We start from the raw sequence: 909,228 nt of genomic DNA, 5'->3' as shown, positions 1-909,228 counted from the left end.
GGGTAATATTTAAAACTAAGCAATTTAAATCTTTAATAATTAAAAAACCCTATACTTCCCTTTATAAAATACTAACTTACTCTAAAGAACCCTTTATCATAACACAAAGTCTTATTTAATAACTCTAATATTCTATCTAAGCAAAAAGGCCTACTAAAATAGAGTAAAGTCAAAATCTTAATAACACTAATAATACTTAAATAACAATAGTAGCTATATTAATAATAAGACACTACACTAAACCTTTTCTTACTAATATCTAATATAACAGGATAGCAAAACATAGTAAACCCTATTTCCCTAGATTCCCCTAATATCGCACGTTTAATATAGTAATTTTTAGAACTAAGAGTATACGACCCTACTTTATTATTATTAAACATATTAAGCCCTATCGTCTCTACCCTAAGTACTCTTATTAAACGCATAGTTATATATCTAAAACCTTATTATACTATAAATATATTCTTTACTTCTTAAGGTTTAATCTTTACTAATTATAACCGTAATATATTAATAAAAAAATACTTAAACTTAGTTAAAGCCTAGGTAAATAAACTAAGAATTAAAAATCTAATTAAAGTAAACTAATAGAGAATCCTAATCTTTAAGACGGGACTTTAATATAATATAAAAAATTAGTTTAGTACGTAAAATAAAAATAATAAATAAAAATAGTTAAAAATTAAAGAGGCATTTAAAAAACGCTTTAAAGAGCCCGATAGTATAGTAAAAAATACTAAGGTAGTTCGGGACGGACTATTATTTACTTAAAAAAACGGAGAAATAATCTTTACTTTTTTATAATAGGTAATTAAGATTTAAAAAAGATTATTAAAAGTATATTAATAAGGGTTTAACTAACGTATATATTTTTAAATCCCTAATAAAAAAAAGGATATCGTTTTTTAATAAAGAGTCTCTAATAAACTTATTTATAAAAAGCTAATAAACGACTATAAAGTACCCCGATATACTTTTACGGAAATAAAGACTATTATCGAGCTCTATATAGACCCTAATAAGCGTTTATTAAATATAGATAAGGACTTAGATATTAACGAGGAAGTAAGCTTAATAATAAAAATAGTAAAAATACTTAGAGAGAGAGATAAGTAATATTATAAGCTAATATAAGAGATTATATATACCCTTAGTATATAAATAATATAATAATAAATAAGTTTATTACGATAGTAAATACTACTTATAAGATAATAAAATAAACCCGAGCGTAATACTAATATACTAAAATATTTTAATTATTATAAATAGGGATATATAGAGCCGGACTACCTAGAACCTCGTAACCCTATAACTTAGAAAAAGAATAAGGCTAATTAAGAAAAAAATAAGGTTAAGCACTTATAAAAGAGGTAAAAAGAACTAAAAAATAAGCCGGAGATTACTAACTTTATAATACTCCTAATACTAATAACGTATAAAATAGAAAAAACTAACTAATAAACTATAAGTAACTTTATTATAAATATTTTCGTAAACTTATTAGCTAGTACTATCCCGTTAGGATATTAATAGCTAAGTAAAGCGGGTACGCTTTTAAACTATAATATAACTACGGCCTAGAGAAAAAACGATATTAGTCTTAGATATAACGTAGTTTTATAAAAGCTAGAGGATAATAAAGAAGAAGTATATATAATAAAAAGAACCTAGGAAAATAACGTAAATAAAAATAATAACACTCGCCCTTCTAAAAAAGTACGTTAAGCTTTAGGACGAGAGGACGAGGAGATATTTTAATAATATACAAAGGAAGTAATATACTACACAGAAATAAACTAGAATAATAAAAAAGGATAGTCCTCTAAAAAAAATCTTAATAGGGACCGTTAAAATAAGGACCCTAAGAAAAAGTAAAAATAGACCTTAAACTATAATAATAATTAGCATTATATTAAAACGAATAAAAAAAAATAAAAACTAAGAACCCTTTTCCTAATTAGAGCTATGACAAAATACGACGTTCCGAACTTTAATCTTAAATAAATATTTAAAAATATAATAATTAATATATTAGTTCTATAACTTTTATAAATAAGTCTTATAATAAAAATAAAGGCTACTTTTTTAATATAAGTCGACCCTTTTAAAATAAAAGAAAAAAAGAGGAATAATATTAAGTAAGTCTAAGGAACTAACTATTACCTATATTAAATAAGCCTAATCTTAGACTTAATATATAATATAAATAATAAATACCTAAGGAGCAATAGTAAAGTCTTTTTTAAAAACATAGCTTTTAGCTTAGAGGACGGCATATTTTTAAGTCTTAGTTTTATTAATAAAATTATTAAGTATTATAAAGTCTTAAGCATCTTATTAAACTTAGGCTCTATAATCGACGTAATTAATATAATATTCGTAATAAAGTATTATCTCCCGTAAGTTAAAATACAAAAGCTAATAATAATTCGCATAGTTAATAACTAAGTAATATTAATTAACGAGTATTATATTATAAGACTCGTTATAAGTAATATCCTAATATATATATAAGTTATTATTATCGGACGCTCTAATAAGTAAGACCTACTTTTTAAAAAGTAATAGTACTACTGCGTTTTAATAATAATTAATTATAAGGCCGAGAAGATAACTCTCTGAAATAAAAAGGGCCTAGAAATTACGATCTTTATTAAACTATCCCTAAACTTAATAAAGTTTTAGAAATACTATAAATATCACTACCCGGGCTAGGGGAGTAGCTAAGAGGACGATATATCTAATACTGGTAATAATAATAATATTATAAAAGACTTAAAAAAGCTCCTAGCGGAGGCGTATACTAAGGTTTAATAATTACGTTATTATAATACGAGAAATGCCTAAGCCCCTAGAATAACTAACAAAAAGGGGGTAACTATTACTATCGTACCGGAGCGGAGTCTAATAGTACAAAGCGTTAGCAAAAACATAAAATATTACTATTATCCCACATTTTATCTAAATATTTAAGTAAAAAGATAGGATGCCTATTAAATAATAACAATATAGCTATCGGATCGAAATAATCTATAATAAAATACACTTACGTACTTATATTAAAATATTAATATTATATATTATATATTATAGAGGGACGCGTAGTACGTATCATAATAAAAAATATAGAGGGATAAAAAAAAGATAGTTCCCCTAGAACTTTATATTATTATAAAAACATAGAGTATTATTAAAAAAAGGAGATTAGAGAAAAGTCTATTATAAAAGAAAACCTATATATATACTTAAAATAGGAAAAGGTAAATATAATATAAAGTTAATTAGAGCGATAATAATAAGTAATAGTAACTAGTACTAATAGTAAATATAACTCCTTAATAGTCGTATTAGAGCGAAAATATAATACTAAAAAAAAGGAAGATATTAAGGAGGAAAGTAATATAGGACCCGATATAAAGGATAAATATAGTAATAATACTAATATAACGTAGTATTCCCTATAAAAAGATACGGACCCTAAAACGATTATAAGAATATTATTATTAATAACGAGTAAAGATAGTAAAAGTAATCGTACTAAAGTAAATAAAGCTCTAGTTAAGAAATAAATATTTATAAGCCCTAAGATTTATATAAAAAAACCGATTTTCTAAGGGTACCCCTTAAAATCCCGATTTTTTAATACTTTTCGCGCGCTATTTTAAGCCCCATAATATAAAATAGACTTATAGTTTAAAATATCTAATATTACGATTAGGGTAATAATAAATACTAAAGAAAAGAAGAACTTAGTAAAGCGACTATATTTTATTTATAAATATTATTTTATTAAAATATTAATAAAGATTAAAAAGATAATACTAATAGAATACGCTATTAATCTCTTCCTAAAGGCACGGGCAAAAATACGTAAATAACTTAAGTATAACCGTATTAAAAAATAATTCGTAATAATAGCATTTCTAAGTATAAAAGAAGCGGGTATTATTTAAAAGCTTAATAATAAATTAAAATAAATTATAAATACCCTTTTTAATAAAAAGATAACTAAGCTAGGAGTTCTAAGGATTATTTACAATTTCAGGCCTATTAACGAGGCATTAGTTAAATCTACGTATCCCTATTATAATATAAAAATCGATATAGACTCTATCTTTTATAAGTAACTAAGAGTTTACTTATAAACGGACGTATCTAACGGATTTTAGAGCATACCGGTCCGTAAAAAAGATTAGTATAAAACTTTAATCATTAATCCTAATAATATATAAAAATATAAGGGAATACCGTAAGGATTAAAAGGCGCGCCTTTAACTTATACACGCTTTAGAAACTTAGTTTTTAAATATTATAATATTAACAGATATTATTTCCCTTTTATTATAAAATTCTTATTATACTTATTAATATTAATATTTATTTTTATAAACGATTATAACTTTATAAGCGAGACTTTTAAAAAACATTTTTATTTCTTATATTATTATTACTTCCTATACATAATATAAGTACTAATCCCTTTAAATAGGAATAAGATATACTTATTTAATAATTACGTAATATTTATAGGGTTCGAGATTTATACTAATAAGATTAGACCCTTAGGAAGATATTATAATAAATTTATAATATAAAAAAAATAGTTTAATAATACGCCCCTTCGGACGTAAAAAGAGGTACGAGGCTTATTATACCTAATACCGTTTATATATAAATATATCCTAAAGTAAGTAAATTTAGAAACTATTATTAAGAGGGCATTTTTTAAAAATATCCCTAAAACTATAAGTACGAAAAGGAGGAGTATATAAAGAAAATAAGTTAAATAAAAAATACCTTTATAAGGACCAGAATAAATAAAAATATTAAATAAAATATATAATATAATTTAAAATAACGCAACTTACAGAATAAGCTCTAAAGCTTAGTTTTATATTATAATAAATATAAGCAATTATACTATAAAAATAGTCCTACTATAACTCCTAAATAATACCGAAATTAAGACTAAGATTACTAACTCTAACTTTAATAAAACTATAATTATTATATAAATAAGCTTTAGATTATTAAATTAAGAGAGGCATTACTTAGTCCTAAAAAAAAAAACTTTAATAATTATGCAGGTATTAATAAAATACTAATAGCTTACCGGAGCTAGCCTATACCTAATACTTATTTATACTAATTACTATTTAATTAAGTAAAATATATAAAATTAAAGAGAGATTTATAAAAAGCTTATAAAATAAATTAAGGTACTCTTAAAATACGATATAAAATATATATATTAACCGAATATTATAAAAATTATTAAAATAATAAATAGACTAAGTAGGTTATATAATAAACTTTAAAACCCTCTAATAACTATTAAAAAAAGGCTAGCTTTCGAAACCAAAGTACGAAACCGTATAATTATAAAAACAGTATAATATCATAACTAAAAAACCCCTAAGTTAAGGGAATTTTAAAAAGCTAAAAATAAAAATACAGAGAATAATAAACCCTCGTTAAAAACCTTACGCTATAAATAAAATATAATATAAACAATCCTTATAAGCTCTAAAAATATACGCACCGCGCTTATAAAAAAATAAATCCTAAAAATACGTATAAAGCTCTATAATAAATAAAAATTAAAAAAATAATATAAAAATATAATTAAACTCCTCCTAATAAGACCACTAATAATTAAGTATTTATTAAAGAATAAGAAACAACTCGTAAAAATAAAAATAATAAAATACTAAATCTACGATTACTAATTATAAAAGGACAAGATAAACGCAAGCCTAGCTTAATATATTAATAAAGATTAAATAATAAAAAGTTTATATAATACATATAATAAATAAAAACATTTTAGTATAACAATTATAACTTATTACCTAAGGAGAAGGACATACTAGCCCAAAAGAACGTAAAACGTAAATCTCTATATTAAGTTATATAAAATATATTAAGTATACAGACCCCGATTATGAATATTACTACTAAGGAAGATCTCTATCTTAGAACCCTAGAATATAATTACTATAAACTTTATAAAAAAAATTACCCTAATAACCGTTAACAGTTCAAAATACGTACTAATAAATATTAACTACTTTATAAAATTTAGAATATTCATATTATATAAAAAAGTATTAACTAAAACAATATACTAAACGTAATCCGGAATTATTTCCTCAATTTTAAACTAGCTAAAAATAATATACTACAATAATAAATCTTATTTTAAAAACGCGCTATTTACTACTATAATAAATCATTATAATACTAAGTTAATTCACGGACCTATTTCTTACCCACGCTCTACTAAATAAATAGAGCGGATAGTCCGTTTAATAAAACTATAATTAATAAAATAAGCATAATCCTAACTAAAAGAAATAAGAGCATAATAATACTATAAAATACTAAATATCGCAAGAGTTATTAATACGCAATATATCTAATCTATATCTATTATACTATTATAAACCTAACTCAAAAAAAATACTTTATAAAATATTACTAAAAATAATAACAAGTAAAAAGCCTTATTAAAAGTAGTCAATAGAGTATCAGAACTAGTTATTATTCTAAATAAAGAAGATATTAATATAAACCCCGTTATAATAAGCTAGATTATTACTACGAATATAAATTATTAAAAAAAGTAGTATTTTAATATAATAAAAGAGTTAATACGTATTATTAATAAAGTAAACTTAGAAACGATCCTAATTAGAACCTTTAAAATTAATAACCTTATATAAAAAAAATAAAATAAGAATAGTAAGTTTAACTTTAAGTTTAATATATTATAAATAAGCCTATACTAAATTATAAATATTATATTTAATATATCTTATTAAATCGTAAATATTTCTAAACCTCGCGAGAGAATATACTAAAAAGTCTACGTCTTAAACTTTAAAATATATACTATATACCTATATTAACTCTAAGTTATAAAACTAATCGAGAACTCGCTTACTATCCATAACCTCTTTAATAAAAACAGAGTACTACTAAAAAATATATTACCTACGCTAATAAAGGAATTAAAGTACTAAATAATAATAAAACCGCCTAACTAATAGCTATAACAAAATATTACTAAGGAAAAGGGTACTAAAAAAGGCATCTATATTAGTCAAGAGCGGCGACCTAAGTCAGGTTATTATAAAATTAATTAGGCTAAGAAGCTAGCACCCACACCCACACACACAGTACAGTATTATTATATAATCAATAAAAGGACTTAGTACCGTACCAGGGGCACAGTTTAGACTTAGAGGAATCAAGCATCAATTACCACCACTTTCAGGCATGCCTGGCACGGCCTGGGAATCCGGGTCCCTTCGGGAGCTCGTGGGGTCGGAGCTATTTCGGGGCCCGGGAAGATATGCTTCATTTGGGAAGAAAATACGCTTCCCATCTTCTTTTCTTACTGGTGTTTCTTTCTAATGATCAAGCACACAGTTGATACAACATCTGAATAGAAGGAAAGCATCAGAAGAGTCGGAGCCATGTAGCAGTATGATCATGAACAGGAATGTTGTATAAGGCGGGAGACATTGTACCTAGTGATTTCTACCCGGCAATGCCTCGGCACCGGTTCCGCTGGGATGTAAGCCAGCCAAGGTCCATTTGGAGAAACGGAAGTACTGCCGAGCATCAAGGGAGAGAATGCCTATCGCATTTGCCTGATAGACCAGGGTAAAAAATCCGATTTTGACAGCTTCGTGACCCTCCTTCCTTGAGATAAGGCAAGGGCATCAAAGGCACCCACCATCAGCGTCCGTACTTATTCAAGGGCGCATCGGCTAACTCTTCTCGACGAAGCTGACGAGGGATCTTTTCACGGACTGGGAATCTGGGTGGGCCACCTGGAAGAGCGGGACTGATCGGAACAGCGGGGAAAAGTTGTTCCCCTGTCATCGCAACCTCAATGGCCTTGGAAGCTGACGGGACGGGACCCCCGCGACCGAGGGGCCGAGCTAAGCCCAATCTGGGACTAAGTAAACAAAACAGATTTGACAACCCAAGTGGCCAGGCCCGACCGTCCCTCTGTGCAGACTGCAGCTCGCATGTACACGGCCACACCACTTCGCGACGACACTTATCCAATGCATAGAATTTGACATATTTCTATTGCTGGTTTCACACGAAGGCCATTGAGCCTAGTTTTTCGTCGTCGTTTCTTCTTTCTTTCGTAGAAAAGTCTATGCGACAAACATAGCGCGCGGCCTTTTTTTTTTTGGTCCTTTTTGCCATTCCCGTATTTCTCAAAATGGCGACGCCACGGCCTAGAGGCGGTAGCGACGAGCTGCTTTCGTCGCCAGACCCGCTCAACGACACCGTCTCCTCCGCCCTCTACCCTTCATCACGTCGCGTAACTCGAAGTCAGAGATCACAACGTCTATTCTCCCTCGGCGGCAGTAGCACTTCGCCTAGAAAGCAAATGTTTGAGCTCGAGGTTGGCGACGACCGTCAGCCGAAACGGCTGCTAGTGACCGTTGAAGCCGAGGGCGATTACGAGAATGTCGGTGTCGGGAATGTTGGGCGCAGATTGTTCAACGCAGACACACCCACCCTTAGCCGCGGCGCATACACAACAACAGTTCCTCTGGCCGGTGATAGGAAGAACACGGCCGTCAAGACACCCGCGCGGAGAGGTCGACCTCCCAAATCCGCCGGAACGCCTAAGACCGGTACGGCGACGAAGAGGAGGGCCACAGCTTCTCCACGAAAGACACCAAGACAAGCCCGCAGAGTCAAGACCATTACCGATTCAGATGGCTTAGAAACCGATATCACCATTCAAGGCACACCGAGATCAACAACTCGTCCCAGACGGGCCACCAGTCGTCCACCGCGCGAAGTTTCCCAAGACCCGGCGCCCTCTACGATACCCCCCAGCACAACCCGGCGTCGCGGCCGCCCAAAGCGCGTTGAGTTTTCCGATCAACCTGTGGAAACGGTCGAGGACGATATCGACCTTGATGGCGTGGCGCCTTCTGACGACGGTCTCGCAGCGAGCATGGAAGACATGATTGTAGACGATCCTACCCCAAGGCGAGAGCTCCCCACGAACCCGATGCCGGAATCCGAACCAGATATCTGGATGCAAACAATGTCAGACCAAGCAACACCGCGCGCATCAACACAAGACAACCCAATCGCCCTCAGTCCGACACCAGCTTATATGCAAGATAAGAGCCCGACACCATCTGAACAGCTTCATTCAGAGTCTGAGAACGAACCCGCATACAACGAATACGATTTCGCACCGGGTGCGCCTAGCGACATTTCATCACTCATTGGCGACAACGATGGCAATGACGAACTCCGCGACCAGGATACTGTTGCTCAAGGCGAAGATTTTAGTATGATTTTCGCCAACTCTATTCCCTCCATGAGGGGCCACATGAGCATGCATGACCTTCGCTCAGAAGATGTCGGTGAAGAGACTGGCTTGATCGTCAACCAGACCCTCGAGACTTTAAGGCGAAGCGGTGCCCTGCATGTTGACGATGATGAGGATGAGATCGAAAGTATCCCCGCCAAGCAATCCTCGCCAGTACAAAATCCTCCAGCTCAAGAGGAGGAGGTTCAGTTGCAGAAGGAGAATGAAGCGCATGTGGACCCAATCGTGGCCACAGAGGCTGAAGAAATCGAATCCCCAGTCGCCCTTCCGTCGTTGCCTCGTCCCGATCTCCCACCTCCGTCTCTCGCATTCAAGGAGACGTCACCGAGCAGAGGGTATCAGTCGCCAGGCGGAGCTAGAAGCAGTCCTCGACGCAAGTCTATCCCGCTTAGCAGACAGCTTATGGAGTCCAAGGTCAAGCAGATGGATGCGGAGAACTCGAGGCTGGAGGAATCGAGAATGGACACCTCGCAGATTGACAACTCGTTTTCCAGCGTACCCTCAAGAGTTTTGGCTGCAGCGACACCCGGTGCTAAGAGCACCCGGCGGAGCTCGATGGTGAATGAGGAGATGTCTGTCATGTACGAAGACGACTTCTCTGAGATTCCGGAAGCCTACTTGGAAGCTGCTACGCCTGGGAGGCCGAAGCTGCCTGGAATCAATGACCTTGAGACGCAGCACGAAATCGAGCAAGAGATTGGGCGAGAGGTCGACGTCTCTCAGACACGCGAGGAGACCTTGATGGAAGAAGTACACGATGAGACCGTTATGAACGAGGCACAGGAAGAAACCGTCATGAATGAAGCACACGAAGAAACAATTATGAACGAGGCACCAGAAGAAGATCAGGGGGAAGAGGACGCCGAGGCTGAAGAGGCAGAAGAGGCAGAGGAAGAGGCTCGTAAGAGTTCACCCAAGTCCGCAGCCCCATCTATTGCGAGTGTTTCTTACACTCGATCAGACTCAGCCAGAATGCCGACACCAGACGATACGCCCTCTCCCGCCGAAGTTCCTGTCCCTCAGTCAGACGCCAAGACCATCGAAGCGGCCCTAAGTTCGCCGACAGCTGCGTATTCTCAGTTGCCCGAAGAAGCAAGCTCTGATCTTCCGGTCCCGGACCTGACGGTTGGTCTTCCTGCGGCCTCTAATGAGTATATCACGCCCGTTGCCCCTGTCTCGTCCCCAATTCCATCGCCCGATGTCAACCTCTTGGCGCCTCGCGCAGCATCACCAGACAACGGAATTCGCCCTACGCTATCTCCTATTGTGAGGGCTGGACGAGCTCTGCAGAGCGTCACGTCTGATGCTTCATCGCCTCCCCGCCAGAACTCTCTCGGTAGCCCTTTCAGGCCTACAACAAGCAGCAGTCAGCCTCAGTCTGCCGCGAAATCGACTCGCAGCTGGACTCAGCCATTGTCCAACTTGATCCAGGCCGGAGCTCAATTCTTTGGTTCCCCAACCCGCGCCGCAGCACAACCTCAGCCTCAACCCCTAGCGCCGCAATTAACAGGAGAGCCGTTTGATGACCCATTCGGCCCCGAGAACGACCACACTGGCCAGCCCAGCTTTATGGAGGCCTTGAGTAAGAGTATGCGGACGTCTCCCGCCAGAGAAGAACCCGAGGTCTCGTTCTCAATGTCGGGATCGCTTCAAGTCGCTCCAGGCGATGAAGCCGATGAGATGAGCTGGATGCAAGAGGCTCCTGCCCCACGCGAGCAGCCCTTCGCCCAGTCGCGCTCCTTCCATTCTAGTACGAACACAGCTTCTAGGTCAATGCACAGTCGGCGACAGAGTTTTGAGATTAGTCTCGTTAGTCCAGATCGTGCCGAGGACACTGAAGTCGAGGAAGAGCAACCCGGAGCAGAAGATGAGGAGGAGGATGATGATATTTGGGCCGTAGAAGCATCGCGTCCGGCTTCGAATGGAGGCCGTCAACAGTCTTTTGCGAAGCGATCAGCACCGTCTATCCCTCCCAGGCGCACAGCTCTTCCTAGTCCCTGGCAGAAACCCGCCGAGCCTACCCCCAAGCAGACGCTGTTCACGCCGGTGGTGTCACGAAACCGCAAGTCAGACTTTGCAGACGGCGAAGTCGAGGACTTCTCGATGCTTTCTCAACAACAGAGCCGTCAGAAGCAGATCCCTCAAAAGGCGTTTGAGGTTGCTCAGAGGTCGTCCGCCAAGAAGGATCTGGCTGCCTTCTTCTCTTCTCCCAATCTCCTACCTGGAGCAGAGGGCGTCAAGGACGTCTTGGACAAGAAGCGACTGAATCTCCAAGGTGCTGCTCAGCGCCCTGAGCGGGTTGATGCCGGCCTCGAGACAAACTCCATGTTCCCATCTGTCCCGCAGAAGGCTTTTGCCCCTTCCGCCAGCGGGCGTTCGGATTTGTTCTCGCCCGCCAAGCCTTCGGCGACCAAGTCTATCGCTGACACGTACGACTACTCGGATCCCGTATCGGCTATCAAGCCGTCAGTACTCGGGAAGTCGGTCATGGATACCCGTCGCGAGCTGTTCGCGTCAACGAACCTCCGCAGTAGCACCAGACACCGGTCCGAGATCCCAGACTCTCAGCCCAACATGTCCGACGAGGTATCGTTCCCCTCTGTACCGCAGAAGAAGAACTTTACGCCCAACGTGGGGGCCCAAAAGAACGCCCAGAACAACCTCTTCAGCAAGGCCCCCTCGGCGGCGCCGGTGCCATCGTTGACACCGGTGCGGATGCAGCTCACGCGCGCCGACATCCAGAAGTGGCAGGAGAGTAGTGCCTCCGCCATTGCAGAAAGCTCGCCCACTGCAGCCGAGTCCAAGTCGGTGTCAGAGTCCGAGTCGGAGCAGCGCGCCCGCGTCCTCCGGCCGTTGCCCGACAGGAACATGTCGCCAACAAAGTCGTGCCTGCGATCCCCGCTGAAGCCCCGCACGCCGGGCCGCGTCGTCGAGTTCACGAGCAGCGTCCTCTCGCCCCTCGCGCAAGCCCAGGTCCGCGCGGAGCGGCGGTTGTCTGCTAGTTCTAGCGGTAGCGCCGCTGCTGCGCAGCAACAGCAGCAGCAGCGCATCGCTGCCATTATGGAGGAGGAAGACAAGGAGAATGGTGATGTTGCTGGTGCTGAAGCCACCGTTGTTGAGGAAGACGAGGAGATGAACGGGGACATGGATGTCTCCATGACCGACGCACCACAATTAATGAACGATGTCCAAAAATCAGCACTCGTCGAAGAGCAAGAACCCCAGCGTCTGTCGCAGACAATGTGGTCGCGCGACCACTGGCTGCTCCTAGACGACATCATCCAGCTGCGCCGCGAGGGCCCCTTTGACTTTGAGTTCCCCGACGACTTCACCAGCAAGTCGGCCTGGCTACTCGGCCGGTCCGTCAACTCGCACGGCGCCAGCTTGAAGCTGGAGCAGTGGCACCTCGACGTCGTGGACGCGTTCCAGGCCGAGGTGGGCGTGTGGAGCGAGGAGGCGCTCGCCAAGAGGGTGTTTTCGCTCATTGTTGGGGAGGAGCTTAGGAGGCAGGGGAAGGCTCCCAAGGCTCCTTCGGTTCGGTTTTCGTAAATGGTGTGCATGCATATTCATGACTGTGATTGGGGAAGTGCGCGTGTGCATATTGGGCGTTTTCAATTTGGGAAAGTGTCCTGCTTAGTGTTGCAGGGCATATGATTTTCACGACAGTCTCATGCTTAATGAGTGTGTATACAAGCTCTCACCACGTTTATAAGGGGGAGGTTTGGGAGGCTGGGCGTCACAGGGCATCGTTATGTTTGATTTTTGTTTCTTGTCTTCATTGGTCACTCGGGCACCTCGCCCGCAAAACTGTTAGGATACCACTTCATCAGAATGAATTTCTGTCTCATGCACCGCCGGCATTCGTGTCTATGGTAATAGTACAGTCCCAAATCCATTCCGCTTTGCCAACCCTGGACGCCAGCCTTTGTCATCTACTCGAGCATGGAGGCCTGGTTGGTGTAGAGAACATCCACCACGCTGCTCAGCTTCTCAACCGTAGCCAGGGCGTGGTCGTATGCGCTGTCGCGCTCAGTCTCGTCGAAGATGATGAGGCATCCCGCGCCCTGGTCCAACACACCGATGATGACCTTGTCCAGGATCATCTGAGAGAGCTTGCGCTCCACCTGTTGCGTGTCGAGGCCGACCATCTTTGCGATGTGGCTGATCTCGACACGGGAGAACGGCTCGATGACCTTGATAAGGTTTTGTTCCAACATGGCGTCGTACAGACGTCGCAGGTGGTTGCGGATGAAGGCGTCGCTGCCGAGCTGCTCACGGTAAGACTGAAGGGCCTGCTCGTACTCCTCCAAGGACCGGTTTGAGTGCGCACGGGCAACGGCCTTCATAGCTTCGAGGTTCTTGCTGGCGTACTTCTGTGCCTGCTTGGACGTCATCAGGTTGTTGACGTCGTCGGCCAAGTTCAACATGATCTTGCACAGAAGCATGTACTGGAGGGCGGCAGTGGCCTTGACTGACTCGTCCTGGGTGTGGTAGCCATCGAGGGCCTCGATGAAGTAGGAGAAGGCGGTGTTGAAGTCTTTGTCTTCGGCGTGGAGCATACCGCTCTGCATGTCGAGGTGGGCTTGAAGAAGAGGCGGGGTGTAGACGGAGGCGGCGCTCGTGCGGGCGCTGGTGAGGGCGGCGCGGGCTTTGGGGATGTTGCCGAGGGCGTGGTAGACACGCGACTCGAGGAGCTGGACTTCGACGAGGACAAGCTTGTCGTCCAGGCGCTTGAGCTCGCGGAGGAGACCGTTGATGAGTGTGAGTGCGTCGTAGTAGGATTGCTTCTGCATAAGGAGAGCGACCAGGCGGGTCTCGAGGTTCTGGCGCAGGAAGCTGCGGCGCTCTGAAGTTGCCCATTCTATACATGACTTGGTAACTGCGATCTGGATATCGGTACTGCCCTCAATCTTCTCGAAGAGGTCAAGCAGGGAGCGGACTGGAGGGGTCCTAGTTAGTCACGCCGTTCTTTCACAGCTGGAAAAACATCAAATTGAATCCATACCGAGCTTTGCTGTCTTTGCCTTGGCGAATGAAGACAGGGTTGTCCGGCTTTTTGTGATCAGGTCGACGAGCTCCTGCGTCTTCCTAAGCGGGTTGTTAGCAAACATGGGGCCCCCACGATGTCATCACCGGACCAAGGAGGGGCTCACTTCTCATCCCGATACAACTCTCCCAAACCAAGCAACGCCGTCTCGTACTCCTTTACCGCAGCATCGGAGGTTGCGGAGGAAGGGGGCTGAGAGATGATTTCCTTGTAGAGCTGCTCTGCCTTTCTGGGATCTGTCTTGGCCACCTTCTGTGCCTCCTGCACTCTCGCCGATTCGCCCTGAGCCATCCTGACTGATTGATTTGACGTCGAATCGGATATGGTGGGTTCGAATTGGATTGCTGAATTGAGCTCGTGTGTCGTCGGTGTTGTTGAGTGGTGGTTTGCAGAAAGATCGCCGGATTCGTGGTGGGTTGCAGGTAGCTTGGTGCAGTGTCAAGAGCTCCAGCCGCCGCCTTCAGACAGGTCCAGGTTGCCATGACCGACGCAAGCAAGCCCGGCCGGCCAGCACCTTCGGTGGGCTGAAGGGCAGGGGCCACACGGACCGAGATTGATCCGCCACCTTATCTGATTGGCAATTATCCTCCGATAAGTCCCCACCCCCACTTAAATTTTTGGGAGAGAAGTTCTGTGAGACTTTCAGAGCCATCGAGGATTCTATGGTCAAGCAAGACATAGCATCGCGCCCGCCAACATGAAGATCAAGGCCATTTCTCGGAGCGTGGAGGCCTACCAGCCTCCAGGCGCAAACGCGCAAAAGCTTCCTCGGTAATTATAGGCCAGTGGCATCCGCAGACCTTGGCTAATCGCAATGCAGCAACCTCGATCCCGCCCAGCACCCTATGGAGCGCGCCAGAGAGTAAGTAGGCTTCGCCACATGCTGCGATCCAAGCTGACGAAGGAATACAGGTACACCAAAGCCCTGAACGCTGTCAAGCTCGAGCGCATGCATGCCGCACCTTTCATCGGACAGATGGGCAGCGGCCATGTCGAAGGAGTACGTCCAAAACGAGAAGCAGAACGCCTATTGTCCCCGATTTCTAACCACTGAACCAGGTTTACTCGATGGCCAAAGATCCGAACTCTCTCAAGCACATGGCATCGGCCAGTGCCGACGGTGTGATCAAAGCTTTCGACCTGACGAGCCGAGCCGAGATTTGGCAGACGAAGAGCGCCCATTCCAACATCGTACGGAGTCTCTGCTGGACGAAGGACGGAAAGCTTCTGAGTGCTGCGGCGGACAAGACCATCAAACTCTGGGATCCCTACAACACGCCTGGCGATTCTCCGCCGATTTCCTCATGGCTGGGTACGAATGGTTTCCTCAGCTTGTCCCACCACCGAACGCGAAACGCCTTTGCAGCCTCGTCTTCCTCCAGTGAGATCGCTATTTACGACCTCGAGCGACAAAGTGCGGCGCCCGAGGTGCTGCGCTGGCCGAACGCGACCGACTCCATCAACTGTGTTTCCTTCAACCAGGTCGAGCAATCCGTTCTAGGAAGTACAGGCGACGACAGGAGTATCGTCCTCTGGGACGTCCGTACTGCGATGCCCTTGACCAAGACGACGATGACGTTTACCTGCAACTCTCTCGCCTGGAACCCGATGGAAGCCTTCAACTTTGTCGTTGGTAGCGAAGACCATAACTGCTACGTAAGTCACCTGAAAATTGCACTGCCCCTGAACATGCGATTAACAAGCAGCAGATGTTCGACATGCGCAAGATGGACAGAGCGCTCAACGTCTTCAAGGGCCACGTCGCCGCCGTCATGAGCGTCGAGTTCAGCCCGACAGGTGAAGAATTGGTTTCCGGATCCTACGACCGAACAGTGCGCATCTGGAACCGGGACCAAGGACACTCTCGCGACATGTACCACACCAAGCGCATGCAAAGGGTGTTCAGCACCATGTTCTCCCCCGATTCGAAGTATGTTCTCAGTGGTTCCGATGACGGCAACGTCCGTGTCTGGAGAAGCAACGCCACGGACAGATCAGGCATCCGATCCGCCAAGCAGAGACAGGCGCTCGAGTACAACGAGGCCTTGGTTGAGCGATACAGCCACATGCCGGAGGTCAGACGTATCAAGAAGCACCGTCACCTGCCCAAGGTTATCAAGAAGGCGGGCGAGATCAAGAACATTGAGCTCTCGTCGATCAAGAGGCGTGAGGAGAACGAGCGCAGGCACACCAAGAAGCAGTTCGAGAGGCGGAAGGGCGAGAGAGAAAAGCAGATCTTGGCCCGGGAGAAGTAGGCGCATTCTGGGCTTGCCACTGTTGGCGTTATTCCTTTGCATTGTTCGGCGTTGGGGCGGCTTGTTATGTCCATGTAAAAAGGAAAAGGGGGAATAGTCGTGTGAAAAGTGCAACTTAGATAGGGTTATACCACGGATCAATTCGTTTGGTCAAAAGAATGTAGCAATGATCATGAAATAGAATCATGAAGTAGGCTTATTAATTCCGTTCATTTGATCATGATTAGGTACGTGCTGAAGCATGCAAACTTGCGTCCCTGGCCTCCCCTCCGCGCCCTCTCGGGTGACCGACATGTCCGCCGGGCTCGTATAAGCTTAAGACAGCTTGACGGCGGCGCTGACGGGAGCGGGGTCTCGGCTCGTCTGGCCGTGGAAGATGGGCGGCTGCCAGGGGCTCCGGGGCGTTTTAGTGGTCGTCCCACCAGGGGTTTCCAGGGGAAGCTGCCACCAGGGAGAGGCCCCTAGGGCGCTTGGCCACCGTTTCAACGCCTCAGGTCCATCCACATGTGACGAGTTCCCGCCAGAGCGTCAAGCTCCCTTGGTTGCCCAATTGAGGTTTGGCTGTGCGCTTCTTCGTCTCATCTTTGTGCGTTTTTTCCACTTCCAACGCTGGACGACACATCTTCGCTTTTTTCCGAATCTCTTCTGTTCATACTCTCATCCTAATTTTTCGAATTTGTACGGAGTGCTACCCATATACAATCTCTCTTAATAATCGAACTCTCGAAACGACATAGAGCTCCTACACTGCTCGACCCCTCGCACCACCACCACGACCGTTACCACCAGCCATCCTCCCCCAGCGTCCGCGATGGAATACCCACGCCCACCCCAAAGCGACTCGTGGTTCGCGCCGCTCTCCCTCGACCTCCTCGTCAAGGTCTTCAAAATCACCTTCTTTCACCCCTTCGTCTCGTGGATCATCCCCCTCTGCTTCCGCGCCCAAGCCCTCCGCTGGGATGCCCCGCCCATGCTCGTGTCCATCGCCTGGGCATGCTTCATCACCGTCTGCTGGATCGCGCAAGCGGTCAACCTGCGCATCGCCTACGGCCTGCCACGCGAGGTTGACCTCACCGAGGAGGTAATCGTCATCACGGGTGGCGCCAGCGGCTTGGGTCTCCTCATTGCCGAGGTGTACGGCATGCGCGGCGCGACCGTGGCGGTGTTGGACGTAAATGACATGGAGAACGGCGAAGCGCGGGGCGTGACCTTCTACAAGTGCGATGTGACGGATAAGGCACAAGTTGCGAGGGTTGCGGCGCAGATCGAAAGAGATGTAAGTTTACCAACCACGTCTTACAAGGCCGGAATGCGCCATCACAAAGACAGAAAGACTAACCATACTCCAGCTCGGCACCCCAACCGTCCTTATCAACAACGCCGCCATCGTTAAGGGCAAGTCCCTCCTCGACCTCGAGTTCGAAGAGATTGAAAAGTCCATCACCACGAACCTGACCGCACACTTCTACACCCTAAAGACCTTCCTCCCGCCCATGATCCGCGGCGGCAACGGCGGCACCATCGTCACAATGTCCTCGGTCCTCGGCCACCTCGGCGCCGCCTCCCTGACAGACTACGCCGCCGCAAAGGCCGGCGTCACGGCCCTGCACAAGTCACTGACCGCCGAGCTCGCCGCCTCCCACCCGGAGATCCGCACCATCCTCGTCGAGCCGGGCCAGCTGTCGACCCCCCTCTTCTACGGCGTACAGACCCCACACGCCTTTGTCGCGCCCGTGGTTGAGCCCGTCGACGTCTGCAAGGAGGTCATTGCCGCCATCGACGCCGGCAAGAGCGCGCACGTCGCGATGCCGCTGTACGCGAGGTGGATTCACTGGTACAACGTACTCCCCGTCGCCGTCCAGCAGATTGCGAGAAAGGTTGCGCGTGTGGATACTTCCATGCAGACGTTTATCGGCAGGCAAGAGCGGGGGATGAGCGAGAAGAACGGGAGTCTGATCTAGATCGTGTGTTTATTGATTTTTATGTTTTCCTGCACAAATATCCATGGAAATTCCTGCGGTGCCGGCACCGTGTGGTTTTCTCTTCAATGCCAACAAGAGGCGGGACATATAAACACGTTTAAAGTCTCAGGACAATTATGAATAAAACAATACTATAATTTCAAAAGAGCATATCTTGAATTTGATCAACCTTGAGTCACTCAAGTGCTTGCCTCCTTGTCTCCCGAGCCGGACAGGTCCTGGGCAGGCGATACCCTGTTCAGCCCGTCGAGTTTCTTATACGTCAGAGCATCGAGGTCGACTCCGTCGAGGGCACGCGCCTACCTCTTCCGATTAGCTTTTCTACCGCAGGGACCAGTGTAAGAGGGAAGGAGGGAGGCGGAATAGGACAAAGAGGGGAAATCTCGTACACTGATGCCATAATAGTCCTCCTTCAGAAAGTCAATCCCCAAACTCGATCCGCAGGCACCACAAAACATCTGGTCCTTGGTCTTGGTGTTGAACCGGTAATTCGTGCACTTTTCGCGCGAGCCGTTGTGCCATGTGACGTCCTTCTTATTTGGGTCTTGTTTTTTTGAAAGTTACAGAGTGTCAGTCATAGCCTTATGCGTTCATGTATTATGACCCCAAAGATACCTCCATGATTGGGTATGAGGCGTCGTAGGGAGGGTGTTTGAGGTAATGATATCCTGGACTCTAATCTTGAGATGGAGTGTGTGTGAGAGTGAAGGATAACTCACAGATGAGGAGGTATCCGCTACGCCGGCAGATGGAGCAGTTGCAGTTGAGGACCTTGTACCCGTCCTCCAGCGGCGGCGAGAGCGTGAGAGAGAACTTGATGGCACCGCAGTGGCAGCTTGCGTCGTATGTCTTTGACGGCTTGGGGGCTTCTTCTGACGACATTGTTTTTTATTCCCGAGATGGCTCTGACTGTTATGATTTCGGTTTTTGGGGCCGATGAGTATGAATGAGATTTGGAATGAGTTTAGGATCTTTGGTTAGATTTGGCCTTTGCTATTGTGTTAGACGTGGTGCGACATTGAGTGTGAGTGAAGAGTGAGGTGTGAGTGGTGGTGGTGGTGGTGATGGTGATATGACGCTGCTTACTTAACCAGCTCACAAGTGGTTCAGGACTCGCTTACCTGACTTGAGTATGTCGACAGTGGGCTCTGAAGAGGGAACTTCAGAAAGTGGCTTACAGGGGCAAGATTGGGAGGTTCCTAGAGATAGAATGAAACTACCCTAAAGGCTCAATGAAGGAGGGAGGTCTATATAGACGTGAAATTACTAACAAACTCGAGCCATAAGACACGGAGAGGAGGGGTCGTAGAAGGATCCGTTAATAACAAGTGTAAGAGCTATCTGAGCCCAGCTTATCAAAAACACAGCCACATATTTCCCCTCACTCTTTTCATTTCCCATTCCGTTTGAGTGTAAGCATTACGCTCTCGTAGCGTTAGACCCAGCCTGTAAGATCACAGACCTGGCTGAGGGAAGGTGGCCACTTGACACGGAGCGAACTGGGGCCGCACCCCGTGAACTTCACCACGTACAGGCAGTATCTAATTGCACCAAACTTCAGCTCTTCTGTACGTCGAGTTGTGAACGTGAATTGGTATGGATAGGTGGACGGGTACAGAAATAGACAGGCGCGACGGGATCCATCGTCCGGCATCGTTCGACCTGCCGCATCGGGCCATGTCACCGCGACGTGCGCCCTGCGAATGGGGGATCCAAAAGATGCGGGCAAGGGTCCCGACACAAAGGTACGGACGCCACCACATGGGACCTGGGCTGAGATGCCGATTTGCGGGGTCTTGGCACAATGCGGTCACCATAAAGTCTGAAATATCATTGACGTGCTTTTAATTAGCGAGAAGAATGGTGAGGATTAGTGAGGTTTTTTTGCAAGTATGTTTGTATCACAGAGAAGAGCAGCACAAAGCACCTTGTAGGGGGACGCATAACTTGAGAGTACTGAGGTTATTCAATTTTTGTTGTATTAAGTTGTTGATTGGGGGGTGTGATTAATCGTAAAAGGCTACGGTAAGGTTTGCGTAAGGCAAAAAAGATTTTGTGGTATCAGATGAACGATGCTCGTCATAAACATCTTTAAACAAGAGATGAAAAACCCCGGCTCGAAATTTTCCCCGCCTCCATGGTATCATCAAATTTCAAAGACCACATGAAACAAGACAGATTCGTGTCTTTATATATACGAGGATAAAAGTGCGTGGTAGAATCGCAATATGCTGGGGTAGATTCGGATGGTAAGTGTCTGAGATGACTTTTCACACAGCATTTTCAGCCTTGTCGCCGCTCGTCCTAGCTCTGCTCGCTTCCATCGCGGCAATGGACGGCGGCTTCTCGTTGTCCTGGTGGTGGCTGGTGTGTCCATTGCTCAGCGGCGCAGGCGCCAGATCCTCCTCATCAGGCTCATCGGCGGGCGCGGCGAAAGTCGGGGCGTACGCAGACTTGGCGCGGATCTTGTGGCCCCAAATGTAGAAGATGACGGGGATTGGCACGAGGGCGATGGCGACGCAGCCCAGCAAGGTCGAGGCCCACTGGATGCCCATGCCGTTGAACATGTAGCTCGCGAACAGCGGGAAGCCGGCGCCGCAGAGGGAGCGGAGGAAGGTGTTGCCGGCGATGGCGGAGGCGGCAAACATGAGGTAGGCGTCGACGAGGTAGTTGAGGGCCTGGAGGAAGATGGACATGAGGCCGAAGCCGGTGAAGAGGCCGCTGAGGGTGGGCACGATCCAGTGGACGTCGGCGCGGTAGCCGGACCAGCCGAACCAGAAGATGCCGATGGCGAAGAAGACGCCGCCGGCGATGACGCTGGGGAGACGCCACTCGGGGATGGGCACGCCGTTGTTGGCCTTGAGCTTGCGGAGGTACCACGGCTGCTGGAGGAGAACGGTGACGCCGGCGATGAGCTGGCCAGTGATCATGCCGAAGAAGGTGAGACCTGACTGGCCCGCGCCGAAGCCGTGAACGCCGCGGAAGACGAAGGGGTAGGCGGTGAGGAAGAGGTAGAGCAGGCCGTAGATGAAGGCCATGTAGACGGACAAGGCGGTGACGATGGGCTCGCCAAAGAGGAGGCGCATGGGGCGGGAAAAGTTCTTGTTGACGAGCTCCTTAAAGTCGATTTCGATTTCCTCCTGCTTGGCGTGGATGCCCCAGTTGCGGGTGCGGCGGCGCAGCTCCGAGGCCTTGCTGACGAGGATGACGGGCGGGTATGTCTCCTCGAGGAAGAAGAGGTCGAGGAAGAAGGCGAGGAAGCCCATGAAGGAGGGGATGTACTCGGTCCAGCGCCAGCCGAGGTGCGACTCGACGATGAAGCCGCCGATAAAGGGCGCCAGGAGTGGGCCGGTGAAGACGGCCATGGAGAAGACGGTGATGGCGGTGCCGCGGGTGCGGTTGTCAAACATGTCGGAGAAGACAGCGGCGACGACGGCCAGGGGGCACGCGCCGAAAAAGCCGGCGAAGAAGCGGCATATCAAGATGGTCTGGAGGTCCTTGGCGACGGCGCAGCTGATTGTGAAGATGGAGAAGCCAAACATGGAGAGGACGAGGGGTAGTCGGCGGCCCCTCAGCTCGGAAAGGGGCGCCCAGAGTGTTGGGCCGAAGGCGAAGCCAAGGACGTAAAAGGAGACGCCGAGGGTGCCGACAGTCGCGGAGACGTTGTATTCTGTCGCGATGACTTGCGTCGCTGCTGAAAAGATACTCGAGGTGAAAGCCGACGTCATCGTGGTGTAGCCAAGCATTGCGGCTGTAAGCAACCTGCGAGCCAAGACATGTCAGTCACCAGCGCCCCCTAGCCATATTTCACCGAAACTCGGCAATTGGCATTGGCGGACTTACTTCTTCTTAATCGGCCAGTTCTGCGCGTGCAGAGGATCTTCAGGGCCATCAAATTCCACAACGTAGTCCTCCTGCTCCGGCAAAGGTGGCGGGTACGGCTTGCCTGCGCCCATGGCCGGCAGAGGCCTCCTCGACTCCCTGCTCTTGATGCTGCGGCCGACGGTGTTGGAGTGCTGGCTGCGGGCAGTGGCAATGCGGCTCAGGGCCGTCGGGTGACGCTCGAGGTCATTTTGGGTCGAGACGCGGCTGATGCCGGTGCCGGTGCGATACGCGGCGGTGCGGTCGCCCGTGTGCGAGGCCGTGGATGAGGAGGTTGAGGAAGAGGAGGCGGAGAGGACCCGTTCGATCTCGTGGCTTTCGCGGCCGTGGTAGCGGTTTGGAGAGGCGGCGCGCTCGGCGTCCGCGATTTCGCGGTCGACTTCGTCCATTGCCATTGTTGGACGAGGTCGCTATGTGCGGGCTGGGTGTTGATTTGGATGTTGTTTTGAGATGCTGATGCTGGCTGTAGATGGTTCAACAAAGTGAAGAACGGATCAGGGTGTCTCGCGACAGATTGGGCAGTATGTATATAACGCCAATGGCTAGAGACTTTTCTTGGGCGTGGAGAATGGGAGCAAAGAGCTCATGCAATGGTGCGTTGTGCTGACAGGTAGCTTGGAGCTATTGTGAAGGCGGCGCGCCGAGCTAGCTACGTCAATCTAGTGTAATGTGGAATAAAGGGTCGGTGATATGATGTAGGGCCGTCTCCCGATGCAATGTAAGCGCCAGTCAGATTCGGGGGAGCTCTAGATCGGAGACAATTGCAGGAAGTGCTCGTGGATGTATTCGCAGGAGGGGTATGACTGGAGATGCTAGATACGCGATCAGACAAGTTGGGTGGTCCCTTCGTCTTATGAACAATGAATTTGTATGGGCGTTGTCTGAAGATCCAGAGATATATGAGAGGGATGGGGGGAAGGCGAAAGATCGGTTCAGATGAAGAAGCAGTGTATTAGTGAGGAAGTTGGTTCGAGGTTGAGAGAGAGTGGGTTAGGAAGCGGACTATAGATGCGCAAAGGCCGAGGGCGAAGTACTATGTATGGAGATAGTCACATAGGAAGACGGAGCAAAACGAGGATGGAGAAGAAAAAAAAATCAGATTTGTCAAGTCAGGTATGAATGACTCTGTTCTCAGCTGATGGATGGGAGCCGGTACATCTCCCGGGTGACCAAGCCAAGGGGGAAAGAATGTCGGGTGCGAGTACTTGAATACCACAATACCTGGGTCGGTACGGTAAGGTAGCAAATGGGGTCGGCAAAGTCCCACTTGGGGAGGCCTAAAGAAAGAGGGATCCATGGAAAATCCACGGGCGCAACATGCCTGGTGAGATTTCCTTCTTTGCTGTGCAAGTTTTGCTTGCGCGCCCATTGCCCATACAAAAACTTCGGCTAGGAGTTCGGCATCACAAAAAGAAAAGCGCGAACGACACGAGCCCGAGTGGGAAAAAGGGTGTGGCCCAGGCACACACGCCGCACACTGCAGAAAGGAGGAAAGACAACCTGGAATGTGGGCCCGGACGGGGCCGGAGGCGGTAGCCGGCACTGCAACCTGGAAATTCTCGACTTCTTGGTGGTGATGGAACCCAGCCGAGGGATGGGCAAGGTGGGGTTCCCATCTTGGCCTTTTTGGTTTGTCAGTGTCGCAGCTTTTTTTCTTCTCTCCTTCTATGCAGCCGTTCGTACCTTACCCTTCCCTGACCCGATCCTGCACGATCGATAGGGCCCAGGGAGGCAGTGTTGTTACAAATTCGACATGTTGCACGATCTTTCTTACAAATGCGGTTCGTTCTTAGTCACTTACCAAAGTTTAATGTACCTATAGACAGACGCATACATGCAAGCAGCAAAACAGAGAATGAGAGGAGACCATGGATTAGACTTCCGTCATCCAATAAGGCTACCAACTTCAATCCATCCGGGAAGGAACACTCAATCGAACTTTTCGCAGAGTTTCTGCACACCCACAGTCCTCCCGATGGCTCGAGCAGAGCACTACCGACCTTACTCCGTAGAGTACACAGCAAATCAGAGTTTGCCATGATCTTCCTGAACCGCGCCCTAAACCATCAAGCCAATTAACTAGAGTTTTTGCTAACCGGTCGGATCCGACGAAAAAAATCATGGGACATACGCAGTAGGAGAAAGGTTAACACCGGGTATGATGTCACTGGGGCTGGACAGTCTGGACTTAAGCCCATCCGAAGGCGCGGTGCCTCCGAGAGAGAGAAGAAATGGCGACGGTTGTATCCGTACGGTAAGAAAGAAAAATTGTCTATCACGGTAATGATTGGCTCCGCCTAAGGTAGTGTCAATTCGTTACCAATTGTCAAGAGTTCAGATTCCCGTCACCCATTGACATATTCTCTCGCTATTCTCCCCCCCTTCGGCCCCGCGCCTTCTCGGAACCATCCTACGCACTGCTTTAGTCATCAGCCTTAAACGTCACCTTGCGTCTGCCACTTTTTCCCTGCAGCACTGACTAGACAAAACGTGCACAAACGCCACGGCATCCCCGGCCGTGTGCATCCAACTGTTCGGCGTCTGTCCGTGTCTAGAACGCCGTATGGCTACCTTCATCGACGTTGTCGACGTCGCGCGTGGGATACTTGGAAATTCCACGAGAAAACGCTGCAAGACGGTCACAGGATAAAAATCATAGAATGAGGAGCAACCACACATGTGAAATAATCACAATAAAAAGAAAACCCTAGCCAACAACAAAAAGGAAGGGGAATAACGGATTTACGGGGAGATTACATGTCCCCTTCAGGCTTCAGGATGATGATCGTGGGTCCTGACTCCCTACATCCACCCGATCTATCTCATTTTCAACACAAGCTGACAAGTTCATCCACAATTTTCCACGGGCCGCGGTCTTCGGCCGTTATTGTAGACCCTCTCGCCGAATGCCCAACCCAGAGCGACAGCCCAATGCCGCTTCTTGCCGCCTCCTAAGTTTCCGCCCTCCAAAGCTCCTTCAGTGACAGTCCAGGGCAGGGAGAAATAAGAGGGTAAAAAATATCCCGAACGAGCTGGTTTCTCCACTCACACTTGGCAGTCGACGCAACGATCAAAGCGTTCCAGAAAGGTCTAGAATGCTTCATCGCCCCTCCCTTTCTATCCGTACCTACTTTACTGTAGGTAATCTACGGAGTACATCTGAATTCTCCTTCTAGCCATACCGATCTAATTAGTATCCGTACAGCAAAGATCATTGTAGTGTAATTGGCTGTTTTGATTCGCTATTGTCATCTAAGATATGTAAAATACCAGGGGACATCCCACCCCTCTAGGTAGAAAAAATCAAGGATCCCCATATGCACAATTGCACACCATGGGCACCATGCAGCATGCCAGGGGGTCGCCGGCAATTCGAGGCTATCGTCGGACGCCCCATCCGTTCTCTAGCAGATTCGTCGCCTCCTCGAGACTCAACCCCGACGTCTCGGGGTAGATGCGCCAGATGAGCCCGTACCCAACTAGACACACGAGCGCGTAGAGCACAAATGTCCACGACGGGCTCAGAGCGTCCATGAGTGGGAGGAACGTCAGGCCGACGACGAAATTGGCGCCCCAGTTGGTCGCCGTCGAGACGCCGCTGCCGATCGACCGTACCGCGAGCGGGAACAGCTCGCTCTGCATCCAGGGGACGTTGCCAAGACCCAGCGCGTACGCCGCGACGTAGCCCATGATGCTGACGAGGATCAGCACCGCCGCGCCCCTGTCCGTGCCCGCTCCCTCGCCGGTACCGCCCTCCGAGGCTGCCGCCGTTTCGGGCCGCAGGTCGACAAAGGAGAAGCCGTATGCCGAGAGCATCAGGCCCGCAATCATAAACGGCAGGGAGTAGAGCAGAATCTTGCGTCGGCCGATGCGGTCGATGAGGCACAGCGCCGCGACCGTGAAGATGAAGTTTGTGACGGCGACGCTCATGGCGGTGAGGGTGGGCGTGCCGAACCCCACCATCTTGAAAATGGTCGCCGAGAAATACATGAGCGAGTTGAAACCGCACAGTTGCTGAAGGCCCTGGAGCAGGCAGGTGATGACCAGCGCGCGCTTGTTTCTCCCGACGGAGAACAGCTCCTGCCAGCCTCCCCACCACTCCATGCGCGGCGAACCCTCACGCCTCATGACCTCCCTCTCCTCCCTGATCTCAATCTCAATCTCCTTGATGACCGCCTCGGCGTTCCTCATGCCGCCGACCGTGTTTCCCAGCACCCTCTCGACGACCTTCTTGGCTTTGAGCGACTGGCCCACCATGACGAGCCAGCGCGGGGACTCGGGCATGAGGGCGAGGATCGAGCACTGCAGCGCCGCGGGGAGCGCCCCGAGACCGACCATCCAGCGCCACCCCGTCGACTGGTCACCGTACTCGGCGAACGCCCAGCCGATGATGTAGGCGACTACCTGACCCAGCGTGATGAAAAGGACGTTCATCGTCACGAGCCGGCCGCGGTGGCTAGCGGGCGCCAGCTCGGCGATGTACAGGGGCACGACGAAGCTGGCGGCGCCGACAGCCAGGCCGACGATGGATCGCCCAATGACCATGGAGGTGACGGTGCCGGCCCAGGCCTGCATCAGGGCGCCGAGGATGAAGAGGATGTCGGCGACGAAGATGACGCGCTTGCGGCCCAGCGCGTCGGCGACGATGGAGGAAAAAGGGGAGACGAGGAGGGCGAAGAGGGCGGTGCTGGAAGTGATGATGGACTTGTCGAATGTCGTTAGGACTCGGTTCGATAGGGAGGTGTCAATCTTGACGAGCGTTGCTGATATTACGCCCGTATCATCTGCGCAAAGGGGTTTAGCATTTGCCTATTCTTCTTGTCTCATGAACGGTAGAATTGGGGGGGGGGGGGGCGCCGAGACTCACATCCAAAGAGCAATCCACTGATGCCGGCAGCAAATGTGAGAAGCCATACGAAAAGACTCGGGCCCGATTGGCGTGCATGCTTCATGGACGCTGGTAGCACGTCGGCCTCCTCTTCCGCGTCCCGGTAGTCAAGCTCGTCGTCTCGGTCCTGTCGGCCGGCCATCAGCGGAGCATCGATTGAGTCGGGCATTTTGGCGGTAGATCCACGCCAAAAAGGTTAGTGTTTGGGGGTGTGCGTATGTGTCCTGTCTGTCGGGTCTTTATTTTGTCATTAAACCTGTCGCAAAGTGTCGAAGAGAATGCAAAGGAGAATCTGAAAATGCCTTTCAAGAGGCCATGCTGCGGAGTGCGTCTCGGCACCGTCGGTCGAAGGCGAATGGAGGATGGGAGGCGTAAAAGGGTAGGTGATGGCGATGCTCCGAGATTCCCTAACAGCGGGATGCCAGCCACGTTACGTGTTTAGAGTTGAGATGTCGTAGCCTCAAGTCCTCCCTGGGTCCGGAAGCTTGGGGCTTTGCGGGGCACTTTGTCACTCGGGCCCCATGCACCCGCCAACTGTTTCGGGGATACTTTGGTGGTGTATGTGATGCGGGCACCGAGACAAAGTATCATCTTATCTCACGGGCCAGGCGGGGAGGGCCGCATCTATCGCCCGAACCAGTCAGCTTCAACACTCCGCGAATCCGAAACTCGGCAGCTGTTCACCGCCCTCCACCGCGAAGCACTGATCATTTGCGCAGCGGAATGAGGAGCCGCTCAGACGTCGTCATCTTTGGGACAACCGAGTGAGTCTCTTGGAGTGCTGTGGCTTTGTGTGGGGGTTGTTATAGACACCAGGTTCTGTAAAGGGGAAATTGCGACAATTTCAATTCAGAAAATGAAGCTGGTGTAGGACGGCGGAGCTGGGACTGCGAAAGGGACCTTGGACAGGACTCATGACCAGATCAGGGCCCATAACTCTAGATTTTGGATTAAACACAGAATTGCAAAGTTTCAACGTTGGTTTGTCGCCGTGCCCTTTGCTCGGCAGACACATCCGCAACCTGGGACGAGTCGAGATGTAGGCAAGTAAGGCCTATAGGAAACGTGCTTTACGTACCTTTGATGTACTCAGATGGCGCAAAATTAAGTGGAGGTCACCTTTGGCTCTTCGATGGGTAGGTAGATGGATAGGTATCTCAATCCTTTATGCGCCGCTTCAAATGTTCAGGTGTTCGCTTCAAGGAAGCCGAGCAAACCTCCGTAACTCCGTCGCAATGTCAACCTTAGTACGGAGTATGCTGCTTTGCAATCATTAATCATTGAGGTGTGATCCGAAGTTTCAACTTCAGATCAACACGGTTCTCCGGACTTCCTCTGCACGCTTGGCCATTTTGGGTGACCGAAGAGTCGCTGTTGCTGTTGCTGGATAAGTACCCACCGCAGCCAATAGATAGTGAGCTCGAGTACACGAGGATGTTGTACATTGAGTCCTTGATCGTGAGACCTTGGCTTCGGAAGTAGCTTTGAGTTTCACAGATCTCGACAACCGTCTTTAGTCCATGATAGAGTATTTCTCACTCAATCCCATAATATAAACATCTAATCGATTGTGTAGCGCGATAAGGCACGTCATGTCGCGTGGGTTTTGCGACCTTTGTGGGATGGACCGCATGGCTTGCCGGTGACACACTCACCATCACCAGCGCCCGTTTCTTTCGTTTTCCAAGACTTGCGGCGGGCCAATAGAGGTGTGATCAAGAGAGTCGACTTTTTTTGGTGGCTTTCGTTGGAGCCACGCCAAGCGAGCGACCAAGTCTTTGCTTGGCTAGAGGTAGCATGGCGCACCTCTGAGTTGCTCGTACATGAATGAAGCATCTCGTCGAAATGTCAAGAAGATATGCTCTCTTCTTATTAGATCCTAGTCCCTTTGGAATCTGTATTGAGTTTGCGAGGCATGGCTGTATCGACACTGAGCCCCGGTAAAACTTTTAGGCCCGGCCTAGCCCTTGGCCTTGAGAGCAACAGACTCCGAGGCCGATTGCTGGACTGCTACTGCAAGAAATGGGCACCTTGCAGCATGCGAGGTAATAAGGAAGCTTGGGTCGACCATAGGCAGTCACCGCAGGGTACATTAACCTCTCGGGCTACATGTACGGATACTCGTTGCAATTCATTAGTTTGTCAGATGTCAGATGAGGATGGTGCAGGGAGAGACGTTTGCGGGCCTAGCTCTGCGGGCGCGAAAGAGTCTCGCCCGGATCCTTGAGTGGACACAATCTATTCGTAGGAACGCCGGTAACCTATTTTTAAGGTACACAGAGAGTGCTTTTGTGCGTCCCGCCAAAGCAACGGTTTGCTGGGCAATGAAAGGTGAACACGAGCAAGAGTTCGTGTACTGATTCAATCATCGTGAAGAGAGAAATGACAGCTTATGAAGCAAGCGTTGACATACGGCAAATGTCAAGTAATCCGGGGGATCGCCACTAGGGTGAGCGTCGACGAGCATGTGGAAGAGCATACATGTAGTCTCCAGTCGCCAGTGAAAGGGTCGTAGTAAGTGAAGTGAGTGTGGGAGGGCAATGAGTGCGTCGATCTTGGTATTCCAGGCTGTTGTCCAATTCTGTTTCCTGAGTTAAACATCTCTTATATCGAGTGAGAGGAGAAGTTGAGATGGCTCAAAAGCGGGCCCAGGGCCACTCCGAGAGCCTGGGACAGATCTGGCGATCGTGATTACCAATAACTGTTAAGCGCCAACTCGGCTCAGTCCCATCCATGTCAGGCCGCTGTCGCGATATGAGTGAGTGCTCTTGTCTTCTGGAGGAGATATCCAGCAATTCCGGCTTCCTTTACATAAGGTCCAAGGTGCCCTAAGCCAGTATGGCTCGCTGGAGGTAAGCGAAGTACCGGTACTTTCGTCCCCCTCCCGCTCAGTTGAGGAACGCACGCGGAGCAAGTCCGACCCCACCACTGCATTCCAGCTCGCACCTTCCATTGTGACCTTGCAGCAAGAGCAGCAGCAGCAGCAGCAGCTTCCGTCTGGACCTCCCCCCGCCGCTCCCACCCTTCCTTCCATTCCTCTTCCCGTCTCGCGAGCCGACCTCCACTCTCTCCACTGACACCGGCCGGCGGACGTCAAGAGCCTGGCACTCCGACTCTCATCCTGGCAATTCACTTCTGCATCACAATCCTTCGCTACCGACCGCAACTTGGACACCAGTCATGTCATCTCTCCCGCTTCAACATCCAATCAAGCAAGCCTAGAGACACTCGATGGTTATCAAACGAACATGGTACCGCCGGGTGAATCGTGATGAGCAGAGGCCGGGGGCATGCTCATGCTCATGCTGATACTCCAATAGAGAATCTGCACTTCGCCTGCCTTGTTGCCCGCAACATCTCTCCTGGTGCAGCAGAATATCCGTACACTACCTTGCGGATATACGGGCACTTTCTCGATAACAACACCACAGAACGACTCCTGCCCCGGAATCTGCTGTGATCAGACATGGCATGGCACGATGCAGGGTTTAGCCAAGACAGCGAGTATCCAAGCGCCTGGTGCTCTCGAGCTTCTACGACCAAAATGCCCAAAAAAGCATACCCAAAACGGCACACTACGACCCTCCCGTGCCTCCCTCGACACTAACCATTGATCTCTGTGTCCCAACCCGTCCATTACTATTCGACAGTCCCCGATCGATGGAACCTCCTGTTGGTGCCGGGGAGCCTAATTGAACCGGGGGCTCGCGCAGGAGAGTGTGTGGGTTGAAGGAATCAGTTGGGAAATCCTGGCTCGCGGCCTGCTTCTTGCCTGGCAATGAGCCAGCCTGCCGGTGTCCACCGGTTGTACCGCCGCCCTCCCGGCGGCCAGACTTTGAAAACGCCCGCTCGTCTGCGCAGTGCAGTGCTCCTATTTGTCTGTTGGCTCCCCGAAGCCTGTTCACGGAGTCTGCGAGCATATTTCCCCTCCAAGACAGGTCAGGTCAGGTCACGTACGGAGCATACCGTACGCCCTATCGAATTTCTGCCATCCTCGCTTCTTGTCGCGCAACGATGTATGATACTGCCCATCTTTCAAGGCGGACGCAGCGACCGCATCCAAGCCACGAACACGTCTGAAGCTCAACGTTGGAAAAAGATATGCTCCCGGAGTGGGGGTCTTTCTCGTCGACCCCTACCAACTGCAGTACGTCCTTGGGGATACCCCACCTTCGCCCACGCTGTACGCTGCGAGCCATGACGTTGGCCAGTAACCCCTGATAGAGGGGTCCCCCTCAGGGTCTTGAGTACGAGCCTACGATATGCGAGCCTGCGAGGTGCGAGGTGCGAGAGTCAGGGAGCGAGCTGGCTGCGCGATGACCTGATGCGACGAGCATCGTTGATGTCGCGTGCATTCTACATTCAGTCGACGCCAACGCACGCCAAGAATGCCTTCATTGTTCACCCGCACGGCATGGGGGATCGGCCACGATGCGCTGTGGACGAAGCAGTGTAACAGCAAGAAAAGGCAAGCCCCCGTCTAGCAAGTGCTGACTTGCAATGTACGATGCCATGCACCCCGGGTGCGTGCGGCATCCCGCCAGCGAACTTGAAAAGCGTGCCTGTCAGGCTGCCAGAGCGAATTTGGCGCTTTTTGCCGAGTAGACGACGGGCCAAGGTTAACTAACTAATACAGAAGAGATGGCTACCGGTACTGATCCGTACCATATGGGACAACCATCACTCTCGGACTCGAAGGCTTTCTTATCTCGCCGCCAGACCGGCCAATGAGCTTACCACGTCATGCGAGCCACAAGCTCAGAGTTCCCCATCACGAGAGTGCCGGCAAAGTAAACGCAACTTTAGGAGAGTCAGGGCCAGGGGAGATATCTCACCGGGCACCTCGACGGGCACCTCGAATGTACCATCACCGTCTACACAGTACAATGGCCACGGCAGCGGCAGGCTTATGAGTAGGGGACAGGGTTCGGGTGCTTCGTACAAGTACAGGTACAGGTACAGGTACAAGCCGTCCCGCAAACCTCGTTCCCCCCTTCTCCAACTGGAAGACGCAGACGGGGCGAGGGCACGCGAGAATGAGACTGATGGCTCATGCAACCGCGCTTGCGCCCGCAAGCCGTACGCCGGGGCCTTCTTCGCCTTCTCTTACTAGTGTGTTGCCAACCTTGCCCCCGCTATGCCGCCCGCTGCGTCCCCAAAGGCAAAAGCCAAAAACGCCCCATCCTGGGTGTGTGGACTTGCTGATACTGGGCAATTGTAGACGAGTGTTGGGGCCCCATTTGCCCATTGAGAACGGGGACCAAAGTACCTCTGCTTACGTCTTTGCGAGACGCGGTACAAGGGCTGCCGCGAAAGCCAAAGGTAAGGGTAAGCTGCCTTCTCTCTTTAACTGAGGGTGCCCAAACATGGAAGCAGATGTGGACGGACGGACTCGACATGGAACTGACCACCAACCCGACACTTCCTCTGACCCCATGAAAATAATTCCGTTCCCGTCCAGTACCAATCTGATCTGCTTCGTCTCAAACATAAACCTCACACACTCCCAATAATATCTTTTTGCTGGACCTATTTTTGCAGCTCGCAGCTCTCAGCTCCCAGCTTTCAGCTCCCACATCCCGACCTCCGGCTGCTTCTCCCCCCCCAAGAAACGGGCTCTGAGGCACGCGGTAATGCAGCCTGTATCGCCAGCGTCCTAGACGGCAGGCACGTCACCGCATTTCAGGGGGCCAGCAACTGCGCGAAGCAACCCAGGACACGCCAAAAAACCCTCCAAGTGGAACATCGAGCCCGTGAGCCAGCTATACGCGGCTGACCCGACGTCTCCGCAAGGCTGAACAGTCCTCACGAGACCAACCTCTGGATTTTTGGACAACGGGCACCATGGGTCAGTGGTGGGATGCATCAAAGATTGACGCTACTGTCACGAGACAGTTCGTCTGTCAGTACCTCTTACCAGAGGAGATTGAGCGCCTAAGCCAGCCACTAGCTTTTGGTGATGGTTTGACGGATGAGACGTATTGGGACTGGATCAACAACAAGGCCAAGCGCATCTTCTTGATTCTCGTCGACCTCAAGATCCCAGATCAGATCTTCGGCATCGTCGACGACTCATGGGACGACCATGACCTGCCCATATCTTCCGAGCATGTCGAGCGGCTTAGGTTGACGGCTCAAAGGGACGACAAGATTGAGCGCAAGTTTTTTTCTCGCCAGTTCACCTATCTGCTGAAGCCCTTCCAACGAGGCGACCACGTCGTCTTTAACGAGTACGAAATTGTTCCTCTCGAGATCATCGAGCGCAGACCGGCGGGGAATACCTCAGTAGACAAGGTCGTCCTCCCCAACTGTCCCGGTACAGTCTTTTACCGACGCCGCATCCCACTCGGGAACGGGTTCGGCCAGCTCTCCAAAGGCGAGTTCGTCGAGATCATCAATAGCATCAGGGGGATCCAGAATGACCACTTGGTATCGTATTACGCTTCATACACGCAGATCGGAGCGGCATACGTCCTCTTCACACCTGCTACCGACTCCAACCTGAAGTCTTTCTTTGGCAATACGCCATCCACCTTTAAGAATCTGTCAAAGAAGGAGCGGAGACGGACGATTATGAACTGGATCCTTTGTCTCGCTGACACCCTCGCCTACCTTCATAGTAGAAGGCTATGCCACGGGAACATCAAACCTTCATCTATACTCTTCACCAGTCAGCTCCACATCTTTTACTCGGATTTCACGAGACTAAACGCCGAGGTTTTAGCCGGTTACACGGACAAGAATTCGTTCGACCGGGAGTCATACGACTACGCAGCCCCGGAACAATGGTTTCGCCCGACAGGCGGTCCGACGAGTCCTTTGGGTCGTATGGCGACGATGGCTGTATCGACGTCTCCGGAGACGCACACCAACTTCTCCATCCCAAGGAGTGACAACCCGGGTAGCCCAAATGCGATGCTGAACACACCCAACCCACATCTGAACCCGCAAGCCGCCGACATCTTCTCGCTTGGCTGTGTTATTTTGGACTTGATGAGCTTCCTCGTCAAAAAGACAACAAAAAGTTTTGCCGCACACCGTGCTGCCAAGCACAAGACCCCCGGTCGTGGTGGTGCCGTATTGGATTCGTCATTTCACAAGAACCTCGGACAGGTCGAGTCCTGGATGTCGACACTAGCAAAGGAGGCGTCAAAGAAGGTCTCCGAATCCGATGGAGGCCTCGTGTTCCGAGGCATCGTACCCTTAATGCACATTGTTGCCCGTATGCTGTCGGCGAATCCGATGGATCGACCCTCAGCTGCCGAGGTGCAAACACAAGTGTACCAGTTGTTGACCAAATACTGCGACATTAAGGAGCCTCACTGTGTTCATCAATACGGCGGCTGGGACTTTGGCATGTCGCACTTGCGCATACAGCCCATCAGCCCCAATGCCGAACTCATGCCGCAGCCTATCCGACAGAACTCAATACCGCAACTGCCGCGACGTGGCAGTGAGAGCATTGGAAGCATCAGTCCGAGAGGGTTGTCCCATTCGAGAACGAACAGCAGCGGCGGTATGTCGAATAACAGCGGGATGAGTAGTGCGGCAAGCAGCGATCAAGACCGAGACCTCGGGCCCGGGTTCACTGCTATTCGGAACATCCGGGTACCGCCGGTACGATCGCCCGGCCCGTGGGACTCGAGCCCCGGTGTCCAAGGCGGACGTAGCGACCAAGCTCCGGTGTATTGAGACACGGCGCCTCGACGCGAAGCCCGAATGTGTGGGCGAGGTACAACAGCTCATGAGCGATATTCAAACTTTTTTTCCCCATTGTGTTGGCGCGGTCCCGATATCGATACCACACACCATACCGCCTGGGGTTTTGCATCAGAATCTCAATATGAGATAAAGAAGTGCGGGGAATGCGCGCTCGAATGGTCATGACACGAGATGTTTTGATGGTGATTTTTTTTAACTCTCGTCTTTGTTGCTCAGCGATACCTCTGCCGCAATTGCCCATTGCAAATGGTTCTGCATACAAAGCAAGCCCAACCCTAGTGGAAAAAAAGAGAAGCCGAAATAGGAATGAAGATTCGATATTGAAATCATATACCCGTACATCTTTGTAATTGTCGAATGGTCCAATTGTTTTTTTCGACTGTGCGGGTTCCGAGCCGAGCCATGAACAGCGAGAGCCAAGGTGCTATAGGGAGGGCGGGGGCAAAAGATGGAGAAAAGAATGAATAGCGCGGGGATGGGAAACGACCGCGAGCGAGGGAGGGGACGAAGTGGTCCCTTTTTGTACGTAAGGAGCTTGCTAGCAATAGCTTTGCCCATCTATAGGGTAAATTCCGCTGATTGAATGGGCGAGAAATGGCATTATTCGTGCCACTGGTTACGTGATGGCCGTGAATTCGTCGAATGGGCAGTTTACATGACAAACGGAATTCCAAAGAGGCTTTTTTCCAGCAGGGGGGTCTCACGGGCTGTGAGGAGGAGCGCGAGGAGTAAGGTAGGTAAGCGCGCAGGCGTGGTAAGGTACTAGGTTTTGGAGTGAGGCTTTCTCCCACCTTATTCCTTTTGGGGGTGTTGGGGGCGATGGCGGCGGCGGCGTGCCGCACGAGCTGCTGCTGCAACACTACAAAGTACGGTACTGGCTTTAACAGCAAATTGCAATGAGGTGGCTCATGTAGGTAGCAGTCTGGCACGCTTGTTGATTCGTCTGTGGACCACCTGAAGGACGAGAAATCTACGCAATGGATTGATGGGAATTTCCAAGCTGCTCTGTCTAAGGTATTCCGGGTACTACGAGGTGCACTGCTGCTACTGCTCCTGCTCCTGCTGCTGACGCAGCTCATCCCTGCGAGGCGGATGAACCCCGCGTTTTGAAAGAGGGAAACTCAAAAGACAAACACACGCGGGGGACATTGAGCGAATGCTTTTTGACGGTTGAAATGACACGACGACCGGTTCTTTATGGGACGGCGAGGTGCCTAGTTATTCGTACAGATTAGGATTCGATTGTATTCGGGTGGAATACCACATGGTTTTCTCCTGAACCTGGTATTGAGGTTTGGTGTTGTTCATGAGCTTGGGAATGATGCTCGTGTGCTGCTCGCCGAGTTTGGGGTTCACAGGTCGACCTACGGATATCTTGTGCGTGACTCGGTTTGTATGAACATGTTTACGTTTGTGCCTCCTTCTTTCTGTCGTTTACTTCGAAGCTTGTCTGGTCGTGTTTATTTTGTATTAACCTCCATAGAAAGGTCGTTTCCGAGTTTTTGATACAAGTTGAAGCCTGATGTCATTGACAAGTTCTCCGGGATGAACTAGGCCGAGAGATCTTGACCACTCGCGCTGCTTGCGAGATTCGGGTAGACCTTGGGGATACATTTACTTCTCGGTAGAGACTGGCTAGGGAACTCAATGGTCCCGATTTACATAGCTGCGGTGAGCTGCTGAGAGAGATGACTCACGGGGAAGGGGGAAGCGCGCTTAATGCAAACATTTCTTGACGGCAATGGTGTCATGTACCTACCTGCATTGAGTCTATCTGAACTGATTTTTTCTGCCCTGTTTTCTGTTCAACGAAGAGTAGCGTCCCGTATGATGACCATCTCTCACGGTTGGCTGAAGGGATTCGATGTCATGAGAGAAGTTTGGAAATGCTAGGTAAGTCCGTTTTGGCCTCGAGTGCCCCTAGATTTAGGAGGATCTCCATGTTCTTACATATACTTTAGGTAGCAGCGCTAAATTGCGACAAGTTCAGCACAACTGTCTGGAGAAGAAGGGCAACGCGTTTGCCTCAAGTCCGGCTCTATCATGGTCGTGCACATGCGGGTGGTGATTCTGATGTTCTAGGTGCTCGGAAGTCGATCTGTTCTCCCGGACCAATCACTCTAGTGGTTAATTATGGTGGCTGAGAGATGTAGAATGAACTTATTCATGCTCCAGTCGTTCAAGGTTGACACACAGTGGCTTGTATATAACTTAGAAGGTCGTCCATCTATCGCATGAGAATAACGCCAGGTTCCTTGAATATGGAGTTTCTATATTACCGAAGAGTCTTTACAGGTCTTTACATACAACAAATTCCTGTTGTTAGTCCAGTCTCTTGTGGACTTGTACTTCTCGGGTATCTAGTTACACTTGTGAGATACGCGTTCTATAACCTTTCCAGGAGGACCAAATACAATCCCGCCTGCCAGATCAAACGACTATTCGTTACAATCGTAAGAGGGGATTCTTGGAACGGACGGCATGGGAAGAGAATGCTGCTAGAGACCCAACCCAATCAGCCTATCCAAAGACGACATGTCTGTATTCGACCCCGAACTCCGTCTTCGACACAACCGGCAAGATCGAAACATGGTGACTACTTGAACCAACCTGTTTCACGCCAGCGTGGGGCTCGTCATCTTCCGATATCAAAATTCACAAAGATCTCATCATGCGGCTGTTATATCTGTTGATGTATCAAGAAGTGAACCGTCTGTTGCTCCTCACGACAGCGTAAGTAATACACCCATGAGAGGGTTTCAGTTCCCGATCATGAGCTCAGCTTGCTATATGAAGCCGTGAGAAGATTTTCTCTTCAAATTCCGGTCTCTCACGCGGCGAAGCATTCAGCAGTTATAGCAAGTGAACCCTTCTTGGCTTGGTTCTGCCCAACGTTCATTCCGGACGTACGATGGCGGGTCTTTGACGACGTCAACATCCTCGACAGACCCCTTTGAGTGGTTCTCTGGCAAGCATTGCTTGTTGATGAGCGAAAAGTAAACATTCGCCCCGATAGACAGTATGATGATCTACAAGAGAAAATCGGTGAAGGTTGCTCCGTGGAGGACATACTCTTAGCCCCGTCTAGCTACCTCATCATCTAGATCATGCTATAAACTTCTTTGGACATTCCGGCCCACTGCCGTTGATGGATACTCATGCGAACAACGTAAGGGCCCTCGAGAAAGTGGTAACAGCTTACTTTACCATCTTCTTCAATGTCAAAATAGCGGAGTTGCACGAAAGGTAGAGAGAATGAGCGGTTAGCTCAAAGAGTCTTCTCCGAAACTAGCCCGTTTGAGGTGAGACTTGTCCAAATCTGACCTGCTGGGGCAGGCGGTTGCTCTGGTCTCCTCAGTTCACAATTCATTGCTACCCAATGAGTCTTTTAGTGGTACAGGAGGAGCATGCCTACGACTCCTGGCTTGTTCAGAGAGCTCTACTGTTCTCCTTGGTCAATCGTTGCCGCGGAGTCTCATAGAGAGGATCAAAATAATGAAGACACCGCAAGGCTGCTGAAGGAATCCCTCCATCGTGAGGTTCTTGAGGCGGCGGATGTCCAGGAATCTTCAACTTTCCATAAAGAATCCATGAGGGAACGCTTGTAGGTCGAGTTGACGGAGCAGCGCATATTTCGGACAGCGTCGAAGCGAGAAAAGGTGACGGAACACCCAATAAGCAGGTTCATTGCCTTCTAGAATTGAGGCAGAAGGGGATATGTCATCGTTGATATCTATGTAAGAACACCTAGGACAGTCATCGACAGATTCCATCGCAAAAGCAGACCGTTCAATGCCGACCGTTCAAGGTTCATAGTCACACGAGCTGATCAGTAGCCTCCCTCTGCAACTGGGCTCATCTCAATGTCTGTCACATCTGTACTCGATGTACGATCTGAAAAGAGGAAGCGCCAGGTAAAGTTCACACCGCGCCATGACTGAGAACTTCGACGGACCTACACCATACAGTACGGGCGGTTGATGCACAATCGCCAAGTCTGCGATGAATCTGTACCCGCCCTCCCTGCGGACTAGAAGAAACCAAAGATCGGTACACTTTAGACATCTGCCCTTACCTTGTTCAATGTCTCTAGAACTGTTCTAAAGTGCCCTTCGAGGTCCAATATATGAAAATAAGAGACCTTACGGCAAGGGCCGACAGCGGCAGAGAAGGGATAACGACCAGTGCTTTTCCGTCAACTACGAACCAGAACCACGTTGCACAGGCGTCACATCTTCTCCCTGGCGACCTACTCAAGACGAACGAAGAAAAAAAAGTTCAAGGCCACAGCCGGGAACCACCCCAAATAACTCTGCTGCGACCACTTGGTGGCTTTGCGGGAAGCAGACGTCAACCCCCGTTTCGCGTTGCCGCTGAACCAGGGGAGGGGCAGTTCGATGCTCGACTACCTAGGTGGGTAGGCAGACTCGCAAGTTGCAACCTCAGAGTTGCAGCTGGGATTCGTCGCTTGTTGGTGGGCATGGCATGGCATGCGGGGACCGGAGGTGGAGGTGGGTTGAGGATCTACTCCGTACCTCTCTGGAACATGCCGAATGCGCAGGCTTCCATGTTGCATTTGGGCGAGCGACACGGCGAGAGAGACATACCCTAGGTTTTTGCTTCGCATAGTGTGCTTGATGGCTGCATTTGGCTTCACCTTGGAAGGTGGCCGGGGATAGGCGTGGCCGGGGAAAGGCGTGGCCGCCACGTCTTCGGGTCAACGCGCCGAAGCCGTCTCAAAATTGAACTCGTCGGTGTAGAACTGGCCGACTACGGTAGCTTAGCTCCCCGCACCATTGGCTTCTCTTGTCGTCTTTCTGGACGAGGTGCGAGGAGAAAAGCCAAGCGATTCGAGTGCCGAGCGATGGGATGGGATTCTGAGAGGCTAACCTAGCCTTATTCTGGAAGTGAGGTGTTACTGCCCTTATCTTCACCCAAACCGGGAGAGCAGATCGCCCATCGTTTTTTTGATGGGCGCGCGGCGTTTGCTTGGCAACTGGTTTGCGCGTTAGACCCTTACTATTCCCCGCTGGCCTCGTTGTCTGCCCATTAGATGCTGATGGCTCTCAAGTGTCGAGCAGCAACACCCCGCCTTCGTCAATCTGTACGGAAACTCCGTATGGGTACTTGAGCTGCCAATAACTTTCACGGATACCGCGGAGGCAGGCGGGGGAAACTCAGGTCGAGCTTGTTGATGGAGCGACGAGGGGTTTTCCTTTCATGTTTCAGCCCATGCAGGGTGCCGGCCAGAAGGGAGCTTTTGTGCTGCTTGCAAATAAATGTTCTGACAACTTGCCAAACGAGATGGAAAGGCCATGGTGAGATTATCGACAGTGGTATCAAATGCATGTCTCACTGAGACGGTCAGTTGCTGGAGCCTCGTCGCCATGGCAGATTCCTGCATCGACAAAACCATTTTATCGCCGCGATACAAACAAGAAAGCTCCTATGGGCTTCGCATTGCTTTATTTCGTCGTGCTGTCATTGCTCCTGTTGGATGAGCAACACGCGGCGGGGTGCGCCGCAAGTGAATGCAAACGTTTACACTTGATGCAGCTGACAGCCCATTGCATCAACTCTCTGCGGCATGCCACCTTCTTCAATGCTACGACGCACCACTTGCGACGGGCAATGGCAGAGAAGATGCGGCCAAGAGGCTCCTCGGAGGGATCCAACGACGGATTCGCCCAGGATGTCAAGGTGCCGTAATGCAACGAAGCTGACACCTGGGTCCACAGGTGACATCAATTCGCTCTCTGTTTGCTGCGGACTCTCTCCCTGACTCCCTGCTCTTCAGATCAGTGGGCTCGCGGTCAAGGTGTTCCTCGAACGAAACGGAAGCCCGAGTTTTCACATCTTTTTTTGCAGTGGCCGTTGCAACCCTCGCCGGATAAGGTCCACAGGCAGTGAACGGGACCGGGGGTTAAGCTTACCCTGGTTCGTGTCAACGATTGCCTGACTGCAGGGCCAAGAGGGATTTTCAATGAGACGCTGCGATCAGAGTGTTGCGTCATACTCATTATCCGGAAGCCATTATTACTAGGCCGCCTTTTCCTGCCGTGTAGCCGCCCTCGACTTTGGGGGCTGTTGAATACACCGCGAACAGGAAATGAAGACAGGAAAAAGGCCAATTTCCAGCCGCACCCTGTTGGATGACCATCGCTAATCTGGAGAGGTATCCCCGCAAGGTGGTCTAGGCGAGCCGGCGAAGAAGCAGAGGACATTAAGCAAGTAAATCGCGTCGAGGCTAGCCGTGGTGAGCTTTGGGGGGGGGGGGGGAGGACGGAGTTTTCGCCGTTGCGTCGAAAGCTTGATGGGCAAGGACCAGCTTAATCCCTGACACAAGTCGTCGCAATTGGGAAGAGGCATCCAACTTGAAGATGGCAGAGGCGAGGCCAGGCATTGTGGCGAGTTGAATGCCTCGCTGTCGCCGTCCTCGTTCGTCGTTGGCTGCGTTCTGCCGGAGCACTAAATCCCTGGCTGACAGCCTAGTATTAGCAGCCACCCATCAGCCAGAATAGCTCGGTCCGTTTCCCGGGTGCCCGACTCGTGTTCGAGTGGACGTGTGGCTACGCGAGGCTAGTGAGAGGCGACGAAAAGTGGCGGGCTATTTTATCAGATTGAGACAGCAAAGAAGCTGGTCTGGTTGGGCAGGCGTCAAAGACGGCGTGGCTTCGGGTGGATGGCGCCATGTTGTTTGTAGCCGTGGGGGCAAAAGAAAGAAACGACGGCCAAGTTTGCTTTTGTGTCTTCATTGTCTGTAGTCTGGAGATTGAAACAAGGGCAGAGAGTCTAGGAGTAGTACCCGCAACTCCGTGCCGACCTTGTGAGGTTATTTCCCTGATCAATTGAGTGAGGGGATATGCTTGTGTATCTGTAATTGTTGTGGACTCTGGAGGCGGAGAGCGGGAGGGATCGAAGGATTCCGATGAGAATCATCAGCCCTGGAGGAGAGATGTCATAGCTGTCAACCAAGACCAAGAAAAGACGCGTCGGCGTCTTGTAAACTCAGCCTGCTTACTGGGTGACTCCTCCTCTGGTGTTGCGTCTTGCATCACCCACCCGCGTTGCCCCCAATGAGGCCGACCAACGCCGCCGGTCTCTCTGCAGCAGGCAGTCCATGTCGAGTCGGTTGTGTGTCGAGTGAGAAAGGCCAGGGTGTTGAGGCCAGTCAGAGTCAAGACTTTTGTGACTCTGGAGCCTCTGGACCACTCTTGGGCCGGGCGACAATCAAGATAGGCCGTCTTCACCCCTGGCCCGCCGCCAATGGCACAACATGGCGCACCTCCATTGATCCAGACCCATGCAGTCGGCCTTGTTGCTTCAAGCTTGAACTCCTGGTTCGTTTTTTTTTCCCTCGTTGCGCACCTAACGCACCCCTGCCGCCGTCGTTTCCCACCCTAGACCGGGCTCCGTGGCTCCTTGCTAGCACCAGAGCGAGCTCCAAGCTTCTCGTCCTAGGCAGTTTTCTCATCCGTTTGGTACTCCACGTGTGTGGAGAGGTGGGATGGGATTCCAAAAAGAGCAAGAGAGGAACGTTGTTACTTGTAAGAACGCCAGCAGGGGTAAAGAAAAAAGAGGGAAAAAACTGCAGTCTGCAGGGCCTTGTTGTTCGGAGTGTCTCCCGTGTTGAGCTGCAGTAGCAAAGCTGGAACAATAAAATCGATAGCTTCCCTCCCCATCCCCCAAGCAAGGCGTTCCCGTCATCCTGAGGTGAGGCTGTTGCTTATCCACGATATTCGACGCCAGGCAAAGTCTCTTTCCTTCCACCTCGTCTGACGGCCTTCAACACGGTTGCTGCCCTGTTTAAATCTTTCTGTCATTTTCGCCAAGAACGGACGTTGTTTGCGGAGTGAGAGTGTCGCCTTGTACGACGTTGTAATCGCGAGAGAAGGAATTGGTTGCGGTTGGTGCAGGACGAGTACTCGACCAGATCGAAGGAAGGAACACGACAACTTGTGAAGACCTGCAAAAAAGAGGCAACCACGGCCAACAGTCATTACTTTCTCCGCCTGGCAAAAACACCTGCTCAGTTCAGCATCCGCCCTACTGAGGTGTCCCTCGCCAGTAGTTCGAAATCTTTCGTCGACACGAGCTACAGCCAACAACTCTCGATCCTCAACATCATCAACAGACTCTTGGTCGTATTTCTTTCTTCTTCTTGGCTTTCTTGGGAACCGCAGCACTAAGGCATCAGCATTCTCACCATTCGTCGCATCCTCACCCATTGCTGTATTTGCTAGTTGAAGCTTATCAGAAGGATTTTCTTGCGATTACTCCTTCATCATGCGAGTCTCCAAGCTCGTCTCGGCATTATTGCTTGGCACTGCCGCAGCCCTTGCACCAATCGAGATTGTAGGCAGTAAATTCTTCGACGAGAGCGGCAAGCAATGGTTCATGAAAGGTACGCCAATCTTCCACTGCATTTCTGACTAGAATCCTTGGGACTGACGCAATCACAGGCATCGCATACCAACTGACACCAGGTTAGCCCAGTCTGTCTGAATGCACACTTACAAAATCCGCTGTCTAACACAAAAGCTCGTCCAGATGACCCACTGGTTGATACTGATCAATGCACCCGCGACGCCAACCTCATGAAGACGCTGGGTACCAACGCAATCCGCGTTTACCACGTCGATTCCAGTGCAAATCATGACGGGTGCATGTCTGCCTTTGACAAGGCCGGCATATACACCCTCATCGACTTGGACACCTTTGACTCGTACATTCTTCCTGTTGGTGCCCCCCTGTTCTGTCCTATCTCCAGCTCGCGTGCTTTGGCTTACAAGAGGTACAGAATACTCCCTACTGGAACGAGACGCAGTTCAACGCATACGCCAAAGTAATGGACAACTTTGCGAAATACGACAACGTTCTCGGCTTCTTCATTGGCAATGAGATCATTGCACTTCCCACTCAGTCCCAGGTCGCCCCTTTCATGAAGGCTGCCGCACGAGACATGAAGGCCTATCGCGACAAGAAGGGTTATCGCAAGATTCCCGTCGGCTACTCCGCGGCAGACATCGCTGAGTTGCGGCCCATGCTCCAGGACTACCTGACCTGTGGCGGAAAGCCAGAGGACAACATTGACTTTTTTGGACTCAACTCGTACGAGTGGTGCGACCCAAACACGTACGAGACCTCGGGATACACAAACCTGCAAGCCATGGCCGAGAAGTTTCCTGTGCCCATCTTCTTCACGGAAACGGGATGCATCACAGGTCAGGGCCCGCGTACATGGGACGACCAGAACGCCATCTTCAGCCAGCCCATGGTTAATGACTGGAGTGGAGCCATGGTTTACGAATGGATTTACGAGGAGAACCGATATGGCATTGTGTCATACGGACCCGAAGTATCTAAGACCATCACCGCTGACGACGTGTACGATGGCTTTACCCGCAAGGGCACTCCAACCCCCAGAGCCCCGGAGTTCCAGAATCTGCAAGCCAAATGGGCCACCATCACTCCTTCAGGAGTCGCGAAATCCAACTACAATCCGACAAGCGTCTCTACCCGCGATTGTCCTAAAGCCACGGGGGGTTGGTTGGTGGACGGGAACGTCCGTCTGCCTACTCTCGGAGAGACGTTTAAGGGCAGCTTTTCTTCGAGCCCGACAGGATCAGTGACTTCGGGCTCAAGCACCAGCGCTTCCGCAGCGCCCACGCAATCCGCTGAGTCCTCGGCACCCGAGAGACCTTCGGGATCTGGCACCAAGCAAATCGCCGGTATGGCTGTTGGATTGGTTGGTGTCATGATCTTCTTCACTGTGTGGATGTAATTGGTCACGAAATTTTTCTTCTTCTGTACATTTTGTGCATTCACTATTACGACGGATTGGATTATGGATTATACCCCTTTTGCGAATACACGGAAGCTTCGTATTGAAGCAGGGCATTTTTCAAGGCGTTGATGGCAAGAGGACGAGCGTACGGAGACTCGTTTCTAGACTTGCAAAGGGTTTGGTCAACTTAGCTCCATATTTGCTGAGTAAAAAGGGTGGTCTTCCAGGAGGGGGAGTGGTCACCAAGGGTTCCTCGAAAGTCGTTTCCTTGGAGAAGATGACGATGGAGATGAATTAATTAATAATACGCTGTCAGAGAACAACATGGAGAGGCCTTCCTAGGAGACCTTGAGTTACGATGATGGCAAGAGCCTCTCCGAATACAATAGACACCAATTTTCGATGTAAACGCCCGTTTCCTTCCACACATGTTGACGTTCTGGTGTCGGCGGACTCACATCCATTGCAACTGCCTTGACGAGTTGCTGCTGTACCATCTGCTGCGGGAAATCAATTCGCAATCTGTCGCCCCTGCGACTACCATAAAGCTTTCGTTCTCAGAGGAAGGAGAGTCTGGTGGTCTCAAAATTCAGACTGAGGAAGCATCTCTGAAACTGACCTCTGTCATGGAAATATTCGCATCTTCCACTCGGCATTGCACAATCATCTGGGCCGTTTAAGCTAACGAAGTATGCCATATCTCAATCATCAACATCCTTCAACGAAAAACATTCCCCAAGAAATCAACGGACTCCAACTTTCAACCAGCAGCATCGGTATCGGCACCATGCCCTGCTTCTTCTTTCAGTATGGCAACCCTCCACCCGAGACTACTCACAGGCACGCTCCCAGAGAGATGACGCATCACGAACCCGACCATCATCATAAAGCGGCCAAATCACACGGCCGTGCCGTCCACTTACCGAGATGGTTCACTTTCAGGAATTTCGTCTATCTCGTGATCGCAATCTGGACGATCATTGGCACTGTCTTCATAGCGGACTACATACGAACCCAGACAGGGCACCAAGCACTCTTTGATCATTCTGTACAAGGTGCTTCGCCAGATCCTACGGTTGATGGTGATTACCGACCAAAGGTATGGGTTCCATTGTCATTATTAGTTATAATAGTAGAGAGGACTTGTGCTAATGTTTGTCTTGCGTCCAAGTACACACATCGAGCCACAATATCTGGAAGGCCTTTCATGAGAAGCTCGATGGCCATGGATGCACGTACTAGCATGGCTGGATCCGATCACGCGACTCTGCAAAACATGTTGCTTGCTATTGCCGGCACAAGTCTCGTCCTTCTGGAATTACTCTATGAGTCTGTCTGGATTGGACATCAAGATGTACGTCAGATCTAGAAAGGGGAAAATACAGCATCGCTGACGTCGGGCGATTCACGATCGATGAGACCATCTCCCCCACGCGACAAATCGGCCCAGTTCTGCTTCGCTGGGAGGACGAACTCCTTAGACAAAATAGTATACCTTAGAGCACCGCGAGGAGCACTACCCCCCGGGAGCGACGCGGAGGGAACGGTGGCTGGATACTAGAGGTCCTTGATGACGCGGGATGACCTGAATAACTCGGTTCTTTTTGTTAGGCTTACTGAGCAACTTCTCGGAAGCTCGCTCTTCCATCATGGCATTGAAGTATTTCATGCTGCCGAGCACGGCTTTCAAGCGCTTGCGTGAAAATACACAGCACAATAGCGTGGCTTCATGGAATAGACTTACAGCAACGACAATGCTGCTTCATTTCTTCTTCCGTTCCAGGCAGCCGCGTGGCGTACTCGGTGATAGCTTCTCACTTCACGTGTTTGAGAAGCTGATGCTATAGGGGTTGGGATAGGCTGCAGAGGCTCGATAGGAGGGGTTATAGACGGGGGAGCTACTTACCCAATTTGGATATGCCAGGTTTGAGCGTCCGTCGATGTTTGAACATCACGGCAGGACAACAAACAGGAGAGACCAGGGGGACAAAGCGTGGCTGAGATCCTGGATCTCTGGAGCCAGTCGCAATCTTCGATCTGGGAAAGAGGGCAGGTAGGATCGATGATGGTTTGGTGATTTCCTGGTTCGCATTTCCGTTTGGTGGGTGGCCTCACGTCAGACGGGCTGTCACATTCACTTATATCTTGTGGCACGGACTCCATTTTGTAGATCGAGGAGGGGTTTCGTTATGGACGGGCACGACGAGCAGTCTTATCAGATTATACTGGTGGTATAGTCGAAGGCGTGTGTACACGTGTACGTGTCGGTAGGTCTGAATCTCTGTTGTTCTGCGATGATACAAGATGGGAGGTGTCATCTTGGGCTTAGTGCTTGGTGTTAAGAGAAGTTGACAGGTTGGTTGGTGGGTGTAGACTTGGGAGAGAGAGGGAGCCTGTCAAACTATTTTCATGCTGACTTGTCCTAGACCAGACTGTGACCGATCGTTGCCCATGGCTTGATCGAAATACACGAATGCATAGGCTGGGTGGTTTTGACTGCGCAGTTGCTCATCTCAGTTGAGCAGGGTGTGATGAAAGTGAGGTCCGAAGGAAAGATTTTGAGCACTCACACCAAAGACGGCGGCAGTTACGGACGAGGCTCTTTTTTTTTTTTTTTTTTGTTCTTTTCTTTTGGACCAGACTCTGATCACGGGCTTGATTAGTCTGTAGCTGTGTTGAGGTATAGATACTTTCTGCTATTGAGACTTGGACGTAACGTTATTAGCGATATGTGAGGTTCGGTATCGTATTACAGGCTGAGTATGGGATGGCCGGGACGTTTCACGTTTGGGAACACTGGGGATCGTTGTCGGTCGTTCGGTCGGTGGAAGCCTTGGTCGGGACCAGAGGTTTCTGCCAAAACCTGACAAGAGATGGAAAGCAAGTAAAATCCGTGTGTGTGTACCTTACTTGACATGTTGCTGGAACGGGAGAGTTTGGAAGATGAGGCGACCCGGTCTTTCGTCCTGTTTTGGGACACCATTTCGGCAGACCGGGGGAATCAAGAGGTCAACGACGAACAAGAAAGGCACATAGTTTTTGGACTGACTTGCTGACTTGTCCTTGACTGAAGCTTGTGCGCCCCCTTCATCCCCTCGTCGGGACGGTGTGACGTGATGAGATTGTGGCTGTGGGTTTTGGAGAGAGGAAAAGATTAGACAAAAGTTTTTTGCAAACTCTTGCCTAAAAAGGCAATTGGATGTAAGAGTTATCGAGTTTCTCTGACTACCAAAGGTACCCATACGAAGCACAGCTAGACAGCCGTGGATCCGAGGGTTATGGGAAGTTGCTCAATGTCCGAGCACAAGGGAAAACGGATCGACGACTCTTTTCTAAATTCTTCTTTCCTTTTTTATCTCATGATTTTCCTTACCACCCCTCCCCCCTCCGTACCCGCTTGGACATAGGCAGGCCACGCATGTTGGGCGATCTGATCACCGGCTCTGCGACTGCAACCCACGTAACTTACTCATGTACGAAGTATCTACTTTACCTATCTGTCTTCCTTTGCTGGTGGTCAAAGAGAATATGAGAAGGGAAAAATAACAAAAACATACAACACCAGGGATTCGCTGATCGTCACCGACTCAACTACTAGTCTGGCCCTCATCGGCTTGTCTATGGGAGAGCGGACGGGATCCCGAATTTTCCGATGGGTATGGTCGTATGTGCTTGCTGGTGGAAGGGAATTTCACTATGTTGGGTGAGAGTGGGCACGACTTCTTGGTGGTGATGGCAGTTTGATTGCATGGTGCTCACGCTATATCCCAAGCTCGCGGTCAACTCTATGTAGCATTTATAGAAGAGCAAGCAAAGATCTGAATACCGCGAGAGCCTCAAACTTCCCTCATTTTGTGGCGGCAATGATAAAGTCCTCTTTACCCCGATTCCATCGGGCCTAGATTCAAAGTACAGCCACCGCCGGAAGTCTGGCATAATCTCCGACGCCGTTGTCAGTAAACCTTCAGAGAGGTCGGGAATTGGTGCTCATCATCTCACCTAGTGCATTCATGCTAAGGCAAGTATGTAAATGGGTAATTGGCACCTCTTTTCCGCCTCTCACATAATTCGCAAGAGCTTCGTTAATTACACTCGACATGCATACTTTACAATCCTCCTCGCAGCTTTCCTTCATCCCTAAGCTGGGATGGATAGGCATGTATATCCTCTTCGCCCATATACGTCATCCCCAACTGCAGCTGTTAATTCTCATCAGGTCTGGGTTCCATGGGCCTTAATATGGCCTCCAACTTGCAAAAGTATCTATCCAAGAAGCAAGAGCCAAATCTTCGCTTTTACAATCGTACCGAGTCTCGTGGGGCACCTCTGAAGGAACTTGGTGGAACGCCATCAAACATCATCGATTTAGTGTCTGACTCGGACATTGTGTTCATGTCTTTGGCGGACGATTCAGCAGTGGCATCCGTGCTTGACACGATTCTCGAGGTTGATCATCTTGAAAGCAAGATCATAGTGGATACCTCGACGATTCAACCTTCCTCTTCGGCGACGGCTAAATCTAGACTGCAAGAGAGAGGAGCAGACTATATCGCCTCTCCTGTTGTCGGTGCCAGTCCCCTTGCTGCTAGTGCACAGCTGTTGTGGATAATGGCTGGCAAGGAGACTTCCATTAATGTTGTGAGACCTTATGTTACCGGTGTCATGGGGAAGAGTATCATTCCCACGGGCGAAGACGTTCGTCAAGCGAGCTATTTGAAGGCTGCAGCGTAAGAAAACCCAGACATGAACATCTACCTTGAAAGAATAAAAATCCTGATGGGAACTGAATATCTAGGAACTCTCTGTCGATAGGTATGGTTGAGGTGGTCGGTGTAGCTCATACTCTGGTTGAGAAAGCTGGATTGGGGGTCGAAACCGCGGAAGCGTTGATCAAGGAGCAGATTGGCCCGGTCGGATTGATGGTATCCAATCGACTGACCTCTGGGGCTTACATGCCTCCTCGAGGCGAGCGACCGTGGTCACCGGCTATCAATGGACTGGCAGCCGGAAGACAAGCCTTGAAGAGCGGTCCTCAGCCGAGATTGCTGTCACTCGTCTTGCAGCAGTTAGAGGAAGCCGTAGAGTACGCCGAAGGAATTGATCGAGAAATCGATGCGTCTGCAATCTATGGGGTTATCAGAAAGGATGCGGGACTCTCTTTCGAGACGGAGCAGGTCAAAAAGAGGGACGGTGATATGTAAGCGATACCTATCGTATATATATCGTCGGAGGAGGGTATAATGTCACCTCAGTCTCCGTAGTATGGTGGTGGCCTGATAGAACAGAACCTTTTTTTCTAACTCTAAAGCATTTTGCGCATGTCAGTCGGTCGATCAATCCTACGGAATCCATCTACCATGCGTTGGACTCGCAAGGTGCGTAGCCTCCAAAAAATCCTTTTGCGCAGTAATCATAGCATAAATCTGCAGAAACCAGGCAAGCCGTCTGCCGAGCATACTTACAATACTGTAGACAGTAATATGCCGTGCTCGTCCAGCTGTTGTGATAACAGCATCAGCCGCAACACTAATCGACCTGGGATCGGCCAGCAAAAGACCCGCGGCTCATCCAATGATTGACCAGACAGGCCCAGGCTTCTTCTCGGCAAGTGCCCGGCTCTGCCATGGAGACGACGGAGTCTTGGACCGGAGCTCTCACCTGTGAGGCTCTGAACAGGCATCTGACTCTCGTCTCACGCCCCCGGGGAGTGGGGTGAAGGGGAGACGGGACAGGATGAACTTTCTGAAACATAGCTTGATGCCACGCCGTGGAGCCAATCGGCGTATGGTTTTTGCCCTTGCCTGCGTCCGTTATTTTGTTCCCGACTCCAAACTAACTCCATCTCTCCGTCTCCCGCCCACGGCTCCTTCGTGCTAGTGAATCAACCTCATCACCTTTCCCGCACGTTCCCTTGAAACAAGGCCAGCAGCCCCCTTCATGTCATGTGGGCTCCGGCTCTTTTTGACAAGGGACCGCGACGCTCTGGCCTCACTTTCTCGACGGCACTATCGTATCCTCGTCGGGTTGTGCCGGCCCCAGCCCTCTTAGTATGAATACACAGGTAACAGGTCAACCCTCACCGGTAGTAAGAGTTAGTTTGACCAAGGTCAACCAACGTCAGCCAAAAAGCAGATGGGCAGATGCAGGTGCCAAGTTGGATACAACACACCCCACGACAATCCGTGGAACCGCTGTCATGGGTCTCTGACCAGGGACATCCCAAGCTGACGCAGTAAACGCAGGACATGCCACTGCAAGTGACAGTGCGGGAGGGAGGGCTGCCAATACCGTCGTTCCTTTCTATGCCTATTCAGATTGGTTCGTTTCGTTGCTCGAACTGAGCTTACACGAGGGGACGAATCGAACGCTCCAGCATAGCAACAAGTTTACCTCAGATCGAGTCAGAGTACGCTGGCTGACCGTTCATTTTGCAACTCTTGTTTTTACACTCCTCCGCTGATTTGGTTGTTGTATCATTCGTTCCCTCCAAGTGGGAATCGTACCCTATATTTGTCTATATCACGTCTCACTGGTGCCCGTTTCCCGGCATGCGAACCTCCCGGGGCTGGGCTTGGATCGCGCTCGCGACCTCCTGCCCTCTTTCTTCACCGTCCCGTCTCTTCCCCATGTCAAGTCTTGCGGACACATGACCCCCTTCCCGAGTCCCTAGAGCCCCGATACGCGAGGAGGATCATGAGGGAGAAGCGAAAGCAAGCAGGACAGAGGCATGCCCCGCCCTTGCCGGCATCCGCCGGACCTGATGCCTGTCTCCCCCGTCAGCTTCTCTCAGTTCCTGCAGCTCGTGTTACGACTGCCAGCCGTACTCGTAGCGTACAAGCCGCGAACAAGACATCATAAGCCGTGATGCGGGAACATGACCGCGAGGAAACCCAAGCCTGTCCACCTGTAGCACTTCCCGGCTGGGGAGCATGCCAGGCCGCAGACAAGTTCAACCCGGGCACCCCCTCCCCCCCCCTCCATTACTTGCGCAAGATATCTACACCGCGTGGTTCTGTTGCATCGGTGGGTCGGTATTTAGACCCCTCTGCCACACATACACACAGGCACGCTGTTTCTCTATATTCCATGTCATTATCTGGGGGGGCCGGGCCAAGTTCTCTTCCCGTGTCGGATGAAGCTGAGGCAGAGCGCGGCTGGGCTGCGGATGCGGCATGCAGGAACAGGCGGTCTGCCTCTCCTTCGTCCCGCTGCAGGCCTTGCGCACGGCACGCACCAAACGCAACATCTCGAAGCTAGTGTTTTGTTCTGTTGGATCCCCTGGTTTCCTCGTTTCCCTTCGTATTATACATAGGTGTGGCCAGCCCACCCGCCCTTCCGTAGCACACACTCACCCACACACCCCCATATCGGATCCTCAAGAGGTCTGAGTGTCAGACTGGACAGAGACTCTATTTCGTAGCTCCAAGTTTTCTTTCTTTCTCGAGTCTTGGGCCTGTGGCTCATCCACCTCGTATTTCTCACGTCTACATGTTCCATTCACACGCACGAGTTGTAAGACCGTGAGCAACACAGTCAAGCGGCGTAAAAGAGTGGAAAGACATGTCGCTCAGATTCTATCAGACTCCCGGTCCGGAGCGGCCATGGCGCCCGCCGGTGATGGACGAGGACTGCCGGCGCTACCGCCGCCGAGCAAAGCGGACCGACAAGTGGATTCCGCCCCAACTTGCCTTTGAAGAAGTGATCAGGAATAACACGGAATCGGTGAGTGATATCTCTCTACCAGCGCATGTGTATTCCAAGGGGACGACTGGAATTCAAGAATGACTCTGACTAACGGTCGGATGTCTTCAGCCGTGCTCACTAAACGACTTTGTGGACTATCTCGTCTACGTCGAGCAGGACGCGGAACCGCTGCAATTCTTCCTATGGTACTGCGGCTACGTCCACTCGTGGACGACTCTGGCGCCCGAGCGGCGTGCTCTTGCGCCGCGATGGGATCAGGACCGCGGCAGGAAGCTCACTGCCAAGGAGAGGAGGGCCAAAAACTCGAGTAAAGTGAGCAACATTCTCGAGATGCTCGACGAGGACAGCAGCTACGCCCAGGCAAAAGCGGGAGGGAACCATACGCGGAACACATCTTCGGCAACAAACTTCTCTCACCCTAGAGCAACTGGTCTCAGAGACGGTGAAAAGGAAGAGGTGGAAGAGGGGACAGTTCCGCAAGGTAAGACCACCAAGTCGAATGCTTCATGACATGCTAGTCCCATCAGCTATCACCGAATCTCGTTCTCACCACTTATACAAACCCAAACCCAACCTCAAACTCGCTAACATCTCTCCCTGCAGCACCAGCATCATCACAACCCTTCCGCGCAGACATCGACGCCATAACAAAACACTACATCCACGCCGACGCCCCGCGCCGCCTGAACCTTACAAAAGACGACCGCACCGCCGTCCTCAAAGCAACATCCTCGACAACGCACCCCTCGGCCCTCCTCCCGGCCTTTGAAAAAGCAGAGGCCCTCCTGCGCGGCAAACTCCACCCGGACTTCATCCGCCACAGCATGGCCAACGCGAACCGCGCCGCAACGCACCTCCTCCGCCTCCTCGGACTCGTGCTGCTCACCCTAGGCCTCGGCCTCGACGCCACGCTCATCCTGTCCTCATTTTCGCGGTACTACCGCCTCCTCTCCACACCTCTACTCTTCTTCGGCCTCGCGGTCCTCGTCGCGGCCCTCGACGGCGTCTCGCTACCCCTCCACCTCGCGCGCAGACGCCACGTTCGGCCGTGGGAGGTCCCGGACCTGGAAGCCGGCCGGGGCAACGGTGCAGGCATGTACAAGAACAAGAAGGAAAGGGTCCCCCACCGCCGCGCCGCGACGAGCGAGAGCGTCGCGGGCGCCGTCGACCCCCTCCGCAAACCCGCGCTCTCGACGCTCGGCGCGGAGAATTATCTGTCCTTCAAGGGCGAAGAGTGGGTTGCCGCGTACGAGCGCCGGTGGCTTTGGCGGCGCGTGTTCGAGCGCAGCCGGGCGAGCCGGAACAAGCATCTCCGGATCCTGCAGGACGGCGTCGTTGCGGGGGCGGTGTTGTGGGCTTCGTTGGCGACGATTGGGGTTGGTGTTGGGTCGGTTTTTATACCCTCGTATCATTTGTTTTGAGTTAGGTTTAATGGATGGATTCATTGGCGGGAGGCATTTACGTTGAGAGGTACACTTACACTTATACCATGGATTCCATGACAGTCTTTTCTGGAGTTTTTGTGTGGAAGCACAACGGGTGGGTGCCCGGCGATTCAAGCATTAGATATGCGGATCTGCGACATCGTATAATACAATATCAAGATTTTAATGACTGGAACTTTATGACCTACACTGTCATGCATAACCGCTAATTCGTCCCACATGTGTACTCAAAGTAGAATAGGCAGGAGCGCAAGCGTTGAGATATGTATTATGCTCCAAAACCCCTGCCCGGCCGACCCTTTTTATCTACACTGTAATCATAGAATGACGACGACCGTAGTAAACAAAGAGGGGGGGGGGGGTCGTCAGCAGGAAGAAAAACCCAAAAACAGGTCAAAAAGACAAAAGCTCAGGTGCCTAGTCCGAGACTCGAACTAGACCACCTTACGAAACCCTCCATCTGCACTGGGGTGTACAGACTTCTCGAGATTTCATACCAAGTTCGTTACTAACGGACCAGGGCGTTATACCGCTCGACCATGGGGATCGATTGGGCTTGGTTGACGAAAGAGCGACCTCGAGTGAATATAGAGGCAAGGCAAGCGCTGAATCACCGGTGCCTTGGTCGGGTGGTCCGTTGTATATTCCACCTTGCGTATTCCACCACCAGTTTCTAAATCCCATGTCTAGGAGTACCAATCCAAGAAGGACCTCGCGGGTCCAAAGGAAGGTATGGAGAGAGTGGTCGAATGCTTCAAAAGGTATCGGTATCTTTTTCCCTTCTTCTAAAACATGGCTCAAATAGGGGTACTTTTTTTTTCATGCTTTCTACATCTACCCTGCTTACGACTTGCCTGCCGCTTGTTGCTGCTGGTCGTAATAAAGCTCCTCTGCCGTTGTTATGCATTGCATATTCGCGCCGAGCTTGTTCATCGTCTCCAACCACTCGTCGTATCTAGGCGTCGGGTCAGTCTACAGCTTCCTGGGGTAATGGATCTGACAATCACTTACTCGTCAGAGTCGAATACGATACCGCCACCTAAGAACATCACAAGTCAGTATACGAAATATCTCACCACCCAAAAAAAAACTTCAAGAAAACACTGGATAGGGGGTCGGGATAGGGGGGGGGGGCAGCAACTCACCAGCTTGCAAATACGCCACACCATCCTTGACGAGCATCGTCCGCAACGCAATGCACGTATCCATAGCACCCTCCACCTCCTCGCCCTTCTCATCAACGCCCCCGTACCCGAAATACCCAACCGCGCCCGCATAAATCCCCCTCTTCTCCTTCTCGAGCTCGGCAATCAGCTCCATGGCGCGCACCTTGGGGGCACCCGACACCGTGCCCGCGGGGAAAATGCTCCGAAAGGCGTCGAAGCGCGTCTGTCCGGCCCGCAGCACGCCCGAGACCTGCGAGACGAGGTGCTGGACGTGGCTGAACTTTTCGACGACCATGAGGTGGTCCACGCGCACCGTGTAGGGATCGCCGACGCGGTTGACGTCGTTGCGCGCCAGGTCGACGAGCATGACGTGCTCGGCGCGGTCTTTGAGGGAGCTGCGCAGCTCGTCGGCGAGGCGCTGGTCTTCCTCGGGCGTCTTGCCGCGTTTCACGGTGCCGGCGATGGGGTGGGTGATGACGCGCCCGGCCTCGGATTTGACGAGGAGTTCGGGGGAGGCGCCGACGATTTGGAAGTCTTTGCAGTTTACGTAGAACAGGTAGGGGGAGGGGTTCACCGTCCGGAGGTGGCGGTAGATGTTGAAGGGGTGGAGGGTGGTCGGGCGGGCGAAGCGCTGCGAGGGGACGGCCTGGATGATGTCGCCCTTTACGATGTGCTTCTTGAGCTCCGTGACGTGGGACTCGTAGCCCTGCTGGCCGACGTTGGAGGTGTACTCCTGGCCGAGCTTGATGGGCTGCTGTTCGGGGATGGGGATGTCGGGGCTGTTGAGGACGGCGACGAGCTCGTCAATGGTCTGCGTCGCCTTTTGGTACTCGGCCTCGAGCTGGGCCGCGTCCTCGGGGACGTGGAGGTAGGTGATGACCTTGAGGACGCCGTAGAAGCGGTCAAACGCGACAATGGTATCAAAGAGCATGAACAGGGACTCGGGGATCTGCAGGACGTCCTTCATGGGCCGCGCCGTCTTGGGCTCAAAGTAGCGCACGCAGTCGTAGCCCACGTAGCCGACGGCGCCGCCGGCCATGGGCGGGAGCTGCAAGCCCGGAACGTGGGCGACTACGTGCTGTGCCAGCTCGGCCTCGAGGGCCGGCAGGGGGTCGCACTCAGGGCCATGGCCGGGACCCGTGGCGAGGACTTTGCGGGGGCCGGCGCCGACGAAACTGTAGCGGCCGACTTGTTCTGTGGCGGCGCTCTCGAAGAGGAAGGAGAAGTCCGAGTCCTTGTGGTGGGCCGAGACCTTGAGGTAGGCGGCGGACGGGGTGATGAGGTCGGAGGAGATTTGGCGGTAGACGGGGACGAGCGTGGGCTTCTTTGCGGCGTTGGTCGTGGCCGGGGAGGTGAGGATGGACCTGACCGTCTCGAGGGACGGTACGACTGCGCGCTGTGAGGCGGTATTGTTAGCTTTTGTGTGTCTTTTGACTTCTTGTAGCAGGCCGGCGGGAGGTCAATTGAAGAACTGGCAAGACTTACCGGTCCCGACATTCTGATCCGGTCCGTTGGCGAAGCTGGGAATATGTCGGTGAGTCGCTGCGTGGAGAGCAAGTTGGTGTGTTTGGTTTGTTGATCTGAGTCACCAGCATCCAAAAGGTTGGACTTGTATTGAATTATTTAGCCTCCGATACGTGGAGGGGTCACACATAGTCCAGGCAGGGTGGTAGGGTCCGATAACGCGGAATTTGGCTGCCGTTGCGCTTCGATAAGGTGAGAGACAAGGCGTTGCCATTAGTGGCACCTCCGCTGCGTGTGCGTCAAGGATCAGTGACACAACGGGACCCCACCGCCAGCCCATTGCTCCGCCAATCTGGTCTAGATCGATGACCTGAATGAGTAAGAGAGTCAAGACAGCTCACGTATCCCCGGTAAGGTATGGTAAATGAGTTCGGTCAGAAAGAAGACACGCCTTTCCAGGCGAGAATTCAGCTATAATTGATGATACCTTATTGCTGTACAAACATGAGCTGCGTTTTTGCTACATATAAATCAGTCACCATTCATCAAACCATTAGAGGACCAAGCTGACCGGCTGCCCCATTTCTTCCCGTCCCGCCTTACATTTCCTCGCGTTTTCTCTGATGGTACCTGGCCGGAAGAGAAGTTTTCAGCTCTCGACAGACAGCGCCTTGACGCCCACGAGCTTCGCCTCCTTGCCCTTCCCGTCCGTCGTGACGAGCCAGTACTCCGTCCGGACACCGCCCTTTGGCACCTTGTAAACTCTAACGTCGTTGCCCTTGCCCGCCTTGCGGACCGCCTCAATGACGTCCTTGTAATCGCCGTTCGAGTCCCAGTCCACGGGGTCCAGGAGCTCCACGTCCGCGTTCTCGGCGTCGGGGTGATCGATAAGTTGCGCGAATTCGACTACACATGTCATATATTAGTCACTTTGTCTTGCAAACATCGCAGGCATATTTCCCCTCCCCTGGCGTGAAAAGGGCAGGAGGCAGGAGGCAGCAGGCACGGCACAACTCACCTTCGTCCGGCAAACCTTTGCCAGCCTCATCCCACTGCAGCGCGACGCCGACAAACGGCTCATCCGCGTCCGAGATGTACACTTTATCCTGCTTCAACACGTCCTGAATGGCCTTGGGTACCTCGACGCCCTTGTCTTGCGCCTTGAACTCCTTGCTCTTGCTGGTCGTGGTGGCATGTCCCTCGTTGGGGTCCTGGTTCGCCTTGTCCAGGAACGCCGCGTAGTCTGCGTCGGACATTTTCAAGTGTGTATACGTCGAGAACGTGCTGGTGGTTATCTGACGAGGCGAGAGAACCTTGCTCGTGCTGCAGCTGCCTGGCGCAGTACTCAGCCGTCGTAGTACGAATGGGTTGCGCGGGATGGAGATTAACGTCGATGAGGAGAGGGTTCGTTGGCAGAGATTTCGATAGAGCGTTCGCGGGGTAGTGGTCTTCATTCGCTTCTTATGGGTTGCGGACGAGCTGAATAGCGTACTGAGGGGTGTCAAGGTCGCGAACTTGGTTCGCGGGAAGCTGCACGCCATGGTTGGGTACAGATAGAATGACGCAACGAGGGGCCGGCTAGCTACGCCTCACGTCGCTCCCGCTGGTCAGACCTTGCCGCCCCACCATCTCGGTATTGGCTGGCTGTCGATACTAAGCGCCCACATTTTTGAACGAATTTTGTACTCCGCACTGCAGCTGTTGCTACAGCTTCTACTTATCAATTGTCTTCCAAGTTGAGTACAATTGCAATCACATTTCACAAGCCACACGAGGGATTACAAGTGGGTTGGTCATCTAGGTATCATTGGTTTGACTTTTGAATTCTCGGCACTCATTTTAACCTCAAAGGTGTCCCAAACCATCCGAAAAGTAACGTGAACCCTCTACACCGATGCCATGACCATGATACAAAGAAATTTGATGAGAAGAAGGAATTTACTGAGCAGCAAGGTCCTTCTTGAGGGTACCCTGGTACTGCTTCTTCTCCGCCGGCGTCTGGAAGGCACCGTGTCCGAACTCGGACGAGGTATCGATCCACTTGAGGTCGATCTTCTCGAGGGCCTTTCTCGAGGTGTGGGTGAACATGGACTTGCGGAGAGTCATGACACGCTTCTTGGTACCGGGAATGGAGCCCTTGACCATGACGAAGTCGTTGTTGATCTCACCGTAGCGGACGAAGCCACCGAGGCTGTGAAAAATGTCAGTAAAATTGCTATGAAATCAACACGTTAGAGCAGAAACGTACGGAGTGATGGTCTTCTTGGTGACATCGATCTCAGTGGAGGCGCTGTTGTCGGAACCGGCCTTGCCAATGCGGTAGACCTTGTGGTTGACGGAAGTACGGTGGTGGTATCCGTTCTGACCGGCACGGGCGACAGTCCACTGGACGTGGGAAGGATGCCAGGCACCGATACAGGCGACCTTACGCAGACCCTTGTGAGTCTTGCGGGGAAGCTTCTTGGTACCCCAACGGGCGGTGACACCCTCGAATCCGTGACCCTTGGTGACGGCGATGACATCGATCATCTCGTCCTGCTCGAAGATGGAGCCAACCTCGACGGGCTTCTCGAACAGACCGTAGCCGAAGTCGACCTTGTCGGCGACGGAGCCACCGTTGATCTGGATCTCCATGAGGTGGGCCTTCTTCTGCTTGATGGGGGTCTTGCGGGGCTGGGTGTGGGCGAGGACGCGGACGACGGTGCAGTACTTCTTGATGCGCTCGATCTCGCGGGTGATGGAGGCGCCAGAGTTCTCGGAGTGCTGCTTGGCGTACTTGGTGAAGGCCTTCTTCTTGGACTTGTACCAGTTCTTGTAGAAGCGGCGGCGGATCTCGTCGCTCAAGTGCTCGGCCCAGACAGTGGTGAGCGAGCGCAGGCCGCGGGGGGTCTCGATGTAGCCCACAAGACCAACAACGATCAACTATAGAGTTGTTAGCCATAGGCACAGAGCCAAGCGGGCTGCGTTGGTAGTACAGGTGGGGTATCAATGATGGAGACGGCCTCGACGACCTCCTTCTTGTTGGCCTTGGCGCCGGGACGGTCGAGGTCGCGAACGATCGTGGTCATACCGGCCTTGTAGCCCATGGTGGCCGTCAGGTGGACAGGCTTCTTGGCATCATCCTTGGGGAAGCTGTGCGAAGGATTGCAATTGTCAGCCTCTGTCTTCACTTGGCCCAAGTCTCGAAGAAAATATTGCGAAAAGTGGTGAATAAAACTTACGACTTGACCTTTCCGCGGTGACGGGCAGCACGCTTGCGCGGCAGGTAGGCCAAAGACTGAGTAACGTTAGCCGAAGTTATAGTAATTGTCGAAATAGGTGTAACTGACGCCGTGTCTGGGTGCCTCGTACTTGCGGTGCGACATCTTGATGATTGACCTGGAGGTTAGTTGTCGGGTTCAATCGAGAGGAGTGACGATTGGGAAATTTCTCAAAGTCGGGATAGCTGAGGCTGCAAAAATGTCGTGTGGGCGGATTTCCTCCTGCCGGGACGCACCACCCTAATCACGTGAGCGCAATAGCGACGAAAAAAAATCACTTGCCGTACTTTTCTCTCTTGCCTGGTCCAAGCGTCTTTTCCGAGGTCCACAATCAGCCTGAATCTTCCATCAGTGGAGGTGTAGAGAGAAGGCACGTACCTGAGGACTGGATTGCATCCCAGCAAGGAGCACGCCAAACACTTGAAGTCTCCGCCATTTGCACGATGCAGAACTTTTCTGAGAGCACACGTTCATTCGCCCCTTTAAGGGGTCGATTGGTCTGGACAAGTGAAGCCAAATATGGTTTAATATTGTTTAGTCATTCAAGCAGTCTAGATTCACCACTACTTTTTTTCTTCATAAGCTACCGTAGTGCCTCAGGTAGACACACCAGCATCCCGTTGAAAGGGGATTCTGGAGATAGAACGAGGAACAGGAAGGAAATGGTATACACGATAAGAGAACACAGGATCCCTCAAGACAAATAAAACAAAGCAAACCACGTCAAAGCCGTTGATCCATTAAGTCGACTCAACCTTGGGAGTTGGCCCCATCAGGCCGTTGATGCTTGCGCTCGTAGGCGTCTTAGTCTCTCCCGACGCCGGAGCCGGACCCGACCCGTTGGTAGTGGCGGCGGCGCCCTTTTTCTCATCCTCACCGCTATCGTCGTAGTCCTCATCAACGTCCATCTTTCTCGCTGCACGTTCGGGCTCGCTGGGCTGCGGAGGCCGGGGAGCAGGGGTGTGCTCAAGAGGCGGGCGCTCTTCAGCGGGGTACTCCTTGACGCCGGGAGCGGGCCCGGAAGCAGGCCCGGGTCCGTTCTGCGGTCCGTCATGGAGGATGTTCTGCATCGGCGCAGCAGCAGACTGCATCGGCGGGAGATGGTTGTTGGGCATAGGGTGGTTGGGTTGGTGGTGCGCGGCCTCTGACGGATGGTACCCGTCGTTGGCATGGCGCTGCTCCTCGCCCCTCCGAATGTCCTCTGCCCTTCTCTGATCATCCGCTCTCCGCTGGTCTTCGGCACGGCGTTGGTCCTCAAAACGGCGTGCCTCTGACGAGTTGCGGCGGTACTGGTCCCGGGGTCCCGGAGGAGTCGATGGGCGGCGAGGGCGAACGTCGTCGAGCCTGGCTCGGTTCTCGTCGTTGGCCGGTCGCTTGTGAGAGGACTCCTCCTCCCACTCACGCATGCGCTTGGGGCCCACAGAAGGAGGACGGTCATGCTCATTGCGCTGCGATGCAGGGTCTCCGGTGATCGAGCCCGGAGGAGGTGGAGGCGGGGCATTAGCCTCCATGGGTCCGGGGGTGGGGCCGTCAGGGTGATGGCTGTACGGCGGTGGCGGAGGAGGTTGGTGTTGGGGGTACGCCGACTTGGGGGAGGGCATGCGGTTGTCATGCATGGGCCTCTCGCCAGGCCGGGGACTGTTGGTGCCGCGGAAGTGAGGCGGCTGGCTAGGAGGGCCATTGGGGCCGACGTTCATAGGAGGCATCTGAGCAGAAGACGGCTGAGTGTAGTTGGGGTTGATGGTGCGCGGCGCAGACGTGGGAGGACCCTGAGGCTGCTGTTGCTGCTGAGGCGGCTGCGGCGGTCCTGCGTAGTGAGATGGCGGGCTAGCCATCCGACGAAGCGGCTCGGGATACGGCGGGCGACCACCGTGTTGTTGCTGCTGCTGCTGTTGTTGTTGCTGCTGCTGTTGCTGCTCTTGTCTCGGGCTAGGCTGTCGCGGCATGGGGGGAGCTGGGCCACGGAACTCGCCACGCTGCTCATACGGGTTGGGTGGCTGAGGAGGAGGGTTGATGTCCGCAAGCCGACCCCAGCCGTTGCTTCCAGGACCGCCGGGTCCCGGAGGCGGAGGAGGCTGCTGTCCTTGCTGCTGCGACTGAGGAGCAGAGCTTCCCCACTGGGGAGCCGGAGGGCCGACCTGGTAAGCCTGGGGATGGACATCGGCAGGCTGGGGAGCGCTGGGAGGCTGTCCTCCGTTGGCGCCACCGTTTCTCAGCAACTGCAGACGAGCCTTGATGTGAGGGTTCTGAGGGTCAAGCTCTGCAGCGCGCTGGTAGGCGTCAAGCGCATCGCTGATCTGGTTGTTGCAAGATTCGTACTAAGTCGGTTAGTAACGTTGCCTTTTTTTCTTTTTTCCCAAGCTGTTCGATCTTGATAGGTTTTGCACTTACCAATGTGCCCAAGTCATACCAGACCTCGGAAATGAAGGGGTTGAGCCGGATGGCACGAGAGTACGCGTCGAGGGCATCGCGATATTGGTTGATCTGGTAGTACAGTACTCCGATAGAGCACCAGAAAGTCGGATTCCTTCCATCGCGGTAGACGGCCTGTTGGTAGGCTTCATATGCCTTGGGATACTTTTGTTGAGACATGTAGCACCGACCAAGAAGGTACCAGCTTTGCGCGTCGCCTTGGTCGGCGGCAACGGACTTCTCCAAGAACTCGATAGCTCGCTCTTGGCTCTGGAAGCTGCTGCTCTGCTGATGATGAAGCCAGCCCAGCTGTTGCAGAACCTTTGCGTGACTAGGATCGCGTTCCAGAACTCTCTGGTACGCAGCCTTGGCACTGTCGTACTGATGCGGGCGTTAGTTGCGGTATTTGTCAATTGCCGACGAGGAGATACTTACATCCTTCTGCTGCTCGTGAACGTGGCCAATTTGGAACCAGATGTCCTCCTCGGTGAGAGGAGGGGGTGGGGAGTTGACGATGTACTTGAAGCACTCTAGACTCTGGCCGTACTTCTGCTGTTGCTTGTATATTATTCCGAGACGGAAGTAAATTTCGTTGGCCTTTTCGAAGTCGGGCTGCATTTGCATAACCTGAGAAAAGGCCTCTTCGGCATGCTCAAGAGAGCCGTATCTGTCGTAAAGGATACCAATGCCATACCATAGCTTGGGCTCCTGTGCTGTATTAGTATTTGGAGAACCCAGAGAGCCGGAGGCAGCGCTACTAACCCTGGGGCTCCTCAAGTTGACCAAGGCGGACTGATATGCGGCGTAGGCTTGCTGCAAGTCGTCCATCATAAGGTAGCAGTGACCTGTGAGCAGTTAGCGCGAGTCGCGTTGTTTGAGCATAGGGCGGGGACTTGTTACGCACCCAGGCTGCCCCATGCCTCGCCGTTGGTGTTGTCGATTTTGAGTATTGCTTGCAGGTAGTCAACTGCCTTGTGAAACTCTTCGCGCGTTCGCAGGATCAAACTGATGGCATTCATGGCCGCGACCGACTGCGGGTTTGCTTGGAGGGCGCGATCGTAGGCCTTCATTGCCTCCTCGAGGTTACCGAGAAGCTCAGCAAAACTGCCTGCATCAATTGTTAGAACGAGCTGCGCGTATCTACGATGGCGATGCACTTACCAATCTGCATCCAGACAGCTTCGTTCATGAGGAGGATTTGTCGCGAAGGTGCATAGTTCTGCCCTTGCTGCATGCCCGGCGGCGGAGGGGGTCCAGGGGGGCCGCCATGCTGCTGCCCCTGCATGGCCATGGTTGGCGAAGGGTGATGGTTCGCCATTGTGTTGGGAGTCGAGGCGTACTAGGTGTGCGCGTGCTCCTGTGAATGCGTCGATGGATTGTCTTGACGATCGCGCAAAGAGGCGCTAGATTCTACCAGCAACGACGTCGCAATTATAAAAGGTAGTTTTACTTGGAGAAAGATTTTAGACTAAAAGCGCGAGGCCATACAGTCTTTGGTCTTGTCTGTGGTGGTTGAGGAACAGCTCGCGGCTTCCAAGGGCGCGGGCTCAGTTGTTGCGACGAATCGAACGGATTGAGGTTCGACGTGCAACCGGTCAACGGGAGGCTGGGCGAGAAAGTCTGGAGCGGCGACACGGCAAAAAGCTACAGAAAAGCCAAACAAGAAGAGGATGATGATGAGGGTGATGGGGCAAGGGCGCAGAAAGCGCTCAAGACAAGACAATGATGATGTTTTGTGAGTAAAGAAGGGATGCGAGACCCGACAGCGATGGATCGAAGCGCCCCCGTTGTAGCTCAGGGCGAAGTTGGGGAATTGGAAAAGAAGGTGAGAGGGAAGTTGGGAGGCTGCGAGAATAGGTTCCATCACTCTCGCAAACTCACCTAACCCTCGGAAAGTACGTACTCTTTTACCCTTCCGTTCCTTTTCTTTTACTTTGGCGACGGCACGGGGTGCGGCAGAGCTGATCCATAGCGAGCGAAACGAGACGATGGGGACCAGGGGTGTGGATGGGTGTCTCATTAGGGTGCATGCTGCTGCCGGGGTGAAAGACGGGGCACGGATGGAGAACAAGCCAGCCCATCTCATCTGAAAAAGCAACTTGGCTAGCGTCCCTTTAGCTGGAGCCGATACTCACGGTGCCACACCCACGCTTCTTCCATCTTTCTCACGCTTCACCACCCGTGGGCGCTCACGCTCACGCCCATCCGCCCAGCCCATCCATCCGTCCATCCATTCATCCATGCCCATGTTCTTCCCCCCCCCCCCCCGTCGTCCATAACCATGGCCACGTCCACGCCGTCTGCCAGGCCCAGGTACGGAGTGCGAATACAAAGTACTTCGTACCATACATACAGATTTCATGGAGGCGGGCGGCGGGCACTCCCACTGAACGCAATGTCGCCCCTCGTCCCTCCCTCCCTTCCCCTCCTCTACTGTGTATTCGTACGGATACTTCCCAAGTTGCCATGGGTCATGGCTACCTTACACTGAAGGCATCCATCATCCATCCACCCATCCATCCATCGGCCTCTTGGTTGCTTGCTTGCTTGGTGCTTGGCTCCTGCAGCTCCGAAATGGGGAGCAGAGAGGTGGATAACGTACCTTGGCGTATGGAGACGTCGACCTCACGGCGGAAATCTGTGGTAAAGATGTGGGTGCGGATGATTCCTTTGCGAGTCTAGCGAAACACATCTTGCAGACAGACCCGACCCCCTCCCCCCTTTTTTTTTTCTTTCTTCTCATTGCTACTGCAAAGTACGAGTCGGCAGCTCGACGCCCTTTGCTTCGTTTGTCATCAGATGCACCAAGACGTGAGATGGCCCCAAAACCCAGAGCCTGAGCCATGTGCCATGTGCCATAACAAAAGTAGTCCACCTCCAAGCTACCTGGCATTTCCGAGGTTAATGGCCCAGGACACCGATGAGCCGCCCCTAGAAGGTATCGCGTGGTCGACTGTTGTTTAGACTCTCTCTCAAACTTGGCGGTGCGGCGGCTTTCAGTGGGACCCTCACCCAACTCACGCGTCAAATCAACGAGAGGGCCAGACATGATGCCAAGGCATCGCCAAACCTTGCTCCCCAATGGTGTTGCAAGCTCATTGATAATCCGACAAAATCTGAGGCAAGCTTCCAACAAACCTGACAAGAAGGCCTCAAAACCGACTGTGACCGTCTGCCATCATATAAACGCACTCAGATGTGAGTGTCGCATACTGCTGCGTAACGTGATGCAGCCTTGGACCACGCTTCGCGAGGGTTGATGCTCTGTTACACTATCACGTTTCTGCGTTGTGTGCCAGAAAAGAGACACGGTGCGATTGGGGCATCTCAAAAACAGAGGAAGCGGACGGAACAAGTGCGCGGGTATCCTCCGTTTGGCGCTCATCTTTAGAGTCAGCTACCTACCTTATTGTAGCTGCCCCCTCTGGCATGTCCAAACGAGGATCTACGGACAAGGAATGTCAGCGACCGTCCAGTTGGACATGCCATTCGCAGCCAGTTTGAAACAAGAGACAGCCATGTCGCATCGCATCGCGGCGCCATCCTCTCTGATCTCTCCCAGTCACTGTGGCGGAAGAACACCGAGGGTATGGGTCTTGACGGGTTTGCCTGAGGCAAATGTTCAAGCCAGCTGCCAGCGCGCGACATGGCACATAGCCATGGGTAATCAATCAGACAGCTCTCTAGTCGTCCCGTTCGGACCATTTTGAATCGTGACTAACAAGCTTCTGACCGTACTGCGCAATAAAGGTTGGCAAAGACTGATTTCGACGGGTACGCTGAAGATCAACCGAAACGACTGTCAGAGAAGGGAGCAAATTATCAGAAACAAAACAATAAAAGAAAGAGAGCGACGCACCGAAATAATAAAGATAATGGAATAATCCCCCCCCCAGCAGAAAAGGGAGAAACGCTGCGGTTGAAGGCCGCCGCCGCTAAACTGCATTACGGCACGTCCCACGTGTCTGGAGTTCCAGGAGGTCACCTCATCGTTCACCTCAGGTCAGGCCCAGGGAGGTTAATATTCACCGAAGGGTACGGATAGGTAGCCCTTCCCAGCCCTTCTCCGGGGAAGCGCCCCCTGAGAAGACGGGAGGTACCATCCATCCACCCATCCATCAAACTCCGAGTCTGAGTCCGGCTCTGTGGTGCCACTGGTGTGTCTGGCCGCCCGGGCTGGCTGGCTGAGTGAGCTGGGCTGGGCTAGGCTGCGCCCAGGGCAGGTGAGTGCATGGCTGGCGACCCCCTCCCTCCTCTCCAAGCTCCAAGATCCTGATCGGGGGAGTGGATCGCACCGTCGAAGAAATGCCAGAAGCCAAAACCAACACAAGAAAAGACGAACTTTGAGTTTGGTTCATGTCATCGCTGCTACCGCTGCATCCATCCACTCAGGACGCCGATGTGACTTCATCCGTGCCGCAACTGCTCGCTAGTCAGTTGTAAATTACCTTACCTTTCCCGAGAGTTTCCCACTGCACCCTTCTCTTGCGCGGGCTGGTGTTCCTGTCGCTGGCGTTCTGGCTGGCATGCTGTCTTCTCCCGTCACACTTCAGGCACCACACTTGCATTCCTTATTCCTCGGCACCTTCCCCCGGTTGAGATCTTCGGTTTCAGCGCCTGATGATCGTGATGGGATGGGCATGGTGGTTCGTCGGCTTCTTCGAAACCACCGTACCGAATGGACCTGTGGGCGAGCTATTTGGTGTGTTGTCTTTGTTTTCGTGTCGCACCAGACTTCGCAATCGTTGAACAAGCTCATACCCGCAATCTGCAGAGATCATGGCGGATCGGTGGTTGAGTCCAGCAGGAAAAGCTTCTCGATACGAAGCTATCGTCAGTTGGCGCCGCAGTGGCTGGGCCCCCTCACTTCTTCAGTTGGACCGGTTTGAGCAGGTGGTGCACGCACGCTGTTTTTCTCTCCTCCAGTGCGGTCCACACTACGTTAGCCAGCGGACAGAAATGACGGACTACTCGTAGACGTATCCGTAGGTAGTCGTACGCTATTGTGTACGCAGTAGTGTAGTGCTCTCGTGCGCGTGTGGACCAAGCCGCAGATACAGGATACACACATGACGCGGGTGCACCTGTGGGCTCTGCTTGGGACCTGCAAATAGCTCGATGGGATCCGGTCGCCGCCGCCGCCATCGTCGCCAGGCTGGAGGGGGATCATGGCTAGATTAGGCAGAGTGGGGAGGGAAGGCCGGAGGCTTACCTGAGGTGTCCTCGGAGAGGAGAGGAGAGGAGGGGGGTTCCGTCAGGGGTCAAGGTGTGAGAGTCGAATTGCGACAGCAACCAAGTGAAGGGGGGCGTCTGCGTCTGTCTCTATGCCCGTAACAGGGGGGTGTGGATGGGGTTGCCTGCCGTTCCCCCAACCCTTGGCTTGGACCAGGCAGAGAGAGAGAGAGAGAGATTGTGTGCGTAGCCAGGCTGTACCGCAATATGTACGTGCAAGGTAGGCGGAGGAAGGATGCAGCCATCTCTCGCATATGCAGGCCGTTTGGAGCAGTGCGAGGGTACCCGACTGACAGCGGCGTCAAGCGCAAGGGATGGGGAAGATAGACACTGTAATGTGTGGGCGTACACGCTGTGCCGATGTGCGTGTGCGTGTGTGCGTCGGATGTGTGTGTGTGTGTGTGTGTGTGTGTGTGTGTGTGTGTGTGTGTGTGTGTGTGTGTGTGTGTGTGTGTGTGTGTGTGTGTGTGTGTGTGTGTGTGTGTATGTGCGCGCGTGCGGGAGTGTGTGGTGTGGAAGAGATGGTGACGGTATCACGGTGGGAGAGGTACCGAGGCGACGTGAGAATTGAACTGGGAGAAGGGCGGTGGTCTGGTGCTGAGGTGGGCGAGAGAAAAAGGTAGGTGCTCTCTACGAAGACCTAGTTCGCGAGGTTTAGGAACCTTGCGGCTAATAAGGCTGGGAAGGATATAGCAAGGTACTCCGTACGATGGAAATGCGTGATTATGAGGATGGATAAGCTCTGGATAAGGTGCCGGGGGGCGGGCTGCCAAAGTCCGTCCCGTGCAATTATATTGGTGCTTGTGGTTAAGAAGTCACGCATACAATGAGTCGTGGCAAGATAAAAGTCGGGGAGAGAGAGTGGGCACAGGTCTCGAGGTGTTTTGTTCATCGCAATCTATCTGCCTCGATAGATTGGCTCACCGGAAGGTACCTCACCTTACACAGGCGAAGGCCACAGATGGAGAAACAGCGAGGAAGAGTCGTGAGGTAAGGTAGGTGCTCTGCGGCGGCAGGAGATACAGTACGTATTGAGGCTACGTGCATATCTGGTGCCTCCCGCCCAACCTGTCGAACCTGACGTACCGCCGGGGAGACTGATCTGACTCCTTGGCGTTAGCCACGGTGTGCTACAGGTACGTACTGGCAAAGTCTGTGGGCCGCAGAGCCTTTTTCGGGGTCGAGTGGCACGGCACACGGCCGCTGGGCCCATCCATGTTTCTTCTGTCCTCCATTCTTCTCTCACTCTTCCCAATTCGTACAAGCCTCACACCCCCGGTAGCCCGGGTATTTTCTGCTTTTCCCTTACTATGTACGAATGTACTCCCGTAGATGATCTCTGCTCTGTGCTCGTCCCTCTGGACCCGTATGGATACCGTCCGCCCGTCTCGAACCCTTCGGCCCCCCTTTTTTCCCTCTCTCGCTGGGCTGGAAATGAACAAGCACGCACAAGAAACGGTTGAGTGGTACGTATCTTCTTGCGCACGTCAGCCAGCAAGTTAGGTTCCCTCTCCTTTTACTCCGTACTGCCACTGCTCAAGCGGATAATAAGATCGAGCAAATTCTCCAGCCTACCCTGCCCTGGCCGCTGGCGCTGACGAGCTTGCATATTCAACCTTTGCCCTAACTTCTAAGGTTACGCGCTGCGTCGCTCGGGAACCCCCAGCCCAGTGCCTTGTCTCCTTTCTATTTTCCCTTCTAGACGCGGTCACGCAGTCACGCAGTCCAAATACAACCGGCGCGGCACACGGCCCAAACATACAACGTTCAAGGAATGGCTTGGCTGGTGCCGCACTCCGACGACGATGGTCCTCCTCCCTGAGGCTCCCCCCATCCTGTACGTAAGTCGCAACGCTTCTCAGGACCCATCATGCGGTGAAGGTAAACGGCGGAGACTGGGTCTGGGTCTGCACTAAGTCTGGGACTCGGTCGTGTCGGCAACCACTTCACGTGAGCTTGTCTCCAAAATGACGAGCCTATACCCGACAGTCAGGGCCCCGCAAACCGTCCCATCTCTCGCTATGGTCAGACTGGTTTGGTCTTCCCGGTCACGACACACTGCGAAAATCTGTACACAGATACGTGTCTGACGCGATGGCCAGACCTCGTCTCCATCGCCCTGTTCAAGACTCATATTGTTGACTCGTCTTGTTACCATCCTAGCAGCTTTTCTGTATGGAATATGGTGTGGCTAGGGTGACCGCAGATCGAATCGCTGGGCGCAAAGCGCGGGCATCTCAAACACCCGCATCCCGCGTCCTACTACAGCATCAATCCACGACACGACACCAATACCACGATATCACGATGCCACGATGTTCGTGCATTGGCAACATAGTCATAGTCCACAGGTCCAAAGAAATGCGAGAGTCATCGCCAATGCAGGGCAATTTGCCAAATGCACTCGACGCCGCCTCAGCAGCAGCAGCACTGCGGGAGGCTCAATTGAGTGCCTCTGCTCATACCTACTTTTACTTGCCGATGACTTTCAGCGGGGGGTGCCACCCACGGCTACGCGGGCACACATTCCTGTGAGGGTTGTGGAACATGGGAATCAATTAAAAGCTGAGACAAATGATGCAGCCCAGCCCAAGCCAGCCGGCGGCCCAGACAGACTTCTCCGAACGGGATGCCACACCTCCAAAGCAAGGTTGCAAACCCACCACACGAGCCACAGGCATCCAGGTCTGCACGCGCCACGGGGAAGCCGACTCAGCCAATGCCAAGTCCTAGCCTCCAGTGGTGAAGAGTTTCCACCAGGCCTCAGAAGCCAAGCCGTAGGCCGAGCCAAGCTATTTGTGGTCGAACGGCGCGTTTATTCGATTTGCCCTTGTCGGGGACAGGACATGTCGACGTCTCTAACCAGTGCTAGGCTTACTTTTGCGGCCTCATTCCACGAATAAACTCGGGTTGAACTCGTCGTCGCTCTGGATCACTCGGGCGGCTGCGGCTCAGCTCACCTCCACACTGAGTCTACCAGCCTCGAACCCACCAGCCTATCGCCGAATCATCGGCCCAGAACCCCAAACACCACAAATGCCAAAAAGCACCTGCTGAATAAGGCTCGCTAAAAGTGGGGACCTCAAATCCTCTCCTCGTCATCCCCCCCCTCGGCGCCCCAAATGCGTGAGGGAAACCCCAGCATCGTCACATTTTTCGCCGTGATTGGTCCGGTCAGCTAACGCTACATCGGCAGAAACCTTTTTTCTAATTTTCCTTCTTTGCTGCCCCTTGGCCTCAACCCCTCGAGGCAAACAAAGCAAGCACCACGGCAAGCCTTCCCCACCCTCGCCTACCTAAGGCATGCGCTAAAATACGTACCCTTAGATCGGCGCATGCCGTTGTCGTCAACTACTAGCCGTTCCAGACTATTGCCCCGGGATTACAGGCGCCCAGTGTCTAGGCGGTTTTGACGCGTCCGAATTCCCTTTTCCTAACATCACCGAGTCCATCATAGAAGTGTCGTATACCGAAATGTTATGGAAGTCATTGGGCAGCGCTGTTGGGCATTTTGACATTGCATCAGATTCTCGAACCAGATGCCTGAGCTGGCCCTGCCAAGACGAATTTGCTCCATCGTCGTTCTCGCAGATGGCAATCTTCGGGCTCGTTTATTCCGTCCAGTCACCGCCAAGAAAGCGGTAGTGACTCGCGGAGAACCAACCCCTAGGCCTACGTAAGATAGAGCCTTTGGGTGCTGCTGATGGTGGTGATGAAGCCTCTGTGCATACCATCCACCTTTGCCATGCATTGATCAAACGCACGCACACATCGGTTCGCTTTCCATTACAGAGAAGAGACGTAAGACGTTGGGATTGCAGGAACCATAAGAGAAGGGAGCAAGGAAGAGACCGGACGATCAAGGATTCCTTGACCAGGACCCCGATTCCCCGTCTCTCCCGCGGTTGTGTCATGCACAGGCGACCTGCCTCGAGGTTCATGTGTCATGTCTAGAGGTCTCTCAACCTTTTGCTCCTTGTCTCTGTTCTCGCTGCTCACCGGACGTCGCGGCTCGACATCCATCCATGTCCGTCACGCCCGACAGAAGGTCCCCGTCAATCTTAAGTTCTCAATCCCCGATGCATTAACCGTCTGGTATACAATGCATTACGATGCCACACTACGAGGACAAGCAGACTTTTTCAGGCTCGCTCGCCATGCTGCCCTCTTGCTACGGTTAGGTACCCAAACGACAAGCTCGCAAAGTCAGGCGCCCCATCCATCAACTGTAGATAGAAGCTTCGAAAAAGACAAGATGAGACGCGTCCTGAGAAAAGTGCGAGAACGGTTTGGATTTATTGGGTTGAAGTTCAGAAAAAGGGACGATGGATTTGCCTTGCTTGTTTTAGGCCTCCTCCTCCTTCTCCCTCATTTCTGAAACATGACACTCGCTATCTTACTTACTCGGAGATCTTATCGATGATGCGTTTTTCTTCTTCTTCATTCTCTTCTCCTCTATACGGAGTACTTCCGCTCACCTTTTCCTCCCATCTCGGACTCGTCTCGTTTTGACCTCGGACCGGGAAATCCGTGCGCGCGTTCGATCCAAACACTTTCAAACGACTAGAACGCCCAAGAACAACCCAACACGAAAGGTATAAGGCTCCGCTAATGCTATTTTTCTCCCGACGGACTTGTGAAGTCCCTTATGGTTGCATGAGTATCAATGGCGTCCTTGGGAGGGAGACATGTATCTATTTTGATCTAGGCATGGTTTTCCTTACGGATACAGAACAGCTTGCCACTTATCATTTGACGTGCATGGTGTGCAGGTAGGTACCGGAGATCGACGGTTCTCACATTCCTCGGTTCTTGTGTCCCGCAACTCTAAATCACTACTGGTACTATAGAAAGTCCGCAGGAACGCGCGGTGTTGGACGGAAGAGATAGTGGCGGAATGTGGTTTCATTAAAGGAAATCCCGACAGTTCCTCACGGGAAATCCAAGACCGCGTTCTTTCCTCGGGGGTTTCCTTCATTCCACTACGGGCTGTACAGGTAGGCATTCGACAGCGCGCTTTTGAGCAAGGGGGCTCTCGGCCTTTTGCCTTTGCGTTGCTTGATCTCCACATTATACCACAGCCCATGGTATGCCCCCGTGGAGGGAGGCTCAAAGCACAAGCGCCGGCTCGATTCACCACGGGATGTGTGGAGTCGTTGTCGGACTACCTATATTCCGTAAGGCACTCGGAGAAAACTCCACCGAAGAAAGATGGAAAGATGGTCTCTCTTGATCAACAGCAAGTTATGTATCTCGAAGGAGATAAGTCAAGGCTTTGAATGTCAAAGAAAAAGACAGCTCGCCTGTCGCGCCCGTAATAATATCCCATGTTCGGGTATCGCACGCCCGCAGAGACCTCTTCCCGCCCCCAAACACCCACCTCACCTGATCCCCCCCCCCCAAAATGCCCGCTGACGACTCGAGATGAGGAGAGACGGAAAGGTTTCAGGGCGCGGTGGTATAAAGGCAAAATATTTATTTTTTTGACAAGACCGATTATCCGAAAAGTAGTTTGTATGTTTTCTTGAGCTAGATCGAGATTTTTGTCGTAAGGTGCACAACTCCCCGAGTGGTAGCTTTGGTGCTAGTTTGGCGGAGATGTCACTATGGAAAGCAATATATTGTTCATGGTCATTCATCATCGATGCTGAAGCTCTCGACAACATGCTGATCACCCTCTACACGTGGGTGGGTATACATCACGGCGACATGCGAGGAGGAAAAAGATCGGACAGCCCGAGATCATCAGACCTCAGAACCAAGGGACACACACAACCTCCTCCTCACTCCTAAGCGTCCTGGCCGCCAACATGTCAAGCAAGCAGGAACCGGAACGTGGTTCAGAATTTTCCGTAGTCTTATACAAGCCTCGCACAATATTCACGCGCACAAAGTTTCCCCTTTGCTGTATTGCTTTTCCTTGAACACCTTGTAAATTACCACAGGTACGGATGCTTTACCTTGGTTTGTACGGAGTAAAGGCCGTTTCTTAGTACCTTGGCATGGGGTGGGCCCGTGGGTGGTGGATGGCGGGTTCCGTCCGCGCCCCGGCACGAATGGCCCCCGTACGCTCACGGACCGGTGATCGCGCGTGTCAGTCGCAAAGACGCCAAAGAAAAAAAAAGAAAAAAAAAAAGGAAAGGGATGGGGGACTGAAGTGAACACTCGGTGAGAGAAACCACTACCGAATACCGGTCCGAGGACCAAGAGAACGAATGAGATTTCAAAAGAAGACGGCAAATCGAGGAGTCCCGTCAAGGAAACATTCCAAAAGAGAAAAGCACCCCGGAGTTGGGACTAATACAAGGTACGCAAACGAACACTGTCCGAGGGTGCATACGGAACGGGGACGGCCACCATGACTCCAACTACTTTTAGGTCCGAGGGTAAATACCTACCCATCTCACACGAGGTCCCCGTCCTTTCACTCCATACCTTACCTTGCTCTAAACGCCCTCTCTTCGGTCCTTCGGCGCCGAAGAATCGGATCCTAGTGGATGACGCCCCTTCCCACCATTGGAGATCTTGTTTCGGGTGGTATCTGCTGGTGGAGCACGTCGTTGGCCATCATGACGCAGCACGTGGGAAAATCATCTTCGTGAAGTGCGCGCGGACATGCATCTGATTTTAAGCACTCTGATGACAGAACGAAAAGCGAAGGCTTTGTAAGTCTATAACATACATCATTCCGAATTTACGCCCATTGGGGTGGAGTAGGTTAGAAGCTCTAGACCACTACATAGGCCCAGGCCGTCGCTGTCATAATCCTGGATCGCCGCTCATACCGCTTTACACACGCACACGCGCGCACTCAAGGTATCCGTCTTTAGACGCCGATGCCAAACAAAAGGAAGAAAATACCCGAATTAGAAAAAAGTTTCCCCCAGGATCAACACATAAGAGTACACAGTTGGCCGCAGCCATGAAACGGCGCCGTCGCCGTTTAGTCCAATCGTCCAAAATCGGCTCAAGACCTGGCCAGAAAGAAAGGAAAGTAAACCGATTTTCTAGTCGAAGCGAAGTGTGTGTGCCTCTCCCCCTTCTCTCCCTCTCACGATGCGGATTTATCGCTCGACTCCTGCTCGGGGTGGTAGTTGGTCTCCCCCAGCATCGCAGTAGGCTGCGTAGTCATAGCCGTCTGCGTGTTGGGCTGCGGCTGCGTCTGTACCGTCGGACCCGTGGGCTGCTGCGCCGGAGGTTGTGACGAAGATCGTGCCGGTGTGCCCGCGGTGGCGGCGTGGAGCCTCTGATCCAACGTCTTCAGTGCCAGCGCTCGTCTCCGCTCCGCCTCGGCTCTCGCACCACCAGGTGCGCCTCTCTGTATGAAGTTGTTGCCTCGTCCGGACGGGACGTTGTCCGGGGAGAAGGGGCTGCATATCCGCATCGCCACCAGCACCTCAAAGATCTGGTTTGAAAGGGTGGCAACGAAGGGCTTCACCGGCGCCGGGAAGAACTCGGCAAATGCAAACGTCTCGCTGGCGTCTCCGCGGAGGGAAGTCGGCTGAGAAGAGTCGAGGTCGGGGAAGACGGTCTTGTAGAAGCGGAGGTATGTCCAGCTCGTTAGCAGGCCGCTCAGAGCAAGGGAGAAAGAGGCCGCCGTCAAAAGCGGCGTCAGAGACAGAATAAAGACGATGCCGAGATATAATAGAGGGAATCGCGGAACTCGAAGGGAGAGGATGCCGCGGAACAGAGTAACGGTGTGCGCCGGGACGAGCTGGCTAAATGCGACGAGGAAAGAGATCTGCATCGGGATCGTGCCGCCAATAACGGTCAGTCTGTCAAGAGCTTCGTTAGTATTGCTAGCCGCAGACACATAAGGCGAAGATTCACTTACGTCCAACGCTCGTTCCTTGTCAGGGTGAAGAAGATGATCATGAGCGCAAAGGTCAGGACATTGGGAATCAGCGCCGTGACGGCGACAAACTTGGCCAGCTCCGCTGAAGACCAAGCTCTCTCGAGGTATCTACCGCCTTGGTAAATGGTGACGCCGGCAATTCCGAGAGTGAAGATGTTGTTCTCGACCAATGTTGAGGTCAAAAACGTCCACGGATAAATAAGGGAGAGCTGAGGGATGAGCGTCAGGTACGGTATCACGATCTCGGATGTCGCGCTCCATTGACGATAGCGGATCGCCGCGCTCAGAAACGACTGCACGACGAGGACAGCCAGCAGGACCCGGGTGACCGGCGGGATGTTGATTCGGGGCGGCATCTTGGACAGCTTCCGTTCGAGGAGGAGGTCGTCAACAGCTCATCCAGGTTGGGATCGTGAGTTGGGCAAGCTCGCTTTTTTTGCCCTTCAGATATCTGGTTCCTGGAGCCTCACACAAGGGGACACTTGGACGTGACTGGTAAGGCGTCCCGGGGTCGTTTCAGTGGGTCCCTTGAACGGATTAATAGTCATACCGACATTAGAGGTGAGCTAGTCCCGACAGGGGGAAGAGCTGGAAGCTTGGCGCACGGTCCTTGCAGACGGGACTGATTGGATCCCGTGGTCCATTTTGGCGGGTTCCCAGCAAAATTGACACGGGCAGCTTCTCTCCCCGGTTGCGGTACGTACCTGAGAACCACGTTCCCTCGAGACTCCCTCTCGTGCCTCAAGTTCTCTCAACGATGTGTCTCTGACTGCCAATATCAACGTCTGGGATTGTCCTACAGCAGTAGGAATCCTGCGATAAATTTCGACTTGCGGCGGATCAACAGATGGAGTACAACACATAAGAGGCAAGGTGCGGCGCACAAGCAGCAGCACAAACAGGGCCCCGAGTTTTTTCATCTGCAAGGCGATGAACGGGCTGAGAGGGGGGCGTGGGAGTGTTCCACTGGTGGGTACGACGAGTCCTCGATGCGGTCGAAACGGGGAGATCTCGTGGTTCCATCCCTGCAGGGCTTCCAAGGGCACTTGGTTCGGTTGAACGCCAGCTCAGCCCGGCCGTGCCAGTCAGAAGCCGTTGTCCGCCCTCTCCCACAGGTGCCACCGTCCCGTCCAGCCTCTCGGCAGGAAAAAGCCTTGTTGTTGTTTATTGTCTTCGGTACAGCCATGACCAAAGGCCATTTCAACGATTCCCTTGGGGGAATGCTGTGACGGATGAGATTGCCTTTTCCCAGCGCAAGCTGTGGCTCACGTTGGTGAGAGCGCCACAGTGCCCAGGCGGCCAAGACTGACTCGAGAAGAGGCCCCTGGACGCCTTCGGACGGTACCGCAAACCTCGGACGGGCTGCCCTAGGACCACCAAGAAAAGGTGCCAGATCGCTCGTTTACTTGACTAGGCCGACCTCGTCCGCTAGGGGAGAGACGCCGTTGCGTTCGCAGTGGCATTACTGAATGTCAGAGAAGGATACAACTGTCAATCTGAAGTACTGGTCGCCACCCAACTCGCAACGAGACGATCGCTTGTCATCGTTACAACGAATGCCAGCTTTCCCGATACCCAGTCCGCAGTTAGCGGCTCAAGCCCGACAAGCCCCTTCCCTCGTCATCTCGATACCTGTTACCCCAGACGCTGCGGCGGTATTGCGCTGCGACACATGTCGCCATTGAAGCAGGAAATCCGAACACCCAGCAAATGGCAACGGGTAATAAACAGCACAAGCACCAGTACGGATACACTACGAATGGGCATCGTTTGAGTCTGTGCCAGGGTGCTAGGGTGATCTCTGTGAGAGCGTGCTGCCATTCCCAGGGGTGTTTCCGAACAACAAAACGTCGGCCAACGTTGACGGGATGGGGTTTGTCCACAAAACGAGGTCCCATTCGGCTTGGCCTGATGTGCCGGTGTGACTGGCCAGCAGTGAGTGCTCACAGACAGGCGGTGGCAGGGGGGCCTGAAGAAGTCCCCGGAGCTATTAAAGATCGAAGGCCATGCAGCCATCACATCCTTGTCCACACCCACCCATGGCGCCTCGCAACCAGCGGTTCCCGCCAGGAAGGCCCCTTGATGGGCAATGCCACGTACACACAAGAGATGACCTTTCCGGGCAGACAGACGAGAGCTTGGTAGAGGGGAGAGAACGCAGGATGCGAGGAGTACCGAGAAAGGCAACGAACGCTTGAATCGACGACGACAGTGGCATTTCGTCGTCAAACATACGTCGTTGACACAACAAAGCGCGGCCACAATCCTCAAGACAAGAGAGGCTTGTTCCGGCTGTCTCGTCCGACTCCGACCACGAGCGTTCCCCCCAGCTGGTGTAATGATTAGTATCCCCCACTCGGCACCGTACCTTGCCTTGCTCATTCAAGGTTTGGCGGTACGTACATGACGGGTAAGAATTGGAAACAGACGACAAACCGCTGCCCATCTGCGCGGGCTGCAGCCCCAAGAGGCGCGGCCCTCTCTCGGCATTAGCCTCCAGGGCGGTGGCCGTATGGGGCAAAAAGAGAGAAAGAAAGCCATGTACGTATCGATTTGTGCATACAAGCTAAGCCGTGCCGCAATCAAGACAGACGACGGTTGGGCGGAGACGTCAGAACACACACAAGCACCAGTGGTCCCAGTGCACCAGACAAGCATAGTCTGGCGCTGCTGGGAACTCGTCCCGTTGCTCGTCTCATCTTCCCTCCTTAGCCTGGCACGCCTGGCAAGTCTGTTTCTGCGGCGTGCTTCCGCGCGTGTCTGGCCCTGCTTTAGTTGTGCACCTTGGGTCGTGGAACAATGCTGGGGGCCAGAGACAGCCACCAGGTTCACAAGACTGGGAATGTTTCTGGGCCTCCCGCCTGCGTGTCTCTTCTGATCTCCGACCGGTGAGGTGGAGATGGGTATCCGTAGCGGGATCAAGTCACTCGAAAGGGGGGAGGAGGGATGGGAGATGCCGGAGCACGGAGGCAGGTCACTGGTCACTGGCAGTGGTGATACAAAAACTGCATTCGATTGGCGCAGATGCGCTAGAAGCGAACGTGCGGCGGCGCCCGCAATGGGCAGATATGACGGACGGCAGAGTCAAGGAGTTTGCACGAGCAGATCAGCTGGGTTGAAGACATTGGAGGTTTTCGGGTTTTCCCATTGCATCCAAGAAACTGGGGAGCCGCCTTACGTAAGGTGGGACTTGATGATGGGCTCGACATGTACAAAAGCTCTAGCCAATCCGTGCATCGCTCTCCCGTGTCTGTCTGTACTTTTCAATGTATCTTTCGACTCTACAGATTCATCCTGCGTACGGATACGCACGAGGTACTCCGTACCTGTGTCATGGTCGGTACGGAGTACGGAGCACCTTGAAAGTTCAACGTCTCCAGCCCTCTGTCCGTCACGGTCCAGCTGCCCGTATCCCTACGTCTGTCAGTCAGGAAGAGCCCGGCATCCACTGTGCCTTGCTTGTTCTGGACCCCTGAAACCATCGAGGTTTTTTTCTTCTTCTTCTTTTCTTCTGGTGCGGCCACGATGAACGCTCGTCGATATGCACGCCGGTACCTAGGCATCGATCCGTGTGCACCTTGGAGAGAATTCGCTTGCCCCGTAGTCAGCTAGACGACTAGAGATCGACACACACTGAGCAAGAGATTGAGCGCAATCGCGCACTTTTGATACCCAGTCGTGCCGGTGCTATTTTGGATGGGAGTGTGCCAGGTAGGAGGATCCATCCCCGGTGCTCACATTGCACAACAGCATGGAGAAGCCTAGCGAGAAGCGAGCGACGCATTATGTATGTACTCCCGTTACTCCGTACTCCGTAGTTGTACCTCTCGAGATCGAGAAAAAAAAAAAGCACGCACAGCCGGCTGGGCCCCCAGGCCTGGAAGGCAAGGCACGAGACAGGGAAATAGGGCAAAAAATAAGATAGAGAGGTAAATGTACTTTTACGTATGCGCGAGTATGAGACGGTACTTGGGACAAAGCGCAAGGGGCGGCATTGTGACTTGGGGGTGTCAGGACCACCTTCAAAGTGCCCCGAAATGTGGCTCTCCCGGGAACCCTGTCTTGAGTAGCAGCCCCAAACACCAAACCCCAAGTTCGATGGACCACAACAACAAATTGATGGACGGGGGACCACGGGATTAGCAGAGAATTATCGTTTTCTCGAAGGCTGCCCGCCCCTTCTGCCTCCCCCTCCCCAGACACAATTCTCTCTGGGACCTCCCCTGATCTCAGTGGTGGAAGAAGGTACCCTTCGAGTCGTCGTTTCCTTCTGCCCGGCACTGCAGCAAGTTTTTCGTTCTTCAATTCTAGTCGAGAGAACCGCGCTCCGAAACATGGGAACACATACCTAGTGAACAACGGGGTAAGTCAAAGAGACTGCCTGCCGTCTCGTCATTGTCGTGGTCGTCGTACCTAGCGGCTGGCCCAGATTTCTCAATGGGATCGCTGACTGGCTAGTGATTTCGAGGAACGGTCCAAGAGGTACGCTGAAGGTTAAGTACCTTGGATCATGCACTTTGGGGCCTTGGAGCCGGCTCCACACCCGCCCGACAAGTACGGTACGTACCTTTCGTGGGTAGGGACGCAGTAAGGTATGTATGCTTGTTCCTCCAGCTTCCCGTCCCAGTTGATGGCAAGCCCAGACGTGTGAAAAGTCTCCAAAGATTTCGTGTGTCTTGGTTGATGCTGGCATTTGCGTTCATCAGTCTTTCCATTGCCTGGGACTTGCAAAGCCTCGACCAGGGTCCGGGGCCTCAGGCTGGTCCCTTTCCCTTCTTCCTTTCCTTCTCCCCTACCACCCCCATCTGGCGAGTTCCCTGCTGCTCCTGATCCGACTGCGAGAGGTGTGTGTGCGTATGTGTGTGCAAATGTGTGTGTGTGTGCGTGCGCCGCCTGCAACTGCATCGTCGTGCCGCTGCACCGATGGGGACGGAGGCATACATCGGGTCGTTGGTGGTCGCGGTAGTGTCGAGGGCAACCGTACGGCACCTTGAGCAGAGAAAAGAAAGCTGCTGGTGATCGACGGGACGGCGGTAGGCAGGTAAGTTTATGGGGTGAGTGCATCAGCTAGTGAGTTATGGTATGGATTTGGTAGTGTAGGTATCCGTACTCTACCGTGGTGTATGGTACGTTTGGGTAGTAGTAGCCAGTATGCCACTGCCAGTTCCACGCGCATTTCGGCTTCCATCCGTCAAATGATGCTGCGCAGGTGGCAGCTAAAGACGGGACAGTGAGTGCAAGCAATGCGGAGGCAACGCCGCGAAGCCGCGACGCAGAGAGCGAGGAAAAGCGTATCGTGCTCATCCCGTCATGCCCCAGTCCCAAGTCCCAGATCAAAGATGTACTCCGTACCTTAGTCGCAGTCGCAAAGTGCCAGGCCAGTCAGGTCGCTCCCCTTCTCTCTCTCCTTCTCTTGAATCTTGTCCAGGTGTCTCTCCTCTTCCTCGTCCTCGATCCATTCCATCCATCCTCCTCTTTGCTGCAGTGCTGGCACCCCCGGTCAGTCATAGGCAGTCCCCTACCTTAGTCGCTAGTCCAGTCAGTGCCCGCCATTGAATCCAACTGGGCTGCTGGCGCTAGCGCCACGCCTCACGCCTGGTCTCGCCTAAACAAGGTACGTAGGCTACGTACCGCCAGATTCAGATTCGCCCATCCTTCCATTTCATCCACTCTTGCGGGCTTCCTCAATCTTCAATCTTTCCTCATCTTGAATCGACGACTGCAAAAAATCGCTTCCCCCTCGACCGACGACGCCAGCAAAACGCGCCCACGAAGGCTCTCATCGAGTCCCCCATCGAAATCTCTTAAAGAACCCCCTTTCAATTACGCCGCCCACAGCGGCGCCGAGCGGCATGGTCACCAAGGAGTACCTCGACTCGGACAGAGTCAACTTTCTCGTCTGGAGGTGAGTTCACCCTTTTTGCGTCTCACCCACTCCCGCCCGCCGCACCTCCACGCACAATCGCACCTCACTCATCTCACGCCCTCTGCCTTTGCCCTCTCATGAATCGCTTCTCGACGGATGGCCTCGCGCCCTCATGCTATCGCTGACCTGCTGACTTTGACTCTCCTCTCTCAGGTATCTCTTGGAAGGCAGTACGTGACAACCAACCGTCTGGGTACAGCCAGCGACAGCTGGTGGTGGGCCACGGGCTTCTTTTCTGACGATTGCAGACTACCGAGAGACCGCAGCCAAATTCCAGAAAGAATGGCACATTCAGCAACCTCATCGCCATTTTGACTTCGCAAATCACGTCAAGAGCCACGCTTTGGTGTCCGTCATCAACAAAGGCCTCTGCTACCATGCCCTCGAGAGAGAGCATGCGAAGAAATTGGTAAGGCATTGTGCTCCACTCGGCTGTCCTTCCCCCCTTCCCTTCCGCGTCATAAGCAACCGGTGCACCCCGAGTCGGCGGCGAGACGGACGGGTGGGTGTGTGGAAAATGTGCGAACGCTGGCAAACTAACGTTTTCTCTGCGCGTGCAGGTGCCTTCAGATGCTGCGGCTGCGGCCGAAGCACTGCAGCTGGGGTTGTTTGGGCCATTGATCGCTCAACCGCCTCAAAAAATTGAGGAGGATGAGGACGCAGATGGCGAGGTGGACGACACAGAGATGGAGGTCGAAAACACTCGGAAACGCCAATTTGACAGCCGGCCACAACAGCAGCACATGGTGAATGGCGGCTCACCCAGCAAGCGGCCCAGGCTGAGCAATGGGTATGAGAGCACGAACGGGGCGGATGCGGCCACGGACCCCATGGAGCTAGACAGCCATGGCGACAACAACCATGCCTATCCGTCGCCTCTCGAAGGCGAGCAAGCTCCGACGCCCACCCCGAGAACAGATGGCCCCGAGCAGGGCACGCAAGTCGACAAAGTTGAGGAATTGGCCACGGAGACGACATTTCTACGATTAATGCCCGATGACGGCAACTCCAGCGCCGGTGCCACCAACAACGCTGGCGACGGCGGCGCCCCGACGACTTTGACTACCACTGCTGCAAGCGCAGGCGGCCCTGGAGCTTCGCCCTCGCCAGCCAACGGTGAAAACGCACCCATTCTGTTGCGCTGCGAGTGGAACCCAAAGGACCCATCAATCTTGGCGGCTGCTGGAACCGATGCGCTAGCCCGAATTTGGACCATCTCACGTTCAAGCACAATGACGCCCACTCCAGCTCCCGAACCCGACGGTCACGTGCATGGTGTACATCGCCCGTTTCATAGTCTCATCGACGACGAGACTCCCAAGACAGCCACAGTAGGTCAACTTGCTTGGAATAGTAGGGGAACGGCCATTGCCATCGCCATCGAACATGGCGACAGGGCATCGGTTCACATCTGGGCAAAGGACGGTTCTCATGTCGACAAGTTCGACGTCTCAGACCCTCCCGTGATCAAGCTCCGTTGGAGCCCGAGCGATGCAGCCCTTCTCGCCATTGCGCCCGATAACAGCAACGCAAATGGACCCGGCGGCGCTCTGGTCACTGTCTATCACTCCCTGACGTCCAACACACTGTCCTATTTCCTGCCGAATCACGACTTGCTCAGCTGGCCACTGGATGCTGCGTGGACCAGCGAAACAGAGTTCCTCCTTACCGGCGGAGATGTCATGCTGTCACTAAAGTGCACGGAGACGGCCATCGTGCCGAACAAGAAATTGGAGAGCCGAGAGGACGACACATTTACTCAGGTTGTCTACGACCGGCGATCAAAACTTTCCGCTACCGCGAGCGACAAGGGCATCCTGGATGTAAGTGTCCCGAAACGCCTGTGCCATGAAAGTTCAGCTGACTCAACCTTGTAGCTTTGGGACGAAGATGGTCACCGCCGGTCAATAACGGCCCACTCTGGGGCGATCACGGCGGTACAGTGGCAGCCTCTCCCGGATGATGCCGTCGTGCCGGAAGACGAACGATTGGTCGCATCTGGAGGCGACGATTGCGCCATTATCATCTCCAACGCCAAGGACCCTGAGCCTGGAAAACCAAAGTCTATTCTGACCATGGAATCGCCCATTGTATCGATTGCATTCACACCAGATGGCGCTTTCATCGCCGGAGCCACGGCCGGTCGCATTCTGATCTGGAAGGTTGGCGAGCAGCACACGATGCCAAGGGCGAGCTGGAGCAGATCGCCACATCCCGGATGGCTCAGTCCCAAGGCGAGCTCGGAGCCGGAGGACGAGGATGAGCACTGTCTGTGCTGGGATGCCGACGGACAACGGCTCGCCTATGGAGCTAACAGCAGAGTAAGTCATATCTCAAAACCTCATGGTGCGACCTGATTCTAATCATGCGCAGCTGGCTGTGATCAACTTCCGTCGGTAGACGAAACAGAGATTCGTGCCCTCTGGCACACGCTTAAAGTCGTTCAAAGCATTCCAATGGAGTGTTAGACGTTATAGAGACTCGGTAGTCCAACATCAAACCACCGAGACCTTCCGAGAAAGGGGAAACCATGTTCACCCTCCGAGAGTCTCAACCAAACGATTCTGTGTCGTACATTTACCACTTTCGAATTTTTGCAGTTATCCGGCGTCGCGGCGGTGTTGTTTATCGATGATTTCAGACAGGTCCCCAACAAACGGGGTTGGGGCGGGGAACCGGCTGCCTTCTTGCATACGCATACCTTCCATCTCACATTACAACTGAAGTTTCTGGAAAGGACGACTGGCGTCTGCGTTGGTTTAGATGTCACCGTGGTAGATGATTCGGTCTCTTTCCCCCCTCTGGTTGACTGATTGTTCTCCAACGTACTCGTGTCCCGCCAGCGGAGGAGGGGTACTTACTTTGACACTTGAGGGCTCAGCACGTTGTACACTATGCCTGTATATACCAAACGATATGGAAAAAGGAAACTATGACACTTGACTTCACGCTGGTTTGATTTGTGTGTAATTTTTTGACGATGTCGTGAAGGACTACAGAATACCATTGTGGTTCTAGACCTATCGCGAGGTGATGAAGAGCGACAGCCTATGGTGGGAAGGCTCTATGTCAGAAATTCTACATCACCGTCATTATAGCTTCCAATGCAAAATGTAAGGTATGTGATTTGGCTTCAAAGTTACCTACCTTAGATCACCGACGGCTTGGTTAGACGTGACAAAAATGGCAGCCCGGGCCCCCGCATCGGATCCGGACGGACGACGGAGAGGGGGAGGGAGGGGACAGTGTAAAGGGAACGGGAAACCCCAGCCACACTTTTGCCAGCGCCTCTCCTTCAATGTCGTGCCCCGCACGTGTGATTTCCAACGACGACGTCCCCTCCATTTTTCATCCGTGCGCCGCGTCCGTTTCCCTTCCTCTGATTGCCAAAGAAGGTGCGGAGTCTCAATCCCATTGTCTTCCCGCCCTCGACGACGATTCGAAGAACGCATTGTTTCTTTTTTCGACTTCTTCCCGTGGCGGACTCGACGATCGCGACTGACTGAGGGGGGCGTGCTTTTTTGTCTCACTGAGATCCGACGTGGTTTTTTAGCTCGCGATATCTCGACACTGCTGGACGGATTTATCTTTTTTTTGACGATCGGGTTAACGAGCGAGGCGACTGCGTGTTGAGTGAGGTGAACGAAACGGCGCCAGGCAGGATCAACCTCGCACACACCCGCCGTGCCTAATCGACCTAGCAGCTGAGAGCTCTCACCAACCGACCTTTGCGACCTCTCATCTCTCACTCATCCACATGCAACACGCTAAACCACAACCCGTCAACCACTCTCACAACATACACATCACACACAAGGAAAAAATGTCAGCACCATACTACACCCCCCAACGCCCCTACTTTTCCCCCTCAAACCACCCCTCCGCATCCTCCTCCACCTCCACAACACGCGCCGGCGGCAGCGGCGCATCGGGGGCAACAGGAGCACCCTCCTTCACACCCGCCATGCGCGACCGCCAAGCGCGCGGGAAAGACCCCTACTCGCCGCACGACAGCCCCTCGGACTCGGATCTCGAGTTTGAAGGCGGGGCCGGGGGTTCGCCTTCGAGGGGCGGCGGCGGGGTGGGTAGGTTGGGACACCTCGGTCCCGGGGCGGGACATCACGGCGGCGGTGGCGGTGGGATGTTAGCCGGGGGAGGAGGGGGAGGTGTGGGCGATGGTGATTCGCATGAGGTCAGGAGAAGGAAGCTTTGGGCTGTCGCTGTGCTTGAGGATCCGGAGAAGTTGGCCATGTATGCGTGTAGTCGCGGAGACGTAAGTACCTTTCCCCTTTTCTCCCCCCCCCTTTTTTTTTTCTTTCGATCCGTCTTTCTCATTCCATGTACATCGCGCACCAAACTGACGTCCTTTGCAGAGCATACCCGGCACCCGCCTCCACTTCACCCGCATGCTCTGCGGTTTTGACGAGGAGCCGATGCACCGGCAGCAGTCGGACCACCGCAAGGCGTCGGCGTCGTCGTCTTCGGCGCGGCGGGATCCGAGGCGGCGGAGCGCTGGAGGGGACCGGATGGGTCGTCATTGACATCGGGCCACGGGCTGCATGGCACTTTCCTTTTTACCCTCTGACGGCCTCTGACGTATGACACGACACTCTTGACGCGGTTTGCGGGATTACGGGGTTGGGACCTTGGTTTTGAGATTTGGGGAATGGGGTCTTCTTGAGAGGATTGGTATCTTTACGGGGAAGCAGCTTGCTCCGCCTTGACGTTTAACTCGTGGACGGTCTTGACGCGACCAAACGTGGGGGGACGGGGGAGGAGGGGAACATCCCTCGGCTGTAGTGGACGAGGTTGGCCTCAAATCGAGGCACATGAGGAAGAAGAGAAATAGCACGGCGTAAATGGAGTTACGGAGTCATCATCACGTCCAGCATCCTGAAATACACACTCTCTCTAGTCAGACAAACTGCCAATGGGTCCACATCACGACTGAATACCAGCCAAAAGTTCTCAGTACGTGAAACGTCAATGTGAAAAAGGGATCGTATGTCGGTCTCCCGCTGGTATCCGCACCGGATCAGCCAGCTGACCTTATAGAAGCTATGTAATTCTCTCTCTCTCCCCTCTGCCGTTCTCTAGGTAAGCTAAGGTCAGGCCAGGTTTATCCCTACAAGTAGGTATACAACCCCAGACCTCTCTCTGGTCATCATAATTACACGAAATGGCAATCCCGTCTAGAAGAACAGGTTTGCCGTGGTTCCAATGTGCAATCGTCGAAGCTCCCCCCAAGATGGAATTTGAATCCAAAAGGGGGGCAGTAATAATAGTAAATGAAAACAAGAAAAAAGCACCGCCAACGCCGGGTAATGCAATGGTCTAGAGTAATATCCAACTCGTCCCGTCCTGTATATTCCCTCCTTGAGCTGTCCCAGGTCACACCGCATCTTTAGGCGTACCTGGCGCTTTGAGTCCTGTTCATCTCCCAACCTCCGTTCTGGTAGGGGTCACCGCCATGATAAGGCGGAGGCGCGCCGGGCCGCGTAGCAGCCGGCGGCGGCGGAGGGATGTTAGGGTTACTCCACGCGCCCCCGTAGCTGTTCCACCCGCCATTGTGCGCCATCGCCGGCACGGGCACGGGTTTGAGGCGCTTAGCTCTTTGCCGGCTCCTGCTCCGCCGGCACGCGCCGCAGATGCAGCTAAACAACACAATGAGGACCAGGAGGCCGACGACGATGACGACGGGGATGAAGATGCCCTTGTTGTTTTGGATCCAGTCCATGATCTCGGTGCCGGCGTTGGCGCCCTGGCAGACGCCGTTGGAGCACTTGCCGCCGCCCGTGCACGACGTGCCGTCGAGGAAGTTTTGGTTCATCGTCACGCAGGCGCCGTTGCCGATGCTGGGGACGTTGCAGGAGATCATGCAGTCTGAGCTGCCGCTGTTGCAGGAGGTTACCGATGTGGAATTGGTTCGCGATCCCCAGGCGGTCTTGCACTGCTGATCACGAGAGGTGCACTGTCCAGAGGCGCAGGTGAGGCCCTCGCCAGAGTTACCGCAAGAATCACCGTCAGCCTTGTGCTCGTCGCTGGGACACGTTGATGATGAGCCGCTGCAGGTCTCCTGGGGGTCGCAAGAACCGGTGCTCGTTCTGCACACGGTACCGTTGGAAGCGAACTGGCACTGGCCGTTGCAACAGTCCTCGTTGGCGGGGTCGCAGACTGATCCGGTGGTGAACTTGCACGTCGTGGGGTTGCAGCACCTGTTGCTGCCACAGCCAGAGGTTCCACCGCAGTCGCAGTCCTCGCCAGACTCAACAATGCCGTTACCACATTGGCTTCCGGTGATGGTGTTGACATTTCGGTTGTTCGTCAAGCAAGACGACTTGACCTGGTTACGGAGAAGACCGGAGCAAATGTTACCGATACTGCAAGGAGAGAATGCTCTGATACCGGTGCCGGTCGACGGGTTCATAATGTAAGAACCACCCGCATTACAGGTGCTGGAGCTCAGGGGGCAGCACCGCTGCATGTCGGAATCGCCATTGCTGCAAGTGTCGGAAGTGCAGTCGTGTACGGCACCAAAGGTGTGGCCGACCTCGTGAGCGATAACCTGCCACTCACTTGGCGTTTGAATCACTACGTTGGCTGACGCGACCGTCTCATTGTTACTGCCGCTGCCTGATGTCTGGGCCCCATCGGTGCAGGCCTGTCCCAACCACGCCAGACCAACAGCGGAATCGGTGCCGCAGGTACTCAGGAGCGTCCAGAAGGCGTTGTCATCGTTGGACTTACCACGCCACGCCGAGAAGAGATTGAGACGATCGGTAATGGTGACGCTGTTACTGCATGCGACGTTCCACGGGGCGGTCGAGCTGGCCTGTCCAGGGCAGTTGGCGTCGCTGATTGTGAGATTCTGAATTCCGAGCGAGATGTTGAATGTGCTCTCATACACCTCGGAGGCGGCGTTGATCACGTCGATGATGTTTTGTCTAACAGCCTGCGTCGAGTTGAAAGCAGCGGTGTAAGTGCAATCCGTGGCGACGCCAAGGAGGGCGATCTTGCGCGTCGTCGGGCATCCGTTGGTTTGTCCGATGGTGGAGACGAGGTTGACACCTGCGCCGTTGTTACCGGTGCTGCCGTCAATCTGCCTGCCGAAGATGTTGCGTCCGAAGAGAGAGTTTGATGGCACGGACTGCAGAGGTTCGGTATCCCGCGCGTCAAAGATCTTGTAGTCAGTGTTGAAGTCCAAGCTGTCCGAGTTGCATGAAGACCGGCCGAAAATTTCCCGCTTCTTCTTTAGATCCTCACGGTCGGTCCAGTATTCGATAATATCCGAGTCCCTCCAGACCACCATGTACTCGTCGGGATTCCGACCCTTGCCCGGAGCGTCGGGGTCCTCGCGGTGCTTGCGCGCATGGTAGTTGGTTCCGGTCTGGATTCGGTGGTGGTCGTCGTCGATGCGGAAAGCGCCCTCGAAAATGGGTTCCGCGCCGTCTCGGTGTACCGTGATTCGAGCCCATCCAGCATGCCTCCAGTCGTTGGGGCTTCCCTCGTGGCGTACGAATGCCTTTCCCCTGAATACCCGGTGCTCTAACCTGTCGACAGTTTCTGTGGTGTGGATCTTGCCGTCGTGGCCCATGTAATTCACTTGGAGATTGTTGTGGAGAATGTCATCGTTCGGTTCCAGCGCAAGGCGTATTTCCTGTTGCTTGTCGTGTAGAGAAAAAGTGAGATCGAAGTGCGAAAGGGCGTGGCAGTGTTGTGAAGGGGAGTGGAAAACGGCATCTTCGAGGATGGTGACATAACTCAGCGGGTTGCGCTGTGTCGAGTGTGCTGTTCGCCGTCGTCAGTACGCCTCGCAGTACACCATCACTTTCCAAATACATACTATAAACACTCTGGGGAAGAGCCGCGAGGCCGGCAAAGGCGGCAGCTATGGTCCTGAAGGAAACCATGGTTTGTGGTGGTGTCCCCGCAAACGGGGTGAGGCTCAGAGAGGCCTCTCAGTTGTGGTGTTGCGTAAGCCTCTCGAATAGGGGAGATTGAGAGAGAGGAAGAGGGCCGGTTTGCGATCGTCTTAAACCACTGTTGTGCCCACGTCGCACCGCGTTGTCCCGGGTGGTTTCCAAAAAAGAGCAAATACACACACGAAGACGATGGGATGACGAACGAAAAAGGTAACCAGACGGACAGCAAAGTAATAAAACAAGAATGAACGAATGGAGAGTGGTGGACGGGGAAAAGAAGGTGGAAAGTCCGGGTGCTGGCGGCCGTTCGACGGGTGACGGAAGAGGAGAGAGCGCCAGTGCTCAGGAACTTGCGGATGTGGGATTCCTCGGGGGGCGTGTGGCACACTGCAGAGTGAGAGTGAGGGTGAGAGTCCACTGCAAAGTGCCAAAGAGTGTGCGAGTGTGAGATGAACGGTGGATTGCGCAACACGATCTCTTGGTACGGGGGCGTGGACCAACTGTATTGGAGCTCGGGAGGTGCTGTGGATTCCACAGGCGGGCTGGGCGACGTCTTGGTAACTCTTGGCCTAGTGCTACTCGGCGACGCGGCAGTGGCAACGCCAATGTCCAAGTATCCTCGTGGGGGCTGGGACAATGCACGCTGTGCAAAGTACCCGTAGCGTCCGTAGCGTCCCTGGCAACCAACCCGGTTTTTGTGTCTGTCTGTATGTACGGAGTACCCGTACAGTGGTTTCTCTCGGTTTGTTGTGTTGAGTACGATGCAAGAGAGAGAGAATGGAAATAAACGACAGTCCCAAAAGGGGTGGTTGGGTCGGGTGAGTGAGAATCAAGGTTGCGGGATGGGCTCTATTGTGGCTCTGCACACTCTTTTCTCTCCCCTCTAGACTCCTGACTGGCTGGTGGTGTACCTTTCTCCAGGACCGGGGGAGGAGGAGAAGAAGAAGTCTACTGCGTAGGTACTGTACGTAGTACGCAGTGGAAGGATGTCAGGATGGAGAATGGTTCGGATTTTGTGTCCCTGTTTCACTGTTAGTTGCTGACAACCTTTTGGCAACGGAAGCCGCAAATGCCAATTAATTCTGCGACCCGGTCGATCCCCCATCGACCCCGAGCCCATGGACGCCAACACGGGCGCTACGCTGGACGCTGCGCTTGCTTCGCTCGCTCTCGTGATCCATCCCAGGCACTTGGGCTAGCTTGTCACTGACACCAACACCCCGGATAGGAATTAAACGAGAGGAAAATGGGCCACGAAAGAAAAAAAAGAAGAAAGGCCGAAGAACCCGCCGCCCGTAGCCTGATTCCGGTCCAGCCAGAAAAAAACCACTGACGCAGAAGCCGGCATCGGGGCTTCTGTATACTTCGTAATGTCTGCGCTATAGTTCATCTCATGGCGCTGACCGACATATGCACGCAATGATTCAGGCTCATGCAAATATAGGAAGACTGCAAGAAAGGGGAAAAAAAAAAAAGCTTCGTTCCAACATACCTCTTCGATGCCGACACCAAGTGGGATGCGGGTGCGTGCGTTGCGTTGCGTTCGTAGGCTGTAGCGAGAGGGGAATCCCGGCGTCAAAAGCCAAGATGCTCCTTTCCCGGGGATCTGACACTGTCCTCGTCTGAGCTGAGGCACGAGGAGACCTAGGAGGGCCGTTGGAGTCCAAGTCCCGCGAATACCTGCTCCAACTCCCGTGAATGTAGAGGGGGCCGATGGCCTAGCAAGGCAATGGAGCCGATGAATGGAGAGGGGAAGGACTGGACGTGATGGGATGAGATGGCAGCCCTGGGAAAGACGTATCGGGCTGAGCAATTGGCAGCGTGTCAGCGGTTTCTCTGAGGATTCTCCTGCACATGCACATTCAATGAGTGGTGGTGTGTTGGGTTTCCCTTCCCTCGACAGAGGGGGGTCCCTACTTTACACAGAGCTGTGTAATCGTGGGCTATTCTTAGCCGTGCTGTTATAGACAGAATACGTACCTTTTTCCGACGTTGGTGGTGGTTTTTCCCTTCCAGATTCCCCAAAGGCCCAAACCCTTGGCTCCAAGTTGCGACCTTTTTCCCGTTGTGTGTTTCAGAGCCCAATGGAATGGCACGCTGGGCCAGGTAGACTGCAAAATAGGGCGCTTTCTCGGCCAATGGCAACTGCCTCACCCTTGGGAAAGGGTTTCGTCGAGAAATGATGCCGGCAATAGCAACCCGAGTGAGGGGGGTTCTTCAAGCCTTTATTCAAGTTTGACGTTTTGACGGGGAGCTTAGGAGAAATGTCGAGATCTCTATTGTGTATAGCCTCAAGGACAAAACGCACAATCTGGTCTGATCCGTCCAGTGGTGCATGCATCCACAATGGTTTAAGTATTTTTCTTCTATTCTCCCCGAAATCTTGGAATGTTCTCCGATTCTTTGACGGAATGGAATCTGTGGATCATTCAATTGCGCCGAGATACCACTATCATGCTCATCACTTTTTCTTGGCTTCCTTCTCTGCCACTCTTTACCCAACGGTAAACGCTTTCCCATCTGGCGAGATGGGCCATTTCCTTCAACCTCCCCCCCGCCCGCGCGCGTCGGATGGGACGGTCTTGGTGCTTGGGTTGTGTCCTACTTGCTTGTTGTTCTGCTACTACCAGTCCGGTGTTCCCATTCACCACCGAAAAAACGAGTAAGCTTATTGAAGCTTACGTCTCCCTTCCCCCCTCTCTATACACTGGGTCCCTGACTTTCGGGAGGCTGAGCAGGGCTTGGCTTAGAGTTCTCTGACGGAGCCAACTCTGTCTCTGGGCCCGGGGACTGCGTGGTTCGGGACCGCTAAACCTAATTGGTCTCTCTTTTTCCTGATGTCACTCATCCTTCACTTGGAAGTTTCATTTTGCTGCTTCTTCTTCACAAAGTATCAGCAAGAGAACGCTTCTAATACACCTAGGCACGCACCCGAGACAGCTTGGTTCGGTACGAGTTACCAGGCAGCTCCAATTTCCAGGGTCTCAAGCGAAGTAGTATTGGAAGTTACACATTCAGAAGAAACCCCAGAGTTGATTAAACCTCCCGCGTACAGGGACGGCATGGGAATGGATGACAGAGTTCAGAATCTCAATACTCCCCCTCCCCGCTATCGACCGAACCAATCATCCATCCTCATTTTACACCTTGGCTTTTCACCAGGGAAAAACATCAGACGGCCTAGATTTCTAGAGCAACCATTGGCATCAACACCGCCTTTCCCTAATGTCCATCTCTCTACACAGCCCGCGCTGGTCAGTCAGTCAGTCAGTCAGTCAGTCGAAAAGGTCGGAGTTAAGACTCTGATCCTCCGCCGATACCGTGCAGTACCGCCGCACTCACGCAGCGTGAAGAAAAAAACAAGCACATCCAACTACTTACACTAGCACAACTTACATCTCGGCCCCCCCCCCCCTCATGAGGATTGCGCGTCAGACCCCATCATGTGGTGGCTTTGCTTTCTGCATGCACAAGAAAAAAAAGCCAAACGAAACAAAACAAGTTCTTCTCTCGACCAACCATTTCGTTTCTGAACCCTCTTGCTTGCTGAATAATCGATAGCCATTACCAAAAGTCGGTGGAGATGGATAGTGCCCTTTCACAAGTATCCCAACTGGATCTCTCACCTTACCTTACCTTATCCAAGGAGGCCTCCTCCATGTTATGTTCCCTGTCTTCCGAGAGAATCCAACCTTTTTTTTCCCCACACGCATCAGGGTATCAAATTACCTCCGAGCAGTTCACGGCACCTGAGGCCGCCGCATCTTTGGACGCCAAGTCCACGGGGGGGGACGTCTCGCCTGCTAGGACGGACTCCTCAGGAGTCTAGCCTTGATTTCTTGGCCCGAACAGGTCGATCGTGGCTCTTGGGTTTCCGTCTCCGTCTGATCGTCATCTGATACTTTCTTGGACAGTATGTAGAAGCCAGAACGATGGGGAGTGACGGAAGCTGCCTTCTTCCGGAGTACTCCATCATGATCCATGACCACTACTCCGTGCCACATGAATTGTAATTACAGGTACGCTGCCATGTAGGAAAGAGTTGATGTTGGAGCCAGGGTATATCGTGATTTCTTGACTACTGCTATAGTTTCACTTACACAGTTACTCACGTGATCATTGTCCAGTTGGACAACCTTCGTCTCAGAGAGGGCCCCGAGGGATTCCGTTCGGTGTAAGCGTACACCTAACACTGCTTTCTACTTACATTACTCCATTACTCCCACAGCCACGTGTCTTGCCAAACCTAAGCACCTAGCGGCAGAAGACTAATCGAAAACACAAAATTGACGGTACGGCAGAGTCCCCATTCTCTACTCGGATATAAGAGATACCTTTGATGACATGCCAAGTCCAACCAGTACCGCGTAGGCCCTCAGCCAAGAGGCTACGGATTGGGGAAGGATGGACACAGCAAGGCGCTGTTCGGTCCTGAGAACAATGATGACGACGACATCGGGGTTGCCTCCAATTCGTCTTCCAAGCCATCCGCACATGCACCCACCGACTTCTACCTACACACACCCTTCGTGAATGGGAGAAACGAGCTGGCGACGCACGAGAGTGAGGCTATGCTTCCAAGGCACGTTACGGGGAGGCGCCGGTACCTGTCCCACCAGATTCTCCCGTAGAGACCGAGCCTTTCCTCTCCGCCTACTCCCGCCTCCTTGTTCACCAAAGGAAACCAACAGGCAGACACCATTTTCCGTCTGCAATTGTATCTCGGCCCGGTTCTGCACAGAACGGTGAATGCAGAAACACACTTCGCTTCCCAGCCCCCATCACACAAGAACCCAACCTACAGATGTCGCATGCATAGCAAAACCCGCAAAAACGACATCGTTCCGTCCTGCGAGGCCGCGAGGCCCGCGAATGGTGCCGTTCTAGCGTCACGCATCTCCCGCTGGCCGTGCTCTCTCTCTCTCTCTCTCCCCCCCCCCCCCATCTTGTCTCCGGCCTCGAAACCCACCACCAACTAGCGCGCCCGGACTTTTTCTCCCTCCGGGGGCGGGCGGAGCGCCGAGTCTACTTGTAGAGAGGGGCATCCGAGTGTCAGCAAGCTGCAGATACACACGGACGGACGGACCCGTCTCTGTTCCTTTCTTTTTACTCCCGGGTTCTCAGTGACCGCAGACTGACTCTCCACGGTCTCCATCAACGATCGGGCCGCTGTCGTGACCAATGTTTCTCGGTGTTCAAGAGAGCAGCTGAGTCTCGGTGGCAAAAGGGTAGCTTCGTCAACTACAAATACTGTATCAGCAGGCACACCCTTCCTTGACTTTGATCATACCCTTCAAGCTGACCCGTTGATCGGTGGGAACCATGTATCAAGTTTCAGAATGGGTTTGCCCACTCGTCATCAAGATATCAAGCTAAGTCCGATATCATGCCGGGCCTGTGAGGCATGTGGCGTGGCACGCGATGAATAGGCAGTGTATGTTTCCATGTTTTTTTCCTCTTTGGCATTTGGACTCGAAAATATTTCAAAATATGGTTCGCTATATGGCAAAAAACAAGAAGCAATAACCCTAGAAAAGCTATTCATGGGGGTTTCCAGGCGGGACGGTACATCAAACCGATCGGTTCGTACCTATATCCATCCTCCTCTGTTCATATGGTATCACTCACGTCTCTCCTGTCTCTCCCTCACTCTCCTACCATCGTCGTTCTGCATTTACTTCTTTCTCTTTTCCTCGTGGACAATGTTGATAATCTTTTCAACAATGGAAGGATCCGAAAGCTATTCTTTGCATTAGCACACTTGTATGCATAAAGAGGTGTTTTCAAACTTACAGTCGTAACATCACCAAGCTGATCCTCCTCACCAGCCAAGATCTTGCGGAGAATTCTGCGCATAATCTTGCCGGAGCGGGTCTTGGGCAGATCGGGCACGATGTGAACGGCCTTTGGTGCGGCAAAGGGTCCGATGCTCTTGCGCACCTGCATGATGAACTCCTTGCGCAGCGCGTCCGAGGCCTCGTTGCCGTCCTTGAGGGCGACGAAGGCGTTGACGGCCTGGCCGGTGAGCTCGTCCGCGACGCCGACGACGGCGGCCTCGGCGATGGAGTGGTGCTCGATGAGCGCGGCCTCGATCTCAGCGGTCGACAGGCGGTGGCCAGAGACGTTGACGACGTCGTCGACGCGGCCGCGGATCCAGTAGAAGCCCTCGTGGTCACGGCCGGCACCGTCACCGGTGAACTAGAGTCATTGTCAGCCAGTGTACAACATTGTCAAATAGCAGGCGAGACTCACGTAGTAGCCTGGGTAAACATTCAGGTACGTGTCCATGTAGCGCTTGTGAGCGCCCCAGACGGTGCGGGCCATACTGGGCCATGCCTGCTTGAAGGCCAACACACCCTCGACATCGTTGCCGTGAATCTCTTCGCCGGAAACGGGGTCGATGATGGAGGGCTCGATGCCGAAGAAGGGCAACGAAGCACTACCGGGCTTGGTCGGCGTGACACCGGCCAGGGGAGTGATGACGTTGGAGCCCGTCTCGGTCTGCCAGTACGTCTGCAGTTGTGTTAGTCCTGTTATATCCTCGCGTCAATGCCAGCTTCACTTACGTCTACAATGTGGGCCTCCTCCTTGCCGACAACCTCAAAGTACCACTTCCAGACCTCGGCGGCGATGGGCTCACCGACGGAGCCGAGCACTCTGAGGTGCTTCATGTCGCCCTTGACATGCTGGTCACCGGCCCGCTTGAGTAACCGCAGAGCGGTAGGGGCGACGTAGAACTGGGTGACTTGGTGGTTCGCGATGATATCCCAATATCTCGAGAAGTTGGGGTAGGCGGGTGTGCCCTCGAAGACGACGGTGCTCACACCGAGCAGCAGAGGGGCGTATACGACGTAGGTGTGTCCGGTAATCCAACCGACATCACCACCGCAGAAGTAACGGTCGCCATCGTGGATGTCAAAGACGTACTTGCCCGTGGCGGCGGCACCGACGAGGTAGCCACCAGTAGTGTGCATAACACCCTTGGGCTTACCGGTGGAACCGGAGGTGTAGAGAAGGAAAAGGGGGTCCTCGGAGTTGACCCGCTCAGGGGGGAAGTAAGAAGGCCACTTCTCAACCTCTTCGTGCCACCACCAGTCACGGCCCTTTGTCATGGGCACATCGGCGCCGGTGCGCTTGTAGACGAGGACGTGGGACACATCGGGGCACTGCTTCAAGGCATCGTCGACAATCTTCTTCGTGCCGATCAACTTGCCGCCACGCTTACCCTCATCAGTGGTGATGACGACCTTTGAGTTGCCGTCAATGACACGATCACGGAGAGAGTCGGCGGAGAAACCGGCAAAGACGACGGAGTGGACGGCGCCGATACGGACGCAAGCGAGGAGAGCAATGATGGCCTCAGGAATCATGGGCAGGTAGATGGCAACGGTGTCTCCCTTGCGCACGCCCATCTGCTTCAGAACCCAGGCGGTGCGTGAGACCTCGCGGAGCAGCTCGCCATAGGTGACATTGCGGCCTTCGCCAGGCTCGTCGGCCTCGTAGATGATGGCAACGCGGTTGGGGTCCTTGAAGGCGTGACGGTCGACACAGTTGTAGCAGGCGTTGAGCTGGCCCTCAACAAACCAAGCGCTATCACCACCGGCCAGGGAACCGGAGTAGACGGTCTGGAAATCGCTGAACCAAGACAGGAGCTCGCGGGCTTTGGTGCCCCAGAAGGCCTTTGGGTCGGTGATGGATTCCTTGTACAACTTTTGGTAGTCCTCGAGACCTGCAGCAGGGGAGAGGAAGGGGGAGCTCCGGTCAGCCAATGAAGAGGGGAGGAATTGGGGTAAAGAGGGGAAGATGGCTTACTGCTCAAGTGGGGCTTGCTGGGGTGCTCTGCGGGAAGGAGACAGAATTGTTAGCCCAAAATGTCCAATCAGTAGCTCCGAATTGCGCTGCCCCTCCTTCTTTCTCCCATGGAAAGTACAAAGTACTTGATGGGGATCCATAGGGTTGACCACAGTAACCACAACCCCCTGCAGCCACTATGGGCAATCTCCAGTGCCCCTCACGCGACTTTCGGACGGCAACAGGCCATGGAACTGGGTCTGACTCTTGGGTGTCTGGGTCTGGAATCTGGCTTCTGCAAATCGGCGGCGCACTTACTGTCAAGCATCTTTTGGGGGGGATCTGTTGGGATTCAAAATTAGCCATGGTGATTCTCCCAACAGACATGCAAATGAAACCATTTGGTCGAAGCCAGAGCAGTCAGGCTTTGCGTTGCGCTCGCCCAGAGAACCGTGTAAATGCGGTTGAAGGGGTGAGGACGCAGACGCAGACGTTCGGTGCTGTTTGGCGCGAGGGACCAAAAGTAGACCAGAAATGGAGCTAGGAAATTGGGGTTCTGTTCGGGCTTACGGAAGGTATCAACGAGGTGGGCCTCGGCGACCACGGGGGCCTTTTGTGGCTCTGCGGCATCGGTCATTGTGGCGGCGGGGTGGTTTATGTGTGTGTGCTGCGTGCGTGCGTTTGTGTGTATTGTGTGCTGTTTATGAAGCGATGCGGGGTACTTTGTGCAGGCTTGTAGAGGTTCTGTCGAGCTTCGAGAGATCCGCTGGCGCTGCTAAGCTGTGAGAATCGTGCGACAGTCGTCCGTCTTTGCCGTCCTCGTCGTAAGAGAAGCAGTCCTGCTCGTGCAGTAATGATGGGAGGTCGCGCGCAAGCTGGGGTCGGAACTGGCGCAACTCTCCACAAGTCAAGCGTCGAGTCGCGTGTTGTCCTAGATAGGCGTTGCTGCAAAGCGGGTAGCGGCAGCAGAGAAAACAAGTCGACGTCCCAATGGGTGGTTCCCTTGAATCCTGTCCTCGTTGTGTTTGCTTTATGCGTATGTAATTGAGAGGGGAGATGTCCTAGAAATGTAGGAGTAATCGGAGATGGGTTGTGGAAGTGAAGAGAAGAGGAGGAGTAGGAGGAATTGGGAAAGACGAAGAGGATGTGAGTCGTAATTAAGAAGACCAGCTCTCCAGGTGACCGAGCCGCGAATTGGACGGGGGATAGGATTGCTTTTAATGGACGAATGGGGAGTTGGGACTTGTACTGGGAACGTCTGGTAAACGTGGACTCCCACTCCGGGCACGTCGACCGACAACTTGAGCCGGAGGCGCTGTTCGGGACCTGGGACGGTGCACCGCGTCAAGCTTGAGAGCTAAAAGGAAGCTTCCTTGTAACGACACTAGCCACTCACTCACTCACTCACTCCTCAGTACCGTACTCCGTACCTTGCCTTACCTTACACATACATACCCGTACATACATAGCTTCAGTCGCCAGTCACTACTCAAGTCTCACAGTACTTAAGTCACACTCATACAGCATCTCCGTTAGCCCAAGGTCCCAAATTTGGGCATTGTGCGGCGTGTCAGTGAATACAGCCAGGTCTCCATCTACAAGGAGCCCCATCCACGGTACGGAGCACATTCACGGATCATGGCACACTGCAGCGCAGGCCGATGATGTTATGGAGAAAAGGGACAAGCCATGCGGAAAGGGAAACTCCTTCAGCCCATCCCTTGCCCTCCATTGGTCATCATTTGCCATGGCACCCCGCAATCCCGTCCGCTTCCTGTAGCCTGTAGGCGGGCTGTGGCTGGTCCATCTCCGTACTCTGTACCGCTGTACCGTTACCGCTTGGCCGGGGGTTGAGCTGCGTCTTGCCTTTCCTTTGCCCCGAACCACCTGCGAACCCTCCCCTTCCCTGCAACCCCTCGCGTCCAACCCAGCTCCCAACACCGCGCAGACCTGCATCGTCCAGTCAAAGACGAGACGAATGTACCTTTTGACCCTTCTCCCCAGAGCCCAAGGACGCCAAGCTACCCGTCTCCAAACTCGCCAAAGGAGCCCGCCAGCCCGCCTGCCGTCCGCGCCTGGATGCTCCTGGGCCCGTCGGTTGGTCTTGGTCTGGGGGAGGGGAAGGGTTTCTGCGCTAATGAGAGACAAAAAAGACACAATTGGACCTCGCAACTGTGCCTTGCAAGTACTTTACCAAGTATCCGTAGCTCATCTGAATGCGACGAACTCTGTCCGCCTACCGATTAGATTCTCCCGTCGACCGGCCGAGCAAATTGAGCGCCCAATGACCCTGGTCCTGCTCGTGATCCATGGTAGCCTGTTATTGGGATGACGGTGACGACGTCCAAGAGCCTTCTCATAGTCTTGCGCTCATGTATACAAGTGACGATCCATTCGTTTTCACACCATCAGCGCTAGGGAGCCTGTCTTAAAACGGGGGCATCGCGTGTCAATCAGTGTCGGTACTGAAGTTGTCTCCTGCTCGTGCTCGTAAATAGCCTGTATGGATACCCTGACCGCCTAAAGTCGGCCCTATGATATATATCCATCGATTTACCACTGACCATGTCACTTCATCGAAGCAGGAGATATTGTGAGCCACCGTCTTGGTGGAGCTTTCTTCTTGCACCGCGGCTGTGAGTGTCGACATCTCTCATGGTCTTCTGTCTCGCTTTGTAGCCTGTCTTTTCGTGTCCTGGCCTGAACCCGCCGAGAATGCGCCAGTGGGATAAGTGGCGCCCATCACCCGACTTCTTCGTCCATCATCACCTTGGTTGCTTGAGTGGCCGAACCAGACCGAGGACAACCGGAAGCTCCAAGAATTTGTCAATGCGACAGACTGGTCTCCCGACGCTTTGCTGTCAAATCATTTTGGCGTCAAGCGAACGAGGCACCAAAGCTTGCCCCTCATCTGCCCAGCGTTCCCCGCACTCTTCTTCCCCAGCGGCGTCGAGTTTGCGCCTCATAGGTCTCCTACCTCCTAGGCTGACCGCATTGCGCCGCTATTCAGGAAGCCATGCGGCTGTCGCCCAGCCAAGTGTACGCCAGCCGAGGACGATGGATGCTGATCACGGCGCGCGACCCTTGAGTGCCGTGGTGTTCCGGCCTCCGTGATTGGCCACGACCCCAACGATGACATATTGATGATTGTGTTCTTTGGCTTGGCTCCCGCGACTTCTTGACGACCTTGCAACGACCACATCAATCCAGGTCCTCTCAAAGGCAGTGATGTTGTGCTTCAAACAAATGTATGCCGCTTGTATCGGAGCATCCAACGGGAGGTAACTTCAACAAAGTCGAGAATCGAACGGTCCCAGGGCTCCGCAGGCCCCGCTGTTCCTCGTAGGCATTTCGGGGTCTGGCATTGGGTCGGGATTCAACAAAGTCTCGCAGATTCCGGGGTCGTAATCCACCACACCTGCAGTCGCAATTTGTAACTGTCTTCTTTCTCCTTGCAGATTGTGGGTAATCTCTCAGGCTGCGCACTCGCGCTTGTTGCCGATTGTCCTTCGGAGGAGAGAAAATGCTCCCGAACCCACTGTGATGACTGTCGATGACTACAGTCCTATCATGCGGCATCTCCGACGTCGGCTGCGGTCCACAGAATAACCTACGGAGGCTGCCAAAGTACTCCGTACGTAGTACATTGGTACGAATAGTAGCATCCACTTGGGTGATCTGTTCTCCATGATACTAGAGTTGCATCGGAGCTATCATGGCCGCCGTCGAGGCCGCCGCCAGTTGGGGGAACCAAGTAACCTCCATCTGAAGTTGCAGGCAGCATGAGGAGGTTGGTTGTCGTATTGCTGCAGCATGGCATGGGCCTGTAGGCAAATGGAGGGGCACATCTGTACTAGCACCCTGCAGGCAGAAGAAAACCATTGATAGAAATTGCTGGTGTAGCGAGTGGTGGTGTGCGTGTGTGGTTGGAGGGGTTAAACGGAAGTCCCGCTCGTGCTTGCGCAGGTTCAAGAGAGGAAAAGAGACGCCCATGGATTCCTTGTAGTTGGATGCCATCCTCTGATGTAACACACAACAGGCAGGTGCTGTGTGCTGCCTGTCTTACCTAAGGCACCTGCATCATGTTTTTGTGTACCTGACGCCTGGCGCTGTCTTCTGGAAAAGTGGCTTGCCTCATATCAAGAGCCCTTTCCTCCAAAGAGGATACAAAAATACTGGTTCCTGTCGACTCTGTGAACATGATCGAATTGAAGAGATTCACGTTCCAGCTAGCAAATTTTGTCCAGCACCAAACGTGGCATGATGGCCTTCTGCAGTTAAACACCTCGCCTCCGCGTTTTCCCCCTCAGAACCCTTTCACCCAACCCTGGACTCCCCAGACAGCTCACTGACTTCCCGCATTTTACCCCGTGGGCACCCGGATATCCCATGTCCACCAGTCGAAGTACCTCAGTGAAGTATCGATACACTGGGGCAAGTGCGCGCCCGTGCTTGTGATGCGCTGTTTTAGTCGTGCTGCGTGCTGCCATTCCAGAAGGCCGGGTCCCTTGCCCGTCCTCACATTGACCCCCCCTGCTCCGTTGTTCTTACGCAGTACAGTACTATGCAGCATGTGTGAGACTGATTCCGACCTAACCTTTCCTTGCTCATCCGGGTCAGTCCACCTCCCGCCGTCTCATAGGATGGACGAATGGAAGTAGTCTTGGCATACCCGACACCCGCGGGGGAAGGCTTGGGCAAAACGCCGTCCCGCCGTCGTTGCCGCCGCATCTGTAATTTGTGGCCCGGGAAGGAGGGCTGGAGGGGTCTTCCTTCTTTACGGGAAACCCGGGCGAAGGATCCTTTCACATCTAAACGATTTGTGTGGAGAAGCACAAGGTACTGGTTACCTGTCCGTGTCAAAGAGCGAAGAAAAAATGCTGTTGCTTCAACCTTTGGTCGGGGTTTATTCTGGAAATCGGAGATACTCTCAAACGGGCCATTTAGGATAAATCACCGCGTCCTCCGAGCCTCGTGCGGCAGAATATGGATCTCTGGCATCTCCATATAAGCATGTGGGAATTTCGCCCTTTCTGTTGGGGAACTCCTGATGACAGATTGTTGAGTGCAAGCAAAAAAAGAAGAGGAGCCGTCCTAGCCGCTTGCGTGGTGACCTATCAGATTTACGCAATAGGTTCACTTGCATCTTGCGTGAGGCAGCATCGTCGCCTAAGCACCCAAGATACAGAAACTGACATTCTATCCTCGGTACCCTGGTCGGTCATCCTGACTGGAAGTATGGGCCCTGCCGTGAGGCTTTGCCGATCGATCATAAGTTACCACATGCATGCACTGCGGCTCCGAATGCTCTTGGAGACATTGGACGCTCGACTTACACTCATAAACATCCAATCGGACTGATGGCGAAACACATGAGAGACCCAGCTGGTTGGGAACCGCGAAGTGGACTTGTTTGCATTTTGGCACTGGCCTGGCGTGCCCGATAGTAGTAGAAGAAGTATGTGCCCCCGACATATGCCGCCTTGAACCCCTAAACGCCTCCTTTTGTATTATCCATTTTGCTCACAGCTCCATGCTCATCAAGTACATCTCCATGATCCTCATGAACTTGGCCACAAACGCTTCCAGGTGGAAGATGACCTTTGTGCCCATCCTGATCCGGTGCTCGTAGAATGCCGACCACCTGATCACCTCCGCCTTCAGGGCATCGTCGATCAACGCAATGAGCTTGAAGGTGAGCGTCTTGAGAATCGTGGTTGGCGGGATGCAGTGCGTGAGAAGGTCGTATAGCTTTGCTCGCACTTGGAGAATCCGTGCCGGCGTGTGCTCATCGACAATCTCCCTCGCTATTTGGCTGATGAGTGCCTCCCAGTCTGGCGGCGGGATTGGTGTGCTATCCGTGACTTTCTCACTGTTGGCTTGTTAGTTTCTGATCCTGCAAATGCCGTGCAAAGGTGTCCTACTTTTGTGCGTGGACAGCCTCGTACATGAGCAGAGCTCGTCGCAGATTCCTGCCACTCTCCTGCGCTATCCTCATATGCAGGCCCTTCACCATGGGCCAGTTTTCCTTCTTCGCTGACACTGCCAAAACCTCACAGATTTGTTCGTGGGTTGGTGCAGCTACTCGGACTAGCAATGTTCTCGATCGGATGGGGGCGATGATGTTTGCCGTCGAATTCGCTAGGAGGATCAATCGTAGGTTAGGAGAGTACTTCTCCATCGTGCGACGCAGCGCAGCCTGCGCATCTCTGGTAAGGTGGTCGGCCTCGTTGATGACCACGACCTTGAATCTTTGCTTTGCCGACTGATCGACCTGTTGTGTCTGTGCCACCTCCTTCAGCAGATCCTGAACGACAACTCTGTCGTAGTTTCCGACGTCTGACGGGGTGATCTCGAGGTGGTAGTTTGACGCGACAATGTTGAATTCGAGCTTGCGGTTACTCGACGTCTGGAAAACACGCGCATCGATCTTGATCTTCTCTACACCGGGTCCGTACAGCTCCTTCAGTGTGGCAACAATGCGTGTCTTCTTTCCAGCGCCGGACGGACCGTATACCAATAAATGGGGGAAATCTCCGCTCTGAGCCTGTAAAATGTGTGAGCAGCTGCCTAGGAGAGAGCAGATTTGTAGCTTCCTACCAGAGAGCCAAGACGGTCTGAAAGCTCCTGATGGTATGTCAGAGCATCTAGTGACCTTGGTCTATGTTTATCGACAATGAGCGCCATTTTGGTTGCTGTGATGTGGAAAACGCCGTGTTGAAGACCTGAAGTTGGCTGGCGGAGCGGGCTGCAGAGCGTGGGACTTTCTGGTGATGCGCTCTGAAAGAAGACGCGTTCGCGTTAAGTGGGAAATATCGAGGCGTGGCTGGTGGCATAGGCCCGTGCCCTCAAGCCACACATGACAGCTTTGAGGCATGCACCATTACTTGGCGCATAGTAACGACCCTCGAATTCATCCGACTCTATAAAGACCTATGCGTGCAAAAAACATGTTTCAATAATAATCCCAAGGTAGACTAATGATGGGTGTGAAAGGTATTTCCTTTATTTGTACAGTCGCAATGACATCTCCCCATCTGGTAAGGTCATCTATAGTACAGCCACTCCATGAACTTGAGATTGCGCTGAGCCTATCTCAAAGTTAAGAGCAGTAAATGTTACAATCATTTTCATCCAAAACTTTAGGGCGCTGCAGACGGCGTAGTGGTAGACGCCGCGCTGGTGGGCTTGCTCGTTGCCTCAGCCAGCAAGTCTTCAGGCGCAATCGCCTTTCTTGGTCTCTTCAGATCCTCCAACGTAACACCGTTCTCAAGTTTCGTAATACCAACAACAGGAGCCGCTCCCTTGTGTACAAACTCCCATTGACCTAGCATTAAATCAGTCTTGGCTGTGCTTCACGCGATTGGGAATGTACTCACCGGGCAACTTGTTACCCGCCAGACGGAAGGCATCCTTCGCAACAGCCTCGTGAAGCATTCCTCTGATCTCAAAAACGATCTGATTGACAGCAACACGCGCCGCCCAATGATCGAAAGAACCCTTTCCCTTACCCATACGCATCTAGTCCGGGAATCAGCACTTGACTATCGCCCATAATTCCTCAACATCAGCCTTACCTCGTTACCAGACACATATACACCAACGTTGCAGCACACTCTCTTGTACAGTCGGTACTTTTGACCACGTAATCTCATCTTAATCGTATCTTCAGCGTTCTTGAGCTGCTTGGCGCTGATTCTTCGGTGGTGATCCTTCATTCGGAGACCGTAGTCGCCCCAGATGACAGTCGTGCCCTTGGTCGATCCTCCCGTAGCCACGCGAGGACGTCCTTTCATCATCTTCTTCGTTCGGTCGATCGAGGGTTCGAGCCATGTGCCCTGCGCTGCAGGTGTCGTGGAAAACGGGCGGGCATCGCGGAGGATCTGGGATGCGACCAGCGGCTTCGTCAATTGAGGTCGGATCGCGGCCCTAAGAGGACTGACTGTCGGCGTCGTAGATATTCTGAGGCCTTGGAAGGCGCTGAGAAGCGCCGTAGGAGCGGTGGGCCTCATGTTTGCGACTTGCCGATGAACGTCGTTGATGATGCGATCTCCAAAAAAATGTCCCTAGCTTCACGAGAGCTTAGGTGTGGCTTGGATGGCCTGAGATGTTGGGCGATAATTTTGCTGAGGCTTTGCCTGGAGCTGCTGCGCCACAGCACTCTAAAGTGAACTGACCGGGGTCACGGACCTCGCGTCACTTTCGCGTAGCAACTGGAAATCCATTACGTGCACGCTTCCCGACTTGACGCCAGGCACGGCGACCTCGATTGGTCTTTTCGTCTGTCAACCTCCAACTTCCCTCCAGGCAACAGTAGGCCAACTTTCGATATAAACTTTTCGCTGCTTTCAACAATCACTCAACGGAAGACAGGTGACTGTACAAAACGCAATGCCTGATATCAGGTCATTCTTTGGGCCGAAGGGAGGCGGGCCCCCGAAGCCCTTGCCAAAAAAGGTCGAGGAGCCCCCAAAGGCCCGAAGGGGCAGGAAAGTCATCGAGGACAGCGACGATGATGCCGACCCTACTCCTGCGCCGTTAGTCGATTCCAAAACCCTGTAGTTGAAGACCAAGCTAACTCGTCCTAGAAAACCGGCAGCGAAAGCTGCTGTCAGGAAGAAGGCTAAGTACGCGAACTATATTGCCCTCTTCGTCGACTGCTTCTAATTCTGTAGCAGAGACGAGGCTGCTAAGGGAACCGAGACCACAGCCAGCGATTACTTTGCATCATCCAAATCTTCCAAGGCGGCTAAGCCTGCACCCGCCGCAAAGCCAGACCAAGCAACTAAAGTGAAGACCGAAGTCGAGATCAGGACCAGCCCACGCAACAAGAAGACTACTGCGAAACCTGTAGAAGTAACGCCCAAGAAGCGCGCCGCCAGGACATACACCAAGATCGAGTCCGACGACGATGCCGATGCTTACAAAGACGAAGACGATGAGGATGACGATGACATCTTTGCTGCTGATGTGAAGGGTCGCAACAAGCGAAAGACCGACGACTATGCGGAGGACGAGAGCGACGAGGATATTCAACCAAAACCGAAGCGTGTAGCCTCGCGAAGTGCCGCCAATGGCACCCCAAGCAAGAGCACAAGGGCAGCAGCTGGCACAAAGAGGCGCAAGACTCCTGACGAGGACGAGGAGGAAGAGGAGGAAGAGCAGCCGCCAAAAAAGAAGGCGCCCGCTAAGCCACGCGCTCCCAGGGCTAAAAAGGCAGACGAACCTGAAGATTCGGCTTATCAGTCGATCCTCGACAACATCCCCACTGTCCGCCCTCCGACACCTCCACCCCAGGACCCAAATGCCCCAAAGTTTGACTGGAGGAAGAATGCCGGTGGTGGAGGAAACAGCGCGGCTGTGCCTGCTAATGCAGGTGCCGCGGAACTGCCCGATGGCGAGGATGAATGTCTCTCTGGATTGACATTCGTCTTCACCGGTGTCCTTCAAACCATCGGCCGTGAGGAAGGTCAGGCGTTGGTCAAGAAGTACGGTGGCAAAATTACTGGAGCACCAAGTAGCAAGACCAGCTATGTCGTCCTGGGAGACGATGCAGGACCCAGTAAGCTGAAGAAGATCAGGGACATGAACATCAAAACCATCAACGAGGAGGGCCTGTTCGAACTCATCAGGAAATTGCCTGCCTATGGCGGCTCCGGCAAGGGTGCGGAGAAGGCGCGCGAGAAGAAGAAGAAAGACGAGGAGGCTATCAAGATCCAGGCAATGGAGATGGAGCGAGAAGAGAAGGCCCGGAAGGCTGCAGCAGAGAAGGCAGCCAAGCAAGCAGCCGCCGCTCGGGGGACTACAGTTGCCCCTGCCCCGACAGCAGCTCCAGTGCAGCTTTGGACATCAAAGTATGCGCCGACGGCACTCAATCATATCTGCGGCAACAAGGCGCAGGTCGAGAAGATCCAGGCTTGGTTGAGGAATTGGCAAAAGGCACGCAAGTACGACTTTCAACGGCGCGGCGCAGACGGTATGGGTGGCACGCGAGCTATCATAATCTCTGGTCCGCCCGGCATCGGCAAGACCACTGCAGCACACTTGGCTGCCAAACTCGAGGGCTTCGATGTCATTGAGAGCAACGCCAGTGACACTCGCAGTAAGAAATTAGTCGAAAATGGCGTCGCTGATATCATGAACAACACATCGCTTCTCGGCTTCTTTGCTGGAGACGGCAAGAAGGTTGACGGAGAAAAGAAGAACATTGTGTTGATTATGGACGAGGTCGACGGAATGTCCGCAGGAGATCGTGGTGGTGTTGGAGCCCTGGCTAAGTTCTGCAAAAAGACCGAGATTCCCCTCATTCTCATTTGCAATGAGCGGAAACTGCCAAAGATGAAGCCGTTTGACTTCGTCGCCATGGATGTTCCCTTCAGGCGCCCGACGGTAGAACAGGTCCGGTCCCGTATCATGACAATATGTCATCGCGAAGGCCTCAAGCTACCTGTGCCTGTTGTCGATGCCCTCATCGAAGGCAGCAACAAGGATATTCGGCAAATCATCAACATGATCTCCACCGCCAAGCTCGACCAAGCATCGATGAGCTACGACAAGGGCAAGGCAATGACCAAGGCATGGGAGAAACACGTCGTTCTCAAGCCTTGGGATATTTGCCAGAAGATGCTCGCTGGTGGTCTGTTCGCTCCCGCCAGCAAAACTACTTTGAATGAAAAGATCGAGCTATACTTCAACGACCATGAGTTCAGTTACCTGATGATCCAGGAAAACTACCTGCGCTCAAAGCCAATGGCACTTAACAACAGAGGTTACAACAAGAGGGAAGAGAACCTGAAGTACCTCGAATTGATAGATCAGGCGGCGGAGAGCATCAGTGATGGTGATCTGGTTGATCGAATGATTCACGGGCCTCAACAGCAATGGAGTCTCATGCCTACTCACGCCGTTTTCAGCACGGTTCGACCATCGAGCTTCGTTGCTGGCCAGCTCATGGGCTCCAACTTCACCTCCTGGCTCGGCAACAACAGCAAGACTGGTAAACTCGGTCGATTTGTCCGTGAGCTACACTCACACATGCGGTTGAGGTCATCTGGAGACGCCAATGAGGTTCGCCAGCAATATCTGCCTGTCTTGTGGGATCAGATGATACGCCGGTTGTCCGTCGAAGGCAAGGAATCTGTCGACGAGATTATCGAGCTGATGGACAGCTACTACTTGACACGAGACGACTTCGATGCGATTCAGGAGCTCGGCGTTGGTCCGCAAGCTGAGGGCCGGGCTGATATCGAATCCAAGACAAAAGCGGCATTCACGCGAACGTAAGTACTCGTGCTTCTTGCTATTCATTCTTAGCGCTAACAACTCTTCAGCTACAACGCAATGTCTCATCCTATCCCTTTCTTGAAGGCCAGCAATATCATGGAGCCCAAGAAGGTGGCGAAGGAGGCTCCGGATCTCGAAGAAGCTATTGAGGAGGACGATGATGCCGATGTTGCAGAACCTGCCGATGCGGGCGAGGAGGACGAGGACAAGATTGACTTGAAGAAGGACAAGCTAATCAAGGCGCCCAAACCGAAGGCTAAGAGAGCAACGAAGAAGGCCAAAGCAGGCGATGACGATGACGATGAAGATGAAGATGCCAAGCCTAAGAAGGGTAGGCCCAAGGCCAAGGCAACGACTGCCAAGGGAAAGGGCAAGAAGTAATGGCATAATGGTCGACAGATATCAATCTAGAGGCACCTTTTATCATGGGAGGAGAACGCCAGTGTTCACTGAGTTCGAGTGGGGCATCCATGGCAATTGTAGAATTATGAGGTTTAAATCAGGAATACCTACTGTTCTTTGAACACCTTTGATCAGCGGCTAGATATTGTATGAAGTCGTTTACCAATCACAAAATGATTTGAGGGATGTACATCATGAAAGGTAATCGGTGTAAAGTGGTGTGAGCGACAACGTCTGTGTAAGTTAATATGTGAGGAACCAGACTTGAGAATGACAGCTGCATTTTGACATCTTCATGAAAGGCAACTGTGAGTATTTGGTAGACAACGTTTTTGTGCAGCCCATCCATGGCCAGTGAATCCTTAAGGAGAGCTTCCTGCCAAAATAGGTTGTTCTTGAACCTTTGCCAGAATCCCCCGAACACACTCATCACCATCAGTACAAGGGGTAATGTCAACCATACACAAAACTTGAAAGGCACCCAACCAAGCTCCGAGTCCCTCATTTTTCAGCATTCCAAGTTTGAAGTGAGTACCTCTTGATGGCTTCGTTTTGTTACCTCGCCTTCCAAAAGCACGAAGCTAATCCAAAACGTTCGTTGCGCAGTCTGCCATATCAAATGATTCCTATCAGTTACAACGCTTACGTCCAACCGGCCGTCCATGATGTCGAGCGCTTTGGATCATCCCGCTTAGTCGTCGGAGGGGCTTCAAGCTTCAAGATGATGAATGAGAAGGATCAAAAGAAGCCCGGGTCCAAGAAGACGTTCCGGATTGCCGCAAAGGCCTTGAAGGGTGAATATCTCCTCCAACCCTAGACGCTTTACCTTCCTGATCTCACGATCTCTCGCCCCAACCACCCTCTGTTCATTCATTTTCCGATCCTTCCTCTTTTTTCTTCCAATCGAGTCCTGCTGAGCTTCATCCATCTTCCAATCTCGAGTGTTTGAGGCGTTTGTTTCTTCGGAAATACTCGAGAACACCTGATTGCCCTTCCTTCCCATACTCGGATCCTCGTTACCAACATTTTTTCATCGCTTCACAGTTGCTCATTATCTTCATCGCAGGTCTGGTATCGAAGGCAGCCTTCTCTCTCAAGAAGTCAAAGAGCTTCACTACTCTTAAGCGCCTGTCGAGAATGTCTTCTCGACGTGACCGCGGCCAGCACTCGCGCTCCAAGTCTGGTAAGTCATCCGACCTGCTCATCGATCTTTGGGCTGCTTTCAGCGCAAGTATGAACCGTATTCCTGACGAAGAAAAATAGCAAACAATATCGACACCGCGGGTACCCTCGAAGATCACAATCCCCATCGCCTTTCCATCATCGAAGAGGCGTCTCGCGAGTCGCGCGAGTCGTCCCACGACATCTACGCTGCCAACATGTACGATGAACAGGGCTTCCTCAGTGAAGACCACGAGGACATCTACGATCTCGACGAGTTCGAGATGATGAACTCCAATGTCGGACCCCACGGCCAGGACAATGGAGCCCTCACCCACGACACGGTCTTGTACGGCAACTGGGAGCAAGACAACAACTTGCACGAGTTCAACCGTTCTTCGAGTGAGTCTTTGAATTGTCATCTTCTCAACTCTTTCTCTAACTTCTTGAACACAGGCCCGGAGACGGTCGTTTTTGACCATGCCCGCTATGCCGGTGTCAACCTCTGGGAAGTGAGCATCAGCACCGATTCGGAGTCGTACTCGCGTTCGGTCCATGAAGGTATCAAGTGCTCCGCGTTGTTCTGCTGCTTCCACTAGGGTCTTAGATAGCACATTCTGGTTTCAATGAGATACCTTTCTGCTCTCACTGACATCATCTACCTACTCCCTGCCTGGGCCTCGTAGAATTTTCTGTTAGCTCTTTCCCTCATATGAATGTCGTAACTAACCGACTTATCCTAGTTCCTGATCCCAGCATCAAGATAGAAGGAATCCCCACGACCAAGGACTGGTCCATCTTTCAAAGCAAGCTGGTCGACTACGGTGCCGATGAGCCTAGCCCTCAGCTCCCTGGCTGCTCGGCCGGTCACCCTTTCGCGAAGGAGTGGTTCATGACAGACTCCATGATGAAGGCCTACGATGCTGTACGCGGCTCCATGCGGGATGCGAGCGACCCGCTGCGATATTGGATGGAGGTGAAGGCTTTTGAGTCTGCTCTAAGAGCGAAGAGAGATGCTACCAAGGTTGCGGTTGACGGCCCTTCTTGCCAACATGATGAGAAGCCAGACGTCAAGGGAAAAGGAAGAGCTGCCGATGGCGGCGGCTTCGCTCGCAGCGAGCACGACGAGAAGCCTGAGGGCAAGGGAAAGGAAAGGGCTGTCGACGGTGGCGGCTTTGCATGCGGCGAACCCCAGAAGTGAGTCTCCGTCCGAGGATGTGCCCTCCTACTCGTCATCATCCTAACCACAATTCTACCAGTACTTCCAAGACGCAGCCATCTCCTATCAAGGGAGCCGCGACTTCGGGCTTGAGGGCTGATGTGAAGCGAGAGAAGGATGACTACGTCAAGTGAGTTTTCGTGTGACCAGTTGCTTCGTTCGGCCTGATGACGGACTGTGTCTAGGATGCTCGATGACACCCACCTGTTGTCTGCTGAGTACGCTCCGGATACTGCGGACAGGAAGGGAGCCTACAATGTCCCTCGCCCCAAATATCTCCACATCGCGCCCGATTTCGAAGATTTCAGATTCGAGGATTACCTCCCTCCGATCACCAAGACCCCTGAGTCCTCTTTCAAGGGGCTGCTCCCCTACAAACTGCCTTACGACCCGGACCGCAACTTTGGTAAGTCTGGCTCAAGTCATAATTCGCACCAATACTGACACATGCTAGTCGAGGACTACGGTATCTCGGACGACGAGGGTGATCCCGAGACTGGAAGAATCTCCCCTTGTACTTTCCGCCTTCTGGCCGAGGGATGTGCTGAGCAGAACACTGACGGAAAGGTCTTCATGGCCGATGATGTAAGTTTTACTGCATCTTCGTTCTAAGCAACCCATGGCTGAATAGGTTTTAGGCTCAGCGTATGCGTCCCGAGACTTCCATGGACGATGGCCCTCCTAAAGAGAAAGCCCCTGACCGTCTCCTCATGGAGTTCGAGACCCAGAGAGACATCAACGACAATGGCTATCTCACGCCCTGCTACTCTCTTGACTCCGAACCTTCCATCATCTACCTGCCTGCTGGTAACAAGCACAGCAATGACCCTCTCAAAGGTATAAAGACACTGACTCTAGCATAGGCGTGACCTTCCAGCACAAGATGCGCAACTGGTGGTTCGGCCTCTTCGATCGCATGAACCCCGAAGTCGCACGCAACTTCCGCAAGATTGAGTATCATGAACAAGGCGACCCCCCGATCGCGCCTCCCAAAGCTGCCACTGAGGATTCGACCACCACTACCGAGCCCAGCGGCCCCTGGGCCCAGCACTACACCCACTCCGACATCGAGACGATCCTCAACACCCCCGGTGCTCGCAAGGTCGCCGGCGTCGAGGCGACGAGCGCGGCCGAACTCATCACGCAGCGCCAGAAGACCATCCTCCGCTGGAAAACCCGAGACGAGGAGGTCACCCGCGAGAACGCCGTCCTGCGCGTCGACGTCGGTCAAGCCCAGAAGGAGCTTCGCGAGATGCGCCTGTCTGTCGACCACGTCCTGGCGCAGAGGGCCGCCCAAGAACGCGCCGATCGCGAGCGTGCAGCGCGGGAGCTCAGAGAGGCCTGGGAGCGCAAGGCCGCGTGGGAGCGTGCTGAGAAGGAGAGGATCGCAGCGGAAGAGCTCGCCGAGAAGGAACGCAAGGCCGCCGAGGAGCTTGCTGAGCGAGAGCGTAAAGCTGCTGAGGAACGCGCCGAAGAGGAGAGGAAGGCGGCCGAGGAGCTCGCCAAGCGCCAGAAGCATGAGAAGCGGGTGTTGCGCCGTGTGTCTGCGCACTTGCACGACTTGCGGTACGAGGTTCAGGCCAAGTTCCACTCCCTCAGGGACGCCGAGGATGAGAATGAGAAGATGAAGAAGGAGCTGGTTCGTTGCAAGACCCGGATCATGGAAGAGTGCTCGAGAGCCAACTTGTCGAGTCCCGATGAGGTTCGTCGGGCTGTCTCGCAGAACTTCCGGGACAAGATGGCGGCCTTGGACCTTTCTGGTTGAAGTCTGGAATGAGTTTGCAGTGGGAACTGGACTATGACACAGTCAGCTGTTCTTGTGACATTCTCGCTTCTACATTGGTATGTTCAGCGTGGCTCTTTATTGCCTGTTGCTGATGGATAAGTTCTAGGACTTGGATTGTGGTGAGTTCACCGGGCTTACGAGAATACGAGGACAAAGCTATATGGCTAGGGCGATTGGTGACGACTCGACTTTTCTCGACGACTATGATGGCTTTGGATCTTCGAGTCCTGGCCTCTCAGTCTTTTGACAAGTTTGTTATGAGCAAACAATTAGGTACTGCCAAGCTACCATCATCAGTGTCGAGTGGGACCATTGACTAACACCACGTCGCAGGTTGGGGGAACGCACAGTTCTTGACGAACTCTTCCGATCTTGTCCCCCTTTTCCAGATTGCTTTCTACGAACGATGATTTGGGTCATGATGTGTCCATTGTTTGAGTACGATGCTCTATGTCGAGATTACGGGAAGATGTTGGGTTGGCCTAGGAGCCGAGTGCGGCCTTACGACATTAGTGGAAATAGGTAGTGCCAAAATATTACGTTCAACCTTAATCGGTTGTGATTGCAAAGACCGGGATGTGATTGTGCGCGTGTGATTAAGACACAGGGAGATTGAAATCCCCTAGACGGTATGATTAAATTGTACCAGAGCTTTGAGAAGAATCATTAGACCCCGAAACCCCTATTCGGGGTCTATGTATACACAAACGTATCCAGATTCTATCCGTTTCTTCTTTTCATCCAGCAAAAAGGCCTTCCCATTTGCGGCCCCCTTACATTTTTTTCCGCCATGCTATTGTCACATCATGAGAGGAGCATTATACACCGACCGGAACGCCCAGTTCGCTGTTCCGGGAATCGAGAGAATATCGTAGAACATAATGGTACAAGGGGGGCTGGTAGGTTGCCGACGCCTCCAGCGGTGAGCCGACCAGCCCCATGATTTTTTAGAACAAGATCTTTGTAGAGATCGGAATTGTGATGTAGGATGTCGAGACATCGGCCTCTTAAGCGTTCTTGACGACGCCGACCTTGGCAGCGCGCATCACGCGGCCGTTGAGCTTGAAGCCCTTCTGCTGGACGTGGAAGACGGTGTTGTCCTCCTTGTCGGGCTGAGGTGCCATGAAGGTGGCGTCGTGCTCGTTGGGGTTGAACTTCTCGCCCTCGGGGTCGAAGCGCTCGATGCCGTGCTTCTTCAGCGTCGACATGAGGATGTCGTCGGTCATCTTGAGACCCTCGTACAGGTTGGCGAGATCCTTGAGATCGCCCGACTTCTCCTCGACCTTGAGCTTCTCCTGGGGCACCATGGAGAGGGCGCGGTCGAGGTTGTCGATGCTGTCAATGAGGTCCTTGGAGAACTTCTGCAGGGCGAAGTCGCGCGCCTGCTTGACCTCGCGTTGTGTGCGGTCCTGGAGGTTACGGAAGTCGGCGATGGTGCGAAGGCACTTGTCCTGGAGAGCTGCATGTTAGAATTGGGTCTCGATCCTCGGTGTCCGAGATCGGGGGACAGAATGCGAACGAACCTTCCAGTCAGCAGCCTCCTTCTCCTTGGTCTCCAACTGCTTCTTCAGGGCAGACTCGGCATCATCAGCAGGCTTCTCGCCCTCCTTGGTGGCCTCGGTCGTCTCCTTGGCGTCGCTGTACCATCTCGCAACGGCGGGTTGCGCGGCTCGTATCCTGAAGGCAGGGGAGCTCTGGAACTGATTTTGGAAAACAGACTTGGGAGTCTGGGTGCGCATGCCGGTGCGCACTGCGCGGGAAGAGGTAGCAATGGCTTGTCTGAACATTTTGGCGGTTGTGGTGTTGTGTGAAAGACTCGGGCGGACGAAAACGTGGTTGGAATCGAGGAGGCGATGTAGGGACTGGTCGCGTGTACGGAGAAGCTTTTAGAAGAAAATGAAATTTTATCGGAATGGCCCCAAGTGACGAATTGCCGTCCCTTGACCCCCCGGCCATGCGGGAAAGTTCGCGCCCAATCATAAGATTCCAGATAGCTCCATCCGGGGGCGGATGAATCGAGGGACCGCTCAGAGCTTTATCGATAACACTAGCGCCAAGGCAAGGCCAACGCGCTCTCAGCAGGCGCCAGGCACAGTCGCCGCACCTTCCAATTGGTAATTCAGTGGCACCTGAGGCGGCAGGGTTCACTCTGGCTCTGGTCGCAAAAATATCCATTCAGCCTCCCCTCCACCGTGACACAATTGCCATCTTCCACCATTCAGTCCACCTGCGACCCACGATAATTACGATTGCCAAGGCGCTCTTGCTTCACGTACATACGAAATTGAACACGTTTGCCGCACTATCATCAGGATTGCATCTCAGAACCTTTGGCCGAGCTACAACTGAAAGGGGAACGGCGGCGCGATGGATTACGAGCCGATGCTGTTGGATGGCGAGTCCGGAGGACCATCGATCAAGATCTCAGGGGTATTACTTCCCAAAATCCACTTAGCTAGTGGCATTTCAAACTGACAGCCCGGCGCATCGTTAGGCTGATAACATCCACGTCAACTTTGATCTATCGAACTGCGACCTTTCCTTCGCCAACTCGCTGCGTCGCGTTATCCAGGCTGAAGTCCCTGTGATCGCCATCGACCTGGTCGAAATCGAGGCCAACACATCTGTCCTCGCTGACGAGTTCATTGCCCATCGCCTGGGTCTGATTCCCCTCCAGTCCAAGGACGTCAACAGCTTGCTTTACACCCGAGACTGCGACTGCGAGCAGTATTGCGACAACTGCAGCGTAAAGCTTACGCTGCATGCGCGATGCTCATCAGACGAGACCATGAAAGTCTACGCCAGCGACCTCATTGTCGACAGCTTCAGACAGAACGGCACCGTAGGAAACCCTGTAATCCTCGACCCTGAAGGACAAGGCTCTTTGATTGCGAAGCTGCGCAAAGGGCAGGAGCTTAAGGTATCATGCATCGCGAAGAAGGGTATTGCAAAGGAGCATGCAAAATGGATGCCAACGTCTGCTGTTGGGTTTGAATACGACCCTCATAACAAGCTACACCATCTGGACATGTGGTTCGAAGAAGATGCGAAGGCCGAATGGTGAGTGACTGGATTGACATGTTCCTTGAAAGATGAGAGTCGCTAATGGTAGCAAAGGCCCGAGAGCAAATATGCCAAGATGGAGGACCCCCCACAAGAGGGCGAAGCTTTCGACTACGACGCAGTTCCCGGCAAGTTTTACTTTGAGGTCGAAGGCGTAGGCAGTCTGGAGCCGGATCAGATTATCCAGGAAGGAATCAAGATCTTGCAGGAGAAGTTGGCCCTCACGCTCCACATCCTCACAGGCGAGGCAGACGACGATGGCATGGGCGACTTTGATGGACCTCGCAGTCCCAACTTGGATATGGACGGCGGCAACCCCTGGCAAGATCAAGGCTATACCACTCCTTTCAATGGCGGCAACCAGACCGCGTGGGGAGGCAACGCAACGACACCCTACACCACAACGACACCTTATGGCGCCTCCGGACAGTCTGGATGGAACTGAGAGAGAACAACGAACACGAAATCATAAAAAGGCGTTCATGTATGAAAACCACTTTGAGACATGGGGGTGGTAATGGAGTTTGCGAATTTTTGCAAAGAAGCTAGCTTGGCCATCAGCTGGCTACATTGATTCAGCTCGGTGGAGGTGGAGTTTGCCTGACGACACGCGAAACGGAATCAATACGCACAACAAGATGCACTCCGCAGCGGCAAGAGGGGGTAGGTTTCTCAGCGTTCTGACGGCTAGACCTGCTCTCTGACTGGCTTGGCTTATGGCTTGGCTTATAGACACCCGTGACAGGGGATGACGGCGGTAGAGCAATCATAAAATAAGATAACAGCCTGTCAAACACTCGGGCAAAGAGAGGTGGGCGGGATTCGATTTCGGCCGAGAAGGCAGCTCTTCTACCGGACATCTGTAATACAACTCACACACAAACCTCACACGAAGCGAACGTGAAAATGCTGCAAAGAAAATCAACCATATCTTTCTTTCCTGTGTATACCCTCCATTACTCCTGTCAAATGCAGCAGAGTTGCCTCTTTTTCCAACGCCTCCAAACATGCCAAGATGGTACTAGTGATGATGATGCAGCGCCAGTCTATCTAGGTATTTTAACGCTCATTCTATAACACAACACAAGCCTTTTTTGTGTGTCTATTACCCCTTGATGGACGCATCTTCACCGTTGCCGATATCAGCAACCTTTCTATAGACCTTGCGGTGCATCTCTAGGAAGACAAATGTACAGATTGTTTGTCTAGGCGGGGGTTAGTAAAGTGTATACAAGATGTCCATCACGCAAGCAAGCGGGGAGAGGGACAAGAACGTACGGTCCGAGGCGGAGGAAACTGGGCACCCAGCCCTTGAACATCCACCCAAGACCCTCAGCCTTGTAAATCTTGGCCAGGGTATGCGCCAGCCCCTCCTGGGTGCTCGCCGACATGACCCGCGTCTTGATGACATCAATGGGGCTCGTCACCGTGGCGGCCATCACACCAGCGAGGAACGAGGCCGTAAAGTGCGTCGTCAGGTTATCCCCCATGGGCGTGTGGCGGATGAGCATACCCTTGAAGGTATCGTACGACGCGAGCTGCGAGGCCGTCATGGCCGCAGCGCGCATGCTGTTGGGGAGGACGCCCCTGAACCAGCTCATGATGCCTTCCTCTCGCGCCATGCGGAGCATGCCCTCGAGGGCGTGGCTGTAGTTACGGCGCTCGGCGGCGGGGAGGGCGGCGTCCTGCTGCATGCGGACGTTGAGGACGTCGGCGGCGTTTCCCGAGATGCCGCCGACGAAGCCCGCGGCCGAGGCCATGGCGACGAGGACGGGGAAGGAGGGGGGTTTGCCGTCGTTTGCGCGGGTGGCGCGGATCTTCATCTCCTCGTAGGCGCCGAAGCGGACGGTGGAGTAGGTCATCTGGCGGAGGAGGGAGGCCGAGAGGCCGTTGTAGAGGCCTGTCACGCCGTGGTTGCGGATGATGTGGGTGAAGGTGCCGACCATGTTCTTTGGCGCGTCGGGGCGGCGGACCTGGAGGCGGACCTAGAGGAGGGTGGCATTGTGTAAGTAAGTAAGTCCTTGCTTTGGGAGCGACGTATTTGTGTCGTTGTTTGCTACGGCTCTTAAGAGAGCTTGAGTTTGCTACCATGAATCGAGGGTTTCATTCGCTGGTGTGTTGTAGAAGTGGGAGCGCATTACCTTAACTGTGAGACATTGTCAGCTCTTGGCTCACTCCGATGTTTGTAATATCGCAGGCTCTCTCGCGCGCCATATCTCGAGATCAAGGTTGGTAGAACTTACCCAAATCCAGGGGATGGGTCACGCAGGCGGCCATACTACTGGCGCTGCCTCCGAACCAAAAAGGATACCTCAGCGATGGTTCCGCCGTCTTCTTCTGCTTTTGAGGCGCCGGCGTCGTCGCCGTAGCCGTCGGTTGCGCTTTCGACTGCTGCTTCTCCTGAGCCCCCTCGACCTGGCCCAACTTCAACGGCGAGGGCTGCGACGACGACGACGACGGCCCGGACGGCTCGTCGGCCGATTTACTGGTGACCATGTTGGCGGCGGCGGCGGACTGCATCGTTGCAGGGTGTTGCGCAGTTCCCTATGATAAGCTCATCCCGTTGCGGCGCAATTGAACACTGCGTCGCGAAAATGGCAAAGGATCCGTAAGTAAAGAAGCACAAACGGACGACCTTTGTCGGATTTAACGTGAGTTATGTCCAAGATTGCCTGGTTCCCCTCTCTCTCGTGTCGGCAACTATCAGCTGAGTAGCGTGTGTTGCTGGGACGTCACTTTTCGGTCGTTGCGGTCGAGTGACGTCTTTTTTTGTTATAAAGCCGACTTCGGGGGAGAGGATGGTGTGGTCGTGCAGGAGGCCTTTTTTTTTTGTCGCTGCTTTGGGGTATGCAGGTGGTGGGAGGAATGGAAGAAGCCGAGGAATTGGAGATCGGCTCGGTTTATCGCGAACTTTTTTTTTGTCGTTATCTTTTTTTTTTACCTTAATTATCACCGATTCGGCTGAACGAGGGACGCGCTTCGAGTCGGCTCAAGGGAACGAAAGAAAAAAAGGAGATTTGCTGATTGATCAAGTCCCCTTTCAGAGGGAACCACCACCACCAACAGTCAACAACAGAACCTGTTGCTTCGATTTTTTTGGTGCGTCATTGGGCCTGCAGCGAAGCCAGGGTGCCATGCGCTAATGAAGGGCGTCTCCGGACCCTTGCTCCGGGGGGAGTCGGCAGGGTCTGGCGCCGTGTGCCCGCCCCGGGTCGCAATGCCAATTGGCTTGGCCCGTGCATCCCGTAGCTTTTGTTAGACTTCTGGCAATCGACACTTTTTCGACCAACTGCTGCGAAAGCTCCCTTTTCCTAACGGCAGCTCTTGTCGCAACACTACATCGGAGCTCTACGCCTGTGATGAGCACATAGAAAAAGGGCCTTTGCATACGGACAAGGGCGTTCACAACTTCAAAATGCTCGTCCCAAGATTAGCCGGTAGGCAATTGCAAAGTTGCTTCCGTGGCGCCACCTGCGCCGCGAGAGCTCCCCGACAATGGCAGGCCATCGCTTCATTGTCGATGAGCGGTAGCCGGCGCAGCTACTCCTCAGGTTAGATCACAATCAATTGGTCCTTGGTGATCCCTTTAACCTAAACAAACAAATATCACAGAACCCTCGACGATTTCAAGAACCCTAGACCAGAAAAAGACCGTCGAGGTCAACGGCCAAACGATACCGACAGACACCTGGTTCAACGTCCCGACAAACGTCCTCGACGCCGCCTCGCGCAAGCTTCACCTCCAAAAAGATCACCCCGTCTACATCACGCGGCAAATCATCGAGTCGCAGTTCCCGGCGCCAACATACAAGTACCACAACACCTTTGACCCCGTCGTCACGACGCACCAGAACTTTGATTCGCTCGGGTTCCCCTTGGACCACCCCGGCCGCGCGAAATCAGACACCTACTACTTCAACAAGGACACCCTCCTCCGCACGCACACGAGCGCCCACCAGGCGCAGACTTTCCAAAAGAACCTGAGCGAGGGCTACCTCATCAGCGCAGACGTCTACCGCCGCGACGCCATCGACAGGAGCCACTACCCCGTCTTCCACCAGATGGAAGGCGCCCGCATGTGGGACAGGACAAAGGTGCCTAACGGCGACATCGCCGCCGCCGTCTGGGAGGACCTCGACAGGCTGCCGAAGCACAACGTGAAAGTCGAGGACCCGCACCCGGCCTACGATGCGGAGCGGAACCCCCTACAGGAAGGTCACCACTCCCCCGCCGAGGCCGAGGCCATCGGCGCCCACCTGAAGCGCTCGCTCGAGAACATGGTGGTCGAGATCTTCACGAGAGCGAAAGCCGCCGCGGCGAAGGCGGACCCGGATTACAAGGACGAACCCCTGCGTGTCCGCTGGGTCGAGGCGTACTTCCCCTTCACGAGCCCCTCGTGGGAGCTCGAGGTCTACTATGCAGGCGACTGGCTAGAGGTGCTGGGCTGCGGCGTGGTAAAGCAGGACATCGCCATCAACGCCGGCGTGCCGCAGCAGGTCGGCTGGGCCTTTGGCATCGGCCTCGAGCGCATCGCCATGCTCCTCTTCCAGATCCCCGACATCCGCCTCTTCTGGTCCAAGGACGAGCGGTTCCTGAGCCAGTTCCGGGGCGTCTCGGACCAGCTCGATAGCATGAAGCGCTTCGTGCCCTTTTCAAAGCACCCGGCCTGCCCCAAGGACGTCTCCTTTTGGCTCGGGAGCACCTCCTCGGCAGCAGGCGGCAACACGAAGGCCAACACGCAGGACTTCCACGAAAACGATTTCATGGAGCTGGTCCGCGACATCGCCGGCGAGCGGGCCGAGGACGTCCGGCTGGTGGACGAGTTCACGCACCCCAAGACGGGGCGACGTAGCATGTGCTACCGCATCAACTACCGAAGTCTCGAGCGGACCCTGACCAACGAGGAGACCAATGAGCTGCACAGCGAGGTGACCCGGAAATTGGTCGAAAAGCTAGGCGTCGAGATCCGGTAAGGGAAGACAGAAGAAAGAAAAGGCAAACAAACACTGTGCAAGCAGTTGTTCAACGTTTGGCATAGTTTGAGGGGTAAAAGGGGGCTGTGCTGCCAACAACTTGTTATTCCCTCATCTTGAAGATGGGACGAGGGCTTCTCAATCCGATGGCGGTGAGTAAGTCCACATTCGGCATGCCATCATGACTGCATGGCATCATTCTAGCGTACTCGAACCCCGGCGTAAGTTATACGTCTCTGCCTGAGGGGTTGTCGTGAGACGGGTGCTGCTAAGCTTTTAGCTTGCGCCCTGGCCATGTGCCTGTGTAGAAGAAGAGGCCGTCACGGTCGTGTATCATATCAGCTACATTGTACTATCAAGAACCACCCCAAAAAAAGGACGGACTGAGCTCAAGCTTGGCGTTTGTGAAGGCTGAGTAGAGCCATGAATCAAAATACTAGAACTTCAGGGTGAAAAGTTACGGGAACTCGGGATTTCCTTTGATCCCGTCGTCTTGCAGATGTGATGTGCTGTGTTCCTCGGAAGCTATGATTCTGAAGCAACCGTGTGATGTATGCATACGAAACATCAGACCAACGGGAAGAAGAGAAAAAAAAGCAGCAGTAGAGAACCGTTGAAAGTCAGCAGTGGATCATGGACCGCTCTGTCAAGCGTCCGAGCATCTCGGAACAAAGGAAGAGAAGATTTTGCTGCTGCTGCTGCTGCTGCCCAGACGATTGTAAATATGCTTGCTCTGATTGCGGGAGCTCAACTCCGCCGGTTCGGGAATGAAGCAAGAAAATAAAATTCTGAAGCAGTGACGCCGGGGTTGCAGATCGGTTGTATCATGCGCAAAACCTTCACACATAAAGCTCGCGCGCAGCAGCACGAGCGCATAAGTTTTCGGGAAGATGGAGTAGACCATCGACCCGTCGTCCCATCACCAAGAAACTTGGGACGGTCGTGCAAAAAGTCAGTTTCAAGGCTTTCTTCTTCTTTTCTTCACAAAAGATTTCTAGCCAATCCTCGCGCTCGCATTGTCACAAAAAACATGAGACTTGAGCCGGCCTACAGTACCAATGGTGGTGGAGGGGAGAGATGTTTTGCTCGATTGTTAGACGGTTAAACTACACAGCCCACGTACCCTTGTCGAGCTCTCGTCGTTCGTTGCATCAGACCAAGCTGTGATTGTTGCAAAAATTTTCCTCAATGCTGATTTCCCCCTCTCGCAAGCGAGTTCCTTGTAATGTTGTCCGAACGGATGAGATGAGTTTGCCATCGCTTCAGGTCCGACTCGGCAGCAAAGTTTATCAAGCGGTAATCTCTCTGAGCAGACAATGTCTTTGGTGCAAGGAAGCCCCCGTTCTTTCTGGAGATAAGGTGCAAGGCATATCAAGCTTATGAGTACACTACTCTATAGACGTCCTGGTGCCGCAGGATCGCAACAAACGGTACCTAAGGTTACGGTCGGAACCATGAACTTGAGGCCCTGCAGGTCAGCAGTTGCAAAAGTGCTCTTTCGGGGCCGTAGGAGACGACTTGGTCGATCGTTGACTGTCGTGCAAGCGAGTTGAGAAACGAAGACTCTTTGCTATAGGTGCAACTTGCCCAACTAGGCAATCGGCAGCCGGTATTATCTGGAATGGCGCCAGTGAAAAGACAGAGTGTCGGAGGTGCAGCGGAATGCAGAAAAAGAGCATGCATGTCTTGGCCTAGAACGGTGTCTGGGGAAGCCGATTGCAGCACGAAACATCAATCTGGCAGGTGGAAAGTCTTGGTGTTTTGCACAGCCTCGTTTCCAGATCGCCAGAAGGATATTTGCTGACCGTACAGCAGGACCGTAATCTTCCGTGTCAATCAGAGAGAGAGGGGAGCGTTTCTGCGGCGTGTCGGGGCGATCGGGTTGAAACATTGGCGAACATGGTCACAGAATGGGTGCTGCTGCCGTTGCAACGATCAGCGGCCGGGCCGTGTTGAATGCTGAAGGCAAATTCCATCTTGTTCGTCTGCTGTCCTCTGGGCTCTGCGGATAGAACCTCGATATCCATTGTGGCTGATTGTCCCTCTGCTAAGGATCAGACGAGCGTGTGCACTGGTAAATGTCTCTGACCAGCGGCGTAGGGAAGGGGCTGAGACTCGGTGCAATTTGGCGCAGAGCTGGCTGAGCGAAGACAAAATTCGTAGGCCGACTCGTGTGCCGGCGCGGGCTGAGCTGGCATAGCAAAGTTCAAGCTTCGAAGGCGAGCCGTGACTGAGGCTTTTCGGGACCCCATCCCGCGATCAATCTCGCACGGGGTGACGGAATGCCTTGCCCCTATTCATCCGGCCGGTATGTCATAGCATGAACTCCTAGATCAAGGCAGGTTTTCTGCTGAGTTGGCGCCGCCATCGCTGCGGTTCGTTGAGAGGGGCGGCGGGCTCGCATCATGGGTGAACTCCCCTCCAAAGCCAAGCCCCAGCCCCAGATGATATGATGCCGGGGGTTGGAGGCGTTGCTCAGCCAAGACCAGGAACACAAGCTTCGGTCTTTCAGATTACACTGCAACCTGCCGACAACATGGTCAGAAGAAATTTCGGATAGAAGCGCGAACCTTGGTTTGATAGCATCGCAAGTGGTCCAAGGAGGCGCCGCCCCCAAGCCTATTATCGAACCGTAAACTCCAAGTGTTGTAGATACAGTGAGTGATTAAGACTGAGCTTGTCTTGTGAACACAACATTTGCTGCACAGCCCCCATCACTCCATGGACCCTTGGCTAGGGACTGAACGCTGTGGGGGTTTGACTCGGTATCCCTGGAGTCTTTTTAGCTTAACCGCGATAGCGCAAGAGCGGGGGGATGAGCTGTCGAGGTGTCGGTTGTCGAATCACTAATGAATATGGTGACAGTCGACAGGTCTGGTATCTGCATCTGTAGGGTAACGTTGACATTCGGAGTGTGCCCGAGTCCAGACTGGGCATCTCGAAGATCCGCGATGCAGGTGTCTCTAGAAACGGGTGGCTGCATGCCACTCGGAATGGACGCACTGGAGGCATCCCAAGACCTCAGAAGCGACAGGAGACCCAAGCCCTTGGTGGCTGTCTGCTGTGCCTGTTTCTCGCGTGTCCAGGGACGTACGGGAAGGGAAAATAAGAGAGACCCGAGTGTGAGGTCACAGGACATGGTGGACGGATACGGTGGGAAGGGTGCGAAGATGGCGATGCGCCGCTACCGAACGTAGTGCTGTCGACGGCTGCCGTAACTGCGGTCAAGTAGCGGGTCGGGGCACTGATTCTCAGCGCTTTGGAGCCCAAGTCTCGCTTCAGAGCGTGCCGTCATTCTTCACTACGTCCACCTGGGCTCAGTTCAGGTCCTTCGGATAGTGCGTGGGCGTGTGGGGGAACAGCAGAGGCTCCCGTCGTAGAATTGTTGCAGGGGGAGGCCTGCGGGAGGCGAAGAGGTTTGCTGCTGGAGCCGACAACGACAACGAGACTGCGTTCAGAGACTGCCCTGTCACAGGAGCCTGCCCTGAGGGAACAGCCGTGCCAGCCAGTTTGGGTTCAATGGAAGGCAAGCACCGCCCTCATGGCACACCGTAAAGTCGTCACTAAGGAAATTACCGATTGAGGCGGAGATAACTGGAGCCGCTACCGTAACGGTACGTACTCGAATCTAGCCCGTCCAAGAGTCTTAGCTCATCCGTTAAGGAAGACACCAAGGGACCAGAACACGGAAACTGCGCGTAAAGAATGGCTGGGGTGGCGAATGGCATTCTCGACAATTCGATTTCCAGCGGGGCCGACGAACCAGGACCTGTTCGATTCGTCAATAGTCTGCCGTGTCAAGCGGTTCCATCTATCTCCACGCCAGCGAGGGACGATGGAGGTCCAGGTCTTTCGTGGATCATTTCCCATGAGCCACCAGGTGCAAACCGCAGCACGGCGCGAAGCAAGGGCAAGGTCCTGTTGAGGATGAGCTTGAGGTATGGGCATGGCAGATATTGCAAAGCAATGTCGCGGAAAGCATCCCGTGGACACTTCTGACTTGAAGAATGCCAAGCCTTCTGGAGTGGGAGGAAAAACTTTTGCCGTATCATTTCTCTCTATCCGTATTGCCTCTTGCTCTTGCACAGCCCCAATTCATGTCAGCTGTGTTAGTCCCGGTCCTGGGCTGCTGGATGCCCAGTGCTTGCCTTTCACGCCTCTATCAGTCTCTCTGCTCAGAGGCAAGATAAGCAGCCCGGTGAGTTGTTGAAATGATGAGCCGAACGATCAAAGTAACTTGCGTATCTCATAGCATCTCTCTCAGCCTGTGTACATTATGATTGTACAAGCTGGTGCCTTGCCGCTGTTCTACATGCGTCGTCCGATCCCGACGTGCTCCTTCTCGCGCCAATGCACCTTGGCAAACCCACGCGCCCTGCTTTGCTGTGAACCTTTTTCCCATAATAAGCCTGGAGGAAGCTGCCTGCGCTCGCAGCGACTGGGCTGTAAATTGACTGCGTGACTAGCAACATAGGACGTGACTATGTTGTCCGTGGGAACGGATAAGGAAGGGGACCGTAGGAGACTCCCCGTCTGCCCGCCTGCCGTCTCCACCACTGTGACGGCACTCTCCAGAAGGGCGGCGAAACTTCAAACGGGCCCGTGAGTCCGTGTGGCCTTCCCGTTTCATCCACACAGACACTTCCAGCGCCCCACTCAACGTCCAGAGGCAACGGCACCCCTCCCCTCTACGCAGTACCTAAGCTAAGTACCTAACAACTCAGCCATCCACCATCCACCTGGCAAGCCTGGCACCGTCCACCATCCAACCATCCCACACTCCGCCCGACCCCAGTAGTCCCTCAGTAGCGCTTGGCCAAGCCACTCTCTCACTGGCACGCTCAAACATATAACCAAGACCGCCTCCCGCCAACCACCACGATCATTCTTCGCTCCAACTCCAGCAACAACCAAAACACTACACAAACAAACCGCACTATTGCAAGCCTCTCTTCTGCAGATGAATAAGATCACTACACAATCTGCGTAGAATACACAGTAAAGAGCTGGAAAACGACCTCCTCGCCACACACACCGCAAAACCCACACCTCAACCACATACACATACACAACCATCCAAAATGGAATCACCTCAGTTGGATACTCGCCCCATCTTCTCGAGACGCTCGACCGGCTCCAACAAGTCGCTCTCCCTCGATCTTTCGTCTCTGCCGCCTCTGGTCCAGCCGACGCCACCCACAAACACCCTCCTCTTCACAAACCTCAACGACACCTCCATCTTCCGCCCCGACAACCTCCAGACCATCCGCGACCTCATCCTCAAGACAGCGCCAGTCCACTCATGGGCACCACTCAAGTCCTTCCGCCGCATCGTCGTCTCCTTCTTCTCGGAGGACGACGCCATCGCCGTCCGCCGTGTCTGGGACGGTGAAGCCGTCATCGGCGAGCGCGTCCGCGTCTACTTTGGCCAGCCCACTCCCGTCGAGGTCACCGACCGCCATCTCGCCCTGCCCGACGCCGGAAAGCTCTTCTTCATTTCTCCCCCTCCCTCGCCCCCCCACGGCTGGGAGATGAAGCTGGAGGACGCCCCCAACAAGATGGTGCACGCAGAGGACCTCGCCGATGCGCTGGCCAAGCTCCACCACCGCCCGACGGGCGTCGAGACCCCCATCAGCCCCGTCGACGGTTCAAGACAAACGCGCAGCAGGAGCTCAACCCTGCTCTACCAGCCTGACGTCAACGGCACCAGCCCCGATTTGCCTGCCATCTGCCTCGAGGACATGACCGACGAGCCAATGGAGTTCAGTCCTATCGAGCCGAAGCCCATCATGGCGCATACTTCTCGCCCACCCGTGGAGCTAATGCACCACGCATAATTCTTTGATTTCAACCCAATTTGATTTTTGAAAGAGCGATCTTGGTCAGGCGTTGGATGGTACGATATTGGGATTGTGGCGGTTCAGGAACTTTGGGCACGCATCTAGCATCGAATGGGCTTGCGATGGCGTTTAATGGAAAGACCACAGCTTGCACATTGGAGCGGTACACTTTTGGATTGGGGAGGAATACTATTCGAATGGGATCGGCACTGTCACACTGTCGTTCCTGCTGGCCAACGAGCCAATTTGTTGCGCAAAAAAAGTTTCTCCTGTGTTGCTAAGAAGCACACAAGGTCTTTTCCTGTACACTAGATTCACCTTTCGCTTTCAGTATTGAAAGACAGCGAAACAAACAAACTTGATTACCAACAAAGAAAAGTGACGTGGACCCCTATATCTGTCTCAGTATTGTAATATGTAGCTCTACTACTACTTCTGCGACCCGAAACCTGCGGCAGAGACGTTCATGCTGTGGAGTCAGATTCGTGGACTGGACTGATGCGCGCCAGGCCAAACGGTTTGATCTTCAGATATAGTGATCTACACTATGGCTTTCGAACCCCATCAACCAAGGGCAGAAGGTTGATTAGAGGCTTTCAAGGGACTCATAATCAGACTTTTCGCCCATCACGGGCGAAGCCATCACGGTTGAAGCCACAGCGCCACTTGCGGACCTCGATGGCAGGCAGTCAGCAGTACAGTCATCTTTCTCTCATGGCAAGCTTGAAAAAGCATCTCAATTCAAGTGCTGGGTGGGCACTACACTGTTTTATTAAAACTGTATTCTTGTACTTGTGACTCAGAAAGAATTAACTTTCTTCGATAACAAGGTACTCAGAAACCAAGGGCAGAAGAAACCCGGCCCCTCACAGCCGATCGGGACCAGGCCGTCTGACGATTGTTTCTGACGTATGATGGGCACCTTTGTCCCTGCAAGGGCTCACGTTCATCGGCAGGTATAATGCTCACAGAACCCTCCCAAACAGGGCCGACGCCCCGCGGATGCCCAGCCAGGCGAGCAGACCGCCCACGGTGGCAACCACGCCTAATGTGATGAGGCTCCGGCGTTCGTTGCTGCGCACGCGGCGTGTGCTTGCTCCTGCTCGTGCTCCCGTCTTTGCATCTGCGGGGGTGGAGCCGGGCTCGTGAGTCGACGGGTCCTGGTGCTGCTGGGTCCGGGCCGCTGCCTCGGTGGACGGGACGTCTAGGGTCGGGATGTACTTGAATTCGAAATTTGTTTCTTTGCCTAGGGCGCCGAGCTCGGTTTTGTTGATTGTTATATTGAAGAGGGCTTTTTTGAGGTTCTGGGAGGGGTGTTAGAGGGTACTGTAAGTTCATGTTGTAATTAAGGGGGTCGCGTTCTCTTTTGTCAAGTTGTTGCCGACATATGAACAAATTATAAAAAGAGTATATCCAAAGGTAGATTGTGACTGACCTCATTCCTCGACTCGTCCCAACGGGGAAACAGACGGCGGGAGTAACACATGAACATGAAGAAGAGACACTGGCCGAGTATAAGCAGCGAGTAATAAAACGGCGGCTTCTCCACCGCCAACGCGCGCGCGAGCTTGGGGCCGTTGAGCCAGTACGTCTCGGCGGCGAGGAACTCCCTCGAGACGTGCCAGGGCGGCTGCTCGGCGAGGCCCGTGAGGACGTTGTTGGCGAGGGCGCGCGAGGTGTCGGAGGGTTGGATCTCGGAGGCAAGCAAGGACTCCATCATCGCCCTGGCCTTGTTCAGGCTCGAAAAAGCGTCGGTGGGCGTGCCCATGATGTAGGCCACGTAGCGCCAGAGGGCGAGATAGTCCTGTTTCTCGCTGTCCTTGAGGAAGATGCCTTGGCGGGGCAGGCCGATCCAGAGGAGGGTGGAGGAGAAGGTCGTGATTGTGCCGATGGAGTCGAGGTCGTTCACGGGGACGCCGTAAGCTGCCACGTCGTAGTAGGAGGGTCTCTGCTGAGCAAGGAGGAGGATGCGGCGGCGGACGGCGGCGTGGAGGAGGCGGACCCGGACGGAGGAGGCGTGGCCATGGCCGCCGGGCTGGATGGAGGGGAGGTCGCGGGTGACTTGGATGATGTGCTGGAAGGTCTCGAGGAGGCGGCGGCGGGTGACGTTGACGCCGAAGCCGCCTGTTCTGGATAGGGTTTCTACGACGCGGCGGCCGCCCATACCGCCTACGAGGGACTGAAATGTGAGCTGTGGGATTTGGTTGTTAGTGAGGTCTGAGATAAGGATTTATGGATCGCGAGATGGGTGAGGTTTGGACTTACGGCGAATATGGTTGGGGCTGCGTATCGGAGAAAGACTTGTTGTCCGCGTTCAATTTGGGCCCAGTCGACCCATGGCGGGATGGTGTTGATTTCAGTCCATAGTTTTCCCAGAACCTCGTCTGCGTCTGCATTGTCTCTCAAGAGAGCATACAGGTCTCGATGTGGCTTCGCGCCCTGAGGAGTGTCTACCTTCTCACTATGGGTGGTCGAGTGTTTCACAGGAGGTGATACTTCATCTAGTCGGTCCAATGCTTCGGCGCCCAGCTCATCGTAAGTATATATCATTGGGCGAAGGTTGTCGGATGTGAGGTGCTCGTCGGTCCACTTGAACCAGTAGTCCCAAACTTCTCGCCACTCTTCACCCCGGTACCAAAGGACACCTGCCATTGCTGTTACTGGATTTCGAAGTCTTGACAGTAAACGATGTAAAAGGAGAGTCAGATGAAATGAATGTATGAGACCGTAGCCAAGCACCAAGTATAAAGTCGAGGAGAGAAAAGTTGAAAAAGACCTGGAAGTCTCAGTGTTCAGTTCGCCTTGGCGAATCGGGGGGCAAAGCTCAAGCTAAGGGCGGAATGACTTCATAGACCTCAAAACACTTGTCTCATCGGGAACTAGATGTTGTTAGACCAACCCAAAGTCTTCATCCAATTTAAGCTCCAGGGCCTATATGGAATGAATAACTACAAGAAATGAATACAAAGCAATGAACGCAGGACCAGAGAGAGAGAGAGCAACTTTCACTTGGAAGTTGGAGACCCCGAAGTGGTGGCCCTTTTCGGATGAGGAGGGTTTGACACCTGACTGAGCGAATCACCGGACCACACTGGTCGACCGGTAAGCCGGGTGGGAAGAGGACGGCAATTGCTACTGAGATTGGACGAAGATGCAGGTATGTGCTTCGGGAAGGTTGGCCCCACGGCCTCAAAGACTGCCAAGGACATGGATGTGCCATGATGTTTGCACGTGATTGGGCCTTCTCTTCGGTTGTGAGGTAGAGGCGGAATTCGGGTTGGACTGCTAATGACCGCAAGCTCGGTCAGATGGAACAGCCTTCAGTACCTCTGCTTCATTAGACTAGAAAGAGTTGTGTACGTAAGGCCGCGGGTTGTAGTTGATGATGTGATGTGTAAGTGGAAGACGCGCTTCTCTTTGATCACTTCAAACCCATGTTGATGTTAGTGCAAATGATGTAAAAGCCCCCCGTTGGGATCAACAAATATATATGACATGATCTGATAACGAAGGAGCCAGAACAAAAAAAAAAAAAAGAGTTCACCTCGGTAGGCTACATCTCTTGGTGCTCATGCTGGGATTCGAACTCGGGTACTCGCTAAGCCTGTCGTCGAGTAGGCTGGTTGGTGTGAAATTGATTGTTGACCTTAAACCACCCCACCAACCAGCGAGTTTGACCTGATCCATCGACCTAGACGGACGCCTGCTTTCTGGTGACAGGAATGGGATTGAAGGGGGGTATATAGGCATTCTGTGTATGTTCACTCCGGTGATAGAATGGGATGAAGTCGATGTTTATTCTGATAAGGTAGGCGCTGGCGGGGCACCACTCTCAAGTGCGGACTTTCCATAGCCGCCCCGCTGCAAGCACTTCCACAGCAGCCCCTGCAGTTACCCGGCGCAGCGGCGCTTTTCCGCCGGGCGCCCCTGCGGCGGGTTCCCTTCTCCTGTCTGCGCGTCCCGTCCCGTCCAGTCGCGGAACCAGCTTAATTAGACTCGAGCTCGACTTTTTTTTTTCTCCTTCCCGGGCCAGCAAACGCCTCCTTGTCTAACCTCACCTCCACCTACCTAAGTATCCGACTTTACACTAGAGCTTGACTGCCTCCTATCTCATCCCGAATCAGAAACCTCACGATCACGCGATGCTCTGCTCTTGTCGCCTGAGCCCCCTGCGGCTTTTCGTCCAGGGTATTTCGCAATTGCACATCTCTGAACCCGTCGTCGCACCGAGAGTCTCCCAATACGTCAAGAACAACCGTACCTTACAGATCAGCCAAGCCTCCACATTTGCGACATCGGCCGTTCACAACAAAAAGCGTGACTTCATACCATTTGAAAAAGGAGGAAAGCAGGCTACATCAAGAGGACCACTGGAAGAACAACCCGACGAAGAGCCGGCGAAACCGAAGCGAGAAAACTGGCAGCTCCAAAAAGAGGCCCTAAAGAAGAAGTTCCCCGACGGCTGGAATCCGCGCAAGCGCTTGTCCCCGGATGCAATTGCTGGCATCAAGGCGCTGCACGCCCAGTTCCCCGAGGAGTACGATCTGAAGACGCTCGCCGACAAGTTTCAAATGTCGCCTGAGGCGATCCGCCGTATTCTGAGGAGCAAGTGGCAGGCGACGCCCGAGGAAGAAGAGGACAGGCAGGAGAGGTGGTTCCGGCGCGGCGTTAATGTGTGGTCGCGGTACGCGGAGCTGGGCCTGAAGCCGCCCAGCAAATGGCGACGCGAGGGCGTTACCCGAGACCCGTCGTACCATCAGAACCGCAAGGAGGCGATACAGAGGAGGAAAGAGGAGGAAGCCAAGGAGAATGTTGGGGAGAGGCTGCAGCGGAAGCTATCTGATACCATCATGTGAGTGCTGGACAACGGCGACTGCACTTCTTTTCGAACAGCAGCTCGAATACCATCTCAGCTCTTACATCATAACGGCCGGCACATGGCCTCAAAAATCTAATCATGAACATTACATCAACATACATCTCCAGCGCAGCGATTGTCAAACTCAAACGGTCGAATATGCGCATTGTGACCGAGCCAATCATTCACCCCTAGCAGCTGCATGAACCCCATACTTCCCATTGGATGTGGCTGCCTATCAGCCTTCTTTGCGACCGCAAAGCCTCACTCCGCGCGCAAGACGAAGACCTTTATCATCGGGAAACATGTCAACTAGTTTTTGCAGAGAAATACACCAGTAGCCGCAAACAAGTCATGAGACTTCTATCCACTGAGACGAAAAAGTTCGAAGTCTTCGATCTTGAAAATGCTCCACCTTACGCCGTGCTATCTCACCTTTGGGAGCATGACGAGGTTTTGTTCCAAGACTTGAGGGACGGCCAAATGCTACGTCCAAGAGCTGGCCTTCGAAAGATAGACGCCGCTTGTCTTGTTGCCCAAGAGCGAATGCTGAGGTATATCTGGATTGATACTTCTTGCGTGGACATCGAAAGCGAATCCGAACGAAGTGAAGCAGTCGAGTCCAGCTTCCGCATCTTCAAATCAGCGGCGTTATGCATCGCCTATCTGTCTGACGTTGAATCAGAGCGCCCTTTGCCGGCTGGCCATGTTTATTTGACCGACAGGAATCTTGACGATAATCTAGAGGGCAGATTTCGACATACGTTCAAACGCAGTAGATGGTTTACGCGGTCCTGGGCCCTGCCGGAACTTATTGCCCCATCCGAGCTTGTATTCTACTCCCGTGGGTGGGAACTTATCGGCACACGATCGGAGCTCCGGAATCACCTATTTGATATTACTGGTGTTGATACCTTCATTCTCCAAGGTGGTGATCTCGCAAAGGTATCCGTGGCCCGGAAGATGTTCTGGGCCACGAGTCGCAACGCGTATCGACTTGAGGACATTTCATACTCGTTGGCTGGTTTATTTGGCGTCGATATGATGCCAATTTACGGGGAGGGCAACCTAAGTGCATTCTTACGTCTGCAGGAACACATTGCGAAGACTGTCCCAGATCCAACCCTTTTCGCCTGGAGAAAAGATTGGCTCCAGAAGTTCACGACGTGGGATAAGTGCAAAGATCTTGTCAACTCAAGTCACCTCCGCGACTTTTTGGCAAGCAGTCCAGGCGCCTTTAGTCACTGTGGAAGCATGTTTCCCGCTAAGGTGACCTTCGACGACTTCAAGCTAAATCAGAGGGACTTCGGCAATGATGACGATACTGCGTGGGAAACTAGTTCTGTGGCATCCTTCCAATCGTCAGCAACCACTTTGATTGAAGGTTCGACTTCGACACCGGTCACATCGGGTTTGGGCAACGCGATATCATTCTTGTCCGAAAATGATACCTTGTATCCGCTCTTCAGATTGGCCATGCAAACACCTCGGGTAGGACCTGACAGGCTGCGAAGGAATCTGACCCGGATTCTGCGGTCCCTCGGCCTGGAACTGGCGATAGAAGCGATAACCAAGGAAGAAGCTCTGTCCGCAGTATTTTTCCGTGTCTACCGGCTGGCAATCGCATCAGGGGTCACATCGAGAATTGCCGAAAAGAGCCTCGAGCCCATTGCCCTCGACCAGCCGAGAACCAGAGCGCCAGAGGATGCTCCAGGTACTCTTTCTGAGGACCCTCATCGAGATGAATTCGCGCAGCTCGAGCAGGAAGACGACGACCTTGGCCAGGAAGAAGGCGATGATGCTCCCGAGGAGAAGGAGGGACAAGCGAACGAGTTGGACTTTGAGTCCATCAGAGCCTTTGTTCTCTCCAGCGGGGCTTTTGAAAACATGACGAGGAGACTGTCCGATTTTGTCAAACCGACCTTCCGCACCCAGGCCCAGAAGCTTGTTGCCAAGGTCCTCGAAGGCAAAGATACATTAGAGGACCAGTATTGGATTGGCATGAAGGATAAGATGCAAGTCGTCCTGACGGAGCTGGAAGAGTCAAGTCCTGAAAACTTATTGCTGGACATTGAAAGCACACCGAAGAGGCTCGAAGTATTCCAAACCTGGGCGGAAACTATGACCAAGGAGGAATGGGATTGGTGGCCTCTGCCACCTCCCAAGCATGCTTTGAGCTCCACTGAGGCGCGAGTTGGATGGCGCTGTGTAAGTTCGTCTCGTTACTCACTCGCAGAGACCCATGTTCCTAACGTTACATATTCAGAGGTGCGGTATATCAAGATGGGAGACCGTCCCAGCCTCATTTGCAGGTAACATTGCAATGTTGCTGCAGAAGTATCCTCTCGCAAGCCGGAACCATACAGGCTCAGCAAGCAACCCGGCATCAGACCCTCCGCCGACGTCTTGGAAAACCGATGAGACCTCATCGCTGGGGACAAGATCCATCAAGACCTCCAGCATCAGCGAATTATCAAAGCTACCTGACCCAGTGTCCTCGCCTATTCAGGATAATCAGACTGGTCAGAAGCGCGAATATCCCCGGCCGAGGTACATCTTTTTGCTCGCGACTACGGGTCGGCATCGGCTCAGGCAACTACCCTCGCTCTACTTAGACACCGCGGATTTTGGACAAGAATTGCGAAAAGCGTATCGCGAGCTCAAAGGCTTCTGGAGGTGGTGGTTTTCGCCTTACAACTTCTCCCATTGCGAGTTTGTGCGTGTAAGTGATATCCTTTCCTTCGTCCTAAAGCGAGGCAAAGACAATAGACTCTTCCCCATCACGGCCCCGTAAGATGGCTAGCATAATAGCACGCGAGCCTGGAGACTCACACTAAATTCTCACCAGTTCGAAAAGTTCTGCCGCAACGGCTTCGCCCACCGCGGCCTCGAAGTTCCAAACACATCCCAAAAGGACTACTACTACAACCCGCGTCCCGCCCTTCGCGAACCCCCGGTCTCTCCCGAAGAATTCAGCCACGTCTTCCACTACGCAGCCAAGAGCGAGGCCGTCATCTGGGCATCGCTCGGCCTACCGTTTTACGATACCGTCGAGGCGCTGAGCGACGATACCGTCGGCTGCATACCGCAGCGGTACCACTACCTCGACGAGCGGAGTAATCGCAAAGAGGACTTTTGGGGTCTGTATATCAGAGAACGGCGGTCTGCGCTGATGACGTCGGTGTATATCCTGCTATGCCTCTCGCCTTTTTTTGCGTTTTGCTTTTTGTACTTGTTTGGAGTTATTTCGGGGGATATACAGAATGCGACGACGCCGCTTGCGTTGGCGTTGACGGCTCTTGGGTTGTTTCTGGGGTCTATGATTAAATCTTAGGGGGGCAGACACTTAGTCGATGAGCCAGGTTTGTTGGCCTTTCGTGGCTTTAGCAGGATTGTATGAGGATATATGGATGTTTGGTGTTGGAGTCTCATATCAGGAAAGGATTGAGTCATTATCGTAGCTGGTGTGAATCAGACATCGGTCCTCCCTTTCAGCAGATTTGTTCATTTTTCGCAGTATTGCTACTTCAAGTTTCAAGACGTGGGAAGTGTGCAATCAACAAATAATGAAAGAAACCTTTCGGCAGGTTCATATTTCGCAACTCTGTAAGTGCCACATCATGAAGACACCGCCTTTAAGTATAGAATCAAGGGATCAAACCATTACATCGTTCCTATGCACATAGCCCGCACTCACTCATGCATATCAAATTTCACTCAAACTACTAAGCCTCCAGCAAAACATAACCCAAGCAAAAAGCAAAAGAAACTGTTCGCCGAATGACGGTGATTCCAAGGACCGACCGCGATTCGAACGCGGGACCTAGAGATAGGTTGCTGCTGAGGAGCTGCAATCTCTCGCTCTACCACTGAGCTATCGATCCTGGGTTAGGCGGGATGAAAGGCTTAGTCATCTGGCTGTTGGGATAGAGGGCGTCTCCATCGTCTCATGGAGACTCTGGCAAGGAAGGAGAAAATGCAGCAAGGGGACACATAAGCGAGAGGCAAAGAGAGAGAAGCGAGTTGGGGACTTGAGAAGTGGGAACCGTTGATGTGGATGATGTGGTTACATGACACGCTTCGCCTGCAGACGTGGAGTGGGGGCTTTTTTTTCTGCTTAGCAAATTGTGCATATGTAACCATATGAACATGTTCATCGTATGCAGGTGAGAAGGACGGGTGGGATATGGAAAACTAGACGAAGCGCGGGATACTTCACATTCACAACAAGACAGGTAACGGAGCGACGTGCGTTTGTGGGAAACTTGCAAGTGACATTTGAACACAAGTTTGATATTTCGGCTCCCAGTGCTAGCTCCTTCAACCTAGGGCTATGTTAATTAATGTACAGGGCGAGGCCAGTCTAAAACACAACGCTAGAGCTTTAGATACCCAAGGAGAACTCGACGCCGACATCAATGTCACGGGCTAGAGGATTACAGTTAGCATCTGAGCTTTAAGAACGAGTGTATGGGGAATTCTATGACTTACCCATCTTGACAACCTTGGACAGTTGCACAGCCTTCTCGGCGGCGGTCTGGAGGTCGTCGATGGAGAAGATCTTCATGCCAGAGTTGTTGATGATCTCATGGGCGGCCTCGACGTTGGTACCCTGGAGACGGGCAATGATGGGGATCTTGAGGTTGAGCTCCTTGGAGGCGTTGATGAGACCCTTGGCGATGAGATCGCAGCGAACGATACCACCGAAGATGTTGACAAAGATGGCAGAGACCTTGGGGTCGCTCGTGATGAGCTCAAAGGCCTCCTTGATGGCGGCGGGGGTGGCACCACCACCGACGTCGAGGAAGTTGGCGGGGGTACCCTTGTTGAGCTTGATGATGTCCATGGTGGCCATGGCCAGACCGGCGCCGTTGACGAGGCAGCCAATGTCACCGTCGAGCTTGATGAAGTTGAGGCCGGACTCGGCGGCGCGGACCTCGTCGGCGTCCTCCTGGGTGGTGTCGCGGAGAGCGAAGACCTCCTTCTGGCGGTAGTCGGCGTTGTCGTCGAAGCCGAACTTGGCGTCCATGCAGAGGACCTTGTGGTCAGAGGTCTCGGAGAGGGGGTTGATCTCGATCTGGGTAGCGTCCTTCTCGAGGAAGATCTTGTAGAGCTTCTGGATGGTGTCCTTGGCGTCCTCGATGCACTGCTCGCTGAAGCCGAGCTTAACGGCGATGTCGCGGGCGATCTCGTCGGTGACACCCTTGTTGATGTCAATGTTGGTGGTGATGATGGCGTCGGGGTTCTCCTTGGCGACGGTCTCGATGTCCATACCGCCCTGGGAGGAGGAGACGATGACGGGGGCCTGGGAGGCGCGGTCCATCAGGATGGCGAGGTAGAACTCGCGGCGGGCGAACTTGCGCTCGCAAATGTAGACGGAGCTGCAGAGCTTGCCGCCGGCGCCGGTCTGCTTGGTGATGAGCTTGTGGCCAATCATCTGCTCGGCGAACATCTCGGCCTCGGTGGGGGAGTAGATGACGCGAACACCGCCCTTGAGGCCGTTGTCGAAGGTACCCTTTCCACGTCCACCGGCGAGGACCTGGGCCTTGATGACCATATCCTCACCACCAATCTCCTTTGCGATGGCCTTGGCCTCGGCGGCGGTCTTCGCGTTGGATCCCTTGGGGACACCGACTCCATACTAAAAACGAAAAAGCGACCCTCACGTTAGCTATTGTTTTGGTTCTTTATCGCGCTGAGCTGGCTGAGAAGCTCCTGAAAAACTGGCCCCCCCGAAAAGGAGTGGGGCCCCATGTATCGCAGATTCTCTGGTGGGTGTGTTTACCTGGCGCAGAAGGTCGGCGGAGAGGTACTCGTGAATGCTGAGGTTTCTCCTTTGTTGCTGGGCAAGGCCCGGGTATCTGGGAGCGGCGACCTTTGAGGAAGTTTGGATGGCAGAAGCCAACCGGCTGCGTCCGAGCTTGAACATGATTGTGAAGGGGGTTTATGTGTTCGTGTCGCGAAGGACGGGGGTGGTTTTCGAAGATCGGAGGAAGAGGGAAAAAACGTCAAGCGCGCCTGTCAATTAAATGACTGACAAGAAGGTCCCGACGGGTGGGATGAAAAGGCGCGAAGTCGTAGGAAGGAAAAAGGAAGAGGACTGACGAGGAGTCCTTCGAGTGTGCTGTGATGCAATTGGTTTTGCAGGAAAGCGCTATCTCCAGCAATCTCAAACGGGAAAACCAGAGGTTTCTGGGCCGCGGGAATTCCCGGTCCTCTGGTTGGTTTTCGCTCGGAACAAAGCTTCAGCCGAGCTACAGGGTTCCGCCGCCGCTTTTAGCTGCCAACGGAGCTTGCTTCCTCCGCCAAAACCGTCGCCATATTTCTGTGACCCTACACATCTAATTTTAGGGAAGTACAAAGCAGAACCTGATAATCACAGATAGATTAGCTCATATCTTCATTTCTCCCTTATGACTTCAAAATCCCTCCATATCACTAGGTATTCCATTGCTGGCCGAGGCACGGGATAGCTCCGTCGAGAAGTCAAGGTCGAACTCGGAGACCATCCGGTAAAGCGGCCGAAAGTGGCCCGAGCTCCCAACCCGTGCGCCTGTCAAGACACAACGCCAACCACGTGTCTGCACTGCTGCAGGAAGCTGCATCTGCAGGCTCATCATGTGGCGTCATTTCTTCACCTCGACTTTCAGACATTGCTAGGATCCATCTTTCTGCACGCTGCCAGGCGACTCCAGAAGCAGCACGTTCATTTGTACTAATACTGTTAAAAAAAACTTACAGATACACCAGAACAAATCTTGACTCCCTCGGCTCAGCTCCAACCTACCCCTTGAGCGCCATTGCGTATAACCATATTGCGGCATAATGGCAACCGAGATGAACCCTACCTATCCAATCGTCTTGTCTGATTCAGTATAGATGCTATCTTGACGACATCATATGTTTTTCGGAACCGAGAGGTCGTACCTATGACGGTGAAACTCGCTTGATCGCAGTTTTGGAACCTGCTACAAAGTCAGCGACCATTATTGAAGTTGTCAAAGGTTGTGACTTACAGAACTCATCTCGGTATGACTTTGCCAGTGCGCCAGAGTCAGCCTTTCACCACGTTTAATCCATCCACTATATCTGTTGCGTGACCGCTTAGTTGGTGGACGTAATACTCAGGTGCCGCGGTGGAAGTCGGACGGAGAGCCTTAGATGTTGCCATTTTCGACACCAGCTATCGGCTCTGGTACAACACTGACTACGACTGACCATGACTGGCATACATGGACCAGGACGTAGACGGGCCGGTCTTGCGCCAATACCCACTGAGCCACGACTCTGCACAGTATGATCATGGGCAAGGCTTTCCTCAATCGTCCCAACCACAGTCGCAGTCTTCGGCTAGCCAACCACCATGTGCTGATATCCGCTCGAGCTTGATCCAGCCTCCTCGCGGTAGTCGATCCCGCAGCTCGAATGATCTCCTTGGCATTTGATAGCAGGCTGCCGGCAAATTGCAATATTCTGCGCAGCCAAAGACGCGATGAGGGTTTTCCCTCTTGGTGGGAAGCGGTGGCTGCCGTGCTCTTGTCGTCGTCATCCGTAGGCGTTATTGCGGAGGGCTGGACATAGCAGGAGAGCTGGTACGAGTAGTATTCCTCAACGTACTGCTCATCGGACGCATCGTTCTCGAATTCCGGTAGCCGGCAGAAGGGGTTCTGTGGTAGTGTTGTTGAAGTATTCCAAGTAGTGTTTCGCGCATTTGTATGGCTCCAGTTGCTTCGTGCCGGGCAATACGAAGGCCGCTGACACACATCCATCTGGTTTGAGATTCGTCATTCCCAGCATAGGATTTTACTAGAGTTGACCGTCAGGGTTCATGTCGTTAAGCTGGGTTGACGATGGGCTGTGATGTGGAAGTCAACCCATCTTAATGCCTTGACGGCTTAATAGTGAAGGGCGAGGCGAGACTATAGACGTCCCGTTCTCAAAGACGGCAGTTCTTTGCGTGTCCAGGCATGACAGCCATTGAATCCGGTAGAAGCCTCAATAACCCTAGGCTGCTCTGAGTTCAGCAAAGGTCCTTGGGTAAGCAGGTGCTGGTAAAAGACTCACACATCATAATGCAATTTTAGTACTCAGACTAGAAGAGACGCGAACCTCAAGGAGTAAGAACATGCCTGATGATTCTGCTGCATGTTAGGTACTAGAATGAAAGAAGCGATAAAGGAGCTGTCTTAGCAAGCCTAGTTGCGAATTTGGGAAGACCCCTGTCTTTGATCTGATATGACTTTCACTTTGTCTCAGCAACACTTGTTGCTTTGAAGTCGTTTAGTAACTGGTTAAAATCCGATTTCTTTAAAGGAAAGACGGACCAAAATGGTAATTGGCAAAGAAGAGCAGATCAAGAAAGACATCAACAGTCACAAGTGTCGGGCCGGAAGAACCTATATCATCAAATTGACTCCGATGCGACGCCGAACGTAGTGATCAGGCCATTCCACTCCGCAAATCCCAGGACCCATCTCCGAGATCCCTCCAGCCACAGCATCTGTCGGCACAAAATGGATACCCCTTCGGCTATTGCGATTCTCGGATGAAGGGGCGTCCACAACAACCATCGAGCGGAAGGGAAGGGGATCCACCGTGAGGCTCAACAGACATGTCGTTTCCCTGCCCGCGGTTAACTCTCTTGAATTCCTCTCGAGATCCCAGTCGTCGTGACCGTTTGACCTTACAATACCCTTGCTACGGGAATAGCGTTCCCATGCATCTCTCCCGTTTCTTGAATGTTCTTAGCTTGCATGCTAGCGAAAGGCCCTCCCGGCGGACACTTCCCGAACCTTGCCCATATCTATTGACACTGACCAGGGTCGATGACGCGAATTTTGGTTTTTGTTCGGGATGACTCCTTGACGGGGTCTGGACTTTGGTGTTGCGGATGATGGAGATACTCGCCATTTCTTCTCGCCACTTATTCCCGGGTTTTCTCCCTCACGAAGACACCTCCAAAACTTCTGGAGACCAAATATTCTTCTCATTTTTTTTTCGGTTTCCGAGCAGAGACACCAGGCTGAACGTGTCCGCTAGCTACCGTTTGCTGATCGGCCGGATGATCGGCGCCTTACACAGCTCGCGGTCGCAGTCGCAGTCGCGAAACCGTTGACGACCTCGCAGCCACAACCGCAACCTCGCAACGACGAAGCCAGCGAAACAGTTTCAAGTAGGACACCGCTCAGGTCTTATCGCACACCCGGTAATAGAAAGATGAGGAAAAAAACTGTTGATTCCATGATGGAATAGGCTCCACATCGTATGTTGGCCGTAGGAACAACAAGGAAAAGCGGGCTCTGACATTGCGAAGACTCTCCGAACCAGTCCCGAGCCAACTTTAAGGTGAGGTGAGAAGACGTTGGAGGCGATTGGCGAAACCGCGAATGTGACTAACCCAACCAGTACGTACCCCCTTCGAACCTCACAAATCTCGCGACTAACTTGTACCTAGACCATTTTTCTCTCCTTTCCTCTCAACTTTTCACAACGCCGTCTTCTTCGAGATTTCGCTAGTCTTCCTGAACTCGAGTGAGCCTTGGACACGAGACCGAGCAACGACTGCAGTCTTATTGATAGCGGTTCCAAGGAAGCGAGACGCACATGGCATCGCACTTTGGAGGTGCGCCGGCGGCGGCAGCCAGCCCGGTGCTAGCTACTTAGGCAAGCGCCCAGTCGAAATTGTTCTTCGTACACCTCAGCCGGGGCGTCGAGCTTTTGCAAGTGTGCAAGCCGTCCACTCAGCTCAGCTTCACATGCAGGTAGGTCATGGGTATTACATCCAGGGGTCCCACAAGACCGTCTTTGACCTGGGCTCGGCCGGCCATGGTCTCGGAGGTCATTCATCGTGGGTATATAATCTCACTGGGGCCACCCTTTCCCGAGAAGTCTCCCTCCCCTTGTCTCGGTTTTCCTGTCTCCATCTCCATTTCTGTTTCCTCGCCTTCGTTCCAGAGTCTCTACGCTTTCTTGTCAAGGGGGTCACCGTTTGACCTTTACCAAGTCCAGTCGATCTCTACTTATACCCTCATACACACGCATACACATAGACCCTCTGGACTTGGTTCACTGGTCCCTTGATCCCTTCCTTCTACTTCATCTCTCAAGCTCCAACAAACACCAACATCACAATGCCTTCCGAACAAAAGCCGCTCAGCTGGTGGAAGCGCCACTGCACCCCGCCGCCAGCCATCAACCGAACTCCCCAGTGTCCATGCTCCGCCTGCTGGAACGCCAACGGCGAGCACTGGAAGACGACCGTCCCACAGACCACGGCGCCAAATTACACGTCCATCCCGAGCCAAGCAGCAGCAAAAGAGACACGGACGATGGCTCTGCGACGAGAGTCAGAATCAGACCTGACACCGCTCCGCCGCGAAGAGACTTCGTCGACGACAAACCTCAGCGTCTACTCCCAAGATAGCAACGCCAGTTCAGACCGCGCCTCTGTCACCGACGTTCACCGCCTAGCTCTGGGAAAGGAAATCGTCTAAGAGGGTAGAGAAGGGAGAGGGAAGGGGGTGATGAGGGATGGAGGGGAAAGCGAATGACAAGAACGCGAGGAAAGCTGACTACATCTGGGCTACATTTACCCCGGGAAGTGGCATCTTGGCATTGGGGGAGTCTGGACCATTCTTTCCGACAATTCCTCTTTACTTGCCCTGTGTCGCTCGAGCAAGGCCGGCCGTCCTTTCATTCAGGCAGGTTGGATCACAGCCCCTCAATCCTGCCCCCGGACGCCAAGACGCTTACTATCGTCAAGAGCATCGTTGTTCTCGCAAGCTGCACAAGCGACGGTCCAGAGCACCAGATTTAGGGTTTGAGATGCCAGATAAGGGGTCCTTGGGTCGCAGTCGTTGGACGAACTGGGAGCGACGCCGGCGGGCGTCCACCCCCTAGCTTTGTGTTAGCGGGGGTGGTGGACTGGTCCCGTTGGGCTGGTGAGATCTCAATCCTGGGGAAGTGATAGGATGGGGTAAACAGAAACATGCTCTTGGGTCTTGGCCCTTTGGTGTGGTGCCGTGCCGCTGGTGGTTGGCGTGCTAGCTATCTCGCTTTTGGCTTGAGGTGGGCTTGGAGAGTTGGGGTAATGGCAGGCCTGACCAGGTATGGTATGCCGGGGGGGTTTTTGGCTCCCGCATGTCAGCCAGTCAGGCGGGACGGAGAATCAGCCAAATGAGGTTCGCTTGGTTGGTCCGGTGGTCTCTCGGGAAGCCGTGACTGGGATGTTGTGTCAAGGCGATAGATACCACGAGATAGAGAAGGGTGTTTTGGTGTTGGTACATTGCGGAGGGCGTTACTTTCTACACGAACGCTGGAGGATGCTTTGGGTTTCATTTTGCTAGTTCAATAAACATTACACCAAAGACTTCGGTACCCGGGTTTCCAGTATGATTTATCTCATCTTTCAGAAAGCTTCCAGGTTTCTATCATTTCTCTGCTCGTCCTACTGTCTCGACGAATCATTTCGAAGCTTTGGCGGAGCATCTACGGCCCCATCACGGCCCCGTTATCTTGGATCGGTCGGGAGCCTAACCCCACCATTGCACCGGGAGCCGAATCAGGTATTTTTGGAGCAACAAGCTTTGAAAACAGCACGCAATAGCTTTAAAGAGTGACAACAGCAGCACCTTAAGGCGATCTCCAACAAAGATAGTCAACAAAACAAAAGTATAGAGCGCTTCTGAGCGGCAAACACAGCACTGGCAGTGCAAACAGCAAAAGACAAGGACCGACCGCGATTCGAACGCGGGGCCTAGAGATAAACTGCGTTTAACTGCAATCTCTCGCTCTACCACTGAGCTATCGATCCAAGTGGTTATTGAATGTGAGCATATCCACCAGAGCAGTGTTTAACACGGGTGAGAGGACACGGTGGCTGCAAATGACAAACACAATGGGTCTCTGTGGGGCTGAAAGGCATGCAGCTTGGGGCGGTACAGTCACTGTGGAGGCCGTTGCTATTCTACGTCACTAAGAGCTCACCCCAACGGTCTGAGCTGGTGGCATGTAACTGAGTTGAGCTCCAGAGCTCAACTTTGAATCACACAAACTACCAGCCTGTCAAACCAGACTCGGTCGAGTCAATCCCACACATCTCGAAGAATGGCACCACATGTAGATCCAGCCATCCTCGAAGCCCTCCAGCTTGATCCTGAACAGACCAAAATCGCGTCTCATGGCGGCTCCGGATTCGCATCATCTTTCAAACTCACCTCTGTCATCGATGGTCAGCCCACCAACTTCTTCGTCAAGACGGGCTCTGGGAAAGACGCCGAAGTCATGTTTAGAGGTCGGTGAAACCTGGCTGGAGTGCAGAGCAATCTGGTGAAGAAACACATCTGCACTTGATTTGGCATCCAAAGCTGTCTTAGAAGCAGGAGCATTGACACTTCCCGCAGGCGAACATGAATCGCTAAACGCAATCCACAACGCCGTGCCGAATTTCTGCCCAAAGTCGCACGCCCACGGGCGATACCAATCATCCCCGGGCACATACTTCCTCGTCACAGATTTCTTGGATCTGGGATCCTCGGCCCCTGGCGGATCGGGCATGTCGCTGGCCGCGAAGCTCGCCAAGATGCACACGACCCCGGTGCCCGTCCCGGAGGGTTTCGACAGGCCCATGTACGGCTTTCCTGTGAGCACATGCTGCGGCTCGACGCCACAGGAGAACGCGTGGAAGGAGACGTGGGCCGAGTTCTATGCCGAGAACCGGCTGCGCGGCGTTTTGCGCGCAGGGATCAGGAGGAACGGCGCAGATGGAGAGTTGTCGGAGGTCGTGGAGACCGTTGCGAGCCGGGTTGTTCCGCGGTTGATCGGCGAGGACCGCATCAAGGGGATCAAGCCGGTGGTGATCCACGGGGATCTATGGAGCGGAAACCACGGCCGTGGCCAGATTGCGGGTAAGGGCGGCGCGGAGGAGGTTGTCTACGATTCGTCGGCCGTGTATGGGCATGCCGAGTACGAACTGGGCATCATGAAGATGTTTGGCGGCTTTGGGAGTAGTTTCTGGAACGAATATAATGAACTGGTGCCAAAGGCGGAGCCAGTTGAAGAGTGGGATGATCGAGTTGCACTTTACGAGTTGTAAGTCCACTCCCTCGCGCCGCTTCGAGCTTTCGCCCACTTGCTTGAAGGGGGGGTTGCCATGGTGATTTGCCCCGCTAACTTGTAGGTGTCGCAGATATCACCACCTCAACCACTATGCGTTATTTGGTGGAGGATACCGCGGAGGCGCCATGGGGATCATGAAGAAGCTGATTTCAAAGTATGGCTGAATCAATTGAAGTTTATCGGTATTACCATGACGTTGGGAAGATTGGTTTGTGCTTGAGGAATTCCACATTAAAGCCGGCCCGCGCCGGTGGGAACCATGAACTTTGTATTAGCGGCCAACCGAAATGACTGACAGCTCTTAGTTTCAGGGACGGCAGCACTGGATGGACACAGTCGTCTCCGTTGAATAAAAATTGTAGTCAGGAGCCTCACATCGTATCTCATTACCCATACAATTCACCATGACTGGTCCGCTATTCGACGGAGATACCTCTCATGTCGTGGTCACGTCGTCTGATGTTTTCGAGGGGATTTTGGAGAGATACCAGGATTCACATGCCAGGGGTTGCCCTGAGACCGAGCCTCCAATCACTGGGTGACTGGCCACTCGTTGGGAACTTGGGGGAGGGAAACAGCACGGACCAACCATTCATCCGGCGCAACTGCACACTTTCCCACAGTGGAGGGCAGTAAAGCCAGGTGGGAAAGGCAAGATTAACGGCCCATGACAGGGGAATTTGATCACAAGGGTCGATGTGGTCACTTCCTCTCCCAGCTGCCAACTCCCATTAGTACGCACTGCACTTTCGCCCCTGTTGCTACATTGCACCCGAACAACGTTTGGCTTGCTCTCCCGTTCCTTTTCTTCCTCTTCTTCCTTACCTATTTCTGGAAAACGACAATGACCGAATAAACCCTACGAGACTTGCCCCTCCACATTATTTGCTTCACTCGTCGCTGCAACCATGAACGGCCACTTTGCTGCTGTCGGCGAAGAGCCGGATGCCCAGAACTACGAGCATGGCATCCAGGTCATTGACGATCAGAAGGACTTCAAGTACGATACAATCTCCCCCGCCTCAACGAACCGACGATGATCAACGGCTAACTGACTACTGTACAGCTCCCATGTCGCAACATATTTGCAAAAAGTGCGCGTCGCCGAGGCGGGGTTCAACTACCACCTCATCTCCGTCTTCGGCTCCCAATCCACCGGCAAGTCGACGCTACTGAACAACCTCTTTGGTACCGACTTCTCCGTCATGTCCGAGACGATGCGCCAGCAGACTACCAAGGGAATATGGATGTCCAAGAACAAGAAGGAATCCGGCATGGCCGAGAACATCATCGTTATGGATGTTGAGGGGACTGATGGACGCGAGCGTGGCGAAGACCAGGATTTCGAGAGAAAGAGCGCTCTGTTCGCACTGGCAACTAGCGAAGTCTTGATTGTCAACCTCTGGGAGACACAGGTCGGCCTGTACAATGGTGCCAACATGGGCCTACTCAAAACCGTCTTTGAGGTCAACCTACAGCTCTTCCTCAAAGACAAGCAGTAAGTCGCCCTGCGCGTGGGCAACCCCGCCGCTCGCTAACAGCCTACACAGGTCGAGCTTGAGATCACTCCTCTTCTTCGTAATCCGAGACCACCTTGGCACGACGCCCCTTGCGAACCTGCGCAACACCCTGGTCCAGGACCTAACTAAGATCTGGTCCTCCATTTCCAAGCCGCAGGGCCTCGAAAATTCGCGCATCGAGGACTACTTCGACTTCGCCTTTGCCGCCCTCCCCCACAAGATCCTGCAGGCTGATAAGTTCACTACCGAGATCCAGAACCTGGGGAGGAGGTTCACTGCGGGGCACCGCACGAGTGGGGCCAGCACTCAGGAGTTCGATGGCGGTGTATTCCTCCCCGAGTACCACCGACGCATTCCCGCCGACGGCTTTTCGCTCTACGCTGAGGGCATCTGGGATCAGATTGTCAACAACAAGGACCTGGACTTGCCGACACAGCAAGAGCTGCTTGCGCAATTCCGTTGCGATGAGATCTCGAGGGAGGTCCTGATTGGTTTCGATACTGCCGTTGTACCGCTTGAGGAGAAGCAGTCCGAATCTGCCAGAGCTGGTAAGCCCGCGGTACTGGCCGATCTGGGTGTGACGGGACGCGAATCTCGTGAGAAGTGTCTCAAGGCATTCGAGATTCAGGCCAGCAGGTATCACAAGGGTGTCTACTCGCGCAAGCGCCAAGACTTGGAAGCTAAGATCGACGGCCGCCTCAAGACGCTTTACAACGCACAGCTGTCCGCCGCTCACAAGGCCGCCATTGCTTCCTTCAGTGAGCACGTTTCGGGTGCTGTCAAGGCTGGCCAAAAGTCCGGCGCGGCCTACGAATTTGCTGAGATCGTTACCGAGGAGAAGAAGAAGACGCTCGAGTTCTTCAAGACCGAAGCTGAGAGCCTCGCCATCCCTGGCGTCGCTTGGTCCAACTTCAAGTCACAGTATGTGTTGTTTGAGAAGGAGTTGGACGACGTGAGCGGTAAGCTGCGCAAGGAAGAGATGCGCCGGTTGGCCACGAGGGTGGAGCGATGGGTCAAGTCCCGCTTGGGCGATGCGATTGGCCTCGAATTCAACAAGCTCGGCTCCGGTAGAGCTGGATCCGGCGCCCCCGAGACTGGCGAGAAGCCTGCGGAGAAGGATCTTTGGGATCGTATCTGGACCGTGTTTGTCGATATTGTCAAGGACGCACAGGGCAGGTTCACCGACCGTGCCAAGAGCTTCGAAGCTACCCAGGATGAGGTCGAAGTTGGTCTCTGGCGCCTCAGGCGCAAGAGTTGGGTCGCCCTGCGCGAGAAGATTGAGGAAGAGGTCATGGAGGGCAACATTCTGTTGAAGCTGAGAGAAAACTTTGAGGACAAGTTCAGATACGACGAGGCCGGTGTACCGAGAATCTGGAGACCTACTGACGACATCGAGGGCATCTACACCAAGGCAAGAGAGTCGACGCTGACGCTCATCCCATTGTTGTCAAAGTTCAAGCTTTCGGAAAGCTACGGACCTCCTGAGTTGCCTGCCTGGATTGGAAATCAACCCCGTGGAGTTGAGCCCAGCGACGAGGAAGACTTGACACCGATTGGCGGTGTCGATGAGGAGGATGGCAAGAGCCTCGAGGAGGAGATGACTGTTCTCAGCGAGAGCAAGCGTCAAGACCTCGTCATCCGGTTCAAGAAGACCGCAGACGGTGTCTACGTCGAGGCCAAGCGTAGTGCCATTGGCGGTGTCGCACAGGTACCCCTGTACTTCTATGCTCTGCTGGTGGCTCTTGGATGGAACGAGATCGTTGCTGGTGAGTTGTGTCTCTTTATTATGATGTGTGTTGAACCGAATACTAACTTACGACAGTCCTGCGCAACCCGTTCCTCTTCGTCTTCCTCATCATGCTCGCCGGAGGTACCTACGTCGCGTATACGCTCAACATGCTCGGGCCCATGTACCAGATGGCCAACGCGGCCGCCAACCAGGGTGTCGAAATTGGCAAGGCGAAGCTGCGCGAGTTCATTGAGAACTCGGACACGGCGCGGCAGGCGCTCGCCATGCCCGCACGCGATAGCGATTCCATCAGCATGGACACGCTCGACAGCCGGGGCAAGAAGAAGAGCGCTGAGGATGATATTGATGACATTTAGATTTTGTCTCCCTCGTGCGCGCGCGCGTGTTTGTGTGTTTAGGTTAAGGTAGTTAGTTGTGAACAGCTGAAAATGAGGCTGCGTTCCAGACGCCCGATAGAGCGAGGGAAGAAGGGGTTTTATGAATAGGGAGGCAAAGGATATAATGTCTATAAGATACGTTTTTCAATTTTGATGAAGTGCCATGTGACACCCGTGTAAGCCCATGACTTTGCTCGCACGATATCGTCAGCCTTGATTTTCATATAAAAGGATTTGACGCAAGGTGATGAAACGAGGTAACCTGCGCATCCACGGCTTCTGGTTTCACATGTTTGCTATACATCACCAAGTCCATTCACAAAGTACACTGTTGCAATGGCAAGTTTATCACAGAAAACGGGATCCAATACTCAAGAAACGCGACTTCGTGGATATTGATTGATGCAATTATAAACCTCCCTTCAAAGACACAAAAAAACAGCCGCTACTCCTCATGATGGTCCTCCAACTCGCTCATCCCGGACCACGGCGCAAGCTCTCCCCTCGGTTTAAGAAAGTCCTGTTCTTGGACCCAAAAGGGAAACCCTCATCCAACAGCTCGGAACCGAATCCAAACGGGCTACCTCTTGAGCCACTTTTCAGAGGGAGAAAGAGAAGACGGGATATCTCGCAAAACACACTGCCGACGGCCAAACAACCAGAAGAAACCTAACAGACGAGCCGATGTAGATCCGCCGTCTCTATCATTCATAAATCGACTTTCAGCCTATAGTCGTATCCTGGGAGAAATTGGCCCCCGCATTGCTCATCTCGCAACCCTGAGCAAAGAAGATGCGAGCTGGGTTTTCGTAGTCGTTGTGGATACTGTAATAATTCCCTGCACGACAGTCAGTAAATCGTTCATACTCAAGACGCAGACAGGAACGGCTTACCTCTTGGCACAAACCACATGCCACCGGCGCTTATTCTAAACTGGGACTCGTGTACCGTAACCAAGACCTTGCCTTGGAAGACGAAAAACACCATCTGCATCTTACGCGAGTTCTTCGGCCGCTTTTCTGCGCCGGGCGGGAGGTCGACGACGCCCGAGCCGAAGAACGGCAAGCTGAGGGTCTTTGCGAAGCGAAACGTCGCGTCCCGAATGTCCCTCGTCTGGATGGCGCCCGCGGCGACGGCGATCCGCTCCTCGTCGATCTCGACCTGCTCGTTGATAGCGGGCGGGTTGAACTCGTGCTCCGGCTGCCAGACCACAATTTCGCCGTCGACGCTGCCCGGGTCCTGCTCCCATGGTTCCGCCGGCTCTTCGTCCTCGGATTCAACCTGCTGTCGCCGTCTGCCTGCCTTGGCAGTAGGCCTGCGGCCTCTTGGCCTGCCCTTCCTCGCAGCCTCCCGCTCCTCTTCCTCGACGCGGACGACCTCCTTGACGCTCGGCAGGAGAAATCTGTTGCCCTTCTTTCCATCTTCGAAAGCCTCGTCCTCGTCGTAGGTGACGTGCTCGTTCTTCCAGAACGCCAACGGCTTGTAGGACTGGCGACCGGATCTCGTGTGGGTGATGGAATGGGGGTCCTGCTTCTGCTTTTGCGATACCAGACCGCGCGCTTTAGGCATGGGCGGCCCCTTTTGCACCACGCCCAGAATCGAGTCCTCGCCCGCTGCGGCTTGCGGCTTGCGTCCTGGCCTGCCTTTGGGTCCTGGTTTGGCTTTTGAGGCGGCCTTGGCCGTCTGCTTCGATGATTCCCCCTCTTCCTCCTGGGGCGCAGCTTTGGGCCGCCCCCTTGCTCCGCCCGTTGCCTTCTTTGGTTCTTTCCGCTGTCGTTTGGATGCGCGATCGTCTTCCTCTTCTTGCTCCGCCTTGTCTCCGTCGGAATTACGCGAGCGTCGTCGTTTGGGCGCGCTGACCTCTTCCGCCTCAGGCTCAGGTTCGTCTGACTGGGTCTTCTCCTTGCCCTTGCCCTTGGCTGGCCTGCCTCTCCTCTTGACAGGCGCTTCTTCTGGTTCGGACTCACGGTTTGACTGTTCTTCTGCCTCTTCCTGGATAGCTGGCTTCGCCTTTGGCGGACGGCCTTTGCGCTTGGTAGGCTGCTTCGGAGCCTCCGCTTCTGAAATTTCCTCTGTTTCCGATGCTGCTGGCTCAGATTCGGGTTCTGGCACTTGACCGTCGTCCATGCTGACCATTTGCATCGACTCCTCCTCCCCGTTTTCGACATGGCCATTTTGCGCCTGTAGCACAGCCTCCTCTTCTTCTTCGTCTTCGGAAGAGACTGCGCGTCCACTCTTGAATCCGTTGGGACGTTTACCGTTCAACCCGGGTCCGTTTTTCTCCAGGGCGCCGTAGTCAAGTTTGCGTGAAACTGGAGCTCCACGAGTTGGCTGAGGTTCTATCGGCGACGATGATCTCCGCTGGGGTGACAGCCGTGTCGGTGACGAGGAAGGGCCGAAGCTCGGGTGGCGCATCGCAGGTGATCCGAGGTTTGTCTTGCGCGGGGAGGTCCCTCGGGGAACGAGCCGAGGGTGGTTCTTCATAATGGTGGAAGGCCCGGGACCGGATTCTAATACGGAGCTTCGTCAGAAAGCCAGCGATGTTGCATGATCTCAGTAGGGCTTACCCGACTCCAGCTCCATGTCCTGTTCTCCATCGTCGCTGGCGGATCCATTGTCCTTCTCCGGTGAGGAGAAAAGGCCGTCGATGGGTTGCATGCCATGTTCGTCGCGTACGCCCGTGTCGGGCAATTCAATGCCAGTCTTGCTGTTGGGATGTCAGTCTAACAAGTCCATATACAAATTCGAGCTTGCGATCCACGCCAGCCCGAGAGAAGGAGTGCGCGACGCACCGTCCTTTCACACCAAGCTCATGGAAATCGCCTGTGGAGGTCTCGCGACGACGGACGTTGCTCTGTCGCGGCGGTGCCATTGCGAATGTGTAGTTGTGAAATGGTCCGGTTCGAGAAATTTGATTAAAATTCGAGATGGAGCATCCCGATCTGGGTCTTCAGCACGAGTGACTCGGGTGAGAATGAAGGGACGTTGTGGACCAGATCGTGGCCGTGTTTATCTTGGGGTGAGGTGTTGTTGGGGAGGTTGACCGCGCGCAACTTTTTGGTTGGCAAGTAAATTGACGACGCGCGCTGGACACACCTGTGTCGATGGACTTTCAGTGGCCGGGGCCTGCTGCAAATCGGGGTTGACAGGGGCAGGTACTTGTGGACTTGGCGCCCCTGCTCAACGCGTCCCCATTAATCTAGACGCGTCGAGGGGCTAGCCAACAAGATTTCCCGGTCCTAAGTTCAAGTCACTTTGAGTGAACAACTGACCTTGGTCTTCACAGTCTCAACTATTTTGGTTTTCAGCTCGAAGTTGGAAAAGACGTGTTGCACTTAATTCTCAAAAGATACCCATACGACAACATACCGTCCATACGACACTGCTCTTTTACCTTATAAGCGATACCTGGGGCGAATCCAGATTGCTCTCAACTCATCTCCAGTTCACCAGTCACAATGGAAGACTCTCCAATGGTCGAGGATATCGCTCTCGAGACTCCAGTCCCGGGTGCCTTTGTTCCCCCTTCTATCAACGAAAAGGCCATTCTCTCGGGCGACTCATACACATACTTCTCCCCAGTTCCCTCAACACTTCTCCCACCAGCCTCATCGACAAAAACCAGCACACCTGACGAATCAGATTCACCGGCAGCGTCCGGCACTCCAGTCTGCTTAGGTGTCGATGAAGCCGGCCGCGGACCGGTCTTGGGACCCATGGTGTATGGTGTCTTTTACCTACCCATTCCCCTCTCGGACCCCTTACTCCGTGAGACCCATCACTTTGACGACTCCAAAGTGCTCACACCGGCCGTCCGCTCACAACTCATGACGGCTCTGTGTACGCCGGGCTCCGACCTGGCCGAGACTTGCGGCTTCGCCATCTCAGCACTCAGTGCCCGCGACATCTCATCAGGCATGATGCGCCCGGGAGCCAACTACAACCTCAACGCCCAGGCCATGGACGCCACCGTTGACTTGATCAAGGGTGTCTTTGCGCAGGGCGTCAACATCCAGGAGATTTACGTCGATACCGTCGGTCAGCCCGCCGCCTACCAAGCCAAGCTCCAGCGCTTCTTTCCCGCAACAAAGATTACAGTCGCGAAGAAGGCAGACAGTCTCTACCCCTGTGTATCGGCCGCTTCTGTATGCGCAAAGGTTACCCGTGATGTTGCGCTTGAGGTTCTCTACAAGGGGCGAGCCCCTGACGCTGCGGCAGAGGGAGAGGAGGGCATGGCCTGGGGTTCAGGATATCCATCAGATGGACGGTGTGTGTCATGGATGAGATCCAACATGCACCCGGTGTTTGGATGGGGTCCCGAATGCAGGTTCAGTTGGGGCACGGCCAAGGACATGCTCGAGGCAAAGGGAAACCCAAAGGTGGAATGGCCGGTCGAAGATGACGGCGATTCCGCGCGGATGACAGACTACTTTGCGTCGGGGAACAGGGAAGAAGATGGTGATGAATTGGGGACTTGGTTTGGCAGGCCGGCTGGCCTAGAGGCGTTTTAGTATAATAGTTCAGATTGGGATTGTAAAGTATGCCTCGCTGTTTGAATGCCGCCTTGAAAGTCTTGATATCTTGCGCTGCCTACCCTTACGACGTCCACATGTATGACCGATGATATGTGAATAGGCTGCAGTAAACAACGATGGTTTGCCTACGTTTAGGTCTCATCGACATCGTCTACAGATAGCGCATTTCCATCATCATGACTGTAGAGTAGAGGTCAGCCACTGTTATGTCACAGTCCTTCAATGAGATGGTCGGACGTAGTCATACAGTCCCCGGCTGCGTCTGGCCAGCATCACGAACAGCCTCATTGTCCACGTTTCTTAGTATAACCATGTTCCAAGTGTTGACAAACAGCGACAAGCCAATGCTTTGCATTTGTCCACCTTCTCAGCCATGCCAATGCTGGTCATGTCACACGGTTCCTATCATTTATTGGCGTGTCTGTGTGGCACCACGTCATGCTGTCTACTTGACTCGCAATCGAGACGGACTCCCCTTAGTCTGATCATCATGTCGTTTTGACGATGAACACAGATGCACACCTTATGTACGGCTATCATGATCGATCTATTATGAAGGACAGGAAAACACGTACCATCAATCTTCATCGCCACATGGTCGCATCTTCCGTTGGCTACTCTTCATCAAAGAGTAGATAGGCTTATTTTAGGTTTCCAATCACCGTGTTGATCAGCCATGAATGCACCCAATACTTGATGTATTCGGTATCATGCACATTTTGGTTGTCAGAGACGTTGGCTCAGTCGTGATCGGGTACCTTCATTTGAACATCAATTGTCACTTGCGCTTCTTTGCTGAACACTTTATGTTCAATACGTGTAATAAGCGATATTCACCCCAGCTTCGGGAATGCCTGTTCACATTCTCTGTCTTATCAGTAAGGAATCGGCCAGGCCAGCAGGCCCCTCCCTCTCCATCAGTCATTTGACTGTGGAAGGTTTACAGGAAGTCTTTCACTCGGTCCACGGGGATCAAACAGCTACGGAAAGCATCGAAGCAGAATTACGATGTTTGGAATGTTCCCTACTCACAAAGAGGGCATTTTGGAGTGGCGGTAAACTGATGATACTTACCATCAGGATATATTACGAGGAAGCCAGCATAATATGACAATCATTAACTCAGGCATTGTGACATGGATAGGAAACCTACGTGACATACAACTGTCTAGGAAGGATTGTTCGAAATCTCAAAAGACCCACGCAAGCCGAAGCTGCGTTCCCCTTTCAGCAGAATCACCGGGCGGTAAAGGCACTGTTCACGTACAAAGAGCTTCACAGTTGGCGAAGAAGCGCAAGTCTGGACCCGTAGGAGATCTTATAGAGGCAAGCTAAGGCGACTACTCAAGTCATATAATTAGAGGCAATCTTTCCCGTATCGACTATGCGTGACCTGTCCACGATATACTCTACCAGACGTGATCACCTTTGCGCTACTATCGTTTCCAAACCAATACGCTTTACTTGCCACCAATCCGTCAACAAAACACTTTTTAAAGAGCCAGTCGTCGCTTTGTTTCGGCGCTTGACGCTGAACTTACTTCCTTGCCGGAAGCTTCATCATGTCGATGCCTAAGACCCCTGTTAGAGCCAGAATCAGAAAATTCTGGATCCCAAGTGAGCATGCGTCACTTGACGACACGGCAGGCAACCCCATGATGCTGGATGAGGGCACTGCCGGAATAGTTCGGAACCCTGCCAAAAAAGACAAAAAACCGCTATCTAGAGTTTGAGGTTTACGATCGGGGGGACACTCGCTGGGGACTTTATTACAACCCCAAAAAGTTCAAGGACCCTGCCATCGTTTCTGAGGAGTTCCTCGAAATAGGCACTCTCCCGGCGTCAGGTTCTCTTACGGAAGTTTACAAGCCGACCACGATCGCAAAGGCCGACGAAAGTATCGAGATGCCGTTTGAACGCCTTCTCGTCACATTCAATTCATAATGATGATCTAGATCTTGCCGGGGTGAGTCTTTGGCAGCTTGACATGTTGAAACAGCCAAAGAAAATCACGAGCATCGCGGGGAAAATGGTTCAAGGTTAGTGGACGAAGTAACTTGTGACGAGAACATGAGATCTTGAGAGTAACGCTAAGTCTCGAGAAGATGGGAACTCTTGATTTGTTTCGAAATGGAATGCCTAGCCTCAAGGAAATCATATCGAGGGCTACCGAGGTCGATAGACTCCCTGCTGAGGAGAGAACAACTTAGATAACGAGCACGTACTCTACATCACTGTCTACCACGGGAAGGACGACTCTTCTTCGGAAAATTTCAGAACCCATTTTCTTCATTCGTGAGACCCGGCTTCAAAGCTAGCCCTGGCCCAGAGAGTGGCCTCAATTGGAACAGTCCAGTCTTGGAGTTGTATCGTGTTGCAAATGGCCTTTAGACGGGGCCAGAAAGAACCCGTCATGAGGATGGTCCATCTTGCTGTGTCTTCAAGGGACCGCCGTGCAGAGTGGAAGACAGCGGTAATGTCAAGGATCTCGATAGACTCGCCGCCACCTTTTGTACACGTCCAATGCCAGAAGGCGTACGAGGCACGAAGGAAACCATTCAGCGCCTCCGCCTTCCTTTGAGAAAGAATGATGGCGGCGAATGGAAAGTCAAGGATGGCGATTACATGGTTCCCGCGGTCGAGATTGCAATTTTGTCGACGGGTAATCGCCATCCTTGTGCATACGAGAAATTTTCTGGCGTCGGTCTATTCGACAACTTCAAGGAAGTGTTTAGAGTTGCCTGTCGCATCGAGTATACGAATGCAGACGGAAACCTCGAAACTCGATACTTGACACAGGAATCAGCAGTTTCACTGCCAGATCTCTCTAAGATCCACGGTACGAAAGAACAAAGAGACGCTATGGAAGGGAGTTGGGCCCAGGCAACGTCCATCCTCGCGACATTTGTAAAGAAGTGAAAAAGGGGACCCGAAAGTGTCCCAAGCACCCTCATAGACGGTTGACCGATCAAGCTTCGCAAAGTCGCACCCAATTTCTTCACAGAGGGACTGAGGGTTTTCACTCCCGAGAATACTCCCGAGAAAGAAGAATCGGACCGGCCCAGACTGCTTTCCGGCAAAGAGAAAAGGGAATTACCTGACGGGAGGAGTGGTTTTGAAACTCGGTGGTATTCCACGAGCATAACAACTTGGCAGCAGCCATTCGTTATCAAGGAAAAAAGCACTTCTCAAGCTTCAGAGGCTGGTCAAACGGAGAAAGCAGGCGATGGAAATGTCAAGTGCAAGGAGCCGCGTTGTTTCGTTTACGACTAAACGGCGGCTCTTAATTCCGAGGAGGATATTTAGGAATAAAGAAAGGACCAGACCGATTGGGGGATATGCGACATCGCTGATTAGCAGAGGCCGCTCTCGCGCTTTGAGGCCAATTATTTAGTCCCCTCGCGCGTTGGGTACACCTTGCAATCGAATGTGCTTGTAACACTCACTAGTTCGAGTACTTAGTTGAATCTATTCGTTTCAAGAACTCGACTGAAATGCATTTGCGGGACTGCAGTCATTTGTACCCGAACAGCCGTCCGGGCTGTGGTCATCTCAAGGTTCCGAGCCCGATTGGAGACCCACTTGTAACGGGATCCTCCTTTGGTCAGGGCCGGCCGGTCGGCTGGGTAAGTGGGGTCATTTCCGATTGTCGCAGCTTTTTAATAGACCATCTCTACGGAATACACAGTATCCGTGCATTCCTTACCTACCTTACCTTAGGTACCTTTGCCATTCCTGCTGGTGTTGGCGGAATTTCTGTCTTTGCCTCCGCCTTTGGTTGCTTAGTCGTTGTTGGGTACTGCCATCCATAGGAGCATCAGGTACGAATACGTACCAAGAAATTGAGAAACAGAAAAAGCATAGAGGTACGAGAGGGGACCATATCAGTAGGAGGAACAGAAGAAAAAAACCCCGCAATGGTGGGTTTCATTGGGCTGCCATGGCAACAAAGGCTGCCCTTTGCACACCTACATGCAGTGTTCACCACCTCACACACCACCAATCCCAAGAATAATTGCGATAGCAGCCTGATTTCCCAAATCAATTCCTTTTGCCTAGCTGTACGGAGTATCAGTCTGCCTGAATGGTCTTGTGAATGCTGCAGTCCCTTGCATCCCTTCTCACTTTCGCCGCCGCATTTCTTGGCGCTCACAACCCAACCGACATTGATCGCACCTTCTGTTGACTTCAATTGTCGCCTCTCGGTTGCTTGAGATCGAGGGGTCTGACTAAGGGGCAGAAAGGCCCCAGAAAGGAGACTCGAGATGGTTGTAGTGGATAATGGATGCTTCATGAAGAGTCGCTGGGTCCGGTCGCTGGGCCACGCAGCAGTGGCCCAGTCTGGATGATATCACCTCACCAGCGATGGAAATTCTCTTGTCTGGAGCGGTGTGGATCCGTGGACGAGAGGGGAAAAGTAGAGGATACCTACACAGACCAGTTTTAAGGCGTGCATGGGAGCCAAGCCAGGGTACTGTGACAAGGGGCGCAAACGGGCTGCCCCTCCATAGACCTCATGGAAGGTTATGATGTCAGCGAATCGCCTTTCGCAGAATCTTTCTCTCGTCGCTGGAATCGCCTTGCGAAGCGCTGGGGAATTGCCTCGAATCCTGGAAAATTGGAAACTTTGCCTCCTGGAGAGGCTGAAAAGGCCCTAGTCCCGAATTAATCCTTGTAGGGGTTGGTAGAAAATTTCAGGCGTGTTCGAGAGGCTCCTGGAAGTGTCCCCAGCTGGGCCGCAGCGATTGTGGTACCCCACCAATTGAGGGTAGGTGGAAGAGGAAAGAACCATTTCGAATTTTTGCGGGGCACTGAGTCGCTCCTGCCTCCTACCTGCCGTCTACCTTTTAAGAATCCAAACACCAACTCTTCGCATCTCCTGTCTCTTCACTCTTCACGAAATCCAATCCTCTTCTTAATACCCATCAAAAATCAGAAGTGTCCAGCGCATTTCTTTTTTCACCGAATTCTTGATCGCTGATATCAACTCTACCGGAATACAACTTCTCCCGGTTACGCGCACGAAGATACCCCTCCTTCACTCGCAAATTCTAAAAACACCACAACTCTTCTTCCACACACCACAACCGTCACAATGGCTTCCGGAGGCAAGGCTGTCGGTATCGACTTGGGTACCACCTACTCGTAAGTTACTCTCCTTTTTGCGCTCTTTTCTCGTTCTCAGCGTGCCTTCCCGCCGCCTATATTCCACCACCACTCCATATGGTCACAACATATACTAACAGCAATTAGATGCGTCGCATACTACTCCAACGACAAGATTGAAATCATTGCAAACGACCAGGGAAACCGGACAACTCCGAGTTTTGGTAAGAATTCTGGAATTGTCGTCGAATTGGTGATCTTTTGCTAACTTTTTCCGCAGTTGGTTTCACCGACACTGAGCGTCTGATCGGAGATGCGGCCAAGAACCAGGTCGCCATGAACCCCCACAACACCGTCTTCGATGCCAAGCGTCTCATCGGCCGCAAGTTCCAGGACTCCGAGGTCCAGGCCGATATGAAGCACTTCCCGTTCAAGGTCATCGAGAAGGGCGGCAAGCCCAACATCGAGGTCGAGTTCAAGGGCGAGACCAAGACCTTCACTCCCGAGGAGATCTCCGCCATGGTCCTGACCAAGATGCGTGAGACTGCTGAGTCTTTCCTCGGCGGCCAGGTCAACAATGCTGGTAAGTTACACATGTCCCAACATCACTTGAGAGTCACAAACTAACTTGTCTCAGTCGTCACTGTTCCCGCCTACTTCAACGACTCCCAGCGTCAGGCTACCAAGGACGCCGGTCTCATTGCCGGCCTCAACGTCCTTCGTATCATCAACGAGCCTACCGCTGCCGCCATTGCCTACGGTCTTGACAAGAAGGCTGAGGGTGAGCGCAACGTTCTCATCTTCGATCTTGGTGGTGGTACTTTCGATGTGTCTCTCTTGACCATTGAGGAGGGCATTTTCGAGGTCAAGTCCACCGCTGGTGACACTCACTTGGGTGGTGAGGACTTCGACAACCGCCTTGTCAACCACTTTGTCAACGAGTTCAAGCGCAAGCACAAGAAGGACCTGTCCTCCAACGCCCGCGCTCTGCGCCGTCTCCGCACTGCTTGCGAGCGTGCCAAGCGCACCCTGTCCTCGTCTGCCCAGACCTCCATCGAGATCGACTCCCTGTTCGAGGGTATCGACTTCTACACCTCCATCACCCGTGCTCGCTTCGAGGAGCTTTGCCAGGACCTGTTCCGCTCTACCATCCAGCCCGTCGACCGTGTCCTCACCGACGCCAAGGTCGACAAGTCCCAGGTCCACGAAATCGTCCTGGTCGGAGGTTCCACCCGTATCCCCCGTGTCCAGAAGCTCATCTCCGACTACTTCAACGGCAAGGAGCCCAACAAGTCCATCAACCCCGATGAGGCTGTTGCCTACGGTGCTGCCGTCCAGGCCGCCATTCTGTCCGGTGACACCTCCTCCAAGAGCACCAACGAGATCCTTCTTCTCGATGTTGCCCCTCTGTCCCTCGGTATCGAGACTGCTGGTGGCATGATGACCAAGCTCATTCCCCGCAACACCACCATTCCCACCAAGAAGTCCGAGGTCTTCTCCACCTTCTCCGACAACCAGCCCGGTGTCCTCATCCAGGTCTACGAGGGTGAGCGCCAGCGCACCAAGGACAACAACCTTCTCGGCAAGTTCGAGCTTACCGGCATTCCCCCCGCTCCCCGCGGTGTTCCCCAGATTGAGGTCACCTTCGACCTTGACGCCAACGGAATCATGAACGTCTCCGCTGTCGAGAAGGGTACCGGCAAGTCCAACAAGATTGTCATCACCAACGACAAGGGCCGTCTTTCCAAGGAGGATATTGAGCGCATGCTTGCTGAGGCCGAGAAGTTCAAGGATGAGGATGAGGCCGAGGCCCAGCGTGTCTCTGCCAAGAACGGTCTCGAGTCTTACGCCTACTCCCTCCGCAACACCCTCAGCGACTCCAAGGTCGACGAGAAGCTTGAGGCTGACGACAAGGAGAAGCTCAAGACTGAGATCGACACCATCGTCACCTGGCTCGACGAGAACCAGCAGGCTACTCGCGAGGAGTACGAGGAGCGCCAGAAGGAGCTCGAGGGCATTGCCAACCCCATCATGATGAAGTTCTACGGCTCTGCTGGCGGTCCTCCCGGTGCTGGCGGTGCCCCTGGCGGCTTCCCCGGTGCCCCCGGCGGCGCTCCCCCCGGCAACCACGACGACGGCCCTACCGTCGAGGAGGTTGACTAAATTGATACCCTTGATGAATTCTTTCCTTAGAGTCCGAGTCATGGGTGTGGCACCGCATCGGCTGCCACTGGGTTTCACGACTAGACTTTTGCTTTCTTTGCATTTATGAAATCACGATGGGAAAAGCACGGTTATGGGTCAGAGATGTATTCTAGCTAGACTCCGCGGTTTAGGAAGTCTAATACAAAACAGTAAAATTATTTGTTCATTCATTCATGCTTGTGATGTGCTCTTATACTCGAATACTTCCCCATAATTGTACGACTCGATTATGAATGGAAATTGTAGTGGTTGTAGTAAAAGGGCTTCACTTTGCCCGGCCGCAAAAATGTGAGAAGAGATGGATCCTTATTGTACAATTGTATCATGCTGCTGGTTCGATGCCGAGCCCCTGCCTAATCTGCTTCCGCCTCTCAATCTCCATCCTCTGCCACTCCTCGTCATTAATTGTGGGTTCCTCCAAACTCTCCGTAAATGCCATGCCCGGTGGGACCTTGGTGGTCCTTGCCTGCCAGACGTCCTCACTACTTGGCTTGCCATTTCCATACTTTTCAAACTCCTTCTGACGATAATGGTCTCTTATGGCATCCTCCTTCATCTTCCCCGAGTAACTCTTGATCCTCATGCAGAACCAAAAGTCCTCCCAGTGTTCGCTGCAAGAGCGCATCGTGCCGTATCGGTAAATGCTGTTCCACTGGCCGCCGACAGACTGGCAGTGAAAGGCCATGTCAAACGCCTGGCGGCAAGACATCTCTGTCGGAAGGGTGGACTCAGCCACGGGATTGTCGGAGGGTGGCGTGATGGCACGGTTGCTGGTTTGAGAGGGGGAATCGGGTGAAGATTTGAGGGAGAACCATGATGAAGACGATGATGACTTGGACGGTGGGGAGGATGTTTGTGCTGGCGCTGACGCCTTTTCTTCTGGCTGACTGCCCGATTCGGTCTGGAAAAGGGCGAGGAACTTTGCAATCTCGGGATCGATCTCGGAGTCAGTCGTCTTAGTCGAGGATGGCGGGGTCGGCGCGGGAGCCTGTGAGGCTTGTCCCGGGGCGGGAGTCTTGGGGGGAGATGGTGAAGCCCAGAGCCAGCCCATTTCGAAAAATTGTTGATTTAAAACAGAAGAGAGCGTAAAGAATCGGGCAAAGTCCCAAGGTGATATCGTCTTGGGCAGGTCGGACGCAATCGAGAATGAGGGGAAGTCGGCAACCGTTACCATCAATGACCTCCAAGACGCCGCGTCTAGCCAATGAGTGGTTGCATGATTTTTGCCATAGCTGCGCGTGCTCTGGTGGGGCGTCGTCGGTTCGGATAAGATATCGTCCGTTTCGAAACTTAAGATTATGGGGCGCGTTGGACCGCGCGGGCCTTCAAGTGGGGCCGCAAAGTGTGACATCATCCCACGCGAACACTGGGGCTGACTTTCTCGTGAAGGAGCTAAGCAGCTCTGGTAAGGTGATGTGAGGCAGGCAAGCTAGTCGGCTGCCTTGATTCTCTTCCATTGCCTTCCATCCAGCTGTTCTCAACGTCCCGTCCTCAAACTCAATTCCACCACTCGCTGTCAAAGCAACATGTGAGTCTGCATCGACATCCATCCAATGTTACCTACCAGAGCGCTGCTTCGCTCCGGCATGAGGCCTGCGCCTCGGCTGCAGATGACATGGGGCCGGCCCCGGCCAATTGCTCAATCCCAGCGACATGGAGCTATCGTGTGCGCCGCGTCCAAAGCATGGGAGAGTACCGTAACCGGCGACGAGAAATCCGGGCATATCGCCACTTCGGAGAGCGAATCCATTCTCTTCTTTGACAGTAAGATTTCTGGTCACCCCTTCTCTCAGCCGAGTCATTCCTTCATCTGACCCAGGACCTCGCGCCTCGGGTCTAGTCCCTACCCTCTCCCAATTTTGGCGTCCTCCGAGCATCAAGTGTCGTATCGATGCCCTCCACTGTCTCCGTTTCTCTCCTTGACCACATCCCCTGCTCTCTTCCCACTCACGGTCTTGTCCTCTTCACCCCCACCTTTGTGCCTCTTGTTCAATGTCCATTTCGGCCAGCGCTGGCGCGAGGAAACAATATTGACAATAGCTGGCAGACCTCTTTCCTCTCAAGCTCACCTACCTCCTCCGACGGTCATGGCAGTCAGACCGTGACCTGACCGACCTTCTCAAGCGCTTCGATAGCTCTGGCGGAGGCCTTGGCACCGATCCAATCAACCTAGTAAAACGAGCGATCCCCGACGATCTCCCAATCAAAGTCACAGAGATCCTACCGCGACTCAAGGACGGAGGAGCTTTTGTAAAATTCAGCCATGGCTCCGACGTTGTACCAAAAGATATTGAGAGTGAGTTTGACCTTCGATCTAGTCCGCAATGACGTCTTCGTCGCAGTTTAAACTAAGTCTCCTCAACTCGTGTCAATGCCTGACTAACACGCATAAGCATCTCTCGCTCGTTCGCTGGAGAAACATCCCCTCAGACCATGGTTCAACCCCTTTCGTGGGGTTCAGGCAGGATTGGTCAAGGGAGTTCCTTGGCTAGAGGATCTCTACCGGTTTCCCAAAAGTCGTGTCAAGGTCGAATTCACAGGAAAAGATGCAGGCGGCGAGGCCGTCGAACTCTCACAGGAGACCCTCTACAGTCTGTTTCGCAGATACGGTAAAATTGCCGAGATAACTTCACAGCCTTCCGACTCGAAGGTTCTCCCAAAGTATGCGTACATCGACTTTGCGCGCGTCCGCGACGCCATCATGGCGAGAAATTGTCTTCATGGATTCCTGGTTGACGAAGGTCTTGGTGGCGGAAAGATTGGCACAAGGCTTCGCCTATCCTATGAGCAAAAGGTCAAACCGCACAACATCTGGAACTGGCTCACTAGCCATCCTAGGGTGGTAATTCCCGTCGTTGCCGCCCTCCTTGCTGCCATCACAGTGGCCATCTTCGACCCCATACGCGAATTCTTCGTCAAGGCCCACATCCAACATTCTTTCCGACTGAGCAACAACAAATTCTACCGATGGATCAAGAGCCAGACTTCCGACATTTTCTCCTCATTTGGGCACAAGAAGGCTGACAAGGCCGGGTTCAGTGCAGTTTGGCAGCATCGCCGAGACCTTATCGAGCAGATCCAGACTTGGCTCCTTGAGAGCTCCGACACTTTCATCGTTGTTCAGGGCCCTCGGGGTTCAGGCAAAAAGGAGCTCGTCTTGGACCAGTCACTCAAGGGTAGAAAAAATGTTTTGGTGATCGACTGCAAGCCGATCATCGAGGCAAGGGGCGAAAGTGGAACCATCAAACACCTAGCTGCCGCCGTGGGCTATAAGCCGATCTTCGCTTTCTTGAACAGCATGAGCAGCATGATCGATTTGGCAGTTCAGAGCACGACTGGGGTCAAGGCTGGCTTTTCCGAGACACTGGAGTCGCAGGTGGTCAAAATCCTTCACACAACCGCAGAGGCCCTAAAGGAAGTCTCCCTCGCCGGACGCGACAAGGATGGCAAGGATGGCGACCTTTCAGACGACGCATACTTGGAGGCCCGTCCAGACAAGCGGGCTGTTGTGGTCATTGATAACTTTTTGCACAAGAACGAAGGCTCAAGCCTGGTCTACGACAAGGTTGCGGAATGGGCTGCGGCAATGGTTCAGAATAATGTTGCCCACGTCATCTTCTTGACAGACGACACCTCTTACTCAAAATCGCTATCGAAGGCGATGCCGGATCGCGTCTTCCGCCAAGCTGCTTTGGGTGATCTCTCCCTTGATGTTGCCAAGAAATTCATCATCAGCCGTCTCGAAGAGGACGAAATTGAAAAGGTCCGAGAACAGTCCAAGGAGGCAGAGGAGAAGGAGGATAAGCCTGAGCAACACCGAAAACCCGATCTCTCGGAGCTGGACTCGGCAATTGGAATCCTCGGTGGCCGTCTCACAGATCTCGAATACCTTGCTAGACGACTAAAGGGTGGCCAAAGCCCCCAGCGCGCCATTGAAGATATCATCAACCAGAGCGCCACTGAAATCGTCAAGATGTACCTTTTGGGTGGCAAGGATACTGTCGAGGGCAAGAAATGGTCCACCGAGCAGGCGTGGTACTTGATCAAGGCGCTTGCTTCTCACGATGCTCTTCGATACAACGAGGTTCTCCTGTCCGATACTTTCGCCTCTTCCACCACCCCTGGCGCTGCGAATGGGGAGTCAGCCTTGGAAGGGCTTACAAATGCAGAGCTCGTTACGGTAGAGACCTACAACGGCCGGCCGCAAACGATCCGCCCAGGAAAGCCAATGTACCAAGCAGCATTCAGTCTTCTGCTTGACGACCGTGTTCTCAGGGCCAAAATGGACTTGGCCCTTCTGAAAGAGCTTACGAAGGTTGAGGCGAAAGTCATCGAAAAGGCTGAGGGAGAGCTGGCGCTGTTGGGCAGCCTGCCAAAACAGCCTGCTCAAACCGGGTCTCGGGTGGCGTACCTGCTCGAAAAGCTCGAGGGCAGCCAAGTCAAGATCACAAAGTATGAGAAGGAGATTGCAGCTCTCAAAACGGTTCTCAAGCACAACTACTAAGGCTTCATTGTTCGGGGGCCTACGCTCTGTATCAAACCCAGGCAGAGAACGACCGACAATGATATACGGTGGTCGATACCCTTCTCAATATTCCAGTAATACTAGAGCCCTCGGCCTCGCCCAGAAATGCGCCTGTACAATATACCAGTCCTTGCTCTGTTGTTAATTGTATCTGGCGCGGCTCTTTGAGGTACTCAAGTCCAAGCTTGGAATCCGTGATGTACCCAGATGAGCGATCTTCCCTTATATAGGTTAAAATGTCTGGTCAAAAAGAGGGTTACTAATTTCTCATCCACAAAATTGCTTCTTAAGGAAATACCGACTGCTTTGAAAATTTTCCGAAATTACATTCACTTGGGTGCTCGGATGCTGTTTCACACTTGTAATCCGTTCCTGAGTATCTTAAGGTAAGTAAGAAAGGGATCCATGATGTGAACAATGAATGGAAAGCAGGTGTGCTGTAACTTTGAATGGGTCCTGTCATTATGGACCCTGGAGTCCTGTAACTTGCGGCCAATGAGACGCTTGGCATCGAAGACCACAGTGTTATGGGGGTTCATGGCGACCTGGTTCTTGGCGGCACTTACGATAAGAAAGCTGCTCATGATCCTCAGTGTCGGTGAAACCAACTGCGAAAAAAGTTAGCAAAATGTCAGCAATTCGACAGCAATTCAGATTCGGTACGTACCGAAACTCGGAGCTGGAACACCTTAAAAATTTTAATTTTCGTGGCCTCCGGCCATGAATGATTGCAGCATATCACTGCAGGAGAATAACCCCAGCATTGCTAGGTAGGCTCAGATATGAAGGTGGATTTCCTAAAAGATCAATGACCCAGTGGTAGGTCTTCCAGCAGCACAGATGGAGCAAAGGCACTGTAGACACTGCAAGGGCGTCCCCAGAGCAGAAAACAGGACACGCACTCGCGAATCAGCTTGTAATACAATTGCAACATCTGGTTTTTCGAAGGCAGTCAGACTGAACAATATCTTAGACTCCGCATCATCTTCGCCTGCTGGAGGAACCGCCGCGGGGATGAAGGTGGGCAAACGCCTCCACAGCCTTTTAGAGAAACGCATAGAAATACCTACACATGCCCCGCGGGGTTCGTTAGGGGTCCCTCGAAAATGACCATTGTACTGGTTGACAGTGTCAGGACAACACGACTCAGACCTCACCTATCGACCGGGAACTTGGCCGAAGGACATAAAGGTGCAAAGTCGTCCTTGGAACAAACCCCGGTCACAAGGTCATGTGCTTGCGGTGCTATCAGTCAGCCAAGAACCCAACCCAATCAATCGAGGGTAATGCTTCTCTGGAGAGCTGCATCCTCCAGCAAGGGTGCAGAGGAAAGCGATCATCGGCCATATAGCCCAATGCGACAGCCGAAGCTTTTGCGGACGACGATACAAGCATTTTAGAGGGCTGGGCACTTTCTCGGCAATTCTGGGCATTGCGGGCGGCTCTCTAGCACGATTTCTTGGCTACGACTCTAGCCGACGACACCTCATCAATTCGCGATTCGTGATTTAACAAGACGATTCAACTAAGACGGGATTTCTCCTGTCAAAAAATGCGCCACAAATCCACCAAATAATCACGCGGCCTTTTCGCCGTCTTTTGTCGGTACTATGAAACTCCAGGGACGGATTTACACGAGCTGTTGCCGACTTGGCCCCACCAAATCCTCTGTGCCTTCGTACTATGGCACCATGTCTACAGTCTAAGTACCCAAACGCCATTCGGTTGGTTTCCAAGTGGAGATGTCGTTGACTGGTCTGCCAAAAAGACCAATGGCAAGCATACCGCCTCCAGACGGTGACGTCTTCATGCTGGCGTCGAAATGAGGAGTCGATTTATCCTGGTCGAGCGCGCTCTCTTTTGTGTCCTCTTCCCTTTCAACCATCTTTGGGTATGGAGAACGCATTTTCCGTGCCCCAAACCCCGCAAACCCGGAGTCAAGAAAGCGTACCCGGTTTATTTTCTGTCACCTCTAGATTCTCGGAGCGTAAGCAGAAAGATGCAATGGCGACCTCACCTCACGGTTGCAGAAGCCACACGGACTTTGATCTCGACTAGGGCGTCAATCTCACCGTTCTTGGCATTCTCGACGAGATCTCTTGTCCGGTCTTGGCTTTTCCCAAATTCCCCGAGATAAGTGGCGGCATCTCCAAGCCTCCAACAACAGAATCCACAAACGATCCCGCCTCGAAGCGTTCCCCCCCGGTCGATAGCCTACCCCGGAAATGGCGCTACTCTCCAAGCATAGTGGGATCGGCAATTGGATAGCATCTCATCTGACAACGCCATTCCCGTCTTGCGCCGCACAGTAGCCCGCTCGCTCATTTACCTCGCATGTTTACGACAAGGGCAATTAAGACGGTCAACCTTCTCGGATGTGCTTGAGTCTTGCACTCAAATGTACTTCTGACGGTATCCGTACGACAGGGTCCCACGTTTTAATTACGTCTTGTCTCGAATGGCCAGGGTTCCTGTCCTTATCTCTTGCTACACGGACGTTCCCACACAACGTGTGTTGCGTGTGCCAGGACTCAACCGCCGGGACGTGCTTTTCCTGGGGAGGAAGTGAGAAGCAAGATCAGTCTGGGGAAAGCCATGGGTTTTTGACTGAAGGATACGGCTAGAGAGCAACGGACCCTCAGAACCATGAATCCGTTCAGTCGAAGACGGGACCGTTAACGGCCAAGGCTGATCCGAAGAGCTTAGCTTTTGCTTTCGACTTTGCTGCCTGCGGCGTCTAGCAGCCGGTATCATATTGTGCCGATCTCTGCCCAATTCCCCCAAAACAGAGGCGCGCTACCAAGGCGCCGGGCTTTGGTCCGCAGAACTCACTTTGAATGACAGCCACTGCTGGTGGAGATCTCAAATGTCGCACAACCCAGATGCGCCCTTGCGGAGCATCGTTACATCTCTTTCGACCGGTAGCCCAATTAGACACGGGAATTTAGACGATGGGCCATGCAAGGCCGAACTCGCGAACCATGTAGTCTAGTATGCTCTCCGCTGCCTTGGTCAGACCAAGAGAGAGCCGCCACTGTCATGGTACCCGGCCGTGCCATTCACATACACCACGCGCGCGTGAGGGGAAATTATTTGCTCCATGGCCCATCTGAAGAATAGCTACCATCTCCCTGCCCCCCAAACCCCAGCGAATCCACTTTCAAAGGTTTGGACTTTCCCCATGGGTCGCCCCATTGTGGATCACCTCTGGATGCTCGTACGCTGTGGTCTAGTCCCATTGACACGAGAGAGGGAGGAACAAAGCCGGTCTACCTAGTTCGCGTTGACAGACGCCTTCGAGCTGCCGTTCTTGACTTGCGGGGGAAGGTGGTTGCGCCGATCTGGTCTCCGTGAACCTTGTGCAGAGGTTGGGATGAGAAGTTGTCTATGGGTGAGATACAAATACCAGGCAGCGCCCATCCCATGCTTTCCCGGTTTCCCCCTCTCCTCGTCCGAGCCCTGTCTTTGAGTTAGATGATCACTCTCGGATTTTAAGGCGCAATCTATCGTAGAGACTTGATTGTCATCTTGTGATAGACCAAGAGTATAGAGCTCGAAACACTCACACTTCAACCAAGAAGCCATCAAGCATTGAGTCGTCGATAGTACTCAACGCGCCGCAACAATGGCGGACGACAAACACCTAGACGGAGCCGCGGTGTAAGCATTACTCACTTACAATGAATCTTCAAACTTCAACTAACACACCCAGCTCGGGCGACTTTTCCAACATGGAGAAAGCCCGTCGCGGATCCCAAGCAACAGTAGACCTAAACGACAACGTCGACGCAAAGTCCGTCCTCCGCCTCCAGTTCCCTCAGTTGAACGTAAACTAACCACCCACCCAACAGAATCAGGAACCCCCTCCTCGGCATCACCCGCGCCGAGCTCCTCCGCGACGTCGAAGCCTTTGCCCACGACAAGGGCCTGCAAGAATACATACCCGTCTTGAAAAAGGGCGCCCTCGTCGCCCAGGACCCGACGGGCTACGAGGAGATTGACGGCCCCGAGGCCCTCGACGCCACCGAGATCCAGGTCCTCCGCGACGAGATCGAGCATAAGTGGCGCATCCCTAAGATCCTGTACCTCACCATCATCACCTGCTCCATCGGCGCCGCTGTCCAGGGATGGGATCAGACGGGTAGCAACGGCGCGAATCTGTCGTTTCCCACGGTGTTTGGGATTGGGGGTACTTCGCACCATGATACTCTCCTTGTACGTCTCACTCACTCACCCGCTAGCCATGTTCTTGGTATCATCACATGCTAACACTCTCAAAAGGTCGGCCTCGTCAACGCGGCGCCATACATCGGCAGCGCCCTCATCGGCTGCTGGCTCTCAGACCCGCTCAACAACTTCTTCGGCCGCCGCGGCGCAATCTTCTTCGCCGCCAACTTTTGCCTCTGGCCCGTCATCGGTAGCGCCTTCTCCCAGACCTGGCCGCAGCTGCTCGGCTGCCGTATCCTCCTCGGTATCGGCATGGGAGCGAAAGCCAGCACGGTGCCCATCTTCGCCGCCGAGAACTCGCCCGCGCCGATTCGCGGCGCTCTCGTCATGACATGGCGTGAGTAACACCCTCTCCCCCATTTTGATATAGATATCATGACGAGAGTCATATGTATAGTTCCTGCTGTATGCTGACCGCAACATCAACAGAACTCTGGACAGCCTTCGGGATCGCAGCCGGAACGGCAGCCAACCTCGCCGTCGCCAAGACCGGCGCCATCGCCTGGCGCCTCCAGCTCGGGTCCGCCTTCATCCCGGCCCTGCCGCTTGTGCTGCTCATCTACATCTGCCCAGAGTCCCCGCGCTGGTACATCAAGAAGAACCGCTTCCCCGATGCCATGAAGTCGCTGCTGCGGCTGCGCAACCACCCGATCCAGGCCGCGCGCGACATCTACTACATCCACACCCAGCTCCAGGTCGAGGCCGAGATTGTCGGGCGGTCCAACTACGCGAAGCGCTTTGTCGAGTTGTTCACCATTCCACGTATTAGACGGTGAGTGATGATGCCACAAATATAATGAGACGAAGAAAGAGTTTGTGTGAGATTTAATGAGTATCGAGACTGACTTTTGTAATCTGATGCAGTGCCACGCTGGCTTCCTTCACCGTCATGATTGCCCAGCAAATGTGTGGTAAGTCGTGACCCCGAACTTGAACACCTCTAGATCATTACTCACCAGTGGACAGGAATCAACATCATCGCCTTCTACTCGAGCACAATCTTCAAGGAGGCCGGCACATCAGAGTACAACGCCCTCCTCGCCTCCTTCGGCTTCGGCATGGTCAACTTCCTCTTCGCCTGGCCCGCCATCTGGACCATCGACACCTTTGGCCGCCGCTCCCTCCTCCTCTTCACCTTCCCCCAGATGGCGTGGACGCTGCTCGCCGCGGGTCTCTGCACGCTCATCCCGGGCACCGGAGGCGCTCACCTGGGCCTCGTGGCGTTGTTCGTCTACCTCTTTGCCGGTATGTCCCTTCTAATATCATCCACATGTAACATATCAAGAAGAGGGAAAAACACTAACAAAGTTACAGCATTCTACTCACCAGGCGAAGGCCCCGTCCCCTTCACCTACTCCGCCGAAGTCTTCCCCCTCTCCCACCGCGAGGTAGGAATGTCCTGGGCCGTAGCGACCTGCCTCTTCTGGGCCGCCGTCCTCTCCATCAGCTTCCCCATCATGCTCGCCGACCTCGGCGTCGTGGGCTCCTTCAGCTTCTACGCGGGCCTCAACGTCGTCGCCCTCGTCATGATCTTCTTCTGGCTCCCGGAAACCAAACAGCGCACCCTCGAGGAGCTGGACTACGTCTTCGCGGTCCCCACCCGCGTCTTCATGCGCTACCAGCTCACAAAGGCCCTGCCCTACTGGTTCAAGCGCTGGGTTCTCTTCCAGAGGGACGCCACGCTGGAGCCGCTGTACAAGTTTGACCTCACGCACGAGGATCACCACGGCAGCGAGACGTACGAGAAGACGCAGGTCGAGCAGCGGGATCAGAAGAGGAGTGGTTCGGCTACCGGCGTAGACGTCACTGCTTCGTAAACGGATGGGGGCGGCCGAGCCGAGGTACGAGATAGAACTTGTAGACGAAAGACCTAAACGCGGCGGGGAGTGGTTATGTTTGCACTGACTGGCGTGGGAATGCCGTTGGACCTGTGGAACGTTGAGAACTGGGGGGGCTTTGATACCAAATGAGGCTGAGCTAGACGGGAAGAGCATGGGAGTGTACGGCGTGTAATACACACGCGCGCCTACGTAATCAGCATCGCCGAGTTGACTTCGTTCACTCGGAGAATTGTTTTGTAGACGAGGGAGAGGCTCGAAGAGGGGGCGGCTCTGAATGGGTAAGCCCGCCCACAATCCGTAAGCGAAACACATCACGAAAGCACCGGAACACATCCCGATGATGCCACTTTGCGTGCGCCCCCTCCCTTCGTAGCTACGTAGCATAGCCTGTAGAGAATGACTGCCGATTGCGCAAAGAGCCCCTCCAATTTTCACGATTCATGACAGACAACATTCTTTACCACCACAAAAGACTTTTCAACCACCCTGCCACGTCTCCTGCCACCAGACCGGCCCGCTTGACACACAGAAAGGCTGGAGGGGCGTGGTTGAGAGACACGGAAAAAAAAGTCTCTCGACGAATCTGGCTCAGGGGCGGCAAGGCGGTAAGAACATACTCGCAGGTCTCAGTGATCTTCCTAGACGGCGCGAGAGACGGCGGCTTTTCTAAATGGGTCCTCGGATCTCCCTGGTAGCGGGGGCCGCGTTCGATTGACGTATGCACCCCGACAACCCCGAGTTCTTTTCCTGGGACGACGACACCAAGTGCGGAAGAACGCGTGGGAAGGCAAGTCTTTCTTTGGGAGACACAGAAGAGCGCGCTCTCGGCCCTTGGCACGAGGGCAACGGCAGCTAGGCGTGCTAAGCCAGCCAAGGGCTCATGAAGACTTTCCCGAATTGCCCGCCGCGAGCAGTGATCCAAATCGAGATTCTTCTCCCGCCGCTCTCGTGTTGAGCCTAGCGTCAAACCCAACAATGCAGACTGAGGCGATCGATTATGAAAGATTTTCGCAACACGGGCTGTAGATCCGATCCGACCTCCGACACGCAGATTCAAATTGTAGAGAATGTGAGACGTGGCACCGCTTGCGCTGCAGGAATTCAGAAAGGGGATAGGTGAACTGTAAGAGGCAGCACATTGCAGTGTTGAATGTCACATGAAACACATACTTGAAGAGCAAAAAGAAAGAATGCGCAAACAGGCCATTTCGTCTCGTGTGGAATAAAGTTCTTCGCCCGTGGACCGTGCCTCTTGCCTGACAAGGTGAGGAGAGATCGTGTTACACCGCCGCAACCTCGGAATCTCTAGCGTTTGCTTTTTCAGGTACCCGCGTTTTTCGAGGGTCTGAGGTGTGTGATGTGTCTCTGACGATCAGCTCGGGCTGAAAACCGTTCTTGGGAAAACAAGAGGAACCGTGAGGGAGTCGGTTGTGTCATTGGTCGCCACTGGCGCGAATCGCAATGAAGCCACCGTCGGACTAGGCTGGCGCCGTTGAGGACGCCGGCTGTTTGGCTGCCGCGAGCCGCGGACGGGGCGGCTGGTTGGTTGGGATTCGAAAAGGGCTAGTGAAGAAGAGCTGGTGACAGGGAGGGCGACTGACAGGCCACCGAGTGGGCGCAACCCGTACACGGTAGATGAGTGGCCGACCATGTGGCCGTTGATATTGCGAGAAAAAACCTTGAAGCTCGCCTGCGACCTGTGGTGAGTATTAGAAACAGAGCGGAAATTGAATTGACTTCGTGATCAATGGGTGCAGGATTGAGCGGCCTGTCGAAGCAGGGGCCCATGGGCAGGTCTGGACCGTCCAGACTCGAAGAGACTTGAACGCGCGGTGCAAGCCAGCTTCTGTCACAGCTTGTCTCTCTCTTGTCCTTGTAGGGCTCCGCTAGGACGCAGGGGGCGGGGATGGGGGGAGGAGAGCTGGGAGACTGGAGACTGGCACTCGAAAAGGAGGAGACTGGAGACAAGATGCGGCGGACGACGAATGGTCGGGTGGGTGGCTTTTGGTGCTAGCGAGAATTGTATGCGGGTGGAAACGAAACAGAGACGACGTCGGCTTGTGGGAAGGCTGAAAAAAGGACGGGAGTAGTCTGGTGTTTTGGTGTGATTCTGTAACTGTGAACGGCATTGATTGCCTTGTGTGACGGGCTGGTCCGGCGGAGGTTTGTTGTTGTCTTCTGGTCCCTTGGGGAATCTTGGAGGGTTGCAACATGGAAAGGGGGGCCATGCCAAGAGGGGTGACTCTCCAGATGGGGTGGAAGGGACGTGAGGGAGTCGACACCCACAGCCCATCGAGGTGACTCGGTTCCAAGAGGTTGGATGATGGGCAAAGAGCTAAAGATGGATCGATTGATGGATCGGTGGGTTTGCTAGTCGTCAAGCGGCGGATGGATGATGCTTCCAGCAACTGTCAAACGCAAACATGTGCCGGCGCGGACGGTGGGGGATGACTTGGATGGATGGATAGGTGATGGAAGGGTGATGCCTCTCTCGATGCCGAAGGAGAAAAAAAACTCCACGCTCGTATTCCACCAAAGACGGCGGTGGGTGGAGACCAATAAGTTAATTGGGGTGAATTTTCTGAGTGTTATTCCTGGATCGCGATACGGCAGTGACAGTGACAGTGATAGTGTTAAGTGGCCACTGGCGCAAGACCACAAGTTGGCGCCGGCGGCAAGCGGCTGACCGGCCAGATCTGCGGAATTCACAGAGTGCTGACAGAACGTGGAAGGCGAGCCGCAAGAGCGACCTGGGACACCTGGGAGATATTCCCCAAAGCGCAAAGAGTCAGCATTGATCCACGCAAGGAGATGTAAAAGGTTAAGCTTCTAACACTCCACCGATGTGGGAACATGATGGAGCGATAGTCGGCCATCTCTCGCAAATCGAGCAGCTAAACAACAGGCGACTCGTCAGCCGGGTGGACCTGACCGGGCAGCTTCCCTGATTACTCGGTGGGAACACTGCAACTCCAACTCTCCAATAACCAGGGCAAGGCCGCAAGATGGTGGAAGGCGCAGACCACCTTGACCCCAGAGAACAGCGCTGGGAACTGCTTGGGAGAGCCGCTTGGAGAATGGAACCCGAGGACCCCAGAATGAATTGGGAGGGACCCTTCCTCTTACCAGTGTTCCCACCAAGGTCGACCCTTTCCCACGCAACACTGGCTCAGCCCACCCCAAATGACTCCAAAACAGTTACCGGGGCCTTCAGACTGCCGGTACTGACGCTGCCCTAGAGGGATATGTGACGATATTAAGGAACAAGAAACCGAATGAAGGGTGCTCGCATGGCAACATGGGGTTACAACTTACACCATTGTAATCTCACCAAAATGTGCAATCTCACTCTCATGCAGCAGCACATGCAACTACACCCAGGCACCAAATTCAACAACCAATCGAGTGGCGACGAAGGAACATCAAGCTTCACTCACTCGTAAGCGGTTCTGCGGCACGTCTGATGTGCGGCACTCGCACAATCAACTCGAGGAACCTTGAAGTGCACTAGAGAACTCTCAGTGCAACCTTTTGATAGCACACACAGCTTCACAATCACATAGGTACGACTACAGACGTGTGTACTATGTATGTGACTATGTAATCAAGCTCTGTGCGAGTGTCAAAACTTCGGATATGTCATGATATGCATCCCAGACGGAAAGGAGCAATACCGACGCGTCCCTCGACCTTGCCGGGCAGTTTCTTCCTGCAGGCTGCAAGGCACATACATACATACATTCACGGTTTATGACCAACGTCCATAACAACAACATTCATATGTCGTAATGTCTCTGTAACTTGCAAGTACCGCGTCCTAGTGACCCCAATCGCACGGCATTCCATAGCGGAAGTAAAATAGATGCGTAGAAAAAAACCAAGAAGTCCACCGGCGAGCACGGCATCATCAAGGCCCACCTGAGAAGAGGCACCTCCACCCAGCTGAGGTACGTATCTCTGCCAACCCTGCTGCAGTCCACCAGGTAGATACGGGGATACCTAGGTAGGTACCTAGCAATGTACAGTATCCGTAGGTGGATATCACAGACCATCCACCAACCAAGAATCGGGAACCACCAGTCCTGCGTACCGGCCAATCCCAGCAATCGACCCGAGAACTTCTGAAACTCGCCTGTCAGTGGCTTGTCCCCTGCATCAAAGCTGCCAGCCCGTCCTGCAGCAGAAAGCCGGCCACTTTGAGATTTCTGGCCCGTTTTCTGCTTGATCTGGCTGTCTGCTCTGGGCCTCTGGCTGTCCAGGCTCACGTCCACTGTGCAGGAATTCAGAGTACGTACTCAAGGTACTCTGCCAGATTTTGACCCAGAACCAGCAGACGAAAGGGAAAAAAGAGAAGAAAAAAACTAGATGCACCAGAAGGGGGGTGCCCCGGCTCAGCACAGAAGGAAGAAAAAAACCGTTCAGGGGTCCCGCCAAGATGCACGCTCCAAGACAGCCGTCCCTCCCACTAACGCGTCTAGCGGCGGCGGCCCCCTTTCGTCCTGTCTTTGCGGCTTTCCGCTTGCCCTGCCACTAATTGCCTTGCTCGTGCTTGCCGTGTCGCCTTGCACTTTGATGATCGTCAACCTGCTAACCGCACCTTACCATCCCACGTCTCCATCCTGTTTCCCTAACTAGAACAGAACCTTGCCGTCATTCTCTCTGCCATTTTTGGTTCGTCTTTCGCTTAAACCCTGAGCTTCTTCCCCTCCTCGCCTTCTTTTTCATCTAGACTCCCGCTCGTTTCGACCTCTTCATTCACTCTCGCTCGCTCTCTCTCTTTTCTCCTCCTCCCCGCCCTCTCTTCCCTACCTATCCTGTCCCATCCTACCCTCCTCCTCTAAAGATACCCTTTTCCTTGTAATTACCTTCGTTTTTGGGAATTGGGTTGTCGTCACACACGAGGATAACACAGAACATACACGCGCGCTCACCTCTTGTAGAACCAGACCCAATCGTTACTCTTGGTTCTCAACCTTTTTCTCATTTTCCTCTCGAGCCTCACACGACGCCTCGATTGGTTTCCTACAAGAGCTGGATTCGACATCCGCTCCGTCTGCGCATTAATAGACTGCAACTATACAGCAAGTGGTCTGTACAACAATCATCAATCACCGTTCTACACCAACATTCCTCCTCCCTCGACTAGATACGACACAACTTAAGAGCTCCCTCGCTATTTCGGCATGCCGGGACCTCTCTCGCCGCGGCATTCGGGATTCCTGCCTATAAACAATACACAGTCGAACGACATGCCTGACGGCGATATTCCCCTGACCCAGGTCAGGAGCGCCGCCTCTACTGGCGCCAGGAAGCCCACGATGAACGCTTCTAACGAGGACTCTGGTTCCTCTGGTACAAATGAGAAGCATGGTCTTTTCCACCGCCCCAATGCCAAGGGCGGACGCCGCAAGAAGAAGGCAGAACTCGGCCGCCACGGAACTGCTGGCTCGGACGAGGTCAAGATGAACGCCATGGGTCGCTTCTACACCAAGATCACCAGCGCGTCTGTCGTCACGCGCTACCTGGTTTACATCATTCCTATCGGTCTTCTACTAGCGATACCACTCATCGTTCTCCCCATTACGGGTCACAAAGACGATGTCATGATTGGCAACAACAAGGAGAAATCGCTATTTAACCTCTTTGTGTGGATTGAGATTGCCTGGTTGACCCTCTGGGCCGGCAAGGTTGTCGCCTGGCTCATGCCTCACGCCTTCATGTTCTTCTGTGGAGTGGTCAGTTCCGGTACGCGCAAGTACGCTACTGTCCTCCAGAACTTGCAGATTGCCCTTTCACTCTTCTTCTGGGCCCTGGCATCATGGCAGTCATTCCAGGCCCTCTTCAAGTCCGACAACAACCAATCTTCCTGGGTTACCACCATGATCCGTCTTCTTGGTGCCACATTTGTGTCTTCAGCCGTATACCTTGGCGAGAAGGCCATTGTTCAGCTCATCGGTATCTCTTACCACCAGAGATCATTCGCTCTTCGCATCAAGGAGTCCAAGCGTGAGGTTCGCTTGCTCGGTCTTCTCTACGATGCCTCCCGCACCCTTTTCCCTATGTACTGCCCCGAGTTTGAGGACGAGGACTATGTCATCAACGATAGTCTCGATTTGATCTTAGCCAAGGCCGCGAAGGGTGGCAAGGGCGGTAATGGTAGCGCTACGCCCCTCCGCCTTGTCGGTGACATTGGCCGTGTAGGAGACAAGATCACCGGTGTCTTCGGTAACATTGCCTCGGAAATCACTGGAAAGCAGGTCTTCAACCCCAACTCGGCTCACTCCATTGTTATTGAAGCCCTCGAGAAGCACAAGCCTTCCGAGGCTCTCGCCCGCCGTATCTGGATGTCTTTTGTGGTCGAAGGAAAGGACTCGCTGTACCCCGAAGACTTCCTGGAAGTGCTTGGACCCGCTTACTCTGATGAGGCCGACGAGGCTTTCGGTATGATCGATAACGACATGAACGGCGATATCAGCTTGGAAGAGATGACTCGCAAGGTTGTCGAGATTGGCAAGGAACGCAAGGCTATTACCGAGGGAATGAAGGACATTGGTCAGGCACTCCGCGTGTTTGATAAGGTTCTCATGTTCGTTGTCGTCTTGATCGTTGTCTTCATTTTCCTCGCGTGGTTCCAGTCCAGCTTCTTGACCGTAAGCTTCCCCCTCCCCTTCAACTCTGTCTGGAACGCCGCTGACCCATTTAGACCGTCGCCACTGCTGGTACTGCGCTTCTTTCCCTGTCATTCGTCTTCGCCGTTACCACCCAGGAATTCCTTGGTTCTTGCATCTTCCTCTTCGTCAAGCATCCCTACGACGTTGGTGACAGGGTCGATATTGTTGGTTCCGAGAAGCAGCAACTCATCGTGGACAAGATTTCGCTTCTGTACACCGTCTTCACCCGTATCGACAAGATGCAGGTCGTCCAGGTTCCCAACATCGCTCTCAACAACCTTTGGATCGAGAACGTCTCCCGTAGCAAGGCCATGAAGGAGGTCATCGACTTGAACGTCTCCTACGACACCAGCTTCGAGGACCTCGAACTCCTCCGTGTTGAGATGGAGAACTTCGTTCGCAACTCCGATAACTCCCGCGACTTCATGCCCGATATCGCCATTGGCGTTGCCGGTGTCGGTGATTTGGACAAGCTACAGCTTAAGATCGCGATCAAGCACAAGTCCAACTGGCACAACGATGGCGTTCGCGCCACTCGCCGCTCCAAGTTCATGTGCGCTCTGGCCATGGCTCTGAAGAAGATCCCCATTTATGCCCCTGGTGGTGGTAGCGAGGCCCTTGGTGCTCCTGGCAACCCATCTTACTCCGTCGCCGTCACCGACTCCTTCGCTGCGTCAGCCCGTGACAAGGCTGCCAAGGATAAGGAGGCCGCGCGTTTGGTGCCCTCTCCCGCCGCCGAAGGAACTGACGGCAACCCCGACTCTAAAACCGAGAAGGCTGCCGCAGCTGAACTCAACCTGCGTGACCCGATGGTCGAAGAGGAATGGGGCTACCGGGTAGGCGATGACGACACTTTGTCGTCCCAGGAAGCTCGCCGCCGCTCTAACGATATCGACCGCTTCCGCAGTCAGCTGATGAAGCGCGCCAGCACCAAGGGCGGTGGTGGCCGTCGCAAGCCCGGCGAAGGCATCCCCATGTCCCCTGTCGGTGATGGACCCGGCCTTGGTCTGACGCAGACGACGTCTCGCAACCGCATTTACGACGAGGAGGCAGAGACGGGTGTCCAAGGATCCTACAACTCTCCCTACTACGGCGCCCAATCAACCGGTTACTCCGGCGCCTACGGACAGTCCCTGTCTCCCACTATCTCGCCTCCCCACAACACCAACCTTACCCCCCACCCACTCCAGAGCGCCCCATCGGGCCAGCGTCCTCGTGGACGCAGTGTATCCAGCACCCAGCAGGAGGTTCAGCCGAGCACTTCAAAGAAGCAGTAAAGGGGGACGCTAAGGATGGCACGAAAAGAGTAACAAAGTAAAAGAAGGAGAAGCAGCAAAAAAAAATCGGAGAAAGATTAATACCAGCCGGTCAATTGTCTGACACAAAACCCCGGGCGTTTTCTTTTACGTGGGCATTGAGACTGGCTTCCCCATGCCTAATGAATTTCCTTACACAAACTTCACATGGGGGGAACAGATAGATTACGAATAGAGTATGATGACATGTTGTCCGCAGATAAATACTATTCCTCTTAACAATGCTTGGCTTGCCTCTCCTTATGTGAGAAACTTTCTCCTAGGTCGTCAACACTTGTTTACTTTAGTACCTAGCAAACGTGCTCAACCTCGCCAACGCCCTCCAAGGGGCCCAAATCCAGCTTCAGCGTCCTCCCAAACAACTCGAGCAGAATCTCAAAGCAGACCTTTGTAATAGCGGGGTCATACCGTCCCTTGCTCAACTCGTCGCGGATAAAGGCGTGCTGGGCCCACGCGAACTCGTAGAAGCTCGTCGTGACGCCTGCCTCGCGGAGCTTGGCGCGGATGAGGTCGCGGCCTTCCGCGGGGACGTGGGTGTCTTTCACGCCGAAGATCATGGCCACCTCTGCGTGGGTGAGGTTCGTGGCGAAGAGGTCTAGGGTGTGGGTGCTGTTTTCGGGGGCTGTTGGGGAGGAGTTTGCGGAGGTGTGGGGGCCTAGGGTGCGGGTGTGGATGTCTGTTCCGAAGTAGGCTACGCAGGAGGTGATTCGGGGATCGAGCTGTTGGTTGGGTGGTTAGTTTGGGGAGGATTGTGAGTGGGTTTCTGGTGAGAGGTGGGAGTTTGGAGGTGGAGGGAGAGGTTGAGGAGGAGCGGGGGTGAGAGAGGGGCATGGAAGGGGAAAGGGGGTGAGAGACGTACGGAGGCTCTGACGGCGAGGTGGCCGCCTAGGCACATTCCCGTGCTGCCTATTTTGCCGGTGCAGGTTGGGAGGGTGAGGAGGTGGTCTACGGTGCGGCGGGAGTCTTCGTCGTAGGACTCGAGGGTCTTGATGACAGTGTTCACGATGGTCAGCCAAAGTATTTCTCCGTGAGGTCTACCTATGTAGAGATAAGAAGGCTAGCGAAGATGAGGGCGTACCTTTTCAACCTTCCAGGCGTTGCCCTTGTCGGTGCCGGGAACATCGTAGGCCAGGGCCTCTGGGCCGGTGAAGTCGTGGTAGGACGAGGGCGCGGCGACGATGTAGCCCTGTCCTGCGATCTGTCGAGCGAAGCGGGCGACGGGGCCGGTCACTGTCGACTTGTTAGTTTATTTTCACGAGAAGACGGAGTTCATGTATCATTCGCATGCGATTCAAGTCTGAAATGGGATTATGTTGTATGGCAAGCCAATAACAGTCGAAGACATAAAGTGAAGCGAAGTCAAAGTACTTGGTCAACAACTCGGTGAACTCGGTGTAGGATCGGTGAGGGTGGGGTGGAGGGGTCGAGCACCCCCCAGTGCGGGGGAAAGGGCAGCTTTTTTGGGTAGACCCCGCCGCCGCCATGGAGAAGAGGCATGATCTGACTGACCTTGGTAGATTTCAGAGAAGAGGCAGACACCGGGGAACTTGCTGCAGTATCTGTGAGTTGGGGATTTTCAATCTGATTTTTGAATCAAGATCACTTACGCCTGGGGATAGCCTGGAATGGAAGGGTGGAAGAGGAAGATTCCTGTTACCATTGTTAGCTTTCGAGTACCATTATTACGAGGTCGGTTGGCACGAACTCATGGAACCATCCTTGCCGTCGGCCTTGGTCGGCACGTCTACGTAAGACTCCTTGATGAGCATTCTGAAGAGTCTATGAGAATTGACTGATTGAGTAAGTAGGAGGAAGCAATCGTCGAATCGACAGTCAGTGAGTGAGGTTTGTTGTAGTTGAGTGATTTGCATCTCATTGGCTGATAGCTCTGGACCTCTGATTTGGAGGACCTTAGTAAGCCCCCTTCCCTCCTCCACTCTTCCTTCTCAGTCCACCTTGAAATGAACTCGAATAGAAGCTTATCTTCAAGTCTTAGCTTGGATATTCACTAGATTTTGTAGTGGACCTGAGCGTGTGATGAGCATTTGATGGATATTCATCAAGATGACTGAAGCATTGCTTTTCGCTTGGTATTTCTGCTCCCTCCGCCTAAACACCCAGCCCAATCCCTGATATACGCTCTCCCATGACCCTGCGCCAGCACTATGCTTTCGCTTTCGATTATTACGCCATCCGCATGATATCAACACCGTCCCCCTTTTGCCTGTCTTTCTTCTTCTGAAAGACGCCCCTAAATCCTGGATATTCCACGCCATCAACATGACGTTCTCCGTGCGCCGTATGCTTCCCCTTCCCCTGATAATATTCCCCATGTCGGCAACTCTCTCGGATACATATGATTACAAACCCCATACTTCCCTCACTTGTTCTCAAGATCCTTGGCATCCTGAAACGTCTCATTCAGCTTCGCCGTAAGCCCAGCCCGCATCGCCTGAATCTCCTTATCCCTCTTCTCCGACAGCGCCAGCAGGTCCCGATACTTCCTCTCCCACTCCGACTCGGCGCCGCCCGTGCCCTTCATATTCGGCTTCTCCAGCTTCTCCTCGGGCCGCCGCCACCGGTTATACATAACCGTCTGTACCATGTTGTAGTTGCCCCGTATCGTCCCCAACCGGAACTCCCAGCTGCAGCTGTACGTCGCGCGATCCTCATACTCCTCCTCCCGCTTCACCCGCAGCTTGCTCGTCGTCATGAGCGCCCTGCCGCCCGCCAGCGCCGCGAGATTAATCAAAAAGGCGTCCTGGTTCGGCGCCGTCTGCCACATTCTTTCTACAGTGGTGTGCACGAGCGCGTAGGCCTCGGCGATGCTGCAATTCTCGATGGGGTTGTTGTCCGCGTCGACCCAGTCGCCGTTGGCCGTCTCGTGCGCAAAATAGCCCAGGACGGCGTCGATGTTGGTCCGGTCCTTCATGTTCTCGAACATGCCGATGGGGATGTCGTTGGGTTGCGGTGGTATGCCACTGCCTTTCGCGGCTGGCGGCGGGTCGACCGGCAGGACGGTCTGCGCTTTCAGGTCTACTGGTGGTATGGCACCGGGGGGGAGGGGCACGTTGTGACCGGGCGGGAATTCCAATGGTGGTGCTGTGGCTGTCGAGTTTATTATGTCGGGTACTTCGCCCGGGGGTTCTCCGTTGACGATCACGATCGGTGGAGGCGGCGGCGTCGCGAGACGAACGGATCCTCCTGGACGTTCCGGAACCTGTAGTGAGATACTCGGCTTGGCCGGCCGCGGTATATGCGGCGGTGTAGGTAATTCCGTGACTGCAACTGGTGGTACCGGTGCGGTCTGGGGTATTGGCGCCGGGGGTGTAATCGGGCCCGGCTCAATCTTGGTATCGGGACTTGGCCGCTTGTACGCCGGTCCTTCGGCAGGGAAGGCCACAAATGGGCCATCGACATTCGTTTTGTTCATAGGCGGTCTCCCCCGAGTCTTGCCGCTGCCTCCTGGTCCGCCACTCCTCCACGCAGAGGAAACGACTTTGGCACCGTGTCGCCGGTGAGATGCCTTTGGTCGTGAGGGAGTAATAGCCGACCTTGGTTCCGCATCACCCCAGAACCCGCTGTTGCGCGTTGACGGCGTGAGCGCAGACATCGGGCCCTGTGGATACGCCGTGAGCGGCGTCTGCGCTGTGTCAGGGGCCGGAGGCCAGCCCGTCACTGATCCCGTGTTGGCGCTCAACTTCAAATGATCAGAGCAGCCGAACGTAGCGCGTCCATCGGGATGAGCGGACCACGGACCCAGAGTCTCTGGCCGGGCGGCGGTGTAGGCCGTCCCCGTCGGCGGCGAGTCCAATCTCGCTCGTTGTGAAGGGGACTTTGCGAATTCGTCGTCCTCTGGCCTTTTCCTCCCCCGCCTGGGCCGAATCTGTGGTAAAAGTGCTCGGAGAGCCATGTCGTCTTCTGCTAGCACACCATCCCTTCCCGCTTCACACACGGGCGTTGGGTCATTTGGGATCTCTGTCCAGTAAGGGTGAGGGTGATCCATCAGATACTCAAAGAAGGCATCCACATGCATAGAATGCATCCAGCGCTGTGAGAGTCAGCCTATTGCGCGATTCATTGAACCATGCACAGGAACATACCTTGAGCCGGACGGCATACTGCTGAATCTTTTGAGAACTCTGACCCTTATCTTGATCAGGGGGTTCGACGCCCAACTTGAGAGCCAACTCTGCCCACGTCTTGATCTCCTTGGTCTCCAACTGCTTGATGAGCTCGTAAAGGGTGAAAGTGCTGAAGCTCTTGCCGCCGCTCTTGGGCGGGACCCGGAAAGCTTCCCGCAGCGCCGCCGTGTCCGTGTCGGGGGGGACGGCCGGGTTGCAGGACATGACGAAGTGGGTGTAGGCATCCTCAATGGTGTCCGCCGTCACGTTCCTGTCCGGGAGGGTGAGCCTGCTGCTCGAGATTGACGAAGTCGACGACCGTGGGGCGGCCATGTGCTGATGCCTCATTGAAGGCGACGGGGATTGCCCATGCATGCCGTTGGGCACCGCGGACGGCGGCGGTGGCAGCGGCGGCGGGAGCGACTGCGGTTGGTGCTGCTGCATCGTCGGTTGCGGGGATATCATCGCGCATGAGTCGGTGTTGAGTAATCCGGGATATTGGACATCATCACCGACGAGGCGAGAGTTGGGCCGCGCATTGACAGCACGCGCGATACGAGTTGACAGCGTTAAAACCTAACGACGACGCGACGAAGTGTATGAGTATCGTGAGCGCAGCATCACCACCGAGCCAGCTCAACGAGGGGGGCAGAGAGTGTCCCAGATGCGTCTTTCTGTCTGTTCTCGAGACAAGAGCAGGTGATAGAGGCTGAACGACCCGGGAGAAGATGGGGGTGGGTAAAACCGATGCAGTCCGTCCCGTAGCTCACGGTCTCATCTACTTAGGTGACGGACAGTCAGATCCAAACGGCTCTTTTTCGAGATGAGAGGAAAGCTTGGGTCAATCTAAACATTGAATCGAATCGAGCTGGTAAAGTCGGGGTTAATTTAGGGCCCTAGCGAGAGAGCGATGGACGGGCAAAGGAGAGAGAGGGACGTGCTAAAATTAGCCTTTGTCACCACCAGAGCATTGAGCAGTCCTAATGCCAGTCAAAGGGGGCCACCACCACTGGGGGGGCCAGAGACTAGTGTAGAGGTCTAGGTACGCAGTAAGGTAGGTAGGAGTGGGAGAGGAGGCCCTGGGTGGTAGAACCGTAGAAGCGAGGTCTTGCTGCAGCCAGGGTCGCTGCAACCAGGTGCGCCATTGCGCTTAGGGCCATCCGGAAGCTGGGAAAGAATCCCCCGAGAGGGATCGAGCTGAAGATGGAGCTTGGTGGCAGTACCTAGGCTGGTAGGTAACTGTGGTGCTGTGGCAAGGTGTGGTTAGGGGGAACGGCAATTGCGGCCGTGTTGAAACTGTCTCAAACACGGCGAGTTGGACACTGTGCAATGTCATCATTGACCAGCTTCCCCAGATCGCCTCCCGCTTAGTCACTGGCCCCCAAAGCAGTAAAACTGCAGGAAATGCATTTTACACTTTCTGCCGGCTGCTCTCGGCATTCCGATCTGATCTTGCCGTTTGAAAAAATTAAGGCTGTCTGTCAAAGACCGAACTTTAAAACATCTTCACGAACCACTAATAACAACTTCCATACGGAAGTCAGGAGAGACACAGCTACCTAGGTCAACTGTGTAGGTATTCTAGCGCTCGTCTTTTCATCGTGTTGATGTGCGTTGATGTACGTCTCTGGATCAACGGTTGAATGGCTAAAGACAAGAACGAAGGAAGGGTGGCTGCTCAGGCAGACAATTACATTCGCAAAAGAAATATATCCTTCACACCCTCAATCGTCTTTGTCTACGATAGTGCAAAGTACGGAGTACGGTATCCCACCTAAGTAGGCAGGCCCGTCGATCACATTCAATCAAACGAGGCGTAATTCCAAGCCTTTTTTGACCTACGCCCTTGACTAATGCCCACCATGCCTTGTTCCTCCTCTAAGTATGTACAAACCCCGACAACCGGGAACCGACCACAGTAGACTCCAAGAACCCGAAAACCTCCAGAGATGCCACGCATCGTCTCCAACCTGACTAATCTACTCCCATTGACCCAATCACCTCCGCACCGAGGCTCTTCAGACCAATCGACTCCAAATGACGTGATTGCTCTCTCACAAGCATAGGCCCATATTCAGTGCTTTGAATGGCTTCATTTATCATCATGCTTTGAAATACAGCATCCAAGTGTTACAGTATATAAAGAAAGAAAAGGTTGCTGCTAGGAGAAGGAAATATTCCAAGATATCACTGATCCCACTAACATCATCTCATCGCCACGCTCATCAACGGCTCAACGTGAAATACAAAGATCAAAATTCATTCACAACCTTCAGCATAAAGCTCTGGATATCATCGTGCACCACAAACCCAGACCTCATCTCCCGATGGCAATCGACAGAGTCCCCCGCGGCCAAGTCCGCGCAACCCTAAACTTCTTCGCCGCTCCCGCCGACAACGCGTCCCCCTACAACCTCATCAACCCAGACGGTCCCCCCTCCAGAAACTACGGCGACGCTCCCACAGAGACCGTCCTCAACGACATCCGTGGCCGCGAATCGGAGTTCTCCCTGGACCGCGACGCCTTCGCCGTGATCCGCAACCTCCCGCCCTCCGCAGAGAAAGACTTCACAGACGACGAATCCGTCAAAGAAAACTACTACCCGGAACTCGAGAAGCTCCTCCTGGAACACGTCCCGGGAAGCACCCGCGTCCTCTTCTTCGACCACACCATCCGCCGCGCCGACCCCAAGGCCCCGCGGAACCCAGTCACCCGCGTGCACATAGACCAGACCCCGTCCTCCGTCATCCAGCGCGTGAAAAAGCACCTCCCCGAAGAAGAAGCAGACAAGCTCCTCGCGGGCCGGTACCGCATCATCAACGTCTGGCGCCCGCTCAACAAGACGCCCGTCGAGTCCTTTCCCCTGGGCTTCGCGTCCTCCTCGACGCTGGCCGATGAGGACATCGTACCCATCGAGCACCGGTATACCACGGGCTACACCGGTGAGACGGCGGGTATCAAGTTCAGCCCGGAGCAAAAGTGGTACTACCTGAGCGGCATGACGGGAGACGAGCGGCTGCTGCTCGAGTGCTTTGACAGCGAGGGTCTCCGGGACGGCACCGGTGTCGAGGGAGGTCGCGTGGCTCACACTGCTTTCGAAGATCCGAGGACGAGGGCTGATGCTGTGGGCCGTGAGAGCATCGAAGTACGGGCGCTGGTGTTTGGTCCTTAGAGATAAACTAATCTGGAGCTGATGTGAGTTGTACTTGATGAGTCAATGATAATATGAATATTTTCAACTATGAGCATCGGGGTATCAATGCCGTGCCACACCCCTATAAATATGGACGAGACTATTGTCTATCCGTTGTTGCACCACCCCTCTGCCACATCATACATGCCAACCTTTGCTGTGCTTCGATGTATTGTTCACTAGATGCACCCCTTCATCATGAAAAGAAAAAGAGAGAAAAGAGATGAAAGCTTGCTCAATGCTGTGGAGTTTGACCGCATTCAATGGAGTTGATGATTACCCCCAAAAGTCGTTCGAATACACTCCTACCAAATATCCTTTGCCTGGATCAAAACCATTTTGTTTCCCAAACGCCGAAACACCATTCAACTGCTCGTACGTCATCACTGGTTCTGGTTCTTACGGCCCTTGCCGCGCGCACTTCCCTGTCGGCTCATCGCTGCGCCGCCGGTTGCACTGCTGGTACGGCTCATGGGGACGGCTGCGATGGCCGCGAGGGACGATGGGGGAGCCTCGTCTCTAATACTGCTCTCGATTGGCATCAAATCCTCACGAAGTTTTGTTGGATCCGGACGAGGGCCTGGCTTGAATCCTGTGTACGGAGTCATGGTATAAGGCGTAATGGACGCTTCCAAGATCCTCCTGCTGCCATTGGGATGGTCGATAGAGTCGCCGGGCTTGTGGTTGTAGTCGTACTTCTTGAACATGTCCATCACCATTATGTCGGAATTGATCTCGTCGTGCGACAGCGGTTGCGGCAGGTTGCCGTCAGTATTACCTCTGACCGGCTTGAAGTAGTTCGTCACAGAGACCGACGGCAGTTTGGCAGGTTCGTGTGGCTGCATGATTTCGAGGTACTTGGGCAATTCCAAGCCATTGGCTCCCTCGACGGCATCGATCAGGTTCTGATTGATGCCGGCCCTCGTGCTTCTAGTGGCATGGGAGCTGGTGCGTTCCATCGTCGGAGCGGACAGGGCCTCGCTGTCGTGTTCACCGTTTTCATCGCCGTTGCCAGAGTCGCTGCCCGGGGATGAGCCCCCGTTCGCATAGGGCTTGTGTCTAAGGATATGCTTGTGGGAAGCAACGGCTGCGGCGTTGTAGGCCATGCTGAGTTCCTTCTCAGTAAAGAGCTTATCAATGCTGTAGGCTGGGCCATTTTGTTTCGCGGCGACTCGAAGCTTCTCGTTCTGCCAGAGAGGTGTTGTGTTGTTGGGGTCGAGCGCTCGTCGGGACGGAACGGGGGAGCCGTCGTCTTCGCCGGGGTGCCTCTTGCGCTTCTTGCTGTCAGCATAGCTGGCAAGCTCTTCGGCGTCCTTGCGTAATCTCGTCGCGCGTTTTCCGTGAGTGCCACCGGGGCTTGCCGGGTTGGTGATGCTGAACTGGTTGGGGTGGAGCAGCAGCGCAGAGGAATCTGAGATCTCCAAGGCTTCCTTCTCCTTGTTCAGGCGGTACTTCCTTGACAGCAGGGTATTAACGAGTCTATCGCGGAGTGTTGAAGAAAGGGCTTGGTGCTCGCGCTTAGCAGTTTCGACCTTGTAGAGGTATTCGTTCTTGTATTGGTGGAGGCGACGCTCATGCTCGTGCTGTTGTATGCATTCATTAGCTTTGCCGACGTGAGGACAGGGAAAAGTCGGCCACACTTACCATGTGCTGAAGCAAATGAAAGTCTCTGTATTCAACAAGATCCTCAATGCCTTGGACAAAGTCCTCAAAGTTGGGACCCGCCATCTGGAGCAGAGTGCGGTTGCTGTCGGAAAGCGCCTCTTGTCCTTGCGTCTCTTCATGTTCCTGTCGCAGACTGGCAATGATGTTCAGAACATCGTCGGCGTAGGGGTCGATGCGCTGTACGAGGTTGGTGTCAACCTGGACCTTCTGAAGCTGATCGCGGTACCCAAGGTCACGATCCCGACTGAATTTCTCTTGCAGGTTGGCGATCTTGTCGACAAGTGCCTGGCGCTTGCGGTCGCGCTTCGATTGGGGCGCCGGAGAGGCTCGGCCGGCCTTTGGTTGAGCGGAAGCACCCCCCAAATTGGGGATGGCTGCTTCGTTGGCTGCCATTATAGTGATGATGGATAGCTTCGTGTATTGGCCGTTTGGAAATGTAATCAATTCGTTTGTTCAAGGGGAGTGGCGTTGTTGTACCTGGAGAGAATGGTACGGTCTGGATGTGTGTAGGGCGACCGTCGCAAACCGGAGCTCAAGCAAGACGAAGTTCGCTGGAAGAGGAGTTTGAAGGGAAAGGATTCGGGAGTCGATTCGACAGAGAAGGTGCCTCTAATTCACGACTCTCGAATATGGAGGATATCATTCAGCCGCCCATTCGAGGTGGTAGCTCTTGCTGGGGTGTTTGTGTGGGAGAACGTAGAATCGGAGGAAGGTGAGGGTACTGCGGAACGAGATGGTCCTGTGCAGTGTGTGCTTGCCTTGTCAGCCTTTCCGCTAAGTGACCGCATGCGCCTCCGAGTTCTGTACCTGACCGCTGGAGGGGTGAATTTTTCTTATTGGACGGGGTTGCCCGATGACTTCCGCAGGGGCCAGGGCACTTAGTGTGTGGAAGGGATGAAAAAACAAGCAGAGGTGGCCTGCCAGTTGCAATTCAGCGCATGCCGATTTTAGGCCGAACCCCCTAAGACTTCCAGCTCGCAAGGTACAACCTCCACCCAAAAGACTGATGAGACGAACACTCTTAGATATAAGGTATACCTAGCCAGGGAAGGCTTCGATTTCAACGGATGTAAGATAAATCGAGATAGGACAAAATAAAAGATTAAATCTCTCATTCTGTATTGTGTTCCACCATCTTCACCTTCATGAGGTTATAGGTTATGAGCTCTCACTATCACCTAGAAGCTCAGAACCCAGTGCTTTACCGCTTGCATGCAAAGCTCCATGAGATGCCCGACCTCATCAATCATAATATTTACAACCCGTTTCTAAGTTTCTGAAGCTGGCTCATCAAGCCGTAACCCCCGAGATACGTCTTGGTCTCCGCGGCATCAGCATGAACACTCCCCTTCCTCGCCCGCCCCTCATTCCCATCCCTCCTGCTCGCTTGATCAACCTCCCTCATGAGATCCCGATGCCGGTCCTCCACCATCTTGGCCAGGCTCTCAATGAACTTTGTCCTGCCCTTCTCCTCCGCCGTGCCCTTCCAGACCTTGTTAAGCTCCTTGAGCTCCTCGATCCGCTGCGCCGCCTTCTCGATGCCCTTGACGGGGTCCTCCGACTTGGTCAGCAGCTGCGAGATCTCATCCCGCAGACCCTGCAGCACCTGCTGGCCCTTCTCCTCCGTGCTGTGCTGCTCCGCTCCCGGGTCGGGCGCCGAGACCGAGAGGAAGGACGAGCTGACCGAGAGCTCCGACGGCGGGAAGACGAATTCCATGGCGTCTCCAAAGGTCTTGATGACGGTGTCGAGGCGGGAGCGGACCACCGTCAGCGTCCGCAGCTGGTTGATGTAGGGTGGTTCTGAGGTTTCCGCCTTGCCCTCCGTGGCCGTAGCTTCGTCGTCGCCGGCCTTGCTGGCGCCCACGGATTCTCTCCTTTCTTGCCCGTCCGCGGCCTTCGGTACCGTTCCCTTGGCCTCCTGATCCACACCACTCGGCGCGAACTTCTTGATGTCCTCCTGCAGCGTCTCATTCATCGTCTCAGCAAGACTCAGGGTCTCACCTCGGAGGAGCTCGACTTCGTAGGCGAGCCGGCTGCCGCTCCGGAGGATGTCATCCGTCAACTGGGTCAACGTGCCGGAAAGCCTCGTCGTGTGGATGTTGAGCTGGGACAGCAGCGTTTGCGCCTCGTTGGACAAGTCGGCCAGCGGGACGGCCTGACCGTTGCCATTGCTTCGTGATGAGTGGTAGCCACCATATTGAAGCGGCGGCAGAGTAGCATTCAGATATGCCGCTGGGTCAAAAGAAGGATCCAGGAAGCTCTGCAGGAAATCGTCCGCTACATGGCTTGATTTGGGTTGGATTGTTGCTTCCGACTGTTCGCGAGTGTGAATAGGTAGAGTTTTGGTGGCGCCAGCATTGCTGCTCTGTCGGCGATGTAACGCCGATTTAGAATCCCACGACATGTTTCCTGTGGGCGTTCGATGCCGGAAATTAAAGAGATGAAATATCGGGCGTGTTGTCCCGAAATATTGACTCGCTGAGGACAAGTCTCATCCGAATGGATGAATCCATGAAATGAGTTTAGTGGTGAGAGGTTGGGCGGGTAGCTAGCCCCACTTTCACCCGCTGCTGCTCTCCCTTGCCCGAGAATCGGTACCTTCAACGTCTGGCTCCGATTTATCTCACGTCTCAAGGAATAACTCATCGAGTAAACAAGATCATGCCACGAAATGTCATGCTACAGTCAATTTTTCTTTTCTTTCGTTTATTCGATTGCATTGCAGAAGTAGACCTCTAATATGTCCACTATTGGGTATCTTTTGGCCATAGGAGCTCCCGTTTGTACAAACACCGAATCATCGTAACAAATACAATAAACCATATGACTATCAGACACGCTGCGAAGACGCAGCCAAATATCTGCAATCCGTTATTCTGCAAAGCCTTGCCAAGCGCGGTCGTGGCCGTAACAAGTGCAGTGTTCGGGAAGACAAATGACCACCATGTCATTTGGAAAGGCATCTTGCTCTCTGGCCGCACATACTTCCAAAGTGATCCTACGGAGACGATAAAAAACCACATGCTCAGACCCCAGAGCCATAGCCCGATCAAGACTGACATGACTTTGATGATGGGCACGGCAAGGTCGGTGCCCAGGAAATTGCTGGGCAGAATTTTGTCTGCGGAATTGCCGAGTTGAACTGGAGCATTTAGTCGGGCATCCAACCGTAGCAATAAGGGAAACCCTACCTAAGCCTCCGACCGTGAAGGCAAATGGCCCAATAGAAATGAACTGATTTGGTCAGCGTCACTGGTTAACATTTGTACCAGGAACAATTACGCACCACACCAGGACGTTGAAAATCCCGCGGTAATTTCTGCGTCATCAGCCGATAGATAAAGGCAGCAGAGATCATAAAGGCAATCAAGCAGCCCGCGCCTTGCGTAGCGACTGCACAGAGAGCAATGGCAGTCCTATTGAGAGTGACGACCTGCTGGTTCGTTTGTACAGCAGCTTGTATGAGGTTGCTCGCAAAAGGTGCCGTGAGGAGCAAAGGGTAGGCTGGGAAGACCCAGGTAGGAGTCATGGTATGAATGGGAAATATCCTGATAAACGTTAAGCAGACCGAAACTACTCGCGTAGACTGAGAGGAAGCTCACAATGTCGACCAAAGAATCAGGTAAATAGTGGCACTAGCAAGCACACTTAAGGCTATGTAGAACCAGAACAGAATTTGCATGATTCTAAGGAGCCAGGGCCCTACATGCGGCACACCGAACTGGCATATGTTGATCGATATGATGGCGAAACTGTAGATATTTAGCTAATGCCCCAGCGGAATCGGTTAGGTGGCTTACGAGACAACAGCAGAAGGAATGAAGAGCGATTCCGTCTGGTCTGTGAATGAATGGGTGAGGGCCCCTGGTCTGGATTTGAATCGAATACTGGCGAGGGCACAGTTTATGATGAAGAGGATAACATTGAGCAGGAAAAATGCTACGGCTATGCCGTTGAGCCAGGCAGCTTGGTAGGGGACTGTTCCAAGTTAGCATATGCGCCAAAAGGTAGTACTCGGTTTACTGACGAGAGTGTATCACATTCGCCATTCCTCCGGTTGCCTACGTTAAATCAGTATCTTCTGAATATGGTTTGTCACGTACTGCCTACCATCGTCTACTAATCATTAGCATCGGCCTTGTTCAGGGAAGCGGGTATATTACCATAGTGAACCAAGTCCAGGTATGACAGGCGATCCGATCTCGAATTCCTACTTTGCCCAAGCTAAAATGCTTCTCCAGCGTAGGTTTGGCGTTGTTTGGACTAGACTCATTCGACTCTGCCTGCCGCTCGGCCGCAGGCATCGCCGTGCTATCCTCCGTTTCAAAGGCTGGTCCATGAGAGGAGCGAGGAACAAAGGGGGGCCGTCTCAAAGGAGATCTAGGTAAGGGCAATGATGCCAAAGGAGATTCGTTCGGAGTAGCAAAGTACGAGGGACGATTGCTGTGTTCATCCGGGGTCTGGTAGCCGCAGTTGGCTACCATTTCATGGGTGGGGGCCATTTTGCGGTGGGAGAATCCCAATCTTCAGGTCCTCGAGCCAGTAGCTTCGACACAACGTAAAGAGGAAAGAGTAGGCTGGGTTCAGCATTGGAGAGAGCGATGTTCATGTAGACAAGGTTGGTGATGAAAACAACGTGGTCGAGAAACAGAGAGCCGAGATCGAAAAGAGGCATGCTCAAAAGCGGGCGGGCGTTCTTGAACGCAGTTCCGCGCAGTGCGGGTTGAGTGAAGGTGTGTCGTTGGGAGAGGCGTGAGGGGAGAATTAGCCCCGGGCGTGGACGAGACGTGTGGGTGGATATAGTCAGATGCCGTCCTGGTTGTGTCGTGGTGCAGGGCCACAAACGCAGATCCTAGCTCCTTTCTTGCGCCAGGGTGAACAACGAGTCGTCGTGTGGGCTGCAGCCAAGGCAGTCTGTGGTGGTGTCGTTAAGTTTTTTTTTCTCCCTGGGCTTGTTCCGTCGTGAACAGACGGAGTTGTTATGGTGTTTGTGGTGGCAGTCGCGTGGAAGATGTACACCGACAATGACGCGCTCAACAGTTGGAATCACGATGGGCTGGAAGCTGGCCGGGATTCGTTATTCGCAATGAGATTTTACAGTCAATGCTAGGAGTGACTTGTCTTGGTGTTACGGGAGATGACCCGGCTTGGTGAGTAAGGCAAATCCTAGTGAGAGGTTGTGAAGTGTAAAGTGGTGCCTGCGTCATACAGAGAGTTGGCGGTAGCAACGACGTGCTAGAACTTGCCCAGAGAACCGGATATGACCCTGCCGCGGATGACACAGCACGACCGGGGTCTCAGCACATCATGTGGGGTCAACCAACACCTGGAAGCTGTCACTGCCTTATCACAAATGCAGCAGAGATGCAGAGTCGTAATAAAGCAGTTGTCAAACTTTTCTTCCCTCCTAATTTTCCTTTGCGTTCAGCTCGCTCAAGAGTAGCAAAGTGGACAACAAAACATAAGCCGGCCTGGAAAGTAGTCGCCGCCAGCAGCTGGCCATCTTGATAAGACTTGAAGAGCTCGTTGCTCTGCATTTATTTCCCCAGCGCAACGCTCTTTTCATCACTCGTAGGGGTCGGTAGCTTATCGTCGACAACGCTGATAGGGTGCGCGTTACCGGCCAGCGACAACGCTAGACATGTGGGGGACAACGGTTCGGATCTCGACCTCTTCCAAAGTTGCGTCCTTCAACATCCGACCGGACCGGTATTTCCGGCCGAACATCTAGCCCAAGACTTTGACTACACCCACTCACCTGGGCTATCACACTATCCGGACTTCAACTCAGATTCGAGGACGGCAATACCTCCGTTTCCTTCGCTGCTATAGATTCGTACATGCACGCCGTACCCGCAGTGCAGCAATAATGACGCCTGAAATGTGGGTTCATCTGCCCCCATATAAGTGTGTAGTCAATTAGTGTCGTTGTTGCCATGTGAAATGTGATGGGTCGGTCGTCCTCACAGGTATCGCCCTGAAGTTTTCTGCCGGCGGGTACGTTGTTGCTTCCCAAGTGAGATGAACAATCCTTCCTTCCAAATGGACCTAAGGTGGTACCTCAGGGTACCTTGTACCTGAGCATCTGAGATTTCAACGACACTCGTTGCTCTCCATTGAATGCATTTCCCAAAACTACCGAAACGAAGTGTTCCTCTATGACGATGAGGTACCATTTTCCCCCAAACCATGACCACCATTGCTCTATCGCTTGACCCAGTTGTTCTGTCTGACCCCAACACTGGAACTGTCCTTGACATCGCAAGTACAGTTTCCTTCCGCTCGTCAACAGACCGAAAACTATTTTCAAATATCAACGAGCTGCTCGCTGGGATTCAAGCAGGAGATTTATTTATACTCAAGGCTCAGACTTGCTGTTTCCTAGTCTCGCTCACCCGGGAGGAAAGCAATGCAGAAGACCAAGCGGTGTTCATGGACACCATTGCCGCTGACATAACAAGCTATCCGGCAAGCAGCATTATTGATGAGATGATATCTGGCACTTGCTAATCGGTTACAGATCTGGGCCCAGCTAGGAATCGATATAGTGCGCAATGTGGAGAGTCCTTCCAGCCATCGGCATATATCGTTCAAGATTGAGCATAAAGAAGCTGTCTTACACCCAACTCTACCTCCCAACACAACGGTCATTACTATGCAGCATCTGACCTGCTCCTTCTATATTCATCAGGAATCATCCATCTCCGAAGGTCCTATGGAATCAGCCTATCAAAGGACGTCATCGATGACTAGCAGTCATGGCTCTCGCCTTGATTCAGAAAGTGGCTTTGGTTTGGGCGTCTCGTCTGTGGAATAGGGTTCACCCGACGAAATCGACGATCGTTTCAACAGCCAAGACTCAGGCGTATGTCTTCTACCTTGCGATGCTGCCGCTGCATGCGACAAACAAAGGCCTCAAGATGGAGAGGTTGCTTCTCCCATAGGTCGGCTTGTAGAAGCTGGTCTCGACACGTTGGTTGTCGGTCGCAGGGCTGTGGGCGGTATCAGAACACTGAGCACGACGAGAACACCAATTATATGCCTCGTGCCCGAGATTTTCAACATGAACTATCTTTCGGTGGGTTGTCCGTCTGACCATTCTTGATACCGACGCGAGAACTAACCGAGACAAAGTCCTTGACTTGTCGGTCTCGCCTCCTACCAGCGTTGTCCTCTGTGTTTCAGGACCTTAATCACATTGAGTCTCGTCAACTACGAGATTATGCATCCGCATCTCATGGCATCCCCACAGGCAGTCTTCAAAGCACAGCTCAGAATCATGAATCCAATGACTTTGGACACCTAATTTGGAGGCTTATACGTGCGCAGATACCCGCTTGCGAAGAGACTAAATTCTCACAGCAACAATTCCGAGGATTGACGCGTCCGGAGGAATACTCAAGAGTACCGGCCATTGATGCCATGATTGCGTACGGAACTATGTCAGAGGATGAAGCTTCACTCCATGAAGAAACCAGCCTTGCGACTAATGATGGATGTGAAGTGAATCAGGGTCGCGATATCCTAGAGACGTTGTCAGACATCGATATGGAGTTTGACCAGAATACGTCGCCTTCATGGACCGTTGACGAGAATCCGCTATTGCCTTCTTCACCCCTGACTATGAACTTACTCATGGATCGGAGCGAGCTCAGACACGAGCATGAAGCATTCGACGATGAGGATGGCTACCCAGAAGATATTTCGGACTACGAAACCCATCTAGAAGCTTATAGCTCACCACTCTCACCACGACCCTCCTCGTACTTTGTAAGAACTTCCGAACCAAACAGCGAGGCCGACTCAGAGGGGCATACGCCGAATCAAGCTTTCAACTTGGCAGATACATCACTGCCACCTCTTATTTCATTGCGAGAACTGGTCGCGGTCGGTCCTGCAAGTTACAGTGATCGGTCGAACTTCGGCCCTGATAACGGCGAGAACGACTTCGGAGAAGGCCACCATGCTAATGACCCCCAAAGGCAACGGTCGATTTCTCTCGTATCATACTGCGATTGGCAAAGTGACGAGGACGAGGATAAGGGGCCGCTCTCGGAGCTGTCGTTCCAACCAACCAGGCATGACCGCCAAGCGGATGATGATGATGATGGGATCTGGCCAAGCGAAGTCTTCTCCGGAAGCGAAATTGACCTTTACGATGATTAAATCGAGTAGATCAACCGTCGAAAACCTACTGGCAGCCTGGGGGCTGACATTTCGCCAATGTCCACACTGGGGTCAGGGAACGGAGTTTCAAGAGATATATTGCAAGAAATGGATGTCGAACGCAGCCTGTGACATTCGAGCATCACAAACTGTGGTATCTGCCGCTCAAGCGCGACCATAAAACCGACTCATTTCTGAAGCCTTAATACAATTCATTATCCAACCTCTCGCCCCATAGTTGCAGCTGAGAAGAGCTCGCCACCGCGATGTTTCCTCAGTGCCTGGGCATGCATTGTGTCTCCCTCAGCGACGTAATGGCGTTGATGATCTACCACTTTATACAGGTCCCAGCGCCTGTCTTCGCAACGAATCTTCCGAAAAAATGCGTGCCTTTCAGGCCGCAATCCCTCTCATTTCTTTCCTCCCTTGCCTCCCTTCTTCGGCTCCTTCTTCTTCTTCTGTTCGGGCTTCAATGTCGCAAAGTGGATGTACCAGAGAAGCACTCCCTGGAGGATGACGGCGACGAGAACGATCAGGAGGATAGTGAAGAGAATGGGCTGGTCATTCAGAACCGCGACAGCCTCAGGCGTCGCGCCAATAGATCGGAACCAGTCGAATTGGCCCATTGTTGCGGTCTCGAATCTTTCGGGGCTGATCGATGTTCGGGTGCGGTGCAAGCGCGATAGCTCACAGAATCGTGCTGGCTTGCGCCTTGCCGCTCTTTGATTTTGGGCGGCTGATTGAGGAGGTGCGAAGTCTGCTCAGGCACCTGTGATGGGCGGTATGGACTGTGGTGGTTGGAATTAAAGGTGTACAGGAAAGTCAAAAATGAAGGCCTGAGTCTCAAGTGCGCCAGTCACAAGGGAACAACAAAAAAAATGTACGTATTGTTGGGGACCGGATTAGAAGGTTTTTGTTCGACAGCAGGAAACACGAGATGCGAAAAGCAGTCCAGAAGGAGAAAGGAAAAGAATAGGAGGGTTAGTAGGGGCCAAGATGTAGGGAAGATGATCCGCTCGGCTTCTCGAAACGGGAGACGTCACAATTGGGTGCGCTTCAAGGGCGAGGAGGTGGCCCTACGGTGGCCATGCCACCACCGTGGTGTGCCTTTTCGCAGGCTAGACCGCCTTGGGGGTATGAGACCAGGACGCGACATGGCCGCATCGTGGTGGTTGAATGTGTGAGGAAGGTCGCTGCCAGGGGAGGGGCGGCATCGATGCGCGTTTCAGGCCTGCGGCAGAAAGTCGACTGATGTCTGCTGCGGGTGATTGGCTGTGCAGGGACGAGCTGCAGCGGTTACTTCGGCACTAAAAAGGGGACCTGGGCTTCTTCACGGGAAAGACGTTCTGTTACAGGCAAGAATTATTACACATCGGATTAGCCATGTGGTTGTTGAGCTGGCAACGACATCAAATGAGATCTTTGCGCTCTTTCCGGTCGGGAAAGCTTAGTCTTGGCTTCGCGATACCTTTGAGATGATACTCACGAGTCACCAGTATAACATAATACTCCAGTCCAAATGCTTTGCGATATAAGCTTGACAGAGGTCGGCCGGTCGCTAACGATGAAGACGGGAGTGACCGTGCACTCCAGAATTAGGTAAGCTAGGTAGCCCCTGGACTTCAGCACAGTCTAGGTGAGCTGCAACCTTTCGGTATGACACCAATCACAAGTCGTCCGCCCCATTATGGTCATGTGACTCGAGGAACATCTCCGCGCCGTCATGCCCGTGATTGCACGGGCCACGGGCGGGAGAAGACCGGGCTTACTGACCAATGATATGGTCTGGATCCGTCCAAGGCAATTGACTGCGAGACGATCCAATTGAGCTTTCCAAAAAAATTGTCGACCAGCTGGCGCGACCCTGAGCTCAAGACCAAAAGAGCCCATCACGCGACTTGCACCCACTCCCCGACGACCTCATTCTACCCCTTTGCTGCCGGCAACGAACTGGCGCAGAGACGTCGCCTCTCTCTGCTGCGATGAACTCGGTACGCCCGGCGCGGAGCGTCTTGTCGAGATGCGTCTCTTCCGCCTCGAGCGCACCGGCCGCCCTTCCCTACCGTCTATTCCACAGCTCCGTTAGCAGGTCAGGTCGGAGGCGGTCACGATTCAACAATATCACCGCCGAGAAGATGGGTCTGACGACCCCTGATGCCATCGAAAAGTATGCGAAACAACACTTCCCCGAGTACACGGAACAACAAAAGGAGTTTCTGAAGGAGAAGTACACCCCCGAGCAGTGGGAAGCTCTCCAGGCCGCCGAGGAGGCCATTGACCCGAAAGATTTGGCGATCCAGGGTCGGTTACGGACGGATCCTTACACGCAGCCCTATATCGACGACTTCTCAACGGTCCAGCCCATCATCGATGCGAAACCCCAAGCGCCTGCAAAGCCCGTGGAGCCGAAATGGCTCCCGAGGAGAATGTGGATCGACGACTACATTGAGAAGATGGCCGACAGGGTCGGCGGCCAGATGCAGGACACCATGGGCAAGGCGTTTGCCCGGGCGCTGCGCAACATCTCAAAGACGAACCCCGCGAAGCTCGACTTCACCGAGGAGGAGCTGCACGAGCTCGAGACCAACCCCGAGTTGCGCCGCAAGTTCCTTGTCGACAACGAGGCCGACGTGCTTGGGGCGAAGAAGGAGAAGAAGGCCGGGGCGGCGTCTATCGCAACCGACGACTGGCTAAAGCAGTTTGACCAGGAATTCTTCAACGAGCTGGAGGGCTCCCTGAGCACCTCGGAGAACCCCCTTCGCTCCCGCGTAGCCTTGTGGAAGGAAGCCGACGGCAAGGGCACTTCGGCGCTCGCCCCTGAGCTCGGCAAGGTCGAGGGTGTCAAGGGACTCTACCAACCTCCGGAAGACGTCGAGGACGACGGCCTCGACCCCACGGGTCGCTTCATCAAGCTCAAGCAGGCCACCGGCATGAAGATTAGCGATATTCTCTCCATTCTCACCAAGAGAGTCGTCGTTCGATCCGTTTCTAACCAGACTCGTCTGGGCAAGATCCGCAGTGCTTCCGTCATCGTCGTAGCCGGTAACGGAGACGGCAGACTGGGGTTGGGAGAGGCTAAGTCGACGGACCCCGGTATTGCAACAGCGACGGCCACGCTTCTGGCTATCCGCAACATGAAGCCTATCCGCAGATACGAAAACCGCACCATCTACGGCAACGTCGAGACTAAGATCTCGGGAACTGTTGTGCAGCTCTTTGCCCGTCCCCCAGGTACGTTCTAATCATGCTACTTCCTCGTTCTCTGTTATTTGTTTGACACAGTTATACTAACACACAATCAGGCTTCGGACTCCGCGTCTCTCACAGGATATTCGAAATGGCCCGTCTCGCCGGTATCCACGATCTGGCGGCCAAGATCCCCCGCTCCAAGAACCCTTACAACACCGTCAACGCCGTCTACAAGGCCCTCATGAACCAACCTGATCCGGAGGAGATTGCCATTGGTCGCGGAAAGAAGATGGTCGATGTGAGAAAGGTCTACTACGGCGGATCTGTGTATTAATCTGTATACCACTTCTGTATACCACTGTAAATGTTCAAACAAAAAGCGCAAATCTCTAGAGAACCCCGTCTGTGGCCCCCTTGCCCCCGTGAACAGTGAACGCAAATCTTCATGTCGTAAAGTGATTGGCGTCGTGTATTTTTTGGGGGGGTATCTGCTCTGATCGTAGTCTCGTCGTGCATTTGTACACTCTCTCCAACTTCCTCTTGCGGTATAATCCGGACAAAACCGCCGCGGATTGCAGCATGCCTCCTCCCAATATAGATGTTGCACCCTCGTGATCCCACGTATTCGTCTTCCTCTACTCCTCCTCCTCCTCCTGGCTCCTGGCTTGGTCACCCCAATCGATCTCCTGCTGCAGCACTATACTGTACACGCTCGCCTTGAGGAGCGTAAACACCAAGCTCGTCTTGCGCTCCAGCTCCCGCAGGCCGTCGAGGATCTCGGTGCTCGGCGAGCCGCTCAGGTCTTCGAGTGTTGAAGCAAGCTACGGTACAAAAAAAGGGGGACAAGTTAGCTTTGCAGGTCTTTGGGATCGGGTAGAGGGGAGAAGGGGGGAAGGGGGAAAGGTCCGAGTCTGAATGCAATATAGGAAAGTTGTGTGACGGGACGAACCTTCTTCATGTTATCCGCCAACTTTTCGTACTCTTCCAGCACCTCGGCCTCCAACGGCGACAACTCCGGCTGCGAATGCAGCAGCGTGGAGTCCCGCCCCTGCTCCATTGTGATGATCCAGCTGTCTCTTATTTGCTCTGTTTCGTACTATATACCAAAGTCAAGTTTGGTCGGCGCTAACATGGTACAGCGACGTTTCGTTAGGTTCTGGTCAATTATCGAGGGGAAGTTGTTTCGATGAGTCGCGATGGGACGCGTTGTGGCTTGAACCCCGCCAATCTAACCTTGGGCGAGGTGCCCAGGAACCTACCTACCCCGACAAAAAGCATCAGTTCCCCTTGTCGGTGAGGTGAAGTGTGTCTTCGGTGAGCGCCTTACCTAATGGGGAGGGACTTGTAAGCGGCTCGTGCGCCTTCACCCACCCACACCAAAGATGCGCGCGGACTTCCCGTCATCTTCCAACAACGTCCGTCCACACCTCCATCTTTCAAGACAGTTTGGAGCGGTAAAGGAGGTTATCGTTAGAGCGTCTTACATGACGTCTAAGTATGCCCCTTCAGATGTCTTTCTTGTCAGGGGAGAAGGGCTGGGTAAGAGCCTGTACGCGAGGCACTGAATCATAGCGTCCAAGCCGTCTGTTACCTTCATCGAGAGGTTGTCTATAAGCTGGCAATGAGAGATGACTTTGAATTACCACCATCGCCGCCGACCTCTATGAACATACAACCAACACAGGTTTTCTCTGACTTTGGGAATTCTGAAGCGCATTTATCGTAGGCGCCAATCTAGCAAGCGTGCCGTGTGCCGAACCTGATCATGAGCGTGCTCCGAAACCACACATTGTTCGTATCCTTCAAGTAAAAGGGATGGCTTGACGTGGCAAGCCTACTACTCATCGACATCTGCCCCGGATGGTTTCAGGACTAAACTAGAGCACGCGAATCTCATCCCCGTCATTTCGCGACAGTCAGCCACCGAGCTGCCATGGCCGGCCGACACCACCAAAACCACATCTCACTTTGGGCCCAAAGTCGGACTAAGATGGGACTAGAGCACAGGTGAGAGAGCTAAGGGGGGTGGGAAAGCTCTAAATCCAGATGCTCTAGCTCAGGTCACTTGATGAGCCAACAATGGCACCAAGCTGCCAGCCATGGCTTCAATCTCACTTTTATTAAAACTCGAGGGTGATCTTTCTTTTCTGGCGTCGTTCGAGATGGTTCTCGTTGAAAAAAAGAGGAGATTTTCATAACATAGCACCCAGCCGGCACCGCGAAACGGTCAAAAAAGTGGCTTACATCAAATCAAAACTGAATAGGGAGCAATGGTCGGATCAAAGACATTCGAGCAGTCGCCGCCTCTCACGGCCAGCGACTCGGCCGAACTCCATACAAAACGCTCCAACACGCCCGCGCTCCTCGTCCGGCGATCATCCTTGATGAGCAAGTTCCCCGAGTCGAGCTCCTCCGCCTACGTCCTCGACTGGGAGACGGACAAGTGCAAGCAGCGCCTTCTCAACCACGCCGAAGACCTCTTGAGGGAAGCCGTGGGCCGGAGGCGGCTCACCATCGTCCAGGGCCTGCCGCTGGATCTGGTCCAAGTGTTGCGGGATTCCCTCGGCGTGAACTCTGGGTTTCTCGAAGCACATGCGGGGAGGCGGCGGCATCGACCGTCGAGGAACGACGAGGGCTCGAGTTTTGTTTCGTTTGCGTATCCGGAGCTGGTCAAGACTACGAGGGGGAACTATGGCCCGGATCCTGGGTATAAGCCGTCGGCAAGGCAATCTGATTTAGTGGATGTCATGGACGAGGCGCCCTTTCATATGATGTCGAGGGATGGGCAGGCAGTCATGTTCTGCCAGGCTTCGTTATGGATGAACAGCAAAGCTGATGGTAAGTTCTCAACGGGTCCTAATGGATACATTCCACGTACTGACTTGCGCCTTCAGTCCTCTTCCTAGACCGCCCCATCTGGAACGATCCATCTTCACAGGTCCAAAAGGCGCGGAGACCACTCTCCGTCACCCGCTCATGGCAAAGCAAAATAGACGAGTCCCAAATGGATGGCACCTCAGTCTGGAACGTCCTCATAGCCGAAGGCGACGAGCTCCCAGGCCTCGAAGACAGCCTTCTCCGCACTTTTCGTCACTCCAATGTCACGAGGCAAACCCTTCCCGAGATCCTCTGCGAGGCGGTCCACGATAAGTGGCTCGACTTCTTCGAGACCCTCCCCTCATGCGCCCAGCCTGGATCCCTGCAGGACGGGGGGCTCTACTGGCAGGCGACAGAGTCTCTCGAGCAGAACCTCGAGCTTGCGCAGGACCAAGCGCGCCAGCCGCTCCTGGGCGGCGGCGGTGGCATGCGGCACCCAGACTGGCGGTCCCTCCTTGAGCGTCTCCAGCGCCGCGTCGCCATCTCGAAGCTCGGTTCGACGCCGAGGCCGCAGACCGCGTGGCCCCGGACGCAGCCGACGACGGCGGTCCTTCAGACGCGGGATGTCAACATGCCCATGCAAGGCACCAATAACCAGCCGTACCCAGACGCCATGGCCGCAGACAGCGGCAAAGAAGCGAATCAGCGCGCCCTCGACCGCGTAACGTACCTCGGAGGCATCCTCCTTCCCTTCACGGTAGTCTCCGCCATCCTCTCCATGAACGACGAGTACTCTCCCAACGCGCCGCGGTTCTGGGTCTTTTGGGTCGCCTCCATCGGCGCTGCCATCCTGTGCCTCCTCATCATCTACCTAGACCAGCTGCGCTGCCTCGAGGTGTATTTCGAAGTAGCCGCCGCGGGGACGGTCGAGTCTTTCTTCCCCTCCAGCAAAACCCACACCGCCGCCACCGCCACCAACGGGATATCTCTCATGTCGATGCCGCCGCAGTCGAGATGGCGCCGGCAGCAGGCGACGGAGATGTACATGGACATGGTGGAGCCCGGCGGTGGAGACGTCGAGGTCATGGCTGACTCGGCGGTGAACCCTACCATGGTCGTGCAGCAGGGCCGGGACGGCTCGAACACCAAGGCGTGGCGGAGGAGGCAGCTCGGTTGGGGCGGCGCGGTGAAGAAGGTTGTTGGGTATTATCGGTGGACGGGCGGCAAGCCGGTGCAGATTAGTCCGTACGGGTCGGAGAGGCTTCAGATGAAGACGATCTGACGTGTGTGGTGTAATGGTTACGATAATGATAATCTTGGTCTGGTCAATGGAAAAGTCTACCTTGAATTGACTGTACGACGGCATTTGGTTGCGTCCAATCTGACTGGTTCACTACCTTGACTACGTGAAGTGTCTAGAAAGGGCTATCCTTCGTTCGATTATAGTTCTCCGATCTGTTTCTCTCATACTTTTTTGCCAATCATTAAGGAGGGCAGGCGATTGACGCCTGATAAGGCGCATGGCTAGAGAACAACGTAAGTCTGTGTATTTTACCAAATATCAACAGACGCCCGTATTTCGATACTACAAATACAGCTGCAGGGTCTCTCAAAGTCGTCTTTTCTATCCGGGGACAGATTAGCAACTATTGGCATCTTGATATCGAAAAAAGTGTATAAAAAACTAGGGTCGCTATGCGGGACCGCCCGAACCCCGCTAGATGAGGCCGGCGTGGGGCCGTGTCCGGATGCAACGTCTGATAAGAACAGCCGTTTTTTCTGCTCCGAGAATATAGAGTCCTCATTAGATGCCTGTGGGGAGCTTTCGACTCCCTCTCGGCCCTGAGTTACCTGGGAAAGACCATGCAGTAGGGAAAACAGGGAGAGATTGCATTTGCTGAGAATGCCCAATCATCTTTCTGGAACAGGAATACGGCGGTTGGTACAGCGTTGCAGACTGTTGGTTGGTAGCAGGGGGTAGGCAGCAGGCGACAGCCTACAGGGTACTAGAGGTAACTTCTGGACCCCAACGATCTCAACCAACAAGTTGGGACATAAGACATAACGGTGCCTTGTCTTTGGGCGTCACGTTCGACAATTCGCGGCCTGGTACGAAATAGAATGGCCTACATTGGGGGCCGCACCGTGATTGTCTTGGTCCACTTCTCTATGCCATCCATCAATGTCACTGCAGGTGAATCGTAGGTCCGTTTCTACCCAGGCTGACGGATGCCCCAGCCAACAGCCTGTTTACTTATGTACAAACCCCATTTTCATTGTTGCTAGGTATGCCCCGTTCGTCCTCCCGTAATCCTAGAGGTATTGGATAGCACTAAGCCCAACTTCTATCACCATTACTCCGATCTCCACGATTTGTGACCCCTAGCCCATCCCCAAACGCAACACTTTGAAATTTGATGTAGTTGCCATCTGGTTCGATTTTTCCCATCATCTCTCTCAAAAGGCAGGTAGTCAGTCACTGCTGCCTTCCTTCCTCTTTCCGCCTGCCTGCCCGGGTTGCTCTCCACTATCGTCCCGTCCGCCTATCTGTCTGCCTGCCTACGTACCGGCCTTACCCTCCCCTCGCCTTTCCTTCTCACCACCTCCCACCCTACCTTACCTTACCTTACCTCGAACGTCCTCGAAATTTTCGGGATTGCGTCCAAAGCCTAGCACATTGTCCCAATTTCTCGATTGATGGCACTCAACATGCGACTCATCGGCTTGTGAGCACTTCTCTCTATTTCTTTCACTGGCTATTCTTTGGTGTGAAGCTCCAGGAGATACTCTCTCAGGAGTCGCTTTGCACCTCTCCAGGTCTTTTAAAGCCAAGCGATTTCCCGTATGTATTCTTTTTCCATTTGACCCTTCCATCACACTTCTCCCGCACGACCAGTTGTACCCCGCGGTGTACATTCATTGCTTGGCTAACATTCTTCCTAGAGAAGGCGGCCGCTGCTGGTTACTTTTTTGTATCGAAGCGGCACAACTCGACTTCTGAATATCACTTTCGCATGTTTACATTGCTACACTGCTATTCTTCACCATGGCACGCCACAAATTCAATGCCGATCTGGCTCAGGCATCCCGCGAGCAAGTTGAGCATATCTCGGGCCTTCAGAAAGGAGATGACGATGGCGAACTCACCTTCGTTCTTTCCCATGATGCTCTACCATCTCCTCTCACCGTTTGCCTTACTGCCTTGAATGTGGACGACTACCCGCATGGCCCTGGCTTTGTGGCATACACCAAGGAGGAATCTGTCTCGAGTACTGTTTCCAAAGTCCTTGACGATATTCCCAACCTCAGTCAGGGCAGAACCATACTGAAGACGCTGGTAATTATCTCAAAGAAGCTGAGCTCAAACCTCAACTCGGCGAACGTTGACGAAGGCTCGGATGTGGAAATGACGGATATTGACGACGACGAACATTGCGGCAATTACGAAGACGAGGACGAAGAAGAGTACGACGACGAGGACTACGAATATGACGATATTGACTTCGGCATTGATTTTGGCGGTGATGCTACTCCGCAACCACCCAGCCATTTAGCCAAGTTCCCTAGCCGCCTAATCGACGATCTTCAGAAAGCCAAAGACGCCGGTTTCAAGATTTCTCTGTTGGGCGACGCTGCCACACACGAGGAAAGTTGCATCTTCGCACTTTCCCTTCTAGTCGAACACCTGGGGATTAGCGAGGACACACTAGAGGCCTGGGAAATTAGCGCTTCAGATTACATCGTATTGCTATTCAAGTACGATGCAGGTTATCCTTGTGTGGAAACATTTACGAAGCTTCCCGCAGGTCATTCGGAATCTATGCAGTTTCGTTTGGGAAAGTGCGCCTCTTTCAAGCCCACCCTTCACTCAGCACTCATTCCATTCCAAAAGAATCTCGACACTGCCAAGAAGATCTCAGAGAAAGACGGCCTGCCGAAGGAGACCTCTCGCGAGGCGGCGTTTTGCTCAATGCCCATTTCGGAATCGCTGGACATTTTCCTGAATAAGGAGTTTGCCACCCTGCTGAAGACTCGATTGGATGATGGTGTCTCCTGGGACCGCGCAAAGGACATGATGGAGGAGATGACCAAAGAAGGGCACCTGCGTGTCGACAGCTCCACACAAAGCAGTCCCGATTCGAAGCGAAGCCAAACGGCCGGCAGCTCGATTGAAGAAGAGGCTCAAGTCTCGACGTCAGCTCTCACATCGCTCAACAAGGACTACGTACGACAAAACCCCCGGGATACGGGCCCATTGCCGCGCGAAGAACTCAGCTTGCCCCTGATTGCGATGCAGTTCGCTCTGCGCTACTTTGTCAAAAGCACGCAGTACTGCCTCGTATGCCATCGCAAAACTGAACCTGGATTTACTGCCCTCAAGCCGTACGTCTGCAACGATCCTCTCTGTCTCTTCCAGTATATGGCTTTAGGTCTGGGTCCCAGTACTGAGCACGACATCATCGCTCGTCCCTATGTCGTCGACCTGTTGATCAGTTTCTGCGCTGCTGCTCTGAAAAGTGGCCGAATTCGAGAATGGCCGCGAGGTCTGTCTATCAAAGTCCCCGTCCCGAGCCATGTCACACCAGGAGATTCCACGTCCGCGACGAACAGATTCCAGGCAACAACGATGCAGGTCCCGATTCAGGCCCCAATGCAGCCGCAGATAGTACAAGATTCCGGAATTCTAGTCTGGGCCCAGATTTCTGCTGGGAAGTTCAACGTGCGCTTCTCCGAGAAACTGGAGAAGTTGCGACCGGGAGACATGATCATTTTGGCCAAACGTGTTTTGCGCCGCGATGGGAAAGATCTAAACATGCACCATTGCCGCATCACCTCAGTCAAAACGATCCATGACGACAGCGGCAACGATTGTGGCAAAGCGTTTGAGTTCGATCGTCTCATATCAACCGACAAAGTAACGTACCATAGTACAGTTGTTCAACCGCGCCCCGGGTATACTCAACCGCCTTTTGAGACACACGTCTATCACGAAGAACACATCGATGATGAGGAGGGCGATGCTGAGCTATATCTCTACGATCATGATCTCGACAGTCTGAGCGAAGCGTATCGGAGGGAGGCGTTATTGATTCTCGTGCAGACGATCCCTCCCATCAGATACCTACGGGACTTTCTTCTTAGCCACCAAGGCTGGTCTCTATCTAAGTACAAGATGATATCCAAGTCGGCTCTGGCTTTGCTTCGATGGGTTGTGGCTTCCAACCGCTCGCTCATTGTACAGATTGACCAGCCGGTTGACCTTGACATTGGCGGGATTCAAGCGACTGAGGCTCGACAAAAGGAACGCTTCGTCGGATTGGGTGACGATTGGATGCAATTCCGCTTTGCCCAAGGATCCCCTGAGAAAGAGAATCGGTTCAAGAAAGAGCTTGAGAAGGAGGCGAGTCAAAGATACCCAACGATGTTTGCATGGCACGGGAGCCCGCTCGGGAATTGGCACAGTATCATCCGGACTGGTTTGGACTTCAAACAAATGCTCCATGGGCGTGCCTATGGTCATGGAGTGTACTTCGCCCGCGATTTCGCAACAAGCTTGGGCTACTGCATGAAGCAGGGCAACGAGACATCATGGGCGGGTTCGGAACTCAAGCTGTACGCCGCTATGAGTCTCTGCGAGATTATCAACCGTCCGGAAAGATTCAAATCCGTTCATCCGTACTATGTTGTCGACGAGGTTGATTGGATCCAGTGCCGCTACCTCATTATTCAGCGGAACCAATCAGTGAAGCACGAAGAAGAGCCAGAGACGAAGCCGGAGTACATCTTACAAGATCCCAAGTGGCAACCGGTGGGGATTAACAATACCATGTTGGAGATCCCAGCTGCAGCACTGCCAAAGTGGCGCCAGAAATCCGTTGTTCCAGGGTCCTCGTGGTCTCAGCCGATCATCCTCACGGATGATTCGGGCGACGACCAGCCAGATGACTTTGACAAGATCATGGACCTCCGAAAGGAGACAGAGAACGACAACAAAGACGCCGATACAGTCGTCCTTGATGCCGAACCGGAGACTGATCCAGACAAGACCTCTTTCACGCCGGGCACACTTGACGTAACGACACTGCCTCAGCTGCCGGCCCCGAGCTGGGCTTCAGACGCGGGGCGAAAGGTCCTCGGCAAAGAGCTTGGCAAGTTACAGAAGGTGCAGGCTACAACACCTCTTCATCAGCTCGGCTGGTTCATCGATTTTAGCAACATTACAAACATGTTTCAGTGGATCGTTGAGCTGCACAGCTTCGAAAAGTCCTTGCCTCTTGCGCAGGATATGGAGCGAGCAGGCGTTGAGAGCATCGTCCTCGAGATCCGATTTGGCCGCCAGTTCCCTCACTCGCCCCCCTTCGTCCGGGTCGTTCGCCCCCGTTTCTTACCCTTTTCGCGCAGAGGTGGTGGTCATGTCACGGCTGGCGGTGCCATGTGCATGGAGCTTCTGACGAACAGCGGTTGGTCTGTTGCGAGCAGTATGGAGAGTGTTCTACTCCAGGTTCGCTTGGCTCTGTGCAATCTCGAGCCTTTTCCAGCTAGACTTGAGTACCAGGGAACAGGCCCAATGACTGGAGGAGGACGGGACTACGGCGTCGGCGAGGCCATTGATGCGTACAGACGCTCTGCCATGGCCCATGGCTGGCAGGTGCCTCCAGACCTACACTTGACGGCCAATGCGATGTGAAGGACAGGGCAAGCAGGGTCGATGAGCAGAGTTGATTGTTTCCCCAGCAAGGTGTGCTTGCTCATGGTAAGGCGTTTTTATGGAGGCTACTTAAGGTGGGGGTTAAGGGCTTTAAAAGAAGCAGGCATATGAGTTCAAGGGACATGGGAATGACGGCATGGTCCATAGCGAGGCAGTTTAATAATTCTTTCATTCAGAGACACACTCAGGTGATTGTAGCCCACATGCCATGGCCTGTACTGAACAACTTCTGCGGCTGGCGTCGAAAGTAAAACTTCATACGCTAGCACGCTCCGGTGGTCCAGCACATCGGCTTTGAACGCCGGGCGAACATAATACATGCACGAGGTAAAGAAGGAGTTGAGGATGGTGAAGCAGGCTCTCTGAGCCACCTTAGGGTACTCCGTGAGGTGACTACAGCTGCGGATACCTTACCTCCACTTACCTTGCCTTACCTTAAAGTTGAGTGGGGTCTTGCGGATAAGATAACACTCGGCCAGAAGCTAAGGCAGTAATACGTACCCACCACTCCTACCTCAAGGCTCAACCTAAGACAGGTGAAGTAGGTATCGTACTCCCTTGGTTGACTTTGTTTGTCGTACGCAACGCAAAGAATTCTCACCAAACTGACAAACGAATCCCTGAAACATCCGACGACACATTTGGCGTCTTTGATCCCGTTGTAGGCGCTAGCAAACCTGTATGCCAATATTGAGTTGTTCCTCTGACGTTGCTATAGTTAGCAATCACCACCACTGATCGCGGGCCCAGGATAGGCGGCACAAGGTACCTGACCAACACGGGACACCAAGGTCCACAGTGCTGCACTCAACTGCACCTCGTACAGCTTCCCCAGACTCGATTACGCCCGCCCGCGGCCTGAGGCAGGACACGACGTCTTGGCAGCCCGCCGGTAGCTCACTTCCTCAAACCCTCCCACGACACTCTCTCTACACTCCTTATTGGACTCGGATCGCCTTCCAGTCCAACCGCCTTTCACTCTCATCTCGCTGCCCCAAATGCATCGCGCAGCAGTGAGGGCCTTACGGACAACTTACCGATGTACGGCTCGTAGTTTCGCACGCAACAGCCGACGGGGTCTCTTGGACCATAACCTCTCCTCGTCCTACGCTACCCGCCACGGCCTGCGATCCTCCTCCTCGTATCAACACCACCCCGAGCATGCCGTCCAGCCGCTAAAGTCCTCCATGTACATCCGCCGCTTCTCCGTCGCCCTTGTGTCCACCCTCGTCGGCTACGGCGCCTGGTACTCCTACAACGGAACCGGTCTCGATAAGGCATCGAGCTTGACGAGGAGCTTCACCACCGCATCCAATGCCGGCGGCGATGCTGCCCCGACCCGTTCTGTTCTCGTCGTAGGCGCTGATCAGCTGCATACCGGTACATTTGTTGGAGAGGGGCCTATATCCAAGACGACTAGCGACGACGGCCGTAAGGTTATCGAGATGCTGACCCCCGAACAAGCTACCGAGAAGCTGCGCAAGACGGAGCAGTCCTTCCTCGTCAATAGAGGACAGGGCGTACTGCGTTACGACCTTGTCCAGCTTCCTAGCAACGATCCCATCGAAGACGACCATGCCGAGAAGATTGTCGAGGTGCCGAACCAGGCCGCAGGTGCTGCCGGCAAGAGCAACGACTGGATGTTCTGGGGCGTCTTTGACGGCCATGCGTAAGTGAACATTATGGCGGCGTTATATTTGATGAATGCTAACCACTGAACAGTGGCTGGACAACTTCGGCAAAGCTGCGCCAGACTTTGATTGCCTCCGTTGCCAACGAGCTCAACCAGACCTACCAGTCATCCGCTGACCTGTCTCCTGCGGCTGATGCTATCGATACCGCCATCAAGCTTGGTTTCACTCGTCTGGATGACGAGATTGTCAACCAGAGCGTCGAGAGGGTTCTCAAAGCCGGCTCCAAGACTATGGCTGCAGAGCTGCTGGCACCCGCCCTGTCTGGCTCCTGCGCCCTGCTGTCATTCTATGACAGCAGATCCAAGCTTTTGCGAGTTGCCTGCACTGGCGACTCGCGAGCGGTCCTCGGTCGTCGATCTGCGTCTGGCAAGTGGACAGCTACCGCTCTCTCTGTTGACCAAACAGGAGGCAACCCTGATGAGGCAGCCCGCCTTCGCAAGCTCCACCCTGGCGAGGACCGAGTCGTTCACAACGGCCGAGTTCTTGGCGGTTTGGAACCGACCCGCGCGTTCGGCGATGCTAGCTACAAGTGGAGCCGCGAGATCACCAACAGACTCCGTGAATCCTTCTTTGCCCGGTCCGCTTCCCCTCTCCTCAAGACGCCCCCGTACGTCACTGCCGAGCCTGTGGTCACAACCACAAAGATTGAGCCTGAGAATGGTGACTTTGTCGTTATGGCTACCGACGGTTTGTGGGAGATGCTTACCAACGAGGAGGTCGTTGGTCTTGTCGGCAAGTGGATCGAGACTCAAGCCAGCGGCTCTGGCTCGCAGTTTGATTCTACCTGGTCCAAGCTCTTCGGATCCAAGAAGTCTAGCCTCCCCGTCGAGCAGGCGAGCGACAAGAGCGTCGATGGCCAGAAGACGCCTATCCGCCTGCAGCAGTGGGGAATTTCTCCCGACGCCCCCGAACGGTTCGTCGTCAAGGACAAGAACGTGGCTACGCACTTGGTCCGTAACGCCCTTGGTGGCAAGAACGAAGAGCAGGTCTCCGCCCTGCTGACCCTGCCCTCACCCTTCTCGAGACGCTACAGGTGAGTCAGGTTGCAAGTTCGAGGTAGAGCACATGAATCAGGAAGACTGACCAATCCGAAACAGGGACGATTTGACGGTGCAAGTCATTTTCTTCGGAAACGGTGAGAAGACGGGCTCGGTCAATCTCAACGAGGAGGCAACGGCTCCGTCGAAGCAGCAAGCCGTCAAGGCGAAGCTTTAGAATGCGTCTTCGTTAAACATGTTTCCGCAACGACCATATTACGGGACATCAACATCAGCGCACGTGTTTGTATCTTGTCTGTATGAATTAGCTTCTCCAAACCTCGCTGGCAGCGTGAAAGAAGAAGAAGAATCGTGGAGGTTAGGTGGGTACGGCGAGACGTTGTCGCCCACTTGGCGCAAGAAGAGGTGCTGTTTCTGGGAAGCAAAAGACAGTTTACGATGTCTACCCGATCAAGGCATCTACCTGTTCAGAGAAACCAATGTTTGTTTAGCGATAGAGTCAAGTCTAGTGTTTTTCAATGAGGTTTGCTTGGCCCCGTTCATGTGGCTTACTCCTTGTTCAACAACTGATTGTAAAGTCGAGGCCGATCACATGACCTCGCCGGAATGAGTTTCCGATTAGACTGAATGCCTAGTCAATCCCCCTATTCGTCTGCCTTACGGATGTCACGTTCATGGCACGCAAAGTTGTATGATTTCTCAAGCTTTTTTACGTCTCATTCGTGGTTAATGATGGCAAGGGTTTACAGAAAACCAAGAAAAAGAAGATTTCCCTCCCCATGGAAGTTTTCTCTTTTCTTTTCTTTTTCACTCAACAGCCCACATCGCTTCCGCTTTCTCGATCCTCACGCGCTTGTCTTGCCTTTCTCTTTCTCTCGCTTCTGTTCTCTCGTTTCTTTGAAATGAAAAAAAAAACCCAGTTTCCCAAACTCGATAAACGCCAAATGGAGGACTTTCCCTCCAAAACGGGGAAAACGGATGATGAATAACAGGAAACTCCTAATGATGAAGGCACAGAGACCCTATGCTGCAGGTTGAAATATTTTCGTGAGAAGTCCGTGGATAGTCCTCGAGAAGGGGGAAACCATGAAGGCCTTTGTAGCGTGGTTTCGTGGTTTCGTGGTTTCGCAGCCCTGTTTGTTGATTGCCTCAACTCGAAGAGCTGTGGTCGTTTTTCTCTTTGCTCCGCTCGCCTCTCGTGAGTTCTCATCTCTCTTCAATCTCGTCGCTTGTAAATAATAGTCCGTGGCTGTAGGTACCCTTGGTCAAAAAGCACCTAGCTCTTACACTCTCTCGGGGGTTATCCTATCTCTCGCTCGATCTCAGTCATGAGCGTGGCTAATTCAATTGGCCTCGCTCCTACACACGAAGCCCTCCAGCCACTGTCATTGCCCTGGATGCAGTGACGAAGCGGACTACGAGTGATTTTGTCCACTCTGTTGTGAGTGATGGTCGTCGTCTCCGTCATGGTGCAGCGTGACACTGTTGAACTCTTCGAAAGGATCAACGACTTCACCACCGGGGGTCGTCATGCCACTATCCAGAGGAACTCCCTTGAGGTTTGCTTGCAGCGGGTTGGATCCGCTCAAGTCGATGCTCTCACTTTCCTTAACATTGCGGAAGTTGACAGTATCGATGCCGCGCCCAGTAACAGGCACAATGGGAGGCTTCATGTGTCGAATCAACGCCCACTGAGTCGTCTTGAAGAACGGATGAGCCTTGATATCCGAAGCACCGGCCTTGGCACCTAATCTCCGGTTTTCGTCTTTGATCAAAAGTTTACGAATCAGGGATTTGCAAAGGCTACACTCTTGTCAGTTCAACTTGCATTTTCATTACGTCATTTCAAGCTTACTTGGATAATTGAGGTGCCCCAGCGTGGTCCGGGAAGGGGATGTCTTCCCTCAAGATATTGGCAAAAGTCGCATTTCGGTTCTTGCCCTTGAAGGGAGTGGTTCCGTAAAGCATCTCGTAAATCAAGATGCCGAGGGTCCACCAGTCCACGGCACTAGTGTGGCCGCTACCCTTAATGACCTCTGGTGCAATGTACTCCTCTGTTCCGACGAACGAGTTGGTGCGGAAATTGGCGATGCAGGACCGAGTGTCGATGTGCAATGAGGTGGTGCTGGTACCTGTCTTGCCAATGACCATTGTGGGCTTTCCACCGAGATCGGACTGCTTCGACAAGTCAAAGTCCGAAAGCATGATGTGGCCCGACTGGTGGAGTAAGATGTCTGCATAGTATGTCAGCAACCGATTGGTAAGCGCGAAACTGGCTCTCGTCGAACTCACTCTCTGGCTTCAAGTCGCGATAGATGAAGCCCATCAAATGCAGATATTCCAAGGCCGCGGTGACCTCGGCGGCGTAGAATCGCGCATCGTCTTCGGGGATACACTTGCCGGGGCGCGTCTGCAGCGCCCTGAAGAACTCTCCACCACTACAATATTCCATGCACAGATACAGATAATCCTCCGATTGGAATGAGTGGTACAGCGTAACAATGAAGGGGTGGTTACTCGTAGCTAGAATTTCTTGCTCGGCAAGGGCGCGTTTAATCTTGTTCCGCTTGATCATCTCCTTCTTGCTCAATACTGCAGCGAGTCAGCAACACGTCAGGGTTTGGCTACCGGATATCCTGGATTGAATATTACCTTTCATGGCGTAGAGACGACTGCTCTTCTTCTCGCGGACAAGATAGACCTTGCCGACGTCTCCCTTGCCAATCAACTTGATCTTGTCGAAACTTTGCGGGCCGACCTCAACATCGCGGACCTTGATGGAATTGGAGCTGTAGGTCCTCCGGAATGCGAGACTCGTACGGTTCGGGGGTGGGAGGTTGCCGAGGACGTCCTTGTCGGGGACGCCCAGGCTAGGGGCAGACGCCTTGGACGGATCAACCATCTCGAGGGTGCCCGAGTCCTTGTCGAGAACCAACGGGTCCTTGCTCAACTCGGCGGTGGCGGGACGCTCGGCGCTGCCCTTGCCTTTGGAGAACAAGCCCTGGGCATTGGGGGCACTGGCGACTCTCCTAAGTTTCCTTGCCAATTCCTCACGTCCGGCGCTCGTCGTCTGCTGTTCGGGGCCGCCGTCAGGACCTTGGATCTTGAAATTTGGGGTATCGGGAGGGCTAGGAGGTACTGATTCGTGATTGTGATGGCGAAGGCCCGGCTGACCCTGGTGTGCAAAGTAGGGATTCGCGTGCGCGGTCGGGCTGAGGGCCTCGTCGAGGGGGTTGCCTTCGCTGGCGGTGGTGTTTGTCCTCAATCGGCCGACGGTGCCCTTGAAAAAGCTGCTACCAAACTTGCTCCGGATTTCTGGGCGGGCGGCGGCGGCGTCTTGTGAGGAGTGGACGTGGGCAGCGGAGGACTTTTCTCTGTCACGGTCGGCGCCGCTGTTGAGGTTGATGCGGAAGAGGTTCTTCAGCTTCTGGTTGAACTGGGCAGCGCCATTCTGGTGGGTTCGGCTGGCAGGCATATCGGAATCTCGGGGGTGCGCAATCAAGCGACCGATGCCATGGCTGACGGGACAGTTACGGGAGAGATGCGAAGAGGACCGACGATGTTCGGAAGTGCGGAAAGGAGATGGAGCGGAAGAAGAGCGGCGACGGTAGTATGCAGGTAGGTAGGGAGGTAGGTCGGAGGTGAGTAGGTTAAGGTGAAGGGTGAGAGTGAGGTAGGTGGGAGGAACGTGGGACTGGATGCGGAGTGTAAGTAGCGTCGAAAAGGTAAGGTAGGGTCGGGTGGTGGTGGAGGACGAGGAGGAGGTGCAGCAAGCAAGGCCGGGAGAGAAAGATAGGTGTTGGCTGGCTGGCAGGTAGGTAGGTGACAGAACGGGATGGTTGACGGTAGGTGGTGGTAGTAGGCAAGGACGGATAGAATAGGCGGTAGGCGAGCGGTGGACGGGGGAGGAGAGAGTCGAAAGCGAGTTAGTAATATGAGGTGGGCTTAGGCGTCTTTCCGGACGGGCTTCACGCTTCGGCTTCCACACCTCAACTTCCCATGGACCATGGACCATCCATCAACCCCCCCGCTCGTTGGTCGATGACCGTGGCCGTGGTCCAGGTCGAGGTCCTGGTCTTGGCTCGTCACCCGAGAACTACACTACCTTAGGTACGGCTATCTGTTCACTCCTCTCACAATTCAGAGCACTCTCGATTCCCATTTGGGGAGCTCACTGGGGTATCGCTCTTTCTGTCGCCGCCGCCGCCGCCCACCGGGGCTCAATTGTTCTCTCTCTCCTCTCCATGTACGGGCGGATAAAGATGGACGAGACCTGTGCCCACTGTTCAGTGGCTCTCGGGCAGTGCACCGCGAGGCACAGGGGATCCCTAGCTCCCCACGCGAAAGAGCGGCAGCACAGCAGGAAACGCGCGCCTTCGGGGGGTAAAGAGGCAGTTTACCAGGTGACTTTTCATCGCCTTGCCTTACTGTGTGGCATGGCCAGGGGGGAGGGGAGAGGATCCAATGATACAAGACATCCACCAACGGATCAGAATGGGACGGCTTTTTGGCAGGGATGTTCCGCTTCAGGCGGGCCCGGCTTAGGCCTAGGTTCCTCTAGGTTCCAGCGTTGGTCAAGACCTCTCTCAATGCTGGTCCAGAGTCCTGTGCCTCTGTTCTTTCTGTTCAGTCCAGGCTTGTGTGCTTGTCAGGTCCGAGCAGGCTGGCAGGCTGCTTGCAAAATGGGAATTGGGATGGCTTTGCTGACAAAAGTGCATTTGATCCGGTGATTGGTGCTCTTTCCCCCGACGATTTTCCACGCCTCGCAAATTCCCCCATTCACCACAGCTAACGTTATTCCATTGGGTCATTGGCTTTGCAAGTCACTCGAGGTACCTATCTCGATTCTTCTATGCATAAGGTAGGCATCCTGTCCCGTCTGTCCACACCACCTTCAAAACCAGAGGGAGAGTACCGGTATATCACTCGTCAACTCTATCTCAAGTGCCCTCTTCCCAACCGTTGATGCCTTTACCTTCTGTTCCAGTTTCTTTCTCTCCCTTTTGGCTTCAGAGCGTTCTGGTTCTTATTCATGCGTTCTCATCCCTCCGGCCAGTGTCGACGATGAAGGCAGGACAAACAAAACGCACAACATGGGCTTTGGTACTGACTACTGAGCGCAAGCCCAATGCACTGTCAAGAGCCAAGATAACACCGGCGCCAGCTCGAGATACGAAAGCCTCACCGGCAATTACATGCCAGAGCCCCAGCTCTCACAACAATGTTTCCCACGACAACAGCCGTCAATCTTCTACCTCAGTCTCTGATTCACCCTCTCTTTTCTAGTTTCTGCGTCCTCACGAGGAAGTCCCCGCCGTTGACATGTTTTATATTTTTTCTCCCCCTTCGAGGGCTCGTGCAAAACACCCAGCATCAGACGAATATGCAGAAATGGGCACAGATGTCGGGGCAAATAAAAGCCTCATTGCGTTTGACCTCGCAGGCTATTCCACGTCTACCGCTGCAACTTTTGGACAGACGAGAGATGGAAAGGGAAAAAAAAAAACCTTACACGAGCTTGTTTCTGAAATGTCTAATAAGACACTATCACACTATCAACCCTCTTTTTTGCAAGACACGCTCCCATCAACCACACCCGTCGTGCAATCCCGCGCTAGCACTCCAGCCCCTCGTAACTTAGTACCCAGGTGGTGTTAGGTTACAACAGAGTACTTATGTCCCCCCTCAATCGGTCCATTTTCAGCCCTCCACACCACCACGACACAGCGCGGGTCAATGGCCGGCGATCCAGTCGTCCGGGGCACTAGAGAGGTTTCCCGCCTGCTTGTTAATCAACCATGGAACTCGACTCTACAGCCTTTAAGACAGAACTCGACCGAGCAGAGAAAAGTCGCGAGCATCCACGGCGGCGCCATCCCCCATCGCCACCTTCCGTACCTAGCTGGCGTGGTTGGCTTGTCACGTTCGCGTTCAGCGCTTTTCGACGAATCATTTCACAGTCTTCACCCAGTCTCTCACTTTTCCCTCTGCATTGGCACCTGAGCCCGTCGGCCGCCCGTCGATTTACTAGGCGTGTAATGCTGCATGGGAAGTATTCTAGAACCGATCTTCAGGTTCTTTTTTCTTTTGGTGTAGGTGGTCCTCTCTCGGCTCTACCTAGGGATATCGTGCTATCCTATCTCGTCTGTTCCGATTGTTCGTTTCGCCCACCCGAAACCTCTGCAAAGAAGAAACTCGATTCAACTGATGCCCGGTAAGCCGGCCTACTTCCCGCCGCCCTGCTGAATCGAATGCCCTGAATGCGCAAGAGAGGAGGGCTGGGACGTGTTTCTTCCTGAACAGCGGCCCTCCCTGGATGCCGAGGTGTCACTCCACCTTCGCCTCCTCATGCAACGTTGAGCAATCTCCCCACAAAACACCGCACATCCCCGCCGATGATGTAAGATGGAATGCGACCAGACTTCGTCCCTGGCGCCTTTTTTTTTCTGCTTCCCTTCCCTTCCTGCATCAGCCTGAACTGTCTAATTTAGCAAGAGCCGCAATGCCAAGTCATCCCTTTCGAATGAATAATCATGCTCAGACACACGACGACGACGACGACGACTCTCCCGGCCCATCCGCTACCCGTCAAGTGAGGCCTCGACAAATCATCCATGCTCGTCTGGTGAAGCGGGAGACCGCTCAACGGCCTTTCCAGTTGGCCGAACGAGTCCGTTGCACGACTTTCCAGGGGCCTTCTGAGCAGCGGATACCCCCGTTATCCTGAAGTTTCCGTCATCCCTAGGGAGGCGCAGTCGGTCAACCCTCATCCGAAACCATGCCATGAAGCTTGGTCCTCACAAGCATTGTCAGCGTGCTCGCCTCGCCGTTCAGTATCGTCTCAATGGTGTTGTCGTCGCCTCCAATAGCCGCCAGGACTCAGCCCGTGATTCACGTCAACTGTTTGCTTGCGCCACAACCATCAGCCACATCATGCTCCTTCGGTCACCTCCTCCATTGCGTCGTCGTCTTCCTCCTCGCTTGGCAGATTCTGATCTCTGAGAAGCAAAAGATCCTTGAGTTTCCGCCTATTGTTGCGCCACGTGTACAAGTCCTCCTCCTTCTGATCCTTGATTGACGGTGTGATTTGGTTGCCAGCCTTGTCAAAAAGGTAGTCAGGAAGCTTGGCCCCATCATCGGGATCGTATCGCTTGAACGACACTTGCGGCCCGTCCCCTACCTGCCAGGCGACTGGGAGCATGTGTAGATCCTCCACGTGAGATTTGAGGTCCGCCAGTGTGGGGAACTCGTGAGGCGGCTGCTTTTGGGCGCATTTGGCCCATCGACATCCAGCTGCTACCGTTTTGGTATGAACAATCGACACATGCTTTTGCAGAGTCGCAAAATTGTGAAGCTCGGCCTTGCAACCCTCCCACTCGCAGATGTACGTGTTGAAGTGTGGGTTTAGACTCTTGTAGATCTCTCGCGGCTTGGGTGAAGCTGCTTTTGGCGGTCGACCTCGCCGCTTTCCCGCGTAAAGGGCGCCTGTCTTGGGCCTATCTGGCCGCAGTTTTCTTGGCCCTGCCTCGCCGGCCTCCTGTAGGGCTTTCTTGCCCGTCAGATTCGGTCGAAAACCCTTTGGCCGGCCGCGCTTGCGAGGCTGCAGTGGAGGAGTCGCCGCCCCTGGTGAAGTTACCTCTAACTCTGGCTCATCTGCGACGGCTTCTGGTAAGGCTGGCTTGGCGAGGCTCACGCCTACTTTTGCCTGAGCTGCTAGTCTTCTGAACTGGGGTGATAGGTCCGATATCACCAGGTCGTCTGCGTCGTCCTCGACTGTCCTCATGGGGGTCGTTCCTGTACGTTTTCTAGGACTCGATGGAAGAACCACGGCGAACGAGGAGGACCGTGGCGCTGGCTGAGCTGTTGATGTCCTCGGCTTTGTCTGAGCGGCTGAAGTAGAAGTCTGTGGCATGCTGCTGCCTGGTCGGCCGAAAAACTTATCCAAGGTGCGCTGTCGTGGGATAGACGGATTAGTTGGGCCCTGTGAGGTGGACTCATCCTTGGTGCTTGAGTTTGTGGGAAATAGTGGTGGCATGGTGAATTTACTCAAATCGACGAGTCCTAGCTGAACAGTTCTCTTTGAGCATGCTAGTGAGTGAGATTTAATCGGTTCCCAAAGTGTGTAGTCGTGATAAGTTGTGATGACTGGCCGTGAGGTTTGCTGCGTGGGTGATCTATGCAAAACCAACCTAGTGTTGTATTGTTGAGTATGAGCAGTGCGAGGCACTCGAGAGATCGGCCGGGGATGTTGCAAAGGCCGATCTTTGAGGTCGAAAAGATGAGGTAGCGACGCGTTGATAGGTTGCAGGCGCGACTGCAGTCGACTGCAGTTGAGGGAACTTGGGGAAGGAACTGGCAATTAGCGGGGCCTTCCCGTTTAGGGCGGTTCGCACCGCAGGCAAGGGTGACTTCCGCACTTGCCTCAAGGCGTAGGTCCCCGATGTCACTCCTTCTCACTTATTGTCTCTATCTTACTTTTAGATTGTCATCACATTGAAAGACTTGAGCACCTTTTCTCGCTACTTGTAGTGGTAATAATGGCTTTTCGTGATGGAGAAGTCGCAAAAAGGTCATGATGCTGACGAAGCCATATCTCCCACCGGCCCGGTACAATTGACACTCGATGTATCTGGGTACATTGGAGGATATGGAGTCTACTTCGTGTCAGTAATGAAGGAGATAAAGTCAATAACGACACAAAGCCGTGAATGCGCAGGCTGACCTGTCAATTGCACGACACATAGCTCGCCAGCGTTTGATTATTGATCTTTTTTCGCCATTTCTAAAGCGCTTTGCTAATCGATTCCTTGATGGTCGTTCCCTCGCACCTCGCACCGGGTCGGAGGCCGTAATTGGAGCTTGCCGGAGAGGGGTCATTAATAATCGGGCATCCCGTTCGGCCCTCCGCAAATGCCGTCATGAATCCGAGCAATGGTCTAATCTCACAATGCCGGGCCGACCACATGCAAGCCTCAATAAGACATAAAGCCACTGAACCCCTCATCTGCTCGCCGCGTATCAATCGCATTTCACAGCATCTCATTTTCACTTCATAATTCCTAATGAAACTTGAAAACAACACACCAAAATAAACGGTATCCCAAAACGTCTGATTAAACATGGCCTCCAAATCATTCTACGCAATCATCTCCGGAGCGGGTTCCGGCACTGGTCAGAACGCACTCCTACAATAGCGTACCGTTGAGGCAGTCGAGACTAACGCAACAGCAGGCCGCGCAGCAGCCGTCCGTTTCGCAAAGGCGTACCCAGTGGTGCTCCTCGCCCGCAAGCCAGAGAGCTACAACGCCATCGTGGACGAGATCAAGCAGGCCGGCGGCCAAGCCTTCGGCATCACGGCCGATGCCACAGACGAGGCCGCCGTCAACGCTGCCTTTGAGACGATCAAGAAGGAGCTCCCCGGAAGCAAGCTCGCTGCCGCCATCTACAATGTCAACGCCGGCTTTTCACGCAAGCCGTTCCTCGAGCTTAAGCGAGAGGAGCTTGATGTCAGTCTCGATGCTGCGCCGTACGTGAGACATCGTTTACTGGATCTTCTGGAAGAGGCGACTAACACGCACGGTATACAGTAAGGGGTTCTTCACATTCGCGCAAAAGACGCTTCCCCTGTTGCTCGAGTCGGTGTCCGACTCCCCTCACCCGCCGTCTTTGATCATCACTGGAGCCACGGCATCCATCAAAGGTTTGTCTTCAGAGTGGGGATGAGCTGAAAGATGACTGACCTTCTTCCGCAGGCAGCGCATTGTTTGGAGGATTTGCGGCAGGCAAATTCGCCCTCCGCGCCTTGGGCCAATCTCTAGCACGCGAGTTCGGTCCGAAGGGGGTCCATGTGGCACACGCCATCATCGACGGAGGCATTGATACCCCGTGGGGTAAGGCCTACGTTGCCAACGATGGCGCAGAAGATGGCAAGATTTCACCGGACGCTGTAAGTGATTTTCAAAACCCTGAAGCAGACATATTGCTAACAACATTAAGATTGCTGATGCCTACTGGTACCTGCACACGCAACACCGCTCCGCGTTCAGTCAGGAAATTGACATCAGACCGTACGTGGAAAAGTTCTGAGCAATCAAGCGGCACTGGAGACGTTGAGATAGATCCACGTCATGATTGAATGTAACCACCAGTAATCTCTAGCCTCTCTCTAAGTAGCCAAAGATCCTCAATATGTCTCCATTGGTAGTCTCACGAGTACTCAACTTAGGAAGTTGATGTGCACGTTACGTACGTAGTCATACTTCATGAATTTTAGGTGTGAGAGTAGACGGATCTGCCACCGTGGTTTGGCGTAGCATGGGCACGGCCGCCGGATGAACCTGGTCTTCCAGGTGCTCGGAATCGGCCTGTTTCGTGGTGATGCTCGCAACCTCGGGCGCATACAAGAAGGCTTCTCCTCTGTTAGGAAGCTCAAGATCCGGACGCCTCGGCAGCTACCGGTTTTGGTACCACTGGTGGAACAGGGCCACCGTTGATGGCAGCCAAACGTTCCTCTTCCCTCTTCTCGCGAAGAGCAGCGGTCTCGGCACGCAGCTTCTCCAAGTTCCACATTCCATCGTCTTCTTCATCATCGTCGTCCTCCTCCTCATCGTCCTCGGTTGTGCGCCAGTTACCACTTTCGAACAGGGCACGACCAGTTGCTTCCTTGGCCTTCTTGGCCTGCTCCTCGGCTGCCTTCTTGTCCAGACGCTCCTTCTTCCATTTGGCGAATGACTCCGGCGTGACCGGTGTGAGGGTGCCGGTAAGTTTGTGTCGCTCTGACTCGAGGAAGTCTTCCAAGGTGAGGGTCTTGAGAGGTGACTTGTCCATGAGGGCCTTTTCAGCTGCTCTCTGCTCCTTGGTCTTCAAAATGAATCTGTGACAATGTTAGCATGAAAATGACCGCTGGACTGATGTCACTTACCCTGGTGGAAGAGCATGCTTGTATTTGCACTTGTCGCCGCCATTTGGACAGATCCAGAACCATCCGTATTTGCCGTCCTCGATGGCCTCGACGAAGAACTTGCAGACCTTGTCAGTTGTGGTCTGCTGGTTGCCCTTCTTGGAAAGAACGACAGAGCGAAGCTTCTCCTCGTCCCAGTCGGCAGAAGTCTCGGCCTTCTTCTTCTCCTCCTCTTCCTTGCGGGTATCCGTGTACAGGTTCTTCTTTGATGTTTTGCGTTCGTCTTCGAGGTTGTGAGAGAACTTGCACTTCTTGCCTTTCTCACAGTTGCCCTTCTTGTAAAAGTTGCAGACAACTGTCTTGGGGTCGACACCGAACGGGACCTTTTGAATCTGTGCGGGCTTGTTCAGAAGCATGTCGGTCTCCCTCTTGGCTTCCTCTGCCGCCTTCTTCTCGCGCTCTCTCGCCTCCTTCTCTGCCTGCTTGCGCTTCTCTTCGGCACTGCCACCATTCCTCATCGAAGACGCCATTTGGGCAATCTGCTTCTGGGCCGCGCCACCCTTCTTGTTCTTCATGCCGAAGGTCTTGTCCTCGACCTTGACGGCCTTCTTGGCCGGCTTGTCCACTTTCTTGGGAGGCATCTTGGCGGGGTATTCGGTTTCTGGAGACGAGAAAAGGTTGGTGGGCAGAAGCAAAAGTCTTCTGCTACGACTGAGTAACCACTTCTGGCGGGATTAGTTTGGTTCGTGTTGTTGTGGGATGTCGACAGACAAGTCGATAGGGTCCGCTCAGATCGACGTAACGCAAAAAGTCATCACTGCAAATCCAAGAAGAGTGGGAGCGCCGTGGATGAAGTCAGAAGTTCAAGGCACGGTGGGCGGGTCACGTGAAGGGCTTACATTGGTGGGGGCGGAGCGTCACAGCAGATTTGACAGGGGGGTGCGGTACTGAAGTGGAGGACCGACTCGAGCACCAAGTCACTCTTAGCGTGGCCGGTCTAAACGTGGACAGCAGCTCCAGTGGTCTAGTTGTCCGTTTGGTTACCCATTGCCATCCTCATCTCAAGCTCCATGTGCGCCGCGCCAGCAAGTCCAAACAGCTCACCTTGACGAACAAATTCAACTCTTTCCATTGATTGTTGGAAGAAAGACACCCACTGTAGGTTCAAGTCATTGTTTTCTTCTATTGCAGTATTGGTGCGGATAACTGACGCCCAGACGTTGAAGTCCTCCTGGAGATCCTCCTTGCACATCACCCACAAGCATCGCCGCGCAAACGATCCCGAGCCCATCATGATTTCCGACAACGATCTCTACCGCCTTGCGATTTTCCTTGGCTCCGCCGCCATGGTTCTCATTATCTTCTACCACTATGTAGAAGTCAACAATGAAGAGGAAAAGCCCGAGAAGGCTGTACGAACCGCGAAGTCCGCCAAAGCAGCGTCCTAGAAGGCCACAAAACGGCGCAAGTGAGATAGTCAGGTGCCATGGGATATCCGCTGTAAGATACATATGGCGAGAGGTATTTGGGAATTCTGCGACTGCCCTGAGACGAACGAGACGCGAGGCTTGGGGCGACATATTAGCAATGAGAGAGGGCATTGATGTCAGTGTCTGAGGGGACAGGTGATATCGAATACGGTCTTTCAGGGGGTTGACAACGAAACGTTCCTCCCTTGAGAGAACACAGAGCTTCGAAAGTTAATGCAGTCAAAGAAGCAAACACTAGGGGCATCGACAAGCTCTTGCCCTCCAAAATCGAAACATTAGAGCATCACCATTGAGACGATACCTTAGTCTAATCTGGCTCAGCGCTGCATACACGTGATGAACATCGACTTTGTGCGCAAAATCCCATGGCACAACCTCCATACTGCGGTCTTGCAATGCCATTGACAGACACCGAGGTCCATGATCTTGAACTCCCCTACCTTTGTATTCTCTGCGTAAATGCTGTGGATGCCTCGTGACGGTAGGCCATGCTACAGCCTACTCAAACTATTGGCTGTGGCGCTGACCAAATCTTGAGAATCAATCGTACTATCCAGTGATACCAGGGCCTGTTGGTTTATGGCCTGCTGCCTCAATTGCCCCAATTCTTGCTTCGGCAAGTTATATCTTTCGATAAGGCGCATTGAACTCAGCGCCAAAGAGATGGAAAGGAGACCTGACCAGCTGCTTCCCGAAATGGAACAATTGGAAGGCGCAAACAGGGGATGTGTGGCTGAGGAGGCAGCAGCTCTGGCGGATCCTTCTCGGCCCAAAGAGGACTAGTGCAACCAATCAACTTCCCGCTGTCAACGGGGTCCTCAGGCCCCCCTTGTTGTGGTCAGGCGCGCCGCAGCCTGCCGCTCCGCTGGCACCAACACCTTGCCCCGTCTCCTTTCCCATTTCGCCTTCACCCGCCCATTCCATTCATCTCGTAACCTTTCTTCTTCCCAAAGACAAACCTGCCCGTCCAACATCAAAGAGACCCCTCGGCCTCCCGACCAAAGTTTTCCTTCTTCAGCTGCATCCTCAAATTTTTGTGCAGCTCCTGTATTCTCTACCTCTTCCTTCAGACCGACCACTCCTCGCGCGCAAGCTTCTACGCGTCAGAGTTTGATTCTTCATCACATCAGCACTTCGTTTCGCATCACGCTCTTCACGACCTAATAATACTTGAAGAGACCCATCGACCAGCTGCTTTCTCATCGCAGCATTATCGCAAGCACATTTTCCTATCAAACAAATCCAACACCACAGTCATCATGTCTGGAAAGCTTGACCAGTCTCTCGATGAGATTCTCTCGACCCAACGCCGTTCTGCCGGCGGACCCGGCCGTCGCTCTCAGCGTCGATCCACCGGTGGTCGCCCTGCGGCCGCTGCCCCTGTCGGCGGTGTTCAGAAGACATCGCGACCTGCGCGCGGCGCCGCCGCCAACAAGCCTAATGCCGCCAAGCCTGCGCAAGGCTCTGGTGACAGCAAGGTCATCGTGAGCAACCTGGTAAGTTACTTTCCTCCCTCCGTCAATCCTGGCGCAAGCTAACACATACGAAGCCCAAGGATGTCAACGAGCAACAGATCAAGGTATGTTGCCGATAAGGCTCTTCAGCCCTCGGACTTGGTTCGACATGTTATTTCTCGCCTGCTCTCCTTCCCAGCCGGCGTCGTAGCGATATCAAATCCACTGTGGCCAAGGCCGCTTCCCAAACGGAATCCGTCAAGACACCATCAAGACTCCTTCCTCGATATCTGCGATCCTGAGATACGGCGCAGAACTCATCAGAAGTTGAGCACGTCCCTGTCGCGCGAACACAGTCCAAATTTGAGGTAGCCTGGTCAGCACCCAAGAAATTGGTACAGCCGACTGAAAATATGGGACGTTGGCTGTCTTCGACGGATATCCATAAGACCAGCTTGGTCTGGCACCACTCATCAGCATGATGATGCAATATGAAGCCCTTTCCAGCGAGCAAAGCAGTGAGCAACGTCGCAGCACAGGCCAGGACGGCTTCGATACATAGCTTCGCTGCTATCGATTCGCGAACCTACAATGACGGATGGCCTTTCAGCGGGGTTTCGGGGCATAGTACATACACATGGCTATTTGGGTCTGAAATGGTGTTACGGCCATGTGTTACGACGTTCCCCCACAGCAGCTGTTACGACTTGGGGTGATACCCTCCGACTTGATGGCAACTGAACACGAGGCAGCCATGGCTTCAACTGGGGCTTCTTTGGGGATGGACGCTGACGTGCGTACTAACGCTCACTGCTCTGCTCGCTGCCAACCTCCTGTGCTCCGGTCGACTATTGGATTTCTGCCGATTCCTTGCCCCTCGTGCGGCTCGGGTTCGGACGACGCTCGTGATTGAAACATCAACGCTTACGGATAACTAACATCGACTTTCCCTTCAGGAGTACTTTCTCACATCAGTTGGACCCATCAAGAGAGTTGACATCTCTTACGGACCCAACTCTGTTAGCCGCGGCATTGCCAACATCACATTCCGCGAGGCGGATGGCGCTAGCAAGGCCTTCCAGAAGCTGAACGGTCTGCTCGTCGACAACCGCCCGATCAAGGTAAGCATCTCGAATCATACCCTTTCATGTATACTCTAACGGGAACTAGATTGAGATCGTTGTTGGCGCTTCTCAGGCAGCCAACGTCATCCCTCCTGCCAAGAAGACTCTTGCTGAGCGCACCACGTAAGCAAAATCTCCATGAGATACTGAAATGCATATTAACAAGAAAACAGACAACCCAAGGCTCAGCCCAAGTCTGCTGCCAACAACAAGCGCAACAACAACAGCAACAACGCGAACGCCGGCAAGGGTGGCCCTGCCGCTGCTGGCACTGGTGGCAAGAAGCCCCGTGCCAAGCGCACCGGCCGTCCTGCAAAGAAGACGGCCGAGGAGCTTGACTCCGAGATGGCCGATTACTTCGAGTCTGGTGCCAACCCTAATGAGAACGCCGCTGCCCCCGCACCTGCCCCCGCAGCCACTAACGGCGACGCTGCTATGGAGGATGAGATCATGTAAACGGCACAAAGCTACTACAGACTCATTCACATAACGCTGGGCACTGAGGAGGTCAAAGTGGCACATTGTGTGGGGGGCTCCCTTCAACTTTCCTTATGCGCGCGACTCCGAAACTCTCAAACAGATTGCTGGAAGGAGAGAAGACACGGAGGTTACGGGATTATGGCTTTGGTTTCGACATGTTTTGGTTTCTTTCAAGCTCTCAGACTGCCTCCCTCGGCCTTCCGGCAATTATTCCCAAACATCACAAAAACACCAACCACGGCTTCATTGAGCCGGAACACCACGTCACCCATCTGCTTCCCCCAAATTATAGCAGGGCATGTATTATAGCGATCCTCAAGTCGGACAGACTCTAATACACAAAGCGCCGAGCCCCCAACTTGAGATTCAATAACGCAACGTGAAGTTCTTCGTGATTAATTAGTGTCTGAGCGAATCATTCAGTTATTTAGCGAGAAGAAGAGGGGGGGGGGGGAGACAGCTTGCGGTCGGGCACGCGGAGACCTTTAAGGATGTAGATAAAGGAACACAGCTGATCTCTCAAATCGATTCACCAACCTATGATCTTGAAGTAGGTTTCCCGGCTTCACAGACGCAAAAATTCGATCCTAGACATCTCCTCGTACACCGAGCGCCTACAGACAGAGACCACGAACCGCGTTTGCTAGGAAGTAACTTCCACGGTGGGATTCGAAAGAATGCTCAGAGAATCATGATATCCATTCGCTAAATGCCTACCACACCTTGAGTTCTCGTCTTAAATAAGTAGAAACCAATCCCACAGATCACGTGTCGTCTTTTCTTTTGGTCTTTTGATTCGAAAAAGTACATTCATAGTCGTTAGTCTAGAGCGGTATCCACGGGCGTTGCAGCCAAGATTGCTGGCCTAAGTGCCGGGAAAGTCGTCTCGGGTGCGTGTTAAAGGAAGAGATTGCTTATTTCGCAGCAGCCTTGTCAGCAGCAGGTGCGGCCTTGCCGTCGTCCTCCTCGCCCTCCAAGGCAGGCATGTCATCGTCATCCTCATCATCTTCCTCGTCCTCCATATCTCCCAAGCCTTCCATACCCGGTGCGCCGCCGCCGCCAAGCTTGGAGAAGTCGATGCCGCCGAAGTCGCCGCCGCCGGGGCCACCCATACCAGGCATGCCACCTAGTAAACGAACGTGTTAGTCTTTGCAATTGGAAAGGCTCTATTGCACCGTAATCCGCCATGGCGGGGTGTTGAGTTGCAAGGGAGTTTGTAAATCACGTACCCATACCGCCGAACTGAGAGAAATCCTCCTCGGCAGCCTCATCCTGCTCGTCCTCATCGACCCACTTGTCAAAGTCGGTCTTCAGGAAGTGGACCTTCTTGGCCTCCTTGAGCAGGCGAGGCCAGTACTCCTCCTTGAGTTCCTTCTTCTGGAGCTTGAACTCGACATTCTTGCCGGTGTGGTTGACCTTGCTCTCAGCGGGGTCGATCTCAGCGTACAGCTCGAGGTCAACGGCATACGAGCGCTTCAGAGAGTCGGAGGTACCGCTGAAGGACAGGCCGGTAGGCTTCAGGTCGACCTTGAGACTGGACTTGGGAACATCGGGAACGGTGATCGTCAAGTAGACGAAGTTCTTGGAGGCGTCTGAAGAGCTGGAGCGCTGGGCCCAGAGAACTGTGGGGGGGGAGACCGGGTTAGCTTCGGCGCATGTTCCGACATGGGGGTTAAGGGCGTGACTTCAAAAATGAAGATAGCATGAGTTGCCGGCGAATGTATAAGTCGGCGATTGAATTCCTAGAACGCGCCAAATGGGAAGATGAGCTTGTACGTACCCTCAGGAGTTTGTGTGGTGGCAGACATTTTGCTGGTGGGAATTTGTCGAGCAGGGAGCTATGACGGGGGATGAGGGGTAGGTTGATTCACGCGAGGCGCAAAGGTGTCGCAAGGAGGCAATCGCGGTTGGCAAATTGACCTAGTGAGAAGGGGTATTATGTGTAGACGTTGTGCAGATATCGACAACGACTGTTGGAGTTGGAGGAGTTGAGAGTGTGTGGAAGAGAGAAGCTGGAGGGGGTTGTGAGGCTACAGGTTTGAAAAGGCTGGGCCCTTGGTTGGGGTGAGGCCGGGTGGGCTCCAGTTACCGCCTGGAGATCACGGGCAATTGTAGAAGGCGCTCGAATCCGAAAGATTTGGTAGTAACCCACACCAGGCAGGCGGCAGGATGCACAGAGCACCTACCTTACGGAGTACCTCGCAGCACTAACAGCTCCAGGCTGGCACTGGCACTGGGGGCCAACTGGTGCTGCCACCACCGCTGCGGACCGGACCCTGGCAGGGCTGAACGCACTGTACACTTAGAAATCCCGTCTCCTTCCCCCCCCTCCAAGTTCCCCTCCTCCCTCCCGTTCAGTCCAGGGCTGTTTATTTTTTTTCCCCTATTCTTCTTTTGGCGGTGCCAGGTACCTGGCCGAGCCTCTTTTCTGTCTTTCCAGTTGATACCAGGTACTTCTTTCCATGTGGGACTGTTGCCCCAGATGCGAGTACCTGTTTCCCTGTCTTCCCCTCTTTGCTGACGTTGGCTTCGCGGCCGAAAGAGCTTTCCAGCCCCCTGCAACCCCACGAAATAGGCATAAGAAGCATTCTGAGTGGATAGATGTTGCTTGCCTGCAGCTCCTGGTGAGGCGCATCATGGCAGACGCATGCACACAACAAAATCGACCTGGAGCAGTCTGTTCCCTTGTGTCAACTAATGTAAGGCGATCTGGAATCTTTGATCTTCTGGCGAGACGAAAGTCTGTTCTTCATTCTGATTCCCAGGTCCCTCAGCGTCGGAGCTGTCATCCAACCGGGCCTGAGCATCCAACTACTTGGCATCCATCTATGTATAAGGTAGGTAGGTAGCCAGCCACGACAGCTTAACTTCGCCTTGTCTTCCGACGCGGGTCAAGGCAGGCAGTGAGATCATACAGGGCCCTTGCCGATTTCTTATCCACCAGGGGTCTCATTTGCTGCAATACGGGCCGCCCGGAACGTGCGATTCGCCTACCTCAGTGCCCGCACTCGGATTCCCAAACTGTCCGCTGGATGACACAGGGGCGAGCATCTTCTCATTCGACTGAGAGACCTCTCATCCTGCCAATGGGTACCGATTGAATGGCATTGAGATTTCAGGATGAACTAAACGCTGCAGTCATTAACTCAAAGTGTGTTTCTTGTTACTGCCAAGGTGCCAGTTCAGTCAGCCGAAGCTCTCCAGGCCCCCATCCAGCGTCAACCATCCACTCGCTTAATGCGGTACTCGTCAGATGCATTCCCTCCTTACTTGCACTCAGTTGGTTAAGTGCATATCAATCACACTTTCCCCACGTGACGACTATCCCCCACTACAAGCCGTATCAGTCGATGCGGCAAGCAGGGAATGACGACACATCGCTTCCCAACCCAAGGCAGCGCTGATTGAACCTGGCAAACGACGAGGCTGGCGACAGCCTAACACAACGCGCTACGAAGAACCATTCACTACATACCATCACGAAGCCTCGGTATCCTAGGCTCTCTGTATTGACGGTTTCCTTCGGCCCTTTTGCTTGTCGATCCGCACAACATGGAGACGCTGAGAGCCATATTCGTCAAGCCTGATCCGCAGCAACAGGTAGATTACGCCCGTCGTGGCAGCAGTGCCTTGGGAAATTTCTAATGAGTTTGTATCTGAACAGCTGCGGAAATGCAACGCTCTCATTCGCTCGAATATACGTAAACTCGACCGCGACATCAACCAAGTCAGGCAAGTCGAGGCCAAGACGAAGAACCTCATCCTCCAAGCCGATAAGCGAGCCCAACGAGACCCGACGAGACAGAAACAAGCACAGAAGGAGGCGCGCGACTTTGCGCGGGAACTCATCCGCGCGCGCAAGACGAGCAATCGTCTAGTCACTTCCAAGGCGCAACTGAACAGCGTGCAAATGCAGGTCAACGAGGCGTTTGCCGTGAGGAAGATTGAGGGCAGCATCCGCGCGAGCGTCGGCGTGATGAAGGACGTCAACCGTTTGATTCGGCTACCTGAGCTGGCCGGCACGATGCAGGAACTCAGCGCGGAGTTGATGAAGGCCGGGATTATCGAGGAGATGGTGGGCGAGAGTCTGCCCGAGGACATGGACGAGTTCGAAGAGGAGGAGGCCGAGGGCGAGGTCGACAAGGTCCTCGGCGAGATTCTCAAGGACCGCATGTCCAAGGAGAAGCTCCCCGCTGCGCCGGTCACGCAAGAACCCAAGCCGGTCGAGGTCGAGGAGGAGGAAGAGGATGCCGAGGCTATGATGAATCAGATGCGCAACAGACTGGAGGCCTTGCGGAGCTAAGGGCTTGCATATCGATAAAGGCGGCGTACGGTGTTTTGTTTCACGGGCCAATTCTGTCAGCTCGGCTTTTTTAAAGGCAACATTCCACACAAGGGTCCAGATACAACGACGGAGACACATCCAGGCCTGGCAGGGCTTTCCCCAGCAATTTGTCGGGCGTGTCCAGATCTCCACAGTTTCTGTGGCTCTCATTGTGCTCCCGGGTCATCTTCATGTTTCGTCTGGCGTTTGGAGTAGCCATCATTCAGAAGTAAACATTCTCTTCACGTGTTGAAAGGTCAGACGGGTGACTCTAGGCCAAAGGACATTGTACAGTTCCTCTCGCTTGGCTATTTGCACAAGTTAAGAGACTCAAAAAGAAAGTCCTCAAACGAAAAAATGTCTTCCAACTTTGTCCAGCTCGTTGTTTCGATGTGGGGAGCAATTAGGTCATACTTGATCTTCCCATCATGCACCAAAAGAGACCATTTTCCCCGTTTGTCAAGCCAAATTTTTCAATCATACCTTTCAGACGTCCCTGGTCGTGATTTTAAGATCTGAGATCTCAACTTGGCAGCGCCCGCCATGTCTCACACGGAGAATGCCGTCTTATCCTCTCTAAGTAAGCTGTTCACCACGCTTCGGTGGGCATTGTTTGTGGAAGTCTTCAGAAAAGCACTTGGTTGTGCTGAGATCCTTCGCTGCCAGCTTGTCCCTCTTCTCATTGTTTGTTTCCTTTCACTGAGGCTACATGTGCCTCTCAAGTGGCCGGTTGGGCGATTTGCGGTCATTCTTCCAAGGATGATGGTACTGATGTCGGATTTTACTTGATTGGTGTATTGAAATGGATTGAAATCAATTCAAGATCAACTTCTATGGCTATATACAGACAGCGCATTAAGTTACTTGGGCAAATTGAGAGTGAATTCGACAACATGGCATCGTGGCTCTCGTCGGAGCAGCTTTTGCCAAAGGATCATGTGCGAGTTACCAAAGGCTGAGGGACGAAATAGCATTCTCTCTTGGACATACGAAGGACCTCATAATTTGATCCCGTAAATGATCGTACGTGGAAATTGGTTAGATACTGATTTACGACTTTGGCCTCGTTGTCGGAATACTGTATTAATGTCAGATCAGTCATAGTGCTGTATTCCTCGGCTCGGAGGCCCTCTAATAAGCATGCGAGATACAATTCTACCGGGCTTGATTGTCTCCTTGTCTCGAGGCCATCGGACCATTGGACCACTTTGACTAGGTTCACGGGGAGCGACGATAAAATCGTAAAGCGTAGTTAAGATTGGAAGACTAACAGCAACGAATAAGGGAAAAGTAGGGAGTGGTGAGATGTCACAAGAGAGGTGGAGGATGGCATCAGAAGGGAGACAGGCCCAGACGGAGAAAGAAACGGCATCGGCGGCACAGGACGCTATTCATACAGCTAATTCGCCGTGATACTATAGTGCCCTGCCGCCGCTGGGAGAACATCAGGTATAATAGAAAATGATTCAATCTGTTGTCTTCTCTCAAAGCTCAACAACCTCTGGGTTAGCAGCGAACCAAACTAAGAAAACACCACCAACTACATTCAGACTATGGAAAACATGGCTTAACATCTGCATGACATCAATTCATCTTCCAACCCCAAAATACCGCCGTTAACCCATAAGAACATCAAATCTGCATCACCTTAGAATACAACCTCCTCATACAACACCTCTCCATAAACCAATCCCCCTCAACTCTTCGCCACGTCTCATGATAATGCCCCGCGCCCGTAGAATGCAAACCCGACTCCGAGCCCCTCGTTCCAGCGTGATAGATCACCCCAAACACAGCCTTGACCTCGTCCTCGGAAACCTGCTCCAGGTCCCCCGCGTCCGTCAGGTGCATCGTCTGCATGACTTTAAAGGCCTCGCTAAAGTGCGCGACCCACGCTTCGCGCGAGGTCCAGCGGTACGGGACGCCGTTGAGGATCAGGATGCTGCCGTCTAAGTCGAAGGCCTCGAAGGTGAGGGTGGGGAGCATGATTGTGTCGAAGCGGTCCCAGTCGCATGTGTCGGCGAAGCGGCAGTATTGGGCTTTTTTGCGGCGGATGATTTCTGCTACTTCGGGGGAGATTGCCATCTTTTGTTCGGTATTCTGGTTTCTCGAGGGTCCAAGATGCGAGGGAGGACAGCAGATATAAGCTGATCGCAACAACGATGGTAAATGAGTAAAGGAAACAATCACGTCCTCCGTCTATTGTATTCTGACATATCCCAACGCTATGTACCAGTCTATGCCCCATCATCGAGTCACAAGCAGAAGAGGGGGTTTTGCGGGGACGCTATCGATCATCACACTTTCTGCCAAGAAGGGAGTTGATATCAGATACTTCCCACGCTCGAATTACCTATTGAAGAATCATGGTAACATCGAGACCGTTAAAGACATGGGGGTTTACTGCAGCTGTGGCAGCCCTCCAGCATTCGACCCATCAATTTACTAGGATGGTAAGAGGGGCGTAAGCACTTGTCCATAGCATGCCAAGCAGGGATTCCACTGGTTCATCGAGCATTGTATGATAGTGATGATTTAAGCATTCATGTGATCTTGGTGAGAACCTCAATATCCGGGGTCTCATCCGATTAAGTGATAGGAAGTGCAGATTTCCCCCTTCTTAGCACTCAAGCATCGTTTGTTGTAAGTCTTTCGGCAAGACTAGCAAGTGGCTTGTTCAATTCAGTTGGTAGTCCTCGACGCACATATCATCCTTGGAAATACATCTATTTTCGCTTGTTGCTTCCTATGAGCATCGAAGCCAAGATAGAGTCAAGATCGGGTTGTCAAAAAAAAGTTCATCAAGTGGTACCACCACCTCTTTGACGAAGCTTTCACAGGCCTTTGGCGGCATGTCTCCTATCAGTGATGCCCAGACAGGACTGATGATGAAGCGTCAAGACTGTCTTGCACCATCGATCGTGATATCGTAAGATTAGCAGGTACGATCTATCACTGTCCTATCGCAGTCAAAGCCCTGCAAGATGTTTTCCGCAAACTCGAAAACTTGAGTCTCAACCAATCGAGATATCGCAAGTAAGATATGTTTGCCTTGTCCGCACCTGATATCTCATCTCTCGCCCGAGCATGTCCCCTCGAACGTACCGCATCCGGTTCAAGACAGCCTTGAAACCCTCAACCACAACCACAACCACAATCAACAAAATCTTAACTCAGACATCTCTCTCAACACCACAATACCTCTCAGAGACTCGCCGTCTTCGAAAATAACGATCGCAACCTCGTCTCAGCAAGCAAACCACCCCCCCTTCCCCATCCTCATCCTCCACCCTCCAAGTCTCGAGATAATACCCGCCGCCAGTCAAATGAACCCCCCTTCTCAGATCCGGCATCTCCAACATGATACACGAGTCTCAAAGACGGCCTTGGCCTCATTCTTACTGTCCCACTCCGGTACCCACCCCGATCCCGATCCCGATCCCCGTCTCCGGGCCCCACCCCCCTCAACAGCCTCCAACTCCCCTGGACCACCATCACACAAGGTCTGCATCTCCTTAAACTCTCTTTCCACGACACGAGACGAACGCGGCTAGGCAGTTCAAACCCACTTCTGCTCCACCCCGTTCTCGTCGATGTACATCCGGCCCGAGGCGTCGAGGAACCTCGATCTCGGCGTTGGGTAGGATTAGACTGGAGCGGAGAGACTATTGTTTGGCATAAATGTAGCGACAGTAGCGTGTCTTACTACGGCGAATAGATTCTTCCATTTCGATGGAGCTAAGCACGATCGATCGTTGGGAGGGTTTGTTGGTTTGGGTGTGAGGTTTGGTGTAAGTGTAAACTCGGTGTGCCCATTCATGCATGGTTCCGGATGAATCTCAATAAGCCTCACGAGTTGACTTTGTCTCCACGAAGCAGGTCAGTGGCCTTTTCATCCAACTAGGCTATCTATCTTGAGATCTAGAAACCCCATTCCTTGCGATATGTGACCCAATATCCTCACACAAGAAAGGAGATCCTCTGTAGGAGGCCGCTTAACCACGTAAAGCCTTGTAGAAGCCTCGCTTTTGTTTAGAACCAAGTCACACAGCACGGCAACAGGTATACGAACAGTGATATCTGTCCCAATGCTCAAGTTCACCGCAACTCAAAGGACAACAACAACACTGACACGTTACTTCTCCCCTCGCCGCAAAGCCGCATCTCCCAGTAACCCAACGGCCCCAAGCCAGAAGCAGTTGACTCAGCACGCCATCTGTAAGCTGCTCTCATAAGCGGCTCTGCTCTCAGTCAGACCGTTCAGCCTATCACTGATCAGTCAAACTCACCCCGATGATCCCCCACGATCTGACAACCCGTACGACGAGACCGGTGAACCTCCACAGGCCCTGCACCCAAAGCATACCGCGTAAGAATGGCTGATGTAAGACCACCAAAATTCCAACGCACGCGACGAACAAGAGATGAACGACGCTCTTGTCAGCTAGAACACCCCCAATCTCTCGGCCGGCGGTTGCGGAATCTCCATCTTCATCTCCACGAGATGGAACCGCAATAAGGCTCAACGGCTCTGGAACGCCGAACGCAGATCCCTTTTTGACAAACTTCCCCGATCGATGGGGATATCCTTCAATGGTGTATTATGGCCTCGGGGCGAGCAGTCCCACAATCCCAAAACGGTCTGACCGTTTCGCAGCCACCGTTTCCGGGAGCATAACTCAGGGGGAGGGAAGGGGGAAGTTATGCATTCCACACACTGCATGACCATTTCCGTTGCCCTCCCTCCATCCACCCGGTAGACTAATCCGGCAGCAACCGAGCAAGAGCCGGAAAGTCCTAGGGCAAAACTGCAAACTGCAAATCACAAATACCCAAACGCTCAAAGCAGCAGCACGTCAGGGAGAAGAGCGCGCAATCACCCGCTAGACCGGAACAGGACCCCCTGCCGCAACTGCATCCACACATCCACGCAAACCACGCTTTCTGCTCTTCTCTTCTACGGGTCCCACAACCCGCAGCCGGTCCAATTTCGGGGGACGGGGGGATGAACCGGGACAGGGAACACCCAAACACCCACACCCACACACACCCTTCCGCGGTCGCAAGGGGAGGAAGAAGAAGGAGGCTAAGAAGGGAAAAAACCGTCTAGCGGCTTTCTAGAAGGTCGTCCAGGGCGGACAATCTCAATTCCTGGTTCTCTGGTGTCTGTAACCCGGTCCTCCCCCCCCTACCTAGCCCCGCGGGCATCCTTCCGGTCGCTCGGTGCGCGTTTGGTCCAGGGGGTGAACGCTACCACCATGAATCGCGACACCCGCCAATAGATAGATAGCTAAAGGGTTTTTATTTGGCGTTGGCGTCGTGTCGTCGCGCGGTCTGTGGTCGGGCGTTGCGGTTTTGGGTAGGTCGACGATGCCGCGGTGGCTGTTCCGGTGCGTGGTTGTGCTCGGTGCACTTGTTGCAAATAGATGCAACGCCGGGCCTTGCGGGAACGGAGACGCTTGTGATGGCTTCCTTTTTTTTCGGGGTCCTATTCGGCTTCTCTCCCTCAGCCATCTCAAGCTTGTGAAAGGGTCCTGAGGGGAGACTGCGGAAAAAGAAGTGGCAGGCGGAAGCGATTTGCGGTGCTTTGCTCGGTGTGGCGTCGGTGTCGATAACCACACTGTCTGTGGCTACCCCAAAGAGCTTGACTGCGAAGGGGAACATAGCCGTACGTGGTTTAATCCCGTTTCAGTCTGATCTTTTCTGCTTCTTCCTTTCGACCTACTGGTGCTACCGCCTCGGCTACCTACCGCTGGGTGTTGATCGTCGAGTAAGTCCCGTAGTTGGCACGGACCGTATGCGACTCGATTGCAACCGCGCCGCCGCTCGCCCGTCAGGCATGTGCTGCCGCTGCTACTGCTGCTGCGGTGGCATTTGTCGTCGTCGAGCTTGTTTCACAAGTTACTCGTTGGAGTCATTGCCAGACACTGGACGAAATAGAAAATCAGGGCAATCGATGGGCAGGGAATATGCAAAACTCTAAAGAATGTTGCCTGCCGCGATCAAGTCCAGAACGATCGCTGTCCATCTTGTCTGTCTTGGAATTAAGTTGTCAGCCAGTCTCGATAGGTCCATGGGCCATGACCGCCTTCAGCTTTCTGAATTGCCAAAGAGGGTTTCCCCTGCGTGTTAGCTCGCTGTATGCTCGGATATCTGGAAATGCTTGCCCAGCTGGTGGTTGAAGGTTGATCTAGCATCTATCACTCTCTCACACCCCCTTGCGTGCCTGCGGGATACATTCCCGCCGCCCTTTTACAAAGCCAAGGCAAGGGCACAATTGGCAGGTCCAGGAACGGGATGCCCTGCGGTGTGGCACAACCCCGAATTCGGGACGAGACTCTGCCGTTGATGGCGGGGACCACTCATATTGCGAGTTGCTGCCTCCGTCATCTCATTCGAAAATGGGCTGCAACAAATCCGTTGTCGTTGCTGAATGCTGACGACGCAAACGGTGATGAAGATGGCTTATTCGCGGGGGAGGGGCCCCTCTCCTCTCCCGCCCGTCGCAAACTCGCGTTCGAGACCCAATACGATCTCGCCGTTTCTTCGTTTGTGCGACCAACAAGAACGAGGGATGTGGAAGCGGAGGAACACAAACTTACAGGTTCCTCCGCTGCGCAGCGTAACGGCTTTTCCTTGCCCATCCGTACCCTATTCTTAGGTGAGGTCACTCGGGTCAGCAATCAATCAACAACTCAGGCCCTGAGTCACTGACAAAGGGGTTGATTTGGCCTGACTGTTCTCATCCCAAGGCTGGCGACACACACATACACACCCTCCACAAACCACCACCACCACCGCCGCCGCAACTACAGCTTGGACGATCCGGGGAAACAAAGGTGGGTGGTACCGCCGTGTACAGACTTAAACTGAGTATCAATACGTATCCGAAGGTCATTGTAAATGGAATGGAATCACGAATGCGCCACCCCCAGTCTGACTCAGGCCGGGAAAGCATTCGCCGCGGGCTGAGCCAGAGCCCAGTCAGCACGGCCGTATTGATTTGCGACGGTAACGAGCATTTGAAAAAGGCACGAATGGCAAGTCGCCGGTATGTTGCTTTCTGAATAGGCAGGCAAGTTGCATCTTACAGGCAGGGAGCAGAAGCGATAACCAGGCGGTAAGCCTGTTCGGTGTGCTGTACACGGTAGAGACAGGGCGGTCTGAATTATCGGTATGCGCCTTGTCACCGCCTTCCCTGGTGTGTGTGAGTGCATGTGTAATATACCCGTTGTTTGAGTCGTATTGCGTCTGGAATAGGAATTAGGTTGGACGTCTTAGGTGTCAGTTCTGCGGTTCGGAAACATTGGATGTTGGGGGAGCATGGTAGCTACTAGTCAGCGGCAGCACAGTCAGAAGCAAGCTGAGCAAGGCACACCATCCATCCATCCATCCATCCATCCAGCCATCCATCCATCCAGCCATCCATCCACCCACGAACGGGTGTATTCGTAAGTTGATGGTTGTCGTCGCATTTCGTTTGAATGCGGATGCGGTTGCGGTTCCGGGTTGTGTTGCGCGTTCGCTCGGGGGGTTTCTCGCTTGTTGGAATGGGTGAAGGTGGTGGTCAGGGTTGGGACTTTGGGCTTGTTGGTGATGTCGGTGGTTGTCTGGAGAGGAATGGAGGAAATTCGGGCATCCAACGGAATTCCAATCGACAACCAACCGCATCGTCGGGGCATCGCGGCGTCGCATCCGGGGGCCATCCATCTGGACCAGTTGCATTCCCGCGAGTGATTGCTCTGAATCATCCAACTCACACAACCTTGTTGGTAACTTGGTGTATCCGTACTCCGTCACGTCCGTATAGACACCAACGATTCGTATCCATGGATAGTTTGGTGTAAGTATTGAGTGTTCTGTAATTAGTCTATGTCCGTACGGAGTAGATGGAACTGGTTTGCCGGCCGGGGATGATGGGTGTTGACTGTCACTTTGCGTGTTACCGAATGAGACGATGATACATCTGTAACTCTGCCAACACTCTGTATGATGTACGGAAGCGCCTCCGTGTGTTTCTGGAAATTGAGCCCCGACTCCTGGCGGATGAAAGAAGAAGCGCCGCAAATGACGAAGGATCCATGTCTTCTTTCCATTTCGCCTCGCCTCGCCCTGCCCTGGCCAGCCCGCCAACCTCGTCAACCTCGTCAACATGACCCTGGCTTCCAACCTGACTCCGGGCACCTGGGATTTGCAGGCTTGCAGCTGTATCCGTACGCCTCGTGGGAATTTTCCCATATTTTTAAGATGAGATGCCTAGGGTCATGACGGGGGAGGCTGGGCAAGCGGGAAGGGTGGACGAAAAAGCTGGGGTCGAACCGTCGCGATAATAGGCACCGAGCCCAACAAACCGACAGGGAACAGGGCCGGAAATGAGAGGGAAGCCCAAGACTTCCAGGACCCCCAGCAAGCACTGCAAGCAGTGCAAGGAAAAGATGAGAAAAACTCTTCCAAATTGACGGAAAAGAAACGATCTGATGCCAGTTGGTGATAGTTGACGGAATTTCTGAGACCGGGGATCTTGAACCGGGCCAGTGGATTGGGCCCCCCCAAGCAGCAGCTTGCCGGCCGAGAAGCAATTGGACAGCCGGGAAGTGAAAAGTGATGGACAGGAACCTGGAAAGAAAAGAAACAACGGCCGTGAGCGAGCCCGGGGGTCCGGAAATGGCCGTTCTGGCTGGTGGCCCTAGTTTGCTTTTTGGTCTCTCTTTTGGTGTCCATGCCATGTACGGGCAAATTGGTAAAGTTTAGGTAAAAGATCAATACGGAAGTTCCTAGTTGAGTTTCCGTCGTGGCCGTTCTCGTCTGTCACTGGAGCGGGATGGGCGCGGATGCAATGCGATGCGATGCGCCCAGAGAACCATCAGCATCAGTCCTGGGGAAGGGGAGGTACCTAGGCGGTGGGATTGACGAGGATGTGCTGGATGCAGCCACGGCAGATTTGCTAGCACATCTCGTTTCAATGTTTCGTTCTCTTGGCTCCCGATATTTGTTGGTGTTGGTGTTGGTGATGTGGCTTGCTGTCGTTGTGGTGTTGTACAGATGGAGGTACAAGGCCTCAACCTGAGGTGCATGCAATCTGGTATTGGCAGCATCTGGACCTTACCGGGCAAGGTACGCCGTAATTAGGTAGGTATTGTCGTCGCTGGAACAAGAACAAGATCGGACGTCCACCATCGCTGGGCGGCATCAAAGGTGGCAGGGCCCTGGCGGCGGTGAGGCGTTGTAAGTCAAAAAGCATGCGGTAAGTCGGTGTGCTTCCTGTAGTTCCCCGAATGCATTCAGTCAATCGCGGGCGCTCATTTAGGCATTGCTTTGATTCTTCCCCTCATCCTTGGCTTCCCCAGGAGGGGCTTCCAGCCTATCGAGGCGCATGGAGATTCACATTCGCAGCTGGGACCCGACAATCTAACAAGAATGAGGGGGTGAGATGTTCTGCTTGATGCGATGAGTCGGTTAATGAAGCAGAAAAAGCAGCCAAGGGGGTGTATGCTATGTGTGTAACTGACTGGCACTCGACAACGACCGATGGCGAGTGGAAATGTCAATATCAAAATCAAACGGATGCGATAGGCCGCTTCTGTGACTCGAATTCTCGGTCAAAGTTGTAGAGATTCAGCGAGCGATTGACGATTTGAGGGGGGTTGTCCAATCAGAGGTTGAAGCGGTAGCGCGTGTTGAGTTGAAAACCTAAGTAACTAACTGTAGAGACCAGATTGGCAGATGGGTGACGGGTAAATCCGATGCAGCGAGAGAAATGCCTTCTGCCCTCCCCCCGCCGTTTGAGACGGCGCAAAAAGTCTGGACGGAGAAGCACCGAGCGCACCGAGGTCTCTCCTTCCCGTCTCTCTCGAGTCTCGCCCGTCTGGGCAGGAGGAAAGTACCTTCCTGCCGTTCTAACCTCTGCTGTGGAGGAAGGTACCTGCTTTCTTCAGGTTCCTGCCCGTGCCAGTTCTTTGGGCTCGCCCGAGGCCCGGGGCAGCCCAGACTGCCTTCCGCGGGGGCAGGGGCACGCAAGAAGAAAGAGCGCGGGACAGGGCAGGCAGAAAAAGACCCCCCGGCCAGAACACTGAATTGAACGGTCGGCCCCCAGGCGACAGGGCCAGACAGAAGGAAAGGGCGATCCCCAGCCAGCGGCCCAGCACGCCTGCCCGCGAGGGGTGTTCAAACGGCTGGCCCCAGGCCACAGGCACCCCCAGGGCCCCCGCCTCATGCCGCTGTCGGGCCTCGAATGGGGTAGCGATTAGCAGTGATTGCTGCTGATAGCACCGGGGACAAGTCCCTAGCGAACCGCCTAGAGGGCCTGAGAGCCAAACTCCAACGCTCCAGCTCTCAACATGCCCTGCATTTTGCCCATCCGTTCTGGCCCCCGCGGATTACCAGCTTTTGGCAAAACTCTCTTGGTCCCTTGCAAGTATCTTTGCTGCCTGAAGTGGGTGCAGAGGTACTTCTGGATCATGACTCTTCCCCTGTTACGGTGTAGGTAAGGTAGACAAGTGCCCTCTTCTCGCGACCAATGATTCCCGACACAGACTCACACCCTCACCCCCTTCCGACAAGGCGGTCAAACACCGCTCATTCATTTTCCGTTTTCTTTGCTTTTTGGCTGGTTGGCTGCCGCTCTGCCGCTGTCGGCCTGTCGATATCGCCAAATCGATGCTTCTACTAAGATGTGCGCTGTGAGACAGGCAGACAGCTCCCGCCGCTTCCCCGTCGGCGGTCTGCGGGCCTCTTCCGTATCGTCGCTCGGCGTCCAGTCTTCCTCTTCAAACCCCTGCCTCTCATCACACACAATCATCGCCAATACCGCCGGTTGTCTCTCCCTCCCGTTCTAGGTCGGCCTCAGTATCACAGTAGGGGGTGCCGGCCTCGTGTTTGTCACTGCTGCATCGTGGGGGTGGGCAAGCGGCACAATCGCACCGACAGGGGCCGTCGACAATCACAATTGAAGGATGCGAGACACCGAGACACCAAGAGACGGAAAGCAGCCTGGATAGACCCGATGCAGAGTCAGAAACTCTGAATTTGATGATATCTGGATTGGGGATGGCAGCTGGAATGGAATCGCCGGCTCTGTCTCCGACTCCCTTGCGTATCGATCGTATGTATCCGTAGGTAGACTTAGTTATAGTACGAATAACTAGTAGACACAGCTGGGCTGGGGACCAGTCGGAGTCTTCGAGACCGCTTGCGCCTACGGAGCCAGGCCCGTCCGTTCGCAACTCCATTCCCGTTGCCCCATGGGAACATTCCCCGCGGCACTCGAGCGGCGATTGCGATTCAGCTTTGTTTGCGCCATGATGTTTCTCACATTTGATAGTTGACACAATGCCAGAAAAGGTACTATTGAAGCAATACTGATACTCTATACATGATGTAACACCGTACTCTGGTATAGTTGTATATATCATGACTCTTTCTGCCTGTGTTCGAGTCATCTCGGTGTTTCGACCATACAGTGGCGGTAAAAGCAACACCAAGTACACCAAACAACCATCAGCAACCAGCAATAACAAGCGTCATCGCAAGCCAGCGCCGGCGTCATCATAACCAACAACACCATCAGCAGCAACACTTCCCGCCCACGCCGAAAAACACCATCCACACACTGCCACTCCCGTTCGTATACACAGATAGATACGCGCAGCTGCAGGCAAGAGTCAACCCAGCCCATCCGACTTACTCGGGTGCAGTACAAACACGGACAAAAGTCATCACCGAGAGAAAGAGGCCAAAAGCAGGATTTCCAATATTCCGTTCTTGTCATCCACCGTCCTCTCTATCCGAACCTATACAATCCCGCTGTACTGGCTGTACTGTACTCCGTACCGCGGTGCCGACGACGACTACGAAATACCGGTACGAGACTCCATAGTTCGGACAGCAGCACTCTCAGCAGCTCCTCGGCAACGCCACGTCGAGAATAGTCACCAAGCCCAGGCCCGCGGTCCAACTCTGAATCACCAGAAGCAGGTAATTAACCAGCCAGCCTGAGCCTGAGCCTGAAGGGTACCAAGGATTGGGAATACGGTCTTCCTCCCGCGCGACCGCCAGCCCTGTCGCCGACATTTGTCCTTTCTTCTTTCCCTTTTCATCGTACCGTCCTTGTATACACCCCCTTGCTCACCCCCCTCCTTGCCGACAACTGCAACCGCTTTCCGCCCAAGCCCAACACCTTCAGCTCTTTCCTTCTGGGGCCTTTACCGGTACCGCACCCCCTGCGCTGTCAGCACTCACATTTACACCCCCCTTCCTTCCGACCTGGACTTTCCATCTCCGTCACCGCCTCCCTTGCCTTGTTTTCCCACCCCCTCGGGATACCGGGAAAGCAGTTACCCCCATCTTTTAGGCTTGCCAAAGGCCTAGGTCCACTCTCCGAAATTCCTCGGAACGTTGCTCTGCCCAACCTTGCACCTCCTGTTGACTCTCACCCCCTTTTCTCACACACCCCCAACACCCGCAACACGCCCCCCCGACACACCCCCAGAAAACCAGAGGAAGGCAGACGCGCCCCTTGGGACTTATAAGTCTCCCGTGTCCACCTTCTCCCACACTCTTCCAGTTCGTGATAATCAACAACAATATCCACAACTCTGAAGTCTTATACGAACAAGACCTTTCAACACTCAACATCACTCTACACATCGCAGCCATGTACGGCTCATACGGTTCATACAGCTCCATGGGCTCCGTCTCCATGACCGCCCCCATCGATATCTCTCCCAGCAACATGCTCGCCCACGACCGGTCGTGCGCCTTCCCTTCTTGGCCACGCCGCGATACCCTCGCCGACTTTGACGGCGAGCCCAGAGCCACCTCTTACCTTTCCGACGAGGACCTCTTCCCCCAGGATTTCGAGGACGACTCCCACAGCGTTTCCAGCCACGGCAGCTTCTCATCACCCAACTCCCGCTCTCCCCAGATTTCCGAGGTTGAGCTTCTCCAGATGGAACGCGAACGCATGGCTATGCAGCGCGAGGCCCTTCGTTGCGTCATGGCCGAGAAGGAACGCCGTCGCCAAGCAGCTCTCCAGCAAAAGAAGTCGCAACGTCGCGGCAGCTCCAAGAAGAGCCCCAAGAACAAGCTCGCCTCCATGACTCCCATCGCCGAGTGAGAGCTTTCCACGATAAAGCTGCAAGCTCTCTCTACTACTTGGCATGTGGCAATGCGCAAACATCTATTGTTCGGACGAGCATACTCTAGCTCGCCGGCACACCTCCTCAGTCTCGACAAACCCTAATCCATAATATCGGCAGCCTCTTCAGCATGGCGCCAGCACAAGACCAAATCAGGACCGCCTCTGACCTGGAACATCCAATATGCTCCGACGGTCCAGGTCTCTGGTCTTCAAACACAAACACGCCTCTGGCAATTCAACCACCTTGGCCTCGGCCTCGTGTGCAACGCGGCCTGATTTCCATCACAAGCTTGCAACCGATCATCCAGCTTCTGGCTTGCTCATCACTGCACGGGGCGACTCGGAACGCCGTGTGGGGGAGCACAAGCAAGGCCGATCGTGGGGGGGCCAGCCTACAGCAGTGTGTCTCAGCCACACTCGCGCACGCCCGGCGGTATCGGCCACCCACCGAACAAGAGTCACCCGGCAATGGCTGGTGTGGCAGGTGAGAGGACTTATAGGTCGGCTGCCTCGTTACGTTGCAATCGATACCTGGTCCTCGTGGACTCATCATTTGGGCACTGGCATTTCACATGCCTTGCATCACCCTGTTTACTGCTTTTTCTCATTGTCTTTTCATGTTGATACCCCCCTTTGCTGTGGCCCACCGAGGTAGCCCAGCTAGTGTTTGTCGCATGGAGTTTGTTTTTTCATATCGATCAACGGATCGACTTTTGGGTTATTGGGGGCAGCATGGCATCACAGCACATTTTCACAGGACTTTGCATCCGCATCATCGGGGACTTAAGCATAGGAACACCATTTTGCCCACACGAGGCTTCGCATTAGTTAGTTAGTTAGTATTTAGTACGAGATACCCTTCGCCACGCGCGACATCAACATTTGATTCTATTCTTTATCACAAGATATCTACATCCATCTATTCGCTTCCTAGTGATTTGTAACCCTGTGACTCAGGCATGCATCGCCTTCTCGTCGCTATAGGATGCATTTGCTTATGACAGGTGCGTTCGTGCATCAAGGCGTAACAGCATTTGAAATCAGGAAAAATGTCAGAGTCATTCCGTAAATTCCGTTCCGGCATGCAGAACCACAACCGTAGAGTCATACTTTTTACGAGCTAACGTAAGCATGTGGCACTCTGACCTGCCTAGATTCAGCGGTTATTGAAGTGTCTACTGAGTACCGCGCGCTGGTTGGACTGTGTGTGTGGCTTGTAGGGTTTGCTGCTTGCCTCACTTGCTTTCGGTCGCTGACAAAGTCCAACCGCGGGTCTGGAATCAATATTGGGGAATTATTGTGGGAGCTGAGGAACAGGAACTGGAAACTGGAACTGGGACTGGGACTGGTAGAGTGGATGGCGCTGACCGGTCGGTCGGGGGCTGAAGGATTACCCTGTTTTTGTTCTCTCTCTGCTTTTGTGAGTTTTGTTGTGTGTTGTGGACTTGAGGTTGTTCTAGCCACAAAAATCGTGTCGTCATTAATATCGTATTGTCTCGCTGGCTTTTCGGAACTTTGCGAGCAGTACCGGTATTGTGCCAACCCGCCAGCCAAAAGTGTGTTGGGGGGTCTCGGCCTGGTTGGGGGAGAGACGGAGGCAGAGCCGACGGTGTTGCGGCTTGTGACTGCCCTACACTGTAAAGTCTGGCTGGCAATATGGATAACAACAGGAGGCCCTCGCGAAAACGGTCGGGAACCGTCGGGAGATGCACCCCTGTCAGTACCTTTTGCCTTAGGTAATCATTCAAAGTCTCGAGTTCCAAGCAGCAATTCCCGTTGAGAATTCCCGGCGGGTGGTCTATCCGCTTGAACTTTTGCGGGTATGGAACTTGTAAGCCCTGGGATATGCGCTGCTGGCAACTTGGCAAGATGGATTTAGTTGGAAGACACAGACCCCGTCATGCCGTTTGCTCCGTCCGAAAGACACAGCCTCACTTAATTCCACCCCAGATATTGGTTCCAGGCCCTGGGGACTCTGTTCGGCGCATTACGAATTTCCCAAGGACCCGGGCCAGAGGGAGGGTTCCAGAGTGAGGAGACCCAAAAGTCATCTCTATTCTTGGGTGCTTTGCTATGGGAGGGGGGGGGGACACAGGGAAAGGGAAGAGGGCTGCAAATTCTACCGAGATCGATGTCTGAATTGCGTGTCTCCATTGCAATCTTCGGGTCTTTGGACCGTTTTGGGTGAGCTGTGTTTGGATACGGGGCGAGCGCGTGTATTGTGGCGTGCGCGTCTACCCCGTAAGTGTATCCAAGGCTTAGGTAAGGTTTTTCTGGGGGTGTCTGTCTGTGGCTTAGCAAGCAGGCGGCCTCGATTGTGGCGTCGGTTCCCCACGAACAGAAAAGCCACAAGCCTCGGCACTCGCTGTCTTTAGCAGGCGGCCTTTCGACCACCGACGCCGACACCGACCGCGGCAAAAGGTTCACAAGGACCCTTGCGGGGAGGCGCTTGGCTTTGACCCTGTTTGCGTACGGAGTATATGCTCGGTGGTGCTTGGAGGAACTGGATGCCGCTAATACGAACAGGCACAGGCAGGTTTCTTTCTTTGACTACGGACACTTTGATGGATGGAGTTTGACGAAGGATCGGGATGGATCGGAGATCCGGGGGTTTGGATCAGTGGGGGAGTTGAATAGAGTAGCTGAAGGCCTCGAACTAGCGACCGCTTCTCGGGAGGTTCTTACCTTGGCTTTGAGGAAGCCGAGGAACCAACTTTCCGGTTTTGCTTTGAAGGTTGGGATTTGGGGTATTGCTGTGCCGCGGGATGTTTTCTTCGACCGGTATACGTAGAGTTCAGTGACGTTCGGTTCCTTTTCGCTCTTTTTCGGGAAGCCAAGGAACGACTGTGACGCGCTGTATACGCGGCATACCGAGGCTCCGGGGAAACTTGGAAGGAGGAGGGAGCAGCAGCAGTAAAGTCTGGGGTTTGAGTTCAAGCTGTATAGATTGCAATGCCTTGGCTCGATGACGGTATATCCTAACTTCCTGCGGCCCTACGGGTGAGATGCGGGGAGTCGGGTAAGACGCACGATGGTCCACTTCCTCACCACCGGGGGACGGAATCTTTCGGACTCGGCCCCGGGGCGCGGAGGAGTTTTGGGGATGGGAAAGGGGGAGGGGTGTAGACAAGATGCAAGATAGTTGGATCCTTACAGATGTTCGTAATTGTCATGTTCATGACCTCGGGGGTTATTGAGTGAGTCACTTGCTTTGTTGGCATCACGAGGGGTTGATCTTGAGATTTGACACCTGGGATTGGCAAGATGGGGGAAACGCAGATTATGGCGTGAGGGGGAAGATCTTGAGAGATCTTTACTGCGTTTTTCTTAACGGTTTCAGCCACACCTTTTGGGATCTTCTCATCGAAAGACAATCTGCGTACGATGTCGTCAACGGGACAGAGTCAGAATAATCGACAATTTGAATTCTTCGTGATCTGGTCTGATCTCATCGAGACCGACTCCAAGACTGATGTCTCGACACCCCCTCAGTGACAAACCTGCGGAGGTGAGGACGCCGACCATCTGGAAGGGAGCCAGTCATTCCAAGAAAGGCTCCGAAATGGCTTGCGTCCCTCTGCGAAACCGGACATGATTACCCTCCTTGCGCTTGCGGCTCCGCAACCCGCGGATTCTCGTTGAAGCGCTCAACCCAAGTCATGCTAGGCTTTATTACCGGTTATCGTGAAAGCTACTCCCGACATAAGTGATAGGGCTGCTTATAATGCGGGTGAGGTCGGGAGAGAAGGACAAGACCCTCCCCGCATTGCGTGCGATTACGCTCGCTGCAATGCAGATAAGACCAGCGGACCAGCTCCGTTAGTCGCGGGGTAACTCTTGTCCCAACTTATTTGAATGGAGACGATACGATTGGTTGGGATAATCGACATCCAGATAGGCAAAGCTGCTTACCTTTCTCAGTAATAAACCGGGGCCCGATGCATTCCGTTTAGAACTCTAGATCAACATAGTCCGTCTTTACGGCCGCGAGGAACAGGACCCTTGAAAAATCCCTTGCCGCGATTGCGGAATTGTGCACACCGCGGTCCCGCAATGTCGAGGTGGCGGCGCGGCTCTCTCTCGTCTCCCAATTCCGATCATCCCAGAGCAGCAAAGAGGAAAAGGACAGTATTGAACGGCGGCGCGGACAACATCCGTAGACGCCCCCCTTTAACCGTCGGCTCGGTTTCTAGCGAGAAGACTCTGCAACGATCCCTCATCCAACGGGCTAAAGAGGAGAGCCATAGCCTGGACGAGTGGGTTTGCTCCTCTTGTCTTTTCTCGGCTCCTCCTCTCCCAGTCCCCGCTCCTTGGGTTCCTGGACCCAAGCAAACTCCAGTGGAAAAGCGTGGCAGAGTGGCAGAGTACCAGAGAGCATGGCGTTGGCAATCAGCCAAAACCTGGGAACGGTGGAGTCCTGATGGAAGGGTCCCTGCACCGGGATGGGTTCCCGGCGCCTGGACCTCGTTCTTGCGGTTTGACGGGGGGCTTCACCATTTATCCAAACACCACTCCCCCCCTTGCCCTTATGTAGATTGGGGCCTTGGAGAGTCTGAAGCGGAGCTCTTGGAGTCGTAATGGAAAAAGGTGATTGGCAAATTTCGGGAGCCAAACGGGATGCCCCGGCGAATCCCATCGTGTCAAATCTTCTCCCACTCCTCTTCTCTTCCCTCAGTTCCCCACCGACACCGACGACGGGACGATCGCTCCCGGGGTCTGGAGAGGGCTCTAGACCTTTTCCGGTCTTTGCACACTTGCCTGTTTTGTCATGGACTCCTCATGGGCGGTGGAGTCAGCAATCATGGAGACTGGAGCTCCCCTTCGGTGCAGAATTCTGCCAGATAAAAAGTCCACATGGGAAAAAGAGGGTCTCGCGGGTTATCAGCGGCGGGATTACTCTTAGCTTGACTCTAGGAAGAGGGGAAATTTGGGAAAAGAAGAGATATGGAGCACTTTAGGAAGCTCTGGAAGCTTTTTCTGCCAGGTCTGCTTGCTAGTGTAGAGAGAAGAGGGAGTCTCATTAACCGAATGGATGAAGTCTCGTTGGAATTTTCGAAGAATGCGGAAGGAGAATGAGTAGGACTAGGTAGGCTTGTAGGTAACTTTTACCCAACGGTCCTTTTGACAGACATCAACAGTGTCTAGCAAAAAGACCCTGTCTACTCTCCCTGCCTCTCAACTTTTCTCAAGATCCTATCTCAAACCCCATATGCAAAAAATTCTGACAAGCGGTATCCATTCGCCCGCTGCGTTCGGCGCCTCTCTTTTGGTCTCGGTGCTTCTTTTCCCGCCGAATCATTCCCCGTCGTAAGCTTCAACACCCGCCTTCTCGAAGCTTTAGATGCTTCAAAAAAAGACACCCCAATAGCTAAAGCAAAAGAAGGCCCTTCTTTGACTAGATGCTCCGCTTTTCCGAGGCTCTTCTTCGGCATTACGGCGAGCTTGATTGGTGACAATTGAACGGTTCAGAGGGGAAAGCTCTCTCGGAGTCTCTCTCCGCAAGGTGCTACACCCCCGGTCCGAAAAGAAAATTCCTTTGCAGGGAAAATTCTTCCATGTGGCTTCTAAAGTGCTGTCAGAGTTTCTCCGCCTTGGAGAAATTCATCCAAGTGGTCGAAGATGCCGGGATTGCTCCACTCCGCACCAGCCCAGCCGTCTGGTTTGGCACTCAAAGCACTTTGCGCGTCAAGACCGCGGTACCGCGTAATCTTCGTCTCGGTGTCGTTTCGGTAAACTCGAGTCGTGGAGACACCTACTTTCTCGTAGGTCAAAGTCTAAGTGGTAGTCGGAGAGTCTCCGACGCACACACCTCTCAGTCTCTCAGTCTTTCCACATCGCGGTCTTTTCTCCGGGGTCTCTCGAGTTCGGGTGGCTCATGAATCGCGTGTGGCGCAACCCAACCACAACCTTTTTCTTACTGTTGTTTTCCAGAAGAACCTTGGAAGAGGTGGGCAAGTCGTCCGAAAGGGCATTCTCAAGCGCAATCATCACCAAAAGCTTGTGAATTTCAGGGACGCAACGCGAACACCTGAATCAGTTATTCCCCGAACTGCAACTTCGACGTCAACTATGACTTCAGTCTTTTGACATGATGAACAATTTTGATCGTCCCTTTTCCCGTTCCATCATCCAGGGCCCTTCATACAACGATGAAATTTCTGTTCAAAATTTTCAACACGCCCCCTCCTTCTTTTGTCGAGATATCAAACGACCCTCAATTTTGTCTCTTTTCCCGGCCGGCAAACGTGGGTATCTTCAAAGTTGACAATTTCTGGCAATATCGAGACTCAGTATTACACACTAGAATCAAGATTCTAGCATGTGGGGGCGTGTGATCCCACAAGGCATGCCACGCGAATTGGCCACCCGCACAGAACTTTTTTTTCGTTTTTGCTCTCGCTTTAAACCACGCTTCCATCGTCGTTCCGCCGTCATCCTGAAGCACTGGCCCCAAGGGAACTGACGTTCTTTTTCGGGAGACTGACTAGTGTACACCATCCAAAGAGCGCGCAAAAAAAAACTTGGCTTGGATCTCAAAGGATGGCAAAACCTGGGGAAAACCGGGACGGCGAATTGGTTGGTGGTTGTTGGCTGCCCGGGTCTGAAACCCGAGGCGTTCAAGCCACACACAAGTTGTGTAGTTCCGTTACACCGACACACACCGGGCAGGATTCCCCAATCGGTATCAAACGTCGCTATTCCTGTTGGTTTGGTTGGTTGGCTGAACGTAAACCCGGCCACCAACTCTGACGCCGTCTGCAACTTCCTGTGTGACATCAACCCCGCCTCTGGATACAGCTCAAAGACGAACCGGGTTGAGCTGTGTTGTTTTCCTTTCTTTGCCTACCTTACAGGCCAACAGATACCTGTTCCTCGGGGGTGACCTATATCTCAGCCCAGCAATGAGTGGGAACAGGGAACAATCAGAGACGAAAGGTGCAAGACAAGCCGACAGAGCAAACATTTTGTGTTTCCTCGATCCAACCAAAGTTGCACATCCATCGTTTGGGCTCCTTCGTTTCGCTCTCGGAGACCCCTCTGCCGTCCGATCAATGGTTTCGGGACGAGTTCCGTTTGGCGTTTTGGAGGAGCCCAGTGATCTGCTACAAGCACAAGCACAAGCGAGAGGAAGAAAAGAACTGGACCGCGGTGTCTGTCTACGAGTCTCCAGACCCGTATCCGTAAAACCCCCCTCCCCATACCTGTAGAGCTTGAGCATTGGACGGAACGGTTCATCCGCATTCTTCAGTTGCCAAGACCTCAAGGCGGGAAACTCAAAAAGAGAGTATCCGTATCCGCCGTTTTCTTTCTCCGCCTGCGCAAGCACCAGCAGGAAGCGCATGCACGATTGACGGATGGCCCCCCGGTAAACCGTGTTGTCAAACTTCCCGGACAAAACGTGGCCGTTGAGGGGTCGTAGAGTCGTAGGGTCGTAGTAAATTTGCCCGAAACGGCAGGTTCAGTTCGGTCTAAACGGATCGACCGCTACCAAAACGTCGAGATCACTTCATCCGCCGTTACCGCACCTCTTATCGCAGCTCTGGCAGCTCTCGGGCCTTTCCGAGATAAGATACGAGATACCACCCGACATCCATGCCCGAGCAAGACATTTACGGTGAGTGGTGCGCGTGGGGTTTTAGGTACCACCGGCGTCCGGCGCCGATACGGACCGGGCTTATCTCACCGCGCAGCTTCGTATCTGTAAGTGTACGGTGACACTCCCATCACGGATGAAGCTTCTCGTATGCTGTCATCCTGTTGGCATTGCTATTTTCAAACCTTTGTCGCTGGAACACCTTGGAATGGATGGATGGCGGTGGCACCACCACGCCTACACTTCAAACAAACGAAGAAAAGCCAGCGACGCCTCTTCCGTCTTTCCCCCTCCTGATAGCGGAGGGGAAAGATAGAGAGGGGGTGAGCTGGGCTGAGCTGAAGATCCTCTGCACGGATTTTTGCGCTCGAGGATCCCGTGCCTTTCCGTCCGCAAGCGCAACAAACGCCCTTACGTTTATTTTTGATATCTGGGTGTGTTTGGGGGTGGTAGTGTAAAGAGGCGCAGAGGATTGAACAGCAAACGTCTGTTCTTTCGCGATGCGAATCCCCCCGTAAGCCCCGGCGCCCCAAGCAGAGGTCCGTCCGGGCGAGGGGGGTCCCGTTGGACCACTGACTACGATAAGATACGGATACATACCAAGCCCGCGCGTGGGCGCGCCATTCGTTCGCGACGTCTTTGAGCGAGAGTGCTGGCTGTGCTGGTGGGGGTTTCGTTGTTCACTGACTGTTTCCTTCACCGACGAGACGGCGGTGGGGAGAATGAGCGTGGGGGTTTGGTGTTTTTGGTGGTTGTGTGTTGTGTGTTGTTGTTGGGTGATGTGATGCGTTTGTTGACCACCACCCCTCCTCTCATACCTTACCTTACCGCCAACCTGCCTTACGTAGGTATGTATGTATTCTGCCACCGAAGCCCGGAGGCGGTAAAGCCCCCTCGTATCGAACAACCCAATATTGGCAATTCTTGCAAGAAAAATCTTGGTCGGAAGAGTCGTTCGTCAGAGCTTGCTTTTGTGGCTGCATACGCCTGTTTTTTTCTTGCTATTCATGATTTCTTCTCCCAACGGCGGCTGCGGCTTGCGGGCCCCCCGCCCCTCCCAAAGCCCAGGCCCTTTCTTCCACCTACAAGTTACATCATCGTCACCGCCATATGCCAAACACCCATCAGGGTCGAAATACTGCATGCCTTGGGACCTCTCTTTGGGTCTTGAGGGGTGTGGCGTGTGCTGCAGGGCAACGCAAAGGGGGAGATTGATCGGGCAGGAATAGCATCCAAATTTGAACAAGAGAGACAAGAAAGAAAAGAACCTGCAGTATCTGCAAGAAATGTGACAACTGACAAAGTGAACAGGGCCTGGAGCGGTCTTGGGAGACTCGAGAGTCCTAGAACCCACCCGGGGCAACTCGGGGAATCTCTGCGCGACCGCAGTGTCTCGTCGATCCCAACGCTTGCGAGATTACAGAATTTACAGAAAAACCAAGAGGTGCAGAAAAACAAAAGCATACACCCCCGGGACGAAACCCCACGGGCCTGGGTCTGGGTGCCGGCCATGGCCGCCGAGCAGCAGCGGGCAGCATCTCGCAGGTGTCCAGCCTGCTTCTGCCTTGCCTACCACGCTGCCACGCAGTTGCGTGCTTCAGGTGGCAGCGGTCACTGGGCACTGAGCGGTGTCTGTAGCGGTAATACCGTAATCTAGACGCTTTGGTCCGCTGTCGGGAGATGGGCGATCCTGAGATATCGTGTAGTCCAGGCCTTACCTACTGCGTAGGTTGTCTACCCCTCCGGAGCCAGGCTCCGGAGTGACGAGCACCTCTATCTTACCCCTCCCCTCACAACCGCCTTACACGACAACTATTTGGTCAGCTCATAGTTAAGGTATAATGAGGTGAAGATACCAATCACTTTGGAGCCCAATCTAAGCAACGTGGGCATCGCGCACAGCACACCCCTCGGCGTCATGTCGAGATACCGCCTTATTCTCGACGGCCTTTGCTCCGAAAATCGCATCCACCCATCAAGACAGTCGCAGAGCATCGTAATGAGAGAATCATCCAAAATGACTTCGCCGCGATTCGCGAGACTCATCCCACCATCACCTCTTACCACGAATAACCCCTCCCCCACGGTCAAAGTGCAGATGACAATATACAAGTTGATCATAATCAACGTCTCTGGAACGCGACGTGAAATCAGTCGGGCGCGTCCCCGTCACATCACGCACTTCATCACAGTTGACGGATGCCAATAGCACTCGCAAGGTTCAAATACTGGTGTGCAACACAAGCAAAGCGTCTGGGTGACCGTGTCCCATGGCCGGCGCTCGGGACCTGACTGGTCGGGCGCGTGCGAGGGGCCGCGCTCCAATCACCGTCCGGCGCATCGCTCAAGTTTCGTGATGCTCGTCGTCTGTTGGGTGAGTTCTGTATTGGATAATGTGATGGCCAATCCAGTTCACCATCACCGTTTGAATATCAAACCGTGTATTCTACTCGTCTCATCCGTTTGTTGCGTGCGCGTCGCAATCACATCTCTCTTCCCTTCATCAGTCTGTGACTCACCCATGGGAAATAATCGGTGATGCGGTGGATGCGAAAAGAAGAAGGTTTCCGTCGGTCGCAGACCTACTCTGCATCTTGCACACCGCGATTTCCCTTCCTCATGCGCACTCATGCAAGCCAAACGCAGATTTCTTGATTATCGCTGCATGCGACGGCACCCTCTCAGGGCTTCACCTCTCTTCCTACCTACCACCCCCCGGTCTGCTGCCCGCTTTCCCATGTCCCGCTGCATCAAATCCGATAGCGGGCCGCCATGAGCGCCGTAATGCACACACCACAACCCACAGCTGCCACCCCATCCCGTTCCTCCGCGTTAGGGTTGCAGGAGGGATATCCAGATACATGTACATCGCCTTACGTGCGCTACCGGCTAGGCAGGCATGGGGAATCCGAAATAAGGTATGCGGTGTGTCTCTGCCGTGTGTGGTGTGTGGTGTAACCCGTACCGCCGTGACGCCGTGACAGACGTCCAGTGCCAACCCAAGCTGAAGGTTGAGGGGCGGGGGGTGGTTTGGGTGCCTCCCCGATTCGCCCGCGATCGTGCAGCTTGCATCCCGAAGGGAAGAAAAAGAAAAAGAGCAAAGAGAATCAAGCGAGAAGCAAAAAGCAAACGCCCAGAAGCATCGCAAGCTGAAACCGCATCCCTTTAGAAGGAAACTAAACACCCCTGTCGAGTTCAGGTTTGGGTTCTGCCACCCCTCTATCCATCCATCGATGCTTACCTGTTCAACTCAGCTGCATACGGCACCCGTGTTCACCGCTCTCGATATACTCACAAAATGATTTTGAGAACAAATGACAATATTACGGATACAAATGTCCAAAAAATGACCGATGCGTCTCATACTGCGTATATTTCTGAGGATCCTTGGCATCGGAGAATGAACTGTCTCTCGGGCTCTCCACCAGCTGTCTCATTGCCCACATCCGCCAGGGGGCAGAAGAATCACCCAAGACAAGCCTGACCTAGATTTCGAGACAGCAAAAGCAAGGCGAGAATAAGACAGCTCCATTCCAACCCTTTCCAGAGTCTAGACATTTTGGGCCCTTGAGGGTCCTGTTTGCGACAAGAAACCCCTGTCACGGCCGCCAACTGGCAGACGCACCACTGCGTTGTCTCCGATCGAGTACGCCAGATCGTCAGGGGAACGGAACCCCTCGTCAGGCTTCTCTGGTCTTTGCTTCTCTTAATGCTATCCGCTCTTTGTGCTACGATGAGTGACGTGTTGTCTATGGGAATAGGTATGGGGCGCCGTTGAGGGCGTCACGCATCGACCACACTCAAACTCGTTTGCTTTTGGGACGAACGTTGGCATGATGCAGGAGGAGCCACCGCCTTTTTTTCTGTCCACCGCCTAGAAAGAAACACCATCTTGATGGGGATTGGTCTTCGGCGTCTGGTGATTCTTGCAACTGATGAAAGTCTTCGTGTTACTTGATGTGTTACCTTGAGGCTGTACCTGATCGTGCCGTAATTTTGATACGAATGGCGCTCAGAGGCATGTATGGCGGTCAGGCACAATATCCGCAAACGCCATATACCCCTGAGCTGAAAGTGAAGCCGGAATCCAGAGACTCCTGTGAACAGCCCTTATGAGGCATACGTGCCAACCATCGAGATCTTCCCATCCGTCCCCCTCCGTATCCGTCAAAGGCAACAACCCACATACTGAGAAACCTAACGGTGCTGCTTCATCCGCATACGGTCTCTAACCCTAGCACTCTCGCGTGGGAACTCCCCGCCGGCATCCGCGGCGGTTGTCAAACTTACATGAACCGCACGCAGCTCACCGCTGATCACTCATACAGCCCTCCCTGTAGACCGCTTCATCGGGCCGCGTCGAGGTTCCCACTCATCACACCCCGGAAGAAGACGTTGCGTTCTGCATCTGGCCCCGGCGTGGGTATCCACTTGGCCGGCCCCGTGTTGGCCCGTGTGTTCGGCGCCGGGTGGCCCGCGACTTGCCTATTCGGGATATGGGAAGTCGGGGGACTGGGCTACTTTGGATGATCTGCAAACGGTCCGTTGGTATAAGACTGAGTCAGTTCACCACAAGTTATGGTATGCGATGGGCGGTTTCCGTATGTCTTGCTATTCCATGATCGGCTTCAAGAACAAGAGCGGGCGGCTTTTTCTCACTTTTTCCTACCATGTAGGAGACAAGATCAGTCAAAAGCTCTCTATTATGTCCATTTTGAGTCCATTCTGAAATGTTGCGAAACAAAGACACCAGGATGATGCCAATCTCTATAATAGCCGCGGAGGCTCATCAACGAGAGACAAGAAGATGAAGTACATGGGACCTTGCCGAGCGTCCTGGGACCACCCAGGATTTTCCACAGTCATTATTTTCGGGAATCATACCATCCTCCCATTCTCAGCCCAGAGAAACACCCAATTGTGTATGCTGACTTCTGCCTTTACAGGGGAAGAGTCTCCTGCGCCGCGGAAACGGAACCATTGTTGACAGCAGCGCGGTGTCCGCGAGCAATGTATCCGTAGGCGGGGTAGTAGGTGTCGAGCCAGGAGAAGAGCTCGAGGGCGCCAGGGGTGTTGCGCCAGTCGCGCATGAGGTCGAGGGAGATGGAGAAGAGGGAGACGACCTGGACGCCGGCGGCGGCCATGCGGTCGTTGGAGACGTCGCGGATGAGCTCGGTGGTGGTGCCCGAGGCCTCGACGTTGGCCCAGACGGAGTAGCCCTCGGCGCGGAGGGAGAGGGCGAGGAAGGTGGTGCAGACGTCCGTGGTGATGCCCGCGAGGATGATTTGCGACTTGTTGGCGGCGCGGACGGCGTCGCGGAAGTCGGAGTTGTCCCAGGCGTCGACCTCGCCGTTGCGCTTGATCAGGGGCGCGGTGGGGTGCATGTCGAGGATCTCCTGGGGGAGGGGGCCGTTGGGACCTGTTGATTTTGTTTGTCAGAAATCTGAAAGCAACAAGAGGGGTTGAGGGACTCGTACCGGTCTCGGCGGAGGTGGTCAGCACGACGGGGAGGTCAAAGACCTTGGCCAGGGAGGAGTGAGCGAGCATCGAGTTGCGGTAGAGGGTGGGGTCGAAGTCGCGGGCGAGGTTGAAGAGACCCTCCTGCATGTCGACGACGAGCAGCATCGAGTCGTTCTTGTTGAGCCTCTCCCAGGGGACGGCTTTGGCTCGTGTTAGTAGAGCTGTGCTGTATCCAAGGAGACTTGAGATGAAGCCATTGGGTGGGAAGCTTACCATCAGCGTTGGCAACGGCGGAGAAGAGCGCCGAGACGGCGACAGTCATGGAGAACTTCATCTTGAGGAAGGATGTCTTGGAGGCTGGTCCTTTGGAGAGTTGTTCGAGTCTTTGAGATGAAGGAGACTGTTCTTGATTTGTCTGCTGGATGAGGATGAAAAGAAAAGCGATGATTAGAGGCAAGGTCCTTCCCTCTTCTTATACAGAATTCTAACGATGTGCAGCGGAAGCAAAAACGCCCTCTAGTGACAGTAACATCAGTGGCCAAAGTCCCTCATTTCGGAGTAGACTCCGTTGAGCCAGTATCGTGAACGAATGCGTGGTTGTCAATGACCAAGCCAAGCACGTTATCGACAGGTGGGGTTTCCAATAGATCCGAATCCTAGAAGCATAAGGAACAATTCCGAATAGTCGACATGCAAGATGCAGGGCATTGTCAAAGCCTTGCCCGTCCCTCCTTGATAGGAAATTTCCCCGTTAGGAAACATGCTGAAGTTGACGATGGGGAAAAAGCGTATGGCTTTTGGCAAGCATTCGGTAACCAAGACGTTGGACGTTAGTAAGCTCCCCTGGTTCATCCAATGCCACAGCGAACGCATCAAGCCTCTTCGGTAGCTTGCGATGTTTGTCATTGGGTGGTTCTCGCTTACCGAGCGGTCCTGGGTTGCTTCGAGGTGGAACTCCGCTCGGTGCGACCCACACCCGCATATTGTGATTGCGGAGAAAGGTTACCAGTGCCGTTCTTCTCTGTAAATCCGGTCTCCATCATGGAATTGGCCTTTCTTCCGAGATCTCATTGCTGGGGAGAAGTTGATGCGCGGGCTTGACTAAGCTCGACAAATTCGATGTTACAGAGAAGAATCTACCTTACCTAACGCAGACCAGGCAGGGTCAGCAAAGCATTGAGTAAGATAGACGAGCTGCAGAACCTCATTTCCCCAGCCCCGCCGACGCAGAGCTTCAGAATATGACGTCCTGCCTACTTGGCGATGGGAGGACGGGGCAGACGTTGGCGGCTTAGCTAAGTACCATGTCGGTATTTGATAAGGCGGTGGCTTTGCTTGGTGAGATGCGTCCCGCTCCGTTGTGGAGACCATCGGGAACCGATGCCGCCATCTCAGAGTGGAGGCGCCGATTCCTAAGCTGAGATTGCGAGTGTGTCAGCACCCATCTGTTCACGTGGGAGCTATGTCTGGTGTAAGAAAGCGTCACTGGGGTTCCTTGGCACTTTTCCGGTGAGATGTTAGTTGACTTCAGATCTTCTCAATGTCTGAAAAAGCTGTACTTACCTCGATTTGGACATACCAGGTACTAAGATACTGGGCTACGCGACATAGCTCAGACGTCACTTAGGTGTTAAACAAGCTCAAATGAGACTTGGAGGTCATGAAATATGTCAAGAGGGAGCATTGAGTGGGTACAGAGTTTGTTGTTGCACAACATGATTATCCTCATCGAGAAATACCGAATCAATAGCTTGGAAAACTGATGATGGCTCAGACAATCCACACAGAAGATAGATAAGAAAGAAGTTGAACATCGCATTTCTCAGGTATCTGTCACATCTACACCTCGGTATGCTCGGCATCAACGCCCCTGTATTCGAAGAACTTGTTCCACTCAGAGTCCTCGATGAGCGCCTGAGCCAGTTCCTTCTCGTACATGATGGCAATCTCTGGTCCCTCATCTGACTCAGGCCTCGGATCCCGAGGCGGGTAGACAAGCACGCCTCCCTCAGAGATTCGACCCATTAAGTACCGATAAGTCGCAGGCTTCCCGAAGCCAAAGTCTGCCGAAGGAATATTGGCGTCACGGTGGTCTACCACAATGGTCGACATGGGCGGATGCGAATCGATTCTTGAGTTGAGACTCGACTTCACGCGGATCGTCGCCACCATCTTGAGCGTTTCGTCGAGACTTTCTTGCGTCACGCTGTCCGTCAGTTGTCGCACATACCGAGCTACCCGCCAGAAGGGCCAGTCTGAGATGAGCTCAGATACCGTGGGTTGTTCCACGGGTGCCGTCGTAGACATGGCCACGTACATGACGTTTTGCTGAGTGCGAGCGGGCACCTTTGGGCTGTGCAGACGTCGACGCATGTCGATGGTCTCGCACCAGAAGAGCTTTGATTCTGGCGGAGTCTTGAACACCGGGGCTCTGAGACGAGTCATGTGCCGCCACATGAACGCCGAAAAGGCGTCGTAAGTCGAGATCCACGTACCGTCCTCGGGCTTTGCAAGGTCTTTCAGCTGAGCGGCTTTACTCTTTGGTAGATGGAAGAGAAGGCAGAGTCCGACTTTGTGGTTGGGGTGTCTGTCAGGTGGCGGTGGTCCATCAACCTTCTCTTCCTCTGGAGGCTCGGGCTTGAGAAAGCGGGAGACATCATTACAGGCCGGGTCCCACGAAGGGTAGGGAGTGCCATTGCTAAACGCAGAACAATTCTCGGCCAGCTGGTGGATGAAGCCGGCCCAGGCCATGACGTCTTGGGAGTAATGATGGTGGTGCGTGCTGAAGACGAGTCCGCCGCGGACGAAGTTTGCCTTGAAGCCCGCCGTGACGGGACTATGTTCCGGAGTCGCCTCGGGCCTCTCGCCGTAAGTCATCGGTGGCACGGCCCAGAGCCTGAGATCGCCGAGGGACACGGCGCTGAAGTTGGCCTTCTCGATGTCATCGAAGGACGGATACTTGTCGGCATCCTCTGGGGCATCAAGCCATTGAACGACGAAGCGGACGGTCGAGTCCTTTATTTTGGTGAAGGAGTAGTCGCCCCAAGGGTCTTTCTCGATTCTTCCGTTCAACTGGCGGACCTGAGCAAGCGTTCTCTCAAGACCTGCTTTCAGAACTTCGATCACTCTTGGTTTGGCGGCATCGTCTAGGCGGAAGAATACGGCGTAGTGGTTACATGTTTGGCACGTTAAATAATCTAGGGTAGAGACTCTGAATCTCTCCACTTCTGGGTCGTTCTCCCAACCGTGAGGATGAAGATCGTAGAATTCTTCCTTTGGCATGATTTATTGGTTCTGCATCGAGATGATTTGGAGGGAATTGCAGGTCTTCGGACTCGAACATCGCAAAATGGCAAAAGACATAGAACCTAGTGGCCGGGGTCGTCTTGTGTCGCATCAGATTGAACTGCGACCGTGTCGGAAAAGACTCCTTCACCCTGGCACCTTCCCCAGGCTCCTCAAAACATTCTTCGATCTGTTCATCGCTGATTGGAGGATCCAACGAGCAGTCTTCCCGATTCGGTGGGTTAAGTCGTGAACCAACGGCTCGCCAAGGACTCTGTTTTGTTGGCCGGGTGTGTAGAACCCCATCGGAGCCATAGCCAACATCTACATGCTTGCAAACCCCATTCACCGTGAAATTTGCTTCGAGCATGGGTTTCTTTTCTCCATATTATGTGTCCAATCATTAGGCAGGAAGGTGGCTGCCAGTATCTGCCGGTCGAAATGCACGAGGTAATTCTTGTACCAACGAAAATGTGACTAGGTGGAATTATAATACTAGGGGTATTCTGTGCCGAATCCCGATCAAACATACAATCTCAGCCCCCTGAACATTTGGAAAGAGTGAGAGTATCTTGGGTTTATTTGTACTCAATTAACATCGCGATCTTTGTGGTTGCCGTGGCTGTACTGAGGAGGGCCATGGCAACCGATAGCTGTTGAACTCCGATGTCACCTCGTCACATACCTCTAGGAAATATCAATCATAGGCGTTCGGGAAGAAACGATTTTCAGAGGTGCCACCGTATGTGAACAAAGTCAAAGTCCAGATGTCGAGTCCGCAATGTTGAATGGCTCCTGATAACCTAGCGACAGACGCGACTGCCTTAGCCTCATGCTCACTTGAGAACTGTGAGTATTCGCCTATCGTGTATTCAGAATCTCTATGAGGGTAAATCTATATACATCTACCTTATTGCTAAGTACGAGAGACCGGGACCACCGTCGACCGCCTCACTGCCTGATCAACTCATACTTCCTTCCATCTGCCTAGTTCCTTCTGTTTCTTGACTGCAGCACGGAAAACTCTTTCCTCTTTCCGTTTCGATTCACTTGTCCTCCAGACTTAAAATTATCCACACGCAAATGAGCCTCAAAACTTTTTCATCCCCCACAACCACGCGCCCATAACTACAAAATACCTGCTTCTGCAACACTCACCAAGTCATCAAGATAAAAGTAAGTCTTCCTTCAACCAAAAATGCTTTTATATTCAAAACGCTGATGACATTTAGCCATAATACCTCGACCGCACATCAAAAACCTTCACAACACTAAGAACTTACCACAGTATGCTCTATCTGACCATTACTTCCCAAGTGAACTTATCAAACTGACGAAAATCCTTCAGAAAAACATCATGGCTGACCAGAACCTTCCCGAGATGTCCGCATCCGATGTCAACTTCATGTGTCATGTTTTTATGCACATGACCGAGAAGCCCGTGATTGACTGGGACAGCTTCGCTGTTGCCGCTGGCTTCAAGAGCGGAGGTGTCGCTCGAGTACGTTCGCGTTCCCCTTGACAAAAATATCTACGCAGTCAACATGTGCTAACACTTTGACGTTCAGACTAGGTGGGGTCAGATCAAGCGCAAGTTCACACCGGCTGATCAGGCCACCCCCAAGAAGAAGGCTGCGCAGGCTTCTATCGGCACCCCGACTTCTGGCTCGAAGGTCGCGAAGCCCACTGGACGAGTTGGCTCCAAGGGCGCCAAGGGCGCCAAGGGCAAGAAGATCGCCAAGGATAAGGAGGTCGAGGATGAGGAGGTCGAGGACGAGGCCGGTGATGACAAGGCTGTCATCAAGACCAAGGAAGAAGTGTTCGACATCTAAGAAGACTTCTCGATTACCAGATTGCCGAGAATGAGTGGATGTTCAGGAACGGAGATCTTTGGAGAGGTGGACTCTAGGCGTGGCCTATACGATATGTCTACGGTGCCAGGATAGTCTGGGGATAGCCCAGCCAGGAAGTCGATACGATCTCGAGTTTACAGGAGCACTTTTACCCTTCTCGTCGTGACTTCTGGGAATGTTCAAGTCCATACGCCACTCGAGTAACATCTGTCCATATGTGAGATTACGCCCCATGTCTGGCCTGATACTCAGATGGGTAAGTCTGCAACACCCAAAAGCCACTGCCCATCACCATTGAGTCTGACCTGATCTCGTTAGGCCTAAATATGTCAGTAAGAAAAGTATAGGATCAGCAAAACAACCTTGAAGTCACTTTTGGTGAGGTCCTTCATTTATTTATCTTTCTCACCATCAGAATTGTCAGTTGTCTTTGCTCTTCTTGTCTCTTCTCGCCTCCATTGTTATCTATCTTTCCACACTCTTCCAGTTTTCAGTATTGCCAGCCTCCCTCGGTAGCCTAACTTGACGGAACGTTGACTGATCTGCTCCCGCCCCGTACGGGCACAGCAGCCTCACAAGGCGGGTACTCTGAGTGAGGGCACCTTCTCGACTGATGGACCGGTGCCTATGGGGGACTCAAAACCCCTTCTACTGAGGCTGAAGCCGAAATTTTCTTTCTTCCTTCTTCCCACACTTGTCTCAGGTCACTCAGCAGACACATAGACAACTTGCAAAATCCAGCATTACTCTCCACATCAATATCTACACATCACCAGACACCATCGTAAGTTACTTTACTCTCAAATATCCCATACTTGAGAAGCCTTCACTGAAGATTTTTACTGACTTGAGCTAGCATAATGCCTCCCAAGAAGTCCACTGCTACCGAGGGCGAGTCCGCCGTCCCCATCCTCACGGAAACCGAGGCCAGGTTCGTCAAGGCTGTCTTTGACAGCATGAACACGCGCCCTGACATCGACTATGAAAACGTCGCCGGTATCATGGGCTTGGCCAATGGCAAGAGTGCCAGAGACCGCCTTCGTACCATCTCCAAGAAGCATGGCTGGTCCGCCACCGATGGCTCCAGCGGTGGCAGCCCTGCTAAGAAGCCTGTCGGAGTGAAGAAGACGCCCGTCAAGAAGAAGGGCATCGCCCAGCGCAAGAAGAAGGTGAGTCGTATGATATGTTTTTTTTGTAATTCATTCCCCGAAATTTTCTTTTTCTTCAATCTTCATAATATTTTCTCCATTAAGTACCGATGCTGACCATTAATAGACCGCCAAGAAGAACGAGTCTTCCGGCTCTGACGTTGACGAGGACATCTCGGGCAAGCTCGAGTCTGACACCGATGGCGAAGCTGCTGCCAAGGCAGAGCTCAACAACCCGGATAGCGACTCCGACTGAATGTCTCCGCTGTGACTGAACGCTGTGTTTCAGTCAGTGCTCAGCAGAAAAGGGATACGAAGCCGGCGAACTCTCTGCATATGGTCTTAGCGTGGGGAATATCTGGATTGGGGTTGGGTGATAGCAGGATATGCTAGCTTGAGCAACTCAATTCTAACTCGTCTCATAAGCCGTATCCTTTTCGAAATCATAATGTCATCGTGAAGCCTACCTGTTTGCCCTTCATTTCTTGATTTCTTGAAGCTCAGCCTGATTTTTCTGGGTCTGAAAATTGTCTTTAGGTCAAGGAATAGTCCATCAAGCAGGGTCTGGTTCATATAGCTATCTCTTGGAATCGTCTCGAGATCTAGATTGTTATTCCCGTTCTTTCTGTGGCTCTCGCCTTGTCTGAATAACGTCTGATCATTGTGTTGTCGGTTGGTTTTCTTTTCGTCCAGACTTTGCTCGCCATTTGTTTGAATCTCTTTGACCAACTGTCTTGCCTCTTGTCACCTTTTGAACCGCATAGTCTTGCTTCTTGTCTGATTAGGTAGCTCTCGCTATTTCGTCTGGTCTTCTTTTCGATTAGAGCATCCTCTCCATTATTGATACGACCCTTCAACCACTCGACTGATCTGCCTCATTCATGTTTTGAACCACCTGTGAGTGCCTCTTGTCTCAGGTAGAAAGATCTCACCATATGGTCTAATATTCAAATGTGTATCCAAATTTCTCCCGCTAGCACAGTGAAGTTCCTTTAGTCAACTGCCTGACCAGCCACATTCTGAACTAGTTGTCCCTGCCTCTTGTCTGAGTAGCTCTCGCCTTATCACCTGATCATTGTAGTGTCGTCCAGTGCCTTGCCTTTCGTCCAGACTGTTCTCGCCTTTCGTCCAGACTGCCATCGTCTTTCGTCTTGACTACCCACTGAGGTCCGGACTGCTCCCGCCATATTGATAAGAGCCTTCAAGCACCTGCCTAACCTGTCCACATCTTGAATCACTTGTACCCGCCTCATCTCCTGGGTTCTTGCCAATACAGCCGATCAGAGACCAAGCTTGACTATTTGAGCCAGCCTCTCACCAGAACTTCTCACCAACCCAACTCTTCTTCACAACAACCCCTCAACCTTCCAGCTCTTGGGCTTTGCTTTCGGAATTCATCTTCATATAAGACTACTCATACTTAACTTCCCCCAACAATACCCATACTCAACCTCTTCCACTCCACTCAAGATGGCTTCTGTCGGAACCGATGCTGAGGGCCAGGTGACCTTCCTGGTTCACTGCATCAAGCATTCTTCCAGTGGAAAGGTAAGTGCCATATCACTTGATTACATCTAGAGACTCAAATCATCTAACAAGAACAGATCGATTTCCAGGCGGTTGCTACCGATTGCAACATCGCGTCCAAGGCCGCTGCGTAAGTCAATTTTCTTCCCACACTCCTCGTCAAGTTTTCGACAGGAACAAGCTGACCTGGCATGCCGTCCAGTGCCAAGCGTTTCGAGCGCATCCTCAAGCCTCATGGCATGAAGACTAGCGACTTGTCCAAGGCTGGCCCCATAGGCAGTGCTGCACCTCCTGGTAGCAGCAGCGCCAGCCCCAAGACCCCGGGCAAGGCTACGCCGAAGTCGAAGGGCAAGCGCACCCCTACTGAGACTCCTACTAAGGAGACGAAGCGCGTTAAGCTGGCTAACCACCCGGCTGTCTCGTCTTACAATGACGAGGACGATGCTGAGGATCTGCCTCAGTTCAAGGTCAAGGACGACCCCGAGGCCTCTGGCATTGACCCAACCAACGGTTCGTACAACGACATCCCCCGAGGCCGCGATGGCGATGACGATGATGACTTGCAACTTCTCTACGTTGTGGAGAAGACGAGCGATTGCCCGATTCACGATTGCGGCGGATCTCGAAGTCCTTCTTCCGCGTCCGTTTCGAGCGATACTAATACCGAGGGTTTCACACAGATGGTGCCAAGGCCGACGAGCATGCCGAGATTTAGCGACATGCCAGCTTGCTATCAGGGCTGGGGATTCCTACCGGAAATGCCAGTCTACGCATGGCCAGATACGTGCGCGATACATGGGGAGCTAGAAGCAGAACAGTTAGCCGGGATATGTTAGTATTTTTTAGTCAGTTCTTCTAAGATTTTTCTAACAAATTCTAAATAGGAATGGAGATTGGCTCTTTACAGGGACGATGTTGCCATCATGGTTCACCAACATACGCCGGCAGAGATGGCTCATACATGGGAGTGGTGATGGTTAGGGTCAATTAGAGACTCAAGAAATAGAACGAGTGGCTTTCACTTCTTTCGCAATGCAATGATCACATACAGGCTTCGTGAGACCCGAGAATGGTGCGCGCCGTTGAAGGTTCCGCAATGGCGCTGCCTGATTGGGCAAGTGGAACTGTCTAGGCAACGGTCGGCAGGGGTCATCCCACTTCTTCCGGAGCATTTGGGGCTCAATTTCAACGACACTCTTATTCCTGTGTAAGAACAGCCTCCTCAAAGCCGTCGTGCCTGCCGTTCATCACAACGATTGTTTGTCGTATCCTGCGCCAGTTGAATCGCATAGGATACAACATAAGTCTGTCATGAGGTTCCATGATGCTACCCAATTTGCTTCATCGCATGCCTTGTTTGCCGTCCCGGGTCTTCTGGCCTTCAGACGGTGCTGCTGCTGCGCGCGCCGTGGGAATCTTGTGAGTGATTGATATTGAAATCTCAAGTGATAAGTTCAAACAATTTCAGTCATTCCAAGCCCGTGACTACTGCTCATTTGCGCCCCAATGAATTCGTTTACCTTTGGGGCATCTACTATCTTCCACCGATGCTAGCCAACTTCAATTCACATGGTCTGCATCTTAAATTCGAGAGCATAGAGAAACCTCGCATTGACAATTGAATCTTCTGGACGCAAGATATCTATGGTAACGTGATAAGTCATCAAGGATACGAGAATGCTGGCTTCCAGCATTTTCGAGTGGTCACAAAGGCAACCCAGATAGGTAGGTATACATCAGGCAGGTGCACTTCCCTCTGCACCTCCCTCCTCCCTTCCCAATTTCAAGCTCAGAAAACACCTTATGTCCTCTCGGAGAAACCTGAGGCCAGCCGGAGCATCTCATGCTCACTTGCACCTGTGGACGTTCTGCCTAACCTCTCAGTCCGGAGACCCTGCAGCCAACCAGAGTGCCCCATCCACACCTCACCTTCTCATCGCACCTTCCTCCCACCTTCTTCCCACCTCAACTCCTTCCCTCACCTCACCAAGGCAACATTTTTCGGCCAGCTCAGCCGAGAGCACACAAACAGCTGCCCCCAAAATTTTCCGGCTTTCCTCTGCGTGGGCCGTACACGCAAATTTGATTTCTTCCCCCCTCCCACAACCCAGCGAAGTTGTTTTTTCTTCTTCCCTTCTTCATCGCGGCAACCGTCCCCTCTACCAGACGAACGATTGGCGAAATCAATTTTCGTTCAATCCATCAAACGACAAGCAAAGCATCTCGCTTCCGTCGAAGAAGAAGTATTTCCTCCCTTCTACATCTCCAGCTTCTGGACCCATTGGTGAGTATTTTGTCAGCCGCGGCCTCTTTCGCCTCTTTTTTTCTCTTCCCATCTCAGGTCGACGAGTTTGAACAAATAACTGACCACTCTAGCAGACGGAGTCATCAAACTCTTCTTCCTTCATCGCGCGATTACAATTACGACATCAGTTCATCGCGCCGCAATGTCTACATTTCCGCCCTCTCCCGGTGCCGACATGAGCAATCAGCGGGAGCTCTCATCTGGCGCCTCGTCGCCCCGATCCGACACTTCGAGCAACACCAACAGCTTGTTCTCTTCGCCCGACTCCCCTACTGACACAGAGGTGTCGTTTCCGACCACTGAGAACGAAGACACAGAGAAGTCTTCCGGTCTTGCTCAGGCCCATTTTGTCGTGACGCCAAGCTTCGCCAACTATGTCTTGGTGGGCAACACTCCATACGCCCCAGGCCAAGTGCAGGCGATGCGCGATGAACTTATCCAAGCACGCAGAACCGGAGAGTTCCCTCTTACGACCTCCGCCATCAATGACCCTCAGACCACAGTCGAGGACTACCAACATCTTCAGCGTCTCCGAGATGCTCTAGGCGACCCATCCGTCTTCCCGCCCCCGGAGAAATACACAATCCTTAAGGTTGACATTGCTCGTCGCATCAGGGCTCGCGACGAAGCCCGCGCTACCCCGGCCAACTTTCAAGAGGTGGATCATCGAGTTCAGAACTGGATGAACTCGATCAATAAGGAAGCACGCATGTTGGAGATTACACAGGCAGCACTTCAGCGCAAGGGCATCAACAACCCCACCCAAGACGACTTGGACGCCATCGCCGAGGAGTTCATGCAGATTGCGGAGCGCACTCTTCTTGACGTCGCCAATCCTCTGCGTATGAATACCACCCGACTTGCTGGCAACATTGATCGCTTCGACAGCCAGCTCAGTGGTCTCAATTCAGTCTCTTCGACTATCCAGTCTGCTGTCGATATGTCAACTCAAGCAATGGGCGCTTCCACGAAGGCAATGAGCACGGCAATGAGTGCACAGATCAATACTCTTAATACTGTTCTGGCGACGCAAGGCAATACTTTCAATGGCTCACTCACCATGCTCAACACAGCTTTGGGAACCGTTCAAACTGACTTGGATCAACTCGTCGCCAACCTGCCAGCCATCATTGCGACCGCAGTCCAAGCCGCCATCAACGAGCAACTGTCTCCAATCCCTCATCAGTACTTCTCCAGCACGCAACACCAATCCAACCACGACCAGCCACCCGGATACACTACAGCTACTCGAGTGCAACATTTCCAAGCACTTGACAGAGAGCTCCTCGGCGACGGCCCTGGAATGGTCCCTTCTACAGTCCGAGCATCAGGACAAGATGGGCAGACCTTGCTCTTGAACACACAGCCCATGAAGTCGAGATTCAGAAGATTCTTGCGCGTCATCACTGGAGGAGGTAAATCGAAGAAGGAGGCGGGTTCCAAGTAATGAAGCTCATGACGAGGCTTCAACATTCAGCTGTCCGACTTTGTGGCCAGCACTCCCTCCTCTGAGACGTACACAACACATCTGATCACCAAGCTTTGGAAAGATGGAAGGCATGATGGGAGGAAATTGGTTTTGTAGATCACTGGTAGTTTGACTCGTACGTACCACGAGATTAATAATTCGTTTCACATTGAGAAACTTGTTCCTTCGTGAAATCAAGATTGTGCTGAATTTGACCTTTTGTTGCTCCAGCCGATGGGATCATTCAGATGCAAAAGTCTCGCCGTGAGTCGGATCCCTCACTCAAGACAACACAAAGTGTCAAATTAGCTTCTATTTCTTGCCTGCCAGAATTGCTGTCATACCTGACCAGTCTCGTGAGAAGAAGATGATGTCTGTCATCTCATGGGCATGACTAGAAACACCATAGTCGTTCTTCTTGCGCACCATAGGGGCATATCAATACGAATGATACTCTTTACCGTATAGGAACCACCAGAAGTGATATCGCCACCTGGCAGCGCCTGAGGGCATTCCCAAATCTGTAACAACTGCCTGACTACCAGGTTGCCTGGCAGGCCGTGACCGCGTCTCCGACACGCGTCCACCTGCCTCAGCTTCGACAACCCAAACAATCCCAACGCGTCTTCTACTTCTGCTCGAGGCAGACGCTCTCATACCTTACCGGACGAGCCGCCTCAAGTGGGGTCGATACTGACCTGCCCACCCACGGGCCCCAGCCACTCTGCTCTGTCAATAACCTCGCGAGCCTGGCCTGCTTTTCACCTTACTCTTCTTCCTTCCATTCACACCCAACCAAAAGTCGCATATCCTGACTTTGCCATCCTATACCTTTCCGCGCCTCTCTTCCATTATTCACCACCAAACAATACACGCGTATCTGAAGGTCACCACAGGCAAGATCATTACAAGAAGCGTGTATCGTCACCTCGTCTATACCTATCTTACGACCGAAGCCATTCCGATACGCCTACTTTGCCTACTGCAATCTCAACAATCAGTCTGTTCAGATCCTAGAGGTAGGTCATTCTTCATCTCCCCCTTTGGCTTGTCTATCCTTTCCAGTGCTCCTATACCTCACCTTCTCTCACGCAAAGACTGTACTCCCTTTGAGACAACCTCTTGCCTCGCTGCGTCCCCTTTTCATCTTACTAGTCACTTCTTTGTCTGCCTGAATTCATTTGTGGTTTTTTTCTTTGCCTAAGAATTGGCGTACAATTCGCCACCGTGCAGTGTGCTTCACTGAATGCGATTCTTACTAACGATGCTACTTTCAGTCCAAAATGGCACCCTCTAAGCAGTCAAAGGGCAAGCTTCCCGAAGTCCCAAAGATGAAGCAGGATGCCAAAATCCAGAAGAACAAATCAGCGAGGAAGAATACCTCTGTCAAGGAACACAAGAGCCCCAAGAAAGGTGTCAAGGTGGCCACTCGCCCAAAGAATCGGGCCCTGATTCAGTGGAGAAGTAAGTAACATCCTTTCCATTGAAGACTCGTTCCTAGCGACTAACTACAGACACAGAAGAAGAGCCCTTGCTCGTAACTTTACTTTGGGTGCAGTACATCTGTGCCAAAGATCATGGCAAGATGCCCTGGGACGACATCATCCCCCAGTGCTTCACCGGAGTCACGTCGACGGCCTTCACTCAGTTCCTAGCGCGAGAGCGAAAGAGACTACTCAGGATGGGATATTGTGTCCCCCCTCTTCCCAGCCAGGCCAAGAGTTTGGAGAAGGATGCAAATCTTCGCGGCTATATCAACGAGCCGACCCCCGAGAACGAAGACGCCATCAGAACTATCAGCTTTCACGAGCCGTTCCTCCAGCCCTGCCAGCAAGGTGACAACTAGCAGTTGATTGCCAATGCAGCAGGTGAAGGAGAATCGGATGGTGAGGCTGAGGATGCCGTTATAGAGTATCAAGAGGATGAAGGTGACCTGGGCAGAGATGAGGCCCCCGAAAAGGTGAGTTCTCATTCAAATTTTCCTGCACAATCACTGATATTCAATAGGAGGGAGAGTCCTTCACAAACCCTTTCCGCCAGGATTCTTATCAGATCCTTCCTCAATCCGGCCATTCTCTCCACGGTAGTGAAGCTCAGCATGAGAACTCTCATCTCGACCAGCAAGGCCTAGAACTGCTGCTTCAACAAGACCGGCAATTTATCCAAGCTCAAGATGATGTCCAGATGGAGGTTCAGACCAATGCTCAGGCCGATGCCGAGGTCCAGCAGCAGCTCTTGGACCAGGCGCAATATCCGGGTCAGAATATCCAGATGGGGCAAGCCGGTCGGGACTGGCCGACCCAGGTTCATCAGCTTAACGGAGACACCGATATGCAGCGATATATGCAAGCAATCGAAGCCTGGAAGAATGATGCACCTCCAAATGAGATACGAATTCACGTCGAGGGTCTCGCTCCCATGGCGTACTACCTCCTTCAGGTGCCTGAGAGCGTAAGCCATCGCTTCAATCCGGCGTCCAGCACTGATACCATGCAGCCGATGCGGAACGAGAATGGCTATACGACATTCAGCATCCAGATTCCGGTCAACTTGGACGTCTATCTGAATGGCGTCAATAGCCAGGAAGCTGATCCTTCATTCGCACACATTGGCGAACCCGCCCCGGCGAATTTACCTCTGGGCAATTCGTCGCTCAATGAACCGGCTAGGGAGTCTTGGAACGGTGGTCTTTGGGAGGGCGCCAATGGTGACTTTCATGGTGTCTGTTATCAGCATGATAATATCACTCGCTACGCCGAAGTCATTGACTCGAACCGCATGGGATGGGAGGAGCGAGTCGAGTTGAATGACATCAATTCGACGGCCATGGGCCCCAACATGCACCAGTAGGTCGATGGGCGGGTCATGAGCTGGAACAGTCTTTGCCAATGAGGCAACATCTAGCACTGGACTTGATATCAAGCAATTGAGAAGCCCGGATTGGCGTTGGAGGTACCTCATTGAAAGGAGAACAGTTTTGTTGTGTGCACAATTGATTTTGGCTCTGCTCCCCCTTTTTCTTTTGCTCACGATCTCTTCCATTGCCTATACCTTGTGGCATTTCCCATTGGCCCTTTCTACCTATCCTTGAAAAATACGTATAGAGTGATAACAGCAGAAAGTGCAACATGTGGTTGTGCACTGGCGAGATCGCATTAGACACAATAGATCCGAACATTGAGATCGAGCGTTTAGACTTCAGTTGTCGTGGCTAAAGTCTCGGAGCTCTTACGATTGACTGACGACAGCCAGCAATGACACGCTTCAGATTTAAATGGCAGCATGCAATTTCACGCAGAAAGCTACAATCTTCTTGAGGTAGAATGTCTTGTTTGACAAACGACTAGCACAATTTACTTGTCGCGGTCTTGTGATGTATGTACAGTAGAATGAACCATTGGGTTCAATCCTGGTTCAATGAAATTTGTACACGAATTTGGTGAATGTAGAATCCCTCTCTCCTTACATGCCATCAGCAATCATGGCGTTGATGATCTTTACGTGACGATCCGCGTTTGTCTCGCTCCATTCGGTATCGTAGTTGAGCCCGTACGGCCAGAAATGCGAGCCACCACAGCTGATCTTAGCACTGGAACCATCCCAGGAGCGAAGCAGGGGCAATGCCGTAGCCCAGTTGCCGGACGCGCACTTGGAGTCGAAGGCGGCAGTCTGACCAACGCCGAGTGTGTGGGATATCTCGTGGAGCGCAGTACGCTCGTTCATGTAAGATCGGTTCGATCCGAAGCGGAGGTCACCGTTGTAGTTGGCCTCGGCAGTAGGAACGCCGGGCGTGTAGTAGACACGGATTGTCTTGCTTGCCTTTCCCTGCTTTGCATGTCTTGCTACGGCCAGCTTCATGGCGGCTTCGATTTTGGTGTATGCGTCGGTTTGGTCGGCCGTGGGGTTGGCAGCCTTCTCAAGGGTCCAGGTGATGGCGCCTTGAGCGGCAGAGGCGGAGGCCACGATGACGGCAAGGAGTGACAGCTTCATGTTTGCAGAAAGAGCGAGTGTGTATTTGTGAGATTAGAGTATAGGATGCTGGTGATGATCTTGCAATGTCTTCCGTATCTTCGTCTTCGACCGCCTCCCTTCTTATACTCCAAGCGCACCACCATCTAGGAGGTTGCTCCGGCCCCTTGCCCAAGCGAGTTGGAAATTAAGGATATATGTTGCAAGAAGATCGTGCCTATTCTAACTCGGTCTCGCGCAGCAGGTCCTCTAACTCCCTTGTAGTACTCCGTAGCATTCTCATCCTTGCGATAGCGCGGCCAAGAGGTTAGGGGTTGCATCACGGCGCCACGGCGCCGGCGCTCCGTTTCTTGATGTTTCAAGTACAGTGAGCAGCTGCAATAAAGTCGAGGCATGCGCACCTATGAGGAGACTAAGAAAAGAAGCTTGTTTGAAACGTTGCACCGTTAAATCTAGGTGTAACTCGCATGCGGCTAACGCATTGCTCGGATGGCAGTTCTCGTGACTTGCTTAAAGTGCCATCCAATGTTTGCTGAGCTGCTACAACGTTGGGGTTCATGCTATGTGTCCATTACTTCGTATTGCTTGGTAAGTCGGTGCAGTTGCTCAGGAGAAACCCCATAGTCGATCGTCCGCCGATGTTCTCCGATGGACGAACCCATGTCAATATTCGGCAATGGTCACTAGGGGATACCATGTGCGGATGCTGAGAATGGAGACAGATGCCATTGGAAGACGGTAGAAATGCACCCACAATTGCGCTAATCCCCTTTGGTACTGGCGCTCGAGAAGGGACCTCGTTTAGCCGAACGTCCGAGATAAATTTTTGGAGCCGGTGACAGGAAGCTTCTCCAATTCTATCACTCACTGCAACTTTTTACTTCATCTCCTTGGAGCGACACGTGTGATTCAAACCCGGCGACACCTTCAATCCTTAGCTCTGTATTTCTTCTTTCTTACCTAGATACCCTCATAATAAGATTCAAGATGCAGCGCGCTCTTTCTTCCCGCGCGAGAGCTTCCGTCCTCTCTGCTGCTCCCAGCAAGTTCCGTGCCGGTGCCGGCCTGGGACAGCAGCTTCGCTTTGCCCACAAGGTTCGTCAACACGTCGTGAAGCATTGGCAATGCCATCAGCTTCAGAATGCTAACTCAGTCTACAGGAGCTGAAGTTCGGTGTTGAGGGCCGTGCTGCCCTGCTCGCTGGTGCCGATACTCTGGCCAAGGCCGTCGCGACAACACTTGGCCCCAAGGGTCGCAACGTCCTCATTGAGTCAAGCTATGGCTCCCCCAAGATCACAAAGGGTAAGGAAACATGCAATTGAGTTGGATTCCATCAAAAAGCTGACTGATTCGTAGACGGTGTAACTGTCGCGAAGGCAATTACCCTCAAGGACAAGTTCGAGAACCTCGGCGCCCGCCTCATCCAGGACGTCGCCTCCAAGACCAACGAGACCGCCGGTGACGGTACCACCACCGCCACCGTCCTCGCCCGTTCCATCTTCTCCGAGACCGTCAAGAACGTCGCCGCTGGCTGCAACCCCATGGACCTGCGCCGTGGTATCCAGGCTGCTGTCGACGAGGTCGTCGCTTTCCTCCAGAAGAACAAGAGAGATATTTCCACCAGCGAGGAGGTTGCCCAGGTCGCCACCATCTCCGCCAACGGTGACCAGGAGGTCGGCAACCTGATTGCCAAGGCCATGGAGAAGGTCGGCAAGGAGGGTGTCATCACCGTCAAGGAGGGCAAGACTCTGGTCGACGAGCTCGAGGTTACCGAGGGTATGCGCTTCGACCGCGGCTTCGTCTCCCCCTACTTCATCACCGACGCCAAGTCCCAGAAGGTCGAGTTCGAGAAGCCCCTGATCCTCCTCTCCGAGAAGAAGATCTCTGCTGTCCAGGACATCATTCCCGCTCTTGAGGCCTCCACCCAGCTGAGGCGTCCTCTCGTCATCATTGCCGAGGACATTGAGGGTGAGGCTCTCGCCGTCTGCATTCTCAACAAGCTCCGTGGCCAGCTCCAGGTCGCTGCCGTCAAGGCCCCCGGCTTCGGTGACAACCGCAAGTCCATCCTCGGTGACCTGGCTGTCCTCACCAACGGTACCGTCTTCAGCGAGGAGCTTGACATCAAGCTCGAGAAGGCCACCCCCGACATGCTCGGCTCCACCGGCTCCATCACCATCACCAAGGAGGACACCATCTTCCTCAACGGTGAGGGTGCCAAGGACTCCATCTCCCAGCGCTGCGAGCAGATCCGTGGTGTCATGAACGACCCCACTACCTCCGAGTACGAGAAGGAGAAGCTCCAGGAGCGTCTGGCCAAGCTCTCTGGTGGTGTCGCCGTCATCAAGGTCGGTGGCTCCTCCGAGGTTGAGGTCGGTGAGAAGAAGGACCGCTTCGTTGATGCCCTGAACGCCACCCGCGCCGCCGTTGAGGAGGGTATCCTGCCCGGTGGTGGTACCGCCCTTATCAAGGCCTCTGCCCTTGCTCTTAAGGACGTCAAGACCGCCAACTTCGACCAGCAGCTTGGTGTCACCATCGTCAAGAACGCCATCACCCGCCCTGCTCGTGCCATCGTCGAGAACGCTGGCCTTGAGGGCTCCGTTATCGTCGGCAAGCTCACCGATGAGTTCGCCAGCGAGTTCAACAAGGGTTTCGACTCCTCCAAGGGCGAGTACGTCGACATGATTGCCGCCGGTATCCTTGACCCCTTCAAGGTCGTCCGCACCGGTCTGGTTGACGCCAGCGGTGTTGCTTCCCTGCTCGGTACCACTGAGGTCGCCATCGTTGAGGCTCCCGAAGAGAAGGGACCTCCTCCTATGGGCGGCATGGGTGGTATGGGCGGAATGGGAGGCATGGGTGGTATGATGTAAAAACATGATCCATGATCAAAATGTCTTCTTGTATTAAAAAAAGTCAACTGGGCGAGGGGCATGGGCATTGGTGTTACTATTAAAAAGGATGTATAACTGCGGCCATTTGTACTAATCTCCCCTCTTTCCCCCTTTTACGCAGCAGTATCCCTGAGGGGACTTGAGAGCTCTGTATTGTACAATAGCACTAGCAAGTTATGTAAGATGAAGAAAGAAAGCAAAACGAGTTAAAGAATAACAAGACAAAGAGCAAATGCATGCATTGACTAGACTGGAGCTGTGCACGGTGTGTTGACGTCGATCGGTAGCTACTTAGTTAACAACTCAGTGACAGCTTGAAGAATTGGGCCAGTGTTTCGGCCGCTACTTTTTAGTGGTAGAGTTCCTTGGCTTCGTGCTGACAAGTAAGGTAGGCAACCGTTAAGTGCAGCCCGGTCCACGTCACGTAAACAGGCACCCATCATGTACTTTTTGGTGATGACTTCTTGTGCTTATTTTAACCAAGCAACAGGAGCTCGCCGCCCCTTGCAATGGGCTGTCCCCCCAACAAGAGATTCCAAGTTCAGGCCCTGTCTGTTGACTGCCGCCTGGGGTGGGATTCGTCAACCTCCTGTGGCTGACGCAGATAGTCACGTGCTCCAATCTCACCTGGACAACAACCCCACCATGCGGGTGTTTTTCTCGCCCGCTTCCCCTCCACTGTGACCCAACTCCTCCGTTCCTGTCCAAGATACCTCATCACCCGAAAGCAAGCTGTTGCCTCTTTTTCTGCCACCACCCTCCGTGCAGCAAATCTCCCGGCTGAACCACTCGATCTCGAAGTAGGCACCCCCATTTTCCCTTTTGCTTTGCACGGCAAACAGTTTTAAATCATTCAATTTCCCTTCTGTTTTCTAGTTGCTAATCTGCTCTCAGCCCACTTTCCCGCCTCTTCTCCTAGCCACACCCCCGCCATAAACCAGCATCATGGTGAGTAACTAAAAGCTTCCAAGGATCAGCCGTCTACCAAAACACCATGCTAATCTCAATCGCAGTCTCAATCCGGGTTCGTATTTCCCCTTCCGAAGAGCCTCTTACCTCTGCGCCGACTCACCATCTAATGGGCGACTCTACCGCTCGTTCGATGACGATCCCGGCGGAGCAGGACAAGCTGGCTCCATCTACCACCTCACCTCAGCAAGGCGGCGCATGCTAACCCGATTTTCCCCACCAGAGCGCAAGTCTCTCAGGAGTGCATAACGGCCTACAACGAGCTCAAGCTCTCCAAGAAGTACAAGTACATCATCTACAAGCTCTCGGACGACAACAAGGAGATCGTCGTCGAGGAGGCCTCGGCCGATAAGGACTATGACAACTTCCGCGAGAAGCTGATCAACGCCCAGACCAAGTCCAAGAGCGTATGTTTCTCTGCAATTCCGCGACGCAATGCTGCATTTCAAAGACAATTCTAACAATGCATCAGGGTGCTGTTGGCAAGGGCCCCCGCTACGCCGTCTACGACTTCGAGTACAGCCTTGCCTCTGGCGAGGGTGAGCGGTACGTTGCCCCGCATTCGCCCAACCTGGAACCTGCAGCTAACACTCCAACAGCAACAAGATCACCTTCCTCGCCTGGTCCCCCGATGATGCCGGTGTCATGGTCAGTACCAGCTACTCTTGGAAAGCTCAATTGAATTGTCGCTAACCCACTACCAAAGGCCAAGATGGTTTACGCCTCCTCCAAGGAGGCCCTGAAGCGCTCGCTCACTGGTATCGCGACCGAGCTCCAGGCCAACGATGCCGACGACATCGAGTACGACTCCATTCTCAAGACCGTCAGCAAGGGCATGGCTGGTTAAATGTCTCTTTCCCCCTCAAACACACCCATACCCTTCCTTACGCGGTGAGACGGAGCATACACTTTGGCGGCTGCAGTCTTCCGGGACGATTGACGACGATCATGGAGAGTTTACGATGAATATGGAGGGCCACTTTCTCCCCCTTTGGCGATTTCGGGACCCAGACCTTTTTCCCACTCCGAGTTTCTTTTTGGGGCGTGACAAGTAAATTTCCAGATTTGAACTGCCCGCCTGGTTATATCAACCCAGTGCCATAGGAAAACATCTCATGCCGGAATGCAGAGCATTCTTGTTGTTGCGCAAATAACGACGACGAAATCACTTCTTTATTAGACCATCACCTATGTTCAAGTGTTGTGCTTCGTGAATTTCTACGTTATGACTTCTTCTGGGCCTGCCAGGTTGAGCGCCACAGCCCTGATAGCTCCTCCGCCTTTTGCTCGTGCTTAAGCCTCTGCAGCAAGAAGCCCTTGAGATCGCTCCAGAATTCGTCCGTGTCCAATGCCGCCTCTCCGATGTCCTCCTCTGTAGTGTTGGGCGCAACCGCAGCGCTAGGCTCAGGCTTGACTGCAGCAGCTCCTCCAATAACCATGACGGAGAACTCAAGAGATGCCTGACCGTCCGTAAGCAAGTCCTTCAGCACCTTGCTGTCTGGCACCGGCTTCTTGTTGAACAGCAGCTTCATCTTGTCCACAGGTATCCGTGACTCCGCCTCGACCGCCGTCTTGATGTCGAGGATGGAGGTGTTGAGCGACTGCGAGGACAGCTTGATATCCAGGGGAGGGTTGCGCAGGGACTTGAGGGTGACGTTGACACTGCGCTCCTGGCCCGGCGCAAGGTTCGAGGGCTTGCTCATGGCCTTGGGCATCTTGGGCAGGATGTACTTCAAGATGTTAGCTGCCCATAGCTACAAACACTTCATTAGTGGGGATGAGGCTTACAGGTGGGCGGGCCGGGAAGTTCTTGGGGTCCTCGACGTGATCGGCGGACAGCTTCGCCGGGCGCGACTCCAAGGTCGCGAGAAACTGTCTTGCGAATACGACTTCAGCCATGGTTGCGATATGTTAAGCTATGTGGCGCGCTTTCGGAAGTCTGCCTGGTTGGCGTTGCTTGAGTCGTTGGTTTGAGTTCAGAAGCTATAGGTTGTGTGAAATATAGGGAAGGAATGTCGGCGAAGGCTTAATTACTAGATGATCGGCTGGAGGGTAAGGCGTTGGAAATGACTTCGTCCGGTGTTCAGGTGTGCTGCCCGCTCTGCTCAGGTAGAGTTGACGCACTGAAGAGGGATGGCGGGGCGGACTGAGCTGGAGTGTGGAGCTTCGACCGCTCGTCTGGGCGGCGTGGCTTTATCGCCCAATCTTATCGGTACTGGTCAGTGCGCGATAGGAAAAAGTTTCGGTGGGGGGACCGCTTCTAACCCAAGTGAAGGAACTTTTTTTTTTCTTCTGAGCAGTGTAGCGGCGACCGACTTTGAACCAGGCGGTACCGTATATCTTGAATTTTCTACTTCTTCGGTACCCTTTTTTCCCCACCCCAAATACCCAAGTTTCGATACGAATTGATTGATCAAAATGGGTGTCGGAAACCGTATGAAGAAGCAGGGTGCGCCCGAACCCTTGTCAGAGGCGCATTTCGCAAAGTTGAAGCGCAAGGCCGGTCTGCCAGTCGAGCCCGTCGAGGCTCCCGAGGTCAAGAGGAGGAGAAGAGGAGCGGCACCCAAGGCCAATGCCGCGGCAGCGAAGAATCAGGATGCGAAGAAGAGCAACGGTGCCAAGGCTGGAAAGCCTGCGCCCAAGGCCGCCAACGGCAGAGGAAAGAAGGCACCCCAGCCTGTCGACTCGGACGAAGAGATGTCAGACGACGACGATGCCGGCGACTTCGCCGGTGCCCCTTCCGACATGAGCGACGATGATGACGAGGTTGACGAGTTTTCCGACCTGGAGGCCGCGGAGAAGCTGGGAGACGACTTCATAGATGGTTCTGACGACGATTCCGTGTACGATTCAGAAGAGGAGCGTGGCGGCGGCGGAAAGCACATGTTCTCAGAGGACGAAGACGACTCGGACGGCGAGGAGATGCTCACAAAGGCCAACATTGAGGGTCTCGCACGGAGACTCGACCAGAAGCAGGCCGAGGAGGACGCCGACGCGCAGGCCGAACTCGAGGAGATGGGCATCCAGACCAACATTGACGGCGACAAGCCGCACATCCTCGAAGACGACTCGGACGACGAGCTCGCCGCCAAGACCAAGACGCTCCTCGCGCCCGACCTGCAGCTCCTGAGAACGAGAATCACGGAAAACATTAGAGTGCTCGACGACTTTGCGAAGCTCCACGAGGAGGGCCGCTCCCGCACAGAGTACGTCAACCAACTTATCAAGGACATCTGCGCCTACTACGGCTACTCCGAGTACCTCGCCGAGAAGCTCTTCAACCTCTTCTCCCCCCGTGAGGCGTTCGCCTTCTTCGAGGCCAACGAGTCGGCCCGCCCCGTCGTCATCCGCACAAACACCCTCCGCACCCACCGCAGAGACCTCGCCCAGGCCCTCATCGGCCGCGGCGTCACCCTCGAGCCCGTCGGAAAGTGGTCCAAGGTCGGCCTCCAAATCTTTGAGAGCAACGTGCCCCTCGGTGCCACGCCCGAGTACCTGGCCGGCTACTACATCCTCCAGGCCGCCTCCTCTTTCCTGCCCGTCATGGCCCTCGAGCCGCAGGAGAACGAGCGCGTGCTGGATATGGCCGCCGCTCCCGGTGGTAAGACGACGCACATGGCCGCCATGATGAAGAACACGGGTGTCATCGTCGCCAACGATCCCAGCAAGCAGCGTGCCAAGGGTCTCATTGGTAACATCCACCGCCTCGGCGCTCGCAACGTCGTGGTCTCAAACTACGACGCCAGAGAGTTCCCCAAGCCCATGGGCGGCTTCGATCGTGTTCTGCTCGATGCCCCTTGCTCCGGTACTGGTGTCATTGCAAAGGATGCCAGCGTCAAGACCAACAAGACGGAGAGAGATTTCATGCTGCTGCCGCACATGCAGAAGCAGCTTATCCTCGCCGCCATTGACTCTGTCAACCACCACAGCAAGACGGGTGGTTACATTGTCTACTCTACGTGTTCCGTCACAGTCGAGGAGAAGTAAGCACATCCACCATATCCCTTTTCTCGCCATTCCAGCCATACTAATAGACAAACAGCGAGTCCGTCGTAGCATACGCCCTTTCCCGCCGCCCCAACGTCAAGCTCGTCGACACCAACCTACCCTTCGGTCGCGAGGGCTTCACCTCCTACATGGGCAAGAAATTCGACCCCTCCCTCAAGCTCACCCGCCGCTACTACCCGCACACCTACAACGTCGACGGCTTCTTCGTCGCCAAGTTCCAAAAGATCGGCCCCACCCCCGCCAAGGCCGAACGCGACCGCTCCGCTGCCTCCGTCGGCGAGGTCGTCGACAAGACCCCCATCACCACCGACGACGAGTCCAACGCCGGCGGCAAGACGGACGACGACTTTGGCGGCTTCGACGACGATGAGGACGAAGAGTACGTCCTCAAGGCCAAGCGCAACGCCATGCGCAGACGCGGTCTCGACCCCAACGCTTTGTCTGCGAAGGCGAAGAAGGCCGCCTCCGACGCCAAGAAGGAGTCTACCGCTTCTGCCTCCGAGGCCGAAGTTGAGAGCGCCCCTGAGTCTGACAAGTCCGCGGAAAAGACGCCCGAGAAGAAGGACAAGAGCAAGCAAAAGGCCGCCGCGGCCGACAAGGAGAAGAAGGCCGAGAGGAATCCGGCGCAGAAGAAGGTGACGTCCACCTCGGCCGCGCCGGAAAAGAGCCCCAAGAGCAAGAGCCCCAAGCAAAAGAAGGAGAAGAAGTCTGCGAAATAAGAGGACGAGACACATGTGATCGACTGATGTCAAAAAAGGAAAATTGATGAACTAGAACGAGGGTTGGGATCTTTTTTGAAGTGTATCTTGTGTAGTAGACAAAGAAGCATCTTGTCAGGGATCGAGGTCGAAACGAACCCCGCGTCGTTGTCGTCGTTGTTGAGGTTATTAGGGTTGTCGCATTATAATTACCTATTACTACTAAATGGAGTCGGAGCTCAAAAAGGTATTCGGGAAATAAAAAAAAGTATCGAACGAAAGTACTGAACAGTGAAGAGGTTGTTGACATGGTCGTCGCTGTCGCCGTTCATCTGTTGTGAACATCATTTGCCGTCGCCAATTGAGAAAAAAGCCTTTCACGTCCACGTCAAGAAGGAATTATCCAGCCAGCTGGCCACGAAGAGAATTGAGAAAAGAAGATTGGGTTATTGCTAATCCAATACGCCGAAGCCAAAAAAATGAATCTAAGCAGAGCTTTTCATCAACCTGTCTCATCATCAAAAAGATCAATGACAGACACACCAACCAATCCTTGACCACCTTCACAGGCGAAGAAAGGCTAACCACCCTCAACCTCCTCCAAACAGCATCGTAAAGATAAAAAGCATTGTACAAAAATGCAAACGTCAAAGCAGTCCTTTTTCCTCCACTGTGGTCATAAACCCTCTTATCCAGCTCGGGGTCTGGATGGTATCGAGTCCCAAATCCCAAATCATCTGTTTGTTGTCATAAAGTCGGCATGCCATTTCCTCTGCCAGACCTCTTTTCGTCGTAAAAGCCGTGTCATGAATCCTATTCAAGACTTTTTGTAGGAGTATGTTGTACACAAAGAAGAGTCCAGAAAGTCGTCACTGGAGTCGTCGTAAATGTTGTTCGTCGTAATCCTTCTCCCAAAACGCCTCGTTCGTAGCTCGCCCTGTCGTTCGCCATGACGCCAGGGGTATTAAAATAATTATGTATGAAGAAAAAAGCATGATATGCCGCCCAAAGTAGAATGCTGTTGGTGTGGTGAGGTCTACTGGGCAGCCCTCTGATGAAGTAGGATGTCGCGGATCGCCCATCTGGCAGCTTCGCGATCTCGGTCTCCGACCCCGAGCCACTTCTCGCATTTCTTTCGCCACCGGTCTTCTTCTTCGCGCTGTCTCCGAACAAATTCGGGACCAACATCGAATTCTTCCCCGACGAGCCACTCGTCCTTAACTTCGCTAACGCGACCGGGTTCTTTGGAGTCGCCTTGGTTATCGTCGAGATCGGGAATGTCCTTGAAGACGTCCTCGTCGTCGTCCAAAGCATTGAAGCCGTCCATGGGGTCGGGTATCTCGGACTTGGTGTTCGTCTGTGGGCCGAGCTTGAGCCAGCACATGTTCTGTGGATCAAAGACCATGCCGCCCACAACCTGCACGCCCTTCGTGTGGCTTATGTTCGTAATCAGAGCCGGCCGAGGCGTTGAAGAAGCTTCCTTATCTCGAACCACGTGCGGCGGCATTGATGTTGGCGATGGGGACGATGCGGGTGGGTCGAACGCGTTCAAGACATTTTCGTTGCCTTCCCAACGGTACGTGTCGGGGTTGTAGAACATACCCTGAAGATCTACAGGGTGGTCAGTATAACGATGTGCAATCCATTGAGCTAGTGCACTTACGCTGCGGAGTCTTGTCCTTATTCATGTTGGAAATTAAATGAGGCTTCAATTGAGGAAGGTTCCTCTTCTTTTTCGACCGCACCGTCGCTTGTGGTAGTCCGGGATTGAAATTGTTCCTGGACGACAGCTGAGAAACGCGCGACGAGGTGAGAGGCGCCAGTGGGCCTGATGGAGCTCGTTGAGCAAGCGAGGTCTCCCGAGCAATTCGGCTAGCCTGGGTATCGCGGGCGAAATGGGGCGTGTAATCACCCTTCGCAGGGGAGTAAGGAGCCGGGGAGGGCGTGGTGGTCCGATCAGGAAGCACATTTTGATAAAGCTTGTTGCGGAGCGGTGCCTTGACAGGTTGTCGGACAAATTTGGCCTCTGAATGGGCCGAAGTAGGCAAGTCGTCGAATCCATCCAACTCATGCCCATCACCAAAGTTCCGAGTTCGGTTTGGCTTGGTGAGGGTGCGGAACGACAAACCGTCGCGGGTGATATGGTCCGAATGACGATTTGTTCTCTTCGGACTCGGCGACCGCATTGTCGACCTGGAAAATGCCCTCGAGGTCGGCCGCAAGTCTAGAGCGTTCTCAGAATCGTGGCGGCGGAAGCTACGAGAAGTTTTTGCAGTCACGTGCTGCGACTGGGATTGTGAGGCCCCAGCAGGGAGAAAGGGGCGTCGTTGCTGGGCAGCGAAGCTTTCCACAGCGGGTCGAGATCTCTCAGTAGGAGTCTTGGGCCGCATTGAGGAAGGCGGACGGCCATCTGTCCTAGATGGTGGCCGTTCAAACCGGGACATTGTCTTTGCCGGTGAGTGAGAGCTGCTCATTGCAGGCAGAGATCGCTTAAATCTCAGCAACTGCGTGCTAGTGGTCGTCGGCTCATTACGCAGCGACGTCGTAGAGGTTCTAGCGCCAAGCTCTCGCCTGCGTGGAGTCGAAGGGAGCAAAGAGCTCGATGGAGAAGGTGTTGTGGGAGTCGGCATGCTATGAATGCTCGTGACGGAAGACTGAGATTGGTGACCCATGCGCGACTGAGATCTTCTCGTACGAGCAAAGATAGGACCACCACTCTCGGACACAGGCTCCAGGGCAGACTGAGTTCGCTCATGACGCTCATGACTCGGCCGAGGGAGCCGTGACGGAGTAGCCTTATTCGTGAAGGTCAATGAGATTGCAGTCTTTGGTCTCTGGGGGCTCGGTGGGCGGTTTGCATTGACACGAATATTGCGATGGAGTGTAAGCTTGCCCGAATTGAAGACGTCGCCATCACCCACGTCAAGACCATCAAACATGTCTTCAGGCTCTGGCTCGCGCGGTTGAGGAGTCTTGAGGTTTGGAGGCTCTTCTTCGACGGGACGCACGGGAGAGCGACTGAGTTTCCTACGACTCAATCTCTCACCAAAGTTGACCGGGCCGCTGGGGAGTACGAGGCCATCAAACGTCTCATCTTCGCTCTCGGCGGTGAATGAGCTCGAGACGCTGGGGCTCATGGCGGAGACAGACGAGCTCCTATTCGAACGAGCGTCTCTTCGTGTGCCTCCGAATCGAGTACCGAGGCTACCCTCACCCCAGTCCAGATCATCTGCCTGGTTCGACGGTGTCTTTGGGATGTCCTTTCTAGTAGAGAGCCTCAACTTGCCATCTGAGGGCAACTCGAAGTCGTTCTCAAAATCATCGTCCAAAGGCTTGTCAATCTTCTGAGGGGTCGGTGGGGTGATAAGTGAAATGGGTTTAGGCGCGCGAGTCTTTGATACTTTGATAGTTTCCGATCCATCACCAAAGAAATCGTCGTCATCGTCATCGTTGTCACGGAACTTCTCCAAGTTGAGAGCCCCTGATAATGTGCTCGTCCTCGATTCCGTCGACTCTCTCCTGTCCAGCATGGAAACCGCGGGAGGAGTCTTCATAGCTTTGGTCGGACTAGTCTGATTGGAACCGCCGCTGACTTGTCGAAGAGCGTCGGGGAATCTGGAGCCGTCCTGAGGTTTGATGCGAAGGGCCTGAGTCGAGTCTGGAAGAACCAGATCATCCTCCCAGTCGTCCTGCATGATCTTCTTGATCTTTCGTCCACCAAGTCGTTTGATAGTACCGCCCATTAGAGCGGAAGAAGGTACATTTTTGGGTATCGGAATGCCGGCCTGTGTGGCAGCGGCGATAGCGTCGAGGGTCGACTTCTCGTCGTCGCCCGGGACATGCACGTGGGTCTCTTCGTCCAGGATAGATTCGAGGTCGGAACGGAGGGAAACATGTGAAGACGCAGAGTCGCGTCGTGAGGGAGGAAGGGTGGTAACGGTAGCGGTAGAGGCGGTGCGGAATGTCAGATCGTCGGTGTCGATTTGGAAATCGTCATCGTCCCAGTCTTCGATGTCGGGTTCCGCCGCCGGCTGGCGTGGCTTGAGGCGTAAAGGTTCCATGTTTTCGGTAGGTTTCTTTGTTTGGGGGAGCGCAGAATTGAACTTGGTCCGAGAAGGCCGTAGTCGTATCGCAAAAGACTTCCCGACAGCGCTTTCCTGCTTGTCAATGTTGCAAGATCATATCGTCAACAATAACAGCAGCCCCGGCCCGGCATAACCTTGAGAAGGCGGAGATAGTGGTCGCAAGCGATGTTGTTTGGTAGTATTTAGGCGTCGCGGGGGGCGCAAAAAGATTTGTCGTGGTGGTGTTTAGGCGTAGAAATGGCGGCGCGGATTGTTTTTGAATCGAGTAGAGTATCGTCGTTTCCGGGAATGTGTGTGGTAGTGTGGGAAGTAGTGTCTGTCGGCTACTGGTAGGATGAATTGCGAGAGATGCAAACAGGTGCAGAGGCAGAACAAGTGGAGGTGATGCAAAGAAAGTTCGTCGTAAGGGGTGATTGCGCAAGAGGAACAGGAACAGGGTCCAGAGATGTCGAGCGTGACGTTTGTCGAGGGTTGTGCTGGAGTAGAATGAGATCAGGGCAGTCGTGAGTGTCGGGGGGAGAGACTGGATTTGCCCTTCTTGTTGGATGAGATGTAGCAAAAATGGCTGGGAAGCTGGGGTTGATGGATCGGGCCTGGCAAACAAAGCGAGGTGGTAGGTCGGCCAGATGGTGGGCTGGGTCCAGTACGAGTGGTGCGTGGGCACAGCGTGGTGCAGCACAGCGCAACGTAGTGGGTGGTGTGGTGGACAGCTGGGTGGCTGGTATTGCGCGCAGGTGTGGGCAAACCCACTGAGCTACGTATCTTGTGAGGTGTTCCGCAGGCACGAGGGTGACAGAATTGGGGGTAGCAGGGACAGCCGGTGTGCGTGTGTTATACGATTCTTCCGTTTCCCCCTTTTTTCGCTAGGTTCGGTTCTCTCGTCTTTTCTTCTTTTTTTCTTAAGCTTGATGGAGAATCCACTATCGTGTTTTCTTAGTCTCTCTGAGTAAGGTACTGGGACAACAGAAGGAGGGAGTAAATAATAAGGCCGGCAGGGACGGTGAGAGAGGGAAGAGAGTGGGTAAAAAAGAGAAAGCCGATCTAGACAAGCTGGGTCCGTTCTTTTTCTGCGGGACAGGCAGAGTCATGCTCCGGGTGGACAACAGACGGGGGAAAAGAACAGGTGGGAGGCACGGAGGGCGTGGGAGGGTACAAACCGGGGGTCCAGGGCTCTCCAGTGAAAACATAATTTTTCCCAGGGTGCGCCACGTGATTTAGCGGGGACATCAGATGGTTCATTGATTGGACGACGAGCACATGTATGCGGGGACGGTTGCACTTGACTTGCACGATTCTGACGCGTTGGAGGCGCGACAGCCCTTTCCACCCGTCGTCGTTTCAATTGAGCTCAGCCAACGGCGAATGCAGCAGCGAGAGGCTGGCAGTTCAGGGAGAAAATGGAGGCATTAGGCTATAATTAGTGCTGCCTGCCTTTTCTAACGATTCCCTCTATCAAGGGCAGGAAAAAGAAGTTATCGAGAGTCTATGGGATCCCAGGGCGGAGGAATATTGGACAGTGCTTGCTCTGACTTTCTCTCTCTTCCGGTTCATCCCACAGGCAATACCTTACACAGTACCTTTAGGTCCAAACACAAAGCCGTCGTCTCCGTAGCTTCCTGTTTATTTGTTGACAGCACCCGACCTCGCCCAAGGTAAGGAAGGTACAAGCACAGAAAGCACCAAAACAATTGCTAACGACCTTACCTTCCTTGCCTTGCTTTCCCGCTCTCCGTGCCATCCCACGACCTCCGTACCTCCTTCCCGTCCCGAACCTACGTCTCAATACCAAGGTACAGGGCCAAGGCTGCCTGAGGCGTTGCACAGTCCCCCCCTCTGCTGCCTGTCTGAGCGCCATAGTTGCCTAGCGCTCTCGACCCCAGGACCCCTCGAGGACCCTCACGGTTCAGATGAAGCCACACTCACTTCACTGTATTTAATCAACAAACTACCAACTTTGGAAATCCAGTCTCAGTCTCACTCTCCCGGACTGCTCTGTCTCAACCTCCATCCAACCAGGAGTTCCCCTCGAGACACCGTAGTTGCAATTTAGATTCCAACCCTGAGAACCAAATAATTACGCACCTACTAAAACTTTCTGACGACAATCCCGACCAACCTGAGCTCTCGGACCTTGCACCGGGTTGCAACTGCCACTTACATCGAACCTTCAGCTCATTCCCGTGGCACGCAAGGGGCAAACCAACCGATTCTTTCCTCAAGTTTATGTCGATTTAGTTCACCTAGTCATGGCATCCGGCCACGTTCTCCGATTTCCCCGGTCAGACAGTGAAGGCGCTTTTGTCATCGTCCAGGCCACGCCCACTCGGTCAAAGGCACTAGATGTCAAGTTGGTGGGAACAGATGGCGTGGAGCCATATGCCGTTTCTCGTGAGTTTCCAACTTCCAAGTTCCAAACGCTCGTCATCCCGCCTTCCTGGCCGACGATCACCGCGGCCCGGGCGAGTGGGGTCTTGGCCGACACCTGTTTCATGCGCCGAACTCATCCACCTCATATTATACGGTAAATTTTGAAGAAAAAAAGGCTAACGGTAGGGTTTCCCTGGCAGTGCGTCATGACAAAGTCGCATCACTACGCGTCAAGAACAGTCCAGTGTCTGAGGAAGAATGGGTCACTATCCTGACTGCGGTCTTGCACCAAGAACCGGCCGAGGGCGTTGAGGCAATCGCCTCTGTGGAGAACGAGTCAGTTCTCACCCTGACAATTCGGAAAAAGGGGAATGAGTTCACAGTAAGTTTTTTTACATTCCAGCCTTTTACCTACCTTCCGCATGGGTGGCCGGGCTGGGCTGACGGGCTGGGTAATCTAGCAACGGCTCGGCGCCATCGAGTTGAGCCACAGCCCACGCGAGCTCATTGAGCTATTCGACTGGTGTGCGCTCTCGGCGCAGACAGCCAATGAGGCCAAGGAAGCTCTAGCCTCGACGACTGCAAAGGCAAGCAAGCTCGAAGAATCTGTGCGGGAGCTCAAAGCTCAACTCGACGAGCTAGTCGCGGCCAAGGAGGCTGACGAGTCGGAACTGCTCGAAAAGTTCCGCGACCTGCTCAACGAGAAGAAGGTCAAGATCCGCCAGCAGCAGAAGCTACTCGCGTCTGCATCCGTCGAGCCGGAGAAGCTAGCGCAGGTACAGCAGAGCTCCCAGGCCGCGGTAAGAGGCCATGCGGCCGCCAAGTCGAGGCCGGGCAAGAGGAAGACCGTTCCCGCGCCTGTCGATGATGCTGATTCGTCAGAGGAAAGTGAAGACAAAATGGATGTTGATGAGGTGAAGGAGCAGGTTGCGGACCTGTCAGATCAGCAGCGCGACACGACTGAGGACGAGGACGAGACGGCTAGTGAAGATGATGTCGACGAAGAGCCGGCGGCAGCACCAGCGCCCAGTAAGCCCACACGGTCTCAAGTATCACCACCGCCCAAGCCAAAGGCTGCTGCCGCGCCCGCGAAAAAGGAGGCGCCTCCTGCGAAGAGGGAGTTGCCTTTTGCAAGAAAGAAAGCAGCTACCAAAGCACCCCCGCCGCCCGCTGGTAGCGAGACGGAGTCTGATGATGAGTTATGAGGTGACGAACATGAGAACGAATAAACCACGATACCTTCAATCACTTCAGGTCTTCTTACGGTCATATCATGCCAATGTGCCCCGTAGGCTTGAGAGATTAAACTTGTACACAGACGTCACTATTGGAACGATTTCCATAATTACTAATTACAACTAACAATACTAGATACGCTCTTGACTACAATGAGCGTGGCGGACCCCGAACTTTGTCATACTCATCGGGTATCATCAGCGTCGAACTTGTTCTTCCAGAACCCGCGAACGTGCTTGGTCTTGCCAGCCTCGGCAATCTCTTTCACCTCGCGGGGTGTAAGCTTGATGGCGGGGATATGGTTCAGGTAGCTCTGCAGTCTCTCCTCCTTGGACGAGGTGGTGATGACAATCAGACCCTGATCGATGCACCAGCGGAGTCCGATAACAGAATCGCTCACGCCGTACTTCTTGGACAGGTTGGCCCAGATAGTCCTGACGGGCGAGTCGACGTCCGAAGTAATGGGCGTCAGCGGGGCATAACAAGATACAGCAATATTGTTATCGCGGTGGAATTGCAGCAGGTCGCCGTGCTGCAGGTGAGGGTGGAACTCGATCTGGTTGATAGCAGGCACGACCTTGGCCGTCTTCAAAATGGCCTCGATCTGAGGCTGCAAAAAGTTGGAGAGCCCGATGCTCTTGGCGCGGCCGCTGGCCTGGATGGCCTCGAGATCCGCCCACTTTTGCTGCAACTCCTCGTCCGAGTCGGCGAAGAAGGGCGCATGGATGAGGTAAAGGTCCACGTACTCGAGGTCGAGCTTCTTCAGCGAGGTAGCGAAGGCCTCTTCGGTGTCCTGCTTCTTGGTTCCGCTGATTTTTGCGGTGACGTAGAGCTTTTCTCTTGGCACGCCGGCCTTTTTGATGGCTGCACCGAGTTCTTCTTCGTTTCCGTATACTAAGGATCGTGTTAGAAAGTGGTGATCAATGGGAAGAGTGAATGGGTGAGTGAAATTGCACGTACCTTCGGCGCCATCGAGATGATGGTATCCGGCCTTGATCGCCATGACGGTGTTGTCGACGATCTTCTCGTCAAAGCTGGCCCCGCCAGCCTTGTAGTTGGCAGTACCCAGGCCATATCCGAGCTGCGGATACGTCAGTATGAGACGGTACTTGGAGCAAACCGGCCGCGATGCAGCAATTTCGTAATTTAAGATTTGAGCTGGAATGCCCTAGGATCTGGCGCTGGATGCTGACATGCATTGCCGAGCGGCAGATCTTCCCGCAGGAATGGGGATCCTTTTAAACTTGAGATTCAAACTCACCATGGGGACCATCTTGCCATCGTTGAGAGTGAGCCATGGGATATAATCCACTTGCTTTGGAGGGGTTCCCGAAGCATCGGGCGTGAAGGTGGACAGAATCGAGTTCATGGTGCGCTTTTGAAGATGTTGAGAGCTGATGAGGGGCAATACGGGACGAGGACGTAGTGTTGAGCAGAGTCTTGATGAGTTTCTCGTCAAGAACATACAGCGATGTAATATGGAAGGGGAAGATAAAAGATGGCTTCGAACAAACGGGTATTGATGGGCCGCGGCCAGGGGTTTGTATTTCTAATACGACGAGACGGACTTCTACTGGTCTCTTAAGAGGGAGGAGCTATGAGGTGAGGGGTGACGGATGTGTTATCAGCACGATGGGACGAGGACGAGACACTCAAAGGGGCACTGGGCTTTCAGCTCTTGCATCGAGGTTTGTTTCGATGACATGCAGTAATAGCAAACTCGCAGGGAAAACATGCTTCCCCCGCCTGCATCGGCCAACAAGAGCCGAGACGTCCAATTGACATCACCGAAAGTCGTGCCTCTGCTGGTAAATCGGGGTGAGCTTTCTTGGTGTGTCAAAGGGAGGCGCTTTTTGGAACTTGCTGCAGTGGGCTGGAACCGCAGCTTTCCTTCTCCTCACCCCACTTGCCCCAATTGGAGCTGTCTGCCAGGGCGTGCTGGATTCCCGGGACGGCGGCGGGGAGGGGAGTTTGGGGGCTGCTGCGTCCTTTTCGCAGTGACGCCAACAGTGACGACAGTGTGGGAGCTGTTGCGTGATGCATCACCCGGGGGGCTCGACATGCAGCGTCGGCCGGGACTCGGACCGTGAACTTTGGGTACCTTATCATGAAGGCTTTGAACCCCTTTCGGATCTTGGAGCGGGGACCGAAAGAGGCTTCGAAGTTCGAGATTTTGATAAAGGTATTTGAATTATCTGGATGATTAATTGTCTCCGGAATCGGTGGTTGTTGCCATCGGCGACCGTCGAAGTGGACGCCGAGGTTCTTTCTATCCAGGTACGCATCTTTGGTTTAGTCAGCGTAGATTTTTTGGGGCATCGCCACTGAAGCTCCGAGAGTCCCTCATCGCCGACTCGGTGCTGCTGACTTACACTACGGATCATCATTACCGAATGACCCCTCCACCACGTTTTTTTCTAATCACTTGTCATGTACACTTGCAAATGATACCCCCATTCTCTTCGTGTGAATAGATCTGTTTACGCTTCGTTGTATCTCACACCAAAGTGAACCTCAAATCCGCGTATATGCTCTCGAGACTGCTCTCCCGCCGAGCCGTCCCAAGAGCTATCACCAAACCCCCGGCCATCATGGCCGCTCAGTTCTCCAACGGCGCAAAGCCGACAGCGACATCCTACCAAGGCCTTCCGATAGGCGAGCTCCCCAAGACATGGACCTACACCTCCTCCCTCCCGCCCGACGCAATCTTCCCGACGCCAGCCGACTCCCACAAGACCCCGCGCGACCAAATCGCCCCGCGCGGCGTCCGCAACGCGGCCTTCACCTGGGTCCGCCCCGAGACCACCGAGAACCCGGAGCTCCTCGCCGTGAGCCCGGCCGCGATGCGCGATATCGGGATCAAACAGGGCGACGAGGAGACAGAGGACTTCAAGCAGACCGTCGCGGGGAACAGGTTACACGGCTGGGACGAGGAGAAGCTCGAGGGCGGGTACCCCTGGGCGCAGTGCTACGGAGGTTTCCAGTTCGGGCAGTGGGCAGGACAGCTGGGCGACGGGAGGGCCATTTCGCTGTTCGAGACGACGAACCCGGAGACCAAGACCCGGTATGAGCTGCAGCTCAAGGGCGCGGGTATCACCCCGTACTCGCGCTTCGCGGACGGCAAGGCGGTGCTGCGGTCGAGTATCCGCGAGTTCGTCGTCTCCGAGGCCCTTCATGCCCTCGGGATCCCTAGCACGCGCGCGCTGTCTCTGACGCTGCTGCCCAACGTCAAGGTCAGGAGAGAGACGGTCGAGCCCGGTGCGATTGTGTTGCGCTTTGCGCAATCCTGGATCCGGTTGGGAAACTTTGATCTCCCCCGTGCCAGAGGCGACCGCGCCATGCTCCGAACGCTGGCGACCTACGTCGCGGAAGATGTCCTCGGTGGTTGGGAAAAGCTCCCTGGCCGCCTTGAGAACCCCGAGAAGCCCGCTGACTCTTCCCTCCACGAGCCCGCTCGTGGAGTCCCGGCAACAGAAATCCAGGGCCCAGACGACTCAGCCGAGAACCGCTTCACCCGTCTCTTCCGTGAAGTCGCCCGCCGCAATGCTCTCACCGTCGCGAAGTGGCAGGCCTACGGCTTCATGAACGGCGTGCTGAACACGGACAACACCTCCATCGCGGGCCTGAGCATCGACTTCGGCCCCTTTGCGTTCATGGATAACTTTGACCCGTCCTACACGCCCAACCACGACGACCACATGCTGCGGTACAGCTACCGAAATCAGCCGACGATCATCTGGTGGAACCTCGTCCGCTTCGGCGAGGCGCTGGGCGAGCTCATCGGCGCAGGGGCCGGCGTGGACGAGGATAAGTTCGTCAACGATGGTGTTGAGGAGAGCGAGTCGGAGGTCCTCGTCGGACGGGCCGAGAAGCTCATCATGCAGGTTGGCGAGGAATACAAGGCGCTCTTCATGGCCGAGTACAAGCGCCTCATGACGCTGCGCGTTGGTCTGAAGAACTTCAAAGAGAGTGATTTCGATGAACTGTTCAGCGGGCTGCTGGACACCATGGAGACCCACGAGCTGGATTTCAACCACTTCTTCCGGCGCCTCAGCTCCGTCAAATTGTCGGAGATTGCGACCGAGGATGCTCGTCGCGAGACGGCTGCGCGCTTTTTCCACGCAGAGGGCGCGACGGCCGGCAGCGAGGCCAAGGGTCGGTCTGATGTCGGGAATTGGTTGGATAAGTGGCGCGCTCGCGTCGTCGAGGACTGGGGCGAAGAAGAGGGGCAGGGTGCCGAGCGAGAGAAGGCCATGAAGGCCGTGAACCCTAACTTTGTGCCGCGTGGCTGGGTGCTCGACGAGATTATCAAGCGGGTTGAGAAGGATGGCGAGAGAGATGTGTTGAGGAGGGTCATGCAGATGGCGCTGCATCCCTTTGAGGAGAGCTGGGATGGTCAACAGGTCGACGGTCAGGAGTACAAGGGTGATAAGGCGGAGGAAGAACGGTGGGTTGGAGATGTGCCCAAGTTGAAGAGGGCTATCCAGTGCAGTTGTAGCTCATAGGTATCGAGGCTATAGATGCAATTCTTCAATGGTAATGCCAGGCGCTTAAGATTGTGAATTGGTCAAAAACGTGAGAGCTACCCCACTGGCAATGTTTGAATGCTGCCGCCGGTTCCAAACCGTTCACGATAACCATCCCCAAGCGTTATGGCGTCGTGTGTGCCTGAATATTGTTTCGGCAGCTATCATGAATGAAAGCTCCGCGTAATCAGAGCCAGGGGAGCGAAGAACTAGAAATACCAGCAAAGGTTACCTCTTTGAAGGGAACAAGTTAGGAAATACCGGCTTTATCGTTCTGCGCAATCTAATGTACTTCCTCCGCCATACCGGTTAATTTGCTTTATCAGAAGCTTCGGTGGCGTCCAGCAACTGCTCATCGCGAAGACGATCATTCTTTAGAATCTCTCCATATCTTGGAAAGTTTCGCCTTCTTCCTTCTTTCGGGTTTCCATTGCTTTGAACAGACGTTCGGCCAGTTTGCGATATGCGGCCAATTCATCCAGAATCCTTGATTCGGTTGTCTTTCGTTGTCGTAGTGCCGATGCTGATTGATATATGCTCCTTGAGATCGCTGACCGTGCGACTCGCGTCAGAGAGGCGAGGCGGCTGCAGCTTTGCCACAAGGCTGTCTTTATAATTTGCATCATGGTGCGTGTGGTGTTGACGAAGTCCAAAATTTTGCAACAAGGTGTGTTGGAGGCGAGGTGCGTGGCTGGCAGAGTTGGGAAGTTGTACGGTCACCTTCGTTACTGCGACTACCTTTGAAAACACCTCGCCTGCATCTCTCAAAATGTACTCCCAAGTTGTAACTTCGAGAGTCAACTACCTTGACTACCTCAAAGGGGGGAAAAGGGTCATGATGGCGTTAATAAGACTGGTAAGAATAGCGTTGAGGATTAATTGAGCGGCGACTCATCTTGTCACTCACTTGACTACCTAGTAGGTTCGTAAACCCTGGTGGCTAAAGGCGGTCAGTTGGAGATGGCATCGACCAGGCATCACGAGACACAAAAGATATGAAGGTATTTACTTTCTTCAACTACCCACCACTCTCTACCCGCGCGTGCTATTATATACAAGCAATGCATCCATCCCAAACAAAGGAACTCTCTTTTCTTCTTCATCTTCGTCCTCCTCCCTCTACGGTCATAGTCGTACAGTCTGTCCCTCATGCTCCGTACGCAATCTGGCCCATTGGCCTGTCCTCCTCCATGCCTGGTGCCATGAAGTTGGTCTTGGGGCTGCCACTGGCCTTGGCCGCCGAGCAGCGGGCCATTGTCGGTGAACTGGATGTACATGTTAGCTACGTCTGACAGAGTTTTCGAAAACGTCTTCACACGGATAACATACCTTCTTGAGATGACGTCTGTGAAGTAGAAGTTCTCGATAACCTTCTTCAAAGGTGTACCGCTGGCCTTGGAGCCCTTGTTCTGGTCAACCAGCTGAACCTTGCTCAATTGCTGCAGAGCGACGGGCTCAACCACATCGTAGGCCGCCAGGGCCGGGCTGATCTCGGCCATTCTGTCACGAAGCTGGGCAACGTCGTTGTAAGGCAGGGGAGCACCGAGGAACTCGCTGATGGCACGGGCAATCTTCCAGTCGGTACGGGAAGCACCGGGCAGGGAGGTGGCGGCACGGGTCATCTGGACACGGCCCTCGGTGTTGATGTAGGTACCAGCCTTCTCGGTGTAGGCAGCACCGGGGAGAACAACGTCGGCAATCTGGGCGCCGCGGTCACCGTGGTGACCCTGGTAGACGACGAAAGCGTTCTTGGGAATGTCTTTCTCAGAGATCTCATCGGCACCAAGGAGCCAGACGAACTTGGGGGCAGTCTCAGCAACCTCAGTGGAGGGGGTGGTGAAGCCGACCTCGAAAGCACCGGCGCGGGAAGCAGCTCTCTGAAGGACGTTGTAACCGTTCCACTCAGGGGTGATGAAGTTGGCGGCGTTCTTGTCGACGAAGGCACCAATGGTCTCGTAGAAGGCCTTGGCGTCAACGTGGTCAGTGACACCAGAGCCAACAACAATCATGGGACGCTTGGCAGCCTGGAGCTTCTTGCCGAAGGGGCCGGCAAGAGCCTGCTTCAGGGCAGCGTGGTCGAGGCCAAGGTGCTCAAACTCGAAGGTTGAGTCCCAGGTCTCGCCAACGACACCAATCTCGAGGTCAGAGCGAAGCCATTGCTTGCGGATACGAGCGTTGAGAACAGCGGCCTCGTGGCGGGGGTTGCTTCCGACGATGAGGATGGCATCAGCCTCCTCAATACCGTAGATCCTGGAGTTGAACAAGTAGTTGGAGCGAACGTCGATACCGTGGGCGACGGGCTTGCTTCCGTTGGGCATGTCGAGGGCCAAGTTCTCGGAGCCGAGCTTGTTGGCCAGGTCCTTCATGGCAACCAGGGACTCAACCTCGGTCAGCTCACCGGCGATAACCTTGAACTCGTTGCCCTTGGGCTGGATGTGGTGGTAGGCGTTGGCGACCTCCATGAGGGCCTGCTCCCAGTCGGCGGGCTCGAACTTGCCCTCACGGCGGATCAAAGGCATGGTCAATCTCTGGGTCTTCAATCCGTCGCAGGCGAAACGAGTCTTGTCGTTAATCCATTCTTCGTTGACGTCGTCGTTGAGTCTGGGGAGGATACGCATAACCTCGAGGCCACGAGAGTCGACGCGGATGTTGGATCCCAAGCCGTCAAGGACATCGATGGACTCGGAGTGCTTCAGTTCCCAAGGTCTCGCGCGGAAAGCGTAAGGCTTCGAGGTAAGAGCACCAACGGGGCACAGGTCGATAACGTTGCCGGAAAGTTCGGAGTCGAGGTTCTTCTCAAGGTAGGTACCGATCTGGATGTCGTTGCCACGTCCGAAAGAGCCCATCTCGGGGGCACCGGCAATATCGTTGGAGAAACGCACACATCTGGTGCAGTGGATACATCTGTTCATGGAGGTCTTGATGAGAGGGCCAATATTCTTGTCTTCAACGGCACGCTTGCCGCCGATTTCGTGGAAGCGGCCACGGTCGCCACCGTATCGCATCGACTGGTCCTGGAGATCACACTCACCACCCTGGTCGCAGATAGGGCAGTCCAGAGGATGGTTGGCGAGGAGGAACTCCATGACACCCTCGCGGGCCTTGTGTGTGATGGGAGAGTTGGTCTTGACGACCATACCGGGCTGGACGGGCCATGCGCAGGAGGCTACGGGCTTCGGTGCACGCTCGACTTCGACCAAGCACATACGGCAGTTACCGGCAATCGCAAGCTTTCTGTTGTATTTGTCAGTCGGGGGGTCATCCCTCGCAGCGGTCATCGATTCGATCGAGAAGGGTGTCGTACTCATGATAGCAATATCTGTAGAGAAGTTAGTTAATGCCATACGGATTGTTTATTGACGGCTAGACAGACCTAGGAATTGTGACGCCTGCCTTTTCGCAAGCTTGAATCAGGGCGGAGCCGGCTAGAAGATCGTGAGTAGGTATCCTCGGACACGGCCACGTTGCAGCTCACCTTCGACAGACACCTTCTTTCCGTCTATAGATCCAGTCAGCAACCTCGATAGAAACCAATTGAGCCCCTCGCGAGGGCGGGTTCGTCCTTACCAACAGTCAGTTCGACTTCGGCATTCCTGCGAGCTGTTGTAGCAAAAGTTCGCGAGGCATTGGCGGCCTGCTTGCCAGTCCGCCAAGCCGAACGTGCTAATGAATGCCGCAGCATCGTATCGCCTTGACGGATTGAGAATCTGACGAAACGGGGGAGGGCGTTTGGGTGAGAGGCGGATTGATATTCAATCGTTGACGTCGGGAGGGAACTGCTCTTCTGTCCCGGACCATGGGGATTTGGTGGCGCTAGTGCGTACATCGCGATTAATTTACATCAACCGTGATTGGTCGACCATCCCGGGAGCTTACTTATCGCCTGAGGCACCAAGAAATCCCTCTGAGCACCATTTAGTCTGCGGAAAATTTTGTCGCAGAGCGCCTCTTTCTCTTTTTCCTCTTCACTTTAAATTGTATGGACACTTATCGTAGGTGAGCTTGAGCTTCGCAAGATGCTTGATCGAGCCTTCCTCTATCTAGTGTACCTAGATAAAGCTTTTTGACGCCGTTTATGGAAGCATGGGAGAATTCTTCAATGACCGCTGCCTCTTACCGCCGGTCGTTACATATCATGATGACGATGAGACTTATATGCAGATAGTATGTGTGGTTTTACTAATATCTCGTGACGTGTATGTACACTACTTATGTACACGAACGGCGTGGCGGATGCGTCGCCGTCACACGCCGGATACATACTTATGGCGGCGATTTGGTCGGTCGGCAATCCTCCTCAGACCTCTGGCTGTCTTGCATGTCCTGAGTTCCTGTTGTCTTCCTCACGCACATTGGCCAACTGCTACTCAAGCTACCTCTTGTCGCTTCTAGCTCCGAGCAGGCTCATCCCCCTGCCCTTGCTCGGCAGACGATGCCTTGAGTGCAGCGTTCAACATCTCTTGGTAGGGCTCTTTGAGCTCTTGGGCGTGGTTATGGTATCCGTGCAGTTGACCCACGGCTTGGCCAGCATTGTAAAGAGACCACTGAAGTGCTGATGGCCTGGGAGGCATCACTTGCGGAGTCTCGGGAGGCTTGTACGTGGACAAGTGCCGGTCGTTATAATCGGCGCCGGGCGGTATCGGGGCGTGGACTGACTCCATGATGAGAGCTTCCTCGCCTTGCATGAGGCCCGCGGGCGTCTCAATGAAGCCTTTTTCCGCTTCTTCTTGTTTCGCAACCTGTAAGATTCGCTTGTGCTCTCTCTCATAAACAAAGACAAGGTTCTGCTCGACGGCGGCTGTGTGTTTTTCGAGATTCTCTTGGCAGAGCTTGATGCGCTCAATTTCGGTACGCGGAGCGTCGTAGGGATCGAAGAGGCTCTCTTCTAGAGGAACGAACATCGCCAGTGCCGGCACGGCTTGTGGGATATCCTCCTCCTCCTCCATGGTATAATCAGCAGAGGCCCCTGCCTTTCCAAGTCTCGTCGACTGATCACTTATGGCTTGCATCTTGCCCACGAGTCCGTCGCTATTATCGAAATCCGAGTGCCAGTCTGATTCTTGACCGCATCTCAGGTAGAAATCGCAGTGTCGCGACCTGATTGAATTGAGTGATATGATGGAGTGTGTAGGACGAAAGTTTGAGGTTGTGCTTCGTGGGAAGGTGGGACTAAAACTGTGAAGGTAAGCTGAGGTCCCACGCCTGTGATCGCAGTCTCAAGGTGGCTCCAAACTTACACCCCGGTCCTACTAATTTTTGGGATTGACTCGAATCTCAATGGGCACACATGAACAAGATATATTCAAGTTTCGTTGCAGAGGCCCTGTTAGCATCGCTTGTTTGCTTGTTTCTCACTTTGAAGTGAGGTCGTTGAAGTTTCCTCAACTTCGCTGGTGTACTAAGTGAAAGGTTCAGTGCGAGTCTGAGCAGGTAAGTGCGGCGGCATAGGTACGAGAGTGAAACGCTAAATTTTTGAAATTTTTGAATTTATAACTATTTGCTATTGGATATCACATTTATATGATCCGCCCGGTCCTAGCTCTGGACATTCCATGAATATGTAGGTTGTTCAGTCCGTTCGGTTCCTGCCTCGTGACCCCGAAGACTTGGCCAACTGCTGCATTTGGCTCAGCATGTGTGGTTGCTTTCCCATGTGATGGCTTTCTTTGTGATGTCCTTTGGGGGATACTTCGGATTGGCTGCCCATCTCCAAGAGGGGATTTCTTCATCGTCGCTATCCAGACTGTTCCCTTGATAAGATCATTCCGTGTTCGATCAAAGGGGCATAGACGTTCGGGCCGTCATGGGAGCATTCGCCACTACTCCAACACTGACTTCAAAGCGTCATTGCTGTCGAAGAAGCCTCTCAAGCGGTGCGAAGGGTGGAGAACACACTAAATAGATCGGTGTCGCTACAAGCAGCAAGTAGCAATGCTGTCGATCGAGTCAATGCTATATCAGCCTGAAAGCTTCGCCTTCTCTTGCTGCCAGCGGGAGAATTGTCATCTGGCCGGTAAGACGTTCCTCACGTACTCCCGCATCAATTTCACCCCTGCCCGGACCAAGTCTTCCAGTCGCCGGTCCTTCCGCTTGCGCATCCACAGTAGAATGAAGGCTAGCAGCACCATATCGATGGCTAGATGTTTCATGATAACCCATGTAAACCATCGTAGCCAGGCTGGGAAGCTTCGTGACTTTTTGGACTTCCACTCTCTGCCTGTTGTTATTTGCTCTCGTAATGCCGCGACCTCGGCGGACAGCTTCTCGAGTGCGCGCTCCACGCTGCGGGACCAGTTACTGCTAGGCACGAGCGCGTCCCCTTCGTCATCGTCGTCGTAACCTATCCTTCCATCTGAGTTCCTTTCTGCCGCATCGTCCTCGCTCATGGGGCTGAGAACCTTCAGGGGGCCTTCGGATCCGGTCAGGGGTGGCTGGAACTGTCGTAATTCACCGGTGTAACCTGTGCCTTTCGGTGAGGAGTCGGTCGAGCTGGGGCTATTGTTCTTGATCTGATTCCATACGAACTCGAGTTCCGAGACTAGTTCTTTTGCGTCTCTGTGGTGACGAGTCAGTGGGCTGCGATTCGCAAAGAGCGGTTCCAGTGACAGTAGGGTAGGTATGCGGGCTTACGGTGTTGTCGCATATTTGTGCATCGTCTCGATCAATGCCTCGATATATCTCCTCTTCGCCTCCGTCCGGCTCAGACCTTTCTGGAGGTTCCATGCATCCCACTTGTCTTTCTCGCGTTGAAGCTCGTCGGCTGGCATGCCGGAAGCCGAGGTCGGCCGCTCCATGACGCCATCGACATCCCCCTCCATCGCTTGCTTGTAAAGGCCATAGAGTCGAAGTCTGTCGGACGGCGGGGGACGCGATGCCCCCGTTTTGGGGATTTTCTTGACCGTATTTAAGGCATGGACGAACACGCGATCTATAGAGAGAAGGCATAATCGCATAATTAGCCGGGGAATTGCTCTCTCCACAACGGGCGCAGAGTAAGGTTCTGTTTGCACTCACCCACGGAGTCAGCCATCTAGAAAGCCGTTTCTCGAGGCGACCGGACCGACGTGATTAGTTGGCAAAGGGAGGGAAGACGCGTTCGTTTAATGGGGGTATATCCGAGGTGTTCTGGGCGTCGGGGTTGGGTTCGGCTCAACAACACCAGGCGAAGATAGCAACTCAGATAACCTAGTTCCGCAAATCACCTGGATGTGCCGGTAGAGCGAGGTACCTTGGCAGCCGGAACTGAAACGGAATGGGGGAGCAACAGGTGCTGGGAAAAGGAGAGAGTTAGAGATCCAGCACGCTGACATGCATTATGTGAGAGCTTCGCCATGAGACTCTTTCACTTCGTCGTCCAAAGAGAAAGAAGGGATCTGGTGGGTAGCAAGAGAGTAGCGGCGGCGATGGCGGGTGCTGGCATTGAGGCAAAGGTATTTCGGTACCGGCAATCAGCTGTCTCTAAATTGGGCCCTGGGGAGGGCCACTGGGGTTCGCGCCGATGTTAGCAGCATCGGAAGGGGTGGGCGATTTCCGGTAAATTCTGTTTGCCTCGGCCGCGGGTCACGCAACGCAATGCAGACGCAGCGAAGCCCGCGCAACCAACTACGACCCCAACCCAGCAGCAGCATCTGGGGGAGTTTAGAGTGGACGCGGGACCTGGGTGCGCGGGCCTGACGTGGGCTTGTCAGGGGTTTGTGCTTCTCCGAGATCCCGACTAGCAATTTACTCCCATCATCCCCGCGTCTTTTGTCCCTTGTGAGTGTGATTGAAGCTAGGTACCGGTAGCCTGCGGCATCTGCTTGTCGGCCGAGAGAGACAAGTAGGCACGTGAAATGCGGGCAACCTTGGATGTGCGGGATGTCCCATTGTCTTTTGTTTTATTTTCGTCCTCAATTTAGAGTTCCGTCAATTGAGACTTCAGTATGTATAAGTTCTGAGCTGATATTGAGCCGAGGCCTATGGGTCCCAGTATAGCGGCTACGGAGGTCCATCGTTGTTCGGCATTGGGCAGCTAGCTGTTTACTCATCTCGGCTCCTAGGTTGAGCACCCACGCGGTTTGTATGGTTAACACTTCAGCGAACGTCCGAGTCGAGTTCATCTGGTATTTTTGATGTGCTCTATCGACCATCTTAATAACTCTTCCCAGCTATGTACTTTCTGGCGTTAGCTTTTCGAGTAATTTCGTCACTCGGAGACTCAAATTTCTTCGTAGATGGTTATTGCTTCAATTGAAACTAGTATCATGGGTATAGTGCAACCGCCTCACTCTGACCTCGCCTATTTCTCCCCAAGAGCTGCCAGGAAAGCCTTCTTCTTATCCTGATACACCTTCAACAATTTCTTATTGTTAAGCGCCACTTGCGCTGCCTTTTGGCCCGCCTCCTTCTTATTCAAGTCGCTACCGGTTCCAAGGAGCTTATTTTTCTCGCCCCATCCGTCAAGGTACACTCCGACGCTGAAGAGAGCCAGCTTCTTGTTGTACTTGTCTTTCTTGTTCGCATTGGGTAAGTCTTCGTAGCGGATGGTGATGCCGTTCGCACCAATAGCCTGACTGAGAAGGACCTTCGGAGGCAGACTAGACTCTTCTGTCACCGTCGCGCCAAGTTCCTTGACTGTCTGCAACCCGGGCGTCTTGGCGACCGACCTGATCTGGTCCTTGATAGTCGATGCCCATAGTGTCCTGAGCCACTCTGCAACTCGAGCGAGACCGTTGATGGGATCGGAAAGAACCACAGCAGCGACGTATGCTTCAAACAAATCACCGCGAACCTTTTTGATTTCATGTGGTTTTGCCACAGCCGGCTGGGTACCTCTGGGCTTGAACTCGGACGGCAGATTCGCTCTTTCGAACAGTCCGTAGTGTGTTGAGTACTCTCCCAGGTTGGCATTACGAATCAGAAGCTCTCGGATTTGCGAGCACTGGCCCGTTGACATCCCTCCGAAAGTTTGGAAAATGAGGGAAGACGAGATCAATTCGACATAGGCATCTCCAAGCCACTCAAGGCGGTCGTAACTTAAATCCGATTTGTGCTTGGCCACGCCTACATGGGTGAAGGCCGCCAACTCTAGGACAGGATTCGTGATTTTTGGCAGAGGCGGCATTGTCTTCGGAATATCGGCTGGCGTCCATGGCTTGACCAAGATGAAAGAAGGTATTGGCGGTCCTGAGACCACTGGGCTTTGCCTCGGTGTCAATGGGGATTGGCCCTTCTCGTGTGATGCATTCTTCCCCTATTAAGTCAGCAAAAAGTTGACAACGTATGAAACGAAGCTAATGTCTTTACCTCATTCTCGTCAATCTCACCGCTTTCGAGGGCTTCTGTCTTTCCTTCACTAGCCAACTGCTCAAAAGATGGCAATAACACCTTGCTAAGCTGCCGGATTTTTTGCAAGTCCTCGCGATGGATAGAAGATCTTGTCTTGGCCCGGGTAAGTGCCTGGAGACATTTGATGAGGTCATCGCCGTGATCGAGAAGCAAGTCTATTGCCTCGCTTTCGGCATGCCTTCGCTTGCTCGGTGGTAGCGTCCCTGAACTCGAGCGCTTGCTCATTTTGATTCTCCCTCGAGGCAAACAGATTGCAAATTCTGGTCGAACGATACCACAAAATGTCGTGGTTGATGTTGTAAAAATTGAAAAAATTGAAATGTGGTCGATAGGAATGAGAGTATTTCGTCGCAATATCGAAACTTACGTCTTATTCACCAGTGAGCATCTCAAGAAGCAACAAAAATTAAGCAGTCCAGGCTTGGGTGGAGCTCACTGTGCTTTCGCTGCAGGGATCAAGTCCGTTAGCCTGGGATAAGACAAGGATGTGGGTACGTACCGAGTGTTGCCGGCCAATCGATGATCCCAAGACCGCAACCAATTGGAGTGCGCAGCTCTCATTTTGCGGGTCCAATTCAGGACTCAGGTTCGCTCAAGCTAAGGTTGTTCGACTTCGCGACAAATTTCTGGCTGGTCTGATAGAGCTCTATCAAGACCTGCAAAGATGAGTGTCCCACGTGCGAGGTTGTTGGACCTCATGAAGGTAATTTCGCGATTCTCTGGCCTTTCTGGTTGTTTGCTAACCTCTAAAGGCCCAATGCGAAGTATTTGCGACAGTATTTAACCCGGAGGGAGTGAGGACGGGCAACAAGATCCTGCGCCAGCGACTGAAGGGACCTGCTATCGCCGACTACTACCCACGCAAGGTTGCGACCGTCAAGGATGTGCAGAGGGAGTTTGGTCCTCATGTCACAACTCTAGACTTGGAAGAGATGGACCGCTTGGAACACATTGCCGGGTATGTCATGGGCTGAAGGGGGCGAAGGAGCTATTGCTAACGCCTAGACAGACTGAAGGCCAGAGGAAAGAGCGCGCCGAAAAAGAAGAAGACGAAGAGTAAGTCATCTCGTTTGTTGCCTCCAATTGGATGGTTACGCTGACCGTTCTACAGCCGAGCCCAAGAAGCGATAGACGTCGACCACGAGATCGATTGTACGATACGATGTGCATTCATAAAGCGATCCCCCGGAATCTTGCGCGCCAGGACACTCTCCACATAGAGAGCGGCGAGGCTTTGGGCAGTACAGTCGCCGACCGAGGCAGCCCATGTGGCTCTGTCACAGTTTGCGGATGTCTAGGGACCCTCAGGCACAGGCACGGTATGAAAATACCGGGGATCGCGGCTTCAGCGGGTCATGGGGAGGATGTCCATCAACATGGAGGGCAGCCAGTGTACAAATACCATGGAGGATATCAGAGTCAAAAACCATAAGTCTCTCCGAGAGACAGCCTTGTTTCATGTTTCAAATGACAACTCCCGTTTTATTGAATCCCCGCTAAATGATTGCCTTGGTCGGTAGGTGCTGAACGCCACTGCGTGCTACATGGAAAGACACACAGCACTTCCCACTTCTCCAGTGCTAGGAACAACCCCGTCTGATCTCTGCGCTGGATCTGTGGATCTTCGTCCTACTGCTCTTGGCATATCTGGAGAAGCAAAGAAGTGCCATCGCAAAAGCTGAGTCTTTTCAAAGGGCTGATGAACAGATTCGGGCAAGGCAGCAGGGGCGGTATGCTTTCTCTTCAAGTTGAATGTCATCTGGTGGCTAGACAACGCTATGGTAGGCAGTGGTGAATAATCAGAGGCCGGCTAGTCAGGCCCTCCTCCTTCAGGTGGAATATGGAGCGGGTCGACAGGTCTTCACATGTAGAAAGACTTGTACGGTACCTGCATAAACAAGTTGAACTTCCTCGTCCAAATCAGTAAGACCGTGCTAAATCTCAGCCGAGTCGCGAACTCCTTCCGACTTCAACACCCTCAACAACAACCCTTCCCTCGCCAGGCCAAGCAGCAGCCCATCATTCCTCCTTCAACTCGGAACCAACTTCACGATCTTGACGCTTTCGGATTATTCTGTCCTGGCCCGCAGCAGCTTCGATTAGGGCCTTCGTACGCCTTACTTCCAAACAGGTGCCTGTCCTGCCCGGGACTGCCTCCTTCCCAACACCAACTCGAGCTCCTTCCTCGTTCCTACCTCACCTTCCCGTCCCCCATTCTCTCCCCATTCCCACCACAAAAAGCTTTCCTCACCTTTCCCCTCCACAATTCCTCCACAAACAAACCTCTCCCTCCACTGCAGAGAAGATCTTCATCAGCACTCTTCTTTGTGTCTCCCTCCCAAATAATCTTTCTCAACTTGTCTGCCACCTTACGGCATTACCTCTGTTTCTATCTTCTGCAAAGCATTGACCCTCTAAGAAGAGATTGTCCGACGTCACGATGTCTACACCTCCCTCCGCGGGTCTCACACCCAAGACCCCCAAGCGAAGCTCTCCTCCGGCTTTGAAGCCTCATCACGAAGAGGAAAACATCCAGCCTTCCATCGAGTCAGCTGCCTCGGTAAGTACAATTCTTTTCTCACCGCTGTCTTGAAGGTCTATCATTTTTTCTGCCCTTGGCCACTGCCGTACAACACAAGTTCTTCGAACAAGATAGAGGCCCGGGCTAACAAAAATCAAAGGGTCTCCCTGCCTTCAAGCAGAAGCAAACCATTGCAACTCTTGCTACGTCCAAACTTGCCAATCAGAATGTTCTCAAGGTTGGTTCTTCCTCCCGCAATCTGCCGCTTCGCTCACAGCGACGACAGAAGAAGACCAATCAGGACACGATTGCTGGCACGAACCCTATGGATATGCTCCTTGCCAAGCTGTCTGAGCAGCAAGCTGCCCTCGATCAACAGAACGAGGCTTTGAAGAACTCTGATGAGAACAGCTTGTACTCCCGTCACTTCGACAAGGCTTCTTCGACGACGAATTCGGTCCCTATCACTCCTGCCACGGACTCGTTCCCCACGACTGCGCCCACGAGTCGCCCAACCAGTGCCGCTCTAAAGGAGACTAACGGCAACGTGGACGAGCTCCTTCGACTGAAGATGGAGCTTGCCCGAGCGCAGAACAAAATCTCTCGCCTTGATCACGAACTGGCCCAGTCGCGCTCGGTCAAGCAAGAAGAAGACATCGCTCCGGCTCCGCCTGCGGCTCGTTCGGGGGCATTCGGAGCTGAGAACGCCTGGCCTACCGACGACAACTCCTCGGATATCGGCGCCCCTTTCATCAACAACTACAGTCGTCCCCGCCATTGGAGCAACAATAGAGCTCCTCTCTCCTTTGATGCGGCTGCTCCTATTTCCGACTCTGGTGGTGACTGGTATGGTGGCGGACGTGGCGGCTTCAACCAGGGCTATATGGATCCCGCTGGTCCGTACTCTATGGCGGATGGTTTTCGCAATGATCGTATGAGCCATGAACCCGATATGTACCCCCGGCCCCCTAGCAGTCGCCGAAACAACCGGTTCGACAACAGCCGCTGGCCGTCTCCTCAGCCATACGGAGGAACCAACTTTGGACATAACTATGGCGGCTTCACTCCCTCTCCTGCTCCGTTCGACCCCATGGGTGGTCCTCCTGGTAGCGCTTCGGGCAATATGGGCTATCAAGGCTTCAACCAGCAGGGTCCAGGAAGTTCATTGTCTCCCCATGCAACTGAGTTCACCACTGGTGATGGATGGAAGAGCGAGGTACGTGACAATGCCAGACATGGACCTTGATGCAAAGTGCTAATGTTCCATCCCCAACAGGCCATTGCCACAGAGGGCCAGACGTACCTGCCAACTACTGAGCCTCTCAACTACCGCCGCTTGTTGGATCGGAATGTCAATTGCAACTGGAAGTACATTGTGGATAAGATTGTCTGCAACAATGACCAGCAGGCCTCCATCTTCCTGCAGCAGAAGCTCAAGGTTGGCACTCCAGACCAGAAGTACGAGATCGTGGAGGCAATCGTTGCCCAAGCGTATCCTCTCATGGTCAACCGTTTTGGCAACTTCCTTGTACAGCGTTGCTTCGAGCACGGCACTCCAGAGCAAGTTGTTAAGATCGCGGAAGCCATTCGCGGCAATACTCTCAATCTGTCCATGGATCCCTTTGGTTGCCATGTTGTTCAGAAGGCGTTCGACTCCGTCCCTGAGGACTACAAGGCCATCATGGTCCACGAACTTCTTCGCAGAATTCCCGAGACCGTTATTCATCGTTACGCCTGTCATGTCTGGCAGAAGCTCTTTGAGCTTCGATGGTCCGAGTCCCCGCCCCAGATTATGAAGTTCGTCAATGAGGCTTTGCGAGGCATGTGGCACGAAGTCGCTTTGGGCGAAACTGGCAGTCTGGTTGTCCAGAACATCTTCGAGAATTGTCTCGAGGAAGATAAGGTATGCTGACATTTTCCGACCCTCTTTTCTACATATGTGTCTAACTATGGATTTGTAGCGTCCCTGTATTGAGGAAGTCCTTGCCAACATTGACATTGTGGCTCACGGACAGTTCGGAAACTGGTGCATCCAGCACATCTGTGAGCATGGCGCTCCAGCGGACAGAAGCCGTGCTATCGATCATGTCATTCGCTACGCTGCCGAATACAGCACTGATCAGTACGCCTCCAAGGTTGTCGAGAAGTGCCTGAAGATTGGAGGGGGAGAGTTCCTCAGCCGCTATCTTGATCGGGTCTGTGAGGGTCGCGTTGATCGCCCTCGCATCCCCCTCGTTGACATTGCAAGCGACCAGTACGGCAATTATCTCATTCAGTACATCCTCACTCATGCGGGTCTGCAGCACCGTGAGGTTGTCGCCGCCCACATCCGCAAGCACATGGTCTCTCTTCGAGGCTCCAAGTTTGGATCTCGCGTGGGCATGCTTTGCACCAACCCCGCTGTTGCTACTCGTCCCGGCCCCGGAGTTGGTCCTGCCATGAACCGTATGGGTGCTGGTCCTCGTTACAGTGGCGGCGGCGGCTACCGCTAGACTTTGTCACCATCTTTTCATACTGTCGCCATCAACTTCTCAACTGTTCTCACTCTGCGTCACTATAGGACCTGTTTCCCCTAATTCCCTGTCGCCCCATTCGATTTCCCTCAACTTTGACAAAGTCGTTGCACCACCTCATTTGTCCGTGCTTACGAAACATCTTCCTCGGCCATTAATTTACAAATCAGCTGTCATCCTACGCTCGGCAGGTTATCACTTGTCTGAGTGCATTGGACACTTCATGGTTACGGATTTTGCGATATGGAGGTGCGTCACTGTGACCTCGAAACCCTAAGTGGGCGTTGGAGTTGCATCACGAAGCCCAGCCAGAATGCTCGCATCTATACATGGCGGTTCATCGACACATCCACATACCCCTTTGATACTCCTTTAGTCTCATCAAAATTCAAACTGGACAACCCGGAGGATGGCGAGGATGGACAACTAGGCAAGCATGGCATATCGGACCAAAAGTCAAAGACAATGATTGTATGTAGTTATGTATTACATTCCGGAGACTTTGGAGTGCGGCCTTGGTCCAGCTTGGACAGCATCTGTGGCAGTCCTCAACTGAGCATTAGGTAGCTCCCTATAAATGATCCTTCTACAAGTAATTTGGTCCCCTCTATTATCTTATGCGCACTCGTAAATGGGATCTTCCCGTGTCGGGTTTATAATGTTTTGCTTGATATTGTTGACTCTGTGGTAATCCATAAGCCTTGTATCCCTATCCCCTCTCCAGAACGCCATTCGTATTGCCTCCTGAATCCTACATGATTCTGATCATGCATCGTCTTACGCTTCTTTGCTTACAGACTCGGCCTCTACTGCAGGTGATACAGCGTCATCTAACGGTGGAAATTCGGAGTCGACTACGGATGGCTTCTCCACCGCCTCTGCAGTTGCGACATCCTTCTCCCACGGCTTCTTGGGTACCGCACGTTTCCCAAATGGTTTTACAGACTGCAAGTTCAGTAACGATCTTGAGAAGAAGAAAAGTGGAAGGAGAAACACTAGGGGAGATACTCACTGCGTCCCTAACGACGGTGTCTGGGATCTGTCTGATGCCGGGGATGGGAATCCCCTTTTGAATCATCTCCAGCATCTGCGCGAAACCCATTGGGTACGCTGGCTCGTCGCCCCCTTGGCCTGGAGCGCCCTCCTGCGGCTGCGCTTTGCGTTCGACGTAGAGGTCTGCTTTGGGGGCTGCTGCTTGCCATGAGGGCGTTGCTTCGCCTGTAGGGGTTGCGGATAGATCTGTTGTTGGGTCTGCGGGGGTGGTCTCGTTGGTGTTGAGATTGTCGAGTTTGGAAGTTAGTGTTGGGACGTCGTCTGTTGATGATTCTATTGCGCCGCTGGCTGCGGGAGCTGTGGACGAGGAGGAAGAGGTTCCCTGTGTGCTGGTTGCGCTGCTCGTCTTGTATTCTTCGGGCAGGACGTCGGGGGGCGTGTGGTCAGGGTGCTTCGCGAGCCAGTCCTTGTACTTTGCAAAGTCAATGGTCACGCCGATGCGTTGGGCGTAGTAGAATATCCGGGCGTGGATCGCGAGGTCGGTGGGTGTGCCTTGCGGGTTTTCCGTGTTTGGATCGCCGAGGATCGCATAGAGGCCGGACTAGAGCACGTATCGTTAGCTCGAGATGATTGACGGGCTGTATATTATCTATGATTCCAAGGTGAGACGTACTGTGAACATCTTGTCTCTTTTCCAGGGGTACGTGTCAAAGGCCTTGAACATGCCGTCCTCATCTGTAATTGCGCGGATGCGCTCTGCGCCGGAGAGGGTCGCCATTGCGAATGACCCGGTTGTGTGATTAATGCTACTAGAGTTGCCCAGACCTGAATTGTCTACAACGCACGAGACGAAGGTGTGAGAAAGTCACTCGAGTTGTGTGTTCAAGAATGCTGCTCGTCCTCGTTGGCCTGACGTCGTTGCCCGTTGCCGAGGCTCAAAACTCACGGCAAAGATGTCGTTCGGTTTAAGCATCCCTCCCCGGGAGAGGGAAGCTCAGCGGGTTGGCGGGGCGAGAGCTTGGCTTCCATCGCCCCGATAAGATAAGCAAATGAATGTACCCCGCGAAACCGCGGCTCGGTGGGGCCAGGGCGGGAAGTTGGGGAGTTTGGGGTCGGGAAACCTTTGGGGAAGAAGACTTCTTGGCTTGTAGGAGTTTGTTCCGACATCCTTGCTTTTTCTTTTGGAACTTCCATCGGCCTAGATTCGGTTCACTCTTTGTTTTCTTGAGTCTGATTTGGTGTACTATTTGTATGCCAGGGGATAACAGATCCGAACCCTCTTTCTGATGGGTACATCTGACATGTGAAAAGCATTTTACAAGGACAAGTCTTCGTCAGCACAAACAGACATCAACGCAACGACGGCACTGGGCATTCGCCTTCAAACTGACAGAGGTTTTGTACATCTCGATTGCTAGATTTCTTTTCTATCTCAAATATGTGTCACGGTTTGTCTACGGGCACGCTGACGATCATCAAGCGGCTGAACCTTCTACGGATATGTTTGTGTTATGTGGACGGGATGAAGACTATTGCGCAGCACTTTACTGGCCCCCGTTTCGCACAAGTCCCAAAAATCATGAAAGAAACGTTCAAAGTCGCCAACAGTAAAACGGACAAGTGTAATCCATCAGACATGAAAAGTTTGTGTGTATAGCAAAGCTCCCCCTTCGGGTCCGCTGTTCCGCTGTACAGAGAGCCTCCATCTTACGAACGAGGTTCTAAGTATCTTGTTTTTGTGTAGCAATGTGGCTAGCCAAACGGGGCTGCCACTGGTTTGCATCATTTCCAATGGGAAACGAGCTGGTATGTTGTTGATAAGTCCGGGTAAAAGAGGAAAACGTCTAGAATGTCCATGGCGTAAGAAAAGATGCCACACTCAACCCACCCCCTGTGCTGAACGCCAGTAAAACAACACCAACGGTTGCTGGGATTCCCTAGAAGCAGTTGGTGGAATCCAATAAACCCTCCGATGCAAAAAAGCCGATGTTTCTTTTCGAACGCCACGTGATGATGCTTTTAGTTGTGCTGGAAAAGGACGCTGATCGACTCGCCGTGGTGAACACGACGGATAGCCTCCGCAAAGACCGGAGAGACTGCTAAATTTTAGCTTCGCTCCAGGACACGGTAGTATTCGAGAGCACTCACCGTCCAAAAACTCGAGTTTGGAGCAGGCGCGCATGTGGTCCTTTTGAGGAACGGTGTTGGTCACGACCATCTTGTCGATGGCGGAAGCGTTGATACGCGGAATGGCGTCACCACTGAGAATGCCGTGCGTCAAGAGAGCATAGATGTGAGTGGCACCCTCCTTCTTGAGCAACTTGGCAGCTCTCGTAATGGTGTTGCCGGTATCGATGAGGTCGTCAACGAGAATGCAGACCTTGTCCTTGACATCACCCACCAGCATCATGCTGGCATTGCGTTGCTCGGTGTACTTGGTCGGGCGTCGCTCCTGTAAAAAAACCATGAATCCTGTGTCTCCTCACACGGGGAGTAATGGCCTACCTTGTGGATCAGGGCGAAAGCCATGTCCAGCTCATCAGCGATGGCAGTGGCGCGCTTGGCTCCACCAGCATCGGGACTGATAACCACAGCATCCTTATAGTTGGGGATGTTCTGGCGGATGTACCTCATGAGGAGGGGCTTGCCGTACAAGTTATCGACCGGCACATCGAAGAAGCCCTGGTACTGAGGATCGTGGAGATCCATCCTGCAATCATTAGCATATGCTTCAGAAAGAAGCAATGAAGCGATGCAGGTATAAAGAGCATTTGGGAAGCTCCAGAGAGGGTTGTAACAATGGCCTTTGTGTCACATAAAGCACCACGTAAAGGATGATCGGGAAGAAAACCTACGTAATCTACGTTTTATTAGTTTGGCTGCGCGAATCTTTTGGGCCCCTTTGAACACTCTCTCGAACTATTCTCAGGAGTTCTTTTCGGGGGTACATACCACATGGTCCGCACCAGCGCAAGCCAGGAGGTCAGCAACCAGTGTGCCAGCTTGGGCAACCCACTGCTTGTATCCAGGCTTGGACTGGAAGCCATCGATTCGGTTTTGTTGCTCGTTGTCGTGGTTGGTGTAGCTGACCTGGGAGGATACAGAGTCGTGGTGGCTACGACCGTTGCCATTGGTCTTGGAATGGTCGACGCCGTTCATTCCATTAGATCGCTCCTCGTTGAGCTTGCTCTTAGCCAGCTTTGAGGCAATGCCATCAATGCCGTTGGGGAGGCCCATGCTGCGCGCAATACCAGGACCCGGGGTCGCAGGCACACTCTCAAAGGTGTAGTTCTTAGATGTCCCTGCTGCTGGCTTTGAGAGAGGTGCGCCGGCCTTCTTGTAGGGGACATCGGGTTGTCTCGAGTAGGGGAACAGAGGCATGACAGCCGTAACTCTCTTGGCGGAGCCCGTCTTGCAGGCAGAGATCATGATGCACAAGTCCATGAAGTTGTCATTGACATTGCCAGATGCAGTCTGGACGATAAAGACGTCCTTGCCGCGCACAGAGTCCTTGATCTCGCAGCGGCTCTCTCCAACAGAGAACTTTGACAGAATGCGCTCGCATGGGTTCAGCCCGAGGTTGTTGCAAACACTGTTGAGGAGCTCCGGGTGGGAGTTGCCTCCGAGAACAATGATATTGCGGACCATTGTGAAGATTTGCTGGTTGCTCAAGAAGCAATGGGTGAATGAACAAGAGGAGAATAGTGGTCGGGCGAAACCGGCGATATTGGAGGCTGAACCTAGAACCGCTCGAGGGTATGACTAGGACCTGGGGAAGAGAAGAGGGCGTCGAGGCCGGGGCTGCAATGTGTATTTCGCAGCTAGGGTATTCGAAGATGATTGTGGAGAAAGATACCCCGGGTTTTTTTGAGGGTTCGAAGGTGTCGTGTGCGGGTTGGAGGATCGCGAGCGAGAGAGCCGGTGTCGGGTTTGCTGGAGGCGTCAAAAATCTGCTAGTGGGGTGCAGGGCGACGTCACAGGGACTGGAATGTGCCGAAGCCGAGGGTATGCGTAGAAGTGAATTGTATGGTAAAGATGCTCGAGAGCTGGAGAGCAATCAGCGGGGATGAGGGGGAATGCCTCTAGAGATGCGATCACAACGGGAGCATGACGAACAAGCTCAAGAGGAGAGGGAGGAGGGAAAAGCTGGTAGCGGGGGGGAATTCTGTCTGAAGCTGGGGTTGTCGAGAAGTTGTAAAGGAAAATCTCTGAGTGGATAAGTTTGTTTGGGATTGGCAGGAATCGGGGTCGGGTGCAGTCGCCGCCATGTGGACTTGGGGGTGGCAGGTGGAAATGTGTGGTGGTGGGGTAGAAAGAGAGATTGCACAGGGCTCCCTCACAGGGTGGATGGGTGTAGAAGTGGCCATTTTAGGTTAGCACGGGTACCTTGTTGCGCCTGTGTGTATGTTCATGACTCCGATCTCTGGCAGTCTCGCAGAGATTTTGCGCCCCGACGACGTTCTAACCATGCACTGTATTCTTCCGGTCGTTGCCAGGCTGCCCAGACACGCCGAGCCTCACGCAGAGTGCCGTAGACTGGTGACGGAGATGCCTGAAGCGATGCGAGGGCGGTGACGGCGGCGGAAGACATAGGCGACCAGGTACGGAAGTACAGTGTCAACGACTGACTTCGTACAGGGAGGATTGAATTGCATTGGATTCGTGGAACGCTGCCCGGAATGCAGCAGTGACTCTTGTTCTAATTCTGACTGCGATATGCCGAATGAGGTGGACATTCTGCAATCCATCCCCTTGTCAAAAAGTCTGGCTGCCTCGTGATTGTACGGATAATGCAGACAGAGTATATGCCTCTTGAATGTACATCCAGAAAATAGCGCTCCTTGACGATGATAGTGAGGCGGGAAGGAGTACCTGGGGAATCTCACACCTCCCCTTACCTTATTAGTGTAGTACTGTACTACGTAGGTAGTTGTTCTAAGGTAGTGTAATAAGGAGTGAAATAACGCGAGTAACCGACTGGCTTTTATTAACGACAAGGGGTGCAGGTGGCAGGGCCGCAGGCAGGAGGAAGCGGCCACCGGCCAGCGGAGGCGCCTACTTCGAATCTGAAGCCGCCAACACCAACGCTCTTTCCCCCTCTCATTGCGCAATTCCAGATCCGGTACGTACTCTACGACAATTTAGCACATGGCAGAGTGGGGGACTGGGCATCGTGATTGGTGCCTTGGGCCGTGTCAATGCACCTGCGTTTCTGCTTGCCTTTTTATCTCCCTGCAGCTCGTTGCCAACCGTACCGGCCATCGACCGCGGGGCACTTGGGTTGTCAAGAAGAATTTGCGGCAGCATCGTACCTTGGCTCCCATTGCTCGCCTAGATTCCGTACAGTCACGAGTGTAATTCTTTTTACGAGATTACACAGTACCTTTACCTCATCTGACTCTTCCGACTTCTCACAAGTCACAATTGGATTCAAGGCGACCCGATATTTCCTTGATAGACCCTCAGGCAGAGTCACCAGTCACTTACCCTTGTCAAATCAAACGTCAGCTTGTCCAAGGTTGTACTACTTGAACAGCCTATTCCTGTCCCTCTCAAAGAGCATCTGCGAGGTTCCGTTTTGAGTGACAGGTACATTGGCCTAGCCTCTTCACCTTGTACACCGACACGTCGATTTTCCGCAAACACCAAGCGCCTGCGCAGCTTGCATTTTCCGCACTCTTTTTGGCCGATACGCAATTGCCGCCGTTGCCACCTGGTATCAAACGGTTTGCATCACACCTTCTCCTCTACCCGACAATCGCAACCTAGTCGTCCCCCGCGCCAAGCACGCAATCAAGATGAAGATCCTTGAGGCTCAGTCGGCAGTTTTGACCAACTATGAGGTCTATCAACATCTGAATGAGCGCAAGCTTGGTCAGAAGAAGCGTGAGCGTGGAGAACGCCGCGGTCCCGGCAACCTTGAACCGCTGGCAAGAGAGGTGAGTCTGACCACATCCAAGTTATACATGCAATGAAAATTGGGTATCTGCTTCTGTGTAATAAACTCATGGCTGACACATATGTAGCTCCTCCAGTATCTGCGGACAGCACCAAACCCGCTCAGCCAAGACCCCATTACATATCATCCAGACTGTATCACCCAGCTCCTGGGTAAGCTTCAGCCCTATGACTTGGCCAAGGGTGAGGTCATCATGATCCTGAACCTCCGCCCAGCATCCGTCGCCGCTCTGAACACCGTCATCGAAGAGATGCCTGAGCGCTTCGATGAGAACCAGCAGGAGGAGATGGTCAACATCATTGCTGAAGTGCTTGGCTCGTTCCCCCAGGAGGTTGGAGAGGAGGAAGGCGCCGAGGAAGCTGCGAACGGCGCTGCTTAGAAAGCCTTGCCGCATCACACTTCGCAACTCACTTTGGACGGCACCGAGTCCTCCAATGTGTCCTCTTCCTCCTGGAGTGGAGTATCAGGGTCGCCCTGACGAGGCAATGAATCTCACATGGCGACACAACCGCCCTCGCTCTGTCCTCCCTCGGCCTTCCGCGTCATGATTGCGGTTTTACCAATCTCCTCGAACGCCAGCTTGAGCAGTTCGCCCGTCACCGCGGAGCATTCCATGTACTTGTCTATGCGGATCTCCTGCGCCTGCTGGTATGCTTCTTGGGGATAGATGATCCCGTTGGGGTCGTCTTCGGATCGTAGGTCTCTCTTGAGACCCAGCATGAGGATGGGCAAGCGGTCGGGCCTGCGGAAGGACATTTTGACCTCTGGAAGCCACTGTATCGGATGTCAGACGGGATACAGAAACAGAAGAGAGTCATTCAGGAGAACATACATGTCTCCTCATGTTGATGAGACTCAGCCGCTGGCTTATGTCGTAACACAGTATAACAATGTCCGGCTCGAGCAGCTTCCAGTTCTCGGGGCTATTTGTATCATAAAACTCTAGACGGTACGGTTTTCCAGAAAACTTGATCTCGAAAATGAAGGGTTGGTCAATATCTCTGAGCAATCTGATGGGCCCGGTGCCTTCGCCGGCGCTCAGTCGCCTATTTCAGGGGCACATCTCATTAGCATTGTGAGACCCTCATGGCATGGTCTCGATAAAGGGCATACGGACGAGAGAAACGACGTCTTTCCACATTTCTCATCACCAACTAATAATATCTTGACTGATTCCTCTTCCATGATTGTAAAACCTTTGATGTTGAGCCTTTTGAAGGGAACGCAACGGCTGCTTCGGACGACTTCCGATGGGACGTCTAGATACGGCGATGTCTAGGGAACAAATGGCGCAGGGCCAGGCCTGGTGCGGACTCAGCCAAGACTCCAGCACCAGAAACACAGTGCCCATTTCGCGCCCACTGGTCCCGTCGCAATGGTTCGGCTTTCTCCATGAGGGGAGGATGAGAGTGTGGAGTCGAGCTACAGCCACAGCACAAGCCACATTTTGTTTTCTACAGGGCGACGAAAAAAAGTTGATGCTAAGAAATAAAAAGAAATAAAAATTGGTTGTCACTCAACTTGCATGCGCCGGCCCCTCCAAAAGTGACTCTTCCAGGCCCAAAGGTACCCGCATGATGCCGGTCCGCGTCTGAACCACCACCACCACCCCTCCAAAAATTCCCATAAACTCACATGAGAGGAGAGATAGAGGGCATATGAAGCCCTTACATGAATTGTTTTGGGGTCTCTGTCTGCATTGTCCGCCAAGCCCGAGTCTGAACCTATCGAGGCACGCTGGAGGTCTATTACACGGCTGCTCACAAGTTTTAGTCCGTCGAGGAGGGCATTATCAACACCACCACCATCCGCGTCGTTTCACTACTACTCACCAGCATCTCACTCATCCTTACCGATCATCCTCTATATTCGCGGCTAGGAGCTTCAGCACCGCTCCCGTCGCAAACATGGCCGATGTGAGCGGACGGTACGAGTCATGGGACCAGGCGCGTCTCATCTCCCGCATAAGACAGCTCGAGCATGAACTCGACAAGCGGGATGCGGCATCAAAGGCCTCCGGAGCCGGGTCCGGTGCCCCCAGCAGCACCACCAAGAACGGCACCGGTGCTGCAGTAGTAGCAGCAACAGACGGGGCCCCGCCGGTGAAGAAGAGAAAGAAGGAGGCCAAGCGGATCGACTCGTCACGGTACTCCACCCGCTTCATCGCGCTGAAGCTGGCGTACCTGGGCAAGCGGTACGGCGGATTCGAGTACGCCACCTCGGCGAGTCTGCCGACGATCGAGGGCGAGCTGTGGAACGCCCTGACAAAGTCTTGCCTCATCTTCCCCGAGGATCAGGATGTTGTCAACTTTGACTGCTGCGAGTACTCCAAGTGCGGGAGGACGGATCGCGGCGTGAGCGCGTTTGGACAGGTTATCGGGTTGAGGGTGCGGAGTAACAGACCAGTGCCCAAGAAGCAAGAGGATCCTGCACCAGCCGCTGAGACGGAAGGGAACGACACTCCGATGGAGGGCACGGACAAGGTCGAGGAGGAACAGAAGGAGAAGAAGCCCGAAAGGGTCTGGGACGAGATCAACGACGAGATCCAGTACGTCAAGGTCCTCAACCGCCTCCTCCCCGACGACATCCGCATCATCGCCTGGTGCCCCTCCCCGCCGCCAGACTTCTCCGCCCGCTTCTCGTGCGAGGAGCGCCAGTACCGCTACTTCTTCACCCAGCCCGCCTTCACGCCCACGGCGACGACGGTTGATGGCACGCCGGACGGCATGAAGGAGGGTTACCTCGACATCGACGCCATGAACCAGGCCGCGCAGAATTTCATTGGCAGCCACGACTTCCGTAACTTTTGCAAGGTGGACGGGAGTAAGCAGATTACAAACTTTGAGCGGCGCATGTTCGAGGCTGGCGTCGAGGAGGTGAAAGACGTGGGTACGGTGCTGCCGTATCTGGGCGCCAGCGTTATTGATGGAAGTCAGCTTCCGAAGGTGTATTCGTTCAATATCCGCGGGACGGCGTTCTTGTGGCACCAAATCCGGCATATGGTTACGATTCTCTTCCTCATCGGCCAGCGCCTTGAGACGCCTGACCTCGTGACGCGGTTGCTGGACGTGGAGAACACCCCGCGGAAGCCGAATTACGATCTGGCGCACGAGACGCCGCTGGTGCTCTGGAACTGCGTCTTCCCAGGCGACGACGAAAGCCGGACATCCAACGACGCGGAGAATGCGCTGCGCTGGGTATACGGCGAGGCTGACGTGGTCGAGAACCTGTGGTCGCACTACCGCGAGAAGAAGATGGACGAGCTGCTCGCGAACCGCCTGCTGGACCTCGTCTCGAGACAGGTGCAGGGGACCGAGTCGAAAGCGAAAGGGAGGAGGGTATTCCAGGGCGGGCACGAGGGGAAGCTGTCGGGCGGGTACGTGCCGATTGCGAAGAAGCAGTTGACGCCGTCGCCGGCGGAGATTAATGACCGGTGGGCGCAGCGTAAGGGCTTCAAGAACTCGGATGAGATGAGGGAGTCGAAGAATTGGAGGAAGGCCATTAAGGATGCCAAGCAGGCTGCTGCGGCGGGTGATGGGGATGAGTAGGTCATGGCTACATGTCCCCTATCATAAAGAAAAAGATAAAGTAGAAAGCTTTGGTCAGATCATGAATTCGTCAAGGCTACGAGGGACCTGTCATACCCCGTTCTGCCATCTATCATCCATCTTCCTATTACTACTCCCGCCATCCGCTTCCCACAGACATCCCCTTACGCCTCTCCACACCGTCTCGACAATCTTCTTCTTGGGTAGTATCCTAGGGAACACGACGACGATATCCTCTTCCCCCTCGACAATGACAATCAAATAGTACCGCACCTCGAAGCCCCTGAACGCTTCATTCACAAGCACGTCCTGAATCTTCTCGGTAGGTATGAACCGCGTCGCGGCAGCCGACAGATAACTCCCACTCGTCGAACTCGTCTGTATCCCCAGCCCGCGCAGCACGAGCAAACTCTCAGTGGTATGCGTGCGCTTCAGCGTCGCGTACGCCGCGAGCAGACACCCCGGGACCAGGACGGGTAGCGGTATCGCATGCGATGCTGCCGCGGCGTGCGCTAGGCGGCCTGGCGCCGAGGTACGTATGAAGAGGAGGACCTGCCAGAGCGTTGCGCTCGAGAAGAGGGCGTCTGGGTCGTCGTTTGCAGTTGCGGTTGCGGTGGGTTTCGCTCTTGTCGATGCGGAGAGGAGGGAGATGACGTATGGTGATTCCGCCAGGGCTGCTTGGAGGAGGAGAATCGAGGAGAAGAAGAGGAGGATGCGGAGGGTGAAGAGGAGGCCTGAGAGGACGCGGACTGCGAGGGTTGGTGGCGGGCGGGTTGTTACTGTGAATTCGGCTGTTGTTGGCGAGGGGCGCCGGACGTGGAGGCGGGGGGTTGTTGCGAGCATCGTGGAGTTTGGGTGATGCTGCAAAGAAGCAGAAGCAGCTCGAAATTTGAGAACAGGAAAAGACTGCTATGGTGCCATTGATATTGTGCGGGTTCAAGACGGCTTGATGGTTTGGTTTAGAAAAGTTAGGGAGAGCTTCGGAGAGCCAGAACCCCTGGGCGCAATCGCGACGTCAAGTCCAACCAGAATTGCAAGCTGGGGTGGATGATGGAACTTCCATTGGAAGCTTAGGTCGGTACTCGGTGGAGATGTTCGCGGGCGCGTTGAGTGCTGGGAGCTCCTACACCTACACGCGCAAATACCCTGCTTACCTCAGCAGACCCACCCATAAACCACCGCACGTCCCCCGCCAGCCCCCGACCCTACTTGTGATACAATTTTGTTCGCAATTACCGGCTGTAATGGTCAAATGGTTGAAGGCTTTCATTACTCTTCTTCCGCTACCCCATCCACATTGGAACCCCCCAGCGGCGCCCAGTGCGAATGCTGCGGTGGCCACCCACTCGCACGGGTAACCTGCGATCGCTGCGTGTGGCCCTAAGCAATGAAGATGACACTTGAGGGAGGTTTCACTCTGCAGAGGTATCTTCACCGTCGCATGGCGTGCTGGATTACGATCGCTGGGGGCTTGGGGTTGTGGAGGAGGATAGAGATCCCGACTCCAGCTTTTTGACTTTTTTGGGATCAGATATCGTACCGGTCGGTAGATGCATGTGCATCGCGGTTGCGACCGTCTGATTGTTGTCGCTGGTAATCGAGACGAACGCCTACTGTGTGTACAGTTGACGATGTTTTTCGGGGTGTTGAGAAGTACCTTTTTGGGCACAATTTCTTTCGCACATGGTTCAATCCCAGTTCACGACAGACTTCTTTTGTTTTTTCCCGCCTTTCCCCCTGGACCAAACTCAATTGAATTATCGGAGTCACTGTATTGATACTCTCATATGACACAGTCATGTCTCAATAGTCTCGGAATCAGTTTGCATTCTTCTCAATTTTTAGCCTGTACGTGGCCATCTCGACGAGCAAGCCACATAGCTATCATCACCCGCTCAAAAAGGGAATAAAAGACCAACATCAGTTGCAATCCAGTCAACGACTTGGAGAAGCAGATCTGAAAAGGAAAGAAAAGTTAAAGAAATGAAAAGAGGCGGGGGAAGGAAGAATCCCCGTACCCTTCAACTAGATGAACAAAGATGCCGTGAGGCAACATTGTAAGACACACGTTTCCAGCACTTTTCGGTCCCTTTTCACCCATCCCGTTCCAACCCTTCCGTCCTCCTCCTCCTCTCTCTCTCTCTCTCTCTTCCATCATACTCGTTGGTGCAAGACGGTGTCATCTTGAAAACCATCCAGCTTTTTCTCTGTTTTCGTTTCCATCTGGCCCCTTTCGACCTTCCCCCGCGACGACTGTTCATTCCATCACGTACATAGCCGCTCTTCCCACTACAGGTATCGTGTGTTCATGTGTATTGCCTCGCGGCTCTGCCCCGAAATCCCAAGATCCAGCCATCATCAGTCATCATTTGAGAAGTTAAGAATGCAAAACAAGAAGTGTAACGAAAAAGAGTTGAAAGATAACAAGAAATTGGAGAAGAAATGGCATTTCACTCCGCGTTCCAATGTTCGTCGTCAAGGATAGACTCGAAGTATACAAAAGGCGGCTTCTAACTGCTGTTGTTGTGGTTCGGGCGGCCCCAGAGCTGCCACACTGCAAAGTGTGTTGTTCGTGTTCGTTGGTCGTGGAAAAAAAGTAATGGTATCGAGATTCATCGAGAAACGCCTGTCGCCATGCAACGAATCGACATGTGATGTGTAAAGCTAATTAAGGGATTGGGGAGTGTAGAAACTTTTTCCAGCAGGAAGACCAAATCAAATCATCTCGCTGTGGTGCAGGCCAGTAGGCAAGCTCTTCTGCGCCATGGCGGGGGGAGATCGCATCGACTCGCGGCCATAGTTCATTGGCATAGGTACGCTCTCATAAGGGGCGTATTCGTAGTCCTCCTGACCGCGGGGCCGCGCTGAGGGCTCCTTGCGGTTGCGGCTGCCGGACCTGAAGCGGTCGGTCGCCTTGGAGAATCGGCCAGCGATGCTGTTGTCTCGTTCAGAGAAGCTGCGTCCTCGGCTGTGACCACCCTTGGACACGGGCGGGGCGGGTGGTGGAATTACTGGGACTGTTGTGTCCATGGGAGCAGCAATAGTCGTTTGGATAACGTCATCGTCGTCCATGACAATCTCAATCATACCGGAACCCATGGTCACGGGTTGGATGTGGGCGGTGTACGGGAGAGGCGCCGGGGGCGGGGGAGGAGGCATCGCAAGGTGCTGAAGCTCCTTCAACATTGGCGGAGCAGGAGGAGGAGGCGGCGGCGGTGGGATGCTTCCGTAGTTGTTGCTTTCTTGGGAGGCACGTCTGACCCGGATCATGTCATCGACAGTGCGAATCTCACCAGAGTGACCTCTTCTCATGGAAGGACCGCGAGAAAGACCTTTGCTGCTGGCGCTAGGACCTCTAGGGGAGGGCGCATCAGGAGGGACGGGCGGGGCCGACATGCTGCGAGGAATCATTCCGCGGTTGGGAGGTTGATAGACCGTGGAAGGAAGCTGGTAAGTTGTCTGAGGGAGCAAAGTGAGGGTCTCGGCAGACTGCTCTTTCTCGGGGGACTGCTGCTGGGGAGAAGTCACCGGGGAATGTCTCTGGGCAAACGTAGCCGGGATCGGGGGCACCGGAATGCTGTTCTTGTCTTTGTCCGACTCGATGATGAGACGCATGGCCTTGGGCGTTGCGGGCAAACCAATGTGCACATTGGAGCTGCTGCGTGCGTACATGCTTCTGTTGGTAGTAGGGTCGGCAGTGTGGCTGCGAGGCGGAAGCTCAACGGCACTTGGGGATGATTCAATACCGATTCGGATGTGGTTGGGGTGGGGAATTGGTGGCGCCGAGGGACGTTGTGCGAGGGACTTGCGACGTTCCTCGAGCTCGCGAGCAGCTTCCTCCTTCTTACGCTGCCTCTCATCCTTCATAGCCTTCAAGTCTCCAGCGTGCTCTGTAGAGGCGGCACGAGACTTGGATTGGGGAGGCGCAATATCGCGGGATTGATCCAGGTTCTCACCAGCGTGGCGACGGCGACTCTCGGATCGGTCTCGTCGAGGGAACTCTCTGGTAAGCTCAGGTGAGAGCGCCTTGCGGGACCCATGCTGGCTGGTGCTTCTGTTGTGTCTGTTTCTGAAGTTCTCTTGGGCAACAACAGCCTTGACATAGTCCTCCTCGTCTTCAGACCCCTGGTAGTGGACAAGATTGGCTGACAGAGGTAGAGGAGACGAAGGTGACCTGGCGTGAGAGCCAGTCCGGTCCGCACTTCGGCCGCGGAGTTCAAGCGCAGGAGGGCGATGTCTGCCTTCGGGGCTTCTGTTGCGGCCTTGGCTACCCCGGCTGGATGCGCGACTAGTACCCTTCCTGCTCTTGCTAGACTTCCTCACTGTGGCGGGCTCTCCGACATCCGGCAAGAACTTGGGTGTGCTCAGGTTGATGAGATCTTCGGGCGACATAGGGATGGGCGAGGTTGGGGAGCGCTTTGCCTTGGGCCAGTTGCGGCTAGAGGCACGGCCACGCTCAGCGGAAGCTTCGCGAGAAGATGTCTTGCGAGTGCGGCTGTGGTCACGGTCGCGGCCACGGGAGCCATCGCGCTTGCCCTCTCGACTGGCATGTCGGCTTCGCTGCTTGCGTTGTTGCAAGCGCTGGGCAGTGTCGAGGCTGTGGATGTAGTCCTGTCGTCCACCCGTAGTGTTGCTGCGGATGCTTTTGCCGGTGGTGGATTGAGACGTAACAGAGCCTGTGACGGAGCCGGGTCCCCTACGTCGGGAAGGCCAGTGGAAACGGGTGGAAGATGCCACTGACTGCTCGGGAGAGGTGATCTCATTGGCCATGTTGTTCAAACCTGCAAGCTCAAGATGAAGTCCCTTTGGCTTGCGGTCTCGGGAACCGTTGCGCTGGGCCATGCTGCCTTCCATCTTGATAATCATTCTAGCATCAGGAGATGGGGGAGGTGCTTCTCTTGTCCGTGTGGTGATTTTTTTGTACTGGTCACGCATCATCATCGGGCTTGCTGTGGCAGCCCTCTGCAGAGACAGGCCAGCAGCGAGATTTTCCTGCTCGGCAGAAGACATGCGCAGTTGCAGAGCACGTCGAGATTCCTCAACATCAACCTGAAGCTGTTCACGCGACAAGTCTCCCGGAATCTCACCGATGGAAGGGAGGCGCTTGCGACTGAAGGCAGATGCTCCGGATCTCGCCGAGTTCGGGGTGTTGAATTGGCTGCGGTTTGGTGGGCGGATGAAGGCAGTGGTGACATCATATCCACCAGGGGAGACTGCAGAATCGGCGATGGGTGTTGGGCCCGCGGCGATAGGAGTCTGTCCGCCGTCTCCTTGAGAGAAGAACTTTGATTTCCCTTGCTGCTCGCCAAAAGACGTGATCAGCTTCAGAGCGGACGTCTTGGCGATGCTTCTTTGGGGTCCACGGTTAATGCCGGGAGGCGAGAGAGGAGGTGACAGGACCTCCGGGATATTCTCATGAACGTTCTGGTTGATGCTCTGGAAGGTCACTTGGGCAGCAGAAGGTGATGTCCATGGCTCATCAGACTCGGCACCAGTGCAGGCGAAACTGGAAATCTGTTAGCGCATCGTACCATTATGTTCACTTATAGAGAAAACATACCATCTCACGGCAAGCTGCTGTTGCCCGTGCATAACAGCCCATTCGCCCCATTTCTTGATGATAGCTGCCTGTCGTTCCCAGACGGCGGGATAGAAGAGACAAGTCAGGATAAGCGCCTCCATGTACTTCTTGTGGGACACGTAAATCTCAATGGCATCATTGTGATCACCCATGCCAATTAGAATGGTAACAGCGGCGTGAAGATCACCGTGCTCCAGGAGTCTTTGAACGTAGGCGCGCCCCAGCTTGTGCTGCGAAGCTTGGCCTCCAATACCACTGAGGGCTAGCAACATCCAGTCAGAGGAAGTCATTGAGGCTGAGCTCGCTGCCATGACATCTGCGTCAATATCGCCCAGCCATCTCATCAGAAGAATACGCGCCGGTGAAGCCGCATTGTGTCGGCTCAATTCCTCTCTGACCAAGTCGTCAATCTCCTTGTTCCATCCAAAGATGGTGCTAAGCATCTGCTTGCGGAGATCGTCATTCGTGAGTCGGCTATGGTCACCCCCGATCGGGTGCTTGTAAGGAATGTCGCTGAGCCGGCTCCTGGTGTACTTGAAGAGATCCTGGACCTTGCTGTCGACAGGGCTCGGCAAGACCTCATTTCGTAGACGGGATGGCCTAGAACGGCGAGAGCGGTATGAGGACATGGAGGTGCCGCTCATCATTGACGTTCCGCTCATGGAATACATGTCTCGTTCTTGGTAAGGTGCAGCAGAAGATCTGAGAGACGATCCGGCAGAGATGTAGGTGTTTTCAGTCATGCCTCGAGAGACGGCCGACGACGGGTACCGTCCGGGCGTCCGAGATCCTCCGGAGGATCGCGAGATGGAAGACAGTCCGCTGCGGCTAGAAGCCGCGCTTGCGGTATCGGCATCGTAAGGGTCGAGCGCCTTGGGCGTGCCTGTGTCCTTCCGGCTAACTATACGGTCAAAGGGAGACAAGTGATCTTCGTCACTCTCTGAAATGCCAAGCTCAATTGAACCAGACGTGGCATCCGAGTCAGTAACGATGGTTGTTGATGTTTTCTGTCCCTGCTGTTCCTCTATCGAGACAGGCGGTGATGGTGGCAACAAGTTGGCCGGGTGCTGTACATTAGCAACTATGATGGAAGGGGTGTTAAGGTCGAATTGCTGTACGGTGTTGTTGGCTCCCAGGGTGAAGAGGCTGGCGCCGGGGCCGTACACGGCCAGGCCTCTGACGTGCTCGAGCGTCGGGATACTATCCCAAGTAACGTGCTTAGTACGGACATCCCACGATAGTGTTTCCCTAGTGTGATAGAAGTCAGTGCAAGTTCTAAGCGCGCGCGTAAGCCTCAAGTGGCAAAGAATGACGTACGAGTCAGAATGTTGGATAATGCGGCCGTTTTTTGACCAGCCCATCCAGTTGGGACCGGTCTGGTAGTTATCGGTGCGCTTGAGAATCCTCACAACCTTGGCGGGGTCATCGCTGCTGTACGACTTGGACACACTCCAAACTCGGAGGTCGCCATCATGGGTCTGTGATGCCAGCATGTCCGATTTTTGACGAGACGACGAGGCATGCCAGTTGAGCGTGACGATAGGCGAAGGTGCTCTTGATGTGCCTAGGTTGTGGAGGATAGTGAATCGTGGCTGAAGAGTTGCGACCAACAACGAGCCATTTTGGTATCTACGAAGAGTTAGCAACTTTGTTTTGCGACGCCCGTTGGAGTTCTTTAAGCTTACCCAATCGCAAATGTCCTACAGTCTGCGGCTGGTGCAAGCGCTGTCACGGCAATCTGGTCAATCGTTCTCGAAGAGATATGCTCTGATGTTGTGGGCTCGAATAGAATAATGTTGCCCTGCGTATTACCTAAAGCCATCTGTTAGTGTATACTATGTGAGATTTTTCGAACATAAACATACCAAATGCAACATTGCCATTGCGCATCCACGCAGCAGTTGTCAAGTGCTCGTATGAAGCGAATCGGGCTACTTCGTCGCCCGTCATAATATCCCAGACAATGGCTGTCTGCCCGGCATCGTAACTGACTACCAGCCTTCCGGCTCCAATCTCGCTTTGCGTATCAACTGCGAGCAACTGCACCTCGTCCGAGTGCCTTGAAAATCTTCTTTCTATTGTGAGAGTGTCGTGGTGGCAGCATACGATGGAAGAACCCTGGGCATACAAGAACATGGACGCCGTGGCGGCGCATGGCTCGAAGTACCGCATGATGTTGGGCTGCGACATGTTGAAATCCTGCATCTCATTGCTCCGACCTCTTTGTGACGATTGCCCGGAGCTGACGGTAGCGGTTCGGTTTCTCGCGGAGGCGGACATGATGGCACTATATCCTTTTTCGGATTTCGATCTGGGACCCGGTGCGATGTTAGTCGGCAAGCTGCATTTGGGGAGGACGACTTCAAGGCAGGGCAACGGCTGCAAGGCCCGTGTCTACCAGACCAGAACCTTTGAGCCCTCTCAAGCCGAGAAACAGGTGGGTGACTCCTGTGAGACAGGCCTACTCACCAATCCGAGACGATCACAGCACCGTCCGGCTGCTTCGTGGCGAACCAAAGGCAGTCGGGAAGCTACACTTCTTCCAATCCAACCATCACATGAAGCACTGTTCAATGTCCGTTCCCGGGCCGGCTGTCCTTCCACGTTTCCAGGTTGCAGAGACTTTTCGCAAAGCTCTTCGTAGGCGTGCTAGAGTAGCGGTATCTTCTGCCTGCTGTCGTGTTACGGTTGCTGGTTGTGCCGTTGCACTCTAATGTCTCTCTTTTACGGCGCGGGGCTGTTGGTCCTTTTTTTTCTTCGTTGCCAGTGAGTTACCGGATAAAAGTAGGACAGGAGAAGAAAGAGAAGAAAGTCTGGGAGCCGGCGTGTTAAAGACGGTTACAGTCTGTCGGGACGTGTTGAGGAGGGGGGGCAAAGACGCTATAGACGCAGGTGGAAGGGTGTGAAGCGATGAGGTTGTCTCTGTTGAAGTTGACGTTGTTGGACGTAGAGAGAAAGCTCACTGGATAAGTCTTCGTCGAGGGGGTGTGCCGGCGCTTGTCTTGCAGGAAGATTCTGTCAAGTGTGCAACTCGATTTTTACAGAGACACACAAGCAGGGAGAGAGGGTTTTCTTGCTTACAGACTGACGACGGAAAGGGAAAAGAAAAGAAAAGGAATCGAAAAGACGATGGAAAATAAGAGAGGCTGCTGCTCGAAAGGGGTGTGTGCCAGTGTGGACGGGGTGTGATGGAGCCAAATGGGAAGAAAGTCAAGCAACATGGAGCATGGCGCCTAAGTTTTGGAGCTGACTTGTCACTGGACGATCAATCTTGACCATAAAATTAGAGCTGTTCAGTGAACGGTCGAGGTATCTGGGAGCGGATACGGTCCGGCTCATCTGGACGAGCCAAGACGCTGCATGCTATGTAGACCGGGGTGCTTGTCGTCGAGGGACCCTGTCAAGCCAGTGGAAGGGGACCAGTCAAGGTGTGCAAGGTGCAAGCCACCGCGTGCCGAGGGGGACAGAATTGGGGAATATGCAGCAGGACGACGGGGGGGTCATGGCATGGTGGAGATGGTCGAATGCCATGAGCGGCGTGGTTGGGCGACTTGACGAAGTATCGAGGCAAGCAGAGTGCGTCTGAACAGGGCAGTACATCAATATTTTGCCATAATTAGGTCTCCGGTCCTCTTCTCGCGCGGTGCTAGCCAGTGCCAGTCTCTTCTTTTTTCGCGAGATCCTGCTTGATGCTGCTGGCACGCTGCCGCTACTTGCTGCTTGCGATGCTTGCTTAACCTGCGTGCGTATGTGCGCGCGGGCGGGCGACAGGAATATCAACCTATCAAGTTGGGCTGAGGCGGCACTGGCTCCCTCTCAGCCCAGCTTGAATTCCCCGTCTCGTGATTGTGACGGCCGGGCCATCTCATCATTAGGTTCTTGTCTCCAAGATCGTGCCCAGCCCACCACGCATAGCGAGACAAAGAAAGAACAATGAAGGAGCAGATGAAGAATCCAACCGAATCGTCTGGTCTTTGACTCGCAGTGACGTCCCATCGGCGGCTGTTCTCCAACAAGCATGTCTCGCTTTGGATATCCAGCTCCGCTTTCCCCCTGATGATTTGACTTTGCATTGCTGTATCGAGTAATGGTTGACAGTGAGGCAGTGAAGACAGCGTATGTCTCTTTGGGGGCGCCAAAGGTACCTTACAGGACTGCTGTGGAATGGCAGATGCGCGGTATGTACGCAGAAGGAGATGTAGTGCGCAGGTATCCAAATCTGAAGACGGGGGACCAGTGGCATGACTCCCCTCTTCTCGGCGGTGGTCACGGTCGTGAATCCTGGTACAAACAGGCTTGATTCGCCTCGGTGGCCATGGATGACTAGTTGCTAGGACGGACTCTTGAACAGGCTTGAGAGCCTGTCGAAGGGTCGAAAGGCAGCGCAGCATAGAGAGACGGACATGGCCAGAGCGGCGGGAAGTGAGGAAAAGAGCATGGTTGGGGGAGGAGAGAGAGGCTTGGTTTGAAGGTCGTTTGCGTGGACCGGGAGAGAGAATCGAGAGAGGACGGGTCGAGAGTGAGGATAGGTTGAGGGGAGGGGAAGGAGGAGGACAGGGAGCCGGGGTTGAACAGTCTACGCGCCGAGGAAAGGGTGATGGCGCCTAAGGAACTTGCATGGGGCCAATCCGGAGCCGCATGTGCCTGCTGTTCAGCAGATGCATTGCAGGGATGCCCATGGACGTGCGTCTGACTGGTTCGTCGCTTTTAACATCCCGTTGGACTGATCCACTTGGATCCACCCAGAAGTATCCACTACTTACTTTTGGTGTCTCTGTTCCGCCCCGAGCGGCGGCAATGTTAGAGGTAGCCGCTACCTCTCGCCGGTTTCCCCGTCTGTGCCACCTTTCCAACCTCACCTCATGGACCTCCACCTTCCTCTACTATTACTTTGTTACTTCCTTCCTTCCTCCCGTCAACTAATACCTTAGGTAGGTATCTACGGACTATCTCAGTGCACCGCTCCTTCCATCTGTACTCCGTCAGGTACCTTACTGGTGCACAATTCGGAATTCCTCAGTTATCCATCTGGTTCGTATTTCTGTTTGTTCTTCTGGGAGTACGTACCTCACTTATTTCTCCCCGTTTGACCTCAATCCACCCTCCACCAACTCTATCAACTCCATCAATGATATCCCAATCTGGCTGTGTGCCTGTTTGGCCAGTGACACACCATCCGACCTCTTCCCTCCAGTTTCAGGAACATTACCATTTCTCATCGACAACGTCAAACCCGTCACTCCCGTTACAATACCTACCATTGCAACGTACGAACTCGATCGGCTCCTTAGTTCCAGGGGCTGGACTCGAACGAACGCCACTATTCTGCATCCATCGCGAATTCGCCATCGCCTCTGCCGGTACGGGTCTGGAATCACATCCCGCTGGCCGGCACACAAGCGGCCACCATCCATCACCAATCCCCACTACTTGTGCTTGAAGCTCGGAACTTTGTGTTCCCTCTCGCCCTCTCGCGGCCTCGCCCTGTCTGCACACTGCACACTGATGGAGCAATTCAACGGCCTGGCAACGTGCAATGCTTCACTCCGAACCCTCCACCTTCTCATCCACAGCTCTAGTCTCTACCGAGTACTGCCTAAGACTCCCGGTCCGTCCACACAGGCCAGCCCTCTCAAGGATTGAGGCTGCACCATTGCTGCATCTGCCCGCCTTTGGTTCTCTGTCCTTGCGAGACGATCACTGCTACCTGCATACCTCGAACACCATGCACAACACAGACCCCCAGTCGACCTGATCCGTATCAGATAGAGCTTCCGAATCCCAGCACCCAACTCAAAGCACTTCAATTGGCGTTGCCTGCTGAGTGCCCAATCAATGCTCGCCTCTCTCTGTTCAACGTCTCTACCATTGTGGGGAATTGGCCAACAATGAGGTCCATCGCAATGTCCCGCCGCTACGATAAGACGCACTCTATTACATCACCAAGCTTCACTGCCAGTCGGTGCATTCGTTACATGTCTCACTCAGGGCCGAAGGAACGAACGTTGCTGCACATATCGACATATTCGTCCACCTGCCACATCAATTCGCTCCTTGGCCACACCCATTGAAGTTACCCATCCCGGTCTGGCCTACCTTTTGGACCCCGGATATCAGTTCCTCGTCAATGCCCCTGGAAAAAACCATCCGATGGCAGCCCAATGACATGGGAAGACGGAACAGCCTTGCTATTGCACCTTCATCGGCCGCTAATCAGCTTCACACTCGTCCAGCATGCAACCTCACCGGCCGCTTCCCCGTGCATGACTGAAGTACGGATTAAGGTATGGCTGCATGTTGAGAGCATGGTTCAACTCACGGCCGCCTCATTCATTGACCGTCGCTTAGACCAATTTTTTCAAGCTGATGCACAAGCTTCAGGTACGTAACGTGCCCTCCACTCTTCTCCTTGCCATCACGATGCTACCCCGGAACGGGTGGTCAATTCCCCCGCCGCAACCACCATCTTGACCGTGCCTCAACTATCTTGCCGGCTAGCTGCTTGTTGGGTGAGCTCGTTATTCGGGTTGTTAGGCACCTACGTGACAGATTTTCGACGATTTTGGCATGCGTGCTGTCTGACATCTTGTTTGCCCTCGTGTTACCTTCAAGGTATCATACGAAAGGCCGACTGGTCTTGAAAGTCTCTGAGAAGATGCGATGGAGCAGCCATATTGCTCTTGAAGTCGGAGACTTCATATGCATCCGGTGAAAGCGTGAAATAGGGCGGCCGATCCGACTTGTCAAATCAGCTTCTTGTGGCGCCAGCAAACCTTGCAAGATATTCGACGTTGAGGGGGCTGAGAGACATCAATATCAAACGGCGACGTTTTTCCACCGAGAGGAACCCCTGGAATCTGTATATTACGCAGTACGCCACTTCGGAAAGTTTCCTATGTACCGTGGCGACCTTGTCGAGCTGCTCGGGCAGTACTAAGTAGTCGAGCCTGACTTGCAACCTAACTGCACCTCGCTGAGACCATAGCTCGACTAGCGGATTGAGTTGAACGAGCCTTGATGAAATTTTCCTCCGCTTCGGAGTTGTGGGTTGATGGGCAGAGCTCGCCCACCCCTGCCATGTCGTACATCGTCTTGGCTTCACTGCAGGGGTCGTGTGTTTGCTTTGCCGTCGAACTAGGTAGCCTCTCTAGCCGTCTAGATCGTTATCGCTCCCGGTCGAGTTTCCGCTTTGATCACAGGTGTATTAGCTATTTTACATCCGGCTGAGGATGAACAATCCTTCCGGTAGCCATCAATCAAAGCATCGAGAGCGGGCTAGGGACCATTCGACGAACGAGAATCGTTCTGCCAGACGTTATCTGGCCAGCCCTGACAGAACCAACTAGCAATCAATGATCGACATCCATCACACGAGACCGAGCCTCACGGCACAGTGGCAGAGTGGTTCCTGGCCCTGTTGATAGGATCCAGTCACTTAATTGTGCTGAGGCTAGGATTGTGCGGCTGGATTACTTCACAGTCTCAATGCAACTGTGATATTCATGCTTGTAGAGCCACGAAAGGCCTAATCAGCCTGGCCAACGTGCTAATATTTGTGCTTAGTTTTACAGCCGATGGAGGATGTCTATATCAAATACCGCAATAGCTTCCCATATTGTCAGACGGAGTCGACCGACTCAAAGCTCTCATCACATATCATTTCGTGACGGATCACGTTGACCATCCACATTACAATGATTTCGAGGTTGTTGCTGGGGGCCCTGGATGCTTGGCAACTGTTGCCCCACGCATTGCTGCTCCATCTTACATTCGATCGCTCAGATCAACGTCAGGATCTCACACGCCAGGAAGCAGCCGAGTGGCATCGAGGGCGAGCCGAGCTGGCCGGCCTGTCTATGCCGTATGACATTTCAATACTATTGCGATCGACTTCCACTACTCTTCCAATAGTGTCGTGGCAGAATCACGGCGTTTGCATCTCGTGCGGTCGCCGGCGCAAGATGTGCAAATGCATGACCGACTTAAGCGGCCTGAAGCGAGCAGCCGTCACCCTAGCGGCAGCGGCAACGGCAACCATGGGAAAACGTCATTCTCAGATGCTTTTGAATCTCACGACATTAGACACTTGGACACCGCGCTTATCGGGATCACAGCAGGATCCATAGCGATGGAAGTTTTAGCCACGCCGCGCAAACCGCAATCTATCCTCAGCTTTCCATACAGGCCGGGGGTACCACCAAGTGCTGTGCAGCGAATGAGAGGCTGCTGTGCCACTTTGACGTCCTTATTGGCAGTCAGCTATCCCTCGCGTACGGCATGACGGGTACAGAATCGTCGATAAGTGGCTCTCAAAACGCCTTTTTTGACATGCGAATCCTCCATTCATATATATCCCCACTGAGGGGAGGCCATGCGGGATTAAACCTCACAAAATCGCAGGCCAACGACACCTTCCCGACTTGTATTTTACGCAGGTCGCCAATTCGAGTCTTTCGGGAGTTCCGCGTCCCGTGACGATGAGTGGATGCGGCCGAGGATAGGGTCTTTGCTCTCAATAATGATGAGGGTTGCCTGCTCGACCATCACCAAGAGAAGTTGAGAAGCTCATTTTCGAGTTTCCATTGGAGAATTTGACATGTCTCAGCAGATGAGTAACACACCACCTCGTGGCATCACGGAACCTGCGCCGTGAAAGAGCTCGCTTACCCCTGTCCTGTCATCCCTCTGGGCAGGCGGGGAAACCAGGTGAACTGACTCTTTCAACCGCCCAACAACGCGAAACGAGGCAGATTCGCAGCATCTTATCAAGCACGAACAACACTCTTTGGGTAATGGGCAGGGGGGCCATAGACATGAATGAAATCCCGGCATCTCCCCAGTCGACCATCCGATCACGTCTGTACTGCAGCACTTACATCTGCAGAGATCATCACCGCCGAGAATATCCTTGTCCCATCACATCTGTTCGCACCCGCGCTTTACTCACCTCGTCCCACACGCCGCCACGGTGACCGACAATAGTCTAAGATCTGATGGCGTGCGCTCCATCTTGACATCTGGAAGTCAATTGCAGCACGTCAAAGAAGATGAAGGGTAAACCGGCATGACCGGCCGTGCGCTGGGAGGGTCAGTCTGCTAGAAATCCCATTTTCTCCAAAGAGAAGAGACACAAAAGCTGTTGGACCCCTGGACCCAACCGCCGTGCCGCCCTACAGACCGCATGCGGCCTAGGCGCGTGTGATTCGAACGGCGCTATCTGTGATTCGACATGGTGCCCCGTTGGTCCACCACCGTCCGTCCACCCAGGCTCCCCCATCCGCCATCGTCCTCCCGCCGTTTACGGCCGGCACGAGCCATGAGCAAACGTCCGCAGATGACGGGCACGCTAGGCTAGCTAGCACTCGCACGCGCGGGGCGACGCGGAAGGGATGCACGGGTTGGTTGAAGAGGTGTAACGATGGAGAGGTGTGGCGGGATGCGGACCGGGGGGGACAGACTGGGGACGGGGTGCCCGCGGTCTACTATCGATGTGATGGAGACCCGACGTAAGCATTTGGCTGACGGCTGTTGGTGGCGTTGGATCTTGAGAGAGCTGTCTTTGACTTACACAGGTATGAGAGTCCGGTTCACTCGATTTTCTTCCTGCTCGTATTTGCTAAGCTATGTATGCTTGTCTCGGCGGAATCATTCTAGAGCTTCCCCTGAAGCGGCTGCGGTTACGTACCTTGTTTGTTGAGTTTCTTACCGGCGGCAAGGTAAGGTACCAAACGAAAAAAAAATGAGGTGGCTGGGGGGGAAGAATAGGGCTGGTTATTCGAGGCGAGAAAATATCTCGTGGACGGTGGACCTGTAGATCCACGATGGAGGCAAAAACACAAGCCCGGAGAACACATGGAATGGAAGCTGAGAGGACCGCCTCGCTGGACGAGCAAGCGCTGAGCAGCAGTGAACGGCGGCGGTGAGCGTTGTAAGCGAAGCTGATGCATGGTGCGCGGTCATGTGCCCTCGTGCAACATACGACGAGGGGAGGGACCTTTTGTTCGCCGGGCGGTTGGGGAGGAGGCAAAATAGCATGGACAGAGAGAGAGAGAGAGAGGCTTCTCCGCGTCGGATGATTTGTGCCACGACGATAGGAGATCTTTAATTGTTTATTGCTTTTTCCTCGTGGTCTTTCGTGCTCGTAGGATGCCGTTGTCGAGCACGTGGTTTTTTCTGTGCCTTGGTTGATGCAGGAGTAGGTAAGTATTTCGTGGGGGGCTGGGCTAGGCACGTTGGCATGGGGCAGAATTTCCCATGTCTTGGAAGTGGCTGTAAAGTCTTTTCTTGCTTAGCTGGCTGGAGGAGACTTTTTTCCGAGAGCGGCGGACCTAGTGTATGGAGTACGTTGACGTGGTATCCCAATGTCTCACTCTGCGTTTCTGGAAGCATTTTAACGAGAGGGGAACGTTTCCTCTGGGGGAGACGGGAGAGTTGGGGGTGGGATTGAAAGGGATGGTCTGCGATGTCGGTGAGGTTGTAATCGGCACCTTGGGTGCAGCGCGCGTATGCAGAGCCAGCGAAGCAGGAGAGTGTATTCGATATTGCTGTGCTGTGCTGTGCTGTGCTGTTCTTTACTGTGCGTTTTGTTTCTCGTATTCACAGTCGGTCAACTAGCTTGCTAGACAAGGCAAGTTGCTTGATCGATTAACACTCTGCCATGTGTTGAGACGTGGTTTCTCTCCCTTGGATCTAAACCCACTCAACTAAATCCAACCGGGGTTCATATTAGTAAAGGTCTACTACTGATGTTATCGGTGAACTAGTTCCTTCTCTTGGCAGTACCAAACTCTTCTACTCTAGATTCAATTCAATTGAGCCAGATCTTCTTATGCAGGGTAAGGTAGTAGATAGGTGCATACACCAACCGCTCTCATGTCAATGCCGGTACGGTACGCAAGCCTTGGTCCCGGCCCGTTGCGCCCGTGCTGCCGTAGTCTCCACAGTGATCTCCGCCCGGGGGTATGCGGGGCCCGGGGCGGGTCTTAGACAGCTCCCCCGCTCATCACCGTTTCAAACGGGTTTGGGCTTAATTTGACGACGAGCGGGGAATGGAACGGGGGGTCTTGTGTGCTCTTGATCGGATAGACGGTGTTGGATGGGTTGGATGTGTTGTTGGGAAAACTGCTTTTCTATCCTGCGATGACTCGTGTTTTGCAGCCCTTTCGGAGCTCTAAGGTGTTTCAGGGGTAACCGTCTTCTGCGCATCCGGGGGATGAGATAGCTGGGAGATGCTGGGGGAAATCAACAAAAAGCTCAGTTGACAATCCAGTGGTAACTATGTTCCTTCCCCAAACTTCTTGGATTTGCTTGCGTCTGGAAAGACATGAGCGTCAATTTGGGCAAAAAGATGTGAAATGCAGAGAACACGAAGTTCAACAAATTGCATAAACTTTTGAATATGTGTACTATACTGGGGTAGCAACTCATCTCTTGGTCCTATCGCCCAAAAGCGTCACAGTATCTCCGTTGCCAAGAGCTGAGTCTCATCTCTTTTCCCTTGTACAGGTCAGCGACGCAGTACCTTCGGATTTCAGACTTTGGCCTTTCCTGTCCCAGAAAATGCCAGCTGCGGCTACTGATGTTCGATTTGTTGCAGCTTCGAGCAACTCAGCATAGTACTCGTGCAAGGAATAGGCAGACATGGTTCTCAGACTCTTCGGGCATGTGCATTACAGCTGGTCAAAGAACCTAATCAAGCTCTTGAGCCCGATTTCTTCCTTCAACGCACGTAGTGTTGGCATAATCATCGATGAGAATGTGACGAGTCCTCCCGTTCTCAGCCTGTTTCGCATTACTTCAGCCAAGAGCTCAACATCGTGGGGGTGTGGTTCTGAGATAGCTAGAGAGCCACTCGTCATAGTCTTTCTCGTTTTTGCATCACTGCCCTCAGTTTTCGGTTTGACTTGGAATCATTGCGCCTGACTAGCCGGCTAGATGAGGCTGTGTTTTGAGGCACTCGGTACCCCGGCGATTGCTAACTTCCGGGAAAGATTGAGAAAAGATCTCCGGCTTCCGTGAGGAGAAGGCAATATGATTCATCAAACGATTGCAACTAAGGTGAGCAAGAGGTGACGGTGGGCACGCGGAATTTATGGAAGATCCTCGAAAAGTCGAGGTGTACGACAGCCAAGGCTTCAAGGAGAAGCAGTTTGAGAAAGCAAATGGTCTTCTCAATTCTTCAGTGTAACTTTTCCGTATCCGCAGGTATCTCATGACCTGTCTCGAGATGCATTGCGCAATGAGGTGATAACCCCCCGGTTATGTGCCGATTCCAATGATCTTCAAATCAAGATCCAATACTGCCAAACCCCCAAGTATCATTCATCCAAGCCTCCCATATCATACTCCAGAAGAGCCAGTGGACCGTCCTGAAAATGCCATGTTGATGCAATCGAATCGATAGAATTGAGGGTCGAATAATGCCTCTAGATCTCCGCGTTGATGGGGACGAACTTGGCGACGGTGGTATTGGTGTCCTTGGTGTCCTCGTGGACTTCGTCCTTCATGCTGTTTCGTAGATATGATCAGTGAGCTGGAATTGGTCCCAATATATTTCAACTTGGCTTACCTGGGGCGGGAAGGGGTGCAGGGCTTCTTGGGGGGAGGAGCCTCCTTCTCGTCGTCCTCACCATCCTCATCGGCCTCCTCGACCTTGGCCTTGGACTTGGCGGGAGTCTTGCGCTTTCTGGGAGTAGCGGGGGTACCGGCCTTCTTGGGGGTAGCAGCCTTCTTGCCAGCCTTCTTGGGAGTGGCGGAGGCAGATGCCTCACCGTCGCCGCCGTCGCCGGCGTTAAGCTCCTTGCGCTGGAGCTTCTGGATGTGCTGCCTGGAGAGACTTGTTAGCATCTAAAGCAAACCCAAAATATCTCGAGAAAGCAAAAGCATAATGAATGACGAAAGAAAGAATGGGGAGACGAGAGAAAATGAACGTGGCAAAGCAGGCAGGAAATACGTGACAGCATTGGCGTTGTAGACATAGCCCTTGGCATGGACTATAGGAAGAACGCGGTCCCAGTCCTCCTTCGAGGGCTTGATGACCGACAGAAGCGCAACCAAAAGGTCAGATCGGGCCTCATCGTTCCAGACGGTGACTGGAGCCATCTTGATTGGCAGTGGGAGGTATGAAAATGGTAATGTAAGGCAGGTGGTAATGAGATAGGCGAGTGGTGGTGATTGGAGTGAAAATAGGAGTGAAGATGAGAGTTTAAGGAAGGAAAAAACTGAGAGATCGCTTGATCTGGGGGCATATGTGGGAAGTGGTGGGAAGGAGAGTGCTGGAGAGGCAGAAGTGGGAAAGGCCGAAGGGAAAATGTGGAAGGCGCACTTCAAGGCAGAAACGGTCATTGTATGACCGAGGGCATGAAGCTCTTCGATGATGAGTGAGTACTGGTCAGTGGATGGAACCATTGTCTTGACCATAGAGACCAAGATCTGCTGGTCGATCTCAGCCGTCCACCGGATCATTGAGCGAGACATGTTTCAAAGTGCAGTAGGAGAAATGGATAGAAACGATGTGATGATGATATGTAAGAGGGTGAACAGTTGATAAAGCTTGATATGGATTGGGTTGAGTATGAGACATGGAAGATGGAAGAGAAGGAAGAGACGCAAGAGGACAAGGTGAGAAATAAATAGAGGCAGAGCAGGGTGAGGGAGGAGGCAACTGCCAGAGTGGAATAGAGAGCAGGGAGATACACACCGGACAGCTTCCCAGGTGATATCCGTGAAGCCATATGCATGAATCTTCAGGATGACGGCGTCCTTGGCTTCCTTCGTAAGGCCTTCGCCTTTGGCAACGGTGTGGAATCCCATAGCCAGAGCCTCGAGGAGGGCCGGATTGGCCCACTTGCCGCCGGGAGCAGACTTCTCAGACATGGTCATTATGTTCGTGTAGTATTGGGTTGGTTGATGGGGAATAATAGATGGAATGTGGAAAAAAAGGTTTGTGTCAGGGAAAGATGTCGGGGCTGGCAGGATGGGTGCGTAGTGTGTAGAGAAGGGAATGAGAATGATATCTTCAGCCACCTGTTTCAGGCAGCGAATGTGACAGACGGGCTCCAGGTTGACTGTAAAAATCAAGAGACGGAAAGAAAACACGACAAGAGAGGCAGGCAGCAAAAACGTGCCACAGCAGAAACTAGACAGATAAACACAAAAAGTCGCATACATACCGGACAGAATCCCACGTGGTGTCCTCAAAGCCATCGCGATGGAGCTTCGCCTCGACACGGTCCTTTGCCTCCTGCGGGAGACTGCCGTTCTTCAGCTCGTCGTAGAAGCCAACAGCCAGGCTAAGGAGAAAGGCCGGGCTGGACCACTTTCCGCCCTGCTTATTGTCAGACATGTTTGCGATGTTGATCTTGACTGTTGTTGATGGTGATGAAGTTTTATGTTGATGTTGAAGATAGTAAGACTGAATAGCCCTTGGAGATGATATTCTGAAATTGTGTTTTGGTAAAGAGACCAGGATGATCGTATGATGGTTGGGAAGGAGAATGGTCGAAGGTGTAGAGAAGAAAAGAAAAATTGCTCTCGAGATCGAATCTGAAGGGAATTATATAGAGACCCAAGGAGGCCGGGTCCTCTCACCGGTTGGTACACGCGCCGGCACCAGAAACCCAAAGGGCGAGAGCACCTCCAGTAGGTAGATAGAACTTAAAGGGCGAGAGCCATATGACTACACGGCCTAGAGCAGTATCAAATCTCACTCGTCTGAACACATCTATGTCTAAAGGTATGAATCGTCCCAAAGAACTCAATCGTCCGAACGTGAGACGAGAAATCCAAAGAGCAGGAGAATTCTTGATTGTTGCTTAGAAATTCCAAAGGGCAGGGGCATCCTCAGTAAACAGAACTTAAAGGGCAAGAGCCCTCTAATTCCTTCCTACATAGGTGAGAGTAGTATCAAATATCGCTCGTCTGAACAGATACTCGTCTGAACATCTCAATTGTCTTAAAGTAACCAGTCGTCTGAATGCGAGACGAGAAAGTCAAAAGGCATCATCCTACTTCAACAGAACTAGAAGGAAGGGAGCCTTCTGACTACCTGCCAAAAGGCCTAGAGCAGTGCAGATTCTCACTTTCATCGTCTGATTATAACCTCGTCTTGATCTATGAGCTGCCTCAAAGCCTTCGTCTGAATGTCAGACGAACAACCCCCAAGAGAAGGTGCATCTTTCCCGCCTGGCAAACATCACTTGGAAGGCAAGAACCTTCTTGCTGCTCAAGGAAGCCCCATAGGGCGAGAGCACCCTTTCTCAGTGCCAAATGGAACGAAAAGGGCAAATATCTTCTTACTATTTAATTTCATTCAAAGAGTGAGAACACCTGCTTGCTTGGTGAACAGAACCTAAAGGGCAAGTGTCATTGTACTGGTAGGCAAACAAGCTGGTAAGGAGAACTCATGGGAATAGGAGTCTCTTGGTGAACGAGCTAGCACGGGAAACTAAGAAGGCCAGAGCATTCTAGATATCTCAACTCTGTAGCAAGCCCCTACCTTCATTGTAGCTTAGCTCATACAGAGGGTGACAGACATGGAGTGTCTTAGTGCATCATCGAACCCTGAGTTGTTCTGGAAGGTAGTAGACGTTCGTCAAAGAGAATGATGAAATAGCGTTTGCTCTCGAGTCCGAGATAGAACCGTCTGTCTCGATGGGATGTATGGCAGGTAGAAAGAGGTGGCAAGTTCTGTGAAGTTTATTGTTCTCGAGACCTAGTGGTCTCAATCGAAAAACTCGGTCAGTGCCAGTTAAGCATGTATCCTTATAAGTCAAAGGATCACAGACAATGGAAAAACCCAATCAGTCCAAACTCCAAGCACCTCGTCGTGTTCATAAACTCGCTCCTGATGCCGCTACCGCTTTGATGCATAACGCCTTGACCTAACAAAACTGATGGGGAGGAGGAATATCGACTGGCTCGGGTTTATAGATTTGACGCCTAGTCTAAATCAACAAGTTCGCCAAATTCGAATGTATTCGCTGCGTCCGACGCCGCCTTGGCCTCATAAGCTTTCAAGCGGGTCGACCACTACTCTCATGTCTCAGGACCAAAGAAGGAAGCGTGCGGGTCTGAACCGGTCAAGCCGGCTGTGGGATACTCGGAGTTGTAGCCATCAGAAGGGGGTTCGCTGTGCGCGGCCAAAGCTAACACAGCTTCGTCATCGACGAGAGAATGGTCATGGTCATGAGCAGGGTTGTCGAGCTTGACTCTCTTGGCATCGGGGCCGTCTTGTTCGTCATCGTTGTCGTCTTTGAGAGACAAGTCAAGAGCGTCGTCTTTAAGGGGAAGGTCCAGAGACTCCGCCATGAGACTGTCAGGCAGGATGGATGTTTCCAAGTGGGTGTGGTCATCTTGGATAGACTCCTCATGAGTGGGCTGGTGCTCGGGCTGGGGGTCGTGTTGAAGGTCATGCTGGAGGTCATGCTGAAGGTCATGCTGAAGGTCGGGTTGGTGATTGTGTTGAAGGTCGGGCTCGGGACTGGACTGGAAATCGGGCTGATGAAGACTTGACTGAAGATCGGTTATATCGGTATGAAGGTCGGGCTGAATAACAGGTTGAGGTTGACCAGCTTGAACTTCTTGATCGAGTCCGACTTGACTAAGTTGGCTAGGCTGGCTGGCTTCGCCATTTCGCTCAGCCAAGACGGCGATGGCCATCTGCGCGGCTTGCTGAGGTTGCTTCTTGGGCCTCCCACGACCCGGGCCTGGACGACGAGTGATTGGATTTGTTGTTGGGTCGACCTTGCGAGGGTTATCAGGACTCCCTCCATTTGTCTCACTCTTGTGTTGGGCACGACGAAGGCCCTGAAAGTGTTGTCTGCATTTCGTTAGTTGCTGTATGCAAATGGAACAAATGAGACGGATCCAGGATGAGAAGATGAGAAGGCTATGGTAAAGCAACATCGATGGTCAGGTCGTCCCAGCTACAGAGCATCTAGTTGCTTGCAGTGGAACTTTACGAAACGAGGTGACGTGATAGATCTGAGGCCCGACGAAAAGTGCGAAAAGGGGCCTTGAAGGCAGTCCTTGACTTCGTCTTTTGTCTTTCATAATAGATTTTAAGGTCCATTCTGGAGGGACCAGAGGGGAAACAGAGAAGAATGAGCACTAAGAAGACTAGGAGAGAATACAGAGCGGGGAAATGCAGATGGTAAGAGAAGGGTCGGCGCAAAAGTGAAGGCGCGTAAGTACGCGCAATGCTCTAGAAATAACGAATCGCAATGACGACGTCTTTGTGCGTTACGAAGAAAGTTGCGCGTAGGGTCGGAAGGTTAAACATGAGAGAGAGGCGCGCCAACTCACCTACAGCCTTCATTGGTGAAGCCGTAACCCAGTGTGCGCATGTGGTTGCCGATGGTTGTCCATTCCGAACCGCTGATGACGCCAATGTTCTTCACAGACAGGATGGTAAAGAACAGATCCTTGTCGGCTCTGTCATTCCAATTTTTATTCATGGCGAATGCGACGGATGATGTCGGCGATTCGCGTGGATGATATCCTGATACTTGTGACTTATACGATTGAAAGTGGATGTGAGATGGTGGCTATCCTTTGCGGTCGAGGATGAGAAATTGGTAGTGTGCTAAGCTCGAGAGAACGATGGGTCGAAAGGTGGTTGGGGGGCGCGAGGCAGGAAAGTCAAGGCGCTGGGTTTTGAGTGGCTCCCTGGCGCGGTTTAACGTTTCGCCGGGCAAGAGCTCGACTTGCACGCACCTCTGCAAAGCCTCAAACCCCGACAGAAAACTCCAAAAGACTGGAAACAGCTCCTGTAATACTTTCAGAGTGAATACGGTTCTTTTCAGTTAGTTGTAAACAAGTTTGGGGAGGCCATAGATCAAGAGTTATCGTGGCCAAAGACGCCTACAAGACAGCGGGTGGATCTTCCGAAAGACTCCAATGTGCATAATACCCGGCGTTTAGCCGTTCATCAAGCGAGCTGTGGCACCCTGCACTGGCTGCAGGTAGGTTAGCGGCAATTGACGGCGCCCTCCTCAGTGTTGTAGTGCTCCGTTGCATTTGGGCAGACGACTTACAGTAGAGCTTCCAAGTTCCGAATTCTGTTGCTGACCTGCGCCTGCTGTTCCAACCAAGTGCCTGATGAATATCACACGTTCTATACCTTACCAGAGAAGACCTGAGCGAGCGCGCCTTGCTGCATACGATCCGACATGTTTTTTCTGCACGGAAATCGTGTTCATGAGCTGCCTGGTTAGTTGTGCCGTGACGGTTGTGCATTTAGTATTACATGGATTCGTGAGACACGTCGAATCTGGCCCACTGCCCGCCTGCAGCCGACTCGATTGGCCATGATAGCGTATCTGTCAAATGTCTGATTGCGAGACATGGCCGGACGGTGTAAGGTAGCCTTCCGAGTACTCGTAGTCTAAGGGAGATCAACCTCGGGAACCAATGGTGGTGCATTCTGTCTCGCATGCATCTTAACTTAAGCCGCACACTGAGGATGGCGCGACCCTGACAGACTGACAGATGACTGAAGAGGCAACTTCAATTGTGACTACAGAGCTGCGTGAGGCGGTCATCTTCCATGGTCTCTCTGTGGAAAAAAACGCGCGATTTACTCCAATGAGAACAAGAACCAAGGCAGCTTACCTCGTTGAAGCTTCTCCCAAACAGCCGCGGGAGGCCCCTTCACCCAGGTTCCCTGTCGCAATCGCCGCTTTACTCCTCTCCTCACCATCTCAGGCCGGGTTTGGTAGGTGTGGAGAACGGACGCTGTCAGACCTCAGGCAGCAACTGCAGGTCGATCCGTGGGTGATGCGCAAAGTGGGTCTAGATGACACATCACGTGGTTTCGTGGGAATATTGCGAGGACACAGTGCCCCTCGGAATCGCGAGGCGCGTCTCCAAACCACTTCACCCGATCCCACCAACTTCATCGCGTGTCGCCTACGACAACAAACAGGTCTTTGGACGCCATATGTACACGTTTTATGACCTCTAAATCCACTCTGTCGTTTCATCGCAATTTTTTCTGGTCTCCTAAGTGCTTTTGCTCGTTGAACAATCAATTCGCTGTTCAAATGCCAAACTGGACGGCCATCTCGATTGACCCCTCCCCTCGCCGGCTCGCATCACCAGCAGCCGACGGATGTCCCAGCCAGACACGAGGTTGAGATTACGACAGTATGATTGACTGGAACACGAATCCAGGGGGCACTAAATCGGGCCAAGAGACTCAAACTCTGTTTGCCATTATTCGCCGTAATCCGCATCACAGAAGCTCCGTCGCTGCAAGCTTCGCCAACCTTGTGGCTACTAGCCGGTTTACCCCTACCTTAGATGCACAAACCCGGGTGTTCGCAAGCGATTGAGTACACCATGTACGTATCAGAAGGCATCATGCTGCGTCGTCACAAATGTCTGTCGACCGCCTGCTGCGTAAGTTTGTTTGACGACTCGGTGTGGGAAGGCCGCCAATGAATAGTGCGCGAACTGGGAGCTGCAACATGGACATAGCCAATCGCCCCAACCCCCTCCATTTCCGAAGCTACCTTGGACTAAAGTACTCGAAAAGTGAGTCACACATCCATACCGCATACCTGTCTCATGCCATTAAGATCCCTGTTCCGTTTTCAAGTGGTCCGTTGGGCGTTCCTGGATCTTGCATTGGGGTGGGATGGGGCCCGTTCGACCGCAAAAAAAGTCCCCCCAGAAAAAAAAAAAGACCCAGAACTGCGTGTCAATTGACGAGTCAATTCTGCCTGCGAGTGCAAACATGGTTGATATCAATTAGTGCTCGCATATCGGCGGACACGCTAGTCGAAATACCTTGCAATTCCTGGCCTTCCGCTCAAACCTTCATTCGTCGGAGAGAGTCCAGTCGACTCCATCATGTCGGGATGGGTGCAGGGGAGGGATCTGCGGACGCCGGAAGGCAAAAAAAATGATTAAAAAAATGAGAAAGACAGCGCAAGAAGCTAGGGAATTCAAACCACTTTACGCGCAAATGACACGGCCCCGCGCCGCGACACACCTCGGCCCTCTTAGCTCCCCTCCACCATTTCATCAGCGCTCAAGTGAGCGTGAGCAGGGCAGCCGTCAAAACCTCCAAGCCATTGGATCCAAACCATCCCATCCCATCCATGGATGCTATGCACTTGCGTCTGCACCTCACCACACCTCACCTGCCACACCACATCATCTCTCCACACCCTCCACAAACGTCACACACCCCCCTCTTCCCCCCTCTCTTCCTATTTCTCTCACACTCTCTCAAGGACATGCGTCCCCGTCAAAGCCTGCCGCCGTAACTCCAGGCAACAAGGGACTATTTTGATTCCTTGTGTCTCAACCAAGGGGTTTGCCACTTTTACACCTCAATAAAATGTCGGCCCAAGCGCCGCGGCGTCTTCCCTGAAAGCATCTTCGTTCGACTTTCTTTTTCTTCATACTGTATAGATGCCAACGCCAACTCCAGCTCCTAATCCACAACTACTTGGCCCCATCGAGGCTCGGTACCAGCATCAAGCCGACTTGCATGCCCATTCCCTTTAGTTCCATGGTCCATGGGCCCTCTCCAAGCACCTATAACTACCGTTGATGTCCCGGGGTGTTATCAGGCTGCCTTCTGACGAATCCTCCTTGTCTGCCTCTTTTGTCCGCCTCACCCTCATTGACCACCCACACCAACCGGTGACCGGCCTCGCCCTCAGTGGTTGCACCATTTCCAGATCACAACCTGCTGACTTGGATGCCATATATCTGGGCTTCGCCTTGCCTCACCAATCTTCACAGTGACTCATTTCCTTCATTTCAACTCCACACTTGCCTGTCGTGTGCTGGTTGACTGGGTTGAGCCAAAGCTTCAGCTTCTGTTGCTGTGCACTTCAAATTACTCCCCTTTCCTCCAGCTCACTGGCTTCAACATCGACCTCACCTCCATTCCCATAGCCTGGTCAGCTCGAGGCGAGACAACTCTCCAACACTCTCAACATGTCCTCCAATACAGACAACCAGATGACGAGGTTTCTCTTCGCCATCTTGAAACAGAAGAACCTCAAGGATGTAAGTGCTCTCTACTACTTACTACTACCACATCATATCACCTTGACTTGAGACTGATTCAACCCCCAGATTGACTGGAATGCCGTCGCTCATGATCCGATACTATCACAACCCATCACCAACGGCCATGCTGCTCGCATGAGATACTCCCGTTTCCGCTCGGCAATGCTGGGCCTCGAGCCTCAAAAACGTAACAGAGCCACCGCAAACAAGAACAGGGTCACGAAGAACAAAAAGGAGCAAAAGCCACCGAAAAAAGAAGAGGAGGAGGAAGACGAGAAGAGGGTCAAGCCGGAACCAGGGACTCTGGAGGCTCTCCACCAAGCCGAGGCTCGTGCCAGGTCTCCTGTCAAGGTCAAGCACGAGCATAGCCAGCCCTCCTACCGACAGCAGTTCACACCAACATCCATGGCGTCTCCTACCGCCACGGAATGCCAGCAGACTTTCCACCCCAGGATGCTCACACCGTGTAGCGACGACATGTTCTCCGCGCCTCACAACTTGCAGTTCAGCCCATCAGCGAGCCTCATGGGCGCTCACCCGACCTTTGATCTCCCATCAGCCATGGCCTGCGCACACGAGCCGGAACAGCAGCATCACCACGAGCACGACCACAACTCCTGGGCACCGAGTCCAATCTACTCGGCCTTTGATGCCGCCTACGATATTGATGGCTTCGGCGTCGGCTCCTTGTGCGATCACCAGGCCGGTCAAGTGCATACCACCGACGACATGCATGGATCTCCCGTGCTGGGGTCTCTCATGCCTGAGCACATGAACATCAAGAACGAGCACTGGGACACCCATTTCCACCCATGATATTTCCGAACCTGGAAAATGGTTCAAGCGAATACTGGTGTGTGTGGGAGTGGTATTGAGGGAGAGGTCATCTTATACGTTTTGGGTCCGGGTTGGAAAAAAAGAAGATACCTCGGGCTTTTCTCTTCACTGTCGTTGGCCTTTTTCTTTTCTCCCTCTCTTGTCTCATGTCTCTTGTCTCTTTTTGTGCTGGCCACTCCTCTACTCACATCGATTCGGACTACCAGATGTACTAATGAATTTACGCGACACCCTGCAAACGGCGTACTGGTCTGGCCTAGAATGTATGCTTCCCGGAAGAAAGCAGGGGGGCCTTTAGAATTTTAAACACATACAATGACGATTTCTATGACGAGTTTCTGCTTCTTGATTTCGCATGCTCTTGTATTAATACAGCGGCTTCAGCCTCGGGCTTGTCCTATCCATCACCTTCTTGCTAAGCCAAGACCTCTTTTTCCGGCAATACATTTTCCCTTCTAAGATATCAAACCGTGGCACTTCGGCATCAGCATTGATTCTCTACCACCATTTCATGCCTGGTTCCCATGTTCTCACATGTCCTCCTCCGCCTTAGCCTTATTCCTAACAACCCTTTCACCATCAGCCCTAGGCCATCCAGCACCTTAGGCCTTCAATCTACTTGACTTCTTACGTACCTCTTCAAGCAGTGTTCACTAACGGTATGATATCTATATAAACCCACCACCACTACCCAGTCTGGCGTGCATACATCCCAAGTCATGGATGCTCTAGGGTTTATCTGCCTCTCTATCCTCTCTTCCCTTTGCCAGTAGCTGAATGGACTTAGCGTATTATTGCCCACATCTTACGAGCTGTCCATTGCAGAGATGAAGCGAAATGAGGCAGCGACAAAGCAGATAGTGGTGGAAGTTCATAACCGGTAAATTGCCCAAGATGAAAGGGCCATATGGCATAAGATTTTGCTCAAGATGAGCACTATTTCATCCGTTGTCGATCCCTATTCCTTCATCAAGATGCCTTTTGCCGAGAGTTTTAGATGTTCTATCCACAGGGATTCATCTCAATCGTGTAAGGCTGGCTGATAAAACCGAGACTAGACGAAGAGAATATACAGATGGTTTGAGGGACCTCTTGAGACGAGACATGAGACGGCACAGCGGTCAGACGACCGCCAGCGAGAAGCATTACATCATGAAGTCATGAGCTACACTGGCATTAAATAGCTCTCTTAGACAGGGGGAAATCTCCAAACCCACATTTATCTTCTGTCCTCATCGGAACTTTGCTTCATCGCAACAAGTGAGACCTGTCCGTCCCGCTCCCGCTCCCGCTTCCGCTCATCTGGGTTAAGGTTCACTTACCTTATTGCACTATGTGCCAAGCTCCATGATCTCAATTCGTTTTTAGGGAAGCCGGAGACTGCTACATCTTCTCATTGCTCCAAGTTTACTTGTTCTTTATCCTTTCTTAGTAAAGTTCCAACCCCCTTTCTTATAATCCTTGTCGAAGTCTTTGCTTCTCGTCTTCTACTTGAGTCTTTTACTCTCTTGCATCACAATGTGACCACAAGTCCTTGCCTCCCAATCGTTCAAAAGAAGTGTCCTACTACCTCGTCACACTCATCAAGAGGTTAGAGGTCTGAGATCACACCTCTCACCTTTCTTGTATGAAAGCCTTCAGGCGGCGAAAAAGTCTCTACTCATCGAGGCGGGTGCCACCTTTAAGCAACTTCTCGAGGCGAGTGCCATCGACTCACCCTTGAGGTGAATATTATCTCACAGGGTGGACGAGTTCTATGTATTCACCTTCCGAGGCGAGTGTTATCCCTCAGCATCCTGAGACGAGTGCCTTCTTTAGACGAATGCCATCTCACAGCCCTTTGTGTCGGGGGGCATATGTTCACCTTTCATGACGAGTACCATCTCCAGCTTGTTGAGAAGAATATCATTTCACTACCCTCTGAGACGAGTGCCATCCTACACTTCAGGCGAGTGCTACCTATTCACCTTTTATGGCGGGCACCATCTCTCATATTATTGAGGCGAGCGCCATCCATTTACCCCTTGAGGCGAGTGCCATCGTAAACTTGGGGCGAGTGCCGTCCAATACTTGAGCCTGAGTACCGTCCCAACTTGAGACGAGTGCCGTCCGTCAACCCTCGAGGTGAGGGTCGTCCCAACTCGAGGCGAGTGCTATCCCATTGCCCCTTGAGGCGGGTGCCGTCCCATAGTTGAGGCGAGTGCCAGCTCTCAGATGATAACAGCTCTTTCCTGCTTGACCTCTCCGGCTTTTCAAGATTTTGACTCTCACCCAGGATAATCTCCCCTTTCACCCCCTCCACAGACCTCTTCCTCTTCAACCAACCTCACCTCTCACAACTCCTCGACTAGAGAGCGAGATCTTCGCCCATAGAATATTAACATCATTACACTTCGCTATTACAGCATACCAGGTACGTGGTTTCTTACTCATGCTATGTATCTTACTTTTCGAGTCTCAACTTATCGCGGAACTCTTTTCATTACGACCAAACCTGAATATTCCACCCTCTATCATTTTTTTTCTATCACATCATCGCATTCCTACGCGTTTCTGTGTTTGTTTCTTTCTCTCAAGCACACCGCGCCTCTCAACTTTCATACCACCCAGTGGTCAACACAAACTCTCTCAAACCTTCCTCTTCTCAGCTCCCTTTACTTGACGACTCTCTTCCACATTCACTCATCGCAACATCAGCAACACAACAATGGCTGGCAACTCTTGGACCGTCGAGGCCGAGAAGGCCCTCTTGCTCTCCATCCTCACTACTGCCAACAGCGGTGCTGGCATAAAGCCTGACTGGGCTAACGTCGCTCGCCGCATGAACCGCCTCGGCTACAGCTACACCGTCGCGGCCCTCAGGTGAGTGACTATTTCTTGATACAGTTTCTGGCAGAACTAATCACAATTTCTCTCACAGTCAGCGCTTCTCGAAGTCTCTGTTCAAGCCTTTCAATGAGCAGATGGACGCGGCCGCCGACATGCCTGCCACCCCGGCTCCGGTTCCTTCTTCCCGCAAGCGTGCTGCCCCCGGCTCCGGCACCAGAGCGGCTAGAATCTCCATTGCCGGTGGTTCTGGTGCGGCCCAGGCTGCCAACGAGATGGCTTCGCTTGCCATTTCGGCTGACGATGGCGTTGACGATGCTGAGTCCGACATGGAGGACTCAAAGAAGCGTGTCAAGATCTTTCACGAAGGTCTTGTTGCTGCTCTTCATGGCCAGCATATTGATCTCACTGGCAACGATACCGATGCCAATATGGAGAACGCCGCTTCTGTCTCTGGTCTTATCGGTCAGCCGGTTGACCTCACCGGTGACCACCAGGTCGAGTTCAAGTTCGAGGGCAATGGCACCATGCCCTCTTTCATTCGTGCTGCCCGCTCGCGCAGGTATGTTACTACGGATTCTTGTTCTATTTTCTGTATTTTCACCTAGACCCCATTCTGGTCAACCCGGCACTTCAGATCCTGAGCTTGTGTTTGTGTTTTTGTGGCTCTTCCAGCTTCAACAGCACGGAATCGCTTCTCTTACCTGTTCTGCATTCGTCTGTTGTTTACCTTCACCCTTACGTTCGAATTTGACCCCACTACCTACCTCCTACCTTCCATCATTACCTTTCGTCTTTCCATATTTCCATCTTCCATACCTCACACCGCAAGTTTCTACAATCAAAGTTCCGATTATCCTTCTACTCTATTCCCACATCCCAACTTCCACAAATAACACAACTTCCTCTCTCCAAACCCCTCAGAATTTTCAAAAATGGACCTCACTAAGGAATTCCGCAGCTTGACCATCAACGACGCCCCTGCCGCCGAGTCCCGCTTCAAGCCCAGAGGCAACTTCAACGGCGTCAGAAGCGACCCCAAGGCCGATCCGTCCGTCAAGTACGCTCACGTCATGGATCCCGCCTAGTGGGAACTCGAGAAGCGTGTCTGGACCGCCTGCGTGAACGGTCGCAAGCATCTCATGGCGATCAACGCGCGCAAGGCAGCCGAGAAGGAGGAGGCTGCTGCTAAGGCTGCCGCTGAGGCTACTGAGGCTGCGGCCCAGGCTGCGAACGCGATGGTCTTGGATTAAATGAGGACGGGAGGATTGGTTTACGATGAAACTCGTTTCCTTGAATTTATCCTGCTCTCATGACTTTAATGATGGGCGGGGAAATTTGGGAAAGAAGGGTTTTCGTTCGCCGTCTTTTTTGATTCCTTCTTCATTTCTTGCTACTGGGTTTGACGGCAAGGTGGTTCGACAGAAACTGGCATTGTTTTCGGCATCAGGAACGGTTTTCTTTTCGCTTTTTCCCTCCTCTCTCATCAGCTTTCCGTTAGTTTCTCGGCTTCTTCGTCTCTTTTCTTTTCGACTGTGGACACCTTTTCTTCTTCGCAACACCAAAACAAACGACCGCCGCCATTGGGTTGATTGCTCTGGAGTGGCAATGGAGGGGGAGGAGGAGACCGCGGGGGGATCATGAGATAATGGAGGCTGGGATTTGACGGAACCTGGAAAGGGGGGAGGAAGGGCTTTTGGGTTTGATTTCTCTTTTCGCCGGATTGGCCAGGTGGCTAATCGTTTACAAGGAATCTCTGGCAGAGAGAAATGGCTTCAACGGACTGATTTGACGGGGTATGGCTGAGATTACCACCCCTTTTGATACTGATTGCGGAGGATCTTCCATCTGGCTCGTACAGAAGCAGGCTTGCTCTTTTGCTAGCTTTTCTTTCTAGCCGGAAATGGAAGTCATCATCTGCTATCCTTGAGTACACTGATTGCTTTGTGAGTGAAGACCTGGTGTTGTATAACTTCGATTCTTACGACAACGCGATTGTGAACGGTGGCGAGGAGATAAGTGTCAGGGTACTGCTCACATTGATGTCGTGTGCCCTCGGCCTCTTTGCCTTTGGCCATCATTTCGTATTACCAAGATCGTCTCAAGCACGGCACTCGTACATAATCTCAATCACTTCATTTTTGGGAATCTAATCACCGTTTGACTGTCCCAGACGATGCTGCCCTGGTAATTAGAACCATGCTCCCAGAATAATTACCCATCATACCCCCGAACGCCATTTGATCCATACCAAATCACAAATATGTTCGCACCCGCACATTGCCATCTCACTCGATGCCGCGAGGCTTAGGGCCACGGCTATCCACTCTCCGTCCCTCCGCAGGGCCCTTCTTCTCAGGAGCCTTCTCCTTCTCCTCGGCCTCGCCCTTGCGCTTGGCTCGAAGTGTCTGGCCCTGGCCCGCAAAGTGCGGACGCTTCTGCTCCTCCAGCTCGCGCTTCTTATCGTCATCGGTCTTGACCGGCTTGATCTCGTAGCCGAAGAAGAGCTTATTGGGCGGAAGGCGGAGAGGCATGGGGCCGTTGTTGTTCCGGCGCGGGATGGGCAGAGCGGGCGGGTTAGCTGAGGCGCCCGCCACGGGAGTCGCAGGCTTGGGCGTCGACGCCTTGCTGCCCTTCTTGCTGAGCTTTTGGCCCTCGCCGTAGAATTTGGAGTTGGTCGTCGCCGCGCCGGGGGCGATGGCGCCGTAGTTGATGGACTGGGCCATGGACCCTTGGCTGTGGAGCAGGCCGCCGGCCGGGAGGCCACCACGGCCGCTTCTGGGTGTGCTGGTTCCGCTGCCTTTCTGTTGCCTCTCTGGCTCGACGTAGCCGACTGGTGGCGCAAAGTCGACCTCGACGTCGGTCTCGATCAGACACACTCCCATCTTGTCCGTCTCCGGTTTGACCTCGAGAACCGCTACGTGGTAGATCTCGTCATTGTACTCGAAGTTGAAGACGTCACCCTTGGTGAGTGCGGCGAAGTTCCTAAATGCCTTCTCCAGCACGGCCTTGGGATCGCTGATATCGAGGAAGTTGGTCGATTGGGGCTGCAGCTTGACTAGCTTGGCGAGCTCGAGGGAAGTCGTCTTGATCTGGATCATGTCGCCGACGTCCAGCGAGAGGGTTTGCATCATCTGATCTCACACGTTAGCAACGCCGCCTCCGCTACGGCCAGCGCGGGCCAACGAGAGGATACGAGCACGAACCCAATGGGGAAGGTATGCTCTGCCCTCCTCCGCGACGAACTCCAACACACCGGCGTGTGAGTGCTTTCCCTTCTCGCCATTTATAATCTCCATGAGTAACGGCCATTGCACGTGGAGCTTCGAGACCTTGTCGAGAGCGGAGGGCGGCAGGAAGATCTTGGAACCGTAGTTGAGGTCGGGTCGCTCGGGACCAGGTGCCATGACCATGGGGTAGCATCGGTAGTATTCGTCGAATCGCTGGACGATCGGCCGGCGGCCACCGCGTGCGAAGTTATACATGTCTGCTTCGTTCTGGTCGAAGCGATACTGGGAGCTCAGAATTAGCTGGGGTAAAGAGGTAAATTGGACAGCTAGCTTACCATCGAGCGGGGGATATGTTGAGTAAAGTATCTTTTGGGCAGCAGAGAGAGGAAAATGAAAAGCAGTAACGTTAAATCCGATGTGTTGTTAACCTGCCTTGGGCAGCTTTCTTTGAATCAGAGCAGTTGTGGCTGCTGCAGGTGGTGAAAGAAGGTAGCTTTGGCCTTTGGGTGAGATGAAGGAGGACCCGCGGTTTACGTGGGGCCGCAAAGGCAACTGATGAATGACGAAACCCGCTGGAAGTTCGACTGGGCTCCACCAAAAAATGACATGCCCGATACCCCAGTCGGTACCTTAATGCCCATGCAACTTTGTAGGGAATTCGAGGTATCCGCTCTCAGCTCTCGGATGCATTCCAGGAAACTTAGAACGGGACGTTTGGAATTAGAGCTGCTGCATCCAGCCCACCTAGAAAGAAGCTCTTTCAAGCCAAAGCTCAGCCAGCCTCGCCTTACTATAACTCCTCATCTGTCATAACCCACACCATATCCTCAGGCGTAGCCAGCCCGAATTATGGCCTCCAGACACTCAGCAGCGCGCCCGAAAAGGGCAGGCGAAACATTTGCGCGAACGCACCACCACGATGCCGAAGCAGACGACGGCCACGACTCCAAGAAGCTCAAGTTTGACGTCCGCAACCCCTCCGCCCTGGCCCCCGATGCGCCGGAAGAGGACGCCATCCTCGATGCCGACGTTATTGGCGGCGGCGGGGGCGCGACGAAGCGCGGCGCCGTGAACCTGGACGGCTACGACAGCGACTCGGACAACGAGCGCAACTTCAAGTCGCGCGCCAATGAGAAGCATAAGGGCAGGAAGGATGGCGATGCGGATTTCTTTGGCCAGTTGGATAATTACGATGCCAAGGACAGCGGCGCGAACGGCAAGGGGGGCAGGGTTAACGAGGATGACGACGAGGACGACGACATGTTTGCCGCGGACGACGATGACGAAGAGAAGGAGGGCAAGGCGGCGCAGGAGGGCACCAAGGCGGCAGGGAAGGATAAGGCTGTGCGCTTTCTCGACGATGCACAGATTCAGGGTCAAGAGCTGCAAAGTAAAAGCGGTGGACAGATCCGTCTAGACGACGAGGAGAGCAGCGATGACGAAGAAGATAAAGAGCTGGCGATGCAGGAGGAGGGTATTGACGAGGAAGTCGGGCTCGGCGGCTTGAAGCGTAACGCGCCCAAGGTTGAGGCGTTCAACATGAAGGACGAGCAAGAGGAGGGTCGCTTCGACGAGGACGGCAACTTTATCAGGAAAGCGGTGGACCCGAATGCCGTGCACGACAAGTGGCTCGACGGGTTGAGTAAAAAGGATCTGAAGAAGGCGGCGGATGCACATGAGAAGCGCGAGGCCGAGGCGCGGAGGTTACGGATGGAAAACGACGACATCTTGACGACGGACCTACTCAAGGCGCTGATCGTGAGGTTAGAAAGGGGCGAGACATCCCTTGAGGCCCTGGCGAGGTTGGGCAAGGGGCAGCCCAAAACCAAAAAGATACCCAAATGGAAACTGAAGAAGCAGAACAAGGGCGGCGGCGAGGAGGCCATGGACGTCGACAAGGAAAAGGACCAGCTCAGCCCGGAGCAGCAGAAGAGAAAAGAGGCCATTGAGGCCATCACCGACGCGGCGGATAAATTGCTGAGTCGAGATCACGCCGAGATTTACGACGAGGAGAGAGAGATGCTCGTGCGCGAGTGGCAGCGGGAGACGGGCGAGCAGTGGGTTGAGCCGGCCAAGGACGACGCTGATGACGATTTGTCTTCGAGGATGTGGGAGTTCCGTTGGACGGATGGGCGGGATAATGCTGAGAAACAAGGGCCGTACGATGGGCCCACAATGAAGGCATGGCAGGATGCCGGATACTTTGGTGAGGGCGTTGAATTCCGGCCGGTTGGTGACGATTCCTGGACGAGGGTTGCGACGTTTGAATGATCGTTCCGCGAGCTGGAACACTCTGACAAAAAAAAGTATGTCATGTAACAAAGACGGATGAATGAATAAAAAAGCCTTGCATTCCTGGCATCGTCACGATGCTACCATTCAAACATTTATGGTACATAATCTATCATACGTCCTAGGGGGTGGCCACCTATTTTACTGCCCAAAAACGCCCAACATGGAAGACCCTTTAACACGCTCAACTCAACTCCATCGCATCGCCATGGCCATTAGTGACGGTAAAGTCGACGGCACCGTCGTTGCCAATCAAGCGCTTCTCCGACTCGGACACGAACTTGACGCTGCGAGACGGGTCGTAGAAGAGCGAGAAGCTCCTCTGAACGTCGGCAATCTCGACCTGCTTCGCCCTGCGCTTGGCACAAATCAACTGTGAGGTGGTGATGAGGTTGCTGGCGTAACGCAGGCCCGCTTCCTGGCCAATCTTCGTGAGCAGCGCCAGAGCGTCAGCTGAGACATCAACCTCCTCTTCTTGAGCTCTGATGGTGATGATCTGCTTGATCTCCTCAGGGCTGTAGGTGTTTGTGTGGATGATGACGACACGGTCCAGGAAATCGAGGGGCAGACCATGGGGGCTGCGGTAGTCGGTTCCACGGATGCGGGAATTGCCTCTGTTGCTGGCCATGATGACAATGGGTGCGAGATCGTCTTCCAGGGCGCGGTTGATGTATGAGAAGCACTCAATATCGAGCATGTGAACCTCATCGATGAACAACACGCCGGGAACAATCTCGGCCTTGCCCTCCTCCTTCCACTCGCCGACCTTGGTGTTGATTTGGTCCCTGATCTCGCTGCGGATCTCACCAGTGTCTCCAGAGAACAGAGCCAAGAAGCCCTGTGTTCTTGAGTTGATAACATCAATCTCGTGAAGAGTGACGGTGTGGACAACCTCCTTGCGCTTTTGCAGCTCACCGTCTGGGCACTGCAGGAACTTAGTGTCGACGCCCATGGCATCGTAGTCGCGCGAGCGAGCATATGACCGGCCAAGCTTTGTAATCTTGCCCGAAGACTTGTCGATGGAAATGATGTCACCGGCCATGACACGCTCCTTGGTCATGGCATCAATCATCTTGGCGCCCATGTCGTAGACAGCTTCCATGTCGGTCGTCTTGATCGTCAGCTTTCCCTGCTTGGCGCCGCCTGTAACGCTTCGGTCGATCTGGATTTCGACGACCTCGCCCTCCATAATCTCGCTCTCTTCCTTGATACGAACACCGATCGACTTGCGGAATGCTTGTGTGAGAGCTTCGGTCTTTGACATTTCGAGGGAGAAGATTTCGGATGAGGCGAGGGAAGTGAAGGGAACATCGGGGCCGAGGGACTGAGCCATTCCCATGGCGATGGCGGTTTTTCCAGTGCTGAGGAGATGAAAGGTCAGTTGTACAGTCCTCAAAGGACACATGTGGAAGACAAGGCTTACCTTGGGGGGCCGGCGATCAGCACAGCTCTTCCGGCAATCTTGCTCTCCTTGATCATCTGCAGGATCACGGCAGCAGCTTTCCTGGCCTTCTCCTGTCCAACCAACCCCTGAGATGCCGCTCTGGGCTCCAGTGTCGTGCCATCAACGCCCAGGCCGCGGATGTGGGAGTGAGCCGCGATGAGGTTGAGGCCCTTGAGCTCCTTGCTCTCGGAGACGGTCATGACGGGCTATAGACCCTGTTAGCTACTAGTGCGTAGACGCAGACGAAGAGGAGCGCATACCGCAGCCATCTTGGATTTTGGTAACCGATGACTTCGAGAAGCTTGTCGCAGGGTTGAGTTTTCGGCAATTGAGGGATGTCAGTGGGAAGAGACGGGCTTGAGGTGATGTTCGTGGATGAGGCGCAAAAAGCAGTTCGTCAATTGTCGTTCAAGGCTGAAAGAGCTCGGCCTTGCGCGTTCAGAAATTTAGGAACGCGCTTACCTCAGTTTGAACGGGCTGAGCGTGGCGCGGCTAGCGCTTGGGCGCCACAGGAACAGGCCTGTGTAGGTAAGCCAGGACGTCAGAAAGTCTGCCTTAGTAGGTACAAAGCAGGCACAGTATCCGTACCACCTCGGTTTAAGCTTGACGCCAGCACTTAAACACTCCATGTCAGGCCCAGAGGAAATCCCCCTAACTTAACTCTATTACATACGATAAAGAAGTCCTTAGGTTGATTTCAACATAGTCTTACACAAAATGTCTTAAGCAAGTTCCTGGGCAGGACTGCTCCAGCTTATCCTGTTGCGACCTGTTGCCAGTCAAAGGTGCGATTATTGCTCATTATTTTGAGCCATGTGTCGAGTAGAACCTCGACAAGCTCCGGAGTCTGAATGCAGCATCTGGATTGTTGTCGTGAACAATCAAGTCTTTGTTGGTGCTAAGACAATGCAGCTACACAATCTTGTCTTACAGTTTGAATTGCTTGCTTCCAAAAGCAGCCAGGATGCCTTGTTCTTTGTTATCTAGAAACGACCGATCGACTACGGGGGGTGTTGATCTTCGCATGGAACAGTGACATCTTGAACGGATATCTGTTGCATTCCCATCCAAGCGCCTTTGGCAATATTCGCTCAGAACGTTCCATGGTCGTGGTCTCCTGATTGTGCTCGAGAGGGGTAAGTATCGGTGCCCAAGTGCAGGATCGATAGAAAGGTCCATCGGCGATGGTGGGCAAATGGCAAGCGACGTACGAGATCAAGTTCAACTTGAACTTTGAAATGGCGCTAATGCCCATAATAGCATCAATGTTTGCTTATTAGGATGCGCCCTTCCCCACCCAACGTTGACCCCTTCTTGGGCAATTGCCAATGGATCAATCAGTTTTTGTCTGGCCCCCGGAAAAAGCAAGCGTGGGTACCATCCTAGCTCGGAGTCCTGCCGGCAAACGGCCTCACCCCACCCACCACACCTTGGTAATTGTTCCTTCCATCTGAGCAATCTCTAATGTAAGGTTTTGTGGGCAGGCCAGGGTACTTCCAGCTTGATTGACGCAGCATTATCACAACCCGCGAAAGCCGACCGAGAATAGGCAAGCTATCGTCTGTGTAAGTCTATGTTCGAATGGAGTATTCCAATAAACAGACGTATCGATGACATACTTCGCTTGGAAGGAAGTACCTATAGCTCTGCTTGAAGGCATTCGCAGCACTGTATGTAGGTGTATTCGTCGTATACCTATGCCATCGGATATGAAAGCGGCCATGGTTTATTCCTCGCTAAAGGTCAGTCTCACAGATGAACCCCAGGCCGAAACCACGAACGTCTTGGCCCTCTAATTAAACGTGCAACACGTTTTACAGCGAGCCCGTAAGCCTGTGACTCGTGAGGCCAGCTCAGCGTCAAATACCCTGGAATTCTGTGAAAAGGGAGCAAACCTGGAACCTAATGCTCTGTACTCCGTAAGCTGGGTTGCAGCAACTGCACGCACTGCATAACATCTGACGCATGGAGCAGCCACTGGATGTTTGTCTAAATCTCTCTCTCTGAATCGTCTGTGACTCCCTGCAAGTTCCTCGATAGAATTCCATCACATCCAGTCTTTTCCGCTCTCCACCCAAGTCCTGACGCCAGCATTGAGCAGTTCCGCCTACGGTACTACGTGAAGTTCATACCGAGCGCAGAATACCTACTTCGGCTTACCTTGCTGGAAAACCGGTCTAATAAGCCCTGCCTATCTAGCACATGTGCGTTCCATCACCTATGTTAATTACTGCGTGCACTATCTTTGTGTGCGTGCGTCCTCACTGACAAGGAACATTACTTCCCCCAAACCACCTCCCCTCCCCAAATGCTGCACTTCCCAGGTTGTCAGGCCAGTGTAATTAAGCTAACACCGACCTACACCTAATCCAACCACGCGATCTGCGTGGGGCGCGTTTTCAGCACGCGACGGCACTGACCGCCCAACTGAAGGAGGTGCTTCGGAACAGGGATTCAAATATAAAAACAGGAGAAGGAGAAAAACCACTTAAGCAAAAAGACTTGCCCTCAAATAGATGCTGGCAACTCGGGTCACTGTCTGTACCTTCCTTTTGAACCTCGACCTCAAAGCTGTCAATAAGACCCCTTAGGCGAGCCGACGTAATCGATGGTGACGCGCTCCTTCCCGTCATAGGGTTTCCCTCCTATACCTCTGGGCATCTCACCCCACCTCGCATCTTGCAAACAAAGACCCTTATGTTCCTTGCCTCACCTGCCTGCCACCTGCGTACACGCAACACTTTTCCTACCTACCTACCTACCTACTTATGCGCACCCCTTCAACGCACCTTCAACTCACTGTTCGAGTATGCGGCCTGGACATGATCTCACGTGCAAAGGAGATGACAAACATAAATCGACCTTCGATTGAGAGTCCACACCTCGCCCACCATAACCATGTCGCCGGCATCCTTTCGACGTTCCGAAGACAGCGGCCATTACAGTAGTCGCTACGACTACAACGATCGCAGGGATGGCGAAAGAGACCGTCTAGGTCGTGATTCTCGATATTACCGTCGCTCCCGATCACGATCCCGTTCGGGGTCTCGGTCATCACGATCCATGTCGCTATCCCACTCAAGTTCGCCAGGCAGGCGGACCAGAGAGAGAAAAAGAGACAGAAGCTGGGATAGGGACCGGGACCGGGGAAGGGAAAGAGACAGGGACAGAGACAGGATGAAGGATCTTGACCACGACCATCCGAGAACCCAAACGGACTTGTTCAAGCCACCGCCGTCCACCGCTTCACGAGCTACCATCCCTCCTCCTCGTGGCCCGCCCACAAGAACGTTTTCCTCGCCAGTCATGAGCAAGTCGGGCATTTCAATAGATACCCGATCCAACCATGGATCAGAACAATGTAAGAGTAGAACGTGATTCACTTTAGAGCGCCGATACTAACCGTTGCATCAGCACCATGGAAACCCCCAGCGCCATCGACGACACCAGCACCTTCAGCACCACCGACCCCTCGATCCGCGAACAACACAACAGCAACGGTCAAGATCATCGCATCTTTACGACAACTGACTCGGCGAAGTAACGAACAAGGTGCAATTCGATTGCGGAAAGATGTAGTTGAGGCGCGTGCCAAAGCTCGGGACAAAGATCATGTCCAATCGCACGCCAAATATGGCGAATTTCCCTCCTTGAAAGACTACCATCGAAAGCTTGAGAAGAAAGACGCCGACGACCTAGATAGTTTGGGAAAGGAGATGAAGGATGCGGACCAACAGTGGCAGACTGCGGCAGAGGCATTTGCTGCTACTCTGCTTCAAGCTTTTACTGAGCTGCAGCAGAAAGACAAAGATCGTCGCCTCGTTGCTCCTAGTGCTCCGGACGGACTCGAGGCACGGCTCACGTCACGCCTCGATGCGCTTGAGAACCAACATAAAGAAGCATCTGCGAAGCAGCAGAAACAGATGGAGGAACTTCGTGAGAATCTCTCGGTTGAGAGTGCCAAGCGAAAGGCTCTTGGCGTCGAGAACGAGACGCTGAAGAAGAAGGTTCAAGAGCTCCAGGGCCATTACCAGTCTCTGAGTTCCAGGGCCGATGATCATGACACATCCATTAAGCAGCTGCAAGAGCCAAAGCCAGATGTCGTACCGCCTCGTGCACCTCCAAAAGAGAATGGCACAACATCGGAGGACTTGGAGGCAATCAAGACGCTCATCGCCCAGCACGAAGACCTACTAAGCTTCCTGAAGCTTCAAGTATCGGAGCACGACAACAAGCTCGGTGAGATGGATATCGACCTCATCAGCGACAGTTGTGGTGCTATTGCGACAACGCTGCCGAGACTGGAACAGAATTTCAAGAAGGCTGCCGACGATGTGATTACGCTTCAGTCAAAACATATGATGCTCGAAGTGGATGCAGAAGTCATTCGATCTAGTGTCCAGCAGTTGCGGTCTGACATGCAGCGAGACATTCAGCAGCAACGTTCCGATATCGATAAGATCCAGGCAGGTACCGAGCAGCTCGGATCCGCGACTGCCCAACTGAGGTCCGGAGTAGAGTCCCTCAGAACTCAAATGAAGTCGGAAACAGAATGCTTTAAGAAAGACGCTCTCGAAATCAAGTCTGACACTGAGCGCCTGAAGACAGAAGCCCAGCAGCTCAGATCCGACACGGACCACGTCAAGAAAGATGTTCAGAAATTTGAATCTGTCGTTGAACACATCAAGACAGAGGCTCAGCAATTAAAGTCGGAAATGACGCAGCTGCAGTCGGGCATGGAGAAACTTGCTTCGGATATACCACGCCCACCCGACGGCGACAAGTTCCTGGCGGTCAGAACCTTTACAGCGATGAACGCCACTGTTTTCAAGACATTTAGTACTTGGATCGAGGACGTAAAGAAGCGAGTCGACGTCGTAGAGCGCCAAATGCTACCGCTGCGGACGGACGCGGTTGCCTGGACTCAAGTAAAGACGCTCGAGAAAGGATCAGACCAGAAGTCGAGTCGTAGTACAGAAACCAGCCGCCTGTCGACCCCAACTAATGACTTGAAGGTCGATCAGTACGAGGGCAAGTTGAAGGACTACGAAACACGGATCAAGGTGCTCGAGGCTGTCTCGAGGCAGAGTCCGCGTCGTTTAGAACACGATACTTCAGACCCAACCAAGACTGCGGATGCACCGACCAAAAGGCGCGCAGCCGATAATTCAGCTTCAAGCAAGCTCACAATCGACGCATTGAAGGAGCAATTGTCGATGGTCGATCAGAGCATCAAGGCAATCTCTGAGTCAACAAAGTTAACAAGCGAAAGCCAGACCAGGGACTCTCACAGAATTCAGGTACTAGAAAGCCAGGCATACGATTTCCGGGCGGATCACCAGCGCTTGAGCGAGTTTGAGCAACGATTCGCGACGACAGAGGAGAAGGTGAAGGCTTCCGAGGACAAGATGGACTTTCTGCAACACAACATGATGAATGTGGACGCGCAAATTAACAACTTGACGACGGAGGCCCTTTACCAGGCCATTGTGCAGCACATTGACAGATACCATCCTACGGAAGCCGCAGTTGGACCCAAAATAGATCAGATGGCCAGGCAGGTGGCAGCCTATGAGCAGAGACTGCTCTTCTTGGAGAGGCAGATGACGTTGAACGATGAGCCTGCGAATAAGAAACGGAGACTGAGCTCTCAGTACGGGCCGCTGGCCGTGACCAATGGAAGGCACTGAGGAGAATGAAAGGGAATTGATGCATCGCGCATTTTGAGTTCAGCAAGATACCAGGGAAGACGGCGCAAAGGATCCTGTTACGATACCAAGGTTGTACTCTTCGCATGGACAGAAGAGAGCTACCTTCATAGGTAGTGGTCTACCTCATCTGCGGCTAGCTACCATACTTTGGTAACTTGCCTGTAGAAACATCTCTAGATTAGATAGAGACTAGGTACGCCAATGGCAGACGCCTATATTGCAACTACTGGGGGTGTTACATTAACCGCTGTGATGATGCAACATCTGTCAACAGGGTAAACGCCTCTCTAAGAAACCCGTTATGTGTGACGGCGCTAGGTTGTCTTTGTTAAGAAATTCCAAACTGCTTATACTAAGAATGCGTCGGCTCCGGAGTGCAGAATGATCCAGGCAAAGCCACAATGAAGCACATTATCTACGCGATGAGCAAGGTACACCTGTACAAAGGTCGGCAGTCTTCGTAGGTACCTGCAGCTTGGTGAAACGGCGAAACAAACAAGTTGACAGAACAATGCATGCCCCAAATCGCGACAAATTGGCTTCCCCGAGTGGAGGTCACAGTAAGTTGAGCCACAAGAACTTGTCGGACTTTTTTTCCGGCCCATCCTCTATACCTAGGTAGCCCTCCACCTTGCCATGAATGATAGAGGCACGTTGGATAAGCGCGGCGCCTCCGAGCTACATGAGCACCTTAGATAGGCTTAGGTCGCGACATAAGGTAGGTAGGTGGTCGAGATTCCCGCCGCTGAGTCCGCCAGCAAGCGGTCCCGCCTGAGATGGAAGGCGGGCCACAGAGCAGACAGACACGCCCATTATTCCTGCTGCGTAGCGCCATAGACTCACGGCTTGATGACGTAAGCTTGGGAAGTTGACTGGCACGGGTACCTGACCAGATCATTCCAGCCCTTTATTAGGGTACTAGAACTAAGGAAGGTTCGTTCGTATTTCGTCCCGCGCAACTGGGTGGGTGCGGATGTTGGCTCAAGCCTCAAGTTGGGATACCGTTCCCTCAGAAAGCGAGCATTGAGTAAGCACGCGCCGCACCCAATTCTCTGGCGGGACATTCACGGTTCACCTAGATGAGGTTAGGTAGGCACGTAGGTAAGCATGGTAAGGTATCCGTGAGGTAAACCAGATTGCCAGAACGTCGTACTTTCAATTCCTGTCCTGGTTGGCGCACTGGACACCACCCCAGCTGCCGTCTCGCATCATCTGCGTCTAGCGGTTGCCATCCGGGCCCGTCATTGGCCTGAATTCGCCGCGAGATAGCGCGTGTCTCTTTACCTTGCTTGCCTTCTTTGCCAATCCTGCCTTTTTCCTTCCCTGCTAGAGTATGTCTTTACCTGAATTGCTGTGCTTCTGACCTCCATCCCACTTGTGAGTGCCTTCCATGTTAGGTTGTCTGTCGTACCTACATAGGTACACCATACGGTGAATGAGAGGTACCTATGCACATAAGGTAAGGTACCTAAGATGAAGGTTTAACCCATCCCATCCATTCAACTGGGCGCACCGGTGGAAGTACCAGGTCAGGCTCGGCATCCACCTTTTTTTCTCCCCTCCCACCCCCTTTGCACCATCCACCTGGGCAGTCCAGTAAGGTGTGCCAATCCCCCCACCCAGTCCATTCACTCAGTGTAAGCTGAGCACTGAGGTGAGGTGAGGTCCAGTGCCTGCCAGCTACAAGACTCCACGCTAAAGGTAAGGTACAGTGGGCAATGTCCTGGACCTCCCATCCACGTCCAAAACCCACACTACTCGCGAGGTCCCGTCCACCGTCTCTCCAAAAGACCCGCGACCTCGACCCTTTCCAACACCATCTTCCTACCTTGACCCTTGTTCCACCCCGTATCGTCGACCTGCGGCACGTCGTCCCGTCCTCAACCCCGTCTGGATCCGGCGCAGGTTGCAACTGAGGTGTCAACTGCTTGCTTACCTTCCTTACCTACCTTACCTTACCTCACTGTGAAGCGCAGGTTGCTCCCTCTGCTCTGCTAGGGGCGACGCTCTTACACTTCCTCGCACCGACCCGAACCTCACCTCAACTCGCGCGTCTTCGATTGACGCAGCTGCACCTCACCTTTGAGCGCCGCGTCGCTACCAGTGAGCTTGGCTTGGCTTCGCTTCCTTTCGCTTCGCATCCCATCCCAACCCATCAAATCAACCCCCCAAGCAGCACGCCACGTCGGGAAATGCGCTGCGGCTCCTCTGACCTCCCGCTCCAGCTGCTGCAAGGGTTGATGTTCGGACGCTGCAATTGCATACACAACTGCCACGACTACGACCACGGTCACGACCCCGACTGCCACCACCACCACTACCGCACCAACTCTCCGAGCACAACAGCAATCTCGCTCAACGCATAACCCACGTCGCGATCGCCATCGTCGCATCATACCAACATCGCACCCATCGCTCAGAGCTTCATTGACGCCATCTGCTCGCGTGTCTTTCGGTTCCCCTCAAAAAAACACCCCAACCCCGACCGCCTCATCAACCTGGGTACCCCCAGATAAGGGCGGCATCGCACACCCACGTCACGCTATCACGACATATTCGAATCGGCGCCCAAACCGAGTCAACAACACCGGCTTGCCTAGTTGTCGGCGCACATTGCCGCCGGCTCAGATCAATACATTCGTGGGCTGCGGAGAGAGCTTTGTGCTCTACTCCGGCGCCCATTCCACCCCCTGCGTCACCCATCGATCTCGCATCGCCTGCCAACCATCGCGGGTCTTTGTTGTTTAACCTCAATTCCGACACTCGCTATCCAACCACAATCCATCCACCACCATCGCACCGCGCCATTCTGTCCTCTTGTCTTGCGCTCCCGACCGCGCATTTTGCGATCCTTGTTTCCACATGCCCCCACGGCATGCAAACACCACCAAACCATGGAAGCAGCGGCGAAAAAGGTCCAACTGCTGGCCCAGCGCATCCTGCCTGATCGACCGCATTCACTGTCCATGAACCCCGACCAGCGCTTTCGAGTTCCTCCCGATCACAGCAAGACCTTTGAAGAGTTCAAGTATCCGGCTCTGCAGTACATGACGCTGTTATCCGACGCGGATCGCGGAATGCTACTCACTCGCGCGTATCATGATATGCGCGAAGAACCACCGATCCCACCAGCCGTCAAAGATTCGAACGCGAAGATGGAAAGAAAGAACGTGACTAAGCTGTCACTGAGTGATTATAAGAACAAACAGAAGAAGGTATCGGATTCTCCTCCCGATTCCGGATCGACGCCGAAAACCGACGCCTCGCGAAAGGAGAGGAACGTGGTAGAGAGTCGGATTGATCGCGAGCCCAAGAAGCCGGACGCATACAGAAATCGGGAGCTGGATGCATCAAGGGACATCAAGACGCATAAGGCGCGCGACGGCGCCCACGATGAAAGGTAAAACCTCACGCCCGTCTCTTCCAATGTACTCTATGTCTAGAGGCTGACTGACCCATTCTAGAACGAGCAGACCCGACGCAAGATCCCGGGCAGCACAGGATAGCAATGATACCCCAGAGAAGAGGAAAAGAATCGCGGATGTGGACGGCGAATTGCGACCTCAGAAACGAGCGAAACCTGAAGCGAGCACACCGCTCGACGAGCGATCGCGGACGCCTCGAGACGATACGCCGAGAAGAAAAGAGATACACCCATCACAAGACAGGACGCCACAGAAGGACGGAAAGTTGGGCACAACCTCATCCTCATTACCAAACGGGCGATCTGCTTTAAAAACAGCCTTTGGCTCAGGCGCGAACAAGTCTCCCATATCCCGTGCGCGAGGAGACTCTATCAATGGCAACAAACCCAGCCCCTCTTCGAGCGGTCGGGCAAGAGCTGATACGGCGTCTTCGAGGTCAGCAGTTCCGCCGTTACTATCTCCACTACACCTACCGAACGAATCCGATTCTCGATCGAAAGAGAAGAGACGAGACGATCCTCCCGAGCACAACAGGCCGCAGAAATCCTCACGAGCAGAACCACCTCCGCCTATTAAGAGACCGAAGTCTCCCTTGAAACTTCCGGAGCTACTTTCCCCGACTCTTCCCCCATTGCTTGAGGAGGAACTGGCCCGGATGAAGAACACACCGACGAAAGGCTCCGACGCAAACCAAAGAACACAACCTCCCGATTCCCCTACAAACGGCAAGAGACCACACGTGGTAGTGAAAGAGGAAGAGGACGACCGAAAGGAGATCAGAGGGAAGGAAAAGCCGAAGGAAAAGCCTCGCAGGTTTATAGTTACACTGAAGTACAGCAAAAAGTACACCAAGTCGGTGCAGAGGCTACTAGCCCTGGGACCCCCAAGGAAAGACATCAAGAAGGAGCGGTCAGTGAGCATAGAGCCTCCGCCGCCGCAGGCACGGAAGCGGCCGATTACCAGCACCGAGAATGTTGGCGATTCAATAGCGGTGAAGCGACCTCGGACGTCGGAAATAACGAGCTCCAAGCTGAACGCGCCATCGACACCATCGAAAGGGGGTGCTACATCGATGTCGAGGGTAGCGTCAAGCAACTCGGTTAACACCCCTGGAGATGGTCACAGCTTGACTCCCGCGCCGCCATCATCAGACCGAGACCGGCCGCAGACCAGAGACGATAGCAGAGAAGCGGCGAATCCTCACAGGGTCCAGGCGCTCCGCGACCGCTGGAACCGTTTTAGCAGACTCGGCACCAAGCTGAAGCATGAGCGCGACATATTGCTAGAGCGAAAGCACGGGGACCGCGGCGCTCCCGTGTCGGACTCCGACATCAAGCTCAGCATGATGCTCGGATTGGAGACGGCGATGGCGTTCATGGTCAGCTTCAGAGCGTTGTTCGAGTCAAGGCGGATAGAAAACAAGGCACAAGATCCTAAGCAGTGGAGTAGCATTCTACCGCTTCTGAATGTCATGCGCAACGATGTACGAAAGAGCAAGCCTTTGGAAGCACTGTTTTGGCAGATGCAAGGCGTGATCCACGAGGAGCTCATCAAGTGCTACTGGTCTCTTGACCCGGCGACGCACGCGTTACACATTATTGGCGCAGAAAGAGGTCGATCAAATGTATGGAAATCGGCATACGACTCGGCGGAGCGTGTTGAAGCCTCGGCTATGCGCACCAACATGGGCCCGTGGACGAGTGTGGAGGAAGCTGTATCATCGGCTCTCAAGATTATGCGGCGCTGGGCGCAGGAGGAGGGCGTCTCGTGGCGCGCCGAGGTCACGGTATCAGCCGCCAACGGAACGTTGTCATAGGATGTCGACGACGAGGGCGAGGTGTCGACTCTGGTCGATTCCTCCTTTACCACGGCGGAGAGCTCGTCGCCTGCGCGTGACGAGAGCGTCGCGAGCGATTCGGTACACCCACAGACAGAAGGATACGGGCATTAGGGCCCTCCTAATGACATGTATTATGAACCAAGTCATCTTTCGTCCTTTTTTAACCCCCTCCCCTTTTCGGTGGATGACGGGGTCGGAGGCTGGGTTGTGGCGAGAATGGCGTTTTCGGTCGAGAAAGTATGGGCTGTAGCCCATCATGTATGAAAAAAACACAGTCACCCTGAGTCTCTTGAAGCGAGCACGCACACTTTTCTTCACTTTGTCTGATATCAAGTCTAACTCGACGGCCTTTCCTTTTTCTCTCCTGTTTTATTTCTCTCTAGCTTGGCGTTCAAGGAGGACATATCAGGGCTCTGTGTCTCTACAAACTCTGTGTCTACGGACTCTCTATGCGTGTGTACATATAAAAGAAGGAGATATCCCTCGGCCGGCTTCCCCCTCCCCCCCCCCCCTTCTTGCTTTTGTATCTTTCGGACTTGATGTCTTGTAGAAAGGCAAAGGCTTGGTTCAACCAGGGCATGGAGGGAGGATGGTACGAAACGAACGGCCTCGTCTCAATTGCAAAGTGGTAGTGGTGGTACCCAGTCGAGAACTCCTCATTCGAAAGGTCAATTCAAGAGAGGAATCAATACCAATTCAAACAAAAAAAGCTCTGCGATGCTGTGACATGATAGTAAGAAGCACACCTTCTTTGAGGACCTTGGTGGAAGCGGCGACGCGAGGAAGGGTGGAAACAAGTTATCAGACGCAGACGTGGAGCGACCCCGCACTGGCAACCCCTCACAACTCGAAGGGTTGTCCCATCTCATACCTACAAGGTAGCTCGCATAGATAGACCTCATACATGATCTGACACGAAAAATGCCATGTCAACTACGCGTGTCCACGACATGATCTGATTGCTGATTGAAGAATCAAATGTTCGAATTACACTCTGGTCACTTGGCATTGGCATGGACTGTGATGGGTAGGCATAATCTATTTCATAGACGTCATACGGACATGTATTCGGGGAGCGTTTGTTTGTAGGAAAGAAACAACCATAATCCTCCCTGGCCTTTGCGGCCCTCCCTCCTGAAAGACTTGCCCATCTTCATTTTACTGCTTTTGTTTGGTCGTTGGTTTATCATCTCATTAATGGACACTTTTGGTCCTGTTTCCCCTCCGCGACAGCCTCATGTGTACCGCACATTTATTTGGAGGCGTCAACCTTGGCAACGTGGGCCAAGAGGTCGAGGACACGGCGAGAGTATCCCCACTCGTTGTCGTACCAGGAGACGAGCTTGACGAAGTTGTCGTTGAGGGAGATACCGGCCTTGGCATCGAAGATGGAGGAGTTGGGGTTGCCGATCATGTCGGTGGAGACGACGTCGTCCTCAGTGTAGGCCAAGACGCCTGGAGATAGTTAGCTTGTGTTTCGGTGATTCCGATGGGTTGAGATTAATAGCTTACCCTTGAGGGGACCCTCAGCAGCCTCCTTGATGGCAGCCTTGATCTGGTCGTAGCTGGCGCCCTTCTCGATGCGGGCAGTCAGGTCAACGACGGAGACGTTGGCGGTGGGCACACGCATGGACATGCCAGTGAGCTTGCCGTTGAGCTCAGGAATGACCTTGCCGACAGCCTTAGCGGCACCAGTGCTGCTGGGAATGATGTTCTGAGCAGCGGTACGGCCACCACGCCAGTCCTTGGCGGAGGGACCGTCAACGGTCTTCTGGGTGGCAGTGTAGGAGTGGACAGTGGTCATGAGACCCTCAATGATGGTGAACTTGTCGTTGATGACCTTAGCGAGGGGAGCCAAGCAGTTGGTGGTGCAAGAAGCGTTGGAGATAACGTCGGCGCTGCCATCGTAGGTCTTCTCGTTGACACCCATCACGTACATGGGGGCATCAGCAGAGGGAGCAGAGATGACGACCTTCTTGGCACCGCCCTGAAGATGGGCCTTCGCCTTGTCGATGGTGGTGAAGACACCAGTAGACTCGACGACGTAGTCGGCGCCGGTGTCCTTCCAGGGGATGGCAGCGGGGTCACGCTCAGTGTAGAACTTGACCTTCTTGCCGTTGATGACAAGGTCGTTGCCATCCTGCTGGATGTCGCCGTTGAAGATGCCGTGGGTGGAGTCGTACTTGAGCATGTAGGCCTGTGATGATTGTCTGTCAGCAAGTTCTGTCTCGGTTGTTTCTGCATGATTGTGTCACGTCGTGTCATTACAACAAGCCCAATCGAAACCCTGGGGCAAAAAAGTCGAGAGTGCTAGTCCTGACTCTTTTGCCGTGGGTACCGACGAAGCTGGTGTTATCGTGGCAGACGCGATATCATGATGGAGGGGTAAAGTGGGGTGATACTCACAGCGTACTTGGTCTCAATGAAAGGGTCGTTGACGGCAACGATCTCGACCTCGGGGTGCTCGACGGCGTTGCGGAAGACGATACGTCCGATACGACCGAAGCCGTTGATGCCGACCTTGATGGGAGCCATGTTGTCTGATGTGATTTGTATTTGGGGTATGTCTGACGGTTGAGAGAGTTAGTTGAGTTTTCTCAGGCGTTGGTGAAGGACGGGCGTTTCCGATATGTCCAAGGTAGGCGGGGTATTTTTTCGCGGTAGCGGGGTGGGGTGATGAAGACGTGAGGTATGTAGAGCTTGAGGGAGCTATCGAGAGCTAGGTCTTACCTTGGAATGGGATCACGTCGGGTTATTCGACGAGGTCAGAGATGGATTGATGTGTAGGAGAGAATTTTCAATGGCAGAAGAAGGAAGGAGGAAGGAACGGAAGTGATGGGAGGTGGTGGAAGGGCGCGCGAGATATAGTAAATTCGGTTGAGGGAAGATGGTGGGGTGGTCCTCCTGCTGGTCGATCCAACGCAAGACCGGCGGCCATGGCAAGAGCAGGCAAGAGGCAGGCAAGAGTGGGAGTGGGAGGTCAATGGAAGGCGGACCTGACGCAAGTTAGGGAAGTACCAGGTACGGCCACTCCGCAGGGGGGTCCAATGGGGGGGATCCAGACGCCCCGAGAACGGTGAGGTGACTCGGCGATTGAGGGTGGTGAGTTGGTGGTGATTGCCCGGTCGACGCCAGGGAATTGGGTGAGTGACACACTTTTTCTGCTATCTGAGCTGAGGTAGGAGGTACCTTTCTTACCTTACCTCACTTTGTGCTTGACCGGGCTAGGTAGAGCTCCCCCCCGTAACGCGTGTCTCGTACTCCGTACCTTTTTCTCTCCGTATCTCTCCAATACTACCTAGGTAATTAGGGATTGTTCCTCCTCTTTCTGAGTACAGAGTCCCTCTCGTTGCCTCTCACCCACTCAGTCCAAGCAGGTGCCAGTTGCGTCTTTTTACGGACATGGCGGGGCATCCAGCGGGAAGGCGCTGCTACCGCTCGTGGCGTTAGTATGATACCCTCCGGGTACTTGGTGGTTTTCTGGACCAATTGCTATGATGGGATTGGAACACAATCATGGTGGGATGCGATGCGCTGTTGTTTTACCAATCCAATCTACATAGCATTCACAGTCCGTCTTCCATGCGGCTTGCCATCCCATGGAAGAAAGACCCCAAGCTCGGATGGGACGCAGGCGCAGGCTGCATTGTTTGACGGGTCTGTCGTGGCGTTCGATATCCCCCCCTTCCTTCTCACTACTTTTTCTTGACACCTCAACTTTGTCTGTGCTCCAGCCTTCATCTTGCATCTTGCCCGTATCTCGGGCATCTCATGATGGACTACTCATCAATAACTTGTTTTCTCTCCATTCCAGCAACACTCTCAGCTCATCCATATCCATTTCTTCAGCGGGTCTTGGCTGGTGGTGTCACTTTCATCAGACAGACCGGACCGACCAACGACTCAAGCAATAGCAGGCATTATCAAGGGTCAGGAATTGTCAGGTATGGAGGGGCATGGAGGGGCAGCTTGTTCCCTTGGTTTCCAGCGAGAAAAAAAAGTCAGCTACGGCACCTTATCCCTGGCCCCTGCTCCTCATTGCTGGCCTGCCCCTCGTTACATCACTTTCGCAGCTACCCCCCGGTCACAGCAGCAGCACCAGGTCCGATACCCCCGTCGACTCACCTTTTGCCTCCCATTGCACGCTTTGCACGCTTTGCTCGCTCTCACACCTCTCACACACTGCCACTGCCACCTCCATGCAACATCTGCCCGTGGCGCCGTGGCACCGTGGTCCACTCCAAATTCTCGGGCGTCTTTTTTTATGTGATCTTCTCACCGTTCCAGTTTATTTTGGTGGACTCTTGTTATTATTAAACATCCTCAACTGGATTCAAGACACGACATGCCACAAGGTTCAAACAGCTCATTCGCACACCTCACCATTCATCCCGCGCCAAAGCTCCCACGGCCCCTCCTCCTCCGCCTCCCATCCCCCCTAGTCCTACACGACCCTGAGGTATGTACCGTATGCGTATGGTCCGCTCGCTCCCACCGCACTCTCTTACTCAAAAGTCTAGCTCAGCTTACCTTACCTTTACTGTTAGATATCGAACAAAAAAAAAACTGACCCCAGCTCCATAAATCACTCAATGCTCCATCGCTCAACCCGCCAAGCTCGACTGAGCCCAGCTAATGAAACACGTTGCCTGGTGCATGAGGCACTTCCAGCCTCGACTCGGCCGATTTTAGCTTAGAGAAATATGATGATCGAGAAGGCCCGTTTACGACTCCGTTCTCGGTCACCCCCAGATGGACCGCACCATTTCTGGCTCCGTCGTCCGTGTTGGAGCAAAGGAGTCATCGGAGTCGAAGAAAACAGTTTGCGTGCAAAGAAAGGCATCCATGCTCGTCCAAACCCTTCGAATTCAATTGGAGAACTTGTACAGATACCTCGCCTACGAATGCCATCCACCCATCCGTCAATTCACCCATGACTGATGCCAAATGTACACGCCACCCAATTCTGCCACTCACAGTCTTGGCCGGCCGCTTCCAATGCAAAGTCGGTCCATCAAAACAGGGCTGGTGCGTTCCGGCGCTTGGTGGGGCCCGAGATCTGCCTCTCGACTCACCCAACCCAATGAGCTACCAAGCGAGCCCGGCTGGCCCGACACGCCGGAGCATCACGGCTTCGTCGGCCCCAAATGCTCCTGGCTTCGCCTATAACAACTCTCAACTTCCGATGACATCGGGAATGACGATATCCCTACCGAGGATACCCGCAAACGTCAATGCCGCGGCCTATGTGTTGACCGCTGCCCACGGAGGCCTGCATGGCCGTATCGTATCGCCAGACGCCCGACAGGGCCCAGGTTTGGCAGTTGGATCATTTTGTATGGTCCAAACATCGATCGACTCAGCATGATATGACTCTACCGTCACTCATCCATCCGCTACCAACGCCGTACGACACCAGCCCCCCGGACGAGCTTCTGGCCGTACCACGGTCTAAACCAACATGGACAAGCTATCTCTCGGCCAAATTATTCAGCACATCTCATTTCGGTCTGATAAGGGGTTCCTGAGATCTGACGACTAGATATTGTCAGATCATGGTACTGCTGTGCCACTGTGCCTAAGGCCTCAAATCCGCCCTACGAATTGACGGAATGACAGCCGTGTCATCAGCCTTGTGGCTAGCACGATGTCGTTGACGCTCGTCCCATCCGCAAGCCCACATCATCACGACTACGTACTGTACTCGCCGTTCCCGTTCCCTCCCTTCCCAAGTCCACCTTTGACTGGGTACACGAGACTTACATGGACCACGGCAGCAATGTGGCGGCCTTGCAAGAACCGAGCTTTCCTACAGGCCCCGTTTGCCGCCAGCCGCCCCCGGAATGATGCGTCTCTCGTCGAGGTTCGACCCGAGCTACCCCAGATTTCCGCTCCGGTTCCTCCCGATTACCTGCCCCGATGCCGTACATTAAGCTACACTTTGCCGAGCCGGGGTACAGCACCTCGTGCCTGGGGATCTGGAACCTCGTCTCATCTACCAGCGACTTTACACTAGCCTCTGAGATTCTTCATGAGCCCAGGGGTTCGTATCTAACGCCCAGTGGGGTACACTCGGCAGCCCGTTTGTACGAGGCGGGCGCGTGTAAGTCAGGTAGCCGGGAATATTTGGTGTAGATGATTCGCCATAGACCGCTGGACTTGCATAATCTGTGGATTCTTCTATTGCGCCTAACGATCCCGGGCCAGCTGTCTATGAAAATGTTCCGGATGATGGCATTCGTGAGATATCGTGAAGATGAAGCTCGAGTTGCCGGCAGAGTGTTCATCCTTGTCTGGCGGGCAAGACCCGGGATGTGGCTATATGCTTGTCCCGTACAGTCACGGAATACCGGATTGAAGTACGAGACCAGCTGTCTCTTCTATAAGAAATCATGACAGGCCAAACGGCATTTCTCGGTTATGGCTCCTCGAAATATCCAGTTTCGGTGAGCATTCTTTGTGCCTCGGTGAGCGGTGACTTATACCGAGCTGACTACCCCACCAGCAAATTGTGCAGGGTTTGACTTTGACGTGGACTTACCTGACATAAGTTGGTCCAAGCTCGACATAGTGGGCTGGTGCACGATTAATGCCGCACATTTGACTTATGCCGTTGTGCAGAACTAACGCTTCGATCTCCATGATGATTGTCATCTCAAATTATGCAGAGATGTCCCCCACGCGTCCCCCACGAATCCTTGGAAGGCCATGGGCCTCGAACGCAAGTACATCAATGGGATTGAGGCAACCGTCTCGCGCATACCATGGCAGCTCGATTTCTTTTCCTCGAATTGTGTCTCATTCAACTTGCCGTGGAGCATACACGGGTGCTATAAAGACATGTTTGCAAGCACGAACGTGCTTGCTATCCGGTACCTGAGATGCAACCTTGATGAGCGCCATTTCTGGTGTTAGTGGCCAGCCGACTCTCGTCGTAGGAACGCAGTAGGAGAACATGTCGCAGCTCAACAGGCTCACGGATTATCTCAACTCGTTCTCTTGAATTTTTCAGTACAGAAGTTCGTCTCATCGGAGTAGAACACAGGCATCCTCTGCTCACCTCCCCGTCTTATTACTTCTGGCATCGACCCTCCATCGACTTGACTGCAAGATATCAAAGTCTACAAGTCTTGGAGAATCTCTGACAGCTCCTACAACTACCTGTCATAGGTGAGCCACGGGTTCACTCAAGCCTATGTGTACTTCTGGGGACCACGCAAACATAGTGATAATAGGGGCCCCTGTCTTCGTCATAAAGGTCTTATTGGACATACCGATATTCACATCTCTGTTGGCGACTCATCCCGAGCTCTCTCTGAGCCTCCATGCGAATCTGCGTCGTGTATTTCTCAAGCGTCGATGAGACCCCTGTTGCCAACATATGTTGGTCAACTACCTAGGCGTGCCATGCGTTTTCATGAGAATTCCGGCCTTGATCACATTCATGGTGTTTGCTTAGCTTACATCCCGGCAATGTTCATCAATCATCAGGAGGGTCATGCGATGGATTTGATGAGAATGGTGCCAGGAACAAGTCTGCTAACAGCGTCAATATCTCGCTCCGGCTAACGCACGTTTGACCCCGTCTACTTCTCACGCAATGGGACGATGTAAGTGAATTCCAATGGGCGATGCGGTTCAGTTTAAATCGAGGCGTTCCCAGATCTTCCCTGCTACGGCGTTCACTCACTAAAAATGTAAATGCTGCCAGGTAAAGAGCTTTCTCTAAACGTTCGACGCCTTCATATCATCCGAGCAGTCAAGAGTAGAGTGAATGATTTTCACTCTTCACCAACCGGACTATTTGAGCACGATACTTTCTATCAAGGACGACGGATCAGCGTAAAACGGACCTTCTATGCCAAATCAATGCTAAACAAGCTGACTTTGTACTGCGAATGGAATCAGGTTGCACCACCACCATGCGCTCTATTATCCTCAACATCAAAGTAAACCCGTGCTCCGAGTTGCTACCTCTATCTTTCCTTCTATCTAACCGCCTCGAAGCCACAAGACTATCAATTGTACGTCGGTTCGACGCCGTTGATTTCCGCAAATGGATCCCAGTCAGCAGCATGGGGGACAAACTCCATGATTGTGGCAACCTTGGTTGACAACTCCTCGCCATACACCTGCTTGATGAACTCCATAATCAAGTCCAGACCAGATGTAACCTAACCCACGCATCAGTCAGTACAATTCTTCTCGATTCCTCCACACGCTCCCACTTTTCTCTCGCAAAAAGGGATCAAATAGTAAAATATCAAAAAGCAACTTACACCCGAAGAAGTCCAGACGTTCCCATCAACAACATACCTCGCCGGCGAAACCCACTTAGCCAGCGGCGCCTGCGCAGTAATCAACCCCCAAGCCGCTTTATTCGTCGTAACCCTTCTGCCGTCCAGCGCGCCCGCCCTAGCAGCTAGACTGGCCCCCGTGCAAATCGTAACGAGATACTTGACCCTGGGCGCGTGCTTCCTCACGTACTCGACGATCGGCTCCAGCCCGGGGGCGCGCACGCCCGGTCCGCCGGGCAGGATGAGCACGTCGAGGTCCAGGTCGTCGTCAAAGGTGTTGGTGGGCTGGAACGTCGGCCACCAGGACGAGTTGTAGGTGTTGGAAGTCGGGGACACGGGCGCCGTGGTGACGGGGTCGAGGGTGGCGGCGATGAGGTGGAGGTTCACGTGTCGGTTGTAGGCTACGAGCTGGAGGGCGTCGATGGGGCCGATGAGGTCTAGCATTTCCATTGCCTGGAAGAGGACTGCGCCAAAGGTTACGGGGAGGGTCGTGTTTGCGGCGATGCTGCGGGTGTTGGGCGTGCTGTGGAAGGGGGTTCCTGCGATGAGGGCGGCGGCGGGTGAGGCCGCGGTGGCGAGGAGGGAGAGGCGCATTATGAGATTTGTGAAGTTTGGCAGCGCGGCAGATCTGCTGTTGAGGTCGGAGGAAGGAGATTGCGTGAGATGTGAGGTCGAGATTGGAGTTTCTCGATGAAGAAACAAAAGCGAGAGGGAGAGAGAGATGAACGAGTGAATGGACAGTCCGAGAATGTAACCCCGGGAACAGGGAGTGCTGGCTGCTTCAACATGATTCAGCAATCAGAGCAGGTGCTGTAGAAACATATATACATGAATATCCCACCGGGAACCTTGGTCATGATCACGAATATCCCGGGGGTGGGACGAACCCAACCAAATGACACACGCCATCAACACCAACTATTGTAATTCCGAACCACCAGGAGGTCCTGGACTTGGTTGGAAGCATTCCGATCCCGAAGGAACGGCCGGGCCGGGACAAGATCCAAGCAAGGGGAGTAAAGCTTGCCAATATACATAGACTGAACATCCATCATCTTGAGCTATCTTTCACCAGAAAGAGGCACGTCACGACGGGGACTCTGCTTTACCAGTTGCGATGGGAGGAGTTTGACAAACTGTAGGTGGCAAGTGGATACTTTGTTTATCTGGTAAGAAAAGCTGAGCATATTAGAGTTTTCGCTGTTCCTGGTTAGTTCTCTTGGCCCTTGTCTGCTTTTCTTTTCTTCCCTTTAATCTGAGTGATTTGATCCTGGTTTGATGCCACTGAAAGCGATTGATTGTCTGGCTCCTTGGACAAAGAAGCCAATGCGTGGAAGGTAACCCGGTCAGCAGGGGAAATGGTTGGCACAACTGTAGAAGAGGGTAATGTTTGTTGAAAGGGGGTGCCATTGCGGCGGAGAAGCCTCCGGCTCTACGTAGTAACGTTGTTTACCAAGCTTTTCCTGTTTAATGTCGGTTGACGACGCCCATTGGTTCTTGACTCATGTGTTGCGGTGAGAGCTCCCAACCGTCAAGACCTGGGATATATTGGCTTTCAGTACTCCGTATTTCTTCGACAAAGCAGCTTGTCAAAAGAGATGCTAGAGTTTCGCCGCAAGTCGTCGGTCTCGGCCACCACCTCTTCTCTCGCAGACAATCGGGACTCTGGTAAAAGGGTTACGCCAAGCCGAAGGATCAGACCGAGGTACATGGCCGGTTGGACGACAAACCCCCGGGACGCCGGAGTTGATCCCTGGATTGCCCCGCTCCAGGCGTATCCCCGAAACTCAACTCAACTCCGGGCCGAAGGCGGATGGTCGCCGGCCATGTTATTTGGTGGTCCCGCGTTTCTAGGAATTCACCGTGTTACGTAAATAGGTCGGCTCGGCTGTTTATCATTCCTCTATCTTAGAGAGGCATTTATTACTTTCCTTCGATGCGGTGTCACTGGACAAAGTCTGTGAGAAAATGAAGTAGTCGGCCATCTCAAGTGACAGCACTTCATCGATCAGTGTAATCGAAATCGTCTTTCTGGATCTGAAGTTTTCTCATGTTGATCAGGAAATTGCTACGAGGAACGCCCTCCTTCAGGGCTTTTCATAGCAGCTTTGATGTTGCATTTCACGGTATGCAAAACCAAATTACGAGCGCAAGACTATCTTGAAGGTGGTATCTTATAGGATAGCTATCTAGTATTCTTTAGGCTCCCCTATGTGTGCGTCCCCGGCACATGGCATCAATAGTGAGGGTGTTGTAGGTAAAGTTTACCGTCGAAATCACACTGTCGGAGAACTACCTATTCGTTTATAAGTAGAAAAAGGAACCTGGCTCTCATCATATGATAGGTCACGACACAGGTTTTAGTATGGCTGTGCGATAGATCTACCAAGGTGTGCTTGGATGGCCGTCGCTGGTGGCATCCGAGTGCATTCCAATGCGTCAGTTTGAAGACCAACATTTGGGCACGAAGTGGCATGGCGGCGGGAAGCTGCACTGGAGGGTCAAGTCCGCTATGGATGTCTCACACTTGATTCGCATTTCTCGTCTCTCGCTGAATCACGGTACCAACATGTACTGGGTAGCAGAAAGCCTGCCATGGCATCTTTCTGCGTTTCTTGTTCTAGTACAATAAACTAACAAACGCTCTAATACCAGAACCCATTCGCTCCGGCCCAGCTTCATTATTGTAACAGAAAGAGTACAAGTATGAAAAGTGTACTCAGAATCTAAACCATCTTCAGTATCTCTATTCAAAACACTCGTTTTTTGTTCCCATGTAAGGAACCCCCTAACCGACGCTGAGAAGTGTGTACTCCCCCAGCAAAAAACACAATCTCTCTCTTTTCTAGTTGCGCAAGACCATTCCCAATACACCGCCCAGCACGCCGCGTACACGGGTCTGGTTCTCATGGATACAAGTGAAAACAACAGCCGTGCTGGCGGCGAAAACGAGCGTCTCTCTCCACTGCTTGTCCATGCCGTACCGCCGCGGCAGCAGCGTCGCCATGGCCCGCGGGGCGACGAACAGCGCCATATCCTTGCGACGACTGGCGGACTCGACAAGGACGCTCCAGCCGCAAAGGCAGCACCCCGTGCGGACGCAGATTCCCGAGTCCATCCTTTGCCTAGCGGCCAGGTCCTTGCCGAGGATGTGAGGCCCAATTCTGGTACGGGCGAGACAGACGCCGTAATAGAATAAAGTGATGTACGCTCCCAAGAACGCCGCCGACCTCGACGATGATAACAAGGTCCGCACGAGGGTCTTCTTGTTGATAGGCCCCCGCAGAAGAAGCGCCACGCTCAGGGGCAGATACATGGCCATGGACCACTTCCACGACCGATAGAAGCGGCTGATGGCATGGAGCTCGCACGATGGGCCGCAGCCCATGTGCACCATCTCGCACGGGATGGGAATTGATTTTGACGGATCGCCCCATTCGCTCGGCCATCCGTATTTCTCACACATGCCTTGTAGCAATTCTGCCTGTCCACTTTTACCGTAGGACATGTCGTTGGCACGGAGCTTCTGGAGGGCCTCGATCAGCCGCATGTCGACGTTTGCCGCCGAACTGATCCACTTGTTGTAGCCGCTGGGAAGCCTTTCGGGATGGTAAAACCATGCCCACATGATGAAGGCACAAGAAGTGACGAACAAGCAAGGGTCGGTGAACCTGCCGATGATCCATTCAGCCTGTACGAAGTTAGTGACGATGATAACGGATAACGTCAAGATGAGTGATTGGTGCATACCTTGGTCCAACTGCCTTGAGCTATACGACGCGCTCGCCTTCGCGCCCAAACTTCGCCAACAAGAACGTCCAGGGCTCTCGTCAACGTGAATAACGTCAAGTCGAGAGTCCGTCCTCCATACCGGGTCTCCTTTAGCTGAGCTCCGGGCGGACTATCCGATTTCTCAGGGGAAGTGCCTGTAAAGGCCGAGCTCTTCTTGGACTGCAAAAGCTGCAGACTGAACCAGGCAGCAACAAATGTGGCGCTCCATCTTGCGAGTCTAGATGTGTGTCAGTACTAGATGGTTGTGAACAATAAGAGAATTAAGGATCGAATTCCGCTCACCTCGTTCGAGTCACCTCTGTGAGACTTTTGGCATTGCGTTCGAATACACGTCGAAGTGGCTCCTATCAGAAGGTGTCAGGTCTATTTAGCAAACTGTTGTAGTTACAGTGACTGGAACTCCAGGCCACCTTTCTGAAGTTGCAAATGTTGCTTTTTAGGAACTAATGCAAGGGACAAGAACTTGTGTACACCTAGGAGAGAAGCCAGTGCAACTCTGAGGTCTCCATCACCATGTGTACTGGATGCCTAGTTCACAGTACTTGAGACCAAGTGAAGCAACCACAGCCCTGGTATCGGCAATTACAAGTGTTTGATACTTCACGCTGAAAGAAATGTACATACCTCTAAAAGTGTACTGCCACCAACAAGCAAGGCACAGAAGGTTGGAAACCGTTGGGGGTCTAGACCGGCGAGGACTATCCGCCTCAGTTGCGCCACAAACCCGATGCACCCGTTCTCCTTTGCAATTTGACGGCGTTTTTTGGTAAGGTATTGCATCAGCAACGTAAGGACTCTCGGAGCAACAGCGGAAGCATATCCTAGGAGGTAGGCCCGAAGGAGGGGCCGTAGGATTGGCGGAATTGCTTGTAGCTCGACAAGGCCATTCCGGCGAATTTGCAGCTGACTCCGAGGTAGCATTGCGGGAAGCGAAGGTGTGACGGCAGCCATGAGGCTTCGGCGTCAGTGCCGGTAGTTGAACTGGAGACGGTTCCTGAGCAGAGAATCAGCGATCCGCATAAGAGCCGGAAGCGATGTGTCTGTGCACATTCGGATATGCTATGATGTAACCGTACAATGGCGTGAGGTTTGAATTGGTAGGCTGCTCGTCAAACTGAGTTCAGCAGAGGGGATCTGGGAAACGAAGGATGTGGCTGGAGACATGGGTCGTTGCTCTGGGCAGACAAGGTGAAGGACCGGCGAAAGTGTGATGATCGGTAGGGGCGTAACGACAGCAGAACCGTGGCAAGGCATGAGTTACGTTAGGTAATAGGGGAGTGAAGCAGCAAGCGGACTGGCCATCCGCACCAGCTAGAGAGTATGAATCATGTCGAGAATTGGAAGACCAACCAGACGATGACAGGTATTTGGTTATGAGGAACAAGGTTCGGGATTGCCCGGCCCATCTTCACTAGAAGCTGGGCATATACCTCGGATGCCAATCAAACAAGCTACAGGAGAACAGTCTAGGCATGTAGGTGTCCTAAGACGTTTGAAAGAATAACGGGAAAACGCGTAATGAAGATGGCGAACTAGTGGGCGCGTCTTACCAGGGGGTAGTATTGATCAACTTGCTCTTCTGAAGGCTCGTGATGGCCGTTACTCCAGAGTCGACCACCAACCCGCAGCGCCTGGGGCAGGGCTGGAGCTGTGCTCAATAGCGAAAAATATCGCGTACCTTGCGTGTTAAGAGACGAAGGGGACGGGAATGAAATAAGAAATTGTGGGGTAATGGTGCGACCCACGACGTGATGGAGGGCCTGGGGTAGGATGAGCGACGTAGGTTGTGCAGTAGGTGCAGATGGAGACCAGGGGCAGGTCAATGGTGAGGCCGAAGGAAATGTGACAATTGGGTTCCTCGGCACGGTCGAGAGTAAGGTAAGTTAGGGAGAAAGGTACGGAGCACGGAGTACGGTAAATACGCATAAGAGGAGAGGTCGGATCTGGCAAACGTGACCGAAGCGCAGATTACCGCCACGGCTAGCAAGATTGGCGAATGTGATTGGTTGCAGGATCAAGTGTTTCGATCAGCTGGTCTGGCACGCGGAGAAACTGAGCTTCACGGTTCACCTTGGCGGCCAGGAAGAAACGGGAGTGAAGATTGAATCTTCAGCCAAGCCAGATGGGGCTTAGGCGCGGCAACCCATGCGAGTGCGACGGTGCTGAAGAAGAAGAAGAGACTTCTATCAAAGTCTGGAGTCTGTCTGGAGCAAAACCTGAAGGGAACGGCGTTTTGCGTTGGCTCGGTAGTGGTAGACGACGTTGGACAGGGAGTACCTTGCTAGCCTTGCTCAAGAACTCTTGTCCTTGCGAGTTGCGGGACGCTTCGGGCGTGGAGGGTTTCGATCAGTGCGATCGACCGTCCGTCAAGAATCTCGGCGCTTGCTCCTAGTTCTCGAACGAGGAATGCTTGGTGGACAGTTGAACACAGGAGGTCAATTGTTGACTGGTTGGCTGGTGGGAAACCACAGACAGACAGGCTGGGACAGCCAGCCGTTTCGTATCAACCGAGGCTGTGTTTGTTTCCTTTGTCTCGCCGTGTCAAGAACCGTTCAAGGTCTGTGAGGTGCCTTATTAGGATCTGTCGGCGCTACTTTAGGTGCTTAGCAGGAACTTGTGGACAGCCATCAAAACTCCAAAGGATTTGATGTACGAGGCATCCGGGTGGATAGAACGAACGGGCAGTGCGGCAAGTATGGATGTGACAGCGTTAATTGAGATACCGAGACTTGAATACACAAAACGGGATGAAGACGTGTTACAGATGCGGTTCCAGGCGACAGATGGAAGCAACGAGTTTGGCCGAACGATGAGGCCAGACTTGTGAGTCAACGGGAATAAGACAGGGTATATCGAAGCAGAGCAAAAACTGAGGAACTTTCAGAGCATGTCGAATGGGTGCGAACGTGGAACCTCTTTGCAAAGCTCCCTAAGCTGAGATGAGGTGAGCGCGGTGAGGTGCGTGAAAATGCTGGGAAAAGCTTAGGAAGGCTGATGATGCGGGACACGAGTGCACGGATACAGGTACAAAAGTACATCGAGAGGCCAGGCCTAGAATGGAATAGTGGAAGGTAATTCCTGGGGCAGGGAGAAGATGAAGATGACTGACAGCGCTGGACAGCGGGAGGGGGGGATGAGATTGGGGATGAGAGAGAATTGAGAGGAGAAGGTGAGAGGGGGAGCTCCGAGCTGGCATGTGATGACCCGCTAGGAACATAAGTTCGTTAGCATCAAAAACTGGTATCGACCCACCCAGCTAAGCAGTCAGGCACCAAGCTAACGAGAAGGTTGAGAAGAGCTTCACGAACCAATCAAAACTTATTTAATCCCTTAGTAGTCCACCTGCTGACCGCCATTCGTGTGACCCGAGCCCGCCAGAAAGAGGTGCCTCAGCCTCTACCGGTACCTACCTTCCATAGGTGGTACACCAAGGTGGATGCTTAGGTAAGGCGTAAGCGCAACCGCACCGTTTCAACGATATGGTTCTGCTTGTCTCATGTCCGCATGGCTCCGATCCAAGATCCGGCGCCTTATCCAATCAGCCTTTCGTCCTTTTCAGTTGTTGGGGGAAGGGCAGGGCAGGTAGGACGGGATATCTTAGGGCCATCCATGGCATCCTCATCCGTAAGAAACTGGGCAAAGGTAGCAATGGGAAAATTAGGCCGGCTCGAGCCCTGCTCTGCCCTGCCTACCTACTTCCAATTCCATTGCTGCTGGCCGGCCGGCCTAACCTGTCCACTGTCCGTTGACTGCTGCCACTAAGGTAAGTGCGGAGGCTTGCAGCGCGCGATGCAGGTGACCGTGCCGGCAACCCACCCACACCTCACACCCCACCCCTCCCTGCAACTTGCGACTTTGCCCTCCCTGATCCCTCTTCCTAAGTTCCTCCACCTCTACATCAGTCCTCACTACTATTCGTACTCAGAGAGTCAGAGTCTCTGACCTCTCTCTTCTACGCAGTACACTTCAGGCTAGCACTCAACCACCCTGGTCAAATAACAGGGGTCGTACTTTGGCTGTTTGGTGCCCCAGACTTTTCATTCTTTTCGAGTCCTTGATTTCCTGCTCGTCACTCACTCTCCCCGACTGAAAAAAATCACGGGGTCCTTGAGCCCTCGTTCTCGCTGCACCGTACAGTACCTACCAGAGAGTACCGTGTCCGTCACCTCACGCCCACGTCCTACGCCTTCGACCACGTCCGCTTCCTCTCCCCATCTGTCTTACTTGCCTTAGCTTACGTCTGGCCACCTCCCTGAGCTGATTGGGGGTTCGTTTCACCTCACCTGTTGCTATTCCTCGCTATCCGTTTTGGCGCTCTCTCAGATATGCAAGTACACGGTTGAGCCAACCTCAACATCAAGCCAAAGCACCACCTCAGCTTCGTACACGTTGGTCCAGAGTCTGTCTACCTTATACAAGCAGGCCAATGCTTCGAATGGGCCTCGCGCTCACATCCCATCTTGGACAAACACACGTACCCTCGCCCTCTCGTGGCTCGACACCGTACCTCTAGAGACTACTCCGTACCCAGACTCTGCTTCTGAGGTGCCTTTCGACAAGTCTCAAGGGTCTCTTCCTTCTCCTTAGCCCTGCATGGGCCGCATTAACGTCCGCCATACGGGGTAGACCTTGGATGCTCTTCAACTAGGAGCTCTCCATCTCACCATCCATCGAGAACGTAGCACTGCTTGACGCCGTGCTTTAGTACACCACTCTGCCGCCATCCCACACGCTGCCCCCAGCTCCGCTTGCCCTCCCCGACTTCACTTCACCTCACCTTGCCTCGCCTTACCTTACACGGAACCCGTCCCGCCTTTTGCCTCACGCTCATCATCGCCATCCATCCATCCTTCCTTCCTTCCTTCCTTCCCCCTCACCCCCCGCTCATCGGACGAGACGACGGCGAAGAGAACCTCCTTCTAGCACTAGGAATCCAGAAGCCCGGTGCGGTGCCTAAGCGCAGCCACCACCCCACCTCCGCCTCGACGCAACCTGCCAGCCTCTACTTCGGTCTCTTCCTGCTCTGCCACGGCGCGCACCTAAAGACGGCAAATACACCCACCAACCTCTCCAGACTCCTATCAAACAACACCATAGCGGTCGCTGCTGCCACAACTACAATCCGCCACCCCGCCAAATCACAAGGCAATCAAGCGACTCGCTGATAACCCATTCGAGACCGCTCTACCGTATGCTCTCTCCCAGCCGGACGAGCCTTTTGGTATAGACGCGCTGCGCTGCACTGCGCTCCTGATACACACGTCCCACCCCTCCGTCAATGATTCATAGGATATCGATTTGCCCATAGGAATGCGCATGCCCTCCTTCGAGTCGACTACACTCACTCTTTCTTACGCTTCGAGGCCTTCGCGACCAACGTCTCTCGCTCTCCGAACCAGAACCAGAACCAGCGCATTCGACGGCCACCGTCCATTTGCCACAAGACGCACCCATGCTCGCCATACAACGTCCCAGGATGGGTTCGACGCAGCCGTCAGACCCCAATTTGCCCTTCGGCTGTTAGTAAACCGTCTCGTCCATTTCCCGTCAAAGTCAAATACTCACAACCTTTTTCTAGATGCCGTTGATCCTTCGCAAGACTTCTTCCTCGACCCTCCCGAACCTGCGCCTGGCGCTCCTCTTCTCTCCGACAATGAAACCAAATTACTCAGTTCCTTCTTCGAGGACATGACTGCCGATCATTACAATCTACCTTCTTTCGGCGAAGGACTCAACTTCAGCGATGCTTGGTTGGAATTACCTCCCCAGTTCATGGGGACGGCAACATCTTTTGGCCAGTCGCCGGCACCGCCGCCTCTTGCGTCCCCTGGGCATAGTATGCCCCATAACGACTTTGCGGACATGATGTCCATGGGCTCAAACCTGATGCCTCCTCCTCCCCCTCCCCCACAGCAGCAGCAGCATCAGCAGCAGCCGCCACCGCCGCCGCAGCAGCATCATCATCAGCAATCACACCCGACACTCGATCAGCACGCCTCAGCCGACGTTCTTCAGGCCGCCAGCACACTACTGCACAACGGTTCCTCGTCAAGAACAAACACAAATGGGTCTGGGCCGATGTTCAGCAGCACCAGGGACGTTCCGCACTCCCTCGGTCCACCCGTCGGCCACCTAAGGCACCAACCTATGGAGGATTTCAAGCGTGCTGAACGAGGCAGCGTGGCTCAGGCCAGTCTCGTCGATGATCATGATAGCACATTCGCGGACATGTTTTTCGGACCCGCTCCTGGCGAGAGAGTGTCTTCGCAACGGGCTAACCAGGTTCCCAATATCGATGTACAGTGGGGCTCGGATGCTCGATTCAACCGCTCCAACAGCTTTGTTCCGGATCCTAAAGAAACCTACGATGCTCTGTCTCGAGGCCAGCTGAGGTACATGGAATGCTTGGAGCCAAGCCAAAGCACAGATAATACTCGCCCACCAAGCCCGAACGGCGAGCACGCAATAGGAAAAGGTCACAGCCGAAAGTCATCCGAAGTATTGAAAAAAGAAGAGGATGCTGATGCACCGCCAAGAAAAAGGAGGAAGAGCAGGAGCACGAAGGAGGAAGTTGACGAGGATGATGAAGAGAATGGTACCACAATGAAAGCAGCGAGAAAACGCAAGACGAAGACCGAACCTACGTCAGCCACCCCGCCAGCAGAAAACGGCACAGGCCGGAGGCGTAAATCCGGGACTGGAGCCAAGCCAGCACGGGAGAACCTCACGGATGCACAGAAACGAGAAAACCACATCAAGAGCGAGCAAAAGCGCCGTACTTTGATCAAGGAAGGCTTCGATGACCTCTGCGAGCTTGTGCCAGGTCTCAAGGGAGGCGGCTTCAGCAAGAGCACGATGTTGACTATGGCGGCCGAGTGGCTTGAAGAGATAATGAAGGGCAACGACGAGCTCAGGGCCCAGGAAAGCGCCCTCGTGGGACGGTAATATCACCACTCAATGTCAACAATACTACCATCAGTGGAAATACCTTACCATTGGTAAGCTCCACTGCTCCTCCAGACGAAATTCGGAATACCGAACCGAAGGACGCCAGCGCTTGCCTCCTCGGGTATGAGGGCGCTTGCTATATCACGATGTAGGAGAAAAAATTCCTGCAGCACGTGGGAATCGTTATCAAAAGGCAGATTCCCAGGGAAACCAAGGCAGGATATATTGGGCACGATTATGAACGTAATTTACGGGAGTGTCCCAGCCCTGTTGCGGGCCGCGCACGGGAGGCTACGATGATTTACTTGCGGAACCAGATTTACCCAGATTTATTATATTTGATCAGGGAAGGCTCTTGTAGTTGATACCCTTCACACTGTTATTTCCCCCAAATTTCACTTATTAAACGAAAAAACATATTTCACATATAATAGACATCGTCTTACTTGCAAATCTGTTGTCGGTTCAATGATTTCCCTCCTTCATCTCCCTACTATTTCTGTTGGGCTGATCTGCCATCTCAACTTCTTGTTCCTCCCTGGCGACTGACGCACCACAAGAATCTGCAAGGGTTGAAAAGCGCTCAGTTCAGGCTTGGGGGTGCTCCTCGGAGTTTGGCAGCCTTTTGTTTTTTTTGACATGTGAAAGCTCTAGCTCGCGTGGTGCGGATGCACCCCGCAGGTTCCTCTTTTTTTTTTATCGACGTCGATCACCGTATGCGTACTCGCGCATTTGGCACCTCTAGCCAGACGACAGCGCTTGGCAAGGATCTGGACACTTTTGTTCCACTCCGCTCCGCGCCTGCAGTCGCCTTTTTGCGATATTATCTCGGAGATTGAAGGCCACATGCTTGGTACTAGCGGCTTCAATGTTCACCTGTTCGCCCTTGTCCCACCTCACCGACCCCAAGGGCCCAGTGAAGTTGCTGTGGTGGTCCTGTGTGGATGTCTCGGATGGCGGGGAACGCAATGGTGGGGTTAGGCTGGCAGGTCACCCCCTCCAAGAAAACGCCCGCTTGTCCGGGGGGGGGGGGGGGGCAAACGAATCTGATCGGAAAGAATCGCGGGGTGAACGGGCGGGTGATTAGGAATAGGAGGGAAGGGAGATCTGAGCGGTCGGGCGGTGACGAGATCTGGGGAATGTGTTTTTAATGGACAGAGATAAGGAAGTTCGAGTTCGAGTGCAAAGTGCGAGGCTCGTTTGGATCTAAGGGACCGAGCGATTGAGGCTTAGATGGAGGTGGGTTGAATGGGTAAATCTGAGGCAACAAACATTCCATTTTGGCCTGGGCTGGATTCGCACTCTTGGACAAATAGAGTGGCTCTTGCTGTCCACGGCCTCCTACGGTCTACCTCTAGTGTTTGGCGTGGCTGGCCGGGCTTGTACTACGCTACTAATAATGGAACGAACCGCAAACCTCGATGGCGTTTTTGGGCCGAGCTACTACTGCCTAGTGCCTGTCGGTGAAGGGTTCAAGGGGCTGTTTTGTTTGTGTCTGTTCTCACTTGATAAGCCTACCAGACTACCATTTCGCGCTATCTTGGGCGAGTAGGTAGGCAAAAACGTGCATGGCGGCGTGGGGGAGTCGTGAGCACGGAAGATTTTCATCGGCGGGCGTGATGGTTAGGGGACTCCGGAGGGGGAGGCGGAGACCGGGGGACGGAAGTGGAGACAGCCGATGATGAAGTAAAGGGCGGCGGATGAACTACCAACAACAACACGGAGGCAAAGAAGGTACCCTGGGTGCCTAATTAGGTGAGGGAGGTGGACGAACGAGATATCGGGTACGCGTTCCCCCCCCCCCCCTGGCTTGTGATAGGCTTAGGAAATAAACATGGGCTTTTTCGTTACAGCAGCCATACCTACTATTCTTCAAAGTCTCCTTTGTCTAGCTAGGAAAATGTGGTTGCTGGGTTGTCCAGAAAAGGTAACCTGTGGTGTTATGGCACATCATTTGGTTGGTTCAAGTTGGGTTTGGTGGCTGGTGGTTTGCTTAGTGAACTGTGGCTTTGACGGTGTTGCGGTTCGTTTGTCGACGACGCATTTCGAGATATTTGAGATTATGAGAACATTCACTAGCTTATTTCACTTGCCATATTTCGAGCAGCGGGAATATCGAATAATTGATCTTTGGTTTAGAGCACAGCTGATTAGCACGGTCTAAGGTAGGTAAGGTAAGCATGATGCCGGATGCGAGATGTTGCATATCATTCGAAACATCAGCATCAATGTTCGCCATTTGCAACTAACACCACAAGATCCAACCCCCAAAATTCGAAAACGAGGAAACCAACGTTTCTGATAATTTTTCGCAGTCTTGAGCCGTCCTACTGTAAGAATAATACAATTTGGTATTAAGAGTTGAGAGCAGAGCCGCATCTTCTGCCGCTACGGACTTCATTTTCAACTTGACATCGTGAAGCTTTCACATACGACCATACCCACTGGAGAACTCGGGATCCCGTCCGCTCTCCCATAGATAAGCCAGTGAGGGCCGGATTAGTAGTTGGGTCGGTGACGACCAGCGAATACCTGGTGTTGTATGTTTTTGATCTTTTTGAGGGTTCCCTGGTTGTGTCCATTCACAGGTGAGAGCGCTCAGGACTATCTTAGTATTGCGGCTCGTTTGTTGGTGAATGTTCGGCCCCGTGAGAGATCAGTCGTAGTGTTTCGGTGAATGACTTGTCTGTTGACTTGGTTCTTCTCCGTAATAGTGGAGTGGACCGGTCGAACTGATCATGCTATAACTTGGTCTAGGCCCACTTGCTCTCTTGCTTCAACGGCATTTGCTGACATGACAGACTCGTGAAAGGCTTGAGAACGACGGATTGCTGCTCTATTGAAGGATCCTGGCCTAGGGTTCACTCTAGGGCATACGTAGGTGTTGGTCTACACTGAAGGGTAGTTACCCAGAGAGACATTGTAGAAGAGTAAGTTTTTCCAAGCGCCCAGTTGAAATATATCAAACAACAAACTGCATTCGAATATTTGAAATCGCTGACATCTAGTGGGCAACATTCATTTTCTCTTTCAGCTAGGCATACCTCTTAAGACAAGCCTTATGTATTATGTGAAATCTGGTAAGAATACCAATCTTGATACTTCGAAATACAAGCCGATCTCGGTTCCCCCTTTCAACCCCAGACTCACTCCGTATCCGAAATAACTCTCAGCTTAATCATACTAGACTTGGGCTTCGTGAAAAGCCCCTCCGTCAACCCAGGATCCTCCAGCTCGGCAGGCAACTTCAAAAACTCCAAGTTCCACACCAAGAGCGTTACAATCATCCTCAGCTCCAGGTACGCCAGCCGCTTCCCCCAGCAGCCCCTGGGCCCGCTGCTGAAACTCATAAACGGCCCAGCATTGTTATTGAACTTGACCGCCTCGCTCTCGACCTGCAGCCATCGCTCGGGGCGGAAATCCTCGGCGGGGAAGTCGCTGTGCGACCAGTCGCCGACGCCCTCGCTCGATGCCTTCTGCGAGGTCTCGCTGCGTTTTGCGTCGTCGACGGGCACCCCTGGTTGTACAAAGGTCGGACCGGTGAGGAGAAACATGAGCGTTGTGCCCTTGGGAATGATGTGGCCTAGGACGTTGATGTCGCGGACGGTTTCCTTGGTGATGGCTCCCGCGGGACTGCACAGGCGGAGCGTTTCCTCGATGAAGGCGTCCAGGTAGGGAACCTGCGTCCTGAGGATCTCTTCAATGGTGGGTTCGCGCTTCTGCGCATATGGCCCGTTGTAAGCGGACCGCAGGGCGCTTCGCAGCTTTTGCTGGGCCTCTTGGTGCGCACCGAGATACTTGACCGTGAAGCACAGGGTGCTGTGGGTAGAGTCCTGGCCGCCGGCGATGTATCCCCACAGCATATCGTTCAGCTGCATGCCATCATACTTTGGCTCACGCCCCTCCTCGACGGCCGCTGTCTTCTCCCGGGAGACGACGTAGTCTACCGCCGACTTGTGCTCCGACGAGCCACCCTTGGCGGCTCTCTTGACAGCGGCATCGATCTGGGCTTGTACTGCATCCTTCTTCAACTTCAGGGCCTGACGCGCCTTGGGCTTCAGGTTCTCGATGAAAACGGACAGCTTGGGGAACACGGAGCCAAAGACCGCCGTGATGGAGACGTTGAGAACGTGGAGCGCTGTCACTAGGGCCGGGGTTTCGGGTGACGGGAACTTGGCAACCTGTGCGGACGAACCGCTCGGAACCACAACGTCGTTACCGGCATCTTCAAGGAGCTTGGAATATTTCGTCGTAGTGCTCTCCTCGTACCCGACGCCAAAGACGGCTGTCATCATGATGTCGTAGGTGAGGCCCTCCAAGTCCTCGACAGTCTCGAATGGCAGCCCCTGTGCGAGAGCTGCCTTGCGTTTCCAGAGGCGAATGAAGTCAGAGATGGCTACGTGCGACGCCGGGGCAGAGACCTAAGGGCACGTTAATATTCGTTGACTTGGGTACCTTGAATGCGTTATATCAGATTGATATACTAGAATGAGGTTAAGGAGTAGGGAGATATCTTACAGAGTGAAGGAAACTGTTCGTCATCAAGTCCTTGGTAAGAAACCTCGACTTCTTAAACGACGGGTGCGCGTCCTCCATGGCAATAAAGTGCTCCGACAAGAACCCCTGCCACGCCACGTTATTCATGTACCCGCGACTGAGCTCCTTGCTCCGCTTCGCCATGAGATCCCTCGACTCGCGATAGTCGGCGACAATGACGAGGGGCTTGGAGAAGGGCAGGAGGACCTGCACGACGGCCGACTTGTGCTTGGCCACCAGGTCGTAGAAGAACCTGGTCCGGAAGCGCGCCGCCTTGTCATACTCCGCAAAGTACGGGACGTCGCCCGAGATACGACGCGCCGAGTCTTGGTTGTGCGGGAGGCCTGGGATGGGCTTGGGCATGAGCCAGTTGTAGACGAGGCGGAGGAGGAGGGCGACCGCCGCTATGGCTGCGGTGGTGGTTGTAAGTCCTGCCATTTTTACTGTGTTTATGAGAGAGTGGTTTCCGAGTTACGCAGATTCGTTTGACCTGGTCATGTTCCCAAAACCGTTAGAATCCTGAGACGACACCAAGTCATCTTATACGATACATGCTTCGCCTCTCGACTTGGAGATGAGGCCACTCGGGATCTTCATTACTCCCCGTCAAAATAGACTCCGTTAGAGACTCCGCTGGAGTCAAGGTAGATGTTACACCCGCTTGGAGTATTCGGATTGTAAATGACCGACTGCGCAGTGGCCTTCGGACAACTCCTCTAATCACAAAATCTACAGAATTATGGATCTGCAACGGCCCCGGGAAGCTATCCTAGCCCACCGATTATAACAAGGGTCTTTTGAATTTAACGACGGCCCCCGGGCGGACTAATATTTGTAAATCCCGTAAAGCCAAGAATACGGACACGGCACTTGAATAGGAGAAAGTGGGCGTGTAGGGCAAATAGACTCTGCGCATTGAATCAGCACTATTCCCTTACTCCTCCTCCGTGAATGATAATTAACAGGACAATGGAACTACCGGACGTTCGGCCGAGTGACTCTGTTGCAAGTTCAAACTTTCCGCTCGTCGCCTTTTAGATCTGTTGAGTAAGTCCGGACAAGGCGCACCATTGGTATTATCCGGGTCCGCCTCCGCCTCCATGTCCGCCACTACCACGGCGCAGATCGATTCTCAGCACCGCTTCGCGGGCCTCATCTAATGAATGATACGATTGTGAGAATGACTCGGTTGATCTCTCCTAGACAGACTTGAAATTGGAGTAAGTACGCTCTTACGCTACGTCTTCTAGGACGATTTAAAATGATGGTTCTTTGCGCAAATATCGATCGTATCGTATGCGAGAATATATACAAAATAGGCATACGTTTTCAATGGCAAGAATAAGGCCAAAGGCCTGTAAATGGCACGCTGTACTGGGTCAAACATAGTCACTGGGGATCTGCAAACACTACTTTTCACAAAAGCACTCTGGACTTCCAAATCTTCCCAAGACCGACGAACTGCACTCTAGATAGAAGCAGTGTATTGACCATTATCACGGGAGGCTGGTCGAATTCCACTTCGACTGAAGTGCCCTCTATCTAGAACTTGCCCCCAACCAGTGAATCATCTCAGCCGGTGACTTCATCCGCGAATCAACGAAGCAAGACCCAAGACAAACACACATACGAGGATATCGCTCCTCACCGTCAAGAAGATCTGTCCATACCGCAACGCAGTCTCGGCGTAAGTCTTGATCGAACCAGGCAAGAATCCCACAACAGTCCACAACATGCCCGGCGGAGGCGCCCGTCCACGCTCAATGAAGAACCTCGTCGTGAGCAACACAGCCTCAGTCGTCGCAAAAATCCAGAAGAAGATCTCGCGGCCTTTCTCTATACTGTTGACGTCCGTAACTGCCTCGTCGCTACCCGTAGGGTAATTGTAAGATAGTGCCGTGCGCTCGCGTTCAAGCTTGCTTCCGGAGAAGGTCGTTGTAAGGGCGATGTAGAGACCAAGAGAGATCGCAAAAACGGCGTGGACAATGCGCCAGATGTAGGCGGACGAAGCGGCTTTGGCTTGTTCGGGCGTTTGCATTCCAGGCATACCAGGCATGCCTGGCATACCAGGGAATCCTGCCGGGAAACCACCCTGCGCACCGCCGGCGCCGGGAAAGCCTGGCATTCCGCCGGGAGCGCCGCCACCGGCCATCATCTGCGAGAGCATCTTCATCAAGGGATCGTCTTCACCGCCGGGCATGCCTCCTCCCATACCGAGACCCGCAAAAGGGTTCTGCGGGGCTCCGCCCGCGCCAGGGCCCTCGAAGCCCAGCATCATTTGTCGAAGCTGGTCCTCGTTCATGGAGTTCGGGTCGAAGGGCGGTCCAGCGGCAGCGGGACGGGGTGTCGAGGCCGGTTCGTAGTAGTGCTGGGAGATGTCGATTTCCTCGGGGTCTGCATGGTCGGCGCTCACGCTGGGCTTCGGCAGACCTGATGTGGCCGGAGCTGGGGACGATGATGCTGAGGGAGGCGTCGATACGGGCTCATCTAGATAGAAACCGAAAATCAGCATTTGTGAAGCTCAAAACCGGCGTCTGCACTTGCGCAAGGTGTCGAGAAGGATTCGGTCATCGTACCTCGCTGAAATCCTCCACCAAGACCAGTAATCTTGTTCAGTCTCGCGGTACCGCCAGCACGAATTTTGGCCTCGCGCTTCGCCTTGCGCAGACGTATTTGTTCAGCGGCGCGCTGAGCCGCAGCATCCTCTGACGTTGACTCCGTCATCGTGATTGATTTGGTTTGTTGGCTGTGGAGTGACAGGTTGTCGAGGTGTGACGTTTTGTGGATGATGTTGGCTTTAGCCCGCCCTTGCTTATCTTATCATGGCCAGGTGCCAGCTTACCCCTACCTTTAGGTAGTGAGCTCCAGTCAAGCCACCCAAACCTCTCACCTTCGACGAAAATCGCACTGGTACAGGTCTTGCCAGCCAGCTGCAATTCCCATGCCAGGAACAATTGTAACTGCGCCAGTATTTGCAGAACTGTTAATCTCGACGCCGACTCCATTAAATGGCCGAGTGATATTCTCACCATCTCAATCGAAATTTCGCTGTCCAACTTTCACTGTCACAAGTCCAGATCATCACAGCATCAACCACGGCAGACTTGCAGGCACTTAATCACAGTCTCCACATTCGACTTAAGCTCTAGTGTATACGTAAAAGCGCAGTTGGCTATCATCAACATTTCATGTCCCATGACATCCCATCCCCTTAACTTCGAGAAGGCACTCATGGAGTGGCCTTGCTCATGCTGATCAAACGCTTCACACCGACCTGGGATAAGACATTAGTACATAGTAAGTAAAGTGTTGTAGCAGCGAACTTACCATCCAGTTACCGCATTCATCAGTCTTGTCCCGCTGAATCTCGACTTGGATCTTGTGAGCAACCTCATAATTCTTCTGCTCAATAGCCTCGCCCAAAGCACAAAGTTGATCGATTGTGTCAGGCTTGACCAGCTCCTCGTTGTTCAAGTGATCAAACAAAAGATTGAGGCGCTTTTGAGTATCCTTGACCTGCGCAGCAAAGGATGAAGGCGCGCGAGAAGCTACACGCTGCATATCCGAGCTGAGGACATCGACCAGTCGCTGGGCGTGAGCTGGAATGTGCGACCTGTCACCAGCTGGGTGTCTGGCCTTGGGCGGGGCAGCCGCCTTGGGGGGAGGAGGGGTCGGTTGAGCTCTGGCAGCAGGCGGGGGCCCGTTGGAAGGAGGAGGGCCAGTGGGCGGCCTCGAGGCTGCTGTAGGCGGGGCTCCGTACGGCGAAGCCGCGTACTGGTTTGACGGTGTGCTCTGCTGGGGCGGCGGCGCATAAGGGTTTCTCGGGGGAGGCTGGCTTCCGGGAGGTGGCATAGAGGACCCCAAGGGGGGCTGGCTTGCTTGCGGCTGGGCCGAGGGAGCGGGCGCGTAGCGGTTAGAGGGGGCAGGGCCAGATGGAGGAGGGTTGTATGGCGAGGCAGTGCGAGGCATGGTAGGTGGCGGCATCGCACCAGGCTGAGGGGGCGGAGGAGCGTATGCGTTCGATGCCGATGATGTTGGCCTAGGCGGGGCCTGGAAAGTCTGGGGAGGTCCGGCCAGAGGAGACGTGACACGAGGCGGGGCAGGGCCTTTGGGCGGCGGAGGAGGAGGCGTTGAACCAGTGCGTCCGTACGGGCTCTGAGGCGGGGGACCCGGTTGGTTAGGTTGCTGAGAGAACGGCGAAGAGATTGGAGCGACGCTAGGAGTGGTCTTTCTTGGAGGAGGTGCTTTGGCAACCAGAGGTACATCATTCCAACTCTCCTTGGGGCGGAAGGACGTAGTGGGCGTGGAGTTACGCGGCGGCGGCGGCAACGAACCGAAGTTTGAGGGAGGTGGTCCATAGCCCGAGGGTGCCTGATAGGCCGGCTGGGCGACGGGAGGCTGGTAGCCTTGGCTCGGGGCGTAGGGCGACTGGCCGGCAGGCGTGTAACCACCGATTGCCGGGGCAGCCGGGGCATACGGGTTCGACGCAGCTGCCGGTCCGGTTGCTGCCACGAGAGCCGGCCCCGTTGGTGCGTACGGGCTAGCACCGACAGGAGTCTGAGCAGGGGCAGTGGGCTGGTAGGACTGATAACCGGGGGTGGCCCGGGGATTGGCCGCCGCAGGAGGCTGTCCCGGACGACGTCCAGCAGCCGGCGCCTTTGGTGCAGCCTGCGAGACGGCGGCCTTGCCCGTAGCCCGTGCCAAACGCTCCCTCGCCAGCTGCGCCTCAGGGTACTCCTTGGGTAGCAAGTCCAGGTATTTCTGGGCAACTGCGAGTTGACCGTGGGCGGCAATGATTTCGGCGTACTCAGTGTACTTCTCGTACAAAGCTGACAGCTTCCAGTCGGCAGATTGCTCCTTTCCAGAGTCCTGGAACTTTGTGACTTGACGGAAGATGGTCACCTTCTCGATGAAGTGCTGAAGTGATCGAGCGTGCACAGAGAACGTCGAATCATCGCTAGGTTCCTGCATGCCAGCCTGCTCGGCCTCCTCAAGCTCTGTGATCCAGATGGAAACGACCTTCTCGAGCTTTGACCCAACGAGGAAACAGAAAGAAGCATCCTTGCGTGAGCCGTTCTCGAGGATACGGTCGCCAAGAGCCTCGCAGAGATCGGGGAACTCTTTGGGGTCAGAGAACGTGCAAAGAATGGCCATTGACTCCTTCCAGTTCTCGAGGTCGGCGTTGTAGACAACATCCCACAGGTTCTTGGCAATAACTGATCCGAGCAAGCGAACGTAGCTTGGGACACCGTCCTTGCTGGCCAAATAGGCACTCTGCACCTTGTCCACCAGCTCCTGCCCACCGCAGTTGGCAATGAGGAAAGCATCTGCCCAACGCTCTTCCTTGAGGGAGATCTCAGTGGCCTTTGCAAAGTTTCCAAGCATCAAAGCCTTGGTGATGGACTTCTCCACAGTGGTATCCGTGTCGGCCAGCAGGTGGAAAGGACTGTCCGTCTTGGCGCCCTTGGTCGCAGAGAGATTCGACAAGAAGTCTTCTTCCCCTTCTCCGTCGGCCTCGCCCCACATGTTGTCGGGCTTCTCTGCCTCCTTCGTGTCCTCCTCCTTGTCAGCCGCAGCATCCTCAGGCTTCGCCTCTTCTTTGCCCGAGACTCCGTTGGTGATCTCTTCCTCGTTGAATCCGAGGTACTCAACAATACGCTTCCGCGGATTCTCGCCAGTAAGAGTTTCCATCACAAGCCAGTCCGCCTTCTCCTCCTCGGTCTTAGCCTGTTCCTTACGAGACTCGCAGAGACCGACAATATCGCCTGACTGCAGAGACTCCTCGAACTTTTCCGTGGAGGTACCGATGGACGAGTCAACAGAGAACTGGGAGATGGAGATCTTGGTGGACTTTTGCTGGGCATTTTGCTTGAAAATGACAAGCTTTCCGCCAAAGCCAAAGGTAGCTCCCACTGGACGCTCGAACCACTTGGGGGCTTGGCTCAAAGAGAACGACGCTCCCTGAGGCTGCGTCTGAGCACTGGTAAAGAAGTCTTCACCATCGAGATTGTTGTTGGTAGCGGCCTGCGTGTTCGTAGGGTTGGTGTTCTGAAGGGTCTGGACGGTGATCTTGCCGTCAAAACCAGCAGTGGCAGAAAGATTGGGGTTGACGGGGTTGAATCGAGTGAGAAAGGTCCAGTTTGTAACCTCAGGGAACTCTCCCAGTCTCTCTCCCGTTTGAGGGTTCCACACCAGAGTCCTGTTATCTTTGCCGCAAGAAAGCAGCAAATCGCTGTCCTGCTGGCACCAAGACAGGGAAAGGATACCCTGCTCGTGTCCCTGAAGCGTCCTCTCGGGCGCATTAGCATTTCTGAGATCCCACAGAAAAATGACGGGAGCAGTATCGTCGTGAGTGGCGGTCAGGAGCTTCGTTGAGTTGTTGGGATCCCACGCAATGGCGCTGACGGGCTTTCTGTTGTTGTTCAGGGTCAAAGAGGCCTTCTTGGTCTTCAAATCCCAAACAGTGACGAAACCGCCAGAGCCTCCGGTGGCGAGAATGTGCGCAACCTTGCGGTTCCATGCGACAACTTCCAGGTCGTCAGCGCGAGCAGCGGCGGTTCCCAGTCGGAATGGGTTCTCCACATCGTTGATGTCGTAAACGAACAATTCTCCCTTTGCGCCGGCGGTCGCAAGAATATTCGGTCGGAGGGAGTTGAACTGGAGGGACTTGATCGCACCGGTGTGCTTCGTTGTGCGGGACATGAAGGCATCCTCGGCTCCGTCGATGAGCTTCTCGGCATCCCACAAGTCGAGAGAGCCATTTTCGAGGGCACCTGCAATGATACCCCTCGGGTGGTCGGAATCGGCCGGTCCCCAAGCGAGGTCATAGAATCTAAGTGTCGTGAGCCAAGATGTCTGATTGGTAGTGCGGCAGCAGAGCCTACCTCGAGTCGGTGCTGATGCTAGCTATGGGCTGCAGCTCGAGGCCTTGGTCTTGGTTGTCAAGGTTGAGGTCCCACAGCTCCAGCTTGGTCTCATCAGAAAAGTCGGCATCGACAGCTCCAGCTCTAGTGCCGGTGATCAAAAGAGGCTTCGACGGGTCGGGGGACCAGGCGAACGCCGCGGTCCTTGGGATCTCGCGGAGGCGAACCATGATTGCGAGAATCACTCAGTCCCCAGGACTGCACTCGGAGGGAGGGGGGAGACGTTGCTATAAGGAAAGTCGGCCAGTCTAAGAAAGACAAATCTAGCTGCGAATTGGCATTGGTTGACGTGACAGTGACAAGAAGATCTGGCGAGGAAAGCCGAGATTCTCTGGAGTTGAGAAAAGTAAAACCAAGCCTTATGGGAGAGGTGGCTATTAGTCGTTGAGGCGGTAGTGTCACAGTGCACGCTGGCCCTTAGGGAAATATGATGCCAGATTGCAGCCCCATCCCAAGCTCTCCAAGGCCTAAATCGCAGCCATCCATACCCCCCTAGCACTGGACCGTGCACCTCTCAACTGGCCCAAGCAGGAAAAGTAGCGTCACGTGCATCGTCATCACAACAGGGAGAGTGGAAGGCGGAGAGCAGCGGCGGGACATGGAATCCATTACATAAGTGGCCATCTTCACGATGCATCTTCTTTCCTCGGCAATTCCATACATCCTCATTCAAGATGAGAAAGTAGAGGTACAGAAACAAGCCTGTAGAAGTAGGTATCTCCGGCAGAAGATGATGAGGCAGGTTTCCAAAGTCGATGTTGAAGGTGGGTATACCTCAAGGTACCTTACATCAGTGGAGGGGAAGAAGCGAGCAATTGTCGTTGGGTATGGCTTACGTAACTGAACGCTAAGACACCCAAAGAACCACGGCACAGCTCCAAGTAGCTAAAATCCACTTCAGCCAATAGAGACTTACAACAGCTCTTGCGCAGAAACTCCACTTACTATCAGAAAGATTCACTCCATTATCACTTAGCCGCGCTCATTCTCGAGGTATTGCTACGCAGGTTCACGAACTCAACCATCGCCAAACGAATAAAATCTGGGTCAAGATGACGGACGCTGCGCGCTGGAAATCGACCGTCTTCGTTGGTGGACTGGCCTCCATAGTGACGGCCGCCAACGTTCACGATGCATTCATCCCCTTTGGAGAAATTGCCGATGTGTCGCTACCGAAGAACGACAAGCCAAACTCAACAGATCCTCACCGTGGCTTCGCTTATGTTGAGTATGAAGATACGGAGGACGCGAAAGAAGCCATCGACAACATGGATCAGTCAGAATTCTTCGGGCGAGTCATCAAGGTGTCAGCCGCTAAAGTTCCCAAGAGCGCAGACGAGGGCTTGGGCAGCAAGAAGGCTGTCTGGGAACAGGTCAGTCATTCCTTGAATATATGTCTCACATCTTTTGCTCGCGGTTCTCACTACTTCTTATCTTCTTCTTTCTTTACTCTAAATTCTATCACTCTGCTACTATGCCTCTCCTCTGATTCATATTCCTACCTCATCGAGCTTTGAAACAACGTACTGACATCCATCATAGGAGGGATGGCTGGCAGAGCATGCTGTTGGAGAGGAGGATGGATTGGCAACAGACCAGGGCACAGCACAGATTGAGATGCGTGGGGATGACCCCATGCAAGGTTTGGAGGGGCTCGATGTCGCGGGACCACGACCAGAGTGAAGATGAGTTGGTGTGGACGAAGGCGACTGAAGCCTGTTTTGAATTACATAGCGACGGCGTTCACATGGATTTACTGAGATATAAAAGAGGCACGGCTTTTCTCTAATACTCGAGGCGGAGAAGCACAATGAGAAAGGAAATGAAAGCAGCGTCTCTGGTGCCTTTTGATCTGTCTTTGTCGTAGACTTATACAAACTGATCCTCCCTAATAACACACGAGCGCCATGGTCAACCGTTCTCCCGTCGTCCTCATAACCTTCGCTTAGTGGTGCTCCTCTCCGTGGCCGGCGTCGGCGGCAGACTTGCCCTGGCGCTTGAGACGGATGGTCTTGTCGGTCATGAAGTGACGTCCGACAGAGTAGGTGGCAGCGGCCAGAGCGAAGCCAACGACGACACCTGTATGCCGTCAACAACAATTTGACGTAACCTTGAATGTCTAATGACGTACCGAGGGGGATCAGTTCGGGGGGGATCTGGCGGAGCTTGCGCAGTCTCTGGGAGACGGTGTGGCCTGGAATCAACAATATCAGCTCTTGTTAGCCATTTCGCAATACCACAGTTTATCGTCGAGATCGGTATCCGATATCGCGGGAGCCTTCAATGGCTGGGGGCGGGTTTCGACGTACCGACTTGGTCCTCGGCCTAAGGGGAGATGTGAGAATTAGCGATTGCGCTCATCCGGGCCGGCGAAATTTCAACGTACGGGAACGGGGGACATCATGCGCAGAGTCGGGCGGAAAGCGCGGAGACCGAGAGTAGGACGCATTTTGGCGATTTTGTTTTTTTCTGAAGAGGGGAGATTTTTCGGTCCTGTCGGTACGGCGGGAGGGAGCGTAGTTGATCGGGATTGGATCTCAAAATGAGTGTTTAGAAGTTGGACTGGACTTCCATCGGTCTGGTCTGATGTTGGACTGGAGCTCGGTCCACCTTTCTAATGCCTGAGGCCCGATTGGCCATCTTCAGGCATCCACCCGTTCTCGCCCGTCACCACCTGATTCTCGGTGCAGAAACGACCATTCAATTGCTCTCAAAGCATCAACACCGATCGCACGCCGTTGCCCACTCGACCCCATCACCAGATCCGACTCCCAGTCAATTGAACTCGCAAGCCGCCAAAATGTCCGACGATCAGGAGCTCGTTACCAAGCCCTTCAAGTTCGTTACCGGTACGCTGAAGAAATATCCCTCTCCAAAGTATGGTCTGATCTTTTTTCCGAGGCTAACTGATGACCACTATAGCCGGTATGAACCCTCCGCCCGAACCACCGAAACCCGCGATAGCGTCACCTCAATTGAGAGCGGGAATGATGAGCGACGTGAACCTAACATGAGCTTGAACAGGCACCGATGCCCGCTACCCGAACATGAACCAGACCAAGCACTGCTGGCAGAACTACGTCGACTACCACAAGTGCATCAACGCCAAGGGCGAGGACTTCGCCCCTTGCCGCCAGGTCCGGACCGTCCGCGAGTTCTGTTGAAAATTGAAAGAAACTAACAAGTCGCAGTTCTGGCTCGGCTACCGCTCTCTGTGCCCCTCTGGCTGGTACACCCGCTGGGACGAGCAGAGAGGTCAGCACTCCGTCCGTATATCAGAAGCACGCATACTAACACATGACAGAGGCCGGCAACTTCCCCGTCAAGCTCGACGCATAAGCAAATTTGGACTCTGTTGTGAGCAGGTTAGACGGAGGAGCCGGGCGACTGTATTACTTCAAGATGGATCGAGACCTCAAATAGAGCATTGGAGGACGTGTCGTGCGATGACGCTGATGACGCTCCAGGGCGCCGAATATGATTTCGTGAAAACTATCTGTAGTGTCCGCCCATTTGATCATTTGTACAAAAACTTGAACCTTGATACCGTTCCTTTAACCCCGCTGACCAGAAACTCCGTGCGCTCCCCTTGGCCGTTATAATTCTTACGCAAGCTAAGCAGTGTGATGAAGATTGTAGAAGAAGCAAAGAAGTGAAGGGGCGATGAGAAGCGATGCGACTCGTCAGCTCACTTCTTCTTGCTCTTGACTTCATCCTCATCAGAACTCATAAACTCATCGTCCTCATCGAATCCAAAGAACGTTCTCGGCTTATCCTTGGGCGCCTTTGCCGGTTCCGATGGCGGTGTTGACTCTTTCGAACTGCCAACTTCCTCATCACCCTCATCCTCACTCATTTCCTCCTCCGTCTCCTCTGATCCTGTCGATCCTTGCGAAGTACCGAGAAGATTGTCCTTATACTTCCCGGCTTTCATGGCAGCAAGTACCGCTTCGCGGGTTCTCTCGTTAGACTCTTCTTTGTCCTCAACCCACTTTCCGTCGAGGCGACCCTTGCTGCCGTTCTTGATCTCGTCCTCGCGTTTCTCTGCAAGCTCAACGATCTGCTCCCATCTTTCGCGACGCTTCTCTTTCTCCTTCTTCTCCATCTCTGGCTTGATGGCGAGGTACTCCGCCAGAGCCTTGGCCTCGGTGACGGTCCGCAAACGTCTACCGTCAAGGTTTCGGCTTGAGTTGTTGGCATCTCCCTGATTTCGCTTCTTCTTTGAGGACATGCGACCACCAGCGGCTCGAAGCTGGGACCCAAAACCACCCTTGCCACCGCAAAGCGGTACTGAAAGTCGCAAAGAAACAAAGTCATCATCGATGGATGATAGAAGATCAGACACTGGTTTGGTAGACGAAGCTGACAGCTCTTTGTTGGAGACGGTCGTCAGGATAAGGCGGTTATCTGTGGCGGGCAGTCGCTCGTCAAGCTGTTGTCGCAAGTCGCATAGGGTCGTCATCGAAGAAACAGGCAGTACCAGTGTCGATGGTAGGCCCAACCCAGCAAAGGTGCTGATGAATACGTTGACGTTTTTGACAGCCATTTTGAAGTCGGAAATGCTTTACGTCCGTAGCCGAAGAATTTGATTTCTTGATTTGCGCCGACGCAATATTAAGTCGATGTGCAAGTGACGATGTCGAGGCGGGACAAGGACGCGAAGTGCAGGCAAATGTTCAGTGTTTGGTTACAACGATGAATTATGAGATGGGCGCGGCTTATCGCAGATACCTAGCTACTGGGTGAGGCGCAGCACCCTGAGGAAGTGTGGCGGGTCTTGAGGATACATTGATTTATCGCTAGGCGTTATCTACACGTGATCACTCTGTGCGCCATTAGAGCGCCCCACACTTCGTCCGTTCCGCGTAGGGTTGACGCCCACTAGGCTATTCTACCTTCCCACGACGAATTTCGAAACTTTTTGTTAGTTCTCGACAGCGCTCGATCAGACATCCCACTCATCGACCAGCAGCGACCACGACAACCGCCACGATGTTGATCCCCAAGGCCGACCGCAAGAAGATCCACGAGGTTAGATTTACAATTTTCAGGCGTGCTGAAAAATTGGGAGGATAGCGATTGCTGACGACGAAAATTACAGTACCTCTTCCGTGAGGGTGTCCTCGTCGCGAAGAAGGACTTCAACCTCCCCAAGCACCCCGACATCGACACCAAGAACCTGTTCGTCGTCAAGGCCTGCCAGTCGCTCACCTCCCGCGGCTATGTCAAGACCCAGTTCTCGTGGCAGTACTACTACTACACCCTGACCCCCGAGGGTCTCGACTACCTCCGCGAGTGGCTTCACCTTCCCGCCGAGATTGTCCCCGCCACCCACATCAAGCAGCAGCGCTCCCACGCTCCCCCCCGCGGCATGCTCGGCGAGGGCGAGCGCGAGAGAAGACCCTTCGGCGGCCGTGGCCGTGGAGGTGACCGTGGTGACCGTGAGGGTGGCTACCGCCGCCGTGATGCTGGCGAGGGCGGCAAGGAGGGTGGTGCCCCTGGTGGATTCGAGCCCCAATTGTGAGCCTCAACCCCTCGAATGCTTTGCGCATATGTCGATACTGCGCACAGCAAGGGTTGGAACGTCTTTTTGCTAACACATGTTATAGCCGTGGTGGCTTTGGCCGTGGCCGTGGCGCCGCTCCCCCCTCGTAAGAGGATTCTTTCCTATCGGCTTTTACTCTCGAGACGCATTGGCAGAAACAAAAAGGCACCGACATGTACTCTAAAAAGTGGATGGCCGGAACAGTCGCGCGTCTGTTAACGTCACAGACAACGGGGGAAACATCGTGGGAGTTTGGAGGTTAGATCCTCGGAAATCGTTTGCATCAAAAGGTCATGAATTGCAGCCTGCGGCTTTGTGCCGTTTCCTCCAAACTGTGAAACGTCCTTTTGTCCTTCTTACCACGCTGTGATGAGCAAGCAGTGTCTGCCGGCTAGCACGTGGGGTGGTGCTGAAGTTGCGAGAGGCCACGTTCAAGACCCCTTCTGCATGTCGAGGGCAGGCAAAGATGAGAAAAAGAAATGAGAACATGCGCAAAGCATTTCTCAAGTCGAGGATGGACGAGAAAGGGGTCCGTCTATGAAGGAATGTTGAGAGCCTGGGGTAAGCGCCGACGCACGTAGGATAGCTTCAGCAGGCTTCGCACGAATAACGTATGGTTCCAGACATGAATGCGCTTTACCTGTGGCGCCGCAGCCCCTTCTGTGCAAAGAAGCAATGCGCGATGTTCCCTTGCCTTAGCGAATATGCGTGATAGCCTCAAAAGTTGAACGGGATGGCCAGTTGAAGGAATCCCGAGGCGGGTAAGTAGGGTCGTTGAGAAGTGGCGGTGACTGCGTAAATCTCATGACTGCCAGGTTTCTAGACGCCGAATGGGCAAGAGTCTGTATTGTGCCCCCCCCCCCCCCCGCGTAAGGTCGGAACTCAAGCACCCTCTCCACACTTTTGTAAATGCTGTCTGGTTGTGCGTCTTTGTCTCAGCAAGTGAGATGTGTTGCATTGGCTCAGAAGAGACCAGGACGCCTTCCTCAACGTCTTGCCCTGCCTTTGGGTGCCATTGCTCGTTCAGGAAGAGGGTAGGGTTCATCCCCCCTCCCCCTCACTCCTACGTACCTGGCCTTCTTTCTGCACCTGCGCCAGCTTCCGGACGCGGTTACCTCGATATCCCCGAGCCGTGGGATGAGAAAGGAAGAGAAGGTCCTGGGCATGAGTACTTGCCATGAAAGTCACCTCACGCAATCGATGTCTTGTCTAACCCAACCCGATCTCATTTACACACAGCTTCACCACACCATCAGCGGCAGAACATCTTCTAATCTCGGGAGCTGCAAGAACGTCGTCTCAACGCTAGTCGCGCGAGCAAAGACGGACATCTTATCATGCCCCAGCACCTTGTGGTGCAGGTCAATAATCAGAGACACGATTAAGCTATGAGCCACCAAACGCAAATCAAGCCCAACTTCAGGGTGACAGAGACTCAGAATCATATCAGAGCATCCAACGACCCATCATACTATCTTCGCACCAACCCGGTACGTAAGTCAACTGCATGTGGAGGCAGCGTCTCCACGCCAAGGGCTGGCGCTACAAGGCCAGCAAACCGGGGAACAACCGGCGAGGGGGGGGCACTCCAAGGATAGCGCGTGGAGAGAGAATCGCGGGCGCGCATACCTATCAGCAGGAACCTGGACGCCGGGCAAGGTCGAGACGAGTAGACTACGGTAAGTTCATGTCATGTGCCATGGGGTGTTACCACGCTCTCACTCTCCTTGGCCCGGCTTTGGGAATGTTTTGTTGAGGTAGTGTGCCAGGGGAAGAGAGCCGGATGTGCAAGATAAGCACTGCGGCGGTGTCCAAGTGGACCTCCTGGCGGGAAAGAAAAGAAGAGATGGTGTTGTTGATGGCTGAAGTGGTGTTGTCACTGTCTGGTTTACACACTTACAATTCGAGACCAGGACTTCTTGCACGCTCCCCGCTCTCCAATTTGGATGCAGCTCGCTAGCTCTCGCTTCGCTGAGTGGCTCGATGATAGTGTCTCGACCCCGTTCAATGGGATGAGCTAGACAGCTGGACTGTCTGGCGATTGTTGGAAGCTCGTTCGTAGACGTGTTGTCATGGCCTTGCCCCCCCTCACTCTTCGATTCTTCTCCTGCTTTTCGATTATTCCTAGAGCCATTGCCTCCCGACTTTCCCGCGCTTGGAAATCTGGTTGCTGGTGGCAGCCCTGCCCTGCGTGATGACGCCAGGTTTGCAGCAATAACTCCGCTGAAAGTCTGGGGGCGGGGCGATTTTTGGACGGACAGGGGGGGTTTAGACTTTGCTCAGCTCTGTGGTCTGCCAACAGCTCCGGTCTTTCTCAGGTGCTTTTCATCCTCACCGATCAATGTTTGGCCAGGCCAGGCTGGGGTCTTTCTCGAGGCGTGGGATGCCGTCTCGTGTATGTACCATCATTTGTTGGCCGAGTGGCGCGTCGATGTGGTCGAGGATGCGTCTGCGGACGCGGGATGCAGCTACCTACGCCAACATGCCGGATGGCACCACACGAATGAATAGGTACATGAGCTCGGTGTAGCCATCGAAGCTCGCCGATTTGAGCGTACAATGCGAGTCTAAGGGAGGATTTAGATGTAAGTACCCTGACCTCAGACACGCCAGCCAACAACGCCTTGGACCCTGGTCCCATCCTCGTCCCAAGATGCGCCCATTCCCCGCGCTGCTCGAAGGAGGCCTTATATAAAGCTACCCATTCCACCTCTTGGAGCTTCACATAGAAGCACCAAATCAAGCTTCCCCTCACCTCGCCTGTCCTCCAGTGAGTCTCACGTGTACGTTGTTAGCTGCCGTCGTTTCTCTGCTCCCCCTATAGCACAGGCTGAACTTCATTTATTCTCTTAACATCCGCTAACTGAGCATCAAGATACGATAGCACACCTATCTTCATCAGAGCACAAGTCAAAAACCTTTCAACATGTCGAACCTTCCCAAGCAGATGAAGGCTCTCCGGTATGGCCCCCCTTTCTCAACTATGAATGATCATCGGGTCAGCGTGGCAGTTCACGCAACTTTGGTCGCTGGACCATCTACCCCTCCATTGGCGCTAAGCTGACCCCTCATCCAGCTACGAGAAGCCCGAGGATTGGTCAATTGTCCAAGTTCCTCTCCCAGAGCTTCGGGAGAACGATGTTCTGGTCAAAGTTAGAGCTTGTGGTGTTTGTGGTACTGGTGAGTGAACTGTCGTCTCTCGTGTACCATTGCATACGCTGTCCAAGTCGAGAGTGATCTTTTGCATTGATCTGTACGACTAACCCGGACGCCACAGACTTGGTAAAACCTCCCGAACCTCACGGCCTCCAGTCATGCCTCGAGCAACGTAGCTAATATCACTTATAGCACATTCACGAGGGAGAGTTCATTGCAAAGTTCCCCTTGATTCCTGGCCATGAGACTGTTGGTGTCGTTGCCGCCGTTGGACCTGTAAGCAAAGCTATTGTCCACAACTTCCGACGGAATGACTGCTAACATGAAAGCACAGAAAGTCAAGGACTTCAAGGTTGGCGACCGTGTTGCTGCCGACAACAGCGAGCTCTGCAATGAGTGCTTCTACTGCCGACGTGGAGAGCTTTTGCTCTGCGAGCACGTATGCCCGACCCCACTTAACCACTTATATGGACGGATATTGAAGTAACACCTTTTTTGCAGTTTGAGGCTCATGGTGTCACAATGAACGGTGGTTTCGCCGAGTACTGCGCGTACCCTGCCGGCAAGGTCTTCAAGATCCACAACCTTAACGATGTCGATGCCACTCTTCTCGAGCCCGCCTCCTGCGCCTGCCACGGTCTGGATAAGATTCGGCCCCGCCTCGGGTCAAGCGTCCTCATGTTCGGCGCCGGCCCCACCGGTCTTGTGAGTTCACTTCGGCCGGGATATTACACCCTGCACCCTGTGCGCCAATGACTGATCGATGCACCACGATATAGATGCTTGCTCAACTCATGCGCCACAACGGTGGTTGCAATGTCACCATCGCGGCCCCTCAAGGTCTGAAGATGGACCTCGCTCGCAGCTTGGATGCTGCCGATAACTACATTGAGCTGTCCCGCTCCGATCCCCAGGTCCAGTTCACCCAGCTCCAGAAGGATCACCCGTACGGCTTTGACGTCGTCGTTGAGGCTACCGGTTCCGTCAAGATTCTCGAGGATGCCATCAACTACGTCCGCCGCGGTGGCAAGCTCGTCGTCTACGGGTAAGGCAGCAAAGCGCCGTTTTAGCGTACATGGTTGCTGATGTGTCAAAAAATAGTGTCTACAGCAGCTCTGCTCGTGTATCATGGCCCCCCTCCAAGATTTTCGGTGACGAGATCACAATCCTCGGCTCCTTCTCCGAGACCTACATGTTCCGTACGTATCAATCTTCGAAAAACTCTGTACCTACTGCTTGAGTAGGCACTCCAGCCCAATCATACTAACACTCGCGCAGCCGCCACCATTGACTACCTTGACTCGGGCAAGGTCAAGACCAAGGGTATCGTCAACAAGACGTTCAAGCTGGAGCAGTTCGGCGAGGCTCTCGAGTCCATCAAGAACAAGAGCGCCATCAAGGCCGCGATTGTTTTCGATGACGCTACTGGAGTGTAAGGGCTCTCTGTGCCGCAACGCAAGCATGACAGAACAGACTGGTTTCTCTCTCCCCTTTAGTCACTCTCTCCCCGAGTATGAAGTTGTCTTTGACTGTTCGTTGTTGTTTAAAAACAAAAAGTGTCTGCTTGGCTCATTTCATTTCGTTACTTAGACAAGCATCGGATCGGAGTCAGAAGCTGGTGGGACGGCTGTAGGGAAAGACGGCGGTTGGCGAATAGCGAACTTGAAAAAAAGTGGTCGGCGGCGCACAAGAGGTGTTGTTTGAATGGTTGATTACTTTGATGACGACTTTGGGATCCGGTGGTTGAGGAATTGGTTGAGGTTAGCGTAGGGCGGCTCGGTGGTTGCGGAGTTTTGAGAGGTGAGCGAATCCGAGAAACCAAAAAAAGAAAAAAAGGCACCCTCAATGGGTTTGAGGGACAGAGAGAAACTTGTTCTTGTTCTGTTAGTCTTGTTCCTTACCCAGTTTTCCGGCTCGACAATAAAAGAGCGATGAATCACCACGAGTTCCCGTTCGATTCCAGACCTGAGTCCGGAAACGTATGCGTGTGCCTTGGACTGGAATGTTTTGGTTTACGCAGGCCCAAATTATTCCTTCTCATCTCGATTTCCCGAGCAAGACCTACCTTACCAAAGATGATCTACGCAGTCTTTACTCCGCATCATTCATCCGACGCACATGGGACCGAAGCCTATTCCCATTTCTTCTCATTCGTAACCTCTCCGCACTTCCTTTACATTAGCTGGGCAAATTCATCCACCCCCCCCCCCCCTTCCCCCGCCCTCGCGATACAACCACATCCTTACTAAAAAGAGGGTTGAGTTTACGACTGCCGGGTAACGCATCGCCAATCAGTAGACATCCCGCACCTTCTTCTCGTTCACCTCCACACCAAACGTCCCTCGGTGAAAAGACTAGAGCACATGCCAAACTTCACCTTCTTTCTTCCCAACGTTGCGTACCGAGATTGATGCTTTACCCGCTCCCCGCATTAGCAGCTTTCAAGCATTACTCTGCAAAACGTGTTTTAACCCTCTTGGCTGACTCCTTTTCCCCCAACGTAAACATTTCGAGTCAGCCTCGGGGAGGTATCAGCGAGGTGGGCAGCGTTCACAGCGCCCTCTTTATCCACTTAGGTCCGAGTACTTTCTGGAACGTGACAAAAGAAAGGGATCTGGCTGGCAGATGTTGCGCCGCTGACACATGCGGGTCGGGAAAGAATAAGTCAAGTATGCGAGATAGAGAGAGAGAAAGAGCTGAGGCTGAGACTGAGACTCTACGTGCCGCCAGCCCGGCGCAGGTCTCGTCCCCGGACTCTCTTCCACTATTTCTTTTGAGTTAAAGGTGGGGGGGATAGAAGGGCAGGTAAGCGCTCAATGCTTCCCGAAACGGGACGTCCAAGCGAAATGGGAACCAAATAAGAAGCATTCACTCGCATTGCGGGATCCGCCGTCGAAAAAAGCTGTGCGAATGCGGGTGCGGGTGCGTTGCGTTGTGTGCGTGAGCTGGCTCCTGCTTCTGAGCTGTGATGAAAACCCTCGCACTCCATGGGTGTTTCACCGCACAGGGAATTGCCGTTTTGAGGAGGGGGGACAAGACCCCAGGTAGAGGAGGATCGGTGGGTTGATCGATCTGTCATACACGCAGGGGTGTTATCCGAAGTGTTGGGCTCACCGAATAGCAACCATTCTTCGTCTGATGGACTGGCCGTTCTAAACCCCCTGAGGCCTTGTCAAGTTTTGGACGGGGTGTGGCAGGGTAGCAAGCTATGCGAAGAGCTATGCGAACTGTGTTGTGGCGGTGGGTTCTGTTGGAGACGAGACTCAGGTTCCGAGGCAGTTGTGGCAGCTCAATAGCACATGGCATGGCAGCTCAAGCTGCATGTGTTCGTTGTGACGACAGTGAGGCCGTATCTGGGTTGTGATGACCAGGATATTGGACGAGATGGCGAGCGTGTATAAAACCCATTGCTCCTCACCTTGCTTTTCCTATCAACTCATCAATCAACTTCAACTGCAATAACCAAATCTCACTTACAACAAAACCCAAACCAGCTTACTGAACGTCACCACTCCTCTAGCGCTTCCACAAATCAGCACACTAGCCAAAATGGACGCCATCACCCAGGCCATTCTCAACCGCTCCAAGCTGGAGGTGGAGCACATCAAGATCTCGCAGCCCACGGCTGAGTAAGTCATTGCTGCGTATGCAATTGGTGGCATTCTGTGACATAATCTGACTGCTGTGCGAATTACAGCACTTTTGTCATGGGAATCGTGAGCAGGGTCACAGGCACCGGACCCATGGGTGCGACAATGGCACCGATGACCGTCGACATGATGTTTAACGGCGGCTGCTTTGGCAAGCTGGATCTTCCGGAAGTCAAGACCAAGTCTGGCGGTACGGAGGTTGTCGTCAAGGACCAGCTCATCAAGATCCTCGACCGCAACGCCTTCATGGCGTTCGTCAAAGCCATCATGTGCGACGAGAGCTTGGTGTTGCGACTTGACAACGGTGACTGCACAATCAAGGCGCTCGGCCTGTCGGCCAAGGTCAAATACGCGAAGGATGTGCCCATCGTTGGCATGGGCGGCCCCAAGATCGCGCAGGTCAACTCTGCGGAGCGTGGCGGTGGTTTCGTCAACACCATGAAGGTGTACAACCCCAGCCCGTTGGAGATTAACCACGGCATAAGCAAGTTCGAGCTCCGAAGCGAAAGCGGCGAGGTGCTGGCAGAGCTGGAGGGTGACCTGACAATTGTGAAGGGCGACTTCGAGAGCACATTGCAGGGCACGCTTAAGAAGGGCGCGAAGGCATCGGACAAGGCAAGAATGGTCGGCACCGGAACAAAGGAGGCCAACTGGTGCAACGATACGATCAAGTTTATCAACTGCCAATTTTCGGTATCGCCGCAATTTGCGCAGATGCTGTAGATGTATGGAGCGAAGCGATAACCAGGTAGCTGTTCATATGTTATGACGAATGAGAATATGACAATGTTCGCAAACACCCACATATTTCCTTTGTATGATGCATTGATCTGGAGTCGTCAGCAGAGAGACGATAAGCGAGCGACATACGACCAATAGTAAGCACCCAATGCCTCAAGGTTGCTGACATTTTGGCAGCTTGCATACTATCGATTGATAGAGTGACGGCTAGAAGCAGGACAAAATGCTATCCTGGTCCGTCCGTAGGCAAGTGGTCCATACTATTGGCCAGGAGAACAACCTGGTCAGGTTCAAGAAACAGCTTTCGAAGAGGACAACGACCACGGCTACAGGCACCAGCCAATGCTGCGCTGCGCTTAATCGCTCGTGGGTCCGAATGCGCAGACATTGGTTGTAAGGTAGCCCACGAGAACGGACAAGACAAGAATTGACGTCACGGCGGCGGTCAGGTCCGGAGCTTGAAGCTTCCTCCGAGTGGAGCTTGGGGGATCCCGGTTGTCCGGGCGTGGACAGCGAGGTTGAAGAGTCGGGATTGAGGGCGTGTCATGGATGCAACGAGATGCTGAAACGGCCGAGGCGGTGTGTTGTGCCAGTTGTCATCTGCTGAAGCTGCGTGGTGAAGGTCGAGGGTAGTGTAAGGTTGATGAAGATGCAAGTGTGCAACAGCAAAGGCCTGGAGCAAAGATCCAATGGCAGGTGCTTGTCATTGACGAAACGGGGATCCGCGATTACTTCCTTCCCCCACATTCGAAGTTAAGGTCGCCGGGCTTGGCGCTGGATGGCACCGACGGGACTCGGAAGGAAACGACCTGGGTGGATTGGGACCTACCTCAGGTACCTACCTTACGTGCTTACCTAGGTAGGTACGGAGTGGAACACAGGAAGGAACAAACCATCCGTCTCCCGAAGTTCCCCCCGCCGAGTGCCGGTCTCGGGGAAGTGCGACCTTGGACCGCTAGCTGCAGCTTGAGTGGTGTGCTAAGGCAGGGCAAGAGCGGGAGGGCATGCACGCTGGAGACTGGAGTGTTCCCCTGCAGGGATTCTCACAGCCGCGGTCGGCTTGGTTTTGTTTGGTTTGGCGACTTGGGTTACACTGGAGTCTGGAGCTGAGTGCTGACCCGGCAAAAAGGGCCCCCTGCTTCAAGCACTCAGCCCAGGACCCTTAAAATACGCCTCTGTTATCATCCCTCAATCAAAAACATTTGAAGCAGGGGTTGTCATTAGGAAATTGCAACATTTCATGTCACCCCACAGCTGTCCAGGCTGATGATTCTGTTACCTTATGTTAGATTGACAGCGTGGCTGATCATGTTTGACGTTTCTGGGACCTTAATCACAGCAGGCTCTTTAGCAGTTCATGCATCAAGGTACCTTGCCTTAGGTTCATACTGATATGTAGTACAATAATTAGACATGGAAGCGCGACCTTCATCTTTTGACACAAGTACAAACCTACCTACAAGTCAAGTAAAGAGCAGTGAACCGTGTATCAGAGTACAACTGTAAACTCGTTTCTTCTCTAGAAGGTTACTATTCGGGATCAATGTCAGAGAGAGAGAGAGATATGAATCTGTGGGAAACTTGAAAGGGCACTCAGTCAGCCACCCGGCGCTTCACCAGGGATCAGCAGTTTAATCACTTTTGGTGTACTAATATGTTTGCCCTGACATACGCAGCCTGCTGATTCGCTCTCGGCTCCATGTGCTCCCAGCGTCGACTGTCGAATACGAGACCTGACAAGATTGAGATGAGAAAACATGGAACCTGGCATAATTATTAGGGAATGTCTTGGTTCGGGACACTGCTGCCGTTACATTGTTCAGTTTTAATTCCCTCCCTCGACCGAGCTCGAGTCGAAGTCGCGTCCCAGCACACAATCTCTCACTCTCTCTTACGTAGTACTGTGGCCTGTGGCCAGGATGGATTTCTGGAGGAACGCACAGCGCGGCGCTCAGTTCAAAGACCATCACCTCCGAATGCCCATTACATGTCCGTACCGTCGTCTGATACCTCTTCTCATGTATGTGTGTATGTGCGTGTGCTCGGCGCAAATTGTCGGCTGGGACACTAAAGACGGTCAATTGCACTACCTCCAGCCGGACCTAAGCACACCAAGCTCCAAGTACCGTAGCTGACCTATTGACACCATAACCATAACAAAAACAACGAAGCCGTTGTCACTTTCACCTAGTCCACACTTAATCTGTGGTATCGAGGTTCCCAGCTGCTGGGCCCTCCGCCTTGTCGGCGTTGCTCTAGCTCTATGGCCTCTTGTTATGTTCGCACTGCAGCATTCTACAGCTAGAACCTATCACAACAGCATAATCCCAGCATGGGTGCGTCGGACACTTCCTCTTTGCGCGCCTTATTATTACTACCTGCATCGTGAAGCCTGTCCTCTCCTGCAGCAAGTGTCATGCCGTGTCCTGTCTCGTCCCTTTGACTTACATCCACACTTGTTGGACGAGACACGCCTTCAACTCAATTCAAAGTGCAGGCTCTCCCCTCTCTCCCTCCCACTTCCAGCCGCACCTTACTTTCCCACCCCCCCTCGTTTTTCATCGTCTCACTTTTACTTCAACTACCTTCCCTGGGCGCGTGGCAGAAACCATTTCGAAAGAGAGAAAGAGAGAAAGGACAGACCGTGAGGAAAACCTAACCTTGCCTTCTTGTACATCCTCATTTCTCCATGCCGATTTGCTGCTTGCAGACCAAGCTGGCCAGGTGCCCTTGCTGTTGTCGCAGAGTTTAGACGGCATCGCTCGCAAACATGGCTCCTTGGTCGTCGCAACGTCATGCTCCACCTCCTCGCCCTCCTACTCTCCGTCAAACTTCCGCCGACCTTGTCTCCCGAATACACAGCCCCTCGCACACTGCACCACCTGGCCAGCTGGGACGACTGCCCGACAGCTATGTGATTTTGGATAAATCCCACCTCCATGCCGACTCGAGCTCTTCCGAATCCGATTTCCACCCAAGACGCCCGCGCCGTCCGACACATTCCCGCTCCATGAGCCACCCTTTTCCTTCGCTATTCTCCAGCAAGAAGAAGCGCCCCGACACCTCCCATGACACCGATTCCGAAGACGATGCGCCCGTCATGACGAAGCCGCCCGGCAACAATAACACTACGCACAAGAGGGGAGGCACCAGTGGTGGCAGCAGGGACTTTGCGACTGGCAATTGCATGACCTGCGGCTCTCTCGTGCGCTGGCCACGCGAGCTGAAGGTCTTCAAGTGCACAGTCTGTGTCACCATCAATGACATCCACCCGGACCAGCTACCGGCCAGATCCAATAGCGGCCCCAAATGGCTACAGCGCCCGTCCCAAGAGTCGACGTCGCCTCAGAAACAGACCACACGCCCGGCGGAACGATACGAGACCAGGCCCATCTCACTCGACCAGACCAAGAGACTGATCCGGCAATCCATCCATGCACATCTAGCGAGGGCGATTAGGAGGTCCTCGAGCTCAGAAGATGAGCATCGCGAGGTCGTCGCCGAGAGGCACGCAACCCCCAGTCCGTTTCGGGAACAGAGTGAACGGCCTTGCACTTCGAGAACGACAGGAGGCCCACAGCACAGGCGGGAGAGAAGCCAAGGTAATGCCTCTGGCTACCTCTTCCCCGAGCAGCCTACGCTCCGCCAAAATCCCAACGTGCATCCGCTGCGCCTGCCCCCGACAGCCCGGTCATTTTCGTCTTCTTACCCCGAGAGGCCCACCATGCGCCAGCTCACGGCAGACGCCAGTGCTCCGCGGCCGGCGGGCCCCAGGTTCCTTGATGCCGATGATCCAAAGAGGATATTCAGGCCGCTGGAAGACTACATTACCACCTGCTTCAGTTCATTTCACTGCGTCAACTCTTCGTTCCTTTCTCGTCGGCCTGTCGTAGCCACTCGCTCAGGGAGTGAGTCGGCATCACGGCGGCCGCCAATCCCCAGGCCCGAGCCCAAGTTCGCAGAGCAACATTCCGAATCTCCCGTATGTGATCTCGATCCTAAGCTTCTGTTGCTCGGTGACTTCGCCGAGAACGGGACGTGGTGGACTGGGAACCAAAGTCAGGGAGGGACACGCCACAAGCGATCGGCTTCACAGCGGATGGAGGATGCCCCTTCTTTCATCACGTCTCGCTCGCCGCAGGTGGAATGGAATCAAGTTACGGAGTGGTACAGATCGGTGATCAATGCTGCGGAATCCTGGATGTCCATTTATGAAGAGATGACCCGAGATTCAGAAGCAGACCCGCTATCAGCAACAGAGCTCCGGGCCATCGAGTCCCAATTACTCTTCGGCCAAGACCACACCCACAGGACCCTATTGAAAGCCATCGAAACACTACTCAAGCGTCCTGGGCGGCCGATGACTGATCCAGAAGACTTGAGATATCTTCTCATCATCTTGGAGAACCCGCTGCTCTACGGAGAGTCGAATGCCTTCCAAGGCCGAGGAAACAATGGCAGACGTCCGTCGCTGAAACGCGACGAGATTATTAGGGAAGACAGATCAACCTTGAAAACCGGTCCCGTATCTGGTCAACACTCCGTCATTATCAAGCGAATCCTGGGCTTGATTTCGAATGCGTCGACTTCATGCCAAAACCACTTAACTACTTGGTTCGCGCGGTATTCCGAGGCTAGATTCATCAAGATCAAGGACCTTGCCGCTGGGTTCCTAACTTACAGACTCATTCGCCAGAATGAGAAGAAACACGAGGTCAGAGTGGACATAACAGCCGGGCTAATTCCGAACATGAGTGCCGGTCATTCGGCAGCCTCGCTGCACGCAGCGCTAGGAACGCAGCGTAGTTCCTCAAAGCAACAGAAGGAGCAACAGAAAAAGATGGTATATAATGAAGACTGGCAAATCCGGGCCGCCGCCAGAGTTCTCTCTCTAGTATTTGCGGCAAATAATATGACGCACATTCGGCGACCGGATCAGATGGGAAATATGAGTAGCAGTACTCACAGAGGGGGTATACAGGCACATGGACAAATCATCCCTACGAGTGACTTTTACAACACCATGATTGACTACACCGACTTGGTAGCCGAGTTCGAAGCATGGGAATCGAAGAGGGGAAAGTTCTCATTCTGCCAGTATCCATTCTTGCTGAGCATGTGGGCCAAGTCCCAGATCCTGGAGCATGATGCACGGAGACAACAGATGACCAAGGCACGGGATGCCTTCTTCGATAGCATCATGACAAGGAGGAACGTTACGCAGTTCTTGGTGCTTGATGTTCGAAGGGAGTGCCTGGTTGACGACAGTTTGAAGGCTGTGAGCGAAGTCATTGGAAGCGGGAGCGAAGACATCAAGAAGGGGTTACGCATCGTTTTCAAAGGCGAGGAGGGGCTCGACGCAGGTGGCTTGAAGAAAGAATGGTTTCTTCTCCTCGTGCGTGAGGTGTTCAACCCCGAGCATGGTACGTATCGGTCTGCGTCAGGTCTGAGTCTGTTTCTAACACCACATTATAGGGATGTTTATCTACGACGAGGACTCTCAATTCTGCTACTTCAACCCTAACGCCTTCGAGACTTCTGACCAATTCTTCCTGGTTGGCGTTGTAATGGGTCTGGCCATATACAACTCCACCATTCTCGACGTGGCGCTGCCGCCTTTCGCCTTCCGAAAGCTTCTTGCTTCCGCCCCTAGCTCGTCGTCAGGTTCATCTGCCCATCCTCGTCCAACCATGAACTACACGCTAGAAGACCTAGCAGAGTATCGCCCGCGTTTAGCGAGTGGCCTCAAACAGCTTCTTGAGTTTGACGGTGACGTTGAGACGACTTTCCAGCTGGACTTTGTTGTGGACATTGAGAAGTACGGAACTGTGATGCAGGTCCCACTGTGTTCGGGAGGAGAGAGGAAGTCAGTCACGAATGCAAACAGAGCAGAGTACGTCACACTATACGTCAGGTACCTACTTGAAACAGCGGTCGCCCGACAGTTTGAGCCCTTCAAACGTGGGTTTTACACTGTGTGTGGCGGCAACGCGCTGTCGCTGTTTCGACCCGAGGAGATTGAATTGCTTGTTCGTGGCTCAGATACGGCACTCGACGTGGACGCCCTGAGGGGCGTGGCTGAGTACGACAACTGGGGTTCGAAGAACCCTGATGGGGTAGAGCCAGTCATAGGATGGTTCTGGGATGCCTTCAAGAATGCAACTCCTGATGAGCAGAGGAAGCTTCTCTCCTTCATTACCGGTACCGACAGAGTGCCGGCCATGGGTGCTGCTCTTCTCCCAATCAAGATTACATGTCTAGGCGATGACGAGAACAGGTATCCCATCGCTCGAACCTGCTTCAACATGCTGGCCCTGCGTCGTTATGGGTCGAGGGAGAGACTGGAGCATATGTTATGGACCGCCGTGCACGAGAGCGAAGGCTTTGGTTTGAAATAAGCGCATCATGTGTCAAATGAGCTACAGGGAGCATCGATATCGGAGTTAACAGAAAGACAAACCGCAGCCCTGCAAAGGGTAGCAGCATGCATCTAGATGGTATGGTTGGTAGATTCACAATGACCTACAGCTTGTTGGTCTTTCTTGGGCGGTGGGCGGCTTCAAGGTTTTGGATGAACATGGGCACGAGTCCATGGGTAGTCTTAATGGAAAGGATTTCATTCGGTTTCCAACCACAATTCATCATTCTGTGTCTCTTGAACTAGCGTTTGTAATCTTGACCAGGACTTGGTCCAGTAGCCCAACAAGCCAGTAGACTGGCCATCGTACGACTCAGAGCATTTCCCGTTCTGCAGAGATTCTTTTTGGTACATTTTGTACAGGATATTCGTACACTTTTTTCGGTTTCTTCTCCACGCCCGCCCTCGTACATAACCTTTTGGTCTTCTGCTCCACCCTCCGACCCCTTTTAGCATCATTAGTTCGCCTCAGCACGCGCCCTGGCAAGCATAGCCTTCTCCCTCCTCTCCTCCTCGAGGATCTTGGCCACCCGCTTCCGGTCCTTGTCGCCCTTGATCCTCAGCTCCTCGGCGGCCTTCATATCCGCCTCGTCCTCGGGACCGGGAAGCACGGCCTCGGCCTTGGTCTCTTGGAGGAAGTGTTCGTAGATTTCTTCCGAGTGCTTGTTCTTCATGTCGATTTTGACGACGCGCTCGAGGCCTTCGAGGGGTGCGGGCGCTTTGGAGTTGTCGATTGCCGAGGAGGGGGGTTGCGGGAGGGTGGAGGGTTCGAGGGGTTCGCCTGAGGTGGAGAAGTAGACGGACATGATTGCTGCGCCTTCGTTGTTGTTTTTGCGGTTTACGATCATGGGGACGGCGGGGTTGTAGTATTTTAGGCGGGGGAGCATGTCGCGCCAGAATTTTCTGTGGAAGATTGGAAAAGAGATGGTTAGTTTGGTGTTCCTTGAAGAGAGGTGGTGAAGCTCTGGTAGAGGAGGGAGACGAACTTGGGTCCGAAGTGGCCGCCATCTACGCGCCTGGCGAACTCCATATGTATCCTCGTGACATTTGGAGGGAGCTTTGCGGCACCGAGGCCGTAGCGGATGTTGAGGATCTGGCAGGTGTCAATTGAAGCTACTCCTGGGAGCTACATCGGGGGGTGTAGGTCTCGAGCGGGATGTAAGTACCTTCTGTTCACCAAAAGTTAGCTTTTCTCAATTCGTCATAAACATTTCAATGGCTTAAAGGAACCTACAGCTCTCAGAGCGTGCCATCTCGCTCCTACACGAGTCATCTTGGGCGGTAGTCTCTTGGGGGGTATCTCGAAACTGCACTTCACACCAAGCACTTTCTCGATGTCAGTCGCGCGGTCGGGAGTCTGAAAATTGCCCGCGACCCTTGGACTTTTCGGGACGGGGACAAATGATTGTCCGGCGATAAGGAGTGTTGGAACTCTTATCGGTGCAGCTCGGGCGTTGATCGTCCCCCAAAATTTCTAGAATTTCCTAGGTGCTTGTTCAGTAGTAAAGCTACAAGGACCCCCAAAAGTCCTGAAGCTGGAACCTAACTTACTACATTCTCTTGATGCCTTTGCAACGATGCATCGCGCATTATCGTCGAGATGGCTCAGGAGTGCCATGAGCATTGGAGACCGGGCCGTCTTGGGTGAAGTCCCGGTCTACCTCTGCCCATCGCTCACCATCGCGTCTGCGCGACCTTGCTTTGCGCCGGCTGGTGATGCGCATCGCAACATTCCCTACAGACAGCGACGCTGTATGCACGTCGAGGCGACTACGATATCCGAGCCGGCAGCGGCGGCCCCGTTGCCTCGTGCTGACGAACCGACCAAGATCCCACGGAGAACCCTTCCGCTGTCATGTAGTGGCTGCGGCGCATTGAGCCAAACGACGGAGGCCGGGCATGCTGGGTACTACGACCTGAGCAGAAAAGCCGTGAAAGAGTATCTCGCGCCCAAGGGTAGCATGGAAGATGCGGAAGTGGAGGCACGGGAGGAAGACAAGGTCATTGATGAGGTCCTGCAGAACATGAGCGAGGAGCAGCTTGCTGAACTTGGCCTGGACCCGAAGTCGCTGCGTTTTGGGGAGGAACTGGGTCCGGACGTGACAAGTGCGTATTCTACTGTTGTGCTGCGTCTACCGTAGTTACTGACAAATTGCAACAGCACCAGGTCTCAAACCAAAGAGAGTACCGCTCTGCGATCGATGCCACAAGTTGGTGCACCACCACGCCGGAGAGCCAATCTACCATCCGACGGTCGACGCCCTGCGTGAGACGATCGAGGAGTCCCCCTTCAAGAATAACCACATCTACCACGTAATTGACGCCGCCGACTTCCCAATGTCGTTCATTCCGAAGCTGCACCAGGTCCTCGACGCCAACTTGAAGCATAAGAACCGTAGGAACAGGGCTGGGAGGTACTTCAAGGACCGAAAGTTCGACATGAGCTTCATCATCACACGGTCAGACTTGCTGGCGCCGAAGAAGGAGCAGGTGGACTCGCTCATGCCGTACCTGAGAGAGGTCCTGCGCCGGTCGCTAGGCAAATTTGGACAGCTTATCAGACTGGGCAACGTCAAGTGTATCAGCGCCCAGCGAGGCTGGTGGACCAAGACGCTCAAAGAAGAGATTTATCAGCGCGGCGGTGCGGGCTGGATGGTCGGCAAGGTCAATGTTGGAAAGAGTCAGCTGTTTGACTCGGTATTTCCAAAGGGCACATCGGCATCTCTCCCTTCAAAGAACCCTGTGCAGATCTCCTTGTTTGCAAAGGAGGAGGATAGCGACGGCGCCCACTATGCCACGCGAGGAAGCTTTGAGAACGATTCAGATCGTTTCGAAGTGGATGCTTTACTGCCTCCTGCTCGTCCCGAAACAGATTATCCGGAGATGCCTACGGTCTCTTCTCTTCCAGGCACGACGGCTTCTCCTATCCGAATCCCCTTTGGTAACGGCAAGGGCGAGCTAATTGACCTACCTGGAGTGGCTCGATCGGATCTCGAGAGATACGTCAAACCCGAGCACCATAAAGACCTCATCATGCATCACCGAATCAAGCCCGAGCAGCAGTCCCTCAAGCCCGGCCAGTCTCTCCTGCTCGGGAGCCTGATTCGCATCACACCCACCACGCCGGACCTCGTCTTCCTCGCCTACAACTTCACCCCTATCCCCGAACACGCGACTTCCACCGAGAAGGCCATCGAGTTCCAGCAGCAGACGAGGGAATCCGACCGCGTGCCCAACATCGCCGCCCCCGGACTCGCGGAGAAGCTCAAGCTCGCGGGCTCCTTTGAGCTCAAGTACGACGTAACAAAGGAGCGCGCCGGCCCCCTCACTCGCAAGGACGTCGGCCGCAGAAAGGTCGAGGACCTCCCCTGGCGCGTGGTGGCCACCGACATCCTCATCGAGGGGTGCGGATGGGTCGAGATCGTGGCGCAGGTTCGGACCAAGGATCTGTTTGCCGGCTGCGCGCCGTCCTTTATCGAGGAGGAACCTGAACCTGAGCCTGAACCTGAGGATGAGCCTGAGCCTGAGAATGGTTTCGCCAAGATGGAAGCGGCATCGATCAACCAGGCCGGTCTCCTCCAGGTCGATAGGCTGAAGAAGACGGCCGAGAAGCTAAAGAAGAAGGAGGAGAAGGCCGCGAAACCCGCCCGGAGCCTTGATGAGCCCAATTGGCCCGTCGTTGAGGTCTGGACGCCTGAGGGCAGGTTCGTTGGCACTCGTCTGCCGATGAACGCTTGGCTTCTGAATAAGTCCCCCAAGAAGGTGATAAAGAGCCGCCCTCGCAAGAGCATGAAGGGTGCTAAGAAAGCGGCTAAGGCTGCTAAGAGAGCTCTTGCGGCGGCTGCTTGAATAGCCTTGTAACATCTCCCCACAAACACACATACTATGTACATCAGTTGTAGAATATTTGCATGCGATACCCATATGTAAACACCATGTAACAATAATGAAAACCGGCCATTCACTATATAAGTTTACCACACAACTCTACTATACAGGTCTACTACTTCCATTAGCATGTCCGTCCTTAGTTTTCTATTATCCCTAAGCATGCCCCCCGTCTCTATACCTGCCCTCTATCTCTGAGCGTCTCCCTCGTCTCTAGGTGTCTCTCTCGTCTCTAGTCTTTCTCTGACTTCTACTTATTTTCGAAACTATTCGTAGGCGAATATAAGGGAAATAGGGCGGAACGGGACAGAGGCGTCGCTGGTTTTTGACGTATGACTGATGGCATGGACCATTCCCAAAACCACTTTACGCGTGAACAATGCGCGGCGTGTCATCAACCCTGGATGCAATCTGAATGACGGAGTGAATGAACCCTTGATAATGACCGGCACTCAGGATCGTTTCCATCACCGAATCCGGAACCTTCTCGCGGCACCGGTGCGTTCCTGGAAATGGCTGGCCCGGCCGTGGCTCCGGGCCTTGGCTGTCGTTTGGCTGTGGATCTTCAGGGAATGACGTGGGGTTGGTAGCACTGAATCGCCCAGGTCGTGCCCAGGCTGTACCTGAATAATCGGGGGGTTCCATGTTTGGCCTGTGACCGTCGCCCGCATTCTTTCCCGCCCCTCCAGGAAAAAATAAAGATTGAGAAAGCATCCCACCCTGTTTGCCTTCCTCCAAACTTACAAAAAGCCAAATTCCTACGGATACACGAACCCCTGAATATCCTCGATCTTCCCGCCGGGTGACGAATCTGCACGCGACAGAAGCCTCAACACGCACAACAGCTACAGGTTTGCGACTGCATCAAGTTCACTATTCGAGAAGTCCCAGCAAGCTTTACAATATTGGGGGTTCATCGCTGTGAGAAGCGCCCCCGCGAAGAGAAGTGACTGCATCGGCATCACACGACCACACGACCACACAAACCTCCCCACCCTTCGACGTTCACAAAACTTCCCTGTACCGAATTTCTCACTACAATGGCGGGTTTACAAGACCGTTTGCCGCAGCGCTCGGCACCAGGCCCCTCTCAGACCCAGACAGAAACGCAGAGCAGGACGGGCACGCAGGCAATTCTACGGCTGAGAGGTGCCCACGCTCCATCTAGGCAGTCGGTGCGATGGGCGGAAGACGTGGTGGATAACGAGGGCCTGGGACGCAAGAGCTCAAAAGGTGAGCTGACCTTCCCTCTCTCCCACTCTTACCGTCACATGCATGACTTACTAACGCACCTTCGACAGTCTGCTGCATCTACCACCGCCCCAAAGGCGTAGACGAATCCAGCGACGAGTCCTCCTCGGACTCCTCTGACGACTCTTCCGACTCGGAGGCGGACACCAACGGCGGGCGTAGGAGGGTACCCTCAGGAGACCACAAGGGTAAGGGTAAAGGAAAGAAGAGCGGTAAGCGGGGAGACCATGACCACGACTGCGGCGACCACGATCACGACCACAGCGGCCACGGGCATGGGAGGAAGGCTGGTCGCGAGGGGAGCGAGAAGAGGCGGCCTAGCCCGAATGCGTATGAGAGGGTGCCGAAGCCACCTAAGCCCAAGGATGAGGGGAGCGGTGGTTCGCCGGCCAAGGCTTGAGTGAAAGGCGCTCACACTGGAGAACATAAGATGGTTGATTTATGGTTCGCGATGCATATCTTAGGCGTTGGAGGTGATTGGTGCATGGTTCACGGATGAGCATATCTACAGCCCCTAGTACGACGGGCGGCAGCACGAATACAAGATACTTCACAAGTAGAGATACCCATTCTCTGCTCACCCCATGTGGGGCTTTTGACATTCGATACGGCGACAACCAACAGCTGCAGAGACAGAGATGATCGATCTGTCAGTACTATTCGAGTGCTGCGTCTCGTTACTGGAGTCTCTCTTTTCGCGGACCCGGCGGAGCGGTGTGTCCCCGCACTCAGTGCGCCGGCGGCGGCCGTGGGGGGATCAGCTCTCCTACGCCCGGGCGCAACGCGCTGAGATCTTATCGCTGGCGATAAGTCCAGGACCCCGCGATCCCTTGACAGTGCTCAGACGTAACCCCGCCATTCTTCAACAGCTTCCTCCATATAAGCCACAGCTTCACAAACCTCCCTTCCTCGTACAACCGTGAAGTCGGTTTTGGAGAATTCTCATCTAAGCACGACTCATACCTTTCTCACACAATCATGTCTCACGAGCACTCACACGACGGCCCTCATGGCCACGCGCACTCCCACGAGGGCGGCTTCAACGCCCAGGAGCACGGCCACTCCCACGAGATTCTTGACGGTCCTGGAAGCTACCTCGGCCGTGAGATGCCCATTGTCGAGGGCAGAAACTGGAGCGATCGTGCTTTCACAATTGGTATTGGAGGGTGAGTTTAATTTACTATTCCGGCTCTGGATCGGTCCAAAAACCGCTCATCCTCTCCTATTCGGGTGGCTTCAAATGGCTTGCGAGAAGCGCTCTGGGCATGGATGCCCAGATCAAATTGGACATGAATGATTCCCAATGGCAACGGAATACGAACAATAAAGGCTAACACGAATACCCAAACCCCCAGACCAGTCGGCTCCGGCAAGACGGCTCTGATGCTCGCCCTCTGCCTCGCCCTGCGCGAAAAGTACTCCATCGCCGCCGTCACAAACGACATCTTCACCCGCGAGGACGCCGAATTCCTCACCCGCCACAAGGCCCTGCCCGCCCCGCGCATCCGCGCCATCGAGACGGGCGGTTGCCCGCACGCCGCCGTGCGCGAGGACATCTCGGCCAACCTCGCCGCCCTCGAGGACCTCCACCGCGAGTTCGACGCAGACCTCCTCCTCATCGAGTCCGGCGGCGACAACCTGGCCGCCAACTACTCGCGCGAACTGGCCGATTATATCATCTACGTCATTGACGTCTCGGGCGGCGACAAGATCCCGCGCAAGGGCGGCCCGGGCATCACGCAGAGCGATTTGCTGGTTGTGAACAAGACGGACCTGGCTGAGATTGTGGGCGCGGATCTGGGCGTCATGGAGAGGGATGCGCGCAAGATGCGCGAGGGCGGGCCGACTGTGTTTGCGCAGGTGAAGAAGAATGTTGCCGTTGATCACATTGTCAACCTCATGCTTAGCGCGTGGAAGGCGAGTGGTGCCGAGGAGAACCGTAGGGCTGCGGGTGGACCGCGGCCTACGGAGGGCCTTGACAGCCTCAAGGCTTGAGTACTAGGTGGACAATGGTAGGTCATAGGTGGGATGGCACGTTGGACGAATGTAAGAAGTGAGGGTTGATGCAAAAAAAAAGTTGAACGAATCTCTCTTTTCAAAAAAACTCCGGAGGATGGCATCAGACCTGTATCTATAGCCGACGTTACTGCTAATATCTATGCATTCTTTTCCCGGGGCGCACCCCTTTTTTGGCATTTCCATCTCATCATGTCTGACTTTTATGTTTTTTCCCATGGCCCATGTCTTCTTTTTTTTACTCCATCATCACATCACCCTCCTCAACCAGCTCCGGGACGCCCGCCTCGAGGAGTGGTCCCTCGAAGGGGACTGCGTTGCGCGGGAACACGCGCTTATACAGACTGACACCAACAGAGTCCTGCGGGTTGATGCGAGCGTCGAACGTCGCCTTGAAGTATCCGTGGGTACCGAGGGGCTCCTTCATGAAGCCGGTGCGGCCGCGCTTGGTCCACAGCGGCAGGGCCTTGAACCACTCAACGTCCTCGCGGTTGAAGAACATGTAGCGGATGGTGACGATCTTCTTGTGGATGTGGTACGGGTGACCCGTGAGGATGGCGCGCTTGGCGATGACGCGGTTCGTTGACGACGGCAGGGCGGTGCCGGTGCCGACGAGCGTCAGGTTGAGGGCAGAATCCCCCTCGGCGTCCCCGGATGTGGGCTCGGTGCGCTTGAAGAAGAGGACGGGGACGGCGCCCCAGGTGACGGGACCCATGAAGGTCGCGACGGCAGACTGGCCCGGGTGGAGGTATCTGGCAAACTTGTGCACGTTGTTGGGCGTGTTGCCCGGCTGCGAGAAGACGGGGTTGATGGTGAAGCGACGGGGGCCGCACTGCACGATGAGCTCCTCCTTGGCCTTGATGGACTTGTCGTGGTCGGCGCTCAGGTTGAACAGATAGTTGACGGCCGTCTTCTTCTGCTCGTGGCGCAGGAGGGAGAAGAGCGTCACCGGCCGGCCGGGCTGGTGCGACTTCTCAAAGGACGCCGGGACGCCCTTGAGGTAGACGTGGACGCGGGTGCCGGGGGCGACGCCGCCGACGAGGGCCTCGCGGGTGGACCGCGACCGGGACGCCTGATAGTCTGGGATCTGGAGGAGCTTGCGCCACTCCTCGGGCTCGTAGGCCCGATCTTCGCTCTCGAGCCACTCGCTCGTCCTGAGGCTCTTGAGACCCCTGTACCGTTGCAGGCGCTCGCGCGCGAGGACGCCCGGGTGCAGCTCGATCTCGTCGGGGAATTCCTTGTCATCCTCGACCTCGTCCGTCTTGCGCGCGCGGTAGGCGGCAAGACCGGCCGCGTCCTCCTCTTCATCCGGCTCGATGAACTTCTCGGACTGTGCGTATGTTGTAGGTGCGCCCTCGGTGGGCTCTCTGGGCGCGGCACCCTCGAGACCATCCTCGGGGCGGGCCTCATCCTCCTCAGAGTCGCCGTCCTGCATCTCAAAGTCCTCCATGTCGGAACCTGAGTCTGACATGTCGTCGCCGAGGTACCATGCCGCTTGGTAGTTGGACGTTCCCTTGGGGACTCTGGTCTTGGCTTCCGCGGCCTCGTAGTAGTCGTCGTTGAAGTAGTGGTGGTCGTCGAGAAGCACACCCTTTTGGATCTCTGGCGGCTCAGTCGTTTCCATCTCGTCGTCTTCCATCGGCGCATCAGGGGCCAGCTCTGCCAGATCATCCTGGTCTTCATCAGGGGTATCAAGAGTCTCCTCGGTCTCGGTCTCCTCCACGGCCATTTCGCCTCTCTTCAGCTTCTTGGGCAACGGCGCACTCGTAATCTTCTCAATCTGGAACGTGCCAAAGTCGCCCAGCTGAACCAAGCGGTTGGCCTTCAAGCCACGTCCCCTGACGACACCAGTGACGACTGTTGAGTCAAGTCCTGAGCTGGCGAACTTGATGTCCTCGGCCAACATCCAACTCCTGTCCTCGCGCCACCTGACACCCTTTGGTGTGGTGTTGCAGAGCGACCTCATGAGGTTGGCGCATTCTTGTCTGTTCTCCAGCTGGTAAAGCTTCTCCTGCTCAGGGTGGAAGTGGGTGATGTATGACCTCAGGGAACCGAGGGTGGACTGCTTATGCTTGGCTTGGTCGATCTTATCCACACCGTAGACAACGGTGAAGAGGGTTGACAGACCCTGGCTCTCCAGACTCCTCAGCATCAGCTCTCCAAGCTCATCGACCTCAACGTCGGCGGAGAGCATGACCACCACAAAGTCGGCGACCCGGGTGGCGTCCAAAACCGCATTCAGGTCCCGCTTAAGAGGGATGTACTGGACCTTCTGCTTGAATCTGTCGACGGAGACTCTGAACGGCGTCTCCCCCACTTCGGCCTCGATGTCCACGCTCTCGTTCAACTGCTTGATGGCGACCGCGGCGTCACCATCCTGGCATAGGGGAACGACCGCAACAATTCGCGGTGCTCCATCCCGCCCGACAAACAAGCTGGCTTCCTCCAATCTCTCCTTTCGCTTGGCGATCTGGCGCTGCTTGGCCTGGTTTCGTCGGTCGAATTTGGACAGAACTTGCTGGTGGGGTGTCTTTCGCTGCCCCTTTTCGTCACCCGGGAGTCTGCCTATTCAGACCAAATATTAGTTTGAAAATTCCACGAAAAAATTTGCCCTCGGGTTTTGGGTGAGGGAGAATCTGGAGGCGAACCTTTGGCGGCGTCCCTCAGCGCACCCTTGGAGGCATGCTTGGACTTGAAGGGCTTGTGGGTGACTTTGGTCGTCGGTCGGTGAGAGTGACTCATGGTCGCGGCGGGCGGTTTCCCGTCTCCCCCAGCCTTGAAACGAAAGGGTAGCGAAGCCAGGTTGGAAAGAGGCTTCTTTTTCTACTTTTCACAGTCGAAATCGAGACTTGGTCGAGTACGGCGCAATTTTTGGACTTTTTGGACGGATTTGCGCCTGTGATGCGGATGGAGGGGTACTCTGACCGACTATTTTTTTGAATTCGTGCGTGCGTTATCTGGAGACGTCCATTGGCTTGCCGAAAGTTTCTGCGGGGCTCTGGCTGGGGTGATAAGATACGCTCGAACCAGGATCCCGATAACAGAAGAGCCGAAGAAATTTTGGGCCGAGTCGCTGCTATTGAGCATCTCAGTGAACTTTTTTTTCTTTGCAGGGACCCTTCGCGACGGCACTCCACGAGCACTCCAGACCTGCAAGCCACGAAAACGAACCTCATCACCCGTTTGCCCACCATGGATATCGACACACCCGAGACGCAGACGATATCGCGGAGGGACAACCCGCACTCCAATGGCGCCGTGCAGGTGAAGCGCCGCACCGACCTCGTCCCGCGCGAGGAGCGGGAGAAGATCCGGAGGCTCAAGGAGGCGAACAAGTCGTACGGCCGCGGCAAGAGCGTCAACATGAAGTCGATCAAGGACAAGAAGCTGCGCACCAACCTGTCCAAGCTCGAGAACAAGTACCGCGACGCCACCATCAAGGCCAAGGACGCCGAGATCCTACTCGAGAACAGCAGCGGCTTCCTCGAGCCCGAGACGGAGCTCGAGAGGACGTACAAGGTCCGCCAGGATGAGATCACCGAGGGCGTCTCCGTCACGACGGCGCAGAAGCGGTTCGAGCTGAAGCTGGAGGAGCTGGGACCGTACGTCGGCGAATACACCCGCAATGGCAGGGAATTGCTGCTCGCGGGACGGAAAGGTCACCTTGCGACGTTTGACTGGAGGGAGGGCAAGCTGGGGTGCGAGATTCAACTCAACGAAACGATTCGGGATGTGCGGTGGCTGCACAACAACCAGTTCTTCGCTGTTGCGCAAAAGAAGTATGTCTACATCTACGACCACAACGGTGTTGAGATCCACTGCTTGAGGAAACACATGGAGGTCACACACATGGAGTTCCTCCCCTACCATTTCCTCCTGGGCACAGTGGTAAGTTTTGAAATCACGAATGCAAGCTCTTCTGAGCTTCGCTGACAATGGCCATAGGCATCAACAGGTTTCCTCAAATACCAGGATGTTTCGACAGGCGACATCGTCTCCGAGATCCCCACCAAGCTCGGCCCCCCAACAGCCATGACCCAAAACCCCTGGAACGCCGTGTTCCACGTAGGACACCAGAACGGCACAGTCACTCTCTGGTCACCCAACCAGACCGACCCTCTCGTCAAGCTCCTGGCGCACAGAGGGCCGGTAAGATCACTAGCCGTCGACCGCGAGGGTCGATACATGGTCTCCACCGGTCAAGACTGCAAGATGGCCGTCTGGGACATCAGGATGTTCAGAGAAGTGAACCAGTACTTTACAAGAACACCCGCATCCTCAGTAGCCATCTCCGACTCGGGTCTGACGGCCGTCGGTTGGGGCACACAGACCAGCGTCTGGAAGGACCTGTTCAACAAGAACATACCCGTCCAGGAGAAGATCCAGAGCCCGTACATGGCTCTCGGAGGCGAAGGCAGACGCGTCGAGCGCGTGCGGTGGTGCCCCTTCGAGGACGTCCTCGGCACGGGCCACGACGAGGGCTTCTCCTCGCACCTCATCCCCGGCGCCGGCGAGGCCAACTTTGACGCCCTCGAGGTCAACCCCTTCGAGACTAAGAAGCAGAGACAGGAGGCCGAGGTCAAGGGCCTGCTGAACAAGCTCAAGCCCGAGATGATTGCCCTGGACCCCAACTTCATCGGCAACATTGACCTGCGCTCGGCTGCGCAGCGCAAGGCCGAGAAGGACCTGGACGCGAAGCCGCTGTCCGTCGAGGAGGAGATCAAGAACCGCGCCAGGGGCAAGAACGGCGCGTTGAAGAAGTACCTGCGCAAGCAGAGGAAGAAGAACATCATTGACGAGAAGAGGATGAAGGTTGATGAGATCTGGGAGAAGCGCAAGAAGGAGAGGGAGAGCAAGAACCAAGAGGCAGAGGCTGATCTCGGCCCGGTGCTGTCGAGGTTCGCGCGCAAGGAATAATGCGGATGATGAGTAGGTGGAATTGTGGCTGTAAAAAGTGTTGACAAAAAGTTGGAACGGGAGGAGTTGGCTGCATGTAAAAAGGCGTTTTAGGCATTTACTCCCTTAGTGACCATGAATACCCGAATCTGGAAGATATTCTCTATACTCTCTATCTTCTCTGTAAGAGATTTCCTGCTACTATGTCTACTTCTGGGTGTTTTCTCTTCATCAGTCCCAGTACGACTTTTTTTTCTCCTGTATCAAGCTTCTCAGCAGAGACAAATGAGGTAGGCATTTGAGTCAAGTCACAAGAACCAACATCATCAACATTGGCGTAAGCAGCGTGGCTTTTGATCATCATTCCAGGACATATCTCATGTCCGCATGTAAAGTGAAGTACTATCAGTCCTTCGCCTACTTTTATGTACCGTACGCCATTACGCTTCATTCGTGCATGTTCCCAGAGTCTATATTCCCATAACAACTTTTGTCTTGTGATGAACCATTTGGATTTCTCTGATCGCCTTTACAGCAGCTTCAAGTGTCCCGTAATCTGGTCAACCAAGCTTCTGGGCGCAGGGCCAACGCCCAGAACAGTCAGACTGCCGGCCTCGATCTGCGTCCGGCCGGCGTCGGCAATCACCTCGGAAGTGACACCAAGGCTGCGCGCCTTGCCCATGAGCTCGAGCATCTCGTCCTGGTTCTTGATCTGAACGGCAATCTTGGCCTGGCCGAGATTCTCCCAGCGAGAAAGGATCTTGGCGGCGGGGGATGAGGGGTCTTTCGCTGCGATCTTGGAAAGGGACTTGTAGCATGCCAGAGTCGCGTGCGAGGCTTGCGCTGCCATCTTGCCTACAAAGGAGAGAGATTGGTAAGCTTTGGATCGCCTTTCAGGGGTTTAGTGAGAGAAGACCAAGAACATACCCTTGGTCATGCCCAGGTCCGTCCGGACGACGAGGACGAGCTTGCACTCCTCATTATTATCCACCAGCGGTGTGCCAGCCGGGTTGGGCTTCTTGGAAGAGGTAGGCTTCTCGGAGGCATTGCCCTTGCGCTGGCGCAGACCGTCACGGCGGTCGGCATCTAGGCCGTTGGCCCAATTGGGCGCGTGGTCGAGAACAGTATCGTCCTCGTCGATGTCGGACTCCTCGCTCTCGACAGGGTCGTCGAAGTTGGCGCGGGCTTCGGAGCGCAGTTCGGGGGAGATGAGGTAGCCGCGGATCGAGTAGACGCCGAGGAGGAAGCCGGTCATGAGGGCGACGATGGAGGTCGACAGCACCACGGCTGTCTGCTGGCCGCCTGTGTCCGCCATTCTAGCGCGGCTTGTTCGGGATTGTAGAGGTGTTTTGATGTCGGCTCAGAAGGTCTAAGGAGAGAATTGCTGAGAAACGTCACCGCGATATGGAGGAGTTGGGCGGGTGAGATGGGATGAACTGCAACTTTTTGGTGGGATAGGATTGGATGGATGGAATTGGAGACGTCGAGTTCCCAATTCCAGGTCTTTCGAACAGCGCTTCGCCAGGCCGGATGACGCACGCCAGGGGCTTGCCTTGCCTGCCTTGGCCTGTCTGGGTTTGGCTGAAACCCCCTGGACCGCCGCTCCCGGTGACCCTTCAGCGGAGGGTGCCCCCACTATCTGACCTTCCTACCAGGGAGGGGTAGTGGTGGGGTTTATTGACTTCCATGGGGATCTAACAATCTAATAGTAAGCTACTGCAAGCTGGAATCTCAGATCAAGACTTGGCTGCGACTATCTCCCGCTTCTTCACAGTTTAGCAACTGGCGGTCTATCTGACGGGCAACGACTCATAAACGAGTCTAGTCTACCTTACGCTCTGTCAGTATTCCCCATTAAGTCTGAAAGCAACCCATAACAAGGTTGCTATCCTGAGAGACACACTCGCTCACGACTCACAGATATATCTTCCGCAAGGTGCATCACGATAAAGCTTCAAGATGGCGGGGAAGAATGCCATAATCGTTGGTTTGAGCGGCTGCTCTTCCAGCGGGAAGACGACACTCGCCCGTCTATTGAGAGATATTTTCCCCAGTACATTTATTCTCCATGAGGACGATTTCTACAAAGCCGAATCCGAGTAAGTCCCTGTGGATCATGGTATTGGCTATATCTTGCTTACATCCCCAATAGACTACCAAGTAAGAATGGTCTCTTGGACTGGGACTGTCCTGAGTCCATATCTATCCCTGATATGGAAAAGGCCCTCGTTCACATCCGTGAGAATGGCACTTTCCCGGTAAGTTGCACTCGAATAGTACAATTCCATCCATGCTTCTCACACAATGCCCTCACCAGCCCTTTGTAGACTCGAAAGAAGACCAAAACTCCGTCGGAAAATGCCCAGTCTCGACTGACAAGATCGCCGCCATGAAAGCAAAAGTCAAAGCCTGGCTCCAGCCCGGCAAGCCAGGACACGCCATTTTCACCGAGGGCAAGCTCAATATCTGTCTCTTTGACGGCTTTCTCCTCTACTGCAAGGAAATGGAGACGACCATGGAGCTTATAGACATCAAGCTGTTCCTTCTCGTGAGCCACGCCAAGGCGACGCAGCGGCGCGAGGCCCGCGATGGGTATGTCACACTGGAGGGATTCTGGCAAGACCCTCCTGGATACGTGGACAAGATTGTCTGGCCTAATTATGTCGAGTCTCACTCGTGGCTTTTTGAGCATGGAGATGTCGAAGGAAAGTTGAATGCGGAGGTACTAAGTGAGAAGAACATCAAGGCACAGCTTGGCAAGGGACTGGATATTGATATGGAGACTACTCTGGAGTGGACTGTTGACACTATCATCACGGAGTTGGAGAAGCGTGCTTCTGAGAAGGTTTAAAAGACCAACGAGATTTCATGAGACATTGAACTAAAGATTCAAGAATAATATGTGCAAGAAGATAAGCGTATGTGCTTCACCCCTTTCCCTAGGGTGTTTTGAAACAGCTCCAAGCAGCTCTTGTCAAAGACTGTGAACCACCGAGGCATTACAATATAACTATCCTTGCCAGGTGTCAGACTTCGTAGCCGTCGACGAGCAGGTTGACGGGACTGTGTAGCTGCGGTTGGGGTCATTCTCCCAAGTGACGGCACCACCGCTGGCAACATTGATGTACTTGTACTGGAACGTCGTACCAGCCGGCAACTCAATGGTCACAGTCCAGATGGGGTTGGCCGAAGTGTATCCCGAAGCACTCAAAGCGATGGCATTGCTCGGGTTCCAGCTTCCGAGGGCGGCGGTGCTACCCACCAACTTGATCGTCTGGCCAAACTGCGTCACGACCCGGGCGTTGAAAGTAACGAGCACGGAGCTGGCAATAGGGCATCCCGTTGCGGTTGGCGTAGCCCCCGTGGTAGTTCCCGTGGGTGATCCGCCTCCTCCACCAGGAGTCTGGTTGGCAGGGAACGACGTCGCCGTGGCGCTGGAGTACGAGCCGGCGATGGAGGTAGCCTGGCATGTACCCGGGACCGAGGTGGCAGAGCCGACCCAGCCCTTGGGGATGACATTGGCGCGGCGCTGGGCGGCTGTAAGGAAGGCTGCGTAAGACCAGGTAAGATCGTCCGCCGAAAGGGGCTGGCCGTTGCTGCGAGAGAACTGCTCGGCGAGCGAGCCATTGGACTGGGCGTAGGTCGCGACAACGTTCATGAAACCGTCCGCGTAGGCGCTGACGGTGCTGATGAGCGAGTTGTAGGTTGATGACCCGGAGGCGTACGTCCCGGGTGCTACGGAGCCATCACGGTCTCGGAAGAAGGCCAGTGACGTCTGGGTGACGGTGATGGACCCTTGCTGCTTCCAGACGTAGAGGGCGTCGTAGAGCTGCTCGGCGGCGGCCAGGGTGTTGAGGTACCATGGGTTCCCGTTGTAGTAGCTGTCTTCGGGGTATCTGCCGACTGCGACGGCGGCGGATTGGGCGATACCGTTGTTGATTGCGTAAATGGAACGGAAGGAATCTACGACGACCTTGTGGCTGGCAAGGGCTTTGTCACTGCAAGGCTGGAAAGTCGCTGCGTCGCAGGCTGCGGCCGGGTCGAAGTTGTGAATGGAGGCGAGGATGACGTTGGCATCACGGCCAGATCTTCCGTTTCCGTTGACTTGAGGGTGTTAGACTGCGTGGTTCACTGAGAGGTAAATACGATTGTGCTCATGAACTCACTGTTTGCAACCATGAAGTTGCCCGAAGGGTTCCAGAATCTGCCCAAGAAACACAGGACTTGGGGAGCCACGGCATCACAAGCAGCGCAAGACTGTCCAAGAGACCGGGCCAACGCGCTGCCCTCAACAAGAGCTGGATTCTCGAGTTAGTCTTGATGGCTGTTCATCATGTATTGAGGTGAACTCACCGCGATGTTGGCTGGCGACGGTGAAGAAAGAGCTTCCCTGGACCTCCTCCCACAGATCAAAACCAGTCTGGTTCCTAGAGACAAGTTAGAGATGCTCATAGCCACTTGTAATCTAGTCTTCTTACCAGTACTGAGCAACATATGCCAAGTCATTGCGGATCACCGGCCACAAGACGGATGAGGCAGTAGACGAGTAGCCGTTTGATACGAGCCATTTCGCGTAACCGATAATGGCAATGGCTCGCAGCGCCGGACCATCTCTCTGAGGTCGTCCTTAGTCAATATTAGTATGCTCCTCAAATCCAGTGGCAAATTTCCAATATACCCCAAGCACCCGTGAAGGGGGCCAAGTTTACTTCGAACTTGGGCTCGCCAAGGCCGGCACCATCACCCAAGCCTCCGGAAGGGTTCGAAACTCCCTGGAGACGAGCTTGAGAGGCGATGTAGTTCTGAATATTGGTCTGAAGGTTTGCATCGTAGCTGTTGGTGAATATGTCTACCACAGCCTTGAAGACGAGACCAGCATCTGCGGGCCTGTCAGTTTCTGCAGTGGAACCACCGGTAGATTGCATTTACCTCTAGTCCACGTGTAGAAATCTTTGGTACGTTAGCTAAAGTCCCTGAATCGAGGTGCCATGTTTGCCCCTCGGAGAACAAGTCGGTGAATTTGCTCCTCCGCTCGTTTCCCCGCTTGAAGCGTGTCACCAACAGAAGTTAGGGAACTTACACGGTGGGTCGGTCTTGTCCGGAGAAGCAATAACGATGCCAGAGCTGACGCCCTGAGCATGGCAACCGTTAGGGCCAATGTTGCAGAGCAGCTGCGCAAGGGCTATGGGAGTCTCAGTGGCAATGAAGGAGTCGACGTCCCTCTTGACAAATTGGCCGCCGGGATAGCCAAAGATCGTTTGGGTGGCGAGTGACCCAAGCAGAAGAGCGGAAGTGAGAAGCTTCATGATGGGCTGTGTAAGACGCTCTGTGGTGTTGTGAGCCAGGCTTCCTGACATGACATGTTGCAGGTAAACCATGATGATTATATACTTCTTCGCGAGGCACGAAGAAGCGGTAGGGCAGGGGGTGTGTTCGGGGTGGGTTGCTTCGATGTGCCTCGAAGGCCCGAATGCTGGAGTATCACCGAGCTGTCAAGCTGGCCTGCATTAGTCTCACGAACATCCAAGATGCCCCTCGTCACGAGCTAGAAGCTGGACTTATGTCGGCACAACGGCGAGAGAATTTTGGTCGAGCCGTTCAATAGCTCCTCCAAGCCCGCCCGGTTCTGGAGTACAAGCCTACGATCCCACTTCTCGTCGTCCTCACTCTCAGTTTCGAGTTCTTTTGGAAATAGTATCAGTGCCGGCAGCTACAAGTGCCCCAGCAGTGCCGTGAGACAAGGGTAACAATAATTCCAGCTCAGGAGATGCCGTACAGGTCGCACGTGGACCAGGTTGGCTGTATAATCAGAAGGCCACCTCAGGAAGGCAGCAAGGATAGCAGACAGGGGTTGAGTGATGTCGTCGGCAAGGCCAAGGAGATCAGACAACCTTGTCGTTCGGTCCTTTCCGCCAGGAACTGCGGGGTGTTATTGGTGGCTATGATGAACTTCAGGAGGACTCATGGGGCTTGGGGTCGAGGGGTGGTGAGAAGGAGGTTTAAGCGTTCCCCGCACACTCCTTCCCGAGGCTTAGGCTTGATCGAACGACTAAGACATTGGATGGCTTGCACTGCTGATGCTTAATGCGTATTGGAGTGGGAGCGGCCTTTGTCTGGAACATACGCTCCTCGTAATTGGACGAACCTGTGAAAGAGAGCGATGCTTTAGGTCATTTGAAAGGAGAGGTGAGTAACAACTGTCGTTGTTGTTGTTGTCCCGTCTGAGCCAGCCTCATGTCTCATCGGCATCTAGAAGCTGGGCATGCGATGCTTCCTCACCCACCTGCGCTTGCTGGTGGTGTGATGCCATCAAGTCGACATCATCAATGCGGAAACTCCTTCTCCCTCGAGGCCGAAATGTCCTTTTTACAGCTTGCTCATTTGCTGCCGTGCAGTAGCGTCGACCAAGCTGTATGAAGTGTAACGATGTTACGGCGGAGTCTCCTGTTGATATCGGGCCGGACGAGAGAGAGTTAGCCATGCCAATAGCTACCCCAGATCACACGGCTGCACCCCGCACCGGCCATCCCACATGTTGGCCAACTTGGCCCCGTTGACACGGCCGGCCGGGATATCCAGAACGGGGACTCTGCGCCGTAACCGACAAACTCTGATGGCCTTGAGAAGCGAGAGGGTGGGCACCAAGATGCAGGAGCAGTATGCATCGTCGGACGGCGCAAGCTTGAGATGACAGCGCCAGGTACGGGATGCGCCGAGAAAGAGCCCGTGGAGACAATCGTGGCTCGTCTATCGATTTTTATCCGCAGGTCTTTCACATGTCTTCTTAGGTAAGAATGGTACTAGATATGGGATATTTCATGTAAAAACCTGGTAACAGCATCTTCAAAAGTGGTCTATGGTCTAGGCACAAAAGAGATGCCCGCAACTCGGTTTTACATGGTCCGCGAAGACTGGTATTGCGAGATGGTTGCCAGTTTCAGGCAAGTGCGATTTTCCCCTCTCACTTGAAGCTGCCTTGAGCCTGACGCGCCGCAGTCGCGGGGCAAAATCCGGATGGGAGCTACCACTCTACGCGCTCGAGATAGTGAAATTTCTTCAACAAAATTTACGCGGAGAAGACTAGGAGTTCTCAAGGGTCAAAGTTTGTGGGCAAGTCATGGTTTTCCCTAACCTCATAGATCGACGATCTCGGCAAAAGGGGTAGGAATATGACGTCCCCAGTACAAGATTACACCACGCTCAAGCTTTTGACGGCGAACATGGCTGCCTCAAGACCGGTCACTCTTGAACCTGTCGATCGGAAGATTGACATCATGAAATTTGATGGCTCCTTGGATGATCGAGCTGCCGCAGAACTCGACCCTGACTCCCGTAGGAGCAGAGGAATTCTGGGCACAGGCCCGTGTTTGTTGAAGAAGGAAAAGAAGAAGAGAAGAGAATTTTCGCAAGGCTGCGCTATGTAGTAAAAATCAGAGACCCACCTCGGACGATTAGCTAAGCACAGGTCGTTGGCGGTGGAGAACGACCCTGATGAGCCTGGGTGCCTGGCAAAGTGTTGGTGAGCCGCATGCTTTTTCCGGTTGGCCACGAAGTTTGACGCCTGGTAAGGTATCCTTATCGGAATCGCACTTACAACTCCAGCTTCCATTCCGTCGATGCTCCATAGTACTTTCATCGTCCGCAGCTCTCGACTCACCATCGCGTCAACTGGCGAAATCGCATCTCTTTTCAACGCTGCACAACGAAACGGACGCACCTATCGCTAGAAATAGTTAAGACGCAAGTTACAGCCAAGATGGACGCCGCGACCATCGAAGAGACGAATCGCATTCGCGTTTCGCTGGGCATGAAGCCATTGCCGGTCCCTGGTGCCGCCCCAGCCGAAACACAGCACGACGATTCTGCATCGGAAGAAGAAGATGCGTCTGCGACACTCGAAGGACGTCAGGCGCAAGCATACGACAACTACCAAAAGGTTCGCGACGCCGAAGCCGCCAAGCGCAAACGAGAAGAGCGGGCCGCCGCAGCGAAAAGGGAAAGAGAAGCTGCGCAGCGCAATGCAATCTTGGAGGGCAAGGGTCTCGGCGAAGCTGACGAAAACGACGTGGACGCAAAGGCATGGTTGAAAGCGCAGAAGAAGCGACAAAAGGCCATCGAGAAGGCTAGGAAGTTGGAGGAGGAACAGGCGGCAGCTGAAGCAGCTGCGCTCGCGGCAGTCGAGTACACTTCGAAAGACCTTGCTGGAGTCAAGGTCGCGCACGAATTGGACAACTTTCTCGACGGCGATGAACAGATTTTGACCCTGAAGGACTCGACCATCGACCAGAACGAAGAAGAGGGCGATGAGCTTGAGAATATGGACGTAAGAGCCAGAGAGCAATTGCAAGAGAGGCTAGACCTGAAGAAGAAAAAGCCAGCATACGACGTCTTTGCTGCGGCAGATGAGGATGGTGAACGCGGCATCTTGGCTCAGTACGACGAAGAAATTTACGGCAAGAAGGGCAAGAAGTTCACTCTTGATGGGTCTGGCGCTATTGCGGAGTTGGGAGATATTCTTGGAGCACCAGAAAAGGTCAAAAAGTTGCAAAGCATTGATCTCGATGTCATGCGTAAGTATTGCCTAACTAAACATGATCATAATGGGACGTCGCTAACCCTCTATCCAGAAGACGCACCTACTTCAGATTACCTTGACATCTCAGAGATTAAGGTGAAGAAGCCGAAGAAGAAGAAGAACAAGTCAACAAGGCAGAAGCCTATTGATGAGGACGACATCTTCCCCCTTGATGCGATACCGGCGGACGACAACGAGATGGACGTAGACTCCGGCGCGGTTATCAGCAAGAAGAAACGCAAAGTGGCGGACGACAATTTTGTTGATGACGACGATTTGCAGGCTTCCCTTGCCATCCAGCGAAAGAGCGCATTAAAGAGGCGGAAGAAGAACCGGCCCGAGGACATTGCTCGGCAACTCAAAGAACAAGTAGATGAGCCGGACAATGAGGCTCTCAATGGCGGTGTAGTGATTGATGAAATTTCCGAGTTCGTGTCCAATCTGAAGAAGCCTGAAGAGGAGGAGGAGCGCAAAACAAAGAGGCCAAAGTCCACTTCAGTAGAGCCTGTAACAGCCATGGGCGCCGACGACGACGACGATGAAGATCACCCGATGGGCGACGATGCCTATGAAATTCCCGAGGATAGAGCTCGAGAGACATCTGCAGAGATTGCAGCGACGGGAGTGGATGAAGAGAAGTCACTCAACACCGGTATGGGTTCAGCTCTAGCACTACTCAGAGAGCGTGGTCTTATCAAAGACTCTCATGGTGCGGAGCGAAACATGAGCGAACGCCAAAAGGCCGAATTTTTGGCAGAAAAGAGACGTCTCGAGAGGGAGCAAGAAGACCGAGCCAAGTACCAGCGAGAGCGCGACAGAAACAGCGGCCGACTGGATTCCATGTCTGTTAGGGACAGAGAGGAGCGCGCTCGACAAGCAAACGCCCATCGCGAACTGCAGCAATCACGCGTCGTCGACGAGCTTTTCAAGAAGCACTACAAGCCCAACGTGGAGCTCAAGTACGTGGACGATCACGGCAGATCTCTCGACCAGAAGGAAGCCTTCAAGCACATGAGTCACCAGTTCCATGGCAAGGGCAGCGGCAAGGGCAAGACCGACAAGTTGCTGAAGAAGATTGAGGAGGAGAAGCGACGCGAGGCCAAGCCGACGTTTGACGCGAGCGAGAACGCAAACATGAACTCATCATCGGCGAAGCGGCAGGCCGGTGTTCGATTACAATAAAAGGCTAAATCGGGTTGGTGTCGGGACCATGGACCAGGAAAAAGGTGCAGACCCTTTAATATGTACAATCCAAATTGAAGCTTATTCCCTGCTGACACAACGTTCAACTCTTCAGACGCCCCCGGTTGATTTGCTGACGCTTTCTTTGTGATACCCATTCATCCCTTTTCCAAATGTTGGAGGTGCAAAGTTGTACACTCCGGCATCCCTTGTACGCTGTTATCTTGCTTCGGAACAGGAAAGATGGCCCTTCTTTGTGACCACACAACGCTAAGGCCAAGTGGCCCGACCCCGCTGCGTTTGTCTACTACGTTGCCCAAGTCGTTGAGGCCGTCATGATGGACCTAGCAGGCTCTCCCAGCTCCAGCGTGGCTCGCGGGGTATTTCGTTTCTTGATCTTGCCGGTGTGACAGGCGCGTCGCTGAGGCTCTCGTACTCCCTCTGGGCCTCATCAATCATTCTGAATATGTCGTCCATGTTGAACGCCGACGTCGTCCGCCTCGGCGACATGGCAAGACGCTCCAGCGTGTGGCCGCTGCTCTCAATCGCATCCGTGACCTCCAGCATGAGATCCTCCATCAGCGGCGAGACGCACGGTGAAAAGTCGGCCGAGAAGTCGGACGAGGTGAAGGACAGCGGGCTATCCGGCTTGCTGTTGATGCTGCTGCTTTGACTCGGCTGCCGTTTCAGAGGCGTGACGCTCCGGCTCGTCGTCGACGTGGACGCCGTCGCTGCCGTTGGTGTCATGTCGATGCTGCCGCCGTGGGTCCGGCACCGTTGTTGTAAGCGGGCCCGTCTCTGGTCCCGCCGCGATCTGATGATATCCCGAACGGCGTTGCCGTGGAACTCGCAATCTGCTGCCGCCGGTGAGCCGCGGTAGCAGTCCTTGCGGCCGCAGATGCCGTGTGTGAAGACGTCTGGGTGCGTGACTCTGAAGTTGAGCATGCCTTGCCTGCCTGCGCCTGTACTCATCATGATGGGCTATATGTGACACTAATGTGGAGATGGACCTTCGTGTAAGAATGAGAAGGAAAGCTGGTGAAGAGCTTGCTGTTATGAGATGCTCATACCAAGCCTTGATGTAGGCCAACAGATGTATGAGCTAAATGAAGGATAAGTATCCGGAGGCTTAGATAGGTAGCTGAAGATGGAAAGAAGAACCAATATTTACCTCTTGAGCTTAAAGAAAAGCCTCAGCGCCCACGTTTTCTGCCTTCTACTTGGTGTACCCCGCGTTCAGCTAGTCGTAAAAGCCAGGCCTTCGCCTACTGGAGTGAGTTTGAGTCGATCTCGCCTTTGAGCTTTCTTCGGCACTTGTAACCCAACCCTTTGGAACCGCTCCCGCGCCTCATTCAGCTTCTTCTTGCTCTCTTTTGCCCCGTTTCAAGGTACGCACGCGAAAAGGCGTCTGTGGCGCTGCTGCTGGAAGGCAAAATCTCTCTGAAATTCCCTTTTCCCTCACTCTCTCTCGGTAACGAAAGCCCGGGCCCGGACTAATTCTGGAAACGGTGTGCTTGGAACAAAGGCCGATCTGCCAGCGTGGCGTTGACTTTTCCTTATTTCCTTATCTCTTTTGAGTTCAGGCGGAAGATGTACCGTAGGCGAGGATAGGTAGAGCAAAAGCCCGTAAGATCAGGTGCTACACGTGCGCGGTGGAAAGTCTGATCACTTGTTCTTTTTTGGCGTAGTTCTTGGTGTAGAAAAGAGGCGGATGAATGGCAGGGAAGGAATGAAAGAAGTAGTCAACGAACAAGATGAAAAGGAAGCGGAAGAAATAGAACGATCGAGGTGATATCCGCTGAACGCCTCTCTCTCCCTTTCTCACCACTCGAACCCAAGGAAGACAAAAACGCCCACGTTTCGTGTTGTTTCCTATCGTCAAACTCAAGGATCGCGATGGTGCGGGATCGTTGGTTTTGCTTGCTTACACATAACATGATTCTTGTGTCTTTTGCCCAGTCCGCCTCACCAAATCCTCCTCATGGCTTCATGCCCCAGTGGTCTGAGTCTCCCTTTGACGTTCCAATGAACCCAGTCCAAAGTCCTGTCCCTAGGCGACCTTAATCTCCAGCCCAAAAAGACTCGTAGCTCCGTCGGAGAATTTGCATTCCAATCGACCCTTTCTTCCCGCTAGTGACTGTTTCGGTTGTTCGTCTTTTCCTCCCCTCGAATTTCCCCTTGCAACGTGAGTGTGAATCTCGCCCCCACGTGCAATCGGGATCGATCCTCCACGTTTGACGAGCGGGAAGTACGACAAACCTCCCGTGTAACACGATTCTATTGAGGCTGAATAGAGTGTATCAAGGGGCGTATTGAATGTTTTAACAGAAATCGCGATTCCTCCCCCGCCATCGTCATGATCGCGATGGGGGGCGCAATAGTTGATGTGATGTGATCTGTCCTCGATAATCGCAATGCGTGTTGGTATTTCTCCCGCCCCGCGCCATGCCTCACTCGACAATATCCACGAGCCCCATACCATTGCCTCATTCTCCAGATTCCAAAATCGTTTTTACAAAAGCGTCCGAGACGCACACGCCCCGCCGCCGCCGCCGCCGCGGGGCTGCCAAATCAGCCCACATATCGAGGGAAAAGTCCGGGTCTCATGACAGCGGACCTTGCCGTGAAGTAGGCCACAAGCCATAGTTCTGTCACAGGGCGGGCGCTTTTCCCAATGTTCCAGTAATGTAAGACAGACAGCCCAAACAACCGAAAAAAGAAGAAAACAGCGAAAAACAGCTTAAGGGGCCGATCTGGCCAAAGGCTGAGAAAGGCAACAAGCGTAAAATAAAAAGGGTGGTATAACAAGCCGTCGTAAAAAGGCCGAAATTTACAGAGTAGAGAGAGAGACGTTATCTTCAGGCACCAGCTTCGGGAGGGACCTCCTTGCCCTTGATCACGGCGTCGGCCGCCGCGAGTTGGTCCACGCCGCCGCCGCCTGCTGTCAGGCCAGCGGACGACCGCCGCGTCACGATCCACCACGTCAGCGTCAGGACCGTGAGCCATGCGGCGACCCAGGTGATGACCACGCGCGGCGAGCGGCGGCGTCGCGGTGCGTAAGGGGAGAAGTTGATGCTCGGCATCGCGTGCAAGGGGGCGCCGGTGCCGTGGACGAGGTCCGTAAATGTGAGATGTTATGTGTTTGGATTTGAGACTGTAGCCCCCTTTGTTTGGTCGTGAATGACGAACGCTTGGAATTGATGACCGCGGCTGTCGGTTGGTACAAATAGCAGATTGTTTTATGAAATAGCCGGTATACGTAGATAATACGATGAGATCAATTGATGATTCGACGTTGTAACCTAGGTGAGGTTGTGAGTAGTAGTCTTGATGAACCAGCATTCAAGCCTTGAGTGACAGTGAGTGGGTCATTTGACGCGAGACATGTCAAGCACTGTCTCGCGCACCGTGTCTATGTGCTGGAATATCCATCACAGAATGGGCAGCGGTTCGCCCCTGGGATTCGATTTACTCTCTGTATTAATCGCTCACTATCGATTTGATGTTTCTAGAAATAATATCGGAGCTGAAGAAGTAATAAACGCGTCGGTAATCAAGTGCAGGGACGATGTCTGCGTTGGCCATCCCTAGCACTCGGAAGGACGGTTTAAGGGATTGTTCAGGATTCAGATCAATTTTATAGTCGTTAACCAGAGGATACTCAAGTGAATTTTAGGGCTTATTATAGGAACTATTACCATTACCTGGGCCCTTGAGAGGTCTCTCAATGCTTTATTGAGATAGAGGGAGACATGGACAAGAAGATATCTACATGTATCTGAACTTGGCAGCCCATAGTACCATCAATGGTTTACATTCAACAAGTAGACCCCTTCGAATGTGTGGAAACCGGATTTCTGTCACCGAAATTGCGAGTGATGTTTGATTGACCGGATTGTGTGTATTCACATAGCCATGTGGCTGTTCTATGCATTGTACTGATATACAAGTTACGACTTGTGTTTTCTTGTCGCTTTGCGCACAAGGCGCCGACAGCCGCCCCCCAAACCAATTGATAAACCAATCAACGCCATATTCAAGTCCAAAGCCAATTATCGTTTACAACCGAATGCTTGCACCTATTCCCTGGCCCTCGTACCAGACCGTATCCTTCCAATTCCCAATCCGTACAGTGACATTCGCACTTGCATCAAGGGTTAGGGAACCTCCAATCGCTCTTTTCACGGCATCATAGCCCACTGATCCTGCAGACCAGTCAACAGGCAGCCTGGGCGTTACAGACATTCCCGGCGGCGCCGCAAAGGGTAGGCCATAGACAATACGGCCGACCGGCTCTGTGTGATTATACAACGCTGTAGCGTTGATCCAATCAACATAAATGGTGTTGTACCGTAGCGGAGACACTAGGGTAAACGTCGCTGTAGAGGAAAGCACGTGGAAAGTCGCATCTCTAATGAAGTGTCCCTTCTTGTCGCCTTCTCCGGGAAGGTCCAACTTCGGAGCGGCAATGCTGATATTCAGCTTTGATAGGCCCTCGCCAATGAGAGGGGCAGTCGGAATTGTGCCTCGATGAGTCTTGACGTCTATGGTGACATTGCGTCCGGAGAGATATTCTGATATCATATCACTGGCAATCTTGCGGCCAGCTTCGCCCTCGGCGGTTGGGTCCCAATTTGCTTTCACAAGCAAATTTGTGTTGTTGCCCTTGTCGACTGTCAGATTCTCGGCAGTAGCACTGCCAAGCACGAAACCGTCCCTCACAATATGTATGTTGATATATGGTATGGAGGCTGTGTACGGTGTCGGATTTGTGATGTTGACCAACGCCTCAAGCGTCATCGCTGAGGAAGAGGTACTGATAATCTTCACGTCTCCCACTTGTGGGTGAATGCTGCCAAAGGTGTCGCCAGGGAGAGCTGCACCAGTGTAAGCCTTCGTGCTCGCTCAGTTCCCCTTAGTGAGCAGGGACATAAGAAATCAACCCACGATAAGACAAACAGTGCCGGACTTAGTACGGACGTTTTACCGGGATTTTGCCCTCAGCAGGGACATCCTTCAAGACCAAGTTTCCAAGAGCCGTATTAACTCGAATGTCGACACTGGCCTTGACGTCCAGTAGGACCTGCTTTCCGCCGAAGAGAAGTCTCTGCATAACGTCCGTCAAGACATCGCCATCGGTGATATTGAGGGGAGCATCAATGACCCGGGACGTGATTCTCAGGAGAGGCTCGTGTTTCTCGTCGCCGGCCTCTTTTGTTGAGTTAGCGGACTGCCACTTGTCGAGGTTGAGTTCCCCGAGTTTCTTGTTCTGATACATAACGTCTGCCGTAGCTCTCAAATCCGTGACATTGATGTCAAAGTTCATCTCTTTCGGAAGACTCGCGAGAACCTCAACCGTACCCGAAACCTTTGGCGATCCATCAGGGTCATCCGGGTCCGCCATAGGATCGGGCAATTGAAAGTTCACATCGGTGAGCGAGAAGCTCTTGATGAGGTTGTCAAAACCCTGACCCGGGAAGGGAACGGGAACAGTGATCTCGGACAGAATGTCGCCGACCCAGTCTGGGGTGTCTGAATCGGGCATCTTGCGACCACGAACGTAGACAGTAGCGGCCTCGCCGTGCATGTACTGATCCAAGAATTTGTCCAGAGGTGATGACTTCGAATTAGGGCAAACTCTTGTCAGTGACTTTGGGAGCTCTCGGATAATACCAGAGACGTTGACAGTGACATCGGTTCGTGGCTTGATTGAGAGGGGCTTGGTTGTGGCGTCGGCAAGAAGAATGTAGGGGTCAAAAGAATTGCAGTTGGGAACCAGAACTTCAAAGCCAAGTTCCGGTACATCTAAGCTGACGGGAAACTCGTTGTAGGCGGTGATGGCTACGTCGGCGCCGACAGCTGTTCGCTGGCCGTCCGAGTCTGGCAGGTCTCGGAAGTTGAGGCGGGAAATATTATACTGCGGCAACGTTGGGATTTGGTTCGCTAAATGAGGCATCAGTATGGAGCTTGAAGGAGCATGTTGTGATTGAAGCATAGTGATATTTAAAGCAGAGCTTTTTCTCCAAAGTACAGGGAAGCAAAGGAGCGGTAGAGTGATTGACCTTCAAATACCAAGACCTCGCTGACTGAATGAGTGCCGAGTGGGAGGATTCCGGACTTGAGTGGTATGTTGGCCTTTCCAAGCACCTTTAGCTGGTCGAGCTTTCCATCTAGCCATTCGTTGGCAATCTTTCGGTACGCTTCGGCGTCACCGGGTGACAGTTCGGCGATGAAATCGATCGCGGTCGTTTGGCCATCGACGATACTGATGGTGAGTGGCGGCACAACAGCAGTGCCGAGCAAAGTGTCGTCGTATTCTGGCAAGAACACGCCAACCTTTGTCTGTTCTGTTCCCAATTGCCTCACAATCCAAGTTGCAAACTTTCCAATCCTTCGAGATGTCGTGTCCTGGACCCTGGAGCCATCAAGCTTAAAGTTGGCCTGAACACGTGCCCGCACACCATCCGTCGTGATTGATTCTAGGGCCAGATTCGTCGGCTCGACGACGGCAGCCTGCTTCGCATACTCTTGAACTGCCGAGGGTACGAAGAAGCAACCGGCCATGATACCAAATACCAACAATATCAATACGGTGATGGATATCACTGACGCCCATCGTACAGAACTCTTAGTGGTCGTGCTCGGCGGGTTCGAAGCGAGGGAGGCGGCGCGAGACCTCTCTGGGTCATCTTGCTCGCCATCGTATCGGGGCGTCGCAGAAGAGCTGGACAACAGAGGCGCCGATTCGGACAATGAGGAGTCATCTTCGGCCCTGCCTTTGCCCTTGCCCGCCAGGAGCGGCGATCTTTCTTCGTCTTCAGCCATTGCGTGTAGAGTACTCTCGTGATCACAGTTTGTGGTGTGTCGTTGTCGGATCAGAGCGCAAGAAAGTCCGTCATCGCCGGTCGAGATGACAAACAGTAATGAAACCACGAAAAGTCGTACAAAAGGAAATCATGCAGAGAGGAAGTGTACGGGGTTCCGATCTTGCCCAGACAGCCCTGATAGTCGGGATTCGTAATGGTGATGATGTCAAGTAACTTGGTTCATCCCAGGACGGGCAGTGCAGTTGAAGAGGCCGGGGTGGAGGTCAGCTGAAACCAATGAGACGAGATCTGGTCACCAGGGCGGACTTTCCACTCAGCGCCCATGTGGATGGCTGGGGATGATCTTCCCTCCCACGCCTCAATTGCCCTCCAGTGCCTGGCCGGGTGGGCACGGGCCATTCCTTCCTTCTCAGGCACACATGCACCACCTGTGCACCCTCAGCCTGCACTGTTGCAGTTGCAGCAGTAAATCACTGCCCACCGGTGACTGCCCGGACTAAGGCCAACTTATGTTGTTGGCGAGTTCCGGTTCCGGCGCCTTCGACAGACTGGTTTGGGCTCACGCAGCAACAAATGCCATGAGGAAAGGTACCTTATCTAGGTACACAGTGTCAGTGTCTCGCCTCTGTAATCCTTATCGTGCTATCCTATCATTATGACCTTGCATACGCCCTGTAACGTCCTGTGAGTTACAGGCAAAGGGTGAATCTAAAATTTTCGGTGTAAAGCGGTGAGGAGTTCGTTGAGTTTGCAGCCCGCAGGAGACTTTGTGGAGGTCCCGGCCGTTGTGGTCTCTCACTGAAGCTATCCATCCAATCCAATCGTGACTCAATCAACTCTTAATACTCATCAATTGACCACCACTTCGACTCACTAGCCATTCTTTCTTACTGTTTACAACTTTAGATCCAAGCTTCATCCATTGACCCTCAATTGACTTGACTCTGCCTTCACCAAGCGGTCTACGACTTCTCACATTTCAGACATTAAAGTTCGACACACCAAGTCGCCCACCATGAAGCAAACAGCTTTCCGAGTCACTCGTCAAGCTCTCAACGGCGCCCAGAGCCGCGCATACTCACAATCGACCGGCCCGCGCCATCTCATGTCCATTGCGGACTTGAGCCCGGCCGAGTTCGCTACCCTCGTCCGCAACGCCGCCTCAAACAAAACCGCAGTCAAGTCCGGCAATGTGCCTCAGGCGCTCGCATCAAGCTTGACCGGCAAGACCGTTGCCATGATGTTCAGCAAGCGCAGTACCCGTACTCGCGTGTCGACGGAAGCTGCCGTGGCTCTCATGGGTGGTCATCCCATGTTCTTGGGCAAGGATGACATCCAGCTCGGGGTACGTTGACTGAAGCTCACATGAGATGGAGTGCACTCAAGTAACAGGCTGTCTAGGTCAACGAGTCTCTGTATGACACCTCCAAGGTCATCTCTTCCATGACCTCCTGCATGGTCGCCCGTGTCGGTCCTCACTCTGATGTCGCCGGGCTGGCCAAGGACTCTAGCGTCCCCGTCATCAACGCGCTCTCCGACGACTACCATCCTCTGCAGATTATTGCCGACTTCCTGACTATCCACGAGGCATTCCCTGCTTCTGCCACCTCAGACAAGGCCGATCTGGGCCTGAAAGGAATGAAGGTCGCGTGGATCGGAGACTCCAACAATGTCCTCTTTGATCTGGCCATCGGTTGCGTCAAGATGGGCGTCGATATCTCCGTGGCCTCTCCTACTGGCTACAGCATTCCCGAGGCCATGAAGGCCGTCATCAACTCTGCTGCCAAGGGCGTTGCCTCTCCCGGTAAGCTCACAGAGACAACCGTCCCTGAGGACGCCTGCAAAAACGCCGACATCCTGGTGACCGATACGTGGGTTTCCATGGGCCAGGAGACCGAGACCCAGAAGCGCCTCAAGGCCTTTGCCGGCTTCCAGATCACCAACGACCTGGCCAAGCGAGGCGGTGCTAAGGAGGGCTGGAAGTTTATGCACTGCCTGCCTCGTCACCCCGAGGAGGTAGCCGATGAGGTCTTTTACAGCCCTCGTTCCTTGGTCTTCCCCGAGGCCGAGAACCGTCTCTGGGCTGCTGTTTGTAAGTTCGATTCCCATATCTCTCGGCAGACTTCACGACGCTAACGATTGAACAGCTGCCCTCGAGGGCTTCGTTGTGAACAAGGGCAAGATCTAAATGGGGTATGTGTCGGCGTTTAAAAGGCTCACAGCTACAACAAAAGGCGAGGCGTTTCTTTCTTTGGCAAACAAATGGTACAGATTGTATAGCAACTTGGTAGCATTGAAAAAGATGGCAATACCCCTTTTTTACCAACGCCGGATATTCTTTAATACAAAAAAGCTTAACCAGGGGGAAGCTGGCTAGCGTCGACAACCTCATCCGCTTCCTTAATAATCGTCTCCTCGTTGGGTCCATACAACGGGGAACGGGGCAGGGCCATCAGACCAGTGCGGGCGGACTCGAGAATACCAAAGGGTCCGATGAGCTTCAGGAAGGAGTCGATTCTGGACGGCTTGGCAGAGCTGCGCAATTGTCAGTAAATGCTTTTTTTTCCCCGGCTTCCGTCGGCTGAGGAGTAGAGTAGACTTACACTTCCACAATGCAGCTGTTGGTGCTGATATCCAGGACCTTTCCTCCGAACTGGTGGGCGAAGTAGGTGATGGACTTGAGATGCTCGTGCTTGTGGCGCAATGCCTGACTAACAGCCAACTTGCTAGGGTGGAAGTCCTTGGCGACATCCTCCAGAGTCTGCTGCTGCTCGCCCTCGAGCGCATGCTCCTCGACGTCGACAGCCGTCATCTCACGGTGGTGAGCGAGCAGCTCCTCAAAGTACTCGGGTCCAAGAATGTTGATCTTGGCCAGCAAAAGCTCGCGCTGAACCAGGGCGGCGTTGGTGTAGTCCAAGACGGCCCAGACGGGGACGAGATCCTCCAATTGGCGTCTGGCCTGCTCGACAACACCATCCTGTCCGGTCAGGACGATGGTCATGCGCGAGAGGTCATCGACCTCGGTGCTGCACACGACGAGGGAGTCAATGTTGAAGCCGCGGGCGGCGAGAATGCCGGAGACGCGGGACAAGACACCGGGCTCGTTCTGGACCAGGCAGTTGAGGATGTGACGCTTCGGGGGTTGAGACGACGGGGAGGGCATGTCGTAGAGGATGTTAGAGACGGCGGCCTGGGCGGACCAGGCGGGCGGGCTGTCGCTGATGGGCAGAGGCGCCGAGCGACGTCGAAGAGCCTTGTAGGCGATGGCAGAGGTCGAGCTGGTGGTTGAGCTCCATCGTGCGGCGGCAGAGAGCGATGTCGCTTGAGCCGGGGCGGCGGCGGCCCGCCAGAGCGAGGTCGAAAGGAGGCGACGAGACGCCATCTTTCCAGGTTCAAATTCGCGAGAACAAGCCAATTGCTCTCTTTTTGGACCAGAGGAAAGAGGAAATCTCAAGAGAGCCTTGGAGTAGTGTGAGCTTCCGAGGTTCAATGGCTTGGGGGAGATAAGGAAGAAGCACCCTGACTCACCGTCTGTGTCAGTTCCCACTGGGAAAATTTGAGGAGATTGGGGGACGATTTCTTCGGAGGCAAGTCGGAGGCGCGGAAGCAGGGGAGCTGGCTGTTCGCAGGGGTAGAGGGGCACGGATCAGCTACTGACAAGGGTTTTTCACCGAGAGAGTGGACTCCCTACTGACACTGCATCGCGGGGTCGGCTTGGAGGGTGCGGGGTTACATCCGGCACTGTGTCACTTGCTGACCTGTAGCAGCATTTCCAAAGTAATCACCATGTTTTTATGATAGAGAAAGGTAGGATTGGGATGAGAGAAGCACACATTGTTGATCCTACAGTACTGGACCTTTTGTAGTCAGTAGCCAACACAGGTTCAAGTGAGGATATCTTAGACACATGGATAGCTTGAAAAGAAAGGTTTCGGGTACTGAATTGTTTTGTCACTAGGCAACCGCTCAAATCGCATCTGGCCGTCAATCTGAGTTCAAAGACTTATTGCTTACGGAGTACTCTCAGTATCATGCAAAGTAGACCTATCTCGGTACCTCACCTTGAGTCAGTGACCTGGAACCGAGAGACTTTGCAACAGAAGCTAGTCTACAGTTCAACTACTTCTACGCAGTAGTTGCAGGAGAGATCATATACCTAAGTACTTCGTGTTTGCAACTGTGTTGTCATCTTTCATTTGCGAATTGATTGTTGTTAGCAAGACAATATCCGAACTGCAGATAGGCATTTGGTTCAGGACATCTTAAACTCCCGTCGAAGTACTCAAATGACCGTAAGCTTTGAGACCCACAGATTCCATGCCAAGGTCACTGAGCCAAAGAATATCAGGCCAGGAAAAACATCAATTGTGAGCTGTCGCTTGAAGAGGAATAGGTAGAGCGTCAAGTGTGAGGATGGTCCCGTTGGCCGCATTCTTCCATTCCTGCCGATAATCGCTCCGATGCTACCATGTGGCTGGTGCAGACTAAAAACAGCAGCTACGTCTGACACCTGAGGCGCTAAATCCGTGACGGCCAGGCTCATCGACGCCCATGGGAACGACCGTCGACAGAATCGTCCTGCCGCACGGGCCAAGCCACTTTATTTTGGCCCGTCCGTCTCTCCAAGGCTCCACCTCCAAAGAGCTTCATACCTCGTAAATTTTACTATCCCAATCTTTTACTTCCCACATATCGATCGCCAGGTGCTTGCGCATTACCCAACCGCACGCCGAACGCGAAAACCGAAAACGAGCGACTATAGTTTCAACATCACTGCAACCCAGACGTCGCAATGGACGACACCGAGCGACGCTCCGCCAAGCGCTCGCGATTCGACCAAACCGAACCCGAGCCTCGCAAGGCTTCGAGATTCGACCGCCGCTCTAGATCGCCGCCTGGAAGACGTTCAGAGTCGGCAAGAGAGCGTAGCCCTCTGCCCAATGACCAGGCGACAGAACCGAAGAAGTCGCCGGTAGATGCCGCTGCTGCGGCTGGTACGGGTTGCGCCTCGCTTTGGCAGTAGAATGAATGGCTAATAGACTCATAGCTGCCGCGGCCGCGCGAATCAACGCGCAACTCCAAGCGAAGAAGGGCATTCAGCATGTCGACGTTCCCCCGATCAAGACCGACACTTCTCCTACAGGTGGTGCCCAATCGCCCGATCCAGCCAACACGATCAATGGAGAGATGTACATCGCCGACGGCGACTTCATCAAAGACATTGAAGTCAACGACCTTCGTAATAGATACCTCTTGACCAAGGGGTCGACTCAAAAGATGGTAAATACTCCTGTGCAAAACCACTGATCATACTTCCTTCCCAGGCCTCATCTCGAGCGCATTCCGCTTTCCTACATATAAACAGATTTGTGTCGAGATCATCCTGCTTACTTGGCACGATAGCTCGCACAGATCACCCCTCTTTGGCACCTGCTGACTCCATTTGCTTGATTTAGATCAAAGAAGAAACTGGTGCTGGTACGATACACCTCCCACTTTTACGTCTAATTAGGAACAAAGGTTGACTTTGCAAGATGTTACTACCCGAGGAAACTACTATCCCGACAAGAGCATGGCGACTGCGGCGGTATGTCAACTTCGAAAACCATGGTATAGTAACACGCACTGACTCTCTCCTCAGAATCCGCCTTTGTACTTGCATGTCACAAGTACATCCAAGACTGGACTTGAGCAGGCCGTGGCAAAGATTGAGGAACTTATGAAACAGGAACTTCCCGCGCTGGTAGATGAGCGTCGTTTCCGTCGACGTGACCAGGAGCAGGTTGAGAGGGACGAATATGGCCGAGTATGTATGCAAATCAGTCTCGAAAATTTGTGTCTAACATATTACAGCGCAAATGGCCCGAGGAGAAGATCCCTATCGGTTTGGAGTCCGTCCCCGGATTCAACCTCCGCGCTCAAGTTGTTGGCCACGGCGGTGCCTACGTCAAGCACATCCAGCAGGAGACTCAGTGTCGCGTCCAGATCAAAGGACGTGGTTCCGGGTATCTGGAGGCAGCCACCAATCACGAGAGTGACGAGGACATGTATCTTCACGTCGCGTAAGTGCATTGTCGCCTTGCCGACATTAACGCATAGGTACTGACTCTGAATAGCGGACCTGACCCTAAGATGGTTGAGAAGGCCAAGGAGCTTTGCGAGGATCTGATTGCAAATGTCAAAGAGCAGTACGAAGAGTTCAAGAGCAGACCTCCTCGTAGTTATGGTGACCGTGGGGGCTATGGCGACCGCTCGCGGGGGCACGATGGCGGCCATGGCGGATATGGAGGCCACGGTCACGGTGGTGATCGCGGCGACCGCGGCGGCTATAACTCCGGATACGGAGGCCACGGCGGCCATGGTGGTCACGGTGGTCACGGCGGCGGCGGCGGCGGCTATGGCGGCCACAACGCTGGGCAATCAGCAAGCCCTGCTCCTGCCGGCGGTTCTAACAGCCCTGCCGCTGGAGCCGACTACGCCGCTCAGTACGCACAGTACTACGGCAGTCAGGATCCTTACGCTGCCTATGGCGGATATGCCGCTTACGTTCAAATGTACCAGCAGTACTATGCTGCCGCACAAGCACAGCAGCAAGGCTCACCCGCGCCCCCGGGAGCAGCGGCATCCCCTCCACCCCCGCCTCCCAGCGAGGCTGCTCCTCCTCCACCTCCTCCGAGCTCTGCTCCCCCTCCCCCTCCCTCAGGCGCGCCTCCAGGCACTGGAGGAGGCTACGGTGCTGTAAGTACCATTACTTCAACGTTGACTGAGAAACTTTGCTAACACAGAGAATAGGTACCGCCCCCTCCTGGCCTTTAGAGAGAGACTTCAGGAAAGAAGAACGGGTCTAAGGTATTGATGATGGTCAAAATTGCAAAGCCACGAAGTGGTGGGGAGAATCATCAGAGGCGCATCACTGTAGTATGTGAGCGGCTTTGTGCAGGGGATGGTCATTTGGACGTTAAAGGAGGTACAGATGAAGTTGTATATGACTCAACAGACATAGTAATATTACCACAAAGCAACACATGACGTCTGTGTACATTTAATCCTGTCAGGGCTTCGTGATATCAGTCCTGCCGAACTATTCCTTTACTCGTCAGCGCATTAGCTGATGGTATCACTGACTTGCCACGGTATAGCGGAGATACATATGTAATATTCTGCTTCTACTTTTCCTGCTATGATAAGCTTTGTATCGTTTCTCTTGGGAGGAGCAATGAGGAGGTAATCTTGCTTTCGAGACTCAATCTAGCAAAAGGCGATGCAGGACAGTGTCATATTTAACTTCGACAAAAAACATCTCAGACTGCTTAGAAAACAAACCAGAAAAGAAAAGGGAAAGGAAGGAAGGGCTGGTGATGACTTACTCGGTACTTCACGCCACTATCCGGAATCGAACAGCGCGCCCCTCCGACCACCACTGGTTTCATTGGGGTATTTCATTTAATCTCGACTCTGCGTCAGAGTCGAACCCACTCGGCCAGTTGACCGCGGGGTGGTGGTGACAGGAACGACGTTGGGAAGGGATGTATACCCTCAGTCTCCGCGAAGTTGGTAAGGTACTTAGGTTGAGGAAGGAGGGATGTAGCGGGAGGAAGGAGCGATGCAGGCGCACACCACTTTACACATGAACTACGGCATGCAGCGAAAGTGGTCCTACGAACACAAGCTAAAAGACGTTTCAAGTGACCAGCTTCGCTAACGACATGATGGTAGAATTGACGTCTCCCATTACGTCCAGAACTGGGGTGTGGTTAGGCCACACGGGCTGGTAAAAGGAACGACTGTAACTGAAGGCACCCGATGAGGTAATCTCTCTGAGCTGAAATAAATCATTTCAGGATTCTCTTCGAACCAAAGACTACCATCCTGTTAGAAGGCAGTCTCTCCGACTATAGTTGTTGGCATGAAGTGGACAACACTTCAAGTCAATTTTGAATCTCTCAAAGGGAAAAGGTGGGAAGGACTTGTTGTCAGGCTTGTTCTCTCCTGAGCACTGCACCAAAAGCTATCCTCCCCATACGTTTCGGTCTGATTGACCGCTCTAGGCTACCTTCTTGTCCAGCCACATGTGTCCCAGTATGTGGTCTGAGTAGCACGGAACATTGCGGGAACCCTCGACCATTCGAGAGCATCTGGCCTAGTTGGCGTATCCCGCATGCCTCTGGCATTCTTGCAAGGTGTAGTACCCGCATGCCCAGGATTTGCTGGGCGGAGGTCTAATATCATATCTCTTGCGCTGGCAGAGGCCATTACAACCTGCCATCGTCATACTCTCAAGGAATTAAATGTGAGCGTGGATCTCGGTGGAAGCCGACGGAGATCTCAAATATGGTTGATGGTCTAAGTTAGCCGCTCAAAACCATCACGATAGTCTTCCGTACGAAGATGGTATACTGATGCTTCCAAACGGCTTCTCCTCTGAAAGCTAATGTACACATCAGAACTTTCCCAGATTTTCCACCTTATCTTCATTGCAGACCATTCCATTAGTCTTAATATCCATGACATCCGTAGGCCAGCATGGTTATTGAATGGCTATGTGTACTAAACATACCAAAATATGGGCGGGTTAGTGTAGTGCTGGGTGATGTATGGTTTCGTTTATCAGAGACCAAGAGTTGAATGATGCTGCCAGACGCCCCTTACAAATGACAGAGAGGAAACTCGCGAAACTACTCGACATCTGCAACCGAATTGTGAACCTGCAGACCGGAATGATATCATCGTGCCGTTAGCGAAGCTGGCCACCTGAAAGATCTTCTGGCCCATGTTTTGAGAACTGCTTTCGCTACGAGATACCTTGTTCCTTCACTCGGGACTCGAACAAAATTTAGGAGGACAATTCATCCACAGTGCGCGGGTCCGTCCGCCCTCCGTGGACCTCGAAATCGGAACCCCGGGTGGGGCCATGGCATGCGGGGGGAGAGCTCCGCCCGCCGGCCTGGGTCTTTCCACACACCCACTCTCTTATCGATAAAAAGACATCCCGGGACCCACCAGAGCTACTAAGGTAAGGTAAGACCCCCAATCGTCATTTCGTCCCACCAGCCCATCTCTCCAACGTCTCTCACCTCTCCGTATCTCCAATTATTATATCTCGTCCCGCGGCGCATCCCCCGCTACCCGAGCCCGACGACACACCGAATCCCTCCAAGCAACTCACCCTCTCTCCATCGGCCAGCGAGACGCGAACACCGCAGTCATGAGCCATCAAAGATACCCGTCACACGACCCCCTAAAGGAGCCTCACTCCGTCTCCTTGAAAGTCCTCAGGTAGAGATCCCGACTTACACGCAGCTGGAGTGCCGCCTTGTTCTCTCACTTAGTCCGCCAATACCTAAAGAAAAAGAACATGCTTCTCTAACACGAAAACAAACCAACAGACTATCCCGCCCCTCCCTCGTAATCCAACACCCGATCCGGCCCCCGCTGACGCCCTCAACCCTCCCCGCCGACCCGACCCCGGCCTCCCTCGCCTACGACACAACCGCCTCAACGAACCCCTCCCCCTTCCTCCTCTCCCCGATCCTCAACCTCCCGCTGAGCTTCGGCTCCGCCTACGTAGGCGAAACATTCAGCTGCACCCTCTGCGCAAACCACGATGTCCCCGAGCCCGTAGCAGCAGTCCCCGGGGGAGGAGGACCCCTCGGCGCCACCGGTGCACCAGCAGCAGCATCGGCGGCCCCGGCAAAGCGCAAGAGCATCCGTGACGTCCGCATCGAAGCGGAAATGAAGACCCCCGGCGCGAACTCGATCCAGAAGCTCGACCTCTCCCCGCCAGACTCTGCGGATACCGGCGGCGGCGGCGGCGACGATGACCTCAAGGGAACGGACCTCGAGGCCGGCGACACCCTCCAGCGCATCGTGAACTTTGATCTCAAAGAGGAAGGCAACCACGTCCTCGCCGTGACGGTGAGCTACTACGAAGCCACCGAGACCTCGGGCAAGACGCGCACCTTTCGGAAGCTGTACCAGTTCATCTGCAAGTCCTCGCTCATCGTCCGCACGAAAATCGGCCCGCTCGCTCCCGCTTCTTCCGGCAAGAAACAGGCCGGTGGTGGTGGGCAGCGGCGGTGGGTTATGGAGGCCCAGCTGGAGAACTGCTCCGAGGACGTGATCCAGCTCGAAAAGGTGGTGCTGGACCTGGCCGACGGGTTAGGCTACACGGACTGCAACTGGGAGGCGGGCGGGGGCGCGCGGCCGGTGCTGCACCCGGGCGAGGTCGAGCAAGTGTGCTTCGTGGTGGAGGAGGCCGAGGGGACGAGGGCGCAGCCGGGCGAGGACGGGAGGATCATGTTTGGGGTTCTCGGGATCGGGTGGAGGGGCGAGATGGGGAATAGGGGGTTTCTTTCCACGGGTAAGCTGGGCACGCGGCACGTGGCGTGAGCGAGGGAGGTCTACTCGAGTCTCACGCACAAAAAAGTCCAGACCAGCAAAACAGCAGTTGAGGCGTTCGTTGGGGTGGGAGGGGAAGGGGGGATATTGCATTGGTGAGGACAGCCCCGGCGACGGTGACAGCTGAGGAAACGCGACGCAGAGCGCTCAAGGCGTCCCCGGATTCAGCCCAGTGTCAGACCACGCACATCTCCACCATCCGGGGATTGGTATACACGCACTACGCCTTGGGGAGAGCCGTGCTGATGGCTTGAGATCCCATCAAAAAAATCCAAAGGGAATTAGATCACGGGAGCTGGATCAGGTCTCCCCCGCACGGTCGGGGCGTTGAGCCGCGTTTCCGGGGCAAACGCCGCATCGCGATGGAGGAGGATGAGGAGGGTCATCATCCTTCGCTTCTTGGATGTTGTTGGACCTCTCACGCCTCTCTAGATTGAAGGAATGGCGGAAGGCGTGTCGGTGCTCAGGAGAAACGCATCTTGGCATCCCCAGCTGCTGAGATGAACCTCGTTGAAGATACCTACCCTACTTTAGAGTGAGAATCCCATAGGCCGTGGCGTTCCCGACGCTCGGGTGCGCCACTAAACCCGCACCAACATGTCACATTATCTTAAAGAAATGTGTAATTCCTGAAAAGTCCCCTTCGAACAGGCAGTCCTTTCCCCTCCACTCCCCACCAGGTGGCTGACCTTTTGACATCTTCAGATCTCAGCGGGTTCAAATCTAAGATCTCAAAACTCTAAAGAACGTCCTGAGACTATTGCACGAACGGTTCTTAGCGCCGCCCTTCTCTCTCCCCAAGATTCGTTTGCTTACCCTCTTACCTACCCTTCAGTCCTTCTTTTCCTCCAACAGGGCTGGCAATGGCTAAATAAAAGGGGTCACGGAGGCAAACCGTGGTCACAGCGCCCATTCCTTCCTGCTCGTTTTCATTACGACTTACGAGCCTCTCTTTTCTTCCATATTACATATGACCTACTGTTGTGGTACACCGAGTGACATAGCTAGCCAAGGGCCGCAGGTGGACACGAGCAGCAGAAGCATGAGCAGCAGTAAAAGTGCCATGCGGCTTTGGTTGCTCTGCGTATTTCCTGTCGTGTCTCCCGTCCGAAACAGGAACCTGGTTCTGTAGTTCTGCAGTCCTGCAGTCGCATTGCATGGGATCGACAAGTGGCTTCACCACATTTGAGCGGTTCCCCTTGCCACGGCCAGGCCGCTGTTGAGGATTGATTACGGTTGGTATTTGCCGGAATGAGACGACCATCTCGTTTGGGTAGCTTGCAGCGAAAAAAGCGAATTAAAGTAGACACGTTGGGCTTTCAGCTTCTCCAAATGTCCAACCCAACACGGGGGTTCTGCAAGGAGTGCGTCGTCATGTAATAAGCAGCGGCTTCGGGGACGTAATTTGAATCTAGTGTGGTAACTGTGTTGAGTCTCTTTATTTCTCAGCCTCTCAGGTGTGGATTAACCACTGGAACTGCACGCCGCAGATTGGAGGATATTTCCGGGTGGCATGGGTGGGTAGATGAAGAAATCCAGAATAGATGCGCCCGCCTTCCGCTGACTGGCATAAGGAGCAGACTGACTCTACGTCAGCTGGAAGAGTCATGACTTGTGAGTCGTTCAATCTGGCAAGTTGAATTCTGAGTAGAGCCATCTTTTCATACATTCGAAAAAAAAAAACTCTGGGCGATCCAAATCCGGCGAGATGATGAGTCGCTATCGCGGGCCAGGGGCCAGGGAAGGCAGACAAGACCGACAGATTCCAGCTAGTAGATTTTTGTACACCGTAACGTGCCTAGCGCGTGGGTTGAGTCGGTATGTAGGCGAAACCTGAAACAAAGAGTTCTTCAGTTCTTTGGCTGGCTGCAGGAAAAGGAGTCTATAGTGGCCGTCCTTCCCGCCGAGCCGTCTGCAATCCTAGTACCGGTAGACCGCTGATGTGTCCATACCAGACCAACCAAACAGTCTCCGAAATGTCACGATGCGGGCGGGTCCCTAGGAAGCAACAATTCGCAGCGTAACCTAGGTTCAAGGATTGGGCGTATAGGCAATCGACTCACTCTGAGAGAATATCTCAAGAGATGACATGGGTTTCCTGGGCATGACAAGTGCGTAGTGCACCGTAAAGTGCCATGGCGGGCATCTGCCGGCGCTGGTATTTGCTTTTTGGCGCCGATGAGAAGTGGTCCGCAAAGGGCTCTCGGGAAGGGGGGGGGGGGTAGTATGGCGGCCAGTGAGCACCGAGCACCGGCACCACCACCCACAGACACTTGAAGCTGTGCGCCGATCCTTGTCCGTCATGTTCGACATCTCGGGCCCACGATCGGCCATGGGCCGTGACATCAAGCCTATATGAGAGAGGAATGGTCTTTTGCTCTGTGCGCGTTAGAATTTGCTGTTCTGGGAGAACTTCTGAGCAGTGTCCTGGTCCCGCACTCTTCCAAGAAACAGGTATGGTTTACAAGTGTAACCGGAGACTGCAAGGAATGCTTATCAAAACTGCTTGGTGCTCGATGGGCGTCGCGGAGAAGCGGGAAGAGGCCCATTGAGGGCGACAAGCCTCGAGCGAATTGCTGCCGATAGGCTCTCGAAACGTGCGATTGTACACCAAGGTAGACGCTCCATTACAGCATGCAAGACAACTCGGCAAGCTCGTCCACAAGCAGGTACGTTTACAAGGTGACATTTGATAGATGCCGACTCGAGGCAAAGTGCATGAGGCGGGCGAGGAATACTCCGGAGTCTGTAGCGAGCATTGAGATGCAGACCGCCTTGAATGCTTGCAAGTTACTGCTTCTTTGCTTGCTCGCCCTGTCCACGCTGAGCCATTCGTATTCGTCAGAACGCCAGACGTGTGGAAATGCGCTTGTATGCTGCAGTCTGCAGAAGCTCCATGGGCCGTCTTGCGTAGGAGCTGTGAGAGGGTAATTGGAGTTTACCCACATCCCAAGAGGGTGTGATGCAGGAGCCTGATAACCCCTGGGCCCTGGGCGGCGTGCATGGTTGGCTGGTTGGCCTGGGGTTGAGTTTACCAGGTTGGCAAAGACTTTGTAGTCGCCTTCGCCGTGATGCCGGATGAACAGGTCATAGTCAAGTGTTTGCGTGGTTGGTTTCGTTTGACCGCCATGGTAGAGAGACTCGTGCGAACTATGAGTTGAATCGTGATCAGGTAGGGCAGACGACAGGCCTCGATGACAGGGAAGTCGGACGATGGGTAGAGTCGTGTGTTAGGCAGGCGGCCAAGAAAAGACAATGGCGAGGGTGTCGATACTGTCAACATCCATGAGGGTGGGATACGATGGGTTGGTGGAGAGGATCCACAGGCGAGAGAACTAGCCAAGGATTATCCTCATGGTGGTTTTGTTCCGAGAGAATTTTGGATCTGGTAGATTCTTTCATGTCGGGCGATACGTGGATGGAGATGCGAACGGGGTTGGACATGAGCCAAGCGCCGGTTCGCGGCATCTCGGGACAGGAGTTTGGGGGTTTGGCCGTGAGCTAACGAATGGCTGGACGTCATCTCGATCGTATGAATGGAGAAGAGGCTTGTTGGTTGACCTCAGCTTGGGATTGCATATTTTGCGGGCTTGAAACTTATTTCGTCTTCTTTTCGATATTGTGTGCTGTAGATGCGGCGTGTACGGATACTCGCATTGTGTCCTGTGTCTCGAGAGAATGCGAGAAGAGGAGTAATGTCATGCCAAAATGCCGGCGCATGGCTGATGGCGCAAGGCACTCAAGCAGTGGTCGACGCATTCAGCGAAAGGCGCAGGCCGGGGTGGGTTGACCCTCGTGGGTGAGATGCTTCTTACACGTGCGTCTTGAAGAAAAAAGGCGTGGGATACCGGTGTATCTATCTGCGCTCTGCAAGACGGGCTCTCTCTAGTTGGGCAGCCCCCGAGGTTGCTTTGCAGGTGCTTGGTGCTTGGTGCATTGAACAGGACCTTTATCCTGGAAAGCGTCGTGGGCTAGCGCTGGGCCGCTCACATTTCAGATTTCTCCCCTCATTGGAGCAGGTCCCAAGACTTTCTGGAGACAATGGATATCATGGGGGGCTCTCGAGTTGCTAAGTGGCCGGAATCTACTTACCAGAAGCCCCGGGAGAGAGAAGAAAGGATTGCGGGAGGGATAGTCAGTGTGTTGCACAGAGCTGAGGGTCGGCAGAGGAGGCAGAGCTGAGAACGATCTGCCAAGGTACTAAGTGCGTGGAGGTACACGATGCTAGGCCTCTGGCGGCAGCAGCAAAAAAGCAAGTGAGGGGAAGAGCGATTTACCTTGGAATATTCCGTGATGGCACTGGAGCTGAAGAGGAGATCGCCGAGTAAAGAGGAGTTGAGAGTGGATGCTGGCGGAGGAGGAGCATGTTGCGGAGCTTGCAGTGCTGCTCCAGCACGGAGTGTTGGTACAGATACTGAGGATGCTAAGGTAGGTAGGTATGGATATGTATTGCATAGCAAAAGGTGGATTGCGGATTGTCACGATGGTGGAGCTGAATTCATCAAAAGGAATGGAAGTTCAAGGAAGTTCATGGGAGGGCATGAAAAAGGGTCAAAAAAGGGTCTGATGGGCAGAATCAGAGTGGCAGCAGCTGTGGGCGAGAGTGGGTGAATGTGGACATCATACGCAGTACTCCGTACATGGGACATCATCCACAATTCGCAAAAGGAAGTCGTCTGTCTCCCTCGCCGCCCCAGCGCTTGCTCCGATGGTAACCTCCAGGTTAGGTACGGATACTGTGATGACTGAGGTGGTGAGAACAGTTGATCGACAAGCAGATGGCCGCGAGGGTATTAGTGATCCAGGGGAACGAAGCCCAGGGCCCTGACTGTCATGGCCTGTTCCGAGGTTTAGCGGATGCCTGCTTAGGTAGCGAATTGGGGTCTACGTTGCTAGGCTTGTGCCTGGAACGCTAGTTCAGGGACCGCAAGGGTGGCTTTGCACACTCTTTCCACGCTTCACCATCTCTGGTCTACCTTATCTCGCAAGTCCGCCTTCTGTAGCCACCGTTGAGAGTAAACTAGGTGATGGCGTAGAGTATACTGCCGACTATGCAAGGGGCAAACACGAGGTGATATTCTTCAAGAGCTTGGCCTCACTAGACCGAAAATGAAGAGAAAGGCGGTTGAAGGAGAGGATGGGGGCCAAGAAGGTCGCATTGGAGGCTAATGCCAAAGGCAGCACCACTAGATGCTTCTGTCACCGAGTCCAGACCAAGTCAGACTTACCTTCCGCTGCTACTCTCTTCTTGTCCAGACTCGACTCACACGAGCAGCTGAAAGCATGAAAGGACAACCGGCGTGCGCGCGCAGCGCGAGACACGGCAGCGGCAATGGAGAGACATTCCTCGATGGGGACTTGAGGGTCTTGGTGCATATGTCATTGCTTCTTCCCGCCCTCTGAGATCTCGGTTCCAGGAAAAAGAAAGCGAGACAAAAAGTCGGTATGAAACACGTCAGTTATCCGTCAGCCCGGTTCAACAGCTTTTGAGGAATGGAGGGGAACGGATACGCCCAGTCTTCTCTTCGCAGGAACGTAGTGGTTAAAGCAATCTCAACGTGAAGTCCAGCCCATAGCAGTGTCATGGTACGGATATGTTCGATAGGATCGTTGGGTCAGGAGGTATTTGGCCATGTACCTTGCCTGGTTGTGGACGGGTGATGACAGGCAGTGTAGATTGGATATCTCACATCCCAAACACCAGCCTTACGGCAATACTTGGTACCGTACGCTGGGTAACGTAAACAAAGGCACGATGCTAGGTATGGTGACATGTTATCAATATCCGTCATCCGTTAAGGAAAGGTAAGTTAAGGTAAGGTAGTGGTATGGAAAGGCACTTCGTACGGCCAGAACTGGAGATCTCATAGCGTTGTGCTCCGATTCACAGCAGAACAGGCGTCCCGTCTCCCAATCCCGACCGAATTAGATGCAATTGAGCACAGCGTCCCATTGGGCCCAGTGTTTGTTGTGGTCTTGCGGCTTGCACTTCAGGTTCCCTGTGCATACTAAGGTACGTTGCTGCATTGCGACCTTTCAGTGTCCCAGGAGTGCCAGGCTTGCCAGGGCCCTCCCACGCTTGTACGCCTCCTCCAGTGACCATCCCGCAGAAGCATTCTACGTAAGGTAGTATGGTATCCTTCCCCCTCCCCTGCCCTTCGCGCCTTCTCAGGTTTGGCTGCCCTTTTCTGCCACCCCGGGCCCGCTGTTTCCCCCCGTATGCACTTGCACCCGCCCGCAACTGGCGTAAGGTAGGTGCCCCTGTACCTCAGAGTGTTCCTTCCCAATTGACTGTCCGCCCGTCTACCGCCTCCCCCGTGTCGGTCTCCACACCTTCCTTTTCCCACACCACACCACCTGGCACCTGCACACCACAGGCAGTGACCACACACCACCTCCTTCCTCCTTGAACGGGTAGCGCCAATACACTGCAGGAGCGAATGAAGGCGGCCAAAGGTTGGTGCTTGCCCTCTTTCTCTCTCGCGTCGAGCCCGATCATCATATTAGCTTCCCATTCTGTCCCAAACCGTGCCATGGCTGTTGTTGTTCGTTGTCCCGTTGCGCTGACTTTCACTTGACTTTTTTTGCCTGAGCCCACACTGCCTTTCACTCTTCACACACACACACACACACAAAAGTACGGAGTGAGGTACCTGCCATATCTTTGCATTTAGAGATACACACCTCCGTAAAACGGGAAACCGAACGACGCGCCCAGAAGAAGAATAGAAAATCCCGTCCGCGCGTGGCTTCTTGGTACCTGACCAAACCAGACCAGACCTGACCTGACTTGACTTGACCTGCTGCGCCTGATTATTTGTTTCCATCTTCTTTGCCTTTATTCTCCTCCGTCTCCTCCATCCAACGACTCGACTCTTGTTTGGTCGTTTGTTGCCTGTCGCCGGGAAAATCTGCTTTTTTGTTTTCCTTTTCCTTTCTTTTTCTTGGAGGCTCTGCGCCTGTTCTTCTGTCACCACCGAAAAAACGAAGAGGGGGAAAAGGTTTATGCCGAGCGAGCAGACAAGAGCAGAAGAAAAAAAAAACACCATCGCCCTCTCTCGTTCGTTGTTGTTATCTTTGTCCGACACGACCAACCTACTACCTAAACCTGGGCGAAATCTGATCAGAGCCTGGTTCTGACACCAATCTTGACCTGGCTGACGCCTCTCCTCACTCGTCAACTATCGCTTCCGCCTCTCGACACCCAAAGCCAAACTCTCCCAAGATCCACTCCTTTGGCGGCTTTCTCTTCTTGTTGTTGATTCACCCATCGACTTGTGGCCCGCTTGTCTGCCCTACCTTATCCTCACATCACGGCTCCTGTTCTCAACATCCCACCACAACTACGCCTACCTACCACCATCAATATCATCCTGGCCTCGCGCTCCGCGACGCTTTCGCCCTTCTACGATCCGGGTTCGATCCTTTACCTCCGGCCTCCCTGCCTGACCTGCCCCTTTTGCTCCGCTGCTTAGGCGCTTTAGCTGTCGCTGGTCGAGAAGCAGTCGCATTCTTCCCTGGTTCGTGCGTTCACCGCCTTCTGTTCCCCCTCCTCTTCTCCAGTCTTGGATGGAGACCTCGACAGGATCCCATAGCTAAACGAGCCCGATTCCCTCCAGGTCGTCGCCTGAGACTTTTCTATCAGAACCTCCCGGATCCTGGCACCCCTGCCCTGTCCACCCACCGCACCGCACCGAAGTTCAACTTGTACCACAAAGTACCCCCCCAGTCCTGACCGACCACTCAACGACCCAAAGGACCCCGAGACCCTCTCGCGATTAAAAAGCCCGGGCCAGCCCCCCGTGCGAGAGCAACGAGACGTTGGGAAAAAATATCCTCGCCGGCCAGACATATCGCCAAATCGCCAATCCGGCTGGTCACCAGCAAGTGACATGTCATGGACAGCTCCTCGACGCCGCTCGCCGACTACTTTTGGATCGCCGGCGTAGAGTCCGTCTCTTATCAGGACTCTACCCCGCAGCCCCCCTCCAACAACGTCGAATCCACCATCGCCGAGGACAGCGAGTATGAGGAAAGCGATAACGAGTTCAACGCCACCCCGAGCAAGCGCGTTGCTCGCCATTCCAGCGTCGGTCGCCATTCCAGGCAGAACTCGGGTGGTGGTGGTGGCCGCGCCCCCAGTCGCTTTTCCATCCAGACTGTCGAAGAAGTAGACGGGAACACGCGAAGCAACCGGAGCAGCGCTACCATTCGACCCTCCCAGGCGAGCCAGATCAATGGCTCCGGCAACGGTGCCGGCCTCAATGTCTTCAATGGCCTCCCCCCGGGCCTCAATGGCGAAGGACAATTTATCGAAGGCTTCGACTTTGACAAGGCCTTGCTCAAGTTCGCTTCCGAACGAGAGAACTTCTTGGAAGACTTGTCCTTCAGTGCCGGTGCCAAAACACAAGCCCGCCCTCCCATGGTCAACCCCAGAGCTGAGCGCATCAAGGCTGACGAGGGCGACGCGAGCGGCCGGAGAAGTCCTCTACGCAGCATCGAGCGGAGCATCAAGGGCAGCATCCGCCGCAAAATGAGTTTCAGGGACATGAACAGCATGCGCAAGCAACCCACCACTCCTCGGGCGAGCACGCCAGGAGCCGGTACGATACCCCGCCAAGGTCTACCCTCCTCTGTAGCGCAATCCTCAAGTCCTTTCCGGTCAACTAACACGCTGGCTCCAGCTTCAATTAGGACTGCCAAGCGACTCAGCAACTACAACTCAGTGATTCCTCCTCCGGAGCCCCTGAACACGGATCCAGACATGCATCCCCTCAAGAGGCGATTCGAGCCTGTCTTGTTGGACAGGTACCCAGCCAAAGACGCGACAGACGAGATCGCCCGTCGTGGCAGATTCCCAGACTACGTTCCCATGTTTGCCTTCCCGAACGATATCCAGATCGTGTCTTCCGATGACAGGCCACGTTCCACCTGGCATGGTTTCACAATGACTTCGGACGATAACTCCAAGATATATGGTATTACCATCATTATCTGGACCGCCCTGACATCCGAGGTTGCAGACGAGGTCGAGAAAAGATGTGAGCAGTGGCGGCAGAGCCACATGTCCAACGAGGAGCGGGAATTGGCGGCCAGTCTGGGAGTGCGACTTGCGGCTGAGCGTGCGCACCTCTCACAGTTGCTTGCGAAGCTCCCTACGATTCCCTCGGGGTCTTCAGCTCGTGACACTCTGGATGACCAGATTAGCGCTGTTGAGGAGAAGATTAGTCTCATGACAGAAATGCTGAGACCACTTCGGCACGGTGCCGCGTCCAAGATCGACGGCTTGACGGCTGGCGAGAGTGGACTGTGGGCCCCCAGAGCTTACGGCATCTTGGGAAGAGACGCCACGAGAATGTCATTCTGGAAGGAATGGCTGCGAGCCATCGTTGTGCCTATGACTGACAGTGCAGTTCTCCGAGTGCCGCCCAGCTCCCCCAAGGTTGGTCGTTGGCAGCCTCTTGAGCGTTACGTCGTCAATCTGTGTACCGAGGCATTTAGTCCGCTGGCTTCCAAGACCCAGGTCGAGCTAGGCGTGCGAGAGTTGCGGTTATATTGTCGAAAGGAAGCCATCAACGAGATTCCAGGGGCCCGGACCATTGACATCTACGCCCTATTCAGATGTTTGTCCATGGAGAACATTGTTGCTCTGTTCGAGTACGCAATGTCGGAGTCTCGCATTATCTTCCTCTCCTCACACACTGGTATGCTTCACCTGGCATGCCACGCACTGGTCAATTTGTTGTATCCCCTTAAGTGGGCGAGCATCTTTATTCCTGTGCTCCCTGCGCGTCTGATTTCGGCGCTCGAGGCACCTTGCCCTTACATCGTCGGCATCGAGCGGCGATATGAGAAGATTGAGCTTCCGGAGGACGACTACGTGCTGGTTGATTTGGACCTTGATACGATCGACGCCACTAACCAGCCCGTTCGACTTCCGCGACAGCATCGTCGCAAGCTCATTTCTTTACTCCATGTAGCCGCGCCGCATCACATTCGGTATGGAGTGACTACTGGACCCCCGCCATATGCAATGGAGTCCTACCCGTATGACGCCTTCTCAGTTGAGAACGATACTCTGTACAACGCCAGTGTCGCCTCGAGCTCCTTGGGCAAGTGGGTTACACAGAACTCTTCATCTTTCGGAGAGCCGGCCCCTCCGAACTCGGTGCGACCACCAATCTTCAATGCTTTCTTGCATTCGAAGGCTGGCGATCACAGCAAGGACCGGCCTACTACCAGCAAGTCCGGTAAAACCAGCCCACAATCTTCCATCTCACCAGTCTCGATGAACTTCCCCCCGATGCCGACCACACCTGTGTCACGCAGCGATTCCGGCTTTGCACAGACTTTGAGAGAAAAGAAGTCGGGCCACTTTGATGAGAAGTCTCGCCGCAGCTCGTCCTTTGGCATGGACAAGCACCCTCCTCTCCACCGACCAAGCTTGCCCTTCCTTAACGGACACAATCCAAGCATGTCGGTATCCGCAATCTCGGTCGATTCGCAGTCTTCGTACAATGGGTATACGCCCGGATATGCACCTTCCACGTATGCCCAGTCTACCCTGGCGGCATCGACCATCATGCCCAACATGCTAATTCAGCCCGTACGGAACACCGACACAATGGTGTGGGTCGAGGGCCATTGCTTCAACTGGATGGCCCATGACTTGTCCTCGACATGTTCCGTCTGCGACGACAAGTCAGAAGGAGACGGCATCTACGAGTGCTCTCACTGCAATGCCCGTTCTCACAACCGCTGCCTGGGACAGGTCTCCGTGGTGTGCAGCGAAGCATTTCACCCTGACCGAGTTCGAGCTGCTTTCGTTCGATGCCTCGCTAGTCTCTTGTACACGTACAGAAAGCATCTAGGCCGTCCTACTCGCGAGCAAAAGAACAATGGCCAACTCTACAATTTCGACATGAACAGCTTCATTAAGAGTCTGCCGTACGATCAACAAGAGTACGCCACAATGTTGAGAGAAACTCAAGGTAAGACAACGGCTCCTCGGAATGACATTCCTTGGCAATGCTAACAAATCATCAGCTTTCAACGAGTTTATTCACGAGCGGGAGACACACTCGGCTACGCACGCGTCGATCCGTCTCTTTGACGAGATCATCATGGCCAAGAAGGCTCGTGGACGGCCGGGACTCTCCACGGGATTCTCTCGCCTTTCGACCATCCGTATGTCGCACGGCGCGTCAAGCAACGCTTCAGGGTTCGCTGCGCCATCAAAGCTCAAGATTCCGACGTATCTGGGCGATACTTCGGACCACATGTGGCGGACGGCTTCGGTGCCTGCTCCCAGCGCCAAGTTCCCGGGCGAGTACCGAACCGTCGTCACCCGGATTCCTACCAAGTTGGACCCCAGTCTGATGAGAGAGCCTCGAGCGATCCAGGGTGTCCCTCGGGCCGAGCAACGGGCACACGGGTTCATCAGGAAGCAAGTACCCAGCATGGTTGGTAGTCCACCAAACTGAACGAATGTCGACGATGACGTTTGCCGGCGATTTCCCGGTCATGATTCGACGACAATTCCGACTTTCTGCCTCTCTGCGCTGTACGATAGGAAGAATGTATGTTTAATAAACGGCAGGGGGCAGAATTGTATAAAATCATATGAGCATAAGGGGGAGTCTGGGGTTAAAAGAGGGCTAGGGGGTTCCTCATCAAGAAGTCGTTCTTCATTTTTTTCCGAGTCTTTCAATTTCCAGCTGCGAGCCAGAACTTGGATTCTATTGCCATTTCCGGATAACTGCATTGCTGTCGAGCAGGAAGTGCAAACTAGCAAGCAAAAAAGAAGCAGGTAGAGAGGGAGAGACACACAGAGGGAGAGAGCATCGGCGGATGACATGGGGCTGTTCGCAGTCGCGATACAACTGTCCCTCTTTGGTCGTTTTTTATTGCGCAAATACTAGACTAAGAAGACTTGGAGGAAACGACGAATATACTAGGCCCCAAGGTCTTTATGATTCTTCAACTTGATCTGTATCGTGACTCTGACTTGAAGTGGTTGATGAAGGTTTACGATGTAAGCGCGGCTAAGTGATTGTCGAATCATGGAACTTCTTGCCACAAGGATCTTTGCGCCATGATTCACTGAATGTGGTGGATATGGATTTCTATTCAAACGGGGAAATACAGACCATGCCGATTCTTCTGGTGTAGTAAGTCCTCTGTTACAACCTCTCTTCCGCTCCGCCCCCCTATCCCCGGCGCATCCGTGTAGGCATACCATGATTTGGGCAACTTTCCTTCTAGGGGAATTCTCATCCTGACTAGCCAGCCACATTCGACCCATTCGCCGTGCTGAATCTCAACGGTGCCGAGTAAACTCCCTTCCTTTGACCTCACCTCCGAAATAAAACAAAACTTAGGCAAACTCATCCTCGGGCTCCTCAATCGCATTCTTCACCCGCACGAGCATCGTCGTCTTCCACTTGTCGAGCTTGCTAACCTGATCGTACTGGAACAGCTTATCCGTAAACTCCTCCTGGTTGCCGCCCTCGACGGCGGCGAGCAGGTCGTTGAGCAGCATGGACTCGCGCTGGTTGGCGAACCCGGGGTCCATGTCGGCGTACTTTTCGACGGCGCGGCGGGCGGCCACCATGTCGCCCGTCGCGAGGTGGCAGATGCCGGCACGGAGGAAGTAGTCCTTTACGCTGTACTTCATCAGGTTGTTGTTGATGGAGACGGCGGCCACCTTTTCGTAGTTTTCAATGGCCTTGTAGTAGTCGCCCTCGAGGGAGGCCACGTCTGCTACCTTGAGCCAGAGCTTGTTGGCGAGACTGGTTTGGAAGTAATGTTAGCTAAGCCGTTTTCTTGGCCAGAACTGACACGGGTTCCACCTACGCAGCAGCGTTGTCGCCTTCGTACCACCCCGCCGCAGCCTCGTAGCTCTCGAGAGCGCGCTTCGAGTCGCCGAGCTCCGTCTCGAATAGCTCGCCGAGCGCCTCCTTGTGGCCCGCCGCGCGGCGGAAGTTGCCCTTGGAGCAGTACTGCGTGACGGCGACCTCGAGGCAGCGGACGGCGGCCTCGGGATCGTCCTTGCGGTAGGCCTTGAAGGCGTCGACGAGGGTGTTTGCGGCATCGTCGGGCTCCTTGAGGTTGGTGGTCTGTACTTGGGCCGCTTTTTCAAAGGCCTGGCCTGCTTCACGGTCTGTAGGGATGGGCGAGATGTCAGTCTTGCTTGTTTCATGGTAAGTGGCAAAGAAAAATGGCATTCGTAGAAGGGGGACGGGGAATGACTGACTGAGCTTCTGCATCTTAAAGGCGTTGGCTGCCTGCATGTACAGGTCTGCGGCATTCTGATACTTTTCCTCCCGGCCGCCGAAGAAGCTGAAGCCGCCGCCGGCGCTCGAGAGCGTCTTGTCTGCCTGCGCAATCATGAAATGTTAGCGATCGTGTGTCACCATACCGATAACACCCAGGATGAATATGCATCGCGGGGTCGCTTCGGCGACATCTCTCTTCCCCGCCGTCTACACCGTGAACAGTGTAGCTCCGCTGCTGAAAGAAAGGTCCAACATCAACGCACCTTTTGCAGCAGAGCGCGAGGGTCCTGAGCCATGGTTTCGGAATTAAGCAAGCACTAGGCTACGATTATGGGGTGTGCTGTATATGTGTCTCTCGATCGATAAGTGTCGGGCCTCGATAGCTTGCAATGTGCCGTCGTATACGTGCGTTCGTTAGGTGGGTTATCGCAAACCTCTCTTTATACTAGATGTCTCGAGAGGCCAGGTCGCGGGGTGTAGGAAGAGAAAGGAAGGGTGTGCGTCGCTTGGTTCGTTGTTCAGGATGTGAGAGGTGGCAGTGGTGGTGGTTGCTGGCTGGCATCAGCGCTTCGAAACTGTAGCAGCGCGACACCCCCCAACCCGCCCACTTCGGCTGGCCCTGCGTTTTGGGCTGGCTTCTTCGGGGGGGGGGGGGGGTTCTGTGGCACCAGTAGCCAGCCCAGCCAGCTATGACGCGCGGGGTGAGTCGCTGTGGCTTAGCGGAAACCAAGGTGAGGGTGGCTTACGTTTGCTTGCGAATCCCCTTGTCAGTGTTGCTGTTGCAGGCTTCTGTGGTGGGGTTCTGCTGGAGTCGTGTCCCGACACTCTCATTCGTCGAGACTGCGACTTGCCTTTCCCCTAGTCCCTTGGCTGCTGGAGAAGAAACACCAGGGTTCAAGCTCTAGGTTCTAAAGTAGGTCGGCTTCTAGGTAATCCAATTCTGACAACACCAACCTATGATCGCGACTTGAGATCCCTTCTAAACAAGTTACATTCACAGCCCTAAACCATTGAAATCGATCATGGCTACGATACGTCCACTCTGCAGGCGCTGCAGCGCGCTCCTCCCCCCGACCCGTACATTCACATCCTCCTCCGTCCGTCTCTCAACTCCGAAGTCAGCATCGACAATTCTCTCGAAACCTACATGGTCTGTCGCCTCTCTCCTCCCATCTTCCTCAAAGAGTGGCGCCGTGAAGGAGTCAGCAGACGAACCAATCTCCCGCGCAAAGCTCCACCACCTCCTTCGCCTGTCCGCCCTCCCGCTCCCCGAATCCGAGGCGGAGGAGACCGCGATGTTGCGCACACTGCACTCTCAACTACATTTCGTGCGCGATGTCCAAAGCGTAGATACCACTGGCGTTGAGCCGCTTCGTTCATTACGCGACGAAACAACAGAGGGTGTGGCAGAAGCCACGATTGGCTTGCAAGAGCTACAGAATGCCCTGGGCAAGGAAATCCGCTTTGGTCACAAGAGACGACCAAAGAGATTGCGCGGGGAAAAGGTTGAAACCACAGGAGTTGAGGACTGGAACCCTCTAGAGACCGCGTCGAGGACGGCTGGAAAATACTTTGTCGTTCAGAGCAGCAAAAAAGAGGAAGCATGATACCCATTAAGTAGGATACCCGGTGAGACATTCCATTGATGAACATATTCGTTTTCCCATTGATCGTATCTCGTCGTGTTACAAATGTCTGTGCCCATTTCCCCGGTGTCGTAGCTAATAATATTGCAATAGTCCATCCATCCATAATCCACGCCATTTGTCACGTCCAGTAACAATGGCCCATGTCTAACCATATCTCTACCGATCACCGCAGCTAAGATGCTCTCCGTAGCCTAATCCTGGATCTTCATCTTGCTCATTTTCGAATCGAGCTTGGCGTCGTTCTTGTGCTGCACCTCCTCCTGAATGTGCTCAGCTTCCTTGTCCATGTCGACGTAAGTTTGCTTCTGGCTCTTGTCACGGCCGTATTTCTCATCCATGAGGCTGAGGACTTGCTCGTCCTTTTCGATCTGCGCGTAGTCGAGATCCTCCCAGCCAATATTCTTGAGGATGGTACCAATCATGTATTGGTATCTCAGGTGGCCGCTAACCATGCTGCTCACGTCGTAGTTCTCTACGCCTTCGGCGCCCTGGATTGGCTGCAAGCCAGCAACGCCGAACTGGAGGTTGGACGTCCGGTACAGGAAGCCCAGAATATAATCGTTCTCCGAGTAGACGTTGACAAGTCTGCCAGCAACGACGCTCTTCAAAGCAAGCCAAACTCGGCTTTCGGATGGCGCCGGGGTGCCAATCATGACCACGGACTCAATGAGGCCGAATTGGCGGCGTTCGGCAAGGACCATCAAGCAGGTGTAGATGGCTCGGGCAGCCAAGCTGTAGCCAATCAAGCTGACAGGTCGATCGCCCTGCACTTTGCGACTGATGGCCTCCGCTAGGATCATGCCGACCTTCTCGGCTCGGACCATTCCGACACTCCAAGGATTGTCAATGACCTTGCTGACCTTGAGAAGGCCAATGGGCCACATGGCCGACATGAGGCTGGCAAAGACTTATAACTGATTAGCAAGGGGGCTTTGCGTTACGTGGCGAGAGACTTACTGGTCCGCGTGATGATTTCCTTCTTGGCAACACTCCAGGCGGTACTCTTGATGACAGTCTCGAGCGAGTTTCCCATATTCATCAGGTTGGCAACTTCCCATCGCACAGCGTACACCTCACCTTGGTGGCCGATGCAACGCCAGGGGTTGACCACATCTTCCTTCTGAGTCAGCCAACCACTGAGGGCAAGGACAACTCGAAGGCGACGATCCTTGGACGGGATCTCTTTGGCGTCGCGATACTCATCTCGCATCTCGCCATGTAGAGGTAGAAACGCAAAGTCGGCAACATCTCTGGCGTACTGGTCCATCATCTTGGATGTCTGGCGAGCGCCGTAAATGCCGAATAAGCTGCCAACGACAACGCCACTCTGGGCTAGAGTGCCGAGCAATCCAGCTGCCGCCGTGGAACCAAGTCCAACACCGCCCATAACGGTGCCAATGCCAGCAGCGACTAGGGGAGCCGCAAGACCTCCAGTGACACCAATGATGGCAGCACCGGCGGCGCCAGCAAGTCCAACCTTCCAGCGTCTGGTCGATTTGTTCTCCGCAGACTTGTCCTCCACTACCTCATCAGCGTTGACCTCCTGCACAGTCTTGCCGAGACCTCTGGCAACCCGAACCTCATCCTCTTGAAAGAAGCGGAGAGTTAGGTGAAGCGATGACGCCAACTTGAGCATGAAGACGCGAGAGAAGGCCGTGTACTGCTCCAGTGACAGGAGAAGCAGCAGAATTGTGTGAAGCAACAACTTCCGGCGCTCGATGGGTAGGGCGGTCAGTGGTGTGGCACTCGGAGGGAATCGTCTGATGAGCCAGAGGTCGGTCTCGGGTTGACGGGTAGCCGGCGGGCCTGTTCAAGTCAGCATAAAAGCTCGGGATTATGGGGTGGGCAGCTCCTAACGTACCACCTGTCTTGACGCTGAGGGCGCCACCTCTACTACCACGGCCGCGCGGGGCAGTGCCTCGACCTCCCTGAGGTGCACCACGATCACCGCGACCGCCGCGGGCTCCACGCACAGCACCCCGACCTCCACGACCGGCTGGGGCGGCTGAAGCTTCGGAATCCTTGACCGAAATGTCCTTGGCGCGCGTCAGGACATTGCCCTGCCACTTCCTGAAGACGACCAGACACTCCTTTTTGAGCTCCTGAAGCTGAGGCGTCATGGCCTCTTTCTCTTCCTTCTCGACTATCTCATGGGCTTTGTTGTACGTCAACCCACCCTTCTGCTGGTTCGAAGTCGAAGCAGAGCCGGCATTCTCCTTGTTGACGCTGCTCTCAGATTGAGGGGTGGCAGGCTTGCTGGTCACCTTGTTCTTCAGCAGCGAAAGGGATAGCCACGAGTGCTGGGGGTCCTCGGTCGTAGCGGGAGTGATGGGAGGAGAGTGAAAGATGTTGCTTATCTGGTCCTGCATGCTGTCCAAGATGTTGCTGACCAGGTTAATGAGCTCGTTCTTCTCCTCGAGAGTGAGGACGCCGGTAAGATCGGTCTGAGTACGACGGCGCTGGCCGTGAGGGCGTCTCGAGCCGGCCATTGTATCGGGGTCGTCTGGGTCTCGTTCCCAGTTACCGTCTTCTTCTTCTTCAAAGGAGCAAATAGAAGATGCGTCCAAATTCTCCTCGTCAGAGTAGGCGTAGTTGTATTGGTCCTCGTCGTTTTCCGAGGGTAAAGTGTTGATGTTGAGATCAGGATTGGAAGTCGGATCAGGTACGGCAGCAGGGTGAGAGCTGGCAGGAGGGGATTCTGTGTTTGTACTCCTTGGGTGGTTGTGAGGTGGTACGTCCGTCGCTGCCTCCTGCACAACCGCATCCTGCCCCACGGCAGGTGCTGCCGGGGAAGGCGAAGAGCCAGGCGCGGTTTCCATACTGGGCAATATTTCGAGGTACCAACTGCCACCCTGGAATTAGGCGAAGGCAGGAAAGGGGCACGGTGAATACAAGGTGAAAAGCTACAAAGAAATCACGGGCTATGATTAGACACCAAGCAAGCGGACGGTGAATATGTTGGTCAGCTTTTCTGTAAGTCTGCCTGTCTGTCTGTATCTCGTGTCTACCTCAGACACACAAACACAGAACGAGAAGAAGATAGGGCAAAGATGAAACGGTAAGTTGGTGAAGCAAACACAAGCAACGGCAGCATCGTGTGAGGGAAACCGGGGAGGTGTGCTCTGTTTGTAGTCGCGCGGGAAGCTGCGTCCATCTCAGACCCCTGACGTCAGCTGTCAGGTCGCACCCAGTGATGCACCACCGCATCACTGGCGCACTGCAGGGGTCACGGACGCTGCTTCTGGGGTGCGAACCGATCTTATCGATAGAAAACCGCCTGGGGGAGGGTCGCCGCCGGCCGGTCTGATTGGCAGCTGCCCGCGGCGCCTACAACGTCTCCAGCGTTCTTCCCGTGCGGCCGCCCCTCCCAAGCCTCCCTCCCGGACGCTTGCAGTTGCGCTAATGCACGGTTTTTCGGCCCTCTTTCTGGAAGCTGGCAAGTTGGGGCTCCAGAGCTCCTACCCTGGCACTTGGCTCCCGATGGTCACCAAAAAATAGCCCAGACCCAATCCAGTGGATGGCTGCCGTCCCGTTTGCCTTCGCCCCTGCTGATCCGCTGTCAACTCTATTTCCGTCCCAAGGTGCGGGCGATATTTTCAGTCGCATTGCCTTTTCAGTCGGTTTATTCGTGTTGGGATGCAAAACTATATGTCTCTCGCTTGCGGTAGGACGTTTCTCCAGTCATCCAACCTCCGATTGAGCGGACTGTCACCTGACACAACCAGAAGAGACAATAACATATCTCCAAAAACTTGAGAACGCCATGATCATCAGGGTTGTTCTTAGTTACAAACTGACTTGTATGGCGTCGAACGATTTGTACCGTTGATATCATAAGCCAATACGATAACACCGTGCCTGCTTTCCCCTTGTAGCTGTTCGCATACCTGTGCTTGAGAACCAGTAGCATGACTTCCGGTTATTCTTACCTGCTTCTCAAGACTCTTGAGTTTCAATGACGATCTTTGGAGGTTGAAGTACAACCGGATCTAAAGACGGTTCCAAAACTTCCCAGAGCCAATCCTCGAGGCAACTATACTATTTCCCATACACCCTCCCGCAAGTTCGCGTGGAAGCCCAAGAGGTTTATGCAGGAGTTCTCGACATTTGACTTTCCTCTGCCACTCTACCCTCAAGGTAGTCCACCTCCGTTAATGGGTGACGAAACTGAAACTTGACATAGCCATCAAGGCACTTAGCCGAAGGGCTTCATGGCCTTGAAGACAGCGGAGATAGAATGGGTCATGGCCCTTCGAGCACCTTGATGTTTTCCAAATTCCTATAAGATGCTCTCATTTTCCCTTACAATTTCTCTTCTCTTCTCTTCTCTCTCCTCAGACACAGTCTCATCCTCCTTCCATCCCCTCAAGGCAACAGGAGCCCTCTATGGATTCCCAAGCCTCCAACACCGGTTCAGCTTGAACGATACCGACAACGCAGCATATCAAGCCCTAAACAGGCCGCTGATATCATATCTGCTTGGTTACACACATACCTTATGCTCACTCACATAAGACCAGGGCATGCCAGATAGCACAAATGGCACCCCCTTGTGTACCCATCACCCCTGTCGCACATAGCTCTCCTCCTACAGCTCGAGGATCAACGACTCATGGATTACTGGAGTCTCTCCCCATCGACCGCGGAGGTCTCCAACATATCCACTACCGTTCCCGAAATGGCCCATCTCTCGGCAACCTTGAGCCATAGGGAAGGGGCTGCGACAGTCCCGAATGCACCCAACACCGCCGACCTACAGCACTGGCCTCGCATAAGACAGCCTGCAACACGCAGGAGATTACGCAGGCTTATCAGAGGGTTTAACACTTCAGCCTTCACCTCGTACAAGACAGCCAGTGACAAGCTGGAGATTGAACAGGTTTAGATGGAGATCTAGCCCTCCCCGTTACAACATGCCTCGCATAAGACAGCCAGCATTCAGCTGGAGATTATGCAGGTCCAGAGGATGATCCAACCCTCCCGGGAATATACACGACAAAGTGTAAATAGTGCTGGCACTATTACCCAAAGAGTCGACTAAGCGACAGAGGGAGACGATCCAGAGACCTTAAAGGCCTGTGGTCAGAGTTCAAACAACACCACAGTGGCTTCCGAAGAAATCAACCACACGTCGGTCGAGGCAGAGCACCCCCCCCCCCCAAAAAAAAAGTGCTTCGTCCACGACCGCAAGGCGTTGAAATGGAGGGCGACTTCTGCAAGCGCCAAGATCTCCATGCCTCACTCAACACGACGTTCCTTCGGACAAGACTCAACGGGACAGATCTTACTTCTCATCAGAGCTGACGAAGACTCTGTCCATCCTCATCACATCTCACATCACCCTCTCCAGCCCGCACAAACCCCCAGTCAATTTGCCGGCCAGTCAAACAACCACGTCGACGAGCCCGCCTCCAACGATGCCCCTCGACAAGTCTGCCCCTCTCAGGCTCGACGACTTCGGCCAGCTCGACGCCGTAGCCATCGTGGCCACCATGGGCATGTTGAAGTCAGAGAAGCAACGCAGGGCGTTCCGACGGTGCGGAATCCGGCTAGGCGACGGCACGAACGCCGTGGACAGCCGGGCCGGTACGGATGCCAGGATCCGGCACATCGACGCCGGCCTGGCCATAATGGCCACGATGGGCGGGCCGGAGGTGCACAGGGTCAGGGCGACAAGCCGGCGCCTCAGACAGCTCCTACGGGCCCTCCTGAGCGACGATAATACCTATAAAAGAGAACGGATCATGCTGAACCTAGCTGCCCACGCGGGCTGGCACCAGGAGGTCCTGTGCGCGTTAGAGTGGGTGAAGCTCGCCCTGTAGACGGCTAGAGGCGGCGGAAGGTCGGGAGTTTTGGTTAGTAGTTAGGTATGGAGCGCAATATACCCAGTTTTCCCCAATACGTAATACACGGTACGGCCCCGGCGGATTGCTCCGTCGGGGGGGTTCCGTCCCTTATACACTTAGCAGTTTCTCCTTGATCGAGGGCCTTAAGCTCCACCGCACCGTTCACTTCTAGCCAGTGACATGTTTGGATGCTTTGGTCATGAGGGAGCCGTCTCAGGTAGACAAATTGTAGTCTATCTGTCTCGAAGACCGGTTCATTACACGTATATATCACGAGCGTAGTGTGCGAACAATTGTAAGTTTGTATCCGCAAGGACGAGGGTATGCGTACCTCAAGGCAGATTATCTGTAGTTCCCTCTACCCAATTAACGAAGTGAAATATTCCAGCCTCACGCCGGGGGAAAAAAAAGAAAAGAAAAGAAAAGCGAGGAAGGAAAAAAGGGTGGAAAAGAAGGTCGCTTGTGGGTTTGGAATCCACAAACTACAGCTCGGTAGCTTTGCACTTCGGGATTAGGGGTATAACCATCTTAAGCTTCTGGGCAAGAGTCCGTTTTACTGCTGTTGAGAATTTCCGAGGTGAACTAATATATAGACCACGCTCCGCCCTGTCCTGTGATACCTCAGGCTGAGGGTGACGAATACGCATGCGAGGCATACCTACTTGTTCTTCAGGCAAGAGTGACACGAGGTCGAAAGATGCTGGGGCCTGAATAGTTGAAAGCGATACCGATGTTCTCGGCCGAATTGAAGTAAAGTAATTGAACAGGGCGAGATGCTGAAAGAAAGTGACAAAAAGAAAAAGGAGTCACCAATGGTGAATTGAACAAAAGGTTAGGTTGAGTGAGGCCTCGGACTTATGGATTAATCTATGACTCTCTCCAAATACCCCTCGGCCAGGTTCCCCTTGTGCCTCTTATGGTAGGACAGAAGGAGAAGTGACCCAAGTACCTACCTAGCGGTGCACCTCGCCCCTCCATCCCAAGGAGCATTCAAGGGCTCGGAAAGACCTTCACCTGCCCTGGGAGACTGGATTCAGACAATCGTCCAAAGGAGACCTATTCAGGTTTTCAGGTTACAATCTCAGATGACCTATTGTTTTGAACACGTCGAGAGAAGGGCGTAAGACAAGGAGGAGGAACTTTCATACCACCTGCTGAATGCTAAATGCCTCCTTCCTCACAAACCTAGACACCCAACCAACTACTGCTGACAGGAGAGTGATGTAGACATATACAAGTAGCGCACCTGAAGTAAATCATCGCACTTGGGGCTTGGTGATGAGTCTCTGCTACCAGACCGGAGGAAGAAGTCAGCTCAGAAATCTTTGTGATCAGTATGTCACCTAAAACTCGGAAGCCGACCAAAATGGTCGTTCTCATTCATCGGCGGTGTGCCAATGCATCCGTCGTATGCAAACTCTGCCCTCACTGCTCGTCGCGCAGAGGGCGCCATATGAGCCTTTACGGAACTGATTGCCTGGATAGAATTTGATAGTACCCAAAGTTTGCGTCGCAATTAACAAGGAGTGGAGAAAACCAGTCGCACAGCGGGCAGGCATTACGCCGCCTGAATGGGACGTTTAGATCAATCGAAGATCGTGTGCTTGACATAGATCGTTTCATAGTTCGTTTCCAAATAGGTAGTCTTACAGTTGAAGCAAGTCGTTTCTCAGACAAGTCTTCCTTGCCCTGATGTACATTAAGTCTCCATATACTCCTCAAGTGATAGATAGTGGTGCCATCACGCCATTGTTATAAAGCGGCAATCATTTCTGGACCTTTTGGCCCGTCCCACGCTGGTCTGGCTAAGTAGCAGCAGGATTTGTCTCCGATACTTGAATGTTCCTCTAGCATTCATTAAACACGAGCAGTCGGGTTGTGCTGCTTCTCCTGCTTGAACGAGTCCCGATGATAGTCAACCCCTCCAGCATGCGGCACAGCAGGCGGGCTAATGTCCTGCCTAAAGATGTACCTCTTCCAAAAGTAGAAGAACTGCGCGAGCCCGTACCGCGCAAAAGTCCGCAGTGGAACGCTGAACACGGCGTCCAGCTCCTCGAGGGTCTTCTCCTTAGTCTCCGGGACGAGCAGCAACACCAGGAAGAAGCCGATGATGTTCCAACCGCCATACCACCCAAAGGCGCCCGTCGGCGTAAAGGCCGCCTGAAGAGAAGGCCAGGTGACGGCAAGGAGGAAGTTGAAGAACCACGTCGTGGCCGTCGCCAGAGACATGCCGATGGGGCGGATGTACAGCGGGTATGCCTCGGCCGAGTAAGTGAAAGGTACCGGTCCCTCGCCAGGGGAATAGACCATGCCGAAGAGATAGATGCCCAAGGCGATGCAAGCGATCTTGGCGGGGTTTGTAGGTATATAGAATGAGAATCCAGTAAAAAAAAGACAGATGGCCATCAATGGGAAGGTTGTCAAGAGTAAGTTGCGCCGTCCGAAAGTATCAATCGTGTAGAAAGCCGGAAGAGCGAAGAGCCAGTTGATGATGCCAAAGCCAAGGGACGCCGACAAGGCACTTACTTCGCTGAACTCGGCCGCCAGGAAGATCTCAGAGCTGTAATAAGCTGCTTATGATTAGCACAGTGTTTGAGATACTCTAGATTAGAATAAACATCGGGTCTGAGGCATCTTTTCCATCACCGTCCAATATGCAATACACAACCGTTTGAAACGGTTCCATACGCGTATACACTATACTAGTATACATAGATATACTGTAAAAATATATACAAATACCATATAAGACCTCGTTGTATAAATAAAACTCACCTATGACGTTCACGCCGCAAAATTGTTGCATAAACATAACAACCTCACTCGCAATCATACCGTTTCTATTACGGCGTACCGTAATAAACTCTAGGAAACGGTTGTGTTTACCGATGCCTTGTGTCTCCTTCTCGGCTTGTAGAAGGGCATTGGCATAGAAGAGATCGCGGGCAGCCTGTACCTTCTTGAAGCGTAACTGGCACATGGATTTGTAGGCGTCGGAGTGGCGGTTCTTGGTCAGGTACCATCTAGGGGACTCGGGACACATGTAGCAGCATGCGCAGACAAAAACAGCAGGTAGCATGGCGCTGCCCATCATCAGCCTCCAGTTAAGGCCGACAATACCAACTCTGTCAGGCACGTAGTAGAAAGCCAAATCGGCAACGTATCCCATCATAATGCCAAAGGCTGTCCACAGTTGCCATTGCATAACGAGGGCGCCACGCAGGCGAGGAGGCGCACATTCGGCGGCGAAGATGGGAGTGGTGGCAGACTTGGGTCCAATGCCGAAACCGAGGAAGAAACGAGCGATGAACATATGCCACCAAGTATTGGTGAAAGCCTGCCAGAAACAGGCGAGGGCAGAGATGAGACAGGAGATAAAGACGGTACCACGGCGGCCGAACCGCTTGTTCATAGGTTCTGTAAGCCAGCAACCGATGACGGCGCAGCAGAGATATGGAGCAGAGTTTGTCAGGCCAAGAAGCCAGGTGTCTCGCTCAGTCTCTCCTCCGATGCCGAACTGCTTTTTGTAGAAGGACTGGGCGCCATTGACAACAGTCTCGTCCATACCCTGGACGACAGCGCAGAATGAACAAACTTGGGAAGGGTCAGCCTCTGTACGTAGAGAGGAAGGCGGAGACGGGGAGAGGCTGGAGAGGTATGACTGAAACAAGACAAAGAAAAGGTAGAAGTAGAAGAAAGAGTAAAGAGACCGGAAGACCGACCGGCAACAACGCCATAGAGCATCTTGGGGTTCCGCCACTTGTGAGTAGACTCGCCGTCAAGCACTGCTCGTTCATCGGCAGTGATCTCCGTCATGCTATCGTACTTGTTCATATTTCCAGCGATCATGGCGCCAAGGCGAAAAGCCCGAATGTCTTCTTGGTCGGTAATGCCATGTTGTTGACAGTAGTCCTCGCCTTTTCGACTCAACTGTTCAGGCGTGAAGCCAGCAAGAGGGTTCTCCAGCTTGCGCGAAGCCTCTAGACGCTTTCTCTCTTCCTCATCAACCGCCGTGGCCTCGGACGGTCGTCCTGGATGGTCCAAGTGAGCGTAATCGGTCTCGGCATGGTCTGATAACGATTGGTCGCCAATCTTTTCTCGCTTCAGATCCGAGGCCATATTGACGGTGACGACAATTGAGACTCAGCTTGGTAGAGAAGATAATGGTATGCCGGTATTTGGGGGGTGAACCCAGCTGGAAGTCTGGGCACTGCCACGAGGGGGGAACGTCCTGGCAAAGGGGTGCAGGTGAGAAACTGTAGAAGAAATGGGTAGGTAGAATTGAAATCCAAGACAGCCAAGGTAGCCTCCCGGCTTGGGACAGCTTGGCTCCTTATGTACTGAGATAGTCGCCAAGGAATGGAAACTGAAGATAGGCAGCTTTGTTCAACGACGTAATCGGAGACTTCTCCGTCAAGCTTCACCTCGAACGACACCGAGAAGGTGGAAGGCTAGCGCGGTCGCACCTATGGATTGAATGGAAAGCGGGGATGGGGTTGAATGCGGGGAAAAAACACGCAAGAATTGGTAAAACTATGGGACAATGGGAACTGGAACTGAAGCAGCAGATCGACAAGTTCGTTCGCACTTACCGGCAGGCGTTGGAGGATCTTGGACGACGTCATGACGCTTCCCATGTCTGCGCTTGCAGACGGTGTGACAGGGGGGATAGCTTCATGTTGGAGAATGATCGTGTTGGCTGTTGGAACGAAAAGAGGAGGTCGGCACTCGTAAGGCAGGGTGTGGTAAGAGCAATCTCACTTAGGTGTAGATATTTTGTTTGATTTCGAGTGGTGGCGTTCGTGCCAGGTAGGAAGGATTCGAAACCTGGATGTGGGGAGACAAGTTAGCACGCGTTCCATCGGTTGAAAACTATCGCTGGAGGGTTCACTCGAATGTGAAGAGGGTGGGATCGACCTCAGACCCGTCGAAGATGAGAGGTTGTGTTGGAGTACGCCGGCAAATTGGATTGCTTCCGCGCGAAGTCTGTAGTGAGAAGAATGAGAGAAGGCGGTTGAGATGACGTTGAATCTGCAGAAGTAGATGGGTCCGCCGTTGTTTGTCAGGTAAGGTAGGGTAGGAAGGAGGGAAAGCCTGCCCCTGTCAAGTGAACTAGTGCGGGAAAGAACGCCTGGGTGTCCCTGCCTGTGATGTGATGTGAGATGGAGGTGAGGTGAACTCGGAGCTTGTGCCTGCCTTGATTGGGTTTCGAATTCTGGCATCACGTGCCTGTGATGCCGTTCTGCTCTTTTCCCAATCGCCAAGGATTTGGGGCATCGCCCAGTGAAGTCAAGATTCAGTACCTGCGACCTAATGCTGTGCCCAGAAAGCGCTAAGCGGTCCTGCCACGGCTGGATTTGTGCCGCATTTCTTGGCTCTCGATGGTCCTATTGACATCATTCCTCGAGTCTCACCACATCTTGTGCGATGTGACTGTGAGTGACATGTCAGGTTAATATCGCTGCAGGAGTTCTTGTGCATCCAAGATATCACAGCGATGCTCATCTTCGTTTTCCCATCGACACCATGGAGACATGTCGTCTGGTTCGTTTCCTGGGCACGTGGAAGGAGCTTGCGTGCTTGCCTTAGTAAGGTAGGTACGCTTTTTAAAGTTGAGACTAGAAGGTCGCAGTGCCCATTAAAAAAGGTTGGCGGGACCCATTCAAACTTCAACGGCATCGGTTTTGCAACGTCCGCCGTTGTCCATCTAAAAATCAATTCTCTGCATGTCAAATGCAACATGGATGCAAGAATACAGTCCAGATATGCCTGTATCATGTAGCGGATGCGTATGCGGCCACAAGCACATCGCGTCGTTCTGTCTGCTGGAAGCCATGTGCCGTCTTCCAACTTACGTCATGTCACAGGAGCCGCCTAAAGAGGTTGCATCTAAGGTACGGTGGGTTCTCCACTATATCGTGCTCACCTCCTTGCCCGCGGACGAGTACCCCGTCTGTGGGAATATTCTCACCATTTTCTGTCTTCATCTATATCTTTCATTCTAGTGCGGATAGTAGGTGTATAAGTGCTCTGAAGGTCTGATATATCTTTCATTATCCGGAGAAGTGGGCCGTTCGCATTGAGCACGCTGCGCAATAAGCATCTGTACCTTCCTTACCAAAAAACCCTCCGTCCGCTACCTGCATAGCCGAAGAGTTGATGCTTGTAAGACCGAACTCGGCGAGGAAGGAGAGTCGCTGGATTCGTCTTCAACCAAAAATCAAGCGGATAAGTTAGGGGCATCTATGAAATTTAAACGTGGCGCTGGACAAAGTCCTCTCTGATCCAAGCTTTCCGCAAAATCTTTCTTCCACTTTCAAATCTCACCAATTGTCCGAGAATGTTAGCGACACAGCTCTGGCAACCAACTCGAATCCAACGAAAAGTCAATTACATTGAACACTGAAAGTATGTTGTCGCTATACGAAGACGATCAGCAGTCTTTTAGTAAGAGCAATTAGAAACAGCCCACGTGAGGATGATGATGAGAATGAACTGGTTTGAGAAAGGGGGTTTGCGTTCATGTGAAGGACTCTTACCTTCAGACTGCTTCGACAGCCTGAGAGTGGTCAAAATACCTGTACCCGTCGTTACATCTCTACAACATCGCGATACGACTTTGGCTCGATGTTGATATCTCAATTGACTCGAAGGAGAAGGTAGGGTGCTGTGAAACAAACATCTTCGGAGGTCGCGCTAGCCTGCCCCACCCGTTCACCAAATTCAGCACCTACCCACCTCAGGAGCTATCCATGGATACTTCAAAAGTCCACCAGTTGGTCCCATTTCATTGAATCTGATTCGAGCTCGAGCTCGATCTCACAGCCTCACGGAAGACCCCGTTACTCCTGCGTCGGAACGTGGGAACGTCACAAGTGACAAACACGCTCACACCGATGGACTAAACCCAGATAGGACCAGGAACAAAAGCTCCAGGACTGCGGCGCTGCAGCACTGCAGAAGGGGGAGCAACATCTACGTAGTACTCTCTCCCAAACGCAGGTTCACCGATTAGGAAAAGCCGGGAATCCATTCGCTCATTCACGCCGGAAGAGCCAACGCGATTAATCAGAAAAGCACTCTATAGAATAGTGGAATATTGACCGATCGGGATGAAAGTGGAGAAGAGCCCCCGTCGCCGGAAACTATCCGACTTGGGGCTTTGCCGTTTTCGAGCCGACTCGGACGGGAGAGCCGGGGTCGACTGTCTAATGTAGATTGTGTTAGCGCCCAAACACCCTGTTCAGGATGCGCAGAAAGGAGCCTCTTCTTCACGACCGCCTTCCTCTTGGGCTCTGATATCCTCCCCCCAAGAGTCTTGTTGTCCCCCTTCTCTCGTATTTCTGACTTTTCTCCTCGCTTAAATCCTTCCTTTCCACTAACGATGCGTTTCGCAGTATCCGAACTGTCAACGGATGCTACGTCTAGGACTCTAGACCACCCCATCCACCGCATGGGTAGGGACGGTAGTGGATCTACAGATGGGGACGACAGCCGGGATCTGATTCAAAAGGGACAACGTGAGCTCACCTAGATCGGCTGGGACCACTCGATCTGGCATTTTATTCGTATTCTGCCAATAGCACAGCCCTTTTGGCAGGGGCGATTCGAACGGGGTCCGCGAAGCGAGGCTCTCGTCTAAAGACGAGTCTGGTGTGTGGGAGTAAACTGCTCGTGGTCCTCGTTGGTGCGAAGATACAATATATGCTACTCAACCGCTGTCTTTACACTTCCGCTTAGTCTCTCTTCCTCCTTTCTCCCTCCTTCCATCCCTCTCTCCCTACAGGTGCCGCAGTTCAAGCCAAGGCAATCACTCGTTCTGCCTTGTGCTGTTATCGTTCGTTTGATCCCTGCCGTACATTACACTCCAATCGTTCACAAACCGACTCTCTTTACATCGTATCTCCTTTTGTCTGTTGTTCTTCCTTCTCTTGGATAATCGACCACTGCCTTAATACCATAATCTTCTCATCAACTGTGTAAACATGCGTTCCTTCGCAACAACACTCTCTTTGCTGGCCGTCGGGGCCCTCCAAGGCGTCTCGGCCTTGGATGCCGCCGGATGGAGAAACCAGAGCATCTACCAAATCATCACCGACCGTTTTGCCACCTCTGATGGCTCGACCCCAGTCTGCGATATCACCCCGGGCCTGTACTGCGGCGGCACCTGGAAGGGCATCACCAGCAAGCTGGACTACATCCAGAACCTTGGTGCCACCGCCATCTGGATCTCGCCTGTCGTGAAGAACGTCGAGGGAAACGTTGGCGGCAACGGAGAGGGCTACCACGGCTTCTGGACCGAGGACCTCTACTCCATCAACCCGCACTTTGGTACTGAGGCCGACCTCCTGGAGCTCTCCAGCGCCCTCCACGCCCGCGGCATGTACCTCATGGTCGACGTCGCCCCCAACCACTCCGGTCTGAACGACTCCCCCGGCAATTACACAAAGTACAAGCCCTTCAACAAGCCCGAGTACTACCACAAGGAGTGCTCCATCAACTGGAACAACCTCCAGTCCGAGCAGCTCTGCTGGCTCGAGGGTCTGCCCGACCTCCGCACCGAGGACGACTTCGTCCGTAAGATCTACGCCGAGTGGATCAAGGACCTCGTCACAAAGTACTCCATCGATGGCCTCCGCGTTGACACCGCCCTCGAGATTGAGCCCGAGTTCTTCACCGAGGGCGGCTTCCGCGAGGCCGCCGGCGTCTTCCTTCTCGCCGAGGTCAGCCACTCCTCCCTGACCCTGCTCGCCCCTTACCAGAACTACCTCGACGGCATCATGGACTACAGCAGCTACCACCTCTTCGCCACCGTCTTCTCTACCCTCGAGGGCGACATGGACAAGGTCTACGAGAGCGCCAACACCATGGCCGGCATGTCCTCCATCGACCCCTCCGTCTGGGGCTCCTTCGTCGAGAACCAGGACCAGCCCCGCTTCCCCTACCTTAACGGCGACGTCGCCCTCGCCAAGAACATGTACGCTCTGACCATGCTCCGCGACGGCATCCCCATCGTCTACTACGGCCAGGAGCAGCACTTCAACGGCGGCCCCAACCCCAACAACCGCGAGGTCTTCTGGACGACTGGCTTCGACGACAAGGCGGAACTCTACGGCTGGATCCAGCAGACCAACAAGATCCGCGCCCACGCCGCCGCCGCCAACGCCGACTTCCTCACAAAGGAGCGCACCCGCGCCGTCTTCTCCTACGGCAGCACCGACAGCAGCCGCGTCATCGGCTTCCGCAAGGGCCAGCTCTTCTCCATGTACACTAACGGCGGCTCCGCCGCCAACAACGGCGTCATGTTCTCAATTGCGCGCAACGTCCACGGCTTCGCCGTTGGTGCCGAGATCGTCGACGTCTTGAACTGCGAGTCCTTTACCGTTGCCTCTCACGGCCGTCTGTGGGCACAGATGCCCGCCGGTGGCCTGCCTCGCGTCTTCTTGCCCAAGGAGCAGACCGAGGGTCTCTGCAACGATGTCAAGGCGCCTGTCGCGGACGCCACTGTCAAGGTCGGTGTTGACAAGAACACTGGCTACAACAGACGGGCTGTGATGCTGGAGTAGATGTGTTGTGCGTTGGGAGTTCGTTCGAATTTGTAGTAGACTGGAAGCGGAATAGGACAGGCTGGTCATCAGGCCGTTATGTGAACCTGATGATCATGCTCGTGTAGATGACTACTGAATGTCGAGCGTTGTCTGCGTAATAATTAATAGTAATATGATGCCATGTGTCTTGAGTGTGCTGCCTTTCTCACAGTGACAACAAGCATCGTGCTACCTAGGGCTCGAGAAAGCTCTTGGCCGGGCTGACTTTGGCTCGTGAAGCCACTCGCGACTCGAGTACAGATTGAGCCGTATGTCGCTCAGTTAGGGGTAAACGAGTGTGGCGAGCAAGGAAAGAGCGGCGGGCGGGCCATAACAACAATGCGGAACTTGGAAGTAAGGTAGCTAGGTACCTTAGGTCAAAGCCTGGTGGGTCTTTCCATAGTGCTAGGTTGTACTCCGTAGACTGAGATGGAATGGATGGCGGGACGAACTTGCCTTCCATTCAGGCCCCACAAGCAGTATCATGAGACTGTAGCCTGCTACCTTGGTAGTCCGGCTTAGAAGGAGCAGGCTGGTGCTACCGCACCTTACCTTCCCACACCTGCCGCGAGAGAAGCCTATATACCCCCCCTCAAGTCCATTCCCGTCACCAACGGCAGCAGGCGCCTCACAGGCTTGCGAGGTCAGGTCAAACTGCCGTTTGGCGGGATGGTTACGGGCGAGCCTGTTCAACTGGCTTAGCCTACACCAGGCTTCTAGGTTCGAGTCCCAGCATGAGCACCAAGAGATGTAGCCCCCAGTTCAGCACCGGGGGGGTGAACTCTTTTTGGTTCTCGTGTAGTTTGGGCCTTATGATATTTGTATGAGGCAATCAGGGTCCATCACGAAACACTACGGCCGGTGTTGGCATCGAAGCCTCAGCGGCGTGTACGTCTGGTGAGACTTAGTTTGAAGGTAATCTAAGCTCGATGGTCGTTGAGTCGTCGTCGTCTAGCAAGACCAAGACGACTTACCAGTTACAGCAGCTCTGACGACACACAATGCCGTGTGAAGCGCCAACGACCAACCAGTCTTGATATCTGTGTGTGCCAGCCCATAATGCTAGGTATCACTTCTCTGTCTAGCTGGCTCACAAACCTTGCTAAAGAACCATATTCTCCTTGGCGGGTGATGCAGAGCTAGGTCTCACTTGTGCAAACAGAACGACGTGTGCTTGAATGTCATAATTGTGGTCATGGGAAAATGTACCGAAACCTGTTCCCTTTCCTTTCTCATCCTCTCTCCTTTCCTCTTCCAACTGCCCAGAGGTAAAAACAAGAAACTGTAATCGTAACTTTTTGTGGTATCCGCTATGCTGTAGTAAAGGGACCTAAGAGAAAATGCGAGATTGCGTGGACTGGGTATCCTGCTGTCTTTCCAAACACCATTGCTATGCTTCAGTCGTAACCGTACTTGATAACTTTTTGTGGCTTCATCACTCGTTCAAGTCTCTATAGTCATCACGCATAAAAGACGAAGGCTGTAAAACAAAGTCGGGGTAGGGCGAGTGTCACCGCCGCAACGGCGTCCCCGCGGGTGTGCTGTAAGCGGAGCGGTCGTAGCTCTTGTGCTTTGACCGTTTGCGTTTGAGGGCGGTCCAGTCGGTTTTCCAGTTCTGAATGCTTTGGGCGAGGTCGTCGTCAACATCGGTTGGGCATTGCACTTCTATAGCCTTGAGGCCGAGGCGTAGGTAGCTGAGTTCCGAGTCGTTTTCTTGGAGTTCTTCTTCTCTGCGATGAGTCAGTATGGAAAGACACAAGAACAACCCACAAGGGGACTATTTCGAGACATACAAGTCATGTACTCGACCTTGGAGGAAGATGATTCTTTGTGCTGCCCGTTCTGCGCGGGTTACGAGAAGTTGGTGGATGTGCTTTACTCTGGTCAGTGGCCTCCCTTCCCGAGTTTGGCGTTTTCATGTCTCACCTCCGATTCCTCTTGACGGGCCTTGAGGTTTGTGACGAGGGATTCCAGCTCGATGTTGAGTTTTGCTGCTTCGGACGCGATGCGGAAAGTATCAACCGCGGGCTTCTTTTCGACGGTGGGTTCAGGCGAGGGCGTATCTCTTCTGAATGAGCTGCGGAAGGACGGTGAGATTTCCGAAAGGCCCGACCGAAACCATGACGGCGAAGGCGAAGTCCACAAGGATTCATGCTCAACACTCCGGGCGTCTGCCGGCCAATTCTTTGGCTTGCCCTGTGGTGTTGCTTGAGGCGGCTCTCCGGCTAAGACTGAATCAATCTCATCAAGCTTTCCGTGCATGGCGCTAACGTTGGTATCAGGGACATCTTCACCCGCGAGGAGCTTTTGCGCCAAGTCGTTGAGCCGCTGGATCAGACCGAGAGTATCTCGGGTATTTTCAGTGTTCTCATTCGTCTTTTCAGTCCCATTTGAATGGGTTGATGCAGTGAGATCATCCTCGGTCCATGAGCGCGCTAGGGGGCTCTTAGCCACCGGCGTCGAGAAATAACCACCGGGCGTGGAGAATTGCTGGCGAGGAGTCGGTGAGAGAGGTGAGAAGCCCCGATAGCTCATCGGTGAGGGAAGAGAGGGCGTTGAAATTTGCGGTGAAGAGGCATGCGGCGTTACGGGGACCGATTTGCTGGTTTGGCTCCTAGAGCGGCGCAAGCGGCCTTTGCATGGGCTGTTGTCGTCCTCATCGTCATTCAAATCGAGAAAACGTAGGCCCAGCCCCGAATCCGATCTGCCGTCCGACATTTCTGGTCATTGAAGTGGAAAAGGTATTTGGACAATGTTTAATAGGGCGGCGGCCGGCCAACCGAAAAACCGGGTCTTTGGCCTCCTAGACAAATAGTCCCCGTGTGTATGTATTCCTCTCAGAGGTATGGGGAACGGAAAAGACGCGCGACAAGGCAAAGAACTGCCGGTTTGGGCTCGATTGCAATGCGACGAGTCGACTCTGCATGCACCGGATGAAAGCAGCACGGCGCGGCAAGCTAGTGGGAGGTAGTATTCCCGAAGACGATCCGAAAGGGCGGCTTCTGGTGCAAATGCCAAAGATTGGGGGATTTTGGGCGTCAGCTGCAGGAGAATCGGGCGCTGTTTGGTCAAAGAGGCCGACCAATTGGCGATGCGTCGAGTCTTGTCTTTGGCGCGTTCGACGCGTGAGGTGGCTCTGGGAGGCGTGGGAGGCTGGTGAAGGCTGGGCGAGGACTCGGGGGGCTTGAAGAATTGTGGCGCCTTGCATGTGACCACAGGGGTCAAGCTGGGACTGTGACAATGGGTGAACGCTGGAGACGGATTTACCTAGGGCCATTTTGCGAGAAGGGGGAAGGACGCGACCGGGATGTGATTGGGGAGGTGACGGCTACGCAGTAGAGCTGCTAGCATTTGCTGTAGTGGAGGTGCACCTACCTTAAGGTACCTTGCTTAGGGATGCCTACCTTACCTTATGTCAGCATTTACCTCAAGACTCGGTGTGGGGGAAGCAAGCAAGCCTAGGCACGGGCACAGCTCTCTCGGCTACGAGGAAGGGCAGACGCTGAACAAGAGCCCCTCCTCCGCCGCGGTTGACCGTCGTCGCGTGCTGTAGAGTTGGAGAAGGAAATTGATAGTGACGGAAGTACACACCAACTGCCACGATCCGTTCCTTTCCGCCGTCCGTCACTCCGTCACATGCCCGACATATAATCGTGACTCTTGATTGCCCAGCATTCAATTCCAAGCTAGTGGTGGTAAGTATGTGTGCTGACTATTCGATTTCTCTTGTTCTTTTTTTCTTCTTTTTTTTCTTTTCGCTGAATCAGTGTGGTTTGACGGCTCGGTCCTTTTTCCGTTTTTCTGGAGCTGGTTTATCTTGACTGTCTCCTTGATTGACAGAGCAAAACTGCTCATTATCTGCACCATACCCAATGTTTATTCTGGAGATGCTAATTGTGGTACTGTAAGAGAGCTGTAGATATGTGTACCCACGCTGTAAAGTGAGACAGAGTTGGCAACGCACAGAGAGTCTTGCCGTGATACCGTCGAATTAACGCCCCGAATCACCATTCTCTACCTGGCTGATAGCTGTTCGAATAAAGGACCTAAACATACACATTCGCACCTCGGGCTAAACAATTGCGAACCGTTGTTACGGCCAGAACCGGCGGGAAACTCGCTTGAAGCGCACCTCTACGGTCGGCTATGTAAGCCGGGTCGAGGTACTTATCGTGCTATCATCGAACCATGGGCAAAGGCAGTATGACGCCGAGTCGGGGCAAGTACCTGCGTACCATTGCCGTCCGCCCAGAGCATCAGGAACTCTCCACTGAGGAGCCCTGGCCCGGCCTTGTTCCTGTCGTCCCCGGCAATCCCAAGCTCTCGCCTTCTTGAGGTCCCAGTTCCTATTCCGTCTCCATTACCAGAAATAAACCTACACGAAACACCTCCCGTACGCTGCACGCGACCTCTCCTCACTCCCATTGACTATGCGGCAGTAGATCTGGCTTTAATCTTCAACCTCGTCTCCTAATCCCTCGACATCTCTTCCTCCGCATTTCGCCCGCTCGTGTCTGTTCCATGTTGCCCTGCGTCATACAGCCTCGGTAAAGGCCGCCCCAACTCGGTCACGCGGGGTTCGATTCGAATACCTCATTTCAACAGTAGATCGCCAATTCAGAGCCGCCCAACATGTCGTGGAGGAAGACGGATAGGTTGATGGATACCATCAGGCATTACGCCAGTTTCCCGGCAACTGGTGTGAGCTTGAGGCAGATGGTCCAATTTGGAGAGAAGCCTTCAGTTGGTTCGTCAACCCTTGGCAACTCCCCTCCGTTTCCTAACGGCTTGCATTTACCTCCCTTCTGCTCCGTTGCTTGCGGAGCTTGCATGCGATAGCAATGCGCCAGTTCCTACTTGACTAGCTTTTCGTTCAAGCTGCCATGGTGCTGACTGTTCATTCTGCTTCCAGGAACCCTCTTCCGTGCCTCACAATTCCTTGCCGAGGAGCTACCAATCCGCCTTGCCCATCGCGTACAAGAGCTCGACGAACTTCCAGATGGCCTCAACGACATGCCCTCCGTGAAGCGAGTGCAGGACTGGTACGCACAGTCATTCGAGGTACGTCAAGGCTTTTCTGTCGCATAATGCATGAAGGACATGACTCACTGACACTCATCCCTCCGCGCAGGAACTCACACAACTTCCCCGACCTGACTTGGATAAATCAACAAAAGAAAGGCTCTTGAGGCCTGCCAAATCGTACGGGAAAGGTCCAATGCTCTCCGAGGCAACCCGAAACCCGAGCATCGAGGAAGGCCAATATGCCTCTTTGCCGCAGTCCAATGGAAACGGCTGGAGCAAGCAGAAGAACGTCGCCGCACGGAGATATTTTGCAATGGTGGATGATGTCGGCGATTGGCCGCCTGAGCTGCGCTTGTACAACGAGCGCTTCGCCAAAGCCCTGCATGGCATCAAGAGGCGCCACGATGGAGTTGTCACCACCATGGCACAGGGCATCCTGGAGTACAAGCGCAAAAGACAGCGCATGCAGATTGATAACAACATCCAGTCATTCCTCGATCGATTTTACATGTCGCGCATAGGAATCCGCATGCTCATCGGTCAGCACATTGCCTTGACCGATCAAAGCCACCACCGGGATCCCACCTATGTCGGCATCATCTGTACCAAGACCAATGTTCAGGACCTCGCGCAAGAAGCCATTGAGAATGCGCGCTTTGTCTGCGAGGACCATTACGGACTTTTCGAAGCACCCAAGATTCAACTCGTCTGCAACCCTAACCTGAACTTCATGTACGTTCCAGGGCATCTTTCGCATATGCTCTTTGAGACTTTGAAAAACTCTCTCCGCGCCGTTGTCGAAACACACGGTCAGGATAAACAGGAATTCCCTGTGACCAAGGTCATTGTGGCAGAGGGTAAGGAGGATATCACCATCAAGATCTCGGACGAGGGTGGTGGTATTCCCCGAAGCTCTATACCTCTCGTTTGGACATATATGTACACCACTGTGGATCGCACACCGAATCTGGACCCGGACTTTGATAAGAACGACTTCAAAGCGCCTATGGCTGGCTTTGGGTACGGATTGCCTATCTCACGACTTTACGCGCGATACTTCGGCGGAGACTTGAAACTTATCAGCATGGAAGGGTGAGTTGCGCGCTGTGCCATGGACTTATTTTACGTAACCCCAAGCTAACCCCGAATGTAGATATGGCACGGATGTTTATTTGCATCTCAATCGTCTGTCCAGCTCATCGGAACCTCTTCAATAGGGACCAGCAGTCATGAGGGACAGGAACGCTCGAGGATTGACGCTAGGGTTAAGGTATACACTGCACAAGAGGCTTAAGGATCGCGAGATCACGGAGCGTCGGCAGGTTGGAGACGCTCAGGAGATGATGAATCGGGGCGACACCGATCCTGGGTATTTCAAGCAAGACAACGACTTGTGATTAGCTTGTCTTGAAACAGGCCATTAATCGCTCCTCAATATTCGGCGATCGAGATCATGTCGGAGAGCCGATCCCCTCCGTTACTTGATCCATAGCGGCAAGGCGAGGGACGTCGGGGCTTCTACAGTTAGGTCGACGACACCTTGAGGGCGGGAGTACTATAAGCCAGCATCATGTTGGAATCTGGGATGGGATCATCTCCGCGCCCGTTGTGGCACGCGGGGAGGACACATCGTTTTTTGTTTTCTTCTTTTGGGTATGGTTTGGGGGCATTTTCAAAAAGAATTACCCCGGCTGGACAGGAGCACGGGATCACACACACACATTGGACAGGCCGCATCGGCAATGAGACTGGATGGCGGTGGGCGTCTCGGGTTTCTTTTTTGCCACATGTTTCTCTCGTTACACAGTTGAAATACACATGGTTGCATAGGGAACGTTTTGATTTGCAAAGTGAACTGACCATTAGTGAAGTTGCGGTTACCTGACTATCGAGGTACCTGAAAGAGCAAAACTTTTCCGTGCCTTCCTTCCCATGATCCTAACCGTTCCGAACCGCCACCGTCCTATCGTTGAGAAGTTGCAAAGTTGGAGAGAAGTCGAACCCCATGCAATCCGTGGAAATATGCCCAGAACTGCCATCCCTTCGCGTTCCCTGATTTCTCAGGCGTTGTCCCCGTGAAGCTTCCATACACTATAGCTGCGCTGTAGCTGGTAGCAAACATCAAACTTCCTCCCACTCCCTCAGGCATGTGAGGTTGGTCGGTTGTTTGTTGCCGGATGACTTGCCCGTGAAAATTGGGACGGAATGGCTTTGCGCTGAGCTGCGATTAAAACGCAGGCAAGAAACTCAAAGAAGCTCAAATAAAGAAAAGGAAGAAAAGAAAACAATGAGACAGATGAGGGCGTCGGGTAACCACTGATGGAAATGTTCTCCATGGCGGCATGAAACCACCGCTACCAAATAGAGTTATTTGGTGCCCAGATGACGCGTGGAAGAATGGGTTCCTACTCGTCGTCACTGTCGTCATCGCCGTTGCCGTACGGAATGGGGTTGAAGATTGTTTGAGGCTGAGGCCTGCCTCTCTGGAGAGCGCGGTGCTCCGCCTTCGTGAGCTGCTTTCTATCGCGCTGACGATCCTTGAGAGTGCGTTAGTAGGGTACTGAAACATTGGAAAGTGATAGATGGACTTACACCGGGCCAGGGACCGCTAGGCGCAACGCTCGAAGCGGCGAGAGCCGTAGTGTTGGATCCGGTCTCGGGGCGACCTCCCTCGTAGGTATAGCGACTCTTAATCATGGAAGAGCCACTGGACTGGGTAGTGGGGACCTTGGTCTTGATATGCTTCTTGCCAGCCGAGTCGTAGGCATTGAAGTCGACATCAAGGAAGGTGTTGTGAAACTCGTAATCACGACCTGTCTCAGTGGTACCTGCGATAGCCGAGGTAGCAGCAGAGGCAATGCTCTCGCTGTCCAGGCCGGAGGTGCCGGCATTGTAGCTAGCATGGCCGACATTTCTAGCCCCAAGGCCGATCGGGCCAGCAATGTAGGGCTGACGAGTCTCGATGCCCATAGACTCAATGCGAGTCGAGAGGTCATCCGCGGCAGTGAGGCCGTTGGTTCCAGTGACGGGAGCGAGGGGCTGTCAGCACATTAGTCTTGTTCAAGTTGGCAGTTCATGGTCTTTCTTACCTGATCAACCTCACTACGGAAGTCAAAGATCTCAGAGGGATCAGTCGGCAGGTGACTCACGTAGTCGTCCGTGTTCTCCAGGGGATCCAGTTGAGTGTTAGGACCGGCCCAGGGAGTGTAGCCGGGCTCCTGGGTGTTGATCCAGTGCTGGCAAGACTTGCAGAACTGTACACAAAGATGTGAGCGGAAGTGGAAATGGTATGCGTCTCAGGTACTCACGTTGACGCCATTGGTTCTGTTGTTCTTGGAGAACTGGTCCAAGGTCTTAATCTCGTCACATGGACCTTCACATCGGATCTCATTGACGGGTTCACCCGAGTGAATGCGGCAGACCATGCCAGTGTTGGCACGGTTGACTCGAGCGTGTCGATCAAGCTTGTCTTGAACAAGCTTCTGCTGCTTCTTGGAGAAGCCGGACATCGGCTTCCACTCACCGCCAATCTTGCAGCGATACCTATAAGAAAGTGTCAGCGGTGTCAGAGACTAGTCGCGTCGGCACAATTCTCGTATATCGCAACTTACTTCTCGGCCATGTTCTCGCCAAGCTTCTCACCAAGGTCCTGGGAACTGAGAAGTATTTGTTAGTGCCATTGACCACAGTGAGAAGATAACGCTGCATTTTACTTACCTGCCAGGACGAGAGGAGTAGTAGGAAGACATGGCTGTGGTCTCGGTGTGTGTGTGTGTGTGTTGGAACCTGTATATGTTGAGAAGATCACCAAATGTTTTTGGCGTGAAGAGTGGGAGGTAGAATGAAGGGTTTCTTGACGTGGAGGCACAAGCAACAAGTAATAATGTGAATGTTGGTGTTGACGGATCTGAAGAATTCTTGAGAAGAATTGATGAAAGATGAGTATTGAGGAAAGGATTTTGTAATGTCGATGGGAATTTCCTGGGGATTGAGTGTGTGAGTGAGCAAGGAGGGATAAATGGAAGGTTGGAAAGAAAGAAAACTCGGGTGAACAGCCTGCCCGTTAGGCAGCCAAGGGCGTCTAGAGAAGGCGCGTTTGTTATTACTCGTCGTTCCTACCCTTCTCAAGGCAGGAACAAAGGGATGGTGAGAGGAAAGAACGATGGCCCAGTAGAGCACCTGAGCAGTCACTCAGCTTGAGACCGAAACATCGCATGATTCATTCGCTTGATCAATCACTCCAAGAGCACCACATCGCACAGTAGGATAAGAATAGGCAGTTACATGGAATCATCTTAAAAGTTTTGCACTTACTTAGTACTCAGTGGTTTCCTTAGTACCTTATACGCACATGCTAGACGGCCAATAGTATATGTCAAAGACTAGACACACGTGAAGTTTGAACTGTTACCTTGGTCCACGCGTCCGGCGAGCAACCTGATGCATTTTGACCTTGAATAACATATTTGCCATCGATTGCGACTTCTCAATAAGTACCTTAGCTACCTATCTAGTATGTCGATGAGCTCAAGTGGTTGCTAGACTTAGGAGAACCCGCAAGCAGGATACTCCAACTACTTGCCATTTACCTGGGTGGTACTGACGAGTCCCTGAGGCACAAACATTTACCACCGAAACAGCTCAAGACAGCAAGGGCTCCCCTCAAGCGAAGAACGTTCCTATGCATTGGGAAGAGACTTCGCAAAGCTGGCCTGGCGGCTCTCTCAAAACGCAGTCTTGCTACTGCCACTACCTTCTTCTATCATCACTGACTATCGTTCTTCTTCTGCAGCTTAACGGTTTCTTCGCTTCCAGAGTCGTAGACTTACGCATCGACATGTGGGAAGGAGCCCATACAGGATTTCATATCGATGCTGAACAGTGTACATTCAGAGTCAGCCTAGAGCCGGTGCATAGGATCCGCTTCCAATATAATTTAACTTCTTTTGGAAGGCAAGCACATACGACCACACCCATCAGAAAATTCGGGATCCCGTCCGCTCTCCCATAGACAAGCTGATGAGGGCCAGATTAGTAGTTGAGTCGGTGACGATCAGCGAATACCTGGTGTTGTATGTTTTTGCTTTTTCAAATGACCGGCCACGACCGTTGTAGTTTTGTGGTCGTATTCCGTGTCGTCAGCCGCCACCCGGAGCCACCTCCGACGAAAGAAAAAAAAACCCCTACCGGCGCTGTGGAACCCCGGCAGTCAGACGCATAAAGCTTGTACACTTCTGGCTCTCACAAAAAAACGGCTTATGCACTCAATTCACATGGTTCGGTATTGTTCACATGGAGGACGTTCCGTTCGGCACGATACTCTGTTGTCCGGTGGACGGGAGTGGATGCCCTCGTCTCCATTCGGTAATATACACCGCTGCATCCGCCGTCTTACTCAACCTGGGGTTCCATTCGGTCAGTCTTCCATCGTGAAGAGAAAAAAACGAGAAGAATATTCCACAGCTTCCAGAAGCGGAATCGAATCTCCACGCCTGGCAGGGCGCTAGACTTTACAGGGCATGGGGCTACTGCAACAGCGGCCTCTAATTCTCAGTTCAGGGCCTTGTCTCAACGAAATTTCGAAGCGAGGCGAGCGCGGGGCCTCTTTCCTACCGTTCACGAGATGGACGAGAGAGGGGAGGGGGTGTTGGAATACGATTTCTACGTTCTGCTCATCTCGCGTGAAGCTTTCCAAGGGTCCAACAGGTGGCCCTACACTAAAACGAAACAGCCTTTTTGAATCACGGTAGAGGGATCGTCGAAGATTCCAATACATCTGCGTCGTTGCCACGGGCACCTTTCATATCGCGGCATCCGGACTAGGAAAAAGAGCTTCTGCCCGGCCACGCGGCGGCTCCGGATCGGCGGTTTCCCAACTTCGTGGGACGAGATGAACCGGATGCTTCCCAACCACCCGCGGCGGCCCTCCCCTCCCAGTCCCACCCTGAATCCCACCAGCATCCTTCCAATGTCTGGGCGTGTGTGTCTTCAAGGGCGGTGGTTGGTCCAGTTGCAATAGCAGCAATCAACGGAATCGTGCAAAAAGAGGATGGGAAAATTTCCGTTGCCCAGAGATGAGGGTGACGAGAGATGGAGCAATCTGTAACCACCTCACAGGACCCCTGGAGGATATGTACCTATGCAACAACGGAGATGCACAGCGTCAGAACTCTAGGTCCGCACAGGTGCATCGGCAGCACGACATCGTGATCTCCGCGCCCACCCCGAGTCAGCACAAGGATGAGTGAAGCGTGGCTTTCTGGGAAATAGATGTCCATACGGAGTATATCCACCGATCACGAGATCACGTTCTGATCAGTCACAAGTTATTGCAAGACCCCTCCGAAATTGGCACAACGCCATTGTCCCTACGAGTCTCATGTAGAAGCCAAGAGCTAGCGAAACGAGAGTGCCCGGCCTACAACACTCCATTCGCTGGATGAAGAGTTAGAGAAGTGATCGCTAAATCATCCTCGTAGGCTATTAGACAAGGCGGGACAGAGTCGCCCGAGAGGAGTTATTCGCTTCGCAACGCAACCACGGACGAACTTGAGACGACATGGGGCCCGGGCAAGGAACCCGCGGCCCAGAGCTTCTGGAAGAAGTCTGTTGCGCGTCGCATGGTATGCGTATCCGTATGGATAATGCAGCGCAGCAGGTCCGGAGGTCTGCCTTGCCCTTTTCACGAGACAATTCGCACGTCCCTCCCCTCCCTCCCCCCATGGTCATGGACGGGACAGAGGGGATTCAGAATAAGGGGGGGTGGTTAGTGGAAACACGGGCGACAGATTGTATCACGACGAAAATCCCACGAGGGGTCCCTGAAAATGGGCCAATGCTCTGTTCTTTTCGAGGAAGCGGGAAACCAATCCTAATCCCCCCAACCCCTTGTCTGGCAATGTTCGAGGGCACATTAACGGCCCCCAAGTAAAATCATCGAGAACGAACTCGGAACAAGAAACACTCTATGCGGAGCCAAAGCCCCGCGCTTGTGCGTGCGATGGGATTGTCCATCATCTCGCTGGTTCCATGCCTCGAAGTTGGTCATGATAATGCGGCCATGCAGTGCTTTCCCAAGCCCAGCTGAGCATGGTTGTGGGCTCGATACCTTCTACCAAAAGACGCTGTGCCACAAATCCAGATTGGCCCGAATCTTTGGGGGCGTTAGAGGGAACGGAAACCCGGCCAAACCTTGGCCAAGTTCATGCCCGTCACCAAAAACGTCGGTGACATTGCAGCCGCACGGCTTGCATTTTGCATGACATGGGCCCAACCAATCTGCCAGGCATAGGATAGGTATCGACTATTGCCAAATGGCATTGCCCATTTGGCGGGGTATGTTGGCCAAAATGCCAAAACGCAGCCCGTCCCAAGAGACCGGCGGACGGCGCGGGCTTTGCATTCCTTGGGATCCTGATCCCCCTCCTCCTCCAAGGGTCCGACCCTGAAGAGAAGCATAAAGCTGTGCAGCATTGAACACTACCATGGCCGGCGATTGAAGGTGGCCATGTCCATGCTCTCTGATTGCCAGGCCGGAGCATACAGGTGACAGAAGAACCCGGTCTCGTAGTTGCGAATCCACCACGAGATGATCGCCCTCCTTCGTCTTCCTGCCTGCCTGATGGGTTTACTGGTGTGAACTTCTGAAGTATCCGTCAGGCTGAAAGACAACCTAGAGGCAAGGCGAAAGGGTGCATCTAGCAGGCGAGAAAGGGGTCGTGGAGTCCATACGATGGGGGCGCTCTAGTACTAGTGGAGAAATTGTCTTACCTTAGTCAACGTGTTGAAGATGTGGCCGCGGCGGCGGCGGCGATGGCGCCAACGAGGGGAAGGCCAGTGAACCCGTTCACTAGGTCAATAACTTACTCATACAGGCGCTCATCTTCCTGGCAACTTGACCCATTGAGATTTACTTCATCTCACAATGCAGCCAGTGGGCAGGCGGGTTTCTCTCGCCCAGCAAAGTTTTGGGCTTGGATGGGATTATTGCGTCTGGGCTGGCACGGACACTCATTACTGGGAAACTTGGGCAAAAGGGCGATTATTCCCCACCAGCTGTCATTCCAAATGGACGCCGGCCGTCGAACCGCGGATGTGCCGGTTGGTCGTCCGGGTCCCATGCCTTTGCAAAGTTCGTGCCAGGTCCCCTGGCCATGTACCTTTTTTCCCTCATCGTCTTTTTTTCTTCACGGAGGTATTCACTGTGAGAGTTTCTTTCCCCATCTGTTTCCACTACGCAATCAAGGGCCCTTGGTGGGAAAAGATACAGGCACTGGGATGAGGGCTGGGATATGAGTCGTGACGGGCTCCGTGCGGAAAGGCTACCTACAGGCTGCAGTACCTGGAGGCTGGGAACCAGTCAGTCCGGCTTGTAACCTGACCACTACCTGTGGGAACGGGAAGAAGGGAAGGGGGGAAACGCTCCGATCCATCAGTGAAGACGGTGGATCGTTTCACGGAATTTCTTCACCGTCTGGCGCGGATGGAGAAAACTGACCGGTCGATGGAACCCTCGGGCTCGGGCCTACGAATACCTTAGTGTAGATGACACCAAATGAAGCGACGTTGACTGTGATGATGTACAAGTATGAAGCGCATGCACTTAACCGGGGTTGACCACCCTGGTTCATATTTATGCAGAGGCTCTGGATATCTCCTTAGATTACTCATGCTACTACCGGGTACAATCCAACGACGACTGATGACCACCAAGCAGTTGTTTGAATGGATGATTAATTCTTGTGAATCATCTATGTGCAGGACGTTCGAAAAGAACCCTATGTACGGACGACCATACATACCTCTCTCTCTCTCTAACCAGCCGAGTACCAAATCAAGTACCCAACTCCAAGCCTGAGTAATAAACCTCAGAGATGAATGCAATGTAGTTCCAAAATACCAATCCCTCCCCAACGCCTCTCTTGAATTTTTGATTTTCTGTATACCCCATTTCCGGCCTTTCTCTGAATAGTTGCGTGAGCATCTTTGGATCGTCTAGTTCCCCCCCTCATGAGCTGCGTTGTGGATGCTGCAAGCCGTTTAGTCAGTCAACATTCCCCATAGTGCATGTTCAATGTACATACCCAATGTCCGCAGGGTTTCCCGGGGACTGCGGGTCAGCTCGTGTCCGGGCCGCCAAGCCATTGGTCTTGGCGATTTTAGCAGCAGGAGTTTCCGCAGAGTCCGCAGGGCCGGTATTCACGGGGCCGCTGCTGGCAACAAGCGCCTTACGCTTTCTGCCGCTGTTGCGGGCATCGTCGAGCTGCTCCAGGTAGGCCTCAGAAACAGGGGTGACATAGCAACCACTGAAAACGCCGATCTCGAAAGTCTGCGTCTTGGGGTCACGAGGAGAAAGCTCGGCGCATGAGGCCACGAGATCCTCGACCGTCTGGTAGATGATGTCATCAGCACCGATTTGCTCGGCGATTTCGGCGTTGGTGCGTCCATGAGCAATCAGATCCTTTTGCGATGCCAAGTCAATGCCGTGGACATGGGGGTGGATGACCTCGGGCGAGCACGAGCTGAAGATGACCTTGCGAGCTCCGGCCTCACGCGCCATGGTGACGATCTCTCGGCTAGTCGTTCCGCGAACCACCGAGTCATCAACAAGAAGCACGGTCTTGCCCTTGAACTCGGAATCAATGGTGCTGAGCTTGCGGCGAACGCTCTTTTGCCGCATCTGCTGTCCAGGCATGATGAAAGTTCTGAAGACGTAACGGTTCTTGACGAAACCCATGGAATAGGGCTTCCTGAGTCGCTCTGCCAAAGCTGCAGCAGCCGTGTTGGAAGTCTCGGGGATAGGGATGACAACATCGATATCCTTAACGGCCTCCTCGCCCAGCCGAGAGATGATATTGTCAGCCAACTTGATACCCTGGCGGTTGCGGGACTCATGGACACTGATTCCATCAATGACACTGTCAGGCCTTGCAAAGTACACTTGACTACGTCAGCAAGTCCCAGCATCATTTCCGAGATTGTAGCTTCTTACCGTATTCAAAGATGTCAGGGCTATATGAAGCCGGCTCCTGAATCTGGTGGAAAACAGGAGGGCAGCCCTTCTTGAAGAGAACAGCCTGTCCAGGCAAGACATCGGTGATGTTCTTGAAGCCCAGCTGGCGCAGAGCAATCGACTCCGACGCAACCATGTAGTCGTAAGCGTCGTCATCAGGGTTAGGAGTCGACTTGCGAGAACCCCAAACCAAAGGACGGATACCATCAGGGTCTCTGAACGCAACCACACCATAGCCAGCAACCATGATGACACTAGCCCAGGCACCCTGAATGCGCTTGTAAGTGCGCTCAAGCGCACTGAACAGATCTGTCTCGTTGATACGCGCCTTTCCAGTCTCATTAAGCTCGTTGGCAAAGACAGACAGCATCAGCTCACTGTCACTGCTGGTGTTGATATGCCTGTGAGCGTCCTTGTCCAGGAAGGCACGGAGCTCGGCAGCATTGGTCAGGTTGCCATTGTGCGACAAGCAGATTCCATACGGGCTGTTGACGTAGAACGGTTGAGCTGTGATCTGCGTTAGCCTCTCAAAGGCCGTGAGGTGTCACCAGCACAGCTTTGTTCTGACCTTCAGCACGTCCACTGCTTCCCCAGGTAGGGTAGCGAAGGTGACCAATGCCCATCCATCCAGGCAAGTCAATGACCCTCTTGCCGTCCTTAAAGACAGTCGCTGCCATGCCGGAATCCTTGTTCATGAAGATTCGTCCTCCATAAGAACTGCTGGTGTCAGCCAAAGCCTGTAATTGGCTAGGTGTCCTTGAGGTTCCCTTACCTAGTCGCAATACCGCAGGCGTCTTGGCCGCGGTGCTGAAGAAGGTACATGGCTTCATGGATGTCCTGCGCAGCGTCGCAGTTGTCTTCATCCCGGTCATAATGACCCATACAGATTCCAAGAATTCCACACATCTTGCCTTGCTCTTTGCGGTATCTTGCAGGAGATCAGTGATTCTCGAGGTCTATCCAATGCTTCTGCGTTCCAGGAAGCTTGGCAAACGTTTGCGCAGAAGGAACCAGAGTAGTTATGGGTGTTGGTGTTCGAGATAGCTTCGGTCGTGGGTGGTGGCGGGGTATCCGATGGCGGGGTATTTTTTTTTTAGTTGGACAGGGTCCACGCCGTGTTTTCTTCGTGTTTCGGACTTAGGGAAAAGAGAGTCGGGGGAACGAGGCAACACGAGATCTTCGGGACGAAACAAGCCGGCCTCTTCGAGAGAAAATGGATTGGCGCTCGTACTTCGACGAGGGAACGGTGAGGCTCCAAGAAGGAAGAAAAATATTTTCGACAAATGTCGTCGGCGAAAAGCAATTGGGGTAGGAGCAGAAAAAAAATTCCTCCAACAGTTGCAAACCTTCAGAAGGAATGAATAAGTGGGGCCGATCATCGGTGCTTTCTACCACGCGGTGGGAGCGGCATATGCGGCAGGTTGTAGGTACCTACGCCCCGGATAAGGCTCCGTATCAGCGTTCCTCGTGCTCCCACAGGGCGCTCATCGCGTTCTTGTCGAACCCTTCTCTCCGCAGTAGTGGACCTCTTTGTTGGCTCCCGTGAACCGTTACTCCGGTCAGCCTGCATCTTGAGGGATTTCACCCTCCCACCGGTTCAACCGATGCATTCCGAAAGCCCGATGTGGTTGTAGGCTGAAAAGGGTAGGTCCAGTGACGGTAGCCACGTGGTGCATGTGCTACTAGGCCTTAGGAGATAAGCTGGAGGACATGGAACCCGTGAGGGTGCACCCCAATTCTGGCCGCATGCGGTGTAAGTTGGTGGCACTGAACCGAAGGGACTGATGGAGCTGGCGATGAGAAACTGGGGAGGCAGTCATACTTCAGTCGCCATCATTGCCAACTGCGAGCCTCAATGTCAAGCAATCGTTGATATAGTCAACTTTCTCTAACAGTATACCCTACTAAGTATAGATCGATTCAAATACTAAGCAGGTACTCGATTGCTTTGTGTATACTATACTTTGTTGCATCAGACTTAGATTTGACTCTCGTTCGGATCCCCTTCGATAGCAAGGTACGTAGATGGAGTTGGTGGGTTAGAGAGCATTGGATTAAGATACGCCCGGAAACCACACCAGGTGGTAACAGCCCTCGCGATATCTGGTTTTTGTCAATGAGGTTGAGTCTGCATGAGCCACCCACCCATCTTCCTGTTCCTTATCTTCCGTCAGAGACAAGAGACACAGGCAAACGCTACTCTTTCGTTTGCTGGTTTCTTGGGCGGAACGAGGCCTTACATTCTCGGGCCGTTCTCCGCCAACTGGACATGATGGAACTAGGCACTTACATTTTCCATGCCGGCAAATACCTCCCACCTGTGGAAAGAAGGATCCTTGAGTCGGTGACTATGAAAATTCTTGACATGTGCAGATATGTGGATTTCCTCAAACCATCATTTCCCCGCAGGTATGACTCTCCAAGCAGCGGTGAGGATCTGGAACTAGGTCAGATGGTGCATCGCTATCTTAATATCATTGACATCGCATTTCATTTCTCTCCCAGCTCTATACAGATAGCGTATGGTATGTGTTTCTCACTTGTAGGGCCAAAGCCCTTGAAAACCACCAAATCCCCAATCTATCAGCAAACCATAGCATGTAAGACTGCGTGAGGTGAATTGTGATAGAGACTCACAGTCTGAGTATCCTTTATCGGGGATATTTATTTAGACACATATGAGCAAAGATCGGCTATAAGAATATCCATCATCGCGAGCTTCATACCCATGCACAACGTTTTATGCAACAAGTGGTTCGTAGCCCGGTCATACCCCTGGTCGAACGCCTGGTCTAACGGGCAGTGAGCACAGATCTGGTCGTTCTCAAATTGCGCCGGGTGCGTGGTGCCCAACGTTCCTCCGTACCTCGTCGATCAGCGTCTTTCCTCATCAAAGTCCCCTTCCAAGGATGACGGTCCCCTCTGGTCCCCTCTGGTCCTCTCTAGCTGCCAATCTAACGGAAAGGCCCGTGGAATTGTGAGGAGGGGGAGGGGGAGGGGAAAACTATGAAATAAGATACTCGTTGGGCGGGGGTTTGACAAACATCATTTCCTTGGGTAGGGAGGCCAAAGACACGTCTCGAGACGACGACGTCGAGTCGAAGTGAGGTGACACCGGTCAGTGTCGCATTGCGACGTGCTCGGTCGGTGTTCAACTTGTTTGCTTCACCAATGTCGCTGTCGTCGTCGTATCCTCCGTGCCATGAGTCTGTTGCTTTGGCCGCATGTTCCTGAGACTTGGCGCGGTGTCAATCGGAGTGACAGTTGCATAGACGCAGCGACGATAGTGTACGCACCCGCGTGCGCACCGCAGTGCGCCTGCGGCAAGGCGGCAAACCATCTCAAGCAACCAAACGTCCTGATAGTCTTTCGACTCTGTAGAGGCAGGAATCTCACATACGGTTGATGGTAACGGAGGCAATCAGGGGCGGGGGGGCCTTGGCTACTGTTAGAGACGGCGCATACGCCTACATGTTCCAGACGTTTTCCATACTATGGGCCCAAGCAATAGTATCGATCATTTTTTTCTCGGCAGGTTGCGGCGGATTGCAGTGTGTCATTCGGTTTGGGCATCTCCACTGATTGTCTCATTGCGACAAGCTGATGGTTTAGAACGAACGGGAAGAGGGCCTCTTTGCCCCATGAGCTCCGTTCGTTGGCATGGTCACCGGTGAGCTTTCCCAAAGCATCACAAGTTCCCTAGGTTCCAGAGTCCCAGAGTCCCAGTACGGATACGTAGGCGAGGGAAGACTGAAGAGAGGTGGGCAAAGAAAAGCTCAATTGTCAGTTCCGGCTCCCCGTGTTCGGGTCGAGCTTGATCGAGAGCTTCGAGGCACGCTGAACAGGGCGCCCTGTTCTGGTTGGCGACCCCTTGTTGCCTCGGCCGGTTGGCGATGTGCGCCATCATAAGCCCGTGGTCGACTTCTGACCCAAGTGTCTGGTAATTGGGTATTACGGCGGAGGAGAAATCAGCCGAGCGAGTCATCCTACATCGACAGACCTTTGTAAGTTAGTGGCTTCATCGGAGAGTTGCTGAACGTTGGACGGCGAGTTATTAGCAGCACTGCAACGTCACCTGCTGGCGCCATGCATCGTGCTATAGCAAATTGTAAGTGCAAAAGTGCATACGTCAGGGGAGCTACCTTTTTCTTCCTCTCGATACCTTAATCAACGAAGGATTGGCAAAGTGCTCTCGGTTCTGCGTCAAAAAGACCCCCGAATGCCACGGAGGAAGGTCCTGAAGTTCATCACCTCGGAAGCAGGTACAGTGCTCATGTAGCTCCCTGCCTTTTCTGGGCTAGAGCCGGCAGGAAGGCAGGAAGCGCCCTCCACCTGCATTCTTTCCCTCTGCGCCCAGCGCGACATGTCATCATCCGACATCCAGTCTCTCTGAGGCAGGAGGCAGGCAGGTACGGATGCTCCCCTCCTGATTCCCTTTCCCGCAACCTTCCCGCCGTGTTTCATCATTTCTCCTGGGTCACCAAAGTCAACACCAGGCTGCTGGGAATCTGGGCTCGCCCATTCGCACATCAATGTCGAGCGCCAGCCTACCAGGTGGGCTGCCTCCACGTTTTTTGCTCCCCTGTGCCTGGTTTTTCTTGTTCCTGACTTATGGACGTGCCCACACTGACGCGCTTCTGGCTACAGGATCAGGTTCGCACCGACAATCCCAACCCCGCCGACGTCGCCTCTATTGTCTATCGGAGAAGAGGTCCAAGAGAAGGAGGAGATAGTCAATTGCTGGCTACCTACGCAGTATGGTTTCGGCTGATGCCACGGCGTCTCTGAAGATCGGATATGAGTGTATGTCTCTGGAGTAGCTTGTTCGCAAGATGACATAATAGGCAGTTTGACGAGACCCAGACCCCCTTCGGCGGCATCACTGATACTCCATCCTCATTTTCACCACGAGCAAATCAAGAAACAGTTCCAGGCAAGCAGGAAGGCTCTTCAGGCCCGTTCCGCAGGCCCCGAGCTAAGGTAGCACTAGGGGGGGGGGGGCAGGCAAACGAGCTGGCGACGAACAAGGGCACATGGCGGATGCCCATAAAGCATGTTGGTACGAACAGTACTCCGTAACACACCATATGGATACTCGATACTCCGCACCGCTGGCTTGAGTTGAGGCTTGAGGACGTTTGGATTTTACTCTGCTTCTGTACTAGTAGCGTGTGGATTAAGTTATATGATTGTGTCGGCCAATTCAGAGGCTTATTAACTCAGCGTCTAGGGCTCAACGGCGAGACATGAAACGACGAGAAACACCTGCACAATTCCCAGCATGCAGGGTGGGTGTTTGCATTTCCCAATCCCACCCGAGGTGGTGATGAGATTTGCAGATTTGAGAATGGAACTCGTATGCATTGCCACACCTACCCGTATTCTACGAGCTACCGCGCTTCATCAACGGTTTATTTCACGGCTACCGCGATAGGCCCGTCGCTACCTAAGGCTCATCTTTGAGTTACTTGGCCGGATCATCAGCTCTCCCCGCCATTCGGATGCTTCCATTCGCCTTCTCTGCCCCTGGCATTGCCAACTGGTAGTATTCAATGATGCCGACGGCGTTGATGCGGCAGTAATCCACCAATGCAAGGCGGGCCAGGTACCACGTACCTTCCACACAGCCAAATGGGAAAGATGTGCTCCGGTACCTGAACATCGCGACGCTGGGATGCTTGACAGCGTACTGCGTAGTTGGACACACGGGCCTGGCATAAATGGCCCTAGCCGGCGTTTGCCTGCTGTTTCGGGGGCTTGTGCGAGCAGCCAAGGTCGCGCCAGATCCATCGGAGGCGCTATGTATGCACAAAGCTGGCCGTCTTCTATTTTGTGTTCTGAAAAAGCGACATGGTGGTACGGATACCGCCCGCGGTGACAATCCAGGCGTGAGGCCCAACATGCCTGCCAGTCAGTCTCGGGCAGCCTTCGAGGTTAGCGTTTGGGCCCTAACGTGGCGCCTCCCGGCCCCCCGGCTGGTCTACTGGTTGGCGTGGACAATTTCCCATCGTCCCCTTGCTTCTTACCTCTTTCGCACTCGTTCTGCCAGCCGGTGCCGCTTGCTGCACACCACACGATGAGCTGGCTGCTGCTGTCAAACTTGGAGACCCGAGGGAAAGGAATAGTGAGAGAGGAACGCGGCAGCTGTCCTATGACTACCTAGGTAGGCGGCAGGTACCTACCCATACGGTCGAAGCTGCTACACAAGCGCACACCGCTGACCTGGCTCGTAGACATCACAGTACAGCTGCAGGCTCGAACTCATCACGTCCTGCCAGGCCCCGGTTGTGGTTCATTCGCGTCGATGTCGCGTTGCCGAATGAAGCGCCTCAGTACAGATACGTACCGATGGAACCAAACGTTTACCTAGCTCACCGAGATACCTCCTACGTATCCAGATAAGGTATGGAGGCGTGGGAGGTACAAGTAAAGCACGAGGTGAGGTTGTGGAAGAGGACAAGGATACGTACCTGAGCTACCGGCTAGAAGTCAGGTACGTACTGTGCCTGAGCTCACACCAAAGTGACCAAAAGTGACCAAACGGACGGACATGAGCTGCATCCACTTTCCACCTTCCCCGAGCTTGCGGCCCCTTTTTCTTTTTAATCTTTTTTCTCATTCAGAGGTGTGATGTGATGGTGATGCTTCAGTCCATCCACCACTACTAGAAACACCATTTTGAGCTCGGTTTCATGGCTTGAATTGACAATTAGCCAGATGGAGACGACGAAAAGACACACTGACAACACAGTGGTCCTTTGCCCCGACATCTTTAGGAACTTGGACCTGGACCCCTCCGATCACTCCCGCCACCAAGAGACCCTTTTTCCTAGCTTTCAGGGCTTCCAAGTGGCACTAGCATTGGTGATGAGCAACAAGCTCGCGGCAGCTCGCCAGGTTCCCCTTTTCTTCTGCTCCCCATGTTGTGCGAGAAGTGGAAACGAGGCTTTATGCGCTTGAACCACTTGTACCATCCAACAGCGGGCAACCTGACACGGATGACAGCCTTTTCCCTTTCGCAGACGCGGGATGCAGGCACGCAGGACAAGGCCACTTTCTTTTTCACCTTTGGGTCTCCAGTTTCTTGCACCCAGATCCGGCCGTTCAACGTCTTGAGTTCAGGGTTGTCTCGATCAATGACCGTCTCAACCTCGACGAGGCTGGGGATCAGTCACTACCATTTTATCCGTACGCTATGATTCCCATCTTTGCCGATGTGCCCGCATTGTTCCCCTCCTGGTGCCCTACGGCAGATTTCCAAGGTTTGCTCAATTCCCAGGGTCTCCCTCTCATACTCGTCATCCAAATGGACGACGAATACACTGGTATCGACCCGGACTCTCTACGTGTCGCGACGAGACGACACACACACACGCTCTCACACACACATAAATGTACACAGGTACACAAATACCAATCGTTTCCTGGAGCACATCATTCACCAGACGACGAAGACCCCCGTCCCAGCCGGCCCCAGCCAGTGTCGTCGAATAAGGCTGCAGGATTCCCATCGCGGAGCTCCATTCTTGGACCTGGTTCCCCGTCTTGCCCTGCTGGGCGTGGCACGCTACATGCGCGTACCGTCAGGAACGTTACGGTGTACACTACTTTGGCCTGAGGTACTCGTCTCTGTCCACGGATAACGAACGTATGCGGTCGTGGACTCGCAGCAAGACACAAAACCCCAGGTACAAGATATACACCACTTTGGCCCAGTATTAGGCAAAAGCTGTTTGGTCCTGTGGTTGTTTTGCTGGCATATCAAAACACAACACATACACAACACGCACCTTGCATTACTGCGCAGCGCCGAGGTGCTCACCTCTTGTTCAAAGTTCCTCCTGCACGCGCCCCGCGCCACAGAAGTATTGCTCCAATCCAGAGTTTGTGTCTTGATCCGCTGTTGAGCCGGTTGAAGAGGAGTCAATTTCGTCTGGGGCATTATCCAACGGCGTGAACGGCTTGCTCCCCGTTTTCCTCCCCTGGTTGGCCGCACCGTGCTCCCTTCAACTGGCCGAGGTATTCTTTACGGATCATTCTGTCCGTATCGTTCCTTGGTGTCCTTCCGGGTACATTCCTGCTGGCTGGTGCGGCTGGGATTCTGGAGTTTGGTGCTGATGCTGATGGTGATGATGCTGACAGTATTGCTGCCGTGGGCTTGCATGTGCAGAGTTGCTTCGTGGGCACAGCCTGGTGTTATTTTCTGCTCTCCGTCTTTTCTCGCAGCGTTCGCAGCGTACGATACTACGGTGGTGGTCGTGGTACCTGGTGATGCCGCCACTCGCAGCAAGTCTGCAGCATATCCCATGTCTAGGGCTACCTGATGAACATGTATCCGTTGACAACTGCCTCGAAGCGGATACATACCAAGCTCTATCGGGCAATGACCTCTACGTTTCTGGGCCATCACTGCCGACCACCCCGGCCAGAGATACTCAGTCGGGGCTACGCAGTATGCCAGTTCATCAAGCATCGCCCGCTGCCCCATCAACTCACGTCCCATGAGTCTGGATTGGAGTGAAGATGGGTTGAAGGACTTGCGCGGTGTGCGACTGCGCATGCGCGGCGGCGTGACCCCCGTCGTCTTCCCGCGCGACGGTCTGTATGTCAAGTTGCATACCAAAACAAGAGACGGGTCGACTGGTGTGGGCACGATGGAAGAGGGGAAGAGAGGAACAGACATATTAGACAGGCCGTGAACCGTGACGGCGGGAGGCGAGACCAGCAGAAGTTTGATTTTCCAATAATTCAATTCCACCCCAGGGATCCAAGCACCAGGCGCAGACGAGACAACCGCCGGAGAGAAAGGAACGAGGAAGAAGAAAGTCTACACAGCGGCCACTCGCAAGTTGCAACCAAACGTCCGAACATAATCAAACCAAAAGTCGACCCTGCAGCCGACAGCATCATCCTCTTTTTTTATTTCTTGCTCTTCTCGATTCAGGTACGGATACCTGTCTGTCTCTGAGGTGGTTCTCGATCTCTGGACTCTGGCTGGTACAGTTTTGTCTCTCATCACCTTGTCTCTCCTGCCTGCTACCACTGGCACAGAGAGAGAGAGAGAAAAGATACCTAACACTTCGTACATATCCCTACAGGTCAAGTCAGGTCAGGTCAGGCCAGTCAGGTACCCTCTCCCGCGCGCGCACATACACACACCACTTTCTCCGTGGACACACACTCTCTCTCGCAGGGCAAGAAAAGAGAGACAGACACTGGCACAACTGGACACACACACACACACGCGCGCACATTGGCACACAACTCGCACACAAACATTACAGCCTGACCCTGGTCGCTAGCCCCCCCCCCCCTACCTAGGCTTTTTTGGCCGCCCCGGGTCCCAGGAGACTCCCAGACCACCACCATCACACCCCCCCTTGCCTTTTGCCTTGGACACACCCTTCGAGCGCAAATTGGCCCGCCAGAGCCAAAGGGCAAAAGGGCAGAAGGACTGAGAGGGAAAGGGAAAAAAAAAGCACGACTACCCCCCGAAAACCATTAGCGAAATTGGGCCCCTATCACCAGTACCCTCTCCTTCTACCTTTCACCCCCCCGGATTCATTCGTTCATGCTAAGAACGGGCCCCCGGCCATTTTTCGAGTCGACGGCATAGTGGCCGGCTCCTCGCTCCATTTTACCACTTACTCCCGGTCAGTTGAAATCAATTTCCCTTCCATCTGCACTGCATTTCGTACCGCACTTTGCACGCCTGGCCTGTGGACTAGGGGTACCTACCTATCTTATTACGGGAGTACCTCAGATCCCTACACAGAGCCACAGAGCCCAGAGGTTCCTTTCCTTTCCCAAGTTTCCCACCCCTCGTCCCCTCGCCCTCTCTCAAATCCTCGTCTTCGCCCATCCCGACGCGGGTCCACGGTGAATCACTCTGCTGGATCGTGTGTGGGTTTCTGCTCTCTCTCACGCCTCTCTCTCACACTCAGTCTCTACTAAGGTACCCGTACCGCGCAAGGTACCGTACCTTACTGGTGTCTGTCTACCTTACCTTACACGGTACCTTACCGTACCGAAAGGAGTACCTTTACACTCTCACTTTCTCTCACACACTCTCTTTCCTCCCCCGTCCCGCCCATCCACTCGACCCTCGTCACCCATTCATTCTTGCTCTCCCTTTCCACTTCCGCTCGGCTTCTTGCTCCCCTCCTCTCCCAGAGCTCCCTGACCCCTTCCTCTCTCATCTGTTTCTTCGTCCCTCTTTTTTTAACAACCCATATGCGTCGCAGTTCTCGTCCAGCTTTTGCTATCCAACAGGCAGAGCATCCGTCAACTGCCGTCCGGTCCGCGAATGCTGCATTGCATTTACAAGCAACCTGCTATTACTTGAACTGCACCCAAGCACGCACACCACACGCATTGCGCAGACGGGACAGCAAAGACTGGGTCGACATCCAACAACACCACTACCACGGCCACCCAAACACCTCGTGCGTCGATGCTCATCTCTCCCCTCGTCACCAGCTTCACAATTCAACGCGGCTTCCAAAAGAGACCAAACCAACAAAACCTGGTCGCCCAACCCCCCTTCCACCTTCCAAGGGTCGCTTCCTCATCATCGCAATCTCGACCCACGCACCCGAGAACATCGTCTCCTCTGGATATCCACGTCTGAGGATCCATCCCCGATCGACTGGTTCTAGCTCCATTCCCACCCCCTGGACCCTTCCCTGGCCCTTTTAATAATATCGACCACCTCCTGGCTTCGACCGTCCCTCGCTGTCTCCTCTTCTTCATCTGGTTTCGCTCTCTTGGTCCATCCCAGCTCAGTCATTCTCGCTTTTTTTCTATTTCCAAAATCAACCTGTTCCCCGACCCATTACTCGCGACATCATCCGCACAAAGCATTTCCTTACTACAACTTTCAACACTTCTTCAACCAAACACACACTACCACTACCACCACCAACCTTGACCACTACCACTATTACCACCACCACCACCACCACCGCATCACCACCAACAAACACTACCACACTGGGAAGAGCTACCGGTCTGAATGCCACAGGTTTCGCAAGCGGCTCTTACACAGAGCTCCTCCTAGTTAGGCACAGCATTGGTACGGTCCAGGCTAATACGCCTGAGAAAGCGGCCTTGGCCAGCTGACCCGCCCCAGAAACACCGTCGTCACGAGGATCTTGACTGGAATCAACGATCACATCCACACAACAAAACTCACACAAAATGACGGTCGCACACGAACTGGCCCACAGAGGCTCATCATCGCACTCTGCCAACAACATGGCTCTCGAAGACCGATTCGAGGTCCTCAAGGAAATCGGTGACGGTAGCTTTGGCAGTGTCGTTCTCGCCCGGGTCCGTAGCGCAGGTGCTAGCGTGGCTCGTCGCGGTACGGTGGTAAGTTCCTGCATATCAATCCCGTTACACCACATCAAGTCACTAAAACATCGTTTAGGTTGCCATCAAGACCATGAAGAAGACTTTTGAGTCATTTACGCCATGCTTGGAGCTTCGTGAGGTCGTCTTCTTGAAGACGTTGCCCAACCATGCCCACCTCGTCCCCGCTCTGGACATCTTCCTCGACCCGTACACTAAGAAGCTGCACATCGCCATGGAGTACATGGAGGGTAACCTGTATCAATTGATGAAGGCTCGGGATCACAAATGCCTCGACAACGCCAGTGTCAAGAGCATCCTTTTCCAGATCATGCAGGGCCTCGAGCACATTCACGCACATCACTTTTTCCACCGCGACATCAAGCCCGAGAACATTCTTGTCTCCACCTCATCCCACCAAGACACCGTCACGTCTTTCCGCAGATATTCGGCTCTCGTCACTCCCCCGTCCACGCCTCCCAATTACACCGTCAAGATTGCCGACTTTGGACTTGCACGCGAAACCCACTCAAAGCTTCCCTACACGACCTACGTTTCAACGAGATGGTACCGAGCACCCGAAGTTCTCCTGCGTGCTGGCGAATACTCCGCTCCCGTCGATATCTGGGCTGTCGGCGCCATGGCAGTTGAAATTGCAACACTCAAGCCACTCTTCCCCGGTGGAAACGAGGTCGACCAAGTTTGGAGGGTATGTGAGATTATGGGAAGCCCCGGAAACTGGTACAACAAGTCTGGTGCCCGTGTCGGTGGCGGCGAATGGAAGGACGGTACCAGGTTAGCCGGCAAGCTGGGCTTCTCATTCCCCAAGATGGCTCCTCATGCCATGGATACGATTTTGCAGCAACCTCAGTGGCCCGCTTCGCTGAGCCACTTCGTTACGTGGTGCCTGATGTGGGACCCCAAGACCCGCCCGACCTCAACACAGGCAATTGCTCACGAGTACTTTGTCGATGCCGTTGATCCCCTGAGGCCGAAGTCCTCTGCATCGAGAATCTTGGGCCGCAAGCAGTCCGATCTTGGCCGCGGCAACAATTCTAACTCATCTACCCCTACCTCCACCAAGCCGTCGTGGTTCAGGAAGTCCCTTATTGGCCGCTCCGAAAGCGCCGAAGTTGCCGTTCCTCAATCAATTTCCAAGGAATCAACCCCGAGACCGTCCCCCGTCCCCTCGCAGACGACGAACGAAGTCCCCGTCGCGAAGACGCGCCCTGCTCAGTCAAAGCGCACAACATGGACGAATGGCCCATCCAACGTCGCACCTATGCCGATACTCCCCTCGATCCGCCCCATCTCGCCCATTTCCGATGCGGTGACTGCCGAGGCGAGAAACGGTGTGACTTACAACGATTCATACGCCAACGGTCGCCAGCGCACTGTTCAGATTGATGAGAAGAAGAAGATTGGCAGACAATTATCGGTCGCCTCAAGCACTAACAACTATGCCGAGATTCACCGCCAGCAGGCCGAGCGAGCCCTCAACGGCAACAGTGGCCTTGCGTCGCCGCCCGGTGGTCATAAGGAAAGCTTCTTCTCCCACCTCCGTAAGCGTGCCCGTCGTTTCTCTGGTAGGCATCAGGCCCCCATGTCACCCAACTCGGACGATGTCGAGGCTCAGGCCGGCTGCGGGCCCTGGAACAGCAACCGGTCCTCGATGGTGATTGATAACAACGCGCCTACTCCCCCGCCGAAGCCTACGGAACTTTACGAGCCTCTTGATAAGGCGTTGAGAGATGTCCAGCAGAACCACGACAACGCTCCCGTCCCACCGGCACACCTCATTACTCCCAGCAGCACTCTGAAGAGACATCACTCTCTGCCGCAGCACCATCCGCGCTCTGTTGACAACCTGATGGGAGCTGCCAAGGGAACCGGACCGATTTCGAGCCGAACCCGTCGTGCCCACGCCCATTGTGTCCAGCACTACGACGCGCCCGATGAAGAGGATGAGCTACTCGATGAGGTTTTGAACTCGACCCACCGAGCCATGAAGCGCCTTGAAAAGGACGGAAAGCCTGGACTGCGGCAGTCTGCCAGCAACATTGGCATTTCGAACCCGTACCCGACTCCCTCCCCTTCGGCCAATGGCAACAACTCTGTGTTGTTCGGTGACAACCACGAAGCCGTCGCACCCAAGCCTTTGGATCTGAAGAAATCGCATGGCGCTGAAAGTCAATACAAGTGGCCTACTCCCCCGTACGAGGAGAGTGAATGGGCTGCATCGGCGTCAGCCAGCATTTGGGCGGCTAGCAATCGGTTTTGAGGCGGTTCTGCCTCTGAAAGAGATTTTCTTACAGAGCTGAGCAGATACCATCGCAAAAGTTCTTTGTGTAATCACTTGCATGGGATGGGTGTTTGGCGTTTGCCGGTGTACCGTTCGCGTCCTCCAGGTTGGAGGCGGGTTCGACTCCGGATCTCGATTTTCTTTTGCCCAAGATGTTTTGGAGCAGGGTGGCATTTCGACTATTCCACAATATCTTCGATACCATAGGGCGGCATCTTTTACGCCATCGCGCAAATTTCTATTTTTTTCTGTTTTTTTCTTTCCTCATCGACTCATCTGTTTCGAAATACCCGACACTATAGACTGGATGGGCTGCCATCGGCGCCCTATACCAAAGATAACATTTCTTTTGTTTCTGGGGCTCACACGGGCGAGGGGCGGCAGTCTCCCAATCGGAAGAAAATGGACACGGTCCAATAGGGACTGGGGACAAGATAAGGGAGGGTCAAACATGGTCACACATTTCTGTACAAGGAAGGACAAGGGCATAATATCTTCTTAGATTCTCTGCGGGCTGGACACGTCAGACGACTTTGAGGAAAGCCAAATCTGGCCAAAGGATGCCCAACGGATAGTTTGTCATATATGGACCGCAGAAAACACAAATGGTATACATATGGGCAACACTGTCAACGCTACTCAAAGGCTGAGTCTCGCGATTGTTTACTCGATCGCGCGGAAACTATCATTTTTGTATTTGGAATTTTTGAGGATGAGGCGGAACAAAAAAAGACATATAGTCAAGAGAGGTGGAGGAATGGAAACTGTACGTAGGCGGACGAAATTTTCTTGGAAGTCATGCCATAACCATACTACATAATATCAAGATGACATCCAAGCGATGTACATCGATTACGAATCACGCTAATAAGATCTTTCTCCGTGTGACATTGTGAGAACAAGATATGTACGTCTTTACAGTATGATGGCTATGTCTCTATGTGTGAGTAGGGCTTGGGAGCATGTGAATGAACGTTGAGCTTCGAATTGACTCTGGGCTGAACCATCAGACGGTTTAGACGCGCGCGCGCGGGTGTGGCGTGGGTTTGGCGCCCTTTTTTCCAGGGGCCGGTGAGCCGGCCCGGTACGGACGCGCCAAAGGTTGGAAGCAAAGAGGCGAGGCTACTCCCGTCGGGTCAGGTCACTTCTTTGTCTAGGCATGGAATGCTGGGGCTGCGAGCTGCGGGCTGTGGCGAGCTGAACGAGAGCAAGACAGGGGGGCGTGTTGGGTCGCACACTGCACAGTCAGGAACGGAAAGGAGTCCCCTGGGTGAGTTTGTCGGCGGCCGGCGGGATCTGCTGCTGCTACTGCGGCTCCTGGTCTATTCTGCTGCGGCCTGGTTTTGGGGGCTGGAGGATGAGCTGGTGCATAAGGGCAATGGGAGTTGGGATAGGAGGTAGAGCAAGGAATGGGTAGAGCGTGCCAGGGCGTTCGAGGCTGTGTTTTGATGGGTCCTCAGTGTACACCGTCTAGAACATGGAGGCGGGCAGTTTTGTGATTTGCGTTTTCTTATTTTGAGGTGATTGGGTTTTTTATCCGATGCCTCGCCCTGGTGCCATCCGTCTTAGATTTTGCAGAAGCGAGGCGGATGGATGGTATGTCTTGTCTCTCTACCGTCTTGGGTGGAGAAGGAAAGAACTGGTCTCTTCCAAGAGTTTAAACGAGGCCAGTCTTCTCAAGCTGCTTAGAGTGCTTCCGCACCGGTTCTAGGTGACTGGCAGATATATACTGAGAGAGGCGTCTCGTGGCAATATCTGGGCGCTTCTCAGTAGTGCGGATATGTACTAGATCCGGTATAGATCAAGGGCCCTCATGAGGTACAAGAAGCCTCAGTAGAATTGACCATGTCAGGTTACATAAGTCTGTAAGCACCTGAGAAAGACAGTCGAACAATCAGACAAATGTTTTCAGAAGTTGGCTTTGCGGAATGCCCTCGTCCACCAGTCTATTTACCACCTGGTTTTGTGACGAGGCTTAGAAGCGCCTTTGATGATTAAGATTGCTTTTTCGCGGTCCTCGGCGCCGTCTCTTCGGCGTTCGTGCCCGAGGTCGAGGTCGGCAGCTCCACTATATAGACTCTCATATTGTGCTGCGAGTCTGCCTCTGACAGAGAGGAGTGCATCAAGGGCAGACCAGAAGACAACGAGGTACCTTCAGTGGACATGAGGACGTGCGGTATACTGCGAAACCGCTCTTCGTCACCGCATACGTTTTCTCGTGAGAAAGCCGATCAACAGGTGCCTGAAAAGGCCGATCTTTTGGGATGACTGACGAAGCGCACTACGACGACCTCATCCCAACGTTGCGTGCCAAGGATGCGTATCGGGAATTTTCTCCCGGCCTCGGGTACCGACTCGGTCCGGGTCACATGATACTGACCGCCTCTCAAGACTGGACCTAAGGTATGGTAAGGTAAGAATTTGCTTACATCAGCAAAAGCCAAAGCACGGTACTTTCTCCAATTGCTCAGTGTCGCCCTGCGCCTCATCGGCGCAGAGCCAGTAGGGAGTGCTGGCGAACCAGCCCAAGGACACGCTTTCAGCCCTTTTTAGTGCGCACCGGGCAGCTAAGGACGTTGGTGGGGCAGTGTTTGCCTGCTTCCTTCCTCTCTGTCTCTGTCCTTCGGGCTCGCCCTATCCTTCCCCCCCCGCCCCTCGACGTTAGGCTGGTGCTTGAAGCTCAGCTACGGAACCTTGTCAACCAGCACTCGACCAGCCAGCGCTGTCTACTGCTTCATCTCATTCCATCCTTCATCAAAGGAAACCAGGAACTCGATTAGGCAGCAGAATACCCGACGGGAGGCTTGAGATCTACTCAAGCAGGGCCCTCTTTCAGTTTTCTTCAAACGTGGCCCAGGTGGACTTTTCTCGTATCGACCAAGAATCCAAAACTTTTGTCGCTTCTGCTCCGTCGTCATTACTGGCGGGGTGTCATCCTCTGCTCCTGGAGCTACTGGACCTCGCCAACTCCCGACGCGCTGCACTGGGCTGTCCAGACTCCTCCAGACCTTCGCTGTCACCTCCCTCCTTTTTTCCAACCAGCGCGCACCCGCCCACTCCAGGACTGAACCCCTCCTCCACCATTCCACAACCCCCACGATCATGTTCCTGTAACCTCGCTTTGCTGTCCTGAAGAGACGATCAACGCCTGACTCTCGTCTTTTGCGCACGATTCCCGACGACTTTACCATTGCTCTCGTTGATCGACTTTTCTGCTGGTCCGTCTCTCCCCCCTGCCGTAGGTCGCCAGCGAGGGCTTGTCCCGTTCGCTTTGTTTCCTTCGCCATCGGGACTGCGTCCGCATAGTATGGGTATGAGCGCATATCCCAGCCGGATATTGCCACCATGAGCTTCAACCTCCCTCTTCGCCCGAGCTCCAGCAGCATACGGAACCAGGCAAGCCGAAGCACCTACTTTAACAACTACACGCCTAGTTCCTCTACCGAAGCCATCAACGGTCCCCTCAGGGAACCTGCCAGGGAGCTCTTTGGCACCACCGATCGGCTGATTGTCGGCGTCGATTTCGGAACTACATTCTCAGGGTGAGTCGCATCCATCCCTATGCAGCCTCACTTTACTTTTCGAGCATCTCAAGTGTGACCCTTGGCCTGCCTGAGCCAACGCCAACTGTTGCACTCATTCTTGAACCCCTCACTCCTTTGATGCTCCATGCGCACCTGTCAAAGCATTGACGGTGTTGCCCGAGCCCTGTCCACATGGGATGACATGCTGACACTCACCGTAGCGTCGCTGCTGTTTACACTTCAACGCCAGACGATGTCGAAATCATCAAGACATGGCCGGGCGGGAACGGCATCACCTCCGACAAGGTGCCTACCGAGATCAGCTATGACGTTTCTGCGAATGCTGCCGCTGGCACCGATCCCACAGTGAAATGGGGATTCCAATTCAAGCCCGAGGAGGCACGTCTTCGTTGCATCAAGCTGTTCCTTGATCGCTCGCAAAAGCTACCCTTCTATGTCAGCCCGCTCGACACAGCGGCCCAACTGAAGCGCTACAACAAGAATGTTCTGGACGCTGTAAGCGACTATCTCACACAGGTGTATAAGCACACCATGGACACCCTCACTCGAAGATACGGCGAGTCTTTTATGCAGTCTACCAAAGTCGACTTTGTCTTGACCTGTCCCGCCGTGTGGTCCGATGCAGCGAAGAATACGACACTTCAGGCGGCTGAACGAGCTGGCATGGGGCTGAAATCAGAAATCCAGATGATCAGCGAGCCCGAAGCCGCGGCGGTGTACACATTAAAAGCCATCCAGCCCAACCATCTCAACGCTGGTGATAACTTTATCGTGTGTGATGCAGGTGGTGGAACTGTCGAGTAAGTTCAAGACGTAATCAGCGGTCGATCTCGGGAGCACGGCTAATGGTCGATCTAGTCTGATTGCGTACAAAATCATATCATTAAAACCGTTAAAGGTAGAAGAATCCGCCGTCGGTACCGGTGGTCTTTGCGGCAGCGCGTTCCTCAACTACAGATTTGAAGAACACGTCCGGCACAAACTGGGCCACAGCCGTTTCGACGAAATGAAGGTCAAGAAGAACAAAACATGGCAAATGGGCCTGAGGTATTTCGAGGAGTTTGTTAAACGCAACTTCAACGAGGACGAGCACCAGGAGGTGAACGTGCCGTAGGTCTATTCCTTGAAAGCTGAAAGTCGAGACATTGTGAGGAAATTTTCTAACTCGGTACAGATTCCCAGGCTTGCCTGACGACGAAGAGGCTGGTTTGGACTGTGGCTTCATGGTCATGTCGGCTGATGAAATAAAAGAAATATTTGCCCCTGTCGTGAAAGAAGTTTGCGACCTAGTCCAGGGCCAGGTCACTGGCATTCGTTCCAAGGGTGGTGTTGTGTCAGGCATCGTGCTGGTTGGTGGATTCGGGCAGAGCGACTACCTATACAGAAAGCTCAAGACACACTTCACAAGTGCCGCACCGCCTCCGTACACCGAAAGGCCAACGCATGGCAGCGTCACTGCACTACAGGAAACGAGCTCGATCGAGGTCATGCAGCCAGTGTACGCCTGGACGGCCGTCGTGCGAGGAGCGGTGCTGCGAGGACTCGAGGGCAACATGGTGATTTCGCGCAAGGCGCGGTACCACTACGGCACATCGTACGCAACCGTGTATGACGAGGAGAAACACTCGGTCAGTGAGCGATACTGGTCGCCGCTGTGGGAACGGTGGATGGTGTCGGACCGTATGCAGTGGCACATTGCAAAGGTAAGTTTGAACTGCCGTCCTTTACTTGGCTTCAGGAGACGAATACTGACGCGACCTTTTCAAACAGGGAGAGGCAATATCCCCGTTATCACCAATCGCATTCCATTATACCCGAAACTTCAGACCTGGGCAGTCGCTGCTGGTGACGGACGACCTGATTGCGTGCGAGGCAGACGAGCCGCCTGCCGCCTATACCCGTGATCTAATCCATGTGTGCACGTTGACGACCGACCTCAATGCCGTGCCCAGGAGCCTATTCACACGATTGACGACAACGCGTGGCGTGGAGTTCGACAACCTTGACTTTACACTCGAAATGATCGTCGACAGCGCCGGTCTAGGATTTGAGCTGAAGGTGGACGGTGTTAGGTACGGACGTGTCGATGCCGAGTTCCATTGAGCAATGGACGAACCATGGAGAGGTATCCGTGGACGGCGACGAAAGGACGGAGCGTGAACAGAGGGAAACCCAGGCAAAAGGCAGAGGCGAGGGTTCTCAAATAGGAATCTTGGGCCATAAAGTGAGTACGGGAGGGCAACCCATGCTTGTGGTCCTCCTCGGTATCTCGTCATATATACACACATAGTTCACGAGGATTCAGTCCCGAGAACACAACTCACTTTTTGTATCCCGCCAAGCAAGACAATACTTGTGCCACAGGGTTGACGCGTCTGATGAGTGCATAATGAGGCAGGGTGTCTGTCAAGGTGTGGGTGACAAGCGTTCCCGATTGGGGGTTGGATTTATAACAAAGTTGCGACGTTGATACAACTCGGTCTGGAGCGAGGCGATGTTCAAGTGAGGCGTACCGCGGTTCGCCCCGCATATTCAGGTGGGAGTTCCAACTCAACGGTTGTCTCGAACACCAAGCACTTTCAACTTTCTTCTTTTACATGTAAAAGACTACATTTCCGGCCCATCCATCCGATACAACACGAGAATATGTGACCCTGCCAAGCGAGATCCCTCACTGACTACGTCTGCTTCTTTTACGAACGAACGTACGAACGAAAATGACGGGGACGCGGGCACATCCCTCGTCCCAAGAATAATCGCCGTACGAGCCGAAGTGAGGCTGTGCAACGGTGCGTCTAAGTGGTTCAAAAAAACACGTCTCCGAGACTTTTCCAATTACCTACCTATGGTACCTTGGGTTGTTTTTTTTTTTGCCACGCCACACAGCCCTGCTTTCAAAAGTGACTGATGGCGAAAACGACGAATGCCTTGGAAATTTCATTTGGCGCAAAGAAGGTTGGTTCACGCAGCTCGCTATTGGCTCAACGGCGTCGAATTGGGTAAAAATCGTGAGGCGGAGGGCTGGCTGGCTGGAGTGGTTGCCTCGTGTCCTCGGCGATTTTTTGGATTCCTGATATAAGACGGGATGTGGGAGGCCCGCTAAATTACAGAACTGTAAGGTTTAGATCATTCATTCTCTCATCACCCATACAAATCCTGGAAATGGGCAGAGATTTCATTCATTCTGAATCTGAAAGCGACGGCGAGCAATGTAAGCCAAGTGCAGATTATGTAACATCTCGTACCTAATTTCGTTTTGTAGTTCGTCCGCTCTTACTGCCGCCGCTCCATGTTGCTGACTGCCTCGGAGTGGGGGAGCGTTCTGTTCCTTCCCTATTCGAAACGAAAAGCATGAAACGAAACCTAGAAGAGCAGCCCCTGCAGTCAAGTTGGGTGAGAAGTAGGAGTGTCCTCGACGATGACCCATCAGTCTTACGGGACGTAGCTGCCTGAAGCAAGAGTCATAAGACACTCGCGTCCGCTTGACAACTTATGATCGGATAACCTCTTCCTTTGCACAGCTGCAAAAGCATCGTAAGGCCATGCAAGACCAGAAAGAAGCCAATCTCGGCAGAAACCCTCACATACAATCCTCAAGGGAACAGTCTACGTCGAGCCACCAGAGGCCCGCGAGACACTAAAAGAGGGGACGATGCTCCCAGGATACCGAAAGACACTGACCCTATCCGCCTTGGTCTGCCACCCACTTGGGCCGCCATCTTGTTCACCAGCTCGAGCCGGTGACCAGGTGACCTTAGAGTCTGCCTCGCACCCGCAACTGGCCCTCAGCCTCGCACATGTCCTCGGACTCGCGTGTACAAGACTGAAGGGGTGCCCTCGGGGTAGTATAGCCCCATCTGCGGGTTCCTGCAGTACACAGCCTCCAGCAAGATATGAACAACCTTTGTGTAGAGTTCCCGACTAACCCGATCTTAGGAAACCTTACAAATAGATGAGAAAATCAGATGAACGGTCGTAACCGTACCCGTTGGCGGCAGAGGCTAATCGGAAAATCTGCCGTTTTCCCCGGCCCATGATCGACACCTTCGCCTCGGCCCGCTCCGGTATCAAAGCGCCAGCTACCCACATCTCCGGAATCCCTTGAGTCTTTGTAGTGACGACACTACATCAACAATAATACCATGACTGTGCTTGGTCGTCATCAGCGATGCCTCCCCTGGTTCCGCCTTCTTCTTCCATTTCCTGCAATAAGAACCTCTGCCTCTTCTCTGGGCGGCCTCCAACCCGATGGATACACATTCTGAGTACGAGGGCCTTCGCTGGCATTGATGGCTTGTTGGAAGCTCTGAGGAGGGATCATGTTATAACGATTCAAGTGTACGAGAAGGCTGAAGTCGGGTCGTCTTTGTTCGAATCGATATGCATCATGAAGCATATGGTGGGCGATGTGTCTCATCCTCTGGCTCCAGTTCTCGCCAGGATCAGGACAACGTTGACCAACTTTGAAGTCGAAGTCGTCACAAAACCAGCATACGCATGCCGCAGGATACGCACCTTTTAGGTGGATGTTCTCGGTGTGCCTGATCCACGAGTCGACATCATCGAGTCTGAACTGCTCTCGGCAACCAGTCCAGGGTCGAAACTCGCAGTAGAGCATGTTATTGCTGGGCGGAAGAGCAATCTGCTGCTGCACGATGCCCTGGTGAAAGGTGCTCATTGCGGAGTACTGTGACGGAGCTGGCGTATCGGAGTAGGCCTGAGGCATCCTGAACTCGTCGTATGGCATCAGACCACCCGCCGAATGAGTGTAGTGACTCTGATTGCCATGACTGCTCCCAGATACCTGTGGGGCTGACGAGGAGCTCGCATAGGAAGACAAGCTAGGAGTATATCGAGGAGTGTTGTTCCAAGAACCAGGCTGGGAGTACCCAGACCACGAGGACGAGTAGTATGGGTCATCAGGCCCCTGACCGTTGGACGGCATATTGTGCAAAGGTTACCGGTACCAAACAAGAAGTGCGGAGCACCTGCAACAAGACTTTGGGGAACGAATAGCTATTCGGACGACAGGACAGGGTGAAAGCAAGTCGCAAATGGGAATCCGCAGTTTGTTTCCAGCAGATGCGAGAATCGCGGAGCAAGATCGAGATGTCGAAGCTGAAAAGCGATATACACCGCAGAGGGATGGAAAGCTGACAGGCGACTTGGGTAGGTGGAGACGGTGTACTGCTAACAGCAGACGCAGAATGAGCGGGCGGTTGGTGGTCGCAGATGACTCTGCAGGTCAGTGACCTGCACTTCGATCTTTCGAGGAAAGACCGTACTACCCAACGACGACGAGAATGCAAACGTGGAAAAGTACAGTGTCCGCGCAAGGATGGACGGATACTTCAGGCGGGGAAGGTAGGTATACTAAAGCTGTGAGCGGTGGGATGGAAAGAGTTCACCTTCTTTGCTTTACTTCTAACGCATTGGGGACGCGTCAGATATTATACGATCAGAGTGTTCTTACATATACACAGTTGCTCGGGTATGGCACTTTCTCGACCGCACTCCATGCGAACCATGGCCGGCGGCGGCACGAGCCCACACACGTCCGAGACGGATAGATACAGCTCTCCACACCAATGCCAGTATCAACCCGTCCAATCGATCCCCTTTCGGCCAGAAAGAAGCATGTCAGCAAATGTCCTAAGTGGCATTGAGGCAGACATCCTTCCCTCGCGAGGAGGTTCGTCCTGAAAGGAGTCTGTTTCCAATGTCGTGTTCCGCCGCGCAGAAGATCGACGATCGTTTCAACGGAAGCGTCGAACCGGAGGTGGTGTCCGATCATATGCGCCTGTGGCAGCTCCAGCTCCGTAGGGCTATCATCATTGAGTGCAATGACCCTTGGGCTTGCAGCGCAATGTCGTACGGGACCGATTTACGTCGTTCCCGTCTACAGCTCAAATATCTGGTCTCTATGTTTCTCTTCTACATGGATACAATGGCGATAGCCACCCACTATGAGCTGTCCACGTGTACGCCCGCGGCATTAGAGACGAGAGGGGAGCGGGGGGCGCCTTCGCAGCAGACAAGGTTGCCAGAGCAAGCGAGTGCTGTACAGCGTGCTGCACAGCGTGCTGCAGTAACACGGCGGAATTGCCGGGAGTAGCCTGTGTTGCGAGCGAGTCCTGTACCTCAACAGGAGCTCCAGCAAATTATTCAAAGAAAAAAAGGGGGAACATTGATTTTCTTTGCAGAAACAGCAACGCCGAAGCAACATTCCTCGAATTGCAAAGAAGCCTGTTGCGTCAAGAGATGTGCCCCGAATACACTCATTTCCGCGGGGCGGCATCGACATGGAGTCAACTTGCCATTGGGGGCTAAATCTCGATAATGCAGTGAGTGCGGCACGACACATGGAAAGCATGGCGAGGATTTGCCATACAGCACGAGTGCGTCAACTGTCGAACCGTGCTGGAGGAAGAGCGGGGAATCCACTTGACCCGGAGAGAATCTTGCCCCAATAGCTCGCAGAGCCTCAATCCTTCCACTCTACCCATTTGAACTTGGTGTCTCTCTCCTCGGGAGGATCAGGTTAAGTCCGCAGGTTGATGGGATGAATTCCGTATCCGTAGGAGAGAGAGGGGGGGGGAAAGAAGGGAAGAGGCAGAGACGGAACCCCGCTCTTCTCACCCACCCCGGCCGACCACGCTGCAGGACGCTCGCCAGACTCCAGAGGGCTGCATATCTTGGGAAGTAAGTGGACATGGGGTATTGCAGTGAACACGATCTTTCGATTGGCCGACGTCACGACTTTCACGGCGTCGCCGAGTTCAACGTTGAATCCTCTTCGTTCGGTAGTTCTTGATGCAAGCAAGCAAGCTACTGCTGTAAAGCTTTGATGACGTTCATGATGGAACCTACTTACACAGTGTCGTAGCAAGGCTCGGTTGAGACCTCCCGTCCGCGCCGCGCGGGAAGGAGGATGGGGAAGGGTTCGTTCGTCTCTCCGCTTTGGTTTGTCGTCTGCAGGCTCATCATGTGGACGGGCCGCCGGCGATGGCTGACGAGAGTGGGATAAGCATTGATAAGTGATGCTGCGAAAAGAGGTAATGTGCAAATCTGACTTGCGTCCATGGTTTGATAGGGGTTCTGCGTCCTCAAGAACGGTATATCATGGGTAGGTATGAGGCACATGTGATATTTGAGATGCTCAGACAGGGTGCCAGGACCACGAGGCGCAAGGCAACCGTCTATGTTCGACGACAGTTTGGAAAAGAAAAAGTGAAAAGAATGGTAGTTTGAGCACCAGAACTGCGTCTTATTCGGGACTACATAGCACCCTAGCCTTGGCAATGACATTCTGATACTGCATGTGGCCCCCGTTCTCGTCCCCGCGCTTAATGATGCCGGGGAACGTGACGCACGCGATATCGCGCTGCGACAGCGCCTCCTCATCCTCACCGCCGATATCCTCCATGGTGGCGGCGTCGAACCTCGTCTGCTGATGCGGGACAATGTCGGGCATGTGGACCCGGAAGACAGCCTTTTGCACGGCGAGCTGCCGCGCGAGGTCCGCGGCGCTGCTGACTAGGGCGCGGAGACCGGCGTCGCGGGGGTTCGTGGTCTCTCCCGTGGCTGGTGGGGCCGGGACTGCGTCCGTGACAGCGTCGAGGATGCGGTTTACGCGGGCGATGACGCGGTCCGTTGCTGCCAACGTCTCGGCTTGCATTTTGGAGTCCGCTTCACGCTGGAGGAGGGCGAGTGTTGTGGAGCGCCAGTTGTTGATTGCTTCTGGCGAGTCGACTGTTATGTGGTGTTAGTAGCTAGCCGATTTTTTTTCGTTTGCCCTCTTGAGCTTCCAGAAATAAGGGGGTTAGGGGTAGGGGAGAAGGAGAAAGGATAAGGAGTATCACTCACCATAGCCTGAGAGGGTCTGCTCCACGGCCTTGAGCTGCTCGGCCTGCTCCTTGGGGAGGCCGAAGAAGTACGAGTTGAAGATTGTCTCGACGAGCACGCGCGAGACGACTGACTGCAGCATGTGAACCTTTGCCGAGGGCTCGAGGTCGGCGTACATGGGTACCAGCTGGCCGAGCTCCTCGAGCACGTCGTCGCTTGCTGCAGCAAAGTCTGTCATGTTTGTTAGTCTTCATTATACTCTCTTATCTTCTCTGAGGTGTATTCCGGAGTTTCGCCTGGGGGTATTCTCGCGGACGGATATAAGAAGAGAAACGTACCCAACTTTGCCCTCCGAAAGTTGACAATAACCCAATTCTGCAACCCGTTACTCAACCTCGCCATGCCATCGCAAAACACCTCATCAGAAGTCTGCCCGCTCGTCCGCGTGCTCGTGCTCACAAACTCCTTGAGCCCGCGCACCTGCACCCGCAGCTCGCCCACCTCGCGCCGCAGGGCGTCGCGGTCGGCGTCCCGGGCCTCGGACTCTTGCCTGAGGAGCCGCAGGTCGGCGTCGGCGCGGAGGAACTGCTGGTTGACGTCGCTGTGCTTCGCCTGCCAGAAGACAGCCGTCTCGCTCTCGTTTTGCGAGAGCTTGTCCAGCTCCTTGGTGAACTCGCGTTCCATGATTTCGAGCTCGCGTTCCAGGTGCGCTATGCGCGCGTCCTTATCTTTGATCTGGGCCGAGGAGGAGATGCCCCCGTGGCCGTGGCTGGTGGTGCCTGCGGTGCCAGCAGCGTTGCTGTTGTTGCTGTTGTTGCCCCCGCCGGAGGCTTCCTTGTGTCTTGAGTCCTTGTCCTTAGCATCTTTGCTGCTGCTCGAAGCCGTGGCCGCTGTGACACCGTCCTCAGGGTTCGGGCTCGCGGAGGAGGAGTTCGCGGGGCCGTGGTGAGCGCGGGGAGGCGGGGCGATGATGTTCGCGGTGCTGGTGCGCGGGTTCGAGGTGTGCAGGACGTGGTGGGCGTTTGACGACCCGCCTCCGCCGTGCTGGGACGACGAGGTTGGCGGCTTGGCCGAGGACGACGAGGGTCCGCCGGCAGCGTTACTATTCGAGGCGCTGCTGCTTCCGCCACCGCTGGTGTGTTCCTTGTTGTTGCTACTGCTGCTGCCGCCTGGGATGAAGGAGCGGCGCTTCTCCGCCGGTGTCGTGGACATCCGGCCGAGCTTTTTATCTTTCGTCATGGAGACGGCGGGGGAGGAGCATGCGACTGGCTTGGTACTGCATGATGGGGAGGTAAGACGATGAGTTTTGGGGCGTGGCGGGTTTTCGCTTATTCTTCTAACCCGCTCGCGATGAAGGGGAGGTCTGACGGGCCCTTTCGAATTCTTTTGGCCTGGCCCTCCTTCTCCTCCCCTTGGTTTTTCGGCCAACGCTGACCTTTCTCCTCGTTGATGACAGGTCTTGAGTGTGCGTACGCAGCTTCGGAAGGGGGGGTGGACTGGCGAGAGAAGTACGGAGTGGCGTTCGCTGGCTGCCTGGTTCTTGGCCTCTAGGCGAGGGGCAAACACACGAGCGCAAAGCGAAGCTTCTGGAGAGCTATTTGATCGGATATCGTCAAACAGAGGTACGTTGAGGCAAGGAACGGCAAGACGAGGCAATTAAGGTAGCCTTCCCGTGGAAGCTGGGTTTGGGACGTCGTCGCAAGTCGGTCCTTCTAGGATGTTAGGTCGACATTGGGGGCCGGCGAGGGTCCCTCCTGTCATTGGAAGGGGGGGGGGAGTCCCATAGTTCCCCGCCGGAGCGGTATTTTTAGCGGCCCGGCGCTTGTGGCCGCTCGGGGCTGAACCGTGGGGGCTGTGCGGTGCGGTGCGGTCGGCTGCCAGGGAGCCCTGGGGTTGGATGTGCGCGTTTATACAGGAACATAGGCTTTGTACTGAAGGGTTAGGTTATGTGAACCTTTGGGTCACATTTCCCTATACCTTACGAGTTGTTTCCACCATGTAACCCTTTCCTATCTGTCTATGCTGCCAAATTCCGTGTTCAATGGTCTCCGGCGATGGATCACTTGCTCCTAGCGATACCTTTCACAGTGTTGTCTTGAGACTGTCACAAACACCGGCAAGTATCAAGGCTCTGAATGCTCCGAGTAGGGACATCCAAAGCTCCCCAGGGATCATTGAGGCTCGCGAGCTTCTTAACAAGTCGTGTAATAGACCCGGGCTGCTGGATCAGACTAAAAGTCGATCTCGGCCTCTACCTCGTATGCTTCGTCATCCGTCCCCTCAATCTTCTTGGCCCCCATGCGACAGATGGCAATCTTTTCCAGGGGCACATCCTCCATCCAGACGTAGTCATCATATCGGTCAAGTATATCCCTCGCGTCGATGGTCAGTTTCGGACCCTTCTTACTCCAGCCGCCCTTGACATAGATCGTGTTAACGATGGTGGCGTGCAACAATAAGCCCCGGGCATCCTTCTCCATAACTCCGGCCTCTTCGAACGTAGCTCTGATTCTTTCGCAGAATGTCTGGAAAACACCTTCGCCATGTGCAGGCGGCGCGTACAGGACCGATGCCTTGCTGGGATCCGCTCGAGGGCCCGACTTCATGCAGTGTAAGCCGCGAAGCGTGATTCGGAGCGGCGAGTCGGTTCCGGGGGTGCCAGTAGACGACTGCGCTTTGCCAGCCGACGGGGTCTCGGAGGACAGAGGCGCGATGCCGGCCAAGATCTCCCGCAGTTTCAGGTTGTTGAGGACCTCGGTTGCTTTGTTGATGCCCTCGTCCTTGGCCAGACTCATGATACCAAGAGTGAGGTGCAGAGTGCCGAGCGGCCGCACGGCGTCTGTAGGAATTGCGAAGCTGTCTGGGCTGGTGACATCTGACTTGAAGGAGGCCAGGCTCTTTGACAGCTGGGGTCTCGAGGCTGAGGTGACCAAAGGTATGCACAGAAAGTGTGTAGGCGAAGGCCTGGCGTTTGGGCGAGGGGGCATGGTGGGTGGTTCGGAAAGGGGGGCAAGTCGATGAAGTGTTGGTGCTCCGCTGCGCTTGGTCCAGTGGGATCTTCCAGATCCGGCACGCTTCGTCACCTAGAAGAAAGAGATAGTCTGGTAGTGAATATTGTACCTAGGAAGCCTGCGGGTGTTCTGATGGCCGGCGAAATCTGCGAACCACGTTAGAGCTTGGTTCCTGGACGGTTCCGCGAACGGAGTCAACGAGCAGTCGAACAGCGTGGTCCTGTCGGGCCGGCCCGAAGACTGGTGTAACGAGAAAGCCCTCTTAAAAACCCATTGCTCGCGTGGCAAGAAAGATAATCAGATCCATCGTCGATTTGACCTCCGATGGTGGTGAGAAGGGCTTGAGAATGGAAAGGCTTGGAGCGCAGCGCATGGGAGGCATTTCCAGCAGATCCCGCACCGCCACAGGGCTCACGGGCTCAGGATGCTCCCCAGTGCCATAAGAAGAACATGCAGACATACCAGGTTTGAGCTATGGCGTCAGTTTGTCGATCTCTGAGCCTGGGCTTCGTCACTCCTCACAATGATGTCAGTCGGTCAAGGCTGAAAGGCAAGTGGGTGACATAATCGCATGCCGCTCTATAGGTAGGTATCCTACCGGCCTCTTTCCCTACTGTTGCTATGCGTATTCTTTCTTTAAAGAGTACCCTTTGATAAGCACATGTATAAACTGGAAGTAATAGTAGAAATAATAGAGATGAATAGAATCAGAAGGTTATGATCAATAAGTAGGCAAGTCAGTATTACAATCTTTCGTTGCCCAGCGTCCAATTTTGTCACCTACTAGAAAGGGTACGCTCGGATAGAATTTTGATGGGTTCCCCGCTGCCCGCACCGGGGATGGAATCCTGCTTGTCAGCCCGTCTGCCAGCCCCGGAGCTTGAACCACCACCACGAGGACTGGGTGGAAGTGCTACAGATATGACGCCGTCCATCCGGCAATGCGCGTGTAAGTTTTGTTCCAGTTGAAGGAAGGGAAATCGTAGTTAAGGAATTAAAAGATTTAATGCACAGAGCGGCTTTTATCGCCGTTACTCGCGTGGGATCAGCAGCTCTGTACCGCCAAGAGTATCGGCTCTTTACAAACGAACGCAGGTAATGCTATTGTCCGTCTATCCAGTGAAGGTGGTAAAGACTGTGAGAGCATGCTGTTGATTTAGGACTATGGCAGGCGTAAATGGGGGGGCCCATGGCACGAGCCTTCAGAACCTTTGTTTCGTCTCAGTTGGTAGACTGCCTCGGCCATCCAGCTATTCAACTTGGCTTTCCCCTTTGCAAACAAAAAAGGGTCTCCCATGCAAAGCCAATCCAGTTCACCATGCCAAAATGCCAATTTTTCTTCGTGAATCAAATTCGTAAGCGTAGAGAAGGGGGTATGAGGAGAAATGGGTTCGTAAGCAAAGTGTCAAAGGGCCAAGGTACTGGGAGAGCCGCGCAGCCCTCGAGGTGTGTAGAACATCCTCCGTCGTGGCCCATATCCTTCTTGTCGTCACAGCCATCGTTTCTAATGCTGGGCGACAGAACGGTTGGTGCTAAGACACGGAGCGGCGGTGTTGACCAGAAGTCGTCGATGGCGGCTTTTAGTCTTCTTCTTCTTCTTCTTCGGTGCCGAAGAACTTCTTCAAAAGCTTCTCGGCGTCCTCGTACTCCGTCTTGAGGTCCTTGAGCGTCTTCTCAATTCGCTCCAAGCACAGCTTCTCGTCCGTCTCAGGGGTTCCATCCTCGTTCTCCTTCTTGCCGTAACGTTGAATCTTTTCGCAGCTGTCTCTAACCTTGACGAGTCCCAACGTGGCTGAAGAGCCTTTGAGGAAGTGGCCGAGCGATGACAGCTTCTCGAGATCCTTCTCCTCTCTACAAGGTTGAGTAAGAAATCAAAAGTCAGCAGTGTCCACAGCCAGTGCAATCGAAACGTGCACCAGGCCACCAGAAAATGAGTTTCTATCTGCTACGGAGGATACTCCAGGGGTGAAGGGGGAAGAGGGCTGGAGAGGAGAGCGAAGAGGGGCGCCAGCAAGGCAGAGTGGGGGTAATGATGATGATGATGATGATGGTGCTGATGATGATGCGACTCACAAGGCCTCGTCCATCTGCTCAAAGGTCTCTTCTGCTTGCTCGAAGAAGCCAAAAACGATTGACTGGCTGAAGTCGCGATCATTTTCATCCTCATCCATCTCCAGGATCTGACCGAAGGTGACTGAGTCAATCGCATCGCCAAAGTCGGGGGTACTGAGGGGACCATCGTCGCTCTGTATGCAAAACACCCCACGTTAGCCCAGCCCTTGTGGCCCAAAACACATCACCACAAAAGCGTCACACGGGAGTAAAACTTAATCACATACCTTGTCTTCTGGAGCAGGCATTTTGGCGGTTGAGTATGCGGTTTGTTAGAGTTGTTGTGTGTCTATGTAGCGTAAGTGGGCGTGAAGGCAGGGCGGATAAAGGCGTGGTTTGAAATGGTATTGGCTAAGGGCGCTCGAGATGAGAGGACGGTGTGTGATTGGCGACAGCAAGTAGGCACAGGAAGAGAGGAGAGAGGCTACCGAAGCGAAGATTTTGGTTAGAAAGACAACGAGCCAACGCAAGACAGCAAAGCAGATGTTCAGTCAGGTGGTGGTGGATCCCACGATGTATGATGGAGTGTGTGTGGACTGTGGAACAAAGGTTTCGGCTTCTTTGCGACCGGTTCTTGGGGATAGGTAGGCTGGTGGGATCTGGATTGCCCTGTGTAAGGATGAGGAGAGTGGCCAAGGTGCCAGGCCGTACCGTTGCCGCCGTTGGTGCTTCCGCCGCCAGCGCCAGCAGTGCGGTGCTGCAGGTGTGATGATGGTGAAGGGGAGATATACCGCAACCGCAGGGAGCATGCAGCTCAGGGTGGATATTCGGGATATGTGAGGTAGGAAGGGGTTGGTGTTCGTGGGCAGCAGAACCGGACACACACAAGACAAATAACTTACAAAGAGGTAGAGATATGGAGACTGCGGACTCAGGTCTGAGAGGACGACGAAGTGTTTTCCGAACTAAGGTAGAATGAGAAAGGGTAAGCTATCGGGTCCGATTATGGTCGGGCGCGCATATAATAAGACGTCGGGAAGAGCTGGTTGGTGGTGTAAAAGAGGCAGGCAGCGAAGCAGGTAGGGCTTCCGAGGTGTCTAATAATTTTTCGGCGGGGGATGCAGTAAGTGGATGTGGGTAGGTGGGCTTTTTTTTTTTGGAGGGGAAGACCGCGCGTGGTGGGGTTGCGGTGCGGTGCTGGTGACTTGCTACAAAGTACCCGGCTCCAAGTACCTCGACCTTCAAGGTAAACTAGGTAGGTACCTTGCCTTAGGTAAGGCAAGGTATGGAAAGGAGACGGATTGTACATACATACCAATGACAGGATCAAGCGCCGTAGAAGACAGTTGCTTTACGGCGAAGGATAAGGAGGAAAGTCAAGGACTGATTGGTTCGTCTCTTCTTTCTTACACCTGCGTGCAACAAGGTAGGGTGGAGAAAGAAGGAAGCCGAAGTGAAGTTGTGTCGGAGGTATTGAAAGTCGAAGCCGCGGGTTTGATGAGACAACGGATGATGAGGCCCGGTGAATGACAGGATGTCGCTAATTGAAGCCGGCGGCAATAGGTACACACCGGCAAGACTGAGGCTGCTCTGATGGGTAGGCTCGCGTGCCTTCTCGGCCGTCGGTAGGGACGACTCGAGGTGAACTGACCGAAGGTGAAGACGGACCGGTATAAGACCCGTTGAATGCTTGATAATTTACGAAGGATCAGAGATGAATAATAGGTGATCAGGCTTTACTTAGGGGAGGTAAGGTAAGGTAAGGTATGATGAGGTGAGGTGAGTTGTGGTAAAGTACAACTCAGGTACCTGGGCTTTAAAAGATGCGGCAAGGTAAGGTGAGGTGAGCTAAGCAAGGTAGTAAGGTAGTAAAGCAGGGCAAGACAGGGAAGGTGATGATGGCCTAAGGACGACGATTAAAAGCGGCAGGCGTGATGGCTGGGGGGCAGGCAGGGCGCGAACGACCAGGGCGGCAGGACCAAAAGAGAGAAAGAGAGAAGGAGCAGGAGGGGTGATGGTGGTGGTGGTGGTGGTGGTGGTGGAGGAGGTGGTCCCCTCTTGGTATCTCAAAGAGGGAAAGGGCGAATCTGGAACTGATCTCTAGTGCAATTTTGGTTGGGAAGATGGGGACTTTCACTTGGGGGGTCCCTTGGTGCGAACACTTTGCTAGAGTCGGGCCTTGACGACAGTGAACAGAACAGGACCGGAGAGCACTGTGTGAAAGGTATTGGAAGGCAAAATAAAGAAGTTTGGGTACGGATGAGCAGGCCTGAGAGCCTTGAACCAGTGAAGCGAATGCCACTGCTGCCCTCCACTGGAATCTCTCGCGGGAGCTGTGCCTGTGGTGGAGTGCCACGCCCTAATGTACTTACTTGGCTGCGCGGTTCAGGATGCGAGCGGCTGCCGTCCGTTGTTATTGCCCAAGCACCACAAGCACCACAAGCAGCGCGGGAGGGTCGATGGAGGGGTGACGATGGAGGGGGAGGGGAGCCAAGAGCCAGGGTTTCCAGAAAAGACAGGGTCAAGCGAGAATACGGCGGCGGGATTGGGCCGCTCTTTCGTCTTTTCCTGCAGGGCCCTCGTCCGAGAATGCCACCTTATTGTTATGTGCGTCGGCGAATGTGTGTGAGGAGAGCGAGACTGTGAGAGGTTGCCGGACGGAGGCGGCGGCGGCGGCAGCGGTGACGGCGGCGGGGTGTAGCAGACTGGAACTTTTTGACTGTGACTGTTCGGACCGGTAACGAACAAGAAACAGGATGAAGGAAGGAAGTACCTATCTTATCCGTATGGTCAGAGGGGATGATGGCAGGATGGATGGAAGACGCGCCAGCTCGGAGATGGAGGGAGATATGCTGCCTGCCTTTGATATGAACAGTCGCAACGACCCGATGCACTGGGATGGCTTGGATTGGTTCTTACTGCGTACCTTGGATAGTTACCATGGATTGGATGTTCTTGTCAGTCAACGCAGCTGAGGTTTGGGGGGTACAAAGGAAGCAGAGGGGAAAAGAAGGAAATAAAACTGGAGGCTCGGGCAATGACAATCGGGAGACAGGCGGCTGGAATACCCACTAGACGCGGTCTAGACGTGTCTACCTGACCTCATACCTGACAATGGAACTAATTGAAGCGTCGCCGGAGTTGCATCATCAGAGCCAACCCGTCAATGTACCGTCAACGTACCTGGCCATACCTTACCTTAGGTACTTTGCACACCTTAGGTAAGTTAATGTACTTGACAGTGCTGACTAGCTCCAGACAATGAAAGACTCGACGTGGAAGCAACAAAAGTCAAGCAACTTCCGTTGCCCCCCTAGGTAGAAGCCTGAGGTGAAGTATCATGCAGGGCGGGTAGCTAAGGTTAGAACGCGGCACTTCCGCAGGGCGACCTGCTCCTGCCGGGAAGAACCTCCAAGCCAACGGGCATGCGGCAAGCATCCCCTTACGTATGGGGCGCTCTTTCCCCAAAGAACAAAGAGCACTCTGAGCATTGTCAGACTGAGGAAATCGCCAACTTCTCCATTAAACTTTGCTTGAGTCGTTCTTAAGCATTACACACTGAAAAGAGCTTCATTGCGTATCCAGTGCCGATCAGCTTCCCGTTGTAAGTTATTCTACGACGTTCATACCAACCCGTCTCGCGAAAAAGGCTTGCCATAGAACACATCTGATCAAGCTCGGTCCTCTATCAAAGACGACCACCTTTCCTTATTGTGATCATGGTTTGGAATATTCATTCTCTCGCAGGCCTTCCAGTCGATCTTCCTTGGAACCCCTGCTCTCTTACCATGACTCTTGTACTCCTCTTTGCGATCCTTGCCTCTAATTTGTTCCCACACGAGGGAATATCCTCCGTCTACACGCCACGAAACAGCCCTACTTCGGTTCCATGGATGTCAGACAACTGCAATATTCAGCCTTGAGCCACTGACTTCTAGTACACTCGACGCAATACTGCGCCATGGCCTAACGGACACGAGCAGCTCCCATCCCTTCCTTCGACATGCTTCTGGACCAAGAACCACCGGTCGTGGGTTGGGGATCTACCAATCGCTATGGTCACAGTACAAGACGCACGAAACCAACACGGATTACCCCTCCTGAAGTCGATTCCCTGCACACTACCGCCGCCGGTTGATATCTCACCTTGACGATGCAAGACTGTCGCCCTGCATTTGTCAGTTGATCACGGTCCTCTGATTCTCGTGGAGAAGCAGGGATCGGCACCTTCCGCTGGATTCATTCATTCGACACCCGCCATGCTGGACCTGCTTGCACGGTATTCCCTATTCTACAGCTTGGATTCTTGGGCGTGCTTCCATCCAAGAGTCGCTGACCTGGGCTGGAACTCTTTGGCCAAGACGTCTTCTGCGCTGCTCACATCTTTTTGCAGCTCTGCCATCACTTCTCTTCACTCCCACCAGCAACTTCCTTGTGACCGCATGCGCTATATGCCCGTCCCTACACTGCTCTTCTCCAGCAAACTAGACACAAGGCCATGCACCGTTCGACAACCCAAACCCTCGGCGGTGAGCCATCCGAACGCGCAGCCTTCTACTTCTGAGCGGACGATCCGGCTTGCCAATGGTCCACTGCGTACCTCTGGAGTCTGGGCTGACGAGGATCCAGTCACGTTTCCGCCGTGCGAAGTGAGCTGGTGTGACGATCCTTGGCTAATTTCCAGGTCCTACTATGCCGGCCGAGAAGGCCCCAAATCGTCCATGGTGTGGCAAATTCGATGATAACATACCTTCAACACCACTATCAGATTTCACGACGAAGACATTCACCGCTCCACACCGATGGGAGGACCCAAATAAGGCAGGAGGGTTGAAAGCATACGCTAGGTCAGCGGCCGAAAACGCTGATAGAAATGCTCGAGTAAAGAGGAGCGGCGAGAGGTGGGGAGAAGGTTGGAATGCAGGGTCCATACCCGTCCAACTACTTTGACGATCTGTACCTGATGCAAGTCTCGGAGCTATGCTGACAATCCAGTGAACACCACTCCCTCCAGCAAGGTGGCATGGAGCCCGGTGAGCAACGGTCCCACACCGCTGCAGAACCATCTCGGACACAGCCTGGTCGACAGAGGCTAGACTCTCTCGGCCGACAGTTGACACTCCACTTTGGCGTCCTTTTTCCCAGCGGCAGAAAAAGGATTTTCCTAATCTGTTTGGCCGGTTTAAAAGGTCCCGTCCACCACAGGTCTGTGTTACTGGGATCCATTCATGTGGTTGAATGGTAGGGTGGAGCATCTGCATATGCACTCAGGTCTGGGGGCTGGAGCTGGGTTTCTGCCAGACGTCATACCGCGCTTGAACGTCATCGGTGGGTTACACTGCAAAGCCTGCATGGACCAGGGTGCATTGAGTGGACGACGTTTCCGTTTTGGTCCGTTGCCCTCCGTTCAGGGTCTATGCCAACGACACGCGCTCTATCACCAGCCCAACGCCGACAACAAGTCGCTCCTCATGACCACCCCTTCGAAGCACTACAGCGGTGCAAACATTGGCATTTGCGCTGTAGTACAGATACAGCGTATTCACATACACTCTTTGTTGAAAATTTAAGCTTCGCGAGGTGCCAGGGCTGATTATACGGTTTTGAGGCTCTGCCAGAGACAGTAAAGAGTTGCAGGTGTCAGGAGACCTCGGGACTCCAGCAGTACGGAACCGTAACGCCAGTGAGATATCCCGTGTTTTACGGAAGATCCACTTTCCTCGACGGTCGGTACAATTGAGCGCAAATCGGCATACCACTTCATCTCCACGACCTCCGTTCACGCCCGTCTCCACCATTATAGGATCCAGCCTTTTTCGGAGCTCTTTTACTCAGAGACAGCTGCTGGCCAAGACATTTCACCCTCATTCCGCCTTCTAGACCCCTTGGACAATTGATTGCAGGAAGGAAGAGATCTTCAAGCCGCTATTACTCGGCTAGCCATCTGATCATTGGATCGGTTGAACTTTGATGTCAGGCATGCGCCAAGCAAGGGAAACCGGCAGGTCTCGAGGCGGGGGAGAGGGCCGAACTGACAAGAATCTCTGAGTCTCTGACTCCTCCCATCAAAACTTCGATCGTCGCGTAGGTGGAGGGAAGCCGACTATCGCACGACCAATTGTCAATATACGGTGACATATTTTACATCGTCAATCAAGTCACCTTGGAGCTAGCTACTGTATCTGTACTGAGGACTGTGGTGCTCATGGTCTCATACTCATAGCCGGTATATCCGCCTTCCCCGCTGCAAACTTGGTCACGGTCGGCAAGCTTGATCAACACTACAATGGTGACACCGCCTGCTAATAACCGATGATTGAATCTGTGGTGTACCGGCAGAATGATGAGCCAGTCCATACGACATTGGCAAGTTCATGTTGGAGTCTCTGCGAAGACGCATCAGACTCCAGCTCGGAGAGCAGCGTCTCTCATCAGACGCTTTGTGAAGATGAATGTCTAGAAAGGAACTCGTATTGGACATCACGCCAACGCGTTTGAGCAGCCAATGACTTTTGGCCTGTTAACTCTCCGTAATACAACCGGGAGTGAACTCCACAAGAATACCTGTCATTCACCTGGTTGGGATCTGAGACTTCTGCGCCATGTTTCTCACAGACAGACAGTCTTGAAAGAGAGTGATCATCATGACTATCTAGGTAGAGCCATGCGATCAATGGTCCAGGGGTACGGTTCACAACCACAGCTTGCGGTGTGTTGATTGCGAGAGCTCATAAACCCAGCTCAACCGCTTTCACACCGTCTCGCGCCTCAAGCCAATCTGCGAGAGACAACACGAGGTTCCCGCCAGCTGCTGCATGCAAGCGCGAGGTGATACTGCCAAAACCGGTTTTTTGGTCCTACTATGCGGCCAGTGGTCCTTCTCATGCCGGCTTGGCCGGCCGCCATTGTCCGCAGAGAGGGGCAGGCGTTCATTTGCGACGATAGTTCAGACGGATCGCTTTCACTCTTCGCGGTGGTCCATTCCAACCAGATGGGGCGCCGTTGTGCTGGTTTAGGCTTTTTCTCTAGTTTTTCTAGACGCCCACCCCTCCTTTGACTCAGAGCCAATGCTTTTGGTGTCAATGACAAGAGGTAGCGGAGCTCAGGTCAATATGGCCGGAACCGGGGGCGATAGCCCGGTCCCGCATCGGTGTACATGTCACGTGGTTTACGTGCTGCTTGAGGACGGCAAGCATCAGCCCGATCTACGGCTACCAGGAAAGAGAATCGTTAGTATTTATTAGGTATGGCACTCGCAGCAGTGTCGCTATTAAGATGAGGTAAGTGCTTCATATAACCATGGGAACCAGCATCCGAGGTTTATCTTGCAGTGTCGATCCCCCATGATTGGGAAGCTTCGCAACAATTCAATGCCGAAATACGAGGGCTGGGGATCAATAGGAAGTGAGCTGGACTATTTGACGGGTGACGGGCCTGTTCCGGGTACGAAAAGCACCTGTTGAGGCCGAGGCCTGGAGACTCGAGAGGAGCCGCTCCCCTCCTTGTAGCATATCGAAGTTTCTGAAGGATTTTGCAGGAAAGCAACGTGGGGCCATTCGGAGCAAGCAAATATACACTGCAGATTCTCGGCTGCCGGGGTTCTCAAATAGTCTAACGGTGAAGCTTCAGTCTTGCTGGGGCTGGTTGATGATATCCACTTCACCGTTCTCAAGCGGTCCGACGATGGGGTCCCATGAGGGTGCGGCGGTGTTGGTGGTTGTGCAATTTTTTTTTTTTTTTTCAATTTTTTTTTTCTTTTGCCCTTCTCCTCGCTCAATGGGGGGTGACAAAATAAGCCCTCCTCTTCTCCTTCTCGCTGAATCCTTCTTCTTCTACCTCTTCACAGCAAAACCTTGGTAGCCACACTGAGCAGCCACGCCGCGTCCTGCCAGCCACCCTCGTTTGCTTTTGGGGGCGGAATCCGCTCTTCCGGGGCGCCGATAACACTCTCGAAATGCCGGGCTGACCACGACCGGTGGAGCCCGTGCGCCCCATCCTCGTCAGCCTCGCCCTCGAACTCGTCCCCGTCGACATCGTCTTCGTCGTCAGACTCTTCCTCGTTCTCCTCGACGGCGAACAATGGCCATCCCAGGATGTTCCCGACCCAGGAGGCGCCTCCGGCCCTCTCGCCCTTGACCAGCCTCCTGACGGCGGCCTCGTCGTCCTGCGTGGTGTCAAAGTCGAATGACTCAAGCTGCTCGTCGAGATTGACAAAGTCCGGGCCGGGGATGTAGTCCTCGCCGTCGTGGTGGCGGGGGAAGTATCCCTCCTCGAGAGAGTGACGTTCGCGCTCCATTGGCGTCAACATCTGGCTCCGGGTGCCGCCGACTCTGCTAGCTGACCGACTTCCAGGACGACTAGGCCGGGCGGAATGGATGTAGGCCGCGCCCTCCAGGTCAGCGAGACTGCCGCGCCGGCTGCTGCGTCTGCTGGTGAGCTCCCGCTCCCGCGCCAGTTCCCTTTCGAATGCCTCCTCGTCGGCGTCCCGCATACCCGTCAGGCTCGTCGAGCTCTGTCTCGATACCAGCCACGCCTGGCCCTTTGATTCGCGGTTCTCGTTGCTGATGAGGGCGCCGGTGCGGAGCAGCCAATCGCTATCGTTCCGATCCCGGAATGAGAAATCATCTTTCCGGCGGCGTACCGTCGGCGAGGTGGTGCCCGAGACGGCCTTTCGGCTGCGAGATTTCCTATCGGAGGCGGACGAGGGCGTCAGGTGGGTGGCCGATTTGCTCTTTGGGAGGTCGGCGTGCGGCACGGAAGCGCGGCGGGCGTGGGAGTTTGAGCGGGCGGGCGAGCGGGTGAGCAGGCCGGGCGTCGTCGGGGCGGATTTGCCCTCGAGGTAGGAGGTGCTGTGGTGCGGCGAGGTGAGGTGGTCGGGCAGGGCGTCGTCGTCTTGGAGGGGCATGCGGGAGGTGAAGGGGGCGAGGGAGAGGTGGTTGAGGTTCGTGCTGGAGCGGTTCTTGCGACGCGCTTGGTTCGCGTATTGCTTATATGCCTCCTCCATTGCTACTTTTGCTTTTCCCCTGAGACTTGTATTATATGGTAGGTAAGTCTAGGCGGCGGCTAGGGGATAAGAACGATATTTGGTAAGCGAGGAAGCAAGGGTTAAGAATTATAATGAGTTTCGTTCGACAGGTGTAGATAGTTAGACTGGCAGGCATGCACGGGGAAGGGGGGTTGGAGGGCAAGCAGTTCGGGTGGTTTCGCTTCAGGTCTTTAAGAAGTAAAAGGGTTGGGGAAGAAAGCAACTGCAGCAAAAGCTTGTTGAGGAGGCGTCGGTAGGAGCAGGAGAAGAGGTTTTTGGCTGAGGCAGAGTACCTCAGCCAGTGACACGGACGGACGGGCAACAAGACTGGCAAGAAATTGGAGGTGGAATGCGCAAAACAAAAAAAAGCATATGCGCTAATGGCAAAATCCGGGGAGGCAGCATTCAGGAGGAGAGGGAAGTCCAGGAAAAGGATACCGAGGACAACCGTAACTGCGTGTGCACTGCAGTTCTGGATGTTGGCCGCCCCGGGATGACTGGATCTTGACCTGTGATTTGCTGATGCGGGTCTTGCGGGGACTAGGAATCGTGTGGTGATTGGGCGGAGTCCTCCGGGGAATGAACTTCTCATTGCATGATTACGTAGGTACCTCGGTACATGGGTTATGATCGGGTATTACTATGCGGCGGGTAGGTACCCGTACCCGGATCATGCAATCTTTCTCTCGTCCCGTCCACGGTTATCGGTTCAAGGGGGAACGTGAGGGATGGAACTCGAAAAGGTGCTGAAGCCTCTTCTAGGCCCCCCTTCTCACTGTGACGTTTCGGTAGGAAGGTGTGCTGAGATGGAGGTGGAATGAGCTGACTCTAGTACGAGGCTTGCAAGTTGCTTGCCTTCCTGGGTTGTTTCATGCAGAGAGGGCTTCGCCGTCGAGAGAGAGGCATGTGGGTGTTTTTTTCTCTTGCTCTGAGTTCCATGGCATGTTTTTCTATCTTATGTCATGTACCTATCCAATCTCAGTTTGTGAGGTTCATGCTTGTTTGGTTTGCATAAGTGACGGGACACTGAATGTTCGGAAATGGCCGTGGCGTGGGATTCCGTCTGATGATGAGCGTCCGTCTTGTTAGGAAGGTGAAATTGTGCTTTATACAGACATGAAGCTAAGGTCAAGTGGCTAAAGCACCTAGAGGTAGCTGAAGCTGTAGGCCATCGGTTATTCTCGCCCTCTGAGACCATTACACTAACACGACACAGCTTGAGGAGCAAAGGAAGGAGGTTGTGGCTTGCGCGGGCTTCCTCCTGGACTGTAGGTTGAATGACTGATGACTGAGGTGGGCCACAATGGGATGAGATGGATGGATGTAGGTGGCTTGCCTTACCTGGCGCCGTCAGGTACATCGGTACCTCGGCGGGGTCCAAGTTACCCCTCCGCCGCCGCCTCGTCCCGCCTTTCGTAGGGCGGGCTGGCTGGCTGGGCTTTATCGCATTGAGATTTTTCCAGGCGGGAAGCCTAAGGTCAGAGAAAAAAAAAAGTTGCAGTGACGAACAGGACGACTCGCATTACGACTCACCAATTTCTCGCGACCGAAGCAGAGCATAACATCCCGAACTCAAGCCGGCACGAAACCCTTTCCCCGACCAAGATACTTTATTTTTCATGCGTTAGGGAGCTGTAACGCTGCAAGAAAGAGGGCCAAGATGCGCAACTTGCGCAACATCCGATTCAGCGCTTGGGAGCAGCAGCAAGATGTCGACCCCTCGGCGGTGACCGCCTGCTGCTGGGACCCCGCCAAAGACGAGCTTCTCTGCGCGACTGGGCCGACGGAGGCGAAAGCCACCATTGAGCTGGTGAGGCTGTCGGACCACCACCAGCAACAGCAAATGTGTGGCGCCATTTTTTTTTTTTTTAATTTACTCCCTTGGATTTGTTCATTCGTGTCGTAGTACACTTTGTTTCACTTTTGCTCTTATTCATATTACCCATTTTGTGAAGGCTGTTTTATCCAGGTCATTTCCTGGAATTTGGCTCGATTTGATATCACGTCCCGGTTGTGAGGTTATTCTGACCTTGAAACCGGGGTGCATATCTCTCTATTTCATAGTGTGGCTGAACATGCCACCAGCTTTCACATACTGAAGGAACTCAAACGGTCTGAACTCAGACTAACATGGCTCTCATAGTAAATCACACACAGTCACAAGTTGGGATGCGCCGAGTCCCAGCCCAGACCTGCCCGCGGACAGGGTCGTCAGCATCCATCACTTCAGCGACACTCTCACCACCTGCGTGATACTCGAAGGTGGTGATATTGTGACCATCCAGGAAGATGATGACAGCACCGACGTCCAGATCGAGATCGTAGGGTCCATCGACGCCGGCATCGCCGCCGCGCGGTGGTCCCCGGACGAGGAGCTCCTCGTCGTCGTCACCAAGGAAGGCAACGCCGTCTTCATGGGCCGGACCTTTGACCCCATCGCCGACGTGGTCATGACGGCCGACGACCTCAAACTCTCCAAGCACGTGTCCGTCGGCTGGGGAAAGAAGGAGACGCAATTTCAGGGTAAAGGCGCCAAGGCGATGCGCGACCCGACGATCCCCGAAAAGGTCGACGAGGGCCTGCCGAGCGTCAACGAGGACGGGTCCGCGGCCGTCAGCTGGCGTGGCGACGGCGCGTACGTCGCCGTCAACTCTGTCGCTGGCGGCGCGAGGCGGGTCGTGAGGGTGTACTCGCGTGAGGGCGTGCTCGACAGCGTCAGCGAGCCCGTGGACCACCTCGAGGGCGGATTGAGCTGGAGGCCGTCGGGAAATTTGATTGCAGGTATCCAGAGGTTCGAGGACCGGACCGACGTCGTCTTCTTTGAGAGGAACGGGCTGCGTCATGGGCAATTTACGCTGCGGTGCGCCGATGGGCCCCTGAGCGCGCACGAGAAGATCCGGTTGGAGTGGAACTCGGATTCGACAGTCTTGGCTGTGATTCTTCGTGACAGGATACAACTGTGGACGACGGGCAACTATCACTGGTATCTCAAGCAGGAGATCCCACTGGCGTCTGCGTTTGCTGGTTTGGCGTGGCATCCCGAGAAGCCGCTGCGTTTCGTCTCCGCAACCACAAGTGAGTTTCCTTAGCCCCCTTTTTACAATCAGGCGATGTTTTACTCACTACATTATAGCTATTGTGAACGTGGCCGAGTACATATTCACTGTCTCCCGCGGATCCCTCAGCCCTCCTCATGACTACGGAGCCGTCGCCGTCATCGACGGGCAGACTCTCAAGCTCACGCCCTTCCGGACGGCTCAGGTACCCCCGCCCATGGCCCTCTTCGAGCTCGAGTTCCCCAGCAGTGTTCTGGATATCGTCTTTGACCCGAGCAACAAGCTCATGGCGGTGTTGCACCGAAAGGGCTTGGACGTCTATGAATGGCAAACGAAGGGGGAGCGGTCAGTCAAGCCCACGCCCATGGCCAAGCTTGAGTTCGAGACGGATACCCATACCCGTGTGCCTTTGCAGGTTGCCTTCTCCGGCGCCGCAGAGTGCCGCGTCCTTGTCTCCGACGGAGGTCTGAAGCTCGAGGGCTACACGATCGAAGCAGGCTCCATCAAGGCTTCAGGGGCTGTTCAACTTAGACCGACGGAGACTATCTCGTCGCTGTTCAGCCGCGAGGGAGACTCCGGTACTGAAGCCTGTGCCCAAGACCGCTCTGGAAAGCTGTATTCGGTAGCTGGTACCCAAGCCCCTGAGCTGCTGTTGGGAACACAGCTGTCGATGCAGCTGCCGTGGTGCGAGCTGCACAATATCAATGGGCGCAGTGTAGGGATTGGAATGACGAGGAACGGCCACCTCTATGCAAACTCGAAGCAGTTGGCGAAGAACTGTACCTCTTTTGTCGTCACCCCTGCGCACATCATTTTCACGACCAATAACCACCTTGTTAAGTTTGTGCATCTGGTAGACCCTGAAGGTTAGTGTAGCCCTATTTCTATGCTGAAGATGCCAGGCTAAGAGATACTGACTCTGTTTCCACAGAGATGGAGGTTCCTGGAGATGATCCAGAGATCGACGAGAGATGCCGAAGCATCGAGCGAGGCGCCCGCCTCGTGACAGCCACGCCGACCAACATGAACTTGGTCCTCCAGATGCCGAGAGGTAACCTAGAGACCATTTTCCCCCGCGCCATGGTTGTTGCGGGCATCAGGCAGCTCGTCGACGAGAAGAACTACGGCAGGGCCTTCGCCTTTTGCCGTACGCAGAGGGTGGATATGAACATCCTTTACGACCACCAGCCAAGCCAGTTCTTGTCCAATGTCGGCCTCTTCCTTGACCAGCTTAAGGATATTTCCTACATTGATCTGTTCCTGTCATCTCTCAGGTAAGTTGCCCCTCTCTCGTGAGACTTTGGGAAACAAATCTAATTCGACCAGGGACGAGGACGTCACGCAGACAATGTACAAGGACACAAAGCGCTCCGCAAGATCATTCGAGCCCTCAACAGAGACGCCAGCACCAGCCGACGCCTCCCCAAAGTCCAAGGTCAATAAGATCTGCGACGCCATCCTCAAGAGCCTCCAGGCCAAAAAGAGCACGAACCTGCAAAACATCATCACCGCGCACGTCTGCAAGGTCCCGCCCGCCCTCGAAGACGGCCTCACCCTCGTCGCGGAACTCATGCAGGAGGACGAGAAACTCGCCGAAAAGGCCGTCGAGCACATCTGCTTCCTCGTCGACGTCAACCGCCTCTACGACAACGCCCTCGGCCTGTACAACCTCGACCTCGCCCTGCTCGTCGCCCAGCAGTCTCAGCGCGATCCGAGGGAGTACCTCCCCTTCATCCAGAACCTGCACAACCTCCCCGACCTACGCCGCAAGTTCGAGATTGACGACCACCTCGACCGCAGAGCAAAGGCCTTGCTGCACCTCAAGGCCCTCGACGCCTTTGACGAGCTATGCAGGTACACCACCAAGCACGCGCTCTACCAGGACGCCCTCGGCCTCTACCGCTACGACCAGGCGCGCCACCAGACCCTCACGGGGCTGTACGCGAGCTACCTCGAATCGAACTCAAAGTACCGCGACGCCGGCCTCGCCTACGAGACGCTGCAGAACTTCGCCAAAGCCACCAGCTGCTACCGCGCAGCCGGCGTGACATGCTGGCGCGAGTCCCTCTTCGCAGCACAACAGCAGTCCCCGCCGCCGTCGGAAGAAGCCCTCGCGGAACTCGCCTCGTCCCTGGCTGACGCCCTCTGGGAAGGCAAAGAATACGCCGCCGCGGCCACCATCCACGCAGACTACCTCGCCTCCCTCGAGACGGCCGTCAAGTGTCTCTGCAAGGGCTACCACTTCGCCGAGGCCCTCCGCCTCATCGCCCGCGAGCGCCGCGCAGACTTGTTACCGACCGTCTTCGACAACGGCCTTGTCGAGGCCCTGAGCAGCAGCACCGAGTTCCTCGCCGACTGCAAAGCCCAGCTTCTGGCGCAGGTCCCCCGCATCGCGGAGCTCCGCCGCAAAGCGGCCGAGGACCCGCTCGCGTTCTACGAGGGGGAGCGACCCGGCGGCACGGGCGTCGACATCCCGGACGACGTCTCCGTCGCTACCTCACGTGTGAGTACCTCGGCGAGTCTGTTCACGCGGTACACGGGTAAAGACGGGAGTATCGGGACAACTGGCACGGGCGTGTCGCGCGCGACGTCCAAGAACCGCAAGCGCGAGGAGAAGAAGCGCGCGCGTGGAAGGAAGGGAACGGTCTACGAGGAGGAGTACCTCGTCAACAGCGTCCGGCGACTTGTCGAGCGCGTCGAGGGCGGTGCCAAGGACGAGGTCGGAAGGCTGGTGTTTGCGCTTGTGAGAAGGGGTATGACGGAGCGCGCGAGGGCTGTCGAGGTTCTCGTGGCCGAGGTCGTTGAAGGGTGTAAGGCTGCTGTGCGCGAGGTGTTTGCCGTCAAGGAGACCGAGCAGGAGGGTGGTGTTGTTGTCGGGCTTGACGGGGAGACGTACCTTGCTTCTGGCGGGGATGCCGTGTTCCAGGAGCACCTTGAGGCGAGGACGAAGAAGATGGAGCCGCCTGCGCTGAGTGCCTTTCAGAAGTTGACATTGCTGGGGTCATGAGTACAAGAACCTTGCTTAGCAGGTCAATGCAAATGTGTTTATAATTTTCCGTGTCCATGTCATTGTTGTAGTAGCTGGTGCTTGACGCTGGATGTATCGCTTTTCTGTATCGCTTTCCCGTATTGCTGCAACCTGGAAGTTCTTCTCGGACCATGATGTGCGCCCCCAACCCCCCAATAGGCGGGTCTCATCTACACCCTCAACCCTAGTTCGAGATCATTCGAATCCTCGAAAACTAAGTCTCTCACTCTCGGAACGCGGTCGTTAGACCAATCAAGCTCTGTCCATCAACTTCCTCCTTCCATGTCCCCATTACGTAGTCGATATACGATCATTTGGCTTCGTACCGGCCGCAACACCCGCTCTGCTGACGTGTATATCAACATACATACCGACAAGAAGAGTCCTAGCAGTCTGCATCGCCTGGCACAGAACCCTACGCCACCAAGGCGTGGCCACGGCCCGCATTATTGCTTGGTGGTCTCTTTTCGTCTCCCCCCCTCAAGGAGAGGAGTGCATCATCGCATGAGTGCCCATGGCATGACTCGGCAACGGGACTGGACGACTTGGGAACGGAATGAGATGATTCTTCTACGTATGAAGGGTGGGCTCGTTGGCGACTAATTGCAGCCGTGAATTGACGTCGTGCTGCTGTTGGTAGTAGCGGGGCCATGCCCGCACGTTGGACAAGGGTTCTCATAGTCTGGTTCTGGTCAGCTGTTGGCAAAGAGACAAGGAAGAGGAAGACAAACTTTGGATATGAACTGCATAATTAATATACATTTGGTGGTAGGATGCCAGAAATTGTACCGTTATGGCGTGGGAATAGGCTTAGACGGGTATAGTCGTAGTCGTAGAGAAGGTTTAGAGGTAAGAGGTTCAGTAGGGGTAGTAGACTAATATGAATATTAGACCGCTAGCAGAATTAGTAAAATCAGTAAGAATATAAGCAGAGACATAAGTAGGAATATAGGCAGGAAGAAGGACAGGAAGAAGGACAGGAAGGTGGCAGGATAGGGATAGGGATAAAAAAGCCTGGAGATGCAGCCTTCAACATGCGAAAGAAGAAATTTAGACCGCGAGACATAACAATCAACACCTTGGCCAAACTTGGTATCCGAGAGTCATGACAACTATTCAATTGGAACCCCCACGGGGCTGACATGTTTGCCTCACTTGACCATCACCCTAGACCAAACGTATCATACCGCAACTTTGTTACAAATACAACTCTTATGGCTATTCATACATACTACAAATCTCTCTGGCCTCTCGCCTGATTTTGTTGCCCCCCTCTCCTCGTGAAGGTCGAGTGCCCCTTTATTGAGGTGGAGGATGACTCTCGGTCTCCTTTGGTACTTCTGCCGCCGCCGCCGCCGTCTTGGACTCAAACAACCTGGGCGTAGGCACGTTCCACGCGGAAGTGTCCCCTTGAACAGTAGCCTTGTTCCTCGCCATAATCTCACCAATCCTCTCAAGCATATCCGACGACAACTCGGGCTTGCCGCGCGCGCGACGGGCATCGCGCAGCTCGCGGTTGAGCTCCTGCAGTGGCGTGCGCATAGAGGCTAGCGCGTCGGCCGACGCCTTCTTGAGGGCCTTCTTCTCGGCCTCCTCGGCCTCCTTGCGCATAATGTATTCGTCCTCGTGGCGGGTACGGAAGCGGGAGTACTTGTTGCGGAGCTCGTCGATGACGGAAGCCGGCATGGGCGGGGAGAGGAGCGTGGGCACAAAGGTGGCGGCCTCGGCGTCGAGGCGGAGGGTGTCGCCGGGCTGGTCCTCGCGGACCTCGGCCTCGCGTTCGGGCCAGGGGATGGCGATGTTGGCGCCGGGGATGTAGCGGGTCCAGGCGCGCCAGCCGGTGGTGCGGGACCACTTTACGGGCCCGCGGGCGAGCTGGCGGACGACGACGTCGCGGGCTACGCCGGTTGCAGGGTCGACGATGGGGTGGACGAGACGGATGGCGGAGATGGGTATGTTCATGGCTGCGTTTTGTGTTGTGGGGGCGTCGAGGAGGTTCTGGAATGATTCGGGGACGTGGACGGTAACCTGATGGATGATTGGTTAGCCTTGAGCTTCTCTTCCCCCATCTCTCCAACGTTGCTTTGTTGTCCTGGTGGAAGTGAATATGGTGTTGTAGCCTCACCTTTCCAATCTCCTCCAACTGAACGGTGCCGTACTCGAGGTTGATACTCGCAATACGGTCAATCTTGCCCTTTTCTGGGCCCTCGAGAAGTACCACGCGGTCCTTGACGGCGAGGTTGAGGTACTCTACTCCTCCGGCCCATTCACACCGTGCCTCAATCTCGTCGGGCTTGAGCGGAGTCGAACGGCCCTGGCGATTCGTCTGGAGGGCTCCGTAGGTCTCGAACATATCGCGGCGCGGGGCCAAGGGGCCGAGATCCCATTTCTCTTGACGGGCGAGACGGGCCGCCTTGATGTCCTGGTTCAGCTCCGTGAGCATGTTCTTCTGGTCCCTGAAGCGCTGGGCCTTTTCAGCACCGCCCTCGCCGCGGGCACGCTTCTTCATGCGCCGGGCGACCTGCTTCTCGGCCTGCACCGTGCGCTTGATGATTCTCTGCATCGTTCGCGGATGGCTCCCGGCCAATTGGGAAGGGTGTTTGGATTTGTTGGAACCTAGTCGATCGAATTGTCGAGGTCGTCGGGTTTGGCGTCCGGTTGAGTAGCGGGTTCGGGGGTGGACTGGCGTCGGCGAAGCTGGAGCCGCGATGGTCTGTCGTCGACGTCCTTGAATTGGCGATTTGGAAATTTCAGACGGGTCGGGAGCTTCAACGGCCCCTGCAGCTACGGGCCGGGGTCTGGGTGGGTCTAGGGGAGCGGCACGGATAATCAGAGATGCCGGATCGCAACGTGGCGCATGGGCCACCTGACAGCTGCCCTGGTACTGGGAAGCGAAAAGACCATCCCATTGTGTCCGTGCCAAGCTTGCAGTGGACGGATGAATGAATAAACCCCACATCCCCCGGCCCCAGGAGAGATGGCGGTAAGTATCCGCTATCCAGTGCGACTCGGCTGGGTGACATTGGAAGGTGAGATAAGTTCTGATGCGCATGTAGGTTCATTGCCGGCGCTTGCTCCGGCAACAAAGCATAACCACACGGCTTCTCGGGTCTTGACGAAAGAGAAAACGAGGGGGCCACTGGACGATTTGCAAGTCATCAATTATTGCAATCTCCCTGTATCAAGCGGCTGCGCTGCGCTGCGGCCATGACCGTCGTCCGAGCCCCATCCAAGGCCAGCGATGCCATTATGCAGCACCCACGATGATCCCTCATGCGCCATGTCCCAGAATAGACATGGGAAAGGGAAGATGCGGATAACGACTCGGAGTGGCCTGCGGAATCTTGGGCCAAAGCTGCTAATAGAGCCAGCAGATGGCTGCTTCTAACGTGACGAAGTAAATCATTCGCCTCGGTCTCTGTCGATACAGTCTTGGCCGTTCAGTATTCAAACCAACGCTGTCGGAGGACATGGCGCGCATGGTCACAAGAACGTATAGCGACGGTGCCAAAGGTTGGTTGATCGTTAGACCCCTATTTTCCCAGATCTTGGGACTCGAGGCTGGACAAGAGTTTCAAGGTGGTTGGTGACCGAGACATCTGCACACCCTTTCGACTGTCTTGCTCTGTTTCCTTCCTAAAGATGGTGCGGCTGCTTCCTTCCCGTATTCGATATTCTGGTCGTCAGCTGGCGGAAGCTGTTCTTAGTGCCGTTAATGAGGATTCAGAGTCGCGGTCAGTCAGTGGCATGTCACATCAGTCAACCCACAGGCGCGCAGCGGCTCAGGAGCCGAGCGTCCAGCCCCGACGCACAGTCCCTGGCAGCAAGGCACTGTGAAGTGTGGCGGCAGGGATTGAGTCCTAGATCCAGGACTATGAAATTTGTACCGCCTCGCGGTGCGGCGCAAGCAGCATCCACCAAGGCGTCATCCCGAGGTACCTACGATTACACACAGGGATGACAACAAAAGCCGGACACCGGCTCTCTCTAGCCTCCGTGCCTCCTTCGTATCGCTCTTGTTGAAAGGTTGAAAGCTTTCTCAATGAGAGAGAAATACTCGAAGAAGACAGCAATGCTGAGACTGCTGAGAGAACAGCTAACAATTGACTGGTATGAACAAGAGGACTGTCTTCTCGGTCACATGGGCCAAGCTCAAGGTATGGTCGGCGTTAAGGATCTCGGTACCGCAACACGGCGGGCAGAGTTATGGTTCCGATCAACAATCATCTTCTCCGCCACGTACCTGTCGTTGTGGGCGCATATGCACGAATGGTCGCAGAGTGTGGAGGGATAGCTTGGAGCTTGTGCAGGCTAAGACTTGCCAGATCCAGCACGCACCAGAGGATTGCGCAGGGCAACGTATCGTTATCGAGAGGTTGTTTTCTGCAGTGCTGGTCCCGGTAATCTTGACCGCAAGAGTCCTGAATCAGTGGAATAGAAGCATGACTGTACCTAGGGCGTCTTGGTGTTAAGTGCATGTGGCTTCGCCTCACCTCACCGCAGATGGGAAGATTAGACTAAGAGATACCTAGTCCGTTAGTTTGGCTCCCTCAGGAATCAGCAAAACAGCACTTCCCGGGTTGAGGCGGCGAACTCTGCCAAGTCGTCATGCTGCTCGACCAACTGCTTGTCAAAGTGGTTGACGAGACTGGCAATTGTTGGCTTGTCCGTGGTCAACACTCATTATGACGGCGGATATGTGTATGATAGTCTGACTTGACTGACCACTGCATATCGGGTTTCAGCCCAAGCTTGGACCCTGGGGATAGCGATTTTGGCCGATTCCCCGAGATGGATCTGGTCGAGGTATTCATGCTTGGGTCTAAGCACTACTTCAGCACAAAAGGGGTTTACGTCAAAGGCATAAGGTAGGACGACAAAGAACTGGCGTCGAGATGCCATGGGCGAGGCTGACACTTGCAGGACTAGATGCCACTGCTGTATCGTTGGTCGTTGGTTTGTGTGTCTTTGGACTCTACCTGGATATGTGCCTGGAGAGGTGAAGAGTCCTGGATATGAAGAGGAATAGGACCGACGGCGCTAGAGGCCTACGACGGCCATCAGAGGACGAGACCGGGTTTTACTCTCGGGCAAGGACAACAAACTGAGGAGAAACAGAAGGGTATACGCGGGTTGGAGGATGGATAGGCAGGCAAGGCCAGTCAGCTCGGCACTTCATAAGAAGGCTTTGTTCGTCACCGGTTCCCTTGATCGCGAATGGTCTTGGTTGTCTGGCAACATGGCACGCCTGGCTTCCAAACATTGACATTGCAGATCAACCACTATCGACGCAGCTACCCTGCCTTATCCTTATCGCAGCACTCTCGGCTTCCACATCTGTCACCCACCACTTTCCTGCCTTACCTTTTGTATCTCCAGGTTGTTCGCCAATGCAACAGGTCTGACAGAGGCACACAAGCACGGTAGCTGCCTCTTCCTGCCTGCCTACATCTGCAGTCACCTTCTCTATCCTTTCCGGACCGATCAGCATCGTCTGGAGCTTTACTGAATCCTCCTTCCAAAGGGCACCTTACGTCACGTCACTGAAGCAGTCCATACAGGCGTCAACAGCAGTAAGGTACCTTGCTGTTAAGCAGTTGGCAGGTGTGGTCCAGCGCACGAGATTCCCACAAGGCCAGCAAGACAGGGGCCAGACGACGGCGCAGTAGTGGAAGTCGCCACCCAATTGAAAGACACCGAGGTGAGGGAGCCCCCCCAAAAAGCCACCCCGCCCCCTGTATCCGTAACGGCCCCTTCCTTCCAACCTGCAATTCAATTCGCCTTGTGTGGCTGCCTCAGGACCTAATTCTGTACCTTAATAATAAGGACACGCGCGCACTCACCCGCCAACCAGAAGAAAACAAGTACTAACTATATGGATATCACAGCGAAAAGATACCTGCCTCGTGGAAAATTACAGGGTAGGTAGGGAAAAAACAAGGACGCGGGCAACAGTCCCGGCTCCCTCTCATCACATTGGATTGGGATTCACTGGTCGGACAGCCCCGTTGCAGTCTCATCCCTCTGCCAGTACCAGACCAAACTGCCAGCCCAGTCCAGTCATCGGTCAAACAAACTAGTCAGACGGAAGACTGAGGTCAACAAGCAGCAGAGCGAGAGACGTACAGAGAAAGAGAGTGAGAGAGAGGAGCACAGAAGCCCATCCAGTTCCCCGGCCCCATCCACCGTCACCGTCACCGTATCCTCGCCTTCAATTCCAATATTTCAGCTAGGAAACACACACCAGTGATCGGATTACGACACACACCCATATACATGCGCCTGGCAGAGAGGAAAGTACCTGATCTACCTGCTCTGTTAGACACCTTTCTTACCTTGGGTATCGGGAAACACGATATCAGCAGTACAGCATTTGATACTCCGCATCTTCCCTTAGCTTGAGGTAAGGTTAAGATACTCCCGTCTCATCTCACTATCAAAAGATACCGGCGACTCAAGTTGCTATCCGAGGTACGTCAATATCGCGTGGTACAGCAATACGCTTGCTTCTATCATGCTCTCTGCCTGTGCTCGCTCTACCACTGCCTACTTAGTCTATACCTTACTCCGTGCTGTTCTTCTCCTGGCTACCTGTCCCCGTCATCTTCTACAGCATCCAGCGATTGCGTATGTGTGTCTCCAGATGACACTGGACGAGAAACAAATGTCAACAAAGTCACTACCAGAAAAACAAAGCCTAGACCATCCCGTCCTGTCCCGCATCTGCCTGCACCTGCACCTCCCTACGAGGTACCTTACCCTGCCTAAAGGCTAAGGTACCTGGGCCGGTACGGAGACCTCGTTTCCCCCTAGTCGCCTTTTTTTACGCAGTCAACTAGGCCTGTCTGCGCCTGCGTCTGCGCCTGCACCCTGTCCACTGGCCTGTCCTCCACCCAAATCTTTGTCTCCCTTTCCCCCCCATTTCCCACTGCAGCTGCCAGTGCCAGGTCTTCCCGCTCGCTCTCGCTGGCCTGGCTCCCTTCTTTTTTTTTCTCACCTTCCTTCCCGCCTCTTCTGACACCACTTGTCTACGAAGTACCTTACCACCCGTCCACCACCCAGGACCACCACCACGCACCACGCACCACACACCACACCCCCCAACACAAATCTGCCCTGCTGTTCCATTGCTTGCACCCGCGTCGTCGTCAAGTGAACTCCACCCGTAAGGTACTACTGTGACCTTACCTTACTTCTACCCATCCCATTCTCTTCCACCTTCAGATTCCCCCTTCCGACGCAGCTCTTCCTTCTCCATCTTCCTCGTCTCCGCCAACAAGCTCAACCTCCTCGCAACCGACCGCAACTCAATCCGATCTTCATCGCTCGCTCACTTTCTCACTTTCACAACCAATACAGACACCATGGCTGAGATCCGCCGTAAGCTCGTCATCGTCGGCGACGGTGCCTGCGGTAAAACCTGCTTGTTGATGTGAGTATTGACCCGTCTCTCCCTCCCGATTTCTGTCGTCTGTCTGCCTCCCTCTCCGCTTCCGCCTGGGCCCCCAGCGACAACCAATCCTGCATCGTCGCATCGCCGAAAAAATGAAAACACAGACAGACAATACCTCATCATCAAAGACTTCATCATGCTGACTAGTTCAATAGTGTCTTCTCCAAGGGTACCTTCCCTGAGGTAAGATTACCCATTTCCCCCCACGCCGACGCGGCCTACCGCCTCCTGTTTCCCCCATCACGAAGCCAGGCTGAGATGCATCAACCCATCAACAATCCAGCCAACCGATGCTACACCCGCCTTTCAAGAATCCGTTTCCGATCCCGCAATATTCTGACAACTAATTCAGGTCTACGTTCCCACCGTTTTCGAGAACTACGTCGCCGATGTCGAGGTTGATGGCAAGCACGTCGAGCTGGCCCTTTGGGATACGGCTGGCCAGGAAGATTACGACCGTCTCCGTCCCCTTTCTTACCCCGACTCCCACGTCATCCTGATCTGCTTCGCCGTCGACTCCCCCGACTCCCTGGACAACGTTCAGGAGAAGGTACGCTTGCTTTTTTCCTTCTCTCCCCTTTCGCATTGAATGACTGCACCCGATAAGCAACTTTCGCTAACACGTGCACTTCTTCCCATAGTGGATCTCTGAGGTCCTGCATTTCTGCCAGGGTCTGCCCATCATTCTTGTCGGTTGCAAGAAGGATCTCCGCTACGACTCCAAGACGATTGAGGAGCTGCGTAAGACCAGCCAAAAGCCCGTCTCCCCTGAAGAGGTAAGCTTATCTTTTCCACTGGGATAGGGGTCGCCTCGGGCATCTTAAGATGCTCGGCGGCCTCAGACATCTCTCGCTGCCACCATTGCATGCTAATTTCGTTTCGTAGGGTGAGGAAGTCCGCAAGAAGATCGGTGCCTACAAGTACCTCGAGTGCTCCGCCAAGACGAACGAGGGTGTCCGCGAGGTTTTCGAGCACGCCACGCGCGCTGCTCTGCTCTCCCGCAGCCGGAGCAGCGGCAAGAAGCACAAGTGCTTGATGCTCTAAATACCCAATGGGCGAACTTCCCAAACCCTTTCTCCCTCTTCGACCACAACCCCCATTTGTAATCATCAAGGTCCCAGCCTCCATTGTCTTTTCCCAACTTTTCGGATGAGAAAGGGTTTTTGGTGGCGGTTTGGAAGGCGGGGGCAATATTTGCCTGCATAGGTTCTCGGAATTTGGAGTTTTGCTCAACATTGTGTCTCATAACCCACCTGGCACCACATCGATCGGCGTGTCACCGTATCTGGTTCTGCGGGGCGTCTTTTACTGAATCCATGTCATTCCCTGCCGAACGGTGACTGGGAGAAGCACCAGCTAGCCACAATCCCCACGAGAAGAAGCTGCGAGGAAAAGGATTTCTACAACGGATGTCTCTCACGGTCTCGGGGGAGGAAAGGGCTTGTTGGCTGGCGCGGCCGGCAGCTGCTGGGTGACGATGGACAGTGAGTTGTTTGATAACCTCGGGGAACGGCGGTATGGCAACGGTCTTCAGCTGTGGAATCGGCTCGTCTGGCTGTAGTATTGCGACGAATCCGGCTACATCATAAATCTTGTCGTGTTATTTTTCTCTTTTGACGCCTCGCAGCTTTAGATGGCGGAGATGGACATGTGTTTCCTGGCTGCGTTTTCTTCTCTCTTGTCGATTCTCTCAATCCAGGTCTTTGATAACTCAAATCGCCTCTGACCGTCCATTGCTATTCACGTTGATTATCGTATCGCCTTGTGCCCATTGCAAAGCCGGTCCACACTGACATCAGCTCTGATCCCTCTACAGCATCGTCATCGCCGTCATTCTCACGTGTCAGGGGGTATAGAAGATGAGATGAAAGGTGGACAGAGGCAAGGCACCAGATCTCGAAGAGAGAGGTTGCGACACGCAAAAGTAAGGTAGCCCAGGCAACACGGGGTTATATCGTTGATGTTATTGGGATGGAAGTCGCTGGATGGAGTATACTTACTAGCTCTTGCCTAGTTCTGTCGTTTACAAACAGGACGGCACATGACGGCAATGAGCTTCTAAACATAGGCGACTTTAAGATGTATAGGTGAATGCTTTTAGGGTAGCCGTTGCTTTCAGAGTTGGGTAGCGGTGTCACGTTGATTACGCTGCCCCGCCTCTGGTGAAGGGGATGGCCCTGTTTGGTATTTTGGACGAGAGGGGACTATGCGATGCTACGGGAACGCGTACATGGGCTTGTATAGAATATGAATTCTCAAAAGGGGGTATTTATTTGATTTGGTTTATTCTCATGCGTACGGGGGACGATAGTGAGTTCTTGTCTCTGGAGATTGGTTCGTCAAAACATGAAGACGATAGTGAACCTCTTGTTCGTTGTATACCCCGTCCTAACCCCGTGCGTTTGTTTGGCTGGATGAGCAATGACAACAACACGACATTGTGCGTGAAGGAGTGTGAGGGCGTATGTGTTTCTGATCTCATTCCATTCCGTCTATAAGTCTCGTCCAACTCTCAGTCCATGTCAGGTGACATTTCTGCGACGAGCATAGCTTTCGCTAATGAGCTGCGATTTCGCAAAAGACTAAAGGACTGAATTTACGCAGGGCAGGTCTATGGTAGGGCAGCGCATGTCAGTGTATGTTTACTGATGTAAGAGTGAGGGGAGGGGCTGTAAAGTTCAGACGAGGTGAGGTGAAGTGAGGTGATTGGTATTGATATGAGTGAGGGGTCCAGAAGGGTGAGGCTTACAGCGCCGCAAGAGGAGCAGGTCTTTGCGGTAGAGGCAGTGGCGGCGCCGCACTTGGGGCAGGCGTTGGTGTGGGCGTTGGTCATGGGCTGCATGTTTGCGGTTGTTTGGTTTGTGATGTGCTGTTGGTGGTTTTTGTGTGTCCTGTGTGAGTAGCAAGTGTTGTAGTTTTGTGAAGATGAGACACGAGAGAGAGAGGGAGGGGAGAGGAAGGCAGACGATGGTGGAAAGCGGGGTTCTTATTATTCTTCAACTGCTTCAGTCCACGCGCGAGGCGGCCGCGGCGGCGGCGTGGTTCAACAATCTGCCTATTCCCCTCCCCTTCGACCAACGCAGAGGCTACCCTGAGATACCACACTGAATTTTTGCTCGTGACCCTCTTTGACTCTCCAGCTATCGGGCCTGTGGTGACTTTGGAAAGGTCCCCTACCTTCTTACGGTTGGAGTCTGTAGTTCGGGAGTGGGAAGGGAAGGTAGGTAGTGGAGGTGGTGTGGGCTATGTGAGCTTACGGATGGGTTGTCATGCGAGATGGACGGCTTCTCGTTGGCTAGGCATGAAGAGGAATTGGGGGGGGGGGGGGGATTGGGGGCCAGCCCTTTTGCGTTTTCCTTGGGGAACACCCCTTTTTGGGGGGGGGGGGGGGGGGTTTGGGGGGGGGGGGGGAGGGGGGGGGGGGGGGGGGGGGGGGGGGATTGGGGGCCGAACGCTTTACGCTTTCCTCTGAGAAGCTACCTTATTAGTAGGGAGGGGGTCGCTTTTTGGGAAGCGGTGGGCTGGCGGGCTGGGTGTCGTGCAGCGGAAGAGGGGACCCTATTCCCTTGTTTTGGGGCGGTCTTGGTTAGCTGTCATACGTTCGGGATGGGCCTTGGAGCTATTCGTCGTCGTGTACTCGGGTAGGTGTGCGGTAATAGGTGAGGTGGTTGGCGGAGGGTGGACGGCGGCGGCGTCGTCGGCGGCGGGCGCGCGATGCGTGTATAGCGCAAAGTTTTAGGTAGGTAGGTAGGCAAGTATGTAGGCAGGCGGGCAAGCAAGTGCGAAAGAGATCGGGTGGCTGGAACATTTCGGACGACTGAGCGTATCTTTGGCAGTTTGGGATGCCAGAAGGCGTCCAATGATTTTGGTGACAGTGGTTCGGAAACGCCCATCTGGGCATCCGAAAGTAGGGCGACAGTTGATGCGCCGAGGTAAGTTTAGTGGGCAAAGTTGTTGGCATCAGCTATGCATGTTGATCGGATGTCGACAAGTGCGGTTTCAGAGAGGTTCTGTAAGAGTCGACATGCATCAGAAGAGTGATGTGACTGGTTGTTTGGAGATATCTGCAGCGCCGAGAAGCGCAGGCGGGAAACTAAATGCACTTCTCGTACTTCCATTCTTCAGAGAGACGTTTGGGTCGTTGCCTACCCGGAACGATGCAGTTTCTGGCACGTTGCAGCAGTTCACGGTAGAATGGAAGGCGAGATGGGCAGCAAGTCATGCATTGGAAAGTCCGACGGAAAGTAGGTAAATTAGTTGTCCATACCTTTACCTCACTGGGCACGGCACTACCGGCGTTACCTTCTGCCCTTCGGAAGCGGCCGCCGGTGTCGTGTGGACAATCCGTACCTGTCGGGTCGGGCGACTCGGGGCGTGAGATAAGCGACCGTTTATCCCGTGCGCCCCCGTGCTTTTCTGCCCAGGCCGCACCGTTCACAACTGACACCACACGCCCCCAAACCCCGGATCCTTACCCCGTTTCTGTCAAAACGACCAAACAACGCCCGAGAGGATCGGAGACGGTGGGGGTCACACACGCATCGAGTTGATTCACCCGAAAGGCGTGCACCGACCGAAGAGAGGCTAGGTACTCTCATGGACCATAGCCAAAGTCAAGTCGAAAATCATGGAGCTGCCCAGAAAACGGGCACCGAGACGAAGGGATGATCGTATCATACTCCACTTTGTTCGTCAACCCTCAAATTCACAAGCAACAAGAATGCACCTTTTCTATTGCCGAATTTCAACCTCTCGATATTGGAAACATGATGTTCCATTCATTAATTCTTTCCCTAGGACTATGACTGCTTCTACGCCTCGGTTTTTGAGAACCGGGACCCCCGGCTAAAGGCGCTGCCCTTGGGAGTGAAGCAGAAGAACATCCTGGCCACGTGCAACTACGTCGCCCGCAAGCAAGGGGTCAGGAAGCTCATGCTCATCACGGAAGCCAAGCGGCTCTGCCCGAATCTCGTCATCATTGAGGGTGAGGACCTGACGCCCTTCCGAGACACGAGCAAGAAGCTTTTCGGCTTCATGAGAGGCTACTCGTGGAACCGCAAGGCGGAGAGGTTGGGGTTCGATGAAGTTTTCATGGGTGTGTGTGCTTTTGCATCTTAAAACCGCGGGAAAAGGGTCAAGTTGGCTGACTATGGACAGACGTCACGGATATTATCAACTACAACATGTTCTGCCTCAACCGGGCTTCACTATCAGAGTCATTCTTCCACCTTTCCAAGAAGGATCCAGAAAAGGGGTTCCCATGTGACTTGACCAAAGTTGCGGGCTGCGTATATGGAAAGACACCTGGTACGGGAGATCTCAACAACCCTACCTACGTTCGCCTGCTTCTAGCGAGCCACCTGGCCTTCCATCTGCGCATGAAGCTCGAGGAGGACTTTGGCTTCACGGCTTCGGTCGGGATATCGACCAACAAGCTGCTCAGCAAGCTCGTGGGGAGTGTAAACAAGCCGCGTAACCAGACGACTCTGATGTCTTTCGACGATGCTGTTGTCACCGAGTTCATGGATGCGCATTCAGTTAGAAAAGTCCCCGGCATCGGCTTCAAGACGTCGCGCGCGCTTGAGGAAAAGTACCTCGCGACGCCGCTGGGACCCGACGACGCCGACAGGGAGACGTCACCACTAAAAGTCTACGACGTGCGGACCCACGAGCAGACTTCGCCCGACGCACTGGAGAAGCTACTCGGTGGCCCTGGTTCTGAACGAGGTGTTGGAGAAAGGGTATGGGGCCTCCTACACGGAGTCGACGATACGGAAGTCAAGGACGCGAGCGATGTGCCGTCACAGATTAGCATTGAGGACACGTACAAAGGATTGGAGAGCATGAGTCAGATTGAAGGCGAGCTACGCAAGATATCTGCTTCTCTCATCCGGCGGATGCGGACCGATCTACTGACAGACGACAACAGCGACGACTCGATCGAGCCGGGCAGTCAGAGATGGATTGCGCACCCCAAGACACTAAGACTGTCCATTCGGCAATGGCCTGCTTCTGATGCGCCACAAGGGACGTCATGGCATTCGCATCCGGATTTTCAACGTATTTCCCGATCCCAGCCTATTCCTAACTTTGTCTTCAACACAAAAGAGACACCTGATTCCTTGGCGGAACGACTGACGACAGAGATCTTGCTTCCAACGATGAAGAAGTTCTTTCCGGCTGGTCATAAGTGGAATCTGCAACTTATGAATGTCTGCGTTGCGAATTTGGCCGCTAGTGGTAGTGAGGCCGGGCCAGGTGTAGGGCGGGACATCTCTGTCATGTTCCGCAAGCAGGATGACGTTCTCCGACAGTGGAAGATTGATACGGCCATCGTGGAAGACGATGGCGGTGGTGATGGTGATGGTGTTAATGATGCTCAACGCCAGTCAATCTCAGATCATGAGGTGGAAGAGATGGAGGTGGAAGAGTTTGACGACGACGGCGGATCATGGGAAGGCGACGAAGTGACGGCACGGTGTCCGCTGTGCGGTCACTCCATACCGCCATTTGCCCTCGCTGCTCATGCAAGATTCCACGACTTTGAGGACTGAAGGAATTCTGGGTCTGTTCTTCTAGAACGCCCAAAGGTTGCAGTACGCGGACGGGAGACTGGGAAGGTCTGACGCGAAGGGGGAGTACGTCGACGGCAGGGGCACCATGTCCCTGGTTGGCCTTGGGACACCATCTTCTGCGTCGCAGAAGATTTCCTCCTCTTCTTCGTCGAAGGAGTAGACCGTGGACCAGTCGTCGTCGTCGTCGTCGTCGTCGCCGTCGCTGCTGATGCTGTGTTCGCTGCCATCGCAGGTCTCATCTGAAGAGTAGACGCTAGAGGGTGCGTTGGACCTAGCTGAGAGGCGACTAACAGCGCCGTCACGGAAGGGGTATCTCTCTCCGGGGTTGAAGGTGCCGCTGGGGTTTTGGGTTACTTGCACCTCTGGCTGGTGGTCGACAAGGGTCTCGTTCGAGGACATCCAGTCGTGAATGTCTGCGTTCCTCACAAGGGACTCAGGGATTTTGCGTCTGGTAATCCTGCACCAGAGGCACTGTTTCTGGCCGCCGTTTCTGCTGCTGCTGTTGCTGCTATAGCTGCCGACACGAAGTCCCTTGGCTTTGGCCTTGAGAGTTGTGTAGCGGTTGTGCAGACGGATGGCGAACTTGGTGGCCATTGTAGATGGATATTTCGGTAGGATTGTAGTAGGTAACAGGAGCCCAGACCTGACCAGATCAAGTGTGTGGTGGAAAGGACGATTGATTTGGAATGGAGAGAAGTAAACAGGGGGGGTTGTATGTGTATAGAGTGGGATGCACCATAGCATTCTTGGGAGTTATTTTGGGCTGATGTCCTTGTTTATATACCATGGATCGATATCAGAGTATCCAGAGAGGTGTGTATGGCCTAGTCTGCACAGGTCCCATGAGTTGAGTAGGTTTCGCAACAACGTGGGAGACTATCATTGTGGAAAGTTTGGCGCGGAAGGTTCTATAATACAACGGTTCAAGGCCGCATATGAACATGCTCAAGATGAGGCAGGTGCCTCATGACATTCTGCCGTACTGGGGCAGTTTGAACGAAAATGTTTGAGACCCTGTTGAGGAGACCATGATGTACGGCTATGGCGGTTTACTTCAATCAACGGATTCAACCAAGGGGGCAGGATAAGTGCCTGTATACAGGATATCTAGAACAATATAGATATAAATTGGTTGTGAAATCTAGCTTCGTTCCACTTCTGCGGTAAGCTCCACAAGGAAAAGGGACACATGGAGGCTACCATATGTACGGAAGGGTTGATACTGATAACGATGCTTTCGGACTTTGAAGGTCCAAGGCCATTTTTCTCATGAAACTGACGGAGGAGACATACTTTGTGTGAGTTCCTAGTTACCGAAGAAACTTGGAAAGAATGGTATTGCTTTTTCTAGGTACCTTGTCGTTGAGGACATCCAGTATTGGACTTCGTGAGTTACAAGTGCGGCTAGGTGGCGTTGAACTTATGGGGTCCTGCTTACGAGACGAGAACAAGTCCAATTCTTTACCCCTGGTTAAAAGACTTAGGAATCTAATCATCATGACACCATTACAGCTCAAGAGATGGTGGAAACATGAAGGAGTGGCTCAATGTCAGAGAGGTCCAAGTTCTCATGGAGGCGAGCAAGCAATACCATGCCTCGAAACCATGTGTGAAGACAGATAAACACAATCCGAGTCCTTGCTTGAGCAGACGGACCTTCTCGGCGTGTTAATTTCTATCAACATCTTCAACGATAACAGCGGGAGCGTGAGAGACAGAGACTGATCCAGACTGGACTCAAAACAAGACACGACCGAGATTTCATGGTGGCGCAATCTGTACTTGCAGACCACATTTCGCTCATTCTCCCCAAAGAGGTAGGTGAGCCTCAGTCGCCGGACCCCCCACCCTTCCTTCCTTCCTTCCTTGAGGCATCAACCGAGGGTATATGTTCCACCCAAACGCGTGTTACTGTCACCAGCACCCATCCGGATTGGCCGGGTGGTTTACACTCTGACGCAGAGATGTTAAAACAAATACTCCAATGAAGCCGTGCTGGCCCGAGGGGCGCGCTGTTCGAATCTGGGCAGGGGCGTGAATTATAAGGTCAGTTATCCCCCTCCCTACATCCTTTCCTTTTAATTTTCTTTTTCTTTTTCCCTCGTTAGTTTCAACATAAGTTTGAGATGTACTATGATCCTACACGGGTGTATGTTTTTGCTCAAAAGAATTCACTTTCGCCAGGTGGGAATGGACAGGTTGATATGGCTAGAAATTCGGGAACGTCCTCGTCCGGAAGAAAGTCTCCGCATCACCAAATTGTCTTTCTCCAAGACAAATGTGGCAGTAGCTCAGGGACTTTCCACCACCTCACGGACCTAGATAAAGAAAAGAACAACCAGAGTCGTCTCCCTCTAAGCGTCCAGCCTAGTGCCACAGAGTATCACCCCTTATACAAGATGCGGAAGATATGGGTACACATTTGACTCATAGACAACCATAGCAGTATAAGCGCATATAGCCTTTTATTGAACGTTATCACTCTGAAGACCTTTGACCCGGCATGTCGAGATGACATTTGGTACAATCGTTGAAACGAGATATCAGTAAATAGACTTTTATAACAAGAAACCTAACCAACGCTACGTTGCAAAGACACAGCCGTCTGCAGGTCATACAGCCCATCCTACATTCAACTTGAAATCAAACTGAACTGGCCCAGAAACCTCATCCAAACATCCCCCCACAAAACAGAATGGCATAAGTCGTTACTGTCATATCTTCATTCACCCCCCCCCCCTCCCATATTGTTTTTTCCATCCATCATCAGTGAACCCCCGAATACAACCTCCCGTCTTTGAACAGACGAAAAGGTATCCATGAAACAAATCACCGGAACGACCGATGAGATCCCCCATCAACGCTCGACCCCCTCCCCCCAGCAGACCCCTTCCGACTATACACGTCCTCCCACGTAGGACCCCTGTCACCACCGCCGCCGCCGCGCCTTCCATTCCCTGGAGACCGCGGCGACTCATCCCTCGACTCTGAACCGCGATGCCCGTCCCTGTCCCGACCAGAATATACCCCGTAATTGGCATCAGCCCCGCCGCGGATATCATACGACGAAGGCGAAGGCGAAGCGGCGCCGCCACCGCCGCTGACGTGGTGCTGCGAGATGGAGGGAAGCGACGCGGTATACCTGTTCGTCGGCGGCGGGCTTCGCTGTCGTTGAGAGGAAGTCGAGTGCCGTCCGACTGGAGGGGGAGGCAAGTCACGATGTCTAGGCAAGGAAACGCCCGCGTCCGAGTTGGCGCGCGGGAGACGTGCCGGGTGCGGCTCGACGCGGTGAGCGCCGCGGTCGTATGTCCTGGATCGGTGCGGCAGGGATGCGGGGCGCTTGGGGAGGTCGCTTCCGGACCGGCGGGTGTGCGTGTTGGCCTCGGGGAGCCTGGTCACGTCCTGGGGCGGTGGAGCCGGTCGAGATTTCGGGATGGATGGCAGGGGCGGCGCGACGTCCTCGAGGCAGTCCCACATGGCCTCGTCGATGATCTTGCGGACCTTCATATCGTGGGTCTCTGGGAAGAGATGCCGTGATAGCTGTCTGGGGAGTCTCTCTGGTTTGCCGTTGAGGAGGGGTCCGTCGGCGTTGATGGGGAGGGCGGTCATGATGGCGTGTAGACGCCTGGCTTCCGGGTCTGGGTAGGCGAGGATGTTGCTGATCATCCATTTCGCGAAGCCTGCGGGAGTTAGACCGGGGATGTTGGGGTGAGATCTAGGTGCGGCCTGGACGAGGTGGTATTGGCAGTCTAGATCTTGGTACAAGAATTCGATTCGCTCCAATGCGTCTTTGGACCGAGACTTGAAGATGTCTGGTGAAGGGTCAGCAGCTGTTTACGGAGTATGTATGAGAAGGCTGATTACCTTCATATCGGAACCTCTCAGGCTCGACTTTGTATTTGGTGTACAGCATCAGCATCTTATCAGGAGTAACGACGAGTGTGTCTGGCGACCCAAACTCCGTAACCTGAGGCTCATGTTAGCCGCAAAGAAACTTATGAAGAGGGCGGGAGATGGTGTACCATAAAATTAGCGAGGCCCCTGAGCACGCTGTTCAGTCGATTGGTAGGATATCCCTCCGAGTCAAACAGCACACTCCACGCCTTGTCAACACTACTCAACTCAACTCGCGGCGACGTAGGAGCAGTCGGCGAGACCTCGTCTTCATTATCCGTTTCAACACGCGGTTGGCAATGAATGACCGGTGATGCCCTCTTTCTAAAGTGAACCCCCCTTTGCTGTGGGCTGATGGGCGGAGTGGACTGAAGCGCAGGCACGGGAACCGACGTTGGCGGCGACGGTTGCTGAGGCGGAGGAGGAGGCGCCGACGAAGGCTTTGCGTGTGCGAGCTCCGGACTGCGATCTCGTGGCGATGAGTTCTTGGAGGCGCCGAATGTGTCGATAATGGAAGGGGGCGGGCTGGGGTACGCCGGCGTGAAGGAGGAATTCTGACTAGATAAGGGGGGGAACCGAGCTGCGTCGACGGGGGTGCCGGTCTCATTTGTCTTCAGCTGAGCGACTTGAGCGACTTGGGCAACTGGACAACATCATCAGTAAACTTCAACTTTTAAGATGCAGAACTCGATGCAACTGACCTTCTTCTTTGATAATCTTCCTCAACTCCTCCATCATGTCAGACGGCATGCCACCAAGACTATCGCGAGGTTTCGAAGTGAGCGTCTCCATAATCAAGCTCTCCGAACCCTGCTGCTGCTGCGGTTGCTGCTGCTGCTCATCTACCCGGTTTCCGTGACCATGGCTCCCCTTTTGTTGTCCCCAGCCGTACTCCCCAGCAGCCCGCCTTGGTGACAGCGGGGAAAGCTCTTCCGGCTCCGGGCGGCCCGCCTGATCTCTCGGCAGGGACCAGTTCGTTGTGGTGTTCAGCCGTGGCCGCATGGCCTTGCCAGCCGGGGTGGTAGTCATGGCCGGTTGCCGGTTGCCGATGTTATTGTTATTGGATATGCCGTCTGCCACAGCATGCGAAATTCCGCAAAGCTTAGACTAGATCGTTTTGTACGATGGCAAATAACAAGGACTGTGTAAGATTGGATGGAACCAGAGCGGTTGGGCTGTTGGCGCGATAGAAAGGGTAGCCGTATATACCGAGCAAGTAGACGACGAAAAGTGGCAGACCGAAACGACGGTGAAATAGACAGCAGAAAAGGCGGGAATAGTTATAGACCCATACCCTCTTCGGACGCCGATGGGACACTTGAGAGGGCTCCCCAATGAGATGTTGACATCTATTCCCCCTCGCGTCAGGTGGATTGATAAGGTGCAGCACGAAGGTATGAAAGGGTCGATCACGGAGGCAACACCACGAGCGGCATGGGTGATGCGGAAAAGTGCATTTTCAAAATGCGAGGGATAAGAATGTGGTGTTCCCCTCACTCAGGAGATAGGAGGGAGAAATTAGCATAATAGATGCGAGAGAAAAGGAAATCAGCAGGCTGTGTGTACGTGGTGGTAGCTCGTACAAAGTAGTCGGGCGAAGGCAACGTAGAGGCCACAAAGTTGCCCTTTTCCTGCTGTGCACCGTTTCTCCAACGAGGCCCATCCCTGTCTCATTGGGCCGCAAAGTTGTCTGCATGGTAATGTCATGGCCTGGTACAGAGCACATCGGTAGCGTTTCGATGCGTCACCGAAGGAAGCTGAGATGAAAAAGGAAGTCGTCTGGTGGGATTCCCCCACGTCAGGGTGTCCAGGATGTAGCCGTCGCCAGAGGATGCGATGACATCGGGAGGGTTTCGATCTTGAGGCCACACGCGTTCGGGAAGCTGAGAGTTTACGCCTGGGATGGAAACTAGACCAAAATATCATTATTCCCGTCGTTTCGAATCGCTGTGTCCCAAGTCATGGTTCCCGTGTCGCCCAAGATATCTTAGCTTGAATCGCGTTGGACAATCCAAGTCAGGCGACGCCATGTTTGCTCGTTGGCCCTGAGCCGGCAGTCAGCGCGGACATCCCATCCCTAGAGTTTTTCTTGGAGTTTGGTTGCGGTGCCACCAAGCGGTCCCCGATAAGACCACAGGCCTCGACTTGAGACGCGGCTTGAAGGGGTGAGGGCTCTTTAGATGTGATGCGGATGAGGAAACTTTCGATAGTGCGGTGTGGGATGCTGCATGTAAGTGCAGGAGACAAAGAACGATACCATGGGTGGCCCCCCGGAATTGGGCCGTGACGCTCCGGATGTCCCGTTGGCCGTCCGCGGCAAGGCGTCCACCGAGATTTTTGATAGAAAATGGTTCGCATGTCCGCACGGCAGGCCCTCTTTAATCGAGATCTATTGATTCCGATATTGGCAGCCAATGACTTCGATTTAGTCTTCTACACTCGCGTTTGCTGGCGAATCGCGGTCAGAGCGGTAGTCCTGAGACAACCCTAACCGCCCGTGAAGATAAAAAAAATACCCGATAGAAATTGAGACAACTCGATCCATGAGAGAGGAAAGCTCCGATCGAACGCACTCGTTCATGTCTTGAACATGTGGGGGTCCCGTTCGCCCCGTCCCGATCATCGAGCCGGACGCAACATAGTTCCAGCGAGCCAATCCCCATTAGCTCGGTAAGCTTCGTGCGGTCAGCAGAGCAAAGTGGGAGCGATATCGGTGAGAGACAAATAGAGACGCTGAATAAACAGATATGTTACACCGTTATATGTTACTGGGGTTTTGTCGAACCCGAGTCCTGATCGAATGCTCGCCAGCTAATGCACTTACAAAACTCCCAACCGATTTTCTGCTTCCTCCTTCATGCTTTGTACAACAAATCCAAGAAACCGTTGGCCAAGTCAACAACCACGCTCTTGTTCGGCAGGGATCCGGCAACGCCATACAAAGCAGCCGAGTCACCGACGGCCTTGCCCTTGACACCCTTACCCTCAACAGCGCGAACTCTCTCCTTTTCCTTCTCGGCCTCGACAACAGCCTCAAGGTCGGCCAACAACTTCTCGTAGACCTTGGTAATTGGAAGAGTGACGGCGACGTGGATTGCAGGAGGGTTCTGAAGAGCGTTCAAGTGCCAGCCCTTCTCTGACATGCCGTCGGCAATGTCGTAAACATTGAGATTCTTGGCGGTGAAGGCAACAACGGACACCAGAGGCTTGCCCAAGATCTCCAACTCGTTGTCCAGCGCTGGTGTCTCGCGAATCTTCTCAATGATTTTCTTGGTAGTGCCGACGATCTTGACACAAGCGTCAATGTAACCAGCCTCACCGACCTTCATCAAACTAGCCCAGCAACCGGCAATCAGGGCACCTGGCCGCGAACCGGCCATACCAGGCGAACCGTACACACCGCCAGACCAATCTGGCGACACGTAGTACTGGTATTTGCGGAGTTCTGCGGACCTGTACAAAACTGTAGAGTTACCTTTGGGCGCAAATCCATACTTGTGGGTGTCGCAGCTGATGCTCGTGACGCCCTTGAGACGGAAATCAAAGAGCTCGGTCTCAAAACCTGCCTTGTCCAAGAAGGGGACCATGAAGGAACCGAGACAGCAGTCGACGTGGAGGCACAGCTTCTTCTTGATAGCCAACTTGGATAGAGCGCTGATATCATCAATGATGCCATGAGGGAAGTTCGGTGCGGAGCCAACCAACAGAACTGTGTTGCTGTTGATCAGGCGGGAGACGGCACGGACATCGACTTGATAATTGGGCGCAGGGCAGGAGACGTAGTGGATCTTGATCTTGAAGTAGTCACCGGCCTTGCGGAACGCAGTATGAGCGGTTTCGGGCAAGATCCTAGTGCGTGTCAGTAAGAAAGATCACAATGACATAGCCCCACGGAGAAAACGTACATCTCAGGCTCAGTAATACCCTTCTCAAAGTATCCTCTTTGGCGCGCGCCGAGGCAAGCCGACAAAATACTGTCAGTACCACCACTGGTGGTGGCACCGGCAGCGCCGGGAGGAGCGTTGAACATGGACAGAACCATGGAAACAACCTCAGCCTCCATCTTCCTCACGCCTGGGAAGACGTCCGGATGAATGGGGTTCGCGACGGTGAACTTGCCAAACGCCTCAGTCTGCAGCTTCAACAGCTCGTCCTCGCCGTGGTAGACGGCGCCAGAGACAAAGCCATCCTCCCATCTCGTGTGGTCCATGTTCGCCAGAGTATCAAGCTCCTTCCGGACGTCGTCTTCGGACCAACCCTCCTTGGGTAGGGTCAGGTATCGGGTGAGGTTCGCGGGGATCATCTTGGTCTGCAGTTTCGCCATGGTCTCGTTGACCTGCTTCTGGACCTGGCCGCGGACACCGGGGGCGCGTAGGAAGTAGCCATACAGAACTCTGCGGATATCAATGTAGATCTCGACAATGCTGCCAATCAGGCCGCGGCCCTTGAGCTTCAGAAACGTCTTGCGCGTCCATCGCCAGACGAAGAGGAAGAAGATAATGTTGCGCAACCTACGGGCCGGGGTTCTCGAGGTTAGCCGATGCCGAGGTTACTTCGGGAAAGATACCGAAGTGGAAAGATGGAAGCATTGGAAACTCACAAGTCGAGGTTCAGGACCAACAATGGACTCGCCTGCCGACTACGCTTGACTTGGTTCAGTCCTTCGCGCAAGCTTGCGGGAATGCGGGAGCTGCCGGGCATCTTGTCTGCTGCCGTTGTTGTAGCTCGGCACAGTGGGGTGTTGCAATTCGCGACAAGCAAGCAATGGAGGTGGGAATCGTGGAAGAGGGAGAGCAACCCGGGTGGATGCGAATTCCAATTTATAAATACGCGGAGTAGAAGGGAATGCGAACGAGGGGGCTCAAGAGAGGAAAAAAAAGATTTGGAGACTGGGGGACGGGACGAAGATCAAGGCTAGGAGCTGGAACTTTGGAAGGTTCCGACATTAACAACGCCACAGCAAGAGCATCACCGGCGACCGGGGTCAAGGAAGTAGAGGTTGGAGGGTCTTTGCTGTGCAAGTGCTGTGGTAAGCAGAGCCAACGGCTGGATCCCGAGGAGCAGAAAATCGTGGGGCATGGCGTCTTCTTGATTATTTCTTAGCGCCGTTTACCCCTGTCGGTGCAGCGAAGATAGCGGAGTACCTTTTGGACTTCTGGAGCGCTGCTTCTCTCTGGGGAGCATTGCCGCCATCCGGTCTGTCACATGCGCCACTCCAAGCAAGAGAAGCCCTGTTTCCCATGGTTGCCCGCGTCCACCTGGCTGCAGGCAATATCATCCACGAACCTTTCAGGCAAGTCACAGAGACAGGGGGTCCTGCTTAAGCTTGACGTCTCATGCCCGCGTCGTCTAATTGGGGAAGCGACCTTGACTAACAAAGTAGGATTCACATTGAACCGATGGCTTCCTCCTATGTAGGCGAGCAGTGGCTAGGTCTTCCCCGACGTGAGGTGTCAGTGTCGAGGTGGAGCGGCCAAAGATGAACACCACCTACAAAGTCCCAACCCAAAGAGGGCAGTCCGCACCGCGCGACGTGCCCGTCATCTTATCGCCGTGGCTGATACCTGACGACATTTTCCACGCGAACCGAGGACCTTCAGACTCGGCCGATTGGGTAGCTTGTCTGATGCACGCATGACTTTGCGTCCAGATCGCCAGCCTTCTATTGCTACCTCGACTCCTCTTCTTCAAAGAGAAGTGTGACCTTGTTTTATAAGGAATTTCCATGCTTAGAGCATAAGTCTGGGGCGTTATCTGTCAAAGCAACCTTGGAAGGTCATTCAACTCTGTCCGTCCGCGGACTGCCCCGGAGCGAAAAGATCCACTATAGCGGGGCGGAATCGGGCCCGCGGACGCCCGTTACCCGGCTTGATCCAATGGCCCCGGACACACCTAGAAGTCGCATTTCCAACCATTGAGTGTCATCATCATCATCACTCTCTTCGCATAAGTGCTGACACTGCTGAATGCCGAACAGCAAGCAATTTTGGGCTTGAACTCGGGTCGCACAATGCCCCTAATGCCAAAGGTCAACCAGTGTCCTAGTGAGTAAGCTCCGACAAAGTGGCCATGCGCTTTGCCTCGACCACGTCACATCGACAGTGTTCACGTCCGAGAGATCCAAGCGGATCCCAGGCGCTGCCTAGAAGTTCGATCTTAGCGAACGACAGCCTTGCAGCCGAATCGCAGACGTGCATCGACAACCAACAACTTGCGCCTAGACTCTTTTTTATTGGTTGATGTGAGGTCGCCTTCCCTGTCCAACTTGTCTTACAAGTAACGGGCAGCCGGTGACCCTCATGGAGACAAGTTGGCCAAGTGGAGACGATCTTGCATTTTTGATCGCGGCCAAGGACAATTGCTTATCAATGGTATGGAGATTTGCGAACAAAGTCCGTGTTAGCATCCGCGCTGTGGCAGGATGGCCAATGTCTATCGGTATGGTATACAAAACACAAGAAGACGCAAGCCTTCGGTCGTCAAAACGAGTCATCATCTCGAAAGTATCAAGAGAGAAAAAACATAACAACCCTCATGAGCGCCGTGCGAGAAGCTCATGCAACCGGGTAGCCTCCGAGGATCTTGACCATCTGTCATTAGCCCCCGTACAAAATTCCTTCATGAGATGGTCTCCCCAAACCCAAATAAACGCCCTCGTCCAGCTCTTGTACACTTGAAATGCCGAGTTCATGCTTCCTGGAGAATATAACGCCTGGAGCTTCTCTGTGCGTTGGTCCTCCTCTAGCGAGGACAAGCATTGCTCTCTTCTAGCCCTCCGTCTACTGCGCCTTGAAGGCCGCCTGCCACTTCGTCTTGAAGCTGCTTAGCTCCTCGTCGCAAGCCCGCTCTCCAGTGTTTGTGCAACCAGCTGCGCGGACAACAAAGTGACCATCCTTGTAGATCTCTCCCTTATCATATCGATTGTAGGAGTTGAATGTCTTCTGGGGCACAATGGCGAGCTTCGAAAGGATAGTAGGATGCCATTGTACAATGTGTTCCTAAGGCAACGGTTAGATCTGGCTCAGACGCAAAAACGAGAGGCAAAAAGGAAGGACTTTACCAAAGCATGACCCTCAGCCTTCTGGAAGTTGTAGCTGCGGTACAGAGGGTCAAACCAGGTGTCGATGAAGAACTTCGCCCAGTCGCCATTCCGGATGAAGAAGCTGCTCGAAGAAAGACCCTCTCTGTCTTGCGTGACCACGAAATCGATGTCGTCGCCTTTGAGATGAGGGAATGTTTTGATGATGCTGTCAGGGGGGACGACCGGGTGATCCCTGGCCATCAAAGTATCAAGCCTGTCCGACTTCAACACCAGATTCTCTAGAGACGTCTCCGGGTCCATGATGTAAGCGTCTTGGTCGAGGTACCAGAACCATCTGGCTTCTGGAAACTTTGTCATCGCGTGCCTCAGTGACACCACTTTGTTCCATGATGATGGAGATCCGTTCAGATCGTAATCGCCCGCTTTCACGAACATCACCTCATAACCTAAGACCAGAGCTATTAGCATGTGCAGTACAAAGAAGAACCAGTGAAAGCCTACCATGTAGCTGCGCATATTGTTTCCTGTTGTCGCGAATGCTTGCGAGATATTTATTGCTGAAGTTGTCCTCATCCAGCACCGTCACTATTACCGCTGGTGGGTCACCAGAGGGTGGTCGAGGGCCGCTAGGTGACTTGAAGGCTCCAGAGAGAAGGTATATGAAGCCGAAGAATACAAGAGCGCCTGCCGCGATGACCTTGAGCCTACTGCGTCGAAGAACTGGTGGTATTCTGGAGGATCTCGCCTTGAAGGGAGGCGGGTTCGAGCTCTTTCGTGGTGGGTATGCGAAATGCATCGTGTCGAATTAGGAGATTAGTTCAAAGGGAGAACTCGTCGGCCAACGATCGAGAGAATTGTCGCGGCTGGACCAGCGTCGAAATGCGACGCCTCGATGTTCCGGAAATGGCGGGCGTTTAAGGACAAATTTCGTCGGTGTTCGAACACGAGAGAAGACGCTGACTGTGGCCGTTGCGACTAGAGGCTTGGCACAGAAAGGAGGGAGGAAGGGTGATGGAATGTCGGAATCAAAGATCGTCGGGGTATTCGCAGGGCGTCATCCAAAGAGGCGCATCACGTCCGGGCCTCGAGAAGTCTGGGCGACACTCTGGAAAGCGAAAGGGTTGCAAGGGAAGCAGTGGTGCAAGGGCGAGGACGGCCGGTCAATGTACAGGCTGATGAACACGAACTCGATACTATGGCTTCGTTAAATTCGAGGTCCACTTTGGGAGCATTAGATCTGGACCGCGCCGAAAACCATCAATCATTGGCCCGGTCGGTGGTATTATTGTCCGGTCGGGCGATCCCTGGGTCCCCTGGGCCCCTCCTGTCAAGGGTTGTGCTGGTTCCCCACTACCAAAGCAACGTCAAACCTAATGCTCTATGCGGGGTCCTGTAACGCTGACCATGAGGCGTAGATTGCTAGATCAATAAGATTCAGTTGTTTAAAAGAAATACCCGATACTCGAACTGATGCTTCCTTGCAAATTCTCACTATACATGCCGTTCATCATCAGTAACTAGCAACGAAAATGTGACACATTGAAGTTTATTCATGTCTTTCATCACTACCAAAATTTTAGGCTAAGCCATTGATTAAGCCATGAGACATATGTGTATCAGCCTGCGCGTTTGCCAACTCAAAGGATGTTGAGAGTTGTCGTCGGCATGGTCAGCCAACAGAATGTTGACTGATTGATGGCAGGTTGATGTCGCCTGCTCGTCCAAAGTGAATCTGACCAAAACGGCTCAATTCAAAGACAGAGCAGGGACTTATTCTCCGCACACAGACTAGTTGACACGATATGGAAGAGAATCTTCGAGGCAACTTAAGAGTGTGCGGGTGGCATCGTGACACATGGCGCTACAGGCGTTCCGTCTCTCGAGTGATAAAGAATGTTTGCGTTTCTCCACATTCCGACCTATGTCAGTCTTCCTTGATATCTTCATCCTCATCATCGTCACCACCCACATCGAAGACTCTGTCGCTCGCACGCTGTAGAGCTGAAGCACTGAACTTTCTCACGCCCTTCCAGACTCCCCACAGAAAGGTCGCGGCACCAATGACAACCAAGCCCAAGTTGATGTTCTCGACACGCGCGCGACCAGTCCCTCCTCGACGTCCAGAAGTACTAAGGATACCGCTGGACCTCAAGTTCCACCATTGGACGGGTGACAGAGCGAAGAGAGACTTCACAAACCCAAGCAGTCCAAGAGAAAAAAAGCCTTTGAGGAAGTGTTCCAGCCATGTTCCAGGCTCCGCACCCATCTCAGGGACAGGCTCGTGAATTGCTTCGATGTCGTCAAGAACATTCGCCGCCATATCCGCGATTGCGCCCATGGGATCGGTCCACAAGTTCAATATTGGATCCGCAATGAAGCCCAGAATGAAGACCGAAACGATGAAGATGAGGATAGTTAGTACTATTTGCGCAAAGGTTCCTTGCAGACGATTCGCCCAGGATAATCGCTCCAGCTTGTATGAATAGCTGCAGGTAGGACATGCGAAGAAGTTCCGCGTAGCTGTCGAGTCGGCATACCTCCAAGCTTGCAAGCACCCTTCGTGGACATAGCGTTGAGACCCCTTGCACTTGCATGGTGAGATAAGTCGTCCAGAGTCGGGATCATCGGATTTGTAAACAGGTCGTGGACGTGAGTTCATGAAGCCGCTCATGACACTTGGCTCTTCGAATGTAGGATGAACCGACTCGAAGCAGATGCGACATGTTCGCGGCCCATAGTATCTTTGCTTGGGCGGGGAATGAGGTTGCTCCTGGGGTTGGTCTCTGTCCTGTTGCCCATTGTCCTCAGACTTGATAGGCTCTGTCTTCTCGGGTAGGTCGGCTTCAGAATGGCTTTTGCGCGTTGGGCCTCCCGTAGGAAGGTCAGATGGCCAATTCCACTGAGGCTTCGCAGCATCCATGACGAACAGTAAAAATTGATTGCTGTAGACGTTGGGATTTGATGCGTCTTCAAAGCATGGGGCTTTCCGTATTGCGCGGGTAGAGTAACTCTGTGCTGTGAGAGGAAGAGAAGCAATAGAAGACTTGCAGTGAAAGACCGGCTGGCTCGGGGTTGGAAGCTTGGCCTAACTTGACCAAGTGCAGCAGCGCCTACATGACAAGAATTAGCGTAGGCAATATGAAAGCCTGATCTGTCCTTTCGGAGTGCTGTGCCTGTCGGAGAGGCTGCGCCAAGCGAATAGGATCTTTGGGAGGGCACAGGACAAACGAAGAGCAAAAAAGAATATTCCAGCACCAGGCACTTTATTGTGAGCTTTCTTCAGGTGGTCATAGCTTCCAGCGCCTCCCGGTTACGTCAGCAGTATGACCCGGATCAACACCTGAGCCGGCCATGTCACGTGCTGCTGGTTCCCGAGCGGCGCCCGGCGTCTGGCAGCTTGACGCGGCGCGAGTTGCCTGGGAGGGAGAGCTTCGTACCTGAGCTCTGGCAGCCTCACCTCGTTTGACCGCAGCCAACCCACCCCCCATCCTCCCCGACCACTGTACTTGACATCACATCTCGACTACACGATCAAATAATCAAGCAATGGCCGACCGTTACTCTTTCTCCCTGACGACGTTCTCGCCCAGGTAATTTTATAAGCTTTCTAACCTATGACGTCCGCATGCTAATCGATTACAGCGGCAAGCTGGTTCAGATCGGTACGCTCCAACACAACCCCCACCGGCCAATATCTTTCAACTTCAGGAACGGAACGAACGCTCGAATCGCAGGACTGACATTCATCTAGAATATGCTCTGAACGCCGTCAATCAGGGTGTCACCGCCCTCGGTATCAAAGGCAAGTTGACTTGCCCCTCCTTCCTCAACCTATGCTAACCCCTCGAAAGCCACCAACGGTATCGTCCTTGCGACCGAGAAGAAGTCATCATCGCCCCTTGCCGACCCTAGCTCGCTGTCCAAGATCAGTCTCGTCACCCCCGACATCGGTATGGTGTACTCAGGCATGGGTCCCGACTACAGAATATTGGTGGACAAGGCTCGCAAGGTATCGCACACGGGCTACAAGCGCATCTACAATGAATACCCGCCTACGCGGATATTGGTGCAGGATGTTGCCCGTGTCATGCAGGAGGCTACTCAGTCTGGTGGTGTCCGACCTTACGGCGTCAGCTTGCTGATTGCTGGCTGGGATGAGGGTATTTTGCCTGAGGACGAGACCGAGACCAAGGAAGGCGAGGAGAAGAAGCCCACAGGCAAGACCGGAGGTACTCTGAAGGGTGGACCCATGCTGTACCAGGTCGATCCCTCTGGCAGTTACTTCCCGTGGAAGGCGACGGCGATTGGCAAGAGCGCTACGTCTGCGAAGACGTTCCTGGAGAAGAGATACACGGAGGGCTTGGAGCTTGAGGACGCCGTGCACATTGCGTTGCTCACACTCAAGGAGACCATCGAGGGAGAGATGAATGGAGATACCATTGAGATTGGTAAGTATTCAAAGTGTGTCGTCAAGAATGCGTCTAACTGGGAGTATAGGCATCATCGGACCCCCGGCAGACCACCTGCTCGGTATCGAGGGTGTTGAGGGTGCCAAGGGCCCTCGCTTCAGAAAGCTCAGCCCTCAGGAGATTGAGGACTATCTTACGAACTTGTAATTTGCGCAATGGCTAGGACGGTCTTACCTTGTATCATAGAATAGCATAGAGACATGGGGACACGAAAAGTCCGAGCTCTAGACTCAATGGATGACCTGCAATGACGACATGACGAGATACGTTGCATATGTGATTGGGCATCTTGATAGACTGGCCATGACTGGCGAGTTCTCTTCGCAGGGAAAGATGCAAGCTGTCACCACCGTTGCCCCGGACTGCAGATATTGGTAAAGGAACTTGACTGACAATGCGGCGTCGTTTGGTAATTATCGATGGCAGAAATCTTGATCAAAGATTTGGATGGAGCCATATATCAGGCAACAGCTGCAAGATGGGCACTACCGAAGTGAAAAAGAATCGCTGGCGACAGTCGGCCGCCTCTAGCAGCCAATTCATTGGCTTACCGCGATCTGAAACCGCCCGCCAGTTACTGTGCCGCAACAACCTACATAGTCGCCTGATAGTCCCGCTTGAAGGTATTTTAGGACCGGTCACCAGGTGTGCCTCGAGTGCCTAATCATCAGGCAGATGACACTTTCGTGCGGTGGTCTACTGTTGTCTAGACTGGTTGAGGAGAAGTAAGCCGCATGCGAGTAGCAGGGCCTTGCATTAAGCTAATCGCACCTGGGAGGCACAGCATTGCGACTCAACCAAGCAAGTCAAAGTAGACTTCAACGGAGAACCTTCAATTTCTAGGACTTCTGCGAATCAAGAGGTGATCTGCAACATGCGGCTACGTATTCTTTTCACCGTCATGTGAATAAAATCGAACAAAAGTTCAAACAAGAGTATTGCATTAGAGACGCAGGCCCGAATGACCCAGTTTTTGCTGCACTTCGCCACAGTGCTCTCAATTGAAGAGCAGGGTAGCATCCAAAGACTGGAGTTGAGGTTGCAAGCCAGATCGACTCCAATAGAGATACAGACTGGCAATCCAGGTAGATGAGTAGTACCTTGAATGGCCTGATGTACTTGGTAGAACCCCAGGAGGCAGCAGACTCTCAAGTTAACGCCTGGTCCACGATCCGAAGCCGATGCCGCGTTGCTTTCATAAGCAAAGATGTTCCTGTTCTGGGCTTGGCAAGGCACTGACGCACGTTTTCCTGGAGTCGTCAGCTAGCTGCATGCACAATGCTGGATTTAATCAAAGTCCGGACGGGTGGCTAAGTAGGCCTCGGGTTCCGGTGAATCAAGACCGATAAATTCGGCATCGGCCCCGGTTGGGTTAGTCTCACACTCAAGCCGGGGTGAGTGCGGGTGACTGTGGAAACTCTTGGAGCATGAGCGAGCCTAAATGACAGCTGTTGGTCAGGACTCCAGGCCAGTGATTAATTATCCGTCACGACGGATTACCGGAAGATTCAAGATAGGTACCTGATCTTCCAAATCCTGTTCGGGAGTTCTTAAATTGATTGGTCGGGGACCGATGTCAGATCGCTCTCTCTTTCGTCCGAGTCTTACTTTGTTCTTCCTGATTTACCTTGAACACTTTCTATGCTGGACACATCAAGCAAATCGGGGCTGCCATTCGGAGCAAAACTTCGACTTCTCGAAATCAGAACGGGGGTACCCGAGGCCCAAGGCTGTCGTTCGTTCCATCGCCTTCTCTTGATCCCTGTTTCTCAGTTCAAAAGTTCACTCTACAAGCGCCACAATGATTCTTTTGCTACGGTGCGTAACTGCGTTGCGAAGTGGTATACGTCCTCCGCAGATGTGGGCCGCTGGCCTCCTGCAGAGTCCCTGAACTCAACAGAACCGACCTGTTGCAGTGCGTGTTGGCTTGCGAGTGCAAATATGGATAGCATGCCACGACTACGTGTTGCCTCGAGGTCTCAATTTTCCTCCCTACTCATGTGCAACGAGAAAAGAAGCAAACAAGCGGCAACATGTTCCCGAACGCCCTCCAGGCACCCACTACGACGTGATTCTTGGCAGGGACCCCAACCTCTCATAGACTTTTCTGCCTTCACTACGGCATCATCACCATATCCAGGTCAGCAATCAGGCACTTATCGCCGAGTCACGCATGCATCGCACCCATTGCACTAGGCAAGTTCTGCGTGTTCGAATACACGGAGGTTGTATCCGCAGACGCACCAGAGTGCTGTGCATCGAGCCCCATGAATTTTGGTCCCCGCGTCACACGAACTTTTGGTCTATTTTCCGTTTTGAGCCGCGTCATTTAACCTTACCTACATTTTTTGACTCATACCGACCACCCCACTGCCGGGCGAGTCTAGTCATTGTACCCCGGTACTTCGAGCGTGCTGGTGTACCTGTTCTTGGCTTACTTGGATTCTCCCGAAGTACCGCGCTTCCCAGGACCGTGGTCAGGACCCTAGGACTGGGTCCTCAGGTCCACGCTAGAACCATACAAACAATGACTGGCCATTCACCATCATCTTCCGGCGAGGGTGCAGATCCTGTGCAAGATGATGTACCTTCCAATGTGCCGGTCCTGGGACCTCATAACCAGGAGGCACTCTCAACAGCCGCCGAGGAGTTGATCCTGAACAATGAGGCCTCTTCGCCTCTAGCTGAGCCAGCCTCAGGCAACTCGGTCATCATGAATGCGAGGGCCTACCAGTCCGAAATGCTTGCCGAGAGCATGCGGCAAAACGTTATTGTTGCTGTAAGTCTCGTCGAGCCTGTGGATCCAGTCCCAAAGAGACCATGGGTTATTAACACTTGATAGATGGACACAGGTAGTGGCAAAACACAAGTGTAAGTGGACTGCCTACGAGCAAGCGTAGTTTCGTGACATTGATAGAAGCTTCTATAGAGCTGTTCTGAGAATTAGAGCTGAATTGGAGAGAACGACGTCCGAAAAGGTGCGTTAAGGCCATTACGGATCTCTGTTGCTAGGCTAACTGTACAGATTGTCTGGTTTCTAGCTCCCACGGTATCGCTTTGTAGCCAACAGTTCGAAGTTCTCAAAACCCAGATACCAGAGGTTCAGATAAAGTTCCTCAGTGGCGACGATAACGTGGACTCATGGTCCGACCAGCAAACTTGGGATGCGGTTCTTCTCAATGTGCGCGTGGTTGTGTCGACATACCAAATCCTGTTGGACGCGATGTCGCACGCATTCGTGCCTATTTCCAGGCTATCTCTGATAGTCTTTGACGAAGGTTTGTGGTTTAGAGGTTTAGAAAGGGGCAGAGGCTAACCAGTACGAAATAGCTCATAATTGCATCGGGAAGTCTCCGGGAAGCAAAATCATGTCACTCTTCTACCATGAAGAACAACGGAAAGGCCTCCCTACTCCCCATATCCTGGGTCTGACAGCAAGCCCGACTTTTGGCTCCAAAGTCGAAAGCATCAATACCCTCGAGGCCACGCTGGACGCTGTTTGCAAGAGCCCGACGATGCACCGAGACGACCTTCTTGCTGCTGTCAACAAGCCAGAGCTGGCATCCGCAATCTTTCAAAATCGAAACGAATACGATATTCCCAACAGCTTGCGAAGCTTGAGAATGGCTATACAATCTCTCGATATCTCGGAAGATCCCTTCATTCGACACTTACAAGCGGAGGGAACAGATCGCAGTCAGCGTGAACTCATTGCGGTTCTCAAGAGTCACGACACGTACATCCAGAACCAAATGACTTCTTTTGGCCGGCAGGCGAATCAGATATTCAACGAACTTGGACCTTGGGCTGCAGAGTATTATATCTGGGAAGTGATCTCAAGGTTCAGAGCCGCAGTCAAGGCCCAAAGCGTCTGGCTTGACACATGGAAGGATGAAGAGAAACAATACCTCGTCAATGTTCTCAGTCAAGTCGATTGCCAATGTCCATCGAAAGAGACCATCAGCCGTGCTGTCCTGTCGGATAAGGTGTTCGTTGTCATTGAACAATTGCTACAGTATAAACCTGACACCATTGGCATCATATTCGCCAGAGAAAGAGCAACTGTTGCGGTTCTATGTCATCTGCTAACATCGCATGGCTTGCTACGAGAGCGATATCGAATCGGGGCCATGATGGGCACATCGCAGTTTCAAGCCAAGAAGAAAGATATATGGGACCTTTCTCGAGTGGAAGATCAGCGGTCACTGCACCAATTCCGATCCGGGAGGAGCAATCTTTTGGTTGCCACCAGTGTACTAGAAGAAGGCATCGATGTGCCGGCCTGCAACTTGGTTGTCTGTTTCGATACCCCACCGAACCTCAAGTCGTTCATCCAACGCCGCGGACGGGCCCGAAAGAAGCAGTCCAAGCTTCTCATGCTACTTGACAGCTCGAATCCACTGGGGAAAGAGTGGGAGACCCTGGAGGCGGAGATGAAGGCCCAGTACGAAGAACAAGAGAGAGAATTGGAACATCTACAAGAGATCGAGCAGGCTGAGGAGCCAAATGAGATGATCTTCAAAATCGAACAAACAGGGGCTGTTCTGGATCTTGATAACGCAAAGCAGCATCTCGACCATATTTGCCGGATACTTTCCCCGGGAGAGTTCATCGACTGGCGGCCAGACTACATCATCGACAAGACGGACACAAAAGGCACGCCAGACTTGCGGGCCACTGTTCACCTGCCGAGCTACTTACCGGCCTCGGTCCGCAGCTCTGAGAGTCAGTTGGCTTGGAAATCAGAGCAAAATGCTACGAAAGACGCTGCGTTTCAAGCCTATCGCAATCTGTACAAGGCTGGACTTGTGAACGACAACTTGCTGCCTTTCAAGCCGGAGGACTTCGTACCCGGAATAGACAAAAGAGCTGCTATTCTGCAGGTCAACGGTTTACTCAATGCCTGGATAGGAGTCGCCAAGGCCTGGAAAGTTGGCGACAATTTGCGGGCAACTCGGATCCTACTCAAGGATTCGGACGGTGTTATCCAGGGAGAGTACGACATGGTCATCCCCCTATGGGTCCCTGGGTTGCAGACGATACCCATTCATCTGGACTACAACGTCACCTGGTCAATTGAGTTTGGACATCAGCTTCCCATTGACAAGCTCACCGGCAATGATGACACAGCTGTACTTCTTGCTCTGCCGTACGGTCACCGGTGGGTTTCGGCGGATCTCCAGCAGATTGTGAGGTTCAGTGCAGTTGGTGCTGGAGATATGTCCGTCGATCAAATCGGCGTCAAAGGTTTTGTCCCAGGGGCGATGTCAGACTACGATCTGACCTGTTTCATTCGCGACCAGACTGGTTCCCCATATCTGTACGACAATGTCATCCCCCGCAAGCCGGCACCCGAAACTGTACAGAAGATGTTTTACGAATTCGAAAAGGCCCCAGAGGATGAACCTTACCTGGCTCTCAAGAAGTGGTCCCGTAGGTCGGATTTCCTTCATCGGCCACAGAGCGATCCCAGTCACGGCCCAGCTACCATCAAGCCGTATAATCGAGTCTACCCCATGTCGTGGGCAAAGGTGGACAACATCCCTGCCAAGTATGCCCAGTTCGGCGTGCTTATACCATCAATCTTGCACCGTATCGAGACGTACCTGGTGGCGCGAGAGCTGTCTATGGGCGTACTGAGGCCACTCGCCATCTCTGACCCGTCTCTGGTAGTCACAGCCATCAGCGCGGGAAGCGCGTGTGAACCTACAAATTACGAACGCATCGAGTTTCTAGGCGACTCTATTCTCAAGTTCTCCGCCACAATCAATGTGGCGGCTCTGAGTAAGTCTATCTCCAATAACCCGACGAGCTGTGCACGAATTCTAGAGCTAACACGAGACCAGACCCGGACTGGCCAGAACGGCTCCTGTCGTTTAAGAAAGACGCCATCGTCGCAAATTCGACCCTCTGCAAGGCGGCCATCAAGCACGGTCTCGACAGATTCGTCCTCACCAAGCCCTTCACGGGACAGAAGTGGCGGCCAATCTACGTGGAGGACGTGCTCCAGCACGGCGAGGAGCCTACCACGAGGAAAATATCCACCAAAACACTCGCAGATATCGTCGAAGCACTGATCGGGGCCTCGATGATTGACGGCGGTCTCCCTAAAGCACTAAAGTGCATGTCTATCTTTCTCCAACAGATCAAATGGAAGACCCTAGACGACTGCAGACAGGCCCTTTACGACGTCGCTCCCTCTGGCGTGCAACTCCTGTCTACCCTTGAGCCCTTGGAGCAGCTCATAGGCTACGAGTTTAAAAAGAAGGCCCTGCTGGTCCAGTCCATGACCCATGCCTCCTTCAGCCTCGGCAACACCCTGGGCTGTCTGGAACGTCTCGAGTTCATCGGCGACTCCGTCCTCGACTACATCATCGTCAACCGCCTCTTCTCCATCGAACCTCCTCTCCCACATCAGACGATGCATCTCCTCAAGACAGCAATGGTCAACGGCGACTTTCTCGGCTTCCTTGCTCTAGAGCAAGCAGTCAGTCAGGACGAGGTCGTCATAACAGGGACCGACGGCGGCAACAAGAGACCCGAGCTGCAACACACGCGCTTCGCGCTGCCCCTGTGGAAGTTTATGCGCCACCAATCCCCCGCCATTGGCCTCGAGCAGCTCAACGTCACGAAACGGCACGCCGCGCTCAGGGACGAGATGGTCGAGGCGATGGAGCGCGGCACGACGTACCCCTGGGCCCTCATGGCGCGCATGCAGCTGCGCAAGTTCTACTCTGATATATTCGAGTCCCTTCTCGGCGCCGTGTACGTCGACTCCGGGGACCTGGACGTCTGCGCTGGTGTCGTGGAGCGGTTTGGGATCTTGGCGTACCTTGATCGCATTTTAAGAGACGGCGTGCATGTGTTGCATCCCAAGGAGGAGTTGGGTCATTTGGCGGACAATAAGACTGTGACGTACGTTTTGGACGTGCAGGATGTCGAAGATGGTGAGAAGCGGTTCTCGTGCAAGGTCATGGTTGGCGAGCGGTGCGTTGTCGAGGTTGACGGTGGGATTTCTAGAGACGAGGTCAAGGTTAAAGCCGCGGAGGCGGCGGTAAGAATACTCAAGGCGGAGAAGTCTGCAGCAAAACAAGAGAGCATGGACGTACAGGAAGATGAAGATGTGGTCATGGGATAAGAGGAAAACGGTTAGAAAATGTCGGTATGTCACGGACACAAAGGCAGAAGAAGGATTTTGGCAGACTGGAAAAGCAATCAATTCTTATTTTGATGTTTCGTGTAAGCAAATTTGCGTTTGATTTCCCTTTTCCGAACTGACTGCCTATCGAGAGGTGGGATAAAGTGCAACAAGAGGGTATAACTGGCGCTTTGCCCCTGAACTCCTGATGAAAGAAACGATAAGCTGCTCGCATTAGAACCATGAAGAGACTGGCATTCTCAACTTTCCAGTCTGAAGATACTCCCATGCTTCCTGACTGCGGCTGGAAAAATCATAAGGTCCCTGAAGCTTGGCTTAATACAAACCGAAATACGCCATTTGGCCCTGAAAGCAAAGTTGCGCCGAAAATTGAGGGTCATGCTCGTGACATCGTTCTCTGCGGACTGGCGAAGAACAAGTACCAAGGAAGTACATTCAAGAAAGAAACTCATACGCCTAGTCGTCGGTGAGGTCAATAGCCTCCCTGTTGGCGTCGATCTTGATCTTCTTCCATTCGCGTTTGGCAGGCTCCTCGGTGAGGTCGTAGATCTCAGCAAACTCGCGTTTGATGGTAGGGCCCTTTCTCTCTAGCTTGACGGTGCCGGATCGACGTCCATTCTGCCCTACTTTAGTCTTGGGTTCTCTACACAGCGGTAAGGCTGAAACTCACGTTAATCTCGTCCAGACGCTCCGCAGCTAGCCGTCTGATATCGGCCTCGGAAAGCTCGTCAATGGCCTCGGGACTTGGAGACCGAGGAATGATGAGCTCCTTTTGCAATGCATCTGAGAAAGCGTGAGCTAAGTAAGCAGATAGCCGGCTTGCAGATCGCCTCATACCTCTGGAACGGTATTTGAACATGAAGCACGCCATAGGATTACCGCCGTTGAGATATTCAGCGCACACTGACTTCCTCTTGGAAACAAATCCACCGTCAGTGAAGCTATGGAGCATGTAAGCACAGGCAGAATTGTCGCATGGCGAGAGGATGCAACTCACGAGGTACCGTGAGAGACGGCGCGGCCCTTGAGCGCCTTTTCCGCAATGTTGAAACTGGAATTCTGATTATCGCGATAGTGCTCGTGGCCTGACGAGTACGAAGGCCCTGTAATGGTCAAGGGGTAGACAAAGACCTCGATGACGCCGAGAGACTTTGCTTTCTTGGAGTCTCCCTCGACGCGCTCCTTGGTGGCATCGTCAACTGAGACGCATGTCAATACTCAGAACACATACCCATGGCGCCGCCAAGATATGACAACTTTACCAGTAGTGACTTGGGAGAACTTGAATTTGCTCAGACGATCGTAAGAGGGGTCTCTTGAGCTTCCTCGAGAACCCTCAACAACTGTGCTCCATTTGTAGAATGGATCGAATGAGTTGAAGCGACTCGCCTCGCAAACGACACTATCCATGCGCTTGCCATCGACATATAAGTAGAGTGAGAAGGCGCTTTTCGGGCTCTCCCACCGGTGCATGTGATTAACCTCGTACTTTACCGTGAAGCAGGTGTCATCCTTGGACTCAATGTATTTGAAGGTACGGTGGGTTGCGTGCTTGCGGTTGACGTCGTTCTCAAAGCCATCCGGGTCGTCGTACTCAACAGCTTCCTGGCCATTGACTTGGATGGTGACTTTCACACCCTTGAGCTCGTCGATGACGGCCATCTTGCGTCACAGTCTCGCTAGTCCACTTGAATGACCCGCCGACAGAAAAGAAAGTGGTGGTCCAAGTCGTTCGTTCCGTCGTTGAAATAAGGTAAGGCGTATGTGCGGTGATGAGAGAAAAGTGGAATGTAGTCAATTTGGAATGAGACGTTTAGACCCACGTGAAGATGGGGAGGAAGAAGGTGCGAACGCGACTGAAAAGGCAATTATTGGGTGGGGGTTGCCTTACACCGATGTGCGCTCGCTGCCTGATTGGCTGTTCTTCATTGTTCAGGCAGAAGTGGGGTACCATGCTGCCAACTGTAAGAGCTGGCAGTTTCCCGATACATCATGTTCATTCGCCAAAGCTTCGTCGATAAGTGCCTACAGATACTGCCAAGCCGAAACAGGCCGCCCGTCTCAAGTTGCTCTAATTTAGGGACGAAAAGAAGAAATCGACGTCTTTACGGTTGGCAAACGGGTCCTTCCCGCATTCCTCCATTGATGAACCATATGGGACGTAGTCTGGTATAAAACCTCGCTAAAAAAAAAAACTCTGGGGCACGCCAGCGGGTAGATCCCCCTGCACCAACGGCCAAGAGTGGACTCGGGCAAGCCACCGACCCATCATCAAGGAAAGTACCAACTCGGAGTGACACAATAGCTTGCCGCTCAATATCTCACCTTTATTTCTCCTATTCCCATCACTGCTCCTGCTCCTGCTCCTATTTTTACTATTATTGCTACTATTATGATTGCCTTTTACTTTCTACACTGTACAATCTGCTTTCGAGAGGGTACCATAATCAATCGATAATATTGATAAATGATAATCTTAGTAGTTTTAAAAATGTACTTAGGTATAAAAGATCGTCATAACGTATGCTAGCAAGCTCTTGAGTAGATAGATTAGGGGAATTTAGAGCAGAACGTGACCCCTATTATCTCGTGTCAAGGCCGTAAAGCAACAAAGTGATGCTTTAGGTATTGTGCGGCGAACAGGGCTCCCTGGATGACATAGTCTGTATCTTCAATACCGGAACTTCGGCGAAAACGAGTATAGAGATGAGAAGATGCGAGAAATTAAGCGAATGTCTGAGCAACAAGTGGTCGAGGCCTTGAGGGAGGTAGACCAAAGACCGCGGGGTCTGGTCAAGGAGTCAAGGCCATATAGACCCCGTCAATCCTCTTCCTGTCACTAGCCACCAGACGCCCGTCTAGGTCAACGGGTCAGGTCAAAGTGGCTGGGTGGTGGAGAGGTTAAGAATTCAACAATAAAAACGGCCACAGCCTACTCGACGACAGTCTACCAGTTCGAAGCCAGCATGAGCATCAAGAGATGTAACCATACCGGTGGTGAAGTCTTTTTCGATGTCGCGAGACGGGCTTCAGTGTATTATATAGATTTGTAAACTTTCATCGATGCACACTGGTGTGTAGTAGGTCACCCACCCGCCTTGACTACCTTTCCGTGCGCTGTTCTTGTTTACCCTTGACTTGTTGTTCACTAACGAGGTGAAGTACTTCGGCTCAAGCAAAAAACTTGACGCGAAGAGGGTCCCCATGGTTCATCTAAGCGTCCTTTGGATGCATGGTCTTGCAAAGCAACCACGCCCTTACCATGGTTACGTTGAAGAGACTCTCATCTTGAGGCACGAAATATCAAACTCGTTAGGCACTTTACTTCGAGAAAGCACGACCGAATTTGGCCGCCTTTAGAGGCTGATACTGGCATCTTCTCGGCAGGGTTGCCTGATGCTTCACCGGGCTTGCTACTAGCCCCCCAATGCACCTTCCCCTTTTACGGACTGGACTCCTCGCCCTGGAATTCCACCCTCCTCCTTCCTTCCACTCTCCTCATTCCTTCCAATCTCCTCCCTCTACCCATAATTCTCCTTCCTCTAGGTACCCATATTTCTTCTTCCTCGCCCAGAAGCTCAGACTTATCTGAACTCACCAGTTTCTGTATGTGAATCGCTTAACTCCAGAGGCCTTACTCGCTCTCCAAACGCCATCCCACGACCAAGACTCGGAGGGACCATGGCTGTGATTGATGGCCTCCCAGAGATCAAGGTCTCCATCCGTATCAACGGATTCGAGGAAGACTGCATCGAGTACGACGATTCAGATCCTCCGAAATCCACGTCATCTCGGGGCTCGGCAACTCATACCACTTCCAAAGTCATCGAAAGTCAGGTCGATGCCAGATTTTCTATCCACTATGAGATTCGAAACCGCCGGTCTTGGATAAATGGCAAGAATTGGCTCGCGTTGGTGCTTCACATTGACGGCCAATACGTCGCCACATATTATCGTGGACCTGGTCAGCTGGTCAATCAAACCATCGTCTCAACCATCGATAGTTTTGGGGACAGGTTCAGCAAACCTGGCAAAGACATCAGAAGGCACTTCAAATTCGCGTCGATCAAAACAGGTATCTCCTCGCTTTCTCATTTTATCGATTCTGAGACGCTGACTTTGATAACGCAGCCGAAGAGAGCAACGAGCAGTTATCAGGAAATCAATCAATCGTGGAGCACCTCGGCATTATCGAAGTGACTGTGTTCCGTGTCGAGCTTGAAGGCCACAAACCCAGGACCCCGGCACAATCGAGAACAGAGAGCATAAGGAATGTCTCTGAAATTGCAATCAAAGGCAAAAACATATCACACAGTACATCGTAAGAAGTTCAACACCTTTATCTGATCATACTGCTAACTGTGTGGTCGTCAGCTTCACTGAAGGAATAGAGAAGAAATTAAGCAAAATGAAGAGAACATTCAAGTCCAGGGATGAAACCCAGCCAATTGCTCGATTCTTCTTCCGATACAAGTCTAGGGGTTCTCTTCAAATCGATGGCATCATTCCTCGAAATCCTGCTCTGAGCCCCTCTCCCGAGTTCTCTGCTCCACCCCCGCCCCAGGCCGTGGCAAACTTGCCGCTGGCAGATATCATGAGACTTGCCCAAGAGCGTCTGGACCAGCTGGAAGTAAGTGATTTCCTACTCAAGGTTATGTCAAACTGACAATTTCATCAGCCTCAAGTCAAGAGAGAGCCTGGAACCAGTGTGAAGCGCGAAGCGGACGAGGAGACCGACTCCCGTCCACGCAAGATCTACAAGGTGGACGCGGATGGAACGATAGACCTTAGCGATGACTGAGGGTATTATGAAGTGTCCGTTTTCAGACTTGAGAGGAGGAGGCCATGTTGGCCAGTGATACGGATGGTCTTTCGACTATATGTGTTAGAACGGGGCGTAAGGATACTCAAGTCGTATTTGTAGTTGTAGAAACAGAACAATGAGGGAAAGCAGTTTCTTCGAATCAAATCTCACTGTTCACTCGGCCATTCATAAGCGTGTGTATGCCTTGCTACTGCTACCTCTCGGCACAATGACGGAATAAGCAGGAGACGGGCCTCGAAGAAGATGAATAAGCAGACCATATATCTTAGTGACAGTGACTAGCCGTGGTTTAACGTGGCTGATGTAACGACTTTGAGCCCGAGAGCACATAGACTACCAAGGAATTCACATACTCTACAGAAAGCAGAAGCCTTTCGGGGGGTTTCTCGCCAGTCCGCTACTAACGGATTATATCACTGGATGTAGGCGTCACCGGAGCAAAGCAGACGCATGGCTTCTCTTTACTCATCAGGCCACAATTTAGCCTCATTTCACACGGTGTGCACAAGAATTCATCACAGGAAGCGTCAAAATTGGTGGCAACAGCTCGTATCTCTTTACCAGAGATGCCAATCTTGCATACGGAATCTACCTACTTGGCCGTTCAAAGTCAACCTTGTTTCCTTTAGTAAGATCGCACGAGTTACAAGTACAGCCGTTGTATCTATCTATCTCTCTCTTCCTTAGCGAGCGGCAGGCTCGTAGGAGTCCGCTCGTCAACATCGATCTCTCATTCGGACCACTCCTTTCCCACTTCGATGCCGAGGAACTTTCACCCCGCGTCTAGCAGCTTCTCTGATCCGAGCCATGACCTCTGATCCTCAGTATGTAGAAGTAGCAAGAAACTTCTTGGGTCTAGAAGGTGAGTCGTCGCCGAAAGCCACCGCAGCAGACCTCTTTCTGTTGAGTTGAGCGTGTTTCGACCGAGTCTCTTGAATCGAGACGGCCTCGTCATCCGGTATCTCTCCCCGAGGCTTCTGCTCCTTCGCGATGGGCTCTGGAAGCTTGGGTCGGATCGGAATGACTCGTTTGTTCAGTTGAGAGTCAAGCTTATCTCCCTTTTTGGGTAATATAGTAGTTGTCGAGGCAGGTTTCGCACCAGCGGTTGTCTGTGTCTGTGCAGAAGCTTCCGGCAGACCACGAAGCTTCGCAGGCAATGAATAGGAGGGTGTCTTGGCGTCAGAGCCTCTGAATCCGCCTCGATCCTGCTTTGAAAGGGCTGGTTTCTTGGACATGTTGATCAAGCCCTCACCGCGATTGCTCTCATTATTGTCCTTGGGTCTGTGTACGGGCAAGTCTCCTGAGCAATGTCAGTCTTGGGGAAAGATGAACTCGATCAGGAAATTTACAGACCTCTTGGTCCATATCTGAAGTTGAACCGGGCGATAGGACGCTCGTAGTTGAGCCGCTTCACGTCGTATGTGTCTGCCGCCAGGGCTTTCTTGACCTTCTTCCCAGATCCCAAGCTGGATTCCGCTGTTATCGAACGTTTTTGGCATGTATGAGAAGGCCGTGCTTGCAACTTACCGTTTGGTCTGAACTGATGACCCATATGCAGTAGTGTCGTCGAGTCGCTGCCTCTCCGGTGCACCAAGTAGCTTGACGATGTATAAATCAACGCGAATGGTACCTCGAATCGCGCTGCCGTCGTTCTTGGCCGCGGCAAACTTGAAAGGCTGTAAGACCTGTCGGCCTTCACTGTTCACTCCTGTAACTCCAAAGAACTCCATGGGGAATCGGCGCGATGCCCGGGCATCGATTACGGTCTTCGTATACAACCGCCGAAGAACCTCATTGTCGTCAAAGTGAATCAGCACCATCAGCCCCTCATCCTTGGCAAGGAGTCGACAAATTCCTGCGCCAAGAGAAGCCAGAATCGAAAATTTCGCTCCCTCCTTGACAGCGATGACTTTGCTGCAGCTGAATGGGGCGCTGTTTTCGAGGCTCTCTGCTGTAACGTCATTTCGTTCCGGGGCTGGAGCACCAGCGACGGTAATCACCACTCGCATGTTGATGTTGAAGTCGAAACCTGCCATCGCTCTAGCTTGCTGAACGAGAAGTATTCTCGTGGCTTGTCGGTGTGGTCGTACTTCTGCAACTCAACCGAGCTTGAGATCGACGAACAAGGCAGGGTTGTGGCTGGAAACGTTCGATTTGCAGCAGTCCAGTATTCAAATTAGCCAGAAAGGCCCTGGGTGTACCTTACTGTAGAGGGGAATCCAGAAATCCCTTCTGCCTTTCATTCTTCGAGTCGTGGGGCATCTGTAGGGTCAAAAATTCGCGGACTGGCTTTGGGTCATGTCTAATTGCCTTGGGGCAGGGGACGAGGCCTGACCGAGCCACCGCATGGTGAAGGAGCCATCAGTGCAGAGATCTATAGTAATAGTACCAGGAATTCGGCTCACTGCGTTTAATAGCACCTCTCTCGCGAAGGTGAGAAGAGACTCTTCAGTATTCGACTCCCTGTTGTGGTTAACTTCGCACCCGAAGTCACATAGAACAACAAAACACCTGCATACTTGAGAACTTTTGTATTTAACACAACTCACGGTGGTTCGGGAGTTAGCTTCCTGATGGACGTGAGTCCTACTGCTCTTCCACCTCGAACCAAGTCTTCTATCAAAGCAATGTCGACTTCCTTTCAACCAAACAATCCCCCTCGTCCGAAATGTCTTCATTTGGGGCCTTCCATTCAGTACAGTAAACTTCGGCCTGTGAATTTACCACCCCAACAAAGGCTTTGTTTGACGAATAAGACTCTTCCAGTGACCTCCATCCTGTGATAATTCCGTCTTTACAACAAACGCACGATCTCCTGGCCTACATCTCTAGTAGCCGCCCGTGAGATCAATAGCGTCATGGCCATTTCCCAGCTTGATAATCTTGTAAGGACGGGCCAACTGCTCATCAGCGCCATCCGTAAAATCACAGAAGTCGTCATAGCTCCGTTTGTTCTTCTGAGCTGAAGATTGCGCTTGCTCATCCTGATGGGGGTGTCAGTCTATGAACCCTTTTAAAGTCAATCATCACCCTACTTGGAGCTGTTGGTGTCTCTCTCTAGCAAGACGCTCGACCTCATCTTCATGAAGGTCCTCGAATCTAGGAAGGCTCGAATTTCCCAAGTAGGCCGGTTTCTGACGGAAGAAAGGCGCCGGGGCAGGCTCAGGGCTGGGGGTCTGGTGAAGGATCTCCTCAATCTTCAGCGCATCTTTATGATAGTCAGCCTTCTTCAATCCAAAGACACGCCTGTTACACATAGACACATACCTCGCGAGCGATACTTGAATGTGTAGGTCGCGAAGAGGGGGCCAGTGCGAATTCGCTCCATCGCTGCTCGATGGGCAAATCTAGGAGGTCGCAGACTCTTGTTCACCGGCGGGGTGAAGCTGCGAAGACATGGTTAGCATGATGGGTACATTCCCAGAAGAAAATTGTTACACACGAAGTGCCATGGTAGATAGGTCGGCCCTTGATAGCTTCCTCGGATATCTCGCACTTGTTGTACTCCGGCTCGCGGAACGGTCTCTCCAAGTTGACCCATCTGTTGCGGCGTGGACCACCAGCGAATCTGGCAAGTCTGACGCGCACCTCGATTGTACCAAGATCCTTGGCACGCCTCCATTCGCCATCGGTAGCGTCTTGGTCAACTGTGTGGAAAGATCAGCATCGAATATTGTTAGCAGTCGAGTGATGCGGTGGATTTACCTGCAGTAATCGTCTGGAACTTGAAGTTACTCTCAACCATGGCAGTTCTATGCTGGTTGGGATGTCTCTTGCCTTTGAAGGCAAAGTGCCAGCCTCCATGTTTGAAGTCATCATCGTAGCAGAATCGCTTTCCCATGAAGTGGCCGTCGAGGAAGAGAAGGAAAACCAAGCCTTCATCGTGATGGATCCAGGGATCAATAGTGGCATCGTCCAAGACATTGACATGAACTGCGAACTCGGTACCTTCCTTACTCTCAATGTAGTTGCGGGCACACTGCTCGTAGTCGTCCATGTATCTCTCATGCTCATGGTACGGATAAGGGTCGGGGTATTCGTCAGCGTCTCGGTAGGCTTTCTTGAGGCGAACTGAAACACTGACAGCGGGAAGGGTATCGATAATGGCCATCTTTGAGGGAAGCCTGATTTGATTCGTGGTGTAGAAGGTGTGATTTTGGAAGCTGTGAGCAGAAATTGAATGATCGTGAAGATTTTGGCGGCAGAAAGAAGAAAGAACAGAGAGAACCGCAACCTTGGAACGTTTGCCCTTTGAACGAAATACTGGTAGAAGAATGTGAAATAGTGAGTCCCCTAGAGAAAGGACTGCGGTGGGATCGAGAAGAGAAATGGAAAATAATTTGTGACGTGCCTCTGGTGGAAGAGGGAGAAGTGTGGCCGAGAGAGGATGTGGAACAGGTGGAAGGCTTTGGGGTAGGTGTAGACGAGAAGCCCGTCACTTCCTGATCCATACCTTCCATCGTTGTAGATTCGGCTCCCGCCTCAAGTTGGTGATTTTCCCATGGATAGTAGAAGGTGCGCTTAGCAGGCAGGCACCTGCCTCCTTCCTACTTAAAGAGATATTCCGCGGCCAGCCATGGTAAGGTCTGGAGTGAATGAACTTACGTCTTTTTGAGAACTACTGCAACATAGAGCGTAATAATTATGAGAGAATTCTCAATGTGCAAACGGCATAGATACTCAGATACCTAACGATCAGTTTGATTAGAATCCCTTGAAGGTGTGGTGTTGAGATCGTGTAAGTGACATTCATGAGAGTGGGTACGTACCGCTCCGCTTTCCGTCCTTGCCGTCCCCGAATCAGAGGACGGGACTGCTGAGGTAAGGCGCCGAGGTGACAGTGACGCTAGAACTGTGAAAGGAAACGGGGACGTGGATCCCACCCCTGCAGCGCGCGCCGAATGGGGCCCGCCCGACTCGCAGCAACGCTGGAGCTAGCCCAGCTCGCTCAACTTCCATCTCCCGCCAACTCGGAGAGCCCATGACGTTCAATGCACCTGTCAGGACTCCTTGTCCATCTCCAATCCACGAAATTAGACGCGACGATGGTTGATACCAGACATGTGATGACTACTTGATTCGTTGCAGCCTCAATCAATCCTTTTCCCTCCCCTCCGCCCGGACGAGCGCCATCATGTCTCCAGAGGCCTCCAGCAACATTCGAGTCTTTATCCGCTGGCACGACCAGACCGTCTTCGCTGGCGAGGAGATCAAATGCACCATCACTTTCAAGAACATTGCTCGCGATCCGAATCAACAACGGCAGTCCCAACGACTCGCACCTGTAGACCGACCGAGGCATGTCTCGCCCTTGCTAAGAGGCAAGTCTAGCGCTGGCTTGACCCCGCCGAACTCAGCTCAAACCCGCGGTCATCGATCTGCTCTATCCCTCAATGTACCAGTCGCTCAATCGCGAAGCCGCGCGGGCTCAGTGCCGTGGACACCATCACATCCTCCCAGTGCTCTTGAGCACCGTGGCAATGGCCACAAGAAGTCCGTTTCTATTGTGTCAATTGGTTCCACAAGCACCGTACCCGACGACAATCAGAGTAACGCTAGCTCCGTAAAGGCGCATCGGCCTGGTCGCGGTCATGCTCGGGCATCCAGTCTACAGATTGTGCCTCGGGGGGCTGCTCTGGGGCTCGGTCTCACAGCGCCTCACTCTGGTCAGTATTCTGGTTTCTGATATTGATGCAGAGTCTAATTGTCAACTCCATTACAGCATCACCGAGGCACATAAGCTCCCCTTTGTTCAACTCGACATCCGCTTCCGACACACCCCCATCCAACTCGAGATCTTCGACCGCACCGAATACCCCTGGCGTGGCAGGCTCACAACGTCCCATGAGATCGCCTTCCAACGCGCTGGCCGACTTTCGGTTTCCAATGGTCCAGTCGCCACTGTCGGACACGCAAAGCACACCGGTAGCGTCACACCATGATGGGCTATTAAGTCCAAACACCGAAGTGCCCCCAACCCTGGCTATACGGAACAAAGACGGCGTACTCACCAATCCTATCGAGCATCCTACACCAGCCATGCGAATACTTTCGACGACAAGCATGGGCGGAGGAACGCCACGCAGCAGTGGGGAGTTCTACTCAATGAGCAACAACTCTACGGAAACTCTGGCGTCTGAGTATCCAACTCAACCCACGCGGGGCCCTATGCGGCCGCCGCATTTCCGAAAGTCTTCCAACTTTGCCTCACATAACCCGAGGCAACCGGAATCGTTGATGATGGGCTACGCTCAAATTCAAGGCTCATTCACCCTGGATGGCTCACTCATCAACCTCGGGCCGTTTGAACAGGTCAAGCGAAAGGCCGTTGTCGGCGGTCAAGGAGGTGGTGTCATTGGTGTAGAGCCTGCGAAACGGGATAGCGGACTGCTTCGAAGTTTCGGTTGGGGGAGTATCAGCAACTCAATCGGAGAGCTGCTTGGAGCCGGCGAGGTCAGCAGCATCAAAGATATGCGCGGCATCGCCAGTGCCAAGTCTGTCCCTTTGCTCTCGACTCCACAGTCCATCTTGTTTGTGGACTTGAACCTGGCTCCCGGAGAGCACAAAGCTTTTGAGTATTCGTTTCAGCTCCCAAAGGGCTTACCGCCGACACATAAGGGAAAAGCAGTGAAGATCTCTTACAATCTGGTCATCGGTACGCAGCGAGCAGGCGGCTCTAAAGAGCAGCAGGTGCGCTCCGTTGAGATTCCCTTCCGGGTCCTCGGCAGTGTAAACAGCCATGGAGAAATTCTTGGTCATGATCTCATGAATCCATACATTATACTTCGCGATCAGGCGAAAATCAAGACTGTCGACAAACTGTCGACTCTCAGCGAGATCAAGAAGCTAAAATCGACCAAGACGGATGCAACGATTAATGAATTCCTCGTATATGTCGACGAGCTTCTAACAAGGCCACGGCAGGGGTCCAACGCAGGGCTGCTATCACCCACGGCATACCCCAGCTCTCGGCGTCCATCAGTGTTTGAGGAGGCGACGACGGCCACAGAGGCCATTAACCTGGCTATCATGCGCAGTAACCTGACTTCCGAGGGTCAGCAGAGCCCGAATCGCTTCGAAATTGCCCGCAACGGACAGCGAGTGGGTGTCGTTATGCTTACACGCCCCTCGTACCGTCTGGGCGAAGTTGTTACTATGGCCATCGACTTCACAGACGCCGAGATTCCCTGCTACGCGGTTCATTCCTGTCTCGAGTCGGCCGAGCGAGTCGAGCCGCATTTGGCCATCCGCTCAGAAGCCTCCATTCACCGCGTAACGCGGAAAGTCCATGTGTCTGCGTCGGAGGCGACGCTCTACTCGCGGAGAATGGTCTTCACTCCGACCATTCCTATTACTGCGACACCAGAGTTCGTCACCACAGGTATCTCATTCGAATGGAAGATCCGCGTGGAATTCGTGGTGCCGAGCCAGGAGACCGAGCTGGAGCGTGAGGCGCCTAGCACGCATCCATTACTAGAAGAAATATCCCGGGACGAGCGCGGAGGTCTAGTGCTCGTGGCAGTAGAAAACTTGGCGTGCGAGAGCTTCGAGGTTGCAGTCCCCCTGCGTGTATACGGTGCCGTGGCAACGGGGCTCGAGAAGCTGGAGCGGGACGAGGCGTTGGAGGAAGGACTCGCTGTTTGATTACGATGATGTGGTGGGATCATACACACCACACATGGTGGGTTTGCAAGGCAGGGCAGATGGAGCCAGACAGAACGAGGAGATTCATTCGCGGGCGTTGGATAGAAAAACACTTATTTTCTGGAACACGGCACCACCGTTTTTTTTTTCTTCTTCCGCGAAGCAATTTACAGAGACTTTTCACTATTCTCATCACCCCAAAAAAAAAAAAGAGTTCACCCCCCCGGTGCTGGACTGGGGGCTACATCTCTTGGTGCTCATGCCGGGAAATTCTGGTGCTCATGCCGGGACTCGAACTCGGGTGCTCTCGTATGCGCTTAGCCTGTCGTCGAGTAGGCTGGTTGGCGTAGACAATTGGTGTTGACCATGAACCACTCCACCACCCAGCCAGTTTGACCTGACCCGTCGACCTAGACGGGCGCCTGCTGGCTGGTGACTGGAATTGGGTTGAGGGGGTATATGAAGGCTTGCTTCTGGGTATTCGTGTTGTGTATTCGGGTGGTGGCGGGAAAAAGTTATCGGATGAAGGTTCGGGAGGAGGAAGGTGAGGAAGGTGAGGAAGGTGCCAGGGGGTGGGTGGTGGGTGAGAACCGCTGTGTCTCTCCTTGGACGGGTTGCCTCGAGCAGGCGCATTTTACAGACCTTTCTAGCTAGGCAGGACCGTCTGTTTGAGCAGGTTTGGGTGGTGGCCGTATTGCTTTCCTCACTTTGTATGTGTGCAATGCGGCATGAGTCTCCCTCACCCTGCCTGCCTTGCTTCAAGGTCACATCAGGCCCGACTTCATGCAGTAGACTTACATGATCAGTCATTTCAATAACTCAAATCAGCTCATTACGACTTCACTTGGGACCTGGATCGATCAAGACTGTAGTAATAGCTGGTCAACGACGAGGTACACCTCGTCATGTTGTATTCTCATTGCCCCTAAGAACAAGCAGAGGGGGCAAAATATGTAAAGATGTAAACCGAAGAGAGCAGGCCCTGAGGATCAAGTAGTCAAGGTTGCAAAAAGCCGCTAGAAATCGGCATCCAAATTTCCCTCGTCCTCTTTTGTTCGTATCCACGGTGCCCAAAGTAAGGTGCCTCCGGGTGTAGTGTAAATAGTATGTTATCCCCCCAATCCCCTGACCTCCCCAGACCACTCCCGCATTTCTGTCCCATTATGTCCTTGGGCACATTGAAAACTCCTAGCTCCAGTTCGCCGCCCCTGCCCCCTCAGGACTCCGTGATCTTTTAATGTATGTGGCGGATGTGTCCCTCTTTCGCAAATCAAAGGAATAAAAAAGAAAAAAAGTCGCTACTGCTGTGTCGAAAGAGTGACGGATAAACAAATAGACGATATTTACCGACAATTCAAAGGTAGGGGTTACGATGCCCCTTTCCGCCTGCGATATCCCCAAAGTCCAAGGCTGAGCACATCTAGAATTTGTGCTGTAAAGTAGGTCGATGATCAATCTTCCCCCCAACGCCAGGGCTCTTTTCCAGTTAACGCCGTTATATCCAGCAGGTGTTGTACAATGCGGGTTCGGTCGGAAGGATTGATGTAATAATACAATGAGAGTATGTTAAGGGAATGATGTAGAGGTGGTTTCGCCGCTGGCAGTGTCAGGCCGCACGGCCAAGAGCTCTTCTTCGCGCTCCTCGCTAGGAGTTTGTACTTCTCTCCCTTGAAAGGTATTCCGTAGCTTTTCGTCAAGCATGGAGGCCAGACGCTCCTCATACTGGTCTAGGAGACCACTCAGGAGGGCTGAGTCGCGCATGGCCTTGGTTCTCGTAGCCCTGTCGCCGAGGGCGGCCGCTGTCAGGCGCAGCTCTTGGTCGATTTCAAAGATGACGTCTTCGCTTAGTGGCTCCGTAGAGGAAAGCTTCTTTCTATAAGCCCTCAACGTACGACAAGCCTGCTCTGTAGCCATGTTCAGGCTGCCAAATCCGCGCAAGTTGGGCGAGCTCTTCTTCGGCGGCAGGCCCAAAGACGGAAGCGAGGGTCGCCTAGATGCCCTCGACTTCGGACTGATGGGCGGACTGCCAGACCCGGACGAGCGTCGTGATGGTGTGTCTTCAGCTAGCGGACTGCTTTGCATTCCTGTTTTGGGCGTGCTCACGCTGTTGTTGCTCAAACCGTACCGAGAAGTCCGACTTCGAATGGTCCTGGGCGGAGATCGTCGGCCACCCTGAGCAGAGGCTGGACGCTGAAACTCGGCCAGCTCTGCTTTGGAGAGAACTCGTCGAAGTGGTGGTCTGGTGGAAGCGGACCCGTCTTTCATCGGAGATGGATCTCTACTTGTAGATAAAAGAGTTGTGTTGTCCGTCTCCATAGACCAAAGCATCACGGTCCCGTCAGATCCTACACTGATGACCCTCTGGCACCCATCTTCATCATCGGTCAACGTGACGCCGTTGATAGCCTCTGTGTGGCCCCATTCTCTGTCTACAAAGTGGCCCGAATGAGCATCGTAAAGACGGACGGATTTGTCCGTATTCGATATGCCCAGCAAGAAGCCCGACTCTCTCCCGGCAGGCTGAGTGAAAACTAGAGACTCCAGGATAGCAGTCTCAGCTCCGCTTTCATCAACGCACTTGAAGCAGTTAAGAAGTCGGCCATTGGAAAGATCGTATTGGCAAATTGACCGATCCAGCATGGAGACGAATACAGTCCTCTCATCCTGACCCAGGGCGAACGACGTTGGCGCTGCTTTCAGGGTGTTTGCCCTAGAAGGAAGAGCCGCAAGCTCGTCTTCCTCATCCTCTTTGCAGACTATGTCATAAGTTTGCAGTGTCCTATCCATGGAACAAGTCATTATCTTGTCCTCAGATTGGACTAGCACTTGAACAACCCTAGCAGCGAATTCCAGCGTCTGGAAGTGCCGGAACTCTCCACCCGACGTGCGGTGAAATAGTTGCGCAGTCCGGTCTCTGCCCCATGTAGCCAGAAGGAACTTGTTGTCGTCTTCATAGATGCTGACACCCTGACAGTCGGACGAATGAGCTTTCGTCTCAAGCAAGCATTCCTTCGTGGTCAGGTCAATTACCCTCAGAACACCAAACTTGTCGGCTGCTACAAGCATCTTCCCAGCTCTAGTCGCTCGGACCACATTGAGCTGATTGACGGGGTCCATCTCGCTCTCAGGGATGACCTGTTCAATGGGCACATCTAGGGAGCACTTGATTTTGCCCTTCATGTCCCAGAAAATGACCTTGCCAGACCCGGACCACGTGAAGAAATCTGCACCTTGGTCGTTGGGCTTTGACATTGATTGAATGCCCAAAATCTGGTCTCCGTGTCCCGGTATAGAAACGTGTGACGGGTCGTCCACCGTTTGGCCCGGCTGATAGCTCGAGCTCCAAATATCTACGGTGTGCTTCTCATCGATGGTTACTAGGTTTTCTGTCAAGAAACCCATAGCTACCAGACCAGCAGGCGCGACGCTTTTCGATAGAACACCGTCTGGGAGACTCTCGAGGACGGCCTTGACGCTGAGAGTCGCGAATTGGCCCTCTTTTCCTGAGAGATATGCAGTGGCATGTCTGATGGTGATGGAAGTGATCGGAAAGTCGACAGTGAGTGACTTGACGAGCTTTGTCTGTTTGCCGTCATCCTCCACCACACAGACGTCGCCAGCTTCTGAGCAGATGATTATGCTCGTTTCGTCGACGACAGCCGCGCAGTTGAAGGTACCATCCAGGAGCGATCCGAGTAGGACGTTGCGACCGTTGAGGACTCTCTGGGGTGTGGAAATGCCCTCATTGAACCTCGTCTTCAAAGGGGAAGAGGTTTGAGTCTCCTCGATTTTCCAAATCTTGATGTGTCGCACACCGAGCGTGACAAGGCTGCTGCCCATCCAGACCATGCCCTTAATAGTGGAGGTACACTTGTTTTGCTGGTACAACTTGGCAGCACCCGTACGAGGGTCGATTTTCCAGATGTAGAGGAAGCCGTCGTTGGCCGTACCCAAAGAAGCAAGCCACCTGGTATCTGCCGACCATGCCACTGCATTCACACCAAACCCATGCTCGCTGATGGAGACCAATGGAACGTCAGATGATGCGTCCTCGAGGTTGAAAATGAGCACGCGAGGAGCGTAACCCGTCTCTCCGACTGCCAAATACCGCCCATCTCTACTCAGCGCAAGGCACGTCGCAGCCTTGATGCGCTCGCGGCTGGTCCACGTTGATCCCGGAGAGTCGTTCCAACTTTGCGATTCCCGGACCCCAATCGCGGCGCGATTCCTGCTATCGTTGGCCTTGGGCGTGGAAGGCGCTGAGTAGTTGTTCAGCAAAGTTGTCGAGCCGTAAACGGGTGTCGCAGTCGGGCGGGCTCGGTAGAAGCGCTGGGCATAGTGTTCACCGTCTACATCGACAACAACGACGGCGCCGCCTGCTATGTAGGCAAAGGAGGAGTTTACGGTATCGAAACCGGTTGGCGAAGCGCAGGTGGTGCCAATGACTCGTTTGAGGGAAAGTCGGGACTCGTGAGGTAGGCGCCCTCGGATTGGTGTTCGGTTAGATCGTTGTTGAAGGTAAGGGGAGTTTCCCGGCGTCAGTCTGAGCCGGTTCGTGGGAGTCGCGCTCATTATATCGCCATTGGCTCGCGAGCGTTGTCGCAAGATTAGTCTGAGATTACGAGTTGTCGGAGAAGAATTACGTCGCAGAGGTCACCCCCAGGTAGGTCGGTGACGTGATTGAGAATGCAAAAGAAAGAGTGTTTGTCGCGGAATTCGCTATCGCAAGTCCAAAAGAGAGTATGGCAAGGTAGGTGTAGGTAGGAGTCGGCAAAATTAGTGCGGTAGGCGCGCCGAGCGGTGTAAGTCGAAAAGGTGAAAAAGTTGGTGTCTAAGTGGCTGATGGAAAGCTGCGAAAGACGTCAATTTCTGTGTCTCAGTCGATTGGTCGAGACAATCAATTGTGCATAAAGAAGGAGGGAACGTACAGTGACATCAGGCGGGCAAACGTTCCCCAAGCCCTGCAGGAATTAATGGGGTGTTCCAAAAAAGAAAGAAAGGGTGCAGGTATCCGAGCGTGAAGAAGAAGAAGGAAGGACGCGATGTGCCGAGAAAAGTGAAGAGGTTTTGCGGATGGACGGTTTTCCAACGTCTAGCAAGCAGCAGCAAGCAGGTCGGCTGTCAATCCTCGGGGTTGGAGCCGGTTGGGCGAAGGAGCAGTCTGCCGGGAAGGGCCCTGGTGGTGGTGGTGGTGGTGGGAAGGAAGTGATGTGCGGTGCCTGGGTTGCCTTGCCCTGTGCTTGTCGGTCCCGTGGGAAGGACGGTCGCCTGTTGGTCGCAGCTTGCTGCAGGTAGGAGCGGGAGAGCTGAGGTGGGAGAGCAGAACCTGGAATGGGGTTGCAGCCAGTTCGAAGCACCAGTAGAAGTGTGGGAGAGCATGAGAGGAGAACATCGGCAGGCGGGGGGCATTCAAACCAACTGGGTCGATTTGCTCTTTTTCTGAATAAACCCTGTCACTCTGTTCCCTAAACGGGTCACTCTAACCCACCAGCTGGAGGGGTTATTGAAGGGCGGTCTGGCGGGAAGGATCCAATCACAAATCTCGTCACACCGAAGCTTCACCTCACATTAGTACGGATAGGTAGTACCTTACTTCGCACACTTTCTACTAATCGTTTCTATAACCGTCTCTACGACAGCCAGACATTCCTATATAGCGGTCATACCTGAATCATTCGTGTTACTCGGTCGCTACCGTTGACGTACCAACTGCAATCCATACGCAAGAGAGAACAAAGGAATTCTTCGAACGGGGCGTGTTTCACAAGACTACGATGAAGAAGTCCACCATTCCTTTATTCTCTTGATGTCATAGCCCAGGTGATTTCCACAAGCACGTCTCACTGGTCATTCTCTAGCCACAAATTTTTCAAAAGAGACAGCCATTGAGCTTGATCTTAAGAGAGAAAGCTCGGTAGGAGTTCCGAGAGTCCAAGCCCAGCGCCAGTGACCCCCAACTTCTGGCTCTCCGTCTATCCGTGATCCCGTTTCAATTGACAGGAAGCCCTGAAGGAGAACGCCCCCTGCCCCGAAAAACCAAACATCCATACGTCTGGCCGTCAGCCATCAGCCATCAGCCCAAACATCATTTACCCCCGCGTCCGTTCAGAAAAAGGGGTCCGGCCGTTCTTTACTATTCATGTTCAAGCACAGATTGAACGAGGCCCCAACATCGAACGGCACACGTCCCTTAAAGACTTCAGATCTCTCACATCCAAACCCTTGACACACCAACACTGACAACGCACCCATAGCTAGCATACGCGTCTCCTGCCACCTGCAAAAACAACTTTTGTGTATCAATCTTTAGGTGCCGTCTTACCTCTCTCTCTCACATAAACCGTGCGCCCGCGCCCGCTTCACTAGGTCACAAGATACGTGACATTCAATATACGACTGGGACGCCGCGAGTCGGAACCGGCTCATGGAAATGAGCTGCTGCCAGGGGCCCCTGTCGCTCTTTAATGCTCCCACCGCAGTGATTGACCGCCGATGTCGTAACCAAGAATCTCTCCCCTGGGGCTCCCTCGGGCTGGTGGTAATTAGATCCGAACGGGTGCGACGCAAGACGTGCTCACTCCGCGTTCAGATATGTGACAACCGATTTTGATATCAGTCGCCGTCACTCTACTCCGTATTCAGTGTTGCCGTATCACGCCATGTTGAGAAAGAGAATGAGCCGCGTTTCTGTACCGCGCAAAGCCAACGACGATCCTTATGAAGCGTATCAAAACTTCCCGAAAAAATCTCATTGACATCCATGCCGCGGAGGGACTCGGCGACTCGCTAATCGATCAAACTATCGACAAAATTATTTCCCTCCTAGTCGATCATCCTCATCTCACTATAACCTTAAAAAGGGCTCTTCGTTACCCCCATGTCCCATAACACGAAGTCAGCCAGTGTCGCTGTAGTCCTTTTTTGTGATTTATTTTCGTAGATGCCACTGCGGCCCTTTGTTTTTGTCTTTTTTTCGTTACATCGTCGCAAGGACTGAGAAACACTCGCTGCCGTCTTTGCGGCTTTTTGACAATTATGCCATCTCACCATCGACAGCCTCAAAAAGCGCGATAGGTACGCCATGGCCCGGCGCGCCGACGATCTCGGCCCTGATGACCTGCGCGTTCCAGTCTCCGCGGTACTCGAGCCTGTCAAACTTTTGCAGAATTCTCGCCACTGGGTGCGTGTTAGCATTTGCTCAGCAATATCACCATATTCACAGTACATGGCCCGAACGGAGAGATGAAAAGGTGCAGGGGGGGACAAGGACGGGCACTCACTCGTATAAGCCATCTCCGTGTTGGCGAAGTTTTGTCCAACGCAGATTCTCGGACCACCATTGAACGGCACATACTGCCATGGCTTCGGCTGCCAGTGCTCCCACCGTTCGGGGCTGTAGATGGCCGGGTCCGCAAACGTCTCTGACACTTCAGGATATAGATCCCGCCTTCTCTGCATGGCGAGCGTGCTGTACACAACTGAATCTCCCTCGATCACGGCGATGTCGGGGTTGCCATTCCTGCCAGGCAAGGTCGTAGTCGTCAACGCGGAGCGTACATTGAAAGGCACCGCTGGGTACAGACGCAGAGTCTCCTGGAGGCAGTTGGTCAAGTACTTCATGCTCTTGAGGTCCTCGTAGGTCGGTGCCCTCTTGGGTCCCAAGGTCGTCAGGATCTCAGCGCGCAGCTTGGCATATGTGGCAGGGTAGCGGGAAAGCTCGTAGAGAGTCCACGAGAGCGTTGCAGCAGTGGTGTCACGCCCAGCGAGGAGGATAGCAACGAGCTGGTCGCGGATGACCTTGGGGTCGCGCGTGAAACGAGCAATGTTGTGAAGGAAGGTGAAATCCTTGTCAGACTTGGAGAGCTTCTCGAGCTCTGATGGCGGCAAGGCTAGAGCCTCTTGGATGAAAGGGTGGATAAACTCCTCAATAACCTTGATGCCGCGCTTGTAAGTTCCGTGGGGCAAGATGTTCTCAAAGGGTCTGGCACTGGGTCAGCTCGGCTGATTCTGTTCACTTTCGTCAAGGACACATACGCCATGATTGTGTAAAACATTTGATAACTCTGGACTTCGTTGAATGCGTGTGCAAAGTGATGCTTCGGGCTGTCAGGTAGATTAGCATCGCGTCAGGGCCAATTGTAGGTATGAGTGGTCTACTCACTTGCCAAGACTGTTAACACCATGTCCAAGCAGGAAATCGGTCGTCACATCAAGCGTCATACGGTAGAAAAGATCCGAGATATCAAAGGTGACTCCTGACGCCGGGAACTTGTCCATCATGATGTTGGTCCACTTGTCAAAGATGTGTAAGTCGCTAACTCGATCCTTGATGAACATAGGCCGGATCAAGCTCCGGTTATCCTGCCACGTCTTTCCATCCGTAGTGAAGATGCTGTCGCCCAGGAACGGAGACCAGACTTGATGAAACATGGGCCCCTTTCCAAAGTCGGCAAACTTGGAGGTGAGGACAGTCTTGATGTGCTCCGGCTCTCTGGTGATGAGGAAGCGGAGCTTGCCCGTGAAGCCAATCTCGACTGTGTTCGGAGACTCAGGGGTAGCGACGCTGAAAAGAGTGTTGAATCCCTCGAGGAGCTGGTGCCTAAGTTGATAGCGCCCAATCCGCAAGAATACCGGAATGGCTTCGCACTAATTAGCCGCCCGATCTTTGGTGCGGGGAGAGGACCCTTCTCATTGTTACCTGTAAAGGGGTTGGAAGCGATGACTGGAGCTCTCACACCACCAGACTTTCTGAGGAGATACTCCATTCTAACCCTGAAGAACACCAGAAGGAGAAGGTAGGCTCCAAAGATGGAGCCTCCGATGTAGAGCGGGTTAGCCGCCGTCAAGCTCTCGAGTAAACCCATCTTGATGGAAGTGCGAGTTGAATCTCCCAGCAATTACACTAAGTGAGGGTTCCTGTAATGACAGGTGTCTCCGGGACAGGTGAAGAGGGGATTTTGAGGAGAAGAAAGGTTTTAGAGATCGAATTGCAAATTCAGGACTGTAGAATTTCTGCAACTAGGGACAACCAATGTTTAGCACCAAGGGACTGGGCAGGAGGTAGGAGCAGCATCGTCTTAACTGAGTTGTTTCAATCCTCACCGAGCGGCACATGTAAGTGTGCTTGCTCAGGCCGCGGTTAGGTTCGACCCTCCACTTGGGGTATGCCTTCACTTGTTTCGTTTGGACTTGGTGGTCATCATCTTCAGGTGAGAAGACGATTGGCTAGAAGACCTAGCTCATGCATCGTGATCGAGCGTCTTACACGGACCATCCCAGGATCTGCCATGCAACTGCACTTGTCTCAATGTCACTAAACCAGCGTCAATCGTCTGGGCTGCCCGTACGTTCCGACACTTACAACGCAGAAGGTGAGCTGTAAAGGCGGGGGGGACTCGGCCAAGCCCCCGCATGACACTGGCCAATGTCTCCGTTGAGTCTAAATGGCTTCCGATGCGAGGACAGGACGGTGTCACATCACGTCCGGATGCTTGTTTGGCATGCAAGCCGAAAAAACAATTCAGGATGGCAAAATAGGACCAGGGCTTTGGAGGAAGCCTTCCAATGCTTAATCTCGAGGATCTGGGGGCAGGTATTCGCAAAAACAAAGGGAACAGGACCGACCGCGATTCGAACGCGGGGCCTAGAGATAAACTGCGTGTCACTGCAATCTCTCGCTCTACCACTGAGCTATCGATCCTACTCAGGTATTGGATGATTTTCAGACCCGAGTTTGACTCTATGGATCGCTAGTTCTGTCGGCCCGCTCCCCACGCAAGCCCTGACCGGCTCCACAATGGCGGGAGATCAGATCCAGGTTCATCACCTTCAGGAGCCAGTCGGCGAAATTCTCCTCATGCCAAGTTGTGTGATGTGCTGAATGGCACCCTTGAACTTGTGTATTTCGACAACGCGGAAGTGGCGTGCGTGACAGCTTTGACATCAGTACCAGATGAGAGCGTTTATCGAAGCAGAAACTTCAGCTTGGGCTGCCTCGTGTCAAACTTGGACAGGTCACAGCGTAGACTAATACGCCAGACCGTTTCTCCCCCTCTGGTTAGACTCTCAGCGTTGTCGCAGCTGTCAAAACTCCAGGTCAAGGTATCGTACAACCGTCGTATCACGATCGGCTCGAAAAGGAAACGATGTCGCCCTGCCATAACCAATGGGATTATGATCGTCCTCACTCCATCTTGAAACCCTTTGTCAGTCTTAGATCGGACAGTGCACAGCCTTTGGAGCGTTCATCTTGTAAACGGCATGCCTTTTCACTTGAGATGAAGCAATTTGTCAAAATGTCGGAAGAATAGCAAGAAATTGATGGCCACCACTTTGAATGGCTCCTGTAAGCTTGCAGGTAACCATCCAGCCCAGGTCCAGTCTCGACATTCGTAATCACTTCTTGGATCTGGCGATGAATTCCCGTGATGTTCATCTCGCTCAGTCGTATGCTGGCATTCGAGGAAGGCTGCTCCAGAGCAGTGACTGAACGATGCCGCTGCCACCCGCAACATGAGAGGAAAACATAAAGTGCTCCGCTTTCGTAGAGGAGAGGCAGGCTGATGCGCGTTGAGCTCCGTTGCCCCAACCTCGTTCCTCGAAATCTGAGTGCTGGCTGTCGAACTTAATACAAAGCCAGAAGCGGATATTTCGTTGATAAAAGCTTCTCGACAGGACCGAGAAATTTTGGTGGCATATGACTGCCCAGCTCGGGATATCGGTTACTGCCAGAAGCCCCGAACCTGCGCCTGATTCGATGGCAAGGAAAGTGACTTTTCTCCGCGTAGTTCGTAGAGGCCCATGGGGATTGCGCGGGGTCTCCTCAGCCCCAGATTCACTGCTCTCCACGTTGGCCAGATGTCTCTGGCAGTGTCTTCCGCTTTTCCGGAGCAGACTGGGCGTCTGTTTCCGTCCCCGACTGACTGAGGTGGCCGAAACTCGCAGGGAACCGGTAATCTCAGAGAACAACCCTCCGCTCGTCCTTGAAGCCGCCGCACTACCGGATCCGGGGATGAACCCGGGCGTCAGCATTGACTGGGGTCTCGAGACATAGTGCGCCGCACACAGTGTAAGTTGTTGGCAGGCAAAGTAAGGGAGTTGACCGAGGGTTTCGAGCTGCAGGAGCTTCCCCGCAAAGCTGGAGAAGCAGGAAGAGTGGTTGGTTGGGGTTCTGAGCGTGTTGAGGCAGGATGGGATCAACTGTTTGAGTGAGAGGTTCAGCTATTCATAGGCGGTATGCGGGGAATAGATGGGGGAGGGTTTGAGATTCGCGGGGCCCCATCCGTAGCCGCCACGCTTGTGGGCAACTCTGTCAGACGCAGTGGGCATTGTCTGCGTCAGGAGGTTGGATTTGCAAAGCTCCCTTCGAGCGAAGGTGTGGAGGCTGGCCCTCATTATTGGAGTATGTCGGTGGAGGTTTCGCAGGCAGGTGGCAGCGTGCTGCGGAAATTTGGGGGAATACAGCATGAGCAACGAGCTTGCAGCCGAAGTTGCAGCGTGAGGCGTGAATAAGTGGCACCAAAGGGCGGGGGATTGTGGGGGGACAAATTCCTATCAGCTAGGGTATTAGCAGTAAGTCCAAGTGTTGAGGCAGCGTATGCTTTGTTGTTTTCCTACCTCTCCTCTGATCCAGGGATTATGTGTGTTGTGTGGCCGTATCGTGTGTCGGACGGGGCGTGGTGTTGTTGAGTCGGGGTTGCGAGCTGCATGATCCGCAGGTCCCGCTCTGGGCGAACGGAGATGAGGACTCTGAAGCTATTCGCAGCCACCTCCCTGCGACTTCGGACTAAGACTCGTGCGGCTGCTGCGCCTTTCCAAACATGGCACGCAGTAGACAATGTCCACGAGAACCTAGGGAGGCTCGTCTCGAGTTAGCTACCTTTTACGCGGCTCGTGGTTGCTTGCTTGGCACTTGTCCGGCCAGGTATGGTCGAGTTTGCTGAAACCTATGGGGGCATTACACGCATCATCTGGAGCTCTGTATGGAGAGGGTTTGGCTTTGGATTCGATATCGTGGACCAGAAGTTGGCACGGAGCATGTGAATTGTACAGTGAGATGGTGTTGTTGTTGATGATGATGATGAACAGTGACGGAACCGTCGACGGGCGGGAATTAGACCCCTGGAACGGTCAAGGCAGCTGGACTGTTTTCGGCGGGTTTGGTGGTGTGCGGCATGAGGTGGTGTGTAGAAGAAGGAGCGAACGATGCCCGGCGTTGGGTGCTTCTGTCCCAGTAAGGCCGTTCAGATGCCGAGAGATCGCAGCGACAGGCGTCAGCGGAAGGGTGTATGGACCCTGTAAGGTAGTCGATCTCCACCAGAGCTTCCACTGCTTGATCACCGCCACCAAATGGCCCAAATGCCAATGTCGAATGAAGATTGTACGGCGTATTCTCAGTGTACTCATAGTATGACTAAGGCATGGAAAGTACTTTGTAGGGTGGGGAAGAAGGTGCGCATCCCGACTATCCGCGTTTCCTGCTTTCTGGACAAGCGAGTGGTGTCATGATATGACGGACCTTCTGTTGTTCTTTCCCAATGGCTCCGAGCAACATTTGTTCATTGCGGGAGTTCCTTTCAGGTGGAAACGGGCAGAGAGGGATTAAAAAGAATATCCCAGAATAAAAAAAGGAGGCTCACCAAAAGACGAGGATCTGGACATGGATCCGGCAGCTCCCGAAATGGGGAATGGGCTCTGCGTGGTGCTGTTATCCCACTCCTGTGGCGCGGGCCTGCCATGGCTTTGGCCGCATCTCATTCGTCCCATCTCGTGATTCTCCATCTTCAGCTTAGAATCTGGTGCTTTTCTGGTAGTTCTTCGGCCCTACAGCTCAAAATCTCTTCAGCAACACCGCAACATGCAATCCATCGGCCCTGTCTCGCAACTGCGTCAATTCGGAACAAGTCACAATGGATTCAAGATGGATACTGCTAGAATCCCACTCGGGCTGCCTCGCCTGCATGTTCGCCGTCACTTTCGGTCTCGTATCTATCAGATCAGATCAGGTCCGCCGATCCAATCCAGACGCAAAGAACATGCAGGAAAGCAAGTTGGCATCGGTAGCATTTGATGGTGCGTAATACTGGACCGAAGCTGGCAGACACACGCAGTTGACGGTACAGACCTGCCAACGAAACCCAATCCAACCTGTCGGCGACGGCCGTCAACCAAACAAAGATGCTTCAACTTCCAAGAACAGGAAGAAGAGGGAACTCTCAACACGGCCGTGGTTCCACCCTTCCCACTGCTCACAGTCAGACCTGCAGACGAAGCCCACTCCCCACTCGCCTCGACGTCGTTCACTATGGGTTGCGCTGTGCTCCGACGTCAATCCGCACCTGTCAGGTGGAGTTGTCGGTTCCTTCGTCAATCATTCCCCCTATCCATGCCATGGACGAGAAGTTCAATCGAAGGAAGCCTCGAGAGTCAGAGTCGAGAACGTACCAAAACTTCCATCTGCCCATGCCTGCTGTCCTAACGCACCAACGCCCTTGATCCTAGCTCACATATCCCACACCATGTCAGCGCCTTACTGTGTATAGTGGTGCGTGTGTAGGGTCTTGAAGTGCCATGGGGCGCCTTATGGCCTATCCAGCCCGTCGTCCGCTATCCGCGCCTTCGGTCGACAGCAGCCGTTGCATCGACGATGCATCCCAAAACATGCCTCGAGTGCCTCGAGTGCCTCTTCGTGGTACCTCTGCACTGGGGAAAGCTGCTTCTGAGGCCAATCACGGTCCGACACCGCCATGCTCTTACGCTCCCGCTTGCCCTAACAACGCGCGGGGTAATACTGCGTGAAGGTTCCCTTTGTACCTAGCCTTCTTTTCCAAGGAGGCAGTAGCAGCACTACAACTTTCTCCCCCAACCCGGTGGAGCAAAATCGCGGGCAGCCCGTTACTGCGAGCCTCAAGCCTGCAAGTGCAGGCAGAGAACGACTCGGGACGTGCAGGAAGCGCCGCCATGGAATGGAACCCGGCGGGAGCCCCAACCCGCGCGTGTACGAGTACGTACCCAGGTGTACTGCACAGTACATGGCAGTCTCCGGGCAGAGAAACCAACCACCACTCTTCCCTTTCTCCTAGGTTCTCTAACAACCTCTCAGAGCTGTGCTTGATGGGCGGTGATCCGGCCCACCTGGGACCCGGCCGTGTCCTTGGCTTTCCTCACATATTTTGCAAAGAGTTGGGGGTGTCAACTGGGTGTGTACTTTGTCAGTTTTCTATGGCGTGTCTCGAACTCCTTCTGCCACTGTGAGGGGTAAAGCTCCTTAGACTGCGGTTCCTGGCCTGTCGTCAACATCATACGTTTTTTGCTCTAGCCTTGTCCAGTGGATGCCCAGTCGGCCCTGATACCACACCTCACCTCACTCGTCCGAGCCGTCTCTTCCCAGTCCTTCCTGCTTTGCCTCCTCTCGGCTTGGAAGTCTCAACCCACTTTATCCTTCTCTCCGGTACTGCTTCACCATGCCATGCTTCAGTTGACATGACGGATGTACCAAAGTATCTCGCCCAGAACGTCCATCCCTGACACGAACCGTCCGGTGCCGTACCGAGCTTCCCCCAGCTGTTGGAGAGCAGACCACTGCCACCCTCACCACCACCCCCACTTCTCACTTATACCACCGTTCCTGGCCATGTCCAAGATGTTGCTTTCATCTCTATATAAGACCAGTGTCGCCATGCTCTGGTTTCCCGTCTGATCAGATCAAACGATCCAAGCTCAACAGCCTTCCATCTTACATTCCAATCTCTTCTTCTACTTCATAGGAAGATCCCAGATTTCATCTGTACTTCAGAGACATCTTCGTACACACATCTCACCAACACAAACCATCATAATGGCCGCTCCCGAGATCCCCACCGAGCAATGGGCTCAGGTTATCGAGAAGACTGGAGGCCGTATGTAACCACAGCATCCCTCATACCTCGTTCATATTATCGCTAACATGATATCCTAGCCGCCGTCTACAAGAAGATTCCCGTTCAGAAGCCCGCCTCTGATGAGGTCTTGATCAACGTCAAGTACTCCGGTGTCTGCCACACCGATCTTCACGCCATGATGGGCGACTGGCCCCTCGACACCAAGATGCCCCTCGTCGGTGGCCACGAGGGCGCCGGTGTCGTCGTCGCCCGCGGCGAACTCGTCAAGGACGTCGAGATTGGCGACTACGCCGGTATCAAGTGGCTCAACGGCTCCTGCCTCGCCTGCACCTTCTGCCAGGACGCCGACGAGCCCCTCTGCCCCCACGCCCTGCTCTCCGGTTACACCGTCGATGGCAGCTTCCAGCAATACGCCATTGCAAAGGCCGCCCACGTTGCCCGCATCCCTAAGGACGTCAGCCTCGAGGCCGTGTCCCCCGTCCTCTGCGCCGGTATCACCGTCTACAAGGGTCTCAAGGAGTCCGGCGTCCGTGCCGGCCAGTGGGTCGCCATTGTCGGTGCCGGTGGCGGTCTCGGCTCCCTGGCTCTGCAGTACGCCAAAGCCATGGGCATCCACACCGTCGCCATTGATGGCGGCGCCGAGAAGGGCGAGATGTGCAAGAAGCTCGGTGCCACCGAGTACGTCGACTTCACCACCTCGTCCGACCTCGTCGCGGACGTCAAGAAGGCCACCCCCGAGGGTCTCGGCCCCCACGCCGTCATCCTCCTCGCCGTTAGCGAGAAGCCCTTCCAGCAGGCCACCCAGTACGTCCGCTCCCGCGGCACCGTCGTCTGCATCGGCCTGCCCGCCAACGCCTACCTCCGCGCCCCCGTCTTCGACACCGTCATCCGCATGATCAACATCAAGGGCAGCTACGTCGGTAACCGCAAGGACACCGCTGAGGCCCTCGAGTTCTTCCGCCGCGGCCTCATCAACGCACCGTTCAAGACCGTCGGCCTGAGCCAGCTGAACGAGGTCTTTGACATGATGAAGAAGGGCCAGATTGCCGGCCGCTACGTCGTCGACACCAGCAAATAAGACGAACGAGACAAGATCTCGAAACAAAAAGTTGGGGGGGCGTAATGTGAACTCTTGAGAGACCAAAAAGGTTGGGGCCTTAACGGCGGCGGTTGGGTGGCGGGCGGCAGTGGTTGTGTTTCACGGCGGGCGAGTGGATGAATCTGACGTCTTTTTTTTCAAAGGGGCTTTTGCTTAGGATACCTAACCTGGGAGGGAGTTCAGCGTGTATGATATATATCTTTCTCGTTCTATTGGAAACGAGTAATGAACAAATTTGGAAAACACTCTGCAGTTTTCTTTGAGCTTGTGACACTTGTGAGAAACTCTTGACTTTTTGCAGACTGGCTATAAGATGTCCAAATGTTGATAGTCGCCAGAGTTCAAGCCCCAAATACTCACGAACATCAGTCTTGGCATGCATGTTAGCAGCGCAACACTCTAGAGTCTTCCCAGCTGACTAGAAGTGCATGAACTCAAATTGTTATAATTTTGAGATACAGGAGGGAATGGGCGTAGCCCATCTCATCTAGCGACTGGTCATGATTCTTACACGGAAGGATTATCGTGCAGTGACTATGCTGACTCTGTGCTCTGCATCAAGCACAATCGTGGCTATGGATCCGGACATAGCGTGGTGAGTTGTGTCGACCAAACACTCTAGGCAGGTGTCTGCTCTCGTCGAATGCACCTCGAGTGGACAGAGCAAGATGAGATGACAAGACACAATACAGCAGTTTTCTGGGTACCCATCCCAGCTAAGGAACGCGGCCGGCTCCTCGTTCGCACGTGCAGGAAAGGCATGACAGGAAGTGGTCATGATTTTGATTCTCGTAAATAGTGGTGGTGGTAGCCTTTTGGAGATAAGTATTGGCTCGCAGTCTCTATAGCACAAATCCCCAGATTTATGAACCACCAGGGCCGCCCAACAACGCAAACCGTCTAACAATACTCGGGCCATACTCCTCATACTATAAAGAAAGTCAGCAACAGCGCTCAAAACGAGGATGAATGAAAGGCTTACCTCAGCCTTGGTGTGGCAGTAGGAACGGAACTCGGGCGTCTGTCCCAGCAAACTACCACCGAACCAGGGACCATGTCTCTGCCTCTTGTGCGTGATAACCTGGACTTCCAAGCCACCAGACTTAGCACCACCGCTGCGAACCTCACTGGCTCGGATGCGGGCATCGACCAGTTGCTTGATATCTCTCTGCAAGCGGCGACCGAAGTCCTTGTACAAGGTGCTTCCGCCGGAAAGAACAATGTTCTTGTAGAGACCACGACGCACATCGATAGGGGAAGCCTGAATGACGTTGTCGACCACGGTGGGGAGGGGCGTGAGGAAGTCGGAGCTGTAAATTTCGGGGTTGAAGAAGATCTCGGGGGCGAGGAAACGCTCGTATCCGACGTCGACGGAGACCTGACGGCCGCCAGGGTGAAGCACCGGGTGCTTGATGAAGCGGGTGGGGTCCCGGTCGTAGCGAGAGAACTCCTTGACAATATCGGGGCAGACGTAGCAGTGCTGCTCCTTAATCTCCTGAGCCGTCTTGAGCGACGAGTCCGGCTCGCCTCTATCACGCAGCAGCGACTGCACGAAGTAGGTCAGGTCGCGACCTGCGATGGGGATCGACTTGATGGAGGATCCGATGACGTATCCCTCAGCAACAGGGATAACGTGGGTAACACCATCACCAGAGTCAATGACCGTACCGGTCAAAGATCGGTCGTGGACCTTGGAAGAGGTCCATGAAGCGGCAAGGGCGAGCACAGCCTGGACGGCAATGTACAGACCGGCGCAGTTGAAGGACTCGAAGAAGATTTCGGCCGTGTTCTCGCGATTCTCCGGGGGATTCAGGGGCTATGACAAAGTCAGCTTGGACTCTTCCGCGGCTTGTAAAGAGGTATCCCGTATCGTACCGGTTCGGTGAGGAGGAAGAAGTGATCTTCGGGTTCTACGCGGAGGTATTTAAAGATGGAGTTGGACCAGAACCGTTCCATGTGATCCTGCAAGCGGTCAGCCCAAGTCCAGCACAGTCGAAGCCTTGTCATGACTAACCCAGTTCTCTATTTGGCCGTGACGGATAGGGTAGTGAAGACCATAGCCTGAATCTCGATCAGTAGCTGTCATCCAAGAACGCGTCCGTCGCATCCAACTAACCGGGTCCTCCAGAAGCAGCAATGGCCTCATCACCAATGAAGAAGTCGAGATCCTCGGTTCCGCGCTTCGAGTTTAAGTGGCCGCCCGCACCTGCGCCGCCGGTCAGGAAGGATGGCTTATTCGCGACAGCTGGACGGCCGGAGCCCGTTCCTCCTGCACTTCCAGCAGCACCTTTCGTCGCAATGGCGGTCGGGAATACGAAGGACGGGGAGTCGTTGCCGGCGAAACCTGATTAAGACGTCAGAGATAGGGATCGGAATTTGTGTGATAGAGCTGTTCAATTGGCATACCGAGCTTCGAGAATCCCGTGCCGCTGTTGATGACCCGTTAGCTGGTGATGGTCTCACTGACGTCTGCCTCGGGGGATGCGGGGCAGGGTGACATTGGTGGCTTACTTGTCCATGACAACGGCAGGCGTTTGGTTCGCCATCGTGAATGTGTTTTCGGATGCGCTCGTTGAGACTCTAGCTCAGTTGCGGCATCAATCAAAGGTGAACAGGTCGTCGAGGCGTTGGATGTGTCGTGGAGTTGATTACGACGTACGTCCCAAGGTAGCCGGAAGTGTGTGCCTTGTCACCGATGGAAGCTCCCAACCTGCGGCTGTGCATCAGAGTGGGTGGACTCTCCAGCCATGGGAGAGGTCGGTGCCCCACCACCGAGCCCCACCAAGACATTCAGGGAGGAAAGACGGTGTATGTTGGTATGCACTGTTATGCAACACTGTAATCAACTTAGCTAAGCAGGTTGTATCCGTACTGCTTCGAGATTCAACGACACTCGATCGCTCATGCCGTGAGGTCTATCAGGAAATATAGAGCCGTTTCATTTCTTGCGTGTACTGGAATTCAGGAAATCAATGCTTCTGCTAAAATTTAACCATCTACCTGCGTTAGGTTTTGAGTCAGAAGCGGCTGGACAAAGTAGAAGACATCTGCAATCTTCGACACGCTGGAGTCTGTCTTTTCCTTTTTACCTGTGCAGGACATTTCAACATTGACTAGGCATCTGCTCTGATACCTCATTCGACAGTTCGACCGAAAGAACTCACCTCACTGCTTTTTCCTCCTTCTGGCCTTGTTAAGCGAACGTGTGGCCTCAGGAAGGAGCCTGGACACACTAGATTCCACTGAATGCTCTGCAACCGCCTTACACAACGACCCTTCCTTCTTCAACAGTCGGCACTTCGGCTTTTCTGAACTGATGCGGAAACCCCTCTAGACCTGAAAGTCTTGCAGTTTCTCCTTGGCTATTTTCCTAAGCCACATCTCTCATACCTCGTTTCTCCTCTTGACCTAAGACCACCTTTCCGCTCCATCTCTTAGATGGTTGTCGAACGGCCCCGGGGACAAGCCTTCAACGATCGTTGCGTCCTAGCATTATATCATTTGGGGTGCATTGGCTAGGTGCTCCAGCCATCAAGTCTCAATAGCACGACTTCGGGCCTGGTTCTCAACAGCACTGTCGACTGACCAACCCGGCACCTCAAGTTTTATCCCCAAATTATCGACCATCATTGCCTGCCAGGCCACACTTGAGCATCACTTTCTTCCAACTCAAAGCCACACTGCGCTGCAGCCAATGTGGAACGCAAGCTCGTAGCCAGCAACGCCATCCATACTCCCCACCGACACAACCGTCAAGTGTTTTCTGCACCAGCGACCGAAGGGGGACTCTCAGGGCTCGGAAGCCAAGCTCGGCCGGGCTGACAGTGGAATGGAAAGGCTGGCCCCTGAGATTAAGCACACCCCGGCCACCACAGCTGCGGGAGGTGAAATAACCCCTTCGGAAAACACCAAGGTCCAAGGTCCCAGAACCAACCGTCCAAAAAAGGTGGGAGGTGCTGATGGCACAGTCGACCGAGTGTTCAAGCGGAAGCACAAAGGAAAATTTACGGGTGCTATCTTCATCCACGCCGGCGCCGGCTTTCACAGTCATCAGAACGAGCGAGTCCATCTAGAGGCTTGCAGCGAGTACGTTGACCCCCAGAGCTTCATAGCATCAATGCTAACATCACCAGTGCGGCTTCCATGGGAATGAAATTCCTCAAATCAGGTGCCACTGCAACGGAAGCTGTCGAAGCTGCTCTGCGTGTCCTCGAAGACAAAGAAATCACCAACGCGGGTTATGGCTCTAATTTGTCGATGGACGGGACCGTGGAATGCGATGCAACTATCGTTGACCATTTAGGAAGAAGCGGTGCCTGCGGAGCAGTTCCCAGTTAGTTGATTATCGATTGTTGAAGCCGAGACTTTGGCTGACATTGATCCTGTAGACATCAGAAATCCAATCTGTCTCGCAAAGCTGATTCTAGACAAGAGCAACCAGCCGTTATCGTTGCGTCGAGTACCCCCGAACATCTTGGTAGGGGAGGGCGCCAAAAACTTCTCGGTGGAAAACGGGATGCAAATCGTGCCCAATGACTACCTCATATCCAAGAACGCGAGAGATCGATTCCTACGCTGGCAGGAGGATCTCAAGCGAGCTGAGGACAAAGTCAAGCAAGCAGGCACCCGCAAAACACTCGAGGAACCAGCTGAGAACTGTCAGCAGTATGACAACATGCCGACAACGGTTCCCTCCCGGATCTACCAAAGTCAGCAGAGAGACCATGCCAATGCTATTCTCAATGGAACATGGAACGAGGGCCAGCCAGATTCACCCCACCGAGGCTCACCGGTGCCCGAGCAGATGCAGGGCTATCCTCGGATTACACCTCCGAGGGCAACAATTGAGAGATCCCCATTGAGTCACGTAGGAGCCTCAATACCCTCCGTCAACAGATCTCGACCTCACCTGCTGCAAGAGAGAGACCCTCTGACATCCTCTTCCAGCCACTTGGCGGAAGAGGGAAATCGTGATGGCACAATGTCATCTCAGTGGACAGACGGGGCTAGACATGCAAGCACAATTGCACAATTGCAGGGTTGCAGCCCTCGTGGACTTAAGAGGCCGTTTTCTGCGACTGAATTGGATCACGAGGACGTCATCACCGACACTGTTGGAGCCATAGCTATCGACGAAAGAGGGAACATTGCGGCAGGTTCATCCTCTGGAGGCATCGGAATGAAGCATCGCGGACGTATAGGCCCCGCTGCTCTGGTTGGCATCGGTACTGCTGTCGTTCCCTGCGATCCCGAAGATCCAGACAAAGTCAGTGTTGCCGCGGTGACCAGCGGTACGGGAGAGCACATGGCCACCACCATGGCGTCTCAACGGTGTGCTGAACGAATCTATGGCAGCACCCGTCGTGGACCGAACGGCAGAGACATCGAAGAGTGGGACGAAGACGCTATCATGGAGTCCTTCATCACGAACGACTTCATGGGCCACCCTGGCGTCAAAAACTGCAACTCGGTCGGGGCAATTGGTGTAATGACAGTCAAGAAGACACGGACAGGGTATTACTTATACTTTGCCCACAACACTGACTCTTTCGCACTCGCCTCGATGGGTGGTTCCGATAAGGAGCCCGTGTGCGTCATGTCTCGTCTTGGAGAGTCAGCTCAAGTCACGCGAGGCGCTCGAAGAATACGAGTCGATCTTGGCACATGAATGCAGGGACAATGATGTGCTTAGCCGGGGGTTGAACGAGCACAGCCAAAGATGGTGAGTTTAGACGGCACACTTTCGTGGTCAAATGGCGCAGAGTTGAACATCAACACGGCTAGACCTGAGAGAGCCAGGAGTTGAAGTTATTCTTACTTGGTAGTGATACCCCTTCTTCGTGCAGCATGCATTCCTCCTAGAGCAGCATCATCTGGAGGGTAACTCAGGCAGAAAACAAGAAATATGCTTCAGGCATATGATTTCCCAAAGAAATAAGATGTTTATGAAGCATTGTCCGGAATTTTAATTCGTTCCTCTCTTTAGAGGGAACTCTATTGTGCCATTATATGTCCTAAACGCCCGATTCAATCCAATCGCAACGACGGGCCGTTATCTGCTAAATTTCGTGCGACTCTGAGGGACCTCAAGAAACGAAGTAGATCCATGCAGTCCCGCCCCTTGGTCTGCGATGGAATTCGCTACTCGCTATGATCAGATTCGAGTAACTGGATGCCACTCGCGATATGGAGCCGCCTTGAGACTTTGAGCCATGGGCAACAGGCTGGCGGCATCGTGTTGTGCTGGCTGCCTATTCACATTTATCGCACTCCTGGCGGTGCTTCTGATTTAAGGCCAACCCGTATTAACCATCACTCGAATGATGTCCATGCTTTGTGTCATGTGTTTTATCCTGGACGAGGGGTGCCCGCCGCACTGCCCGTTTCCTCCCTGATATGGCCGTTCGCCAGGACCGTCTTCTTCTTCTTCTTTTTCCTCCGCGGTATAACGGCAGGCTTGGCGCCATAGCTGCCGAGAGAGAGCTTCGTGCCGCAGGTTAGGCACTCTGAGTTTTCGGGCACGTCGCAGAAGATGCTGAGGCAGATGCTGCAGACGAAGCCCGTGTCGACGACGCGGCCGTGGCAGAAGCAGGCGGCGCGGAAGTCGACGGTGTGATGGGTTGGCGGGATGAGGGAAGAGCGAGCCTCTGCGTCGGCGGAGTAGGCGAACATGAGGTAGCTGAGGAGGCCGCGTGGGCTGGCGGCTTGCATGAAGGTGCCGTCGGTGATGTAGCTCGCCTGCTGGAGGAAGGTTGCGTCGCCGGACAGGGCGAGGGTGTCGATGGGGATCTGGGAGTGGGCGGCGGCGAAGACGGCATTCATGGTGGAGATGTACTGGACGGGCTCCGAGTCGGAGACGGAGAGGATGAAGATTCGGGCGCGGAGGCGGCTGAGGGCGGAGGAGGTCGGGCGGGCCACGTCGGGGGCCTTGTTGGTCTCGTTGAGCGAGAGAGAGGTCTTGTTGATGTGTGTGAGGGCGAGGGTGAGGGCGCCTGAGAGCTGTGTCGTCGTGCAGGCTAGGTCGGCCTCGGTAGTTGCGTCGACCAGCTGGCGCATCGCGGCCATGACGGCAGCCTCGATCTGGGCGAACTGAGGGAACTTGTTGGCCGAAGACTGGTTGGGGGTCGGCGCAAAGGAGTCGATGCCCGTCATTGCGACATCTTCAGAGTTTGCGCTGCCGTTTGTGGCAGCGCCAGGCTTTGAAGGGTAGAGCCATACGGCACGGTTGCTGTGAGAGGCGATGATGGCGACCTGGTTCGCATTGCTGAAAGCGAGGTGAGCGTTGACGAAGACCAGGATGTTGGCGATGGCTTTTGAAAGTGGGAGGATATCGTTGAGGGCGGCCCAGGCTCGAGGGTTCGTGTCGATGACAATGGACAAGAGGGAAGGGGTGGCCTCATGTGAGGAGACCTCGTAGTGGTCTGAAGCGTCGACGGCGTTCATGGCGGAGGAGGATGCGGTAGTCGACGATGGCCTCGAAGGGCGACGGGCGCCTGGTCGCGAGAGAGTGTCACGGGCGGAGCATCTGTGGTTTGGCTCGAAAAGGTGTTGGAAGCCTGTGGGTTGTATTGACTATCCAGGGACCTCGTTCGATTCGGACCCAGTCCAATCCTACGTCCTTGAAGCCAAACGGATAGAATTGGTCTCTTGGCGCAGTGTCATTCACAAACAGGCAGGGTGAGCTGCTCTTCTTTTTCCCTCTGTCTCGCAAGTAGGGGTTTGTGTGAGGTGTGGTGATGCAACGAAGCTAGCTTTCATCCAGAAATATCCGTAACCCATGTGCCCCGGGCTTCAAATTGGCCTGTGCTCCAACAGACTGGACGGCAGGGAAACCTGCCAAAGTTGATTGGACGGCACAGGACCGGGGACGACGGGGAAGAGGCTCCGAAGGGGAAGCGACAGCAACTTCCACTCAGGCGTGCTCCTGACGTGGGGGGCGCGTTGAGTGACAGAGACGATCGACGCGCACCAGCTCGAGGGGAGCTGTTTCCATTTTGATGAGGTAAGCTCGAGAATAATAGCACCTTGCCGTTTGCTTAGGTTGCGTGGTTGCCAATCTGTGAAGTACATTCAAGCAAACCCGCCCCGCTCCTCCCCTACAACGGGGACTCATTGTTCCTTCCAAGCCTAGGTACCTTAGTGGGATGTGCCTGTCTCGAGCATGACGTAGGTAGGCAAGCACTTACCATCTGCGTATCACCTACGGCACTCATTATTTATCAAGCAAAGAAACGTGTGGAGACCCTGTCTGTCGACGATGCGGGAGCGGGCGGTGTAAGTGTTGGGTTCCAATGGTTGAGGCTCGACAGAGTGACACGAGTCTCTTTCGAAGTCAGTCGTCAGTGTTTGTGCGGGCAGGGTGCTCAGTGAGGGGTGTAGTCTGCTACAAATGGTAGCCAAGGAGGGGCACCCGTGGTACCTAAAAAAAGATGGGAGCACCGTAGATTGCAACAGTCAGCCCGTCCGTTGTATCAGGAGCTGACGGTTGAACAGAAACAGCCCAGCGGTGGTTCCATTCCATCGTCAGTTCTTACTCCTTGGTACTTGAACTTACCCAGACCGGCTGAGCTTCCTCTGGGTGGCACGGCAATACTGAATAAGGCACCCAAGGTAAGCCCGAGAGAGGTCCCGTATGTAATCGCGACGACTCGAGTACGTGGCCCACCTACCTTAAACCCCGTAGGCAACCTAAGATACGGGTAGGTACTAGTAACTGCGTGCGCTGTGCACCTCACCTTCTTGCTGGACTGCCACTGGTGGTGACTGCCCATCAACGCGCACCCACTGACCAGTGACAAGTCTCACTTGTGAAACCTCTTTGGGGTTGTCGTCTGCCATTTCTTATCTTAGCAATCAACCCTACCCAAATCCTCCTCCACGGCCACCTCACGCCTCTGTCATCGCCGGACCTTTTACCTTACCTTGTGACCAACGCATCGCACAGTCCGCTGTCGCCGCCGCCGCCCTAATCACCGCAGCAAGGTACCTACTTATATCAACCGTTCCGCCCCGTTTTGTTCTAGGCTTTTTCTGTCCGTCCCAGGTCTGTCCGTTCCTCACTCACTCAACAACACACCTTGACGTGGTACCAAAGTATACATTATCACAGCTCGCTCAACCGCCTCCCAGCCTGAGCGAACAACTACTGCAATGGCCGCCGTCACCCAAGCTTCCGCTCCCACCACGGCGCCTCCGAGAGAGGATGAGACCCTTCTCGTTCTTGCGCGATTAATGGAGGGCGGCCAGGAGGATGATGAAACCATTCGCGATCTCGACCAGCTCACCAAGCTGTTGAATGAGGATCTTCAGCTCATCCAGGCCAAGACCGGTGCCCCCACGATATGCAAGCTCATTGATGGTGATTGCGTCGACACCATCTTGACATATCTCGACATGAGACAGCCCGAGATTGTTCGCGCGCACGCCGTTATCGCCACATCCGCCTATCTCAAGGCCGCCGGCGATGATGGTGCCAAGAAGCTGTCCAACTTCTTCTTTGACAAGATCAAGAGGGGCACTTATGACGACTACATCGTCGCCTTTTGTGTGGCTGCCTCCACCTTCCCGGTCGTTCCTGACCTCACTTCGGAGCTGTTCCTCAGCGAGGGCTTCCTGAGCTCCCTCGGCCCGTTGATGAGACGGAAGTGGAAGAGCCGCAAGGTCGAGACTGCCTGCTTGGAGATGCTCAATGCTGCATGCATGAACTCTCAGTGCCGTGACGCAGTGAACAAGTATTGCACTGAGTGGTTGGAGGAGGTTGTCGACCAGGATCCCGAGGAGATCGCCAAGGAAATGTCACAGGACCCTGAGTATTCCATCAAGGAAGGCTCCGTCGCCATGCGCAAGCACTCGGAACAGGTTCAAAACTTGGCAGCGGTTATCCTGGCGAAATTGAGGGTATGGTATTCATCAACAAACGGACATGAAGCCGTCCAATCACAGATCTGACTGACTTCAGAACGAAGGCAGTGCCCACGGCGCCGGCGCTGAATGAGGACGGGCAAGGGAAGATATCACCTGCAATCACAACCATCGAGGAGCTTTCAACGAGGTTCACCTCCATGCTCCTCAGCGAAGACGACCATGGACACCAACATTCTATCGAAGGGCTGGCCTACGCATCGATCCGGCCCGCCATCAAGGAAAAGCTGGCAGGGAACGCGGATTTCCTAAAGAAACTTGTCAAGACGTTGGCCGACGCTCCGGCCAAGTCACCCGTGACGTACGGTGCGCTTAGCATCTTGGTGAATCTCACCAGATACCAACCCAACCTATCCGAGGAGGAGAAGAAGATGAACCAGCTCAAGGCATACGCCGCCGCTGCTGGAAAGTCTGCCGGGCCCGATCCTCTCAACGACAACGACCATGTGGCAGAACGATGCCGGCGCGTTTTCGAGGCCGGCGTCACACCGGTTTTAGTAACTCATAGCAAGGGTGGTTCGGCCGCGTCACTATCACTCACTGTCGCTATCATTTACTCTCTTTCAGTTACGACATCTTTGCGCGGCAAGCTTGCTCAGCAAGGCGCCGTCAAGCTTCTCTTGGCTGCGTGGGCTTTGCTCCCAGAGTCCGAAGCCGCCGGCCGTCGCACTGCTGCGCAAGCCCTGGCGCGCATTCTCATCAGCACCAACCCGGCTCTTGTTTTCGGCGGCAGTCGTTCCAACCCGCAAAGCTCTGCGATCCGCCCGCTCATCTCCATCATTCCCACAGACCCAGTTGCGGAGCACCGCGACCTTCTTCCGACGTTCGAAGCGCTGATGGCGCTCACCAACCTCGCGTCGACCGATGACCTCGATACCAGACGAGCCATTATCAGAGTAGCGTGGCCACAGATCGAGGACCAGCTACTTTCCTCGAATCCGCGCGTGTCAAAGGCCGCCGTTGAGCTTATCTGCAATCTCGTGCAGGCCGTGGAAGGTCTGGCATTGTATGCCGACGGCAGTCCCGCAGCAAAAGGCCGTTTGCACATTCTACTCGCGTTGGCGGACGCCGAGGACGAAGGCACGCGCAGTGCAGCAGGTGGTGCTCTAGCGGCTCTCACTAGCCACGAGAACGTCGTCCAAGCCATTGTGGAACGTGAGCGAGGCGTCAATGTCATACTCGACATGTGCGCCGACGACAATGAGGACTTGCGGCACCGCGCCGGCTTCATCATCTACAACATGGTGGCTGCTGAGGGCGCTCCAGGGGCCAATGCGCGGAAGAAGATTATTGAGGAGGGTGGTCTGGAAGGGCTCAAGGAGGCCGCTAAGAAGAGTCGGCGAGCGGAGGTGGTTGAGGTCTTGGTGCAAGCGTTGAAGATTCTGCTAGAGGACAATCGGACATTGGAGGGCTGAAAGACTTGGTCTCCCTTTTTTGTGTGCAGACAGAAAAACCTCATACAAGAGTAGACAGAACAAGAGGATCACGAAATAAAACGGTAAAAGACTTGGTAATATGTTTTGAGAGAACGGTCTCATGCCACGTCCATACTCTGGTGGCTGCTGCTTTTTCGAATTATCAGACCAATGCTGGTATCGCAAACTTTTGTATACTCTCTCCCGTGATATGAGATCCCAACCCGTCCCAATGCAATCAATGTAAGGCAAGTTAATCAAGCACTCTTCTCGACCCTGTTCAATACCGCCACACCCTCGACATGTCCCGTCTGCGGGAAGAAGTCGAAGCCCACGATACTCTCAATCTCGTACTTTGTACCATCCCCACCGTCCCCGCGCACCAGCACGCCCACGTCGCGCGCCTGCGTGTGAACATTGCAGCTCACATACACGACCCTCCTCGGCCCAAACGCCAACAACTGGCTCAAAAAGTCGTTATCGCAGCCTTTGCGCGGCGGGTCGATGACGACGACGGTCTCGTCGGCCGGGTAGGTGACCTGCTTGAACAGCTGGGGCGCGTCGGCGGCGAGGAAGTTGCACTGCGACTCGGGGAGGTTGTTGAGGCGGGCGTTTTTGCGGGCGCACTCGATGGAATCCTTTGCGATGTCGATGCCTGTGCTGCCGGTGAAGAGGGAGGCGAGGGTGATTGTGAAGAGGCCGGAGCCGGAGTAGGCGTCGATGAGGTATTTGATGCGGTCGCGGTGGGGGCCGGCGGGGGGCATGACGTGGTCGCGGATGTACTGGGTGAATTTGGGGAGGATGGAGTTGTTGTTTTGGAAGAAGGAGTTTGCGGGGTTGGTGAAGAGGTAGTTGTCAATGTACTCGCTCGACATTGCGCCCGTGGCGGAGAGGCAGGTTTTGATGTCTACGTGGGCGTCTGTCTCGACGCGGACTGCGTCGGAGGGGGTTTCTGCGGGGGGTTGTTCTTCTTCGTTTGCTGATGCTGATGCTGATACTTCCTCTGTCGTGGATGTTTCTTCCGTGGCTGCTGTGGTGTTGGCGTTGCCGTTGCTGATGACCTTCTTTGGGTAGCGTTTTGTGCTCTCGCGGAGAAGGATCGTGGCGCCCTTTGTGAAGTTGCCAAAGTCCCTGGCGATGCGCTCACGCTCGCGCTTCATGCCCAGGCGAACGGCGTCGGTTCCAATAGGGCAGTCCTCAATATCCAGAACATGACGGCGGCCCTTGGCGTTGAATCCAATCTCGGGAACCTTGCTCAGCGCCTGCTTGGGCTTATTCCTCTTGTGGTGGCCAGGAGGGCCGTCAAAGTGCGGCGTGAGCTTGGTGCGGTAGCCGTACTGTAAGGGGCTGCCGATGGTATCCCTGATGGACGGGACCAGGTCCGGGTTCAGGTTGGAGAAGTTCTTGTACGCCTTGTCGACGATGGAGCGCTTGTGCGACAGCTGAGTGTCGTAGTCGAGCATCTGGAACTGGCAGCCGGAGCACTGGGAAAAGTACTTGCAGTTGACGCGGGCATCGTCGCGGAGGGGGCCCGCCTTAACGACGGAGACGAAGTCGGCTACCGAGTAGGACTCCTCGCGGACATGTCTAATGACCTTTGCCTTTGCGATGTCGCCAGGTGCGACGAAGGGGACGACGTAGACTTGTGTTGAGGTCGAACCTAGCTGGAAGCCGAGGCCGTCTCCCGTTGAGGAGATTGCGTGTACTTCGACTTCGATTTCGGTAAAGGTCTCTGGGAGGGTTTCTGAGGGTGTTTGGGTCTCGGTCTTCGTTTCTCCGTTCTCTTCCCCGTCCTTGACCTCCTCGCCTGCCGCCGGTGCCGGTGCATCGGGGAGTGATTCCTTGCGCAATGCGATGAGCGCTTGCACGTCGAACGCCAAGACCTCTTCTGACGAGCCCTCGGTGATGTTCCTCTCACGCTTCGACTTGCGCTGCTTATCCTTGCCCCTTCCGCCTCCCTGGCCGCCCTGGAATGAACGCTTGTTGCCATTGGGCTTGTTTCCGCCATTCTGCCACTTCTTTTGACCCTGCACCTGTGCCTGACCTTGGTGAGATGACTCTCCTGCATTTGTTGCTGCTGCTGGTGCCGCTGCCGCCGCCTGAGGCGCCTCTGCTGCTGACGACATGATGACTCTGCGAATGAGTGGCCGGTGAGCTGCTGCCGGGGCCGAGCTTGAGGCCCGGGTGAATGTGAGGGCGTTGACAGCCGGACGTAGTGAAGATGAAGTGAGTCTCGGAAGGAGCCGCAGGGGCAAACCCATTGAACGCCTCAAGCCAATGTTGGTAATACACCAATTATGAGACAAGATGACCCGCTAAGAGCACCGTGTCACAGTATAGCTTGAAAGTACAAAAATTTGGTGTAAGATGAAAGTATGAAGTCAAAGACTTGAAGTTGAAGCTTGTGACATGCGACCTGTGAAAAAAAGTTGTCGCCCATCTGAAGGTTGCTGAGAATTACTTAATTCGCCCGTCGCTGATTGGCGTCCCTGGGACTCGGTGTGGGGCTTCATCAAGCATGACTGCTATCATGCGGCACACTTTCAATTGTCACTCGCCCACTAAGTGCCACCACACCTTGAGGTACCTATCTTACTCTGTAGGTACTTAGCTAAGTAAGTGTGGCCCACATATTGGACCCCAGAACTCGCTTATCAGTTGTGCCTGCCGGATCTGGGACTGGGACCAAGTTGGTAATAGCGACTTGGTCTGTCGCAATCGCCGGGGACCCAGTAGTAATAAGTCATGGCCCTCCCCCGACTACGGCGTTTAATGCCTCCAGCTTACTCACAACCCTTTCTCTTGTCTTGGTGATCTGTTGGGTATAGGAGGCTTCTTTATCGCGGTAGATAAGAGACGCAACGCTGAGAGTTGCTTACCTCCCGAGTCCCTCTGTCATCCCTTCCGCTATCTCTTATCGGTTTCTCGGCCGTTGTGCACGTTGAGTCTCGGAGGTACCGTCCGGTGTTGGAGTCCACAGACCGCCGCCCGGCCTTTAGAATTAACCACCTTTCCAAGATGAGTGAGTTCATCCCATCCAGTAGAGGAGATCAGCATCTTCTGGAAATCATGAAAAGAGATTAACCGAGAACAGAGACATCTCCCAAGTCAATATGGCATTACTCAGCCTCACTGCTCTTGCTGGCCGAATTCCGCTCGGTTTCGGCCGCAGCGATACCGGAATTCGTCTTTAACCCTCGTGCTGGCGACACTGGCGCCGTTGCAAGTGAGTCGGTTGAGTGCAGTAGGATTGGACGTGATCTGCTTGCGCAAGGTGTATGTATTTTGTCCACTTTCTTCTCATAATCTCTCAGCAAGGTTACACAAGGCCTGACCCGCATGTAGGGAAACGCCGTCGACGCGCTGGTCGGTACGACGTTCTGCGTTGGAACCGTAGGCATGTACCACTCCGGCATCGGCGGCGGCGGCTTCGTCGTCATCAGAGACGCTGATGGGAACTACGAGTCTGTGGACTTTAGAGAGGCTGCGCCGGCTGCTGCGTTCCAGGATATGTACCAAGGCAACATCGCGGGTAGTGTCTACGGCGGCCTTGCCGTTGGCGTGCCGAGCGAGGTTCGTGGGTTGGAATACATCCACAAGAAGTACGGTGTAAGTGAACAGCTTGGAAAGAAAGCGAGAGATTCTCATTACTGACTTGGTCATCTCAAAAGACTCTGCCCTGGAAGAGCGTCGTCACCCCGGCTGCGAGGTTGGCGACTGCGGGCTTCCGAGTGTCTTCGGACTTGGTGCGATATATGGACGCCGCTATCAAAGGGCAGTGGAACTTTCTCGTCGAAGATCCAGTATGGGCTGAGGAGTTTGCTCCCAACGGTGAGTCTCTAAAATCCTCCGAGTGTAGGTCAGTAGGAAGTAGTGAACTAACACGGAGCAGGCACGCTCCTCCAACTTGGTGATACCATCTACCGCAAACGTTACGGAGCGTAAGCCTCACACACACTCACATATCTCTCAGAAAACTAGAAACTGACAAAACACCCAGCACCCTCGCCAAGATCGCAGAAGAAGGCCCAGAAGCCTTCTACTCCGGCCCCATAGCAGAATCCATGATCGCCACAGTCCGCGCCACAAACGGCACCCTCACCCTAGAAGACCTCGCCTCCTACAAGGTCGTCACCCGCCCATCCCTCTCCATAACCTATCGTGGCCACCGCCTCACATCCGTCGGCTCCCCCGCCAGCGGCGCCGTCTGCCTAAACACCCTTAAGATCATGGAGCAGTTCGACCCGGCTGAGTCCGCCGACACCAAGCTCGGCGTTCATCGCTTCGACGAGGCCATGCGCTTCGCCTACGGCGCCCGGTCTCTGCTCGGTGACCCGGACTTCGTGGAAGGCATCGGGCCGTTTGAGGATACCCTTATCGACGAGGCTACGGCCAAGGATATCCGCGGTAGGATCCTGGATAACCAGACGCAGCCGGTTGAGCGGTATGATCCGCAGGGCGTGTACTCGAGCGAAGGGTTCGGGACGTCGCATATCGTCACAGCGGACAAGTCCGGCATGGCCACCTCCCTGACCACGACCGTCAACCTCCTCTTTGGCGCTCAAATCATGGACCCATTATCCGGCGTAATCCTGTAAATTCCCCTTCTCCTATTCATCCCTTCTCACCGTAAATTCCACTCACCGACAAACAACCAGCAACAACGAAATGAACGACTTCTCAATCCCAGGCGTCCGCAACGCCTTCGGCTTCGAACCCTCCCCCGCAAACTTCGTCCGCGCCAACAAGCGGCCCCTCTCCTCCATCACCCCCGTCATCGTAGAACACCCAGACGGCTCCCTCTACGTCACCGTCGGCGCGGCAGGCGGCTCCCGCATCATCAGCTCCACGGCCCAGGTCACCTGGCACGTCCTCGAGCACGGCCAGACCATGAAGCAGGCCCTCCGCGAGCCCCGCCTGCACGACCAGCTCATGCCCAATACCGTCACGTTCGAGTACGCCTTTGACAACGACACCGTCGCCAGCATGCTCGAAAAGGGCCACGACGTGACGTGGGTGCCCGAGGGCCGCAGCGCCGTGCAGGGCATCATCTTTGAAGACGGCGTGTTCGAGGCCGCGAGCGAGCCGCGGCAGAAGAATAGTGGTGCATTTGTGGTGTAGATGGTTTAGATGATATATCACGCTTACGCTAGATGATGAGATTTTATGTGCAACATAAGCCAGGTTTATTGAGGTTATCTGAAGGAAAGGGGTATCCTCGAGTCTATCAAAGTACATATAGAAATACAGGCAAGAGTCAACAATGCATCTAGGGCGTCATGGCCACCAACTTCTCCATCTGGGCGATCCACTTCTCGTCAAACTCGCTCTCGGTGAAGCGCTTGGCCGACCGGCGTGCGCGGAGGCGAACAGGGAGTGGATCCTTGATGGAGAGGGCCTTTTCGTAGCCCTCGGCGAACTCCTTGACATTCGTAGCGTGGAAACCTATAAGCTGGTTAGTCTTCATCTTCACAGAAAGCTAGGTCAATACTAACCAGTGGGCTGGCCGTCGATTTCAATGACGATATCCAGCTTGGGACCACCGCTGGCGTGGACAACGGAAATCAGACCGGCGGCTTGGTACTCGACGACACCAATGCCAAAGTGCTCGTTCCACATGCCGTTGACACCGACGGAGGCCCTCTGCAGCCAGTCCAGAATCTCAGGCCACGAAGCGTCCAAATGGAATTCAACACGGTCTTTGATGCCGAGCTCATTCACCAAGAGGCGCAACGTATACACCCGCTTGGAGTCGTGGTCGTCTCTGACACTACCAATGAGGACCAACTTCGCCTCCTTGGCGGCTTCGGACTTGGTGTTCAGGAAGTCGGCGAAAGCTTGAATGACCAGGGTATGGTTCTTCTCGGGGCGGAACTGAGCAATGTAGACCAAAGCCTGCTCTCGCTTCCGCTCACTGGCCTCGGATACCTCTACTGCCTCTTCGAGCTCCTCGACAGCGCAGGGTGGGAAGTTGACAGCGATAGGGTTGTTCCTTCCCTTGGCCTGGCGGTAGGGGCCCCAGAGTTTCTGGACATGACCTTGGGTCCAGGTCGAGTTTGTCATGACAATGTCAACAGTAGATCCAACCCGGGAGTACAAGGCCGCAAACATCTTCCAGTAGAACTTCTTGACCTTGCCTCGGATACCAACGCCTTTGCCGGCGTTGACGCCCTGACTTCCAGTCTCGGCCTTGGGGTCCAGTGATTCCAGCATATCAGTCGAAATTGTCGGGTAGTGAACATAGGCACAAGTAGGAACTCTGCGAAAGAGCAACTTGCACAAACCCAGGGAGAAGGCATAGCCCATAGTATCAATGAAGATGTCAGGGACAAGGAGCTGGAAGGCATCCCATGCCAACACTACAGATCCAATCGATTGTCCAAGGAGGGTGAAGTGAGGCCATGTCGAGGCCAGAACGAGGTGTCTTGTGCTGACGTAGAGGAAGTTGATGGTCGGGGGATGCAGGTCGATGTTGAACCGGGTCTGAGACATGTCGTTAGTATGAGGAAAGAGGGGTTCTACGGTGGGAGACAAACCTTGACGCGCTCGAGCATGGCCTGCTTGTTCACTTCATGGTCGCCAGTGTACACAACACAGAGTGCATTAGGGTATCTCTCCTGAGTGGTCTTGATCGCAGCCCAAAGGACTCGCTCTCCTCCTCCGCCAGCGTTACTGGTTGCTGTTAGTGACCGTCCTTTTGGCGACTTTTGCAATCGTTCGACATACCAGAAAGGGTGGAAGAACCCAACGACCCCGGTCCATTCTGAGTCCTTCTTTTCGGAGCTTCCGGAAGCTTGTGCCTGCACATTGTTCTTCCCGCTGCTGGAGCTCTTTTGGGTGTTCTTGAATGACTGTTGCTCAGCAGTCTTGAGCTCCAGAAGCTGTGCTCTCCTTCCCTCTGTCTTTTTTCGTAGGTACCATCCCAGCAGGGAACCAATGCCTTTCATCAGCAGAGGAAACATGATGTAGGTCGCGATCGGAGTAAAAGCGATGATCGGCACGACGACGTAGGCTAGGGTCCAGGGATCGAGGCCAAAAGAGAAGGGCGTCTGCCCAGACGGCGCTGAGCAGATTTCGGGCATCGGGGTGAAGGGATCGCAAAATTCGTAGGATTAGGTTTTGGTTTTGCTTCGACAAACTTGGGAACCGTTGGTGGTGTCGAGGTGGAAAAAAGAGGGCGAGTCGAAGCCGAAGGGGGCGTCGGTCAAGTCCAGCTTCAGCATTGCCCGTTGACGTCGTGGGATGCTATGGTGAGGTAGGGGACTCGCAAACTGGCCAGGTTGTACTGCAAGCTAGAAAATGGGGCGGGGGAAGCTGCAGCGGTACGAATACAGTGGGCAGTCGACCCCCACCTCTAAAGGGTCCAGCTCTTTTCCGGCCCCGGCGAGCTGTAGATCCGCTCAAGCCGCGCCCGTTGAATCAAAATGGCCCGTGCACCAGTCCGTTGGTGCTGCTCTGAATTGACCACTGAACGCCCGACGTAAACTCAGATATTCTCATGATCAACTATTGACAAAATCTAGCCTCAGCTCCTTGACGATCCTTGACCAGCCCGCATCCTTCGTTCCAAGGGCCACTACCCTGCGCCGCAAGTTTTCGAAGAAAGTGTTCCTTCTCATGCCCTCTGATGAACATTTAAGCATCTCATCATGGCTTCCCTGAGAGCGGCGCGTTGCGCCATCACACCCGGCCTGCGCCAATCCATCGGTTTCTCATTAGCAAGGCCACTCACTGCCTCTCTTCGCCCACACCTTGTCTCGAGGACGGCACGATCACCTCAACGAGAAATCGGTGCCAGAAACTTTAGTCTAGGCGGGCTCGTCAACAGCAGCGTCGAAGCTACCTCGCAAGTAGTTGTTTCGCTGCACTCGATGAACGCGACGGGAAATTGGACAGGCACCATCGTGTTCTCGGCCTTGCTCATCTCTCTGTGCAGAGCACCGCTTCAATACTACGCCAGACGCGTCGTTGAAAGACAGGGAGAAATCGCACCATTTATGGCCGCCTGGAGTCACGTAATTCGTGGGACCCGTCTCTCAAGGGCCATACAACTAGCCAAGGTTCGGAAACGAATGCTGAAAGAGCTAGGGGCCCAGAATTGGAAGACTTGGGCCCCAGCACTCGGCCTGCCCATATGGTATCTCATGTCTGAATCTCTGAGGCGTCTTTGTGGTGCAAACAGCGGACTTCTATCCTTGCTCACTGGCAACTACAAGAACCAGGAGGTTTCAGCCGGTGTCGCCTCGACCTCCGTTACGGAACAGGCATCAGCAGCAGCTTCTTCGTCTGCCGATGCTGTATCTAGCAACCTGGATTCACTAAGCTATGTTGCGGAAGGCATGGCAAATGGTGGCGTGCTATGGTTTACCGACCTCACGGTAGCCGATCCAACAATATTGTTGCCTGCTATGCTGATGGGCACTCTGGGCTGGTTAACGATGCCTAGAGGCGAAATGAGGAAGTATGTATTCAACCTCTCAACATCTGAGCAGAATGTGCCTCCGGGTCTGAGATGGCGAATTCGCCTCCAAAGAGGTCTACTTCTCACGGCAATCTTGATTCCCGCACTTTGTATCAAATTGCCAGCAGGCATATTTGTCTACTGGATTTCTTCAATGATCTTCTCCCAGATCTCTGTCAAGATTATGGATAAAGTACGCGGCAAACACGACCCTTGGAAGCCATCCCCTCATTACGAGCGCTTACACTTGCGGGGGTTGTAGTCTTGGGGAGAAAAGCCATGGCAATGATAGAGAAAGAAGACACGCTGTCCCAGATTGTATCCTTAGCTGTACTTGGGCGCCTGATGTACAATATTCGCGAAACGCCACCACAACGCCAATGTAGAAACAGCAATCAAATAAAGAAACCCCCAATACCCCCATGACGTGCTAGTCCAATACAATTGCGAGAATGATAATGGTGAGGATGACTGCCAGGATGAGCATCAGACAACACCCCTTGTTGCGAGCCGCCTTCTGGTGTCTCGCCGCTTGGCGGAGCTCTATTTGAGCGCCCCGGGTATCGTCCCGCACATCTTCCACGTTATCCGCGATGGAAGTAAGCTGCTCGCCTTGCTCGGTCACAATCTGAGCCACCTGCCTGAACAACACATTGAGATCGCCGACACCCTGCTCAATATTTCGGATCTCCTCTTCACGCTCGACAATGAGCGCTTCCTGGAAGTCCACTTCGTCCTGTGATGCGAGGCGGCTGACCTCCTGCTGCTGTTGAAGCTCGAGACGCTCCTCGGATCCAGCCGGCGCATCAGCTCCCTCGCCTTCGGTCGCTGCGCGCGCAGCTGTGACGGACGCTCGTTGTTTCTCAAGTGCTTTGCGCTGGATGTCTTGGAACTCTTGCAGGACGTTTTGGAAGTCGGTCGAGATTCTGGATTGATCGTACTTTTGTTGTTTCTATGCGCACGGTTTATTAGTGTACGGCTTTGCGCAAGTAGTCTGTGGAGTACGAACCGTCAGATCGTCCCACGTCTGGAGCTTCTTGACGCCATCTCCAATCTCCTTGCACAGATCGCGGGTCTTCTCGAGGTGGTCGTGAACTCGTTCTCTGACACGGGGAGTATCGCGCTTCGTTCCGAGGATGTTTACATCAGTAGTCAGCTGCTGGATGTTGCGCCGCAGGTTGAAGATCTTGTTGGTCAACTGGGACTGAAGCTGCTTGAACTCGGGATCATCGGTGTATCCGCCTTGACGACCCGATCGGCCGGCTTCGAGCGAAGATAACTGGTCGTACGACATGATTGCAATTTCGAGGGCAAAGTATTCACAAATGAATCGGACTAAAGGAACGGCGCCGTTGTGATTCACGGATGTGTTTATTTGGCCAGTAAGTATCAGTCAGGATGTCTGCGGACGATAGACTCGTAATGATGGTCAGGAACCTGCATGTCGTCGTCGGCTGTGGCTGGAACACTACGTAAGGGCGCCACCTTCCGTCCAATCAGCTCCTGTTCGCAATAGTGGTGCCTGATTGTGTTATCTCCACGTGATACATGTGGCTCAGTCCGTGTGCAGGGCGGGTCCCCTGGACCTCAAGCAAGCTCAAGCGGGAGCTGCGTGTTGTTGTACTGGAGATTTTTACATTATTTACTTCCAGATCCTGGCCCCGTCACAAGTCCCAGTGCAGCCTCGCCAAACCTCAGCCTCCCAAACATTCGGTCTCGATGACCATGCACCTTCAGCATGGCACCGGCAACAGTCAGAAGGGCTCCGTATAAGGACTTTCTGCAGCCTGCGCTGCACAGGCGATTTTCCTCTACCGCTACTATTCTGCTTGCTATTTCTTATTTGCAAGCCATCCTCCTCTCGGGTTGGAGCTCTTGTGAGTGATGAACGTTTAAGATGCATGCTTGCGAAGCTTTGCAGCTAACTAGCCTCTCGTAGACTTTTGGTCCTGGTTCCCCATTGGCCCCGCAGGCTTTCGAACACTGTTCCTCTTCACCTGCGGTCTCTCGATCTTGATCCTACGCATTGCCCAGTACCACGTCGGCGCCCGCGCCTCCAACTCGACCTTCCACGCGTTCGCGCAATTCTTTTTTAGCATTCACACTCTCGAGGCTTTCCTCTTCTACGGGTTCTCGAGCGCTCTATTCAGTCATGTTTACCTCTGGGCCCTGCCGGAGAGCGCCAACTTGGGATGGGTCACATACTATAGTGGGGACCGCGCCCGCGTGAACGAGAGAACGTTGATCTTCTTCTGCTACATGGCCGTCAGCGCCGCTGTTCAGTCGATTTTCCACTTCTACCAAGACCAAGACAAGCTCATCATCGATGTCGCGCGGTCTGAGGGAGGCGAAGTCAAGGTTTCTGGGGATGCTTCGCTGAATAAGGTCTTGGGCGAAGTCCCTGCGATCCTTATCCAGTCTGGCGTCAGAAGTATCAGCACCACTATTGTCGCCGGAGTGGTATACTTCATGGCATTGCGATCGTTCTTCTGGGGCTGGGCTTTGTTCTTCTTGCGACCTTTCTATAACCTTCCGAAAACCAACATGCTTCCGCCTCAGTGGCCCGGAGACATCTACTTGATGTTCCGATGCGCGGTTGCTGGCTTCCTGATCACCGCCATCTGGAAGACAGCCAATCATGCGTTTTCGACGTTCATGGTTAAGGCGCCTCTCAAGAACGGCAAGCCTCTCACGAGTGAATCCAAGGATCCAAACGGCAGTCTTCTGAATGGTCTTAAGAGCAAGAAGGACTCCGTTCGGGTAAGTGTACAATCAGGCAGCATACACCGATCCTCAAGCTAACACTGACAGTGCTTTGCCCTCTGGGAATTGGCATACATTGCTCGTAACGAAGAAGGCAGACGCAAGGCCATCTTCATGGATATCGACCGTAAAGATGGTTCTACGTGGTCTCAGATATTCATTTACTGCCTGACTACCATCAAGAGTATCGAACAAAGAATCGATCAGTACGGAAAGCCCGCGGCTGTGCCGGCTGCCCCAGCGCCAACTGCGGAAGTCCGAGCTCGGTCTTCAGCGCCATTGAAGGAGGACCCTATTTTCACTAGCAAGCCCGCGAACAAGACGATGCGCGGCGAGCTGGAAAAGGCCCTCACCCAGGTGGGAAGCCACCCCGGCCATTCACCAGTGTCGCAGCTGAGCCCTATCGCGAAGAAGACGCTGCGCGGGGCCCGTGACAAGGTTCTGAGCAAGGAGCAGCAAGAGGCGCTGTCTTCTCCTCAACTAATGAACCAGTTCCAGACATGGGCGCTGAAGGTTATTGGCAATGAGTACGTTGGCTGGATATTTCGCCAAGAGTTCCGCAACCGCCTCACCGCCGTTATCCTCGGAACGCCGTACTCAGAACTGAGCCAGTACGTCAACGCTGTTGATGTGCTCAGCTTGTTGGCCGTTCACAGTCTCAATGATGATAATTACGGCAGGGTACAAAAGGATGTTCCTACCATCATCCGCACCTTTACAACCGTCATCACCAAGATTGAGGCATTCAAGGACAGCTTTCCCGTTCACTGGACCGATATTGAGAAGGATAGAACTGCGCCCGAGGTGGAAGCAGTGATTGCAGCCTTGAAGACGGGCTTGGCCCAAGTGATTGCGGAGTTTGAACGATACAGCAGCGACTTGAGGTTGACTCGCACGGATATCAGACTGGCCAAGGAGGCGGCAGCCCAACAGATACTTCCCACGAGTGAAGTCAGATCCCAAGGACCCGAGATGCAGCAAGCCCGCTAGTCACAGGCTTTGGCATATGTGGTGTCACGGTACAACCATACTTTGTGAGGGGCGTTTGGTAGGCAAAACAGGCACGCATAACGGCATAACGACGTGTATCATAGTCAGATTTCACGAGGCAGTAAAACATTGCAGCAAAATCATGGTTTTATCAACAGAAGGGCTGATTGACGGTCTCATCACATGTTAAGTGAGGCGCACAAACCGGCCTTGCCTGCGTCAGCTCATCGGTTTGAGCTAGTCGAGAGCAATGATACGAGACGATTGGATGCCCGCGACTGCGCACTGGCGCACGTGTAAGACAGCAGACGCTACCTTTTCTTAGTCATGGGGCTTATGCCTTTCCCAAGGCCAACGCAGCGTCACGGCAGGTAAAAAATAGGTTCCTCCATTCCGAAGACTCCCCTCTCTTCCCATTCCGTCCCATCCCATTGTGCATCTGTCTTTGAGCGCCTGGAATGTAGAAAAGTTAGTGCCCGTTGCCGCCTTCCCGCTGGTGCCGCTAAACCGGATTTTGGATTAGAGCATAGAAAGCCTACCTAAAAATCAGCAGGGGTCCGCATGGAGGAACCCCCACCTGAGCTTTGTTGCTTTGTGGCCGGGAAGGCACTGCTAAAACAAAATGAAAGCCCCCCAACCAACCTCTCGCTTCCCCCGTCCGTCATCTTCTTCGTCGTCACCTTCACGCATCTGCGTGCGCAACCTCCACCTTTTTCTTGTCTACTTACATATTCACCAACCTCCATTCTCTCCCTCCACCGTACTATACCCTTTTCTCCCCTATGTAATGTCTAGACTTCACACTTGTTCTTCTTAGCCTAGCTACAGGTAAATTCTCCCTCGTCGCATAGGCTTCTTTCTTCCGCCCAGCCATGCTTTTCCAGTTTGCTCCATTACCTCATGCACTGGCTCGTCGGTCCATGATCCTCAACCAGCATTCTCGTCGCTTCCCGGGTTGAATCCTCAACGCTGGGAAACCCTTTCGAATCGCCCCCGATGTTCTCCCCACGAGCGATATTCCGTTTTATCTACGGAAGTTTCTACTTCGTCCTATGCTTCCTCCTCGCCCTTCTCCTCCTCGTCACCCCCGGCGACACCATATACCAGGCCTATTCGAACAACCAGCCATATAACATATGGATCATTGCCGCCGCTCTGGTCCTCACCACTTTAATCGTATCCTTCATCTACGCGACGCGACTGTATCTCAACAAGACGATCCTCGCATCAATACCGAAGCCATGGGTTCCTATCGAGAAGGGCGACGTGAACAAGAAGGTTCACGAAATGATCACAGCCGACCTGAAGCGCAGCGCAGCCATTGCCTACGACGCAAGGCCGCGCATTGAGACGAATTTGTTGGGTGGCGATATGGAGGAGGTACTGGTCGAAAAGCAGAACTCTGGCGGTAGCGCGGCAAGGAAACGCTTTCAGCTACCGACCTTGAAAAAGCCGGCAACAACAGAAAAGGAGACTGGCATTGCGCTACCTCCTCGAAGACCGGTTTGGGGCGAGATCGAACACTACGGCTGGTCATCACCCAACTCACTAGACCTCCCGGATCTACAGTACAGCACCGTCCTCTCCGAGCTCCCGAATCTCATCGAAGCAAAGGCCCTAACACTGGCGCCTCCCGATCCGACCTCTTTCAGTCAACCACCGATGCTCGATGCCGATGCGGTGGCCTTGCTGCAGCGCCCGTTACCCATGAGTCTGCGCGACTACCTTGGCCACCTTGCTGAGCTGGGGGTAATCTCGCTTAATGCGACGACCGCCGATTTCCTCTCCACCTACGAACATGCGCGCTTCTCTACGCGGGCTATTTCGAACGCCCAATTTCGCGAATTGATGCATTTGTTTGCTGCGATACTGCGCGGCATGCGACCGCTAGATCCGGCAGTCCTCGGTCCCTTGGACGAGCCCAGCGAAGGCTCAGAAAGCGACATCGACAATGATGCGCCCATGGCCACAAATCCTACCACTCCACGCAGCTTATCCCGGTCTGCGACACAGAGCACACAAGGCTCTTATACTAGGAGAGCGCCGACCGTCAACGCGCGCAACTCCTCTGCAAATACGTGGGCTCAATATCGCACCGCGCCGGCTACCCCGCTGGGTACATTAAGAGGAGCCATATCGAGATCCTCCAGCATGAATAGCTTCGCCCAGACTCGGCCGGCGTATGGTCCGAACCATTCGTCATCTAGTGTCAGTTTGCGGTCGAGGGCATCAGGAAGTTCCGCTTCGGGCTCCGTCATTAGACTCGCGACGCGGACGGACTCGACTGATCTGCCCTACATCCTCTCTCTGCGGGAGACCAGGGCCTCGTGAGCTGGACCGACACAAAATATTAACGACTGAATGACTATGGGCACTGCATGATATCCACGGCGTTTTGGTGTGAAGGGGGGCTCAAAGGGCCGGCTCAATTTCTTTGTTGTATTATCTAATGTTAATCGCATGCATATAACTTTACTCTGTTCCTTTGAAGAGGTCCCACCACCCAAAGCAATGTTCCACCATGCGTCAGCCAATGAACGTTGTTCTCCAACCCGTGACATCTGCACCTCGATCTGACGTCGTGTAGATCGATTCGCATGCAGGTATTTCGAAGTCGGCGGGGTTCGGGAAGAGGTAGAGGCGCGCTTTGACAGGGTCGTCGCCTGTAGCAACCCGTGGTGGTGGCTTTTTGGGGGTTGAACTAGACTTTGGGTCTATCTTAGGTAGTGTGGGAAAATCTCCGAGGAATAGTAAGGTTTGATTCGAATTGAAGGGATCGAGATGGCGTGTACGCGAGGAAACGTATCGAATAGGAAAATAGAGAGATGAAAGGTCAATCTGGGAAGGTTCGAGGGGGGGAGGGGAATGGCATCCGTTTAGTACTTCTCCCGTCTGCGAGGTGCTGCTGGGGGCGCCTGACGGGATGGTACTTGGGGGTTAGGAATGTCGACACACCCCTGGCTGGCTGCAACCACTTGACGGGCTGGCGCAGCGGCGCAGCCAATGGAGTTTGGCGACGTGGGAGGTATATGTACCGGTAGGTGTACGGAACAGGCTGCAAGTACCGACCACACTGCGAGGTAGTGGTGCGGCACACATAAGCTTCTTGGATGTGCCATGCCAGCTTTGTGTGATTTGCACAAGGACTGTAACGAAAGCTGCCTGCCACGAAACTTTCCCGGGCCGGTACGGTTCTCCAGTTGTTTGGCTCTCCGGATCCGAAGTAACGGGGCCGAACTTGGTACGTGCTTTCCGGTAGTGGGGCCTTTCTAGAACCGGGAACCACCCAATCGGTGTAAGCTGCAGCGAGCCTTGCCCAAGACCCGTGTCGGATCCGAGTATACTGCGTAGGTGTGTGTTGTATTTTGCAGTATGGTGGTTGGTAAAGGTCTGGTCAGCACACTTGTCAGTCTGTCTCTCCCATATTAGAAGCATGTGCACGCACTTTGCGGAATGTTTGAGACAAGCGTGTTCTTCCAACACCCAAGACTTAAGAGGTATTCACGAATTTCTCAATGCATTTCAGCCGTTGAAGTTGGACGTTATGTCCTCAATCTTCCGGGCTACTTCGGCACGATGCTTGGCCATGGACTCATCAGGCGAAGTGGGGGCGTGAGAAAGCATGGTCTTGGGGCCGTCGTTGTCATTCAAGAATGAATGAATGCGGTGCTGCTGGAGCCTCTCCTGTTGCAGCACTTGAGTTGCGGTTTGGGGGCAAGGGGAGCTCCTTAGTAAGGATGAACATTAGCTTTCCCGCGGAGAGAGAGAGAGAGTAGAAGTTTCAGGTCAAGGTATGTGAAATGAGACGTTTAGGCTTTACCCGTTGACAGTAGTCTGGTTAGAACTTGGATACATGGTGACAGTGTTTGACCACTGTTGGACGTGGCGGTTCGCACCAAGTGCTGCGTAGGTATGTCTACTGTATATTATGTGGCTTAAATGATAACGTATAGCAACGGAAACAGGGTCGATAGAGAAACGAGCTCTTGAAGGATAGATGAACCGGATAGGTTTCGAGGAAGTCATGGAAACGCTTCGTCTTTATAGACGTCTAAAATGAAGGAGAGGTCAAGTCACTAAGGGACACAAATCGACGGGCAACAGTATCATATCTGATCCCTGTAGTTCATCGACAGATGTGTGGGGGGAGGTCTCCGAGCCACGTTAACATGCTGCTTGCTGCATATGCAGGATCTTTGGAGCAAGTCAAGTCTCCACCAGGTGAAGTAGGGCAACCGGACTAACATGCTAGTGCATAGCGGCCCTGCAAATATACGGCCAGGAGGTCAAACTCAGATCATTGACAGTGGTTCCACTTTTCCCTCCTACCACAATAGCCAACAGAACAGGGGTCCTTTCGCCCGCATCGCCGCCAAAACTTGAAGGGAAGGATGTTGCACAATCCACAACCACAGACTTGCCTTGCTTATTTGTCGCAAGACAATTTTGTGAGTGTTCCCAGGAGTTTTTAGGTTAACGTTGTGTTTTACGGGCTTCACGGGGACAGACACTGGAGCAGAGAGTGTATTCCTTGCCCTTAACTGTGGCTAGAAATCTCAAGAAAATTCGCAATCACCCCTTCACCATGGCGGAAATCTAAGCTTCTTCAGAATCTTTGGCTTGCTTGTAGTCTTCAATCCCGTGGAAGACCAGGCCTCTCCTTGTTCATATATCCGTCAATGGGCTAGAAACACCAAGGAACCCTGGTGCCCACTACCATCCTCAGCGGGGTGCGCCGGGGTGGACAGCTATGTACTATGTACGTAGTAATTGAAAAGCGACCCGCACTCTACCTTCTGCTCTTCGGTTTTAGTTGATCTCTGTCTGCTAATTTTCTCCACTAAATCCTCGGTTGCTGATGCAATGTGACACTAGCGTCCCTGATGAGGCTTGTACAGTTCGTTAAGGTGGTCTAGCACTCTGGCAACGTTCACTTTAACACTCTTGACGGTAGATGTCAATGAGTATAGTGCCTGGCCCGCAGGGCAAAATGGTCTGAAGTGTCATCGTGCATAAGTTACCACCGCCAGCGACAGCCAGGAGCACGCGTGTAAGCACCTGAGGATGTTCACCTCCATCCGGACTGCTGCTATCAACCAATGGAATCGATATGCGCCAGCTTCGAGTGTTCGTCAAACAACCCCCGGAGCTTGCTTGGGATGATGGACCACTTTCCCCTCTGAGACTTCCCCAAATACAGTTTTCAGCCACATCCATCGACCATTATCGGACATTGATGTCCTCTGGGTCCCAGGAGCGCAGTACTATGTCCCTGCCCATACGTGCCCAGTTTGCCAACCCAAATTTTGCCCCTTATCCCGACCGCCTCCCCAGTGCAGGTCTATGGAAACCCGTGTTTATCCTTCGCGCCCTACGCCCGGTGCCCTGCGTCACTCAGTCTCTGGCCAAAGCATCGACTTTAGTATTGTCTGAGAAACACAATGACTCGAGCGAACCACTTATCTACCTGCACTTCGCTCTATTCGATCTAAGCACTTTATCTTCATCACATACTGCAAAGAAAATCTGTTTTACGGTTCCTGGCTAATACTGGCACGGATTGTCTCAAATGAGGTTGCACCGATTCGAATCATTCCTTTAACGGCCTGGTTTTGATGCGCGATCCAACCGTCGGATAGCCTCGCGTATCAAAGCGCCTAGAGATTCCCGAAGGTAATACCGCTATGCTCGCATACGACGTATCTTGGAGAGAAAGATTGGCCAGGCGAGCCCCCAAGACAGGCGAGTGAGACAACAGTTGCCCAGCGGTCTAACGGACATATGATCGGCATCGTCCACAGGTCAGGCACATGGGCTGCACCTCAGTATCTATCCAAGACACGTGACCGAGAATTCCCCCACGGTTCCGTCAAGTGTCGCCCGTCCGCTCCACATCCGATGCGGAATTGCGGGGTTACCCTGGTCTGTCAAAAGACGGGTATCGGAAGTGGGTCCGTGTCGGTAGTCCCCGGTGTAAGTATCCGGCTGCTCAGAGCGCCGTGTCTCTGCTTGCTCAGAGCGCCTGATCGAGATTGCTCCGAGTTTCCAGCGCGTCGAGTACTCTAATCTAGGTAAAGCGTAATGTCAGAATCTTAGAGTCTACACTTGCGGCATTCTCTGTGTACATACTCTTCAATCTTTGTAAGTGCGCGGGCTTGCCCACACAACCAAAGCTCAATCAATCATGCCTTTCATTTCTCAATCTTAGAGATGGCATCTATGACCTTATCATGCTTAACTTTGTGATGGGTTTCGATGAGTTTCTTAGAAAACCCCACCGTGTGAAGCAGCATCGGGTTGGGGCATTCGTTGTCTCGTGTAAAAAGGCGAAGTCGTTCTTTCTGAAGACGCAACACCTCCCCGGCGTCTGTGTTTGAACGACTCGAAGGTGAATCGTCTCTGCGTGAAATATAGTCAGCTCAGTACACTAAATCCAACCAGTAGCATCTGGCTATCATTCAATCTAATACAGATAGGATCACTTTCGTACCCGTTGACAATAGACTTGTTGGAACGCGAATCCATGGTAGGTTTGGCGCTTGACACTTTATTGTAAATCGAGAGCGGGTTGCCTAGTATCTGATGACGATGTACAGAATTGCAAAAGGTTTCCGGAAACTCTTGAGCTCAAGAGGGTGATATGAAGTGGGAGGAAACTCATTCTGAAGAGAAAAGGTCGGGAGAACGAAGTATTTGTGCGAGGTACTCAAGATGGCATGGGAAAAGGTGTTAGAATAGTATCATAAGCACCAAGACAGGGGGGTTTTCTTAGCCCCAAAACAATCGCCGCCCGGCAATCTGAATGGCCAGGAGGGAGAACAAACCCAGAACTCTGCAGCAGCCCCTGCCCTCGACACGGACCCTTTCTACTCAGCCAGCGGAAACGAACCCCGCGCGACCCTTGTCGATGTCAAGATGGTGGCCGAAACACACATTCACAGGTACGGGCTACAGAGCCTGCAGCCAGCAATGACCGAATCGCGTCGCAACAAGTCTTCCTTCAGCCCCACAGTATCCCCAGGCCACATCATTCGCGACCTCGAAAATAAGCTACTTCTTTTCGCTCCAGCTCCCCTTTCTGATGAGGACTAAAAAGTGCGAGATTCTTAGCTCACGGATACCTCACTAGAGCATATGGGTGCAAAAAAAGCAATGAGGCGATTCTCCTCGCTTGTACACCGGGGAGATATTCAGGGAGAAAGGGTATGCGGCGGCGAAAGGTCATACGCCCCATCTCTATCACCCTCTGCATCGACATTTGGCACTTTAGGCTCCCAGGCCAGAACCTCAAATACATAGGCACAATCGGTATATCAGCCGAATTTTGACCGATGAGGTGAGAGACTCGTCCCGGTATAAACGTGTTAAGGCCTCCCTCGTAAGCTAGACGCAACATGCTCACCTCTCCGCCTCTTACCTACCTTGACGGTCTGTACCGTTTTCAAGCACGGGCTGAGTACAGAGGTACTTGGTCTTACTTCACGTGGGAGAAGAAGCTCAACGCCTCAGTAAATATGTCACGTATGGGAGCTCCCTTCAGATTAGACTACTTGCACACGTGATACAGTCACCAATGCTCTGCCTCGTCCCGAGGTCAAATTCATCTGATATCAGATGAGATGAGGGTCACAGCCGCTCTGAGGCGATAACTTTCTGGGGCGGCATTACTTACAAGCCTCCTCACCAGGGTTCGCGGTATCAGTCAAGCAAGGAGTACCGTGGTCGGCAGATGTGGAGTGGTGTTCCACAGCACTTGATGTTGACGCCTGAGTACACTTGCCTGCTTGTTCTGAGCATTATGGGCGTCGGATGCATTCTCATAATTCCTGTCCAGGGTTTTTGGTCCCGCCACTGAATACTGATGTAATTACCTGGGCGGGCACATTGTTATGCTACTTTTTTGCTGCGTCCATCATTGACTTAGCACATGGTTTTCGGGTAAATGTCAATTTGAAGTGCACCCCACTGGACGTACTTAAAACTAGAGAAAGCCCAGTGTGAGGAGGAGAAAACAAAGCGCTCCATAAGATGCATGGAGATGCCCTGACACAATACTGCCAAACCCATATCTGTGTCCGCTATCCGTACCTTCCAGGTTTTTTAGGTTCATGCCGGGCCTAGGTGGTGGAAGCCCAAATTTCGGACGGAGTGGATCCTGGAACGGTGCGCGGCGGGGCTGGAATCTCCTGGGGCGCCGACTTTCCATTACTTATCTTACCTACCCTACCTACCTTTGGCACTGTAGTACTGAGTAGGTTGTCGTTTGGGGCAATCCTCATCGGTCAACCACAGATATCCATTTTAGGTAAGGTAATTTAATTGGTCGGATACCTCCAGTATGGTGAAGACCCCGGGTTGCTGCTTGGGTCACTTAGCCAAGACCGAAACTCGACCAGGCGCTATTCTTCTTGCGGGCCTCGTAGGATATTTCGTATTGTGTATCAGGAAATACTAGCATTGAATCCGCGTGCAGGAAGTGAGATGCTCATCTAAGGTAGTCTTTGGTGTGGGTTCACGAAACTCGAGGGCGGGAAAGAAAGTTGATGGCAATGCAGCGAGGACCTACAAAGATCAACGGTGAAGGAAAAGAAGAAGTTGCCTAGCGATCATTGTAGTAAGTGTTGCCCCTCGGCGTTAAAGGCATCTGCGCTAAAATACCATTATTTAAGTATTCAGCTAGATACCTTAAGTACCCTTTCCTCCGTCCCTCATGGACATTCTTCATTTCTTGGTGTGATTCTTCAACCGACACGAGAATTAGCGAGCTGAGCTGTTCGGAAAGGTACCCAGGCACAGGTACCCGCATTGCAAACACTTCTCCACTTTCTCGGCACCGAATGCCTCTCCACTCCGCATCCGACCCAGCGTCATGGGTCCTGAATGTTGAAAGAAGGACTTTCCAGAAAGTAGGGTGGTGTCGGTACGCGACGGGACGAGTCTCAGGCTACCCAGAACACCTACCGACCTCTACTCAGTTGAGCATCTCAACCATAAGCATTAGATTAGCATATTCTTCTTTCTGGTCTATTCAGGCAGGTCACGCAATTACTTACATGTAATCTTTGGAAACTCACATCCATAAATTCATTACCCAAGTTTTGTTGCACCCTGCCCTCATTGATCCAGATACAAAATTATTACCATGATTCTGTTGCGCTTATCTGTATAGTTTTTTTTTGTAAACGCCTTAGAGGTATTCATCACATGAGGCAGCATCGGGTTGGGGTATTCACTATCCCCCGAGAATAGACAAATTCGTTATCTTCCAAGACGCAATCTCTCTTCGGCGTCGGTGTCCTTGCGGCACGGGGGTGAATCGCCACTACGGAAGACTAAGTCAGCTTAGTTCAGTAACGAATATGAGACAGCTCAAGGACGAGTTCAGATAAATCAATGGAAAAGGAGGTGTCTACCCATGAATAATGGACTTATTGGAGTTTGCAGTCATTGTTGTTTCGATCCCCGACAACTTTGACAGCAAAATCCCTTTCGAATTCTGGGTGACGAGAGAAGGACTTCCGGTAATTTCAAAATCTTGGAAAGTGATGAAAGTCAAAGGGAATATTCCAAGAAGGATGGTTCCGAAATTAGAGATATCTGTACTGTTTAATACTTTTCCGAGTGCCAGTATGAGACGAGGTGGTTTTCAAGTTTCCCTTCGCGGCGTGTCAACTCGATTTCGGCGAGCATCGAAAAGACGGAGTGCAGCCCGTGGCCCCGATGGCGATGGAAGGCTCAAGTACGTACCTCTTCGGTAGGGGCTCAGAGCAGCTTACTTTAGGTACCTTACCTAGGTAAGGTAGGTAGTTTAAAAAAGAAGCGCCAGGTTGTCTGGTACAATAAAGCGTCCCAAGAAACCCATCCTTCGTCCTTTCCTGCGGGTATGGCCCTCAGGATGTCTCCATCCGGGCGCCGTAATCATTGGTATACAAGATCGTGATCCAGTCAGTATAGTGTACAATGCTGTCTACGTGGGGCTACTAAATCTCAGAGCATCATCAATGGTTGTAAGTTTCCCTTGCTGGTCTACTTCGTTCCCATTGAATACCTAAACTACTGACGTGGTTCTAGACGACTCGGAAGGTATGGTAGTGCTGCGCTCCTGCTGCTTTGTTGACGACATAGTTGCTGCGTAACGTCCCGCGCCCATTGACTGGTTGTTGGCTTGGGCTTTATCCTGTATCAATCTACAAGAACAGAATTGGGTTCTTCAGTCGCAGGGTTCTGGAACGGTAAAACGGAAAATATACATTCTGATACGTCGTCCACCAAGAAGAAATACATAGAGAAAAAGGGCAGATTTAGCAGACCGGGACCAACCGTTGATCAGCGAAGGGACCTAAGCACGTGGAGCACGTGCTGCGGTGCCTGGCACCACAGGCAAGGACAAGGCACCCAGACCACCATTCACCTTACCCGCCCACTATCGTAACCTCACAATCTGTGCGGTTGGTACAGCGCCGGTACCTAAGGTACTCTACCAACCACGATCGGTGCCCTAACGGACAAGACCTTAAATAAGGTGCCTTAGGTACGGAGCAAACTATCTTGTACCCAATCCTGAGCAGGAACGTACCTTCCCACACTGCCATGGAACGCACTGAAGCTCTCCGCTACAGCTTAGTGCTTCCATTAGCGCCCTCTCTGGGATGTGTGCGTCATGGTTCCTGTATTCCCCATTGTTCCAGGCCATCGGGCCTTGAGGTGCACAACAAGAATACCGTTCAAGGTTCGACTCCATGCCGTTGACTAATCGCAAGATCATCGGGTATTAGTCGACGTGTTGGCGGTAGGCTAGACAGGTTTAACAGCTATGTGTATTCGGGTCGCTTCTTTAGTTCGGATGGGATTCGCAATCTGTATGATCTGTTCACTATGGTGCTGTGCTCAGTATGTGTAGCCTAGCTACCGCGTAGATACTTACCAGTCGTATATGTCACAGACTCGAATTTATTGCGCCAAAAAGATTCCCAGCTGCTCTCAGCGTTCGAACTTGGCCATGCTCTCGTTGATCTTCTGACTTGCTTTGGCGCGATGTTTCACTAACGACCTCTCAGAAGACGCTGTCATGCAAGGCATCACAGTCCCAGGACCTTTGTCTGCTAGAAAGGATTGAAGTCGTTCCGTACGATCCGCATTGGCATATTCGATTCGACTATCGTGCGATCTTTGTGAGAAGTCTCTGAAGAGTCTGACATCAGTTTGAAATTCCGACAAACAGTAGGCATAAATGCAATGATGATAAGAGGGGAGCACAAGGATCCACGTATTCCATACCCGTTGACAACTGCGCAGTTGGAGGTGGTGTCCATCTTTTCAACTGTCTGTACACAATGTGTTTCTCGAGATCCGATGCGCATGTAACAGTCAAACAAACCGGTGACGCAACTGCAGTGCAAAGCGGTGATGCTGGCAACGAAGCATGTTGACAGGAGAGCTATGAGGTCTCCATTTCCAATATATAAGAAAAATCCATGCTATGAGAATAGGTTCAAACTGAAGAGACAGCAAAATGCTTCAGCATCGCGTTCCTCTTTGATAGACCACCTGCACAGAACTTGCGTTGTTGCCACTTTCGGTGTCCGTAGGTACAATGATACATGCATGCCAGTGCGTTGTAGAGACTCGAAATTTAGCTTAGTTGCCTTACTTTGAGCCGCAATATGGTGCGCCATCCCTCTCCCGTGGAAGCGTACTTATGTAGAGCGAAGCCCAGTTCATCAAAGTAGACACTGTCTCTTATCGGACTTTCGAAAAACCGGCATTACCTGTCTGACCAAACCAATTCACTCAGGACCGGGTCTGAGATGGTACACCAGCTGTGCACACTGCAGAGCCCTGAACCAGACTTCGGGCCCTGGCCGATACTACCGAAGCCATCGCCGTCATTGTACTGTCTGTCACCTGCACAAGTTGTGACCGGGAGTAAATTATGGATTCAAAGTAAAGGATCAGTACTCTGCCTTTCATCGAGGCAATCAATTCCCTCTTATCCGGTCGCTTGTGCTTGCATGAGCTTCCCGCTAGATTGCATCATTGCTTCAAAGTTGAGCATTCCCTGCGTGATGGCATCGAAAGACACAAATGTATTTTTGTTAAAGAAGCCACTTCTTCTTCGAGAGAACTTTGTCTCGTAACGAATCTTCGCGTGCAGTTTCATAAGAGCAGGTGGAAGTATAGTTTTATGGTAAGTAGCATGGAACTGATGTCCGTTCATCTCACAAGGTCTCATGGCTGTAAACACCATACCAAATATGAATCCATAACACTCATTGAAACTTGGTTTATTAATCCTAAGAATGGGCTATGAAACGAGGCGATACAAAAGACGGCGAAGCCATCAATACAACGCCCCTTTCCAGGACTTGTCTGCATTACCAGCCCACCAGAGAAGGAGCTCCTCCATCATCTACTAAATCGATGTGTCGAAATTTGACCAGCCTCTAAGATAAATTCGTGACGAGTCTTGAAGTTCCAGCAACCCCGTGCTATCCAGCACACGTTGGAGACCAGCTCGATGAAAGCACCTTTGTGTTCGACCCAACGATGTCGTGAGCCAGTCAAATGGGCCCTAGATCTTTGGAATCGGAAACGGAATTGTTGGAGATTTTGTGGGATTTTTATTCGAGATGTTCGAGTCGGAGTATGTGACACTTCTTTGGCGGACAATAATGTCACTTGGAGCCTTCCTCCACAACCGAGTCCCGCATTCCTTGGTAGACTCTTCTCATAGTTCGCCAGATTGCCGACGGTGCGATGGGGAGGGTTTTCAGCGCAGGAAACGCCTCGCTTTATTGACACCCACTCTGGGGTTTGGCTTTCATCATGTGAAGATAATAGATGGCAACACCTAGCGCAGACTTGAGACCAACCATTCATCTCAACGTCGTCCCGACCGGTGATGACAGCAGCAATGCCGCTGGCCAGCCTCACCTCGGGCCAGAACTTTAGACACGTCAGCTTGCTCCATAATCGGCAGTCAGTTCAGCGTATCAAATTCCTTCGCTTTCGAAGAGCCCTGTTTACACATCAGCAGATAGTCATTCATCCTACTCATGTGGCCTGTTTTTCAGGGGGCTGCAGTAAGGTGCCATCGTTTTTGGGACCAGCGGTCTGCACGATAAGTTTGAAGGTGCTTCCAGGCTCCAACAAAAACAGATAGATAACGTTGTTACACAACTTGGCTAGCTTACTTTGAACACTGGTTCCTGTAGGTAGTGACCAGGCTGGCTGTTGACGTCTAATCAGGCAGCTTTGAGCACGCCTTCTGACTAGAGCCGCGAATGGTCTGCATGGTTCGCCTACGGGGCTGGTTCGCCCAAGCAATGTGGTATTGGGTATCCCGCTGCCTCCCCTTCATTTCTCTTCTGAGGCATATGAGGGACTGCACCCCTACGACCAGTCCTACTCAATCGTTCATATCTCGTTATTTTTCTTCCCTTCAAGCCCCCTTTTCGCCCGACTCAAAAAGCTTCTCGACCAGCGAATAGACGAGAAAACCTTTCGTCCACCCAGCGGTGTCTGCGCGAAAATAATCAACCTTTGACACCATATTTGGCACTTCGAACTTCATTTTCATCATCAGGTCACTACTTGAGATACGCCAACATACAGCAGCCTTCCTGGCACTAACTTCTTACCACAAAGTCAAAACGCATGAGTCGTCCAGCGTTGGAACCCTTTCTTGAACAGCAAGATCGGCCGATCGACACGATATGTCTACAATCATAACCTCTTGGCCCATCATTTATTTTCAAGCATGAAACGAAAGCATACCCCTTTGGCGAAGCTTGAGCCACGACGAGTTGAGACCTTTTCAAATTAGGCCCCGAACAGTACGAACCGAAATATTAAGGTCCCCGGGAAAATCAGATCAACAAAATGCCGTCTTTAGGCTTCTGCGTCTCGATTCGGTACGATGTGGTTCGACTACAGCCAGGGTAATAGGTCGTTCTCTACGCAGCCCGACTTGCGAAAATACTACGGCATTGATTATGGAGCTATTCCGACACCTAGGAAACTTTTAGTTATTCAAGTACGGTATCTCAAACATCATGGAGATTCTGGTTCACACGGATCGGCTGATGATCCAGGCAGCATCGTCGGTTGGGCCCTGCAACAGGCTCCTTGGAAGATTGACAGTATCTTCAGACGTCCTTTGACACCACGTTGCGGTGACTATCATGCTCCAACGCTGATCTCGGCTACTTCCCTATCGTTGCTGAACCAATGAGATGCGTTAGCATGCAATGCCTATGATAGAATAGAGATGCCCAAAGCGTGCATGAAGCACATTACAAATGTCTGGTTCATGTTAGCCACGACAGACATCTGATAAAAATCGTCCCTCTACTAACCGCATTCAAGACTATGCCTGACTGTGATAAGCTCGAGAATAACGATATGTTGTGCGAACCCCGTGCTTCTCACAGGAACGCGGAGGGCACATGTCGAAATAGTGTTCCTGGATTTTGAGGAAAAGTTATTAGGGCAAGTAAGACAGATGCTACCTCCGTACCCTTTGAGTTCACGATTGGATACTCCCTGGTGGTCCTGATGCTTGACAACCGAACGGGACCGGGACGCTTAGGCAGATTACATGCATACATACTATTCGACGACGATCCCAAGCCTCAAAAGCCCTCTTAGACCTTCGCCATCGCGATTCAATTTCGAGTCGTGTAGTGACTAATCATCAATCATGTGAGATTCATGAGAACGGGTCTCGCACGATCCGGATTGGTCCCATTTTAGCATAAGTTCATGCTCTATCTCAAGAAGGCACTGTCACAGCTTCCTCATCCTTTTTCTCTGGCTTCCGACCCCAAGCAGCATACCTAGAAGTTTCGTTAGTTGATATTGTGTCATAGATGTCAATATTTCAATCACTTACACGTCGTAGTATGCATGAACTCCAATCTTTTTGTGTTCGTTCCTCACCTCAGCAATGAAGACCGTCGCCTCCTCCTTAGTCCAGTTCAGGACGCGGGTGAAGAGAGCCATAGAGGCTGCTTCAATTCCCGAGCCGGCAGATGCTTGAGCCCACAAGCCTAACTCCTTGAGCTTCGGGTCCTTAGGCCAGGGGTTGTAAGGCCAGATGGCCTTCTTCTCCTCGACATCGACAAAGCCTGCGCCCTCCAACATCTGCTTGAAGCTGGCAGCGACGTTGACCGGACGACCCATCGTTGCAGCTGCCTCCATGACCAACTTCGTCCACTCGAAGGGCTTGAAGTCGTCCGTCATCGTGTCGTCTCGACACATGAGTGGAAACATGTTGTCCTGAAGCTCAAGATAACCGCCTGGCTCGAGACGCCTGTGTTCAACATGTGTCAATATTGATGACCTGCTGATCGAGGCGTGCTACTCACTCATAGGCCTTGGCGATCATTCCCGGCCAATCAGAAAAGCTCGCAATCATGTTTCTGACAAAGATGAGGTCAAACGGCTCCGACCAGAGCCACTCTTTCTCGACATCGTCAACCTCAAATGAGCAATTTGGAGGTACGCTACAGTCAAGTATTAGCTGAGGGATCGTCTTTGTTGATGCTAGAACTCACAAGCCGGGTTGAATCGGGCTTAGGTCAACACCAAGCACCTGGGGAAAGTCAACGACTGCAACCGCCTTTTGTGTTTTCGCTGGAAATTACTATAGCTTCAGCGTGGTCGTCCGCTACATCCATATTAGTCGCTATTACTACACTACATAGAAGGCGGATTGACTCACCGTAGTCTAGGGCCCAGACGCCAGTCCCAGTACCGATGTCTAGCACTCGCTTGGCACCAGCGTTCTTGGGGCAGTTGCAAAGTTTGTTATCCCATGTAAGTAGCCACAGGTTATGGGTGAGATCTGGCAACAAATGAGCTTGACTCAACAGGCCCACGCGGCGTTCGGCTTGCTTACCAAGTCTGTCTTGCTCTCGCTTGAAGTTGGTCAACCGTTAGAAATGAGCAAATCGTTGAGAGAGTCATGGACTAGTACCTCGTCATTGGGAAGGAGATATTCTGTTCACGATGAGACAAGGTTAGCCTTCGCAAAAGGCGTTGGGCGAGATGGTAACTTGCTTCCATCGCTGAGCCGATGATAAGTCCGACCGTTTTCTCGGCGGTAGTCGAGGATGCTGGACCTCAGAGAAGCCAGCGAGTCGTCTATGGACTACATGATGTCAACCCAAATCCAAAGTCAAATAGCCTGAGAAATATCTCTCACCGACCCATCGATGGAGGATGCACCATCGTCGATCTCGGGTTCCTGGAACTCATGTCAGTCACAACTTGCTATCTCATGGGCAATGAGCATAGGACATTGCGGCCGAATACTTACCGCAGCTATTATCGGCTGCTGTGCCTGATCAGCCATCTTACAATGTCGAGCAAGGGAGATTCCGAGTAAATTTTGGTGTAAACAATGATGAAGAACAGAACTATGAGTGAGGAAGAGTTCCAAGTGAGGGGGCAAAGGGCTGGGTAAATGTAATCTCGCGTCCTTCCGTATCGAGAGGGCCCCTGGTCGTCTTCTCCATGTTGATGCATCGCCCCCCGCTTGCATCCCTCTGTTGGTTTGCAGAACTGTGTTTGTTTACTTTTGATTGGATTTTGCCATCATTATCATCTCATGCATGCATATGCAAGGTGCCCGGAACCATCATTCAGTGTCCCGTGGTGGACAATAAATCGAAATACAGCAAAACAGCGCCGAATTTACGGGTCCTTGGTTCGCAAGTGACGAGGCATCACATCGGTTACGATCTCTTCAATATTACAAACGGACATGCTTGTCAGGGAACGGGCGTCCAAAACTTCTTGCTTTAGCAAAGCATTATGGCTCAATTCTATGGAAACTGTCAAATAAGGACATCAATTGAAAGAGGAAGCTGCCAAATACCATGTATGTTTAAGCACTCCCTCTTTCAGCAGGTTTCCGACCCCAGACTGCATAGCTAGAGAATTATCAGTCAAGTTTCCCACTAAGACATCTGGCAATTGACTTACACATCGAAATAGGCGTGGATGTTTTGCTGCTTCAACTCCTCTCGAGCTCCAGCGCAGAACACCAACGTCCGCGCCCGCGACCATCCCAGAACGCGAGTAAATAGAGCAAGCGAGAGGGCTTCCAGGCTTTCCATGGTGATAGACTGGCACCACATGCCCAATTCATGTTCTTTGGTGCCCTCTTCGGGCCACGGCCCAATCGGCCATATCTCCTTCCTCTCATGCACGTCTTCGAACCCAGCGTCCTCGAGCATCTGCTTGAATTTCGGGGCGTCATCAAGTGGCTGTCCAATCAATCCGGTGCTTTCAACGAGCAACTGAGACCACTTGTATATCAATGAATCTTCTGGCATAGTCCCGTCGGTACAAAGCAAAGGGAAGCCATTATCCTGCATTTCCAGGTATCCACCGGGTTCAAGATTCCTACATTGTCAGATGGTCAGTTATGTATAAATGTAAGACTACAGCAGAGCTTGGGCGACCAACTTGAAGGCTTGGATTACGAAGTCTGTGCGACTTTTAAAGCAGGCGTTCATAGATCTAGAAAATATGAAGTCGAATGCCTCTAACCAAATCCACTCTTTCTCAATATCGTCAACCTCGAAATGGCAATTCGGAGGGACGCTGGTAGGTCAGTACGCCAACTCTCTTCTCACCGGGACAAAGTCGACTCACAATTCAGGCTGTATAGGGCTCAGGTCAACACCCAAGACCTGTGCATCTGAATGTTAGAGTTGTTTAATGCATGACTTTGCAGACATTAGTCGTCTTACAAAAGCTCCGGGGTGCTCATCCGCTTTCATGCCATCAGTACCTCCATGATTTGCCTTTGAAGCCACTCAGCAGACTTACCATACGCAAGAGCCCATATTCCAGTTCCGGTTCCAACATCAAGAACTCTTTTAGCGCCGTATAATTTGGGGCAGTTACATAATTTGCCATCATAAGTTAACTTCCAAAGATGGTGAGCAAAATCTGTCTAGCGAGCTTAGTACTCTGTTTCCTTCTCGATGCTTCTTCACTTAGAATACGTACCTAGGCGGTCCTGTTCTTGCTACATCATGCATCAGCAATTCAGTCCCTTGGATTCCATCGTCCTAGCGCACCTCGTCGTTGGGAACGTGATAGCCTGTGTTAAAGTCTTGTAAGTGGCATGTCAAATGTTCAGGCTGAAGGATACTCACTTCCATCACTTAGCCTGTGGTACGTCCGGCCGTTCTCTTTACGATAGTTCAAAATACTGGACCTCAAGGAAGCCAGCAAGTCGTGTGGTTAGTAGGAGGAATCTATCAGGAGTCTGGGTAACACACAGATCCTCCTATGTAGTAGGTTTCCTCGTCAGGACCATCATCCTATTCATCAAGTTAGCACACTCATCCGCTCACGTGGACGATGGCACTGCACCCACGTTTCCCGGAAGTTGCGCGTCATTTGCCATGTTGACTTGTAAGTTGGTTCAGCTGTCTTGATGTTCATGGAATGGCAATGACAGGCTTAAAAATGCAGCTGGAAAAATGAGGGGAAAGGAGGAGAGCCGACTGTTGGTTGCCCCTTGGCTACCCTTGCCACCATTCTTCTACACTTCCAACAACCATTCGCTAGACCCGCTTGTTATTATTTAGAGGCCAGCATGTATCAATTGTGATTGGCTTGCGCTGTCATCGTATCACCGGGCCTGCATGTTTGCTAGCTGTACGACAAGGGTCGTGAATGCAAGCTCCATCACTCTTGGGCGTGCTCAGAACTAATACAGGCAGAATGACCGAGTAATATTGCCGCAGCACCAGTTCCTTTCTGGATCACTTCCCTTTGAGAGTACCACATCGTACGACAGTGCAGCGTTTCCCACCTGCCAGGCTTTTTTAGCCATGTTTGCAACAGGCATTCAGCAGGCAAGGATGCCGTCTTATTGATAAACGGCATGTGGGTAGCATGTTGAAGAGTATGCAGTTTGTATTGAGAAAGAAGAATGTGCAAAATATCACAGATGTCTAACTGGCCTCCTCCTCCCCCTCCTTCTTCTCGGGCTTCCGGCCCCAAGCAGCATATCTATTCCGATTAGTTAAATGACCCGTACTACACGGCAAGGTGTGAATGGGTGACTAGGACTTACGCATTGAAGTAGCCGTGGACTTTCTGCTGTTTCAATTCATCCCTGACCCCAGCGCAGAATACGAAGACCTCTTCTCGAGTCCAGCCAAGCACGCGCGTGAACAAGGCCATGCAGACTGGCTCAAGGCTTTCGAGGGTACCCGCTCGGCAGCAAATCCCCAGCTCCCTCTGCTTCGGATCCTTTTGCTGCCATGGGCTAATGGGCCATTTCTCTTGGCGTACCTGGACATCTTCAAAGCCGGCATCCTCGAGCAATTGCTTGAAAGTAGGCGCAACAGTCATTGACTTCCCCACAATGTTCGTGGCTTCAATAACAAGCTGAGTCCACTTCAGCACTTGAGAGTCTTCAGGCATGGAACCATCATCACAGAAGATAGGGAACTCATTGTCTTGGATCTCAAGATAGCCTCCCGGTTCCAGGTTGCTTTGAGTTATCGTAAGCTAAAGCAGAATTCCACCTATGCCTTGAGGAGGAGGACTTACTCGTAAGCTTGTTTGATAGTGTCAGACCAGCTGCTGAAACTTCCAACCATTGATCGAATCAATATGAAGTCGAAAAGCTCGGTCCAAGTCCATTCTTTCTCAAGATCATCGATTTCGAAACTGCAATTGGGCGGAACGCTGTTGGGAACGGTCATTATATGGTCACTTTCATGCTGGCAGCGAAGAACCACTCACTAAGCGGGTTGGATAGGGCTCAGATCGGCACCGATAACCTGGCTTGACTCGTCAATGGAATTCAGTATCCTGGGAAAAAGTTGTTTCGACATACGGTTGCTTCGGGATGAGCGTCCGCTATGAGAATTTTAGCAACCGAACATCAGACACCGCACCAAGGTAAACTCAAGCTGGTCTACCTACCATAATCAAGGGCCCAGATACCCGTCCCGGTTCCAACGTCCAAAACTCGCTTGGCGCCTTTGACTTTGGGGCAGTTGCAAAGGTTTCCGTCCCATGCAAGTATCCATAAATGGTTGGTGAAATCTAAAATGAGTTGTTGGCTTGGGCGCCCAAAACCTAGGAAGCAGAGGGGCACGTACCTAAACGGTCTTTTTCCGTCTGCGTTGTGCATTTAAGTAAGTCAAAACAACTCCTAGAGATACGAATGAGATCTCACCTCATCGTTAGGAAGATAGTACTCTGTCCGATGACCTCATTAATCACTTGTCAGAGCTAAACATGAAGACAAACTTACTCCCATCACTGACTCTGTGGTACGTGCGTCCATTTTCCCTGCGATAATCAAGAATACTCGATCGCAGAGAAGCCAGGGAATCATCGATGGACTATTTTTGTCAACATTACGGAAGTCGCTTATCGTTGCATGAAATACTAACACTGTCATCTATAGTTGAGGCATCATCATGGTCTTGAGGATTCTGTCTTCTTTGTTAGTTCGGAATATGGTTTCGAATTTCTGTTGATACTGGAATCCATACGTTGACTGTACCATTTTCTATAGTCTCGGCCATTGTTTGCTTGGAATATGCGCAGCTTGTGTGTGTTGTTTCGAACACAGGAGGAGATCAAAGATTGAGGGGAAAGACTGGGGTTAAATGCTGTTTCCTTGCCGAAGCTGTTGGGAGCGAGGTGACCCTGTTATGCATTCACAAAAATGTATTCGTACGGCGTAAGCGCCAGTAACTCCACTCGTTGGTTTCTCGAATTCCGTTCCAGCCGAGTGATTGGACTGAACGTCGTTCGTCAACCCATTCGTGCATACTACACCGGCTTGGATGATCGGTCTTTAAGCCTAATTTGGCCGGAACAGCGGAAATGCAGCCGGTGTTTGGGGAAGTATGCTTGGCAAGATGCAGAGTGATATGGATTCGTTCGAGATTGATGTTAGCTGCCCAATTCCGGAAGTAGCTGAGCCCGTGAGCAAAAGATCACGCACGCGCAATAATGCACCGCTGTCCTTTCGAGATGCAGCTATGCATATGTCTGGGATTACAAACGCCACGGACCAAAGTGTGTCTTTGCATCAATCGGCGGAAGCCAAGGTCGAAATTGACGCAGGGGAGTTGAGATTATAATCGATTGGAGGCTAGACCAGCCCAAAGTCTCTACTCTTCTCAAGAAAGTCCTTCCCTTATATCTTCATTGCTAAACATATCTTTACACTGATACCGCCACGCCTGCAGTTCATATCTCTAACTCTGAGATGATCTTTTCCGTGCTTCTTCAACATCAAATGCGTGAGCAACGATCTAGGTAAAAGTTTTGTATGGAATTACCCAAAGTTTTCTGCTTTAGCACTCGTGTGGTAGTCACACTTCAGCCACTCTTCTAGTTTACTCTAGTAGAGCTGGGCTTGTTGGTTGGTGAGTCCGTTGAATCGTCTGACTTGTGTTTCGTAAAGCTCTGCTGGAAGGTTTTGATGGCTCTACTTGCTCGGCTTTTGTGGTGATAGATGGCAGACTTCAGGTCCCGAGGATTGTGGGAAAGAGGCACAAGGGTGTTGCCGTCTTGGAGGTGTTCCTGCTGAAACCGAGCCAGCTGGGATTGTCGAGTTATGTGATTATCAAGAGGATTGATTCGAGATCGAGTTGAATCACTGGGTTTAAAGAAAGGTTAACACAGTCTTCTCAATGGAGAGACAGAGCTTCAACTTACATCCCATGATCAGGACTAGAACCAGGAGAAGACATGGCCGGGACTCAGAGAAATGGATGAGATTCCTCGATGAAGTTATTACATTGAAGCTCGGTGATCTCGACTTACTAGAACAATGTCCTCTACGATACTGGCGAGGGGAGGGTCTTATACATGACCAAAATCTTGGCCAAGTGCGGCTGGGAAGACTGTATATAATGGTAGTCGAGTCAAGGTGAACAGGTTTGGGACGGACATGAGGTACTGGCGAGCTTCCAATGCTGTTCTCGAAGCCGAATTAACTTAAGCAAGAGACATCGAGCTCGACACAGGAAGAATAACACAATGGTCCGCCGGCGACCCGCGGCCGTTCGCACATGGACTTGGTTTAACCGCCATCCCACCGTCACCGGTGATTTGCCCCAGACTGGAGATGACCAACTTCGCATACTGCTTCACACCCCCTTGTCGTACCGGATCCAACCTGGATTGCTCCTCCTAAGGCTACGGGCCGTTACACCCACTTCCAGCGTCCCAGAAACCCGGTGCGTGGCAAGTCGAGAGGCTGTCTAAGCCCTTCATGGTATCGTCCCCGTTCGAGAGCCCCTCAGGCAGTCTTCTTTCATCCTTCGAGAACATGCAAAGACGCTGGACACCTTCCTTTAGGAGAAGCTCGTGTGTCGACTTGGGAAGATTACTCTTGGACCCCGGAAGAATACTGGTCACATACTGCCCAGCATGCATGGTATAAGCCACGACGATCTTGAGGGATAATCTCGTAGTCTCCACCACATGGTTCTCGGAGGTCTCCAAGGCGCTAATAACACGGCACCGGCATTCAATGAGACGTTGCACATGTTTCTTGTCGGGGAAATGAGGTCCCTGCCGGCGTTTGAGGTCGGGGACACTGCGGAAAGTCCGTTACTGTCTCCGGAGTGATTGTGGCTGGTGTTCTGCAGCTAACAAATCCAAGGGCTTCAATGGAAGCTTCATCGTGCATGCTGTGGCTAGTGCTTCTGGCTGGTTGGCTGGGATGGTGATCGAAGGCAGAAACGACAGGCAACCAGCCACAAGTTCGGCCATGTGGTGTCCCTGTATTCTGATTTGCTGGAATGCGAGCAATAGGTGATGGTTGCTGAGCCGCTCACCATGCTGCACTGATTCGGAGTACGGCTATTCCGCACCCACATGAAGGCTATCCCGCACCCATACTAGGCCTACTCAAGCAAATAGTGGGCTACACGTGACTACACGTGACTGCACAGCCGCAGCAGCCACATGTTAGGTCATGGGCGCGCGCCTTCCCATTATTTCTGTTTTGACGCGTAACACCACCTTTTTTGGTCATTTTTGAAGCAGGATAAGTACCTCTCTGAGCACTAAAATATGGGCTCTAGAGATGTATTTTCCCTGAGCAAAGACTGGCTTCTGAAGTCGTGGTTTTGATTTTGAAAAGCGCGCATAGTCGACATTGTAGAAGAGGGCAAAGTGGAAGGTGCAATAGGCAGTGGAAGGTGCAGTTGTGGAAGGTGCAGTGGAAGCGCGCCTTCCAACCCTCTAGAACTGCCGGAATAATAGAGATTCCGGGTCAAATGTGGCTGCTGCGGCTGTACAGTCACGTGAAGACCACTATTTGCTTGAGTAGGCCTAGTATGGGTGTGGGATAGCCTTCGTGTGGGTGCGGAATAGCCTTACTCCTGATTCGGCCCTGGAGAGGTAGGGATACATCGCGTTATGAGGGACATTTCTGCCACCACCCTGGTTTATCGCTCTTTTCTCGGTGCTACATTGGCTAATGTTACACGAGGATGCTGAACAGTCACCTGGCAGCTTGTTTGAAGATTGAAGGAATGGCAGATCAAGTTGCAGTATTCAATTTAGGCCGAGGTCGCGAGGCTCCAACTGCCACGCCTCTGTGGTAAGCAGCTATTCGATCTCCAATTCTTTCCCAATTCTTATCAAGAGCCTACATACCTTACCCTGGTATGTTTCGAAACCGCCAGTGTGACTGATACACGGTTGGATGGCGGCGGCCGGCGGCGGCGAACAAAGAACTTCTCAGCCACACTCAACTCCCGCCAATTGAATATACGCTTGGGCTCTAGCCACCGAGGCTGACTCTGTGAGGAATTGGGATTCTGGGCTATTCAATGGTTATGATGCTTGTAGAACCTGAAGATTTGCCATATTTCTCACGGCTACGCGGCATGATGGCCGCCGGTGTGGGAAACGAGGTGGTGTCCGCGGTGTGATGTGAAGTCGGAAGAAACGTCCACAATTGAGTTCCAGGTGTCTTAGGGGACCCCAGTCATGGTCCGCGGGGAGGTCTCGGGCGATGCCGCCTTGTGGCAGGTGTTGCAGGTACACCAAATGGCTCGTGCAGCCAATGGAGCTCCCCTGTTCCCAGCAAGTCCCAACGCCATCTTCGCCTGCACAACTCCCCTGCCTCTCGTTGACCACCTTGCCTGAATAGGACGGTTCCCCGCGAGATGTATCTGACAGCAGGCATCTATTCACGAATGGCCTCATCAGGCACACCATGATGGGATATGCCAGTCAAAATATCGACTAGGTGACGACCGTGTGCTTTTTGAAGGGGGCTTAACAAGCTAGCAAGACGCTGAAGAAGCAATGCCGCTGTATGAACCCCTCGATGCTGGCAAGTCAGAAATCAGGCTTCTCGAATATGTCAGCTTCTCTGGTCAGCCGTCCCTGAGACTCAGTTCGGTATCTCTCGACGAAAAGCCTGTATACACAGCCCTATCATACGTCTGGGGAGATGCTTCCATCACTGAGTCAATCCTTTTGAACGACCAGGAGTTTCAAGCAACCAAAAACCTCTTCCACGCTCTTCAGCATCTCCAAGATCATTGGATAGACACGTTTCCTGGCCGACATCCGCAAGGCTTCAGGCTCTGGGTGGATGCCCTTTGCATCAACCAACAAGATGTCGCAGAACGAAATCAGCAAGTGCAACTGATGCGGCGAGTTTACGCGAGTGCCGAGCTCGCGTTCTCGTGGCTCGGAACGGATACCGAGGAGATTGGCGCAGCATTTGAAACGATCAACCTGGTGGCTCACGAAATGGACAAAGTCGTAGGACGACGCCACATTGGAGGAGTTGAGCCGCACGAACTGATCAGCTGGATGAAAGATTGGCCACAGCTCATCTTGGCTGATATAGGACCTGAAAACGACTGGCATTCCAATCAGTCGTGGAAGAGCGTTCGGTCTCTTTTCACCTTACCTTACTGGTTTCGCGTATGGGTAGTTCAAGAGATTGTCCTCGCAGAGAACCTGGTTCTGTTGTCTGGGAAGTCTTCTGTTGACTGGATAGCGCTTTTCCTCACATGCAGTTGGATTGGAAGGTTGAAAGAGATCCGGAGCTACTTGCAGAAGCCTTCGTGGATGGTTGAATCTGCCTGGCTCAGCATCACGTCGTCCGATAGGGTGCCATGGCACAATCCCATGCGACTCATGAAGGCAAAACACCTACACAAACGACCAGAAACGCTGAGTGCAGACGAGTGGGAGAGCTGGGGCTGGCAATTGATGAGCTGGAACCACACCCTCTCCGCCACCGACCCCAAGGATAATATCTATGGCTTGCTTGGTCTCACCAATTTGCCCCTGATTCCCGACTACAGTCCGGACGTCTCGGTCGCTTCGGTATATGTCGAGTACTTTGCTCAGAATCTTGCATACTGGAAACGAACAGGACGAGGCAAAGAGCTTGAACTTCTTCCAATGGCTGGCCTACATATGACCATGGGGGCGACTCAACCACTGGTCACCCCAGACCTCCCGACGTGGGTTCCGAACTACCCACACGCATGGAGTGAATCAAATAGGTTGTTTGAGCCGATCATAGGAGACGCTGATAATGGAGTTTTCGGGTCAAATGTCCCAGATGCGAACATCTCGGGCGAAAGACACTTACTGGTGTCCGGCATTCGTATCGGCAAGGTACTTCGCAACCTACCGAAGCCAACATTATTCGATACTGAGAATAAGCTTGTCAAACTCACCGAACAACTGGTAACTAGTAATGATCAGTTTTACAATGGGATGACTGCGCAGGAGGCCGTATTTCGCGCGGTGTTCGAATCAGGCGGTCGTGGTGAAGCTGTCTTCTTTCGGTACCCCGAAGCCCGAGCTGAGATGGCTCTCGGCTTCTTGTTTCACTTGATGTACATCGATCGAGAATTCGCAGGTGAACCTTTAGGACAGCGCCTATTCGAGCTACTAGGCCTCGACGACAGCAGCAGTGAGGCGTTCAATAGTAGCCTCTCGAAAGCATTTATTTCTGGCCATGAAATCGAGGGCCCATGGCTGGAAAGGCTCGCAGAATGGAATCCAGAGGATGGCCTTTCACCTGAGGTTCACGACCAGGTGAAGTCGGGTGTGAGCGCCTGGGACTGGCGTGATCGCGGGATGTTGCAGATAGGAGGAGCCGAGGGCAACTACATTGGCGTTTCCCGACAAAACATGGCTGAAGCTGTGGATGTCGTATGTGTACTGAAAGGGTCTTCGGTGCCTGTCATCTTGAGAAAGACCGAAGGCGAAGCGACTTGGAGCCTGGTTGGCACGTGTTGGGTAGCCGGGATGATGTATGGTGAGGTGAAGACTAAGCTTGATGACGCTTCCGTGAGTGTGGAGAGATTTGAATTACGTTGATCAGGGATCTCAGCAACATCAAGACGCCAGACATGAGAGGCCACAATCATCATGTAATCGCTCAATTCTCTTGAAATACGCTTAAGACACTTTGCGGAATAGTTTGCGCAAAGACTTGCCCCCGATCCATCGCTCGTGCCATCATATGGTTGACACCTACTTTCCGCAAATCATGTAAAGCTTCAACTCCATCATCACTGACTAAAAGTTACATTATTGAGATGATTTAGCTCAAATAATTCCATTTAAATTGGACAAAATCAACATCAGTAGCTGCGGTAGTGCCTCATAGGTGAATCTTACTTCCACGAAGGCGGCTGGATGGTACTCTGTGCCATTGGTGCCTGAGTATTCCGTCCGCCCCTGGCCATTCATCCCAACGCCGTCATCGCCTCTGTGGCTCAACTCACAGCCTGCACCCTTCATGACTGTTCGCGTTGGAGAGTCTGTCGGGGTGATGAGAGGGTGCACTTGGCAGAAAGTTTTGATTGTGTCTTCTCACACTGGCGCATACGACCTTGCCATTTAAAGTCTGTTGTTCGCCCGGGGCGTCGCACTTCAGCAACATATCTTGCTATTTTGCCATTCGCGTGCATTTTATTTTACCTATCTTACTAAGCGATATTCTGTTGCCCGCGTGAATCTTTGTACCTCGAGTATCTCGATATTGAGGTTTCTTGGCGGTTCAATTCCCGTCGTGGGCACTTCTTTTCATAGCCGTTCTCACGTTCGCCGCGTAAAAATGTACTTGGAATTCATGGTACAGACCGACCCCGTCTGAGTAAATAGCTAGAAAGGCCGTAAATCAAAGAAGAAAAAAAATCGTTAAGTAGAAAAAGTATTTCACCGATAAGGAATCGAACCAAAAACTTAGGTGTCAGGTCAATGGTCGAGGGGACTGAGATCCACACTCGGGTCTTCCCCCATGAACCCCTCGACCATTTCACCCGAATCACTTAAGTGACAGGAGTGAAGGAGGAAAGAACCAAGTACCCTCCGACCTCCAAAGATCCCGGTTTTCCCAGGACTGCTCTTGCATATAAAAGGAGATTATTCGAGAGACCTGTTTATCGAAAGCAATGCCTCATGATATCCCAGAGTCCCTCGCGACAGTTCGAAAAGGCGTGCGATCTTGAGCCCTGAGAACCACCCTCCTTCGAGAAGATTCTCACCCTGGTATTATGAGGGCCATATCACTCTTAGGTCTTCAGGTTTTCCCTCTTTGGTTCTATGCAGGCCAGCCATATCCCGAGGTTGCCCTGGCACCCTGGATACTATCCGTACTTAGTTCCAACGCACCACCATGATGCACGTTATCCCTAGGTTCTTAAATCCCCTTCAGCAATTAAATAATACTCAGAGATTCGTGAAGCTTGAAAAAGAAAATGACCGCTGTCTACGACTGCCTAATGGATTGGATCAAATGCACTCACATCCTCCGTGCCGGACCGTCCCCGTTCTCGGCCCGGACCCGGAGCGGGGCCGACGTCAACAAAATTACCCGCTCCTGCCCGTCACGCTGCAAAAGATCCTTCAACGTTCGATTTGTGGAGAAGGTTGCACCCACCGCCGCCCGCAGCAAAGAACACACCTCTGTCCCCCCCCTGTTCGTTCGAATTTCCAGGCCCGCGCACCCGAAAATCCACGCTAAGATAAACGACGATAAGACGTTGAGCACGAGCCAACGAACTCCCCCCCAGTCCCCAAATTTTTTAGTCGTCCTTCCCGTCGCTTCTGCGCATCTTCTAGACGCCGATCGTCAACAGCCTCAACCTGTCGCAACGTCGAGATCGCCAACGCACTCGTGTGACCAAACCTCTGAGTCCCCCAAGTACCTCAACACATACAGCAGCCACATCATAGAAAATAATATTCATCTGTATACATCAATTATACACAATGGCGCCAGCATCGCCGTCCGCCTCTACGGCAGCCCCCAAACTCCCCGCCTCGGCAGACTTCAACGCCCTCTACAACCGCATCTCCCTCGCCTCCGCAAAACAAGCAACCTTCCTCACCTCGATGCGCGCAAAATACCCCTCCCTAGCACGATCATCTTCCTCCTCCACACAAGCAACAACCTCCAGCAACGCCGCTACGCCAGGCACCTTTTCATCAATGTCGAAACCCACCTCCTCAACCGAGACCACAACCACAGCCACCTCAACAACCAGCCGCCCCCGAGCTCCCGCCGACGACGCGGACCTCCGCTTCGAAAACCCAAACACGGGCCTCGGCTTCGCGGCCTCCAAAGCGGACCAGACCACCTCCGCCGCAACGCGGGACCTAAGCCGCCGCCTCCTCGGCAACAAACGCGGAGGAGGTCGCGCCGCAGACGACCCGAAAGCCCTCGCCGCCGCGGCGCTCAAGAAGCGCAGGCTACAAGACGACGAGAGCGACGAGGAGGAAGGGAGAGGCAGCTGGGGCAAGAGCAAGAAGAAGAAGACCAAAGCCCATCAGGAGGAGGGGGGGTCTGCCGGACCCGAGGCGCTCGTACACCCGGCGGCACGGGAACGGGGCGATGTCGAGATGCGCGAGGGCGGATTGGACGACACGGAAGATCAAATACACGACAATGGCCAAAACAGCAAAGAGGATGCCCCGATCGCTAGTCCGATCCAGCCGGAAATAGCGGCGATGGACCCCGCCGAGGGGGATGAGGCCGATAAGCGACCCGAGACAGACGAAGCCACCAAGGAACGGAAAAGGAATAAGAAGAAGCGGAACAAGGAGAACAAGAAAAACAAGATGGCAGCGGCCGCTGCCGCTGGAGGAGAAGGTAGCGTCGGAGCCGCTCAAAAGATATCAGTGGCCTAGGGGAAATCATAGTTCCGCACATGACGAGTGCAGACTGCGGATCAGCGACACACTGCGACTCCCTTGGCCCGAGATGCCGGGACATCATCTCGCCAAGACCGCCGCCCTCATCCCTTGAGACCCTCTGGGAATTGCATGTGCGGTAGGCACCAGCGACAAGTCTCGGAAACTGTCGAATCACACAACTGCCGCGGATTGGCTGGCTGTCACAATATTGGTCATTGCATCTTCGCATTAGATCTAGCCAAGACTTGTTGAGCATGTGCCATCAGGCCATTTGCAAGCCACACACTGCTGCTATTCCTGACCAAATACCTCAATATTCAGATGTGAACATGTTATTTTTTGAATGATTATCCATTTCCTCTCGCATCCCAAATGCAGATGTCGCAAATTACACCCCGATATGGACAGCTTTGGACAAATCTTGACAAACCTTGCCGCCTGACGTCCCTTGGGTATCCCGTCTCCTGAGCTCCGACCGCAAACACACAGCCTCCATCCGAGAGTGAATAATGTGAAATGAGATGTGGGATCCGCACTTGTTCTGTTCGATGAGACGCCATTGTGACGCTGAATTACTAGAGTTGCTAGTTTATAGTATGTTGTTGCTTCACGCAGTTCGGCCGTGATGCAGTAAATAACACATGGTTGATATCAATGTTGAACTTTTTGACGATTGAGAAATCCGGTTGTAAGTCGAGATTGACCGTCGGTGAATCGTATTATGTAGTGACCGTTGGCTTCGTGTGTGTTTCGGGTCTTGATCCTGGAATTTTTGGTTCTAGATATGCATCTGTGCAGATCGTGTACTGATCCGAGTATGATCCCCCTTTCTTCTATACAAGGAAAGGAATATTTCCAGGAAATCATCGGATAGATGTGTCTATCTGATATAGAAATGTACGGGCACGCGTGCGAGGAGTGTGCCATGCATAAGGATCCAACGGACGACCCTGAAGGAGGCAATTGCTTTGCTCACTGCATACGCTTGCGCTTCCGATCATCGTCGCCTCGGGGATCCTCATCCTCGTCGTCTCGTTCAGCCGTGTCAGTCGGGTTGAGGATATGCGCCATACTTCCGCGACGCGTGGGTGGTCCTGAATGATCTCTGATGGCCAAATTCTTGTTGTCCCGGTTGGCCGAGTTCCACGACCAGTTGCCAAAGGTATCCCCACCACCACCATTCGAGAAGGGTGCGCCAGGAGGTGTGGTCGGTCGCGATAGAGGCCGTACTTGGGTCGCGTTTTGCAGTGAGTAGGTGGACAGCGACTCCCTTAGGCGCTGGTCCTCCGGCGCGAGTCGGCTGGGCGAAGATGGCCAAGGTCCGGAAGGCGGTCCTGATGGAGGCCCTGAAGCAAACGGCGGCGGCGGGGCACTGGGCTGCCACCCGTGTGCCCGTATATCAGCCGATGTGTGACGTCTTGCTAGACTTCCAGGAGGCGGCTCAACCTGAGCCAAGGGATGCGGCCCCGGAGGAGGCGGAGGCGGCGCCCCCCGCAAGGGAGATGAGGCCTGTGGCACTGAACCACCGCCAACCGAACCACCACCAATCGAGCCATAGGGTCTTCGCGTGCTGATCGAGAGATTCGAAGGCACAGGAGGCCGGTAGAAATTCTGCCCTCTGGGCTGGGGAACAGCAAGATTCGCGTTTCGTCTTGGGTCATCCTGGGGTAACTGCCGCGGCGAAACCGGTGCATTCTCCACGTTGGTGAAGTATGCTCGGCTGCTTGAGAATGGCGATTCCTGGGGATCATCAATAGTTCGGAGCATCTCGGCCTGTCTTGCCATTTCCGATTGCAAACTGAGAACTGATTCGCGCAGTGTTAGCTGCCAGCTACGTGGACCACAAAAGATGCAACTCACCATCCCGGTGCACTGGGTTGTCGGGACTAGGGACGAGACTGAGCACCGTCCTAGACAACTCTTGGTTGAATTGGAGGAGCCGTGACATTGTTTCCATCACCGCTTGCTGCTTAATATGCATGTAATGGGCATTCTCTTCACTTCTCTGCAGTCGCATGCTCAGGTCGTACAGCGTATGCTCGAGCCCAGGCATACGCATTTCGGAGCCATCGCTCGGGGGAGGCATCGGTTCCGAAGGCGTTCCGGGCTGCGAAGGGCTGGGCTTTGAGTTGGGATACTCCCGGTGAACAAGAGCATGACGTGAAGCTCGCCGTTTGATTTCACGGAGTCCAACCAGGTCGCCTCGCTTGAAATTGCCGTTTCCATGTTTGAATTCCCACAAAGCGGTCTCGGGATTTGTCGTGTGGAAAACGTCGCTCACTGTTGCCTCAATTAGCATTGGACATTTTGTGGTCAAAGGAGATGCTATCGAACCTTTATGAAACCCGTACATGTTCAATTGTCTGACGAAAGAGGATATGTTGGTGTGTTTGAAATATTGTCTAGTCGATAGTGAGTAGGTGAAGGACATATTCGAAAGCGTGTTCACCTACGCTAGAACCTTGGAAAAGTCCGCGGACGGTGACATAACGAAGCTTTCAGCACTCGCTGACCATGATATCAGATGCTGTATGCTTGGGTCCTCCAGCATGCTGAACGGTGTTAGCTATACTGCTACTGAACGTTGTTCTAGACTCCTGCTCACCTGTACAGCTTATGTATGAAAGCTGTCTGCACAATCTTTGGCTGGTGCACAGCCGCGGCCGCAGCTGCGGGCGCGGCGGGCATGGCGATCGAGTTGTTCGCAGATTGGTCTGTAGGCGAGGTGTGCTTGGATGCGCCGTTGGCATCCGTATCGTTGTGCTTGCTCGAAGGAGAGGTCGTGCTGGCGTTGTTGGAGGAAGTGATCTCCATAGGCTCACCGGGAGATGGAGCAGACATTTGGATGGTCGGGGTCGGGGTTGGGATAGGTACAATGCGATTCGGAATCAGATCGGCATGACCGTTAGCAGGCAGAGGAGCTCTCTGCGGACTCTCAGTCACTGTGGCCATCCCCTCTGTAAGACGCAAGAATCCGGTTAGCTCTAGAGACAAGGGCGCAATGAATTGCGAGGAGAACGCGGTTTTGGGAATGGCAGGGAAGACAGGAGAAAGAGTTGGAGCGGTATCGAGGCGGTCGCGGTGGGTTTGAGGAAATGGTTGAGGGGCTTGTCTCACCTCATGGCTTCGCAGAACGGTATAGGCGATGCGGGCGGGTTCTGCAGCGATGCGCGCAGAGGAAGACAATGGGATAGGTCTATCGCAGGAGGTATGGGGTTGGGATGGCTATCTGGGATCGATTCTAGTGTCGAGTGGTGCCTTTGAGCCCTTTGGCAGCTTCGCGAGAAGGCTTCCTTTGGCTAGGATTGGCGAGAAACGACAGCAATGTTGGTTGAAGCAGGCGAGCGCGAGTGGGTGAGCGGTTTGGGGATTGAAGCGTCCAGCCGTGGTTCGGTTCTGCTAGCAGCAGGCCTCTGTTCCAGCTGCCGACAGGCTTCCAACGTCGGGGGATTGCTAGGTAGAGGGATGGATCTGCTGGAATGCGTCCAGATTGGCAGAGTTGAAGAAAAAGGTTTGGGGTGTTCTTCTCGTCCAGATGGGTGGCGGAACTCTCAGCGAAATACCTAGGGATGCGGGATGCGGGATGCAAGAGAATGGAAGTGGAAGTGTCGAAGTTCTAGAGTTCGAAGAGAAGGAGAAGGGTTTCCGAAGGCCAGGGCCGCCGGAAATATGACGACGAATGAGGGACAAGGACGAGGGACTGGGGGTGGGTGGTGGTGCTGATGGTGGTGCTTGTGCTGCTGCTGGCGAAGGTTTAAAGTGGCTCGACTAGATCGATAGTCGGTTGGATCTGCGAGGACACAGGAAGAAAGAAGGCCTGATTAAGGAGAGCAAGTGCCACAAGAATTGCGGGATGGTGTAAGGTAGCGTGTACTCTAGACTGTGATTCAGCAGTCAGCTTCTGAGTGGCCCCGTTCTAATTGCGGCGTCGATGTGTCAGTCGGTTGGTAAACCCAATGCTTCAAGGTACCTTTTGTCGTGTTTGGGTCAAGGAGCAAGAGAGGGAGCAAGGACGGTAGATAGCCGAAGAAGCATGTGTGGGAGAAGGAGGAGGAGTGTGAGCGACGAGTCTCTATTGAGCCCAAGCACGGTAATAGTGTCCGTAATGAGAGAGAGAGAGAGAGAAAAAAGGAGAAGGCGAAAGTAATAGAAATCGAAAAAAGGGATCTCAGGTATCCAATGTCAAATGGCCGAAAGTGGGAGAGAGAAGGAGGGAGGTGTGGCGCCCGTCCCACCAGCAGCACCAAGTGAGGATGTTCAGAATGTTCAGGTCGGGGAAAGTGTCGTTATTGATGGAAGCTTGCTGATTGGGCTGAAGGAGGGGGTGGGAGGGCATCCGCGGGCGTGTGAGATGGACGGCCATGCATGGGGCGGGCCCAAGTCGCTTTACCTTGCAGCAGCAGCAGCAGCAGCAGCAGCGAATTTTAGGGGTACGAAGTACCTAGGTACGGAGCACCAAGGAGAGGACGGGAGAGCTCCTGCTCGGTCACTGAATTCTTCTTTCCCACCTTCACCTCGGGCAATCACACATTCCGGTACGTATAGTACCTTAGGTACCTTTGTATCTTAGGTATCTAGGTACCTCACCAAGATATGAGATATCTCACTCCAGGTCTCTCACTCACGCACAAATACATGGGACGCATCTGTACAAAGGTATACACGCGCGCTATCTTTGCCTATCTCTCTCTCTCATCTCACTCACACACGCATACACATGCTGCTGCACACAACAGGGCAGGTGGTACGGCAGGACAGACGATGTGGAATGGAAGATACCGTGGAAGCTCAGGAGAGAAGGGGGAAGGGGGTGTCCGGTCCCCGCCAGCTGAAAATGGGAATGGACAGGTGGGAAAGCAGGAAAAGGTCACATTCAATCCAATGGGTGGGTGGATCTGGCTGGAGGGGGGGTCGACGGTCGTCTTCTCCTCGCTGGGATCTCAAAGCGCACCCCCTCCCACAGGTAGGGAATTAGATGTGGGTGCAGATGCTGGGGTCCCTGGTGGCATTCTCCGGAACAGGGTCAAAGGAACAAGGTTAAGGCCGATGGATGAGCTGCCAGCCAGTTACTCAAAGTCTCAAAGGCTTCTTCTCCTGCATGTATCATCCCGTGCCTCTCAGTATGGGCGAATACACCAGTATTGTATTCTTGCTCTGGTCAGTCTACGCACGTTGAAATGGATAGCGCCCGCCGGGATCCCGTACCGCTCAGAGTCAGATTTTGGCTCGTCTGTCTACGTAAGGTAAGGTCGTAAGGTAAAGAGGTATCTCTGCAGCTACAGTACCTACCTACGCCATGAATCTGAATCGAAGAGGCGTTGAAGTCCCGTCAAGATGAGATGAAATGCAAGTCCTGATGTCTGAACCCCTGACGAGACTCTTTCCAAAATGGGCCAAGTTTGCTTCTTCTTTGCCGGGTCTTTGCTATCATACAATTCAAATTCACGAAACGTGGAACATGATGATGAAGTACACTGGCAGGCAGGGAGGGAATTGCCATTTCCCCATCCTCCAGACAATAGCCCAGACGTTCGATCGGCGAAGCTCTTGACGCTCTTAGTCACAGTCATTCGCTGATGCCCACCAGTCTAGAGGAGCACAAAGAGCTTCAGCCGCACGATGCCTTGAGCATCAAAGAGGTACACGACACCAGATAGGCCATGTCTCTTACCACTGATGAGAATGAGAGTCCGCAACTGTGTCGTACAAACTTCGACGCCAGCCAGAGACATGGCAGAGAGAAAGGGCAACGAGTGACGTCGGATCAAGTACCCTGCGTCCAGTCTAGTCCGCGCCTATCTGTCCTTGGCTGCCGTTTCCTGCCCTGCTCGGTGTCCCATCGAGTACCTGTGCATACAAATAGGGAGCACCACAAGGCTTCTCATATTCGACTCCATATCTCCGGGGTCTGGGCAGCACTCTCTGCATTGACAGCCGCATGACTGCAGGTCAACCACTACATGAGGTTGCAGTTGCTTTGGACAAGAGGTTCGATGGACGGTTTGAGCCATGATGAGCGAGCTAAAGGTACACTACCTTGGGCGTACAAAAAAACACGGCTCGGTCTCTGGAGCGCCCGCCCGTAAGGAACCCTAAGACCGCCGGATGTTGGACCGTCGACTCGACTGTGTTTTAGCAACACGTCTTTCACCCAGCCGCTGGTCGGAGCCGGCGTCATGGCATCAAGTGGATGGTCCTGGCGTACCTATCTGCCTACCTAGCTGCACGTCTGCTTCTCCCGTGCTTTGAAGCTTAAGACGCAACTCTCGACTTACAGTGGCCAAGACACCAGCCTGCGTCGGAAACATTACACCAAGAGGCGCCCACCAGACAATGTATTTCGTTATAGCAATTCTCTCTGATTTGTAAGTCTTGGATTTTTTTGCCAGCCAAGTAAGTAGAACCGTGCCTTTGGCAGCTAGCATTGGATGTAAGGAAGGGAAAAGTATTTGCATCTCCCGTACCAGTCAAGACAGACTCTACCTAGGCAGGTAGGTATCTTAGTGCCTCAGTCAAGTACCCATAGTAGCAAGCAAAAGAAGGTGAGGTAAGGTAGATGGAGATGCGTACCTGCCAACTTGATACCTAGGGGTAAGATGATATTGGGAAGGGTCAGCACAGGGCACCTTCTGACTGGCCTTGCTTTTCCTTGCCTCGTGTTCTTTTCCATTCGTTAAACAGACAGTCAGACACCACGGGGCTCGACTCTTCGTTGCATGTGGCCTCGATTATTTGCGCATTCCATCTCCGGCCCTTTTTCTTTCCAGCTTCGTTTCTTCGCCGTTCTTTCTAACTCGATTGAATGCCATTTACAGGGCCTGGAGCTGAAGCTTGAGCGACCCTTTCACTCCTCCACATCTTGAACAAACGCATCTCAATTTCATCCACCGCCCTCCCTCTACCTAGTCGTTTTCTGGACCGAGCTCTTTTAATTTCAACCGCCTCCTCCAGTATCAGCCTGGACGTAGGCATAACCGATTCAACGTTTCTGTCAATTTCCTAGCATGTCGCCTTCGGATACACCATGATATGCACATCATGTATTTGTTCACCTTTTCCCGTACCCCCTGAGACCGTCCTCTCCACCCTAAAGTCCGTTTTTTGCTTTCTTTTCCCGTCATTCGATCCCCAACTCCTCGTTTCTCTGACACGCTGTCTCAGTCGTGCAGCTCAAGATCTCTTCTCCAATCGCCCGGTCCAGGAAGCTACGAGATTGCCATCTGCGACAATCATAGCCTTTCAGCCAACCCCGTCTCCTCGATGCCTAGATGCGGCCGCGACCAGGAGGGGTGTGGGTGGGGAAGACACTATCCCAGCAAACCAAACCCATCTCCTGCTGAGAATGAGATGCGATACCCAAACCTACAAGGCAGACCCCCAGCCTCGATAGCTTCTAGCCGGCTGCAGCTGGAGGGTCAGTATCAAGTTTCGATCGACCCAAACGAGAGGCATCATTTTCTTCCCAGTCCTTACCACAACTACCACCCTTAAACCATCATCACCACCACCACCATTACACAGAACCAAACACTAAGGGCACGCCAGGACCCTGCAAGCCGCGCAGGCTGGATCATGCTGCTACCGAGATGCTCTGTGCTTTCTTTCTGCTTCAACAGCTCCAGCTTAGCCTATCCGTTGCCCAACTAAAGCATCCGGTTCGTTGACTACATGTCACGTCTGTGTCCGTTCGACGGCAGGGAGACGACAAGCGAAACTGGCGGGACTCTTACCGAGCCAAAGGTCCCCAAGCTCCCCGTCCCAGGGCCTAGTACCCCCGGGCACGAGCAGATGCTTTTACAACTGACAAGCCAGTCGGGAGCTGCGTTGCTTTCCCAGGAGTAGTGTTAAATCTCGATCAACCGTGGGCTTCGTCGACTATCCTGGAAGCCGACTGGCCAAGAAACTGTGCCTGGCTGTCTTCGCTTCGGGCCCGTGCTCTGTGGTACTGCGAACGGTCCAGTGTGTGGCATGTGGAGAGCTTGTCCTCATCAAATTGAGCACGCAAGTGCTTCAGAGCGGCTTTTGCGCAAGCCCTTTTGCTTCCTGTGTCTTACCGTGGCGTGATGATGGCCTCTGCCACTCACCCAATGAACCTTGCCTTCCCACCGCTCAAAGCAGGCCGTCATCTTAACCAAAGGTTCGAGCTAGCGGTGGTGCGGTGCTTGTGGCAGCTAACGCAGGACCACAACCAGCCCAGGAATTGCGGAAGACTCGAACCGGCCAGACGGTGCACTTCTGTTTCAACGGCGTCGCTTCTTCGCGATAATATCCACAATCCGCGCGAGACGGCTAGGGCAGACACGATCAAGCCATTCGCCTCCAAACGACCACCCTAGCAGAATGGCCGTGAGCTCAGTGCCTAGAGGCCCAGTTGACAATCGGGTCCGTCGATGCAGTACACACGCAATGATCACTCCGCGTCAAGGAGGAACGCACAGAGGCCCATAGGTCAAAATACGATCTAGACAAGCACCGCATTGCTCTTGGCCGGAGGCTCTTGAGATGCTGATTACCTGCCGCAACAACCTTCATCGCCAACGAAAAAACTCAACAGGTTGGGTCCATGTCGTCCACGGTGAATCGGAAGAGGCTATTGAAAGCGCAGATTCAAGATTTGATAATCAAGATTCAGCAGGCATGTGCCGCCCACTGTGCCGTACCCGAGGGACTTGACAACCACGAAAACCGTTTCGTTACTGCACTCCGTACCCTGGTTAAGAGCTGAGACCAGAAGCGAGGAAGTCACTAACAAACAACCAGGGAGTTTCTTGTCTCCCATATGTAGTGCCTGCTGCCACGGGAGGCTAGGGCAATTTGATCTGCAACTACTCAACATCAAATGGCCCATCGTTCGTTGACGCCTCAACTCCAATCTCGAGCTGGCCAGTGCCAGTCCGAGGAAGTCGGCGTCTTTACGCCAAATTCTCCGCAGATTGTCCGATTTACTGCTCGCTGTTCACGCCTTCCCTCGCCTCTGGATATTACAGCAAACGATTTTTCGACAGGTGAAAAGGGGAGCTGGAGACCATGGACCGGGCCGACAAGGGCCCAGCCAGCCAGCCATACTCGACCGAGGGATAAAGCGTCGAGCAAAAGCCCTGAATTTCCCCTTCCAACCCCTGCCCCTGGTCCAAATCCAGACGACGACGTGTGCTTGTCACGTTTATTACCACAGAGAGGACTCGTCTAAGAAGCTCCTGCGAACAATGCGAAGCTATCATGTAGTCGTTGCATTCCAATGGGACAAGACTAGGGTGCTTCCGAACGTTGAGGAGAAATGTATGCAACCCCCTACCCCAGTCGCCCAGTCAGCATTGAGCACTGGAAGCAGTTTCTTTATGGCACGCATTTCGATCTCTGGATACAACTGGGTCGCCTTTTCCAGCGAAACTAGGCACAGTTACCGTCACATGCTCAAGATTGTCTTCAACCGTGCCTGGGGCTATTTCCTCCGGCTCTCGCCTCGAAGCTTGCTATACTCTTCCGTTTTGAAAATAAGACGTCACGGCCATTCAGCTCTGTCTTGGCGCATCCTTTGAGCCTCGGGTGCCCTTAGCTGAACAAGGTTTAGGGGGTGATTTCCAGCGCAGAAACGTTGACCTCGTTACAAGTCGACATCCGCATCTGCAAACTCTTCCTGCCTTAATCGCAAATGCGCCTGTGGATGGTGCCCTCCAGCGAGCGTCATATTCAGGTCATTCCGACGACGGACTGCTACTGCCGCACAACCGGTAAGTCTCTAATCCTTCCTGAGGGCTCTTTGCATCCACCTGAACCAGCTTTTTGACTTCTTTCCAAACGAACGAGTTTGTGGATGGCGGCCTGAGCGAACGAACTGCAGTCCCAACGTTTCAGCAGAACCGCTATCCGTCCAGCCTTGTGTGACTACTGGACACTTTGCTGGACTACGCACTCATCATGTCAGAATGGAAGCTGCTACAGGCAACTGTTAGATCGAGCACCTCAACGTTGTCGATCCGACAGTCCAGCACTGGCTCTCCTACTCCTTACACCACCACCTGTGACCTAAGGCCCCGGCCCATCTCCATGGTCCGCTCTTGATGTAACGCGAGCCGGGTCCGGCGAACTCTCTCTGCGGTAAGCGTTCTTTCTGTCCGAAGAACGTTGAAGATGTAACGTCGACGCTCGTCTCACGGCGAATCGCCAAGCTTCTAGAAGTTTGACTCATACAATTGGCTTCCGGGAGCCCTTTGAGAATTGCCCAACCCAGAGCTCTGGTGTACCTTTCGTCTCATCTTCAAGTTACTGAGATTCTTCTTTAACAAGCAAATCGCTGCTGTCCACCTTTGCGTATCGCGTTGAAACCCAGAACGGACTAGTTCCAAGAGCCTGCTCTATACAGCATGGTGACTGGTTCCGTGGAACGACACATCCGAAGCCAAAGAAGAACCCCACGACCGAGATCTACCCCGTTCGACTCGAACTCTAATTTTTGCATTACCCTGTCGAATTCCGGGTATGGTTGTTCATCCTTCCGCCCCCTTGCCTAGTTTGCACCGGACAGATCCCGCGGGTAGCCTACGTCTAACTGCGGTATGGCCGTTCTGCAAATAAGACAGGGTAACATGTCGCAATCACGACAACATGCATGCAAGCAAACGGTGATGTCCCACAACGCGTCAATGGATGCGTAGCATGGTTTTTTCCTTCGTCTTCGTGGCCGAACATGACAACTAAGCCTCTAAAAACAACAGGCAATGGGACGGATACACCATTGTCCTCCAGGCTCTGGTCACCGTGTACCGGATTCGGGCCGCACCTTGCCGCCCATTCCGCTTTCCCTCCTCCACCGTCCCCGCGCACACGGGAACGAGGAGTGCTGCTGGGAACTCGGCACAGTGTTCCGAGAACGACCATGGCGTCTCGGTTGGACTGCCGAGAGAGAGAAACATGACACGAAGACGGCATGTCTTGGGACAACACATCTTTCAATCTTGAACTTAATCGAGAAGAAGTTGAGGTTGTGGTGGTGCGAATACTTCGACCAAGGTCCCGCAAGAAACCCTTACTTCCAGGACGAGGATGGAAATCCAAAACCCAACCAAGAGACACGTGGACGCCCTCTTGTTGTTTGTTCCAGTCGGTGCGTGTCGTAGTCGAGTCTTCGCTTTGGTCCATTTCGTCTTCGGATTTGCTGCTTTACTTTACACGGAGGAGTCTCGGATCCGGGGGGTTGAGTGTTTGGGCTTATGCACCCATCACGTCCGACATTATGCCGTTCGAGGCCGGGGACCCAGAGGCTCCTTCTGAGTTCTGGATGGGCACTCTCTGGAAGAACCTAGTGTCCAGAGAAGGGAGGGCGAATAATTCGACCCAAAGTCAAATATCGACACAACGTTCTAACCCTACACAGGAGAAAAAACATCAGCTCGGAAAGTCCGCGAGGACCGGTGCCATGGGTGCCGCCCTCGTACCTGTGCTCCAGAGAGTTCCACGTATGGGAGATGAACCGCGACACATCCTCATCAAAAACACACACACGAAAACGACGATACGGACAGATCTCCGCCTTTTCACAGTGATATCTTGCTCCCTTTGCGGAGAACACGACGTGCTTATTCCTCGTATTATTCATACCCTTCTGTTCCGACTCCGTATTTTAGACATTTTACAAGGAACACGACATGGACGACGATGACTGCCGAAAAAGCAAAAAGGAAAGAACCTCTATCCGTACGGATATCGCCTTTGTATTAGCTAGTCATTCATTTCACGTCTTCCGCAGGGGAAAAAGACAAACGCAGACCATCAAGTAGTCACTATCGTATCATCATCCAAACGCCTTTCCTTATACTGACGGGAAGGACCCATCCAAACAACCATGAAACCCAATTCCCGACATGGGGAGTGAGGGGGGTTAGCCCCCTTCCCGAGTATGTGCCCTTCCCGGAGCAACCATCCAAGCCATGGATGACCAAAAAAACGAAAAAGTCTAAAAGTCGCCATCGTCAACATCCATCCCGTTGACTCTCCGCTCTCCGATCTCGCGGATCTTGTCGCCCAGGATCGACCGTCCGTACCGCTCCGCAACCTTACCCGCCGCCTCAATCATACGGCCCGTCCGATCGCGCATCAGACCCACCAGCTCCAGCGCCCGCATGCCGCGCTCCTCGCCCTCGCGACACTCAATGGCCAGCATCTGCAGCAGCGTCTTGTCGAGCTCGAGCTCCAGCCGAGCAAGACCCGTCTTTTGGGAGTGCGTGGCGTCGGTGTGGTCAATGAGATCGCGCAGCTGGGCAGAGTGGATGCCGGAAATCAAGAGCTTCTGCTCCAGCTTGCGCGATTCGCGGCGGCCTTCATCCTCCTCATCGTCGCCGTTCGCTCCTTCCGCACCCTCCGAGTCCGGAGCGGGAGCCGGAGCGGAGGTTAGTGGCACGGAGAATTCAAACTCGGACAGCAGCGGCCGCGGGAAGTAGGGGTACTGGTCCCCGCCCTTGAGGATGATGCAGTGAAACTTCTTGTCGGCTACCGCAATTGGCCAGTAGGTTTCTGTCTTCCTTCCCGACGCTAAACGCGGGAGAAGCTTTGTGTCAAGGAGGGGCACCCAGCAGGCGCGCGAGGGCTTCCGCCAGTGAAGCAGGGTGAGCAGAGTGCCTGTCGAGTCATAAATGCAAGGATCCTGAGTCGGTGTACCCTGCCTGTCAGCGAAACTGCATCCCTATGTCCGAAAGGGAAGAAGGGGAGGAGGGGCGTGTAAACTTACGCCGACATCTGAGAAGAAGACGCTCTGCAACGTCGCGCCATCGGATAGTGCGACGGTGTCTTCGTTTTGGCAGATTTCGTCCCGCTTGATGTTCTCGATCGTGTACAGGAGGCGAGCGTTGCCGTCTGCGCCGACGGGGCCGTTGCCCATCGTTATGACATAGTCACGCCAGCTGGCGCAAGTGACCATCGGTGTGCTCTTGGGCCGATAGACCCGGTACGGCACTCCAAAGAGGGTGAAGATACGCACATAGTTGGCGGTTGTGGTAACTGTGATGAAAGACTCGCTCAGCGACATGGCAACTACGGCCTCACCCTTGGGCAGCTCAGTTCGCCAGTCTGTCCGCTGCGTCCACGTCTCGTGTGGGCGGTAGAAGATGGTGGCGGGCGTGTTGTCTTGCGGTGGACACGAGAACAGAGCGCCGTGCTCTGTCAGGCAGGCCTTATCGTAGAGGAATGTGTCTGTGAAATGGAAGTCGCGGTGGAACTCGTGATCGTAGAACTCTACCGTCACGGTGTTGTGACCGTCCTGGTCGACCGTCCAGATGACGCCAATCATATTCAGGCAAAGGTATTTGCGGTTTCCGCGCCAGGGAGTCGAGCCTGGTTGGAAGGCCTCGTGGAAGTTGAGCGCGAGCTGGCGGCGCTTGCTCGCGCGGTCGCCGTCGTCGCCGCCGGCATCGAGAGGCCTCTTTTGCCCCGTCGAGTAGCCCGCACCGTCATCGTCAACAACAAAGCCGTCTCCATCATCGTAGCCGTCCTCACCGTTGAGGAAGGAGTCAAGACTGCCCAGGGAATCGCGGCGAGGGCGGCTCGGGATCGCAGCCTTGCCGTTGGCATCTGGTCTCCTGGCGTTATTGGAGATATCGGAGAGGGGATCGTGGATAAAAGGTGCAGGCTGGCGAGGCAGCTGCAGGAAGCTAGAGAACTGCTCCGTAATAAGGTTGGGGTAGATGTAGACCTCGCCGTCAGACGTTGTGAACGACAGCAGGTTGTCCTTGGGGTGCCATGTGATGTCAATGACGTTGCTGTAGTCAAACTTTTGAATCACGCTCTGTGTCTTTGCCTCCCAGATCAAGAGCTTCCCGTCCTTTCCTGCCGTCGCCAGCATTGCGCCGTTGGGCGACCACGCCACCGCGGTGACATCACCCAAATGCCCGTTGGCAAACGTCCGCTGCTTCTCCCAGTCGTTCTTGGACACGACCTGAACATCGTGCATGGGCGTAGGCACCGCAAAAGCCCGTCCGTCGGGATGCCACACAATTTTGGCCGAGTTCTCGGATTCGGGGTCGAGAGGTCCAATGATGCCGTCCACCTTGCGGATGAGCTCCGGCGTCTCTGCCGTCATGGAGTAGACGTATATGACTCCATCTGTACACGCCAGCGCCAAGAGCCCGCCCTTGGGATCAAAGGCTAAGTGCTTCGTCGGGCGCCCGTGGTCCTTGAGAACGCGGATGCGAGAGTTATCCTGGGTATCGACGACCTTGACCGTGAGCTCGTCGCTGGCGACGGCACACCACTTTGCGTCGGGGGATAGAGCGACGTCTCGAACTGGTAGGGAGGTGCGAGTGAGGAAGCGCTCGAAAGTAGTGTCCTCGACCGAGTAGACGCTGACGGTGCCGTCCTCTGAGCCGACCACGAAGAAGGCGTCAGATGCGGCAACGGCGCAGTTTTGCTCGGGGCAGTCGTCGATGTTGAAGGGCTCGCCATCGTGGTGGGTGCGGTAGAGGCGGATCGTGTTGTTGGAGCCAACGGTGACGAGGCGGGCGCCTGAGGGAGTGTAGGCGAGACGGGTTGTTCCTGTGGTGTGCGCCGGCCTCGGCCGCGGTTTCGGGGCGAGGGAGGAGGCCATTTCGGGGTTGATGTGTGGGGTGTGGTTTAGATCTTGTTCATGGGTATCTTTGAACTCTTACTGTCTCGGAGAGATCGGTGATTATGAGTGATAAGTGAAGCTGACCGTTTGGAGAGTCGTGGTATCGTCAATTGGGGTCTTGTGGTTGGAGATGAGTGTTTGAGAGAATCGATGTGGTGATGGTGGGACAGAGGCACTCTGAGAGGGACGCGTTTAGACGCGTCGCGAATTCAATTAAAGCAACTTTTTGACAGGCGCGGGACAGGGGTCATTAATAGAACCCCGCCAGGTACGTACTTCTTCAGTCTGATCCTCTTCCTCAACCACTTGGTGACAGGTGGGGGGGCTGTCACTGCTTTCACAGAAATGCATCGCAGGCATCAGAATTGATGAGAAATGCAGCTTGTGAGTGAAAGTGGGCGATCCGAAGAGTTACCTAGATTAGGCATCAAAATTCCCAAAGCCCATTTTTTGCCTTCTGACCGACTATCGTATCTTTAACCAAGACTGAGTTGAGCTGCATTGTACGTATTTTATCCTACAGTTATTGAAAAGAACGGTTCAAGGACTTGGGCGATCGTGAGAAATACCCCTCAACATGGAGTCAACCAACCAAGAGAACTTCTTCGAGACGGAGTAAGTATACGTTGAACGAGGCTACCAAGAGAATGACTGACAATTATGTAGCACGCAGCAAGAAAAGCGCCAGCAGCGTGTCAAGAAGGAGGGAAACACGTTTGGCAACCCGCTGCGCATGCCCTCCAAGCTCTTGGCCGTCACCAAGGATACCAAGTCCAATAACTCCGTCTTCGTCGCAGAATCTGGTGGAAGGGTATCTAAGGTGAACATCGAGGTAAGATTCTCTCATATACCTGCGGCATGACTCTTGGGATTCTCGCCCCTGGCCTCTTTGATTCCATCCCATCAGAGCGCTGTAGTGAGATAGTGCCCATCTCGAAATCAGGGGCTCACCACATCACAGACACGAACCACCACAGCAAAGTACACCGGCCCCTCCGTCCCAGTAACATGCCTCGCAACAGGCGGCGCATCCAACAACACCCTCTTCGCAGGCAGCTGGGACAAGGCAATCTGGTCCTGGGATGCCACAACGCGCCGACCGGGCCGTAAGTATGAGGGCCACTCCGATTTCGTCAAGGCTCTGGTCTGCGGCCGCCTCGGCGACAAGACCATCCTCGTCAGCGGCGGTGCAGACAAGAAGATTATCGTCTGGGACGCCGACGCGGGGCGCAAGCTACACGTTCTCCAGGACCCGACCACGACCATGATGTCGCTGCAGTCCCTCGCCATCGACCCGGTCCTCAGCACCGCGGACGAGATCGTCCTTGTGAGCGCCAGCAGTGATCCGCACATTCGCCGGTGGAAGATCAGCCTCGACTCGTACGCGCAGCTTCCCTTTGACCAGCCCCCTGCCGCTGGAGGAGAGAAGGCCGCCGCCGCGGGCGAAGAAAAGCTCACGATCCAAGAACACGAGACGAGCGTGTACAAGGTCCTCTTCGACATCACCGGCGACGAAGTCGACCTCTGGACCGCGAGCGCGGACGGCACCGCTAAATGCCTCCTCCGCGAAAAGGCCTTTTCCGCAGAAGACGCCTTTGAGCACGGCGACTTTGTCCGCGCCGTCGCGCTCACGCCGGACTGGGTCGTCACGGCGGGAATCAACCAGCACATCAAGGTCTGGGACCGGACATCGGGCCAGCTGTACGCCCTCCTCGACGCGCACTTTGACGAGATCACCGATCTTGTCGTCCTGCGGGGTTCTTCGACGGCGGCGGCGGCGGCGGCGGCGGATGTGCTGTGCAGCGTTGGTATCGACTGTACGCTGCGGACGTGGCCTCTTGACCGTAAGGGGTTGGATGCGGCGGTCGAGGAGATTCGAGCTGCGTCCGAGGTTGTTGATGGGCAAGAGGGTGAGGGGGAGAAGAGGAAGGATGATGATAAGGAGCCTTTGATGACAGCTGAGGAGGAAGCGGAGTTGGCTGCGCTGATGGAGGATGATTAGAAAGTACAGTCTAGTCAATGAGATGGAATGGCATCGCGATCTGGCTCGCATTCTGTTGCCATCAGATCTTCACGTCACCCTCGTCTGCTTGGCGAGCTTGCCAATGTGATGCAATCATAAGCTTCACGTCACGACCTCAGTAGAAGGAGCGGAGATCAGGACATGCGAATAGCCAAAAACCGTTTTCGCATCGAGTGCTCCAAGCCCGAGATGTTGAGACTTGCTCCTTCCTGCATGAGGGCATCACTCAATAGGCTTTCGATCAACTCAATCCCAAGATTTCATCCTGACCTCCAATACGGCTAGATGGAGGCAGCAAAATTATGTAGTTTGACGTTCACTGATGGTCTCTGATGTTGGGCATTATCGCTGCTTCGTTTACTTGGCCTATCACTTTCCCCCAGTCAAAGATACTGTACTTCCGAAGAGAGTATAATGTCGCGCGCGTTTGCTCACCAGTAACGCCTCATCCAGACTGCCTGAATGCCATCAGTGTCTCGGCCTGCCCGAGGCAATGGCTATTGTTGGGGAGTCTCTTATCGGAAGTGGCATATTGGCGGCATCACATCTACAAAGCTATACAGGCAAACATCAACGGTTCGGATGAGGTGGCAAACGGACAGAATCTTACATGGGTCTCTGAATTTCACCTGAGATTGCCGAGGGTATGGAATCAACGTCCTTCTCGGAGTTAAGTTGCTGTTCTCTTTCAACGGGAGATGCAGTGCATGTCGACATCTGCGGCATTCCATGCAGCCGGTCGATCCGTGGCGTATCTTGTCCGCTTGGATGTCGCCGATTTCACCAAGGAAAAACTGACTATGATTATTCGTTCGAGTGGGCTCCACGTGTTGCTCTGTGGGAGCTGCCGTGATATGTGATGGTCATCATCGTAGTCTGGCGTACCATGCTCGTATACAGAGTACTTCATAACAACGACCTTTCAAACGCCGTCCTCAATTCCGCATATGTTTTCATCCGTGTTCCTAGAATGCGGGAGCTGCCTCTGTGCTCAGCACTTATCTAGCGGCCCGGTCACCCGGATCAGTCTTCCGAACCAGGCCCGCCATACTAGGTCGTCCACGATGATGGCCGATCCCCAAGACTCACGCCAGCAAGTGCCACTTGCATGCCCGTGGCTGGTGGAGAGACTGGCATCGTATTCAAGCACATCTGCTCAGATAGCTAACAGAAATTAGTGGCTTCAATGGCTTGCCAGCCCGTGCGAGCATGCGAGGTTGCCGAAACGCGGCGATCGCCTAGCTGCCACCCTCGCCTATCACAATATAAAAAGTGGCAATGGGCCAGAACCACGATGCAGCCAAGCTTGAGCTGAATTGTCCATCCAAGGGAATCCTGGATTGGATTGGGGAACTATGGGCTGTTCTTCAAGCAGGCCGCGATCAACGTACGGATCAGGGGTACGACTGCCGGCGGAAGGGCTTGTGCGACCAGAAGAGCCGCGGGAATCTCGAACTTTGAATCTTTTGACAGCATGTAAAGACGTCCTTGGGTCGACTAACAGGTGGCCTTGTAAAGGTCTCGCTATTGCCAACAGATGAAACACAGACGTCGAAGGGAGATTTCTTTCTTCGTTTTCCACATTTCCCATCAAACCGCACGGGCAGATCAGGGATCTAGGCTTCCCCAAGTGCGGCTAAAGTGTCTCATCTATAGCCGCTCCGTGGCCTCGGCTTGATGGGTCCCAGCCGATATGTTGACGCTGAGTGGAAAACGCATTGATTACTTCTCAAGGTCCACGACGCGTCTATTGAGACGTCTTGTCTAAATCGTTGGTGCCAGCCGGCGGGTTCGCGACGACGCGTTCGAATACATTCAAGGTGTATACGTGTGCACTGGGTACGTGTGTAGCGCAGTCTGTGAGCCGCCGGACAATTATCATGCAGAAAAAATGGTACATAAAGACCAAATGCTGCAGGTGATGCAAGACACAGCTTATGCAAACGTGGTGGGGAATATCGAAGAGTCTAGGGCGGTTGGCGTGGTCCCAATCGAGGCAACGTTGTGATCCGTGGCCGCCGTCTCAACGATTCAGGTTGTCTGCCGTACAACAAAGGCCGCATTTAGTCTGTTTCAAGCCCTTCACCGCTCCCTCTGATGACAAAGTCATCCCGTTACTGCAGGAACTGACTCAAAGGGCAAACGATACAGTAGTGGTGGGGAACGCTCAAAGCCTGGCTGGATCAGCCCTTTAGAAGTTTAGAGCAACGTACTGCCTGGCGATCCGAGAACACGGGATAGGCCCCAGAGACGCCGCGTTGTGGATTATCGAAGATCGATCTGCTGCCCAGCTGGGATATGGAGCGGCGCTAATCAAGGCTGGCAGATCCCTCTTCAATTTGCCCACGAAAAAGCAATTTGTGTGGGACGGCTGCAGGCAGAGAGTAGATTGCTCCAAAAAGTTAAGGAGCCTGAGAACATGCCCAAGGTAGGTAATGAAGTAGTAAGCTGCATCCTAGAATGGCGAGGTAACTTGGTATGCTTTTGTATGAGCACATCCAGAGCTGGTATGCTGGTCGTTTCGTACAACGTCGGACAACATCCGGGCTCGGGCTTTCTGGTGTACCTATCTCTGTAAAGTCCATGTTACGCGCGCAGGTTCGTGGTTAAGAGCGCTATAATAAGTCTGATGGATGACAAAATTCGACATATTGGCGCCTATGCAGCATGTTGTTGGCGCCCAAGGAAGAGCGATGTCCATACAGCCAATGGCTCTTTGCCAGGACATAAAGTCTAACAGTATCCGTTGCATTCCCATCATTTATGAACGGAGCGGGTACGTTGCTGGAACCACGGTTCTCAATGTGTGCTGGGTAAAATCGAGGCGCATTTTTTGAAGGCAAAGCGACGAGTCCGTGCAAAATTTGTATCGAGTCTGGTGTCGTAAAGTGTCTGGTGTCGTAAAGTGTCTGCCTCGGCAAGCCTGTCTCCTCAGATGCGTCCTAGTGATCCCTCCATGCCAAAGTATAGACTGATAGCGTGGCAAGAAGCTGGTTCCCTGATGCCGATAGCAATTGTTCGTATTGTGGACTGCACGCGTGTCCGTGACACGGTTGGCCAACCTAGTTGCTCGTAAAAGAGCGAAAAACTCGGGTAGACTGCGACGGCGTGTGGAGATGGTGAGTGAAGAGGAGCGCGTATACACGCAGTATGGCACAGAGTTCTGGCTAGGGAGCAACTATGCGGGATAGAGTTGGATTGGTGGCGCGAGTCGGGGATCTGAGGGCGAGTGCCTCGGTTCTGCGACACACAAAGGGGGCTCCAACGTGAAACTCTGTCGAGATTTGTACTATCGATGGTAAAATTTGCCCAATTTGAGGAAACTCAAGGTGGCGATGGGCGGCACTCGAACAGCGGCCGTTTGCAAAGGACCAGGTCTCGTGATAAGCTTGTCAAACCCCATATGACAGGTAGAGGTGAGATGAGGTTCGAGGAATGCTTCCGGACGAACAGGCTACAGCCCTTGTCACGCAGCCTATGCAGGAACAGGATTTCCCTGCAGACACGTGTGTGTCGTGCAAAGGCAGGACGCAGGGGGCGGAAGTGCAAACAAAAGAGTGTGAGAATCTACCTTACTGTAGGCATCTTTCGCTGGAATTTTTGGTGAGAAATGAACGAAAGGTACTCCGTAAGCAGTGTGAAAATAAGCAGGAACTGGTAGGAAGCAAACAGCCAGAGCAGATCCTGCCTTGCCGATTGGCCCTTTTTCCCCGACTAAAAGCAGGCCTGTCGTCGATCGCCCAAAAGGGCAAGGCTTCTTTTCGAGTACATGTACCCCTGTCCACAGCCCCTGCTTCGTCCACGCTTTGCCAGCCTAACATGAACCCTGAACCCTGGACCACCCGTGAGGCCCCCGCCAGCCGCCGTCTTGTAGACCCACTTTCCACACCCTCCTCCAGCTGAGTGGCCAGACACAAGGAACGCCATCCATCATCGCAAAGTGCCGCATCCAGGCGTCCCTTGTTCCAGCCTCCTAAGCCATCCAACCTCCCGATCTTCCCTCTTGTTTCTCTATTGCACGGGCTGCCCTGTGGTCTTGCAAAGAGCATGGGTCGTATCTTGCCTTGCGGACACTATGGGACGGCATTCGATGGGGAACTATGCCCGTCCCTTCAGACTATGAATACAACCCTTGCCTCGCACTCACTCACCTACGCAGTAGGTCGATCCGTTCACCCTGGATGAAATGGAGGCTATTGTTTGGCCAACTTTGTTTGTCCGACACAGACTCGTCGCAACCGCACCCGCAAGGAACCTAGTCTTGCCTTAAGATATTGTGTAGAAAGCTGTCAGCCCAGAGTGCTCGCAGACTCTGTGTTACATTCGCTTCGCTTGTTTCGTTCGTCGTGCTAGCAGCCCGCAGTTGCAACGTCCAGATACTGATACCGGCGATACGAGTCTACCATGGTAGGTAGGTAGGTTCGTCAAACGGCTACATGGCTTAGCCGATCAATGATGCAAGTGACGGCGGCCTGCACAACTGCCAAAGCAGTCTGCCATTGTTGCCCGAAGCTGGAAACGCCGACGGACTGGCTCCTGCGACACCCGACGCTGAGGTCAAATCGGATTATCGATTTGGGTCCTAGTCTCAAGCCATTCAGTAACGACCAGGGAGAAGGCGCCGAGGAGCTTGCCCCAAGCCTCCAACTCTACGTAGACAAGTAGGTGGTAGCAAGTAGCGTAAACCTTTCGACTAAACGCCCCAGACCTGCCACCACCAGTCACCCATCTCGACCTGAAGTGTCTTTGAACGCTACCGTCTTACTAATGAACGCACGCGGTCTCGCTAGCTCATTAGTGAGCGTTGGCCAAGGGCGAAGTAAGACGGATTCCGATATCCCACACCGAGAGCAGACGCGCCGTTTAGTCTTCACCTTTTCAATTCCATTTCTTGGTGCGCCTCCGTTTCTGCATCCAGCGTTCCGGCGTCACGAGGGTCACCTACATTGAACCTCAGGAATCATTCGACAATACCTCCTGCTTCCTGCCTCTTGCCGTCTGCCACCTTCCGTTGCCCCAGCCAGTCCTTCCTCAGGTGGTCAGTAATGTGAGGTACCTTAAGGTAATCAACACTGGCAGGCCGCAGCACACCATTGGATTGCACTACGACTGGAATTTGATCATGAGATGCTCGGCTGAGGATTCTGGTCTTGATTTGGTTGGTTCGTTCTTTCATCCGGACAAGACGACGCATCTTTCCATATAGGCAACCAACCCCAACAAGGCCTCAAGCTTACCGCACCATCCCGTCCCAGACATCCGGTCACTCTTTCCACATCGCATCCCCTTTTTCTCGCCGGGAAGCCACTGCGTCGTTGCCAACCAGACTAGCGACTTGGGGCGTAGCTTGGAGACGCCAATTATTTGGCTACTCTCTCCTGTCTCCCTAAATCAGGAACATCGACTCGGTAGAGCCAAGCCACCTTTTCTGGCCCTTATGCCGCCGGCCGCGCTTACGTCTACACCTACTCCATTACACCTCTTTATTCTCTCCAGGTCTGCCCATCATACTTTTCCCGCCCGGTGGCCGTTGGATTTCTCCATTTTTCGCATCCCAATTTCTCTTCTCTCTTTCGGCCTGTCACTGCTCTTGCTGTTGACTTGGACGAAACTGGCCAACGTGGGAGAATCGGCAACTGGTTGCACTGATTCACACCTTCCGCCTTTTATCGACGTTTTCTTCACTTCGCTAGCAAGACCTCTCCGACATTCGAATACACTCAATTGCGTTACTTGAACGCTTCATCTCACCTCTTCTCCGCGACTACCACATAATTCATAATCAGCTCATTCGTTCGCGAACTTCACGCCTCTATCAATCTTCATCTCCCTGGACGACTCTTCCCAATGGCCGAGCCTGCTGAATACCATGGCGGCCTCGTTGCCTTCGAGGGTCCCCATGACCTCGTTTCGACTCAGCTCCGTCTTCTACCTATATCATCGCAAATTGCCATCCTTCCCAGCGTCAAGGAATTCCTCGAACCCGAGAACCCCGATGAGCCGTTTGAAGCGCGCAAGTTTGTCAGGCGAGTTCACAATGCTGTCGCCAAGAGAAGGGACACCGCTTTGGAATTCTTGAAGGATTCGAACCCCAAGCGTAAGAGACTGGTCTTCATGAATGGCGGTACGCCCAGCGCGCAGACGGTCTGCATCAGAGCCATCTCTCGGAATGAGACAGAGGGGGATATATCCAAAGCCGAAGCAATCTTCAATGACCTTGTTAAAGGTGGCGTTGCCGGCCTCGAGGACCCCGCCAACTCAAGCGGCTCATTCCTTGATACCTCGGAGGAAACAAGCGAAGACCCCATCACCAGAGCTATGCGTGCTGCCGATGCTCTCGACCGGGAAACTGCAAACTTACAGCCTTCCAGCGACATCGATCTCACCACTCCCGCCGGCCGTCCGCGCCCGAGAAGCATGAGCCTACCCATGTATAGCTTCGCCGATACCTTTGGTGATATGGCATCCTTCTACGTCTTTGGTGGCCAGTTCAGTGAAGATCATATCAAGGAGGAGGGGCAAGTCGAGGCTACGACTCCACATCATGGCCCAACACCCAGGCTCGCCATCACGAATTTCGACGAGCTTGAAAGAGTCTCCGGTGAAGGCTTTGATAGTGACGGTAAACCCATCGTCACTGCTCCACTTCGGTCTCCGAGCTGTGTGGGCGAGGCATATGAGCGGGATGATGTCTTCTCATCTTCTTCACCTAACGCTCCTGGCCTTCTCGACGTGGCATCTCCCAGATCTGACGTCTTCAGCATCCGTTCGACAGAGCCAATATACATCGAACAAGCCTCACTCGTCCGTATGAAGTCATCCGCCTCTTCCAGGACTTTGAAGCGGTCACAGTCGATTAGCCATCTCCATCGAAGCAACTCTCGCTATAGAGACACTCTCATGCGGCTGAAGCCTAAGGAGCAAAGTGCTGCTGAGAAAATTCACAATGAGAAGCCCTCCGCTGAGAACTTGTTGCTTTCCGCTGAGAAGACTACTGCCGAGAAGGTTGCCGAGGGTCGCCCTGTGTCGGTAGTTGAACTCATCGAAGACGCCGAAAAACGCGAAAGTAGCGCTAAGCGCGTCGAAGGCCCGAAGACAATCTATGTCAAAGCAGCCCGACCAAACAAGGGAGTCAACAAGGCATTGCCGCCCCCTCCACCGTCCGAGAAGAGACTGCGCAAACGTAAGCATACCAAGTCTAGGTCGAAATATGTCGACAGAGGAACCGATGCCGAAGATGTCGAACTGAATGAGACGCCGTTCCGACCTGTACTGCCATTCTATGAGGACCTAGTCATTCACTTCAAGGACGACAGTCCAGACCCAATCCTGGAATACATGATCAAGGCTTTCAGAGAAGGTGTTTATCCTGTTACACTGCCTTCTTCTGCTTCCTCCGGCACGTCTACTGCGGATGGTGACAGATCGACCCCGCAGACTCCAACCTGGCAACTGGCCGAGCCCGAAGTCACCCAGTTCACGTCCACGACGAAGGTCAGCACAGAAGAGTACGACCCTTTCTCCTACCAGGGTCCGACCTACACCGCGAAGCCTGTCCAGCCTTTCACCCGGACTGTGATAAGATCAGCTCTGCCTACGCCTGCGCATACGCCTCCGCCCACGGTGTCCGAGTCGGAGGATAAGTTCCACGATTTCAACGCCGTGCACGGTCAGACGGCTGTAGCCATGCAGAACTCCCTCAGATCAGTGCTTAACATCTACTTCCCACCCAAGGGAAGAGGGTTCTCTCAGTTCAACTTTCCGTTGCTTCCCGAGATGGACGCACTGTGGAAGCCGATATTCCGGGACGTTGAGCCTGGTGGAAGTCCAAGAAAAGACAATCACCGAATAGACCAAATCCTGGCCATAGGTGCGCAACGTGGAGTCAAGAAAACATTTGTCTCTGGAGTAACTAGCCAGCTTGAGAAGTTGGGCACAAAGTCGAGCGGCATTTCGAGGACTGGCAGGCTGGATTTCCGGTAAGTTCATTTCTTTGGGTGATCTTTTCGTCTCTTGGCTAACGAAACTTCTCAGATATCTCATTGCGAACGCGATGCAGTCCTTCACCGCACAGCCACTGGCCAACCAGACTCAAGACAACCCTTTCACCAACTCATATCTTCTGGCGACGCTTATCATTCCTCATCTTGAGACTTTCTTTGCTGCGCACTCCGAAGTCCGTTTTCTGATTCTCGACTACCCTCCGGATCATCTTGCCACCATCCTCGCTTTGCAGAAGTTGGTCGGCGTCGATTTGATGAAAGTTGCCCAAGTCATTGATGCTCAGGCCAAGGAGCCACTTCCCTTCACTCATGTTCGAGGTAGCTCCTTGGGACGTATTCCTACTGTGAGTGACTTGGCATCGAGCTCAAGCTCACTCCAGTCCAAGGGATCGAGATCTGCCGCATCGACATCTTCGCGAGATGGGCTGGCAGTTTCCAAGGCCAACTTTCTCCTCGCATCCACCGCAACAGAGGCGGAAGTTGCGACTTTTGTGTCCACCATCTGGAAGACTCTGATCAACATCTCCAAGTTTTACTTGCCTGAAGAAAGCAAGAAGCTTGAAGAGAGTAGTGTCAAGAGCAAGCGGCAATCCGGGAACTTCTCGGCATTCCCTCAGGCTTCGATGAGCCCTCCGATGTCTCCGCCATCCACCAGTGGTCGCAAGGCCGTGAACAGGGCATCAGGCTCTATCAGAACTTCAGCCCGACCTTCTTCCATCGCAGAAACAATCATGAGTCGCCGATTCAAGTCACGACGAGGCGACAGAAAAAGCGTCGGCGATGCCACATCCATCTTAACCGTCGATATGGACTACGAGAGCGATCTAGACCTCGAGGAAAGACGTTTGATGCCCATGTTCTTGAAGAAGAACCAGGTCCGGAAGGGAAACAGCCGCAAGGCCCTTAAGTTTCTCGGCCTAGCTTGATAAGTCACTCCGTGACTTTGTACCGTTACTTGTATCTGTAGGGCTAAATGGCTCGGCCCTGCATCTTGTTTTCCTTTTCTTTGAAATGACCCCATCACGACGTTTCATTATCAGTCTCAACACCATGGCATAAGGTGTTGCATCATGTTAGAAGAAGAGCCACATCATGTCGAAGGGGGAAATGGGGCAGAGGGCCGAGAGATGGATGGATACTTGCTGCTCGGTTTCAAGATCGATGATCTTGTTCTTTGCTCTTATCATCAGTTCCGAGCGCGTCATATGCGCGATCTTTCAGTTGTAGTCTTGGCTGGACAATACCCAGGGACAGATCTCCCATAGATACGAAATGAAACTTTCAGAGCGCCTGCATTCTTCCTTCTTGGTGTTGATACTTCGCCTACTTGGCGCGTCAGTGATGGTGGCACCTTGAGGTATCAAATAACCGACTTGTGTCGGACCTCTCGAGGGGACTATACGTTCAAAGTAGAGGCCTCGACGGATGCTGCAACATCAAGTGAGACAGAATAACATCAGGACCATGGTCGTAATTGCCAGTAGCTCGGACTACTTCGACATCTCCATCCAGAACAACTCACTGCTTTTGAAATCTGGCCTGACCAAGTCGTTGCGCATTTGCACACAAAGACATCTGGGCACGCACCAAAGTCCTGGACATCATTATCACGCCGGCTCAAAAGTCCAGCAACACCATTGAGCTCTCCCACCAAAATTATCTCCAGAATCCCCCACCTTCTTACACGACACATGGCTTCGAATGTATCTATCTCAGTTTTCCATTAATATTTGAATACAACGCTGATATGAAGGATTAGGGAGGTGTAAGACCTTCTGGATTTAAGTTAAAGGTGATAAATTTAGTATGAGGAGACTGGAGAGAACTTCCAAGTGACCCTTGATGGTACTTCTGACTCACAAAGAGTTCATTTTCTTTGATAACAAGATACTTGGAAGTCGAGGGAAACCACAAAACCTAATATGCTGCCTCCAAGAATCGCCATAGATCCATCTCCATTTGCCCTTTGCCTGCATTCAAGACCCCGAAGTCTCTCCCTCCCCCCCTGAGAATCAGCCAAACATTCAACAACCGATATCCATCATCCAACACTCATCATCCAACACTTAAGACGAGACCAACAAGATGAGCCAACTAGGAGACTATAACGACCTCGGCGAGGACATCATACCGGCGGGTACCCCCTCCGACAACAACATCCCACACCGCATCCAACAGCACCCTGAGATTGCCCGATTGTCTCAGGATCTAGAAAAAAACCCGTCAAACCTTGGTACACTTGGACAAGATACTCGACGAGTTCAAAGACATCGAGGGACCAGAGCTTTCTCGCCTGAAGGGAGAAGGCATCGATGTGCCGATGGCGCGTCTCGGTGGGCTCGATCTGAACTACAAGATCTGCCAAATCGAAGAAGATCTCTCGGCTCTTCGGGAAACATCCGCAGAAATCGACAGCGATGCGGCGGCGCAGGAATGTACCAAATTGAAAAGGTGTCGAGACTCCCTGGGTCAAACAGTGTTCCAGAAGAGGTCCCGTATTATCGAGCATCTCAACGTGGCGAGCCTCTGGGGACCTTGTGCCAGGACCATAGCCCAGGGTATGGAGACCTACTACGGCAGGTTTGATAGATACCAGACGAAGTCCCTGGGAATCAGTAACTGGTTCCGCGATAAAGCTCTGCTGTACTACGGAGGGCAATCTTGCCAATACCAGGCCGCAGAAATCTCCAGGACGGACACCGAGATGGCAAATCTTTTGGCCGAATCCTACGAACACTGCTGGTGTCACGCCACCGGCTCGTGGACGCATCTAGAAGAAACACCAGATGACGAGCATGCTCAACCCCTGCCTCAGCGCTATGCCGCTGCGAACATTGTGCCGTATTCCTCGAACGTACCTCATGAGATCTTGGATCACCTTTTCCGTGAGAGAACGGGCGAATCGAGCGGGCCGGTGAATTCACTTTCACTTTCGACGCTGATCCAGTATTGGTTCAACCATTATAAGCTAGTCATTGTCCCTGTTGATCCGGAAGAAAAGCCACTCAAACGATGGAAGATCGACATCCTCGACAAGGGCATAGAAGATGACCCCCTTCACGACGTAATCTCCACACCTGGCGGGGATAGACCTCGCATAGCTAGAGGTCTTTAGGACAGAGAATTGGTATTCCTCAACGACAAGCGACCGGCTGCACGATTTCTGTATTTCCATCTCATTATGGCACTTCTCCGCTTGAAGGATACCAAAGCGGAGAGCTGGAAAGACGCCCGGGCAAAGTACTTGTGACCCGTCCCCAACCCTTCTTCACTTCCTATCTCCTTAAGGGGTAACACCCTTCTCTCCCCCCTTAATCATGGGCCACACCCATTCACTATCTATTAGAGTATATTCTCCTATGTATATAAAAACAATTTTGATGTGAAAGGGCAGTACTTGTGATATGAGTAGTGAAAGGGATACTGATTGAAATGTATGGTAGGAAACCAATAATGTTAACTTTGGGGAGTAGGTTCAATTCCTGGTTTGACTTCCAAGTGATTCGTAGAGAGTAAAATCTAACGCTATCTTGTAGTACAACTGCCCAGGTACGCAAGAAGGTGGAAGAACGGAGCAAACAGTCGAACGTGAGGCGAGCCCGATGACCGGTCGATCCGAAACCCTCGTATGCGCCGCCCATCATACTCTCGTTCGACATGCAAATGCTCGTTGACTAGGTTGGCAAACGCCTAGATTGGTTCAGGCTGAGACCTCACGCGGGATGCTTTTCATGAATTGGGAAACAAACGGAATCGTCACCCTCAATTGCCGCAATATCAAGAAGGAAAACGTCACTTGCCCATTACTTCGACCCTATCTACCAGAAAAGCAGCAGCCGCCAAGGATTGGAAACAAAAAAAGAGAAGACATGTGGCTGGGAACCAGCGCGCAGACACCCATACGTACGGCCCGCTGCGTTGCCTATGTGCTCGCCCCCTGGCCAACCAAGCTTGATTGCAAAGCACACGATACGCCGGCAAAACAAAGCCTACGCTTGTAATACACATCGAGTTGACCTTGTTATTCTCTCTGCGCTCAGTGAGATCCCTAGAAGTCTCCCACTGAACGCCCCAGAGTCTGGCTTCTGAATTGCCGTGAACAACGCCATGGGTCCAGTTACAGAGGTATCTTGTGTCGATTGTGTGTGTGTGCAGTGCGAAGGAGCTGGGACGAACCAAACCAACACTCATCTATGCGTAGAAGTATGGAAAGCAGCCTTTGCGCGGAAGGAGAGAAAAGCGAACGACACAGCATCGTCCGAGCCAAAATGTGATCCCTACACCGTCATGAGCTGTGCATTCCCTTCCTCGCCCATTCTGCCCAGCTGTATCCCCTCCGCCGAGAAAAATCCGTAAAATGCCATAGAACACAGGTAAGGAAAGCGGGCTTCGTAGAAATCAGGGACGATACATTTAGCAGCAGCCACCTCCCGAGTTCGAGGAGACACCGTGGCCAGGGCCAACCTGTACGGAGGGTTTCGTGTTGTTCGCGGTCGTGCTACCCATGCGCTCCTTGATCTGGCGGGCCATGGTCAGGAAAGCCTGCTCGACGTTGCTGGCGTTCTTTGCAGAAGTTTCAAGGAAGGGAATGCCCAAGCTGTCGGCGAATTCCTATTGGAGGGTTAGCAAACCGATGGTCAAAATAAAGAACTTTACAGTCCGAGTGGGAGTTGTCGGGCAATGTGTCGCCTCAACAGCCGGCGGGGGTATTCTGACCTTGGCGACGGTGTACTCGACAACCTTCTTGTCGGACATATCGCTCTTGTTGCCAACGAGCAGCTTGTTGACGCCCTCGGTGGCATATCTGTCGATCTCCTGGAGCCATTGCTTGACGTTGTTGAAAGAGTCCATGTCGGTGACATCGTAGACGACGCAGATGCCGTGGGCACCACGGTAGTAGGAGGAAGTGATGGTGCGGAAACGCTCCTGACCGGCAGTATCCCACTACCAAGTAGATAAAAATGTCAGCATTTGCGACAGCCTCATTTCCTCGACAACATTCTCCACCAGGATCAACTCACGATTTGCAGCTTCACCGTCTTTCCATCGAGCTCTATCGTGCGGATTTTCTAAGGTTTATCGTCAGTAGCCGATCGGTCAGCGTCGGCAGAGTGGGGGATTTCATACAAAGTCGACACCGATGGTGGAGATGTAGGACTCGGTGTATGTGTCGTCGGCGAATCGCAACAGAAGGCAAGACTTTCCAACACCGGAATCACCGATGAGGAGAAGCTTGAAGAGGTAGTCGTACCTGGCGTCGGGTCAGTATCGGTGTCGAACCTAAATCATATCGGCGATTTTCGCGCTTTGCGCGCCATGGCAGCGAAAAGATCGAAAAGACGATATCGATGAGGGGGGGAGACTCTGTGAGAGAGAACAAGGTCAGCTTAGCGGCGACTCCCGAGGATTCCTCGTTTCGCAAGGCAAGGAGGCGGAGGAGGCGGTTGAGGCAACGTACTACTCGGGGTTCATTGTGAATAGCGGGGGATCTGATCAAGGCTGGTAGGGATCGAGAGACGCGGCGAATATAGGCGCGCTGGGCGATTATATGGACGTTGTGTAGGTGTTGGGAGGTTGATGGATTTCGGTGGTGTCGTGTTGAGGTTCCAGGTTGTGAAAGCAACAAAGCCAGAGTCAGGACAGGTCAAGTGAGGTGGTAGGAGTCGGACGGAGTAAATGCAGGCTGCTGCTACGTCAAGGCTTCTAGCGCGGTGTACAGAGTACCAGTCAGGTGCCAGTCTCTGATTACCTTAGTGCTCGGTGTCCTGTGCCCAGAGTCCTGTGTCCTGTGCAGTGTCCAGTGGGTTACCGCCTGGCGGGAGGAACAAAAGGACCCACGTCGACCTGGGCAGTCAGATGTCACCGACGAATGAAACTCTTTGGAGAGGCTAGTACGGCACGGGATCAAGCACGTGATACATCTTCTTAGTGTTCTGGACCGGCTCCAGTGGGGCTGTTCAGACACCTCTGTGACCTTGGGGAGGCAGGCACCTGGCACACAAGCAACCTAGGCAGGGACGACATGTTGAGCCTGTCCTTATCCAGTGGCGTCCTCCAGGTCGGGTGTCTGCGCCTCCACACTACTTCTGGGACATCGGATTCCGGATGCAGTACGTAAGCAGGTGCCGGGGTCCGTCCTCGTTCCTGCAGTCCTTAATATCAGGGGGTCAAGTGCTATTTGTCTTCCATGAAACGCCTCTGCCAGCAGCTGCGACCTGCGGCGAAAAAGTTTCCTTTCAAAATGTCGGGTAGTATCTGATCTGGGGGCTCTCTCAACGTTGGAAAGCTTGTTTCGTTTCTTACCATCAATTCCGGTTCTATCATCTCCTAATACCCTTGCTCCATGAGCCATTGCCACATAAAGCAAGTTTTGGGCAATACGGGTATCCCCAGAGCAGTGACCTTGACAGGTATCCCTTTATCTGGGGGTGAGGCCGTTGGTGCCAAGACACCACATTCTGCGGTTCATGTGGAGCTTTTCAGGTCTTCAACCTCACTCATCCCGCATATCTACTTACACGTGCAGACCTTGGCTGACTTTCCATTCCCTTTTGATATATGACACGGCTGATGATTGTCAGAAAAGGAACTCCAAAGTAGCACTGCCACCCCCAAAGGTGATGAATCTCTTTGTCCTTCCCTCCTGAAAGTTAGTTCGCTAGATAGGAGTCCTAATTGCCCTTGACTTATTACTTCGCACCACCTTCTACTCCCATTGTTTTGTACGATGATGATGGCTACACTACTATTGAGTGGCCTCAAATGATGAATGATGATGACCGGCAGGCATCAACGTGACAATTTTATCCCTGCGAGTAGTAAGATTGTCGATTTTGACTGCCGATCAGTCAATTTCCCTCTACTAGAGAAACTACTCATGATATCGAAGTCTGTAAAGAAGCTGCCGCTTCAGTTGTCATCGGCTTCTTTCTTGGTCACAGCTTTCAGTCCAGCCATGGTCACTGAAAACTCGACAGCGCCATCCAGACCCTGCCCCGTAGCTCTCGAGTGAGGAGCAAAGACCACTTTCATCCATCGTCGCCAGTTCTTGAGCGCCGGCATGCCCCGATCATCGGCTTCATCTTCTATGTGCCGATGCACTCCATACACGGGCTTCTTGAAAAGCGCGATGCGGCACGCAATCTGTGTTGACCACACAAGACCTAGACTGGGCGTCTTGAGCCCATAGTCTGCAAACGGATCGTCGCCCCATCCCGTGAACCATCGTTGCTGGTGGTCAAATGCGAGCGCGGGAGGCGCAGGCGGGCCGAAGTCATCCAGGCCAGGAGGTTCAGGCATACTAGAACGAACATGTTCAGCTATGGACGATGTCGGTTCGACCGCCGACGGTGAGAAAGCTCTCAGCCCTCTGCTCCGCGATGCCAGTGGGCTTTCCTGGGTGAAACTCGGAGCAGCGGCCGTGGGCGCCGCTCTAGGGGTCGCCACGGGCGCAAAAGGACTGGAGAAGCGATCCGCGACTTGGTTGGCGACAACAACAGCCAAGTTGTATGTTTGGGCCAGCTCTCTAAGCAAGGCTCCAAGTCGCGTGAGTTCGTTGCTTCGGGCTCCCATATTTGACCCATGATTACCAAGAGCCCCTCGCTCGAATTCGGCTCGATAGTTAGAGGCGACAGAGTCCAAGACGATGAGTCCAGTATTCCGCCTCTCAACCTCTACGGGGACTTGAAATTGGAGAATGTGCTCCTGTGACTCAAGGTCAGGTGTCGAAGTGCTGAGGATACCGTCTAGAGACGGCTTGTCTTCCGGTGAGAGGTCTGCGAACCGCGGATTGGATGACAGTATTTGCGATAGACGCTTGGTGGACAACTGAGCCTCTGTTGTGATGTATATAGCCGGGCGCCCTAAGCCATACGGCGGCGGCAATTGAACGGCCAGCAATAAGGATAGCAGAAATTGCGTTTTTCCAGCGCCGCTTTCGCCCGTGATCTCGGTCACATAGCCGGCTGGGATTCCTCCCCCCAAAGCTCGGTCAAGAGTGTCGTCTAGAGTGCTAATGGTAGACCATTGATTCTCAAGATCCGTCAGAGAGCGCTTGAGAAACCGGCTAGCCTTTGGCGGCTCGTTGGCAGAGCCAAAGTCGCGATGGAGGGCATCGACGACGGCAGCGCAAAGTCTTTTGATGTCAAGCAAAGGCAGTTGAGTGCGCTTGCCCATGTCAACGACATCCTGAGTTAGTAAATCTGTGACGGAAAGCTGATGGCGTTCCAGAGCCTGCAACAGTCCAGCAAACTGCCTAACAGGGAAGTCAGGTATCAGTTGGAGCAGGTCGGACATGGCATGTGAAGAGAGTCCGGCGGCATGGATTGTCGAATAGCCTCTATATTCTCTTTGAAGTCTCCTGTCTCCGATGTGTTCTGAAGAGTTGATGTCTTGCGATGGTAAGGTCTGGTGAGTGAGATGTGAACAAGAATCGTCACAGGAGCTTGAGAGCCATTATGAGGTGTTCGGCCAGTCGAATCAGTTGAAGTGAAATGTTTGATAAAATCTGATCGCCAAGGCCGCGTCGCTGCTTCTTGTCGTAGCGTGTCAGTTACACGGAATGGGAAGTTATGGCCAGGATTGATCTTGCAAACGAGCGCGTATTCACCTACATGTATGGAAGGTATTGATGCACGCCATCATCACAAAGACAAGGCCAATGGAGAGAGGTTGATGATTCCCTCGGCTAGGTACGTACCTGATGGTGGTCATTGTTGATTATGTCATCACGCCACTGGTTGAGATCTGCTGGCACTGGCATAGAGTCAAAATCGCCAAATGACTTAAGCAGCTAAAGCAACCAATCCCTTTTTGCGATATGCATGCTTTTTAAACTTTCACTATGATCTTATAACTGATCCCAATTTCATTATTTTGAGTGTATGGGGAGGCGGGCTGTGTCCGCTCTCACGCCCGCGAAGTGTTCGAGTTTAACGTCCACCGCGGGGCTGACAGCACCTTTACTTAGTCATGCTTGGGCATTGACATAGACTTCTTATATATCTGCCGTTGTCGATAGCCTGTCAGCACGCAAGTAGAAGACGGGTCTGATATAATGCGTCTCTGGATGGCCCGACTCGGGTGCTGGGTCGGTCATTATTTCAATGTGATACTTCATCGCTTGGGACTCAAGTCCGTTCCCAGGTATCATCATCATGCTCACGCAGGACAACAACGTCAGAGACGCCAGCTACCGAAGCAAAAACGACGCTTGAAGGCCGAAGTCTAAGGGTAGAACCCATGGAGGAATATGGGTAGTGCTCACAAAAAGAGGGAGAAGGGTGTCAGACCTCGAAGTATGGATGAAGAAGCGGGATTGCTTGCATGGTGAAATTAGTTTGCACATGGGAAAAGGACTCAAGCGGTAAAAGTTCTTGCAATCCAAAATGTTGAACACAGCAGGTAGGCTATACCATCTCTAAGATCCCGGCATATCTAGCTTGAGAGCGACGGAAGCATGTTCATTGGGGACGGCGGGCAGATTTTCAAGCCCAATTTGAAGTTAGACCACCTCTTCATCCTTGGCTTTCTCTCCCACAAACGTTTTTGGTACTTGATTACCGGTAGCTTTAACAAAGCGTTGCTTAATTATATAGTTGTGATGATTTGAGATCCTGTCTCAGGCTGTGTTCATTGGTGCCAGCACAGTCACCAGCATGTCACTATTCTGCCGTAGTAGCTAATCAGTATCGAGATTGAGAGGTATAGGCCCTCTCACATATAACACCGACTCCCAGAGACTGATAAATGGTTGCTTTCCATTCAGTATAATGACTTGATTCATGTGAATGATTCATGTTTTTTGTGCCAAAGAAACGGCACCACAAATTTGGCAATACTGTAGGCAAGACGCCTGGGCAACCCAGACAACGCTGACAATGGCGAATCATAGCATGCCCAGCCAACAAGCCTCAGAGGTATGCAACTAAGGCTGGTATACTAGTCAATAAGAAAGATCTTCATCGCCTCATCGCCAACTCTGACCACGCCTGGTGCCTCGTTCTCGGTTCGATTCGAGGCCCTAGACTTGGAGGGATCCATCGGTGGGCTACCTTATGTCGGTGCAGAGAGACAATCGACCCGACGGATACAATGAAACCTTAACAGTGGAGTACAGAGATTAGAGGGGCGAGGTTTTAAAGCGGTTAGAGGAAGAGCTATCTTCCAATCGCAAAGCATCCTTGCCCTCCAGCGAGCCACTGAGGGACGTCAAGCAGTAGCGCACTATCTAAGCGGAAGTTGTCTTCCAATCAAGCGCCTGCCTGCCTTCCTACCTACCCAGAAAGGGGGACGCATGGCAGAGGTACCTTCTGCTGATGTTTTGGAATGGGATATCTGCGAATTTTGCTCTGTTGGCTACATGGCCTTTGCTGCAGCAATCTATATGGTCAATACGTATGCAAATAGGACCGGTTTTATTTTCTCTTTGACGCGAATTATTGATGGCGAATTTCCTCTGACTCTCGTCAATCCCAACTGAAGAAGGCTATTCATCTGCCATATCAGGCCAAGATTTAAGATGGAGGGGCGCACCTGCCGTCAAATTAACATTAACACCGTAGTGTGTAAGGTAAGTGGAAGGTGGGGAGTAGGTGGCCCGCGACTCAATGACAAAGTCTACATTCAGCAGAAGGAACGGCCTCTGCCCTGCGCATCTTCACCTTCTCCCCTCTCCCACAGATTCCATCGACGATGATGACATGGACTTCACCCTGCTTATATTCGACTGCATTCTTTTACTTCTACTTCTACAACACATCCTGCACTCGTAACTTTGGCTTTCAGTTCGAAAATCACACCATCAAGCTAAAGCTGTTGATCGGAATCTAGTCGACAGGGAAGTAAGCGCTGAACTCCTTAAGCTATCGTTAAAGGTTAACATGATCACATCAATATGATGTGAATGGCCTCAAATAACAGACCCCTCGACGCCCAAGCTTTCCACAGCCTCAACGGGCCTCGAACGCAGAAAAGTTCTGACGTTGACGAATGCCGATCTCACTGGCGATCACGACACAGTGGAGGCAATTTTTGGGACTCTTGTCGCGCGCGCGGCTACTAGTGACGTTTTCTTTGACTGGACGTCTCCAATCAACCCGAGGTTTCGAGCATTAAGGCACGGCGGAGTCGTCAACGTGGTGTTCGCAACTAGGCCTGCTTACGCAGTGGCACTTGAAGTACTACCGCCCGGGTTTGAACTTTTCGGTCGAACGGTCACTGTGGAGAGATTGAAAAAAATACGTCCATCAAATGTAAGTGTACATCGATCCCGTTGTCTCTTCTCCATACTACCTTGATCAATACACAGCGTCAGCTACGGAGTCGAGCTGCCGCTACCGCCAACCCTACTTTCACCGCCGTTGTCAACCTCACTCTTGCCGTTGTCGTTATCCCTACTCTTGCCCCGGTCGTCAAACCTAGTCGCGACGGATGCTACACTCACTGTTACCCATACTCGTGGCGTACGAGGTTGACAAGACCCCAGCACGCTAGGAGAAGGAGGAGGGCGCACTGCTTGCCGAGAGTGTCAACCATACTTATGAGGTACTTGACCCTGATATGCCTGTGCCTCAGTAAGACGACTGAGCAACAGCAGTATGACTCTGAAAATATTCTCATCTACATTCTACCCGAGCTTATAACCTGCTTTATCTCCCTCCCTCAAGGTGTTACCCCTTCTTCACCTCCGACCTCCCCATGGGTAACCGCCTTCTTCCCTCTTTCCATAGTAAGCTATATAAATCTTCCATGATGGACGATCTCCATCTTACAATGGGGCCACTTCCTTAGACTTCGGTCTCAAAGGTCGCTTTGGCAGCTCTGCGGAGTGTGGGTTCGATTCCCACAGCGATCACCAAAGAAGCAGCAGGACACCTGCATAACCACCAGGTAGATTTCTGACACTATTTTATAGTATTGCCTCAAGACCACTACTTAGTATGGAATCGAATTCAGGCGGGGAGGTGTCTTTGCCCTCGATGCTTGGGCGGCGATGTGCTAGATGGCAGCAGCTGAGAGCTTGTTTTGCGATTCAACCTGACCGCCGAAAAGGGCTTATCAATTCACAGCGTGAGACCCTTAACGATGAAGTCATGATGGCAGTTGTCATCACAGAGGAAAGGCATGTATGTCGGCGCCATGGGTGTATGCTCCCAACATCACCGAGCTTTAAGCAATATGTCGATAAGAGCTTTGCAGGAGGCTAGCAGAGGGTTCACGCTTCCTCTTTCGTTGCACCTCTTGTAGACTTTCCCGAAGCATCTCTCTAACAGTATTCTGTGCCTCTCAACGGTTTGCCTAGCCATGGTGCCATTTTAGCCACTAAAATTCCGGCCAACCTGTCCAAATTCTCGGTAGACATCCTCGATTGGCAAGACTTGTTGTTTTGATCGTTCTTCACACGTTCTTTCGCACGCCCGCTTTGGGAACAGATGGCAGACGGAGCATATATCTTGTAGCACCGATGGTGTTCAGGCGGGAGCCGCTAGCTATCCGCTTTCGCAATTTGAACAAACAAGCACAAGGCAACGAAAAAGACCAGAGAGTCGCATATTAGCTACTGATTCCGAAATCAATTGAGCTATGGGGCCGTTTTCCCATCTAAACCTGACCTAGGGAAACAAGCATAGGCCCGAGGCTGAAGCCTGCTTTCAGGCGGTGGTCTTGTCTAATTAGCAAATGCGAGAGAGGACTAGTGCAGCATACCTTCGTCGAAAGCTAGTCCGCGATGGCCTAAGGGCGCCAGACTCACACGCCGGAAAGTCCTCGATCAACACGCTAACAACGGGAAACCTGACTTCCAACGGCAAGGTATGATGCTTATGGCACTCTCGGTTCCAGCGAGGAAGGATCCGATCTTCACCTTCGGCGTCCTCTTGGGAGGGAACAAGACCCCACTGGCCCATTTATCAGGGTTCGTCATATGCTCTTCGAGAAGACCCTAGATCTAGGCAACAATATTGCCATAGCTTCCAGACTTGCACGACAGCCGCCAATCCCTCATCAGAGTCTTATCAATTCGACGGCGCTTGCAGCAAGTCTTTTGTGCTACATTTTGGCTACACTCTGTGGTGAAGTATCTTCCTAAGGACCGAACAATCTGCTATTTCTGGGACGTCTTATCCTCCCTGCGCAACAACACTTTGTCCCAGCTTCTATTCTTCTGCCATGTCTTTGTCTCCACCCCCGCCATTTTCTTCCTGCTCACGCTTGGTGCAGCAGCCCCAGTGGCTTTTGTTCCTCTCTTTCCGTCCACGCTAAAAGCACTCTTGTTATTCAGCTTTGGCAAGCCACAATGATCTATCTCTTCTGCAATTGGCCTGGTTAGACCCCAGATGCCTGACTAGCCCATCCTACCAGAAAACTAAGCTCTCTAGCTAGTCTAGGGCTGAGCAATTCGCGGATCTGCTGTTGAAGTCAATCCGAGCATGAACCGGTCCCGGGCGGTGCTTACACCTCATAGCTCACTATCAAGACAACTCGTACCTTGGGTCAGTGCCCCGAGAGCGCCCTTTGTGGAACAACAACGATGGAAACAGATACGGGAATACAAAGAGGGCTAGGTTTATAACCAAGACATTTAGCCCATCCGCTCCACGAGCCGTGTTCCCCTTCTCTTCTGTCTTGTTTGGTCTCCCTCGAGTCAACTTGACGCACAATACTGTAGATCGAGTCCTCGCCAGTCTCATTAAACCTGTTCAAAGTTCAATCAACATGGTGAACAAATCCAAGTCCCTCGCTGGTTTGGCGGCTCTCTCAAGCCTTGCCAATGCCAAGATCTACGAACTCCCCCAGGCTACCACTTCATTCAACTTTCCTCTCGACCAATTCAGCCCTCAGCCGACCAAGGCCCCCGCTTACGCTGACTTGAGGAAAAGGCAATCATCAACAACAACCACAGTCCTCGTTGCGCCAGATAACACTTGTGGCTACATCTCTGGGCGTGCCGGCGCGGCATACACATGCGGGACCGCCGCCAGCTGCATCTTCTTCACATCGGTGAACAGAAATACCCCTGGCCGAGTTGCCTGTTGTGACGCCAGTGATTGTGGTGCCCGGCGGACATGCTACGATTCTAAACAGGTCTCGTCGTCTAGTCTCTGTGATGGTGGCTGTCTTGTTGATCGCTTCACCTTGAAATGGTATGTATGATCTCGAAGATGGTTCTTTCTCCAAACGTGATAAGTACTCTAAAAGACTGATATCGTGTTCAGTACCAACACTGCTCGACCATACTGCAACACCATCTCCTTCGCAGACGGCATCTTCGACTACTGGTGTAATACGGCAGATATCTCGACCCCGCAAGCCGCGACGACCACTTACGCCGGCGGGCCGGCGCGCAACTGGACACCGCTCGCCCTGACAGACGACACCACATCCAGCAGTGTCATCCGGCCAGCCAGCTCCGGAGTCATCACAGGCACCGCCAGTGGTTCCGTGTCCGCGCCCTCTATAACTACCTCTCCTGACAATGATAATAATGGCGGGATCAACAACAATAACAACAGCAAGTCCTCGACCCCCGTCGGTGCCATCGTCGGAGGCGTCATCGGCGGCATCGCCGTCATCGCACTCATCGGCTTTGGAATCTTCTTTATCCTCCGCAAAAAGAAGAAGACGCAGCAGCAACCCGGACCCGGTTCGCACGGCCAACCTCCCATGATGAACCAGCAGCAACAGCATCAGCCACCACCAATGGGCTACGCTCCGGCGCCCCAAGGCTCGCCGGCACCGTATGCCGCCCAAACACAAACGCACTCCTTCTACGAGCCAAAGTACGATGGCCAGGGCGGATATCCGCAGCAACACTACGGCAGCACGCCCCCTCCCCCTCCTCAACAGGGCGGCGGCTACCAGCAACCCTACTACAGCGGTAACATGGCGGTCCCCGATCGCGCGGACACGACGAGCCCCAGTGCCATGTCTCAGGGAACGCACAGTAATCGCCTCAGCACGCGACCCGTCAGCCCGAATCACCCACAAGGCGGCTTCCAGCAGTTTGGCGGTGGTGGGCAGCCACAGCCGACAATTCACGAGGCGCCTGCGAGTGGCGATGGGCACAAGGGGCAGATGCACGAGCTTGCCTAGTTGCGTTTGTGAGGCGGTTGAAGCTATTGTCAATCTTGATCGTCGTTGTTACGACATGAGGCTTTTGTGTTCCTGTGTATAAATTTGTGTATCTTATTTGGGAAAGTTTCTTCATCGTGGAAGCGGTCAGTTGGTTAGCTACACAGACTGTAGCGACCACCCGACCGCCCGTCCAGGGTGAACTTGGTGTATTGGGGTTGTACCAGACTCGGGCTTTATGATTTATATCCTAATGAAGGTTGCTATCTTACAAAGAGATGTGTATGAACCTCTTGGTTTTGGCGGGGACTGACGGGCCTTTGAGAGGTTGATTCGCCCTTCGTCTTTAATGATATCTGAGCATGGTTCTGAGATCAATCGAGAAAAACTGATCCTTTGACACTTCTGGATTGGAGTAACGTTACAGAGTGAATCAAAAAGTTCCAACACGTGTAAAGATCGTACTCGACACGCAGCAGGCACAGCAGTTTCGTGCAACGTTTATGGACTAGGCTACCAAGGAGGGCATTAAGAGTCAACGACAAAACAGGACTCCGGTCAACGAATAAGTGTTACTTTACTAACAAAGACTACCTCCATTATTACCCCTACTCTCGTCCTTTTGCCAACCGCCTTTATTACTATCGCTTTCCCCTTCCTTATGACAACTACCTCTGTTGCTACCTCTGCACTACGTCTCCTTAAGGTATATTATGTAGGGGATACATGCTGGATGAACAAGATTACTCCTCGAAAGTAAACTGGATCCAGACTCACAAGAAAATGTCTTCCTTTGAGCAAACGCAAATACATCACAGGCATGTTCCCCAGAGGCGGTATCCGCGCCTTTGCAAGGTGATCAACCCAAGACTGGCTCGCTGATCTATAATGCCTCGAGTACAGCCGGCTGCCAAAGAAGGCAGATGGACGGTGTAGAAGTAGCGAAATGTCACGAGGTCACTCGATTGCGTGAGAAATAGTCTTGGGACTTGGAAACACAATCTAAGTAGATTTCTTCCCTCCTTCGCGCGCTGTGTATCCAAAGGGGTAAACTTCTTCCTCGATACCCTATTTACACGCTTCAATATTCGAGTATCGAGCTTCGTACTGGCCAAAAAGACCTCGCTCTGCTGACGTGTATACCAACACAGATCAGCTCACACACGCAGCAAATACCACAGCATTTCTCCGTGATGCAGCGCAGTCACGGTTCCACGATGCTTCTACCCGTCCATCCAGACAACGCTAATAGTCAATCAGCCGCAGCTTCTTCCCAATCTCCCTCCGGCGCGCCTGTACTGCCGCGCGCTCAGAGGGTTTCGTCTCTCCGGGGTCCATGTTCTCTCCGCGAGCCTTGAGTGCTTGGAGAAGCATGCCTGCGTCAAAAAAGCCGTCTATACACATTTGGTGTCAGCAAAAGCTATTTGAAATGGAATTTGAACGAAATGAAAGAGCAACTTACATCCTCCAAGCTCATCATCCTCACTAAGCGTAACACTCTCCTCCGTAGGCGACTGCGTGCCCGTCGAAGACCTCGCGACAGAGGTCTTGATGGCGTCGTGCGCGGTAATAAGTCGGCCGCGCGACTTGATCCCCTTCGGCGGCTTCGGCCTCGCCTGGAGATCGAGCTCGCGCGCGCGTGTCTGCTTGGCGGCGCCCATGCCCGCACCGCCGGTGCCGCGGCGGGACGTGATGCGGAGGATCCGTCGCACCTCGAGGAGGTAGCTCTCAAGCGTATCGACGAAGCGTTTTGTCTGGCGGTGCTTACTCGACACGCAGATGGAGATGCTCTCGTCCTTGATGATGTAGCCAATGCCGAAGCCGTCACCCGACGTGGGGCCGAAGCCGAACTGGCGCAGGGAGGGGTTGCCGCAGTTTGATGTCGACATGATTGTGTTGTTGAGCTTGTCCCAGCCCGAGTCGGCGAAGATTTGTGGCATCGAGGCCTGGTTGTTGCCGTTGCGCGAGTTGGTGCTGTCGCCGCGGGCGCGGCCAGTAGAAGAGGACTGCAGCTCGGCGCCGTTGAGGGAGAGCACCGAATCCCGGCCGGGGCTCCCGACGGCGGACTCGCTGACGTCCTGCTCCGAGAGGGCGTCGATGGGGCTCGAGTAGCCGTTGGAGCTGCCGGAGACCTCATCGTCCATGGAGCGCTGCCAGGTGCAGAAGAGGGCGTAGAGGTGGCGGTCGCAGCCCTCTGCCTTGGCGCATTCGCGCGTGCTGTTGACGTGTCGCTGGCACGCCTTCCTCAGGGCCTCGACCTTGTGCTCGGCTGGGTTGTCAGCCCAAAACGTCTGGACAAAGTTGACCGACTCGTCCGAGACGCTGCGGATGGCCTCGGTGCGGCCGTGGAGGAAGATCTTGGTCATGGCGGGTTCGTAGGTGCACTCGACACGGCCGTAGAGCCCATAGTAGGCGGCCTGGAAGGCCATCTGCACAAAGGCGTCGGGGGAGAAGCCCATTGAGGTCATGAAATTCTTGCCGTAGTGCTTAAAGTCGAGCGTCTTGAACTCATTTTGCTCAATGAGGTCGGCGAGACGGGTCTCTGCAAAACGAACGGCGACGCTGAGCTCCGGGTTCATGTCCCACTCGAGCTTGTGCGGCGTTGTGTTGACCTCGCCGAAGCTGTCCGGATCGCGCTTCGCCGGGTCCGGGCTGGTGGAGGCCCAGAGGGTCGGGGCTTGGCCGTTGATGGTCCGGGCGAAGCGGAGGATGGTGTCCGTGTACACATCGCTGGCGAATCGCAGCACCGTGTGACCGTCGACACCTGTGTGCTCAAAGTTGATTCCGGCGCTACCGTTCTTGCATACAATAATTTGCAGCTTGTCGTACCATCTGTTGGTACAGGTTCCGATTTGCACACCCTTCTCGACCAAGCTGGTGCCGCACAGCATATTACCACAAAGTGCGTCAGCGTCAACCGGCTCGGTGTAGTCGAGACACAGAACGAACAGGGCCGAATCGACAATGCCCAAGCAGTCGGCGTTGTTTGAACCTTCCTCCCGTGTCAGGACATCTCTCAGTCCTGACCAGATCTTCCGGTTTTCCGTGCTGAGAACGCCGAGGGCCCCCTTGGCCGCATCCTGAATCGGCGTTTGGGCAGCATCGTCGATGATGGTCTGCAGGTTGATGGACACATCTTTCTCGCTCATGATGAGATCATTGTTGTCGTCCAAAACGTCGAACCAGTAGAATTGGCCGTGGCACATGACAATGATGTGCTTTGACTCTGGGTCCTGCTCGATCTGGCATCCATTTTCCGTGGGTACACGTGCTGTTCCGAAGAGCCTAGAGTATTGGTACATGCAAAGTGGCTGGCCTTTAACCGTGTCTGGAGGCAACTCTTCCTTGCGAACTGCTCTCACGAACTCCAGGGCCGACACCACGAGCGATGCTGCTCGGGTCACTTGGTTGTTTCTTGCAGGAGTGGGATCATCTTCCAGCAGGAAAAACGGGTTGAGATTAAGGACAACCGGGTTATCAAAGTTTAGGTATGAATCATACCCTTATAAGTGGGTTGTCAGTCAAGATTGAGCCAACGGGTGCAGATGGGCTTACAAAATTGTTCAATATAACTCGTCTTGTCCTGTGCGTACGTCTTCAGCTTTTCCTGCAAAGCCGGGCCATCGTGCTTCAGGAAGTCCTGTAGCGCCTGCTTGGTCTCCGAATGTTCTCGCGCAGACTGTAACGGCTTGAGGGCAGTGAGATACTTTTGCGCGGTAGCTTCCAATTCGGGGATAGGCAAATGCTTGAGCTTTTCCTGGGCAGCGAATGTGACACCGCCCTCGACGGACTTGTCTGTGTATACTGCCATAGAGCGAGTGGCTTCTGTACTCTGCTTCGGTTTTGACGGTTCGACTTGTTTCCAAAGATCTGAGGTGTCTGGGATGGAACGTGGAACCGAGGAAGGAGGAATGGCCTTTTCGAGAGTCTCACCGAGTGGCCTAGGTCGCGAAAAGATTCTGACTTGAGTGGGCATGGTTGTTAGCGGAAGGTAGGTCCTTTCTTTATGCGTAGAGAGGCGAGACGTTGGTGCTGATGTTCAATCCGCGCAGCGCCGTGCGGTAGAAGTAGTGGCAGTCTTGGAAGCAAAAAGGTGGCATTACACCAGACAATGCTACAACATCTGGACGACTGAGAATAGTGTAATAGATAGGGAGGGAGGGAAGAGAGAAAAGAGGAGACAGCTCGGCTACAGGAAGGGGAATGGACTAGGGATATATCGACGGGCCTAAGGAAGTTCGGAAGAGAGAGGGAGAGGCTGACAAAGTGAAGTCAGGGTGGTAGGCACTAGCATACTGAGAAAGAGGCACATCTGTAAGGCGGATGAGATAGGTACGAAGTACAGACGAGATGGGATCAAGTGGAACCCCCCACAAAGACGACTAGGATGGGGCTGGCATGCAGATACCAGTTCACTCTGGGGTCCCGGGGTCTCATCTCGAGGGAACAGGACGTCCTTTCACATGTGGAACAGAGGTCTTGAGGCATCGTACCGCAAGGCCGGAAGCAAGCGCTTGATTGGGCTGGCGGAAGACAGGAAACGGGGAGGGGACTGGCACTTCGGGAAATCCGCGCTGGCTGGGTCAGGCCCTGGGAGGCAGAGGGGAGCTTGGCTTGTGAAACTCGCTCCGCAGGCCCGATGCGAAATGATAATATGGGTGCGGCCAGTTTCGTAATCTGCCGAGACTTTATGGATAAAAGACGAAGCAAGACAGGGGAAAGAAAAGCAATGTCACCTACCGGCGCAGTCGAACCAGCTGTTAGCTGTTTGCGGCCGCTGGTTATCTTTTTAGATGAAGATGTTGAACGTAGTTGGAGCAGAGAAGAAATTGCGGGCGAGATTGACGATTTGTCAAGTTGAAGTTGACTTCTGTACAATAGCTTAGTTAGAGATGGCTGGCTCTTTGGTCAAGACATGCTGCCTGGTCGTCCTCGGTGAAGGCATCCGTCAGATGGACCTGTCTAGCACGAGGACAAGCAGAGACACAGAGGCACAGGTCAGTATGGGCACCTGTCACTCACCTTGTTACACTTCGAACAATCGGATTGTCAATAGTATCCACAGGCTACTACTGTAAGGGGCTGGGTTGACCACGAGAAGTGAAGAGGAGTCAAGGCAGGATGACGGGGATGCAGTAAATAGAATTCGAGGACTAGTTCCGGGATGCGACTCGACGTTACTGGGAGTGAGCGGGTTGTCGGCTACGATGAAGGCGGCGGCGCGGAAGGAGGGAAAGAAGAGAGTGTGAGCGTGCGCGTGTGCGGGTGCGTGAGAGGATGACCGAGTGAGTGAGTGAGTGATGAGTGAGTTAGTGAAGGGTGTGTGATGCAATGAAGGCGATGGGCGCTTCTGGAAATCCGACGTCAGGCCCCACAAGCAGGTGCAGGCGCAGGTCGCAGATGATTTGTCTTGTAATACTCTTGGAGTCTTGGTATCCGTAGACTTGGGGTTGGGGAAAAGTGCTTGGCTGAGCCGGTTCAGGCTGCGAACCCCACGGGGTCGTGGACGTGGCGTTGGTGATTGTGAGTGAGCCTTTCGGGCGAAGGGGAATACCGCAACAACGTGGCAATGGACGGCTCTGGTTGGACGGACGAATCAAGCACCGGTTTGTCATGCGCTTAATGCGACCTTGGTGTATGTATGTACCCCGTACAGGAAGACCAGGCCAGCCCACAAGGGTTGGGAGTGTGTGTGGGTTGTGAGTTGCGACACACCTCCAATGCGCTTGGCGGCTGACTGATTCGGTGCGAAGGTTGTGCTGGCGCGGGTTTTGCTCGTGAAAGACGCCGGGGAGACACGGAGGCTAGGGTAGATGAAGAAGTTGGATGGGTGGATGGATGAGTGGGTTGTCGAAGACTGATAACCCAGCCGCTATGGAGTGGACTTCTTCAACAAACCCGAGCAGCTGTATAAATGCCGGTATTCAGGTTGATCATCGACGCTGCGCCGGTTCAAGGTTGAGAAGCACGAGAGATAGCCTCAGTCGCATTCCACGAGTGGAGGTCGAAGAGAAGAACTGGAGCCGAAGAGAGTGAGAGAAAAGAGGGGAAGCCGGGAATTGTGGGTAACAAATCGTCCACTTCAGTTCCCCCCGCGGGATGACCTAGAGTTATTAATTGGAGAAAGCGCCAGGGTCCAGCGAGGAAAATGTACGAATACTCCGTACCAAGGTACTTGCTTCGTCTCCTCTTTCTTCCCTTAGGCGACGATAATAAGATGCAGGAATGGCCACAGAGGTAGAAAGACTGGATGGAGCCTGTATTCGTACCTTGCTGCGTCTGAAACCTGTAACCTTGCTGGATCGTGGATGCGGGTTGAGTCCAGTTACTGTGTACTAACTGACATGTGCCCAGTTGCGAGCCAAGCAACTATAGCGGCGATCAGGACCAGCGGAAAGTCTGTCAGGCTCGGGACCTTGGGGGTCGCTTTGCAGCGGTTGGGGTCCGGTTGGTTTGTTTGGCGTGCGGGGGGGTTTCTTTTCGTCTTGTTTTCTTCCGTCGCCGAGTTGCCAGTCCTTTTGGGTAGTGGCCCGCTGCTTGAGAGTCGGGAAGCAACAAGAAGCAAATCTGGTCTTCCAGTGGTCGTTCGTAATGTCGAGAATAGATTTCGGCGCTTCTTCAAGAGTCCGGGTTGAGTTGGGCAAGTTCAATGATGATGCTCGACTTTGGCTCATGCTATATCTGCTCCGGGAATGAGGAACAACCCCTCACGGTCATGTTGGAGAATAGTCGCTCAGGTGACACTAGCAATGACGATGCTGCTTGTCACTGAAGCACGGCTAGTCGCTGGTCTGTCTACTAGATATGACCTCCGAGTTGAGGCCGGCAGACTCCATTTAAATCATCATCCTGTTTAACGGCATCAGTGATTGACGCAGTTGCCAGGCTCATGTTTGTCCAGTGCGCAGCTTCCAGCACCCCTCTCCTTCACGAAACTCTTCCACCTTCCCGAGGACACCTATCAATTAGTTAGACACAACTCGTCAAAAGTCGAAGATGCATCGGACGAAGAAGATAGAGCAGCCTGGCGTCGGTCGGGGAAACGCAAGTGGCTAACAAATCAACGGCCTGGACCGAACCACCCGAACGCCGCCGGCCGACCCAACCCAGCCAAAGAATAGAACCAAACCAGTCCACTTTGTGGTTGACCTCTGGATTGCCGATGGTAAATCAAATCTCCTCCCCTCGCCTGTCTGCTGTTCGGATCAAAGGACGTTGAAAGACGTGGGACGCTGGCGGGGGTGCTTGGGTTTCCCAAATTGGACCAGCACCCATCTGGCAGGACCGCAGGACCGCAAGCAGCCGCCCCACTGTGAGGTGAGTACCAAGGTACCTTGGTGATCGCTCCACAGTGGGTGACAAAATAGGAAGTCAACAAGATTATAACGCCTACTTACCTGCTTATTATGCCTAATGTTCTTGTTCTTGTTCTCGTTCTTTTTATTCTTTTTATTATTTCTGCTATTAGTCTTGACTTTTGTATATTCATTAGAGAATATTCTTCAAAGGATGAGTAGGAAGAGGGATAGAAGAAGCAGAAATAATAGGAAACGGGCTAGGGAGGGTACCGATAGAGCGGCAAGCGATTTTGTCGCCCACTTGCCGCCTGTCCGGGTCACCTGCAGCTTGCGCCCGAAGTGCCCTGGGGAACCTGCCACCGCCGCCAGCTGACACGCAAAGGAACATCATTTGCCTCTCGTCTGGTTGGTCCGGTCAACCTGCCCTTCCATGATGAAGACAGGACCTTATCGAGAAAATTCCGGGGCTGCGGAACCCTTCGCCTGTGGGGGGAGCTGCCATGAGGTCGGGTGCTGGTGACACAGCATCCAGTGCTTCTTTTTCCCCGCCATCTGCATCTGGCATTCAGCTCTGCGCCAAGTTGCCTGATGTCTGATGACAGCTCTCATCCACATCCACTTTCGTACCTACTGTGAAGCCGAATGACTGGGATCTTTGGTATGTATTTGGAATATGATGCCGACGTCTCTAATTCTGCAATATGAAACAACGCAGATAGACAACGCGGTTCTGTTGTCGCCTCAATTGCAGGGCCAAGCTTCGATTGCTCGTTTGGCCACAAGCTTGGCGACTTTCGGCGGTCTCTCTATATATGCGTTTCACGCCACCGAGTTGCCGGCCTTTCGGCTCCGGAACAGAACCGGCCCCACTTCAACTTACATGACATGACGGTTCGGGACTTCGGCAACGACGCAACGAGTAAGTCTCTCACTCAAGGAATAAGATCGATTTCTCATTTTGATTGCCGATCCTCCCTATATTTGTACCGCTCTTGCTTCTCATAAGCACAACCTCATTTGCTATGTAATTTCCATTCCCCAGCTTGCACCCGGAACAGCGCCGATGAATGAGAGACAAGCAATGAGGTTAGTCTCCTTCGAATGCCCTCTATTATCAGGCGGTGTCACGTTTCTCGATGTATTTGTGGCTCGCAAATTTCGATTTTACTCACAAATGCCGTCTACGTGATACAGTCTCTCAACTCATAGCAAATATCCAAGTCTATTCAGCAGTCATCAATCAGGCGCCTCTGTCAAATTGGAAATCATACACGAGGTAGATTATTATGTCAACTATATCTAAGTGTTGGAATCCTAAATACTGAACTGAAAACCAGCCTCCATTTTTACCGCATATTCCCGATACTACGGTGTCTCTCCCATATGTACCATAAGCATATACAAAACCCCAAGTCCGTCATGAGGCTCAATTCGTAACCCACGCTCTGCCTGAATCTCATATTAAGGGAGCGCATAACAGGCTACCGGAGACTCAAAAGTATCTCGCTCACGGTCAGCGCAGACTCCCGAGGACAGAGCAGCTATCACACCACCGCCACCACCCCAGCTGTATCGACTTGGTATTACCCAAAATTTAGTAGTTGTTAGGGCAGCGAATCATCTGGTTGGAAGCGGTAGGACGGCCACCGCATCCGTGGTAGGCCATGGAGTAGCACAGTCCGTGGGCGCTGGCACCGCCGGCGTCCTTGTCGGTGTGGACGGCGTGGACCTCGTAAGGGGTGACGGTGGGGGCCTGGCAGGCTCTCTTGGAGTTGGCATCGATGTACTGGGTCTGTTTTTTTGGTTCTTTTGTCAGAAACAGCTCTCTCTCTCTCTCTCTCGCGATAGATACCAAAGGGAATTTTACTTACGACGATGACGCCCTTGTCGACGCTGAAGTGAGGTCTCTCCCAGAGGAAGCAGACGTTGAAGGCGCCGCAGGTGCCAGAGTAGCTGATACCGGTGGTGACACTGTTGGAAGTGTGTTAGTAACAGGTTCAGAATCTAGGGGAGATTTGTGGGTGCAACTGACCTGTCGGGAGATTTGCTGATGCTGAGGCCAAAAGTGCTCAGGAAGGTAGAGACGGCCTTGGTCCAAGTGTTCTTACCGCCGAACTAGAATCCCTGGGTTAATTCCACAAGCTTTCGATATAATGGCAGAAACCCCTTGTGGGTACAAGGCTTCTCTTTCGGAGGGGAGGGGAAGAACTTACTCCGGGAATACCAATGGAGCCTCCAAGGGTGACGGCGGAGGTGTGAGTGACGGAGACAGTCTTGCTGATAGAGCCAACACCACACTGGGGGTCCGAGACGTAGTGGTAGTATCCGTAGACGTTGTTGTTGAACGACTGTCTCACACCGCGGTGAACGTAGTTGGTGCAGCTGCTGGAGCATCGCAGCCTGTCGTCGTAGAAGCACATATCGGGGAAGGCTCTCTTGCTGACATGGCTGGCGGGTACGTGGACTTCCGAGTCGGGGTTGCTGGCGAGAGCAACCATGGATGCTCTATGGTTGCAAGTGTTAGTGGGAAACAATTCCAACCATCGTATGATGCCCTATGATGAGCAGTAGAAGGGGGGTCACGCACTGGTAAGCCTTGACTTCCTCATCCGTGGGGATGAAGTTGCCCTTGGAGTCAAAGTACTCGGGGAGGCTCATGTAGTGCGCCTTGAACTGATCCGTGGTGAGGGCAGAGATGTTGAAGTCCTGGTAGGTCAACTGCTTGCCGTCGATCTCGACCTGCTTGTCCATCATGGGGAGTCCCTCGTAGAGTGCCGAGTCGGGCGTCCACTTGTTGTAGTCGAACGCCTCTTCGGGCTTGTAGGTCGGCAGGTCGGCCGCATCCCTCTCGAGCAGGGATGACATGCCCTCCAGGGACGAGGACGACTCCAGGCGGGAGACCACACCAGCTTGGACCTGGCCGAGGGCCATTGCCACAGAGAGTAAACGAAGCATGTTTAGAAGCTTAAACAGATTTTCTGATTAGGTGAAAAAGAAGGTGTGGCTTGGAAGGATTGAGCTTGGTCTGTGTGAGGAGACTTGGAAAGAAGAATGCGGAGAGAGCGAACCGGAGTGAGCGATGCTTGGCAGAAAAGCTTGTCGTTAAGCATGAAGCTCTGTCGTTTATTATATCTTTTTTCACGAAGCTTCAATTCCCCTCTCCATCATCGTGGACCCTCCTCACCCCCTCAACCTCCTCAACCTCCCTATCCATCCCACTTCGCCCGCACTTTCGCTCTCGGAACTTGCCTGCCGTCGAAACATGAGTCTGTACTGGAGTCCAGATAACAAAGATTAACGAATGCCCTCACATGGGTTGCTCTGACTCGGAATTGAGTTTGGATTTTCGCTGCTAGCACGCTGCGCACCTGACCGTGTTGAAATGAGAAAAGTGAGGATCGCGCGAGCACATACCAACTTGAATGGATGAACCAGCGGTCTATTTCCCGCAAGCAAGTTTAGAGTTTCTAGAAGCTCAGACAGAAGCTCTGACAAGTTCGTATAATTACGATGTTGGTCCAAACACTGACTCGCACCTATATTAACTTATCATGCTAGCTTGAGCTTCTAGACTAGAAAACCATCAAACTTCACCAGGGTTCTGGCACGTGTATTCCGATCTGCCCTTCTTCTTGCACCATATGGCTTTGATTCTGCTCAATGTTGCTGACCGTTGCTCGGGTTTGCTCGAGTCAGACTGTCGAAAGACTAGTTGAGTTTCAACGAGAAATAATATCAGCACGTAAAGTGCACCAATATCGAACAAAGACTAGACTAAGTCATGGAGATTATGTGAGATAATGACATTTCCCGAGATATGGTGCCTCGAAGCCGTTGCCCAATCGCTGTATCGTTATTTTCGAACCGGAGGCCGAAAATATTGAAATATATACCACAGGTCCGGATCTCGCCAAGACAACCCCCAGTGTCACATCATCACCTCTGTTTCAATCACATATTCTTTTGACTTACACTCTTTAGTCAACAACTACCTTCTCTCACAAATCTCAAAAATGGTTTCCCTGTCGCTTCTCGCACCTTCCAAGGTCGCCTCTGCGCTGGTTCTCGTCCTCGGACTGGCTGACATGTGCAATGCGGCGGTCCAGTGCGACATCATCACCAGCGTGAACTGCGGCAAGGCCAAGCACCACATGGGCCACAAGCTACCTACCAGCGTCGGCTCGACATACTACGTGGACGGCTTCCACGGTGGTGTCATGAACGCAAAGTTCCAGTCCATGGTGAACTCCGTCCCGGGGTGAGTCTCTCTCTCCATCATCTCAGGTGGAGGTGATTGGTGGTGTTTGCTTTGCTAACTAGTGAGCCAGCAACTCTGAATTTGTCGACCTGACGTACAACTTCAACCTTGGCAACTACGACAGGGCGTACTGGGTCCTTCTTCCCACGTCCTTTGGTGGTGCCAACGAGTGCTTCGCGGTCTACAAGAACTGCGATGTCACAATCAGGTTCTGGGACAAGAAGGACCCCCTTCCCAATTGGTACACCCTGGCATGAATCCAGAGGGTGGTTGGCCTAAGTCTGTTACTTTTAATCCATTGCCGTCGTCGTTCATATGCGCACGAAAGGGGCGGTCGCAATGGAAGTGGGCTCGCTTGGTTTTGTCGATCTAGGCGACTTTGGGGTGGAGAGGAGGCTCACGTAGGGCTGTTAAAGCAGATGAATCATACTGCGATGTAAATAATAATACCACAATGTGCATAATAAGTTGAAAGAGTCGAGTTCCCGCAGCATGAAGCAAGAGTGAAGAGACTGTGATATTTGGCGACCCAAATGACCCAAGCCAGGAGGCCACTAGATGGAAACTGAGAAGACGTACAACAATCATGTCATTCATCCCACCGTCACGCGTACGTAACAACAATCTTCCTAATGGGCTCTGGTCTGTGGAGTTTGCTTTAAGGTATTAGCAAATAGATCCAGTTTGATCTCTAATTGTCCGTTATTGAACCCCAAAGGAAGGCAGAAAAGGCATATCGTAAGGCGCATCAGACACACGGCGTCCCGGCATTCTGGGAAGTGAACAAATGTAAAAAAGCTTCGTGTGCGTGTTCAGTGGGCCTCGTCTTAGTTCTCGAGGGGGTTAAGCTTATGGCGAAGCAAAAGTAATCAGACTGACCAGGCTGACCACACCGACTCCAGACGAACTGCGCGTGGCAGTGGCATGGCATTGACTTTCTGATTCGTGCCCGCCTGCTGCCCCGTGCCTCGAGCCTCGTGCTTCGTGCCCGGTGCCGTCTCTGCCGCCGCCCGCCCCCGCCGGCGACTCGCGAGAAATAGGACGAAGGTTTTGCTACACTACTTGGAACGAAAGAAGAAGTTGACATGGATGGAAACTTTCGAGGAGACTGATTACGGGGTCCACTTGGCTGATAGTTTGGGGAGTCGCTCAATCAGCCGGAAATTAGGCACGAGGTTGAAGTTGCTCCACTACCTACGGTACCCCGATAATCAGGTCGAGGTTGGCCGTTGCCTCAAAGTGTCAGCCGGCATGGGTCCGTGTTGCACCGTATCTGTCAGTTCGTCCAATCTGAGGGAAACAAGTACGGAATGCGGATCGGCGTCAAGGATACTCCGTATGACGGGCTGACACTCAGCGCAACAAGCATTTGCCAATACGGCGCCATCCGGTCGCCAAGTAATAATTATTTGATGCCATCCAATGTGGCTTTCAGAAGCAGACTCGTGGTGAATGTTTTTGATGCATCCAACGAAGGTCTCAAAGAGGATATCCATTCGACACTTAGTAAAGTTTAGAGGACTCCGTCGTGGCATTCTCGTGCCGACTTCCGAATGACTACGATGCGAGGCGCATAAGGCCTTTGGTGCTGACAGGCGCAATCCGTTTAGGGTGTTTCTATCCCTTTTGGGAATTCGATTCGAGCGGCACGATGGTTAGGTATCCGACCGTGCGGATAAGTTGGTTATGGTCAATCCGTACTACGTGCCTAACGAGCGGGAATGGCTGAGGATGACATCCTGCAGGTGTCTCATTGTTTTTTCTTCCCTCCCATGCATCATAAATGCGACTAGTCGCGATTTGGTTGAATCCACGAGCTGAGTGTGTGTGTCGTGGGGCTTGGATGAGTGGGAAGAAGTAGAAATTCGTAAAGGTGATCCAGAAAGATCCAAAGGATCGGAACCATCTCCACAACCCTCGCACTCGCCTAATTCTTGACTTTCCCTCTTGTGGATACGTGCATGCTGGAAACACCTTATCGATTGGCCCGGTCGCATCGATAAGGTATAGGTAGGGCTGCCTTGGCCCGCCTTGGCAAGAGCTTGTCCTCTACTCCCGGCCTGCCGCCGTCTGCCATCTTCCAACGACGCCCGGCAACCGCGAATGGTCTACCTTAAGGTACCTTGGTCTTCCAAGGTTCTTGACGGTCCCTTAATCCTTAGTCTCATGCGCGTACAACGGGAACGATGAGCCACACCCCATTCCATCAGTATGATCGCAAAGGCGCCAATCATCGACTACCATAGGTGCTTAGATACCTGGTCATCGTCGTCGTCGTCTTCTATGGGCTATGCATTTGGCGTCTATCTGCTTTCGTTCCCTGCAGGTGATGTGTGGGTCATGAAGCCCAAGTTTCGTCTATCTCTGTACTACTTTTGCTGCGGAAGAGAGAACATCTCGGCGAGCGTTTTGAGAAGATCCGCGGGCTGCCTCCATCGCTGTCTGCATTCGCACTCGTCTAAACGGATTGAGGGTTCGTCTGACCCAGCCTCCACGGAAGCCCATTCCGGTCTGGTTATTCTGTATTGACCCCTGTCTCAGAGTGAACTACCCATGATGTATCTGGGTGTCAAGTAGACTGTCGCTGGCGAGAAGTTATAACACACCTCCGCCCCCCCATCAAGTTTATGTAGAGTCAATATTCAACCAAGCATTTTATTCCTACCCCTGACTCATCGACTTCGAATCTACCAGACACCATCATAACAACTACAAGAGTACATACTCAGACAAGCAGCATTAGACAACGACTCCTCCACCGAAAGAGACATCAACAACCCGTCTTACCCCTGAGAGGCAACTTCGACATGGTTTTCATCTACTTGGGGAAGAAGGCCTACCGGGCCATGAAGGGTTCGGGCAAAACGCAAACGACACCAGCCACAGAGTCAACAGCAACAGAAGGATCAACAAGCGAGAACATAACCTACCAGGACAAGAACAACCAAACCCCCTTAGAAAGAACTTCGAGTACACCGACTTGCGGTCACCAATTCGATCCGGCCTCTGGGCCCTGCCCAACATGCAAGTCTGAGCGCAAGGCCCAGCTCAAGTACAGAGTCAAGATCTTTGCTGGCCTAGTACTCCCCTTTGTAGTCCAGGCCTTGGACGTGACAATCGTAAGTCTGACCTCGTTAGAGCCGCGAAACATGTAACACAGCTGACAAGATCCAAAAGGTCGCCAGTGCCTTGCCCTGGATTGCAGCCGACTTCCGTAAGCCCCCGACTCCATATACCCATCTTCACCACCGCTTGCATGTTTAACAATCGCGCAGACGAGACTCGCCAACTCAACTGGATCATCGCAGCCTTCAACCTCACATCGGCCGCATTCATCCCATTCTGGGGCCAGATCGCCGACATCTTTGGACGACACGTCTCGATACAGACCTGTTTGGTGCTGATGCTCATTGGCAGCGCGCTGTGTACCGGCGCCCCGACAGATGCCTTCCCCGTCCTCCTGCTCGGCCGCGGCTTCCAAGGCCTGGCGTGTGCTGGCCTCAATGTCCTCGTCCGCATCGTCATCGCCGACAAGGTGACCCTGCGCGAGAACGCCAAGAACTGGGCAATCTTCTCCTTCTTGGGAGGTGTGTTGGGATGGGGTCTGGGCCCTGTCCTGGGAGGTGAGCCACTCCAGACACTGTATTGTCATTGAGGTATGAAGACTAACAGACGGCCAGGATACATTACGAGCGGTTCTTCTTGGCGATGGTGCTTCGGCATCAACCTGCCCATCGCCTTCGTTAGCATGTTCATCCTCTACTTCGTCTTACGTTCCGAACTCCTCGGGCCGCAACCCATTCCCCAGCTCGACGAGACGACCGAGACGGGCCGACGAACAACCTTCAAAAAGCGTCTGCAGACAATCGATATCGGAGGCCAGCTCCTCTTCCTCTTTGGCTTCGGTCTCCTGGTCCTCGGCTTGACGTGGGCCGGTGCCACATACTCGTGGACTAGCCCCGCCGTTCTTGTGACGCTCATCCTGGGCGTTGTGATCAGCATCATGTTCATCATCTGGGAGTACCACATGTCCCCAGGCAAGGCACTGGCCCGCCGCTTCCCGTGGCAAAAGGCCATGATTCCCTGGGAGTTGGTTCGTAACAGGGATATCGGCCTCTTGTTCTACACCTCTTTCGCGACGGGCATGGCCATGTACTCCGTACTGTACTTTTGCAACATCTACTTCACAATGGTGAAGCTTTGGTCGGCGGACCAGTCTGGCGTACAGCTGCTGTACTTTACTCCAGGCTTGGCAGGTAAGTTTTCCCAAATGGTGTATGACCAAACAAGTTGCTGACGGGTGAATCTTGCAGTTGGTGTCTACGCCTCGGCTTTCATGTGCAACGGCTGGCCGCGCAAGACGTTTCCGCCCATCTTTCTCGGATCGATCCTCGAAATGCTCGGCATCGGCTTGTTGGCGTGGGCACTTTGGACAGAACACAACCCAACCGTATACGGGATGATGGCTCTCACTGGTGTCGGAACCGGTCTTCGTATTATGCCCGGTAAGTGTTCCTCTCTTCATAATCCCTCTAATCATGAGAAGTGAGACTAATCCTCGGCCTAGTCCCCCTTCACGGTGTCGGCTACTTCCCCAAGAAGATCGCAGCCGTCATTTCTCTCATGGCAGTCGCCTACCCCTTTGGCGGAACGTTGGGCCTGACCATCATGACGACCGTCTTCAACAACGCTTCTGGCATCGGTGAGGACTCGCCCCTGAGAGACTTTGAGGCCCTCAGCCGTCTGCCGGCGGCCACGCAGCAACAGATTACCCACGACGCCAAGATGGGCGTCGTCTGGGCGTTTGTCGCCATCTGTCCTTTTATGGTCCTCGTAGGTCATGCCCCAACGTTCGAGAAAGCTTTCTTTCATTATAAAGCTAATACAATGTCTTCCAGTGCACGATATCGGCTTCCCTTCTTGGCAATGTCTACATTAGTAAAGTCGAGGAGGGCAAGGATGAAAGACAGAACGAAATCTACGAGGGCGTGTATTTGCTTAGCTATTTCCGCAAGGGAGGCAATGCCAAGAATCTCAGAAGGGAGCATTTGTCGGGCGGGGAGTCGACTTTGGAGTAGGCTGAGAATGATTTGCATGAGCTGAACTATGAAACTGTTTATTGATTGTTTTTGATCATTTTCTACAGATTACGGGGAGTGGTTCTTCGATAAATTAGACTTGCAGCGTCATGATTAATTACTCCAATATGTTTGTAGCAAGATTGAAATGAAGGTAAGATTGAGAAGGTTTATGAAATATATAAAACAATGTTTGCCAAAGCATCAAAGCACTTAAGCACTTCTGTTTTAGGGTCTCCCATCTACATCTCGCATCAATGAATTGACAACACTTGACGTCGGACAGTGGCGAAGAGAAACAAGGAAAATCCAACCATTCCTTTCATCGAGAACGAAAAACCTGCTGGCTTCGTCAAGTCTGGGTGCGGCGAATGTCAATCTGATTCGCTGCGCAACGCCGAGGCGAGGTGGCCAAGTTGGCCCGATTAGGAAAGTGGGCTGTGTGTTTTGTGGTGCGGTCGCGAAGCTCCGGCGGCCGGATCCTCTCCGCAACCTCACCTACACCTCATCACACTTCTAGCATCGTCTCTCACCGTCTTTATGAGAGAAGGGCGCTTCTTCGTATTCGGAACTGGACGCTCACTTTCATCAGGCAGATTGGCCGAAGGACTCATCCCCTTCACTCACAAGTCTCACTAGAGTGGGCCAAATCATCCCATCAAACTTGTTATCTCACATCCATCAAGCTTGCATTCATCAAGGCGTCGCATACACACATAAACCCGAATCTTCTTTCATCTTAATTCTCACCCTCACCACCAAAATGGACATCAATCAATTTCCCACAACAGACACAATATCCAGCCCGCCTCCGGCCTTACAGGACGAAGAAGCCCACCTAAAAGCACGCACCTCGGACTCCAAATTCTGGCTCGACTTCTCCCTCTTCGACGACGGCCTTGAAGCCCCACGCGCGGAGTCTCTCACGGCCCTTTCGCACTTTCACCGCTTTCCGGACCTGCCGCCGGAGATCCGCCTCAAGATATGGTCTTACCTCATCGCCCCCCGCGTCGTGACGGCCTGCTGCTTCGAGCGCGATGCTAGGCTGCCTGCCCGGCGTGAGGCGTTTGCGAAACGTTCTCTCGCCGCACCCTGTTTCCCCTCCTCCTCCGCATATTCTCCCACGAATACAATGTTAGATTGTAGCCTAATAAGAGAAGAAACACCGGGAGGGGTGACGACAGGGGAGGGAACGACAGGAGGAGGAACAACAGGAGAGTGTACGACAGGAGGAACAATGGAAAGAGAAGCACCAGAGACAGAGACCAAAGAAGAACAAGACACACGGATCTTCAACCCAACATGCCCCCTCATCCTCCTCATCAGCCGCGAATCCCGCGCCCTCGGCCTAAAACACTACGAACTCGCCTTCGGCTGGCGCATCTCGGCCCTCCTGTCCGACACCCCCATCGCCCGGCCCCCGCGCGTCTGGTTCAACTTCGCCCTCGACGCCCTCTATCTCGTCGGCGAGCTCGAGGCCTACGACCAGTACGGCTTCAACAGCCCCATGGTGTATTTCCTGCGCAAGGAGGACACGAGGCGCGTGCGGCACGTCGCCTGCGCGTTTGAGGAGCTGCATTACCCCGAGCAGGAGTCGGACCAGATCTTTGGGTGCCTATGGCACGTTGTCGATCGGTTCGCGGGCGCGAAGCGGTTGATGGTTGCTGTCACGCCGAGGGACGAGGAGGGGATGAAGGGGTGTCTTATGTTGAGCCCGGACAATATCATGCAGAAGATTTGGAACGGGTGGATTCTGGGGACGACGGTGACGAGCTCTAGTCTGGCGGATACGCAGATTTTGATGGTGAGGGAGGGCGATCTGGCTGATGTTATGGCGTGTCATGCCGAAGAAGACGAGGAGAAGGGGGCCAAGAAATCGGCCGTGACGGTGTGCCCTTAGGAGGGGTCCATTGATGCCCACAGAAGTGAATGCTCTTTCTGCGTGGTACGCAAGTTTTTGGAGTTGAAAGGTGAGGGTTATCTTTGAGATTGATTATACAGCTGTTGTACATATGAATAGAGGAGAGGGTTGCTATGCCGCCCGCCTAAAGACCGGCCTAATGATGAAATTGGTATGTTCCCACAAACATCCGAAACGCCGTTTCCGTTGCGCCATTCCGCCCGAATATCTACAACACCACGGCATTCTGTGAAGCGACCTCCATGTAGTGATGAAAGACCAGACTCACTCCTTGCCCTTGTCGAAACCCTCAAACGCAGGGCTGGGATTGTCTCCCTGCCTCCGCATGCCGCCAAGCAGCCAATCCGTCAGCCCGACGACCTTGGCACCGACACCCTTCTCCCAGTCGCCACCCTCTTGCACCGTTTCGATCGTATGGCTCAATATTTTGCCCTCAGCATCAAACTGGAACACGAAGAGCCCCGTGAACGCTTTGTCCCCGCCGTCTTCCACCTTCACGCCCCCTCCTTCCGACGTCCCAGCGCTAGAGGACGTAGATACCGACCCGCCACCGATCCCTCCGCCATTCTTCTTGCCAGATGCGCACCACCTGACCACGAGCTGCTCCGGGACAGCACCAGGGTGTAACGGCGCAAAATGGAGGGGCTGCTTCGTCACCCGCTCTGAGATGATGGATAGGCGGACGTTCCCGACCAGCGGCAGGCGGTTCCAGGCGATGGGCGAGGTCCAGAGGGCAGCGGTGTAGGCGACGCGGCCGGAGACGGTCGGGAGGTGCGGGTGTGTTGTCGGGAAGAGGTGGAGCGAGATGTTTGGGGCGAGGATCTCTTGCGGGAGCGGAGATTGGAGGACCCGAGGTAGGTGGTCTTGGAGGATGCGAAGGGCTGTTTTAATTGGAATGCTGTTAGCCCTCTAGTTGCGCAACACGCCTCTGACTCGTTCACGTAGGTTGAGAAAGACCTACTTTTGCCCAACTTGGCATTGTTCTCATCGCCTGGCTTCTTGCCGGGGCCGCCGTCGGTGGTGGATAGGGTTGCGTTGGAAGGGTTGAAGTAGCGGTTCTGGGGCTCGACGGCCTTCGTCCTCGCACGCGCCAGGGCGGATGGCGGGGGGGGAATTATCGTCTTTGCCGTAGTTGTGGCAGTAGTCGCAGCGGCCATGGCGGCGGCAGCTACTGTCGCGGCGGGAATCGTGCTCGCGGTGCTCGTTATGCTTGGGGTGGACGCATTTACGGCGGCGGCACTGGACCACAGTTGCGAAGTCAGCGGCGACGTCGTAGCGGCCCGCACGCCGGGCGATGTAGCTAGGCGCAAGGTGGCCATGGATACTGGAGAGCGGCAGTCATAAATTAAAAGAATATCGCGCGAGGAAGAGAGAGCTTTGTGCCGTTGGACGTAGTAGGGAAGAGGAAAAGCACGCAAAGGCGACGGATACAGCAGATGATGTCAGGAACAAGTACGCTGCGGAGGGAAGCGATGGATCAGAATTCGCAGGGGTGAAGCTCTAGCTTCAGAAATCCCATGGTTCAGGTACCTCAAGCTTAGGATGGCCGGGGGTGCGGAGAGGGACCCGCACGCCCGGATGGTGCCCCACTTTGACATCGGTCCAGACGGGAGACGACGTCTAACTGCCAATGAGGATACATGGTACTTGGCAAGGGAAGGTATCTCAAGTATGAAGGTGCCCCAGGGAATTGACCATTCAATTGCTTGTGAACCCTCGATTGATATCTACGTTTCTCGTGTGCTATCTATGCTTTTTAGACCTTACGCCGTCCTTGTCAAAACTCCAATATCCCGGGCTATGCGTGATACACTTCAAGTACTATACACGTCGCGCCATCTCATCATCTCGGGTGAGGGAACTCGTCTGCGAGCTGCAGCCTCACGCCGACGTTCATACTGATGAGCTCCTGCACCAGAAGTTTGGCGGCGTAGGGCATCGTCATCTGTGTAACCTCCCTGGTGCTCTTGCACGTGTGGCAGTAACCCTTGTAACCGAACAAACCGCACTGCTGGCAAATATCAAGCTGCGTTCCGTCGGAACTAATCATGAGACGCTCAAGCAGTAGCTGGGATGCACCGTACGCAATCAAACAATCGCGCTCCATCTCACCCAGACGGAGACCACCATCTCTGGAACGACCTTCTGTGGGTTGGCGGGTAAGGATGGCTCTGGGACCACGAGAACGAGAGTGCATCTTATCTTGCACCATGTGCTTCAGGCGCTGGTAGTAGATGGGTCCGTTGAAGATGTAAGCTTCCAGAGGCTCTCCAGTGATACCCGAAGTGAAGTAGTCTTTGCCTTCCCAGGAGAAACCGTGATCGACCAGGGCAGCGCTCATCTGTTCCAGGGGGTGAGAGCGGAAAGCGTCGCCAAATCCGTAGTCTTTTCGTCCGTCCAGAACCGAAGCCTTGCCAGTCAAGCATTCGAGCAGCTTGCCAACAGTCATACGGGACGGGAAACCGTGAGGGTTCATGATGATATCGGGAACCAGGCCAGTGTCAGAGAACGGTAAATCCTCTTGGTCGACGATGATTCCAACAACACCCTTTTGTCCGTGACGGGACGAGAACTTGTCACCAAGCTCCGGTCTTCTTGTCTGTCGTGTCTGAACCTTGACCACCATCGTTTCTCTCTCCGTGTGGGACACCATCACCTTGTCGATGTATGCGGGGTCCGCAATTCTGTATGAGATGGAGGAATCTCTGAATTCGCTTGGTCCACGATCCATGCCGATACCTGTGGATCCAGTATCGAGAGGTGTTTCCTTCTTGATCATGACCTCGCCAGAATTGACCTTGTAGCCCACAATGGCGAGACCATCGTCGTCCAAGGCCTCGTGCTTGGTCGTCCTGCCGTTTTCGTCGTTGACCGGGTCACCAATGCGTTCGCGTCGGCCGTTGGGGTACTTTTGCAGCTCGGCTGTGTACTTGCGGAATACTTGGCAGCGTCCGAAACCGCGATCACATGATGCCTTATTCAAGACTAACGCGTCCTCAATATCGTAGCCCGAGTACGACATGACAATAACTGTTGCGTTCTGACCAGCGGGGAGTTTATCGTAGTTGACAAGCTGAATTGTCTTTGAGATAACCATTGGTCTTTGCGGATAGACAAGGGTGTAAAGCAGGGTGTCGATACGGTTAAATTGGTTGTATGCGATAGCGCCAATAGCTTGCTTACCCATGGCGCATTGGTAGGTGTTTCGAGGAGATTGGTTGTGGTGAGGGAAGGGAATGAGACCAGCGACTGCGCCAAGAACAGTGAAAGGCTCGATTTCCATGTGTGTAGTAAGAGGGGTAACGTCTTTCTCGTAGAGAGCAACGAGAGTGTCGTTCTCTTCGTTGACGTCAAGATACTCGACAATACCATGAGTTAAAAAATCGTCGAACGTAGCCTTGCCCAGTTGCAAAAGTCTCAGGTGTTCCTCCTTGAGCTTGGGCTTTCCGTTCTTGACAATGATGTAAGGTCGGCAAATACGTCCTTCATCGGTGGCAATGTGGACTGCGTTGAAGTGATTGTTGATATGAATGCTGACGAAGGGAGAAATCCAGCCGCGCCTTCTCATCGTTCTGAACTTACCCGCAAATCGCTTCGGGTATCTGGTCAATGCGAATGGGGTTCCGTTTATGTGAATGACGTACGAAGTCTCGCGGTGCATTTCTCCGCCTGAGAAGTTCCGAATAGGTTCCACACCGGCATCCAGGGTGAAGACCCATCGCTTGACTGGCGCTTCCTCTACGTTGGTTGTGATGTGCGTCATGAGAGCCAAGTTCTTGACCAAACCACAGGCTTCACCTTCGGGTGTATCTGAGGTGCAAAGCATACCCCATTGTGAGGGTTGAAGAGCACGAGGACCGGAGACTTTACGGGTCTTTTCAAACTGCGAGCTGATTCGAGTCATCATACCGAGAGCGCTGATGTAGCTTAGACGACTGAGGACGTGGGTAACACCGGCTCGGTTCATGTTGAAACGCTTGACGGTCCAGTTTCCTGTCTGGATAGCTCGATTGATACCCTGACCAATCATGTTGGCGTGGTTGCTGATCATGTTAACGGCATCAAGAGGAACAGCTCTGTTGTCCTTCTTAAGAACCTTGTCGATGCTGCTCTTGACGTTGCCACAAAATTGCTTGAATAAATCTTCAAAAAGCAGGGAGAGAAGTTGTCCTGCTAACTCGAGTCGCTTGTTTCCGACGAAATCACGGTCGTCAACGAGACTTGGGTCGGCTTGCGCCATCAAGACACGTCGCGTCATGAAAGCCACATAGACAGCCTTGGGATAGAAGTCCAGGCCCTCAATGGGGACGTGGGCGATGATGAGGTTCGCCAAGGCGTCGAGAGCTTCTTCGACGTGGTTTCTTCGGACTTGCGCAGCGAAGGGGACCCTACTTTTGCCCATCTTTACTCTGGCGCCGATATACTCCAAGGCTTGCTGTTGCGTATAGACGCCAACCTTGGTTGCTTCCTCAAATTGAATGAGGAACTCGTCTTGATATTTCCCGTTGTCGCCGGCAACTAGTTGCATGATTTCGTAGTCTGATAGGCCGCCGAGCGCCTTCAGGATGATGACAATGGGGATGCCTTCCACCAAAATGTTGGCAGTGAGAAGAATCCGGTCCTTCTTGAGCGTCACATACGTCTTGGACTTGCGTTCGTGAGTCGAACTGGTGACTGATGCTGTGATGACGCTGTTTTTCTCGTCGGCTTCAACAATGACACGGTTCTTGCTCAGCTGTTCCTGAATGAGGATGACCTTCTCCGTGCCATTGATGATGAAGTAGCCACCGGGATCAAGAGGACACTCATTCATGCGCGACATCTCTGCGTTGTTGGCCCCACCAAGTCTGCAGATGGAACTCTTCAACATGACGGGAAGGCGTCCGAGGGGGACATTCTTCCGAACAATCTTGGACTTGTCGCGAATGTAGGCGATGTCGACCATGATGGGTGCAGCGTAGGTCATGTCGCGCAAACGACACTCCATTGGTGTAACCTCATTCTGAGCTCTGATATCGTTGAAGTCGACGCGACTGGGCCGCTCAACTCTGATATCAGTGAATCTGGCAGGGCGTTAGACAAGCTCATGCAAAATGGTGCAGGGAACGGTGGCTTACTCGAGCCAGAATGAACTATTCACATCGCTTCGAACAATGCGGTTGGCGCGGACAATTTCCTTGATCTCATTTTCGACAAAGAAATTGTACGAGTCAATGTGCTGCTTGACGAGACCCTTCACCTTGAGAAAGGCGGGTAAGAGCTGAAATTTATCCTCCTTGGTCGAGATGGGATCCGTCAGCTTCTTTCCGTTGTAAAAGGGCTCCAAAAGAGCCTCGAAGCCGTCGTCCTGCATGATGGTCACCGTGTTCCGCCTGTGACCATTATGTGTCGTTTGGTATTTGCGGCAACGCGGAGGGAGGGTCTACCGCAGATTTTTGAGATGCAGGCGGTCGAGTCACATCGCGAGTTTGAGGCAAGTGGTGGGCAACAGAAAAGTTTGGCCCCGCGGTGCCGGGTGCTGGCAGCAGCCCCACCTTTGCGCGACCGGGTGTCACTGGTAGTGGTAAGGTATGTAATTCAGAATCTTAGTAAGCATGGTGAACTTGGGACGGCGACGACCTGACCGGGCTGCGCGGGGCACACCTTGGTTGACCTCGGTGAGCCACGCCGAGATGTGTCAGCCCGCCTCACAGCAAAAATGCTCTGCCATGCGTTGTCCACCTTGCCCTGCCTTACCATATTGCTTACTGACTTACCTTGGAGTGCCTTAAGGTTAAGAGACAGACCACACAGTTCATCCCAACCTGCTGATGGACCTAGTTTCCGGACTAAGGTGATTGATGGTGCATCTTGGGTTGAGGCACCCACATGGCATGGTGAAAGGTGATTAGTTTGCAAAGCTTACGGACACACATCCTCATAAGGTGGAATGCCAAGTGGCACGATGACTTTGAAGCAACTTATTGAACCAACGGCTAATCAGGTCGTAGTCATTCCATCTGTGGGTTCGATCTCTGCTAGGCTCTGCGTTGACGGGTGACCAAACCCAGGGCTTTGGGCCCGCCTCGTACGTTGTGCAGCACCGTCAATGTCAGGGACCATTTACACGCATACTGCGTATCCGTACCTCACTCAACGACCCGTACGGATACTTAGGTTTTCAATGCTTGTGCCATGGTCAAAGAAAGTGGATAACAGAATGTGAGCAACTCAGTCAGCGCTTCAGTTTTGGCATCCCAATGAAGCAGCACCGCGCTTGGCTGGAGACACCCAGCCGCGACTGCCTCCAAAGTCCAAAGCCAAGTTGACCAGGGACTCCGGACACTTTCCTCAAGTGGTTGACGAGTGGGGGTTGTCGCCGTTCCAGGTCACCACTTTAGGCTGTGGGAACTTGGGAAGCCACGCCTGAGCAAGGGAGGAGAGAAAGCAGACAGGGCCTGCGGGTGCCTTGTCGTCTGCTGCAGCCCCGCCCTCGGCCATCTTTTCTCTCTACTTCATACTTTACCCCTCTTCGTAACAGACAAAAGCCTCTATTTCAACAGCCTGGGTCTACGGGAGTATGGGCCCTCCGGACACGACCGACTACGTAGCCCTTACACATCCAATCTCAGAAATATGCTGGAACTGCATTATTTCGATATCTTGCTCTGCAACAGCCGTGGTATTCTGATGTTATCCAAAATGAGAAGCAGTTCACGACACCAGGGTTGCTTCTAGGGCCTCGGACAGCAAATCATTTCGCTGCTCCTATCCATAATCATTGTACGGTCTTGTTCTGTCGTCACACCTGCATGGGATCAGAATGCTCCCCGCAGGGTATCCCTTTGCACGACCCGCAGCTGGTGATGCGGCGGCGACGACGGCGTCTGCATGTTGCGTTGGCAGAGGATATACTGCACTTCGTACCTACTGTGGCAAGCCAAGTCGCATCCCATCAACTGCAACTGCCCCTCTTCGACTCCAGATATCGGACCCCGATCGGTTAGGTGGTGAAGCTGCCCCGCGATACAATGAAACGGATACCTACACCTAGCACACGTCCCTCCAGCTTTAGAGCTACAATGAACGCTACTTCCAAGGGCACAATAGTCGATCGAGAGAGAATCAAAAAGCTATCAGTGCTTCGTTTGCCGCTTTCTTACAGTCTCCTGAAACCGTTCTCTGCGGCGTAGTCTAGGCTCTGCCACCGTTACTGTTGACCTGGAAACACACAAAGACGTCGAATCTGGGCGAAGTTTGTCACCTATGATGCAACAGGTCAACCCCGCGAGTCACGACCTGCGGCCCCGAAGATTGCGGCCGATCTAGGGTCCAACCACTCTGTTATCGGACAACCCCTCCTCCTACTGGGGTTTCGCAACACAGAGGAGCCAGAGCCAAGGGCTTTGCCGCCTTTGCCTGATGGGACCTTTCCTCGACCACATGGACCCAGTGCCAGAATGGCAATCGAAAAAAGGGGTGGCGAGGGAATATCCGAACTAGTTGATCGTCGAACCGACTTTCCTCGGGTTAGCGCAGAATATGGCATATGGAAGACCATTCAGAATTCTAGCCCGTCGTCTTTCAACCAGGATCCGTCAACAAGCATCCTGCAAGTGACATGGGACGACAGTCAGAGTCAGAACGTCTTCTGCCATCCTCAAGCCTCCCCCGCCGCCAAGGTACAAAGCCGATACCTGTCGAAGCCTCCTTCAAGGCACCTTCTGACAAGTCACTACCTATGGCCCTGAGCCTGGAGTTTTTTTGTTACTCTCCACGCCAATGCCGCTGCCCACGCCTACTTTGTCGCAGACTCGCAGATAGTCCACTCAATGCGGGCCTTAAAAGTCGGTGTAGAACCGAGCCGCTAGAAGCTTGCGACAGCCCATGCTTGCCGCCCAACAATTCAGTTTTCCTGACTGCTATTTTCGCGATTTTCAAGCCAGGACGGGCCATTCCATGCCTCTCAGGAAACCATCTAGCCGCATTATGACGAAGCACTGGAGCCTCTACCCCGACCATGGATCTTCACAAACCACCCGGCGGCTGGAAGGTGGGAAGATGCAAGTCACTTCGAGACCCTCGCCAGCCCACCTGGCACCAGCAACGGTCCAAGATGCGGCGCCAATATGACAAGGCCTGCCACTTAGGTGCTGCGTCGCCGTGCCCGAATCGCGGGGCACATCACGCATGTTTCTGAATTGTGTGTTCTCGTCCAAAGCGTGCTGAGAATGAGGCTGGAAGCTCCAAGTCCTCCGTACTCCGTACACCTGGCCCTTCTCCTCGTTCGTCTCCCTGCAGGGACAGATGGCCTCGACAACCATACCCAAGCCGCAGCCCTAAAAGACACGCACATGTTGGCTCTTTTTAGGCGAATCGACATGCATCCTGTATGAAGCTGCAAAGCATTCACTCCCTTGTGTGTTCGGAATCTCGAGCGTTGAGAATGCATAGTCTTCTCCCCACATGGAGGTTTTCTTAGTCTTGCTGTGTGAATACAGACTGACAAGCCACGGTTTCGCGCGCCGCCTAGCCAGGCCAGTTTTAGCCAGAGACCCTCAGTTCGGGAAGACCCTGTCTCCCCGCCAGCGGCTTACGAAGAAAAAAAAGAAGAAAAATGTTGTGGAGCTCTTCGGAGCGGCAGAAAAGAAGGGTAGGGATGGACCAGATACTCAGAATCGAGTAATCTTCGGGAGCCCCGTTCAGCGGTTCACCGACCAAGGGTTGCGGTCCATTCGTCAACTGGTGCTCTATATTCGCATTCACACGTTGAAAATCGCCACGGATATCATCAATTTACAAGAAAAACCAACGCCGCAGGATGGACCAATAAGGGCAAAGACCAGCACTTGTCTCAGGCTAAATCTCACCGCAACAAACTCATGAGTTTGGATAGAAACCTTACACTGGAGCCGGCTCATTTGATCCTTCGGAACCTAGAGAGGGTTTCTGATACTGACCAGAATAAGCCTCTGCACTTCTGACGACGTATGTAGACTCTTGGGTGTCAACGGCCAACAGAGCCTCCCTTTGACGAGCGATTTGACGTTTGGACCAGGCACAAAACAGCAGGCCTCGAATACCTTGGATGGCTAAATAAGAGCCGATGCTCTACGTACCCCATGTGCACATCCTATCCTGTTCGTTGGCGAACAGCCCTTGTCTGTCCACTCGGTTCAGTCGATCTTCGACGGCCATGGCACAGACGTGCGATCAGTCCTTTTTTACCTCGACGCAACTCCTCATTCCCAGAACCTGTTGCGAGCAGCAACGTGTACTGTCAATGAAGCTCGCGGACAGCGCAACGTTGTGACAGCTGGCATGAGTATCTAGATCTTTTGGCCGCGCTCGTTCGATCCGGGGAAAGCACGTCGGTGTCACACAGGGCTATCCAAGTCCCGAAGAGCGATGCAACGCAGGTAGTGCGCGGCACAGACGGTATGCTAGGCTCGCAGACAGAAACAAAGCTACATATTTGACAGCCCACAGCTCAGGCTGCCGCTTCACCGCTCAACGAAGCATGCAGGTCCTTGGTTCGGAGCTTGCTTCGCAGCAAGAGCGAGAGCAAATCATGTACAAGGTGTTTCCCAAAGCCCCAAGCCCTACTTGGCAGATTGGCAATTCGACAAAAGTCAAGCACAGAAATGATACAAGGCGGTGACAGTCAAACCCAAGATGGGGTATCAACTCAGCGTGAGAACTTGCCGCCACAGACCTGGCAGTCTCTGCAAACTGGGTAATAGGGGATCTCGGGCCTCCTGTCAGACCGAGATAGAGTTTCCGATGCACTGGCAACAGCCATTTCTGTCGTCAACGCTCGCACAACCTTGACAAGCTTGGGTGGTGGGCCATCCGCACCGTGCTACACTCGCAAGAGACAGCCCCTGACAGGAAAGCGGAACAAGATGGTCAACTGGGACTAGTACGGACGACCTCCGACCTGCTAGACTCGGCGGTTTCTATTGCTGTTAGTGCACCAGCCCCTCAGCAGGAGAGGAGGGGAAAAGACGAGGGGGTAAAGAGACAGAGAGACACACAGTGAGGGGGGCGGAGGGGTGTGCAATTGGGCAATGGGCCTGGAATGCTCGCTCCGTGCATGTCACGAGAGAAAAGGACAGGAGGAGAGAGAATGAAGCCAGACACGGCCAAACAAGTCAAGAGATATCGACGGACGAGTCGGTATATTGCAGCCATCGACCACTACCGATTCAACGGCAATGTCCACCGTTCTATCGTTGTACCACCGCTGCCAATACTGACTTGATGGTAACCTCTTGAGAGTCATAGAACGCCAATGGCTGACACAGCCAGACTGGAGTTGTTTTAGTACCTAAGAGGTATCCCGCGAATATAGAGTGCAACCACATCTGCGGGCTTGCCCTCCAGTCTTGCCGCTGCTCCTGGGCGCGGGAGGGTTTTGAACAGGGTTCGCAAGACCGCCCCTCGCCTCCCACTGGCTGTTTTGCCCTTTTGGGAACTTCATGGGAAGAGGAATTGCGAAAGCCCAAGCTGCGCTGCGTCAGACTCGAGAGCCACCACCACCACCATCCACCACCCACACCCACACACACGCCAGCACACCCGTCGAGCATCAACCACATGCACACGCACCGCGGCTACCCTAGCTGCCTACCTACTTTATGTACAGTGCAAGCTTGACGCTGTCCAGACTTTGTACCTGCTCTGAGTACCCGCAACTCTCCTCCCGACCTGGCCAGGTACGGCGCGCGAAGGACTGGACGCTACCTTGACAAGGACAGGGCAAGGTGTGGTAACGCAATACGGCGCAGGGTACTTTGTCTCCCCTTGGCCTCCAGCCAGTCTCTGAGCGGGAGAGAGAGGAACGAGGGGCTTTCTCGTCACTTGAGAGTGCCCGTATGGTAGTTACGGATAGTCAGTAATTACCTACGGTACGGAGGAAGTCCTTCGCATCTCAGTCCCTACGGATATCCTTCGCGGACTGAGCAGGGGTTCTTTCGGTACCAAAGCAAACCACCCCTCCGACTTGCAAAGCCGCCCTGGCCTGGCACCTGGTTAGCGAGTGAGATGTGGTGGTTCCTGTCTGTGGTTCCTCTCTCGATGTGGCCCCCGTCAAACTGGGCACCCCCGTCGTTGGCGCAGGGGTATCTTGGGCCGCCGGCTGGCCTGCCACGCCCTCTCAACCGTGCTTGTCTCCCACACCTGAAAATCGCTACATTACCTTCTTATGCTCCGAGCCTGCTCTTTTCGTTTCTCCCCACGTTGGTCGTCGGTTTCCTACCCAGTTCTCTTTCTGTACACCATCTCGTGTGTCCGTGTATTCCAAAACCCTCTTCAACTTGTCGCTCCTGGCTCTCCAGGGCGCGGCGTGTGAATTTTATCTGAGTGTATACTCTGTACTGCACCGGGGAAGAATACCACGGGAGAAAACAAAAAACCAGGTACGTTCCAGTTCTTTTGTTCTCTTTGTGCTTGGCTGGTCGCCGTATCACACCTGCATCTATGTGTGGTAGAGCTCGTCGATTGTGGGAGCAACTGCGCCGTGGCGGCAAGAAACACATTACACACAACGCAAACACGAGGAGAGAGAGAACCAGAGAGGAAACAACACTTGCGGCTGCCCTTTGTGCAGTTATGCCACCAAATCAGCGAGTCAACTCAGTCGGACATGGTAATGCGCTCCCAGAGGCTTCTCGACATCCCAAAGCACAACATCGCAAAGCTGGATGCCAGGCCCGAACGGAAAGGGGAACAAGAGGTAGGGATGCTCGGTAGAAGCTGGAGAGGCAACGACAACGGCAGTGACGGTTTCGGACCGCGATCCAGAGGCCCAAGAAGAGACAGGAGTTGCAAGGCGAGACATTCGAGTCTCACTCAGGCTGCCCAGCTTCAGCTGCTGCTATGCGTCCACTGCCATCATTCTCCTTGTCTCTTCAGCGCTTCACCGACCGCCGCCCGCATTTGGAGAAGGCCAGGACCAAGACCAGGACCAAGAGGGAACCCCCGGACCAGCACCACCAAACTTCGCCAGTTCCGCACCCCGCCTCCAATTTCCCTTGTTTCCAGAATCACGAAACTCTCGCTCTGTTCTGTTGTTTCTTGCCGCCATGGGCGTCACACGCAACCTCATCTACCACGTTCTTTGATGCTGCCGCCGCTGCCTTTTCGCTGCAACAAGACCCTCTACATGTTCATTTTGCTGACCGCCGGCCTTGCTTGATGCCAGCAGTATATAGAAACCGCAGCCACTAGGCCTCTTTGCGCCGTGTACGAATTGTTGGAATAAGCCGAACCATGGACGAGCTGCGCTTCCGATCTCAACAGTCGCCCCGTAACGAGTCCACGATGAACACACTTGTCTCACCTCCGCGGAACGTCCGCCTCCCGCAGCCTGTTCAGGCCCACGATGGGCGAGGTGCCCTGCCTCGCCGCTTCACCACTGATTCGGGGCGTGTACCAACATTGTCTTCAATCACCGGTCAGCGCGGCCCTGACCTTGGTGGCCCTGATTATAACAACGTACGTCTCTTATCCACGAGTGGAATGCTATCCCGTTGCGTTCCACGCGCAATTCTTCACTCGCCATCGTGCGATGTGCTCCGTAAGAATGCGACTGACATTGTCTTGTCCAGACTTTCCACAAAGTTCAATTGGTATGTGGGCTTCCGCCATTTCGCTGTAGAATCCCGTTAGCGACAGGACCATCACCACAAGCAGACACTGCAAGGTTGATACACACAGTAAAGGAGGAAAGGTAATTAACTGCGTGGTCTAGATTGAGAAGAAGAAGATCGAATATGAGAGACTGCGCGAGCAGAGACGTCGCTTCGAGATGGAGATGCAGAAGCTGGAGCAGGCCCAGCGTCGCGAGGAGATGGAGCTTGCAAAGATGCAAGACGACCTCCGCCAGGGTCACCAGTCGGAGCCTACGACGCCGCCCGAATACCACGAATCGTCCGGCTTCCCCACGATGTTCTCGCGTCCCAACCGCTACTCGACTTCGAGCTTGACCTCGCCTCCCGGTCTCTTCAACCGTCCCGGCCGCTCGGGCTCGCAGCTCACTTCGCCGCACTCCACGGTGATGCAGTCCCGCTTCACCTTTGACGACCATTTGCCATCCCGATCCGTGCCGGGATCTCGCAGAAACAGCGACGAGGACGAAAAGGAGGAGGCAGTTCGCCAAGATCCGACTAGTCATCGATCTTCCAACGCGTAAGTGCAGTAATCCGTATAGTGTGACCAGTATGTTTGCTTCTTGGACAAGTCTCTGGATGAGTATCACGGCATAAGGTAGCGAATGCCGGTAAAGCTGTTTTGTCGACGTTTGGCAAGGTCTGGTACTGTTGGAAAGAAACGAACGGCGGCAATGGGGCCCCACAAGTTGGTTTTCAAGGACCGCTCTTGCCTTGGATGGGAAGAGTTCTTTCCTTGAGATGGGCGAGAGCTCCTTCCCTCGATCCCATCCCTCTGGATCTTCTAAATCCTCACCCCACTCGTCGATAAAACAGCGATCTCGAGCAGCCAGCGGCCTCAACTTCGACCATTCCACACCCACACCACCACATACTTTACGCACCACACCCTCACAGTCTCACACATCTATCGACCAAACAACAATAACTCATCCTTTCAAGTTACACCATAAAACATTGCGCACCTGGTCTTGCGTCTTCACACCACACTTTAACGACGTTCAAATCCTTTGTTCCAATCTCACAAATCGCACCTGCCTCTCGAACGCTTCTGACAAAAGAACGCTCGTGCTGGTTTTCGAAAGCTCCGTTCAAATCGACCGCCGAGGAATCTTGGAAGGCTTTCCCATTTTCTTCCATTTTCCTTCGTTTCGTTTCCTCTCGAAGCAGAACAACCGACAACCCAAGACTTGCCCAAGAAGAGGAACATACTTACCGCACAGCAAGCAAACCTCTATCAATTTGAGCAATGGCTGACACTGGAATTCCTAACGATAGCTACAACCGCTACTCGATGCCGGTCACGCGCTCTCGCACTGGTCTCTACGGCGCCGACCTCGACCAGACTGGCACTGCTCGCTTCCTCTTTGGCGAGGAGGACGCTTCTGGCGAGAACAAGTACGGCCAGGCCAACGGCGACGACAACTTTCCTACTCTGGTTCGCCAGAACGATCAAATGGTATGTCTGCGCATTTTGTTTCTTCACATTTATACCATCTCTCTCTTTCTCTCTCTATTCACTTTCTCATGACCTATTTTACCCTATTACCCTATTCAATGCATGAGCAAGCTGGTGCCTATGGTTCTTCTGCCTGCTCAGCAAGAAGAAAAAGGCCCACATGTTTATTTTGCCCATGAGTGGTGAAGTGCCACGTTCCGAACCTCGCGGCCGGGAAGGTGCGAGCCGCAAGCAACCGCACCTACTGCAGCTGCAGCTTGCTTCAACTTCACCTCCTGTCCGTCAGATTCACCCCGCACACCTTGGTCAGAATTTCCACTCCGCCCTTTTTTTGCCCTCTTTTTTTTTGTCTTCTTTCCTGATGCCACCCGTGGATGCGAGTGAAAAAAAAGAGGAGGAGCAGAATACCCCCATATCCGTCCCCCTTCCTTTTCTGTCCGTTTACCGCTTGCTCCTTCCTCCCGCCAAGGTCAGAGTTTTGCAGGGAAAATACTGTCGACACAAACCTTCGAACTTGTCAGCCTCCGATCAACTGTTGACAATTGTTTGCGTCGTATAGCTCTCTGCATCATCCGCTGCCCTTGACCTTGCCCTGTCTCCCTCGCCCGCTCCTGACGCGCCGTCCTCCCATGGTTGGGGCAATATTAACCGTCACCGAACCCAACAGAGCTTGTCTGCTATCAACACGTCTTCGCTCAACGGAGCTTCATCTTCTGGAGAAATCGGCAAGCGTTCCTCAGTCCGCCACTCGCTCGACTTGAAGTTCTTCCCGGACGCTCCCTCCGACAACCAGGCTTCCATCGTCTCTCCTCCCGGCAACCACCCCGGTAACCACATCATGGCTACTCCTCCCAAGTTGCAGAGCTCCTTCTCTGCCAACGATGTGCCTACCGTCAAGAGCACTACCAACGGCGGCCCTGTCACCAACAACCACGCCCAGCAGCATTTCCACAACCACAATGCCAGCATCGGTCGCATTCCCGCTGGCGCTGTCCCCGGCCGCCATAGCCGTGAGCTGTCCAACGACAACAACATGGGCGGCCCTCGCGAGCAGGCTGGTTCTTATCCTTCCATCCAGTCGGCTCTTCAGGCCAATGCCGCTCCTTTCGGTCCTAATGCTCCGGGTCAAGGCTTCCCTCACACCTCTCAGGGCAACCAGACTCCCAACGGTACCGCCACTGCTGGCCCGAACAACGCCTACGGTGGATTCTACCCGAGCGGCTACGTCTCGCCCAATAACAACGGCGGCCCTCCCCCCGCATCTGGCCCTGGCCCCTACGGCGTCCCTCTCTTGGCCATGAGCATGCAGAACATGAACCTCAATAGCAACAACAACATGTACCCTGCTCAGAACTACGCTGGCTATGGCGCTCTGTACAACCCTCAGCCTCAGCCCCGTGATAGCCAGGCTCGTGTCATTCAACATCGCCGCCAGATGGACAATGAAGGTAAGCTACATGATCAGTCTCATAATATGTACACATTACTGATATCTGCCTAGCCATGTCGCGCTACAACGGTCTCGCTCTTGAGAACGTTGGCGGCCAGATCTATGACCTTTGCAAGGACCAGCACGGCTGCCGCTATCTGCAAAAGAAGCTCGAGGAGCGCAACCCGGAGCAGGTCCACATGATCTGGCTGGAGACCAACCAGCACGTCATTGAACTCATGACTGATCCTTTTGGCAACTATCTTTGCCAGAAGCTGCTGGAGTACTGTAACGACGATGAGCGCACTGTGCTCATTCAGAACGCCGCCGTCGACATGGTTCGCATCGCCCTCAACCAGCACGGCACCCGTGCTCTTCAGAAGATGATTGAGTTTGTTACTACTCCGACCCAGATTGAGATGATCATCAACGCTCTTCGCTTTCAGGTCGTTGAGCTCATCCAGGACCTCAACGGCAACCATGTCATCCAGAAGTGTCTCAACAAGCTCAGCGCTCAGGATGCGCAGTTCATCTTCGACGCTGTCGGCACCAACTGCGTTGATGTTGGCACTCACCGTCACGGTTGCTGCGTTCTCCAGCGCTGCATTGACCACGCGTCTGGAGAGCAGAAGGTCTGGCTGATTGCCAAGATCACCGAGCATGCTCCAATTCTTGTGCAGGATCCCTTCGGCAACTACGTTGTCCAGTACATCATCGACCTGAACGAGCCCTCCTTCACTGAGCCGATTGTGCGTATGTTCCAGAACCGCATCGGCCAGCTCTCTCGCCACAAGTTCAGCTCCAACGTCATCGAGAAGTGCCTTCGTTGCTCCCAGGAGCCTTCCCGCGAGATGATCGTCGACGAGCTCCTGAACCCCGGCGAGATCGAGAGACTGCTCCGCGACTCATATGCCAACTACGTCATCCAGACCGCCCTCGAGTACGCTCCTCCTGCCAGCAAGTATCGCTTGGTGGATGCCATCCGCCCCATCCTGCCTTCCATTCGGTCCACTCCCTATGGTCGTCGCATTCAGGCCAAGATCCAGGCCTTTGAGGGACGTGGCAGTGCTACCTCGAGCGGTCAGGTTACTCCCGCGGATCCCACTCAAGGCCAGATTCCCCTGCGTCCAGGCCACAACCGCGCCATGTCTAACAACACCTCCATCATCGCCCCTGGCGGTGCCTTTGGCAATGGTCTGAATGGTGGTCTCAACGGCGGCAGTATGGCTCCTCGTGGCAACCAAGCCAACTACCCCACGACCAACAACGTCACTGTTCCGCCCCCCGCTCCCCAGAACCAGCGCGTCCAGCAGTTTGGCTACAATGGCCAGCAGCGCACCAACGGTGGCGCCCCCGCTGACGCCGCTGCAGGCGAGTCTCAGTGGCTGTAATTGTATTCGACGCGTTGCCGACAATTTCAGCCCGTTGAGATTCGGTTCCAATGGTACGAAATGTTGCCCGGGCATTCGACAACGAACATAATGGTGGCATGATGCTTTCCGCGTAACGGTTTTCTTTCGACACAGCACGGCGGCTACGCAGCAACGACTTGACGATCTTTTTCCTTTTCCCTGTCTGTGCAAACACCACACATCATCCTCCAACCAACATACAACAGCGCAATCCACCAAACCTCTTCATCCGTCGAGCACGGCGGTCCTTGCACCCGGTTGCAAGGCCTGCTTTGTGTGTACACTATGGATTCGGGCAGCGCATCAGTGTCCACCCTTCGGCATTTGCAGCGCAGACATAAGAATCGCATTCTGCTTCTCGGCAGCCGTCACCAGATCGGGCGGAGCCTTCAATAGGGCTTGTATTTGATTCGATGCCAACATCGACATAGACGAACGCTTTCCTTGCTTTCAGTTTCTTTTGTTTTTTCACCGCGATTTCTTACTTCCGACCTTTTTTTTTTTCATTCTCGACGCTCGTTCGCCAGGGTCAACTAGTGGCCCTTGGCATCATGATTGGATCGGACTCACGACAACAACATTGGTATTATTCCTTTGACGATACGCCAGTCACGAAGCTGATCATGAGACGCGCAACGATTTCGGGAAGACTTGAGTTTCTTCCCTTACGAACGATGGCATTTCGGTGTACTACGGGCCACCTTAGCCTTGCGAACCTCCACTCGAACGTTTCTACAACCCACGAAACGGTCCGACAAGATTATACAGGAGATACCTGATTGCGCACGCATTGCATAGGGGCCAACACTGAGACATGACAGCATCGGAGGCAGTTTTTTTTTTCTTTTCTTTTTTCTTTTTCCTCTTCTCGCATGCAGTTGGCACATCGTTTCGTCCTTTCAACCTGGACCACTCAGTATGACACCCAGACCTCTCATGGCTTATCTGAATTGGGAGAATACAACATCGATAAAACGGGGATATTCATCAAGAGCTCATGGGCTCTCATATTTTGGGGGGGTTTCTGGAGAGATTCGATTTGGCCTTCTGGAGATTGGAGAAGGTTTCTTGTGTGTGTAAGAGAACTCTAGGGATGAAAATTGGGCGTTACCTTTGCTTTTTCTGACCGGCGGAGAACAAGACGTGTTTGGTGAGGCTCTTGGCTCGACTTGCTCTTATGCTTCTCAGCAAATGCCCACGACACACCCTCCGACCGCGCGCATGTAACTAGGCAGATAATTCGAGACAAAGATCTTGACTTTAAAGTTTTGCGGTGTTTCTTGACGTCTTCGTGATGTGTGTCATCATGCTGACCACTAAAAAGGAGTTGTTGGTGTTACTAATTTTGGCTCGTACCTTTGAGTGAAAGCCCTCCTGAATGGTACGCTGATGCCCAGCAGCGCAATGTGCGACACAATCGAAGAGGGAGGCCTGCGATCGGATGGAGCATGTGAAGTGACCGAGAGTCGAAACAGCCGCTCCTGATTGGTCAAAGTCGGACCGTCCCCCCCAAGAGCGCAAGTTCCAGAACGTTTGGTCCGGGTCGAGGTGGTCCCACACCAGTTCCCATTCACTGAGAGAGTGCAGGCGGGAGTGAATGGAGGGGTTGCAGAGCGCTGACGGCGGGGCTGTGCTGGGTGCGGCGTTGCGGCAAACCTCGCGGTCGCCCTGGCTGGCAACCAATTAAAAAAAGAGTTCGAGGCCGAACCTCTGACCGCAATTTTTCCCTTTAAACCTTGCGTCGTTCAGCCTCTCTTTTTCCTCGTCTGACAACCGTCGTAAGCCCTCCATTTCACGTTCAACTGCGGAAACTACCCACGTCTGCGACTATTCGCAACCGCCTCCCGAGCTCGCACCTCGAATACTAGAAGGTTCACCGCCTACCGTACATATACCGAAAATGACCCGTGGCAACCAGCGCGACAAGGCCCGTGAGGCTGCTCAGAAGAAGGCTGCTTCTCAGGTGAGATTTCCTGTCTCGTTCTCCCCGTTCGGTTCACCACACCCGGCGGCCTTGGCAGCCTACGGGCAGGGGAACTATTAGCTCCTCATTTGGATATGCTAGACGTAGGGGATTCTGAGTGTACTGGCGCCCGAGAAAGGGGCCGCGTGCCCATGAGGCGTAAGGACCGATTGTGGTGGGGGCGGGGCAGTCGGTGTCAGCAGGTGCGAGAAAGGGAACTTATCTCGCAGATCATCCGAATAACATCATTGAGGATTTGGACGAGCAAAGATGGCTGACAGATGTGAATTTTACAGAAGAAGGGAAACTCCATGAGCGGCACGGAGATGCAGCGTGCAAAGGAGTCTGCTGCTGAGATTATGCGGCAGAAGCAGGCCAACGGTGAGTCACTTCTCTTTTTTCTGTTCAAGTCGCTATTCCCACGACCGTCTCTCGATCTCGAGATAGCGTAAACGCAGGAGAAGAAGGGGGTGGCTCAGTGTCAGTTTTGACTGGCCGAGTCACTTTCACTTCTTCCTCCCCTTCTCGATGTGGTCTCGAAGGTGCCCTACCGGGGTTGATGGAAAGCCTCACTCTCGGGCAGTCACTATCGGTGGTGAGGGCTGTATGGGTAACGGAGATCAGGGTGGGAAAGACAGGAGTGACGAAGACCGAAACGAATCACTTCTATGGAGTATAGTACGCTGACGATGTAAATTATAGCTGAGGCCAAGAAGGCAGCAGAGGCAGCAGGAGGGTCGAAAAAGAAATAGAAGCAGCGCGAGAGAATAGAGGGTGGCGGCGGAGAGAGGCCATATTGGAATGGAATTTCTCTTTCTACTCCATCTGTCTCACCTCTGGTCTTCGTCTTACGCTCGGGTTCTCAAGCTTCTCATGAATCTCCCTCTCACATGAAGGTAGACCAAACTAGTGAGATGAGACAGCAGATGTAGAGGAAGACAGGAGCAGGAGCAGATGAGTATGGAATTTCTCAACGTCAGCCCCTTTGTCCAAAGCGCAGAAGGGAAGGAAGAAACTTATCAATGAACGGCGAAAAGGAAATTCATAAACAGGGGTGTTTTTCCCCCCCTTATACTGTAGTTAAAGCGATGGAGGTTGCATTCGTTCAGCATGGAGAGACGGCGTGAAATATCAGAACAAATGGAAATCTCAAATGACTTGCAACCAAAGAAGTACTCGGTCAATTGCAGAGAACGAAGTATGACGAACCGCGAGAGGGCCGCAGTTTCGTCAACTACTCGAACGATACAAAAACCGCTCTGCAGATAGAGACAAACAGACACATCCCCGGCAAGTCTTGCTAGTACTGGTAGACTGGTCTCTCTCGAGAGCAACCAGGCTCTCGGTAAATGAACTCGCATCCAAACCACTTCAAACGAATCCAAGGCCAAACGCCGCCGTCCGTTCACCACACATTCATCTCAACAATTCTCGACATCTCTCTCTCTCTCTCTCTCTCTCTCTCTCCTCAGTCAAAGATCCTGCCTGACAAGCATACGAATGACAGATGCACAAACACGGGCCTACCCCCCGGCCAAAACTTCCCGTGGATCGATCAGACATCCCAGACCTCGACTCGAGTTGACAGTGACGTGGTGCGGGATCACGAATGGCATAGTGAGGTACATCAATTCCCGGGATGACGGGAATAGACACACGGCAGACACGGCTACCTGATCGACTTCCACACACCCTTTCGGTCTTTCCTCTCAGGTCTCTCTCTGGTTTTTATCGGCGCTTATCCGGCACACTGACGGACGATCAAACCGGGTTGACCTCACGAGTCACGAGCCGGATCAGAAATTCCCCCGAGCCTGTCTTGCAAATTGCCAGGCACTTTCTTAGGCGTTGGCTCTCCCCTCTCCCCTCCCACCCTGAGTCTTTATGATTCCTCTTACTAGCCGAATAATAGTAGTTTCGAATAGTCCAATTTTGAGCATCACGCGAAGAACAATGACGGAGAACACTGAAGCTGTGATCATTCATCATCCATTTATTTGATTCCTTATTAAGCGGTTGCGAACAAAAAAATGGTGTTTTTCCATCCAGGAAATACGAACCAGTCATACATCTGTAATTATCCCCTAAACCCTTCATCATCCCCATCGCCTCTTTTCCTTCCCTACACAAGGGGAGCGGGCTCAACCCAAGCCGGAACACGTGGAAAAAGAGTACCTTCTACCCGCTCTTTTTATGTCTCCACAACCACCAAAGAGAAATCTACATGATGAAGAAAAAAGAAAAAAGAGGAAAAGGTCGTGATATGACGGGTTCCCCTAAAGGTGTGTATCGTGACAACAACTCCGGATATGTGGTATCGTTCCCAGCGGAGTGGGCAAAAAACAAGTTCTCTTTTCCCAGAGGCGTAAATGAAAATGGGATTACTAAAGAAGGCGGATTACGTTCACCGTAAAGATGATTGGAACCGTAGTATCCTCTTTATGCCTCCATCATGGCCATGGGGAGAGATCCTGCCATGCCGCCGAAAGAGCCGACGCCTTGTGCTCCAACTGCGGGGAAAGATCCCGAAGAGCAGGTAACGGAGCACACGCAAGCACCGGCGCCGTTGATCTGTCCAGTGCCCTGCTGGATCTCGCCACCGGCAGCAGGGGCGGCAGGAGCAGCGGGGTTGGCGGCAGGGGGAGCGGCGGCGGGAGCAGAGGCGGCAGGGGCGGCGGGAGCAGCAGCGGGAGGAGTGCCTCCGGTGATGGCACCGCCGGCACCCTTGCCCTTCTGGGCAATGGCCATCGACTGGAACATGGCCTGAGTCTTAGCGGCGGTAGGGTTGATGGAGAAGGTCATGCCCTTTCCGCAGTGGTTGGCCTGAGCGCAGTAGAACCCTGGGAGCGCGTTTTAGTAAGAGTGAGAGGGTACAGACAGGAGCAAGGGGACTTACACAAAGGCTCAGAGACCATGACTTGCATGGCAACCTGGGGAGGGGGGCTGACGGAGTTGTTGGGGTTGGCCATGAAGCCAGAGTTCATGCCACCAGCCAAGGGATCGCAGGGCGTCGCGAAGGCGGACTGGGTAGCAGTGTGGTTCTGGCTCATGAAGGTGAAGACAACCATGTCGCCGACATTGGCCTTGATCTGATCGGGAACGAAGACGAGACCAGCGGCACCGCCAACCATGACCTGCGAGGGTGTTAGTGGTGACGATTTCGCTTACAGAGCTAAGCTCCAACTTGTGTGTTACTGACCTGGTGAGTCTGCTGAGCAGCCGGGGGCGCGGCCGGGGGAGCGGCGGGAGGAGCAGCGGGGGCGGCAGGAGGGGCGGCAGCGGGAGGGGCGGCTGCACCACCGGCGGGGGGGTTGATGTTGATCGTAGGGGCTCCGGCACCCGGGTTTGCCCAAATGATGATAACCTCGGTGACCTGGCTGTTGGAGACTCCGAACCCAGTCATGCCTGCGGGAAGGCCAGCGATCTGTCCAGCTTGAGCCTGTCCCTTTTCACCCTTCTTGTGACCATCTCTACGGACGGGGTAGTGGTTGCGGACCGACTTGGCGGAGGCCATGACGGCGGCGGAGAGAGCTAACACTGCGGAGAACTTCATATTGACTGTTTAGATGTTGTCGTCGGTGTCGATTAGGGTGACCTTTTCTTTTCGTTTGTCGAGGATGATGCGACCTATAGTTGCCTCCTCTTTTCTCTTTTTAATTCTCTTCTCTGAAGATTTGGTAGTTGGCGAGACTGCTAGAGCCTGGCTAGAAAGTCGAAAGGGAATAAAAGGGTTTAGTTATAGCTGGATGGCTTTAATGGCGAGGGCCTGCTCGTGACGAAGAAGAGTGAACACGGAACCGAAAAGAGAACGAAAGTCACACAGGGAATGAGTGAAGACAGGCGGATGAAGAAGAGATGGGGGAGAAGAAACAGAAACCTCTCTGATGGCGAGGATGAGGGGGGAGGAGGAGAGCTTAAATCGAGCGAGACTCGGATAGCACGAGGAGCGCGAGCCACGTCGCATTACCGGTTCGTTATCCCATGTCATGGGCCAAGGTACTTTGAGTAGGATACTAGGAAAATACTCTACTGCGTGTGGTACGGAGTATGGTCATGGCAGGGCATGGCATGGGACAGCCCCTTCCCGGCCGCAACATCGACCTCGACGAAACAGGACGAGAAAATCTTCCGCCAGCCCGTCCTTGGGACGTGTTGGAAAGGCACCAAGCACTTTGGACCCCGGTCATGCAAGCCAAGTGCAGCCAAGCAACGCCTCCGGGGGTCCTTCGTGTGCAGAAGGGGGGGTGGGGGAGGGAAGAGGGTGAGATGCAACGAGGATGGAGATAGAGCAGGGGCCTGGTGCGTGTAAGACGAGGTGTCTTTGGGCGGTTCGTTGCTCGGGGATGCAGCGTCCGATTAAGCACATGAAGCACAGGCCCACGGCGGCATTGCCATCCCAAGCTTGGAGCAAATTAAGAACAAAAAAGCCAAGACGAGATGGGTGGAGAGTGAGTGGTGGTACGAAGTGTCGTGGTAGGGGTAGTAAGGTTCAGGGTTGGGAGGAACAGGAACAGGAAGCAGGGGTGTCTATGTTGCGAACGGATGGATGACGGAGAGACGATAGACGACCTAAAGAGAGAGAGAGAGAGAGAGAGAGAGCGCGCTCAAGAGTGCCCAGCGCACGAACGGGAACGAGGAGACAGAAGCAGGGATAGTAGAGACGACGATGATGCTGCCAACGGAGCCGCAGTCGTGCAGGTGAGGAGCTTGGTGTGCCATCAACAGGGAGGTGGGCTGTCTTGTCTCGTCTCGTAGCTGTCGTTGAGCATGGTGAAGTCACTTGACTAGGATGTTACTGGGTATAACGGATAGAATGAGTGAGTGAGTGAGCGAGTGCGAGTAACCTTGACTCCAGCCAGAAATCCCGCAGTGATCTATTAGCATGACTGTGTGATTAGTGAGTGAGGCCCTGTAATGTTGTGGTACACGGGAAGAATGATCAGTGACTCGGAAGGGACTCGAGGAAGAGAATGGATGGAAAAGTCGGAAGCCATGACAGCTCCAGCTTGGTTGAGACGGCACGCAGTTGCGCTAGCGCTGCGAAGGAGCAGTGTGCGGTCGAGGAGGCGGGAGCTGTGACAGAATCGTCTCGAGTCGTGTTTTGGCATCTCGCTAAGTGGCTCCCCCCCGGCCGATATTCCGAACACGGCACTCGCTCGGACCCTGGGCGATGGGACGTCTCTTTTTTGCATACAGAGAGTATCCGTCCAGATGCCACAATTTGTGCTGGGCATGGCCTAGGAAAGGGGAGGCCTCTCGACAAAGTGAGTGAGAGTGTCATGAAATAGCGAATTTGCGACATTTGAATACCGAGAGGTTGATGATGTAAGGAAGGAATCGTGACAAGACGAATGTACCTAATTGACCAAACAAAGTCCGAGATGTACTCCGTACCTTAGGTACCCTCCGTGCCTTCCAAGAAATGTCAACCAGATAAGGTAGAGAGATAGATTAACCGATCTCAGCAAGACCCTCCTTCCCCCATTGCACCAAACAAATTGCGAAGTAGAATTGCCCGATGTGCTTGTCACTTGTCATTGCCAATTTGGAAGGCTTGTCTCTTTCTTCCTTCCCCCGAGGTTCAGGTTCTTCATTAGATACCTACCTAACCTTACGCAAATTAACCCTCCCGCTGTCTTGGGGTGTGCTAAACCTTAATGCAGCCAATTAAGGTGGTTGGACCGTCGAATTGCCCCCTGACAAGACATTTTAGCTGCCGGAGCCACGGGATGGCGTCCCCACCTGCTCAACTCCTCGGTCTCCTTCCCTCCACTTTCCTCCCCCGTTTTCCACTTTTCCTTCCTCTTTCCTGCATCCCGAGTTGGCGAGTTCCTCATCTGCCACACCGTTCCTGCAGGTACCGAGACACAATACAACTCTACCCATCAACCTTATACCTTTTTTTTCTATTCGTAAGGTACTCCCCCCGTGTTCCCTCTCCAGTGCCAGGCACAAAACCGTTTTTTAGCGCTGCCACCCTCAAAATACGTATCTTTCTCCTTGAGTCTGGTGAGATGCAGTTGCTGGCATCTCACCAGGGTCAAGTTCCTATGTAGATAGAGATACTCGTTGAGTCGTTGCTGCTGGACATGTCAAATTCCGGGAACTAGGTCAAGCAGGTCCCATCGTCTTCACACGTGCCAAGGTACATTCCCCATTAGCATTGCCACTCCTGCCTTCTGGGTTCCTCAAGCCTCTCCGTACCTTTATCGTAAGTACTAGGCAAGGTCGTATACGGATATCGCTATGCAATTTGCAACGCCATCATCCCGCACCATCTCGGTTTTCGGCTTCTTTGGCACCAGCCTCAGGCTCAAGCGGCCTTCTCCTCATCTGCCCGCAGTCCCGGCATGAGTCGGCACGGATAGCAAGGCATCGCAAGAACCAGGCGTGCCAGCGTCTCCAAGCACCTTGATGCTAGGCGTACAGCCGCCTCAAACAGCCAATGAAGACTTTGAAACAAGCCCCCTCTCCCTCTCCCCTCTTCCCCCTTTGCCTTGCTACCTTACCTACCTTATCCTCTTTTCATCGTGTCTTTTGGTCACGGGCAACTCTCCTCCCGGTCCACACTCCAAGACTTGTCCAAGACTTCTCTGTTGCAACTAGCAAGAGAGCCCACACACACTCACAGACATTCGGCCATTCAGATAGACACGGCCCAATCCAGTCTTGCCGTCATCCAGTCCTCCAACCAACTTTGCTCATCTCACCCGCCATTGTCAGCCGCCACACACTGCTACTGCTACGCCTACCTTACGACGGACCCTACCACTCCTCCGTCCCATCCATGATCCCAACTTCCAAGACAACCACAAATACATCCATGTGCCCTGTTCTTGCCCAACGAGCACCGTGAACCATCCTAACCGACCGCTCCTACACTATCTGCTCCTATAGGACTTTGGTGCAACCATCAGCCTTGTCTTGACACAGGTCCACCGACAGCGCTAGACATCGGCTTATTCTCCTTCCAGCACTGCCATCATACCATCATCCCGTCATTTCTAGGCCCGAGTCGCAAGGAGACTGACTGTGCACAATACCGTCGATACACCACTTGGCGCAGCCTTCCTTCCGCCGGTACTTGTCATGTCAAGATCCATCTCCGGGTGCGGCCTGCCTGTGGTACTGCTTACTGCTAAGTGGCTCGGTCAGCCTGACGTACGTATACAGCGCATCGCCAGCCTGCTCGGGCATGGGCCGAAAGAAGGCATCGGCCTCCTGTCAAGTCCAACCTAATCCTATCCGTCGTACCCGCGCCGTGTGATCCACTGCATCGCTCATTTCGGGATGGACGTCCATTCTTTGCAACATGACTCCGGTCCGGAGGATCTCCACACTCATTGTGTAAACCTTCTGGATAGAGCGGCTCAGGAAAGCGTCATCCTACCATGAACAATCGGTGCACCAAGCCCATGCAGATTCTCGAGCAACACTTCACCGACAGGGGAAACAAATTGGCCGGAAGTCGGCCCATGATAATATGTACGGATACGCGAGTCCAGTCTGAAAATACCCGGATGGGTCTTGACTCTTGAATTGTCGAGGCCGCAGATCGGTGGAACATTGCAACTCCACGTTTCCATCCAATACCCTTCGACTTGTTTCCGATCGCAACCCTACAGAGAGTCATCTCAACTAAATTCCCTTGGGCCGCCTTCATCATACCCAAGACCTCTTGGCCGGCCTGCACTAAGGAGTGTCATCTCTTGTATACCCGCCCGCGGCGTGGCGGCCTTGCCAGGAATCTCTCTGTTCAGAGACTGGTCTAGTCGCCGCACATTGCCTTGTTATCCGCCCAAGCTGCATCTGCGCGATGACGATTAAAATAAGAAAAGCCTTGACACGCATTTTGCTGGGGCGTTGCCTCTCGGGGCGAAAGGAGAGAAACAACCAAGCCTAGACCCTTCCACGGTGAAACAAAACGAACTCTTGGATAGCCGACATGATTACACTAGCTTTTTTTCCCCCTTCCTGTCGCAGTCATCATAGGTTTTATTGGGCCCGCCAGGCCAAGTTCGCCCGACCCCGACTTGGACCGCATCCTAAATTCCCCCGTCCCAAGAGCCAAGCAGACAACTTGATAGAAAAGACGAATCAAGAGGCTGCTGATTGGAGAGGTTGCTGCTCCTGTCGTTCGTGTGACACATGCCACGCGAACCTCAGACATGGAACGGTGTGGCGCCGTTGCATCATCGGACGATGGAACAGATCGTGTTACAGAACTCGCCCTCCCGCACGTCGATCAGATAAACTCTCTGGTAGCCGCTTTTCAGGACGACCAACCTCACCCCATTCCCCACACAACCTTGCATTTCGTGTGTCCCAGCTGGCCAGGCTCAAGGGGTCTGCTCAGCCTCGTCGTCGCACTTGCAGCCGCTCTCTCGCTGGGTATCGATTGGCTCACACTATCTACTTTGGGCATCTGTCTGGTCCCGGCTGTTGCTGCTGCTGCTACTGCTGCTGCTGCTGTTGCTGGCCTTCGTACAATCCGGTGTAGTAGCCAGCATAGTACCATGACATCAAAAGTCTCTTCAAACCCTCGTCTTGCACTACAAACCCCGAAGAAAGAGGGGCCCTCAGTCAGTCCGGTGTTCAAGTTTAAAAGAGGCTACTATGCAACTGCCGTCCCAACTCTGGACAGTCCGGGATAGTTTACATACCTGATCCGAGAAGACTCTGCGGGCCCATTGTCGCAGGCCCTGGGGGGCCATTGGTCTTTGCCATAGGCACACATGTTGAATCTGCCTGGTCCTGGACCTAGATCGGGGCGAGCAAGGAAGACGTTAGCGGAAGCGAACAAGATAGAGATTTGCTGCATAATGACGAGGTAGAGAACAGAGAAAGCCAAGCTTTTTTGATCTGCCTGGATTTTCGTCTGGGGAGGGGGTTCATCATCGGGGGTGTTTTACATCCGTGCTGCTCAACCCCTTTGTTTTGTCGGCTCTCTCTGCAGCATCATCCGCGATCTCTGGCTGATCGACGGCCTGCGTTTGCGCGTCGTCGGCGGTCCTGCGTAGATCATTGACGTGTCAGAGTCTCGGGACAAGATTTCTTGGGTCTTGGGGGTGATTAAAGAAAGATGGCTTAGCCGTACTGGGTATCTTCCGTCTTCTCCTGGAGATCAAGGTCTTTGAGCTTGCCTCCCTTTGCGTGAATGCTGTGGTACTTCTGCAAGGTTGGTTAGCGACTGACTGCTCTGCTTCCGCGAGTATTGAATTCCTCTTCCCCTCCTCCCCTCCTGATGAGATTGGATCTGTCGCTTACTTTGTACTCGTCCAGGGCCTCGTTCCATGACTCTATCAACGCAGAGTCGTCCCACATCTCACTGTGCGACATTTCCATATCGTTGCCGGCCATGTTGCTGAATCGAGGCGAGCTCCCTTGAGGATGATGACGTTTCTATTGATGATAAGGGCACCTATGAGGGCAGTCTGCTATGAGTAAGCCCCCTCTGGTCTTACTGACTGTAAAGTTGGCGCCAGAGGTATGGACGGTGTTGCTTCTTGATGAGTTTGGGCGGACCAGGGGAAATTTGCGCCGGAAGACTGGCCCTCCTCAGTTAAGCTCGTGGAGGTGAAAAGTCCTGATGGGTCCCTGATGAGATACGTCGAGTTTTGTGATGCGTTTTTGGCGATATGGCAAGTGAGAACTGCTGTGATTGCGGTGGGTTGAAATGTTCTCTCTTAATTGTCGACTCGATTGCGGTGAACAGGCAGTTGGGTGGCGTTCTTGTGGAGTCGTCAAGACAAAGTCGTTCTGCTTGTAAGATGGCAAGATGATATTGCCGTTCTTTCACATGAGATCCCAGCCTGAGGTTTGTGAGAGGTACTAGCTGTGCATCAACCTCATTGACGGATTTCCAGTCCTTGGGCGTTGGGTTCCTTTCAGGGAACTAAAGGCAACCTCAGCTCCCCTGGTAAAGAGTAGATAGGTGCTGCAACACCGCTCAAGGACGGCACTACAGGCGCACATGCAGTATAGATGTACCCACTAAAAAGTCGTTCTCGGGGCAGCTGGAAACACGCGCTGAGCGGGTTTAGCGGGGTCGCATGGCCTCACCGCCTCCACCTCGGGACGGCAGAATCTTGGAAATTTTTATTTTTTTTGCCTTTGCGACGGTACTCGATCAAGGCGTGTGGGTACAGGCTCGGTTTTCCAGGGACTTTGTCTAACCATTGCTCCCTCAAACACATCAGCAAGAATGGCCCCCGAACTGAGAAAAAGAACCAGATGTAAGTTGCCAAGCTGTAAAAGACCGTTCCTTGTTTTTTTAAAACTAATATTTGTTGTCAGCCGTCACTGGCAAGGAGCCTGTGGCGAAGAAGGCGGCCAAGGTCGAAAAGGTTGAAAAGGTTGAGCCTGCGACCGAAAAGGCGCCCAAGAAGGTAACCAAGAAGGCCACCAAGGAGGAGAAGGTCGAGAAAGCTCCCAAGCGCAAAGGTGTGTCCCGATTGGATTCTAACAATGTTGCATTGGCTTACCACCATGCTCCCGAGCAGCTCCCGAGGAGGCGCAAGCTTCCCCCGTCGCGGCGAAGAAGCAGAAGCCCGTCAAGGCGAACGCGAAGTCGAAGAAGTCTGCCGCCCCCGCGCCCGCCGAGCCCGTCGAGGAGGAAGAGAAGGAGAAGGAGGCTGAGCCCGAAGCCACCGAGGATGCCGAGACCTCTGTCGTAGCGTTCGAGGAGGAGGATGACGATGAGGAGGTCGACGCTGACATTGCCGCCCTCGCCGCCGGCCTGGACCCGGAGGACGCGCCAGCCGGCGACGGCACCGTCTTCAAGTCGGGCCAGAACGTGGGCAAGGTACCCAAGTTCAAGAAGCAGAAGCAGTTGACAAACGGCAAAAAGGAAGAGCCCGGCGTGGTCTTCATCTCCAGGCTGCCCCACGGCTTCTACGAGCACGAGCTCAAGGGCTACTTTTCACAGTTTGGCAACATCACCCGCCTCCGGCTGGCGCGCAACAAGAAATCCGGCGCGAGCAAGCACTACGCCTTTCTCGAGTTCGCCGAGGCCAGCACGGCCGAGATCGTGGCCAAGACCATGGACAGCTACCTGCTGTTCGGCCACATTCTCAAGGTGAAGACGGTGCCGGCGGAACAGCTGCACGAGGACGTGTGGAAGGGCGCCAACAAGCGCTTCAAGAAGATCCCCTGGCACAAGATCGCCGCCGGCGAGGTGGCCAAGCAGAGGACCGAGTCCGACTGGACGCACAAGGTGTCCAAGGAGGAGAAGAAGAGGCTGGAGCGCGCCGAGAAGCTCAAGGCTATCGGGTACGAGTTCGAGGCGCCCAAGTTGAAGGAGGCTGTTGCGCCGCCGCCTGAGCCCATGGCTGTCGACGCGCCTGAGGAGACCAAGGCTATCGAGGCTGCGCCAGTTGAGGAGGAGAAGAAGGAGGAGGCTGCCAAGGAGGAGGAGGGGAAGGTTGCCGAGGTTGAGACGCCCAAGTCTGCGAAGAAGGCGACGCCCAAGGGCGGCAAGAGGAGAAAGTCCAGGGGTTAAAGAGAGGCTCTTTTTCAATGATATCCCTCGTCACGACGGAACTGTTTCGCTCCATCTCTTGGGGTTTCACGAAAAGTCTTGTGTATTTTCTGTTGTTTGGCATCAGGTATTCTACTCGTGTTTGTGTCGCTCAGGAGTCGTTGCGTCAAGAACACACAATGGGACATAATTCAATGGGTTCAAGTTAGTATGTGCGCACATAGCGAACCCGTCGCACCCATTTCAACCCAAAAAGTTGGGGGCAAGCACCGGGATTATAAAAGGCGTTTGAATCACTCTACTTCAGCGTCAAAAATGAACAAGTCATTGGGGAAAATGCGCTTGCTCTAGTGATATTTCAGCGAAGGGTAAAATATGTGAAGAAGGAAAGAGGAAACGGGAAAATTTCCGTCAGACGGAGATGCTTCTTGAAGGCTTTGGGCGATAAGATAAGAATGACTAAGCGAGGGACCCGCCATCTGCCCACCTCAGTCCCATGGTCGTGAACCGTGGACGGACTTGCGCCAGCCGATACAGAGGTGCCCTTTGTACGAGAAACAAACAAGCTGTTTGAGGTGTCTTAAACAAGGAAAGATGCCACATTGAATTCTTGTCATGATACTCTGATTCCTAGGCATCGCTTTATACAAGAGTCATCCAAAATTGTTCAACACTAGCAGGTCGAGCCACACAAAGTGCAAGCCTCAAAGTGTGGCTCGTGTTAGTCAGTTGACCACCTGCTAGGGCCACCGTTTCATGTATCGATTCTGTGCTCACAGCAAACCGTGAAATCCAGAATGAAAACTGCAGGTTTCTTGTACATATCATAAGACTGAGAACAGGATAGAGTCCGAATAGCTCAATGAAAAATACATGACTCTCTAGGATAAAAACCACGATTGTGTTTACGATGACAATGTTCACGTCCTGGCTCGACTGGATGGTTCCCAGCGTTTAAGCGCCGTGTCCACCAGGCCTTAGCTAATACACCTCGCTATCGGTACCTTTCTGTGGAGCTCAGTGGCCACCTACCTAGTGTGGGGGACGGGGGAGCAGCACCCTAGGTTCCGCGTGGGAAGTGAACACGCTCGCTAATTTGCGAACCTAGCTTACGTGGTGTAAGTACATGCAAGCCCGCCCAGGTGCAAACTGTCGACATCCCAATTCCCAACCGACCGGACCCTCGAGAAAGAAGAAGAAAAAGAGCTTCCCCGTTTCCCGCGCCCACCAGCTCAAAGGGCTATCCACACCATCCCGATGCATCTGAGAAGACAACATGTCGGCCGCCGCTCCCTCCACTGATCCGGTTCAAAACGCATCTTCAGGTTCGTGACCCCGATTGAATCCTTCCCGCGTGTACGTTGATGCGCGGCCCCAAGCTAACGGGGGACTTTGCAGGGAAGAAGAAGAGCGGCAAGAAGAAGAAGAACAACGCCAACAAGCCCAAGGAACCCATAGACACAGACAGCGCGCCTCCTCCGTCCGAAAATGCAGAGTATGGCGATGATGAACCGGAAACCCCGGTGCAGGTGATACTCCCTTGATCCCCCCGCAAAGCCCAGCTTAGCTGACTGCCATCTTAGGCTTCCGCGCCGATAGAAGAATCCAGCCCCGAACAGTCAACGGGTAAAGACACAACAGCCAATGGCCACACGGAACGGCCGACGAGCAACGGACATGCGAATCCCCCGATAGAGGCGGCCGCAGAGGAGCAGGGAACCAACCCCGATGCCACGGCAAAGCTGGACGCCCTCACAAAGGAACGAGAGGCGCTGCGATCAGAGGTCGAGCAATTAAGGAAGCAGCTGGAGACCATTCAGGGAACACACAACGAGACCGTCACCCAGCTCAAGTCGGAACTGGAGGAGACGTCGTCGGCCAAGGAACAGGCAGAAGAGAGCTACCAGGGTCTCCTCGAGCGAGTCAACCACCTCAAGTCGACGCTCGGCGAAAGGCTGAAGCGCGATCGCGCCGAGCTGGAAGAGGCCAAGGAGCGCATTGAGGAGCTCGAGTCCCAGAACGAGGAGCTGCAGAATGGCGCCAAGGCATCCGAGGAAGAGGTGGCGAAGCTCCGGGATGAGCTGCAGGACACATCGCGTGAGGCGACAAGTCTGCGCAGCCGAAGCAATCTGTCCCAGCAGAACTGGGTCAAGGAGCGCGAGGAGCTTATGAGGCTGGTCGCCAACCTCAAAGAGGAAGTTGAGACGACGACGAACGCCATGGGCGAGTGGGAGGTCATCGCCATGGAGGAGCGATCCGTCAAGGAGAGCCTGGTCGAGAAGGTGACGGAGCTAGAGGAGCAGATTGCCGGCCTCCGTGACGGCTACGAGAGCGCCGCGTCCGAGCGAGATCAGCAATCGCAGGTCATTGACAACTTGCAAAAGGCCCTTCGCGAAATCCAGGATGCGCGGAAGAAGGAGCTGCGGGAGATGGTTGAGACGTCAGAAGAGCAGCTGCAAGCCATGAAGAAGCTTGTGCAAGAGGCGGACACCAGGGCTACCGAGGCCGAATCGGCCAAGGAAACCCTCACCAAGGAGCTCGAGCGCACAGCGCCATTCGAAAAGGAGGTCAAGGAGAAGAACCTCTTGATTGGTAAGCTGCGGCATGAGGCCATTGTGCTCAATGACCATCTCACCAAGGCTCTCCGTTACTTGAAGAAGACGAAACCAGAGGACAACGTTGATAGGTACTGTGACCTCTCTTTGCACTACGGGCCTCAACCGCAGACCAACTAACACACCCTTAGACAAGTCGTGACGAATCATCTCCTTCACTTCCTCACTATCGACCGCTCCGATCCCAAGCGCTTCCAGATCCTGCAGGTCATGGCCGGCTACCTCAATTGGACGGACGAGCAGCGCGAGCAGGCCGGGCTCGCCAGGCCGGGCGCGTCGAGCAGCATACTCCGCTTGCCGGCCTCCCCCTTCCACCGCACGCCCAGCACCCCGTCGCTGAGCGCCGAGTTCTTTTCCGAGACGCCCACCTCGGCGAACAAGGAGTCCCTCGCGGATCTGTGGGCGGGCTTCCTAGAGCGCAGCGCCGAGGAGGGCCTGGATCAGGGCTCATCGGCGGGGACACCGCGCGATCGCAAGGACAGTGGGAGTAGCGCGGCGACGGGACGGGGCGGCAGCTAGTGGAGGTCGTCGTGGACCGGGTAAGATTTAGTCATGGGGAGAAGAGGTGCAGAGGCGTAGAGGTGGTAAACCCCCCGGATGTATTCATTTCTGCCAGCCTCCGGAGCATAGGGGTGTGTAAAGACCATTATCATTGGGTACCTCTCCTGGGACGGGTGGACGTGTGTGTGTGTGTGTGTGTGTGTGTGTGTGTGTGTGTGTGTAGTCGACCCTTCACCGCACTTGCCCAAACAAAACTACAAACAAGTCATAGATATGAGGACCATTAAAGACAAAAAAAGAGTTCACCACCGGTGTGGCTACATCTCTTGGTGCTCATGCTGGGACTCGAACTCGGGGTACTCTCGCTAAGCCCGTCGTCGAGTAGGTTGGTTGCTGTATAAATCGATTATTGAACATGTACCACTCCGCCACCAAGCCAGTTTGACCTAACCCGTCGACCTAGACGGGCGCCTGCTGGCTGGTGATGGGAATGGAGTCCGGGGGGGTATATGAAGGTTTGCTCTGTGTGGTTATTCGGGTTTGTGTATTCAGGTGGCGGGGGAGGGTTATCGGGTGAATGTTTTTTAAGGAGTGTATAGTAACTACGGCGCGGCGAGTGCCAGCTCTGTCTGCTTTCTTTCTGGCCATACCTGCTCCATCTGAGGGATTTTGTTCTTTTTCCTGGCAGAGTAAGAGGGCCTGGTGTTACTACGGCGCGAGACGATTGGAATCAAGGTTACGATGGGATAAGGTAATCGAGGCACAAGAAGGGATAAGTTGGGGACATGGGCTCATAGAATTACTTTGCGATGGATGACTGGCCCTTGAGACGTATCAGACACCAACATTACTTCTCTTCTAGTTCACGCAAAGCTCATCGCGTCCAGACCCATCCATAATTATATGCTTCTTTCTTATTCTCTACATAAGATGCTGCAGTGGCTATCTATACACCACCACGCATCAACTCTGAAACTTCCAGAAGGTCAAGAAGACACACCACGCCGCTCATTGCGCAGTGCCTTCCGGCTGTCGAAACACCCCCTCGGTATAACTCTCAGCATCGCTCGTGACCTGCTGTATATTAATCCTATTCTCCAGCGCATCATTCACACTCTCGACAACCTCCCTCTCCTCCATGGCATCGCGCACCATCTGGCCCTCGCGCAACCAATACGCCTGACTCCGCGCCCGCAGCTCCTCGTCGCGCATCGACGTATTCTTGACGATACCCAGGGCGTTCAGCTTGCTCTTGACCGTCGTCAGGGCGCGGTTGCTCGCCTCGATGCGCTCCGCTTCCGAAGGCGGCAGGACGAAAGCGCGGCGGGTGCCAGAGAGGAACAGGAGAGCGCCGATGCCGACGTCGAGGGCCGCGAGGGCGATGTAGCGCAGCGCGCGAGCGCGCCAGTAGAAGAAGTCCATGTCCTGGAGGCGGAGGGCCGCGGCGTTGGCAGAGTAGTCGTACTGGCCTACGAGGACGGCGTCTGCTGCGGCGAGGGCGGCGGCGGCCATTGTGGCGTGGGAGCGCCAGCGAGCACCATCGCGGCCGGTGAAGGTGGATGAGGTGACGGCGGCGAGGGCGATGAGGTTGACGAGATGGGGGAGGATGATGGCGGGAAGCGCGTAGTAAAAGTAGGACTTGGGGTCCTCGGACTTGCAAAAGGGGCAGTCTGCGAGGGCGGCGGGGCCGAGCTGGAGGTAGAGGAGGCGGGACTCGAGGTTGACGAAGCGGGCGCGGAGGCGCTCGTCGGCAGCGGTGAGGGCGGATTCCGGGCGAAGGGAGGACAGGCGGTTGAAGAGGACGTCGACGGGGATCTGAAGGCGGGACTGGGTGAGAGTGAATAGGTTCTCCGGGGCCAGGGGCGGGAGGGTCTTGACGAGGTAGACGATTACGATGATGGTGAGGATGGCGAGGGCGCGGGCTATGCGGGGCGGAGGGGGGATCGGTTCGCCGCTGTGTTGGGAGGCATTGCGAATAGATTTGTAGGCTGAGATTGCCTTGGGAAGGAGGATTGGACCGAAGACGAGAAGTAGAGAGCGGATTCTGCAGTTGTGGTAGTTGTGCTATTAGTTTTAATCCTCTTGACGGGCATTGGTGGTGATGTCGCGAATTTGGCGATGATGTAGTTTGGGGTATGGGGTACGTGAGAGCGGAGGGAGGGACATGTGGCTACTTACTCTGACCAGCCAAATGCCATGACGGGCCAACGACGGCGGCGACTTGCTTTCGAGCAAGCGCTTTTACGTGATGCGTCCAAGTACCAAGTCGGGGGAGCTTCTCGAGAAAGAGAAAAAGAAGTCGAGAATTTCCGTACCTTACTTGGAGCTCGAGGCTGACAAGTGTTCTTTTTTTGGAGGTTGATAGTTTGAGGACGGGGTCAGCGCGTAAGGCTGCACCGAGGCCACGGTATGAGAGGGAAAAGATGAGTTAACTTTCTGCCAAGAGCTGATCTGGCTTACCTAAGGTGAGATTTTCTAGGCGACAGAAGTTAGGAGCGCATCCCGGTGCAGGGGTATGCTGACCTTGAGGGTTCGTTGTGACGGCACGATGATGTAGCCACTGCAGGTACGCTGATAGCTTCTTGATTTCCAGCCATTGTTTACTGCGACAGGAATGGCAATAGCAACCCGACATCGTAGGAGAACAAGGCCACAAAAATCACCACTAGGTTCCATTTATCAAACAGAAATATTGGGTTCAACTTAGCATAAAGATTAGATATTATGCTATTCGTTTCAATAACGTACATCAAAGCCAAGTCATTGATCGTCGCTGATGCTGTTTTCTTGCTTGCAGAGGCCGTCAAAAGCTGCTTCTTTTCCACCCATCTTTTTTGGCCTTTTTTAGCCCGCCACAGCTCCGAGTATCATTGACCATTTCCCGCCCCGAAAATCAAATGCACTTTTTTGGTTTTGGTATCCCGACTCCGTACGATGAATGATGAAAGAGGAGAGACGAGAGAAGAAAGGAAAAGAAAACCGAGAAGAAAATGACAAAAAAAAAAAAAACCAAGGCCAAGGCTAAGGCGAGGGAATCAAATGCTGACGATGCTGGTCGCTTGTTTTTCGGTCGATGCATTCAAATGCAGATGCTTTCCCTTTCCCTTTTCTTCCATTTCGATTTCCCATGCGATTTTGCGATGTGCATGTGATTCATAGCTTGCGTCCAAACATAAAGGACCCGTACATACCGCCGACTTCGGCGCGCGCGACCGGGATCTTGCGCATGCCCCAGTTGTCGGCGCCAATCTTCCACCACCGGTAGCCGCGGTCCTGATCCTTGCGGTGGTCCTGCATTCGGACCATCCAGCATCGGCTTCCGATCTCCTGCAGGGACCAGCCGACGCGCTCCAGTGCCCTATTCCGAGATAGGCTCTTGAAAGATTGCTCCGAGATCTCAACCACCTCGAGTGGCACCGAGCTCGGTTTTAGCAGCGAGTTTCGGCTCGAAAACAAATCCACAATATCCAACTCGCTGCCCCAGAGGTCCGAAAGGTCCAGGTATCGGATTGTGTGGGGCTCCTCCTGCTTCTTCTCGTCCGCCGGCTCAAGCAGCTTAGCGGCGGCATTGACATCCATGTCGCGCCCGACGGCGAGCTCCTCCAAATACTTGGTCAAAGGTCGCAGTAACTCAAGGTGCGAGTCATCCATGCGGCTACCCTTTAGGCTCAAAGACCGAAGCGTCTTGGGCAGCACAGGGATGAGCTGCGAAACGTCCTCCACATCCAGAAGTTGGTGACTCCGAGCATCGGTAGCCACGCTCAGGTAGACGAGGTTCCTGACCGCCGGATGAGTCGCAAGGAAGTTGATAACGGTGGGAGCCGTGAGCAGTGTGCACTTGGCGAGGTTCAAGTGGGTAATCTTGGCCGTCTTCGGGATGGCCTGCAGCGCTCGGTCGGTGATCTTGGTCTGGGCAAGATCCAGGTGCGTGACGTTGGTGAGGCGTGGCATGATCTTCTCGAAAAGCGCGGGAGGGAGCGTCAGGCACTTGTGAAGTGAGAGGCGAGTAATCGAAAGCGTCTCGGGCCAGTCCATATCTACCAGAGATGCAAAAGAGTTCTTGAAAGACGGTGATGTGCACCCTGCGAAGTCCAAAGCCTGCAGGCGAGGCATGCCGAAGAAGAGCTTCTGCATCACCTCAGCGCCGAGGTCATCGTCAATATGCTCCATAGCCAGGAACTCTTGGAGGTGCGGTGTAAGCTCCAAGCATTGTAATAATGTCTCCTCCGTCAGGTTCCGCGTGCCCTTGCGCTCGCTGGCAGACTCGAAAAGAGTCGCGTTATTGAAGTGGCTGAAGTCGATGCGCCGTACAATGGTGCCTAGTGCAGGGTGTGTTGTGATGTTGGACAGGAACTTGCGGAAGATTCTCGAGTGAGGAATGGTAATGTGCTTGTACAGGGTGTTAAGGGTTGCGGCGTGCACCGATCTCGAGGTCAGAAGCAAGGACATCAAGTCGACGTTGCGGCGCGCAGTGCCGTACGGCGGAGGGATGTCAAGGACCAGGAGCTCGATAATGGATCCTTTGATATTGTCAGCTTCGCGAGTTTCCATGATAAAAGACCGTGAACGTACCTAGAATCTCCAATGGCAGTCTCTCCATGGGCGCGCGGCAGTTGGTAGGCTTGTTGCCCTTGGGTGAAGGCGGAGGAGTGCTCCATGACATGTGCAGTGCCTGGAGGTCACTGAAGCTCTTGCTAGCCGTCTTGCCCTTGACATTGATTTGCTTCCAGCCCTTGAAGCTGGAAGCAGGATACCAGCCGCCATGAAGTCTGCTGCTGGGGTGGGTGACGGGGGGCATGAACTGAACTTCAGCCATCTCGAGGGAAGGTGAGGCGATCGGCGAGGGTGAGGCAGAGGAGTCGTCGAACACGGCGTTGGTTGCTTTCTGTGCGTAGGAAGAGACTTTTGAGGAAGTGAACGTCTGGGCTAAGTCGGAGTCGTTCTCGCGAATGGACGAGAAAGAGGATCTGCCATTCTTTTCCGGGGTAGCAGGTCGGTGCGGCTCTGGGCTGTCCATTTTGTATTCGACGAGAGTCTGAGTGTGGTTGTGGCCTGTCGGAGGAGTGCCTGGGGGGGTGTGTAAGGTGTGGTCCTGGGACGAGGTTTGCGGTTGGAGAAGTCGCGGAGAAGCCATGGCTGCAGGAACTTTACTTTGACCTTGAAGGTCCGGGTCGCTGCGCTCGTTGTTTCAATGGTTTGCTCGACACACCACCAAACGCACACACGTTTTCTCCACTGTCTTGGTTTTTTTCTTTCCCTTTCTTTCTGAACAAGCCGGGGTAAGGTAGAAAGAGACTAGTCGTATGGCAAAGCGTAAAAAAAATGTGTGAGCTGCAATGTAGGAAAGACGAGACCGGGGGCCCGGGTCCGTCGACAGAGCAAGCCAGAAGCGACTTTTCTATTAGTCAAAGACCGGGGCTTTTAGGTAAGAGGAAGTTATGGTGATGCGGGGAAGATGGTGGTTTGGCGTGTTCAGGTGGTCCAACCTCAACCGTTTGTGATGTTACTAGACCAAGACCAGGGAACGTTGGAACTTGGGGAAAGGAGTCGAGACGAGGGGGTGAAGGGAGTGCGTGGCACAAGGCAAGACGTGCTCTTCGCAATCGTTGAGGTGATATTGGTGTGGGAAAGGGAGAGGGAAGTACGGAGTAGATACTCTATGTATAAGGGTGTATACGGGGCGTGAGAATCAAGAGACAGGGGCGAATTGGGATAGAGTCATCCAACGGATCGCGTCTGGGCCGGATTAGGATCAGGATATCGGGTTGGATGGGCTGGGTTTAGGTCCTTGGGAGTTTGGGACTGGGCGTGTACTTCGTACAGTAAGGTAACCAGTATCGCAAGAGGCAGGTTGGGGTTGAGGATGTCTCGTTAATGTCATGCGGAATAGTGGCTTGCACTGGGCGTTAGTAGCCGGGCGTGTGTGTGTGAGTGTGAGCGGCCCGCAGATTAATATAGCAAGTTGAAGAGGCAAAGGGTTGCTCTTGGCCAAAAATTGGGTAATGGAAACAAAGGAATGGAGACTTGCCTCGTCACATGAGCATCCAGAGCTTCATCCAAATGGAGGCGGAGCCTTGTCCGTACATGACACGGCGCGGTACGGCAGTACTGGCGTGCCGCCCCCAGGTGACATGCTTTGCTTCCTCGTGCTCACGGACGGTAGACGATGTCCGTCGGGTATGGTAGTCCATGTCAAGGTCCATGGTCCAGGGACATGAACCGGTCAAACAACACCAGGTCCGGATGGGAAAATAGAACGAATGGGCTGGCGAAGGAGAAAAAATGCTGGCGACACGAAGCAGGCTGGCAACCAACCATTGGACGGGTATTTGGTAATGAGAATGTCATGGGTGTGTCGGGTTGAGCCAGTAGGCAATGAGCTGAAGCATAACATCATTGCTCAGGTTTGTTCAGTCATTAAACGAATGCGCAAGATGTGTCAAGGAATGGTCGTCTTCCGCACTTGTCCAACCTTGCCCCGGACAGGCCGTTGTCTGACTGGATGTAGCCATAGCCATCGCGGGTTGCGAAGATGGTAACTCGATGAGCAGGCAGGGTGATGTCAAGGTCAGGCAACGGAGTTGAATCGACTACAGCGAGCCGCGACCATAGCGCACGGAAGATGAGCGGCTGGCAAGACAAAGTCGGTCGATGGTGGTCGGTCATTCGGTCCCGCTAGAAAGATAGAAAAAAAGAAGAGAAAAAAAAAACCAAGAGAAAAAAGATCGGGGCCCAGAACCGAGTCCAAGGGAACATGGATGATGGTTCGGGATTCGTAGAAGAAAAAAAAAAGAGGGACGATCCAATTCCACATCAGAAAAGGACGGGGAAGAGACTGGGAGAAGTGTGAGCGTGACTGTATGACAGCACACGCTGGGGCCGAGAGCTGCGCAGAGCTGAGAGAGCCGGGTCACGTCTGGGAGCTGAACTGGCTGCGTGGTTGTGTAATTGAAAAGCTTGGCTTGGGGAAGTGATCAGATGAGGCGAAGAAGTGCGGTTCGGAAACGTAATGGATACAATTGTCGACTAATGGAAACTGGGAAAACTTTTTAGAATGACTCCAATGCTCTCCAAGCTCTCCAATGCTTCCCAATGCTCGCTCTCAAAAAGTCGAGTCACGCAAGTACCCTAGAGGACGTCAGATTACCTAAGCCCAGGCTTTGCAGAAAGTACCTGCCTTGCCCTCCACTCCTTCTATTCCTGAATCCTGTGTGCCTGCTGCCCTGCTCGCATTTTGATGCAGCGTTACATTGCCTTTGGGGACGTACCTTACGGTACGAAGTACCTCACTCTATACCGCAGCGCAACCTCTCTAGGTGCATAAGAATAAAAGCAAATCGACAACGACATCCAAATCCAAGACACCTCTTGCAGCAAACGCAGCCTCTTGCGCCAGAGATCGTCGACGACAAGACTTGATCTCCGGTAAGATGAGGAAATCTCACTCCCAGACACGCACACCGTTACCCTCACACAGTGACACAGAGTCACGCCAGGAAAGAGCATCTCCTCGGCTCGGCATTTCCAGGCTCTAAGGAGCGCGGTGCCAGCGGCGCTCCATCTCAAACACCGAGAGAGCCCGCTAACATTCCATCTCTGTCACTGTGAGCTTTGGTGTTTGCGATGTCGCTGACTACGTAGTGTAATCCACGACAAAGCCGACAGAAGACCGGTACCGCACCCGAGACGGCCGTTCCGGTTGTCGGATGGTCGCCCGATCGGAACCACACAACGACTACGCACCTCTGACCAAAGGGAAAACGACAACCACGAATTTCTGTCCAGTTCCCCAGCAATCCGGATAGACAGGTACAAACAGGAGTGCTTGGCATTTCAAAACCGTTCTTCGACCGGATACGGACGGGATGCTCCAGGGCCACCTCATCAATCGGTCATCTGACCTTTCACTGCCGGAACGAAGCGAGCAGAACAGAAAATCGGGCTGTGCGCCAAAGCGAGCACGCGCCTTCTTTTCAGGCAGGCAAAAAATTTGAGTCTGAGGCGGTACCAAAGACCCAAGGGGGTTCCGAGCTGAAAAGCGAAAAGGCCCGCCTGGAAGGTCTTCCCGAGCGCAGGGCGAGCAGTTCCCCAGGTCTCGAGTACCGTCCCCGGGTAGATCATTAGACGTCCATGCCAGTCTGGTATACAGAGCAAGAATCGATCACGGTCAACTATATTGCAGCTCTCTACTGTACCCATGCAACTGACTGGGTAGTGAGTATCCGGACCTCCCTGGCTCTTACACCTGCGCTCGCACGCAGGAATAAGCCCAGACGAGACGTACAAGTCTCAAGACTCCTGGCGTCTGTCTGTCTGCAGATCTAGCCCTCTCACCATTTGATGCCGCCGCCGGCGTTGTCTCTCCTTGCTCAGACCCTGTTACCTGCTACGGTAGCACAAGAAACGGAAAGGCAGGAGAGCAGACAGGTACGAAGCACTCGTACGAATGAGCGGGAAGATCCTAGCACCCGTGGCATCCTAGCGGATCTCCGGTTGGCGGGCTCGAAAAAGGTCGGGGTCGCTGGGGGCCGCGTGGTGTTGCCCCAGATTATCCACCCCTGAAAGCCAGAGGCTAGTGTAAAGAGAGAAGGCCAGAGAAACAAGCGTGACAGAAGTTCAGAACCGAGGCCAACCGCCTTGTGCCACCCTGTCGGCGTTGGGTCTAGGTCGGTTTAGTTCCAGCATCATGTGTGCTTTTCATCGACTCCTAGACCTAAAGAGAGAGAGCTGCAAAACTGTAAAAGCGAAGCATTGGACCTCACACCCACCCAGTTGTTATTGTTGGCCCTGTCGCCGCCTTCGATGTTCAATTTACTTACTAACTGCTGAAACTGAGAGAATCCAGTCTGATGACCACAATAAGATGAGCGTCGAAACCGAGAAACCCGTGGAATCCGACACAGCCGCCTTAGGCGTCACGCGCATTGCAAAAAGCAGAAAGAAAAAGGGACAAAAAACAGGGCGTGCAAGGCTGCAAGCAAGCGTATTGCCGGATCAAAATCTGTCCAAAACACCAATGCCGTATACGCCGTACACGCCGTAGTAGTCATTAGTCGAGAAAGCGAAATGTCTCCATCTCCCCATCGAATGGCGCCATGCTTTGCTCGCACGTTTTGTCAAAAAAGAATACCTAAGCCAGGGCTCAGGGGGGGGCTTGACACCAAATGCCAATGCCAATGCCTTGGGTGTTTCTCATGACTTGCCCCCGACCCCGTCATGGTGCTTTTGCTGTTAGTCATAGTAATAGCTCTTGTAGTCATGGTTTTCCCTTTAGTGGTCGGTCACGCGCAACGTAGAAACAACAACAGTACCACAAAACGACGATACTAACCAAGTTCCAACCCCCCTCCCCCCTTCTCCAGACTCCCCATCTCCGGCATCTCTGGAACAGGTCTGAGAAATAGGTCGACCTAGCGGGTGCTGGGGTACTTGACTTCTCCAAGTATCCGTAGTACAGACGAAAGTCCCTTGGAGGCGAGGTTCCGTCAAAGTCAGAGGGGGTCTTCGCGTACCTGGTGCATGTCTTACCTACCATCTCTGTTGGTTTTGCCAATCGACGAATTATTGGGCAGGCAAGCGGCATAACCTTCCCCAAACTACAAAGTCGCAAGCTCGGGTTTGTCCCACAGTCAAGTTGACAACACATATTACGTACACAACCTACGAAAAAAAGATGCCTGCCCGCTCGTACCCTCCAGCCAGCCAGCCAGCCAGCCAGCCACTCAGGACCCGTCAAAATTACCCCAGGTTTTCCCCTCAAAAAACTATTCCCATATCGTATCTAAACCAGACCAGACTCGGATAGGAAAGTTGTACTACCTTGCCTCGGACAACGGCACACCCTCAAGGCACGCGCCTAAGGTAGCCTCACCACTTAGCCTCAGATCACTTATTCGCCGCCTGCACTCCCCTCAGCTTCACGCCCAACGCAACTACTCCTATGGACAGTCGTATTCTGAAGCGCCCACCCCCTTTTTTGGTTTTCTTTGATTGTCAAGAAATTTTCCAAAGAGCCAAGAGGTGGGGATGTTTACCCCGGAAAACCACATCCAAGCCCCAAATGAATATGTGACATGTCACAGCCAGGGCAATCTTTTTCCTTTCTGTTTCTACCATGGGGTCGTCGATATTTGTACTCCCCCATTCTTTTTATTCACCGACTTATCGAGGTCACAAAAATAAGGGGGCCGTTCATCAACTTGTCGAGAAGGGCACATCCTACCTGCCGTACCCTGAGTGAGGTCTGGCCGAATTCGGGCATTGGCGGCGCCGAACCCTAGATGCCAAAGGCCGTTCTGCTCGCCTCTATCTGTGTCTCCTCTCCATAAACTTGATGAAACCAAGGGCCTAGACCGCGTTGAAATTTCTCACCTCGAAAGCGAAAGGGAATTATCCCACCGGAGGCCCCCTGCATCACGGTACTAGGTAGCTTTCCCCCCGCAATCCCCCGGATTTCGCTTCACCGCATTTGCTCGGTCAAAATTGAAAAAAGTCACGATGTCATGCATTTTGCACACCTCTCCTTCCTAACGAGCTCCCTTCCCCTTTTCTCCTCCGGACGAGCAGGCAGGAGGAGCTTCAGGTCCGACGCCCGGCTTAGCTTCCGCGGCGGGAAAACCCACGGGGTATGAAACTCTCGTGGGGCCAAAGCACCGGGGAAGAGCGGCATGAAAGCCAGAACGCAAGAAACCGTCCGAAGAAGAGATATGCATTTTCTCTTCCCCACGAGCCGAGTAATGGGGTATTTCTCAAGACGTAAGGAATCCTCAATGGCGGGGAAATAAGGTGCTCAAGTCATGGGGAAACGTTTGAACCGTTTTGAGCCGTAGCTCTCAATTATTCGTAGATGCTCGTCTAATCCCCAGCGAAAAAGGGACTGCCGACCGTGGCCAGTTGCAGATGACGGGTTACAAGACAAGAACGCTTTCGACATGACGGGCCAGATTGCTGACTCTGTGTGTCCCAAACAACCCAGTTGAACAACTCCAAAAAGAAAGAAAGACACCGCGCGCCTCTTGCCATCCCAGTAATATGTACTTTTTACTCCATTCCCAAAGGGGCAGCAACTTTGTATGTGTCTTGAGCCACTTGAATCCATTTCTTCCCACAACGAACCCCCGATGCTTCAAAGGTATCCAGGACATTGCGCCCGACTTCCATGCCAAACGGCAGAATGCAAACCAACGCCATATGGACTGTGGTATATACCACCCCTGAGTTGCCCATTACATTTACTTCGTAACAACCGACTCAGGCGTAAGGAGGTCGTGGCTTGCCCGAGATACTGGGGGAATTTGGCAGCACGTTGTACTTGTGGCTGAGCTTCTTGCCCGACTTCGAGAACTTTTGCAGGCACACCTCGCAATACCATTTCGCTGGTTCGACGTTAGTATACGAGCACCAGCGGTCAACCACAAACGGATATCAAAACTTACAGCTTCCGGTAGGTGCCACCTTGAGGCCTACGCAGTTGAGATGGAACCATTCCCGCTCGCAGTTTGCTGCGTCACAGGCAACCATTTCGCCGTAGCTTACACCTTGGCAGTAGCAATACGTCGGCTCATCCTCCGTGTAATCGTAGCTGCGTTTGCCCGCCTGGATCTCCGATTCATCTACATCGTCACTCTCTTCGGGCTGGCCCGCTGCCTTGGCAGTCTTTGTGTTAATGACCGCGCTGCTCTTCTTCCGTTTGCTGGCCTTCGTGCCGTCCGTAGTGCGGGCTGACTTAGGCCTTGCTGCCTCCTGGAAGGTCGCCATGGCTGGTGTTGAAGGCTTGCTGGCGCGTCCACTCTTTGTCACTGTCGCAGCGGTGACCGTCTGACCAGTTGGTGCCGGTGTCTCCACTGGCGTCTCCGGCTCCTCGGGCTTCGGTGTTTCCTTCTTTTGCTTCGCCGCCGGAATACTTGGCTTGATGCTCGGTTCAGCCGTATCGGGCTCTTTCTTCGTCGGTTCTGGCACCGGCGGCGCGGAGGGCTCCTTGAACGCAGCTTTTACTTCGGCTGCAGGCTTCGGCAAGACAGGAAGAGGCACCGCTTCGGGTGTCGGTGGAGGCAGGGGTGCCGCGGTCGTGGCCGCTCCGTTAGGCTTGGTTCCTGAAGCAGCCGACGGCGGCCGAGACTGTTTACCGCCTTCCACAGCTGCTTGTTGTGTGGTGCTTTGCTTGGCCCTCGAGGCAGTGGGAGGTTTGGGAGCTGGGGGTACAGGGGTCACAGTCATCGGCGCGGGGGAGCCTCGAGGCAACACTGGGTCAGGGAAGTTGCTCATTACAGGAGACGAAGCAACCGACGGAGACATGCCGGCGGCTCCATTCTTGCTATAAGAGACATCAGTACATAGTCTTTGACGGCAATTTGTCGCAAACAGAAGGATACAAACCTCTTCTTTGCTTGACCGGTACCCGTCGGCAGTGCCTTTCGCTTCTTCGGACCGCCACCTTCTGGCGCTGGGGTCTCTCTCGGGCTTGTCGTCTTCGCCTTCGAAGCTGTGGCTCCAAAGACGGTGCTCATGGCCCGCTCCGCTGCGTTGTTTCCACTGGGAGTTTTCTCGACTTTGCGCCTCTTGGGTTGCGGCGCGGCTCCGTTCGTGTTGCCATTTGTTGAAATTCCTAAGCCGACGTTGGCAGCAGCTTCAGCTGCCTTGCGCGCCTTGCCACCTCCATGGCCCTTCTTCGTCGGTTCTGGTTTGCTGCGACCTTCAGCGTCGTCAAGTTCGGATTCATGAGGCTGAGCCTGCGTTTTCTGACTCTTCTTAGCTTGGACAGCCTGCTTGCGTGCGTCGCTTCGAGCAGCGGCCTCCTCAGCTAGCTGTTGAGCGGCTGCCGAGATCGCAGCAGCTCCCTCACGCCGTGAGCGCTCAGTATGTGCCGCCTTGGTGGCAGCTCGATTCTCAGGGTATGCCCAATGGGTATCGCTCCCCCACTTCGCCTCGTCGTTAAACTCGTTCTCTACGTGCGGCCAGACATCGTCAATCCGGGCCAGCTGTTTCTGGAGGGCATCGTTCGCGGTCGAGATGACATGGTTTTTCTCTTCCAATGACCCGAGCATCTCCTGAATCTTGTAGGCCGTCTGTCGGAAAAGCTGTCTACGGGGGAAGTTGCTCGGGTCGTAGATGGATGTCGCGTAGGAACCGTCGGTCGAGGGAGCTGGAGGAGGAGCCGGGCCACCCAAAGGGACTCCGCTGGAGCTGTTCTGTGCACTCATTGGGGCCGACGCAGGTGCGACACTGCTGGAAGCATCATTCACTGGTCGGGGCTGTGGAAGAGGGGCATTCATGGCAGCGTCGACGAGCTTGAAGAGCGCATCCTCGGGAGCAAATATTTTGGCATCGACCTCTTTCAGAAGTGTAAAGTGTCGGACGAGCTCTTTCGGGAGGGCCGCAATGGCATCGGAGAAGTAGGATATAGCAGGATAAATGTCGATGGGCTGGTCAGAAGCAGAACCGCCAGCAAGTGAGTCTCGGCCGTTCGCTGATCCTCGAAGGCCAGAGGAGACGCGCGGGGGGTTGGTTCGTGTCTGTCGAACGGGTTGGGACCTCCGACTTGAGGGAGTATCCCCCGATGACGTCTTTGCCGACTTCATCGCGACGTCGATCGGCGTGCCGCAAGGAACGCGCGAGGTCGAATGTCGTAGTGAGAGAGCGAGGGTCTGGCGCAGTGACGGACGTAGAGAAACGGGTGCGGTGGGAGGGAAGAGTAAACTTTAGAAGGTTCTCGTGTCAGTGGAAACGAGATTTTTGAAATTTGAGAAAGAATTTGACAATCCTAAGGCATTCTGATCGATATGCAAACCTAGACGGTGTAGAATGCTTGTGGTGAGAGGGGGTAGTGCGCGAGGAAAATGAAGAGCGAGGCCGCGGGATCTTCCATCATCCATCCGACGCACTTTTGGGGACCTATCTGCCGCGGGCGGAGGAGGACTGGCTGGTTGAGTGACCCCATCCGTCACTTAGCGAGTGATTTGGGCCTGAGGCCTGAGCGGAGCTCACCTGAACCTGTCCACCGCCCGCGGTTGGTCCCTTCCCAGTTTCCCATTGGCCCTGTGCCTGGCGCGCCGCGCATTTCAGCCACATTTACTTTGAGACCCAGCGGTAATGGGGAAAAAAAAAAGAGAATGGGAGCCCGCACATCGCGCCTCAAGTCACGTCCCGGGCACTGGGCCAGTGTTGCGCGCAGCACCTCATTGAACACTGGCAATCCGCTATCAGCCACATCAACTGCGTCATTCCTGGGGTATCGCTATGTCGGCGCCACAACTTGATAAGTCCAAGTCTGGAGTAGGTAACTATCACTCGATGCGTCCCTTTGTAACATTCCAATTATCATTCCGCCGTTACGTGAACTTTGCCGGAATTTGCAGCTGCACGGGCAACTTCCCTTCCTGCACAATAAGAAGGCGTCGTCTACGAAACATAAAGTTGATGGATATCAATATGGTTTACAAACACTCTCTCGTGGTATCAGGCCCGCCTTCCCTCCTTGCGGTCTCTCAATCATAAGCAAAAGACCTCGAAGCTGGTTCTTTCCAGCCAAACACAACTACTAATAACTAAGAAACGCCTCCCTATGGAAACCCTCGGCCGTTATGTTCAATGGGACAGGTTCAGGCAAGCTTTCGTGCCTTGGCCATCGCCTGTTTCGGCCGCTCGTCTCTCTCAATCTGCTTCTGCCTCCACTGCCACTCCAGAAGCACAGGCAGAAAGTGCTGCAAATCGAAGTCGGGCCAAAGACACTTCAAAAAGAAGATGTGCGTATCTTGGTGACACTGCCAAAGCATGAAATCGCTGAGTCTCTCTACGCCACTAGTTCTCACAAAGATATCCAGCGGAGGGTTTCCAGCAGTGTACATGTGGTTGTTGAGAGTCTCAGCCGTAATGGTCTCTGGGTTCTTCAGGCGGTGCCCGCTTGCTGCGCCGCTGTGCCTAGGCGGTGAAGGCGAGTCGGGAGGAAGAGTAGTCGACGACGACGCACCATCATCGCCATCTGATCGTGAAGAGGGAGCCGGCGATGTGTCCCGGATGGTCGGAAGGGGCTCTCGGTGCTCCAGTTGCTTCGACATGATCTTTTGCGAAATACGAGCAGCCGGGAAGGGCGTGAACTTGGGCCCAGGGGGCATCATATACTCCTGTACCGTGGATCGCATGGCCGTTGTCATCTCTTCCCGCGAAGTATACGGAAAGCAGATGTTGAGCACATTTCTGACTCTGTCAGCCTGAGATATCTGGAGCGGTAGCTTCTGCCCACTTACTGCTTGTTGTACTTGGTCATGTCAACAGCCCGGTCGACCACCTCCAGAACATCCTTGCGAATCAGATCTCTCTGTCCAAGTACACGCACCGCCGCGCCGTATCGATCCAGGATATCGCCGTGTTTCGTCAGCTGCTCGAGCTTCACCTTGGCCAGCTGCATAAGACCATCCACCTCGTATTGCGGGCGGTTGAAGTTTTCTATGCTGAAGGCGTAGACGGTTACGACTTTGACGCCGCACTTATAACAAATCTCGAGAACCTGTTGTGATGGAAGTCAGCAAGCGCAACACAAGATAGAGCCATGGGAGCGCGCACTCTTGCTAGGGCTTCAAAACCGTGGTGGTGGCCTTCTATCGTCTCCATCTTCCTGCCGCGGGCATACCGCCTATTGCCATCCATCTCGAATGCGACATGTTGAGGAACCGGTCCTTGCTTCAAGGCCCCGATGAGGAGTTCGCGCAGTTGGTTTATTGCCCACTCGGCAGGCGGCGAACTAAATAGCCATCGAGTGATGTGGTTAATGAATATTTCCGACATGCTGTCTGATCGGGCTCTGGCGCGATGCTCAGCGTAAGGTAGGGAAGAAGGAAAGTTGTAAATGTGTTGAACTATGCGTTAGGAGGGATTATCGTTAGGGAAGAAATTGGGAAGAGAATGTAGGACGAATATCTTTCACAAGAATTACAAGAAATCAGTGGTGTCGCTATGTGAGGGTCGCGTCAGATCTGTTGGCAACCTGGTGAAGTGCCTAGAATCTTAAGCTTGGAGTAACGGCAGCGGCGGCGTGTGCCCAGAGCTCTGCGCCTCACAGAAACACGTCGTGACAGGGTTACGCAAGGGACGCAAGGGTGGCACTGAATGGGAAGCTGCCCAGTAATTCGTTGAGCGAATAGCAATCCGGGGATCTGGCGGGTGGGCAAGCCACACTCAGCCCTCCAGCCTCGTCATTGCATGGGAAAGTTTGAACCTGTGGGTCTCGCTCTCTGGGGGTCCACCTCTTTCGTGGCGTCGTCGCAACGCCTGAGGCTGGGGCCATTCCCCTACTGCACGGCTTTAACCCAGGACACACTTGAGGAGGGACAGCACAAGCTGTGCATCAAGCTCCAAGTGGGTTCGGCGACAGCCAAAGAAACCACCTGGCATCAACCATCCTTTGGTCGCCCTTCGCTCTCCGGCACCGCCCGTCGATTCCGACAACACCACGAATTTGCGCAATACTATCAGAACACGATTGAGTCAAGCTCCGTGGCAGCTGGCAAAGAACCCCTCGCAGCAAGGGCGCATTCAAATCGAGCCAGAGCAGGTGCCTCAATCCAAGGGCAAGGGATCGTCCTCATTGCCCCTCCACCAGTTGAGTGTTGCTGAGAAAGCAACCCGGCCTACGATGCAATAGACGTCCAACCACAACATGTCCTTCACGAATGCGCCAGTGACGCGCACCCTCGTTCTTGGCCTTGTGACGAGCTCCATTGCTGCCAGCTTGCTTGACGTCAAGCATTACTTCTACATTGTTGTAGACACTCATTTATGGCGTTATCATCAGTTCTGGCGCCTGCTGGCGTACCAGCTATGCTGCACCAACTCGAGCGAGGTCCTCTTCGCATCAATGACTCTCTACCACTTGAGGGTCGTTGAACAAATATGGGGATCAAGGAAATACGCTGTGAGTGGCTGCAAGGCCTGAGTAGTGGACGGAGTGATGCTGACAGCGCTTTAGTCATTTGTAGCTGTATCAGCTCTCTTCACTGCAGTGATACCTCCTGTTCTACTGTCCATCATACCACGGACATTGACCGCGGGTCTATTCAACTATATGCCAGCCGGCCCTACCCCGATCATCTTCGCTATCCTCGCGCAATATCATGCTGCGATCCCCAATATCTACCGATATCGCGTCGCGGCTTCCGCAGCTCCGCCCACAAACGACCAATTTGTCGGATTGACTTTCTCTGACAAGACGTACCGCTACGCTCTCGCTCTACAGTTGGCACTCTTCCAGTGGCCGGGTTCACTGCTGGGAGCTGCGGTCGGTTGGATTGTGGGACACTCGTGGAGGAACGACTTGCTACCAGTTCCATTGACAAAATGGCGCCTTCCCGGGTGGATGGTCGGAGTCAAGACACCGAGAAGAAGGACAGAATTCGAGGGTCTTCGAAGGCGGTTGGAGGGTGAGGGTTCATCTGCAACCACCTCGGGCGCGCAGGGCCAGGTGGATGGAGACGCAGGACGGAGGAGACCGGCCGGCCAAGATAGGCGGCAAGACTAAGTTAAATAGCCCTAAATAGACACAAAATACCACTTACACTGACGTGAGCTCGCTGCTGAAGCACTGGATGATACCAGGTCTGCGAGAACACTTATTCGGGAGTAGTTTGTTCTGCGTTTCCGAGATTTCACAAAGACTCTCTACCAAGTACCAAGGATCTGCCTTCAACCGTCGGGAGGACATTATGCATTATCTCTCAAGCTATGGCAAATGCAGCAAGACTCCAGTCTGGTCCTGCAAATGGTTAGGAGTATGAGCTGGTGAGGCTCAATCTATCGAATAACCCAGAGGGTCTTGCTCATATAATGTTAATAAACCGATGAACCATTCACAATTCATGGTGGACCTGGGAAGACGGATGGCCATTCTTGGGATGATCAATAATGAGGTGCCCGAAAGAGGTTCGGGCGTTTCTCAAAACGGTTTAGTACGGTGCAATCCTGGCTCCAGATCCTGGCCGTCAAGAAACCCGAAATTACGGTGTAATTCACTCCCAGATTGCACCAGTCTTATGCTGATGCGACGGTTCGGCAACCATCCGCTGAATACAGAATAACGAGGGGTGTTACCGACGCAATCTAGGTACAAAAAAAAAGCAAACATCAGGAAGCTTCCACAGCCTCCACAGGTGAAGAAGCAAATGTGAAGAACTTTGTATTTCTCATGGAACACGCAGATGGATGAGGCGGATGCAGCAGTCAGAGATCCTAAAACTAAAAATACGGTCCGCTGACTCTCACTAGCGCGAAATAGTGCAGGACGTACCATCGACCAACGGGCCCATCTGCCAATAGCGTAAATGGAAGGTAGCCGCAGCGACGCAGGGAAAACGGGTAAGGGACGAACCCAGTTAAGCTTAGCGCAAGAGCCCCCCCGAAGTGGGAGCTGCGAAGCATCGCCAATTATGAACCATCTGCCAGGGGGCGGGGGGCGCTTTTGCTGCGGTAGTGTCAAATGTGTCTGCCAGACTGCCACCCGCTGCGACAGGTCACCCAACTCAATTTTTGGGACGGCAAACTCAACTGCACCAGCACCTGCACCTGCACACATTGCACCTCGTAGTCGCTCTTGCACAAGCCGATCCACCTCTCGTTCTGGGAGAAAAGGATGTCTATGCCTCGTCGGGGGAAACACTCTCTTTAACCTCGCAACTTTTCCCCCTCGATTACCTTTTGCGAAGCGGCTGGTGTTGAATCCGTCTCCGACGACGTCCCCCGTCTCCACGGCGATAGCGACCTCAATACTGTAACAGTGAACAACCCCCTTGCCTCCCTCCAAGGGGTTTCGGCACAAATCCCACGCGCCAGCCACCAGCCACTCTTTGTTCATCCACGCATCGCTGTACCATACCATTGTTCCAACGTCCCCGTCCGACGTGTATACGAACATACACTCTACCTTAGCCTCCTCGTATCCGTCCGACGAACATGCTTTCCACGGCCGCAACGACATCATAAGCTACCTACGACTCTACGATTCCGCTGTAATATAATGATTTGACGCGACCCGTCCTTTGCTACACATCTGACCCCATATCATGAACGGGTACTCCCCGGGGAGGCCCTCGCCGCCCCGGGCTGCTGGCCCTGGCGGAAGGTCAATAGGTGGGGATGGCCTCAGGAGAGACATTATGAACAACTTTGGAGGGGCGCCTCTGCGCGTGAATCCGGTCAGTCCTCGTCACTGGTCTATCTCGCTTAGTCCAGACGCATCTAACACCACGCAGACGAATGCCAAACTTCCGCCGAGCTCTGCACTGGTTGATCTCAAGGACCCGATTCAAGTCCACCTATTGACGGAGACGGCGTTGACGGACAGCAAGCAATACCGAATATTGTCGCAGGAGGAAGTGGACGGGCTCAAGAAACAGATTCAATCCTTGAGCTTACGGGTGGAACAAACACGCACGAACCTCGCTATCCAGACCAAGTATCGAGATGCCGCTGTATCCATGGCCAAGCTGTACTCGCAGCCCGAGGCGGGCAAGAGGAGGAGTCTGATGGGCAGTAACCGGAACAGCACGGGGGAGTCTTTGCGTGAGGCCGAGGCGGAACGACAGGCCAGCGAGAAACGAGTCGACGACCTGTCGAACGAACTACGGAGCCTCGAACAGCGCCTGGTTGAATCGCAGAGGGGTCTCCTGGAGCACACCGCCGGCATCCTCCAGCTAACGCATAAGGCATCGAAAAAGCCCGTGAATCAAATCCCCGCCCAGTTGATGAACGGAATACCTGGAAGCCCGGAGAGCTTGTACACCTACTCAAACGGCCGCAATAGTTTAGAGGTCGGGGACGACTCCTTCGACGAAGATGGACTTTTCCAAGATCTGAGCAACATAAGTCCGCCTCGCGGGAAACCCAGAGTTGCTCCGCTCGATATTCCCTCAAAGGCGCCGAGTCGTGAGCAGGATACCCAGCTACGGGAGGAGGCTGATAAGCTGAGGGAAGAGAACGCAAAACTACGCGCGCAAGCCGACGCGTTGAACAGCCTTCGGGAAGAGAATAGCCAGCTTCAGGCGCAAACTGATGCCTTAAGCGGCGAGATTGATTCTCTCAAAAAGGAGAACGCACAACGCCTACAGTCCGTTTCTGATGCGGAACGGAAGCTAACGACATACAACCAAACTTTACGAGACGTAATTATAAACTTTAATCCGGCCAAGAACGGAGGCTTCAGCGAACCTCCCTCACTAGTAGCGGAAGGGCCAGCCGATCCTGGCGCTACACTGGGAAGCCAATTCGAGTACCTGGAGGCAGGTCTGTCGACTGTACGCCAGGAACAAGAGCTTCAAGGACAGTCGAGTAGTACTCTGCAGGACGCGGAGGCTGCTGCTGCTCAGGCATCTATCGCTCTCACGCAGGCAGAAGGCCGTCTCGAGGATGTAAACCAGAAAATGCGGGATCTTCTTGTCGGAGTTGACCCAAGCTACCCCGAAGTTCCGGACTCTGGCATCGACGCGCAGTTCGAGTGGCTCCAGAACGCTCTAACTGTTGTGGAAGAGGAGATGAAGAAGAATGCCAGCAAGTCGGCTGTCAAGAAGCAAGACGACGAGCAGGCTGAGGTCGTACTGATGGGCCTGTGGGAGATCATCCAGACTGGTTTCGCAAGCATCCAGCAGCAGAAAGCAGACCGCCGCCGTACACGTATGGAGCAGGGCAGATCTGACAACGATGATGACATGTCTGGAGACGAAGCTGTCGATACATCAGAGCCTTACTCGTTGTCGGCATTCTCTACAAAGGTCCAGTGGCTCTACAGTCAAGCCACGAGTCTCAAGGAGCAGAAGTCCGTTCTCAAGCGCCAGATCAAGCAGCAGCGAGAGTTGAACAACAAGTCCGACTCGCAAAAGGATGAGGAGCTGAAGACCAAGCAAGACCAACTCGACCAGCTTCGATCAGCCCAGATGCGAGCTGAGGAAGAGAAGGCACTCGAGCTTACGCTCAAGCAGGACCAGTTGGACCAGCTTAGGTCACTGCTCGAACGGTCCGAGGAAGAGGTTGCTGAGGCTCAGGAGAAGCTCGCCAAGGCGCAAAAGGAGGCAGAGGTCGCCACCACTACACGCATGGCCAATGAGTCCAGCAGTGCCAAATCCCAAGATGAGATCAGGGAGCGTGATGCCAAGATCGCATCTCTGGAGGCAAGCAGCAAGGAGGCCCAGACGACACTTGCCAGTCTCAATACGAACGTTCAGGACATGAACAGCAAGCTGAGCAAGGCCAATGAAGAAGTAGCGCTCTTGACGACGAGGCTGGCTGGAGCTGAGAAAGCCGCAGTCGAAAAGCAGCAAGAGGCTGCAGCCAAGGACAAGGAGGTCAAGGAGAAGGAGGAAGAGATTGAACGTTTCAATATGATGATTGTCGAGCTCAAGACGGAGCTGACGATTGCACAAGCCGAGCTCGATGGTGCCTACGGCTCTCGTAAGGAGAGGGCCAACCAGGCTGCGGCTGTCAAGAGCACCGTCGAGGTGACCCAGCTCAAGGCAGAGGTCGACAGGCTTAAGGAGGAGCTCGCTTCGACACTCAAGGAGCTGGAGAACATCACGGCCGAGACAATTAATGCCGAAAGGGAGAAGTTTGAGGTCGAGACTAAGCTTGATGACGCGCTTGCAGTCAAGTCGAGCCTTGAGGGCGAGATCAGCTCATTGAAGGATCAGCTTGACGCCGAGGTCAACAACTCGAGGTCCAAGATGTCGAAGCTGCAGGAGGAGCTTGACGACGCGCGTCTTAAGGTGACCCCAGGCACTGGCGCTCGTGGTGCTGGCGCATCGATGCTCAGCGAACAGTTCCGTACTACGATGAGAGAGGAGAGGAAAAAGTTCCAAGAGGACATGAGGGTATGTTATCCAGCCTTTGCCGATCTGATTACAATTTATACTAACTATGTAACCAGGAGGAGCAAGCTAAGAGGAGAAGACTCGAGGAAGAGCTGCAAAAGATACGGAAGACACAAGGCCCTGGACGGAGCCCCTTGAGCCCGCGATGAAGACTGCCACAACGAACCCCTCGTTCCAACAAGAACAACCAACAATAATATGAGTTATCGCACATCTATCTATTCTCCACGGCGTACCGCATTTCAACTTATCACACCCTCGTCCGTTGCAATTATGTACCACTAGCACGAATCCGCGTCGCCTCGTCTTTATTTTCTACCTTTTTTTTTGCATAGCGGGATCATAGACAAGAGGAGACAGAAAAGGGGGAAGTGGAAACATGTTATTCTCCTTTGGGGATTGGATACTAGTACCTATTGTTATTTGCTATTCCGGCACGCCTCTAGACGGGTTACGTCGAAGGTACCTCTGGATGGTCTGTTGTCCGACGTTGCTGTGAAAAGGCCTTATTCTTGTATAACCAAGGTTTGCTGTTTTTCTGGATACCAAGGAAGAAAGGGGGGAGAGCAGGCGTAGTGTGAAGAATGATAGTGAGGAGAAAAATACCAAGTTACAAAGTTGTGGAATATCATCTTATCATCCTGTCATATCCTCTGCCTCGCAACTGTCGCTTGATAGCCTCACTGGTACAGTCGGCGTAGATCGTGAACAGCAGTAGGTTGTCATGACAAAGTATCGGGATCACGCAAGCGAGTATGCTGTCAAGTGATAGTATCGGGACTAACACACGGTGGGAAATTGCATGTAAGGCAATTGGCACTCGGTCAAGCTATCAGCTCAGATCAACATGCTAACCGTCTCCTCCTCTACTCGATCCTCAACACGTCTTTTGGCTACTTCAAACCTCAAGTGTCCGATGGTTCGCAGCCATGTTTGCATCAAAGCAACCCCGTCGTGTCGACACACCACCAAAAGGCTACAATCATCTCGGCCGAGGATCGATTCGAGCCCTCCCCCCCCCCCCCCTCCTCTCCTTTCCAACTCGTCAAACGGACCAAGACTTGGAGAAATCCTCTCTTGCCGTGAAAAGCCTCATAACGTAGCCCATGGGATGGTTGTCCTTCTGACGGATTGCTCCGCCTCCCACCTCGTATCACAGCGCGCATCCACGAGGCCGATTCACATCCGTCAAGCCCATCGCTCTCATTGCAACATCCCCCAGAACCTCCAGAGAAAACCATAGGACATTGGATATTCCACTGTCGTAAACAAAACCGAGTGATGTACACCTTCCAACCGGTTCCGGTCAAAGGGTAACATCGACAATCCCTCCCTTTGATGAAAGGGCCCCCATCTCGGGTCTATGTATAATGAGCCAGCCCTGCCAGGTGACATTGGGCGTGGAGATGGGCGGTCACCCTCGTAGATGACCGAAAAGCGTATCCGTCAGCTTCACTGAAAAGGCACCTTGCTCATTTCACGGCTCTTTTCGAACAAAAAAAAAAGTCTGGGCCTCAACCATGATCCCGACCGCGGCTCAACGTTGGAACGCAGAGGTGCGGTTGTCACCGCAAAAAGCCGGAACGTCACGCTGGGTGGACGTTGTTGTCTCGAACAGGGTCGAGAGGCCGAGATCGACACTTTGCTGATCTCTACCATTTCTTTGACATATTGAATGGATCACAGGACTTTTCGAACCCTCCCACTCCCCTACAGTCCTACCTAAGTTCCCCTGGCACGGTCCTTTAACAGGTATGCAGTACGACCTCATAGAATTGGCACATATGAATAGCGAACTTGGGTTGAGTTTCGCGAGTGACGAACCACCGCCCCCCACGATCTCATTTCTTCTCCCCCTCCAAACAATGGTGCAAGCAAGCAAGCATTACCAAAACGGAACGAGAAAAGAGCGCGACCTAGAGCAGATCCTGCAAGATTCTTCAAGGGATCTGCGCGGTCTTCGACCGACTACAAGGCCATAAAGGCCCTAGGTCGCCTTTTGGTCGTTCCATTTTTGTGAACGACCTAGACAGAAAAGACAGAAAAAGGAAAAAAAAACAAAGATCGGCCCATGGCCGACTTAGTTGGACTCAGTTGGTGAGAGCCAAGAGACTTGGTCAGCTCGACAGGCAAAGAAGTTGTCTAGCATAGCTCGGAGCCCAACCCATGCATCCTTTGTCTCTTTGACTGCACAAGCCGAACCAGGCACTGACAGTGCCCTCGCCCTCCCAGATGATTTTTTACAGGTGCGTTTCCACGCCGCTTTGGCATCGAAATTTGGTGGGGAGGCAATGGTGTCGCCGATCTTCATTGTCCAGTTACCTTGCGGAGCTGTAAAGTGGCGGGGGGGGCCACTGGCCTAAACCGGACGATTGGCAATCTTTGATTGGAGATGCCGCTTAAATAGTGTAATCCAGGGTGGCCACGAGCAGCAAAGGCAAGTGGCTGACAGCGCTGACTTGGTGGAAGACTGTTCCTCTGTTAGGCCTTTCCTTTAAGGGGGAAAAGATGTAGTCGTGATGCGTGGTGGCAACTCTGCGTGGCCGCTTGATATTTGCTCCACGTCGAGAAGCGGTAAGTGCAAATCTTGCTGCCAAATTGGAACGGTGATCATGGCAGGCGAGGTTGCCATGCAGTCTGGATGTATTATGGGAACAATATCCATAATGAGAGGAACAACAAGTTCATACATCACCTCACGTGTCCGTATGAGGCGTGGGTTTGGCGGTGCGGCTAGAGCGCAAGGACTTCACCGCCCTGGGCTTACCCGCATCGCAGGAGGAAACACCTTCTTTTTAGTTCAGACCTGTGGTTCCAGACTCACGAGTTACAGGACCCTGTTGAAACCAACTATCAGCAAGCGAGAGAGACTGCTGAAGAATTGTGGTCATGGCAGAGTCTTTGGGGTCCGTAATCTCGTGTGCGTGGTGGATTCAGCGAAACGAGTCGCAGCAGGCCAAGGCGAATCCACCGAATCGTTGTATCGCTTTGAGCAACGCATTGGTGGCTGGCACACGTAGTGTATTCGTAGGGCTTCGATGGAAGAAGCTGAAGCTGAAGCGAATGCTACTCAATAACAAAATATGGAGACGGGCAACCCATCCACTTTGAACCCACAGAGGCGGAGTCACCGATGCTGGCTCGAGAACGGCGTATGGAAGTCTGAGATGCTTCTTCGTCAGGGTATTGAGCCTTCTAGAAGCCACGGAAAAGACGGGTAAAAGAGGAGGGACCACCATTCGGCCCAGATCCCGCTGTGATGTGATTTGAAACGGTTGATGCTGGAAGGTTAGTGCTCTGAGAGAGTGGGTGAAGCAGGGCAGGGCCGTCGATGAGGAGAGACGAGACATCGACTGGGCACGGAAGACAGGCGCGCTTCGGGAAAGGCCAGGGGCACGGTCCGGACGTTGACCAGCAGAGGCCCTTCTCTTCGGCCCAGGATGCGACAAGAGGCATGGCGACAGAGTCAGCGACGTGTACGAGCTTTGTGTAGTGTGGGTGTGCCTGTGTGCGTCTGACTTGTCACGGCTGGCTCATTGTAGAGGGCTCAAACAAGCCTGGGTTGTCGAAGCAGTGCGTCTTCTGGGCGCGCACGATTCCTGAACGTGGTCCAACGACAGATCAAGGACGATCAATCCGAAGGTTTTAGGACGGCGTGGTCAAGGTGAGTTGTCATCAATCAGCGTTTGCCACAGCTTTGCTGCGTTGCTAGCCTTGCCGTTGACTCCCGAAATTCCAATCTGGGCCGGGATCGGAACGGGGACCAATAAAGCGGACTAGTTGGGTGATTTAGTTTGCGTTGCTTTGCGTTGCGTTGCGTTTCCTTGCGTTGCGAGCGGAAACAATGTGTGGAAATCCCATTCAGAGGTCAAGCTGCAAGCTGCAAGCTGCAAAAGCTAGCGGGTTGCAGCATGACCGTGATATCGCCGCTGCATCGTCACGCCCACCAGAGGATTGGACACGGGAGTCAAACTGTGTGTCGGTCGTCTGAAAGCGCTATAGTGTAATACAATGTGAATGTGTCCACAAGGCAGAGGAGAACACTGTGGTCGGGGCATGCCTGGTGCTCTCTGGAAGCGGGCCGAGTCATGGGCGTATCATCCTTTATATTGTCAACAAGGCGGCGTCCAGACGATAGCCCGTGGCGGGAGTTGGTCGAAAACCTTGCTAATGAGAGGGCTACGGAGCAGGACTGCCGCGTTGTGTGGTATCATGGTCAAAGGGCTGCATGATTTGTCGCACAAGACGCACAACAAGCTCGCAACTGGGTTGCATGAGATGTTGCGAGGATGTAATGCCAATCGTACTCTTGTAGGCAGGTCGAAACGAGCCAGCAGCAAAAGCCTACGCCACAGCGTATGAGAATGCAAGCAAACGGCGACTTTGAACTACCCAACCATCTCGAGCGGCGGCCGTATCGAGAGTTTTGAGTGATAGAAAAGCCTCGGGCATCTCAGATGCATGAACGAATAAGCCCCGGTGTGATGTGCTGATGGCGTAGTTGGGACCGATGGGATCTGCCAAGGAGTCTGGTTGGCGCCTCGGGCACCTTTCTAGGTGAAAGTGGTGAGGGTGTGTATTAATGGCACTCTCAAGCTTTGGGCCGGGGTTGGCACAATGTGGCCAGGCCTGCTGAAACCTAGAGTATTATTTCCCATTCTCGGTGTATGGCGGCAAACGGCAGACAGGTGAAGGGAAGACATGTTGGTAGCCGCTGGACTGTGTCTTCCTAGTCTTAACTCTGGGCATTACGGTCGCTAGATATTGTGTTTGATTGAAGGTCTAAGACCATTGAGGTACGGATTGTGAGGACGATCCTGCAGGCCGGTGCTCACGCAAATTACTCCGCGGACGCATTCTGCGATGATGGAAGTAACGTTGGGACTGGTCGCAGCAATGCAGCTCAAACTTGGACGCCGATGGTCGAATTCTGACCATACACTGCAAAGCCGGACCACTGAAACCAGAGGGTGGCCATGGATCGAGTGGTGTGAGCTGTGCAGCCTCATTCTCAGCAGAAGTCGTGCGAGGATGACCCTCGCCCACGAGCAGCCGCGGTTCCCGGTCTGTAGACCCCTGGAGGGCTCCATCAACCACATGGCAAGACGAGGCAGAGGGGATGGAGGGTTCGCCATGGCCGAGGCGTCGAGGTTGACGCGTAGCTCCGCACGCACACGGCCATTGTTGAAAAAGGAGATTGTCGAGTGTCGACGTCAGAAGTTGATTGACTCGTACCTGGTGGAGGATGGGCGTTGGTGGCTCAGGCAAGACTCAAGAGTCAGCCAGCGGCAATTTTAGATGCAGAGCTGATTCTGAACCGGGTATTCGTACCCTAAGGTGGACGGTTGTAGGAAGATGAGATGATCTCAGCTCATCGACGCCCCGGCCATCCATCTATCCATCCATCTGCATGCATGGAACCGGAACTTGGAAGTCAAAGTCTTTGTGGTCTGCGGAGGTGAAGTCGGTACGGGCACTCGACTGTCGTCATTGTCGACTGCCAACCTGCGACTTTCAGATTCTCTGCCGGCCGCCGTTCGTCCTGTTCTCCCCCGGAACTTGGAAGACTCTTTGCGAGAGCCGAGAAGCCAGGGCCACCTTGAGGTCGGAGAGCGGGCGACAAAGAGGACCAGGGGCGGGCGAGCACCATTGATCACGCATGGAGCAATGCCGTCGCGGACATGAAGCGTGCAGGTCTGAGTATCGGGCAGTGGCCGGCGTCGCGAGACTCTGAAATTATCCAAACTATCGCATCCCGTGCGCCGTTGGCGTTTGGACCAAAGTGACGGGCGCCCCGGGGACTGAAAGGGACGGTTGCACATATTCCCGGGGCACCGTCTAGACCAAAGCCCTAGCAGCATCAGACGACGGCGGACAATGAGGCGTTCGCCTCGCCGTCGGCCACTTTCCCAGTGGCTCCGATATCTCGGCCGCTTGCACCCAAGGACGGGTTAATTAGCATCCACACCCCGCGGGTCAGGCGCCTCGATGCAGATCCAAGACCGGTTGGTGGACGATTCATATCCATAGTCTTAGGCGTTGGCAACAAGGAGAATAGAAAAAAAAGGGGGGCGAGAGGGTCGCATAAGGCTACCGGTCCGTATTTATGTTTCCAATATCGTGAGAGGCGAGAAAGACTCGAGAGAGATCAATCAAGAGAAGCATGAAAGTGCAACGGCTGGTTGGCATAGAGTCCTCCGTACTCCGCAAGCCATCGAGTGTGTGTCTGCTTCGACTGGAGTGGCTGCTTATCACTAGACTCATCGTAACGTCAAGTTAACGATGAGTCGAGGGAACCTGCGGGTATCGTAACCGGTTTAGATATCGCATGCATCTACAGCGGCACTGTTGGCTGGATGCAGCAGGACGTTGTTCGTTTGAGTAGTATGAATATTGTGATCAAATCTGTGCGAGCCTCGTATACGTGGGGATCGGAGTGCATCTCCAGTCGGGTCAAAGTTGTGTAGGTATTCGTAACCACATGCATGTAGGAGCAGACGACGACGACGGCTCCGAAGCGAGGAGACGAATTGATTGCGAAGGCGATCAGCAGGACGGCTTTGTTGGTGGCTGGTTGCATCTGAAGTGGACGAGGCCGGTGGATCGTGGATCGCAACTAGATGGATCCAATCTTACTGCCAGCGGGAAGGGAACAACGGCCACTCGCTGCTAGGTTGCCTCTTGCCTTCCGCGAGGCGAATCCTGCCTCGTGGTTCTAGGAGCATGCGGCTTGGGATTGATGGGGTTGATGATGAAGTGTATGCTTCGTACTCTGTACTCTGTGGTTGTACCGTGTGTCCTTGTCACGGAGTCAGGGGGTTTCCGGGAAGGGTCGGTTTGCGGTCCGGCGTCCTGCTCTAGCCTAGCTTGCCTACCTTATTAGCTGTGAACTTGTGAAGAACAGCTGAAAGGAACATTGTATGGACGGTGAGATGACCATTGAGGCTAGCTCCGAGGTTTAGAACTAAAGGGCCGGGTTGATGATGGCAAGTGGAGGCGGAACAGAGTTTGAAGATTCCGTGATGTCGAATTTCTTTGTTGCGCAAGCAGAAATTGATATTCGTACTCCGTAGTGCCGTACACAGGAGACATAGTGTACGTAGGTAGTGCGGAATAGAGACAGCATCTGGGACGGATGAGTGGAACGGGAGCCGTAGACGGAGCGCATTCCGTATCCGTCGAGCGCCGTTGCAGCCACACAACCGCCTGGCGTAGGTAAATTTCTTCGCAAGGCAGGAACGGCAAGTAGCCGTACCCTGGAGTTAGAAGTCACCTGCACTCTCAGGTACCGTTACCTTCCTGCTTAGTGCTCTCCCGCCATCTTCCACAACCTGACTGCGTCCCATGGTAGGTGGCTTGCGCCCCTAGCTGATGAGGTAAAGCAAGACGGAAGAGCTACCTATCTTACTGTGTAGGCACACCGTAAAGCCAGCCGAGGTACGTATTGTGTTCCAAGGCGACGGTCATCGTCACCAATGACCGGGGGGGGGGGGCCGAAGTTTGGAGTCTAAACCACGCCTTGTCTGAGATGGGCACCTCGAGGCCCTTGAGTAGGAGTTTATGGCTCAAGCCAATATCCCATAGTGGTGTTCCGGCTCCGAAATCAAAGTCCAGGTATGGAGGCCGGCCGCAGGGTCCGTAGCGAGGCACGCTGGGCTGGTAAAGGGACGGTCCATAGATGAGTGAGTCCTGTAGCGGCTCTCATCAGAGACTTGGTTTGACGCAGATGTGATGCAGGGACGAGAAGAGAGGAATGGAGAGGTTCGAGTGAGTCTAGACCTGCCGGTCTCGATTGGAGGGCTCAAACAATAGGGCAACTAATACGGATGAGCGCTCCGCACGCGAGTCTGAGATGCTGGTTCATGGGCCTGCGGCCTGTTCCCGCTCCCAGGAACAAGGCTGGTGAGCTTCGAGTCGTGAGTCGTGATTGTCTTGAGATGGCACCGGCCTTGCCTGGTCAAGCCCTGTGGATGAAATGTGCAATGGCAATGCACTTTTGTATTATTCAGCCATTGAATATTAATCTTCACTCCAACAGGTACGCAATACCTTGTACCGTGCGGAGCCATGGTCTCTCCTCCCACCAAGTCTACTGCAGCATATGGCCCGTGGAGAAGGGAGGAACTGCAGCATGGGAGGCATTGATTTGTTTCTAGCAGATGGTTTTTGTCTCCCTGATTAATCCCCGACCCAATTAATTCAAAATAGCGACTGCAAAGCCCCAGCAGCGCGATGCAACGCTTCGGCCGAGCATGCAGGATTTCGTAATTGTCGTCATTACTATGGGTTCCTGATGAGGATCTGTTGGTCAACCTGTCATGCTGCGCGGACAATAATTATTAAGTAGTCTTTTGTCGTATTAATCTGAAGGTGGCGGCTTGCTTTATGTTCTGAGCGTCCGAGGCGACCGTGATATAGAAATTGTCAAATTGTCATCTCGGATTCGTTCAACCCGCCTCACGCTAGCGATGGCCTAATTCACTATCCCCTTGATTGCACGTTGTCAGCCGCCTCTTCCACATGTTGGAGATGGCATGAGTGAAATATGTCATGAGTATGTCGAGTCTCGAGTGTCTCGGGTTGTGTTAGCTCAACAATTCGCCAACTGCGTACCTATCACTTGGATGATTGTAAGTGTGCCCTGAGCTCACCTCACCTCACCTTCCCTTTTCTCTCTTACACACAGTCTCGAGTCTCTTGGTCTCACTCTCACCTCGAACCCACCTGGGAGATTCAGGCAGGGTATCAGGTATGCGTAGCGAGGACAGCAAGGCCGGTAATAAGCTGACCCTGGCAGATCCCACAAGGCTCCTCCTTTCGTGTCGTCTGCGAGGCTGCTCCTCTTTCCCAGAATCCCAGGTACGAGGGTTGGGAACCTGGGATGGACATGGCTCTCTTGAGAAATCCAATCCAAGACTCCTGGGACCTGGAACTTGCAAGGGATCCCCCCTGCCGCCCGCTCTCAATCCCCTTCCTTCCTCCTTCCCCTTGCAAGCCAATGAAGTACCTCGGCACCCTCCAGAGGTACCGGAGTACCTCCAGTATCAGCCTCTCTCTGCACCTTCCACAACTGCCACGCACACCCAGCAAACGGTACCTCATCCCCAGTAAGGTACGTCGATACGGGATAGTGGGATCAAAGTGGCTATTACCGACGGCGCGGATTGCTGGGTTGTCTCAACTAGCCCTTGCCGTTCCCATTTGCCCTGGCACTGGGCTCTCTTTCTTTTTTTATTCCTACGTCTCCGTATTATTCTTTTTTTCCAGAATCTTTTCCCTCTCTGGCATTTTTTCACAATTATTCCTCCGATGGTTTCTTCTGCCCCTCAGTACTCCCTACTCAGTACTCCCGTACTTTCCTCCCCTGGACCCTACCCTCGTGCCTCCCCTGCCCCTAGTTGGAGTACCTAGGGACCCCACGCCTAGCGCACCACTGATGATCTTCTTCTATTTGCTTTTTCCGCTGGTTCCCTCTTCCTCTTGCACTAGACTTGATCTTGGTCTTGGTCTTGGTCTTGGAGTCGTGATCCTCAGGTTCTCATAGTCATATCCTCGAGTTCGACACGTTCCCCCAGGACGCCAAGAACTATATCACCACCGCTTGGACACATATTTCGAATGGATGGATGGATGGATGACGGATCCTTAGCAGAAAGGGGCGCTTTGCTCATGTGTGATGCTGACGGTCCTCCAGCTTCTATAGTTCATACTACCATACCGTCCTTGCATGGTCGTGCGATCCATTCGGAATTTCAGTCTTGGACTCCTGGCAGATCATGCAAGTCTGCGAGCGAACGGACGCACAATCCTGAGTGTTTTGACCCCCCACCCCCAACCGGCCGGCTTTTTACCTTCATCTCTTGCACTTATTCGCAACACCTTGACGGTGTGTACCGCGACCTCCACGGCCATGAGGTAGAATGGAGAGGCACACGAGCAGTCCGGCGTACACCATGACCTCGTGTGGGTGCAGATTCTCGCCTGCTGCAGCAGTTTGAGCCTGTTCTTTCGTCCACACTGCAGCTACCGGAATTGGAACAATGTGCCGCTGGTCGATCAATACGAAGGTCATTGACTCGCCGCCGCCGCGCGCCGCCGCCTCTTACGGATACGCTGCCTTTGACAGCAAAAATTGTGCCGCACACACCTAACGACTCATTCACCATACCTTTCTTTGCTGCTTCGTCTCGCAGCGCGCTCATTTGTCTCGCCAGTTGAGTCAAAAGTTCTGGCCCGAAGTTGTCTCTTGAAATGATGCCGCGGCCCCTCTCTCCTTTGCCGTCTTATGGCGGAGCGCCCGCGAAGACCATGCGTCCAAGTTCTTTCAAGTCTCCTCGCGACTAGTCGCCTGCTGGCCGCATATCTGGAGTATTCGTTCGAATTACTGGATACGCCGTCTTCTCGGACAGGAGTCTGGTGTTTGGGGACATTTTGGGCGTTCCTACAACGCTTAATCGGCCTGGCCCGTCCAGCGCCACCTCTTGTTCCCCTTTTTTCATTCGAAACTGCTATTCTGGGGAAGTCAACAAGGCCAGGCGAAGATAGGCAAAGAAGGGAGGCTGGTTGGCATGTTCCACGAGGTACCCATCTTGCGTTCCGTTCTTCGAGATCACCGACAGGCGCATGGGTTGTGGTTCTTTTGACTCTCTCCAGCTGGTAGGGACAGGCCCGAGTGGACCACCAAAGACCCAAGACTCCAAGAGTCCCGAGTACCAAACGAGTTGTTCGTCCACCCCCCGGCCCGGCGCAGGGATGGCCTTGGTGCTAATCGCCCCAGCGCGCGATGAGCGTGGCACGGCATGGCATGGGCATGGCAGCATGGCAGCATGGATAGTTATCTCATCGTAGCAGCCATCCGTCAGTGTGTGGGCTGTAACTTGGGAGTAGCAGCAGACTCAGAGTTCCCTCAGTCCACTGTCCACCTGACGGGGGTTGGTTGACGATGCACTACCGTGTCCGGATGGCCAACGGCAAATGACGAGGCCTGCCGCCGCAGCAGCACCATCGGTGGCACCAGCGAAAGCAACTGCTGTTCCCCATGCCTCCATTCGCTACTCACGATACTGCTGACAGGAGAGGCGCCTTCTCTTTGGATCCCGATCTCCGTGTTGTTGCGCCTCCGGTGCCACTCTGCTGGGGCAACGACCATGTATCCGTATCGGCCGGAGCGGGTGTTGACACACGTACTGGCCCGCTCTATATGGCGTGGCGTAGTAGACGGGTATGCGGCTTGCATGTACGCAGTACACATGGTTTCTCACTCGGTGAGACCCCGAGGAACTACTTGACGAGGAGGTGTTCATTTGCACTGTCCTACTGCAGGCCGCTGCTACTCTGCTACGGCGACTGCCACTGCCACTCCCGATGCCGCCGATGGTTGTTACTGCCGGCGGTCGGGCGATAGGCGGTGGGCGGGTTGGGTGGTGTTGGGAACAGGCGGTGGCCGTGGCTTGTTCAAGGCCCCGGAGACGACGGGGGGGACGACATCACAAAGGGACCTCTCCACGATGACGCGCTAAGGCTGACTAGAAGCGAGTAGCGGGCTGGAAGTGGAGGGGGAGTGAAGGGACTCTGCGGCTTGAGGCGTTGATGAGGCGTACCGTACCTGACAGAGAAAATGGCAAAGTGCCAAAAGACCACGGACGGGAACTGGAAGGGATGCCGAGTCGAGATGTGATGGGAGGGAAGAGCTGGACAAGAGGAAGGGAGGAAGCATGACACGGCCTGGCACGTACATGATGGATGTACCCAAAAAGTTGCTTTTGTGAGCGCAAGATATGGGGCGAGTACGGAACGGATACTTCTGGCCTTGCATATCCTACACAACGAGACGGAATTTGACGACACCCTCAACTCGTCCTTCACTATCAGTGCTCGACCGCGAAAGCCCACCCACCCAGCTCCTACCTAAGGTATGGAGCCTGACTACCTTACTTGCTGTCCTGGCCTCGTGCTCGCATTGGAACTCTCCTTCCACACACAAACATCGCACACACACACACTCATCGTCGGGCATACAGGGCAGGGAACAGTGGAGGAGCGACAGCACAGTACAAAACCAAAATGGGAGGGGAAGGGGGGGCCGAGAGAATGGATGGCCCAGTGGCCAGTGGGTGCTGCCGCTAAAAAGATGAAGCTCCGGGTGTGTAGCGTGTGCCGTGTGGGAGTGTGGGAGCGTGGGAACGTGTGGAGGGTCTGGTCTGGTCTGGTCTGGCACTGCACTTCTTTCTCTCTCTCTCTCTCTCGCTCTGAGAGGTGTGAGTCTGCATTGAGGATGCATTGCCAGCAATTTCACCCAAGTTCCCCCAACCCATCCAAGCGCATAGTCCCCTTGGACATTTGGGTCCTAGTTCCTGGCCCGGCGGCGGAGAAGGGTACGTACCCCCGATCTGGGGCCACCGTCCGTCACTTATGGAGACTCAACGTAGCTGATGTACGGACTACGGAGTACCTTGCCCTGCCTCACTACCTTACTTACCTCGAGGCCCATCCCCTCCCCCCTTTCTGAGGTGGCCCCTTCACAGAAACTGGGAGGCAAAGGGGGGGCCTTCACCGTCCGGTTTAGTGTGCCAACACCCTCTGTACGCTACTATGCAGTAGAGTAATGTAGGGTCAGGATATGGAAGCCAAGTCCAAAGTACCTCTCCACCATTCGACGGATGACTAGTGACCTCCCTGGGCCCTTTCTCCTCGATGGACGCTACGGCTCTCTCACACATACACTACTCCGTAAGGTACTCATTGGATGCATGTACTCCGTACTCCGTACCCATCTTACCTCCATGCCACGCCTTTTGCCTCGTCTTCTTCCACGTTCAGGTACATGCTCTCTGCACTGCGACTCTATGTAGGATGTACGTACCTTGACCCGGTATCTGTACCTGATCTGTTCCTACCCTCCCATACCTTACCGTCTTAATATTATTGTTTGGCTTTAACATGCTCCAGTCCTCCTTGCGCTCTGTTACGACTCTCGCTCACACTCGCCGTACTCCTTTTTTTTTCCCTTCTCATCCCTTCCCCGGCCGCATACTCCGTACTGCACTGACCTGACCTGACCTGACCTGGGCTGGGGCCTGACCTGACCGTACTTACCGACCGTATTTCTCTTGCCTCTTTCCCACGTCCCTGCACATTTGAAAGACGTACTCGTTCTCTTCTTCTTCTTCCTTCCTTCTCCGTTTGCAATTTCCTCCCCCAATTTGTAATTAACAGACGGATATCCTCTCTGGCTTGCTTCTTGCGCTCTTTCACACACTCACTCCAGACCAGTCCCTCATTGCCTCTGGATATCCCACACCCCCTGAGCAATCTCCGTCGCTGCTGCTGCTTCCTGCTCCTGCTCCTACCTTCTTAAACAACCACCTCGCCGCCCTCGCTCGCCCTCCAATAGACTTTTACCCTTTCCCTCCTCACGAATCCTCACTCTTACAACCTCCGACTACTGCGGCATTCTTACCTCGCCAACAATACCCGACCAACAGCCGATATACACTGTACACCCACTCGACCACATCCTCGGGCTCTGAGTTCCCGTCAGATCCAACCAACGACATCTCAAGAAGTGACTTGGCCGCTTGTTTGCTTCTCAGCCGTGCCTCTGCAGCAAGCACACTCCCACAACGGACTCCTTCTGTGGTCCAGTCGCTCCTTTCTGCTGCGCTGCGCTCCTCTGCCTGGGCAAACATCCCTCGGCCGATACGTCCACCGCTGATTCTCGTACTCGACGACTGCAACTCCTGCTGCATCCCGCCCCCCGCCCAGCTACTACTGTTTTTGCTGCAGTATTTTGTCACATTCGGTAAGTTACAACAAGCCTACTTGGCTTACCCGGCCACAGATGGCTGCAAACTCGCGGGCGTCCTTCCCCCCTCCCTTTGGAACTCCCTGGCCCATTACACAGGACTCCGGGAACCAGCACCTGCATTCGCCCGCGTGTGTGTCGCTCACGAGACCCTCTTCGTCTCACAAAACTACCGATGCTTGTTTGCGGCCCTTCGACTAGATATACTCTTGCTAACTTGCTTCCTCGGGGAACACCAGCCACACAAGAACGTTTCAACCTGCTTTGGTTACTTAGGCTTCGCAACTTACTCCAACGTCGAGTTCCAGCGTGTAATATTGGAGGATCTAGATTTGGTTTCTGACCAGTATTTACTGAAAGCGCGATTTCCGACGACTTGGAGATCAGTCGAGCAGAACGTATAACGTACGTTAAATCGACAGAACGAGAATCTCGAAGATGGCGGGTGATCAGGGAGCCGGTGGCGGCATAGAAAGCAACCGTCGCCACATGTCGACTTCGACTCGCAACGGCGAGAACGAGCCCATTCAGGAGTCTGAGCCGCAGACCGGAAAGCAGACGCAACAAGAGGAGGCGAAACCCCAGTTCAAGCAATCGTCACAAGTCTCTCCCAGAGGCTTCAACCCACCCTCGAACACATCAACACCCACAACAGCACCTCTCATGGCCAGAGCATCATCCAACAGTTCAACTGTATCAACGCCAAATGTGCCTACAGACAGCTACTTCGGGACTGTGCCGGAGGTCAAGGCTTCTGCTCCCCGGATCTCTCGGCCGATTGAGCCCCCTGTGACCAAGGTGACCCTAAGCGAGCTGGATGTCTGCAAAATTATGCACAACCCAAAGTTGCGTCATGACATCAACTTTGACCCCGAGTTGCACTTCCGCCCTAATCTGGACGGCGACAAGGGCAAGAGGAAACAACACAAGGCAGACCTTTTCTGGAACACCCTTCAGGAGCAGCTCATCCAGTTCGTGAGCGAACCAGAGTCCTTCTTCTCTGCACACGGTCAGGATGATGACTGGTGCTTGCCATCTTTGTTGAAGGCGGTTAAGGAAATCATTCAGACTTTGGTGCCCCAAAGAGACAGAGTTTACTTGGATGAGGGCCTCAATGTCGATTTGCTGATGCAGCAGTTCTACAGGGGAATCGCAGACTTGGAAAAGCTTGCTCTGTGGCTATCTCGAGTTCTCAAATCCCACTGCGCTCCGATGCGTGACGAGTGGGTGGACCAGATGTACACACAGTTGAGCAACGGAAACCGGACCAACAACGTGGATGAGCTTGTCAAGGGCATGAAAAGTCTGCTCAGTGTTTTGGAGGCTATGAAGCTCGACGTTGCCAATCATCAGATTCGCTGCCTTCGCCCGATCCTTATTGAGGGAACCATTCCATTTGAGCGCAAGTTCTTCGAGAAAAAGATTCAGGGGAGCAAGCTGGACGTCACTCAAGCAAATGCCTGGTATAGGGATGCTGAGCAGAGATATGCTGCTTCTGTGTCTCCCATCGCAGCTCATTCCTTTGGGGAGATGTCTGTCTTCTTTGAAGCCATCTCTCGCCTGGTCTTGCCCTCGGTATCCGAAAAGGCGTTGCCCAACACCTTCATCTTTGACGAAGAGAGATTCGGCAAGCTCCGGGCGGATATGTTGGACGCCATCAACTTGGAGGTCTGCATGCGCATGTACGACGACCTCGAGAGAGTAGGCCGATTGAACGCCCCTCTCTTCGCCAGCTCCTTCTCACAGTTCGACGACGAGCCTCGCAGCCGCCCTCTTTCCATGACTCCCGACTTCAACTTCAACACTCCGCCCTCGCGGCCGTCGAGTCTCGCCTTTAGCTCCGGCGACTCTGCCACTTCATCGCCCCGATCTTCTCTCATCCTACCGCCTCAACCTACCTCCGATCCCACAGAATCTCTTGCCAAGGCTAGAGATGTCTACAACTCCTTGGTCGCGCTGCTCCACACCTCGCCGCCGCCGCGTAGGCACGAATCTCGCTGGGAGGCCATTGCTCCCTCGCTGGCCCTTCAAATCTTCCGATTCACCAACGCACCCGCCGACATGCTACCGGTCTTCGAGTCGAAGCTCGCTTCCCACGTTTGCGACATCAACAGCCCCTTGTTCCAAGAGGTCGAGGCGCACTTCCACCACAGGCTTCTGATGGAGCTCCAGAAGCGAGTGCGCGAGTTCCGCGGGCTGACTGGGGTCGGTCTTTTCACCGTGGCCACTGGCGGCCGTGCCCAAGGCTCAGGACGATCCATCGGCAGTCCCGACCGTGAGGGCTCGGTCTCCGACAGCAACCGTGAGAACCGGGATGACGGCGGAATCGAGGACATGGCGACTCGGCTGGCACACCTTGGCATCCTCCACTGGAGAGTTTTCGCCGGCCTTGCATACACTGAAGAAGAGCAGGCCGACAGCTTGATGGAAATGAACCAGTTCTGAGGCATTCAGCCTTCATCTCCCAACACAACTCCATTTAATCAAGGGATGCTGGTCTCAAAAGAAAGACGAGCGACCCGACACGCCCTGGCCCTAGCATAGGGTTTCTCTATTATGTCTGGCCGAACAACAATACCCCTTTTTACAGTTTTTTAATTTTGATATTGCGGCTATTTTTCACAAGACTCTATTTGGCTATGGTGGGGGTAACGGAACCTTTAGACGGTGTTTGGGGGTATCAAAGCATCAAGCTCGCGAGCGCTCTTGCCGCAATGGATTACTTGGTTCGGCGTTGCATTGGGGAGGTGGTCACATCCAGATACATAGCGCACTTTTGGCATTGCTGAGACAGAAAACACAGAGTAACATTTCGCCATTCACATTTTGCTCCACCTCTTTTGCTCGTTCTATCATGGATTGTATTATGTGATTGGCATGCTAGATTGTGGATTGTTTGTCTGTCGGCTGTGTCCGCTGCAAGGTTGTATCCGCATAAAGCAAGCAAGTGCCATTGTTGTTGTACGAGAAGAAAAGAAAGATAACGCTGGACCGGTCTTGAGGCAGCCACAATCACAATCACATGCGGATGCCGGGTGATAGCCAATCGGTGAGTTTTGCTTGCATATCGATCCGGGACGTGGATGTATGTCTCCCATGTATGTATCCTTTTCCTTTGGGAGTTTTTGACGGGGTTTTGGTGGTGTTTGTGATTTTGGGTTGTACGTGGTTATGGAGTACATTCCAGACGTCAGTCGGGGCTTGTACGGTGGTTGCGGTACGTTGGGTTTGCAATGATGGGGTTCGGCTGGTAAGTCTACCTCTTTTAGCAGATTCTCTAATGTTAGTATGTGTTCCATGTCATGCTTTGGTGATTATGGAAGAATAGATATATTCTCAAATTGTATTGATTGGTCGTCTTGTCTATGTCCTGTTTGCCCTTCCTTGAATGCCACATGTTGACAAGTGCTCATTCAAGAGGCGTTGTTAGAAATCTGCCACGGATCACTCATGATCTCTAGTTGAAGGGAGATTGTGACGATTGATAGATATTTTGCCAATACAAAATACGTTATTTAGGAATCGAAGCTGACCTTAGCAGATACACTCTCAGTCGAAGTAAACGGAATCAGCTGAATGTCTGAAGCACTGAAAAGGAGAGAAGACGATGAGAGGTCACGATGAATGACAGGAGCAAAAAGGGAGCTTTCGTTCTTCAGCAAGGTAGCGCGGCCGTACAACGAGGGCCTGTTGACCATTCACACTTCCCGACAGCTTTCCCTTACTCGACGGACGACTATTCTGTCCAGTTCCGGAAAGGTCAACCATTCCGCGTTACCGGAGGCCATGAAGAGTTGTGGTTGTGGACTTGTTCTGGATAGCGGTTCAGTCAATGGGTCACGACCTCCACCACGCTCACTCGTGTCTTTTTGCTATTTGCCCTTTCTTTTGCATTCACGAGACGCGGCGACAGAGTTCCCCCTGAAGTCGAGGTTATCTACATGTCTTCTAGCCCTACTTTCATCTCTTGCGTATCGGTGAATAATTCAGAGCCTGACGTTCCAATCGCGGTTCAATGTAGTGAGTATCAAAGAGTCACGTAGAGAATTCCGAGTCGGGAAATGCTGGTTCACTCCAAGATCCTCCAACAGCGGGCCCAGTCATATCGAACTGCTGATCAAAGCTGCAATGCGTGGTTTGGAGGGACTTTTCGTGATATTGCGCGTGTGGCGTCTAACCGTACAAATCCACAAGGCCCCTATCGACGGTTTTCGGTTTCTTTCCTAACCGGTTGCTCGTTACTGGAAGGGACTGAAGACAGAAAAAAGACGTACGAATATTGCCTTCGAGACCTGTCACCAGGCTATCTTGTCGGCTACTATTCTATTACTTTGATATGCCAGTTGTTCTGGCCATCTCTCGAACGTTCATGCAGTCTATGTTGGCACGTGGGGTACTGGAGCCAACACGGTTTCCTGCTCTGGTGACTTGAGCTTTCTCCGGAGAAGAGAAAATTGCCTTGTACTTTTTGGTGCCATTCTTCCCTGTAGATATAGATGAACTCTCTTTTACGTGTGTCGACTTCCGCCCCATGTTCTTTTTTTTTTTTTTTTTTTGGGCGTATGATCCAATAAATTGTCTGCTTCATGACGTCGATTTGGTTAGCACTGCTCTCTGATCTGATGCCAGCAGGTTGATGTATGCATCGATAGCAAGACATTAGTCGCGGGTATGGTGCTCTGTTCCAATGGAAAGACATTGTCTGATGGTGTTCCCATCGCCTCGACTATTTTTGTCTTCGAGGTTGCTTGTTGTTCCAACAAAGGTTCGATCAAAGTAGTATAAGGCGAGGTGGCAGGCGACGCGTGCGATTCGAAGACAAGGATACCAAAGATTAGGACAGACAGGACAAGATTGACACCAGTATTGATGCCGCGGATACGGCTGGTTCAGTCTCGATAGGTAATTCTCAGGCAGCCGTGGCGCTTCGGAAAATATGCGACGGTAGATGAATTTAATTAACTTCAATTTGAGACGATATCATGGACAGATTAAGGCTACAAACCACTAAAGAGTAATTACGTACGGAGATATCGCGACGGGTAAGCTTTTCTGCCTACTTACGTGGCCAGGATTACATGAAACACACTTCAAGATTGAAGTCCGTACAGATTGGTAGCAAAGATGTATGTTTTATTACTTCATATCCAAGTGCTTCTTATCCAGAGACTTTATGTTCTCGATACTAAGATATATCGACGAGTAGTTGACGAAGAGCTTATCGATGGTGGTTTCTCCGGAATATGACTCAGATTTTGTTGCTGCCACAAATCTTACATCTCAGATGCAAAGCTTACGAACCTCGACGACTTTCCAGATCAGGACCGAGAGAAGTCGCCTACTGGGCGACGAGGGACCGTTGAAAGCGTACGAGAAGGCACTGGGCTGCTTCGAAGCTTGTAGTCAGAGACAAACCGTCGGTTTTAGAACCCTGAAAGTCATGCGTGGCACAGCCTACAAATGTACATGACGTCTAGATCAACGCCAGTGTCGGAACCGCAGTTGCCGTCGACGGTGGCGGAATTTCTTGCATTATTTCTACTGTCGCCGGACAGTACCCATATACTACTGATATCGTTATGCGGGTCTCATTGACCGTAGCCATATCCTCTTTCTTACGCCTGGCGCTGGCATCCATCTAACAAAGCAATGTTTCATTTCCCAGACCAACTCCAAACCATTTAACAAGTCTTTTCGTACCCCCATCGAGAGGGGTTCCGCTCGCGCGCATTCATACAAGGAGGGGTTGAGTGTTTAGTTGATGAGCATGGAGACCTATCGTTACCCAGTTAGAATCGCAGAGGAGAGTAGTTGGGGGAGGGAGAGACTTGCCGCCATGACGACACAGCATAAGCTGATGTATGGACTTAACCGTTCGCCAACTCTTGCGAATTTCCAAAATATGCCCATGATACTGTCGAAACATGTTAGCAAACATGTTCCTACACGTGTGCGTGCCATTGGTGATCCTACCCGTCCTTGTTCCGGTCCATGATGGCGGGCATGAGCTGGTGCGCGTATGCGCATGTGCAAATGAGAAGGAGAATGACGAGGAGGAGCGACTGGAAGTTGAATAGGGCGGTCTGTGTCTGGGTTAGTACGACTATGGTATACTGAGCATGATCGCGGAGCTTGACATACCATATTTGCAAGTTTAGTCCCTCTTTGAGAGTGAGTTGGCGGCTTGAACGGGGAATTTTGCGTATATGGACAACCTAGCTTGACGGTCGCGATACAGGTGGCCTAGGGGTGCAGTTGTCTTCAGCCTCTCCTCGGTGGACAAGGTGGCCTGGAGAGTTTGTGCCACATGTGGCCTGAGCTTGGAGCTCTGCATCAGCCACGTTTGGATGTCGAAGCGCCACCCCCACAGCCAGCAGGGGTGCTGGACAAGGCCCAGAACCTGAGGCTCAGGAAGGTGCCTTATCTTATCGCAACCCTGCAAGCTGAGGTGCCTTCTGTTCTGTGCCGTGAAGTCTGTCACTCAATCCCAAGCACCTACCTACCTACCTACCTACCTAACTCTCAGCTCTCCACGACGACTCTACCCTAGCAATCCGGACACTGAACCTACGCGCATCACGAAAGAGCCCTTTCGAATCCGTCCAGAGCGAATACAAAGAAAATCAGAAACATCTTGCCCTTCACGATCGGATAATCAGGAACTACCTGTCCATCATGGAGCCTCGCGCCCGCGCCGCCAAAAATGTTGGCAAAATGAACTTCAGCCACAACGAGCGTATGTTCCTGCCTCTGTAGAACTCAGCGAAACCAGTCGCCGGGAAATCAAACTAATAAAGCTCGCATTCTGCAGTGGCTCAACTACTATACGCCCACGGCGACGTAAGGAATCCGCTCCCCGAAACGATTCGCGTGCTCGACGAGATCGTAACCGAGTTCATCCAAGGCATGGCCTTCGAGGCGACGCGCGCAGCCAACTACGCGGGAAGGCAGAAGGTCAAATACGAGGACTTTGAATTCGCGTTCCGCAAGAACGACGCCTTTCTCGGAAAGGTCCAGGAGGTCTTTGAGAAGAAGGGCGAGATCGAGTCGGCCAAGAAGATTTTCACAAAGGACGACGAGGCGGTGCTCATGAAGGACGCCGCGGACCAGGAGCACGGCAAGAAGGATAAGGCTGCCAACGGTACGGGCGAGGCTTCGAGTGCGGCGGACGCGGCGGTGAAGCAAGAGGAGGAGCTGGGCGAGGCCGACGACGACGCTGATGCCGAAAGTGAGGTCGCGGGACGACCGTCGAAAAGGGTCAGATTGGACGGGGACGGGAAGTGAGTTAACTTCGGGTAATACGGGTGGAAAGTACGGCCATTTGGGCTCCTTTTTTTTTTTTTTTTTGGGATGAGGCATAGCATTAGGCGTTTGTTGGATGGTGGTCTTGGGGTATTGGCTTTGATATCATCCTTACAAGGGGGGTCTGGCTTAGGAGGGGTCAAAAAGCATCATATTCACAATAGTCAAATGGACATTCATCAATTTTTGGAAGACTTACTGCGAAAGGCAGTTGATTTCTCCTAGGGATAGCAACTGAGTTTCGGAGACTAGCCGAAGTCTGGTAGATATGAGCCAGGTACCCATGCATGTTGACCGATATCTTGTCTAACGACCAAGCATCAAGGGCTTTCAGTCGGATCATGTAGGATCATCTATTTACATATGCTATGTATTGCTGTGACCGAGTTGAGAGAAAGTCATTTGACAAGGCCATCGAAGTCTGGTCGAATAAGACCACCTCTTGGAATTGTATTGCTTTGGACTTTCGATCTACAGCTTAGCAGAGACAGTACTGAAAAGTCGATACGAAAATCATCAAGGTTCAGCCGCTTGCATATTTCGACATGCATTCGAACGGCTTAAACTTTAAAGTTTACAAGCAACCAGAAACACGGGTTTCTGGCATCTGCCCGAGTCATCCAACCCCATTTGCTCCGAATCGGTGCCGGGTCCGCCGCTGTCGGTGTTTGTGCGAGTGGATCCGCGCCGAGAAAGTGGGCTGGTTCAGCCCCCCGGCAAACGACATCCGGCGCATTTCTCAGTGCCTTCCTTCTCTGGCAAAACCTGGGAACATGGTGTGGTTGCGATATCGGGGGGGGGGGGGGGCAAATTCCCTAATCAGTCTACAGGTGACACCCAGCGATGATCATACTGTTTCTGTTTTCTCGGTGTCGGCGGCGCATCAGCGGAACAAAAGGGCGCCCTTGCCAGCGGGTTGACGCCGGGCTAGCGGTAGCGGGGGGTTGGTTGGTTAGTTTCTATCGAATCCTCTGGGCGTTTCTCAAGTGGGTTGGTTCATGACCATTCGATGCTGGGGGATTCCCACTCTGCCCACAGCTCTTTTCCCTCCTCTAGCAAATCCGCATTGCTGCATTCGCCAACACTGACTTGACTGACACACTTGGAGGGATTTCAGAGGGGGTCATCTTCTCACGCATCTGCCACTAACACCCAGTAAAGAGAAGACGGGCACGACGGGATGCATGGGTGGGAGACCTGATGGTGGGCTATGCAGGCACGCCAGGCAGCATGTGCCTACGCCGCCGCACGCAATCAACCAACACATTTTGCACATCGATACTCCTCCGCTCCCACCTCCGCCCCCGTCTCCGCCCTGGTGAGGAACTATCCCGAGTGACTGACTGAGTAACTGACAACCAGGGCCCCATACACTACTTTACTCCAGCCTCCCCACTTCCGATGAACGATGGGGAATCCTTTTGGTTTCTGCACCTTTTGTCTTTCCCTGTGACTACACCCCGCTTCAATGCATGGTCGAAAATTTCTGTCTATCTCTGTTCAAGTGAAGATTTCATTCTTAAACACGCTATTTTGAATATCGAGTGAGCTGGCCGAGATCACTTCTCGCACCGGAGATATAGCCTACTTACGTACGCCAGCCCTACTGCTTCACTCTCCATGGCTTTGGACCTATAGACATGACATCACCTAGCCGCCATGTCCGAACAGAAGCAGAACCATGATAACCTATTCGTTCCTCGAAACACCGAGGCCAAGTTGAGGTCTGATGGAGAACCAGAACACACTGATGAAGCCAGTCAGAGGTTATCAATAGACAGCAAGATGTCCTGGTCACAAGACCATGGGAAGGGACTCTCAGCCCTACCAGATCCAGATTCGTTCCGCAGATTCTCCACGAGCCCGTTCCAGAATGGGAGGACGTCACCGTTACCAGGGGCAGAGTACCCTCCAACAGTATTACAGAGTTCTCAAAAGAATACGAAACTGGCGGCGTTCTGGCAGACCAACAAAGGCGTCGTCTTGGTGGCATTATCACAACTATTCGGTGCTCTGATGAATCTCACAGCAAGGCTCCTCGAGCTCGAAGGCGAAGGAATGCACCCACTCCAGGTGCTCTTCGCCCGGCAAAGCGTCACGATGGTCTGTTGCTGCCTCTACATGTACTACATGAAGACGCCCGACTTCCCCTTTGGAAAGAAGGAAATCAGATGGCTTCTCGTTGCCAGAGGCGTGACGGGCTTCTTCGGCATCTTTGGCATGTGGTACTCGATGATGTATCTCCCCCTCGCCGAGGCCACCGTCATAACTTTCCTGGCCCCCAGCGTCGCCGGCTACGTGTGCTATCTCGCCCTCCGCGAACCGTTTACCAGAAACGAGCAGATCGGCACCGTCATCGCCTTCTTCGGCGTCGTCCTCATCGCCCACCCGACCTCGCTCTTCTCCGGGGACTCGACGTCCACGGCCGCCGCCACCGCGCCGGAAACCCCGGGCCCGAATAATGGGACGATGACTTCGACGCTGCCGGGACTGAACCACCAGGCTACGACGGCGGAGCGGCTAATGGCCATCGGGGTTGCGATAGTGGGTGTGTTCGGCGCCGCCGGAGCATTCACGACAATCCGGTGGATCGGGAAGAGGGCGCACCCGCTCATCTCGGTGAACTACTTTGCGACGTGGTGCACCATCGTCTGCACCGTCGTGCTCACCACCGCGCCCATGCTCGAGATCGGACAACCCGCCCTGCGATGGGGTCTACCACAGACGGGACGGCAGTGGCTCTTCCTCGTGCTGCTGGGCGTGTTCGGGTTCGTGATGCAGTTCCTCCTCACGGCGGGGCTCGGCACGGATCGGTCGAATAGGGCGAACGCCATGGTGTATACGCACATGCTCTTCGCGGCAGGGTTCGACCGGTTCATCTTTGGCAACGTCATGGGGTGGATGAGCCTTGCGGGCTGCGGGCTGATCATCGGAAGTGCGCTTTGGGTGGTGCTGACGAAGAGAGCATCGGCGCCCAAGAGGGAGGCGGATGTGGAGGTTGCCAACGTGCGGGATACGGAGGCTGTGCCGATGTTGGCTGATATGGATGGTGGAAGGGACGAAGATTTTGAGCTTCAGAGAGTGAGGTGATGATGTTTCACGGCTTACGATGTATGATGTTTGGATCTAAGCCAATAAGATGAAGAAAAGGGACTCGAGAATTAGAGATACTGGCCAGGCCAACTGGCCTGCGGCATTTGATAGACGCCCACAAAAACGCGTCTTGGGTAAATTGTACCGATATCCTTTACGGAGCAAGGTATTAGACATTGGCACTTCACAGAATATGAGTCCTTAACATGCAGTGCTTACTGATTGCCCATATCGGCAAAGAGTTCAGATCTCCCCCGAGAATAGAATGAATGATGGAGCAGGAGACTTCAAGGTATGTGGCAGCGAAGCTCTGGACTAAGAGAGAATACAGGTAGAGCACAAGCTGGACAACACTCTGCTCAATCCTATCTCACCACGCAATCGATCGAAAGAGCCTATCGAAGGACATTTGTGCTTGTGGTCTGGAGTCGGTAATTAGATTGCTTCATGAGCTCGGGCGAAGGGGCAGACCCTCTGCCCTGAGAAAGTAGCTTGCCAGAGCCAGATCTCAGGACATCGTGTGTTTGTAATACAGCCTAATTCACCGAGAACTCAATTCATCTGTCACGGGAAGCCGAACTTCGGCGATCATCTCCGAGCATCGTCGATGGGCCTTTCACTCGACCGAGACCTTGGTTTCCCACGAACGACGTCACAGGGGATTCTTTAGGGGACTTTCGAGAAAAGGCACCGAAACGTGTCGCCAAGCCAAGGGGGTGACACTGACGGCTTACGCATCCAAGGGGTGACTTCAGGATTCCAGCACGGCGGAACGCTGTTTGTAGACGGATTACACTGGTGGAGAGGGTCTCAGTGAGACAACAGTCTCAACATTCCCGAACGCGGGAGCAAAACTGTGATTGAAATTAGCATTTGAGTCAATTTGACCTGAGCACATGGGGTTTGACGTTCCCGATCGCACATCATGGTCCGATGAGAATTTCTTCGCTTTATGAGAGACATGTTGTGCAAAGTCAAATATTTTCCCTTCTACAGCATATTTGAAAAGTACCAGCCGCTGTTGAGGGTTGGAGCGTTTGGCGAAATAAGAAGAAGCTGCTTCTGTCCGTGTATTGCGTGTTGATCCACCATTTGTGTACAGCATTTGGTACGGTGGCCGGTCCTTTACTCAATCATTTTGTTGTCATAAATTGTGAAACAAATTTGCATAGTTTCCTAAGCATCAGATCAATATGAAATTCTAAAATATTGGTCAAGTGCGTGAGAACAAGCTGAAATGATCTGGGTGAAGTTGAATGAGGCGCAAACGGGAAGCTATCCACAGGTCACGTGTGGGGCAGCCGATTCCTAATGTGGAAGTCGGCGCCTGCACTGTGCACCTGGAAGTTTGCAGGGATAGACTGAGGCGCGTCGCCCCGAAATCTTTTGGAGCTTCATCCAATTCTGTCTGTCACCAACCACCCACCCCCAAGGCCAACGATCCATCACGACCGCGACATATTTGCTGACACTCCGATCAATTTTCCCATACACGATTGAATTGTTGATACCACACGAATTGACCGCCGGCAACCGACGCTTCCGCCGCGAAGATGGTCCAAATCAGCGAGGTTAAGGGAAACAGTCGCGAGAACCGCACGGCTGCCCACACCCACATCAAGGGACTGGGATTGAAGCAGGATGGCACAGCAGAGAAGCAAGCCGCTGGCTTCGTCGGCCAGTCGACGGCAAGAGAGGTGCGCTGATGATTGATGGCCACAACCTCATACCAAGGCAATCACTAACTTCGCGACAGGCAGCTGGTGTTGTAGTTGACCTTATCAAAGCACACAAGATGGCCGGCCGCGGCGTTCTGCTGGCTGGTGGACCCGGTACAGGAAAGACGGCTCTCGCTCTCGCCGTCAGTCAAGAACTCGGAACCAAGATCCCCTTCTGCCCGATTGTCGGCAGCGAAATTTACTCGACAGAGGTGAAGAAGACGGAGATGTTGATGGAGAACTTCCGCCGGGCCATCGGCTTGAAGGTTCGGGAAACGAAGGAAGTGTATGAAGGCGAGGTTACGGAGCTTACGCCTGAAGAAGCCGAGAACCCTCTGGGCGGATACGGCAAAACCATCAGCACACTTCTGATCGGCCTGAAGAGCGCAAAGGGACAGAAGAAATTGCGTCTGGATCCCAGCATATACGAGGCCATCCAGAAGGAAAGGGTTTCAGTGGGAGATGTCGTCTACATCGAGGCGAACACCGGCGCTTGCAAGCGCGTGGGAAGATCAGATGCCTATGCGACCGAGTTCGACCTCGAGGCCGAAGAATACGTCCCCATTCCCAAGGGCGAGGTGCACAAGAAGAAGGAAATCGTGCAGGATGTGACGCTACACGACCTCGATGTTGCCAACGCGCGGCCCCAGGGTGGTCAAGACATCATGAGCATGATGGGCCAGCTGATGAAGCCCAAGATGACTGAGATCACGGACAAGCTGCGCGGAGAGATCAACAAGGTGGTGAGCAAGTACATTGATCAGGGTGTTGCGGAGCTCGTGCCGGGTGTGCTCTTCATCGACGAGGTAAGAAATCTTTGAATGTCTGGCGTAGTTGATAGGGAATCGTGGGTTAATCATTTATGACAGGCACACATGCTCGATGTCGAGTGTTTCACGTACCTGAACCGGGCTCTGGAGTCCCCCATTGCCCCGATTGTCATTCTGGCATCAAACAGAGGAATGGCCACGCTTCGCGGCACGGATGATATTGTCGCGGCGCACGGCATTCCGGCAGACTTCTTGACTCGCATGCTCATCATTCCAACCACGCCGTACCAGGCCGATGAGATCAAGCGTATTGTTCGCATCAGGGCCACCACCGAGGGTGTGCCTATTACCGACGCTGCCCTGGACAAGATCGCGGAGCATGGCGTCCGCATCAGCTTGCGGTACTGCCTGCAGCTGTTGACACCCGCCAGGTGAGTCTACGGTGAACCAAACCATGACAACATTGCCCTGTTTCCCACCGCCTTTGCTTCATCCCTAAAGCCATTCCCCCATCCCCTCTCTGTTGTGGACCATGGATCGACCGGCTAGTGTGAGACAAGTGAGCTAACCCCAATGAAAGCATTCTTTCCAAGGCAAACGGCCGCAGCCAAATCGACGTCCAGGACGTGGCCGAGTGCGAAGACCTCTTTTTGGATTCGCGGCGCAGCGCCAGTCTCTTGAGCAGCGAAAGCGGCAAAGGATACATTTCGTGAGACGAGTGCAAGAGGTGATGGTTGGACGATACGCGAGGAGAAGTCATAGAGCCCATGTCGGCTTCTTTCTCGAATGAAGGATGGCGGCGGCGTTGTAAAAAAGAACTTGTTACAATTATCGAGACCAACAGGTATTCCATGGAGTTGTTCTTTGACATGAAATATTCATCTGGGAGAGAGGACCAGTCATCTGTCGACAAGCGGTCTGGGGGACTCGACTGTATGTGTTTGAATCGGAGTACGAGTGTGGTTAGACGACATGGCGCACGCCTTGGAACTGTGAGCAAAGGCATTGAATCCTTTTCACGTTATCCCACTTGGCTTGACTGGGCATCCGGAGGTTTGGATTGTGAAGAAGAGAGCGCGCTGTTTGCAAAACAAAACGACTGTCAAGCTTTCCAGATGAGGAAAAAATAGAACCGCCCATCCCGACAGTGTTGAGACATTACAGGCCGCGAACCATAAAAACGCAAGTTTAACGAGAGACAACCCACGCACCGCCAATGCCAGTGCCAATGCCAGTGCCATTCTTTCCTAACAATAACTAGATGGAAAATGTCCTTCACCGCGTCTTGTCTTTTTTCCTGGCTGCTCTCCCAGAGTTCCCGTTCTGAACCCCGGCTCCCCCTCCCATCCGCCCGTACTTTTGCGTCTGTCATCAGAGACATCACCAACGCCAAACGCATTGTGTCCTGCCGATCAAATTTTAAAATTTCTAGTATCCAACAGACAGAAGAATGAAGCAGAGGAATTTCCTCATGGGCCCAGCTTATCCGCCCTTTCCCTTCTTTTCATCACGTGGGAGATGTGTCCAACCAACCTAGCCTAATTTCGGCCGGGGGTTGAGTGAGGAGAGGGAGGGGGGCAGACTTCTTTACATTGTCTTTGTTCCTTTACCGGGGCGGGCTTATGATTGAACATTCCAACCGGGGAACACAGCGCTCTCGTCCTCTCTGTGCATTCATTCCTTTACTGCCGCCTTTAATCTTCTGCCCCCGGTACACAGTCCTCATTCTGATCCTGGCCACACCCATCCAAGGGTCATTGTTTCTGACGTCCACCCCCAGCCCATGAGTCTGCAGTCGGTCTGCGGCTTCTTTTGAAGAGAGGGACTGGTTGGCAAAGCAGGGGGGGGGGGGGGCAAGGAGGAAGAGCCCAGTCGCGGCGGCAGAGACAGCGGCTGCTGCATTAGTAGCAGCAGCAACACATGCGGGATGGGCATTGTAGATGGTCTGGGCTTGACTGCATTGCTGATGACATGAAAGGAAAGAAATGCCTAAAATAACATGGGGGGGATGAGAAATCCAGACTGCTTTGAGCAGCACATAGCCTTCCTCGTCTTTCATCCAACCAGGGTAAACCTCTACCTATCCTCACCAAACAAGACTTGAAGTTGAATGTGGAGGGATATTCTTCAAAGTCGCGTCTCCGTGTCTCGTTGTTGTTCATACCTTTGAGTCATTATTCATCTTTTTGCGTCCTCGTCTAGGTCGCTTTTGCTACCGCCGCATCCTTTCCCGCCTTCTACGGCTCCATCTTCGGACTTGGGGACCCGAAACTTGCCTATTTCTTGTTCTCAAGGTCTGAGGGCAAGAAAGGCATTTACCCATTTCTTGGCCCATACTCTGTCTCCCCGTCTCCAACGCTCTATGCGAACGGAACGCCTGGGCGAGTCCTAAAGAAGAGAGAGACAGACATAGACGACGCGGGCACCGGTCACCACAGGGCAAACGCTTCTTCACAAAGAATCCCATTTCCCTCATCTGCAACAACCTTGGGTCTCCGGTACATTCCCGAGACACATTTCCCACCCCCCAAAGGATCAACATCTCTCTCTCTCTCTTGCGAGCTTACCCTTTTTACTTCTTTTCCGTTTCCTGACTTCAGTTCGTCCATCCTTCCCGCCTCTCCCTTTGCTCACCACTCAGATCCATCTCCTTCCCTGCTCAGAGCCGTCGGTCAACCGTCGTCGTTGACGCTGGTCGCTGTTCGTCGCTGTCGTCTCGACGACATCGTACCAACCGCCCTGCCTACCCTGATGTTCTTTCTTCCCCATAATGGCCACCTCCATCTTTGAACATAAAGTCATTGAGTTAGACAGTCATTGTCTGCTCGGTTTCTGCTGAATGAGAAGTCGTCGTCTCGATATCACAAAGGAGAAGGGGAAAAAGGTCGGAACGAACAATCGGCCATCGAACAAAAGTGATCTCGGCCCCGTCTCGTCTCGTTCCAACTTACCGATATACTGCTTCGCCTGTCTCTCGCACGTCTGTCAAATCATTGCTGCCTTTCCTGCTCGCCCAAGTCCACAACTACACGGATTCGCCAACACTCTTCGAACCCTAACTCAACCCTAGCATCCCGTCGTGTCTCTCACCATTGACAACGTACATACACCCCCTGTCTCTTCTGCTTCTTCAAACGCCCCCCTTTCCGAAGCATGGTGTAAGTCCAAACGTCTCATAGCTTCGAACGCCTCGCCCACTTGTCCCCAGTCCCAACTCGCATCTGTTTGCACACCTCCTGCAAACCCTTACAACCCAAAAGATGACAGATGTGGTCTCTACGCCTCGGCCACGGCGGTCAACCTCTTCCTCTGGTGGCATCTCTGCCCATTCGGCCATGGAACGAAGAGCGAGCCAGGAGACGGACGAGGGACCAAACTCTGCAGGCTCTGCTGGCAGTCGCGCGAGCAGAAAGCGCGTTACGTCCATTGATATCGAGGAAGCGAACACCTCTAAAGTGAGAAACCTCAGCTTGGAGACCAGACCGATGAGTAGCCAGAGCGGCAAGGATACCATCTGTCTCTGCACGCCCGGACTCAAGATCCCAAGGCCTCGCAACCGTGAGTCGCACATTTCCCACTCTTCGTCCCACATCGTCGGTCGACACATATTCGTCACAGGCCTGATCTGAGACCGGCCTCGGGGGACTCTTCTTTGTTGGACGATCCAAACAGACTGCTGGACACTTGTGTAATGCCCGTTGACTGACGTTGTTCTTTGACAGCCTTCATACTGTATAGACAACACCACCAGGCTACCGTCTCCAGCGAATTCCCAGGCCTTTCCAACCCAGATATATCCAAAATCATAGGACAGCGGTGGAAATCACAGGACCCGCGAGAGAAGGAAATTTGGAGGCAACTTGGAGAAGAGGAGAAGAGACGGCACGCGGAAGACTACCCAGATTACCGCTATCGGCCTCGTCGGGGTAGATCTAGGAGTCAAACAGGATCGTCAGCCTCGACTAATCCAGGACGGTGCCCCAACTGTGGTGGCAGATTCATCGCAACGCCGAGAACGCCGTCAACACCAGCAGGCACACCGACAGTCGCAAAACCAAAAATGCAGCCGCATCACCCGAGCGAGGCTCGCAGCGGGGACAGCGATCACCTTCGGCGTGCTTTACCTGGAGAGAAACAGCCCTACCAACACCAACACAACAACTTGCGGGACGTGGAAGAAGAATACGAACCAATGTCGCCATCCCCCGAGCTCAAACGACGCCGAATCAACCCCTCTACGGGATATTACCAGGCAGTTCCTTCATCCGGTCCATACACAGGCCATCCTCTATCGAGGCAGCCTAGGTCATCGGTGAGTATGCCTCCTACGCCGCCTGTCGCCGGCTACGGGCCTTTGCCCGGTCCATCATCACTCGCGAGGCCCGGGTATAGTAACATGGCGCCCCCTCCTCCACGACCGCCCCATCCGGCGAACGCGGGGCCAAGCCGCGGCCCGGGCTACGATGAGAGTCTTCGACTGCCGCCCCTCCAGACCCAGTCGTCTCCGCCAATCAACAGAGACAACGATATAAGCGACCGCCCGAGTGCACACCCAATGACTGGCATGGGCATCGCAAACCCGAGAGATAGATATGCTCAAAGCCTCGAGGCCATGATCATGACGATTCCTTTCTGGAGCAAGCTGAAAGTCCTGCAAAAGATCAGCCCGACCTTGGCTCCGCCGGGACCGGCCAGTCCTGAAATCGAGATTCGCGGCGCAGTCGTTGCCGTTGAAGGGGCTGATCCTAGACAGCTAGAGCAGGTGGGAACGGCAGTGCATCGGTCTCTCCTCGGCTTGAGCGAGATTGATCTGAAGACGTGGAGCGAGGGGCCGAGTAGGCCGTTGTCTGGCCTGTCGGCCGAAGATGACGCAAGGATGAACGACACGGCCTCTGCTGGCGGCAGCAGCAGGAAGAGCAGCCATTCGCAGCCCAACTTACACGCCTCGGAGCTGTTCTCTAACTATATGGAGAGCATCCTGAAGTGGCATGTGAAGTCGCGAGAGATCATCAAACACGTCTCCACTAAGCCGACTTTCGCATCGGATCCGCCTCCGCTCACGAGGCGGGCATCGGAGGGGGAGGGTGTCGGGTCTCGACATAGTTCAATATCGGTACCCAGCAAAACACCAGTTGCGCTGCTCCCCGCGGGATTCAGTTTGACTCTATCAGACAAGTACGCTTGCACATTGCCCATCTATGATTGCTATGCCCCAATCGACCATTGGCAATGGGTATCGACTTTGTGGAGGGGAATCATTGGACCGGACCTTGTCATCTACGTCAAGTCAGTGACTGAGGAGGAAATCACTCACGCAGGTGCAGTTGAGTTCCGAGGCCACGGTGTGATGGTGGTGAGAGTTGCGCATAATAAGCCATTGGACGAGAAGACTGAGCGACGCATCTCTTTTGAGCTGGTGGAGTGGATTCGAGGAGGTAGCTATCAGGAGGGATTCGGGCGAGGTTGAGATGGCTACAAAAGCAGACTTAATAATGTGATGATTTTCAGCGGGATGCGGTGACGGATTTCCTTCTTTTCGGATTGAGACACACTATTGATTTTTCTTGACATAGCGTAGGCGTAGATAGGCAACCAAAATACTGAGCAAACGTATTGAGTCGATTATTAGACAGCGCGTGCTTCGAGTGAGTGCATCTGAACGCCCAAATAGGTCAAACGATATCTCCCTGCGTTGTGTCGAGAGCCGATCTGCTACGCCCTGACTACTTTATAGAGTGATGCATTTCATGGGCGTTTTGCTGAAGGGAATGAGACAATGTCGCTGTGTATTTCTTTGAAGCGCGTTTGCTTTGTGTTTGAGGCAGCATTGTTGTCGTCTACTACCCGTGTCTTCTTAGTAAGGCCTTATGATGGATGTCGGTCACTTGTACACAGTACTGGTGTATGAAGTTATCCATTAGGAAGTCTCGCTTAAGCTCATAGCAGAAGACCCTGAGATGCGAGGCAGAAACTAGCCAATCAGGCACTGACTTTGTATTGACATCACCCCTACTAAACCCCTTGTCAGTTTAGTCGCAGGTGCCGCAGCAGCAGCAGCAAGCTCCAAGCTCCAGCGCGTTTATCCGATTGGGACGCGCTCCCAATGGCCCCCTGGGTGACATCCAAACACAACGTAATCTTCCAAGTACACACCACTCATCACGACGGGGCCTCAACGACTGGCCTACGCCCCACGATACCGACAGCAATAACGAACATGGTTATCTCCCAGTAGACTCACAACCGCGGAACAATGTCGGAGCTCGCAGTTGGCCAGACGGTACGTCTATCAGACGGCCGGACTGGCATCGTTCGCTTCGCCGGTGGAACGCACTTCGCTAGCGGTGATTGGGTGGGCATTGAGCTTGAGGATGATAGCGGGAAGAACGATGGCAGCGTTCAGGGCGAGCGATACTTTGACTGTGCCCTTGGGCATGGCATGTTTGTGCGCCCGACGACATTGGCCATCATCGCCCAGGCGCCTGCTCCGGCGGCGAAGCCAGCAGCTCGCAGGCCTAGCCGGCCGAGCAGCTTCAATCCTGGCGCTGGGAGGACGACCAGCGACACGGGTTTGACCAAGAGGATGAGTCTGAATGCGCCGAGTCCTAGTCCGGGACCTAAGGTGTCCCGGCCGGGGAGTACATTGAGGGTGAGTGTACAGATACCTGTGTATACCAAGAGCAACGACTCACCATGGATATGTAGTCACCGACCAAGTCACCCACAAAACAGCTCGGATCAGCAACATCGAGTACCGCGCCATCGCGAACTACCACACCGTCCAATACACGTACACCAGCTACAGCTGCCAAAACGCGGCCAAGCGTGGGAACCTCTCGCAGCTCCATGGGACCTCCACCGATACCCGCCAATAGAACCACGAGACAACCCTCGACATCTTCAGCTCCCACACGGCCCACCCCAGGAAGACCTAATAGTGGTCGACTTTCCATCTCTGGACGGACTGCGGGTTCTGCGAGAAGGCCCTCCGCGGACATGGGAGCTGGGAAGAACGCCGACAGCGGCGAAGACGCAGGTGCCACGTCTCCCAACAAAGATGGCGAGACAAGCCCCGTGAGAGCAAGGACAAAGGCTTTGGAGAAGCTCACATCAGGCTCCGCGTCTACAACGCCTACAAGCTCAACAAAACCAGCGACAACCGCCCGTTCTACACCAAATGCCGCCGCTGCGAATAGAGAGATAGAGGACCTCAAGGCCAAGCTGAAAGTGCTTGAGAGAAAGAGATTGGAGGACAGAGAGAAGTTGAAGCAATTGGACCAGGTCCAAGGCGAGCGGGACAGATTCCAGTCGATTATAGAAAAGTTGCAGGCGAAATATCAGCCTCAGCAAAGCGAGAACAATGAGTTGCGAAAACAATTAAAGGAGGCAGAGGAGAGGTTCGAATCCATCGAATCAATGCAGATGGAGCATGAGACCGCCTTGGAGCTGGCCACATTGGACCGTGAGATGGCTGAAGAGACGGCCGAGGTTCTTAAGGTTGAACTTGAGGCTCTGAAGCAGAAGTCGGAAGAGCTTGAGCTCGAAGTGGAAATTCTCCGCGAAGAGAATGCGGAATTCGGCCAGGGTATGTCAGCGGAAGACCGAGCCAGCACCGGATGGCTGCAGATGGAGAGGACGAACGAGCGGCTCCGCGAAGCTCTCCTGCGATTGCGCGACTTGACTCAGCAACAAGAGGAGGAGCTCAAGGACCAAATCAAGACTTTGGAGGATGATCTCCAAGAATTTGGCACCGTTAAGGAGCAGTTTGATGCGGCGAAAGAAAAGTTGGCCCAATCCGAGGCTGCAGTTGAGGATCTTCGGCAACAACTCGATAATGCTTTGGGCGCTGAAGATATGATCGAGGACCTCACTGAGCGTAACATGAGCATGTCTGAGCAAATCGAAGAACTCAAGGCCGTCATCGAAGATCTCGAAAACCTAAAGGAGATCAACGACGAGCTGGAGATCAACCACGTCCAGAACGAAAAGGAGATGCAAGAGGACCTCGACTTCAAGGACAGCGTCATCACGGAGCAGGCGCGACGGGCGGGCGAGCAAGAGGAGGCCCTGGAGGACATGGAATACACCCTGTCCCGCTTCAGAGGACTGGTCACAAGCTTGCAGAGCGACCTCGAGGACATGCGGGCGTCACACGCTGTGACCGAGACGGAATCCGAGCAGCTTAACAGCAAGTCTCGCGCTATGATGGACCTGAACATGAAGCTCCAGATCTCCGCCTCCAAGGCCCAAGTCAAGACGATCGACCTCGAGCTACGACGACTGGAGGCTCAGGAGGCCGAGCAACACTTGGAGATTGTCAAGATGTTCTTGCCTGATACCTACAAGGAGGACCAAGACTCTGTGCTTGCTCTGCTGAGGTTTAGGAGATTGGCCTTCAAGGCCGAGCTCCTGCAGTCGTTCATCAAGGAGCGTGTCAACGGCCAACCTCATCCTGGCCACGAGGACGACGTCTTTGCTGGCTGCGATGCTATTGACAAACTTACATGGGTCGCTTCTATGTGCGAGCGCTTCACTAACGCCATCAGCCACTGCTCGATTGAACAGTTCCAGCGGTTCCAGAATGCCTTGTTTGAGCTGGAGCCAGTGGAGCGGGCGCTGAACGGATGGATCGACGGCTTGCGACGAGATGACCTCAAGGAGCAGAAGTGTGCGGACGAACTCCAGCGCACGATTGCGCTCATGTCCCATCTCGCTGAAGTTCACCTCACCAACGAGCTGCCCGACTTTGCCGAGGACACGTACATGCAGACTGTCGTCATGCAGAGCCATCTTGAGTCTGCCGGAGCCACCTTTGCTGCTTTGCGTGGAATGGTCCAGAGAGTTGTGCCCCCCGAGTCTGAAGACGATGAGATGGCGCAGCACTTTAGCAAGAAATCCGAGTTTGTCGTTGCTCAGACCCGGAGTGCCAAGGTTATTGCTGGAAAGGCTGTGCGGGCCCTGCAAGATCTCAAGTCTCGCTCGCTGGCGTTGCCGCAAGAGACCAAGGAGTCCTTTGAGCAGTGCCAGGATGCCACTCAACAGCTGGCAGCGTTGGCTCGTGAGATTGGCTCCGACTTGCATACGCTCCTACACGAGGAAGGCCGTAACGAGCCCTTTACGTACCGCGAAGTCCAGGATACAATCTCCAAGGCCACCACCAAGGTCACCATGTCGAGCGAGTCCGACCTCTTCTCAACGTACCTGTCTAGGCTTCGTACTCTTACCAGCCAGATCTCAGACCTGGCCGCACTTAGCGCAGATTTGTCCCAGACGCAAGAGTTTGAAGTCAGCCCCGCACCGTGGAAGCTTCGTTCCCAGGAGCTCAAGGCCATCAAGACAATCCCCGTCGATGCGGAGGAGGAGATGCGCCGCCTTAAGGAGGAGCACAACGAAGCCCGCGTGGCGATTGCGCAGCGCGACGAGAATCTGAGCACGGCCAACCTCAAGATTGAGACCCTCGAGTCGAGGATGAAGGATGCTAATGCCAAGGCTTCCCGCATTGAGGATCTCGAGGCGCAGATCGAGGCTGCGAAGCAAAAGGCTGCTAGTCTCAGGGAAGACATTGATAAGCAAGACCGCGAGCTCAAGACACTGGAGACGGACCGCGACAAGTGGAAAAAGATTGCCGGCGACAGCAAGGCTTTTGCGGACGGCGCCGGTGCAGCGGGCGCCAAGGCCGGCCAGGAGCGGGCGGTTGCTACGGCGCGCGAGATGGATGCTCTCAAAAGCGAGATTGCGAGCCTGCAGGCTGCCGTGCGATACCTTCGCGAGGACAACAGGCGCGCCAGGACGACGGAGCAGCACAACTACGACTGGCTGGCGGAGCCGCTCACCAAGTCACCTTCCGTCGTGGAACAGCGCCGCGCCCTCGTCGTGGCGGAGGGCAAGGATGTTCTCAGCGAGCTGGTCAAGTTCACAACGTCGGCCCGCGTATACGACCTTGCTTCCCTGCCGGAGGACAAGCTCGCGTGGAAGCCAGCGCGCAGCACGCCCCAGTACCACGCGGCCAAGCAGAGGGAGGACCTCGCGGCGTGGAACAGCTGGCGGAACTCGGTGCTCAAGAAGTCCGAGGTCGTGCTAGGGCGCAAGGATGGGGCGGCGGCGGAGAAGAGGCAGATGATGAAGAGCGTGGCGGCGAGATTGCAGATTCGTTTGCCGGACGCGGACGGCAAGATGGTGCCCGGCGGCGGGAGGGATGTGCAGATTGTGGGATCGCGCGAGTGGGAGGGGATACAGGGCCGACTGGCGGCAGTATGATTATCATGGAAGCGATGCGATGTGGCAGAAGGACTAGTAGGATGTTAAATACCCCCTGAATCCCAAACTTATTCTTCAAGTCTAGCATGCTTAGATTGGGCTCCCTCAGCCTTTTTCTACGACCTTCCCCTTTGTATCTCCGTGATGTCGTTTTAACTTGGTGACCATTGACCGTTGGCCGTGGTATGTTTTTTCATGATGATGCTTAGAACTCCTTGGATGTGGTCCACCCCTGGTTTCCCATTTGACGACTCTCTTTCTCTTTTCTCTGACAGTCCACTTCAAGCCTTGCCCTTGCCCTTCTTCTTCTTACCAGCCTTCTCCTCAGCACCGCTACCACCACCACCCAAAGCACCGCCCTGAGCCTGCTGCATCAACGCCGCCATCGGGTCCCCGCCCCCCTGCATCTCCTTCATCATATCCTTGAACAAGTTCTCGCTGACGCCGCCGCCCGTCATGGCGGGACTGATATACGGCAACAGCTCGCCCATCTTCCACCCGCGCGGGACGGCGGGCCTAGGCCACGGCTTGCTGGGATCGTGCGCGGGAGCACCCTGCACGCGCGCCTTTAGGGCGGCACTGTCCTCCGCCGTCGGGTTGCGCTTGAGGTGCTCGGCGACGAGGATGTACAGGTGGTGCTTGTTCTTGATCTCCTGACACCCCGCGGGGCGGCTCGCCGCGCTGGCTTTGCCGCCGTCCGGGCCGAGTTGGCCGTTGAAGCGCGTGCGGATCTTGACGCGGCCCGGGTTCGCCCAGTCCTTTGGGTGGAATTTGGCGGGCTCGAAGAGCGTTGGCAGGCGGAGGGCGGCGCAGGCGTTTACGATTTCGCGGGCGATGGGGTTCTCTACGGCAAGGGATTTGGGGACGCGGCGGCCTTCGGCGCGTGTGCGGCGGGCGTCAAAGTAGATTGGGTAGAGGCACTGGAAGTCTGCGTATTGCTTCTGGTCGACGGTCGTTTGGAACTCGGAGGAGCCGCCGCGGGGGCCTGGGCCGCTGGCGGCGGCGGGGGGGATGGTGGAAGGGTTGATTTGCGGTGCGCGTGGTGCTGACGATTTGGGCTCGACGCGGCGCATGATGTCGTTGTCGGCAAAGTCGTCAATGTCGCCCTCGGAGGGGTCTGATGCCTCGAGGTCGCTGTCTTCGACCTCCTCTATGCGTGGGTGCGACATGGTGGTTGTGGTTTGTGTGGGGGGTTGTTGGTGTGGTATTGTCTGGCGGACTATCTGTGATCGCCAGTTCTTGTTTTGTACCCGATTGAGCTCGTGGCTCTCGAGGTATCAGTCGCTTCGGGAGCTTTCGTCGTCGTCGTTGGTGGTGGGTTTGGAGGCCTGGCAGATGTGAGGTGAGGATACAGTTGTGGATTGAAGAGGAGGCTCTCTCTCTCTGCTAATCCACTCTGGGATTTTGGCCGGCAGGTGTGGGGTTGGTTGCAAGACCACGGCTCGTGGTGGGGTTTGGGTTGGAGTGGCGGGGTCCACTATCTCGCTGGGGCTCGGCAGGCAGGCACAGGGCATTACTTCACCTCAGCTCATGGGTAGCTTACAGACGAAGGTATACACGAACACTCGTTTTTCTCTCTGCAAATAACCCGCAGCTTCATGGATGTGGCAAGAGCGATGGCTTTTCGTGAAAACAAAAGAAAAAGTGCCTACGAGGGAATTCGAACTCATGATCTTCAAAAATAAAAGCCACCGGGGGTCAAGATGCTAGCGCGGAGGTCGGGAGTGAGCAGTCGCAACTATAACGCCAACACGTCTCCTCATCCGATGGTGACAATCTGAGCAAATTGCTGACCCATATAGCTAGAGCGTGATGCAATGGTTTTGCAGGGCCAGAAATTCAGGTACGATTGGTCCTCCCTCAAGCGCTACGTGAGCCTCACTGCATGAAGAAAGTATCTGGAAAACAGCTATCCATGTATAGCTATACGAAGCTCATTTGGCAAGCTCAAATTGCCAGTGAGAAAGCTAACCATACAAAAATTAATTCTCAAAAAGCAAACCCAGTACGTTGAGAGACCAGCAGCAGATGAGTTGCGACTTTCTGTGCCACAGCCAATTCCATGTGCCATAGCAAATCCTGTCCCTTTGTCATTTTGTCTCTCCTTCCTTCTAAAATCGGCTTCGAGAAGCCGTTCAGTTTTCGTGAATTTTGGCATTCTTGAACTTTGTGCCAGGTGGATGATCCTCAACTCTGAACTTGCAATACGGGTGGGTGCAGGTGGTTCCAGTCACGCTAGGACACTGCGAGACTTGTTAGTACACCTTCTGCAAGAGTGAAAGGCAAAGACTTACATGATGTCCGTAAATGCAGTTTTCCACGTCACACTCCTGACCGCTGGTGCAGGGGTTGAGACGAGTCAAATGGGCAATGGCGTTAATTTCATCCGGGTTGGGCTTGTATTTGTGTTCGAAGCAGCACTCATCGCCCTTGGCACAAGGACCGCGCAGGTAATGGTTGTTGCACAGCTTGTCCTTACCTGTTCGTTTCTTAATATTGTCCATGGCTGTTGCGTTGATGGGGATAGGGGGATCCAAGCCACGCTCGCCAGGGTTCCATGCCGGTGTTGCCACTTTTGGCTCCGGAGCCTTTCGAGCTGGAACATTGACGGATATTTTAGCCAACGGGGTGGTGATGACAGGCGGCGGGCTAGCCTTAGCGGTGACCCCGGCCCAGGAAGAAGAGGCTGTCGTCGCCAATGTAGCAGGGGGTGAGGTTGGCGAAGCCACCATCACAGGCGAAGATGTTGACGCTCTAGATGGAGCCGGAAAGAAATGTACCGACGCTGGTGCCTGCGCCGAAGATCTGGCGTATGCCTCGGCACGTTCAGCAGCGCGGTCGCCGCTTCTATCAATGAGCTTTTGGTTTCGGAAAAGGCTGGGTAGCGGGTCGAGGATATGAACGTTGGTGTTTTTTAGCTCTCTGACCGTAGCGACGCCCTCAATTAGACTGACTCTTGAGCGAGTATCTGTATCTTGAAGGATTTCATCGAGGAAAGGGGCATAACCAGCATCGTGGGAAATGCCTAGCAAAATCTGTCTGCAGTTGTAATTTCGCAGATGCCAGCGGGTGGCCTCTATGGCAATGTTAGCCCATCTGTCACTACTGCAACATCACCATCTAGTCTCGTGTACAACGCACCTTTGATCTTCGAGTCGGCACGTTCCTTACCGTGACCAACGTCGATGAAATCAAACGAAGCTTTGGCCTGTGTGAAACCCAGAGAAAACTCCCTGAGCTCGGACTCGCTATCGAGGCAGCCATCTCTGCGCATAGCACGTCCAAGACCGGATAGATTGGCGCAGACTTTGGCGACAATTTCAACCTCACCCGACTGGCTGCCAACATACTCGGCAACGGCAGTTCGGAGGGCGTAGGCGGCTTGCTTGCCGCCCTCGATACCTTGTCTGATAAACGATTCTTGGAACTATTGAGAAGGCGCCGAAATTAGCATTACATCGAAAACCCGAGGTGGTAGTCGGGGCTACATACAAGAAGTCCATCTCCATCAATTAGAATCAAGACGTAGGGATTGCGATTCTGCGAGGTTTAGTCACTCTGGAGCTCAAGGGTGGGGAAGAAGCTGCTGGGCAGCAGGCGCCGCTGTCTACCTTCATGTAGCTGTTATCATAATCAAGCTCTTGCAGCATCTGCTGCATCTCTCTTCTGGAAGTGGTAGCATGATCGAGGTCGAGCTTTGCATTGCGCAGCTCCTGCTTGAGTATCTGATTTTCATCGGCATATTGGCCCTGAATTTCTTTGCAGTATATCAAAAGGTCCTGTGGTATCAAACGAGATTAGCGGAATGTAACTTTGGTCAAGGTTCATAACCTTGTTCAGAGGGGCGGTCCCATGTTGGGATGGACGGGAATAGCAGTTCGTCGCGTCTCGTGCAGGTGGATTGAGAGTGGGCTTGGAAAGGTGGCGATGAGGGAAGTAGGGGATCAGCAGCCGAAGCGCGTCAACAATGATAGCTGCAGCGCCAACGCCAAACAGGCGCTGAAGCTAGACGCGGTAGCAAAAGTTGACGACATGCCTCGAAAAGCTCGAGCTCAAGCTCAAGCTGGGGGTGGCTTTGCTGCGGGACCCTGTCGAGCAAGGGACAGGAAGCTTTGGTCTCTCTGCAGACGCAGACCAGCCGTGGAAAGGACGCAGAAGATTCAACAGGGAGAAGGGGTGGGCAGGCAATGGCAAACCATGAGGGAAGTGGAAAACGCAAACATACCTTCATCAACTGGTCGCTGGCGTTCTGGTAACCCTGCAAGTTCTGATACCGAGTGACAAAGTCCATGATCTCTGGCTTATCCAAGGCCATTTTGGTGGATGGTTTTTCTTTCTTAATGCCTGATCCGATGGCCGAAGGCAAGGTGTTGCTCGGCGAGAAAGGAAAAGAATGCAACGGAGATTGGCTACTGGTGCGAAGGTAAGGTGGGAGAACAGGGGCCGAATTGTTGGTGTTGATGCCCAGGTTGTTGGTGTCAAAAGGCGACCGGGTGGTCGTGGTATGAGTGGTGGTGGGCATCTTTTTCTTTTTTTTTCCCCTCCTTCCCTCAGGCAAAGTGAGAGCTGCTTTTTTTTTCTGCCACCAGTCAGATTCAGCGAGCGAAATAAATTGAGAGAGCCCAAGCAGGAAGAAGAGTGAGAAAGGTGAGGCGGACGCTGCAGTCCTTGTGTGCCAAAGGGAAAAGGCAAGAAGTCGCGGCGGTAGTCTCAACTGCTGCACTCTCTATTGGCGCCAGCAGGTGCAGGTGCAGGTACGGTAAGTAGGTGGGTGAGTGAGTGAGTGAGCGAGTGAGTGTTGTGCTTGGACGGGACGTGGATGTGTGGATGACCGTAGTGCTTGTGCTTGGTGCTTGGATAGGTGGTAAAAAAATAAAAAATAAAAATATAGGTAAAAGTACCGTGCCTGCCTCGTGTGCTTGTGATGCTTTGGTGCGATGGCCCAGCCGGATCAGGCAGATAGTGTGCTCTGCTGCAGATGTCGCTGTAGCAAGAAATGCGCCTAGCCAGTACGTAGCAGGTTACGTCTCTTCTGGAAAGCGATTTATGAGAGGTAAGGTAAGGTAACCTTTCGACTAGGCTTGTGTGTGCAATATATGAGAACCGCGTAGGTAGGCAGGTGGTTTGATGATATGAGGAAAAAAATCTTTGTGGCTAAACCCTTTCTTCACATCTAGAGCTTCGTGTGATCTGCAATAAGAACCTCGAGAGCTGTGAAAGGCAAAAAAGCCAAGACAAGTGGATAGGGAACCAAAAGTGTAAGAATCTAGAAAGCAAAATAAGATGCAGCCAAAGAAAAGAGAGACAAGCACTTAGAGACTACCTTAGCGCAGCTCACGTCTCGTCGATCGGCGATGGGATCGATAAGGTTGATAGCTGGACAGGGCTGGAGTTTGGGGGCAGAAGAGGACGTTCAAGATGGTCGGTTCAGGCAAAAAGTCATGGATAATTGAGTAAAGGGAGGTAGTACCTGAGGGCTGAAAAGGTGAGGTGTGACCGACCGGTTGAAGGTGAAGCAGTGCCAAAAAGCCTCTGATGGTGCGTCTTGAGAGAGCGAGTAGAGGCTACGAGGGCAATGTAACGCCAGGCAAGACGATAGACAATGGGGTAGGATCGGGATTCGACTAGACCAGGATTCAGGATGGAGGTTGGCTGGTAGATGGGGTCTGAGGCGAGAGGGCGGGAGTACGAATATGTCTGAGGTTGAGACGAGGTAAGTCAAATAAACGGTGGGTGCCGTAGAGATTTTGTTTAAGAAAAAGTTGGAAGGGCAGCAGCTTCTTTCCCTTTCCTGTACTTTACGAATAAGGGTCAATAAGACGGGTTTATGTAAAAGGTGGAAGAAAACGAACAAATATTGCAGACGTGTCTGCGAGACGGAATAACGCAGCAACAAACGGATTTTGGGTTGAAAGATGCCAGCCGTCTGTTGTCTGCTGTCTGCTTCCTCTCCCAATCGATACCTGACAGCAGAGAGTGACGGGAAGCGGTGAAGCCACCACCGGATTCTAGTATATCGATCTGCTGGGACCCGGGATGCGGAAAGCAGGATGAGCGCTCACTCGCCGGATGCGAATGGATGGCGGGGGTAATCTTTCTTGACCCAACCTAGGCACGGGCAGACTTCCAATTGTCAAGAGATGGGGAAATGTTCACAAGTGACATTCGAGAAACCGTGGGAAGTTGATTGCATAGGCAAAAAAGCAAGCGTCCGATAAGATGTTAGACACGCCACAACACAAGTCGTTGGCTGGCGGAAATTGATTTTTTTTTCTTCCTCTACGGATATGGTGTTGGTGCCGTACTGTCTGGACCCCGGAAAAAATTGTTAAACTGGCATACGAAAAAAAAAAAAAGTTTACCACTGGTCCCAATCGTCATAGGCCGCAAGGATATGCGTACCTTTCATCCCGCAAGACACCGGTGACACCCATTCCCCAGTACGCCGAACGACACAAAACCTCGAATCAGAACATGGGCATGACGGCAACAGAAAAGTACACTCAGGGTATACATAGGGTATATTATGGTCATCTATGCATCCTCGTTGTTGTATCTGCCTCAACCATTCTTGGCTACCTGCTGGCTGACGACTACCTAGCAACGGCTGCGATGTGCCTGGCCTGCACCTCGCTCGACTGATTGTCCACCGCTTGTGCATGAGATGCCACTTTAGCGACAACTTGCGAGGCACCACGGAACCCGGTAAGCAGGCACTGGCAGGGCAGCTCCTTCTCCGCTGGCGCTAAATCCACTACCGTTGTCCCACCTAACTGGCCAGCATCCCCCATCATGGCAGGGGGGTGCCCTTCAGCTGTAAATCATCTGTGCTCCAAGGCGCTCAAGTTCTCGACTTCAATTCAACCCACCAATACATGCAGCCAATGACAACAACTCAATGTCATGCACTGAACCGCCGCTAGGCCGCGACCTTTTCACCATCTCTTTTTCGACTCTCACCTGCGACGTTCAAGAAAAACGCCTTGCCATCCCTCTCTCCTTTACTGTCTCAATCATCCAAGCCCCTCGCTCCTTCTTGCAGGAGCTTGCAGGCAGATGTTACGGATAGTATCTTACTCCAACTTGAAGGTGAGCGGCTCAGGCTTGAATGTCCCTAAATGGCCTTTGTTTCTGTCCGTTTCAAATATCGTTCCTCAGTCTTCCATATAACGTACGTAGTAAGGGGCTCAAACAGATGACGGGTCGTACTGGTTTAGCAAGTTCCACACACTGTCATTCCCAAAATCTCCTTCGAATGATGTTGTTCCAGCCACCGGCGGTGGCGGCGTCGCTGCTCCCCACGCAGGGAGAGATCCGTCGTCCGGTATACCGTTAAGGTCGTGGTAAATGAGGTCTCCCATCGGGAATAGTGGCGCAATCGACGTGAAATCCCAGTTATTGGGTATGTTCCAGTCCGAGGCAGAGGATGGCAAAGGATACGCCGATGCCGCGTCTGATGCCATGGGCAGTGAGGTTGGTGTCGCCACCGTACTGCTCTTGCTCACTGGCGTATCTGCCGTGGCCGCTGTTGCCGTTGACACCGATCCGCGGCCCGAAAGACTGCTGTTGTCTGCCGTCGATGCCGGCGTTGTCTGGGATGCCAGGCTTGACAGGCTCGCTGGTGGCGCCGGGTTTCCTACTGCTTTCTTAAACTTATTAAATATCGCCTGGAGAACTCCCTTTGCCGCCTTTGCAAGAGGGTTTCGCTCTTGCATCGCTTCAAACCTCTCCGTTGTCCAGTGGAAGTGTTGCATAGCGCTGCCTGCCATATCCAGGTTCTCCTTGGGGAACAGGATATATATCGACGCCATGAGCACTACTGCGTCAAAGCTGCCAAAGAACAGCGAGAAACTAGGCAGGCTTGTTAGCCTAATCCGACAGGGAAATGCATGAGACCTACTTTCGCCATGATCCAGCGTCAAGGCCTTGGAATGTGAGCATCTGTCGATGCAACATTTCAATGCTGGCCTTGAGCGCCTCTGTCCGACTCTTTTGCCTGTTAAAGATGTATGGTCGGTGCAGTGCCATCAGATTGAAAAGATTCATCTGCGGTAGGTAAAATCGCACCGACTGTAGCCAGGAGGAGCACAAGGGGTTACCGTCCCATTTCGTGTCCGGATTCTCCAGGCGGAAGTATGCAGGTGTGGCCTCGTCGAGTTCCATACATATTTGGTGTACCCGGTCGACCTTGGAATAGTCTTTCGGACACGGGCCGTCGTGCTCAAGCTCGAGGATCTCGCGCATTGGGCCGACGAGCTTGAAAGCCCATATGCTCTTAGTCAACGGGGTTGGAGGGTCTCTCTCGTCATCCCTTGGCGCAATGGGCGTCTTGCGGCGGTCTTTGGGCGGAGGCGCGTCTATTGGTAGACTGGGTGGGAGTATACGCCAGTCGATGCTGCCAGGACGTCCAAGCACAAGCGCACAGTGGATATCCCTGTTTGGTGTCAGCCGAGTCATAAACAGCCATGCTTGCCGTCCGGCAATTGCTCACCATGTCATGAGGACCATGTAAAGCTTTCTCCTCCGCTGAATCAGCCACATGTTCTCGAGCATATCACCAGTGTCATCACTGGCCGGGGAAGGATCCAGGCTATCCCGGTGCATGCCAATCTCTTGAGCATCTCGAATAGCGCTACCAATGGCATGCCACTGCACTCATTATTAGCTTTTTGATGGCCTTAAGCTACGCTCGGGAGTTCACCTACCGATTCCGTAACCTTGGCCATGTACTTGAGAAACGCAGCTCGAAGAAAGTCGGCCTGGACTGTTGTGAGAGTGATTTGCCGCTTACCAAGCAGTGACAAAATGCCAACGCCAGATTCGCTGTAGTCCGCGGCAAGGTCCTCGAAAGTCATGTTCCCAGCATACTTGAGATGATCGTAAAAGTCTTGCGACCCTTCCGGTAGAGTCAACAAGGCCGTCGCCAGTACCTGAAAGAGCAGCGCGGGAAAGACTCGCAAGTCGGGCGAGAGTGCCTGTGGACCAGAGTTGGAAAGCACGCTGAAGGGGATGTTGGACCACTCGGCAAACTGTTCCTTGAAGAGATCCTCCTCAAGCGCATAGTACTGGTGGTTGAACTCGTGAAAGTATACGTCGATGAGCTTTTCGATGTAACCCTTTGCCGGCAGCTGTCTGATCAACGACTTGTATCGTTCCTTGGTCGCAAACTGGTCTTCGACGTGGGCCGCGCCGCCGAGATGCGACAGCTGGCCGTCGCCGTTGGCGCTTTCGATTTTCCTCATCAGACCGAGAGTGGAAGCCCCAGCTTGAGAGTAGCCCCAGTTCGCGGCGGCATTGGAGAGGCTCTGGACATGTGTCGGTCTCGCGCCTTCGCCGTCCGGCTTGCGGTTGTCTTTTGCTGTGGGCGCGCCCGTTTCGTACTTGCAAGCATCCTGTTTGTTGCGCGACTTGCAGTTGGCGCATGGGAGGTCTCGGTCGCACTGCGCACAGAAACTGTGTCAGCTACGAATTGCAATGGCGGGAGGGAGAATTGTTGCGGGCAAGGCCTAGCAAACCAACCTTTTGCTTTCGTCGGTGGCATTCCGTGCAAGAAATCACCACGCGTCTGCGCTTCTTGGGCGGTGGTCGGGCGTCTTGCGTCTGGTTCTGGTTCTGCATTTGGGTCGGTGTTTGAGTTGGACTTGTGCTCGAGTCCTGACCATCCCGCGCCGAGGGTGGTTTCTCGGAGCTGTTCCGCCGATCGTCGGCCATGGCCAGCCGTGTAAATGTGTGTATGCGTATATACGGCGAATACTGCGCGGCGGACGTGGTTGTTGCAAGATCGTGTTCGTGGAGGCGCACTCGGGGAACGGCACGACGTTCTCGAATTGTCGGCGCCGTCGCCGCCTCGGGAATTGGTTGTGTCAGTGGTTCAGGGTATTCGGTCCGCAAAGTGGGAGCCGCCTGGATTCGCCGCGAGCTCGGCACGTGGGTTGATGGAGTTGGCTGAGCGTCTGAATATCTTTTCGTAGAGTAGCGCAGGCAGGCGCAAGGCCTGAAATGGAACAGTAGAGAGGCGAAACGAGCAAGAAAACCCGGTGAATGTTGATCTCGGTCGTGGTTCCTCGCGGTGACAGCTGCCGGAAGAGATGGAGGGAGGGATGGACGATTACGGAAGCAGAACTGGTGGGAAAAGTTGGAAAACAGGACCCGCCCACGATCAACCTGTGACTCTCGTCGGCGAGCGAAGCAGATGTCGCCTTAGACTGGGGCACTGTGTGGGAGAGAGCGGAACCTGGTGATTGAGTAGGGTAAGGTAGGTAGAGTGGTAGAGTGGTGGACTGGAGACACGCCAGGGCGGAAAGAGAGAGCAGCAGCTGCTACTGCGTAAGGTAGGGTAAAGTAGACAGACGTCGTTGGTATTTCGATCGGGGCTGGGAAAGACGATGGTGAGCGTATTCGTAAATATGGGCAACCGGGGTCCAGAAGTGGCAGGCGCTCGCTCTTTCCCTTTGGTAGCCGGGCACCTAGGTAAGGTATAGGTATAGGTATAGGTAGGTACGGATAAGGTAGGCAGGCTTCAACTTCTCACACACGCAACTCACTCAACTTGCTGCAAAGGCAAGCAAGCACCTGGTGTTGGCAGTTGCGCTCCTTCCAGTTCCAGTCCAGTTCCAGTCCAGGTCTGCGGCAAGAGCAAGGCAAGGCATGTGGCCGGCGGTGTTGGATTGTGGGGCCGGGAGTTGATCCTGCCTTGTCTCTGTATGGACTACGGAGAGGTACCTTACACGGTTCTGCGTGCAGTAAAGTAAGGTAAGGTACGTCGACGTATTTTCGTTTTGCCCTTTTCGATTCCTGGGTATCCGCAAGGTGTACTCGGTAAGGTGCAGCAAATTGTAAAATAGGTAGGATATCCCTGAAGCCCCGAGGGATAGGAGAAAAACAAGAAACTCCCGTTGTCAAAGGGCGTTTTCTAAATCCCCATAGTTTCTTACACGTCCGGCCGGCACTTGGATATGGCTAATGTAAGGTAGTGTATCCGTAAGGTATGCGAAATGTACCGACCAGCCTTGGACAAAGTAAGGTAGTGTACCATCCGGGATACAACAAAAGCCCATCAACAACAAAAACATCAGATTCAAAAATCCATTGCCCATCCATGGATACATCCATCCCACCCCACCCCCTGCCTGGCCACTCACTCCATCATACTCTGACGACACCGACGGAGCGAACGGCCGGTCCCAAGGGTCACGCAACGATGCTCCAAAGACAGCTAGCTGCTGTTTTGTGATTTGCTGACCTGCAGCTTGTCCCATCGCAATTCCGCCCAAGCTTTCTAGTCCTTCGCCGACATAGATATCTACCTACCTGTATTGTTCGACGTTAGATCGGCAGCGCTTAGGTCACATTGAGAGGCGTCTTGGAGGTTCTTGGGGACAGCAACCCAGGTCACAGCTACCAGGCAGCCATATGGAATTCCCTCCGGCTTTCCTGTACACACCGACTTCTGCAGGTCATGGCGGCATGGAGAAGAAGAACCCGTGTTCCGCACCGTTCGCGTTCGCCCAGGGCAGGTAATAGTCGGGGTTCAAACAGCAAAAAAGCATCGTGCCATTCGTCTTCCGCGGATCGCCTTTCAGGAGGTCGAAGAGAGAAAAAAGGGGACCCGAACAGTAGGAAACACGGCGTGGAGGGGTAGGGCCGGCAGCCTGCCGACAGGGGGCACGGCGCGCCGAAAAATCAATGTAAGATGAGACCGAGAGAGATCTCATCCCACGCCTCACGTCCCACCGTTCCCTCACGTCCCAACGTCCACTTTACACACACGGCCAATGTCCTCTCATGATCCCGTCGCACCAATGCCCTTTCATAGAGCCAGCGTCAGCGATCCGTCGGCATCGTCGTCGTCTAAACAAGTCGGGACGACCTTTTGAAGTAAAAGGCTGTTGGTGCGCTTCCGGTACTTGTATAGTCGTTACTTTACGTGCGTATAGCGTTGTGTTTGTGCTGTGCGGCAGTCGAAGTCAACGCGAGATGGTGCTGTGCACCGGCTGGCCACCCCTTGCTTGATCTTACTTGGTGCGCGTGGCAACGGTGCACACTGCTCAGCTTCAAATTCACCATCATTTTTGGTTTGGGGGGAAAATAGCCTTCCTCATCTTTTGAATCTCGCACCTCACACATCGCGGGACTTGTAGGGAACATGTTGCATCCCGGGGAACATTGCCCGCCGACCCGACGTGCTCTTCTCTCCCTCTCCCTCTCCCTCTCTCTCTCTCTTCATTTTCTCTACGGAGTACTCCGTACACAGTAGGGAAGACTCGTAGTGGTAATAGAGAGTCCATTTACCTTTCCAACCATGAGTAGACTTCTTCTGCCTCCAGATCGGACCTGACCCCGTCTCCCCTACTAAGTCGGGTGAGGGTCCCGCCATGGATCTCGTCCATCGGCTTTAGGACTTTGGCCCATTGTCCGCCAAAGTCCGTTGTCCAATCGCCTACGGAGCATACCTGGCTACCTTATGGGCAAACCTCCTCAACTCTTTCTTCCCTTCCATCCCTGTCCCTGTCCCTCCTTTCCCTTTTCCTCTTCCCCGTGCCATGTTTTGTAGTAGCATGCTTGGATGCCACATGCCACACACCATGCCGTCGAGAAACTACTTTGCCGTCAGCTTGTCGCAGAACATTAAGCTATGCTATAGAAGGGTGCGCGATCAACGGCAGTTCAGGGTAGCTCAGGTACATGCTTTCCTCAATAGCCGATCACCGACACCTTGCCTTGACTGGACGAGGGATCTGATCTGATCTCGAAACCGAGTAAACCGAGTAAGCCGAGTAAGAAGGAGCTACTCAGAAGAGAACGATAGCAGCAGCCAGCCACTCGTCTTACCCACTACCACACCTCAGAGATAGGATCGATGGAATGGCCGGACGGTGTTGCTCACGATCCAAAGGGTATGCAGCAGACTTGGAGATCGAGGCAAGGGCCATCACATATAGACAAGTAAATGTGGCAGAGAACTGTCATTTCAATGATATATGAACTGCAACTGTCCGCATGCAAGACCTGCATTTGTGAACCCGCAGAAATCAACGCCGATCCCTTTTTTTTATTTTGCACCCGTCTTCCGGGTCGCCGAGTCCCCCCCGTCTAAGAAATCGCCCCAGTGCCGAGTCCGAATCCCCATCCTCTACGACATGAATACCATTGCAAAACCGAATATGCATGAACCAGCAGTAGCACCCTAGAGAATATGGCGTAAAAGCCCGCCCCGACGTCGGTACGACTGGGGACAAAAAAAAAACGATGGAAAAAAACACGCCTGGGTATTGACTTTGGGTGTGTGTATGAGTTTGGTGGACAGGTGGAGGAGGGTGGTGGATGTGTGTGTAAGAGACGAACCGTCTATGCCACACGGGAGAGATAGGCCTTCCAGGCCTTCCTGCGGTATCTCTCGGCCTCCGATTGAGGATCACCCGCCTTCAGGATACCACGACCAACGATAACGACATCAGTGCCGCAAAGCTCAACAAGCTTTTGAGGCGTGTTGTATTGCTGTCCCTTGCCGTCACCCGCAACGGCGCCGTTCTCCTCGTCACCTTCCGGCGGCAATTGGCATCCCGGTGTCATGTGAATGAAAGAGTCTTCTGGCTCGGTGTTGAGGCTCTCCTGGGACACGAAGCCCATGACGAAGTTCTTGTTCTCCCTAGCCGCTTCGACACAAGCGTCGGTGTACTCCTTGTTCATGAAGTTACCGGCACTGGACATTTGCGCCAGGATGAGAAGACCACGGTCCATGGGGGCCTCCTCGATTCCGGCGTACAGAACCTCGTCAGAGCTGTGGGACTCGTTCCTCGGGAATCGAGGGGAAGGCGCAGGTTCGAAGTGCTGTGTCAAAGTCGTGATGGAGACAATGCTGCCCTTGCGTCCGTTGACGTCGTTTGGTCGTGGAGTGCCAATGGTATGTTCATACGAATCCCCATTGTTGTCCTCGTCGTAGTCGTCGAAACTCTCCGACCTCGGGGTTCCAACCGTAACCGACGTCTTGACCTCGTAAGGGTACCTTTCGCGCCATCTTGCGGCTGCCTCTGCGAGAGCTGTGACGGCGGCCTTGCCCGGAACCATGTTGACGTTGATGATGTGCGCCCACTCGATAATCCTTGCCGACCCAGCGACGTATTGCATTTGGACCGTGTTGCCAATGTCACCGAACTTGCGATCCTCGAAAATCAAGAAACCATGCTTGCGAGCTAGTGCCGCGAGCTTAGCGCCGGTACCAGTCTGCGGGTTGAAGTCCCAGCCGGAGACGATATCGTGATGTGTCTTGAGGACGACAATGGACGGTCCGACCTTGTCGGCGAGGTAGAGCAACTCTCGTGCGGTGGGAACATCGGCGCTGAGGCAGAGGTTGGATGCCTTCAGGTCCATCAATCGGAGGAGGTAGGCTGTGAGGGGATGGCTGGCGGATTCGGCGCGGCCAGCGAAGGTCGCCTTCAAAGTACCGTGAGAGGTCATCCTAGCAGATGTCTCTCGATTCGTCAATACTGTGGTCGAATGCGCGAAAGGGACGTGCTGCGGTACCAGGTTCGTGGGATTTGTACACTACGGCGAGGCTTCCAATTGAAGGAGGTATGTACGGCGGTGGAGAAGGCGAAGGTGCCTGTCTGGGTTGGGTGAAGTTGAAGCCGAGAGGGGGAGGGGGGGATGCCGAGCAAGCGGGAAGAGAGGGGGTGAATTCGGAAGTGACGAAGATGGCTGAGAGAGCGCAAACAGGGTTTTTGTATGGTTAGGTACGAGTGCCACACGAGGGCGTTGCGAATTGCTCAGGTCTGGGGGTGTTCGTGCCGTGCCGGGCTTGGGCTTTGACTTGGAATTGAGAAGCTTGACTAGATGCAACGTGGGCGTGCCGTGACGTGAGGGAGAGACAGATGAAGAGCCGACCAGAGAGTAAAGGGGAAAGGAAGCGCGAGGCGGGAGGCCAGAATAATAAAGTGACGAGACAGCGTGAGGTGGGCTGGACTTTTTTAGTGAGGACTAGAACAGATAATAAGTTAGTGAGAAGTTGATGTGTTGTGTGTGTGTGTGTGCAATGTGACTGTGGGGGTGCGCTTAAGACTAAGGTAGGTAAGGTAGGTACCGAGCATAGGTAGCCCAGTCCCGTCCACGGTGAGGTACCTTACTTAGGTACTCCGTACTCTGTCCCAGACTTCCAGTCCCAGTCCCAGTCCCAGTCCCAGTCCCAGGTAAAGCCGCAAGCCGCAAGCCAGGTGTGCTGAGAGCGGCCGACTAAAAAGATTGTCGGAGGGGAAACATGGGAGGGAATGGGGGGCTTGGAGGGGGATGATGGAGGGGTTCTCTCATCCGTTCTGCATGTCCAGATCCCCGTCAAAAGAAAAAAAAAAAAGGCAAGAAGGGGGCTGGATTGGAGGAGGAGAGGGCGCAGGGTACCTCAGAGGCAAGGGTGCCACTTTTGGGGGCCGGAGCGGGAGATCCAGGAGGAACCAACATAAGAAAGAGAAAGAAAAAAAGTGCATGGGTCATTGAATCAAGAAGACAAGAGAAAAAAAAAAGGTACCGTGTCAGTCACAGGAAACGGGAGGAGAGAAGACTGGACTCAGAGAGTACCGGAGAGACACATTGATGAGAATGCTCTGGTGCTATTTGCTATTAACTTACCTTGGGTAGCAGCAGGCAATATCGGAGGGACCCGAGGGATAGCGTCAATGGAAGGAACCCAAGAGGGAGGAAAAGACGGGATCCTGTCCGATGCCCTTCTCTCCTCCTCTTCCTCTTCTTCCACCTCCTCCACCTCCGCTCCTTCCTCCAAACTACTTTGCTTGGGCTATCCGTACGGATCCTTTGCCGGGAGTTCTCTACCAAGGTATCTGTAAGGTAAGGTACCTAAGGTAAGGTACGGATAATTGCTCCTACTATGTTCAAGTACCTTGGACCTTGGGCTTGGCAACAAATCCAATGAATTTGCATCAAAAGGCTCATCCATCTGTAGTTTACCTCAATTTTAAAACCCCATGCCCCCTTTCTCTCGCTTCCTACACCATCTTCGTCTACTCGTAGGCACACATCCATTTCCATATTGTCTTGCGGCATGACTACGCCGTCATCTACCGTGGTCCGTAAGGTAGCTTTACCTCTCCCGCTAGTCTACAGAGTCCAGCTGCTCCTGGTGATCGGAATCGGACTGGCCAGGGACACCGCCGTTCTTGGCCGGGCTGGAACATCCCGACACATCCTTGTCGGTGTACGATACTCTGAATCGACAAAGGTACCGTAGTGAGGCACTCACTGCAAGACACTTGGCCTGGTGTTCAAAGGCATTATACAAATGCACAATACGGTGTGGGCTAATTAGGTAGTCGATTACTGATTAGTATTCGTAGTGTACCTATGTCCATAGTCCTAGAACCAAAGCATGCCGACCTTCCATGTGGCATCCCGGCAACCAGACCTGTCCATGCCGCCGCCAATGCCAAACTAAGGGACTGACTTATTCCAGGCATGCCAATGGATGGACTGCGTCGCCGATGGTCACTTGAGCGAATGATTCAATACATAGCCGACTTCAGCTCCCATCACCTCATCTCACCAGGCCAAACCGGCCCCGGAGCTTCGAGGGGCCGCTGACCATACTGCGGCAGATACATTTCGCCATCAAACTATGCCCCCGAAGCCAATCCGAATGGAAAACCATAAAAAAAAATTACAGAAGAAGAGAAGAAACAGGCAAAGCTCGAGCCGCGGCACCTCCCAGGCTCGACGGCAACATGCCTGAGTCGATCCCCAGAGGCAGACCGACGTGGGCGACCAGACGAGATGGGCTCGAACCCACCTTTTGCACGTTCTGGAACAGACCACACGTCCGGCAAAAGTATCTTTCTTTCCCCGATCAGACCCTGCAAATGTGACGTGTAGCCCTGTGGACAAGGGTTTTGATGATTCCTTCTATTTGTGGTGTGTGTTTTTGTACGCCGATGGAACTGTCGCCAAAGACAGCAACCTCCACTTGCGCAGGACCGCCCAGCTAACACAATGGTGGTGTCGTAAAACGGAAACCATGGATGCAGTGGACGCACCAATCCCATGTCCTCGACTGCTTGACTTTGCGTCGCATTGAGCGGCAGTGCGAATTGTGTCAATCTCCCTGTCGGCCCGTTGCAAAAGAAAAAAAATTTGTTGGAAGCGCAGAGTATCCGTCTTGACTGAGATGTGATAGGGTGTGGACCAAAGGAGAGCATCCTGGTCCACGAAGTCTGAAGAGGCCACCGTGACTTGTACACCATCGCCATTCTCTGCGTATCGTAGATGAGAGAGAGAGGCCGGCCGAACTCAACTGTGGTGACCCGGAAGGCTGGTTGGGCTGTTTGGCTCGTCGTGTGGCCGCAGCCGTCGAAATTCGCCGCCGGAAGCGGCAACGCCGTCTCATGCGGTGAGGCCGCCGCGGCCGCCTCCAGAACTACGCAACGGTGAAGGCTATAGTACGGGCCCGAAGCTGTAGGTGAGCCTGGTCAGTAGTGAGCTACTTAGGCTTCACGTATCCGTATCCATAGCTGCTTCTATTTGGCCTATCAAGCCCGAGCGGCTGGGCAATATCGTGCCATGCCCCCGGGCCTTAGTCCCACCAAGTAAGGCATTCTCGTGCCATTTTGCGAGGGAGAGACGGGAAGTCCGATGAACCAAAGAACGGTGTGTGCCTCTTCCCCGCAACCATGCTACCTTCTGCCGGGAGCCCTGGCCTCGTTCCCTTTTCAAACTTAGCCCAACGGCTTCTGCCGATGGTAGCGCAGAAACGCCGACTCATGGCCAGTCTGTCACACTGTCAAACACGTGCAGACCTGCGCAGTATCCGTAGATAGAAATCAACAGGTTGTGGCAAAGCTGGCTTTCGAAAATGCCTGCAAGACGTCCAAGCTCTCGGGAACGGCCTTGGCAAATCCCCGACCTGCTCCATTAATAAGGACCTCCCGCCAAACAACCTCTCTGTTGCCGAGACTATTCCGCAGACGAACTCCATCAACTTGTCACCCGAGGGCGCGACATATTCGGGTCCCCGCGATCGGCAACCTCCCGGCGAGGATGTTGGTATATGAAACTATGTTTTCGGGACTCTGGTCTAGGGTACTAGTAAAAGACCCGGTAGCATACAGTTCGTTCCGTGCGTGCACTCGGACTGAAACTGACAGCCAAGGCTCACGAGCCCAGCCAACGGCTCGGACAGCATGATCGATTTGTGGCCTGCCCATCAGACCATATGGAGCCAAAGCGGAATCGAAGGCAGTGCAAAATTCGAGAGCTAGCGATACTTCAGCAGCGGCAGACATGTTGAGTAGTTGTTTCAGCAAATGCATACGTGGGTGATGACTTGTATGGCTCACTGCCAGCAACTGTATCTTGATTCTTGAAGATTTATTCTTGGTGGGGTAGAATCCTTGGGCGATACGACTGTGGGGTGCTCTTCGAAAGAAGATAACAATGGCGGGGTGGTGCAAGACTGATCATCGCAAGAGAGAGAGGAAGAGAGAGGACGAGAGAGAAAATAGGCCTGAGACAAGTATGGACAGGGGCCAAGTCGTGAAGTTAGCAAGCCAGCATTGGTTCAGAAGGGCCAGGTTATCTCAGGCGCACGACATGTAGTTGAGATAGGAAGATCCGAGACATGCAGGTGCCTGCCTGCCTGGTACCTTGGTGTTATCTTACAGCAAGGCAGGTGCGCTTCACAAGCGACTTTTGCTCTTGCATTTTGCGGGCGCATATGGAAGGTCTGGGGTTGTCTCGTCACTGCCATCGTCGTTGTCGTCATCATTAGGTTGTTGATGTGAAGGAACATTGATGAGGGATATGAGATTTCGATGCCTGTTCTCATAGTTCCTACAATCCCGTACTGGCCTAGGGATGCTTGAAAGACATGGGGAAGATGAGAAAATCTAGAATGCCCAACACACGCTTGGATGAGTCGTGTAGAAGGGCATGGTGTTCTTCAGTTGCCTACATCGATAAGAGCCGTGCTAAAGTTCCAAGGTTCCATGTAAGGTATCTTTCTCTTATCATGCCTTGGTTCCTAGTGCGAATCTCAGGCTCCAACGGATGGGTAGGCTGGAGTCAAATGCCACATGACTGACATCTACCTAGTGCTATCATTCATCGCTCTCAAGAGGGAAGATGTTCGAGTAATGATTATAACGTGAAGTAGGTAGTGCATGCTCGTTTGTGCAGTTTGATCTCTTCTTGGTGATGATATGAACGAAAGCGAAATTAGGAAGCGAGATGGCGCATCAGCCTGCCCATCAACCACCTCGAGGTGTCTTACCTTGCCTTATCTCTCTCTTATCCTGTATCTTCTTATCACTGCTAGATTCAAAAGGCCGCTAACACCTTACCTTAGGTAGCTGGGTCATTTTGGGTAGGTCGAACCTGCCAGAGGCTGCGGATACTTGAAACCTACGAATAGCAGCGCGCCTTACGGTCTTTACCAACGTGCCAACGCAGTAAGGTAACACAGGGACCTCGAGGAGTGCAGCGTTTGTCTCCGCCTTCAAACCCTTGTTGGGAGGCAACTTAGCGAAAATGGCAACTGGAGTCGAGAGAGTGTGCCCACTGCCGATCCGGAACACCTGCAAGATACGTAAGACTGGCCAAACAGTGGTTGCTTCCTACGTAAGGTAGGTAAGGTCGGGCGAGCATGGGGTCGGCAGGGCAGAAGACCCGCTTCTTGAAGCAGGTACCTCGCCATAGAAATCCAGGGGAAGAGATACCTTGCCTTACGCGTACACATGGATTCTGTACTCCGTAGGTAGTGCATGTAGTGTACGAATGAATAGTGGGTGGAAACTTATTCTGTGAGATCAGAATGGAAGAGAAAGGAGAAGCCAAGCAACGATAGCGTGCCGCAATCTGTCACTTTGGGAACCTTGGGTCGACTTGACACCGGCTAAGCTTGCTCAAGGCTCAAGCTGAGAAAACGCAGTAAGCTGGCACCGGAGGCCCTTGAGCAATTTCAACCCACCACTACCACTCCGAACGTACCGTCCCATCCCACATCAGCACAGGCGTCTGCTATCTGTATCATTTCACTGCGCCTGCTGCCTCTCGAACACTCCTTTCTCTTCCACCTCCTCCTCCTCCTCCACCAAACCATCCTACACGTTTCGCTTCTGTCCGTCAATCCGATCCGACATCTCTTGCGTCCACTGATTTCCTCTTCGATAGCTCATCTCCGCAAGGCTGGCTGGCAATTCTGCACCCATCTCCATCCCTTGTCTTGGGCGACGAATCCTGTCACTAGGAGCCACTTATCGATCTACCGTGTAACCTCCACTGGAACGCCGGCTGCCTCGGTCGCCTCATCCACGCCGTTTAAAAGCTCTTCGCGCCCCATTCTTCGACCGATCAACCTCGTCCATCTACTGAGCTACAGCCTCCAGACACCCATCACCATGTCGGTCCGACAAACGAGGCGTCAAGCCGCCCAAGCCGCCGCTGCGGAATCATCCAAAGTGACAACCACCGGACCAGCCGACCAGGTCGCGATGAATGGCAATGGCAACGGAACGTCAGTGACGGAAGCTTCGGAAGATGGCCCTAAGGAGAACATTTTCCTGTTCTGGCCCAACATCATCGGTTCGTCTGTCTGGCAAGCTGTAGGCATGCTAGCAAACAGCTAACAAGTGTCCCGTCTCAGGCTACTCGCGCATCGTGCTCGCCATCGCCTCCCTCTACTACATGCCCCTCCACCCACGCACCTGCTCCTTGCTGTACAGCGTGTCCTGTCTCCTGGATGCTCTCGATGGATACGCCGCTCGTGCCTTTGAGCAGTCCACGCGCTTCGGCGCCGTCCTGGACATGGTCACGGACAGATGCACAACCTCGTGCCTGCTGGTGTTCCTGTCCTGCGCGTTCCCCCGCTGGACCATCGTCTTCCAGATGCTCCTCTCACTTGACTTCTCGAGCCACTACATCCACATGTACACCACTCTCACCATGGCGGGCTCCGAAAGCAGCCACAAGAATGTCGACGAGAGCCGCAGCTGGATCTTGCACTTGTACTACACCAATAAGGTCCGTTACACTTTCAAGCGCAGTGAACCCGACTTTTGAGCTGACCTGATGCCCTGTAGACTGTTCTCTTCGTCTTCTGCGCCCTGAACGAACTATTCTTCATCGCCCTCTACCTCTTGTCCTTCTCCTCGCCGCTTCTGTCGCCCTCTCTCCTCAACTCCGTCTCCAACTCAGAGGCAATGCAGATTCAGGCCGGCGCGCAGGTCAATACGTCGCTGCTTAGCCAGATCTTCCCGAATCCCTACAGCGCGGCAGCTCTCGAGCTTGCGCGCGCGAACAAGATGGATTCCTTCTGGCCGTGGGTCCTTACTGCCATCAGCTTCCCCGTTATGGCTATGAAGCAGTTCATCAACATTGTGCAAATCGTCAAGGCGAGCAAATGGCTCGCTGAGGGCGACCTCGCCATGAGGAAGGCGCAGGGCTTGCCCAGGAAGCAGACCAAGAGCACCTAAGTCAGGAAGCAAGTGGCGACAAGTGCGTTCGCACCAACGGACGCTGCTTTTGACGTCAATCTGCTTACGAGGGAGCTTGCGTTCCAGAGCGCGCCTTCTCCGTGATAAGATGGCAGGAGAAGGCAGCTGCACCATCAACGGATCCGTGTCGACGTACCAAAATGGCCACGTCACCGGCGACTGGCGACGGTGCTGGGAAAAAAGAGAGAATTGAGGAGCTCGAGTGTAAGACCGTGTAGTCTCTAGAAAATAGGAGCACGGCGAGGAGCAAATTCCTTTGGTATGGAACTCTAATGGCACCAGGTGCATTCACACATGTCCGGCTAGGAACGCCGAGGACAGTCACGTAGGAGAAGAAGGAAACGAGAGTCTTGGCCGAACGTCAGATTCAGGAGTCTGGAGTTTGTTGTCTTCATTATTCAATTTCTTCCACACATTAGACTAATTGATGTTTCATCTATTCATGAATGGGGCCCCCAAACTCTCACAAATGTCGTCACGAAGTATTTCGTCAAAGGAAATATTACGCTATAGTGCTACACCATCCTGCGACGTGGATGAGCCGCCATGGCCTCCCGGCCAGGGCAAAATGGCTTGCTTGGCCGAACTGCACCTGTGCTCATCCATTCAACAACAATATGGTGCTCACTGCACAACTATCATACCATTTCACCGTCAAGCATGACTTACACCAGGCCCGCCGGGTCCGGCTCCAACCATGATTGGTTCCTTTTGATGATTTCCGGCGGTGTGGTCCACCCCCGCGGCCACGCCCGGCGCCGGCGCCCTGTACCCGGACTCGGAGGGGCCGTCTGGCGTCTTTGCGAGACCGTACCACGCCACAGTCAAAACGCCGAGGATGCCGGTGATACAGCTGAAGACGAGAGCGACAATTCCTCTCGAGGTGAAGCTAATGTTTTGAGCTTCCCGTCAGTATATCCATGGTTTATTACAGCGGTGAAGTGTCAAGATGACTCACCCATCCGGAAGACGCGATGGCGGTGTGTTTTGTCCGCTCAGATCCAGGTAGTCCCTGGTGTTAGCTGCGGCATTGCCGATCGTCGGCACGCTGCCTGCTGTGCAGACGTCCAAGTGGTTCTGAGGGATTGTGAGGTTCTTTTGGAGATCCAGCGGTGCCTCGACAAAGGTTGCCATCAGGCCAGAGGTTACGTGCCACTCGATGTGGCAATGGAATAGCCAGACACCTGGAGTTCAGAACTGTTAGAAAACGTGATGGTTCAATCTCAACATGGGACACATTCACATGTTGGACTGTGTAGACCAACTCACCAGGATTGTTTGCTCTGAATCGCAAAACGATGTTTCCATTCGGCCAAACAACGAGGGTATCACGACGCATCGGCGTAGCAGGGAAATCCGCCTCGGTAACATTAGCATCAGCGAACGTGCCACCGTCTTCGGCGGCGCGGTACAACGCCTGGAAGTTGTGGCCGTGCAAGTGGAAGGGGTGACGGCCCGGGTCGAGGTTGTTGACAACGATCTGGACGACCTCGTTGCGCTCGAGCACAAAAGGGTGGGTGTATGTGCCGTATACCTCTGCATTTGTCGCGGCGTCACCAGCGGAGAGGACGGTGTAGAGAGTGGGTACCTTGGGAGCCTTGTAGGTGATGTTGTTGAAAAAGGCGTAGTTTGCACCGTCGCCAAGGTTGTCCATGATGACATCGAGCTCAACAGTCTGAGAGGGCTCCGGGAGGAGGGGTTGCTTGTCGTAAGGGACGAGGGTCATGTCATCAAAGGGGTTGAAAGCGTCGAGCGTCGCTGCAGGGTCTGTAGGTTTCGAGTCATCGTAGACGAGCCAGCCGGTTACGTTGTAGTTGAGGTCATCCGGGAGGGTATCGAAGAGTGACTATTTGGTGAGCTTTGTGTGCGAGAGATACGGTTTGGGGCTGAGCCATAACTTACAGTGTCCATGCTTCCCACAATCGCAAAGTTGGACGAGGTATCATTTCGGGTCGTCACGAGGAAGCTGTACCGCTGAGCAGCAGAGATATAGATCATGCTCGCCTCCGCGGGCTCCGTGTAGACGCCGTCGACCTCAACAATAGAAATGTTATGGCCCTCGATCCAGACGTATTGCCCAGCAAAGGCAGCCACATTGACCAGTCTGAAGAGATATGTCTTGCCAGGCTGCACCGGGACCTTGAGGTTCTGCGTGTCGTTCATGAGAGCGGCTTGCGGGACGGGCTCTGCACCCGTTGGGTTGCCCTTGCTCATGAAGGGAGGAATGAGGTCGGCCATCTGGTCATGGTACCAATCGGACAGAGATACAACAACTTCTTCATCGTATTGGTCCTTGAAGGGCGAGCTTGGGTCGTGAATGACGAATACTTGTCGCAGGCCGTCGGGATATTGCGACTGAGTATGGGAGTGGTACCAGTATGTTCCCGGCTGGTTGATCTACACTCGACCGTCAGCAAGTCTCTCTCATCAACCCTCTAAAAAAAAAAAAAAAAAGTACTGCTTACAGTGAAGTTGTACGTGAAAGACGACCCCGGCGGGATGGCGCACTGGCTGACTTGAGCCGGTCCGTCCATATGGGTTGTGCCGTTCATGTAGAGGCCGTGGAAGTGAAGGGAGGTCGACTGATTCCCTAGCTGGTTATGAGCATTGATGATAACATTGTCTCCGACATTGGCATCGATGCGAGGAATCGGCCATTGGCCATTGATACCAATTGTCGGACGGTCGAAGGCACCATCTGGGTTTGCCGTCACCCAGCCGATGTTGAAGTCATACGTGACTGTGGCAGCGCAGGCCGTCTGCGCGATGGCGGAGAGGAGGGCCAAGAGGCCTGCTGTGCCTGTCATGTTTACGTTTTTTCTTCTTTTGTTCCTCTGCTTCGGTCTTTGCTATCCCGTGGTGCGCGGGGGAGAAAAGAATTCGCCAGGAGCAAGGCGGCGGGGAATGACAAGTCTCGCAGTGACACGAGCGGCTTCTTGTGTATCCCTTCAGGAGGATTGATCCGGGGACAGACCGGAAGCAAAAAGAATTCACATCGTTCGAAAGAAAGGGAAACGGACCCTCTACAAAACTTCCGTTCGATTTGGGTCAGGTCCGTCTATCTGTCTGGCTGGCTCTCCTCTCAATTCGCTTCAAGGAAACGGCAACTTCTGGCGAGGAGGACCAATGCTTGCCACCCTGGCTGGGATGGCGCTCTTCGAGTTTCCACCCCCTCCTCCCCTTGTCGCTTCTTTTCGCGGCTTTTGGCACTTTGCCCAAGACATCTTATCAATCTGATCTTCCACTGGTCCCGACACCTTTCGTTCCAGCTCCTTGGCCGGAGGGGGGCGGCTGGGCACACGCTACCCCCTTAGCGCGCCATCATCTTATCAGATGTTACTCGAAAGACCACTGAGCTTTCTACACTACCACAAGCCACTCAGACCCAAAGACCTCAGGCGTCGATAGATAGCGCGAGGCGCGCGAGGCGATGGCTTGTAGTACCGAGAGAAAACGACTGGCTCGCACGGAACTCGGCATCATTCGTCCATCACGTTGCTATTGCAGCTTGCAAAAGGGAAAGGGTGGGGAGGGGACCTTTTTCACCTGCAAAGGAGATCAACTAACCAGGGGCCCCTACAGCCGAGAAAAAGCTTGTCTCCCCGCGCTAAGGCAAACTCAGGTCTCGCCTGGCCTCGCTTCTGCCAGAAGGTGTCCCCGATGTGGGCGAGGTGGGCAAAGATGGCCTGTCAAAGAAGAGACCATGACTCCATGCGAAGTCGAGAAAGAGGGTCTCTCGACTATTCTACCTCGTCCCATTCCGTCGGTTTCCGTCAATGCTGAAAGTGTGGAAATTGCTTTTCGGCCTTGCTGGGATTCTCGAGCGAGCTGAACAGCGAGATCTGTCATAGAAACTCAGGATGAACCAATACACAAAGGTGTCGAAGGGGGTCCTCGAGAGCAGAAGACCAGGTGCAGAGTTACGGAGTATATGGAATCTCGTTGGCTGAGGGTTCATTCAGGGTCGTTCAACTTATCATGATTGCCAACCCTTGGCTGGAAGTGACAAGATACCTTTAGGTCAATCTGTCCCATGTGCCCATTCAAATTTCATGAAAGCTGGTTCCAAATCCCTCAGCCTATCAGACTTTTTTTTGGCGGCGATCGCAATGCTGTTGATGGAAATCCGCCATCGCTGTCGAGGCCAACTAATTCCAAGCTGTACATTGTCAGTGATATTGTCACGAGTAATGAGTCCCGCCACGGGAACCAGCCGGCTCAATGGTCACCTAGCAGTGGCAGTCTAGCACATCTTTGAGCCCATCTCTGGCTTGCCGCCGGCATCCCACATCAAGACACCTCCAGCATCCGCCACATTACTTGTCTGGCGTAGCACCAGTCAACGGCGTTGTACGTTGCCGACATATGGCTGAAGATCGACAATTGGGCGTCTCAGCGACAGTCCATTCCGTTGTCCTTCTTGTCAAAGATAGAAATAATGCTAGGCTAGAGGCAAGTCAATCTGTGTCATCTCATGTCGATCGTCAGAATCACGGGCCTTTCCTTTTTACATCTCGACCATCAGATCACAGCAACGCACCCACCAGCCTTTCCCGCCCGTCAAACTCTCAAGGATCGAGCAATATCGCGAGCGCATAAGTGCCTCAAGTATCCTTGCCCGTTTGAGGCCCCCTTCCCCATCAATCCGCGCTAAGCAACGCGAGCCAGTCCCAGGGATGCAGCTCTCTCTCCCATGCATGCTTTATCCCCAACACCGTAACACGAAACGAGAAACAGGAAGCTCCCCTTCCAAAATGTACTAAAACCAACTAGAAAAGCTTGTCGTGAAGGAGAATGGTCCGGTCTGCATGCAACAATGAGACCTCGGCGCTGGTCTAATTGGCTCTACGCCTGGAATCGGGTTTTGGAGCTTGCACCACCTTCGTCCCACCTCCCCTCCTCGCCTTGTCGCCCTCGCCTCAACCTTCCCTTCGGACTACAGTCGGTCCAGAGCAGATGTTCCGCCCTTTCCATAAGTCAATGATTGATTGCTACCGTACAAGAAAAGGTCGGCTGATTATCAAGATATGCCTGTCCTCTCTTACTGGCCTTGGGCAAATTTGGGCTAGCGTTCCGCCTTTCGGCTCTTCGTATCCGTTGCCACAAGACCAACCAGTACCGGCACCCTCATCGGCTAGTCCCAGCGATTATCTGATTTGATTTTATCAGATTAATCTGTGCCTGTGTTGCCCGTCTCCCCTCTCCACGCTTGTCAGACAAAAGTCTGTTTTCCTCTTTCTTCCTTCTTCGTTGCTCGGAATCTGTGACCAAGACAAACGACATACGCCCTTCTCACAGGTGCCAAAAATGACCGTCGACGTGTTTTCTGTACCAGTATTCCTGGTCGTCTTTCGAGAGTCTCTGGAAACCGTCATCATTGTGTCGGTTTTGCTGGCTTTCCTCAAGCAGACTCTCGATGGACCCAACAGAGATGTAGCCGTGTACAAGGCCTTGCGCAGACAGGTAACGACAATCGAGACACTCGTGAACCGAGAACCGTTGCTGATGCGTTCTCCCAATAGGTATGGCTCGGTACAGGTATCGGTTTCTTGATATGCTTGATCGCCGCAGCTGTCGTCATCGCCGTCTTCTACAAGGTCGGCCGAAACAGTTGGGAGGCCCACGAGCTCTACTACGAAGGTGCCTTTTCTCTACTCGCCGCCGTCATTATCACCATCATGGGTGCTGCTCTACTTCGCATTGGTAAAATGCAGGAGAAGTGGCGCGTCAAGTTGGCAAAGGCAATGGAGTCTCCCGTCAAGACTGGTGCGAGCCGGGGGTGGTTCAAGCGCTTCGCCGAAAAGTACGCCATGTTCATCCTGCCCTTCATCACCGTGCTTCGTGAAGGCATCGAGGCAATTGTTTTCGTCGCTGGCGTCTCCTTCTCTGCGCCCGCGTCTGCTGTGCCGCTGCCCGCCATCGTCGGGTTGATTGTAGGCGCCTTTGTCGGCTACCTCCTTTACAAGTAAGTTGTATGACTCTTGACGATGTCGAACTGCATGCTGACTTTGGCGAAGGGGAGGATCCACGGCCAAGCTGCAAGTGTTCCTTGTCATCTCCACGTGTCTCTTGTACCTCGTTGCCGCTGGCCTCTTTTCCAGGGCAGTAGGTGACTTTGAGCAGCAAGAATGGAATAAGGTTGTCGGCGGTGACGCTGCAGAGCTTGGGAATGGACCGGGTTCGTATGACATTGACAAGAGCGTGTGGCACGTAAACGTAAGTCTATTTTCGTTTCTTGACTGACGCCCAGTACTGACCTCTCGAAAGTGCTGCAGCCCAGAGCTCAACGGTGGCGGCGGATGGGGTATCTTCAATGCCGTCCTCGGATGGACAAACTCGGCAACGTACGGCTCCGTGATCTCATACAATGTCTACTGGATCTTCGTCATCGGCTGCTTCCTCCTCATGAGATTCCACGAGACCAAGGGGCACTGGCCTTTCATGAAGGCAAAGGTCCCACGGGAAGCCGACAGGCGTCTTTCCGATGACCGTAGCGGAAGCGAGCAGGCGAGCACATCTGAGAAGGATAAGGGGGCAGCGACCACGAAGACAGTGACCGCTTCGTCGTGATTGGTAGGCATCTGAGTGTCGTTATTGAACCCTCGAATCTATGGACGATCATGTCTGAAAAAGGATACCTATGCTTGTGGACAACGTAATATGAAAGCTGTCTGTATGATAATGAGGTCACAAGGGTGGCCAACTTTATAGGATAAATTGGGCTAAACATTGGTTTGTAAATCTAGCCAAAGCATTTACGAAAGCCTCTCTGTGTGTTCGTCTAGAATTAAAGACTACATGTGATTGTCATCCATCCATGACACCTCATGAACACAACTAATGAGAATCAAACTTGGCGTTGCCAGGATCGATTACAATACTGAAGCGAAGAGGGAAAACGTATCTATTCAATATCAACTGGTCCTGCACCCTTCCCGGGTGTTGTGAGTTTTGTGCCTCTATTCGATCAATATTCTGGCGTCCAATCCCATCTATCGGCGGTGAATAGTCTGCGCGCCATCTTATCAGCATACATGTTGCCCTCGTACCGGAGTCGTTGATCGCCTGCCAAGCTCCTAGTGAACTCAAACTTCTTCTCTTCTCTGTCCACTTTCGACCCGTCTTCTGCCGGGACCCATGTTGCCGTTGCCTGGTTGTTCTTCCACTCGACCTGGGCAATAGACAAGACGTTGGACGACATCATCGATCTGATGTACTCCACAATCGAGTCGAGACGTGCTCGAATACCGCAATTGGTGTGGTGCTTGTCAATCTGATAGCTTGGCACTTGCTTCAGGATTGCCAGTATGTCTTCGATATCAATGACCGAGGAATCTGGAATATTGTCGTAGGAGCTGGGTCCAAAGTCAACAATACCAATCAGCTCCTTGGCCGTAAAGAACTTGAGCATCTGGCCCAGCTGGAACGAGTCACAAGCGGAGCTCGAGTCGTAACCAAGCTTACATTGTCTCTCGCGAGACGAGTAGAGGGCAAGGAAATGGCGATGGACTGAAGCAATGGTATTCAAAACACACTCCCGCCGGGACTGTAATTCCCCTGATCCCAAGTCAGCAAATGTCAGTTATTGAAACCAGGGCCAAACAGCTCACTCTCCAAGCCATCCGGCAGACTCCACCAAAGCTCAGTACGTGGATTTTCATCGAGTGACAATTCGCTCCATCGGACAGAGCCACGGAGAATCAATTCTCGTGTGTAGTTATGGAGTCTGGGCGGCTGCTCCAGCAGCCAAGCGACCAGGATCTTCTGCCTGAGCACATTCTCGGTGTCTAGGCTTTTCTTCTGAGTGCCCGCCCGCACCGGTTTGGCATTTGTCAAGGGCCACTTGAACTTGAGCTCGATACTAAGGTATCTTGAGACCAAGGATCGGCAGTCAAATCGATCGGCCAGAATGGCTAGAGTAGTCACATGAAGCATGTTGACAGAGTTGGATTGTATCTGCTTCCCATGCATGATCCTCATCAAGTCCTCAAAGACCTTTTCGCGGCCGATGGATCGGGTTGCCTCATCGTCATCGACGATTGTGATCCAGGGTAAGTCTCTGGCATCTACTTCCGCTAGCTTGAGCTTGTCCGCGGTCAGGCGAGCGAGGGTTTCCTCGACGTTACTCGCCTCGGCAAACTGTTTGTTGCCAAGAAGATTCTCAAAGTACCGAGAGTGCTTTCTCAATACGGAAAGCTTGACTCGGTAGGCGACTTGGATGTTGGGGCTCAGGTTGGGTTGGGGCATCCGTGGTGCGCCAATCTTCTTACTGGCGGCTTGCCAAGTCCTGCGAGCCACAGCAATCGTTTCTCTGGACGTCTCGAATGTAACGTTTAGAATAATGTCCCCATCGTCGGATACGAGCACAACGGGGGGAGAGGCGCCCGAGGACATATCCGATGTGTCATCCTGAACTGCTGCCGAGTCTCCCATCGTAAGACAGCACAACTTGGGAGGTGAATCTCTGCCGCGACTCAGGGACTGACATGTATGTCGATGCTATACTTGGCCATCGCACGGCTCCAGCAAAATGTTATGTCAGTCAGGCAGCCGTCTTGAGATTGGATGCGTAGGAGTATGCAAAAATGTCATTAATAAGGCCGTGTCAGTGACACTCATGTCATTCGCCTCTCCAGGAGACAAAGGCCCTTTCTGCCTGCCCGATGCCACCGCAGTGGGTCTACTGTGTTTCTTTGACCACGAATCTGAGCATTTACACGGTGTATCCCGGGTGCTGATTAGATAAGATTATCCCAGCCGAACGCCCGTGGCAGCTGTCGGTTGGTAGGTAAGGTATGTGTGACTTATCCAGGTACTGCTTACACCACCTAGAACAGCTTCGGCAGGTGCCTACCTACCTACGGATACACAGCACCTCCCTTACCTAGGTCCTGGGATACGGTACGGTAGGCCCGTTCTTCCTAACCGAATCCAAGGGTAGCCTGCGGGATTAGCTGCAGCTAAGGCAAGCAGCTGGCAGAGCACGGAGAAGGTACCTCCAGGTTCAGCATGTCCCCGTCCCGTCCTTCCTTTCCAGATCCGTCTTATTACGTCGCTGGGTCCATCCATGATCCAACCGAGGCCGACAGTGTGCCTTGGCCAAACCCAATCCTCCAATCTCACAGTGTCAAGACCAAGCAGTCAATCGTAGAAACAAACACAAAAGCTGTCAAGCAAACTCTGCGACCCATCTGTCCCTCCCGCCCTTTCGACACTTTCCCGGGGCCACGCACGATACCCAGCTCGGTGGTAGTCCATTGCCATTGCCAACGCCAATGCCTCGCCGTCGCCGACGCAACAGCTGACAAGCCTTCCCCTCGTTCGCGCCATCGACCAAAGCTCGCCCACCCAGAATCCCGCTCCACGTTCCCTAGGCCGCCGTTCAAGCTTGACGAGCTAGCTCATGGCTTTCGCAAGCTTGAAGGTCGTCCTACTTGAGCTGCTGCAGTGCCGGTGACACCCTCTTCCTCGCCAACAGACTCCCGCCCTTTCGGAACAATGCCAGCTTTAACACGCTGTCTCGCAACGCGACGAATACCGCCGTATCATGAGACGGCGCGGATCCTCTCGCCACCAGCTGTGCGATGTGTGAATTCCTCCCTGGATACCGGCATCGGAACTTCCACCGACAAGCCCACCTCTTCCGCACTCCCTAGGCACCCGCCCCGACGATGCTACACTACCCAAGAGCCAACCCCTCGACGGCTTTCGATTCGGACCCGCACGTCACTCGGTTACGAACAAGGAAGCATACTGAAGACTGACAGACTATCGATCTCGACAAGCCGGCGACTCTTCCATAACTACTTCGTCACCCATCTCCCATCATCTTCTCTGCACCCCGACTCCCGAAGGTCATCCGGCCCCGGTCACAAGCTGCCCCGCGATGCTTCGACCCCCCACAAAGTAACGCCGGGGTCATCTCCAGTAGCCGCAGCACTCAGTATGCCAAGCCGAGATCTTACAGTGGTCCGGATCCCGCTCAAGAGAGCTAAGCATCACTTTGGCGTTTTCTCTTCGAGGGGTCAACGGGGGTACAATGAGGACACCAACCAAGCCGGCACAATCAACATGCCGGCTTTTGCTAAAAGGGCCCCTATCAGTCTTCAGAGGCGACCGATCCAGAAACCAAACGAGGCGACATCGGCCGACAGCGCACTTGGTGACCCCCAGGTCTTCTACTTTGGTATATTCGACGGACACGGCGGATCTCAGTGCGCCGAGTTCTTACGTGATGAGCTGCATGGCTACATCGAGCAATCCTCTGCCGAGTTCGGCCTTCAGAGTAGCCTGGCAAAGAGCCCGGCACCAGAGACGGGTCGCAAGGAGGAAGACCCGAATGAGGAGCTTTTCATGAAGACAGAAGAAGATGTCAAGGACGACATTCGTGTTCCCGAGGAAGACAAGCATGGCGTCTTGACGAATCCGGAAAGAGAGGAGCCCATGAAAGGGGCCAAACCAGTCTCAGCCAAAGTAGAAGATATCCCGAAGGCTATCAAGTTGGCACAGGATCTTGTGGAAGAGTATCGTCAGACTGTCGGAGGATACTTTCGGCGCTTCAACCCCGAGTACTTCCATTTATCAGAAGAGAAGATGAACGACGCCGACGAGCCTGGGGTGACGGTCGAGTCCGTCCTCATGTACGCCTTCCTCAGAGCAGACTTGGATTTCATCTCTGCCCAGGCACGCAAACCGGATCCCGACGACCCTCAAGCAAACGATCGCCCCGTCAATAACGACGAGATCCTTGGGGTTCCACATAAACCACCATCAGGCCACGGCATCGGTGGCCCGGCTCGCTTCAAGGGCGGATCGACGGCATCCGTCGCTCTCATTTCGACGCCTACTCCAGCACCATTCTGGCATCCTAACGCGCAGTCTACCCTGATTGTCGCTCACGTGGGTGACACCCGTATACTTCTTTGCACAACGACTACCGGCCTCGCACAGCCCCTGACGTCAGATCATCACCCAACCACTCCCACGGAAAGCCGTCGTCTCCGCCGCTATGCGCCGGCCGGTTCAATGGTCTCGGCAGACAGCTTCGGGGAGGACCGGATCGCAGGGTTGGCCAATAGCCGCGCATTCGGCGACATGCGAAGCAAACGCATCGGCGTGTCGGCCGAGCCAGAAATAACCCGCGTCGAGATTGGTCCAGCGCAGTATTCCTTCCTAGTCCTCATGAGCGACGGCATCTCAGGCACACTCAGCGATCAGGAGATTGTCGACGTGATCAAGGAGGCCAGGACGCCCGAAGAGGGCGCCAAGGATGTCGTCAACTATGCCACCGAGGTCTCCCACGACGGCGACAACGCCACCTGTCTGGTAGTCAGACTCGGCGGCTGGGAGCGAAGGTCGGAGGGCGGAGTCGGTAGTCTCGGCACCAAGGAGATCCGTGACAAGAGGAGGGCAGAGGCGCTGGATCCCCGGCGCGGCAAGCAGTAATACTTTCAACCACTGCAAGATATTCACCATGCATGTCTTGTTCAAAACTATGGAGCATTATTCACCATCGTTATCACATCTTCAGGAGTTGGGCATCTAGGAATGGGCTTTCATCGGTTAGTCTGCCACATGTGGGCATTGGCAGGAAGGGTTGGTTATTCAAGAGGGATGAGATAAAGCATAACATACAAGTCAAAAATAACGAACATCAAGCACAGGATAAAATATTGCAATTCATACTTTGTGTGCCGTTTAGCACAGCTCCAGGGAATCATTCTCATCAGCCATACGTGGATTGCGTGCCCCGCCCCTTTCACTCCCATCCATTTCCGTGTTCCCCAAGACTCCAGTCCGTAATCCGCAACCTGATCGTTAAATTGTTCACACCTTCCCATTTCCGCACCGCACAAAATGATCTAGTAGCGGTGTTGGCCCGGGTACTGGCTCCAGCCGCCGCCGCCCTGCTGGTGATGCGGTGGGGGTGGACCTCCGTGGTGAGGAGGGTATTGAGGTTGCGGCGGTCCACCGTAGCCGGGTCCCCCGTACCCAGGTCCGCCGTATCCAGCTGGAGGACCACCGTAGCCAGGTCCGCCATAGCCCTGCGGAGGTTGAGGGGGACCCCACTGGCCCGGAGGCGGCTGGTGCTGCTGGTGCTGCTGACCGTAGCCTTGGGGTTCGGAATGACCGCCACCGTAGTAGCCAGAAGCCTGTCCCTGAGACTGAGAGGCTGAGTAGTGGTGACTGGTGTCACCGCCGCTCTGGTGGTATCCATAGTCTTGCTGAGATGAAGGGAGGGGAGAGCTTGACAAGGGCTTCCTGTCATCACCTTCCATGGAGCTGAGATCTCTAGTGCGGATCTGGTTCCAAAGGGAACCTTGCACCTTCCCGTGTCCCAGCTCTCCAAAGCTGTCGAAGGCTCCATGGGAGTGTGTATGACCTCCAACGCTCTTCGTGCCATCGCCACCGGTCAAGATATGGTTCTTGCCAGCCTTGACAGACTCGGACGAGAGCAGGTGGGACAATTCGTGCTTGAGGGTGCTCTCATTTGCCCACTTTCGCACCGTCTCGAACATATCCCTCTGGATTTGGACTCTCTCATCGCGAGCTGCTGGATGGTGGAAAGCCCGGAGGACGTCATTAACAACCTCATCAACAGGAACACCCGGATTTTCCCAGGCATACAGAATTCGCCTATCTTCACGTTAGCTACGTTCAAATTACCTGACCATAGACAGTGTCTACTTACGGGACGACATATTGCAGAATAGTCGCAGCAACCCTGCCGGCGCATGAGTTCAGGATGTTGGTGAAATGGTCCTTTGAGAGCATGGAGTGAGTAGGATCAGAGCAGTTGGGATTCTTCCAGGGCTCCAGCTGAGAGTTCGAGCTTGCGTCGATGACAGTAGATGAACCATCCTTCAGAACCTTGGAGACCTGTGTAATGATGGGTCTCACAAACGGCGCCAGCAACCCCAGGATAAAGGCGGTCAGCGTCTCACTGATGTGATCCAAAAGTTTCTCGAGGCCCGGGATCTTGGAGATGAGGTTGCTGATGGACTTGACAATCTTGTCGCGGAACTGAAGAATCGGATAGATCTTGCGCGCGGTCTCGACAGGGTCGAAATTGGTGCTCATACCAGGTACCTGATTGGAACTCTCGCGGCTTAAGTCACCACGGCTGAGGTCGCCTCCAGACCGAGTGTTTTGCTGCTCCTGTGCACTGGACTGGGCCTGCAAATCACGAGCCTGGCTTGCCAAATCTCCACCAATACCAGGAAGCTGGCCGACGAGGGAGATGAAGTCGTTCGGCTTCGAGGACCCAATCCCCAAGAAGCCACGAGATCCAGTGCCGCCACCAGTGATGTTCGCAGACATACCCTCGGCATTCTTCAGGGCGACATTCATTTCGTCTACCTCAGATTGCGTGAAGTGGTCCGTAGCTTCTCCGAGAACAGAGTGCAAGAAGTCCACAGCACCGAAGGTACCCGTTACGATAGGGTAGACACGGCGGCCATTCAGGTTGATTTCAGTTTGAGTACCGCAGTGAGGGTAGACGTCGTGGTAGCCCAGCTCTCGAAGCGCAAGCTCGCAGTAGTTGCTGTGCGCGCTGAAGTCCTCCATACAATGGAGAGCCTGTCCAAGACAGCGCAGTGCCTCGCAGAGATCAGCTTCTTTTCCTGAACCCCGCGAGCCGCTGGTATAAACCCGGCCGAAATGGATGCTGCGGGCGAAACTGAAGCGCAAGTAGCCAGCACTGGTCGCCCAACCGCCAGACTCATTGGCAATGTAGTTCTTCATGCCAGTGCGGGGATCTATCTGTGTCTCGACCGGGTCAACGGGACCGCGCAGGCGAGGGTCGAACTTGCGCGCGTCCATGCCGTCAGCGTAGCCCAGGGGGTTGTCGATGTGTTCCTCTGGGCGGTAGACGCCAAGGCGCTCCTCGGTGACCTCGAATTCCTCCGTCGCATAGCCAAAGGCCATGAAGGAGAGTACCCATACCTGTCGGAGAGAGTCAGTACAAAGGATACACGCCGATACCTTCGTCGCGACAAGGGCTTACCAGGATTCTGATGGTGGGAGCGTTGACTCCCTTCAAGCTGCCCACGTCGACGGCTTGGGAATAGTCTCGAAGCCAGTTGCCAAAGTAGACTCGGGATACCAACATGGAGGTCCATTTCTTGCCATGCAAGAAAGCAATGGTCTTGAGCATGTCCTCGATATCTGTGCGCAAACATGTCAGTCAGCTGTAGGGGTAAGCAGAGCGAAAACAAAGGTGCGCACCTCCATGACGCCAATTGTGACCCTCGACCTAGACGTAGATCGCAATGCATTAGTTTACGAAACGGTGGAACATTGGACGAGGTGTCCAAGGTGTCAAAACCTACCTGGGCAATAGAGGGGATATTGCCGGCGCCAAAGGCAGCGGCGCGACCTGGCAGAAGCACCAGAAGCAAGCAGAAGGCGAGGAGGATGGAACCTCTCCCGAGACCGGATGACGCCATGGTTCAGGGTCGCGGGAGGCTCGGAAAGCTATCCAGGAATTGGTAAAGACTGGATGTGAAGTTCAGTCGCAAAGATGCGTTGGGTATTCGGGAGAGTGATGGAGGGGTCGCGCAAAGTGTCCGGGTCCAGGAGGTCAAGAATCGACCTTTTTTGTTTTGTTTTGGAGGGGTAAATGAGCAGGCGAGGTGAGGTAAAGGTGAGCGGGAAGGTTCAAGTCTGGCTAGACGAGGTAAGCTCCAAGTTGTTACCTAAGGTGATGTAAGGCACGCCCACACGTATGAGGGCAAGGCAGGTAGAGCCGAAGATGATTTTCGGGGGTCTAGTCGAATTCACAAGCCCAAGCTGGGATTTCAGTGAGGGCAGGGACAGCAGCAGTTTGCGTCCAGAACCACCGACGATTTAATGACTACCTACCTACCTACGTTATTGTCTGGGCGACATCCACTTGAGGTAGCACTCGCAGCGGCAAAGACGTGCCGCGAAAGACTTTGAAGGCTTGGGTTGTCAACCTGGGGCTGAGGGGGGGCGGTTTGCTGCTTTACCCAAGGTAGTCTCAGATAGTGCACAGGGTATAGGCGAGGCGATAGCACTATCATCAAGGACTGATTGATTGTCCCCGCCACGCATGTCTGAATCACTGCTGACGACACCTCATGCTTCCCTTGCCCTATCAACTTACCTTTGATCAATACGTTTGGATGATTCCGTGGGCGAAAGGGGTGGGGGACAGCTGAGCTTTGTGGAAACAGGAGCTGCAGTGTAGGCTCATTGGCTCGCGTCACATGTGTGCCATACTGGCCTGCATTGCACCGCGATGGGCAACACATTTTCTATGATGGGTACTATGTAGGCGCAGACGTACAGACAGACGCATTGTGACATCCCAGATTGCTGAGTAGGCGCTATATCCCAGAGATGCCTAAATTATCTTAAGATTGGCGAAGCAATAGACGCGTCTTGCCGAAGCTGCCCGGCAAGACGCGCTAAGTTGGGCTTAACCTGGTATAAGCATGATGGGCATTGACTGTCCCAACTTAAGATAGAATCCCTCGATTCCTTTATCCACTCTTGATTTCTTCTACCTTTGATTGATCAAAGCGAACTCAAACACGGAAGCCCTGCAGGATAATCGTCTATGTGTAAACCAAGTAAAGCCGTAGGTTACCAAAGTTGACACTGAATCACTTAAGCCGGATGTTTTGGGGTAAAGCAGGTCGTTGATACTTGTGCATACGACCATCAGATGCGCAGGAACCTTGAAATACCTTATTTGACTCCTGGCTCCCTGCCCCGCCTCTCTGTGTGCTGAGCTCAGCGCAGCAGACCACGACTGTCCCCCAACAATGAGTGCCCCTCAAGTAGGTGACATAATCGTTTGCCGCCCCATAATAAGGTACCCTAACTGTACTCTTACCAAGGCATTCTTGTTCTTTCTATTGTTCCTATGGTTACCTATGATCTTGTCTGGACTTCTCAGAGACTACACTTTGAACAGACAGGAAGGTTCCTACAACAATCTTTCGTTGACAGACATCCTATTTTGGCACCCATTTGCCCCTCCATCAGATACGCCCAGACCTACCTTACCTAAGGTATTCTTACGGAGTAGGTATCTCCCATACTTGTAGGTACGCGCAACAGGGTGGGATCCGGCTGGTAAGGTACCTTAGGGCAGACCCGCACAGGAGAGCCCCGCCATTGGCTTAAGTCGAGGGGTTCCATTCCGACCAGGTAGACGGTACCTGGACCAATGCCATGCGTCCCTGGCGGATTCCAGGCTTGTCCCCAGCAACTCGTTCCGCACGACGAGATGATCAGGCATCTTCTTTTCCCATCTATTATTCTCTCAATCTTGGGCGCGCCTTAACTTTGGTACTGTGATATAATGGGTGGCCAGCTAAGGCAAGACAAGCCAGTGAGATGAACAGGATCCAGATAAATGACCTTTCTGTCTGGATATACAAGGTGATATAAGCCCCAGTCTCTCCGTTCAGCTCAACTACCTATCTTAACGAGACCAGAAGACTAATCAGTCCGAAAGGCACTGTTTGAAGAGACCCATGAGCGGCCCATGAGCCACAGATTGTAACCTTGAAAGCTGCGTCTCAGACTACCTACCTACGGATACTTCGTATAGCTGCTGTGAGGTGGCTGGGTCATATGGATTAGGTAAACCCCCGTGGGCTGAGGTAAGGTAAAGTACGGTACGGTACCTTACGGAGTACTGGCATCAAGGCATTCGGGTGAAATGCACGTGTAATCAAACAAGAGGACTTATCGCGGGTACGTACTTGCATGCACCTCCCATCTCTGGCTCATGCATCAATATGCGCCGTGTGAGAAGACGCTTCAACTTGCTTCCACTAACTCAATCTCAGACTCGACCCCAACAATGCTCACTGTCACAGACCGCCGCCGCTGCCATCGCGCGCCACTCACTGCGATCTTGGTCCTCGGGTCGGGAGTCACGGCCCATGACTGGAGATGCTAAGACTGTGGGAGGCCAAGAGTCCATTGCCAATCTTATCTCGAGTGTTCCAAGACTACCCCTCGATTGCAAGCCACGAGAAGCCACCTGTTGTTCCCTCATGGTCATTACCTTATGCTAAGGTAGGCTCTTGTTCTTGATCGAAGGAACAGCAGTTACACCGCTCCTCCTGCGGTCCCACGGCTCGGTGTTCCTTTCATCTGATTACTTATTACTGATCGCTCCTTCATTCAAAGAATACCTACATCAACAGATAGGCAGGGTGTTAGGTCAGGATGCGAAGAAAAAACCATCATCCGTTCGACATGGATAACAAGACAGCCAGCCCATTTAAGGTAACCGTAGATGCCTGTTAGTCAGATCAAAACTTGGTACGGAGGCTCTAGGAGCCCTCTGCACAGACCTGGCAGCTGGGTCGATCTGGCTGGGCCGGCAGCCGATTGCATTGTTTCTTAGTGACTAGTCCTGGATTTGCTTATTGCCTGGGCCCTGAGGTGCTGGGCTCGGTGATTGTCGCGGACTAATTCCACCGGGATTAAGTGACGATGAGAATGTCCATGTAGTCACCACTTCCCGCCTCAAACTGCCATGCAACTTTTCCCTCCCCCTTCTGCCTCTAGGATTTTGCCGGACTTGCCCAATGCCCATTTCGCCCCGTTTGAAGTTTCGATGTTCCCCTACCTGTTGGCCTAGGCATTACACCTAGATAGGGTGGCGTTTCTGCTTGTTGCAGTCGTGGCAACGACAATGTATCGCGTGGTGGGCATTATGTGCCCTTTCGTACATGTTCCTAAGTCCCCGTTCCTGGTCTTCCGTCCCAGACCGTCCCAGGCCATGTTTGGGTTCCCAACAGCGGTTCCCACACCTCCCCGTCAGTCCCGCGTCCTGACTCCCTCATCACCCACACCTTTGGCTTCCTGGGTACTGTCTGTGTCCATACACTATGTACAGTCTGGCATTGTCAACCCCGTCACTCATTGCCCGTTCTGGAGGTGTTCGACTGTTGCTGAGCTGAGGTAAAAAAGGTGCAATTTCGGGGTCTGTAACTTTTGTATCCATTTGCCCACCTAAACAGACAGAGAAAGACACTCACACAGTGTAAACCCTGAAGAGCCGGGCGAAAGTGGTCAACAGGTGGAACCACGAATCGGCTGTCCAAGCTTCCGCCAGGTCCCGTTCTGTGCCAAAGTAACGCCACCAGGCCGTATTTTTTTTTCTGGCCTAGAGAAGGGTGAGAGATTGCTAGTCGCGTAGAGAGCTTCTCCTTGGCCCTGCCACCCACGCATGCCTCCACGTTCACCTCACGTCCCCCGATCCCCAAATCAAACATCCCCCCCTAAATTAATTCTTCGACCCGTCTCCGTTCTCTCACCACCCTGTGCCCACCGAGCCTCAAGTCACATCGCCCCGGCCTTTCAACTTCGCCCTCCCGGCCCTCCCGGCTTTTGGCTCCTTTTCGGTTTCCCACCTCACCTTAGACCGCCTGCTTTAGTCGCCCAACCATACACCGTACTCCATCTTAATACTTCTTCCCTCCGTGCCACTTCTTCCTCCAACCTGCACCTTTCCCTCTCCTTCGCTAGGGCCTGCGACTGCGACTTCTGCTGCGATTTTTTCTACTCGTCCACTCCCTTCGTTGTCTTTCGACTCCTATTTCGTCCACCTTGGACCCGGGCACTAGGAACCCTCAGCGACAACAGTAGTACTTCCGAAAGTCCCTTCTCTGCCGTTTACGTATCGCCGCGAATCAATCGTCAAGCAACCACCAATATGCCGGCGCGAACTCTCCCTACCTTCACTCGCGCCGAGGTCGAGGCTCACAACTCCAAGAAGTCTTGCTATGTTACCATCGGTTCCAACGTATACGATGTGACCGACTTCGCCCAAGACCATCCCGGTGGAGCCGATCTCGTCTACGACTACGCTGGCAAGGACATCGACGCCATTCTAAAGGACCCAACCTCTCACCCTCACTCCGAGGCCGCATATGAGGTTTTGGATGACTCCCTGGTTGGCTTTGTCATTAACCAGAAGGCCGTCGACGGCCTTCGCAAGGTCAATGGCGCAGTAAATGGCAAATCGAATGGACATGCGAATGGAAACGGCAAGGCGAACGGCACCGTCGAGAAGACTGACGAAGCCGAGGGCGTCCAGATGAACGAGCACGGCGAGCTTTGGGACGGTGAACGTTGGGTCCACCCCCGAACCGGTATGGCCAGCGAGGAGGATCTGAGCAAGGAGACGGATTACACAAGCGACTATAAGAAGCATAAGTTCCTCGACTTGAGCCGCCCGTTGTTCCCTCAGATTTGGTTCGGCGGCTTTAGCAAGGAATTCTACCTTGATCAAGTCCACCGTCCTCGCCACTACAAGGGCGGCGAATCTGCGCCTCTGTTTGGCAACTTTTTGGAGCCTCTGTCAAAGACACCTTGGTGGGTTGTCCCGCTTGCATGGCTTCCGCCCGTCGCCTACGGCACCTATCTGGCTAGAGAAGGCATGGACAGCACCTTCCAGGAGGTCTGCTACTGGGGCTTTGGATTTTTCCTCTGGAGCTTGATCGAATACGTCCTGCACCGATTCTTGTTCCATCTCGACAAGTAAGTTTTCTTGCAACTTGATCTAACGTGAGAGGCCATTGGACTAATACGTTGGATTAGGTGGCTTCCTGACAACCGTGTTGGCATCACTGCGCACTTCCTCCTCCATGGCATCCACCACTACCTGCCCATGGACAAGTATCGCCTGGTCATGCCTCCCACCTTGTTCGTTGTTCTCGCCACGCCGTTCTACAAGCTCGCGCACTGGGTATTCTCTTACAGCTGGCACGCTGCCACGGCCGTCTACTGCGGAGGCATTTTCGGTTACATTTGCTACGACTTGACGCACTACTTCCTGCATCACCAGAACCTCCCTCTGTGGTACAAGGAGCTCAAGAAATACCACCTTCAGCACCACTTCCTCGACTACGAGCTCGGCTTCGGAGTCACCAGCCGGTTCTGGGACAGCATCTTTGGCACCGAACTTCCTCCCATTGTGAAGGCCAACTAATTCCACCCGACCACCGCACACGACCGCAACATACACAATGTCATGATGACGACTTCTGGGGCCTATTCCTAATACCGAACAGAGCAAGTTTGCTCAATTTCACCCTTACGTGTCCCACAATGTATATACGCTTTTAGGGCTTTACTTTAACGCTGTAATGGGGGTCATTTCATGGGCGTTCTGAGGAGATGGCTTGAATGAGCCTTGCGTATTACAGCGCCCCGGCCAGCTATGATGCGGCCGGGAAGAGCCGTCATGTTCTCATGACAGGCTGGTTTAGTACAGAGTATTTTGAATGATACCACACACCGAGATTATGCCATAAAATGACTAGACAGCACGTTCGTTTCCCGCCCAATCATGACTGTAAAAGGTAATGGGTTTGATGATTGCTCATGGCGAGGATCATAGCTTGATGGAGAAACAAATGGAGTAGCTTTCCGGACGCCATGGGCGCATCTGAACGGCGAACCGTTGCAGCAAACGTGTTCACGGGCAATCGTAGAGGGGGTCTGGTCGGGCCTCCAGGTTGAAGTCAGTTTGACATTTTGCAATGCTCCATCCTTAGCTTCGAGTTTGGGAAAAGGTATGCGACCAATAGTCACGTGTTAGCATGATTTCCTCGGGATGAGGAAGGTCTATTCCTCATGGCTCAGATGGACGTATGGTTCATCGGTATTTCTTAGTTGTAGAGCATACCTCAAGGTTAGGTAGCGTGGGAAGGTACGATGCTACCTGATACGCGGAACTTGCCCGTATGAGTCAGCACTGTTGTTACGTAAGACACGCTCTTTCTGATTGCTACTGCCAGTGGCCACCTTCCAGATTCGCTTGGCTACCTAGCAGGTCCTGTTCAGCGCTTGGGCTGTCCCTAGCCCGATTCACTGTCTCGCCTGGCCCAAGATTTCTGTCGGACGCTTTCGTGTGACTGCGCCAACCTCTCCATCCCACGAATCACCTCGCTCTTCCCCTCTACACCCACACCGCGATAAAACCTGCCATCTCGAAAAATCATAGACAGCAGAAGCGAAAGAACAGCGTCGACTCTCCCTTCCTCGTCTCTTTCGCACTGAAATCAGCGCAAGATGTCGGGCCTAGACGTCGAGGCGTTGCTTGACGCCACCGCAAAAAGCTCTACCGAGACGAAGACACACGACGTCGAAGAACGCACCAATGGCGACCGTTCCGAACGTAAGGAGCGCGATCGCGGCCGCGATGGAAGCCGTGACAGGGACTATGATAGTCGTCGTCGAGACCATGAGCGCCGCGACCGCGACCGCCGCGACCGTAGCACGACACGCAGCCGACGTGGAACCCCGGACGACATCAAGACATCAACCCCTCGGAGCGACGCTGGTAGCCACAAGAGTAGGCGGAGAAGCAAAAGCCGCGATGATGATCGCCGTCGCTCACGTCGTCACAGAGGAGATGGTGATTACTATAGAGGCGGACGAGCCCGCTCGCGATCTCGGTCACCCCACCGCTCTTACCGCTCATCACGCGATGACTATCGCGAACGCCGCGATCGCTCAGATCGCTACTCTGGGGACCATCGCCGGGCTAGGGACGACGATCGTCAGGAAACTTCCAAGCGTGAGGCAACACCACAACTTACTGAAGATGAACGCGATCGCCGCACTGTCTTTGTCCAGCAGCTCGCCGCCCGTCTTCGCACCCGCGACCTAAAGGCATTCTTCGAGAAGGTCGGCCCCGTCAATGAGGCTCAGATTGTCAAAGATCGCATTAGCCAAAGATCCAAGGGGTAAGTTGAAGTTCAACCAACCTGGCTTTAGCTGAAGAGTTGCTAACCACATGTACAGAGTCGGTTATGTTGAATTCAAAAACGAGGATTCAGTCACTCAAGCGCTTCAACTTACCGGACAGAAATTGTTAGGTATCCCTATCATCGTCCAGCTCACAGAGGCCGAGAAGAACCGACAGGTCCGCAACTCCGAGACCACCAACGCCCACCCGAACTCGATCCCCTTCCATCGCCTCTACGTGGGCAACATTCACTTCAACGTCACCGAGCAGGATTTACAGGCTGTCTTTGAGCCTTTCGGCGAACTTGAGTTTGTCCAACTCCAGAAGGACGACAATGGACGCAGCCGAGGCTATGGATTCGTGCAGTACGTTCCGGTCCTCTTCTACTGAATCTCAAGGGCAATACTGACTAATAGTTTGTAGATACCGCGAAGCCAGCCAAGCCAGGGAGGCCCTTGAAAAGATGAACGGCTTTGATCTCGCTGGTCGCCCGATTCGCGTCGGCCTCGGAAACGATAAGTTTACCCCTGAGAGCACTGCCAACATCTTGCAGAGATTTCCTGGCCAAAACCCACAGTTCCAAGGCTCTGCATTCTCTGGTGCGGGTGGCCGAGGCCCCCAGACATCGGCATTCGATCGCGCGGGTGGAAGAGACAGCGAAAAGTCTGGCGGTGCCAGCGCCCTTGATGACACAGATGTCGCCGGTGTCAACTTTAACAACTACAGCCGTGATGCCCTGATGAGAAAACTTGCCAGGACTGATGATGCTTCCAACGGAGTAGATGAGCGACAGGTGTTGAAGCCCAAGACCGAGACCAAGCCTCTGCCGGTCAACGTGAACATGGCCAGCCGATGCGTCGTCCTGCACAACATGTTTGACCCTGAAGAGTACGTTGCCCATTTTCTCCCACCCTCTTTTTATACAATGCTAACAATCTTTTAGGGAAGAGGGAGAAGAATGGGTCAAGGAACTGGAGGATGACGTTCGACAGGAAGCAGAAACCAAATACGGCCGCGTCGTACACATCTCCGTCGATCCGAACTCCAAGGGCGACATTTACCTCAAGTTCGACAAGGTCCAAGGTGGCGAGAACGCCATCAGAGGCCTCAACGGTCGTTACTTTGGAGGCAGGATGATCGACGCGTCACCTGTTGTAGATGCCGTCTACAGCAGTTTGTTCTCTCGCACACGAGCGATCTGAAAGCTAATCCATGGCCCCGGAACTACTCGTCTAGGACCCCCCTAAAGTAAGATCTAACATATCACGTCACTCTACCTTCGCTCACAAGATTGCTAGGCTGATGCTATCGTCCTCCAAACCTCGCTGATTAGATCGAGCCCAGACGACCGCGAGACTTGCACCGTTGAGTCGCCTGAGGCCGCCGTTCGCGTCCTGCCAAGTCTTTGTCACATCAGACACCAAGGCCTACCTACCCCAACATCACTGGAGAGCAGGTTGGCATCGCACTGATTCTCTGCAGAAAAAGCTTTGATTACACATTTCGATCGCCACTTTTTTCTGGCTGATATTTGTACCTTAGGTTGTTCCCTTCCAAGTCCTCCATTACATGCGGAGCGAATAACAGGTTGCCGAAACGGCGTCTGGGTAAGGAACAAAGGAAGCTGTAGTTTATGCACCACATTAGGTACTAAAATTGTTCTTAGCAAATGCTGCTTGATCTTTGATGAACTGGCGCGATGACTAGTCGCAGGTGGCCTCATCGTTGTCGTCTCACTTGCCCCCCGGACACGTTAATTTTTAAAGTTATTCAAACTGGCCATTGGGCTGGCTGTGAGGCTATATAACTGGCAACTATGTTCATAACTCCGTGAGCGAGAGCGTACACGGTCACTGTTCACCACGGCGGCTCAGTGGTGGGCCCCATCGAGTTCTCTGGGACTATATCTTCTTTCGGCCTATCTATCTCATCCTACATATTAGCCTGGTCCTCCACAACGACCTCTGGTCCTGCCAGACCAGTTTGTGCTCGAACGAGTAGTGCTCCTGAGTGCGATTAGAAGGGTCCCAATTTCCCAGCTTTTTGGCTTCTGGCCACATGCTGCTCAAGATCTTGGGCTCTTTTCTCTTCTTTATCATCTAGCGGTCCTATGGCAGCTACCTTCTTTGCTCAAGCCCATGGGCATGAGCAGCCTGGCTCTTGCAAAAGTCTACTTGTTCTTACCTTTTTCTCCTCTTTTGTTCTTCACTTTCTCCTTGATCACCAGACATGTAAGGGCTTTCATCGGACATTAAGCAATCATACCAATGTCACAATTATCAACCACAGCTAAACAGGCTGCTTCTGCTTCATTTACGCGTGAAAGATCGCCAGGTCATGTACCCATCATTGTGCTTTGCAAGATGCCCCCTCTACCGAGGCCATCTGCCTTGACTGGATTCTAGGAAGTGTGAGAACACTCGCTATTATAACAGTATCCCCCATCTTATTGCTTGTGATAAGGAATACTTTCCTTATTACTCTTGATTCACTCTCACTGCCTTCCAAAGCCAAACAGAATCTTATCATTGGTACCAGTAGTCCTGTGAGTTTCTTTCTGTCTGAAGTGGCATTGTTGTCTCGTCGCACATCTCATCGTTCTTTAGCATTTAAACCGACGACTTCACATGAAATCAATCATCACAAGGCGTCTCCGTTAGAACATCTAGAAGCCTTAGATTACACAAGGTCATTTGGCAGTATTTGAACAGCCCTCTCGTCTTTCCACATTCATGCTTCATAACTTGAGCTGAGCTGCTCTCATCAACTGTCTTCTCATTGAAATCTGCCTGCTGACGAACATACACCAACCCCTGAAAACAGCGAGAGCTAACAACTTCCTCCCGCCTCTTCCGGTAAGAATATCATGTTGAGAAGGAAAACCAACTGGCCCCCGTGCTCTCGCCCTTTTAAGGCTTTATGAAATCTCTTCCCCTCGGCTCTCGCCTTTCTGAAGACATGTTGGATATCTTGCCCCTGAGCTCTCGCTCTTTGGGGACATATGGTAGAGTGTCATCCCACTTGTCTCCCTCCCCCTCCTGGTGGTACATGAATTCAGTTCATCCTATACTCTCGCCCTTTTCAGAACTAGTCAAGGTTCGTCTCGTAAGCTCTCGCCCTCTTGAATAGGCCTGAAATAACTTCATCCCCGTAGTCTCCTCACGCTCCAGAGGGCATGAACAAAGTCTCTTCCTCCCGTGCTCTCGCCTTTCTGAGGTTACCTGAAGACTTTTCTTCCCTCTCTTCTTCTCTTGCTTTGCCCACCTCACCATCCTTTTCCCCAAACTTCTTCCTTCCAATTCATCTACGCCCATCCATCTCTACTCTCACCCATACTTATCTCGCCATATTTCTCTCAACCTTACTCCTCGAATTCCATCACGAAAACACTCTCGAAATTCCTTCCGTTCAAATCCACACATCCAGCTTGCGGCTCCAAAAGGTTCCGTCTGGACGCCTGCTTGGTCGAATTTAGCCTTCACTCTCAACAGACAGCAACAGAGTAACGTCAACAAGGTAAGGGCTGTCACTTCTACTCCCATCGAGTTCTCCATCGTCTTCTCATCACATTTCTTCCCTTTCGCGGTTCACTGACCAACTATTCCCAGGCTTTTCGGCCCGACAATATCGCTGGCTCTTCAAGGAGCTCCAGAAGACGACGACACAGCTCTTGCGCCTCTCAACAGATTTTGAGCTTGCCTCTGGACACCAAGGCTTCTCCCTGAGATCACTGTGACAGCGCTGGAACAAGATTATTGTCCTTCATCGACCCCTTTGGTAAGCTTTCACTTCTCTCTTCCCTCTCGAGATCCAGCTTACGAGAGAAACAACATACAGCCCGAACGAGTCGACAAGTTTGCTTGACTTGCTCAATTCTTTGCAGATCACTGGCTCCATAGCTTCAACGATACTCCAGAAAAAGGGCACGCACCTGCTTCAACATCTGACGATACCGTCGAGTTTGTTAATTTTGCTATCTCGGTATGTAGCATTTCTCATCAACCACTGATACTCGTCTTCTTCCCGCGCCTGTTTTGTTTGCTCTCCTTCTTTCTTACTGCGACGAAAGTCACATAGCAAGGCTGTGTGGCTCGAGTCGCTGTGGTGACCGAGGGAGCCAATATCCTCTCCCCTCTGGGGCCACGAAGACAAGTGTCGAGGGGTAGGATCTGCACATTGTTCACTCATTCGTATAGCCTCATTCCCTCCCCCAATCTTCCAGTGTCAAATGGTTTTAGCTCACTTACAGACCAACCCAAATGGGTTGGCGGGTGGGTGTTTGACACGGTGCATAGATCCAGTGATCTCACCGAGCTCACCTTCCACTTCACCTTGCCCATTTCTGTGCGTATTCTCCTGAAGATTTCCCGGGTGCGCCTCCTTAAGGGACTTGTGTGGGCTGCACCTGCCTTCTCGGAAGATATCAACTTTTTTTTCACCCTTCTTTGTTGTATCACCTACAAACCTTCCATTACTTCTACTTCCCACCTTCAAGACTTCCGGCGCTTCTGCATCACCCAGCCTCTTCACCCTCCCATCACCAGTCCAGAAATATTCCTCGAGTATTTCCACATACTTCCACACTACCTTTCGTTTCATACTACATCCTACACGCCCACACTTCCCAATTCAATCCGTCTCGCGTGGTCAAGATGGCCGACTCAGGTAGCGCTCGCTCTCGGGCTGGGCGCGGAGGCGTTTGTCTCGCCGAGCATTCGCCCCAGTTCGCTGCGACACGCGAGCCATTCCGGACGACTCCTAGCTCGTCTTCTGACAGCACCGTCCGCAATGCTGGATCACCTTCTGATGTCTTTGCGGCCGATCTTTCTAACCAAAACTCGCAGCTCAACCACAAGAGTTACCAGTTGCCTCAGCCACCGAAGTTTCAGCCGACAAACCTCACTTCCACCAAGAGTCAGGATCAGGAAAACAACCAGAAACCAAGTCGTACTATCAGTCAGCATCCGCCGCACTTCTCAACAGGAAAGGCATCATTTCCCTCTGAGAGAACGGCATTGGCAACTCCAACTGGGCGTTCTGCAGTACAGCCAAACACCCTTGGACATCGATCTGGCCCGCTGCCGTCTTCTACATCTATTCGTGACTTCGAAGGTACCCCCAGCGCCAAGACTCCCGGTCATCATACCCCGGGTTCCTTGAATAACGACACTCGACGAATTCAACAGCATCCTGCCCCCCTCGAGGACAAAACAAAGCTCAAGCCAACTTCTGAACTCACAAAGACGAACAAGATTATCGCGAAGATGGCTACTCACTGTCATATTGACGGACCTTTGGCTGGCCCTCTCCGGGAGAGTCGCCGCTCCGAGCTGGCCAGAGACCATGTAAGTCACATTGTGCCTCGATTGGAGCCTTCCTTCACCTTGAGCCAGGCTTCTCATCTCCCAGTTTCCATCTTCGCCTTTCTTCTTTGGTTCTCACTGTTTTGGCTTTTGTTTGTTGCTCCGGACCAAATTGCTGACTTTGAGATGAAAGCCCGCTTGGATTCCCGCTCGGCAAGTTCAAGCCGGAATTATGACCACTCAGCAGGCGATCCGCCGCACTCCTGGCATTCCGGCCAACATTGCCAACGACCTTTGCGATGGCCTCCAGGTGTACTCGCAAAAGGTTAACGACATTCTTCGCCAGGCTGTCAATGAGGTCGCAGATATCAAAATCGATCTCGAGTACAATGACAAGGTTCTTTGTTCCAATAAACTGGAGGCTAGCATCATTTCCGAGGAACGTGAGCAGCTCAAGCGCGATGTTGCTGAGATTCATCGCAAGTACGAGGAGTTGGAGGATCGTCTTGCGCGCTACCACGTGGAGCAGGAGAACCACAAGAACACGGTTCTCGAGTTCTTGGCCCGCCTCGATCCTCGCAATGATGAAGAGAATGGAGACAGAGAGCAGATCGTTGCCGAGTTGCTTCAGGTTCGTTTCTATGATTCTCGTTTATGGGAAATTGCTAATGGCACCACAACAGACTCTCAAGGACTTCATGGACCGCCCTAGCTCCCGCTGGATGCACGGAGAGCGTGAGAACTCTTCCAAGGCCATTGCCATCCTCAGTACAGAGAGCATCGCCGCGCTTGAGAAGGAGAACCACCCTCAGTCGGCTAAGCGGCTTCAGCAGTCTCAGGATGCACGTCGTGCCCCTGGTTCGGAATCACATGAGATGATCCCCACCTTGGACAATGCTCTGCAGCCGTTCTACCACCAGCAGAACATTCCGGGCTTTCCACCTGCTCATAATGCCCCTTCCACTTCTTTCCCGGGCATGTATGGCCCTGGCCGTCGGTCTGGTGACAACCGCACCATATCTTCCGCGGGTTGGACGCGCGCGTCTAGCGGCACCCCTACTCAATATACCGGTTCTTACTCGCAAACTCGAGACATTCAGAACGGTTTCAGCGGCGGATATCAGCAGCCCAATGGCTTTGAGGGACCCAGTAACCATCGAGGCCGGTTCAACATGCCGTCCCGCCCTGGCACTGCCATGAGCCACCGCGGCTCGTTCCGTCCCAATGCTCCTGAGTTCCACCCGGGCATGTATGGCAACGCAGACAACAGTGGCTTCCACAATGATACGTCCTACAACATGAGCTACGGCTCAGGATCCAATGCTGGTTCTCGCCACAACTTCAACGGAGGCAGCACTCCTTTCCGCAGCCCGACTACTCGCTCCGCTGGTCATTACGGCAACTTTGAAGGACCCGGTGGTGGCTTTCCTCGCCCGCCTCCTCTGGTTCCTTCGGGACGTCAAATCTCCCATGGTTCCCAGTACGGCATGGGCTCGAGCCACATGGGCTACAGCAACGACTACTCGATGGTTCCACAGCGCACTCGTAGCCACGGCCCCAACTCGTCCGGCAACAGCCACCATACGGCTAACATCCGTCAGCAAGGAGCTTTCAGTCCCGGTCCCTTTGGCCAGGGTGGCCATGGCCCCAGCCATGCAGTCACCAGTCCATTGGCTCCCGGCAACGGCTTCAGTGAGGATGAAGGCGGCGACAATGAGCGCTATGCTCGTGCTCTTGAGGGCGTTTGGGGTCTCGCGCGGGGCTAGGTGCTCCAGTTTGCCTCGAACGTTGACCTTAGCATTCTGTCGCGCTCCAACGATGTTGCCATCCTTCGTTACATGATGAAGCTCTATGCTCCCTTCAGCGAGCAGCAGGCGTGGTCTTACATTCGTCAGCACATGAACGACCCCATGAGCCGTGCTTGTCTCATCTCTCGTACCATGATCGATCTTCTTATCAATCGGATCTTCACTTTCGAGGCCTGGGAGGGTTTCTCTGTTGATGCTGATCGCCAGCTGCGTGAGATTCGCCACGAGATGAACAATCTCCCTGGTAAGTTGTATCTGACACGTCTCTCAATGCAAGAATATGACTAACTTAAACAGCGGGTCAAGGTGGTGCTCTTCAGCTGTGTATTGATCGAGTTGCGTCCCTGGTTAACTCTTGCATCAACCATGAGCGCTACGACGCCTACCGCAACCACCGGATCGAGTACTTCCAGGCTGAGCTCCGCGAGATGCTCTCGCCGCTCTTGCTGCCCGAGTCTGAAGGCGGTCCCGACCTCGAGAGGGCCGACGAGGCGCTTTGCCAGATGTGCGAGAAGGCATGGTCCATCTCGGCGAAGATGTTTACCTCGCGATGGACTTTCGAGTTCCGCTTTCCCGATACGGGAGCGCGCTTCAACACTGGAACCATGGTTGGAATCGCGCCCAACATTGGTCCGCAGCTTCTCCAGGCTGAGCATTGGCGCGTGCAGCTTGTGGTTACCCCCGTCATCACCGTCCGCAATGATACGGGTACTTCCATCTCAGTTGCCTCAATCACCAGCGCTCACGTCATCTGCATGAAGTAGTCGGTGGCTTTACGCCAGACCAACTTCGCTGCATTTCACTCTGCGTGCTTTCTTCACCAATGAAGCTTTCTCTATATAACGAGGAAGCTGCTGTACGACTTACGACTCACGACACGTTTGCGATTCTGCTTTCTCCCGGTTTCTTCCTAAAGCTCTCCGACAGCAATCATGAAAAGACCAAACAAGAGCGGTACTCTCAACTCCGCCAAAGTTGCCTTTCGAGAGCTTTCATACAGAGCCATCATCGTCACCATCACTATTATCAGCAAGGCTCTCACCGATACTGAGAAAGCAGTACCACCATCAGGCAAGGTTCTCAACACGAAGAGAACAGTGCCACCGTCACCAGTACAGCACTGAACGCGGTCCATGAGACCAAAGAAGATGACAAAAAGCCTTAATGATCTTTGGGAATTCACAACTTGGACTTCTTCTCCCTCTGAACATGTTGGAGTATTTGGACATGCGCCCCCGACTCCTTCAGCTCCATTGGAACCAACTTGCGAGAGACCTTTGGAACATCTCGGAAAATTGGGAATGGATACGCAGAAATTGGGTTCGGGATTGGCAGTTGCGACAAAAATCAACAAAATCACCAAAAAAATCATTTGCTTTTTTCTTTCTTTGCTTTTTGTTTCCAGGGGGGATTCCCTTGGCTAGCTACACTGGTCACTGAAGTTTTCTAGCTAAATTTCGAGGAAAGATGTGTTGCGGCCGAGGGACTGGATTGGCTCAGAGAAAATTGGCGATAGAAAAGTACCAAAAAAAAATCGTAAAAGTCTTGTAAAAACCTTGGTTCTCGAAATGATGGTGACAAGGTAAAAGTGAGTAAGGCCTCTCTCTGCGTGAGTGAACTATGCAGAGCTTCAACATTGTGACTATCGCTGCCGTAGTAGGTTTATCGCACTACAATGCTGCATTTCAAAGTAAGCGACATGGAGATTTGGTTTTCACCCCAGCTATCAAATCACTAGCAATCTGAGACAAATTTTTGTATGTTGCGATAATTCATTCATTGTAACACGCTCTACTGGCGTATTGGTCTGTTCGGCATCAACTGTGCCGTCTTCGTGTATACGTTCAAGCAATGAAGACTAGGGTATTCAATCTTCATCCGTCATGAGTCGTCCGTTTCCAACTCCATCCAATCCTCTATCCTAGGAACCACTCTATAACGTCTAGTCAGACGACTTGCGGAACTTGTTAACGACACGCTCAATACCGTCGCATCCCTTCTTCAGGGTCTCCATCTTGGGGCCGTAGGAGAAACGGACGAAGTGGTGGCAAGGGCTGTCGAAGAGATCACGGCGTCTGGAGGGGTTCAGGTCGAAGAAGATACCAGGCACGACGATGACCTTCTCCTCAAGACAGGCCTGGAAGAAGTTGAGACCGTCGGCAATGGCCTCAGGAAGACCCTCAAGGTTGAGCCAGCTGGTGGATGTCAGTCTTAGCGCTTGACCTTGTCTCTTTCAACGACAGCAACTTACAGGTAGAAAGTGGAGTCGGGGACGTATTTAATGATGAATCCCATTTCGCGGAGTCTGCGAACGACGTAGTCACGCTTGTCCTACTCACTTTATTAGGAAATTTCAAACTCGAAGCCGCTCGCTCAATCGACTTACGCGGAAGTGCTTTTGCAAGGAGATCATCTCCGTCTTGACGAGAGTAGGGTCAAGCATGGGGATTGCCGCCTCCTGGAAGGGGTGGTTGGCACCACCGTCAAGGTAGCTGCCGCAAGAGCCAATGCTAAAGTTGTGTCAGTGTCTCGGTCCACCGTTCCAATCTCATGGCCACCATTAGGTACACATGTGGAGGAAAAACTCACGCCTTGATGTATTCTGCAAGCCATGTTAGCAAGTGGTTCATTAAATTTATAGATATCAATCACATACCCTTGGGACCAAGGATCCACGCAACACGCCAGCCGGGCAGTCTGAAGCGCTTGGTCAAGCCGTCGATAATGAGAACATCGTCCTCATCGACGTCCTCGACGTTCTCAGCAGCAGAGATGGTACTGCCGTCACAGTTGCTCGTATAGTTGTAGCCGGAGTAGAACTCGTCGCTGACGAAGGTGGCGCGGCCACGGCAAATATCCTGGATCTCGGCCAACTCGGGGTTGGCAACGACACGGCCGGTGGGGTTGCGGGGGTTCGAGGTCAGAATGACAGAAGAACCACGGGAGATCTCCTCAGCGATGCGGTCAGGGTGGATGTGGTAGCCGTCCTCCTCGGCGAGAGGGACAGGGATGGCGGAGAACTAAATACTCAGTGTCAGATGCTGTACATTCTTTCATGCTTCAAACTCAGAAATAGAGACATACGTTCTTGAAGAGAGACAGCATCTCGTTGTACGCCGTGTAATCGGGCAAGAAGAAAGAGAGGTAAGAGTTCCCGAGAACGGCAGCGATACGAATCAGACCGGCGCGACCACCAGGGACGATTGCGACGTTCTCCCAAGTGTACTTGCTATCCTTGCCCTCGCGGTGCATTACGTTGTAGAGGTTGGCAACAGCCTCGCGGAGTTCTCTGATACCGGCTGTAGGGCCATACTCGCGACCAGCCATGGAGATATCGATAGTGGTGGGACGGGGAAAGCAGCCAGCAATATCATCCTCAACTTCGGGGGCACCCTGGCCCAAGTTGGCCCAAGCATCGGGCTCCTCGAGAAAACCGTACTCGGAGGCACGCTCAGTACACCAAACGACACCGGTGGAGGCACGGCTAGCATCGAGACCGGCGTGGGGCTGGTGGCCTTCGTGGGCATTACGGAACTGTCTGTGAGTCTTTGACTGGACCTCTGATGGAATATGTCAGCATTAGTTTTTTCTTGAGGTGAAGTTATCATGGCCAATGGCGCCGATCAGAAAGCCAAGAATGACATCGAGCTTGAGTTGGAGTTGTGTGGAGAACGAGGGGCAACTCTGCTCAGCTCCTACCCCGCACTCAACACCAGAGCTCGACAACAAGCTTTTCTCCCATCCTTTGTGCGTATCTGTATAACTTGGTTGAAGCCACGACAAGTCGAGCAGATAGGTACTGCTTGGACGACTGAATGGAATTTGTATAGAAATGAGGAAAGGGAGGTTTTCGTTCTTACCATTGCCTCCAACCTCGCCGACACTGAAGCGTCTTGGCTTGGGCACACCGGTGTGCCGGTTGATGGAGAACTTGCGATTGCTGAACATATTGCCTTGTTGCACGCAGCTGACGAATGTGTGTGGGCTTTGTTGTGGAAGTGACGGTAGGAGATGTTAGCAGCTGCGTACTGGGAGCTGCAATTGAAAGGGGGGAAAGAGTTTAATGGTCGGTGAAAGAGGTTTCTCCGATATCACCTGGCTGGAGCAAAATCTGGGGAAGGTGAGGAGGGAAGAGTGCAGGTGCGGGAAGGGTGAAGCTAAAAACAAAAGGGGGCAGAAAGGGCTGTTCACCTTTTCAAGGTGAGGCAGCGAGGGGCACAAAAAACGTCTTATACGGGGAAGCTATGAGCTGGAAGGCTTCTCTTCACCGGCACTTGGGTCCTGACGTTGGCTTGGGAATCCCTGCAGGTCAAGAATGCAGCTCCTATGCAGGCTCTTCCAGGTGTGGAGATTTCAGAATGCGATAGCGACGCTGATAGGCCGGGGAACCGATTTCTTCCTTCTTGAAGATGAACGTGGGACTGTCACTTGACGAAGTTGAGCGGATGGTTACCGAGTCTCGCAGGGCGACGGGGGTCAAAAACAGGTCCTGAAAGGATAGTAACAGCAAACAGTGTTTGGGTCTACAGCCAGAGCCAGTCTCAGTCTAGTCCGCGCCGAATCCGTGCCGCTTGTGCCGTCTTCAGGCCAGAACCAAACGAGTCCTGAATCGTCGATCTGTCATTAGGGGCAGGTTCGGTGATGAGAAAGAACGCAGCGCAGACGACATTACAATGTTTCGCAAGGGCACTTCTTATCGAGAAACGCAACGCCAGCGCGTTTCTGTGCCCGAAAGTTGCCCCTCCTCTGCCCCTCGTTCTCCCTCGCCAACGTCAACGATTCGGGTTGGTACCACGACAGTACGTAAAAAAAGCGGTGTCTAGAGTCAGTGTCCTGCTCCAAAGCGGATCTCCGCATCACGGCCTGCCCCGTACCCAGTTGCGAATGCGATTCGTGCCCAATCACTGCAGGTAGCCGTCTCCCGTCCCGGATTGAGGGCCGCGAGGGCCTAACTTCTGGGGGGGAATCGGCCCTCGCCAGACCTTCTCCAGAGTCTAGCAAGGGGCAGGATATCTCGATTTATCGTGAGTATCAAGTCATCAACGGCACACAAAGTGGATATTGCACAGCTTTCTGCGTTGCTGAACGCTCGGCCCAACCATGTAAGATAAGCCTGGCAATCTAGGGCGGGTCCCGAACGTGACTTGCCGGGACATTCAGGGCGTTTGTGTTGTCGTCGTGGGCCGGCGCACCCGATCATCGAATTTGATAGGTTTTCTAGGCCAGAGAGCAAAGGAAATATCTGAAGAAGCCAACCAGCAGAATCATTTGGTTACCTACGACCAACAGATTGAGCCACCTCATATGGACGCATGGACAATCAGCCATGACGCATCTGGGGGAGAGCATAACCCTAGCATTCATTACCTCGAGAATCGAGAACAGCAGTGACAGAGACTCACGAAACCGGCGACGGCGAGTACATAGTTCGCTGGGTCCCGTGTACCGAGACCTTAGCGTCACCTTGACCCCGTTCGTCGCGGCCCCTGGGAGAGACGGAAGACGGCCGAAGATGCAGGCCGGCCGAAAACAGTCAATATGATCACGTGATTCGTTGTCTTCTCTTTCCCCGCCAAGCCACGATGCGATCCCAGAAACCCGGGTGGACAAATTATGACGCTTCATGTTTGGCATTGTTCAGATCCGAGGCATCCAGGGACTCAGTTCCTCCATTTTTCCAAAGCGGCGAACCACGTGTTGGCTATCAGGCGCACTTTCTTCAAGCCTGAGCACCAAGGAGAAGGCGGTGCATGGCGGTGCAAAAAAAGCCTATGTGGCTGCGGCGAGCCTCCTGGCCAATCAGACTGCGTTTGTGACTTCACCCAATAAGCCCCTCAGCGGTCACGAGCAATGCCCCCGGGGAGGCTCAAAGATCATAATCTCTCAAAGACAAACTAGTCAGAGCGATAATTCAACTTCAGACTCAGGCAGAATGACCAGGCAGATTACTTTGTCAAGGCTCTGAGAGCTTTGATAAGAGGCGATGAGTAGAACCAATATAAGATGACTGGTCTGAAGTAACTCAGCATACCCTTGAAACCCATACCATTAACAGTAACAACAACAACAAAGACTTGAGCAGTATCAACTCACCTGACAACTTGATATTACACCTTTGTGGCCCATATTATTGATTGAGTAGCATTTCCCATCAAGTCAAACTTTCGGAGCTTTCTGTTTTACCACAAACTTTCCTTCGAGAAAGAACAGCCACATACATCGCCTTCCCCGACGGCTCCAGCCCCACTTTGACATTTATATCAACTTCACTGCGGCAGCAGCAATCCTCCTTCACAATGCCTTACCTCGGCGATTCTTTCTCCTCCACAAACCCTTACTCCGCCAGCGAGAAACCCGAGATCAGCATGTCTATCTTCGGGGCCTTCAAGCAGAAGCTTGGCCGCAAGTCATCATCTTCTCGCAAGTCCAAGCAGGCATCCCAGTCGAACATGACGACACCCGGCAGCAACAACCCCTTTTCAAGCCCTGCAGTCAAACCCGCCCATCGTGAGTCTTTACCCCTACACCATCGTTACTCCTCCGTCTCAGACCAAAAGCGCTAATAAGCCTTCAGCCCCCGACCATGCTCCTCCAGCTTACTCGGTAACACCACCTTCTCCATCAGAGAATGGCTACCTGGGAAGCAATGGCGGACCTGTTAGAAGCCCCTCGCCAGCCCCATCCAACGCCGGTTCCATCATGTCAAGCACCGGGATGAGCGTTTCGACCCCAGAGGACCCCTACGCATTCCTTTCCTCATTCGACACCATCTTTGTTATTGACGATTCGGGGTCCATGTCCGGCCGCTCATGGCCTGAGGTCCAGGGTGTAATCCGCAACATCGCCCCGATCTGCACATCGCATGACGAGGACGGAGTTGACCTCTACTTCCTCAACCACAAGACCCAGGCAGGTGGAAATCCTCGTGAGGGTAAAGCCGCGGGTGGCTACTACGGCATTCGTCGTGCCGATACGGTCGAGGGCATCTTCACGTCGGTTCGTCCTCGCGGCTGCACGCCTACGGGCCAGCGCCTCCTGGCCATCCTCAAGCCTTATCTTCAGCTCCTCGAGACCAAGAAGAACGACATCGAGAGCGTCAAGCCCATCAACCTCATTGTCATCACTGACGGCGCCCCCTCCGATGACGTCGAGGCCACCATCCTCTATGCAGCCAAGAAGCTCGACAAGCTCGACGCTCCCATGCATCAGGTCGGCGTGCAATTCTTCCAGGTTGGAAATGAGCCTGGTGCCCGCGAGGCGCTCCGAGAGCTCGACGACGACCTCGTCGGCAGATGCGATGGCGATCTTCGAGATATGGTTGACACTGTTACCTGGGAGAACGGTACCCGCGGCGTGCTCACGGCAGACAATATCCTCAAGGTCGTTCTCGGTGCGGTGGTCAGACGTCTCGACCGTCGTCGTACAAGTGGCGAAAGCCGTCGCTAAGAATGGCCAGCTGCATGCCTTTCTCTCCTTTGTTAGTGATTTCGGGCATCAATGGCGTTTAGGAGGATAGAATCAGTTTCCAGGCCCTCTCACGAGGGCAGTTTATGGCTCAAGCCAATACCTGATACCCAACGGAAGGCTTTCTGAATTAGGTCTTTGTTAGAGGCGGGCCATAAGCCCTAGACGGAGGTGGTATGGCTCACGCCATCGGAAGAGGTTCATGTACCACCTTCCCCTTCAGTGAAAAATAAAGTAATAAACATAGACAAAATGTTTCCTTTCAATTAAACGTAGCCAAATTGCAATATTCGTCTGTGTGCGTGGGGGGGTGTGACCAAGTTACGATGTGTAGGCCGGTACGCCCGCAAGTGTATGACAGAATAACACACGGCTGATGTATTCTCACTCACATTCTTTACCACCATATTTCAAGCCAAAAAAAATTTGGCTTAGAAAAATGCCAGCTAATACGAGCTAGTACGGTAATAGCGATAGAGAAAAGAATGCATAGAGCGGCAGACGATTTTACCATGCAATTTGGTGGTTTGGACTGTTTGAATGATTAAACAGGACAAAAGAGAAGGAAGAAGGTCGACCGGGTCTGGAAATTACTAGCAGATACTTTTGGCAACTCCAACGCCAAGCGGGGGACCCACCTCACTCTCACTTTGAATATCGTCAATAAACTCACCACAACTCACCAACGAACCCTCCCAAATTTCGAAAGCCCCCCAACCTCGGTTTTCAAAGGCTCAAACCCTCGCTGCAATTACCATACCAGAAACGAAACCATTTACGCAAGACATTACCCAAATGAGACCACCGTTCGGCTACATCCCACGTCTGTACGCGCCTCTCCGACTCTCAACCCGCCAATCATTCGGACCGTCACCCGCGCTGGCCGCCGCCATCATCGCCACCGCGACGACGTCGACGAGGAGGTTGACGTTCAAAAGCAGGATGAGCACATCATCGGGCCCTCAGTCTACGACAATGTGGTCGGCTGCAGGACAAGGTGAGGGTGAAGAAGAGAGGAAACTGAACGGCGGCGATGGTACCGGTAGCCACCGAGAGCACCACCCCACGGAAAGCACGTCACCGGCCCCTAAAAAAACGACATCAAACGCCCCCGCGGAGGCCAGTCCCAACACCAGTGGCGCCGATTCTAGCCAGCGCCAGCCTCACTCCCAGGGCGACGATCAGGGCCTCGCTGGTGCTCAGCGGCGGGATGGACCCCTGGCTTTGCCGCCGCTGCCCGAGGGCTACGAGACGTCTTCTGCTGTTGGCGGGAACTCCGCGGGAGGAGGAGTGGGAGGAGGAGACAACAATAACAAGGGCGTCAGCAGCAGCAGCGGAAGCAACACCATCACGCTGGACATGAGCGGCGGCGACGCCTCGACCAAGCTGGACCACCTCGGCCCCCTGGTCGTCAACCAGGACGGCACCATGTCGCGAATCAGCAACTGGGGCGAGATGACGGAAATTGAGAGGCGCAACACGCTGAGGATCTTGGGTAAGAGGAACCAGCTTCGACTTGCTACGCTTAGGGGGGAGAAGGAGAAGAACGGGGCCGAGGCTGGAAAGTGAGGATTGGGAAGAGAGACAGAAAAAAACTCACCTTAGAGACACTCCCCCCTTTTTTTCTGTCTCTTCACCCACGACTGTCACAAAGTACCTCTCGGTGAGACTCATCTCATTCGGAGAGACTCGTGAGAAGGCCTGGAAAGAGTTTGTCAAAGATATTGTATGATTAAGTGGATGTGCTATGGTAGTTCCCAATAGCAAGAGGATCCCCATCTCTCCCCCGACTCCCCCCCCTTGACTCCGTTAGAGTATCGACGAGGGTTCGGATGGTAAGGCCGAGTGGTTGCGTAAAACCACTGCACAGTTACCAGCACCAAAGAAATGAATCGTCTCCATTCGACCCAAAAAGTCTGCATCCCGTCTTGTTCTACCGTGCCGTCCTCGTCCTCCAACCTGGTTCTGAGCCTGGCCGCCCACGCCGCGCCCGCCCCTTGGGCCTAGACAGACAGGATTTTCCGTTTCGCCATCGTCAGCCCTCGCTCTGTCCTATCCCATGCCTTATGATCCGTCTTACTCTCTCTGAACCCAGCCCACCACATTCCGGAGAGGGCATATCGTTATGGATTAGCGGGTTCCGAGTTTTTCATCGTTCTCTGGAGACTGGAGTCTAGAGTCCGATCCATGGGACAGATGGGGTCACCGTACCTGTAACAAGCCGCGAATGTTCGGATCCCCGTTCCAGCCTACCTACTAAACCTCCCATGGGCGAGACATGGCGCTACGTACCTCCTCAAGACTGACTCTGGGCCCTAGACAAGGGCCCGCGAGTCTGTGGCGTACTTGGCCATCAGTTCTTACTCTTTTCTTGTCAATGGGGCATGTCGGCGGTGAAGTGGAGAGGCGCGGGGGTCACCAGTGAACACGAACGTAGAGCCGAGCAGCGGCTCTTTCTCTCCCGATCCGTCCATGGGCATAAGAGCAGGTGAGGCCAGGGGATGCCTGTGCTGGCTTGGGGTGGTTGAACTCTACCTGATGGGGACCGCGGGAGCACGCCTTCGAGTTGCGAGATGTTGAGACCTTCTAACCTGACTCTATCCTGAGCACACACGCTGGGGGAGGGAGAAAGGGCTTTAGGAGTTTTGGTTGAACAAAGAATAATTTAGAGTTGACTTTAGTCAATAGCTTTAGGGTCGATAAACCCATCCGTATAATTCATTGCTGTGATATACTCTATCACGTCCCAGATCATGAGTTCGTGCAGGTATACATACATGTAAAAATCTCATCACATGTTGCCAATCAGTAAAAACAAGCCGCTCAATAGTACCGCCCGTTCATCTCCCCTCCAACCCCCCCTATCACGACTCCCATCCCACAGTATGTCTCTTCATCCCTCCACGGTATCAAACTCCATTTGGTGCCAGAATAAATTCCAACGTCTTGAACATGAAACGCATTGCATACAGGCGTCATTCGGAGAGAGTATAGTGCCTCCTCCGAATATTGACAAAGTTTTCCCATTTCTACTTTGCCTCCTCAGCCTTGAGAGAGTCCGAAGATGTCGCGGTCGTCTTGGTTTGCTTGTTCTGGAATTCCTTGAGCATAGAAGCAATGTCCTCGCTGCCCTCGTTCTTCTCCATGACGAGGTTCTTGAGCCAGCGGTTCTCGGTTTCGAGAAGGTTGATACGCTGCTCCAAAGCCGAGACCTTGTCCGACATCTCCTTGGCGCTCTTCTCGAGAGCCTGCTCACGCTGCTTCTTCTTGATGCGGAACCTGGCGCTGGCGGCGGTGTTTCTCCTGCGCTTATCCTCCTCTGCGGCAACGCGAGACTGCTCCTCGAAGCTGTGGCCGGGCCTGCTGACTCCGTTCAAGGACTCAGGAGTTCTGGTCTCGGCGGCAGAAGGCGTGGGAGCAGCATAGTGGTGGTTGTGCTGCTGAGATACAGGAGGCGGTGCGTAGGTGGGTTGCGGGTTAGGCTGGAGAGGTTGAAGGTTACCCAGGCCTTCGGCGAAGGGCGGGACGCCCGAGGCAGGGTAGGGGTTGGTGAAATCGTGAAAGTTGAATTCGCCTGTCATTGTTCATGGTCAGATGGATGATTCAAGGCAGGAGTTATCAGTTCCTGGCATCGTGGCGTCGTCGAGACGGTGGAATGAGGGGAAAGACGGGGCGGATAGCGCTTGATCGAAAGAACAACCGCATCGACGAGTCTAAATGTTGGAGATACAAGACCATCAACCATAGCACTTGCTTAATCGGTGTCGGATGGCGGCTGCCCAGATGGTCGAAGCATCCCTGCTAGGATGAATGACGAAAAGTCACGGGATATTGCACCATCCCCCGGCAATTTGTAAGCTCCAATCTGGAGTCGCGGCTCTCCCTCAACACCGCACGCCGGCAACCTGCATAAGAGCAGGCAGCTTCTCCCAATCAAGACATCCGAATGAAACATGGACTGCGCATGAACAGGGTGGGGTAAGAAAGGACAGGTTCGAAAGGCTGGTGATAAGGCGGTCGCATGCGCTTGGCTGCGACCCTGAGAGAAAGTTGAGCTGATCGCTGATGAGAACTGGGAGGTTAAAGTTCAGAGGGGCCACTTGACTCATGTATGAACGGTGTGAATCGTCGTCCGTTTCCCATTCGCCCGATACTAAGGTGATTGTGCCCATGGCTGTCTGTAACGTGGCAGATGGTTGAAGTAAAAAAGTCAGGTGTGAGTGATGAGCATGGTGATGATGAGTGAGAATGACGATGTGATGTGACTGGGTCAGAACTTTTGATGGACAACCAAAAATCCATACCAAATCCCACACAAGCCCATACGGCTCAACATGAATAAAAAGGACGAAGTACACCAAATTCCAAGTAAACAAGAAGAAAGCATCTTCTTACCTGGCAGAGAAAAGTCGACATTGCCAAAGTCGCCAATGGGAGAGGTCAATTCTTCGGTGACGGCGCTGGATGGAGCCTGGGGCTCAGCAACGGTAGCGGTCTCGGCCTTCTTGGGCGGTGCCTGGTAGTCGGTGTGCTGGCCAGTCTCGAAGTCGAAAAACTGAGTGTTTGTGAACATGGCGAGATCGTCCTCGAAGGTGAAGTTCTCCTCGGCGGAACCGGGCTCCTTGACGGTGTTCAAGTCACGCAGGTAGCGAGACACATTGGGCGCGCGCCCGCCTCCAGTGCTTGTGTAAGGCGACATGTCGCTCGGCCGGTGAAGGCTCTCGGGTACGAAGCCGGCGGTGTTGGAACCAAAGAACAGAGAGGCAGAAGAGCAAAAGGGCTCCGTCAAATCGACTCCGAGACGAGGGTGTCGATTTGTTTTGTGGTTGTAAAAGACTGGGTCCCTGAGGTCGAGTCGAGGACGGCGGCGATGGCGTTAAGTGGGTTGGTGTTGTGGCCGCGTTGGTTGTAAAGCCCCCAACGTAGTTGAATTAAATGCGCGCGGTTCGTGGACCGGGATCGATTCCAACTTTTGCTCGGCAGTGAAGTCGGCGACGATGGAGGGGCAAAATTTGGCGTCGAATCGGGTAGATGTAAGACGAGACCTGGCGATGGTCTGTCGAGGTCGAAGGTGTCGGTCGGATGTTCTCTTGAACGGTCGTCTGCCTGTCTAGGTTGTCGAGTGCGAGGTTCGTCTCGGTCTCTGGCTGGACTGCTGGGTGGTTCAGGGAGAGGAGTGGATGGGATGGGGGAAGAGGAGTCAAATTGGGCGAGAATGAAGCCTTTGTTCGGAGAGGCAGGTTGCGGACACAGGCCGAGTGGATAGTATTAGTCAACTTCTTTACCCGACAGCGCGACTTTCAGTGCCCCCGAGGGAGGGGCCCCCCAAGGGCCCCAAGGGCCCCAATGCCCCAAGGGTGCTCCGCGGTGCTGGTTGGCTCCGACCATTGGCCGACGGCCTTGTTCATTTCCCTGCAAGAGGGCACGCCGCACCCCACGCATCTGCGTTACTTGCTGCGTACCTATGTACCGCTGCAGGCTGGTCGCTTGTCTTCCTCTTGGAGATAGTTCCATCGACGGGAGACTTGACTCCTTGGGACTGAGACTCGAGTGAGTGGCCAGGCATATGCTAGCCATCCAAGCCTGGAACCTCCACCCACACACGACGCCGCTTAATTACCTACGCCCACGTCCTCTCCCACCACTTCCACTGAGTCTCGCACGCAAGAGGGAAAAACATCACACCGGAATCATTAGCACCTCACCCATTCCCATGTGCAGAATACCGCCGGCGCCTCGCTATTTTTGCCTTGGTCCGAAGGTTCCCGGTACCGCAAGGGCAATGTGCAGCCCCCCACCCGCCCATGAACGGGGACGTGCCCCATCTGACGTCCCATCCTCCAATCACCTACGAGGTTCCCAGTCAACATATGCTAAGCTTCTACATTGAACCGGGAATGGCATTACAGCCAAGTCACAGCAATAGGACATTCCGAATTTCCGTATCCTCATAACCTGCCTTCTTTCCGAGCACGCCCTTTCCAACTCCCGGAACCATGACCGGGAAGCATGAGCACTCGATCTTGAGCTCCTCTCCACAGTCCGCACTCCACTGTTGTTGATGCACACATCCACCCGTCATCACTCACCCATGTCTGGCGAACGAATCATCGCTTAGCCAATCTTCTGAGAGCCCCGCGGCAATTGCGCATCTCTGGCCTGACAGTGTTCCGACGCCCCTCGTTTTCGGGCTGTTGGCAATTGACGTCTTCAAGTCGCATTTTTAGTTGATCGACATGTGTTTTTGGTTTTGTATTCCATGTCGCTGTGCCGTGTACGGAGGTTTGTTCAATCTCTGGCAGAAAGAAGAAAATTCTGACGCTGTCAATCAATGCAGCCTCTCTTGGATTGAGTTCCAGAAACATTCCACTGACGAAACGTTATTACACAGATTCTAAGTTTTGTGCGCACAAATGAGTCCACTGACGCCGTGGCTTGCATCGCTCGTGGAAGATTATTAATGTTTCGGTACTAAATACCGGCGGTAAATGCAATACCCGCGCTACGGTCACGACAGCAGCAATCCCAATTACCCAAATCCCGACTTCCCCCAACCACGTTATTCGTTGCTCACGATGAGAACCCGGGTCCATCATGACTCGGCTGGTCTCGTTTGGGCATGGTCGCGGGTTTCTGGTGTCAACCTTGCCGTGTTTCCTCTGGCGTGTCTGGGCATCGCATCGTGCCACCGCTTGTTAGTTGTTGCAATCCTTCAGTGTGTGCGTCCTTGTGAAAGGACCCTTAAATCTGAATTTCTAAGCAACTGCCAACCCCTCCGACCCTCGGAAGCGCCACCGGCCATGTTCGGGAAGTAGGCCCGACCGTGCCTCTCAGCCGCGGCATCCTGCACCTATTCCTTTCTACATACATACTATGTACTTCAGGCTTCAGGGACTTTACCGCGCAGACCAGGACCGCCGTCTGCCAGGGAGGGACCACAGCCCCGCTGGCTGGCTGCTAATCTGCCCGTTTACCCATGTCTTTCTCGCTGCCCACGCCCTGGGCTTGCACGTTTGATGCCAACCATCTCAAGTGTGATACCTTACCTTACAGGCTTACGCAACGTACTCCGTACCTTAGGTAAGGCACATCTCGGTCCCAGAACATCGTGAACCCTGCCGTCCATGTCGCCGTCAACAACCCTTACGCCTCCACTGTAAGCAACTTGCTCCCGTCATTTGCAGGCTCCGGGCTGGGTACCACGGGTGCCTTGGCCGCCGGCCTCTTCTCTACCTTAGGCCCCGCCGGCACGCATGGTCGGATCGGGCACCCATAACCCGTAGCCGTCTCGCCTTGCCTACCTAAGCATTCCGATCCTGTCAGCGTCCCTGCGGACTGCCTTCCTCCCCTTGTCCAACCTTAACGTCTGCCGCCCACAGAGCCACTGCTCCGTGCCCCTCCGTTGTGGCCCGTGTCCCCCTGTTCGCGGTAAGCCCCTCCGACCCCGTATGCAACATGTGCTCCGTGCACCATAATTGCATGTGAGCTTTTGACGGTACGGATACGCGACGCGTCTTTGCTCTACAACGATTCAACGACCAATAACAGAACCCATCTCCGCTCAAGATACTTCAGCCTCAGTCACTGGGGTGATTGACGACATTTCCGAGGCTCAAGCATCGCGATATTTCGTATCCCCCCCTCCCCACCCGCGAAGGTACAAGGAAAGTGCAGTACAGTGCACTCGCGACACATCAAAACACTGCCAGATTTTCCCTCACAAGCACAATGTTTTGACGGCCATGGCACGATTCTCAATCCCAACTACAGGACGCTTGTCGTCGACAGTACGACTACCGCCCACCAACTCTTCCGTTCAAAAAGCTCTTGGACGCTTATCCCGTTCATCCTTGCTGTCTCTGGTCCTCGAATGGCTCAGTGATGAGAATGTACCACTATGCGCGCCTATACTAGACGAAGAGGATAATGATGACGGTCTCTACCCCCCGGCATCATCGGTAGAAGAGCTACGGATCATCTATGCGGATCTACAGTTCAGGAAAGGGTCCAAACGAGAGATCATTGATCGCATCACCGACGGCGATTGGAGTCATGGCCTAACCCTATACCAAATGGCGCTGGCAGATGCCCAATACCTTCAAGACCACCCCACCTCGCAGAAATGGAATGCCTATCGTATCATGCCTCTCAAAGAGGCTTCATACGTGGATGATGAAGAGCAGGCCCCAGAAGTCGACACTGCGTCTTTAACCCTTCCCCGGTTTCACCCATCCACCTTCATCCAAAACCTTCAGTCACACGTATTGCCCGACGTCAAAGCTCATTTTCATTTTCATCGACCCGAGGGGCTTACCCTCTCCGTCTTGCGCATCTTCATGGTCGAGTCTCCTTACAGCACGAGCATGACTCAACTCGGAACTGGTCTCACGCAATCCGACTCGGATCTCGACAGCTCACGGACGTTATTCATCGCCTTTCCAGATGCCTCGCCGTTCGTCTATTTGTCCAAATCTCGGACAGTCGGGTCTTTGGGAGCAAGCGAATCTAAAAGCTTCCGCAACCTGGTTGTCGAAGGAATACCGAAGGCGCTTTCTCGACCGCGGGAACGATACACACTGAAACCAACAAACATTACAACCAAGAACCTCGATGCGCTGTTGCAATCCAGAGGCGTTGGCCGAACGAATGCGGCAGGTGGCGGTTGGGATATCTATGCCGACAAGAAGAAGAATGAGTCACCGCTTGACACCATCTTACCAACACCGCCTTTGTCGGAAGATTCAGCGGATGACACCTCGGCTTCGGCGGCAAAGAGGGACTCCAAACGGAAAGCTGGCGCCGCTGAGACAGACGAAAAGTTTTACAAGAGAGCTCGTCTATGTGCCCAGGCCAGATTCGGCGATACAGCCAAAAACGACGATGGACTGGGCATCGAGCGAGTAGACATTGTCATGGAGGATCCTTTTCCTAACGACAGCTCTCGAGCTGAGTCAGGTGCTGAAGATCGGCCCCGAACACAGTCGTCAACTTGGGCCCCCAACGTCAAGCTGATATTGCACGGATCACATGTATTCGCGGGCATACGGCAGCTTGTGGAGAACGGCATCATAGATGGAGAGCGAGTGCCGGGATGGTTGACTGGGGAAGAAGGTGTCACAGTAGGGGCCGTACGGCATGGCCGGATCAGGGGCCATAAAGGGTCTGGCATATGAAATCCTCTCCGAAAAGAGGCTATCGTAGGCCGCAGTCGTTGCGTTGCGCGTGTACTTTCAATGATATTGATACCCCCCAAATTGATTTCTTTTCGAAAGTCTTCTGGTCTATTGTTCTATGCTGTGCTCTACGCTCTATTCTACGCCGAAAACCTTGACAGTATTTCTCCAAGCGGCTTCGCAAATATCCTCAACCTCGACTCCCTTAATACCCGCCACGGCTTTAGCTACACGCTCAATCATGCATGGCTCGTTACGGCCCTTGATCATGGCTCCTTCCTCCCACTTCTCCTTCTTGACGACCTTGAAGCGCTCCGGCACTTCAGGTTCCTTTTTCTGATTCTTCTTCTTGGGCTGAGGCTTCGGAGCTGGGACTTCTGGGGTTGCAGTCCCGTTGGCAGCATCTTGAGCGGTGCCGTTAACCTCCGGCTTTTTCTCAATGAGATACTTGTAGCCGAAATGGCTCGGTCTAATTTCGCACCAAGGGCCATCGGTCTCAATCATCATCCTGTCCAGGCCGATCTGCTTGACGACTTCACAGTTCTCCTCGGTCTTGAAACTGCACCCATTGATGCCAATGTACAGGCCCAGATCCATCAACTCCTTGGCTTCCTGCATGGAACCAGTGAAGCTGTGCACAACGCCGCCCTTTTCCAGCTTCTCGAGCTTGTCCCCAAACTTGTCCTTGAGTAATTGGACGAAGTCCGCGTGTGCTGCTCTAGAGTGTAGGAAAAGGGGCAGTTGAGGCTTCGTCTCGAGCACGAGATCAAGCTGCGCTGCGAAAGCGTGGATCTGAACCTTCTTTGAGCAGTAGTGCAGGCGGTCGTAGTCGAGCCCGAACTCCCCAAAGGCGACGACGCCGGAGTGGGAGGCGGTCGACTCGTTGATGAGGTCACGAAGCTCGGCTATGATGGCCTCCGTCTTCTTCGTATCCGGCTCGTGGTGCTCAGAGATCGGCTTCTCGGGGTCCGGATCCGTGTTAATGCCCTCTGCGGCATCGTCCGAGCTGCTGAAGATTGCGCTGCTGCAGGGGTGGATTCCGATCGTAGTATACACGACGCCAGCTGCATTATCGCGAAGTCAATGACAGGTTGACGTAAGGTGCACATCTATTTGACTCACGGTAGTCTTTTGCAATATCCAGGGCATCTCTGGAGCTGGTGAAGTCGGACCCCGTGACTATCAGCTTGGTGCATCCGACTTCCTTCGCTCTTGAGATGACCCCGGCAAGGTCGTTAGGGTGCCGTTGCTTGCCGTGGTGCAGACCTCTGAAGATGGGATCGGCCAAGTTGATGCCAATCTACCAAGAATAGAGGGTTATCACGCTGAATCATGAGTAAGTTTGACGAGCGTGAGTTACACACATCAATATAGCGGGGCTGGTATGCCGGCTTACAGGCCTCTGTGGGAGTGGCCATTGTGAGTATGGGTGATGGCGATGACAGAAAGCTTCTATGCAATGGTTGAATCAACTGTTGCGGCCGTGCTCTGGTGAGAAACAGAGGTGAGAATCCTCTCATGGATAATGGGCAATGATGTCTTCAAGCTTCAAAACTTCATGTCTTCGAGGCAGGAAAACGCCAATTGATATAGTCGTGACGTCGTTTGGCCTCAATCTCACTGAGGCTGTTTAATTGATTTTGGCCTCTCTCACGTGACATCGTGATGGAGTGGAACCCCCACCATGAAGCGACGTGCAGTGCACGCGTAAAGTGCCTACAGAAAAATCCATTAAAGTGCACCACCGCATCGCTGCGCTGAAACGGTGATGAGGGGTCAACGCGTGCACTGCACCCGACTAATCGGTTTGACGCGAGTAAAATCAATTAAAGAGTTTCAGAGTGCATTCCAAGCAGGACATTTCCTCGGGACAAATGTGAAGTCATCTCTCCGTTGCAAGCGGCAACCCGCGTCAGATGGGAAGTGAGAAGAATGGGAAGAGACAAACAACAATCCATCCACAGTGGAGTTGTTGTCAGACTTGATTTCCAAGCCAGTCAGTCGTACGTACCTTAGCATTAGTCAAGTCCAGTGGTTGCCAGCTGTGAGATTGAGATTGTCCGTTCTTTTTACAGTCGTCCATTGTGTCCCAGGTAAGTGTTGGCTCGGGGATGCGAACGTGAACCGAGGGGCACGGGCGGAGATGCCTAGCCTACAAGGCCAGAAAACCACTTTTGCGGCCTTTTGCCAGCCAATTTATTATTGATGCCTTGACGTGCCCCCCCTGCCCCCCTACCTCGTCGCGCTAAAGTCCACTTTGGCGTTGAGACCCGTAGACGCGTTTCTACGCGAATTGGCACTGCCATAAGTATCTGCAGCACCTCCTGGCATCTTTCTATTCTCTTCTCAACCTCCCACAACCCAAACACTCTTGACGCAACTTCTTCTAGCACCATTACAATTCTAATTCTTGGTGCTCTTGATACCCCATCTCTCTTCTACAGCAATTCACCTTCATCTTCTTGCTCTCGAGTGTTCCTACGTCTCCCGCGAGACGACCCAAAACCCCCCGTCTCCCACAATCTCATAGCCGAACTCAGGCACCATGTTCGTGAGGAAGCGCGGTATGTACTGCTCAGACGCGTTAAGTGGTCGCTCACGATACTGATTGAGCGCAGACGGGCGCCAGGAGCGCGTCCAGTTCGACAAGATTACTGCCAGAGTGTCCAGGCTATGCTATGGCCTCGACATGGACCACGTTGACCCGGTTGCCATCACCCAAAAGGTTATCTCCGGTGTTTACGGTGGTGTCACGACTGTGCAGCTTGACGACTTGGTAAACACTGCTCTCCTCTACCTCTCTCTACCGGGTGCTAACAATTTCATGAACAGGCCGCCGAGACTGCCGCATACATGACTGTCACCCACCCCGACTATGCCATCCTCGCTGCCCGCATAGCTGTCTCCAACCTCCACAAGCAGACCAAGAAGCAATGGTCTTCGGTCATTAGCGACCTCTACCACTATGTCAACCCCAGAAACAACCGGGCGTCTCCCATGATTGCCAAGGAGACATACGATGCCGTCATGAGACACAAGGAAGAGCTCGACTCTGCCATTGTCTATGACCGTGACTTCAACTACCAATACTTCGGCTTCAAGACCCTGGAGAGATCATACCTGCTCAAGCTTGATGGCAAGATTGCCGAGAGACCCCAGCACATGATCATGCGTGTTGCTGTCGGCATCTGGGGTGATAACGTCGAGCGCGTCATCGAGACCTACAACCTCATGTCCAGCAAGTTCTTCACCCACGCCTCCCCCACACTCTTCAACGCTGGTACCCCCCAGTGCCAGCTGTCTTCATGCTTCCTCGTCGACATGAAGGAAGACTCTATTGAGGGTATCTACGACACCCTCAAGACCTGCGCCATGATCTCCAAAATGGCTGGTGGCATTGGTCTCAACGCTCACCGTATCCGTGCAACTGGCTCCTATATTGCCGGCACCAACGGCACCTCGAACGGTGTCATTCCCATGCTTCGTGTCTTTAACAACACTGCTCGCTACGTCGACCAGGGTGGCAACAAGCGTCCTGGCGCTTTCGCCATTTACCTTGAGCCCTGGCACGCCGACGTCTTCGAGTTTATGGACTTGCGCAAGAACCATGGCAAGGAGGAGGTCCGTGCCCGTGACCTTTTCCTCGCTCTCTGGATCCCCGATCTGTTCATGAAGAGAGTCGAGAAGAACGCCGACTGGACCCTCATGTGCCCCAATGAGTGCCCTGGCCTGGCTGACTGCTACGGCGAGGAGTTCGAGGCCTTGTACGAGAAGTACGAGCGCGAGGGCAAGGGTCGCAAGACCATCAAGGCCCAGAAGCTTTGGTATGCCATCCTCGAGGCTCAGACCGAGACTGGCAACCCCTTCATGCTTTACAAGGATGCTGCCAACCGCAAGAGCAACCAGAAGAACCTCGGAACTATCCGCAGCTCCAACCTCTGCACTGAGATCATCGAGTACTGCGCACCCGATGAGGTCGCTGTCTGCAACTTGGCTTCCCTTGCCCTGCCCACCTTCGTTGACTACAACGATGGTGTCTACGACTTCCAGAAGCTTCACGAGGTCACTCAGGTCGTTGTCCGCAACTTGAACAAGATCATTGATGTCAACCACTACCCCGTTCCCGAGGCTCGCAACAGCAACATGCGTCACCGCCCCATTGGTCTTGGTGTCCAGGGTCTTGCTGATGCTTTCCTCGCCCTTCGCATGCCTTTCGAGTCTCCTGAGGCTCGTGATCTCAACAAGAAGATCTTCGAGACCATCTACCATGCTGCTCTGACCATGTCTGTTCAGCTGGCCAAGGAGGAGGGCACTTACTCCACGTACGAGGGCTCCCCTATCTCCCAGGGTATCCTCCAGTACGACATGTGGAACGTCAAGCCCTCTGACCTCTGGGATTGGGACTCTCTGAAGGAGCAGATCAAGGAGCACGGTGTGCGCAACAGTTTGCTCGTTGCTCCCATGCCTACTGCCTCCACTTCGCAGATCTTGGGCAACAACGAGTGCTTCGAGCCCTACACCTCCAACATCTACCAACGTCGTGTTCTCGCCGGCGAGTTCCAGGTTGTCAACCCCTGGTTGTTGAAGGATCTCGTCGACATGGGCCTGTGGTCCGATGCCATGAAGAACCGTATCATCGCCGAGAACGGTTCTATCCAGAACATCCCCAACATTCCCGCTGAGGTCAAGGCTCTGTACAAGACCGTCTGGGAGATATCCCAGCGCACCGTTGTCCAGATGGCTGCCGACCGTGGTGCCTTCATCGACCAGTCCCAGTCCCTCAACATCCACATGAAGGACCCGACAATGGGCAAGATCACCAGTATGCACTTCGCCGGCTGGAAGCTTGGTCTCAAGACGGGCATGTACTACCTGCGTACGCAGGCAGCTTCTGCCCCTATTCAGTTCACCGTCGACCAAGAGGCGCTCAAGATCGCTGACGCCGCCGTCGGCAAGGCTCTCAAGAAGCGTGCGCCTCCTCCTGGCCACGTCGCCGCCCCTGTCGTGAATGTTCCCAGGCCCATGTACGCAAAGAAGGACTCTTCTTCTGCTCAGGACAACGGCATCCCTACCCCCAGCGTCACCCCTCCTCCTCCCAGAACTGCCCCGGCTCAGAAGCCTGACAACTTCACTGCCGATGTCGTCGAGGGTGACAGCCCTCGCGCGCTCCCCACTGAGCCCGCTGAGACTCTCAAGATTGAGGAGCTGCCCGTCTCCGGCAGCAAGACCCCCGATGCTGAGGACAAGACCGAGGAGAGCAAGGAGAGAGAGTTAGATATCTACTCCGAGGCCGTGCTTGCCTGTGAGTTACCCCACATAAATCTATTCCCTATGGCACTTACTAATTCCCCTCAAGGCAGCATCGAAAACCCCGAGTCCTGCATCATGTGCAGCGGCTGAAGAGCACTGTAGATGAAGTAGTGATGGATTTGACGGCTGATGACACACGTTGATGGCATATTATGGGGTTCGGGGCATTTCAGTATGGGATCACGCTGGTAATAGTTTTATGTTTCGGGCTCATGGGTGGTATTGGTCATTGACACCCCATTGGTATTTGTTTTGACGTACAACGCTCTGGGCAAGGCTGCCCTTTTTTGCTTTCTCGCATGGGCTGCTTACGAGAGGTTCTGGTCTTTAGACGCTCTTCCGCGGCTCAGAGGGCTCGACGGTTCCGATGCTAGGATTTTGACTGTTGCACACAGATCACGGCGTTGGGAAGAAAACTTGGTTTGGTCACAAGTCCTTTTAGCAGTAGTATAATTGTTACTCATACTCGTCAGCTACGCGACTTGCGAACTTGCAATCTGGTGAATTCGCACTCAATTGATTGGGCGTTCCCCCAAAGCTTAGCCCATTTCCGATCAGTGGAAGGCGGCCTATACCCGCAATGTGTAATAAGACAGACAACATGAGCTGACATTGGCTGGGCCAAAATTTTCTCTCCCGCAAATGACAAGTCCCGTCTTGTGCGTCGGGTTCCTGTACGTTGTGCTATGAGCCTAGACAAACGCATGCGCGCGGGGAAAACATGCCGGAGCCGATCATGACAACATCAGCTATGTCTCTGGCCTCTCAGCTGTGCAAGGCTGCCACACACACTCTCTCTCTTACACTTACACACTTACACTTACACGCGTATGCGTACGTGTGTACACGTTGGCCCCATGTAAGCAAATGGTCATTGGAAGTTGACGAAATGAAGGTCGTGGCCGCGGGGACGGGTCGCATGGTGCGGATCGTGTAGGCATCAGTCGAAGCGAACAAACGGCTTTTTGCTCGTCACAAGAGTGATGATACCGTAATGATGGTCCATCGCTATTGTGCTTCCAGTCGAACTGGTTATTCATCCACACACATACGCGCGGCCCCATGGAATGGGTCGAAGACAGATGGGCCGACACTGATTCGTTCGCGGAGTCGCGGTTTGTGTTTTTTCCCCTCAGACTGAGACCATTCATCTCGTTGATCTTTTGCCGACTGTATGTACTCTACTGGGCATAATGATGAAGGCAGAGTGACGGGTATGATGGGGAAATTGATCGTTGCTATTCCCATTGCGATGGTCTTTCTTGTGAAAACACCAGAGAAAGTCTTCGGCCCCTCCACAAATGTTCAACAATGTCAACAGTTCCCACAAGTAGACTGGCCTTCTCTTCTCAACTACCTACACAGAAGCAAATGCACACGTGTGCCAGAAAGCAAGCGGGAATTCCTACGGCCATCGGCTGAGAATCTCGGGCCTTGGCCATGTTGCAACTCTCGTGATATTTGCCCTCACGGCACCGTGGTGCTGCTCTTGGCGGCGTCGCAGTTTTGCTATTTTCTTGTTTGTTTCACACTATTCTCGGCTACCCGCATCATGCCACTCGACGGACAACACAACATTCACACCCTTCTACATGACACGAGAAAGGGGCGGGGGCGGCTGTCTGCCTACGTAGGTCACCTGGTGATTGAAGACCTATATATTCGAGGAGGTGTTTGGATGGAAGGGCACGGATGGTGCGCGTTTCGCGAGGCAGGCATTTGAGGGGGAACGCACCGATCACCGCATGGATTGTCAGTGGTTCACGAGTCGGCAGGGATGTCACGTTCTCTTAATCCGCGTTGCACATTCGCTTCCAAGAGAGCAAAGTCCGGATGACAGGGGCTTTGATGGAATCCAGTTGCGACTGCTAGCACCGACACGCAGAATCTGCAAAAGGCACTGAATTTTTTCTGATAGATCGAGAAGGACACTCGGTCAAGATCCCCGGGTGAGGCCGTGACGCCTCTTTGAAAGTCCGTCAAGTGGGTGGCTGGTGTAGTTCGACTGTTCGGGCCGTCGTCAGGTGAGTCGCGGCGATAAGGTGTTTTGTGGATCGGCCATCGAAGGGTAATACGTCAGAAGCTTTTCTCATCGTGGCTCCAGAAAGCGGCCGGTCCAGCAATAGCGCGACAAGGACGTGTTCAACCTTGAGGGCCGACTTTCCGGTTGACCGATCTCAAGCTCTCACCCCATCGTTGGTCGACCTAATCTGATTGCGATGCGCGCAGACCAGCGTGAAATCTGGGTGCTTCATCTCTAATGTCTCGGAACGTCTACCACGAGATTGCTACCCCCGTCCTGTCTCTTGACGCGACCTCCCCTCCCCGCAGCGGTTGGCTAGTAGCAGAGATTTGCTTGTTTCTCTCATCAAGGTCAACCACTGTGGGTGGCCTAGCGTGGAAAGTTGGAAAAAGCTCATCGAGTAAGGGGGGCTGCCTCTGGATGCGGGACCAACCCTTGGCAAGCTGAGGGGTGGGTCCAGTGCCGACAAGATTCGACCAAGGGCCTTGGCAACGACCAGCCCCTGGCGTGGGCCAGGGCGGGAGCGTAACGTTGGGGAAGCGAATGGCGGTGTTGGTGGGACGGGGACCTGACGGGTGTGCCGACGCTCAAAGGGCGATGTAGAGCGATGCAGAGCGATGCAGAGCTGGTCTTGAGGCTACTGCGCAGAAGGGTACTGATCTCCAGGTCCCACCACGCCGCCGATGCTCTATTGAGAGGTAGTGTGGTGTAAAGTGTGGAAGCTGGCGGTCACCATGACAATAGACATGTTGGTCGTTTTCGTTGGCAGAAGAGCTTTGCTTTGGGAGTTCGATATGCGCTCCGACGTCAGACGAGTCAATCCTTGTCAGAGGAGAACAGTAACATAGTTTATGGGCCATAATTTAGCTCACGATGAGTTTTGGCACAAAAGGGAAGCAATTGAGTGTCTCGTGGCATCCGGCGCAAAAGCATGAACAGATGAATGATGGAGAAAGAAAGTGTGGGAGAAGTCGTTGGTATGTGGGAATTGACTCTGAATGCCCGAACCCCCCAGGCATAAGGTAGGAAGCTCAACCCCTGTCTCCTTCCCTCCCCGTCCTTTCCCTTTTTGCCGAACCTGCCCAATCAAATATCCGAGTACACAGAGTGGAGCGCCACGGCGCCACAACAGAGGGCTCCCGGGGTCATTGGCGAATCGGACGCATCGATGTGCATTCGATTGACCTCATCCCTCTTGGTACTGCGATAGCCACGCAACCACGTCCTGCCCAGACCTTGCCAGCTAGCACTTTTTTTTCCTTGTTTCCAGCCGTAACTGACTGCAACTCCCCCCTCAGTCACCAATGGCCCGGCGGGATCTGTCTGCCCACGATGATTTTTCTTCTGTTGTCAACCTTCGTCACTAACGGTCAATGTAGAAGCTATCATGCTGCCGACTTCCGGCTGCCTCTTTCTAGCATGACGAGAGGCCAAGCGTCGGACGGTGTACTCCTCCCAAATCAAGGCCATCATGATGCAAGATGACCGAAGTCAGCTTCACGTGGCAGATACAGACTACGTTGGCTTGCGCGTCGCACATGTATTCGTACTGTACCTTACAATGAGGTAAATGCGAGTTTCTCCGGCTACCTCCCAGCTTCCTCGCTTTTGGGAGCCCCGGAATTTGTTTCGAGCTTTCCACCCCAAGTCCCTGTTTCCTGTCCCTCAATTCTGGCCCCAGAAGCTTGATTGTTGCATTGAGAAACAGACCTTGCCTCCTGCCTCGTTAGTGCTGCAAAAAGCAGGTTGGCATGGGTATCTTGGGAGGCAGGGTTCGAAATCAGCAAACAGCCCCCCTTCCCATGTCTCGCAGTTCGCTTGAATTGTGAACCCAGGCTTCCGATAAGGAAAGAGGTAGCGGTAGAGCCTCCCATCATCCATGGACCCATACATACTGTGGTGATGTAGATAGAGGTTCTGGTTGCTGGGCACGGTTCCACCAGGAAGGTGGTTTTTTTTTTACTTGACATCGCATCCGTTGCCTTAGCCTGCAGATTCGCACGTCCCCCAGCCTTCTTGCCTTAGTTTGGCAGTGTTTGACAGCGTTGCAGCGGAAGGGATGGAGTCAAAAGTGCGTCAGAGCTCAGGCCGAACGATACCACATGGCATTAGGTCGTTTCTTTACTTACTGGAACCTGAGAGCTTGGAACGGGGATTAAATCTCCCGACTGAGGGGAGGTGAGGTACGGAGTACTCTGTATTCGTAGACGCTTGCAGGCGGCGGCAGGAGGGTTACATCAAGCATATCCTGGTCAACATCGCATTTCAACCCCGAAAGTAGGTCGCATCTCTCATCTCGTTGCGAGATCTAGCCCGCGCTGGCCCCCAAGATTGGTTTCTTGGGATATTACAATTTACTCGAGGGGCACTTTGCCGGGAGCTAATTCCACTCTTCTGGCTGTTTGCGCGCGACTCGCTGTTCACAAAGAGAATTCAGCTTGCCTCACAACATGAGCATGCAAGCGTGGTCGGTCTTAGCTGAGATTCCAGCCACCGGGCCGACAACTTTCGGGTCTCGGTAAGTCGAAGAGGATGCAGCTTTGGGTTTGTGGCTTAGGATCCAAGCAGGATTTTTTCTTGTGTTGACTTTTGGTGCTGGAGTTGCCAGCAACGGGCGTGGAGCAACGAGAGAGCTTCCACCGCTTGGGGCCGAGCTTGAGCTGTAAACACCAACCTGGCGCCACTTTTGCTGCAGTACTAGCCTGGAAGATAGATGAATTCCACATCAGATACCCACATCGACTTGACCATCTTAGCTTCGGGTGGCTTCTCATTTGCTGGCTAGCGGCATGTCAACGTCAGGACAAGCGTGAGAGGCAAAGCCGACTAAAGTTGGGGCAGCCGAAATGACATGGTTCTCCAAAAATCTGGGTATCAAACAATCCAACGTTGATCGACGGGAAAGCCCACCTCGCAGTTCACCGCAGATGCTCTGCATGCTAAGGCCGGGTTCCCGTCGGCCAGGCCAAGTTAAGGTACCTTGTCCAATGGTTCGAAAATCGAATAGGTGGTGGCTATGAAATAAGGCCTGCCCATGAATTCAGGTCTACAGGGTAGGTAGCGACGTAGCCAAGTATCCATACGTAGGTAGGAAGGCACGGCCCTGAGTTCGCACGTCGTGCCCAACTGCCATCCCGCACCTTCTTCTCCCGATTGACTTATAAACGGGAAGGCACTCCCTTTACCTTCCGCGTTCCTGCCCTCTGTCCTTCAATTAAGGTACTCTACTGCAATACTCAGCGCTCCACGTGACATTCCAATTGTTTACCTACCTACCTCGATTCGGCACTCTCGAATAATATCTCCCCTATCCACCGAGACACCTCACCTCACCTCACCTCGAGTAACCACCAACTTCTCTCCACCAACACTCTTCCATCGTCACCTCACATCATCACACACTTTCGCTCCCCCACTGCGAAATACTCTCAAGCACGCTTCCAACAGCCTCGACAGCTTTGACATCAATATCAATCGTAGGTAAGTTGATATATCCCCGATATCTCTGATATCACGCGCCTTCATCATTTTCTTTTTGCGCTGCCGCAAGCTGCTTGCTTCGGATTTCCACCTTTGCCTATTCAGTTTTCAAGCACACGAAAAACGGAACACCAACATTTCACTGTCAGTTTGTTGACTCGTCTTGTGCAACCTTGGACCTGCCTCGTTCTTTCCCCAGTTACACCACATCTTCCCCCAGGCGCAGCTTCCCAAATTTGCGTAACACTCATTTCCTTCACCACCTGCCACTCACCATCTCGTGGCCTTCTTTTTCCCCTTCCACCCACCCACAAAGTTGTCTCTCTTCCCTTTTCACCACACCACCTTTTCCGTTCTTCACCATCGCAAACAATCTTTTAGGCTTTCTTTCCAGGCCCACGCACGCTCTTTGTCACCAGGTAATTTTGTTCATTGACTGCTTTTGCGGATTACCTCTCCTCACGCTTATACCTTATTTCTATTCTGGTTCGATTGCGAAAATCCGAGCTCTGCTGATTTCCACCTCCAGGTCCTTCATTGCCGACTTTGTTCTCGCAAACGATTAACTCTTCTCCAGTCTTACAGAACCCATCAACAATCATTCACAATGAAGTCTTCCATCATCCTCGGTGCTGGCCTTCTTTCTGGTGCCATGGCTCAGGGCGCCTGTGGCGTAAGTAAATTTCCTCCCTCAACTGTGAACATGGAAAACCCAGTCACACGGACTTCCATTCTCAGATGCTCATTCTTCACCGTCTTGAATCATGTGATTCTAACTCGATCAACAGACTGGCTGTATCTCCGCCATGCAGGGTCTCGCCTCTGACCTGGGCTGCACCGCTGGCGACAACGCCTGCCTCTGCCGCAACCCTAACTTCGCCTATGGCATTCGCGACTGCTCTTTCCAGAGCTGCGCTCAGTCTTCTGATGCTGAGGCCGCTGTCGCCTCTGGCATTGAGCTCTGCCGCCGTAAGTTCTGCTCTTCCCAGCAATCTCAAGCTTGACTTGAAACCACTAACAACCGTATCAGAGGCTGGTGTCGTTGTCACCGTTATCCCTGGTGCCACTGTCACTCAGCCTACTGGCACCGTCACTGCCACCGCTGTTCCGGTCGTTTCCTCGATCTTCTCTGAGATCACCTCTGGTGGCAGCACTCTCACCACCCTCCTTGGTGTTACCACCCTCACCGGTGCTGCCTCTGGTGGCGGCGAGTCTGCGACCCCTAGCCCGGTTTCCACCTCCACCTTCACCACTGTCATTACCAGCGGCGAGTCCACCATCACCTCCACTGGCGAGACCACCCTCTTCGGTGTTGGCGGTGTCCCTGGTGCCACCTCCCTTCCCCAGACCGCTGTCACTACCGAGCCTATTGTTAGCACCATCACCTCTGATGGCAGCGTTATCACCTCCACCATCGGCTCGACCACTGTCCTTTCCTCCCTCACTGGAGGCGAGGCTTCCAGCGCTCTCTCCAGCCAGGCTAGCGAGGCTACTGGTGCCACCACCACCACTGGCGGCTCTGGCTCTGCTTCCGGTTCTGCCACTGGCACCGCTGCCAGCTCCAGCTCCAGCGGCCTTGTAAGTTCCTAATTGCCTGTCTACCTTACTCTACTCGCAATACTAACATCTTTCTCCAGGCCAAGCAGACTGCTGTCCCGGTTGCCGGCTTCCTGGCTGCCGCTGGCTTTGCCGCCATGTTCATCTAAGCGCCTTTCGCTCAGATGACGATGTACTTGCTTTTCTAAGTTGCGGTAAATACCCGTCTGGACCCATAATCTTGGTTTCGACATCCGGATTCATCCTCGCCTTCTACCAATTTCGACTTGACACGACACGGTTGTGACGGGCACATATTAGTGAAATGGACAGGGAAGATGAGGTGTGGAATACGGACGATTCGGAATTTTTCTTGAGGGTCAATCAGGCACAACGAGTTCTGGGCTGTCGATTTTCGGACGGCAATTAACAATGGTTTGATGATACAAATGGCTTTACACAAGGGACGTAATGACTTGACGGACTGATATCCAATGTGGTTTTGGTGGCCATCATAGGCACATCGTAGGCATTTGGCCGTAAAATGGTGGTGGTGAGGTAGTTGGGGGCAACGTCTGTCCAAAAGTAGCAACACATTTTTCCGCCATTCTGTTGAACCTAGCAAGCGATGATGCAAGTCGCCTTCGTGATGTTGGTTACGCCTGGCTATAGTGACTTGATGTTTACGGTGTCGCAATCCATACTCTGTGATATCTCTGGGAAATCAATGACACCCCCCCCCCCCCCCACCCCCCAAAAGCTGGCGTCTGTTATGTCTTCCCAAATCTTGATGCTTATACCATGTGAACAGTATTTGATAGTGCCGCAAATATATTGTTTGTTGCACGTCATTGATGTACAAAGGCTGTATGCAGGGCCTCGAGGGTATCATGGTCTTCTACGTATAAGGTGATATTGTACAATGGTCCATCTCACGCCGCTCTCTTCTTCAACAGTGCCAACTTGGCAGCGAGGCTGGCGCTGACGCCTTCATCGCTCTCCGAATCCGATGAGCCGGAGCTGCTCGTTGTGCTGTCGTCTTCTTCCTCGCCCAGACTTTGCTCGGCAATGATCTGGTCGACGGCGGCCGCGAACCTATCAACGTCGGCGTCGGCAAGGTCACCACCACTGTCGTCCCCGTCACTCGGCAGCTCGCCATCTTCCAGGTTCTTGCGAAGCCTCTTGGCCTTGCCGCCGCCGTCTGCCCTTCTACCGTTGCTCTCGTGCTTCCGTTTGGGAATGAGGCGCATCGGCTTCGGTTCCGGGAGTAAGGTCGCCGGTAGGGCCGCTCCAGCTTCAACTACGTAGATTGTAGGGAACTCCGGCACCGTCATGTCGCGCAGGGCCTCGCCGAGGGGCGTCGTTGCTTCCACGGGGTGGACGACCGTCTTGCCCGTGGCTGCCGTCGCCGCGGAGGTCGTACCCGCGACGTAGAACCTGTACCTCGTCTTTTGCGCCTCTTCCTCCTCCGTTGTGCCCGTGAATGGCTGGACGCCGGTGTGAGAAGCCCAGGTACTGCGCGGAGTGGACTGCATGAAGAATCGGCCGGGGTGCCAGGCTCCCGTCTCCGTGTCTTGGGCCGTGGCGATGGACTGGCCTGGTTTGTGTTGGTTCTTGCGGCGCTTCTTGTTTCGGCCGGGGCCGCCGATGTGAGTATTGGCTTCCTGAGTCTCATCGTCGTCGTCGTCTGGTGGTTGCTGTCGTTGCTGTTCCTTTCTGGTCTGCTCGTCGTTGAACGATTTCTGCCCCGTGACGAAGGCCTTGTAAAGCGGCACGTCGTCAAGTGCCTTTGCTAGTACCCTCTTTATCGTTGTTGTATCGGTGTTCCCCGCGCTCTCCTGCTGTTGTGATGGTGTCTTTGTGTCTGTGGACGAAGTGAGAAGCCATTCAATCTGCCAATTGATTCTGCCAGAGGCTTTGCTGAAGTTGGTCCCGTTCTCCTTCTGTCTAACCATTCCCACCGGCGCACGCTTAAGCAGGATCCCAAAAGTAGCCAACCTCTTCTTGAAGGGCATGCTGGAGAGCGCCTCATACCGCGCGCCTCCTGTGCCGCTGTCCCCCCGCAGGACCTCGGTGACCATGACTCTCTTCTTGCGCCCATCGCGGCCCGTCTTCCACTGCACGCTGCGCACCTCGACCGGCCGCAGGTCCTCGGGTTTCAGGAGGTGCCGCTCCTCGATAATCTCCTTTTCGGAACGCTGGACGGCGCGCTCGATGCCTGAAAGAAAGTTGAAGTCGTGGTCGACGCCCGCGGCGGTCTTTAGCTTCGAGGGCGGGATGTAGGCCGTCGCGTCGCGAATGCCGTTACACTGGGACCAGGACTTGTGGCGCTTCGTGCAGGTCATGGAGCAGGTTTGGAGGGTGCATCGCGGGCACTTGTATTTGGGGGGCTCGATGTGGCAGATTGCGCAAAGGCTTGTGAGGAGGGGGTCGGCCATAGCCGCTTTCGTGTGCGTATTGGCGGTTGTGGAAATGGACAATAGATACAGCCGAAATCAAGAATTGAACTAATACACTAGAGAGTGTGAAGTCATAGCTCAATTGCTATCTGGAAGGTCGTGACGGGCTTGTAATGCTGAAGAGGACGTCCAAACCCAGTACGCAGACTCGGTCCAGGAACTTTTTCTGTTATCGCTAGCTTATCGCTAGCTTAGCGGTGTTAGAGGATCTGTATCCACCTAGACGTCACATTGCCGGCGAAATACATCTTCCGGCACCGTTGCACCGATACCCAACGTCGCATCAAGACATTTCAATAGAGCCAGGGTTCGCCAGTACTCGAAAATCGTGAGACTTTGATGTTAGAGATGACTGTACTATTGACGGAAGAAACGGCTGTCTTCTCTGTCCTAGCCCGCTCTATGATACTGTGGGATTGTTGTCGGAATCGAGCCCACTCTCCGTAGGCAACTCCAGTACTTCAGTCGGACGGGTTCGTTCTCGAAAGAAAATAGCTACTGCCCCAAGCGAATATGGGCGTCACTCACCTGATGAGAGAGGAAGGCCTTTACACGATAGATGAAAGGGGTGTTGACTTGAGCATGATATTGTGGAAGGAAAATTAGGGCAACACTATCTCATTTCCTCAGGGGTACTTTGTATCACCCGCAAGACTTCATAGCCATGCCTGTCTAGTCAAGAGTTCACAAAAGTCAGATGAGCCTGCGCCGGGGTACGTCTATATGGCGATGATCAGACTTCTTCCCATGTAGGCTGATGAGGCTGAGCATGGGACCTGATGGACGTGTGTCTACCACACCTCCTGCCAGGCGGCCTTTTTGCTGTCCATGATGTGGACGAGCGCCACGATGAAGCGAAAGTAGAAAAAGCGCGGGCTGACCGGCTATCGTTGAGGTATTTCACCTCCCTGCTATAGAGTAACCACTTCTTATCCCAGCTGGTTGTATTTGCGAGAAACATCCTACATCCAATGGAAGTGCTGCCATGTCTCCAAAGCAGTTGGCGCGACTTGCGCAACTGTGAAGTTGCCTGACGAAGCCCAGTCTTGATTGGCAGGACCAGAAGAAGTCTAAGACCATAGCCAGTATCTCTGCCATTTTCTTGCTATTCTGTTCGGAGTGACCATTAAAGTTGGCTTGTACAGGTGCTTGGTAGTCGGCATGAATCTGCTACCGCCAGCTAGGTGAACTCGCGAACGCCATCACGTTTCCTCAAGTCATCACGTTCCGATTGATCCGTCACTTCATGTGACGCATTGATGTGCTGAATGGTAGGGGCCTTTCAAAGATCCGTTATCTTTCAACGCCTTCTAGGCAAACACACTGTTACGGCCTCAATGTCTCTGACTTAGATCGTTAGTGTGGATACAACATCAAATTAGTCTCCTGAGCACTTCAAAGCGACATATCAGTCGTCGTCAGTCTTTTCAATATCTTCTCTATTATCACATCATTGTGAGTTCGTTGGTAGTAATCGCAGTACCAGCGTAGCGCAACAGGATACCGTCTGGGTCGATGTGAGCAAGACGGACCCTCCTAAGTACGTGCAAGCCAACATAGGTCTTCAAGTATTATCACTCAGACGAGGGCTTCAGCAGGGTGAGGGAGCTAAACAGCCTCCTCTGAAACTGCGATGATATCAAAACTCGCATATTTCGCCGCTGTCGTACCCCTCAGCCCGAAAAGACACCCACGCCCTTTGGCTTGGGAATTAAAACATGATAGATATTGGGTCACAGGACAAGGTATACCTGTCAGATCGCCAGGTAATTCAGTCCACTTAGTATACTCATTGACATCACGCGCATTCATACTTGAAACGGTAGTTTCCTTCAACTCTCGCTGGATTCGGATTGTGGGTACTAGATAATAAGGAGGGACATGAATTGAACTAAGCAGAAGGCTCCTCCCTTGGGATACAAATGATATAAAAATCGTGATAACATCCAATCCGGACACCAGCGAGCCCTGTTCAGCTTTCACAGGCAGAAAAACAAAAAGCCAAGACATTCGTCTCTTGAGAAAGACAGGAATATGAAAATTGCAAACGCCGGACACAACGAAATTTTGTCCACGACCACACAGGTGCAAAAAGGTATCAGGTAAAAAAGTGTATGCACAATGTCGGTAAATCGTCCTCCCCATCGGCAAAGAGAGAGAAAGTAAATTCTCTTTAGCCGCTTGTTACTCCGAATGGAGTAAATCAAAACCGCCAAAGATAGTTCTTCAGCGGGTACCGCCAAGAGCGCTGATGCGTGCTCCAGACGGACGGTGGATCAGGCTGTCGGTGTGCTTACCGACGGTCTGCTGAGGCATCGTCTCGGACTCGCTGCGATCCTCCTCGAAGTCCTCATCATCCTCAACAATCTTGGTAGGGATGTCCTGATGGATCATATACTGCTGACTTGAGCGCTCGGGAGTTGCAGCGCTGGAAGCGAAGGACATCGCTGTGCTACTCCGGTTGGGGACCAGGTCCGGGGTGGGGGGGATGCTGGATATCCGACCAGAAGCAGGGTGAAGGAGGCTATCTTCGCCCATGTCAGATGTTGCGTTTGACTGAGTCTCGTGACCGTCATCGCTGTGGGTGGCGGAGAGGTTGCTGCGACGGCGCTGGGCGCGAAGGCGGGCCGCGCTAGCAGAGCGCTCATCGAAGTCGGCGTCTTGGGCCAACTGCAGGCCCTCAACGGCAGCCTGGCATTGCTCGGCAATGTTTCTAATAATGTGCGCGATGGCATCAGTCTTGTCCTTGAGGTGGCGATCGGCCACATCCTTGAAGCTCGAAGTGGAGAGCCTCTTGTTCGCCTCAGCGGCGGCAGAGAGGAGGCGGGCCTGGTTGACGTCGGCTTCTCTGGGAGTGATGCCATCCTCACCCATCTCTGGCTCGAAGCCTTCCTCGATTTCGTGCGCCAAGTCATCGGGCTTGGTCAAAGATTGAACCAGATGCTCCATGTGATGGCTCTGGCCGCCAATCAAGCTGCGCAGATGCAGCACAACACGGCGAGCCTCGTCACGCTGTCTGAGGATGGTGACGTTGGTGTGCTGAAGAGCAGCAAGCTCCTTCTTGTTCCGCTTACGCTCGCGCTCGAGTTCCTCGGCGATCTCCTGTTGGAGGACCAATGCTTCGAGAGCGTCATCACGCTGCTTCTCAGTAGCACCGAGACGGACATTGAGACGACCGTTGTCATCCTTCTGCTGATCAATGAGACCTGCAAGGCGTCTGTTCTCCCTCTTGTGAGTTTCGATCTTGGCCTTGAGATCCTGGGTCTCCTTGGTGAGCTGTTCAGCAAATGCCTGGAACTTGAGGAACTGCTGCTTCCAGCTCTCCAGCTCCTCGTTGAGATAGTTGTTGCGTTTTGTGACCTTGTTGAGCTCGGTATCCATGCGGCCCTTCAGGTTGATGAAGTCCTGCCAAGCCTCGAGAGCATCACGGGAGTACTGGTTTCTCTCGCGGACAATCTCGTTGAGATGTCTCATCGAGACCTTGGTCATCAAGGGCTTCTTGACGGAGCCACCAAAGACAGCCTTGATGCCCGTGTTGCGGCCCATCTTCTCGCAGACATGATCCATGACGGCCATAACAGTATCCTGGTTCCACCATTCGGGATCTTGGATGGACTCGACTTCTCCACGCATAACAATGATCTGGCCGGCGGGGACGAGCTTGCCGCCACCGTAAGCGGAGCGGAGATGAGGGGGAACGCCGGAGGGAGTCACATCTCCGTTGAGAGACTGTGTCAGGCGGGTGACGAACTTGTTACGCTGGCTGGGGTTGAGTGCGGTCGGGGGGCTGGAAGTGAGAACGAAGTTGCGGTCGAGGTCAACAACCAGAGCATCCGTTGGCGCGGTGAACAAGGAGCGGCACTCGGCCGTGACACCGAGGATATATGGACCGGGCTCCTGAACTAAATCCTTGGCATGGCGAGCATGCACAACTGGGACATAGAGGCCACTCCATTCGTAGACGCGAACGCAGTATCTGACAGTCTCTGCAGCCATGGTGAGCATGGCCGGGTAGTGACTGACAAAGATGATGCGACGAGTTGGTGAAATGGCGGCCTCAACGACACCCACAATGTTGGGGATGGACAAGCAGCAGAACAGTGGCCACATGGCGAAGTTCTGGAAGCCAGTAGGCGACGAGGGGAATTGGTAGCAAAGAGCATAATCTTTCATGTCAATGCGAACCAAGTCGTTGAGTCTCGGAGCTGGAAAGCTGAGAATGCGCGAGACCTCCTCGGCGTGGAACAAGTTAGTAGCCTTGTTCCAGTGGATCCACATGCCTCGCAAGTAGTCTCCAAGAAGGTTGTACAGCGGGTACCGAGACAGGAACGACAAGCAGTAGGGAATCCAGTAAGTCTCATCGGGGTTGTCGTAATAGTCTGGTTCAGTTCTTTTACGCAGATCCCGAATTGTCTCGGCCCTCTTCTCGTCGGCTCGCGACCATACGCGAAGACAGATTCCATACAAAGTGTGGGACGAGTCTTGCTGCAGAACGAAGGCATGGTGGACGCAGTGAGGCTGGCTGCGGCCAGTGCAGATCTCAACGTCGTGGGGAAAGCAAGCCTGTAAAATGTCAGCCACTCAAACTCTAGACAAAACTTATGGCAAACAGCCACTAACCCGCATGGCAGCGTGCAACGACCTGGCGATCTCGTTGTCTTGCTCCAACCTCGGGCTGCTTCCAAGAATCTCGGGCAGCCAGAATTGACCAACAGCGCCCTTCATGTGGCCAATCTTGCCCTGTGCAGGGGCTGGGGCCTTGACCCATTGCGAAGGTTCTCTGCCAACACCGCATACCATGTAGGCGTGAGTAAGCGTCTTTGGGGTGCGCTGCTGGGGCTTCGCATTCAGGGTCGAGGGAATTGGCTGGGTGATGCGCGAGTGAAGGGAGGAAGTACGGCTCGGGATAATGAGGTTGTTGTCTCCCTGATCACGGGTGGTAGGTCGACCATCGCGGTCGCCGGTCCGGGGCCGGGTGAAGGACGAGTGTGCGTTCAGCGAAGGCGCCATTTCGTCGGTTATTAGTCGTCGTTAAGAAAGAAAAGTTATCTTGAAGTTATATAGGTGGACGTGAGAGCGAAGGAGAAGGTGACGAGGTGGTTGATGATCCGGGCCACACACGAGCTGACCAGCGTGTCGAAGGAAAAGGGCCTGGCTTGATTGGATGAATCAAAACACGGCAAGGAAGCTATCCAGAGAGCAAGCTCTCGTCAAGGAGTCGTCGGTCGAAGGAGTTGCTCAAAAAGGCGCCATTCGAAGGAGCCTCAAGGAGCAACTTGAATTGTCTGGTCTGGTTGAGCGAAAGTTGAGGCTCTAGCACAGACTACTTGGTTGACTGACTGACTGACTGCTCGGTGACAGGTGGGGAGAGAAGAAACAAGAAAGGAGAGAGGGAGGAAGGGAAAGAAATCGGAGACGAGGCAAGAAGAGGCAGTTCCAGCTGAGGTAAAAGGGGAGAGTGGTGTCCAGGGGGGGTGTTTGAATAGGAGGACGGGGAGGGGGGAGAAGTGAGGGCGAAGGAGAGGGTGTGTGGGAGAAACAAGAGGCAGATGGCGAGAAAACGAGGGTGTGCCACTGGCGGGCGAGCTAAGATGAAGCGAAAGGGGGACCAAGCACCCGACGCGAAGCTGGAAAGGGAAGTGTACGGTCGAGCAGCAGCAGCAGCAGTAGCAGCAGCAGCACGGAGTGTCCACCTTTGGTGTAAAGGCAGGCACAGGCACAGGCACAGGCACGGCAGGTCAGAGGACAAACTGTGTGGCCGTGTGTGCGTACGGCGGGGAGCAGGCAGAGAAGAGATGGGCAGAGACAGGGGCGAGGACAGAAACACGGGCGGGCAGGCCAAGAGATGTAGCAGCGACTTTCCATTGAGAGCAGCAGGCCGGGGGACGGGGAATTAAGGTCTGCAGCCAACGTGCAGCAGCGTACGCAGTAGTCAGGTTCCTGGATGCAGGTTCCAATGATGTACCTTGGCCGGTATTCTTAGCGCATCTCAAGGCAGAACAGCGTGGGCAGATACCTTGCCATGCCGAGTCCTGGGGGAGCTCACTACATACAACCAACCGCAGAATTTGACGAGTACTCCGTATCCATACGGATAGGTACCTTACCTTACAGTAGAAACCACGGGGCCCCAACTCAGCAAGGAAACCTAAGGGAGCAGTAATGATATAGGTAGTGCTAGCCTGAGTGAGTTGCCTGCCGGGACATGAAGCCACAACTACCTCAGGTACCTTACTGTGTAGAAGAGGTGATCAGGGAGCACTGTGAGGGGAGAGAAGCACGGAGAACAGCCGTTCGCAGGTACAGGCGGGACACAGATGGGGCAGAGGACGGGTGTGCAAGGGGGCATGCAGCGCAGTGTTGCGGTACCACTGTTCGACAGGGGATAAGGTGAGGTGGGGTTCAGGAACACGCGGACAGGGGTCACACCATTTGCTCAACTTTCATGGAAGGAAGGCTCCAACTTGATATCTGCAAGGTACAGACCAAGTACCGCCCAATATACATTCTGAGGGCTGTTACTGCTGACGTTGGGAACAAGAGGGGCATTGTGATGGGCACGCCAACCACGCGCCAGATGGAGACGGCAGCTTCACGGGTCGTCAAATTGAAGTTGCTCCATGGCGGCGTGGCTCTGGCAATGGGGACTGTTCCGGGGGTTTGACTCTTGCAGCAGCTGCTGTTACATTTCGGGCTGGAGGCGGGCATGGCATGATACTCTTCCATACGGCACCTTGGGCTCCTGGTGTTTGGAATTGGACAGCGCTACCTGGCTCGCCTCACTCACTCGCACTCGCACTATTCGTGACCCAAGGTACAGACAGATACGCAGGACGGCTACGGATACAGGATTGTATCGAGGTCGGTAGAGGATGACAAGTGAAGCCGATGCTTGCCCAAGCTAAGGGCCAGTTCAAAACTCCAGACAATAAGAGGACCCTGACGTGGAAAACCGTTTCTCTCTCTTTCTCTACTATGTATTTTCCTTTGTGTACTGAGTGAGACATTACTTCGTACCGGCTCCGCTATGCGCCGCGACGAGGAAACGAACCAGTCCAGTCGATCGACAAAAGCCAAGCAAGTCCAGTTAGAGCTTCCAATAGCTTATTCGGCTTCCAAATCCCGATTCTCACTGAAAGCGTGACATTAACCTCGATATGAAAGTGGCAAACGCGACACATGGCAGCTGGAACAGGGGAAAGCAAGACGAACTCATCCCATCAGTACTTACCAACCAAGCCCCAAAAGAGCCAAGCGTGATTCGGGCAGCTCAGACAGAAGAACCGTTGGAACGAGCGGTTAAAGGAAGACAATAAAAGACAAAACGAAACAAAGCCGCTTCGGGCAATTTGCTATCTATTGGGGCGCTACTTACTTTTGTTACTTTTGTAAATAGCAGCAACAGCAGCAAAGGACCCCAAATTCCAAACTACTGCAATTCGTGCAGTAAGTAAGCCCCTCAAAACGATCCGATGGTCGGTCGAATCAGTCGCTTCACAAGTTCAGCCCAATCGGCAGAAGCAAAGAGCTAATTTTTATTTTATTTTTTTCCATTTCCATCTGACACTCGACACCGGCCAGAGAGCCGTCGAGTCGTGTCTTTGTTCTCTGCCGTTCCCGTTGGCTCCGGGGATTGCAAGCCGTCAAGCCTCTCAGCAGAAGCTGCAGTTGTAGCGGCGACCTAGACTCCTTGACTCCTCCAGAGATTCAAGTCGACTCGTGGGAGCCCGCGAAGATGTGAGGAGCTAGCGTGCACTTGTGAAATACTAGCGTCATGCGGCGCCGCGTTAGCGGCTTCAATCTCTGTCCCTCGTTTTTCTCCCTTCTTTCCCTTCCATCCTTTGGTGTTCGTTCGCCCCAATCCCCTCGATGACTGAAGAGTCGTGGCCAAAGGTACTTTAATCATTCTCTTTTTGACAGTCTTCTTCTGCTGTACTCCGTATGTACAGAGTAAGGCATATTCTCGTCAGGTCCCATCCATCACACGCACGGGCCTCTCCTTCCAAAGAAGAAGTGGATGAGGGAGAAACCCCCGGTCAAATCCAGAAAGACCCTTGCCAAAATCTGGACCTTCCTGGTCGTTCTCCTAATATTGGATCTCCACCTTTGGCTGGTGGAGACTGACGATCTACAGCCAATGACAGTCACAGCTGGCGCCGCTCAGTACCAACTGCTCTCGAAAGAAATTGGCAAGCCTCGTTTGGAAATTCTGTCGCCTCTTCCTCACCACAGTCCCACGGGATGATTGGCGACTACACCAGTTCCCTGGTTTATTGGGCCTAAAACGATGACAGCTACCTGCTTTGGGTCGCGATTGTCGTCCCCGGTCTGAAGCCTCTTTGTCAGTGCTGGCATCGTCTTACCGTCCGCCAAACCCTTCACGTCTCGCTCTTCTTGGGGCGGCGCCCACTTTCGCCCTCGTCTGTACTCCGGCGCGCCGCTCACAGATACTTTCTTTTCGCCTGACGAGCGAATGGGGTGTGTCGTACGAAGTACTTGGTGGACGGACCGGCGATACGGTAATTTTTTTTATGGTAGGAACGCCTCAAAAGTTTGGACGGAATAGCACTCTGCTGATCCGCCTGTTCTTTGGCCAGGGAGATCATTAAACATCAGCTCGATACGATTATGCAATTCCACGCATAGCATGCTGGGCAGACCTTCCGACACGAAGGTCCATGTTACGGTGTTACCATGTGCCATGTCCTCCGACAACGAATCATGACTTTGACCCGTCTCCATACAGCACTTTCGATGGCACTCCAGCGCAAACGTAAATCACCGAGGGAAAAGGCATCCGAGCGGGCGTGAGAACCCAAGTTACCCAACGTGCGGCGTACATACCAACTTTCCACTGTTCCAGCCGTGCCAGCCATCCTGCAAAATAACGCGCACAAAATGCAACCCTCAAGGGGCCTTCTCCAGATGGATGACGAATTCAAGCTCAAGAAAGATCATCTGCCGAAGCGCTCAAGCCCCATCTCTGATCCCCCCAAGACACGCTCTCCTTGCACGGGTCGTCCCTGGAGTCTGGGACGGGATAACTCGACAGCTCCTGGTCGCTCCTCGGCTGGTTGGCTGAAGGGGTGTCCACGACCAACGAACCCAGATCGACGCACCTGCAGCACATCCCACACAAACAGAGGCTTGAGTGTTTGACGAGGGGACAGATCCGTATGGGTTGCTGCACTGTTGTGCCAGCAAGACGCGGCCCTTGATATAAGAATACTGACATTTTTCACTATCACTGTGTTAGCGATAGCTGTCGCACATACTCTAGCACAAGCGCTACGCCTGTCAGCCAGCTGCGAGCCATCGGGCCTTAGCAGGCGTATAGTGCGAGGAAATCATGGCGTCCACGCTAGGCCCCGGGGGCCGAAGTGGGCGGTTTGCCGGGGCGGGGACTTGGTCTCATGGCACCAAGTCTCTGTTCAGTATCTTCCGCGACGCGATTCATCTGTGGCGGCTTCGCATTTTCTTCTATCAGGGGCCTCCTTGGTTCCGCGACGGAGAAAAAAGATCTCAAATCAAGTAGGCCGGGTTGCGGAACGACTGGAGGCTACGGGAAATGGGTCACGACAGAGGGCAGAAGAAGCAGAACACGCCGAAAGCCCCGCGACCCAGCCCGATGCTGCCTTGGTCTACGGATACTTGAACGGCGATCTAATTACCTATGGCTTCCGCCTGGTGGAGGCAAAGCTGTTGGTGCTTGGCATGAGATTGTCAGTGCAGCCTGCAAAGTATCCATACACTCTGTCGCCGGACATCAACGAAGCGCCAGCCGCGCTAACGAATGGGCCTCATCAACAAATGGCGTACAATCTTTGCGAAAGTGGGAGCTGCTCACTCTATTTAAACAAGGTGTTTGATGGACCGCAAGCACCCGTCGGGATCTCTCCAGAGAGACAAACTAAAAAGGACTAGTATGTACCAATTTACCAACTGCTGTCTGTTGGTGGGCGCGGTTTGCTTCCTCGAACCCATGGATGTATGCTTACTTATCTAAATGTACCAGATATATTGAAATCTGCTCCTTCACTTCCAGAAGCTCAGCACGTCAATCTGTCTCCCGTGGCCTGGAACTGGAGGTGCCCGCATATCCACCAAAGCCAGCCATACGCATCATCGTTCGAACAAGCCGTCCAATTGTCCTGAAGCCTCGAACTCCGCCTGTCATTTACAGCAGACGCGGCCCGACTTGCACTACCGCCATTGTCTGAAAAGCGCCACATCCATCAGGGCGCTTTGACCCGCCGCTCTGGATACCAGGAGAATCTGGCAGTTTGGGTGACGCTGGCACGAACCTGGCTGGCTCCTTCGGGGCCGGAGCACTCAGCGACTTTAGATATCTCGTCCGTGTTAAGGCCTGGCTACCTGTATTAATGGCCCGCATAAAACGCAAGCCGTGGATCTGTAACCCGAACGATGGTCCCCCACGGGCCGGAGACAGGTCCAGTTCCATGTTGCTCCGACTTTACCTGGCTATACGGCGGAGACTTTGGTGCTTACAGTCCTAGAGGCTGGGAGAACGTCCAAAGAAGGGGGGATGGATCGTGAATCTTTTTTGAGAAAGAAGACTTCCACTACTCTTTGTCTTTCACTGTTGGTGGCCCCAGCTCTCTTCTTGCAGTTGCAACTTGTTGGTACCGCCCAGCTCTAGATCAATTTGCACTTGTCAGCTGCGCGCTCCACCGAAGAACCGACCTGGACCTGGTCGTGATCTGAGCACGAGTCCCGAGGCCCTGATCGCTGTCTTATCTCGTACATACGCACCGCACTGATTCACTGAGGGTCAGTTACATACAGCAACAGCAACGGGGCAGTTCCAGACTGCCAGCTCCCCATCTTGCTGAATATTCGACAGCGGGCTCTCGGGCGATCCCCGTCTTCTATCTATCTGAGGCTGGTTTCGATCTCTTTGATCCAAAGTCCGCATGTGGGCAAACACCCTACCCAAATCCACTTAGTCCTCCTGCAGGCTGCAAACACCGACCGTGAAAGTGGTATTAGGTCAAAGTCTCCATCCGCATCCCTGGCTCTGACACCGTTATTGATGAGAAACCCTGGTCTTTTCGGTACGTACCTACCCGATTGTGCCGTCACTTCGTCAAACGAGAGAAGGGAAGAAAAAGAAAGAGGGAAAAGGCCCAAACGCGGTAAAACAAGATTAGAGAGAGACTTGCTGCCGAGAACCTCAGAGCTCAAGGCCATTACAACGCCTTGATCCTGAAATGTGACTGTGATGTAGTCAGCGATAGGCAGCATGGTTCTCGTCTGCGCAATTTCATTTGCAGCTCGAGTTCCTCGAGTATACTACGTATGTGACAATTTGATCACAATGAAACTTATTTCAACGGTCACGCCCTTCCCGGTAGCCCCGGTAGCATGGGCAGATGGACGATATGCCCAAGCCTTGCTAACCGCTCAATACGAAGTACCTCAGCCCATGATAAATGAGGTCTTGGCGCACTGTCCCTCGAAGCTGTGAGCCGTCATTTCTTTGAAAAGGTGATAAGAGGTGGTTCACTTAAACCTTGACAGTCAAGGTCAGCATTTCGTATCTCCCGAACAGACCGTGCGACGAGTTCGTCCTGAGGTGTTTGGAAATCAATATTGACTGCGGCCAGGAGCCCCAAAAAATCCGGTTCGTTTCTCGACGAAGAGCCTTCGTTCGTTCGAGTACCCCCCGTTGTCCTCGGGCGAGTATCCCATGGGCCATGAGTCATCTCTGAGACTCCCACGCTGCGCGGATTCTTGGCCTTTTCGATTGCTGGTGATCTATCACCTGCGGAAGCCTTTGTCAACATCACATCGTGTTGCAATATCGGGATCCCCGGCCAAAGTCCAACTATGCTTCGTGACTCGACGTAGAGCCTTCGCTGGCTCAAGCTTCGGATGTTGACGATATCAAACCAACCCAACAGGCACCAACAGGCACCAACAATATGCCGAGAGGGCACTAGCACTTGCGACCAAACGGCCTACCGTAGGAGCATGAATTCTGTCTCCGCAAGATACCGAACCCGTGCCTTGTCCGCGAGTTTCTACCAGGCTTGGCAACCGTCTTTCCCAGCCAGCCGAGCCGCGCGATCGACACGGGGCGAGACTCGTGGGCCGGGAGGACGGCGCGATGCTATTCCAAGGCAGGACGGTTTGCTATGCTGGTCTAGGAAGGTTCAACGACGGGGCTACGGCATCATTGCTAGCCACGGACGCTCCGTGGTGGGAGTGGTCGAGTCCACGAGCTGGCCCTGGGCAAAAGATCTAGACTCATGTTTCGAAACAATGAACCTGAGCAACCGGCTCTTTGCATCATCGAGTCATTCTCGGAGACGAGGAATTATTCTATTGTTTTTCTTCGGGCAAAGCCGTTTTGATTCCACTTACCGACGACACTAGCGGGTATTGGTAGAGGATTTCATCTGTAGCGGCACGAGTCTGATCAAACTTCTGGTTGAAAGGCCTCTAGTTGACGAAGCTTGCGAAGCTCGTGGAGCTTGATGAGGCCACTTTGGCCACCTATTTGTGGCGCCTCTATTTTCTTTGTCAAGGAAAAGATTCAAAGAAGTCAACCATTACAAGGCCGCCTCTAGGAACTGATTCATCAACAAAACCACCCTCGTCCAGTGTCG

General features: G+C 53.4%; 320 protein-coding genes across 320 annotated transcripts, besides 1 other annotated feature; 161 read left to right on the top strand and 159 right to left on the bottom strand.

The window, feature by feature from the left end:
- Positions 1-8,251: 8,251 nt before the first annotated feature.
- CCOS01_03119 (uncharacterized protein) lies at positions 8,252-12,937 on the top strand (the record flags this gene model as incomplete). Its single annotated transcript, XM_060451305.1, has 1 exon — positions 8,252-12,937. One exon carries the CDS (start codon positions 8,252-8,254, stop codon positions 12,935-12,937), a length of 4,686 nt encoding a protein of 1,561 aa, XP_060317570.1.
- Positions 12,938-13,320: 383 nt separating this feature from the next.
- Positions 13,321-14,726, bottom strand: CCOS01_03118 (PCI domain-containing protein; the record flags this gene model as incomplete). The annotated part of the gene is made up of 3 exons (XM_060451304.1): positions 13,321-14,327; positions 14,394-14,476; positions 14,542-14,726. The coding sequence occupies 3 exons, from the start codon at positions 14,724-14,726 to the stop codon at positions 13,321-13,323; spliced, it is 1,275 nt and encodes a 424-aa protein (XP_060317569.1).
- Positions 14,727-15,132: 406 nt separating this feature from the next.
- On the top strand, positions 15,133-16,690 carry CCOS01_03117 (WD domain-containing protein; the record flags this gene model as incomplete). The annotated part of the gene is made up of 5 exons (XM_060451303.1): positions 15,133-15,206; positions 15,256-15,297; positions 15,348-15,435; positions 15,495-16,091; positions 16,145-16,690. 5 exons carry the CDS (start codon positions 15,133-15,135, stop codon positions 16,688-16,690), a joined length of 1,347 nt encoding a protein of 448 aa, XP_060317568.1.
- Positions 16,691-17,501: 811 nt separating this feature from the next.
- Positions 17,502-18,651, top strand: CCOS01_03116 (short chain dehydrogenase; the record flags this gene model as incomplete). Its single annotated transcript, XM_060451302.1, has 2 exons — positions 17,502-17,966; positions 18,040-18,651. 2 exons carry the CDS (start codon positions 17,502-17,504, stop codon positions 18,649-18,651), a joined length of 1,077 nt encoding a protein of 358 aa, XP_060317567.1.
- Positions 18,652-18,851: 200 nt separating this feature from the next.
- CCOS01_03115 (glutathione-dependent formaldehyde-activating enzyme) lies at positions 18,852-19,554 on the bottom strand (the record flags this gene model as incomplete). The annotated part of the gene is made up of 3 exons (XM_060451301.1): positions 18,852-18,971; positions 19,062-19,216; positions 19,392-19,554. 3 exons carry the CDS (start codon positions 19,552-19,554, stop codon positions 18,852-18,854), a joined length of 438 nt encoding a protein of 145 aa, XP_060317566.1.
- Positions 19,555-20,942: 1,388 nt separating this feature from the next.
- CCOS01_03114 (major facilitator superfamily transporter) lies at positions 20,943-22,949 on the bottom strand (the record flags this gene model as incomplete). Its single annotated transcript, XM_060451300.1, has 2 exons — positions 20,943-22,434; positions 22,516-22,949. 2 exons carry the CDS (start codon positions 22,947-22,949, stop codon positions 20,943-20,945), a joined length of 1,926 nt encoding a protein of 641 aa, XP_060317565.1.
- A 2,983-nt stretch (positions 22,950-25,932) lies between these two features.
- Positions 25,933-27,611, bottom strand: CCOS01_03113 (uncharacterized protein; the record flags this gene model as incomplete). The annotated part of the gene is made up of 2 exons (XM_060451299.1): positions 25,933-27,338; positions 27,422-27,611. 2 exons carry the CDS (start codon positions 27,609-27,611, stop codon positions 25,933-25,935), a joined length of 1,596 nt encoding a protein of 531 aa, XP_060317564.1.
- Positions 27,612-30,175: 2,564 nt separating this feature from the next.
- Positions 30,176-30,519, top strand: CCOS01_03112 (uncharacterized protein; the record flags this gene model as incomplete). Its single annotated transcript, XM_060451298.1, has 2 exons — positions 30,176-30,200; positions 30,335-30,519. The coding sequence occupies 2 exons, from the start codon at positions 30,176-30,178 to the stop codon at positions 30,517-30,519; spliced, it is 210 nt and encodes a 69-aa protein (XP_060317563.1).
- A 701-nt stretch (positions 30,520-31,220) lies between these two features.
- On the top strand, positions 31,221-32,555 carry CCOS01_03111 (uncharacterized protein; the record flags this gene model as incomplete). The annotated part of the gene is made up of 4 exons (XM_060451297.1): positions 31,221-31,409; positions 31,483-31,589; positions 31,667-31,894; positions 32,162-32,555. The coding sequence occupies 4 exons, from the start codon at positions 31,221-31,223 to the stop codon at positions 32,553-32,555; spliced, it is 918 nt and encodes a 305-aa protein (XP_060317562.1).
- A 731-nt stretch (positions 32,556-33,286) lies between these two features.
- CCOS01_03110 (protein kinase) lies at positions 33,287-35,134 on the top strand (the record flags this gene model as incomplete). Its single annotated transcript, XM_060451296.1, has 1 exon — positions 33,287-35,134. The coding sequence occupies one exon, from the start codon at positions 33,287-33,289 to the stop codon at positions 35,132-35,134; it is 1,848 nt and encodes a 615-aa protein (XP_060317561.1).
- A 4,119-nt stretch (positions 35,135-39,253) lies between these two features.
- On the bottom strand, positions 39,254-39,733 carry CCOS01_03109 (uncharacterized protein; the record flags this gene model as incomplete). Its single annotated transcript, XM_060451295.1, has 2 exons — positions 39,254-39,363; positions 39,700-39,733. The coding sequence occupies 2 exons, from the start codon at positions 39,731-39,733 to the stop codon at positions 39,254-39,256; spliced, it is 144 nt and encodes a 47-aa protein (XP_060317560.1).
- An 818-nt stretch (positions 39,734-40,551) lies between these two features.
- On the top strand, positions 40,552-40,887 carry CCOS01_03108 (uncharacterized protein; the record flags this gene model as incomplete). The annotated part of the gene is made up of 2 exons (XM_060451294.1): positions 40,552-40,656; positions 40,768-40,887. The coding sequence occupies 2 exons, from the start codon at positions 40,552-40,554 to the stop codon at positions 40,885-40,887; spliced, it is 225 nt and encodes a 74-aa protein (XP_060317559.1).
- A 2,563-nt stretch (positions 40,888-43,450) lies between these two features.
- CCOS01_03107 (glycolipid anchored surface protein) lies at positions 43,451-44,948 on the top strand (the record flags this gene model as incomplete). Its single annotated transcript, XM_060451293.1, has 4 exons — positions 43,451-43,568; positions 43,627-43,650; positions 43,715-43,902; positions 43,965-44,948. 4 exons carry the CDS (start codon positions 43,451-43,453, stop codon positions 44,946-44,948), a joined length of 1,314 nt encoding a protein of 437 aa, XP_060317558.1.
- Positions 44,949-45,738: 790 nt separating this feature from the next.
- Positions 45,739-46,320, top strand: CCOS01_03106 (uncharacterized protein; the record flags this gene model as incomplete). The annotated part of the gene is made up of 2 exons (XM_060451292.1): positions 45,739-46,050; positions 46,123-46,320. The coding sequence occupies 2 exons, from the start codon at positions 45,739-45,741 to the stop codon at positions 46,318-46,320; spliced, it is 510 nt and encodes a 169-aa protein (XP_060317557.1).
- Positions 46,321-49,190: 2,870 nt separating this feature from the next.
- On the top strand, positions 49,191-50,152 carry CCOS01_03105 (uncharacterized protein; the record flags this gene model as incomplete). Its single annotated transcript, XM_060451291.1, has 2 exons — positions 49,191-49,678; positions 49,747-50,152. 2 exons carry the CDS (start codon positions 49,191-49,193, stop codon positions 50,150-50,152), a joined length of 894 nt encoding a protein of 297 aa, XP_060317556.1.
- Positions 50,153-52,123: 1,971 nt separating this feature from the next.
- On the top strand, positions 52,124-54,076 carry CCOS01_03104 (uncharacterized protein; the record flags this gene model as incomplete). The annotated part of the gene is made up of 4 exons (XM_060451290.1): positions 52,124-52,240; positions 52,485-52,673; positions 52,764-53,136; positions 53,259-54,076. The coding sequence occupies 4 exons, from the start codon at positions 52,124-52,126 to the stop codon at positions 54,074-54,076; spliced, it is 1,497 nt and encodes a 498-aa protein (XP_060317555.1).
- Positions 54,077-54,943: 867 nt separating this feature from the next.
- On the bottom strand, positions 54,944-56,763 carry CCOS01_03103 (anthranilate synthase component I; the record flags this gene model as incomplete). Its single annotated transcript, XM_060451289.1, has 4 exons — positions 54,944-55,055; positions 55,112-55,139; positions 55,246-56,662; positions 56,752-56,763. The coding sequence occupies 4 exons, from the start codon at positions 56,761-56,763 to the stop codon at positions 54,944-54,946; spliced, it is 1,569 nt and encodes a 522-aa protein (XP_060317554.1).
- A 616-nt stretch (positions 56,764-57,379) lies between these two features.
- CCOS01_03102 (uncharacterized protein) lies at positions 57,380-58,271 on the bottom strand (the record flags this gene model as incomplete). The annotated part of the gene is made up of 2 exons (XM_060451288.1): positions 57,380-57,636; positions 57,749-58,271. The coding sequence occupies 2 exons, from the start codon at positions 58,269-58,271 to the stop codon at positions 57,380-57,382; spliced, it is 780 nt and encodes a 259-aa protein (XP_060317553.1).
- Positions 58,272-58,668: 397 nt separating this feature from the next.
- On the bottom strand, positions 58,669-60,095 carry CCOS01_03101 (ribosomal protein L3; the record flags this gene model as incomplete). Its single annotated transcript, XM_060451287.1, has 5 exons — positions 58,669-58,921; positions 58,979-59,652; positions 59,706-59,862; positions 59,952-60,007; positions 60,060-60,095. The coding sequence occupies 5 exons, from the start codon at positions 60,093-60,095 to the stop codon at positions 58,669-58,671; spliced, it is 1,176 nt and encodes a 391-aa protein (XP_060317552.1).
- A 635-nt stretch (positions 60,096-60,730) lies between these two features.
- Positions 60,731-63,720, bottom strand: CCOS01_03100 (tetratricopeptide; the record flags this gene model as incomplete). The annotated part of the gene is made up of 5 exons (XM_060451286.1): positions 60,731-62,308; positions 62,382-62,783; positions 62,838-63,247; positions 63,307-63,510; positions 63,564-63,720. 5 exons carry the CDS (start codon positions 63,718-63,720, stop codon positions 60,731-60,733), a joined length of 2,751 nt encoding a protein of 916 aa, XP_060317551.1.
- A 150-nt stretch (positions 63,721-63,870) lies between these two features.
- CCOS01_03099 (uncharacterized protein) lies at positions 63,871-64,488 on the bottom strand (the record flags this gene model as incomplete). The annotated part of the gene is made up of 1 exon (XM_060451285.1): positions 63,871-64,488. The coding sequence occupies one exon, from the start codon at positions 64,486-64,488 to the stop codon at positions 63,871-63,873; it is 618 nt and encodes a 205-aa protein (XP_060317550.1).
- Positions 64,489-67,724: 3,236 nt separating this feature from the next.
- Positions 67,725-68,252, bottom strand: CCOS01_03098 (uncharacterized protein; the record flags this gene model as incomplete). Its single annotated transcript, XM_060451284.1, has 2 exons — positions 67,725-67,964; positions 68,022-68,252. Coding segments are annotated over 2 exons (471 nt in total), but the record flags the coding sequence as incomplete, so codon positions are not given.
- A 3,328-nt stretch (positions 68,253-71,580) lies between these two features.
- On the top strand, positions 71,581-72,012 carry CCOS01_03097 (uncharacterized protein; the record flags this gene model as incomplete). Its single annotated transcript, XM_060451283.1, has 1 exon — positions 71,581-72,012. One exon carries the CDS (start codon positions 71,581-71,583, stop codon positions 72,010-72,012), a length of 432 nt encoding a protein of 143 aa, XP_060317548.1.
- Positions 72,013-73,514: 1,502 nt separating this feature from the next.
- CCOS01_03096 (uncharacterized protein) lies at positions 73,515-73,844 on the bottom strand (the record flags this gene model as incomplete). Its single annotated transcript, XM_060451282.1, has 1 exon — positions 73,515-73,844. A coding segment is annotated over one exon (330 nt), but the record flags the coding sequence as incomplete, so codon positions are not given.
- An 841-nt stretch (positions 73,845-74,685) lies between these two features.
- On the bottom strand, positions 74,686-75,845 carry CCOS01_03095 (eukaryotic integral membrane protein; the record flags this gene model as incomplete). Its single annotated transcript, XM_060451281.1, has 2 exons — positions 74,686-75,409; positions 75,469-75,845. The coding sequence occupies 2 exons, from the start codon at positions 75,843-75,845 to the stop codon at positions 74,686-74,688; spliced, it is 1,101 nt and encodes a 366-aa protein (XP_060317546.1).
- A 1,354-nt stretch (positions 75,846-77,199) lies between these two features.
- CCOS01_03094 (uncharacterized protein) lies at positions 77,200-77,634 on the top strand (the record flags this gene model as incomplete). Its single annotated transcript, XM_060451280.1, has 1 exon — positions 77,200-77,634. The coding sequence occupies one exon, from the start codon at positions 77,200-77,202 to the stop codon at positions 77,632-77,634; it is 435 nt and encodes a 144-aa protein (XP_060317545.1).
- A 754-nt stretch (positions 77,635-78,388) lies between these two features.
- On the top strand, positions 78,389-79,018 carry CCOS01_03093 (uncharacterized protein; the record flags this gene model as incomplete). The annotated part of the gene is made up of 1 exon (XM_060451279.1): positions 78,389-79,018. The coding sequence occupies one exon, from the start codon at positions 78,389-78,391 to the stop codon at positions 79,016-79,018; it is 630 nt and encodes a 209-aa protein (XP_060317544.1).
- A 1,666-nt stretch (positions 79,019-80,684) lies between these two features.
- On the top strand, positions 80,685-83,815 carry CCOS01_03092 (LisH protein; the record flags this gene model as incomplete). Its single annotated transcript, XM_060451278.1, has 9 exons — positions 80,685-80,719; positions 80,809-80,830; positions 81,017-81,103; positions 81,300-81,394; positions 81,569-81,585; positions 81,664-81,824; positions 81,976-83,238; positions 83,293-83,736; positions 83,789-83,815. 9 exons carry the CDS (start codon positions 80,685-80,687, stop codon positions 83,813-83,815), a joined length of 2,151 nt encoding a protein of 716 aa, XP_060317543.1.
- Positions 83,816-85,238: 1,423 nt separating this feature from the next.
- CCOS01_03091 (uncharacterized protein) lies at positions 85,239-85,956 on the top strand (the record flags this gene model as incomplete). The annotated part of the gene is made up of 2 exons (XM_060451277.1): positions 85,239-85,688; positions 85,789-85,956. The coding sequence occupies 2 exons, from the start codon at positions 85,239-85,241 to the stop codon at positions 85,954-85,956; spliced, it is 618 nt and encodes a 205-aa protein (XP_060317542.1).
- Positions 85,957-86,819: 863 nt separating this feature from the next.
- CCOS01_03090 (disintegrin) lies at positions 86,820-89,325 on the bottom strand (the record flags this gene model as incomplete). Its single annotated transcript, XM_060451276.1, has 2 exons — positions 86,820-89,203; positions 89,259-89,325. The coding sequence occupies 2 exons, from the start codon at positions 89,323-89,325 to the stop codon at positions 86,820-86,822; spliced, it is 2,451 nt and encodes an 816-aa protein (XP_060317541.1).
- A 368-nt stretch (positions 89,326-89,693) lies between these two features.
- Positions 89,694-89,999, top strand: CCOS01_03089 (uncharacterized protein; the record flags this gene model as incomplete). The annotated part of the gene is made up of 2 exons (XM_060451275.1): positions 89,694-89,731; positions 89,762-89,999. 2 exons carry the CDS (start codon positions 89,694-89,696, stop codon positions 89,997-89,999), a joined length of 276 nt encoding a protein of 91 aa, XP_060317540.1.
- Positions 90,000-95,011: 5,012 nt separating this feature from the next.
- Positions 95,012-97,864, bottom strand: CCOS01_03088 (acetate-CoA ligase; the record flags this gene model as incomplete). Its single annotated transcript, XM_060451274.1, has 7 exons — positions 95,012-95,077; positions 95,131-95,535; positions 95,590-95,850; positions 95,904-97,066; positions 97,150-97,176; positions 97,447-97,470; positions 97,699-97,864. Coding segments are annotated over 7 exons (2,112 nt in total), but the record flags the coding sequence as incomplete, so codon positions are not given.
- A 3,541-nt stretch (positions 97,865-101,405) lies between these two features.
- On the bottom strand, positions 101,406-101,859 carry CCOS01_03087 (uncharacterized protein; the record flags this gene model as incomplete). The annotated part of the gene is made up of 2 exons (XM_060451273.1): positions 101,406-101,675; positions 101,761-101,859. 2 exons carry the CDS (start codon positions 101,857-101,859, stop codon positions 101,406-101,408), a joined length of 369 nt encoding a protein of 122 aa, XP_060317538.1.
- Positions 101,860-102,651: 792 nt separating this feature from the next.
- CCOS01_03086 (replication factor C subunit 5) lies at positions 102,652-103,815 on the bottom strand (the record flags this gene model as incomplete). The annotated part of the gene is made up of 3 exons (XM_060451272.1): positions 102,652-103,000; positions 103,053-103,675; positions 103,729-103,815. The coding sequence occupies 3 exons, from the start codon at positions 103,813-103,815 to the stop codon at positions 102,652-102,654; spliced, it is 1,059 nt and encodes a 352-aa protein (XP_060317537.1).
- A 455-nt stretch (positions 103,816-104,270) lies between these two features.
- On the bottom strand, positions 104,271-105,140 carry CCOS01_03085 (ribosomal protein L16p/L10e; the record flags this gene model as incomplete). The annotated part of the gene is made up of 3 exons (XM_060451271.1): positions 104,271-104,455; positions 104,508-104,649; positions 104,706-105,140. The coding sequence occupies 3 exons, from the start codon at positions 105,138-105,140 to the stop codon at positions 104,271-104,273; spliced, it is 762 nt and encodes a 253-aa protein (XP_060317536.1).
- Positions 105,141-105,519: 379 nt separating this feature from the next.
- CCOS01_03084 (replication factor RFC1 C terminal domain-containing protein) lies at positions 105,520-108,792 on the top strand (the record flags this gene model as incomplete). The annotated part of the gene is made up of 4 exons (XM_060451270.1): positions 105,520-105,665; positions 105,717-105,755; positions 105,807-108,407; positions 108,459-108,792. 4 exons carry the CDS (start codon positions 105,520-105,522, stop codon positions 108,790-108,792), a joined length of 3,120 nt encoding a protein of 1,039 aa, XP_060317535.1.
- A 640-nt stretch (positions 108,793-109,432) lies between these two features.
- Positions 109,433-112,958, top strand: CCOS01_03083 (uncharacterized protein; the record flags this gene model as incomplete). Its single annotated transcript, XM_060451269.1, has 10 exons — positions 109,433-109,607; positions 109,880-109,996; positions 110,077-110,376; positions 110,431-110,535; positions 110,718-111,171; positions 111,234-111,323; positions 111,379-111,599; positions 111,648-111,778; positions 111,832-112,000; positions 112,057-112,958. The coding sequence occupies 10 exons, from the start codon at positions 109,433-109,435 to the stop codon at positions 112,956-112,958; spliced, it is 2,664 nt and encodes an 887-aa protein (XP_060317534.1).
- Positions 112,959-113,986: 1,028 nt separating this feature from the next.
- CCOS01_03082 (GrpE protein) lies at positions 113,987-114,766 on the bottom strand (the record flags this gene model as incomplete). The annotated part of the gene is made up of 2 exons (XM_060451268.1): positions 113,987-114,430; positions 114,503-114,766. 2 exons carry the CDS (start codon positions 114,764-114,766, stop codon positions 113,987-113,989), a joined length of 708 nt encoding a protein of 235 aa, XP_060317533.1.
- A 580-nt stretch (positions 114,767-115,346) lies between these two features.
- Positions 115,347-116,487, top strand: CCOS01_03081 (RNA polymerase Rpb3/RpoA insert domain-containing protein; the record flags this gene model as incomplete). The annotated part of the gene is made up of 3 exons (XM_060451267.1): positions 115,347-115,409; positions 115,474-116,039; positions 116,097-116,487. The coding sequence occupies 3 exons, from the start codon at positions 115,347-115,349 to the stop codon at positions 116,485-116,487; spliced, it is 1,020 nt and encodes a 339-aa protein (XP_060317532.1).
- Positions 116,488-117,147: 660 nt separating this feature from the next.
- On the bottom strand, positions 117,148-118,562 carry CCOS01_03080 (uncharacterized protein; the record flags this gene model as incomplete). The annotated part of the gene is made up of 4 exons (XM_060451266.1): positions 117,148-117,247; positions 117,321-118,027; positions 118,218-118,240; positions 118,286-118,562. The coding sequence occupies 4 exons, from the start codon at positions 118,560-118,562 to the stop codon at positions 117,148-117,150; spliced, it is 1,107 nt and encodes a 368-aa protein (XP_060317531.1).
- Positions 118,563-119,457: 895 nt separating this feature from the next.
- On the top strand, positions 119,458-121,015 carry CCOS01_03079 (phenylalanyl-tRNA synthetase; the record flags this gene model as incomplete). The annotated part of the gene is made up of 2 exons (XM_060451265.1): positions 119,458-119,593; positions 119,655-121,015. The coding sequence occupies 2 exons, from the start codon at positions 119,458-119,460 to the stop codon at positions 121,013-121,015; spliced, it is 1,497 nt and encodes a 498-aa protein (XP_060317530.1).
- Positions 121,016-122,746: 1,731 nt separating this feature from the next.
- On the bottom strand, positions 122,747-123,042 carry CCOS01_03078 (uncharacterized protein; the record flags this gene model as incomplete). Its single annotated transcript, XM_060451264.1, has 2 exons — positions 122,747-122,839; positions 122,905-123,042. The coding sequence occupies 2 exons, from the start codon at positions 123,040-123,042 to the stop codon at positions 122,747-122,749; spliced, it is 231 nt and encodes a 76-aa protein (XP_060317529.1).
- A 755-nt stretch (positions 123,043-123,797) lies between these two features.
- Positions 123,798-124,154, bottom strand: CCOS01_03077 (uncharacterized protein; the record flags this gene model as incomplete). The annotated part of the gene is made up of 1 exon (XM_060451263.1): positions 123,798-124,154. One exon carries the CDS (start codon positions 124,152-124,154, stop codon positions 123,798-123,800), a length of 357 nt encoding a protein of 118 aa, XP_060317528.1.
- A 512-nt stretch (positions 124,155-124,666) lies between these two features.
- Positions 124,667-124,885, bottom strand: CCOS01_03076 (uncharacterized protein; the record flags this gene model as incomplete). Its single annotated transcript, XM_060451262.1, has 1 exon — positions 124,667-124,885. One exon carries the CDS (start codon positions 124,883-124,885, stop codon positions 124,667-124,669), a length of 219 nt encoding a protein of 72 aa, XP_060317527.1.
- A 1,211-nt stretch (positions 124,886-126,096) lies between these two features.
- CCOS01_03075 (calcipressin) lies at positions 126,097-126,852 on the top strand (the record flags this gene model as incomplete). Its single annotated transcript, XM_060451261.1, has 1 exon — positions 126,097-126,852. The coding sequence occupies one exon, from the start codon at positions 126,097-126,099 to the stop codon at positions 126,850-126,852; it is 756 nt and encodes a 251-aa protein (XP_060317526.1).
- Positions 126,853-127,820: 968 nt separating this feature from the next.
- Positions 127,821-129,507, bottom strand: CCOS01_03074 (tat pathway signal sequence; the record flags this gene model as incomplete). The annotated part of the gene is made up of 3 exons (XM_060451260.1): positions 127,821-128,159; positions 128,291-129,046; positions 129,121-129,507. 3 exons carry the CDS (start codon positions 129,505-129,507, stop codon positions 127,821-127,823), a joined length of 1,482 nt encoding a protein of 493 aa, XP_060317525.1.
- A 1,490-nt stretch (positions 129,508-130,997) lies between these two features.
- CCOS01_03073 (mitochondrion organization and biogenesis protein) lies at positions 130,998-135,040 on the top strand (the record flags this gene model as incomplete). Its single annotated transcript, XM_060451259.1, has 5 exons — positions 130,998-131,707; positions 132,055-133,921; positions 133,980-134,435; positions 134,562-134,853; positions 134,976-135,040. The coding sequence occupies 5 exons, from the start codon at positions 130,998-131,000 to the stop codon at positions 135,038-135,040; spliced, it is 3,390 nt and encodes a 1,129-aa protein (XP_060317524.1).
- Positions 135,041-136,097: 1,057 nt separating this feature from the next.
- CCOS01_03072 (succinate-CoA ligase) lies at positions 136,098-137,642 on the bottom strand (the record flags this gene model as incomplete). The annotated part of the gene is made up of 3 exons (XM_060451258.1): positions 136,098-136,141; positions 136,205-137,354; positions 137,499-137,642. 3 exons carry the CDS (start codon positions 137,640-137,642, stop codon positions 136,098-136,100), a joined length of 1,338 nt encoding a protein of 445 aa, XP_060317523.1.
- Positions 137,643-138,870: 1,228 nt separating this feature from the next.
- Positions 138,871-139,482, bottom strand: CCOS01_03071 (uncharacterized protein; the record flags this gene model as incomplete). The annotated part of the gene is made up of 1 exon (XM_060451257.1): positions 138,871-139,482. One exon carries the CDS (start codon positions 139,480-139,482, stop codon positions 138,871-138,873), a length of 612 nt encoding a protein of 203 aa, XP_060317522.1.
- Positions 139,483-141,843: 2,361 nt separating this feature from the next.
- Positions 141,844-142,206, top strand: CCOS01_03070 (uncharacterized protein; the record flags this gene model as incomplete). The annotated part of the gene is made up of 1 exon (XM_060451256.1): positions 141,844-142,206. One exon carries the CDS (start codon positions 141,844-141,846, stop codon positions 142,204-142,206), a length of 363 nt encoding a protein of 120 aa, XP_060317521.1.
- Positions 142,207-143,818: 1,612 nt separating this feature from the next.
- CCOS01_03069 (fructosamine kinase) lies at positions 143,819-144,993 on the top strand (the record flags this gene model as incomplete). The annotated part of the gene is made up of 3 exons (XM_060451255.1): positions 143,819-144,005; positions 144,115-144,802; positions 144,900-144,993. The coding sequence occupies 3 exons, from the start codon at positions 143,819-143,821 to the stop codon at positions 144,991-144,993; spliced, it is 969 nt and encodes a 322-aa protein (XP_060317520.1).
- A 744-nt stretch (positions 144,994-145,737) lies between these two features.
- On the top strand, positions 145,738-148,455 carry CCOS01_03068 (sey1; the record flags this gene model as incomplete). Its single annotated transcript, XM_060451254.1, has 4 exons — positions 145,738-145,829; positions 145,896-146,327; positions 146,380-148,115; positions 148,172-148,455. 4 exons carry the CDS (start codon positions 145,738-145,740, stop codon positions 148,453-148,455), a joined length of 2,544 nt encoding a protein of 847 aa, XP_060317519.1.
- Positions 148,456-149,198: 743 nt separating this feature from the next.
- Positions 149,199-151,348, bottom strand: CCOS01_03067 (cupin; the record flags this gene model as incomplete). Its single annotated transcript, XM_060451253.1, has 4 exons — positions 149,199-149,314; positions 149,370-150,986; positions 151,044-151,183; positions 151,269-151,348. 4 exons carry the CDS (start codon positions 151,346-151,348, stop codon positions 149,199-149,201), a joined length of 1,953 nt encoding a protein of 650 aa, XP_060317518.1.
- Positions 151,349-151,934: 586 nt separating this feature from the next.
- Positions 151,935-152,987, top strand: CCOS01_03066 (ribonuclease HII; the record flags this gene model as incomplete). Its single annotated transcript, XM_060451252.1, has 1 exon — positions 151,935-152,987. One exon carries the CDS (start codon positions 151,935-151,937, stop codon positions 152,985-152,987), a length of 1,053 nt encoding a protein of 350 aa, XP_060317517.1.
- Positions 152,988-158,106: 5,119 nt separating this feature from the next.
- Positions 158,107-160,280, top strand: CCOS01_03065 (hsp70-like protein; the record flags this gene model as incomplete). Its single annotated transcript, XM_060451251.1, has 4 exons — positions 158,107-158,156; positions 158,265-158,341; positions 158,398-158,700; positions 158,755-160,280. The coding sequence occupies 4 exons, from the start codon at positions 158,107-158,109 to the stop codon at positions 160,278-160,280; spliced, it is 1,956 nt and encodes a 651-aa protein (XP_060317516.1).
- Positions 160,281-160,644: 364 nt separating this feature from the next.
- Positions 160,645-161,373, bottom strand: CCOS01_03064 (uncharacterized protein; the record flags this gene model as incomplete). Its single annotated transcript, XM_060451250.1, has 1 exon — positions 160,645-161,373. The coding sequence occupies one exon, from the start codon at positions 161,371-161,373 to the stop codon at positions 160,645-160,647; it is 729 nt and encodes a 242-aa protein (XP_060317515.1).
- A 502-nt stretch (positions 161,374-161,875) lies between these two features.
- Positions 161,876-164,826, top strand: CCOS01_03063 (uncharacterized protein; the record flags this gene model as incomplete). The annotated part of the gene is made up of 3 exons (XM_060451249.1): positions 161,876-162,086; positions 162,370-162,618; positions 162,716-164,826. The coding sequence occupies 3 exons, from the start codon at positions 161,876-161,878 to the stop codon at positions 164,824-164,826; spliced, it is 2,571 nt and encodes an 856-aa protein (XP_060317514.1).
- A 374-nt stretch (positions 164,827-165,200) lies between these two features.
- CCOS01_03062 (hsp70-like protein) lies at positions 165,201-165,431 on the bottom strand (the record flags this gene model as incomplete). Its single annotated transcript, XM_060451248.1, has 1 exon — positions 165,201-165,431. The coding sequence occupies one exon, from the start codon at positions 165,429-165,431 to the stop codon at positions 165,201-165,203; it is 231 nt and encodes a 76-aa protein (XP_060317513.1).
- A 1,238-nt stretch (positions 165,432-166,669) lies between these two features.
- On the top strand, positions 166,670-166,984 carry CCOS01_03061 (uncharacterized protein; the record flags this gene model as incomplete). Its single annotated transcript, XM_060451247.1, has 1 exon — positions 166,670-166,984. The coding sequence occupies one exon, from the start codon at positions 166,670-166,672 to the stop codon at positions 166,982-166,984; it is 315 nt and encodes a 104-aa protein (XP_060317512.1).
- A 1,488-nt stretch (positions 166,985-168,472) lies between these two features.
- CCOS01_03060 (uncharacterized protein) lies at positions 168,473-170,891 on the top strand (the record flags this gene model as incomplete). Its single annotated transcript, XM_060451246.1, has 8 exons — positions 168,473-168,507; positions 168,560-168,640; positions 168,699-169,062; positions 169,129-169,411; positions 169,504-169,846; positions 169,939-169,985; positions 170,041-170,319; positions 170,389-170,891. The coding sequence occupies 8 exons, from the start codon at positions 168,473-168,475 to the stop codon at positions 170,889-170,891; spliced, it is 1,935 nt and encodes a 644-aa protein (XP_060317511.1).
- Positions 170,892-176,098: 5,207 nt separating this feature from the next.
- CCOS01_03059 (mechanosensitive ion channel) lies at positions 176,099-178,863 on the top strand (the record flags this gene model as incomplete). The annotated part of the gene is made up of 2 exons (XM_060451245.1): positions 176,099-177,565; positions 177,619-178,863. The coding sequence occupies 2 exons, from the start codon at positions 176,099-176,101 to the stop codon at positions 178,861-178,863; spliced, it is 2,712 nt and encodes a 903-aa protein (XP_060317510.1).
- A 329-nt stretch (positions 178,864-179,192) lies between these two features.
- CCOS01_03058 (dienelactone hydrolase) lies at positions 179,193-180,773 on the bottom strand (the record flags this gene model as incomplete). The annotated part of the gene is made up of 6 exons (XM_060451244.1): positions 179,193-179,621; positions 179,762-179,887; positions 179,981-180,132; positions 180,412-180,461; positions 180,510-180,552; positions 180,608-180,773. 6 exons carry the CDS (start codon positions 180,771-180,773, stop codon positions 179,193-179,195), a joined length of 966 nt encoding a protein of 321 aa, XP_060317509.1.
- Positions 180,774-181,282: 509 nt separating this feature from the next.
- On the bottom strand, positions 181,283-183,491 carry CCOS01_03057 (ARS binding protein 2; the record flags this gene model as incomplete). Its single annotated transcript, XM_060451243.1, has 2 exons — positions 181,283-182,953; positions 183,006-183,491. The coding sequence occupies 2 exons, from the start codon at positions 183,489-183,491 to the stop codon at positions 181,283-181,285; spliced, it is 2,157 nt and encodes a 718-aa protein (XP_060317508.1).
- A 1,862-nt stretch (positions 183,492-185,353) lies between these two features.
- Positions 185,354-186,199, top strand: CCOS01_03056 (methyltransferase; the record flags this gene model as incomplete). The annotated part of the gene is made up of 1 exon (XM_060451242.1): positions 185,354-186,199. The coding sequence occupies one exon, from the start codon at positions 185,354-185,356 to the stop codon at positions 186,197-186,199; it is 846 nt and encodes a 281-aa protein (XP_060317507.1).
- Positions 186,200-186,603: 404 nt separating this feature from the next.
- CCOS01_03055 (uncharacterized protein) lies at positions 186,604-188,278 on the bottom strand (the record flags this gene model as incomplete). Its single annotated transcript, XM_060451241.1, has 2 exons — positions 186,604-187,803; positions 187,865-188,278. The coding sequence occupies 2 exons, from the start codon at positions 188,276-188,278 to the stop codon at positions 186,604-186,606; spliced, it is 1,614 nt and encodes a 537-aa protein (XP_060317506.1).
- Positions 188,279-189,140: 862 nt separating this feature from the next.
- CCOS01_03054 (uncharacterized protein) lies at positions 189,141-192,560 on the bottom strand (the record flags this gene model as incomplete). Its single annotated transcript, XM_060451240.1, has 8 exons — positions 189,141-190,294; positions 191,077-191,119; positions 191,172-191,433; positions 191,488-191,637; positions 191,686-191,863; positions 191,989-192,001; positions 192,100-192,196; positions 192,367-192,560. 8 exons carry the CDS (start codon positions 192,558-192,560, stop codon positions 189,141-189,143), a joined length of 2,091 nt encoding a protein of 696 aa, XP_060317505.1.
- Positions 192,561-194,074: 1,514 nt separating this feature from the next.
- Positions 194,075-194,702, top strand: CCOS01_03053 (uncharacterized protein; the record flags this gene model as incomplete). The annotated part of the gene is made up of 2 exons (XM_060451239.1): positions 194,075-194,353; positions 194,406-194,702. The coding sequence occupies 2 exons, from the start codon at positions 194,075-194,077 to the stop codon at positions 194,700-194,702; spliced, it is 576 nt and encodes a 191-aa protein (XP_060317504.1).
- Positions 194,703-195,325: 623 nt separating this feature from the next.
- Positions 195,326-196,051, top strand: CCOS01_03052 (uncharacterized protein; the record flags this gene model as incomplete). Its single annotated transcript, XM_060451238.1, has 1 exon — positions 195,326-196,051. The coding sequence occupies one exon, from the start codon at positions 195,326-195,328 to the stop codon at positions 196,049-196,051; it is 726 nt and encodes a 241-aa protein (XP_060317503.1).
- A 410-nt stretch (positions 196,052-196,461) lies between these two features.
- On the bottom strand, positions 196,462-196,677 carry CCOS01_03051 (uncharacterized protein; the record flags this gene model as incomplete). The annotated part of the gene is made up of 1 exon (XM_060451237.1): positions 196,462-196,677. The coding sequence occupies one exon, from the start codon at positions 196,675-196,677 to the stop codon at positions 196,462-196,464; it is 216 nt and encodes a 71-aa protein (XP_060317502.1).
- Positions 196,678-198,033: 1,356 nt separating this feature from the next.
- On the top strand, positions 198,034-199,574 carry CCOS01_03050 (uncharacterized protein; the record flags this gene model as incomplete). Its single annotated transcript, XM_060451236.1, has 2 exons — positions 198,034-199,282; positions 199,354-199,574. The coding sequence occupies 2 exons, from the start codon at positions 198,034-198,036 to the stop codon at positions 199,572-199,574; spliced, it is 1,470 nt and encodes a 489-aa protein (XP_060317501.1).
- Positions 199,575-199,875: 301 nt separating this feature from the next.
- Positions 199,876-200,297, bottom strand: CCOS01_03049 (DASH complex subunit Dad3; the record flags this gene model as incomplete). The annotated part of the gene is made up of 2 exons (XM_060451235.1): positions 199,876-200,061; positions 200,190-200,297. The coding sequence occupies 2 exons, from the start codon at positions 200,295-200,297 to the stop codon at positions 199,876-199,878; spliced, it is 294 nt and encodes a 97-aa protein (XP_060317500.1).
- A 1,213-nt stretch (positions 200,298-201,510) lies between these two features.
- CCOS01_03048 (cysteine protease) lies at positions 201,511-203,339 on the top strand (the record flags this gene model as incomplete). Its single annotated transcript, XM_060451234.1, has 2 exons — positions 201,511-202,078; positions 202,135-203,339. The coding sequence occupies 2 exons, from the start codon at positions 201,511-201,513 to the stop codon at positions 203,337-203,339; spliced, it is 1,773 nt and encodes a 590-aa protein (XP_060317499.1).
- A 1,764-nt stretch (positions 203,340-205,103) lies between these two features.
- On the top strand, positions 205,104-208,745 carry CCOS01_03047 (polymerase; the record flags this gene model as incomplete). The annotated part of the gene is made up of 1 exon (XM_060451233.1): positions 205,104-208,745. The coding sequence occupies one exon, from the start codon at positions 205,104-205,106 to the stop codon at positions 208,743-208,745; it is 3,642 nt and encodes a 1,213-aa protein (XP_060317498.1).
- A 1,019-nt stretch (positions 208,746-209,764) lies between these two features.
- On the top strand, positions 209,765-211,675 carry CCOS01_03046 (protein phosphatase 2C; the record flags this gene model as incomplete). The annotated part of the gene is made up of 3 exons (XM_060451232.1): positions 209,765-210,435; positions 210,489-211,493; positions 211,558-211,675. 3 exons carry the CDS (start codon positions 209,765-209,767, stop codon positions 211,673-211,675), a joined length of 1,794 nt encoding a protein of 597 aa, XP_060317497.1.
- Positions 211,676-212,873: 1,198 nt separating this feature from the next.
- On the bottom strand, positions 212,874-214,933 carry CCOS01_03045 (serine/threonine-protein kinase nrc-2; the record flags this gene model as incomplete). The annotated part of the gene is made up of 4 exons (XM_060451231.1): positions 212,874-213,261; positions 213,314-213,692; positions 213,751-214,050; positions 214,111-214,933. 4 exons carry the CDS (start codon positions 214,931-214,933, stop codon positions 212,874-212,876), a joined length of 1,890 nt encoding a protein of 629 aa, XP_060317496.1.
- Positions 214,934-218,389: 3,456 nt separating this feature from the next.
- CCOS01_03044 (uncharacterized protein) lies at positions 218,390-219,493 on the bottom strand (the record flags this gene model as incomplete). The annotated part of the gene is made up of 1 exon (XM_060451230.1): positions 218,390-219,493. One exon carries the CDS (start codon positions 219,491-219,493, stop codon positions 218,390-218,392), a length of 1,104 nt encoding a protein of 367 aa, XP_060317495.1.
- Positions 219,494-220,577: 1,084 nt separating this feature from the next.
- Positions 220,578-221,544, top strand: CCOS01_03043 (short-chain dehydrogenase; the record flags this gene model as incomplete). The annotated part of the gene is made up of 5 exons (XM_060451229.1): positions 220,578-220,629; positions 220,690-220,984; positions 221,046-221,158; positions 221,211-221,404; positions 221,455-221,544. 5 exons carry the CDS (start codon positions 220,578-220,580, stop codon positions 221,542-221,544), a joined length of 744 nt encoding a protein of 247 aa, XP_060317494.1.
- A 342-nt stretch (positions 221,545-221,886) lies between these two features.
- CCOS01_03042 (uncharacterized protein) lies at positions 221,887-222,999 on the bottom strand (the record flags this gene model as incomplete). The annotated part of the gene is made up of 2 exons (XM_060451228.1): positions 221,887-222,331; positions 222,380-222,999. 2 exons carry the CDS (start codon positions 222,997-222,999, stop codon positions 221,887-221,889), a joined length of 1,065 nt encoding a protein of 354 aa, XP_060317493.1.
- Positions 223,000-223,117: 118 nt separating this feature from the next.
- CCOS01_03041 (uncharacterized protein) lies at positions 223,118-223,309 on the top strand (the record flags this gene model as incomplete). Its single annotated transcript, XM_060451227.1, has 1 exon — positions 223,118-223,309. One exon carries the CDS (start codon positions 223,118-223,120, stop codon positions 223,307-223,309), a length of 192 nt encoding a protein of 63 aa, XP_060317492.1.
- A 51-nt stretch (positions 223,310-223,360) lies between these two features.
- CCOS01_03040 (oligosaccaryltransferase) lies at positions 223,361-223,806 on the top strand (the record flags this gene model as incomplete). Its single annotated transcript, XM_060451226.1, has 2 exons — positions 223,361-223,516; positions 223,582-223,806. Coding segments are annotated over 2 exons (381 nt in total), but the record flags the coding sequence as incomplete, so codon positions are not given.
- Positions 223,807-225,107: 1,301 nt separating this feature from the next.
- CCOS01_03039 (RNA recognition domain-containing protein) lies at positions 225,108-226,882 on the top strand (the record flags this gene model as incomplete). Its single annotated transcript, XM_060451225.1, has 5 exons — positions 225,108-225,344; positions 225,398-225,427; positions 226,259-226,423; positions 226,473-226,549; positions 226,600-226,882. The coding sequence occupies 5 exons, from the start codon at positions 225,108-225,110 to the stop codon at positions 226,880-226,882; spliced, it is 792 nt and encodes a 263-aa protein (XP_060317490.1).
- Positions 226,883-227,820: 938 nt separating this feature from the next.
- On the bottom strand, positions 227,821-228,714 carry CCOS01_03038 (Wos2; the record flags this gene model as incomplete). The annotated part of the gene is made up of 3 exons (XM_060451224.1): positions 227,821-228,032; positions 228,136-228,528; positions 228,687-228,714. The coding sequence occupies 3 exons, from the start codon at positions 228,712-228,714 to the stop codon at positions 227,821-227,823; spliced, it is 633 nt and encodes a 210-aa protein (XP_060317489.1).
- Positions 228,715-230,458: 1,744 nt separating this feature from the next.
- On the top strand, positions 230,459-231,209 carry CCOS01_03037 (Snf7 family protein; the record flags this gene model as incomplete). The annotated part of the gene is made up of 2 exons (XM_060451223.1): positions 230,459-230,506; positions 230,571-231,209. 2 exons carry the CDS (start codon positions 230,459-230,461, stop codon positions 231,207-231,209), a joined length of 687 nt encoding a protein of 228 aa, XP_060317488.1.
- A 1,653-nt stretch (positions 231,210-232,862) lies between these two features.
- CCOS01_03036 (uncharacterized protein) lies at positions 232,863-233,315 on the bottom strand (the record flags this gene model as incomplete). Its single annotated transcript, XM_060451222.1, has 1 exon — positions 232,863-233,315. The coding sequence occupies one exon, from the start codon at positions 233,313-233,315 to the stop codon at positions 232,863-232,865; it is 453 nt and encodes a 150-aa protein (XP_060317487.1).
- A 1,194-nt stretch (positions 233,316-234,509) lies between these two features.
- CCOS01_03035 (uncharacterized protein) lies at positions 234,510-234,725 on the bottom strand (the record flags this gene model as incomplete). Its single annotated transcript, XM_060451221.1, has 1 exon — positions 234,510-234,725. The coding sequence occupies one exon, from the start codon at positions 234,723-234,725 to the stop codon at positions 234,510-234,512; it is 216 nt and encodes a 71-aa protein (XP_060317486.1).
- A 593-nt stretch (positions 234,726-235,318) lies between these two features.
- On the top strand, positions 235,319-235,876 carry CCOS01_03034 (uncharacterized protein; the record flags this gene model as incomplete). The annotated part of the gene is made up of 3 exons (XM_060451220.1): positions 235,319-235,448; positions 235,515-235,599; positions 235,690-235,876. 3 exons carry the CDS (start codon positions 235,319-235,321, stop codon positions 235,874-235,876), a joined length of 402 nt encoding a protein of 133 aa, XP_060317485.1.
- A 5,691-nt stretch (positions 235,877-241,567) lies between these two features.
- CCOS01_03033 (uncharacterized protein) lies at positions 241,568-241,717 on the top strand (the record flags this gene model as incomplete). Its single annotated transcript, XM_060451219.1, has 1 exon — positions 241,568-241,717. One exon carries the CDS (start codon positions 241,568-241,570, stop codon positions 241,715-241,717), a length of 150 nt encoding a protein of 49 aa, XP_060317484.1.
- Positions 241,718-243,882: 2,165 nt separating this feature from the next.
- CCOS01_03032 (uncharacterized protein) lies at positions 243,883-244,344 on the top strand (the record flags this gene model as incomplete). The annotated part of the gene is made up of 1 exon (XM_060451218.1): positions 243,883-244,344. One exon carries the CDS (start codon positions 243,883-243,885, stop codon positions 244,342-244,344), a length of 462 nt encoding a protein of 153 aa, XP_060317483.1.
- An 8,707-nt stretch (positions 244,345-253,051) lies between these two features.
- Positions 253,052-253,474, bottom strand: CCOS01_03031 (uncharacterized protein; the record flags this gene model as incomplete). Its single annotated transcript, XM_060451217.1, has 1 exon — positions 253,052-253,474. One exon carries the CDS (start codon positions 253,472-253,474, stop codon positions 253,052-253,054), a length of 423 nt encoding a protein of 140 aa, XP_060317482.1.
- A 3,428-nt stretch (positions 253,475-256,902) lies between these two features.
- CCOS01_03030 (isochorismatase) lies at positions 256,903-257,756 on the bottom strand (the record flags this gene model as incomplete). Its single annotated transcript, XM_060451216.1, has 3 exons — positions 256,903-257,381; positions 257,440-257,622; positions 257,696-257,756. 3 exons carry the CDS (start codon positions 257,754-257,756, stop codon positions 256,903-256,905), a joined length of 723 nt encoding a protein of 240 aa, XP_060317481.1.
- A 1,505-nt stretch (positions 257,757-259,261) lies between these two features.
- Positions 259,262-260,704, bottom strand: CCOS01_03029 (uncharacterized protein; the record flags this gene model as incomplete). The annotated part of the gene is made up of 1 exon (XM_060451215.1): positions 259,262-260,704. One exon carries the CDS (start codon positions 260,702-260,704, stop codon positions 259,262-259,264), a length of 1,443 nt encoding a protein of 480 aa, XP_060317480.1.
- Positions 260,705-260,949: 245 nt separating this feature from the next.
- CCOS01_03028 (uncharacterized protein) lies at positions 260,950-261,111 on the bottom strand (the record flags this gene model as incomplete). The annotated part of the gene is made up of 1 exon (XM_060451214.1): positions 260,950-261,111. One exon carries the CDS (start codon positions 261,109-261,111, stop codon positions 260,950-260,952), a length of 162 nt encoding a protein of 53 aa, XP_060317479.1.
- An 854-nt stretch (positions 261,112-261,965) lies between these two features.
- On the top strand, positions 261,966-262,539 carry CCOS01_03027 (uncharacterized protein; the record flags this gene model as incomplete). Its single annotated transcript, XM_060451213.1, has 2 exons — positions 261,966-262,208; positions 262,276-262,539. Coding segments are annotated over 2 exons (507 nt in total), but the record flags the coding sequence as incomplete, so codon positions are not given.
- An 881-nt stretch (positions 262,540-263,420) lies between these two features.
- On the top strand, positions 263,421-263,964 carry CCOS01_03026 (uncharacterized protein; the record flags this gene model as incomplete). The annotated part of the gene is made up of 2 exons (XM_060451212.1): positions 263,421-263,729; positions 263,836-263,964. 2 exons carry the CDS (start codon positions 263,421-263,423, stop codon positions 263,962-263,964), a joined length of 438 nt encoding a protein of 145 aa, XP_060317477.1.
- Positions 263,965-265,178: 1,214 nt separating this feature from the next.
- Positions 265,179-266,209, top strand: CCOS01_03025 (uncharacterized protein; the record flags this gene model as incomplete). Its single annotated transcript, XM_060451211.1, has 4 exons — positions 265,179-265,256; positions 265,313-265,365; positions 265,438-266,052; positions 266,143-266,209. 4 exons carry the CDS (start codon positions 265,179-265,181, stop codon positions 266,207-266,209), a joined length of 813 nt encoding a protein of 270 aa, XP_060317476.1.
- A 1,473-nt stretch (positions 266,210-267,682) lies between these two features.
- Positions 267,683-268,987, top strand: CCOS01_03024 (uncharacterized protein; the record flags this gene model as incomplete). The annotated part of the gene is made up of 1 exon (XM_060451210.1): positions 267,683-268,987. The coding sequence occupies one exon, from the start codon at positions 267,683-267,685 to the stop codon at positions 268,985-268,987; it is 1,305 nt and encodes a 434-aa protein (XP_060317475.1).
- Positions 268,988-270,291: 1,304 nt separating this feature from the next.
- CCOS01_03023 (uncharacterized protein) lies at positions 270,292-271,858 on the top strand (the record flags this gene model as incomplete). Its single annotated transcript, XM_060451209.1, has 4 exons — positions 270,292-270,472; positions 270,529-270,843; positions 270,919-270,968; positions 271,016-271,858. The coding sequence occupies 4 exons, from the start codon at positions 270,292-270,294 to the stop codon at positions 271,856-271,858; spliced, it is 1,389 nt and encodes a 462-aa protein (XP_060317474.1).
- Positions 271,859-272,470: 612 nt separating this feature from the next.
- CCOS01_03022 (ricin B lectin) lies at positions 272,471-272,998 on the bottom strand (the record flags this gene model as incomplete). The annotated part of the gene is made up of 1 exon (XM_060451208.1): positions 272,471-272,998. The coding sequence occupies one exon, from the start codon at positions 272,996-272,998 to the stop codon at positions 272,471-272,473; it is 528 nt and encodes a 175-aa protein (XP_060317473.1).
- A 966-nt stretch (positions 272,999-273,964) lies between these two features.
- On the top strand, positions 273,965-275,844 carry CCOS01_03021 (chaperonin GroL; the record flags this gene model as incomplete). Its single annotated transcript, XM_060451207.1, has 3 exons — positions 273,965-274,072; positions 274,138-274,279; positions 274,334-275,844. The coding sequence occupies 3 exons, from the start codon at positions 273,965-273,967 to the stop codon at positions 275,842-275,844; spliced, it is 1,761 nt and encodes a 586-aa protein (XP_060317472.1).
- Positions 275,845-276,810: 966 nt separating this feature from the next.
- Positions 276,811-277,681, top strand: CCOS01_03020 (cofilin/tropomyosin-type actin-binding protein; the record flags this gene model as incomplete). Its single annotated transcript, XM_060451206.1, has 6 exons — positions 276,811-276,813; positions 276,879-276,889; positions 277,058-277,241; positions 277,307-277,380; positions 277,434-277,482; positions 277,541-277,681. The coding sequence occupies 6 exons, from the start codon at positions 276,811-276,813 to the stop codon at positions 277,679-277,681; spliced, it is 462 nt and encodes a 153-aa protein (XP_060317471.1).
- A 376-nt stretch (positions 277,682-278,057) lies between these two features.
- Positions 278,058-278,733, bottom strand: CCOS01_03019 (uncharacterized protein; the record flags this gene model as incomplete). The annotated part of the gene is made up of 2 exons (XM_060451205.1): positions 278,058-278,564; positions 278,623-278,733. 2 exons carry the CDS (start codon positions 278,731-278,733, stop codon positions 278,058-278,060), a joined length of 618 nt encoding a protein of 205 aa, XP_060317470.1.
- Positions 278,734-279,252: 519 nt separating this feature from the next.
- CCOS01_03018 (NOL1/NOP2/sun family protein) lies at positions 279,253-281,561 on the top strand (the record flags this gene model as incomplete). Its single annotated transcript, XM_060451204.1, has 2 exons — positions 279,253-280,817; positions 280,877-281,561. The coding sequence occupies 2 exons, from the start codon at positions 279,253-279,255 to the stop codon at positions 281,559-281,561; spliced, it is 2,250 nt and encodes a 749-aa protein (XP_060317469.1).
- A 1,015-nt stretch (positions 281,562-282,576) lies between these two features.
- CCOS01_03017 (cytokinesis regulator) lies at positions 282,577-285,601 on the bottom strand (the record flags this gene model as incomplete). The annotated part of the gene is made up of 2 exons (XM_060451203.1): positions 282,577-283,151; positions 283,204-285,601. 2 exons carry the CDS (start codon positions 285,599-285,601, stop codon positions 282,577-282,579), a joined length of 2,973 nt encoding a protein of 990 aa, XP_060317468.1.
- Positions 285,602-287,871: 2,270 nt separating this feature from the next.
- Positions 287,872-289,197, top strand: CCOS01_03016 (uncharacterized protein; the record flags this gene model as incomplete). Its single annotated transcript, XM_060451202.1, has 3 exons — positions 287,872-288,013; positions 288,193-288,374; positions 288,454-289,197. The coding sequence occupies 3 exons, from the start codon at positions 287,872-287,874 to the stop codon at positions 289,195-289,197; spliced, it is 1,068 nt and encodes a 355-aa protein (XP_060317467.1).
- Positions 289,198-289,412: 215 nt separating this feature from the next.
- On the bottom strand, positions 289,413-290,597 carry CCOS01_03015 (aldo/keto reductase; the record flags this gene model as incomplete). Its single annotated transcript, XM_060451201.1, has 3 exons — positions 289,413-290,122; positions 290,189-290,309; positions 290,490-290,597. 3 exons carry the CDS (start codon positions 290,595-290,597, stop codon positions 289,413-289,415), a joined length of 939 nt encoding a protein of 312 aa, XP_060317466.1.
- A 1,159-nt stretch (positions 290,598-291,756) lies between these two features.
- On the top strand, positions 291,757-293,733 carry CCOS01_03014 (uncharacterized protein; the record flags this gene model as incomplete). The annotated part of the gene is made up of 1 exon (XM_060451200.1): positions 291,757-293,733. One exon carries the CDS (start codon positions 291,757-291,759, stop codon positions 293,731-293,733), a length of 1,977 nt encoding a protein of 658 aa, XP_060317465.1.
- A 1,168-nt stretch (positions 293,734-294,901) lies between these two features.
- CCOS01_03013 (NADH dehydrogenase) lies at positions 294,902-297,436 on the bottom strand (the record flags this gene model as incomplete). Its single annotated transcript, XM_060451199.1, has 4 exons — positions 294,902-295,019; positions 295,084-297,073; positions 297,230-297,253; positions 297,322-297,436. The coding sequence occupies 4 exons, from the start codon at positions 297,434-297,436 to the stop codon at positions 294,902-294,904; spliced, it is 2,247 nt and encodes a 748-aa protein (XP_060317464.1).
- A 706-nt stretch (positions 297,437-298,142) lies between these two features.
- On the bottom strand, positions 298,143-300,572 carry CCOS01_03012 (acyl CoA binding protein; the record flags this gene model as incomplete). Its single annotated transcript, XM_060451198.1, has 3 exons — positions 298,143-298,851; positions 299,788-300,309; positions 300,385-300,572. 3 exons carry the CDS (start codon positions 300,570-300,572, stop codon positions 298,143-298,145), a joined length of 1,419 nt encoding a protein of 472 aa, XP_060317463.1.
- Positions 300,573-302,032: 1,460 nt separating this feature from the next.
- CCOS01_03011 (RNase3 domain-containing protein) lies at positions 302,033-303,306 on the bottom strand (the record flags this gene model as incomplete). Its single annotated transcript, XM_060451197.1, has 2 exons — positions 302,033-302,986; positions 303,040-303,306. 2 exons carry the CDS (start codon positions 303,304-303,306, stop codon positions 302,033-302,035), a joined length of 1,221 nt encoding a protein of 406 aa, XP_060317462.1.
- Positions 303,307-303,745: 439 nt separating this feature from the next.
- On the top strand, positions 303,746-304,181 carry CCOS01_03010 (uncharacterized protein; the record flags this gene model as incomplete). The annotated part of the gene is made up of 3 exons (XM_060451196.1): positions 303,746-303,784; positions 303,834-304,039; positions 304,091-304,181. 3 exons carry the CDS (start codon positions 303,746-303,748, stop codon positions 304,179-304,181), a joined length of 336 nt encoding a protein of 111 aa, XP_060317461.1.
- Positions 304,182-305,521: 1,340 nt separating this feature from the next.
- On the top strand, positions 305,522-308,094 carry CCOS01_03009 (uncharacterized protein; the record flags this gene model as incomplete). Its single annotated transcript, XM_060451195.1, has 4 exons — positions 305,522-305,641; positions 305,763-306,818; positions 306,879-307,505; positions 307,564-308,094. 4 exons carry the CDS (start codon positions 305,522-305,524, stop codon positions 308,092-308,094), a joined length of 2,334 nt encoding a protein of 777 aa, XP_060317460.1.
- Positions 308,095-308,730: 636 nt separating this feature from the next.
- CCOS01_03008 (uncharacterized protein) lies at positions 308,731-309,886 on the bottom strand (the record flags this gene model as incomplete). Its single annotated transcript, XM_060451194.1, has 4 exons — positions 308,731-308,797; positions 308,897-309,060; positions 309,128-309,709; positions 309,782-309,886. 4 exons carry the CDS (start codon positions 309,884-309,886, stop codon positions 308,731-308,733), a joined length of 918 nt encoding a protein of 305 aa, XP_060317459.1.
- Positions 309,887-311,127: 1,241 nt separating this feature from the next.
- Positions 311,128-312,756, bottom strand: CCOS01_03007 (ribose-phosphate diphosphokinase; the record flags this gene model as incomplete). Its single annotated transcript, XM_060451193.1, has 4 exons — positions 311,128-311,204; positions 311,257-311,560; positions 311,614-311,796; positions 312,061-312,756. The coding sequence occupies 4 exons, from the start codon at positions 312,754-312,756 to the stop codon at positions 311,128-311,130; spliced, it is 1,260 nt and encodes a 419-aa protein (XP_060317458.1).
- A 2,150-nt stretch (positions 312,757-314,906) lies between these two features.
- Positions 314,907-315,446, top strand: CCOS01_03006 (RNA polymerase III subunit C17; the record flags this gene model as incomplete). Its single annotated transcript, XM_060451192.1, has 2 exons — positions 314,907-315,047; positions 315,135-315,446. The coding sequence occupies 2 exons, from the start codon at positions 314,907-314,909 to the stop codon at positions 315,444-315,446; spliced, it is 453 nt and encodes a 150-aa protein (XP_060317457.1).
- Positions 315,447-315,559: 113 nt separating this feature from the next.
- On the bottom strand, positions 315,560-316,252 carry CCOS01_03005 (uncharacterized protein; the record flags this gene model as incomplete). Its single annotated transcript, XM_060451191.1, has 3 exons — positions 315,560-315,841; positions 315,900-316,113; positions 316,185-316,252. The coding sequence occupies 3 exons, from the start codon at positions 316,250-316,252 to the stop codon at positions 315,560-315,562; spliced, it is 564 nt and encodes a 187-aa protein (XP_060317456.1).
- A 722-nt stretch (positions 316,253-316,974) lies between these two features.
- Positions 316,975-318,615, top strand: CCOS01_03004 (tRNA pseudouridine synthase A; the record flags this gene model as incomplete). Its single annotated transcript, XM_060451190.1, has 1 exon — positions 316,975-318,615. The coding sequence occupies one exon, from the start codon at positions 316,975-316,977 to the stop codon at positions 318,613-318,615; it is 1,641 nt and encodes a 546-aa protein (XP_060317455.1).
- A 90-nt stretch (positions 318,616-318,705) lies between these two features.
- Positions 318,706-319,458, bottom strand: CCOS01_03003 (GPI-GlcNAc transferase complex; the record flags this gene model as incomplete). Its single annotated transcript, XM_060451189.1, has 1 exon — positions 318,706-319,458. The coding sequence occupies one exon, from the start codon at positions 319,456-319,458 to the stop codon at positions 318,706-318,708; it is 753 nt and encodes a 250-aa protein (XP_060317454.1).
- A 307-nt stretch (positions 319,459-319,765) lies between these two features.
- On the bottom strand, positions 319,766-320,185 carry CCOS01_03002 (uncharacterized protein; the record flags this gene model as incomplete). The annotated part of the gene is made up of 1 exon (XM_060451188.1): positions 319,766-320,185. A coding segment is annotated over one exon (420 nt), but the record flags the coding sequence as incomplete, so codon positions are not given.
- Positions 320,186-321,330: 1,145 nt separating this feature from the next.
- Positions 321,331-326,476, bottom strand: CCOS01_03001 (uncharacterized protein; the record flags this gene model as incomplete). The annotated part of the gene is made up of 5 exons (XM_060451187.1): positions 321,331-324,121; positions 324,176-325,444; positions 325,514-325,825; positions 325,882-326,008; positions 326,062-326,476. 5 exons carry the CDS (start codon positions 326,474-326,476, stop codon positions 321,331-321,333), a joined length of 4,914 nt encoding a protein of 1,637 aa, XP_060317452.1.
- A 1,496-nt stretch (positions 326,477-327,972) lies between these two features.
- CCOS01_03000 (uncharacterized protein) lies at positions 327,973-328,587 on the bottom strand (the record flags this gene model as incomplete). The annotated part of the gene is made up of 1 exon (XM_060451186.1): positions 327,973-328,587. One exon carries the CDS (start codon positions 328,585-328,587, stop codon positions 327,973-327,975), a length of 615 nt encoding a protein of 204 aa, XP_060317451.1.
- Positions 328,588-329,324: 737 nt separating this feature from the next.
- On the top strand, positions 329,325-329,636 carry CCOS01_02999 (uncharacterized protein; the record flags this gene model as incomplete). The annotated part of the gene is made up of 1 exon (XM_060451185.1): positions 329,325-329,636. One exon carries the CDS (start codon positions 329,325-329,327, stop codon positions 329,634-329,636), a length of 312 nt encoding a protein of 103 aa, XP_060317450.1.
- Positions 329,637-331,890: 2,254 nt separating this feature from the next.
- On the top strand, positions 331,891-332,322 carry CCOS01_02998 (uncharacterized protein; the record flags this gene model as incomplete). Its single annotated transcript, XM_060451184.1, has 1 exon — positions 331,891-332,322. One exon carries the CDS (start codon positions 331,891-331,893, stop codon positions 332,320-332,322), a length of 432 nt encoding a protein of 143 aa, XP_060317449.1.
- A 1,975-nt stretch (positions 332,323-334,297) lies between these two features.
- On the bottom strand, positions 334,298-334,585 carry CCOS01_02997 (uncharacterized protein; the record flags this gene model as incomplete). Its single annotated transcript, XM_060451183.1, has 1 exon — positions 334,298-334,585. One exon carries the CDS (start codon positions 334,583-334,585, stop codon positions 334,298-334,300), a length of 288 nt encoding a protein of 95 aa, XP_060317448.1.
- Positions 334,586-336,621: 2,036 nt separating this feature from the next.
- Positions 336,622-338,077, bottom strand: CCOS01_02996 (uncharacterized protein; the record flags this gene model as incomplete). Its single annotated transcript, XM_060451182.1, has 5 exons — positions 336,622-336,703; positions 336,765-337,022; positions 337,149-337,297; positions 337,521-337,563; positions 337,896-338,077. The coding sequence occupies 5 exons, from the start codon at positions 338,075-338,077 to the stop codon at positions 336,622-336,624; spliced, it is 714 nt and encodes a 237-aa protein (XP_060317447.1).
- Positions 338,078-338,213: 136 nt separating this feature from the next.
- Positions 338,214-338,540, bottom strand: CCOS01_02995 (uncharacterized protein; the record flags this gene model as incomplete). The annotated part of the gene is made up of 2 exons (XM_060451181.1): positions 338,214-338,262; positions 338,368-338,540. 2 exons carry the CDS (start codon positions 338,538-338,540, stop codon positions 338,214-338,216), a joined length of 222 nt encoding a protein of 73 aa, XP_060317446.1.
- A 1,691-nt stretch (positions 338,541-340,231) lies between these two features.
- On the bottom strand, positions 340,232-341,652 carry CCOS01_02994 (uncharacterized protein; the record flags this gene model as incomplete). Its single annotated transcript, XM_060451180.1, has 2 exons — positions 340,232-341,015; positions 341,501-341,652. The coding sequence occupies 2 exons, from the start codon at positions 341,650-341,652 to the stop codon at positions 340,232-340,234; spliced, it is 936 nt and encodes a 311-aa protein (XP_060317445.1).
- A 3,499-nt stretch (positions 341,653-345,151) lies between these two features.
- On the top strand, positions 345,152-346,042 carry CCOS01_02993 (uncharacterized protein; the record flags this gene model as incomplete). The annotated part of the gene is made up of 2 exons (XM_060451179.1): positions 345,152-345,223; positions 345,293-346,042. 2 exons carry the CDS (start codon positions 345,152-345,154, stop codon positions 346,040-346,042), a joined length of 822 nt encoding a protein of 273 aa, XP_060317444.1.
- A 2,728-nt stretch (positions 346,043-348,770) lies between these two features.
- On the top strand, positions 348,771-350,142 carry CCOS01_02992 (uncharacterized protein; the record flags this gene model as incomplete). The annotated part of the gene is made up of 4 exons (XM_060451178.1): positions 348,771-348,925; positions 348,984-349,451; positions 349,851-349,914; positions 349,978-350,142. 4 exons carry the CDS (start codon positions 348,771-348,773, stop codon positions 350,140-350,142), a joined length of 852 nt encoding a protein of 283 aa, XP_060317443.1.
- A 1,035-nt stretch (positions 350,143-351,177) lies between these two features.
- On the bottom strand, positions 351,178-352,457 carry CCOS01_02991 (ubiquitin fusion degradation protein UFD1; the record flags this gene model as incomplete). The annotated part of the gene is made up of 3 exons (XM_060451177.1): positions 351,178-352,023; positions 352,096-352,401; positions 352,455-352,457. 3 exons carry the CDS (start codon positions 352,455-352,457, stop codon positions 351,178-351,180), a joined length of 1,155 nt encoding a protein of 384 aa, XP_060317442.1.
- A 511-nt stretch (positions 352,458-352,968) lies between these two features.
- CCOS01_02990 (Lin1 family protein) lies at positions 352,969-354,390 on the top strand (the record flags this gene model as incomplete). Its single annotated transcript, XM_060451176.1, has 1 exon — positions 352,969-354,390. One exon carries the CDS (start codon positions 352,969-352,971, stop codon positions 354,388-354,390), a length of 1,422 nt encoding a protein of 473 aa, XP_060317441.1.
- A 205-nt stretch (positions 354,391-354,595) lies between these two features.
- On the bottom strand, positions 354,596-356,124 carry CCOS01_02989 (RuvB-like helicase 2; the record flags this gene model as incomplete). Its single annotated transcript, XM_060451175.1, has 3 exons — positions 354,596-355,772; positions 355,835-356,061; positions 356,116-356,124. The coding sequence occupies 3 exons, from the start codon at positions 356,122-356,124 to the stop codon at positions 354,596-354,598; spliced, it is 1,413 nt and encodes a 470-aa protein (XP_060317440.1).
- A 2,629-nt stretch (positions 356,125-358,753) lies between these two features.
- On the top strand, positions 358,754-361,545 carry CCOS01_02988 (uncharacterized protein; the record flags this gene model as incomplete). Its single annotated transcript, XM_060451174.1, has 2 exons — positions 358,754-359,216; positions 359,270-361,545. 2 exons carry the CDS (start codon positions 358,754-358,756, stop codon positions 361,543-361,545), a joined length of 2,739 nt encoding a protein of 912 aa, XP_060317439.1.
- A 2,915-nt stretch (positions 361,546-364,460) lies between these two features.
- On the top strand, positions 364,461-366,807 carry CCOS01_02987 (uncharacterized protein; the record flags this gene model as incomplete). Its single annotated transcript, XM_060451173.1, has 2 exons — positions 364,461-364,966; positions 365,031-366,807. 2 exons carry the CDS (start codon positions 364,461-364,463, stop codon positions 366,805-366,807), a joined length of 2,283 nt encoding a protein of 760 aa, XP_060317438.1.
- Positions 366,808-368,083: 1,276 nt separating this feature from the next.
- CCOS01_02986 (glyceraldehyde-3-phosphate dehydrogenase) lies at positions 368,084-369,366 on the bottom strand (the record flags this gene model as incomplete). The annotated part of the gene is made up of 3 exons (XM_060451172.1): positions 368,084-368,286; positions 368,344-369,028; positions 369,238-369,366. The coding sequence occupies 3 exons, from the start codon at positions 369,364-369,366 to the stop codon at positions 368,084-368,086; spliced, it is 1,017 nt and encodes a 338-aa protein (XP_060317437.1).
- A 1,236-nt stretch (positions 369,367-370,602) lies between these two features.
- CCOS01_02985 (uncharacterized protein) lies at positions 370,603-371,289 on the top strand (the record flags this gene model as incomplete). The annotated part of the gene is made up of 2 exons (XM_060451171.1): positions 370,603-371,097; positions 371,170-371,289. The coding sequence occupies 2 exons, from the start codon at positions 370,603-370,605 to the stop codon at positions 371,287-371,289; spliced, it is 615 nt and encodes a 204-aa protein (XP_060317436.1).
- A 625-nt stretch (positions 371,290-371,914) lies between these two features.
- Positions 371,915-372,199, top strand: CCOS01_02984 (uncharacterized protein; the record flags this gene model as incomplete). Its single annotated transcript, XM_060451170.1, has 1 exon — positions 371,915-372,199. The coding sequence occupies one exon, from the start codon at positions 371,915-371,917 to the stop codon at positions 372,197-372,199; it is 285 nt and encodes a 94-aa protein (XP_060317435.1).
- A 767-nt stretch (positions 372,200-372,966) lies between these two features.
- CCOS01_02983 (uncharacterized protein) lies at positions 372,967-373,227 on the top strand (the record flags this gene model as incomplete). Its single annotated transcript, XM_060451169.1, has 1 exon — positions 372,967-373,227. One exon carries the CDS (start codon positions 372,967-372,969, stop codon positions 373,225-373,227), a length of 261 nt encoding a protein of 86 aa, XP_060317434.1.
- A 1,622-nt stretch (positions 373,228-374,849) lies between these two features.
- On the bottom strand, positions 374,850-375,722 carry CCOS01_02982 (DJ-1/PfpI family protein; the record flags this gene model as incomplete). Its single annotated transcript, XM_060451168.1, has 2 exons — positions 374,850-375,005; positions 375,111-375,722. The coding sequence occupies 2 exons, from the start codon at positions 375,720-375,722 to the stop codon at positions 374,850-374,852; spliced, it is 768 nt and encodes a 255-aa protein (XP_060317433.1).
- A 2,251-nt stretch (positions 375,723-377,973) lies between these two features.
- Positions 377,974-379,871, bottom strand: CCOS01_02981 (uncharacterized protein; the record flags this gene model as incomplete). Its single annotated transcript, XM_060451167.1, has 4 exons — positions 377,974-378,819; positions 378,879-379,137; positions 379,203-379,264; positions 379,545-379,871. The coding sequence occupies 4 exons, from the start codon at positions 379,869-379,871 to the stop codon at positions 377,974-377,976; spliced, it is 1,494 nt and encodes a 497-aa protein (XP_060317432.1).
- Positions 379,872-384,396: 4,525 nt separating this feature from the next.
- On the top strand, positions 384,397-385,865 carry CCOS01_02980 (BHLH family transcription factor; the record flags this gene model as incomplete). Its single annotated transcript, XM_060451166.1, has 2 exons — positions 384,397-384,439; positions 384,499-385,865. The coding sequence occupies 2 exons, from the start codon at positions 384,397-384,399 to the stop codon at positions 385,863-385,865; spliced, it is 1,410 nt and encodes a 469-aa protein (XP_060317431.1).
- Positions 385,866-387,702: 1,837 nt separating this feature from the next.
- Positions 387,703-388,032, top strand: CCOS01_02979 (uncharacterized protein; the record flags this gene model as incomplete). Its single annotated transcript, XM_060451165.1, has 1 exon — positions 387,703-388,032. One exon carries the CDS (start codon positions 387,703-387,705, stop codon positions 388,030-388,032), a length of 330 nt encoding a protein of 109 aa, XP_060317430.1.
- Positions 388,033-389,014: 982 nt separating this feature from the next.
- CCOS01_02978 (cytochrome P450) lies at positions 389,015-390,842 on the bottom strand (the record flags this gene model as incomplete). The annotated part of the gene is made up of 2 exons (XM_060451164.1): positions 389,015-390,289; positions 390,387-390,842. 2 exons carry the CDS (start codon positions 390,840-390,842, stop codon positions 389,015-389,017), a joined length of 1,731 nt encoding a protein of 576 aa, XP_060317429.1.
- A 1,147-nt stretch (positions 390,843-391,989) lies between these two features.
- Positions 391,990-393,128, bottom strand: CCOS01_02977 (uncharacterized protein; the record flags this gene model as incomplete). Its single annotated transcript, XM_060451163.1, has 2 exons — positions 391,990-392,891; positions 392,981-393,128. 2 exons carry the CDS (start codon positions 393,126-393,128, stop codon positions 391,990-391,992), a joined length of 1,050 nt encoding a protein of 349 aa, XP_060317428.1.
- Positions 393,129-393,633: 505 nt separating this feature from the next.
- On the bottom strand, positions 393,634-397,497 carry CCOS01_02976 (WD domain-containing protein; the record flags this gene model as incomplete). The annotated part of the gene is made up of 3 exons (XM_060451162.1): positions 393,634-393,678; positions 393,732-397,236; positions 397,289-397,497. 3 exons carry the CDS (start codon positions 397,495-397,497, stop codon positions 393,634-393,636), a joined length of 3,759 nt encoding a protein of 1,252 aa, XP_060317427.1.
- A 560-nt stretch (positions 397,498-398,057) lies between these two features.
- CCOS01_02975 (RNA recognition domain-containing protein) lies at positions 398,058-399,010 on the top strand (the record flags this gene model as incomplete). Its single annotated transcript, XM_060451161.1, has 3 exons — positions 398,058-398,091; positions 398,249-398,700; positions 398,870-399,010. The coding sequence occupies 3 exons, from the start codon at positions 398,058-398,060 to the stop codon at positions 399,008-399,010; spliced, it is 627 nt and encodes a 208-aa protein (XP_060317426.1).
- Positions 399,011-399,272: 262 nt separating this feature from the next.
- Positions 399,273-399,776, bottom strand: CCOS01_02974 (uncharacterized protein; the record flags this gene model as incomplete). Its single annotated transcript, XM_060451160.1, has 4 exons — positions 399,273-399,406; positions 399,459-399,521; positions 399,637-399,652; positions 399,714-399,776. The coding sequence occupies 4 exons, from the start codon at positions 399,774-399,776 to the stop codon at positions 399,273-399,275; spliced, it is 276 nt and encodes a 91-aa protein (XP_060317425.1).
- A 351-nt stretch (positions 399,777-400,127) lies between these two features.
- Positions 400,128-400,666, top strand: CCOS01_02973 (cytochrome c oxidase subunit 6B; the record flags this gene model as incomplete). The annotated part of the gene is made up of 4 exons (XM_060451159.1): positions 400,128-400,176; positions 400,352-400,464; positions 400,519-400,582; positions 400,632-400,666. The coding sequence occupies 4 exons, from the start codon at positions 400,128-400,130 to the stop codon at positions 400,664-400,666; spliced, it is 261 nt and encodes an 86-aa protein (XP_060317424.1).
- Positions 400,667-401,015: 349 nt separating this feature from the next.
- CCOS01_02972 (uncharacterized protein) lies at positions 401,016-401,873 on the bottom strand (the record flags this gene model as incomplete). The annotated part of the gene is made up of 1 exon (XM_060451158.1): positions 401,016-401,873. The coding sequence occupies one exon, from the start codon at positions 401,871-401,873 to the stop codon at positions 401,016-401,018; it is 858 nt and encodes a 285-aa protein (XP_060317423.1).
- A 446-nt stretch (positions 401,874-402,319) lies between these two features.
- CCOS01_02971 (plectin/S10 domain-containing protein) lies at positions 402,320-402,982 on the top strand (the record flags this gene model as incomplete). Its single annotated transcript, XM_060451157.1, has 3 exons — positions 402,320-402,358; positions 402,429-402,847; positions 402,937-402,982. The coding sequence occupies 3 exons, from the start codon at positions 402,320-402,322 to the stop codon at positions 402,980-402,982; spliced, it is 504 nt and encodes a 167-aa protein (XP_060317422.1).
- Positions 402,983-405,798: 2,816 nt separating this feature from the next.
- On the top strand, positions 405,799-407,464 carry CCOS01_02970 (alcohol dehydrogenase GroES-like domain-containing protein; the record flags this gene model as incomplete). The annotated part of the gene is made up of 8 exons (XM_060451156.1): positions 405,799-405,833; positions 405,949-406,024; positions 406,221-406,304; positions 406,363-406,467; positions 406,530-406,733; positions 406,808-407,073; positions 407,130-407,227; positions 407,307-407,464. The coding sequence occupies 8 exons, from the start codon at positions 405,799-405,801 to the stop codon at positions 407,462-407,464; spliced, it is 1,026 nt and encodes a 341-aa protein (XP_060317421.1).
- Positions 407,465-409,099: 1,635 nt separating this feature from the next.
- CCOS01_02969 (uncharacterized protein) lies at positions 409,100-409,324 on the top strand (the record flags this gene model as incomplete). Its single annotated transcript, XM_060451155.1, has 1 exon — positions 409,100-409,324. A coding segment is annotated over one exon (225 nt), but the record flags the coding sequence as incomplete, so codon positions are not given.
- A 253-nt stretch (positions 409,325-409,577) lies between these two features.
- Positions 409,578-410,401, top strand: CCOS01_02968 (uncharacterized protein; the record flags this gene model as incomplete). Its single annotated transcript, XM_060451154.1, has 2 exons — positions 409,578-409,657; positions 409,726-410,401. The coding sequence occupies 2 exons, from the start codon at positions 409,578-409,580 to the stop codon at positions 410,399-410,401; spliced, it is 756 nt and encodes a 251-aa protein (XP_060317419.1).
- A 2,788-nt stretch (positions 410,402-413,189) lies between these two features.
- On the top strand, positions 413,190-416,817 carry CCOS01_02967 (HECT-domain-containing protein; the record flags this gene model as incomplete). Its single annotated transcript, XM_060451153.1, has 2 exons — positions 413,190-415,842; positions 415,895-416,817. 2 exons carry the CDS (start codon positions 413,190-413,192, stop codon positions 416,815-416,817), a joined length of 3,576 nt encoding a protein of 1,191 aa, XP_060317418.1.
- A 478-nt stretch (positions 416,818-417,295) lies between these two features.
- Positions 417,296-418,110, bottom strand: CCOS01_02966 (uncharacterized protein; the record flags this gene model as incomplete). The annotated part of the gene is made up of 3 exons (XM_060451152.1): positions 417,296-417,740; positions 417,824-417,930; positions 418,072-418,110. The coding sequence occupies 3 exons, from the start codon at positions 418,108-418,110 to the stop codon at positions 417,296-417,298; spliced, it is 591 nt and encodes a 196-aa protein (XP_060317417.1).
- Positions 418,111-418,414: 304 nt separating this feature from the next.
- On the top strand, positions 418,415-420,686 carry CCOS01_02965 (uncharacterized protein; the record flags this gene model as incomplete). The annotated part of the gene is made up of 2 exons (XM_060451151.1): positions 418,415-418,943; positions 418,999-420,686. 2 exons carry the CDS (start codon positions 418,415-418,417, stop codon positions 420,684-420,686), a joined length of 2,217 nt encoding a protein of 738 aa, XP_060317416.1.
- A 405-nt stretch (positions 420,687-421,091) lies between these two features.
- Positions 421,092-421,439, bottom strand: CCOS01_02964 (uncharacterized protein; the record flags this gene model as incomplete). Its single annotated transcript, XM_060451150.1, has 1 exon — positions 421,092-421,439. One exon carries the CDS (start codon positions 421,437-421,439, stop codon positions 421,092-421,094), a length of 348 nt encoding a protein of 115 aa, XP_060317415.1.
- Positions 421,440-421,765: 326 nt separating this feature from the next.
- On the top strand, positions 421,766-422,376 carry CCOS01_02963 (protein phosphatase inhibitor; the record flags this gene model as incomplete). Its single annotated transcript, XM_060451149.1, has 2 exons — positions 421,766-421,958; positions 422,027-422,376. The coding sequence occupies 2 exons, from the start codon at positions 421,766-421,768 to the stop codon at positions 422,374-422,376; spliced, it is 543 nt and encodes a 180-aa protein (XP_060317414.1).
- Positions 422,377-422,954: 578 nt separating this feature from the next.
- CCOS01_02962 (uncharacterized protein) lies at positions 422,955-423,971 on the top strand (the record flags this gene model as incomplete). The annotated part of the gene is made up of 2 exons (XM_060451148.1): positions 422,955-423,142; positions 423,332-423,971. 2 exons carry the CDS (start codon positions 422,955-422,957, stop codon positions 423,969-423,971), a joined length of 828 nt encoding a protein of 275 aa, XP_060317413.1.
- Positions 423,972-424,230: 259 nt separating this feature from the next.
- CCOS01_02961 (AARP2CN domain-containing protein) lies at positions 424,231-426,734 on the bottom strand (the record flags this gene model as incomplete). The annotated part of the gene is made up of 2 exons (XM_060451147.1): positions 424,231-426,557; positions 426,641-426,734. 2 exons carry the CDS (start codon positions 426,732-426,734, stop codon positions 424,231-424,233), a joined length of 2,421 nt encoding a protein of 806 aa, XP_060317412.1.
- Positions 426,735-427,184: 450 nt separating this feature from the next.
- On the top strand, positions 427,185-428,909 carry CCOS01_02960 (BING4CT domain-containing protein; the record flags this gene model as incomplete). Its single annotated transcript, XM_060451146.1, has 2 exons — positions 427,185-427,880; positions 427,938-428,909. The coding sequence occupies 2 exons, from the start codon at positions 427,185-427,187 to the stop codon at positions 428,907-428,909; spliced, it is 1,668 nt and encodes a 555-aa protein (XP_060317411.1).
- A 508-nt stretch (positions 428,910-429,417) lies between these two features.
- On the bottom strand, positions 429,418-430,203 carry CCOS01_02959 (peptidyl-tRNA hydrolase PTH2; the record flags this gene model as incomplete). The annotated part of the gene is made up of 2 exons (XM_060451145.1): positions 429,418-429,743; positions 429,816-430,203. 2 exons carry the CDS (start codon positions 430,201-430,203, stop codon positions 429,418-429,420), a joined length of 714 nt encoding a protein of 237 aa, XP_060317410.1.
- Positions 430,204-430,847: 644 nt separating this feature from the next.
- Positions 430,848-431,739, top strand: CCOS01_02958 (nicotinamide riboside kinase 1; the record flags this gene model as incomplete). Its single annotated transcript, XM_060451144.1, has 3 exons — positions 430,848-430,987; positions 431,041-431,146; positions 431,206-431,739. 3 exons carry the CDS (start codon positions 430,848-430,850, stop codon positions 431,737-431,739), a joined length of 780 nt encoding a protein of 259 aa, XP_060317409.1.
- Positions 431,740-431,898: 159 nt separating this feature from the next.
- CCOS01_02957 (glycosyl hydrolase family 15) lies at positions 431,899-434,266 on the bottom strand (the record flags this gene model as incomplete). Its single annotated transcript, XM_060451143.1, has 7 exons — positions 431,899-432,992; positions 433,055-433,186; positions 433,242-433,315; positions 433,367-433,514; positions 433,567-433,767; positions 433,818-433,838; positions 433,969-434,266. The coding sequence occupies 7 exons, from the start codon at positions 434,264-434,266 to the stop codon at positions 431,899-431,901; spliced, it is 1,968 nt and encodes a 655-aa protein (XP_060317408.1).
- Positions 434,267-436,644: 2,378 nt separating this feature from the next.
- On the top strand, positions 436,645-438,645 carry CCOS01_02956 (SART-1 family protein; the record flags this gene model as incomplete). Its single annotated transcript, XM_060451142.1, has 2 exons — positions 436,645-437,458; positions 437,516-438,645. The coding sequence occupies 2 exons, from the start codon at positions 436,645-436,647 to the stop codon at positions 438,643-438,645; spliced, it is 1,944 nt and encodes a 647-aa protein (XP_060317407.1).
- A 333-nt stretch (positions 438,646-438,978) lies between these two features.
- On the bottom strand, positions 438,979-439,620 carry CCOS01_02955 (uncharacterized protein; the record flags this gene model as incomplete). Its single annotated transcript, XM_060451141.1, has 1 exon — positions 438,979-439,620. The coding sequence occupies one exon, from the start codon at positions 439,618-439,620 to the stop codon at positions 438,979-438,981; it is 642 nt and encodes a 213-aa protein (XP_060317406.1).
- Positions 439,621-441,503: 1,883 nt separating this feature from the next.
- Positions 441,504-441,728, bottom strand: CCOS01_02954 (uncharacterized protein; the record flags this gene model as incomplete). Its single annotated transcript, XM_060451140.1, has 1 exon — positions 441,504-441,728. One exon carries the CDS (start codon positions 441,726-441,728, stop codon positions 441,504-441,506), a length of 225 nt encoding a protein of 74 aa, XP_060317405.1.
- Positions 441,729-442,704: 976 nt separating this feature from the next.
- On the bottom strand, positions 442,705-445,470 carry CCOS01_02953 (uncharacterized protein; the record flags this gene model as incomplete). Its single annotated transcript, XM_060451139.1, has 3 exons — positions 442,705-443,522; positions 443,626-444,588; positions 444,708-445,470. 3 exons carry the CDS (start codon positions 445,468-445,470, stop codon positions 442,705-442,707), a joined length of 2,544 nt encoding a protein of 847 aa, XP_060317404.1.
- A 1,017-nt stretch (positions 445,471-446,487) lies between these two features.
- CCOS01_02952 (ornithine carbamoyltransferase) lies at positions 446,488-447,660 on the top strand (the record flags this gene model as incomplete). The annotated part of the gene is made up of 3 exons (XM_060451138.1): positions 446,488-446,817; positions 446,874-447,564; positions 447,620-447,660. The coding sequence occupies 3 exons, from the start codon at positions 446,488-446,490 to the stop codon at positions 447,658-447,660; spliced, it is 1,062 nt and encodes a 353-aa protein (XP_060317403.1).
- A 166-nt stretch (positions 447,661-447,826) lies between these two features.
- On the bottom strand, positions 447,827-448,854 carry CCOS01_02951 (acetolactate synthase; the record flags this gene model as incomplete). The annotated part of the gene is made up of 2 exons (XM_060451137.1): positions 447,827-448,007; positions 448,076-448,854. The coding sequence occupies 2 exons, from the start codon at positions 448,852-448,854 to the stop codon at positions 447,827-447,829; spliced, it is 960 nt and encodes a 319-aa protein (XP_060317402.1).
- A 1,410-nt stretch (positions 448,855-450,264) lies between these two features.
- On the top strand, positions 450,265-452,288 carry CCOS01_02950 (KH domain-containing protein; the record flags this gene model as incomplete). Its single annotated transcript, XM_060451136.1, has 8 exons — positions 450,265-450,466; positions 450,520-450,752; positions 450,929-450,950; positions 451,007-451,059; positions 451,114-451,278; positions 451,326-451,534; positions 451,589-452,210; positions 452,265-452,288. The coding sequence occupies 8 exons, from the start codon at positions 450,265-450,267 to the stop codon at positions 452,286-452,288; spliced, it is 1,530 nt and encodes a 509-aa protein (XP_060317401.1).
- Positions 452,289-454,677: 2,389 nt separating this feature from the next.
- CCOS01_02949 (uncharacterized protein) lies at positions 454,678-455,861 on the top strand (the record flags this gene model as incomplete). The annotated part of the gene is made up of 2 exons (XM_060451135.1): positions 454,678-454,748; positions 454,859-455,861. 2 exons carry the CDS (start codon positions 454,678-454,680, stop codon positions 455,859-455,861), a joined length of 1,074 nt encoding a protein of 357 aa, XP_060317400.1.
- Positions 455,862-463,767: 7,906 nt separating this feature from the next.
- Positions 463,768-467,353, top strand: CCOS01_02948 (DENN domain-containing protein; the record flags this gene model as incomplete). The annotated part of the gene is made up of 3 exons (XM_060451134.1): positions 463,768-464,473; positions 464,555-466,861; positions 466,917-467,353. The coding sequence occupies 3 exons, from the start codon at positions 463,768-463,770 to the stop codon at positions 467,351-467,353; spliced, it is 3,450 nt and encodes a 1,149-aa protein (XP_060317399.1).
- An 893-nt stretch (positions 467,354-468,246) lies between these two features.
- On the bottom strand, positions 468,247-469,443 carry CCOS01_02947 (alpha-soluble NSF attachment protein; the record flags this gene model as incomplete). The annotated part of the gene is made up of 4 exons (XM_060451133.1): positions 468,247-468,661; positions 468,726-469,032; positions 469,126-469,249; positions 469,411-469,443. The coding sequence occupies 4 exons, from the start codon at positions 469,441-469,443 to the stop codon at positions 468,247-468,249; spliced, it is 879 nt and encodes a 292-aa protein (XP_060317398.1).
- Positions 469,444-470,169: 726 nt separating this feature from the next.
- CCOS01_02946 (uncharacterized protein) lies at positions 470,170-470,754 on the top strand (the record flags this gene model as incomplete). The annotated part of the gene is made up of 1 exon (XM_060451132.1): positions 470,170-470,754. One exon carries the CDS (start codon positions 470,170-470,172, stop codon positions 470,752-470,754), a length of 585 nt encoding a protein of 194 aa, XP_060317397.1.
- Positions 470,755-470,987: 233 nt separating this feature from the next.
- CCOS01_02945 (uncharacterized protein) lies at positions 470,988-473,615 on the bottom strand (the record flags this gene model as incomplete). Its single annotated transcript, XM_060451131.1, has 3 exons — positions 470,988-471,703; positions 471,754-472,602; positions 472,658-473,615. The coding sequence occupies 3 exons, from the start codon at positions 473,613-473,615 to the stop codon at positions 470,988-470,990; spliced, it is 2,523 nt and encodes an 840-aa protein (XP_060317396.1).
- A 2,598-nt stretch (positions 473,616-476,213) lies between these two features.
- CCOS01_02944 (uncharacterized protein) lies at positions 476,214-476,618 on the top strand (the record flags this gene model as incomplete). Its single annotated transcript, XM_060451130.1, has 1 exon — positions 476,214-476,618. One exon carries the CDS (start codon positions 476,214-476,216, stop codon positions 476,616-476,618), a length of 405 nt encoding a protein of 134 aa, XP_060317395.1.
- Positions 476,619-478,499: 1,881 nt separating this feature from the next.
- CCOS01_02943 (uncharacterized protein) lies at positions 478,500-480,761 on the bottom strand (the record flags this gene model as incomplete). Its single annotated transcript, XM_060451129.1, has 3 exons — positions 478,500-479,212; positions 479,418-480,236; positions 480,365-480,761. The coding sequence occupies 3 exons, from the start codon at positions 480,759-480,761 to the stop codon at positions 478,500-478,502; spliced, it is 1,929 nt and encodes a 642-aa protein (XP_060317394.1).
- A 3,866-nt stretch (positions 480,762-484,627) lies between these two features.
- On the top strand, positions 484,628-486,208 carry CCOS01_02942 (alpha amylase; the record flags this gene model as incomplete). Its single annotated transcript, XM_060451128.1, has 1 exon — positions 484,628-486,208. One exon carries the CDS (start codon positions 484,628-484,630, stop codon positions 486,206-486,208), a length of 1,581 nt encoding a protein of 526 aa, XP_060317393.1.
- Positions 486,209-487,739: 1,531 nt separating this feature from the next.
- Positions 487,740-488,947, bottom strand: CCOS01_02941 (uncharacterized protein; the record flags this gene model as incomplete). The annotated part of the gene is made up of 3 exons (XM_060451127.1): positions 487,740-487,959; positions 488,023-488,102; positions 488,156-488,947. The coding sequence occupies 3 exons, from the start codon at positions 488,945-488,947 to the stop codon at positions 487,740-487,742; spliced, it is 1,092 nt and encodes a 363-aa protein (XP_060317392.1).
- Positions 488,948-490,861: 1,914 nt separating this feature from the next.
- CCOS01_02940 (uncharacterized protein) lies at positions 490,862-492,651 on the top strand (the record flags this gene model as incomplete). The annotated part of the gene is made up of 4 exons (XM_060451126.1): positions 490,862-490,976; positions 491,142-491,290; positions 491,361-492,346; positions 492,495-492,651. The coding sequence occupies 4 exons, from the start codon at positions 490,862-490,864 to the stop codon at positions 492,649-492,651; spliced, it is 1,407 nt and encodes a 468-aa protein (XP_060317391.1).
- A 1,008-nt stretch (positions 492,652-493,659) lies between these two features.
- On the bottom strand, positions 493,660-495,003 carry CCOS01_02939 (uncharacterized protein; the record flags this gene model as incomplete). The annotated part of the gene is made up of 6 exons (XM_060451125.1): positions 493,660-493,791; positions 493,847-494,293; positions 494,344-494,508; positions 494,563-494,797; positions 494,866-494,910; positions 494,972-495,003. 6 exons carry the CDS (start codon positions 495,001-495,003, stop codon positions 493,660-493,662), a joined length of 1,056 nt encoding a protein of 351 aa, XP_060317390.1.
- A 5,245-nt stretch (positions 495,004-500,248) lies between these two features.
- On the bottom strand, positions 500,249-502,172 carry CCOS01_02938 (amidophosphoribosyltransferase; the record flags this gene model as incomplete). The annotated part of the gene is made up of 5 exons (XM_060451124.1): positions 500,249-500,282; positions 500,338-501,193; positions 501,246-501,773; positions 501,835-501,983; positions 502,039-502,172. 5 exons carry the CDS (start codon positions 502,170-502,172, stop codon positions 500,249-500,251), a joined length of 1,701 nt encoding a protein of 566 aa, XP_060317389.1.
- Positions 502,173-505,352: 3,180 nt separating this feature from the next.
- Positions 505,353-505,433: a sequence feature (Short protein (CCOS01_02937, KAK1534185.1) was converted to a misc_feature.).
- Positions 505,434-506,709: 1,276 nt separating this feature from the next.
- CCOS01_02936 (uncharacterized protein) lies at positions 506,710-507,144 on the top strand (the record flags this gene model as incomplete). Its single annotated transcript, XM_060451123.1, has 1 exon — positions 506,710-507,144. A coding segment is annotated over one exon (435 nt), but the record flags the coding sequence as incomplete, so codon positions are not given.
- A 1,336-nt stretch (positions 507,145-508,480) lies between these two features.
- CCOS01_02935 (uncharacterized protein) lies at positions 508,481-508,909 on the top strand (the record flags this gene model as incomplete). The annotated part of the gene is made up of 1 exon (XM_060451122.1): positions 508,481-508,909. One exon carries the CDS (start codon positions 508,481-508,483, stop codon positions 508,907-508,909), a length of 429 nt encoding a protein of 142 aa, XP_060317387.1.
- Positions 508,910-508,918: 9 nt separating this feature from the next.
- CCOS01_02934 (uncharacterized protein) lies at positions 508,919-509,173 on the top strand (the record flags this gene model as incomplete). The annotated part of the gene is made up of 1 exon (XM_060451121.1): positions 508,919-509,173. A coding segment is annotated over one exon (255 nt), but the record flags the coding sequence as incomplete, so codon positions are not given.
- A 119-nt stretch (positions 509,174-509,292) lies between these two features.
- On the bottom strand, positions 509,293-509,949 carry CCOS01_02933 (uncharacterized protein; the record flags this gene model as incomplete). The annotated part of the gene is made up of 2 exons (XM_060451120.1): positions 509,293-509,576; positions 509,634-509,949. 2 exons carry the CDS (start codon positions 509,947-509,949, stop codon positions 509,293-509,295), a joined length of 600 nt encoding a protein of 199 aa, XP_060317385.1.
- Positions 509,950-512,465: 2,516 nt separating this feature from the next.
- Positions 512,466-514,899, top strand: CCOS01_02932 (uncharacterized protein; the record flags this gene model as incomplete). The annotated part of the gene is made up of 2 exons (XM_060451119.1): positions 512,466-512,639; positions 512,698-514,899. The coding sequence occupies 2 exons, from the start codon at positions 512,466-512,468 to the stop codon at positions 514,897-514,899; spliced, it is 2,376 nt and encodes a 791-aa protein (XP_060317384.1).
- Positions 514,900-517,184: 2,285 nt separating this feature from the next.
- CCOS01_02931 (uncharacterized protein) lies at positions 517,185-517,322 on the top strand (the record flags this gene model as incomplete). The annotated part of the gene is made up of 1 exon (XM_060451118.1): positions 517,185-517,322. The coding sequence occupies one exon, from the start codon at positions 517,185-517,187 to the stop codon at positions 517,320-517,322; it is 138 nt and encodes a 45-aa protein (XP_060317383.1).
- Positions 517,323-518,265: 943 nt separating this feature from the next.
- CCOS01_02930 (uncharacterized protein) lies at positions 518,266-520,568 on the top strand (the record flags this gene model as incomplete). Its single annotated transcript, XM_060451117.1, has 5 exons — positions 518,266-518,462; positions 518,666-519,265; positions 519,324-519,575; positions 519,640-520,168; positions 520,236-520,568. 5 exons carry the CDS (start codon positions 518,266-518,268, stop codon positions 520,566-520,568), a joined length of 1,911 nt encoding a protein of 636 aa, XP_060317382.1.
- Positions 520,569-522,627: 2,059 nt separating this feature from the next.
- Positions 522,628-523,410, bottom strand: CCOS01_02929 (uncharacterized protein; the record flags this gene model as incomplete). Its single annotated transcript, XM_060451116.1, has 1 exon — positions 522,628-523,410. The coding sequence occupies one exon, from the start codon at positions 523,408-523,410 to the stop codon at positions 522,628-522,630; it is 783 nt and encodes a 260-aa protein (XP_060317381.1).
- Positions 523,411-525,335: 1,925 nt separating this feature from the next.
- Positions 525,336-525,548, bottom strand: CCOS01_02928 (uncharacterized protein; the record flags this gene model as incomplete). Its single annotated transcript, XM_060451115.1, has 1 exon — positions 525,336-525,548. One exon carries the CDS (start codon positions 525,546-525,548, stop codon positions 525,336-525,338), a length of 213 nt encoding a protein of 70 aa, XP_060317380.1.
- A 184-nt stretch (positions 525,549-525,732) lies between these two features.
- CCOS01_02927 (uncharacterized protein) lies at positions 525,733-527,903 on the bottom strand (the record flags this gene model as incomplete). The annotated part of the gene is made up of 3 exons (XM_060451114.1): positions 525,733-526,217; positions 526,332-526,541; positions 526,649-527,903. Coding segments are annotated over 3 exons (1,950 nt in total), but the record flags the coding sequence as incomplete, so codon positions are not given.
- Positions 527,904-528,541: 638 nt separating this feature from the next.
- On the bottom strand, positions 528,542-529,297 carry CCOS01_02926 (uncharacterized protein; the record flags this gene model as incomplete). Its single annotated transcript, XM_060451113.1, has 1 exon — positions 528,542-529,297. One exon carries the CDS (start codon positions 529,295-529,297, stop codon positions 528,542-528,544), a length of 756 nt encoding a protein of 251 aa, XP_060317378.1.
- A 1,604-nt stretch (positions 529,298-530,901) lies between these two features.
- On the bottom strand, positions 530,902-531,681 carry CCOS01_02925 (hpt domain-containing protein; the record flags this gene model as incomplete). Its single annotated transcript, XM_060451112.1, has 3 exons — positions 530,902-531,172; positions 531,395-531,567; positions 531,661-531,681. The coding sequence occupies 3 exons, from the start codon at positions 531,679-531,681 to the stop codon at positions 530,902-530,904; spliced, it is 465 nt and encodes a 154-aa protein (XP_060317377.1).
- Positions 531,682-539,213: 7,532 nt separating this feature from the next.
- CCOS01_02924 (uncharacterized protein) lies at positions 539,214-540,377 on the bottom strand (the record flags this gene model as incomplete). The annotated part of the gene is made up of 1 exon (XM_060451111.1): positions 539,214-540,377. One exon carries the CDS (start codon positions 540,375-540,377, stop codon positions 539,214-539,216), a length of 1,164 nt encoding a protein of 387 aa, XP_060317376.1.
- A 1,681-nt stretch (positions 540,378-542,058) lies between these two features.
- Positions 542,059-546,461, top strand: CCOS01_02923 (IKI3 family protein; the record flags this gene model as incomplete). Its single annotated transcript, XM_060451110.1, has 5 exons — positions 542,059-542,243; positions 542,542-543,473; positions 543,532-544,320; positions 544,386-544,728; positions 544,781-546,461. The coding sequence occupies 5 exons, from the start codon at positions 542,059-542,061 to the stop codon at positions 546,459-546,461; spliced, it is 3,930 nt and encodes a 1,309-aa protein (XP_060317375.1).
- A 1,320-nt stretch (positions 546,462-547,781) lies between these two features.
- On the bottom strand, positions 547,782-549,441 carry CCOS01_02922 (KOW domain-containing protein domain-containing protein; the record flags this gene model as incomplete). Its single annotated transcript, XM_060451109.1, has 2 exons — positions 547,782-548,510; positions 548,608-549,441. 2 exons carry the CDS (start codon positions 549,439-549,441, stop codon positions 547,782-547,784), a joined length of 1,563 nt encoding a protein of 520 aa, XP_060317374.1.
- A 4,405-nt stretch (positions 549,442-553,846) lies between these two features.
- On the top strand, positions 553,847-554,979 carry CCOS01_02921 (Ras family protein; the record flags this gene model as incomplete). The annotated part of the gene is made up of 5 exons (XM_060451108.1): positions 553,847-553,914; positions 554,091-554,118; positions 554,288-554,485; positions 554,577-554,711; positions 554,821-554,979. The coding sequence occupies 5 exons, from the start codon at positions 553,847-553,849 to the stop codon at positions 554,977-554,979; spliced, it is 588 nt and encodes a 195-aa protein (XP_060317373.1).
- Positions 554,980-557,873: 2,894 nt separating this feature from the next.
- On the bottom strand, positions 557,874-558,053 carry CCOS01_02920 (uncharacterized protein; the record flags this gene model as incomplete). The annotated part of the gene is made up of 1 exon (XM_060451107.1): positions 557,874-558,053. The coding sequence occupies one exon, from the start codon at positions 558,051-558,053 to the stop codon at positions 557,874-557,876; it is 180 nt and encodes a 59-aa protein (XP_060317372.1).
- A 509-nt stretch (positions 558,054-558,562) lies between these two features.
- On the top strand, positions 558,563-560,489 carry CCOS01_02919 (impB/mucB/samB family protein; the record flags this gene model as incomplete). Its single annotated transcript, XM_060451106.1, has 3 exons — positions 558,563-558,622; positions 558,733-559,030; positions 559,093-560,489. 3 exons carry the CDS (start codon positions 558,563-558,565, stop codon positions 560,487-560,489), a joined length of 1,755 nt encoding a protein of 584 aa, XP_060317371.1.
- A 21-nt stretch (positions 560,490-560,510) lies between these two features.
- Positions 560,511-561,104, bottom strand: CCOS01_02918 (uncharacterized protein; the record flags this gene model as incomplete). Its single annotated transcript, XM_060451105.1, has 1 exon — positions 560,511-561,104. One exon carries the CDS (start codon positions 561,102-561,104, stop codon positions 560,511-560,513), a length of 594 nt encoding a protein of 197 aa, XP_060317370.1.
- A 2,235-nt stretch (positions 561,105-563,339) lies between these two features.
- CCOS01_02917 (uncharacterized protein) lies at positions 563,340-565,433 on the bottom strand (the record flags this gene model as incomplete). The annotated part of the gene is made up of 4 exons (XM_060451104.1): positions 563,340-564,322; positions 564,375-564,477; positions 564,533-565,047; positions 565,106-565,433. The coding sequence occupies 4 exons, from the start codon at positions 565,431-565,433 to the stop codon at positions 563,340-563,342; spliced, it is 1,929 nt and encodes a 642-aa protein (XP_060317369.1).
- A 1,826-nt stretch (positions 565,434-567,259) lies between these two features.
- On the bottom strand, positions 567,260-569,105 carry CCOS01_02916 (uncharacterized protein; the record flags this gene model as incomplete). Its single annotated transcript, XM_060451103.1, has 3 exons — positions 567,260-568,253; positions 568,310-568,915; positions 569,005-569,105. The coding sequence occupies 3 exons, from the start codon at positions 569,103-569,105 to the stop codon at positions 567,260-567,262; spliced, it is 1,701 nt and encodes a 566-aa protein (XP_060317368.1).
- Positions 569,106-571,183: 2,078 nt separating this feature from the next.
- CCOS01_02915 (galactosyl transferase GMA12/MNN10 family protein) lies at positions 571,184-572,242 on the bottom strand (the record flags this gene model as incomplete). The annotated part of the gene is made up of 3 exons (XM_060451102.1): positions 571,184-571,402; positions 571,465-571,892; positions 571,948-572,242. The coding sequence occupies 3 exons, from the start codon at positions 572,240-572,242 to the stop codon at positions 571,184-571,186; spliced, it is 942 nt and encodes a 313-aa protein (XP_060317367.1).
- Positions 572,243-573,370: 1,128 nt separating this feature from the next.
- CCOS01_02914 (uncharacterized protein) lies at positions 573,371-574,366 on the bottom strand (the record flags this gene model as incomplete). The annotated part of the gene is made up of 1 exon (XM_060451101.1): positions 573,371-574,366. One exon carries the CDS (start codon positions 574,364-574,366, stop codon positions 573,371-573,373), a length of 996 nt encoding a protein of 331 aa, XP_060317366.1.
- A 626-nt stretch (positions 574,367-574,992) lies between these two features.
- Positions 574,993-576,062, top strand: CCOS01_02913 (proteasome A-type and B-type; the record flags this gene model as incomplete). Its single annotated transcript, XM_060451100.1, has 5 exons — positions 574,993-575,036; positions 575,089-575,108; positions 575,198-575,239; positions 575,298-575,894; positions 575,944-576,062. 5 exons carry the CDS (start codon positions 574,993-574,995, stop codon positions 576,060-576,062), a joined length of 822 nt encoding a protein of 273 aa, XP_060317365.1.
- A 2,380-nt stretch (positions 576,063-578,442) lies between these two features.
- CCOS01_02912 (RNase3 domain-containing protein) lies at positions 578,443-583,053 on the top strand (the record flags this gene model as incomplete). Its single annotated transcript, XM_060451099.1, has 6 exons — positions 578,443-578,694; positions 578,758-578,786; positions 578,845-578,893; positions 578,941-579,193; positions 579,246-581,699; positions 581,762-583,053. The coding sequence occupies 6 exons, from the start codon at positions 578,443-578,445 to the stop codon at positions 583,051-583,053; spliced, it is 4,329 nt and encodes a 1,442-aa protein (XP_060317364.1).
- Positions 583,054-583,530: 477 nt separating this feature from the next.
- Positions 583,531-584,736, bottom strand: CCOS01_02911 (uncharacterized protein; the record flags this gene model as incomplete). Its single annotated transcript, XM_060451098.1, has 5 exons — positions 583,531-583,692; positions 583,745-583,857; positions 583,912-584,015; positions 584,072-584,273; positions 584,337-584,736. 5 exons carry the CDS (start codon positions 584,734-584,736, stop codon positions 583,531-583,533), a joined length of 981 nt encoding a protein of 326 aa, XP_060317363.1.
- Positions 584,737-586,755: 2,019 nt separating this feature from the next.
- Positions 586,756-587,875, top strand: CCOS01_02910 (uncharacterized protein; the record flags this gene model as incomplete). The annotated part of the gene is made up of 4 exons (XM_060451097.1): positions 586,756-587,149; positions 587,206-587,395; positions 587,449-587,704; positions 587,753-587,875. 4 exons carry the CDS (start codon positions 586,756-586,758, stop codon positions 587,873-587,875), a joined length of 963 nt encoding a protein of 320 aa, XP_060317362.1.
- Positions 587,876-588,720: 845 nt separating this feature from the next.
- On the bottom strand, positions 588,721-589,935 carry CCOS01_02909 (uncharacterized protein; the record flags this gene model as incomplete). The annotated part of the gene is made up of 3 exons (XM_060451096.1): positions 588,721-589,199; positions 589,253-589,365; positions 589,427-589,935. The coding sequence occupies 3 exons, from the start codon at positions 589,933-589,935 to the stop codon at positions 588,721-588,723; spliced, it is 1,101 nt and encodes a 366-aa protein (XP_060317361.1).
- Positions 589,936-590,727: 792 nt separating this feature from the next.
- CCOS01_02908 (uncharacterized protein) lies at positions 590,728-592,010 on the bottom strand (the record flags this gene model as incomplete). The annotated part of the gene is made up of 5 exons (XM_060451095.1): positions 590,728-590,883; positions 590,935-591,107; positions 591,167-591,285; positions 591,342-591,546; positions 591,605-592,010. The coding sequence occupies 5 exons, from the start codon at positions 592,008-592,010 to the stop codon at positions 590,728-590,730; spliced, it is 1,059 nt and encodes a 352-aa protein (XP_060317360.1).
- A 1,023-nt stretch (positions 592,011-593,033) lies between these two features.
- Positions 593,034-595,543, top strand: CCOS01_02907 (uncharacterized protein; the record flags this gene model as incomplete). Its single annotated transcript, XM_060451094.1, has 2 exons — positions 593,034-593,565; positions 593,622-595,543. The coding sequence occupies 2 exons, from the start codon at positions 593,034-593,036 to the stop codon at positions 595,541-595,543; spliced, it is 2,454 nt and encodes an 817-aa protein (XP_060317359.1).
- Positions 595,544-597,109: 1,566 nt separating this feature from the next.
- CCOS01_02906 (WD domain-containing protein) lies at positions 597,110-600,115 on the bottom strand (the record flags this gene model as incomplete). The annotated part of the gene is made up of 1 exon (XM_060451093.1): positions 597,110-600,115. One exon carries the CDS (start codon positions 600,113-600,115, stop codon positions 597,110-597,112), a length of 3,006 nt encoding a protein of 1,001 aa, XP_060317358.1.
- Positions 600,116-602,576: 2,461 nt separating this feature from the next.
- Positions 602,577-604,407, bottom strand: CCOS01_02905 (cytochrome P450; the record flags this gene model as incomplete). Its single annotated transcript, XM_060451092.1, has 5 exons — positions 602,577-602,719; positions 602,824-603,524; positions 603,578-603,646; positions 603,705-604,182; positions 604,242-604,407. 5 exons carry the CDS (start codon positions 604,405-604,407, stop codon positions 602,577-602,579), a joined length of 1,557 nt encoding a protein of 518 aa, XP_060317357.1.
- A 3,871-nt stretch (positions 604,408-608,278) lies between these two features.
- CCOS01_02904 (uncharacterized protein) lies at positions 608,279-608,476 on the top strand (the record flags this gene model as incomplete). The annotated part of the gene is made up of 1 exon (XM_060451091.1): positions 608,279-608,476. The coding sequence occupies one exon, from the start codon at positions 608,279-608,281 to the stop codon at positions 608,474-608,476; it is 198 nt and encodes a 65-aa protein (XP_060317356.1).
- Positions 608,477-610,379: 1,903 nt separating this feature from the next.
- Positions 610,380-611,500, top strand: CCOS01_02903 (alcohol dehydrogenase 1; the record flags this gene model as incomplete). Its single annotated transcript, XM_060451090.1, has 2 exons — positions 610,380-610,440; positions 610,500-611,500. The coding sequence occupies 2 exons, from the start codon at positions 610,380-610,382 to the stop codon at positions 611,498-611,500; spliced, it is 1,062 nt and encodes a 353-aa protein (XP_060317355.1).
- An 884-nt stretch (positions 611,501-612,384) lies between these two features.
- On the bottom strand, positions 612,385-614,067 carry CCOS01_02902 (actin-like protein 3; the record flags this gene model as incomplete). Its single annotated transcript, XM_060451089.1, has 7 exons — positions 612,385-612,450; positions 612,504-613,337; positions 613,397-613,483; positions 613,536-613,582; positions 613,638-613,865; positions 613,928-613,950; positions 614,033-614,067. 7 exons carry the CDS (start codon positions 614,065-614,067, stop codon positions 612,385-612,387), a joined length of 1,320 nt encoding a protein of 439 aa, XP_060317354.1.
- Positions 614,068-615,350: 1,283 nt separating this feature from the next.
- On the top strand, positions 615,351-617,189 carry CCOS01_02901 (threonine aspartase; the record flags this gene model as incomplete). Its single annotated transcript, XM_060451088.1, has 3 exons — positions 615,351-615,607; positions 615,655-615,854; positions 615,910-617,189. 3 exons carry the CDS (start codon positions 615,351-615,353, stop codon positions 617,187-617,189), a joined length of 1,737 nt encoding a protein of 578 aa, XP_060317353.1.
- A 680-nt stretch (positions 617,190-617,869) lies between these two features.
- CCOS01_02900 (transcription factor tfb4) lies at positions 617,870-618,964 on the bottom strand (the record flags this gene model as incomplete). Its single annotated transcript, XM_060451087.1, has 1 exon — positions 617,870-618,964. The coding sequence occupies one exon, from the start codon at positions 618,962-618,964 to the stop codon at positions 617,870-617,872; it is 1,095 nt and encodes a 364-aa protein (XP_060317352.1).
- A 1,707-nt stretch (positions 618,965-620,671) lies between these two features.
- CCOS01_02899 (uncharacterized protein) lies at positions 620,672-622,857 on the top strand (the record flags this gene model as incomplete). Its single annotated transcript, XM_060451086.1, has 2 exons — positions 620,672-621,418; positions 621,487-622,857. 2 exons carry the CDS (start codon positions 620,672-620,674, stop codon positions 622,855-622,857), a joined length of 2,118 nt encoding a protein of 705 aa, XP_060317351.1.
- Positions 622,858-623,114: 257 nt separating this feature from the next.
- Positions 623,115-624,983, bottom strand: CCOS01_02898 (uncharacterized protein; the record flags this gene model as incomplete). Its single annotated transcript, XM_060451085.1, has 1 exon — positions 623,115-624,983. The coding sequence occupies one exon, from the start codon at positions 624,981-624,983 to the stop codon at positions 623,115-623,117; it is 1,869 nt and encodes a 622-aa protein (XP_060317350.1).
- A 964-nt stretch (positions 624,984-625,947) lies between these two features.
- Positions 625,948-627,978, top strand: CCOS01_02897 (gamma-glutamyltranspeptidase; the record flags this gene model as incomplete). The annotated part of the gene is made up of 6 exons (XM_060451084.1): positions 625,948-626,133; positions 626,203-626,466; positions 626,529-626,688; positions 626,750-626,798; positions 626,858-627,451; positions 627,516-627,978. Coding segments are annotated over 6 exons (1,716 nt in total), but the record flags the coding sequence as incomplete, so codon positions are not given.
- A 148-nt stretch (positions 627,979-628,126) lies between these two features.
- Positions 628,127-629,939, bottom strand: CCOS01_02896 (alpha-1,2-mannosyltransferase alg-11; the record flags this gene model as incomplete). Its single annotated transcript, XM_060451083.1, has 4 exons — positions 628,127-628,302; positions 628,353-629,340; positions 629,394-629,529; positions 629,584-629,939. The coding sequence occupies 4 exons, from the start codon at positions 629,937-629,939 to the stop codon at positions 628,127-628,129; spliced, it is 1,656 nt and encodes a 551-aa protein (XP_060317348.1).
- A 567-nt stretch (positions 629,940-630,506) lies between these two features.
- On the top strand, positions 630,507-631,580 carry CCOS01_02895 (uncharacterized protein; the record flags this gene model as incomplete). The annotated part of the gene is made up of 1 exon (XM_060451082.1): positions 630,507-631,580. One exon carries the CDS (start codon positions 630,507-630,509, stop codon positions 631,578-631,580), a length of 1,074 nt encoding a protein of 357 aa, XP_060317347.1.
- Positions 631,581-631,748: 168 nt separating this feature from the next.
- CCOS01_02894 (SNARE domain-containing protein) lies at positions 631,749-632,612 on the bottom strand (the record flags this gene model as incomplete). The annotated part of the gene is made up of 2 exons (XM_060451081.1): positions 631,749-632,270; positions 632,328-632,612. 2 exons carry the CDS (start codon positions 632,610-632,612, stop codon positions 631,749-631,751), a joined length of 807 nt encoding a protein of 268 aa, XP_060317346.1.
- A 444-nt stretch (positions 632,613-633,056) lies between these two features.
- Positions 633,057-635,071, top strand: CCOS01_02893 (nucleoporin protein Ndc1-Nup; the record flags this gene model as incomplete). Its single annotated transcript, XM_060451080.1, has 3 exons — positions 633,057-633,195; positions 633,258-634,078; positions 634,130-635,071. The coding sequence occupies 3 exons, from the start codon at positions 633,057-633,059 to the stop codon at positions 635,069-635,071; spliced, it is 1,902 nt and encodes a 633-aa protein (XP_060317345.1).
- A 996-nt stretch (positions 635,072-636,067) lies between these two features.
- On the top strand, positions 636,068-637,402 carry CCOS01_02892 (sucrase/ferredoxin domain-containing protein; the record flags this gene model as incomplete). The annotated part of the gene is made up of 1 exon (XM_060451079.1): positions 636,068-637,402. One exon carries the CDS (start codon positions 636,068-636,070, stop codon positions 637,400-637,402), a length of 1,335 nt encoding a protein of 444 aa, XP_060317344.1.
- Positions 637,403-638,593: 1,191 nt separating this feature from the next.
- CCOS01_02891 (uncharacterized protein) lies at positions 638,594-638,800 on the bottom strand (the record flags this gene model as incomplete). The annotated part of the gene is made up of 1 exon (XM_060451078.1): positions 638,594-638,800. A coding segment is annotated over one exon (207 nt), but the record flags the coding sequence as incomplete, so codon positions are not given.
- A 2,462-nt stretch (positions 638,801-641,262) lies between these two features.
- CCOS01_02890 (uncharacterized protein) lies at positions 641,263-641,596 on the bottom strand (the record flags this gene model as incomplete). The annotated part of the gene is made up of 2 exons (XM_060451077.1): positions 641,263-641,470; positions 641,562-641,596. 2 exons carry the CDS (start codon positions 641,594-641,596, stop codon positions 641,263-641,265), a joined length of 243 nt encoding a protein of 80 aa, XP_060317342.1.
- A 4,455-nt stretch (positions 641,597-646,051) lies between these two features.
- CCOS01_02889 (uncharacterized protein) lies at positions 646,052-646,383 on the bottom strand (the record flags this gene model as incomplete). The annotated part of the gene is made up of 2 exons (XM_060451076.1): positions 646,052-646,253; positions 646,349-646,383. The coding sequence occupies 2 exons, from the start codon at positions 646,381-646,383 to the stop codon at positions 646,052-646,054; spliced, it is 237 nt and encodes a 78-aa protein (XP_060317341.1).
- Positions 646,384-649,844: 3,461 nt separating this feature from the next.
- On the bottom strand, positions 649,845-651,428 carry CCOS01_02888 (methyltransferase domain-containing protein; the record flags this gene model as incomplete). The annotated part of the gene is made up of 9 exons (XM_060451075.1): positions 649,845-649,908; positions 649,965-650,384; positions 650,440-650,577; positions 650,629-650,707; positions 650,796-650,991; positions 651,051-651,073; positions 651,164-651,224; positions 651,279-651,320; positions 651,393-651,428. The coding sequence occupies 9 exons, from the start codon at positions 651,426-651,428 to the stop codon at positions 649,845-649,847; spliced, it is 1,059 nt and encodes a 352-aa protein (XP_060317340.1).
- Positions 651,429-651,962: 534 nt separating this feature from the next.
- On the bottom strand, positions 651,963-653,498 carry CCOS01_02887 (methyltransferase domain-containing protein; the record flags this gene model as incomplete). Its single annotated transcript, XM_060451074.1, has 11 exons — positions 651,963-652,008; positions 652,061-652,483; positions 652,547-652,684; positions 652,736-652,773; positions 652,834-652,856; positions 652,913-653,035; positions 653,096-653,114; positions 653,167-653,189; positions 653,245-653,300; positions 653,369-653,412; positions 653,469-653,498. 11 exons carry the CDS (start codon positions 653,496-653,498, stop codon positions 651,963-651,965), a joined length of 963 nt encoding a protein of 320 aa, XP_060317339.1.
- Positions 653,499-654,051: 553 nt separating this feature from the next.
- Positions 654,052-655,644, bottom strand: CCOS01_02886 (methyltransferase domain-containing protein; the record flags this gene model as incomplete). The annotated part of the gene is made up of 11 exons (XM_060451073.1): positions 654,052-654,109; positions 654,174-654,596; positions 654,656-654,793; positions 654,851-654,888; positions 654,945-654,967; positions 655,034-655,156; positions 655,213-655,231; positions 655,290-655,312; positions 655,368-655,458; positions 655,510-655,551; positions 655,612-655,644. 11 exons carry the CDS (start codon positions 655,642-655,644, stop codon positions 654,052-654,054), a joined length of 1,011 nt encoding a protein of 336 aa, XP_060317338.1.
- Positions 655,645-656,461: 817 nt separating this feature from the next.
- Positions 656,462-656,823, bottom strand: CCOS01_02885 (uncharacterized protein; the record flags this gene model as incomplete). The annotated part of the gene is made up of 2 exons (XM_060451072.1): positions 656,462-656,729; positions 656,789-656,823. The coding sequence occupies 2 exons, from the start codon at positions 656,821-656,823 to the stop codon at positions 656,462-656,464; spliced, it is 303 nt and encodes a 100-aa protein (XP_060317337.1).
- A 448-nt stretch (positions 656,824-657,271) lies between these two features.
- On the bottom strand, positions 657,272-657,850 carry CCOS01_02884 (uncharacterized protein; the record flags this gene model as incomplete). Its single annotated transcript, XM_060451071.1, has 2 exons — positions 657,272-657,674; positions 657,732-657,850. 2 exons carry the CDS (start codon positions 657,848-657,850, stop codon positions 657,272-657,274), a joined length of 522 nt encoding a protein of 173 aa, XP_060317336.1.
- A 1,227-nt stretch (positions 657,851-659,077) lies between these two features.
- On the top strand, positions 659,078-661,444 carry CCOS01_02883 (uncharacterized protein; the record flags this gene model as incomplete). Its single annotated transcript, XM_060451070.1, has 2 exons — positions 659,078-659,128; positions 659,381-661,444. 2 exons carry the CDS (start codon positions 659,078-659,080, stop codon positions 661,442-661,444), a joined length of 2,115 nt encoding a protein of 704 aa, XP_060317335.1.
- A 1,899-nt stretch (positions 661,445-663,343) lies between these two features.
- On the top strand, positions 663,344-664,261 carry CCOS01_02882 (uncharacterized protein; the record flags this gene model as incomplete). Its single annotated transcript, XM_060451069.1, has 1 exon — positions 663,344-664,261. The coding sequence occupies one exon, from the start codon at positions 663,344-663,346 to the stop codon at positions 664,259-664,261; it is 918 nt and encodes a 305-aa protein (XP_060317334.1).
- Positions 664,262-665,239: 978 nt separating this feature from the next.
- On the bottom strand, positions 665,240-667,480 carry CCOS01_02881 (HSF-type DNA-binding protein; the record flags this gene model as incomplete). Its single annotated transcript, XM_060451068.1, has 6 exons — positions 665,240-666,072; positions 666,128-666,547; positions 666,602-666,669; positions 666,721-666,819; positions 666,873-667,222; positions 667,385-667,480. Coding segments are annotated over 6 exons (1,866 nt in total), but the record flags the coding sequence as incomplete, so codon positions are not given.
- Positions 667,481-671,291: 3,811 nt separating this feature from the next.
- Positions 671,292-671,657, top strand: CCOS01_02880 (uncharacterized protein; the record flags this gene model as incomplete). Its single annotated transcript, XM_060451067.1, has 1 exon — positions 671,292-671,657. The coding sequence occupies one exon, from the start codon at positions 671,292-671,294 to the stop codon at positions 671,655-671,657; it is 366 nt and encodes a 121-aa protein (XP_060317332.1).
- Positions 671,658-675,194: 3,537 nt separating this feature from the next.
- Positions 675,195-675,926, top strand: CCOS01_02879 (uncharacterized protein; the record flags this gene model as incomplete). Its single annotated transcript, XM_060451066.1, has 1 exon — positions 675,195-675,926. One exon carries the CDS (start codon positions 675,195-675,197, stop codon positions 675,924-675,926), a length of 732 nt encoding a protein of 243 aa, XP_060317331.1.
- A 294-nt stretch (positions 675,927-676,220) lies between these two features.
- CCOS01_02878 (WD domain-containing protein) lies at positions 676,221-678,842 on the bottom strand (the record flags this gene model as incomplete). Its single annotated transcript, XM_060451065.1, has 2 exons — positions 676,221-676,922; positions 676,992-678,842. 2 exons carry the CDS (start codon positions 678,840-678,842, stop codon positions 676,221-676,223), a joined length of 2,553 nt encoding a protein of 850 aa, XP_060317330.1.
- Positions 678,843-679,440: 598 nt separating this feature from the next.
- Positions 679,441-680,865, top strand: CCOS01_02877 (WD domain-containing protein; the record flags this gene model as incomplete). The annotated part of the gene is made up of 3 exons (XM_060451064.1): positions 679,441-679,478; positions 679,530-679,695; positions 679,825-680,865. The coding sequence occupies 3 exons, from the start codon at positions 679,441-679,443 to the stop codon at positions 680,863-680,865; spliced, it is 1,245 nt and encodes a 414-aa protein (XP_060317329.1).
- A 4,121-nt stretch (positions 680,866-684,986) lies between these two features.
- Positions 684,987-685,145, top strand: CCOS01_02876 (uncharacterized protein; the record flags this gene model as incomplete). The annotated part of the gene is made up of 1 exon (XM_060451063.1): positions 684,987-685,145. One exon carries the CDS (start codon positions 684,987-684,989, stop codon positions 685,143-685,145), a length of 159 nt encoding a protein of 52 aa, XP_060317328.1.
- A 1,588-nt stretch (positions 685,146-686,733) lies between these two features.
- Positions 686,734-689,815, top strand: CCOS01_02875 (uncharacterized protein; the record flags this gene model as incomplete). Its single annotated transcript, XM_060451062.1, has 2 exons — positions 686,734-688,865; positions 688,921-689,815. 2 exons carry the CDS (start codon positions 686,734-686,736, stop codon positions 689,813-689,815), a joined length of 3,027 nt encoding a protein of 1,008 aa, XP_060317327.1.
- A 1,159-nt stretch (positions 689,816-690,974) lies between these two features.
- Positions 690,975-692,004, top strand: CCOS01_02874 (uncharacterized protein; the record flags this gene model as incomplete). The annotated part of the gene is made up of 2 exons (XM_060451061.1): positions 690,975-691,122; positions 691,157-692,004. The coding sequence occupies 2 exons, from the start codon at positions 690,975-690,977 to the stop codon at positions 692,002-692,004; spliced, it is 996 nt and encodes a 331-aa protein (XP_060317326.1).
- A 1,298-nt stretch (positions 692,005-693,302) lies between these two features.
- On the bottom strand, positions 693,303-694,913 carry CCOS01_02873 (GTP-binding protein ypt1; the record flags this gene model as incomplete). The annotated part of the gene is made up of 5 exons (XM_060451060.1): positions 693,303-693,500; positions 693,546-693,833; positions 693,911-693,958; positions 694,017-694,140; positions 694,909-694,913. The coding sequence occupies 5 exons, from the start codon at positions 694,911-694,913 to the stop codon at positions 693,303-693,305; spliced, it is 663 nt and encodes a 220-aa protein (XP_060317325.1).
- Positions 694,914-695,798: 885 nt separating this feature from the next.
- Positions 695,799-697,184, bottom strand: CCOS01_02872 (DNA repair protein RAD57; the record flags this gene model as incomplete). Its single annotated transcript, XM_060451059.1, has 1 exon — positions 695,799-697,184. The coding sequence occupies one exon, from the start codon at positions 697,182-697,184 to the stop codon at positions 695,799-695,801; it is 1,386 nt and encodes a 461-aa protein (XP_060317324.1).
- A 2,843-nt stretch (positions 697,185-700,027) lies between these two features.
- Positions 700,028-700,466, top strand: CCOS01_02871 (uncharacterized protein; the record flags this gene model as incomplete). Its single annotated transcript, XM_060451058.1, has 3 exons — positions 700,028-700,141; positions 700,198-700,317; positions 700,383-700,466. Coding segments are annotated over 3 exons (318 nt in total), but the record flags the coding sequence as incomplete, so codon positions are not given.
- Positions 700,467-702,602: 2,136 nt separating this feature from the next.
- On the top strand, positions 702,603-703,979 carry CCOS01_02870 (uncharacterized protein; the record flags this gene model as incomplete). The annotated part of the gene is made up of 2 exons (XM_060451057.1): positions 702,603-703,030; positions 703,103-703,979. The coding sequence occupies 2 exons, from the start codon at positions 702,603-702,605 to the stop codon at positions 703,977-703,979; spliced, it is 1,305 nt and encodes a 434-aa protein (XP_060317322.1).
- Positions 703,980-705,203: 1,224 nt separating this feature from the next.
- Positions 705,204-707,934, bottom strand: CCOS01_02869 (choline/Carnitine O-acyltransferase; the record flags this gene model as incomplete). Its single annotated transcript, XM_060451056.1, has 3 exons — positions 705,204-705,352; positions 705,421-707,460; positions 707,514-707,934. 3 exons carry the CDS (start codon positions 707,932-707,934, stop codon positions 705,204-705,206), a joined length of 2,610 nt encoding a protein of 869 aa, XP_060317321.1.
- A 4,916-nt stretch (positions 707,935-712,850) lies between these two features.
- Positions 712,851-714,211, bottom strand: CCOS01_02868 (uncharacterized protein; the record flags this gene model as incomplete). Its single annotated transcript, XM_060451055.1, has 5 exons — positions 712,851-713,048; positions 713,128-713,227; positions 713,289-713,371; positions 713,470-713,761; positions 713,844-714,211. The coding sequence occupies 5 exons, from the start codon at positions 714,209-714,211 to the stop codon at positions 712,851-712,853; spliced, it is 1,041 nt and encodes a 346-aa protein (XP_060317320.1).
- Positions 714,212-714,462: 251 nt separating this feature from the next.
- Positions 714,463-714,668, bottom strand: CCOS01_02867 (uncharacterized protein; the record flags this gene model as incomplete). The annotated part of the gene is made up of 2 exons (XM_060451054.1): positions 714,463-714,529; positions 714,625-714,668. 2 exons carry the CDS (start codon positions 714,666-714,668, stop codon positions 714,463-714,465), a joined length of 111 nt encoding a protein of 36 aa, XP_060317319.1.
- A 601-nt stretch (positions 714,669-715,269) lies between these two features.
- CCOS01_02866 (uncharacterized protein) lies at positions 715,270-715,771 on the top strand (the record flags this gene model as incomplete). The annotated part of the gene is made up of 2 exons (XM_060451053.1): positions 715,270-715,514; positions 715,585-715,771. The coding sequence occupies 2 exons, from the start codon at positions 715,270-715,272 to the stop codon at positions 715,769-715,771; spliced, it is 432 nt and encodes a 143-aa protein (XP_060317318.1).
- Positions 715,772-715,883: 112 nt separating this feature from the next.
- On the bottom strand, positions 715,884-716,111 carry CCOS01_02865 (uncharacterized protein; the record flags this gene model as incomplete). The annotated part of the gene is made up of 1 exon (XM_060451052.1): positions 715,884-716,111. One exon carries the CDS (start codon positions 716,109-716,111, stop codon positions 715,884-715,886), a length of 228 nt encoding a protein of 75 aa, XP_060317317.1.
- A 2,210-nt stretch (positions 716,112-718,321) lies between these two features.
- CCOS01_02864 (major facilitator superfamily transporter) lies at positions 718,322-720,592 on the top strand (the record flags this gene model as incomplete). Its single annotated transcript, XM_060451051.1, has 7 exons — positions 718,322-718,633; positions 718,692-718,728; positions 718,790-719,137; positions 719,195-719,770; positions 719,828-720,019; positions 720,082-720,347; positions 720,413-720,592. The coding sequence occupies 7 exons, from the start codon at positions 718,322-718,324 to the stop codon at positions 720,590-720,592; spliced, it is 1,911 nt and encodes a 636-aa protein (XP_060317316.1).
- A 763-nt stretch (positions 720,593-721,355) lies between these two features.
- Positions 721,356-722,492, top strand: CCOS01_02863 (uncharacterized protein; the record flags this gene model as incomplete). The annotated part of the gene is made up of 1 exon (XM_060451050.1): positions 721,356-722,492. The coding sequence occupies one exon, from the start codon at positions 721,356-721,358 to the stop codon at positions 722,490-722,492; it is 1,137 nt and encodes a 378-aa protein (XP_060317315.1).
- A 285-nt stretch (positions 722,493-722,777) lies between these two features.
- Positions 722,778-723,832, bottom strand: CCOS01_02862 (uncharacterized protein; the record flags this gene model as incomplete). Its single annotated transcript, XM_060451049.1, has 2 exons — positions 722,778-723,394; positions 723,475-723,832. The coding sequence occupies 2 exons, from the start codon at positions 723,830-723,832 to the stop codon at positions 722,778-722,780; spliced, it is 975 nt and encodes a 324-aa protein (XP_060317314.1).
- A 524-nt stretch (positions 723,833-724,356) lies between these two features.
- CCOS01_02861 (DNA-directed RNA polymerase III subunit RPC2) lies at positions 724,357-727,866 on the bottom strand (the record flags this gene model as incomplete). Its single annotated transcript, XM_060451048.1, has 2 exons — positions 724,357-727,576; positions 727,631-727,866. 2 exons carry the CDS (start codon positions 727,864-727,866, stop codon positions 724,357-724,359), a joined length of 3,456 nt encoding a protein of 1,151 aa, XP_060317313.1.
- A 2,635-nt stretch (positions 727,867-730,501) lies between these two features.
- Positions 730,502-730,816, bottom strand: CCOS01_02860 (uncharacterized protein; the record flags this gene model as incomplete). Its single annotated transcript, XM_060451047.1, has 1 exon — positions 730,502-730,816. One exon carries the CDS (start codon positions 730,814-730,816, stop codon positions 730,502-730,504), a length of 315 nt encoding a protein of 104 aa, XP_060317312.1.
- A 3,323-nt stretch (positions 730,817-734,139) lies between these two features.
- On the top strand, positions 734,140-739,442 carry CCOS01_02859 (uncharacterized protein; the record flags this gene model as incomplete). Its single annotated transcript, XM_060451046.1, has 7 exons — positions 734,140-734,229; positions 734,298-734,501; positions 734,724-734,990; positions 735,247-735,683; positions 736,442-736,622; positions 737,182-738,070; positions 738,124-739,442. The coding sequence occupies 7 exons, from the start codon at positions 734,140-734,142 to the stop codon at positions 739,440-739,442; spliced, it is 3,387 nt and encodes a 1,128-aa protein (XP_060317311.1).
- Positions 739,443-741,363: 1,921 nt separating this feature from the next.
- Positions 741,364-742,178, top strand: CCOS01_02858 (uncharacterized protein; the record flags this gene model as incomplete). Its single annotated transcript, XM_060451045.1, has 3 exons — positions 741,364-741,426; positions 741,723-741,807; positions 742,129-742,178. The coding sequence occupies 3 exons, from the start codon at positions 741,364-741,366 to the stop codon at positions 742,176-742,178; spliced, it is 198 nt and encodes a 65-aa protein (XP_060317310.1).
- Positions 742,179-743,865: 1,687 nt separating this feature from the next.
- Positions 743,866-744,979, bottom strand: CCOS01_02857 (uncharacterized protein; the record flags this gene model as incomplete). The annotated part of the gene is made up of 3 exons (XM_060451044.1): positions 743,866-744,266; positions 744,323-744,560; positions 744,626-744,979. The coding sequence occupies 3 exons, from the start codon at positions 744,977-744,979 to the stop codon at positions 743,866-743,868; spliced, it is 993 nt and encodes a 330-aa protein (XP_060317309.1).
- Positions 744,980-749,880: 4,901 nt separating this feature from the next.
- Positions 749,881-750,786, bottom strand: CCOS01_02856 (uncharacterized protein; the record flags this gene model as incomplete). Its single annotated transcript, XM_060451043.1, has 5 exons — positions 749,881-749,978; positions 750,090-750,186; positions 750,339-750,438; positions 750,524-750,597; positions 750,694-750,786. The coding sequence occupies 5 exons, from the start codon at positions 750,784-750,786 to the stop codon at positions 749,881-749,883; spliced, it is 462 nt and encodes a 153-aa protein (XP_060317308.1).
- Positions 750,787-751,630: 844 nt separating this feature from the next.
- CCOS01_02855 (RNA recognition domain-containing protein) lies at positions 751,631-752,926 on the top strand (the record flags this gene model as incomplete). The annotated part of the gene is made up of 3 exons (XM_060451042.1): positions 751,631-751,661; positions 751,723-751,869; positions 751,929-752,926. 3 exons carry the CDS (start codon positions 751,631-751,633, stop codon positions 752,924-752,926), a joined length of 1,176 nt encoding a protein of 391 aa, XP_060317307.1.
- Positions 752,927-754,181: 1,255 nt separating this feature from the next.
- Positions 754,182-756,039, top strand: CCOS01_02854 (uncharacterized protein; the record flags this gene model as incomplete). The annotated part of the gene is made up of 4 exons (XM_060451041.1): positions 754,182-754,230; positions 754,304-754,434; positions 754,489-755,591; positions 755,652-756,039. The coding sequence occupies 4 exons, from the start codon at positions 754,182-754,184 to the stop codon at positions 756,037-756,039; spliced, it is 1,671 nt and encodes a 556-aa protein (XP_060317306.1).
- Positions 756,040-757,029: 990 nt separating this feature from the next.
- On the bottom strand, positions 757,030-758,656 carry CCOS01_02853 (uncharacterized protein; the record flags this gene model as incomplete). Its single annotated transcript, XM_060451040.1, has 3 exons — positions 757,030-758,065; positions 758,200-758,245; positions 758,455-758,656. The coding sequence occupies 3 exons, from the start codon at positions 758,654-758,656 to the stop codon at positions 757,030-757,032; spliced, it is 1,284 nt and encodes a 427-aa protein (XP_060317305.1).
- Positions 758,657-759,174: 518 nt separating this feature from the next.
- CCOS01_02852 (leucine Rich Repeat domain-containing protein) lies at positions 759,175-761,155 on the bottom strand (the record flags this gene model as incomplete). The annotated part of the gene is made up of 2 exons (XM_060451039.1): positions 759,175-760,541; positions 760,594-761,155. 2 exons carry the CDS (start codon positions 761,153-761,155, stop codon positions 759,175-759,177), a joined length of 1,929 nt encoding a protein of 642 aa, XP_060317304.1.
- Positions 761,156-767,271: 6,116 nt separating this feature from the next.
- CCOS01_02851 (PHD-finger domain-containing protein) lies at positions 767,272-769,598 on the bottom strand (the record flags this gene model as incomplete). Its single annotated transcript, XM_060451038.1, has 3 exons — positions 767,272-767,396; positions 767,457-768,334; positions 768,397-769,598. 3 exons carry the CDS (start codon positions 769,596-769,598, stop codon positions 767,272-767,274), a joined length of 2,205 nt encoding a protein of 734 aa, XP_060317303.1.
- Positions 769,599-770,618: 1,020 nt separating this feature from the next.
- On the bottom strand, positions 770,619-771,801 carry CCOS01_02850 (di-trans,poly-cis-decaprenylcistransferase; the record flags this gene model as incomplete). Its single annotated transcript, XM_060451037.1, has 3 exons — positions 770,619-771,213; positions 771,264-771,523; positions 771,580-771,801. The coding sequence occupies 3 exons, from the start codon at positions 771,799-771,801 to the stop codon at positions 770,619-770,621; spliced, it is 1,077 nt and encodes a 358-aa protein (XP_060317302.1).
- An 871-nt stretch (positions 771,802-772,672) lies between these two features.
- On the top strand, positions 772,673-773,530 carry CCOS01_02849 (UBA domain-containing protein Ucp14; the record flags this gene model as incomplete). Its single annotated transcript, XM_060451036.1, has 2 exons — positions 772,673-772,927; positions 772,982-773,530. The coding sequence occupies 2 exons, from the start codon at positions 772,673-772,675 to the stop codon at positions 773,528-773,530; spliced, it is 804 nt and encodes a 267-aa protein (XP_060317301.1).
- Positions 773,531-775,067: 1,537 nt separating this feature from the next.
- Positions 775,068-778,012, top strand: CCOS01_02848 (involucrin repeat protein; the record flags this gene model as incomplete). The annotated part of the gene is made up of 3 exons (XM_060451035.1): positions 775,068-775,199; positions 775,257-777,863; positions 777,920-778,012. The coding sequence occupies 3 exons, from the start codon at positions 775,068-775,070 to the stop codon at positions 778,010-778,012; spliced, it is 2,832 nt and encodes a 943-aa protein (XP_060317300.1).
- A 6,185-nt stretch (positions 778,013-784,197) lies between these two features.
- On the bottom strand, positions 784,198-784,443 carry CCOS01_02847 (uncharacterized protein; the record flags this gene model as incomplete). The annotated part of the gene is made up of 1 exon (XM_060451034.1): positions 784,198-784,443. One exon carries the CDS (start codon positions 784,441-784,443, stop codon positions 784,198-784,200), a length of 246 nt encoding a protein of 81 aa, XP_060317299.1.
- A 1,237-nt stretch (positions 784,444-785,680) lies between these two features.
- Positions 785,681-785,932, bottom strand: CCOS01_02846 (uncharacterized protein; the record flags this gene model as incomplete). The annotated part of the gene is made up of 2 exons (XM_060451033.1): positions 785,681-785,827; positions 785,858-785,932. The coding sequence occupies 2 exons, from the start codon at positions 785,930-785,932 to the stop codon at positions 785,681-785,683; spliced, it is 222 nt and encodes a 73-aa protein (XP_060317298.1).
- A 2,439-nt stretch (positions 785,933-788,371) lies between these two features.
- Positions 788,372-789,012, bottom strand: CCOS01_02845 (uncharacterized protein; the record flags this gene model as incomplete). Its single annotated transcript, XM_060451032.1, has 2 exons — positions 788,372-788,733; positions 788,805-789,012. The coding sequence occupies 2 exons, from the start codon at positions 789,010-789,012 to the stop codon at positions 788,372-788,374; spliced, it is 570 nt and encodes a 189-aa protein (XP_060317297.1).
- A 366-nt stretch (positions 789,013-789,378) lies between these two features.
- CCOS01_02844 (uncharacterized protein) lies at positions 789,379-789,678 on the bottom strand (the record flags this gene model as incomplete). The annotated part of the gene is made up of 1 exon (XM_060451031.1): positions 789,379-789,678. The coding sequence occupies one exon, from the start codon at positions 789,676-789,678 to the stop codon at positions 789,379-789,381; it is 300 nt and encodes a 99-aa protein (XP_060317296.1).
- Positions 789,679-791,132: 1,454 nt separating this feature from the next.
- Positions 791,133-794,112, top strand: CCOS01_02843 (T-complex protein 11; the record flags this gene model as incomplete). The annotated part of the gene is made up of 3 exons (XM_060451030.1): positions 791,133-791,664; positions 791,944-792,013; positions 792,090-794,112. Coding segments are annotated over 3 exons (2,625 nt in total), but the record flags the coding sequence as incomplete, so codon positions are not given.
- Positions 794,113-794,689: 577 nt separating this feature from the next.
- On the top strand, positions 794,690-794,995 carry CCOS01_02842 (uncharacterized protein; the record flags this gene model as incomplete). The annotated part of the gene is made up of 1 exon (XM_060451029.1): positions 794,690-794,995. The coding sequence occupies one exon, from the start codon at positions 794,690-794,692 to the stop codon at positions 794,993-794,995; it is 306 nt and encodes a 101-aa protein (XP_060317294.1).
- A 1,808-nt stretch (positions 794,996-796,803) lies between these two features.
- Positions 796,804-797,811, bottom strand: CCOS01_02841 (transmembrane protein 167; the record flags this gene model as incomplete). The annotated part of the gene is made up of 5 exons (XM_060451028.1): positions 796,804-796,901; positions 796,965-797,063; positions 797,126-797,205; positions 797,641-797,750; positions 797,809-797,811. The coding sequence occupies 5 exons, from the start codon at positions 797,809-797,811 to the stop codon at positions 796,804-796,806; spliced, it is 390 nt and encodes a 129-aa protein (XP_060317293.1).
- Positions 797,812-798,342: 531 nt separating this feature from the next.
- CCOS01_02840 (transcription initiation factor IID) lies at positions 798,343-798,951 on the top strand (the record flags this gene model as incomplete). The annotated part of the gene is made up of 2 exons (XM_060451027.1): positions 798,343-798,403; positions 798,479-798,951. 2 exons carry the CDS (start codon positions 798,343-798,345, stop codon positions 798,949-798,951), a joined length of 534 nt encoding a protein of 177 aa, XP_060317292.1.
- A 1,677-nt stretch (positions 798,952-800,628) lies between these two features.
- On the top strand, positions 800,629-802,059 carry CCOS01_02839 (integral membrane protein DUF6; the record flags this gene model as incomplete). The annotated part of the gene is made up of 1 exon (XM_060451026.1): positions 800,629-802,059. The coding sequence occupies one exon, from the start codon at positions 800,629-800,631 to the stop codon at positions 802,057-802,059; it is 1,431 nt and encodes a 476-aa protein (XP_060317291.1).
- Positions 802,060-803,615: 1,556 nt separating this feature from the next.
- Positions 803,616-805,263, top strand: CCOS01_02838 (uncharacterized protein; the record flags this gene model as incomplete). The annotated part of the gene is made up of 4 exons (XM_060451025.1): positions 803,616-803,759; positions 803,819-804,586; positions 804,650-804,981; positions 805,131-805,263. The coding sequence occupies 4 exons, from the start codon at positions 803,616-803,618 to the stop codon at positions 805,261-805,263; spliced, it is 1,377 nt and encodes a 458-aa protein (XP_060317290.1).
- Positions 805,264-806,272: 1,009 nt separating this feature from the next.
- On the bottom strand, positions 806,273-806,485 carry CCOS01_02837 (uncharacterized protein; the record flags this gene model as incomplete). The annotated part of the gene is made up of 1 exon (XM_060451024.1): positions 806,273-806,485. One exon carries the CDS (start codon positions 806,483-806,485, stop codon positions 806,273-806,275), a length of 213 nt encoding a protein of 70 aa, XP_060317289.1.
- A 1,325-nt stretch (positions 806,486-807,810) lies between these two features.
- On the top strand, positions 807,811-810,017 carry CCOS01_02836 (HMG box protein; the record flags this gene model as incomplete). The annotated part of the gene is made up of 2 exons (XM_060451023.1): positions 807,811-808,108; positions 808,273-810,017. The coding sequence occupies 2 exons, from the start codon at positions 807,811-807,813 to the stop codon at positions 810,015-810,017; spliced, it is 2,043 nt and encodes a 680-aa protein (XP_060317288.1).
- A 786-nt stretch (positions 810,018-810,803) lies between these two features.
- CCOS01_02835 (CAP-Gly domain-containing protein) lies at positions 810,804-814,807 on the top strand (the record flags this gene model as incomplete). The annotated part of the gene is made up of 3 exons (XM_060451022.1): positions 810,804-811,188; positions 811,283-811,375; positions 811,455-814,807. 3 exons carry the CDS (start codon positions 810,804-810,806, stop codon positions 814,805-814,807), a joined length of 3,831 nt encoding a protein of 1,276 aa, XP_060317287.1.
- Positions 814,808-815,088: 281 nt separating this feature from the next.
- On the bottom strand, positions 815,089-815,976 carry CCOS01_02834 (uncharacterized protein; the record flags this gene model as incomplete). Its single annotated transcript, XM_060451021.1, has 1 exon — positions 815,089-815,976. One exon carries the CDS (start codon positions 815,974-815,976, stop codon positions 815,089-815,091), a length of 888 nt encoding a protein of 295 aa, XP_060317286.1.
- Positions 815,977-816,942: 966 nt separating this feature from the next.
- CCOS01_02833 (uncharacterized protein) lies at positions 816,943-819,527 on the bottom strand (the record flags this gene model as incomplete). The annotated part of the gene is made up of 6 exons (XM_060451020.1): positions 816,943-817,050; positions 817,102-817,883; positions 817,949-818,234; positions 818,300-818,347; positions 818,419-818,586; positions 819,033-819,527. Coding segments are annotated over 6 exons (1,887 nt in total), but the record flags the coding sequence as incomplete, so codon positions are not given.
- Positions 819,528-821,994: 2,467 nt separating this feature from the next.
- Positions 821,995-824,518, bottom strand: CCOS01_02832 (fungal specific transcription factor domain-containing protein; the record flags this gene model as incomplete). Its single annotated transcript, XM_060451019.1, has 5 exons — positions 821,995-822,658; positions 822,708-823,241; positions 823,299-823,456; positions 823,513-824,247; positions 824,327-824,518. 5 exons carry the CDS (start codon positions 824,516-824,518, stop codon positions 821,995-821,997), a joined length of 2,283 nt encoding a protein of 760 aa, XP_060317284.1.
- Positions 824,519-828,154: 3,636 nt separating this feature from the next.
- Positions 828,155-829,264, bottom strand: CCOS01_02831 (orotidine 5'-phosphate decarboxylase; the record flags this gene model as incomplete). Its single annotated transcript, XM_060451018.1, has 1 exon — positions 828,155-829,264. One exon carries the CDS (start codon positions 829,262-829,264, stop codon positions 828,155-828,157), a length of 1,110 nt encoding a protein of 369 aa, XP_060317283.1.
- Positions 829,265-829,351: 87 nt separating this feature from the next.
- On the bottom strand, positions 829,352-829,783 carry CCOS01_02830 (uncharacterized protein; the record flags this gene model as incomplete). Its single annotated transcript, XM_060451017.1, has 1 exon — positions 829,352-829,783. A coding segment is annotated over one exon (432 nt), but the record flags the coding sequence as incomplete, so codon positions are not given.
- A 2,116-nt stretch (positions 829,784-831,899) lies between these two features.
- Positions 831,900-832,190, bottom strand: CCOS01_02829 (uncharacterized protein; the record flags this gene model as incomplete). The annotated part of the gene is made up of 1 exon (XM_060451016.1): positions 831,900-832,190. The coding sequence occupies one exon, from the start codon at positions 832,188-832,190 to the stop codon at positions 831,900-831,902; it is 291 nt and encodes a 96-aa protein (XP_060317281.1).
- A 3,007-nt stretch (positions 832,191-835,197) lies between these two features.
- On the top strand, positions 835,198-836,271 carry CCOS01_02828 (CDP-alcohol phosphatidyltransferase; the record flags this gene model as incomplete). The annotated part of the gene is made up of 3 exons (XM_060451015.1): positions 835,198-835,381; positions 835,443-835,819; positions 835,879-836,271. 3 exons carry the CDS (start codon positions 835,198-835,200, stop codon positions 836,269-836,271), a joined length of 954 nt encoding a protein of 317 aa, XP_060317280.1.
- Positions 836,272-836,946: 675 nt separating this feature from the next.
- Positions 836,947-839,099, bottom strand: CCOS01_02827 (multicopper oxidase; the record flags this gene model as incomplete). The annotated part of the gene is made up of 5 exons (XM_060451014.1): positions 836,947-837,181; positions 837,251-837,476; positions 837,562-838,138; positions 838,195-838,689; positions 838,758-839,099. The coding sequence occupies 5 exons, from the start codon at positions 839,097-839,099 to the stop codon at positions 836,947-836,949; spliced, it is 1,875 nt and encodes a 624-aa protein (XP_060317279.1).
- A 2,500-nt stretch (positions 839,100-841,599) lies between these two features.
- On the top strand, positions 841,600-842,862 carry CCOS01_02826 (iron permease FTR1 family protein; the record flags this gene model as incomplete). The annotated part of the gene is made up of 4 exons (XM_060451013.1): positions 841,600-841,755; positions 841,815-842,257; positions 842,310-842,508; positions 842,560-842,862. The coding sequence occupies 4 exons, from the start codon at positions 841,600-841,602 to the stop codon at positions 842,860-842,862; spliced, it is 1,101 nt and encodes a 366-aa protein (XP_060317278.1).
- Positions 842,863-843,259: 397 nt separating this feature from the next.
- Positions 843,260-844,725, bottom strand: CCOS01_02825 (uncharacterized protein; the record flags this gene model as incomplete). Its single annotated transcript, XM_060451012.1, has 2 exons — positions 843,260-843,849; positions 843,903-844,725. The coding sequence occupies 2 exons, from the start codon at positions 844,723-844,725 to the stop codon at positions 843,260-843,262; spliced, it is 1,413 nt and encodes a 470-aa protein (XP_060317277.1).
- Positions 844,726-845,301: 576 nt separating this feature from the next.
- CCOS01_02824 (uncharacterized protein) lies at positions 845,302-845,730 on the top strand (the record flags this gene model as incomplete). The annotated part of the gene is made up of 1 exon (XM_060451011.1): positions 845,302-845,730. The coding sequence occupies one exon, from the start codon at positions 845,302-845,304 to the stop codon at positions 845,728-845,730; it is 429 nt and encodes a 142-aa protein (XP_060317276.1).
- A 60-nt stretch (positions 845,731-845,790) lies between these two features.
- On the top strand, positions 845,791-847,737 carry CCOS01_02823 (protein phosphatase 2C; the record flags this gene model as incomplete). The annotated part of the gene is made up of 1 exon (XM_060451010.1): positions 845,791-847,737. One exon carries the CDS (start codon positions 845,791-845,793, stop codon positions 847,735-847,737), a length of 1,947 nt encoding a protein of 648 aa, XP_060317275.1.
- Positions 847,738-848,153: 416 nt separating this feature from the next.
- CCOS01_02822 (heterokaryon incompatibility protein Het-C) lies at positions 848,154-850,739 on the bottom strand (the record flags this gene model as incomplete). The annotated part of the gene is made up of 5 exons (XM_060451009.1): positions 848,154-848,928; positions 848,984-850,236; positions 850,298-850,458; positions 850,519-850,546; positions 850,623-850,739. 5 exons carry the CDS (start codon positions 850,737-850,739, stop codon positions 848,154-848,156), a joined length of 2,334 nt encoding a protein of 777 aa, XP_060317274.1.
- A 2,328-nt stretch (positions 850,740-853,067) lies between these two features.
- On the top strand, positions 853,068-853,349 carry CCOS01_02821 (uncharacterized protein; the record flags this gene model as incomplete). The annotated part of the gene is made up of 1 exon (XM_060451008.1): positions 853,068-853,349. The coding sequence occupies one exon, from the start codon at positions 853,068-853,070 to the stop codon at positions 853,347-853,349; it is 282 nt and encodes a 93-aa protein (XP_060317273.1).
- A 1,649-nt stretch (positions 853,350-854,998) lies between these two features.
- CCOS01_02820 (cytochrome b5-like Heme/Steroid binding domain-containing protein) lies at positions 854,999-856,276 on the top strand (the record flags this gene model as incomplete). Its single annotated transcript, XM_060451007.1, has 2 exons — positions 854,999-855,825; positions 855,886-856,276. The coding sequence occupies 2 exons, from the start codon at positions 854,999-855,001 to the stop codon at positions 856,274-856,276; spliced, it is 1,218 nt and encodes a 405-aa protein (XP_060317272.1).
- A 1,085-nt stretch (positions 856,277-857,361) lies between these two features.
- On the top strand, positions 857,362-859,242 carry CCOS01_02819 (CC1-like family splicing factor; the record flags this gene model as incomplete). The annotated part of the gene is made up of 4 exons (XM_060451006.1): positions 857,362-858,038; positions 858,097-858,405; positions 858,464-858,928; positions 858,984-859,242. The coding sequence occupies 4 exons, from the start codon at positions 857,362-857,364 to the stop codon at positions 859,240-859,242; spliced, it is 1,710 nt and encodes a 569-aa protein (XP_060317271.1).
- Positions 859,243-862,692: 3,450 nt separating this feature from the next.
- On the top strand, positions 862,693-865,109 carry CCOS01_02818 (uncharacterized protein; the record flags this gene model as incomplete). The annotated part of the gene is made up of 3 exons (XM_060451005.1): positions 862,693-863,385; positions 863,537-863,974; positions 864,027-865,109. 3 exons carry the CDS (start codon positions 862,693-862,695, stop codon positions 865,107-865,109), a joined length of 2,214 nt encoding a protein of 737 aa, XP_060317270.1.
- Positions 865,110-865,181: 72 nt separating this feature from the next.
- On the top strand, positions 865,182-865,915 carry CCOS01_02817 (uncharacterized protein; the record flags this gene model as incomplete). The annotated part of the gene is made up of 2 exons (XM_060451004.1): positions 865,182-865,395; positions 865,449-865,915. The coding sequence occupies 2 exons, from the start codon at positions 865,182-865,184 to the stop codon at positions 865,913-865,915; spliced, it is 681 nt and encodes a 226-aa protein (XP_060317269.1).
- Positions 865,916-866,061: 146 nt separating this feature from the next.
- Positions 866,062-866,523, bottom strand: CCOS01_02816 (uncharacterized protein; the record flags this gene model as incomplete). Its single annotated transcript, XM_060451003.1, has 1 exon — positions 866,062-866,523. One exon carries the CDS (start codon positions 866,521-866,523, stop codon positions 866,062-866,064), a length of 462 nt encoding a protein of 153 aa, XP_060317268.1.
- Positions 866,524-867,093: 570 nt separating this feature from the next.
- Positions 867,094-869,099, bottom strand: CCOS01_02815 (aminotransferase class I and II; the record flags this gene model as incomplete). The annotated part of the gene is made up of 6 exons (XM_060451002.1): positions 867,094-867,346; positions 867,403-867,482; positions 867,538-867,661; positions 867,804-868,171; positions 868,236-868,711; positions 869,012-869,099. 6 exons carry the CDS (start codon positions 869,097-869,099, stop codon positions 867,094-867,096), a joined length of 1,389 nt encoding a protein of 462 aa, XP_060317267.1.
- A 296-nt stretch (positions 869,100-869,395) lies between these two features.
- CCOS01_02814 (uncharacterized protein) lies at positions 869,396-870,542 on the top strand (the record flags this gene model as incomplete). Its single annotated transcript, XM_060451001.1, has 4 exons — positions 869,396-869,495; positions 869,837-869,950; positions 870,062-870,175; positions 870,373-870,542. 4 exons carry the CDS (start codon positions 869,396-869,398, stop codon positions 870,540-870,542), a joined length of 498 nt encoding a protein of 165 aa, XP_060317266.1.
- A 905-nt stretch (positions 870,543-871,447) lies between these two features.
- Positions 871,448-872,597, top strand: CCOS01_02813 (uncharacterized protein; the record flags this gene model as incomplete). The annotated part of the gene is made up of 2 exons (XM_060451000.1): positions 871,448-871,658; positions 871,726-872,597. The coding sequence occupies 2 exons, from the start codon at positions 871,448-871,450 to the stop codon at positions 872,595-872,597; spliced, it is 1,083 nt and encodes a 360-aa protein (XP_060317265.1).
- Positions 872,598-873,410: 813 nt separating this feature from the next.
- CCOS01_02812 (uncharacterized protein) lies at positions 873,411-874,184 on the top strand (the record flags this gene model as incomplete). Its single annotated transcript, XM_060450999.1, has 1 exon — positions 873,411-874,184. The coding sequence occupies one exon, from the start codon at positions 873,411-873,413 to the stop codon at positions 874,182-874,184; it is 774 nt and encodes a 257-aa protein (XP_060317264.1).
- A 903-nt stretch (positions 874,185-875,087) lies between these two features.
- On the top strand, positions 875,088-875,195 carry CCOS01_02811 (uncharacterized protein; the record flags this gene model as incomplete). Its single annotated transcript, XM_060450998.1, has 1 exon — positions 875,088-875,195. The coding sequence occupies one exon, from the start codon at positions 875,088-875,090 to the stop codon at positions 875,193-875,195; it is 108 nt and encodes a 35-aa protein (XP_060317263.1).
- A 449-nt stretch (positions 875,196-875,644) lies between these two features.
- CCOS01_02810 (basic region leucine zipper) lies at positions 875,645-877,314 on the bottom strand (the record flags this gene model as incomplete). Its single annotated transcript, XM_060450997.1, has 2 exons — positions 875,645-876,189; positions 877,011-877,314. 2 exons carry the CDS (start codon positions 877,312-877,314, stop codon positions 875,645-875,647), a joined length of 849 nt encoding a protein of 282 aa, XP_060317262.1.
- Positions 877,315-878,181: 867 nt separating this feature from the next.
- On the top strand, positions 878,182-878,505 carry CCOS01_02809 (uncharacterized protein; the record flags this gene model as incomplete). The annotated part of the gene is made up of 1 exon (XM_060450996.1): positions 878,182-878,505. One exon carries the CDS (start codon positions 878,182-878,184, stop codon positions 878,503-878,505), a length of 324 nt encoding a protein of 107 aa, XP_060317261.1.
- A 983-nt stretch (positions 878,506-879,488) lies between these two features.
- Positions 879,489-879,632, top strand: CCOS01_02808 (uncharacterized protein; the record flags this gene model as incomplete). The annotated part of the gene is made up of 1 exon (XM_060450995.1): positions 879,489-879,632. One exon carries the CDS (start codon positions 879,489-879,491, stop codon positions 879,630-879,632), a length of 144 nt encoding a protein of 47 aa, XP_060317260.1.
- Positions 879,633-880,357: 725 nt separating this feature from the next.
- On the top strand, positions 880,358-881,788 carry CCOS01_02807 (uncharacterized protein; the record flags this gene model as incomplete). The annotated part of the gene is made up of 1 exon (XM_060450994.1): positions 880,358-881,788. One exon carries the CDS (start codon positions 880,358-880,360, stop codon positions 881,786-881,788), a length of 1,431 nt encoding a protein of 476 aa, XP_060317259.1.
- A 135-nt stretch (positions 881,789-881,923) lies between these two features.
- CCOS01_02806 (TatD family hydrolase) lies at positions 881,924-883,308 on the bottom strand (the record flags this gene model as incomplete). The annotated part of the gene is made up of 3 exons (XM_060450993.1): positions 881,924-882,852; positions 882,911-883,088; positions 883,153-883,308. 3 exons carry the CDS (start codon positions 883,306-883,308, stop codon positions 881,924-881,926), a joined length of 1,263 nt encoding a protein of 420 aa, XP_060317258.1.
- A 1,025-nt stretch (positions 883,309-884,333) lies between these two features.
- CCOS01_02805 (ribonucleotide reductase) lies at positions 884,334-887,188 on the top strand (the record flags this gene model as incomplete). Its single annotated transcript, XM_060450992.1, has 4 exons — positions 884,334-884,352; positions 884,407-884,564; positions 884,621-887,090; positions 887,145-887,188. 4 exons carry the CDS (start codon positions 884,334-884,336, stop codon positions 887,186-887,188), a joined length of 2,691 nt encoding a protein of 896 aa, XP_060317257.1.
- Positions 887,189-888,272: 1,084 nt separating this feature from the next.
- On the top strand, positions 888,273-888,821 carry CCOS01_02804 (uncharacterized protein; the record flags this gene model as incomplete). The annotated part of the gene is made up of 1 exon (XM_060450991.1): positions 888,273-888,821. One exon carries the CDS (start codon positions 888,273-888,275, stop codon positions 888,819-888,821), a length of 549 nt encoding a protein of 182 aa, XP_060317256.1.
- Positions 888,822-893,208: 4,387 nt separating this feature from the next.
- CCOS01_02803 (CFEM domain-containing protein) lies at positions 893,209-894,307 on the top strand (the record flags this gene model as incomplete). The annotated part of the gene is made up of 4 exons (XM_060450990.1): positions 893,209-893,274; positions 893,390-893,570; positions 893,632-894,179; positions 894,239-894,307. The coding sequence occupies 4 exons, from the start codon at positions 893,209-893,211 to the stop codon at positions 894,305-894,307; spliced, it is 864 nt and encodes a 287-aa protein (XP_060317255.1).
- Positions 894,308-895,069: 762 nt separating this feature from the next.
- CCOS01_02802 (HIT zinc finger) lies at positions 895,070-896,575 on the bottom strand (the record flags this gene model as incomplete). The annotated part of the gene is made up of 1 exon (XM_060450989.1): positions 895,070-896,575. The coding sequence occupies one exon, from the start codon at positions 896,573-896,575 to the stop codon at positions 895,070-895,072; it is 1,506 nt and encodes a 501-aa protein (XP_060317254.1).
- A 2,247-nt stretch (positions 896,576-898,822) lies between these two features.
- Positions 898,823-901,606, bottom strand: CCOS01_02801 (DENN domain-containing protein; the record flags this gene model as incomplete). Its single annotated transcript, XM_060450988.1, has 2 exons — positions 898,823-901,159; positions 901,217-901,606. The coding sequence occupies 2 exons, from the start codon at positions 901,604-901,606 to the stop codon at positions 898,823-898,825; spliced, it is 2,727 nt and encodes a 908-aa protein (XP_060317253.1).
- A 728-nt stretch (positions 901,607-902,334) lies between these two features.
- CCOS01_02800 (uncharacterized protein) lies at positions 902,335-903,304 on the bottom strand (the record flags this gene model as incomplete). Its single annotated transcript, XM_060450987.1, has 3 exons — positions 902,335-902,496; positions 902,704-902,830; positions 903,102-903,304. The coding sequence occupies 3 exons, from the start codon at positions 903,302-903,304 to the stop codon at positions 902,335-902,337; spliced, it is 492 nt and encodes a 163-aa protein (XP_060317252.1).
- Positions 903,305-905,494: 2,190 nt separating this feature from the next.
- On the top strand, positions 905,495-905,755 carry CCOS01_02799 (uncharacterized protein; the record flags this gene model as incomplete). Its single annotated transcript, XM_060450986.1, has 1 exon — positions 905,495-905,755. The coding sequence occupies one exon, from the start codon at positions 905,495-905,497 to the stop codon at positions 905,753-905,755; it is 261 nt and encodes an 86-aa protein (XP_060317251.1).
- Between the last annotated feature and the right edge of the window lie 3,473 nt (positions 905,756-909,228).

This window comes from Colletotrichum costaricense (genome assembly GCF_030867565.1).
Source record: "Colletotrichum costaricense strain IMI 309622 chromosome Unknown Scaffold_3.1, whole genome shotgun sequence".
NCBI lineage: Eukaryota > Fungi > Ascomycota > Sordariomycetes > Glomerellales > Glomerellaceae > Colletotrichum > Colletotrichum costaricense.
This window is presented reverse-complemented; position numbering and strand designations above follow the sequence as displayed.